The following is a 1,153,433-nucleotide window of genomic DNA, read 5'->3' on the forward strand; positions in this document are numbered from 1 at the left end:
AAATGGTATATGTGGAGGGGGATTCTAATTGTATTTATGATATTTGTTTCTTTTAAAAAAAAAACATGAAGCAAATGTAGATGTTAAGACTTGACAAAACTGAGTGATGCGTGTAAGGGGTTTGTTGTATTAGTCTCTATGTGCTTTTCTATATGCTTGGAAATATTCATAATAAACATTTTTTTAAATAAAAGAATAAGATTTTAGAACTGAAGAGGACTTTAGGAATCATCTACTATGGGATATTTACTAAGCAGCTACTCTGTGAAACTAGAGATACACTGATATACCAGAAAGACAAATTCTCTTCACCCTTAAAGCTTATAGTTTACTGGAAAGAGGCCAAATTAAAAAAAAAATACTCATGTAACTATACAAAAACAGGCATTATTAAGGACCACACAGAAGATTTTATTGATACTTCATTTGAGGATGAGGAAATTGAGGAAAAGAAAAGTGATTTTCCTATGGTGCAAGCCAGTTCTAGAACCTTGCCTTCCCACACACTTCTATTTTCCCCTCAGTCACCTACTAACTTATTCTAATTATTGATGGTGTTAGTCACAAACTCATTGACAATGGCTCATTTGTTTTGCAGCCATGTTCGACTGAAGATGTAAGGCAAAAGGGACAAATTTACCAGATGCTAAAACTCAGCTAAATAAGCTTTAAAACTATTGAAATATTTTTTTTTTTGAAATATTTCTGACATGACATTAAATTTATACAACTTTCCTATTAGATCAGCATTATCTTCATTTAATGGAATAAGAAAGAGAGAAGCTTGGGAGTGGCAGTGGGGTGAAGTAAATTGCCTAAAGCTCTGTGGGAAATATTAATAGGAGTGACAGGTTCTGGATCAGAATTCAGAACTCTGACTAGTTCAAAAATCATGAGCACCTTTCTCTCTGATCTTTCCTTTCAGGTTAATGTGCCTCACTTCCACAAATTCCTATAAAGTCAACACTACTCTTGGGAATTTTAAGAGGGACCAGAACACTAATATTTTCTCAGACAAATTGAGCATTTTTTTCACCTCCAAAGTTTCAAATTTATTGATGAAAATGTTCCACGTAAATTTTTGTGTCCATCTAAGTGTGCAAATCCTTCTCTCCAGATGGCTCAAAGAATGTTCAGGAAAAGGATTCCCCATATTGCAACTATTCTATTCAGAGCTTTGAAGACTGATTTTTATCCACCTTTAGCAAGTAAAGTACTCTTGCCTGGAAAATCCCATGGACGGAGGAGCCTGGTAGGCTGCCGTCTATGGGGTCGCACGGGAGTGACTTCCCTTTCACTTTTCACTTTCATGCATTGGAGAAGGCAATGGCAACCCACTCCAGTGTTCTTGCCTGGAGAATCCCAGGGACGGGGGAGCCTGCTGGGCTGCCATCTACGGGGTCGCACAGAGTCAGACACGACTGAAGTGACTTAGCAGCAGCAGCAGCAAGTAAAGGGAGTGGAAGAACAGAATGATTATAGTGACCCATTCTACCTATGTGTGGTGTTAAAACATCCATTCTACTTATAAAATTCCAGCAATATAATTTATATTATATTCCAGCAATATAGTTTCTATTAATTATCTTTCATTATTGAAATAATTGTTTCAATATTATGACAGCCAAAGGGAACTGTTTCAGCTTCTTCTCCCTGTATTCATTTTTAAAAAACCTGTCACTTAGATAAATTAAGTCTTTCTGGGGAAAATTATTGAGCAGAATCAATATTCAACATTAGAAGGTAGTATGATCTAACTCTGTTGCTTCCCAGGAATCTACCAGCAGATTTTAGCCCTGTCACTTACACACTTCCCTACAAAGCTGATTATAGGTTTATGCTCTAGGTGCTCAATATTGACTGGTACAGGAACACTCCAGAATTACTTATTATCTTAATTTTCCAATGAATTCTTTCTTCCCTTGGCTGATGTGTGAAGCTAGGCTTCTAAGGATTTCTTCAGTGTCCTTATTAAGAACATCTGTAAAGAAAATCAGAATGAAGTGTTGAATTTCACCCATTTGGATTTCATTAAAGTGTCTATAGTTGTCAAGCATTTAGAAAGTCAAGACACTAAGAGTTTGGGGTTTGACCCAAAGGAAATTGGTCCTCATTTTAAGGCTAAACAGGAGGGATCACTGAGCCAAAGTTTTTTAGGGAGATTTAAAAAAAAAAAATCATTCCTTTCGTATACATGCCCCTAATGAAGGAAAGCTTAAACAATCATACTTTCTAATGGTAAGTTTTCTACTTTGCCAAAGCCAAGTGTGGGTTTATTGTGGAGGTTCTTAACCCAGAGTTCATGGACTTCTGGTGGGTCCATAGGCAGACCTCAGAGAGTCCATGAACTGTAAAATTTAAGCAAAATTTCATGTGCATATACACACATGTGCTTTTTTCTAGGAAGAGGAAGCTGCAGTTTTCATCAAATTTTCAGAGACATCTGTGATTCAAAACAAGTTCTAAAATGTTGGTTTATTTTTTACATATTAGGTGTCTGAAAATTCTCAGTGAATGAGCAAAGTTTTCAATTTCTTTTTTACTAAGAGTACATAAATGTACATAACTTTTAAAATGCTTCAAAAGGTCAACTAATTTTTAAATTAACAAATGACCAGAATTTTGGTAATTTTGAAATCTCAATTATGACTAAATTCACCTACATATACACTCTGATTCAAACAGGTTTAACAAAAGTAACCTCACTGATTATTTGGAATATATAACATAAAAATAATAATTTGGTTGAAAAGCAAAAATATGTTGTATTGGTAGCACAAAGTGATTAAAATCTTAAAGAAGCTTGAAATTTTTTCATTATATTTAGTAATAATAATATTTGTTAGATTAATTAATTATGCTGTAATTAAAGTGGATGAATTAATTTATAATGTGAGTGAAATCTACTTCAAGTAAAAACAGCAATTTCATTTCATAAGGAACAGTAAGTACAATAAATTCTGATGTGAAAAATCCACTGAATATAAGTTTGTAACATTTAAACAGAATACAAAATAATCTGATTATCATTACATTAATTATCACTACATATGTATTTGGAACAGTTGGTAAAATTTAAGAGGTCACTTGAAGCTCAAATACAATATATCATTTCTTCTCTCCATGTGATTCTTAAAAAACATTGTTTTAACTGGATCCTATAATTACATTTGGCTTTTAAAATAGATTATTTAGTATATGGTAAACTAAGGACATTTTTTTAAGTGTGCTTTTCCTGGTGAATCATCTACTTTAGATTGGACTCAAAATACAGAATGCAGAAACACAGAACAGATCTTTAATTCATAGGCTATCTGCCACTTGTCCTCATTTTATATTGCAAAAATATATATACAAATTATTTTTATCCCTTGAGTTAAACTTCAGACATCAGTCTATTTTGATTTATCTTTGCTCCTTGTGCAGCAAGCTTTCTTTGGCCACCTTCTTGAATTACCAATCCTCTCAGATAGTTCTTACCTTATTATACATGAAGCTGGCTTATTTCCAAATTAACTTGGCTAGTCTCTTAATCTTTCCCATCCTCTTTCAAAACCCCCATCAGCTCTTTAGATATTCACCAAACCAAACTTAGTTTCCAGACTCACTCCCTTGATATATATACTTTATATCATCAACTATTCCTTTCTTATGCTATTTTTTAGATGCCTTTATTCTCTCCTCAAACTCATCTAACTTTGCCTCAAAATATTTTCTTCCTTTTAATCTGCCTTTAAAACATACTTAAATTTAAATATTAGTGTAACATGAAGTCTTAAAGAATTGCTCATTTTTTTTTAACAGTTAAGGCTTTTTCTGTTTTATCTCTTACTATTAAGGTTAAGAATTAGTAAAGCTTATAGTATATGAATGCTACCTCAATAAAGTTACTAACAAAAAAGCCAAAAAAACAGTAAAGCAGAGAAAAAAATCCCAACAAAGTAAAGGAGTGTACAGTAAAGGATTTTAAAAGATAAAAACTGCAATGTGGACCCTAGATATTTATCATTATTGTAATTACTATTATATGCACTGAATTCTCTGAAGCTTTCCTATGAACTAATAATCTAAACTCCTCTGCTAACTCATTGCCCTACAACTATTTATCCAAAAGCAAGCTATGTGAAAGCGTCTAGCACAATGGTTTGCATATGGTGTGTCCAATATGTCTTGAAAAACAAACAAAAATTAAAGTACAATTGATAGAGTAAAATCATATATATTAGTATAAAGACTAGAAGAATTTAACGTATGCCTAAAATAGTTGGAGCCAATTTAAAGTTATGTTTAAAATCTTATTCTTTGATATTAGAAATAATACATGCTGTAATATATATATAGGGTTGGAAAACATCAGATTAAGAATCCATTTGTCAGGCCTTTCTTAGAAGACTGTTAGTAAATATTAATTGAAAATTGATTTTATAGATGATTTCCAATATGATGATTGGGAATATGATTCCCAATCAACTTTCTTCTCATTATGGGGATCTCACAGTTCTGGTGAACAAAGAGTATTTATTCCAACAGGGTTCCTCCTTTTGGAAAGAGAGAGCAACTTCTAAATTTTCTATTAAAATAGGCAACAAGTTGTTTTATTTGCTCAGCAGGTGTTTTATTTTTTCAACCCCACCTCCCTTTCCAGCTCTCAGCACCAGTGAAGAAGGAAACATTATTTATCAAACAAGTTAAGGACCAGAGCTGATGGGCACTAATTTGCTCCTCAGGACAGCTAGCCTATGTTCAAGTGGTGGTCTTCATTATGCTTCAAGAATTGAAATGTCTTTGAATTGGAAGGTACTTTAGAAATGTCTTTGTCCATCCCTCACATAGTATTACTAATGGAAAGAGCACTCATTATTTATTTAAAGAAGTTGCAGATTCCATTGTTAAATAACACGGGATGAGAGAAAAGTCTTAGGCTCCATTCAAAATTCACCTCCTTGCACCTTCCAATGACTGGCCTCAATCCTGTCCTCTACTTTCCCTAACGGTTAGAGGAGGAAGGGGAGGGTGAGGAGGAGGAAAATTTCTCTTATATAAACAGATGAGATGTTTGAATTGTGCTTTGTAAAATGTTTAGAATTGTTAGGGAATTGGGTCAGCACATCACTAGGTCCTCAGAAAAATACATTGCTTAGTCTTTTCTTTGCTTAGATTCTGGACTAAGAAGTTTTCATCTCTTTCATCCAAATGCGTCTGTGAATTTAGCAAATTTTAGTCTTCCTGGGAGATCTGTCAACAATTACCAATGAATCAATGTTAGCACACCTTATGGGAGGAAGGAGAGGGAATTAGAAGCTTCATTGTTTTATTTCCTTCTCTGGTGGTGTGGTAGGAAGGAGGATTAACTGGTTAGAGCTGAAACCTTACTGGTAAGAATCCTTTAAATCCTTGGCCCAGATTAACTGAATGATCCCAGCATTGAGCACACAGGCCATCAAGAGTACTTGTATCACATTCATTTGCCTAATAATGAAGCTGTTTGCAACCACCTACACATTTAATGAGGAGATTTCATTGTCCTCCTCCTGCAAGTTCTAACTTGCTATATTTGTATCTTTATTTAAAAGGGCCTGAATTGCATGATAGTAGCTCAAGCTGCCAAAGGCCACAGTTTCTTCATTTAAAATAAGTAAAGAAAAAGAAAAAAAAAAAGATATTAGAGATCAGGCAGCAGGACTCTTAGCGTCTACACCTGGCTGGACCAGGTTTGGCTCTTCCTCATCTATTAATTCATCCAAATAATAACTTCCAAAAAAGTAAAAAAAAATGAGTCACTCTGGTACCAACTTGAGATAATGTGTATCAGCTTTGATCACATGCTCGGAGGTTTGGGAAAATGAATTATTATAATACTGGGTGTCATCCTCAGCTCTTCCCTGGAAACACTTTTCTTAAATGTTGCTTTTGATCATATTTTAAGATGTAATTAAGGATTCCTTTTCACTAGTCATGTTTTTTTTTCTTGAGTTAAAAGCCTTATGGAAACAATCCAATGGAATTATATAGCTATGGTTCCACTCACAGGAGCTCTTGGTAATGATTAAGTGTGCCTGGACAAAAGAATACAGAAGAGGTGTTTGCCTAGTGGGTGTATCATTGGGGGTGTCCTTTTTATTTTGATAAAAACCTGAGATACTATGAAATCCCTGAGATATATCTGTAACCAAGAAATTCCTCTGAATGAATTTATATTTTCTTCCAATAATTCCCATTCATTTGCTAGCCATTCAACAAATATTTGAGTATCTCCATGTGTCAGGCACCATATTAATCTAGTATGAGAGACAAATACAAGAAAAACATGAATAAATAAATATATGTCATGATTCAAGTATATATTGGTGTCTGTGGCAGATATGTAGAAGTTTTCCTAGTCAGTGAGAGAGAAAGGGAGGGGGGAGGGGGGAGAATGGATACTCCCTGGAGAAGGTAAATGTGATTTCAATAAAGAAAGCGTTCAAGTGACTTTCTCCAATGGAAGAAGCTATCCCAGTAAAGATCAAATAGTTATGGCAAATAACAGTTTCCTTAAAGCATAATCCATGACACAAAAGTGTCTTTAGACTCTCTGAAACAAAAGAATTTTGTAGTCAAATACATCTGAAACTTCACAATGCACATTAACAGTTCTTGGGATTGACACATATACACTGTTGATATTATGTATAAAATAGATAACTAGTGAGAACAGACTGCACAGCATAGGGAACTCTACTTAATACACTGTGCTTCCTGAATGGGAAGCAAGTCCAAACGCAAAGGGATGTATTGGGTTGGCCAAAAGGTCTGTTCGGGTTGAAAAACCTGAATGAACTTTTTGGCCAACCCAATATGTATATGTATAGCTGATTCATTTTGCTGTACAGTAGAAACTAACACATTGTAAGGCAAATATACTCGAATAAAAATTAATTAAAAAAAAGGTCTCAAAGGTTAAGGTCTCAAAAGAAGCCCAGTAGTAAAGAGATCTGACTAACAAAGCATAACCCAACATTTCCTACAATGCCCTGACAATAACGCTCCTCTTTTTTATTGAGGGGAGACCTACTGCCATCATGACAGATTCCATTAAAAACTTTTACCTAAAGAGGATAATTTCCCATGAAAAATGGGTGTTCTGGGTCAATGAAATACATTTCAGCTTTTCTATGTTTCACAGGTAACTATTACCATAAAATGGTTAACGGAGATGACTTCTAGAATGGGCAAATTGGGCCACGGCTTGGAGTCTCTTGCTGACTGAATTTCTATGCTGACTACTCAGAAAGTCTGCATAGAATCCCTACCTTAGAGTGGAGGAAAACCGATTGGAGCCCTAGGGCAGACTATGTCTCCACATTCCTTGAAACAAGTGTGAAGAAACAAATAAAAGAACTGCCATTATGAATTGTACTAAAGCCATGATCAAAAGTCTCTATACTTTGAAATACCTAATCATATTATAGGATTAAAAGCACATGAGTGAACACTAACCAATAATTTATTCATTTCTATATCTACTTACATCTTCTAATTTTGAAAACATAAATTTATGGTTCTTTCTCAATTATACTGACAAAACCTTTTTTCTTACTCTCAATCTGGCAGGTCCCTTTTGCTATATGCTTGTAGTTGTACTTGGACTATAGTCAACTTCTGTATTCACGTTCAATTTTCATAGTGACTTTTGAGTAGAAAATGGGCTTTGAAAGAATAAGAAGAGTTTGCAGAAGTCTCATCTTTTCTAGGAATTATGAAAAGGGTGTAACACTCATATGAATGTTGCACTCATTTGATTGTGTTCTAATAAGGCTCTACTGTTGAGGCCATAGTGTAAGGCCATACTCCTAGAGATAAATATGATCCTCTTTGAGGAAAGTGACCATCTCTATATCAATCATCTGGAAAGGGAATGTCCTCAGATCAATATCAAGATCTTAGAAGGTGGGTCTTGGACTTGGGCGAGAACCCCTGACTCCCTGTGGGATCATACTCTTGCTGGACTTTTAGATATAATGACTATTTGATGATGCTCCCTGGAGGTACGGAAAAATGGCTTCTCCCATTTTTCTAGGGAGAGGGCAGCTAGGCAGGAAGGCAGCTAGGCTTCTAGTCAATGGCCTGAGACCTTTATATACATTATTTCCCTGAATTCTTATGGCAACCCTAGAAGTTAGATGTTATCAAACAGAAAAACTTAAGTTCTGAGTAGTTAAGTGATTTGACTAGAGTATGTTCAACCTCTGGAGTCAGATGAAACCTCGATTGAAATCCCACTCCCTGGTAGCTATGGGATGTGGGGAAATTTGTAATCTCTCTGGGTCTCGATTTTCCTCATCCACGTAGGACACAAATTGAACCTACTTCTGAAGATTGGGCTGGGCAGGAAGGCAGCACCTTGTAGAGGATATTAAGATGAAGTGATACACTTTCAGATTATCAAGCTCTATCTTGCTCTCTGTGTTCATTCTCATCTAGTTATGTGCAAGTCTTTAGCAAAGCCTTATGAGAGTTTAGCCTGGCTCAGGTCTCAGTTGTACACTAAGGACCTTAGGTGAGAATGTGGAGTACATTTTCAGCTCAAGGAGCTAAAAAGAAGAGACAGTAACCTGTTAATATAGTTCTGTGTGCTGTGTGTTAGTCGCTCAGTCATGTTGAACTCTATGCTACCCCGTGGACTGTGGCCCACCAGGCTCCTTTGTCCATGGGATTCTCCAGGTGAGAATCCTAGAGTGTTGCCATTTCTTTCTCCAGGGGATATTCCAGATCCAGGGATTGAACTCTGGATTACAGGCAGAGCCTTTGCCATCTGAGCCACAAGGGAAGCCTGGTTATTATGGTTATTAATAAGAATAATAACTATCAGGTATCTAGTACCCACTCTGTGCCAAGCACTTTACATAGGCCTTCTCATCTAATCTTCACAACAGTTCTCAGAAGTAGGTTCTATTTGTGTCCTATGTGGATGAGGAAATCAAGACTCAGAGAGATTACAAATTTGTACACATCCCATAGCTACCAGGGAGTGGGATTTCAATCGAGGCTTCATCTGACTCCAGAGATTGAACATACTCTAGTCAAATTACTTAACTTCTCAGAATTTAAGTTTTTCTGTTCGATAATATCTAACTTCTAGGGTTGCCATAAGAATTCAGGGAAATAATGTATATAAAGGTCTCAGGCCATTGACTAGAAGCCAATAGGTGTCCCCCAAAATGGTGCTTATCATTATGCTTTCCTTCTGTCTTTCTGGACAAACCTTCTTAATATCTTTCAAGGCTTCCTCTTCTGATGGCCTGCTAAATCATGTCCCCTAAATTTGTTTTCTCTCTAAGCATTCTCCTTAACACAGGGCCTTCAGTTACCATTTTTATGCTGGTGACCTCTAAGTCTTTACCTTTAGCCCTGATCACTGCTGAACTCCAAACTCAGATATCCACTCATCTGACATCTCCACTTGTATGTCTCATAGACACACAAAATTCATTATGTCCCAAAGTGAACATGTCATCTTTCTATTCTCATTCTGACCTCTCTCTCAGTAAGTGGCATCAACAATTTTCCAGGTATCTAACCTAGACTGGAAATCTTTCTCTACTCCTCATTCTCTCATCCCTCACACTCAGTTATCAAGTTCTCCCAGTCTCTTTTTATTATCTCTTATATCAGTCCCTCCGTCTCTCCCTGTCATCCCTCAATTTCATTTCTACAGCCACCATCACTGCCTAAATTCAGACTCTCACCACCTCTATCAGGCAATACTGCAATCATCTTCTAACTGGTTTCCCTACAAACTACATAATCCCTATGTCCTCAACATTACTGACAAAATGATCTTTCTAAAAAGAAAATTGTGTCATCTGTTTCCCACTTGAAATCTTTCAAGAGCTTCCCATAACTTTCAGGACAAAGTTCAAATTCAGCACATAAAGCTCTTCAAGATAGAACTTCTTCCTACTTCTTAAGCTGTAGTTCCCATTATTCCTTTATTTTTCTTTTTACTCTTTGTATTTGCTTTAAAGAATTGCTTGAACCTCTCTTGTTTTGTTGCTGTTCAGTCCCTAAGTCATGTTCGCCTCTTTGAGTCCCCATGGACTGCAGCACACCAGGCTTCCCTATCCTTCATTATCTCCCAGAATTTGCTCAAATTCATGTTCATTGAGTCAGTGATGCTATCCAACCACCTCATCCTCAGTCACCCCCTTCTCCTCCTGCCCTCAATCTTTCCCAGCATCAAGGTCTTTACCAATGAGTTGACTCTTCACATCTGGTGGCCACACAGTATTGGAGTTTCAGTCTCAGCATCAGTCCTTCCAATGAACCTCTCTAAAGGAAGCTATGTCTATTCTTGGGCCTTCTGGCGTGTCCTTTGGATGCTCATCCTTCCCTCCTTCTTCCCCCTCTGCTGCCCCCTTGCCCAACTGTCTCCTCTTTCAACTCTTTCCTTAACATTCAGCTTAAGAGGAACTTTTCTGGAGAGCTTTTTCTTGATCTTGACTCTGGTATTTCTTCTTAATATACCCATGTATTGCTATGTCAGAGTGCGTTTCATACCACCCATCTTTTTCACTAGTTTGTAAACTGGATCCCCAGATTTGTCCAACGTAGGGGACCTAGCACATAACCTGTAGTGTCCAGTCCACAACAGATGCAGACGGACTCTTGGTTTATGAAGGAATGAGTTTAGGATGAGAGATTTCAACCTTTGGCTCTGTAAACTTAAGAAGCTAAAGAAAGTTTTTTTTTTTTTTTAAGATATTACATTGCTGGAGATTCTTTAAATCTCATTTCTTTCTTCCCCACCCAGTCATTTTTGCATTTTACTCATGGCCAGGTTCCACCACTCACCCTAGGAACATTAAGACAACAAACAGCTTTTAGACACACTGGCGGCACTAGTGGAAAAGAATCTGCGGCCAGTGGTGGGGACATAAGAGACACGTGTTTGATCCCTAGGTTGGGAAGACCCCCCTGGAGAAGGGAATGGCAACCCACTCCAGTATTCTTGCCTAGAGAATCCCATGGATAGAGGAGCCTGGCGGGCTACTGTCCACAGAGTTCCAGAGTTGGACACGACTGAAGGGACTTAGCACGCGCATGGAACAAGCAATTAAGATGCAAAGTATTCCATTTGATGGTCTAGAGAGATGAGATAGTGTGATTGGGACCCACCAAACCAACACACACCCTGCCCTCTACAAACTTGACCTTCAGTGCTCCTTTGTAAACCTGAACCAGAGGGTTAGTCTTAAGCTGCTCTGTGTGGTTTTATTTTCACCCCCTAAATTAGGATACTTTAAAAATTATTGTTATTATATTAATTGATCTCACTTTCTTTTTCTTTCTGCATTTTTTGGGTAACTTTTCTGAATGTTTTCCCTTTAAAAATTTTAAGCTATTCCTACCTTCTCTTTCTCTGAATGTAACAGAGATAAAAAGAAAATCAAAACCAACTAATTCAAATGGTCATCAAATTCTTTAAAAAACCTCTTAATGGGGGAGAGCCTCTGAGTTGAAAAAAGAGCATAGGAACCATATGGCTTACTCAACAACTTTATCTAGTAAGCAGTGAAATGAAAGGAAAAAGGGAGTTAGTGACTTGCCCAAAGACACTTAACCAGTTGAGCACAAGAGTTGTATTGGGTCCTAAGTCCCCCATATGCCAGTCTTGGCAATCTCTTTTTCCTTGAAGATTCTCTACTTGTGCCAACAGCTAACACATTTCTGTTTATGGAGAAGGAAATGACAACCTACTTCAGTATTCTTGCCTGGGAAATCCCATGGACAGAGGAGCCTGGCTGGCTACTGTCCATGGGGTCACAAAAGAGTCAGACACCACTTAACCACTAAACAAGACCATGCTAAAAATAGTTTCAAGAATAAAGGGTATTTTCTTACCTCCATTGTTGGTTTAAAAAATAAAAAACCATTAAAAAAGATAAAGTTAGTATGCCCAAACATTGCTAATAAAAGACAAAGTAACTAAAAGTTATTAAATATCCAGGGCTTCTCTGGGAGAGAAACATCATGTATTGGTGGCTAATTTAAAATTGCTTTGAATTTTTAAATTTTCATATTGTATATTAATTTAAAAATTTTAAGTTGTCTAATTTAAAATTGTTTTGATAAAATGATTTATCAAAAATCATTTGACTTTGGTTGGCCATTATACCTCAAAATTGATTTTCCTCAATTCTGTGATTTAGATATTTCCCACACGGAGCAAGTAATAAATTTGAACTTATAAAAAAAGAATGTATACATATATATGTCATACATACATAGTTAACTATAGTTAACTCTGGTCAGAAAGAAGCCACGTGGTCGACCATGCTCAGAGCTCAGAACATGGCTCCGGATATGTTGCCCCCGGGAAAGTAAGAAAGGTCGCCAAGGGACTCCAGGCTCGCGGATACCAGCAGCCCGGAGCTGGACAGAGCCACTGTTCCTCTGGGGCTTTTCTTCAAAGAGTGAAATGATGCACAAAGGGAAAATCAGGGCCTTGCCTGCGCGGGCAGCAGGGCCTTCTACGAAACCCGGAGGCACGCCTGTCTCTGGCGCCTGGCGAGAGACAACTTCCAGGAACCGGTCCTTGGCAAGAGTCTTCGGAGAGTCCGCTTGGCCTGACCTTTGGGCGCCCGCTCTGAGCTTCGGGGCTGGGGCTGCGGCAGGGGGTCAGGGCGCTCCCACCGCCCGGATGCAGGCACCTACCTGCGCACCTGCCTCGAAGATAGGGCGTTTTAGGAGCCTGGACCCCCGGCCTCCAGTTTCTCACTGCCCCGCGCGACACCCGTAAGAGACAGCCCCGGTTCTGTCTGTCCTTGAGTCCCCGGAGCTTGGGCAGTACCCGGGTCAGAGAAGGATGGTCTTGAGTTACAACAAACGTCAAACCCTCGGGTTTCACTGATGGAGAACACGGACCTTCGACTTTACCGAAGGGGGGAAACGCCTGCGCGTAGAGATCCATTTCCTTTTGAGAGTTATTTATAGATATTTAGGCAGCGCCCCTTGTATACCAGAAACTCTATTATGTGCTGTAGTTTAAAAAAAGATGAAATTAGCCTCATATCCGGGGACAGTTTGCTTTTAGTAAACTTTTAGAAACATTAGCTTTTTAGATGTTGAGTGCCAAGTGAGGGGCGGACGCAGGCGAGAGGGGAAGTGGGGAAAAGAGGTGGGGAGAGGAGAGGGCTTCAGGGGTTTAGAAGGAGAGGGGAAGAGAAAAGAGTGTTGGAAGGGAGGTGGGTGAGACAGAGGGAGGGGAGATGGCGAAGGAGGAAGGAGAGGGAAAAGGGGGAGACGGATAAAAGCGCGGGGTGGGGGAAGGACCTAGAGGAGCGCCTAGGAGCGGGATCGAGGGGAGGTAGGCGGGGAGAGAGAGAGGCCTAATTTGTGGGCCTCTCCTCAGTGCCCTCTTCCTCTAGGAAAAGTCTCTCAACTCCCCAGAGACGCTCCCGGGATGCCTCCCCGTCTTGCCAAGCGCGGTTCGGCTGTGTGACCGCGCTCACTCCGCGGCCAGCAGAGCGCCTGCCTCGCGCTGTCCAACCTACACGGAACAGGGGGCCCGACGGCTTCCGCCTGAACCAAGGGGTCGCCTGCCTCGACGGCCGTCCTCCCGCGGGCAGGCCCGAAGCCAGGTGAGGGCGGCCCGAGCGAGGCTCCGCGCGCCCAGACCGTCAGTCCGGAAGGGAGGCTCTTGCGGCGCGGGCCCAGCTCCCGGAGAAAAGACACGAAGCGGGGTACTGGGGGCCATCGAGGGACTCTCCTCGGTTATCGCTTGTTTGTGCTACTCCTGCGCGTTTTACTCGCTGAGGAGCGCAGTGGGGGGCTGTGAGAAGGGAACGCGCCCGGTCGGGCCCTCCGGGAGGTGGCGGGAAAGAAGAACGGAGACTCGGGCGAGGATGGTGACTGCTCACGGCAGCCAGGGCTCGCTCGCGCTCGCGCCTTACGCGGGGAGCAAGGGGCGGCCCGGAGCTACGGGCCCAGATAGGAGGCTGGCGCGCGGCCCAGTCAGGATGGGAGTGCGGGGCCGGGCGCGGACAAACTGACCCGGGTCCCGCGTCCGGGGCGTCCGGTGTGGCCCCCGTGGGGGCAAACCCTGGGCGGCGGCCTGATGTGGGCGCGCAGTCGAGGCCGCCCCATCCTGGAGCCTCGCTCTAGACGGGGCCGAGGCCTGACGGGATCACTGGGACGCAGACCAGAGTTGGGCCCTATACCGTCTCCCGGTGGGCGCCCGCGTTTTCCCGGCTTCTGTGCGCAGCGGGGTCGGAGGGCTTGGGGCTGGCCGGCGGGAGGAGGGCGGCGGAGCCAGGGAGGCAGCCCGGCCTCCACCCCCGCGGCCCTTCACGGCCGGCAGGAGGCGCTGTGCGGACGACGTAGAATGCAAAAATTTTCCGGATGGCGTTTTCGCATCTAGGATCAACTACTGGAGAGGGACCCGTCCAGACCTTCATCCTCTTCCTCTCCTCTTTAAAGTGTGTGTGTGTGTGTGTGTGTGTGTGTGTGTGTGTGTTGGGAGGGAGTTAGTCAGAAGGATGAAATGTCAGCGAAAGAGATCGTAAGTAGAAAATCTTAATATTTCAGATTCGCTGACGGTTTTAAAGGGAGATGTAAGGCAGAAATTCTGATTCTTGACTATATGCAAAGGGCTCGCTCCAGTTCCTTCTTCATCTTCTCCTCTTTAAAGTGTGTGTGTGTGTGTGTGTGTGTGTGTGTGTGTGTGTGTGTTGGGAGGGACTTAGAAGGGTGAAATGTCAGCGAAAGAGATCGTAAGTAGAAAATCTTAATTCAGATTCGCTGACGGTTTTAAAGGAAGATGTAAGGCAGAAATTCTGATTCTTGACTATTTGCAAAGGGCTCGCCTATCACTGTCATTTGTTAAAGATTGACAAATGAATCTAACACTCTTTTATAAGACATACTCATTCGTAGGGTTTGGTTCAAATTCTTTTCTAGAAATAGGGGTTTGTTCAAAAACTATTTCTGCTTATTGCTATCTGTAAGCTCACATATCAGTAACAGGAACAAGGAGAAGTAACTCCAATATATAAATAAAATTCCAGTATGATTATAAAAATATTGTGTTTGGGATAGTCTTTATCAAACTGTAAGAATCCTATTATTTGCAAATGTGTCATGGTCTGTAAATCATTAGTGAATCCACTGGAACTGGAGCAGTTGTGCGAAAATGAAATGTGTTATTGAATTTATCATCATACTTAAGTGTAAGACCAAATCTTATCAGTGAATAATCTTTGGAAAACTCCCATCAGAAATAAAAGGAAATTCCTGAACTCCTTGTGTTTATGACCAGTATAAATTCTTGAGTTCTGTATGGATGGTAGGGCTATGAAGAGATTGAATGGCACTAACTTAATCTGTGTATATTTTCAGTCTCATAGAGATCTGCCTGTTGGTAGATACTGGCACTCCTGAACTTTGGTTTTTAAAGTGATTTTATGCTGTTTTGGAAATTACTCAGCAGTGATTATAAATACAAAATGACTAAAATGTGCAGACTATAAAGAGACATTTTAATCTGTTAATGACTAGTCTAATATATGGAAGAACTAATTTCCAAACAAAGCCTCTATTTAAAAAAAATTATCATTTATTTTACATAGTGTGATCTGAAAGTGAACCTGTTCTAGTAACTATTTCAGGACCTCAGGATATTAGACTTAAAACCTGCATGAATTTTTGGGAAAAGAAATAGAGTTTATGGTTTAAACAGATGATAATTGAACTTGACCAGAAGGAAGCCTTCTGGCTTCCCTGGTGGCTCAGTGGTAGAGTATCCGTCACTCCAGGAGACACTGGTTTGATCCCTGGGTTGGGAAGATGCCCTGAAGAAGGAAATGGCAACCCACTTCAGTATTCTTGTCTGGGAAAATGCCATGGTCAGAGGACCCTGGTGGGCTACAGTCCACGGGGTCACAAAAGAGTCAGACATGACTTAGTGACTAAACAACAACAAATCCTTTAAGGTTTTGCTTCCGGTTTAGTTTCAACCTGATATGCAAGTTTCTGATAGTGTGATTCTATGTCTTCTTTGAATATGTATATAAAGTAGTTAAACAGAATGGTTTATTTTTTATTTGATAAAGATTATGTTAGTTAAGTAGGTAGTAAAATTACATGGGAAGTTAAATATATATAATAACTACATTACCTTACCTTTGTGTAGTATTTTGTGTCTTATAAAGTGCTTTAAGGTATGTTTATCTCATGTGATTTTCACAATAAGCCTTCTGAAGTAGATACCATTGTGTTGGTTCTGTCACTGGGGAATCAGGTAGACAGTGGTGACCTCAAGTTCACACAGCCAGTTTGTAGCAGAGGAAAGAGTCAAACTCCAGATATGGGTAGACATTTCTTTTTTATATATATTTGCTTTTAAAATGGTACAGTTTAAACATATGTTTTTAGACTTTTAATCAAAGTTTCTTTCAAATTACTCAATCTAGATTATTGGATGATCTATTTTACTCCAGTAAAGACAACATGGAGGTGCGAATGATCGAAATGTATCAAAAATTTTGCTTCCAACACTTGGGTTAACCAGCGCCTAAATATGTTCTATGTTAAATTGGTGCAATTATGCAATATGCCTCCTGCTATTTTTGTGTTTCATTGGTTTTATATGTCAGAATATTATTTTTGTTTATTAATTAGGGTATATATCCCACTGGACTACAAATTTCATTCATGCAGAAAATGTATTTATGTATCTTGTTAATAGATGTATCCTTAGTACTTTACATGTGCTAGGAATATACTGGATATAATAAATACATCATAAATAGTGTATTTATGTAATCCTCCACCTCATCTCTTTGGAAATTCAACCCATCCTTCAATTTCAGACAGGAAATTCAACCTGTCAGATGCCTCATCCGCTGTGAAGTTCTCTGATCACTCCCATCTGTAAATTCTCCTGGTGCTTTGTATTTCTCTCATTATTTACAGCTTTTATTTATTCCAGTTGCTTCCTGTTTGTGTACATTTTTTTAAATTTACCTCTTAGACTTTAAGCTTCTTGTGGGTAGAGACAACTTACCTAGCATGATGTCTTATACCATGTATTCCATTATTGTTAACTAAATGAATAAAACCAAAACTGTATACATGTGCTATTTAATATGAGCTTATGCAACTTGATTATAAGTTTTATGGTAAAATTTATAAGCAAATATATATTTGCCCTAACAAAATGAGTTGCATGCTCAGTATTGGTCATGATCATTTTTATCAGGGGTAGTTCCATCCTAAAGGAGATGAGTGTTCATTGGTCCTGAGTGTTCATTGGAAGGACTGAACACTCCTGAACAGTCCTGAGTATTCATTGGAAGGACTGATGTTGAAGCTGAAACTCCAAAACTTTGGCCACCTGATGCGAAGAGCTGACTCATTTGAAAAGACCCTGATGCTGGGAAAGATTGAGGGCAGGAGGAGAAGGGGATGACAGAGGATGAGATGGTTGGATGGCATCACTGACTCAATTTACATGAGTTTGGGAAGGCTCCAGGAGTTTGTGATAGACAGGGAGGCCTGGCGTGCTGCGTTTCATGGAGTCCCGAAGAGTCGAACACTACTGAGTGACTGAACTGAACTGAACAGTTTTTTTTTTACCTCATGATGTATTATTAGCATTATATTTACTGAAACTTTGAACATTAGCCTTAAACTTAGAATAAAAGTTATAGGGATTTTCAGTATAGCTTTTTATGGCTAACAGAATTTATTTACCAAATTACATACTACTACTTCTCCAGACTGTAAGATGTGTGATATAACAATACCCAATACCATTGCATATATTTTCCAGAGATGAAAGACTGATTAACATCTGTGTTACTTTTTTAACACTAGGAAAATTAGTACTTGAATGGCAAGTTTAAAAAAAAAACACCTGAATCATAAGTGACTATTTTTTCTTTTTTTACTCCTAAAACATGATTTGAGGCAAAGGGAGCTTCTTAAGTTCATTTATTCGGCTTCCAAAATTATAAATGATTTTGTCACAATGGCAGAATAGGATTGGATCTCAGTGGAAAATTCTTGCTCTTCACTCCAGTAATTTCATATATGCAGTACTACCAGAAGTGTCCTAGGGATAGATATACTTACTGACTGAAATTTATGCCATACCCTTGCAGAATGAGCTGACTCTTCCATAGTATTCTACGCTTGATCTTAGCCAAAAGGCAGAGTAGCGATGCCATAGTATTCTATAGTAAATTTGTTGGGACATTTAATTCTTACATCTAATTCAATTAACTCCCCCATGCAACTTGAGTAATCAGCAACCAGTAATATCTTGATTTTCAAACTGTCCGGAAGACTTGGTGTTCCTGAACCAAATGAATGGATTCTGAGCAGAGAATGCAGGAGCAAAGTTGTGATATATATAGTTTTGAAGTGGAAGGTTGATGGGAGTGGGGAGGGGGGTTGATGGTTTTTCTAGTCTACGTACAAATTGAGAGCCCTTAAAAACTGTAATATGATATATTTAGCTTCCCAGGTGGCACTCATGGTAAAGAACCTACTGGCCAATGCAGGAGACACAAGAGACACGGGTTCTATCCCTGGGTCAGAAAGATCCCCCTGGAGGATGGCATGGGAACCCACTCTAGTATTCTTGCCTGCAGAATTCCATGGACAGAGGAGCCTGGCGGGCTAGAGTCCACAGGGTTGCAAAGAGATGTACATGACTGAGGTGACTTAGCACACGTGTTTGTGGCTAAAATTGTTCTGCTTTTTAAAAAATTGAAGTATGGTTGATTTGAATGTTGTGTTAGTTTCAGGTGTACAGCAAAGTGATTCAGTTATACATCTATTTCAGATTCTTTTCGCTTATAGGTTATTACAAAATACTGAGTATAGTTCCCTGTGCTATATAGTAGGTCCTTGTTTGTTGGTACTTCTTTCTTTAAAAGGAAAAAAAAAAACCCTATGCAGCTCAAAATTTAAAGTTGTAATCCTAAAATGTCTTTTATTTTGGTTAATTTAACTAAATGAAAGCAACTTTTAGAGGTTTTTTCCTTAAACTTTGGAATGTAATATATTTTTGCCAGGTGATCTGAAATAGAAAACAGATAAAGATGACTTAGTGGTTAGTGAAACACCAGTCTGAAGCAGACAGCTTACTTTTTTCCCCCCTCTTCATTTCCCCTGGACCAGCTGTTAATGTTTAACCTTCATTTACTCCTTCAAGAGTCATATTTACACTTCTCCAGCAACTCTTTATCCATATGTTCCTTGGCCTTATACATTATATAAGGCTCTTTTAGGGCAACTTCCTAATCTTCTCATTAAGAAAATGTCACACTTACCCCAAATAACCCTATAGAAGATGTCAGATGGTATCACTACTAAAATGACCCCATGGAAGATGTCATCTGATATCAGTTACAGGCTTCCTTTCATTTTTGCCAGTAACGGTCTGCCAGGTTGTTCTCCCCAAATTTAGACAGCTTGAATATTTCCTTTTCTTTATTCAATTGATAGAAAAAAATCTTCTAAAAATACTTCACAATTCACCTGATACCAGATAATGAATTCAGCTTCTTTAAGAGTATCATGATAACAAAGATAATTTTTCTTTGTCAAATCAATTGTCTTATTTGAAACAAGTGATTATTATTTGGTTTGTAAATTTCAAACTGGATTGTTACTGCTTTAAGACTGTAGGGGATGTGACCAGGAAGAATGGAATGGACTTTACCTCTTATCTGATAACTTGCTTTTTCCTAGTTCTTCATTATGTGCCAGATATTGAAGAATTGACAAGTAAGGCTTGGGAAGATTTTTTTTTTTTATGAACAAATCATTTTTATTAGTTTGCCTTGGTCACTTAAGATGGTTATATATTGGAGAAGAAATTAGGTCAATAACTTTTCAAATGGTTCTGTCTAGATTTGGTTGTTGGTTATTAATAGTAATTAGCTCAGTGAAGTTGGACCAAGATTCTTATATTTAAAACTTTGCTGGGAGAAGTATCAAAAACCTCAGATACACAGCTGACACCACTGTTATGGCAGAAAGCAAAGAAGAACTGAAGAGCTTCTTGATGAAAGTGAAAGGAGAGTGAAACAGTTGGTTTGAAACTCAGCATTCGAAAAACTAAGATCATGGCATCTGGTCCCATCACTTCATGGGAAATAGATGGGGGAACAATGGAAATAGTGAGAGACTTTATTTTTTTGGTCTCCAAAATCACTGCAGATGGTGATTGCAGCCATGAAATTAAAAGACACTTGCTCCTTGGAAGAAAAGTTATGACCAATCTAGACAGCATATTAAAAAGCAGAGACATTACTTTACCAACAAAGGTCCATCTAGTCAAAGCTATGGTTTTTCCAGTAGTCATGTATGGATGTGAGAGTTGGACTATAAACAAAGCTGAGTGCCAAAGAACTGATGCTTTGGAACTTTGGTGTTGGAGAAGACTCTTGAGAGTCCCTTGGACTGCAAGGAGATCCAACCAGTCCATCCTAAAGGAAATCAGTCCTGAATACTCATTGGAAGGACTGATGCTGAAGCTGAAACTCCAATACTTTGGCCACATGATGCGAAGAACTGACTCATTGGAAAAGACCCTGATGCTGGGAAAGATTGATGGTGAGAGGAGAAGGGGACAACAGAGGATGAGATGGTTGGATGGCATCACCAATGCGATGGACATGAGTTTGAGTAGGCTCTTGGTGTTGGTGATGGACAGGGAGGCCTGGCGTGCTGCAGTCCACAGGGTCACGGGGAGTCGGACATGACTGAGCGATTGAACTCAACTGAATAATGTACTGATTATCTAATTGAACTTTAGCCCTTCAGTATCACTAGGCTCAAGGGTTCATCTGTAAAATAGATTAAATCATATTTGTCACCTTTGATGGTTCTTTAACATTTTGGTTTGAAAGCTTCCAGATAAATTCTATCATAAAAATAAGTTTAATATAGTACAGCCAATATTAGATCACTGATATCTTTGACATTGCTTAGAGATTTACAAATGTGTGATCTGAGTGAATGTGTCTCATCCTGTCTGATTTATTCTTGGCTCAAGAAACTACTAACTTTTACCAGAATCTACCACTCCTTTCAAAGTAGACCCAACTGACCAAGAAAAAGTTGAATTCAAATTTGATTTTGTCAAAAATAATTTCATTTTTGCACAGGATTAAGCTGTCCCATCTAGGGGAGTTCTATGTAGTGATATGGTGCTGATTCTCAGTTTTACTTACCTTCATTTTTAAGTCTGTAGAGTCATCCCTATGATTGTCTATTTCTGGAATCAGTGTGAATGAAACCTTGCCTGAAAATCCATATATCTGAAGCAAAAGTTACAGTGATTTTCTATCTAATCTTTTGTGACTAATAGAGTTCCCATACTAAATTACACGGTACTTCCTCTCCAGACTATAAATCATTATGCCGACTTTGAAAGTTGAGAGATATTGACAGCTCTTGTTAAAATAAATTACAATCATCACATTTAAACTTACTACTCTCAATTTTGACATCCTTATTGCCCAAATCAGTAATTTTGGCACCAATTCCAAGCTTGTATTTTAACACTTGTTTTATGCTTTGTTCTCATTGAGATTGTAATGCTTCTGAAGACAGGTTCTAGGTGTTATAAGATTTCTTTTTTAATGCTTCACAACACTTGAGTATAGTTTTGGGCATGTGGTATGCACTCAATAAAGATTTCTTCAAATAAACATGAACTGTTTTATTGAGCATTGTATACTTTTCTAGAAATACAAAGAATTAAAAGACATGATTTCTGCCTTTGTGATACCTACATTGATACTAAGCTTCACATAGTTTATTAGATTACAGTCTTTTATGTGTAGTTCTGAAATCCCAGAAAACTTAAATTTTGTTATTTTCTGTATCATATTTAGCAGTAGAATCTAACTCAAGATTAACTCATTTGGTTAATGGTTAATTCAAGTCAAAAAACCTGACTTGAACTGATGTGAAGCTTTTTATATTCTTCATTTATTTCACTTAAGAGGAATATTCATAAAAAGAGGAATATTCTTATGTTTAACTTCAGATATATTAATTATTTTAATTACAGTGGGTATGTTTTGCATAAAATATGTGCTATATTTTTGAAATCTGAAAAATTCTGACTTCCAAAATGTGTCTGACCTCAAGATTTTTGGGAATTGCAGATCTGTGTAACATACAGAAAGTGGAACTTCCCTGGCAGTCCAGTAGTTAACTCTTTTCCTTCCAATGCCAGGGGTGTGGGTTCCATCCCTGATTGAGTATGCTAAGATCCCACATGCCTTGAGGTAAAAAAAAACAAAGCATAAAATAAAAGCCTTATTGTAACAAACTCAATAAAGACTTTAAAAAAGGTTCACATCAAAAAAAGAATTAAGTACAAAAAGTTAAATGCTAAAATATTTAAGTAACAACTGATAAAATAATAGGAGAAATATCTCAAACTATTACTTGGAAAGATGCCTCAAACTTGGTGTCTTTCTTGGGTGTCCCTGCAAATGGGCAGGTGCTCAGTCTTGGATCCCATGGGCCAGAGGCAGATGATGTGGGAGTGTTTTCCTGACATGTTCAGGCATAAGAAGAACCAGAGGATCTGTGCAAACCAAGTTCTTTAGAAAGCAGTGAGGATCGGAACCAGGGAAACAGAGTTCAGTTATCCAGCGGGTAAGAGATAACCTGAAAAAAGGAGCCAGAAAGCCAGTGGACTAGCAGGAGGAATAAAGGGTAAAGTGAGAGCCCTGGACAGTTTCGACAACCCAGGTGATAAAGCTGCAACTTTACACTGTGTAAGTGGATGGCTTTGATAGAAAGTTAGAGTTGGGATGGTCTGGTACAGACAATTGTTGCTGGGATCTGAAAGGGGCCTTCAAAGCTCATTTACTCCTGTACCCTCTCCCTATTTGAAAAACCAGTAACCTGAAGCTGCATGATTATTTTTCAAACATCTAGTTAGTGGTTGAGCCACAACACAAAACCAGGCTTCATATTGCCTATCTGTACTCTTACTACCAAAGAGAGATAATAGTTCAATCTGAAGTGGTCACGAATGATTCTTTGGAGGATATGAGATTTAAATTGAATTATTATAGTAGTTTACTGAAACTTAATTCCCCGTAGATCTATGAATGTTTTTTTGTGTATATTTTTATTTTTTAAAGTACCTTGATACCAAGGACTGTCTTAATTTTTTAAATCCTTAGATGACTTAGGAAGTATTTTGCATATAGTATAGAATAAAAAAAAAATGTGAAGTGGAGGCAGACTGAAAATAAGTGTGCGTTATAGAGGAAAGAATACTGCTGGGTACTGTAAGACCTGAGTCCTAGTCTAGCCCTGCGCAGGTTATCTGCATAACCTCTCTGAGATCTCATTTTCCCCTTGAGAAAGGGTAAGATCAAGTGACCTTTACACACTCTTATTCTGTAATTTAAGTCTGTGTCTGTATTTGCTAGGACAAAATAATTGCTATAACGCATACTAGGTTTAATTGTTAAAGTATTGCAAAGGCATAGATCATATGGGTTTAGATTTTCTGGGGACTTTCAATGGAGAGAGATCTGTCAGTATATCTGGGACATCAATTCAGATGTTTTGGTAAAGTGAAAGTATAAAATAAATATCAACAATGCATTCAACAGTAGTCATTTAGCATTCACTATGTATATGCAAAGCATTGAATAAGACGTGTTCTCTGACTTCAAGCTGTTTAGGATTTAGTCAGAGTTTACTTTAAATAAATTAAAAAAGTAAGTAAACATAACAAGCTCAGTGGAGCTCAGATATGTTTAGCTGGAATGAATCAGCCTCTAAAAAGTGTGGTATGACTGGCCAGTCAACCTTTTGTTGGAACTGTTTAAATTACTTAGCATTTCATAATGTAAATATTTTGATACTGTGCACTCCTTGATTAATATGAGAGTGGTTTACCATCTTTGAGGAAAACTTATAATTCTTAAAAATCAACTCAGAGTATAATGTTTCTGAGTATCATCAGGCATAATATAACTATATCCCCAAACCCCCTCTTCTTAGTCCCAAGCATGTTAGAGAAGTATCATATTCATTTCATTTTATGTTGAATTAACTAATGGTAAAAATATTTGGTTGGAACTGCATAGCATTGTGATTGACTGGGGAACATTTTAATAAAGGAGATCTAAATAAAGATAACATTTTTCAAAAGAAGGATATTGCTTGTGTTTGACTACCTCTTTGGTAAGACATTTATTCAGTCATATCAGTTACTGTAGACTAGAGCATTTGAAGTTACCAGCTTGTGAACATCTTTATGGGATGAACTATTTTGTGAAACTTTCTTGCAGATATTTTCCTAAACAAAGGTTTTTGTTTTTTTTTTTTTCCCCTTAAACTTTTGACAGTATGAAAAAATTTTACATTGTGGCTCAGTGCACACACATATGTAGGTAACTGAAACAAAACCTTCATGAAACAATACTTACCTTACTATGTGCTGTATAGTGAGTTTTAAGATTCTATTCTAATCATTGTATCCTTTTGAAATAGTTGGTCTGAAACCCACTAAATTGATTCAAAATTCCTGAAAGGTCATAACCTGCAGTTTGAAAGGCTTGAGCTAATCTCTGTTTCGAGAGCATTTACTATGTTCTTTCTATTTAACTTTGTTATTCCCCAGTGCCTAGATATGTGCTCAGCATATAGATGGTAGACAAATAGTTTATTGAATGCTTTGTTCCCAATCTAGTTTCAGACATGTTACTGTATCAGTGAGGTTTGTCTGTAACCGTTACATGGAACTGTTGAAAGAGAAAAAAATAATTAGTAATTAGAAGATGAAGGTAAAGCATATATGAGAAGAGGCAGAAGTCATCATTCACTTAAAAAAAAAAAAACCGCGATAACAATGTGTTAGTTCTCTTAAAAGTTATAAAATCAAGTCCTGACTTGTCTTTTTTTCATATGCCACTATTTTAAACTCAGTATTCATTCCGCAAATAATTTTATCTTGAAATTATTCTCAAAAGCATATAGTGACTTTCTCCTAACTGCTTTTATGTGTCTATCTGTGTGTGTGAAGTTCCTCTGATTAGTTGTCTTATTTTTCCAAAAAATATGATCTATATCTTATAAATTTGTTTAACTTATTTTTTATTACCATTCTTCAAATAGTACTCTGAGCCAAATATTATTTATGTGTACATCATGATTTTTTCTTTTTTTTGTCGTCTAATAGTACAAAGTTTTTTTTCTCTATGGTAATGTCTGCTTAAATTTATCTTGAGTATGGTCATTAATAATTTAAACTTTCCCATTCATACTCAATAACTTTTGAGGGGGGATTTTGATAAATATTTTGGTTTCGTATATGTTCAACTGAAATTACATTATATTATAACAGATATTGTTGAACTAAAATTTCTGAAAAGATTGCCTGGTATATCATAGTTGTTAGTTGTTTTTCTTTGTAGCAATAATTTCTATATAGCGTTTCTGTTTAGCAAAAGAGAATTAGTATGATAAAATTTTCTGAGATTTGATTAATCCAAATAAATAAAAAATACATAATTTGTTATCAGATTTGAGCAGGGTTAAATTACATCAGTAGATGAGGTATTTTCACAGCTATTTTGCACTGAAATATTATTTTATAATTATTCTAAAGATTAATGTGTCCTCAGCCATTTATTAAGTTCTTCAGTGGAATCTTCTCTTCTTCTCTTTTTTCAATTTTCCCTCTCTTTTTCTATTTCTTTTTATATCACACAAATACTTCTGTGTTTTATACAATGTAGAAACTCAATGAATATTTGCTGATTAAGTTTAAGCTATTTCCTAAATCATTTAGGAAGTCTCTGATATTAATGTTATATAGTGGATAATGATTCAGGATTAGAAGGTAGACAACTAAATTCTTAATTCTGTTTTTTACTGACTCAGTGATTTTAATCTTTATGTCTTTTATTTTCTTATCTGTAATCTATTTAGAGCCAATAATTACTTTTGCCTTTTGTCTAGTTCATAGCATAATGTGAAGATCATATGAGAAAATTATAGAATGGTTTTTGAAAATTTCAAAGTACTCTTTATGTGTAGATGGTTCATGAGGCCCTTCATGCAAGGTTTTGATTAAATGAAATGATAGAAAATGACCAGCACAATGCATAACACAGAGTAAGCACTTAGTAATAACAGCTGCAGTTGATATGATTTCACTTGTGTATGTACTTTAAAATTTCAGTTATTTTATATTTCACAGTTTAAAATTTAATAAAGCCTAATAAGAACTAATTTTTTGTAAATCTAATTTTCATGCTTTTCATTTTCTGTGGTTCTTTTAACTGGTATCTTCCTCCCTCCAGTCTATTATTTTTCATACCTATTTGCCATTTTATAAATTTTACATATAAAATAATTTATAACTGGATACTTGAAAATAAAAATTCAAAGTCATTCTTTAAATTGACAGCTAATTTATAAGATTGAATATTTTGAGTTCTGTATTTTGTTTTAGACAATTTGAATTGTTAATATGTAATCATATAATAATGGGACATTTGAGTAATGGCAGTTGTTTTGAATTATACAATTTTGGTTAATTATATTTTGCCCTGTAGCACATAAATACAATTTATATTGCATTATTTTTTGTAAGCCATAGATATTTTACCCAAAAGAGGAAGTTTTAGCTAGTTGAAGATAGGAAAGTACAAAAGCAATTTGAACTTAACAGTTTAGATCCCTTTCAGATGATTATATTTTGCTTATTTTTATTTAAAATATCACCATAGATTCCTTCATTTTTTAAAAAATTATCATTTTTTTATTGTTTTCCTTACCAAAAAAGTGATCCCTAATATGACTGGAGCCTTCTTTAAGTATTAAAGGTAATTTATGTTTTTTGCGATTCAAAGTTTTATAATTGTGAGTTATTCAAATGTTTAACTATTCCTAAAAGGAGAAAAAAGTGTGTTCCTGTGTGTGTGTAAGTGAGAGACTTAATTAAATTGAGTCTATTTTTTTTTTCTTTCAGAAACCTTTCCCAAAATGCCAAAAAGAGGCATAGAAAAACATTTACAGCTTTTGTTTCACTTGGTGAACGAGTCAGGAACTGTTTGCACACAATAATCCAACATCAGCTTAAATTGGCTCTGTTTTTACAAGAGCGAGAAAAGATTTTGCTTCCAATTCATGCACAGTATTTTTTGGGGGAGGGGGTTGGTTGGATTTCCTATTCAGCACCACTTTACTTTCATTCTTTTGGTCATTAATCTGTTCATTTAGGAGGAATAAGTAATCAAAACAGTTTTATAAAGTACTTGTGTGTGTGTATGATATTTTGTTGGAGCATCTACAAAAGCAATAAAAGTACTTATTCAAACCCTCAAGATACAGATGGTGTCATTAATGTTTTGAAGGCAGGAAACCATACAATCCTATTTTAAGGAATTGTATTTATTTTAAAGTCAAATAAAAAGTTTTCCCTCCTCTTTAAAGTACCTGACTGGCAAGAGAATTTTTATGGTATCCATTTACAGAAATAAAAATTCTTCTAGTAGACTGAGGTTTGAATACCACATCTCTTGGGCATATAGAGATCTGGGGCTTACTTTGGAGTTAACTTTATGTTTTCATCTACTTACTTGCTGACTTCTTTAAAATGTGTTAATTTTTCATTTGTTTTTCTATTTCTTCGGTATAATTACATCATCTCCTTAACCAGGAGAATTCCTGTCTACTCTTCAACTCTGTATCGTTAATGAAGATCTTTACCTGTGTGTCGTGTTTTCTCAGTACAGGTTAGTACTTGACTTTTGATTTGCTCAGATTCATTATCAGAATTTTTCTGACTGTAACTATCAGTGCTATATTTCTTTGTTTTTCATGTGGTAGTTCATTTCTTGACATTTTTGTATTGTTCTTTCGCCTTTCTGTTCTCTCATTACTTTCTCTTTCATAGGAGTCCTACTGCTGCTGCTGCTGCTAAGTCACTTCAGTCGTGTCCGACTCTGTGCGACTCCATAGACTGCAGCCCACCAGGCACCGCCGTCCCTGGGATTCTCCAGGCAAGAACACTGGAGTGGGTTGCCATTTCCTTTTCCAATGCATGAAAGTGAAAAGTGAAAGTGAAGTCGCTCAGTCCTGTCCGACTCTTAGCGACCCCATGGACTGCAGCCTACCAGGCTCCTCCATCCATGGGAATTTCCAGGCAAGAGTACTGGAGTGAGGTGCCATTGCCTTCTCTAAAACCCACCAACCAAACAAAACAAAATACCCACAACCTTTCTGCTTCCTGAAAACCTTGACCCTCTCCCTTTTGAGTTTCCCTTTTATTCCTCCCTCAATTATTACTACTTTGAAAATTACTTGGAACCTCTTTTAATTCCACAAGGCCATGCTCTCTTTATTCCTAACATTTCTCAAATCTGCACCTTCTATATTAGCGTCAATATAGTTCCCAGAGTCAAGAAAGTGATCTCTCTAAATCACAAACATGAACAAATTGCTTCTCCCTAGGAAAACATTTAATAACTCCCCATCACCTACAGAAGAAAATTAATCTTAGCATTCAATACAGTAATCTATCCCATGCCTATCTCTGTAACACTTATTTTGGAAATAAAAGATTACACATAATTCCTGGAATTTATTATGATGCTTTCTTGCCTCTGTGCCTAGCTCATGGTTTTCTTTTGTGTGAAACTTTTTCTCATTCCTTGATTAGCTGCCTGGAAAGGAAGATTTTCATCTTTCAAGACTCTGCTTGGACTTTGAGGAACTTTTACTGGCAGGTCATATGACACTTTCTTCTTTGATTTTCCATTGGAGTTCTTATGCATCTCTCTGATAGCACTTATCTGTTCATCTGTTGCTATCATTCATTGGAAAATGAGCTTGTTGAAGGCAGGGGCCATACTGAAATTGGTTTTTGTGACTGAAAGCGTTGATAAAATATCTGTTGAACTTTTCTCCACTCTGTGTAAAAGAAGTTGAATGTGCTGTGAAAGGTGCTGGTAAAAGAGAAAACTATGTCAAACACCAGATGTTCAAGCTGGTTTTAGAAAAGGCAGAGGAACCAGAGATCAAATTGCCAACATCCGCTGGATCATGGAAAAAGCAAGAGAGTTCCAGAAAAACATCTATTTCTGCTTTATTGACTATGCCAAAGCTTTTGATTGTGTGGATCACAGTAAATTGTGGAAAATTCTGAAAGAGAAGGAAATACCAGACCACCTGACCTGCCTCTTGAGAAACCTGTATGCAGGTCAGGAAGCAACAGTTAGAACTGGATATGTAACAACAGACTGGTTCCAAATAGGAAAAGGAGTACGTCAAGGCTGTATATTGTCACCCTGGTTATTTAACTTCTATGCAGAGTACATCATGAGAAACGCTGGGCTAGAAGAAGCACAAGCTGAAATCAAGATTGCTGGAAGAAATACAATAACCTCAGATATGCAAATGACACCACCCTTATGGCAGAAAGTGAAGAAGAACTAAAGAGCCTCTTGATGAAAGTGAAAGAAGAGAGTGAAAACATTGGCTTAAAGCTCAACATTCGGAAAACTAAGATTATGGTATCTGGTCCCATCACTTCATGGCAAATAGATGGGGAAACAGTGGAAACAGTGGCTGACTTTATTTTTCTGGGCTCCAAAATCACTGCAGATGGTGATTGCAGCCATGAAATTAAAAGACACTTACTCCTTGGAAGGAAAGTTATGACCAACCTAGACAGCATATTAAAAAGCAGAGACATTACTTTGCCAACAAAGGTCCATCTAGTCAAGGCTATGGTTTTTCCAGTAGTCATGTATGGATGTGAGAGTTGGACTGTAAAGAAAGCTGAGTGCGGAAGAATTGATGCTTTTGAACTGTGGTGTTGGAGAAGACTCTTGAGAGAGCCCTGAACTGCAAGGAGATCCAACCAGATCAGTCCTGGGTGTTCACTGGTAGGACTGATGTTGAAGCTGAAGCTCTAGTACCTTGGCCACCTGATGTGAAGAGCTGACTCATGGGAAAAGACCCTAATGCTGGGAAAGATTGAGGGCAGGAAGAGAAGGGGACGACAGAGGATGAGATGGTTGGATGGCATCACCGACTTGATGGACATGGGTTTGGGTGAACTCCGGGAGTTGGTGATGGACAGGGAGGCCTGGCGTGCTGCGGTTCATGGGGTCGCAAAGAGTCGGACACGACTGAGCAACTGAACTGAACTGAACTGATGCCAAACACAAAAGCATGTTATAGGTTTCTGATAGCTTTATTGATAGAAAGGTAACTGATTCAATGGGGCTTCACTGGTAATTCAGCTGGTAAAGAATCTGCCTGCAATGCAGGAGACCTGGGTTCGATCCCTGGGTTGTGAAGATCCTCTGGAGGAGGGCATGGCAACCCACTGCAGTATGCTTGCCTGGAGAATCCCCATGGATAGAGGAGCCTGACGGCTGCTGTCCATGGGGTCACAAAGAGTCTGACACAACTGAGTGACCAAGCACAGCACAACTGATTCAGTATCCTAGAATTCTAGCTTTTTCCTGTTCTGAATCCATGCATGGTAAGGCAGTGAGACACAGCCTTACATCCTGAAAACTCTGGATCAAGGGAATTTTCTTTGCTTTGTGAAACTGTCTAACTTGGACAGTTTTTGGCAAGAGTAATAAGCTCTTAGATAATTTTAGAAATGATGAGCTCTGTGTAGCAAGGTGTCTTTCCCAGTGTAGGCTGACAACAGAAAGAAAAATACAGCTAACCAATTCCAGGTCCAAAACAGTCTCATCTGTAGCCATTCTCTGAAAGCCTTTGGCAGGAGATATATTGGAATGCTCTGTCCACATTCTTGCAAAGAGGGAAATAGGGAAAAAGTTGCTTTCATCAATACAGTTTTCTCCATGTCTGCAGTTTATGAAATTTAACCTCTCAAAGAACTTTTAAAAGAAAATAGAATTGGGGACTTCCCTGGAGGTCCAGTGGTTAAGACTCTGTGCTTCCACTGCAGGGAGCACAGGTTCCATCCCCGGTTGGGGAGTGAACATTCTGTGTGCTCCACAGTATAGCTGAAAAAAATAATAAAAATTATATATAAATATAAAGGAAATAGAATTTTAAAACATTTAAGAAAGCATGTGTATGCTAAGTTGCTTCAGTCATGTCTGACTTACTGTGACCCCATGGACTGTAGCCCACCAGGCTCCTCTGTCCATGGGATTTCCCAGGCTAGAATACTGGAGTGGGTGGCCACTCCCACCTCCAGTGAATCTTTCTGACCCAGGGATCAAACCTCAGTCTCCATTGCAGGCGGATTCTTTACTGACTGAGCCACTGGGAAAATCTCTGTTTCTACCCATTCTCATAGAACTTGATTCATTTTTCATTTATTTTTGGGAGAAGAATTGTCATAGAACTCATGGGAAATAAACTTTTAAAAACTGTTCATATATATTTGAAAGGTACATGTGCACTTGTCAATTTATAACAGGAAGGATGAAAGTAAGAACTGTTTTATAGTTTATGTGAATTAAAACATTTCTCTTGCATTTGGTTAAATTGTTTAATTAACACTTTTCTCAGCTACTTAATTAGGATTATATGATGTCATCTTATGACTGCTAAAAAGAAGAGATAATCACCTTTCTAGGTATAATTAAAATTTGTTTATAACTGGCTGATAATTATACTGATTAGTGTCTGAGGCTATCTTTAACTTTTCTAGACCAGTGTTGTCCAATAAAGCTCCCTGCAATGATGTAGATGTTCTGTCTGTGCTGTCCAGGAGGGTAGCTAATAGCCACATGTGGCTACGGAGCGTTTGAAATGTAGGTAGTGTGACTGAGGAACTGAATTTATAATTTAATTTTAATTAATTTTAATTCATGTGGTTAGTGGCTATGTTGAACAGGGCAGATCTAGGCTATATACAGTATTATCAGTAAAATTCTATTATTCACTGATCTGTAATCTATCAAATTGTTAGTAACTCAGGCGTATCCAACTCTTTGTGACCCCATGGACTGTCCATGGGATTCTCCAGGCAAGAATACTGGAGTGGGTTGCTATTTCCTTCTCCAGGGATCTTCCTAACCCAGGGATAGAACCCGGGTCTCCTGCATTGCAGGCAGATTTACCATATGAGCTACCAGGGAATGCTGATTATACGTCTTACTCCTAGAGAGATGCGCATTCTTGTATCAAAAATATCTTCATGGCCTGAAAAACTCATTGTATGTGGTATATTTAAGAGAACTAGGCATCTTATGTTAGGACTTACCTGTAGTTCAAATGGTAAAGAACCTGCCTGCGATGCAGGAGACCAGGATTTGATCCTTGGTTTGGGAAGTTCTTCTGGAGAAGGGAATGGTAATCCACTCCAGTATTTTTGCCTGGAGAATTCCATGGACAGAGAAGCCTGGTGGGCTACAGTCCGTGAAGTCGCAAAGAATCGGACACGAGTGAGTGACTTAATACGCACACATAGACCTCTTAAAAGGATACTCTCTTGTTTCTCAAAGGATCTATAATTTTGGTACAGAAAAGACAGTGGTGCTGACTCTGTGTTAAGAATTTTAGTATAGGAATCTCCCTGGCGGCAACTGCAGGAGGTAAGGGTTCTATCCCTAGTCAAGGAACTAAAGATTCCGCATGCCGTGATACATGGCCAAAAAAAAAAAAAGAGAGAGAGAGAGAGAATTTTAGCATAGACGAACAGGCACTTTTTATAAGGTTCTTTCATTGTATTTTGTGAGAACCTTTAAAACTTTCCCTCGTGGCTCAAACAGTAAAGAATCTGCCTGCAATGCCTGGATTGAGACCTGGATTCAATCCCTGAGTCGGGAAGATCCTCCCAGAGAAGGCCATGGCAACCCACTCTAGTATTCTTGCCTGGAGAATCCCATGGACATGAGCCTGGCAGGCTACATACAGTCCATAAGGTCACAAAGAGTCAGACATGACTAAGTGACTAACACTTTAAGACACTTAACATTTTTAGAAATCTAAAAACCAGAAATTTTACATACTAATCACTATCCAAGAATTTCACCATTTTTATGAGGATGTAATCAAACACTTTTGTTAATTGAAGTCTGTGCCTTGGAGTTCCTGGTAGAGGGAATTACCAAAGGGGAAGTTGAAAAATAAGGACAAAGGAAGGAATGAGGCAGAGAAGCTAATTTGTTTCGACCTAGGAACTCTGAACTGATCTAGAACATGTACACAGGTTTTAAACTCATCTCTGTTGAGATCCCCAATCACTTCAGAGTTCTGGGAAGATGGATATTATGAAAATGAGAAGACAAGGGAAAATTGGCTGGAAGATATTCTTGCTGAGTGGGAGGAGATGAGATTAATGGTTAGCCAGAGCAGTCCAGAATACATCAGGCATGCAGTCTAACTCCAGTTATGCTTCTGTTACACTGGAATAAGATCATCTTTATTTCAACTGGTTGTTTTTTTATCCTATTCTCTAAAAATGAGTAACTTTAATTAAAGTATATGGTATGTTTGCTATATAACATTTTAATGTTTCTTGGTTAGTGCCTAAAGAAATTTTGCTATGTGAAAAGCCATTATTATTCCTTATCATTTTCCTCCACAAGGAGTCAAATACGGAAATCAGTTACAGTGCAATTTTGACCACTTATTGAGGCGATGGGTTTCCCTGGTGGCTTGGGCGGTAAAGAATCTGCCTGCAGTGCTGGAAACCTGGGTTCGATTCCTGGGTTGGGAAGATCCCCTGGAGGAGGGCATGGCAACCCACTCCAGTATCCTTGCCTGGAGAATCCCCATGGACAGAGGAACCTGGCGAGCTGTAGTCCATGGGGTCACAGGGTCAGACATGACTGAGTGACTACGTACATTGAGGTGATAGTTCCACCAATCTGAAACTAAGCCATTCAAAACAGTAAGAATGCATTATTGCAGAGTAAATAAAAACCAATTCAAGTATTTACTCTAAATTAAAACGAGTCTAAGATTTGATTAACTTTCTCTTGAAATCATATTAAATCTTGGTGATATGCTCATACCTCTGAGCAGGCAGGTTCTTGAAAATTTATATTTTCAAGCAGAAAATCCGAATAAAGTGTCTCAAGACATTCTTGGCACATTTAAAAGCATGAAGTGCCAAAAACTTTCATGAGAAAAAGACAACTTGTTTTCTCAAGATTTCTAGTCCAGCTTGGGAAATGCAACAGAGAGGAGATTAACTCCTAGAACTATCTTTAGCTTGTGGAAGAGAAAGCAAAGACCAGAAGTTAAGTAACAGAAAGCAGAATAGTAAAAGGGTGTTACCACCTGTGTCTGCTCGATAGAAGGGAAAGATAAAGGGTGTGCACGTGTGTGAGCAAAGGTATAAAGTGCAGGCCTTCAGCGGCTCAAGGTCAGTGAAAATAATGAATATTGAAGTTGATTTGCTTCCAGCTTTCGATTTGTTTCCAACTGTAAAAATGCTTTAATGAATGTAATGTGCTTGGAATCATAACCTTCTTTTTTCTCATCAGCATCTTTCTCATTTATCTTTTTTGAAAAACTACAGTAACATTTTATTAAGTGGAAATACCAAGTCAAAAAAATCTGCAAATATTTTGAGTCCACGTTTGATTTTTTAGGTTTAACATTCTCTTTTTTTTTGGTTTTGTTTTCACATGTTAATCTACTTTTCTCATAAGCATTCCTTTCATTTTCATTCCTTTCAAGGCATACACTCATGTATGGCTTTGGTTTCTTTCATTTATCTATTTCATTGTTACATGTTATATCAGGACTTTTTACAAAAGTAACAGTTTGTGAAGTGAAATTGGACTTTTCCTTCAGTTTTGTTTTTCTGTTGTTGTTCAGTGGCTGAGTTGTGTCCTACTCTTTGTGACCCCTTGGACTGCAGCAGCCAGGCTTCCTTGTCCTTCACTCACTGTCTCCCGAAGTTTGCTCAAACTCATGTCCATTGAGTCAGTGATGCCATCCAGCCATCTCATCCTCTGTCACCCCCTTCTCTTCCTGCCCTCAATCTTTGCCAGCATCAGAGTTTTCCAGTGAGTTGTCTCATCATATTAAGCAGCCAAAGTATTAGAGCTTCATTCAGCTTCAGAAGCAATTCTTGTTTTTCTATACATTCACTTATTTTTTTCATTTCCATTTCCTTTCTCCCACCTTTGCCTTTCCCCACTTTTTATTCCATTTCTTCAGAAGGAAATACACATTTATTGTGTGCCAACTGTTTGCCAAGCTCTTTGCTTTTCACATTTACAGAGAAGAAGTTGTGTACCTTGCCTGAGGTCACAATGCTAAACAATGGATGAGTTGTTTTAAGTCCATCATCTGCCTAACTCTAAAACCTGTCTCTAGTATGCCCTGTTTATCCCTTTGAAGTCATTCTTCAACTCTGTTCATTCTTGCCACTGTTCTTCCCGTCTCTTGTTTCTTCTTTGGCAGCAATTTTTCTCTATGAGTTTCCCTCCCAACATATGCTTTTCCAGCTTTCTCTCATGGTCTCTCAAACTCTTTACCTCTTCTCATCCTCAGAGTTGTTTTTCTTCTAGTGAGAAGGCAGAAGTGGCACCATTATTTATTTAGTTACGGCTGTGCTGGTGTTGGTTGCCATGCCCGGGGCCTTCTCCGGTTGCGGTGAGTTGGAGCCACTCTCCAGCTGCGGTGCTCGGGTTTCTCCTGCAGTGGGGCACGGGCTCTAGAGCACTGGCTCTGTAGTTGTGGCTCATGGGCTTAGCTGTCCCGTGGCATGTGGGATCTTTCCAGACCAGAGATTGAACCTGTGTCCCCTGCCTTGGCAGGTGGATTCCTTACCACTGAGCCACCAGGGAGGCCTCTGATTGTATTTTTTGGATTAAATATCTTAAAATTGTTTATATTTCCTGACCTTGTAATTCTACATTTAGTCTCAGGAAATCACAGAGATGTATGTAAAATGTGTATACAAGGAAGAAAACACAAGCATCATTTGTAGTTTTAAAAAATTAAAATAATTTTAATGCTAACAGTGGGGTTAAATATGGGTTAAGTAAACCCTAGAAGACATATAATGTAATAATACTTAATGACATAGAAAAATGTTCATCATGTATTATTTTAAAAATTCATTGATTATGAAAACTCATTTATTATTAAGTTATCCTTCATACAAAAGAGAATTAAAATGTACATATTTAATTTAAAGAAAAAAATGAATACCTGTATCAACCACACACTTATTAAAATGAACATTACTAATTTCTTTAAATCCCCCGTAAGACACTGTATGATAAGTATAAGAAGCAAAACAGCATCTTAGTATATAAAAATGGTAATAGTATGTTCAGTATAGCTTAAGTTTAGTGAAAAAAATGTTAGCAGTTGTTACCTCAGGTTGATGTCATTGTAGGTGAATTTAATTTTTTTAATTTCTAATTTTTTATTTCATTTTTTTTTCAGTGAACACTTATCAGACTTATAAGTGTAATAAAATTTCACAACAAATAAAATAAGATTTCACAAAAATGTTTTATATATATATAAAACTTTATTATCATTATCTTTTTTGGTGAAAAGGGTAGATTGAAAAGTCAAGAAAATATTTTCTTCTTTTGAGGCTGGGAAGACAATAATCAGAGACTGGAAAGTAAAATCATTTTTTATAATTCATCATTAAACACAAATGACTTTAAATTCATTCTTAGTATAACAATACTAATTTCTTTGAGGCGCAAGTTCTACCAGGTCACTTGAGTAAAAGAAGCACAAGTGTGTAAATGCCCCAGGTATTTGGTATAGACAGAGAAGGAGTTCCTCCCCACTTGGTGTGGTCAAAGAGCTTATCAAGAAGGAAGATTTTTTTTGGACTTTAAAGGGTACAGAAGATTTAGATCAGCATTGCCAAACTTTATAGTCTTGGGACTCCTTACTAATACTTTTCAAAATTATTGAAACATCACCCTGATACCAAAATCAAAGATATCACAAAAAAATAAAATTACAGACCAGTATCATTGATAAACATAGATGCAAAAATCTTCAACAAAATACTAGCAAATAGAATTCAACAACACATTATAAAGATCATACACCATGATCAAGTGGGATTTATCCCAGGGAAGCAAGAATTCTTCAACATATGCAAATTAGTCAGTATGATATGCCATATTAAAGTAAGGAATAAAACCCATATGATCATCTCAATAGACTCAGAAAAAGCTTTTGACAAAATTTGACACCCATTTATGATAAAAACTGTCCAGAAAGTGGGCATAAAGGAAACTTCCCTCAACATAATGAAGGCCATATACAACAAACCCACAGCAAACATCATTCTCAGTGGTGAAAAATTGAAAGCATTTCCTCTAAGATCAGGGACAAGACAAGTATGTCCACTCTTGCTACTATTATTCAACATAGTAGTGAAAGTCCTAACCACTGCAATCAGAGAAGAAAAAGAAATGAATACAAAGTAGAAAAGAAGAAGTAAAACTGTCATTATTTGCAAATGACATGATATGATTATCTAAAGATGCCACCAGAAGACTACTAGAACTAATCAGTGAATTTGGCAAGGTTGCAGGATACAAAATTAATGCACAGAAATCTCTTGCATTGCTGCTGCTAAGTCACTTCAGTAGTGTCCGACTCTGTGCGACCCCATAGATGGCAGCCCACCAGGCTCCTCTATTCCTGGGATTCTCCAGGCAAGAACACTGGAGTGGGTTGCCATTTCCTTCTCCAATGCATGAAAGTGAAAAATGAAAGTGAAGTTGCTCAGTCGTGTCCGACTCTTAGCGACCCCATGGACTGCAGCCTACCAGGCTCCTCTGTCCATGGGATTTTCCAGGCAAGAGTACTGGAGTGGGTGCCATTGCCTTCTCCGCTTGCATTGCTGTACATTATCAACAAAAATTGTTGAGCATTGCTGTACATTATCAACAAAAATTGTTGAGGACCTCAATGATATTTTGTTTATGTGAGTTATATCTATTCCTATTTATCATGGTGGGGGTTTAGTCGCTAACCTCTTTCCGAATCTTGTGACCGCCATGGACTGTAGCCCAACAGGCTCCTTTTCCATGGGATTTTCCAGGCAAGAATACTTGAATAGGATGCCATTTCCTTCTCCAGGGGATCTTCCAACCCAGGGATTGAACCCTGGTCATATCCATTGCAGGCGATTTCCTGCATTGCAGGTGGATTCTTTACAGACTGAGCCACCAGGACTATATATATGTCATATTAGAAATTAAAATCAAGAAAATTTAAAATATTTGTCAATGTAATTTAAAATAAATTACATGTTAAGGTAAATAATTTTATGAAAAATATCTGTGTTTTCCAGAACAAAACCATTTAATCAGAAAAATGGTGTTGTTTTACATTTTGGATTTTTAAAATTTATTTACACTTTGTATTTTAATATTTGGCTTAACAGAAGACAGCTGGATTCTGTCATCTGCTCTGTTGTGATATCACATGTCTTATGGCTTCTGGAAAACTCCACTGTATACTTGTGAGAGAATGAGGTGGAAAAGTAAATGGTATCTTAGAGTACTATGAACATAGTGTTGATATCATGGCTCCCCCTGATAACCATTTTGAGAATTACTAATTAAGATAGACTGAGGGCAAAATAGAGGAATGGCATAATCTCAGAGGTAGGAAAGCATAAAGCATTATCGGAGAGAGTGGACACACCAATCTGGTGGTTCTGAAGGATTTATGTCGGGGGACGTGCAAGAGATACGGTTAGAAATGTAGTTGGGAAAATTATGTCAGTTAAAAAATACCAGTTTCCTTATTTAATACTGTAATTGCTAGCCTCTACTTTTGGCTTCAGAAAACTTCAGGAAAAGGGTGGTAGAAGAGAAAAGTATAAGGTATGTGGCTGGCAGTATTCCTATTGACTCACTGATTGCTTTTTTTCATTTGTTTAGGGTCTGCTATATTTCAAGCATCAAGACAAGAACTAGTGATACAAAGATGATAATGACACAGTCCCTACCCTTTTAACAGCTCTCGATCAAGTGGGGGAGTCAGGATATTAAAAGGTAAGTGATTCATCCTTTAAATTGACTGACTTGGAAGTGTAATGAACATGTTGTGAGATGGAAAGGAAGTCTTAAAGATTGAAGCCCAAAATACCAACAGCCAGTCATATCGACCCTTGGTGAAAAATACTAGAAGTATGGGGTTGACAAATACAGAGCTAGTATTAACAGAGCACATCTGTGGGAGATGGTCAGATGGTGGTAGAGGAGACTTTCCTGAATATATCTTCTCTTTTGGAAAGTACAAAATCTTTTGTACAAATGTACAAAATCCCTGTCTCCTAAATCTCTACAGAATATTTCCACTGCCAGGCCTGGGAGACACCATCAATTACCTTAAAACCCTGCTTCTCTTCATTTGCATCACCTTTTTCAGTCTTTTTGTTCTCCTCTGTGACCCAGTAATTAGTGTGAAGAGGAGGAAGAAATTAAGATAATTACAACAGCTTTAAACCAGCACCGAGAACACCTTTGCTTGGCCATACAATTATGATTAAATAAGTAAATAAGTAAACTGTCTCCCAGCACCACCTGCAGGGGATGAAGAAGCCTGCAACAGGATTTAGTACTCTGCCGGAGTATCTTCAAGCCAACATTCCTTTATTGAGCATCTATTAAGAGCCTGATTTTAGTAGCTGAGGAGAACACAAAAAGCTTAGTAAGAGATCGTCCACCCACATTCGAAGGAACTTCATTAGAACTTGCAGATTTTTGTGGTGGTTATCTTGGAAAGAACTAACTAATTTTAAGAGAATCAGGTTTCTTCTGTGCAAATTCAGTAGTAAAGCAACTACTGCATTGCCTTTTTTACACTCTCCACTGATGGAGAGCAAGAAAAAATGGTGATTTCAAGTTTTAAGTAGTGAAGTAATGAAGTCTGTTTTTTGAATCCTCATTGAGCTTGTAAATATGATGAGAAAGGCCTGTGTTGCACACTGTTTTATGCAGCCTGGTAAAGGTTGTTCATTTCTTAATTTAGAAGGCAATGGCACCCCACTCCAGTATTCTTGCCTGGAAAATCCCATGGACGGAGGAGCCTGGTGGGCTGCCGTCTGTGGGGTCGCACAGAGTCGGACATGACTGAAGCAACTTAGCAGCAGCCAGGCAACTGTCTTATGGGATGGTTCTCTGCTGATCATAAGAGGAATCGGATGGAAGTAGATGCATGGCTTAATAGAAATTCATAAGTACCCATCTGAAATAAACTCAGAGTGCATACCAGTAAGACCCTTTTACTTTCCTTATCAAGTCATGTCCTAGAAGCTAGAAAGAATGAGGTTTCCCAAAGTCCCTAGCCTTTGAAAATCTTACAAACAAGTACAGAATGTTTTTGTGATTTCTGGCATTTAAAATAGAAGCAGAATACATCACATACAAAAGAGGCAATATAGATGAAACGAGTGTTCATTACACATTTAGAGGAAAGAAAGACTTCTGCTGGGTGAGCGATCACTTCAGTCAGTCCAGTCGCTCAGTCGTGTCTGACTCTTTGCGACCCCCTGGACTGCAGCATGCCAGGCTTCCCTGTCCATAACCAGCTCCCAGAGCTTACTCAAACTAATATCCATTGAGTCGGTGATGTCATCCAATCATCTCATCCTCTGTCGTTCCCTTCTCCTCCTGCCTTCAATCTTTCCCAGAATCAGGATCTTTTCTAATGTCAGCTCTTCACATCAGGTGGCCAAAGTACTGGTGCTTCATCATCAGTCCTTCCAGTGAATATTTAGGATTGATTTCCTTTAGGATTGACTGGTTTGTTCTCTTTGGGAGTCTTCCTTTATATATAGACAGGATTTTTAGGGAAAGCAGCTGCAGCCAATCAGCTGTCACCTCTATGACCCACCCCACAGCCCTAGGAAAATGCATACAGGATTTGGGGTAGTCATATTCTGGTGTTTTCAGCTTTTTTTTTTTTCTGACTAGGCACTTGAATGAGTGCAGATTAAGTCCTGAATCAACTCTCCCAATTATACCTCTTTCTAAAATCATACCACAGTTTATAAAAGCAACTACATGGGCTGGTAAGTGAAGTAACTGTCAGAGGTAGGGAAAATCTTGGTATCATGCAGTCCAGTATTTCTCAGAGTGTGGGTTCTTTATCTGCGGAAGAATTTCTTGCTCACTCCCAATGCAGATTTGGCCTCCACATCAGACCTAATCAATTTCAGTCCTTAAGGGTGACATCCAAAAATCTGCATTTTTAACAAGCATCTTAAATTGATATGTGCGTTAAGGTTTGGGAAGCACTCATCTAGTCAAACTGCATTATATGACGGATGAGGAACTAATATCAGAGAAGTGAAGTGATTTAATGAAAGTGACACAGCCCGTTGAAGGCAGAAACTGGATTCAAACTCAAATCTTTTGATTCCCATGTTAGACGTTTTTTAGCTATTGATACAAGCAGTTTGTATTTACTTGTAAATTCTCAATAGTCCTCAGTGAAAACAGAATTTATTTGAGTTCTTTGTTCCTTGACACCCCTAAGTTTAATACCAATAATTTACCATTAGTGAGTTCCCAGTACCTGCTAAGTAAGCTGTTGCCTTGAAATTTTCAGAACATCAATTATAGAAGCTTGTGGACAAAAGTATTTTGTTATTAATGTCTTGTTACTGTTCCATTCTCCATCACTATAATCAAGCAAGATCATTTATCAGCAAGAACGTATGCTCATTTTCCTGAAATCACCAGAGACAACAATAAAAAGTAAAGGGAAAAACCTGCTACTAGTGTTAAACAAGAATATCCCACCCTCTGTAACAACATACCATATGGTATTTCCCTACCTTGTTCAGTATTTAACCTAACAATTTATTGCTAGGCGTCTTGGCAGCAAGCTGTGCAAGTTGAAGTGGAATCTGATTGAGGTGAGTTAATTAATGTGGTGGCAGCTTGGAATGTTGTCCAGCTGCCAGTGAGAATTATGTTTGTTTGCCTTTGGCCCAAGTGTGAAATGGCTGGCTGTTGATTTCAGAAGTGTGAGTGTACATTTTTACATCTCACATGAATGAATACATTTTTTGTATCCTACACATTTGGGGAAATGCTGAAATTTATTGGGTAATGTTATTTACCACTTGTGTGGCAGAGAGAGAAAGGTGGGATTTTGCCCCAGAGGTTGACTTTGCATCTGTAAAAAAAGTAAAAGCAGGTGGCAAATAAATCTATAAGCAGGTAAATAAGCCATCTGAAATTAACTCATCTGGGCTAACGTTTTCAGAAATTACTTTAAAAAGGAGGTAAGCAAGATTTGAACCAGTAAAGAATAGCTCTTTGATGATGAAAGGATTCTGAAGGCAGAAAACACAACGTTAAACTTTCCTTGAAAGAAATGGTTTTTGGATTTACTATTGAATTACATTTAGACCTTTAATTTTCTTTTCACTGAACACAACCTCTGTTGAAGACATCATCTCTCTGTGCAATCTTTCTTCCTATCAATAACTGATGATAATGATTCCTGTGAAGTGTTTTTGATGTTAAAGGTACTGTGTAGTTTTGACTGGTTGTTACTGATACGGGCAGGGGTTCTCCAGCTCGAGTAGTCAATAACTGACACTAAACTAACACAGTTCAAGATGCACTCGAAGGGGTGTCAGATATGATTGTTTTCCTACCACTTTTTAATGTAAAAATACCATTAAGATAAAAGGCCTTGACAAAAGTTTAGTAGATTAAGGTAATGAATACTTAAAAATGTAATGTGTACACACATTTCTGTCTTTTATTCCACCATTTGAAGAAATTTAAAATACACTAAAACTAAAGGTGATGGCAGGCAGGAAATGTAAGAGCAAATAATATGAAGAAAAGTTTGCAAACCTAACAAAGCAAGTAATACCAGAACTCCTTTTGATGATTTCCTTAAATTTTGATGTTGTCATGAGAATATTAATAAAACTTAAAAGTGTTCAAACTTTCAAAGATGCTAAATGAAATTAGTTTGCAGATAAAAATCTAGCAAAAATAGAATTTTTAAAATAGAAATAGAAAAAAATCCAATGCAGGTTTTACCTCCTAAAAGCTTTAAGAAAATATGATAGCTTTCGAAACTTTTATTCAGATAATTGAAGTGTATTGGGGATTTGGACTTCATTTTATTGGAAGCTGAACAAAGGTAATTTTTTTGGTCACATGCTAAATAATAGAATATAATAATGTTTCCTCTTTCCCCAAGGGTATTTGATATCACATTATGATGATTTTTTTCTATGCTGAACATTTTTAGTAATAGAAGAAGTTATAATTATGTATAAGGCTATAGTTATCTCCTTGTTACTTAATTTTTTTCTTTATTGACATGGAAATTTCATATATGAGAAAGACATTTTATGCCTATCTTTCACATAAAAAGTCAGAAAGAAAAGCTGGTAAGTATTGTACTCTTCAGATTAGAGGGTTATCATATCCTTGACCTTTCAGGCTAAAGTAAGCTTCAGAGTCTTGTTTTAGATTATGTTACTGTCAGAGTGAATAAGAAATCAAACATTTTAATCTAATGTACATCCTCTGGGCATCTCATAAGGTCAGACTTACCACAGATAACTAGCCTGAGAATGAACTTTTATAAATTATTTAGTTGTTATTGAAAATTAAAAAAAAATTTTAGTTTGGCATAGATAAAATATTTTTCCCTTAAAATTTTGTGATGTTTGTGGTATATTTACAAGTATGTAATGACTGTGAAAGATGGTTACACAAAATTTGATTATTTTTCTTACACAAACTTTACATTGACATAGTTAATGTGTTAAATACTTTTGGTGAAATGCTACATTTTTTAAATGTGGGTTTTTTAATATTTTAAAATTTTTATTTATTTTTGTTATTTTTTAATATTACATTTTTATTTAGTTATTTTTTGGCCATGCCATGCAGCATGCAAGATCTTAGTTCCCCGACGACCAGGGATTGAACCCATGCCCCCTTAGAGTGGAAGTGCAGAGTCTGAACCTCTATACGGCCAGGGAAGTGCATAAAACGTGTTTTTTTTGTTTAAATCAGAATCATTTAATATTAATGAAAGGTCCTCAAATAATTCTAACATCAGGAGATTAAAATAATACTACATTATGTGTTCTCAAAATACTACAGAAAAAAAAATACACCTTCTTTGTACAAAAGGATACATCAATGGAGGATGATATAAATTTAAACAAAATCTGTTTTGTGGCATAGTGAGGTAATTTATAAGAAGCTTTCACTGTCTCTAGGTAATGAGTCCTGCCTTCACTTCACACCACCTCGTAAGTTCTATGTGTTAACATTTGAGTTATTATAATGAAATAGATTTTAAAAATTATTTTAGTGAACTTGTTTTCTTAAGCATTACAGAATCATTTGAATGCTTCTTCATTTTCCCAGGTGCTCTTTTCAGGTATAACTTAATTAGTACAGTAATAGAATCAGGGTTCTTAGAACTTTAGACTTTAAAGAGACTTCAGGCCCCTCAGTCTGTAAAATATAAGGTGAGCAAACTAACGTCTAGAGATTTTAAGTGACTTAGCTGAAATCATGAAGCAAATCATGGGTAGAGGCTTGAGACTCAGACCTGTAAGTTCAATATGCTTCCATCTGCATTAATTATTGTCCAAAATAGGTATAAGACTATAACTGTATATCTGTATATTTAAACATTTTTTACTGGAGTATAATTGCTTTACAATATTGTGTTATTTTCTGCTGTACAACAATGTGAATCAATTATACATATACATATGTGTGTTAGTCAGTCAGTTGTGTCCGACTCTTTGCGACTCTATGAACTGTAGCTCTCCAGGCTCCTCTGTCTATGGAATTCTTCAGGCAAGAATACTGGAGTGGGTTGCCATTTCCGTCTCCAGGGGATCTTCCTGACCCAGGTATTGAATCCAGATCTCCCTCACTGGGGGCAGATTCTTTACCATCTGAGCCACGTGGGAATATTCCCTCCCTTTGACCCTCAGTCCCACTGCCCGCCCCCCACTATCTTACACCTCTAGGTCATCACAGAGCACCAAGCTGAGCTCCCTGTGGTATACAGCTGCTTCCTACTTTTTAAGAACAATTTTAAATTTATAAGAAAATTCTGAATGTAGTTCAGAGAGTTCTCATACCTCATACCCAGAGTCTCCCTGTTATTAATATAATACATTAGTATGGTTACATTTGTTACAATCAATGAACCCTTATCAGTCAATTCTCATTAATTAAAGCCCATACATTTTCAGATTGCCTTACTTTTTACCTGATGTCCTGTTTCTGTTTCAGGATCCCATCCAGGATTCCACATTACATTTGGTTGTCATGTCTCCTAATGCTTTTCTTGGCTGTGAGTTTCTGAGACGTTCCCTGTTTCAATGACCTTGACAGTTTTGAGGAGTATTGTCAGATATTTAGTAGAATGCTCCTCAATTGCAGAGTCTTTACCAGCTAAGCTACAAGGGAAGCCCTCCTCAGTTGAGATTTATCTGATATTTTCTCATAATTAGATTGGTTATGGAGTTTTAGAAGCAAGACCACAGAAATAAAGTGCCATTTTAATCAATCTTATCAAGGGTACGTACTATCAACATAATCTATCACTGTTGGTATTGACCTTAACCAGAGCTGGTAGTCTTGTCAGATTTTGCCACCAGAGTTACTCTGCCCAACCCTTTTTCACCTTTTCATACTGTACTCTGAAAGCATACACTATGTTCAGTCCCTACTTAAAGACTGAGAAGTTATGCTCCATCTTCTTGGGTATATGCATAAACTGTTTGAAATTCTTCTGCAAATGAGATTTGTCTCCCTCATTAATTTACAAATTCATTCAATTATTTATTAAAATGCCCTGTGTTGAATGGGGTATTTATTTTATGCTTTAGATTACAATTCTACTATTGTATTTAGATTTTTGCTCAAGGTGTTCCAGATTTGGCCGTTAGGCGCTCTTGCAGTTGGCTCCTATGTTCTTTTGACATACCCCAGCACTCTGTATGGGCTTCCTAGGTGGCTCTAGTGGTAAAAGAATCTGCCTGTCAATGCAGGAGTTGCCACAGATGCAGGTTCAATCTCTGGGTCAGGAACAATCCCTGGAGAAGGAAAGGACAAACCACTCCAGTGTTTGTGCCTGGAAAATTCCACGGACGCGCCTGGCGGGCTACAGTCCACGGGGTTGCAAAGAGTCGGACGCAACTGAGCGACTCAGCACACTTCACTCTGTATGTGTCTGTGTTGTGTGTGTATCACTTCCTTATTCTCTGGCACCACAGGATGCTCCATGCTCATCTTAAATATTTCCTGCCAGAGTCCTAAAATTAGCCACATCTCCAAGGAGCTCTGGGTCCTTTATTGGATAATAGTTTTAGAGAATAGGAGGTAGGCATTTGGTATGAATGTTGCTACTGGTGTGTGCAGCTATAGCCTCTCAACTGACAAAGCATGGAAATAACTGTGCATGCACATACACATAGCTGTAAATATTTACATAACCAACTGCATCTGTGTTAGGCCAAACATGGGTTCATACTATATATTTTTAAAAGTTCTTTTTTTTGTTTTTTAAAATTAATTTTTTTATTGAAGGACAGTTGCTTTACAGAATTTTGCTGTTTTCTGTCAAACCTCAACATGAATTTTGTATCGTCAGTTCAGTTCAGTCACTCAGTTGTGTCTGACTCTTTGCGACCCCATGAATTGCAGCACGCCAGACCTCCCTGTCCATCACCAACTCCTGGAGCTTGCTCAAACTCACATCCATTGAGTCTGTGATGCCATCCAACCATCATATCCTCTGTCATCCCCTTCTCCTGTCTTCAATCTTTCCCAGCATCAGGGTCTTTTCCAATGAGTCAGCTCTTTGCATCAGGTGGCCAAAGTATTGGAGCTTCAGCTTCAGCATCAGTCCTTCCAGTGAATATTCAGGACTGATTTCCTTTAGGATTAACTGGTTGGATCTCCTTGCAGTCCAAGGGACTCTCAAGAGTCTTCAACACCACAGTTCAAAAACATCAATTCTTCGGTGTTCAGCCTTCTTTATGGTCCACCTCTTACATCCATACATGACTACTGGAAAAACCATAGCTTAGATTAGACGGAACTTTGTTGGCAAAGTAATGTCTTTACTTTTTAATATGCTAGGTTGGTCATAGCTTTTCTTCCAAGGAGCAAGCATCTTTTAATTTCATGGCTGCAGTCACCATCTGCAGTGATCTGGAGCCCAAGAAAATAAAGTCTGTCACTGTTTCCATTTATATTGTAAATATACAGTATATTCTTTTTTGAGGTGAAGTTATTAATACCTAGCATAAAATTAATAATTTTAAAGTGTACAATTTAGTGACAGTACATTAACAGTCATGCAACCACCAACTCTATTCAGCAAGTTCTTCATTATCCTGAAAGAAAACCTCATACTCATTAAGCAGTCACTTCTCATTCTTCTCATCTTAGCTCCTGACAAGCTGTCTCTATGGTACCCATTCTTAATATTTATTATAAACTAGACCATATAACATGTTATCTTTTGTGTTCTTTCACTTAGCATGTTTCTGAGGTCCATTCATGTTGTAGCTTGTATCAGAACATCATTCTTTTTAATGACCGAATAATATTTCATTGTGTGTATATACCACATCTTATTTGTTCATATGTTGATGGGCATTTGGGTTGCTTCCATCTTTTAGCTATTGTGAGTAATACTGCTGTGAATGCGTGAGTGTCAAGTTACTTCAGTCATATCCGACTCTTTGCAGCCCTATGAACTGTAGCCTGCCAGGCTCCTTGAATGTATGTAGGTTACTAAAATGTGATGATAGACTTTTAGTTTTAATTTTTTAGCTCTAAAAATCTATGTAAGCATTTTTTTTTGTAATTTGCTCTCTTAAACAGCATTTTTAAAGCAAGTAGTAGTTTAAAATCAGAAACTGTTTCTTTAGTTGATATCAAAATAAACCACTTGATAATGTCAAAAAATTCTTAAATACTGCTTTAGCAAAAGAAGACAATTCAGTTGAAGCTTTTAAACATTTTTCATTTAAAAATCTGAAATAAATGGAAAGGGTCTTGATTTTCCCATATTTGTTTATATGTTAAGACCCTCACTATTTTGTGAGTTCAGAATCCAAGCTGTCTTCTTAATCACATTTTTAAAAAATTAGTAATTTTGTTTTAGTCTCTAAGCATATCCAACTCTTATTACCCCATGGAATGTAGCCTGCCAGTCTTCATTGTCCATGGGATTCTCCAGGCAAGAACAATAGGGTAGGTTGCTGCACCCTCCTCCAGGGGATCTTCCTGACCCAGGGAGCGGTTCTTTACCACTTGAGCCACCTGAGAACACACATATATGTTTCTGTTTGAATCCCTGTTTTAAAGACTTTGGAAGTATCTACCCAGGGGTGAAACAGATGAGTCTGGTGGTAATTCCATGTTCAATTTTTTGAAAAATTTACCATATTGTTTCCCACAGCAGCTGCACCAGTTTACAGTTCCAGTAGCAATGTACAGGGTTTCGATTTTTCCATATCCTCATCAATACTTGTTATTTTCTCTTTTTAAAATTACAGCTACACTAGTTGATATGAAGTTGTATCTTGTTATGTTTTTGATTTCAGTTCAGTTCAATTCAGTCGCTCAGTCGTGTCCAACTCTTTGTGACCCCATGGACTGTAGCCTACCGGGCTCCTCTGTCCATGGGATTTTCTGGGCAAAGGTACTGGAGTGGGTTGCCATTTCCTCCTCCAGAGGGTTTTCCTGACCCAGGGATCGAACCCAGGTCTACCTGCGCTGCAGGCAGATGCTTTACCCTCTGAGCCACTAGAGGAGCACCTAGATAGCATATCAAAAAGCAGAGACATTACTTTGCCAACAAAGGTCCGTCTAGTCAAGGCTATGGTTTTTCCTGTGGTCATGTATGGATGTGAGAGTTGGACTGTGAAGAAAGCTGAGCGCTGAAGAATTGATGCTTTTGAATTGTGGTGTTGGAGAAGACTCTTGAGGGTCCCTTGGACTGCAAGGAGATCCAACCAGTCCATTCTGAAGGAGATCAGCCCTGGGATTTCTTTGGAAGGAATGATGCTAAAGCTGAAACTCCAGTACTTTGGCCACCTCATGGGAAGAGTTGACTCATTGGAAAACACTCTGATGCTGGGGGGGACTGGGGGCAAGAGGAGAAGGGGACGACAGAGGATGAGATGGCTGGATGGCATCACTGACTCGATGGACGTGAGTCTGAGTGAGCTCCGGGAGTTGGTGATGGACAGGGAGGCCTGGCGTGCTGCGATTCATGGGGTCGCAAAGAGTCGGACACGACTGAGTGACTGAACTGAACTGAACTGAACTGAATGCCTAATGATGCTGAGCATCTTTTCATGTGCTTATTGGCCTTTTGTATACTTTTTTTGGAGAAATGACTTTTAAAGTGCTTTGTGCATTTAAAAATTGGGTTGTTGGTCTTTCTGTTGGGTTCTAAGAGTTCTTTGTATATTCTGGATTTTATATCCTATCAGATTTATTATTATTATTCTGTAGGTTTTCTTTTGACTCTCTTGATAGTGTTCTCTTACACACAAACATTTTAAATTGTAATGAAGTTCCATTTATGTATTTTTTTCTCTTTTTTTACCTGTGCTTGCCAAAAGTGTCATTTAAGAAGCCAAAGACAAAGCTGTGTACATTTGCCTCTGTACTTTCTTCTATGAGTTTTATAGTTTAGCTCTTAACTTTAAATCTTTGATCTGTTTTGAGCTAATGTTTGTATGTGGTGTGAGGTAAGGGTCTAAATAAAATTATTTGCACATAGATATTCAGTTTTCTCAGCATCATTTGTTGAAGGGATTATTCTTCCCTCACTGAGTGGTCTTGGCCGGCTTGTCAAAAATCAGTTAGCCATAGAGTTTATTTCTGTGCTCTCTGGTCTATATGTCTGTCCTGATGCCAGTACCACATTGTTTTGATTACCTGTAGCTTTGTAATATATTTTGAAATCAGGAAGTGAGAGACCTACAGCTTTATTTTTAAAGATTATTTTGGTCATTTGGGGTATCTTGAAGTTTCTTACTACCTTTAGAATGGGCTTTTCATTTCTGCAAAAATGCCATTATAATTTTGATAGGTATTGGACTGGAAGAAACACAAGCTGGAATCAAGATTGCCAGGAGAAATATGAATAACCTCAGATATGCAGATGACACCACCCTTATGGCAGAAAGTGAAGAGGAACTCAAAAGCCTCTTGATGAAAGTGAAAGTGGAGAGTGAAAAAGTTGGCTTAAAGCTCAACATTCAGAAAACGAAGATCATGGCATCTGGTCCCATCACTTCATGGGAAATAGATGGGCAAACAGTGGAAACAGTGTCAGACTTTATTTTTGGGGGCTCCAAAATCACTGCACATGGTGACTGCAGCCATGAAATTAAAAGACGCTTACTCCTTGGAAGGAAAGTTATGACCAACCTAGATAGCATATTCAAAAACAGAGACATTACCTTGCCAACAAAGGTCCGTCTAGTCAAGGCTATGGTTTTTCCTGTGGTCATGTATGGATGTGAGAGTTGGACCGTGAAGAAGGCTGAGCGCCGAAGAATTGATGCTTTTGAACTGTGGTGTTGGAGAAGACTCTTGAGAGTCCCTTGGACTGCAAGGAGATCCAACCAGTCCATTCTGAAGGAGATCAGCCCTGGGATTTCTTTGGAAGGAATGATGCTAAAGCTGAAACTCCAGTACTTTGGCCACCTCATGGGAAGAGTTGACTCATTGGAAAAGACTCTGATGCTGGGAGGGATTGGGGGCAGGAGGAGAAGGGGACGACAGAGGATGAGATGGCTGGATGGCATCACTGACTCGATGGACGTGAGTCTGAGTGAACTCCAGGAGTTGGTGATGGACAGGAAGGCCTGGCGTGCTGTGATTCATGGGGTCGCAAAGAGTCAGACACGACTGAGCGACTGATCTGATCTGACATTGAATCTGTATATTGTTTTGGGTGGTATTGTTTTCCTAACAGTATTAATAATATTAGGTCTTCCCATTTGTGAACACCTGCTTTTCCTTTTTTACAAGATGAAATTATTCTATCTTCTTAATCAGTTGACCCTTGTAGCAATATATACTGTTCATCTTTGTCTTTTATCACAATCTTTAACTTAAAGTCTGTCATGTCTGATGTTAGTATAGACATCTGAGATCTCTTTTAGTTACCATTTGCATTTAATATCTTTTTCTGCTTTTTCATTTTTAGTCTATTTGTGTCTGTGGATCTAAATTGAGTTTATTGTAGACAGCATATAGTTGGATCATGCTTTTCTTTTTAAAACTCATTCAGCCTATCTCTGTCTTTTAATTTGTGGATTTAATCTGTTTACATTTCCGGTAATAGTGATAAAGAATGGATTTATTTCTGTCGTTTTGCTGTTCATTTCCTTTATGTTTTATATATATTCTTTGTTCCTTAAAACACAAATACTGCCTTAATTTATGCTTAATTGATATTGAGTTTTTCTATTATATCTTTTAATTCCTTTTTTCCATATATTTCTTGGTTATTTTCATACTAGTTATGTTAGAGCTTCCAGATAACACCTAAATTTGTAACAATCTAGTTTCAATTTATACCAACTTAGGTTCAATAGGATAAAAAACTCTGCTACCATATAGCTTTGCCTCCCCATTTTATTTTGCTGTTGTCACAAATTGTATCATTCTACTATTGCCTATTAACATATACTTAGAAATAGTATATAAACAAATGATTTTATGCATTTGTCTTTTAAATCATAAGAAACAAAAGAAGATTTACAAACCAAAAATATTATAATTCTGGCTTTTCCATTTACTTTTGTAGTTATCTCTGCTGGCATCTTTGCTTTGTTCATATGCCTTTCTATGTTATTGTCTAACGACATTTCATTTCTCTGACGTTAGACAATAACACAAAAAGCCATATGAATAAAGCATATGAATAAGCATGCTTTATTTATTAATAGCATATGAATAAATAAACACAATAACACAAGTAGCATTTCTTATAGTGCTCATTTATTGGCAGTGAATTCCCTCAGCTTTTATCTAGAATGTCTTAATTGTCCCTTATTTTTTGAAGAGTAGATTTGCCAGATATAAAATTTTAAGAGTCACAGTTTTTTTTTCCTTTGAACACTTAAAATATGTTATCCCACTGCCTTCTGGCTACCATGGTTTCTGATGAGAACAGGTTGTTAATCTTTTTAAGGAGCCTTTGTACATGTCACTTTTGGTGCTTGCTGGGTCTCTCAGCAATTTTTTGACAGTTTTATTATAATATGTCCTGGTGTAAATCTCTTTGACTTTATCCTTTATCCTTTGTAGTTTGTTGAGCTTCCGCAATGTATAGATTCATGTTTTTCATTAAATTTGGGCAGTCCTTGGCCATTATTTCTTCAAATACTCTCTGTCCCTTTCTTTCCTGGGACTCCCACATAATGAGATAGTTAATGATGTCTCACAAGTTCCTTTGGTTCTTTTAATTTTTTTTTTTTTTCATTCTGCTCCACAGATGGGATAATTTCAGTTGTCTTATCTTCAAGTTTGCTGATCTTTATTCTGCCTATTCAAGTCTGCTCTTAACCTTACCTCTAGTGAATTTCATTTTAGCTACTATACTTCTTAGCTCCAAAATTTCTATTTGGTTTCTTTTTATAATTTTCAACTCTCATTGATATTCTATATTCATATATTGTTCTCTTGCTTCTGTTTAGTTCTTTGCCCACGGTTCTTTTAACTTTTGAGTATATTTAAGATAGCTGACTTTAAATCTCTGCCTAGTATGCCTAGGCTTCCTCAGTGAATGTTTCTGTTACTTTCTTTCCAATGAATGGGCCATACTTTACTGTTCTGTATACCTTGTGGGTTTTTTTTTTTTTTTTTTTGTCAAAAACTGAACATTTTGATATTGTAACTCTGGAAAACAAATTTACCCTCCTCCCCAGAGTTCACTCTTGTGGCTTGTTGAGGGCTACAATCATCCACTAGTTTGGTGACTTTCCCATACTCTTTTTGGATAGATTGTATTTCTTATTTGTGTGTGGTTACTGAGTCTCTATTGCATTATCTTAGTGGTCAGTCAGTGACCTGAAAGAGATTTCCCTAAGTAGCTGGAGCCAAAAAGGGAAAAAAAACACACACGCTCTCTCCTTGTTTTTATAGACTAACTCTGAGCAGATTGACAGTAAGCAATCCTTCAACGCTTACACAGTTCACCTAATTCTGCCTTAGTTTTACTTTCTGCTTGTGTAGACCCAAAATATCAGCCAGAGGTGCAAGCTTAGGGCTCACTCAGGTCTTTTCTGAGCAAGCATTGAGCTCTAGGCATGCATGGTGTTTATATTAGTACTTCTTTTATTATTAAGTAGTATAACTTTTACTGCTAGATAATACTCCGCTATATGGATATATCTTATTTTATTTATTTATCCATTGATTGATAGACATCTGGATTGTTTCTGCCATTCACATGTTATGAATAATGCTGCTATGACATGGACTTTTTCTAGGCTAGTTAGGTTTGTATAAATATAACCTATTTATGTTTAAAAAACAGACTTGTTAGATATCATTGATGTACAATGCACTGCATATATTTAAAATTTATAATATGAATTCTAAAATATGTGTAAATCTAATAAATTCATCACCATAATTAAGAAAATAAACATTTTCATTTCAGAAGCCTCCACATGCTCTTCTGTTGTCCTGTGCAACTCCACAACCCTGTCTGACTGCACCCACTGATCTGATTTCTGTCACTAAGCATTAGTTTACATTTTCTAGAATTTTATATTAGTGGAATAATACAGTGTTGCACTTTTTGTCTGGGTTATTTCACTCAGCATAATTACTTTGATTTTTTTCCATGTTGTTGCATGTATTAATAGTTACTTAATTTAGTGTTGAATAGTATTCCATAGTATGTCTGTATCAAAATTTGCTTATCCATTACAGTTACACATAATCATACAAATGATCTGAGATATTTCAGATGATCCTGTTTAAGCACTTTTGTACAAATCTTTTTGTAGACTAATTCTGTTATTTCTCTTTGGTAACTACTTAGAAGTAGAATGGCTGGGTTGTATCATTATTGTTCAGTTGCTCAGTCATGTCTGACTCTTTGCAACCCATGGACTGTAGCATACCAGGCTTCCCTGTCCTTCATCATCACCCAGAGATTGCTGAAATTCATGTCCATCGAGTCGGTGATGCCATCCAACCATCTTGTCCTCTGTTGTCTGCTTCTCCTCCTGCCTTCAGTCTTTCCCAGCACCAGGGTCTTTTCCAATGAATCAGTTCTTTGCATCAGGTGGCCGAAGTATTGGACCTTCAGCATCAGTCCTTCCAATGAATATTCAGGGTTGGTTTCCTTTAGGAATGACTGGTTTGATCTCCTTGCTTTCCAAGGGACTCTCAAGAGTTTTCTCCAACACCACAGTTCAAAAGCATCAATTCTTTGGTGCTCAGCTTTCTTTATGGTTCAACTCTCACATCTGTACATGACTACTGGAAAAACCATAGCTTTGACTATTTGGACCTTTATCAGCAAAGTAACGTCTCTGCTTTTTAATACAGTCTAGACTTGTCATAGCTTTTCTTCCAAGGAGCAAGTGTCTTTTAATTTCATGGCTGCAGTCACCATCTGCAATGATTTTGGAGCCCAAGAAAATAAAGTCTGTCTCTGTTTCCATTGTTTCCCCATCTGTTTGCTATGAAGTGATGGGACTGGATGTCATGATCTTAGTCTTTTGGATGTTAAGTTTTAAGTCAGCTTTTTCACTCTCTTTCACCTTTATCAAGAGGCTCTTTAGTTCCTCTTCACTTTCTGCCGTAAGGGTGATGTCATCTGCATATCTGAGGTTATTGATATTTCTCCTGGAAGTCTTGATTCCAGCTTGTGCTTCATCTACCCTGGTATTTCGCATGATGTACTCTGCATGTAAGTTAAATAAACGTGACAATATACAGCCTTGACGTATTTTATTTGGAAGGTGTGTCAATGTTTTAGTTGCTTGTTGTTGTGTAAGAAATTGCCCCCAAATCTAGCAGATTAAAATAATAAACATTTATTATCTCACAGTTTCTGCTATGGTTTAGGAATTTAGGAGAGCCTAGCCTGGTCCTTCTTACTCAAGATCTCTCATGAAGTTGCAGTTAAGATGTCAGCACAGGCTGTGATCTTAAGGCTGACTGTTGACAGAAAACCCGTTTCATCCTTGCCTTTGGCAGAAGCCCTCAGTTTCTCACCACGTGAACGTCTCCCTAGTGAAGCCTGAGCATTCTCATGTCATGGTAGCTGGCTTCTCCCAGAGCAAATAATGCAAAGAGCAAGGAAGAAGTCACAATGGCTTTTTTGTTCTAATTTCAGAAATCACATATTGTCCCTTCTGCCTCCTCAAATGACTTAAAAGTGAGTCATTAAATACAACCCATACTCGAAGGGGAATTAGACTCCACCTTTAGAAGGGGGTACTATTAAAGAATTTGTGGACGTTTTTAAAAACCAGTGCAACCAACAAGGAAGTTAGTGCATAAAAAGATTTTAAGGATCTTATATTTTGTTGATTTAGGAAAGGAAGTGTTAAGCCCATAATCAGGTTTCTGGATATAGCTTTCCTTTAAAATCACCACACCATATATATTTCCTCTCAAGTTTGCTTCCTAACATATTGGAAGGAATGTTTCAATTATTTAATTATCATAAAATCCTGACATCATGGAGAGACAACCAGTCTTTCTCTGTAAAAGAGTCCCCATTGTCTTTCTGTCTTAAGTCTTTTGGCCTTTCAAGATAAGACTTTTAACTTATGTTCTGCTGGCTCAGGGTTAATCTTCCTATTATATGACGACTGTCTCCCTTGTCATTCTGACCTAGGGTATTAGTTTCCGGTGGTTGCTGTAACAGATTACTGCAAACTGAGTGGTATAAAACAACACAGTTTATTCTCTTGTAGTTCCAGAGGCAGAAGTCAAATGTCAAGGTGCCAGCAGGGTTGCAGTCTCTCTGGAGGCTGTAGGGGAAGAATCTATTTCTACTTCTTTCATCTCTGGTGGTTCTTGGCATTCTTGACTCTGAGTTGCGTCACTCCGGACTCTGTAATCACATTGCTTTCTCCTTTTCTGTCTGTGTTATCTTCCTTTATCTCACTCTTATAAGGACAGTTGTCACTGGATTTCAAACCACTGTAAAATCTAGGAGAAAGCTTTTCTTCTCCAAATTCTTAATCACATATTTTGCTATATAAGGTAATATTCAATTTTTTAAGTACTGTACTATTAATATCAAGGTAATATTCACAGGTTCTGAGAATTAGGATGTGGTCATATCTTTTGTGGGGCCACCATGCAGCTCACTATCCCTATTATCACTATTAATTACCCTGGAAAAATAGGATATCCTTAAGATAGCCCCTAATTTATGACTAAAACTTTTATTTCTTTAAAATTTAAATGATTAAGATAATCAGTGTCTGAAGATATATAATTTCTTAGAAAAAGTAAGCTTTATGATTTTTGAAGATATGATACAAAGTTGAGAAATATTGGTCTAATTGATTAATATTTTATTATAAAATATTTTGTGCAAATATAAAAATACAAGTGCTGTACTCAATAAGCAAGCAAATTTGGAAAACTCAGCAATGGCCACAGGGCTGGATAAGGTCAATATTCATTCCTGTCTCAAAGAAGGGCAATGCCAAAGAATGTACAAACTACCATACCATTGCATTCATTTCATATGCTAGCAAGGTAATGCTTGAAATCCTTCAAGCTAGTCTTCAACAGTATGTGAACCGAGAACTTCCAGATGTAAAAGCTGGGTTTAGAAAAGGCGGAAAGACCAGAGATCAAATTGCCAACATCTGCTGGATCATAGGAAAAGCAAGAGAATTCCAAAAAACATCTATTTCTGCTACACTGGCCTTTGACTATGTGGATCACAACGAACTGGAAAATTCTTAAAGAGATGGGAATACCAGACCACCTCACCTACCTCCTGAGAAACCTTTATGCAGGTCAAGAAGCAGCAGTTAAAACTGGACATGGAACGATGGACTGGTTCAAAATAGGGAAAGAAGTGTGTCAAGATTGTATATATTGTTATCCTGCTTATTTAACTTATATGCAGAGTACACCATGTGAAATGCCATGTGAAATCAAGACTGCTGGGAGAAATAACAACCTCAGATATGCAGATGACACCACCCTAATGGCAGAAAGTGAAGAGAAACTAAAGAGCCTATTGATGAAGGTGAAAGAGGAGATTGAAAAAGCTGGCTTAAAACTCAACATTTAAAAAACTAAGATCATGGCATTAATCTGGCCCCATCACTTCATGGCAGATAGATGCAGAAAAATGGAAACAGTGGCAGATTTTATTTTCTTGGGCTCCAAAATCACTGTGGATGGTGACCGCAGCCACGAAATCAAAAGGCGCTTGCTCCTTGGAAGAAAAGCTACGACACACCTAGACAACGTACTAAGAAGCAGAGACATCACTTTGCCGACAAAGGTCCATATTGTCAAAGCTATGGTTTTTTTCAGTAGTCATGTACAGATGTAAGAGTTGGACTATAAAGAAGGCTGAGCATCAAAGAATTGGTGCTTTCGAACTGTGGTGTTGGAGAAGACTCTTGAGAGTCTTTTGGACTTCAAGGAGATCAAATCAGTCAATCCTAAAGGAAATCAACCCTGAATATTCATTGGAAGGACTGATGCTAAAACTGAAGCTCCAGTATTGTGGTCTCCTTATGTGACGAGCTGACTCACTGAAAAAGACACTGATGTTGATTGAAGGCAGGAGACGGGGGTGACAGAGGATGAGATGGTTGGATGGCATCACTGACTCAATGGACATGAGTTTAAGCAAACTCAGGGAGATAGTGAAGGACAGGGAGGCCTGTCATGCTGCAGTCCACGGGGTTGCAAAGAGTTGGACACAACTTAGTGACTGAACAACAATAACAGAAAAATACAAAAATGCCTATGTACTTACATCCTAACTCTCAAATATTAAATTTTGCATTATTAAAAAAAATTACCGCTAGAGTTGAAATACTTTGTATTCCCTTCCTCTGCTTTATTCTTCCATCTCTTCTTCTTCAGAGATAATTACCATCTTTAATTTGGTGTTTCTCTGTGTCATCAAAATATTTAATACAATTTATAAATATTGGGTTGGTGAAAAGATTCATTCACTTTTTCATAAGGTGGCTCTAGTAGTGCTTAATTGTCTTTAACTTCATTCAAAACAATTTCGTTAGATTGTATTGTAAACAGATATCAGCATGTATTTAAAAAAAAGTTATCAAAATTGGTGAATTTTTGTGTAGCCATTTTAATAATGATGATGGAGTAAAATAAACATTTTCGGGACTTTATGCTTTATTATTTCAAACAAATAATAAATGCAACAGAAGCATACTAAAAAAGATTTGTGCAGTGTATTGAGAAGGTGCTGTGACTGACTGAACATTTCAAAAGAGGTTTGTGGGCAGTGCAGTCAGTGGTCCCTCGGCTCTCTCTTGCTTCAACAGCGCTTGGATGGAACAGACTCAGGGACGCCCCTTGCTCCAGCCTCTGACCACCTTCCAACCTTTTCTCTGGTTGCAAGCTTTGGAATCAGCCACTAAGCTGTCTGCAAACATCAGGACCAGAAACACCATTTTTTGAGCTTAACTCCTTATGATCAACCATGAACTCCAAGATTCATCAGAATTATTTCACTGAGGTGGAGGCAGCCATCAACTGCCTGGTCAAAATGCATCTGTGGGCCTGCTATACATACTTGTCTCTGGGCTTGTATTTCAACCAGGACAATGTGGTTCTGGAGGGTGTAGGCCACTTTTTCCATAAATTAGCCAAGGAGATGCAGGAGGGTGCAGAGCGTCTCTTGAAAATGCAAAACCAGCACAGTGGCCAATGTGCAGAAGCATTTCAAGAAGAGTGGGGTAAAAGCCAGGACTCTACGGAAGCTGCCCTTTTCAAGGAGAAGAACCTTAACCAGGCCCTTTTGGAACTTCATGGCCAGGGTCTATCCAAGCAGACCCCCACATTTGTGAATTTTTGGAGAGCCACTTCCTAAATGAGGAGGTAAAATTCATCAAGAAGATGGGTGACCACCTGACCAACCTCTGCAGTCCAGCTGGTTCCCAGGTTGGATTGGACAATATCTCTTTGAAAGGCTCACCCTCAAGTATGATTCAGAACCTCTGGAGCCCAGTGACCTTTGAGGAGACCCCCTAATGTTAGGGCTTCTGCCTGAAGCCTCTCTTTGCTGACACTAAGCAGCTTTTTAACACTATGGAGCCCTCTTCCAAGCCTTGGACCAAATGGAAACAATAAAGCTTATAGCAGCAAAAAAAAAAAAAAAAAAAAAGGTTTGTGAAGTTTTGTGCTGGAGATATCTAGCTGGACAATGCTCCACGATCAGGTAGACCATGTAGAATGGTTGAAGTTGATAGTGATCGAGTCCAGACATTAATTGTGAACAATCAGTGTTACACCATGCAGAGACATACTCAAATATCCAGATCGAGTGCACCAGCTTGGTTATGTTCATCACTTTGATTTTTGGGTTCCACATAAGTTAAATGAAAAGAACCTTCTTGATTATATTTCTGCATGCAGTTCTGTACTTAAGTGTAACAAAAATGTTCCATTTTTAAAACAAATTGTGATGGGTGATGATAAGTGAATACTGTACAATCGTGTGGAATGGAAGAGATTGTGGGGCAAGCGAAATGAATGCTAATTCATTTGGTCACACCATTTGGTCACACCAAAACCTGACCTTCATTCAAAGAAAGTGATGTGTATATGGTGGGATTGGAAGGCTGTCCTGTATTAACAGTGTCTGGGAATCCAAATGATTAATTCCAACAAGTACTACTCACAATTAGACCAACTGAAGGCAATACTTGACAAAAAGCGTCTGGAATTATTCAGCAGAAAACACATAATCTTCCATCAGAATATCCCAACAATGCATGTTTCTTTGATGACCAGGCAAAAAGTTGCCTGGGAAGTTCTGATTCATCCACTGTATTCACCAGAAATTGCACCTTTGGGTTTCCATTTTTTTCAGTTTTTACAAAATTCCTTTAATGGATAAAATTTCATCTCCCTGGAAGACTGCCAAAGGCATTGCCAAAAGAAGAGTTTTTTTGTTCAAAATGATAGAAAGTTTTGGGAAGATGGAATTATGAAGCTGCCTGAAAAATGGCAGAAGATAGTGAAGCAAAATGGAGTACATTGTTCAATAAAGTTCATGGTGAAGATGAAAAATATATCTTTTTTTTTCTTCATTTTTTTATTGAAGGATAATTGTTTTCTTTCATTTCTACTTAAAAACCAAAGGAACTTTTTGGCTAACTATTTCTTGGAATGCCACATGTATGTATATGTATATATATTATATATGTGATATGCTATATTTGTTATTTTCTCTATGTTTTATTTTTCAGATATTGGTAAATATATAACTTTGTTCAGTTTTTTTTGGTAGACCAAGTTGCAAACCATTAGCAGGTCACATTAATTTGGTAGGTCATGAACTATTTTAGAAAAAAGAAACAGAATAACAAAGAAAATAGAATACACCACATGTACTCAATTTTTAAGTATAGGTTTGTGAAAGTGCTCTTTCTTTTTATATATAAGCTGAGTCATGGTGTAAACTATATTTCTAACTGAATAAAACATTTGAAAGTCATAGCTCTATTTTCATTAATAATATTTCATTATATGAATATACCACATTTTTCCTGTTGATACTTCAATTGTTTGCACTGTTTTACTACTACAAATGTTGCTGCAAAATACTGTTAAGCTTGTCTCCTTGTTCACATATGCAAGTCTTTCACTGTATTACTTACAAGTGGAAGTGCTAGAGTAAATGCGTTTTCAACTCTGGGATATTGCTAAACTCCTCTTTGCTAAGGAATTTTTACTGGTATACAACATCCATAGGAAGTACAAGAGTGAACCCTAATGTAAACTATAGATGTTGAGTTCTAATGGTATGTCAATGTAGATTCATCAATGTCACTCTGGTGGGGGATGTCAATAATGGAGAAGGTTTTACGTGTGTGGGGGCAGAGATTATATGGGAACTCTGTACTTTCAGCTCAATTTTTTCACGAACCTGTAACTGCTCTAAAAAATAAAGTAAATTAAAAAAAGCAAAAAATTTCACCTCACTCTGGAGAACTACTGCCTATATAGCCATCCTGCCTCAAAGGCTTATTAAGACTTAAAAACATTTTTTTAGGGAGGGAATATCTCTCAATAAAAAAACATAACAGTAGGAGATCTGGGAAGGGCTGTTTATTTGACAAAAAAACAGCAATTAGGAATGAAATGTATCTCGACTGCTTATAAAACAGGGCACAGCAGAACAGGTAGAAAACCACTATTTTTTGATTCTTAAAACGAAAGGAAAAAAATCAGTGCCTAAATAATTTTTCCAAGGCAGGAATTTGGCAATTTTCTTTTGTTGGCTCCAAGAGAAAAAATGGCATAATAAAACAAAAAATGTTTAATATTCCATGATCAGATATTATTTTGTTTATACAGCACAGTAAAAATCTATTAAAAATATCTGGCTAATTTATTTTAATACATTGGTCTGATTTGTTAAATTGCCACACAAATAAGATTAGGCCCTTTTTCTTTGCTTAGAAAAATAAGGAGGCTTGGAGCTCCTGCTCTAGACTTCCTAGGGGTTTCATACAATTAGTTGAACCATTTATATTAAAACTTCTGAGTCATGGCTTCAACCCCTTCACTTTTCAAGTGAAGCAGATAACTAAGATATTACTTGGATAATTTACTTGACTGATTTAGTAGGCTTTAGTAAGATCCGAGTTACTTGGGTTTTTCGTGAAGGCTTTTTGTGAGAGGACAATTGCTCTGAATTAGCATTAGCTGCTTCCTTTTTCCCCTTTTTCAACTCCTTCCCCCCCAGCCCCGCCCGTTGTTTCTTTTTGAAACTTAGTTCCTTATTTGCATTAACAAAACAGATCTAAACACCTTGGCACCCTCACTTGTGCCTCTTTCCTACTGCAGTTTCTGAAACTTTCAAGAAATCTTGACTTTCAGTAAAGAGTTTTTTTAGGAACGTATTTACAAAGTCTTTTCAATGCAACGAGAACACGGATGGATATTTTAATTACTTTATAAGGTTTAAGTCTGTTTTCAATACGCAGTGGTAGGTGTCTTCAGAAATTACTAAAAATAGTAAACATTGGTCAAAAATTAGGCAGCATGTCCTATGCTATCCCTTTAAGCCCAGTATTTGGGTGTTTACCAGGTGTTACGTGTTTGAGTTTGTTGCCTGTGTCAGCTTTCAAGGCACTAGAAGGAAAGGTAGTATTTTATACATTCATTTCAGCTTAATATAACCAGCACCGACTCTTTGAATTCAATCTCTCTCAGCTATTGCTTTTCGCTTTCTCTAAGTCTCATTTTCTTCCGTAGTCTCATTTCTGCCTTTTGCTATTCATACCCCTTTCTGCAGTTGCATGTATCAACTGCAGTCCAATAGACCGCCACGATTTTCTCTTTATTTTTCCCCCGTACAAATGTAAGCATAACCACTTCTTCGCTAAAGTATTAAAAAGTACGCCAAAGCTGGTTTACACCTTTGGTCAAAACGCTGTCCCCTACACCACACCCTAATTCCTTCCATTTCTCCTTTCCTCCGGCAAAAGCTTTCGATCTAAATTCACCCTTCCCCACCAGCAGTCTTATTGCTATTGCTCTGCCCACCGAACCCAAGTTCTTGCCAGCCCTTCCGTTTCTAGACAGAAACGAAAACCACTTGGTTTTGAGGGCTTTCAAGACCACGACCCGCTTTCTTCCTCCTCATCGGACCTCTGGCTCTCTGCACTTCCTCATTCGGAATCCATCTCCACCTAAGCGGCTGTCTTCCCGCAGCGCCACTTCCGGATCTCCGGTGTCTCCACTTTACGGGTCCGCCCATCTCCCCCGCGCACTTCCTAGAGCTTGGTCCGACCACCAGTGGGGTCGGAGCGGAGGCGCGGGCTGGCCGAGCGAGGCGGTCCCTTCCTAGAAGACGCACTGCACGGCGTCTAGGGTCTGAGAACCCCGGTCCTACCTCGGAGTCGAGTGCGAGCAGGGGGAGGAACAGTTCGTTCCGAGCACCGAGCGCCGCGCACCCGGAAGTGGCGCGGTAAGGGCGCTGCGCCGCCTCCGGAGGCGGGTGCCAGGTACCGGGAGGTGGAGGAGACGCCACGGTACGCTTGGGCGTGAGTGTCAGCCGAGGGCGTAAGACGGGTAGAGGCGGGAAGCCGGCCTGGTTCCTCGGCGGTACATGCGGCTGGGTTCCGGGGGCTGAGGGCCTCCGGGGCGGCTGGGCTGGCTAAAGGGCTGCCGTGGCCGAAAGCGAGCCCGGCCTCCCTTCAGTTCCCACTGCCGGGACCAGCTTTCTTCAGGTTCACCACCGCCTCCTCCTTCCGCTGCTCGCCGGGCGGGTTGAGGGGAGTTGTTCTAATGAGGAAGGCGCTGCTGTAAAGCCCACTTGAGTTTTCTCTGCTTCTGGGAGAAGGCGAGCGGCCGCTTTGGTGGTGGGGGGTTGGGGGGGGTGGGGCTCTTGCTTTTCGGCCTCTACAACCCTTCCTGAGAAATGCCCTTTTTCCTCAGGAAATGCACCACAGACTTAATTCCCTCTCCTGTTTCTGTCTTTACCTCCTTTCAGCTTCTGACTTTGTGACTCCTGTGTACCTTAAAAGATGCTGGAGTCGTATGTGACTCCCATTTTAATGAGCTATGTGAATCGCTACATCAAGAACTTAAAGCCGTCAGATCTACAGCTTTCGCTATGGGGTGGAGACGTGGTTCTCAGCAAGCTGGAGTTAAAATTGGATGTGCTGGAGCAGGTAAGCGGTGCAGCTGTCACGGATTGGAAACATTTTCAGCCTGTTTAGAAGTAATCTGGTCTTTCCTGCATTTTGATTTTATGCTTTAAAACCTTCGTTTTTCTGCTAATGTATTTAGGGCTATCTTGAAACTAGAGACCCTCTTCAGAATTTTTTTCTTTTACGGTTTGTTGCTAGTGATGGATTGTTAGAATCGTAATCCCCCAAATTGCCGCAACCGAAAAACAATTTCATTGTTCTTGTCAGAATTCTTCCAGAATCGAATATGCTAATTTACACTGCTAGGATTCTAAATGATGCTGGAAAATATTATATTCCTTTTTTCCCTTTTGGGGAATGAAGGGGTCCTGAAGACAACAAGGTTAGATCTTGAGGAAAGTTCTCTTTGTAGGAAAGATGACATTACCCATGGAATCCTCAGAATATTGAGTAGACAAAGATTGAAAATGCCAGCATAATTGAAAACTTTCTTAATCACTTTTAAAATTTTCTTTTCAACGTGAGAATGGTCGGATGCGAATTAACTGTAACTTCAAAGTTTTTATATTTATTAGGTCATTTAGTACATTTATTATTAACATATGTCAGGTAATTCTATTAGCCTTGAGAATACACAAGTTATCTCTGGAAACTCAGGAGTCAGAGACCAATTGCTTTTTAGGAGATAAGGGAATTCACACCCATGGTGGTGTTATTAATAATTTTTGGTTATATCCCACTGTTTTCTCTATTGTTGAATAATCTAGAGTTAACACTGAGAAATAATATTCTTGGTTTCTTCTCCGTCCTCTCTCCAAGATTGATTATCTTAATATTTTCCTTGTTTTTTAATGAGCAGAAATCCTAAGCATACAGCTTAATTTTTGCATACTGGTGACAATGGCACCCCACTCCAGTACTCTTGCCTGGAGGATCCCATGGATGGAGGAGCCTGGTAGGCTGCAGTCCATGGGGTTGCTGGGAGTTGGACACGACTGAGCGACTTCACTTTCACTCTTCACTTTCATGCATTGGAGAAGGAGATGGCAGCCCACTCCAGTGTTCTTGCCTGGAGAATCCCAGGGACAGGGAAGCCTGGTTGGGCTGCTGTCTGTGGGGTCGCACAGAGTCGGACACGACTGAAGCGACTTAGCAGCAGACACCTTTGTAACCACTATCCAGATCAAGAAATAAAATATTTCTAGCACTCAAAAAGGCTCTCCTTGCTTCTTTGTAGTTAGTAGCCCCACCCCTAAGACAGGTGATTGCTGTTCTCACTTCTGTCAACACGTAAGTTTCTTGAACCTCTTCTTGAAACTTAAATAAATGGGAATCACTTGTGTTTGAATTCTTTTGTTAACATTGAGGCTAAGATTGACTCAGGTTGTTGCATGAAAGATAGTTTATTCTCTGTATTGCCTTGTATTCCATTGTATAAAGATTCATTTTACCTATTTTATATATTTATTTTCCTTTTGATATACATTTGGATTTTTTTCTACTTTTGGCTATTATGAAGAAAGCTCTTATGAACATACTTGTATTGGACATAGGTGTTTATTTCCCTTAGAAGGCAGGCATGTGTTTAATGAATATTGCCAGATAGTTTTCTGGTGTGGTGGTGGTGGTGGTTTACTTATACTAAGCTGTATGCCACTCTTGAAACACCATGGACTGTAGCCTGCCAGGCTCCTCTGTCCATGGGATTCTCCAGACAAGAATACTGGAGTAGGTTGTCATTTGCTTCTCCAGGGGATCTTCCCAACTTAAATTCTCACCAGTAATGTGTGGGAGTTACAGTTACTTCTTGTTATTGCTTGTTATACAATGAATTTGTTATTTTTAGCCTTTCCGTGTACTATGGACTGTTTGTATATCTTTTTTTGGCGAAATGTCTGTTCAAGTCCTTTGCTCATTTAAAAACTTTTTGTACTTGTTACTGAGTTGTAGGAATTATTTATATATTTTGGGTATTAGTCCCATATCAGATACGATTTGCAAGTATTATTGCCCACTGTGGGTTGACTTTGACTCTATTGATAGTGTCCTTTGAAGAACTAAAGTTTTAAATTTTGACAAGTCCAACTTACACTTTTTTTTTTTTTTGATGCCTGGGCTTTTGATGTTATATCCAAGAAAACATTGTGAAATCCAATGTCATGAAACTTTCTCTGTATGTTTTCTTCTAAGAGTTTTATAGTTTTAGCTCTAACATTAGGTCTTTGATTGCTTTGAGTTAATTTTTGCATATGATACAAGTATCCAAGTTCGTATATTTTTGCATGTGGTTATTCAAGGGTTACTTAGAAGTGTGTTGCTTAATTTTCAGGCATTTAGGGAATAGCTGATTATCTTTCTGTTATTGATTTCTAATTTAATTCAAATTGTTAAGCATATTCTCTGTGATTTTGATCCATTATAATTTGACTCAGTATGTAGTCATGACTTTTTATTTTTGGAAATATTTCATGTGTAATTGATGAGAGACATGTATCCTACAGTTGTTGCCTTTTTCTTCCATAAATGTCAGTTGCTTCAAATTGGTTACTCAAGTTCTTCAAATCTTACATATCCATATAGATTTTCATTGTCTGCTTGTTCTGTTAATTACAGAGAGAGTTACCTTAATGGTTAACATCTCCAACTATGATTGTGAATTTGTCTACTTCCTTTTTATAGTTTTGTCAACATTCACTTTATGTGTCTTGAAGTTACATTGTTCAGTACATACAGGTATAGTGTTTTGATATCTTATTTTTCAGTTCAGTTCATTTGCTCAGGCATGTCTGACTCTTTGTGACCCCAGGGATTGTAACTTTCACTCTTCACTTTCATGCATTGGAGAAGGAGATGGCAGCCCACTCCAGTGTTCTTGCCTGGAGAATCCCAGGGATGGGGAAGCCTGGTTGGGCTGCTGTCTATGGGGTCTATGCTGTCTATGCCAGGCTTCCCTGTCCATCACCAACTCCCGGAGCTAACTCAGACTCATGTCCATCAAGTCGGTGATGCCATCCAGCCATCTCATCCTCTGTTGTCCCCCTCTCCTCCTGCCTTCAGTCTTTCTCAGCATCAGGGTCTTTTCCAATGAGTCAGTTCTTTGTATAAGGTGGCCAAAGTATTTCAGCATCAGTCCTTCCAATGAAAACCCAGGACTAATCTCCTTTAGGATGGACTGGTTGGATCTCCTTGCAGTCCAAGGGACTCTCAAGAGTCTTCACCAATACCACAGTTTAAAAGCATCAATTCTTCTGTGCTCAGCTTTCTTTACAGTCCAGGTCTCAGATCCATACATGACTAATGGAAAAACCATAGCTTTGATTAGATGGATCTTTGTTGACAAAGTAATGTCTCTGCTTTTTAATATGCTGTCTAGGTTGGTCATAGTTTTTCTTCCAAGGAGTGCCCTTTCCAAGGAGTAAGTGCCCTTTCCAAGGAGTAAGCATCTTTTAATTTCATGGCTGCAGTTACCATCTTCAGTGATTTTGGAACCCCCAAAAATAAAGTCTGTCACTGTTTCCATTGTTTCCCCATCTATTTTCCATGAATTGATGGGACTGGATGCCATGATCTTAGTTTTCTTAATGTTGAGTTTTAGGCCAACTTTTTCACTCTCCTTTTTCACTTTCATCAGTTCAGTACAGTCACTCAGTCGTGTCTGACTCTCTGTGACCCCATGAATCGCAGCATGCCAGGCCTCCCTGTCCATCACTGACTTCTGGAGTTTACCCAAACTCATGTCCATTGAGTCGGTGATGCCATCCAGCCGTCTCTTCCTCTGTCGTCCCCTTCTTCTCCTGCCCCCCAATGCCTCCCAGCATCAGAGTCTTTCCCAATGAGTCAACTCTTTGCATGAACTGGCCAAAGTATTGGAGTTTCAGCTTCAGCATCAGTCCTTCCAATGAACACCCAGGACTAATCTTTAGGATGGACTGGTTGGATCTCCTTGCAGTCCAAAGGACTCTCAACAGTCTTCTCCAACACCACAGTTCAAAAGCATCAATTCTTCAGCGCTCAGCTTTCTTCACAGTCCAACTCTCACATTCATACATGACCACTGGAAAAACCATAGCCTTGACTAGACGGATCTTTGTTGGCAAAGTAATATCTCTGCTTTTGAATATGCTATCTAGGTTGGTCATAACTTTCCTTCCAAGGAGTAAGTGTCTTTTAATTTCATGGCTGCAGTCACCATCTGCAGTGATTTTGGAGCCCCCAAAAATAAAGTCTGACACCGTTTCCACTGTTTGCCCATCTATTTGCCATGATGTGATGGGACCAGAGGCCATGATCTTCGTTTTCTGAATGTTGAGCTTTAAGCCAACTTTTTCACTCTCCTGTTTCGTTTTCATCAAGAGGCTCTTATTTTTGAATACACTTAAAAAATCATTCTGAAATGTGTCCCTCTTTCATTCTAGTAATTCTTCTTGCCTTAAAGTCTTTTTCATTATAAAAAATTATTTCTGTTGCTTCTCTAAAGATCACAAAATGGATATTTGACTTACTAGCATCTACCTTAAATTATTATAACATTCTTACCATTTTCTCAGTGATCTTACAGTAGTTTAACTGCATGTACCCCCTTTCTCTCTTTCTTTCTACCTTTATTTGGTTTTGTGGTCCTTGTGTGTGTTTGTTCGGTTTCAGTTACCTTATTTAGTTTGTTTTTCTGCTGTCTTCAGGCAGAAGCCTCGATTATTGATTTGAGAAATTTCCCCTTTTCTACTATAGGCATTTACAACTATAAATGTCTTTAGCTGGCTGTATCCTATACATTTTGGTATGTTGTGTTTTCATTTTCATTCAATTCAAACTTTTCCTGATTTTCCTTGAAATAGCACTGTATTTTTGCAGTTGTTGGATGGAATGGTTTATAGCTGTCAGGTCAAAATTGGTTGACAGTATTTTTCAGGTCTTCTATATATTTGTTGATTTTCTGTCTGTTGTTGTATTCATTGTTGTAAGTGAGGTATTCAAGTTTCCATGATTAGTGTTGTCATTGTTCAGTTGCTAGGTTGTGTCTGACTCTGTGACCCCATGGACTGCAGCACGCCAGCTTCTCTGTCTTTCATTGTCTCTTGGAGTTTGCTCAGATTCATGTCCATTGAGCCGGTTATGCTATCTAACCATCTCATCCTCTGCCACCCTCTTCTCCTTTTGCCTTCAGTCTTGCCCAGCATCAGGGTCTTTTCCAGTGAGTCACCTCTTCACATCAGGTGACCAAAGTGTTGGAGCTTCAGCATCAGTCCTTCCAATGAATATTCAGAGTTGATTTCCTTTAAGATTGACTGGTTTGATTCCTTGTAGTCCAAGGGACTCTCAGGAATCTTCTCCAGTACAAGAGTTCGAAAGCATCAATTCTTTGGCGTTCAGCCTTCTTTATGGTCCAACTCTCACGTCTGTACATGACTACTGGAAAAACCATAGCTTTGACTAGATAGACCTTTGTCAGCAAAGTGATGTCTGAGCTTTTTAATACTGTGTTTAGGTTTGTCATAGCTTTTCTTCCAAGGAGAGAGCATCTTTTAATTTCATGGCTGCAGTCACCATCTGTAATGATTTTTGGAGCCCAAGAAAATAAAATCTGTCACTGCTTCTACTTTTTCCCCTTCTAGTTGCCATGGAGTGATGGGATCAGATGCAATGACCTTAGTTTCTTGAATGTTGAGTTTTAAGTCTGTTTTTTCACTCTCGTCTTTCACCTTCATCAAGAGACTCTTTAGTTCCTCTTCACTTTCTGCCATTATGGTGGTATCATCTGCATATGTGAGGTTGTTATTTCTCCCAGCAATATTGATTGTAGCTTGTGATTCATCTAGTCTGACATTTTGCATGATGTACTCTGCATGTAAGTTAAATAAGCAGGGTGACAATATAGTGAGCTTGATGTACTCACTATAATTTTGAGTCCGTCAGTTGTTTCGTATAAGGTTCTAACTGTTGCTTCTTGACCTACATACAAGTTTCTCAGGAGACAAGTAACGTGGTCTGGTATTCCCATCTTTTAAAGAATTTTCCACAGTTTGTTGTCATCCACACAGTCAAAGTCTTTCACAGTCAGTTAAGCAGAAATAGATGTTTTTTCTGGAATTCCCTTGCTTTCTCTATGATCTAGTGAACATTGCAATTTGATCTCTGGTTCCTCTGCCATTCCTCTGTTGTTTTTGAGATTGCACCCAAGTACTGCATTTCAGACTCTTTTGTTCAAGACTATGAAGACTATTTCATTTCTTCTAAGGGATTCTTTCCCACAGTAGTAGGGAATTAAATTCGCCCATTCCCATCCATTTTAGTTCATTGATTCCTAAGATGTTGATGTTTACTCTTGCCATCTCCTGTTTGACCATGTCTAGTTTACCTTGATCCATGCAACTAACATTCCAGGTTCCTATGCAGTATTATTCTTTACAACTTCAGACTTCAGTTTCACCACCAGACACTTCCACAACCAAGTTTTTTTTTTTTGCTTTGGCCGAGCTGCTTCATTCTTTTTGGAGCTACTAGTAATTGCTCTCTGCCTTCCTCAGTAGTATAATGGACACCTTCCGACCTGTGGGGCTCCTCTTCTGGTGTCATATCCTTTTGCCTTTTCATACTGTTTATGGGGTTTTGGGGCTTTCCTGGTAGGTCACATGGTAAAGAATCTGCCTGTATGCAGGAGACCCAGGTTTAATCCTTGGGTTGGGAAGATCCCCTGGAAAAGGGCATGGCAACCCACTCTAGTATATTTGCTTGGAATTTCCCATGGACAGAGGAGCTTGGTGGGCTGCAGTCCATTGAGTTGCAAATAGTCAGACATGACTGACTGACTTTCACTCAATGAGGTTCTTGTGATCAGAATACTGGAGTGGTTTACCATTCCCTCTTCCAGTAGACCATGTTTTATCAGAACTCTCCACTATGACCTGTCTGTCTTGGGTGGCCCTACATGGCATGGCTCATAGCTTCATTGAGTTATGCAAGCCACTTTAGCACAACAAGGCTGTGATCCATGAAGGAAATTAGCGTTGGATTATTTCTTTTTTCACTTTTTATATATTTTGGGGTTTATTTCTTTGCTCATATGTTTTATATTTTCTGTTACAAATATTCATTGGTGTATAGTTTATTTACAGTGTTGTGTTAGTGTCAGGTATATAGCAAAGTGATTCAGTTATACATATACTCATTCTTTTTTAGACTTTTTATCCATGTAAGTTATTACAGAATATTGGGTAGAGTTCCCTGTGCTATATAGTAGGTCCTTGTTGGTTATCTGTTTTGTATATAATATTGTGTTTATTTTAATCCCAAACTCCTAATTTGTCCCTACCTCCTATGTTTCCCCTTTAGTAACCATAGATTTTGTTTTCAAAATCTGGGAGTTTGTTTCTGTTTTGTAAATAAGTTCATTTGTATATATTTTCTTCTTGAATTGACCCTTCTATCATTATTAAATGTCCCATGTTACCTTTAGTAACAGTTTTTTTTCTTAATATAGGTTTTTTCCTGGTAATAGTGTATTTGGGCTTTCCTGGTGGCTCAGTGGTAAAGAATCCACCTGCCAGTGCAGGAGATGCTGGTTTGATTCCTGGGTCAGGAAGATCCCCTGGTGAAGGAAATGGCAACCCACTCCAGTATTCTTGCCTTGGAAATCCCATAGATAGAGGAGCCTGGCAGACTACAGTCCATGGGGTCCCAGAAGAGTCAGACATGTCTTAGAGACTAAAAAAGAAAACAGTAGTATAATTGATCTACTTCTCTTATCGTTACTGGTTGCATGAAGCATTTTTTGTTTTTCCCCCTCTGTACTGCATTTTAAACTGCAGTTTAAAATGCATCGCATTTTAAACTATCTTACCACTTTTGCCTTGTGTTGTATTTCTTGAAGCCTGGTAACATACTTTTGAATGATTTACAGGAATGTTATTTGGCTTCAACAACTCTTTAAAATTTCATCTGCTTAATACTGTTTTCACCCTATGACTGGGATAAACTTATTTGTTTTTTTGGCCCAATCCCGAAGCATGGAGAATCTTAGTTCACAGATCAAGGATCAGGATGCACTCCCCCTGCAGTGGAAGTGCAAAGTCTTAATCCCAGGGAAGTCTTGAGGGATGAACTGTTTTTAATTGTTCCTAATACTTACTTGCATTGGAGCACAGTCATATAAAAAACAGGGGAAAATGCTGCTGGAAATTAAGATAGTAGAAATGAAAATTCTCTATATGCCTAAAATAGAATACTGTTTCCCTAGAGAGCAAGAAAATATGGTGATTTGATGTATTTAAGCAAGAAACTGGATCACATAGCTTCCTGGGATCTTGTTTATTATTATTATTTTTTATTATGGTATAATAGACATGTAGTGCCAGGTATACAATGTAATGATCTGTGTGTGTTGCAAAATGGTCACCAAAGTAAGCCCAGGTAACATCTGTCACCATCCATAGTTTAAAAATTTTTTTCTTGTGATGAGAACTTTTAAAATTTACTCCTTGCACCTTTCAAATATGCTATACAGTTATTAGCTGTACTCACTATGCTATATATTATATCCCAGGATTTAAAAAGTTTTTTAACTGGAAACTTGTTTCTTTTGACCACCTTCACCCATTTTGTTCACTTACCACCTTTTGCCTCTGGAAACCACCAATCTGTTGTCCTTATGTATATGGAAAAATGATACATTAAAATGAAAAACACTTTTTTGTCATTTGCAGTCTATTTGTGTTTTCGAATCTAAAGTATGTTTCTTCTAGAGAGCATACAGTTGAATCTTACTAGTTTTTAAAAATCCAGTCTGACAGCCTTTGCCTTTTGATTGAAATATTTAATCTATTCTCTCTTTCATGATTGGATTTCTTTCTTCCATTTTGCTATTTTTTGTGTGTCTCAGGTCTTTTTTGTTTCTCTCATAATCCTTTGCTACCTTCTTTATTTTAAGATCAATGGTAACTTAATGCTAATTTGAGATTAATGCTAACTTTATTCCATCAAAATAAAGAAATTTCTCCACTATAGCTTCATTTCTTCTCCCTCGTTTGTGGTGGTATTTCTACATATATTGTATCTCTGTTATAAACCTAATATCATGTTAAGTTGTTTTTTGTAATTGCTGTTTAAAAAAATTTTTTTCTGGCTACTCTGGGTCTTTGTTGCTGCACATGGGCTCTCTCTAGTTACCAGGAATGGAGGCCGTTCCTCGCTGTGGTGCACAGTCCTCTCATCGCAGTGGCCCCTCCTGTGAGAGCACAGGCTCTAGAGGTCTCGCTCGGGCTTCAGTAGTCGCAGCGTGCAGTCTCAGTACTTGTAGCACACAGGCTTAGTTGTTCTGGTCATGTGGGATCTTCCTGACCAGGGATCAGACCCATGTCACCTTCATTGGCAGGCAGATTCTTAACTAGTGTACCACCAGGGAAGCCTAGTAATTGCCTTTTTTTTTTTTTTAAAGGAAGTGACTTGCTGCGTCGAGTCTTCCTTCCTTTTCGCCTGAAGAACTTCTAGTATTCTGTTACAGAGAATTATCTGAAACTTGATTTGGGTATGCCTTCATTTTTGAAGGTTAGTTTTGCTAGATAAAGGATTTTGGATTGAGAGTTAGTTTTCATTTGTTATTTAAATATGTCATGTATCTGCCTTCTTGCCTTTATTGTTTGTAATGAGAAGTTAGCTTTTAACCTACATCCCTTATGATTATACAGTGGAAGTGAGAAATAGACTTAAGGGACTAGATCTGATAGACAGAGTGCCTGATGAACTATGGATGGAAGTTTGTGACATTGTACAGGGGACGGGGATCAAGATCATCTCCAAGAAAAAGAAATGCAAAAAAGCAAAATGGCTGTTTGAGGAGGACTTACAAATAGATGTGAAAAGAAGGGAAGCGAAAAACAAAGGAGAAAAGGAAAGACATACCCATTTGAATGCAGAGTTCCAGAGAATAGCAAGGAGAGATAAGAAAGCTTCCTCAGCAATCAATGCAGAGAAATAGAGGAAAACAATAGATTGGGAAAGACTAGAGATCTCTTCAAGAAAATTAGAGATACCAAGGAAACATTTCATGCAAAGATGGGCTCAGTAAAGGACAGAAATGGTATGGACCTAACAGAAGCAGAAGATATTAAGAAGAGGTGGCAGCAATACACAGAAGAACTGTACAAAAAAGATCTTCATGACCCAGATAATCACAATGGTGTGATCACTCACGTAGAGCTAGACATCCTAGAATGTGAAGTCAAGTGGGCCTTAGGAAGCATCTCTATGAACAAAGCTAGTGGAGCTGATGGAATTCCAGTTGAGCTATTTGAAATCCTGGAAGAGGATGCTGTTAAAGTGCTGCACTCAATATGCCAGCACATTTGGAAAACTTAGCAGTGGCCACAGGACTGGAAAAGATCTGTTTTCATTCCAATCCCAAAGAAAGGCAATGCTAAAGAATGCTCAAACTACCACACAATTGCACTCATCTCACACGCTAGTAAAGTAATGCTCAAAATTCTCCAAGCTGGGCTTCAGCAGTACGTGAACTTTGAACTTCCGGATATTAAAGCTGGTTTTAGAAAAGGCAGAGGAACCAGAGATCAAATTGCCAACATCCGCTGGATCATCGAAAAAGCAAGAGAGTTCCAGGAAAACATCTGTTTCTGCTTTATTGACTATGCCAACGCCTTTGACTGAGTGGATCACAATAAACTGTGGAACATTCTGAAAGAGATGGGAATACTGGACCACCTGACCTGCCTCTTGAGAAACCTATATGCAGGTCAGGAAGCAACAGTTAGAACTGGACATGGAACAACAGACTTGTTCCAAATAGGAAAAGGAGTCCATCAAGGCTGTATCTTGTCACCCTGCTTATTTAACTTCTATGCAGAGTACGTCATGAGAAACACTGGGCTGGAAGAAGCACAAGCTGGAATCAAGATTGCCGGGAGAAATATCAATCACCTCAGATATGCAGATGACACCACCCTTATGGAAGAAAGTGAAGAAGAACTAAAGAGCCTCTTGATGAAAGTGAAAGAAGAGAGTGAAAAAGTTGGCTTAAAGCTCAACATTCAGAAAACTAAGATCATGGCATCTGGTCCCATCACTTCATGGCAAATAGATGGGGAAACAGTGGCTGACTTTATTTTTTGGGGCTCCAGAATCACTGCAGATTTTGATTGTAGCCATGAAATGAAAAGACGCCTACTCCTTGGAAGGAAAGTTACGACCAACCTAGACAGTATATTAAAAAGCAGAGACTTTAGTTTGTCAACAAAGTTCCGTCTAGTCAAGGCTATGGTTTTTCCAGTAGTCGTATGGATGTGAGAGTTGGACTATAAAGAAAGCTGAGTGCGGAAGAATTGATGCTTTTGAACTGTGGTGTTGGAGAAGACTCTTGAGAGTCCCTTGGACTGCAAGGAGATCCAGCCAGTCCATCCTAAAGGAGTTCAGTCCTGGGTGTTCATTGGAAGGACTGATGCTGAAGCTGAAACTCTAATATTTTGGCTACCTGATGCAAAGAACTGACTCATTAGAGAAGACCCTGATGCTGGGAAAAATTGAGGGCAGGAGGAGAAGAGGACGACAGAGGATGAGATGGTTGGATGGCATCACCGACTCAGTGGACATGAGTTTGTGTGAACTCCAGGAGTTGGTGATAGACAGGGAGGCCTAGCGTGCTGCGGTTCATGTGGTCACAAAGAGTTGGACACAACTGAGCGACTTTACTGAGCTGAACTTATGAAGAATTTTCTTATATGTAACATGTTGATTTTCTGTTTCTGCCTTCAAGGTTTTCTTTTTGTTCCAGACTTTCAAAACTTTTGTTTTGATATGTCTTGGTATGAATTTGCTGATTCTTTTCCTGCCAGCTCAAATCTCATGTTGAAGTCTCTCAGTGAATTTTTAAGTTCATTTATTGTACTCCTAAGAAATTTATCTGTTTGGTTGTGTTGGGTCTTAGCTGAGGCAGGTGGAATATTTTGTTGTGGCACAGAGGTTCTGTCATTGTGGTGTGGGGGCTCAGTAGTTATGGTGCATGGGCTTAGTTTCCCGACCAGGGATCGAACCTGAATCCCTTGCATTGAAGGGTAGATTCTTAACCACTGAAACACCAAGGAAGTCCCAATTTCATTTATTGTTCTTTTCAACTCCAGAATTTCCATTTGCTTCTTTTTTGTAATTTCTCATTCTTGATATTTTCTATTCAATGAATCATTGTCATGTAATTCTTTAATTATTTAACATATTTATAATGAACATATTTATAATGTTTTAAGTCCTGCATTTGAGCATCCTCAAAGATAGTCTCTATTAACTACTTTTGTAAACTTTTCATGTTTCACAATGTTTAGTTGAAAACTGGACATTTTGCATAATATATTGTAGCAACTCTGCATTCTAATTTCTTGCCTCTGGGGATATTTGTTGTTGCTGTTGGCTTGTTGTTTAGTGACTTGCCTGGGATAAGTTTGTGGTGTCTGTTTTCCCCTGTAGTATGTGATCTCTGATAACTGTTCTCAGTTTTCTTTTTTCTCTCTCCATTCTTTCTGTTTTTAGGCTTGGATTTCTAGGGATTACCCCTGGATCACTATAACTGAGTCATCTGCAAGTGATTGGCTAGAGGTTGTTAGAACTTTTGAACCAATAAGGCTTCTTCTTCTCTTTGGTATGGGACATACACATGTACTAGATATGCTTTCAAAGGAGTTTACAGATCTGATCCATATGTTTACAAGGCTTCTTGGTCAGCCATGAATGAGTAGATTATTAAGGGTCTTTCCAACGTTGCCCAAGTAAGCACAACCTGGCATATACATACAGCTTTCCAGGTTACCAGGAATAATGGGGTCAGAGCAAGGCCATCCTTGGCTTTCTTGTTCTCTTGATTACTCTGATAATTTTCTGGCTGGTCTGCTGTTCTTTTTCTTGCACCAGCTGGTTCATGACTTCAGGGTAGCCTTCCCTCATTGCCCCTGAAATTTCTGTTTTTTTTAAAAATAACTTTGTCCAGTTTTTTCACTGCTTTTTGGGGAGAGAATTTTCCAGCCTTCTAACTTAGAATTCTTGAAGTCCTGTTTTAAATTTATTTTTATTTTGTGGTAAAAATGGAGATATCATAAAATTTACCATCTTAACCATTTTTAACTGGGCAGTCGTGTTTACTGTATATACATTATTGTTCAGATTTCTAGAACTTTCCATCTTCTAAAACTTAAGCTGTGTACCAACGAAACTGCTGCTGCTGCTAAGTCGCTTCAGTCATGTCCGACTCTGTGTGACCCCATAGACAGCAGCCCACCAGGCTCCCTGTCCCTGGGATTCTCCAGGCAAGAATACTGGAGTGGGTTGCCATTTCCTTCTCCAATGCATGAAAGTGAAAAGTGAAAGCAAAGTTGCTTAGTCGTGTCTGACTCTTAGCAACCCCATGGACCGTAGCCCACCAGGCTCCTCCGTCCATGGGATTTTCCAGGCAAGAGTACTGGAGTGGGGTGCCATTGCCTTCTCCAACCACGAAACTACAGCTTCCCTTTTCTCTCTCCCCCTGGCCACTACTGTTCTACTTCTGTGTCTAAGAATTTGACTACTTTAGGTATCTTTCGTAAGTGAAGTTAGACAATATGTGTCTTTTTGTGACTGGCTTATTTCACTTAGCACCAATGTCCTTGAGGTTCATTCTATGTTGTAGGATGTAACAATTTCCTTTTTTTTTTTTTAAATTTTATTTTATTTTTAAACTTTACATAATTGTATTAGTTTTGCCAAATATCAAAATGAATCCATCACAGGTATACATGTGCTCCCCATCCTGAACCCTCCTCCCTCCTCCCTCCCCCTACCATCCCTCTGGGTCGTCCCAGTGCACTAGCCCCAAGCATCCAGTATTGTGCACTGAACCTGGACTGGCATCTCGTTTCATACATGATATTTTACATGTTTCAATGCCATTCTCCCAAATCTTCCCACCCTCTCCCTCTCCCATAGAGTCCATAAGACTGTTTCATACATCAGTGTCTCTTTTGCTATCTTGTACACAGGGTTATTGTTATCATCTTTCTAAATTCCATATATATGCATTAGTATACTGTATTGGTGTTTTTCCTTCTGGCTTACTTCACTCTGTATAATAGGCTCCAGTTTCATCCACCTCATTAGAACTGATTCAAATGAATTCTTTTTTCATTATATGTATATACCACATTTTCTTTATCCTTATCTTTCAGTGGACATCAGGTTGTAGTAACCTCTTGACTATTGTGAATAATGCTGCAAAAAACATGGTTGTACAAGTATGTTTTCAAGATCCTGCTTTTGGTTTCTTTTTATTGTGTACTCAGAACTGAGACTGCTGGATTATATGGTAATTCTGTTTTTCATTGTTTGAATAATCTCCGTACTATTTTCTGTAGTGGTTGTACCATTTTACCTTTTAAGCAACAGTGCACAAGGGTTACACATTCTTTATATACTTACCACACATTACTTTCTGTGGTGGTGGGTTTTTTTTTTTGTTTGTTTTTGTTCTTGTTTTTTTTTTTGATAGGGGCCCTGCTAACAGATGTGAGATGATATGTCATTATGGTTTTTAATGTAATTGATTTATGGCTGCAGTGGGTCTTCGTTGCTGAATGCTGCTTTCTCTAGTTGAGGCAAGAGAAGTGGCGGCTGCTCTAGTTGCAGTGTGTGGGCTCCTCACTGGGGTGGCTTTTCCTTTTGCAGCACACGAGCTCAGTAGTTGTGGTGCATGGGCTTAGTTTCACTGCAGCATGTGGAGTCTTCTCGGACCAGGGATGAAACTCCTGTCGCCTTCATTGGCAGGCAGATTTTTAACCATTGGACCACCAGGGAAATCTGCCATTGTGGGTTTTTTAAAAAATAATTTCATTTATTTATTTTTGCCTTTGCTGGGTCTTTGTTGCTACTCAGGCTTTTGTCTAGTTGGGTGAGTGGAGGCTACTCTTCAGTAGTGGTGCACGGCCTTCTCATTGCAGTGGCTTTTCTTGTTGCAGAGCACAGGGTTTAGGGCACACGAGCTTCAGTAGTTGTGGCACGTGGGTTTAGTTGCTCCTTGGTCTGTGACATCTTTCTGGACCAGGAATCAAACCTGTGTCTCCTGCATTGGCAGGTAGATTCTTTACCACTGAATCACGTAGGGAAGCCCTGTCATTCTGGTTTTGATTTGTATTTCTCTGATTAATGATGGTGAGCATTTTTTCCTCTTTGTTGGCCTTTTGTCTGTGTTCTTTTGAAAATTGATACTCAAGTCAATTTCCCATTTTAAAAATTTGGTTATTTTTTTGTTGTTGAGTTGCTGTAGTTCATGTCGTCTAGATTTTAAACCCTTCTCAGATAGTTTCTGTTTCTCCCATATGATTGCCTTTCTGTTTTGCTGAGTGTTTTCTTTGCTTTCTGGAGGTTTTTAGGTTTGGTATAGTCCTGTTCATCTATTTTTGCTTTTGGGCCCTGTTACATTCATTTTTAAAGTATCCCTTTTTTTTTTTCTGTGAGGATATTTTGTAATAGTCTTTCTACAATGTGATTTATGAGAGCTATTCAATTCCTTTGTGTGGCCATAGATATTCTGTTTTAGGGATGCATTGTTTTCCTGAGTAATTCCAAGTAAATAAAATATTTTTAAGTTGTACAATATATTTTAAGAATGAAAAAGAATGAAAAGAAAATCATTTCTTTTGGCTACCTTAGGATGACCTACTTGTTTTAACAGTCAACATTTTCTTTTGCCTTTTATAAGGCATAAATGTTCCCATTTGTTTATCACAGCAACTCTGAGATGAGGAAATGGAAATGATCTTGCTTATAGTGAGTTGATTAATAAGTGAACTTCAGTTGGATTACCAGCATGGGCCATGTGATTCAAAATTCCATGTTTTAATATAGAATATTGTCCCTTATGTTAACACTGAATTAGTCATTCAGATAAGATTAGTAGTATTCTGGTGATAACAAGGTCTTGAGTTTGGTTTAGGTGTCTTTTAACTTCTCCTAGGAAAATCCAATTTTGCCCATAGATTGCAAGTTTTGGTAGTCATTGCATGAATATATCATTGTTACACACCTCAGGGGTAGAGATGGAAATGTCATTGAAACATTATCCAGATGAATGTATAACCAATGGAAATGTACTCGTTGCTCGTAAAGGAAGTTAGGTGTAATGTAGTTTCATTAAGAGCAAGGGCTCTGGCATAATAATTTCCAGTTTTGAGTCATGGCTCTCTAAGATGAGTTATTTTTGAAAGTAATTTGACCTTTCTGTGCCTCAGATTTTGGAAATGTCATTGAAACATTATCCAAATGAATGTATAACCAATGGAAGTGTACTTGTTGCTCATAAAGGAAGTTAGATGCAGTGTAGTTTTAAGAACAAGGGCTCCGGCATAATAATATCCAGTTTTGAATCATGTCTCTCTAAGATGAGTTATTTTTGAAAGTTATTTGACCTTTCTGTGCCTCAGATTTTTTTTTTTAATCTATAAAGTGGGTATAATAGTATTTACTTTTTGGGGTTCTTGCTGCTGCTACTGCTGCTAAGTCGCTTCAGTCGTATCCGACTCTGTGCAACCCCATAGATGGCAGCCCACCAGGCTCCCCTGTCCCTGGGATTTTCCAGGCAAGATCACTGGAGTGGGTTGCTGTTTCCTTCTCCAATGCATGAAAGTGAAGAGTGAAAGTCAAGTCGCTCAAGTCGTGTCTGACTCTTCGTGAACCCATGGACTGCAGCCTACCGGGCTCCTCCGTCCATGGGATTTTCCAGGCAAGAGTACTGAAGTGAGTTGCCATTGCTTTCTCTGACAAAGATTAAATATTGCATGCGAGTAAAGTACTTAAAACAGTGCCTGGTATACAGTAAGTGCTCATTAACATGGTATTCATTATAGACACTGATCAAAATATAATCTCTCCCATTGATCAATGCTTAGAGAAATTACTGCATCTTTAAAATTAATGAAATATTGAGAACTGTTAAAAAAATCATGACATTCTGCTAGAATAGTAGAAATATCAATAGATTTTTTGTATTCTGCTCTTTAATAAGCTTGTTGACATAAAAGAGGCTTATACATTTGTAGTAATAGATAGTGTCTTTATATTGATGGCCTTTGAGGAAGACAGTGTCCTAAGTACTTTATGTAAATTAATTGATTTAATCCCCAAACACACTACTATTATCCATTAGATAAAGAAACTGAGATGCAGAGATGTAGTACAAGTTGCCTCTTGTCATTGTGCTGGTAAGTAGCAGGTGTAGGATTAAATCCACTTGTGCTGGTTCCAGATTTATTGGTCTTAACCATTTTGCTGTACTGTCTGTATATGTATGTTTAGCTACATTACTGCTGTGTTGCTAAACCAAGGTGGATACTTCTTGGATGAAGGAACAGCTTAGTATTTATTTTAACTTTCACAAATAGTTACAATAATGTGACTGAAATACAGTTCAAATGCAATTTATTTTTACTTTTTCTTTTTTGGTTTATAACATTTTATCTGAAGGTGAAATGATTTAGTATGAAGTGGTTGTGGTAACCTTTGTGTTTTCATTTCTAATGTTTTTAATAATGGAACAGTTATAAAACATTTAAAATTTATGATCATATAGTTTCTAGGTATAATCTTTAGGTAAAGTTCGAGACTTTTTTTTTTTTCAAAGTTGATCAGTGTTTATTTTGTCAGGTCATTCTCCTTTCTTTAATTCAGTTCCCCTCTTTCATCTTGCCCTAAAATCCTGTTCTGTTATCATTTCCATTTAGCAAAATAAGAAACAGAGGCCTTGACAGGTTAAGTGCCTTATTAAATGTAACTTGCACAATACGTTTTTGTAGCTCATCAGTAACTATAATTTAGCAAGTTATTTGATGCTGCTTTTTGATGAACAGTAATTCCCTGAATTTTTTTTTGTTATATGATTAAATTTATTGCTTTTTATATTTTTTTAAATTGGAGGGTAATTGCTTTATAATGTTGTGTTGGTTTCTGCTGTACAGCAGTGTAACCCAGCTCTAAGTATATATCTGTATCCTCTCCGTCTGGAGTTTCCCTCCCACCCCACTGGATTGTCCCCCTTCCGAGTGCTGCACAGTGGCCCCCCGCCAGCTAGCGGTTTTACAGGTGGTAGTACATGCATGTCAGTGCTACTCTCAGTTCATCCCACCCTCCCTAGAATATTTTTGTGTTGGAAATTTTCTCTTTTCAGAAAGTATTTTGGATATTAGAATGAAAAAAAATATTAAGCTCTTACTAAACTTTATTTAATGTTTTGTGTTTTAAGGAATTGAAATTACCATTCACTTTTTTAAGTGGACATATTCATGAACTGAGGATCCACGTACCATGGACAAAACTGGGTTCAGAACCAGTGGTAATTACCATCAACACAATGGAATGCATTTTGAAACTTAAAGATGGAATACAGGTAAGAAATTATTGAACCTACTTGTTTATGTTAACCAATTAAAATGCTTTATTTTGGGGGGCTGTTCTGGGTCTTCATTGCTGTGAGTCCGCTTTCTTTAGTTGTGGCGAGCTGGGGCTACTCTCTAGTTGTGGGGAGCAGGCTTCTCATTGTGACGGGCTTCTTTTGTTGTGGAGCCCAGGCCCTAGGGTGTGTGGCCTCCAGCAGTTGCAGCTCCTGGGCTCTAGAGCGCAGGCTCAGTAGTTGTGGTGCGTGAGCCTAGTTGCTCAGCTGCCTATGGGATCTTACTGGATCAGAGGTCGAAACTGTGTCTCCTGCATTGGCAGGCAGATTCTTTACCACTGAGCCACCAGAGAAGCCCTGACCAATTTAATAGTTATTAATAATTGTTATTTCTTTAACTTGTAGAATAGGCCAGCTTTTACATAAACAAATCTTAGCTTATACACTTAACTTTTCTGTTTTTGGCTTCGCTGGCTCTCTGTTGCAGGCTCAGCAGTTGTGCCACGTGGGCTTAGTTGTCCTGTGGCATGTAGATCTTAGTTCCCCCATCAGGGATTGAGTATACGTCCCCTGCACTGGAAGGCAGACTCAATCACCAGGGAGGTTCCACCCTTAATTTTTTTTTTTTTTAACATAACTATGAAAGTAACATAATTAATTGCAAAAGAGTTTTCTTAAATTTGGATAAAACATCCTAGCAGTTATTTTCATATTAATCTTACTTAATCTAGTCATAGCTTTAATAGGGATTATGCTTATTGCTTATTACCTATATCTATAAGAAATGGGGCCTGATTGTGTTCAATTTTTAGGTGAAGGTTTTTGAACTTTGAGAGGATCTGTATGATTTTTATTTCCTTACATGACATTTCTAAATGAGATGAAATGTTTTAAAGTTATATTTTGAGAAGATGAAAATATATTGAATTTACCTTCGTACCAAATTTCACTATATCTTTGAAATTTTGTCATTAGAAACTGATATTTTGGACTTATTTCTTCTCTGACCCATGTTACATTTCATTTCAGTGTTTTTTTTTTTTTTTTATTAAGGTATAATACTGATTTTAAGGAGTTTGTATGAAAAATTTTCTAATTTAGGAAGCAAACAGGTTTGGACTGCAGGATGTTGTGATGGATTTTTCCACTTTTATCCTGTATAAAAGCAGTGTCTTAGTCTTTCATTTTTATGACTTATTCCTTAGCCCATATTTAATTTTCAGTTTTAAGGAAGGGTTTCTAGAACCAAGTGAATCGATGAGTATTGTTAAATTTTAATCTCTGTGAAATGAGTTAAGGCTATTTATAAATTGGTAAGATCATTTCCTTCTTGAAGTAGATAACTTTGAGTGCCATATGAACTCACTGGGCTCAAACTTTTTTTAAATCTCTTAATTCTGAACCTTTATTTTCCATTTCAACTTAACTAGTGTAAATTCCTGGAAATGAGTGTGTCACTGCTGTACTCTCATTAAAATCTATTTTGTGAACTTTAAATATTTGAGATATAGATAGTTATGGGCAACAAAATTTTATTTGACAGGCGCTTTACCGTCTGAGCCACCAGGGAAGTCCACATTTATATTTAGTAATACTTAAATGGTTCTTAATCATTATGTTCTTGAAATTTAATTTTTTTAAGAAGTCTGGACTTTGTCATACCACCCATGCAGTGTTCTATATTAAGTGGAAAAAAAAATCCAGACACTTAAGTATTTTTTCAATGGGAAGGTGGAACTTTCAAGGCCAGATGTCCCATAAGAAACACATTTTAAAAGAGGCAAATTACAACTAATTATAGAGGTTTCAGTAGAAGATTTGTAACACATGACTTAGCGTAACCTAGAACTAATATTTGATATTGGACCATGCATATGGCTACTGCAGGAATGATCAGATTTCCTGCTTGTGTGGTATTTGAGACTTGAATTTTGTGGTGTGTACAGCAAAAGGTCAAGTGTCATGAGTGTAAACCACTCTCAAAACAAGTATTTTTTACAGATGTTTAAAATTTTGAGCTTGAAGGGATTTTTGAAAATTGCAGTTGACATTTGGACAAATTATTCAGCAGTGTGCACCCCTGGAGAGTTATGCTTCAGTTTATACTGGTGATTAGAATTAATTTTTTTTTTTTTTTTTGACTGTGCCTTGAAGTATGCAGGATCTTAGTTGCCCAACCAGGGATCGAACCCTGGCCATCTGCAGTGGAAACACAAGACTCTTAACCACTGGACCACCAGGGACATCCCTGGTGTTAATTTTTTAGTGAAATTATTATGGAGGAAACATTTTAAAATAGTTTATTTTCCTATTTTAAGCTTTGATTAGTATAATAGGAAATTAAGTTAAAAAATCATATATGTACTAGTAAAATTGAGTAAGCTCATATTTGACTTATATTATTTCTAATTATTACAAATGCATAATGAAGAAAATACTTCCTAAATAAAATTAACATGGGATAGTAGGTAAAATGAAGGGGCCTTTTAGAGTTACAGATATGAGTCTGCTGAAAATACTATTAATATATGAGAAAGTAATAAAATTTGAAAGAAATCTGAGGTTTATTTAGAAATCATTATAAAAATATTGCTAAATTTCTTGATAAAAAGGCATGTGCAGTTTGTAAAGTTCAATTAAATTCTAACATTTGTTGATTTTATTTTAACCTGTCAGTGCACTGAAAAGCATTGCAAGATATGTAATCTCTGCAAACTACTTAGGAAAAAAGATTTATAATTGTGACTCCAGGGATAGTTATACTGCCTTAACATGTCTCTGATCATTTTTAATTATAGAGTTTTTTTTTGATGTGAAGGTGACTAAGTTGTGTGTTAGGTAAAGTCATCTTGATGTTCACTCTGAATTATTTTAATATATTGATATTTCACTTAGAAAGCATTATTTGTTATTCACGCTGAGAGATAGGTCTGTGTTAGTTATACTCACCTTTAGATCCTGCAGACTTGAAACTGTTTTTATTTTTCTTTTTTGGACTCAAGACACAGAATTTGATTCATGACACATCATCATTAGTGATCCAGGTCTGATTTGTTTTATTTATTTAGCTGTTTTTGTCCACTCTAGTCTAGTCTAAAAAATACGTGTGGAACCAGCATACAGCTCAAGGTTGAAAACCTTACCAGTAATTTACATTGAAAGGCACCCCACTCCAGTACTCTTGCCTGGAAAATCCCATGGGCGGAGGAGCCTGGTGGGCTACACAGTCCGTGGGGTCGAACAGAGTCAGACAGGACTGAGCGACTTCACTTTCACTTTTTACTTTCATGCATTGGAGAAGGAAATGGCAACCCACTCCAGTGTTCTTGCCTGGAGAATCCCAGGGACGGGGGAGCGTGGTGGGCTGCTGTCTATGGGGTCGCACAGAGTCGGACACGACGGAAGTGACTTAGCAGCAGCAGCAGCATATGCTTCTCTTCTTTTGCATATTCTTATTTATCTTCTATGGACCTCATCTGTAAAATACAAGACTTGCTACATAGTTCCTCTATTTGATTGTGTATGCTTTCTCTGTTCATTGTGTTTATAATAAAAAAAACCTCCTTCAATGTAAGGCGAGTAGTCTGTTTTTAAAGTACTTCTTTATTCTGCTCTTTGTGCCACCTAGAAAGTAAAATCTCAAAATCTTTTGACCTGTTAAATGTAACCATTTGCAAGGTGTTTATATAAGTGATACTTGCTATTCCTAAAAGCGAAATTTAAAAAAAAATCTTCTGAACCTAAATCAAACTTTTAAGATACCATTTAAGGCGAGATAAAGAACTAGGATTTGGGTTAATGTATATGCTTTTAAATCCTGGTTAGTGCTTGGAGTTGCAGAGCAATCTTGCCTGTTCTTTTTCCTTGAATGTTTTCATGCAGTAGACATTGGTTATTGGCTTAGATAGTTGCTAAGAGAATAGAGGAGTATCATATCTTGTCCTTGAAGCCTGTGCACTATTAGGCTAGAGGAAGTTTTGGTAAGTCTATTAACAATATTTACATGTCTTTTTTTTTTTTTTTTAACACTCTAATTCTCTTATCTGAAGCTAGTTTAATCTGGTTGACTGCTGCCATGGTTTGAATGTCCTCTCAAAATTCATGTGTTGACATCCTAATCCCTAAAGATAGTGGTATATTAAGAGGTAGGGCTTTCGAAAATCATGACAGTGGAGACCTCATGAATTCAGTTAGTGCTTTTTAAAAGAGGTTTTAGATCGCTACCCCTTCTGCCATATGAGAACACAGTGACAACCAGATAAAGGGCCCTCACCAGACCATGTTGGCACTTTGACCTTAGACTTCTTAGCCTATGAGAAGTATGAGAAATAAATTTCTATTGTTTTTTAGCTACCCAATCAGTGGTGTTCTGTTGCTGCTGCTGTTGCTGTTAAGTCCCTTCAGTCGTGTCGGACTCTGTGTGACCCTATAGACGGCAGCCCACCAGGCTCCCCTGTCCCTGGGATTCTCCAGGCAAGAACACTGGAGTGGGTTGCCATTTCCTTCTCCAATGCATGAAAGTGAAAAGTCAAAGTGAAGTTGCTCAGTTGTGTCCGACTGTTAGCGACCCCATGGACTGCAGCCCACCAGGCTCCTCCGCCCATGGGATTTTCCAGGCAAGAGTACTGGAGTGGGGTGCCATTAACAGCAGCCCAAATGGACTAAAACAACTACCTTTTCAGAAATGAAGGGAAAACAGAATTGCTGACTCAGGTTGTGGAATTTATGGTACTATTACTGATTCCCTCACTTGTGCTGCTATAGGTTAGTGATGGTGGTGATGTTGATAGCAGATAGTATAGTTTAGATTTTGTCTGTAAATTCTTTCTATGAAAAATGAGGCAGAGTTCCCTATAAATGATGGGTAGCATCTTTACTTCCACTGGGGAATCCCTTTATGTTGGGTGTATAAATATTTACAAATGTTACATATTCTTGTTGGATTGACCCCTTATCACTAGGTAAGGCCCTTTTTTCTAATTACTGCCTTTGTTTTAAAGTCTATTTTGTCTGATGAAAGCATAACTACCCCCGCTTGCTTTTTGTTTCTATTTACATGGAATAGCTTTTTCCATCCCTTCACTTTCAGTCTGTGTGTGTCCTTATATTTGAAGTGAATTTCTTGTAGGCAGCATATCGTTAGGTCTTGTTTTTTATCCTTTCAACACTATTTCTTGTGATTGGAGAATTTAGTCCATTTACATTTGAATGCCATTTTGTTAGTTTTTTTCTGGCTGTTTTGTAGTTTTTCCTTTTTTTCTTCCTCTTCATTTGTGATTTGAATACTTCCTTTCAGTTCGTTCCCTGGTGGCTCAGATGGTAAAGCGTCTGTTGACAATGCAGGAGACCTGGGTTCCATCCCTGGATCGGGAAGATCCCCTGAAGAAGGAAATGGCAATCCACTCCAGTACTATTGCCTGGAAAATCCCATGGACAGAGGAGCCTGATAGGCTACAGTCCATGGGGTCGAAAAGAGTTGGACACGACTGAGCGACTTCACTTTCCTTTTCCTTTCATTTTTTCTTTATCTGCTGTAGGTTTTTGCTTTGTGGTTACCATGAGTCTTGTGTATAACAGCATATGTTTATAGCAACCTGTTTTAAGTTGGTAACATGTGTTTGAATACATTCTAAAAGCACTACCTTTTACCTACCCTCATGTTAATGTTTTTGATGTCACGTTTTACATCTTTTTATCTTGTGTATCCCTCAACTTAATTATTCTAGTTATAGTGATCTTTTTACTACTTTTGTCTTTTAACCTTCATACATTACAGCTTTATAGGTAATTAATCCACTACATTTACTGTATTTGTACTATACTATATTTGTACTGTATTTACCTTTACCAGTGAGATTTATACTTTCATGTGTATTTTTTAATTTAATTATTTTTATTTGAACTATAACTTGCAGTGTTAGTTTCAGATGGACAACATAGTGATTCAGTATTTTTGTATGTTACAGAAAGATCACAGGATGAGTCTCAACTGTCTGTCACCATACAAAGTTTTTACAATATTACTGATTATATACCCTATGCTGTACATTATATCCCCTTGATTTATTTTATAACTAGAAATCTATACCTCTTTATCTATCTTACCTTCTTTCCCCCAAATCCCACCCCTCTGGCAATCATCTGTTTGTTCTTTGTATTTATGCATCTGTTTCAATTTTATTATATTTGTTAATTTGTTGTGTTTTTGGATTCCACATGTAAGTGAAATCATATGGTGTTTATCTTTCTCTGATTTATTTCATTTAGCATAATGCCTTCTAGGTCTGTCTGTGTTGGCATTTGGCAAGATTTCTTTTTTTTTTATGGCTGAGTAATATTTCATTGTGTGTGTATATATGTATGTATATACTACATTTTCTATATCCATTCATTTTTTTGATGGACACTTAGGTTTCTTCCCTATCTTGGCCATTGGAAATAATGTTACAGTGAACACAGGGGTGCATATATTGTTTCAAATTAGTGTTTTGTTTTCTTTGGGAAACTATTCTTCTTTGGAAGAGTGGACTTGCTGGATCATATGGTAGTTTAATTTTTTGAGGAACCTCCTTTTTGTTTTCTGTGATGGGTGTATCAGCTAATATTCACAACAGTCCTTAAAGGTTCTCTTTTCTGCACATCCTCACTGACTCTTGTTACTTGTTGTCTTTTTGATCATAACCATTCTGACAGGTGTGAGGCGATATCTCATTGTGGATTTGCTAATTTCATTCCCCTGATAATTAGTGATGTGAAGCATTTCTTCATGTGTCTATTGGCAATCTTTATATCTTCTTTGAAAAATTTTCCAGGTTCTCTGCCTATTTTTTTTAATTGGGTTGTTTGTTGTTTTTGATGTTAAGTTGTATAAATTCTTTGTATATCTTGAGTATTAACCTTTATTGGTTATGTTGTTTGCGCATATCTTCAGTTCGTTTGGCTGCCTTTTCTTTTTTTTTTTTGCATTTATCACGTGTCATTTTGTGAAACTGCCACCACCGTGATTGAGATACAAAAGTATATCATCACAACAAAGCTTCCTTGTGCTGCCTCATTTTTACTGTACTATCATTTTCCCTACCTGTTGATCCCTAGCAACCACTAACCTTTCCTCATTTTGTGTAATTTTATTTCAAGAATAACAAATATAAATGGAATCATAGTATGTAATATTCTGAGTGTAGATTTTTTCACTTAATATAAATCCCTTAAAGTTCAAAACTAAGTTGCTGTGTATCAATGGCTTGCTCCTTTTTATTGCTGAGCAATATTCTGTATGGATATACCACAGATTTACCGTTTATCCATTGAACAACGGTTTGGTACTCTCTAGTTTTTGTTATTAGAGATAAAGCTACTGTGAACATTTGTGTACAAATTTCTATGCCTACATAAGTTTTTATTTTTCTGGGATAGATGCCCAAGTATGCTATTGCTGGGTCCTATAGTAATTTCATTTTTATTTTTAAAAATAATTGTTTAAACTGATTCCCAGTGTGACTATACCCGCTGTTCATTCCTGTGACCAGTGTATAAGTGATCCAGTTTTTCTGTATCCTCGCTAGCATTTGTTATTATCACTGTTTTTAATTTTAGTCATTCTGATAAGTATGTAGTAACGATTTATTGTGTTTTAAAAAGTTTTTTTATTTTTGGCTGCACTGGGTCTTCATTGCCACATGAGGGCTTTCTCTAGTTGTGGTGAGCAGGGGCTAAGCCTTCTCATTGCAGTGGCTGCTTTTGTCACATCACACAGCACAGGCTCTAGGGCATGCAGGCTTCAGTGGTTGTGACAAATGGGACTGGTAGGGATTGGTAGTAGTGGTGCATGGGCTTAGTTGCCCTGAGGCATGTGGGATCTTCCCGGACCAGGGATTCAACTTCTGTCCCCTGCATTGACAGGCAGATTCTTAATCACTGGACAACAGGGAAGTCCCTCATTGTGGTTTTAATTGGTATTTTTTATATGGATAATGATGTTGAACACCTTATCATATGTTTATTTGCCATATATATTAGTGAAATATTTGTTCTTGTCTTATGCTTATTTTTTAATTTATTTTCTCAGTGTTTTGAGAGTTCTTTATATATTCTAGATATAAGATTTGTCTGTGTCAGATATGTGATTTGCAAATAGTTTCTCTCAGTAATTTGTCTCTTCATGCTTTTAACAAGGTCTTTTGCAGAGTGAAAAGTTTAGGTTTTGATTAGGTCCAATTTATTAATTTTTCCTTTTATGCACTTTGGTTTCAATGTCAGATCTAAGAGTTCTTTCCCTAGCCCAATATCTTAAAGTTCTTATGTGGTTTTTCCTAGAAATTTTATAGTTTTACTTTTAAATCTGTGATCCATTTTGAGTTAATTTTAATATAAAGTATGAAGTTTAGTTTGACATTCATCTTTTTGCCTGTGGATATTCACTGGTTTCAGTACCATGTGTGAAAAGATTGCACCTCCTCCATTGATTGTTTTTACCATTTTGTCAAAAATCAGTTGGGTGTATTTGAGTCTGTTTCTAGGTTTCCTACACTGTCTGTATGATTAATACATCTATTCCTATGTCAGTAACATACTGTCTTGATTATTATAGGGTTAGCATTAGTAAGAGTGAGTCCTCCTACTGTTGTTGTTGTTCAGTTGCTAAGTTGTGTCTGACTCTTTGTGACCCTATGGACTGAAGCATGGCAGGCTTCTCTGTCCTTCACTATCTCCCAGAGTTTGCTCAGATTCATGTCCATTGAGTCACTGATGCTATCTAACCTCTGCTGTCCCCTTCTCCTTTTGTCTGCAATCTTTCCCAGGATCAGGGTCTTTTCCAGAGAGTCGGTTCTTTGCATCAGATGGCCAAAGTATTGAGGCTTCAGCCTTTGGCATCAGTCCTTCCAATGAATACTTAGGGTTGATTTCCTTTAGGATTGACTGGTTTGATCTTGCAGTCCAGTGGACTCTCAAGAGTCTTCTCCAGCACCGTAATTCAAAAGCATCAATTCTTTGGTGTTTAGCCTTCTTTATGGTCCACCTCTCACATCGGTACATGACTACTGCTGCTGCTAAGTCGCTTCAGTTGTGTCCGACTCTATGTGACCCCACAGAGGGCAGCCCACAAGGCTCCCCCATCCCTGGGATTCTCCAGGCAAGAATACTGGACCGGGTTGCCATTTCCTTCTCCAATGCATGAAAGTGAAAAGTGAAAGTGAAGTCACTTAGTTGTGTCCGACTCCTAGCGACCCCATGGACTGCAGCCTTCCAGGCTCCTCCATCCATGGGATTTTCCAGGCAAGAGTACTGGAGTGGGGTGCCATTGCCTTCTCCGAGACTGCAATACCATAAATTAGAGTAGATGGACCTTTGTTGGCCAAGTGATGTCTCTGCTTTTTAATATGCTGTCTAGATTTGTCATAGCTTTCCTTCCAAGCAGCAAGTGTCTTTTAATTCCGTGGCTGCAGTCACCATCCACAGTAATTTTGGAGCCCAAGAACATAAAATCTGTCACTGTCTCCACTTTTCCCCCATCTGTTTGCCATGAAATGATGGGACTGGATGCAATGACCTTTGTTTTTGAATGTTGAGTTTTAAGCCAGCTTTTTGACTCTCTTTTACCCTCATCAAGAGGCTTTTTGACTCCTCCTCACTTTCTGTCGTTAAAGTGGTATCGTCTGCATATGTGAAGTTGTTTATATGTTTCCCAGCAATGTTGATTCCAGCTTGTGATTAATCTAGCCTGGCATTTCACATAATATACTCTGCATATATTCTTTTTCAAAATTGTTTCTATTAGAAATAGTCTTTTCTTTCCAAATTTTAGAATAGGCTTGTTGTAGGTTTGGCCGAAATTGCCTTAAATGTGCAGAACGGTTTGGGGAGAATTGACATCTTTACCCTGTTGTCTTCTAATCCATGAGCACAGTATGTTTCTTCAATTACTTAGATTTTCTTTGATTTCTTTCATCAGCATTGTTTTTCCAGCCTGTGGATCCTGTATATGTTTTACTAGATTTATAGCTAAATATTTTATTTTCTTTGGAGTATTTATAAATGTTATTGTGGTTTTTATTTTCATTTCCAGTTATTTGTTGTTACGTTATGCAGTTGACTTTTCTGTATTGATCTTGTGTTCTACAACTTTGCTTCCTTTGTTAATTACAGGAGGGTTTTTTTGGTAGATTTCTTATAATTGTTTTCTAACAATCATCTCAACTATTAATACAAATAGAGTTTTGTTTGTTTCTAATCTAGATGTTCTTCCATTCCTTTTTAATTTATGACTTAATATTTATACCTCTTCACTGAATCTGCCTCCATGATGCCATTATAAACATTTTGGCAGAGGTCATTAATAATATCATTGTTGCAAAATCTTTGCTTTTTAGTCTCTTTTTGGAAACTTCATTTTTGTGGCTTTTGTGGTTCTCTTCCTATCTCTCTCTACCTTTTCTCTGGCTCTTCTTGTGGCTTCATTTCTGCTACCCATCCCAGAGTTTTAATTGGAGTTTCTTAGGCTTTCATTATTTTAGTCCTTGCCTCTCCTTGGATCATTTTATTCCCTAGTAGATTTAATTATTATATGCTGTTTATTCATAAAATACTATTTTAGGGTCCAGTCTCTTCCCCCCAACCCGTGAGCTCCAAGACCAAGAGCAAAATGGACCTTCACTTATATCTCCATAGGATGTTTCAAACTGAATTTTATTTTAAACCTCAAATCTCTTCTTCCTTATATATTTCCTATTTCAGTGAAAAATTTCACTTTTTACCTTTAATCCAAACTAGCACCCCTGAAGTCATGCTGAACTTTCTACATCCCTTATATCCAGTTATTTGTCCTACTCTGGACTTTACTGTTACGTTATCTCTTTTGCATATATCTATTTTAGTCCTCATTGATACGTCTCTCTGGGCGTGATGTTTCTAAAATGTAAACTGAACACCCGAGAAAGATGTCCTTTTCATTATAGGGGACTGGAATGCAAAAGTAGGAAGTCAAGAAACACCTGGAGTAACAGGCAAATTTGGCCTTGGAATACAGAATGAAGCAGGGCAAAGACTAATAGAGTTTTGCCAAGAAAATGCACTGGTCATAGCAAACACCCTCTTTCAACAACACAAGAGAAGACTCTACACATGGACATCACCAGATGGTCAACACCGAAATCAGATTGATTATGTTCTTTGCAGCCAAAGATGGAGAAGCTCTATACAGTCAACAAAAATAAGACCGGGAGCTGACTGTGGCTCAGATCATGAACTCCTTATTACCAAATTCAGACTTAAATTGAAGAAAGTAGGAAAAATCACTAGACCATTCAGGTATGACCTAAATCAAATCCCTTACGATTATACAGTGGAAGTGAGAAATAGATTTAAGGGCCTAGATCTGATAGATAGAGTGCCTGATGAACTATGAAATGAGGTTCGTGACATTGTACAGGAGACAGGGATCAAGACCATCCCCATGGAAAAGAAATGCAAAAAAGCAAAATGGCTGTCTGGGGAGGCCTTACAAATAGCTGTGAAAAGAAGAGAAGGGAAAAGCAAAGGAGAAAAGGAAAAATATAAGCATCTGAATGCAGAGTTCCAAAGAATGGCAAGAAGAGATAGGAAAGCCTTCCTCAGTGATCAATGCAAAGAAATAGAGGAAAACAACAGAATGGGAAAGACTAGAGATCTCTTCAAGAAAATTAGAGATACCAAGGGAACACTTCATGCAAAGATGGGCTCGATAAAGGACAGAAATGGTATGGACCTAAGAGAAGCAGAAGATATTAAGAAGAGGTGGCAAGAATACACAGAAGAACTGTACAAAAAAGATCTTCACGACCCAGATAATCACGATGGTGTGATCACTGACCTAGAGCCAGACATCCTGGAATGTGACGTCAAGTGGGACTTAGAAAGCATCACTACAAACAAAGCTAGTGGAGGTGATGGAATTCCAGTTGAGCTATTCCAAATCCTGAAAGATGATGCTGTGAAAGTGCTGCACTCAATATGCCAGCAAATTTGGAAAACTCAGCAGTGGCCACAGGACTGGAAAAGGTCAGTTTTCATTCCAATCCCAAAGAAAGGCAATGCCAAAGAATGCTCAAACTACCGCACAATTGCACTCATCTCACACGCTAGTAACGTAATGCTCAAAATTCTCCAAGCCTGGCTTCAGCAATATGTGAACCATGAACTTCCTGATGTTCAAGCTGGTTTTAGAAAAGGCAGAGGAGCCAGAGATCAAATTGCCAACATCCACTGGATTATGGAAAAAGCAAGAGAGTTCCAGGAAAACATCTATTTCTGCTTTATTGACTATGCCAACGCCTTTGACTGTGTGGATCACAATAAACTGTGGAAAATTCTTCAAGAGATGGAAATACCAGACCACCTGATCTGCCTCTTGAGAAATCTGTATGCAGGTCAGGAAGCAACAGTTAGAACTGGACATGGAGCAACAGACTGGTTCCAAATAGGAAAAGGAGTACGTCAAGGCTGTGTATTGTCACCCTGGTTATTTAACTTATATGCAGAGTACATCATGAGAAACGCTGGACTGGAAGAAACACAAGCTGGAATCAAGATTGCCGGGAGAAATATCAATAACCTCAGATATGCAGATGACACCACCCTTATGGCAGAAAGTGAAGAGGAACTAAAAAACCTCTTGATGAAAGTGAAAGAAGAGAGTGAAAAAGTGGGCTTAAAGCTCAACATTCAGAAAACGAAGATCATGGCATCTGGTCCCATCACTTCATGGGAAATAGATGGGGAAACAGTGGAAACAGTGTCAGATTTTATTTTTGGGGGGCTCCAAAATCACTGCAGATGGTGACTGCAGCCATGAAATTAAAAGACGCTTACTCCTTGGAAGAAAAGTTATGACCAACCTAGATAGCATATTGAAAAGCAGAGACACTGCTTTGCCAACAGGTCCATCTAGTCAAGGCTATGGTTTTTCCTGTGGTCATGTATGGATGTGAGAGTTGGACTGTGAAGAAGGCTGAGCGCTGAAGAATTGATGCTTTTGAACTGTGGTGTTGGAGAAGAGAGTCCCTTGGCCTGCAAGGAGATCCATCCAGTCCATTGTGAAGGAGATCAGCCCTGGGATTTCTTTGGAGGGAATGATGCTAAAGCTGAAACTCCAGTACTTTGGCCACCTCATGGGAAAAGCTGACTCATTGGAAAAGACTCTGATGCTGGGATTGATTGAGGGCAGGAGGAGAAGGGGACGCTAGAGGATGAGACGGCTGGATGGGATCACTGACTCGATGGACTTGAGTCTGTGTGAACTCCGGGAGTTGGTGATAGACAGGGAGGCCTGGCGTGCTGCAGTTCATGGGGTTGCAAAGAGTTGGACACGACTGAGCGACTGAACTGAACTGAACTATTTAACTACTGGGCTTAAAATTTCTTAATGACTACCCTCCTTTTGTTTTCACAGTTTTTCTCAATCTTTTCAGTCTTCCAGACTCTGGGGTCACTTTCTTTTTTCTCATATTTCAGCTTCCCTGAGTTATTTGTAGTTCCTCTGCTGCTGCTGCTAAGTTGCTTCAGTCGTGTCTGACTCTCTGTGACCCCATAGACAGCAGCCCACCAGGCTCCTCTGTCCCTGGGATTCTCCAGGCAAGAATACTGGAGTGGGTTGCCATTTCCTTCTCCACATTCGTAATATCTTGATTAACATAGCATCTGTATAAATATGGTAAGCAGTTCATTCATGGACTTGGGTAATAGATAATGATTTTTCTGAGCGCTGTTTTCATTATCTTACCAATAAAGTCCTGATCCTCAATTTTCATTAGTATATTGGTTAACTGGAATATCCTTTACTTCAAACTTAGTGTAAGCAATATTTTATTTATATTTTAAATTAATGTTTTAATTGGAAGATTATTGCTTTACAATGTTCTGTTGGTTTCTGCCACACATCAACATGAATTAGCCATAGATGTACATACATTCCCCCTGCCTCCTGAACTTCCCTCCCTCCCACCCCACCCCAAGCAGTATTTTAAAATGTCTTTTGTCCTTATGAAAATCCGTAGAAGAATTCAGTTTTGATATTTATATAGTTATCCACTGGTGGATGAGTTGCACAAAATTTTATGTCTTATCTCTGGCTTTCTCATATTCTCTAGAGAACTTTGAATAAGCTTAATATTTGTATAAACAAATTTGTTGGTAGAGACACAGCTACAAAAAATGTCAGTTAAGGTAATCAGAAATTAAATGTAAATACTCTTAGTTATTCTATTGCATTTGAACACTGCTGTTCCCCTGCATTGATATGTAGATGATCAAGAATTGTGTACAATAGATTAACATAAATTTTTCTGTGGTATTGGATTTTCCTTGTATTATATATGTAAAGATAAAAAGCAAATAATATTTTTAACATTTAATTTATGTGTAGAGTTGACATTTTTGTCAAACTGAAGTGTACTGACATTTTTGCGTAGCTATATCTAATACAGTAAAAGGACATTTCATTTGTAAAGCAATAGCTATTTCTAAATGTTTATCCTGCTTAGTTAAAAAGATGTGTCATTAAATGCCACTGAAACTCTTGAAATCTGTATAAATTATCTAGCTTGACATCATCATACTTTTTTGTTCTGCCTTCTAGCATACATAATTCCTATGATGCCAGGTACATGATGGGATTATAAAAAGGCAAATTACATTTAATTTGCTACTTCTTTCTTTCTGATGACAGTTAAATTTACCTCTAATTGTTTTTGCTCAATTATCTCTGTGCCAAAACTGGAAAACTTTAAGGAAAATTTTTACTTTATTTCCACATATTGGACCTCGAATAAATACTGAAATTTGAATTGTTTTCATTTTTACTTAGGAGTGGAAAGAAGACCAGTAATTGGATTTGTAGAGTTGTAGTAAGGAAAAAGCAGAATAAATTACAAAGTCAGTGTTACTCTCAATAGATTATTTTTACATATTTATTTCAGAGGATTATTTTTTTTTTCCATTCAAAAAGAAGTACCTCCAGGGGATCTTCCTAACCCGGGGATCTTCCTAACCCAGGGATCCAACCTGTTCTAGAGCACAAACTCAATAGTTGTGGTGTTTGGGCTCAGCTGCTCTGAGGGATGTGGGATCTTCCTGGATCCAGGGATTGGACCCATGTTTCCTGAATTGGCAGATGGATTCTTCACCACTGAGCCATCAGGGAAGCCCTCTTGAATGTTTTAAGGAAAAAATGTTATCTCATATGTAGCTTATGATTTTAATTTTAGTATGAAAATACTGTCTGTAGTCTTAGAACAACCAGGTGGTAAAATTTACTTTGTTTTAAATTTCGATTTGTTTTTGAGGTGAAATAACTTGAATAATTTAAAAACATTATTGAAATAAAAAACCAAAAGCCACGAACATGCACAGATAACTTGTAGATGAATGAAAATGAAGATAAATATGTCTTAAACTCTATTCTGTGCCTTAAAAATTCAGAAATAGGAGAAATCATGGTTTCTTAAACTTCTACCTGTGTCTAAAGCTTCCTAATCAGAAGTAGTAGAAAGAGGACTCCTTTTAGTTAGATGTTTGGAAAAACAAACAAACAAACCTATGTGTTATAAAGATCTAGTTCTTTATATATATACACACATATATATGTGTGTATATATATAAAAATAATAAAAGTGAAAGTTTTAGTTATTCAGTTGTGTCCGACTTTTTGTACAACCAGGGACTGTCCATGGGGTTCTCCAGGCAGAAATATTGGAGTGGGTAGCCATTCCCTTCTCCAGAGGATCTTCCCAACGCAGGGGTCTAAGCTGGGTCTCCTGCATTGCAGGCAGATTCTTTACTGCCTGAGCCATGAGGGAAGACCATATTTTATATACATATAGTAGAATTTTTTGTTATGTCATATATAAGATTGAAATTTGTGCCGCATGAAAACCAGACTTGGTATAAGGTGGATTTTTGATTTGATAATTTTTTTTTAACATTAAGAAAGTTTTAATTCTTGTTTGCCACTTTAGGTGTTGTTTTTGGTGTGGGGGTTCTGTTGTATTTATTTTATCCCTGGGAAGACTTTTATTTACTTATTTTTTTCAACTGTAGGAGCTGATCTCTTATAGCTCTTCTATGTTAAGAAGAAGGAAAATTGGGATTGAGATAAGAAAGGAAGGCTTTAGTTTTGTGAAGGACTTTCTAAGAATGTTATGAATGAAAATATGGGGTTGTAATAGAAGTGCCAGTACAACCCTAATTATAGTGTTCAGTGCTGTGGACTCTGTAATTTCTATGTCTGAATGCTGGGGGGGAAAAGAAGCTGGTATGAAACATTGCAGCTTGCTGGTGGTTGCAAGTTCTTTCTTCCCCTGTTGGCTTTAAGCCATCCCAGTGTGTTAGCTGGCATTAAAGATAATGAAGAACACAGACTGCAGCTTCTAGTTTTTTATTTTGGTCTGGTTCACAAGGTCGTCTCTAGATTCCCTTTTTATTCATAAAATGCAACAGTTCTCTGGTTTTTGTTTTGTTAATTAGATGCTGCTAATTTTCTTTTGTTTTGGATTGATTCATTTTTGCCTTGATTTTCTTTTTGAAACTTGGGGTATCATATCTTTAGAAACTGTACTGAGTCTATATATCTAAACTTAGTTTTCTGTAGTTAGATTATAGTTGAGTTTTACTAATCTGAATAACAGTTACTGTCTGTTAATTGTAGTGTGTTAGATTATTTACATATTATGTAATTTTCTGTTTGTTTAGGTTTGTCTTTTTATTTATTTATAATTTGTCCCATCTAATTTTTCTTCCTTTTCTCCTGCCTCTTTTGAATTGAGTATATATTTTAGCATTCCATTTTATCTTCATTATTGTTGTATTCGCTATGTTCTTCATTTTCTTACTTAGTGGTTGTTCAAGGGTTGACAAATATGCACGCTTAACTTCTTTTTTTTTTTCGAATTTTTTTTTAAATTTTATTTTATTTTTAAACTTTACAATATTGTATTAGTTTTGCCAAATATCGAAATGAATCCGCCACAGGTATACCTGTGTTCCCCATCCTGAACCCTCCTCCCTCCCCTACGCTTAACTTCTCATTGTCTGCTTTCGAATACTAATATGGATAATGGACGTATTTTTTCTTTTTAGTATTCTTTACAATAGTATGATTCTCTTTATTCCCTGTCATCATTTATGCTAGTCTTGTTATAACTCTTATGTATATGTTACAGACCCCAGGGCTACATCGTCATCATCATTGTCTTTATCATCATCATAGTTACGATTGCTTTGAGCAGTTAATTAATTTTTAAGAAATTAAAAACCGGAAAGTGTCTGTTGATTTTACTCACATAGTTACTTCTGACACTCTTCATTCCTTTATGTAGATCAAAGTTTTTAATCTACCATTGTTTTAGTTCAGCTTAAAGAACTTTTAAAAATATTTTTTGTAGTGCATTTCATCTTGCTACAAATTCTTTGAGCCTTTGTTTGAAGAAGTCTTCTACTTTCTCTGCTTAAGAATTCTTATTTCTGGATTTAACCTTTGGGATCTTATCTGTCTCATCTGCCTGTGGTTGGGCTTGTCTAGTAGCAGCTGTGTCTGTTTTGTTTTCGGAAGAGGATAATAGCAGGAGTTGGAATGAGAGAAAGGTGGTCAACAGAAAATGAAAAGATGTTAGTAGAAGACATATAAACAGCTTCAAGTAATTGCTTCTTTTTATGAACTCTTTAAACACTTTGTTAACAAACTCTAATGTTATTTGTTGAAAAATTTTGAGCTTTATTTTTGTCATTTGTTAAATGGAAATAATATAGGAGGTTTGTGATGATTATGAACAATAAATATAAAGCACTTGCATTGTTTATACCAGTAAATAATTAGTTACTCATTGTATTATTTTGCAGTTTAAAGATTATTTGATTTTAAAAATACTCCTTCATAAATAATATTCTGAAGATAAGGACTCTTTTTTTTCCCCCACTGTTAACAACTTTTGCCTCTGGCTTTGCACTGTGTATCCTGAATATAGGAGGTGCTTTTTTTTTTTTTTTTTTTTTTATCTTTTACCACCTTCATTCTACTTTATTATTTTCAGGCTCTAGACCTAATAGTCTTTTCCTGTCTCAAGTTACTCAGCATCCACTCATTCATTAACTCAATGTAATATGGCTTCTTCCCTCACCACTATAAATGAATTATTCTTTCAGAGTTCTGTGGTCATCTATTAGGAGTCGTAGTAAATCTTAAGTTTTGGTTTTCTAGTTTGTATGTGTGTGCTCTCAGTTGTGTCTGACTCTTTGAAACCCCATGGACTGTAGCCCACCAGGCTTCTCTGTCCGTGGAATTTTCCAAGCAAGAATACTGGAGTGGGTTGCCATTTCTTCCTCCGGGGTATCTTCCCAGGGTTTGAACCATGTCTCTTGTGTCTCTTTGATTGGCAGGCAGATTCTTTATCACTGTACCACCTGGGAAGCCCAAAGACTTTCTGGTTTGAGATGACTGTTAATACTGTAGTATTCAGATTTGCTATCTTATTGGTGAAGAATTAAGTTTTGCAACATTGTCCAGAAATGGAATAATTTTAGGGCGTGAATTTCATTTCCTGTTGATGGTTATTTTGTGTTGGTGGTTATTTTGTACATTTGCCTACACAGAGGTCCTGATCTGCACTCCCTAGTTGTTGAACTTTTCCTGAAGGTTAGACTCACATCTCCAACGTTATTGCACTGTTTAGCTCAGGCATGCTTTACTGTTTGCCTCAGCTGGGCTGACTGTATATCTCCTCAAGTTAGATCTCATTCTCAAGTTTAGTTATCTTTTTTAGTAGAACCATTATTTATCTCTGATTTATATTTGTTTTACAGGAATATAGAAAGTATCATTGCTAACTGTAAGTAAAATGTTTCTAATATTTACAGTGTAAATGCAATGCCAAGAAAAAAGGGGAAAAATGTTATTTAGGATCCTATCATAGGCTAGCAAGGTTATACTCAAAATCCTTCAAGCTAGGGTTCAGCAGTATGTGAACCAAGAACTTACAGATGTACAAGCTGAGTTTCAAAGAAGCAGAGGGACTGGAGATCAAATTGCCCACATTCATTGGATCATGTAGAAAGCAAAGGAGTTCCAGAAAAACATCTGTTTCTGATTCATTGATTACTTGAAAGCCTTTGACTGTGTGGATCACAAAAAACTGTGGAAAATTCTCAATGAGATGGGAGTACCGGACCACCTTACCTGTCTTTTGAGAAACCTTTATGCAGGTCAAGAAGCAACAGTTAGAATTGGACATGAAACAATGGACTGGTTCAAAATTGGAAAGGAGTATGAGTGGCCACAGGACTGGAAAAGGTCAGTTTTCATTCCAATCCCAAAGAAAGGCAATGCCAAAGAATGCTCAAACTACCGCACAATTGCACTCATCTCACACGCTAGTAAAGTAATGCTCAAAATTCTCCAAGCCTGGCTTCAGCAATACGTGAACTGTGAACTTTCAGATGTTCAAGCTGATTTTAGAAAAGGCAGAGGAGCCAGAGATCAAATTGCCAACATCCGCTGGATCATGGAAAAAGCAAGAGAGTTCCAGGAAAACATCTATTTCTGCTTTATTGACTATGCCAAAGCCTTTGACTGTGTGGATCACAATAAACTGTGGAAAATTCTTCAAGAGATGGGAATACCAGACCACCTGACCTGCCTCTTGAGAAACCTATATGCAGGTCAGGAAGCAACAGTTAGAACTGGACATGGAGCAACAGACTGGTTCCAAATAGGAAAAGGAGTACGTCAAGGCTGTGTATTGTCACCCTGGTTATTTAACTTCTATGCAGAGTACATCATGAGAAACACTGGGCTGGAGGAAGCACATGCTGGAATCAAGATTGCCGGGAGAAATATCAATAACCTCAGATATGCAGATGATACCACCGTTATAGCAGAAAGTGAAGAGGAACTAAAAAACCTCTTGATGAAAGTGAAAGAAGAGAGTGAAAAAGTTGGCTTAAAGCTCAACATTCAGAAAACAAAGATCATGGCATCTATCTCATGGGAAATAGATGGGGAAACAGTGGAAACAGTGTCAGATTTTATTTTTGGGGGGCTCCAAAATCACTGCAGATGGTGACTGCAGCCATGAAATTAAAAGACACTTACTCCTTGGAAGAAAAGTTATGGCCAACCTAGATAGCATACTGAAAAGCAGAGACACTACTTTGCCAACAAAGGTCTGTTGAGTCAAGGCTATGGTTTTTCCTGTGGTCATGTATGGATGTGAGAGTTGGACTGTGAAGAAAGCTGAGCGCCGAAGAATTGATGCTTTTGAACTGTGGTGTTGGAGAAGACTCTTGAGAGTCCCTTGGACTGCAAGGAGATCCAACCAGTCCATTCTAAAGGAGATCAGCCCTGGGTGTTCTTTGGAAGGAATGATGCTAAAGCTGAAACTCCAGTACTTTGGCCACCTCATGTGAAGAGGTGGACTCATTGGAAAAGACTCTGATGCTGGGAGGGGTTGGGGGCAGGAGGAAAAGGGGATGACAGAGGATGAGGTGGCTGGATGGCATCACCGACTCGATGGACGTGAGTTTGAGTGAACTCTGGGAGTTGGTGATGGACAGGGAGTCCTGGCGTGCTGCAATTCATGGGGTCGCAAAGAGTCGGACACGACTGACTGAACTGAACTGAACTGATGACATAAAATGTCATCCTGCTTATTTAACTCTTATGCAGAGAACATCATGCAAAATGCTGGGCTGGATGAATCCCAAGCTGGAATCAAGATTGCTGAGAGAAACATCAACAACCTCAGACATGCAGACAATATCATTCTAATGGCAGAAAGTGAAGAGGAACTAAAGAACCTCTTGATAGGGTGAAAGAGGAGAGTGAAAAAGCTGACTTGAAACTCAGCATTCAAAAAACCAAGATGATGGCATCTGGTCCCATTACTTCCTGGCAAACAGAAGGGGAAGAAATAGAAGCAGTGACAGATTGTATTTTCTTGGTCTCCAAAATCACTGCTAGTGGAGACTACAACTGTGATATTAAAAGACACTTACTCCTTGGAATTGAAACTGTGGCACACCTAGACAGCATATTAAAAAGCAGAGACACCACTTTGCCAACAAAGGTCCATATAGTCAAAGCTGTAGTTTTTCCAGTAGTCATGTATGGTTGTTAGAGCACCTAAAAATTGATGCTTTTGCACTGTGGTGCTGCAGAAGACTCTTGGGAGTCTCTTGGAGTATAAGGAGATCTAACAAGTCAATCCTAAAGGAAATCAAACCTGAATATTCATTGAAGGGCTTATGCTGAAGTTCCAATACTTTGGCCACCTGATGGTAAAAGCCAACTCATGCTTCAGAAACACTGAAGGCAAAAGAAAAAGGTGGCAGAGGATGAGATGATTGAATGGCATCATCTACTCAATGGGCATGAGTTTGAACAAACTCCAGGAGGTAGTGAAGGACAGGAGAGCCTGGAGTGCTGCAGTTGATGGGGTCGCAGAGTCAGACACAACTGACCGACTAACAACAACAGTCTGACTAGCTGGATTTTCCTGTCCATCAAAGGAAAGTCAATAAGAGACTGGATATATGTTTAAGAAGCAAAATATTGTGATTCTTATTTTTCTAACCTGTTAAAGATTATATTATCTGAAAAACAAGATTATTTTATACATTAATTTTAAGTTCTTAATAGATAATATGTTGTTATCCTATAACAATTAAAGTATTAAGATCTGGTCTTAACCATTGTTGAAGGTATCTGTAAGTATGAATACTTAGAGAATACTCTTATGGGATTTCAAATACAAAATAAACAATTGTCTCTTTAAACAGAGATATAGTAAACATTATGGCTCTTGAGGTTTTTTCCTTTTTTTTTTTTAAGCAGCAGCACACTCATACTATAGTTCTACCAGAATCCCCTTCATAGCAAAAATGAAATGAAGCATTATCATATGAGTACTTAGCTAATATAAAATTTTAAAATTCTTATTATAGAGTATAATTTAAATCTCTTAACCTTTACTGCAATTATATAAAATCTTAATTGTCTTCATTAGTATTATTGAGATGTATTTATGATACTAGAGAAATTTCTGTGTTTTACTGAAAATTTGTCTCAAAATGTATTCTTCTTATGTACTCAATGCTCCCTGGGTTGAAAGATGTATCCAGTTTTGTTTCCCCACTCTTCTATCTGTTTTTCTCCAAGTAAGTTTTACATTTTACTTTCTTTATCATGTTAGCCAAATTTTAACTTCTTCTTTTGTATATGTTTAGAATGTGCTTTTTTGCTGTATTATTTTCTTCAGAAATGTCTTATATTTCTTTTCCTTTGGGTCTATAGAATTTTCTTCAGGCTATCTTCTTACTGAAAATTGCTTTTCTTTTTCTTAGTCAATATTTGTTGTTTTGTTAGAAATTAGTTATAAAAGGGATAATGGTAGAAATGTCTTATCTTCTTAGCAGTACTATAGCCAGGCAAAAAGTTTGTACTTTTCCCCCAGGATATTTTAAAGAGTCCCTCATTAGTTAGACATATTGTATTAGTTAGATATATTGTAGTCTGTCTTTTTTTTTTTTTGTCTTATATAATGAAAATATTGGATTCCAAACAATTTCAGATTGAATTATTGTTTATCCTGTATTTTTTATTAAGGCAAGTGTTTTAAAGCAAGAGTAATTAAAGTTTATGGCTCATGGGCCTACTGCCTGTTTTTATAAATAAGGATTTTTTGAAACACAGTTAAGTATTGTCTATGGCTGCTTTCTTTTATTCGTTTTTTAAATTGAAATATAACTGACATACAGCATTATGTTAGTGTCAGGTGTACTATGTGGTGATTTGACAGTCGTTTATATTACAAAGTGACCATCACTATAAATTTGGTAATGATCTGTCTCCATATAAAGTTATTACATAACTATTGGCCATAGTCTTTATGCTGTATGTTACATTCCCAAGGCTTATTTATTTTATGACTAGGGGGTTGGTACCTGATAATCCCCTTCACTTATTTTGGCCAACCCCTTACCTTCCTCCTCTTTGGCAACCAATGATTTGTTCTCGGTATCTACGAGTCTTGTTTGTTTTTTTGTTTTGTTTTGTTTTTAGATTCCACATGTAAGTGAGATCATATGGTATTTGTTTTTCTTTATCTGACTTATTTCAGTTAGCATTATACTGTGTGGATTCACCCATGTTATTGCAGATGACAAGATTTAATTTTTTATGGCTAATATTCCACTGTGTGTGTGTGTCCCACATCCTCTGTATCCATTCATCTATCAGTAGACACTTAGGTTGCTTCCAAATCTTGGCTGTTATTAATAGCGGTATAGTGAATATTGGGGTGCATATATCTTTTCAAGTTAGTGCTTTTGTTTCCTTTAGGCAAATACCCTCTATTGAAATTTCTAGATTATATGATAGTTTTGTTTTTCATTTTTTGAGCAACCTCCATACTGTTTTCCATTGTGACTGGACCAATTTACAATCCCATTGACAATGCATGCTGTTGCTGCTGCTAAGTCACTTTAGTCATGTCCAACTCTGTGCGACCCCATAGACGGCAGCCTACCAGGCTCCCCCGTCCCTGGGATTCTCCAGGCAAGAACACTGGAGTGGGTTGCCATTTCCTCCTCCAATGCATGAAAGTGAAAAGTGAAAGTGAAGTTGCTCAGTCATGTCCGACTCCCAGCGACCCCATGGACTGCAGCCTTCCAGGCTCCTCCAGCCATGGGATTTTCCAGGCAAGAGTACTGGAGTGGGGTGCCATTGCCCTCTCCACGACAATGCATGAGGACTCCCTTTTTACCCCATCCTCACCAACACTTGTTATTTGTTGTCTTTTTGATGATAGTCATTTTGACAGGTGTGAGATGCTGCCTCACTGTAGGTTTGATTTGTATTTCCCTGATGATTTGTGATGTTGAGCATCTTTTCATGTATTTCTTGGCCATTTGTATGTCTTCTTTGGAAAAAAAATATGCCCAGGTCCTTTACCTAATTTTTAATCTCATTATTTGTTTTTTCAATATTGAGTTTTGTGAATTCTTTATATATTTTGGAAATTAACCCTTTCTTTATTACATGTATCTTTTGCAAGCATTTTCTCCCATGCAGTAGGTTGACTTTTCATTTTGTTGATGGTTTCCTTTGTTATGTAAAAGCTTTTTGGTTTGATGTCATCCCATTTGTTTTTTTGCTTTCGTTTCTCTTTCCTGAGGAGACAAATTGAAAAAAAATATTGCCAAAACCTCTGTCAAAGAGTGTGTTGCCTATGAGTTCTAGGAATTTTATGGTTTCAGATCTTACATTTAAGTCTTTAACTCATTCTGAGTTTATTTTTATATCTGGTGTGAGAAAGCAGTCCTGTTTGATTCTTTTGCATGAAGCTGTCCAGTTTTCCCAATACTGTTTATTAAAGAGGATGTTTTTCCTGATTTTATTCTTGCCTCCTATGTCATGGATTAGTTGACCATATAAGAAGCATTGGTTTATTTTGTGTTCTCTGTTCGATTGATGTGTGTGTCTGTCTTTGGTCCAGCACCATACTGTTTTGATTACTGAAGCTTTGCAGTATAGCTTGCAACCAGCGAGTGTGGTAACTCCAGCTTTGTTCTGTCTCAAGGCCTTTTTGGCTATTTGGTTTTTTGTGTGTTTTTTTTTTGTGTTTCCATACTAATTTTAGAGTTAGTTGTTCTAGTTTTGTGAGAAATGCAGTTGGTATTTTGATAGGGATTGCACTGAAAGACAGCACACACACAAAAATTTTGTCCCAGTATCACTGAATAACATGGTTGCAAAATCCCCAACAAATATCAGGCAGCCAAATTCAACAATACATTGCATACACCATGACCAAGTGGGATTTATCTCAGGGGTGCAAGGATGGTTTGATATCCAGAAGTTCATCAGTGTGACACATCATATTAACAAATTGGAGAATAAAGATCATATGACCATATCAATAAAAGCAGAAAAAAGCCTTTGATGAAATTCAACATTTGTTATTGATAAAAGCACTCAACAAGGTGGTTATGGAAAGTGCATACTTCAATATAATAGAGGCCATATGTGGCATACCCACAGGCAACACCAGTGGTGAAAACCCATACCCAGTGGTGAAAAGTTGAAAGCTTTTCCTTTAAGATCAAGAGAAGACAAAGATTCAGTCTAGTATTGGAAGTTCTGGTTACAGCAATCAGACAAGAAAAAGAAAAGGAATCCAAACTGGAAAGGAAGAAATAAACCTGTCACTGTTTGCAGATGGCATGATATTATAGATAAAGAATTAAAGATGCCACCAGAGAATTACTAGAACTAATAAATAAATTCAGTAATGTTGCTGGTTACAAAATTGATATACAAAAACCTGATTTGCTTCTATAGACTAATGATGAACTTTCATAGACATAAAGAAAACCCATTTACAGTCACAGCAAAAGGAATAAAATACCTAGGAGTAAATCTAACCAGGGATCTCTCTACTTGAAATTGTAAAAGCTCATTGTAGTCATTTTGCAAAATTATGGCAGATATACCATCTTCCCAGGTGGTGCAGTGGTATAGAGTCTGCCTGCCAGTGCAGGAAAAACAGACACAGCTTTGATCCCTGAATCGGGAAGATGCCCTGGAGTGGGAAATGGCAACCCACTCCACTATTCTTGCCTGGAAAATTCCATGGACAAAGGAGCCAGGGAGGCTACAGTCCATAGGATGTCAAACAGTTGGATACTACTGAGTGACTGCACACAGAAGGAGTCTTAGGAGACTGAGAAAATAGTAGCTATGTTTACTCATTGACTGAATTAGAAAGGACTGTTTTTTTTTTTTTGAGGAATAGAGGTTAGGGGAAATAAGTCTGTTGCAGAATCCATGAGTTTTTAAAATGTTATTAGAATGACTGACATTTTAAAAGATAATTTTTGTTTATTTTCGGCTATGCTAGATCTTGTTGCTGCATGAGCTTTTCTCTAGTTGTGGCAAGTGCGGGGGCTATGCTCTAGCTATGGTATGCGGGCTTCTCATTGCAGTGGCTTCTCCTGCTGCAGAGTGTGAACTCTAGCGTTTGTGGGCTCAGTAGTTGTGGCTCCGGGGCTCTGGAGCATAGACACAAACGTTGTGGTGCAGGGGCTTATTTGCTCCAAGGCACCTGGGATCTTTCAGGACCAGGGACTGAATCCATGTCTCCAGCTTTGGCAGGTGGATTCTTTACCCCTGAGCCACCAGGGAAGCTCCACAAATTTTGTTTTACCATTGAGTTTGAGGTGCTAGCCTTTAAAAGAATGCTCATTGCTAATTTTCTGCATCATTTAATTTCTAAACTATTATAATGACCTATTATTGCTGTTGTTCAGTTGTTCAGTCGTGTCTGACTCTTTGCGACCCCGTGGACTGCAGCATGCCAGGCTTCCCTGTCCATCACCATTTCCTGGAACTTGTTCAAAAACATGTCCATTGAGTCAGTGATGCCATCCAACCGTCTGATCCTGTTGCCCCCTTCTCCTCCCTCCTTCAGTCTTTCCCAGCATCAGGCTCTTTTTTAATGAGTCTGTTCTTCGCATCAGGTGACCAAAGTATTGGAGCTCCAGCTTCAGCATCAGTCCTTCCAGTGCATATTCAGGGTTGATTTCCTTTAGGATTGACTGGTTTGATTTCCTTGCAGTCCAAGGGGCTCTCAACAGTTCAAAAGTATCAATTCTTTGGTGCTCAGCTTTCTTTATAGTCCAACTCTCACATTCATACATGACTACTGAAAAACCGTAGCTTTGACTAGATGGATCTTTGTTGGCAAAGTAATGTCTCTGCTTTTTAATATGCTGTCTAGGTTTGTTATAGTTTTTCTGCTTTTCTTCCAAGGAGTAAGTGTCTTTTAATTTTATGGCTGCAGTCACCACATGCAGTACTTTTGGAGCTGAAGAAAATAAGGTCTGTCACTATTTCCATTGTTTCCCCATTTATTTGCCATGTAGTGATGGGACTGGATGCCATGAGCTTTGTTTTTTAAATGTTGAGTTTTAAGCCAACTTTTTCACTCTCCTCTCTCACTTTCATCAAGAGGCTCTTTAGTTCCTTGCTTTCTGCTATAAGGGTGGTGTTATCTGCATATCTGAGGTTATTGATATTTCTCCCGGCAATCTTGATTCCAGTTTGTGCTTATCCAGCCCAGCATTTTGCATGATGTACTCTGCATAGAAGTTAAATAAGCAGGGTGACAGTATACAGCCTTTATGTACTCATTTTCCTATTTGAAACCAGTTCGTTGTTCTATATCCAGTTCTGACTGTTGCTTCTTGACCTGCAAACAGGTTTCTCAGGAGGCAGGTCAGGTGGTCTTCATCTCTTGAAGACTTTTCCATAGTTTGTTGTGATACACAGAGTCAGAGGCTTTGGTGTAATCAATAAAGCAGAAGTAGATGTTTTTCCGGAATTCTCTTGCTTTTTCTATGATTCAACAGATGTTGGCAATTTGATCTCTAGTTCCTCTTTATTGTCTACATACAGCTTGAACATCTGCAAATTCTCAGGTCATGTAGTATTGAAGCCTCGTTTGGAGAATTTTGAGCATTAGGTTGCTAGCATGTGAAATGACTGCAGTTGTGCTGTAGTTTGAACACTCTTTGGCATTGCCTTTCTTTGGGGTTGGAATGAAAACTGACCTTTTCCAATCCTGTGGCCATTGCTGAGTTTTCCAAATTTTCTGGCATATTTAGTGCAACACTTTCACAGCATCATCTTTTAGGATTTGAAGTAACTCAGTTGAAACTTCATGATCTCCACGAGCTTTGTTTGTAGTGATGCTTCCCAAGGCCATCTAGGATGACTTTGCATCCCAGAATGGCTGGTTCTAGGTGAGTGACCACAACATCTTGGTTATCTGGGTCATGAAGATCTTTTTTGTATAGTTCTTCTGTGTATTCTTGCCGCCTCTTCTTAATTAATCTTCTGTTTTAGTTAGGTCCTTGGTGTTTCTGTCCTTTATTGTGCCCATCTTTGCTTGAAATTTTCCCTTGGTATCTCTTATTTTTCTTGAAGAGATTTCTAGTCTTTCCCATTCTGTTGTTTTCCTCTATTTCTTTGCATTGATCACTGAGGAAGGGTTTCTTATATCTCCTTGTTCTTCTTTGGAACTCTGCATTCACATGGGTATATCTTTCCTTTTCTCCTTTGCCTTTTGCTTCTCTTCTTTTCTCAGCTATTTATCATGCCACCTCAGACAACCATTTTGCCTTTTTGCATTTCTTTTTCTTGGGGATGGTTTTGATTACTGCTTCCTGCATAATGTTACAAACATCTATCCATAGGTCTTCAGGCACTCTCTCAGATCTAATCCCTTTAATCTATTTGTCACTTCACCATATAATTTTAAGGCTTTTAATTTAGGTGATACTTGAATGGCCAAGTGGTTTTCCCTACTTTCTTTAAGTCTTAATTTTGCAATAAGCAGTTCATGATCTAAGCCACAGTCAACTCCCTGTCTGACTAATAATAGCCTATTAATTTTTATTAATTGTTAGTATGTCTTCTTTTGTGCTTTGTCACGTTACCTGAAGATTCTTATTCCTGAATAAAGTACTTCATCTTGTTAGTCTCCTACTCATAAGTTTCATTGGCTCCTCAGTATGTAGAATAAAGCTTATATTTCTTGAACTGATACTCATTACCCATTGCTGCTGCTGCTGTTGCTAAGTCGCTTTAGTTGTGTCCGACTCTGTGCAACCCCATAGATGGCAGCCCACCAGGCTCCTCCGTCCACCGAATTCTCTAGGCAAGAGTACTGGAGTGGGTTGCCATTTCCTTCTCCAGTAACCCATTGAGAACGCCATTAACAGAAAGTTTTTTCCTGTGTGTCTTTTTTCCTCTCTCTCTGCCATTCTTTTTCTTCCTCTTTGTTTTCCTGTCTTTTATCAGTAGCAATGGAAGGGGCTTTCTATAAGACGTATCTGGGCGTTCATCCTAGCTGTTTTCCTTCATGTCTTTTGAGCTTAGAACCTCTTAAGCCCCAATTTCCTCATCCTTAAAATAATGGAGGTCTGGCACGTATAAATGCTCAGTAAATTTTACTGTTATTTTTGCGTTTGTGTGTGTGAGACCTATGTAATTAAAGCTGGTTAACTTGAATTGCTCTTAACCTTTTTGTGCATATAAGTAAGGCTACCAGGATAAGTACCATCCATTTGTACTACCTGTTTTCTCTCAAAATGCCTAACAGATAGTTAAAAAAAAAAAAAAAATCAAGTGGTTCTTGTTGAGGGAAGTTACACATGTAAGAAGACAAAGTGCAGTTTCATTAATTGGCTCACTCACCCAATCCCTACTGAATTTTGGTAAATATTAGATGGTGGAGTGTGGCTTAGGCTGGGATGCCTCTGTATGTACTTTTGTTCTCTCCTTCCTTAATTTCTGCCTATTTCACATTCCAAATCTAAGGATGAGTCTAAACACTTCAATTCAGTGATTTTTAAAAAGAGGGGAGAAGTTGCCTATATGATATATACCAACTGATTCGAAGGAAAAATAATGTCATAGGCAGTAATAAAGGACAGATTTTTTTCTAACATTATGCTGTTAACCAGTAGAGTTTGATTGTTCTCTGGAAGGGGCAGTATCCTGGATTACATGGCTGAGAATGTGAAAAGAAGGCCAGAGGAGCGATGGTTAGTTATCACGTCATGTGGGGAACATGGCTCTCAGGTAGAAGAGTGGCTCCACCACACAGGTGTTTACAGTTAGGACAGTGATCTCTTTCTCTGTTAAAATGTAGCCTAATATGTCTTAGCGTATGTTCAGTTTTGGCCTGTTAGGTTAGCTGTCCCTCCTTTTGGGAGGTTCCAGTAAAAGAATGCAGGGGAGCATCAGCTCTCTCTTCTTCTTTCCCAGCCTGTCACACCCTTGATTGCAGAGAAGATGGAAGCAGCCTCTTGTTGTGGGCTTAAGCTGATGTGTGAAGAGGCTGGAGGTATACACACCTCCTTTACTGAGGTGGCTTGGCTTTTTTTTTTTTTAAATGACTAAAGTTAAGTTTATTAATATTCCTATCAGAGTAGAAGGGATCCAGAGATGCCCAATTTTACCCCAGAAGGTAATATATATGTATATTTTTCCTGGCTAGCTCATGTTCTACAAGTGTCCCTCTGCACTGCTGACTTGCCTTGGCTCTCTGACTCTCCAAAGTACCGGCTTACCTTTAGAGATTTTTTTTTTGCGACTGTTGTCTTTGTACTTGCTTCTGGAGGGGTTAGAGGTGAACTTACCTAACGGGCTTTGCAGCAGTTCGTTTCCAAGGCCCTCACACTCTCTTCGGGAGTGACCAGAGCTGCCAGATGAGCCTTAGTCCTCTGCCTCCCAAGTTTGGTGCTGCAGGGCTGAAGAATGCAAGACACGACACTTCTTGGTTGTGTCTTTTGGTCTCTCCTTCCTCAACTCTTTCTTACTTTTAACCTTTTTCTAAAACAAGGACTTAGAATGATTCAGTCACCTGTTTTAAGTTTTGTCCTCAAGCTTACTCTACTGTTGTGAATCCGGGAGTTGATGGCTTTCCAGTTTTAATTGACTAGCCCTTCGAGGGCTAAGGTGAAAAGTATGCAACATGATCCCATGATCTGTCAGTGTGAAAGTAACGGATCTATTTAAATACAGGGTTTTGCCACATTTTCCCTCTGTTAGGAACTTTTGTAAGGAAATGACATTCTTGCTTGTTTCATGAGGAGCAAAGGGCAGTATTTTCAGAAATAGCTATGTGGTCCCCAAGAGACAACATTCTTTTGCCATGAAATATACTTAACTTGACATTTTGGAAAAATTGTAACCTAAATAAGAAAGATATAACTGTAATGTGTTTGGGGTTAAAAATTATCTCAAAACATTTTAGCTAGTATTTTTGAGAACAGAGTTTCTTTTATTAGAAGTTAGAGACTTTCAATGAATTAAAATGTGTAATAGTCATATTGGTTAAAAGCAGATGATGAATTCAAACTAATGATTCCAGTGTTAATAGTAAATATTATAATTGTTTTACTTTATTTTTAAGTTAGTTGGGGCATGGTTTGAATGGAAGCTCACTTATAATTGATGCAATTAAAATGTAATTGAAAAGAAAACAAGTTGAAATTATCAAAAGAATTATTTTCTAATTATAATATATATGCACCCATGATTTCCTAAGCATAATTAAGAAAGAAGTGTTTACATATTTGGTAATGTTTGTTTCATTCCTATGGGTACCAAGATTAATGCCCTTTTTTAAGGCACACTGAAATTTTAAGTTATTAAAATTTTTGTTTAAATAAATAAAGTTAGTTTGTTTTTCTTTTAAATGATAAAAACGTGAAGATTGTAGGGAAGCTTTATTCACTTTTTAAAAGACTGTTTGAAAACTTATACTTAATCTATGCAGTTTACCCTTTTTTGCTGCTAATAACTTTTTAAAAATAAAATAACTTGTTCTTTCTTCTTGCTTTAAGGTATTTGTCATCTAGTGTATGCCAGATTTATTGGACTGCAGTAGTTTTAGTGCATTTTGGCTGGAATGTTTATTATGACATCACTGTAATCTATATACAGTATGTGATTTCAGATGGTTTCAGTGTTAAATATTTTCATAATTATGCTAGTTTTGGCAGTTCACTTGGAACTTTTTCACATCTCTTTAATGAATATGTTTTACTTCTGGGCTTTTGAGACAACCATATGTTTCAAAAATTAATAGTGTGCTTTTAATGTTAACATTGTGCAGAAGTGTATGACTACAGACATTTTTAAGGATCTAAGTTGAACTAAAAGTAATTACAGTGAGGTTTTATTCACAGTAGTAGTCTTTTAGTATTTAGAGACTATAACAGTCCCCAAAATAACAGAAGATGTCATTATAAAGATTGAATAGTGAAGTTGTTTCGTGGAATGAAATGCTGTGAAGTTTGTTTTGCATTAACTTAAAATGAATACAAGTTTGTGCGCAAATTTTCTTCATTTTTTATTATAGCAAATCTTTCAATTTTTTGCTTGTAACAAAGTTTCAGACAGAAATTTTTTCTTTTACTAATGTATGACTAGCATCTGAAGTCATGCCATATTGTAAAAGATTCATTTTTATTATTATATAATCCTGTTAGTGGTTGTAGTGAAGAACATTTTTGTATCCTGAAGGAGGGCCTATCACTGTTCTTATTGCCTGTAGTATCGTATTAGAATGGTAAATTTAGTAGTAACCTTCTTTTAGTTCTTGAAATTTTCTCTTCAAATATATAAGAGAAAAACTAAATTCATGACCATTCTTTTAAGCATTATGAAATAGTTTTATTGTTGATTAATGAGTTAATGGTGCACAGTATACCATCAGTTTCCCTTTGTGTTGGAGAGGTATTTGATCTCTGTTTCCTCATAGGCATCTCTCAAGCAGAATGTGCTAGTTTAACCTCCCCAAAGGAATAAGGTGATGTCAGATGCTTTTATTTCATATTACTACCCCATCTATTTCCTCCTTGTAATACCTGTTTTTTTGAAAGAGCAATCTATGCTTATTTTTTCCATCTTAACTTGTTATTCACCCTTTGATCTACTCTTTTACTTTTCTCACTCCTGTCCCTCTACTGGATTACCAAACCTCCCTTTTTTTTTTTTTTTGTTTATTGGCACCCTCCTCCTAATTACCAAATCTTGAGTATCAAATAGAATGAAGGTTGACAACATCTCTATCGTTCTTTACATGACTGCGTTTTTATTGAACTAGACCCCGCCTTTAGCTTTTGGTATTGTTCTCCCATCTTCAATGTTGTCTATTGTGGCTTTTTTTTTTCTTTTGACTGATCATTATTCTTTGTATGTGCTATTTATAGTTTCCCCCCATTTAACCTCTGATTTTAACCTAAAACATTCACTCAGTTTTAATGACCTGATCTCTCTGGTTCTTCCAAATAGAATGACTCTTTGTGTTCCTATTACTTGAAAGTAAACAAAAAAGTACTCTTGTAGACTGGTTTTATGTATTTCAAATAGATTCTGGAATCTTTGAGGACAGTTGCTTTTGTAAATCTAGCGATTAACACATAAAAACATTTTATAAATGTTCGTTGAATCAAGTCAGGTAAAGAGTACTCATTTGTATTGTGTAAATTTCAAAAATATGTATATTTTGAAGTTTTTATGTTATCCATATTAGAAACTAGTTAGACCTCTTATCTAATCTGAATAATAACAATTCAGTGAACATTGTTAAATGGGTGCCAAGAATTCTAAAGATGATTAAGATTAATCCTTAAAGGTGGGCTGGCTGATTCATATTGATGTTGGTAAAAACCAATGCAATACTGTAAAGGAATTATCCTTTAGTTAAAAAAAAAAGCTTAAAAAAATAGACTTCAAAAAAACAAACAAAAAATAAATTATTACCAAGAAAAAAAGATGGGTTTCCCCTGTGGCTCAGTGGAAAAGAATCTGCCTGCAATGCAAGAGACTGGATTCTATCCCTGGGTCCAGAAGATCTGGAGAAGAGCAACCTGCTCAGGTGTTCTTGCCTGGGAAATCCACAGTGGAGCCCTAAGAGTTGGATACAACTTAGAAACTAAAACACACAAAATTACTAATTAAAAAAAAATGTGATTAAGAAGACAGCTTGGATTCCCAACTCACAAAATAGTGAGGGTTTTAATATATAAACAAATATGTGAAAATTAAAACCCTTACCATTTGTTTCAGATTTTCAAATGGAAAATGTTTAAAAGCTTCAATTGAATTGTCTTCTTTTGCTAAAGCCATATTTGACATTATCAAGTGGTTTGTTTTGATATCAACTAAAGAAATAGTTTCTGATTTTAAACTACTACTTGTTTTAAAAATGCTGTTTAAGAGTACAAAGTACAAAAATTTTGGTTACATAGGTTTTTATAGCTAAAAAAATAAAGTTGGAAGAGTCTAACATCAATTTTAGTAAACTACATACATTCAAGAAAACTTTTTAAAATTTTTGAATGGTGATTGATACTTTGCTTTTCTTTCTTCCAAATAAAAATAGGATGACCATGAAAGCTGTGGTTCTAATTCTACCAACCGTAGTACTACTGAGAACACAAAAACATCAGCAAAACCCCGAAGAATTCAACAGGCCACTCCCACAGATCCTGATTTGCCACCAGGTAACTTCTAAGGGGATTGATAAAACCAAAATTTTGATTGTTATTGATTATTGTTGTAGCCCTTTGTAGAATATATATTTTCCCTATTTTTTAGTGTCATAAAGTATTTAAAGTATATGTACATTTGCTGCATAACGTCAGAACAGATTGAAAGACATTTGTGAGAGCTTTGGAATCATTCAAGGTTTGGTACTCGTTTGCTTGAGATTATTCCTTAAGTTTCTTTATTACATCCTCTCCAAGCAATGATTTGCCTCTGAGTAATAAATACTTATCGGAGAAGGCAATGGCACCCCACTCCAGTACTCTTGCCTGGAAAATCCCATGGCTGGAGGAGCCTGGAAGGCTGCAGTCCATGGGGTCGCTGAGGGTCGGACACGACTGAGTGACTTCACTTTCACTTTTCACTTTCATGCATTGGAGAAGGAAATGGCAACCCACTCCAGTGTTCTTGTCTGGAGAATCCCAGGGACGGGGGAGCCTGGTGGGCTGCCGTCTCTGGGGTCACACAGAGTCGGACATAACTGAAGTGACTTAGCAATAGCAATAGCAATAAATACGTATAGTCTCTTCATTCCTCTTGCTTCCTGATAAACAAAGGAATGACACTAAGTTGTTCTCAGTTTCTGAAAACTGTAAAATTCACTAACAGAATCACAGAGTTTTGTAACTGGGAGACCATCTCTCTTTTCAGTTCCTAAAATTTTTATTTGTCTGGAAGAGTAGTGGCTTTCAAATAACAGTTTCTTGATAAGTATTTAATGAAGGGAAAAAAACCCCCAAAACAAAAAAGTGATTGTTACATGATGGCTCTGTGGCCAAGGTGCATTGCTGCCTTTTTACAGTTAGCAGTTATCAGTCACTTCTCTTTCATTTATCAGTTACTTTTTTTTTTTTGAGGTATAGCTGACATTGGTATACACTTGTTTTCTGCCCCAAAGCTTTGTAAGCTTTCTGCTGGATTCAAACTAATTATTTTTTGACTGTCTTCTGGCACCATCTACTTTACTTGTAAGAGGTTGGCATTAGTTGCATCATTTCATAGCCCTCCTGTCTCAAATTTAGGTTCTAAATTACATTTGAATTGAGCGTATTTAACTAGTGTTATTGTGATGTTATTACTGATGCTTTGTGTTCTTAGGAACTTTACCTAACAGGTCTCACTATTCCCTCTGGCTTTAGAATAAATAGATTAATTGCTATGGCTGGAGAAAGTGCTAAAAGAAGTTATTTTACTTCTGAATGTTTCTAATTCTTCTTAGAGTAGTGTGATGTTTATAGCACTTGATAAATTTTTTACTTAATTATTAACTCCTTGGGAGAAATCCCTGGTGAATTTAATTAAACTGTAAATTAAATTAAGCTATAGCTTATTCTTATTTGTTAAATGAGCAACCCCTATGTCCCTCCAAATTTCTGACTACATATCCCTGTAAAACTTCTGAAGCCAACTCATTGTATAGAACTCTCTCCATCAGTATTCTGGCAAAGAATCAGTTTTAGGTTTAACTGTTGAGTCTCATGACATTTTTTTTCTTTTAGGAAAGAACTTGTTTAAGAAAAATTTAAAGCTTTTGTCAGTTGTTGATTTCACTGATAAAAATCTTCTATGGGCTAACTTACATGTACTTGAAACAGGTCCCATACTTTTAATGATTCTGTAGAGTCTGTGTTGGAATTTACACTGATACTTAGGATGAGAACTGATCTATTTTTAGAAGTATAAAACATAAAAACAGACGTAGCATAAAATGTCCTATTTTTAGTGTCAGAAAACAGAGCTGTTTTCTACTGAACTACTTGGGGTAGCTTTTGGGTTAATGTGCTTTTCTGCCTTAGCTAATAGGAGGACTCAGTCGTTTTTCATGCTGACATAAATCACAGTTAAAGGAGTTGCTTTAGGAAGTAACTGAACTTGTTGGGCTGTTACTGGGAGGCAGAGCAGCTAAACTTAATATTGCCAAAGGAAAGAAAAGGGATAATTTGAGAATCCGGTTGGATAATGGTAAATCATTTTATTTAAAGATTAACTCATATGGTTATTTGTGGACTCATTTCTGTAATAATATCCTGTCTGGAAATTATATTAAAGTTCTTTCATGGTAGAAATGAATTCCTGTTCTCAAAATTTCTTGGGCAAAGTTATTCTTCCAGCATCTGTGGTTATAATTTTGGAATTCAAACATTTATGTAGATTCAGAGTTGCTTTTTTGAGAAAAGTTTTGGTGTTGCCAATAATTGTTTTGTATCGTGAAGGATGGGCACCTCTCCAATAGGAAAGGAATAGCAAGTTGATATCTCATTTTTTTTGCAATTTCTGATCTTGTTATCTGGAACAGTCTTTTTGAGATTATGCATCCTGACCAGTGAGTGTGTTGTGAAAGCAGTTTAGTGGGCCATGGAAAGCATTTAAAAAATATATAGCATAGACTAGAAAACCTCAGTGTGTGTGGCATGTAGTAAAGGTTAATCATATTTCAAGAGACTTACACATATGTGTGCTTATTCTGGGTTATGATGTAATACTTCTTGCTGGGAGAGAGGTCAAAAGAGTTTGAATCTGCCTGATTTGAACCATTCACATTTACTTTCAGTTAATATATAGACCAGAAACTTCAATAACTGCTAATAATAACAGGTTGAGTTGTGGGCCTAAGATACTCAGGAAGATATATTGACAGTTCCTATTTAGAGGGAAAGTTTAAGGATGTTTCATTTCTTTCTTTCTTCATTCATGCTTTCCTCAGTAGTCTCTGCACTTTATCTAGCTTAGAAATGGGATCACTTCTAATTGATTCTGTAGTCCTGTGATTTCTAAAGTGTACAGCCTTTGGCTTTGTTGAAGGTCATTGTAAGAAGCCAGCCTTTGATGCACTGCCTCTACATTTTCTCTAAAATGTCTTTAAGGGTATTGTCCTTTAATTTATTCAGGGCTTCTTAATTAACTGATGTGTTTTTTCTGATTAAATATTTTTTCATTAAATATTTTTTCTACTTATTTGGTCAAGAAACTCAGATAATTTGTGTTCCAGTGCATAGTTCCTTTTTCTTTTGTCATATAATTGTCTCTTCTTTTCTCCTTACCTTTTTACTCAGAATATATATGTATATGCATGTATACATGTGCAGGTATTTAGGGTATAGAGAAATTAAAAATCATACCCACTGGGTCTGAAGTGACCTAGATGTCTTTGATATTCATCATCTGTCATGGAGGTTAGCAAATATTTTCTATGAAGACCCAGTTATTAAATATTTTAAGCTTTGCATGCCATATATTTTCTGTTACAGCTATTCCACTTTTCTGATGTACTGGTGAAATCAGTCATAAACTGTAAATAAACTAATGTTTGTGACTGTGTTCCAATAAAACTTAATAAAAACATGGCACGGCCTCATTTGGTCAGCCCCTGATCTAATACAATGTCTGGTTCTTAATAGCCATTTATGTATTCATTGCATTGCACAAAAACTCAACTGCACAAAATCACAGAGTTTTCAGACTCTGATAATCAGGGTCATAGTGTCCTTGAAATGTAGAAGGAGAAGCTACTTCAGACGTTTCTGGTTTAGCTAGCTATCTTTTTTGGAATGTGGACCTTTGAAAATCTTTTGAAATAGTTATAGACCCATGTATGCACATTTAATTGGAGGAGGAAATGGCAACCCACTCCAGTATTCTTGCCTGGAGAATCCCAGGGACGCTGGGGCCTGCTGGGCTGCCATCTATGGGGTCGCACAGAGTCGGACACGACTGAAGCGACTTAGCAGCAGCAGCACGTACATTTAAAATTTGCATGTCACTTTAGGATATTCACATACTCACTGAAGTCTTTCAATAGGCCCCAGCTAAGCCTCTGATCTCGGAGAAGGCAATGGCACCCCACTCCAGTACTCTTGCCTGGAAAATCCCATGGACGGAGGAGCGTGATAGGCGGCAGTCCATGGGGTCGCACAGAGTCGGACACGACTGAGCGACTTCACTTTCACTTTTCACTTTCATGCATTGGAGAAGGAAATGGCAACCCACTCCAGTGTTCTTGCCTGGAGAATCCCAGGGACGGGGAAGCCTGATGGGCTGCTGTCTATGGGGTCGCACAGAGTTGGACATGACTGAGTTGACTTACCAGCAAGCCTCTGATCTAGCTTTTGTTTTATGGATGAGAAAATGGCAACTTAGGTATTTTGATGTAGATGACAAATACCTTATTATAATTTGTAATACTTGTGGTATACGGCTTCCTAGGTGGCTCAGTGGTAAAGAATCTGCCTGCTAATACAGGAGAAGTGGGTTTGATTCCCGAATCAGGAAGATCCTTTAGAGGAGGAAATGGCAACTCACTCTAGTATTCTTGCCTGGAAGATCCCATGGACAGAGGAGACTGGCGGGTTGCAGTCCATGGGGTCGCAGAGTCGGACATGACATGCACACACCTGTGGTATACGGGAGGTGTACCTTGTTAAATTAGCAGTCATTTAATCAAGGTTTTGTCTTCTGCAGAAAATACTGAATATGAAATGGAAGCTGTGTTGTGTGTCTGTGTTTGCTTGCTTAATGCTTGTCACCTTAGGCTGGTTAGGGCTTGGTTTTCTGAAGAATAATCTCTTGTAGGGAGTTTAATAATAGCTGGAAAATATATCAAATAATTTAAGAATATTTTTAATGTATTAACTGTTCAAGAACTTGAACCAAAAATGGAAATGTATTATTCTAGGAGATAGCACAATCATTTCTTAACTACTTGCAGAAGCTCAGCAGTTTAAACTCTCATCACTGTGCCTTTCTGGAACATTTGAGGAATACCTTGTTGTAAATGAAAAAGAAATGCATAGCTTATTTTACATTTTCTATTTTTATGCTTATATTATTGTAACATTTTTTTATTAACATTTTCAGGGAAAACTTAAGTGACTAATTGTGTAAGTTAAGTTAATGTTAACTGGAGGACACATTAACATAAATTTCAGGGGATTATCATGACAAAAATGTTATGTTTTCTTTATGTACCAGTTAAAGTCAGTGTATCAGAAGCCCGACTCTTAGCGACCCCATGGACTGCAGCCTACCAGGCTCCTCCGTCCATGGGATTTTCCAGGCAAGAGTACTGGAGTGGGGTGCCATCGCCTTCTCCGATCAGAAGCCCAGACTCCCTTTATCCAGAGGCTCTGCTGTGTGCTACCTAGGTTTTGAATTGTACTGTTTTCAGCTTTTTCAAGAGGATGCTCTGGAGAAGACCTGTCCACTTCTTGCTATCCCCAGGTTGAAAGTGATGTATATTCTTCTCAAATTTCAGGAAAATTATTTTTATTGATGTTGTATATGTCTTATAGTCATATCTCAGTAACAGTTCTGTATTCTGAAAGGGGAAGCACAAATATTGATGGGTAGCTAGCCATTTCTGCCATACAGGTGTTCTTTCTCTTTAATATACTGAAAAGGACATTATGATTTTGTCAATAACCTTTACCATATCTAACATTTATGTTTTGTTCATAACAGAAAAAAGTGATAACTGGAGAGCTTTTACTTCATTCTGACTACATTGAATTTCAAAATATTGCTTAGTGGAGGCAGGCTGTTCAGTTCCCTAAATCTGTATGCTGTATGCTGAAGCAACTAGTTGAAGGCTATCTTTGCCCTCAGAATTAATGGCTTTGTATAGGAGATATTGTAGACTACTAACTACAGTGTGAAACCAGAGCAAAGAAGTAAGGAAGCGCAATTAATGCTTTTGGGATATTAAAAGGAAGGAGCAATTATGTCCAGGTATGTGTGTCCTCTGACACACAAAGGTAAAATGGAGAGGTAAGAAAGATTGAAAGTGAAAGGGTGGGAAATGGCTTAGTGGACAAGTAGTATCCAAAAATAAAATCAGCCAAAATAAAACTTAATGCAAAAACATTGATGGCCAGATGCTGAGTTATATTAAAAGGTACAGTTCTCCAAACAATATATGATGACTTTTTATGTACTTAACAACCTACCTTTGAAATGTGGTAGATCAAGCAGACCTTCTCCCCCAAAAAAATCCCCAAACTGGATCTTTAAATACCAGAATTGACAGGATTATTTTATAGAAACATAAAACTCTGTTCCCAGCAGATAAGACAGTGTACATTTTTTTGATATACACATTTGGTATCTATAGCCACTGAAAAAGACTTGGTTAAAAAGGTCTTGAAAAATTTCAGAGATTCATTATCATAAAGATCATTCTCTCTGGCCACAATACAGTTAAATTAGAATAACTACTGATATGTTTGAATTGATTGCTACAGTTTTATTATTTGTTTTTTCTTTGTAAGCTCTGATTTTCATTTTTCTATTTCCCCTCTCACGCTAGTTGTTTGCTTTTCAGTGTCCTGAAATAAATGCTCCATACTTTCTTTCTAGGTTTTGTGGCTATTTCAGTGAGAAAGAATGGAATATGCTTACTTTTATGTTACTTAGAACTGGAACCTGTTAACATTTTGATGTACAACCTTTGAAGACGTTTTTTCTGTGTGTGCGTGCTGCATATACACATACACTTATACATTTTCTTTTGTAATTTGCATTTTTTAATGTTAGGAACATGTTTCAAGGACATTAATTTTTTCACATTAAACAAAAAAATTTAGCTGCACCGGGTCTTAGTTGTGACATGCAGGATCTAGTTCCCCAGACCAGGGACTGAACCCTGGTCTCCTGCATTGGGAGCACAGAGTGCTAGCCACTGGATCACCAGGGAAGTTCCCTTTTTCACATTGTTATTTTAATCATTAGCATGTATTTTATTGTGTTCCACAGTTTGTTTAATCAGTCCCCCCCTTTTTTTTTTATTTTTAAACTTTACATAATTGTATTAGTTTTGCCAAATATCAAAATGAATCCACCACAGGTATACATGTGTTCCCCATCCTGAACCCTTTTGTTAGTTTTTTGGGTTATTTTTCATTTTCAGTTTTGTAAAATTCTCTGACAAACATACTGGCATGTAAATCTTTGCACATACCTCTGTTTAGTCTATAGCATCAAAATTTGTGAATAATTATAAGGTTTTGACATGTATGACCAAATTATTCTCTGTGAAAAATGTCACAGTTTTTTCTTCCAAGCACATTTTTGGTCCAATGCTGTTTTTTACTATTGTATTTCTTTGAATCTTTTATAGATGGAAAATGCTATTTATTTTTTATTACTAAGTGGAATTATCAATTTTTTTACCATGTTATTCTCCTGTCGTTTTGTGATGTAGAAAAGCTAACTTTTACATTTTGTTAGCTGATCGATACTCAGTATTTTTCAGTTACATCTTTTGGATTTTCTATATAAAAAACAGTCATCTTCGTGTACTGATAATTTTGTGTTCTTCTTGTCAGTACTTACACTGATTTCTCTTTTGTACCCTAATTTAGTTGTTTATAACTTTTGTAACTATCTTGAATAATAATACTGATAAGTATCTTCAACTCATTGCTATTTTCCTTAGCTCCTACAGTAGCTGCCCTAAGTTATCTTTTACTTACCAAAGCTGATAGATTTTTAAAAATTATTATTGAACTTCTCTATTGTATTACCAGTAGGAATTCTTATTCGTAACCTTCTAAAAAAGTTTTATTTTGAAATAATTTCAGCCTTCCAAAAAAGGCAAGAACATTACAGAGAACTTACTTTTCCTTTAATTATTTGAGCATAAGTTGCCTATATGATGCTTCAGTAACCCCAGCTAAATTTTACACCAAAAACTTGATCAGGAAGTTTTTAGGTACTGTAACCAAGTCATCAACCATGGAATTTCTGTTTTTGAGCAAGTTGGTTTCCTAGTGACCATGTTAGGGCAAATACTTTCTGTTTGTAAAACTGGTTTGTAAAACAAGCTTTTTTGTTTTTAGTCACTAAGTTGTGTCTGACTCTATTGCGACCCCATGGACGGTAGCCCACCAGGCTCCTCTGTTCATGGAATTTTCCAGGCAAGAATACTGGAGTGGGTAGTAGCCATTCCCTTCTACAGGGGATCTTCCTGACCCAGAGATCAAACCTGGGTCTCCACCATTGCAGGTGGGTTTTTTAACCATCTAAGCAATCAGGGAAGCCCTCTTTTTAAATATTTGGTTATTTTACTGTGGTGAATTGGCTTATTCATCTCAGCTTGTATAATGGGAAACTGAGAGAAGGTATTGAAATGTAGGTGAAAAATCCATCAGTTTTTCTATCAGTTACAGTACATTTAGTATTATGTTTCTGTCATTATTTTGCATTGTATGTTTTCTGAGAGTCACTGCCCCTCCCTCCTTTTTCTTCCTCCCCCCACAATAAAAACTCATGAACTCTTAAGTGGTTTTTATGAATTCTTTATTCATGACAGGTTTTCAGAAATAGGAAAATCAGTATTAGTCATGCTTCTTGACTTCTCAGAAGCTGTTTATTTTTAACATCTGTATTTAATAGTGATAGCATGAGGGAAATAAACTTTTTAAGGGTGAGCATTTTGATACTTAAAATTTACTTTTGAAGCTTAATTTATGTATCATTTTAGCATCTATCTTCCCTGGTATGATAATATCTGAAACCTTAATCTTACTGATATTTTGTGTGTTAATTTTATGGCATATGATAATTGGCACTTTAAAAGCTGCTAATATGAGAAAAACTTGAATTTAGTCATTGTACATTTCTTTTCTATTTGTATCCATTGGGAGTGAGTGAAGGAATTGGTTTTTGCAAGCATGTTATGGTTGAATAACTTTAACTTGGAGCAGGCTTCAGTGTAGGTGTTAATGTCAGCTGCTAACAGAAGTTGATTCTGTTTTGTCCAGTAAACTTGTGGTTTAAAGAATATAAGCAGATAGTTATTTAAGTAAATAGCTAAATTTTAAATTAGTTTTTATATAGATTTTATAGTGGAAAATACGTTTTAATAGTTTTTAATCTTTTTCTTCTGTCTTTTTAAATGCTATTTATGAAGGCAATGGCACCCCACTCCAGTACTCTTGCCTGGAAAATCCCATGGACGGAGGGGTCTGGTAGGCTCCAGTCCATGGGGTCGCTAAGAGTTGGGCATGACTGAGCGACTTCACTTTCACTTTTCAGTTTCATGCATTGGAAAAGGAAATGGCAACCCACTCCAATGTTCTTGCCTGGAGAATCCCAGGGACAGAGGAGCCTAGAGGGCTGCAGTCTGTGGGGTCGCACAGAGTCGGACATGACTGAAGCGACTTAGCAGCAGCATGCTTAGTTTTATTTATATTTTCTATTAAATTCCTCAGTAATATATCTGTATATGCTTATTATGTGAAAAACTTCTGATATTATGAATTCCTGTTACGCTTTTATCTATTCTCTTTCTTTCCCTACTTTTCTCTTTTGTCTTCATCTTTGTGTTCTTTCCCTTTCTTTCTTTTAGTACTTTTTGTATTTTCTTCCTCAGTCATATTCTCCCTTTCCCATTTCACTATTATACAATATTAAGTCGAAGTAGTCAAATTCATTTTATCTTCCTTTCTCGAGCCTTAATTTTTGAGTATTTTAATAGCTATTTAAAAGTAGGAAGAGAAGATGGTAGCTGAAAAAATAACTTTAAAGAAGCTTTTCTTTTTATATATTGTATAATCAGTGTACAGTAACATTGTTTCATTTGAGAAAATGTTTATAAAACGGGCAGAAATCAACGTACTTGTAGATTACATGGCCTTTGAATGAGACCTAGTATTATGTTGTTAAAAAGGTGTGGCTTCTATGATTTCTCTAGTACATGAAACTTCATGATACAGAACTTCTTTGCAGGGGTGTTTGTTGAGAAGGATCTGGTACTTACTTACTCTTTGGCAAGCCTATTTCCCTATCTGAATGTTGGTTTCATCTTTGCAAAAGATGCAAAATGATACTCTCATTGTTCATGTACATTAAGTTCAGTAATATTTTAAGGATAATTATTGATTTAACATTTAATTGGAATATTTTTCCCCTTATTTTATAGGCTATGTACAGAGTCTGATCAGACGAGTTGTAAATAATGTAAATATTGTTATAAATAATCTGATACTAAAATATGTTGAAGATGATATTGTCCTTTCAGTCAACATCACATCCGCAGAATGCTATACAGTAGGTGAATTGTGGGATCGTGCATTCATGGATATTTCTGGTGAGTAAATGTCAAGATTAGTTGACATTTTTCTTTTTCTTCTGTTGAAACATTTATCTTGGATTCTAAACCTTTTTTGGTCCACCAGCCTCTTTGCTAAGTCTACTGAAAGCTTTATATCTTCATCCTGAAAAAAATGTACATATATTAAATTTAGCATACAATTATAGGAGATTATTAGACCTTCAGATTAAGAAATCTGACTTGTTTTCTAATACTCTTAATTTTTATTCTTATCTCATGCTTGTTTCAAATGTTAATGTCATATTTTACAGTACGGTGGGTTGAAGGAATAAAAATTGAATAATTAAAATTTTGAATGTTTTTGAAAGAGGAAAAGGAATGTGTTGCTTTTACATAGTTCAGTAATGGCAAAACTGTGTATCTGATGTATGTTTTAGATTTGTATACTGCAGAGCATATTTGGGGTGTTTGGAAAATCACAAAGCCTCCTTTATTATGTGCTGCATTTTCCTTCTGCTTATATTAAAATAACTATTTAATAATAATATATTTTTAATAACTACCAAATACTTTTTATTATTTTATATATTTTCAACATGGAAGGTAGGCATGTTGAGAAGCCTTGAAAATATAGCTGTGAAAAAAGTGCTGCTGTTTTGCTAGAAGACATAATAGTTAAATAAGTCACAACACTTTGATACATGTTCTGATAGTGTAGGGAGTGGGTATTTTTGGAAAATACAGTAAGGAGACTATTGTGAACGCCTTGTATCTGTGATTTGCTATTGTACATAATTGCTAAAGGCGCTGGCACTAAAGTTAGACTACCTGAGTTTGAATCTTGACTCTCCCAACTTCATAGAGATGTGTGATCTTGTGTGAGTTACTTTGTGGTTTCTTATTTTCCTCAAATACATACCATAGCATAAAAGTATTTGTTACATAGTAAGTGCTCAGAAAGTGAGCTGCTGTTTTTATTATTTTAATTCATTTTCTCAGATTCTCATTACAGTTCCATAAAGTGATACCCTTTCTCATTTGTTAGTAGTATATTCATTTATTTAAGTCCTAGTAACAAGAAAGCAAAGTGAAATTGAGTCTCAGGGTTTCCTAACTTGCCTTGTTAAGGCGTAAAATAGGAACTAGAAGAACTGAAATGCAGTGTGTTCTTTAGGGTTTGGCCTTCACATTTTAAAAATGAAAAATAATCCTGATATTACAGCTCTGTTGTAAGGCATAAATAAGAGCATATGCAAAAACCCAAGCTTGTTTCTGAGATATTGTCAATGCCTCTAAAAGGGGAAGCAGTATCTACTTCAGAAGTTAAAGGATTAAAACAGAGTAGTTAAGAAAGAATGAAATCTTCATGTATGGTAAAACATGAATGAATCTTGAAAACATTATCCATGCATGTAAGCATTTCTTTAGGACATACATAGTACTTAGGAGTGGGTTTGTTAGGAGGATATGCAAATATTCACATTTTGAAACTAATGCAGAGTCTTTTTCTACAGTGCTTGTTAGGTCAGCATAATTATTACCCTCATTTTATAGATTGGATTGTAGCACATTATCTAAAAATACCAGAAGTAGAATTCATTTTGTATGTTTTTAAGATAGTTCTTATTAGTGTTTAGGAAAGTATTTTTCAAAACTTAATCCTTTTCACTTTCACAGAAATGTTTTCTAGAATATCCTTGAAATATGATTACTTTAGCATAAAGTGATTTTTATAGTGTAATGGAGAAGAACATGTGCTCTGGAGTAAGGTTTTCAGAGTTTGAATTATAGCTCTGCTCTTTATAAACTGTCTGACAAGACAAATTATTTACCCTTATTGTGCCTTCATTCCACAGCTTTTAAACAGAGCCATATAAATATTATAAGAAAGAATGACTGCAAAAGATTTAGTGTAGTGTCTAATAGCAAATACTCAGTGAATTATAATTATTATAAAGAGAGGGAAGAAAGCAACTAGAGGGTTTCTTTCATTTCTTCTAATGATAATTTCTTTCCTATTTTGATAATTTCTTTATAATTTGTGTATATGTACATAATAGTAACTAAATCATTTATATACTGTATAACATGAAATAACGTGGTAAGTTTGTATTTTTTTCAGCTAAAAAATTTAAAATTTATTTCCTTAATAAAACCTTACTATTTTCATACATGTACATATTCTTTATACATGTTAAAAACTTAAATCCAAAAGAAGAAAACAAAATTAAATGCTGAATTAATTAGAGGTTGCCAGGATGTACTCAGAAATAGAATGGACTAAAATATAGTTTATTGTTTTGAAGATTGCCATGGCCATAGTGTATGGATAGTTGCTAACTTAAAATCACTGACTAGGTAGATTTGAGCGTGATATTTACCAAGGAATTATTGTTAGTTAGGAATAAATTTTCTAAAGGTTTTGTTCTCTAGTTTGATACTCTACCAGCAATTGTTTCCATTTTTATTCCCTTGAAAACAGACTTTATAATGTTACTGGTAATTTGGTAATTTCCTCATTAGTCATTATTTAAAAACATGTTGGCCACTAGAATTTTCTATGATGATGGAAATGTTTTACTTTTTACTGTCCAGTGCCCTAGCCACTAACTGTATGTGGCTTTTGAGTACATGCAATGTGACTAATGCAGCCAAGGACCTGAAATTTTATTTCCATATAATTTTAATTCATAGGTAAATTTAAATAATACTGTATTCATGGTGGCTACCATATTGAAGAATGCAAGCTTTGAGAACAGCAGTATTTCAGTGGAGAAATAAATGTTAAATAAGCGACTATTACTCAAATGTTTTTATAATGTGATTTTCCAAGAATTTTATTGTTGTTTAGTATTCCATTGCAGATAGTGAAATGTAGATAAATTTTTATAAACTTTGTCTTAAATTTGTAGTTGGGAGTCAAGCAAATTGGGGACAAGCTGCTTCATTTCTTTGGCTTCTGTTTGATTCTTCATACATTAAATGGGGATTATTGTGCCTATTTCATAATATTGTTGGAAGCTTTCAGTGATGCATTAAATGTGAAGTTCTATTCATAGGTGCTGACAGTCCTAGTTAAATGCTTTATTAATCTTATTTCTTCTATTATTTTTATTAGTTAAACTAATAAAGAATTGCCTTTTTTTTTTCTTCTAAGTTTACTTTTTACTTAAAATGTTTTTCTCTTTTTTCTTTTAGCAACTGATCTGGTGTTGAGAAAGGTTATCAATTTTTCTGACTGTACAGTTTGTCTTGATAAACGAAATGCCAGTGGTAAAATAGAATTCTACCAGGATCCTTTATTGTACAAGTGTTCCTTCAGAACTCGTCTGCATTTTACTTATGATAACCTAAATTCTAAGATGCCATCTGTTATAAAAGTAGGTGTTTCTTTTTCTAATAGTCAAGTTGCATGTTTCTACTTTGTTTATTGATTGTTATACATACTAATCATTGTTAAAAAGCAATGAGGAAATTAACCTCAAATATATAATGTAAAAATGTTTTGTTCATATTATAACTTTTATGTTATTTGTTATGTATTATAACTTTTTTCCATTTGGTGTTCTAATAAAGATATTTTGGGGACAGCTTTTTTTCCCTGTGACTTAGATTCCATTTTAGTTTTTCCTGCTGATTGTTAGTGTTTTTCTCTTCAATTAGATAGAGGAGATCATATCAAAAAGTTTATTTATACCGATGGTGGACTGAATATTAGTCTTTATTTCAATCCTTATAAATTTTTCATCTGATAATAGTTTCTGACCCTTGTTTTCCTTAGATAACTTTATAAGACTTAATTTGCTTATCTATTAGTTTATTGGTTTAGGGAATTTTAGCTGTCTATGGTTTCAAAATGTGATTAAAACCTTAAGAATATGTGAATGTTTCAGTAATATCTTTTGATCCACATGAAAATTTGTTCTCCAGGTATTGGCAAATATTTTTAGTGTGTATCATTATTCTCTAAGGGTAAATTTTGTGTTGTTTTATTGCATAAAAATTTTCTCAAAAAAAGAATTTTTTTCTCTATCTCTTACCTATTTATCTGTCTTTGAAAAAGAATTTACACAGTGACTTGTGATTTTGTTAACTAAGTTTTCACATGGAATAAATTTTTATTATTGAATTATAAGCTTTTGTATTGTAATGAAAAAGCCAGTCCTAAGCCTGAACACTGGTATTGACCACTGTGCTTGTTTTGGCGTGGCTATAGAAATTATTTATTATTTTTACATAGTGCTTTTAAAACATAAGACATGTCATTTTGTGTAGCTTTGAATTTATACATGAATTCCACCCACTTTTCTTTGGTAGTGCTCACTCTTGAGTATCTTTTTTTCCTTACACTTTGTACAGGACACATTGTTTTCTTTAAATTCTGTTACTCTTTCCTTCTGTTTTATTTTTTTTTAATTTTTTTTTTAAATTTTATTTTATTTTTAAACTTTACATAATTGTATTAGTTTTGCCAAATATCAAAATGAATCCATCACAGGTATAGCTTCTTAGACAAATATAAGCACGGAATAGTGTTGATTCAATAGTAATTGTGTCCCTATCCCAGGACAATGGACTTAAACATTCCTTCTTTGACCTTGACTCTACCAGTGAAGTTGGGGAATGTTAAGAGTAAATTCAAGATATATTTTGAAAGCAAGTAATGAATATGGGGAAGCCTTACCATATAAAAATTTCTTTATTGATCTTTAATACAGATTTAATTGTACATTTTAGGATGTGGGTAAATTAGAGGAGAGTGGTACCACTTATGCTTAACTGAAATTAAATTTTCAGTTTTTTATTAATAGTACTGTGATATAAGATTTGGTGTTTTGAGTTAGAACCATCATTTTTGTGCTCTTAGTCCTAGGAAATAAGTATTTAAATGGACATGGTTAAGCTCATTGATCATCTCAAAGACAGGGAATTTCCAAAAATGTTTGAGACACTCTAATTATTTGTCAAAGGTTCTCATATATGTTTCATTAGGTGACTTTTGAATTTATTTGTATTTGGGTAGACTTTTTGTAATTTTCTATCTTTTGTGAGTAATAAATGTTTTAGAGATTATATCATCTACGAGATACAGAGCATACAGATGTGTTATTTAACATTTCCCCTTGTTAGTGAAAATTTACTTTTTCTTAACAGTTTTTCAGAGGAATGGAAGTCTACACATAAATCTTTGACCACATCTCTGATTGATTCCTTAGGAATGATTTCTGTAATTGCAAATATCTTATTAATGGGTTTAAACTTTTAAGGCCTGTCATCTGAACTACAAAATTGCTTCCAGAAATGTTTAACCAGTGTATATGCTCATGAACATTAAGGGAAATGCCTGTGTTATACTCTACTATCCTTAAATATGATCATACTTATATAAAAGCCAACTTGTTTAGCAAAAATAATGCAATTTAATATTAATTTGATTATTAGCAAACTTAGATATTTGAAAATATGTTCAGTGGCCATTATTTTTTTTGAAAAATTCATTCAGGGTCTTTGTCAATTTTCCTATTGTTGGTTAGCTTTATTGATTTTAAAGATATTTATATGTATAATGTATAAAATATCTTTTATATTTTAAAGGTATATATGTTTATGTGTATAAGATTTTAAGTGCATACATATGTGCATACAGGATTGAGGTTGATTTTGCTAAGACAGCTATCACTGGTGCTATTGGTGCCATATGGTATTTAAAAGAATGTGGCAGATAAATGTCAGATTTAAGAAGAGCTTCGCAGGCCTGCATTGCACACCTGCATAAGCCTTCCTCAGTTTTCTTACCTCATTGTAGTTTATGTGGTGTATGATTTTTGTCAGTTTTTAAAACCTGTACTCATAATTGAGTATGGTATTTTATACTTTCCCGTATAATTTGCTTCCCTTGAAGTACAGTTTTTTTGTACAGTACAGTGCCTTTGTCCCTAAAGATATGCTGATTGCCATTACTTTTTCAAGTTTCATAGACACTCAAATACCAGTTAGTTAAAATAAACCTTCCAAAAGACTTACTTTATGGCTTAATTGGTTTTATTCCATGTTTATGTAGCAACAGGAAATTATTGTATTGAGCTTGTCTTTATATTTTATTGATGTATTGTTCTATAAGGAGAACTTCGATTGTTGACTTTGTGTCCTATTGATAGTAATTAGTCTTACTTATAATTAATTCATGTTGTAAATTTTATACCGTGTTTAATTCTTTTAAAGTTTGTTTCAGAAATTCTCCTGGTCATATTTTCCCTTTGTTTTCTATATCTGACAATTATTTTACCAGGTGCATACTTCCATAGTTATAGTGTTAGTAGTTTACTCACTTAACATATGTTTTTAGGATATGTATGCATTCTTTTTGGTTAATAAGCTGGAAAGGGTGGATTAACGACTTATAAAATGACATTATGAAACTTTTATTCTTATTTGTGACAGAGATCTTTATGGTTTTTGTTGGAGTACTATTATACTCTTAATATTATAGGATGGGTACTTTGTTAACAAAGAATTTTTGGAAAAGTAATTTTGAAATCCATTGTGACTGTGTCTTGTCATGATCATTTCTATTTCCACTTAGATAGTTGGGATTAACATTGCTTCTATCTAAAGTTAGTGATCATCATAGGAAAATTTGTTTAAATTTCTAAGATTTTAGAGCTGTCATTTTGGCTTAAGTATTAGAAACATTGAGACATTACTGTTTTTCCTATGGTACTCCATTTTAAGGCTTAACATTTCTGTACTTATGTTTAAATAGTATTCTCTTTGAGTATACTTTTGTTGATGCTTTTGTTTTCTTCAAAATACAGATTCATACCTTAGTAGAGAGTTTGAAACTTTCTATCACTGATCAGCAGTTGCCTATGTTTATCCGTATAATGCAACTTGGAATTGCTCTTTACTATGGAGAAATAGGAAATTTTAAAGATGGAGAAACAGAAGATTCTACTTGTCACAATAAAGATATGTTGGGAAATGTTACAGGTAAATACAACAAAGTTTTTATAACTATTGTTCTTACAAATGTTTTCACCATTGTGAAACTTGAAAAGCTACAACATTAGATTATGTTTTATAGTATTCTAATATGATGGGATGATTTGCTTAACACTGATTTTTTTCTTTTCTACATTTTGCATATTATTCTTTTTTTTCCTACATGCTAAAAATAACTTGACTATTTCTAGTAGGTATAAGTGTTCAGAATATACATTATACAAAAGGATAGTCCAGCCTCAAGATTTCCTAGTAAGTTATAGTACAGTTGACCCTTGAACACATGGGTTTGAACTGTGTAAGATCCACTTACACACAAATTTTTTTCAGTAAAACTGCATGATCCATGGTTGGTTGAATCCTCAGATACAGAACTATAAATATGATAGTGAGTTGACTATAAAGTTATACCTGGATTTTCATCTTGTACTCCTAACCACCTTGTTGTTGAAGGACCAGCTATATTGATAATTTTTCTATAAAGTCTCACTGAGTTATTTTAACTAAGTTATTTATACTTAATTATCATATGTAATTATAATTAACTGTGTGTGCTGTGCTTAGTTGCTCAGTCGTGTCCGATTCTTTGTGACCCCATGGACTGCAGCCCTTTATGCTCCTCTGTCCATGAGGATTCTCCAGGCAACAATACTGGAGTGGGTTGCCATGTCCTCCCAGGGTTCTTCCTAACCCAGGATCGAACCCAGGTCTCCTGCAATGCAGGTAGATTCTTTACTGACTGAACTACCAGGATAGTCTATAATAAACTATAATTACACCTAATTAACTGTATGTTTTAGAGGATACCTAGTTAATTAATTGGAGCATTACTCATTGAAGTATATACTTCATTGAAAGATACTTAGTGGGTTAATTTCACTTATTCAGTTCATTATACTTTTACTAAAGCCTATTTGTATGTAAGACATTATTGCTGGGAATGTAGGAGAATGCAGAGATAAAGAAATGTGGGAGAGTACAGAGACAGATTTAAAATCTTAAAATCTTAATGTACATTGGAGTGGACAGACATGTAAACAGTTAGTTAAGCACTTAAACAGTTAAGTGGATGGCAGATATTTGACTTATTAATATTAGAGGTATTAACGATTGGAAGTAGAAAAATGGTGAAAGGAGTGGTAGGCTTTGACTTGTGTTGGTCTGAGTCTCAGGAAAAATTTGGAGGTGATGATTGACTTTCATAGTTAGAGCCTTTAGCTAAAGGGCAGTTAAAACTTGGGAACAAATAACCCCATTAAAAAGTGGGCAAAAGGTCTTTATAGAGCTGTTTCCAGAAAGAATATCGAGGTGGCCAACAAGCATGTGAAAATATGCTTAGTATCATTAGTCATGAAGGGTAATACAAGTCAAAACCACAATGAGTGCTTTATAGCTACTAACCAGTGTAGTTAAAATTAAAAACGACTCATAATAAGTGTTGTCAAGGATGTGGGAAAATTGGAACCTTTAAGCATAGATGGTGGGAATGGTACACAATCTGGTTTGTCAAAAAGTTGTACATAGAGTTACTATATTATCCAGCAGTTCTGTTCCTAGGGTTATATGACAGAACTGGTAGAACAAAAACTAGTTGAACAAAACCTAGCATACAGAAGCTGGTCAGTTCATTTTTTCCACCATGCTATTATGGTAAATTTCAAATATTAATATATGGAAAGTTGAAAGTATTATACAATCAACAGCCACTATGTGGTTGAGTAGATGTGTAGGATCTACTCATCATCTGGATTCTACAGTGAATATTTATCACATTTGCTTATCATGTATCTGTTCATCTAACATCACTTTCTCTCCATCAATTCAACCAGTTTTTGCTGCATTTCACGGTTAAGTTATGGACACCAGTGTACTTCACCACTAGATTTCAACAGTATATCCCTATCTAAAGTTTATGTTTATTGACAGTTCTTTTTCTTTTTCTTTTTAAAGGTTAAATTCATAAGGTAAAATGCATAAATGTTAATTTAAGTATGCTATTTAAGAAGTTTTGAGAAATGTGTATGCCTGTGTGATATGGGACACTCATCAAAATATGTGTCATTAATATCTCAAAAAATTATCTCATGCCACTATTCAGTCACTTCCCTTCCTCCAACTGTCTGCCCACTCCCCCTTCCACTTAAGAAAACCCTGTTCTGAATCTCTAAAAAAGAAAGAAGCCATGCATTAGTTTTTGCTGATTCTGGAATTTCATGTAAATAGAAAACATACAGTATAAATTCTCCTGTGAAAGGATTCTTTCCTCAAGCATAATATTGTTTTTTTACTTTTCATTTTTAAAAACTTTTTAAGACTTAATTTTTTGAGCAATTTTAGATTTGCAACAAAATTGAAGGGTAGGTACAGAGATTTCCCATATGTCCCCGTTCTCATACATGCATAACCTCCCCCATTATCAGCATCCCTCTACTTATCACAACTGATGAACCTACATCATTATCACCCAGAGTCAGTAGTTTAAAGTTCACTCTTGCTGATGTATATTCTGTGGGTTTGCACAAATGTATCCATCATTATGGTATCATTCATAGTATTTTCACTGCTCTGAAAGCATTGTATTTGGGGGTTCATCTGTATTGTTATATATATCAGTGTTTGTTTCCTTTTTATTGCTAAGTACATTGAATGACTATGCCATATGAATGTAACATAGTTTATTTAGACATTACCCTGTTGATGAATGCTTGAGTTATTTCCATTTTGGTTATCATAAGTGAAGATGACCTGAACATTCTTCTGAAAATCTCTTGAAGACATGTAGCTATTCTTTTTCTTGGTTAATACCTAACAGAAGAATTATTACATACTTTTTTAAAAAATAAATTACCAGGCTTTTCCGCCAAAGTAATTGTGCCATTTTACATTCGCATCCCTGGTGGCTCAGAGGGTAAAGTGTCTGCCTGCAGTGCGGGAGACCCGGGTTTGATCCCTGAGTCAGGAAGATCCCTGGAGAAGGAAATGGCAACCCACTCCAGTACTCTTGCCTGGAAAGTCCCATGGATGGCGGAGCCTGGTAGGCTACAGTCCATGGGGTCGTAAAGAGTCGGACACAACTGAGCGACTTCACTTCACTTTGACTTCACTTCACATTCCCATCAGCAATGTATGCTAATTGCTTCACATCCTGGGCAACATTTGCTGTTGTCAGTCCTTTTTCACTTTTTGCCATTCTGATGTATATGTTGTGGTTGCTCATTGTGGTTTTAATTTGCACTTCCCTGAGGAACATTTCATGCAAAGATGAGCTCGATAAAGGACAGAAATGGTATGGACCTAACAGAAGCAGAAGATATTAAGAAGAGCTGGCAAGAATACACAGAAGAACTGTACAAAAAAGATCTTCACGACCCAGATAATCACAATGGTGTGATCACTGACCTAGAGCCAGACATCCTGGAATGTGACATCAAGTGGGCCTTAGAAAGCATCACTACAAACAAAGCTAGTGGAGGTGATGGAATTCCAGTTGAGCTATTCCAAATCCTGAAAGACGATGCTGTGAAATATGCCAGCAAATATGGAAAACTCAGCAGTGGCCACAGGACTGGAAAAGGTCAGTTTTCATTCCAATCCCAAAGAAAGGCAATGCCAAAGAATGCTCAAACTACTGCACAGTTGCACTCATCTCACACACTAGTAACATAATGCTCAAAATTCTCCAAGCCAGGCTTCAGCAATATGTGAACTGTGAACTTCCTGATGTTCAAGCTGGTTTTAGAAAAGGCAGAGGAACCAGAGATCAAATTGCCAACATCCGCTGGATCATGGAAAAAGCAAGAGAGTTCCAGAAAAACATCTATTTCTGCTTTATTGACTATGCCAAAGCCTTTGACTGTGTGGATCACAATAAATTGTGGAAAATTCTGAAAGAGATGGGAATACCAGACCACCTGATCTGCCTCTTGAGAAATTTGTATGCAGGTCAGGAAGCAACAGTTAGAACTGGACATGGAACAACAGACTGGTTCCAAATAGGAAAAGGAGTTCGTCAAGGCTGTATATTGTCACCCTGCTTATTTAACTTACATGCAGAGTACATCATGAGAAACGCTGGACTGGAAGAAACACAAGCTGGAATCAAGATTGCCGGGAGAAATATCAATCACCTCAGATATGCAGATGACACCACGCTTCTGGCAGAAAGTGAAGAGGAACTAAAAAGCCTCTTGATGAAAGTGAAAGTGGAGAGTGAAAAAGTTGGCTTAAAGCTCAACATTCAGAAAACGAAGACCATGGCATCTGGTCCCATCACTTCATGGGAAATAGATGGGGAAACAGTGGAAACAGTGTCAGACTTTATTTTTCTGGGCTCCAAAATCACTACAGATGGTGACTGCAGCCATGAAATTAAAAGACGCTTACTCCTTGGAAGGGAAGTTATGACCCACCTAGATAGCATATTCAAAAGCAGAGACATTACTTTGCCAACAAAGGTTCGTCTAGTCAAGGCTATGGTTTTTCCTGTGGTCATGTATGGATGTGAGAGTTGGACTGTGAAGAAGGCTGAGTGCCGAAGAATGGATGCTTTTGAACTGTGGTGTTGGAGAAGACTGTTGAGAGTCCCTTGGACTGCGAGGAGATCCAACCAGTCCATTCTGAAGGAGATCAGCCCTGGGATTTCTTTGGAAGGAATGATGCTAAAGCTGAAAGTCCAGTACTTTGGCCACCTCGTGCTAAGAGTTGACTCATTGGAAAAGACTCTGATGCTGGGAGGGATTCGGGCCAAGAGGAGAAGGGGACGACAGAGGATGAGATGGCTGGATGGCATCACTCACTCAATGGACGTGAGTCTGAGTGAACTCTGGGAGTTGGTGATGGACAGGGAGGCCTGGCGTGCTGTGATTCATGGGGTCGCAAAGAGTCGGACACGACTGAACGACTGATCAGATCTGATCTGATCAATTATTTTGAACTTTTTTTCTGTGATTTTTGACAATTAATATATCTGACTTTGTGCCATTTGTTAAATATTTGCCTGTTTTTAAAACTTTTTTGAGTTTCCTTACTGATTGGTGACTTTTTTCCTTAATCTTTTTTATTCAAGTATAGTTGATTTACAGTGTTACGTTAGTTTCTGCTGTCCAGCGAAGTGAGTTGGCTATGTATAAGGATGGTTCTTTATATATTTTGAATTCAAGAATGACAATACATGTCAAATACCCCTAGGGAATATATTTTTGCTGGTCTCTGACTTGCTTAATTCATTTTTGAATAGGTGTTTCTTGAGCAGTTTTAAATTTTGATTGAATGCAGTTTTCAAAACTTTATGTCTATTCCTTTATGTGTTCTAAGAAGATGATTAGGTTTGCTCTCTTTTTTTTTTTTGTAAAGAAAAAGGTTGCTTGCTTCCAAACACATCTGAATTGTTTTTTTTTCCCCAGCTGTCTAAAGCAGAAATTCTTAACCTTCTATTGTGCATGTTATGGATTCTTTTGACAAACTGGTAAAGCCAATGAACCTTTTCTTGGAAAGTTTTAAGTACCTTGATTTTAATGTCTTCGTGTCCTTTTTTCATGTTATTTGTGCTTGGAGTACTTTAAGGTTTTTTCGTCTATGAGTTTATAGTTTTCAGATATAGTTAGAAAAATTGGGGGCATTATTTCAAATATCTTTTTCAGTTCCCCTTTCTCTTCCTTTGGGGACTCGAATAACACATATATTGTGCGGCTTGAAGTTCCACAGAGCTCTCTGATGTTCTGTTCATAATGTTTTTCTTTTCCCTTTCATTTTCTGGTTTCACTTTTGATAGTCTGTATTTCTGTTCAAGATAACTAGTCTTCTGTAGCTAATCTGCTGTTAATCCCATCTACTTTATGTTTCATCTCAGATACTGTATTTTTCATCTCTAGAGGTTCAGTTGGGATTATTAAAAATAATGTGCTTTTTTTGAATATCATTTTATTCAGATAGCTGTCTTAATGTTTTTGTTTACTAATGCTGTGAAATATGTTACTAATGCTATGAAAGACCAGGTCTTTTTCTGTGGACTTTTAGTTTTCCTCATTGTGATATCCTCCTGCTTCTTTGCACATCTGATAATTGGATGCTACACATTGTGAATTTTATTTTGTTGGGTGCTGGATATATTGTATTCTAGAAAACATTTTAAGTTATTTGGAAGCAATTTAATTCAGTTGTCTTGCCTTAAAGGTTTTTAGATGGGGTCTAAAACCTTTAGCAGCCATTAGCTTAAGCCCAATTTTATTCCACTACTGAGATAATTACACCTTTGAGTACTGTACCTGGTTTTCTGTGAATTAGAGCTTTTCTCTTTCTTGGTGGTAGGAACACAGACTATTCCCAGTTGTAAGCCTTGGGGAGTATTTTTTTTGCCCCTTTCTGGTGGTTCTTTTAAAGGCCTTAGTTTCCTTATATGAATCTGATGAATACTCAGGTGAAGACTGGAGTGGGGCCCTCTGCGGGCTCAGGAGCTCGCTCTCTCTGAGCAGGTCCTCTTGCTGGGTGATCTGTTTTGCAAATTCTAGGCACCTTAGTGTACCTACACTCAGTACTCTGTTTTCTCATCTGTGAGATTCTGAGCTCTACTTGGATTCCCTCTTTCTTATTGTAGCTTAGAAACCGATTCCAGACAGTAAGCTGGGCCAGTCAAACTCATTTCTGTTGTTTCTCCTCTCTCAGAACTTACTGTCCTTCATTGCTTGAAGTCCAGTGTCTGAAAACTGTTATTTCCTGTATTTTGTCTTTTTGTTGTTTTTCAATATGTGCTTCAGTATTAACATGTTGAACAGTGAAGTAGAGCAGAAAATCTAATACCTATTATAGTTTCAAAGTACTGACATGTGTAAAGTGTTTTGAGATGGCTTCACGTTATTTGATATATTTATGATTTCTTTAGGTTTTAGAGTTGAAGGTACTTACTAGTGATGTAACTGTGATTTGTTACCTGCATTCATAATTAGAAGAATGCTTCATTTTATTTAAGTACTGAATATGTATTTTTTCATTGAAAGTTATGAAATTCCTGAATTCTGCCAAAGGGTCCCATGTTAAGATGCACCATTTCAAAGGAAAAGAATATTTTAAGAAATTTTCTTCTCCAGGTCCTAATTCATTCTTTTGACAAAGGAGTAAGCAAAGATTTGAAACTTCAAAAGCATCTTTCATAAAAAACCTCTCTTCATTATTAGTTAATGATAAGTGTAAATTATAGTGACTGATTTCTTAGACTTCTCTGAATGATGTTTCTTTTGCTTCAGAAGAGCAAGCAGTGGGACACTCCTTCTGTTGAATGGTTTTGATAAGAGAGGTCCAGAGTTCAGCTCTGTGGACCCAGTCTGGTCTTAGGTTGAGCTGGCCTGACTTTTTGTTTTATTACCAAGATGATATTCAGTGATGATGCCCTATTTGAGATCTTATTAGGGACAGTTAATAATAAGCTTTATTTATTCCTCAGTATAAATTTATATGGTATTTATGGTTAAATAGCAAGATATGAAGATGATATAAAACATTTTCTGAAATTACAAGTTTTCTAATTTATGTTGAAGTAAAATGACTAATGTCTCTTGGTACTGTATTTTAGGTACTCTAGTTATTATTTATCAAGTTTTGTCCCAGCTGAAAGAGGTCTATCAGTTCAATTCAGTCGCTCAGTCATGTCTGACTCTCTGCGACCCCATGAATTGCAGCACGCCAGGCCTCCCTGTCCATCACCAGTTCCCGGAGTTCACTCAGACTCACGTCCATCGAGTTGTTGATGCCATCCAGCCCTCTCATCCTCTGTCGTCCCCTTCTCCTCTTGCCCCCAATCCCTCCCAGCATCAGAGTCTTTTCCAATGAGTCAACTCTTTGCATGAGGTGGCCAGAGTATTGGAGTTTCAGCTTTAGCATCATTCCTTCCAAAGAAATCCCAGGGCTGATCTCCTTCAGAATGGACTGGTGTCTATAGCCATGTGTTAAAAGTCTATGATATTCCAAACATCTCGTCATGAGGATTAAAAAAGTTAAGTTTTTCTTGCCAGAAAACCTAGAAGTGAATCTGAATGAGGATGATGTTTAATTGAGTATGTATATATATAGATTTATCAGTGAAGAGTAGATGAGTGAATCTGCTGGTGGCTGCTTATACCATGAATTTGTATAAAAATAATTTCTCCCCGAAATTCCATGATGATCTGCCTCTTTTGTTTGTATTGTTGGAATAATGTTAAAGAACCTTGATGGATTTTATCTTTAAAAAGGTAGAATAAGTTACAGTAGTTGGAATTTAAATCCTTAGTTTGCCCATTTATAACCAAATAAAAGTTCTTTGCTATGATTTTTTCATCTGTAAAATAAGAAAGATGTTATTCACTAATTCAGTTCAGTTGCTCAATTGTGTCCAACTCTTTGTGACCCCCTGGACTGCAGCAAAGCACCAGGTTTCCCTGTCCATCACCAACTCTTGGAGCATGCTCAGACTCATATCCATTGAGTCAGTGATACCATCCAACTTAATGATGTTAGATTCAACAACATTTTGAAAACAGAGAACTAATACAAACTAAGTGAAGGAAAAAACTGTTATTCTGTGTTTCACTTAAGCCCATGAGAGACCATCACCTAGAGATTATTTTTAGTAGTATGAGCCTAAAAGGAAGTGTGGTTCATGGCCTAACCTAATACTATAGAACAGATTTAGGTTGCTTTTGTTAAAAGCAATACAGTCATAAACCTCAACAACCATCTCATCCCCTGTTGCCCCCTTCTCCTGCCCTCAATCTTTCCCAGCATCAGAGTCTTTTCCAACGAGTGGGTTCTTTGCACCAGGTGACCAAAGTATTGGACCTTCAGCATCAGTCCTTCCAATGAATATTCAGGACTGATTTCCTTTAGGTTGGACTGGTTTGATCTCTTTGCAGTCCAATGGACTCTCAAGAGTCTTCTTCAGTACCACAGTTCAAAAGCATCAATACTTTGACTTTCGGCCTTCTTTATGGTCCAACTCTCACATTCATACATCACTAGTGGAAAAACCATAGCTCTGAATACAGGGACCACTGTCAGCAAAGTAATGTCTCTGCTTTTTAATATGGTGTCTAGGTTGGTCATAGCTTTTCTTCCAAGGAGCAAGTGTCTTTTAATTTCATGGCTGTAGTCACCATCTGCAGTGATTTTGGAGCCCCCCAAAATAAAATCTCTCATTGTTTCTGCTGTTTCCCCTTCTATTTCCCATGAAGTGATGGGACCAGATGCCATGATCTTCGTTTTTTGAATGTTGTGTTTTAAACCAACTTTTTCACTCTCCTCTTTCACTTTCATCAAGGTCCTCTTTAGTTCCTCTTCGCTTTCTGCCATAATGGTGGTGTCATCTGCATATCTGAGGTTATTGATATTTTTCCTGACAGTTTTGATTCCAGCTTGTGCTTCTTCCAGCCCAGCATTTCACATGATGTATTCTGCATATAAGTCGAATAAGCAGGGTGAAAATACACAGCCTTGACATCCTCCTTTCCCAATTTGGAACCAGTCTGTTGTTCCATGTCCAGTTCTAACTGCAGCTTCTTGACCTGCAAACGGGTTTCTCAGGAGGCAGGTCAGGTGGTCTGGTATTCCCATCTCTTGAAGAATTTTCCACAGTTTGTTGTGATCCACACAAAGCCTTTGGTATAGTCAGTAAAGCAGAAGTGGATGTTTTTCTGGAACTCTTTTTTTGATGATCCCAGTGGATATTAGCAGTTTTGTCTCTGGTTCCACTGCCTTTTCTGAATCTAGCTTAAATATCTGGAAGTTCACAGTTCACCTCTGTTGAGCCTGGCTTGGAGAATTTTGAGCATTACTTTGCTGGCATGTGAGATTAGTGCAATTGTGTGGTAGTTTGAACATTCTTTGGCCTTGTCTTTCTTTGGGATTGCAATGAAAACTGATATTTTCTAGTCCTGTGGCCACTGCTGAGTTTTCCAAATTTGTTGACATATTGAATGCAACACTTTCACAGCATCATCTTTTAGGACTTGAAATAGCTCAACTGGAATTTCATCATATCCACTAGCTTTGTTTGTAGTGATGCTTCCTAAGCCCCACTTGACTTCACATTCCAGGATGACTGGCTCTCAGTTAAGTTCAGTTCAGTTCAGTCACTCAGTCGTGTCCAACTCTTTGCGACCCCATGAATCGCAGCACACCAGGCCTCCCTGTCCATCACCATCTCCCGGAGTTCACTCAAACTCACGTCCATCAAGTCAGTGATGGCATCCAGCCATCTCATCTTCTGTCGTCCCCTTCTCCTCCTGCCCCCAATCCCTCCCAGCATCAGAGTCTTTTCCAATGAGTCAACTCTTCGCTTGAGGTGGCCTGTTATTCACTAATAAAATAATTAATTTGTATTTTCTTAATATCATATTAAGAATAATTTCATCATAACATTTACTTTCATCCTTGGGATAATCCTTTTTTTGGAAGAGGAGACATTCTGCCTAGGAACACTTGCCATTCTCTTTCTCTTTTGGGTGTATCAGGAAATCAAGAACTCTTCTTTCATTTTTGTGATGTTTCTGAAAACAGTCATTTTTTTAGCACCTTAGCTTTATTTTTGGGAGGTAAGTTTTATGTTGTTGTTGTTTAAATGAATGAAGCCCTAAAGAGTGAATTTATTCTTTGTATTTATCAAAATTTATCAAAAGTATATAATAAATTACTCACCGTATAATACTGTGTAGTATTAAAGGAGATTGATCCAGTATAATGTATAGAAACTTGAAAGTGGTAATGCTAAATTATTGGTTTCAAATAATAATAACCAGTATATGATTTGTTCATGCTTTATATGTAGAAAGAATCACATGTGAGAAACATTTTTATATAATTTAAATTCCTAATTGTTCGTTTTAATTCTCTTGATTTATTTAATATGACTTTACTTTGATAGGTGCTGAAGATGAAACACGAATAGATATGCAGTATCCTGCTCAGTACAAAGGCCAAGAGCTGTATTCACAGCAAGAGGACGACCAGCCACAGGGATGGGTATCATGGGCCTGGTCATTTGTCCCTGCCATTGTGAATTATGACGATGCCGAGGAAAACTACCTTGGGAATGATCCTACATCAACTACACATCAACAAAAAACACAGACTTTGAAAGATCCTATTGTTTCTATAGGATTTTATTGTACAAAGGCAACTGTGACTTTCAAAGTAGGTTTCCTTTTTTTTTTTTTTAATGTTTATCTCTCAACTTTAATGCTTAAATTTTGACTTCTAGTAAGAATCTAGCTTATTTTACATTTAGTAGATGTGAGATGGAGTCTAACTATCCTTACTTCATAAAATTACATGTCCCCTCATCTGAAATCTCTGAACTTTGGTCTCTTTTTGTCGTCTTAAGGCCCTCTCCACTTTGCTTTTTTAATAGCGTTAAAGAAAGTTTTTCTTTGCCTATGAATATTTCATTTGGCATACAAAGATGTCATAGTGTTTCCATTAAAAAAGAAATGCACATGAGAAAATCTCCCAATACTTCATGTATCCCTCCAGGTACTATTTCATCTCTGTGTTGTCTTTCATTGCAATTTTTTTTCTTGTTTTACATTTTTTGAATTGTTGGAATATAATTGCTTTACAGTGTTGTGTTTCTGCTATACAAAAAGGTGAAATCAGCTATATGTATATAAATATGCCCTCCCTCTTAAGCCTTCCTCCACTCCTTTAATTCCACCCCTCTCGGTTAGCACAGAGCATTGAGCTGAACTCACTGTGATATATTGCAGCTTCCCACTAGCTACCTGTTTTATGCACGTATGTGTGTTAATCGCTTAGTTGTGTCCGACTCTTTGCTACCCCATAGACTGTAGCCCACCAGTCTGCTCTGTCCATGGGATTCTCCAGGCAAGAATACTGAAGTTGGTTGCCATTTCCTTCTGTAGGGGATCTTTCCGACCGAGGGATTGAACCCAGGTCTCCTGCATTGCAGCAGATCCTTTACCATCTGAGCTACAGTGAAGTCCCTATATATGTATATATGTTAGTGCTACTCTCAATTTGCCCTACCCTTACCTTCCCCGTCCCCCCATGTCCACATCTGTTCTCCATGTCTGCATCTCTGTTTCTGCCCTGCAGATAGATTCATTTGTACCATTTTCTAGAAATATATATAGAGTTGTTTATATAGTTTCTCTCTTTGCTCAGCTCTCTTTTTCCCTTTAAAAGAGTCCTTTTTTAAAAATTATCTAGATCTTGCTGTCCTCAATCTTTCCCAGGGTCTTTTCAAATGAGTCAGCTCTCCTCATCAGGTGTCCAAAGTATTGGAGTTTCAGCTTCAACATCAGTCCTTCCAGTGAATACCCAGGACTGATCTTCTTTAGGATGGACTGGTTGGATCTCTTTGCAGTCCAAGGGACTCTCAAGAGTCTTCTCCAACACCACAGTTCAAAAGCATCAGTTCTTCAGCACTCAGCTTTCTTTATATAGTCCAAGTCTCACATCCAAACATGACCACTGGAAAAACCACAGCCTTGACTAGATGGGCCTTTTTAGTATCACACATACAGTGTTCCTGAAGAGTATCTAATTCATTCAACAAACTTACATTAATGCCATCTACGTACCAGGCATTGTTTTGGCTCTGGAGATTCACAGTGAACAGATTAGATGTAAATCCCTCTGCCTTAAAATTTAAATTGTTAGTGAAAACAAATAATATATATATAATATTCCCCTTGATGATGAGGGTTATGTAGAAAAAAATAGAAGGAAAGAGTAATAGTGAATGCTTCCACTAAATGGGAGGAAATTGTGTAGTTTATAAGAAGGTGATCAGGTTTCATATTGAATGATGTAAGTCAGACAGAACAATATTGTGATATTGCTTATGTGTGAAATCTTAAAAAGTGGTACAAATGAACATGTTTACAACACAGAGATTGACTCAAAATGTTCAAAAAACAAACTTGTGGTTACCAAGGGGGGAAGAGTAAGGAAGGGATAAATTGGGAAATTGGGATTGACATAAACACTGTGTGCTTAGTCATGTCTGACTTTTTGTGACTCCGTGGACAGTAGCCCACCAGGCTCCTCTGTCCATGGGGATTCTCCTGTCAAGAATGCTGGAGTGAGTAGCCATGTCCTCCTCCAGGGCATCTTCCCAACCCAGGTCTTCTACATTACAGGTGGATTCTTCACCGTCTGAGTCACCAGGGAAGCCCATGCACTATTACTTACAAAACAGATAAACTAATGAGATCCTACTGTGTAGCACTGGAAACTGTTCAGGACTCTTAATGACCTATATGGGAATAGCGTCTAAAAAGAATACATGTGTGTATATGTGTAACTGACTCACTTTGCTATACATGAGAGATTAACACAACATTGTAAATCAACTATACTTCAGTAAGTAAATAAATAAATAGAATGATCAGGGAAAGCCTTAATGGGAAGTGTGTATTTAGTATAGAATTGCGAAAAAGGAAGCTTTGCAGACACACAAGAATGAATATTCTAGGAATAGCAAATACAGAGGCCCCCAAATTTCAGGGAACAGCAAGGAGGCCAGTGGGGCCAGAGCACAGTGAGTTAACATGTAAATAGTACAAAATCGTGTCAAAGAAGTTATGGCCTTGGGGGAGGCCCAGAAATTGTCCAGCCTTGTAGGTCACTTTAGGGACTTTGTCATTAACCTTGGATGAGATAAGGTTTTGGACAATTTTTAGCATAGTAATTCTAGGATAATCTGAATTACATCTCTGTGTTGAGAATACGTTATAAGGGGGCAAAAGCAGCAGTAAGGAGATCAGAGAGGATTGCAATTTTCAAACGAGATGATGATGATGATGTCTTGGACTAGGGTGATAGCAGGTGAAAGTGTGAAAAGTAATTGAATTTTGGATTTCAATTGTTTGGAAGGTCAAGAATGCAGGACTTCTGTTAGATTTTATTGGCTGATATAAAGGAAATAGAGGATCCAAGGATGACTCCTGAGCTACTGGAAGGGTTGAGTTCACATTTTCTGACCTGAAGAGTACTGTGAGAGGATTGGCTTCCCAGGTGGCTCAGTGGTAAAGAATCCACCTGCCAAATGCAGGAGACACAGAAGAGAGGAGTTTGATCCCTGGGTTGGGAAGATCCCCTGGAGGAAGAAATAGCAACCCGCTCCAGTATTCCTGCCTTTAAAATCCCATGGACAGAGGTGCTTAGTGGGTTCCAGTCCATAGGGTCCCACAGAGTTGCAAACCACTGAACATATGCACATAAGAGGGTTAAGCTTGTGATGAATTTCAGGAGTTTGGCTTTTGACTAGTCAGTGAGGGATTTGGAAAATTAGTGACTAGTGATGTAGATGGAAAACCAATACAGTGCCTGTCTGGAAGCTAAGTCTTATAAATGTTTTATAATGGGCTGAGTAAGTAATCTGTGAGAATGAATTCATTAGATTTGTCAGTGTGGGAATTATTGGTGATTTGACCAGAACAGTGATTTGACACTGCTGGAATCATCACATCAGGTCAGTGGCTCAGTCATGTCCGACTTTGCGACCCCATGAATCGCAGCACGCCAGGCCTCCCTGTCCATCACCAACTCCTGGAGTTCACCCAGACTGACGTCCATCGAGTCAGTGATACCATCCAGCCATCTCATCCTCTGTCGTCCCCTTCTCCTCTTGGCCCGAATCCCTCCCAGCATCAGAGTCTTTTCCAACGAGTCAACTCTTCGCATGAGGTGGCCAAAGTACTGGACTTTCAGCTTTAGCATCATTCCTTCCAAAGAAATCCCAGGGCTGATCTCCTTCAGAATGGACTGGTTGGATCTCCTCGCAGTCCAAGGGACTCTCAACAGTCTTCTCCAACACCACAGTTCAAAAGCATCCATTCTTCGGCACTCAGCCTTCTTCACAGTCCAACTCTCACATCCATACATGACCACAGGAAAAACCATAGCCTTGACTAGACGAACCTTTGTTGGCAAAGTAATGTCTCTGCTTTTGAATATGCTATCTAGGTTGGTCATAACTTTCCCTCCATGGAGTAAGCGTCTTTTAATTTCATGGCTGCAGTCACCATCTGTAGTGATTTTGGAGCCCAGAAAAATAAAGTCTGACACTGTTTCCACTGTTTCCCCATCTATTTCCCATGAAGTGATGGGACCAGATGCCATGGTCTTCGTTTTCTGAATGTTGAGCTTTAAGCCAACTTTTTCACTCTCCACTTTCACTTTCATCAAGAGGCTTTTGAGTTCCTCTTCACTTTCTGCCAGAAGCGTGGTGTCATCTGCATATCTGAGGTGATTGATATTTCTCCCGGCAATCTTGATTCCAGCTTGTGTTTCTTCCAGTCCAGCGTTTCTCATGATGTACTCTGCATGTAAGTTAAATAAGCAGGGTGACAATATACAGCCTTGACAAACTCCTTTTCCTATTTGGAACCAGTCTGTTGTTCCATATCCAGTTCTAACCGTTGCTTCCTGACCTGCATACAAATTTCTCAAGAGGCAGATCAGGTGGTCTGGTATTCCCATCTCTTTCAGAATTTTCCTCAGTTTATTGTGATCCACACAGTCAAAGGCTTTGGCATAGTCAATAAAGCAGAAATAGATGTTTTTCTGGAACTCTCTTGCTTTTTCCATGATCCAGCGGATGTTGGCAATTTGATCTCTGGTTCCTCTGCCTTTTCTAAAACCAGCTTGAACATCAGGAAGTTCACCGTTCACATATTGCTGAAGCCTGGCTTGGAGAATTTTGAGCATTACGTTACTAGCGTGTGAGATGAGTGCAACTGTGCGGTAGTTTGAGCATTCTTTGGCATTGCCTTTCTTTGGGATTGGAATGAAAACTGACCTTTTCCAGTCCTGTGGCCACTGCTGAGTTTTCCAAATTTGCTGGCATATTGAGTGCAGCACTTTCACAGCATCATCTTTCAGGATTTGGAATAGCTCAACTGGAATTCCATCACCTCCACTAGCTTTGTTTGTAGTGATGCTTTCTAAGGCCCACTTGATGTCACATTCCAGGATGTCTGGCTCTAGGTCAGTGATCACACCATCGTGATTATCTGGGTTGTGAAGATCTTTTTTGTACAGTTCTTCTGTGTATTCTTGCCAGCTCTTCTTAATATCTTCTGCTTCTGTTAGGTCCATACTATTTCTGTTAATTTAGAACAAATGGGAAGACTGGTGGAAATGTAACATGGTGCAGTCACTGTGGAAAATTGGCAGTTCCTCAAAAGGTTAAATGAAGAATGATCAATGACCAAACAATTATACTCCTAGCTATATAGTAGAAAGAATTGAGTTCTTTTTAACTTTTGTCAAATTAGAAAATATGGAATAGTTTTAATAAGAAAAATCTTTGTTTGAACTCAAACAAGTAGATGTACATGAATCTTCATAAAAGCACTGTTTACAATGGCATAAAAATGGAAACAACTTAAATGTCCATTAGACAGATGAAGGTATACTAGTCTTTTCAGAAAATAGTGGCTATTCTTTTTTGATAGTACACAAGACTTAGTAAGTAGTAACTTAAAAAAAGACTAGTATCTCCAGCTCTTGGAAATTATCTAGTTCATCAGCATTGGTACATAGTCATCTTAGCAGCAGCAGCAGCAGCAGCAGCATCTATCCATCTACCCATCTGCTTATCTAACAGCATTTTTCTAAATTTTTGGACGCTCTTTTAGATTATTTTTCTTTGATTTTATTTGTGGATTTTTTTTTCTATGGATGCACTTTTCTGAAAAAGGTAAACTTATGTGTCTAGGCTGTAGAAGTAGTATTACACATACTGTTCCAGGCAACTGTTAGATACTGGAAATATAGCAATGAAAAATCATTTCTGCTCTGATGTTTTAAATTTACCTTAGATTGTTTAACTGCTTGAAATACGCGTTTTCAATTAGTAGTAAAGCTGTATAATTTATAACTCTAGCAGATGGTAGATTAAAAATACTTTAAAATAAGTCGTGTTTGAAGATTTTTCTAATTAAAACTATTCCATATTTTCTCATTTGACAAAGCTCAAAAATGTAGAGAATAAGTTTCAACAGAAGTTTCGTCATGGCTTGATTAATTTAAAAGATTTTTTTTTTTTTTTTGAAGGGGGATAGTTTGGGAAAGAAATGATAAATAATGTAAATGTTACCTTTACTATTTTAACACTATTGTTTATTATTTCTGAATTTTATGAAACAAATTTTGCATCTGAAATTTACTGATTCAGCTTTGTTTAAATTAAAGGGATATGGGCCAATCTGAAAAAAATAAAAATGATAGAACAAACTCTTTAAAAATATAACAAAAAAACAACTTTTGCAAATTGTTGCTAGATGTCTTGCCAGTTTTAAATGATCCAAGTGCAATTATTTTTATTTTAAGTTTATGAGTGAAGCCAAGGATTGCTAGTAAAGTACTATCTTTTCTGGTGACTTTTATATGTTTACTTTTAAATTTGAAATTATTCTAGTAATGTTTCTATTAACTTCACTAATGAGAAGAATTGTATTAAATTGAGTCAGTCAGAATAGGCATTTTATATACAAAACTTTTATAGACTTTTTGGGTGTTATTTGTTATTAGTCAATATATCTTAAATTTAAAGCACTTTTGTTTCTCTAAGGGAAATATGTTGATGTTTAGGAGGAAAACATTAGAATTCATTGTTCAGCTTGGGTTTGAAGAATGTATGGAATTAATTTGTGGTTCATAGTTTGGTCAGAAAATAAGGTCATGTTTCTGCATTAGCATTCTGAACAGTTGATATCAATCCAACAAAAATCATGCCAAATTAAACGTAGCATTTAAAAAGTAATGTTGAAAATTGTTCTTGTAATGTTTGCGTCCTTTTAATCAATTAATTGCTTTTTTGCTACAATAACTAGACAGCTGAAGGACAATCAACTAAAATATTCAATTTTACTTAAGCATTTTAGATTATAGAACTGTACTTTGAAACGGCAGCATTGTGTATACCAGTTCTAGGAGCATCCAAGAAATAAAGCCTTATGTAAAAACTTATTGTTGTAAAATTTGAGAATAATTTTTTGATTCCTAAGGTTATCAAGAGGTTATCATGTTTAGAATTGTGGCTTTTCAGTTCAGTAAGTTCGATATGACATAAATGTAAATTTTTAAAAATGTTATCTTTGATTTTGCATTTAAGTTCAAAGAATATATCCATTTCATAAGAATAAAGGTGACTTTATTAATCATTAGTAAGCATGAATTATTAGTAAACATGAGCAGAATACCTTTGTTTTTTTAAGTAACATCTTTATTTTGGAATAATTTTAGATATATAGGAAAATTCAAAGGTGCTTAGTACAGAGAGTTCACATACATTTCTTACCCAGTTTTCTGTATTATTAATATCTGACACTATCACAGTACATTTGTCAAAACTAGGAAGCCTGTGTTGGTGCATTACCCTTAAGTTACAGACTTTAATTTCATGACTTTTTTTGTAACATCATCCAAAGCAGGGTACCACATGGCATTTAGAAAGTTTCTTTTAATAATAATTTCAATTATGTAATTTTTGAGTATGTAGAAATAATATGCCGTGAGTTTCAGCTAAGTGAGCGTGCATATACATACATATATATATATATACATATATATATATATAGTTTTGTTAGCATCTAGGTTAATCCTTGTTATGGAGCAGACGCTCAGTAAGTATTTGCATGCTTGAATGAGTCTGTGGCACATACCATGAGATTACATACTTTGAAAGTAAAGCGCTTGGATCTGTTTCTCTCTTAGAACTAAAAAAGTTTTGTTGAATCTGTGTTTCTTCACAGCTTTCTTTAAAAGTGCAGATTGGTAGAAATCTTAGAAATGATTGAACTAAAGCTGATTGAATAAATTAGTAAAGATAGAATGAGTTTAAAATACACATAAATTTTTCGCAGAATATATGAACCATTTTATGAGTATGGAACTATTATAGCTACATAGCTTTTGCCTTTTTAAGCAATATTATTAACAAAAAGGAGTTAAATAAAAGTAAAGTATTTATATTCTCTGTATGATCTTACTAGACTAGCATTTCAACCTTTCTTTATACCATGGATAATCTGTTACAGCTGTTTTTGTTGCACCTGTTTTCCTGCTTAATAATTAAATTTCCCGAATCTTAAAATTGGCCTTGTTTCCATCAATTCATCATAATAATGACAGTTTATTGCCATTTAATACTAATTTGACTTACTTAATATTCTTATATTGTTTCATAGCTTACTGAAATGCAAGCCGAGAGTAGTTACTACAGCCCTCAAAAAGTAAAATCTAAAGAAGTATTGTGTTGGGAACAAGAAGGAACTACAGTTGAGGTAATCCATCAACATTGAATGTACTTTCAGAAATCTTTGGAATGGTCTTTAAGGTTAATATTTAATAAATACAGGGTTTTTTAAGTCATAAATTATATATTTATTTATTTATTTATTTTTTTAAAATTATATATTTAAAATTATAGCTTTGTATTTCTATTTTGGGGTTCAGTAGTATTGACTGAAAAAAATATTCTTTACTGAAGATTTTACTGGAATATGCAACATTAGCTTATTCTTTCATTCTTTCGTTTGACTTGTATGTAATGTTTTTCCAGTGCCAGTCATTGAGGATACAAAGGTTTCAGGATACAGAGACAAATTAGATGCTTCTTTTTTTAATAGGGTTTGTAATCTGAGGAGAATAAATTTGGAAAGGTCATAATCCTAAAGATGTCTCAGCTGATTTAGAAATTCTACAAGGAAAGCCTGTAACATTTTTGTTGAAATCCAAATTCATAATCCTTCTTTTCCTTCTATAGGCCCTTATGATGGGAGAGCCTTTCTTTGATTGCCAGATTGGTTTTGTAGGTTGCAGAGCCATATGCCTTAAAGGAATTATGGGCGTTAAAGATTTTGAAGAGAATATCAATAGACGTGAAACCGTAAGTCAAAATCTCCCTGTTTCTCCATTTTTTTTTTTTTTTTTGGATAGAATGCAGGGATAATGAGGTGCTTATTGAAGTGTTTAACTATACCAAAAAAATCTGTGAGACTGCATATATCTTTGGCTTCAGAGAGGAACTTTACTGTTTTCCCCTGTAAGAAATTATAGAGCTCGGGGGAATTGAGAAAGTTGGTAGTACTTAACACCTGGACAGTAGTTCCAAATTCTTTCCAATTCATAAATGTTTCTTCTTTCTTGTTTATGGCAGCTACTTGGAGTTCCTCTTTGGTTTGTTAAAATGTTCTTTGCCAAAATAGGCAGTGAAAATGAAGACAGCATTCCTTGTCTTTTTATAGGACTTCAAGTTGTAATAATTTCTGTTGACTACTGAATTGGTGTTACAAAACCAACGTTTTATTTTCTCTAACAGTTTTCCTCCTGTTCAAAAATTTTGCATTTATTTCCAGGAAGCCTGTTTCTTCCTTTGTGGTGAAAATTTGAGTATAAAAGGTTTGACATACCTCACAAATTCATTGTTTGATTACCGAAGCCCAGAAAATAATGGTACTCGTGCAGAATTTATCTTGGATGCAGCTACTCATAAGGTCAGAGCATGTATTTTTGAGCTGAATTCTAGGTTGTGCTGGGGTGGAATACTTGTGCTTGCTATGTTTCTTTCCCAGTAATCTATTCTATTCTGAATGCTAATTGTTCATTCAAACATCTAGAATATATTTATACAGCTTCTGTATCTATTAGTTTATTTATCCATTCCCTACTGTTAAAATAGTCATGGCAGAAAGATGTAGAATTATTTCTTTTCATTTCAGTTACTTTTGAAGTATGGAATTAATGAAAAGATGTGAATAATTTCACATTTTACTGTTTGTTTGTCTTAGTCTTATTTGAATTTTTCATATAAGATTATATTAATGTACTTTTTATGGAATAAATTTAAAATTTAAAAAATGTACCAAAAATTAGTGTAATAGACTTAGTGATTTACACTGCTTCTAGACTTAATTTTATAGTTGAAAGTAAAGAATTTAATTTTGACCTGCATAATTAACATACATTTAAAGATATTTTAGTATTTTTTAGTGTTTGAACTGTTTCATATAAGTGTGCTGAAATATTAATGATTGACTCTATTTGAGAGTATATATTAGACAGTTTTGTGATGGTGATAAAGGTTAAGACCACACTGCCCTACTCCATGGTAGGTATTCATTAACCAGACATTTTTGACTAAGTGGTGAAATTATCTAGTAGTATTATAGATGTCCTTTTGGGTGGTCTACAGGAGAGGTAAATACTGCCTTTTTTAGAAGTAAATTCCTTGGGTAACCTCTGTTCTTCTTTCTGTTTTGGTGATCTTTTGAGTTGGTACATATTCTCCATAAGGATGTATGTCTGATTCTTGACCTGTCAGGTTTTTAACCCAGTAGTCTGTGCTATACAATGTGTGTTCTGTTCGCTTTGCTTTGTTGGCAGGAGACATACACTGAGATAGCTGGAATGCAAAGGTTCGGGGCATTTTACATGGATTACCTGTATACAATGGAGAACACCACTGGCAAAGGTACTGGTTTCTTTCTTTTATGTTTGCTTTTGCTTGAACAACAAAAATAGGACTTCTTTAGCATCAATTGGTCCTAGACTAATTGCACTCTGTAACATCAGAGTTATCTTTTGTTACTTTGGGGAATAGTTTAATGTCATGTTAGAATTTTCTTAGATTCTTAACATTTTTAGTCCTTTCTTTGTGCTGATTGAAAATACTATATTTTGTATTATTAACTAGAATTAGTTTTTAATATGTACCACATATTAAAAATTCTGATACATCAAATTTCATGTTGTCAAAGAGCATGAACATTGCCTTTTCTGTATTTAAATACATTTTGGAGGTTATATAGATCTTTTTATTAAAAAAGGAGCTTGTTGTTTGAAACAAAAGTAGAAATATATTTATCTGGAAATTAAGGACACAGTCTTATTTTATTATGTTTCATTCATTATATTAACAATCAAATGATTTCAGAAATTTAACTATACTATGTTGTGCTTATTATTCTGACTCTTTTTCATATTGAAAACTTAGTCGAAATAGGGTCACCATGTTTTGTTAATTTTTCATATTTTAATACATGATCTCTTTGTGTTAGATAATAAATTAGATATTATGAATGCAAAGAAGAACAAGGCATTTCTCAAGAAAGCAATAAATAGTATTTATGCACTTAAATAAATGATTTGAATATAGCATGTTAGAGATAGTAATATAAACAGACAGCTAAAAGAGGTCTGAGTGAGAAAGGGATTACTTTGTGGTGTTGAAGACTTCACAGAGGAGTTGATCTTGAAGGATTGTTAAGTTTTGTTAGATGGAAACAGAAGGCAAGAGCAGTAATTTTCTGCTTCCTCTTTTCAAAATGGATTTCTAAATGTTGGTGTTCTCATTGGTCAAATCTTGGATTCACTTCTTTCCCTAAACTCTTCCTGAAGTAATCTTTTCTTTTTCATGGATTTGGGTACCTTCTATATGTTGTTGAAGCCCATATTTGTATTTTTGGTCCATACTTACTCTTTAAAATGTAGAATTAAATATATGCCATGCACAATTGACACTTTCACTTCTGTGTCTCATAAATATCTCAGAATTGAATGTCAAAATTGAATCCTTGATACTCTCATGGCCACAGTCAATGGGATCACAAGGTGGACATGATTGAGTGACTAACATACACACACATACCCACCTACTACTTTCCCCCTATTTTCATGATTCTGTTGCTCTTGTATGCTCAGTCGTGCCTGACTCTTTGTGACCCTATGGATTGTAGCCCTCCAGGCTCTGTCCATGGAACTTTCCAGTCAAGAATACTGGAGTGGGTTGCCATTTCCTACTCCAGGAGACCATCCCGACCCAGGGATTGAATCCACATCTCTTGTGTCCCCTGCATTGGCAGGCAGATTCTTTACCAGTGCACCACCTGGGAAACCCATTTTCATGGTTTTCTTATTGGAATATTTTTACTTGCTCTCTTTTCGCTGTGCAAGCCAGAAATCTGAGAATCATCCACATCACACATCACACTCTCTCTCGTAACATCTAGAACATCCAGAACATTCAGAACATTTCATCACATCTTCTCTATAGACTCTCTCTTGAATCTATCTTTTCTTAAGTTCTACCATTAATGCTCTCATCCATTCTTTTATCATCTCTAGATTCTAGTAGCTTTTTCACTGGCTTTCTCTTTCCACTCTTGCCCTCCTATGATCCATACTGCAATCAGACTGGTTTAATTCTGTGCTTAAAATCCTCACTGCCTTCGCATTGCTTTATTTAAAAATAAAATTCAAATAGTCAACCCAGTTTTGGTCTTGAGTTACTTGGTAGACAGTGATAATCATTACAGAAGACAGAGACAGAAAAGGAAGATTTTTGGAGGAAAGGATGTGTTTTGAGGTACCCATGGACATTGGTAGAGATGTTTCAGGTTCTCCCATTACAGCATTGGTAGGAAACTGCTGGTAGTCCAAAATGGTATAAAATGAAGAAGCAGTTACCTTAGTGCAGACCTTGTTAATGGATGCACGAAATAAACGGAGATAAAGCTCAGATACTCAACAGACACAGTTCACAGCTATGGCAGCTTGATACTGAGATTCTGTATGTAGTTCCTGGGGAAGGAGCTTGCTGGAGCCCCCTCTCCATGCTGGGGCTGCCTGTGAAATGCTTTGCTGAGAGACAAATGGTGAATGCTGTTTTCACCTTTTTATGTAAAAGTAAAAATTCTCTTCAGATTTCTTTTGATTAGGGGAACAGGTATTAATGTAGAACTTCTGTAAAAGAAAAATGGCCTAAAGCTAACTTTTGAAAAGCAAGGGATAATTGTATATAAAAGTGCAATTCCAAAGTCTCTGTTCTAAGAGCTTGGCAAATTTTAATTGTATTGTAGTTGCCAAAAGTAAGCTGGTAGGTTTCTTCTTGTTTAGTGTGGTGTCTTCTGCAGGTGCTGTGTCTTTGGTATTTTCTGAGCAGGTGAAGTTTGAAGTAGTCTGCCTTTCAAGTAAAGGAAACCTCACACTGAAAATTTTGTTATTTGTATGTATTTGTTTCTAAAGTTTTTAAAAGATGGACACATGATTTTATATTTACTTAGGATGCATATTTATTTTCTGACTGAGATGCTGGTCGTTTGTTAACTTTTGAATTTTTCATTTACTTCATTCCTGTGAATAATATGCATTGTTGTATAATCTTTTAACTTTTTAAACAAAATGTTAGATCATAACATACACACAGAAAGGTTCTGTACGTTTGTGTACAGAATAGAACAGCAAAGACGTATAAGCACCTGTGTGTTTCCCACATGCGTTGAGTAACAGGAGATGTCAACACTGCGAGCACCCTGTGTGTTCCTCTTCCATCAAGTCTTCTCCTTCCCTCACTGTGGGAAACTCCTGTTCTGAGATTTGTGGTCATCGTTTTGGTTTACTGCTTACACAGATACTTTCTCAGGTGTGTGAGCAGATAATTTTTTTGAGAAAAAATAATAAAAATCCACTGTTAATTTAACTTGTGAGTGTCACATGTACATTAAAGATATGTTCTTTCATTCACCCAACAATCTGTTCATTGATTCGTTGCCTGCTTTTTGGTAGCTGCTTTCATGTTTTTTTTCTCATTGTGAATCTATATTCATTTATAATATGGTGATGGTGATAATAATAGCTAGTATTTGTTGAATGGTTTTAAATGGAAAGCACTCTTCTAGATGTTTTACGTATATTAGCTTATTTAATCTTTGTAATAACCCTGTAAGGTAGATAACAATATTCCCATTTTCCAGATAAGAAAAAAGCCAGTCCTATACAGATTTCATAACTTGGCCAAGATCACACAGCATATATGGGGGATTTAAACCCAGAAAGAAATGGCAACCCACTCTAGTGTTCTTGCCTGGAGAATCCCAGGGACAGGGGAGCCTGGTGGGCTGCCGTCTATGGGGTCACACAAAGTCGGACACAACTGAAGCGACTTAGCTGCAGCAGCAGCAGCAGCAGTTTAACTCTACAGCTTGCATTTGTTCCTGCTCTGTTCAGATTTTCTTCTTTCTTGGATTACTTGAAACAGGAAATTTGTGGAATTTTTAGTATTTATAAACCTAAGGAAAATATTTTGAATTCTCAAGAGATTAATTTTGAATTCTTCAAATAAATATTTTACCTAAAATTCTTGGTTTGTTGTGACTTGACATTTATTTGTTTCTGTAGTTCAAATTTGGCTTCCCTTGTGGCTCAGATGGTAAAGAATCTGTCTTCAATGTAGGAGACCCGGGTTCAATCCTTGGGTTGGGAAGATCCCCTGGAGAAGGGAACGGCTACCCACTCCAGCATTCTGGCCTGGAGAATTCCATGGACTGTATAGTCCACGGGGTCTCAGAGTCAGACACGACTAAGTGACTTTCACATCTGAGATGAGAGGATGGAATAGAAGAACGTGTACTCATCTTCTCCTGCACGAACTCTGAAATTGCAACTCGCTGCTGACCAACCATCGACAGGAGAATGTTGCTGCTGCTGCTAAGTCGCTTCAGTCGTGTCCGACTCTGTGCGACCCCATATACGGCAGCCCACCAGGCTCCCCCGTCCCTGGGATTCTCCAGGCGAGAACACTGGAGTGGGTTGCCATTTCCTTCTCCAATGCATGAAAGTGAAGTTGCTCAGTCGTGTCCTACGCCTATAGACCCCATGGACTGCAGCCTACCAGGCTCCTCCGTCCATGGGATTTTCCAGGCAAGAGTACTGGAGTGGATTGCCATTGGCTTCTCCGAGGAGAATGTTGGATCCCACCAGAAAAATATACCTGACTTCCAAGGGCAAAGGAGAAGCCTCAGCAAGATTGTAGAAGAGGTGAAATTGCGTTTAGAATCAAACCCCATATCCACCAGAGATTCTCAGAGGGCTCAAACAAAACCTTGTGTTCACTAGGAGACTCCATAGAGACTGAGCCAGACCTGCCTTTGAGTGTTTGACTGTCTCCTGTGGAGGTATGGGTCAGCAGTGGCCTGCCCCGGGGGCAGGAGCCTGGGTGCAGCAGGCCTGGGTAGGGCGTAAGCCCTCTTGGAGGAGGTCGCCATTAACCCCACCATAGAGCTGCCAGAACTTACACAGGACTGGGAAATCAGACTCTTGGGGGACACAAACAAAACCTTGTGCACTCCAGGACCCAGGAGAAAGGAGCAGTGACCCCATAAGAGACTGACCCAGACTTGCCCGTGAGTGTCTAAGGGTCTCTGGCGGAGGCGTGGGTTGGCTATGGCCTGGTGCAGGGTCAGGGGCACTGAGTGTGGCAGTGCACGCATGGGACCTTTTGAAGGAGGTCGCATTATCTTCATTATCTCCACTATAGTTTGGACAGCACAGCCCCTGCCCATCAACAGAATATTGGATTAAAGATTTACCCAGCATGGCCCTGCCCATCAGAACAAGACCCAGTTTCCCCTCAGTCAGTCTCTTCCATCAGGAAGCTTTCATAAGCCTCTTATCCTTAACAGAATGAAAACCACAATCGCAGAAAACTAATCAAATTGATCACATGGACCACAGCCTTAGCTAATTGAATGAAACCATGAGCCATGCTGTGTAGGGCCACCCAAGATGGATGGGTCCTGGTAGAGAGTTCTGATAAAATGTGGTCCGCTGGAGAAGGGAATGGCAAACACTTTAGTATTCTTGCCTTGAGAACCTCATGAACAGTATGAAAAGACAAAAAGATTGGACACTGAAAGTGAACTCTCCAGGTTGGTAGGTGCCCAATATACTATAGGAGATCAGTGGAGAAATAACTCCAGAGAAGAGACGGAGTCAAAGCAACAACACCACCCAGCTGTGGATGTGACTGGTGATGGAAGTAAAGTTCGATGCTGTAAAGAACAATGTTGCATAGGAACCTGGAATATTAGGTCCATGAATCAAGGCAAATTGGGAGTGGTCAAAGAGGAGATGGCAAGAATGAACCATCGACATTTTTAGGAATGAGTGAACTAAAATGGGCTGGAATGGGTGAATTACCTCAGATGACTGTTATATCTGCTACTGTAGTAAGAATTTCTTTTCACTTCAGAAGAAATGGAGTAACCCTGAGTCAACAAAAGAGTCTGAAATACAGTACTTGGGTGCTGTCTCAAAAATGACAGAATGATCTCTGTTCACTTCCAAGGCAAACCATTCAATATCACAGTAATCCAGGTCTGTGCCCCAACCAGTAATGCTGAAGAAGCTGAACGTGAATGTTTCTATGAAGACCTATAAGACCTTCTAGAACTAACACCCAAAAAAGATGTCCTTTTCATTATAGGGGACTGGAATGCAAAAGTAGGAAGTCAAGAGATACCTGGAGTAACAGGCAAATTTGGCCTTCGAGTACAGAAAGCAGCAGGGCAAAGTCTAACAGAGTTTTGCTAAGAGAACGCACTGGTCAGAGCAAACACCCTCTTCCAACAACACAAGAGAAGACTCTACACATGGAAGTCACCAGATGGTCAATACTGAAATCTGATTATATTCTTTGCAGCCAAAGATGCAGAAGCTCTATACAGTCAGCAAAAATAAGACTGGGAGCTGACTGTGGCTCAGATCGTGAACTCCTTATTGCCAAATTCAGACATAAATTGAAGAAAGTAGAGGAAACCACTAGACCATTCAGGTATGACTTAAATCCCTTATGATTATACAGTGGAAGTGAGAAATAGATTCAAGGGATTAGATCTGATAGACAGTACCTGAAGAACTATGGACAGAGGTTTGTGACATTGTACAGGAGGCAGTGATCAAGGCCATCCCTAAGAAAAAGAAATGCAAAAAAGGGAAAATTGTTGTCTGAGGAGGCGTTACAAATAGCTGAGAAAAGAAGACAAGCGAAAAGCAAAGGAGAAAAGGTAAGATATGCCCATCTGAATGCAGAGTTCCAAAGAAGAGCAAGGAGAGATAAGAAAGCCTTCTTCAGTGATCAGTGCAAAGAAATAGAGGAAAACAATAGAATGGGAAAAACTTGAAATCTTTTCAAGAAAATTAGAGATACCAAGGGAACATTTCATGCAAAGACGGGCACAATAAAGGACAGAAATGATATGGACCTAAAACGGAAGCAGAAGATATTAAGAAGAGGTAGCAAGAATACACAGAAGAACTATGCAAAAAAGATCTTCATGACCCAGATAACCATGATGGTGTGATAATTCACTTAGAGCCAGACATCCTGGGATGCGAAGCCAAGTGGGCCTTAGGAATCATCACTACATACAAAGCTAGTGGAGGTGATGAAATTCAGTTGAGCTATTTCAACTGTAAAAGAGATGCTGTGAAAGTGCTGCACTCAATATGCCAGCCAATTTGGAAAACTTCAGCAGTGGCTACAGCACTGGAGAAGGTCAGTTTTCATTCCAATCCCAAAGAAAGGCAATGCCAAAGAATGTTCAAACTACCTCACAATTGGATTCATCTCACACGTTAGCAAAGTAATGCTCAAAATTCTCCATGGACAGACTGGCAAGTCCTTCATTATCCTTAGGCTAACTGGATATTATCTTTACTCTTAATAAGGATAGCCAAACATTCAGGGGGCTGGAATTACCAAACATATCGGGGTGGGCATGAGTAAAATACCTTGCTGAAAAGATGCAGCTAAAAGTCAGTCACAGTTTTACCTTTGAGATAAGCAACTGACATCTAAATTTAAACTGCGTTATAATCATGTTGCATTATCTGAAAAAAAAAAAAAAATAGAATCCTCTAGACTTCATTGTTTTAGAGACAATCTGATGTCTAAAAGAACCGTCTTCTTATGAAGTGACAGTTTTTAAAAGAAGCCTAGTAGCTCCTGCAGGACTCAAAAGCAGGATATTTGCCTTGTTTTTGAATATTTTGATTTGCAACCATAGTCCTTCTGATTATCTTCAAGTTGCCTCATCCTAACAGGTTTAGGTCTAGAAATACCTGGTTTATCTATGGAAAGTGATTTTTTTTTAATGGTAATGTTATTTTCACCTAATATGTAATGTGATTCAGTATTATTTATGTGTATCATAAAATATGTTTTAAGATTAACTTTGTATGTTTATTTGTGACATTTCCATTTGTATATAGTCATCTTGTTAAGAATGTATGAATAATAAATTTAATTTTTTTTGTATATGGTACTGAAACTAGAGATTGAGCTGGACTCCTTTTTTCTGAAATGAAGGAAATGTATTTTTTTTTTTAATTTAATTTTATTTTTAAACTTTACAAATTGTATTAGTTTTGCCAAATATAAAAATGAATCCGCCACAGGTATACATGTGTTCCCCATCCTGAACCCTCCTCCCTCCTCCCTCCCCACACCATCCCTCTGGGTCGTCCCAGTGCACCAGCCCCAAGCATCCAGTATCGTGCATCGAACCTGGACTGGCAACTCGTTTCATACATGATATTTTACATGTTTCAATGCCATTCTCCCAAATCTTCCCACCCTCTCCCTCTGCAACAGAGTCCATAAGACTGTTCTATACATCAGTGTCTCTTTTGCTGTCTCGTACACAGGGTTATTGTTAGCATCTTTCTAAATTCCATATATATGCGTTAGTATACAGTATTGGTGTTTTTCTTTCTGGCTTACTTCACTCTGTATAATAGGCTCCAGTTCCATCCACCTCATTAGAACTGATTCAAATGTATTCTTTTTAATGGCTGAGTAATACTCCATTGTGTATATGTACCACAGCTTTCTTATCCATTCATCTGCTGGTGGACATCTAGGTTGCTTCCATGTCCTGGCTATTATAAACAGTGCTGTGATGAACACTGGGGTACACGTGTCTCTTTCCCTTCTGGTGAAGGAAATGTATTTTTGAATAAGTTATTAAGTGTATGTAGATGGAGAATTTTTGTGTTTAACTAAAAGTAGTAAAATGCTAGAATGTTTTGCTTTCCTATTTTTGTTTGAATAAACATAAGACTCAAGAATTGAAATTTACTGTATGTTATCACTTAAAATAGTGAATTTATATATTAAAACCAAATATTTAATGTAAGTGTAGACATACTGGATAAAAGGAAATACCTATAGGTTGAGCCAAGATTTTCTTTAGAAAACAACCTTGGTTCCTCTTTGATATATGGGCAGATAAGGGATTGAGGAAGTTGGCTTCCACCCTTGGAGCATGGCCATAGTGATTTTATTCTGGAAAAAGTTCAAAGTGGGTAATACCTGTTGTTTACTTCCATGGTCATTATAAAATTCTCAAGTCACCTTTGAATATGTAGTTTTAAGCAATCAATTTTTCAGTGAAACTTCTAGCATAAAATGGTAGTAAAATGCAACTTCTTCCAGAATCTGACTTCCCAGTCAACCTAATAGTATTGTGTGCAGAATTACTGGGTATAGGCCAATTAAATGTTAGAGAATAATTTTTCAAGAATTTTAGTTTTATGGCAGATCTTATAAGAATAAATAGATAGTAGGAATAATTGGTTTTTAAAGTAACTGGTTTCTTTGTTGATAACATCTCATTTGTATAAAGAAAAATAGATCAGCAGGGTTCTGTGTATCCACCTGATGTAGAATTGTTCTTAAGGCATTAAGCTCTAAGCTGTAAAGATAAGAGTAATGTTAGAATACACACTTGATATATCTGATTGATGCTTACAATATTAATATGAATTTTTGCTTCTTGTAGGTTCTGCAAATCAACAAGACTTTTCTTCAGGGAAGAGTGAAGATTTGGGAACAGTTCAGGAAAAGTCTACCAAAAGCCTTGTTATAGGTCCTCTTGATTTTCGCTTGGATAGCAGTGCAGTACACAGAATTTTAAAAATGGTTGTTTGTGCCTTGGAACATGAATATGAACCATATAGTAGACTAAAACCAGGTTTGTTTTGGCTTAATTTTGAATCTCTTGCAAGTTGATTTGAATGACGCTTCCCTAGTAGCTCAGATGGTAAAGCATTTCACCTGCATTGTAGGAGACCTGGGTTTGATCCCTTGGTCTGGAAGATCCCCTGGAGAAGGAAATGGCAACCCACTCCAGTATTCCTGCCTGGGAAATCCCATGGACAGAGGAAACTGGCGGGCTACAGTCCATGGGGTCGCAAAGACATGACTGAGCGACTAACACACACATGCAAATACAGATGATATATTTAAAGTAAGAGCTAATAAAACCTTCAGCCAAAGATTAGTGCCTGTAAAATCACGTAACACAGTGCCATAAATGCTTGGTATGTTCATGAATTCTTTTTTTGCAGCTCGTTTGAGTGTGTGCTCCATGTCAGTCATACTGATGAGTGATAGGACAGTATACCATTCAGTATCATAGTAATCGAAGTCTTTGCCCCAACCACTAATCCTGAAGAAGCTGAAGTTGAACGGTTCTTTAAAGACCTATAAGACCTTTTAGAACGAACACCAAAAAAGATGTCCTTTTCATCATAGGAAACTGGAATGCAAAAGTAGGAAGTCAGGAATTACCTGGAGTAAAGGCACGTTTGGTCTTGAAGTGCAAAATGAAGCAGGGCAAAGACTAACAGAGTTTTGCCAAGAGAATGAACTAATCATAGGAAACACTCTCTTCCAACAACACAAGAGATGACTCTCCACATGGATATCACCAGATGGTCAATACCGAAATCAGATTGATTATATTCTTTGCAGTGGAAGATGGAGAAGCTGTATACAATAAGCAAATGCAAGACCAGGAGCTGATTGTAGCTCAGAGCATGAGCTCCTTATTGCCAAATTTAGACTTAAATTGAAGAAAGTAGGGAAAACCACTCGACCATTCAAGTATGACCTAAATCAAATTGTAATTGTACTATAATTTGTACAGTAGATTGTACAGTATGAAGTGACAAGGAGATTAAAGGGATTGGATCTGATAGAGTGCCTGAAGAACTGTGAATTGAGGTTCATAACATTGTATAGGAGGTGATGATCAGAACCATCCCCAAGAAAAATAAATGCAAAAAGGCAAAATGGTTGTCTGAGGAGGCCTTACAGATAGTGGAGAAAAGTAGAAAAGTGAAAGGCAAAGGAGAAAAGGAAAGATATAACCATCTGAATGCAGAGTTCCAAAGAATGGCAAGGAGTGATAAGAAAACCTTTCTAAGTGATCAGTGCAAAGAAACAGAGGAAAACAATAAAATGGGAAAGGGTAGAAATCTCTTCAAGAAAATTAGAGATACCAAGGGAACATTTCATGTAGAGATGGGCACAATAAAGGACAGAAACAGGATGGGCCTAACAGAAGCAGGAGATATTAAGAAAAGGTGTCAGGAATACACAGAAGAACTATACAAAAAAAGATCTTAATAACCCATGTAACCCTCACGATGTGATCACTCACCTTGAGCCAGATAGCTTTCAGTATGAAGTCAGGCGGGCCTTAGGAACCATCACTATGTACAAAGCTAGTGGAGGTGATAGAGTTCCAGCTGAGCTATTTAAAATAATAAAATATGCTGTTAATGTGCTGCACTCCATATGCCAGCAGGTTTGGAAAACTCAGCAGTGGCCACAGGACTGTAAAAGGTCAATTTTCATTTCAATCCCAGAGAAAGTCAGTGCCAGAGAATGTTCAAACTACTGCACAATTGCACTCATCTCACACTCAAAAGTAATGCTCAAAATTCTCCAGACTGGGCTTCAACAGTACATGCACAGAGAACTTCCAGAGGTTCAAGCTGGAATTAGTAAAGGCAGAGGAACCAAAGATCAAATTGCCAACATCCATTGGATCATAGAAAAGAGAATTCCAGGAAAGCATCTGCTTCATTGACTACACTGAAGCCTTTGACTATTTGGATCACAACAAACTGTGGAAAATTTTTCAAGAGATGGGTATACCAGACCACCTTACTTGCCCCATAAGAAATCGCCAACTCGATGCACATGAGTTTGGGTGAACTCCGGGAGTTGGTGAACTCAGAGAGGCCTGGCGTGCTGCGATTCATGGGGTCGCTAGGAGTCGGACACGATTGAGCAACTGAACTGAAGAAATCTGTATGCAGGTCAAGAAGCAACAGTTAGAATGAGACATGGAACAACGGACTGATTCCAAATTGGAAATGAAAATGTCTAGGCTGTGTATTTTCACCCTGTTTATTTAAGTTCTTTGCAAAGTACATCATGTGAAATTCAGGCTGGATGAAGCACAAGATGGAATCAAGATTGCTGGGAGAAATATCAATAACCTCAGATATGCAGATGACAGCATCCTTAGGGCAGAACGTGAAGAGGAGCTAAAGACCTCTTGATGAAAGTGAAAGAGGAGAGTGAAAAAGCTGGGTTAAAAGTCAACATTCAAAAAACCAAGATCATGGCATCCGGTCCCGTCACTTCATGGCAAGTTTGTGGGGAAACCATGGAAAGAATGACAGCCTTTATTTTCTTGGGCCCCCATTCAAATGCAGATGGTGACTGCAGCCATGAAATTAAAAGACGCTTTCTCTTTTGAAGAAAAGCTATGACTAAACTAGATAGCATATTAAAAAGCAGAGACATTACTTTGCTGACAGTGTTCCCTGTAGTCAGAGCTATGGTTTTTCCACTAGTCATGTATGAATATGAGAATTGGACCATAAAGAAGGCTGAATGCCAAAGTATTGATGCTTTTGAACTGTGGTGCTTTAGATGACTCTTGAGAGTCCCTTGGACTGCAAAGAGATCAAACCAGTCCATCCTAAAGGAAATCAACCCTGAATATTCATTGGAAGGACTGATGCTGAAGCTCCAATACTTTGGCCACCTGATGTGAAGAGGTGACTTATTAGAAAAGACCCTAATACTGGGAAAGATTGAAGGCAGGTGGAGAAGGGGATGACAGAGGATGAGATGGTTGGATGGCATCACTGCCTCGATGGACATGAGTTTGAGCAAGCTTCGGAAGCTGATTATGGACAGGGAAGCCTGGCATGCTGCAGTCCATGGGTTCTCAGAGTTGGACACTACTGAAGGACTGAACTGAACTGAGGATAGTATATACAGAAAATGGTGTCAACATCAAATGCTGTGGAGGATGTGAAGAAGGCTAGATTACTGATTCATTGCTGCTAAGAATAAAATGGTGTAGCCACTCCTAAGAACAGTTTGACAGATTTTTAAAAAACTTAACATGCAGCTGCCATATAGCCAGCAACTGCATTCCTGAGCATTTAACATAGAGAAATGAAAACTAATGTTCACACAAAAAACAGTATATAACTAATTTTTATCATGTTATAGCCAACACTGGTAGGTAATCCAGGAGACTAGGGTGACTCTGTTTCATGACGTTGTCTTACACCCAGAATTCCTTATATCTTGTTTTCCTGCCATCTGAGGTACACCTCTCCTGCATGCTCAGTATTGACTCAACCTTACTGTGTCTAATTTTAATCAGTATCACGTGGGGTAAGAGAAAATATTAGGTATGTAGTTTCATTTAATGACATGGCTCAATCATCTCATTGACCCAAACTTAGTAGTGTGTCCTTGTACACAGCAGCCAGGGAGGCTGGAAAATATGTTCTCTAGAAGGAGTCCATACACTTGACTAAAAATTCAGATTTTTTTTGTAAAAAAAAAAAAGCCATTTGCAATCTCTTCGACAGTTGGATTATGCTATATACACACATACATACACACATGCATATATGTGTTTATGTAAAATGAATTATTTGAAGCAGTTTATCATTTCAGAAATAGGCCCTATGTAAAGAAACTGCTGCTAATTGACTTTATGCATGCAGTTCTCACTCTGAGTAATCAGCAGTTCTCTTCCACTCTTTTTTTTTTTATTACTTATTTCATTGAAATGTAATATATGTACTGGAAAGCACACAAAATCTAAGGGTAAAATTTTGTGAATGTTGTAAACTTAGCCACATCTATATGATTAACCGTTCAGGATATGGAACCTTACCGGCACTGCAGGATACTCCTTGCCCTCTTTTGATTATTACTCTGACCCCCAAGGGTAAACACTCTCCATACTTAACCTAGATTTATTGTGCCATATTTTATTAAAAAAATTTTTTTTAAAATTTTATTTATTTTTGACTGTATTGGGTCTGTCTGTATTGCTGCATGTTGGCTTTCTCTGCTTGCGGCGAGCAGGACTATCCTTCATCATGGTGTGCAGGCATCTGACTGCAGTGGCCTCTCTGGTTGTGGAGCACAGGCTGTAGACATCCAGGCTTTAGTAGTTGTGGCACACTGGCTTAGTTGCTCTGTGTCGTGTGGGATTTTCCTGGACCAGAGATTCAACCCATGCTCCCTGCATTGGCAGGCAGATTCTTAACCACTGGAGCGTATGTATCTTTTGGCATGTTTTAGAACTCATGACTACGTAAGCACACAGTGTATACTCATTTGTCCGTGACTTTAGTTTACATTATGTTTGTGGTATTCATTCTCTTTTCCTTTTAGTATCCCCTTTTTTGAATATACCAAAGCTTGCTTATCCATTTTACTGATGATGAGTTTTTGGTTAGTTTGTAGTTTTTGGTTATTATGGTAGTGATGCTACCAAATTCTAGCACATCCCTTTTGATAAACATATGTATTCATTTCTGTTGGGAATTTAAGAGTAGAATCACTTAGGTGAAGTGATTATATATGTTACCTTTAGTATGTATTTCCAAACTATTTTCCCAAGTGTATGTCAGTCAGAAGTGCAGGAGACCTTTAGTTGCCCTTGATCAGGGGTTTGGTCAGTTATGACTTACTGCCTCTTTTTGTACAGCTCATGAGTTGATAATGGGTTTTGCATTTCAAATATTGGAAAAAATACAAATAAGGTTGATATTTTGTGATACATGAAAACTATATGAAATCTAATTTTCATTTTTTATAGATAAAATTTTATTGGAACATAGTCATACTCATTCAGTTATGTTTTGTCTGTGGCTGCTTTTGTATACTGCAGTGGCAGAATAGAATAATTGTGACTAACTAAACTAACACACAAAACCTACAGTATTTTCTTTGTGGCTCTTTATAGAAAAACTTTGCTGGTGCATATTTACCAACTTTTGTATTCTTAGACTTTTTCGTTTTTTGCTTTTTCAGTGGATGTGTAGGGCTACCACATTGTTACATTATTTGCAGTTATCTGGTATCTTAATGATGTTAACTAGCTTTTGATGTAATTTTTGGCCATTTGGATATGTTATCTTTTGTTTATTCAAGGCTTTTTTGCCCATTTTTCCATTGAATTATTCATTTACTTTTGATTTTTAGGTGGTTGTAAATTTTTTAGTAGGTTGCAGGCACAAATCCTTTGTACAGACACCTGTGTTTGTCTGTCTATCTGTCTGTGACAAGTATTTTCTTGTAGTCTATGGCTTGCATTGATATTATCTCAATGGTATTTTTATGAAAGGAAGCTATGGTTCTTTTAATGACAGATTAAGAATTTTTTAACATATTTAATATATATTTAAAAATAGAAAACATACATTCTTATATAGCAAAGACATACATTTTCTAGAGCAAAGTAATTTATTCTCGTTAAAGGAAGCACTATTTTATAGCTGCTTCATTGTTGAAAAAGATTTGACCTTCAAATTTGGAGAACTAATTAATTTGTTAGTTAACTAAGGAAATTATTTAAAAATAATTTTTCATTGAATTTTTATTATTTCATTTTAGATATTAAGGATGAAAGAGAAACAATGCTGAATCCTGAGGAAGTGGCATCTTTGGAGGAATATATTCCTACTCGACATACAAGTGTTACTCTCCTCAAATGTACCTTCACAATTTTCATGGCTGAATTCAATTTGCTGGATCATTTGCTACCTGTTATTATGGGGGAAAAGGTATACTTTGTCATTCACGACTTGTTTTCTCATATATGCATATTGTTGGTCCTGTGATATTGTAAGAGTAAGCTGTGTAAAAGAGTATCTTTTATATAGTTATCCATGATGATGTTAAGCGGTGTAACTATGATTGTTAATTCTTAGGAAATAAGATGAGATGGTTAGATAGCATTGGTGACTCAATGGACATGAATTTGAGCAAACTCCAGGAGATAGGAGGATGGGAAAGGACAGGGAAGCCTGGTGCGCTGCATTCCATGAGGTCACAAAGAGTTGGACATGACTTAGTGACTGAAAAACAACACATATAAATAATTAGATAGGTTAACCTCAAGCCAAAGCTCTATGAAGAAATGTTGAAGCACATGGGCATAGATATCAGATCGTGTATAAGCTATGACGCCTTCGAGCACTTTGCTTTATATCTAATCTCTAAGCCTTGTTTTCCTTTTCTGAGAAACAAAATTATAAGTTTTCATTTAGGCTGATAGTCTTCCACTAAAGAAGCAAAAAGTCTCAGATAGATTCAGATAGTTAATTACTTACATAGACAGCAAAAGCAATTCAGTAATCGTGTCAGCTCATCTTGTCCCTTTCAGGACAACCCTGAATCTAGGGCCCACCTGACCTTCAGCACACATGGTAGGGTACCTTGTTGACAGGGATTCTGTTCCAAACTGCAGCCAAGCAGTTATATAGCCTTACAGTGTACTCTGAAAGAGTAGATGGAGAGCCCCCTGAAGGAGGGATGCTAATGAGAAACTTTCCCATAGCAGCATTTCTCAAGATGAGAAATTGAGTGAGAAATGATCTTTTAGCAGTTCTATTTTCCCCTGTTTTTGATAATATCACAGGATGCTCTGCCATTAGGTCTCTTGTGGTTAAGCCTTACTTTGTGGTCTACTTGGATTTTAAGATTGCCAGGGTGCTGCTTAACAGTTCCCCCAAAATACCTAGCTCCTAGAATGATTTAGAATATTAAATGAGATAATGTGTCTAAACCATGTTGCACATATTAGGAACCCAGTGATTATTACTGTGTTTGTTAACACTTACTTATTAGATGCTTAATATTTTAGGTCCATAACCAATGTATTGCTTTCTGAGTCTGCTATATACATATAAAGTATTATCTGTTATTTTTAATTTATTACTTTGGGGGATATATTTCTTTTCATGGTGACATAATGATTGCAGAAATAAAAATTGTCCTAACTTTAAATCAGAAGAGCTTGTGGAGGTATGGCAAAGAATTAAGATGCATTAATTTCATTTTGTGTATTTGCTCTCTGTCAGCCACTGGTAATTTATTCATCGTGTTGCTGGGTAAAGAGATCATCTGGGAAAATTTTAGTGGAGAAAAATTAAAATATGATAGTATAGACTTGGATTTTAAAGTAACTATGATTAATAAGTTGAAGAAAGAAACAAAAAAGAAGAGTTCATAAGATTTCACTGCATTAAAAAAAGAACAAAGTGAAATTCTGGAACTGAAAACACAAGCTAGAAAAAAGAGGATGAAAAAAGATACACAATTTAATTGCCAATCAGAAGAAGGATAGAATGGCTATTTTAGAATCAGAAAATGTAGAGCTTAAGATAAGAGTTATGAGTAGAAATAAAAATAGTCATTCCATATGATAAGTGTTGACTCAAAGAGTGAACAGTAGATAATTATCAGATGATATGTTGAATGAAAGAAGCAGACATAAGTATATACTTATGTGTGATTTTGTTCAAGTGAACTTGATGGACAGACAGAACTAATCTGTGATGATTAAGGTGAGAACATTGGCTGCCCCTGGTGGGGCCCTACTAGTGTGCTTGAAATGTGTGGTGATTACATACATGGAAATTTGTTGAGCTGTATGTTTAAGATTTGGATGCTTACTGTATATTATATCTCAGTGAAGTGAAGTGGCTCACTTGTGTCCACCTCTTTGTGACCCCATGGACTGTAGCCTGCCAGGCTCCTCCATCCATGGGATTCTCCAGGCAAGAATAGCGGAGTGGGCTGCCATTTCCTTCTCCAAGGGATCTTCCCGACCCAGGGATCAAACCCGGGTCTCCCACACTGCAGGCAGACTCCTTACTGTCTGAGCCACCAGGGGATCCTATATTTTAATAATCCAAAATAAAGTCCTTTAATATAGTAATTGCTCAATAAATGAAGGTTTACAAATTATTTGTGAGTCAGAAAAGAAGAATTATATGTCCAGCTTAGTTTTAGGCACAGTGTTCCTCAATAATGGCACTGTTGACCTTTTGGGCTAGAGAAGTGTCATGTAGCACTTACCATCTTTAGCCAGTGCCTGCTAAATGCCATTATGGTTCCCCTATTCTTATGATGAAAGACGGACAAAACGATTAAATTGCTCTTCCCATATATTTTCACATACCTTTGGCTGGAGGTCATACTGTTCCTCATTGAGAGTTACAGGTATGGAAATAAGTTCAAGGACCATAGTTGATGGCTTGCTAATGAATTTCATACCCTGGATGTGTGGAAATTTATCTGCATTTACTCCGAAGCTTAGAAAAATTCTGTTAACACTAAAAATTCCAAGCCTACCTTGAGATTCTTAGGACTTTATGAGCCTTTAGCGTGTTTGCTATTAGTAGATATAATACGGATCAGAAATTTTTCTGTCCTACAAACTTTGCTTATTGTCAGTGTCTTTCAGATTGTCTAGAGTAGTCCACTTAGTCCTTTAGTCATCTAAATGTGAATAAAAGAAGAAAAAAACTCTGCAATATCTGGGATTTGGGGGCAAATTATCAAGTTAAGAAAATACTTTTAATGTACTGAGGCATGTAGTTTGAATATTCTAATTGACTGAAAAAATAAAAAGCTCTAGCTAAAAGGGTATTGATAATTTTGCAGTAAATAGGCCTTCTTTTAAATCTTTTTTATTTTTCTTAAATATTGGCACAACTTGAGTACTTAAAAATAGAAGGTGTTTCTGTTTGGTTATGGTAAGAGAGTCCCATAGGAAGGCATCATTTCTAGGATAATTTGATGTCACTGCATTATTTGTCACTCTGAAGTGTCTCTAGAGGACATGGCATACCAGTTATTTCTCTGGAAATATTAAATGATCATTATTATTTTCCAGAACTCAAGTAACTTCATGAATACTACAAACTTCCAGTCTCTCCGGCCTTTGCCTTCTGTTCAGATATTGGTGGATAAAATTAATCTGGAACATTCTGTGCCGATGTATGCTGAACAGTTGGTGCATGTGGTCAGCAGCCTTACTCAGCCTTCTGATAATCTGCTTCATTATTGCTATGCACATTGCTACCTTAAGGTATGAAAAGTGAATTTTCTTGTGTATTAGTATGTGGTTGGCTTTTGGAGAATCAAATACATCTTTTAAAAAAAACTTTTTTTTGAGTTGTAATTTTACATAATTAGTACCCCATTAGATGAGATTTAAATAAGATATACCTATATAATCATTATTTAGTATAATTAACATAAAAATAAAGATGTCTCTGTATTAAAGATTTCTTCGATTATTTGGTGTTAATAGCTTGGGATTTATAAGATAATGGTAATTAAAACTTTTGAAGATTTTATGTATCATTGATTATAAGCAATGAGAAATTTTAAAACTAAGGATGTTTTAAAAAATTGATAATTTCTTTCAGGGGAATATTTATGTGAGACAGTGTTTTGCACAGCGGGGATAACATGTTTGTTTTTAGTCATTTTCCTCTTATTGAATCTGTCTTAGTTTCTTAATGCAAAGGAAAAGTTTATTACTTTAAATCAAGTTGTGAAAGTTGATCAGTCGTGTCTGACTCTTTGTGACCCCATGGACTGTACAGTCCATGGAATTCTCCAAGCCAGAATACTAGAGTGGATAGCTATTCCCTTCTCCAGGGAATCTTCCCAACCCAGGGATTAAACCCGGGTCTCCCACATTGCAGGTGGGTTGTTTACCAGCTAAGCCACCAGGAAAGCCCAAGAACACTGGAGTGGATAGCCTATACCTTCTCCAGCGGATCTTCCTGACCCAGGAATCGAACTGGGGTCTCCTGCGTTGCAAGCAGATTCTTTACCGGCTGAGCTACCAGGGAAGCCCCCTAGATCACGTTATGTAAAGTTAATTGTTGGAGACTTTGTTCAGCTTTTCCATCGCTCTCTTTTATTTTTAAATAAATAAGTAATAACATCCAGTATCAATCAGTCAGTTCAGTTGCTCAGTTGTGTCCAACTCTGTGACCCCGTGAACTGCAGCATGCCAGGCCTCCCTGTCTGTCACCAACTCCTGGAGTTTACCCAAACTCATGTCCATCGAGTTAGTGATGCCATCTAACCATCTCATCCTCTGTCGTCCCCTTCTCCTCCTGCCTTCAATCTTTCCCAACATTAGGGTCTTTTCAAATGAGTCAGTTCTTTGCATCAGGTGTCCAAAGTATTGGCGTTTCAGCTTCAACATCAGTCCTTCCAATGAACACCGAGGACTGATCTCCTTTAGGATGGACTGGTTGGATCTCCTTGCAGTCCAAGGGACTCTTAAGTGTCTTCTCCAACACCGCAGTTCAAAAGCATCAGTTCTTCTGTGCTCAGCTTTCTTTATAGTCCAACTCTCATATCCATACATGACCACTGGAAAAACCATAGCCCTCAGCAGACAGACCTTTGTTGACAAAGTAATGTCTCTGCTTTTTAATATGGTGTCTAGGCTGGTTATAACTTTCCTTCCAAGGAGTACGCCTTTTAATTTCATGGCTGCAATTACCATCTGCAGTGATTTTGGAGCCCAGAAAAATAGTCAGCCGCTGTTTCCCCATTTATTTGCCATGAAGTGATGGGACCAGATGCCATGATCTTCGTTTTCTGAATGTTGAGCTTTAAGCCAACTTTTTCACTCTCCTCTTTTACTTTCATCAAGAGGCTCTTTAGTTCTTCTTCACTTTCTGCCATAAGGGTGGTGTCATCTGCATATCTGAGGTTATTGATATTTCTCCCAGCAATCTTGATTCCAGCTTGTGCTTCATCCAACCCAGCGTTTCTCATGATGTGTTCTGCATATAAGTTAAATAAGCAGGGTGACAGTATACAGCCTTGACGTACTCCTTTTCCTATTTGGAACCAGTCTGTTGCTCCATGTCCAGTTCTAACTGTTGCTTCCTGACCTGCATACAGATTTCTCAAGAGGCAGGACAGGTGGTCTCGTATTCCCATCTCTTTCAGAATTTTCTACAATTTATTGTGATCCACACAGTCAAAGGCTTTGGCATAGTCAATAAAGCAGAAATAGATGTTTTCTTGGAACTTTCTTGCTTTTCGATGATCCCGCGGATGTTGGCAGTTTGATCTCTGGTTCCTCTGCCGTTTCTAAAACCAGCTTGAACATCTGGAAGTTCACGGTTCACATATTGCTGAAGCCTGGCTTGGAGAATTTTGAGCATGACTTTACTAGCGTGTGAGATGAGTGCAATTGTGCGGTAGTTTGAGCATTCTTTGGCATTGCCTTTCTTTGGGATTGGAATGAAAACTGACCTTTTTCAGTCCTGTGACCACTGCTGAGTTTTCCAAATTTGCGGACATATTGAGTGCAGCACTTTCACAGCATCAGTCAGTCAGTTCAGTCGCTCAGTCATGTCCGACAATTTGTGCCCCGATGAATCGCAGCATGCCAGGCCTCCCTGTCGATCACCAACTCCCAGAGTTCACTCAGACTCTAGGTACTTAGAAATAGGTAAACTCAGATTTTGAGTAATACGTGTTTTTACTAAGCAAACAGACGTGTAATCTAAGTAGAGAAAGCATATACCAGAAAGCATATACCTAATTATGTTTTATGGACTAAAGGAAACTATGCCAAGTTGAATTCAAGAATAAGTACTAAAAATGCACTAAATTTTTTGTAAAGTATGAAAATTAGAGGACTGCAAAAATAGACTTTTGATTTTATTGGTTCATGCTTGATAGTTTGATATTTTAAATTCTTAAATATTTGTGTCTGTATAAAGAGAAACCAATTTAAAGATATTAGTTTTATATCACCTACAGGCATATTTAGATTTAGGACATTAAAATTTGACTGTTTTCAAAGCATGTATAATGGGAAAGCACATTTTTTAGATATCTATGCAAAGCTCATTTAAGATGATGGAGAATGAAATTCTACTCCCTTGATGGAGGAGTTGACAGTATTATGTTTTAAAGAGGTGTGGACACAGGATAGTATGATTCTTTAGGTGCCATTGTTGTAATGATCTATTACAAGTGTTTTATGTCATATGGAGAGTAGTAGAAGATATTTTTGAAAGTTATATACATAAAGAATATGTTACACTTGTACTTTTTTATTTATCCCCCAAATTAATACACTGAGGTATATTGGCACAACTTGAATATCAGATTATATTTTTAAGAATATCAGCCCTGTTTTATCAAAGCAAGTCTAGTTTTGGGCAGTTCTTTCCAAGGTATTATACTTACATGGGATTTATTCATTTGGTAACTGCTGAGTTTTTTCTGTATTGCAGATACTTAGCATTAAAAATGAGTTAGGCATGCCCCATCCTCAAGGAAAACCATTACCAAAGCTATTGGTCACCAATATGATTGTCATTCATGCTGACATAAAAGTCATTGGTAATATATTAAATGCTCACTTGAACTTCCAGGGAAGTGTAAAAGTTAAAGTGTAGTCCAGATAAAATTATGTTTTGGGAAAAGGTCTTCACTCCCTTTTTATCTAGTTGTCGTTTATATTTTAGTTAGTTTGACTCCAGCTGTAATGGAAAAGTTAAATGTCCCAGAAAGTTAGTGTTGGGCATAGTATATGTAGAAAAACTTTTCATTGATGTTAAGAATTTTGAATACTCTAAAAATAAAGCCTTGAATCTTGATAATTTGATTGCATTTAAAAAAATTTAATGCATTTCTGATACTTCTTCAGGAAACTAGTACATTTTAAAACTTTAAGGATTTGGTAAAGACTTAGTTTTGTGACTATTTGGAACTGGCTAAAAATAGCAATTTGTTATAAAGTGTATAGCAGTTCATGTTACTTTGGAATGATTACTATAACCTTTGAGGAAGTTTTCAGTTTAATTTTCACTATTACAGTCTTAAAATACTATAGTGAAGGATTTAAATGTCTATTTCATGTGTTTGGCATTTTGAAGTCTAATTTTCAATTAAGTACTCATGCTTAAGTTTTAATCTGTATATGTAAATGTGAATCTGTTGACTATGTGACAGGATAGTATATTCTTCCCCCTGCATGTAATGACATTTATTAATTGAGAGAGTTGGCATGGAAAGAAACATACAGATGGAACTTTCATATGTCTTATCAAGTCCTGTTTATTTAAATGCTAAACCCATCTTTGAATATGTGTGGAATCAAGTAGCTAAGACATTTGCAAGGCATCTGAGGTTTGAAGCATATAAAAAATAAATTAGTGAAAGCATTCTGTAAATTATAGAAAAATAGATAAATTTAAGGCCTTGTTGCATAGGGTGGCAAAGAATCGGACATGACTGAGTGACTAACACACGTAGACACACAGGCCTTGTCACTCATAAGGATCAGCTATGGCAAATGCTTCAGAGAGATCAGGAAGTTTCTAGTAGGATTGAAACCCTTTGACTTTCTTGGATTTGGGAATATTTGATATCAAGTAAAGAGCTCTCCCTGGAGATGTCAAGGAATTGTCCTTTCATATATGGCTGGTGGATGTATAACTGGTATCATTTGGATTTTGAAGGATTTCATAAATTTGAAAACACACATCCATTCCAGTTTTCAATATATATACTATAGTAGGGCCCAGCTTTTCTTTGAAGGTTCAGATACTATTTTAGGCTTTGTGGGCTATGAGGCAAAATTTAGGATACCGAATAGGTACTTAAATAATAAGAGAACAAATTTCCATGCATTTGAGTTGGCAGAATTAAAAATGCAGGATAGGACTCTCTTTTTGTAATATAGTTTTACTAATGAGGAGAATGAAATTCTTTTTCTTGGGATAGTTCAGTTCAGTCACTCAGTCGTGTCCGATACTTTGCGACCCCATGATCCACAGCATGCGAGGCCTCCCTGTCCATCACCAACTCCTGGAGTCCACCCAGACCCATAGCATTTACCCAATTGGAGTGTAAACTAACTTAGTGTTCCCAATCATTAAATCAGTTGTAAATATACACGTATAAAACTTATTCTTAGCTTGTAGGTAGTACAAAAACAGTGCTTGGAATTTGACTTGTGTGCTGTAGTTAGTTGACCCTTGTCTTAGAGAAATTTTTGCGTATACAGATATGTACAACTTGAGGTCTATAAATGCCCACATGAATAGTTCTCTGTAGCATAGTTTTTGTTGGGAATATCAGGAAGCATAATAGTATGTATAATGTGATGCCATTTATGTAAATTAAGAAGATAAAATAGTGCTAAAGATTGTCAGATATAAAAGGGTTTATAAATGTGTAATAAAAGAGCGGGATGCATTCTGATCTCCTGAAAGATCGAGGCATGATGGGGGGTGGGGTGCATAGTGTGAGGGTCATGGTTCAGGTAAACTTTAGTTATGTAGTAAGGTTTTTAATTTTTAAATACCTTTATTGAGGTAATTTGAATACCATAAAGCCACATTTTTTAAAGAATAAAATTAATGATTTTAGTCTTTTCACAGAGTTAAAGCAACCATCACCACTATCTAGTTCCAGAACATTTTTGTCACTCCCCAAAAAGAAAGCATTAGTATTTACTCTCCATTTACTCCTCATACTTCTATAAACACTGATCTACTCTCTGTATTTGCCTAGTCTGGATATTTTATATAAATGGAATCATACAACGTACAGTCTTTTGTGACTGGCTTCTTTTCACTTAGCATAATGTTTTTCAGAGTTCATCCATGTTGTCACATGTATCAGTACTTTATTCCATTTTTATGAGAGAATAATACATTGTGTGGATATGTGCTATATTTTTTTATGCATTTATCTGATTGGTGGACATTGTGTTATTTCCAATATTTAGCTGTTCCGAATAAGATAGCTATGAACATTTCTGTATAGTTTTTGTGTAAACACAAGTTTCATTACCCTTGGGTGTATACCTTGGTGTGGAGCTGTCTGTTCTTTAACATTTTTAGGAACTGCCAAACTTTTTTCAAAGGGATTCTTGCTTTGTTTTACTGTCCCAGTAGTAGTGGTTCAATGTTCTTCCCCACATCCTCACTGACACTTGTTACTGTCTTTTTGATTTTAATCATCTTAATGATTGTGAACTGGTGTCTTCCTGTGGTTTTGATAAATTTCCCTAGTGACTAATGATGTTGAGCAGTTTTTTTTTTTTCATGTGGTTCTTGGACATTTGTATATATTCTTTGGAAAATGTTAAAATCTTGCCCATTTTAAAATGAAGTTCTTTTGTCTTTTTATTGTTGAGTTACGAGCATCCTTATGTATTCTGAAGGCTTTTATTTCATTAATGCTATTGGTGACAGCATGACAATATTCATTTAAAAAATCTGGGTGATGAAAAAATTTATTATTTATTGTTTCCTCACTTAAATTTTGTTGGAAAAAAATTGGGAGAAAATACTTAGTTTTTCTGCATAAGGTATCAGTTTCAGTCCAAAGTTTATTTTTGTTTCAATGAATACGTGACTAGAAACTAGATTTAGAGGGCTTAAGGAATGAGTAGGCAATGAAAAAAATGTAGCATTTTACAGCCTACTCTTTAAAGATTTTTGTTGATGCCAAATGAGAAATGGAATTTCACTAATGGTTGGAGGGGAGAGGTATTGGTAAGATTGTTTTTTTCCTTTAAGAGTAAGTGGAGACTCAACCGTATATTTTTGGATAGGGGAAGGAAGGGGTAGGGTGAGGAAGTAAGGCAGAGTGGAATTGTGAGCTAATAGATGAGCTAAATCAAATGAACCATCATATTGCTGTTCCAGCAATAGGTAATTCTGAAGAAGCCCTTTGTGCTTTTTAGACTTCATTTTCCCCTATTTAAGAAGTGGTGATTTAGTTCAGTTGTTCTCTAATAGAATTTTTTAAGACATGGCAGTACATGTTTAACTTTTCATTTAACGTGATATGTAAGTCATCTTTCTCAAGTTGGTCTTTCCTTCAGCTGAGACTTCTATTAGTAGTTGCACTTAATTGCTTCATACATTGTTTTTGCCTCAGATTATTGGTTTGCAGTGTTAAGTACTTGTATTGAATTTCTAAGTTTATGAACAGTCCTGATGAAAACAACCTCAATTCATACAGTGCTGATTTCCCTTTTTCTGGATAAAGTATCTGTAATCTTGACCAAATGTTGTTGACAGGTCATTTGGTTATATAGGTATTGCAAATCTTTGCGTCTTATTGCTATGATTTAAAAGAGTTGAAAATTGGTTATTTTGAAATAATTATTTTTGATGTGGTAGATGGGCCCTTTTTCACTATAGTTTATACTTTAATGTTACCTGGAGTTCTCTCTGGGTAGTACGTAAATTTAGTAAAAGCTTAAAAAAATTACTGAATAATATTCAGGACTTTCTCCAGAGTCCTTTGCAGTTCTGAGAACAACCAGCAGGGGATCTCCTCAACACCCAGTTTCCATCTGAATACATTAATGATAGCATCTGTGATTATACTGTTGGGACATTTATAGACTATTAGAAAGGAGCTTGAGAGAGTTCTTAGTTGAACACAGATGATCTAGTTTGAGAAAGTTTTACCCTGATTTGTACTTTAGAAATATTTGGAAGTTGGGCATTGTTTTAATAATCATACTTTGTATCAAGTGGTATTGATAATTATAAATTTCAGAAACCTTTAAATACTGGGTCTTTCAGAGGAAATGTGAAATTCTGAAACTGTACAGTTCCCAGAAGTTCTTTGCATATAGTGTTTCTTAGAGCAAGTCTTCAAAGAATGTAAGTGTGGGATGACTTAATTGTTAAAGTTGATCAGTTAAATATTAGAAACACGCTTTTGTCTTCTTAATACTTTCTTATATCTTGGTTAATAGTGGGATTTATAGGAATCAATAGGTATATCACTTTCATTTTTCTTGATAGCAATTAAGTAGGTCTTTTGAAATTCAGTTTGAAAATGCAACATTCTAATGCCTGTTTTCCAAAAAATTACTTTATTGCTAACTGACTTTACAGGAAAAGATTTGACATTGTCAACTTGATGAATGATAGCACAATAGCTTTTTGAGACTGTTTGAAAGTAGTTTAATACTGCTTTCTAAGAAATTGATTATTAGTTTATATTCATTAAATGAAAGTATTTTTATTGAAAATTGGTTATTGAGGTATTTTAAATATGTTTCAGTGTAGATTTTAGGAGCTAATACTAATCCTAGAGGTAAGAAAGTTAGTGCTTTATAAACTGAAGGAATAAAAAATAATAATGAAAGATAAAATTTGGGATTAAACTGCTTTTGCATGTTGTTCAAAACAGTAACTTCGTTTTGTATCTCTGTGTGTTTCCAGTTTGAAAGATTTACTTTATTGAAAATAGTGGAAGAAGAAATACCATATTCAGTTCTCTGCAGTGTTTCATGTAAAATGTGATATTACATGGATTCTTCCTATTAAGGCAATGTAGTGTTCAGGAATTTCAGGGAATGCTTATATTTTTTTGAGTGTGATCTACTTGTTTTAAGTATAAACATATAATAAGTAATTCATGCCATTTACCAAATTTCCTGAGGTGAAAAACCTCATCCCTATCATTTTCACAAAAGAAAGCGAAAAGAAGTAACATTTTTTAGGATATATTTGGATATCCTTTTTGTGTGTGTGTACTGTAAGTTGAAGGCAAAAATACTTTTAAGATTGTTTTCCTTGTAGTTAATGTTCTTTGAGGCATAAAATGATATAACTAATTTATTACTGTTAATATCTGTGATGTGCACAATGTAATCAGTTGTCTTAACAGAATATGTACATTTTAGCAGACAGTAAAATGCTAAGTGAGAATTATGTATAGAGATAAAATATGAAACTTAAAATTGATCAAAAGAACAGTAATCTCTCAGGGATATGAAAGAAATACTATATATTTAAATTTCTTAATTCTGAGTTAGTTAATGTCAAAGTGAATAAAAGAAAATGTTGATGTTTGGGAAGTGCAAAAAGACATTGGAACATATTTAGTGTGCAGCTGTTGTAGAGCAAATTGAAACTGACGTATTTCATCCTGTGCTTATTAAAACTTTGTCTCTGTGAACATTTGGGTCTTTTCTTTTTGTTGCAGATATTTGGTTTCCAGGCAGGACTGACGTCTTTGGATTGTAGGGGATCTTACTGCTTACCTGTACCAATTGTTCCCTCTTTCAGCACTGCTCTTTATGGTAAACTTCTGAAACTACCCACATGCTGGTAAGTATTATGTTAAAGTGTGGTTTATGATAATTTTCACTTATTTTAGAAGGGGATAAAAACAATCATATCTGTCTTATGTCAATGTATTAGTTTTATACAAAACTTTAGAAAAATATGTGAAGTTAATACTTCATTTTTTTTTAAATGTGATGTTAGAAATCTCTTTTAAATGTCTGAAATCAATTAGTTTATAGTACTTGTGGTAGAGATAACTGTTGTTGGAGTAATAACTATCAATCCATGTTGCAGCTATAGTAAAATGTTGCTGTTTCACATTGTATAGGAACTGCAAGGGCAAGTTTTTTTTTTAATGAGAATACAAAATTTTTTTTTAAAGTTGCAAATTAATAACAAGACCAAGGTATTTAAACTAAATACCGATTTCATGTATATTCCTCACCACTGAGAAAAGTGGTTATGTCATTTATTCTTATGACATAAATCTAGTATTTTTGATGTGTCTGTGTACAGTCACTGCATTTGGGTAGAAACTGATTTCAGCCCTTGCTTTCATTTAGTACTAGATTCCTTTATTTGGAGGTCGTTCTTCCTGAATTAAAAGAGATTTATAGAAAGAGAGTCAGTAGTTACTAATCATACCTTTTTTCCTTCAGTTGAAAGCAGTGCTTTTAATGTTAAAGAAATGATTAACTGTATGAAATAAGATGAAAATATATGAAATTATATTCTAGTGAAATATGTCTATATTTTAAAATATGAATTATTTCAATAATTTGAAATACATCTTTGCTTTTTTATCCTAATTAGAAAGCTTATTATTGTAGGATTTTATTTTCATTAGTTATTTATGAAAAGCAACATGCCTTTCAAAAATAGATTTGACTTCTTTATTTAAAGTACTTGATTTGTTAAAGATATATTTCCTTGAATAAAACATAACTGTTAAAATGAAATTTGTAAAGTAAATTATAACATTTTCAAAGGAATTTGCCTATTGATTCAGAAAATTGAAAAGATATAGAACTTAAAGTTAACTGAGTTTTGGAGCCAGTTCTATAAATTAAATCAGTTAAATGATTTTATTCTTAATTTTTCTTGATAAGTTTAATTTTGTCCTTAGACCTCATATGGCATATTATTCCTCATCCATATGCCTCATATGGCACTTATTATATTGTGAGAGATTGCACTTTTCAACTTTGTATTGGTGTTCATATGTTTCATTTGAGCCAAGAATTATATATTCTGATCTATTACAAAATACCATGGGATATGTCCCAGTTGATAAGTTGATATTAACTTTAATAGATTCTTGTACCTGCTGATTTATTATTCATGACACTAAAATTTTATTAGATACAGTGCCGTGTTTACTGTAGAAAATACTTGTTTTTGAAAATAAAGCAGCCAAAATTTCCAAAGTGAGTTATAGACTATATGAAAAAAGATGAATATTTAAATAGGTAAGGCTTATTTTAAGGATGTGTATTGATTTTAAGGATTTTACTCTGAATATTGCCAAATTTGGTTTAAAATATATCTGCTGACATCTGAATGAAAATATTCCAATTAAATACTAAAAGCATGAGATCACAGAATGCTAATATTTATTTGGATGTGATTTGCTTTTGTGCAGTTAAGACCACTTCTCCATTATTTCAGTGGTATTTTTTGCTATGCTTTCCAAAAGTATGTTGTTTTGAAATAGTTTCTTTAAGTTGTTTTCCTTAGCAAATACAAAATAAACTATATTTTTTAGCAGCTCTAAATGGAAAGTAATCAATACAAAAGTCAGTAAGTTGAAATATATCTTAGATAAATGAAGCATTTAAAGCACCAGATAAAATATATCATATAATACTTCTATGGAATAGAAATCATAGGAGAACTGAGAATTTTGTTTAATGGTTGCAGGGAGTGAGGATTATGTCAAGTCTGTCCCCATTCACAGTCTCTCCCTTCCTCAGATAATACAAGCTGTTTGGTTTTTTAAAATTCACATTCCAGAATTTCTTAAAGCATATTTATCATGCTCTATTTGTATTTCATGCAATAATGAGAAGAGCATATTCACTACAGGCCATAGCTTTTTAAACAAAGGCATTTTATAGTGCACTGAAAAATTTTTACTTGGTATGTTAGTAATGTAAATCTAGATTTTAAGTCAGCAAAATAGTTTATACTTTTAAAAATATTTCTAAATTGGGATGTTAATTTTGTATGAATCTTGAAACTAATAATATTAATCAGGTTTGGTAATTTTAAAAATATGTGAATTAAATAACATTGAAAAAAGGTTATCTTCTATTTAAATATTCATGGTAAAATATTTTAATCTCAGTGAGCAAGCTATTACAAAACTTTAGTTTGTTAGATTTTTTTTTTTCCAAAATATTTTGGTTATATTGTATTTTTCATTCTATATTATGTAGTTTTCACACATATAAAAATAAACTATTCAGAAAAGCCTTTTTATTATTTTGTATCAGGTAAACTTTAGTTCTTTTAGTTTCTTGGAACAGGACTGAAATGGGTAGGATATAGTGACAAAAACAGTGACCAGTAATATTTAATGGGATAAATTTTGAGCAGTTAATTTAAATTTTCACTTGACTCTTTTTTCAGTTATGAGTTGTTTAAAAAAGAGCAGTAAGCGATTGGTTAAAGGGCAGTAAAGTATGAGCATCGTTATTGCTAGCAGAATTAAGCATTGGTCTACTGTTATAGTTAATTTTAAAGTTTCTACAGTGATGATGATTTTAGGCTTTTAGAGGTATTCTTAGCATTGCCATTTTTCTCAAAATAGAGAAATGATATACATTTCAACTCTTTTAAATGTTTTGACTGAAATATTAATATCCTATAGAAAAGTACATATTTTACGGTGTTTCATAACTGAAGTGAGTGCTTGGTAAACAGCTCAAGAAACAAAATATCAGCATCCCGAAAGCCTCTCTCTTCCATCCTCCTCCCATATTAGCCATTATCCTGATTTCTAATAGCGTATATTCTTGGCTTTAATGTAAATGGAATCATACAACATATATTCCTTTTTTGGTGGCTCTGTCACTTTAAATTTGTGAGATTCATCTATCTTGTGTAATGTAACTTTTAGACTGTTTGCTTTTGTCAGTATACAGTGTTACATTACATGAACATTGACAATCTACACATTCTTGATCTGCAATTTTAATTTAAAAATAAGTACTTGAAGTTTGTGTCAATTTATATTTTTTATTCCTTTGCCATTTTTTCCTTTCCTTTAAGACGTTTCAGGTGTATTAAGGGACATTTGATGACATTAAATATTTTTCTGTGTTTTGATAGTCAGTGTGCCAAGTGTTGGGATTGAGGAAATAGTAAAGTATAATATAATGAAGTTGAAAGATATCTCCTCACCATAAAAACTTACAGTCTAGTAGGGTAGGACACTAGACACATGTGAAAACAGTTATTATTAAATTGCAAAATTGAGGCTTAAGCAGAATGTCTTGTTTAAAGAAATCAGAGAATTTCTCAAAGACCTCAGGAATAACTTCAGAGAAGTGACATTGGAGTTGGGCTTTAAAGCCTGAACCAGTTAGATATCCAATTCTTGAGAAGCTAGTTAGGGTGTAGAGGCTTCTAGGTGACAATGTTGTCTGAACAGTAAGGGTTTAGTCCATTAAATCCGTGAATGAATACAGTGGGGGAAGAATTTGGAAAGTTACTTTAGGCTTGTACACAAGTGAGGATGTCTACATTTTCTATATGAACACTTAAAAATAGTTATAGAGTTAATCAAATATTCATTAGTCCCATTTCTTTTTGATACAGCTTATTAAACTACAACCATAATATAGTTTTGAGTTCACTTTCTTCTGTAATTGTGGGTTCAAAAATGTGATCTTACTCATAAATAAATTTTGTAAGTTCAGTGAAAAATTGGAATGGCTTAGAAAGTCATGCAGAAGATACCTTTTAAGCTGGTTATTAAAGAATGGGTAGGAGTTGAAAGAGAATACTGTACTTTTTTATAGAGTGTTAGGTAATTAGTTTAACAGCGCTTTCCTAACAACCCTGTGAAGTTGATGTTCCCTCTTACAAAACTAAAGCTCAGAGAGGTTACATAGCTTGTCCAAAGTCACACAGTTCCTAGACAAGGATTCTCACGGAGGGTTATTTAATCCAAAGTCCTTGATCCCTGCCCTACCTGAAAGGAGTGAAGGTTTACATTATCTTTTAATTATCTTGCCTTATAGTTAATACAGATTTCCATGTGTAGAGAGGCTAGTTATGATAGTATAACTAATATGAATTTTTCTAGTAGCAATTAATGGTAAATAGATATTATTGTGCTGCTGATCTCAGAGAATTGGAGTTATTAGGGTTAGGTGAAATATTAGGAATTACGTCAATTTCTGAGTCATATTTATGACATAGCTTTGATTTATGGTCATCTATGATTGAACATTTTATGCACAGGGAGTTAGCTCCTTTCTGAGGCAGCCATAGTCATTGTTGGGCAGCTGTAAAGCACTTTCTTATATTGAATCAAAATCTGTTTTCTTGTTTCTTCTTTCTTCATAATTATTGCTTGCTGATTTATATCATGAGCCATTTTCATACTCGTAGTAATGGGGGAAAACACATATTTCTTTACAAGATTAGGGATTCCTCTAAGTATCCGTTTTTAGTCCAATGCCAAAGGTATCATGGTTTTGGCTAGTGAAGTTGTTGAGCAGTTTGTTTGTGGGAGGAAGATACTTCCGTGGAATCTGTGTTTGAGTTCAGTGTTAAATAGAAAATACAGGATTTGGTGCTAGCAGGTTCATGGTATTGATGAGGAGAGGTGGGGCAGATAACTGATCATTTGCTTCCCTGAAATAGAAACTGAAGCAGCCATTTCTCTGCCGTATGAATAAGTGGTTTTAGCTTTAATGGAAGCTGGGCCCTTCAAGTATAACAAAAATGCCTGTTACATTTATTAGTAAACAGAGTAAGTAACCCATCCCACAGGGCTAAAAACAGTGTTTGCTCAACTGCCCAGTTTGAGGTCACAGAAACATAAGAGTTGAGTGTTTTTAATGTTACTCTAGATAGATCTTTTTCGTTCCTTTGTTTCCAAAGCTGTATTTATTATAATCTGTCTGCTTTTGTGATTAACATTGTCTGTGACAGAATGTGAGATGTAACTGGTAAGATGTAGCTGAGATGTTAACTCTCTTATTTCCATTTGAGTGGCAACAGCCTGATTTCCAGCTTTGGTTCTTATGGTGTCTGGAATATTCTTTCATGAAATGTTTCTAACTGAAAAGAAATACCAGCATCATCTACTACAATCTTCTTATTTCAAAGATGAAAAAACTGAATCCCAGCGAGGTCAAATTACTTAGTTAAGAGCACACAGTGGCAACCCACTCCAGTGTTCTTGCCTGGAGAATCCCAGGGATGGAGGAGCCTGGTGGGCTGCCGTCTATGGGGTCGCACAGAGTCGGACACGACTAAAGCGACTTAGCAGCAGCAGCAGCAGCAGTTAATATCAGTACCTCAACTTGGTTTTCTTGGTTTTCATTTTCTTGATTCAGGGTTCTTTCAAGTGTATCACAACACCTTAAAAATACTATTATTTTAATTTCTATCATGGTGAAATGTACCTAACATAGAGTTTATCATTTTATCCATTTTTAAGTGTGCAGTTCTGTGGCATTAAGTACATTCATATCATTGTGCTGCTATTAACCACCATTCGTATTACCACTCTCCAGAAATGTTATATTCTGTACCCATTGAAACAGTAACTCCCATTACTCCCTTCAGCTCCTGGTAACTACTATTTTACTTTCTGTCTTTATGAATTTGACTATTTTAGATACCATATGTAAATGGAATCATTGAATATTTGTCCTTTTGTATTTGACATACTTCATTTAGCATAAAGTTTTCAAGGTTCATCCATGCTGTAGCCTATTATTTCTTCTCCTCCCCTCTTCCTCCCTCCTTCCTTTCCTTCTTTTTCATTCCGTTTTTTCCCTTATAGCTCAGTTGGTAAAGAATCTGCCTGCAGTGCAGGAGACTGTGGTTCAGTTCCTGGGTGGGGAAGATCCCCTGGAGAAGGAAATGGCCACTAACTCCAGTATTCTTGCCTGGAGAATCCCATAGGCAGAGAAGCGTGGCAGGCTACAATCCATGGGGTCGCAAGAGTCAGACACGACTTAGCGACTAAAGAGAGAGAGAGAGAAATCATATCATTGTATGTAAATGTCACATTTTGTTTATTCATGCATCAATGGGTATTTGGGTTATTTCTACCTTTTAGCTATTGTGAATAATGCTGCTATGAACATGAGTGTGCAAATTATCTGTTTGAGTCCATTCTTTCAGCTCTTTTGGGTATATACATAGGAGTAGAATTGTTGAATCATATGATAATTCTATATTTAATTTTCTGAGAAATTGGTATTCTGTTTTTCACAGTGACTGCACCATCATATCATTCTCATTAGCAATGCACAAAGGTTCCAGTTTCTCTATCGTTACCAACTCTTGTTATTTTCCATTTTGTTATAATAGTCATCATATTGAATGTGAAATTATATCTCACTGTGGTTTTGATTAGCATTTCTCTAATGATTAGAGATTTTTTTGAAGTAATTTTGCATAGAATATTGTATTACTTTCAGGTGTAAAACATAGTGATTCAACATTTAAATTATGAAATGATCTTGATAAATCTAGTAACCATCTGTTACTGTATAAAGTTTTTACATTATTATTGATTGTATACCCTATACTGTATATATGTCTCCATGACTTATTTATTTTATAACTGGAAGCTTGTACCTCTGAATCCCTTTTATCTGTTGCATGCAACCCCTTTACATGCCTCCATCTTTTCAAGTGCTTACTAGCCATTTATAATAATCTTTGGAGAAGTATATATTTAAGTCCTTTGCCCATGTTTAAATTGGACAGTTTTTATTGTTGAGTTGTAGGTGTTCCTTATATATTCTGTATATTAATCCCCTGTTATATAGATGTTCTTTTGTAAAGTTTTTCTCCAATTCTGTGGGACTCTTGCGTTTTAATGTTAAGTCGTCTCTACCTTAATCTAACTCCAAAGCCAGAAGCTGTGTTTATCTCTCTTATATCATTTGCTTTTTGTTTGAAATTTTAACTTTCAGATTTGACACATATTTTCTTAAGAATTGGTATGGCTTAAGCAAGTAGAAGTGTTAATTTTGTTTCTTTAGAATAAGTCTACCTAATTTGGGGAAGAGAAGAAAGCTGAATTTGTTAGGGTTGTTTGCAAGTTTCTTTGGGTTGTTTACAAGTTTATCTTTGCAGTATTTTTTGCTTTTACTGTTTGTGAGATTATTACTTATAATAGATTGTTTTTCTGCAGAATGATTTTATAACTTTCTGTGGTATAGGGAGATAGTTTTCTGTTTAATTTTCTCATTTTAAACATGTTTTAAAGATATGTATTTGTTAAGTTCTTCAAAAGGTAGATATAGTGCTTGCCATAGAACTTACAAATCTTTAGATTATAGACAAGCTCAGTACTGCAAAATAGAATCAAAACAGATGAACAGTCAATTAAATTAAATGACCATTCAACTGATTACTTTCTTTTATTCAGAATAATCTTTAGGAGGACATAGAAGTTTTTAAAAATAGTAAGAAGGTTGGGATCTTAGTTACTATTTTTAACATGAATTTATAAACACCTCATGGTTTCCATTCTGGGTTGACATATATATAGGTCATATTTTGAAATCCATATACATATTTGTTTTGTCACCTTTTTGTTATTAGGAATAGAACTTAGTAATTACGAAAACTTTTTAAAAGTAGGTAGTGGTACAGGAATCCAAATTATTTTGGGGAGTATTATTCATTAAAAAAATACTATCACAGGCCTGTTGTTCATTGCTATTCAATTTGAAACTGAAGAGAATATTGAAATATAGCTCTTTGAGGTTTTATTAAATGGTAAGTTAGTTCAGCCAAGACACTTATTCTGATTATAAGATTTTTTCTTTGGTGATAGAGATTAACACTGAGTTTAACAATCTGTTGCTAGAGAATTTAACAAATACAAGCAGATAGGAACACTGAGATGTGTGTGGTCACATAGTTAAATATCTCAGGATAGACTGGGATTCATATGTTAGACTCTGAAAAGATCTAGCCGTGTTTGCTTTGTAGCTCTGTCGCATCCTCTTGAAATGGACATATATTGCTGATAACAGGTTTTTAATTCAAAGTGTACTTTCTTCATCAAAGTAAGATTCAAATTTATTGCAGTGTGTGAATGGCATCTGAAAGTGGTACTTTATTCCAAATAGCTATACAGTTCTTAAAAAATTATGGATCTTTTGAAGAAGCTTAGGGAAGTTTGACAGTAAGACATACAGCAATCTTCATTTGTCTTGGCTCAATTCATAGATTGATTTTGAGTGTGAACTTTGAATTTCCTTAGAAAATACTCTTTTTTTTTTGGTCTACCTAAAATTTTAGATTAGACACACAAGAATGTTGTATTTTGTGAGACCCTAAGCAAGGAGTAAGTCCACATTTTATAGGTTTGAAGGAAACAAAATATGTGTGTTTTTTTTTTTATCTCATTAACCTACACATTAGAGATGGTTAAGCATGATCACAATGAAAATAGTCCATCTGATCAATTTCTCCATTACATCATATGGTAAATTTGATTTGGAAAGTTCATAGTACAAACTGTTCTCATTATAGTTTTTTTCTTTTGATTTGGATAACTTGCTGAATTTTTTTCTTTTTTATTGTAATAACTTCCTTTGTAGCAAATGCTTAGGTCTTACTAGTACTGTGTACTGAGGTGCTGTATTTTTATATGAACTGTAATCTCAGGTCAGGCATACAACAGTGGACTCATGCTGGATGCTCTGTGCATGATGTAACTTAATCTTCCATCTTATGGGAGTCTGTGTTGTGTGACTTTCCCTGTTTTGTTAATTCAGTCATCTTTTTATTATAAATCAAGCATTTCTTTGCATATTTCTTAGAATCTTTTTTATCTTGCTCATACTGTTTTTGTCTTCTACTAACTTTTAAAAAATGCTTAATTTTTTTTTTTTTTGTCTTTATTGAGTTGATTAAAGCAGGGAAGGCTGACCAGATTAGACAGGATGCATGTTTTCCTCAGTTTTTGAACAGTATTCCCCAGTCTGTTACAAGTTTTTAAAAATACCAATGAGGTTTTTCACTGTGTTTGTCTGCCTTTGTGCAAAGATTGTTTTTTATTTATTCATTCAGATAAATCCCACAGATAAGTGATGAATGCCCATTGTGTGCCGTATGCATTGCAGGGGCCTGGCTAGAGATGCACTAATACACAAAATAGACAAAATACTTAACACAATATGTTAAAGGAATCTTAAGGAGAGAAAAACTGCTTTAAGAGGCAGTTTATGTTGTCTTTTATATATATGTATATTTTATATAACTAAAATCTAGTTATAAAATTGTCCTTTTTGCTGTTTTGGGCCTTAGAAGGAGATGCATAATATTTTAAAATTATTCAGTATTTTTCTGTTTAATTTTATATATGATTATGTTTGAAATGAAAACCATCTAATTAGTAGTAAAGCAAATGGTGACTGGAACTGAAATATAGGCTCCTACAGATAAATGAAGAATAATTGAATTAATAAACTGAATCTATTGTTTTTCCATTTTCCAGCTTTTGAAAACATTCTTCAGTTATTATTGAACGATTTGTAGAGTATATTTGATAATTATGAACTTAGTGTTAGCTTTTCTAAAAATTTGATTTCTCAGCAGTTATTTTAACATGTATATAATCTCCAATATTTATGGAGATTAGTTTATGTTAAGGCTTTTAAGACCTATTTATAAGTACAGATACTTAATTACATTCTTGCTTTGTACTCTTAATTCCACTTTTCTACATTATAATGTTTAGTGTAAATATACCTCAGTAATCTGTAAAGTCTTTCTAATTAAAAGATTTTTTTATTATAAAGTATTAAAATAAATATGTTCATGTGAAGATACATTCTTTGACTACAAATTACTGAGGTTAATTTTTTCTGCAGGATTTTCAGAATATCACTACTTCATCATCACAGCTCATGCTAACAGTTGCTTTCTATATTCATTGGGAAGTACTTGTATTTCTAATTTGCATGTAAGTTGTATTTGAAAAACTCATGTATGGAGTTATTTTTCAACTTATGTGTCTGTGAGAAATTTGTGAGAGAACTTTAGTAACACAGACTTAATAATAGCATATGTGTGCTAGGAGTAGTGCTGAGTCTTATATGCACTGTCTCTTTAATCTTCATGTAACCTGAGATAGATACTACTGTACACATTTTATACATATCTTTGCCTTAGTTTCTTAATGATTATACATATAAATAGTGAAGCTAGAATTCAGTTTTAGGTCTGTTTGAATCCAGGCCCCAAGTTAGCAGTTCTGTCCACCAGTGATGAGTGTATTGCAAGTTGGTGTTAAGATTGCGTCCTTAAACCTCCTTTTATGGAAATAACTTTGCAAGCTTGTATTTAATTTATAAATAAAATAAAATAAAACTTTATTGAGGTATACTTCATACAGCATAAAATTCACCCTTTTTCAGTGTACAATTCAGTGATTTTAGTAACTTTACTGAGTGCTGCAGCTGTTAACATAAGTCAGTTTTAGAACATTTTCATCCCTCCAGTAAGATCCCTTACATCCATTTACATTTAATCCCCATCTCCAATCCTAGGTAGTCACTAATCTACTTTCTTTCTCCATATATTTATCTTTACTGGCATGTAAATAAATCATACAAAATATGGTATCCTATTTCTGGCTTCTTTTACTTACCATAAAGTGAAAGTGAAAGTGAAGTCCCTCAGTCGTGTCCCACTCTTCGCGACCCCATGGACTAACCCTATCAGGCTCCTCTGTCCATGGGATTCTCCAGGCTTGCGTCTGCCTGCAGTGCGGGAGACCCGGGTTCAATTCCTGGGTCGGGAGGATCCTCTGGAGAAGACAATGGCAACCCACTCCCAGCACTCTTGCCTGGAGAATCCCAGGGATGGAGGAGCCTGTCTGTCTGTGGCTCAGACAGTAAAGCGTCTGCCTGCAATGTGGGAGATCTGGATTCGATCCCTGGGTTGGGAGGATCCCCTGGAGAAGGAAATGGCAACCCACTCCAGTACTCTTAGCTGGAGAATCCCAAGGATGGAGGAGCCTGGTGGGCTACAGTCCATGGGGTCCCAAAGAGTTGGACATTACTGAGCGACTTCACTTTCTTTCTTTCTTTCTTTCCTTACCATAATGTTTTTAAAGATTATCCTTGACACACAGCATGTGTTAGCAACTAACTTATCTCTTATTCTACATCTCTGTGTGACTTTCTTTACCTGAGTAAAATGTAGTCAGACTTACAAATAACTATCCTTGCTATTATCCAGAGATATTTAAATTCCAGAATTGGATGAGGAGTTTCACAACCTTGTTACAATTGCTGCTGTTAACTGTGATGTTCTAAGAGTGTCCTTTGTGTCATTAGCCTTTTCTTCGATCTTAAATAGACATTAACCTTTGCCATAATTTTTGGGAAATTATAAAGGTGGGGATGGTTTTGGACTCCTCCTTGCTCTGTGATTATTAGTATTAAAACTCACAAATATAGAATTTAATCTGTACCAGACTTGTCAGTCTCAGGGAGATGAATAGCTGGTAGTGGGTCATTTTCTTTCCTTTTTTTTTTAATTGGGGCTTCTCTGATAGCTCAGTTGGTAAAGAGACCCTGGTTTGATTCCTGGGTCAGGAAGATCTGCTGGAGAAGGGATAGGCTACCCACTCTAGTATTCTTGGGCTTCCCCCCCCTGCCCCCTTTTTTTTTCTTTTTTTTACTAGATATAGGTAAGTTAACTCACTTTGAAAATGCCTGGTCTTGTCATTATATATCATTTTTGCATCTTGACTGGTTTTGCTTTTCACATCTACATTTATACCCACCCCAAGAACATATAGTTGACTTTCAATAAATGCTAATTAAAATGAGCCAAACTAGAATTTAATTAATTTTATAAGTATTTAAAAATCAGTTGTCTTTTGAAGAGGATGGAGAAAAAACAGGTGTGTTCAGTCTCATTAATGTTTAAGGAAGAGAAGGCAGGCAAACTACCTAAACTCAGTTTCCTTTTTTGTTCATCTTTAATTTTTTTAATAAGTGAAGCTGTGATATTCTAAAGCAATATTCTTTTAGAGTCTAGCATCTAAAGAGAAATGTAAGTAAAATGTATCATTCTTTAATATCTTCAGTTTTTATTGACTCTGATAAATGCAAGCATTCAGGTATGAGTACTCTTAGCGTTTCTCTCTTTAGATATTAGTCTTTTTTTTTTAAGTTTAATGATTTTCTTGTAACTCATTTTGGGAAGAATAATGTTTGGTGAATGCTTAATTTTTAATAATTTATTTCTCAAAATATTCTTGTTTTATTCTCATAAACTTCCCGTAACTTAAAAAATTACAGAAATACTTAGGGGTCTGGTTACACCAAAAAATACTGTGTAACCATAGCAAGCTTTCATAGCTTTTTTAGAGCTATGTAGAATGTGATTTATAAACTTCTCTTTAATGGTTAATAATATGAATTATACCAGTATTTTCAGTAACATTTTCATTTTAAAATTAGACTATAATTTAAATGCAACAAAGTTCAACATTTATATGACAACAATTTAGTGATTTTCTACAGATACCTGTAGTCATGTAGCCACCAGCAAAATCAAGTTATGGAACCTTTCTATCACCTCTTCCAAAATCTCTCTTCTGTTCAGTCCCTTTTTCTTCCCCCTGGAGTGTGTCAGCTTTTGATGGGGGGCAGCTAGCTCATAGTAAAGGTGTGGCCTGTTTATAGATTCCCTTCTTGTAGGGGAGACTGGCTGGCAGCTTGTTAGCTTGCAGCCCACTGTTTCTTGCTCTGCTGTCCATCCTTCACTCAAACCTGTCAGGTGACTGGTTCTCTTCACCAGGGCTCCTGGGTTTCTCTAGCTCAAAAGGCTGCCAGAGACTGAGGCAAATAGCATTTTCAGTTACATAATAAAGGATTTTGTAGCTAGATTTTATATACACACTTTCATGTATCTCCATTTGATTTCATTGAGCATTTTTTGCTTAGGTTTATGTTTTAAAAAGATAGTTACAAAGAGTAATAAAAATAGGAAAAGAGAAATGTGATTTTAATGTGAGATATCATGGGACTCTAATGTATTTTGTGACAATAAGCATAGTAGTTTAACTCTGAAAAAAGATTAACTTCAATTAAAAAAATTGTTTGACTGTTGTTCTGCATATTTGACTTAATTAGATGAATGTATTTACAGCCTTATATTTCAAGTTGAAATTTTTACCTAAATTGCATTTGAAGTAAGTTTGTTCATATCAGAAAGAATAGTGATACTATATAAATCCATATAAGTTTATCTTTATTTTTATTTCTTTTGGAGTGTTGAAAAATAATAGAAGTGAATCTAGGCTTTATTTTGATTAAAGATGTTTTCCTCCTAAATATGTCATTAATTCATCTGTAAATTTGTCTTGATTGAATGATTTTTAAATAACATGTTTTAAATTTTTAAATAATGTCTCAATTGGCTTTATATGGATAATAGTCCAGAATCTTAAATTTAACAGTTAATATAATTGATTCTGAGCATGTTTTCATCTGATGTTTTCTTTGTATCTTTCTTAGTACAGTTACTAGGGGCTTCCCTGGTGGCTCAGATGGTAAAGAATCTGCAGTGTGGGAGACCTGGGTTCAATCCCTGGGTCTGGAAGATCCCCTTGAGAAGGAAGTGGCAACCTACTCCAGTATTATTGCCTGGACAATCCGATGGACAGAGGAGCCAGGTGCAGGCTACAGTCCATGGGGTTGCAAAGAGTCGGACATGACTGAGCAACTAACACTTCACCTTCTAGTACAAATACTAACTTGTAAAATCTTTGTTTATTTTGATTTGGGTTTTAGTTTGGTTACTTTCAACACTTTGCCAAATTGTAGGTATAAAAGATTCAATTCAGTTCAGTTCAGTTGCTCAGTCATGTCTGACTCTTTGCGACCCCATGAATCGCAGCACACCAGGTCTCCCTGTCCATCACCAACTCCCGGAGTTCACTCAGACTCACGTCCATCAAGTAGGTGATGCCATCCAGCCATCTCATCCTCTATTGTCCCCTTCTCCTCCTGCCCCCAACCCTTCCCAGCATCAGAGTCTTTTCCAGTGAATCAACTCTTCTCATGAGGTGGTCAAAGTACTGGACTTTCAGCTTTAGCATCATTCCTTCCAAAGAAATCCCAGGGTTGCTTTCCTTCAGAATGGACTGGTTGGATCTCCTTGTAGTCCAAGGGACTCTCAAGAGTCTTCTCCAACACCACAATTCAAAAGCATCAATTCTTTGGTGTTCAGCTTTCTTCACAGTCCAACTCTTACATCCATACATGACCACCGGAAAAACCATAGCCTTGACTAGACGGACCTTTGTTGGCAAAGTAATGTCTCTGCTTTTGAATATGCTATCTAGGTTGGTCATAACTTTCCTTCCAAGGAGTAAGCGTCTTTTAATTTGTTAGCATACAGTGTCCTTAATAAAAGAGAAATATCATGGTTAGAAAGCACTACATTTAGTCTAAAGGTTTTTCTTATTTATTTTTTTTTTAGTAATTGCCCCTAAATTACTTTCTTGTGTTTGGTGATTTAATCTTTTTTAATACACTGCTGCTGCTGCTGCTGCTGCTGCTGCTAAGTTGCTTCAGTCGTGTCCGACTCTGTGGGACCCCATAGATGGCAGCCCACCAGGCTCCCCCTTCCTTGGATTCTCCAGGCAAGAGCACTGGAATGGGTTGCCATTTCCTTCTCCAATGCATGAAAGTGAAAAGTGAAAGTGAAGTTGCTCAGTTGTGTCCGACTGTTAGCGACCCCATGGACTGCAGCCCACCAGGCTCCTCCGCCCATGGGATTTTCCAGGCAAGAGCACTAACTTCAAGTATAGGAACAAATAGTCATTGGAGGTCCCTGTGTTCAAAAGATCATACAGTGCATAGTTTGTCATAGAAGAAAATCTCTAAGAACAGCATCATAATACTCTTGTATAACATTTTGACTTAATTCCACTGCATACAGTGATTTCTTTGAACCTCACAACCGACATTTGAAATAAACAAGTCAGTTATTTTTACCTCTTTTAATAACCTCTTTTTCAGAAAACTAAGATGGGAAATAGATGGGGAATCAGTGGACACAGTGTCAGACTTTATTTTTTTGGGCTCCAAAATCACTGCAGATGGTGATTGCAGCCATGAAATTAAAAGACGCTTACTCCTTGGAAGGAAAGTTACGACCAACCTAGATAGCATATTAAAAAGCAGAGATATTACCTTGCCAACAAAGGTCCGTCTAGTGAAGGCTCTGGTTTTTCCAGTAGTCATGTATGGATGTGAGAGTTGGACGGTGAAAAAAGCTGAGCGCCGAAGAATTGATGCTTTTGAATTGTGGTGTTGGAGTAGACTCTTGAGAGTCCCTTGGACTGCAAGGCTATCCAACCAGTGCATCCTAAAGGAGGTCCGTCCTGGGTGTTCATTGGAAGGACTGGTCCTGAGGCTGGCACTCCAATACTTTGGCCACCTCATGCGAAGAGTTGACTCGTTGGAAAAGACCCTAATGCTGGGAGGGATCAGGGGCAGGAGGAGAAGGGGACAACAGAGGATGAGATGGCTGGATGGCATCACTGACTCGATGGACATGAGTCTGAGTGAACTCCGGGAGTTGGTGATGGACAGGGAGGCCTGGTGTGCTGGGATTCATGGGGTCGCAAAGAGTTGGACACGACTGAGCGACTGAACTGACTGACTGTTACAGATATGGAAACGGATGATTAGGAAAGATGATGCAGTGGATTGAGAGAGATGAATTTTGCCATATCTAGAAATGCACTTATTCTAGATGTTTAGTTCTAGGTCTGGTTTAGTGTTGGTGATAGAGCCATTAATAGTAGTTGGTAATAATGAGTTTTTGATAATGGCTTTGATTGTATTCATTATAATTTATAACTGTAAAAATATTTCCAGTTTCCTAGATGAATCTGTTACTACTCAGCGCTTTTTAAGTTTCAGCTGTTTTTTTTTTTTTTTTTTTTAAATTTTTTACTTATATGGCTGTAATGAGTCTTAGTTGCAGCATGTGTGGCTAGTTCCTCAACCAGGGCTGGAACCTAGGCCTGCCACAGTGAGCGTGCAGAGCCTTTGCCACTGGACCACCAGGGAAGGCCCGTTCAGTTGCTCTAAAAATATTTTTTTGATACCTGTCAAGTGCGAACTGTTGTGTTGTAGGCCTTCGAGTCCCAATATGAGTAAGATACAGGTCTTTGTATTTTCTTTCTTGATTCTCTAAGTATTTAGAGAGGAGTTCTTAGTCCTTGGTGGCTTGGATGGTAAAGAATCTACCTGCAGTGCAGGAGACCTGGGTTCAATCCCTGCGTTGGTAAGATCCCCTAGAGAAGGAAATGACAACGCACTCTAGTATTCTTGCTTGGAGAATTCCATGGACAGAGGAGCCCAGCAGGCTATAGTCCATGAGGTCACAAAGAGTCGGACACAACTGAGTGACCTTCACTCACTCTCGGTTACCAGCTAATACATACATCTGAAACCAAATTTGTGTAATTTGTTTTTGGAAGAAAGTTCTATTTATATTGTTTTCCTGCCTGAAGCACTTTACTTCTCATAGCTTTTATTGTAAAGATTAGAACATTTAAAACTTTCAGTGATATCCTCTAATGTCTGGCCCCTTCTTAACTGTCTGGATTCATCTGAATATCTTCCTCTCTATCCCTTCCCAACTTCTTGACTTTTTCAGTGTCTTTTTTCTTTTAAAGCCAAGTCTTTCACCGTACTGTCTCAGTAGTCAGTGGCCTAAATAATTTTTACTCACTCCTCAGATACTGACTCAATTGATCTTTTCTCTGGATCATATCCCCCTATTATATTTTTTAACAGATTATTTTTCCTGCTTTGCATTGTACTTTTCATAGGAGTGATTTTTACACTTTTCTTTTTTGGGTGATTATTTAATAGCATTTTCCCTTTTTACATTAAGTTCAGTAAGGACTGTCTCTTTTTCTATGGAGGTCATTAATCTTCAAAACCTTGAAACTATGGAAAATACAAGTAAATACTTATTGACATGCAGTTGCTAATTTCTTCAGCCATTCTAGTGGTTTTTGATTTTTTGATCAAGATTTTAGTTTGTATGCTTTTTTCTGATGACCAAATTTGTATCCTTTGTGCTTACATAATATATGTAAAATGTGCTCTTGGCCAGAGCAAAAACCAATGACTTTAATTACTGAAATTAAACTAAAATTTTAGTGATTTTTTTCTTATCAGAATTCTCAAAATAATATTTGAAAGTTTTTAATTACGTATATAAGATATATTGCATGAACACACTTCTTTTTTTTTGTAAGTAAACATTTTTGCTTAAGTACGGGACCTGTCTATATTGAATTAACTTGTGTGAGAGATGATGAGATTATTGAAGAAACAACATTTTGCTCTCTTGTATTTTGTTGGTTTGCTACCACCTATAGTTCATTGTAAGATTTTGAACTTTATATGTTACAATAAGACATTCATTAAATTTTAATTTTAGTGATGGACAACTTTTATTTCTCATTTTCTCTGTCCATATGTCATCTAATATTTAAGTTCCAAATATTTCAAAAATTTGGAAAATGATAAAATGTTCTCATATCTCAGTAGAATATAATTTGTATTTTGCAGGTATGTGAAATGGTCAAATGGTGGTAATTAAATAAATATAGCAGTTAATATTGTAGGAATATTGATAAAGTGATACACTGGCTAGTGAATGTAAATCTTGATTCAAACAACAGAATGTCAAGTATGCATTAAAAGACCAATGTGGAAGAGTATGTAGTTATGTAGAAAAATCTTGATTGCTGAGATACGTTGCTTAGTCATAAAAAGCAGGCTTATATATATATATATGTATATATAACACATATATATATGTATATCTTCATTAAAATTATAAATATGTCTATGAATCATAAAGAGACAGAGGCATGTAGATCTGTTTGCTGAATTCATAAAAAGTGGTTATTGTGGGGAGTGGAGTGGGAAGGAGGAGGAAAGAGGGACTTTAACCTTTCATTTTACCTACCATTTAGGTAAAGAAGTTTTTTCTCATCCATGAGTGTTGATATATTGTGTAAGTTAAAGAGTCATTGTGTGCAGAATGAAATACAAATTTCTAAGCTTTTTAAACTGCTTTCATTTCTCAGTTGAATTAGTGAGTTTTGTACTCATTTTATTTTGGAAAAAGTGATCTAATCTTATTTTACTGTACAGGATATGAGTAATAACAAAAATACATTTTTGGAACCAATTTGTAGGTTCAGACCTTGCATTTGGGGACTCTGTATAAATCTTTAGATCCAGCTGTTGCTGAGGATATTCTTGCAATTGCGTGAGGTGTGTTGATTTTAAAAGAATGGATGATTGTCCTGAAGTGTACGTATGGCAAAAATTTTATAGTATTGCTATGAATGTGAATGGATTGTTTAATTCCTTTGCATGAGTATTTAAAGCCACTTCCATGTTTTTTATTTAAAATTTTGGAGGAAGAATTTTCTTTACAGAAATGTCAGATTGGTCCAAAAATTTTATCAGCTCTGTATTGTAATTTGTCAGCAAATGATACAGACAGAATCTTTTGAAGTGTTTGTTAATTAGGGCATATTCATTTTCAGTCTTTGCTACTGCACAATCAAGACCTACTTGTTTCTTTTTCCTTAAATTTGTTCTGGAGTTTGTCCAAGTTGAGTTCTAATGAATTGTTTATCCCACTAGTTACATTAGGATTTATTTTTCCCTAGAGAGTAATGTTTGAATTGATAGTTTTTAAACCTATTCTGTAAAATGAACATATGTTCTAACTTGGACTTCTGGATATGTGAAATAGGCATTTGTTAAATAAATTATTTTATTTTCACGAACTTAACTGTTAAAATGTAGGTTTAGTGATATTTCAAAAATATGAAGTAAATCCAGAAGTTGTTAGGTAATTTTAGTATAACTTTTATTGAGCTGTTTTGTTTTAAGCAAAGTTTAAATAAATTTGTAGTGGTATAAATCACAAGGAAGATTATACTTTTATTGTTCATTTTCATTGACATTTTAATGAGCTCCCAAAATAGCTTAAAGTTATATAAAATCTATTGATCTCTTTAAAAAAATAATTGAAGCAAATACAGTATAATGGTATGGTTTGCTGAATTGTGTTTGTTGAAATGGATCCATGGATATTTCCTATTTTCTATATTAACCTGTTAGAAATATCTCAAAGTTGAAAAAAATAAAAGAGAAAAAACCCTCTTCATTGATACTGCTACACTAACAGGTACATCCTATATTCTACCATCTGCCAAATCATTTATAAATGGTTTTAGTTCAGATGATACTGGAGTATTTAGCAGAAATATAATAAAATGTAATTTTATTTACAGTCAGTTACAGCTGGAAAATAAATCACAAAACATTCCCTACATGTATGCTATAATTTACTTGTTTGTTATTGAATTTTGGCTTTTGTACAAAGTATAAATTCTTTCCTTTGATGTTGAATTAAGTTGAACCTGAAGGAGAGCGATACCTTCTACCCTTGGGCAGTATTAAAATATAGAATAAATTAATCTTTTTGAATTTGCATATGTTTAAGTTTTTATTCAAATCTGTGTTATCCTTTTGGGAATCATTTTATGTGACATATGATGGCTTGCAAGTTAGACTACCATATACAGTAGGTGAATTTTTTATGAAATGGTAAAGGCCCACTTGTAAAAAGAATCCTGACTGTAATTTTGCCTTATAAATAATTATTGCTAGAGTTATAAGAACATGGCTCTGGCTACACCATAGGACTTCCTGAATACCACAGAATATCTGGCTAAAGATAGATATTATTAAGCTAATTATACATATTTATATTGTAGGTTTCCAAATGTGTGTTCTGTTTACTTAGTATCATTACTGGTAAACTGTTGTGTTTTTGTTTTTTTGTTCAAGAATTTTGAACAGAAATTTGAGAACATAGTAGAGAGAGAACCACCACTCAACTGTTATACCCGCAATAATAGAAAAGAAAATGAGTTAAATAATGGGCACAATGTTAGAAAACCTAAAGAAACCAGTAAGAATAAATATAAATGTATGAATTAGATACTATTTTTTCTCCTCCCTCATTTGATTGCTATTAATATTAACAATTAATGTTATTAATATTAATAATATTAATATTATCAAATTAGTATTATTAATATTATCTCTATTATGTTGCTTGCGTGGTTTAAGGAATGTTTTATTTGGTACATTTTAAAATTTATTAAATTTTTTGAAAACTTTTTGGCCCCACCACATGGCATGTGGAATCTAGTTCCCTGACTAGGGACTGAACCTTCTGCCCTTGCAATGGAAGTGTGGAGCCTTAACCACTGGACTGCCAAACCCTTCAGAACGTATCTGTCTCTGTCTATTTTTTACAGTCCTTTGATTTTTTGGCAAAATGTGACCAGGTTTGTCGAGTGAACGCCAAATCCAAGTAGAGCCACATATTACTATTATGTATTTGAGAGTTGTATGGACAGGGCTATGTAGATGTCTTAATGTTCAGCTGTTTATTTAAATTATGTGACATGCTAATGGAGACAAATACTTCAGGGAGTTTTTTAATTTAAATTGAGATAAAATTCACATAATATAAATTTACTATTTTAATTATTTTAAACTGTTTGATTCACTGATTTTTAGTATATTCACATTGTTGTGCAGTCAGCATCACCATCTAACTCCAGGGCATTTTCACAACTCCAACAAAGAAATCCTGACTCTCTGATTCTGGATAGAGACTGCCACATACGACATGTGGCATTTTCTGTCAGTGGCACTAGTGGTAAAGAATCTGTCTGCCAATATAGGAGATGCCAGAGATGCAGGTTCCATCCTGGGTAGGTAAGCTCCCTTGGAGAAGGAAATGGCAACTGATTCCAGTATTCTTGCCCGAAAAATTCCATTGACAGGAGCCTGGCAAGCTACAGTCCATGGGGTTGTAAAGAGTTGGACATGACTGAATGAGCTTTTCTTTTACTTACCTTGTTTTCAAGGTTTCTTCATGTTGGGCATGTATCAGTACTTCATTACTTTTTATGGCCAAATACTACTACTGTATAGGGATATTTTGTTTATTTATCAATTGTAGCTTTGCATCTTTTCCACTTCTTGTGCTGTGCCTAGTCATTCAGTCATGTCCAACTCTTTGCGACCCCATGGACTATAGCCAGCCAGGCTCCTCTGTCCGTGGGGACTCTCCAGGCAAGAATACTGTAATGAATTGCCATGCCTTTCTCAGGGGATCTTCCCAATCCAGGGATTAAACTTAGGTCTCCTGTGTTGCAGGCAGACTCTTTACTGTCTGAGGCACCAGAGAAGCCTACTTCTTGGGTAATAATAATGCTGCTGTGAACATGCATGTATGAACTCTAAGGTAAACAGGTTTTCAATTCTGTTGGCTACATACCTGACAATACAGTTGCTGTTTTTACATTTTTGATTAACTGTCAAGTGTTATACACAGTGGTTGTACTATTGTATACATCCACTTCAAAGTCTGAGAGTTCTAATTCCTCCCCATCCTTGCCTACACTTGTTATTTTGTTGTTGTTGTTGTTGTTGTTTTCCTTAACCTTTTATGTCCAACCTAGTGGGTATGAAGTGGTATCTCTTTGTGTTTTGTTTTCTTTGTCTTCTCGATGTGTGGCATGTAGGATCTCAGTTCCCTGACTGAGTATTAAACCCGTACTCCCTGCAATAAAACTGCTAAACCACTGGACCTCCAGGAAGTCCCTCTGTGTGGTATTGATTTTCATTTCCCTAATCAGATCAGATCAGATCAGTCACTCAGTCGTGTCTGACTCTTTGCGACCCCATGAATCGCAGCACGCGAGGCCTCCCTGTCCATCACCAACTCCCGGAGTTCACTCAGACTCACGTCCATCGAGTCAGTGATGCCATCCAGCCATCTCATCCTCTGTCGTCCCCTTGTCCTCCTGCCCCCAATCCCTCCCAGCATCAGAGTCTTTTCCAATGAGTCAGCTCTTCGCGTGAGGTGGCCAAAGTACTGGACTTTCAGCTTTAGCATCATTCCTTCCAAAGAAATCCCAGGGCTGATCTTCAGAATGGATTGGTTAGATCTCCTTGCAGTCCAGGGGACTCTCAAGAGTTCTCCAACAGCACAGTTCAAAAGCATCAATTCTTCGGCGCTCAGCCTTCTTCACAGTCCAACTCTCACATCCATACATGACCACAGGAAAAACCATAGCCTTGACAAGACGAACCTTTGTTGGCAAAGTAATGTCTCTGCTTTTGAATATGCTATCTAGGTTGGTCATAACTTTCCTTCCAAGGAGTAAGCGTCTTTTAATTTCATGGCTGCAGTCACCATCTGTAGTGATTTTGGAGCCCAGAAAAATAGTCTGACACTGTTTCCACCGTTTCCCCATCTATTTCCCATGAAGTGGTGGGACCAGATGCCATGATCTTCGTTTTTTGAATGTTGAGCTTAAAGCCAACTTTTTCACTCTCCACTTTCACTTTCATCAAGAGGCTTTTTAGTTCCTCTTCACTTTCTGCCATAAGGGTGGTGTCATCTGCATATCTGAGGTTATTGATATTTCTCCCGGCAATCTTGATTCCAGCTTTTGCTCATCCAGCCCAGCATTTCTCATGATGTACTCTGCATATAAGTTAAATAAGCAGGGTGACAATATACAGCCTTGACATACTCCTTTTCCTATTTGGAACCAGTCTGTTGCTCCATGTCCAGTTCTAACTGTTGCTTTCTGACCTGCATACAGATTTCTCAAGAGGCAGATCAGGTGGTCTGGTATTCCCATCTCTTTCAGAATTTTCCTCAGTTTATTGTGATCCACACAGTCAAAGGCTTTGGCATAGTCAATAAATCAGAAATAGATGGTTTTCTGGAACTCTCTTCCTTTTTCCATGATCCAGTGGATGTTGGCAATTTGATCTCTGGTTCCTCTGCCTTTTCTAAAACCAGTTTGTACATCAGGAAGTTCACGGTTCACATATTGCTGAAGCCTGGCTTGGAGAATTTTGAGCATTACTTTACTAGCGTGTGAGATGAGTGCTGTTGTGCGGTAGTTTGAGCATTCTTTGGCATTGCCTTTCTTTGGGATTGGAATGAAAACTGACCTTTTCCAGTCCTGTGGCCACTGCTGAGTTTTCCAAATTTGCTGGCATATTGAGTGCAGCACTTTCACAGCATCATCTTTCAGGATTTGGAATAGCTCAACTGGAATTCTGTCACCTCCACTAGCTTTGTTTGTAGTGATGCTTTCTAAGGCCCATTTTACTTCACATTCCAGGATGTCTGGCTCTAGACTTCACATTCCAGGATGTCTGGCTCTAGGTCAGTGATCACACCATCGTGATTATCTGGGTCGTGAAGATCTTTTTTGTACAGTTCTTCTGTGTATTCTTGCCACCTCTTCTTAATATCTTCTGCCTCTGTTAGGTCCATACCATTTCTGTCCTTTATCGAGCTCATCTTTGCATGAAATGTTCCTTTGGTATCTCTGATTTTCTTGAAGAGATCCCTAGTCTTTCCCATTCTGTTGTTTTCCTCTGTTTCTTTGCATTGATCGCTGAAGAAGGCTTTCTTATCTCTTCTTGCTATTCTTTGGAACTCTGCATTCAGATGTTTATATCTTTCCTTTTCTCCTTTGCTTTTCGCTTCTCTTCTTTTCACAGCTATTTGTAAGGCCTCCCCAGACAGCCATTTTGCTTTTCTGCATTTCTTTTCCATGGGGATGGTCTTGATCCCTGTCTCCTGTACAATGTCACGAACCTCATTCCATAGTTCATCAGGCACTCTATCTATCAGATCTAGGCCCTTAAATCTATTTCTTTCTTCCACTGTATAATCATAAGGGATTTGATTTAGGTCATACCTGAATGGTCTAGTGGTTTTCCCTACTTTCTTCAATTTAAGTCTGAATTTGGCAATAAGGAGTTCATGGTCTGAGCCGCAGTCAGATCCTGGTCTTGTTTTTGCTGACTGTATAGAGCTTCTCCATCTTTGGCTGCAAAGAATATAATCAATCTGATTTCGGTGTTTGCCATCTGGTGATGTCCATGTGTAGAGTCTTCTCTTGTGTTGTTGGAAGAGGGTGTTTGTTATGACCAGTGCATTTTCTTGGCAAAACTCTGTTAGTCTTTGCCCTGCTTCATTCCGTATTCCAAAGCCGAATTTGCCTGTTACTCCAGGTGTTTCTTGACTTCCTACTTTTGCATTCCAGTCCCCTATAATGAAAAGGACATCTTTTTTGGGTGTGTGTTCTAAAAGGTCTTGTAGGTCTTCATAGAACCGTTCAACTTCAGCTTCTTCAGCATTACTGGTTGGTTTATAGACTTGGATTACTGTGATATTGAATGGTTTGCCTTGGAAACGAACAGAGATCATTCTTTCGTTTTTGAGATTGCATCCATGTACTGCATTTCGGACTCTTTTGTTGACCGTGATGGCCACTCCATTTCTTCTGAGGGATTCCTGCCCGCAGGCTACTGTAAATAAGCTGCTGACACTGTCATTATGTAAATATTATTGCAGACTCATGGGAAAATTCTTTTCAGATAGATTCCTGAAAGATGAATTAGAGGCTGGGAGGCCTTGTTAGTCCTATAGGTTAAAAGAATCATTTGTTGTTGGTTAGATGCTGAGTCATATCTGAGTCTTTTGTGACCCATGGACTGTAGCCCACCAGGCTCCTGTCCATGGTATTTTCCAGGCACAAATACTGAAATGGATTGCCATTTCCTTCTCCAGAGGATCTTCCCCTCAAGGGGTCAAACCCATGTCTTCTGCATTGCAGGCAGATTCTTTACTGCTGAGCCACCAGGGAAGCCTTAAAGTCATACATTATCTTTATTTGAATTTCCCTTTTTACTGGTTAGGCTCAAGAATCTTTTCATGGTTATGGATCATTTCTATTTTTACATTCTGTGCATTTTTTATTTATATCTTTGTACCATTTTTGAATTGAGGTATCTTTTTTTCTTTAATGAATTTATAATTTTTTCTCTTAAAATGATTCCTATTTATTCTTCAGGATTCAACTTAAATACAACAACTGCACTTTTCCCTCAACCATTTTAGTGTATCTCACAGGAACTTGTTTTCAGCATTGTTTCTCAGCATTTGTTTTGTTAAATTCTAATTACTGGTTTATTGTCTCACAACTGGATTCTGAATTCTTTGTGTAAAGATAGTCCCTGTGTCTTCAATTACTAGCAGAGAACATTGTGTCTGTTAAGCTTACAAAGTTGCTCATGACTGAGGGACAAAGCACATAATTAATTTTAACTGTAGTTTCTGTGGTACATTGGGCAGGGATGATTATGTTGTTTTCATTGTGTAGTCACTAAGTCGTGTCCAACTCTTCGTGACCCCATGGACTGTAGCCTGATAGGCTCCTCTGTCCTTAGGATTCTACCTGAATCATCTGCCTGAATCACTCTCCAGAAATCCACACAACTGTCACTTACTTCCTTCTAGTCTGCTTAAGTTTTGCTTGGAATTAAACCTTTCCTTTTAATAAGATCTACACTGTGTGTGTGAAAGTCGCTCAGTCATGTCCGACTCTTTGCGACTGCATGGACTATGCAGTCCGTGGAATTCTCCAGGCCAGAATGCTGGAGTGGGTAGCCTTTCCCTTCTCCGGGGATCTTCCCAACCCAGGGATCAAACCCAGGTCTCCCGCATTGCAGGCGGATTCTTTACCAGCTGAGCCACAACTACCCACTGTATATGAAATTGCTCCCTCTTCAGTAGTTCCTGTTCCATGCTCTTCTTTTCCTATTTCTGAGGGCATTTGTCTTCTAACTTCCTTAAATCAGTTGTTTATGTTTATTATTTGATTTTTAAAATGCTTCCTATCCCCATTAAAATGAGGACACTGGGATTTTATTTTATTGTTCTTTCTTTTGTTCATTGATGTTTTAAAATGGCTAGTACTAACTTGTGGAGAAGGTGATGGCACCCCACTCCAGTACTCTTGCCTGGAGAATCCCATGGATGGAGGAGCCTGGAAGGCTGCAGTCCATGGGGTCAGGAAGAGTCGGACATGACTGAGCGACTTCACTTTCACTTTTCACTTTCATGCATTGGAGAAGGAAATGGCAACCCACTCCAGCGTTCTTGCCTGGAGAATCCAAGGAACGGGGGAGCCTGGTGGGCTGCCATCTGTGGGGTCGCACAGAGTCGGACATGACTGAAGTGACTTAGCAGCAGCAGCAGTACTAACTTGCCTCAGTCATGTCCTCGTCTTTGTGACTGCATGGACTGTAGTTCGACAGGCTCCTCTGTCAGTGTGATTCTCCAGGGAAGAATAATGGAGTGGGTTGCCTTGCTCTTCTTCAGGGGATCTTCCCAACCGAGGGATCAAACCTGCGTCTCTTATGGCTCCTGCATTGTAGGTGGGTTCTTTACCACTAGTGCCACCTGGGATACTTCCTAAGTAGGTAGTGCCTGACTACTATACATGGGCATTTAATAAATATATGTTGATTTTATAGATTTTTCTAGAGAACAGCTTTACTATGAAGCGTGAATACCAGCTAGGGTTAACATGAGACCTAAACAGTCAAAGTCATAGTAGCATTGTAGCTCTTTTGTTTTTTCACAACCCTAGAACTGCAAAGTAAAAATCCAGTCTTGACTTTGAAGGATATTAGGTTTATTATTAATAGCAAGATGGTTCTTAGCTGCAATACCAATGGCTAGAAAAGGAGCCCATTGACTTTAAAGATGACTGAAATTAGAAGCATTTCAGGAAGCATTCTTCTTTGGTGATCTTGTGATTAAGAATCTGTGCTTTCAATGCAAGGGACATGGGTTTGATACCTGGTCGGGAAACTAAGATCCCATATGCTGCACAGCGCAGCCGAAAAACAAATAGAATAGTGTCTGCAGAGAGTTGGAAAAAAAAAAAAGCCTGCCTGGAAAATGTAAAAGTAACCAATTAACATGAGACTGTCAGTGTCGCATCAGTATAGAGTATTGCTTGAAACCCCTTTATAGTCGTACGGTTAAGTAGCCCCCATACACTGGTTGTTTTTACTAGTCTGTAGTGGACAGGTTCGGGAATTTTGTAGAAGGGGAGTTCTGGAAAAGTCCTGGTCCCTCCATGTTACTTTATTAAAATGCATGCCCATAGCACTTTTTTTCTCTATTCGTTGTTTTCTCCAGGCGTATCAATTATGTATATTTTAGGTTATCCTTTTCAGACAATCATATCAATGTCCTTTTCTATCATTTTATACTTTTGCGAAAGTTGTCTGTGACTTTCTCAATTTCATTTGCTCTGTTCTTCAGTGTATTTTATGTTTTTAATATCTAAATATCTGAGGATTTTACAGATACTTTTATTAGTTTATAGTTTAATTCCAGTATAATCTGCACGTATGTTCTGTATGATTTCATTCCTTTTAATTTTATTGAATTTGGTTTAGTGAATATAAATTGGTGCAGCCGCTGTGGAAAACAGTGTGGAGATTTCTCAAAAAGCTAAAAACAGAACTATCATATGATCCAGTAGTTCAACTCCTGGGTAAATGTTTAAAAAAAATAGAAACACTAATTTGAAAAGATAATGTACTCTAGTGTTCGTAAGCAGCATTATTTGCAGTTGCCAAGATATAGAAACAAGTGTCCATCTACAGAGGAATGGATAAAGAAGATGTGGTGTGTGTATATACACACAGTGGAATACTACTCAGCTGTAGAAAAGAATGAAATTTTGCCATTTGCAACAATGTGGATAGACTTGAAAAATACTGGGCTAACTGAAATAAGTCAAATACTGTATGATATCATTTATATGTGGAATCTAAAAAAAATACAACAGACTAATGAATGTAATAAGAAAAAAAAGAAAAAAGAAGCAGACACACAGATACAGAGAACCAAGTAGTGGGTACCAAGGGGAGAAGGGGAGACACAAACAGTGGGATGTAAAATAGGTTCAAGGATGTATTGTGCAACATGAGGAATGTAGCCAATATTTTGTAATAACTGTGAATGGAAAGTAACCTTTCCAAATTGTGCAGAAAGTAAATTTAAGAAAAGAGAATAAGGATTTACTACTAGTAATTAGTAGTAAATTAATTAGTATTAGTATTATTTTTATTTTTGATGATTGACTTGATTAAAGTATAATGCTCGAGCAGTATATATGTGTATGAATATGTGTGTGGACATTATTCTAGCTTGTATTTTTTATTATTGTTACAGGTTCTGAAATAAAGTTAGTAGAATTGCATTTCTCGTTGATGGAACTCTAATTAAAATAATGTCCCTGGATACCTTTTTGTCTTGCAATTTTATTTCATATTTTTTTTTAATAAATATCACTTAATATATTGTTTGTTATGCTTTCTGTTTTCTTATGCAGGACCAAAAGATCTCAGATTGCTATAACTGAAGGCATTTTTGAGCTTCCAAATCTCACAGTTCAAGCTACAAGAGCTCAGACACTTCTGCTTCAAGCAATATATCAAAGTTGGTCTCATAGTGGAAATGTCAGCTCTTTAGCAGTTAATGAAGCTTTGATGAATGAAGTTTTCCAGACTGTAGGTAAGAACACTGTCTTCTTGACAAGTCTATGGAAAACTCTTATTAGAAGTGACTAATATTTTATCATTCAAATTCATTTGTATAGCATGATCAACTTAAATTGAAGTGTATTTCTGTGAAAGCAGGCATTTATAGTTCCTGTGGAAAATCCAAGATATGAGTTAAGTCATTCATTTTTGTTCTCTGCTATCAACTTGTAGATATATTTTATACTTGCAAGGGATTATTTTTTACCAAGTCTTTGTTCAAATTCTTGGACAACTTTTGAGGGGATCAGTGTGTATATTTGAAATGATTAAAGTCAATTATAAATATAATATATTTGATTATGCTGGTAGAGTGGAATAAAATTCCTTTTTTTATTTTATTTTAAATTTATTTTTTTTTTAACTGAAAGATAATTGCTTCACAGAATTGTGTTGGTTTCTGCCAAACATCAACATGAATCATAGGTATACATATGTCCTCTCCCTCTTGAACCTCCCTCCCACCTTCCTCCCCATCCCACCCCACTGGGTTGTTACATTACAATATGTAAAATAGATAGCCTGTGGCCATTTGCTGTATGATTCAGGGAACTCAAACTGAGTGCTGGAAAAAAATTCTTAATTGCAGTATTTTAGCATTTGTAAGCAAGTTATTTATTTTATTTATGTGAAAAACTTGAGTCTTACACCCTGAATGAACTACTGAAAATTAAAAATTTACTTTGATGCCAGTATTATCTTCATCTTATCACTCACTTTATACATAAATAGGAAAACTTAGAGAAGCCTTGCTTCTTTTACATTGTATCAGCTCAAATAAAGTTACTTTTGTTGGTAACATAAAAGGATGTATTTTTATTAAGTGTAGTTATGCTTAAGATGTTATTTTATACATTATTTATTTAGTAAAATAAATTTGGTTTTGTTGTTATACAATGCTTTTTAAGGTTTTAAGGTCAGACTTTACTATGGGGAGTGTTTTATAAATTCTTAAAAGACACAGTTTAATTAGAGCCTTTTAACATTTGATATAGCCATTGCCTAATGCAAAGTTTTATGGTTGTTTTTTGTCAGATTTTTAGGATTCTATAAAGAGATTATAGGACTGATGTTTCATTTGTTTAGAAATTCTTAGCTTATGAAAGGGCTTTGAATTCTCTAAATCCTCTGAGATATTGTACAGATCTTCTTATATGTATATACACCTATACACATATCCATATTTATATTCTCTTTTTGATTTGATGCTTTTATTAAATGTAGTGACTCTGTTTCTTAGTCTTTTGAATTATATCTATTTTTATCATATTAACATAGTTATAATTGTTTTATCTTTGGTTGGTTTTTGCTATACTTCTATTTTCATTATTTTACTTAAAACCTATCTATATTTTTATGCTTTAGGTATATGTCTTGGAAATAGCATAGAACTAGATATTTTAGATCAAATTTTATAATCTGCCTTTTTGCTAGTAAATTCAATTCATTTATACTTGTGATTGTATTTTTTGTCTTTGTTTCTATCATCTTACTGTTTCATTTCCTTTTATACTGTTTTAGTTACCTACTTTTTAAAAAAATGCTATTTTTCTCATTTAATTTTCCTTTGTATAATTGTTTGAAATTTGTATCCTCTTACTGAATTATTAACTTACAAAATAACTGATACTGCTTTGAAAAACAATTTGTTCTTCAGAAAGTTAAATGTAGAGTTAATATGTATGCATACTAAGTTGCTTCAGTTGTGTCCAACTCTGTGCACCCCTATGGACTGTAATCCACCAGCTCCTTTGTCCATGGAGATTCTCCAGGCAAGAATACTGAAGTTGGTTGCCATGCCCCCCTCCAGGGGATCTCTGGACTCAGGGATCAAACCCGGTCTCTTAGGTCTCCTGCATTGGCAGATGGGTTCTTTACCTCTAGCGCCATCTGGGATATAACCCAGCAGTTTTACTCATATATATATATATATATATATGTAGCCGAGAATTGAAAACACATACCTACATAACATCTTATACATGAATTCATAGCATTGTTATCTTTTCCTTTTTTGCATGCAGAAGTGTTTATTGATTTATTTTTATTAAAAATTAAAAAAATTATTTTTCTTCATGCTGCACAGTATGTGGACTCTTAGTTCCTCAACCAGGGATTGAACCCATGCCCCTTGAAGTGAAAGCATAGAGTGTTAACCAGTGGACCACTCAGGAATTACCAAAAGTATTTATTTTTTAATAACAATTTTATATATTTAAGGTGTGCAACATGATGTTTTTATATATTTAGTGAAAGGATTACCAGTCAAGCTAATTAACATACCTTCTCACATAGGTACCATTTTTTTTCCTATGATGAGAGCACCTGAAATTTACTCTTAACAAATTTCCAGTATATGATACAGTATTATTACCTAAAATCATCATGCTGTACTTTAGATTTCTAGAATTTACTCATTGTATAAAACTGCATCTTTGTATTCTTTGATCAATATCTCTTATTTCCCCCACTTCCCTACTTCTGGTAAACAGTATTCTGCCCTCCGCTTCTATGAATTTGACCTTTTAAAATTCCACATGTAATGGAGATCACATAGCATGTATTCTTAACAGCCAAAAGGTGGAAACAGTACAAATGTCTCTTACTGATGAATGGATAAGCAAAATGTGTTATATCTTTACAATGAAATATTATTCAGACATAAAAAGGAATGAGGTACTGATACTTCATTATCTTATGTGGATGAACCTTGAAAATATTAATGCTAATTAGAAGAAGCCAGATGCAAAAAGTCTCATATTTTGATTCTAGTTTTATGAAATGCTTAGAATAGGCGGATCCATAGAGAGAAGTAGTAGATTAATGGTTGCCAGAGCCTGGGGAAAGGAGGGATGGGGAATGACTTCATGAGTTTCTTTTGGATTGATGAAAATGTTCTTGAAGTAGATAGTGGTGAAGTTTTAACTCTTGTGAATATGGTAAATTCCTCTTAATTGTGCACTTTAAAAGGATGAATTTTATGTTACATGAATTTTATCTTGTTAAAAAAATGTTTTAAATGGATGACTGTTTTAACTGGATTGAATTATGTGTTGTGGTCTGAATGTTTGTGTCCCACCAAAATTCATATGTTGAAATTCTAATGCCATTGTCATGGCATTAGGAAATGTGGAGCCTTTGGGGGTTGATTAGATCATGAGAGTGTAGTCATGAGATCAGTGTCCATATTAAAAGAGGCCAGAGAGTAGCTCCCTTAACCCTGCTATCATCTGAGGACAGATGAAGAAGTAGGTAGTCTGGAGCAGGAGGTGGTTCTCACCAGACCGTGACCATGCTGGCAGACTGATTCTGGACTTTCGGTATCCAGAACTGAGAGAAATAAATTTCTGATAGCAGCCCTAAGGGACTAAAACATTTTGTCATTACCATTCATATGACCATTATTTTATTAGAGTTACTGTACAAAAGCTTTTCTTTCAGATTTTCACCTGAATCGTCTACAGTGAAGCCGTTCTTTAGCAGAAGCATTTATCACTGTTTGAAATTAACTAATTCTTTTTTTTGTTGTTGTTGTTTATCAGATTTCTATTTTCTGTGACATTCCTTCCAGAGTTTTTTGTTTGTTTTGTTTTTTGGTTGGGTATCTCATAGTATTTGTTGTTTGATGTTCAGTTGCTAAGTCATATCTCACTCTTGGGACCCGTGGACTGCTGCACGCCAGATTTCCCTGTCCTTCACTGTCTTCCGGAGTTTGCTCAAATTCATGTTCATAGAGTTGGTGATACTGTCTAAATGGCTCATCCTCGGCCATACTGTTTTCCGTTTGCCTTCAGTTTTTCCCAGGATCAGGGACTTTTCTGCATCAGTCCTTCCAGTGAATATTCAGAGTTGATTTCCTTTAGGATTGACTGGTTTGGTCTCCTTGCAGTCCATGAAACTATCAAGCGGCTTCTCCAGCACCACAGTTCGAAAGCATCAATTCTTTGGCGCTCAGCTTTCTTTATGGTACAACTCTCACATCCGTACATGACTACATGAGAAAAACATGTTTGGACCTTTGTTGGCAAAGTGGTGTCTCTTTAATATGCTCTCTGGGTTTGTCATAGCTTTTTAACAAGGAGCAAGCATCTTTTAATTTCATGACTGCAGTCACCTTTTGCAGTGATTTTGGAATCCAAGAAAATAAAGTCTGTCACTGTTTCCACTTTTTCCCCATCTATTTGTCATGAAGTGATGGGACCGTATGCCATGATCTTATTTTTCAATGTTGAGTTTTAAGCCAGCTTTTTCACCCTATCACAAGGCTCTTCAGTCATCTCATCTTATTAATCTACCTTTATTTAAAATTTTTGTTTTTGTTGCTTAGATAGCTTAAAAATTCATACTAATTTTTGATCATACTTAGTGTATAATATTCAATCTGACAAATTAATTCAATATTTCCTTTTCTGAATTTATTGAATGGACTGTGCTATGTAAAAGCATCTTATTTAAAATTTCTTACTCTGAAAACATTCTCTCCTGATAGGATTCTGCCATAGTCTTAAAAAAATTGAATAGATAAGTAATCACAGGTTAAGTGATTTGTAACCTGATAATCTGGGACTAATTTTTTTGGAGATTAAGGGAGTTGAGGAAAATGAAATGTGTCAGGAAGTTTTTATCTCTTTTCTAAGATTTCTTATTTTTATCAAATGAAGCAGATATAAAGTGTATCATTGAATTAATCAGCTAAAATATTTTTTAAAAGCCTGATTTCCAAGTGTCTAGTTTTATTTCTTTGTTTTTTGCTCCCATCTCGCCCCCCCAAATCTTACTCTGTTCATTTTATTCTTAGTACAGTGCTTTTGCTGTTTGATCACTCAGTTGTGTCCGACTCTTTGCGGCCCCATGGACTGCAGGACACCAGACCTCCCTGTCCTTCACTATCTCCTGGAGTTTGCTCAAACTCATGTCCATTGAGTCGATGATGCCATCCAATCATCTCATCCTCTGTTACCCCCTTCTTCTCCTGCCCTCAGTCTTCCCCAGCATCAAGGTCTTTTCAAATGAGTCAGCTCTTCGCATCAGGTGGCCAAAGTATGGAGTTTCAGCTTCATCATCAGTCCTTCCCATGAATATTCAGGGTTGATTCCTTTAGGATTAACTGGTTTGATCTCCTTGCTGTCCAAGGGAATCTCAGGAGTCTTCTCCAGCACCATAATTCGACAGCATCAATTCTTTGGTGCTCAGCCTCCTTTATGGTCCAACTCTTACATCCAGACACGACTCCTGGAAAAGCCGTAGCTTTGACTGTTTGACCTTTGTTGATAAAGTAATGTCTCTGCTTTTTAATATGCTGTCTATGATTGTCATAGTTTTTCTTCCAAGGAGCAAGTTTCTGTTAATTTCATGACCATTGTCACCATCTGCAGTGATTTTGGAGCCCAAGAAAATAAAGTCTGTCACTGTTTCCACTTTCCTCCCCATCTGTTTGCAAAGAAATGATGGGACTGGATGCCATGGTCTTAGTTTTTTGAATGTTGAGTTTTAAGTCAGCTTTTTTACTCTCCTCTTTCACCTTCATCAAGAGGTTCTTTAGTTCATCTTTGCTTTCTGCCATTAGAGTGGTACCATCTGCATATCTTGGGTTGTTGATATTTCTCTCGGCAATCTTGATTCCAGCTTGAGCTTTATCCAGCCCGACATTTCACAAGATGTACTCTGCAGAGAATTTAAATAATTAGGGTGACAGTATACAGCCTTGATGTACTCTTTTCCCAATTTTGAACCAGTCCTTTGTTCTATGACAGGTTGTAACTGTTGCTTCTTGACTTGCATACAGGTTTCTCAAGAGGGAGGTAAGGTAGTTTTGTATTCTCATCTCTTTAAGAATTTTCCACAGTTTGTTGAAATCCACACAGTCAAAGGTTTCAGCGTAGTCAATGAAGCAGAAGTAGCTCTTTTTCTGGAATTCTTTTGCTTTTTCTTTTATTAAATGGATGTTGGCAAATTGGTCTCTGGTTCTTCTTTTTCTAAATCCAGCTTCTACATCTGTAGGTTCTTGGTTCAGGTACTGCTGAATCCTACCTTGAAGGATTTTGAGCATTACCTTTTAGCAGTAGAGCAATAATTGTACTTCCTATGCAGCATTTTTATATAAAGAAAACTAAGCCCAGAATAATAATCCTTTATTCTTGGTTTAAAGGTACAGAGTTATTTTACTATTTTATTCACCTCATTATTTTCTTAAAAATACCTATTTAATCTTTTTTTTTTTTTTTCCTATTTAATCTTAATTAACGTTTTCTCTTTTAATAACCGAAGGTATTAAACATGTCTATATATGTAAAATCAAGTAACTTTAGGTTGATAGATTTCACTGGGTCATAGAATATGCAACAGCCTTGTGCACTTGTCTTTAAATGTTAGGTAATAATGATGCTTCAGAAATGAAACATCAAATTTTGTTTCAAATATCAAAACTGCAAATCCCTTTAAGGAAGAAAAGGCATTTTCTTTATAGCCTCTGTATCATTTATTTATTATTTTAATAGACTCTGTGTTCTCTTTATGCGAATATCTGTGTGAATATTGAATTATGCTACATGTTCTTAAAGCTACACTGGATTTTTCTTCTCAGCCTTTTAAAAAGAGAATAAAATTAACAATTATTAAAATAAGTAGGAAAAACTTTCTGTGCTAATGCTTGTTAGAGATATAATTTTGTGCATTGAGTTATATTAATCTGTTACATATAGATCCTGGTATAGTAACTGCCTTACTGTCTCTCTCAGATAAGAGTATTTTTAGTTTTCAACTATTAAAATTTACTGAATTATAGCATGATCATCTATTTATGTCTAAACAAAGGGCAATTTGTTTCATTTTATTTCAATTAACTTTTTTATTTAGAAAATGGTGATAATATTTGTTGATCTACTCCTAGAGTATTTGTGAAATGCAGTATTGTTTGTGGAGTGCATTTGTTGTTTTGTCCTGGCTATAGGTGTCTGCTGGCATCATACACCCAGGAATATTGCTTATGAAAGTGGTTGTAAGGTGTGAGGTTCTTGGAGACCGAGGTAACGACTGTCAGAATTGGAGTCTCATTGATCCAGTGTTTTAGCTGAGGAGATAATAGGGAAAAGGTACATTCAAAAAGTAAGGAAGAAAGTAAATAGGATAACAAAGTAGTGAACTATATAAAAGAAGACCAGAATTCAAGATGTAGGTAAGGTCTTGTTTGAGCTTATTGAAGAGATTGTGCATTGTGCCCCCTTTTTTTTTTTTTTAAATTTTATTTTATTTTTAAACTTTACATAATTGTATTAGTTTTGCCAAATATCAAAATGAATCCGCCACAGGTATACATGTGTTCCCCATCCTGAACCCTCCTCCTTCCTCCCTCCCCATACCATCCCTCTGGGTCGTCCCAGTGCTCTAGCCCCAAGCATCCAGTATCATGCATCGAACCTGGACTGGCATCTCGTTTCATACATGATATTTTACATGTTTCAATGCCATTCTCCCAAATCTTCCCGCACTCTCCCTCTCCCACAGAGTCCATAAGACTGTTCTATACATCAGTGCCTTTTTAATATAGTTGTTGACAAGAGGCTATTCCAGGCTCTTGGTCAGCTGTGAAGAACCATGTATTCTCTCTTCTACTAGAGATTCCAAATGGGAGTGGAGCAACAGAATATTGAAGTGCAGTGGGATGCTAGAAGTATATGAAACTGTGTCCTTTAATCTGCTTTTCACATACTATACAGTTGTCTACTATGCATTTTTCCTTTACTGAGCTGCGTTTTGCAGGGACTGGATACCATAAGACTTACTTGAACAATCTGAATTGACTCACCTTTTTTAGGCTGATATTTCTCATACATTAATTTTTGTTTATCTTACTTGTAATATTGATGTCGGCAGGTTATGTATCCTCCGTTACATGGTGTGAAAAGTTTTGCTTAGAGCAATCCAGTGTATTTCTCATGTATCGTCCCAGAGATATTCATGAAGTAAGCTAGTTTTTGAAGCCAGGGTTTTGGACCTTTCTGTTACTATTTGTTTTTGTTACATCTACCAAACTCTGGTAAATAAGACCAGAATAAAAGTAAGATAATCAAAGTTTTCTATTCCATAGAAATCATGTAATGAAAGAATATTAAATATTGGGAATTTAGTTAAAATAATAAAAAATTATAAATAATAAAGCAGAGATATTAAAGTTGGAAGTAAGTATGAGTAATTGAGATCTTGATTTACACATTTTTTTTGTTTGTTTCTGATGGTGCTCATATCATAGAGGTTGTAAGTTTTGTCCTTTTGCTCAGGGTTAAAATACAAAGTCACACATGGCTTTTGTTTGCTCAGGGAAACGAAGACTTGTTACTTCTTTTTCTTTATTCAGATAGTTCATTGTTTTGTTGACAGTCTAGCTCTGGTCTTTGTTGGGAAATTACTTACAGACTTTAAAATCTATGTGCAAGGTGATCAAATGGACATTTGAATCTGTTATTTAAGTGTTGTCTTAATGTTAAAATAAAAATCTACTTTCCAGAATGTAACTGTAAAAGTATTTTATGCAAGATTTCATGTGGGATACCTTAATGGTTGAATAATAAATTTTACCTCATAAAAATGAAATTCAATAATACAGTAGCTTTCTCAGCTCAGTAGCATCTGGTCTATTCTCATGAGAGCCAATATTTTCCAACTCATTAGGATCATGTCGTTCTGTATGTCGTCAACATTGACTTAGCCAAGCTACCTTTACTTACATAACCGCCAAACTATTAAATAGGTCTCTTGTGGAGTGAAGTCAAATATTCCTCTTACTTTACTTCTGCCTTAGAAGAGGGGAAGAAAATGTACATACTGTAACATTTAAACATCTGGTCTGAAACCACATCAGTGTAACTCTGAGGAAAGTTTCGGATTTGGTATTCTTCCCAGGTGTGCATATAAAAAGGGTTTTGGAGTTGTTGAACAGTTCTTTAACCGTTTAGGAAAAAGATTGAGGTACAGTGATACGCCTTTTCTGTCCCTCACTACTTCCCTCAACATGTATGTCCAGTGCGTTCTGAAACATGTGTTTTGAACTGTGATAAAATTTTCTTTCTAGATAGAAGTATTGATTCTTAATTTATCCTTGGCTATAAATAAAAATACTTGAGTTAAATTTGCATTAAAATTACCAGTAAGACTTTTTGATGTTTAAATCAGAATAATAATTTAATAAAATAAATAGCAAAGACACAAATGAAAAAGATACTCATGCTCATGGATTGGAGGAGTCAATATTGTTAAAATAGTCATGCAGCATAATGACTTGCCTTTCACTTATTGGGAAATGATTACCACAGTAAGTTTAATTACTATCCATTGCCTTGTATATTTAGAATAAAAAAAGAAAATATTTTTCCCCTTGCAATGAGAACTTACAGGATTTATTCCTTTAGCAACTTTCAAATATAATACACAGCAGTTAGCTATAGTCATCATGTTGTGCTTTACATTTCCAGTACTTATTTATTTTATATGTGTTTGTGTGTGTGCTAGTCACTTAGTCATGTCCAACTCTTTGTGATCCCATGGAATGTAGCCCATTAGGCTCCTGTCCATGGGATTCTCCAGGCAGGAATACTGGAGTGGATTGCCATTTCCTTCTCCAGGGGATCTTACTGACTCAGGGATTGAACCCAGGTCTCCTACATTGCACACAGATTCTTTATCATTTGAGCTATAGGGAAGTCCCTTATTTATTTTATAAGTGGAAGTATATATCTTTTGACTGCGCTGAGTCATTCAGTGGTTTCCAACTCTGTGCCCCCATGGACTGTAACCTGTCAGGCTCCTCTGTCCATGGGGATTCTCTAGGCAAGAACACTGGAGTGGATTGCCATGCCCTCCTCCAGAGAATCTTCCCAATCCAGGGACTGAGCCCAGGTCTCCTGCATTGCAGGTGGATTCTTTTCTGTCTGAGCCACCAAGGAAGCCCAGGAATACTGGAGTGGGTTGCCATGCCCTCCTGTAGGGAATCTTCCCAACCCAGGCCTCAAACCCAGGTCTCTCACATTGCAGTCAAATTCTTTACCAGCTGAACCACCAGGGAAGTCCAAGAATACTGGAGTGGGTAGCCTATCCCTTCTCCAGGGTAGCTTCCTGATCCAGGAATTGAACCAGGGTCTCATGCATTGCAGGCGGATTCTTTATCAGCTGAGCTACCTGGGGAGCCCACCTTTTGACTACTTTTATCCAGTTTCCTTACCCACCTTTTGACTGCCTTTATCCAATTTCTCTACCCTCTATACTCTGCCTGTTGTAATCACAAATCTGGTCTCTTTTTCTGTGAAGTCTCCTCTCCTACTCTCAACATATATGTGAGATCAAACAGTATTTGCCTTTCTTGACTTATTTCACTTAAGATGGCCCTTAAGGGCCATCTTTTCTTGTGTGTGTGTGTGTGTGTGTGTGTGTGTGAGAGAGAGAGAGAAATGCCAGAATTTCCTTTGTTTTTTTTATTGAATAATATTCCGTGGAATACTTTTGGAAAACTCAGCAGTGGCCACAGGTCTGGGAAAGGTCTGCTTTCATTCCAATCCCAAAGAAAGGCAATGCCAAAGAATGCTCAAACTACCACACAGTTGTAATCATCTCACATGCTACCAAAGTAATGCTCAAAAGTCTTCAAGTCAGGCTTCAACAGTATGTGAACTGTGAAATTCCAGAAGTTCAAGCTGGATTTAGAAAAAGAGGAACCAGAGATCAAATTGCCAACATCTGTTCAATCATCAAAAAAGCAAGAGAGTTCCAGAAAAACATCTACTTCTGCTTTATTGACTACACCAAAGCCTTTGACTGTGTGAATCACAGCAATCTATGGAAAATTCTGAAAGAGATGGAAATACCAGACCACCTGACCTGCCTCTTGAGAAATCTGTATGCAGTTCAAGAAGCAACAGTAAGAACTGAACATGGAACAACAGACTGGTTCCAAATAGGGACAAGGCTGTATACTGTCACCCTGCTTATTTAACCTCTATGCAGAGTACATCATGAGAAATGCTGGGCTGGATGAAGCAGAAGGTAGAATCAAGATTGCCAGGAGAAATATCAATAACCTCAGATATGCAGATGACACCTCCATTATGGCAGAAAGCAAAGAAGAAATAAAGAGCCTCTTGATGAAAGTGAAAGAGGAGAGTGAAAAAGTTGGCTTAAAGCTCAACATTCAGAAAACTAAGATCATGGCATCTGGTCCCATTACTTCATGGGAAATAGATGGGGAAAGAATGGAAACAGTGAGAGACTTTATTTTTGGGGCCTCCAAAATCACTGCAGATGGTGACTGCAGCTATGAAATTAAAAGACGCTTGGTCCTTGGAAGAAAAGTTATGACCCACCTAGACAGTTTATTAAAAAGCAGAGACCATTACTTGTCAACAAAGGTCCGTCTAGTCAAGGCTATGGTTTTTCCAGTAGTCATGTATGGATGTGAGAGTTGGACTATAAAGAAAGCCGAAGAATTGATGCTTTTGAACTATGGTGTTGGAAAAGACTCTCGAGAGTCCCTTGGACTGCAAGGAGATAAAACCAGTCCATCCTAAAGGAAATCAGTCCTGAATACTCTTTGAAAGGACTGTTGCTGAAGCTGAAACTCAAATACTTTGGCCAAAGCCTGATGCGAAGAGTTGACTCATTTGAAAAGACCTTGATGCTGAGAAAGATTTAAGGCAGGAGGAGAAGGGGGATGACAGAGGATGAGATGGTTGGATAGCATCAGCAACTCAATGGACATGAGTTTGAATAAACTCCGGGAGTTGGTGATGGACAGGGAGGTCTGGCGTGCTGCAGTCCGTGGGGTTACAAAGAGTCGAGCACGACTGTGTGACTGAACTTGAGTATTCCATGTGTGTTTGCAGCATATTTTCGTATTTTGTTTATCCATTCATCGGTTGATAGAGACTTTGGTTGTTCTCATATCTTGGCTATGTAAATAATGCTGCAGTGATCATGAGAGTGCAGATATCTCTTTCACGTAGGATTTTATTTCCTTTCGACATAGACCCAGAAGAAAATTTGCTGGGTCATATGATAGTTCTATTTTTAATTTTTTGAATAACTTGCATTCTGTTCTCCATTATAGTCACACCAGTTTACAATCCCAGCAGCACTGCTCAAAGGTTCTCTTTCCTCCACATTTCCTGGCCAGCATTTCCTCCACATTTCCTGGCCACCATTTGTTATTTTTTTCTCTCTTCTTTAATGATAGTGTAACCAGTATGAGGTGATACCTCCTTGTGGTTTTGATTTGCATTTCCCTAATGATTAGTGATGCTGAGGACATTTTTGTGTACGTGTTTGCTATTTGTATATTTTCTTTGGATAAATGTCTATTCAGCTCCTTTACCCATTTTTAAATTGTATTTTTTTCCTGCCGTTGATTTATATGAAGTCTTTCTCTATATTGAATATTAGTCAATATATATTGAATATTAGTCTCTTAGCAGATAGATGATTTTGAATTATTTTCTCCCATTCCGTAGATGTCCTTTTCTTTTTGTGAATTTCTTTTGCTGTGTAGAAGTCTATTTTTTTGTTGTTAGTTTTGATGTACTCATTTATTTTTGCTTCTGTTGCTTGTGTTTGTATTATATCCAAAAACGTGTGAGATAGGGATCTAATTTTATTCTTTTAACATGTGAATATCCAGTTTTCTCAGCCATCATTTTGAGTATTCTTTACTCCCTTATCAAATGTTAGTATGCTTGTGTTCGTTTCTGCTTTCTTGATTCTGTACCATTGTTCCATACAACTGTTTTTATGCCTGTTCCATAGTTTTTTGATTCCTGTTGCTTTTTAATATAGTTTGAAACTGGAAAGTTGATGCTTCCAGCTTTGCTGTTCTTTGTCAAGGTTGCTTTGACTGTTGAGGTTTCTGTCGTTTCATGTAAATTTTAGGTTTTTTTTTTTCTATGTTTGGGGAAAAAAAACTGATACTGGAATCTTTTTAGAAATTATGTTGAATCTGTAGTTGGCTTTGGGTAGCGTAAACATTTTAACACTATTAATTCTTTAGGTCCATGAACATGGGCTATCTTTTCATTTATTTGGGTTGTCTTCAGTCTTTTTCATTATCAATGTCTTATAATTTTCACTGTAAAGATCTTTCACCTCCTTGATTAAATTTATTTGTAAAGATTTCATTGTTTTTGATGCTCTTGTAAGTGGAACCATTTTCTTTATTTTTTTCCACATAATTTGTCATTCTTATATAGGAAATGCCACCGATTCACTGATTTTTGTATGTCAGTTTTGTTTCCTACAACTTTGGTGAGTTTGTTCATGAGATTAATAGTTTTTTAGTGTGTCTTTAGGATTTTCTCTCTATAAAATAATGTAATCTGCAAATAGAGATGGTTTTAGTTCTTCCTTTCTAAATATGATTTTTGTGTCTTGCCTGTTTGCTCTGCTTGGGTCTTCCAGTATTATCGAGTCGGATTGGTAAGAGTGGGTGCCCTTTTGTTGTTTCTGATCTTAGGCAAGTTTCCAACCTTTCACCACTGAGGATGATGTTAGCTGTTTGCTTTTATGGCCTTTATTTTGTTGAGTATGTTCCTTCTCTACCTAGTTTTTTATGTGTATTTATCGTGAATGGAAGTTGAATTTTTCCAAATGCTTTTCCTGTATCTATCGAGATGATTGTATGATTTTTTTTCTTATTAGTGTGATTGTGTCACATTTATTGATTTGCATATTTTGAACCATCCTTTCATTCCACGGATGTGTTTAGTAGCCTTATCTGGCTACCAAAGTACTGCTGGCCTCACCCTTCCTGAAAAATGCATCAAGAAAGGAAGAGTAACCTCATCAGTCCGTTTCTTATTATCAGTGACTCGCCATTGCTCTCAGGATAAACTTAAAACCCTTTCGGACCAGCATTCTGTCTAGCCTCATACATCATCTCTGGTTGAATCAAATCCTGCATACCTTGCTCTTCAAATTCCTTGCCTTCATGCCCTACCACACCCCAAAAGAAGGGCTGATTTATTATTTCTTTTCTATTTTAAGTATAACATTAATATTAATGTTCAGTATTAGTGTTACCGTTTCCTCTGCCAGTACTTGGAAGAATTAATTATTTTTTCTTTTGTGGTATATATTGTGGTTAATATATCAGCTCAGTTAAACAGTTGTTTATTATTACCCTAGTAACAGCTAGACTTGAACACTGCGTCAAAGATGTATCAGTGTACCTGGGAAATATGTGATCTTTGATTGCACACATTATTCTTTATTGTTATTTTTGTCCTGAGGTTTTCTGATAAAATCTAATATGCTGCAATAGATCATATTATTTAGATGATCATATGAATTATCTTTCAGTTATTACTTAATTTTAAGAACTGGATTATAAATTTATTGAAAATATTCAAGTAATGTAAATTTAATAAGTCATTGGTTTTAAGTATCAAATATAATAACATTTACCTCAGATTTTATTGTCAGAAGTAAATAATAGATAGTCCTCTTACAAAAAATTTTATTAGTAACTACATACAGCTTTATTCTGTTTTATTGAAATTTAATTGACTATGAGTAGAAAGCATTAGAAAATCTCATGTGCTGTTAGATTAATATTATTTGTAAATAGGAAAGCAGAACTTATCAGTAAAAAAACTAATGCTTTTTTTCCATTATCTGACTTGACCTAGTTTTGTTGCTCTTTCCCCTTAAGTAGTAGTAACTATTTTGTGATTCCTCATTTTTCTAAGAGCCTGCTTGATACTCTGCAGCCACCTTACTTTTCTGTATAGCCACATCCACTTGATCTCTGCTTGCTTTTTCATCTGTGCCTCACATCTGGGTTTGATTCTGTTGTTAATCTGGGAATGATTTAAGAAATACACATCCAGGTTGACTCAGGAGCATCTGCTCAGCTGTGCAGTTAATCCTGCTCTGACTATGTGCCTTAGCTCTGTTGCCTAACTTCTCCTTGAGTTGTCCAAGCTTCCATGTTAAACTGCCATTTCAGTTCCTAGATGTCTGTTCTGCTGGGCCATTCCTTGTTTCATCAAAGACTAAGGTCATAAATTTCCCTTTCCAGACTGCCATAGATTCTGGAGGCTTTTTCCTTAACTTCAGTCTTGTGGATGTGGTACTCTCCACTAAATGTTACCAGACTGTTTTTGAAGGATATACCTGCAGACTGCCAATTTTACCTTTTTTTTTTAAAAAAGATAATTACTGATCATATTGCATATGCCTGCTTACTGCTTTGCTTCTCATTGGCCAGGTATCTGATCTGACCATTTGGCTCGACTTTTGCATATTCTATGTGTTCTTTGTCTAGATCGGGAGTTGGCAGCTCTAGCTTCCTGCTTGTTTTTGTAAATAAAAACTTATTGGAAAATAACTGCCTTGTTCCTTTAAATATTGTCTTTGGCGTCTTATGTCCTACAGTGGCAGTGTTGAGTAATGCAGCGGCAATCATATGGCTCACAATTAGAAAATTTTTACTCTCTGGTCCTTTACCAGAAACAATTTGCTGACCATTGGTATAGGTTTGTTTGCTTTTAAGTTTTATTTTATTACTTATTTGGCTGAACTGGGTTTTTGTTGCTGTACATAGGTCTTCTCTAGTTACGGGGAGTGGGGGCTATTCTTTGTTGTGGTGCATGAACTTCTCATTGTGGTGGCTTCTCTCGTTGTGGAGCACAGGCTCTAGGTGCATGGGCTTCAGTACTTGCAGTACTCAGGCTCAGTAGTTGTGGTGCATGGGCTTAGCTTCTCCATGGCATGTGGAATCTTCCTGACCATGAATTAAACCCAGGTCCTCTGCATTGGCAGGCAGATTCCTATTCACTGCACCACCAGGGAAGACCTGGTATAGGTTTATAACCTGGTACTCTTTATTTGGTGCCTTTTTAAAACCTTGTATTTTTTATTTTATAGAAATTTTGTGATAAAATTAGTATATTTATTCATGAGACTTCCATGTAATTTTTAAATTCATTTAATCACATATTAGGTAGAAGATGTCCTATACTTCAGATAATCTTTGTTGCTAACTTTTTTCATTTTTAAGTATTATTATTTTTTTAATATAAATTTATTTATTTTAATTGGAGGCTAGTTACTTTACGATATTGTATTGGTTTTGCCATACATCAACATGAATCTGCCATGGGTGTACACGTGTTCCCCATCCTGAACCTCCCTCCCACCTTCCTCACCATACCATCCCTCTTTGTCATCCCAGTGCACCAGCCCCGAGTATCCTGTATCATGCATTGAACCTGGACTGGTGATTCATTTCACATATGATATTATACATGTTTCAATGCCATTCTCCCAAGTCATCCCACCCTCACCCTCTCCCACAGAATCCAAAAGACTGTTCTATACATCTGTGTCTCTTTTGCTGTCTCGCATACAGGGTTATTGTTACCATCTTTCTAAATTCCATATATATGTGTTAGTATACTGTATTGGTGTTTTTCTTTCTGGCTTACTTCACTCTGTATAATAGGCTCCAGTTTCATCCACCTCATTAGAACTGATTCAGATGTATTCTTTTTAATGGGTGAGTAATACTCCATTGTGTATATGTACCACAGCTTTCTTATCCATTCGTCTGCTGATGGACACCTAGGTTGCTTCCATGTCACTTTTTTCATTTTTAAGCACCGTTTTGTTAAAGTGTTTCATGCTAAGTAGAATTATGCCATTACAATAATTGATACTTTTTACCTTGTTGAATCATATACCCGTAGTAAATCAGTCACCAAGGATTGTCAAATTTATTTTCTAGGTACATTTATAATACATCTATTTCGCTCCATTTTTACCTCTATTACTTTAGGGCAACTTCCATCATTTCTTTTTCCTCTTCCAGTCCATGGCTTACCATGTGCCTGAGTAAGCTTTGGAAAGTTCAGATATGATTTTAGCACTCAACCTTCAATGATTTCCTATTAATAGTATGAAAACTCAAATCTGGCTCTATATTAACCTTTCAGTTTCTCAAAATAGCTATGCTTCTTTTTGTCTTAGGGCTTTGCTCAAGCTTTTCCATCCTTCTGCAATGTCTTTCTCCCTCTGTTTCACTTACTTATATTAACTTAACCTTCAGAGCCTGGCTCAGATGTCACTTGTTCAGAAGATTTTTGAAATAGAAAATAGGGTCCGTGAGGCCAGATGCCATGTTTCAGTTTGTTCTGCTTTATCTCCAGAGGTTACTGATTTCTATTGAGAATGTCTAAAGATGTAAGTGTTCCTTTGTGTTTTTGAGTGAGCATTCAGAATGTAAATAGTCTATAAATAATACCCGTTTTTAAGGTCATCTCTCTTCCCTTACCCCTCCTCCCTGCCCCCCAAATTATCTATATAATGTTGTAGTGTGGATAGAATAATGTGTAGTGTAGTGTAGATAGGAGTTCGAGATCTCTCTTTGCTAGTGAATGAGAAAAGTCAACCACTTAAAGAATATGAAATTGAAAGTGTTAGTTACTCAGTCATGTCCGACTCTTTGTGACCCCATGGACTGTAGCCCACTAGGAATTCTCTGTCCATGGAATTCTCCAGGCAAGAATACTGGAGTGGGTTGACATTTACTTTTCCAGTTGATCTTCCCAACATAGGGATTGAACCTGGGTCTCCCACATTGCAGGCAGACTCTGCTGACTGAGCCACCAGAGAAGATACTTAAAGAATATAATCATTGATAAGTTATGGAAGATAATTATTAGCAAGAGAATACTGTGATTTAAATTAACTATGAAAAATAATTAAAATAGAATTGAAATTCATACACAACCCTCCTTCTAAGCCCTCTACCTACTGTGAAGGTACACTTGAACTGCTTTTCTCTACCAACAAAATATACACTAATATATGCACTGTTTCTCTCAGGGAAGCCTGTTAGTGATTCAGTGACCCAGATTTTTACTGAGTCTTTTCATTCAAGCAACCTCTTATCTAGCACATTACAAAATTCCCGACTACCAGAAGGAAAGCAGGTGTTTTATATAATTTTTTTTTTTTTTGTATAAAAGTCTTAAGTAGAGCAAACCATACTGATAACAGAGAATAAAGGTAATAAGGGTTCCCAGATGCTGTCAGTCAAGGAACAGCTTCCCAAGTAGGCCTTGCTAAAGTTAGCAGCCTTAAACTTGCTACTGTTAAGTGTTTTATGCATAGTTCTTAAAACAGTATTTATATTACCTGTCAACATCTGCTTTTTATTCTAGTTAGGGAGGTGAGTACTGAGTATTGTTAGCTAGATATGTTCCTACCCTGAGCAAAGTTGGGGAATGAGTTTTAAGTAGACAACTATTTATGATTTTATTCTAAGTTATTTTTTTTTCATGTTTCCTGTAGGGAAAATTTGAATGCCTGATGGGGCAAATCATTTGCAACAGTTATCCTTGTTTATTCTGTTTAAGTTGCATTGATCTTCATTCTGTTCTTCAGGTCTGTACTCTAAACCAGGGGACTGTCCCCAGCCCCTGGGCCACTGACCGCTATAGGTTGGTGGCCTGTTAGGAACTGGGCAGCACAGTAGGAGGTAAGTGGTGGGTGAACCAGAGAAGCTTCGTCTGTATTTACAGCTCCCCGTCACTTGTACCACCTGAGCTGTGCCTCCTGTCAGATCAGTGGCGGCATTAGATTCTCATCGAAGCATGAACTGCACATACGAGGGATCTAGGTTGAGAATTCCTTATGGGAATCATCCTGAAACCTTCATCTCTCCAACCCAACCCCCACTTCCATGGAAAAATTATCTTTGTGAATTTGGGCCATGGTGCCAAAAAGGTTGGGATCGCTGCTCTAAACTTCTTTTGTTTCAGGACTTTTTCCTTGTTTTCTTTGCCTGTCATGTCCTTCCCATTTTTGCTTAGCCTGACTTACCTTTGGTGTTTCAATTTAGACTTCATCCATCTGTATCTCTTTACCTTCTCCTTCAGTTCTCCTAAAGGGAGCTCTCAGATCACTTTCCAATTGTATTAAGATTGTTTATTTGTCTTTCTCCATTTCCAGAGGAATATATTCTTTAGCATATCACATGAATGAATGGATGAGTTTAAAATTTGGGTGGAGAAGGAAAGAGGAGTGCTGGAGGAAGAGGAGAAGGGAGAGAGATTTAAATTTGTTTAACTTTTTTGAGAATTACGTATTTAATAACTCAGAATTGTGATATTCATATGATAGCTATTACCCACATGGGACTAGTCTGAACTGAGATGGCTAAATACTTATTGGGTTCAACTTTTAGTAAAATAAAAGTTTGTAAAAATAACAATTTTTTGCATTGATTAAATATTAAATGATAATATCATATATTTTAGGTAGTCTTAGCCAGTACTCTTGCCTGGAAAATCCTAGCACGGAGGAGCCTGGTAAGCTGCAGTCCACGGGGTTGCTGAGGATCGGACACGACTGAGCGACTTCACTTTCACTTTTCACTTTCATGCATTGGAGAAGGAAATGGCAACCCACTCCAGTGTTCTTGCCTGGAGAATCCCAGGGACGGGGGAGCCTGGTGGGCTGCCGTCTCGGGTCACACAGAGTCGGACACGACTGAAGCGACTTAGCAGCAGCAGCAGCAGCAGACATATCTTAGATATATAATATATTAGATATATTAAATGATAATAACTTAGATATTTTGAAATGTTATTAAAATTAATTTCACCTACTTTTACTTTTTTAATGTAGTAAACACAAATTTTAAATTATATATTGACTGAGGAAAAGTAACCAACTGAAAAATAGCATATAAGTGCTTCTTTTATATTGTGTTGTAACTAGTCTGTGGGCAGAAGTGACACAAAATTTGCTATTTATTTCAAAAAATGTTGAGTAAGTGGTCAGAACAAGTATAAGAGATCAGTTGGCAGATTTATTAAAATGTAGTCTTTGTATACCCCTTTGAATAATAAATTATAATAGTAATGGTAATTGTTCATGTATAAGGGGATATTGTGTGTACCTTTCTAAGTGCTTTGTATGCATTAACCCATATATTACTTAGAAGCACTTTTCTTAGATAAATAGTTATTCTGTTTTTTCCAAATGAGGAAATGGGAACATTAAGACATTACATAACATGTTTAGGGATACAGTATGTTTGAATTTTAATTTCCATGTCTAGTAATGATAGTACCTCAGAAGGTGATTTGGATGATTAAATGAGGTAATATATTTTCCAATCTCTGGGTTTGTGATTTACTACATACCAAGCATTTAATATTTTTTATTTGAATCAAATTAAGGTATCGTTTTTAGTTCAAACTGTTCAGATATAGTGTATATGGTTGTTTTCGTGTCCTATAGTGTTGAATCTCAGAGTACAAAACAGCATAAATATGAACCATATAACCTTACTATTGTAAAAGGCATATGAGTTGACTCCATTTTCTATGCAAGTCCTTCCAGGATAGAAATGGAGCTGGAAGAGTTATTACGCTTCCCCTTCCTTCTGTCATATAGAAAGAGAAAACCACCAGCAGCTTGACTTGTTTTGGGGCAAATCTGGTTGTACCCATTTGTTTTCTTATTGTCTGTGGCTGCTTTAGCACTCAAGTGCTGGATCTGAGTAATTGTAATAGAAAGACTGTGAGTCACAGAAGTTAAAATACTGTCTGGTCCTTTTCATAAAATGTTTTTTGTCTAATAAACATATCAGTAAAATAAGAGAATCCAGGTCGCTGGGCCATAGTTAAATTTGAACCCTAGATTTCCTTTGGCTAGGCTGCTACTTGGATGGTACACAAGTTAGGCTTGCTTGGGACTGCTGTCAGAGGAAAGTAAGGTACATCCTACCTAGGAATGTTCAGAGTAGAATCCTGAAGTTTCAAATGTATATACTAGAGGTTGGTAAACAAGCCCCTGAATCAGATCTGGCTTGTGGTCTTCAATAAAAGAAAGCCTATAAACTGACCGTGGTGGTTTTACAGTTTTTTAAAAGATTGGGGGTAAAAATAAAGACTAATGTGACAGAGATCATATGTGGTTCACAAAGTCTAAATAATTACTTCTAGCCCTTTACATGGAGGGTTTGCTGAGCTCTGTTGTCTTTATAGTCCTCACTACTTTTTTCCAGATTATTACCCTGGAGGTGGTCAAGAGAAGATGAACTTTGTGTTTGGACAGCTGCATTTGTTGACCATATTACTTTACTGAATTTTGTGGACCTAAAGAAGGTGAAAGAGGTGGAGTCAGAAATCTTTCTTAGTTGAGTTATCAGGAGGCCATTCCAGTGCTCAACAATATTAGATGCCTGGGGATTAGGTAGGGACATGGAATGTTCATCAAATATTCCAACTTTTGACCTGTTGTGTGCCCTTTATAATAGAAGGCCCACCATTGTTAGCTGGTAAATGGTCTTGAACATAGAACAGCTTAGTTTTGATGGCCACGTTGGTATAGCTGGTGTTAGCTGATCACACTGAGAATTAGGGTTTAAAAGTCTGATGTAGTGCATTTGCCAGGAGTAGGCTCGACAGGGATGGGATGGCAGCACCTTGTGCAGTGTGACCGCCATCACGACATTATAACCTGGTTGACTGTGGGGTCATGAGTTGATCATATTATGGTGACCTCTACATTAGGAACAGAATCTTTTACTTTATGCCAAAAATCCATGATTATGAATGTTTTGCCATGTCTGATATAATGATGGATTCAGGCAGCAGTGGTAGCAATCTGGATGGTGCACATTTATTCTAGTTGAGCTCAACAGTGAGAGAGTCTCTGCTGCAGGCATCAGTTTGAGTAACCCATATGATTTGATTATCTGTGATTTTTTTTCTTATGGGTTTCCCTCCTATAGTTTCTTTTTTCTATAATTTGTGGTCGCTAACCTTTAGCCTTTAATTCACCAGTCTCTAGTTTTCTGAGAGGCAGACAGATAGGTAGGCCATTGGCAAGAACCCAGGGGTCAGTAGTTGAATCCTGCTGCTGAGCTAGTTTACACGTTGCTGGAGCTAAGATTGAACAGCAGCAGCAGCATAGTGCACACCGTTAGGTTTCAGTTTCATTGAACCATCAGTAAATCAGATTGAGGCATTTGGGGGAACCCCTGTGTATCAAATGTGTTAGTGTTAGTCACTCAGTCGTGTCCAACTCTTTGCAACCCCATGGACCACAGCTCGCCAGGCTCCTCTGTCCATGGAATTCTCCAGGCAAGAGTACTGGAGTGGGTTGTCATGCCCTCCTCTAGGGGATCTTCCCTACTGAGGAATGAAACCTGGGTCTCCCGCATTGCGCGCAGATTCTTTACCCTCTGAGCCACCACCCCCCCACCCCACTATAGCCTACAGCTTTCCTTCATTTGCAGAAGTGGAGGTTAAGGTTCCTACAGTTCAGTTGCTCAGTCATGTCTGACTCTAGCAGTAATTGCCACTTTTTCATGTAAATCGAAATTGCTGGGAGGGCCAAGCCAGGTATGCTTTTTTTTTTTCTTTTTAAATTTTGTAGGAGTATATTTGATTTACAATGTTATGTTAGTTTCAGGTGCACAGCAAAGTGATTCAGTTATGCATTACATACATTAATTTTTCTTTAATTTGTTTCCTATATAGGTTGTTACAGAATATTGTGTAGAGTTTCCTGTGCTGTACAGTAGGTCCTTGTTGGTTATCTATTTTTTATATAGTAGTGTGTGTTTATTAATCTCTTAATTTATTCCCTCCCCTTTGTTTTCTCTTTGGTAACTGTAAGTTTGTTTTTGAAATCTGTGAGTCTGTTTCTGTTTTGTAAATAAACTCATTTATATCATTTAAAAATGCTTTTGATTTGCTCTTTTGATGTAGGGATTGGCCACTTTACTGAGTGTTTTAGGGTTCCTACTTTTTCAAAGTCCATGAGTTTCCAAGTCACACCAGTCAGAATCTTTTTTTCTGGGAGTTTGAACTTGAAACCAGAGAAAATAAGATTAGTTCTTTCTAGTAGTAGAAGACATAAAATGTAGGAATTGGGAGTTATTGTTTTTGTTAACTGCCTTGGTGCTGAAACATCACTGCAGAAAGGTAAAGTGATCTAAAGAGATCCAGGAGACAGACTTCTGGAGTCATTTGTGACCGTGGTACCAGTTGTTTCTGGGGCCTTGTCTTTTCTTATCACTACTGAGTTTTAGCTCTTCTCTATGTCCTATAAACTGATTAATCTCAGCTTTTGGGTTAAGCTAGTTTAAGTTGGATTTCTGTTTCTGACCAATATGAATCCTAACAAATACCTATTGTTGTCTAATGCAGAATATAAATACTGATGGCTTGGCATCTTTATCAGAGATATATTAATTGGAATTTCACCTAGACCTATTTCTACTTATATTGATGTTGTGGAAGAAGGAATGAAAAATATATGCACATTAAATAGGTATTATTTATAAACTGATCAGAATTATTCATATAAAGTGGGTCTCTAAGACTGGGAAGGAATATAAAAGGTTAAAATGTGCTTTGGATTAAAAGTAATAAAATTAATACTAATTTTGACAAATACTTCATAATAATGTAAGATGTTAAATGTGAGAACTCTTTGTACTGTCTTTGCAGTTTTTCTGTAAATCTAAAACTGTTCTAAATGTAAAGCTTGTTAAAATAAAAAATTAAAAAAACAAAAAATGTTATAAAATTAGATAGCAAAGACTTGACTGAAACAAGCAAGAGAAGTTATGGGCTATAATGGTTGCCTAAGGGAGTATGAGGAGAAGGCAATGGCACCCCACTCCAGTACTCTTGCCTGGAAAATCCCATGGATGGAGGAGCCTGGCGGGCTGCAGTCCATGGGGTCGCTGGAGTTGGGCACGACTGAGCGACTTCACTTTCACTTTTCACTTTCATGCATTGGAGAAGAAAATGGCAACCCACTCCAGTGTTCTTGCTTGGAGAATCCCAGGGACGGGGGAGCCTGGTGGGCTGCCGTCTGTGGGGTCACACAGAGTCGGACACGACTGAAGTGACTTGGCAGTAGCAAGGGAGTATGAAGCCGGAGCTTGAACATGAATTAGTACAATGGTGAAAGAGCTAACATGATTTTGGATTGATTCCAAATAAAAAGAATTCATAAGGAAGAACTGAGAAACTTCTTAATTTTATTCTTTAGTGATCAGAATTTTGAGTATTGCTCACTATACATTAGAAAATATTTTTAAAAAATACTGAACAGTTTTAAATGAACTATTTTGAAGAGGAAGAAAAATGAAAAAAGTCTAACAAAAGAATAATGTTACAGGTTTTTTAAAAAAATCACAGACTATTAATGAGTATTCTGTAAAGAATAAATCTTTAAAACTTACTCTGTTATAGTGAAAACAAAACTTATATATCCAAATGACTTGCTTTTCTAAGTGGTTCTTCTGGTGTACTTTCCAATCCATAGGTACTGTTAGGTTCACAGATCTTGAAAACCTCTTTGAAATTGTTTTAGTAGCCAGTTTAGCAGACGTTTGAGGGAATTAATACCTTAGTTTTAAATACACACTTCCTTTTCTTTTAAAGACAGTGTCAGAGAAACAAAATGTCATCTTGAATACATATCTAGTACCATACCTTGTGTTAGAAAATAAAGATTTGTTGAAATCCAGTGTCAACCTTACTCACTGTTCTTCACGCTGACCTGTATTTCTTTCTTTCTTTCAGTATTCAGATTCATGCCTCAAAAGAAAAAGATTTGTCATCATTAGGACAAGTCAGAAGGATGACTTGAAGGCAATAAATGTAGTTGTACATAAGGAGTATCAGAAATGTTTTGATCAATGAAACATTGGTGTAGTTAGATTCTTGGCTCTGTGCTAGTTCAGTACAGCATGGTCAGGACCTGCAGTTTAAATTCTTCTCTCACCCAGCTCCTTCTTACCTAGTTCTGTTTACTAGTTGTGGAATCTTAGACATGTTGCTTTGATACTTAAAATTTTAGTTTTTCATTGTAAACTATGGAAAATAGTACATTTTCATGGTTTTGTTGTGATAAATTGCATTCATCAACATGTCTGGTGTAGTAATTGGTAGCTACTATTATTAATTATTTGATAGTAATAATAAAATATGTCTTAGGTTGTTTTCTGAAAGTTTCAAGGTTTCCTAATTCTATAAATGAAATAAATAAGAAAAAAACTTGGAGGAATTTACTTTTATGGAAGGAAGAACCAGTGGGGTTTTAAATCTCTAAAGCTGGAAGGGAACAGGATGACAAGACTTCATGAAATGGCATCGCATTGTTTACTTGTTTTCTAATCCTTTCTACAGAAATCGTTGTGTATCTCGCTTACAGGAGTTATCAGTGTGATCATAGTATGTCAGTTATTTAAATATCTCCATTTCCTTTGAATGGATTTTGCCCCTAAAGGCACAGTTTTTAATGTGTACTGCAAAAGATGGCCGTTACTAGTTCAATATCATTGTTGGTATCGGAGATGGTTTTCAGTAGTATGTTGGAAGCTTTTTTTTTAAGTCTTTTTAATTTAAATTTATTTATTTTTAATTGGAGGATAATTGCTTACCAATATTGTGTTGAGTTCTGCCATATGTTGACATGAATCAGCCATAGGTATGTGTATGTCCCATCCCTCTTGAACCTCCCCCCTACCTCCCACCCCTCCAGTAGGTTGTCACAGAGCTCCCGGCTTCATACAGCAAATTTCCACTGACTATCTAATTTTACATGTGGTACACATAAAAAACTGTGGGTAAATTTAAAAGAAGATATTAACAACAGTATTAGTTAGTTACTTATTTTGTGTTTATTGTGTGCCAGGCTCTTCTAAGAGCTTGTCATCTATTGAATCATTTAATTCTCGAAACAACTTTGAGAAGAAGATACTGTTATTAGTCCCATTGTGCAGATGAGACACTGAAGCTCAGAGAGATTGTCTTGCCCGTGGTTACAGATCACATGAGTGGCAAAGCTTGAGTATTAGTCCATGTGTTCTGACAGTTTTCAAGCTTTTAGCCACTGTGCAGTACTGCTTCTTTACTTTATTAAGTATCTAGTATTATAAGTGACACATGGATAGGGTAGCAGTGATGTTGTTAGTATACAGATACATGAAATTCCATGATAGTAAAATATGAAAACTCCAGATAGTAAAATATTTCTAATTTATAATGAATAGGTTTCCATATATACATATATGGGATCAAATAGAGATGCTTTCAAAGTATCTATCAAGGTTATTCTAAGTATTAAATGAAGCATTATCACTTTATCATTCCTTTAATAGAATGAAATAATGCTGTATTAAAAGGATCACAGTGTGGTGAGGTATAGTTTTTTTCACCACTTCTGCACCTGTTTTTGTGAAAAGGAAATATTCATACTTTATAAGTGGGGAAAATGGTTTTTTTTTTTAGGTCATTCACAACTGTATTCCAAACTGTTTGATATTTTAGTTTTAGGATTTAACTTCCTAACAAAAGTCATGTGACATCAGCAGCGAGGTGCAGTGAAAGCTCTCTCAGGAATACTTGTAATAGAAAGGAAGACTTTGGGTCTGTGAGGTTGTGTGGGCTTGAATGTGATTTTTATTTGATATATGAGCTGTGACATAACTATTGCATGACTGAGATGTACTTGTAAGTGCCGTACTATGCAGATGGGTTTTTTCTGAAACAAAGCCAGAAATGAAATCTTGAATGTGTTCATTTAGTGAGAGAAAGAATACTTCATAAAAACATATGGAAACATTTCGAAGTTTTTTTCATTAAATGAGGCTTTTACTTTCTAAGCATTTTTATGATTGTTTAAGTTAATATGTCATTTGCCTCATATTTTCCAAGTTTAGTGAGACATAGAAGTCTTATAGAACTGAGATGTTTTGAAACAACCAGATCACTTTTAGGAATGCAGATTTTAGAATTAGATGATTATTAGAAAACTAGGATTGAATCATGGATATATTTTTCATTAAGTGATTAATCATAAAATTATCCATCCCTCGTTAATTATTTTAACATTATCATGGGATTTGGTGAGGAGATGTATAGAGTGTTATTCTCTTTTTTGCTCATTTTAAAATTGTTACAGCATAGGACAACATTAAAGGAAATCATAAAAAGAAAAATACCACAAGTAAAACATGACTGTTTTTAATTTTCCATTTTCCCTTCAAACCCACGTCCCTGTATATAAAGTTTTACATGGTTCTGTTTATTATGTATATACCATTTTATGTTATGCTTTTCTTTTATAACATTATATTAAATTTTTTCTTTTTGGTGTTCACTTACTTTTGTTTTTTCCATTGTGAAAGCATAGAAAGAAAATTTCCTTAGATTGTGAACCCTCTCAACTTCTCATTTCATCTTCCTCTTCCTTTCACAGAGAAGTAGCTGAGAATGATATACATGTTGCCATTCCACTCAGCTTTGATGCTGAATCCAGTGTATGTTTTGCAGTTTATATCTTGTTTTTACATATTTGACACACAGAACACTTTTTGATTTGTAGGTTTTTCTCTGTTGTCTTTCACCTTGACCTTGAGGAAGTGCTTGGAGTAATCTTTTCCTATATAACTTCAGTTACTACCCATCCACTGACGAGTGTTTTATTTAATTCTTTAGCCAAGAACTCTACCTTCTCTTACTCTTTTCCAGTTCTTTCTCTCTATTGCAGTCTCAGTGATCTTTATAAATTAGAATTCTGACTATGTCCTTCGGTGGGTTTTCCATCTGTCTACATGATAAAATTGGAACTTGTTTGCATGTCAGTCCAAGATCATTTTATGATCTTTCAGACTCATTTCTGAAATCTTTCTTCAAGTCTCTTCCTTTAGCCATTTTGAACTACGAGGTGCCCAAATACACGTTTCCCATACCTCTTTGGTGTAACAACTTTTTTACCCTCCCACCTATTTCTTCTTCTTACCTGCTTAACCACTGCTTTTCATTTCAGACTTAACTGAAGCTTCATAGCCTTCAGTTTGAGTTATGTATACTTCTTTTATATTCCCCAAGTAAGCTGTCTAACATGATGCCAGATATATAGTATATGCCTCAAAAATGTTTTTTTTAATTGAATTATTGAATTTTATTCCATTGAGTTAATGTTTTGGGAATTCATTAACACTTGAACACTCCAGTATTCTTGCTGGAGAATCCCATGGACAGAGGAGCCTGATGGGCCACAGTCCATGGGGTCACAAGAGTTGGGCATGACTTAGTGACTAAAAACCAAAAAAAAAAAAACCACACTAACACTTGAAATTTAAGTGATTAATTTACTAGATAAAGCATTTTGCATCTTTACACATATTAATATTTTTGAAAGTTATTTTCCTGCAAAATATTCCAAGAAATACTGAATTAAAGTTTAGGACACTTTGTGACTCTTGGACATCATACTTTGGGTAATGATTTTTAATATCAATCTTTTCCAAAATATGTATTATAGAATGGGTATAGTGATTTTTAAAATCAAGAGTATTGGTACTGGTAATATTTTCTTGGTTTAAAGACTTTTTTTTTTAATCCTTACCAAAAAAAAAATGACTTTAGTATATTTATTAATTTTTGCATTTTGTAAACATTTGTGGGCACCATTGTGTGTCACTCTTTGTGCCAGTCACTGGGAACACAAATATAGTACGATTCATCTTCACCCTAATTCTTTCCCTGATCAGTAGTGTGTGCTCAAGTCATGTCTGACTCTTTTGCATGCGCATGGACTGTAGCCCACCAAACACTTCTGTCCATGGGATTTCCCAGGCAAGAATACTAGAGTGGGTTGCCATTTCCTCCTCCAGGGAATCTTCCTGACCCAGGGATTGAACCTGAATCTCTTGCGTCTCCTGATTGGCAGGTGGTTTCTTTACCACTAGTGCCACCTGGGAAGCCCCAGTTCTTTTCTTGGTTAGGTGCAAAATAGATTTCCTAAGAGCTTTGAACAGTAATTCAAATGATATAATTCATGTACATTTATTCCACTAATTGTAACTGCCTGTTAAATAGGAAGACAAATCAATGCTAAACTATTAATGCCATAAAAGTTTAACAATTTTTTTGTTATTTGTGTTTGAGGATGGCTTCGTTACTTGTAAAACTGCCTTTTTTTTTTTTTTTTTATTAACATGGTATTTTAATTTTTATCCATTATGTTAGAGGAATGTTGTTTCAGTTAGGATCAGATTTTAATGAGTAATAAAAATAAAGTAATTTTTTTGTCAGAAAATATAATTAGTAGATTGCTGAATGAATTTTTTCTATAACAAGTTGAACTAATAGTATTTATAATATAGTTTATCTGTGTTTATTTCTTTATTTAAAGTATTGTTCTGGTATGTTACATATTTAGATGTTAAAATGTAAGCAGATGGTTATAGTATTTCTTTGTACACGTTACCCACACAAGAACTCTTTGTACTGCCGGCGGTACTGTTACACAGTTCCTTACTATAGTAAGTAAATATATTACCTCAGCCCGTAATCAGCCTACCATTGCCACTGATGACCCAATGCTTAAGTTGTAACACTATGCTGCTGACCCAGACTCTGGGGGCTTATTTTATTTTATTTTTTTTTTGATGCATTGCTGTAGGCAGTTTTAAGGGTGTGGAACCAAGCCATTTTCTCCCTTGGACTCATTTCCACTTTTATTTCCTATGGGAGGCTTAGCCTTCCTTTAAAATACTAGCATTTTTAAATTGTTCACCTATTTTATGATTACTGGGTAGATTAGTAATGCTTCTTGCTCATTTTAGCTCACTGACTTTAAAAAGAAAATTAGTGTGACTTAACCATTGGTGTTAAACAACTCTCAAAATGAAAATTTTCTCATTTATAAAGTGCTTTTCTATTAGACACTTTGTTCTTTTGTGTCTATTTGTGTGTTTCGTGGTTTAGTATTTTTTTTATGTTTATATGCTAGGGATGTTTGGCCTGATTTTGTCTTGCTGCTGCTTCTAAGTCACTTCAGTCGTGTCTGACTCTGTATGACCCCATAGACGGCAGCCTACCAGGCTCCACCGTTCCTGGGATTCTCCAGGCAAGAACGCTGGAGTGGGTTGCCATTTCCTTCTTGGGAGAGTGTAATTGAGAACTGATAGGTTATATGAAGTTGAAAAGAAATTAAATGAGTTATAAAAAAAATCAGTGCTTCATTTTTCCTTGGTAACTAATATGTTATTGGTAAGGAAGTGTCCTAAAAAGTGCAGAATGAATAGACCTCTAAACTGCATAATACCGTTCAATTTTTAACAGTAACTGCCTGTTGAAAACACAAGGAAGTTTAGTCACTAAGAATAATAAAAGTTATTTTTAGAATGTATGGATGCTTGGGGCTTCAGTATGCTGACCACAGTTAAGCTTATAGATTAAATTTAAGTAAAAGTCATATGGTTTTAAAGGTTTATCTTTTAAAATTACTCTTACTTTAGTTCATTTAGTTCATTTCCTGTCTTCATCAAGAAATTTATAGAACACTGTATTTGAACCAGGTGCATTATATGGCACTAGGGTTATTAAGATGAGGCAGGCACAGATTAAAAGAGTTTCATCCTTAATAGAGAAACATACATAAATAAGCAGATAGTTATAATACAGTATAGTAGGTACTGCTGTATGTTGAAAAGAGAGACACAAAAAAAGATCAGTTAATTGGTTTTGAAGTCTTCATAGAGGAGGTAGCATTTAACTAAGACATATGTAAGGTAAGAATCTGCTAAGTGGCATGTGGCTATGAGTGTGAACATTAGTGCGGAATGAGGGTGGTGGGTAGTTATTTCATCAGATGCTTGATATTAAATGAATGTTTGTGCACCGTTAAAAATGAACATTTTAATTTGTAGGTAGAAAGAATGATTTTTTGAAATGGAAACTGTGCTTGTTGGATTCTCCAGGAAGCAGACATTGAGATGGTTAGGACTGCAAATTGTTTACTAGAGAGTAACACCTGTGAAAAGAAAAGAATGGGAGCAGGAGTGGTCAAACCAGTCTTCACGTTGTGAAGCTGACTTGACCACGTCTCTACCAATCCAGTCGGGAACCTCTGGAACAAAGTTGGAGGAGTCCTGCTGCACTGGGTGCAAAGTGCTACTTGATCTTTGTGATGGTTGAGTCTGCAAATGTGGAACCCATTGACAGGGAGGGTCAATTGTAAGGGATTTGAACATCTGTGGATTTTGATATCTCTTGGGGCTGAGAGAGTGCGGGTTTTGGAACCAATGTTCCATTGATACCCAGGGAAGATTGTGCGTCCTTCATTGGAGAGCTGAAAAAGACTCTAAAGAAGCCCAGCTGGAGGCTGTTGGCTAACCACACTCCATACAGCTGGGCAGTGTGTCTTTTGTTGGAGGGTAACCTAAGGTGAGATACGTGTCTGCCACAAAGATGGCTTGGGTCTTGGAATGGTATTAATCATTCATTCATTCAGTAACTATCACTGGTGGCGGTGGTGGTTTAGTTGCTAAGTCGTGTCCGACTCTTGCGACCACATGGACTGTACCCTGCCAGCCTCCTCTGTCCATGGGGATTCTCTAGGCAGGAATACTGGAGTGGGTTGCCAGTTCCTTCTCCAGGGGATCTTCCCGACCCAGGAATCAAACCTAGGTCTCATGCATTGCAGGCAGGTTCTTTACCAATTGAGCTGTGAGGAAAGCCCCAAGTACCACTGGACACATGTGCTAGGAGTAGTGCTAGACATGGGTCTGGTCAGCAAAGCAGTTATGTCACTCTTGTCATGTAGGGAAAAGATCTGGAAGAGCAATATTCCAAACAAAAGGAACATTGATTATAAAGCCCCTTTCCAGTGGTCATGTATGGGTGTGAGAGTTGAACTATGAAGAAGGCTGAGCGCCGAAGAATTGATGCTTTTGAACTATGGTGTTGGAGAAGACTCTTGAGAGTCCCTTGGACTGCAAAGAGATCCAACCAGTCCATTCTAAAGGAGATCAGCCCTGGGATTTCTTTGGAGGGAATGATGCTGAAGCTGAAACTCCAGTACTCTGGCCACCTCATGTGAAGAGTTGACTCATTGGAAAAGACTCTGATGCTGGGAGGGATTGGGGGCAGGAGGAGAAGAGGACGACAGAGGATGAGATGGCTGGATGCCATCACTGACTCAATGGACGTGAGTCTGAGTGAACTCCAGGAGTTGGTGATGGACAGGGAGGCCTGGTGTGCTGTGATTCATGGGGTCGCAAAGAGTCGGACACGACTAAGCGACTGAACTGAAGGGTAACAGTTTGGCACAGAAGACAGAAAGAAGGCCACTTTGGCTGCAAAGTTCTGAAAAAGAGAGGGAGACAGGGAGGGACAGGGAAGGAAGGGAAATGAGGTCAGAGAGTTGGAAGGCCTTGCAAGCCACAGTAAGGACTTTGGATTTTGTTCTAATTGCAATGGGAGGTCATTGGAGGGTTTTAAGCAGAAGAATGACACAATTTGACTTACGATTTGAAAGTTTACTTTTGCTTACCAGCTTCCACATTTAGTAGTAATGGTGCAAATATGTCTTGACTTTTGACTTTTGATACACCATGTAGTCAGTTGGAGGATTCTTTTACATTTATATTGGCAATGGTATAATATAATATCTGCTGAAAAGATACATACATACACACCCACATCCTTTAAAAACACATTATTTCCATTATCAGAGTCTGTTTTTACTGATTTCTTTTATTTCTATAGTAACCCATTAATCAGTTCTCTTGTTTTTAAGTGACTATTTGATACTCAGTTACAAGTCATATTAATTATAGTTTTTAGCTATGTATAGAACCTTTTTTTTTTTTCCTTTTTGCCTATTCTTAGCTCTGTAAAAAACACAAATAAACTTCTTTGTTGGAATTTTATTTAGGCATTTGAAACTCTTTGTGAGAATGTGCTGTGAGTCTTTAAAGTTTAACTAGTCCCTTACTGAATCCATACAACTCTCTGGTGTAGTGCAGGACAGAATTTAAAGATCCCAGGTTTCTTGCATATAGCAGAGACCTGCATGTTGCTGGCTTCCAGAGCTGCTCTTATTTTTCTTGCTATCAGAAGTTTGCCCTCCTCCCACAGGAATTTTTAGGACTCTTATCTCCGCTCAGATTATTGACTTGTCCAATATAGGATAATTTTAGTTATTTACGATTCTTATTTAAGGCTTGTATTATTTTTGCTGAACATTGTTTTAGTTTTTTCTGAAAAGTGTTTTCTCAGTACTAAAGTTTGAAGCTTGGCCCCACCATTTGTTAACCACATGACCTAGATAAGTCTCTTTACCTCTTTAACTCAGTTTCCTTCTCTGTAGAATGGGGAAGACCAGTGGTACCTGTTTTTATAGGCCTATGGTGAAAAGTAAGGGAAGTAATGCAAAATGTTTGGTATACCACCATTGTTCTATAAGTATAAATTGTCACTCTTTTCACTCTGACTTCAAGCTCTAGTTTTTAGTTTATTAGGGATGTATGGAAGTACAGATTCAGTTTGGTTTTCATCTAAAATCTGCTCTTCAGCTTTAGTTCTGGCCTCAGTCTTTGAAAGATTGAATAGCAGAATAGCCACTTCAGTGTCATTTTTGGCATTCTTGAATTTGTGTGTAAAAATTCTTGCAGCCTAACAGCATCAGTTTAATAAATGAGGCATATCACTTGGATTTATTATTAAGGTCTCAATTTTCGCTTTCAATTACATGTAAAACATTCTCTGTATAACCGAGAATGAGCATTTCCTCATTGGTTTTATGTGTCGAAACTCTGTCAGTGAGTTGAAGTATAAATATTCATTATAAGAGAAAAATACTATAAGTACAAATGGTTTTAAACACTGTTAATTTTGTGTGTAATAGTAATTATTATTTTAAAAGTTCAATGATTAGGTGTAGAGATTGATAGGTAACAGAAATATTAATATCATACCTTATTTAGATAACTTTATGAAGGTCTTTTCATTTTTCTAAGTTAAAAACGTTCTTAAAGAGTTAATAAAAATAGAAGTTGGAATCTATAGCTTTTTAATGTGTTCACGTTAATAAAACTTTAAAATTTTCTTAATATTCTAGTTTTAGCACCAAGTCTCTCAAGATATGATCCCATCTCAAGATGGGAATTCACATCTTACAAGGTTGGATTAAACACAGAAATCAGAATGTTTGAGGAGGGATAACTCAAAATGGTGCTAACTCATATCTAAGAAAATTATCTTTGATTATAATAGTGAAAAAATATAATGAGTGTGAAAAGAAGAAGGTATTAAAGAACTGTAAGATATCCATAACACATTCTGTTTTCCCGATCAAAATTATAGACTTTTACAGGCATACTTTCTAGCCATTTCTGTGGAAGTGTAATTATTTTATGGAGGTAAGAAAACTTAATAGCCTGGTGAAAAGATCAGCATCAACAGTGTTAGCCAAAGGAATCCTGTTTGCCTGTCTACAGTTGAACATATATTTTGTACTGAGTATGTGCAGACTAGAGACTACAGAAATAACCTAGCAGCTGATACCAAATGAGAAATTGTATACTATACTATCAATTAAAAGTCAGCTCTTAAAATGCGTAATAAAAATTTATAGTGATAATTTTTACTGAAATAATTATTAATATTTCAGAAATTCATTCTGTTATGAGGATATATGGCTTTGACTAGACCTGAGTAATATGCTTTTTTTTTTTTTAACAATATAGGAAAATAGTAAACTTTTTCTTTTTCTCCTTCTATGTGCCTAAAATATAAATCAGTTTACCAAGGGTATATAGAATATTGGGTAATTTTAGAAGAAAGAGTTTCTAACATCAAAATCTTGCATTTCCATTCTACAAATTTTCAGAGGCCAGTTTCTATTTTAATTAGTAATTTAGTAGATTATATATTACGCATGTTCAATCATAACCATTGCCAGATGTTTTTCTCCTTACTACCTTACATCCATATTTTAAAAAAAGTAATTGAAGTACCTTCTAACATAACTTCCATACAAAGAAGAGTATCATGAAAACATTTTCTGTATATTATTTCATTTTCCCCTTACATCAGTACTTATAATATCTGCTCTCAGGTCTTTGATGACTAAGATAGTCATTAAAGCACTAACTGAAATAGAGGAGGGTGATACATAAATAAATTTTGCTTTTTAGCTTTGGCTGCGGTGGAACATTCTGGTAACTGTTTATTGATTCCATTGCCAATAGATGCAACAGAGAAGGTGGAGATGGAGCTTTTATAGTTTATAAGCAATTGTGTGGTATCCAAATAAGTAATACAAGGCATATTTTAACAATACAGGAACTGGGTTTAATTTAATTAACTGAGATCAAATGTGGTGTGCCTCCCACACGTGGTAAGCCACAGTGGCATTTATATGCTGATGCTTCAAAAACACTACTGTTTTATCTACCTTTATTGGCCAAGTGTACCATGGAGGCATTATCTAAAGCCTGGAAAATAGATCTCATGGATTTTGCTTTAATGATAAGTCTAATATGTTAATTATATTAATTAACATTAATATAATTCATTTATTGATGTCAGTTTAATGGAATTTCTAAAATCTGTTCTTAATGACTTTTAGGTATGAAACTGATGATTTTACCATGTTTCCTAAAGCAGAGAACAGATGAATTACAAGAATTTGTTTCTAACTCAGTAAGCAGTTATCATTATGACCTATTACATTCACCCTATAAAATAATGTATATTGCTAAAAGAAGGCAAGTAGAGAATGGAGAAAAAAGAATTGAAATTTTGTGTGTAGAATATTTTGGAAACCCTTACCATTTCATGATGCTGTGTCAACTGTCTTATACATAAAGCATTTATAAAAAATTCCAGTCCTATGGTTATTTTAACTTATATAGTAAATGAGATTTATATATATATATAATAAATGCAAATATTTTGTGTTTGCTATTACAGATACTTTTTGGATTAGTTGATAAGAACTTTAAAATTTGCTATGAAGTTAAAAGTATAATTCTAAAATTCTATCACAATTATTTTTCAATATGTTGCCAATGCAGGGGTAGTAATTAAAGTCTTGTATAAAATGGTAGGAACAAGTGACCAGAATAATAGGCTTATTTTAGTTAAGAGGTAACCAAGTCATAGAAATATACTGTCAGTAAGAAATGAATAAACATTAATAAAAAGTCACGATTAAAACAAAAAGTGTAAGGAATGTCTTTGGACAATAGGGACACCCTGTTAGGGATATGGCACTAAAGGTTGTCAGTTAAGGATGGCATTGTATAAGTAATTTCAGTAATAGAATGGTTTTTCCTATTTCTCCATATTAAATTCTAATGAAAGAATTAATCAGATTTAAAAATCCTTAGAGGTTTTATTTTTTTTTATTACCTTAGAAGAAAACCTATTTGTGGTGATACGTAAAAACAAACCCACTATAGATTGTTTTTATTGTTAAATGGGGGAAACAGTTTGCAAACGAATACTATAATGTGATCATATTTGTGTGTGTATATTTTAAAGTATATTATTATATTTGGATATCCATAGCAAAATGCCTAGAAAGATATACCAAAAATATTAATAATGACTGCCTTTGGGGAGTGGAATTAAGATTATTAGTGGAGGAGGGCAAAATAAGAGACTTTTACTTTATACCCTTCTATACTATGGGGCTTCCCAGGTGGCACTAGCGGTAAAGAACCTGCCTGCCAGTGCTAAAGATACAAGAGACACAGGTTTGATCCCTGGGTTGGAAAAATCCATTGGAGGAGGAAATGGCAACCCACCCCAGTATTCTTGCCTGGAGAATCCCATGGACAGAAGAGTCTAGTGGGCTACTGTTCATAGGCTTGCAAAGAGTTGGACATGAGTGAAGTGACTTAGCACACATGCACATAGGGATACATAATTAATTTCTGTTACTTGATTACTACAATAATGCAGTTTCAGTTCAGTTTAGTTGCTCAGTCATGTCCGACTATACGACCCCATGAATCGCAGCACGCCAGGCCTCCCTGTCCATCACCAACTCCCGAAGTTCACCCAGACTCACTTCCATCAGGTCAGTGACGGCATCCATCCATCTCATCCTCTGTCGTCCCCTTCTCCTCCTGCCCCCAATCCCTCCCAGCATCAGAGTCTTTTCCAATGAGTCAACTCTTCGCATGAGGTGGCCAAAGTACTGGAGTTTCAGCTTTAGCATCATTCCTTCCAAAGAAATCCCAGGGCTGATCTCCTTCAGAATGGACTGGTTGGATCTCTTTGCAGTCCAAGGGACTCTCAAGAGTCTTCTCCAACACCACAGTTCAAAAGCATCAATTCTTCGGCGTTCAGCCTTCTTCACAGTCCAACTCTCACATCCATACATGACCACAGGAAAAACCATAGCCTTGACTAGATGAACCTTTGTTGGCAAAGTAATGTCTCTGCTTTTGAATATGCTATCTAGGTTGGTCATAACTTTCCTTCCAAGGAGTAAGCGTCTTTAATTTCATGGCGGCAGTCACCATCTGCAGTGATTTTGGAGCCCAGAAAAATAAAGTCTGACACTGTTTCCACTGTTTCCCCATCTATTTGCCATGAAGTGATGGGACCAGATGCCATGATCCTCGTTTTCTGAATGTTGAGTTTTAAGCCAACTTTTTCACTCTCCACTTTCACTTTCATCAAGAGGCTTTTGAGTTCCTCTTCACTTTCTGCCATAAGGGTGGTGTCATCTGCATATCTGAGGTTATTGATATTTCTCCCGGCAATCTTGATTCCAGCTTGTGCTTCTTCCAGCCCAGCATTTCTCATATTTCAAATTTGTGTTTTTATTTTTGTATGGATATATATGCAGAGAAGGAATTACTATTTCATATGGTAGTTCTTAGCTTTTTGCGAATCCTGTGTAATATTTTCCACAGTGGCTGCACCAGTATACATTCCCATTAATAGTTTATGAGGGTTCTCTTGTCTTCGACATTCTCACCAACATTTGCTATTTTAGTTCTTTCTGGTGAAGTCCTTCTGACAAGTGTAAATGGTGATATTTCATTGTAGACTTGATTTGCATTTCCATGGTGATTATCTATGTTGAGCATCTTTTCATATGCCTCTTGACCATCTGCATTTCCTCCTTGGAAAAATATGTGTTCAAGTCTTTTGCCCATTTTTAAATTTTGTTGTTTGTTTTTATGTGATGTTGAGTTGTATTAGCTATAAGTTTTGGATATGAACTTGTAGGTTATATCATTGGCAGATATTTTCTCCCATTTAGGTTGTCTTTTCATTTAGTGAGTGGTTTTCTTTGTTGTGCAGCAGCTTTAAAGTTTAATTAAATGTTTATTGTTTGCTTTTATTTTGTTTTTTGCTTTAGGGGATATATCCTAAAAGTTATTGCTGTGATTTATGTCAAAGTGTGTTCTGCCTATTTTTTCCTCTAGAAGTTTCTGGTCTTAGAAATCTCTAGAAGTGATTTCTGGTCTTAATTCATTTTGAGTTCATGTTTTGTATATGATGTTAGAGAATTGTCTTACTTTATTCTTTTACATGTAGCTATCTAGTTTTCCCAGCTTTATGTATTGAAGGCTGTCTTTTCTCTCTCGTATATTCTTGCCTCCTTCGTTGTAAATTAATTGACCAAAAGTACTGGATTTATTTCTGGCTTTTCTGTTCTGTGCCATTGATACGTGTATCTTTTTGCCTCAGTATCATACTGTTTTGATTACTGTAGCTTTCTAGTATAGTCTGAAAGCAGAATGATACCTGTAGCTCTGTTTTTCTTTTTCAAGATTGTTTGGCTATTTTGAGGTCTTTGGTGTTTCCATGCTGATTTTAAAATTATTTGTTTTAGTTCTGTGTAAAATTCCATTAGTTCCAACGGTTCCAGTTGAATGAATCCGTCAATTACCTTGGTTATTGTGGTCATTTTAATAATAATTTTTCCAGTCCAAGAACATTGTATATCTTTCCATCTATTTGTGTTGTCTTTAGCTTTTTTCATCAGTTTTTTGTAGTTTTCTGAGTTCTGTTCTTTTACCTCCTCGTGTGTGTGTGCGCGCGCGCAGGTGTGCTCAGTTTCTCAGTTGTCTCCAACTTTTTGCTACCCCATGGACTGTAGCCTGCCATGCTCCTCTCTGCCCATGGAATTTTCCAGATAAGAATACTGGTGTGGTGCCATTTCCTACTCCAGGGTATAAGGAGGTTTATTCCTAAGTGTTTTCTTTTTGATGCGGTGGTAAATGGGATTTTTTCCTTCATTTCTCTTTCTGATAGTTTATTTTTTGTGTAGAGAAATGCAACAAATTTCTGTATATTAATTTTGTATCCTGCAACTTTATAGACTTTATTGATAAACTCTAATAGTTTCCTGGTGATCTCCATAGAATTTTCTATGTATGGAAACATGCCGTCTGCAGACAGTGACAGTTTTACTTCTTCCTTTCCAACTTGAATTCCTTTTGTTTCTTTTTCTTGTCTGATTGCACTGGTAACACTTTGAATACAAGTTGAATGAAAGTGGTGAGAATGAGCACTAATTTTAAAAGATACAAGCACCCCATGTTCACAATAGTGTTATTTATAGTTAAAAAGATAGGGAAGCAACCAAAGTGTCCAACAGATGAAGGCATAAAGAATATGTAGTGTGTGTGTGTATATATATACACACACATGCACATATATGGGCTCCCCTGATAGCTCAGATGGTAAAGAATCTGTTTACAATGCGGGGAGACCTGGATTCAATTCCTTGGTCAGTAAGACCCCGTGGAGAAGGGCATGGCAACCCACTCCAGTATTCTTGCCTGGAGAATCCCATGGACAGTGGAGGCTGGTGGGCTATAGCCCATGGGGTCGCAAAGAGTCAGGCACAACTGAGTGACTAACATGACAAATACACACAAACTACTCAGTCATAAAAATAGAATAAAATGTTGCCATTTGCAGCAACATGGATTTGGAAGGTACTATGTTAAGTGAAATAAACCAGACAGAGACAAATACTTTATGATATCACTATTTATGAAATCTAGGAAAAAGAACCAACTAGTGAATATAACAAAAAAAAGAAACAGACTCAGATTTAGAGAATAGACTATGAGGAGAGACGAAAGGGGGCAGGGGGTGTATAAAATATGTTACTAGGATATATTGTACAATAGAAGAATATAGCCAATATTTTAAAGTAACTGTAAATGTAGTGTAACGTTTAAAACTTTTTAGTCAGTATATTTACACCTGTAATTTAGATATTACACTCCAATATATATCTATAAAAATTAAATATACCCTATATTTCTCCCATCATACTGTCATATTTTATCATAATTCCTGGTCACTTCTGATTTTTAGACAGTTTCTGTAGGAAAAGACAATGTCTGTGGTTAGCATGCATAAAATAAGTGTTTTAAATGAATGGATTCTGATTCTAGTATTTATCAGTTTTTAAATTCAGGAAACATTTATTAAATGCTTAAATATTACCTTACCTCTTTGTTCTGCCTGGTGAGAATGGGGGAGAACTAGTGGCCATGAGGCAATTAGGTGGAAAAACGATGCCTGTGTTGAGCTTTTAAAGATGGGTAAATCTGGATCTGGTAACTAGTAAAATTAAATTTTATGATTTTTTAAAAAATATATTCTGAAACTATTTTAGTTGAATAAAAAGGAAGTCAAGGGATACTTGCTTACAATAAGATTCAGATTCAAATAAGAAAAAATAAAACTTTTATAAGAAATTAATTTCTCATGAAAAATTTAAAAGAACAGTTCAAAATGTGCAAATTCTTCATGTTAAGATTGACAGGTTTTGTCCAGTTTATCTTTATTTCATTTTATTTCATTAAAATGAAAATAGTTTAAAAAATAGTTTTAAGCACTGAGATTAACTGCATGTTAAAGCATGAATAGCATTATGTTAAAAACACATAATATCCCTGACACGACTGAAGTGACTTAGCAGCAGCAGCAGTGAATGGTAAGAGTATGTTTATATAGTAGATATATCTTGGATTTCCAGAAACATCCAGTGGGTAGATACCTTCCAGAATAAATTGTGTTATAAGCTTTTTTGTTTATTATTATACTCGTTGGAAAAATAAGAATGAGCAATATTACTAGAAAAGTCTGAAATATTTAATAGTCTAAATAATAATAATTTACATTTATTTACCTTGTACAGTTTACTTTGGTATATCTGGCTTTCCACCAGTGACATATCCTGATAGTAAGTAAATCTTAAAAATCTCTGGTAAACTGTCAATTTGGTTTTTGAAAAATAGTCAATTAAAAAATATTGCAATATAGCACTATGTTTTTCTAACTAACTTTGTAAAAAAGTAAGTTTGTTTTTAATCTTGGTTATTCTTTGATTCTATTTTACTCATAAGAGAAAGCTTAGGCATTTATTTTTTTACCTTTAAATTTTTTATTAAGTTAAAATTAATACTGGGCCAGTTCTTTGATGAATATTGATACAAAAGTCCTTAGCAAAATATGATTAAACCAAATCTAGCAATGTATAGAAAGGGTCATACATCATGATTATGCTGAATTCATTCCAGCGATGCAAGGATGGTTCAACATATACAAGTCAATCTTTGTGAGACACCACATTAACAAAGGGAAAGACAAAAACCACATGATTGCCTCATGTGATGCAGAAAAACCATTTGACAAAATTAAGCATCCGTTTATGATAAAAAGTCTCATAAAATGGGTATAGAGGGAACATACCTCAACATAATAAAAGCCATTTATGGCAAAGTGAAAGCGAAAGTCGCTCAGTCGTGTCTAGCTCTGTGTACCCCCTTGGACTATACAGTCCGTGGAATTCTCCAGGTCAGAATACTGGAGTGGGTAGCCTTTCCTTTTTCTAGGGGATTTTCCCAAGCCAGGTCTCCTGCATTGCAGGCTGATTCTTTACCAGCTGAGCCACAAGGAAACCCATTTATGGCAAACCCACAACCGATATAATACTCAATTGTGAAGTCAGAAAGCCTTCCTGCTAAATTCAGGAACAATACAAGGATTCTTAGTCTCACTAGTTCTGTTCAGCATAGTATTGGAAGTCTTAGCCACAGCAGTCAAAAAAAAAAGTATCCAAATTGGAGAGGAAGAGGTACAACTGTCACTGTTTGTAGATACCATGACTATGTAGAGAACCCTAAAGTCTCTACCCCAAACCTATTAGAACTAACAAATGAATTCAGCAAGGTAGCAAGGTGCAGGATTAATATTCAGAAATCTGTTGCATTTCTTTACACTAATAGCAAAATATGAGAAAGAGAAAATTTTAAAAATCCTGTTTTAAGTCACATCCAAAAAATTAAATTCCTAGGAGTAAACTTAACCAAGGAGATGAGAGACCTATATGCTGAAAACCATAAAACACAGGTAAAGGAAACAGGAGATGATTCAAAGCAATGGAATGATGTTCCCTGCTCTTGGATTGGAAGAATTAATATTGTTAAAATGACCATGGTATCCAAAGCATCTACAGATACCATGCAGTCCCACAAATACATTATTTCTCACAGTGCTAGAAAAAATAATTCTAAAATTTATATGGAATCACAGGAGATCTAGAATTGCCAAAGCAATCCTGAAGTGAAAGAACAAAGCTGAAGGCATAATCCTTCCAGGCTTCACACTGTACTATAAAAACTATAGTAATTGAAACAGCATGGTACAGCCAAAAAAATAGATCAGTGGAACAGAACAGATAACCCATAGTAAACGGATGTACCTGTGGTCAGTTTATCCACGACAAAGGAGGCAGAAATATAAAATAGAGAAAAGGCAATTTCTTGAACAAATGGTGTTGGGAAAACTGGACAGCTACATGTAAATCAGTGAAATTAGAACATTCCCTCACACCGTATGCAGATAGAAACTCTTAATGGTTTAAAGACCTACATATACAACATAGTGCATAACCATAAAACTTCTAGAGATGAACAATGGTTAAATTATTTTTTCACATAAATCATAGCAATATTTTCTTAAATCGGTCTCCCAAGACAAATGAAATAAAAGGAAAAGTAAACAAATGGAACCTAATTAAGCTCACATGCTTTTTATACAACAAAAGAAACTGTAAAACATAACAAAAAGACAACATATGGAATGAGAGAAAATATTTGCAAATGATGATTCTGACAAGAGTTTATTATCCAAAATACATGGACAACTCATACAGCTCAGTATCAAGAGAAACCACAAACAATTAAGTAGTTGGCAGAAGACCTAAATAGATGTTTCTGCAAATAAGACATACAAGTGGCCAACAGGCATATGAAAAGATGCTTAGAAACACTATTTGAGACTTGGAAATGAAATCCACAATGAGGTATCACCTCACACAGGTCAGAGTAGCCATCCATCATCAAGAAGTCTGCAAATATTAAACACTGGAAAGGGTGTGGAAAAACACAACTGTCTGACATTGTTGGTGGGAATGTAAGTTGGTGCCGCTGTGGAAAACAGTGTGGAGTTTTCCTTAAAAACGAAAAATAGAGCTGCCATATTATCCAGCAATCCAAGTTCTGGGTATATTTCCAGTAAAAATGAAAAACCCAATTTGAAAAGATACATGCACTCCCTTTTTCATAGCAGCGCTATTTAGTACATCCAAGATGTGAGAACACCCTGAATGCTTATGAACAGAACTTCGCTTAAGAAGACGTGATATACATTCATATATATAAATACGCACACACACAATGAAGTATTACTCAGCTATAAAAAAGAATGCGATATTGCCATTTGCAGCAACATGGCTGGAGGTAGAGAAGTGGTGTAAGTGAAATGGAGAAAGACAAGTACCATGTGATAACATTAATATGAAGAATCTGAAAAGTAATGCAAATGAATAAATATACAAAATAGAAATAGAGTCACAGAAAGCAAACTTATAATTACCAAAGTGGACAGAGAGGGGGGGATAAATTAGGAGCATAAAGAGAGAAAAACACCACATCTGTAGGTTTGCACTGAGTATGTGTGTGTATTTCAGCAAAACCATATGCATATTCTGTAACCTGCACTTTACACTTAATACCATATTATGGTTATTTTTTCAGTATTACAGTAATATAACTTTTCTTTTATTAAATATATTCATGCTGCTTTATAATATAAAACTACTATTATTTATTAAGGTATTGCCCTCTTTATGAACATATAGACTGTTTCCCCTTTTTTGCTACTAGTTGTATTGGTGCAGAATAACTTTGCATATATTGTGTGGATCACAACAAACTGTGGAAAATTCTTAAAGAGATGGGAATACTAGAGCACCTTACCTGCCTCCTGACAAATCTGTATGCAGGTCAAGAAGCAACAGTTAGAAATGGACATGGAACAACAGACTAGTTCCAAAGTGAGAAAGGAATATGTCAAGGCTTTATATTGCTTGTTTAACTTCTTTGCAGAGTACATCATGAGAAATGCCCGGTTGGATGAAGCACAAGCTGGAATGAGTCCAGATTACTGGGAGAAATATCAATAACCTCAGATATGCAGATGACACCACCCTTATGGCAGAAAGCAAAGAGGAGTAAAGAGCCTCTTGCTGAAAGTGAAAGAGGAGAGTGAAAAATTGGCTTAAAACTCAACATTCAGAAAACTAAAATCATGGCATCCGATCCATCACTTCATGGCAAATAGATGGGGAAACAGTGGGAACAGTGAGAGACTTTGTTTGTTTGGGCTCCAAAATCACTGCAGATGGTGACTGCAGCCATGAAATTAAAAGACGCTTGGTCCTTGGAAGAAAGTTATGACCAGGCCAGACAGCATATTAAAAAGCAGAGGCATTACTTTGCCAACAGGGGTCTATCTAGTCAAAGCTGTGGTTTTTCCAGTATGGATGGATGTATGTATGTATGGATATGAGAGTTGGACTGTGAAGAAAGCTGAGCACCGAAGAATTGATGCTTTTGAACTGTGGTGTTGGAGAAGACTCTTGAGAGTCCTTTGGTCTGCAAGGAAATCAAATCAGTCAATCATAAAGGAGATCAGTCCTGAATATTCATTGGAAGGACTGATGCTAAAGCTGAAACTCCAATACTTTGGCCACCTGATGCGAAGAACTGACACCTTGGAAAAGACCCTGATGCTGGGAAAGATTGAAGGCAGGAGGAGATGGGGATGTCAGAGGATGAGATGGTTGGATGGCATCCCCGACTCGATGGCCATGAGTTTGAGCAAGCTCCGGGAGTTGGTGGTGGACAGGGAAGCCTGGCCTGCTGCAGTCCATGGGGTCTCAAAGAGTGGACACGACTGTGTGACGGAACTGAATTTTGCATATCAAGTCTCTACAGTTTTGATTTTCTTTCTATGAGATGAATTTAAAATGTGAGATTGTAGGTCAAAGAGGATGTGAATTTCAGCTTAATGAATTTTCTTTTGAAGATATGTAACAGTTTACATTCTTTTTTTTTTTTAAACAAAAATAGGTTATAGACCATAGGAATTACTATAAAATGTGAAATATGGAAATTACTATAAAACATAAAATGAAAAGTTACCCATAAATCTATGACCAAAATGTCATCAATGTGATTGAATTACAGCATAATTTTCCAATTATTTTGTCTCATTATCTGCTTTTTCCCAATTCATTGCATCAGTTGTGTTATAAGCAGCTAAAGTTTATTTTTACCTCTTGAGGGAGATTTTGTAGTTATTTTAAGTTCATAATTTATATTATTTTTTTTAAGCCCTTCAGTTTTAAAATGTAGGTTTGCCTTTGTTTTTCCTACTACTTTTTCTTGGAGAGAACAGCTGAAAACTTCCAATAAAATTCATAATACAATCTGGAAATTACTGTTGTAAAATGCAAGGAAAAATAGCTGTGAATTAAGACTGAGAAAGCTTAAATTCTGAATGTGGCTTTTACTTGATTAGTCATGGAATGTTGGTGAAGTTACTTGACCTCTGAGAACCTCAGTTTCTTCCAGTGTTTCCAAGTGTTGAAAATAATGACTTAGTATTTTGAGAGTTATTTACTTGGAAGTGAAGAAAAAGAAGCAAAGATATCAGATGATTTGTTGATAAATGGTCTTGCTCTATGTTTTAGAACCAGAAATAATTTCAGAATTTTTCAGGCTCGGTAATGAGGAGTTCCTTTATGTTCCCTTGCAAATCATTCCTGATCACCTCTAGAGGCAGTTCTTATTCAGATTTCTGTCACCATTGATTAGTTTTGCTTGTTTTTGAAGTTCATGTGAATGGAGTCATGTAGCATAGAGTCTTTCGTATCTGATTTCTTTCTCTCAATGGCATGTTGGTAATTCATCCATTATAGCAGAGTAGTATAAAGGTAAGCTGTGCAATATGTAGTGCTTTTTACATTTACTTAAGTTCGGTTCAGTCGCTCAGTTGTGTCCGACCTTTGTGACCCCATGAACTGTAGCACACCAGGCCTCCCTGTCCATCACCAACTCCCAGAGTCTACCCAAACCCATGTCCATCGAGTCAGTGATGCCATCCAACCATCTCATCCTCTGTCATCCCCTTCTCCTCCCGCCCTCAATCTTTCCCAGCATCAGGGTCTTTTCAAATGAGTCAGCTCTTCGCATCAGGTGGTCAAAGAATTGGAGTTTCAGCCTCAACATCAGTCCTTCCAAAGAATACCCAGGACTGATCTCCTTTAGGATGGACTGGTTGGATCTCTTTGCAGTCCAAGGGACTCTCAAGAGTCTTCTCCAACACCACAGTTCAAAAGCATCAATTCTTCGGTGCTCAGCTTTCTTCACAGTCCAACTCTCACATCCATACATAACCACTGGAAAAACCATAGCCTTGACTAGAAGGGCCTTTGTTGGCAAAGTAATGTCTTTGCTTTTGAATATGCTGTCTAGGTTGGTCATAACTTTCCTTCCAAGGACCAAGTATCTTTTAATTTCATGGCTGTAGTCACCGTCTGCAGTGATTTTGGAGCCCAGAAAAATAGTCTTGTGTTAAAATATTTGGATAGATTGGTTGATTCTAAGTAAAAAGTAATTTTCGGACTAATATGTATAGCACCATGCCATCTTTATTTTTAAGAAATTGGTGTGTGTACTTGCATGCGTGGATGCATATGTGTGTATTACTGATGGATGGATAATAAGTATATATGTAGGTGGTTGATAGTTTTCTGTGCAAAAAGTTTTCTTCATATGAAAGAAGTGCCAGTTGTTACTTCTTGGGCAAGTGTAGGACATGGGTGAGATGGAGGATGCAGTATTTTAGGCCTCCTTCTTTATAAACTTAAAAAAGCCATGTAATTATGGGAGAGTTTTGTCTTTTCATTGTTTTTTTAAAGTATTTTTTAAATGAGGAAGAGATTAAAACATCACCCTACCGATTACATAAAAACTTGAACTATTCTCATTTCCTTTACTCTCATCCTTACGTCATTCTGTTGTTTCCTGAAAATTCTAATTTTGGGGGTAACATTTCCTTTAATTTAGCTCTTAGCAGTTTCAGAATTGCTGTTAAACTCCCATGAACAGGCCTAGTATGCCCTTCGTGGTTTTTCTTGTGTGTTTTCTGTGCACTTGTGTGTGTGTGTTCATGCATAGATTCCTGGCTATTTGTCTGTTATAATTTACCCCCTTTCCCCAGACCCATATAAAGGCTCTCTTAAAAGTTCTAGTAATTATTTACTAAGTATAGTACTTTTAAACAAGTGAGATATGATTTGTTTAGCTTAATGACAAACTTTTAGATAAAGATTGATCATTTTTTGTAACTGAGGAAAATTTCCAGTATTTATATTTGGCTGGTTGAAAAATATAAACAGAAGTAGAATTAATTTTGGGTATAGATTAAATCTCTGTGGAGTCAGGAAAAGCAACTTGAAATAAATATATATCATACCTTGCTGTCTCTTAGTCACTCTATTTCATAATCAAATCCATGCATATTGAAACTGAAAGTGAAGATGCTTAGTCGTGTCCAACTCTTTGCAACCCCATGGACTGAAAATCCCGTCCATGGGATTTTCCAGGCAAGAATACTAGAGTGGGTTGCCATTTCCTTCTCCAGGAGATCTTTCCAACCCAGGGATTGAACCTGGGTCTCCCACATTGTAGGCAGATGCTTTACCATCTGAGCCACTGGGGAAGTCACTCTATTTCATAATCAAATCTGTGCATATTAATATCATGTAATATCATTGTAAATAACAGAATAATTATAAAATATTAACACTTTAGCAGATTGCTAGCAAAAGAGGAATTAAATTTTTTTAATTTAATTTTTATTTTATATTGAAGTGTAATTGATTAACAATGTTGTGTTAATTTCAGGTGTACAACAAAGTGATTCAGTTATACATATATCCATTGTTTTTCAGATTCTTTTAAAACGATTTTATTGCTATGAAGTGGTTGCCGGTCTCCAAAGATAGCTATGAACTATCCTTCTCAGTTTCATTGTGTCTGTTCATTCCCTTGAATTCAGCCTAGCCCCATGATGCCTTTAACTAATAGATTGTGGCAAAAGTGGATACTGTAGACAGCGGAGACTAAGTAATAAGCTCTGCATTTTATGCCTGCATCACTTAGAGTATTTGCTTTGATCGAAGTCAGCTATTACGTCAAAAGTCTGGTGTCCATGAGACTATCATGTTGTGAAGAAGTCCAAGGTAGCCAACTGGAGTCACTAATGTAGGGAAAGAGATGCCTGCCTGGTCCCCAGTGGTTTGAGTTGTTTTGACTAAGGTGTCTGACACGCTAATGATGAAACCATTTGCATCACTAGCTCAGTAGCATCTTCAGATGACTCCAGTCCCAGCCACCATCTGACTTCAGCTGCATGAGAGCAAGACAGGCGAGATCCACCCAGATGAGTCAAGAAAATCCACAGAACTGTACGAGATAAAAATAGATTGTTGGTTTAAGCCACTGAGTTTTGGAATAGTTCCACAGCCATAAATAACTGGAACAGATACTGTTAACTAAAATTTGTTTTAAATGTATTTTATTGTGAACATTAAAGGCCAAGATATTTTACTCACTCTCAGCTTATGACACTTTTCTTGATGACAGTATTTTGGGCCAAGAGGTAGTGATGTAAATGTTTGAGATAGAATTGCTGAAAAAGAATTACTGTGTGGTTCAGAACCAAAATTCAGCTGGATCTAGCCTGGAGCATTTAAGGCTACTAGGAAGCTTTAAAGAGCTATGAATCACACCTCAGGGACCCGTCAGTAATATTGGGATCCAGGTTGAATTCCAAGTATTTCCTATTTATAGTTTCAGAAAAGAATAAGATGTGAGAGAATTTACTATAAAGCAATCTAATTAATTAATTAGAAACTGTTACATCTTTTCCACATTTGCTGTCTCTTTTCATACTTTATTCATTTTTTAAAAAATATTACTTGTTAATAAAATATATTTGACACGTTTATGTTTAAGGTATACAGCATATTGAATTAATGTGTTTATGTATTGCAGTATTACTGCCATTGTGGTGTTATCTAGTACCTATGTCACCAGAGCTCATAGAAACAGTAAAATGGTGGTTAGTTGGGAATTGGGAGGGATTCTGTTTAAGGGTACAAACTTGAAACTGCTGCTGCTGCTGCTAAGTCGCTTCAGTCGTGTCCGACTCTGTGCGACCCCATAGACGGCAGTCCACCAGGCTTCCCGTCCCTGGGATTCTCCAGGCAAGAACACAGGAGTGGTTGCCATTTCCTTCTCCAATGCATGAAAGTGAAAAGTGAAAGTGAAGTCGCTCAGTCGTGTCCAACTCTAGCGACCCCATGGACTGCAGCCTACCAGGCTCCTCTGTCCATGGGATTTTCTAGGCAAAAGTACTGGAGTGGGGTGCCATTGCCTTCTCTGAAACTTGAAACTAGTAGGTTAATAAGTCCTGGAGAGCCAGTGTACAGTGTAGTGGTTCTAGACAACAATATTGTATTGAACATTGAACTTGCTAGGAGAGTAGATTTTCTCAGGGACAATGTTTTATATGTATATAGAAATACCTGTCAGCCTCAAGCCAGCCTGACTTATAAAACTGGGACAGTTTTCAAGTCTTTGCTGTTATTTTTCCTTCCAGTTTTATTGAGGTATAATTGACAATACAGCATAGTATGTTTAAGGTTTAGAGCATAATGATTTGACTTACATACATCATTATATGATTGCCACAGTAAGTTTACTGAACATCCATCATCTCAAGTAGATGCAAGATAAAGGAAAACAGATTCCTTCATTGTGATGAGAACCCTTTAACTCTGTTCCTACATTAGATCCTATTTTTGTGGCTCAGCTAAACTAGGATAGTACTTAATAAAGTTAGGTTTCATGCTGAAGGGTTTAATTTGTAGTTTCTAACGTCCTGTTATACCTTCCAGATATGAGAAAAAGTGAGTTCCTTCATGTCAGAGACTGCTAGTGTTCCTTGATTACTAACTCTCTGACCTCAAGTTCACTGAAGATTAGTATATTAGGCATAATGCATTCAAGCTCATTTTCTAAGTTATCTTTCATGTTTTGTCAACTGCCAGGTGGACTTGGGGCAGTTCAGGGGAAATGTGGTTAAAGTAGTCATAATTATCAACTGCTTGAAGTGCTTACTTGGTATTTTAAAGAGTATGAATAAGGTCACATTTAATTTTGTTGGGAGCTTTCTCCTGATTGCAGAATGATCATGTTTTATATTTTCATTTATTTCCCCTGCCATTTGTAGGTTGATATACTTTCATATCATATTTGAGAAGTAAATATTTGATCACAGTCTAATATTAAAACAGCATGTAACTTTTGATAGTTAAATGTCAAATGTAATTTTGGACACAAATAACGTGCATTAGCAAATTCATCTTAAAATACCTATGAATTGAAAAGTAGAATTATAAAAATATAGAACTGATAAGTGTTTTAAGATATAGTGATTATGATTTGTAAATATTATTTCCAAGGCATTCAACTGCATTAACTGCCAAAAACTGAAATGAATTTGAAAAATTTTTTCACATTTTGAACTTAATAAACTCATTTATAGATTATTGGTTATGTTTAAAACTAAAAAACAAATTCCACTTTTTGCAGCCTTTCTAAGAAAGACTTAATAAGTAGGCGTATCTTTAAAAATGACACAATCCACCAGTTATTTGGTAAGACTAGCATAATCATAAATTTCCTATCCATGCTTTCTCCAAAAATACTAACCCATATTGTTCTCCTTGGACCTGTTGTAGGGATGACTAATCCGACTGCTGAGGTTCCCTTTATGTGTTTGATGGAACACTTGGCTTGCTGGACTACAGCTGTGTGTTTATGTGCAGTGCACACCTGCAGGGGCCTGACAAATAGCTGTAGTATGCAGAGGATACAAAATTACCCTGGCAGTGCTGCAAATAAGGAAGTTTCTGTTTTGAAGTCCATATGTGTGTGTGCTTGAGATGCCAGCTGGGGTATTTATGTTGCATGCACAGATGTAAAACTGCCAACTGATTTTATACCAAATAAAGTTTAATCTTTTTATACGTACTTTGTGTCAAAGTTATGAAGTGGTACATAAGAATGTTCTCACGACTTAAGTCTTTTAAAATAAAAGGTGCTATTAAAAATATGAACTCATGACATGATTAGGAAAGAGGATGGTAACTTAGATTGTGTATCTTTGTGTAGAAGAATGTTACTATTGGTATATCATTATATACATAAATAAGGCTTGATTTATTATAATCATTGGTATATATCTTCTTTTGTGGCTAGAGTCAGTCAGGTCTGTGTTTAATTCAATTTATGAATACTGAAATGTGAAGACCAAATTTATACAGTTACCTCAAGTCTTTGGTCTTTCTATTTCTTCAGTATCCTCAAATTTTAACAAGTTGAAATGATTGTGTATTTTGGGTGGCATTCTTACCAATGTATTTAAATTTTTTCTGAAAAAAGCATTATTTACAGGGATATTTTCCAACCCTATGGAAATTTAAACACCAATGTAAAAGTAGTCAAAAAGCCAGTTATTCAAAAGAATTTTTGAGAGAGGCTTTTTAAAAGAACATGTCCCCTCTAACAAAATGAAGAAATACATTTTATTTAATATGCCCACCCTAAACAAGAATAATGATTTGATAGTTGGAAAAGCAAATTAGTATTCTTATGTATTAACTGCAGAATTTTTTTATATTTGACATTATTTTAGATTAGTGTTTGCTGGAGTCATTTTCTCTAAGAACTTTCATAGCTTACCAGCTAATAAATTTTTTCAAAGTTTGGTTTCTAGTATTAACAGACTCTTTTATTTTTCTCAAATGAACAATTTTCAAATTATTGATTTTTACTATATTTAATTATGTCTATAAATTAAGAATTTTAGACGTTGCATGAAAACTGGTCATCTGAATGGTTATATCTGTTTTTGCTTTGCCTATGATCTCTGAATAGGTTTATCTTGAATATGACATGTACTGGCTCATTACCGTTTGCAAATGGAGAAAAGGGGTTTAAATGCTTATCCAAAATCATATTAATTTTAATTAGACAAATGTGATGATGCTATACAAATGTTAGCCCATAATCTTCTATACAACTTTGCATTTGAAACATACTAAATGTGTGTTTTACATTTGTACATTGAACTATAGTGATACTAATTGATTCTTCATTAATTGGTATAGTTTTTGTTTTTTGTGACTCTGTAGAACTGCCTATCAGACAGTGCCATATATTTGTGCTCATGTTTTATATGTCTTTTAAATTATTCATTGTTATTGATATCATCAAACTCATTAATATTTTAAATAATCCCTTTTTATTTAAGCAACACCTTAGTAGGCATTATTTCTTTTTCTTCAATAGTAGGTGTAAATTTGTCACAAAAGGACATGCATTTACTATTTGTAGCATGATTTTACTTGAACTTTGGTTTTCAGGAAATATGACAAGGGTCTGAGCTTTTTGCATTATCCCTTACTGTTAAAAGCATGGATTTTGATTGAATCAGGCTTCTGAATTCATGAAGACCGCATGATTTGGAAAAAGTTTTATATAATGAGACAGAAAGGTGAGAATCGAAATCACATCTACAAATGGCTAACCTGAGGCATAGAATGGTTTTGACAAAATGTACAATTAATCACACATCAGAAGTATATATATCAGGAGACAGGAAGTCCGCCTCCTCCACCCACCCCCCCACCCCAAAAAATAAAAAGGCAAAACAGGAAGGCAGTATAGTACAGTTGAATGAGCTGTTGATCAGGAGATAGACAGTCCCTAGCTTTGTTACTCACAATTGTGTGACATGAGGCTAGTTTCCTGAAACTTTACTTTTTCTACCAGAGAAAAGGAATAGTAATTCTGGTTTAATAAGGTTGGTCTGAGTGTTAATAAGGTAGTAGATGTAAATCTGTTCCTAGGCTTAGGGTGTGGAGCCTGTAGTAGGTATTCAATAAATGCTTGCCTTTTCTTTAGTAGCAATAGTAATAGCAATTTGAAATAAGTAGGAAATAAGAGGTGTTTGTAAAATTAACTCAGAAAAGGATAGAAATGGGAAGGATTAATTGTTGCCTTATATTTTTTCTTAATATTTTAAAGAAAGGACCAAACCTCCAATTTGTATAGCTAAAGGACCAAACCTTTTATTACTCATTTGAGAGATTATGTTCCATACATCACTTGGTTATTTAGTGCCAGGGCCAACTTCTTTTTAGTAGGGTATCACTTCAAACACAATTGCCGCCACTGCAGGTTGCAAGCACATGATTGAAGGCTTCTAGTTCTCAGCTCATGCCCAGATGTCTTTCAATAACTATAGCCAGTAATTTCTTCAAATTGCTCACTTTATCAGCAGCACATGTCATCAATCCTGAAGTGGTTGCTCAAGTCAAACGGCAGAATCTTTAGCCACAGACGCAGCTGCAAACAGGTGAACAGGCAGAAAGTAATTTGTGCAGCTTGGTGGCTGTCAGACGAAAGACAGACAATCTGTGTTTAAAACAGATTGCAGGCTCTGTATGGGCCAGACAAAAGGGAATTCTCCAACTGCAAATAATTCCAAGGTTAACATATTTTCCTTTCTGCCATTAGGTGATTTGTTAAAATTGGAAACAATGAACATTATAAATCTACACAGAAACTAGAGACAAGATGAAAGGGAAAATCAGATCACTAAATAGGTTTACATTTGTCTTTCCAAAGAAATACAACTGGCATTCATATAAGCTATTTTCTCACAAATTAAGCCACGTAATAAAATAATTCTTTGAAACTTACAAGATTATAAATGTTTCAAGTTGCATTAAGAATTACTGATACTAAACAGTGAAATATGAACCTGTATAGTTTTTATAATAAACATTTTGACTTCTAGAGTTAATTGTTAATTCATGAATGTTAGAATTTGCTTTTTAAAATATTAGTGTTTTCCTTGAAACTTTCTTAATGTAGATTTTTTTAAGTGGCGTATTCTGGATATATCACATTTTCAGTACATAAGGATCTATTTTAGGTAGACAAGAAAATTTCTTATAGAGAAAAAACAAATTCAAGGACTTAAACATTTAAAAAAGTTATCCTCGCATTGAAGCTGAAGCTCCAATACTTTGGCCACCTGATGCGAAATGCTGATTCATTGGAAAAGACTGATGCTGGTAAAAATTGAGGGCAAGAGGAGAAGGGGGTGACAGAGAATGAGGTGGTTGGCTGCCTTCACTGACTCAATGGACATGAGTTTGAGCAAACTCAGGAAGATAGTGATAGACTGAGAAGCCTGGCATGCTGCAGTTCATGGGTTCGCAAAGACTGGAAGAAGCACAAGCTGGAATTAAGATTGCCAGGAGAAATATCAATAACCTCAGATATGCAGATGACACCACCCTTATGGCAGAAAGTGAAGAGGAACTAAAAAGCCTCTTGTAGAAAGTGAAAGAGGAGAGTGAAAAAGTTGGCTTAAAGCTCAACATTCAGAAAATGAAGATCATGGCATCTGGTCCCATCACTTCATGGGAAGTAGTTGGGGAAACAGTGGAAACAGTGTCAGACTTTATTTTTTTGAGCTCCAAAATCACTGCAGATGGTGATTGAAGCCATGAAATTAAAAGACGCTTACTCCTTAGAAGGAAAGTTATGACCAACCTAGATAGCATATTAAAAAGCAGAGACATTACTTTGCCAACAAAGGTCCTTCTAGTCAAGGCTATGGTTTTTCCAGTCATCATGTATGGATGTGAAGAAAGCTGAGCACTGAAGAAGTGATGCTTTTGAACTGTGGTGTTGGAGAAGACTCTTGAGAGTCCCTTGGACTGCAAGGAGATCCAACCAGTCCATCCTAAAGGAGATCAGTCTTGGGTGTTCTTTGGAAGGACTGATGCTAAAGCTGAAACTCCAGTACTTTGGCCACCTCATGCTAAGAGTTGACTCATTGGAAAAGACTGATGCTGGGAGGGATTTGGGGCAGGAGGAGAAGGGGACGACAGAGGATGAGATGGCTGGATGGCATCACTGACTCGATGGACGTGAGTCTGGGTGAACTCCGGGAGTTGGTGATGGACAGGGAAGCCTGGCGTGCTGCGATTCATGGGGTCGCAAAGAGTTGGACACAACTGAGCGACTGAACTGATGTGAACTGAACTGAACTGATTATTCTCCACGTTCTCTCATTTCATTGTGTTTTATCCCATTTCACAATCCCTTTAGTGTTGTAAGTGTTTTTAATGGATAGTGAACATTTGTAACATAGTATTTAAGAACGTAATCGTCAATGTCAAACTGGATTCAAGTTCCAGTTTGGTTATATTATGTGACCTTGGACTAGTTACTTAGCCTCTTAAATACTCAGTTTTTCAGCTATGACAGTACTAAAAAGTACTTACACTTATTAGTAAGTAGTATAATAATACTAATACTAATAAGTACTCATGTTCTTTTTGTATTATTTTAGAAAAAGTAATATAAAGCATTGTGCATGTTGTCTTGCACATATTTAAAGGTTCAATAAAACTTAGCTGTTTTCTCCTACAGTTTCAACATCTTGAGGAGAGGAAGAGTGTGTGTTTGTTTGTTTTGAGAGTGTTTGTCTTGCTCTTAGTTGCTTGCCAGGCATTTGCCACCTTTCTTTGAATACTAAGAACTCAGTATTTAATTAGAATGAATATATTATTGGTTCTGTAAGTTTCAGTCTACTTTGCTGATTTTCTTTAGTGGTTACAGTCCTTCCTTGCCAAGTACCTTGACTTAGGAATTAGAACAATTTTGATTTATTTTTTGAGTTTGGACAAAATGAAGAGATATATGTATTTTAGTCTTTCTTATTTCTGTTTACCTAACACTAGTAACTTTTTATTTATTTTTATCGAAGTATAATTGATGCACAGTATTATATAAGTTACAGGTGTACAATGTAGTAATTCACAATTTAAAAAGATTATACTTCATATATAGTTACCTTGGTGCTGTATCCCTCATGTTGTCAATATTGCCTCGTAGCTTATTTTATATATAACTTGATCGTGGTTATTATTTGAATATCATTCATTTTTTTCAGCTTTATTGTGATATACTTGACAAAATCGAAAGACTTGGTGTATTACATATTTGAGAGTTGTGATGATTTGATATACATATGTGTTGTAAAAGGATGAATATATACATCACGTTTCACATGTTTACGCACATGCACACATGTACGTATTTAATGTGGACATTTACGTTCTACTCTTTTAGCAAATTTCAGTTATTCAATTTAGTGTTATCAACTGTAGTTACTGTATTGTACATTAGATCCTGAGATTTTATTCATCTTGTAGCTGAAAGTTTGTATCCCTTTATAAACTTCTCCGTATTTCTCCCACTCTTCTGCCCCCGGCAGCCAATTTTAAGTCTATTAGTTTGGCTATTTTTTTGAATAAGTTTCCACATATAATTGATAATATAACAGTATTTCTCTTGGCCTGTGTGGCTCATTTCTCTAAACATAATTCCTTCAGGGTCCATTTATGTTATTGCAAACATCAGGATTTCCTTTCTGATGGCTGAATGATAATTTCATTATACACACACGCACACACATACATGCATGCACACACGCACCATACCTCTTTATCCATTCCTCAGTTGATGGACACCTATTGTTTTAATGTCTTGATTATTGTGAATAATGCTTCAGTGGACATGGGAAAGCAGAGATTTCTTTGATTAAAATATACTGATGTTTAATGCCAGGTTATTTGTGAGTATAAGCCTTATAATCTCTATAGGCTGTCACCTACCATTGTTCCTCTCTGTTCTTAGGTCAAAAATTGATGGGTGCAAGAACACAAATCTTTCAGTATTGCATATTTTTCATATGAAAACTTTGTCCCCTAGCAGTAGCTGAAATTTCTAAAATATGCTGTTTTGTAGGCTGCACCAGACCTCTTACTATGGAGTTCTCTGAGGTTGGAGTTAGATCTTGATAATTAAAAAACAAACACAAAATCCTTTTTATGTCAGTCCAGCACAGATGGAAGGGTCAAGAACTGCTCCGAATAGCCCACAGGCCAAATCTAGCCCACTGCCTATTTTTCTCTGGTACACACGGGGTTTGTTGAGTTCTTTGCTTAGTTTTTGTCTGTGGCTCTATTCTGCTACAATAAGAAGTGTTGAATAAATGCAACAGAGACCTTATTGCTCACAAAGGCTAAATATTGACTATTTGGCCGTTTATAGAAAAAGTTTGCCAAATCATGCTTCAAGTTTGAGCCTGATCATCACAGCTTTGCCAGTGTTCTAGACTTCATGTTACTACTTGAGGTAATTGGTGAATTGGCCAAATTTTTTTTATTATCTTTTCATTTCTTGCCTAATGGATTGTGAGCTATTGGAGGTTGCTGCTGTGTCCGACTCTGTGCGACCCCATAGACGGCAGCCCACCAGGCTCCCCCGTCCCTGGGATTCTCCAGGCAAGAACACTGGAGTGGGTTGCCATTTCTTTCTCCAGTGCATGAAAGTGAAAAGTGAAAAGGAAGTTGTTCAGTCGTGTCCAACTCTTAGCGACCCCATGGACTGCAGCCTACCAGGCTCCTCCGTCCATGGGATTTTCCAGGATTGGAGGTTAGGTACCATATTTTACAGGCTTTGAATACCTCAACACTTACTATGGTTAAAGTTTTGCATATTTGAGTCTAAGTAAATGTTCTTTAATTGATGCTGTTGGCTTTAGGTTATTGCATGAGTGTACCAGCAAGGGGCAGTGAGGAGCTTTTGCCTTGGACACTTTCAATTCTTTATTTTTTACTTATTTATTTGTAATATTGCAACATGTTAAAACAGATTTGATAATAGTTTACAATATTACCAAGCCATAATCTTAAAATCATTGCACATTTCTGTTACTTTTCCATTTCTGTAATTCCTTTCAGTCTTCATTGTTCTTTTTATCTGTTGTACTTGAGTTTTAAATCTATCTCAGATATAACATGGCTTCACCAGTGGCCAGGGGTAAAGAATCCTATCGCTGGGTCGGAAGATCCGTTGGAGAAGGAAATAGCAACCCATGCCAGTATTCTTGCCTGGGAAAGCCCATGGACAGAGGAGCCTGGTGGGCTGCAGTTAATGGAGTTGCAAAAGAGTCAGACACAACTTAGTGAGTAAACAACAACGGCTACTAAATAGCATATGACATTTTTATCCTTGTTGCTCTTTTAAAAATTTGCCTTCATTCATATTCAGCAAATTTCAACAATGATTGGGGTATGTATGTCTTGAAAATGCTTTGGGGTCTGGCAGATATGCAAGTGATTCAGTTTTAATAACAGTTTAGCCCTATTTCCAGACCTTTAATGGGTCAAAATTAACTTAAGTTTTTAGTGTGGTTACAGTAATTTTAAAATTGTAGGTTGCTCAGGCAAAAAAAAAAAAAAAAAAAACCAGGAAGACATCCCATACAGGTTTCTGTTTTATTCCCCTGGATTGATTTATTCAACTAGTTTTCAGCTGTTACTTCACAAACTTTAAGTTTTGTGTCTCACCATTTGTATTCCAAATACAGTCAATTCATATACATGTGTTATGTATTTATTAAGAAAGTAAGATCACCATCTTAAAAAGATTTTTTCATTTGAGTTGTTGAATTAAGTGAGTATGTTATTTAGGGCAGGGGAAAAAAAGCACTCAGGCAGGTTGCTGACTGCAGTCCAAATGGCTGATCAGAGAGTCTTTATATGCATTGGTAATGTGTTGTGCAATATAAGCTGAAATATATTCCACCAGGGAGGAAAACGGAATAGGTTACATACGCTGTTCCTAAGTGCAATGAATGTAAAACTCCATTACTCACTTCAGGCAGGTGCTTTTTATATGAGGCTTTAAAGAAATATAAAACTGCTGGTGAAATGATTGGTTTGTACAGACACCACTTAGCTTCTAGTGCTTTGACCAGATAAAGAGGCTCAAAGTATTCTTGCAAACATTTCTTGAATGAGTCAGGGAGTGAAGGTTAATATTCTCTTGATGTAATAACCTGTCAGAAGTGTTACATAGTATGTGAAATTTTTCTCTGACTTGCTTATGAAAAATTACTTTCAGGGACACATTGGAATAGTTCTGTAGTTTTTCTTTTTATCTAGTTAATGATAAAGAAACACCACTCAACAAACTTATTTTTAAAGATAAGTGTATTTTAAAAGTATTTTCAAAGAATTTCTTAAGTAATAGTTCACTGTATTTTTAATGTTCCTTCTTTAAGAACTGTAGAGTTTTATATGCATTAAAAATGTGATAAACCTTTGGAATATAAAATAACTCTTTTTAGGATAGCTCTACAACAAACTGCTGAACATCATGAGTGATTAAAAAGTATATTGATTAGTCTGTAAAGATTTCTATTGATTCCACCTACATATACAAATGCCTATGTTTCTCTTAACTTGTACTCTTAGAATAAGCACCTGTTAATAGTTTAAACACTGAACATTCTTCCACAAATGAATTTTCATAAACATGAAGTAAAAGGGAGATGGAAAAGATAATAAATGGGTACTTTTCAAACTTCCTTTCAATTTTAAATATGTGAGCCAGTGGGTTTTCCTTTTCTTTTGATTGACTTTTCTCTCCTCTCTTTTTCTGTATTACTGAAGTGAAATTCACATAATATACAATTAACAATTTTAAAGTATATAGTTCAGTGGTATTTAGTGTATCTACAATGTGGTGACCCTTTTCATCACTCTCTCAAAACATCTTTTCCCCTTGGAGTAATCACTTCACAGTCTCTCCTTTGCCTCATTCCCTGATAATTTCTAATCTGCTTTCTGTTTCCAGTGAATTTGCCTATTATGGAGATACCAAGAAAAAGGAATCATATGATATGTGATGTTTATCTACATTGTTGTGTGTATAATTAGATAAGTCTTACTGCTGCATCATATTCCATGGTATGAGTTTATCACAGTTTGTTTTGCCAGTTATCTATTGAAGGACATATGAGTCATTTTCAGTTTTTTCCTTTCTCATCTGTACCTCTTATTTTTCTTTCTTGTAATGCTCTAGATAGAACTTCTACCATTATGTTGAAAGACAGCGGTGAGAGCTGACATCCTTGCTTTTGTACCAATCTTTGTGTGAAAACGTTGAGTTTTACACTGTTAAGTAATTTAAGTTGTTTTTGTCGATGCTCTTTCTAATGTTAAGAAATTCTCTATTCCTGTTTCCTTGAAAGTGTTTATCATGAGTGGGTGTTGAATTTTGTCAAATGTAATTTTATACATCAGTAGATGATATTATGATTTTTATTGTTTAGCCAGTTACTATGGAGGATAACATTGATATTTCGATATTGAACTAAAAAGCCAATCCTGGAATAAATTCCACTTGGTCATGATTATTTATTTATATTTTTTATTTATAGTTATATAATGACAAACTTATTGCTGAATTCCTTTTGTAATGTTTTGTTGTGTATTTTCACATGTATATTAATGAGGAATAGTTGTATATAATATTCCTTTTTTTTTTTTTTTTTGCAATGTCTTTTTTTAGGAAGTAGGGTAATTCTAGCTTCATTAAGTGTTTCCTTCTGTTCTTTATTTTGGAATAGATTGTTTTGAAGGGACATCCAGTTCTTCGTCAAAGATTTGATAAACTTTCCATGTGTCCCGGATTTACCATTTGGTGTTTTTTGCATTTTTCTTGACTTACTGATCTGTATCATTAGAGCTGTCACATGTTGTATGCAGGCTTGTTTGTAGTATTTTTCATTAACCTTTTGATGTTTGTAGTCTGTTGTGATACCTTGTTTCATTTCTGATATTGGCAATTTATGATCCCTTTCTCTCTTTTCCTCCTTTTGCAAATTTATCAATTTCAATTATTTTTTAAAAAACAGTTATTTAAAAATCAACTTCATTAATTTCTGCTCTGCTTTCAGCTTATCATTCTCTCCTTTTTCTATGTTTTGAGTGAGAGCCTAGATTATTGACTTCAGACTTACTTACTTTTTCCAGTGTGTACATTTGCTGCTATAAAATTTCCTTTCTGTACTGCTTTAGTTGTGTTACATATATTTTGATATGTCATGTTTTTACTCAGTTCTATGTATAAATTTAATTTTTCCTGAGTGTTCCTCTTTAAATTATGGAATATTTAGATCTGCTTAATTTCCAAGTAATTGGAGATTTCCCTATTATTCTTTTCTTATGATTTCTAATTTGAATGACTTGTGGTCAAAGAAGAAGCTCTGACTTCAGTTCTTTTAAATTTATTGAGCTTCTTTATGGCTCAGCGTATTATGGTTTATTGAAGTCTATATTCTGTAGACACGTGCAAAGAACGTTTCTTCTTTTGTTCTTTGTTATCACAGAGAGCTTATTGATTGGTAATACTTTTTTCCATCTTCTACAGCTTTGTTGATATTGTAGTTTTTTCTTTCTGTTGTTAAGGAACTGTTGAAGTGTTCAATTAGAAATGAGGATTTATTTCTCTTTTTATCAGCTGTGTACTACAGTTTTTCAGCTGTTAGTTTCGTATGCATTTAGGATTGCTGGTTATTTTTGGAGTATCTCCTATGTTACTGTTTTTTCATCTCTTAAGTCTATTGTATCTGATGTTAAGCATTCCTGCTTTTTTATTTTTTTAAAAAAATTGAGATTAAATTCATACACAATATTTACCATTTACCCATTTTTAAACACACAACTTAGAGGTATTTATTGTATTCATAAAGTTGTGCAACCATCACCACTGTCTACTTTTAAAACATATTTTATCACCTGAAAAGAAACCCATATCCTTTTATTGATAACTCCCCATTCCACTTAACTCCAGCCCCCAGCAACCACTAATTTATGTGTTCTTATGGATTTATCTATTCTCAATATTTTCTGAGTAGAATCATGCAATATGTTACCTTTTCTAGCTGACTTCTTCCACTGAGTGTGGTGTTCCAAGGGTCATCCATATCTTGGCATTTATTTTTGAATATTAACAGCAGTGCTGTTACGGGAACATCCTTGGGTAGGCTTTTGAGTGGATGTGTGTTTTGAATTCTCGTGTGCCACCTTGGAGTGGCATTGCTGGACCGTGTGTTACCTCTTTAACTCTCGGAGGAATTGCCAAATTGTTTTCCATAGCAGCTGCATCGTTTTACATTCCCACCAGCAGTGTAAGTGTGTCAAAAATTTCTCCACTTCCTCACCAGTACTTTGGATTGTCCCTCTTTTTAGCCATGTAATTGTGTGAAATTATGTGTCACTATGTTCTGTTTTCTTTAGATTAATATTTTGTGATCTACCCTTTTCTGTTCTTTTACTTTCAACACTCTTACCTCATCTTTGAAATGAGATTTCATAGATAGCATATGGTTGGATCGTGTTTAGTCCACTCGACCAATCTTGTCTTTTATTAGCTAGATTTAGACCATGTACATTTCAGGTCGCCTTTGGTTGATTAGGCCTTAAGTCTGCCGTTTTAGTTTTCAGGTTTCACTTTCTGTTTGATTACTCTGTTTCTAATGTCTCTGTTTTCCTGCCTTTTGTTACTTGAATGTTATTTAGAATGCCATTTTGATTTACATGTAGTCATTTTGAGTGTACCTTGTGAAGGGTTTTTGATGGTTGTTTTGGGTTTGCATTTCAAATATCTAACTTACTGTAGTCTACTGGTATTGTCATTTTTATAGTTCAACTGATGTGCAGAAAGCATACTTAGCTTTGTTTCTTAAACCTCTCCTGTTTATAATATAGTTGTCTTCGATTATTTCCTCTATGTATACTGAAAACCACATCAGATATGACTTTTGCTTCGACATGGAACATTTTAGAAAACTCAAGAAATGAATAAAAGTCTGTTAATATGTATCTATTTTTATTTTATTCTTTTTTCCTAATATTTCACAGGTCCTTATTTTAAATCCTTTTTGCTTGGAGGACTTACTTTATTCTTTAGGAAAAGTCTACATGTTACAAATTTTCCTACTTTCCCTTCATCTGAGAATGTCTGGTTTCTCCCTTCAAATCCTGAAGTCTTTTTTAGCAGTTGAAAAATGTTGTGCCACTTCCCGCTGTGGTTTAAAGTAAAAAAAAACAAAAACAAAAATTACTGTCATTTGAGTTGTTTTTCCCCTGTGAGTAAGGTGTCACTTCTCCTTTACTTCTGTTAAGATTTTTTTTCTTTGTCTTTAGTTTTTAGTAGCTTATCTTTGTGTTTTGATTTCTTTGATTACTCTGGGGTTAGTGTAACTTCTTAATTTTCATGCTTATGTCTTTTGCTGAATTTGAGAAGTTTTTTGCTGTTATTTCTTCATGTACTTTTTCAGCCCCACCTTTCTCCTTTACTTCTGGTACCCTGGTGACATCAATGTTAGATCTTTTATTATGATCCTGTAGGTACTTGAGATTCTGTTGTGTGTGTGTATGTGTTTCCTTTTTTCTTTATGATTCAGAATGGGTAATTGCTATTGTGTTATCTCCCGTTTAATGAATTCTTTCCTTTATCTTCTCCATTCTGATGTTGAACCCATTCATTGAGTTTCTTATTTCTTTTGCTGAATTTTCCAGTTCTAAAATTTGTTTTTGAATCCTTTTTCGTTACCATCCCTACCTGCCTGCCTTTGGTTAATTATCATTTTCATTTGTTCACGCATGCTTACAATTGCTCGTTGAAATACTTTTATGATGCCTTTTAAAAAGCGTTTGTTGGATCTAACATCTGTTGTCATATCAGTGGCATATATTAATTGTCTTTTTCATTCACTTTGTGAACTTGGTTTTTGGTATGACAGTTGATTTTTGACTGAAACCTAAAAATTTGTAAATTGTTTTCTGAGACCCTGCTCCATAGACGTACAACCCCATAGATGGCAGCCCACCAGGCTCCCCTGTCCCTGGGATTCTCCAGGCAAGAACACTGGAGTGGGTTGCCATTTCCTTCTCCAAAGCGTGAAAGTGAAAAGTGAAAGTGAAGTCGCTCAGTCGTGTCCAACCCTCAGCAACCCCATGGACTGCAGCCTTCCAGGCTCCGCCGTCCATGGGATTTTCCAGGCACTAGAGGGGAGCCTATAGCACCCCACTCCAGTACTCTTGGGTGGAAAATCCCATGGACGGAGGAGCCTGGTAGGCTGCAGTCCATGGAGTCGCTAAGAGTCGAGCATGACTGAGTGACTTCACTTTCGCTTTTCACTTTCATGCATTGGAGAAAGAAATGGCAACCCACTCCAATATTCTTGCCTGGAGAATCCCAGGGACAAGGAGCCTGGTGGGCTGCCGTCTCGGGTTGAACAGAATCAGACACGACTGCAGAGACTTAGCAGCAGCAGTAGCAGCAGAGAGGAGCCTAGTGGGCTGCTGTTTGTGAGGTTGCACAGAGTTGGACACTACTGAAGCGACTTAGCAGCAGCAGCAGCAGCAGCAGCAGATCTCATTTAAACTTTCTAGTTTATACAGCTTCATCTGATGATGCTCCAACTGTGGAAGGGAATGTGTACCCTTGTTACTCACTGGTGGAGGTAGAAGTCCGGGTTTTCCATTAGACTTCCATTGGTATCTAAGGCTGGTGGAGTGGACGGTAAGTTCTGGCCCAGGGTGAGAATTCTAGCTCTTATACAGAACTCCAGTTATAATTCTCTGGCTTGCAGTGATTGGATCACAAGACCTCATTGCTGTTCTGCATGAGGTCTCTACTGATACCGTGGTGGTGGTAGTAGAGTTGCTTATTATTGCTGGAGGTTGGTGAAAGTCCTAACTCTCTGCAAGGGCTTCTTTGATCCCACCCTGGAAAGTTGAGGGGTGCCTCCTTATTGCTGGGTTGGGTTGGAAGTCCATGTTCCCTATTAAGTCTCCTCTGTACTACTCAGGTTGGAGCACTGGGTTTCCTTGTTAGAGCATGTTGAAAGTAGAAGTCTAGTAGACCTTTGCTAGTATGGTGGGAGTTGGGACGACAGTTTTTTCTGTGGTGTTTACCTGGAGTAGAGCAGTTATTATCTGTGCGATTTTTGTCTTGCTGCTGATGCTTTTTATTCAGTTACTTTGGCTAGGGAGAGTGAAATTTTGTTAATAAATTTTATGTGTACCTGTTGGCCTTCATGGGTTGCTGGCTTCTTCAGCTTCCAGTCTGGAATATGTGAGGCAAAAACAAAGCTTATGCACCTCACCACTGTGACTGTCTTTGGATCCTGAGGTCCCTAACTGATGGGCTGCCTTCTTTCCATCTTTCAGAGTCTTATTTTTGTTTTCTATATAATAATGGGATTTTAGGTGTCCTTCACATGAGAAATAGGAGGAAATCTATTATGTCTTCCTGTAAGTGAAACTAGTTTGTTTCTATAATGAACTGAGAAATATCTTTAAAAAAGTCTTGATTATGTTTCTTTTTGGTTAGAATAAGGGTGAATGTGACTATGAGTCGATGCTATTATTTCCTAGCCTAAACATACCTAACTATCTGACAGAATATTTTACTCTGAATTTGGCAATAGTGATGTTTGTTATTTAGGGATGTGGCCTGCACTGATTCATGAATAACTTATAGAGTCCAATTTATGTATAGATTGGACTGTCATTTCTGTTTCTCCTCCACTTGTGTATTTTTTGTTTGTGTTTCATTAACAAAACAGTGTAAAGTAACTCATCTCCCTCCTTTTCTTTCTTTTTTATTACAATTATACAAAATAATGATTCAGTATTTTTATAGATTATACACCATACTCTACTTGTGTATTTAAAAATGTTTTTCTTAGACTTTTGAGATCTTCAGTTACTTACTTTTTATTGTATTTGGATTATTTATTGGAAAGCTTAGTGTTATTTGTAAATTTACATATTGACCTCTGTTTGTTGTCTTTCCTTTAACTTGTAATTTTGGATATAAATGCCAGAATTAGTAGGGGGATTTTTTTTGTCATCGTCTTCAGAGTCTATCTACAGTTGTTGTAGAGTATGATTTGTTTGCGATCTTTAATATGAACCCTTATTTATTATATGAAGGTATTAAAGCTTCGAAACTGATTAGTAGGTCAATTTTTAGATTATATATGGGGTTTTTTGCCACTTTCTATTTAATTTCTAATATTTTTCCATGTGTTATTTTCACTGTTGTAACCATGTTGCATGCACTGTATTATATTCTATTATTGTTTAACATTTCATATAGATACATTTTGCATATTTCACATAAACATCAAGTAACACAGGTTTTTAAATTAATAATGAGATATTGTTGTTTCATAATACACTTAACTATTCTCCTCTTCTGACATTTAAAGTGTTTTCTGACTTTTGCTGCTGTAATTAATATTGCTATACAGCATTTTTCCTTCTTTTTAATTATTTCTTTGAGATAAATTCCCAGGAGTGAATTACTTGGTTATGGATTATAAACCTTAACAAGTAATGTATTTCTCTCTCAAATTATTCCATGAATATGTAATGCCACTGGTAATGAAGGATAATGGTTGTTTTAATAAAACCTCAACAACTTTAAATGCTGTTGCTTAAATTTTCATTTTTCCTTTAACTCACTTTTCTTTAGTTACAGCAAAATTGATCTTTTGTCATATTTCTTTTTATTGCTTACATTTCCTGTTTAGGTGAATTTTCTTTTGTATTCTTTATCATTCACTGATTCATGGATTTATTTATTCATTCAGCTAGGTTGTAGATTTCATGAGAGATGAGCCTGAATTGATCTTGTTTATCCCTATAATCCTTGACTGTGCATGGTGTATAGTAGTGTTTAGTAAAATGTAGTGAATCAGTGAGTGAATGAGACATGAGAGTCAGTGCTGTGCATGAAGAACCATTAATAGATGATCATCCTTAGGTGATGCAGACAAAAGCTTGCATCCTCAAGCCTGAGTGATTGCTTTTGACAGTGAGAAACGTCCAGAGGTATACGTAGTAGGCATTTGATTTTGTCCTTGGAGGTGAGTGATTGAAATAGGAAGAATGAATCTTGGTTGCATGCAGTCAGAGTTCATACAGTAAAAGAATGCTTGATAGAGTCAAGGTTTCATAGTGGTTGGATATTTGGCTGGGCACTTTTACTTGTGGTAGAATTGACAGTGCCTTATGGCAGAATTAAACTAAAGGAGGAAGAACGATCTTTTCCTGTGCAGAGGGACTGAATGTTGTATTTATTTTCATATTGGTGTGCCCTTTACCACCTACCACTACGTACACTTACGCATGCACAAACACACGTTTCCTTAAAACAGTGAAAAAAATCCGCCTGAAATGCAGGACGATCTGGGTTCGATCCCTGGGTCAAGAAGATCCCCTGGAGAAGGGAAAGGCTTCCCACTCCAATATTCTTTCCTGGAGAATTCCATGGACAGAGGAGCCTGGTGGGCTATAGTCTATAGGGTTTCAGAAAATTGGACATGACTGAGTGACTAACACTTTGCCCTTCACTGTGATGTCTTTTATTTTGCCAGCTAGTAATTTAGCATCCTTTTCCAGAATTAAAAATTTTTTATTAAAAAATCTTTATGACTTTTACACAGTAGTCCTTCTTTAGATATTTCTACCAGTGGTTATTAATGAGAATTTATTTTCATGTATTTCCATCTCATATGTGTTAGGAAATACCTAATCCAAGAAGCAGATTTTTTTTTTTAAAGTTCTTTTGTGGGTATAATACTGAATGATCATAACAGAAATTATTTTATTATTCAAACTAAGAACTTTTATGTATAGAATAACCAAATATAATAATGTACCACTTTATTATTTGTCTCAAAAAGTAATAATTATTGTTCTTTATCTGACAGTATAGCTCTAGAGGCTAATGGGAAGTAGAAAATGTTTCAAAAGTTATTCTTGCAATATCAATCTGTAAATTGTATTTTTGAAAATTTTATTTTTCTCATCTTTCATTAAAGTTGCTGACATTACCTAGTTCATAGTTTTTCTATCATATATACAGAAACATAACAGTTCCATTTAGTGTAATTTTTCTTTGCCTTTAAAAAATGCTGATGGTATATCACAATATTGTTCCTGTCAAAGGCCACTTTTCCTTTCCAGGTCCTGTTATACAATCTTTAATTTCCTACACTGCAGCTAATCATTGGCTTTTAAAGCTTAAAGAAAGGTTCAGTTCAGTTCAATTCAGTCTCTCAGTCGTGTCCGACTCTCTGTGACCCCATGAATCCCAGCACGCCAGGCCTCCCTGTCTATCACCAAATCCCGGAGTTCACCCAGACTCACGTCCATCGAGTCAGTGATGCCATCCAGCCATCTCATGCTCTGTTGTCCCCTTCTCCTCCTGCCCCCAATCCCTCCCAGCATCAGAGTCTTTTCCAATGAGTCACCTCTTCGTATGAGGTGGCCAAAGTACTGGAGTTTCAGCTTTAGCATCATTCCTTCCAAAGCAATCCCAGGGCTGATCTTCAGAACGGACTGGTTGGATCTCCTTGCAGTTCTTTTTTTTCACATGAAGAAAGTGAATCATAGAGACTTTAAATCCAAAATTATACAGCTATTTGATGGCGGAATTTATACTAGAATAAAAGTGTAGTGATTTATTAAACTCCCTTATTACTCCTTATGTATAAACTGAGCTTCCCCCATAAGCTTGTATTGTTGGTAGTGATAGTAACAGTGAGAATATACAGGCTAACATTTATTGAATCCTAACATGCCAGATACTCTGCTATAATTTCTGCAAAGACTATTCTGTAAGGTAGCTAGTGAATTATACCCACTTTGTAATTATGGAAACAAAATTGTTAAACTAGTACATTTTGGGATTTATAATGTACTTTGTATCTCTGCATAACCTCTAGTGTTTAACCTCAAAAACTACTTGTTGCTTCCTCATCTAGCGTGGGTGTAATCCTAGGGAGGAAAATGTTCAATTATGGTGTATATTTACTTAAGAAACATAAGGCATAGCGTGATGTGACTTCTGTGCCTGGTAGCACGGTATGATAATTACCTGAAATCCTTTCCTTTTTGAACACCCATGCTGGAAAATGTATAACACATACAACTCTTATTAGTAAGTGAACTGCTGAACCTGTGAGAAAGAAAGGAAAAAAATCCCCTAACAAGGAGGAATGGAAAACTAGAGTGGGAAACAGGTATTCATGCTTTGACTATCCTAATGGGCTTTGGCAACTCAGTTACCAGTGGGCTTGGCCTTTAATCACCAGAAAGGGGTGGAGACCAAAAAGGAGGAATTGGGAAGTGATTTCCATTTTCCTGAGCTCATAACTTCTAAAGACTAGGAGAAAGATGGACTGTTTTAAAAATCTGTCCCACTCTCGTTTTAACAAAGAAACTTCTTTGTTTTGGCCTTAATGTGGAAGACGGTGGGTGTTTTCCCTGTGAATTTGTAACCACAGTCCTGTCAGCACTCAGATCTTAATTTCTTCATGGTCTAGGAACCATCAAACTAACAAGTTTACTTAAAATGTGATCCTGGGTAGACTGGTTACATCTCTGGGTATTTAATAGTAAACACAAATATTAATATTTGCTTTGGCATATACCCTTAACTCTGGCAATGTTTTTTTAAAAAGAAAGCCTTTAGAAATGTAAACCCAGAATCCCAAATTACCAAGAACTAGCTAGCTTTCTTGGTATACCTGTTTGTCCTTGCTTGCGCACTCTTGTTGAGACTTCCACTTTCCTCTCATGTAATAAATCTCCCTCTTATCTTGCTTTCTCCTTTTATTCTTCCCCTGAAATGATAATGCTTAGTTTTTATTACACTATCAACCATTTAGAAGCTCTTCGCTACTATAGAATGTGCTCTAATAACTTTGCTAAGATGACAATTCTTTCAGTGTGTGTTTTAAAAGAATTTGCCTTTTTCCTCTACAGAAACTTTTACTGTTTGTTCATTATCTTGTGATTCTTTTTATTTTTGTGTGTCTGGAATGAGTCCAGCCTGTTTGAGTGACCTTTTGTTTTATTTTATTAAATTATCAGTTTTTAAAGCCTGTAACAAAAAGTGCAGTTCTGTGGGTCCTTACAATCTCCACTGTTTTTTTAGAGGCAATCATTTGTGGCTTATTCTTAGTTCAGTTCAGTTCAGTTGCTCAGTCATGTCCGACTCTTTGCGACCGCATGAATCGCAGCATGCCAGGCCTCCCTGTCCACCACCAACTCCCGGAGTTTACCCAAACTCATGTCCATCGAGTCGGTGATGCCATCCAGCCATCTCATCCTCTGTCATCCCCTTCTCCTCCTGCCCCCAATCCCTCCGAGGATCAGAGTCTTTTCCAGTGAGTCAACTCTTCGCATGAGGTGGCCAAAGTATTGGAGTTTCAGCTTCAGTATCAGTCCTTCTAGTGAACACCCAGGACTGATCTCCTTTAGGATGGACTGGTTGGATCTCCTTGCAGTCCAAGGGACTCTCAAGAGTCTTCTCCAACACCACAGTTCAAAAGCATCAATTCTTTGGCACTCAGCTTTCTTCACAGTCCAACTCTCACATCCATACATGACCACTGGAAAAACCATAGCCTTGACTAGATGGACCTTTGTTGGCAAAGTAATGTTTCTCCTTTTGAATATGTTATCTAGGTTGATCATAACTTTCCTTCCAAGGAGTAAGTGTCTTTTAATTTCATGGCTTCAGTCACCATCTGCAGTGATTTTGGAGCCAAAAAAATAAAGCCTGACACTGTTTCCACTTTTTCCCCATCTACTTCCCTGAAGTGATAGGACCAGATGCCATGATCTTAGTTTTCTGAATGTTGAGCTTTAAGCCAACTTTTCCCTCTCCTCTTTCACTTTCATCAAGAGGCTTTTTAGTTCCTCTTCACTTTCTGCCATAAGGGTGGTGTCATCTGCATATCTGAAGTTATTGATATCAAGGCAAATTCTAGGAATCAGCAAACTAAAATGGACTGGAATGGGTGATTCTTAGTTATTTACCTCTAAATTTCTAAATAAAATGCTTATATTGAAGTTTTCTTATCTTTTCATGTTTAGTTAGATTTTATAATACTATCTATACATGCTATCTATTACAATAACCCTAATGCCTTAAAATAGCATAAGTTTACTGTTTTATTACAGTTCTGTAGTTTAAAGTCTAAAATGTTCTTGTACTAAAATCAAGGTGTCAGTAGAGTTGTGTTCTATGAAGCCTCTAGGAGAGAATCCATTTCCTTGCTTTTTGCACCTTATTTAGGCCGCCAGCATTCCTTGGTCTAGTCCTCATGCCCCATTTTCAAAGCCAGCAAAATGCATTTCTCTGGTAGTGCTTCTGTCATGACATGTCTTTCTCTGACTCCTATCTTCTGCTGCCTTCTTTTAATAATATTTTTAAAAACTCTGATGTTTACATGTGTTCCACCTGGATAATGTGGGATACTCTCCATATTTCAAAGTAGGTTATTAGTAATTTTAATTCTTTTTTTTTTACCTTAATATTCCTTTGTCATGTAAGATAGCATATTCTCAGATCCTGGGATTAGGATTCGGGCTTCTTGAGTGATGGTGGGATGGTATTATCCAGCCTATCAAGAGGATTTAGCTTTTATGGGCAGTACTTACTATAGGCTCTGTTCTTCTGTTCTCCTAAGTCATCTAATTATATCACAGGTTTTGCTTAAGTATATATTCAGTGTTAATATGTTATGGGCATGTATATATGAAATATACTGTCATTAAATGTTTTTGTTATGTAATTTTATCCTTGGGGTTAATAACTTAATATATTTATCATGATAAATATAAAATAATAGTATAATTATTATTACCTACGTTTTCTGATCCCAGTATCTATTTACCTGAAGTTCCTTTTCTGTTGTTTTTTTATCTCTACTTTTCATTTTAGTGATTTATGCCTAGTTTCTGGTGATCCCTCATATTGTAGAATAAATTTTATATAGCTAAAAATTGGAAAATAAATTGGAAACCTGTTTGTAAGGTTGAAGCTTACTGAATGGCAGGTGTCATTTTAGGAGTATTGGACACTTATTCATGTTTTCGGAGGTGAGGGGGTAATGAGTTATCAGTATCTGTGGTTCACTTTTCTTGGAGTGGCCAGTTTTCATAGAAATCCTTCCATTTCCTTGCTGCAGGTTTTAACTCTAGTATTCACGGTTCTTAGAGAGTAAAAGAAAAGATTTCATTATTCATTACATCTACTTTATATTCATTTTTAGATAGTCTCCCATTTTTAGTATGCACCCCTTTCCTTTTTAGTGTCCCTTAGTTCATTGTTCTTCTGGTTCAACTTCTCCATTGTTGGGATGTGAGTGGGATACTTGCATTGCTGCATGGATTAAGGCAAAGGATCTGTGGTCATTAGATAGACTTTCAGTCACTGCTCATCTTTTTGGCCTCATCTGCATTCCTGCCCTCGGAACTACCTGGCTTCTTTAATTCTTACCTTTCCTGGGCTTATTGCCAATCAACTTGCTTCTTAATATGGTAACTCACAAGCACTTTTCTGTAAGTCATCCTGTTGCTACTTGTTCATCATTATCGATCTTCTGAAATTTTGATGACACTGCTTGCCTCTTTGAGAGTTTCACTTTTAGCTCTTATCTTTCCATTTTCATTTCTTTGTTGGTATTGGACCCTAAAAATTAAGGCAGAAACAGAAATAAACTTATGTATCACTTGATCCTTAATGTTTTACTTCCATTCAGATATACAGGTTATTCTCATTAGTTTGTGTTTTAATTTATCTGAATGATCATACTGAACACTGAGGGGTTAACATGTCTGTGAGGTTAGGAGAATTATGTTGGATAAAAAAGATGGTGGGCACTACTATTCAACATAGTTTTGGAAGTTTTATCCACGGCAAGCAGAGAAGAAAAAGAAATAAAATCAATCCAAATTGGAAAAGAGGCAAAACTCTCACTGTTTGCAGATGACATGATCCTCTACATAGAAAACCCTAATGACACTACCAGAAAATTACTGGAGCTAATCAATGAATATAGTCAAGTTGCAGGGTATAAAATTAACACACAGAAATCCCTTGCATTCCTATACACTAACAATGAAAAAACAGAGAAATTAAGGAAACAATTCATCATTGCAATGAAAAGAGTAAAATACTTAGGAATGCTGTTGCTGCTGCTGCTGCTGCTAAGTCGCTTCAGTCGTGTCTGACTCTGTGCGACCCCATAGACAGCAGCTCACCAGGCTCTGCTGTCCCTGGGTTCTCCAGGCAAGAACACTGGGGTGGGTTGCCATTTCCTTCTCCAATACTTAGAAATAAATCTACCTAAAGAAAGAAAGACCTGTATATAGACAACTATAAAGCATTGATAAAGGAAATCAAAGATGATACAAATAGATGGAGAAATACACCATGTTCGTGGATCAGAAGAATCAGTATAGTGAAAATGAGTGTACTGTCTACCCAAAGCAATCTATAGATTCCATGCAATCCCTATCAAGCTACCAATGGTATTTTTCACAGAACTAGAACAAATAAGTTCACAATTTGTATGGAAATACAAAAATCTTCGAATAGCCAAAGTAATCTTGAGAAAGAAGAATGGAACTGGAGGAGTCAACCTGCCTGACTTCAGACTATAGTACAAAGCTACAGTCATCAAGACAGTTTGGTACTGGCACAAAGACAGAAATATAGATCAGTGGAACAAGATAGAAAGCTCAGATAAATCCACGCACCTTTGGATAGCGTATCTTTGACAAAGGAGGCAAGAATATACAATGGAGAAAAGACAATCTCTTTAACAAGTGGTGCTCGGAAAACTGGTCAACCACTTGTAAAAGAATGAAACTAGAACACTTTCTAACACCATACACAAAAATAAACTCAAAATGGATTAAAGGTCTAAACATAATACCAGGAACTATAAAAATTCTAGAGGAAAACACAGGCAAAACACTCTCTGACATAAATAACAGCAGGATCTTCTATGACCTACCTCCCAGAGTAATGGAAATAAAAGCAAAAATAAACAAATGGGACCTAATTCAACTTAAAAGCTTTTGCACAATGAAGGAAACTATAAGCAAGGTGAAATGACAGCCTTCAGAATGGGCGAAAATAGCAAACGAAGCAACTGACAAAGAATCTCAAAAATATACAAGCAGCTCATGCATCTCAATACCAGAAAAATAAACGACCTAATCAAAAAATGGGCCAAAAAACTAAACAGACATTTCTTCTAAGAAGACATACAGTTGGCTGACAAAGACATGAAAAGATGGTCAACATCACTCATTGTCAGAGAAATGCAAATCAAAAGTACAATGAGGTACCATCTCACGCTGGTCATAATGGCTGCTATCAAAAAGTCTACAATAAATGCTAGATAGGGTGTGGTGGTAAGGAACCCTCTTACACTGTTGGTGGGAATGCAAACTAGTACAGCCCTATGGAGAACAGTGTGGAGATTTTTTAAAAAACTGGAAATAGTACTGCCATATGACCCAGCAATCCCACTGCTGGGCACACACACTGAGGAAACCAGAATTGAAAGAGACGTGTACCCGTGTTCATCGCAGCACTGTTTACAATAGCTAGGACACGGAAACAACCTAAATGCCCATCGGCAGATGAATCGGTAAGAATGCTGTGGTATATATACACAATGGAATATTGCTCAGCAATTAAAAAGAACTCATTTGAATCAGTTCTAATGAGGTGGATGAAACTGGAACCTATTACACATAGTGAAGTAAGTCAGAAAGAAAAACACCAATACAACATATTAACGCATGTATAGAGAATTTAGAAAGATGGTAACGATAACTCTATATGCAAGACAGCAAAAAGAGACACAGAGATAAAGAACAGACTTTTGGACTCTGTAGAAGGTGAGGGTGGGATGATTTGAGAGAATAGCTTTGAAACAGGTATATTAGCATATGTGAAATAGATCACCAGTTCAGGTTTGATGCATGAGACAGAGCACTCAGGGCCGGTGCACTGGGATTACCTTGAGGGATGGGATGGGGAGGGAGGTGGGAGAGAGTTTCAGGATGGGGGGACACATGTATACCGTGGCTGATTCATGTCAATGTATGGCAGAAAGCACTACAATATTGTAAAGTAATTAGCCTGCAATTAAAATAATTAAATTAATTTAAAAAAGGGAAAGATGATGGGAAGAGAATCTGAATTAATGGTGTACCACAGGACTGAGATTGTGTGTTGAGTTAATATCATTCAGAAAAATACTAAAAGGACAAGAAATAACTGTATTATTTTATACTAAATTGTATTATGAAAATTCAGTATTTTTAGGTTATTCTATTGATAGTATATACCATGTGAAATTGTATTTCAATTGCAGTACCTTAAGGATTCCTTCTTCCCTTCCTCTAGTAGATTTTGATAGCAATATTTGAGTAAATGCATACGACACTGCTTTGTGAAGTCATTATGTCAAATATAAGATACTGTCACTGTCTGTAATTGTTCTGTTGACTCATATCAGATGACTATACAACTTTCCAAAATTTTGCACCTCTTCCCTTTAATTAAGTTCCGTATAAAATTCAGATTTCTCAGAGTTAAATACCTTGAACAATAACTGCAGTCTTTGGCCTCCACGTGAAACAATAATTAATAGTGGCTTGCCTTAAGCCACATAACTACTAAATACATAATACTACCTATATCTGAAGCCTTGATTTTTCAGTTTCAGAGTTTTTGGCCTTTTTGTTTCACCATTTCGTGTTCCTAACAGGACGATTTCCTTTCACAATTTTAGGAAGCAGCATTCATGTAGCTTGAAAACAATGTGAGGGGTGCCCTGAGTTGTTCATTGCCAAGACTCTTCCTTTATCTCTTCCTAGTGCGTGTGTTTGGGGTATTTTACAAATTTTGGTTTGATGGTAGAGTGGAAATAAGCCAAGTTTATTTTTAAATTATTTTTATGAATACTGTTTCTTGTTTAGAGCAATTTTAGGTTCACAGCAAAATTGAAGGGGAAGTCTAAAGTTTTCAATACAGCTTCTGCCTCCGTATCAGTTTACATAGCTTCCCCCAATATTGACATCCCTCACCAGGGTGGTATATTTGTCACAACTGATGAACCATGTTGAACATCGTATCACTTAAGGTTCAGAAATTATATTACTAAGGTTATTTTTTATTAGCAGCTTTTCTCCATTGTTGAAGTGTATCAAGAGATGACTATAATTATCTTTTAAAAAATCTGAGGTTGAGCAATTAAAAGAAAATTACTTTAGGAAAAAAATTTCTTACGGAGAAACTATACGGGATGTTTTAGTTTATAAAACATTTAAAAATATCTGAGAAATTTAATGATAATTAAAAAGCAAAATAAATTCTTGATAGTTATAATCTAAAATAAGATGCTTTATACATGTATGTCATTCTTATCAGAAGAGATTTCAAATTATTTTTTATTGAAATATAGTTGATTTACAGTGTTGTTTCAGTGTTTCAGGTATATAGCACAGTGATGCAGATAAATATATATTATTTTCTATTATTATAATATAGATTATTAGATTATTGTAATAATCTAATAATAGATTATTATAATATTGAGTATGATTCCCTGTGCTATACATTACAGCTCTTCTGATAATACTCTTCAGAATCTTATCAATATATACAGCACAGAATAGATACTAACAAAGACTTAGACCTTTCGTTTGAGATTCAAGGTAGAGCCCTAAACTTCGTGTAAACTTTGTAAAAGAAGCAGTTTATAAAGTAATTTTTAAAAAAGCCATGTTTGTCTATTTTTAGTTTTGCAGCCAACTGAACTATTTCAGTTCTCGCCCTTGAGAGAATCTTTCATTTGCTCTTGCCTCCTGATTATTATCTAGATTCTTCAATTTTTTTTTCCCAAAAAACTGGTGTAGAATAAGAGTCTGACTCTGGGTGTTTGAATTAGAATAAGGTATTATTCCATTTTGTATCCCTCTCATCACTTAACATAATGATTGGAACAGGGTAAATTATCACTGATTATAACTTGTGCATCCACAGTAGATGTTAAATACACTGAGGTAGCTCAGCTTCCTTTCTTATGAGGAGAGAAGTGATCCAAGCCTCCTCACTTTCTGACTTGAGCGTGGGCAAAATCCTTACTTCTCTAAACTTTGGTTTTCCTGAATATGAGATAGAATAGTAATAGCTACGTCTTTTTTTCTGTCTTTTGATATGAATAAAGATAGCAAATTAGATGTAGTGCATGGCACTTTAAGTGCTCAATGAATGTTAGGTGCTGTAATTAGCACTACTGCTACTACTGCTATTACTATTATTACTGTTACTGCTCTGTTTATGTCATATTGTAGGCATCGTTTAACTTTCTGAAATACAACTTCTTAGTTTGTTGGTTCATAGATTTTGAGAATTTGATAAAAGCTGATAAAATCATAGAAAAGATGTAAGTACATAGCATTTAGACTCCTGCTATGAGGATAATAGGTTCAAGTGGTGAATATTGGGAAATAGCAACCAAATTGTTACATGTTCTTGTAACAGTCAAATAGAAATGAGCAAATTTAGAGTTTCTTCTGAAGCAAAGATTAGTATATGAGAGATGTTTCTCAAGATGATGTCCTTTAACTAGTGCATAACCATGTAGTGTTTTAGTGAATTTGCAGGCTTCCTGGGCCACATTTCACAAAGACTCTATAGGCTTCTTGAACACATGGGAGTTTGAAATCAAAGATTTTGGTATAATGTTTAATATATCTGTCATAAAAGTTCATAGTTTTCTTAATTCTTCATACTTAGTTCTCCTTCATGAAGTTTCACATGTGAAGGATGATACATATTTGATTGGAATGTGGAATGGGGAAAAGAAAGCCTCTTTTCATGAGTATTGGTGAAATGAGTGATGAAGTTTTCTGTGTTAAGATCAAATTGTGTTAAACACCTCAGTTCTTCCTCTGCTGTAGGACTGTGCAGAGAGAAAATTACTGAACTCCTCTAATCCAGTGTATCCCAATTTGTAAAAATGAGAGAACAATGGCATTTTTATTACCACCCTGTTTTGAGGATAGAATAAAATGTGTGGATAACATACAGTCCTTTGGCATATGTTAATGGATTAGAGTTCTTCACATTATCATCATTTTTTGTTGTTTACAATAATGTTAGTGTAATGTTCTTAAGGTTTCTCTGCCTTTTGAATTCTTACCTAGGCTTCAGGGCCAAAATGAGTTTCTCCTCTTTGAATTACATATTCCCTACCAGTTATGTCTTGGTAATTGTTTGCTTCTATGCTTTATGTCCTTCAGCAAGTAGCATACAGTAGAAAAGATAATGCTCACTTTTTTTTATTAATTGATATAGAATCCCTTTAGTTTCTTTTAGCTACAGTTGGCATATCGATTTTGCTTATAAGCTATTGTATTTTAACTTAGGAGCTGTTTTGAGCTATCTTGTTTCTCTCTTTGCATCCTACCTGACCAAGGTATTTTGAGGAGTCTGTTTATACAGGTAGTTTCATGCTAAAATTAATGTCTCTGCATAAGTGAAAGTCAGTTTATAAGTTAAATTTGTTTCAAATTGAAAATCTTACTCTATATTCTAAAACCAAATGTGATTCTTTTTTTAGTATCCATATTTTTAAACAACTTATTTGTTTAAAATTTGCATAAGTATAGTTTTAAGAGTTCAACCTGTTTGTTTTAAAATTGCATCATTTTACCTCCTAAACACTAAACTGTGAAGCCTGACACAAATACTGTAAGAACATCTGAGGTAGATAATTAAAGTATAATTAAGTTTAAATGCCTCGGTGAAGGAGTATAAAAATTATTTAAATTCAATCGGCTAGTACATTTGCAGTTTTCTTTTATTAGGTGTGAAATCTAAGAATCCCCTGCCAACTCTTGAGGGCTCAATCCAGAATGTTGAATTGAAGTACTGCAGCACATCATTGGTCAAATGTGCCTCTGGGACCGTGGGATCAATAAAAATTTGTGCCAAAGCCCCAGGTATGTGCAGCTGGACCGTGTAAAACTTTATTGCCTGTATAGGAGAATTGGCCTTGCGTTTTACAAGGAGCGTTACTGAAACAAGAATTTACTCATTGTTCCTATGAATCAGAGGTTTTAAATTTTTTTATTTTACTTGAAAAAAATTGTTAATTGTGCCAGGATGATACTTCTTGACATTAATAAATTAATTTTTACTTAAAAAAATATATTGCATGGTTTTAAGAATGGTTATGAGGGAAGAAAAATTAAAGAAAAGTTTATTCTTATACTTTTTGGGGTAGAATAGGAGGTATAGATGTATATGACACTTAAAAATTAAATTAAAATGTTGCTAGTATATGAAATTAAACAGAAACCGCAGCTGTTTTTCAACTTAAGGTTGTAATTGACTTTGCCTTCCTTCCAATACTTTATTTCATAGTATTTTCCTTAAACTATTTGTTATTTAATTTTTTCCAATGTGGATTAAATGTCTAGATAAGTTTAAAGAGGTACAGATTCCCTCGAATATTTACAATACAGTGTGTTCATGTTGTTTTATTTTATAAGCTTTTCTGAATGTGTTCTACCTTCATCAAGTAAATACTAAAACATTTTAAGAGTTAAAAGTGCATTTAATTTATCAGTCATACTTTTTAGAATATAACTAAATGTACAACTAAAATTACCAAGTGTAAATAGAAATTTTATATTGTTAGTATACTTTAAAATCAAGCATCCCCAGGCTACTCCTATATATTTTTTTTGATAACCTTCTTTTTCATACATCTGTCTGTTCAGGTGACAGTGGAAAAGAGAAGTTGATTCCATTGCTTCAGGGTCCTTCTGACACTAAAGACCTTCATAGCAGCAAGTGGCTCAATGAGAGCAGAAAGCCAGAATCCCTTTTAGCTCCAGATTTGATAGCCTTCACAGTCCAGGTTCCACAGTGTATGGACTACTGCCACAGTTCCGGTAAGTACACCATTATTCACTTGTTTTGAATTTTCTTTTCCAGCAAGACTTTTAAAAAAGGCACTTTCTTTCCTTCTCTCCTTTCCTTACCTTCCCTCCCCCCCACCCCTCATTTTCATCCATTCTTCCTCTTTTTTTCATTTGTGTCCATTGGGATACACCCTGCAGTTATCCTCTTTGAAAATTCAAATGAAGTATTTTGTATCATTTTTGATAAATGATGTATTTACAAACAATAATGATTTTATTCTATTTTATTAAGAGATAATTTCTTTGTATGTATAACAGTTAACTTCAGGTTCAGCCACTACTAAATCCAACTGAATTTTAAAATATATCATGTAATACATAGAAAGGAGTAAAAGAAATTTAAAACGTTGCAAAGAGAAAATATTTTTCTTGGGATAGTAGCACTTTGTGACCCATAGTTTGCCATGTTAAAATAGGGGTTTGAGCGTTCTGTGTATTTACAAGAGGGAAAAGATATTGATGGTGTAAAAAAAGGAAAAACACACAGAAGTAAGGCTCTTATTTCTTAGAATTAATTTTTTTTAGAAATTCTTTGCCTAGAATCTATTTCATTTTATTCACTACCGTAATAGCAGATCCACACCTCTCACGATGAGAGGAGATATTAGAAGGATCAGTGAAGCCTGGGGATAAAGAGGTTGGTAAGGAGAGCCTGACGTCAGCAGTGAGTTCAGTTAGTCACTATGTCGTTAGTAAAGCCAAGACAATGATGCTGGAGATAAAATAGCTAGATAGATATTCTTAAAGGATCAGTGGTCTGAATTTCTTCTTTAGAATTAATTGGCCAGTGAGGTGATTTCAGATAGCTGCGTTAAGAGTAGAACTCAATTAATAATATGTAACAAATACTGTAGCTTATAGAAAATGTATTAAACTTGAGTTCAAAGTAAGTTCACTTTGACTAAGTTCAAAGCAGAAACCATGAAAAGATTTGTAATTAGCTAGACAGAGATTGGGTGAACTCCGGGAGTTGGTGATGGACAGGGAGGCTTGGTGTGCTCTGATTCATGGGGTCGCGGAGAGTCGAACACGACTGAGTGACTGAACTGAACTGAAGACAGAGATTATATGGACTGAATGTTTGAAGCAGTGCACATATGCAGGGATGCAAAACCATTTGAAAGCAGAATTTGATATAGTAGCCTTTGTAGCTGAATGACATCCACACTAGAAACTGGAAATTAGTATTTGAAAGGTGAGTCTGAGAACCCCTGAATCAACATTCTTTTGAAGAGAACTCCTCACAAAGACATTTTCATCTTGATGAGGATGAGTGTGGAACCCTAAGGAAAAAAATGTAAGGATGAGGCCACTACCCATCCCTTACGGGTTGAAGACTTTACCAGTAGTTTAAGGTAGGGGGTGGTAAACATTTTACTAAACATTTTACTAACATTTTGGGCTTTGTGGGCCATATGGGCTCTGTTTCCATTCTGCTGTTTTAGCACACAAAAAAAGCCGTGAAAAAGTGAAAGTCCTGTCTGACTCTTTGCTCAGTCCTGTCTGACTCTTTGCAGCCCCAAGGACTGCAGAGCTAGGCTCCTTTGTCCGTGGGCTTTTCTAGACAAGAATACTAGAATACTGGAGTGGGTAGCCATTCCCTTCTCCAGGGGATCTTCTCAACCTGGAGACTAAACTTGGGTCTCCTGCACTGCAGGCAGATTCTTTTTACTGAGCCACCAGGGAAGACCAAAGATAGCCATAGGTAAATGAATGGTGTGACTGTGTTCCAGTAAAACTTCATTCACAAAACAGGAGGTGGGCAAGAATTAGCCTTTGTGGATCATCTACCCCTGCATTGGGAAAAATGATTAGTGGTTAAATCATGCTTTTTTTAAATGCCTATTTAATCATTATTCTTTGAATATGCTATTGGAGAATCTCCTTTTTATAATTGTCCAAATAGTAGTTTTTGGTAGGTTTTGTTTTCATATCATTAAATCATTAAAATGTTATTAGAATGACCAGACCATCTGGTTAGAATTTTGATACCTAAGAAGGAACTAAGGTTACTAGAATCTATTGCACATTTTTTTTAATAGTTTATAAAAATAAAAATAATTTATCTATTTGGGTATGTAGATCTTAGTTGAGGCATGCAGGAGCTTTGTTGCGTCACATGGGATCTTTCATTGTGGCTCATGGGCTTAGTGGCTCCATAGTATGTGAGATCTCTGGTTCCCCAACCAGGGATTGAAGCTGTGTCTCCTGCATTGCAAGGTAGATTCTTAACCACCACACCACCATGGAAGTCCCTACTGTATGTTCCTACATAGGATAGGGACTCTTCATTTTTTTGTTTTGCCATGTGTACCACTAGAATGAACCGAATCAAGCATATTTAGATAATACTCTGATCTTTCTAATAACAGTATTTGTATTATTTTTTGTAATCTAAATGCATATTCAGGATCTCAATATATATATTTGCATTTTGAACCTTTATATAAAAGTAAAGTACTGTAAAAATTATACATATGATATTTCTAAGATAAACTTTTTTATTTTTTCTTCTTTTAAGGAGATTCATCTAATGTTCAATGTAAGTGTTACATTTAGTGATATGTTTATGGATTTGCATGTAAAATTTTAATATGATCATGCATTTGGTTCTTTGAAAATATTCCTTGGGTGTGTTTTAATCCTAAAATGTGTTTTTAGTTAAACTACATTCACATACGTTATTTAGGGTATTTTTAAATTTAAATTTTCCATCCATCTTGGGAACTGCCACCCACATTCATGGCTTAGGTATTTATGATATGGTAGTTATGATATGGTTATGAGAGAGCTCATAAGTATTATTTTTAAAAGCTATTTCTAAAATAATATTAATCTCACATTCCTGTAAAAAAGTTTAGAGGGTGTGTGTTTATCTGTGTGTGTATATATGACTGATGGTATAAACAAGTTGTAAATAAATTTTAAATGAAGAAATAATTTATTAACAATCCTTTACAAGTTTATTGAAATATAACCCTTTCAGCAAGTTCTTTCCTAGCCACTGTATATAAAAACTTTTTTCTCTCTTGTTTGCATATTTGTGCATACTCAGAGGTAAAGAATTCGCCTGCCAATGCAGGGGATGCGGGTTCGATTCCTGGTTCAGGGAGATCCCCTGGAGAAGGAAATGGCAACCTACTCCAGTATTTTTGCCTGAAAAATCCCATGGACAGAGGAACATGGCAGACTGTAGTCCATAGGGTTGCAAAAGAGTCTCACAGGACTTAGCGACTAAACACACATTCACACTAACACATTTTGTTTTCTTACTATTCTAAAGTTTTTCTTATCACACTCTGTCATAATATATATATTACTGATTTGTCTTGTTGAGCTTTTTTTTTTTCCTGCTATTAGAATTTAATGTTTTATTATGGCTGGAATTTTTTGTCTTTCTTGATCACAGATGTATTCCTAGTGTCTAGAACAATATCCCACAAATAGTAGGCTATCAACGAATATTTACTGAATGAATGAGCAAGTAAGTGATGATTGTATTTGCTTTTCTTTGGTTTTTGAGGCTGGAGCACCCATGAGTCATTACTGATGTTTGCTTCAGGAGGGGGAAAAGATTCTGGATAGAATTCTGAACTCTTCTAGATGAACAATTAAGGGAAGCACAAGTAATCCCTGCTGTCTTTTTTAGAGACAGACCGTCCAAAAGAGGTTGTTAATGTGCTTTTCGATTGATTTATATAATTTGAATGAGAGGTTTTGGAATGTGGCAGATGGTGTATTTTAGAGGAATTTGGTGATCATTCTGATTGGCTTCTGATTATCACGGTATCCTGTGTGGAAGACAACTGCTTTTGTGCATATGCTCCTAAATTGAAAGGGGTTATTGAAATTGGGGACCAGATAGTGTTGTGAATATTATTGAATATATTAGGAAGTGAGTTTTGAGAGAAGCTCACTCAGGATAAAGAGGCAGAGTTTTTCGACTGTGACTTCAGAATGTGAGAAAATGAACAACTTTTTAAATGGGATTAAATATAATTGACTAAAAGAAGTATTAACAGTATTAATAAAACTTATTATGGACACAGTATTTTGCAACTTATAAATCACTTGCATGTAAGTTTTTCAATTTGTTTACAAAATAAGACTGTTTTCAGCACAACAAATTTAGTTTGTCTAACAGAGGAGGAAATTGAGGCTCAGAAATCGTCCAAATGTTTAACAAGTCAGACTTTTATTCTGAATATGGGTTTTCTTACTTTATAATATTTTTCCACTGTCTGTTCCACCAAAGAGGCTTGAAATTGTCCAAATGTTTCTGAAGCAAAGAATCTGAATATGGGTCTTCTAAATGTAATATTTTTCCACTGTCTATTCCACAGGTTATTTATTATTGTGTCTTTTATTCTTAACATCCATATTGTAAACATTGTACCACCCAGCCTTATACATTCTTAACTTTGAGAATCTCCTTCTTTCAGTTCAGTTCAGTCGCTCAGTCGTGTCCCACTCTTTGCGACCCCATGAATCGCAGCACGCCAGGCCTCTCTGTCCATCACCAACTCCCGGAGTTCACCGAGACTCACGTCCATCGAGTCAGTGATGCCATCCAGCCATCTCATGCTTTGTTGTCCCCTTCTCCTCCTGCCCCCAATCCCTCCCAGCATCAGAGTCTTTTCCAATGAGTCAACTCTTCGCATGAGGTGGCCAAAGTACTGGAGTTTCAGCTTTAGCATCATTCCTTCCAAAGAAATCCCAGGGCTGATCTCCTTCAGAATGGACTGGTTGGATCTCCTTGCAGTCCAAGGGACTCTCAAGAGTCTTCTCCAACACCACAGTTAAAAAGAATCAATTCTTCAGCACTCAGCCTTCTTCACAGTCCAACTCTCACATCCATACGTGACCACAGGAAAAACCATAGCCTTGACTAGACGGACCTTTGTTGGCAAAGTAATGTCTCTGCTTTTGAATATGCTATCTAGGTTGGTCATAACTTTCCTTCCAAGGAGCAAGTGTCTTTGAATTTCATGGCTGCAGTCACGATCTTCAGTGATTTTGGAGCCCCTAAAAATAAAGTCTGACACTGTTTCCACTGTTTCCCCATCCATTTCCCATGAAGTGATGGGACCAGATGCCATGATCTTCATTTTCTGAATGTTGAGCTTTAAGCCAACTTTTTCACTCTCCACTTTCACTTTGAGAATCTCCTTCTTTAGTTCATATTTATTGTTGTTTAGTCACAAGAAGTTGTGTCCAACTCCTTGTGACCCCATGGACTGTAGCCTGCCAGGCTCCTCTGTCCATGGGATTTTCCAGTTAAGAATACTGGAGTGGGTTGCCATTTATTTGTCTAGGGGATCTTCCCAGCCCAGAGATTCATCCTCTGTCTCCTGCATTGGCAGTTGGATTCTCTATGGCTTAGTCACTTGGAAAGCCCTGACTTCATCTTAAATACTATCAAAAGAGCCACACTTCCATGATGTCACAGGAGTGCTTTGTCTTTGAAGTCTTAGCAGCTCCATTTTATCTTTTCCTTCTCCCCTCTTGATCACTTTCTCTATTTGACTGGCGCTGATTCCAGCGAAGGAGCTAAAAGCTCCTATGGGAGTCCAGTGCAGCCCACCTTCTGAATTCATTGCTACTATTCACAGGAATCAGTGGCACTTCTGTTACTTACATTTGTATAGATAAATAGAGAGACTAGATTCTTCTTCACTTCCTTCAGAAGTAGAAGTATGTGGTGACTATAAGTTGTGTATGTAAAATATTTTAAAATAGGTTCTCAACAGTTTGTCTTTTCTTTTTTTAAATATAAACTTTAGCTCTTCTTTATATGCTATATTTTGCCTATGATTTATAGCAGGTTCTGCTTGTTAAAAAGTTCTTTCTTAGTCTTTGTTAATCTGATCCTAATGTATAGATAAATTTTCAAGTGCCTGCTATTTAGGAATATAAAATGACTACAAAATACTATCAGTTTAGGATCAAAGGGAACTGACAGGACAGTCATTCCAATTTATGAGTCAGTGTTAGCAGCCTTTTTGCTATGTACCTCTTTTTCTCTGTGCTTCAGATCTCTTGGCCTTCTTTAAATTTCTCAGTGGTGATTATGATTTTGCCTATTCTTTTTTTTTTTTTTCTGTCTGGGATTCTTAAAACGGTCCTTACCCTTTTAACTTATCCCTCTTCAAATTTCAGCTTAGTGTTGAGGTCTTAGCTCACCTACGATATCTTCAAGTAAGCCCGAAGGCTGCTTTTTCTCTTCTCGCCTTCCCAGTTTGATTAAGTATTTCTGTTACATTCATCTTCATAATTCACTGTATATTTCTTTCATAGCACTTAATGACAGTAGTATTTATGTAGCTGTGTGATTTGAATGCTGTCTGTCTTCACCATTTGACAGTTCTCCGAGGACAGAGTTAGTCACTGGCTGCTTATCATTTTATCTCCAGTACCTAAAATTTCTTGACATATAGGAAATTCTTAGAAAATCTTTTATTGAGTGAATGAATAAATGGATTATTATGACAGATGGTCAAGGGTATGAATATATTTGACAGATAAATAGTAGGTTCTTAATATAATACATGTTAACCATCTACCCTCTTCTCTCCCTGTTTCTTCCTCTTCTCCAGACACACACACACCCACCAACACACACACCCACACACACCTCCCACCCCCCATTGGAGAGAATACCTACCAGTATCTTTCTTTGGTAAACAGATATGATTAGTATTATGTCCTCAGTTTGTTGGACTGAAGTTTCCATTTATTAGTCTTATAAGTGACATGAAATAATGTGTGTGTGTGTGTAGTATGTGCACACACACATGTGTGTGTATATGTGCATGCACATGTGTGCTCAGTGGTGTCTGACTCTTGGCAACCCCATTGACTATGGCCTGCCTGACAGGCTCCTCTGTCCTTGGAATTTTCCAGGCAAGAATACTGGAGCAGGTTGCCATTTCCTTCTTTAGGGGATCTTCCCAACCCAGGTGTCAAACCTGTGTCTCTTGCATCTCTTGCATTGGCAGGCGGATTCTTTACCATTGAGCCACCTGGGAATCAACCCTATATATACCTGACAAAACTTATTATCTTCTGTTTCATTGGCATTTATGTATGATCATACCTTTTCCATTGAAACCTTCATCTCTCTTGGCCCTCAGAAGTTATAACACCTGATATCTTTTGCTTTTTTGTACATACTGTGAATGGCGACAATGACTGCTCTTTATTCTGGACTAGCTTTTAAAGGATATTTGTATAGTGAACAGTATTGGGAGATAGATCCAGTGTCCCTCTGGAGCCAATGGAGTGCCTGCTTACTGCCCATTATAAAAGATTTGGTTCCTCAACACAGGGTTCATTTCTCCTTTTTTTATTTGAAGTACTGTTGATTTACAGTGTTGAATTAGTTTCAGGTACAGGATTCATTTCTTATAATGCATTCCACTGCATGTGAAGTCATCTACCCGGATACATCTTTGTTGTTTCTCTGTGAAACTGGAGGGCAAAAGGAACTTATATAAATATATATGTTGATACTCATGCTGCTTGCTGGGCCATGAGTAATATAGTCCTTTGTCTGACTCAGGAGTCTCCTGTCTTCCACGTCATTCATTATAGTTCACAATTCTTGACACTAGTGCAATATAGTCTGTTGGTTCTCCTTACTGAACCATCTTCATTTCCTTCCTCAGATGCGTTTCTTTCCTTTGTATCTTGAGTATATGTTGTTTTTGATAGTGTGACCAGTCCTCTTCTGTTTATTTGATTTAACCAACTGTGTGTGTGGGTGGGTGGGTGTGTGTGTGTGTGTGTGTGTGTGTGTTTAGCAGCCAACCCTATGTGTTTATCTCTGTGTCCATTTATTTTCTCTTGAGAGCCAAACTCCAAATTTTAACCGCCTCTTGAACATTGCCCAGTGGATATTTTACTGTTGCCTAACATGTTTAAAGCAAAACTCAGTGTAGTTTCCCTCATCCCACCTGATACTACATCATTCACTTTCAGTTAATGGCACTGCTGCTGCTGCTAAGTTGCTTCAGTCGTGTCCGACTCTGTGCAACCCCATAGATGGCAGCCCACCAGGCTTCCCCATCCCTGGGATTCTCCAGGCAAGAACACTGAAGTGGATTGCCATTTTCTTCTCCAGTGCATGAAAGTGAAAAGTAAAAGTGAAGTCGCTCAGTCATGTCCAACTCTTAGCAACCCCGTGGACTGCAGCCTACTAGGCTCCTCCGTCCATGTGATTTTCCAGGCAAGAGTACCCTTGCCTGGAGTGGGGTGCCCTTGCCTTCTCCAGTTAATGGCACTACATACCTCTTAATGATGAAAATTTAAGCACTAGGTTAATTGCACCTTCTTTCTCCCCTGCATATGGTAGATGTTCCACAAAACTTTTTTTTTTTTAAACTGAGTAGTCCAGGATAAACAGAATAAATTTAGTCACTTCCATGTGATTTGCCTTCATACTTCCATGCCATGTTTGAAAAAGTCTCTTTTAAAATTTAATACAATCCTTCACATAGCACAAATTATGGTGTATTTTCCAGGTATTTATTAATGAACTTCTATTTAGTTACTACTTGTCTTGAACTTTTGTGCTGCTGGAAATTAGAGTTTTTCACACAAGCTACTGTTAAGACACTGTTTTGTATTTTGTAATGTTAATAAATTTATTAATTTCATTTATTCCTAGAAAATTTCATCTAATTGTTTTTGTTCACCATTAAGGAAGATGATAATCTTTTAAAATCAGGCTGTAGTTACTTTTGCAAATAAGATGAACATGCTGTATTTGCTTTTAACATATAAAACTCAAAAAAACTATTTCTTTTCTAGTACTAGAAAAACAGAATTAAATGATTTTGAGGATATATAAAAAATCATTTAAAACAACTGTACCTTAAAATGTCATTTAATTTATAAGATAGTTTAAGCTGAACTTTCTATTCCCTGGTTTTAATCAGTTTCAGAAATTATTTTATCTTTACTAGATTGGCCTGTATTAAAAGTTATTTTATATTCTACCCATAAAATATGTACTTTTGATTGTAGTTTTTGGGAAGGACAGTCACAATTCTGTTCTCTGGAAACTCATATTTAAATTGGGGAGATAGTTTTCTTTCCTGATTAAAATATACCAGCAAACACACACACTCTTCTTTCACCATTTTTAGTTGGTTGGTTAGGATATGGATTGTTAAGTAATCTTTAAAACGAAGACAGTATATTTTGGATTGTAAATTTTAATTTGGGAGAAATGTTTTTTGTTGTTGCTCAAAAAAATTCTTCTCATAATGTAGAATTAAGTAAATTGCCTTGAAGTTATATTTTTAGTATTTTTGACAGGATACATGAGTCAGAATGCTTATATATTGTAGCAATTAAAGACAATTCACATTTGTGGTTTGGGCATAAACGTGTAAAAATTATACCCATCTATCTTGTTACATTTCCTCTCTGCTCCCCGAGGACTTTACTATGTACTTTATCTGTGATTGCTGCCAGTTTTCTATCATGTTCCCACTGGGCTTCTGGTGCAAAAAATCTTATCCTCTTGATGACAGAGCTTGCCTGAATGATTTCATGCTCCTAGCATTTTTGTTCACGGGAATTAGGGGCAAAATGTAACTACAGCTGAACAGAGCGTCTATTTTTGTAATTTTGGAGTTTAGGCTCTGTTATTGGAACTAAATGAAGAGATGCAGGTGTTCTCCAGTCCAAGCCCTTTGGGAGTTTTGATGGTAGATGCTTGAAAAGAAAATGCATGTGTTTCCAGAGTCAAACAGCAGCTGTGAGACAAGGATTTATGTTTTTCTCAGAACTTTGGGATTTCAAAATGTTACATTTAATCACAAGCACAGAAAGGGGAGCAAATGTTAAAGATGTTACGCATAAAAGTAAGTTTACTGATTTCTTTACCATATGAACTATTTGTGGGAATATAGGAGCATGGTGATTTTTAATCAGAATATAAACAATTTTTAAAGGATTATGATAGTTACCAGGACATAGCCTTTTGAGAATGTTGCATTTGTAGCACAGAGAATTTTTTATCCTACTAAGGATTATGCATTTTTTTTTTCATTTAGACAGATACACAGATACACATACATATACAATGAAAGGTTTGATAAAATTTTTGCCAAATGCGTTTTCATTATAACTTTTGGGGCAGAAGTTTAAAAAAACATTTTATATTAACATAGCCCAAGGTTTTTAAGTATAAGAAAAAAAAATTCTATCTAGCATAGTAATTAAGGGAATTTTGCACATATATAAATCTTATGTTTATCTGTATTACAGCAGATATACATTTAAAACTTTGTTTTCTTTTTCAAATCATGAAGTTTGTCTTATGGTTGATTCATCTTTAGCTAAGGAAAACTCCCATATTTCTTTGCTACTCATATTTTACGTTTTATTTTTTTAAGTAAAATTATTCACTCATTCAACAAATTTTTTTGCAAGTTTTCTGCGTATAGAAATAAAATAGTGCATCAAAATCTCTACGGTAAAGAAATGTATGATATGTTGAGGAGATAGGCATATAAACACCAAGAGTAAATCAATGAATAAATGAATGAATGACTTACTAAAACAGCTTATATTTTGAGTGCAGCTTTACCCATTGTAAGCTATATTACTTTGAGCAAATTAAACTCCTGAGTATTGCTTTCTCATCTGTAAGATGAGTGTATTTTTATCTGATTGTTAGGATTGTTATGTACATTAAATTACACACTCTGTCTTCAAGTCCATTGTAATTGTAAAACATAATGCAAACTCTAAGTATTACCTTTATTCTGTCCAAAGTAGTAATCTTTGTTAATCATTATTTTTATTGAAGGCTCATGGTTTTTCTCTTGAATCCTTTTCTTTCCTATCATGTTCTCTGTATGTCAGCTGATCCCTGTTCACTTTAAATTTTCCTCCAAGTTAACTGTGTAAACCTGTGTTTCTGAAGCTATAAGCAGATCCTTTACCTAGTCCCAGGATTCTACCTTCTTCCAGATTGAAATGTCTGCTGGATGGCATAATAGTAGGAGTCAGAAACAGTTCAATAGCAACAGGAAATTACTTTGCTTGCTTCTTTGAAAGGTCCCATATTCTGGAAGAAAGGCAATGCAAGGAATCTCTTGAGCCTTGTGGGTGACCAGTTGTTTTCCTTATTTATAGCACAAATTCAAAAATTTGTATTTTTTTTACTGCTTGTGTAGTAAAAAGAAACTGGTATTCTGAGTAAGTGATAGCTTCATTTGTAAATTATTATATAAGAAGTATTTTACATTGTAATGAGCTTTAAGGAACTTCAACGTAAAATACATAATGTTTTGTGTATTTTCAGTGGATCAAAAAGCTAACATTATTACTTCAGTTTATTTTTATATTTTAGATAATGATGTCTTCAAAACGAGTTTTTATTTTTATGTGTTCTGTGTAGATTTTGAAGTTAGCTGTATAGTAGCTGTCATATTGGTCAAATGAGATGTAGAAGCCTTAGTGAACCACTAGGAGTTGATTTACAAAGCAGGAGTAAATTACCTATCACTTTTTGCTACTTGCTTCTTCCCCTAATTGTTGTATCCCTTCTAGAAGAAACTTGATTCCAGAGATAGCTTTTGCATCTGTTCTGTCAGCACAGTATTCACAGCAATCATCCTTACGCAATTAATTCATTTTGTAAATAAATGATGATAGTTGTCCATTAATGTGTTAAGAATTTAATCACTTATCTAAGATTGTTTTGTTTTAATTTCACCTTCTTCTAACTTCTATCCTCACTCCTCCTCTTCTTTCTTCTCTCTGTGTCTCCTCTCTTCCTAATTAATAACCTCCTTCTAAGCAGCACCATATCACAGGGCAAACAGGCATAATTCTTTATAGGATTCTTTCCGCATGAAACTGGTCAGGATCATAACAAGTACATATAAGTATTTGGTAAATACAGACTTGTCCTAAGGAAATGATTTTTGCCTTTTGATATAATCTTTTTGTCTTCAGGCCCACATCATTTTATTTCTAAATTGATCTGTGGGGGGAAAATTTAGTCTGGCTTCACCCTGTTAAAGAATGTTTTTAAAAAGTGAAATCTTGTCTCTCATATATATATAGATAGATAGATATAAAATGGACAAATGTTAAAGATTATTATCTCATATAGGTATAAAATGAATGAATTTTAAAGATTATTAACATCATGTCAATGAGAGAACCAGTCAGGTGTTACAACTAGATCAAAGAAGAGTTTATAAAAAGACATTTCTAGATCAGTACTACTGTAATAAATTTGGAAAGGACACAAAACAGGCTCCTTCTGCAGTGAGGGAGGGAGGTCATTTGTATTTCTACCTGACAGAATTTATTTGCATTTGTAGTGAATAATTCTTTTGCATTGCTATCGGTAATCTATCATTTAGAGATTTGCAAGAGAACTCAAAGGCAATGATAGGTACAGAGTCCCTCTAAAATCAGACTCAGATAAACTCTGAAGGTGTACTCCGAACAATGCAGAGCTCTTCATTGAAACACAATTTTTTCCCTATAAGCCTTATGGAATTCCAGATGGCTAGGCTATTTTTAGCTGAGACTGTTTAAGTATAGAGGCAGGTCAGAAGTAATTTTGTGAAGCAAATATTCAGTACATGGAAGAAAAAGTAAAGGAAAATAATACCACCGGCAGAGGGCAGTGATGAAGTTAACAGTTTCCTCTCATCAAAGGATACATTGATTGTTGAAGAATTCTGGGCTAATTCTGCAGACCTTAATTTGAATTTAACTTTTGAAATCTTGTCATATTAAGTTCCCTTCAACCAGGTGCTTTGTTAGTATCTGCAACTAAAAAAGGCCTTATGTTTGTTTATTTTGTTAATATATAAGATATTTTGACCTGGTTTTAAAGTAAATAACGTGTTCTAACTTATTAAAAGGCTTTCCTGGTCAAAGTATTGATACAACAAAAATTTGAATACCTTCTCTCTATCTCATACTGCTTTAAGTATTGAGAAAGATGATTTCACACACACACACACACACGGAGGAAAGAGGAGTTGTTGAACCTCACAGAAGTAACCTTTGCTTGATTATGACATTTTTATTTTACTGGACAATTGTATTTTTTCTTTAAGAATTAAATGTTTTATACAGTATTATCTAAATTATAAGAAGCCTTTCTTCAAATGTGAAAATTACATCTTATCTGATATTTTCCACTGAAGAGATGGGATTCTGAAATACTGTGAAAGTGTTTGTAAGAATATAGTAGACAGAGTTGTGCAGAACTCAGTTATAAATAAATAGCAATAAAGAAAATAAAAAATTCATCACAGGAAGATGGCATTTCATTTCATTTACATTTAAATGATTACATTTCATTTTTACTTAAATGAAAATGGGGTGGGACTATTAATTTGTGCAAACTCTCCAGAAATCAATTTAGCAAAAGTTATTAAGGACTTTAAAAATGATTATTAATCATAATTATACTTTAAAGACTATATCATTAAAGGAGTAATCCCAGATGCACTTAAAGACTTGTATTTAAAACATAAGCGTAATCATATCAGCTTACTTATAATAATCACAGATTTTCCTTGTTGTCCAATAGTAGGGAAATTATAAAGATAAATTTAAAGAAGAGCATCTTTGAAATCAAGCAATAGAAAATATATATCATAGAAAAATGTTTATAATAAAAGCTATGTGGAAAAATGTTAAACCTATATATAATAAAATTGGGGTTTAAAAATTTTTCTCTTAATATATGTATATACATATATATTTACATATATTACAAAAATTAATTTTTAATAATGATTATCAGTGTTTTATGGGATTGTGAGTCATTTCCCATTAATATTTATAGTCATAGGAAGAGTATTTGGTATTTTCTGCCAACTGTATGCTTAAATATTTCTTTTTGAAAATGCTTATTTTCAACTATTTTATGGATTATTATGATTATCTTGCTCACAATTAAGCATTCTTACACATTAAATCATATACAATCTTTGATATATAAATAGAATTTCACTTTGAAAACAACATGTGTGTCCTAAAATATAGAGTTTACAGCTTAGTTTTTATAGATACTTTGGGGGGTGTTAGTGTATTGCTGAATAAAATAACAGATTTTAAGAGGGCATAATTTCCATTTCTCAAATAGTTTCAGTCTTGTGATTAAAATGTTTGAAATGATTTTATTTTTCCTTTAACTTGTTTTGTATTTATTAAGTGTCTTCCTATTCAGCCCTGTGGGATCATTCTACACAAAAATGCTGCAGTGAAATTTGATTTAAGCTTGCACTTCTGAATTAGCTCTTTGAATATTTGAATGGTTAGGATATTTGAATACAGATGTGAATATTTGAACACATAAGATCAAAGAATTGTCATAGTTAAAATTCAAGGCCAACTCAATAAATTTCTTCTTAAACTCACAGTGAAGTTGAAATACTCTTTTTTAGTGAAAACTAGTATAAATGAGTACTCTAAAAATAGTACTTTAATGGAAGAATAAATAAAAAAAATCTTCGTATCTATAATTGTTCTGTTTCAGGTAAAAGTAGACTTATGCAAATAGAATACTAAAAAGATACTTTTAGAGAGACAGTTAAAGATATTCACTGGCATTTCACAGACATTAGAGGTTGATAACAATGTTGCTTTTTGTTGTTTTACTGTCATTTCCAAATAGTTAATTTTATTCTTCATTCAAGCATAATTTATGATTATTAGACATGATTAAGTTTACTTCTAGGGATTCCTAGGTGGCTCAGTGGTGAAAGAATTCACCTGCCACTGGAAAGAATGCAGAAGAGGTGGGTTTAATCCCTGGGTTGAGAAGATTCTCTGGAATAGGAAATGGCAAACCATTCCACTATTCTTGCCTGGGAAATCCCATAGACAGAGGAGCCTGGTGAGCTAGAGTCCATGGGGTCTCAAAGAGTCAGACACGACTGGTAATTTTCTGAAGTTATGAGTTCTAATTGATGAAAGGCAGACAGAGCTTGGTGAACTGTCTTTGGGAAAAAGGGAAATTGATGGGCCTGAAACTTTCTAATATGGTAATGAGCAGTCACTGAATGGAGAGGAGGAGGGAAGGAAGAGTAGACAACAAGCAGTTATTAGGTAAGAGTTTTAAAAGATTGATTTTATATTCTTAAATTATTAATTGTCAAGTATCCTTAAAATAATATTTTGTTATAATCAGTAATGCAGGGTAGAAGAATACATGTTTTTTAATGTATTTTATTTATTTTTTGTATTATTGAAGTATAGTTGACTTACAATGTTTCAGGTGCACAGCAAGGTGATTTGGTTATACAAATACACATATATTATTTTTGAAATGACTTTCCATCATAGTTTATTACAAGATACTGCCTGTAGTTGCCTATGCTATAGAGTAAACCTTTGTTGCTTGTTGCATATCTGTTTTTTAATTTGAAATCTAGCATTCTGATTATACTAAATCAAACAAGTGGAATCAAACTAACTTTTTTAGTTAGGCAAATATTTTTTTAAGTTTTCTGAAATATATATATTATACATATTTAAGTTTTTGTACTACACTTGATAAAAGCTTGAGAAAGAACAAGAACAAAAATAGATGGAGAACATAAACTTAATGAAATGGGAGCACTGAATATGAAATAGAAAAAGTGAAATAAAATAGATAAAAGATCATCATATAGCCGTTTTTGGGTTTTTTGTTTTTTTTTTGAACATGACTGCTTTCTCTGATAGTGATGTTGAGCATCTTTTCATGTGTTTGTTATCCATCTGTATGTCTTCTTTGGAGAAATGTCTGTTTAGTTCTGCCCATTTTTTGATTGGGTTGTTTATTTTTTGGAATTGAGCTGCAGGAGTTGCTTGTACATTTTTGAGATGAATTCTTTGTCAGTTGCTTCATTTGCTATTATTTTATTCCATTCTGAAGGCTGTCTTTTCACCTTGCTTATAGTTTCCTTTGTTGTGCAGACGCTTTTAATTTTAATTAGGGCCCATTTGTTTATTTTTGCTTTATTTCCAGTATTCTGGGAGATGGATCATAGAGGATCCTGCTGTGATTTATGTTGGAGAGTGTTTTGCCTATGTTCTCCTCTAGGAGTTTTATAGTTTCTGGCCTTACATTTAGATCTTTAATCCATTTTGAGTTTATTTTTGTGTATGGTGTTAGAAAGTGTTCTAGTTTCATTCTTTTACAAGTGGTTGACCAGTTTTCCCAGCACCACTTGTTAAAGAGATTGTCTTTTCTCCATTGTATATTCTTGCCTCCTTTGTCAAAGATAAGGTGGCCACAGGTGTGTGGATTTATCTCTGGGCTTTCTACTTTGTTCCATTGATCTATATTTCTGTCTTTGTGCCAGTACCATACTGTCTTGATGACTGTGGCTTTGTAGTAGAGCCTGAAGTCAGGCAGGTTGATTGCTCCAGTTCATTCTTCTTTCTCAAGATTGCTTTGGCTATTTGAGGTTTTTTGTAATTCCATACAAATTGTGAACTTATTTGTTCTAGCTCTGTGAAAAATACTGTTGGTAGCTTTATAGGGATTGCAGGCAATGGCACCCCACTCCAGTACTCTTGCCTGGAAAATACCATGGATGGAGGAGCCTGGTGGGCTGCAGTCCATGGGGTTGCTGAGGGTTGGACATGACTGAGTGACTTCACTTTCACTTTTCACTTTCATGCATTGGAGAAGGAAATGGCAACCCACTCCAGAGTTCTTGCCTGGAGAATCCCAGGGACCGGGGAGCCTGGTGGGCTGCCGTCTATGGGGTTGCACAGAGTCGGACACGACTGAAGTGACTTAGCAGCAGCAGCAGCTTTATAGGGATTGCATTGAATCTATAGACTGCTTTGGGTAGTATACTCATTTTCACTATATTGTTTCTTCCAATCCATGAACACAGTTTATTTCTCCATCTATTAGTGTCCTCTTTTATTTCTTTCACCAGTGTTTTATAGTTTTCTATATATAGGTCTTTTGTTTCTTTAGGTAGATATATTCCTAAGCATTTTATTCTTTTCATTGCAATGGTGAATGGAATTGTTTCCTTAATTTCTCTTTCTGTTTTCTCATTATTGGTGTATAGGAATGCAAGGGATTTCTGTGTGTTGATTTTATATCCTGCAACTTTACTATATTCATTGATTAGCTCTAGTAATTTTCTGGTGGAGTCTTTAGGGTTTTCTGTGTAGAGGATCATGTCACCTGCAAACAGTGAGAGTTTTACTTCTTCTTTTCCAATTTGGATTGCTTTTATTTCTTTTTCTTCTCTGATTGCTGTGGCCAAAACTTCTAAAACTATGTTGAATAGTAGTGGTGAGAGTGGGCACCCTTTAGGGGAAATGCTTTCAATTTTTTACCATTGAGGATAATGTTTACTGTGGGTTTGTCATATATAGCTTTTATTATATTGAGGTATGTTCCTTCTATTCCTGCTTTCTGGAGGATTTTTATCATAAATGGATGTTGAATTTTGTCAAGGCTTTCTCTACATCTATTGAGATAATCATATGGTTTTTATTTTTCAGTTTGTTAATGTGTATTACATTGATTGATTTGCGGATATTGAAGAATCCTTGTATCCCTGGAATAAAGCCCACTTGGTCATGATGTATGATCTTTTTAATGTGTTGTTGGATTCTGTTTGCTAGTCATTATCAGAGAAATGCAAATCAAAACCACAATGAGGTATCATTTCACACCAGTCAGAATGGCTGCTATCCAAAAGTCTACAAGCAATAAATGCTGGAGAGGGTGTGGAGAAAAGGGAACCCTCTTTCACTGTTGGTGGGAATGAAACTAGTACAGCCACTGTGGAGAACAGCGTGGAGATTCCTTAAAAAACTGGAAATAGAACCACCATATGATCTAGCAATCCCACTGCTGGGCATACACACTGAGGAAACCGGAATTGAAAGAGACACGTGTACCCCAGTGTTCATCGCAGCACTATTTGTAATAGCCAGGATATGGAAGCCACCTAGATATCCATCAGCAGATGAATGGATAAGAAAGCTGTGGTACATATACACAATGGAGTATTACCCAGCCATTAAAAAGAATACATTTGAATCAGTTCTAATGAAGTGCATGAAACTGGAGCCTGTTATACAGAGTGAAGTAAGCCAGAAAGAAAAATACCAATACAGTATAATAACGCATATATATGGAATTTAGAAAGATGGTAATGATAACCTTGTATGCGAGACAGCAAATGAGGCACAGATGTATAGAACAGTCTTTTGGACTCTGTGGGAGAGGGCGAGGTTGGGATTATTTGGGAGAATGGCATTGAAACATGTATATTATCATATGTGAAACGAATCGCCAGTCCAGGTTCGATGCATGATGCAGGATGCTTGGAGCTGGTGCACTGGGATGACCCAGAGGGATGGTATGGGGAGGGACGAGGGAGAGGGGTTCAGGATGGGGAACACGTGTACACCTGTGGCAGATTCATGTCAATATATGGCAAAACCAAATACAATATTGTAAAGTAATCAGCCTCCAATTAAAATAAATAAATTTGTATTAAAAAAATAAACATGACTGCTCATCAGAAACATATCTGGAGCTCTGGAGAAAGAAAAGCAATACCTGAGTATTTGTAGAAGAATACATATGTTTTAAGGAGGAGAGATTTTCCGGGTAATTTCTAGTCCAGAAGAAAAGATTAAAGCAAGCCTGTTATATAGATGGTCAGATGTCATCAGAGTCAAGCAGCTGGAGAGTAGAAGAGGTAAAGGTGACTCTTCTTGTCTGGTGTTTTTATTATATAATTTAAGTAATCAGGTACGTATTTACTTGGTGGACAAAACTTGGGATCTAAAGTTGAAAAAACCCTTTTATTTCTTTTAAGGTTATAGTTCATGAGCAACACTTACAGGTAAGCAGTTAATTAAAAGGTGGTTTAAACATTGCCATAAAAGAAGGCGTAGAAAGGGAAACCGTTTACCCATGCCTGGAGGTTAGGAAAGCTTTCATGGAATCAGTCAAGTGCAAGATGAGACATTAATTATGAGCTGGAGGAGAAAGAAAATGGGTCAGTTTTGGGGAAACTGCAGTTAAGTTCTGTATCAGCTTGGAATGGAAGGGGGAGCATGATAAGAATTAATGTCTTTTGAGATCAGCAAGCTCCCTCGGGTTATGAAAAACCTCGGAATTCATTGTAAAGATTTTGGATTGAAGGCCATACGGAGCATTCGAAAATTTTTATCGTCATCTTTATGCTTTAGAAATCCACATAGTAGTATGGATGATGGTAAAAGACAGGAAGCAGGGACAGTAAGAGAATGTTGCAGTGAAAAAACTGATACTGTCAATAGAATCTCACAAATTGATGGGATTGTAATGTGTTGGAATCAGCAGGAGTTGATGGATCATTGAATATGATGGCCAAGGGAAAGGGTGTAGTAGGCCAGTATCCCGTGTCTGGTTTAAAAAGCTGGAGAGCTGGGTGCTAGGTACAATGCCTGTCCCTACAATGAGGTCCAAAGAAATGAGAATCAGGTTTGTTTTTGGGTGATAGAGACATTTGGTCTGCAGGGCGGGAGATGTAAGAGACCCGGGTTCAATCCTTGGGTCGGGAACATTGATCCCTGGGGTAGGAAATGGCAGCCTATTCCAGTATTCTTGTCTGGAGAATTCCATGGACAGAGGAACCTGGCAGACTACAGTCCTTGGAGTCGCAAAGAGTCTGACACTACTGAGCGAATAACACACACATACACACAGCCATTTGGTATTATAGTAATATTTTTCTGGTTCTTCTCATGCACCAGATATTTTGGTAAGCATTTTAAGTAGAACCGAAGCAGTCCATCTCTAGAACTCATACACTTACCCATTACACCAAGAGCAAAGAGTAGGGAAGAATGCAGATCCCTCAAAATTGATTAGTCAGCTCATTTCATTCTGCTTAATTTCATTTATTGGCTGTTACCTACATGCATGAAACTGCTAAAGGGTGGTATAAAAATGTATTAGATACCAGTCCCCATTGAATAATATACACCTATAACTAATTCTAGAAAACAAGCTTAACAGATACTGTAATTGATCGGGAGAAAACTACATCTATCTGAAAATAGATGGCAGAGATAAATTTGAATGGGAAGGAGGATTGGATGATACTAGGAAAGTTTTCTCAAATAAGGACAGATATTGAAACCTGGAATGATAGAAGATTACATATGAGTTGAAAATTGTTACTGTTTAAACATTGCAAATACTTTCAGTTCCTACATTGTTTTACTTTAAATGTTTGGTAATTATTATAAGTCGGCTTCCCCAGTGGCTCATGGATAAGGAATCTGCCTGCCAATGCAGGAGACGTGGGTTTGATCCTTGGGTCGGGAAGATTCCCTGGAAAAGGAAATGGCAACCCACTCTAGTATTCTTGCCTGGAAAAATCGTGGACAGAGGAGCCTGGCAGGCTACAGTCCATTGGGGTCACAAAAAGAGATGGGAACGACTTAGTGATGGAATGACAATTTTTATGAGTATAAATCCATATTTTTATAAAGTTTAAAAGTATATTTTTGTTAAAGTTTATTTAAAAGTGTACGTTATATATTTATGGTAATGGAGTTTTTCTTCTAAAGTGTTTCAGTATATTCAGATAACTATAATCAAAATTGTATTTAAAATTTTCAAATTTTACAGTGTGATTATACAATATGAAATATTTGTAATACTTGCTATTACTGCTTTTGTTTCCTAAGACACTTTTTAAAAATTAAATATTTGGATCATTAGATTGTATTTAGTTTATGTGGCCTTGCTTGAAGTTAATTATTAATATTAAGAAGAACTTGATTTTTAACTTTAGAAAAAGAAATAGCAGAAGTTAATAAAATTTTTAATTCTGTGCATTGTTAACAAGCCATAGCATAAGTAAGCCTTAGTCAGCCTGTGAAAGGGATGACTTAACACAACTGTTGATGCATTTGGAGTGAAACATCTTTATCAAGTTAATACAAGAAGCAGTCATGCCCTACTTGAATTACTCATTTATAATAGCTGAACAGCAGCCTGCATGTGGACTTTGAAATCCTGGGAAAATAAGATGCCTGCATATATCCAAATGTTGAAAGCCTTTACTCTCAGCAGCTGGAAAATGTTGAGCTCCATTGTCATCGACTAGGTTTTTGGTTTTCATGGAGATGTGATCAGTGTAATTACTGACCAGCTTTATTCATTACTTTTAATGATGATAGCCTCTGATGTCAGCCTCCGAAGTTTGTAACTTAAAAGATCGTGTTTAAGTACAGTGTATTTAAAATTTACAGAAATCTAACACATAGATGATTTTATTTTGCTCAAGCTTATCAAAATATACTGCAATTACTAAATATCTGAAATATTTTAGATGACATGATAGATATTACTTGTTTATTTTAAATGAATCCTGCAATGTTTTTGTCTCCATGATTCACAAAATATGCTCAACATATTGCTATTCTGGGTAAGTTTTATATATTCGATCCATTCATGTGCAGAATTTTTATATATATTTCCTAAAATGCAGGATATGGTTCTATTTTAAATCAGAATTACTTATAAACAAAACAACTAATTATTAGAACTTCTTATTTGTCATCGTTTTACTACCATCTGGTGTCTAGTTAGGAGAACAATTTTAGAAAACATGGAATGATAAAGGATAGGCCAAGACAAGATTGTTATATGAAGGAAGAAATGGATCTATAACTTTGAAGCTGTTACTTGCATTTTAACTGTGGAACCTTATCTTTGTATAAATCATGTGATATCACTTTGAATGTGTCTTAATCCATTACGTGATTGCAACACCAGGCACTGAATAGTTTTCTGTGGATTGTCCACTGTACAGAGACATCCCTTTAAAGAGGTCATCGTTCACGTCATAAACCAAGTGTATTTGCTAATTAATATTATTTTTATTATTTATTTCAGGATTTTCAGACAGAGGATAGTAAAATTATATTCTTACAAACTTAGCATGTTATGACACTATTGAACAGATGGAAGTAAAATTAAGGAAGGTAGCATGTGACTAGTTAATAAACTATAGATAATATTAATGTTGCCATGTTTAACCAGTTTCTTTTTTTAAGTTGGTCTGTTAAAAGTATTTCTCACCCTTAAAAAGTGTTTATATAAGATATCATCTCCATTGACTAACAATTGATGATCCTATATTTACAGGTATTATGCCAGTGAAATAATGAGAACATTTTACACATACTCATAGTAACTATCATTATATAGATATTAAAAAAAAATCAATCTGTAGTTAACATGAGCTAAGTAGTTTGCTTTGCCTTTTTTTTTTTTTTTTTTAATTCTTTAATTTTTGGCTGTGGTTATCGCTGCTGCAAGGTGGCTTTCTCTAGTTGTGGGGAGGAGGGCCTCCTCTCCGTTGTGGTTAGCAGGCTTCTCGTTGCGGTGTCTTCTCTTGTTGCGGAGCACAGGCTCTAGAGCTGCTTGGGCTTTAGTAGCTGCAGCCCACAGACTTAGCTGCTCCATAGCATGTGGGATCTTCCCAGGCCAGGGATCTGAAACCATGTCTCCTGCCTTGGCAGGCGGATTCTTAACCACTGGACCACCAGGGAGATCCTGCTTTGCTCTGTTTCAAGACATGCTTCTGTAACTGTATCCTACTTGTCTGGAAGTAGCACATGCTTCAAAGAAAAGTTTTATCTACAAAATTTGAGTTGTTTGTTTTTCTGAATCTTTGAATCTTCTTTTTAAACATATCTTGATATCTTTCTCTATGGCTGTTTTTTATTTAAACCCCTTTTAACAAACCTGTATTTGTGTGCATATGTGTGTTTAGCCAAAGGTGAGCAGTTACTTGTTTTTTGTGTGTGTGTGTATGTTGTTTGCTTTTGGCCACAACACACAGCATGTGGGATCTTAGTTCCCTGACTAGAGATCAAACCTGCACTCCCTGCATTGGAAGTGCAGAGTCTTAATCATTGGACCACCAGGAAAGTCCCAAGAGGGAGCAGTTTTGCAGCACTGCCCCCAGCACGGTATCAGTTCATATACTGTTGTTTGTTTCCTATGCCCTTCTCTTATTTCCAGTTCTGAAGTAGTTCCTGGGCTTTATCTTTGGTTATACCTACGTGAATAACACATGCAGCATTAATTTGTTCTTTGATAAATAGTAGCTTGCTTATTCAAAATAATTTTATGTCAACATTTGAAAAATAACTTGTCAATTTAGAAAAAAAAAAACTTCTAAGCAAAGTGTTGGTTGTAGGTAAATACTGAAATAGTATGCAACTGGAGCATGGTAAGGTTGCTGTGTGGGTTGTCTTCTGTATTCTAAAAAACAAAACAAAAACACTCCTTGAAATCTGTTTGGATCTTTCTTAACCCAATGAATTGTAGCTTAAATTTGTTGTTGTACCCCCTGATCGGTCTGTGACCAACTGTAATATTTGTTTGGTTAAGAGTACAGTATAGGTTTCCAGATCATTATTGGTTTGTTTCTACCATTCTTGGTGTTAATGATGAAAGGGCTTTTATTGGGAAATACGATGGGGTCTTTTTTTTCTGTGTTCGCTTACTTATATTTCTTTTACTTTACTTAACCTATTCAAGAGAGCTTGCCTGTGTTATTCTAGAGCTGGGTTCCAGTCTCAGCTGTGTCTTTATTGGGTGTTTATCGCTTATACAGGACCTTCTAGATTTTTTGCTACACTAAGACTGCTATCCAGTCATCATCAGGAAGTTTCAAGATAATGAATTTTCTGTCTATTACTAGACTCATTTGGCCATTGCTTTATTCTCTACAGCTAGGTTACTAGGGCAATCTCTAGTAATCTGTAGTAATCTGTAGGACTTCAGATTAGCATATCAATATTGATATGCAGAAAGAAATAGAGGAAAACAACAGAATGGGAAAGACTAGAGATCTCTTCAAGACAATCAGAGATACCAAATGGGCTCGATAAAGGACAGAAATGGTATGGACCTAACAGAAGCAGAAGATATTAAGAAGAGATGGCAAGAATACACAGAAGAACTGTACAAAAAAGATCTTCACGACCCAGATAATCACGATGGTGTGATCACTGACCTAGAGCCAGACATCCTGGAATGTGAAGTCAAGTGGGCCTTAGAAAGCATCACTATGAACAAAGCTAGTGGAGGTGATGGAATTCCAGTTGAGCTATTTCAAATCCTGAAAGATGACGCTGTGAAAGTGCTGCACTCAATATGCCAGCAAATTTGGAAAACTCAGCAGTGGCCACAGGACTGGAAAAGGTCAGTTTTCATTCCAATCCCAAAGAAAGGCAATGCCAAAGAATGCTCAAACTACCGCACAATTGCACTCATCTCACACCTGACCTGCCTCCCGAGAAATGTGTATGCAGGCCAGGAAGCAACAGTTAGAACTGGACATGGAACAACAGACTGGTTCCAAATAGGAAAAGGAGTCTGTCAAGGCTGTATATTGTCACCCTGCTTATTTAACTTCTATGCAGAGTACATCATGAGAAACGCTGGACTGGAAGAAACACCAGCTGGAATCAAGATTGCCGGGAGAAATATCAATAACCTCAGATATGCAGATGACACCACCCTTATGGCAGAAAGTGAAGAGGAACTAAAAAGCCTCTTGATGAACGTGAAAGTGGAGAGTGAAAAAGTTGGCTTAAAGCTCAGCATTCAGAAAATGAAGATCATGGCATCCGGTCCCATCACTTCATGGGAAATAGATGGGGAAATGGTGGAAACAGTGTCAGACTTTATTTTTCTGGGCTCCAAAATCACTGCAGATGGTGACTGCAGCCATGAAATTAAAAGACGCTTATCTTGGAAGGAAAGTTATGACCAACCTAGATAGCCTATTCAAAAGCAGAGACATTACTTTGCCAACAAAGTTTCATCTAGTCAAGGCTGTGGTTTTTCCTTTCATCATGTATGGACTGTGAAGAAGGCTGAGCGCCGAAGAATTGATGCTTTTGAACTGTGGTGTTGGAGAAAACTCTTGAGAGTCCCTTAGACTGCAAGGAGATCTGACCAGTCCATCCTAAAGGAGATCAATCCTGGGATTTCTTTGGAGGGAATGATGCTAAAGCTGAAACTCAAGTACTTTGGCCACCTCATGTGAAGAGTTGACTCATTGGAAAAGACTCTGATGCTGGGAGGGATTGGGGGCAAGAGGAGAAGGGGACGACAGAGGATGAGATGGCTGGATGGCATCACTGACTCGATGGACGTGAGTCTGAGTGAACTCCGGGTGTTGTTATGGACAGGGAGGCCTGGCGTGCTGGGATTCATGGGGTCGCAAGGAGTCGGACATGACTGAGCGACTGAACTGAACTGATTGATATTTTAATGCTGAATACCAGTAAAATATGGTAATTAACATTATGAAAAGGTCTTACTTTGTTGTTTGAAACCAGTTGAGAAAGAGAAGACCTAAAGCATCATTATTTTGCAAAATCGATGCTAGAGACAGTGGGCCCATATTTCTGACAAGGTGCAGACTACCCCATAACTCATACTGTGTTTTAACTTTATAACTACATGTTTTTTTCTATAGTGATGCCACCATTGAAGGAATTGAGGTGGCATTAAGAAAAATCTGTTTCAAGTATTTTAAAGGCCAGTGCATTCCAGGATCAGGAATCCAAAAGCGAAATTCCAGTAGTAGAAGGATTTCGAAGCAGCTGCAGAATTCTGCGCGTAGCTCCACATTCCATGGAGCTTTAGAGTGCTTGTTTCTTGTTTGCGACCACTTTAGTGCTGAGTGTGCCTCAGTGCCTGAAAAGAAATTTATACAACAGATGTCTCACTAAGGAGAGCTGCTTTTCCATTTACACTCAAATCTACTTATTTGTGGTCTATCTGTAATTTTCTACAACTTCTGAATAAATTTTAATGTTTCCATGGTCCTAATTTATTAGAGTAATTTATGACAGCATAATGATAGATAGTATAGTAGTTAAAAGCATGGGCTTTGAAATCAGACTGATTCCTGATCCTGTTGCATACCATCTCTGTGATCGTGAGCAAGTTTTTGAATTCTTCAGTAACTTTGTTTTCTCATTGGTAATACGGAGATAATAATAGTGTTGGTGTTGCAGGGTTGTCACAAGATTAAGTGATTTCAGGTGGGGAAACTATTTTAGAGTAAGATTTGTCACATACAAACTTCAGTGGTTATCATTGTCATGGTAAAAGTTTGTGACTAGAATTCCCCAAACAGAAATAAACTAGTATTTATTTTCTAGTTAATCAGAAATTACTTGCCTGTGAAAAGATATTTAGGTATAAGAAGGAAAATTTTAATTAAGTTCAATTTTTTTTTTCGTAAAATAAAACTTTGTATCCCGTGTGTAAAATGAATTAATATTATGTGTCTAGCATTAGATAATTGTAATCATTTCTGTAAAGGAAACTCTTAAATTTATGCTGCTCCGTACTGTTTGGAGTACCAACATTTTCCCTGATCAGCAGATGAATTTTTGGTTATCTGTGAAACATTTTCTCTTGAATAATTTACAAGCATATTATACTCAGCCCTTCCAATTCACTTTAAATTCACTGTTTTACTCCAACCCTGCACCGTAACCAGTGAATGGTAGTATTACCAGTCCAGTCAGAAACCTAGTAATTGCCCTAAACTTTTCCCTTCCTTCATTTCCGATGTTTCCTGTTTGGGCAATAATCAGTTTTTCAAGACTTTTCTATAAAACTTTTCTGTAAGACAGATCTGATCCTTTCCCTTCTTTTTAAAATACCCCTTCAGTGACTTTCTCATATCTTTCTGGTAAAGGACAGACTTCTTAGCCAAATATACAGATTTGTTCTTAGGTAATGTTTTCACTACACTGTGTGGAACTATTTTGAATTCCATGAACATGCGGTTCTCCCTTACCATCTTCATTTGTGCGTAGTTTTCAGGGCATAGGAAACACCCTGGTTTGCTGCTGTCCACTCTCCAGTTAAAGCATTACTACAATTAAAAATTCATTCCCAGGTTTACCTTCCAAGACAAGTTAGGTGCCCTTTCATGTTTGCTTTCCCCCACCCCCACATTCTGTAACCCCTTAGGAAATTTTGTTAAACCATTTATCAAAAATTATGATGATTAATTTTTGTCGGCATTTTCCATTGAATTATAATAGCTCAAATACAAGGACTGTTTCTTTATATCTGTGAATGCTTAATGTTTGGTTTTAGGCAAATGGTCAGTGGTTAATAAAAGTTTGTTGAATTAATAAATGAATTTGAATGAGAACCAAGTCCTTGGTAACATTTGCATGGTAAACTCATCTTTAATGGAAGATAATGAGATTAATTCCTGGTAATTATTCTCAGGAGGCAAAAATGGACTGAACCCAACGCTTCTGCCCCTTTGAAATCAGTCATTCTGTTAGTTTGTCTTATTTATTTACCACTTTGGCTATAACTATTTGGTGTTACCATTTTTCTTGTTAATACTAGTCACTCTGTCAAAAAGTACCTTTCATCTACTTATAATTCATAACTTTTAATTAATGTTGTTTATTTTTGTTTTATTAGATGACCAGAAGTACACATTTCCCCCATAGTTTACATATTTATTATCATAAATGTGAAGTGGATTCATTGAGCTATTTAAGGGAGTCTGACAAATTGATTAGGAGGACTCGCCCTTGGAGGGCATGAAACATGGATCTGTTATTCACAGGACAAGAAGTGAGAGAAATGTGTGGCCAGGGTAAATTTATGTCAGTTAGGGAGTTTTTCCTGAGAGTGGATAAGAGGCTTAGAATCTGCACACACGGAGGTCAGTACTATGCGGATAGGAGGTAAAAGTGATATCTCGAGTGCCAGAAAGGCCAACATGTTAGGGGTTTATATGTCTTTAATTATTATGTAGGGGTATCTGGCTTTTAAGTGCAAGGAGAATGCTGTTTGAAGGAGACTGGTTGTGAGTAGCAGTGAATTCCCATTAGAAGTTATAAAGCGTATAAACAGTGGAACACCTGGACTCTGAAAGTGGGATACCATTTATGTTTATTGTACTGATACTACTAGGTACAAAAGTATATATTTTTGAGTATGAATATGAATAACCTAGTTCAACCTGCCCTTAACGAAAAGCTAGAGACTAATGTTGATACCGGTTTAGTGAACAAATCTGAGTGGTTTTCTGTGCCCTTGGTGGAACAAATTAAACTTTCACTGGTTGAGTGGTTATACCCACACGGTGTAGTGTGGGAGGATTATCAGCTAGTTTGTCTTATTGGCTTTTTGGCAGCAGAAAACTGTTAAACTGAGTTTTCCCATGGAAGAGTTATCTTTCTTGAAATCCCACAACTTTTACTAAAAAAATTTATGAAGTGGGATGACAGTAAATTACTGAAGAATCATCAAAGCAAGTATGTTATTAATTGACAATTTATTGACTTCATCCCCTGAGCCAGTTTAAAGAAAAGGGAGGGTGGGTTAGATTTCAAGCTACACTTTGAATGCTGTGTGAGGTCTGTCTGAGATATTTTGGTTAGGCTGTGATTAATTAACTCAATTAAACAAGTACATGAGTCAAAGTACACTCTCTCATGCATCTGTCAAGTTGGTAATAATGGGTTCAGTACTGATAAAATTGTGAATCTAAATCTGATTAGCACTGAAAGGCACACAAAAATTCACCTGTCACTAATCTTCTGTGATAAAAAATGGCAATAATTTAGGGTTTCATGTATGTTTTCAGTATCTTTATATAGGTATACACATACATATATATGTATCCTTATGTGTGTGTGTCTGTATAGATGTTTATAGACAGTAAAGAATCTGACTGTAATACAGGAGACCCAGTTTTGATCCCTGGGTCGGGAAGATCCCCTGGAGAAGGGAGTGGCTACCCATTCCAGTATCTTGCCTGGAGAATCCCATGGAAAGAGGAACCTGGCTGGCTATAGTCTATGGGGTTGCGAAGAGTTGGACATGACTGAATGACTTTCACATATGCTTATTTAACTTCAGAGATAATGAGATTAAGCTCTAAACTTCCTTTTAAATTGTGTTTTAAAATATTAACTTTCAGTTAGTTGTGTTCTTTTAAAAACTGTTACAGATTACTGTCCTTGGGCTTTGTAGCTTATGTAGTTAATATAATTTTACTGACAGGTGTAAAAGCAAAGAGGTTTGAGACCTCCCTTCTTATTGTAAATACTCCTTAAGAAAGAGGTGCTTTCAGTATCATTCTTTTAAAATATAAATGTTTTCCTTATCATTAAAAAAAAAGCTGCTTTCAGTTTGTGAACAGGAAACTGTAATTCCCTAACTAGAACTTTGTCTTTTTCTTCTTTGAAAAAAATCTCTGAATTTTGAGATAGGTAGTTCCTTTTGTTCTGTTCCCTAAATATAATTTAGTTTTTTTTTTAATTCTGAAAAATCTGTGTGCTATCTCAATTATTATTGGTTTTGTGATTTTTCATATTTTAATATCTATGAAATTAGGAGTCCTTGTATAGTTAATGATATCTTACAGTTGCTCATAGCCTGAGTTGAGGTCAAAGGCTGTCAGAGAAATTATCTGCTTGCTTCTGCTGCCCGTATAGGGGCACTGCAACTTGAACTACAAGTTAAATATCTGCTTGTGAAATTTCTGGACTTTCTTGATAATGTGAGTCCATACTGCAAATCTGTGTGAATATCAGTTCATGATTCAAATTCCCTAAGGTTTGTATTTGTCTGAGATCTCTTTGAATATTGTCCCAGATCTGGCAGTTTACCAGTGCTGTACCTCGCAAGATTATTTAGTGAGCACCCTTGATGTGAAATTTAGTAAAAGGTCTAGAGAAGCTGGGCCATTCAATTATTATTTAACCAGTGGCATCCCATTCTTATTTTTGAGGTAAGAGATATTGGAGGATTTGTTTACTATTAATAAAGATTTGCAATAGGGCAAAAATTATTGAACTTATTCTTTTAAAGTTTTGTCCTGAATTTAGGTGTATGCACCAAAGTCATCTCTCTAAAGTCCATAACTAGTAGAGGATGTCTGTTTCCTGTAGATTAATATGTGTTTCCAAACAACTATTTGTACTTTGGTTAGAAAAGTATGGGATCCTTGGAAAACCTTATTTCACAGTTAACGTTTTAAACCTTGACTTTAAAAAAAAAATTCAAATAGTAAGCCAGTTCCATTGTATGCTTTCTTTAATTTACTACCTGTGCAAACTGAGCATTTTTTTTGTGAATTTTTATATTGGATGGGAGTAATATTTACACCTCTATACTCAATAAAAATTTATTGTGAGTAGAAAGCATTTATACAGTGGTTGATTGATTCTTCAGTTCATGATATACTGTATTGAATAGGAATAATGTGGAATTACCATTCTATGAATAGATAGTCTTTGAACACAACATACTGGGAAATATGGTAAATGAAAGAGGGAGACTGATAAACACATCCCACTGATAAAATATAGGTTCGTCTAGTCAAGGCTATGGTTTTTCCTGTGGTCATGTATGTATTTGAGAGTTGGACTGTGAAGAAGGCTGAGCGCCGAAGAATTGATGCTTTTGAACTGTGGTGTTGGAGAAGACTCTTGAAAGTCCCTTGGACTGCAAGGAGATCCAACCAGTCCATTCTGAAGGAGATCAGGCCTGGGATTTCTTTGGAGGGAATGATGCTAAAGCTGAAACTCCAGTACTTTGGCCACCTCATGCGAAGAGTTGACTCATTGGAAAAGACTCTGATGCTGGGAGGGACTGGGGGCAAGAGGAGAAGGGGACAACAGAGGATGAGGTGGCTGCATGGCATCACTGACTTGATGGATGTGACTCTGGGTGAACTCCGGGACTTGGTGATGGACAGGGAGGCCTGGCGTGCTGTGATTCATGGGGTCGCAAAGAGCCGGACACGACTGAGCGACTGATCTGATCTGATCAGATATGGTGCTTTTATTGAGCTATTCTTGTCCTACCCAGATCTTATTTTAGAACAGAGAAAATAGTAAACATATTTAAATGTTAAATAAGGTACTTTAGTTCAATACAAGAAAATATTCTGCCATTGAGAATAACTTGTGTGAAAGTCTTCATGACTAGAGGTGAATCTTATAATTAAGGTGGTTTCAATTGTAGTATTTTTAGGCCAAGGATATGGCACAGTTAGTACCGTTGTTAGGGGCACAATGATAGTAGTGGTTCTTAGCACCGAAATCTCATGCTTCTTTTGATAGCATGTATTTTCTGATGCCTCTTTACTGTGTTGATATAAAATTCATAGTTAAGGTATATTTTTAAGCTGATAACTTATGGAGAAATCAATATAATGCCATAGTTGTAGGAATGGGAAAATGAAAGGAAAGTAATTTCTTCAGTATTTAGAGTGTAACTAGACTAGAAGGCACAAATTGCTCGGGTTAAGACACTTAGCCTGCCACATGCGTTACATCAGCACAGTTATACACTTTGCTTGCCTGTATATTGATAAATTGCTAGTAGTCCAGTGGGATAGCCATGGGTGAAGTGATTTTTCTGAAATGGCAAACACTTCTTGGTCAAATTCTCAATGATTCATAATTTTTCTTCTGTATTCCTGATAGTTAAATTACTGGACCTTTCAGATTCATTAAAGTAGGTGTGAAAGCTCCTGTATGTTTAAATGTAAAAGACATTCTAGGTTCAAATAATTATGACTAGATTTTTTCACTCACATGACTGTCAGGATACTTTAAAATTGTTATGGAATGTGAGATCATTCTTTGTTGTACAAGAGACTGTTTTGAGTGTTCAACAACTTTGATGTCTTGGTTGATGCCAAATGTCAGGTGGTATCTCCTAATCATTGTGACAGCTGGAAACAATAATTTCCAAAAATGCCCCTAGAGGATGTTTATTGTTGTTCAGTTACTGAAAGTGAAGTCACTCAGTCGTGTCTGACTCTTTGCAACCCCACGGACGGTAGCCTATCAGGCTCCGTCGTCCATGGGATTTTCCAGGCAAGAATACTGGAGTGGGCTGCCATTTCTTCCTCCAGCGGACCTTCCCAACCCAGGGATCGAACCCAGGTCTTCTGCATTGCAGATGCTTTACCTCTGAGTTACTAGGTGTATCCAACTCTTTGTGACCCTGTGTGCTGTAGCATGCCAGGCCACCATGTCCTTTACCATCTCTGGGCATTTCCCCAAGTTCATGTCCATTGAATCCATGATGCCATCCAACCATCTTATCCTCTGTCACCCTCTTCTCCTTCTGCCTTCAATCTTTCTCAGCATCAGGGTCTTTTCCAATGATTGGGCTGTTAGCATCAGGTGGCCGAAGTATAAGAGCTTCAGCTATCAGTCCTTCCAATAAATCTTCAGGGTTTATTTCTTTTAAGATTGACTGATTAGATCTCCTTTCTGTCCAAGGGACTCCCTTCCAGCACCACAGTTCAGAAGCATCAGTTCTTTGGCACTCTGCCTTCTTTATGGTCCAACTCTCACATCCATACATGACTACTAGAAAAACTATAGCTTTGACTAGACAGACCTTTGTTGGTAAAGTGATGTCTTTGCTTTTTAAGACACTGTCTGGGTTTGTCATAGCTTCCCTGCCAAGAAGCAAGCATCTTTAAATTTCATGACTGCAGTCACCTTCTGCAGTGATTTTAGAACCCTAAAGGAAGAAATCTGTCACAACTTCCATCTTTTCCCCTTTTGTTTCCCTTGAAGTGGTGGGACTGGATGCTTTGATCTTAGTTTTTTTATTTTTTATTTTTTTGAGTTTTTAGCCGGCTTTTCCACAACCCTCATAATGAATCTACTGAATATAGAACAAAGATCATGGGTTACAGGTGGAAGTCACAGCCTTGGATTTCATTCTAAATCCTTCTTCTTTGGACTTTGTTTTTTGGGCCAGTTAGTTAACCTCTTATAGTCTCAGATCCCTTTCTAAAATACTGGGAAGATAATATCTTATGGAGTTATTAAGTGGATAAAACAATATATTTTAGGTACCTGACCTGTGCTTCATGTGGGATGGGACTGTTTCTGTCTGACTTAGCACGTTACTTTCCAATACTAGTCAGTCAATTCAGTCACTCTGTCGTGTCCAACTCCTTGCGACCCCATGGACTGCAGCACACTAGGCTTCCCTGTCCATCACCAACTCCCGGAGCCTGCTCAAACTCATGTCCATTGCATTGGTCATGCCATCCAGCATTCTCATCCTCTGTCGTCCCCTTCTCTTCCCGCCTTATATCGTTCCCAGCCTCAGGGTCTTTTCCAATGAGTCGGTTTTTCACATCAGTTGGCCAAAATATTGGAATAATGCCAATACTAGGAGGCATTTAATAAATATTTGCTTACTCTTATTATTTAACTCTTATATGTCACACTGTATTCCAGTATTAAAAACATGTGAGGGAGGGGTGGCTTATAATAGACCCTAGGGCTATCATGGAAAAAGCAAGAGAGTTCCAGAAAAACATCTATTTCTGCTTTATTGACTATGCCAAAGCCTTTTGACTGTGTGGATCACAATAAACTGTGGAAAATTCTGAAAGAGATGGGAATACCAGACCACCTGACCTGCCTCCTGAGAAATCTGTATGCAGGTCAGGAAGCAGCAGTTAGAACTGGACATGGAACAACAGACTGGTTCCAAATAGGAAAAGGAGTATGTCAAGGCTGTATATTGTCACCCTGCTTATTTAACTTCTATGCAGAGTACATCATGAGAAACGCTGGGCTGGAGGAAGCACAAGCTGGAATCAAGATTGCCGGGAGAAATATCAATAACCTCAGATATGCAGATGACACCACCTTTATGGCAGAAAGTGAAGAGGAACTCAAAAGCCTCTTGATGAAAGTGAAAGTGGAGAGTGAAAAAGTTGGCTTAAAGCTCAACATTCAGAAAACGAAGAACATGGCATCTGGTCCCATCACTTCATGGGAAATAGATGGGGAAACGGTGGAAACAGTGTCAGACTTTATTTTTTTGGGCTCCAAAATCACTGCAGATGGTGACTGCAGCCATGAAATTAAAAGACTCTTACCTTGGAAGGAAAGTCATGACCAACATAGAGAGCATTTTCAAAAGCAGAGACATTCCTTTGCCAACAAAGGTTCGTCTAGTCAAGGCTATGGTTTTTCATGTTGTCATGTATGGATGTGAGACTTGGACTGTGAAGAAAGCTGAGCACTGAAGAATTGATGCTTTTGAACTGTGATGTTGGAGAAGACTCTTGAGAGTCCCTTGGACTGCAAGGAGATCCAACCCATCTATTCTGAAGGAGATCAGCCCTGGTTGTTCTTTGGAAGGAATGATGCTAAAGCTGAAACTCCAGTACTTTGGCCACCTCATGCGAAGGGTTGACTCATTGGAAAAGACTGATGCTGGGGGGGATTGGGGGCAGGACGACAGAGAATGAGATGGCTGGATGGCATCACCAACTTGATGGACATGAGTTTGAGTGAACTCCGGAAGTTGGTGATGGACAGGGAGGCCTGGGGTGCTGTGATTCATGGGGTCGCAAAGAGTCGGACACGATTGAGCGACTGAACTGAACTGAGGGCTATCATGTGTGTCTCTGTTCTTTTGTTTTAGGTCTTTGTGAATTTTAGTTGAGAATGCTAGCTCTTTGGATTATAGCCTCTGGTTTCCAAGAGAGTATTAAATTAGAAATGCAGTGGTTTGCTTTCTGTTTGAAAGAAACCTATACGATAAGTCTATCTCAGTAAGCATATTAATTTTCCAGAATACTAATTTTTTTTATTTATGTTGTTTTGCTAATGTCAAAGTGTTAGTGGGAGATGCGGTAAGAGGGTAAGGACTTTTAGCTCCTTGTAATCCTGTTCTTTGTTACACAGATTCTTAAAATATAGCATCAATAATTTCGCATTTTTATCTTTTTTCTTCCTGTCATTATGACTATTTGAGGTTTACACATTTTATTTTCTCAGTAAATATTTTGTAACTTTGTCCAGTTATTTGACTTGTTTATCTTTCATCTCGATCAGTTCAAACCATTTACTGCTGCTGCTGAGTCGCTTTAGTCGTCTCCGACTATGTGCGACCCCACAGACGGCAGCCCACGGGGCTCCCCCGTCCCTGGGATTCTCCAGGCAAGAACACTGGAGTGGGTTGCCATTTCATTCTCCAATGCATGAAAATGAATAGTGAAAGTGAAATCGCTCAGTCATGTCCGACTCTTAGTGACCCCATGGATTGCAGCCCACCAGGCTCCTCCGTCCATGGGATTTTCCAGGCAAGAGTACTGGAGTGGGGTGCCATTGCCTTCTCCGAAACCATTTACTAACAGACTGCAATTGAATAGTTACTTCTGGCTATTTTAATGAGACTATATTGAAAATGTCGTAAGTGGGCATCTGGACCACAGTTGCTCCATCCCCACCATGAACCTCATGTCCCAGCCCTTTTCCGCTGGTGCCCACAGCATGGTCCCCCCAGCCTGTAAAATGCTCAAGGAGGAGAATGAGGTGGCCGTGCTGGAGGCTTCCCAGAGCCCAGTGCTTGTGACGACCACAGTGATCAACATCTGCAGTGAGGCCTTGGTGCCTGACCACATCGTCTGATCCCTGTTCAACACAATCTTCATGAACTGGTGCTGCTTGGGCTTCATGGCATTCATCCAGTCCGTGAAGTCTAGCGACCAGAAGATGGTGGGCAACATCATTGGGGCCTAGAGCTATGACTTCACTGCCAAGTGCCTGAGCATCTGCATCCTGATCCTGGGCCTCCTCCTGATTATCGTCCACATCATCATTTTGTCCACTGGCTTCCTGATGATTATTCAAACTGTTTACGAGCTCATAAAGACTATGGAGGCTACTAGTCCCTGCCCGGAGCCCGGGGCGGTCATACCTTTTCCCTGCACGCTATACACGCATCTGTTCACCATAATATAAAATGAAGCATTTACTAAAAGAAAAATGTTAGAAGGGACCCTTGTCTGCCTTTTAAAATTGCCATACAATTTATTTAAGAGAGGAAGCATTTAATTTGTAAATGCGGTTCTACACTTTATAAAATGGTGAACCTTATGAGTATTGAAGCTCTCCTTAAATGTTTGTTAAACAATTTTAACTCCCCCAAATATGTGATGATCATTATGAATATGACTTTTTAAAATAGTCACCGTGCTTTGGTGTTTACAGCATGAAAAAAAAGTAAATTTTTCTGTTTTCATTTTATTCCTCCAGGTCACCTTTCAGTCAGCACTGCTGATTTGCAAATAAGCTTACCCTTGCCCTTGACCTTTAGTTACTCAGAATTTAAGTTTGGTTCTGAGCCAGTGAGAGCTTAAATCTATACAACTAAACAAATGTTTTATATTTGTTGGTTTTAACCATTTGTCTTTAAACATTCAGTTATTTCCACACAAAGAGTAACTATTGCCAGTTCGAGATTCTGTTATCAAATTCTAAGCATGGAGCATGCTGTAAATTACGGAAAACTTATCTGATTAAATTCAGATTGGTTCAGATGGTTATAGGCTATTTTAAAATCTGAAGATTCTTTTATGCACAATTTTATAACTCTGCTTAAATAATTAAGGTGTATAACAATATTGGGTAATGACCATTTCTTTTTCCTATAAAAAGTTTAAAATTTGTTTAATTTGTTCTGTTATCACACTTATATCAGATGAGCTTTTTATTCCTTTCTGGTGCTGTGTTGAATAATTTTAAATTTACATTTGAATATTATTTATAGTTCAGTTTACTTCCAAATAACATTTTTTTTTTTCTTAATAAGCTTACTGGACCATTTATTTAAGTTCTGCTGTACAAGGAATGTGATATGAGATATCCAGTTGATTAAGACCTAGTCATAATAAATAATTTATTCAATCTCATTTCTGTTTCTTTGGAACATAGGGTTTGTAGACTTCATAGATACCTTTTATATATGCAAGAAAGAAGGTGGGACTTTCATGTTCTTAGAATTACTGATCAAATTGTAAATTTCTAGGAAGGCTTTTTTTTGTCTTCTGTGACACAATTGTTGTTGGAAGCCAAACAGGCTTTTCTCAGGTGTTAGGCCCTGGTTTTATTGTGTTCTGTATTTGCCTGTGTCCAAAGACTGTGTTCTCCTTTAATTGTATCATTTTGATGAGATCCTCGAGTTTTGGTTTTCTTGCTTTTGACTTTGTGACTTTGTTCTTTTCTTAGAGCTCTTTGTTATTGACTGGTTTTTACTAAGAGTGTGGAGCAGAAGAGCCATCTTTTTAGGTGAGATACTTGAGATCTCTACATCACTAAAATATATAAGGCTCTATTAAAATGTATTCAGTTATTAGTAAAATTAAATTATTAGATATAGGGTTTTACTAGATCACTAATATTTTCTGGATAGCTCACCAACTCAGTGGACATGCCTTTGAGCCAACTCTGAGAGATAGTGAAGGACAGGGAAGCCTGGTGTGCTGCAGTTCACGAGGTCACAAAGAGTCAAATACAACTTAGCAGCTGCAACTGAACAAAAACAATAATTTTTCTGAGATTTGGGAGACCCAAGATTATGCTGCCTCTCTTTATGTTGTATTAGATGTACAAATGTAAATTTGCATATTAAAAAATATGAATTGGACATATAACAGCAGACCGGTTCCAAATAGGAAAAGGGGTACATCAAGGCTGTATATTGTCACCCTGCTTATTTAACTTATATGCAGAGTACATCACGAGAAATGCTGGGCTGGAGGAAGTACAAGCTGAAATCAAGATTGCCGGGACAAATATCAATAACCTCAGATATGCAGATGACACCACCCTTATGGCAGGCAGAAAGTAAAGAAAAACTGAAGAGCCTCTTGATAAAAGTGAAAGAGGAGAGTGAAAAAGTTGGCTTAAAGCTCAACATTCAGAAAACGAAGATCATGGCATCTGCTCCCATGACTTCATGGCAAATAGATGGGGAAAGAGTGGAAACAGAGGCTGACTTTATTTTTCTGGGCTCCAAAATCACTCCAGATGGTGATTGCAGCTATGAAATTAAAAGACACTTACTTGGAAGGAAAGTTATGACCAACCTAGACAGCGTCTTAAAAAGCAGAGACATTCTTTTGCCAACAAAGGTCCGTCTAGTCAAGGCTATGGTTTCTCCAGTAGTCATGTATGGAGGGAGAAGGCGATAGCACCCCACTCCAATACTCTTGCCTGGAAAATCCCCATGGACGGAGGAGCCTGGTAGGCTGCAGTCCATGGGGTTGCTAAGAGTTGGACTTGACTGAGCGACTTCACTTTCACTTTTCACTTTCATGCATTGGAGGAGGAAATGGCAACCCACTCCAGTGTTCTTGCCTGGAGAATCCCAGGGACGGTGAGGCCTGGTGGGCTGCTGTCTATGGGGTTGCACAGAGTCGGACACGACTGAAGCGACTTAGCAGCAGCAGCATGTACGGATGTGAGAGTTGGACTGTGAAGAAAGCTGAGTGCTGAAGAATTGATGCTTTTGAACTGTGGTGTTGGAGAAGACTCTTGAGAGTCCCTTGGACTGCAAGGAGATCCAACCAGTCCATCCTAAAGGAGATCAGTCCTGGGTGTTCATTGGAAGGACTGATGTTGAAGCTGAAACTCCAATACTTTGACCACCTGATGTGAAGAGCTGACTGATTTTAAAAGACCCTGATGCTGGGAAAGATTGAGGGCAGGAGGAGAAGGGGATGACAGAGGATGAGATGGTTGGATGGCATCACCGACTCGATGCACATGGGTTTAGGGAGTTGGTGATGGACTGGGAGGCCTAGTGTGCTGCGCTTCATGTGGTCGCAAAGAGTTGGACATGACTGAGCAGCTGAATTGAATGGAATCTTAAAAGAACATTAGAGGAAAATAGAAGTAAAATTTTAATTTGAGGATTGGTTTTGGTTTTTGATCATACGAGTCTACTGTGAACAGTGATTATAGTGTTTAATCTGAATTATTAATATTAACCAATTTTCTTTTAGATTTATTTTGCTTATGCGATTGAGAACATGAATGCTCATTTAACTTTTGTATTAAGAATTTAATAAGAACGTAATCCACATGTCAGTGGCAAGGATTTGTCTTTTATTATTGGAAGTGGAAAGTATATGTAAGGAGTTAGCTATTGCAACAGTCCTATGTTGGTTCCTATTCTGTTTTGTTATGTGCATTTACAAAGGGACTTGAAGAAATTGAAATGGGTTCAAAGAAAAGAAATAATATTTATTACTAGGATAGTAAGGAGAACATATGAAAATCATGCAGTGATGGTTCTTAAATATTTTTGCCATAATTCATTGATAGTTCACTGATGTATGTTATCCTCTTCACTTTATATTTACAAAGGTCATTAGCATTAGAATAATTTTTATCTGTTATGTATAGAACAGAATCAGAGTGTGAATTACTTTCCTTTGGGAAATTAGTGTTGGACAGTGTGAATTTTACCTGCTTTCATGTCAGTTCCCTAGACTATACAGGTACTCATTATATGGTTTGAGTATAATCATACTTCACCTTTTCTACTCATTTTCTTGGTAGAAACAGTTTCAGACTTGAAAAAGTGGTCATCCTTTCTAGATCCTGATGATAGTTCTGAGAAAGCTGTAACGCCTGGTAGTTAATAGTTGTCTAATAAATATTTAATGAGGGAGCTGTCAGGCAATTAATTTCAACCCAGAATAGAATGTAGGTTTCAAATTTCACTGGGATTAATTTGTGTCCATTTTGGCGGTCTCAAACCAAAGTCCACTGTAAAGAGTCTGTATCTTGGTCATCCAGAGAGTGTAAAGATTTATTTAAGCCTAGGCTGTTCTGCTTAAAGATACTTGCTTTGAAGTTTGCTATCCAACAGGGTTTAATATTATAATTGTCATGACAGCCACATACTAGCAATGACAGGGATCATCATCTTAGAGGGTGGGTGCACAGGGGTTAGCCAGTTTATATTGTCTCATTCCTGTTGAATGAAGGAGAAAGGAGTGTAGACATATGTGTTTATGGATGTATTTTCACTTACATGTATGCCTAAAAGTCTTCCTTTCACTTTCTTTTTCCCTTTGTGACTTTCTTGACTCCATGACTGCACATGCAGAGATAAGATCTCTTCGTTATGGTATCCTCAGAGCTTGTAGAGAAATTGAACAGTAACTCTCACTTAAGTTGGCAATTTTCATCTCTACAGCGGATAGAGGGCAGAAAACTAACAAATATGAACATTTACTGTTATTACCATTATTAAACATGTTATTACGGCTATTATAGGCTATGCTTAGTGCTTTTACCTGACATCTTTTTAAATCAGAATAACTCAATGAAGAAAATTATTTTCTTCATGTTTACATGGAAAAAACAAGATTTAAGGAGATAAGACACATAGTTAACAAGTGGCGAACCAGGAATGGACCCAACATGTTCATGTCTCCAAAACTCTCTACTGCCTATCAGAGTTTCTGAAATCAGGTATCTGACTGATTGGAAATTGGTTATAATAGAGAGGCAAGTATATCTGTGTAACTATAAACACAATTAAAAACTGAGGTTACCAATATGATTCAAGTACACTTGAATCACACTGCTCGACTCTCTTTTCCCCAAAGGTTGTAGTTCTAAATAATCAGCTTGTGTTCTGATTAGTCTTTATTGTACTCTGATGCAAATTTTACCTTTATTTGACTAGCAACCTGCTTTATAGAGTTAGTGATTTATTGAATATCTTGGAAGCAAGTGCTTGACAGGCAGTATTTTAAGGTGAAATTGCTGTGTGAGGATTTTGTTAACCTGACATTTTGTGGTTTCGCCTCATAAAACTAGCAAAGGACTCCCAGCATGGAATGTTAATGGGGTGAAGTAATGAATGCAGGCTGAGACACCAGCAACTAGGCGTGAGCCCTCCTATAGTTCATAGCCCATGATTCTTGGGGGAGGTCTTTGGAGACGGTAGCTTTACTCAAAGATAAAAGCAGTAGGAGAGCTTTTTAACTCAGCAGTTGATCAAACTCTTTCTGAAATTTAGATTTAGAAGCCAAGCAGTGGAATGAACATGGGAAAGTAATTAAAGTTAAGCAAGTGCAATCTCTCATGATAATTTTCATTTTCTCAAAGTATTGAAGTAAATAATTACTGAGTACTTTTATTTCCTCTAACCAAATATTAGCCTTTTTAGTCCATTCAGCTTTCAAGGGCTGCTTATTTCACTTGTATATCTCAATCTGTCAATAAGGTAACTATTTTGATTTTAGTTTTGTGTAGATTTTATTCCACTGGACAAAGTGATATATAGTGTTTTCTTTTCCATTTAATTTTATTTTAAACTTGCACTCTACAGAGTCCAAGATTTCTTAGAGTTGACATTGGGTAAGGCTCTAGACCTGTATCTATAAAAGTAACTGATTTTTTTCTGATTAGTTTGTTGGACTACTATTTAAGATTTTGTTTGAGTAAAGAATTCCGCTGCTAAGAAATTTTTAAAGACTCATGTTTAGCTGCTGTAGGGAAAGAGCAAATTAGCCAGATGGTGTGGTTAGGCTCTCTTGCCCCACGTTTTTTGAATGATTATGTATTTATAATAATTCCCTGGGGTTGGAAGATCCCCTGGAGAAGGAAAAGACTAACCACTCCGATATTCTCGGCTGGAGAATTCCATGGAGTGACAGTCTGTGGTGGGGTCACAAAGAGTTGGACAGGACTGAGTGACTTTCACATGTACTTACAGCACTGCGCACGCGCGTCACAAAGTACTCGCTTGGCCACAGGCTACTTTTGTTATGTAAGCATATACAAGCTCCACCTGGAAAAGTCCTGAAGGAATGCTGTGTTGTTTTGTGTATGGCTGCATTATGGTGGTGAGGCTGCGTTAACGGCTGTGATTGCTGGGTCAACCACCAGAGGAAAGAATATAGTGTGTCTGCTGCTACCGTTGCTGCCAGTCAGGTGAGAATAAATGTGTTTGCAGTTCCTACAGCCCCTTGAGTTTCTTCCAGCTTCCCCAGCTCGCCTTGCTTACCCTGGGTTCAGCAAACAGGATATTAATCTTAAAATGTATTTTCAAAATTTTTGTGATTGCACTTCAAGTAATAGAGCACTTGTTATATGCAGATACCTTGAATCATGTATTCTAAAGGAGAGAAATGATTGTTTATTGGTTGAGGGGAACTTTTCAGATTTGTTACTTTAATCAGCTTCATAGGGTTATTTTTAGTTGCAGAGATTAGAAGGATTTTTAAAATAATTGTTTTTTATGTTTTAATACTTTTAATTGAAATGCCTTTTCCTCCCACTGGATAAACTATTAAGATATCTTTTAGGTAAAACCTGAGGTTTTAGTAACCATCCGTATTTTCATTTAGGTTCTGAATATATAAACCGGTATTGTTACTGTCAAAAGCCTAATAACATTTTAATCTGTGCTCTTCTTTGCTGTTTATTGGGTTAGTCAACAGGTCTTAAGGGTTCTTTGTCTTTAAGATTCTTTCAACTTTACCTTGCTTTTTATTCTTATTTCCCATAATTTAAACTAGATTGGCAGCATTAATCACAGAACAGTTTGGATAGTTTGTTTTCTTTCTAATTTTGCTTCTTTCATTCATTCTACATAAATTGTCAACTGATTTTATCACTTGAAAACCACACAGTGATTCCTTAATGGCTATCTGGTGAAATGCATTGTTTCAACCTTTTCAACTGCTCACGTACTATCTAACATAATGAAACAAGCCAGTTTAATTTTATGCCTCAGTTTTTCTTCAAAATATAACTCTGTGGGCTAAAAGGTATTGACATTTCAGTCTACTTTTCAAAGGCAGTTTTGTAAAATTTATTGCTAAGAATAGTTATAGCAGAGTAATACTAACCTGTTTATGTATGGTTTAGGTTAAAATCTCAATCAACATAAATCTGATATCTCGGGAAAGTTGTGATCATGTTCTCTTAAGAGCATTATTTTAAATGATTGACAAGGACCTTAGTCAAGATATTAGTTCCTCGTAGAAAAAAGACCACTTTTGGTAGGACATGGTGTCTCAACTTTCAAGTTATCAGTCTGTTTTTCTGGGGTGATCTTTATACAAGTGCCTGTCGTTCTTATGGTACTTTTATATTATCCTTTTGTGTCTACCTTCCAAATAGTTAAATTACACATTTGTTTAAAGGTCTTTTCTATTTCAAAGAAAATAATCTTTTTTCCTTTGGATATTTCCCCCTCATTAAATTACATGTTGCCCATAGGAAATGGTCTTGGGGACTGTTCTCCCATGTTCCTATAGTGTACTTTAATGATTGGGTTACTTATCTTTTCCACTAATTTTATTGAAAGAAAAAATATATCTTAGTCATCATCTTTCCTTTTCATCTATTTTCTACTGGATTCCCTTCTGTGCATCTGTGTATCATACCTGGAAGTACTGAGAAGATAATGTCTCAAATAATTTTATGTCTTTTATGGTTCAGATGAGAAATCCTGGTTAAAAACACTTAAATGTTCCATGACATATATACAACAAGTACTCAGTATATATATTGAGTGAATAAACTTGTGTTATTCACATATAAGCTTTGAGATGTATAACCTGTTTTCAGTTTGCTTCTAAACTTCATGAGAGCAAAGACTGTGTCTTCTCTGATATGTGAATGTTTCCAGTTGTTGAGTAAGTAAGTAGTTTATGAAAAGCTTAAATAATTAGGAATAAGGCAGAATTTCTTCCTACCCAGTTGGTTGAAAGCAGATTCATCTGGGAAAATGATTTTGCTTAAAATGGAAATTTTCAGTTTGACAAACCAAGGTATTACTTGTAAGAGTTGAAAATGAACTTGGAATTAAAATTTTCTAATAAATAAATTCTGATTAGAGAATATCTAGAAAATATAATACAGTTAAATTATATACAAATAGATGCCTAACATTTCACTCTTCGTTGGCCAGAATCTTATAGTTACAAAGAGAAGAACATGTAGGATAAAACTCAGCTGCTTTTAGCCATATGTTAGTTCAAGATGGTTAAAAAGGAGACTCGAGTGAATGCATGTTAGAAATTCATCCATTTTGAAATGGTTATTTTGCTGAAAATAGATGGTGAGAATGACTTCATCAGCAGCCAGATTTAAAGCTACATGTTGCAGTAACTGAAAGTATTTGCATAGGCCCCCGTATTTGTAATTAAATTTCATGTATTTGTCTGTTACAGATGTATCATTTATCATACAGAATTCATATCATAATTCATCAATTTTGAGTTACTTTTGAGTTCCCCTCCCCCCGCTCCCCCAGATTTTAGCATTTCTTAAAATAAGTGTTCTTTTATTTTTACCCTTGTTCTCAGTTGAAGTCTAGTTCCTATAAAGGGAGTTTGTTTTTGCATCTTCCAGTCATCTCAGACATGATCAACCTGAGACCACTTTGTATTAGTTATTTCTTAGGTGATTTTGAATTTCATTGTTAGTATAAACTCAGACTGTCTTCACAGTGTGAGTATTGTTTTGTGGTTTAAATTTTTTCCAGAGATTGTGTCCCCTACCCTTCACTCAGAGTAAAGGCTATTTCATGAGCTTTATTGCTTTTTCTATAAACTAAGAGGGTTTATTTTATCTTAAGTCTTATACAAAGATGTACTCCTGGGGTGCTTCAGCTCTATGGATGTATGAAATAATAGTATATCATAATTGGTGGTGTTTGATAAGAAGAAATACAGCATTATAACCAACATAAATGGGTAAAAACAGTAGCAGTGTGAAATTGAGTCAGCCCAGTTCAGTTTGAATCAGTGACTAAATGAAAATACTGGGATTTTTCTTTCAAGATGGAAATTGCACTAGTGGATTATTCAGCCTTAATGTATTAACTATATCCATAGTTTTGAAAAGTATTATTTTCTCAAATTTGAAATGTCTCATACTTTGAAGACAGGTTTCTGTTTAGTAGATTCAATCCTTTTTTTATTTTTTACAAAATTTTAATTCTTTTTAAATTCCAAGAACCATTACCTTGAATATAAGAAACTTCTGTTAATTTAAATTAACGTTATACTTGTGCTAGATAGACAGTCAGATACTTTTTTACCCCCCTGTGGAATAAAACCCTCTTCTTTCATTCAATGTGATTGGGTTGACTTCAGCCACATGCCCACATTTAAACCAGTAATTGCCATGGAATACCATGTGTTGATCAGCTTTAGTTCAGGTTCTTCAAAACCTGTAAAGCGGGATGGAATGGCCGTGACAAGCTTAGACCTAAAGTGGAGGTAGCATTCATTTCCGGGTTCTTGCATAAAGTTTGGGATTCTTTTCAGAAGGAAGAGAAGTGTGGCCGCTGGAGAGGAGCCAACAGCATCCTCTTCAGGGTGTAATACCTATATAAATCATTTGTTTCACTCCCTTAAATATCTTGAATGAAATTACTCATTTCCAGATTGTATTAAAAGCTCTTAAGTGGTATTGACTTTTTGTGTATGTCCCCTGCTACAGCACAATATCAGTATTGAACTTCTCTACTTTGATTCTGTCCATCCTAATAAATGTTAAACTTCACGTAAATCAAGAGGGAGTTGATATAAATATGTTCTAAATATCAGCTCATAAATTATGTCTTCTCTAATAGTAATAGATCCTTGGAAGAAATAAAAAAGAATCAAAATACCAAGTTTTTTTCAGATTTTCTCAATATAGAAGAACCATATTGAGCATCTTAAAAAAACAAACTTGGTGGTTAGACTTTTTTAAGTGAGGTCTTACAGTGTATAGTTGTCTTTTCTTAAAACATCAGGTTAACAAAGTCCTTGCACACCTATTTACTTTGTTCTAAATATTCAATAAAGTCTATAAAGCAGGTTACAAGTCAAATAAAGGTAAAATATTGCATCAGAACACTGTCAAGATTAATTAGAACACAAATGAGAAGCAAAAGGCTTCTCAAAACGTAAGTCAGTCAGCATGCATAGGTCAAAATGTAAGTGGGACAGTCCACACTGCTTGCATCCTGTATCCTGTGGCATGCAACGTTTATGTGTTTTCTCTCTCCCCTACCCTAACAGATTGCTAATTTGCTACCTATATTTAAAATATTTTGCAAATTCTGTTTCAGTAGCTTCTTGCTTCCTCACATATTTTATGAGTTCTACTTGTATCTCAAGATATTTTAAAATTTACTATCCAAATGGTTAATGTTTCTTAGGAGTTTTATACATCTTATTTTCCTGGACTTATACTGTAATTGAATATGCTTGAACAACATAAAGGGCACCTTGCAGAAATCCTCTGTTAGTCAAGGTTTAATCAGAGAAGCAGACCACTAGGAGATACACATTTGAAGGATTTATTATAAAGACTTCTCCATACTCAGTTTTGGGAGCTGTTTAAACAGTTTGTGGGAGTTGGTCGTTCTATGTTTGGTGCTGTTACCCGAAGTCATCAAGGCAGAAAATCAATAAGGGAATGTTGACATGAAGTAAAGGGAAGCAAGGACAAAAGGGAACCTGTGAGGATAACTGGAAGCTGCCCTCTCACTCTTTCCTAGTTTCATGAATATAGTTATCTTGTGAGAGAATATTATATCCTTCTTCTCGTAGCTCACAATGAATAATGCTCCTGGCCCAGGAGTCAGAGAAGTTGAAAGAGGAGGTTTGGTAAAAGCTGGGGTTAAGGGGCAGCTGCTGCCTGTGCCAAATCGATGAGCCAGCAGATAAGCAACAACATGCATGAATAACAGTATCACCTTCTGAGTGTGAAGAATACATGGCTGTCGCTTCACTTCCAGTTTTCAGATCTTGCTAAAAAAATGTAGCCAACATCATCTTTGAGCTATCTAGAGAAGAGAATTTTAAGAATGGCTCACCTTTAGTTCAGTTCAGTAGCTCAGTCATGTCCGACTCTTTGCAACCCCATGAATTGCAGCACGCCAGGCCTCCCTGTCCATCACCAACTCCTGGAGTTCACTCAAACTCACGTCCGTCGAGTCAGTGATGCCATTCAGCCATCCAGCCATCTCATCCTCTGTGGTCTCCTTCTCCTGCCCCCAATCCCTCCCAGCATCAGAGTCTTTTCCAATGAGTCAACTCTTTGCATGAGGTGGCCAAAGTACTTGAGTTTCAGCTTTAGCATCATTCCTTCCAAAGAAATCCCAGGGCTGATCTCCTTTAGAATGGACTGGTTGGATCTCCTTGCAGTCCAAGGGACTCTGAAGAGTCTTCTCCAACGCCACAGTTCAAAAGCATCAATTCTTCGGCGCTCCTCTTTCTTCACAGTCCAACTCTCACATCCATACATGACTATAGGAAAAACCATAGCCTTGACTAGACGGACCTTTGTTGGCAAAGTAATGTCTCTTTACAATAGCAAGAAGAGATAAGAAAGCCTTTCTCAGCGATCAATGCAAAGAAATAGAGGGAAACAGAATGGGAGAGACTAGAGATTTCTTCAAGAAAATTCGAGATACCAAGGGAGCATTTCATGCAAAGATGGGCTCGATAAAGTACAGAAATGGTATGGACCTAACAGAAGCAGAAGATATTAAGAAGAGGTGGCAAGGATACACTGAAGAACTGTACAAAAAAGATCTTCACGACCCAGATAATCACGATGGTGTGATCACTGACCTAGAGCCAGACATCCTGGAATGTGAAGTCAAGTGGGCCTTAGAAAGCATCACTATGAACAAAGCTAGTGGAGGTGATGGAATTCCAGTTGAGCTATTTCAAATCCTGAAAGATGACGCTGTGAAAGTGCTGCACTCAATATGCCAGCAAATTTGGAAAACTCAGCAGTGGCCACAGGACTGGAAAAGGTCAGTTTTCATTCCAATCCCAAAGAAAGGCAATGCCAAAGAATGCTCACCTTTAATTAGGTATATAATTAGGAGGAAAAACCCTCCTTTGAGAAGTTTAGCTTGGGATGACTTCTAAATTTTCATTCAGTTAGGCTGTTCTTGGATTATAGGACTTTTCTCCTTAGGCAGTATTATCTTACCAGTTTTATGTGAAACATATTGAGTGAAAATTTCAATCTTTTGACATTTTTGAGCGTTCTAAACCCTGTAATTTAGTTTGGGGCATATTGTTTTAAATATCATTCATTTTAATAAATACTACTTAAGCAGCTACTGTAATTAGATTCTATACTACTAGTAAAATGAATGACTGATTTTGAAAGGATATATTTTTAAGGAACAGTGTGATCTATATTTCTTGCTTGCTTGACAAAATCACCTTAGGGAATGCTGATATAAATTTTATGTCTACATTTTTTGCTTTGATATCCAATGCATGTTGTTAGTGGTTCAAGGAAATCCATCTGCATTAAGGGGAAAAACCCTGTTAGTTCCAGATTATAAATAAAATTGATCTTTTTGCGGTGTTACTGCCAGTTTAAGTTTTGAAGCCATGTATTTCTTTTTGAGCCATCAGCTGTAGTGGATTATATTAAATTTGACCATTAAGTTTTCTCAGTGATCTTTAGCTTCCTGTTCTGTGTTGACAATATTTCCTATGGGATTTCACTAAATAATGTCTCTCTTATCATTGTGACTAATCTGATAACGTACTGCAGCACAGAGATTCTGTCAGTAAATAATTTACTAACCTTCAGTGTTCTTTTAGAGCAAAATAATTTTTGGCAGTGGTTCTGTGGACATTTTGGACCAGGTAATTTTTATTGCTGGGGAGTGTCTCATGCAATTTAGTATGTTTTGCAGCATCCCTGGTCTCTACCAACTAGGTACCAGTCATACCTTCCAAACTGTGACAACCCAAAATATTTAAGAACCACTGCTTCAGCATGTGTGTTTTATTTTGTAATTTATGTTAACTTACTAGAGATGCCTATTTTAAAGTATTTCCCTAGGATTTTAGAAAGGGGTTTAAAATATGGACAGATTATTTGGAATAGTTATATTAGGGCTACTGTTTCAGAATGTAACTGTGCTGGAATTGTTTTTTAAAAGTAAAAGTATCCCATATTAAAACCTTTAGATCACACATAAAATGCCAAACAATGATAGTACTGTCTGCATTGTTATATTTGTATGGTCATACATAGAGAATATCAAGTACTAGTCAGCGCCCAGTGATGGAATTTGTGTGTGTTTAATTAGTTATCTTATTTGAAGGATGAGACTTTGCAAGAGAAAGGAGAATTAAATCTTGGGAATTTATTATATGTACAAGTGTATATGTGGATTTCTTTGCCTTCTCTGATTGAAAATCAGTATTTATTTGGTCCTCCTGAATGTGAACTCCATGAACACCAAAATTATCTGTTTGCTTCACTGTTGTATCCCATAAAGGTACTCAGTAATTATTTGTTGAGCAAACTGTCCTATACGTCCTTTCCATTATCTGACTTAAGCCTCAAAACAACACTGTGCTCAGTCGTGTCCAACTCTTGGCGGCCCCGTGGACTATAGCCCACCAGTTTCCTCTGCCATGGGAGTTTCCAGGCAAGAATACTGGAGTGGGTTGCCATTTCCTATTCTAGGGTATCTTCCTGACCCAGGGATCAAACCCACGTCTCTTTGAGTGTCCTGCACTGGCATTGGGTTCTTTACCACTGTGCCAGCTGTGAAGCCCAAAACAATGCAGGGAAGTAGGTATTTTACTGACACTCAGAAGGATCAAGTGCCTTTCCCAAAGTGTCAAGTACTGAGTAGACGGAATCAGAAGAGTATTGATTTTTTATTTATTTAATAGGTGCACTGGGATCTTTAGTTGCAGCATGCAAACTCTTAGTTGCAGCATGTGGGATCTAGTTCCCTGACCAGGGATCAAACACGTCCCTGCTACATCAGGAGCATGGAGTGTTAGCCCCTGGACCACCGGGGAAGTCCCAGATTGATCTTTCTTAGCAGCACTCAAGATCCTTATTTCTTCCCCCTTGGCACAAGCTCCTGCATTATTTCTTCTGTTGTCATCTCCTCTTTCTTCCCTTAATCCTATCCTCAGTCTGAATTAATTGTATTTCCTGAATATTCCCTGCTTTATTCCTTCGTTTTAAATATTGAACTATTATCACCTGTATTTTGATTTTTGATTGTCTCCTAACATCTAAGTTGTGGGAAAATGGAGTGCTGTGTTAAAAGAGAAGGAGTTAGAAGGAAATCCTAGTGATACAAGCTGCTACCGTAATATTAATTATCCTAGTCATTGTCTCTAAACAGAACAGAAACCATCAATATTTTTTCTTTTAGTGGCTTTTAAGAGAAAACTTAAAGAAAAAAAAAAAAAGGAATCTCCGAGTTCCCATGGTAACTGACTAAAAGCCAATAGTCAGAAATTTCTTTTTTCTTCCCTTGCCTTAAGAAGCAATTTAGGACTATTTCAGTCCTCTTTTCGGTTATGTCATTAGATGAAGTTCAGTGTCTTAAAGAAAATTTATATTATTCCTGGTGAGAATTGTTCCTTCAGTTTTATTTCTAAAGCATTAAAAATGCTTTCATTCAGTATCTTTAATCATAGATAATTTTACTGTACATCTATTGAACTTCTAATTTTTTGTAACCTTTTCAGAGTAAGGATAGATAGTATGATTAAACTCATTTATCTGTTTGAGACAGGAGATGATAAAGCTTCAGTTCAGTGGCTCAGTTGTGTCTGACTCTTTGCGACCCCATGAATCACAGCATACCAGGCCTCCCTGTCCATCACCAATTCCCAGAGTTCACTCAAACTCATGTCTGTTGAGTCGGTGATGCCATCCAGCCATCTCATCCTATGTTGTCCCCTTCTCCTCCTGCCCCCAATCCCTCCCAGCATCAGAGTCTTTTACAGAGAGTCAACTCTTCACATGAGGTGGCTAAAGTATTGGAGTTTCAGCTTTAGCATCAGTCCTTCCAAAGAACACCCGGGACTGATCTCCCCCAGGATGGACTGGTTGGATCTCCTTGCAGCCCAGGGGACTCTCAAGAGTCTTCTCCAACACCACAGTTCAAAAGCATCAATTCTTCAGCACTCTAAGGCTTACAGAAGAAAAATTAACTTAAGTGTAAAGTACTGACAGTTTGCTTAGCTACTGTTTGTTTTATCATGGATTGGTCCTATAAAGTATTTAAAAAGGCTTGTTTTGGGGATCAACATTGTTCATATTTTCCCCTTTTTTTTGGAGAAATAATTTATATCACTGTATAAATCTGAGTACAGCATGATTGAGCATATGTTGTGAAATGATTGCCACAATAGGATTTTAGCTGAGCCTATTTGTAATCAGCGTTGTAGCAACATTATTTGAATATTACAGTTTATCACTTTAGGGCAGCTAAGACTCCTTTGTGAGGCGCTTCTTTGTTTTAATAGACTGTGATGTTCTCATAAGCATAAATGACACTAGTAGTTACATTGGAGTAACTGGAGAGCATGCCTATCAGTTTCACACCAGTCACCTGGGGAACTTCAGTGGCCTTCCAAATGTGCCATCCAGAGCTCCAGCACCCCCATTTCCATTGCAGACGTCCCATAGGTCACCACTGTTGGGTACGTGGGAGTAAGTGCCAGTCAGAAGAATCCCAGGGTATGCGATTTTCCCAAATGATGCAGTGAGTGATTCTGGATCCAGGCCTCTAGAGGCCCAAGCCATGGTTGCCAGGAATGTGTATTCTTCCTGATTTATGTCCTTAGCCTGGTATGGATCTTTGTCTCCCCTTAGCTGGCCTTGATGAGGTGGTCACAGTGAATGGCAGATGATATAATGATTTGGGGCACCCCACTGCTGATGAATCATATGGGCCATGGCATTTCTGCCTGGCTTGCAGTTGGGCTGTAGCCATACATATAGCTTACCCAGCTCAAGTCTCATGGTTGGCTAGGGTCGTTCAGGTTTCTATATACAGTCTTCTTGAGAGGATCAAGGATTGGTTCAGTCAGTTGTAAACAGTGTTTTTCTCTAGCAGGTCAGAGTGGATGTACTCATTGGTCGCAGACTGGCATATGTTCCCCTTGGCTGATTGGCTGATGCCACATGATAATGCTGCACACCTTAGGGCTTTCTGCACCTGGGTCAATAATAGGCATTATTTTCTGGACTGACGAAGATGAGATCATATCATACATATACATTTTTTAAAATTTAGGTTTTCATGTTCCAGAAAAATGTGTATTTGGTCTTGAACGGAAATTTTATCGAACTTGTCTGTTTTTTGTCTTACGTTTATGTGAGTGAGTTTATGGTCGGTTGTCTCTTTTATCGTACCCTATGCGTATAATTTTAGTATCTTTTATTTCTTATTTGTATTTTAATTCACTGTCTAGGCTTCCAGCATTGGAAGTGGTAGTTGGCATCTTCTTTTCATGATTTTTAAAAGAGCCCTAATACTTTCCCATTTAGTGTGATAGGTGCTCAGTCATGTCCAATTCTTTGGAGCCCCATGGACTGTAGCCCTTGAGGCTCCGCTGTCCATGGAGTTTTCCAGGCAAGAATACTGGAGTGAATTGCCACTTCCTACTCCAGGGGATCTTCCTGACCCAGGGATCAAACCCACATCTCTCGTGTCTCCTGCATTAGCAGGTGGAGGATTCTTTACCACTAGCACCACCTGGGAATCCCCGAGTGTGATATATAACTATATTAAATATGATGTGATATAAATATATATATATATATATATATCTTGCTGATATCTTAATCAGGTAGTGAAATTTCCACTATTAAACTATATTTGCAGTCCTGCAACAAACTCATCTTCATCATGATTTATTTTTATTTTTACTAAATGATAAATAATGTATGTCAAATGTTGCGAGAGATAGCTAAGGCAGTACCTAGAAATTTATTGTACACACTCTAATAATTAAAACTTTAAAATTTGGTTTTTAGAAAGATTTTGTAAAAGATTGGAATGGCCTTAAAAAGTTTTGTGGAATTTTCCTTAGAACACTTCAGTCCTGCCTGCCACTTTTCTTCCCATCCATCTTACCTCCCCTCCCTTTTTCCTTGGTGTTTTTTTTTTTCTTTGTGTTTTTGTCTTTCTGCTGTTATAACCCCTTTTCCATACCCTTCCTCCTTTCCTTCCTCTTCTTTCTCCTCCTCTTCTTTGTTCTTTTAAAAATAATTTTAAACTACTGTTTCAATTCCTGTGGAAGGTTTGTGTGTGTGTATGTATTAGTCACTTAGTCGTGTCCGACTCTTTGCGGCCCCATGGACTGTAGTCTGCCAGACTGCTCTGTCCATGGAATTCTCTAGGCAAGAATTGTGGGGCGGGTTGCCATTTCTTTCTCCAGGAGATCTTCCCGACCCAGAGATTGAACCCAGGTTTCCTGCATTGCAGGCAGATGCTTTATCGAGCTACCAGGGAAACCTATAGAAGGTTCAGTATTCATATTTCCTACTTCTGTTGAATTAGTTTTCGTAAGTTTATTTTTTCTAAGAAGTCACCCAGAAAATTTTGCCCTGTTTAACTTATCATTATTTCAGACTTGAATGATAGTTTATATGGTTATAGAATTTTGCCTTGATAATTACTTTCTTTTTTCATTTGAGAAGCTTGTTGTTAATCTGATTGTTATTCCTTTTTAGGTAATGTGTCTATTCTTTCTTCTTCATTTCCTATCTTGTTGCCATTATTTTATGTAATCTAACCCCAGTTCATTTAGCTGTGGTTTTTATTTTATCTTACTTGGGAATCATTTTGCTTTCTGAATCTGAAATTTTGTCTTTCAGCAATGCCAGTAAATTCTCTGTTGTTATTTCCTTAAATATTGCTTTTCCCAGCTTTTCTCTTTCTGCAATTTTGATAAAAACATACACTGGATACTCTTATTCTGTCATTCTTGTCTCTATATCCCTCATATATTTTTAATGTTTTGTAATTTGTGTCATATTCTGAGTGATTTCTCTTGATAACTTTTCAGGGTATGAATTCTTTCTAATTTGTATGATCTGCTGTTGTAACTTATCCTCTGTGTTTTAATTTCAGTGAAGGCAGTGTTGTAAAAATTTATTTTGAACTTCTTTCAGCTCTCTAGGCTTTTTGATTATAATTGATTCTTAAATTTTCCATGCCATCATTTTGTTCTTTAATTCAAACATTATCATACTGTCATCTGCACTTAATAATTCTTTATTTAAAGTTTTCTCAGGTCTGTTTTTGTTGTTTCCTTTTGATCATGGATCATGATAGTTTATTTTGTCATTTTTGTGATTTTGAATTATTGGCCCATATTTGATACTGAATTGTCTAAGGAGGTATTTTTTAACCTGTTTTGAGCATCTATATCTTTTAACAGCTTCTATTTCTAAACAGATTTTATCTGTCTGTTTTAATGTCTTTGTGGTTTTTTTTGATTATGCAGTTTATGGAAAATTGATCCTCTAATTCACTGAGCTTTTAAAAAATTATGCCGGATTTTATTTTGCAGTCTGTATTTAGTAATATGTGTTGATGGATTTTTATAAGTCCCTTAATTTATGGGAATTTCCTTTTATTTAAGCATGCTAAAAGGTGTAATAGTTTATTTTTTTTAAGAATATTCATAAACCCTTCTTTTAGCTAATGCAGGGAAAAACTATAAATTTAGTTAAAGCTCTCTCTCTATTTTTCCCTTTCTCATTTCCCTTCTCCAGCCAAGAGTAGTCACTGTCTTGAACCTGGCATTTAGTGTTACTGTACATACATTCATTGGAGAAGGCGATGGCACCCCACTCCAGTACTCTTGCCTGGAAAATCCCACGGACCGAGGAGCCTGGTGTCTGCAGTCCATGGGGTCGTGAAGTGTTGGACACGACTGAGCGACTTCACTTTCAGTTTTCACTTTCATGCATTGGAGAAGAAAATGGCAACCCACTCCAGTGTTCTTACCTGGCGAATCCCAGGGATGGGGGAGCCTGGTGGGCTGCCGTCTCTGGGGTCGCACAGAGTTGGACACGACTGAAGTGACTTAGCAGCAGCAGCAGTATGTGTATGCATGTGTCATTTAGCAGTACACAGAGTATTCTTTTGTGTAATATTGTATAAGTGATATTGTGGTAAATTATAAAGCTTGATACAAATTTCTCTCATCCCTGTTATTCTTGCAAGTTGTCACATTGTAGATCCTTCCATAACGTGGAAGGGACATCTCTTTAATTTGACTGATGCATATGACTTGCTTTGGCCGCAAAGACGTTAGCAAACATGACAAAGAAATTTGAAAAACACTTGCATTTTGAAGCTTGCTTTTCTGCTACATTTGGAACCCTGAGACAACCATGTGAACAAGTTTGAAGAAGAATATGACAGACCATGTTGAGGAAAGGTAAGGTGCTGTACTCTGCAGGCAGTCAGCCTCTTTCTAACCTGGCAACTGATCACGGGTCTCAGAATCAGCCTCAACTGAGATCCATCAAGGCTTCCAGGTGGACTTCCCAGTTGGGGCTACCCTTAGCGGGTGACCTGCAGAATAAGAGGCCAAATAAATGTTAATTGTTTTAACACTCTTCAGTTTTCGGGTGGCATGTTACTGAGCAAATGTTAGCTGCCACACATATCATTTCATTTATATTCTTTTTCCAGCTTCATTTTCTTACTCAACTTATGTATAACTATAGTTCATTCATTTTTTTCTCTGATTATATTAATCCATTATATGAATGTGTACCCCTTGTTTTTTCATTTTTTAGTAGTTTTCTGTTGCCCTAAATTACAAATCATGCTCTCATGAATTATCTTGTGCATGTTTCCTTATTTACTCATGCAAGACTTTTCAATAATCCTTTAAGTTTTAGGTCTAACTTTAGGTCTAACTGTTTATACTGTTAAAAAAAATAACCCTCAGTTTATGTTAGGAAATGTTGTTCAGGTCATTATATAACTTGCCCCTGTTCATTTGGATTGACTGAACTGGTATTATTGTCTGTACCTGAGAATTATCATTTTATTTTTATAATCTGCTGACTGACTGTGGTCAAACTTGAACCAATAATACCTCTGAAGTACATGTCATAAGATTTCTCCATGTGGTGCTAAGATTAATTTTATGGTCTTATAGTGGTGTTTTTTTTCCCCTTCAGGTTTTTTTGAAGTATAATTAACAAATAAATAGTCTTATGTTTTAAAGTATCTAACAAAATAAACTCTATTTATAGCCCATGTTTATCACATTTCTGATCATAGATGAAATCATGATTGCTAAATAAAGTGATTATGGAGATAAATATTTTCAGATGACATGCAGAAGTTATTTGTTTTACCTCTGCAATGCTAAACACCATGGACATAATTAGATGGTGCTGTTTCTCCTGTGGAACCATTTAAAACAACTCTATTCTAAATGTCAAGGTGATTTTGATCAGAGAACGAGGCTTGGTATTAACATTTTGAAATTTGGTTTAAATGATGTAAGAATGGTCATATCATTTTATCTTCATAGAATAATAAAGTTCAGTCATCATGATTCATTACTTGTGAGGAAGCTTTTTTAAAAGTCTTTGTTTTTCACTTATTCATAGAATGATTTGAATGTTTTAAAGTATAAATTATTTTTATCCTGTAAATTTAATGATAAAATGTGATATATAGTTTATATATTTGAAATACATACAAAGTTGAATTACAGGAGTCTTTTCATACCACGAAAAGTTTCTGCTGAATACCCATCTTTGAGTGTTACTTTGAGAAAATTTGTAACTCTCAGCAGGCTTCCAGTTTTTCATACTTAAAATGGACCATTTTTGTCTCATGGAAAGGAAAATGGAAGTTTATTTTTAAGGAATGTAGAATGCTTTACATATTTGAGAATAACGAGCCTTTTTCTTCCTATTTAGTTTCATAGTTCCTTATTGGAGGTATAATCAGTATGATTAAAATTGTTAGATAAATATAGTATATCAAGTTAAATTTGAACTTCAGATAAACAACAAATAATATTTAGTACATACTTGTATGATAAAAAATTCATTGTTCATCTGAAATTTGAATTTAACTGAGCAACCTATATTTCTATTTGCTAAATATGGCAACTCTAAATGTGATTCAGTTTTTATAAAAAGTATAATGTTTAGATATATACTTTACTATAATTCTTGAGAAAAGTCTTGAAAAATACAGAATAGAATAGTAATGGTTGTTACTTCTGGTGATTAGAGAGGAGGAGGGAAGATTTTGCATTCTTTCTGTATACTCTGTATTGCTTTAATACATTGCAGCATGGTTCTATTTTTTCATACTTAACAAATTTTGATATAAGTGGTAAACATACTTTGGATTATAAAAAATGTTTGATGGGTACTGTCATAGAACTTGTAAGATGGAGGAAGAAGTAATCACACAAGTAAAAAGAAAATAGAAATTACAGTAGTCTCACAAAAGAAAAATTATAATATTATGAGATTATACAACAGGAAAATTGACTTGGTTTGAAAAATTAGTGAAAGCTTTCTTGAAGTGAAGTTTGAATTTCAGTGTGAAAGAGTTAGTGTGGGCATTAACGCGGTGAAGAGATTAGCCTTTCTGACAGAATGATATGTCAGAAGTAACTTGGTGAGTGGGAGAAACTGAAGGGGAGAGAGCAGAGGAAGGACAGCGCAAGAGGAGGCTGGAGAGAAGAAAGAAAGGGGCTACGTTCTGCCGAGACCCGTGTTCCCTGCTTTCCTCCTGAACACAGTGTGAAGCCATTGAAGGCTATGATACAGGTGGTGCTGACAGGATCTTTTTTTGTTTTAAAAAGATCATTTTTGCTGCATTGTGGAGAACTGCTGTGATTGGTGGGTGCTGCCATGAGAGAGGATGTTGGTAGACCAGTAGAGAGATGATATGACAGGAATTCTTATGAGAGATAAATAGGAGTTGATCTTGGTAGGGAGGCTGGAGATGGAGAGGAGTAGAAGAAGATTTGAGGATTATTTAGGAGGTTAATTTTTTGGTATTTAATGATGTATGGCTGTCATCAAGAGAGAAGTGGTTTTCAGGATAATATCTGGGTTTCTGACTTGCACAGTAAATGCAATTAAAAGTAATAGCAAAGCTAATGAAAATTTAAGAGAGTTCTCTAGAGAGGAAGGTTAGCAATTAAAATGAAATTATGTGGGGAATTTTTGAAATTACATATGATAGTAGGAGGTGCGTGGATCTGCACCTTTATATATAATATGAATATTATTTCATATGTAATATGAAAGTATTTTAAAATACTACTACCTTGAAATTAAGTTTGGTCATTTAATAGTAGTTCATGTTCATATACATGCAGTTGAAATTATTTTGAAGTCATTTAATTTTCAGTATTTGTGACAAAACAATTATGATAATGATAATTATAAAATAAAAAGTAGCAGTTCCTTTCTCAGCTTTTCTTAGGGATATATTCAGTACTTTTTACAGAAATAAATCTATAGTTTTATTAAGACAAAAACTGACAGTGTTGATATGAAGTTTACATTTAAACAAAAATTTTCACAGAAACCTAACAGATGCCTAAAAGTTAACAGTGGGTTTCTAGATTCAGGTCTCTATGATGTCAGGAACTGATGGATCTCATGATTCAAGACAGCGTTTGGGTTTTAGTTAATTCTTATGATTAAAAATTTTATTTTATTTTAAAGTGAACCACTGCCCCAGTAAGAAAATTAAATCTTCTCCTGAGACCAGGGCTTTTGAAATCGTTCTACTCTTGAAGTTGTACTGTCAGTAACTGAACCGTGCCCCAATAGTTTCAAAGTTCAAAAACAGAGGCTCCAAGAGTTTCCACCCTATGAGCACTGGCCCTTGTCTTTCTCTGCTCACCTACCTCCTATACCACCCTCTTGAGCTTCTCCTTAGTCTCTCAGCCATGCCCGACTCTGCAACCCCATGGACTGTAGCCTGCCAGGCTCGTCTGTCCATGGGATTCTCCAGGCAAGAATCCTGGAGTGGGTTGCCATGCCCTCCTCCAGGGGATCTTCCCAACCCAGGGATTGAACCAAGGACTCCAGCATTGCAGGCAGATTCTTTACTGTCAGAGCCACCAGGCAAGCCCATACCACCTTCTTCCCTTCCCAAAATATTTCATCCAGTGGCTTGGATGGAGAAGCTGATATTTGTAACTTCATAATTGGAAAAGAAAGGGTCTTCTTGTCAGTTTCAAGAATGAACACCTCTAAGACAAAATGATCTGCCAGTGTTCACAAGACTTTTCCTCCACAACCAGTTTCCATCCCCCAAGTGGCAGCTTTGGTAACTTCTTAACTGGCTTAGTCCATTGTTGGGAACAGCATTAAGCTCAGGCAGGGAACACCATAGCTTCTGTGTTTGAGGCATTTGTAGCTTTTAAACAGTGTCTCACTATCCTCATTCAGGTTGCCAATGACGTTTTTTGAAAGGCTGCAGTACTGGACACAGAATCCAGTCATCATTAGTGGTTCTTTCCTTTGTTTCACTGTTTTCCCAAATGTTAACAAAAGTGATCCTAACCTATCTCCCTTCTTTCACACCCCATCCGCTCCACCCCAAATAATACACTAGTAGTAATACACTAGCCAAAAACTGTACACATGCTTTGCTGTAAGAATTGCAGAATTCACACTATTGGGGCTGTGGGTTGTGGATGTTTCCTGCTCTCCCACATCCCATCCTGCAAGTTTTGTCCTTCATAGAAAGGCCTTTGTTCTTAACAAAGTTCAGAATCGGTTGCCTTGAAACACTGACCCTTGTTTCCCTCCACAGGGATGGGCGTGCAAACTATGTAGCATGGAACAGCTTTAAAGCACTTGGGCTGCTGTAGAGCACAGAAACTATACTGGCTCGTCAAGGGACATCTTCTCAAGCCATCTTTATGGTGTCAAGACAAGTAGAACTCCTCCTTGCCCCCACTTGAAACCCACAGTCAGATGTGAGAGGGTCTGGTACTCAGGAGAGTTAATTCCTGTCATTGTTTTTGTCATCATCCTCTGAGGGGTAGGAATGCCAAGTCAGCCTTTCCTTATAGAGGTATATGACTATCTGTGGGTGCTTGACCTTGGCTTCCTTGGCAGGGACCAAGTCGGTGGCATCAGAGTTTTTCCAATTCATCTGAAGCATGAGTTCTCCACTGGAGTCTGTCGCTCCAGTAGCCTGTTCCAGTTCCAAACCCTGGGCAAAGCCTCATGGGTTTTCTGACTCTTCTTTCTTCTTGTTTGGTTTGCTGTCTTCCACCTTATTTTCCAAATCAGAATCAGAATCAGCTTTGTGCTTACCTCTCTCTGATTTATTTGTCCTGTGTGCTTTCTTCTGTAAATGCAGAAACTTGGCAATGAGGCCAGGGCATTCCAGGTTCTCTTCTGCTCCATGCATTGTCCTCTGAGAACCCCTTCCACTGCGGAGGTGTACCACTTTGCCGTGTACCACTGGGCAGTCTGGAACTTTTTCCACCACAGATTTTCTTTCTCTTATTCTAGCACCTCCCTCCACTTTCATCTGGTTTTCTTTTTCCCCATAGTGCCCGCAAACTTTCTGGTATAAAGGGTGACACTGCTCAGAGCAGCGCCCACAAGCACGAGAGGAATGGCTGCTGTACTGCTGGCGAGTCTTGTCTGGCCAGCCAGGGGAGTGGCGACCAGAGAAGCAACAAGCCCAGTGACTTTGGTCGAACCCCTTCCCTGAAGACGTACCTGGCCCAGGCCAACTGCCCTCCCCTCATCCGAACAAAAGGGCCTCGCACTCTTTCAGTACTTTAAATAATTTATTCTATTGGAAAAATAGATTCTTGATTTGAAAATACCATTCTGAAATAAGGTGACTTGCCAACCATGAGTTCTTAAATGTATTCATGCTGTTACTATTTCTAATGTTTATTCCACAGTATTTGTAGCCTTTTGTTAGGTTTCTCTGTCCTTTGTTGATCAATCCCTTTCACTTATTTATCCATCTTCCCACAGAGGTTCTGATCAGTAACTCTTTCACCTTATGGATCCTTATTGCCCACAGGATTTTAGTCTAAATTTAATTGAGTGATATCACCTATTTACTTTCACTCTCTTGATTGGCTTACATTCATTGCTTGTCTTGGTCCTGAACCATACGTGTGTGTATGTGTGTGTGTCTGTGTGTTTTAATACCTTGGTATCTTATTTTATTATTATTATTTGGTCATAGTGTGTGGCTTCTGGAATCTTAGTTCCCTGACCAGGGCATCAACCTGGGCCCTAAGTCGTGAGAATGTGGAGTTCTGACCATTGAACCACCAGGGAATTCACCTTACTGAATTTTTTAGATCCAGATCAGATATTACCTCCTTTAAAATGCATCCACTCGCTGAGAAACTTAGTGGTTTCCTCTATCATATTTCTCTAAATATTCATTGCATCTTATTTATATATTTACTACATAATATCACATGTACTTTAATTGTTTAAATATTTATTCACATTAAATGTGCTTGTTCAAGAGAACTGGCAAGTGATGGTCAATAAACTTTTGTTATGAGTCCTGTTACAATAGTAGTGATTGAAAAGTCTTTGACTATCTTAATATCCAGAGAGAAAAATACACGTCTTATTACAAATCACTGTAGTAGTATTATACGGGATGAAAGTGTTGTTGAAAGAATGGTCAGTTCTGACTGGGGGATCAGTTCTTTGTTATAGAGGAGTTCAGCTGCACTTAACACATTTTAGTATAAGGTTATAATCCATCATTCTTATGTCAGATGGATTTTTTTAATTTAAAAAATCCCCAGGAAATGATTGTGAAGTTTCCTATTAAAGGAAATCCAAAAATCTGGAAACTGGATTCCAAAATCCATCAAGGAGCAAAGAAGGGGTTAATGAAGCAGAATAAAGCTGGCTGACCCAGGAAAAAAGGAACTCCACAGCATAGTGGAGTCTGTGTACTAAAATTTCTGTCCACTGGTCTTTTGAAATTGAAGCAGTAGCAATCTAAGGACTTGGCATCAGGCTTTAAATTTTCTCTCAGAGTTTAAACTCTTATCAAAATCTGTATATTTTTCTTAACGAGATTCTTACTGTATGTAGTGGGTCAAAAATCTTTGGATACATTATTTGTAAAAACTTATTTTAAAAATTCTCAAAAAAAAAAGTTTTAATTAGAAATTAATTGCTTTACAATGTTGTGTTGGTTTTTGCTGTATAGCAGTGCTAATCAGCCATAAGTATACATGTATCCCCTTCCTCTTGAAGCTCTCCCCACGGCCCCCACCCCTAACCCCGGGTCATTACAGCACCAGGTAGAGCTCCCTGTGTTATATAGCAGCTTCTTATTAGCTATCTGTTCTACGCATGGTAGTGTATATATGTCAGTGCTATTTTCTCAATTTGTCCTACCCTCTTCTTCCCCCACTGTGCCCACAGGTCCATTCTCTGGGTCTGAGTCTCTGTTCCTGCCCTGCAAATAGGTTCATCACACCATTTTCCTAGATTCCCCATTTATGTGTTAATATATGATATTTGTTTTCCTCTTTCTGACTTGTTTCACTCTGTATAACAGGCCAGATGAATTTTTCTTTCCTGCCATCTTCATTGTGGATGCCATCTTAGCATTCTCAACATTTATAAATGAAACATGGTAGAAGTAACTAAATCTACCTCTGTAGTTTAAAACATCCGATTTCAAAGCTATCCCAGAAGATTATAAGCAGCCTTTCCCTTAAGTGATTTTATTTCCAATAATTTCAGATGTTTAGGTGCTGACAGCTTACACCGCCCTGTCATTCCTCTGTTACTGGTAGAAGGCAGGCCTCACACACATAAAGTTACCATCCAGTGTCTTGTGTCTTTTCTGAAGAGTTTCATCAACTTATTTTCAGCCTTAGTTTGTTTCTGCAGCCTTCCTATAGAAATAGGGACCTCTTGGTTTGCAAATAGCTTTTTAGAGTAATTAGAAAAAATGGGGAGTTATAAGAAACAAGCTAAATCTTAAAAAGATAAAAATTATATATGACTGAGAAAACTTGACCTTGCTTTGGCTAACAAGTAAAAGAAAATAATTTTTTATGTAATTTGAAGAACAGATTTTTCTTTTAAGAAATTCCAAAAGCCAGATTCTAAAAATTTTCTGCAAAAGCTTCCCTGACAGTCTGGTGGTTAAGATTTCACCTTCTGATGCAGGGGGTGTGGGTTCCATTCCTGGTCAGGGAGCTAAGATCCACATGCCTCATGGCCAAAAACCCAGAATGTAAATGACGGAAGCAATAATGTAACAAATTTAGTAAAGTCTTTAAAAGTGGTCCACATTAAAAAAAAAAAAAAACACAATACTTTTATGCAGTAAGAGCATAATCTGATATATTTAGTGAAAAGCAAAAAAACAAAAATACTTCTGTTCTTGATAGTCACACATATATCAGTACTGCAAAAAAGCTGATTAAAAAGGAAAAGCAGTCTTAATGAGTATTCTAGGGAAAATTGAATGACAGAACCTTATAATAAAAGATTTAGTCATATGAAACTAGGAGAAATAGCCTTTAGTATTCAAGGAGATCCAATCAGTCCATTCTGAAGGAGATCAGCCCTGGGATTTCTTTGTAAAGAATGATGCCAAAGCTAAAACTCCAGTACTTTGGCCACCTCATGCGAAGAGTTGACTCATTGGAAAAGACTCTGATGCTGGGAGGGATTGGGGGCAAGAGGAGAAGGGGACGACGGAGGATGAGATGGCTGGATGGCATCACTGACTCAATGGACGTGAGTCTGAGTGAACTCCGGGAGTTGGTGATGGACAGGGAGGCCTGGTGTGCTGCGATTCATGGGGTCTCAAAGAGTCGGACACGACTGAGTGACTGATCTGATCTGATCTGATTCTAGTTCTTTGACATTATATAGCAGCATGTAATGAAGAGGTTAAAGGAAAATGATTGATTTTATGATAAATAAAGATTAGTTCACTGATTTTAAAGGCAGACCTGCCTACCTAAGATTTAAATTGAAGAACTTGTTTTGAGGAGACAGTCTTAATATAGCAAACATCTTTGAGAACATCAGAATACACAGTACTCCTTTGCTAATGTTATCACTTATTAAGAAAAGATAGCACTAAAGGCATTCCTGAATCTGTTTCTTGTCATTTCATTTACATGACCTGAGTCTTCCCCCAAAGTCTTTCTTTTGAAAGTGATTGAAAATATTTCCAAAAAAGTCCTGGATTCCATATTCTTGTGGAAGGCTTCTTAATGATTTGTGGCAGTTAAAACAACTATGAAGAACAAGAAAAGATCTTAGAAATGTACACTATGTTATTGTATAATATTATGTTTGATTTTATGTGATTTTTTTTAATTCTAAAAAGTTTTATAGTATATAGGTATGTCACTTACAATTGATTAAATGATTATATTGATTTCCAAAATTATCAGTTTCATGATCAAGAAAATCCCTGTTATTTTAACGTTGTTTGTATGAGAAAATGAGATTTGACTTAAAAGTCATTTCAGCCCACCGTTTAGTTTCCTAATGAACATGCCGTAACAATTAAAGAGTTTTTGTTAAGAGAAATAGATATAGCAACACAGATTGCTTTCTAAGAATTAGTGTTAGGAAACGTTTGGTTAAGCTGAAAAATGAGAATTTTTACTGTTAGTAATTGAGAACTTACAATTTTGGGGTAAAATCATTTTTGTGAGCTTGCTACTTCTCTTCATTGTATATTTCAAAGTCTGTGCTTTCTAAACAATAGCACATAGATATCTTAGGATTCAAAGAAATGAAATAAACTAAAATTGGATATTTCATCAGATTCCGGAGAGTGGTTTTAATTTTCATAGATGTTTTTAGTGTGTTCATATGCTGGGAATTTGAATTTCATCTTTAAATATTTATTTTGAAACTGGATAAAAATTTGCCTGCGTCCAGAAAGCATGTCAAAATTGAATTTTTTACATGAAAATTGCCTATTATAGTCTACATTATCTTTAGAGTTTTCTTATATAAGACAAATTAGAAATCTGTTTGTGAAGATGTCTTTTTTTTAGTTGCCTCTGTCCAGAATCGGAACTTTATTAAAGTATCAAGAATGTTGAATTCAGGTAATTTCAGTGGTCTTTTGAGACAAAAATCTAATTCTGATGGAGTAGTATCCAAAGTGGACTTTTAGGCTAGGCAGAGGAAAAGAACAGAACAAAGAAAGGAGAAAATGTCCCGTCATGAGAGAAGGGAAGTTGAGAGTTAACAGTGGAGAATGCTACCGACCTACACTACCTACTCTAGTCCTTCTGGAGTAGATCCTCTGAAAGAGAGGAAGCAGTTTTATCAGCATTTCTTCTCCACTGCTGCTATTTGTTGGAGTGTGTAATTTCCTTCAGGTACTTGGGGTGGGGAAAAGGTTAAGAGCTCCTAGACTACTATAACTCTACCTGGTGTGTCTGCTTCCAAGTTTGTTCTGCTGTATTCTTTATACACAATTGATATTTTTTTCCTCCTTAATAATAAATGAATGCTATTCTCCACCCTCTTTTATCATATTGAGAATAGAAAATTCCAACTGCTTCTTCTAACTTAAAAATCCCCTACCTGCCTCTCACCAAATCTGTGACTCTGCTTCTTTTTCACTCTGTTTTGGCTACACTGCCTTTATATTTCTGTTTAGGGCTGTTCTAGCTGTGCCTTCTGTTTGGAATGGTGGTCTTCCTGCTTTGCAGTTGGCTGCCTCTGTGTCAGCTTACAGGTCAGCTTCATAGAAAGGTATTCCATGACCACTCAGTATTAAGGAGTCACTCATTTTTCCCCTATAACTTTATTATAATTCTCTGAATTATACTTATCACTAGATGATATTTTCCTGTTTTTGTTTATTTCTCTACTAACTACTATATCTCCAGTGTCTACAGTGGTGGTTAGCATATAGATGACACCCAGTACTTACCTATTGCATGGAAGATTTTATCAGTCACTGCTTTAGGGCTAGGTGTGCTATCCATGTAATACTAGTGTATTTTGTCCAAGTGCTACTGTTCATAATTTTTAGAAACTCCACTTGCTTGCCCTATAAGTTTTCTTGTAATGAAATTAGAAACCAAATGGCAACAGTGAAATTGTGTTTTCAGATTGAAGTCTGGAAAACTAGCTTTGAATCTTAGCATTTTCAGGTTTAATATAAATTAGGATTTGTCGCTATACTTCATTGACTATGTTCCTTCTTCTGTAAAGTAACTTCTCATGGGGTCTGACATTTAAATGAAATAGTATGTTTAGGAGTTTCTTATGAAGTACCACATTGATTATTTTAATAAAGTCTCCATTATCCTCTCTCCCCCACAAAGATATCAAATAACTTTACCTATCTTTAATGATAAAGTAATTTTAAAATATGAACTTTAGTTTTATAATTTTATTACATGTTCTATATGAAGCTGTGACTTAAAATTAAATACCTTAGAGAATCTCTAATGCAGCTTTTGAGTATTTTATGAATGGCAAATTGGTTGACTTAATAATTTCTTCCAGGTTTTCCCCATTAGTTCTTTCATTTCTGTCTCTCTTTCTTTCCTTTCTGTTCCAGTCAGCCAGTTTTTATTTTGATTGGTTTTTCATATAATTTGTAATCGTTTTTTTATGCTTTCTGATGTATTTTTTATAGAATATGTTTTTAACTAGCTAGAAACATGGATATGTTACTCATCTCCAGGCTTTGAGGACTATTTGAAGAAGAGTAAAGCCTATTCAGCTTTTCTCTGTTAACATTTTCTATGCAAAACACTACTCCTGAATACAATTTTCACTTTCCTGCATCCATAATTTTTGCTTATATATTAAAATACTCAGGATGTCCTTTATCCCTCCTTCTCACCTCTCCAAACCTCTCTGTCCAAAAAGAATCAGGTAAAATCTACCTTTTCTCTAGTGATTGTCCCAGTCTGCTGTATCTGAAGTGAGTGCTGTTTAAAAAACATTTAATGTCAGCTGTTGTTTGTAATTAATCATACTTTACCCTTTCTGATATCTTATATTGTTTTTATAGTTATTTTAGTTTTCTTTAGTCATTGATAATTAACCAGTTTACTTTTTTATATCTTATTTTGTGGTTTTTAAGTGTTTTTATGTTTTTCAAGCTGTTGAATTGTATGTTCCTATTGCAATTTCATGCTCTTCGATGACCCTGTCCATAGGATCTGTTGTAGCATTGGTTTTTTTTATTCATTTTATATACTTAATAAAAGTTTTTTTTCTTTTACTCCTCATTAAATAGCCATTTATTTTATTCCCAAAGGAAATAATTTGGTATTTTATGAGTGGCAATATTGTGAAGTGGGTAAGTGGCAGACTTATTATGGCCACATTGCTTAGATTCCAATCCTAGCTTTACCATTTAATAGTGGTGGGACGTTGGGAAAGTCACTCAACCTCTCTGTGCTGTAGTTTTCTAATCTGTAACATAGAAAACAATAATAGCTTTTAGGATTGTTGTGTGGTTTAACTGAGAAACATAAAATGCTTGGCACATAGTTGCTACTTTGTTGCTACACTATCTTCATCGAAATTAGCATGATTATTTTATGGAATAATGAAAGAGTCTTTGAAGTCTGATAATCCTTTTATGATCTTGGGCAGCTTTCTTCTCTAAAACCCATTTGGACAGCGGGCATTATTTCAGTTCAGTTCGTTTCAGTCACTCAGTAATGTCCGACTCTTTGTGACCCAATGGACTGCAGCACACCAGGCCTCCCTGTCCATCACCAACTCCCAGAGTTATTCAAAGTCATGTCCATCTAGTCGGTGATGCCATCCAACCATCTCATCCTCTGTCATCCCCTTCTCCTCCCTCCTTCAATCTTTCCCAGCATCAGGGTTAGCTCTTTGCATCAGGGGTACAAAGTATTGGAGTTTCAGCTTCAGCATCAGTCCTTCCAATGAATATTCAGGACTGATTTCCTTTAGGATGGACTGGTTGGATCTCCTTGTAGTCCAAGGGACTCTCAAGAGTCTTCTCCAACACCACAGTTCAAAAGCATTCATTCTTTGGCGCTCAGCTTTCTTTCTAGTCCAACTCTCACATCCATACATGACTACTGGAAAAACCATAGCTTTGACTAGATGGACCTTTGTTGGCAAAGTAATATTTCTGCTTTTTAATATGCTGTCTAAGTTGGTCATAGCTTTTCTTCCAAGGAGTAAGCATCTTTTAATTTAATGGCTGTAGTCACCATTTGCAGTGATTTTGGAGCCCCCAAAAATAAAGTCTCTCACTACTTACCTTGTATATATAAAGCTTCATATACATGCCCAGTACAGCATATATATTTATGTTATGTGGACTCTCTCTAGCAACTCTCTTTCTCTATTCTGAATTGCAGTTGTATTTCTGGAGCCAGCCTGTTGCTTTCCTCCCTTTCTCTCACCCTTCGTCTGTTTTCCTTCCCTCCCTCGCTCTTTCTACCCTTCCTTTCATTCTTTCATCCTCCATTCCAGCTTGCCATCCATCTGTGTGTTTGTCTGACTAAAGGCAATTCAAGGAAGGGAGACTTTAGCAATTGGTTTAGTGTTTTTAGAACCTACATTGTGGGAAACTGTTTTTCTAAGAGTCCATTACATTAAGATGAGTATGTATTCAGAAATGAGGGAAACTGCTAATTTGGGAACCAGATTTTGGCAATTATGAATATGGGTTTTCAGATACTGAACTGTTTCGTTGTCACTTGTGCTGGTGTCCACCTAAGAAACTTACTGATAAAGTTACTAATTGATAAAGTACTAATTTTATCTGATAGTAGTGTAAAATCAGTGCATGCTTTGGGGCTTCCCTTGTGGCTCAGTGGTCAGAATCTGCCTGCCAGTGCAGGAGATCCAGGCTCAATCCCTGGGTCAGGAAGATCCCCTGGAGAAGGAAATGGCTACCCACTTCAGTCTCCTTGCCTGGAAAATCCCATGGACAAAGGGGCCTGGCAGCCTACAATTCATGGGGTCAAAAAGTCAGATACAAGATAGTGACTAAACAGCAATTGTAAATGTAGTTGCTCATAGACTTACGTTCTTTTCATGTAATATATTGTAACTAAATGGGGAAAATGTCCAGATGTTAAGTCTAGAGGATTATAAATTCAAATTTTTTTCTACAAATAATAAAAACCATGTGAATTGTTAATGATTTGCTTTTTCTCTTAGACCAGAGAATGTTGTGGTTGGGTAGCCACCTTGTGGGTTGCAGAGCATCACCTTAGCCCACATCTGAAGACTAGCAAAGTGGTCTATCCAGCCAGTTATGAGAGGATATTAGCACCACCTTGTGGTGTTTGCTGTACTGTGCCATTTACTATTAGTGTCCTGTCATTATATACATCTTGATCATCAGGAGAGGATAAGCAAGGAAGACATCAGTTTGGCAGTTATCTTTCCAAAGCAAATACACATTCTCATCATTGGATACTTACTATCTAATCTTTAGCATCCCAGTAAAATTTTTAATTTGAGATCTTTCCAGTTGTGATAATAATAGATTGAAGTACTTCAAATTCTTGGCCATATGTAACAAAATAGTTTTTATAGTATGTAGTAATAATATTTGAGATTACTCTGGTAGATAATACTTTTTTTGTGAATTATTTAATATTATTATAAAGTAAGTCATATCTTTAGAAATAAGTATTTACGTATGGTGTATTTGTTGAACTTTGTCTTGATTACTCTTGTAACATGTAGAATATAAACTCACTTTAAAAATATAGTTCTTTGCAAATTAAAATATTTTTGCTATTTCTTGAATAAAATTTTATAATCATGAGATAACACTGACTTTTTAAAGTAACATATTCTTAAAAGCTAGAATATTTTCTCCCAATGATTTATTTTATACTTTTTTTTATTTTGAACAGCTGGATCCTTAATATTTTTCTCTGTTAAAATATATCTAGGCTTTTCTAATTTGGCTGTAAAGTGAATATATCAGTTATATTCAGTGTAATTTCTTAAAAAAAAAAGCCGTGCTAATGATGATGGATAAATATAAAGGATAAGAAGCACAAGAACGTGGGTATCATAATGAAGGTATACTAGATATACTGAGTCCTATGGGTGATTTTAAAATGTACACTTATTTTTTAAATGTAAATTACCAAAGTTGACTGTTGCTCAACAGTGAGTATTTGTAATAGAAATAAAGAATAAGTACAGAGTTAAATAGAATGTATCTAGTTTAATATGTGGGTTAATCATTTAGCAGTGTGCTCATTCTAATTGAAAAGCTGGGCTTCTTGGTTATGAATCATTGTGCAATCAAAGTCACACATTAGTATTACTTGCCTACACGGAAAAAAACACTGTTTTATTCTTTCAAAACATTATTTTGTAAACTTGAAGATATTATAACTAAGACAATGAAGACTTCTTACTATAAGTTTATATTGCTTTCTTTTTTTCAATACCAAGTTTCTTAACTTTTTCAAATAAGAAAAAAGTTTAAAGTTACTATTTAAAATCTCCTTCATTCAGAAATCAAAATGTGAAAATGTTAATATTTTAAGAATAGGAAGGGTATAATTTGAGAATAAAGATATATATTCTTTTCTGATGATCTTTTTCTTCTAGATTTATGACTACTTGGGTATGATCTACTGGTAAGAGCAAAAGGTGGTATAAGTAGTCTGTTATATTACTTAGAAAATTGGCAGAATTGTGGTACCATCAACAGAAATAAGGAAACAAACAATGGGAGCCAGTTTTGTTTGTTCTTTCAAAAGGTTTCATTGGTTATTGTCCCTTCCTCTCAGGGACATTGATTTTGTTTTCCATAAAGTATTCATTATTTCATCATTTTCCACATCATTGTGGAAAATTATTTTGTTTTGAGGCAGATCATTACTTCCAGTTTTTTTTTTTTTTTTACTCTCTGTACTCATATTTCAGGCAGTTGTTTATGCCTACGGGCGATAATACTAGGATTGATTTACTACCTATAGTTAACTTGAACAAATTACCACCACTCATACAGTTTCCTCATTCATATAATGAAAATGATAATACCTGGCATATAGTAGTAAATGCTTGGCAAATGATGGCTATGACCTGGTATTATTATCGGAAATGGACTTCAGAGTGATCTTACCAACAGAGTCTTATTATGAAATCCACTGGACACTCACTGCATTATAAGGAATGGATAGGCATTCAGTGCCCCTCAGTGTTGGGGTTCGGAGCCATACCTCTCATACATTGTCTCACATCAGGGGTTGGCAGACTCTTTACAAAAGGCCACGTAATAAACATTTTAGATTTTGCAGACCATAGGTCTCTGTTTCAGTTACTGGATTTTGCTATGGTAACAGGAAAGCAGCTGGAGGCAGTATGTAAATGAATGAATGTGCTGTGTTCCAGTCAAACGCTATTACAGACACCAAAATTTGAATTTAGTATAATTTTCAAACAATATTTTCTTCTGAACTTTTTCAACTTTTAAAAAAATGTTAAAGTCTTTCTTAGTTTATCTGTACAAAAGAAGATACACTGAATTTGGCTTGCAGACTGTATTTGCTGACCCCTTCTTAGAACGGAAACACAGAGTGGGGAGGGGCAGGATTGCAGGCAGTCTCTATAGCAGAATATCAGAACAGCATCTCCCATGAAGGAGGGATATCAGAGTTGTACTTCTAGTACACCTGTTAACCCATGCTGATCCTAATTAAGACAACTTTTGGAGAATAACATCCAGGATTGTCCGTCTTTTGCATCCTTGGCTTATTAGATAAGTGAGGTTTGTGCACCCTGGTTTCCTAACGTGCAGAATTGGCCTACTCAGATTTTATCAGTTTAGGGACAGAGTAATTCTCCTTCAACTATCATGAAGACATACATTGAATACAAGTGGATGAAAAGGTGTGCTGTTTGGTATGGCTGCCTTTGAAAGTGAAAGTGTTAGTCACTCAGTTGTGTCCAACTTTTTGCAACCCCATGGACTGTAGCCCACCAGGATCCTCCATTTATGGAATTCTCCAGGCAAGAATACTGGAGTGGGTTGCCATTTCCTACACCAGGAAATCTTCCTGACCCAGAAATCAAACCTGGGTCTCCCAAATTGCAGGCAGGTTTTTTGCTGTCTGAGCCACCAGGGAAGCTGCCTTTGGGCATATGTAGATACTGGTGTCCTCCAGGCCCTCCTATAAAGACTGACTTGATTAAGGAACTCCTCACAATTAGTAATTTTGATTCTACAGGATTTTCATTTCTTGAATGTACCTATCAGTACTGTATCCCCACCCCACCCCAACCCCCAAGATGCTGAGTTTTTCTTCCTGTACATCTGTTTCTTGGAAGACATTTTGTGGGATTTGTTACCTTAACCCGGTAATTCAAGAAGCTTTTGTTGCTGGTAAATGACATGTCTAGTTCTGAAAAATCTAAAGACAGAACTATTTTTAGTTCTTCATCTCATTTCATCCCTAAGCTGTGGTTTTGATGACAGCGATGATAATGATTGCAGTAACTGTCACTTTTTGTTTTCTGTGTACCAGTAATTTTATAAAGTGTCTCATTCAGTCTTCAGAACAGCTCTATACATTACGTGGTGTTAATCTCATTTTACTTTAAGAAAATATATGCAGTGAAATGATAACATCAGGAACTTAAAGTTGGTGTCAATGCCTGATTCAGTCCTACACCTTTGACTTCAAAGCTTTCTGTACCTCTTGGTTTTCATTAAACTTTGTACATTCTTGGGCATTGCTCTTATTTGTTTACTACAGTTTCTTTACTAAACATTGGTTAGGGCAGTGATTCTGTTTTAAGTATGTCTTTGTAACTTCAGCTCCTATTGTAGTGCCTGATGAATGTTGATTGAATGGGTGATTGAAGATAGCTATGCGGTCTAATGGAAAAACAAGGGCAGAATGGTCACATATAAATTAGGAAGTCCCTGTTAATCATGTACGATGAGTAAAGAGGGGCATTTAATGTAGAGTGAGTCTTGCCTAAGAACCATTTGATGGTTCTAGTGCCATTATATATGGTTATTGTCTGTTGAGACTATCTTTGTTATCTAATCATTAGATATATAAAGTTATCATTTTAGGTGATTTTTTTAATATCATATCCTTTTGAAATACTATCTCATGGTCAGGCCTAGAATAGTGACAGATACATAGTAAGTGTCTGCTGTCTTTCTCTCCCTATCGCCTTCCCTTTTCTTACTCTTTTTTTCTGTCTCTGCATTTACATATATACATGTCGTACACATATGCATATGTATGTATGCATATGTGTATATATATTTAAGATTACAAGTAATTCAGAGTTAATAGATCACGATTATTGAAATGGGAAATAAATTGAAAATTTATCAGAGGATCCTGCAAATAATATCACACATATACATTTGCATGTGTTTGTGTATGGGACACAGGCATGCAAATGCAGCATGTAAAGGCATTCTACAGCAGAAGCATTTCTGCCATAATGCCATACACTCATTCCTAAAGAAACCTTCCATTTGGCATATACTTTTAAAAGGGCTTTTAGAGAAAATTGGAGTAGAAGCAGTTACATACATGTGCATATGTGTGTGTACATGTATATAGAACTTTATAACCAGAGTACTGGTTACTCTGGTAACCAGAGTTACCAAACTAAAAGTTTTGGTGAGAATACCATCGTTAAGTCTCCTCTGGCAATTGTAATCAGCGTCATTGTCAAAGTAGCCTTAAGTTTTGGGTCTCATAATTTGTTTGAGATGTAAACCTTTGAGAAAATTTGCTTTTAAGAGTGACCATTCTCCTCAAAATGAAAAACTCTGAATCAGTATGTAGACTTTTATATTTTTTTATGCTTAGGATAAATGTCTTAGCATCTTTATCTGCACTCCCATCTTCAGATAGCTTAACATATGGAAGATCTAGTGATCAGGAAGATTCTGAATCACTCACTGTCTGTGTGGGAGAAAAGCTCTTCCATGGAATTATCAGCCTTTTCACATCATAATGTTGCTGAAGCTTTCTCATTCATGGTGAGAAAGCTGATAGCCTTGAAATGTACTGAGAAAAGTTGTGTATGAATCAATATAACCTTTTGGTTATGTATGCTGATCTCATTACCCTATTTACCAATCATAGTTTAGTTGAGTAGCTTTAAAGAAACATAAATTATAGTTTAACAGACTGTTTATAAATAAGGCTTTTAGCTCAAAATAGATACAGACTTACACTTTATTTTGACTCCAAAATAGGATGTCTTTTCACTATCATTTAAAAATATTTACTGTAAATAGTAAAAAATCTAGTCACAGCCTGTTGCATAGCACTAGAAAATGGAAAATAATGTGAACAAACATACAGTTAAAAAAGACAGAAGCTAGAGGAGGTTCCAGTAAAATTTTAAGTGTATGTGGAAGAAATAATAAGACTTAAAACTTAAGTGTTATGGGGAAAATAGGCTATTTAGTTGAATTATATATTTTATAAAAAACCCGTTAGTGGATACTTGGAAGAGATGACTTCTTTGAGAAGTATTATAGACCCGAGATTATAATTGTGGGGCTGTATAGTCAAATAGACCTGGTTTTAAATCCTATCTTCTGAGCTTAATTGCTTCTGTGATCTTCAACATGTGTTATTTAGGACTCAATTTTAACATCTATAAAATGAGTTTAGTGTATCACTTATTTCCTTGGGTTGTTGTTAAAATTAATGAGGTAAAGCCTTAAACAGAGAAGGCAATGGCAACCCACTCCAATACTTTTGTTTGGAAAATCCCATGGACAGAGGAGCCTGGTCGGCTGCAGTCCCTGAGGTCGCGCAGAGTCAGACACGACTGAAGCAACTTAGCAGCAAAGCCTTAAAAGTTTTTAGAGTAGTGCCTAGTACATGAAAAGTGCAATTATGTTTATTTTGCCACCTGAAAGTTAAGAATCATAGCTTAACCCTTTTTTACATTTATATATAATGAAAACAATAGCCATTTAAAGTGAGATTTGTTGTTGTTGTTGTTCCAGGTAACAACTCTTTGAAATCAGAAAAATACATAGTCATGTTGACTGTCTTAATGTAATTTTGTGACCACTGTTCTAAAAGCGGGCTTCCCAGGTGACTCAGTGGTAAAGAGTCTGCCTGCCCCGTAGGAGACCCAGGTTCAGCCCCTGGGTGTGGAAGATCTCCTGGAGAAGGAAATAGCTACCCACTCCAGTATTCTTGCCTGGGAAATCCCATGGATAGAGGAGCCTGGAGGGGCTGCAGTCCATGGGGTGGCAAAGAGTTGCCCACGACTCAGTGACTAAACAGCAGCAGCATCTAAAAAGGATCTTACTGCTTCTTTGTAATCGTTCCTTTTCCTCCGCTAGTCTCTTTATCCTGTGCTCTCCTATTCTTGCTTATATTAGCATCATATGGGGGCTTGTTAGAACTGCACCATCTCAGGCTACACACTAGATCCATAGAATCATAACCTGCATGTTAATACAGTTCCCCAGGTGACTTTTAAGCACGTTCAAATTTGAGAAGCACTGTCCTTAAACCACTGTTTCTCATTTTATCCTTTCCTCAAACTGTTCTCCATCAGTGACACTCAGCTCCTTGAAATCCCTTTCATGGATAATGATTTTGCTTCCTGCTTCTCTGGAAAAAAAAAAAAAATGAAGCTATGAGAAGAAGCTATCATACACACACTCAAGTGCACAACCATAACTTCCCTTGCAGTATCTTTACAGTTCTCTGCTTTCAAGTTACTATAGATGAAATAACCATGCTACTATCTAACGGTGAGTCACTAGATACCCTCTTCTCCCTATTCAAGAATATCACTGCAGTAAATCTGTACTCATTCACTTGTATCATTCACTTTTTCCCTCTCTGCTGGATCATTCTTCCCAGGCTGTAAACCTGCTGTCTCTTGTCTTAGGAAAGCAAACAAACAAACAAAACTTTCTTTGGATCCCACTTTCTCCTCAACAGCTACCACTATATTTATTTGCCCTCTGCAATAAAATTTCTCAAAAGAATCGTTTTATACATATCATCTCCATTTCTTCTCTTCCTGTTTCTGAATGCATTTCATTCAGTCTTTTGCTCCCCCTACTCCATTGAAACTGAGCTTGTCCAAATTACTGGTAATCTAAATATTGTTACATTCAGCTGGCAGTCCTTATTTTTTTAATTTGGCAGCAATAATTTAAATGTTGATCACTATTCCTTGAAATACTTTCTTCCATATGCCACTTCTCTGGGTTTCTCTTTTTTCTCTGTTTCTTGTTCTTATTGTCTGGTTCCTCTTCATTTCCCACTTGAATTGTGTGACCTATTTCACCTGGCTTCTTATACTTAGCATATTTTCAAGGTTCATCCACATTACAGCATGTGTGTATGCGTGTGCTCAGTTTTGTCCAGCTCTTTGCAACCCCATGAACTGCAGCCCACCAGACTCCTGTCGCCATGGAATTTTCCAGACAAGAATACTGGAGTAGGTTGCCATTTCTTTCTCCACGTTATAGCATGTCAGTACTTTATTCCTTTTTTGTGGTCAGATAATATTCCATTGTGTATATACATTATTATTTGTTTATCCATTCATCCTTTATAGACATCTGAATAGTTTCCACATTTTGGAAATTATCAATAAATGCTCCTATGAACATATGTATATATATTTAGAATATATGACTACATATATTGGTTTGAGTACTTGGTTTTGCTTATTTTGTGAATATATCTAGAAGTTGAATTGCTGGGTCATATGATAAATCTATATTATTGAGGAACCTCCAGACTGTTATCACATTAGCTGAACCATTTTTTATTTCCACTAGCAATGTACTAAATGATTCCTATTTTTCCACATCCTTGTCAATATTTGTTATTTTCAATTTTTTGAGTATTGTCTTCCTAGTAGGGACAGAGGAGCCTAGTGGGCTGCTGTCTGTGGGGTCGCACAGAGTCGGACACGACTGAAGCGACTTAGCAGTAGCAGCAGCAGTGGGTTTATGACATTGAACAGTTTCTAATGTGATTATTGAACATTTACATATCCATACCTCTTTCTTCTTTCTGTTGAATTCTTGAGAAGATCCTTTGAAGTTCTATGGAGTTGTCTCTCTGTGTAGCTCTGTCTTCTTTGGTACACTTTCCTGAGAACTTTGGGCACATCTCTGTGTACTGTCAGCTCTGTCTCTCAGAGAGAGTGCCAATCTTTGCTTGGTTGCTCTCTCTGCACTAGATCCTGGAAGTTCTCTCAAGGCAGTCAGCTGGGATAATTTGCAGTGTTCCCCTTGTTTTTTGTGTGGTAGGGTCCACAGTCCTCTGTTGCCTGATTTCCTGTGTCTTGCATACCTTCACTTCATATATTCCTCCCCGCCCCCAAACCAATATTTTGATTGTTTCACACGAGAGGGTAAATCTGGTCCTGTAACTTAGCCTGATGTGGAATCCTTTCATCTTTAAAATGGAGAAAATAAGACTTAAGAGTATGCCAAATTCATATTAACTCTGCTGAGATTCCTGTGAAGAATGCATGTCATCTTTCCATGTACCCTCACTATCTCGGATGTCAAACATTTGTGCTTTGGCAGTCTACTGGCTGGACTTGGCAGACTTTTGTGGGGGTAAAGTGTATAATCAATTGGTTTACTTTGTCAGGGGTTGTAGACATTGATTATTATTCACCTGGGAGTGGAGAACTTTGTAAATGAAATTTGAATCTTCTATGACTACTGGCAAGAACTGAAAAATTCTCAGTAATGAAAATCACATGTTTTAAAAGAAATGGACCAAGAAATACTTTGTTTTAGTGATGTTGCATTTTCTCTTTATTTGTAATGGAAATATATTTTCTTTCCAGGAATATTAAGAGACTTTGTGACACAGACCTCTTTTTTTGCTGTTGTTAAATTAAGGAGATTTCAGTATTAAGAAAGATTTAAAAAATTTTCACCATATTTATTCAAAAATGCAACATTTGTGTAAGAACGTCCTTGTCCTTAATAAATACACACTGCCATATTTAGAGGTATATGTGCACCATGTATCCAGTATACTCTAAAACTGATCATAAAGGGTTTTATGCACATACTCAGACACACATATGCAGATGTGTTGGCATATGTGAGTCTAAATTTAAAAAATTGGAGAATTTGCTTGAAAGATATTTTGAACTTCCTTGTACTATTCTTGTAGCATTGAAGCTTGGAATTATATTAAAGCTATCACATTTTTTTAAAGAACTACAATATTATGATCACTTCTAGGTGTGAAGTGTGACATTTCCTTCGTTTTTGCCTTTTCAGCATTCATTTCCTCCTTGTCTGATATTTGCAAGCTGTATAGCTCAAGGGGGATTGATCTCACAGGGTAGTTCCAGGACTGAACATGTGACCTGTGCCTCAAAATACAGTTCTCTTCCTTTTTTGAAGTGATTGGTTCAGTTGAGTTCAGTTCAGTTGCTCAGTCGTGTCTGACTCTTAGCGACCCCATGAATCGCAGCACGCCAGGCCTCCCTGTCCATCACCAACTCCCGGAGTTCATTCAGACTCATGTCCATTGAGTCAGTGATGCCATCCAGCCATCTCATCCTCTGTCGTCCCTTTCTCCTCCTGCCCCCAATCCCTTCCCAGCATCAGAGTCTTTTCCAATGAGTCAACTCTTCACATGAGGTGGCCAAAGTACTGGAGTTTCAGCTTCAGCATCATTCCCTCCAAAGAACACCCAGGGCTGATCTTCAGAATGGACTGGTTGGATCCTTGCAGTTCAAGGGACTCTCAAGAGTCTTCTCCAACACCACAGTTCAGAAGCATCCATTCTTCGGCGCTCCGCCTTCTTCACAGTCCAACTCTCACATCCATACATGACCACAGGAAAAATCATAGCCTTGACTAGACAAACCTTTGTTGGCAAAGTAATGTCTCTGCTTTTGAATAGGCTATGTAGGTTGGTCATAACTTTCCTTCCAAGGAGTAAGTGTCTTTGAATTTCATGGCTGCAGTCACCATCTGCAGTGATTTTGGAGCCCAGAAAAATAAATTGTGACACTGTTTCCACTGTTTCCCCATCTATTTCCCATAAAGTGATGGGACCGGATGCCATGATCTTGGTTTTCTGAATGTTGAGCTTTAAGCCAACTTTTTCACTCTCCACTTTCACTTTTATAAAGAGGCTTTGTTCAGGGATGATCATATAAGCCAAGCCAATGCAGGGAGATTCATTTCTAAGATTTCTGTTGAAATTATTGTGAAAGAGAAACTATCATCATGTTTCCAAGTGAGTAGGTTATAATCTTAAACCTAATTGTAGTCACTTGCCATTATTTATAACACTTTACCTGAAAACAGTGAAATCAATTTAGAGGAAAGAGAACCAGCAAGCTTCAGTATGAAAATTGTTGTTTTATATATATATATATAGAAATTAAGCTTGATTTAGCATTTGGTGCTTTGGACCATTCCTTTGGAAATACTGAAGAAAAAGAGAGAAGATGTATAATATCTTGATTTCGTATTTTGTATTCTGATTCCATCTTTCTAACCATTCTTTAGTTTTCTTTTTTCGTTTCTCCATAATCATCTCATTTCCTTGATGAACATAAACTTGAGGTTTTTTTTTTTTCTTTTGATTACTATGGTTTTAGCTGTGTTTATTTACATGTATATATAATACATTTTAATATATAATGACTATACTATTTGTATCTGTTATTTCATTGTGTATTATGTTGTATCATATTTAAGTTATGTGTATTTAATTTTACCTTATGGTTGTTAATTAAATATAACTTGTCATTTCCATGGTTACACTTTTAGGCCCAGGAATAATGTTTCCATAAATAATAGAGGCCTGTGTATTAACGACTGCTGATAAATATCTTTACCTTGGTATCCCATCCAATCCCAAAGAATGTTCAAACTACCACACAATTGCACTCATCTCACACACTAGTAGAGTACTGCTCAAAAGTCTCCAAGCCAGGCTTCAATAATACATGAACTCTGAACTTCCAGATGTTCAAGCTGGTTTTTGAAAAGGCAGAAGAACCAGAGGTTAAATTGCTAACATCCGCTGGATCGTCAGAAAAGCAAGAGAGTTCCAGAAAAACATCTATTCTGCTTTATTGATTACACCAAAGCCTTTGACTGTGCATCACAAAAAACTGGAAAATTCTGAAAGAGATGGGAATACCAGACCACCTGACCTGCCTCTTGAGAAATCTGTATGCAGGTCAGGAAGCAACAGTTAGAACTGGACATGGAACAACAGACTGTTACCAAATAGGAAAAGGAGTATGTCAAGGCTGTATGTTGTCACCGTGCTTATTTACCTTATATGCAGAGTACATCCTGAGAAACGCTGGGCTGGATGAAGCAACAGCTGGAATCAAGATTGCTGGGAGAAATATCAATACCCTCAGATGTGCAGATGACACCACCCTTATGGCAGAAAGCAAAGAGGAACCAAAGAGCCTCATGATGAAAGTGAAAGAGGAGAGTGAAAAAATAGGCTTAAAGCTCAACATTCAGAAAACTAAGATCATGGCATCTGGTCCCATCACTTCATGGTGCATAGATGGGGAAACAGTGGCTGCCTTTATTTTTGGGGGCTCCAAAATCACTGCAGATGGTGACTGCAGCCATGAAATTCAAAGACGCTTACTCCTTGGAAGGAAAGTTATAACCAACCTAGACAGCATCTTAAAAAGCAGAGACATTACTTTGTCAACAAAGGTCTGTCTGGTCAAGGCTATTGTTTTTCCAGTAGTCATGTATGGATGTGTTAATGGGCTTCCCTGGTGGCTCAGAGGTTAAAGCGTCTGCCTGGAATGCGGGAGACCCGGGTTCGATCCCTCGGTCAAGAATATCCCCTGGAGAAGGAAATGGCAACCCACTGTAGTATTCTTGCCTGGAAAATCCCACAGAGGGAGGAGCCTGGTCGGCTACACTCCACGGGGTTGCAAAGAATCGGACACGACTGAGCGATTTCACTTCAGTTCACTTCATGTATGGATGTGAGAGTTGGACTATAAAGAAATCTGAGAGCCAAAGAATTGATGCTTTTGAACTGTGATATTGGAGAAGACTCTTGAGAGACTCCCTCCAACTGTAAGGAGATCCAATCAGTGCATCCTAAAGGAGATCAGTCCTGAGTGTTCATTGGAAGGACTGATGTTGAAGCTGAAACTCTAATACTTTGGCCATTTGATGCGAAGAGCTGACTCATTTGAAAACACCCTGATGCTGGGAAAGACTGAAGGCGAGAGGAGAAGGGGATGACAGAGGATGAGATGGTTGGATGGCATAACCGATTCAATGGACATGAGTTTGAGTAAACTCCGGGAGTTGGTGATGGACAGGGAGGACTGGCGTGCTGCAGTCCATGGGGTCGCAAAGAGTCAAATACAACTGATTGAACTGAACTGAACTGGTATCTCACAGACACCCTGAATTCCCCATTTTTTCAAATTGCTGTCTTCACTTCTCTTCAAACCTCTTTCTTATTTTAGTCCATTTCATTAATAATTGTATCTTCTCAGTGACTTGAGCAATTCTTTCATATAATCCCACTAAACTATATATGATTTCAGGGGAGGGACTGTGATAATTCTCCAATGTAACTTGAGTGCTTTACCAGAAGAGACAAAAGATTTGTAGGGGTTTCTCAGAAAGGAAAACCTAAGACAAAGGCTTATGTACTACTGTTATTATGGATTATAGTTGAAGGATTAACGTTATGAGTCAGCAGAGGGAGACGTATTTGGGTGTATAATCGAATTAGTCACAAGTTTCTAGAACCATTCTTCCTTGGAGTTTTCTTTTTTTCCCACTTACCTACATATTCCATTGTTCAAGGTTCCACTTCTCAGGACACTGCCTTTGCTGCTCATGTAGCTTCTGTGTATATTTATGGGCACCAAGTGAAGAGCTGTACTACTCCATACTATAGGAATACACTGCAAGCTCTGAGTTCAGAGGCAAGAGACATATTGGATGGACACAGGCTTTGTCAGTTTTTCCTGTGTGGAGTTGCTTAGGAAGCCACGTAGAACTGTTCACCACTGCAACTGCTGGAATGATTTAGGGTGAGGTAGCCTCTTGAGAAATTTGTATGCAGGTCAGGAAGCAACAGTTAGAACTGGACATGGAACAACAGACTGGTTCCAAATAGGAAAAGGAGTTCGTCAAGGCTGTATATTGTCACCCTGCTTATTTAACTTATATGCAGAGTACATCATAAGAGATGCTGGGCTGGAAGAAGCACAAGCTGGAATCAAGATTGCTGGGAGAAATATCAATAACCTCAGATATGCAGATGACACCACCCTTATGGCAGAAAGTGAAGAGGAATTAAAAAGCCTCTTGATGAAGGTGAAAGAGGAGAGTGAAAAAGTTGACTTAAAGCTCAACATTTAGAAAACGAAGATCATGGCATCCGGTCCCATCACTTTATGGGAAATAGATGAGGAAACAGTGGGAACAGTGTCACAATTTATTTTTCTGGGCTCCAAAATCACTGCAGATGGTGACTGCAGCCATGAAATTCAAAGACGCTTACTCCTTGGAAGGAAAGTTGTGACCAACCTAGATAGCATATTCAAAAGCAGAGACATTACTTTGCCAACAAAGGTTTGTCTAGTCAAGGCTATGATTTTTCCTGTGGTCATGTATGGATGTGAGAGTTGGACTGTGAAGAAGGCGGAGCGCCGAAGAATGGATGCTTCTGAACTGTGGTGTTGGAGAAGACTCTTGAGAGTCCCTTGGACTGCAAGGAGATCCAACCAGTCCATTCTGAAGATCAGCCCTTGGATCTCTTTGGAAGGAATGATGCTAAAGCTGAAACTCCAGTACTTTGGCCACCTCATGTGAAGAGTTGACTCATTGGAAAAGACTCTGATGCTGGGGAGGGATTGGGGGCAGGAGGAGAAGGGGATGACAGAGGATGAGATGGCTGGATGGCATCACTGACTTGATGGACGTGAGTCTGAGTGAACTCCGGGAGTTGGTGATGGACAGGGAGGCCTGGCGTGCTGCGATTCATGGGGTCGCAAAGAGTTGAACACGACTGATCAACTGAACTGAACTGAACCCTAAAGGTTCTTATATTAAAAAAAGCAGCCTTAATTTCTGAAAAAAACTGAGAAAAATAACTTGGCTGTTGATGAATGACTGATGGAATGGAGGGCAGTGTCTTGGACTTAGGAATGCTAGAAGTCTATCCTGTGATTTATGCCATGCAATTTTAGATGAAATGAGAAATAATGGTATTAAGTATCAGAAAATACATGCTTATCTGGTTTCAGTCAGAACAACATTGCTTTTAGTTTCCAAGTTAAGATTTATTATTAATACATACTTAGTATTTAAAGCTTTCATAATTAAATCAAAATGTATATTCTGTCTCCTAGTTAGTTTGCTGAATATTATCATAATTTTGAAAGAGATCTTTCCAAGCAGAGCTGGTCCATGGAATTTTAAAACTATACATGGTCTAATGTGGATGACTTTGAAGATCCTTCTCTAGTTGATTTTAATTGTAATAAAAAAATACTGTTTTCTGCTAGTATCTATTTAAAAAGATACATCCCTATGATCCTTAATTCTGTGTGCTTAAAATTTAAGCCAGATGTAGCTTCATAGAGTCAGTAAGATTAAAATGCTAAGTCAATTAATGATTAATTATTTTGAATTAAACATGATCCGAGATTATCAGTGTTGGCTTTAAAAAACGTAAACCAAACTGAATACTGCTTTGTACCTTAATTCATATTTTATGTCTCATTATTTCAAAATATAAGTGTTTGCAGTATGTTTGCAGTGCTTATAGCCTTAGGTTATTTAATATATTCAAATATGATTAAGACATACTTTGGAGTTTGGGGCCTATATGTAAGAGATACAGAAATATTTGAAATGAAAAAACTGTCATAATACTACCAATAGAGAAGATTTTATGGATGTATATGAGTTAATGATAATACATGTTATATGTTAATTTATAATCTATATTTTGATTATGTTTTCCTGTAAAAGCAAATCTGGTTTTGTTTATTTAATTGATTGATTTAATTCTATTGAATATAGTTGATTTACAGTGTTAATTAGACTAGCAATCTCTTCAAGAAAATTAGAGACCAAGGGAACATTTCATGCAAAGATGGGGTCAGTAAAGGACAGAAATGGTATGGACCTAACAGAAACAGAATATATTAAGTAGAGATGGCAAGAATACACAAAGAACTGTATAAAAAAGATCTTCACGACCCAGATAATCACAATAGTGTGATCACTCACCTAGAGCCAGACATCCTGGAATGCGAAGTCAAGTGGGCCTTAGGAAGTGTCAGTATGAACAAAGCTAGTGGAGGTGATGGAATTCCAGTTGAACTCTTTCAAGTCCTCAAGGATGATGCTGTGAAAGTGCTGCACTCAATATGCCAGCAAATTTGGAAAACTCAGCAGTGGCCACAGGACTGGAAAAGGTCAGTTTTCATTCCAGTCCCTAAGAAAGGCGACGCCAAAGAATGCTCAAACTACCACACAGTTGTACTCATCTCACACACTAGAAAAGTAATGCCCCAGATTCTCCAAGCAGGCTTCAGCAATATGTGAATCGTGAACTTCCTGATGTTCAAGCTGGTTTTAGAAAAGGCAGAGAAAACAGAGATCAAATGCCAACATCTGCTGGATCATGGAAAAAGCAAGAGAGTTCCAGAAAAATATCTATTTCTGCTTTATTGACTATGCCAAAGCCTTTGACTGGGTGGATCACAACAAACTGTGGAAAATTCTTCAAGAGATGGGAATACCAGACCACCTGAACTGCCTCCTGAGAAATCTGTATGCAGGTCAGGAAGCAACAGTTAGAACTGGAAATGGAACAACAGACTGGTCCCAAATAGGAAAAGGAGTACGTCAAGGCTGTATATTGTCACCCTGCTTATTTAACTTCTGTGCAGAGTACATCCTGAGAAACTCTGGGCTCGATGAAGCACCAACTGGAATCAAGATTGCTGGGAGAAATATTAATACCCTCAGATGTGCAGCTGACACCACTGTTGGGGCAGAAAGCAAAGAGTAACTAAAGAGCCTCATGATGAAAGTGAAAGAGGAGAGTGGAAAAAGTTGGCTTAAATCTCAACATTCAGAAAACTAAGATTATGGCATCGGGTCCCATCTCTTCACGGCAAATAGATGGGAAAACAGTGGACATAGTGTCAGACTTTATTTTTCTGGGGTCCAAAATCACTGCAGATGGTGATTGCAGCCATGAAATTAAAAGATGCTTACGCCTTGGAAGGAAAGTTATGACCAACCTAGACAGCATCTTAAAAAGAAGAGACATTACTTTGTCAACAAAGGTCCGTCTAGTCAAGGGTGTGATTTTTCCTGTAGTCATGTGTGGGTGTGAGAGTTGTACTATAAAGAAACTTTAGCGCCGAAGAATTGATGCTTTTGAAATGTGATGTTTGAGAAGACTCTTGAGAGTCCCTTGGACTGCAAGGAGATCCAACCAGTGCATCCTAAAGGAGATCAGTCCTGAATGTTCATTGGAAGGACTGATTTTGAAGCTGAGACTCCAGTACTTTGGCCATCTGATGCGAAGATTTGACTCATTTGAAAAGACCCTGATGTTGGCAAATATTGAAGGTGGGAGGAGAAGGGGACAACAGAGGATGAGATGGTTGGATGGCATCACCAACTCAATGGACATGAGTTTGAGTATACTCCAGGAGTTGGTGATGGCCAGGGAGGCCTGGCATGCTGCAGTCCATGGAGTCGCAAAGAGTTTGTCATGACCGAGTGACTGAATTGAACAGTGTTAATTACTACTCTACAGCAAAGTGATTCTGTTATACATATATATATACATTTTTAATACAATCTTTTCTATTATAGTTTATCATAGGGTATTGAATATAATTCTCTTTGCCATACAATGCAAACTTTTGTATCTATTCTGTGTTTGAAAGATTACCTCTGATAACATCAACCTCTTAAACCATTAGTTTCCCAGCCCCCTCCCCCAAGGAACCTCCAGTTTCTTCTCAATATCCGTCATTCTTTTTCTGTTCCATAGATAGTTCAATTGTGTCCTTTTTTACTTTATCTTTTTATAATTTGTTTATTTATTTTTGGTTGTACTGGGTCTTTGTTGCTTCCTGCAGGTTTTCTCTAATTGCAGAGAGTAGGGGCTACTCTTCGTTGCGGTGCATGGATTTCTCATTGTTGCAGTGGCGCAGAGAAGTGTTGAAGTGGTTTCTCTTGTTGAAAAGCACGGACTCTAGGCCCACGCGCTCTAGGTGCACAGGCTTCAGCAGTTCCAGCTAGGAGGGTCAGTTCTTCTGACTTGTAGGCCCTAGAGCGTGCGGCTGCTGCTGCTAAGTCGCTTCAGTCGTGTCCAACTCTGTGCGATCCCATAGATGGCAGCCTACCAGGCTCCCCTGTCCCTGGGATTCTCCAGGCAAGAGCACTGGAGTGGGTAGCCTTGGTAATTCAGGTTCAGTGGCTCTAGAGGGCAGGCTCAGTAGTTGTGGCACATGAACCAAGTATTCTGTGGCTTGTGGAATCTTCCTGGACCAGGGATTGAACCCATGTTGTATGCATTGTCAGGGAAACTCCTGGCCGCTGTACCAGCAAGAAAGTCCTGTGTCATATTTTAGATTCCACATATGTGATGTTATATGGTATTCATCTTTCTGACTTACTTCACTTATTAATAGTATGATAATCTGTACTTGCATCCACATTGCTGTGTATGGCATTATTTTGTTTTTTGTGATTGAGTGTTATTCCTGTGTGTGTGTGTGTGTGTGTGTGTTTACCCCAAGTTGTTTAGCCAGTCATCTGTCGATGAATGTTTAGGTTGCTTCCATGTCTTGGCTGTCATAAACATAGAGACGTGTGTATCTTTTTGAATTATAGTTTTGTTTTGATACATGCCCAGGAGTGGGACTGGGGAATCATATGGTCATTCTGTAAAATCCAGTTTAAAATGAAGAATTGCTTTAAAAAATTTTTTTTTAGTTCTAGAATCCTGTGTTTGTTTATATTGATTTGGTGCAGGATTTGGGATGGGTTTCTGAATAACGAAAATCCTGAATAAAGAATAATGATGCACTGAAGATAAATAAAAGAGAGACTTTTATGAGACCTGTTAATTTTTAAAATGGTATTTACTTGGTATCAATGAAGTTTATGCTCTTTTTCTTATATCAACCGAAGTTTTCATTGAAATTCAGAACTTTGATCAGGAAAAATGCAGGTATAGTTTCATAGTTCTAGACTATAATATATTATTTTTATAACATGAAATGATATGTTTGTTCTACCTTGGTTTATATATAGCTTGATTAATATACTTGCAGATCTGTTTTTTTAATAATAGATCACTTGTATATTCACCTACAGACACCTCGACAATCACTATTTTATGCTTAAATATTACATATAAACATATGCTTATATATATATATTTGTGTATAATGCCTGGAAAATCTATGCTTACGGAGGAATCTTAGTTTCTATTTTCTTCTCCTAGCACTGATTTTTTTTTTGAATTTTATTCATAATTTTATTATAAAATTCTTATTGAATGACATTAGAACACAAATTTTTCTAAAATGGAAATACTTAACTGATTTTTCACACTCTTAAGTAATACATTATCATTTTTATTTTATTTTTTTAAATTTTTTATTTTTTTTAATTTAATTTAATTTTATTTTATTTTTTAAATTTTATTTTATTTTTAAACTTTACAATATTGTATTAGTTTTGCCAAATATTGAAATGAATCCACCACAGGTATACCTGTGTTCCCCATCCTGAACCCTCCTCCCTCCCCCCTCCCCATACCATCCCTCTGGGTCGTCCCAGTGCACCAGCCCCAAGCATCCAGTATCGTGCATTGAACCTGGACTGGCGACTCGTTTCATACATGATATTATACATGTTTCAATGCCATTCTCCCAAATCTCCCCACCCTCTCCCTCTCCCACAGAGTCCATAAGACTGATATATACATCAGTGTCTCTTTTGCTGTCTCGTACACAGGGTTATTGTTAGCATCTTTCTAAATTCCATATATATGCGTTAGTATACTGTATTGGTGTTTTTCTTTCTGGCTTACTTCACTCTGTATAATAGGTTCCAGTTTCATCCATCTCATTAGAACTGATTCAAATGTATTCTTTTTAATGGCTGAGTAATACTCCATTGTGTATATGTACCACAGCTTTCTTATCCATTCGTCTGCTGATGGGCATCTAGGTTGCTTCCATGTCCTGGCTATTACAAACAGTGCTGCGATGAACATTGGGGTACACGTGTCTCTTTCCCTTCTGGTTTCCTCAGTGTGTATGCCCTTAATTTTTATTGGAGTATAGTTGCTTTACAATGTTGTGTTAGTTTCAGATGTAGAGCAAGTGAATCAGTTATACATATATCTACCCTTTCTTAGAATGTTTTTCCATAAAAGTCATTACAGAGTTTTTAATTGAGTTCTTTATATATTAGGTCTCATTAATTGTCTGCTTTATAGATATAGAGTACATATGTTGATCTTCATTTCCCATTCATCTCACTCCTCTTACCCCCTTGGTTATCTGTACAGGTTTCTTTCTACGTTTGTGTCTTATTCTGCTTTGCAAATAAATTCATCTCTATCATTTTTCTGGATTCCACATTTACATGATTCTATTCAATATTTGTTTTTGTCTTTCTGACTTCACTCTGTTAAACAGTCTCTAGGAGCATCCACATCTCTGCAAATATCATTATTTCATTCTTTTTTTTTAATTTAATTTTATTTTTAAACTTTACAATGTTGTATTAGTTTTGCCAAATATGTTTGAGTAATTCTTCATTGTATCTACGTTCCCAGGCTTCCTATGTGGCACTAGTGGTAAAGAATCCTCCTACCAATGCAGGAGATGTAAGAGATGTGGGTTCGATTCCTGGGTCGGGACGATCCCCTAGAGAAGGGCATGGCAACCCACTCCAGTGTTCTTGCCTGGAGAATCCCATGGATAGAGGAGCCTGGCAGGCTGTATCCCATAGGATTGCATAGAGTTGGACATTACTGCTTAAAACAGATGTAAGGATAGTTTGTTTATTTGTGATTTTTCTTGTTTCTTGAGGTAGAATTTTATTGCTATAAACTTCCCTCTTATAACTACTTTTGGGTTATCCCATAGGTTTTGGGTCATTGTGCTTTCATTGTCATTTGTTTCTTGTTTTTTTGTTGTTGTTAATTTCTTTGATTTCTTCAGTGATCCGTTGGTTATTTAGTAGCATATTCAGCCTCCATGTCTTTTTGTTTTTTACACTTTTTTTCTTGTAACTGATTTTTAATCTCATAGCTTTGTGATCAGAAAAGATGTTTGATACAATTTCAGTTTTATTAAATTTACCTAGGCTTGATTTTTGACCCAGTATGTGATCTCTCCTGAAAAAAGTTCCTTGTATACTTTAGAGGAAGTGTGTTCTGTTGCTTTCAGATAGAATGTCCTGTAAATGTCAATTAAATCTCTCTGGTCAAATGTGTTATTTAAGGGTTGGGTTTCATTATAAATTTTCTGTCTGGATGATCTGTCCATTGGTGTTAGTAGGGAGGTAGTCCTGCACTTTTATTGTGTTACTGTTGATTTCTCCTTTGTGGCTTTTAGCATGTGCCTTATGTATTGAGGAGGGGAAGGCAATGGCACCCCACTCCAGTACTCTTGCCTGGAAAATCCCATGGGTGCAGGAGCCTGGTAGGCTGCAGTCCATGGGGTCACGAAGAGTTGGACATGACTGAGCGACTTCACTTTCACTTTTCACTTTCATGCACTGGAGAAGGAAATGGCAACCCACTCCAGTGTTCTTGCCTGGAGAATCCCAGGGACGGCGGAGCCTGGTGGGCTGCCGTCTATGGGGTTGCACAGAGTTGGACATGACTGAAGTGACTTAGCAGTAGCAGTATGTATTGAGGTGCTCTTATGTTAGGTACATAAATATTTACAGTTGTTATCTTCTTACTGGGTTGATCCCTTGATCATTATGTCGTGTTCTTCCTTGTCTCTTATCATAGCCTTTAAAGTCTATTTTGTCTGATATGAGTATTGCTACTCCAGTTTTCTATGAATTTCCATTGGCATGGAGTATCTTTTTCCATCCTCGCATTTTCATCCTGCCTGTGTTCTGAGGTCTAAAGTAGATCTCTTGTAGACAGCATATATACAGGTCTTGTTTTTGTATCCATTTAGTCAATCATTGTCTTTTGGTTGGTGCATTTAATCCATTTACATTTAAGGTTATTATTGGTATGTATGCAGCCATGAAATTAAAAGACACTTACTCCTTTGAAGAAAAGTTATGACCAACCTAGATAGCATATTCAAAAGCAGAGACATTACTTTGTCAACAAAGGTCCGTCTAGTCAAGGCTATGGTTTTTCCTGTGGTCATGTATGGATGTGAGAGTTGGACTGTGAAGAAGGCTGAACGCCGAAGAATTGATGCTTTTGAACTGTGGTGTTGGAGAAGACTGTTGAGAGTCCCTTGGACTGCAAGGAGATCCAACCAGTCCATTCTGAAGGAGATCAGCCCTGGGATTTCTTTGGAAAGAATGATGCTAAAGCTGAAACTCCAGTACTTTGGCCACCTCATGCGAAGAGTTGACTCATTGGAAAAGACTCTGATGCTGGGAGGGATTGGGGGCAAGAGGAGAAGGGGACGACAGAGGATGAGATGGCTGGATGGCATCACTGACTCGATGGACATGAGTCTGAGTGAACTCCGGGAGTTGGTGATGGACAGGGAGGCCTGGCGTGCTGGGATTCATGGGGTCGCAAAGAGTTGGACATGACTGAGCGACTGAACTGAACTGATGTTCCTGTTTTCTTAGTTCTTTTGGGTTTGTTTTTGTAGGTCTTTTTCTTCTCATGTGTTTCCCACTTAGAGAAATTGCTTTAACATTTGTTGTAAAGTTGGTTTGGTGGTGATGAAGTCCCTCAGCTTTTGCTTGTCTGTAAAGCTTTTGATTTCTCCATTGAATCTGAATGAGATCCTCACTGGGTAGAGTAAGAATGGTTGTAGGTTCTTCCCATTTATCACTTAAAAAAAAATCCTGCCACTCTGTTCTGGCCTACAGAGTTTCTTTTGAAAAATCAGCTGATAACCTTACAGAGATTTCCTTGTATGTTTTTTGTTGCTTTTCCATTGCTGCTTTTAATATTTTTTCTTTGTGTTTAATTTTTTTTTAGTTTGATTAATATATGTTTTGGTGTCTTTCTCCTTGGGTTTATCTTATATGGGACTCTCTGTGTTTCTTGGACTTAGATAACTATTTCTTTTCCCATTTTAGGCAAGGTTGTGATTATAATCTCTTCAAATATTTTCTCAGACCTTTTCTCTTGTTCACCTTCTTCTTCTGGTTCCCCTGTAATTTGAATATTGGTAGATTTAATTTCTCCCAGAAATCCCTGAGAGTGTCCTTATTTCTTTTCATTCCTTTTTTCTTTATTCTACTCCATAGAAGTTATTTGTGCCATTCTGTCTTCCATGCCATTTATCTGTTCTTCTGCCTCAGTTATTCTGCTATTGATTCCCTTTTTGTACTTTTCATTTGTGATTGTGTTAGTCATCACTGTTCATTTGTTTTTTAGTTCTTTTTTGTCGTTATTAAACATTTCTTACATCTTCTTGATCATGCATACATTCTATTTCCAAAATCTTGGATCATCTTTACTGTCATTACTCTGAATTTTTTTTCAGGTAGATTGCCTGTGTACATGTGTGCTAAGTCGCTTCAGTCGTGTCCAGCTCTTTCACCATGGAGTATAGGCTGCCAGGTTTCTCTGTCCTTGGACTTTTCCAAGCAATAATACTGAAATGGGTTGCCCTTCCCTTCTGCAGTGAATCTTTCCAACCCAGGGATCAAACCCATGTCTTTTATGTCTCCTGCATTGGCAGGTGGGTTCTTTACCACTAGTACCACCTAGGAAACCTGCATAGATTGCCTGCTTCCTCTATTTCTTTTGTCTTGTGTGTTTTTACCTAGCTCCTTCTACAGAGACATATTTCTCTGTTGCCTCATTTTGTCTAGTTTAGTGTGTTCGTTGTCCCTTTTCCACAGACTGCAAGGTCATAGTTCATTGCGCTTCTGCTGTCTGCTCCCTGGTGGGTGAGGTTTGTCCTGGGGCTTGTGTTGACTTCGTGGTAGGTAGGGACTGGCGCCTGCTCTCAAAGATTGGCCAGAGGGTCCTCTCCTCTTCCAAATATTCTCTATAAAGGCAGCATTCATGTTACCAGATGCAATCCTGAGAAATCCCTGTTGGGAGGTATCTTCATTTCTTCTAGCACAGATTGCCTTGCTTGGTTCTCCCTGAAATATTTAGAGTGGCTGGAAGAGTTCTCTGAGTTTTCTTTCTTTGCCCTGACTTCCTCAGGCTCCATGCACCTGAAACTTTGTGGGATCTTTCTTGTCTCTCAAGTTCCATCCCCTGTTTTTCTTATTAGCATTTGATGAAGGCTTATTGAAAAAGGGTGGCATTTGGGTAGATTACTCTTGTTTCTACTGTTTTCATAGATCCTAAAGTGTCAGTCTGTCTCAAACTAGCTCTTTATATATTTGTTAAAAGTTCAGTTGTTTCCTTCTTTTCTTCTCCTCCTCTTATTGCTTTCTCAGGTATAAAAGCCATATTCATTCCTTTTGCCCTATGAGGGGCACCTTTCACTTTTATGATTTCTGTTCATAAAAATCTGTCTAGTGAATGTTGAAAAGCTTTGATAGGTTACCTGGCTTCCTCTTATTGTTACAATGAGATAGAATTCTCTTGTGATTTTTGTATCCTATGAGAAAGGGAAATATTTATTAAGTAACATGAGGTACCATACACACATCTAAAAATCTTACGATTCATTTACACTAAATTTGACTGCTATCTTGGATAAGGTTGCCAGTAGTTGGCAGCTCATCCCTGCCTTGTTGTTTTTTAGTGTCTGATTCTCTCTTGCCTTTATTCCCTACCCTTGTTTTTGAAGTAGTTATTCTTCCCTTATTGTTTACTTAATTATGTAGTCAAAAGTTTTGAAATTACTGTTACAAATCAGGGTAACAATTTCTTAAGAGCCATATTAATCTGAAGTGTTCTTTATTATTGTAGTTGTTCAGTTTCTAAGTCCTGTCTGAGTTTGCAACCCCGTGAACTGCAGTATGCCAGACTCCCCTGTCCTTCACTCTCTCCCAGAGTTTCCTCAAATTCATGTCCATTGAGTCAGTGATGAGTTTCATGGGAAAAAAATAGTAAGTTTTAGCTACTTAAACTTAGATGAAGATTAATATGTCTGTGTTTTTGTGTCATTCATTGGTTCATGATAAATGTAAAGTACTTTTTCCTATTAATAACTTGATATTTTGCAAGACAGTCTCATTGGTTGGCAAGGTTTCTGTTACTGATAAGCATGTATGTTTAATTTCATGCTCTGCAACTTTGGTCTCTAACCCTTATTTCAGTTCTCATTTTTAGCTTAGGATGTAACTGAAAATGACAGTGGTGCCTTGGTTTAACTAATTGGTGAAGCCTGAATGGAATGTGTATAAGTGAGCCATTTGGGTCATGAACAGAGGAGTAAAGCACACTTTTCTCATTAGTTGTCTCCCAGGCTAAAATTAAACAGAATAATATATTGCCAAGTTTTAGTGATGTATGGGGCATCTGTTCTGAGTCAACTCAGTATCAGACTAATTGTCTGCACACTTATATGTAAAACTTGTGTTTTATTTTTAAAGGTCTTGTCTCATAAATTGAATATAATATAAAAATATCCCTTTAAATGTAAAAGAATGTTATCTCTAATTTATAGTTTCAACTAAATTGTTAAATTAATAAGTTGTTCTCTTTTATTACGTGTTTCGCACTCATGAAGTTGAAGCCTGGCTCTTTGTCATTTAGTCATTTTTGGTATAATGCAGTTGTGTAACATGAATATTTGTGGGTGAAGTATTTAATTTTTTCATTATAATATAGTAAGACTTTCAAAATTAATTGTCCACGTGAAAAAATGTATCTATTTTCATTTGTTTTCCTTTCCCTTTCTCTATCATTCCCTTTTTAAAGATGTGCTAATAACTTACTGGGAAAATTTTTAAACATTTACTCAACCTGTTCAGTTTTTAGGGCATATGAAAAGACTATTAAAATAACTTGCCTAATAAGGAGAATTCTATAATTCCGTAATTTAGTTTTTTTCTCAAGTTTGTATACTTTTAAATTTATAACTGCTTTGTTTATATAGATTTTTCTCTGTATTTTTATCATAATTTTGAAAAAGTTTGTACATGGCTTGTACTTGAGATGTATAGTATTTTGTTGTTGTTGGGTTGCTCAGTCATGTCTGATTCTTTGCGACCCCCATGGACTGTGTGTGGCACACTAGACTTCCCTCTCCTTCACTATCTCCTGGAGTTTGCTCTAACTCACATCCATTGAGTTGATGACGCCATCCAGCCATCTAATCCTCTGTTGTCCCCTTCTCCTCCTGCCCTCAGTCTTTCCCAGCATCAGGGTCTTTTGCAATTAGTCTGCTCTTCACATTAGGTGGTGAAAGTATGCTATTAGAGCAAAACTGTCCTGAGTTCTTTTCTGGTTAGTGGCTCGAGGTGACCTCTACAAATGATATGCTATTCTGCTTAACCCAGAAAACTACCCTAAATCTTGCAAATCAAGAGGTTCACATCTTCATGTTCACTTTAAGAACACTCGTGAAACTGCCCAGGCCATTAAACGTATGCATATCTGAGAAGCCACCAAGCATCTGAAGGATATTGCTTTAAAGCAGCCATGTGTGCCATTCCTTCTGGTGCCTGTTCTCATTCCTTGGTTCCTCTCTCTGGATTTAATTAGGTAGATGAGTGTTCTTCTTACTCCATTCTCTTATCTCTTAACACCATTTTGATTGGTTTATTTTTCTATTTCAGATACATTCTAAATTATCTTACTGTATTTCTTCTATTTTATTAATTTTGTCTTCACCTATAGCTTATCTGCTACTTGACTTGTCCAATGAGTTTTCCTTAGAGTTGGTAGGTGTGCACAGGCCAAACAGTGGGTCTGGACACAGGGTTGGTGACCCAAAAAGAGTACTACATTTTTACTGCCTTTGCTTAAAAATTCAGAGAGTAATGCTGATCGTAAAGGCTTAGATGTAGATTCTCTGGTCATTGAGCACATCCAGGTGAACAGAGCCTCAAAGATACAGGCGCAGGACTTACAGAGCTCATGGTCAGATCAACCCATACATGAGCTATCCCTTCCACATTGAGGTGATCCTTACTGAGAAAGATCAGATTGTTTCTAAACCAGAAGAGAAGGTTTCATAGAAGACAAAGATATCCCAGAAAAAACTGAAGAAATGAAAACTTATGGCCCAGAAATAAATGCTGCAAAAAATAAATGCAAATAAAAGCAAAAAATAAAAAATTTGACTTTTACATCTAAAAATCAATTTATTCTTTTTCTTCTTTATCATCTTTTATTTGTAACACTTGGTATACATGAAGTTGTTTTGAAGTAAAATATAATAAATATCATTGAATATGTGCTGAGAAGTTGAGTCAGTTTATTTGCTTTTTTACACCTCAGGAGATGTTTCTATTTAGGATTCTTTTCTGATCTTCTTTTTTCTTTAGTGTTTTGTTTCTTCTTTGTTTGTTTAATGTAGGTTTATTTTTGATTATCCAGTCTGGGTTCATTGGACTTCTTAGGTGTGAGGCAGTTATGTATGTACATATATCTTGGCAGTTATGTAAGATTCTCAGTAATTAATTTTTATCAGTATTGGCTCTTCTCATTTTTTGGTTACTCTGGAATTTAATTAGATATATGCTTGTTCTTCTTACTCACTTATCTCTTAATATCATTTTGTTTTCTTTTGTTTTTCTATTTCTGATACATTATAAATTATTGTATTTCTTCTATTTTACCCATTTTCTCTTCACATATCTAATCTGTTATTTAACCTGTTCAATGAGTTTTAGGGGGCTTTTCTAGTAGATCAGCTAGGAGACCTTGGTTCAATTCCTGGATTGGAGAGATCTCCTAGAGAAGGGATAGGCTACCCACTCCAGTATTCTTGGGCTGCCTGCGGTACAGGAGACCTGAGTTCGATCCCTGGGTTGGAAAGATCCCCTGGAGAAGGGAACAGCTACCCACTCCAGTATTCTGGCCTGGAGAATTCCATGAAGTTTTGGGGGGCTTCCCTGGTGGCTCAGTGGTAAAGAATCCGCCTGCCAATGCAGGACATGAAGATTCATTCCTCGTGTGGGAAGAATCCCCTGGAGAAAAAATGGCAACACATTCCAGTATTCCAGACTTCCATGGACTGAGGAGCCTGGGGGCTGCAATTCATGAGTTTGCAAAGAGTTGGACAGGACTTTGACTAAACACCAAAACCAACAATAATGAGTTTTTTACTTCAACAGCTGAATCTGTCATTTCTCTACTTTCCATTTTTCTTTAAAATATGTTCTTTGCTAATACTTTCTAATAGTTCTTCATCATGATTCCATACTTTAGTATTTTAAACATTTTCAACATAACTTTTTCAACATGGACTTTTTTCAACTAACCTATCTACCCTTTATTGTGATTTCTTTTTTCCGCTCCTACCATGCGGCAGGTACTTTTTTTAGATGCTGGAGATAGAGTTGAGGGCAAAACTGACATATTCTTTCCTTCATATTCTGTTCGTCCTAATGGAGCTAATACTATTTTTATAAAAAAATATGTAAAGAAATTTACTATGTTATTTACAGATATACATGACCTGCCCCATATATATTAAGAATGGGACATTCTAGTTTAGTTAAGTTTATGTGAGCTACTTTTATCAGAGAAGGACAAAAATGTTTTAGTTAGTAGGATGGGATAGAAACTTGTTACACTGCAGCTTTGTGTTTTATGTCAGACTGTTAGCCTGCATTTCATCTAGACAGCTCTCTCTCTTTGCTTCTGAACATTTAAAGCTGTAATTTACAGTGATTTATTAAGTGGTTATAATGATGCTTCCTTTAGTTCTATAATATAAACAAAAGAAGGAGATAATATTCCATTCTCATGGCCAATACAGACACTGCTGTTTCCCTAGAAAATAGTTTATGATTTTATAATAAAAAACTGTGATAAAATAGTTTATTATATTTTTAATGACAAATACACAGTTAATAAGCTATAATTCACATTCCATAAAGCGCATTATTTTAAAGTACATAATTTAGTGGTTTTTGGTGTATTTGCAAGTTGTGCAGCAATCACCATTTTCTGATTAGAATGTTTTCATCACTCTCCAGGGAACCACCTTTCTATTAGCATTTGTTTCCCTTTGTTTTCTCCCCTAGCCCTGGCATGCATTGATATACTTTTTCTTTTATGGTTTTCCCTGTTCTGGTCATTTCATGTAAGCGCAGTTGTGTAATATGTGACTTTTTGTTACTGGCTTATTTCACTTAGCATGTTTTCAGGGCTTATTCATGTTATAACATGTATCAGTACTTCATTCCATTTTGTGGTTAAATAGTTTTCCATTCTGTGGTTCTACTACATTTTGTTTATCCATTCAGCGATTCTTAGACATTCATGTTTTCCCATTTTTTGGCTGTTGTGAATAATGTGGCTATGAAAATTTGTGGACAGGTTTTTCATGGATATTTGATTAGTTCTGTTGATATACCGAGGAATATGATTGTTGGGTCGTATTGTAACTTTATGGGCTTCTGTGGGTAGATTAGATTTTAAAGAATATGCCTGTAATGCAAGAGACCCAGGTTCTATCCCTGATTTGGGAAGATCCCCTGGAGAAGGGAATGGCGACCCACTTCAGTATTCTTGCCTGGAGAATTCCATGGACAGAGGAGCCTGGTGAGCTACAGTCCATGGGGTCACAAAGAGACAGGATTCAGCGACTATCACACACACACACACAGTAACTGTTTATTTTGCTTTTTGAGGAAATACCAATCTGCTTTCCAAATGGTCTGCACTATTTTTTGTTCCCACCAACTATGTATGGAGGTATAATTCCTCCACATCCTTTGCAACACTTATTGTTGTTTCTCTTTTTATTATGGCTATCTGCAATAGGTGTAAAATGATATCAAGCTTATTGTTTTTAGGAGGAATAATTTAAAAATCTTGCATTTTAGGTGCCGTACTCCTTTGTAATGTCCAAGGACTAGCAGTTAATATTGACCCTATCTTATACACCTGGCTCATTTATCAACCTCAGAAGCGAAGCAGTAAACATATGCAGCAGGTGAGAAGTTTTTATAATTCTCTAAATACCTTTTTCTTATTTAATAAAGTTATATATTTCTTAGCTTGATTTGTTTATGGAGGTACCAGAATTCTTCTGTCCCCTACTCTATCTGTTTCAAGCAATTTGGCTCTTTAATTTCTATAGAAGAAATTATAGCTCAAAATACACTTGCTTGAATGTTAAAGGGACTTGCTCTACAATTGCTTGTAAAGGAGATACTTTAGAGAGAACAGGTTAGATAGGCCTATTTTACTGACTTAGTTTCCCTCATAGTGCCTACATATTTTTTCTCAGAGTATATATATGTTCTCAGGTACATAAGAATTGTTCACGAAGTGTTAGCTTTCATTTTCATCGTCTCTGTATTTCTTTCTTCATCTGTAGATTTTTTTTCAACAAACATGTATTGAGTGTGCTTAACCCTAGTGTTGGTATGGTTGGTGTGAAAGACTTGCAGTATGAGTTTATTTAAAAGGTGTCTAAATTACAAAGTTAGGCTTCCTTGGTGGCTCAGATGGTAAAGAATCTGTCTGCAGTGCAGGAGACCCAAGTTTGATCCCTGGATTGAGAGGGGCTAATTATGGTCCCCAGAATACTTAAATGTAGCTCTGTATGTTATATTAAGTATAATTCTGACAGGTGGGTTTTATCATTCCCATTTTAAAGATGAATAAACTGATGCTTATTATTGAGATAAGAGAGTTCCATAAAAACATCTATTTCTGCTTTATTGACTATGCCAAAGCCTTTGACTGTGTGGATCACAATAAACTGTGGAAAATTCTGAAAGAGATGGGAATACCAGACCACCTGACCTGCCTCCTGAGAAATCTGTATGCAGGTCAGGAAGCAACAGTTAGAACTGGACATGGAACAACAGACTGGTTCCAAAAAAGGAAGAGGAGTACGTCAAGGCTGTATATTGTCACCCTGCTTATTTAACTTCTATGCAGAGTACATCATGGGAAATGCTGGGCTGGAAGAAACACAAGCTGGAATCAAGATTGCCGGAAGAAATATCAATAACCTCAGATATGCAGATGACACCACCCTTATGGCAGAAAGTGAAGAGGAACTAAAAAGCCGCTTGATGAAAGTGAAAGTGGAGAGTGAAAAAGTTGGCTTAAAGCTCAACATTCAGAAAACAAAGACCATGGCATCCGGTCCCATCACTTCATGGGAAATAGATGAGGAAACAGTGTCAGAGTTTATTTTTCTGGGCTCCGAAATCACTACAGATGGTGATTGCAGCCATGAAATTAAAAGACCCTTACTCCTTGGAAGGAAAGTTATGACCAACCTAGATAGCATATTCAAAAGCAGAGACATTACTTTGCCAACAAAGGTCCATCTAGTCAAGGCTATGGTTTTTCCTGTGGACATGTATGGATGTGAGAGTTGGACTGTGAAGAAGGCTGAGTGCCGAAGAATTGATGCTTCTGAACTGTGGTGTTGGAGAAGACTCTTGAGAGTCCCTTGGACTGCAAGGAGATCCAACCAGTCCATTCTGAAGGAGATCAGCCCTGGGATTTCTTTGGAAGGAATGATGCTAAAGCTGAAAGTCCAGTACTTTGGCCACCTCATGTGAAGGGCTGACTCATTGGAAAAGACTCTGATGCTGGGAGGGATTGGGGGCAGGAGGAGAAGGGGACGACACAGGATGAAATGGCTGGATGGTATCACTGACTCGATGGATGTGCTTCTGGGTGAACTCCGGGAGTTGGTGATGGACGGGGAGGCCTGGCATGCTGCGAATCATGGGGTTGCAAAGAGTTGGACGCGACTGAGCGACTGAACTAAACTGAAGAATTTTTGAGGCCAAATTTACGTGGTATTGAATTGTATTTTCCCACTGACTTATTTGAAGTTTTGTAATACTCTACTTGGAGTAGCTTTGTATTTTTTTCTGAAGAAACTTAAAGCTAGCTGATAGGAAAAAATGTATAATTTCATATTTACATAAGAATATAAAAGCTGAACTAAAAATGTGCAATCTATGTCTCAAGAAGCATTTTTTTAAGTTTTTTTTTCTTTTCATTTTGTCCTAATTTCATTTGAAACTTCTACCATCCCTCTCCCATTTCATGCTTCCTTTTATCAAAGTGAAAAATCAAGGTGTTAGTACTCAATCGTGTCCACCTCTTTGTGACTCCATGGACTGTAGCCCACCAGGCTCCTCGTCCATGGGATTCTCCTGGTAAGAATAATGGAGTGGGTAGCCATTCGCTTCTCCAGAGCATCTTTTCAACCCAGGGATCAAACCCACATCTCCTGCATTGCAGGCAGATTCTTTACCGTGTGAGCCACCGGAGAAGCTCCTCCTTTTATCAGGTAGTTACAGAATTGAGTCCAATATACTGGGTACTGGGGCTACAGAAATGAAACTCATGGCTGAGAATATTCCTTCCTCTAGAGGTATTTAGTGTATTTAAGAATATGAAGAGATATAGCAGTAACCCCCTTCTTAGTACCTCCCTTGTATCCATAGAGAATTGGTTCTGGCCCTCCCTCCCCTATAGATATAAAAATCCAGGATACATATGTCCCTTGGTGTAATAGCCCTTTGTATTCTCAGGTTCCAGATCCACACAAAGTGCTGAGTATAATTGCTGTGTTAGATGTATTTACTGGAGAATATGCAAATATAAAAGCAACATATCGGTTGAAGGGTGGGTGTTAAAAGAGGAAATTGACAATTGAGATGAGTATCATAAGAGCAAGCCAGAAAAAGATCATTCTCAACTAAAGTTTATCAGCAGAGGCAAAGAACATGGAGTAACTTGGCAAGAAAGGAGCCTTCAGTGTTTCCAGGCATGAGCCAGGTGTTCTTATAGAGAGTAGCAGAAATTGAAAGCCAATTCATAAAATATTTCATTTTAATGGTAAATGTTTGGTTTATTTGTAAACCAGACGTTTAAATGTTATATTTGTAATGGTAAAACTTTATCCTGAAGGGTTCAGATGAAGTATAGGAAACTAATATAGACTTGGATTTTAGAAAGTTTAACAAAATAAAAAATATGGGTAATGGAGAAATTAAGAATAATGACAGGGATGATTTGAGAAAAATTTGTAAACGTTTTTCTTACTGAGGTACAATTGACATATAACATTATATTAATTTCAGATAGCAACATAATTCATTATTTGCGTATATTACAAAATGATCACCACTGTGTGTGTAGTTAACATCCATCACCACACATAGTTAACATTTTTTTCCCTTGTGATGAGAAGATTTACTCTTGCACATTGAAGATTTAACTTGCAAATATGCAATGCATATCATTAACTCTGGAGAAGGAAATGGCAACCCCTCAAGTATTCTTGCCTGGAGAATTCCATGGACATTGGAGCCTAGCAAGCTGCAGTTCATGGGGTTGCAAGGAGGTGACATGAATGAGTCGTTAGTGTGCACGCGCATGTGCGCGCGCACACACATACACGCATTAACTGTAGTCCTGATATTATTCATGATGTTTTTTAACTGAAAGTTAGTACTGTGGACTGCCTTTACTCATTATACCCCCTTCTCCCCAACCCCTCTGTCTCTGGCAATCGCCTTCTCTTTTCTGTATGTATGAATTTGATGTGTTGGGGTTTTTTTTGTATTGTTTTGTTTTATTTTGTTTAGATTCCACATATAAATGTGGTTATTTGCCTTTCTTTATCTGACTTAGCAAAATGGCCTCAGGGTCCATCCCTGTTGTCACAAATATCAAGACTCTTCTGTTTTAGGTCTGAATAATATTTCATTGAATTATAAATTTTTCATTGGTTATCTTATAACTGATGTGATTATCTCCATTTCATGGATTGCCAGTTATTGTTCTAGCAGCCTAAGTAAACTAATGTTTGTTTGATACCAAGCACCTTCAAAGATATTTATTTTTATTACTGTGTTTTATAAATAGATTTTAGTTAAATATTCCCTGGCTCATTTGGTAAAGAATTCGCCTGCAATTCTTTGAGACCTGGGTTTGATCCCTGGGTTGGGAAGATCCCCTGGAGAAGGGAACGGCTACCTACTGCAGTATCCTGGCCTGGAGAATTCCATGGATGATGGAGCCTGGCAGGCCACATAGTCCATGGGGTCGCAAAGAGTTGGACACAACTGAGCGACTTTCACTCATATATATATATATATGTATATGTATTCTAATTTCAATGCAATTGCATTTCATTTAAAACTACAAATATCCAGTCCTCATTCACACATGCAAATAATATTGAGATAAACATTTCTATATTTGCATTTTTCTTTAATTATTCACTTAGAATATATTTTTAGAAGTGTAGTAGTTTCAGGCATGTGGTTTAGCATATTTTAATGCTTTTGTTATACTGCCAGTTTGAGTCCAGAATTGGTGTACAGTCTGTTTTCATCAACACTTTATAGTATTACTATTTTGCTACAGTTTAGCATATCTCAAAAATATACTTTTTAAAATGCTTTTAATCTAGTATTTTAGTCTTACATTTTCTTTCACATGGAGAATTGAGAGAATAGTATAGCTGAACCCTGTGATCTTATTGTTCAGTTTCAATAACTTCAGAACTAGTGAAAATGTAGAAAATGGATGAATTCATTTGCTACTCTTGTGAGTGAAAATTAATAAATCTAGCAGTAGCTAATAAAATTACCCATGACTGTACCCTATAACCCCCAAATTCCACTTTTTGTTAGAGCTGTGTTCTTCTAGTGACATTTATATGAGCGTGTGAAGTCATGTATAAGCCTCTTACTGCATGATTGTTTGCAATGGTGTAAAACTGGAGACAACCTAAATGACTGTCTCTAATGCAGTAGGTAAATAAAGCATGGCACGTTCACATAATGTATTATTTTATTGTTAAAATTTATTAAATAGCTTTTAGTATGGAAGTCTCAAAATTATATTTAGTATAAAAATCAACTTCCTAAGGACATATGCAAAATGAAAGTACTTATATTTGTCCCAATCTACCCTGCATATATATATATATATATTATATTTTACATATTTTATATACTATATGTAATCTGTTGAACCCCTGTCTCTCACATTGGCAGGCAAATTCTTTACCACTGAGCCATCAGGGAAGCTTGCACCCAGAGTCTCAACCACGAACATAAAAGATTTTGTTGTTGTTGTTCGGTATTTACAATACCATAGCTTCCATTAGTCTTATCTTCAACTATTGTGCATGAGTTAAATATCACACTATATAGCACATAATTTTTCTCATATACTAATTTTGATTCTAAACTTGATTGTAACTTCTTAGAGTGTTTCATCATATTCCATGCTTATAAATGATGGCCAGGAAATTCAAAGGATTATGAAATCACTAAATGTTAGAGCATAAAGAGATTTTCTAGTAGACATCTCCACCCCCTTATTTTATAGATCAATACATTTTGACTCACTATTTCTTATCTAGGTGTTAAATACTATCTCCTATTTAGATTTGTATAAATATTATCAGTTTGACTAAATACTTAACAGGAAAGTAGATATTCTGTGTTGTGATGTTTCCCACAATGCATGTAATTTTTTCATTTTGTGTTTATCAGTTGTCTTGTCCTTTTAATCAAAGTAATAGTTTGTAACATGATTTGGCTTTTTCCTATTATATCATATGGTTATATAATGTGCATATGTTCTCATTGAAATATTAATTTATAATTTAAGCAATATTAAATAATCATCAAGTTGGTGAAGCTTGACGTTGGATCTGTAAAAGTGTGGATGTAACAGCGTAACATTAGATCACACTGCTGCCTAACAGCCCTCTCCAGATTCATCATCTGATGCAGCTGTATCACAGTTATCATCTGTTGTTTCCCAAACTGCAATTTCCTTCTCAATTTGTGGCTGAAACCCAACATTTGATGATTGTTTTCCACTCAGTTCAACGTTGATCTTTGATCCTACAGCAAACTTAAAAATACCTTTTTTTTTTTTTTGCCAAAAATCTGACAAGATTGTATTGGGCGTCATCAGCAGTAACATCAGACTTTATTTCAGTGAATAAAGATGAAACAGCTGCTTTATTGTCGAGATCAGCACTCAGGCATTCAATAAAGATCATAATGTTTTCCAGCTTTCTCTAACTATAGATGTTTTTCTGTGCTTTCTAAATATGCTGTGGATATCACTTTGTAAGACAAAATATAGAGATTTTTAGCAATTCTCCCCAAAGTTGGGCTGTCTTTATTAATAGTGGACATAATCAGTTTATAGAAGTATTTCCCTGAATATGATTTTATAAGGATAACTTTTCATTTTCTAGTGATCATAATTTTCAAAGTTAATTTTAGTTTCAATTTGCTTCTGCCATGTTATCTTTATACTATTTACTAAAATTTACATTAAATTTTAATTATTTCCAAGTGCTCTTGGTTTTTGTGCAGAATTCTGATTGAGAATTGAAATTGTGAAGTGTCCCTGTGGGTATATGTGAGAGAGACAGTGATGAAAAGGGAGGGCAAGAGTGATTGATTGATTGATTTAAAATAATAAAACCCCATGTATATAGCATGGAGTATATAGTCCATTATGTCAGAGTATCTTTGTATGGTGACAGATGATAACTAGACATATCATGATGATCATTTTGTAATGTACAGAAATATTAACTCACTGTCTTGTGCACATAAAGTAAAATAAAATGTACCTCAATTATACTTCAGTTGAAAACAAAATATGTGGACATGGAGGGGAAAATGCTAATGATGGTTATCTCTGAAGGTGGAGATTATGGGTGGTTATTGATTAAAAAAATAATACTGAATAGTAAAGCATTAACCCCAACTTGTGAAGGACTTTCTTCAGTGATGCTATGTTTATACTTAAGAAATAGTAAATAATTCAGTTTTTCATTTGACTCTCTTTAACAGCCTGTAATTGCTGTTCCTCTTGTTATGCCAATTAGCAGAAGGAAAGAGGATGAGGTGTCTGTTGGAAGTGCACCCTTGGCAAAGCAACAGTCATATCAGGCATCTGAGTATGCCAGCAGCCCTGTAAAAACAAAAACTGTAACAGGTATGTGTCAAAACTCTAAAGGATCTGTGATTTCACCTTCCCTCCTAGCTAAGGAGTTATCCAGGCCATATTTTCATGAATGCTGACCAAAGACACAAGACTCCTGGAATAGAGACAAAAGACTTTATTATCTATAGCATTAACAGTTTTACCAAAATATTAGCATTTGTGTGTGTGTCCCTGCCCTAAGCGTTATTCCCCCAGGTTGGCACAAAGAGGGTAAGTGATACCTGTATAAAGTGGATTATGTTACAGGAAGGAAACCTTAAGCTTTAAATGGGTAAAAGCTATGCCTGCATTTTCTCTGGGGGAGGACGGCTGCATATGCATCTTGTAGGATTGTAAGCAAATCTGCTGTTTGCTCAGGTGAAAGACAATATGTTTGTTTTCTAAAGCTGTACACTGTGCAGATATCCTTGAAAATAGCACTGGAAACAAAGATACTCTCTGCCTCTACTTGTAAAACAGGCAAAAACAAGAGACCCTTGGAGAATCATCTCCCAGTAATATGTTTCTTCTTAAAATGAATCCTTGCAGTCCACCCTACATCTCAATCCTCTTTCCTCCCCCTTTGCTTACTTTGTTAGCTATATGAGCTATGCAAATATAAAGCATAAATATTCTTCCATAAAACATTATCTTTTATTTCCTTTTATGTAATTTAAAAAACCCACTTGGTGATTTCAAGTAGTGTTTTAAATTTCTAATATTATCCTTTAGATATTCAGCTTTATTCCATGTAACTCATATATCCCTGACCATATAAAAAAGATTTTATATTTTTAATAATAAAAAAACACTTATTGAGTATTTATAATGGGCCAGACCCTGTTGTAAGTAATTTTGAGGGTAGAAATATTAATAAGACATTATCGCTGCCCTTGGTGAATTTAAAATATGATGGTATACACAAGAAGGTTCACGCTAGTGTTTGTTTATACGAAAAGTTAGTTTCCTTACCATATTTATAAACAACAACAGTAAAAATACTAACATACATTTTTGTGGAGTTTATTCGTATCTATTACTTTGTGTTCTGTTTCTTAAAATAGTATGTTATATTTATTTTATGGAATCATTCGACTTCTCCTATCAGTATTCACAGGCCTTTTGCTCTGTTGAGACTTTCTTTACCAATTGATAAAAAATGACTATGCTTATTTTTTGTATCATAGGAAGATGGTCTGTAACTTGAATTGATTTTTTAATATAAAATTAGACATTTCCTTTGAATACCATGCTAAGTTTTATACTTTAAATCGCTTGATCTGGTAATTTACATAACGGTTTATAAATATCAGCTGTTAGTAAATGTCCATTAAGTATCAATTGATAAGTTTAATTTTATATGCATATTAATCTCCTGCTTTACTATATTTAGTCCAGTTCTTTAAGCCACATAATAATTAAAGTAATTGTTAAGGATGAGTAAAGATGATAGAAAATACTTATTTACATGAAATTGCATGACATAGAACTATATAGAAAATATTTACTGTGCATGGAGAAGTTTTATAGATAAATTCACATTTCATCAGTTGTCTATCAATTCATGAATGGTATTAATATCTGAAGTTTATTTTGCTCTCTTGTGGGTGCTAAGCTGCTTCAGTTGTATCTGACTCTTTGCCATCCTGTGGACTGTAGCCCACCAGGCTTCTCTGTCCATGGGATTCTTCAGGCAAGATTACTGGAGTGGTTGCCATGCCCTTCTCCAGGGGATCTTTCCCAACCCAGGGATTGAACCTGTGTCTCTGAAGTCCTCTGCACTGGCAGGCATGTTCTTTTACCACTGGCGCCACCTGGGAAGCCCCATTTTTGCTTTCTTACACTTTCCCATTTAATTACAAGAAATTAATATTTTAAGAAAAACCTTGATCATAATCTCTCATCAGTAATTACTTTTTAGAGTCTGAAAACATAAACAACACATTATTCTTTAAAAAAATTTTTTAATGTATTTTAAAATTTTTATTGGAGCATAACTGATTTACAGTGTTAGTTTCAGACGTTAGTTTCTGATGTACTAAATAGTGATTCAATTATACGTATACATATAATCATTCTTTTTCAGACTCTTTTACCATACAGGTTATTTACAGAATATTGATTACAATTCCGTGTGCTATATATAGCAGGTCCTTGTGGGGGTCTATTATGTGTGTTAATCCTAAACTCCTAGTTTATCCTCTTCCCACACGTTGCCCCTTTGCGGAGGCATAAACTTGTTTTCAAAATCTGTGAGTCTATTTCTGTTTTATAAATGAATCCATTTATCTCATTTTTTAAAAATTCTGTTTCATTCCACATATGAGTGAAATCATACAATATTTGTCTTTCCCTGTCTTTCTTAACACTAACGATGATCATCTCCAGGTCCATCTGCCTTGCTGCAAATGGCATTATTTTCTTCTTTCTTATGGCTGATATTCCATTGTAAGTATGTACTACATCTTCTTTATCCATTTTTCTGTCAGTAGACGTTTAGATTGCTCTCATGTCTTGGCTATTATAAACATGCTGCAGTGAACATTGGAGTGCATTATCTTTTTGAATTGTGCCCTGGATATATGCCAAAGAGTGGGATTACTGGATCATATGATATTACCTCACACTGGTCAGATTGGCCACCTTGAAAAAGTCTACAACGCAGTAACATCCTGAGGAGGGGCTGGAGAAAAGGGATCCCTCCTACTCTGTTGGTAGGAATGTAAATTGTTGCAGCCACCATGGAGAACAGTATGCTGCTAAGTCACTTCGGTCACGTCCGACTCTGTGCGACCCCATAGACGGCAGCCCACCAGGCTCCCCCGTCCCTTATTTTCTCCAGGCAAGAACACTGGAGTGGGTTGCCATTTCCTTCTCCAGTGCATGAAAGTGAAAAGTGAAAGTGAAGTCGCTCAGTCATGTCTGACTCTCAGCGACCCTATGGAATGCAGCCCACCAAGCTCCTCCATCCATGGGATTTTCCAGGCAAGAGTACTGTATGGAGCGCCCCTGAAAGCCTAAAAATAAAACTACCGTGTGATCAACCAAATACAATATTCTTTATTTCAAATTATAAATACGAACTTTTGCATTTTAGTTGTGGTTCTTTGCATTTGAGTTGTGGATATGGATATTTGCATTTACTGTCTTTAGTGTTCCCTCATCTCTGGAACCCTTTATTTCCATATCCTTGTATCATTGTAGTTAATGATGTCTGTATTTCCAGCTACTCAAGCTAGCATAAAAATTGTGTGTGTGCATATGTGTGGTTTAGTCAAATCTGACTCTCCCACTTCATGGACTATAGCCCACTAACTTTCTGTGTCCATGAAATTTTTTCTAGGCAGGAATACCAGAGTGGGTTGGTATTTCTGCTGCAGGTAATCTTCCTGACCCAGGGATCAAACCCAACATCTCTTGCATTGGCAGGCAGATTCTTTACGACTATGCCACCTGGGAAGCCATACAATTAGCAGTTATCACACTAATGCCTGGGCTTGCCTTGTTTATGAACTGTGGGCATGTATAGGTGGTAAAAAGCTCTGGATATAACCTTTCTACTTTATGACCAATGTATCGTGCTCTTTAGATGCCCACCATTTTTGGTTCTCTGGAAACCTTGTTGATATTCTCGTTTTGGTTGAGTGCTCTGTTAATCATTTTCTTTGCTTAGAATTATGTTTCAAATTTTTCTGTTTTCTAGAAAGAGACTCATAGACTTAGAGAATAAACTTACGTTTGCTCCGGGGAGGGTTGGGGGAAGGGATATTAACGGAGTTTGGAATGGACACGTGCACACTGCTATGTAAAATGGATAACCAACAAGGCCCTAGGATATAGCACATGACACTCTGCTCAGTCTTATGTAGCAGCCTGGATGGGGGAGGGTGGGGGAGATTGGATACATGTATATGTATGGCTGATTCCTTTTGCTGTTCACCTGAAACTATCTCAACATTTTAAACTGGCTATATCCCAATACAAAATAAAAATAACAATACTTTTCTATTTTATTGTAAATTAGAGTAGACAATTCTTATATTGCTTTTAATTAAAAAATTGAGTCCTTTAAATGTGTCAGTCAGTCAGTTCAATTGCTCAGTCGTGTCCGACTCTTTGCGACCCCATGAATCGCAGCACGCCAGGCCTCCCTGTCCATCACCAACTCCCGGAGTTCACTCAAACTCAGGTCCATCGAGTCGGTGATGGCATCCAGCCATCTCATCCTCTGTTGTCCCCTTCTCCTCCTGCCCCCAATCCCTCCCCAGCATCAGAGTCTTTTCCAGTGAGTCAGCTCTTCACATTAGGTGGCCAAAGTACTGGAGTTTCAGCTTCAGCATCAGTCCTTCCAATGAACACCCAGGACTGATCTCCTTTAGGATGGACCAGTTGGATCTCCTTGGAGTCCAAGGGACTCTCAAGTCTTCTCAAACACCACAGTTCAAAAGCATCAATTCTTTGGCGCTCAGCTTTCTTCACAGTCCAACTCTCACGTACATACATGATCACTGGAAAAACCATAGCCTTGACTAGACGGACCTTTGTTGACAAAGTAATGTCTCTGCTTTTCAATATGCTATCTAGGTTGGTCATAACTTTCCTTCCAAGGAGTAAGCGTCTTTTAATTTCATGGCTGCAGTCACCATCTACAGTGGTTGTGGAGCCCAAAAAAATGTGTACCTACTTTTAAATGTAGTTACCACTATTTTAATTGTTATTTACATTGTATCATAAGCTGTAACGAATTTGTTAAGTTTTTCGTATACTTTTACAAACCTTTTTTCTTATTGTTTTTGTGTTACTTTTACCATCTTAATATTAACCTTTTTAAGTGTACAGTTTAGTTGTGTTAAGTACAGAGACGGTACCCTACTCACAATAGTTTTTGACTTAAGGTTTTTCAACTTTATGATACTGTGAAAGCCATATGCATTACGTAGAAGCTGTACTTTGAATCTGAATTTTGATCTTTTTCGAGACTAGCAATGTGAGGTAGAATACTCTGGTAATACTGGGCAGGGGTAGTAAGCCACACCTTTCAGTCAGCTCTCTAACCGCCAGAGTAAAGAACCAATAGACTCACAGCCATACAACTATTTTGGTTTTTACTCTCAGTACACTATTTAATAAGTTACATGAGATATTCAACAGTTTAGAATAAAATAGGCTCTGTGTTAGATAATTTTTCCTAACTGTAGGCTAATACAAGTCTTTGGGGCACATTTAAGATAGGCTAGGCTAAGCTCTGAAGTTCAGTAGGTTAGGTATATTAAATGCATTTTCAACTTAAGATATTTTCACTTTATGATGGGTTTATCAGGACATAACCCCATCATATGTTGAGGAGAATGTTGATTCACAGTGTTGTGAAATGCACATTTTAATTATTTAACTGAATTTTACAAGTAGCTCTGTTATGCCTGAATTCTTATTAAAGTAATCTTTTTGTTTTTGTATTTGCAACCTAAGGTCCAAAGTTGGTCTTAAGTTCATCCCCAAGTTATGAGGGCTTTCCAGGTAGTGCTAGTGGTAAAGAACCCACCTGCCAACACAGGAGACACAAGAAATGCAGGTTCGATTCTTGGGTAAGGGAGATCCCATGGAGAAGGAAGTGACAACCCCCTCCTGTATCCTTGCCTGGGGAATCCCATGGACAGAGGAGCCTGGCAGATAGTCCATTTGGTCACAAAGAGTCAGATACGACTGAAGCGACTTAGCGCACACACAGCATACACATTATGTAGCAGTTCTGGCACGTGAACACCAAGGTTTGGTGATACTGCACTGGGTTTGATTTTGCTTTTTAATTATTTATCAAGAAGCACACATCCTTTTCCAGTCTCAGTGAAACTGACTTAAGTAGTTGGCTGCAGGGGGAACATGTACTTGATGGCTGGAGATGTGTTGACAGCAGAACAGCTCAATTGCAGTGAGATAGGCACGTAGGGCAGGCCAAGTCAGAATAAAAGCATGTTTCTCATGAAGATATTATCACAGAATTCTAAATAATCTTCTAGAGAATCTGTGTATTCTTCAAAACAAAGAAACCATTCAAAGTTATGACATCTGTCTATCCTTTGTTTTAGAAATGTTATGAACATTAATTTGGAACTCTTGATGAAATTGTCTGATGTCTGTAATGGAGATGAAAACTTTAAAAAACAGTGTCCTTCATAAATGATAGCTCTTTAAAAAATACTAGCCATTTTCATCTTACATGTATGGCACCCCACTCCAGTACTCTTGCCTGGAAAATCCCATGGACGGAGGAGACTGGTAGGCTGCAGTCCATGGGGTCGCTAAAAGTCGGACACGACTGAGTGACTTCACTTTCACTTTTCTCTTTCATACATTGGAGAAGGAAATGGCAACCCACTCCAGTATTCTTGCCTGGAGAATCCCAGGGATGGTGGAGCCTGGTGGGCTGCCATCTATGGGGTCGCACAGAGTCGGACACGACTGAGCGACTTAGCAACTGTGTAAGTACACAGTTAAAATAATAGAAGGACTTTTAATTTGACTCCTTAAATACTACCAAGAACAATGAAGGTGAAAAACTAATTGGCCAGTATTTGTTGGCCAGAGAAGCTTTAGTTTTTAGCAAATTAATGGAAGTTGAATATGTAGAGACAGTCTCTGTATACCACTCTTTCATGAAATCTGACTGTACTGAAACTTGGGTATGTCAATAGTTATAGTGAGGCAAGTGGAAGAGAAGAAAAAATTAGAGCTACAGTAAAGTTTATAATAATTTATACAGTGAGATTACAGGTAAAGTAGAATATAAGATCTTATAAGCAGGTATAAGATTTAACAGAGAATTTCCGCTTACTCTGAGAAAGAGGTAAGAAGATAAAGTATATATCATTATATGTCAGTTTAGTTAATTGTCTCTGCAAATAAGTATTGATGCAGGATAAGTACTGGTTTCCTTGCATTGCTTCAGAGAATGTAACAGATTAGTAAATGTATACTTTTTTCAAGGCAAGCTCCTTGGTTTTCACATACAAGGAATACTCTCCTTATAAGAAAATACAACATGATATTACACTTTGCTAAATATTTTTTATTAGTTTATCAGTTTAACATTTTACTCCAAGATTGAAATTCCTTCATCTAAAAAATCATTCTATCCAAGGCAGTATAACTTGTAGGATGGTTTTAAGGAGGGACATTTCTAATTTTTGCTAATACAAGGTGCTCCTGAAGGTGCTGATATACTCTGGATTCTAATTTTGTAATAATTTTTGAATGTAAGTAAAATGGGGCACACCAATATAGTTATTCATCTAAATCTGCTTAAGTGAAGTGAAGTCGCTCAGTCGTGCCTGACGCTTTGCAACCCTATGGACAGTAGCCTGCACCAAGCTCCTCTGTCCATGGGATTTTTTAGGCAGGAGTAATGGAGTGGGTTGCCATTTCCTTAAGTCATCCTTAATATGATTAAGCTTGAATGTTGAGCAGATATGTTCCTAATTATAGTATGGAATTAGTATTCAAGTACAAGAAATATATTTTTGTGGATTTATGTATATTAGAAGTTGCTGACTTTAATCATGTCATTCAGCATAAAATTCTGTTCCTTTGTGATTAATTAGATATTTAGTTTCATAGGAAAATACTAAAGTGTGAGAATACACACTAATGCATAATGTGTAATTGATTTTATTGTCTCAGGAGTAAAATGTAGATCTCAAAAATTTTCCTCTTGTAGAATAGAGAAAGGTTTAAAATAAAATGAAGTTTATCTAATGAAGTATGTTTAAAATAAAATAAAAATATTATTCAAAAAGTAATCAGAGAACTTAATGAAATATACATTTATTAAAGTGCTATTTTCCCTTTTTTACTTTGTAAGAGAATTTATTTGTAAAACTGAAATTCGTGGGGAAAATATTAGCAGTGTGTAGATTTTAAAATTCTACTTAATATTCACATTAACTCATATGTTCTTTCTGTGCTACCTTGGGTAATAAACTATTCTGTGCTATTCTGGGCAGTAATTTATAATGAGACAATTTGTAAGCTTACTTTGCTAAAGGATTCCAATAGTTGTCAGATGATCATATGGTATTTTAGCCATCGTCCAGATGGCCCTAACTATAGATTTTTAACATTTGATTTTTATGTTTCATGAATGTCCCTTGATCACTTGATGATGATCTTTTATGGATATGTCTGATAATTGCACTACTCACTTGGCACGAATGCATACCTGAATTTCTGGCATTGCAAGTGTTCATATGAGGAGCCCTCATGTAAATCATAGGCTCTGTTAAAAAATGTAATTTATACATTTTTTAGTGTGCCCTAAGTAGGAAGTCAAGAAACACCTGGAAAACAGGCAAATTTGGCCTTGGAATACGGAATGAAGCAGGGCAAAGACTAATAGAGTTTTGCCAAGAAAATACACTGGTCATACAAACACCCTCTTGCAACAACACAAGAGAAGACTCTATACATGACATCACCAGATGGTCAACACCGAAAGCAGATTGATTATATTCTTTGCAGCTAAAGATGGAGAAGCTCTATACAGTCAGCAAAAACAAGACAGGAGCTGACTGTGGTTCAGACCATGAACTCCTTATTGCCAAATTCAGACTTAAATTGAAGAAAGTAGAGAGAACCACTAGACCATTCAGGTATGACCTAAATCAAATCCCTTATGATTATACACTGGAAGTGAGAAATAGATTGAAGGGCCTAGATCTGATAAGAGTGCCTGATGAACTATGGAATGAGGTTCGTGACATTGTATAGGAGACAGGGATCAAGACCATCCCCATAGAAAAGAAATGCAAAAAAGCAAAATGGCTGTCTGGGGAGGCCTTACAAATAGCTGTGAAAAGAAGAGAAGCAAAAAGCAAAGGAGAAAAGGAAAGATATAAGCATCTGAATGCAGAGTTCCAAAGAATGGCAAGAAGAGATAAGAAAGCCTTCCTCAGCGAACAATGCAAAGAAGTTGAGGAAAACAACAGAATGGGAAAGACTAGAGATCTCTTCAAGAAAATCAGAGATACCAAGGGGACATTTCATGGAAAGATGGGCTCGATAAAGGACAGAAATGGTATGGACCTAACAGAAGCAGAAGATATTAAGAAGAGATGGCAAGAATACACAGAAGAACTGTACAAAAAAGATCTTCACAACCCAGATAATCACGATAGTGTGATCACTGACCTAGAGCCAGACATCCTGGAATGTGAAGTCAATTGGGCCTTAGAAAGCATCACTACGAACAAAGCTAGTGGAGGTGATAGAATTCCAGTTGAGCTATTCCAAATCCTGAAAGACGATGCTGTGAAAGTGCTGCACTCAATATGCCAGCAAATTTGGAAAACTCAGCAGTGGCCACAGGACTGGAAAAGGTCCGTTTTCATTCCAATCCCAAAGAAAGGCAATGCCAAAGAATGCTCAAACTACCGCACAATTGCACTCATCTCACACGCTAGTAAAGTAATGCTCAAAATTCTCCAAGCCAGGCTTCAGCAATATGCAAACCATGAACTTCCTGATGTTCAAGCTGGTTTTAGAAAAGGAAGAGTAAGCAGAGATCAAATTGCCAACATCTGCTGGATCATGGAAAGAGCAAGAGCGTTCCAGAAAAACATCTATTTCTGTTTTATTGACTATGCCAAAGCCTTTGACTGTGTGGCTGACAATAAACTGTGGGAAATTCTGAAAAAGATGGCAATACCAGACCACTTGATCTGCCTCTTGAGAAATTTGTATGCAGGTCAGGAAGCAACAGTTAGAACTGGACATGGAACAACAGACTGGTTCCAAATAGGAAAAGGAGTATGTCAAGACTGTATATTGTCACCCTGTTTATTTAATTTATATGCAGAGTACATCATGAGAAACGCTGGACTGGAAGAAGCACAAGCTGGAGTCAAAGATTGCCGGGAGAAATATCAATAACCTCAGATATGCAGATGACACCACCCTTATGGCAGAAAGTGAAGAGGAACTCAAAAGCCTCTTGATGAAAGTGAAAGTGGACAGTGAAAAAGTTGACTTAAAGCTCAACATTCAGAAAATGAAGATCATGGCCTCCGGTCCCATCACTTCATGGGAAATAGATGGGGAAACGGTGGAAACAGTGTCAGACTTTATTTTTCTGGGCTCCAAAATCACTGCAGATGGTGACTGCAGCCATGAAATTAAAAGACACTTACTCCTTGGAAGGAAAGTTATGACCAACCTAGATAGCATATTCAAAAGCAGAGACATTACTTTGCCAACAAAGGTCCATCTAGTCAAGGCTATGGTGTTTCTTTTGGTCATGTATGGATGTGAGAGTTGGACTGTGAAGAAGGCTGAGCACTGAAGAATTGATGCTTTTGAACTGTGGTGTTGGAGAAGACTCTTGAGAGTCCCTTGGACTGCAAGGAGATCCAACCAGTCCATTCTGAAGGAGATCAGGCTTAGGATTTCTTTGGAAGTAATGATGCTGAAGCTGAAACTCCAGTACTTTGGCCACCTCATGCGAAGAGTTGACTCATTGGAAAAGACTCTGATGCTGGGAGGGCTTGGGGGCAGGAGGAGAAGGGGACGACAGAGGATGAGATGGCTGGATGGCATCACTGACTCGAGGGACGTGATTCTGGGTGAACTCCGGGAGTTGGTGATGGACAGGGAGGCCTGGCGTGCTGTGATTCATGGGGTCCCAGAGAGTCAGACACGACTGAGGGACTGATCTGATGTGTCCAGAAGAACGCTTCTAATGTTTGGTGATTCATTTCAAGAATGTGTTAAGTTTGTTAAACATCTAGGTTTATTAATTTTTATATGTAAATGTACTACGGTTTTGGAGAAGGCAGTGGCACCCCACTCCAGTACTCCAGTGGATGATGGAGCCTGGTAGGCTGCAGTCCATGGGGTCGCAAAGAGTCAGACAGGACTGAGCGACTTCACTTTCACTTTTCACTTTCATGCATTGGAGAAGGAAATTGCAACCCATTCCAGTGTTCCTGCCTGGAGAATCCCAGGGATGGCCGAGCCTGGTGGGCTGCCATCTATGGGGTCGCACAGAATCGGACACGACTGAAGCGACTTAGCAGCAGCAGCAGTACTACGGTTTGTATAGCATGCTCGTAATGCCTTTTCTTCTTGAAACCTCAGTTCTCAAGGATTAGACCAGTCATCATTTCATATCTAATGTAAAAAAATACTTGTTTCCTTACCTCCTTTTTTGTTGTTGTTTTTAAGTTTTCTGAGACAGTAAGAGGAAATTGATGTATAGTGTCTTTTAATATGTCCAAGTTTCACTCTTATTTTTACTTTCAAAGTAGAATGTAGACGTCAGTGAATTTTGTCAGAGGAGATAGCTTTTTAAAAATTTCTTTTTAATTGGAGGATAATTCCATTGTACAATTCATTCCATTGTACATTCCATTTACAATTCCATTGTAAAGGAATTATCCTTTACAATGTTGTATTAGTTTCTGCTATACAACAGTGTGAATCAGCCATAAATATACATAGGTCCCCCCACCCTTGACCTTCCATTCTGCCCTCCACACCTGTCTCACCCCTCTAGGTTGTTGCAGAGGACCTGGTTTAGCTCCCTGTGTTATACAGGAACTTCCCACTAGATATCTGTTCTATACACGGCATTGTATATATTTCAGTGCCACTTTCCAGAGAAGATAGATGGCAAATCATTTAAATATTGAGAAAGTACTTTTACATTCTCCATCATATTGGAGTTAGTTTACTCACTAACTCACTAATTATTGTCCTCACTACCTTACTCCTTTGCCTTTTAAATGTCCTAACCCAAGTGTGGGACAAAACAGAATAAAGTAGAGAAAACTAACAAAACTATTATTTTTAGTTTCCTTGAACACAACTGATACAGGCTCACATTTTGATTTCAGTAGTAAGAGAATGAGTTAAAACAAGTACAGAGAACACGAACTCTTTGAAAATAGTTTATCTTTAGAGTATTAGCCTTCAAACTTTTTTCTTAGTACTTTTCTATCAGTAAAAATCTCAGGGAAGCATTCATAGTGTATCATTTATTGATTCATGCATTAAATATGTTTAACACTATATTAACATAGAACATGTAAGATAATTGTAATTTTAACATTTGAATCTTATTATTTTGATAGAATTTTAGTAATACATCAATAATATTGTTGTCAGAGTAATATTATGCTTCATTGAAAAAATAGTTTAATATTTCATTATTATAACAACTTAAAGATTTAATTCTTAATTCAGTTTATTTCAGTAGTTAATTTTAGTGGCTGACATAACTGAAAAGCTCCCTCACTGAGATTCGTTGACCTGAGACTGGAAATGTCTTTAATGATGTACTCAGGATACTTATTTTTCATTCTCATCCATTTTAAAAAGGTCTAGTACATTTCTGTCTTGCTTGTATAAATAAGATATTCTTCTAAATTAGTGGAAAGATGTTGCCTTATTCTTTTAAATAAGTTAGTGGCATCTTTATTTGTTATTTTTTTGTTAGTGGTATCTTTAACTCATATGTTTGGCCCTTTGTGTTTTACAGGAATCTTTTAAAAGTACCCAAATTGTGAGGAATAATTTATAGTAGATAAAGTAGATAATTTAATTTCACTAAGTGTAGATACTAAAATTTGTCAATTTGATTAAATGTGTGTATGTAAATTGTAATATGCATCAGTTAACCGAAACAGAAGAGTACCAGTTCCTTCCCGTTACTGAATGTCTTCTCTTCCTTCAGTGTATTCAATGTAGTGTTAACGTGCTTTCTTCTGTCATGGGAAAGATACACAGTGTTTTTCCACTTTACTAAATATTAAGTGCATGTCCTTACTTTTGAATAAAAGTAAGTATGAGTGAGTATTCTCATATACATCCCCTGTAGCTCAGTAGATGGTCTTGTAGTTTTATGCGTCACATTTGGGGACACTGCTGTATTGGGATCCAAAACACAAAACAGAGAGAGTCCATCATATGTGGTCCAGGTGGGAGGGTCCCAAGGAGCCAAATTAAACTAAACAAATTATTGGGTAATATAGTTCAAGAATTCTGGGATGGAGAAGTGATTAAAGGAATAAAAAAAAATCAATAATGTCTCCACAAACATGCAGCTTAGGCAGAAAGTCATTGGTATAATGACCAGTAAATGTGGAAATGGAAGAAGTGAGAGCCAGATAAGCTAGGCTGGGCATGAAGGTGAATAGTTCTTGAGGAAGTAAGCCCAATGGTATGTTTAAATCATGTTGTAGCACTTTGCAGCCTATGTAGGCTATGTAATGTTACTACAAGGTCTGTTCAGGTACAACTACTAACATTGCCTCATTTTCTCCTAACTGATAGGACATTCCCTTACTGGAGAAGGAATTTACATTTCTAAATTAGGAAGGACTCTCTGATAGCAAGAGAAAAAAACTGTATTCAAGTAATTTTAAGTTATAAGAAAAGGGGAGGGGGGAAATCGATTGATTCTGATAACCAAAATGGTAAGAAAGACAAATACAATACAAATCTTGTCTTTGGAATGGCTTAGAATTCAATTCCACACCGTGAGGATTCTTGTCTTTTCATGTTGATTTATCTCTCTCTTACTATGTGTATGTGTGTGTATTTGACCTAGCATGGCTGTGGTACCTCTGGAGTCAAATACTTAATTCTGATCAAGGAGACAGTGATATGGTCCAGAACCTGTTGAAAAAATATCAGAAGCAGTTTTCTTTGGGCTTTCTTGGCTCATGTGCACACATCTTAGACAATCACTGTGGTCAAGGAGGTTAGTCATTATGACTTGGCCAGTGGCAGCCCAGCTTGGGTCAAATGTCCAACCTCTGTGTTCAAGGGTGTGAGATATGGATACCAGAAAATGTAGGAATAGCAGAAACATGGCTCCTGGGGATAATTTTTGAAAGACAATCATCTATCTCAATTTACATCTACTAATTTTTCATTTTATGCTTAATCACAGTAGTTTTAAAACGCAAAATGTTGATTGCATAACATTTAGACTAAATCACATTTATGCGTTTCTGTTTTGATAGGAATAATGTAAGTGAATTTTGATGGTATTGCATCCATGAATGGAGGGAAGGGTGAAAAATAATTTAGAAGAGAAAGACATGGGATGCATAAGATTGCAAACTTTATAGCAGGTGTTCATTTGTTTTGTTTCTCAACCTATAGTTTATTCACATGGGAAAAAGGAATTAGGAGATGTTCTGTTATATATAGTTTTGAAAATAAAGTTCTACCTTGCAGAATTTATTAATTTTGAAACTATCATTATAAACAGTTTTTAAGCAGATTCATTAATTCGAATTATTACACAATTTAAAATTTGTCAGCTAATTTTGAAGTTCTTTGAGGATATATGGTGATATTAAGTACATGGAAAGGTTTTTAAATGTATGGTCTTCTTTGGAAATGAGTTATTCTAATATTTTATACAAACTGGCAAGAATTCAGCAAAAATTCAACCAAATTGTTCTATATGCAGTCTTTTTTCCCTTCTTTTGCAGTCAGAACAAGATTATAGTTTCCAGATGAAATTCTGAATGTCACATAGTGATGACATATATTTTCCTGGTTGGCTCGGCATGAGATGCAATTTTGCATGCCATGTCACGCTGCCTTGCAGAATCCAAAAGCCATTATTTCCCAAGGGGCTTTCAGGAGTGATAGTATCAAATGTAGTTTGTATTTTAAAGAAAAGTCTCAGGCATCATTGCCATTCTTATGGCAAGTTGCTTAAAGGTTTATATATTATCCAAACTACAGAAATTTTAAAATAACATTACTATGTAAAGGTCACTTTTTCTCTAGGTTATTTAATTTTATATTGCCAAACAGTGAGTGAGTGAATGTCATTCGGTCATGTCCAACTCTTTGCAACCCCATGGACTGTACAGTCCATGGAATTCTCCAGGCCAGAATACTGGAGCGGGTAGCCTTTCCCTTCTCCAGGGAGTCTTCCCAACCCAGGGATCGAACCCAGGTCTTTCACATTGCAGGTGGATTCTTTGCCAGCTGAGCCCCCAGGGAAGCCCATGAATACTGGAGTGGGTAGCCTATCCCTTCTCTAGCATATCTTCCCAACCCAGGAATTGTCTTCTTCATTGCAGGCAGATTCTTTACCAGCTGAGCCACCAGGAAACGCCATTGCCAAATAGAGTTGCCAAAAACCATGATCAGTGTGCAATATAGATCAAGAATTATGAAGGTATAGTAGGAAAACCAGTAGATTAGTGGCAAAAATAAACGGTTTTAACCCAGTTCCCCTCCCATGTTAAGCTAACCTCAGATAGCCGCAATTTATTCATTTATAATATGGTAATAAGTGTACCCAACTATCTCACAGTTTTAAGTCTTAAGTAAGATATGTGAAAGTTCTGTATATGTGTATGGTAAAATGCAATTCAGATAAAACATACGATCACATCTTTTATGTTTGCATTTTAAGAGGAAAGGTATAGACTTCAAGCAAAGTGAAGCTTATTTTATTCATTAGGTTTTGACACTGCAATGTAGTTTTATTTTTTCTTGTTTATTTGATGATAATCATTCTACAGCTGACTTAAAACCCAATATTTCCATTTATGTCTATATAATAACATATTTCATACTGATGATCTTTCTATTTTACATTTGTTTTAACTAACTTGCTTTATTGCTTCTTTTCTTCTATTTTCTTCTTTTTTTTTTAAGGTGTCTCAGGTTCAGTTCCCTGGACAGCTCTGTTTGGGTATCTTACAGGTCCTTAAAGCCAAACTTGTATCAAATCTGTCCAACTCTGTACCTCCCCTTACCACCATTGACCATGTTGCTCAAGGCTGAAACCCAGGACTCATCTTTAGTATCTCCTTGCTCTATCTGTTCTGCCTCCAAATTATTCTTAGTGTTTTTGTTTCAGTCTGTTTGTATGCTGCTTCCCTAGTCAGAATTGCATAATTCTTATATAGGATAATGTAAGGGTATCCTGATTAGTCTCCCTAGTGTCATTTCCAGATTATTTTATCATCTGTTGTCTAGATGACAGCAAGAGTCATCTTATTAAAAATCTAAATTGGATCATTTTATTCCCTACTTGAAATGCTTTTGTGACTTCCTGTTGCACTTAAGGTAGAATCCACACTCCTTACCGAGGCTGATAAAGTCTGACCTGATCCTCTCTCTCTAGGCTTCTTTCATTTCATCTTTTGTCATTTTGCGTTACATCGATCATCTTTCACTTCTTCAAAAACTGCATGCTTTTTCTTGCCTGGGATCTTTTGCATGTTCTGTTTCTATTGCTTCTATTGCTGTTTTCATAACTATTAAGTTTGTATTTAAATGTTGTCTTCTCAATAAAGAAACTTTTCCCTTTCAGTCTTTCTAAAATAGGTCTGTGCCATTCTTCCAAGCTTCTCTACCTTAGTACCTCTTTTCTGTCCTCATAATGCTTATCATACTGTGTTTGACTTACTCACATTTGTATTCCCAGAATCTAACAGCTATTTCTGGCATTGAGCAAACTGAGTAAATAATGGCTTCATGAATGAATAAGTTCTATTTCTTTAGTTATTTTTATTTAGGGACTTAATAATCACATTCCTTAGCCTTATTTATCTTCCATCTTTTATTGATTTAAATTGACATCCTGTAACTTTTCAAATTTGTTTCCACATTCCCCAGGGATATTTTTCAAATATTTGGGAGAGGTAACAGCTTTTATTTTTCTTACCTTTTGCAAAAAGTGTATTTCTTTCCAGTGACATCAAAGTCATTATTAGGATTATGAGTGAGTTAACAATTCTTTTCTGTAGCTATGCGTTTGTGGTGCAGGCTCAGTCACTAAGTTGTGTCTGACTCTGTGACCCCATGGACTGTAGCCTGCCAGGCTCCTGTCCATGGAACTCTCCAAGTAAGAATACTGGAGTGGGTTGCCATTTCCTTCTCCACATAATGATAAAATTTTCTAAAATAGGTCTGTGCCAATATATCCATTTAGTAAATTTGTTATTCATTCATTTCTGTCTTTCCACTGTAAACTCCTCAAAGACATAATCTCCATCTTTTATTTATCTTTATCTTTGTTTCTGAAGGTCCTTGCAAAACTAGGCACTCAGTAATGCTTATTGAATTGAACTAAGCAACTTTCCATAGCTCATAAGTCTTGGAAGGGGATAGCAGTTTCCTCTATCGCATTTTCAGGTGTTTTCTAAGCCATACCAGTGGAATGGAAGAATAGCAATATAAGAAGATACACAAATCTGCTTTTATTTTTATTGTGTTGTGATTCCCTAAATCCTTATGAGATCTCCTTCAGATTAAGAAATTGGGGGATTGAGAGTCAAGTGGTATGATTCCTCTTCTGCTGTGTTCTTCAATCCAGTATGTTTTTCCAGTAGTCTTGCCTTCAAGAAATAGCAAGGAGGACAATCTGAAGCAGAAAGTCCTGGGAAGAGGGATTGAAGGGGAAGTGAAAAGGACAGTGGGGATCCTGATCCTGTAGGAATTTATGAGCCATTTTAAGGACTTGGGCCAGTAAAATTAAGAGTAAATACATGACTGAACAACTTGATTTCCCAATAACATAAAGGGGAAACTAAAGATTGACACAGTTTTTTTTCTTGGTGAATATTTAAAACTTAAATGAAACTATAAATCATAAATATGTACCTTACACAAAGGTACTTTTTAAAAACAATGTCACTACACTACTAGGGAAAGGTTTATTTAAAGAAGATACACATATGATTTTTTTCTCTTTTTAAAATATTAATGATTGATTTCAACTAATGCTTACTGAGCAAGACATTCTTATTATTTCATGGTGCTACATGAAATGAATATAGGAAACATGGATTGTCCTTGCAATGAAATGAATATTGTCTTGGTTTTAGCACTATGAAAACTGAATTGCATTTTACTGAATAAAGTACATAATTATATAAATTGGTGGTTAGAAGTCTTATGTTTAAAGGAAAAATTGCTATAGGAATTTTTCTTTCTTAATTTCCCATTAGAAATCCTCCTTCCTTATCGACCAAAAACCAAAGTTGGCCAACTTTTGTTACAGGACCTCTCTAAGACTCTTATGCAACAGATGTTAGAAGTTTGAAACAGAAACGACTTAATTCTGAGGAACACTTTACTCTGAGAGCTGAATTCTACCGTCATTGAACAAATGTTTTTTGATTCCTTGGTATCACTAAGTAACCTTGTTATGATGAGAATCTTGAACTTCAGGAACATAAACCATTTGGTCTCAAATGTCATTATTTTGTGCCATTGTTCTAGATATACTATAGGATGCTCAGAGTTACCGTTTAGCCATTGACACCATTATTTAAATCCTCAAAATAAGAACGGAGGTTTTTGACATACTGACTTTAAGTAATTGTTACCAGGTTCCAGTTCAGCCATGAGAAGGTAAAAGGATGTTCTGATGTAAATCATTGAGTGATATACAGAGGCAAAAAAATATAGACATTTACTTCTGCGGCTTGGAGTTTCAAGCTTTATGCTTTTTCAGCCAATTTTATCTAGGTGGTGTTAGATTAATAAATACATACATAAAGATAATTTCTCATTGAAAGAGTAAGAGTAGTGGGGCAGGGGCAGGCAGAATGTATCTTTGAAGTCCAACTATTAACCACTGCATTTAATTGTTGTACAGTATTACTGTGCTCTTCTGCTTCCTTTGGAGAAACAAATATTCAGACTTTTGCATTATACCATGAAGAATTAAAAATACAGAATTATGTCAGAATTCTATGAGATTATAAAGAAAGGGCCAAATCTAATTTGGAGAATTCAGTGACTGTTTCTCAGGAAATGATGTTTAAGGTAGAACTAAAACAATATGTTTATTGTGATTAAAAAAGGAAAGTCACTTTGTTTCAGATCTGGTAATCTTCAAGTTTTTTCTATATCTTCTGTATCTTGTCTTATATCAGTTAATTTTTAATTACTATTCTCTATATTTAAAGTAATTTAATGAACTTCTTATTACACAATGCAGCATTTAACATGAGTAGTATTCTTGACTTTAGATGTACTTATCATTAACTTCTGACATTAGATTAGTCCCCAGCATGTAGTAGATGTTACAGACATTTTGGTTAAAGTATGGTTCAAAATTGGCAGTTTTATAGAGTATAATTGTGCTACCTGTAAAATGTACATAATTACAAAAAAAATTATCTTTTGAAAATACAAGCTTGTCTTCCTATTCTGTTGTCTTTTGATAATATGAATATGATGGATTGAAAATTAGTGTATCTAAAATAGGTGCTTTTATACTTCTAATAGCCAGGTCAGTCTACTTAAAGAGATTTTTTAAACTGATTATATTTTTCATAGCTTTTTGGAAACACTTTTAAGCCACATAGAGATTTCAACACCTCGTATAATTTCTTAAATCATAATATCAGCAAATACAGCTTTTGGTGTGTAGTGACTTGAAATATCTATCACTTAACAGTCAGGTAATGGTGTCCAGTCTGCTTGATAATATTAACATTTATTAGATGGTTTTATTTTCAAATTGTAATAACATTATTTATACAACACTAATATTCTCTATCAGTAGATTTTTAAAATTTGACCATAAGCAGCTTTTGTGGAAACCTTTGGTATCCATGGTTTCAAGGAGTTTTAAAATTTGGCCTGCATTTTAAAAAATTATTTATATTTTTAGAATTTATTTTCTTAGAGCAGTTTTAGGCTTGCATTTAAATTGAGGGGAAGGTTCAGAGATTTCTCACGTATCTACTGCCCCACACGTGTGTAGTCTTCCTCATTATCAAAAACCCCACCAAAGTGGTATGTTGTTATACTTGATGGATTTATACTGATCCATCATTATCATCCAAAGTCCTTATTTCTCAATAGGGATCACTCATGGTGTAATATATTCTTCTGTTTGAACAAATGTATATAACAACATACACACTCCAATATAGTGATATGCAGAGTAGTTTCAATGCCCCCAAAATTCTCTTTGCTCTGCCTATTGCTCTTCTCTCCTTAACTTCTCTGCTAATCTTTTTATTATCTCCATAGTTATGCTTTTTCCAGATTGTCACATAGTTGGAAGCATTCAGTACGTAGCCTTTTCAGATGGGCCTCTTTCACTTAGAAATATGTATTTAAATTTACTCCATGTGTTTTTTTTTGCTCATTTCTATTAATGAATAATAATCCATTTTCTAAGTGTACCACAGTTTATCTGGCAGCTCACCTTCTAAAGGACATCTTGGTTGCTTCCAGGTTTTGATAGTTATGAGTAAAGCTTCTGTAGCATCTGTGTGCATGCATATGGTTGGTCTACATTTAATTTAGTTATTTAAATCGGCAGAGTTCTACAATAAGTTTATGTTGCCATATTCTTCTCATACCTGCTAAGATATAAGAATAACTATAAGGTCCAGGTGAGTGGAAAGTAAATTAAGGTGTGTTTTATTTTAAAATGGGGCTTCCCTGGTAACTCAGGTGCTAAAGAATCCACTTGCCATGGGGGAGGACCCCAGTTTAATTCCTGGGTTGGGAAGATCCCTGGGGAAGGGTTAGGTTACCCACTCTAGCATTCTTGGGCTTCCCTTATGGCTTAGATGGTAAAGAATCCACCCGCAATGCAAGAGACCTCGGTTCTGACCCTGGGTTGGGAAGATCCCCTGGAGGAGGGCATGGCAACCCACTCCAGTATTCTTGCCTGGAGAATCTCATTAACAGAGGAGCCTGGCAGGCTACAGTCTGGGTCGCAAAGAGTCAGACGTGACTTGCTGTTGTAAAATATTAATTCTGAAATATACAGTAAAAAGTTAAAAACCTCCTCCCCTCTTACCCCTCATACAATTCCATTTTACTGTCTTCAAAGGTAACCTCTGTGAAGGGTTTGTATTTTATCTCTCTATAACTATGTGTTAATGAGATAAACACAGGCTCAACCTCACATACTGTTTTAAAAACATGTGGATTCTTCTACAGAAATACATATATTTTCACATCACAGTGTATCAAAAATACGATTTCTGTCATATGTTGAACTGTTCCTCTTTTTAAATGTTTGAAATACAATCCTATCACAAGTATTTCAAAGTTAATTTAACCATATCTTTTTTGATGGATATTAATTGCTTAGCATTTTCTTCCTCTCCTTTCTCCTCCTTCCTTCTCTCCCTTTTTTTCACTATTTCAAATAATACTGCTGATACTAAACATTTTTCAAATTATTGATTGAATCTCACATGTCATATGTTTTAGTATTTCTGTAGCATAGGTTTTTAGAAATGGAATTAGTTTGTAGAAAAACTTGCATGTTTAAATATCCTGTCTTGTAATTTCACTCTGCAGGCTATCCTTATAGTCCCAGTATATGAAACATTCTAACAAAGGGCTTTAATGATGTCAGATGTTTTTAAAAATACAAATTAACTGTTTAAAATGTTTGCCGACATGACAGTTGAGAAGAATATATGATTGTTGCCTTAATTTTTATTTTATTATTAGGAAAGTTGATCATATCTTAGTAAGTTTTTTGGCCAAATTATGTTTTGTATGAATTATTTGTTCATATTTTTTCCATTTTTTGTTATTTATCCATATGACACTTTGATATCTTCATTTGAACTTGTAATGGAAATCCTAGCCTGATAGGTATAAAACTATATTTCCTTTTCCTCTCCCCTCTAGTGCCATTCTTCCAGTTGATCAAATATAAAACCTTGGAGTTATCCTTGCTTTACTTTTCTCTCTTATTGTAGTTATAATCCATCAGTAAATTTGTTGGCTGTATCTTTGAAAACAATATAGAAATTCTCCATTCTTGTTAGCTCTGTTGCTACTACCACCTCTCACAACCTGTCTTCTTGTTTTAATATTTATGTAGACCGTTTTCTACATAGTAACCAGAGACTTCTCTCAAAATATGTCCATTAATTTCAAGACTGTTTAGAGTCATATCCTGTCTCAAAATAAAACCCAACCTCCTTACCACAGCCTGTGTAAGCCCTGTGTGATTTGGTCCCTATTGGTACCTCTGACCTTGTCTCTTGCTTCTGTCATTTTTACTTTGTTCTAACCATCCTTGCTTTTGTATGGTTTCTTGAAAATTCCTAAGTACACTCCCATCTTGGTGCTTTGCAGTGTTGTTCCCATCTGCCTAGAATGCTCCACCTCCATGGATCTCTCCATGGATCTCTTCTTTTTTTTTTTTTAACAAACATTTTTGAATGTTTCTTGGGATTGGGGGCAGGAGGAGAAGGGGACGACAGAGGATGAGATGGCTGGATGGCATCACTGACTCGATGGACGTGAGTCAGAGTGAACTTCGGGAGCTGGTGATGGACAGGGAGGCCTGGCGTGATGCGATTCATGGGGTTGCAAAGAGTCGGACACGGCTGAGCAACTGAACTGAACTGAATGTGTATACTGTGGTAGGCTGTGGTATTATTAGCATGAGAATAAAAGGTTTATGTTCCATGCCCTTAAGATACTTTGAATCTACTATAAATGCAAATATGTGAACCAAATAGAGCGGAAAGGGAAAGTATGAGTAGATAATAGCACTTGTCATTCTCATAGTGATGATGTAGTAGCACTTAGTTTGGAGACTGTTCAATGATTATCAAATTTAGCTTAGTAAAAGTCTTGAAAACCAAGATCTGAGTCATTTATTTTATAGTATTTAAAATAGCACCCTATCAATTACATGTATCAGTTCAGTTCAGTTCAGTAGCTCAGTCGTGTCTGATTCTTTGCGACCCCGTGAATCGCAGCATGCCAGGCCTCTCTGTCCATCACTAACTCCCGGATTTCATTCAGACTCAACGTCCATCGAGTCAGTGATGCCATCCAGCCATCTCATCCTCTGTCGTCCCCTTCTACTCCTGCCCGCAATCCCTCCCAGCATCAGAGTCTTTTCCAGTGAGTCAACTCTTCGCATGAGGTGGCCAAAGTACTGGAGTTTCAGCTTCAGCATCATTCCCTCCAAAGAAATCCCAGGGCTGATCTCCTTCAGAATGGACTGGTTGGATCTCTTTGCAGTCCAAAGGACTCTCAAGAGTCTTCTCCAACAACGCAGTTCAAAAGCATCAATTCTTCGGCACTCAGCCTTCTTCATAGTCCAACTCTCACATCCATACATGACCACAGGAAAAACCATAGCCTTGATTAGACGAACCTTTGTTGGCAAAGTAATGTCTCTGCTTTTGAATATGCTATCTAGGTTGGTCATAACTTTCCTTCCAAGGAGTAAGCGTCTTTTAATCTCATGGCTGCAGTCACCATCTGCAATGATTTTGGAGCCCCCAAAAATAAATTGTGACACTGTTTCCACTGTTTGCCCATCTATTTCCCATGAAGTGATGGGACCAGATGCCATGATCTTCGTTTTCTGAATGTTGAGCTTTAAGCCAACTTTTTCACTCTCCACTTTCACTTTCATCAAGAGGCTCTTTAGTTCCTCTTCACTTTCTGCCATAAAGGTGGTGTCATCTGCATATCTGAGGTTATTGATATTTCTCCCGGCAATCTTGATTCCAGCTTGTGCTTCTTCCAATCCAGCGTTTCTCATGATGTACTCTGCATATAAGTTAAATAAGCAGGGTGACAATATACAGCCTTGACATACTCCTTTTCCTATTTGGAACCAGTCTGTTGTTCCACGTCCAGTTCTACCTGTTGCTTCCTGACCTGCATACAGATTTCTCAAGAGGCAGGTCAGGTGGTCTGGTATTCCCATCTCTTTCAGAATTTTCCACAGTTTATTGTGATCCACACAGTCAAAGGCTTTGGCATAGTCAATAAAGCAGAAATAGATGTTTTTCTGGAATGCTCTTTTTCCATGATCCAGCAGATGTTGGCAATTTGATCTCTGGTTCCTCTGCCTTTTCTAAAACCAGCTTGAACATCTGGAAGTTCATGGTTCACATATTGCTGAAGCCTAGCTTGGAGAATTTTGAGCATTACTTTACTAGTGTGTGAGATGAGTGCGATTGTGTGGTAGTTTGAGCATTCTTTGGCATTGCCTTTCTTTGGGATTGGAATGAAAACGGACCTTTTCCAGTCCTGTGACCACTGCTGCGTTTCCAAATTTGCTGGCATATTGAGTGCAGCACTTTCACAGCATCGTCTTTCAGGATTTGGAATAGCTCAACTGGAATTCTATCACCTCCACTAGCTTTGTTAGTAGTGATACTTTCTAAGGCCCACTTCACATTCCAGGATGTCTGACTCTAGGTCAGTGATCACACCATCGTGATTATCTGGGTTGTGAAGATCTTTTTTGTACAGTTCTTCTGTGTATTCTTGCCATCTCTTCTTAATATCTTCTGCTTCTGTTAGGTCATACCATTTCTGTCCTTTATCGAGCCCATCTTTCCATGAAATGTCCCCTTGGTATCTCTGATTTTCTTGAAGAGATCTCTAGTCTTTCCCATTCTGTTGTTTTCCTTTATTTCTTTGCATTGATCGCTGAGGAAGGCTTTCTTATCTCTTCTTGCTATTCTTTGGAACTCTGCATTCAGATCCTTATATCTTTCCTCTTCTCCTTTGCTTTTCACTTCTCTTCTTTTCACAGCTATTTGTAAGGCCTCCCCAGACAGCCATTTTGCTTTTTTGAATTTCTTTTCCATGAGGATGGTCTTGATCCCTGTCTCCTGTACAATGTCACGAACCTCATTCCATAGTTCATCAGGCACTCTATCTATCAGATCTAGGCCCTTCAATCTATTTCTCACTTCCACTGTATAATCATAAGGGATTTGATTTAGGTCATACCTGAATGGTCTAGTGGTTTTCCCTACTTTCTTCAATTTAAGTTTGAATTTGGTAATCAGGAGTTCATGATCTGAGCCACAATCAGCTCCTGTCTTGTTTTTGTTGACTGTATAGAGCTTCTCCATCTAAAATGTAACATATATATATGTCCACATATAGTTATAAATTATTCTTTGATTTCTGAAATTTTCATTATAAAAATTACTGAATTTCTCTAAGTTCTTCATTTTAAACAAAGAAAATTCTTGTAACATTACTTGGTTTTTATGTGATCAGTTCTTTTGAAAGTGAAAATGAAAGTGTCAGTTGCTCAGTCATGTCCAAATCTTTGTGACCCCATGGACTATAGCCCTTCAGGCTGCTCTCTCCATGGAATTCTCCAGACAAGAATACTGTATTAGGGTAGCCATTCCCTTCTCCAGGGAATCTTCCCAACCCAGGGATCAAACCTGGGTCTCCTGCATTGCAGTCAGGTTCTTTACTGTCTGAGCCACCGAGGAAGCCGAGTGCTTCTTTTGTTTACTATCAAAACCAGTGTTTTAAGTAGAGAGATACTATGAGTAAGCTTTTATTCTCAGGAAAATTCACATTTGGGAAGACACATTTTCTATTAATTCTGGGTGAAGGAAGTTCAGTTTTCTTTTTCAATAACATTTTTATTTATGTTTTAACTTCATACTGAGAAATTCATGGATTGTTAGGTTATAATTAAGTAAATTTACACAATGTAAACACATCCATGTATTCAAAAAATAGAGCATTACTGTTACTCCATAAACCGACATCCCAGTCATCAGTCTCTGAAAAAGAGTCATCTTCACTCTCTTGACTATTAACAGATTGTTTTTTTTTGATTTGGAGTAATTGTAAAAATAAATAATTTTTTCAGTTAATATGATCTAATATATTTTATAATCTCATATATTTTAAAATTTTAAACAAGGGAAGAAGTAATAGTAGAAATATTTTCTGTATATTTATGTGAAACTACATGGTACATTTCTATTAAATTATCCTACCTGTTCTTATTCTTAGAATCCAGACCATTGTCAGTTCCTGTTAAAGCCGTGCTGACCATAGCTGAAGGCTGTAGAAGTCCTGAAGAAAGAATGAAAGAGTTCATTGGAGTAGTATGGAATGCGGTTAAGAGTCTAACACTGCAGGTAAAATGAAAGTTAGAAATACCATGGTTTAATTTCTCTGTTGCCTTTTAATTTTCAGTGTTTTTAAGATCAATAAAAATTTTCTCATTGGTGACACTCACATATACAACCTCACTTTCACAATTTAAATGAAAATTATTGGTGCTCTTTGCAGATTAATAACAAAATGATAAGAAATGCATATGCTGTTCCTGATAGAGTTACAAAATTATGCAGTAATGGTCAATATACCAATAGCATACATATTTCAGTACTGAAATAAAAGCTTAAATTAAATTAAAATGATTACCTAATTATTTTTCCTACCTGACTACATATTAAATATGAAAATATTAATTATAACTATTGTTACTAAATTTTATCACTTTTCACTTTTAAATATACACAATTTAATCTTACTGAATTACACATCTTCCAGATCATGTTTTAACGATGGAAATACACAATTAAATGCTTATCTCCATTTAATAGAAACTGGGTAAGCGTGCTGCAACCATTTTTAAGTTTTCATATAGACTTTTTTCCTTGAGATAAGATATGACAGACTGATAACAGAGGCATCTTTATAGAATTTTATGTGTACCAGACAGTAATATCTAAGTATTGGGACCTTCTACTTCTATTCAAGATGTTGAAAATTGCAGAAGAATATTGCTCTCACCTTATGAAAAACAAAGAGTAAGGTCGATGATCTGCAAAATTATACCAGGCTGCTTCACCCACATAAAGTGCAAGATAATACATATATGCTGTTCTTAGCTGCTAGGTTTGTGGTAATTTGTTATGCTGTGTAGAAAAGTGATCCAAACATCTATGCCTAGCTATAATTCAGTTTGATAAGTATAATGAAAACTTTTAAAATCACTTTTTAGAAATAACGTCTAAAACATATCCAAAATCTGGTATCAGTATGTGAATATGATTAATTCCCATGGTGACCCTTGAATAACATGGGTTTGAATAGTATAGGTCCATTTATACGTGAATTTTTTTTTTTTTTGGATACCTCAGTTCTTCGTGATCTATGGTTGCTTAAACCCGTGGATTCAGAACAGTGAATACAAAGGGTAGACTGTAAAGTTATATATGGATTTTCTGCTGCAAGGGATCAGTGCTGTTCGGGTCTACTGTATTTAAAGTACTGTTTAATACAAGATCCGGTGACTTTGGCAATCTATTACAGCCTCTCTTTTTTGAGTATGATACTTACATAAAATTAAGAGAAGAGGGGGAGAGAGAAAGTATGTTTTGTGATTCTTTGTTATTGTTTTAACTCTCAGCTTAAAGGAAAAATGACTTTGTCCACAGGTTCAGCTGTGTCCTACAGTCTCTGCCAGCCTGAGGCCTTATGCTATTAATATTATCCTAGTAACTCATTTTGTTGACTTAGTTGTATTCCTCTCTACTATCCTCTGATGCATTGGTGGCATCAGATGAGACAGGAAGGTGAGATTCCGTGAATGCAGGAAATATTCAGTGTCTTTACATTGACTTCCCTGGTGGCTCAGATGGTAAAGCATCTGCCTACAATGTGGGAGACTGGGTTTCAGTCTCTGGGCTGGAAAGATCTCCTGGAGAAGGAAATGGCTACCCGCTCCAATATTCTTGCCTGGAAAATCCCATGGATGGAGAAGCCTGGTAGACTACAGTCCATGGGGTTGCAAAGAGTCGGACACGACTGAGAGACTTCACTTACATTGATTGAGATTGATTATAGAAGCAGAAAATAGACAGTACTCCTAAGATGTTGCTGAATATTTATAGTCAATGTTACTTTCTTTAGTCTATAGTAAAAGACTGTATCCTTAGGTTCTCTTTCATTGTGTATCACCCAGTCCTTGTATTAATATTTAACTATGACGCATGATAGAGCAAGCTAGAGTAGGTGTGGTTTTGCTTCTGATGACTGTATTTATTCACTTAACTATATGTAGCTTTTCTTACAATAAAATCTTTAATCTCAGGGGAGATACATTGCTGATGGGAATAAGGGTGATACCTGGGCAGTTGTATCTCAGTTTTATTCATTTTTTCTGAAGTTGTTCAACCTCAGTCTGTATTCTTAGCTTACTCTGGTCTGTGGTCACAAGAAAATAAAGTTTTTTATTTCTTCTTTTTCTGTTTAATGCCTTACTAACCGTTCTGTGCTCCTCTAATTTTACTGATTGATTTAACACATTATTTCTACTATTTAAGTGACCTATGAAATATATGCTTTTTTCCCTGATGAGTAATACCCATCATCTTTTTATGTGTTATTTTGTAATCTTCTGAAAAGAGTAGTCTATGGTATATTTTGTTGTTGTTTTGCTAAATTGTATACAACTCTTTGTGACTCCAGGGACTGCAGCATGCCAGGCTTCCCTGTCTTTCACTGTCTCTTGGAGTTTGCTCAAACTCATGTCCATTGAGTCAGTGATGCCATCCACCACTGCATCCTCTGTCTTACCCTCCTCCTCTTGCCTTTAATCTTTCCCATTAGGGTCTTTTCCAGTGAGTCGGCTCTTTGCGTCAGGTGGCCAAAGTATTAGGACTTCAGCTTCAGCATCAGTCCTTCCAGTGAACATTCAGGGTTGAGTTTCTTTAGGATTGACTGGTTTGATCTTCTTGCTGTCTAAAGGACTGTTAAGAGTCTTTAGCACCAGAATTCCAAAGCATCAGTTTTTCGGCATTCAGCCTTCTTTATTGTCCAACTCTCGCATCTGTACGTGACTGACTACTGGGAAAAAACATAGTTTTGATTACTGTGGACCTTTGTTAGCAAAGTGATGTCTCTGCTTTTTAATATGCTGTCTAGGTTTGTCATAGCTTTTCTTCCAGAGAGTAAGCATCATTTAATTTTGTGTCTGCAGTCACCATCGACTGATTTTGGAGCCCAAGAAAATAAAATCTGTTACTGGTTCCACTTTTTCTCTATCTGTTTGCCCTGAAGTAATGGGACCAGATGCCGTAATCTTAGTTTTTTGAATGTTGAGTTTTAATCCAGCTTTTTTACTCTCCTCTTTCACCTCCATCAAAAGGCTCTTAAGATCCTCTTCACTATCTGCTATTAGGTGGTATCATCTGCATATCGAGGTTATTCATACTTCTCCCAGGAATCTTGATTCCAGCCTGGCATTCGCATGTACTCTGTATATAAGTTAAATAAGCAGGTTACTCCGTACCTAATTTTTGAACGAGTCTGTTGTTCCACATCCGATTCTACCTATTGCTTCTTGGCCTGCATACAGGTTTCTCAGAAGACAGTTAAGGTGGTCTGTTATTCCCATCTCTTTAAGAATTTTCCACAGTTTATTGTGTGGTAGTCAATAAATATAAATACTGAAGTGATTAGTAAGTTAAGATGAGTAACTAATTTGAGCACACATATTTCTACTATAATTTTATAAATAACCGTGAACTTATTTAATTATAGTTCCATCTGAGGTTCTAAATTATAGTATGATGCAAATAATACTTCATGTAAAAAAGGAATAATCCTAATATTATTAGATCTCTAGCATTTTGTCTTTCATATCATGTTTTTCTTTAGCACCGTACCTTAAGTCATTTGTACTCAGGAGTTAGTTGTGTTTTGATTTCATTAAACTGGGACTAAAAACTGGTTGGAAAGGTAGTTTTCTTAGTTTATTTTCTGAGACTCAGTTTATAATAGGTTTTCAAGGCCATCTCTTAATATTTTTCTTCTTGTTTTTAATTTTTTTTTTAATAATGAAAGTATAAGAACACATTTATAGGAGACTTGGAAAAATACAGAGCAAGATTACATATAGTTCCACTATAAATTACAATTTTTTAGTAGATAAATTAAGACTTTATATGGAATTTCAATATCAAACTGTCAGAAATTAATAGGACGAATATTCAGAGAAGTAGAAGGACATAGTAGACCTGAAAAGCACTGTGATACAATTCAAAATAATTAAGATTTATATAATTTTAACACCATAGTAAGATATAAATTCTATTCAAGTTCCCATAGACTGTAAGTTAGGAGACACTGAAAACATATCCAGGGGCATAAAACAAAGTGCAAAAATTTTGTACTCTAAAGGTTTTTAAATTACATAGAGTCTGTTCTCTTATCACTATCAGATAATGTTAGAAATCAATACAAACATATTTTTAAATAACGTTTATATTTTCTAGTGCAATTTGACATTTACCGAGAGATCTTTGACTTAGCCATTGAAACCCTCAGTAAAGTTAGACTGAGAAAAACACATAGGGTGATTACAGAGAAGAAAGATACAGTATTATTAAGTAAAGTACATATTTTATTAAAATTTCATAAAATTTTGTGCTGGTGTCCCTTTTATTTGTTTTTATACCTTATTTCAAAACTCCATATTGTATTTAATTGCATCAAGCAACTTCAGCTGCACACAACAAATTCTGGTAAATTCTCTTTTCATTTCTATTATGACATAGTTTCTAATTCTCCTTGTTATGCCTTCTTAGGTACACCCGTCACTTAAAAATGGACACTTAATTTCCAAAAATATGGGATTTTGTTTAAAGTAACTTTAATATTAATTTCTCATTTTGATACTAACTTCTCTTAACTTTTGATGTCTATCCTAATACAAAAAATTTCTTCCGTTTTGACACCTAACTACAACTTTCTTTTCCGGGCAACACAATTCCTTTGTTTTTTTTTGCTCAGTTTTCCTTCTCTATTCTAGTGAAAATGCTTTGATACCAAAATAAGCTTGTATCGTAATCATTTCATATGTATGAAATACACATATGCAGTATGTTTGTATAGAAATAAAAGTTTAATGTAGTGGGACTGCAGCAGGTTTCTTTTTAAAATTAGGTACTTTGTACTTTTTTCAGAGTTGATGCAGATGTGTACTATAATTTGAGGATTAGTTCCAAGGCCCTATTGCTCTTTAATATGTCCTCCTTTACTTTTTGAGAAAAAAAGTACATAGTTAAAAAAAGTACATACATAGTTTCTGATAAACATTGTATTTCTAAAAATTTCCTGTTGCACATAAGTATTTATTTAACATTCAGAGGCATGTTAACATTTTAGTACCCCAGTATAAACTTGTTTGTTTATTTTTTAAACATCTAGCTGCTTAGTAATACATTATGGAGTGTTCTGTTTCCCTCCATTTATTATTCTTTCATTCATTATCATATTCAGCACTCAATTTTATTATATATTATGGTAGATCCTGAGTAAACAAAAGAAATATAGTAGTTCTCTTGGTCTAGCAGGAAAAAGACAAATATCCATTGTATTGAAGCATCTTGTGGGGAGTGTCTCTTAGATAGATTCCCTAATAAAACTCTTGCCATCCAAAAGAGAAATGGAGTTATCAGGGTAAATGTCATCTATTGAAAAGATTTCTAGGGCAGGCTCTGCCAGGTTTGTGATGAATTTGGATACTATCTCAGATTAATATTTATTGATCTTTAGAATTAGATGACATAATAGCATTCTCCAGATTATAATAGTGATAAAAAATGTATAGCTGTTTGAAGTTTAATTTGGTCCTAAATATTATTTCATGATGATGTAAGTAATTGTATTAAAAATAACCTCATTCTCTCTTATCCATTCCACTAGAAAACTGGTGGCTTCTCTGGTGACTCCAAGAGTAAAGAGTCTGCCTGCAATGCAGGAGACCTGGGTTCATCCCTGGGTTGGGAAGATCCCCTGGAGAAGGGAATGGCAACCCACTCCAGTATTCTTGCCTGGAGAATTCCATGGACAGGGGAGCAATGGTTTCACAAAGAGTAGTTCATTTCTAGCGATTCAGATACTATAGAAAAGTGGACTAGTTTAGTATATCCTTTTTTTGATCCCATTTTGAGAAGTTACTGTAATGGGGGCTAAGAAAGACAGTATTAGGGTTACCTGATTATTTGATGGCTCTAAGAAGATCTTCCAGGTAAAATTCCAAGTGTAAGAAATCTTTATAATATTTGTAAGCCATTAAGTAGATACACAGACATGAACTTGGGTGAGTTTCAGGAGATGGTGAGGGAAAGGGAGGCCTGGTGTGCTGCAGTCCATGGGGTCGAAAAGCGTCATCCAAGACTGGGCATCTGAATGACAGAAAGTAGATACATGCATGCTCCACAACGTAAGATATTCTGGAAAACAGACTCCTCTTCCCGGGATGAAGATACGGGAACTGGATTTATTTTGCTGCTTCAAACAACCAAAAAAGAAATGGGCGAATTATATTGAACAATGGTTTCAAAACACTAGGCAATAAGAAAAGTTAGACAGCAAACCCTGAGAGACTTAAGGTAAAAATCACCAGGAACCAGTGACTTATGCATTTGGAGAATAAAAGGAGGGAATCTAGTTGGTGTTCCAGGTTCTGGTTTGGGTAGATAGTGATGCAATCATATGATAGGAGCAGCATCCTTTCAGGGTTAGTGGCAAATTGAGAGTTTGACTTTACATGTGTATTTGAAATGTGTATGAGATACCCAGTTATCTCTTACACTGAATATTCATAATTGAGTTTAAGGAAGAGATGCACCATATAAATATAATTTTAGAAATCATCTACAGATGGTTAAAACTAGGAGAATTCAAAAAAGTATGTTAAGTTGAAAGAGCAATGGGCCAAGTGAATACCATTTCTAAAGTAGTCGGTAGAAGAGAATGTCTCCTTAAAGAAAACCCTAAACGAAAGATTAGAAATGTTGGAGGAAAGGTCAAAGAGTTCAAGGAGCCATTGTCAACAGTGTCAGATTCTTAATGTTTGCTATGGGCTTTACTTGGCATATTTGCAATATGAAATGGTTAAATTAAGTAATATTTAAGGTATGCACGATTCTCATGTTCTTATATGATTCTTTTAGTTCTTTGGCTTGTTTTGTAATGATGCAGTGCCTTCATTAGCTTTACAAACAATAAACTTAATCTGGTATGTCATTCTGGATTAGTTACAAGTAAAGATATTTCTTTCGTTTTTAATTTTGGCTAAGTACACATATAACATTTACCTTCTTAACCATGTTTAAGTGTAGTTTAGTCTGATCTTCCTTGTTGACTAAGCTTTTTGTGTATAAATTAACATTTAATTAAAGGAGTACTAAATGATTTACGTTTGTATAAATTATTTTGAAAATGATCAAGGCACCTTTCTTACCTCACTCCTAGTCCCAGTCCTGTCTTATACATACCATATACTTAGACATTTTCAACTGTTTGTATATTCTGAAAAACTTCAGAATAAAACTAGATTCTGATTCAATGATCAAAATCTAGGCCCTAAAACTGAGTTTTTAAAAGAGTTGTGTCCACTCTCCAAGACATTTTATGAGCCAAATATAAAAAAGAAAACCCTGAAGTTGTCATCAGATTAAACAAAACACCATAACTTAAAGTCATCAAAGGATTATTCTTTTAATGGAAGTTTGAACAAGTAAATGTGCTTGGAATCAGAGTTTCTGGAAAGTTGATTTTGGAGCCAAAGTTGGTATTTGCTAAGTTCATGTACTTTATTATTTTAGAAAGATGTATGTTGCATTAAGACATCAACAGTATTTATGATAACCTATTTATTTTTCAATGGGAAAAAGAATTTCATACTTTATAATAATTCGATTGTTTTATAGTACTAAATGTAGTCTTGAACAGTTTTTAAAATGAACTTGGATTGGAGGGCCTTTTCAAGATAGATTAGCATAAACTCATTGTTTTTGTAGTTTTCCTCTGTTCACTCACCAGCAAAGTTTCTGTCTATTACGTTTTTGTTCCAGAACGACATAATTGGCAATGGCATGCGGTTGACAAAATAGAAGTACTCTGGCCTAGGATTCACTAATAAAGGAGAACATTACTCTTGTGTTTGCCAAAGTCAGTCTCCTTGACTTTTACATTGAAGATTGCGTTGCTGTCCTATGGCATTTCCTGGGTGTTTTGGCTAGTTTCTGACAACGGACAGCATAATGTCATGGACAGTTTATTTTCCATTTGCAAGATCCTGAGCTCCTTCTTTTGCTAATAATGTTTTATTCCTTTTAGGAGACAACTTCCCACATTCTGTGAGATTTTGGTATGAGTGTGAAAGTCAGATAAGCTAGAACAATTGAATTTTTTTTCCTCCCAGAAAGTTATATATGTATAAGAAGAGATGTAGTAATCATGTTACATGATACACCTAACGCTCTCAAGTCCAGTGAACTTCCTGGCTTATTTGCAGGATTAAATAAGAGTAGATATTAGACATATCAGTTGTCAGTCACATTAATGTTAAAAGTAATCAACTACATTTAATGCTTAAAATTTTGCATAGAAGGCTATAGTTTTATTTATAGACATTGAGAAAGTAACATCAGTTGCATGATAGTTTGTTAGAAAGAGGAAATCCTTATTACAGTCTAGGAATTTTTTTCTTGTCTTCCCTTGACAAGTATTTATGAGAAAAGTATGGAGATTTATAACATTTCACTGTGGAAAAGAAGATAACCAAGGTGCACTTTCAAGGTTTTTAGCTAATGTCCTGAACTGTGTATATTTAAATTTGTACTAAATAAATAGGATATTCCAAATAGTTTCATAATGTATTGTGAATTTATAGAATAGGAAACGGTTTGGGCAGTAGTTTATTTATGTTTCATAGTGCAAATATAATACTACTTATTTTGGTAGTCTCTATATGCATAAATAGCTAAACCATAAGCCAATAGCATTTTAAAATAGAAGGATTGTGAGCGTCTTTTACAAATCCTTGAGAATTAATATATAGATCTGGCATATAGTAGATACTTAGTGTATGTTCATTGACTTTATTTAGCAAACATTTTGGTGACAGTTAATATGTTAACCTTTATTTCAAAGCTGATTTTCCCCCCATATACAGATGAGGAAGCTGAAGTCATGAAAAGATTAAATAGCTTGTCAAAGGTTCCACAGCTAGAGTTGAACCCATCTGGCTGACAAGTCATTTTTATTAATCACTCTACTAGGTTTCTGTGACATGAAATGATGAACAACATGTATTAAACAACTATTTTAATTAACATCATTATCTAGTGCTAATAAAAATAATTGTGTTCCCTTCTTTAACAGTTACTTAGTACCTCTTTCATACTAGGTGCAGTACTGTGTACTGAGACTGTAGCTTGAACAGAATAGGCACAGTGTCTGACAGTATAGATTGTGTGCTCTAGTGAAAATTATGTAAGGCTATTACTAGTTTTAAATGCTGGAACTGTGTCCTTTCTCTATAGTCATGACTTCAAGCTCAGTAAATGGTGACTGTTAAAGAATGCATGAATAAAAGAAAGAAAAACTGAATGAAAATACAAACTGCATTGTTTCTTCATTCTTATTTTTTATTTGAAACTGTGTCCTGAGGAGTAAATACATTCATTCAGAGAACATTTTATTCTATATAAATTTTCTGAATACAATTATCACTAGATTTTTAAGTTTTGAAGAAAGGAAAACATTTGGGAAATAGGAGCATTGTTTTAAAGAGCAGAAAATATGGTATAACATTGTAAAGCATTTATATAAAGTTAGTCTATATGATGGACAGTTTGCTAATTAAAATGCTTATTATGTTAATGCATAAATGAAGCCCGTCTTAGTTTCTTCTTTTTAACTGAGTTGTGATCACAGTTGTAGAGTGCATACATTAGAAAAATCAAAGGTTACCAAACTGTACTTATAGAGGATAGGGAGTACACAATGTCATATATCTTTTTAAGCAGCACTTGAAATTTCAGGAAAAAATAGAACTTGGACCTTCAGAAAAATTGCATGATAATCATTTCACTTATTGAAATAATACCAAATAATTTCTACTTTAGTGGTTTATCCTCAGGATGTGATACTTAGCTATGTAGCCCTTGACCTAATAGGAATCAAAATAGAGGTGGTTCTACTTCAAGAATTTGTAATAATCCCTTCACTTTAACACATGAATGTGTTCAATATTGGCGAAAGAACATGTTGCTACCAAAACTGAAATAAGATCCTTGAAACAGAAAGGATGTTGCCATGGAAAAATGAAGTAACACTCAGTGCAGCTGTGATGCATTAATGAATAGGATATTTTTTTTAAAAGATCATTTGTGTTTGGTGTGGCTCAGAGGGTCCCAACCAGATGGTTTCCATGAACATGATCTGACCCCCGGTTTGAGGACTTCTTACTGGCAGATTACTTCATTTTCTTTCCCTTGGATTGTCAGATCCTTACATTAATGCAAAATTTACTGCTGCAGATTTATATTCACTTACATAAATCACTCAACATTTTACATTAAAACCAAAATTTTAGACATACAGTTTAACAGTTATTTTAAAAGTGTAAAAAGATTTATGTGTTAGCTTTAGTATATATAATAGATGTAACATTATAACAAGTTTGAGCAATTTGGATTATATGTTTTAGTTCTTATCATTAAAAGAATCCCCACAACATGTATCAGTTTTTAGAAAGCTTATTTTTTAATGTTGTTATGTGTATCAGATTAATATACTGTTGGTTTTATATGCATTGCTCAGGTTGTTTTGATTTGATTAAATAATTTATATCTGAATTAGTAGAAACTTAGAATATATTGTGATTATGGAAATTTTGGCACAATTTAAATTTGTTTCTCAAGACATCTATGTATAAATTTGTATACAGTGACATATTAAACTAATTACCTCACATTGTTGAAAGCATTTGTCAACATAGCATCAGTATCTACAATAAAATGTTAAATACTGACCCGTCATTATTTGAGCTTATAACCATAGTTAATGTAGGAGAATATGCTGTCAGTGTGACACTCTAACTTGTGCACTTTAGCATCACTAATGAATTATGTTACATGTTTGAAACAAAATGTAACATATTTGAGACAACATGCACTTCGGTTTCAGAAGTTAGAAATGTGATCTTAAGTCAGTGATGAACTACTTAACATATACATTTTAAAATCATGTAATCTACAAGATTAAATTCTAGAACTAAAAATTTTCATACTGTATGAACCGGTGTACTTATTTTTGTAAATTTTTACTTACATTTTTCTTCACTGAATTCATTGGTTTATCCATGCACAGAAATACTGAAGGGAAAATGAGTAAGTGCACTTATAAGACTGGCAAATTATTTATCATATCAAGGAATTCAGACCTGTTACATACCATGCTCTCACTAAGAAATATATTAACCCCAGGAGTACATCTATGACTGTAGTCTTAGTTATCTTTTGTAAAATATGGTCTCTTTGTTATTTTAAGTTGCTAGACTATCCAAACATTTATCAAGCAAACAAAGTTTAGTTTTTATTAGATAATACGTTCAGGTAATAGCTTTGTATGCCAATTATTTTATAGAAAATTAGCAGGTTATATTTTGTATTTTATTAAAAATAATTCAAGTATGCTACACCGTTGGGGCAGTTTACTAGCCAGGTACAGAATGTTACCTTGTAATAAAGTCAACTTAGACTAATAGGCTTTAACTTAAGCATACCTTTTGAATTAAGTACTCATGATGTACTCAGTTTTTTATTTGGTCTTGCTTAGTCTTACTTTAACTCTGTTAGGGGCTGGAAACCTAAGTAAGTACACTGGGGATAAGGAAGCATAAAAATTTCACATGAAATCACAATTTAGGTAATAAATCAACATATGATAAAAGTAAGGAATAGCGCTCTGATTTTTAAGTCTCCTGAATTTTCTTCATTACTATGTTACTAACGTGTTCTCCTTTAATGTTTATCTAGAGATATAATCTGAGCATTTAAAGTATTTTTTCTTAAATTTCTATCTGTAAAATGAAAGACAAAGGGACAAATTCACATAGAAATAGATGTTTGTGGTTTTTTTATTTTTTAAAGTAAGAGCAGCAAAATGCTAGTCAGCTCTAACCCCTTAGCTGGTGTTAACAAAATGTAATGAACTGCAAAAAAAGTAGGATTTTCTCACCTTTTTTTGCCAGCACATTTTCTAACTCAATCATGTTTCTTGGAAAGAACTGTGGAAAGGCAGCTATGTTTTCATTTCATGTCATTGTGCTCTTTTGATCAAATTTATAGCAAGAAACAATACCTTTTCCAGTGTTTGTCGTATTCTTTAGTAAAATCAACTGATGAAGACATAAGTATGGGACATTTTCTTTTTTGGGCTTGCCTGTGTATTCTGGTAAAGACATTAGGTGATTGAGATTTGTTTATTCTCAAACTTAATCTGATCCAAATATTTTGATTCTGTTTTTCTTTTCTAGCTTGAAGTACAGTCTTGTTGTGTGTTTATCCCAAATGATAGTTTGCCTTCTCCTAGTACAATTGTATCTGGTGACATTCCTGGAACAGTAAGAAGTTGGTACCATGGACAGATGAGCATGCCAGGAACGCTTGCCCTCTGTTTGCCTCAAATAAAGATTGTTAGTGCTGGCCACAAGTATATGGACCCTCTCCAGGAGATTCCGTTTGTCATCCCACGACCCATCCTTGAAGAAGGTACATTTTTATTTTAAAGTCTTCGTATGGTTATTATATTTTATACTGATACTTTCAGTTTTACTGTTTTTTTTTTTAAATTATGCCAGTGCATCTCTAAATCAGTCTTCTCATTGGAAGAACTTAATGGAAATGAACTAAGTGATCTACAAAGTAGTTCTGAAAAGACAGATGTATAAAGTAAATGAACTAAGTGATGCTGTTTATTGATAGCCACACCTTTTATTATATATAGATGAAAACAACATACATATATATATAGACAGAGACTATCTGCCAAAGATTATATGGTATATAGTATAATCACTGAAATGCTAAGCACAAATAAAATTAACTTGAGAAGGAAGTTGTTTTCAGATGTTTGCATTAAGCTGAAGTAAGAATTATAAGTAGGTTTATTTTAACTTAAGCCACTTGACTTACAAATAGATGTATCATAAACACAGAAATTGTCTATGTGTTTATTGTTTACACCATTTATATCAAGTTTGATATATTTCTAGATTACTCATTTATTTAAATAAAGTAGATAATTGTGTGAGGATTGGAACCAAGGCTCTTTCTTTAATAAATACTGGATTTCTGATGTTGCAGTGTTTTCAGTTGCAGGTTCATACCCTTTGAACTTGGATGCATTCATTTCAAACTATGTGAACCTGGAAAAGTTTTGAGTCACAAAGTCAGTAGTGTGAATCTGTATTTTAATAACAAGCCTCAGATTTTTGACAGTGCTAAATAGGTCAACACCTTGTTCATATTATTAGGATGTAAGTGTCTAAATCCGGACATCGTTCAGATTACCACACATATTGTTATTGAAAAGTTAGTGAAGTCTTCAATTTTTTTTACTTTGACTTAATGTTGATTTCTGTCTCCCTTTCTCTGTTGTGATTTCCATTGAAATCTAATTTTGTTAGGTTTATGTAAGCATGATTTTATCCAGAAATTAGAGTTGGTACTTAATGACATGAATACTATTATCATAAAATCATAGAATTCTAGTACTTAGAAGGAACTTAAGAGTTCTTGTGAAGTGCTCTTTGTCTTGATTCTTTCTCTAGCATATTGGGCATAGCTGTTATTTGCTATTCATTTTTGGTTACAGGAAATTCCTTATTATCACAATAGGTGTTATGTGTCCTATTAAGGATATGCTAGCTTCATAAAGTGAGCTGGGGAGTGCTTCCTCTTAAAAAAAAAAAAAACTCTGGAATGATTTTTTTAAAATTGATTTGTATCTTGATTTTTGTTAAAACTCATTGCTAAAATTTCACATATTGTAAAATTCCTCCTTTTAAAGTATATAATTAGATGATTTTTAGTGTATTTAGTTTTTATGCAACATCAGCATCTAATATTAGCATAGTTTTATCACTGTAAAAATAATTGGTACATCATTAGCACTTAGTCCTCTGCTCCCATCCCGCAAGTCCCCTAGGAACTGTCTTTCTATGAATTTGCTTGTTTTAGACATTTCATGATTGGAATAAAAAAACTTGTGTTCTCTTCTGACTGGCTTCTTTCACTTACCGTAAATTTCAAGGTTGATTCATGTTGTAGTATGTATGTCTTCATTCCTTTTTATAGCTGAATAAAAATTCATTTTATGAATATACCACATATATTCATTGATTATTTGATGGACATTTGTGTTGTTTCTACTTTTTAGTGATTATAAATAATGCTGCTATGATCATTCTTGTACACTTTTTGCATGGACGTATGTTTTAATTTCTATTCAATTCCATTCAATTCAGTTGCTAAGTTGTGTCCAACTGTTTGCATCCCCATGGACTGCAGCATGCCATGCTTCCCTGTCCATCACCAGCTCCCGGAGCTTGCTCAAACTCATGTCCAGCGAGTCCGTGATGGCATCCAACTGTCTCTCTCTGTCACCCCTTCTCCTCCTGTGTTCATTCTTTCCCAGCATCAGGGTCTTTTCCAGTGAGTCAGTTCTTCGCATCAGGTGGCCAAAGTATTGGAGCCTCAGCTTCAGCATCATTTCTTTTAGATGCATATAGTAGAATTGTTGGGTCATTTGGTAACTCTGTCCTTATCTTTGAAACTGATGGACTATTTATCAAAATGTCTGTTCCCTTTTGCAATCCCACATCAGAGAATGGAGGTTCTAATTTTTTATACTGAAGTACAGTTGATGCACAACATTAATTTATCCGTATCTGTGTCACCACTTATTATTATGGTATTGTTACTGTCTTGTTTCCAGCCATACCAGTTGCTATGAAGTGTTATCTCATGGTTTTGATTTTCATTTCCCTAATGTCTGATGATGTTGAGCATCTTTTCATGTGCTTATTGGCCATTGTAGATCTTGTTTTGTATTTTCTTCTTATATTCAAATTCTTTGCCTACTTTTTAGTTATTTTTCTCTTTATTGTTGAGTTATAAGAGTTCTTTATATATTCTGATATCAGACCCTTAATAAATATGTAACTTGCAAATATTCTCTCCCATCCTCCCAGTCTTTTCATTATCTTAATTAATGTTTGAATTTAATTATGTAAATAAAAATGTTTCCTTTATACTGTTATATATGTTAATTGTAATTCATTTATCCCCTGCTGTTTTGGAAATTATCCCTTAACTATTCTTTTTCTTTTTTATATTAGAAATTAGCACTTTTTGATTAAAGTCAACTCTAGGTCTAGAAATCTTAACTTGCATATTTAGTGTATTAAATTATGCATTAAAACAAGCTATTTACTGTGCTTCTGAACACACACAGGTCTGAAAATACTTGAATTCATTCATCCTATCTGGATTAATAGGCTATCATTTAAAGAATAATTGCTTGTATTTATTGTGAGTATATAATCAGGACAGGGTTTGGAACACTTACTTAGTGCAGAAAAGTGTTAGTCGCTCAGTTGTGTCCCACCCTCTGCAACCCTGCAACTCTCTGCAACCATGGACTCTAACCACCCAGTCTCCTCTGTTCATGGAATTCTCCAGGCAAGAATACTGGAGTGGATATCCATTCTATTCTCTGGGGCATTTTCCCCATCCACGGATTGAACCTGGGCTTTCTGCATTGCAGGCAGGTTCTTTACTGTCTGAGCCACCAGGGAATCAAGAGTCAGATAGTGAATGTTTTCAATTTTATCCATTTCTTGGTCTTTTTGCCACTTCTGAACCCTCTTTTGGCATGCAGAAACAGCCATAGACAATAAGTCAATGACTGTGTATCTGTGAAGCTTTATTTATAAAATCTGATAGTCAGATTCGGTCTTGGGCCATGTTTGCTGACTCTTGAACTAGTGCCTTTCTAGACATGCCTTCTTATAATTCAATCCTCTATCCTATGGCAGATCATTTTCCATTTGCCTTTTTGTGATGATACGTGGTTATCAAAGTGAATTTTGTTTGAATATTTTTTAATTTCACTAGATATATAATTTATATATCCAGATTTATTGCTAGGTATGTAATTTCTTATTATTTTAGTCCAGCCTATTAAAGATACAGAGGCTTTCCTTGTAGCTCAGTTGGTAAAGAATCTGCCTGCAATGCAGGAGACCTGTGTTCGATTCCTGGGTCAGAAAGATTTCCTGGAGAAGGAAATGGCAACCCACTCCAGTATTCTTGCCGGGAGAATCCCATGGACAGGGGAGCTTGGAGGGCTACAGTTCATGGGGTTGCAAGAGTTGAACACGACTTAGCAACTAAACCACCACCAATTAAAGATACTGTTGTGCTGACTCTTTTGCTTTTCATTGTCCTATTGAGAGATCCACTTGCAATTTATGTTTCCTTGAAGATATTTTGTCCTTCCTTCTGGCAACTTTAAAAATTTTTTAAATCTTTGTGTTTTAAAGTTTTTATATTGGTGTCTATAAAAGCCATAAAGATTTCTCCAGGTTTTCTGGCATGATCTATTCAGATATTCAGTTTAGTTCAGTTCAGTCACTCAGTTGTGTCCGACTCTTTGTGACCCCATGAATTGCAGCACGCCAGGCTTCCCTGTCCATCACCAACTCCCGGAGGTCACCCAAACTCTTGTCCATCGAGTCGGTGATGCCATCCAGCCATCTCATCCTCTCTCATCCCCTTTTCCTCCTGCCCCCAATCCCTCCCAGCATCAGAGTCTTTTCCAGTGAGTCAACTCTTCGCATGAAGTGGCCAAAGTATTGGAGTTTCAGCTTTAAAATCAGTCCTTCCAAAGAACACCCAGGACTGATCTCCTTTAGAATGGACTGGTTGGATCTCCTTGCAGTCCAAGGGACTCTCAAGAGTCTTCTCCAACACCACAGTTCAAAAGCATCAATTCTTCGGCGCTCAGCTTTCTTCACAGTCCGACTTTCACGTCCATACATGACCATTGGAAAAACCATAGCCTTGACTAGACAGACCTTTGTTGGCAAAGTAATGTCTCTGCTTTTGAATATGCTATATAGGTTGATCATAACTTTCCTTCCAAGGAGTAAGCGTCTTTTAATTTCATGGCTGCAGTCACCATCTGCAGTGATTTTGGAGCCCAGAAAAATAAAGTCTGACACTGTTTCCACTGTTCTCCCATCTATTTCCCATAAAGTGATGGGAACCAGATGCCATGGTCTTCGTTTTCTGAATGTTGAGCTTTAAGCCAACTTTTTCACTGTCCACTTTCACTTTCATCAAGAGGCTTTTGAGTTCCTCTTCACTTTCTGCCATAAGGGTGGTGTCATCTGCATATCTGAGGTTCTTGATATTTCTCCCAGCAATCCTGATTCCAGCTGGTGCTTCTTCCAGCCCAGCGTTTCTCATGATGTACTCTGCATATAAGTTAAATAAGCAGGGTGACAATATACAGGCTTGATGGACTCCTTTTCCTATTTGGAACCAGTCTGTTGTTCCATGTCCAGTTCTATCTGTTGCTTCCTGACCTGCGTATTACCTGTGTCTTATTCTTTCTCTTATATATTTTAGAATTTTTCACTTTTTTTGGCTGCATCATTCTTGTATCTTCTTTATACTTCTGTGTTTTTTCTCTTTGACTTGATGACCTGCATTCTCAGTAATTTCTTTGATCCTTCATTTCATTACTTTTTTAAAGTTGTGTCTGATACGCTGTTAAAGTTGTTCATTTAATTTTAATGAGCTAGAATTTAACTGTATCATATACAAAATTGTGCAATTTTTAGCACAGCTTGGTACATTTTATACTAAAGCTACTCATGTTGCCTACATCTAAATCAAGATCAAAAATATTACCGATGATCTTCTGTAGTCCCCTGAGAGCCTCTTTTTCTTCAGATTTAACCTATATCTTGATACCTAAAACCATAAATCAATGGGAAAAATGGGACAGTTTCATTTATGGTTTACCCTAACGCTTCCCTGGTGGCTCAGAGGTTAAAGCGTCTGCCTCCAATGTGGGAGACCCGGGTTCAATCCCTGGGTCAGGAAGATCCCCTGGAGAAGGAAATGGTAAACCACTCCAGTATTCTTGCCTGGAGAATCCCATGGACGGAGAAGCCTGGTAGGCTACAGTCCACGGGATCACAGAGAGTCAGATACGACTGAGCGACTTCACCTTCACCTACCCTAACGTTGTTATCATAGTGAATTGCATGGAAGCCTTGTGTCCTGTTAAGTTCTACACTGCAAATTGGTCTAAGGCTTTGTCTTTATCTGCCTTAGTGTGAACAGGAGAGTGTTCAAATTTTACCTGTTTAGAAATGCCTCAGGCTATTTGTTTTGCTTATCTCTTAATTTCTGGCTTCTTCTATTCCCTGGCCTTAATAATCTTTACTATTGGGAGAAGCTTATTAATGATTTTATGGAGTGTGTGTACTTGTGTGTGTTTATGTTAACAGATGTGAGTTTTAATCATGGTATGTGTGGCATAGTAACATTTTATAAATACATTGATTTTCATTTGTTTTTAGTGCAAAAGTCATTCAGGGCACTAAATCTGCCATTGTTTCTGGAAGTAGAATCCCCCAGTAATTTAAAGATGTTATGACAATATTATAGCTTCCCCCCCCCCACAATGGATTTTATGAAAGGAGTAATATATATGCACTACTGTATTATTTGGTATCTCTTCAATACTCATTTAAAATCCTTCTTTCTATAACACTCCTGCCAACTTCAACTGTTTGTCCTTTTTATTTGATAAATTGTTTTATTCTTATCTTGTTTTTCCAATATATTATGAATGAGTTAAGAACTACAGAAATCTCCCTTTTTAAAGCATTTGATGTTATTATATTCTGTGATTCTTTTTTCTAGAATCTTAGTTTATTTTCAACTTAAAAAAAATCATTTACCAGATGGAGAGAACTAGAATCAAATAGAAACTTCTAAAGTCTATTTTTCATACTCCCTAGGAGACTACAGAGTGACTACATAATCACCATGGAAACCTAAAGTAGAAACAATTTTTTAACCACCTGGTTATTGCATTGGCCTACCCTACCCTGAAGAAAGGAGATTATTTCAAGATATTTAAAACTTTTTCAGATATTAGAAAATTATAGATACTAACTTCTTATGAAATACCACAAATATGTTTTTTTCATTTTAAAAGTTGTTTGTAAAAATATTTGCATAGAACCCTTTGATGCATATGTGTAAAGAGTACTTTACTTTGTATCTTTGTATCTGTGCATAGATGGAGAAAGAATCCGGAGGTCTGTTCATTTTCAGTTTTCAACCAGTCCTGGTTTCAGTGTCACTCTGCATTGTCTTTTTCCCAACATATTTGAGTATTAGAACCTGTTGAATGATGGATGTCATGAATCAGATTGAACCTTTATAGTTTATTTCTCTGTGCCTCAGTCACTTGCTATATTTATAAGTTAAAAAAAAATCCATGTTACACATCTGCTGTTTTGTCTTCTGTTCTCATCCTCATTTTGATTTATAATGCTATTTTTCTCTTTCACTGTCAATTTCCTGGTTTCAGAATGTAGATAAATCTTTTCAGTCATTCATGTTCAACCACATACGGAATGTGTCTAAATCTATATACCACCCTCCAAATATACTCCTTTCTAGTCTCTTCCACTGTTACTCTTGTTTCATGTTCATTTTTGTTCGGCCTTCCCTGGTGGCTCAGACAGTGAACTATCCGCCTGCAATGAGGGAGACCTGGGTTCGATCCCTGGGTCAGGAAGAACCCCTGGAGAAGGGCATGGCAGCCCACTCTGGTATTCTTGCCTGGAGAATCCCCATGGACAGAGGAGCCTGGCAGGCTACAGCCCATGGAGGGGTCACAAAGAGTTGGACACATCTGAGCAACTGAGCACGGCATTTTTGTTTAATTGGAAGGGATGATGCTAAAGCTGAAACTCCAGTACTTTGACCACCTCATGCGAGGAGTTGACTCACTGGAAAAGACTCTGATGCTGGGAGGGATTGGGGGCAGGAGGAGAAGGGGACAACAGAGGATGAGATGGCTGGATGGCATCATTGACTCGATGGACGTGAGTCTGAGTGAACTCTGGGAGTTGATGATGGACATGGAGGCCTGACGTGCTGCGATTCATGGGATCGGAAAGAGTCGGACACGACTGAGCGACTGAACTGAACTGAACTGTTTTTTGATAAATGTAGTCAGTGGATTTGGTGGGGGTCTGGGGGACATGGCACAGGGGAAGATAAGAAAACTGGGGGCAAGGAGATTAGATATTGCAGCTAGCTATGATAGTTGTATAAAAACATGACTATTTAAACCAGAATGGTGGTGGTAGGAATGGATAAAATGGGAAAGAATAGAGACATAATTGAGATTAACAAAAAGTTGGCTCAACTTTGTGACTGTATTAGTTATAGATAGTGAAAGAGAAGTAAATATGTAGAATGACTCCATAGTTCCTAGCCTGGATATCTATGTAGAAGTTTGTATGGTTAATATTATGATAATAAATAAAAACATTTAGTTTTGGATGTGAAAGATGGGAATGATGAATTTAGCTTGGTGCATACTGTGAAGTGTTTGTGGGACATTCAAGTAAATGTATCTAATAAGCCATTGCATATTTAGGTCTGGAGCTCAAAAGAGGAATCATTGTTAGAGATATATAATGTGATAGCAGGGAAAATGATGAAAAAAGATGTCATCACCTGAAGTCACTTATATAGAGAGAAATGTATAATCCATATAGAAAAAGGGGAGAACAGTAATGTTGACTGAAAAGGAAAAAGAAGACCGGAATTCTCCAGGCAAGAATACTGGAGTGGGTTGCCATGTCTTCCTCCAGGGGATCTTCCCAACCCAGGGATGAAACCAGGTCTCCCAAATTGCAGGCAGATTCTTTACCTCCTAAGCCACCAGGGTATCCCAAGATGAGGATTAAAAGATGTGAAAGGAATTTGACAGTTTTGGGTGATTGGTTTGTCTTACCATCATACTTTCAGAGGACTAGTGTTAATGCAAGTCAGGTGATAGTGCCCTAAGGACTAAATGGAAAGTGAAAAACTATTAGGACGAATTTATAGTATCTTTTAAAAAATATTTGAGAAAGAAGTTTACGTATACCGTGATATTCTTTGGTTGTAAACAACAGAAACCAAATCAGGGTAATTTAAGCAAAAATGAAACACTGATTCATTGCCTATATCCCACTATAGAAAGCAACTTTGGATATTTAGTTAAAATTTTGATATTTCATCACCATTTGACTAATGATTATGAAGACCAGGGTCTTTATAAGTTCTTCATTAAGAAGAAATTTTATTTCTTAATCTTTTTTTTTTTTTTTAACTTGTAGCTCCTGCAAAGTTATTTTTCTCTTCCTCTTTGTCTTTGGTGTTCCTTGGTTATCATTCTGGAGTGCTAAATTTCTGTTAAAAATTTTATTTTTGAAACTAGTGTTTAGATTCAAAATACAGTGATCTAGTTAGTCATTAATTATAGAGTAGATCGTGCAAACATAATGATCATATGAACATAATGAAAAAAAAAATCCTTTAGCATTACACGAAAAGATGACCAATAGAATGAGCAAAAGGGTTCTCATTAAATAGACCTGAGCCTTCTTCTATACTGAACTTAGACTTCTAAAGTTTAGAATGTGGAACTGTTTGTTGAAATGTGTCATCTGATTTCAATTGCCGTGGAAGGGAGAGATGATTGCTAATATAGCCAGATCCAATCTGTGTAGGGTGCTTGGGTCAAAATCAACATCTTGGGTTTCATTAGAGAGCATTTGCAGTGAGGCTTGCAGATGTAATTTGCTACATCCAGCTCACACCTCTGAGCAGATGGGTTTCTACCCTGTGCCTAGCAGAAGTTTGTGTTTCCTTCTTCGAAGGAGTTGCCTGTGACTTTATTAAAATATTTTGACAGACTTGGAATATTGAGATCATTTATAAATTAAAACTCTGCTGTTGTTGGATTTAGTGAGTTTTAATAAAAACTGATATGAAAATGGAAAACATGAGAGCTATTTTTCTGTGTAATTCTGGTCACCTCAGTGGTTCATATGTATTGTTACAATATAGATTTTTTTTTAAATATCATAGTTTGATTATTGTAATTTCCACTTATTCTGAAAGATGGTGATGTACTATTGCAATAGTTTTTTTTTCCCCCAGCTTGACTCAATAATTTTGACTTTAATTCTTAAACCTTATGTAAATGAGATGGCCTAGGGAAAAGAGAAAGCCCAGAAAAGAGCTATAGATTTGTTCTTGAGGATGTTGTTTTTAAATAAATTTCTTGGAAGGCCATCCTGTAGGTATAACAAACGAAGTTAAGCTGTTGAGCTGCCTAAACATATTTAATATAATTGCTACAGACATTGTTCTCTTCTCAGTAGCTCACATTCATCAGTAACTCACATTCATCCTGCTCAATCTTTTGTTTACCTGGGGATTCTGTGACTTTTAAAGGCCAGACAAGGAACCTTACTTTATTTGCTGTTAATCAATTTTGCATTTCCATTCATACAAATATTTATTTTAAAAACAAAAGCCAGTATGGCAGATCTATTATCCTGCTCACCTTTTAAAAATAAACTGTAAAATTTATAGCCTTAAGATCTTAAAAATACAGTTTTTGAGTGATACCAAGGTAACATTCTAATTAAAGGGAATTTTTAAATTGAGATACAGTTGACATACAAAATTATATAAGTTTAAGGTATTCATCATGCTAATTTGATATATATTGCAATATGATTATCACTGTAGTGTTAACTAACATTTCTATCAGGGCATATAATTATCGTTTCTTTTTTTGGTGAGAATATTTAAGATCTAGTCTCTTAGCAACTTTGAAGTGTGTAATATAGTAATGTTGACTATAATCACAATGCTAGGCCTTAAATCTTCAAATCTGTTATTTACAAGTTTGCACCCTTTAATTCTTCAGTATCTCTCCAATTTCCTCACCCTCCAACCCCAGGTAACCACCATTCTTCTATTTCTATGAGTTCGACTTTGTAGATTCCATATGCAAGTGATACACAGTATTTGTCTTACTTTGTCTGGCTTATCTAACAGCATAATGCACTCATTAAAGGAAATTTGGATAGCTAGTAACATATATAGGTGAAAATTAAAAATAAATAAAAATCACTTGATAATTACTTTTAACAGTTTAGTTTTGTTAATTTCTTCCCATTGTCGGTTTTTTCTTTCAACTTTCGTGATATATACACATATAATATTCATTATGTATAATGAAGGACAGTGTCAAAGGATGTTCGAACCACCAGACAATTGCACTCATCCCCCATGCTAGTAAGACTATGTTCAAAATCCTGCATGCTAGGCTTCAGCATTACATGAACTAAAAACTTCCAGATGTTCAAGCTGGTTATAGAAAAGGCAGCGGAACCAGAGATCAAATTGCCAACATTTGCTGGATCATAGAGAAAGCAAGAGAATTCAGAAAAGTTTAATTGACTACCTTAAAGCCTTTGTGTGAATCATGAAAAACTCTGGAAAACTCTTAAAGAGATGGGAATACCAGACCATCTTACCTGTCTCCTGAGAAACCTGTACGTGGGTCAAGAAGCAACAGTTAGAGCCTTGTATGGAACAACTGACTGGTTCAGGATTGAGAAAGAAGTACCGCAAGGTTGTTTTTTGTTACCCTGTTTATTTAACTTATATACCCAGCACATCATGCAAAACACCGTGCTGAATGAGTTACAAGCTGGAGTCAGTATTGCTGGGAGAAATGGTCAACAACCTCAAATATGGGGATGATACCACTCTAACGGTAGAAAGCAAAGAGGAACTAAAAAACCACTTGATGAGGGTGGAAAAGGAGAGTGAAAAAGCCAGCTTAAAACTCAATATTAAAAAACAAACAAACAAAGATCATAGCATCCAGTCCCTTCACTTCATTGCAAATAGAAGGGGAAAAGGTGGAAACTGTGACAGATTTCCTCTTCTTGGGCTCTAAAATCACTGCGGATGGTGACTGCAGCTATGAAATTAGAAGATGATTGCTTCTTCACAGGAAAGCTATGGCAAACCTAGACAGTATGTTAAGAAGAGAAGACATCACTTGGCCAACAAAGGTCCAATATAGTCGAGGCTATGATTTTTCCAATAGTCATGTATGGATGTGAGAGCTGGACCATAAGGAAGGCAGAGTGCCAAAGAATTGATGCTTTCGAACTCTGGTGCTTAAGAAGAGTCTTGAGATACTGTTGGACAGTAAGAAGATCAAACCAGTCAATCTTAAAATAAATCAACCCTGAATACTAATTGGAAGGACTGATGCTTAAGATGATGCTCCAGTACTTTGGCTACCTGATGAGAACAGACAACTCATTAGAAGAGACTCTGATGCTTAAAAAAATTGAAGGAAAGAGAAGCAGGTGACAGAAGATGAGATGGTTGGATGGCATCACCGATTCCATGGACATGAACTTGGGCAAACTATAAGAGACAGTGAAGAACAGGGAAGATTGGACCCCAGCTACTGTCCATGGGGTCACAAAGAGTTGGACATGACTTGGCGATTGAACAAACAAATAATTATTATATTTATTATACAATTAAGATAATAATGCCTGAGAAAAATATTCAGTCATGATTTTGCTTTTACTATTTTATCATGAGCATTTTATATGTACTTAACATTTTTAATCTATTAAAAGTAAGAGAGTTTAGACTTCAGACTTTCACTGTTAAGTATGATGGTAGCTGTGAATCTTTTAAGATGATTTATTTATTTATTTGGTTGCTCCAGGTATTAGTTGCGGCATGCAGTATCTTCAGTCTTTCTTGAGGCACACGAGATCTATAGTTGTGGCATATGGCACCTAGTTCCTTGACCAGGGATTGAACCTGGACCCCCTGCATTGGAAGCTCAGAGTCTCAGCTCTCAGCAACCACTGGGCTGCCAGGGAAGTCTCTTGCTATGGATTTCATAGATGCCCTTCATCAGGTTGAGAAGAATCACTTTCTTCTCAGTTTATTGAGACTTTTTATCATGAGGTAGTTTGGAGTTTTACCAAATATTTTTATGAATCTAATGAGATGATGTGTCTTTTCCCCCCACTTTATGCTATAATGTGATATATTTCATTAATCAGTTTTGCATAACTGATTAAACTAATCTTGGATTTGGTGATATAGACCATGTGGCTGTAGTGTGTCATCTCTTCATATGACACCAAACATAGTTTGCCTTTTAATTTTTTTAATCTATATTCACAAAGGATTTTAGTCTACAGTTTTCTGTCAGTGTCTTTGGTTTTTGTATAGGGTAATACTGGTCTCATTGACACACAGTGAAGTGAAAGTCACTCAGTTGTGTCTGACTCTTTGCGACCCCATGGACTATACAGTCCATGGAATTCTCCAGGCCAGAATACTGGAGTGAGTTGCCATTCCCTTCTCCAGGGGATTTTCCCAATCCAGGGATTGAACCCAGGTCTCCCACACTGCAGGTGGATTCCTTACCAGTTGAGAACGGTAAAGTGTCTGCCTACAAAGCAGGTTCGATCCCTGGGTTGGGAAGATCTCCTGGAGAAGGGAATGGCAACCCAATCCAGTACTCTTGGCTGGAAAATCCCATGGATGGAGGAGCCTGGTGGGCTACAGTCCATGGGATCACGAAGAGTTAGACACGACTGAGTGACTCCAGTTCACTAATACTGGTCTCATAGAATTAGCTGGGAAGTTGTTTCTCTACCTATGTTTCTGAAATATATTTCCTTTGTGGAGGATTGGCATCATTTATTTAAATATGTGATGGAATTCACCACTGAAGCCATGTAGAACTGGTGAATGATTTTTTTAGTAGGGAAACTTTTAATTTTTATATGCAGCGTGTTTTCCTTTTAAATAGAATTTAATGAGATTTTGCGGAGGAGGCAATGGCACCCCACTCCAGTACTCTTGCCTGGAAAATCCCTTGGGCGGAGGAGCCTGGTAGGCTGCCGTCCATGGGGTCTCGAAGAGTCTGACAGGACTGAGCAACTTCACTTTCACTTTTCACTTTCACCATTAGAGAAGGAAATGACAACCCACTCCAGTGTTCTTACCTGGAGAATCCCAGGGACGGGGGAGCCTGGCGGGCTGCCGTCTATGGGGTCGGACAGAGTCAGACATGACTGAAGTGACTTAGCAGCAGCAGCACTGAGATTTTGATTTTTTGTGCAATCTGACAATCTCTTATTTTTAAGTAGCATGTTTGACCATCAGTATCAGGTAATGATGTATTTTAATTGGTCTTTTGCTATTTGTTAATTGTTTCTCTTGTATTTTTGTTCCTTTGTTTTTTATACCTTCTTTGTTTTAAATGGGTATTCAGTTCAGTTCAGTCTCTCAGTCATGTCCTACTCTTCGCAAACCCATGATTCACAGCACGCCAGGCCTCCCTGTCCATCACCAACTCCCGGAGTTCACTCAGACTCACGTCCATCGAGTCTGTGATGCCATCCAGCCATCTCATCCTCTGTCGTCCCCTTCTGCCCCCAATCCCTCCCAGCATCAGAGTCTTTTCCAATGAGTCAACTCTTCGCATGAGGTGGCCAAAGTACTGGAGTTTCAGCTTTAGCATCATTCCTTCCAAAGAACACCCAGGGCTGATCTCCTTCAGAATGGACTGGTTGGATCTCCTTGCAGTCCAAGGGACTCTCAAGAGTCTTCTCCAAAACCACAGGTCAAAAGCATCAATTCTTCGGTGCTCAGCCTTCTTCACAGTCCAACTCTCACATCCATACATGACCACAGGAAAAACCATAGCCTTGACTAGATGGACCTTTGTTGGCAAAGTAATGTCTCTGCTTTTCAATATCCTATCTAGGTTGATCATAACTTTCCTTCCAAGGAGTAAGCGTCTTTTAATTTTATGGCTGCAGTCACCATCTGCAGTGATTTTGGAGCCCAAAAAATAAATGGTGACACTGTTTCCACTGTTTCCCCATCTATTTCCCATGAAGCGATGGGACCAGATGCCATGATCTTCGTTTTCTGAATGTTGAGCTTTAAGCCAACTTTTTCACTCTCCTCTTTCACTTTCATCAAGAGGCTTTTGAGTTCCTCTTCACTCTCTGCCATAAGGGTGGTGTCATCTGCATATCTGAGGTTCTTGATATTTCTCCAGGCAATCTTGATTCCAGCTGGTGCTTCTTCCAGCCCAGCGTTTCTCATGATGTACTCTGCATATAAGTTAAATAAGCAGGGTGACAATATACAGCCTTGACGTAGTCCTTTTCCTATTTGGAACCAGTCTGTTGTTCCATGTCCAGTTCTAACTGTTGCTTCCTGGCCTGCATACACATTTCTCGGGAGGCAGGTCAGGTGGTCTGGTATTCCCATCTCTTTCAGAATTTTCCACAGTTTGTTGTGATCCACACAGTCAAAGGCTTTGGCATAGTCAATAAAGCAGAAATAGATGTTTTTCTGGAATGCTCTTGCTTTTTCCATGATCCAATTTGATCTCTGGTTCCTCTTGTCTTTTCTAAACCCAGCTTGAACATCAGGAAGTTCATGGTTCACATATTGCTGAAGCCTGGCTTGCTTAGAAAATTTTGAGCCTTACTTTACTAGCATGTGAGATGAGTGCAATTGTGCGGCAGTTTGAGCATTCTTTGGCATTGCCTTTCTTTGGGATTGGAATGAAAACTGACCTTTTCCAGTCCTGTGGCCACTGCTGAGTTTTCCAAATTTGCTGGCATATTGAGTGCAGCATTTTCACAGCATCATCTTTCAGGATTTGAAATAGCTCAACTGGAATTCCATCACCTCCACTAGCTTTGTTCGTAGTGATGCTTTCTAAGGCCCACTTGACTTCACATTCCAGGATGTCTGGCTCTAGGTGAGTGATCACACCATCGTGATTATCTGGGTTGTGAAGATCTTTTTTGTACAGTTCTTCTGTGTATCCTTTCCCCGTCTTCTTAACATCTTCTGCTTCTGTTAGGTCCATACCATTTCTGTCCTTTATTGAGCCCATCTTTTCATGAAATGTCCCCTTGGTATCTCTGATTGTCTTGAAGAGATCTCTAGTCTTTCCCATTCTGTTGTTTTCCTCTATTTCTTTGCATTGATCGCTGAAGAAGGCTTTCTTATCTCTTCTTGCTATTCTTTGGAACTCTGCATTCAGATGTTTATATCTTTCCTTTTCTCCTTTGCTTTTCACTTCTCTTCTTTTCACAGCTATTTGTAAGGCCTCCCCAGATAGCCATTTTGCTTTTTTGCATTTCTTTTCTATGGGGATGGTCTTGATCCCTGTCTCCTGTACAATGTCACGAACCTCATTCCGTAGTTCATCAGGCACTCTATCTATCAGATCTAGTCCCTTCAATCTATTTCTCACTTCCACTGTATAATCATAAGGGATTTGATTTAGGTCATACCTGAATGGTCTAGTGGTTTTCCCTACTTTTTTCAGTTTAAGTCTGCATTTGGTAATCAGGAGTTCATGGTCTGAGCCACAGTCAGCTCCTGGTCTTGTTTTTGTTGACTGTATAGAGCTTCTCCATCTTTGGCTGCAAAGAATATAATCAATCTGATTTTGGTGTTGACCATCTGGTGATGTCCATGTATAGAGTCTTCTCTTGTGTTGTTGGAAGAGGGTGTTTGCTATGACCAGTGCATTTTCCTGGCAAAACTATTAGTCTTTGTCCTGCTTCATTCCGTATTCCAAGGCCAAATTTGCCAGTTACTCCAGATGTTTCTTGACTTCCTACTTTTGCATTCCAGTCCCCTATAATGCAAAGGACATCTCTTTTGGGTGTTAGTTCTAAAAGGTCTTATAAGTCTTCATAGAACCGTTCAACTTCAGCTTCTTCAGCGTTCCTGGTTGGGGCATAGACTTTGATTACTGTGATATTGAATGGTTTGCCTTGGAAACAAACAGAGATCATTCTGTCGTTTTTGAGATTGAATCCAAGTACTGCATTTCCGACTCTTTTGTTGACCATGATGGCTACTCCGTTTCTTCTGAGGGATTTCTGCCTACAGTAGTAGATATAATGGTCATCGGAGTTAAATTCACCCTTTCCAGTCCATTTTAGTTCTCCGATTCCTAGAATGTCTACATTCACTCTTGCCGTCTCTTATTTGACCACTTCCAATTTGCCTTGATTCATGGGTATTATAGTATACCATTTCATTTCCTCCATTGATTTTTTTTTTTTTACTATGTATTAAATAATGATGGATCTAAGAATTATTTTGTGCATTTGAATTTATCACACTCAACCTCAGATATACTTCAACTTAATTTTGCTAAATTATAAAATAATTATTTGAACATAGTTCTGTTCTCTCTTCCTTTCTGTTCATAGAAATATTATGTCTGTATGTGTTGTAACCCAGTCGTATAGTTTTATTTCCATTGTTCTGTGTAATTAACTGCTTTTCTTTGCCAGTCTCCAGTTTGTTTTCAGTGAGAGCTGCTCCACGTGTAGATGTATTTTTGATGTTTGTTGGGGAAGGTGAGTTCAGTGTCCTTTACTCTTCCATCCTGTTTGATATCCTCCTCGAATACCACGTTTTTTAATTCATCTATTGATAGACACTGAGCTTTCTTCTATATGTTGGATATTGTGAATAATCCTCCTCTGAACGTTGGGGTACACGTATCTTTTTCTAGTGGTCTTGTTTTTATTGGATCAATACCCTGAAGTGGAACAGCTAAATTGTGTTGTAGTTCCATTTTTAATTTTTTGAGGAGCTTTCCTACTATTTTCCATAGTGTTTGTACCAATTTACATTCTCATCAACAGTGCACAAAAGGTTCCCTTTTGTCTGCATCCTCCCCAACACTTGTTATTGATGGTGTTTTTGATAACAGCTGTTCTGACAGGTGTGAGATGTCATCTCATTGTAGTTTTTATTTGCGTTTCCCTAATGGTTAGTTTTGTTGAGCATCCTTTCCTGTGTCTGTTGGCCATCTGTATGTCTCCTTTGGAAAAATGTCTATGCAGGTCCTCTGCCCATTTTTTTAATTAGATTGTTTTTATGATAGAGTTACTTGAGTTGTTCATGTATTTTGGAAGCTGTGGATTCGCAGTTTCTTGGAAGGAATGTAGCCTTGGATTGTTCCAACTGTTTGACATTTAAGCTTCTTTACTGAAGCTCTTGACAGTGTGTTTGGTTGTTTTTTTTTTTTAAATGAGTTCTAGCCCTCATTGATAATTTTGTAAACTTTTAGTGATTCCTTTAATGCCTTTCCACTCCCTATAAAAGCTGTTAGAGACCAGTTTCCCTCCTGGCTCAGATGTTAAAGAATTTGCCTGCAATGCCAGAGACCTGGGCTTGATCCCTGAATTTGGAAGATCCCCTGGAGAAGGGGAAGGCAACCCACTCCAGTATTCTTGCCTGGAGAACTCCATGGACAGAGGAGCCTTGCGGGCTACAGTCTGTGGGGTCACAGAGAGTCCGACAAGACTGAGTGCCTGATACTTTCACTTTCATGCTTTTCTCAAGGTTATTAAAGAATGAAAGGTTTCACTAAAGAATGAAAGCATTGACCACTTCCCATCCAAACAGGTTCCTGATGCAGGACCTTTATACTTAAAATTCACCTTCTAGAATATTTTTTTTCCTAAGTAACTTCATGCCTTTTGTCTCTATGAAATGCCATTTTACTTGAGTGGCTTTTCTTGACTATCCTATCTTAAACTGGCAGCACTCCGTTCTATTATCCTGCTTAATTGTTTGTAGAACATCTACAACTATCAAAATACTGTATTTCATTAAGATATTAGTTTATTATCCTTCTTTCCACAGCTAAAATGCAAGATCCATGAAAATAGTGAGGCTGTATTGTTCACTGCTCTCTCCCTAGGTCCTTGAATAACATTTGTTTTTACATTTAAAGTTGCTTAGCTGTGTCCAACTCTTTGCAACCCCATGGACTATACAGTCCATCGAATTCTCCAGGCCAGAATACTAGAGTGGGTAGCCTGTCCCTTCTCCAGGGTATCTTCCCAACCCAGGGATCAAACTCAGGTCTCCTGCATTGCAGGCAGATTCTTCACCGCTGAGCCATAAGGGAAGCCCAAGAATACTGGGGGGTAGCCTGTCCCTTCTCCAAGGGATTTTCCTGACCCAGGGATCAAACTGGGGTCCCCTGAATAACATCTAGTATATATTTATTTCAGTAAAGAACTTGTTTAACAAGTGAATCTACCTTACCTGAAATAAGTCTTTAGTCTGCTGTCATTGCTTAGGACCAACCAATTTTTATTCGTTTGTCCATCTCTGTCCAACCATCCCTCCCTCCTTCTCTCCTTTCCTTCCTAGCTTCTTTCCCTCCTTCCTTCATAAAGTAAATATTTATTGAGTGCATACTATATTCTATGCACTATATTTTTAAGTAACTTGTTTCATAAATTATGTTTCTTATTTAAATGCCTGTCATATAAAAATGCTAACATTTCTTTCAGCTTACTCAGTTAACAGAATAAACCTGTTACATGGAAATCCAATGGAAGACTTTTAACCCTTGATATTCATTGATTCGTTTTTGAAATTCTTAACTTCTGGAATAACCACTTGCCTTGATTCATTTTCTGTGAATAATTGCTGCTTTTTTGAATATCTTTTGTGGGCTCTTTTTTCTATATACTTTGTTCTTCACAAGTATAGCTTTAGTAGATATTCTCATCTAGATCTATACTTAACCTATCACCTTTTCACTGATGGTTTACAAATCTATAAGATTTTCACATATCTGACTTCTTTGTTTCTTTTTTATATCCTTAGGTATCTGTTTGACCTAGATTGTCCATCAGCTGGCAGTGAAAACATTATAGAATATTGTGTTAGAGAGTAACAGCTATTTTCAAAATTTGCTCTGTTCATTAATTTCACAGCTAAGTCCCTGATCACACCTGTCAGCTTTAGCATGTTTTTAAATGGTTTCACCTGAGCTCCAGAGAATGGAGCCATATTTGAGGTGCCAAGTTATGGAGAAACATGATCTCCAGGACTCAGGTTTTCCTCCATACTGTTCCCTTCATTTTGAGATTTTCACAAAGTCATTGATTCAGATTCTTCATTTAGAATTTGGAATAGTTGTTTGAACTGAAAGAGTATGTCATCCATGAACTTCCTACCTTTCAAAAAAAGTATTTAAACAGTAGTACTAAATATTAAAAGAAGTGAAATTTATCAAGGCTTTACTTTTCAGATTTTTACAAAATACTTTTTTCCCCTTACTTTACTCATTATTCTTGTCTTTCCTTTTGTCACTAAGTTCATTCTTTTACTATAGTGAAGTAGTCCTCTCAATCCCAGTGAATGGAAACAGAATGGGTTGGCTTAGCTTAGCGCTTCATGTGGAAACAGGAAAGAATTTAGGAATTATAATTTCTCCTCTAACAAAAAGGGGTAGTTAGAGCGCTCATTCTTACTGAAGTCTCTGGTGCGAAATCCAGCTCATTCTTCTGTGCAGGTAGTATTGTCAAGAAACCAGTTTATTAACTTAAGTAAATTGATATGCCTACTCTTAAAGTCAGTCGTGTAAAATGAACACACACACGTGTATCTTTTGTTCCTAACAAATACTTATTTATTAGGAGAGTTATTTGCTATGTAGCAAATAACTTTTCTGTATTAGTCAGTCTTGGTTTTCATCTAATAGCAGTAAACAATTCTTTTGTAGAAGTCTTCGGAGGGTCCTAGATTTAGCTCAAATTGACTAAAATGACTAGCAAATCTTTTCTGTATTAGTCAGTCTTGGTTTTCATCTAATAGCAGTAAACAATTCTTTTGTAGAAGTCTTCGGAAGGTCCTAGATTTAGCTCAAATTGACTAAAATGACTACGTGTACTATGCGTTGTGTTAAGGAAAATGATAAATGTATTCACTATTTAGAATGTCTGTTGTAAATCTTTTAAATATTTTTATTATTGTTGTAAATATAATATATCTGAAAATGTTTTGAAAAATGAATCATGTCTTAAGCATGTCTTAAGTTTGAGAGTACAGTGTTGGTAAAATACGTATTCAAGTAAATAGCTTAATAAAGGATAATTGACTCTTCAGTTATTTAAGAAAAAGCTAACATAGAAAACAACCAGTTAACCATAGAAAACAATACCCTATATTTATTTTTAAGTTATAATCTATATATCACTGAGAGTTGAGACCCAAGAAATATTTTATGATAATGCTTCCTTAATTATGTAGTTGTCTTTATATAATAAGTGAGGTGAGGCTTACCATTAGTTAGTGGTAAATCCCTTTAGAAAATACATAGAATTGTAGTATCTCTTGACAACCTATATAAACTGAGGGTATATCTTGTTAGTTGACCATATGACCTTAAACAGAGCATTGCTATAATTTTGACATTTCTTTTAAAACTGTTAAGTAGTTACTAATATATTAATTGCTGGAAGGACAGCGTGAAGCTTTGAGATTATTTTAGTTTTTTAAAAGCAATAATTGTTCTGGTTTTGCATTGTTTATAATTGCAATCATAGGTTTTAAAGACTTAGAAAACAATAAGTATTATATGTCTTTATGTAGTAATGAAATGTTGATGGTGAATTTATTATTAAATCAGTAATAATTTTCAGAAATGAATAGTACTTAGCATTGAATTCCTGGATTTATAGATGTAAAGAAAATACTTCTCTAATTTGAAATGAATTATCTATTTTTTCATTACTTAATAATCAGGTTTTAAATATAAATATTATTTTTTTAACTTTCATTAGTTTATACATTCAATACATTTTACATGTATTGCTTTGCTAATACAAAGCAATGTTGTCTTCTAAATGTAGAAATTTGGTTACAGAGCAAATAAAATTATACCTTGCCCATTTTCATTTCCTTTTCTTCCAGGCATTTCAGCAGTTCCCTTCTGCCAGGAGAATTGATTAGGTTTTCTATTTTTTAAATGCCTTCATTACTCAGACATTTCCAATTTTTAAATTAACATCATGTAGAATTAAAGAAAGTCTTTTATCTCAACTGTCTTTATTTTTTTTTTAATTTTATTTTATTTTTAAACTTTACATAATTGTATTAGTTTTGCCAAATATCAAAACGAATCCACCACAGGTATACACGTGTTCCCCATCCTGAACCCTCTTCCCTCCTCCCTCCCCATACCATCCCTCTGGGTCGTCCCAGTGCACCAGCCCCAAGCATCCAGCATTGTGCATCGAACCTGGACTGGCATCTCGTTTCATACATGCTATTTTACATGTTTCAATGCCATTCTCCCAAATCTTCCCACCCTCTCCCTCTCCCACAGAGCCCATAAGACTGTTCTATACATCAGTGTCTCTTTTGCTGTCTCGTACACAGGGTTATTGTTACCATCTTTCTAAATTCCATATATATGCATTAGTATACTGTATTGGTGTTTTTCCTTCTGGCTTACTTCACTCTGTATAATAGGCTCCAGTTTCATCCACCTCACTAGAACTGATTCAAATGTATTCTTTTTAATGGCTGAGTAATACTCCATTGTGTATATGTACCATAGCTTTCTTATCCATTCATCTGCTGATGGACATCTAGGTTGCTTCCATGTCCTGGCTATTATGAACAGTGCTGCGATGAACATTGGGGTACACGTGTCTCTTTCCCTTCTGGTCTCCTCAGTGTGTATGCCCAGCAGTGGGATTGCTGGATCATAAGGCAGTTCTATTTCCAGTTTTTTAAGGAATCTCCACACTGTTCTCCATAGTGGCTGTACTAGTTTGCATTCCCACCAACAGTGTAAGAGGGTTCCCTTTTTTTCCACACCCTCTCCAGCATTTATTATTTGTAGACGAAAGCATTTCCTCTAAAGTCAGGAACACGACAAGGGTGCCCACTTTCACCATTACTATTCAACATAGTTTTGGAAGTTTTGGCCACAGCAATCAGAGCAGAAAAAGAAATAAAAGGAATCCAAATTGGAAAAGAAGAAGTAAAACTCTTACTATTTGCAGATGACATGATCCTCTACATAGAAAACCCTAAAGACTCCACCAGAAAATTACTAGAACTAATCAATGACTATAGTAAAATTGCAGGATATAAAATCAACACACAGAAATCACTTACATTCCTATACACTAATAATGAGAAAACCAAAAGAGAAATTAAGGAAACAATTCCATTCACCATTGCAACGGAAAGAATAAAATACTTAGGAATATATCTACCTAAAGAAACTAAAGACCTTTATATAGAAAACCATAAAACACTGGTGAAAGAAATCAAAGAGGACACTAATAGATGGAGAAATATACCATGTTCATGGATTGGAAGAATCAATATAGGGAAAATGAGTATACTACCCAAAGCAATTTATAGATTCAATGCAATCCCTATCCAGCTACCAACAGTATTCTTCACAGAGCTAGAACAAATAATTTCACAATTTGTATGGAAATACAAAAAACCTCGAATAGCCAAAGCAATCCTGAGAAAGAAGAATGGAACTGGAGGAATCAACCTACCTGACTTCAGGCTCTACTACAAAGCCACAGTTATCAAGACAGTATGGTACTGGCACAAAGACAGAAATATAGATCAATGGAACAAAATAGCCCAGAGATAAATCCACGCACATATGGACACCTTATCTTTGACAAAGAAGGCAAGAATATACAATGGATTAAAGACAATCTCTTTAACAAGTGGTGCTAGGAAATCTGGTCAACCACTTGTAAAAGAATGAAACTATACCTGTGGCGGATTCATTTTGATATTTGGCAAAACTAATACAATTATGTAAAGTTTAAAAATAAAATAATATTAGAAAAAAAAAAAGAATGAAACTAGAACACTTTCTAACACCATACACAAAAATAAACTCAAAATGGATTAAAGATCTAAACGTAAGACCAGAAACTATAAAACTTCTAGAGGAGAACATAGGCAAAACACTCTCTGACATACATCACAGCAGGATCCTCTATGACCCACCTCCCAGAATATTGGAAATAAAAGCAAAAATAAACAAATGGGACCTAATTAACCTTAAAAGCTGATACACATCAAAGGAAACTATTAGCAAGGTGAAGAGGCAGCCTTCAGAATGGGAGAAAATAATAGCAAATCAAGCAACTGACAAACAACTAATCTCAAAAATATACAAGCAACTCCTACAGCTCAACTCCAGAAAAATAAATGACCCGATCAAAAAATGGGCCAAAGAACTAAATAGACATTTCTCCAAAGAAGACATACAGATGGCTAACAAACACATGAAAAGATGCTCAACATCACTCATTATCAGAGAAATGCAAATCAACTGTCTTTAAATCAATTTAATGCTAAGTGGTTTGGGGAAAAAGTGTCAGCAGTTTTGGCTTATTTACGTTTGTAGAAAACAGTGTATCTGTTTCCAAATTGTTAACCTTTGCAATTAGCAATAAGATATTCCTGATTCCACTAATCATATATGAAATAAAAATCTACCTGAGTGGTACTGTATTGTTGGACATGGGGAAAGACATAAGGAGTAGAGGAAGGCACTTTTGTTTTTGTTTCTAAAGATACTTGATGAAGATTATGAGAAGAAAGAAAACAGAGAGAGTGTCTCTACTACTAACCAACTTCCTTCATTTTCCATATTGATGTTTATAAGGTTATTTACCTAGGCACAAAGTATATACACTTTTTCCTGTAGGAAAGTACAGTATCTTTATAAAGGGAAAGACTGATTCTCTTTCCAGAATATCGATCCCTGCCCACCAATATTGAAGATTGTAAATTACATGTATATTATCAGGTCTATATAAATAGTCACTGTTCAGTGACCCCAACATTGATAATAAGATTGTCAAAATGTACATATATAGGTTTTTGTTTTTATTTTTGTTTTGCTCTAGATAGTGCTTTCTTTTGTTATCCAGATCGGTCTTTTATTTTACGCTTTGCGTTGTGCAATACCAGCAGTGTGTGATACTGTGTAAGGAAATCCATACCATGTAATTTTTATAATTTCACTTAGTTTTAAGTTACTATTATCTAATCAAGTTCCCCTTCCCAATTATTGACATGTATCACATAGTCTCACATTGAATTTATTTATTAATTTTGTCCTAAAGCTTTGTCATATTCACTCTCTTTTACATTTTTTTGTACAAAGTAGTTCAGTATTTGATTATCATTTTTCTGAGAATTAATTTATCACTAATCTTTTTTCTGTTGATAATATAGACGTTTTACAAATTCACACAGAAATGGAATTTTCAGCCTTCTTTCTTTTTCTTGTTTTTTAGACAATTTGTTAGACATTTTCTGAATTCTTCCAGCAATAAATAATTTTTCTGAAATAATCTTGAAGGTCTCAGAATAGTACATGGTCCTGGTCTGTCATGGTCTGTCATATTTTAACAACTCCTCATACAGTATATTGCCAGTGTTGTAAATAGATGAGGTGCTTTTATTTATTTATTTTTATTGTGTGTGTGTGTTTAAAAGGAATAGTTGTGCAATAATGATGTGTTATGTTTTGGTTATTTTTTCACAGTGATTAATTGTGGGGATGTTTGTCATTACACATTAAGATCTCATCTTCTAGGTAAAATGTGCTTTTTAAAATAGATTATCTGCTTGCTAAATAAATAAATGTAAAGTATTATGTTAAAAGGTTCTGTTTAAGACTTAGAAAATGGTATACCAAATTTCAACTTATGGTCTGATTCCAAAGAAGAAGCAGACACATATCTAAGGTAGTACCAGTGTCATTTGGAATTCTTTTTTTCAATTTCATGAATTTAAGTGTGGTGTTTTTTAATCCAACATAATCATCATTTAGCATTTCTTGGATAACATAAAATTTGAAAGACTATATATAGCTCTCTACCAATTTTAAAATATGTAGCTTGAAATAATTCCAAAATATTTTAAGACAAATTTGGCAAAGCCTTTATTTTGTAAATAGCATGGAAACTTGTGTAGATTTTTTAACAATTTCAGAATTAGTTACAGATGATTTAAAGTTGGTCATTCTTCTTGAGGGCAAAATATTTTAAGTCTTATGACAGGCAGAGTACCACAGTGCTAACCACATATTATTATGCAGTTTTCATCGTTTCCAAATTATTGTGGACTGTTGTGTAGCTACAATTATATTATTATTCGAGTCTCAACTTGAAAGTTTCCAAGTTTAATAGTATTAGCTTCTTGATTAAGACATTTTGAATGTTCAAACCTACGAGAATCTATCTTGTAGTACCCCTTCAATATCACCGTTCACTATTCAAATGTGTATTTATAATTTTAATATATATATCTAGAACATGATCTACTTAGTTATTCACTTAATCTTTTCTTTTTCCTTACCAAAAAAATAATATGAACCTAAAAGTAAAGTATGATCCTAGTTTCAACTCAGTTGAAACTAGGCCAGTTTCATGGCTCAGTACTCATGGCCAACACTATAAGGGAGAAAAAAAGGAAATAGAATAATGGTAATAGTGTATATTCCTGGGAGTAGCAAGATGGAAGGTGAATTATGACTGGTTTTGACTTTTTTTCCTTTATATATTTTCTAAGTTATTTTCAGTGAGGTACTAGTACCTCTCTAATTAGAAGATAAATATTTTTAATTTGTTTTGAAACAATCCAGATTCTTGAAGTCTATATTATCCTATCTCTGTTGACAAGTCTTGTTTGACTATGCTAAAGCCTTTGACTGTGTGGATCACAACAAACTGTGGAGAATTCTTAAAGAGATGGGAATACCAGCCCACCTTACCTATCTCCTGAGAAACCTGTATGCAGGTCAAGAAGCAGCAGTTAGAACCAGACATGGAACAACAGACGAGTTCAAAATTGGGAAAGAAGTACATCAAGGCTATATACTGTCACCCTGCTTATTTAACTTATATACAGAGTACATCATGGGAAATGCCAGGTTGGATGAAGCACAAGTTGTAGTCTAGATTGCCAGGAGAAATATCAACAGCCTCAGATAGGCACATGATTCTACTTTAATGGCAGAAAGTGAAGAGGAACTAAAGATCCCTTGATGAGAATAAAAGAGGAGAGTGAAAAAGCTGACTTAAAACTCAGCTTTCAAAAAACTAAGATCATGACATCTTGTCACATCACTTCATGTCAAATAGGGGAAAATGTGGAAACAGTGACAGACTATTTTTTTGGGCCCCAGTATCACGGCGAATGGTGACTGCGGGACTGCAGCAATGAAATTAAAAGACTCTTACTCCTTGGAAGGAAAGCTATGACTAAAAGCAGAGACATCATTTTGCCAACAAACATCCGTATAGTCAAAGCTGTGGTTTTTTCAGTAGTCATGTACAGATGTGAAAGTTGGAGCATAAAGAAGGCTGAGTGCCAAAGAATTGATGCTTTCGAGCTGTGGTACTGGAGAAGACTCTTTGAGTTCCTCCAACAGCAAGGAGATCAAAACAGTCAATCCTGAAAGAAATCAATCCTGAATATTCATTGGAAGGACTGATGATGAAACTGAAACTCTAATACTTTGGCCACCTGATGCCAACTGACTCAATGGAAAAATACCCTGATTATGGGAAAGATTGAGAGCAGGAGCAGAAGCAGGCAATAGAGGATGAGATGGTTAAATAGCCTCACTGACTCGATGGACATGAATTTCAGCAAGCTCTAGGAGATGGTGAAGGATAGAGGAGCCTGGGAGGCTACAGTTCATAGGGTCACAAAGAGTTTGACAACTTGGCAACTCAACAACAACAACATACTAACAAGTGCTAGTAGTTTTTCAGAGTCAAAAAGACAAGTCATATGAACATATTTGCCATCAAATTGGCATCATAGTATTCAGTGTATATAAATGTTCTAATACAAGTACACTTTTAAATTCTATTTCATGAAGCATTTTACTGGTAGCCACAATTGTAAAAAAGATGGCTTATCTCATTAATTTATACTGACAGTTCTTTTCTCTGATAAATTTATAAAAGAAAAAAGTTTAAAACAACAAAATTTTGCTCTTAACCTTGAAATGTATGAGTACTTATTTTTTTAATCAAATATGTGTGTGTGTTTATGTATATATCCTTTTATACGTATGTAAGGGTATCCAACTGAAGATGTGGATATGCATCCTGAGTTTTAACCTGCAGAGATTTCTGATTAAGTAGGTCTGAAGTAGAAACCAGGAATCTGTATTTTATATCAGCATCTGCATGATTCTGATGCAGAAATTCCAACAGACCATAGTAAATGATTTATTTTTCATTATTCTGCAGTCAGATCATGGGCCACATTTAGTCCATTTTCTTAATTTAACACATTTTTTATGGTCTCCAAGGTACATACATCCCACAAGTTGCACTGTGCAACCCACTAGTAAACCAGTGAGGGAATACAAAGTTAGAACTTGTGTTTACATTTTTATCTCATTCCTTAATTTCAATTTTTTCTTTTATAATGTACCTTAATAATTGATATAGTAGTATGTATAATACAAATATTAAGAAATAACCCTTCTATAGCCTGTGAACTATTTAACATGTTGGTCTATGATACAATGTATGTTTTTTTATGATGCCATATTAAGTGTTTTCTATTTCAAATATTGATAGTAGACAATATTTGATAATATTTGATAGTAGATAATATTGATAGTAGACATCTTAATATCAAATGACAGTTAACTACATTTTTGTATGTTTGCCTCCCTAACCCCTTTTGTCCCTATTATCAGGTGATGCTTTTCCTTGGACAATCAGCTTGCATCATTTCAGCATATATACCCTTTTTGGAAAACAAGTGACACTTTGCCTAGTTGAACCCATGGGTTGTACCTCTACACTAGCTGTTACATCCCCAAAATTGCTTGCTACAGGACCTGATATGAGGCATTCATTTGTTGTCTGTCTGCATGTTGACCTAGAGTCACTTGAGATAAAATGCTCAAACCCCCAGGTAGGTACATTTGATTTATGAAAGGAAATTTAAAATAACGTGATTTAAGAACAATTGTTACCCATTTTGTTGAAGGGTTTCTTTCTGTTAAGTGTCCTAAATTATTTTTAACAAGGCCATCAAGATCAGAATGGTTAGATTAAGTATTGCTTTGAAGTTCTGTCAAGTTTTGTAATTTAAACTCTTCTGAAAATGTAATGGTGGCAGCATAAATGCATTTTTTGGCTGATGGAATGAAATCAGTTGCAGATGTAAGGTTTTTAAACAGTGAAGAACTACTTTACTGTCAGATTGGAAGAGTCTGTTGAAGTGATCACATGTAATTTCTAATCAGATTCTCACTCAGAACTTTGTTTGCTCAACATGTAGTATTTTTATTTTAAATCACTGTTGACTGTTTAAAAAAGGCATTTGTTAATCATTTAACATTCCAGTTGGAATAGACCAAACATGTATATTTGACAGTTTTATAATTTAGTATGAGCTCAGGTCTCCTGGGTTTGTACAAATTATTAATTGCATACAATTTAATACTTGTTTCTTTGACCCCAAGCAAACTCTAATATAATTTCCACTCAGATTGTCAATGTTGAATAATATTTGAAATTATATTTTTAAAACAATGCTTTAAAATTTTTATTGGATTTGACAGATTAATGTTGATAAATCTTTGTTTATCCCAGCATTAGTAGTTACAAGCCAGTTTTAAAAGTGTCTTTCTTTTAAATTAATTAATTAGTTTTTTTTAAACTTTACAATAGTCTGTTGGTTTTGCCATACATTGACATGAATCTGCCATGGGTGTACATGTGTTCCCCATCCTGAACCCCCCCCCCCCCACCTCTCTCCCCATCCCATCCCTCTGGGTCATCAAAAAAATATAAGTGTCTTTTAAAGTGGGTTCAAATATTATTCTGTATTTTATAGAGCCTCATTACTGATAGCATTCTCCTCCTTTCTCCTCTTCTCTTTGCCTCACTCCACATACTATATATTAAACAGTTTGGCTTAATTTTTATATATATTTGTGCATTTTGACAAAATCAGACCTGCTAATATCTTGGTGATGGCCTTATAAAAATGCATATAGTTAGAATTATGATAAAGCAGATATATTAAACTAATAGCTTATCCAATATTACAAAAGTAATTTCTTTTATAATCAGGGAGGCCTGGCATGCTGCAATTCATGGGGTCGCAAAGAGTAGGACACAACTGAGCAACTGAACTGAATAAATCTCTTTGAACATTAGTAAATACACCAGTTTAATAGCCATTTGCCATTCTATTATGACCCATAGTGGAATAAAAGAGAATAATTATGAAATGACTTACCCTCTCAAATTATTCTTTGAATGCTGCTTCTGATGGTTCTTGAAACTCATTTCCTAGCAGAAGAAAAACTGTTCTTGGTTGAGTTTTGTCCCCCATAAAATATATGTTGAATTCCTAACATCTAGTATCTCATTGTGTGACCTTATCTGTTAATTGGATAGAGAAAATCAAGTCAAGGCAGAAGTAAATGGAGAAGGAAATGGCAACCCACTCCAGTATTCTTGCCTGGAGAATCCCAGGGACGGGGGAACCTTGTGGGCTTCCGTCTATGGGGTCACACAGAGTCGGACAGGACTGAAGCAACTCAGCAGCAGCAATCAAGTTAAAATGAAGTCCTTAGGGTGAGCCCTCATACACTGTTGATATCCTTATAAAAGGGAAAATTAGATAAACAGAGGAAGTTGATGTGAAGATACAGAGGGAGAGTGCCTTGTGAATGGAGACAGAGATTGGACTGATCCAGCTGAAAGCCAAAGAACAGCAGAATTGTTGGCTACAATCAAAAAAATAAGAGGCATGAAGGAGTCTTCTGAGTCCCAGATCATGGCCCTGCTGATACCTTGTATAGGGACTCTCTATTATCTCCAGAACCATGAAACTATAAATTTCTGTTGTTTTAAGCCACTCACTTTCTGATACTTTCATATGCCAGCTCTAGCAAGCAGATTGTAGAGAGACAGGTTCACTTTTGGTAGATCCTTTATCACAGAAGGTGTTAAATGGGGGAAAATAGATTTAGTTTAGTTCTACCATAGTAACAGAAGCCCACCATGGCCTATCTATCCTATTAATTATTTCTGTATACTCCAGGGGAAAAAAGCAAAAACTAACAATATAAATTGATGTTTCCAATTTGTTTTTTAAATAATTGAATTGTAAAAAGGACTTAAAAACAGCTATCGAAATTTTCTTAATGAGGTGTAAAGGAAAGGATACTGAAAGAAAAAGTTAAGAATTCATAATGGAGAAGTAAAGTATAAAAACAAATCGGATTTGAGAATTGAAAATACAATATATGAAAAAAAAAATACTGTCTAAGGTTACAGGTGGTCTGCATGTGACAGAAGAGTCACTGAACTTGAACATAGAGCATAGAAAGTATTGAATTTGCAAAACAGAAAAAAGATACTTTAAAAAAGATCAAAGCTTAGTGACTGTGGGACAAAACGTTCAAATATATATGTAATTGGAATTCCAGAAGGTAAGGAGAAAAAGCTGGAGCCAGAAAAATATTAACAAATAATTGTCCAAAATTTCAGAAAGAGGTAGGCTTTTACGTATTCAGGAAGTTCACTTAGTCTCAAGTTTATCTTTGAGAATAAACTCAAAGGAAAACCTGTTTGGAGACACTGTGATTAAAATACTGAACCGAGAAAGACAAACTTTTAAAAAAACCTTGAAAGCAGCTACAAGAAGATACATATATACACTTTAACAATGATTTGAATGACTGCAGATTTCTCATTATAAATGATAGACAACAGAAGACATTGGAATAATACATTTAAAATGCTTACAGAAAAGCACTCTCAAGCCAGTGTGTGTGTCCACAGAAACAAAAGTGAAATAAAGACACTGTACTGCTGTTGCTGCTGCTAAGTCGCTTCAGTCGTGTCCGACTCTGTGCAACCCCATAGACGGCAGCCCACCGGGCTCCCCCGTCCCTGGGATTCTCCAGGCAAGAACACTGGAGTGGGATGCCATTTCCTTCTCCAATGCATGAAAGTGAAAAGTGAAAGTGAAGTCGCTCATTCGTGTCCAACTCTTAGCGACCCCATGGACTGCAGCCCACCAGGCTCCTCCATCCATGGGGTTTTCCAGGCAAGAGTACTGGAGTAGGGTGCCATCGCCTTCTCCGAAAGACATTGTAGATGAGGGAAAACTAAGAAAATTTGCTACCAGCAGCTCTGCTTTATAAGAAATAATGAAGGAAGTTCTGTATGTTAAAAGGGAATGATACTAGATGAAAACTTAAATCTTCAGAAATAAAGAAAACCACCAGAAATAATAAATAGCTTAATAAATCTTTCTTAAAAGCTGCTTTAAAAAAATATGTATGACTGTTGAAAGCAAATGTATAACACTGACTGCTAGAGCTTTCAATGTATATAGATATAATATACAAGAAAATTTCATCATTAAGGGAACCTATAGTGGTTTTTAAATTTCTAAATATCTCATGAAGTGTTACAGTGTAACTTTAGATTGTGAAAGTTTTTATGTATATATTTTAGTTTCTTAGTGAAGTGAAAGTCCCTCAGTCGTGTCCAGGTCTTTGCCACCCCATGGACTATATACAGTCCATGGAATTCTCAAGGCCAGAATACTGGAGTGGGTAGCCTTTCCCTTCTGCAGGGGCTCTTCCCAACTCAGGGATCAAACCCAGGTCTCCCACAGTGCGGGTGGATTCTTTACCAGCTGAGCCTAAAATAAAGTAAAAATACAAAGAGATACAGCCAAACACCAATAGATAAAATGAAATACTAAAAAAAATTCAAATAATCTAAAGAAAGGAAGACATGATAACAGAGTTACATAACACAGGGTGGAAATAGAAAACAAAAAAATAAAATTACAGGGCTGAACCCAGTTTAACAAGTATTACGTTAAAGGTTATGATCTTAACTGGTGGAGTGTTAGACCAGGATTCAGCAGATTAAGGCCTGTAGGCAAATTAGACTACGCCCACATTTTTACGTATTGTCCAAGAATGCCATCATACTGTGCGTGCATACTAAGTTGCTTCAGTGGTGTCTGACTCTTTGCGACCCTTTGGATCATAGCCCACCAGGCTCCTCTCTGTATGGGATTCTCCACACCAGAAGTACTAAAGTGGGTTGCCATGCCCTCCTCCAGGGCATCTTCTGGATCCAGGGATCGAACCCAAGTCTCTTACATCTTCTGCATTGGCAGGTGGGACCACTACAGCCACAGAATGAAGTAACAGCAAGGGAGAACACTATGGCTTAAGAAGTATAGAATGTTTACTATTTGGCCATTTACAGAAAATTTGCTGATCCCTGGTCTAGCTGCTCCTAATAGAGTAGTGATAAAGCAGCACTCTACTATACATTGCATAATAGGGAAACACTTGAAATATTAAGAAACAGAATATAAATACATGTATAGGAAAACGTACAAACAGTATAAGAAAGATGGATTTGTTTATTTTAACACCAAATAAAATAAACATAAAGGAGTGTTCTCAGAGATAAAGGAAATGAAAGAAAAATGGACAGAATTAAAGGAAAAAATAGGTAATTCTATTTATTCATATTAGGAATTTATCCCATGTCTCTCAGTGATTGTTAAAGAATTAGATGAAAAATAAATAATTGCAGATATAGAAGATATGAAAAATACTTGTGAACCCACTTTCATCTAATTAACATTTATAGAACACTATTCAACAACCATGGAATGCATATTATTTTCATATATACATGGTCTCATTGTATGAAGAGAATTAAAATCAGTATATTAACCATAGTCAAATTGTATTAGATATCAATACTTAACTAGGAAAACTATAAATATCTGGACATTAAACAATAACTCATAAAGGAAAGTGAGAAACCACAGTTCAGTTCAGTTCAGTCACTCAGTCGTGTCCGACTCTTTGCGACTCCATGAATTGCAGCACGCCAGGCCTCCCTGCCCATCACCAACTCCCGGAGTTCACTCAAACTCATGTCCATTGAGTTGGTGAAACCACATGCCACACGTAATTGCAAAATATTGAATTGTTTTCCACTAAGATCAAGAAAAACACAGGATGCCTTCTTTCATCACCTCTATGTCATACTGACCATCTTAGCCATTGCAATTAAAAAGAAATAACCAAGCAAAAGAAATAGTAAGACTAGAGATGAAAGAGGTAAAACTCTCCCTTTTTTCATATGATCAAATATGTTACAGAAATTCCCCGAGGAATTAAGAAGCTATTACTAGGACTAATAAACTTATTATGATTGTATAAGACAAGATTAATGTCTAAAAACCAATTGTATTTTTCTGTACTAGCAGCCAAAATTTGGAAAATGGAATAATGAATCAGTTCCGTTTACACTGATGCCAGTAAACGTACACAAATTAATTTAACAAAACATGTCCAAGATCTCTACCTTGAAAACCACAAAACACTGCTGAGAGAACTTGAACGTCTAACTGGAGAGAGATACCTGTTCATAGATTAGAAGACAACATTGTTAAGATGGCAGCTATCCTGAAATTGACCTAGATATTGGGTATAATCAGGTTTAAAAACATTTTCTCCTTGAAAGTATCATTAAGAGGGCAGAAATCCAGACATTTTGGAAGAAGTATAGCAACACCTTTATCAAACTGTTACCAGAATTTTAAGAAATCCTTTCTAATCGATAACAAAGATAGGGCAATAAATAATATCAGTACACATAATGGGGAAAAGATTAGTATCACACAAGATGTATGACTGGTCAGTAAACACATGAAAAGATGTTTATCGTTATTCATCAGGGGAAAATAAAACAAGAAGACATAACAGTATACACCTATTAGATTGGCTGAAATTTAAAAGATGAAGTATTGTGAACCAACTAGAGCTCTTTGTGTACTAATGATGGGAATTACATAACAGCTTTGGAAACAACTTGAAAGTTCCGGGGGGGGAGGGTGGGGAAAATTACTATACAACCAACCCAGTCATTCCTTCCTAAGTATTTCTTCAGAGAAACAAAAACATACATGCATGCAGAGACTTTTACATTGGTGTATTTAACAGCTTTATTTATATAGCCCCAAACCAAACATCACCCAAATGTTCATTGAAAGTGAAAGTGAAGTCGCTCAGTCGTGTCTTTGCCACCCAGTGGACTGTAGTCCACCAGGCTCCTCCGTTCTTGGGATTCTCCAGGCAAAAGTACTGGAGTGGGTTGCCGTTTCCTTCTCCAGGGGATCTTCCCGATCCAGGGATCAAACCTAGGTCTTCTGCACTGCAGGCAGATGCTTTACCCTCTGAGCCACCAGGGAAGACCCTAAATGTTCATTAGTAAGTGAATTAAATTCTATCCTATCCTATCCATACAATGTAATACTATTCAGCCATAAAAAAGACAAGTTATTGATAAAATGTAAAATTATGGAAGAGTATTACAAGCATTACACTGAGTGAAGGATCCCAGACCTAAAAGTCCTTACTGTATAATTCCACTTATATATAATGTTATGATAATAAACCACTACATTGTGACAGAAAGTAGGTTGATTGTTGCCTGAAGGTAGGGCAGGAATAGGGAAGGAGAAGGGAGTGATAGGAAGGATAGATTATAAAGGGATATGAAGAAACTTTTGGCTGTAATAAGAAAGTTTTTTATTCATAGTTTATATTTAGTAGCAGCTCAGTGAAAGTTGTTCACTCATGTCTGTCTCTTGGCGACCCAATGGACTATAGTCCATGGTATTCTCCAGGCTAGAATACTGGAGTTGGTAGCTTTTCCCTTCTCTAGGGGATCTTCCCAATCCAGGGATCAAACCCAGGTCTCCCACATTGCAGGCAGATTCTTTATCAGCTGAGCCACAAGGGAAGCCCAGTAGTAACTCTGTCCCTACATAATAGACACATATATATATATAGAGAGAGAGATGGAATCTAGAAAAATAGTAGTGATGAAGCTATTTGCAGGGATGGAATGATGACCAGACATAGAGTACACACTTGCGGACATAGCAGGGGAAACGAGGTGGGATGAACTGAGAAAGTAGCATTGACATATGTACTCTATCATATGTGAAATAGCTAGCTAGTGGGAAGCTGTATAACACAGGGAGCCCAGCCTGATGCTTGGTAATGACCAGGAGAGGTGGGATGGGAGGTAGGAGGGAGGCTCAAGAGGAAGGGGATATATATATTTATATATATAATTTATATATATATAATTATGACTGATTCATGTTGTATGGCAGAAACCAATACAGCATTGTAAAGCAATTACTCTCCCATTAAAAATTAAAAAAAAAAAAAAGCTTACTGCTACTTGGAGTTATCTACCAGAGACCTTATATTTTGAAGACTTATTTTAGTATTCATTGTAGCCTTGGAAGGATTATCCTACTCCACATAATCTCATTATCCATAGCTATCCCATCTAAGGATGAATTCTGCTCCTGTTAGTGTTTTAGCCTGAGACTATAAAAGACCCTGATGCTGGGAAAGATGGAAGGCAAAAGGAGTAGGGGCCAGTGGAGGATGAGGTAGTTAGATAGCATCACCAGCTCAATGGACATGAATTTGAGCAAACTCTGGGAGATAATGGAGGATGGAGGAGCCTGGCATGCCACAGTCCATGGAGTTCTAAAGAGTCACATACGACTTAGTGACTCAACAACAGCAACTACTATTATTATTAATTTTTTTCTTTTACTTTGATATATATGAGTATATATATATGTGAGTATATATATCAAAGTAAAAGAAAAAAAAAAATAGTGGGGCTTCCCTGATAGCTCAGTTGGTAAAGTATTTGCCTGCAATGCAGGAGACCCTGGTTCAATTCCTGGGTTGGAAGATCCACTGGAGAAGAGATAGGCTACCGACTCCAGTGTTCTTGGGCTTCCTTGTGGCTCAGCTGGTAAAGAATCCGCCTGCAATGTGGGAGACCTGGGTTTGATCCCTGGGTTGGGAAGACCCCTTGGAGAAGGGAAAGGCTACCCACTCCAGTATTCTGGCCTGGAGAATTCCATGGACTGTATAGTCCATGGGGTCACAATGAGTCAGACACGACTGAATGACTTTCACTTTCACATGGAATAGTATGGTGATTTCTGTGAGTCTTATTAAAGGTAAGACTGTGGCTCAAAACTAGAGCTCTGGAATATCTCCTTTAGATATTCACCTTGTTTAGAATTAAGCTCATGTTTTATTGTTGTTTAAAGCAGTTCTAAGCCAAGTCATCACATAAATAACTTATTTTTGGCCTGGTATTCCCTTATTATGTCTGCTCTTTTCTTTCTGCATTTCCTCAATCACTTGATATCTAGGGGCTCCTTGCTGCTGCTCCCCAAACACCAAAGACTTTTTTTTTTCTTTTGAGAAATAAATGAAGGCTGAAAGAACCTCATACCCTGAGAATCCCTTTGTACCCAAAATGTAATGAATTCTATGAATTTAATTCCACTTTTCTTTCTTGATGAGTCCTAACAAACCAACTTCTGTTAAACTGCTACCAACTGCTATATCCAAAATTGATCACAAGGTTGTTGGGAACTACAAGTGAGATATTTATGAAAATAACTTTGCAAGTTCTGAATAAATGTATAAATGTCATTTTGTATAAATGTCATTTTGATAGTTTAGATTGACTCTGATATAAAATTTGAGATCCTGTATGTAAATTATCTTGAATATCCCTGATGGAATGTGGCAGTATTCCTGAAGGGACTGGAAGCTACAAAACTGTACAGCACTTTGAAGAATCAATTACTCAAAGATTTGTTGTTGATTTTTGTAGTTCGGTTGCTAAGTCCTGTCTGACTCTTTTGGTGACCCCATAGCTCTTCTGTCGGTGGAGTTTACCAGGCAAAAATAGTGGAGTGGGTTGCCATTTCCTTCTCCAGGGGATCTTCTGACCCAGGAATCGAACTTGTGTTTCCTGCTTGGCAGGTAGACTCTACCATGGAGCCACTAGGGAAGCCCGATTAAACAGACATCTGCATAATAAATAGATAAGTTAGATAAGGAAGGTTTGGTTGTTTTTTCTTTTCTTTCCAATTTTGATAAGTCTTTGACTTAAAATTTTAAACCACACTATCAAACATGTATTGAGAGGATAAAGCAATAAAACACTGGTTAATACACTGAACCAATGGTACAAGTTTGAATTTGAGACTACATGTAGTTTTTAAGTATGGAGGAGCCTAGTAGGCTGCAGTCCATGGGATTGTGAAGAGTCGGACACAACTGAGCAACTTCAGTTTCACTTTTCACTTTCATGCGTCGGAGAAGGATATGGCAACCCACTTCAGTGTTCTTGCCAGGAGAATCCCAGAGATGGCGGACCCTGGTGGGCTACTGTTTCTGGGATCACATAGTCCTTGGGATCGCACAGAGTCGGACACGACTGAAGCGACTTAGCAGCAGCAGCAGCATAGCCTATTACATCTCCATAGCTCTGGAAATTGCTTCATTAGAAATCTATGAAGGCAAACACACTATGTCTAATCGCTGAACGATTTACTTGAAAACTCTTTTCAGAAATGGGCTTCCCTGGTGGCTCAGATAGTAAAGAATCTGGCTGCAGTGCAGGAGACCGGGTCTTGATCCCTGGGTTGGGAAGATCCCCTGGAGAAGGGAATGGCCACCCTCACCAGTATTCTTGCCTGGAGAATTCCATGGACAGAGGATCCTGGCAGGCTGTAGTAGATGGGGTCACCAAGAGTTGGACACTACTGAGCCATTAACAGTTGCAGTTTTCAGAAATACATATACTAAGGAAATGTAATTTTATTAACAATTATTTATTATTTTATAAATACTCAAAAATCTTTGCAAATACTATTTGATATCCTTGTGTGCCAGATTAACCTAAATTTTAATGGTAAAACATGAGACTCCAAATAAACCCCTTTTTGTGAGTGATTGCTTTAGCCTGTATTCCAGGCTCCCTCTGGATTCTGTCAAAATTACAGATGATGACTTGATTTTTTTTCCCTTTAGCAGTGCATTTAGCAGATATTTATTGAGTGCTACATATAGGCTAGAAATGAGGGGGGAAAGATTAGTAAGATAAACACATGAAGAAGGCCATGCCTATGCACATCATAATCCAACTGTTGAAAGCCACAGATAAAGAACATATCTTTAAGGTATGAGAAAAAGAGAAAAAATGACACATTACATGCAAGAGGACTGAATTTTTATTGTTCGCTTACTTCTCATAGGAAACTGTAGGGATCAAAAGATCAACATCATTAAATTATGAAAAATTTGTATAAATCCTCTCAACTCAAAATTCTAAATAAAAAATATGTAACATTTATGAATGAAGACAAAATAAAAGCAGTTTTTGTATGAAAGAATCTGTCACCAGTAGAACTACACTGTAAGAAATCCTAAAGGAAATCCTTCATGCTGAAGGGAAATGAAACCAGATGTTTGAGCAACTTTTCAAATGTTTATTGGCCATTGAGTTTGCTCTTTTATAAATTGATAGTTCATTTTGTTTACATTAATTTGTATTTTCCTAATTATTAATGCAGATGGACAGATTTTCATTGTTTATTGGCCACTTAATTTGCTCTTTTATGAGTTATTTCATATCATTTACTTAATTTTTTTGTTAAATTTCTTAGCAGTTTGAAGAGCCTCCTTATATTCTATAAATGCAGACCCTGTAATACTGGTTTAACGTTTATGGCATTTTTGGCCAAAAATCTTTAATCTTTCTTAGTGAAGTATACCTATAAAACTTTTTTGGAGGGGGGTGTCCTGGCTTCTAAAGTGTTGTGGGCCCTAAAATACAAACACGTGTTTGTATTATAATAATACGTGTAAGATCCCTAAAATTTCTTTTACTGTTTTTATTTTAAGATTAATGACCCTAAATAAACATCTTTCTTATGAGAGGTTTCTCACTAGCTAATCTGGGGTTTTTTTGTGTGTTAGTTTCCCATTTATTTTTTTCTGAAGTACTTCTTATCCTTTTTTGTGCTATGGACTTCTTTGAGAATGTTATAAAAGCCTTTCCCCCAGAACAGTGTATATGTCTACTAAATTTTACATGCACTGTCAGAAACTTTGTGGACTTTGGATTATAGCCCAGTGTATACGCTTCTTGATTCTATTCAATTCCTCCTTCCATACCATTTTTTAATTTGTTAGAATGACATCAGAAGTGTTTGCAATACACATTAATTAATTTGGTTCATTATTGCTTAGAGCTCTCGAGTATATATACTTTAAAATATAGTGCAATCTCTGTATATAGGGCACACCTAAAACAGATTTATTGTCATGTCTGAATTTGTTGTAGATCCTTGTATCAGCTGCAGAGACCTAAACCTCTGTATAAGTTCTAGAAATTATTCATTGCCAGTCAAAGCCTTGGACACTATAAATATTTAACCTGGTTGAATCAAAGTATTTGTTCATAGGAGTGATTTCCATCAACCTTGACTTTCATCTTAAATATTTTACCAGTTACTCCATTTCCTTTAATGTCTTTAGGAACTCAGTGGTAAAGAATCCACTTGTCAATGCAGGAGATGTGGGTTCGATCCCTGTGTGGGGAATATCTGCTGGAGACAGAAATGACAACCCATTCCAGTATTTTTGCCCAGGAAATCCCATGCACAGAGATTACCTGGCAGGCTACAGTCCATGGGGTTGCAAAAGAGTTGGACATGACTGAAACAACTAAATTACAGCAGCATAAATACAATAAATTGCACATGCTTAGGTTACCTAATTTGATAACATTTGGCTAGTGTACCCATGAAATCACCTTCACAGTCGAGATAATGCATCATCCTCAAAAGTTTCTTTGTGCCCCTTTGTTATTCTCCCTTTTACTCCTCCCCTAGTTCCAGGTAATCACTGATACTGTTACTGATTAATTTTCATTTGCTCGGATTCTGTATAAATGGAATCATTACAGGTGTGCTCTCTCGCTCTCTCTTGCCTAGCTTCCTTCATTCAGTATTGTGATTTTGAGATTAATCCTTGTTTTTGCATGAATCTATAATTTATTTTTTTTATTCCTAAGTATTCTGTTGTACTGTTGGTTAACTTACTAGTTAGCGTTTGAGATTTTTTCTAGGTTTAGACTCTTAGAAATAAAACTGCTATGAATAGTTTTTTATAGGTCTTTGTGTGGACATAGATTTTAATTTTTCTTGGGGAAACTTAGGAAATGATTCACACATATGGTAGATATGTCTTTTTCAGAAACTGACAAACTGTATTCTAAATTTTGTTTTTTGTCAGAGTAAATGAGAATTTTAGATACTCTACATCTTTACTGATACTTGGTCTGGTTATACTTTTTAATTTCAGATGTCTTAATAGGTCGTTAGTAGTAGCTCATTGTGGCTTTTGTGGGTATATTTTTCAGTACAGCTTGAAGGATATGAGTTGAACATTTATCTTCAGAATTTTTGCCTTATTTTTTTAAACCTCTGAATTGAGGAAGCCTGGATTCTGTGATTGTAAGTTTCCTCTTTGAAAATAATGATACTTTTCAAGTTTATTTCATTGCTTATTTGGCATGCTGAATACACAGTATACTTGGTGACATTCATATACAATTATTTAATGGTTAGAGTTAAAGGAAATCAGAAGTAGTGACAATAAAGGCAGCATCTGTTCTCTTAAGTAAATAAAGTTTATGCCCTGAAAAGTATTTAGAAACCATTTATACTTTATGTGTCAGTTCTAATTATTTAAGAAAAAGTAAAATAATCTTTTTAAAAATTCGGTTTGGAAGAAAATGATTTCTTTTTAGAAAATACTAATGATTATGAAAGCCAAAAGGAATTAAACTAAAAATTTTCTAACAGCTCTTTTCCAGGAATTCTAGCCATTAGATTTTTTTTTTTTTAAACAAAAAGAGCTATAACCTGAGACTGGAGACTTCACCACACAAAAAGCAAGAAAAAACTGTAACCCATGTACTGTTTTATATCAAATAAGGATTGACAACACTGTTTTTAGGCATCTGTTCTGCCCACATAAGAAGCCAGCTTTATCATCTGGATGTGTCCTGGGGCTGAAACTTTTTATAAATATGAGAATTTCTTTCTTTCTTTCTTTCTTTTTTTAATGGCAAGCAGAATATGGTATCCAGCTGTGGATTTGCTTATATATTGTGTTTGCATTTTTCCCCCTAGGCTTCTTTTATACAGTATATGGCAATATGTTGTCATACAAATTCCATGATTAATGCTTATTTATGAAATCTTATGTAAATATCTTAGAACTTAGTCAAACAATGTGCAAGTTAAACAGTTTTGTTTTGTTTTTTTTTTTTTCCTGGATATAGGAATGACAAATCTGAGGGGAATAGTAGGTTGGATAGTTTATGTTCTTTATCTATAGAAAAGTCTCATATAACATTTTCCTTTTACTATTCTCTGTTATATCTTTTCTCTTTACTGTATTTTGCTGGGTAAGAAATCCACTTTCAGATTTATTCTTCAGAAAATAGAGAAAATTTAAACTGTAAATAATTCAAAAATAAGAATGACAGTTATATATTACTAAATAGTCATATATAATAGGATATATTTGATTTCTAATTTTTGATCCTGAGGACTCTGTTTAAGAGGCATTTATTTGTGATTCTGTTAGTCATTTATTGAAAGAAATCTGTCTCATCATAAGCTGTTGTATTAGCATTTAATTTTATTATATGATTTTCCCACAAAAATGCTAACTTGCTATAAAATATCAAGTTATAAATATGGGACCAATTTTAAGTATGATTAAATTTATTATATCTGTCTCAAATTCATGGTTAAATGTTTAATATTGTATATTTGGATTATTTGTCTATATCATCAGAATGATGGTATCATGATAATATGTATATAATAGCATATATTAATATATAATAATAGATCATGATATAGTACTATAATCAATGATTTACAGATAGATTTTTATTTCATGTATTCTTATTTCTGTGGACTTAGTTTTAAGTTTCTCACATTGAGTATTTTAGTCAGTTTTGACCAGAAGTTGAAAGATTTGTTTTTGCTTTTTGTTTTTTTCCTTCTGCTTAGGTTCAGCTATTATATGAGTTAACAGATATCATGAATAAAGTCTGGAATAAGATTCAGAAGAGAGGCAGTCTCAGTTCTTCTTCAGCTTACCCGGAGTCCGTGGTGGGGCCTTTCCCTAGCTCTCCAGTTAGAAGCAGTATAGGCACAGCTCCTCCAGATAATAGCACATGTAGCCCATCTGCTGACATTGGAACTACTACTGAGGTAAGTGTTTCTGAAAAATTGTGTTAGTAAATGAAGGGTGATATATATATACCACAGAGTTCTATGTCAGGATTGAGAATGAAGATGACCTTACCTCTGTGGAAGCTGATGAGTTTAGAGACTCATGAGGTACTATGGTAGCTATGGCTGTGTGTTACTGTTTCTCTTAGGTTCAAGGATTTTCATCACTTTCAGTAGACAGTGGGATAGTTCAGGAAAGTAGAGGTTCTGTGAAATGGCAAAAACTAAGGCACAGTAAATGTAGGGTTTTTCAGAAGTATGGAAACTTAGAAGCTGACTGCAAAAGAGGCTCAGAACCAGAGTGTCTTTATTATCTTTAGATTGTGATTTTCAGTCTTGACCAATGCAAAGTTCTCTCCTGATCATAGAAATCTTCCTTTACATTTTTCACATTGTGACCTCACCCAATATATCTGTGCCCTTTTTATAACAAATATTTTCAAAGCCCCTCCTTTACTATCCTAAAATGAAAATAAACATAACCTGCATATATATATGTTTTCAAAAGTAGTATTCTGAATAAAATATAAAGAATTAAAGTATAGTAAATTATTATTGTACTATGTAAATGCTCAGGCATGGTTACATTAGAAGTTGAAATGCAGTTGCCAGGTACATACAATTACTGTGAATGTATCTGATGCAAACATACTTGTACAGGACTATTAAATGCTGCAAGTGGGACCATTGTTGGTGTGATTTTCTGAAATAATGCAAACTTGATAAAGTTTCAAAGAAAAGAAATTTTTTGTTCTTTTCAGTAGTTGCATTTCTGGAGCTCTTAATATATACCAAGTGTCAGTCACTTAGTCTTGTCTGACTATTTGCAACCGACCCCATGGACCACAGCCTACCAGACTCCTCTAGTCCATGGGATTCTCCAGGCAAGAATACTGGAGTGGGTTGCCATTTCCTTCTCCAATATATACTAAAATCATGCATAAATACAAAAAATACTGTTTTTAGATTTAAAACAGAATTTAATGCTCAAATATTTACTTATAAACAGGATTTTCACCTACTTCAATCACTGTCAGATAATCTTCTCCATTTTGGCTGATTTGGGTATTGACCATCTAGTGATGTCCTTGTGCAGATTTGTCTCTTGAGTTGTTGGAAAAGGTTGTTGCTCTCTTGACAAAATTCTATTAGCCTTTGCCCATCTTCATTTTGTACTCCAAAGCCAAACTTGATGTTATTCCAGGTATCTCTTAACTTCCTACTTTTGCATTCTGATCCCCTATGATGAAAAGGATATGTTTTTGGTGTTAGTTTTATGTCTTGTAGGTCTTCATGGAAACAATCAACTTCAGCTTCTTAGGCATCAGTGGTTGGGGCAGACTTGGATTCCTGTGATGTTGAACAATTTCCCTTGGAAGTGAACTGAGACCATTCTGTCATTTTTGAGATTGCACCCAAGTACTGCATGTTGGAGTAGTACTATTGATATTTGACCCCTGCATAAGCAACTTCTCTATCCTCTATTCCTGCTTATTCCAAATCTTAAGAATCACAATGACCTAAGTGATAGAAGTACTTTTTTTCTCCCCAAATGAAAATCTGAAACTGTTCAGGATATGGAGTCAATGGGACATACCCTTTGGGGGTAAAAACATTGACTTCCTTCTGGAAATTGCAGGGCATGTTCATCTGTATTAAATCTCATAATCAGGGTTACCATGTCCTTCTGTTTAGCTTGGACACAGCACAGTTTTAGAAAGTACCATTTAAATTGTACTTTGTGTGAATGGCAGGTCCTAGATGTATGACCAGCAGGTGTCCATTTCAGATGAGCCCTGTCTTTTCTGAACTTGTGATGTTTTTTAAATATTTCTTTCTAAAAGACTACTCCCAAAATACGTGCGTCCTCATGCTCATCTTAACATTGTTTAATACAGTACTTAGTAAACAGCTGTTTAGTGGGACACTCTCCTTTTTACCAGTGAAGTGCCCAGAGTATTTAACTTCTTTTATCAGTTTCACTTGTATTATCCTTGTCTATCAATGTATCACCGCAAGCTTTTGATTACCAAAGTTTTTCACAAAGTGTATTTTGTGCAATGTCAACATATTGGCTGTGAAAAAAGAAGTCTTTGGTTAAATAAGTTTGGAAAATACTACATTAAAGAAAGTTGAAGTTCTTCATTTTTCAAAACCATATTATATCTGTCTTTGTCTGACTTGCTCAATACAGTAATCTCTTGGTCTCAAAAGCTTTTGCATTGTAAGAACACTATGCATTGTAAGAACTTTACTGCAAGAGCTTTTGGTATCTCTTATATGTGGAATCTAAAAAATGATAGAAATGAACTTATTTACAAAACAGAAACAGACTCACAGAAATAGATAACAAACTGGTTACCAGAAGGGATAATGTGTGGGGGTGGAGACAAATTAGGAGTTTGGGCTTAATATATACCACTGCTGCTACTGCTGCTAAGTCGCTTCAGTCGTGTCCGACTCTGTGCAACCCCAGAGACGGCAGCCCACCAGGCTGCCCTGTCCCTGGGGTTCTCCAGGCAAGAACACTGGAGTGGGTTGCCATTTCCTTCTCCAGTGCATGAAAGTGAAAAGTGAAAGTGAAGTCGCGCAGTCGTGTCCGACTCTTTGCTACCCCATGGACTGCAGCCTACCAGGCTCCTCCGTCCATGGGATTTTCCAGGCAAGAGTACTGGAGTGGGGTGCCATTGCCTTCTCCGAACATATACCACTACTATATATAAAATAGTAAACAACAAGAACCTGCTGTATAGCACAAGGAACTATATTCAGTATCTTTTAGCAAGGTATAATGAAAAAGAATCTGAAAAACATATTTGTGTGTGTATGAATATATATATAAAACTGAATCACCATGCTGTACACCAGAAACTAACACAACATTGTAATTAACTATAAAAATATATACATAGTATATATTTTGTAGTTAGTTACAGTAGTGCTTCCCTACCATTTTCATGTCATTACATACATAGAAGATGATGTTTGCATCTGGAGTAATCAAAAGAATCTCTCAGTCATTGAAAGCTCCATTCACTCTAGGCTCTACTCTAAAACCCTGAGGGCCAAGAGTTCCATGTCCCAGCAAAGTTTTGACACATCCTCTGGTGTCTCTTAGTAAACTCTGAGTCATAGTATTACTTTTATAAATATATTTTTAATATTTTTATAATTGCCTCAGAAAAAGTGTTGATGTTGATGGATTTAAATATAATTGTCACATTGAAATTATCCTATAGTTATATTCTATCCCTTCCCCATTGTAACAAAATCATTTTATAACAGCATAGTGCTACTGTGGTATACCATTTAATTAGTTCAACAAAGTCTTCTTCATGTAGTCAGTGCTAAGAAGAAAATTAAAAGTTTTGTGTGTTCCTAGAGGTGGCATGATTTCCCTGGTGGCTCAGTTGGTAAAGCATCCGCCTAAAATGCGGGAAACCCGGGTTTGATCCATGGGTTGTAAAGATCCTCTGGAGAAGGAAATGGCAACCCACTCCAGTATTTTGCCTGGAAAATCCCATGGATGGAGGAGCCTGGTAGGCTACAGTCCATGGGGTCACAGAGTTGGACACGACTGAGCGACTTCACTCACTCACTTAGAGGTGGCATGTTAAATATTTAGAAGATTTCTGTGAGTAGAGCTGGCATGGCTGGCCCCACCTCATGCCTGATCAAGGCCTGTCTTGCCTTCCTGGTGGTATCTCTGCCCGTTGCCCTAATATGGCTCTGATGGAGGTGTTCTTGCCAGGTAGAGCACATAAGAGAGAAGGCAACTGCCCACAGCTCTGTTACCATGGGGTAGCCCAGAAGCAAGTACCATCTTCAAGCAGAGGTCACAATCTTTTGCAGTAGAGAGCCAGACAGTAAACGCTGTCTTTGCATGCCATGTTATCTTTTGCAATCATTCAACTCTGAGCACTTTGCAAGCATTGTTTCTATTAATTCTGAAACCTATATTATGAATTGGTGGTATTATTTCCCTTTTACAATGAAGAATTTGTAACTACAGAGGTTAAGTGACTTGGTTGAGATTGTATAGGTAAGTGGCAAAGCTGAAATGAAAACTTCTGCCTTCTAACTCCAGGGTCCCTAATGTGTGTTATCATATGAATTCTAGAACTTGATTCATTGATAAATTTTTCTTTTAAAAGTAAACTGTTGCCACCAAGTGTAGGTGTGTTCTCCTTTATCCTGCTCAGGGCTTGAGGTTTTGTGGAGTATTTTTATTCAGTTCTAAAAAATTCTCAGACAACAGCAGGAAAATTCTTCTACATTCCCATTAGTCTTATTTTCTAGAACTTCTCATGTTCTCTCTCTTTGTCTGTGCACCACTATTTGTTAGTTGATTTGTATTTGTTTTCTTTTTTCCTCTACTGTCATTAGTGCTTTGTTTTCATTCCAAGGCATTTTCTCAATTCCTTTTTTAATTCCACTTTACCAAGTATCCCTTAAACTATCTAATCCACCTAGTTTCAATCAGTGAGGCAAGTAGGGATTTGGAAGGTGAGAGAAGAGAGAGGTTGGTGTTTTTCTTTCTTGTTCCATCCCTACTTTGGTGCCCCATATGGAAAACATTCATGACATTTCTATAGTTTAGTGAAGCCTCATGTGAGTCGTCTGTTTGACTGAAAAAGCAGCTGTTTTTTGGGTCCAGGCTTTATGTAAATGGCTCCAACCTAGACTCCAGTTTGCCCTGCTGCTGCTGCTGCTAAGTCGCTTCAGTCATGTCCGACTCTGCACGACCCCATAGACAGCAGCCCATCAGGCTCCACCGTCCCTGGGATTCTCTAGGCAAGAACACTGGAGTGGGTTGCCATTTCCTTCTCCAATTCGTGAAAGTGAAAAGTGAAAGTGAAGTCGCTCAGTCATGTCTGACTCTTAGCGACCCCATGGACTGCAGCCTACCAGGCTCCTCCATCCATGGGATTTTCCAGGCAAGAGTACTGGAGTGGGGTGCCATTGCCCTGAGTGAGAATTAAAATGACATTGCTCAAACCTCTACTTGAGTTTGATACCTCCATTTACCACCACAGACTCAGTTCCCATTCATTACTCAGATTTGTGTTTCCTCTTCCATTTCTGACATCTTGAGATTTCCTTTTATTTGTTTCAAGTTTCACTATTTTATGAATCAGAGGAAAGTGACATTCTCATAAGGACAAAGGTGTTGACTAGGAAGGGAAACTACTGGAGATAGTATAGTACCTGGAGCAGTAACACTAGGATGTTATTGCTATAAATAGGCTTAAAGGCGTGGGAAATGGACTAATACTCTGACTTCATATTTTTTTCTTCCTTCCTGTCTCCTGCTGCTGTTCCACAGAACAACTAGAAACCAGAGGACAAGAATATTTGTACATATTGTTCACATAGGTTAGCCTCCCAGATAAATAGTGTATTAATGATTGAAGAAGAACAGATGAAAGAAAAGACAAAATTCTTGTGTTTTATCTAGAATTTCAGTGCTTTTGTGGTAGAAATGGAAAACATGCATTTCAACTTGATCTGCCATGTTACTTGAATTTAAATTTCTTTAACATCTTTGAGTACTGAGAACTGGTCTTTGGGATCTTTGTTTTCCTCATTCTGTCTTGTATGTGTTATATTAGATTCTCAAAATCAATGGTTAACTTTTTTTTGCTGAATATTTTTATTGTGGGTAAAATATAAGTAACATTATTTACCATTTTCACCATTTTTATATTTACAATTCAGTGGCATTATTAAATGATATTTAATGCCCCAGCCATAACAACTATCCATCTTCAGAACTATTTCATCATTTCAAACAAAAAGTCTTCTCCCATAAAACAGTGACTCCCCATTTTCCCATCACCATCCTTGATAACCATTATTAATACTTTCTGTTTCTGTGAATTCATCTATTCTGGGAACCTAATATAAGAGGAATTGTAAGTATTTGTATAGCTTATTTTACGTAGTGTAATGTTTTAGAGATTTATTCACATAGTAACATGTATAAGAATTTCATTCCCTTCTATGGCTGATATTCCATTTGCTGATATAGCGTATTTTATTTATCCATTGATCTGTTGATGGACATCTGGGTTATTTCCACCTTTTAGCTATTATGAATAATGCTGTATGAACACTGATATATAAAGGTTGATTAATTCTTAATGAAGTTATTTTGTCCTGAAGATATTGTATGCAATTTATATGACCTGTGCCTGAGAAATCATTTCAAAACTAATACTAGAAATGCTATTTTAATTTTTTTTACTTAGTGAAATATGTTGATAACTGAGTTATTTATTACATAAGTTAAGGAGTAGAAGAAAATGAATGTAGAATCATTCAATATACTTTATTTAGTACTGATTTTCTTTATTTAGTACTGATTTTCTTACTAAGAAGAGCACATTTCTGTGGTTTTAATGATTTGCTTACTACCAATATGGATGGTATAGAATTAAGACAGCATATAATACTATCCCTGAATGAATTCAAGCGTATTTCTAATTTTGCCAGAAAATGTAGTACCAAAGAGAAAAGTGAAAATTAGAAGTCATTTACTTAGTTTTCATAGTAACTTTGCAAACATAAAAATCGAGTGTTGGTAATTTATTTTCTCTAAGGTGTTTTTTTTTTTTTTTCTCCTGAGGAAAACCAGCTAAATTGTTTCTGCTACTTCCCCACTTTTTGTCATAGACTCTACTTTGTCGGCTTTAAGGATTGCCTCCCTCTAATTTGGGATAACAATTTTACAGAGCTTGACAAGTGAGCAAAGATATTTCTCTTAATTCCATCAGTTTATAGCTATTCTATTGAAAGGGATTGTTGGAAATCTCATTTACTAGAAAATGGAAATGTAGTGAACTTCGGCTAATGTCACACAAACCAGGTACTGGGCCGACTCATCCAAGTGTGATTCTAAGTTAATGCAGTCGATAGAAAACACTTTGGAAGCAGACAGTTTGAATTTTTATCTCTAAAGTTTATGATCACATTGTGTTTAGTCATTTCAGTTGTGTCCAACTCTTTGTACTGCATGGACTGTAGCCCACCAGGCTCCTCTGTCCATGGGATTCTCCAGGCAAGAATATTGGAGTGGGTTGCCATGCCTTCCTCCAGGGGATCTTCCTGACCCAGGGATCAAACCTGCATCTCCTGAATTGCAGGCAGATTCTTTACCACTGTGCCACCTGGGAAGCCCTGTGATCACATTATTTAACCTCTTCTCTTTAGTTTCATTATCTCTAAAAGTAGAGATAATATTAATATTCATCTCAATATGTTAGTACAAATATTAACTGAGTATCTATGAATATGGTACATTCCTCTATTTGTATTTTCTTAATTTCAGTAAGATTTTTGTTTTCTTTTTAGAAATCTTTTCCATTTTATTATAGAAGTATTCTTTGGTATTTGGAACTTTTGTTCAGTTGATATGGTTATATACTAGTTTCTTCCTCTTCCTTTAAGGTGACTAGTAACTTTGATTATCTTTCTTTTTAAAAAAATTTTGTTTATTTTTGGCTGTGCTGGATCTTCATTACTCTGCAGGCTTTTCTCTAGTTGTGGTGAACGGGGGCTACTCTCAAAATGTGGTTCTCAGGCTTCTCATTGCAGTGGCTTCTCTTGTGGAGCACGGGCTCTGGGGCACACAGGCTTCAGTAGTCGTAGCACATGGGCTCAGTAGTTGTGGCTCCCAGGCTCAATAGTTGTTGCACAGACTTAATTGCTCTGCAGCATGTAGAATCTTCCTAGATCAGGGATCAAACCCATGAATCCTGCATTCACAGATAGATTCTTTACCATTGAACCACCAGGGAAGCCCCTGATTTTCAATATTAAGCTGATCTTGCATCTGGAACAAACCCAAGTTGGCTGTGGTATAGTTTCTTTTTTATATCTTGATGGATTGTGTTTGTTAATATTTTGTTTAGGGTTTGAGTTTGTAGTCATCAGTGATACTGACCTTTAATTTTTCTTTTACATAAAAACTTTGTTGTATTTTGGTGTCATGGCTATGCTATCTTCATAAAATGATATAGGAAGTGTTCCTCTTATTTTACTTATCTACAGAAAATTTGTTTTGTGTGGAAATTCCACAGTCGCTGTATAATAATCAACAAGGTAGTCAACAAGGTAATCCTACTTGAAAAGGCACTTGAGTACCACTCACCCCTTATCTAAACTGGGTCTTAGTTAGGCATTATTTGCATATAGAAGAAATTTTAGCTTAGGAGACTATTAGGAAAGAGGTAAGGACTGGATAGACAGAAGACACTAATGTTATCATCCTTAAAGGGAGTGAAAGTGAAAGTTGCTCAGTCCTGTCTGACTCATTGTGACCCCATGGACTATACAGTCCTTGGAATTCTCCAGGCCAGAATAATGAAGTGGATAGCCTTTCTCTTCTCGAGGGGATCTTCCCAACCCAGGGATCAAATCCAGGTCTCCCGCATTGCAGGTGGATTCTTTACCAGCCGAGCCACAAGGGAAACCAAAGAATAATGGCGTGAGTAGCCTATCTCTTCTACAGTGGATCTTCCTGACCTAGGAATCACACCAGGGTCTCCTGCATTGCAGGTAGATTCTTTATCAGCTGAGTTATCAGGGAAGCCTTAAAGGGAGTATAGGTGCACATCTTGTTCCAGGTTTCCAACTCCAATAATAATACTCTCTATGCCACAGCCTTTGACTGTGTGGATCACAATAAACTGTGGAAAATTCTGAAAGAGATGGGAATACCAGACCACCTGACCTGCCTCTTGAGAAATTTGTGTGCAGGTCAGGAAGCAACAGTTAGAACTGGACATGGAACAACAGACTGGTTCCAAATAGGAAAAGGAGTATGTCAAGGCTGTATATTGTCACCCTGCTTATTTAACTTATATGCAGAATACATCATGAGAAACTCTGTGCTGGAAGAAGCACAAGCTGGAATCAAGATTGCAGGGAGAAATATCAATAACCTCAGATATGCAGATGACACCACCCTTCTGGCAGAAAGTGAAGAGGAACTCAAAAGCCTCTTGATGAAGGTGAAAGAGGAGAGTGAAAAAGTTGGCTTAAAGCTCAGCATTCAGAAAACTAAGATCATGGCATCAGGTCCCATCACTTCATGGGATATAGGTGGGAAAACAATGGAAACAGTGTCAGACTTTGTTTTTTGGGGGGCTCCAAAATCACTGCAGATGGTGACTGCAGCCATGAAATTAAAAGATGCTTACTCCTTGGAAGGAAAGTTATGATCAACCTAGATAGCATATTCAAAAGCAGAGACATTACTTTGCCAGCAAAGGTCCGTCTAATCAAGGCTATGGTTTTTCTAGTAGTCATGTATAGATGTGAGAGTTGGACTGTGAAAAAAGACTGAGCGCCGAAGAATTGATGCTTTTGAACTGTGGTGTTGGAAAAGACTCTTGAGAGTCCCTTGGACTGCAAGGAGATCCAAGCAGTCCATTCTGAAGGAGATCAGCCCTGGGATTTCTTTGGAAGGAATGATGCTAAAGCTGAAACTCCAGTACTTTGGCCACCTCATGCAAAGAGTTGACTCATTGGAAAAGACTCTGATGCTGGGAGGGATTGGGGGCAGGAGGAGAAGGGGACGACAGAGGATGAGATGGCTGGATGGCATCACTGACTCGATGGACATGAGTCTGAGTGAAATCCGGGAGTTGGTGATGGACAGGGAGGCCTGGCGTGCTGTGATTCATGGGGTTGCAAAGAGTTGGACATGACTGAGTGACTGAACTGAACTGATTCATAGAAAATTTTATTTTGCTCATTGATAAAGTAATATTTAATGGTCAAATATTTTGTATGCCACTCTAGTAACCCAGTCTGTATAAAATAAAACTAATGAACATATGTTTCAAATGCTAAATAAATACACTGGTATTTTTTTGATACTATGAGATTAGGATTTTACGTCCCAATTAAGATTTTTATATCAAAGCTTTTTCTCTGGTAAAATATACAATGCAAAATTACCATTTAAACCGTTTTTAATTATTGTATTATTAATTATTAATTATTAATTATTGTATTATTGTGTGACATTGAGTACATTCAGGTTGTTGTGCCACCATCACCATCAACTGTATCCAGAACTTTAAAAAAAATTTTCCCAACTGAAATGTGGTACGTATCAAACAACAACTGTTCCTTTTATTTATTTTTTTTAAATTTTATTTTATTTTTAAACTTTACATAATTGTATTAGTTTTGCCAAATACTGTTCATTTTTAACATTAAGTCTTCTGATTCATAAACATGGAGCATTTATATGTGCATTTATTTTCTCTTATTGGAGAAAGAAATGGCAACCCACTCCAGTATTCTTGCCTGGAGAATCCCAAGGACAGCGGAGCCTGGTGGGCTGCCCTCTATGGGCAGCCCAGAGTCGGACACGACTGAAGTGACTTAGCATTAGCATTATTTCTTTTAGCAATACTTTGTAGTCTTTCACTTCCTGGTTTATGCCTAAGTATTTTACTCTTTTTGATGCTATTATAAATAGAACTGTTTTATTCCTTTTCTGATACTCATTGTTATTGTATAAAAACACAGCTGACTTTTATGTTTGAGTTTGTATCTTGATGAGTTTATTAGTTTTAACAGTTTTTTTGTGGAATTTTTAGATTTTATACTTACAAGGTCATGTTGTTAATCAACAGAGATAATTCTGCTATTTCCTATCCAGTTTTGTTGTCTTTTACTTCTTTTTCATGCCTAATTACTCTGGCTAGGATTTTCAGTAATAATGTTGAATAAGTATTTCACCTAACTTTTTCAATATTAGGTAATATTTTTTAGGTTGAACATAATTTTCTCGGTTGATAATAATTCTGTGTGAAGGAAAACTTCTAGCAGGCTTCAGCTCTAACTAATTTTGTTCAAATAGCAAGAGATGTAATGAAAATTTGGCACTGTTGTTTTTTTCTATTTCGGTGTTGTGCTTTTTATGCTATTTTTTTCATCTGAAATAAATGTTAAGTCAAACATTATGAGTTAGAGGTAATTTAGCTCTCACTGAAAGGCTTTCATTAACTGAGAAGAAACAATGCTAAATGATGATTATATTGTTTCAATACCATCCCTACTTGATGTGGGGTATAAACTTTCCACTATCACCCTATTACCTATTATCTTTTTTATCGTAGCATGACTCTAATTTAAACAACCAGTACCAGCTTTGTACCCGTGGTATAGAATAGCTTTGAAACTACTTAAAAGCTACTTAAAAGGTTCTTTTAATATGTGGATATTACATAATTTAGAAAATCAACTCATTTTGACCAAATGAAATCTGATTTATTATGATACAGGGCATCAGATCAGATCAGATCAGTCGCTCAGTCGTGTCTGACTCTTTGCGACCCCATGAATCGCAGCACGCCAGGCCTCCCTGTCCATCACCAACTCCTGGAGCTTACTCAAACTCATGTCCATTGAGTCACTGATGCCATCCAGCCATCTCATCCTCTGTCATCCCCTTCTCCTCCTGCCCCCAATCCCTCCCAGCATCAGGGCCTTTTAAAATGAGTCAGTTCTTCTCATCAGGGTGCCAAAGTATTGAAGTTTCAGCTTCAGGGTAAGTCCTTTCAGTGAATATTCAGGACTGGTTTCATTTAGGATTGACAGGTTGGATCTCCGTGCTATCCAAGGGTCTCTCAAGAGTCTTCTCCAACACTGCAGTTCAAAAGCATCCATCCTTTGGCGCTCAGCTTTCTTTATAGTCCAACTCTCACATCCATACAAGACTACTGGAAAAACGAGAGCTTTGACTAGACAGACCTTTGTTGGCAAAGTAATGTCTCTGATTTTTAATATGCTATCTTGGTTGGTCATAGCTTTTCTTCGAAGGAGCAAGTGTCTTTTAATTTCATGGCTGCAGTCACCATCTGCAGTGATTTGGGAGCCCAGAAAAATAGTCTCTCATTGTTTCCACTGTTTCCCCGTCTATTTGCCATGAAATGATGGGACCAGATGCCATGATCTTAGTTTTCTGAATGGTGAGTTTTAAGCCAGGTTTTTCACTCTCCTCTTTCACTTTCGTCTACAGGCTCTTTAGTTCCTCTTCACTTTCTGCTATAAGGGTGGTATCATCTGCATATCTGAGGTTATTGATATTTTTCCCGGCAATCTTGATTCCAGCTTGTGCTTCATCCAGTCCAGCGTTTTGCATGATGTACTCTGCATACAAGTTAAATAAGCAGGGTGACAATATACAGCCTTGATGCATTCGTTTCCTGATTTGAAACCAGTCTGTTGTTCCATGTCCAGTAACATTCTTTTATATTATTTATCAAATCTTTTATCTGAATCTTGAGAGTTTAATCATCCTGTTACATTTGTAATTCTTGCTCTTAGTAGGCTGTTTCTCTATGTTTTTCGTGCTCTTCTATTCAGAGTTCTTCCACTAGTGGGACTTCATGAGACTCTTTCATAGTATTTGAGGGCCTGTTCCCCAACAGGGATTTCATGTGTTTCCTTCTCTGAGGGACTCAAAAGGCCATCACTAACCTGAGACCCTTTAATTATTAACTTCTTAGTTGGATGTTTTTTGAAACTTTTTTGTAGTGTGAAGTCATGCCCTCAAACCTATGTGTAACCCAGAGTTGTGTTTAAAAAGTCTCAAAGGTAACTTTTTTCTACTACTTAGGCTAAGACAGATACTGCTTTTTGGGGGGGGTTGTTCTGTTGTTTTTTCTAGTTTCTTAAATTGGGTACTTAACTTAATTTGCTGTTATTTAGTTGCTAAGTCATGTCCATCTCTTTTTATGACTCACGGACTATAGCTTGTCATCCTCCTCTATCCATGGAATTTTCCAGGGAAGAATATACTGGAGTGGCTTGCATTTCCTTTTCCATAATATCTTCTTGACCCAGGCATCAAACTCATGTCTCCTGTATTGTTAGATGGAATCTACCACTGAGCCAGCAGGGAAACCCCAAAGCATGCATTGACCTTTACCATCAGATGAAATTAGTACTTTATCAATTAGGATTGATAATTTTTTTTTATCAACAGGGTTCTTATGTGGCACACTGGAACAAGTAATAATGAAGCAGTCTGGTTTTTGAAACTCATATTCATAATTGCCAAAGTTCATTTCCCAGATTAGTACTTTCACTCAGTTCTTTATACTTACTCATCTTAATGTAATGGACTCTTAGAAAAACATGGTTTCTCACAATTCAAGTTCCAAAAATACTGAACCAGCTGCTAAAGTCTTTCTTTCTTGAGTTGCCTTTTGTCAGAGAAACACAGAGATGGCAAGATGGAAAGGAGGATGGAAGGATGAAAAGAAGGGTAGAGGGGGGAAACGAGGGAAGGAAAAGAGACGGAAGGGTGGGAGAAAGGGAGGAAAGCAACAGGTTGGCTCCAGAAATACAACTGCAGTTCAGAACAGAGAAAGAGAGTTGCTAGAGAGAGTTAACATAACATAAATATACATGGTATAATGGGCATGTACATGAAGTTTTATATATACAAAATAATGCCCACTGTTCAAACTGGTTTTTTAAAAGAAAGTTGCCCAGGGCCATAAAAGGGCTATCATACTTCAAAACCTTTTTTTTCATTACTCTATAAAATAATCATGCTAATATAGATGCGGATACTTAATAGTGTTCAGCATTTTTTAAAAATTAAGCTTTTAATACTCAAGTCTTTTATCCTTAAAGAACTTTATAATATTGAATATTTAAATTGGAGGATGAACATGTACATACTCATAATACATAGGTGGACTGGGAAATTTAACCCATAACTTCATTATTGCTTCCCAGAGAAAATTCCTTATTACACAGAAGGGGGAGCAAATATTTCCTATATAACAAGTTATCCCTGGGACAGTAATTATTACCAGGGACCCAAAGTAAGACTTTACTTGTATACTTGAAAAACATACTTCAGTGTATTTCAGCTGGTTTAGGTTGTCAAAAATTTGTGTTCAGGAAGATGTTCAAAAACTATATAATCATCTTTTGAAATATTATGCCGTTTAGCTTGCAAAATCAGTTCAGTTCAGTTACTAAGTCATGTCGGACTCTTTGCGGCCCCATGGACTGCAACACGCCAGGCTTCCCTGTCCATCACCAACTCCCGGAGCTTGCTCAAACTCATGTCCATCGAGTCAGTGATGTCATCCAACCATCTCATCCTCTGGTGTCCCCTTCTCCTCCTGCCTTCAGTCTTTCCCAGCATCAGGGTCTTTTCCAGTGAGTCAGTTATTTACATCAGGTGGCCAAAGTATTGGCGTTTCAGCTTCAGCATCAATCCTTCCAATGCATATTCATGACTGATTTCCTATAGGATTGACTGGTTGGATCTCCTTACAGTCCAAGGGACTCTCAAGGGACTTCTCCAACACCCCAACAATAAAAAGTGCCTTTAAAAGTGCTAGTAGTTTGATAATTTGTTTTTAATGACAACCAAGCGGCACTGTGGTAAAGAATCCACCTGCTAACATCTCCAGGAGACACAGTGCATGCAGATTCGATCCCTGGATCAGAAAGATCTTCTGTGGAAGGAAATGGCCACCCACTCCAGTATTCCTGCCTGGAAAATCCCATGGGCAGAAAAGCCTGGTGGCCTACAGTCCATCAAGCTGCCAAGAGTTGGGCACTACTGAGCGCACACACACACACAAAGCAAATATACATGCAGTACACAAATACATATTTGCATAGTTCCCTTATAAATACATAAACTATATTGGAAGCTGTCCTAATTATATAAAATGTTAATTTGAATCTGGCTTTTCAGTTTTTTCCATGAAAGTATAATAGGAAGGACAGCTATTATGAATAGGTATAGTTGGGAAGATCTTCTAGAGAAGGAAAAGGCAACCCACTGCAGTATTTCTGCCTGGAAATCCCATGGACAGAGGCACCTGATAGGCTAGTCCATCAGGTCGCAAAAGAGTGGAACACAACTTAGCAACTAAACAACAAACATTGTGTTGATGAAATTAAATCTCTCCAAGTAAGTTGTGATTTTGCTGCTGCTGCTAAGTCGCTTCAGTCGTGTCTGACTCTGTGCGACCCCACAGACGGCAGCCCACCAGGCCCCGCCGTCCCTTGGATTCTCCAGGCAAGAACACTGGAGTGAGTTGCCATTTCCTCCTCCAGTGCATGAAAGTGAAAGTGAAGTCTCTCAGTGGTGTCTGACTCTTAGCGACCCCATGGACTGCAGCCTACCAGGCTCCTCCGTCCATGGGATTTTCCAGGCAAGAGTACTGGAGTGGGGTGCCATTGCCTTCTCCCAGTTGTGATTTTAGGCAAACCATTAAGCATTTTTTCATTTTAACTTTCTCTTATTTATTTATAATGTCTTTGAAATGTCATCTTTATCCACAGCATTTTAAAGAAACAATTTTGAAGCTTTAGAAAAATATAGAATGATGAATAAATGCTAGAATATTGATTTTAGAGTTCAACAAAGGTAAAAATTGACAGATTAACCACTAATGTTGAAATCTTAGGGTCATATAAAAATTTGAATTGTATTTTTTAATTGATTCTGGAATTAAAATTACTTCAGCAACCTAGATCTTTAAAAAAAAATCCAGCATGATCTATATTGTATACCATGGTATATAGCCAATATTTTATAATAACTTTAAATGGAGTATAATCTATAAAATATTGAATCACTATATTGTATATCTGAAATTAATATAATATTATAAATCAACTGTACTCCAGTTATAAATATTTATATTTCCAGAAAACAATCCATCATGAAGTGATTCATAGACTCCAGTAATTATTTAAAATGCATTTATTGTCAGTTAAATCCAAAGTGAAAATTTGGGCTAGGGCACAAAATGATTGATGGTGGTCTAAAGGTACAAATTTCCAGTTATAAAATAAATAAGCTATAGTGATGTAATGTGCACTATGGTAACTGTATTTAATAGTACCGTATTGAATTTTCAAAGTTATAGTTCTTAGAAGTTCTCATCACAAGAAAAATAATTTATGACTGTGAAAATGGATGATAACAGGATTTACTGTAGTCATTTCACAATGTGTATATAAATATAGAATCATTATGTTTTATACCTGAAACTTATATTATTATATGTCAGTATATCTCCAAAAAACAGAGAGAGAAGTTGTTTGGTATCAACTAATGTAGCAAAACTATTGTTAGTTTTTCAGTTATTTAAATGCAGGTAACCTAAGCAGTAATCTACCTCCAACTACTATTTTTGACAAACTTTTAAAAAGGAAGTTTAGTTTGAACTTTTTTACTCAAGTACTATTTTAAGAATGTCTCGTAGTTTTAAATTTCTTCCTCAAAATAAACTTATTTCATTAAATGTTTGTCTTTAAATGATTTTATCTTCAACATTTAGGATGAAAATGTTATTTAAAATGTAAAATTTCTAGCATTTTTAATGTCATCTACTTAATTGAATAAGGCGGTACGTATAGCAGGTTATTGTTCAGCCTTCGCATGTAAATCAGCACAATAGTTTGTTGTTTGAAATGCTTTTGTCGTTTCAAAATAATCATGCCAGAAGATGTTGCTAGCTCTTGCTGTCCTGTGTGACTCTTTGTGACCCCATAGACTGTAGCCTGCAAGGCTCCTCTGTCCATGGGATTTTCCAGGCAAGAATACTGGAATGGGTTGCCATTTCCTCCTCCAGGGGATCTTCCTGACCCAAGGATTGAACCCATATCTTCTGCACTGCAGGTGGATTCTTTACCACTGAATCACTGGGGAAGTCCTAGAAGATGTCTTTAAGTTTTCAATTGTTGGCTTATTTTTTTTAATTCAAATAGTTTTATTATATAAACATAATCCATTAATCTGAGGTCACCTTATATTTGTTGTGCTTATTTATATTTCTGTATATTTACATTTCTAATTAATTATTTGCATTCCAAAAATATATAAAGTTTAAAAACACTAAGGTATTTCTGTCTAAGTAGGGTCAAAACTACTATTATTTTTAAATTATTTTGACTATAAAGAATTCACTATAAATGAATCTGGCTTAAAAAAGCTCACTCCTAACAATTGTTTGTATTAAGTAGAAGAGAAGTATTTGATTGTATGATCCTGTGATGATTTATACTTTAAATACTGAGCCATTCTTTTTATGTTGAAATGTTGATAAGGAGCAATATACTTTTCAGTGGATATAGTCCTAGCCTCCTGAATCCTGATCTGAGTGGTGGTCGAGGAACAAATATGAGTGACAGGCTTAAGTACTGAGCTTAAAACAGTTAATTTTTCCCACCCTTCACAGTGGAATGATGAGAGCATAGGTAGTGGAAACCACAGCAGGCCACTTGGTACTGTTGACTTAAGTACAAACAGCAGTGGAAGTGTATAGCCCTTTGGGAAGCTTTGTGACTGAACAAGAATGCTGGAGTTATTTTGATAAGAGAGCCGCAGTGTAGCCAAAAGTCTGATCATCCCTGAGCTCTGAAACAAGCCAAGGATGAAGAACTGAAGCGTTTGCTCTTCCAGATGAACAAAGATAAATTCAGTTAGCAAAATAAACTCAGTATTTTAGTCAATTTGCAACAAAATGGTGAAAGAATTGAACTGTATATTTTAAACCTTGGCATAAAGACCTGTGGGAAAATAGTCAGCATCTCCAATTCTGGCTCAATTTTTGCTGTACATTTAGAAATTGAACAGAAAATGAGTGCACAGACAGATTTAACAATACCACACAAAATGTTGTAAATCCAAAATGAAAACTGAAACTACATGAAGAAGGAGAGCAAAACTCTCTCTTAGGAGTGCTTGCTTATTGAATTTGAAGCCACAGTTTTCTTAGCATTCCTGCTCAGTATACTTAGTAGTGTTAAAAATCAAGGTCTTGTTGATTTGAGATTTTTTTTTTTCCCCTGTAATTTCCATTCTTGAGGTTATAATGTTCTTCTGAGTGTTAGAGCGAGAATTTAATCTCTGAGTTCTTCTGCTCAAAGAACCAATTCATAGAGAAAGGCATACTGACTACATTATGTAGTCTTTTACTGAATTTGACTTTGTAAAATGTGTCTTTCTCTGGTATTAGTTTGTGCTTTTCATTAGATGTTGTGTTACTTTAGACAGCTAATGAAAAATCTTCATTTGTATATAGCTTCTTAAATTCTAGGAAATTCAATTTTAGTAGATTTAGGACCATTTATTTTTATTTTGGGGAAATAAAAATAAATTTATTTTTTATTTTTTGGGGGAAAACGTTTAGATGAAAACATCTATATTTATTTTGGGGAAAATGTTTAGATGCAAACATCACCAGCAATGAGCAGTTTGCTTTTCTTGGTGTAATTGAACAAATAATGATTATACTGTTTTCAGGTGTTAAGACTATAATTTTCTGTCACACTGAATCACAGGACACTATTGCTTTGCTGTGCTTGGTGCCTGGTGAACATGTGCCTGTTGTTTTGTGAAAATCTTCTCTATTTGATCTCCTTTCGGAGATTCAAGGAAATTGAATTTTCTTCTGATTGAAAGTTGTTGTAGAACTGAGGTCAAGGGAAAAACTTCATATAGGATGCACTAATGATGCTAAAGCTGAAACTCCAGTACTTTGGCCACCTCATGTGAAGAGTTGACTCATTGGAAAAGACTCTGTTGCTGGGAGGGATTGGGGGCAGGAGGAGAAGGGGGCGACAGAGGATGAGATGGCTGGATAGCATCACTGACTCGATGGACGTGAGTCTGAGTGAACTCCGGGAGATGGTGATGGACAGGAAGGCCTGGTGTGCTGCGATTCATGGGGTTGCAGAGAGTCAGACACGACTGAGTGACTGAACTGAACTGTTACCTGTGTAGAGGTCACGTCTTTGGTAACAAACAATAGGGTCTTTGGTTTTGTAAGAAGTTTTACTTGTCTCTTCTCTTCAGTTCAGTTCAGTCGCTCAGTCATGTCCAACTCTTTGCGACCCCATGAATCACAGCACGCCAGGCCTCCCTGTCCATCACCATGTCCCGGAGTTCACTCAAACTCATGTCCATCGAGTCAGTGATGCCATCCAGCCATCTCATCCTCTGTTGTCCCCTTCTCCTCCTGCCCCCAAGCCCTCCCAGCATCAGAGTCTTTTCCAATGAGTCAACTCTCCGTATGAGGTGGCCAAAGTACTGGAGTTGCAGCTTTAGCATCATTCCTTCCAAAGAAATCCCAGGGCTGATCTCCTTCAGAATGGACTGGTTGGATCTCCTTGCAGTCCAAGGGACTCTCAAGAGTCTTCTCCAACACTATAGTTCAAAAGCATCAATTCTTCTGCGCTCAGCTTTCTTCACAGTCCCTCTCGCATCCATACATAACCACTGGAAAAACCATAGCCTTGACTAAACGAACCTTTGTTGGCAAAGTAATGTCTCTGCTTTTCAATATGCTTAGGGGCTGTCTAATGCCTTGGCTAAGAGATTAGTGGCTTCTGCTCCAAAAAACTACCCATAAAAAAGAGTATTTTTGTATTGTCTTCTATTAAACGTTAAGGGATGTTTTGTGCTGATAGTTCACTACTCGTCATGAATCCTTAGCATTGGAAGTGAATATTTTTTTGACACTCAAAGCATCAACTAAGTGTTATAGATTCAATGTTTATGGCAAAGTAAATGTGCTGAAGTTATAAGTATGACAGAATGAGAAGGGCAAGAAGGTATAGCATACCAAATTCTATAGGATTGTATCGGTTTCTAAAGTAGTCCACTTGATGGTGATAATTGTACATGCTATTTGTGAATTATGCATTATATGTAATCACTTTTCTATCATGTTCTTATTTAATCATAATTGAGAAATAAATATCATTCTAATAACCATTTCGAAGTGGTGGGTAACAAATTCTGAGAGGTCAGATTACATGACTAGTGTCCGAAGTCCTTATCCTAGTACAGCATGTTGCCTGCCAAACTAAACTTAAGTGCATATAACGAGTATTTAAATATATATACATCTTTAAGGAAGCATGCTATGGTGTATTTGATCAGTTCACAGAGAATGGGTTTAGGTTGTCAAGTTGTTTTGAATATTTTCAATGGATAGCAAGGTTGGGATTTAAAAATAAATCCTTAATTAGGTAATCCATGAGTAATCACTGTTTCAGGCACCATCTCTTCCTACCTTTGAGACTGAAGCTGTTTATCTTCAAACCAGGATTTATTTTCAGCTGTTGAAAAGATTAAAAAAACAAACAAACAAACAACAAAAAAAAACATCCAACAGACTTCTTCAGAAAGTTTGTTAGTACCAAAGTTAGGACCTTATACATAACTGGAATTCATTATGTATTTGTTGAATTGAATAAGCTTATGTTCTCTACCTCTAATTAAGAGACTTCTAACCACATAAGTCATTTAAAAAGTCTGGCATTGAATCTGCTAACTTTTAAAAGTCCTCTTACTATTAAACTATATGAGGCATGATGCATGCTTTGCTGTTTTTTAAATCATGCTAACTATGGTATATTTTTCTATGGTTGTAGATTCATACATAAATGTGCCTTAGTAGGGTTAGACAGACATTTTAATGGCAAGATAGTAAATATTGTAGGCTTTGTGGATCGTAGCATCTCTAAAGCAACTACATATCTCTGCTAAACAGTAGTCATAGGCAATAGATAAATGAGTGATGTGACTGTGAGGTAGTTAAACTTTATTTCCAAAAATAGAGCCAGATTTGGCCCTTGGCTATAGCTATTCTATAAGAAAATACTCATTAGTATGATCCTAACTTGTTTAGAGGAACCTGGAATGGCATGCATGTACACTGAAACTATGAAAATGATTTGATTAGTCTATGTTTATATTATTGGCATTATATATAAGCACTTAGGTGATTTGCATTATCATATATAAATTATAAGGAATAATTGCAGGTGGTAAATTTTTACTTATATTTATTTATATGTATATAAATATTTTATAAATATGAATGTGTATTATTTAATATATAAATATAAGCATTATTGTTTATTTATATTTACTTATATTTACTTAAATGGTAAATTTTTACTTATATTTATTCAAGTTAAAAACTATTGTTGTTGTTATTTCTTATCCCAGGGAGATTCTGTCCAAGCTGTTGATGATTCACCATTCTCAGATTCTGTTACCTTGGAACAGACTACAAGTAACATTGGTGGATCCAGTGGTCGTGTTAGTCTATGGATGCAGTGGGTGCTCCCCAAAATTACTGTAAAGCTCTTTGCTCCAGATCCTGACAATAAAGGCATAGGTATAGGGTTACTTTTCTACTCTACAGATAAAATATTAAACACTGTTTTTAGAAGAAATTGGAGACCTTGTTTTATTTAATCATTGTCATTTAAGTCAAACATCATTAGATCTAATTCAAGTGATTTCTGTTAGCAGTACTAACGTGGTGCCTATATTACCTCAGTTCTGTCTTGTTTGTATTAAAATTCACTCCAAAAGCCATGAGGTAATTTTTTTTTTTATTGTGGTAAAAGTCACCAATATAAAACATATTATTTTAACTGTATTTGTACTTTCTTCAGTGGTCATATCACTGAAAATATTGCAGAGATTGTTGACTGATATTAGATGTAATACTTCATACATTAACTGGTATTTCCCTTATTTTGAAATAAGTATCCTATCTTATTAATTTTGATGCATATATTAATATTAATTTTGTAGTTATTGTAAATTTTTATGTGGTTAGTGAACAGAAACTCTCAGTCCCTCTGTACATGTCAAGGATATATATGGCAACATTAAATGTAAAATTGAAAGTTTTTATGTTGATTGTGAGCCCTATACTGATTTAGTATTTGCTTCCTATTGCAGAACTTTGTATGGTCAGTGAACTAGAAGATCTCAGTGCTTCAATAGATGTCCAGGATGTGTACACTAAAGTGAAATGTAAAGTAGAAAGTTTCAATATTGATCACTATAGAAGCAAGTAAGTAATGAATAATGAATATGGGAAAAACTATTTTCTTTGACCAAAGTCTGTGAAAGAATTTTTATATTTTAATTTGATTAGTTATTTTAAAAAATATTGTAGTAATTCCCAAAGATGGTTCTTAACAGATATATTAATTTTACTTAGTATCATTCATATATGGAATATAATAAAGTTTTATTTTATAAGAGGGCAAATCTGTTCCTAAGTATCTACCTTGTCATATTGAATGAAATAAGCTGCTTTTACTAATCACTTGACAGTTTGTTGTGCATGTTGTATATTTGCTAAGATGCCTGGGACACAGCTAATGGCTTTGGGTTTTGCTGTGTACTCCTCATCCACTCCCTATACCATTATAGAAGTAGAGCAGCTTCTCATGTTCCTTACAACTTTGAGGACTTCCTAACTCACAGAAGATTAATGTACCTATGGTATTAATAGATGTTCCTATAACCATATTTTTCCTTTCTAATAAATTTCTACCAAAAGGAGATTATAAATAAGTATGATTTGTTTATAATATTGAATGATGGTAGTAAAAAAATAAAGTTTTAGATATTTTCATAAAGATACATATATAACAACTTATCATCAGTTTTTCCCAAATAAAAATACAGATGCCTTTGGGGTTATTTTGCTTTATTACACTACCCTGAAATGTTTTTTTTAATAATTGAAATATGATTTATATACCGTAAAACTCACATATAGTTTTTAAAAGCTGTTTTCTAAACAGCATCATATTTTCATTTTCATAGTATTTTGGCAAAGAAACAGCCTTAAAGTCCTTTTTTTTCCCGTTTTCATATTTATTCATCAACAATTAAGTGTCTGCAAAAGTACACATTTCTGTACCTTTATCAATGCATTATATACTCTAAAAACCAAAGTCTTTTATAAGAGATTTCTAATTCTACATTTAAACATTTGAGTTTTCATTCTTTATTATGTATATCATTTATGTAAATAACTCTCAACTCTGTCAAAGCCAAAAATTGTGTCAAAATTTCGATGGTAAAAATATTTTGCTGGGTATATATTAAGACCTGTTATAATAGTATTATTTTCCCAAGTGTATGATAATTGTTTCTGTTGGAATAACAGTGAATCAGTGATTGATTTTTGATAATGCAGTGGTTCAGTTCCTTTTGAATGGTATATCTCCATATCAAAATGATCCTAGCAAATATATGTGAATTTTATTTTATTGCTGAAATAATTTCTTGATTATGTGAATATTACAATTTATGTTGTAGATTATCAATGATTTTGCTGTTAATTTTATGTAAATTTTAAATATTTAGATAGTTTATTCATTCTTTTAATCAAACTGTTTATTAAGTGTATATTATATCCCAAGCACTATGCTAAGCACTAGGGATGTAGTGTTCAACAAAAATAGACGTAAACCATACCCTTATGGACCTTAGAGTCACATGTGCTTGTGCTTAGTTGCTCAGTCATGTCCGACTCTTTGCGACACCATGATCTGTAGTCCACCAGGCTCCTCTGTCCATGGGATTCTCCAGGCAAGAGTACTGGAGTCTAAGCCACAAGGGGAGCCCAGTGTCACATGAATGAGATAGAAAAATAACCTTGGTAAATATATAATTTACCATTAAGACAGTTGCTCTCTGCAGAACTACCAGGGTGTGGTGCTAATGTGAATTGTTCTATTGATTGCTTTGTCAGTTCCACGTTTTAGTTCAGTGTAGTACTATTTACATCATAACGACTTGAAATAGTTGTATATGCTCAATTTCTTAACTCAGAAAAATTGAAGAGAACAGATAAGGTGAACTTATGTTTTCCAGGCCAGGGGAAGGTTGGCAGTCAGGACATTTTGAAGGAGTATTTCTACAGTGCAAAGAAAAACCTGTGGTGAGACTCATTTAGTAATTATGACTTTTTAAAAATATATTATAAACTGTTTATCTTTGTTCTTTCATGCAGTGGGGCTAATGGTTACAAGAATTAGAGCTCAGCAAATTCTTTTTGACCTATTCTCATAAAATTACATTACAAAGTAAAACTATTCCTTTAAGTTGCTTTTGTTTTGTAACCATTTTCCTGTTATAGCAATTAAGTAAATTTTTAATAAGATCAAGGTAGGATTGCTTTTATTAATATACTTTGTCATTAATGTGTTAGTATGTTGATCTTCTAGAAGTTTTTCCTAAGTTTTTCCATAAGTGAGTTCATGTTGGATTGTCCTTTATTATAAATTAAAAGTAGTCATTTACACTAAAAGCAACAATTTTTTGTTTACTTCCATTAACAATGCTTTTGCAGAAGATGGTGCAGACAGAGGCCATACCTAGCAGTGGCTCAAACCTAAACCTTTGCAAACTTGAGCAAAATTAAAACTGTCCAGATTTTTTTTTTTTGCTTATGGCTTTTATTGCTTTTTGTCTTTTCACCTTCTTTGCTCCTGTCCATCACCTCAAGCCTTGGGGAAGAGTGTTGGTCTCTGGGGCAATGTGGAGGTGTCTTCCTTTCCTGTACTGACAAGCTGAACAGACGCACCTTGTTGGTTCGACCCATCAGCAACCAGGACCCTTTCAGTAATTGCTCTGGCTTCTTTCCTTCTGTAAGAAATCATTTTTAAATTACGCTACAGAACTCCCATTAACAGGAACCCAGAGAAGGAATGGAACTATCCATAGAGTCAACTCTTGATTTTTATCTTTCTCTGTATCTTTCGCTTTATAAATGAACTATTATGTATTCTTAAATTATAGACTGTTTGCACTATAATCCAGTTTGTTTCTGGGTTACTTGAATATGCTGGTTTATTGAATATAAACTAATTATCATCATCATTGGAAAATCAAAGTGGGATGTTATGTATGTTTGTTAAATTGTACATATACTGACTGATCAAGAGTTGACCATACTGCTTTCGTTATTCCTTTTATGATTCTTCCTTGCACTGCTTTTTCCCCTATTATTATGCTGTTTCCTTCTCAGAACTAACTCCAAGTGCCTTATTTATTTGGTGCCTCTTAAGTCTGGACAAGGTTGTACATCTGTCAATTACTAGATGAAAGAGGAATACTAGACTGTATACCAGTGGGTTTTAGAAATTTAAAACTTTTTTTTCCCCTGGTGGTATAAAATATCTGAATATATTATTAAGCTAGTTCTTTTAAATGATATTTTTAAGTCAATAAAAATACATGTAAATTTTAAATATTGAGTAGATTTTCACAATGGTAATAGAAATCCTCTTAAGAAACTATTAAGTGCAAATGTTATTATTTTCTCAGCATCTGAAAACTAGTATTTATTTCCCCTTTTTTTGTAACTTAAAAGGAATTAAGACATATATCTTTAAAAATAAAGTGTAAAAATTAGCCAAATATTTTAAATAATTGTGTTCTTAGATTTAGTGTTTAACGCGGTAATTGCATAGCAAATACTAGTTTCTGATTTGATTTTTTAATTTTTTCTAGTCTAGTCTGGATAAAAATTGTCCCTAAATGTGGCCTTTGTATTAATGGACATTCTGTTTAGATTTATTTTCTTCTCTTTAAATGTTCATTAGCATCCATGAGAAGCTTTCTTAACAATTTTAACATGTATTCATGAAAGCAAACCAAAATTATTGTTAATGTGTTTTAGAATTTTATCAATTTTTCTAAATTTTGAATTTTCTTAACATTTTAATAATTATCATTGGCCTGACTTTCATTTTAAGTAGTAGAAAATATTATTATTACTTTATGAAAGGTAATACTTATTTCAATTCCAGCTAGTATTCATCCATACTTTCTGTTTTTTCACTCATTCTACTAGCGCAGGTAGGAATGCAGCTCTTTAACACACTTTCTCTCATGGGTATTTACCTTTTAATACCTACAGTCAACATGTTTAAAACTATCTTTACCAAATCAAAACATTTGTACTTTCAATACTTTTATACTATTATAAAATACTTTTATACTATTTCCAGGATTCAAATGTTGCCATTAATTAAGCTTTGAGGTGATTCATCTGGATTATGGTTGGTTCTACCCCTCGACACCTTAATCCCCAGTTGAGACACCTAGAGACAGTGTGGCTGTGGCCTCTCCCGTTGCAGCCACCCACAGCACCCAGGTCCATCTACGTTTGCCCGCAGTTCAGCATCATAGTGATGAGATTGCAATCACTTTTTCTTGTTTTACTGTATTTCCTTTTGTTTTGAGGGTAGAAAGCCAAAAGAGAGGGAAATAAGATAAAATGAAGTGAGAAAGTTGGACAAAGTAAAAGATGTTCTGAGGGCAGGACAATTATATGAAAAGTTATTATATTGCATATCTATTTAATGCTTACTTTACAAGCTCTTTTTAATGGTCAAAAAGTTGATTTTGAGATACTTTTGCATAGGTAAATTTTATCTTGTCTTTCTTCACTATAAAATCCAAATTTAAAACAAAATTAACAGAGCACTGAGTTTCATACTATTTTATTCTCATTGTGTGATAGGCAACAAAATGAGAAGCAGAAAATAGAAGTAGAAGAGGTTTACTGATGATGGAATAACGTAGGCTCTGACATATTGTTGCTTTGCTCCTTCTCACTTTTTTCTTGTTTATGTGAATGTATTTCCTTCTTTTTCATTTTTCCTGGTTCACTTCCTCTCTTAACATCACTCTTTGAACTCCAATAACTAAAAATCTTCATCAAGCCTTGGGAAGAGGGGTTGTATTTTGAGTAATTATACTTTAATTTGCAAAATAGAATTTTATGTACATTAATTGGTTCAGGAAAACTTTTCTCAAAAATATCCTTTTTATATGTTGAGAAATTCAAATTACATGTTTTATTTTACTCTGAAAAATATGCTCTTTTACTATAATTTTATAGTGTTCAATTTGAATATAAGTTTATTGGACAAGTTTTGTCACAAGTACTGAAGTTGTTATGATACAATTTTCAGTCTTAATCAGATATTTATGTGTGTTAATATGGTATTAAATCCAGGGAATATGAGTTGAAAGAGAGTTGTTAGGTAGGTTTTATAAACAATATGATAGTCCCGGAAAATAGACAAGTTCTAAAAGAAAGCTATTTTTGTCTCATGATACCATTTTTTCTTTATATGCATTAAATGGTTAATTCAGTTATCAAAGTGTGATATCAGTGATGCTTGTCTTCATATATATTAGTGAGATTACAGAGGAAAATCTTTGTTTTTATAAATGTTAAGTCAAGTGAAGTCAATCAACTTTTCAGGTTGTTGATCACCAATGAAAATACATAACATGGTTATTTCAATTTTTCTTTCATAAACCCTGTCTGACCCAAATTATGACAGCGTATTGCTACTTTTAATGAAAAATTATCAAGAATGAAAAGATAAATCTATATATGAACTGTTCCAAATTCTGAGTGTTGTAGAAAATGTAGAAATTATAGAAACAGGCACAAAGAGGTTAATTACCTCTCTCAAGACCTAGAACTACAACCCAGGATTCCTAACCTGAGTTCAGTCATTCTGAGTCTTAGAGGCTTTTGCCCTGTCTGTAGAATTGATTAGTAATGTGCTCGTTAAGTGTGTTTTTATTTTTTTATTTATATTAAACATCTGATTAATCATGGGGAAAAAATATTGACAATAACAAAAGATAATAGTACCAACCTAGATTGTTTTCTGCTTTCAAATTCTTTTTTTTTTCTTTTTGAATAAAATATGTATTGTGATTTCCTCTTTCTGGAACAGACAACTGCAAAGCTTCTAGATGGCTCTCATCAGCAGCATGGATTTCTGTCTTTGACATACACAAAAGCTGTAACAAAAAATGTTCGCCACAAGTTAACATCAAGAAATGAGCGAAGAAGTTTTCATAAGTTATCTGAAGGTTTAACAGATGGTTCCCCTCATTTTCTTCATGAAATACTTCTTTCAGCACAAGCCTTTGATATTGTCCTTTGTTTTCCTTTACTTAATGCCATTGCAAGTATATTTCAAGCAAAACTACCAAGAACCCAAAAAGAGAAAAGAAAATCTCCTGGTCAGCCCATGAGGACCCATACACTGACTTCACGCAATTTACCTTTGATTTATATCAACACAAGCGTAATCAGAATTTTTGTTCCAAAAACAGAAGAAATGCAGCCAAGTATTGAAGGTATTCTTTTTAGAATTTTTTTTTCCAGTCTTATTTTAAATAACTTTTAAATACTGTGTGTGTTTCTGACTCTGCTGATTACTAGAGTAAGAAATAGGAAATGTTTTTCTTTAGGTCTTTTGCTAATAAAGCTTATACTTTCTGTCATTTGTTTTGTTGACCTCCAATATTGTGTTCTATATACCTAAGATAACTAAAAATTGCTTTATAAAATTAGCCAACACTCCTCATACTGCACTAATGGAATAAATTATATTGGCAGTCTTGTGCAGCCATTCCCACTTTCTATCTCGAAAATGTTTTCATCACCCCAAGCAGTAACTCTGTACCTTACAGACTGAAGAATAACTCCCCCTTGCTTACTTTCTGTCTCTCTGAAATTGCCTGTTGTAGGTATTTCATATGAGTTGAATCAGAGAATATTTGTCCTTTTGTGTCTGGCTTATTTCGCTTAGCATAATGTTTTCAGGGTTCATTCATGTTGTATACCATGCATCATAATTTCATTTATTTTTATGGTAGAATAGTATCTATTGTATGTATATACCCCATTTTTTAAATCCAGTCTTCTATCAGACACTTGGATTGTTTCCACTGATGTTGTGAGTAATGCTGCTATATACTTGTCTGTTCAAACTCATTTTTGATTCTTTTGAGTATGTACCTCGGGGTTAAATTGCTGGCTTATATGGCATTTCTTTGTTGAGAATTCTATGGTGTTGATTAACCACCAATCTGCTTTGAAGCTTTTTTGACGAGGCAGGATTTGTAGTAGTTTCTGAATGATAGTATTGAGTCAACAGGAAGCATGAAGGGAGCTCCCTGTTAGTAAAGATGGTAGTACCTGTGGCTGAGCACCTTCACGATAGACAGAGGTCAGGGGTTTCATGGGTTGACCCTAGCCTCATTTTTCTGTCATACTCAGTGGTGGTTCATCAAAACAGGTTCTGTGCTTCATTGATTTGTATAGATGTCCAAAGGGATACTCACCTGGCTATTCGAGAAAAGGGAGGGAAAGGAAAAACTTTCTCTCCTTTGTGCATATATTTGTTTTGTTTGTTGGCTTATTGTTTTATGAACATTTAGTTAAATTTTATAATGAATACTGTGTATCACACAGTTTTGTTGATACTGCTTTAAGTTTCCCATTTCCTTGCTGTAACTAGGAAAATCTTCGATTGGTTGTAATTACAGAAGGTTTCTAGACTCTTCCTAGTTTATTTTTCAAGCTCCTTTGTTCTTTTTTGGTGCTGCTTGTGGTGGGATTTTTAAGGTATAATTTAAAAATTGTGACCCTGAAGTACCTGCCAAGCATGTAACCTTGAGTAAGAGCATATGAGGTGGAAGTTAGGGAAGGGACCTTGTTACAGCCATCTTTGGAAAATACTGTCTGCCACATTTCTCTGTGGACTTTTGGTTAATTTTGATCCTTTGCTTATATGAACACTTTGTGTAATAAACACCTTTTGCTGGTATTTTTCATGACTTGGGTGAGTATATATAGAATAAATTTCTAGCAAAAGGATTGCTAGATCAAAGGGTATCTACCTTAAAAATATTAAGGGGTGTCAAAATGCTCTCCTATAAATTGCCTGACCAGTTTATACTGTTTCCTTGGTGTCCTTGTAATAGGGATCTGTCATGCTTTTTGGTCTTTTGTCAGTCTCATTAGTGAAAAGTATACTTTTTTCCTAAAGAGTTGCTCATCTGTTCTTTGTCATTTATTAAGAACTCTGTGTGAAGCCTGTTGTTTGACCTGCATTGTATTGCACATATCTTTTCATGTTTTGTGTTTTTTTTTGCTATTTGACTCTGTGTGTGTGTGTGTATGTGTGTCTATGTGTACCCCTATATTTATATCAGCATGTATATCTTTGCTTATACCTGTTTTCATATCTGTATCTGAGATACTATCAATTGCCAAAACATGTGCCTATCCACTATATATATATATATATATATATACACATACACACACACACACACACACACATATATATAATGTCTTGACATATTATGTTAAATTTTGGGGCCACTTTATCTTTCTTCATTACTGCTGTAATTCAAATGAGCATAATATTTTTAATCAGATTAATTAAACTGAATGGAAATTATGTCTTATTGAGTGTGATAGCATACTGAAATGTTGCCATTTCATACTTCTTAGCAGAAACTATAAAACTATCTCCAAGCAGTTTGTGTCTTTCAGAGATGATTGTCAAACTGAATGTGACTGTATTTCCCATTAATGTACATAATCACTGGGTTACATATTATTGAACCTTCATTGTGTCTTCAGCTGAAAATATGTCAATAACTAATAGTACCTTTTGTTGATAGCTTAATGTGAGGTTGTCATTATAGTTGTGGCTTTATAAAAGTTTAACATTGCAGTGACAAGTTCAAATACCTTTGAGATTTTAGATGTTTTATTATATAGAGTTTATACTGAGAATCTTAAAGGAAAATTGAAGTCTCTAAAATGTTTTTATTTCATATTGAATTTTTAAAAAACTTAGCTATGAACAACAGTCTTTTATTGTCTGACAATTTCATGAAGATTCTGCTCTTTTAAGCTTTTGGTTACTTAATCAAGCTCATAATTTCAGATTTGTTCTTAGCCTTTTCATTTTCAATACATACTCTCTTGCCTCAAGAAAAGATAAAGTCTTTCAGACGTATGTTTCATTTTACATGAAATGTACAAGTTTCGAATAGTTCATCTGTAAAATTCAATAATAAAAATATATTTAACATTCTAATATTTAAAGAAGTTATATTAAAGTCTGGTTTTCGACTTGAATATTGCTTGCTTTATGTGCGATTATTATCAAGATTCTGAATCTACAGGTGTTTGACTTCCAGCTTAAGCTATTTATTTCATAACAGAGGGCTGTTTTTTGGATCTGATATGAGTCTTCTAGAGTGAGTAGTTCCTCATGAGGCTCAATTTTTAAAAATACAGTTACAGCAAAGAAGGAAGGCATTCATTTTCATGTTGAAAATGCTTCTAGAGGGAACACTTCCTCATTTGGTCCAACTATTAAATGCAGGTGAAATAAACCAAAAAAGGGAAGCTTGTTTTGTTTTTTTTTTCTCCCCAGCTATCAAATAACTAAAGACATGACTCAGGGCGCTTTCTTGTATAAATACCTATTTTTTACTAGTTTTTCTTATATCTCTGGATACATTTTGATAAGCTGAATACTTTCTATAATAAAATTGATTATTTTAATTTAGTTCATGAATGATATGCATTAAATGCTTTTTATTATTATTATATAACTTTGTAGTCAGTTTAATCTAGTGAGAATACTTTTGGCTCTAAGAGAAACAGAATTCTGTTCTTGGATCTGGCTTTGTGTGTAACACTAAGGACGTCATTTTTCTTCCATATGTACCTCATTTACTGCAGTGTTTCTATTACATTTTAGACTTTCATATGGTGGGTAGTATCTGTAGCCTGGAAGAACAGTTAGCAAGTACACTAATCGCACTTTTGTGGTATGGTCTGTTCTCCAGGCTTACTATTTATTGATTTAATTGATGCCTTCTGCTTAATCAGAGGTTTTACCCACATGAAACTATTTGATAAGCCTGACATAAAATGCAGGATCTGTGAAATGTAAACAGGTTTCATAGTATAAGCACCTATAATCAAGCCAGACCTCTAGTCATTTGAAAATAGTGTAACTTCATGAGAAGTAGTGTTTAATTTGATCTTTTTTGCTGTGGACATTCAAAAATATCATCTGTGTTGCAGCATCCACATGCTGATATTTATTATGATTGCTCATCTCTTTCTTCCCCCTTTGCTGTCTTTCCACTTCCCCTGCCATTTTGCCTCTCCCTTATGTACATCTTATTCTGGTTCCTTCTTTTCCTCGCTGAATATCTTTCTTCTTATTTTTTCTGATTTTCCTAATTCTGACTTTCCTTTTTAGACTAATCTAAGTCAGACCATACCAAGTGTTTTGTCGAAGCAGCTGGAAATAATCTCTTAGCTTTTGCATTCTTTGGGCACCACAGTTTGGGAAATATGGATTGTATGCCTTTGTAGGCATGTTCTGTTCAGGATATTCCTGAGGTCTTGCAGAGCCAGTCCTTTTCTGTTCCATTTGTGGCAGATGATAGTTCTTTGAAAGAAATTATGAATTTTACTATATGTTTTCTTCAAAACCCAGAAAATTGTATATTGTTAACAATTTTTAAACAATTTTGAACAGCTACTGCAGTAGACTCATCTGTGGGGAAAGAAGGAATAAATTTAATGTAAATTAATGAGGGCATCCAAAAAAGCTCTTTATTCCAAATAATTTTTTAAAAAGACATTGAATTAGCCAATGGCTTATAGAATTGTTTAGCTTTGTAACATGAGAACATGTGATAAATTTTTTTTAATTCAGTTTAACGAATCAGAATTAATATACCCTTTTACCTTTTCTTGTTTTCTGAAAATACTTACCTTAGTTTTAGGTTCCATTAGGAAATAGGACTTTTACACAAGTGTGAAATTACTATTTCTCAAGCAGTTCCACAGTAGAAATTATTAACATTAAAAAGTGCCTAGAATAGCAAGTTGAAAAGCCCTTATATATTAATCAGTTACTTGTTTTTTTCTTTCTTTACTGTTGCAGCCTTCAGCTCACGTTACACCTTAAAGTGCTCTTGTGTGTTCCTATATGTGTGTTGTATTAGTACAATTATGTAAATTCAAACAACTTGGAGAATTTGTTACTGACTTTTTGATATCCTTTAATGTATTTGTAAGCAACAGTACAGTGTTGAAAACCAAAGGTTGAAAATCACTTGGGAGAAAAATGTAGTAGTATCACATCATGAAATTAGATAAATACGCTACTTCAGTATTACTTATATATAATTAATATTGCATGTTTTTATGTTGGGTGAATTATTTTATTGCCATTTTTAATTGTCTGTGCAGAGAAGTACTTAGTGGGATATAAAAGAAACAATGGACAGAGCATTGAATATTTCTATTTTAAGCATATTTTTTCTTGTCCTCATTTATGGTCTTATCTTAATGTATGTCTGTCCCATTCTTCAAAATTTCTCCTTATACATGAGGTTGTGCACAGATCCACTGTTTCCTCATGAATCTACTTTTTTCGTTACAGTTAATCAGACAGCAAAGGAAGATACCATGGTTCTGAAGATTGGCTCTGTTGCTATGGCTCCCCAGGCTGACAATCCCCTTGGCAGATCCGTCCTCAGGAAAGATATTTACCAGTAAGTTTATTTTCTTATGTCCAATTTTGCCAACAGTTTCATACTGCGAAGAAATACACTGATCAATAAAACTTGTATAGTGTGGCCTGCAGAAATACTTTTCATTCAGGATCTTTTGATATTTAAAACCAGGTTTTTCTGATTTTCTTCAGTTGTGGGTTTTTAAATTCATTCAGACAAATCAAGTATTTCTGTGAAGTGTTGATGAATAACAGAATGTAAGTACCAAGTCACCATAAAACTGAAGAAGCGCAGTTTGGAAAATTTTAGCAGACTTCAAATTTGACCAAATCTCTAATCACATGAGAAAATGAGGTCCTTTCTAGAACTACCACATCTTAGTGTAGTCATATTGTATCACACTGAAGCATTTTCTTAATTTAGCTATAAGCCATTATTTGAAATTTAGGACTGTGCATGTCATATGGATCAAAGCTGTAAAGAAAAGCAAACTTCTAAGGAGAAATTTCACAGTAAACACTTTCTGTGAAAATGCCATGCTCTGGATTTTGTCACTGAGTATTTGCAAACCACACCAAGCATATATGGAGAACTAAACTGGTGAACACATGTAATCAACATGATAAAAATAATATATCATTCATACTGAAGTTGGCACAGCTGCCAGACACAAAAGTACAGTTGCAAATAATACCAAGTGAGAAAAGTCACAGAAATACAGATGAACAAGTGTCTTATTTTTCCTGCTGGTCTGTTTTTCAGATGTTATATTCTCTTACTCTTACAAGAAATACATTTCTACTGTTCTCCAATAAATGTTACTGCTAGGAAAGATTCTGATTTTTATAATGCATTTACCACCTAGAGGATGACAACTATTTTTACTTTAAGTGGACCTATGAATTTTGTTTTCTCAATTTTTTCTGTTATTAGAATTGATTTGTTGTTGTTGTTTTTTTTTTTTTTTTGCCTTTGAATTCTATATCTTGCTTACTTTGTTGTGTTACTTTTTTTTCTGGTAGCTTATAGTAGGCTTTAAGTAGGCTTTAGGAATCATCTAATCTGGTTTCCTTATTTATAGATTAGGAAATTGAGGAGCCAAAAGAATCACTGTCCCTAGTCAAGTAATGACAGAGCCAATATCACCACTCATGCTTTGACTTCCTTAGTATCTAAAGAAAGGATTACAGTAGAATCCTTTGTGGGTGAAAGCAATTTCATTTTCTAACATTTGGAAATTCTATCAGGTATATTTATCTTTTCTTTTCCACTTCAGAAATAAGTGGTCCTCAAAGAGTTTTCTACTTTACTTTTGGTGAAAGAAATATGTTTCTTATTAAAAGACCCTGTCACCATCAATAAAGTGAGTCACTAAAGGTATTAACTTCCTCTCCTCCTCTACCCTTTCTCCTTTCTGGCTCTCCAGCCGTCATTTATGAAGATGTGACTCTCGTCTTCCTGATTCATCGCTTCCTCCCTTTTGTCCTTCTTGAATGTTCTTTTCCCATCAGTCTCTCTCCTTACTCACTTCTTGATTTTTTTTCGAGACCTAACTTTTCATTCCCTTTCTGTATTTTTCTTCATTCTTTACCTTTCTTCCCTTTACACATTTTTTCTTTCTTTACTTTCTGCCTTCTTTCACTATATCTCACTTCCTTCCCTGTTTCACTGTCTTAATAGTCTGACTTATTTGATAGGATATGGAATTACAATGCCAAAAAGTACATTAAGTCTGAAAATGTGCATTATCTCTTTAGATCTTCAGTGCCTCACATCCTGCCTCACAGAAAATATGTAAAAATATGTACACAGAAAGTACATAATGGCTGTTTTATGTTTCTAGAATAAATGCTCTTACTTTCTTTTTCTAACTGACAAAAAGCCAAGGCGCACACAGAATATGTATGTATTTTTCCAAAAGCATATGCTTCAGTTGCGGAGCATTTCAGAATCTATCTTAGAATCCTCTTCAGTTATTTTTAAATTCATACTTCTATCATTTAGTCCCTCCCCTGATTATGTGATTTAGCAATTTCATTCTCTTGTTCCCTTCCCATATGTTTTTACTTCCTCTTTCTTTTAATCTGCCTTTTGTGTTTCTTCTTTCTTTCTTGTTTTTGTAACTTCCTTAATGTGATAAATGGCTTCTGTAAAAAAACCCACAACTATTATAGTTTATAATCAATAACTGGGTGCTCTCCCCTTAATATCAGGAGCAAGACATCACTTCTGTGTAGCATTGTATTAGAGGTTGAAGACAGGGAAGTTAAATAGGAAAATGAAATAAAAAGCATTCAGATGGTAAGAAAGAAAAAAACTATATCTTTTTGCTGATGACATGATCTTATATATGGAAAATCCTAAGGCAGCCTCTGGAAAACTTTTGGGCAAATAAACTAGTTCAAGAAAGTTGCAAGATATAAAAAAAAAGTCAGTGTACAGTTAACCCTTGAGCAATAGGTTCAAAATATGTGGATTTTTTTCTAATAGTAAATACATTACCACACAGCTCATGGTTGGTTGAATCTGAGATACAGAAGGGATGTGGAGGGCTGACTAATGGACTTGGATGCCTCTGGATTTTGGTGTTCCCAGCGGGTCTTAAAATCAGTCCTGCACAGGCACCAAGGAACGACTGTGTAAATACCAGTTCACAACAGCAATAAGCAAAGAACTATCCAAAAGTGAAAGTAAGAAAACAATTCCATTCATAATATCGTCAAAAAGAAATTAAATTGTTACAAATAAATTTACCAGAAGAATCAGAAAACTTATACTCTGAAAACTACAGAATATTGTTGAAAGAAACTAAAGAAAATCTAAATACACAGAATTATAGCCCAAGTACATTGATCAGAACACTTAATATTGTTAGATGTCAATCCTTCTTAAACTGATCTGCAGATTCAATATGATCCACATCAAAATTTCAGCTAGCTTCTTTGTAGAAATTGGCAAAGTTTCTAAGATCTATAAGGAAATTATTCATATGGAATTTCAAGGGATTCCAAATAGCCAAAACAGTCTTCAAAAAGAACAAAGTTGAAGGACTCTCACTGCTAAATTTCAAAACTTATGACAAAACAATAGTAATCAAGCTAGTGGAGTACTGGTATGAAAGTAGGATATCTAGACCAATGAACAGAATTGAGAGTCCAGAAATAAACCGTCCACCACATTTACCGTCAGTGGTTTTTGATAAAGGAGCCAAGACAACTCAGTGGTAAAGAATACTTTTTTCAACAAATGGTATTTAGATATCTGAATATCCACATGAAGTTGGATCCTTACCTGACACTGTGTATAAAAATTAAGCCAAAAGGACCAGAAATGTAAAATTAAGAGCTAAAATTCTGAAACTTACAGGAGGAAGGATAAGAGTAAGTCTTTGTGACCTTTTATTAGATAATGGTTTCTTTAAAATGACATCAAAAGCATAAGGGAAAAAAGAAAAAAAGATAAAATGAACTCTACCAAAATTATAAATTTCTGTGGTGCAAAGGACTCTGTCAAGAATGTGATAATCCACAGAATGGGAGAAAATATTTACAAATCACGAGACTTGTATTCAGAATATATAAAGAACTCTTAGAGCTCAATAATTGAAGGATAGATATATTGAGTTCAATATATTATTACAACTATTTTCCACTGTTTTTTTAAATCCTTTTTTCAGTGTGACTTCCAGCATTTTTAAATTTAGATTGGCGGCTTTGATTGTGGTTTGCATTATATTTCTATTGAACAGTGCAACACTGTAGGGAGGCCCATAAGAAATACAGGACATGTCACCCTTGAGACATTTCAAATGGAAGATGAATTGATTTTAGTTGGAGTTGTAAACCAACCCCAAAGACTGGACAGAAATGATCCACTCCTTATCCACACTGCCTTATGAGAAAAGATGTACTTTCTCTGGGCAAAAAAACATTGACTTCTGTTTCCATAGTCTTTATACATGGTATCTGATATGTATTAAAAAAAAGACAAAAAGATACCAAAAAAGCAGGAAGATTTGACCCATTATTAAGAGAAAATTTAACTAATAGAAAAAGACCCACAAATGACTGAGATTTGAAGTAAGTAGACAGAAGTTTGAAATAATTGTTATTAATACTGTAAAGAAATATGTTGAAAAGATGGAAGATTTCATATAAATGAGCTCTATTTAAAGTAAATTCCAAAACTGAATAATACAGTATCTGAAATTAAGTACTCCTTAGATAGCCATAATACCAGATGGACAAAGTAGAAGAAAGGATTAGTAAACTTGGAGATAGTTTCAGACAAATTATCCAAACTGAAGCATAGAGAGAGAGGAGGGACGAAGTAGAAAAGAAGAAAAGAACGTAAAAGAGAACAAAAGGAAAACCATGTGGAGTAGTCAGATGGTCTAACATATGTGTAAAGAGAGTACAAGAAGTAAAAGAAAGTAGAAGAAAGATTGAATGGAATAAAAGAAATAATTAAAGAGATAGACCTCGTGACTCCTCCAAATTTGTCAAGAATCATTAACCAGCAGGCCCAAGAAGCCTATCTTCAATCCAAGCAAAAATAAATGCAAAGAAAACTACACTTAGAAGCATGTTCAAATGACTGAAAATCAAAGAGACAAGATAAAGAGACCCCTTCCTGATGGACTGAGACAGGATGCTGAGCAAGAAGAGAGAGAATACAACCATGTCTTTCTCTCCCAACAGATTTCAAGGCCTAACACAGATTGCAGGAGAAATGAGATGCCTTTGTCTTTTTTGAAGTTTGAGAAAATCTTAAATTCAGCCAGTAAAATATATATATACGTAGATAAAAAGACATGTTACCTTTGAAGAAAACAGTAATACTGAAATAAAGGAAGGTCTTAAATTTGAAGATGAGAAAACTCCTAGTGGCCATGGTGTCAGTCTTCAAATACTTGGCCTATTTGTGTCATTCTTTCTGAGACTAAGAATAGACCTAAAATGATTAAATTAGTTGATATAATAATGACTAACTGCAGCTGATATTATATCAACTGATTTAATATCAACAATATCAACTGCAGTTGATATAATAATATACTAACTGCAGCTCAGTGTTATTAAGATCTTTCAAATTATAAGTCTAATAATGAATGGGACTTCCCTGGTGACACAGGCAGTATAGAATCTGCATGCAGTGCAGGAGACCTGGGGACTATTGTTCACAAGCCATTAGCAACCCACTTCAGTACTCTTGCCTGGAAAATCCCATGAACAGGGGAGCCTGTTAGGCTGCAGTCCATGGGGTCACAAAGAGTCGGACACGACTGAGGGACTAAACTTACATTCTCACTTTTCATTATCTAATAAATGTGTTATTAGGAGCCCACTCTGCATCAGGCACTATTTTAGGTATTGAGTATAAATCAGTGTGGAAGACAAAGAAAAATCCCTGCTACTAAATTTAATGAAGGAGAGAGACAGTTGTTCGGTTGCTAAGTCATGTGTGACTGTTGAGCCACCAGGCAAGCCCAGACTGACAGTTAAAAATAAATATATATTCAAGTATATTAACTATAAGATGTGCTTACTGAGGCAGTCTAACAAGGAAGAAGACAGGAAGGAGGAAACTGGAGGTGGACAGCATGGCCCTGATCAGAGGCTACTCCCTGAGAAAGCTCGGGGCCCTGAAATAGGAGTGCAAGGGAGAAGCCAGTGGCAGCTGTAGCAGTGTGTGCCTGGAGACAGCTAGGCTGTGAGGGAGAGACATTACGGAGGAGCCACCTAGGCCATTGTGGGGGCTTTGGCCATTATGTTGAGTGAGATGTAGTTGTGGGGGGAAATAGTTCACACATGCACAGTTTAAAAATACTTACCTTTATTGTTTTCCGAGTATCAACCTATTAAATGACGAGCTTCACCAGCAGGGAATAAAGATATACAAAAGAGGTGAAATCTGTCTTCAAAAACAGAGTCAACTTCAAAAAAGCAAATGGGAGTTTGATATTTATCTAAAGAAGTTATGTTAAGGATTATTTCTATTATTTGAGTCAAATATATGTGTGATATGGAGTTCTTTTGATTATTAAGGAGTTGATTTTTTCATCACATGAGAACCTTCAGAGGGTTTGAGCAGAGAAGTAGTGTGATTCAGTTTATATTTGGGCACATAATTCAGGTCAACACGGGAAGATTAGACTGTAGCTAGGGAAGGACAAGGTTCTGTGGCTGTTGCAGCAATCTTGGCAGGACATTATGGTGGTTTGGCCCATGGTTGTGGGTGTGGAGGTGGTGCAAAGTGGTCAGATTTTGGAAATATTTTAGAGGTAGAGCCAAAAGAATTTGCAAATGGATTACACATGGGGTTTGAGACAGGAGATAAGGATAATTCAGTTGTATGGTGTAAGCAACTAGAAGGATAAAATTAACCAAGGGAAGGAAAACTGAGGGAGGATTTACTTTGGGAGGCTGGGCAGGTGGAGATCAATTTATTTTTGAAAATGTTAACTGTCTCAGGGTGTTCTAAGCTATCCATTGCTGATCAACTACATGAAAGGTTGAGAGGGGGTTATGATTTATGTTGAGTTAGACCAGTGCTTCTTAAATTTAATGTACATATAGATTACCTGGAGATCTTGTTACAATGCAGGTTTTGACTTCAGAGGTGTTGAATGAGGCCTGAAATTCAACATTTCTATCAGGAGTGATTGGGAAAGACACTGATACTGCCTCGTGCTAATGTGCTGCTTCAAGGACCGCACCTTGCGGTCCAACAATTTCCAAAAAAGTTTTTAAAAAAAAAGGATTTAAAAAAAAATACAGATTTAAGAAATGTTAATCATTTTACTGCTAAAAATTCAAACATTATGAAAGGTGATACCACAAAAGCTGAGTATTCTCCACTCCCATGCTTTCCTACCCATTTCCTAACAGAATCACTCAGTGGAGTCTGTTTTAAATTTCATAATTCATATAAACTTTTCAGTTGATAGTGTAAAATAAAACTTCTGTTAATTTACTAACACCCTATATGAATTCATACTTTATTATTATTCTTAAAAGCATCTGATCCACTAGAAAACAGCAGAAAGTACATGTTATTTCTTCAGTGTTCAAGCCGAGCTGTGTATAGTCTTGAGCTCCTTTCCTAACTGTCTATGCTCTTTGCCTGCTTCCTCCTGGCCTACCAATCTACCTAGCTTGCAACTGCTTGTTCCTGGAAAAGCCAGTCTTCCAGTCAGTTCAACTCAATCTGAGATTTTCTTTATTTTTTAATTTATTTATTTTTAATTGAAGGATAGTTGCTCCACAGCATTGTATTGGTTTCTGCCATACATCAACATGAATCAGCCATAGGTATACATATGTCCCCTCCCTCTTGAACCTCTCCCACCTGCCACCCCGTCTCACCCCTCTAGGTTGTTACAGAGCCCCGGTTTGAGTTCCCTGAGTCATACAGCAAATTCCCATTGGCTATCGGTGTTACATGTGGTAGTGTATATGTTTGCGCATTACCCTCTCCTTTGCCCCCACCCCTCTGTCCGCAGATCTGTTGTCTATGTCTGCATCTCCATTGCTGCCCTTCTAATAGGTTTATCAGTACCAATGAGATTTTCTTATTCTGTGTAATGTTCAACCATTTCCCTGACTTAACACAGAAATTCTGAATTACAGACAATCTGGCCTGACATTAAGATTTTCCCTTTATCTTGCCCAGCCTCTTTTCCCGAGCCATAATTCAAGTTCTTGTCTCAGGCTAAAAGAGAAACAGAGAAACAATTAAGGATGAGATTATAAAGGCAGACTTTTAAAAAATTTACCTATGCTGGCAGTGTTCCTTCATAGACTGACTTAAGGAAATTAAAATAAAATAGGGATTATAAAGAAGTATAATTAAAATGCCTAAATGTTTTGTAACTTTAAATATATTAAGAATTAATAAAAAAGATTTTAAAAGAATTTAATAAATTTGCTTACTCTTGTATAAATGGTTTATGTATATATTTTTAGAAACTTTTTGTTCCACAAATGCTGGTACATCATCTACAGCTCATTAATTATAGTGGTTTTGGTTGTTTATTAAAAAATGAAAATAGGTCTCACTTAGGATCTTAAGCCATTTTATAGTATAACTGCTATTAAAAAAATTACATTGGATTTATATTATTCTCTTCCTAAGACTTTTCTAAAAATTTGACTGTGATCCTGAATACTCTGTAAGTAGCTGATGTGAGTTTTGTTTTAAATAATTTTTCAAAAATAGCTTTCTGTATCAGAAGTAGAATAAACAGCTATATAGAGTCATTAGTACAGTAGGGATCCTTGAGACATTTATGCCATTCATTACATGACTGGATGCATTAATTCAGTCATTAATTCATTTATTTATTAAATATACATTGATTAATTCAGTTATTTAACAGATATTTGTTGAGTGCCGATAGTGTATTTGACTCTAGTAATAAATATATATTTTTGAGTAGAGCTATGGTCCCTCCCTCCATGGAGCTTAAAATCTCAACCATGTCATTTGAGTCAGTGAAATTACATTGTAAAGCTCTGATAGATTTGATAACATTAATAATTTATACTTTTTCTATAACATTTCCCACAATGCCTAAATTGATGAAATAAGCAATATCAGAAGTTATGAATTTGTGCCCTAAACTTTTTTTCATGGTCCCATAAAGTGTCCTTATGTGTTCTGTCCTCCGTCTTCTGTAAATTACTGTGTGTGGAAAGAATGACTCCAGAAGTTCCATCTAGTTTTGCAGTTTTCATAGGAAAAAATAGAGAATAGTGTTCTTCAACTCTATTCAAATATTTTTTTCTTTTTAAAAGTAGCCAAGAGAATAGAAACTGTAACTTTAATTATTCATGAGGCCCTGTAAGTAAAATATGTCACTCTTCAGTACATTCTAAGTATCTTTAAAAACTTTATATTCCTAGTTTAAAAAATATTGTTTACAATTTAGTTTATTATTATTTGGTCATCTTGTTATCAAATGAAAATATGAGAGGTTAATATATGATTAAAAATAATTTATATGTCAACTGGTAGAATGACTTTTTAATATCAAATCTACCTTTATTTTAATCTATTGATAAACTAGTACTAGTAAGTTTTTAAAAGTGTAATAGTGTTTATGTTTTCAAAGTAAATATTACCAAAGTGTGTGCATATAAAATGGAATTCCAAGGCTTATTCTGACTGCTCCTTTACTCTATTGCCATTGTTAATGGTTAGGTTGACACTCTTTTAGGCCATTTGTGTGTCTGTGTTGTGTGTGTGTGTGACTGTCTCTGTCTTAAATAATGGGTTTGTACTCTATAGTTTGTTATGCAACTTGCTTGTGGGTATCCTTTAGTGTCATCGTATTAAGAAACACGTGTCTGTTTTTGAACTAACTGTTTTAGACGACATAGATCAAAAGACTCTTTAAAGACTACTTTTTTGTTTCTAACCAACAAAATATTCTCCATAATTAAAAAGCTCCATGAAAACTTAACTTTTGTAGAACATATTGTGACCAAGACTTCCCAGACTTCAAAACCTTATTATACCTGAGAAAATGTGAAAGGAAAATTGTTTTTTCCTTCAGTGAAATAGCTGCTAGGGTGGTCCTTGAAGAACAAATCAGTACCAGAAGGAAACTGAAATTAGTATAGCCTAAGTATTCTCTGTTACCATTTGAATCACAAAGGCCAAGTGATTCACAGTTCAACACTATTGTGTAAATTAAAATGTTCTAGGCTTTTTTGGCTTTAACATACCACTTTGAAACATTATTTGACTATAGTAGCTCTGTTAACATGTGTCAACAGTGCTCAATTTTTAACATGACAGAATCCCTATTAACCCAGTATGCATCTTCTTTGGTGATTTGACCTCAGCCTAGACTTCAAATTTTACCACTAATTGCTTTCTAACATAAGACATTTGTTCAAGTTAAATATTTTATTTGTCCCAGTAATGCTTAGTAATGCTATTCTATGGCCCTTATTTATGTATGAATTTTCAACTTTGTTGAAGTAAAGCTTTCTTGCAGCTTAGCCTTTCAAAGAGTTTTTGTTATGAAACTTTTCATTGGTGAGGTTATAGATACTTTAAAAATCTTTTTTCCCTGTTCAGCATTGTTAATTTTTTTTTTTTAAGAATCACACCTGTATTTTCATGTGTCATTTAAATCCCACTCTCTTTAACATTTCATGATCACTCTACTTAGAAGTAAACTGGCCTTCTTTACCAGTATCTGACCTACCTTCTATAATTATAACATAATAGTAACAACAGTAGCAGAAGTAGTAGTGGTAGCAGCAGTAATAGCTAACTATAATGTATGTTTTTTTGTGTGTTGAAGATTCTGCTTGATGCATTCAGTGCAGTGCTTATGCATCACAATAACCTTTAGAGTCAAGTATTAAGATTGTCTGTATTTTAAAGACAAAAAACTGAGTCTGTAGATATTAAATAATTTATCTTGAGCCACACATAAAGTGAAGACCAAAACCAGTTGCCATTCCCATTGTATAATTGCCAAAATACATCTTGCTGCCTGTAACTGAATTTAAGACAGACTGACTTTGATTTAACTAACTCTAGTTAACCAGTGTAAGTTTGAGGGTTGATTTTTTTTGAAGTTTCACATTCATATTCCATTAAATTTTATTGCTGTTTACGTGGTAGACTTTTTTTTTTTTTTTCTAACATCATTCTTGTTAATGGTGAATAAACTGGTACCAAGTTGAATTTTTAGTGCATTTTCCTTAGGTTCTGTAAAATATTCCAAATTGGGATGGATTTAATATTATAGATATTAGAGCCATAATTTATTTGTGGTGAAAACTCTGATAACCCTAGTGTTTTGAGGTCTTCAGTCTTGAGGATACTTGGAAATTAAAAGAATTCTCATTAGGTTGTAATTAATACTCATTTGCTGTTCAGAAAATAGCTCCCAGTAGCATACCTAGCTAATGATTTTGATTATTAGCTTTTTCTCACATCATTTATAAACTCTGAAGTAAATCATGATCAGATACAAATATTAACAAAGTTTTGCAGAATAATAAACTAAATATATTTTTGTGATTTTTATTTCCTAAGAAATATCTTTCTCTTTTTGCCTCAGTATAATTTAGTGATTACTCTGGTTCTGTCCCAAAGTTATGAAAGAAAAAGAGATAAGTTAAAACTATTTCTCTTTGTTTTAATGCTCTCTTCTACCCAGAGTATTCTTGCACATTATTATTTTTCTCTTAATTATATTGGAGAAAATACTGATTTTATTATTTTAAAGCAACTACATACTGTGTGTTCACAGGTATTTTTCATTCACCAAAATTATATCAAAGTTGAATATGTCATGGGGTTTCTCAAAATTGGGCTTTTTCTCTATAATCCTATACAGTTGAGAAATATAGTGTTTAAATGGGAATAGAGTTTATAGAATTAGATATATAAATTTGGAAGCCATTTAAGATTATGTGTTGTCTCCCTTGATAACTGCTCTGTCACACTGTCTAAAGTTCAGTCTTTTAATACCTATGCTAAAAGACTTAAAAAATAAACTAGTGATTTTAACAAATAATTTAGTTTATGCTTTTTTCCCAAAATATTCTGTACATTAAAAGAATTTTAAAATGCAGAAAAGCAGAACTCTTTGCTTTTGTAGTATTTTTAATTACGAAGTTTCTAAACTTTCATGTTTTACTTGAGGGACTATATCTTTCTTCTAATTGGACGTTTGTGAACTTCTACATACAGCTTTTGGTTCATGCCATAAATATTTGTGGGTCTTCTTATGTCCCTTATGGAATTTTATCTGTGACTAATTTATCCCATAGCTCTTTAAAAACTTTGTCAGTTGTTGGACTTTTCAACCACTTCTTTTTTGTAGACATCTGCTAATCCTTTTTAGTGCTTTCAGTACTTAATAGATTTGAATCTAATATTGGGTTTCAGCTTTTCTCCACAGAGAATTTCATTCTCTTAAAAATTGCCCACAAGCATCATTATATGAAAAATCCGTGGTGATTTTGGCAAAGGTTTTAAAGACACCTTTTATAAATGAGTCTTCTGACAGGTGTACCCTGGGTGTAGCTGTTTAAGTCATGGAATTTTACCTTCAAAGAAATATAAAGGTTAGGGGATATGATTCATTTTTACTTTTAAAAGACTTGCATTAGTAGAGTTCTTCAAGCATTATATGCACAATTTGTTTTCTGTGTCTTTATTGCTTTTTTTATGGGCAACTTTCACAACAGTGGTTGATCTCCATTTCTCACTGTGAACCTGATTTGATGCCACCAACACAGAAAGAATGGAAAAACATGTTTTCTTCCTATCCAGTTGATGAGAAAAGTTTACATTCTTTATAAAAACTAACTTTATGACTAACATTTCAGAAGTATAAACATTCAACACAAAAAAATGCATATTTCCTAAATAGAAGTTTTACTAGAAGCTTGTTAAAACTAAGCAGATTGTTCTTTAACTACTACAAATTGTCTTCTGATTTTTTATTGACTTTGATGTATAATCACTATACTAAGATTTTTTTAAATCATAATTTACTAAAACTCAATTAAGTACCTTGTTAAAAGTTTTAAATAAGTAGACCTTGACACAATTCAAAATGTAGATTTGCAAGTCACACAATTCCTTCACACAAAACTTTGACAATATTGTTTAATATTGTGGGTCTTATGATTTATGGGTATCTTGATTTCTCAAAGGGTTAATATTCCCAACATGAACTAACATTAAATTGATAGAACCAGTGAAATTCATGGTTGAGATTGACTTAATTTTTAAATTTTGTTCTCCAAGTGTACTTCAACAATTTATATAGGCCTGGACAACTGACAATTGAAGCATATGACCTACAGAAATTCATACATGAGATTAACATCCTTCAGATAAGCTTAACATCACCAACAGTTGTACATTATGCTTTGAAAAATTATCTTTATTTCAAAACAGAGAAAATGTGCTTTTCTAGAAATATTAATAATAGCCCTTCTTTATTCCTGATGAATGTACAGTTTAGGATGAGATATTGCTCTACTATATGTTTTTACAGTTTCTCTTAAAACCTGTCTTATCATCTACTTTAACACCGAGCTATAGTTCCAAAATACATTGCAGAGATTAAATTCTACAAAACCACACCCTCCCCCAATGATTAATTTCTTCCTAATTTTCTTTCTATATAAATGTTCTCAAAATAACCATTGTGTTGGCTTTTGGCAAGGTATGTTTCATATCTCATGATGTTAGGTTCCTAATCCTATAATGCATAGTGCTGGTTTCAAATAACTCCCTTTTAGCAAATCAGAGATATTGGGATAGTAGGTATTTAGAGTAGCTTGCCTGAAAGCTTTGTTTGAAAATACTGTTGGCAGACTTTTAGTCCCTGTCGTGTTCTTTAGCTGATCTAGTGTGAAGGCTTTGGATTTGGATTTGGCCTTCACCAAAGTAACTGCGTCTTTTGTGGCTTCCTGTAGCAGGATGTAGGTTTCTATGAATGTGTTTCTATTTGCTGCCAAAAGCTACCTCAATAACAGTGTTGAAAATGACTGTAAGTTCTACTGTCATACATTTCAGAATGTTATATTAAATATGTTTAACCCTTTTTATTGGTATTTTTGATGTTTTCCTGTAGAAATTCATGTTGAAAAAAATGTTACAGGATGATAGAATTTTGGGGGGTTTACATCATAATTTTTTATTGTGAACTTAGAAAGTCTATCTTATACTTATTTTAAGTACATTCTGGTTATATAAGGTACACTGGATATGTAATATCTTATGTACATTCCTGATTGTGGGTTTTAATTGAGGCAGTAACATCATCACGTGAAATTATACCCTAAACACTTTTCTGCTTAAAGACAGGTGAGTTTCTGGGATATGATGAATGTTCACTAGAACCACCGACATATAAGACAGCTCTTTAAAAAACAGTAAAACGTTGTGCTAAGTGTTATTGTAACTAAAAAGTAATCTGAATATTTATTTATTTATTTTTGTATTGGAGTATGGCCGCTTAGCAATGTCGTGATAGTTTCAGGTTAACAGCAAAGGAATTTAGCGATACATATACATACATCCATTCTCCCCCAAACTCCCCTACCATCCAGGCTACCGCATAACGTTGAGCAGAATTCCATATGCCATACACTAGGTCCTTGTTGGCTATCCATTTTAAATATAGCCGTTAAGTACAGGTCCATCCCAAACTTCCTAACTATCCTGTCCTCCCATCCTTTCCCTTCAGAAACCATCACATGCTTATTATAGTTATTCAGGTATACCCTGCTCAACATCCTAAATGGATTAAACAGGAGAGCTAAGATGATTGATTGATTGATAAAAGTCTTTGCTCAGCTTTGAGTTTAAGAATATTGTAAAGCGTACTGCAATGGTGGCTTTGTAACTTCAATTTGAGGAAGACCCATTTAACCCTTTCATGACTAGTGTCTGTTTTCAGCCAATACCTTCCAATCCCCTCCGCAAATACAGAAGCTAATTAGAAAGCAAGGTAGGAAGCAAGCATCTATGCATTCATTTAATATGTAGAACTAATAATAAATTACACGTTGTGTAAGAGAACTTGCTAACCAATAATGAGATGCTACTGCCCTTTGTCGTTTTAACATGAGAACAAAGAAGCTATTATTTTCTAAAGTGCCAATTTAAACAATAGCTATTAATACTTGCATTTATCTTTATATCTTATTTTATTCTGTGTCCACTAGTTCACTGCCGTGAAGTAAACTATAATTTTAACTGTTTTGTATGCTAGAAATACTTGCTGTCTGTTTGGAAACTCTGCATCCTCTGCTGGGAAGAAAGGTATTTCTTCAATGTGAAATACTTTTCTGGTACATCATTTCTCACACTGAGCTGTGAACAAAAACTTACTTGAAAATCATTCCACATTGACAAGGATAATGAAAAATACAAATGTTGATTGTAAAAATAGATACAAAATAGATCAATGCAAAGCTAATTTTTTAGCTTTCAAGGCTGGTTTGAACTTTTTTCCATATCTTTTTATTTTTTATTGAGTTACAACTTATAGTCAGGAAAGTACATTAATTGTATATAGCATGATGGACTTTCGCGTATATGTGTAGCCATGTTCCAGCCACCCAACTCCCTAGAAACTTTCCTCTTCCTGGCCCATAGAGTATCCTGCACTCCATAGATAGCCACTGTTCTTACCTCTATAGCCATTGAACAGTTTTGACATAACTAAATGTTAAAATGAATTAAGTTGTAAAAAATACTTTCTCAGCATAATTTATCATATGTAAATCTACTCGACATAGTCAAGTCAGTGTCAAATCACAGTTCAAAATAAGTGATTTCGATCAGAATTAAAAAAAATTTTTTAACTTCAGTTTGTCGTATCTTAATGTCAAATTATATATTCATCCACTATGATATTTTCCATGTAAGTCACTAATGAATATAAGGGAAAATAAAAGTGTCAAGTGTGAATATTAAAATTTTTATTAATATGCACCTCTATTCATTGGACACATTCCAAGGATATAGCTTAATAACTCTGGTTATAATTGAGGTTTTGAACCAATTTATGAATTTTATTTATTGGAACAGTTATTTGGTACAGATTGTCATATACATTATACATGTCTGTGGCATTTGTACATTAAAGAATATACTGCTTCTCAAAAAGAAATAATTATTTGTATTCCAGGACTTTATTGTCCTCTAACTGAATTGAATGTCATCCACGTATGGGTTTGATAAACTGACACAACAGTGAAAAGAGTCCCTGTCCCATGTCAGCTTATCAAACACACTGTGGACAGCACGTCTTTGGCACTGAAAAGATTTCCAGTCATTTAAGTTCTGGATAGAAGTCACGGAGCTCATGTTCAGTGAAACACAACCTCAGTATTTCCAGGTGATTTTAAATAACACCTGATAAAACTGAGGTATAGTCCCACTAAACTTTAAGAATTATCCAAAAACTAGGAAAAACAATAATGCGCATAGCTACGAATTACAGTGTCATTGGTTTAGTTAGCTGACTGAATGAATTTTGATGAAATATACAGTAATTACCTAATATCCTGTCATTCTAATAAACAGCATTTTTTTATACTGTAAACATATTTATGCTGTAGAAAAATAATAAAATTAAATGCTTTTTTCCCTATCCTAATTCTTATCACAACAGATATCCTTGTGGGAAAGTTATCCTTCAATCTGAATTGGACACTAATTTTTTCCGACTTCATATAATTATTTTATTTGAAACTATTCATTCTCAGAAACTTAGCAGCCATCATTTTGAATAGTGTAACTGAATCATTTGTACATTTTCCAGTTAAGTATAGGCATCTTAATATATTCTTTTAAAATTTATTCTTAGTACCATAAGTATATTCTGGTAAAAATCTCTAACTTATAAGGTGATAGAGTTCAAAACATGTTTTCTTGTATATTATTTAACTTTATTTACATATAGCTATAACAAAATAGTTCAAGCTGTAACATGGGTCAACTTGCCTGATACTATATCATATAAAATGTGAAAAAATACTTTTCCAAGTTTATTTTCTGTGCTTCTAACCCTTCGAAGAAGAAATTAGATTAAGCGGTTACAGTACCTCATCAGTGGCGCTCCATCTCTGTGCTGCAGGTAGAAACGTAGTGCATCAGTGCTGAGCAGAAGCTGCTCTTCCCTTTGGAGAAAATTGCAGTATCCAAGAGCTTTTTTAACAAGGGACCACTTTTAAATGTGTATGGTCACCTCAAAGGATATGTAGAGCATTTCCTGCCAGCAGGATTAGAGGAAGGAAGCGCCAGGCCAAAATGTTTGATGTGTGATGTACTGTAATTCCTTTCATGTGTTTGGTGGCTTTTATATGTTGATCAATGTTCTGCTACCAATTGTGACCTTGGTGTGGTCCAGGTCATTAAAATTTGACCTTCCTCAGTGTGTGGGGTCATTAACTATACCTAGCAGCATTATTATAATTAAGGATGCCGTTTTCTTTTAAATAACCACCTCTCATTTTCATTAAAATATTTATTTTTCATAATTGGATAACCCTCCTAGAGACTGATTTTCATGAAAGAGATGATTCAGTGTTTGAAACTGCCAATACTAACAAAATGTAGCTGAATGCTCGTTAGGGTTCCTTACTTTATCTTATATACCTGCTGTTTAAATCAGCATTTTCTTCCCATAGTTTCCTATGAGCATGTAAAGTTCACACTGGGGACTAGCTTTTTTATTTTTTTTTTAATTTTAAAAATTAATTTTTTCTTCCAGTTTTATTGAGATATAATTTACATACAGCTTTGTGTAAGTTTAAGGTGTGCAGCATAATGATTTGACTTACACACATCATGAAGTGATTACACAAAAATTTTTAGTGAACCTCCATCATTTCATATAGACACAGAAGGAGAAAAAATTATTTTTTCCTTGTGATGAGAATTCAGAATTTATTCAAAAAACTTTCATATATAACATATAGCAATATTAATTTTATTAATCATGTTGTACATTACATCTAGTTTTATAGTGTCGTTTTCCTGGGAGTGTGAGTCTTAACAAGCAATAAGCATTGACAAAATCTCTGTCAGCAATATTACATACTTTTAATAAAACAAAGTTGACAGTTACCCATGTTCTTTACTTTTCAAAGAGTACATGTTCAAAAGCAGTTGAGTGCTAATTGGCTGTAGATTTAGGCTGTGTTTTCAACATAAGTAAACACAAATGAGCAACAGGGGCTAGCTAATGTAGTGTAATGGCAAAAGTTTGATAACAATCTAAATGTTCACTGTAGAGGATTGGTTAATAGAATAATAATATACTCATGCAGTGAAATTAGAAATAACCATGACAAAGGATGTATGGGTGCCTGTTTATTAACATGAAATGTAGTTTAGGTATTTGTTAAGTAAAACAAACTTTTTAAAACTGCATGTATAATATGGTCTTATCTATATATATGTTTACATGTGAACAGAAGATAGCCTGAATGGTTACACACCAAATTGTCAAAGGTTACCTGTGATTACTAGTATATAAACAATTGTTTTTCTTGATAATTTCCTGATTTTTAGACTAATTTCAACTGTGATTAATTACCGTCTTAAAAAGTAGGGAAAATGGCAGTTTTATACTCATTCTGTCTTTAAATCTTAAAGTACTGTTTTACGTTTTTAGGGTTTTTTCCTATTCACTCAATGTAAGCTATATGAAAATAGGTGTTTTATTTTTTCATACTCATCCTCTCTATAACCTTTATATTTGCTTTTTGGGTGTTTTAAACTTTATTTTTAGTATGATACTATATAGTCCATGGGCTTGTAAACAGTCTGACATGACTGAGCGACTTTCGCTTTGACTATTCGCTTACCCATTCGTCATTGACCACTTGACCGTGGTGATTCTGAAGAAATACATGCTTTATTCTGGGTGGATGGGTGAATGAATGAGTGTGTATTGAAGGTTATTTTGTTTATTTATTTGAGGAACTAGTTTAATCTTTTCCCCACATATGAGCATCCAAATATTTTCTGTAGTTGCCTTTTCTCTCCAAGTGCTGGTGCTGGATGCATCGTTGGTACACAATCTACTAGGTGCCAAAGAGGTTGTTTCTAAAATACAGAAATGATAAAGTTGTTGTTTTTCGTTACATAATAAATCAGTTTTATTATGTCATTTATTTCTCAAAAATGTTTATGAGTGCTTACCATTTACTAAACACTTCCTAGATGTTGGGCTATCAGTTCAGTTCAGTTCAGTTCAGTCGCTGAGTCGTGTCTGACTCTTTGCAACCCCATAAATCTACTTCTAAAAAGTAATAATAAAATATCCACAGTCTTTACTTCATGGAACATAGTTTAACCATCTTTATAATTATGCTTAAAGTGTATCAGCTGACTGATTTTTTTAATCATCTTTTTTTGATAAATAAATGGTACATTTACAATATAAAGGAAGAACTCAGTTAATTTTTTAATATTCTTAGTATATATTACTGTAGCATTTTCTTTATTTTATCTTGTAAGAAATGCTTTCCTAGTTTTGAAATTTAAAGTCTTAGTTGTAACAAGTCACTTTCAGGCCATGGCTTATGATGTTAATATTCAAGATCAAAATGCTATGCTATGCTAAGTCGCTTCAGTCATGTCCGACTCTGTGCGACCCCATAGACGGCAGCCCACCAGGCTCCGTCGTGCCTGGGATTCTCCAGGCAAGAATACTGGAGTGGGTTGCCATTTCCTTCTCCAGTGCATGAAAAGAGAAAAGTGAAGGTGAGGTCGCTCAGTCGTGCCCGACTCTGAGCGACCCCATGGACTGCAGCCTACCAGACTCCTCCGTCCATGGGATTTTCCAGGCAAGAGTACTGGAGTGGGGTGCCATTGCCTTCTCCATAAACATGGTTAAATTTTAAGCATAATAGTGTACAAAATTTAAAAAACTAAATAACAACTTTCACCAATATTTGTGAACAATTACTCAGTTGACCTTTTAAAGAAAGATGCAGTAATTTGCAGCACATTCTTTTGTATTTTTCTATAGTATGTTAAGATAATGGTATAAAACGTATAATTCAAAAGCATGTTAATGTTGAATGAATATTCTGTATTTTAATATCAGTGTGAATTTATGCACACACAATATGAATAGCAGATTTTGTGAATATTTGGGAAAGGAAGTATTTATACATAATAAAATAAAGCTGATATGAATGTGTCATAGGTAATTGTTAGGTAAATTGTTGATAGAAAAGATGCTTAGAAGTAAGTATAATAATGTCTCCTCTTTTTGGAAGCAGCTACTCTGAGAGTAGGTATAATCTCTTCTTTTTGATACACTAAATCTGAAAATATATTTTCTGTATGAGCAGTTATATATAAACAGTTGCATATTAAAGGAATACTTACAGTGTATGTAAGAAAAGAGATTTAAAATTAATCGCCAGCTATGTTGGGAGTCATTTTTGTAGCATCTCTTTAACAGCTGTTTGACCTCATTGTTTCTCAGTTCATAAATTTTAGTTTGAATACTTGTGCCTCAAAACACATGCTAAGGTGTGAAAAACATCCTTTTTTCCACCTCTTTTATTTCTCAATTTTATTGATAATTTCCTAGCTCTTCCCCTACCTCTGACCATGTCTTTTTCAGAAATGAAATTTCGAATTTGAATTACAGGTAAAAAGAAATTTTATCTTACATAAATCAGTTTCTTTTATATTCCCTTCGAAAGATACAAAAGCATTTTGTTTTTACCTTTATTTTTTAACCAAAATCTAAAAGTTTCATAATTGTTCTCTGAATTTTTACTGTGGTCTTGAGCCCCTATTTTGAGTAATTGTACTTTCATGTTTTCAATGTTTGTCTTTGGTATTGCTCAACATTTTCTATTACAAGGCTATTTTCTTAAAATGTCATGGTATAGAATCAAAACTTCTAAAGGTTGAATTTTTTTGTAGTCATTATTCTGTTTATAAAAAATTGCCAAATGCACATTATTAGGTTGTTCATATGTTGCCTTAATTCTCCCTTTTGCTTTTCTGTTTTAATTATAGCTTGGAATATGTCTAAGGGTAATATATTTAGAAACTATTCTGTAGAGTAATATTATTTATCATATTTTAAAATTATAAAAGAACATTTTTCTCAGGTATCAATTAAAGCTTATATAAAATATATTCTTAATCAGTATAACTTAAATATTTTCATCAGATAGCTCATATTTTGTTGACTCAAGTCAACACTGCATGTTATGACATGATACTTAACAAAAATCAGTCCGTTTTTAAATTTCTTCCCATGTTAAATTTATGCTCAAAGTAAATAAAAATATCTCTGTACTTTGGAGGATGAGATAGGGCAGAATATTTTTATGTTATTTTCCTGAAGAAAAAAAGTCTTCATGTTAGTAATGGCATGATAGTGTCTCCCTTCCTGAGTGAACTAGGTAGTGATTTATTTTCAGATTCATTATACTGACTGCAGGGATAAAATACTTTATGTGGTGTTCTAGTAGTATATAATGTTTTAAATTCTTAAATTATTTCTGTTTAAATCTAGATAGTGTTTAATCATTAGAAAAATTAACTCAAACTAGAGTTAATGGCAATCTTTCTAAAATCTCATTTCATGAGATTCAGTTTGTATAGGGAAATTTTTTCAGAAGAAGAAAATTCTAATCCCAAACCTTGGAAAGCCACTACCACATGTCTTGACAGTTTATCCATTTATTGCTAATAGGAATGTTTTCAGATTTTCCTTCCTGTAGCATTGCTGTTTTACTGTCACGTAGTATCCTAATCAGATTGGTGTAATTAATCACATTTTCATTATAGATGGTAAGTTAGGGAAATTTTCTCATAGAGAAACCTTGTGGTGCTATGATAACCAGAGGGAATCTCCATGGAACTGTTAGAACTAGGTAAGACACCCTTAAAGGATGTGTTGAATTGCAGCAAATATATCAGGTAGGAGGAAAAAAGGGTCAAAGGAGAGAGAGAGAGAGAAAATTAGAGACCTAAGCAGGCTTCTCTCGGTATCCAAGGATTGGTCTTAGGGGCATAACGAGAGAGAGGCAGGGAGAAGCAATTGAGGTCAGACTGTAGAAGCTTTGAATTTCAAGTTAAAAATTGTGCTTCACTGCCTTGGTGAACTGGGGAGGTCCTGAGTATTTCAGTCAGGTTTGTACTGTATTTCGAAGATCAAACACAGTGCTAAGGACATAATAGGTACTTAAAGAGCACAGATTATGATACCAGACTGCCTGGATTCAAGTCTGAGCTTTTCCACTCAGTTTCCAAACTGAGGCAGCTAAGTACCTTACGCTGCCAAGGGCAGTTGGCAAGTGAGTGGAAAAGCTCAGACTTGAATCCAGGCAGTCTGGTATCATAATCTGTGCTCTTTAAGTACCTATTATGTCTGATGCTGAGAGGACTGGGGGCAGGAGGAGAAGGGGATGACAGAGGATGAGATGGCTGGATGGCATCACTGACTCGATGGACGTGAGTCTGAGTGAACTCCGGGAGTTGGTGATGAACAGGGAGGCCTGGTGTGCTGCGATTCATGGGGTTGCAAAGAGTCGGACACGACTGAGCGACTGAACTGAATACTACTTACCTTTTAAGGTTGTTGTGAAAGTAAAAGTGAAGTCACTCAGTTGGGTCGGACTCTTTGCGACCCCATGGACTATAGCCTACTAGGCTCCTCTGTCCATGGGATTTTCCAGGCAAGGGTACTGGCGTGGGTTGCCATTTCCTTCTCCAGGGGATCTTCCCAACCCGGGGATGGAACCTGGGTCGCCTGCATTCCAGGCAGACGCTTTCTGAGCCACCAGGGAAGGGTTGTTGTGAGGATTATATAAATTAATGCATACAAAGCATGTAGAATTTGAGTGGCATATAGTATGTATTCAAAAATATTTACTGAATACCTATTTGTATTAGTTGTCATAAATTTTATAACTGATGGAATATTTTTGAAATAATTACTTAATCTGGCCATACTGTACTGATTAACTTGTGAAATGATTCCACCTCTTAGCCCTTGCTTATGCAAGATGAAATAAATATCACTGACAAATTATGAAATTGTAATTTTTTATGTGCCACATAAAAACACATCCCACCTAATCCTACCTACTCAAGGCATTTGTGTCAGTTTAAAATTCCCAGATAATTTTCAGTTTGTAGTTTTATGCCCTACTTAATACTAGCTATTTTTTCATAGCATTTTATAGTTTACAGAGGACTTTCATATATTTTACCTCCTTTACTTTTCACTGCAGCCCTTAGCACTTTTTAGACTATGAATTGCATTTTGCAGGGGAGAAAAACCAAGCTCATGGTTGCCCACGTTCACACAGCCAGCTTGAGCTCTTAACCCCACTACTTTATAATTCTTCTTGGCCTTGATTTTGAAAACAACTACATCAGAATAATATAGAGGATGAGAAAATGGATTCTATACCTACCACCTACCTCTGTTCTATAACTTGCTTTTTTAACTGTACCTTATACATATTAGAATCATCACTTAAATATTCATAATCTCATTCATTTAGATTTTGATTGTTATTTAATAGTCCATTGCGTGAATATTCCAGATTGTTAATCTTTCCTTCTACTAATGGACATTAACATTTAAAATTTTTTTCTATCACATATAGTGTTAAAATGAATATTTTTCACTCTTCTCCTAGATGATGTGGTTTCTCTAGAGGAATGCCTTCCCTCAGTGGTGGAAGTGTTCTGTTTCTGCCCTGTCCAGTACAGTAGCCACTGGACAGATGGGCTGTTGCATATCTAAATGTGACTACTGTGACTAAGGAACTAAATTTTAAAAGTTGTATTGAATTTTAGGTAACTTAATTTTCAGTAAACACATGCAGCTAGTGGCTGTTGTACTGGACAACATGTCTCTAAGTTATATAGATAGTGGAATCAAGTCACAGGTGAAGCACAGCTTCAGTGCTGCCGTATTGTTTTTCAAAGTGATTTTATCAGATTTACGTTCCCAGGGGCTGAGGTGAGAGCTGCCATTGCTCCACGTTCTGGCAGACATTTGCCATTAATACTGTTATATTAGACACCACCAACAGGACTGTCTTGGGACTGGATATAAGTGGAAGACTCTTAGAGAAGAATATTTGCTCTCTACAACTGGAAGCAATGCTGTGATTTCCTAACAAGATTAGACACAGATGTGTCCCCTCTCATATATGGTGATAGAAGGGTACTACCCTACCATACAACAGGGATTTATACCAGATTTTTAAGTCAAATATGAGACTGTACTTACTGCTGACTAGAAGACTCTTGATTGGTACCTCTTCCTAAAACACTTTTATTCTGATTATTTTGCATGTTGAGATATTCATGGTTTGATGTCACATATTAAGATATTTTCTGAACTATTCCTGTATTTTTAAAAACTACTAATTTTGCTTTACAAATACCAGAGTTGCTTAATGATTATTGTATACAAATCTGAGAATCTCCAGTTCTTGTTCCTATTTTTCTTTGACCAATTCTATAACATTTGTGGGCCTGAAGCAACTCAGTGCATAATAAACTATATAAAATAATGTGGCAACATGTTTGTAAAGAAGTTGCTTCGTTATATACCAAATCTAAACATTGCTTATCCAAATTATCTAACCCCCAAACTCTTTCTGTCTACTCTAATCAATTATCTTGGAAATATTAAGTTTATTTTGGCATCTCAATTGTTTACCCAACTATATCACACATATATACACATATATGTCCATATCACACTGTTTTAATGAAGTATAATCTTATGTTTTATTTTGAAAACCAGTTCCCATGTTAAGTATAGAAAGGAGGTAAGAGAGAAGACTGAATTTGTAGTCAGAAGGTGTGGTTTCCAGTATAGACTCTGCTGTCAGTCTCCTTACCTAAGTCATCAGCATCTATAAAATGGAGTCTACCTGTCACACCTTGTGGTTGGTAATTTACTTGAGATGATATTGAAAAGCCCTTTGCAAACCATTTAACTGTATATAAACTTTAAAGTATTATTAATGTTACCATATAATGTGTATATTTTTGTGTTTTGCATGATGAAACACTTTATAGTTTGGTAAGAAGATGGGAATAATGTAGAGTAATAAGAATGAAATTAAATAAAAGAAGGTTTAAATAATAGAATAAGAAGCATACTAATCAAAATGCATTTGGTAAGAGATAAAGAAAGATATCTTTCTTAACATTTTTTCTTAGAGATTTCCCACACAATTTAGAATTAGGAAATCTTGTAATCCAAATAATTCACCTACAGTGTGCTTTATATAAATGCTTGTTAGGGTTATAGGATTGTTTTCTTATTGTAGCAGATTTAGAAAATTAAAAGAATTTGTTTCCTATTTAATAATACATATGAACATTTCTCTATGTAATTAGTCTTTCAAAACCTCATTTCTAATTACTCACCAGTGTCTTTAAATATTATTATTATTGCTGACAGTCTTTAGCTGAGATTTTGAATAAAGGGGAACCAGTTCTGAATCTTGATTTAAATGGTGATTTTTTGAAAGGAAGTATTCTTTGTAAAAATAATTTAGGAGTAGGAGATATTGGGTAATGATTGATTAGTAGAGAAAAAGGGAATGTTATACATGAGACTTGCATAGAAATTTTCAAATAAGAATTTCAAATTGGATTTGGAAATAAATTGAAATCTGGTTAACTACGAAAACCAATTGTTCTAAGTAAATGAAATGAAAAAAAATGGAATAAGATGGGAAGAAAATATTGGAATGAGAAAGGATGCTAACATAGTTGGATAAAGTCTGGGTGGTTCATGATTTATATAATAGGAGTTGACTTGCAGAAGATTTAATAGAAGAATCCTAAATCAGGAGTGTTGCCAAAGATGTGTCGCAGAAACATTAGAAGCAAGTAGGAGGTCTGACTATCTTTTAATGAGGACACATTATAAATTTGTTCTATTTTATTACCATCTTTAGAAACCTAAAGCATTGAAATCTGAGGAAACTTACAGAATGCAGAGGTTTTACTAAATTTACAGTTAGCCTTTCAAAGTCACCTATGTGGAAATTGCATTAAACTTCATTGCTCAGTAAGACCCTTCTGGACTCTTAATATATAAAAGAAGTTAACTTTTATGCCAAGAACTTGCACGTTTTAGATGTCCATGAAGATTTTATGTAAACACACCTGTAATATACTATTATAACATTCTGGAAAAAGCTTTCTGATTTTATATTGTCAATGAATGATTATGTATTATTATTATTTGAAATGAAGTGATCCAAATAAAAATTCATTTAAAGATTTAAGGTTTGAATATTAATGAAAAATAGCATTTTAAGAATTGCATTATTTTATTAGTATAAGAAGGAAGAGATTGCCTAATCCCTGTGAAGTTTTATAGTATGTGTGTGGTATATGTTAGGCTGTAAAAATTAAAAGGCTAGAATGACATTTGGCGATGCTTTTGTTCTTTTTTTTTTTTCTTTCTCATAAACCAGCCTAGCTTTTCTAGGCTTTCTTTTGTTGTTGTCCTTTATTTTCTAAAGTGTTGTGAAGCCCTTCATGTATTGTACATATAGAACTGGCTATTTGAACCTGTATGTATGTAGAGTTTTGCATTTGTTCCTGTTAAATTTCATCCTATTAGTTTGACTCTGTTCCAATATTTTGAGATGTTTTAGAACCTTGATTCTCTCATTCACTGTGTTAGCTATACTTCCCAACTTTGTCATTTGAAAATTTGATAAGACAGATTTATATGAATTCATTAAAATTATTGAAGGATAAAAGTTATTGAGCCAAATCCTCTGGCATGTTACTAGAGAAATGACTCCAAATAGATATTATTTGGATCAGTTATTAAACCAGCTCTAAATCCATTTTATTACATTGTCATCAAGTCCATATTTCTTTCTTACATTCAAAAATTATCTAAACTTAGTTACACATCTTTATAACATCAAGTTCCATAACACTGATGCTTATTTCTCACTTGCCATGGTGTTATGGAAATAGGTTTAGTTTGGCTTGATTTATTCTTACTTAATTCACATAACTTCTAATATATACCACTTTCTATTCCAAGGGCTCAAAACCCTTCTGATGAATGAATAACCAATTTTGTTGAAGGTCAACATCATAATTAAGTTATTTTATAAAGCTGAAGTAGCATTTCCATTTCTATATATTCTAGAAAGTCTCCTTATTAGTCTTTTCTCTGAGGTCAAACATTGTTTCTTTGATCACATCAACACATTTTTCAATGCAGTGCCTGTTCATTTAGTGCATTTCTGTAGAACATGTTTCTAATGAGATGAGAATTATTTGGTATAGTTTGATATACTTTTCACATAAGTCATACATTGTATATCTTACAGCTTTTTAAATCATCTTATAAATACACCCCATCTATAACATGAGTGAACAAATGAGGACTGATCAGTACAAATCTGTAACTGAAAAAAACTTCAAAACTCATGTTTCCCTGAAGATAGATTATGAAAATCAAGTTTCTTATTTGCTTATCAATGAGAATATTTTGAGACTCATCAAGAGAAAGAGATAAATATTTCATATTCTAATGAAGTTGCATATTAATGTAGCCATCAAAAGGAAAATAATTGGTAAAGACTGCTGTCATGTCATTTTTATTTTATACTTGTGTTATGTGGATTTGTAAACATGAATCATTTAAAATGAGTGTTACTCCATTAGAAAATGTGAAATTGCTTATCTATTAAAAAGTTTACTTAAAAATTAATTTTAGTTTCTGAAAGGTATGAAATTCTTAGAAAATGATTTAATAACTGAATTACTCTGCTTTTGCTCCTTTACGTTTATAACTCCCTTCTTTTAAAAATATGAAATACATGATTAATTTTTATTTAGATTAGAAATGTAGAGACACTATTTTCTTGCCTTATCTTCTGTTTCAGCTCAAGGAATTATTTTAGGGCCAATTTGCTTAAGTTGAAGTCTCTGCATCTTGAGTGTACTTTTGGATTTTATAATACAGAGTAAGTGAGACCAACGGATTCAGTCCAAAACCAGGCCAGTCAGCTTCTTTCTTCTCCATTGTAGTAATAACAATAACCAGGTGGCATTTACAATATACTAAGCATTTTACAGTTACACGTTTACTCAGCAAGGATGCCTGTGTAGCTAGGAATGATTATCTCCTTATAGAGGAATCTGATATGCACTGGCTTAGTTTAGTTCTCCAAGGATAAATGTATAGCCTGTAAGTGGTAGAATCAGAATTTGAATATAATCGTGACATTAAAATGCATGCTTTTAATACAGTATCATTATACTGCATTTTCTTTGACCATGAACCCTAATGGTAGCCAACCGCCTTACAGATGTATACCAGTCATCATAGAATGGACTAGACCAGAAGATATAAAAGGAATCCTGAGAAACCTATCTTCTTCTTTGGAGATACAATTGAGAAGTACATGTGCTGGCATTTGTGAGTCAGTTGTGCTACTGAATGCATATAAAGCATAAAATAAAACTGAAGATAGCATCCTGGTGATCACTAATAATTGAAGGGGCAAGCAGAAGAAAATCATCTAGTAAAGGAGATTAAGGAAGGACAGTTGAGGCAGTATGAAACCATAGAAACTCATGAGGGAAATTTTAAGAATAAGCAAGACTGTATGAATAGCTTTATGTATATTAGTTATTTGGTAGCTCAGCTGATAAAAAAAAATCTGCCTACCATGCAGGAGGTGGAAGAGACATGGGTTGGATACCTGAGTCGGGAAGATTCCCTGGAGAAGGAAATGGCGATATTCTTGCCTGGGAAATTCCATGGACAGAGGAGCCTGGCTGGCTACAGTCCATGCAGTTGCAAAGAGTCAGACACAACTTAGCACACATGCCTAAATCACTTGACTCCTCAATGACTTCACTTTTCAGATGAATAAAATGAAGCACTGAAACTAATTTAGCCAAAGGCAGCCAGTTGTAGATAGCAGAGCTGGAATTATGAATCCAGGCATGCTAACTGTGCCGTCTGCTTTTCACCAGCATGCTGTACTGCCTTTTTGAATGGTCAAATGCCACGAAAGGTTAGGTAAGCTAATGACTGAAAATCGTTCACTGGCTCTGGTAATTAGAAAATCTAAAAGTTGAAAATCTTCTCCAGGAAGATTTCAAAGGAAGAATAAGGATGACACCTGATTGCTTTCGGTTAGAGGAGAAAATAAATAGTAAGGAAATAGAAATACTGAGAGAAAAATAAATTTGTATTTAAAAGGGAATGTGACAAGGTGGTAGCCAGAGGGGTATACAGAAGAGAGTTTCTCTCTTACAAGGAGAAAAACTTGAATATATTTTAGCTTGAATGGTAAAGTTGCAAGTGAGAAAAAGAAAAAAAGAATTGAGTAAAGTCTTCAAGGGAAGTGAAGGGAATAAAGAAGAATATTTGTTATTTATTTAACTTTAATATATGAAAAGCCTACCGTGTGTACCAAGTCGTATGGCTGAGTACAAGCTGCTGAGAAAACAAACACTGACCTAGACTTCAAGAGTGAAGTGAACTAACAGAGATCTTGGCCTTGAAGAGAAGAGATGCTTCTCCTGAACAGTTTGGTGAAAGAGGCAGCACAAATACAAATTTCCCTGTTCTGTAAGTAAAGTAGCCTCAGATTTATTTGTCCTTGTCTTTGCTCCTTTCCATTCAGGGAGCAGAGATAGGCTGTTCAAGAGATATGATGTTCTAAGTATCAGAAAGTGGTTTTTGGAATCAATAAGGATGCTGGTTTAGGTTGTTTAAAAAAAAAAGATTAAGAGAGCAGGCATATTCCTCAGCCCTAGTCCAGACCTGCTGAATCAAAATTTCTGTAGATATGGAAACTTAACTGTTGTAACAAACTCTGGGTTATTCTTTTGCACTCTGAAGATGAGAACCCCTGCCCTAAGTCACTAGCAGTCGGTCTCAGCTTGATGGTCAGCCATTTATACCCCCTGCCTTATATGCTCTTAAGATTACTATCACTTATGGAGACTTGATGATAAAAATGTAAGCATTTATTTTAATCAAGACATATAAATTTCACTTCTCTTTACATTCCTATTTTCTGGCTTGTTTAACATTTTGTAGATCTCAACTGAGCTGTAAGTAATGAATTTTGCTTCTTTACAGTGAGTTCCCAAGATATGCCTATTCAGCAGTAAGCAGTAAATGGTTCAACATGAGCTGTTTCTTATGTAAACATACAAAAGGCCTGACCCAGACTAAATCAATTTAAAAAGGAAAACATTAAAGCTATGTTTCCTGTTATATACTTAAAGTCTTCTTTGGTTCCTTATGATTATACCATTGACCAACTATTTCAGACTTGAGTTTATCCTCCTACACCACCTGCTGAATGGTTCAAAATGGTATGGGAGATGAGTTTCGGAAGGGCAAAGCAATTACAATTATAACTCCTACATTTTAGCTAATAAAGCAGCTTTTTGTGTTAAGGGTAAGGAAGTTATGGGCATCTTGACTCACTCCCTTTCCTGATTTGAATTGCTAAAAGGTTTTAAAGACTACAATAAGGAGAGAGAGCAAAGTTCATAGAGCTTTTAGAGGGATGTGAAGTTGAGACAAGAAAATTTGGTTCTTGTTTATGTCAAATATTTCTAGGAAGAAGTTGGTTAGGAAATAATATGCAGCTTTTCTTATCAAGAATTGTGACTGTATTTTTTGAGGCAGATATTGTTAGTATTAAGCATTCTGGTCTTCACCAAAGCCATAAAGTTCTTTTCCTATGATTGCTTCCCTAGTAAAGTAGCATTCTATTAGAATTTTTAAATAATTTTATAACTGTTTCTTGTGAAAATGTGAAAATTCAAAGCTCTGTTGAATAAAATATACTTTAATTTTTGGCTTTGCAGTCAAATTTTTTTTCACTTTTAGGCTATTTTTAGTTATAAAGTCCTCACTTAGGGAAAATAGCATTTTAAAAGTTGTACAATGATTTCCAGTCTTTGAAAAAAATTAAATTATTTCAAATCTTATGTCTGTAACTGTTTATATATTTGTATTTAAATATCTAGTGTACCATGAGATGTGAAATATATCTTTCCTAAGACATCTTGTTCTAATATTGCTTGATAAAAGTGCATGATATTTAAATGAAAACATTTTGAGTATGTTTTCTTAATTTAGTACTGAAAAACATAGTACTTTGAATATTCTATATTTTAATTACTGGAATTCGTTTTAAGTATGCATGCAACAAAGTGGGCATATCTTATACTTTAAAGAATAAAAATTAGTGATTATTTCAAGTTAAGGAAAAAAATCAGGTGCTTTTTGGATAATGAAGTAAATCAATGCACCTCTGTATATTTTCTGACTATAAAGAATTAAAAATAATATGGATCATGTAATAAGAAAGAAAAATTAGATTTTATTATCTACATTTGAAATGGTTATCCTTTATTTTTATCAGAGGAGAATCAAACTAAACTTGTACAGTTTGTAAATATTAGCTATAGCTTTGAAATATATTTAATCTTTATATTAAACTGATAAATCAAATGGCCTACCTTTATTATTTATAGTAATAATTTAAATTTTTATACTTGGAAAACTGTCTGCAGAGGAGATACATTATTTACTGCATTTGATCTCTCAGGAGGCTAAAAATTTGTTGGGGAAGTGATTTTTTTTTTTAAGATACAAAATAAAGATATTTTTAATTGGCCTAGATTTTCCCTGATAAAATGTTTTTTGTCTAAAGGGTTTTATTACATACTGATGAGCTTGCTATTAATGTTAAAATATTCTTAGATTGATGAAATAGATTAAATGTAGGTAGAATTTATTCAGTTGGATTAATTAAATTCTGGCTCCATGGTGCTCTGTTTTCTCAGGAATTTGTTTTTTAGAATCCTAATATGTGCTTCGTCTGGGACAAGTCTCTCTTATTCTCATTTTCCAGGCAATTCATTTCTATTTGACATGTTTTGTAAAGGCTTAGAGAATAAGAGTGGATGGTTTTTTCCCTACCACTGAGGTTTCTATGGTGTGTCTAGTTTTGTGCTAGGCTCTCTGTATATTATCTCATTTAATTTTTATAATCAAGACAGAAACCCACTTCTTTCTCTGCTCTTGACTACCCTGCTACTGCATAATTTCTATAAGCTTTTTGACAGAGGAGAAAATGCCATTTTGTTAGGCAAGCCTAACCTGTGGGCCATACCTCTTTATCCACAAAGCAGGGCCTGGTACAGGCCCCTCACACTTTGTGAAGAATGGCTTGTCTTTGGCTTAAAGGCTCTCCAGCCTTATGGCTTTACAGCCGTTCGGAGCCTCTTCAGGGTTTCTGGATGGACTGCTCTCTTACAATTTTGAACCTCTCATTTCTGCTTTTAAGTACTTTCTTCCTTGTGGTAAATGAGATTGGGCTTTTTGAGCTCCTTTTAATGCTGCTTCCTCTTTCCTGGGCTCCTCATATCTGGGTCAGGTGTCCCTCTGTGTGTTTCCAACTGTATTCTCTACCTAACCTTGTTTAACACTGACAATATTGTAATTGCCTCTGTCTGTTTGAGAGTGGAGACCCAGTATCCTCAGGCCCTGTCAGAGGACCTAGCAGGCAGCCCACTGAATAGGCTTTAAATGAACGAATGCAACTTAGCTCATTGGAGACAGGGCTATTTAGGTAGGAGGATGTAGTTTTGATAGTCTTGACTGAGACCAAAAAAAAGAGTGTCGGGGTGGGGAAGACCTTGGTTGTCTTTCACCAGTTACTATATTGCCAGTAGTTTTATACTATCAGGATATAGGTTTTAAATGATCAGTTTTGTCTAGAAAAAAGAGCTATATTAGAAATAACATTATATTTGGTGGAAGAAATGAGAGGACAGTGTTTATGTTCATCCCTTTGGGGAAAAGGATAAGCAATTGCCTTCCAGGGACAGTGATAAGTAGGATAGATTTTTTTTCCAAAACAAGTTGTAAAATCTTTATTGCTTCAAATCTTCCTAATCTCTTATTATCTGTTTAATCTCCAGAACATCATAGTTATGTTTCCTTTTTTATTGCAAATATAATTTATTAGACTTTGTTCTTTATTTCTTTTTTTCCCCTTGAATGCTAAGTTTGTCTATTTTTGGCTCTGTTGATTTTCTCTGCCTTTTTTGTTTCATTTATTTCTGCTCTTTTTTTCCCTCCTTACCCCCACCCTTTTAGTTTATTTTGGCATTTTATATTTAACTCATTGATTTTGAGCCTTTATTTTTTTGTTAAAACAACATCTTAGACAATAAATTTCCCTCAAAGTGCCACTTTAACTGCATCCCACAACCTTTAATACACATTTTGTTTTTAAGTATTTCTAATTTTTTTTTTTTTTTGGCCCAGGGATTGACTTAACATAGAAGTGTATCTTTAAATCTAAAAATACAATCAATTTTCCAAATCCTTTCTTTAAAATAAAATGTCTAACTTCTTTGTTTTATGCTCAGAGGATTTAGTCTGTATGATACTAACCTACTGAAATGTGTTGAGGCTAGTTTTATTGCCTCACAGGTACTTGGTTTCAAAAAATGTTCCTTTGGGCTTGACAAAAATTATGATTCTACTGTTGGATACGGTGCTATATAAATGTCCATTTCATCAGATTTAATTGTATTTTTAAAATTTTCTGTATTTTAATTTTTTCATAATGTGTTTAGTCAATTCATTACTGAGAAAGGTAGGTTAAAATTTTCCACCATGAGTGGATACATTTGTCAGTTTCTCTTTCACGATGTGTCCGTTTTTCTGTGTCAAGTTTATATCATTCCAAATAAATTTAAAATTGTCTTAACTTCCAGGCATTGGATCTTTTAAATTTAGGTAATAAGCCTATCATAATTTTTTTCCTTAAATTTTATGTTGTCAGATGTCAGTATAACTACTCCATCTTTCTTTTGGCCTCCATATATTTTTTTTCCATTTATGGACTCTTAATTTTCCTGTGCACTTAAGTTTGAGGTATATTTCATTAAAAACGGAATAAAAGGGTGGTTTGTTAAAACCAATCTGAAGTTTTATCTTTTCATTTTCATTAAATCATTTATATTTACTCTGACAGTAGTTATTTTTGGATTTATTCTTATTATGAGATATTTGTCCAACTTTTTCTGCTGTTTTTCTTTTCTTACATTCTGATCTCTACCCCACTCATTTTAAAGTTACGCGTTCCATGTCTATTATTTTCGTTATTACTCTGGCTATTTTAGCAGGCGTGCTTAACAAAGTCTGAAGTTAAATATCTTTGTCTTTATCCCCCTCCCTCTCAAATGCAAGGAATTTAGAATACTTTACTTCAGATTAAAGCATCTGCCTGCCAATGCAGGAGATACAAGAGACACAGGTTTAATCCCTAGGTTGAGAGGATCCTCCTGAAGTAGAAAATGTCAGCCTGCTCCAGTTTTCTTGCCTAGAAAATTCTGTGGACAGAGGAGCCTGGCAGACTACAGTCCACGGGGTCACAAAGAGTGGGACACAGCTGAGCACAGCACACACATGCACACGTACCTCAAACTACCTGATCCCCTGGTTTATACACTATCATTGTCCAGAGTCTTATTTTTAGCTTGATTTTCCCTTATAATTTGGGCATTATTTAATATTTTAAAGATACTGTTTGTTTAGTTTTACCCATATATTTACCAGTTTCTTCCTTATTATTTCTGGGGCTTCCCTGGGCTGCTTCTTTTAAGGTTTGGCATTTTTCAACATTTATAGAAGAATGTTATCTCTGCAAGTAGTACCCCCATGAATGGGAATTCACTGTGTAATCTCCCTGTGTGCTGAGTCGTATCCAACTCTTTGCGACCCCATGGACTATAGCCTGCCAGGCTCCTCTGTCCATGGAATTTTCCAGGCAAGAATACTGGAGTGGATTGCCATTTCTTACCCCAGAGTATCTTCCCAACCCAGGGATCAAGACTGGGTCTCCCACACTGCAAACATTCTTTACTGTCTGAGCCACCAGTGTGTTAGTTGCTCAGTCGCATCCAACTCTTTGAGACCCCCTAGGCTGTAGCCCACCAGGCTCCTCTGTCCATGGGATTCTCTAGGCAAGAATACTGGAGTGGATTGTCAGGTCCTTCTCCAAAAGGATATCTTGGTTGCTTCCAGTTTTGACAATTATGAATAAAACTGCTATAAACATTGATGTGCACCTGCATGTATAGACATGTTTTCAAGTCCTTTGCGTAGAAACCAAGGAGGACAATTATTGGGTCATATGGTGAGAAGTATATTTAGTTTTCTAAGAAACTGCCAAACTATCTTCCAAAGTGGCTATCCCATTTTGCATGCCTACCAGTAGTGTATGAGATTTCCAGTTGCTTCACGTCCTCACCAGCACCTGGTGGTGTCAGCCGACTGGATTTTGGCCATTCTAATAGGTGTGTAATGATATCTTTTTGTTTTAATTTGCTTCTTCCTGATGAAATAGGACATAGAGCATCTTTTCATTATGCTTATTTGCCATCTGTGTATCTTCGTGAGCCTGCTCATACTTTGAAAACCATTTTTCTTCTTTATAAACAGTTATATTTCATGTCTACTAATCCAGTTCATGAAGTCTTTGAGTGTCTGTTTCTTCTGCCCAGTTAGTATCTCATTTCACTTGGAATAAATCTGTGAAAATTCTTTGAGTTGAGATTGAGTTCGTCTTAAGAGAATTTGCTTTTACCTGTCATCTGGTGGCACTATCTACCCGGGACGAGCTTCTCCAAATTAAAATTGTTTCATGCCACATTAGCAATTCAGACCACAAGGTGCTGTCTTATGATGGCAAAGTCTTAGAGGGAATTTTTTTTTACCTCTTCACCTTGTGCTAATGCTAAGGTCAAGATGGGTAAGTTATAAGTTACCTTGTCTTTTTTAACATGGACCTTAGCAGGGCTTTTTTCCATTTAAAAAAATTTTTTAAGATGTAAATACTTACAGATTTCCACCAGTTGTAAATACATCTGCTGTGTCCCCTTTAACTATCTCCCTTCAGTGTAAACTTTTCCCCAGCTTCTTTACAGTATGATTGACAAATAAAATTGTAAGATATTCAAAGTGTACACTTTATGATTTGATATGTATACATTGTGAAAGGATTCCCTCATTGAGTTAGCATATCCATCACCTGGCATACTTACCCTTTTTTGTGTCTGTAGAACATTTAAGTACCATTCTCTTAGCAAATTCCAGTTTTACAATAGTGTTGTCCACTGTAGTCACCATGATGCGATACATTAGATCCTCAACCTTATTCATTTTATAACTGAAAATTTGTGCCCCTTTACCAACCTCTTCCTAATTCCCCAACCCCTTAGCCCATGGCAACCACTTTTCTGTTCTCTGTTTCTATGCATTTGACTTTTTAAAAATTTCCACATGTAAGTGATACTATTCAATATTTGTTTTTCTCTGGCTTATTTCACTCAGCATAATATAAATGTAGATAAAAACAGAAATTCACAAGTGACGGGAATTTTTAAGGCTGAATAAAAATTCATTGTATATTCTGTTGACCCATCAACACTGTGTCATGGATCCACTCATACACTCTTCAATAGTAAATAACTGTGAATGTAGAGCCACTGATAAGGAAGAACTGTGGCTATAGAATAGAGAGTTGGTGCCACTAAACCCCAAATTGTTCAAGGGTCAACTGCATATGCTATATTTTCTTGATATGTTTATTCATTCATTGAGGGACAGTCAGGTTGTTTCCATTCAGGATATGGAAGAGGCTTTTGAGCAATGCTGCCATGAATGTGGAAGTACAGATATCTCCTTGAGATTTTTTATTTCTTTTGGATATATACCCAGAAATGAGATTGCTGGGTCATATGCTGATTCTGCTTTTAATTTCTTAAGGAACCTCTGTTCTGTTTTACATAGGGGTTGTTTGAGTTTACATTCCAGACAACAGTGTACAAGGGTTTCCTTTTTCCCATATCCTTCCCACATTTATTATACCTTGTCTTATTGCTAATGGATATCCTAAAAGGTATGAGGTGAAAATCTCATTATGGTTTGTATTTGCATTTTTCCTGTGACTAGTGAGGACCTTTTCATGTACCTTTTAGCCAATTACATCTCTTTGGAAAAATATTTGTTCAGATCCTTTGCCAATTTTTTAATTGGGCATTTTTGTTTTCTTTTTTCCTCTCTATGGAGTTATATGAATTCCTCTTATATTTTGGATATAACCTCTTATCAGACATTTAATTTGGAAATATTTTCATTCTGTAGGTTGCCTTTTCGTTTTGTTGATAGTTTTCTTTGCTGAGTAGATTTTTAGTTTCGTGTAATAACACTTGTTTATTTTTGCTTTTGTTATCTTTGTTTTTCTTGTCAAATCCAAAAAATCATTGCCAAGACCAATGTCATAGAGCATACACCCCTTTTACTTCTAGGAGTTTTATGGTTTTAGATCTTGCATGACTTCTTGTGTAACTATAGTAATAGTGCGTGCATGCTCAGTTGTGTCCAACTCTTTGTAACCCCATGAATTGTCCATGGAATTCTCCAGGCAAGAATACTGGCTTGCCATTTCCTACTCTAGCGGATCTTCCTGACCCAGGGTTCAAACCCATATCTCCTGCATTGACAGATGGGTTCTTTACCACTGCGTGCCACCTAGAAAACATTGTATATAGTACAATATCAAAACCAGGATATTGAATCAGTACAATCCACAGTTGTATTCAGATTTCACCCGCTTTTTTTTTTTTCCTGTTTTTTGTTTGTTTCTTCTTTGGATTTTTGGCCATAACAGACAGCATATGGGTTGTTATCCCCAGCCAGGAGTCAAACCCATGCTCCCTGTATTGGGAGCTCAGAGTCTTAATCACTGGACCACCAGGGAATTCCCTCACCAGTTGTATTCTTAACCATTTGTGTCTATATGTCTATATGTGTGACTATAGTTTTGTGCTGTTTTATCACATATGTACATTCATGTAACCACCATCACAAGACTCAGAACTGTTCTGTCACAGGTCATCCTAGGACAGCTATTTTTAAATCACCCTTTCAAGACCTTCATAACCCCAGCTTTCTATGCAGTCTCCTATTAAGTAGATTGATCCATCTCCTTAGGTGGGCCTTGAGCTTTTTCACTTCCTATGCACTTAGCAGAAAATCACTGTAGGATTCAGCAGAAATCCTAAGAGGAAAAGCTGGCTTTGGCAGGTGCTCATTTTTTAGTGTTCCTTTTCTCACATTTTTTGCACTTTGCACCTTCTATTCTCTGGCCAGCTCTGAAATGTATTTTAAAAGATGCTTTAAATTGTCTTCAAGCGTTTTAGTTATTGCATTCAAAAGATTCACTCAGATTTTCTAATATGCCATATTTTGGATATAGGTAATCATGGAAATATTAAAGAGAATCTGTCTTTATAGTTTTCATTAATAGTTCTTTCATAATTAGAAAAGTTGACTTTGTTATCTCTTGGTGCCTGTGCATCTGTGATTAGCTGGTGGTTATTCATTATTCATTCAGAACCATGTAAGATAATGTACTCCAGGAATGGTCATTAAATTTATAATGGAACCTCTTTTTGAATGGTTTGGGCTTTCCTGGTGGCTCAGATGGTAAGAATCCGCCTGCAAGGCAGGAGACCCTGGTTCGAATCCTCGGTTGGGAAGATCCCCTGGAGAAGGGATAGACTACCCACTCAGGTATTCATGGGCTTCCCTGGTGGCTCAGACAGTAAAGAATCTGCCTGGAATGCAGGAGACCTGGATTCAATCCCTCGGTTTGGAAGATCCCCCGGAGGAGTGCATGGCAACCCACTCCAATATTTTTGCCTAGAGAATCCCCATGGACAAAGGAACCTGTCGGGCTACAGTCCATGCAATCACAGAGTCAGACATGGCTGAGCACATGAATGGTTTAATTTTCAGTCATACATTTTATTTATTTCTATAATACTTTTAACATTGACATAATTAAAACAGAGAAGTTAAATAATCTCTCCAAGCTCATGGTCACTGGAAAATTTGAGACCAGAGTTCATATGAGTCATTTGCTTATCCTATTTTCTACAACTCACATTTAAGTGGTTTTGCAATTAACTTTTAAGTTAGATTTATATACCCAAATATTGTACATTTCTCTGAAATTTCAAATCAGGTTAAAATGACATATATTTTAATCTTAAAGGAAAACAAAAAAGAAAAAAATGTAAAATCTCAAATCCTGATTCTTAAAATTTTGAAATTGGCATGTTAAAAGTATTAAGCTATTGCTCAATATACAGTCCATTTTTGTGTTGAGAAGGAGAACCTGTGGAAAGTCATATTTTCCACAGATAGATGGTAAGAAGAAAATAGCTTGATTTAAGGTCAAGGCTAAATATGGGACATTTTAAGCATAGGTGAAAACTTCAGTATTTTTCTGATTTTATCTCATGATTTTGCAGTTTCTCCATGTGCCAAGAGAAATAGGCTGATGTTAATGCTGGGCTAGGTTGCTTTGGTTATCTTTTAATATAGCACTAATTTTATTTCCAAGCATACCTTTTCTTTCTAAAAAGGGATTCTTAAAAATATTTTGGTTTTCTTTAAAAGTAGGCTTAGGGAATTTATTGTAAAATGTAGAAAGTATGGGGTCTTCCCTGATGGCTCAGTGGTAAAGAATCTGCCTGCCAATGCAGGAGACATGAGTTTGATCCCTGGGTCTGAAAGATCCCCTGGAAAAGGAAATGGCAACCCATTCCAGTTATCCTTGCCTAGAAAATTCCATGGACAGAGGAGCCTGGCGAGCTACAGTCTGTGGGGTCAGAAAAGAGTCAGACACAACTGAGCAACTAAGCAACAACAGAAAGCACTGGCTAGTTTGAGTAAATGTAATTTTTATATGGGAATAATAATCTGGGGAAATAAGCTAGGCTACCAAGTGCCAAAGACATTTGCTCTATGTCAGAGTCTGTGTGGCTGTAGAGCAGAAGTTTACTGTGTGTAAAGACTGGGTGTTCTTGTTGCTGTAGACAGACACTGTTTCCAGTTGAGGTTTGCAAAGATTTGTTTCAGTTCAAATCAGTGACTTGAAACAACATTTACTAATCAATTGATAAGAGATGTAGTTTCTAACTTCAAGAAATTTATGCTATTTTGAGGAAGACTGACAGGTGATTGTGATGTTCTTGTACTTCTAAGTTTAGAAAGACCCTAAGAGCACAGATTTAGGGAAAAGGGAGTTTGAAGAAAGGGTGGTCAGGAAAGGCTTCTTAGAAAGTGAAGTCTGAGGGACTAACTTGGTGGTCCCGTGGTTAAGAATCCACCTGCCACTGTAAGGGACACGAGTTCGATCTTGGTCCAAGAAGATCCCACATGCTGTGGGGCAGCCAAGCCCATGAGCCACAGCTACTTAAGCCCATGTGCTCTAGAGCCCTTGTTCTGCAACAGGAGAAGCCACACAATGATTGAGAAGCACATGTACCACAACTAAGGAGATGCTTCAGATCTCTGCAGCTAGAGAAAGCCAGCGCGCAGCAACGAAGACCCCAAAATAGATACATACAATTTTTAAAATAGTGAAGTTTGAGATGGATCTTCAGAATTCACAGAATTACACCAGTATTCAAATGAAGAACATTCTGCCAAAATAGGGGTACTCACAAGGTTACTCCCCCCACAACCTGCACCTGCATTCACTCTTTTTCTTTACCTTCATTAAGGCAAAATGAAAATGTTCACGACCCATTTTATGGGTTCATGTAAAACTTTAGGTCTCCTTTCTTTGCATGCTCTTTCCTAGATAGAACTTTTCTAAGTTAGAAAAAAGAAGATGAAAATTAGAATCAGCACTCACCTTAGGATAATACTGAGACTCCATCCATCTGTGTTTCTCTTCCTCACACTATGACTTCTTGACCAACACCTGTTTCCTTCCTGTTTCCTTATTGTAACACCATGTTATATTAATATTTCCCTACCTGAGCTATCTGATTGTTCATTTGCAGTCCTCTCCCTCCTCTTCTCTTCATTTGAATTCATTAGTCTCAGCCGTCCTGTTGCCTGGCCTGATGCATGCCATCTCCATTCCTGTGTGTCTGGGGACACCTGCCATCTTGAGTCTCAGTAGTCGTCCACCTTCCATCAGTATTTGACCAACTTCTGGACATGGTCTGACCCTCACTGTGGACTTAGCCAAGATATAGTCTTGATCACATTCATACTGTCTCTCTCTAATTTTCACACTAAGACTCAGGTGATTTCTTCCCTCTCCCTCCACTAATTTGTTTCATTAGTGTTCAATTGATATAACTAATTGTATTTTTTTCTGATCTCTACAGTTGTGTCTATATTTGTAACAACTGTTTTTATCCTCTATGTAATTTCAGTTTTTATTGATTGAAACTTTCTTGGAGGAAAAATGTTACCTTCGTTTTGGTTACTCATTTTAAAGAATTTATGAACCAACATAACCAAAAAATTCCCAACTCTCACAAACTTAAACTTATCTGGCTTGCAAATCCCAAATCCTGTTCTTCTTATCCTATCACACTGCCTTGCTATTTCATTCTAAAACCTTCATGAAAAAATTTAACCATTTACTTTCTCTAATCTAGCTTTAAGCTGCTGATAATTTTATTCATTTGCTTAGCCTTGGGTCCAATAAGATGAAAATTCCAACTCTATATCGGCCAGTAATCCTTACTGTATTTCTACATCAGTAAGCAATGAAGTTTTGTCAATAATTTAGTCTATGTGGTAGTGGGTTATATAAAGGACTAAAGGCAAAGGGTAGGGGAATTAAGTAAATTCACAAAGCTTCAACACTTTTCCTAACAAGACATCAAAGTACTGAGGAAAAAAAGTAGATGTTTAACATTGGAAAGAAGACAGGGTTTTGAAGCAAAACCTGGATTTAACTTGCAGTTTTGGCCACATACTAACTCAGTTAACTTTGGCTAAGTCTTTCAACAACTCTGTATTATTTTCTCTTTAGTAAAAAAGGAGGTAGTACAACCTCACAACAGCTCAAGGATTTAAATCATATATGTAAAAGTATTTAGAAAAATAACAGTGCTGAGAATAATGTAAGAACTTATAAAGTAGATACACTAAGTACTAACTCTTTGATACATTTTAAAATCATTAGTATGTGGTAAGTTTATAATACCTGCTTCATAGATTTCATTAACTTAATAATCCAAAGTGGGGGAAAATGGTAATAGCAAGATGTTAGTGAGCAAAATAAGCATAGAATACTTAATTTATCTGATTACTTTTCTTCACTGCCTTTACAGAAGAGCCTTGAATTTAGGAATTCTTCGAGACCCTGGGTCAGAGATTGAAGACCGACAATACCAAATAGATCTGCAGTCGATCAATATTGGTACTGCTCAGTGGGATCAACTGAAACCAGAAAAGGAAAATGGCACAGGAGGAGTGCTAACAGAGACTGAAAGAAATTCACAGAATCCAGCCCTTGAGTGGAATATGGCCAGCAGGTAGGAAATGCTTGAGAAACTTTTTCCACATTCTAATATTTCATTGCCAGAAGAACAGTTAATACGCTCTTTAGCATGCCAAACCTAAGTGTTTCGGTATTGTTTCTGCATTTCATAAAATATATTTTGTAACTATAGCTGATGCTGTTGCTTGGACTCCTGTGAGTCCTACCACTGTTGCTGCTGCTGCTGCTAAGTCGCTTCAGTCGTGTCTGACTCTGTGCGACCCCATAGACGGCAGCTCACCAGGCTCCCCTGTCCCTGGGATTCTCTAGGCAAGAATACTGGAGTGGGTTGCCATTACCTTCTCCTGTTACATTGCAGTTATTACAAATTTATGGTCAGTGTCAGAATTTTTTTTAAGCTTGTTATTTGATGAAAAATTCCACTTCAGACTAAGGATTAATTCACATTTCCCTTAAAATCCATTATATTCCAAGTCAAAAAAATATTAACTCTATCCTTATCAGATTCTTGTGATTATTGGCTTTGTAGATCTTCTATAAAAAAATGTTTATTCAAGTCTTTTGCCCATTTTTAAATTGAGAGGTCCTTTTGTGATGGTTTATAGGAGTTCTTTTTTTATTTCATTTTTTGAATTTTAAAAATTTTTATTGAAGTATAATTGAATCACAGTTGTGTTAATTTCTGGTGTACAACAGAGTGATTCAGTTACACATGTACATACATATTCTTTTTCATATTCTTTTCCATTAGGATTTATTGCAAGATATTGAATTTAGTTCTTTGTGCTATACAGTAGAACCTTGTTTGTTTTAAATGTAGTAGCTTGTATCTGCTAATCCTACTTGCTCCTTCCCCTTCCCCATTTCGCCTTTGGTAACTGTAAGTTTGTTTTCTTTGTATATGAGTCAATTTCTGTTTAGTAAATAAGTTAATTTGTACATATTTTTAGATTCCACATGTAAGTGATATATGGTATTTGTCTTAGTCCAAGTTACCTCATGAAGCAGGGCAAAGACTAATAGAGTTTTGCCAAGAAAATGCACTGGTCATAACAAACACCCTCTTCCAACAACACAAGAGAAGACTCTATACATGGACATCACCAGATGGTCAACACCGAAATCAGATTGTTTATATTCTTTGCAGCCAAAGATGGAGAAGCTCTATACAGTCAGCAAAAACAAGACCAGGAGCTGACTATGGCTCAGACCATGAACTCCTTATTGCCAAATTCAGACTTAAATTGAAGAAAGTAGGGAAAAACCACTAGACCATTCAGGTATGACCTAAATCAAATCCCTTATGATTTTACAGTGGAGGTGACATATAGATATAAGGGCCTAGATCTGACAGATAGAGTGCCTGATGAACTATGGAATGAGGTTTGTCACATTGTACAGGAGACAGGGATCAAGACCATCCCCATAGAAAAGAAATGCAAAAAAGCAAAATGGCTGTCTGGGGAGGCCTTACAAATACTGTGAAAAGAAGAGAAGTGAAAAGCAAAGGAGAAAAGGAAAGATACAAGCATCTGAATGCAGAGTTCCAAAGAATAGCAAGAAGAGATAAGAAAGCCTTCTTCAGCGATCAATGCAAAGAAATAGAGGAAGACAACAGAATGGGAAAGACTAGGGATCTCTTCAAGAAAATCAGAGATACCAAAGGAACATTTCATGCAAAGATGAGCTTGATAAAGGACAGAAATGGTATGGACCTAACAGAAGCAGAAGATATTAAGAAGAGATGGCAAGAATACACAGAAGAACTGTACAAAAAAGATCTTCACGACCCAGATAATCACGATGGTGTGATCACTGACCTAGAGTCAGACATCCTGGAATGTGAAGTCAAGTGGGCCTTAGAAAGCATCACTACGAACAAAGCTAGTGGAGGTGATGGAATTCCAGTTGAGCTATTTCAAATCCTGAAAGATGACACTGTGAAAGTGCTGCACTCAATATGCCAGCAAATTTGGAAAACTCAGCAGTGGCCCCAGGACTGGAACAGGTCCGTTTTCATTCCAATCCCAAAGAAAGGCAATGCCAAAGAATGCTCAAAGTACCGCACAATTGCACTCATCTCACACGCTAGTAAAGTCATGCTCAAAATTCTCCAAGCCAGGCTTCAGCAATATGTGAACCGTGAACTTCCTGATGTTCAAGCTGGTTTTAGAAAAGGCAGAGGAACCAGAGATCAAATTGCCAACATCCGCTGGATCGTAGAAACAGCAAGAGAGTTCCAGAAAAACATCTATTTCTGCTTTATTGACTATGGCAAAGCCATTGACTGTGTGGATCACAATAAACTGTGGAAAATTCTGAAAGAGATGGGAATACCAGACCACCTGATCTGCCTCTTGAGAAATTTGTATGCAGGTCAGGAAGCAACAGTTAGAACTGGACATGGAACAACAGACTGGTTCCAAATAGGAAAAGGAGTTCGTCAAGGCTGTATATTGTCACCCTGCTCATTTAACTTTTATGCAGAGTACATCATGAGAAACGCTGGACTGGAAGAAACACAAGCTGGAATCAAGATTGCCGGGAGAAATATCAATAACCTCAGATATGCAAATGACATCACCCTTATGGCAGAAAGTGAAGAGGAACTCAAAAGCCTCTTGATGGAAGTGAAAGTGGAGAGTGAAAAAGTTGGCTTAAAGCTCAACATTCAGAAAATGAAGATCATGGCATCCGGTCCCACCACTTCATGGGAAATAGATGGGGAAACAGTGGAAACAGTGTCAGACTTTGTTTTCCTGGGCTCCAAAATCAGTACAGATGGTGACTGCAGCCATGAAATTAAAAGACACTTACTCCTTGGAAGGAAAGTTATGACCAACCTAGATAGCATACTCAAAAGCAGAGACATTACTTTGCCAACAAAGGTTCATCTAGTCAAGGCTATGGTTTTTCCTGTGGTCATGTATGGATGTGAGAGTTGGACTGTGAAGAAGGCTGAGCGCCGAAGAATTGATACTTTTGAACTGTGGTGTTGGAGAAGACTCTTGAGAGTCCCTTGGACTGCAAGGAGATCCAACCAGTCCATTCTGAAGGAGATCAGGCCTTGGATTTCTTTGGAAGGAATGATGCTAAAGCTGAAACCCCAGTACTTTGGCCACCTCATGTGAAGAGTTGACTCATTGGAAAAGACTCTGATGCTGGAAGGGATTGGGGGCAAGAGGAGAAGGGGACGGCAGAGGATGAGATCGCTGGATGGTATCACTGACTCAATGGACGTGAGTCTCAGTGAACTCTGGGAGTTGGTGATGGACAGGGAGGCCCGGTGTGCTGCGACTCATGGGGTCGCAAAGAGTCGGACACAGCTGAGCAACTGATCTGATCTGATCTGATCTGAAGTTACCTCACTTAGTATGGCAATCTCTAGGTCCATCCATGTTGCAGCAAATGGCATTATTTCATTTTTTAATGGCTAGGTGATTTTCCATTGTATGTATGTATGACATCTTCTTTATCCATCGATCTGGTCAATGGACATTTAGTTTGCTTCATGATTGTATTGTAACTAGTGCTGCTGTGAACATGGGATGGGGGGCGGGTGCATGTGTCTTCCTGAATTAGTTTTGTCCAGATACAGGCCTAGGAGTGGGATTGCTGAATCATATGGCAACTGTTTTGTTAGTTTTTTAAGGAACCTCCATACTGTTTTACATAGTGGCTGTACCAGTTTACATTCCCACCAACTATATAGCAAGGTTCCCTTTTCTCAACACCTACTTCAGCATTTATTAAGTGTAGACTTTTTTGAGGGCAGAGGAGAGGTGCCAGTTATTTTATTCTTTTCATATAGAACAAACTTACAAGAATTTATACAATTTAGAAGTAGATTCCAATTGCACCATTACTCCTAGTACAACATATAACTAATAGGACAACCAGTCAATTTCACTTTTCTTTTGAAAGTTGTACCCACAGAACATGGCAATAATTTGTAAGTCTTAGAGTCTTGTGAGGGGCTTTGTTCAAATCATACTTTCAAGTATAGATTTACTTTATTAATAATAGATGAGTTAGCAATAGATGTAAGTTTTCATACAAGTTTTCCTGTGCCGCAAGAAAATAAGATTGTTGTGAAAAGTCTTAAGATTTTATCACATGAGATTCTCTGTACTAAATTTAGGATGCAAAACCTCATTTCTCTCTAAACAGATGTGGGAAAAAAGAAATATATTCTTTGCTTCTTTTTTGTATAGACTTTTTAATGATTCCCATTGTGACAAGTGTGAAGTGGTACCTCATTGTAGTTTTGATTTGCAGTTCTCTAATAGTTAGCAGTGTTGAATGTCTTTTCGTGTGCCTGTTGTCCATCTGTATGTCTTATTTGGAGAAATGTCTATTTAGGTCTTCTGCCCAGTATTTGATTAGGTTGTTTGTTCTGTTAATTTGTTGTATGAGCTGTTTGTGTTATTTTTTAAATTACGCCCTTGTTGGTTACATTGTTTGTAAATATTTTCTCCCAGTCTTTAGGTTGTCTTTTCATTTTGTTTATGCTTTCCTTTACTTCCATTGAGTCCTTTATTTTTGCCTTTATTTCTGTTGCCTTGGGAGATTGACCTACGAAAATATTGAAACATTAGTACAATCTGTGTCAGAGAATGTTTTGCCTGTGTTTGCTTCTAGGAGTTCTGTTGTGTCATGTTTTATATTTAAGTCTCTAAGACATTTTGAGTTTATTTTTGTGTAGGGTGTGAGGGGGTATTCTACTCATTGACTTACATGCGTCTGTCCAACTTTTACAACACCTCTTGCTGAAGAGACTTTCTTTTCTCCGTAGTGTATTCTTGCCTCCTTTGTCAAAGATTAATTGGCCATAGATGTGTGGGTTTATTTCTGTGCTTTCTCTTCTGTTCTGCTGATGTGTATATCTGGTTTTAGTGCCAGCGCCACACTGGTTTGATTACTGTAGCTTTGTAGTATTGTCTGAAGTTTGGGAGGGTTTTCTTTTCCCTCAATATCAGTTTAACAGTGCTGGGACTTAGCGTATAAATCTTTCACCTCCTTGGTGAGGTTTATTTCTAAGTTTTTTAATGCAGTCTTAGATTGTTTTCTGCTTTCCCTCTCTGATATATCATTGTGACCATTCAGAAATGCATCCAATTTCTATATGTTATTTTGTATATTTCTACCTTGCTGAATTTATCCGTGCTATCTGTTTTTGTGTAGTTTTTACAGTTTTCTCTCTATATAGTATTATGTCATCTGTGTATAATGACGGTTTTACCTCTTCCCTTCCAATTTGGCTAACTTTTATTTCTTTTTCTTCTCTGATTGCTGTGGCTAGGACTTCCAATACTATGTTAAATACAAGGGGTCGCAGTGGGCATCCTTCTCTTGTTCCAGATTTTACTGGGAAGATTTTCAGCTTTTCACCATTGAGCATCATGTTGATTTAACCCTATTATGTGGGTTTGTCACAAATAGCTTTTATTATGTTGAAATATGTTCCCTCTGTACCCACTTTGGTAAGCGTTTTTATCATGAGTGGGTGTTAGATTTTGTCAAATATTGTTCCTGAATCTATTAAGATGATCATGTGGTTTTCATCTTTTCTTTATTTGCTTATATTGATTGACTTGCATATGATGAACTATCCTTGTGACCCTGGGATGAATCCAACCTAATCATGGTGTAGGATCTTTTTTATATGTTGTCGCATTCAGTTTGCTAATGTTTTGTTGAGGATTTTTGCATCTATATTCATCAAAGATACTTGCTTGTAATTTTCTTTTTTGGTAGTGTCTTTTTCTGGATTTTGTATCAGGGTAATGTTGGCTTGACAGAATGACTTTAGAAGTGTTTCCTCCTCTTCAGTCTTTTGGAAAAACCTGAGGATTAGCATAAGTTCTTCTTTGTACATGGTAGAATTTCTCAGTGAAAACATCTGGTCCTGGACTTTGGTTTGCAAGGATGTTTTTTATTACTAGTATTATTACAGATTCTGTTTCATTTCTATTGATCAGTCTGTTCCAATTATCTATTTCTTATGTGATTCAGGTTTGGTGGGCTGTGTGTATCTACAAACCTGTTGCATTTCTCCTAGGTTGTCCAACTTACTGGCTTCTAAATTGTTCATAGTATGCTCTTAGGGTTTTTTGTATTTCTGTGGTATAGGTTATTATCTCTCCTCTTTCATTTCTTACTTTGTTTATTTGGGTCTTCTCTTCTTGATGAGTCTGGCCAGGACTCTGTTAATTTTTTTTATGCTTTCAAAGAACCAGCTTTTGGTTTCATTCATATTTTTTTTTCTGTTTTTTAAAATCTCCATTATATTTATTTCCTCCCTGATATTTATTATTTCCGCCCTTGTGCTGACTTTAGCTTTTGTTTGTCCTTTTTTAAATTGTTTTAGGTGATAGGTTAGGATATTTATTTGAGATGTACTTGTTTTTGAAGAAGGCACACATGAGCTTTCCTTTTAGAACTGTTTTTGCTGCATCCCATAGATTTTGATGGGCCTCCCAGGTGGCATTATTGGTAAAGAACCTGCCTGCCAATGCACGAGGCAGAAGAGATGTGGGTTTGATCCTTGGGTTGGGAAGATCCCTTATAGGAGGGTATGGCACTCCACTCTAGTATTCTTGCCTGAGAATCCCATGGACAGAGGAGCCTGGCTTGCTATGGTTCATAGGGTTGCACAGAGTTGGACACAACTGAAGCAACTTAGCAAGCAAGAAAGCATAGATTTTGAATGGTTGTTTTTTCAATGTCATTTGTCTCAAGGTATTTTTAAAAATTTCCTTTTTCTTTTCATCATTGACCATTAGTTTTTTAGTGGTGTGTTGTTTAGTCTCCTTGTTGTCATTTCTTTCTTGTTTCTCTTTCCCTCGTTGATTTCTAGTTTCACACCCATGTGGACAGAAAAGATACTTGAAATAGTTTTCTGTGCCCTATAATTTGTGTCCTACTAAGTGATCCATCCTACAGAATGTTTCATGTGCACTTGAAAATAATGCATATTCTGAGGTTTTTTGGATGTAATTTCCTGAAAATATCACTTAAGTTTATCTGTTCTGTTTTGTCATTTATAACCTCTGTTGCCTTATTGATTTTTGTGTCTGGAAGATCTGTCCATTAATGTCAGTGGGATATTAAATTCTCCTATTACTGTATTCTTAATTTCTTTTTTATGTCTATTAATACTTGTTTTATGTATTTAGGTGCTCCTTTATTGGGTGTGTGTATGTTACAAGTATGTATCTACTTCTTGTATCGATTCTTTTATCATTGTGTGCTGTCCTTTTTTATCTTTCTCTATGGCCTTTGTTTTATTTTTTTATTTTTAGCAAATATTTGCATAGTATTTACATTGTATTTTTTTGTTTGTTTGTTTTGTTTTTTTAATTTAATTTTATTTTTAAAGTCTGTTTGGTCTGATATGAGTATAGCTACCCTTGCTTTCTTGTGATTTCCACTTTCATGAACCGTCTTCTTCTATCTCAGCACTTTGAGCACTCTGTGTGTGTCTTTCACCTTTAATTGGGTCTCTTTTAGGTGGCATATGTCGCAGGCTCTTGTTTCATTATCCAGTCTGGCACTCTGTGTCTTTTGATTGAAGCATTTAATCCATTGACATTTGAGGTAATTATTGATAGATATGTATTTATGGCATGTTTAACCTTGTTTTTTAGCTGATTTTATATTTCTTCTTTGTTCCTTTCTTTTTGTTTTTCCTTTTGCAGTTTGATGATTTTCTTTTGAACTATACTTACGTTCTCTTCCTTTTGGTTTTTGTGAATCAATCGTATGTTTTTGATTTATGATTTCCCGTTTTTCAGATATGTTAAACTATTGCTGTAATTTTATAGTATATAGTTTGCTTTAGACTGATACTCATAGACTCAAACACATTCTGAAAAAAAATCTACATTTTTCTACTCGCTTCTCCCACATTTTATGACTTTGGTATCATCTTTTACATCTTCATGTTTACCCTTTTGCTGTTCATTGTAGTTGTCACTTGCTCAAGTTTGTTTTGTTTTGTTTTTCAAATCTGTGTATTGGCTTATTTAAGTGATTTACTTTCTAATTGTGATTCTCTCTGTCCTATAGATTATTGTTTCTTTTGTATTTAGAGAAAACCTTTCAATATTTCTTTTAGGATAGGTTTAATATTGATCTAGTCTTTTAGCTTTTGCCTGTCTGAGAAATTCTTTCTCCTTCTATTCTAAATGATAATTTTGCTGGGTGAAGTATTCTTGGTTGTAAGTTCCTTCCTTTCAGAAGTTTGAATACATCTTGTGACTCCCTCCCAGCCTGCAACATTTCTGTAGGAAAGTAGCTGATAGTCTTATGGAGGTTCCCTTGGAACTAACTCTTCTTTTTTCTCTTATTGCATTTAGAATTCTCTGTATAACTTCTGCCATTTTAAATATGATATGTCATGATGTGGATCTATTCAGGTTCCCTTATTTGGGACCCTCTGTGCTTCCTTTACCTGAATATCTGTTTACTTCCCCAGGTTTGGGAATTTTTCACCGATAATTTTTTCAAATACATGCTTGATCCCCTTCTCTCCCTTCTCTTTTTGGAACCCCTATTATACTTGAACTGGCATTTTTTCTTGCCTTGTCGTTCTGTCTGCATTTCTGATTGAGTGATTTGCATTATTCTGTCTCTTCTAGATAACTTAATCATTTTTCTGTGTCATTTAGTTTGCTATTCATTGCTCGTAGATTGGGTTTGATCCCCAGCCTCTAGAGTGCTATTAATCCCCTTGGGTGTAGTGCAGGCATTGCAGTCTCAAAGCCACCAATGGAGTAAATCCCCTGAAATAATGCAGCCCCTGGGAATCAGCATGGGAAAATCCCATGGACGGAGGAGCCTGGTGGGCTGCAGTCCATGGGGTCTCTGAGGGTCGGATACGACTGAGCGACTTCACTTTCACTTTTCACTTTCATGCATTGGAGAGGGTAATGGCAGCCCACTCCAGTGTTCTTGCCTGGAGAATCCCAGGGACGGGGGAGCCTGGTGGGCTGCCGTCTATGGGGTTGCACAGAGCCAGATACGACTGAAGTGACTTAGCTTGACTTAGCTTAGCTTAGCTTAGCAATGACAGACGTAGAATGTTGCACCTTCGACCACACTCTAGCCCCTCAGGCTGTGTCTGTCCAGCCAACCCCAGTCTTTTCTCCAGTCTGTCTTCTGAAGCTACAGTTTTAGCACCCTAGTCCCCACACACACCAGCCAGCACACATCTGAGGCTTAGGAGCGGAACAAGGTAGCCACGACCATCTGTGCTGGTCTCTTTCTGTTGTACATGTGGCATTCTGGCTGCTACACTGTCTCCTCTGAGCCTCTCAGGCTGCCTTTCTGTCCTAGCTGATTCCTAGGCAATGCAGGAGGTTCTCATGGTGATCAGAAATTTCTTCTTCCACAGCTCCCTTCCAGGAATGCAGGTCCTGTCCTGATTCCTTTATTTTTCCTTTGTGCTTCCTGGTTACATAGTGATGTTTCTTGCAGCTTTGCTTTTATGAGATCTTTTGCCAGCATTCAGTAGGTATTCTGTGATAGTTGTTTCACATGTAGAAGTATTGTTGATGTGTTTGTGAGAAGAGGTGAGCTCTACATCCTTCTGTTCTGCCTTCTTGATCTGAGCCAGGTCATGAAGATTTATGCCTATAGTATACTAGGAGTTTTTTGGGTTTAATGCTTATAATTCGGTTATTCAGTTATTTTAATGCTTTTTTTTAAAATAGAGTATAGAGTAGAGTTATTCATTTGCATATTGGATATCCAGTTGTTCCGGCACCATTTGTTGAGGAGATTGTTCTTTCCCCAGTGAATGGTCTTTGCACCTTTGTCAGAAATTAAAGACTATTTTAATATCAAGTATACACCATGGAATATCTTTTACACTAAAGATACAAAGTAAAATAACTTATGATATGTGCCCATCCCTTACAGAGCTCATCTCCCAATCAAAAAGACAGACTGGTTAATTAAATATTCAAGTACAGTGTGGAAACCATTCTGATAGACATAAATAAAGGATACTTAGGATTAAACTAAGGCACATAAAAATTTAGATAAACACATTTCATGCACATAAGACATCTTAGGCAGATAGATGTGACATAACACATAAATACAACGATAAATTACTCTAAAATTGATGTAGGTACAAATAGAAAATTAAAAGAAAGAAACTCTATGTGTGGGTTTTCAGGGAAGGTTTCACTATGTTTATGATGAATTTTTTTCCACAAAGCATGAATGACAGGAGAAGGAAGGGAGCAGTTTGAGCTAAGAAAGATACTCCAGTTTAAAAACCTGCCCTGTTTTTCTCACTTCTAAATACCAATCACAGAGTATCATGCTTGGCACATAATAGGAAGTTAGTGAAGATTTGAATGAACTGAGAAATTGAATTACAAGATGATTAACTAGAGCTAGCAAATCAGGTGACTGAATGTGAGTGTTTCTGAGAGATACTCATTCAAATAAAGACAAGATATATCTGATATTGTTTAGTTCTGCTGATTAATCTTGACAAATATAATACAGAGCTTTAATGTCATTACATTTTTTGTTTTTCAATAAGTATTACCAGTAGAATTCAAAAGATACACAGTAAAGACTAATTTACTCCCCCGACCCATTATTAAATGACAGTCTTTATAATGCATTATTCCACCTGACTCGGAATTCCTCCTGACATGTTACTCACATTTTGTTTTTAATCATAATGTGTTTCTGTGTGTATGATCAGGAGAAAGAAGCAGGGAAGTTAAGCATAAAGAATCATCAGATTTTAAAATTTGTAGATATTTTGCTCTTAAAACCTTAATTTTTTAGCTGACAGAATATATCAGGGTTCAATCAGGTCAGAACAATAACTGTAAGTGTTATAACAGAGGGGATTTATTTTAGGAATAATAACTTATCCATTTGTAGAAGAAGCTGGGTATCCTGGATAACAAATTTGTTGCACTCCAGGAAGCCTGGGAAGCCAGCTTTGTCTAGTGGCTACAGGGACCACTGAAGGCTGGTAGACAGGGCTGTGGGAGGCTGTTACTCGTGCTTCTGGAGTTCAGCCTGCAGTTGCTATTGCCCAGCAGAGCCAGAAGGCAGGAAAACATCTTGAAGGTGGAAAGAGTGAGGGCAGGCTGAAATCTGTTGGCACTTCTGCATCACGTTTTCTCTACTATTTAAAACAGTGTAACTTTCAGAGAATATTGTCCATTATCTATTTCTCTTCCACATTCCAACTCTCATGCAAACTTCTTTCTAAACTCTGAACTATTCTTAGCACACTATAGAACAAAAGCACTACAGAAAACTAAGTTTGAGGAGATTCTTCACTTGTCCAATGTCACTTAAAATACAGCTAAGTGTGGAACCCTGGTTTGCTTCCTCTTAGCCAACTACTTTTCTTGTACTCAGTTCTCTGACCCCTTACACTTATGCTAAAGTTCATTGTTATTAAATGGCTTTTTTTTCTTTTTCTTTTAGCAACCATTGTTACTACATCTGGGCTTATTTTATAATCTGAGAAAAAGAAGTGCTAAGAACTAAAATAGCCCATACTGATGTGCAGGTTACACATTAAAATCACCAGTGCTGTTGTACATGATGATTAGAACTTTGAGGGTGTCTGGAGTCGGGGTGCAGTGAGGGTAGGGGGATGGTATAGAAAGTTTATCTTATAATTTCCTGAAAATGTCAGTAAGCCTAAATCCTCCAAGTGAGTCTGATTTTCTTGTTTATAATACTTAAAGATATAATTTGAACAGACTTGAAAGCTGCAATTAAAAAAAATAAATCGTTTATACCAAGTACTTTTATTTGGCCCTCTCACTGTCTGTGTTTTATTTCCTTGAGTAATTTATCTTTCTGACTTTATTGTGAGGAAATAGAACACATTTATTTGTTTGAGTATTTTGATAAACATATATCAAATTACATATATTGCCCTTTGGACTATTTCCCCCACACATTGGATTTTTAAAAAATTCTTAGCAGGCTGAATTTGAATTTGACACATTCTTAAACTCAGTTCTATGATTCACAAGATTAGTAGCATTGACTGTGTGGAAGTATAGCTTTGTGTTGATGTTAAAGTACCTGAAGCATAAATAATTGGCTTAATTCTGAGAGATTATGACTGTTCTGTCTGTATTTTGATCTCTTACATTTTTATTTTTTAAAAGTGATTACCCACATGTTCATAGGAGTCTTTGCCTATTTTGATTTATGATTGATCAAACAGATTTTTTCCAAAATTGTTCCTGAGAAATTATAAACAGGAATGTGGAAGGAAAGCATTTTCTTTGATTTTGCTCTTCACCTTGAAAACCATCACTTATGTCTTTATTTGTGAGGATATCAAGCTAATGCCTAAGCAAATTTATAGGCTAGAAGTTAGTCTGATTCCCATAGTTTATAGGTTAATGCCTGGGATCACCTAAATCTTCTTGATTTGTGTGATTTTATAATAATCCTGTAACTTTTTCATGACTTTATGTGAGAGAATGTTTTCTCCTGCTGCTTAAAGTACCTGGGAACTGAGTGTGAAGGGAAAAGGGATCCTGGTGCAGCAGGAAGAAGCAGCTGGTTTGTATTTCCCAACAGCCAGCAGATATTTCCTACCTGAAGATATCCTTGGCAACTTGAAAAGGTGGCACAGAGATTAAAGGACATAGATCTGTCTTGTTCAGCCTGACTCTTCTGTAGTTACTGGTATCAACTTGCCCTGCAGGTCCAGTTGTGGAACCTTTGTTCCAACTGAGTGGCCTTAGCCCAGTCCCTGAAACTCATCTCCTCATAGGTGATTTGGGGCTAATAATGGAGAAGGTGATGGCACCCCACTCCAGTCCTCTTGCCTGGAAAACTGGACGGCGGAGCCTGGTAGGCTGCAGTCCATGGGATCGCTAAGAGTCGGACACAACTGAGCGACTTCCCTTTCACTTTTCACTTTAACACATTGGAGAAGGAAATGGCGACCCACTCTAGTATTCCTGCCTGGAGAATCCCAGGGACGGGGGAGCCTGGTGGGCTTCCGACTATGGGGTTGCACAGAGTCAGACAGGACTGAAGCGACTTAGCAGCAGCAGCAGCAGCAGCATGGTTCTTACTTCACGTACAGGGTTGCTGTAAAGAATTCAGTATCTACATCACAAAAGACATTTCACAAACTGTAAAGGCCGTCATAGGGTTTCCCACGTGGCACAGTGGTAAAGAATCCATCTGCCAGTACAGGAGATAGAAGAGATGTGGGTTTGATTCCTGGATCAGGAAGATCCCCTAGAGTAGGAAATGGAAACCCACTCCAGTATTTTTGCCTGGAAAATTCCATGGACAGAGGAGCCTAGCAGGTTGCAGTCCATGGGGTTGCCAAGAGTTGGACACAACTGAGCAACTGAACACACACACAAGCATAGTTACTAACAGGCACTAGGTACTCAAAAGTCAGAAAATATTTAAGTTGAATATAATCATCATAGTAATATACCATATAATTTTATTTTAATTGCATTAGAAATTCAACAGAAAATGTTACTCTGGAAGGAAAAAAAAAAACACCACACACACTAAAATGGACTTCAATTCTTAACCGCTGCTGCTGCTGCTAAGTCACTTCAGTCGTGTCCGACTCTGTGCGACCCCAGAGACAGCAGCCCACCAGGCTGTCCCTGGGATTCTCCAGGCAAGACACTGGAGTGGGTTGCCATTTCCTTCTCCAATGCATAAAAGTGAAAAGTGAAAGTGAAGTCGCTCAGTTGTGTCGGACTCTTAGCGACCCCATGAACTGCAGCCTACCAGGCTCCTCTGTCCATGGGATTCTCCAGGCAAGAGTACTGGAGTGGGTTCCCATTGCTTTCTCCAGCAACTCTTAACTAGTCAAATGATTTATCCTTGTGACTCTCTAAAAATGAGAGGAATCTGTATAAATAGGTACAGTGAATCAAATTATAATGAATAATTTCTCCAAAAGTATGTTATATATATTTATTGTTTATAAAAATGTGTGTGAATAGTACTGTTTTTCATATTCAGGAATATCTACTGAAATGGATTATCTCTGTTGATTGCCACAAGTCTTAAGTATTTTCTGGTCTGTCTATCTTTGGTAGTATTTCTAGTTTACTAATTTGTAAAGTTATATCTAAAATTCTATTTATCCATCTATTATATATTTAATTTTAGTAACTATATTTTTATTTCTGAATGTTCTATTTGGTTGTTTTTCAAATCTGCTTTGCCTTCTTTTATGGTATTAATACTTTGGTTTTTTTCCCTCATGTGGTTCATTCCATCCTATATGTCATTAATGATTTTAAAGAAATTTATTATATTGTCGACATGTGGAAATTCCATTATCAGAAGTTCTTGATCATGAATTTGATAATGGGATTGAATTCTCTTCTTGCTAATAAAAAAATGATTTTGAAGTATATATGAAATCTGTATTTAGGAGTTTATCTTCAGTGGTCTTTGTTCCTTAGAATCCTTTTTGTCAGTTTGAAAGCATGTTTTCCAAAGAGACTTGTATCTATTTCTGACTGATGCCCTGGGGTTATCAAAGGTCTGATGCCACTTTTATATAAATAACTTAATATTGGTATTCCTGGACCAACACACATAATATAAATTACAGCTTCCAAACACACATGGGATATTTCCCATTATTTTTCATTTTCTAATTATTTTTATTTTTAAGTTGAAAAAAGAGAAAGATCTCTGTTTTTTCAGTAAGTTCTCTTTCCAAAACAGGCAGACTTCCTTGTTCTTTTCTATTTCTGATTGGAAGTTGTTTTTCTGGCCTTTTAGGGGCCCCAGATCTAAGTTGACCTCTCATCTCAAAATCCTTGCCTGTCAGGGATGTAAGGATTAGCCTGTTGTCTCCATATGACCATTAAAAATCTATTTCTGAGGTGCGGGTTGTTGGGGGGGAATCTATTCCCTTGGCTTACTGAGAGTAGCTAAGACCCTAAAGTCATTAATGATGTCAGTTAATACTTTGAGTTTTACTTCCCTCTTGTTATTTTAAACCCTAGACTATTGTCTAGTAAAGTATTAGCATAATATAATTCTTGTTGCAGTTATTTCTGCAGTGTGTGTTTTTTTCCTTCTTTTGAATTTATCCTTGAAAATATTTGAATCTATAAAAAAGTTTTATGATTTAAAAAATATGTATCCTTAACTCAGATATTTACCAGAGATAATACAAAAGAAAAGTTAGCACTCTATATACCAGTAAAGTTCTAGTTTTATGACCATTGACTTATTAAACTTTTTTTAAGCTTTCTAACGTCATAGGTCTTTCATATGTTGTGTTACTGATTTAATTCACACAATGGGAAATAATTAGAATATGAAGAAGCACTCCCCCATCAGTGCTTCAGTTAAAGTTTGCTTTCATTTGGTTCCCTGCCACCTTTTCCATTTTAAGGTATTTTTAATATATCATATATTTTAGCATTCCCCTATGAGAGCACATCAGATGTTACATGTTTCTCACATTGGTCATTTTATGGAATTTGAGCTATTAAGCTATAATTGTGGTGTCTCTTAGGATCTCAACTCTTCCTCTGTATTCAGATTTTAATACTTCTTCCTGCTACCCTCTATTCACCAGATCTCTTAATTCTTTAAAATTGACTTTCTTGAAATTCAGTACTTATGTGTCACAGAACCAGATAATCTGATTTGCTTTTTTGGCAAAGAGCAAATAAAGCTCTGCCCATTGCCCAGTTCAACAAAAGATGCAAGTACTCTCTAGACTACTCTGGTAGAAAAAGATGTAGACAGACTTGAGTTTTATCTGTGCTTTTTCATGAGATAACTTATGCCAATTCTCTGATCTCACCTTGATTATTTTATAATAATAGAGACTAATAGCAGAGAAGGCAGTGGCACCCCACTCCAGTACTTTTGGCCTGGAAAATCCCATGGACGGAGGAGCCTGGTAGGCTGCAGTCCATGGGGTGGCTTGCTAGGAGTTGGACACGACAGAGCGACTTCCCTTTCACTTTTCACTTTCATGCATTGGAGAAGGAAATGGCAACCCACTCCAGTGTTCTTGCCTGGAGAATCCCAGGGACGGTGGAGCCTGGTGGGCTGCCATCTATGGGGTCTCACAGAGTCAGACATGACTGAAGCACCTTAGCGGCAGCAGCAGCAGCAGAGACTAATAGGGGCATACTTATAAAGAATATAAAATTAATGGTTCCAGTAACTTTTGAGGTGTGACTTGCTAGTAAAACATGGAACTGTTTTATCTCATAAAATGATAACTAAGAATATGAATAAATAACTTGAAAAAACTGCAATGAACTTGAAAATCTGTACTAGCACAAGTTTTGATTTCTCAATAATATTTAAAATTATTAGCAATTAGCAATTTTTAATGTAGTATAGAAATAGTGTGCTAGATAACTGTTCAAAAGATAAGAATGTATAAAGAAAAATTAAGATAGAGGTCAAATGCTGCTCTGGTATAAATTTGCCCTGCAGACCTATAACTGTGGAACCTTTGTTCCAATAGGTGATGTGGAGCTAATAGTGGTCCTTACTTCATGTACAGGATTGCTGTGACGAAGAATTCAGGACCAAAGTCACAAAAAGCATTTCACAAACTGTAAAGGCAGTCATAGGGCTTCCCAGGTGGTGCAGTGAGAAAGAATCTGCCTGCCAGTGCAGGAGACACAGGAGGTGTGTTCGATCCCTGAGTCAGGAAGATCCTCTAAAGTAGGAAATGGCAACCCACTCCAGTGTTCTTGTCTGGAAAATTCCATGAACAGAGGAGCCTGGTGAGCTGCAGTCTGTGGGGTTGCAAAGAGTTGGACACATCTGAGCACACACGCACACACACAGAAAGTTATAATCTATGAACTCAGATGGTTCTTAGAGTTTAAAAAAGAAAAGTCAAAGGTTAAATGAACATGCTTGTGAAACTAAAGAAACTGAAAAGGAGGCAGCTGTCAAATAGAATGCCAGAAATATTAAAACTAGGAAATTAAAAATGATCACAAAAGAATAAGAGTATTTTTTTAACAAAAGAGATACTAAACTATTTGTAGAAACCAAAGGAATTAAAAGTAGAAAAAGCAATTTATTGAAAGATCCTAGAATACTACTGGGTTTCCTGCCTACCAGTGCAGGAGACGTAAGAGACACAGGTGCGGTCCCTGTGTCGGGAAGATCTCCTAGAGGAGGGCATGGCACCCACTCCAGTATGCTTGCCTGCATAGTCCCATGGACAGAGAGCCTGGCAGGCTACAGTCCATAGGGTTGCAAAGAGCTGGACACAACTGAAATGACTTAGTATGCACATGCGCAGGATAGTACTAATGGAAATTGACTGATTACATCTGAATTTTTTGATTACTTTTTTTTTCCTTTTATGCTTCTGAAGTTAGGAATTGACTTTACAAAACTATGACTATAAAATACACAAATAGACACACTCAACATAATGAAATTTTGGCATACATGTTTGTAGTACAGAAACTTGTACAAATGTAATGAAAATTATCCTTAAAAATGAAATGGCTAATTATTTTTTACTTTATCTTTTAGCATACGGCGGCATCAAGAAAGAAGAGCAATTTTGACTCCCATTTTAACAGATTTTTCTGTACGAATAACTGGAGCACCTGCCATCATTTTCACCAAAATAATTTCTCCGGAAAATATGCACACTGAGGTTAGAACTTAATTTAGGTTTTTTTTTAGTCTGAATATTGGAGCATCTTTTCTTTGTGTGTTTAGAGTTTTCATAGTTTCCGTGCACAGGATATCAGATTAGCTTATTATTAATGTTATTATTTTATCTAATAATTATTGAGCACTTTTTGTACTGTTTAGGGCTTCCCTGATAACTCAGTTGATAAAGAATCCATCTACAATGCAGGAGACCCCAATTAGATTCCTGGGTCAGGAAGATCCCCTGGAGAAGGGATAGGCTACCCACACCAGTATTCTTGGACTTCTCTTATGGCTCAGCTGGTAAAGAATCAGCCTGCAATGCAGGAGACCTGGGTTCATTCCCTGGGTTGGGAAGATCCCCTGGAGATGGGAAAGGCTACCCACTCCAGTATCCTGGCCTAGAGAATTCCATGGACTGTATAGTCCATGGGATCAAAAAGAGTCAGACACGACTGAGCGACTTTCATTTTATAGTACTGTTTATGTATTGCTTTCATGTAATATTTGGGCTTCCCTGTTGGCTTAGACGGTAAGGAGTCTGCCTACAATGCTGGAGACCAGGGTCCTATCCCTGAGTCAGGAAGATCCCCTGGAGAAGGAAGTGGCTACCCACTCCAGTATTCCTGCCTGGAGAATTCCATGGATAGAGGATCCTGGAGGCCTATAGTCCAGGTGTCGCAAAGAGTCTGGACATGACTGAGCAACTTTAACTGTTATTTTCTTTTTTCATGTAATAACTCATTTATTAGAAATCCTATTAGCATCTCTTGGAGAAGGCAATGGCACCCCACTCCAGTACTCTTGCCTGGAAAATCCCATGAATGGGGGAGCCTGGTAGGCTGCAGTCCATGGGGTCGCTAAGAGTCGGACACGACTGAGCGACTTCACTTTCACTTTTCACTTTCATGCATTGGAGAAGGAAATGGCAGCCCACACCAGTGTTCTTGCATGGAGAATCCCAGGGACGGGGAAGCCTGGTGGGCTGCCGTCTATGGGGTCGCACAGAGTCGGACACAACTGAAGCGACTTAGCAGCAGCAGCATTAGCATCTCTTACTGTCCTCATTTTGTAGATGAGGAAACTAAAGCATGGAGAGTTAACCTGTCTAAATTTTCACAAGTAGAAGCAGAACATGGTATGCACCCAACTGGTCTGGTTCCCAGCCATATACTCTTGATCTGCACAACCTCTTTCTAATAAAAGTAGCAATAATACTGACAGATTACTTAGCATTCTCACATGGTGCTGGGGTCCAGCCCCAGTGGATCCAGGGAATTTGAAGCGGGGACGGCGTTGGCAAGGATCAGGAAACAATTGCTTAATTAAATGTTAATTAAGGATATAAAGAGTAATAGAATAAGGATAGCTCAGTGAGAAAATTTAGTGGAGAAAAGAGGCTGAACAATTCAGCCAGAAGGTGAGAGAAAGAACGACATGGGGAGACCAAGCTTCGGTGAACAGGGCCCGCACTTTATTTTCCAAAGTAGTTTTTATACCTTAAGTTATGCATAGAGGATAATGGGGGAAGGGATAGAGTCATGCAGTAAGCCAGGCTTTCTTCCTGCAAACTTATCATATGCAAAAGTTTAGGTGATTTGCATCATCTTCTGGCCAAGAGGCCTGTTAACATTTTAAGAAACTAATTTTTCTCTAAAGGTGAAAAGTCAGGCGCCACCCTCCAAAAGCATTAGATAAAGTTGCATTCCTATAGGGCAAAGGTGTAGTGGGCTATAACAAGAAAAGAATTAACTCAAGGGTCCAAGGTTATAAACATTAAAGCTACTACTTACACCAATTATATTAATCAATACACTGCCAGGGACACAGCAGGTAAGGGATATGGAAACTTAGCAGCAAACATTGGCCCAACAAGTGAAAAACCCTTCACCAATACAATTTCTAATCAATCTTTTAACTCCTCAAAGGAATCTGTATTCAGACAGTTTAGAACATCTCATGCCTCTCACAGTTGTGAACTAAAACACTCTTGGCACGCCCAGGACAGCCCTCCATAAAGTCAGAGGTGTAGGTGAGAGCACAAAGCAGTAAAGTAGGCAGACTCTGGTTTTGGGGGTAGATGCTCGAGAATTTCCAGGGGGACTCCTGAGGCTTGATGCCTTTGCGTATGCGGATCCTCCTTCCTCATGACCTTTGCCACGGCGGAGTTCCTCACGCTGGCTCCCGGCAACATGGATTACCTTACAAGGAGAGCTCTACACGAATTACCTTATTTACTCTTCTCAGCATTATGAGTATACATATTTTATAGATGAGGAAACTGAGATCAAAAGAAATTAAGTAATTTGACCAACATTACTAACCAGTTACTAACGGATCCAGAATTGAAGTCTAATCACTGTGCTGTATTTTGCCTCTATGCCTAGAATAGAAATGTAATAATAGTGGGATCCTTTATGTTTAATGTTATGTTTTTTATGTTATGTTAATTTATAACATAATTTGTTATGCTGATAACTATAAATTTTTGATCATTCATAGAGTTATAAGCGGTTGTTATGAAAACTTCGGAAATAGGTACAAATTAAATGTATTATTATTTTAAGGAGACAAAAGTTTACATCCTTCTCTGAGTCTTTAAAGAACAGTATTTTGTGTTATCTTATTTGATCTTTGTATTAACCCTAATAAGGAAAGCCAGTGGCTCAGAGTTAGAGAGTCCTCCTGCAATTCAGGAGACACAAGAGATGCTGGTTCGATCCCTGGGTCTGGAAGATCTCCTGGAGAAGGGAACATAACCCACTCCAGTATTCTTGATGGGAAAATCCCATGGAGTAGGAGCCTAGCAGGCTCCAAAGTCCATAGGGTTGCAAAGAGTCAGACATGACTGGGCCTACTAGGGAAGGTTAGGTTAGACAGGATATCTTTATATCCACAAAAATTGTATAAAAATTAAGTAAGTCTACTAATATCTTTCAGTTACTTAGTAACACAATTTGTTTAAAATACACAAGTGTATTGCTTTCATCATTACTTAAGGAATAAAATAAGAATTCTAACTATAATGAATAAAATCTGGAAACTTTTGGAGAGAAAGTTTATTTAACTAAAAAAAAGAGGGGGAGGATCATTTCCGACATGCTGTTCTTTATGGCTTTATTAAAAGCTGCTCTAAGCTGTGTAGTTTGTATTTGGACCCATCATAAGTCTCCTTAAATCCGTTCTCTTGGATGACACTAATAAAGAGAAGGTTTGTTGGACATTTCCAAGCATTTGAACATTGTCCGCATGCACTTCATGACAAGAGGCAGGGCTTCTGCTTATTAAGTGAAACTTCTGAATTGGTTTTCATTTCTGTTTTCCTTCGCTGAATGGTTTTCCAACAGTAGATGTTCAAGTGACTGTTATGCAGAACAGCATCAGTTAAGTTAAGTGGACATCTGCCTAATACTGCCAAGATTTTAGCAGGTTAAAGAAGTGAAATTAATTAGTCTAGCTGGTTTTGGCTTCAGCGCTCCATTTTGTTATGAATCATTTGGAATGGATCCTTTGGAGAATACTCAGACCATACCACCTGTGACTGTAATTGGTGCCTATAATTTGCCTGTCTGCCCACCTAGATTGTAATCTTCTCAAAGGCAGATTGCCCTTCAACACTAGTCTCACTCTCTCTGATGTTCCTAGCACTCTAGTATGCTGCATGGTGCTTATGAAATGCTAAGTATATGTCCGTTTGAGAGGATGAACAAGATTATGCTAAAGAATTACATACATCACTGCCTACATATTGAAATAATGATATTAGTTTGAGATGTGAAAAGCCAAATGCATATGAAATGGTGAAAAATTCTTATTATAGTGGGTTTCCCTGTAACTAGCACAGGGCCTGCTGCACAACAGGCCCTCATAAATGTTTATTAATTTAATCCACTAAACTGTGTCAAGTAACTGTGCTCACCATATCTGCTATTCTCATTAACATATGAACTTGAGTCCCAGGAGAATTCATCAACATTCATAAAGCTCAAATAAGTAGGAATGATAAATTATCATATAATGCCATCATGCTTCTTTATCTATATTAAACCTTTTTTTCCTTCAGGAGATTTTAGTGTGTGGCCATTCCTTGGAAGTGAATATAACCACAAACCTGGACTTCTTCCTAAGTGTGGCTCAAGTTCAACTCTTACATCAGTTAATAGTAGCAAATATGACTGGCCTGGAACCATCAAACAAAGCCACAGAGGTAACTCTTACCTGATTTTGATTAGGCTTACTGCATTTGTGCCAACTTTACATTGATAATAGAAAAAACAATAATTAAATGCTTTCTGCTAATTATTCTATATTTAAGTTTATTCAAAATATGTATATAAATCATTTTGGATTGGTGTTGTTTATTTTTGAAATTTGCTTGTTCTCTTTTCCCATAATTCATATGCACCTTTGCAGAATTGCTGTGGCCCAGGCCCAGAAAAGTCACTGTTAAAAGCATGATTTTATTGCCCTGCTGCAGTTTTTAAAGTACAGTGCACAAAACCTGGTCTAGCTTTCCCTTACTCAGATCCATTGCAGGGACGGGGCCCCTTTTGGAAATGAACTTTGTAAGAGTACAGTGGGAATAGCTTCAAAAAATAGCTTCTAAAGCATTTGTTTCCCATGCTGAGTGAAGAATGGACATAATCAAAAAACTTGAATGCCTGCCTAGAATTTTAATTTTGATCCAGTGTTCATTGGAAGCCTGCATTGTAACCACAAAGCATGTCAACATGAAACAAAGAAAGCTGCTTGTTAGATGCTTCTCAAGATACTGTTTCTTTGCTTTTTGTTTCCCTACTGCTATAATCACATCTGTACTTACAGTAATTATTTTATAAAATCTGTAATGAAGAACCTGTTTATCTATGAAAATGGCATTGCTTATATTTTTGTCATGAGTTAGACGCAGAAGTCTCTTAAGTGTTGTTTATTAAGAAGGAAGGGAAGGAGGAGGTGTTCCCTGAGAGCCTCTTGATACTAAGCAAGTGTGCCAGGTATTTTCATGTAAGTTAACTTGTGTATCTTCAAGCATGTTATTAACAACCACTCTGTGAACCAGATGTGAGCATTATCACCACCTTACAGATTAAGACATTGGGGCTCAGAGACAGTAAGGGACCTGCCTGACAGCATACACACATCACTAAAAAATGGTGAATCAGAGTATTTAAATCTTTCAAGTCAGTGCTTTTTTCATTCTACCACAGTTGCTGTACTATATCTGTTACATTAGTCTCAATCACCTTTTTAAGAAATTATTTAAAAATGGTAAAAGCTGTTATCTTTCATAAAGATTCTCTTAACTGCATCATCTTTTACCACCCATGATTTGTTTGCTCAGTATCTTTTAAAAGGACTATAAAGCTATATACTCTTCAAAATATTGACTTTTTCCACCAATATATTTTAGACAATACATAAGAATATAAATATATGATATGAAACTAAGCAGAGCAAAAAATTTTCCCCATGGCATTTTCAATGAAATCCTTGAAGCAACTTAGGTTGGAAACAAACTGTTATATTATTTGTGCCAATTTTATGAACCTTTCATGTGACAGAATCTGTCATGTGAAATCTAACTCATGGATTTCTGATGTGTTTTAGGAATTTATAGAACTTAGCAATTGGTTGCTAACTATTTACCTACCTATTTCTAAAGTCTATTGGTAGGATCTGATTTTAGTAAATAAGGCCCACTCAGAGTTAGATTACTAACAACTCTTTCCTGAATGTCAAGTCTTTTCTCACAGTTCCATAAACAAGCTAGGATTGGTTTTGCTGTTTTAAAAATATGTCTGTGGCCCTTTATTCCTTCTTGGAGATGATGTTAAAAAAGTACAGACAGTATACTGAAATACAGTATAAGCAGTGCACTGCAAAATGATTAGTATGGTAAAATTTATTTTATGTGTGTTCTACCACAATTGGAAAAAAAAGAAGTGCAAACTCCAATGAGGGAAGACAGTTCGTTCCTTTCCACCGCCTCAGTAAGGTATGTCTGTGAAATTTCAGTATTAAAAAAAAGATCTTCCATGAACTAGAATATTTTTCTATTCATAAATGAGTAACACAACTCATATCTGATACATAAAGATATTGTAAAGAATTGGTATAATTTCTTCTTTAAATATCTGATAGAATTCACCAGTGACCCATCTAGACCTGAAATTTTCTATTTTTGAAGTTGATTAATTATGGATTCAACTTCTTTTAATACTTGTAGGCCTGTTCAGATCCTCTGTTGCTTCTTATATGAGTTTTGCTAGAGTCTGTCTTTCAAGGAGTTGGTTTGTTTCCTTCAAATGGTATGGGCTGGACATAGTATTTCTTTATTACTCTTTCAGTTTATGTAGGAGCTGTAGTTACGTCCCCTCTTGCATTTCTGATGTTAGTAATTTGATTCCTGTCTTTGGGTTTTTTGTTTGTTTTTTAGTTTTTGGTTTTTTGGTTAGCCTGGCTTAGAGGGTTGTCAACTTTACTGATCTTTTTAAAGAATCAACTCTTGGTTTTATTTATTTTCATTTTTGGATTTCCTATTTTCAATTTCATTGATTTCTGCTCTCATTATTATTTTGTTTTCCCTGCTTACTTTTAATGGTGTTAATATTTTCAAAAAATGTTTTACAAGGTTTCACTTGAAACATTAGTTTTAAAAACTATTCAGGAGCATGAAAAGGTGATTTTGTTCCTAGAGGAAACATATCTACAGTATAAACAAAGAGGAAGAAAGATGGATAGGTCTTTGAAAATCGAAAGGAAAACAATGAACCAATCTAAGGATTATTGCTAGAACCAAGATTTAATATTATGTTTACTTATACAACTAACATATAATAAAACTTTCAGTTCAGTTCAGTCGCTCAGTCATGTCCATCTCTTGTGACCCCATGAATTGCAGCACGCCAGGCCTCCTTGTCCATCACCAGCTCCCGGAGTTCACTCAAACTCATATCCATCGAGTTGGTGATGCCATCTAGCCATCTCATCCTCTGTCTTCCCCTTCTCCTCCTGCCCCCAATCCCTCCCAGCATCAGGGTCTTTTCCAATCAGTCAGCTCTTCGCATGAGGTGGCCAAAGTACTAGAGTTTCAGCTTTAGTATCATTCCTTCCAAAGAACACCCAGGGCCAATCTCCTTTAGAATGGACTGGTTGGATCTCCTTGCAGTCCAGGGACTCTCAAGAGTCTTCTCCAGCACCAGAGTTCAAAAGCATCAATTCTTCGGTGCTCAGCTTTCTTCACAGTCCAAATCTCACATCCATACATGACCACAGGAAAAACCATAGCCTTGACTAGACGGACCTTTGTTGGCAAAGTAATGTCTCTGTTTTTTAATATGCTGTCTAGGTTGGTCCTAACTTTCCTTCCAAGGAGTAAGCGTCTTTTAATTTCGTGGCTGCTGTCACCATCTGCAATGATTTTGGAGCTCAGAAAAATAAAGTCTGACACTATTTCCACTGTTTCCCCATCTATTTCCCATGAAGTAATGGGACCAGATGCCATGATCTTCATTTTTTGAATGTTGAGCTTTAAGCCAACTTTTTTACTCTCCTCTTTCACTTTCATCAAGAGGCTTTTTAGTTCCTCTTCACTTTCTTCCATAAGGATGGTGTTATTTGCATATCTGAGGTTATTGATATTTCTCCCTGCAATCTTGATTCCAGCTGGTGCTTCTTCCAGCCCCAGCGTTTCTCATGATGTACTCTGCATAGAAGTTAAATAAGCAGGGTGACAATATATGGCCTTGACGTACTCCTTTTCCTATTTGGAACCAGTCTGTTGTTTCATGTCCAGTTCTAACTGTTGCTTCCTGACCTGCATGCAGGTTTCTCAAGAGGCAGGTCAGGTGGTCTGGTATTCCCATCTCTTTCAGAATTTTCCACAGTTTATTGTGATCCACACAGTCAAAGGCTTTGGCATAGTCAATAAAGCAGAAATAGATGTTTTTCTGGAACTCTCTTGCAACTTTCAAGTATATAGCTAAAAGAGAAGCCTTTCAGGTAATAAAATGACCAGCTGATTACAATCCAGTATTTTTGCTCTAAAAATGTACTTCCTGCCTAGTGGTCAAACAGTGTGTATTTGTACACTTTGATTTTCAGTGTTTCCTTCAAATGTTATGACTTCCATGATTTCTAGTTCCCAGAATATGCAGTTTCTTCATTGTAAATTAACCTTTTCTTATTTTTCTATGCATATATGACAGGCTGAGAAAATATGCAAGAAAAATAAACATGTAGTAAGCAAAAGTGAAAGGCCCTCAGTTGTGTCCAACTCTTTGTGACCCCATGGACTAAACAGCCTTTCCCTTCTCCAGGTGATCTTCCCAACCCAGGGATCGAACCCAGGTCTTCTACAGGTGGATTCTTTACCAGCTGAGCCACAGGGGAAGCCCAAGAATACTGGAGTGGGTAGCCTATGCTTTCTCCAGCAGATCTTCCCAACCCAGGAATCAAACCGGGGTCTCCTGCATTGCCGGCGGCTTCTTTACTATTTGAATTATCAGGGAAGCCATTATTCAAAAAGCCACAATCAATTCCACATTACAAAGTACATGTCCTTCTACATTCCGTAGTTCGTGTCTCTATGATAACATCTGGCTCTATAGCACTAGTACAATAGGAATGTTATTTGGTTTCTTATATCTTAGTTCACTGTCATTCACATGAGGTTGGAAATTCACCTCCGAGATAACTTCATAATGAAATCTAAATGTACAGTTCTAATTTTTCTCCAAAAATAGATCTCTACGATTCATCCATGGTTTCTTTTCTAATATTTAGCAGGGCAAAATTGGTTTACTGTTTAGAAGATTCTTTACCTTTTCATAAGGTGGTCTAGGTCCCATAAAGGTCCAATTGTATAAAAGTGGTTATTAGTAATATAATCATAATATCCATGAAAGAAGAATTAACAAGGGAGCTACTTTAACTACTCGTAGCAGTGTCAGGAAACTTTTGAAGGAGACAATGACTAAACACAGAGTTAACTTTAATTTATCTAGGTCTGTTTATGGGCTAGTAATGCAGACCATTTTATATGATAATAAAAGGAAACTAAACATCATCTTAAGTATTCCTAAAGCTGTTGGTATTCAGGACATTATAAGGAGTTGATAAGAAATAAAACAAAAAAAATCTACTTTTTTTAAGGTCTTCCCTGGTGGCTCAGCATTTAAAGAATCTGCCTGCAATGCAGAAGACCTTGGTTTGATTCCTGGGTCGTGAAAATCCTCTGGAGAAGGGATAGGCTACCCACTCCAGTATTCTTGGGCTTCCCTAGTGGCTCAGTGGGTAAAGAATCTGCAATGCAGGAGACCTGGGTTTGATCCCTGGGTTGGGAAGATCCCCTGGAGAAGGGAAAGGCTACCAACTCCAGTATTCTGGCCTGGAGGATACTTTTTAAACATTTTATTCTAGTTGCAGTCACACACATACACACACAATATACCATAAAAAAGATAATTTGTACAGAATTTCAAAGTATTACATGATTTAAGCTGAGATGAAAGCTGAATAATCTATCTGAAGTCTATAGAATTATAAACAGTATAGATAAGATACTAAAACTGGCCTGTTTACTTGAAATGGTTAATTTTTTAATGTAATGCTAATTTTTTCTCAAAGTAGTGCATGAATTTTAACAACCAAATGTTGCTAAACTACATATATCATGATAGTGTCAGTATATTAGCATCCAGTACTCTTGCTTGGAAAATCCCATGGATGGAGGAGCCTGGTAGGCTGCACAGTCCATGGAGTTGCACAGAGTCAGACACGACTGAGCGACTTCACTTTCACTTTTCACTTTCATGCACTGGAGAAGGAAATGGCAACCCACTCCAGTGTTCTTGCCTGGAGAATCCAAGGGATGGGGGAGCCTGGTGGGCTGCCGTCTATGGGGTCGCACAGAGTCAGACACAACTGAAGCGACTTAGCAGCAGCAGCAGCCATTTTTAACTCTATAAGCTTTTTCTTCTGGTATTTATCTCCATCTTTCTGAATAAAATGAATAGACTAACATCTCTGGGGCTTCCCTCATAACTCAGTAGGTAAAGAATCTGCCTGCGATGCGGGAGACCTGGGTTCTATTCCTGGGTTGGGAAGATCGTCTGGAGAAGGAAATGGCAATCCACTCCAGTATTCTTGCCTGGGAAATCCCATGGACAGAGGAGCCTGATGGGCTACAGTCCATGGGGTCGCAAGAGTTGGACACAACTTAGTGACTAAACCACCACCACATCTCTTAATTTACTTATTTTAGTATTACCTATTCATTTTCTTTTACTGTAGGTGAAGATTCCATCTCTTTTACACTTCTCTTCCACTCCTACATTTTCCCAATATTCTTATGTTTTTAAAGTCATTATGAATTGTTTTCGTCATAAAGACTATAATATGATTATATTTCCTCTCCTATATTCTTCTGTTTTCCCTAAAGTTAATCATTGCCACATTCTTTTTATTTGCTCAGGTTTTTTATTGTTGCTAAATCTCTATGTCTTCTCTCTCTCTACTCTGATCCCAACTCTCACCAATACGTAATACCTGGTATATAATTTAATTTTTTACACTTTGTGCCTTATAATGCCATCTCTGCTTTTCCTTTAAAACTGTTTTTCCTAAAGTTTCACTACTGCCTTCTTCCTGGACCAGTAGTCCTCTCAACTTGCTGCAGACTTGACACAACTGATTCAGTTGAGAGAAGGTTGTGATTTTTTAGGGTAATGGTAGAACGTTGGGAAATTACAGGTAATCAAGTAAGTAAGGTTTTTTTTTTCTGTAAATATAAATTAGTAAAATCACCAGTATCTTTATCCGACCATTCTAAAATATTAGATATTTTGAGTCCTCTATAGAAATAATGATGGTATAGAAAAATATTGTAATATGACTCATTACACATGCCTAATATAGTTTACTTGGGTATTTTTACAGTTTGTTGTAAAATAGGATGTAATAGCCTGGACTTTTTTGAGCAGTGATTTGAGTATATGCCCTAGGAGTGGTGACAGCGGTTGTTTTTTGGTATTATTATTATTATTGTTTAAACTTGGAAATCATCTGCTTTGGAGTTGATTCATTTTAGGAATCGCAATTCTGAATTTTTTAGTCAACGGTGTAAAATTTTTACAAGACATACTTGACTAACCTAAGGATTGCTGGAGGTCGTTAGAACTTGGAACTTAGAAGTAAAGAAGAGGAGAATGGACTTTGAGTGGTGATGTTATAGCAGATGTTTTCTGGAGTAGAACTTTAGGCAAAATGAGCAAAACAAAGGCAAATGTACCTTGAGAACACATGTGAGTGGAGGTAGGGTTTGAAAGCAGGAACTAAGGCTGGTTTGGGAGAGGATGTTGATGTTCTGGGTCTGTCTCAGTGCTTCCTGTCTTGAGGTGGACATGAATGGGAGAGGCCATTTCAGAGTTCACGTATTTCTGTAACCTTTCTCATTAGAAAAGGACATAGGGGTTTTGGATAACACGCTTGTGGTGTCTTTCCATTAGCATTACTATGCTGAGTATTTGTTTCCCTTCAGAGGCATCTGGATGGACCACTTGTAACCAGGCAATAAACCCAAGCCCAGTAAAATATGGATTCAAGCAGAGCCTTAAATGGACATGAGGCCCTGGGAGGAAATACCTTGAATTTCTTCAACTGTAGACCTGGAAATGATTTTAAGTATATTACTACCTATTCTCTCCAAGGGAAGGACTTCTTAGGTACACTTAGCTATCACACCTGTTTCAATAAGTTAGACCTTGTCAGTGTTAAAAATAGTATAATTTTCTCCCAATAAAAAGCTTATTCTTAGAAAGAAACACACTGTAGTTACTTCAAGGTAGATTGTAAACATCAAGAAAGCAAGAAAAAATTTAATTTTCCAGCCATTCTGATATTTATCCCATATAGATTTCCTGACCAGAAGTCCAGTGAATGCACCAAGTTTTCCTGAGGCACTATTGAACTATTGTCCTAGTCTTTTTCAGCAGTATTCATTGAGGGATTACTCTATACCAGACACACTGGCTACAAACAGATAGAGGTATGAAAAATAAACATACTGTGGCCCCTGCCCTCTAGGATTTTATAATGTGCATGTAAAATAAAGCATACATTTATAACTAAGAGCTCAGAGCAGTAAACAAAAAGTGTCAAATAAGCTCTCTTTAAAACTAGTGCTGTAATAACCACTCAGAATAAGGAGAAAACTAGGTGGTCAGAGATCTGGCTTCATAGAGAAGTTGGGTTTAAATAGAGAAGCGTGACCTGCCTTGTGTACTCAGTAAATATTGAATCCTTCCTATGTGTCAAACGCTGTTATGGTACTAGGGTAACAGCATTAAAGAAAACAGGTTAAGTTTCGAATTTCCTATTCTGGTGCTCATATATTCAGAGGTGAAGAATAATTGGAACTAGATCAATATATATTGATACCTATATAACTAGTGATATATGGCTGTACATATAAACATATATATATACATGCATGTATACATATGTACAAACTTATCCATGCACATAACTAGTTGCATTCATTACTTACCATTTGCCCAAAATTAGTCATGTGGTCACACCTGGCTGTAAGAGAGGCTGGAAATGTAGTCTTTCTAATACAAGACCATATGCCCTGCTATAAAAAGCATTTTATCATGAAAGAAGAAGATAATGAATATTGGGGTACAACTGACAGCCTAAGCCACAGAGACTTCAGGGTCACCTGGTATTCAAAGTTAGGATAGTCCTCAGAAAGCAATCTTTTCTCTCCTCAATACTTTGAACATATCCTAAAAAGTTCTACGCTGTATAATTTTGCAGGTCGTTCAGTGCTGTTATAGGGACAAGTATTGTCTTTACTCAGCATTTCTAACTCTCATCTGCTAATAGAACTCCCCTTCCTTTGGCCAAACAACATTCTCCTAGTAATACTTTATATGGTTTTGATAGGGGTTCCCATTTCAGGGTAGATATGAGACAAAGGCCTGGTTAGTTATCGTATCAATCTCCCTGACCTAGTTATTGGTCCAAATATGGGCAATTTACTCTGGCGAGTGCAGTGTTGCATATGAAGACACTGGGAAGAATAAGTCTTCTCTTCTCAGTACTCACTGATTCAGACAATACTGCAGTGTTCTAAGGTGGAGATAATAAAACCCAAGGAAAGTACTGAGCACAGAATAGAATTTGATGCTGAATAAATGCTTGTAGTATGAATTAGTAAATGAATTCCTTAATTCACAGGAAGTCCTATTTCTGTTCATAGAAATAGCAAAGATGTATGCCGCATACAGGACTTCCCAGGTGGTGCCAGTAGTAAAGAACCTGCCTGTCAGTGCAGGAGATGAAAAAGACACGGGTTCGATCCCTGGGTTAGGCAGATCCCCTGAAGGAGGGCATGGCAATTCACTCCAGTATTCTTGCCTGGAGAATCCCATGAACAGAGGAGCCTGGAGGGCTACAGTCCATGGGGTCACATAGTTGGACGTGATTGAAGGAACTTAGCACAGAACATGACACATATATATCAAAAAAACTGGAAGAAATTGATGATTAACTGTACGTTTGATGGAGACAGGCTGGGTATATATTGAAAGCTTTGAATACTAGACTGTAATGTTTTAAGTAATTTAGGCAGTAGAGAGTAACTGAAAATAAGCTAAGCTAAAGAGTAACTCTTTACAGGTGTGCTTTGAAGCTCAGATTCATTTTAGACTGAACCTATCAACTGTACTCACACATTGATAGGAGGTATGTGATCTTCAAACACAAATATTATAGTTATATTTTCTTTTATTCTAACATAACAATATATTATGTTCTATTACAGTATCAGTTTATTTCAGTTAGGATTTGAAATTGCTGTAGCATATAATATCACCTATTGTTTCCAGAAGCTACAATTCTCTCTCTATATATATACACATATAAAATTAAAAAAAATTTTTTTAAAGGACACACTTTTAAAATGGACTAAATAGAAGGGTGAGAGGGCTAAGACTGCCCTGAGTTGTGTTCATATGGCTGCAGTAATTACTCCGTTATTCCTGAATAGCAAGTAATCATCTTATTAAGCCTACTTAGCAAGGGAGTGTATGTAAGGAGTAACACATGCTCATTTTCAAATCAGTGTTTTAGAGTAAAGAAAAATTTTGTAGCAAAATAAAAACCATATTTTTAGGGGTAAAGAATGGAACCACATCATTGGGGATCTGAAGGTGGAGGTTCTTTGATCCACACACTGCAGATCCTGGCGAGGAATGTAGACAACTTCTAAGACTAATTGAGCATTTCTTCCTTTGCCTACTCGCCTTCCTCCTCTTCCTCCTCCACTTAACCACTTGGTTTTAGGCACTTCCTTAGCTCTCCTTTCTTTTCAGTCTCTGGCAATGACTCACTTAGTAACCTGTTCCATGCCTGCTTCAGTACCTTTTCTTATCCTCTGACAGCTCTATATTTTTTTTAAAGGAAAATATTATTTACCCAAAAAGTTAACTTTAATGATCATAAAATAAATAGTACTTAGTCTGTATTTCTTCAGATTTCTAAAATAATGGATATTTCCACCAAAATAAGGTTACTGTTCGCCAAGAAATTTCCTCTTATTTGTTGTATTTGACTCCTCCACACCTATTTAAGGAATTAAGAACCCCATAAAGCAGTGTATCCAGCTGTTGATGAAGCATGATAAAATTACAGTTAAAAAAAAAGTTATAATCAAACTGGTCAGATAAGATGAAGGTCCCTTAGCTACAGCTCTATCTAAAGACTTCTTTTCCCTCTCATCTGTGCTTCTCCCTAGGCCTCCTTGTCTGTTCTGTGTTTATATTTCTTCCTGTCTGTGCTAAGTTATATGCCTTCTCTCTGATCTTGAAATCTCTCTCTTTCTTACATATTTCTCTTGAATTTCCAACACTGTCCTTTTAATACCTTATTCCTCGTGGTATTCATCTGTAAGGTGAAAGAAAGCTCTAGGAAAATAGGTTATAGCTAATTATTATCTCTTCTGAGTAAAAATATGATAAAAAGAGCTAGCTGTTCAAAATAACTGAGAGTCAGTGATTTCCTTGGTTTCATATCTGACAGTCTGTACTTTTCTAACAAGCAGACTTTTGGACTTTCAATTACTTTTACATGGAAGAATCAACTTTAAAAAAATATTAACATCAGAGCCATGGGAATGTATATAATTCTCATCTAAGATTTCATACATTTTAAAATTGCTTATTTCTAGACCTTTGGCTTTTCATCAAAGGTTTTCTGTAGAAAATGACTAAAAACCCTCTCACAGAGTATAGAGATATATAAAATAAACACCAAAACCTAAATCAAATAATCTTCCTTCTACCCTTTTTCAAGATTCCTGGACTTCAGCAAATGTGCCATAGGTGCCTTTATACCTTTCTTTATAAAAATTGGCCCATTCAGTAATGCACCATTGGAAGACCTTAAAGTGCACTGGGAAGACTGAAGGATTCTGTATCTTGCTTGTGGCAGTCGTTACACAACTGTAGACACTCATCAAAGACCATTAACTGTTATATTTTAAAAAGTGACTTTTATTACCAGCAAATTACCTGCCAGTAAACCTGACTTAAAAACATTTGACCACTTAGTAACACAGCTTTGGAGGACACAAAAATCGACTAGCAGCAGTGATCCCTATTAGTGACAGAACGTCTATTACTGGAGTACTGACGTGGCTGCCCAGTGTCTGTAACACCAGCTAACACTGACTGGGTGCTCACCATGTGCCAAGTGGTCTAAGTGTTATAGGTAGTTTAACTCCTTTAGTCCTTCAGTAACCCTGTGAGTTTGGGGCTCTTTCTTAAACTGTACTCGTATGGAAATAAATGTCAAGAAAGCCCTATGATTTGCACCAGATTGTATAACTAATCCGTATCAGAACCAAACTATTCCCCCTACCCCCCGCTTTGAGAACATAATGGTTAAAAGTGCTGTTAGTTCAGTGACCTAACTGGTATGAATATGGGTGTTTCAACAGGGAGAATTAAGCAAAAACTTGTTTATACAGGCCTTATTTGTTCTTACATAAAATGTACCTTTTATTGTATAGTAAGCCCCTGATGGATCTAAAACAAGAGCATGACATCATCAGAGTATACTGGGAGGTGGATTGGCTGGGAGACCAGTGGCAGCTCCAGACAATGAGAATCCAAACCTGAAGCACCGGTTTAGGGAAGAGGAGGAAGGCCACTATTGGGCTAACTGCATTTGCTTGAAAGGACGTATAGAAGGAGGAAAGTCCTAGGAAAACAGGTTCTCACTAATTCATTATTATTCTTTGAGAATAAAACTATGATAAATGGGCTGGTTTGTCTCAGCACGTGTTTTAGAGGAAAGATAGGGCTCTAGATAATTTTTTCCCCAGCTCTTTTAAATTGTACGACAAAAGGAAGTGACTCTCCTGCTACATGTTTGCTTATAGGTGTCAGCTCTACTTGAATTCAAAGACCACAGTTTGGAATCTCCCTTCACTTTGCACCTACTTGAACTCTCAAATACTCAGCTCACTATTTTCATATATGCCCCCAAATAAAAATGTTGAACTATTATCATTTTAGAAGTTCAAGAGAAGACTATTATTTGTGCTTTTTGATTCTATTTTTAAGTATGGAAAAGACAAGTATGTTTAAATGTCAGTGAGAAAGATTCAGTTGGAAGAAAGGTTGAAATATGTTGTGATGAGAAGGGAAAATCAATAGTGTAACATGCCTAAAATAACAAGAAAATAATATCTCATGAGAAAAAGGTAGAGGAGTTGACACCTCTTCTAATGTAGCAGAAGGAAAGATAGAATGGATGGTCACATATATAAGATTTAAAAGTTTAATAATACGGATTTGGGAGTTGAGGAGGTGCTCATTTGATATTTCACTCCATGCAATAGAATGTAAAGACATCTACTGGGGCTTCCCTGTTGGCTCAGTGGTAAAGAATTTGCCTGCCAAGCAGGAGACATTGATTCGATCCCTGGATCGGGAAGATCCCCTGGAGAAGGAAATGGCAACCCACTCCACTATTCTTTCCTGGGAAGTCCTCATAGGAACCTGGTGGGCTACAGTCTGTGGGGTTGCAAAGAGTCAGATTCAGCTGAGAGACTGAACAGCAACAACGAAAGGACATCTAGGAATGGTGCAGGGTTCAGAAATTTGAGATGGGGGCCTGGAAGCTACGTATTCCTTTGAAACTTTAATTTTTTACCTAGTAAATATAAATCAGGATCTTTAAAAATGCATACAAATAATAGTGAAATATAAAGATTTCTTAAAGTAACACCAGAGAAACAAAAACACAACATAAATTTGAGCCACAAGGACTGAACCTCGGATTGGGCTCTTAATTTCCTGGCAGCCAAAACAGAAAAAATCAGATACTAATAAATTGCTTTAAAGTTTTACTGATTTTTGGAATGTATAGATCTTTAAAAATAATTTTTATATTTTAAAATAGTTTTAGATGTACAGAAAAGTTGCAAATATAGTTTCCATATACCCTGCACTAAATTTCTCTATTTTCAACAAAAAATGTCCCTAGTATGGACATTTGTCACAGCTTATGAACCAGTTTAAATACTGGTTTATTTATAATTATTATTATTAACTAAAATATATTCTTTACTCAGATTTCCCTATTTTTCACTAAGAAGATTTTACTAATGTCTTGTTTCTGTTCCTGGCGTCCGTCAAGGATACCACAGTACATTTAGTTATGTGTCCAAAGACTCCTTAGACTATGACAGTTTCTCATATTTTACTTGTTTTTGATGACCTGTCTTGAGGAGCAGTAGTCAGGAGTAGAATGTCCTTTAATGTGGATTTGTCTAATGTTGATGAGGGTATATCCACATAAATCATTTGGGAATTCTTTGTATTGGAGATTGTCTATTCACCCACTGAAAATTTGGAAAAATCAATTAAATAGTATAGATTGCAACTGTAGTTAATCCCTCATAAACCAGCATTTCTTTATTATCTTAGAACTCTTACAACTTAGTATCTCCATCTGCAGAATGAGAGGTTTAGACTGTGCAATTGACCTTCACCTCCCTTTCTTGTCTTTCATTGATGTCTTCGTTGACCTGGGGAAAAGCCCAAGGCTGACCTCCAGTGGTAACCCATACTGCTCTGTGAGAAATAAGTGCCTGTTAATTGAGATGAGTTGAAACAGATAGTTAAAGCAACACTCACAAGCAAGACAGTTTCTAGTTTTTTTCTTCACTTATTAGTAATTGATTGCAAGTCTCAGCTTCTCTATGATATGACTAATTTCTATCTAAAAGTGACCCAGGAATGTCTTTTTCTGTTCTTTTGGAATTTCAGCCATTTGGAAAGAAATGAGTCTGAACTCTTTCTGTCAACATATAGGTAATTCTGATTCTGTATATAATCACTTGAAAACATCACTTCTGCTGTAATGATTTTTCTTGCAATAATTTAGTAGTTTTTTCAGTCATTCATTTAGTTTTTGTAAGCTGTTTCTGAAGATAATTTGCCATCTTTTTCATTTTTTTTTCCACATGGCGTCTCTCTTCTCATGGAACACATATTCACATGAACTCTACTTTGCCTTTTCCCCAAATAATCTTAGACTATATTGTGAACCTGTGGAATTTGAATGTATTTCTAATGGGGAAGTTCCTCTAATATTGTCTTTACCATTCTTCAAGGGGAGGATATAGGTTTCTGGGGATCCGAATTTGGCCCTTTTTAGAAAGAACAAATTACAAATATAAAATTAGGTTTAATGTCTTATGCAGGCAAAAGTACTTGAAGCTGAAACTTTCTATTAACTTTATGCTAAATCTCTCTCAACCAGTTGTGGATGAGAAATGACATTACCACTGTATTAGTTTTCTTTTGCTCCTGTAACATGTTCAGTTCAGTTCAGTTCAGTTCAGTCACTCAGTCGTGTCCGACTCTTTGCGACCCCAGGAATCACAGCATGCCAGGCCTCCCTGTCCATCGCCAACTCCCGGAGTTCACTCAGACTCATGTGCATCAAGTCGGTGATGCCATCCAACCATCTCATCCTCTGCCGTCCCCTTCTCCTCCTGCCCCCAGTCCCTCCCAGTATCAGGGTCTTTTCCAATGAATGAACTCTTTGCATGAGGTGGCCAAAGTATTGAAGTTTCAGCCTCAGCATCAGTCCTTCTAATGAACACCCAGGACTGGTCTCCTTTAGGATGGACTGGTTGGATCTCCTTGCAGTCCAGGGACTCTCAAGAGTCTTCTCCAACACCACAGTTCAAAAGCATCAATTCTTCAGCGCTCAGCTTTCTTCACAGTCCAACTCTCACATCCATACATGACCAATGGAAAAACCATAGCCTTGACTAGACGGACCTTTGTTGGCAAAGTAATGTCTCTGCTTTTTAATATGCTGTCTAGGTTGGTCCTAACTTTCCTTCCAAGGAGTAAGCGTCTTTTAATTTCATGGCTGCAATCACCATTTGCAGTGATTTTGGAGCCCAGAGAAATAAAGTCAGCCACTATTCCCACTGTTGCCCCATCTATTTGCCATGAACTGATGGGACCGGATGCCATGATCTTAGTTTTCTGAATGTTGAGCTTTAAGCCAACTTTTTCACTCTCCTCTTTCACTTTCATCAAGAGGCTCTTTAGTTCCTCTTCACTGTCTTCCATAAGGATGGTGTCATCTGCATATCTGAGGTTATTGATATTACTCCTGGCAATCTTGATTCCAGCTTGTGCTTCCTCCAGCCCAGCATTTCTTATGATGTACTCTGCATAGAAGTTAAATAAGCAGGGTGACAATATACAGCCTTGACATACTCCTTTTCCTATTTGGAGCCAGTCTGTTGTTCCATGTCCAGTTCTAACTGTTGCTTCCTGACCTGCATACAGATTTCTCAAGAGGCAGGTCAGGTGGTCTGGTATTCCCATCTCTTTCAGAATTTTCCACAGTTTATTGTGATCCACACAATCAAAGGCTTTAGCATAGTCGATAAAGCAGAAATAGATGTTTTTCATTTTATTATATAACATCAGAATGCATATTTTTGTTATGGTTATGACAATAGCATGCCTGGTACTTAGTAGGTTCTCAGTAAGTATTATTGGTAGATGGGAGGATGGATGAAGTGCTAGTGTCTCCGACAGCATTGATCTCTTACCTGTTCTGTTCATATGGCCTCAGGTACCCACACAGGTAGAACAGGCTCCACACAAGCTTCTAAGTTAACTAAAAGGCTTGATGTAGTTCTTCATGCCAAAGCCCTAGAGTGAACTGGGAATGTAAAAATTATATAAATTCTTAGGAAGAAGTCTTAATGTTTCTGTGTTCAAAAATGGTCCTGTCTGGGATAAAATATAGCAAATGATAGCATTTTGTTTCTCACCTGCCTTACCTACTGTCTATCACCTGGGTGTAAAATTTTAAGTGTGGGCTGACTTCAGGAAGGAGATCCTCTCTGACTCTGAGCCAGATAAAAGATCTGATGCCTGGCATATCTCTGGCATGATCTTCTAACCCATCATAAGTTGGTCCAGCAGATTAAGTAGTGATTCTCTTGGTATCCCTCAAGACAGAGGTCACTGGATAGTCCCTGGGACATCTTCTAGAAGCATTGTAAGAGCCCGTGTGCATGCACTGAATGCATACTGTTCAGTCACTCAGTTGTGTTCAACTCTTTGCCACCCCATGGACTTGGAGCATGCCAGGCTTCCCTGTCCTTCACTATCTGTTGGAGTTTGCTCAAACTGATGTCCCCGGAGTTGGTGATCCCATATAGAATAACTTGAACCCTAAAATGCATATTTTTAAATGTTACTACTGATCTCATTAGAAAAGTCTAAATGTTGGGAAGCTACCAATTTTTCTTGAAAGTTTAAATTTCCTTATTGGCAATTAATTCTTTCAGTTGTTTTCTTTAAGGGACAGTTTATTTTAGAGAAAATATTTGTGAAATACCCAGTTCTTAATAACCATAGCTCTGTCAATCAGTCTTTCAAATAAAAAAATTTTATGGAGAAATAAGCTAGTAAAACATGCACTTCAGCTGTGTATCTGCTTTCCCTCAAGACAGCTAGCATTCTTTTGTAGCACAGGTGCTTTGTGGACAATTCCCGTTTCATCATACTGCATATTAAACAGATATCTATTTACTGGTGAAGATTTAATAAAATGAATAATTTTTGCTGTTTCATCAAGAACATTCTTATGTGGAACTGTTACTTGATTCATTTTTTACTCTGTAACGGTATGGTGGAGCACTACTGCTGTAGTTGTGTTCCTGCTAAAGTAACCCCATTGCTTTTACACTATCAGTCAATTGTCAACATAGTGAAAAAGACAAATTATGTCTTAGCTTTATTGCAATGTTAGTGTTGACTTTAAGGTCACACTTATAGGTACCCGTCTCACTGATAGGGTCTCTAGGAACTTAAAGGAGTCCATAGCCCATGCTTTGAGAAATATTGTTCAGACACTAAGCTTTGTTTTTCCTTCTTAAAAAATTATATTTCCCAGAAGCTTAATAAAAAGCCATATGCCATTTTTATAGAAACAAATATGTTTTGTTATTTTGGATACTTTTAAAAATCTTATTTCTTCTATCTGCACTGCTTTTGGTAGTTCCATAATCTAAAGGTATTTTGAAAGTAAACAATGTCTACCATTTGAAAATGAAAAATAGTAGAAATCAACCTTTATTTGTCTCAAGTTAACTAACTTGCTGTACATTTTAAGTTGCAACCCAAGCCTTCTGATTCTTAACTACAGTACTGTAGTTTCTTATAGGCTGTTTCACTATAAAATCTATGTAAAATATCATGATGTCTTAAAAGTAAAAAAGCAAAGTCCAAAGTGTATGCTCACTTTGCCTGTTATGTTTAATAATCTTCAAATAATTATTTTTCAAGCTTCAAAAGCAATGATGTTCTTTTAGAAAGGAGTAGAGGGGGATGGGTGGTGGTGGTCCAAGGGTTCAAACTTCTAGTCATAAGGTGAACAAGTTCTGGAGATCTGATATGCTGTAGTTAACATTGTATACTTGAAAGTTACCAAGAGAGTAAATTTTAAATGTCCTCAACTACACACACAGAAATTGTTAAGTATGTGAGAGAAAGAATATGGTAACTACTCTTACTGATGGTGGTTGTTTCACAGTGTATATATATTTAATATATATTAAATCATCACATTGTACAAGTTGAACTTATATAATGTTATCTGTCAATTTTATCTTCTTAAAGTTGTAAAAAATACTCCTGGATTACAAACTGATTATGAATTATGCTGACATTCTGACACTCTCATGGTAAATTCCCCTGTATACTGTTCTCTGGGAAATGAAACCATTTAAACTGATGCTAAAGCTGAAACTCCAATACTCTGGCCACCTCATGCAAAGAGTTGACTCATTGGAAAAGACTCTGATGCTGGGAGGGATTGGGGGCAGGAGGAAAAGGGGACGACAGAGGATGAGATGGCTGGATGGCATCACCGACTCTATGGCCATGAGTTTGAGTAAACTCCGGGAGTTGGTAATGGACAGGGAAGCCTGGCGTGCTGCGATTCATGGGATCACAAAGAGTTGGACGTGACTGAGCAACTGAACTGAACTGAACTGAAACAAATTAAAGAAATATTTTTTAAATGAAATGTGCCTTTAGTTATAAAACTTCTTATTGCTAGAGATATACATAAGACTTTTGCAATAAACTGAATGAATTAGGTATATAGAAATCTACATGTTAACTTTCTATATAAAATATAATAAACATCAAATAAATATCAAATGGATATTTTATTAGCTGATTGATTTTTGTTAGTACTTTGTGATACAGTTTTAGCAGAAATCATATAATTGAGAAGACATTTAAAATGAATATTTATCTTAAAATTCTCAAGAATCAGATGTTCCCAGTAGTGATGCTGGTGATGGCAATAGATAGATAATAGGCATTAACTGCTTACCATGTGGCAGGTGGAGAAGGAAATGGCAGCCCACTCCAGTGTTCTTGCCTGGAGAATCCCATGGACAGAGGGGCCTGGTGGCCTGTAGTCCATGGGGTTGCAAAGAGTCGGACATGACTGAGCAACTTCACTTATGTGGCAGGTACTATGCTGTGTTATTACATTCATTATCTCATTTTAATTCTTAAATAGCTAAGTTAGAAAGTTACTGATATCACTAAGAATTAAGACACAAAAGAACAAACAAAAACAAGGCTTTGGGTTCAGTAATCAGTGACATGTATATATTTGTCATAGGAATAATTTCACTAACCTAAAACAACTCTGTAAGCAGTCTTCCATGTAGTCTTCTATTTCTGAGCAAGAATTGTTTTGTGGTGGATGTTTTATTTTGTTTCTGAGTCAGTTTCTTAGCATAATCTGACTTTAGTTTCTATTTTTTAACACTAGTAAAATGGATTCAAAGGTCTCCTAGTCATTCTGTAAGTTAAAAAAGAATATTTCCAGAAATAGTGTTCTTATAGGTTTGACTGAATTTTTCCATAAAAAACACAAATTGAGGAAGGATACCAGGTAATGTATAAGAATTCTAGGAGCTTATACCTAAGGACCGGAGAAGGCAATGGCACCCCATTCCAGTACTCTTGCCTGGAAAATCCCATGGGCAGAGGAGCCTGGTGGGCTGCAGTCCATGGGGTCGCGAAGAGTCAGACACGACTGAGCGATGTCACTTTCACTTTTCACTTTTCACTTTCATGCTTTGGAGAAGGAAATGGCAACCCACTCCAGTACTCTTGCATGGAGAATCCCAGGGACGGGGAAGCCTGGTCGGCTGCCGTCTCTGGGGTCGCACAGAGTAGGACACGACTGAAGCGACTTAGCAGCAGCAGCAGCAGCATACCTGAGGACTCAAAATGATAATGATGATGACCACAGCAACAGGCATTTATTGTATACTTATTGTTAGCTAGCTATGGTAAGTACCATATGAGCATTATCTCAGTTCTTTCTAAAGCCCATAAAATACAAATTCTATTACTACTCCTATTTTTCAAAGGGACAAACCTGAAGCATGGGGGTTTTTTAAGTTATTTTCCCAGGATCATATAATTGATAAGTGACAAAGCCAAGATTGCAATCCAGATTGTATGTCCTGCATTTGCCTTCGTCTAACAATCAGGATTCCTGATCCTGACATTTCCACTTATTAATCATGTCCTTGGGCTTATTTCTTCTTTGCACTTCAATATACTTATCTAAAAAATGGGATTAAGAGTAGTGGTTCTTTGCTTTTCATAACTTTTTTAAGGTCACACAAAGTTTGGGAGGCTTTTTGAGGCCTGTGAGGATAAATGAGAAAGTAAAGCACTCAGCACAATTCTTGGTCCACAAAAGTGCTGAGTAGATGAAAATGTCTATGGCAGTGAAATAATGAAATAAAGTTTCTCTTGTTGAGTGCCTCATTTCCACCCATGGCTCTTAGCACTGTCTATCAGTATTCTCCTACCTCACTTTACCTTCTATCTAAATTTAAACCAGTCCAGTACACATAGCTGCTGCTGCTGCTGCTAAGTGGCTTCAGTCGTGTCCGACTCTGCAGCCAGGGGTAATTATCCAAAAGTTTATTTAGGGCCATATCATTCCTTTGTTCAAAACCTTCATTGCTTTTTCTTTGGCTAGTGAATTAAGTAAGAACTATGGCTGATACTGAGGATTCCAACTTCTCTCTCCTACACAAAAACTTGAGTAGTTCTCATTTGGGATGGGAATAGAGTTGCTTAGAAGTATCTTAGCAGGTTGTTGAAGTTACCGTGGAGCCACAACCTAAGTGTTGAGGTGAGGAATGCCCCAAGTCCTTTCGTGAGTGCAACAGTCTCACACAGATGGTCCCACCCGACTGTGGGGAGTACATTTCTTCTTCCTGCTGCTCTTCCTACTTACTCCCTGTTTTCCTATCATTCTTCGTTTATCCTGCTGTTTATTTGAATTTGTCTACCTCTCCTAAATCCGTGGCTGTTGTCACTTAACCCTTAGCTTAACTCTCTTATATTCCCAGATCCTTTCACTTCATACGTAAACTACCCTTGCACTTTTTAAATGTTTACTTCTTGAGGCTCTTTACACTGGTCTAGATTTTTTTTTTTAATTGAAGAAGATATTTCATTACCCTGCATTCTTTTTGAAGATAGGCTCAAAGTCTGATTGATCTTTGAGTGTCCCAAGATGTATAGCAGAGGTGTTACACCTTGTAAATATTTCTGAAGGGTAGAGACCCTATTTTAAATATTGGTTCTGTCACTTACAGGTTCATAAATTTTCTCCTGTATAAATGAGGACATAATTCTGCTACTTATCACCCAGAATTCTTGTGAAGTTGATATAAGATAATACGTTTAAAGCACCTGAAATAGTTCCAACAATAAGACTCAGTCATTGTTAGCTTCTGCCATTATTATTGTTCTTTTGTTTACTCAGGATTCTAAGGGCCATGATTAGACTAGAAATGGCAAGAAAAGAGAATAATATAGAATAGATTTTCAAGGACTTGGTGGTATCTTAAATATATGAGGGTTGATAGACATAGATGAATCCAAAAAGATTACCAGATTTTTTAATTTGAGTGACTGGATACATATTTCAGTCATTCAAAAATATTTCATAAGCGAAGTATATTAGCTTATGTTTTTGTGTTGTGTAGAATCACAGCTATACACCTATCACTGTCTCAGAGAAAAATTCATTAGACTAATTTAAGTATTAGAACCACTCTGAAATTACTGTTATTCTTAAAATCTTAGAACTGAAAGAGCTCTTAAATATTATTTAACAATGCTGTCTTTACAGGTGAAGACATTGACACTCAGAGAGTTTACAAATTATTACAGCTACTGACTGAAAGATGCAGAACCGGATTCTAGAGGTTCTGAGTCCAACCAGCACTTTTCTCTAAGTGAAAAGAACCTAACATTAGAAAAATAGACAAATAATATGATCAACGGTTAATAATAATCTTTATGGATTATTCATATTACTGTAAACATCTACCATGATCCCAATAGATAAACAGACAAAAGATATGCAAAATCAAGAGAAGTAAAAACAAGTGAAATCACACAGTATTCCTTTTTCTGACTTATTTCATTTGCATACTATTCTCTAGGTCCATCATGTTGTTGGGATTGGCAAGATTTCATTCTTCTTATGGTTGAGTAATATTCCATTGTGTGTGTGTGTGTGTGTATATATATATATATATATATATACACACCCGCCTAACTGCACATCAGTAGATGAATCATCTACTGATGTGCAGTTATGTTGCTTCCCTAGGCAGAAGCTTTTTAGTTTAATGTACTCACACTTGTTTTTGCTGTTGCTTCCCTTGCCTGAGGAGACAGACCCCAAAAAATGCTATGGAGACCAGTCTGAAAGAGCATATGCCTAGGTGTCTTTTCATCTCATCCAGCAAAGCTTCAAATCAGAAACTAAAGGATCCAACTCTTTTCAAGTAATGCATCTTAGAGCAGACATTTAAAGGGATATTTAAATAAAATAAAGCTATTTAAGGGAGTATAAAAGTACCTTCAATTTAAGTCTGAATTTGGCAATAAGGAGTTCATGATCTGAACCACAGTCAGCTCCCGATCTTGTTTTTGCGGCCTATATAGAGCTTCTCCATCTTTCGCTGCAAAGAATATACTCAGTCTGATTTCTGTGTTGACCATCTGATGATGTCCATGTGTAGAGTCTTCTCTTGTGTTGTTGGAAGAGGATGTTTGCTATGACCAGTGCGTTCTCTTGGCAAAACTCTATTAGCCTTTGCCCTGCTTGATTCCGTACTCCAAGGCCAAATTTGCCTGTTACTCCAGGTGTTTCTTAACTTCCTACTTTTGTATTCCAGTCCCCTATAATGAAAAGGACAACTTTTTTGGGTGTTACTTCTAAAAGGTCTTGTAGGTCTTCATAGAACCATTCAGCTTCAGCTTCTTCAGCGTTACTGATTGGGGCATAGACTTGGATCACTGTGATATTGAATGGTTTGCCTTGGAAATGAACAGAGATCATTCTGTCATTTTTGAGATTGCATCCAAGTACTGCATTTCAGACTCTTTTGATGACCATGATGGCTACTCCATTTCTTCTAAGGGATTCCTGCCCACAGTAGTAGATATAATGGTCATCTAAGGTAAATTCACCCATTCCAGTCCATTTTAGTTAGCTGATTCCTAGAGTGTCAACGTTCACTCTTGCCATCTCCTGTTTGACTACTTCCAATTTGCCTTGATTCATGGACCTAATATTCGTGGAAGTGAGAAATAGATTTAACGAACTAGATCTGATAGAGAACCTGATGAACTATGGGTGGAGGTTCGTGACATTGTACAGGAGACAGGGAGCAAGACCATCCCCATGGAAAAGAAATGCAAAAAGCAAAATGGCTGTCTGAGGAGGCCTTACAAATAGCTGTGAAAAGAAGAGAAGTGAAAAGCAAAGGAGAAAAGGAAAGATATTCCCATTTGAATGCAGAGTTCTAAAGAATAGCAAGAAGAGATAAGAAAGCCTTCCTCAGTGATCAATGCAAAGAAATAGAGGAAAACAACAGAATGGGAAAGACTAGAGATCTCTTCAAGAAAACTAGAGATACCAAAGGAACCTTTCATGCAAAGATGGGAAAAAGGATAAGATTTCTGTCCTTTTTCTGTCGATAAAGGACAGAAATGGTATGGACCTAACAGAAGCAGAAGATATTAAGAAGAGGTGGCAAGGATACACAGAAGAACTGTACAAAAAAGATCTTCACGACCCAGATTATCACAATGGTGTGAACAGTCACCTAGAGCCAGACATCCTGGAATGTGAAGTCAAGAGGGCCTTAGAAAGTATCACTACAAACAAAGCTAGTGAAGGTGATGGAATTCCAGTTGAGCTATTTCAAATCCTGAAAGATGATGCTGTGAAAGTGCTGCACTCAATATGCCAGCAAATTTGGAAAACTCAGCAGTGGTCACAGGACTGGAACAGGTCCGTTTTCATTCCAATCCCAAAGAAAGGCAATGCCAAAGAATGCTCAAACTACCCCACAATTGCACTCATCTCACATGCTAGTAAAGTAATGCTCAAAATTCTCCTAGCCAGGCTTCAGCAAATATGTGAACCGTGAACTTCCAGATGTTCAAGCTGGTTTTAGAAAAGGCAGAGGAACCAGAGATCAAGTTGTCAACATCTGCTGGATCATCAAAAAAGCAAGAGAGTTCCAGAAAAACATCTATTTCTGCTTTATTGACTATGCCAAAGCCTTTGACTGTGTGGATCACAATAAACTGGAAAATTCTGAAAGAGATGGGAATACCAGACCACCTGACCTGCCTCTTGAGAAACCTATATGCAGGTCAGGAAGCAACAGTTAGAACTGGACATGGAACAACAGATTGGTTCCAAATAGGAAAGGGAGTACATCAAGGCTGTATATTGTCACCCTGCTTATTTAACTTTTATGCAGAGTACATCATGAGAAATGCTGGGCTGGAGGAAGCACAAGCTGGAATCAAGATTGCCGGGAAAAATATCAATAACCTCAGATATGCAGATGCCACCACCCTTATGGCAGAAAGTGAAGAGGAACTAAAAAGCCTCTTGATGAAAGTGAAAGTGGAGAGTGAAAAAGTGGGCTTAAAGCTCAACATTCAGAAAACGAAGATCATAGCATCTGGTCCCATTACTTCATGGGAAATAGATGGGGAAACAGTGGAAACAGTGTTAGGCTTTATTTTTTGGGGCTCCAGAATCACTGCAGATGGTGACTGCAGCCATGAAATTAAAAGACACTTACTCCTTGGAAGGAAAGTTAGGACCAACCTAGATAGCATATTGAAAAGCAGAGACATTACTTTGCCAACAAAGGTCCGTCTAGTCAAGGCTATGGTTTTTCCATTGGTCATGTATGGATGTGAGAGTTGGACTGTGAAGAAAGCTCAGTGCCGAAGAATTGATGCTTTTGAACTGTGGTGTTGGAGAAGACTCTTGAGAGTCCCTTGGACTGCAAGGAGATCCAACCAGTCCATCCTAAAGGAGACCAGTCCTAGGTGTTCACTGAAAGGACTGATGCTGAGGCTGAAACTCCAGTACTTTGGCCACCTCATGCAAAGAGTTGACTCATTGGAAAAGACCCTGATGCTGGGAGGGATTGGGGGCAGGAGGAGAAGGGGACAACAGCGGATGAGCTGGCTGGATGACATCACCAACTTGATGCACATGAGTTTGGGTGAACTCCGGGAGTTGGTGATAGACAGGGAGGCCTGGCGTGCTGTGATTCATGGGGTCGCAAAGAGTTGGACACCACTGAGCGACTGAACTGAAAAGCACCTTTATTTAGACCAAATGAAATTCATGATGTCTGGCATCCAGTAAAAACTGGAAAGAAAAGAAGCAAGAAAACGTGACCCACAACGACCCAGAAATGGCAAAGATGATAGAATTAGTATACAGGGTCATTAAAACAGTTATTATAAATCATGTTCTCTGTACAAGACAGTAAACCAGGAACATATAGAGGAAAAACTTGAAAGATATTTTAAAATTGAACTTCTATAAAAGTTCAGTATTTGAGATTAAAATCATTGAGTGGAATTCTCAGCAGATTTGGCAGTTATCAGTGATCTTTAAGACATAGCAATAGAAACTGGTCAAAATAAAACATATAGAAGAAAATATGGGGGGATAAAAGGAACAGAGAGCATCAGTAAGCTGTTGAGAGAGACTTCAGTCAGCCTAGTGGGTGTGTGGTTGTGGCACCAAAAGGAGAGGAGAGGCAGACAGGAAAGCTTTCTTGAAAAAATAATGGCTGAACAGTTTTCCAAGTTTATGAAAACTCTAAACCTCAGATATCCAAGGAGAACCCTGAGCACCAGACACAGGAAGAAAACTGTACCGATGCCGAGTTGTTTACAGCCACTTTTGATAAAGACACAATCTTAACAGTAATCCGAGGAAAAAAGACACAAAGATACATTAACTGCAGCTGACTGCTTGTTGGACATGCAAGCAAAAGAGAGTGAAGCAGCATCTTTGAGGTACAGAACAACAGAACATCTCAACCTGTAATTCTGTATCCAAACAAAAGCTGAGGCAAAGTAATGATTTTTTTTTTTTCAGGCAAAACTGAAATAATCCATCACCAGTAGACCTACATTGCAAAGAATATTAAGTGAAGTTCTTTAGAAAGATGGAAAATGATACTAGATAAAAATCTGTCTCTATCCAAAAGAACAAAATCACTGAGGATGATAATTATGTGGGTAACTGTGAAGGAGGCCCCCCCCACCCCCCGCTTTTTAAATCTCTCCCAAAGACTATTGACTGTACAAACTAAAGTAATACCTGTAACTGGGACTTTATAACATATGTGAAAGTGTAATATATGACTGTACTAATACAAAAGCTAAGAGAAGAGGAATTGGAGTAAACTGTTAAAAGATTCTTAGACTATATGCAAAGTGGTAAAATATTTTAATGTTTGAAGGCAAATTATGATGTTAAATTTTAAAAAGTTTTTAACACAAATATGCACAAACAACCCTTGAAGACTCATAACATTTGGTAACTCAGATAAGTTAATCAATTTGGAGTTAAGAATTACATCTCTCCTATATCTCAAAAGTAATTCTTTACATGTTAAATCTAATTTAAAACTAAAAACAAAAGTTGAAGGTATGAGATATTTACAAATAACAGTGTTTTGAATAGTAGGACCTAGATTTTTTTTTGTTTTAACACATAACCTGCTTTGAATAGAGTTGGGTGTAACTCTTATAAGAAATGAGGACAGTATGAGCCTGGACTTAAACATCCATCACACTGAAAGATTTATAAACAACTTTCTACTCTCATTTCTTCTAGGCTTTGTTGTTTTAAGAAGGCAAAGTAAATAAATAGTGTTAGTCCCAACTCAGGGAAAACTGTCATGCAGAAGAAATATGTTTTCCTTTCCCTCTCTTCTGCCATTTTTGTTTGTTACCAACTTTATACTCAGCCCTGGCAGCTGATAGTCTCTCAGCTGTTATTGTTCAGTTGCTAAGTCCTGTCCTAATCTTTGAGACCCTATGGACTGCAGCATGCCACGCTTCCCTGTCCTTCAGTGTCTCCCGGAGTTTACTCAAACTCATGTCCGTTGGGTTACCCCCTCCAAAGGGAAATCTAATTTTTCACAAAACCCTCCTTCCATTTGTCCATTGAGAGTGATGCCATCCAACTATAACATCCTCTGTCACCTCCTACTCCTCCCCTCAATCTTTCCCATCATCCGGGTCTTTTCCAATGAGTCAGTTCTTCGCCTCAGATGGCCAAAGTATTGGAGCTTCAGCTTTAGCGTTAGTCCTTCCAATAATGAATAATCAGGGATGACTTTCTTTAAGATGGACTGGTTGGATCTCCTTGCAGTCCAAGGGACTCTCAAGAGTCTTCTCCAACACCACAGTTCAAAAGCATCAGTTCTTCGGCACTCAGCCTTCTTTTCTGATACTTTGTTCTCCCCAAAATGTCCGCATCTGGTAAGCTGCCCTTTACTTTCCAATGCAGTAAATATTAACAGTGATGTTAATGACATAACTCCTTGGACAACTACATTGTTCCATGAGCACCAACCATCTGGGAAAGAGAAGAGGAAAAGGGCAAATAATCTACTTCTTTCTCTACATAACATTTTGGCGATTTTCTTAGCATGATTTTTAATTTGATAGTGACTGATAAAAAGTCCTATACTAATGAGCAATAGCTAACATACTATATATATCTTTAATAATAATTTCTCATGTTTGTATTTCACAAATAGTCTATCAGTAGCTCCTGAGAGTAAACCTAGGACTTTTCTGCTTGGAAATGTAATTCTAGAAAATGATGATAAGAGTGGTTGATGGGAGTCTGAATTAGAACCTAGCTCTGCAGACGCCTAGTTATTGCAGTGTCAAAAGTGGGATGAAGAGTTTGGGGCCTGGGTGACAACATGGTTGCCTGTGGGGATGAGAACTCATCTAGACTTTTTAAAGCTTGGCTAGAATCCATTCCTTTGTGATCTTTTATGGAAATACAAATACCATTCTTCAAGGAAGGCCTCGGGGTTCTGTGTGTGAACAGTCTCAGGAAGCTACTGCTACTATTGCTGAACCCACCCTGGAAATGAAATTCCACAGAACGCATGCCATTCGCTGCAGCCTCTTCCCTCATGAATAAATCCCTTCCGCTGTGTTCTCTTTTAGCTATTACATTTTTCTTTACAGTATTTTTGGGAGTGGTTTTCCCTATCATCTGTGAGGTCTATAACTAGAAATACTATAACAAAAAACCCAAAGCATATTTTGCAGTAAGGAAATGTATTGCCACCTACACCCTGAACTCCACAAGTAGGAGAGACTTAAGAGTTATTTCAGTCTAATCGTATCTTTTCTCTTGACTCCCACTGCCTTGTTCTTGCTGATATGTTGGCTCCATCCTGAGATTGCTTTCCTCATGGTGGCACCATGACTGTCATAGTTCGTGGCTCCATGTCTGCACTTCATGGCATCCAGTTGTTCCCAAAGCTACCTTCTAGGGGCGAGGAAGCTTTTCCCCAGAAGCCCTGAGAAAACTTTTTCCTGTGGAAACCAACTTAGGTTATGAAAGGTTGTTGTTGAATCACGCGAATACACCGGGATTCTTGGCCCCCGGAGGAGAAGAATTCAATCCGGGGCCAGAGACGAGGCTTGATCGGTCAGAGCTTTTGTGTAGTAAAGTTTTATTAAAGTATAAAGGAGATAGAGAAAGCTTCTGACATAGGCATCAGAAGGGGGCAGAAAGAGTACCCCCTTGCTAGTGTTAATAATGAGGTTATATAATCCAAAGAATGACTGGAGGTTGTAAAGACCTCCTCCGACCTACTCCCATAATTTACATTTTAAGATAACACTGTCCTCAGGCAAGATACATCCTTGTAAAGACCAGGTATACTCCCATAATTAACTTTTTAAAATAACAGAAGGTTGAATCCAAAGACTGTCCTTAGGCAGGATACATTATTGGTATATAATCCTAAGGAATGTGGAGAAAGAAAAAAAGTTTGTCCTTTTTTCCTCCTTGAGAATTCCAGACCCCTCTCTCTTTGGGGACCCCTAGACTCCCTATCAACCTGCCTAGGAAATGACTCTCTCAGTTACATGCTCATTCTTGAAGCAAGCCCTGTGATTAAGGCAGTTCTCTATCTCATTGGATTCGGACTGAATTTCTGAACCAGTCAAAGGAAAGAGACCCACATCCCTGGGAACTGGGGGGTATGCTTAACTATCTTGGAGACATTGAGGGTAGGGAGGAGGATTTTGTGAAAAATTAATTTCCCTTAGGATGAGGGGAAACTAAAGTGAGTGATGAGCAGGTAGCCAATAATGCATCCTTCAATTGTTTGGTTTTTTCCCTCCTTTGTCTTTTAGGATCAGAATAGAATATTAAAGAGTGTGAGGTTTAGTGTTAAGTCTAGCTTCCAGAGACCTGCTCTGGGACTTGGCCAAGTTTCTTAATCCTCTAAACTTCAGTTTCCCTGTAGGAATTTTCTAAGGATTAAAAGTAGTGTAGGCAAGACACACAAAGATGCAATAAATAACTATGGTTGTTATTAACAGTTTTGTTGATTTCTTAAATCATAGACAATAAGTAAAAGTAAAGTGCCTTTTATTATGAGACCCATTTCATCCCTAGATAGTTATTCAAACAAGTAAATAAGAAAATGTTCACTAGAGAATCTAGGTGGTAAGTATACAGATGCTTACTATAAAATACTTTCACCTTTTTGTGCATTTGAATATTTTCATGATGGCTTGTTTTAAAAAAAAAAAGGAGTTTCCTAGAATGATGGTGTTGAAATAAAAACCACTAAAGGTGACTCAGAAGATCTAAAAGCCAAAATTATTCTTCTCAAGATATCACTGCTGTTGCTGCTAAGTCACTTCAGTCGTGTCCGACTCTATGCAACCCCATAGATGGCAGACCACCAGGCTCCCCCGTCCCTGGGATTCTCCAGGCAAGAACACTAGTGCAGCCTAGATAATAATTGAGATGAATTGCTGAAATGATATTGTCCCTTTATGTTGCAAGCGTTCCACTGTGAGAAAATGCATGGTCTGAAATTTTGGGTTTCCTGCCTTGAAATTGCTCCTTTTTGACGGTTTTATATGAGCAGCTTTTGACACAAAAGGATAATGAAGTATATATGAGAGTTCACTGAGAGAGCTCTGGAGTTAGCAATTCGGAAATAGATTGGGGAGGGAAAGCAGTATGCAGAAGGGGCGTCAGGAAAGTGACTTTTATTGACTTGGTGTTATGTTTGTGCCAGAGTCTGTTTTACAAGGATGGATAAAATATCTTCCCACCCTTGAGGGAGCTCATACCTTGTGTCAGTAGATCCCCATCAGTAAATAATTATGTTACCCAAACCCAGTAATAGAAGTGCCTTAATAAAATTGAGTGTGAGAGCATGGTGGAGAAAGAATTACTAAAGAATCCTCCTGGGTCTTCCAAACTCCTTCAGTCAGTTAGGGGAAAGCTGTTAAACCTTGACATTATTTCCCACAGGGTTTTGTTGTTTATTCATTGGTTTGTTTAAGAACACAGGACCCTGTCTGTTCTAATGCTAATTCGCTAAGATTCATGAGAAAACTAGACTCCTCCTCCAAAAACTGGGCACTTACCTTCCTTTGTCAATAGAGTTCCCAGTCTCTCTGCATATAGTGATATAGTTGAGAAGGATTACCTGCATGCCTTCACTTTTTCAAATAATAAGAATGGAGGGCCATCAAGGGCAGGCCAGAGTTCTTACAAACTAAACTTACAGTAGTTAGGGCCAAGCCCTTTATGGTTAATCTCTACTGCCATCTCTTTTCCTCTCCTCCCTTATGTCATCATTCTCATCTTCTACAGATTATGCCTAAAGAGTCTGCTCTGTTCCTATCCCAGCGCTTTCGAACAGTCCAGTAGACTTTTCCTTTAATGTATAATAACACGGCCCACTTTTCATTGCTGTTTCTGCTTTACCATGCTGCTTCCTATTACTTTACCTGGGTTTTTTTGTCCTTTCAGTTTAATGTTTTCTTGCAGAATTCATTGTAATGGAATCAGACCCATGTAAGATAAGTCATTTTTGTAACCATTGTCTAGGCAGCTCTTTGAAGGGTGCAGGATGAAAATGGTGAAGAAACCCCCTAAAAGTTTCTCAGAAGTCTTCCACCAGTTTAAGAGAAAATTTGAAGAATTTTATCCACATTCATTCTTTTTTATAAGATGATGGGATGCATGAATGAATAAATGAACAACTAAGGGCAGTAGAAAAGCTATGACAAGCTATGGACAATAATATTAATAGCTTCTAACAGTATAACTCTTTAGTATATACTTCTATATTATTAGTATATATTATATATATACTATATGTAGTATATATATATTTAGTATATACTTCTATATTGCTAAAGCAGTGTTACTACTTTAGTAATAGCTTCTAACATTAGTATAACATGAAACTTCTTCACTTCCATCATTTAATCTCACACCATCCTTGTAAACTCCATTTATGTTGTCATCAATAAATCTAAAGATGTTAAGGTCCCATCATAGATAAGTGGAAGAGCCAATATTTGACCTACGTGAGTGAAATGTTGGCTTTAATGGATAAAAGTTATTTTTTGTACGGTCTTCAACATAGTTCTAGTACCTAAAGCTATCTAGTCCATAGCTCAAGTACCTAAAGAATAAAAGGCCAAAGATTTATTGTTAATCTACAAATAAGTATATGCTAAGGAGAATGAGGAGAAGGCAATGGCACCCCACTCCAGTACTCTTGCCTGGAGAATCTGATGGACGAAGGAGCCTGGCGGGCTGCAGTCCATGGGGTCGCGAAAAGTCGGATACGACTGAGTGACTTCACTTTCACTTTTCACTTTCATGCATTGGAGAAGGAAATGGCAACCCACTCCAGTGTTCTTGCCTGGAGAATCCCAGGGACAGCGGAGCCTGGTGGGCTGCCATCTATGGGGTCGCACAGAGTTGGACACGACTGAAGCGACTTAGCAGCAGCAGCAAGGAGAATGAACTGGGGTTGTAAAGTGAGGATTATGCCATTTCACTCTATAAGGTTAACATCTTCAAAATGAAACAGATCTTTCCTTCCTCTGCACATACTCCACCCATCATCTTTTTTCATATCAGTCATTAACAAGTCCCATTTTTCTAGTTGCGGAAGCCATAATTTATGAAGTCATACTCACCTCCTCTTTTTCTATTACACATCACATCTTATCTGTCAGGAAGCCCTGTTGGCTCTGCCTTTAAAATATATCCAGAATTCAGCTTCTTTTCACCACCTTCCCTGTTCTGCCCAGTCCAGGCCACCGTCATCTCTCAGCTAAATCACTAGGTAGGCTCCTGACTCATCTCCTTTTTCCATCCTATTCTCCTTATTTCATATTCTCAACACCCCAGCAAGAATGACCCTTTTAAAAACCTAAGCTAAATGATTCTGTTGACCCCTCAAGGCGTTCTTCACTGGCTCATGTTTCTCTCAGAGAGAAGTCCAAGTGTTGACAGTGATGGCTTCCCAGGCTTTCTATGCTGTGGCCCCTGCCTTACCATCTGATCTGCTCTCTTACTCCACTGCAGTCACAGTGGCCTCCTTGCTGTTCCTTGAAATGCCTGGCAGGATTTACAGGGATTCTTTCCTAGGGGCTCCTCAAGTCCTTACCCAGATGTCTCCTCCTTAATGAGACCTGCCATGACCACGCCATTCACAATTGCAGTCCTTTCTTAGAACTTCTGTTCTCCTTTACCCTGTTCTTGTTTTTCTCATACCACACTTAATTAACTAACATGCTATGTAATTTACTTTCTTGTTACATTTTTTTTTTTTTCTTCTTCTCTTCCTCCTCAGGCTATAGGCCCCACAAAGATAGATTTGGGAATTGTTTTTGGCTTAATCTTTTTTGTTCACTGATGTAGCCCCAGTGCCTAAAATTACTGGGCACATAGTATGAGTTCAGTATGAGTTTGTTAAATGCGTAAATGATGGTTGTATTTAATAAATGCCTGTGAGCAAAGACTGTACAGTTGCTGAGGAGGTAATACTGTGCTGGTTCCAAAGGCAGTTAACCGATATAAAGCCCCATGTGTTAATACTACTGATAGAGGTAACAGAAGTGAGGGAGATCTGTAGGGCTGAACAGTTAGTCTAATTACAAAGCTACTCAAATCAAGAGTAGCAGTCTTTTGCTTTTAAAGGGGAAAGAGAATGTATAATGAAATTGCCTGTGGCTTCCTAAATATTACTTTTAACACTTCACGTGGTATGGTTGGTATGGTTTTCCCAGATCTGCAAGATATCAGATATTCTTTATTCATTCATTCAAACAGTGTTTTTTCAATATAACTAACTATTATGTGCCAGGCACTAGGTAACTAGTTTCAAATTGAAACTTGCAGCAACTGCAAGGCGTTTATTTTAGCGTATCTGTATTTAATGTAGAAAAATGAAAATTGCACTGGTTTGTGAGATTGGCTTGCCAGCATTGCTTGTATGCCTCCCTTCAACTTTTTGAAAATTAGATGCTCTGTGCATACAGAGACAATGCTAGTTACCTGTCATCAGTAGGCCATGTACTTGGTTTTGAAATTGTTTTTTATAATGATAATGTGAATAGTGGCTCACATTTGTAAAAGTATTAGCCAGAACTAGGAGTATAGGCTATGTCTGTGAAACACAATTTTTTTTCCCCGTATGAATATAAGTTAACTAACCCAATACTAAATGAACTAAAGCCTTCCTAGATAGTCCGTTTATGAGGTCTCGTGAGATACAGAGAATGGAAAAGGTCACTAATGGGTATGTCTGTCATTTGGTGGCCAGTGGACGTTTGATCCTAGCAGTGTTTTTCTGATGTTCTGTCCAGTCTGGTTCTCTTGGGTTAAAGTACTATTTCTCTTTTCATGTAGTAAGCACTTTTTTCCCTATAAAAGAGGCCATTCCTTGGAACGGAAACAGCACAGGGTCTTTGTATCTTGGGTCATTTTTTAGCACTAGATTGTTTAGTTTGTGAAAATATTTGATTTAGACTGAGCTTGTGGCACGATGATGTTCAGAAGAGTGCCAGAGTGTAACTCACAGGAGATGACAGTAAAAACCGTAGCTGGAAGAGGTGAATAATGGTTGCGTCATTTTCCTGGTAGGTGTAACCAGGCCTGAAACTTCATCACTGCAATTTTTAAATGTGTTCCTAAGAATAAAGTCAACTGCTATTCTGTGAACTACGTTAGGTCTCAAAATAAAATGTCTGACAGTGCTTTGAGTCTCTGTCCCACTGTCTTTACATTGTTCAGGAAGCTTTGTTTCATCGTTGTGTTTTATTGCCAAAAACAGCCGTAGTATTTTTCTCTGACTTTTAATGAGCAGTTTGTTCCACTGAAAACCCTGAACATACCAGATTTTTCATTGTGATTTAACTTTGATATCAAGCAAATTCTTATTAACAAACAAGTTCTTGTAAAATATTATAAAACTGCAGTTCCTAAAATATCCTCTTTTAAAGGCCAGTTTAGCTGGGGGAAGAAAGCACATTGGGTTAACATAAAATGAAATTCTGTGAGTAACATGGAGTAGTCAGGCCAACAGAGCAGATCGGATTTCTAGATTAATAAACTACATAGAAATAATCTTAGGATTCAAACAATGTATATTAAAAATGTGTTAGTGCACAGTGCTTCTATAAATGGTGAAAGTACAATTGCCTGACTTCTATTGTAAATGAACTATACCCAGTAATTAATAAAATGCCTTCAACTGTGTTAGTAGGAAATCCATGATGCTGGGGTAGGTAGAATCACAGAACCATCTTCTCCTTTGAGAGTATGGGTCCAAGGCAGAGTGGGAATGGACAGATAGAATGGAAATGAATTCTTGACATCTGATAGATGTGGGTGTACTGATTATGGTGTGGGAGGCAGGTGGTAAAACAGAGTAGTGTGATCCCTGTGATTTCTTAAGCACCTTCAGCCTGGAACCTCTCTTTCAAGGAAGGGATATCACTGCCCTTTCAGAAGAGTGTCACTGAACTGGGTCATGCCATCTCCCATTAAGGAAGAGCACGTACACAGGCGTGGCTGGAGAATAGAGTACAGGGCCTGGCTCCATGGGAAAGTCAGGCTGCTTTATCCACAGCAGTCCTTGGGAATATTTCCTTGTGACCTTAACCACAGTTTATACTTGTTTATAAAAGAATAAAAAGAACAGAGTAAGAGAGAGAGACAAGTGAAGACTAACTCTTTTAACTCTTTTACTTTTTTTTTTTTCTTAGTTGGCAAGCATTCTCAGAAGCCTTTTTTTTTTTATTCCTGCTGATCTGACTGCACGTGTGTTTCTTTGATCAGATGTTTATATTGTCCTTATTTTAATGTCTTACTTTATTTTATGCCTGAGTCCAGGACTACAAGGAACACTCAAACAGATAGGGACTAGAAGGAAGGTGGAACCTGGAGGAAGTCCAGTTTCAGACTAGGGTTCATGGTACAGTGACCGTATAACTTACCATCTGATCAGGAAAATTTTGAGAATTGCAGTGGACACTATTAATAAAGAAGATAATAGGTATGAAATAGTACTGGCTTGGGCATCCCTGATGTGTGGCCATTTGAATAAAGGGATGGGTAGGAAGCTACTGTTCCTTCAGCCCAAACTCTTCCTTCTCTATAACGTTTTTGTAAAATAACAAGAGGAGTTTGGAAAAAAATAGACAAAATCAACAGAACCAAAACTTCATTGAAAATAATAAAATTGACAAACCCTTAGCTAGTCTGACCAAGAAAAAGGCAACTCAGGTTACTAAAATATGAATGAAAGGAAGGAAATTAATACTGACCTTATAGAAATAAAAAGAAAATACTGTCATCACAATATACAAAAATTAACATAAAATGGATCAAGACCTAGACAAAAGGGCTGAAACAAAGAAACTCTTAGAAGAAGACATAGGAACAAGTTTTTGTAATCTTATATTAGACAGTGATTTCTTATATATGACACAAAAAGCACAAGCAGCCAAATTAATTAATAGGATTTCATAAAAATTAAGACAGTGAAAAGATAACCCACAGAACAGGTGAAAATATTTTCAAATTGTATATCTGGTAAGGGACTTTTTTTTTTTTTAATTGGAGACTATTTACTTTACAATATTGTGGTGTTTTTTTGCCATACATGACATGAACCAGCCATGGGTGTACATGTGTTCCCCATCCTGACCCCTGCTCCCACTTCCCTCCCCATCCCATCCCTCAGGGTCATCCCAGTGCACCAGCCCTGAGCACCCTGCCTCATGCATCAAACCTGGACTGGTGATGTGTTTCACATATGATAATATACATGTTTCAGTACTATTCTCTCAAATCAAATCTCTCAAATCTCAAACCCTCGAGTTCTCCCACAGAATCCAACAATCTGTTCTTTACATCTGTCTCTTTTGCTGTCTCACATATAGGGTCATTGTTACCATCTTTCTAAATTCCATATATATGCGTTAATATATAATTAATTGATGTTTTTCTTTCTGACTTACTTCACTCTGTATAATAGGCTCCAGTTTCATCCACCTCATTAGAACTGATTCAAATGCATTCTTTTTAATAGCTGAGTAATATTCCATTGTGTATATGTACCACAGCTTTCTTATCCATTCAGCTGCTGATGGACATCTAGTTTGCTTCCATGTCCTGACTATTGTAAACAGTGCTGCGATGAACATTGAGGTACACATGTCTCTTTCAATTCTGGTTTCCTTGGTGTGTATGCCCAGCAGTGGGATTGCTGGGTCATGTGGCAGTTCTATTTCCAGTTTTTTAAGGAATCTCCACACTGTTCTCCATAGTGGCTGTACTAGTTTGCATTCCCACCAACAGTGTATGAGCGTTCCTTTTTGGTAAGAGACTTTTATCTAGAATTTATTTTTTTTTAAAAAGCCTTCCATGTTAATAATAAAAAGGCAGCCAATTTAAAAATGGACAAAGTATTTGAGTAGTATTTCTCCAAATTTCTCCAAAGAAGATGTACAAATGATGAGTGAGTCATGAAAAAACCATCAAATATCATTGCTGCTAAATCACATCAGTCGTGTCCGACTCTGTGCCACCCCATAGACGGCAGCCTACCAGGGTCCACCATCCCTGGGATTCTCCAGGCAAGAACATTGGAGTGGGTTGCCATTTCCTTCTCCAATGCATGAAGTGAAAAGTGAAAGTGAAGTCACTCAGTCATGTCCGACTCAGCGACCCCATGGACTGAAGCCTACCAGGCTCCTCTATCCATGGGATTTTCCAGGCAAGAGTACTGGTGTGGGGTGCCATTGCCTTCTCCAAGATCAAATATCATTAGCTATCAGTAAAATGCACATCAACCCACCATGAGGCACCCCTTCACACTCAGTAGGATGGCTATATTGATAAAGATAATAACAAGTATTGTTGAAGATGTGGAGAAATTGGAACCTTCATATATTTGGTGGGACTATATTAATAAAATGTTGAATCTGTTTGGAAAATTGACAGTTCCTCAAAAGATTAAACATACAGTTACTGTATGTATAACCCAGCAATTCCACTCCTAGTTACATAACCAAGTGAAATGAAAATATATGTCAACACAAAAACTTGAATATTATATTAAGCTGATATAGCTTAATTCATACTACCTAGAAAATAGAAGCAATCCATGTCCATCAATCAACTAATGAATGAAGATGTAAAATGTACTGATTCTGTACAGTGAACTATTACTTAGCCATGTAAAGGAATGCAGTACTGACACCACATCAGGGTTGAAATCTTATAAACATGGTGCAAAGTGAAAGAAGCCAGTCACAAAAGACCACGCACATATTGCATGATTCCGTTTATATCTAGTGTTTAGCACAGGAAAATCTGTACAGACAGAAAACAGATTGGCAGTTCCCAGGTGCTGGTGGGGGAGAAATGAGGTTATGAAGAAAAGTGACCACAAATGGATATGGGGTTTCTTTTGAGAGTGACAAAAATATGAAAAAAATAATTGTAGTGTTTCACAGCTACACATATATCAAAAAACATGGTACACTTTGCATGGATTCATTATGTAGTATGTGAACTGTTATCAAGCATATATTTAAAAATTACATCAAGGGCTAGTTGATCTGTAGCAGATTGGAGCTTTGTGGTCCTCAGATCACATGTATATTTATGACACCACCATCCTGGGCAGCTTTGCTGTTATGTTTTACATATTGTGCATCCATCCTCCCCTACCTGCCTTTTACTGCCCCATTGCCCTGTAAGATTTTCTTTGGACTATGTGTAAAAGTAGCATGAAGAGCTCTGGAAACAATGAACTCCAGAACCTTTTCCAGCTCTAAGAAGCCATTATTTCAATGCACCAAACCAAGAATTTGAATTTGGCCTAGATTACCCCATTTTAGCTCCATGTCAACAAATGGAAAGTTGTGAACAAAGACAGTTTTCCCCCACATAGCTGCACACAGGTGTGACTTAGTGGAAACTGTGGAACTCAGCCAGGTCTTCGGTTCCCTAGTGTAGTGCTCTATCTCTGAGCTCTGCTTCCTGTTCTTGAATACAGTGATTTGCTAAAATAGAGGCACCTGGTCCCAGCACCCTGCAAGATGGATTTTTTTTCTTTCAGCCTTTCAAAATATATATATATATTGATGAAGGCTTTCTCTGGGAAGCCATCTGTCTGAAATCTGCAGCAATAAAAAAACTTCCCTAGACCTTATATATTCACAATAGTATCTGTTGCTTCACTCCTCTAATCCTTTCTCCTCCTTCCTTATTTTTTCATTCATTCATTTATTTATTTACAAAGCTTTTATTTATGAAGCATCTGCTCTGGACCCAGCACTAGGTACTCAGCACTGAACAAAATGAACTCATCCCTACCATTATAGATCTTGCCATCTACTAGAGAGAAATATATTTGCAACATAAAAGGTTTTAAAATTTCATTATCATAAGGTCTATGAAAGAAAGGAAGGAAGTTCTGGGGTCGAGACTATGTAGGTTATGATTTTAAAAGGAGCTCTGCAATCATATTGCCAATGTTCAAATCCCAGCTTCACCATTTACTAGCTATGTGATTTTGAGCAAATTAAGTTGCCTGGGACTCAGTGTCTTTATCTTAAAAGAGAGATAATAATAGTACCTAGAGTTCTGAGGACTAAGTGAGTTGATATAGAATAATGCCTAATATATACTAAGTGCACATAGGAAAGTGCCTGACACATTCTAAGCATCTGGTAAGTGTTACCTGCGTGTTGGTAGTGTTGCCCTACACAACATTAGGTCATCAACTAGTTAGGTTATCGCCACTGCTATATTAATTACCTTCATTGCTGTCATCTACATATACATATCTCATCATATATACGTGCTCTGTGCACAGGATTTACAAAAATGGAATGTGGTGTGCTTCTGAAATCAAGAATCCTACAATCTAATTAAGAGAGTGTAAGAATTAAGAGAAAATAGTAACAGAAAACAGCAAATGCTAAGTACCAGATAAAAGATCAAGTATATCCTGTAGGACTGAAGGAGAGAGAACAGTCATTATGGATTCATAAAGGAAAGGGCTTCGTAGAGGAAATAGACCCTTAAGAAAGAGGAAATTCCAGGCTGGCATGAGTGAAGATGTGGAGGCAAGAAGGTGAATGTGAAGTTCCAGAATGGAGAATTTGAATAGAGGAGTAATGAGGGGTGGCTTAAGAAAAGAGGCCTCAGAATATTGGTTAAATTATTCAGTAGGCAGTGGTTGCCATGACTGGATTCTGAGCTAGAGTGATCAAATAAAACTTCTCTCCTTTGTCTCCTGAGACCCACTGCTTCATGTGTTACTTTCTTTCACATTACATCATCATCATCTAGTCAATTGCTTTCTAATTGGTGGTGCTACCTACAATCTCTCTGCCCCCCAATCTGCTACTCCGACTGCACATTTCAGTGACATTAATTTTTCTCAAACGTCCTTTTGTCACTTATTTGCTTAGAATGTTCTTAGTTTCCCATTTGTCTACAGCAGTTGCTCAATTGTTAGTGTGCATAAAATTACTGGGATTTTATCGCAAGTGCAATTCGCCTCTCACCTTCAGGTAGGATACTTCTGGAATGGGGCCTGAGAATCTGCTCAAACCCTAGGGGATTCTGATTCAGGTGATCAAGTGGCACTGCTTTGAGGAAGACTGGCATAAAACTAAGAGTGCAGGTTTGTTAACCTGCCACCTAGAATCTTGTTTTATCCAGCCTCATTTTTCTCTGTTCTCATTAATACATCTTTAGTTTCAGCAAAAGGAGACATTTCCTTTTCTCTACACTTACCCATAACCTATTTTTGTCTTCTCTGTCTTTTTTTATGTGGTTACCTCAGCCTCAGTATCCTTACTGCCATTTCAACAAGTCCAGATTGTGGCTTCTTTCAGTCTTGTTGAACCATCTTTAAGTATCTTTAACCTAGAAGGCAGAAGTCAAGTTTAACTGATTTTATATCTACTCCCCCATGCAGGGGCCTAAATAAGCACTTTTCAAATGATTCAGTTAATTTATTCCTTTCTTAATTCATTCATGAAGTATTTATTGAATGCTTACTATGTATTAAGTGCTAGTGATAAAGCAGAAAAATAAACACCTTAAAAGTCTCTGTTTTCATGGACCTCTCCTTCTAGTGGGTCAAACATTTTAAAGTAAATATTGAAGGTATTTTGAGAAGAGTTGTCTGTCAGTGCTATATGGAATACTTTAGGAAAGAGACCATTGAAAGAAACTAATTAAGGAATTCTAGTAATTGGCCAGTGTAGAGTGGGAAGGGTCAGTGAGAACAGAAGATACAAAGGGGATAGCAAGGTTAATTAATGAAATAAAGGAATGACTTGGTGGGGGCCAGGAAGGAATATTTAATATTTGAGCATTTTGAGAAAGAACAAATAAGTACAAAGTTAAGATGTAGAGGTAGTATTTGGGGAAGGGGTATTTTTAAATGTTACGGTGATCTTTTGGAGGTATGATATTGGGACATCTGAATAGAAATGCTCAGTAGCAACTACAAATATGGGGATCTTCGAAGAGCCCAATCCTTTCTCCTTTTTCCCTTCTTCAGCTCAACTCATCAATGTTTTTTTCAATCCCAGCTGTTCCAGAATCCACCCAAGAGATAGTCTGTGTCTCACTCATTTAATTTTCTGAAGATGTGACATGCCTCCATGCGTTGGCCCCATTTCCGTGTTCTCCAGGTGTCTGTCTAGGATGACGCCTCAGCCCAACTCCAAAAGTCCATCACTGATCGTGCCCTTTCTTGAAATGGTTCTTAACTGATGGGGGACTTCGCTTGCTGGAGGAACTTGAAAGACGTAGTAATTGAACCAGAGAGTCTTTTAAAATTGGGTAACTGCTTTACAGAATTTTGCTGTTTTCTGTCAAACCTCAACATAAATCCTTCAATAAAAAATAAATTTAAAAAAATGGGGTATGGTAGTGTATCATCTCCCTATATGACAGTGACAGCAGTCATTTATGGTTTTTGGGTAAACAGGCTAAGTTTGGACAGGCAGATTTTTAATCATTGGCATAACAAGTAAACTGATTGGGCAGCTGCCTGGATAGCCTGGAAAACCATCTTTTTAAATTCTTGTAGTGGACTGGCCAAAAAACAAATCATTTTAGACTCCTGCCTCTCTCTCATAATACACAACATCCTGTCCATCAGCAAACAGGGGTTGTGAGTGTGTGTGGTATCCTATAAATTTTTACTAACTGACTTCCCCACTAGAATGTAAATAAACTCCATGAAGGTAAGGACTTCATTTCTGCTATATCCCCAGCCAGTGCCTAGAACATGGTAGATGTTTGGTAAGAATTTAAGTGAATTGATAATGTGAAATAAAATTATTATTCCATGTTTTGCTCAGTAATTTTAACTTTGGTTCTGTGTTGAGGAAACTCAAGAAATATTTTATCCCAATAAAATTATTATAGCTAAAGTCCAAACATTAACCATACTTGACTAAATAATGTTACCTTAAAAATACAGTTGACCCTTGAACAGTGCAAGGGTTAATCTGTGTATGACTTCCGGTGGACCCTCTGTATCCAGGCTTCCTCTGTATCCATGGGTTCAACAAACTACAGACCATGTAGTACTGTAGTATTTACCGTTGAAAAATATTTGTATATAAGAAGACCCGCACAGTTTAAACTTATTGAAGAGTTAAATATAATATTTTTAATAGAAATTTTATTCCTTAGCTAGTCTAGAGAGATGTACGTTTTTTCCAGACTTGGTTACTACTTGAATGTTTGTAGAGGTGATGCTTGATATTTGGGAGGGAGTAATGTACATTTTCTCGGAGAAGGCATTGGCACCCCACTCCAGTACTCTTGCCTGAAAACTCCCATGGACTGCAGAGCCTGGTAGGCTGCAGTCCATGGGGTCACTAAGAGCTGGACACGACTGAGCGACTTCCCTTTCACTTTTCACTTTCACGCATTGGAGAAGGAAATGGCAACCCACTCCAGTGTTCTTGCCTGGAGAACCCCAGGGATGGGGGAGCCTGATGGGCTTCCGTCTATGGGGTCGTACAGAGTCAGACACGACTGAAGCGACTTAGCAGCAGCAGCAGCAATGTACATTTTCTAACTTTTATTTAAGCAGTCCCACATGACTGGGAATATCCTTAAGGTAATAGGTTGAATTACCTTCATTAATGTACAGGAAGTTTTTCTTTTAGAACTGCAAGAATTACTAGGAAAGTATCAGCATTTGAAAATTAACCAGTGTTGTAGGTCTAGATGACCAGAGCTAAAGTTAGGAATATTTACCTGATTTTGAGAATACTTCACATTTCTAAGGTTTGAAGTGAGAAGTTAATATGATCAAAGCAGTTTGTGTGGAAGGTCATTTTGGCCTAGTGATGATTTTTATGGAGTAGCAGAGAAGAACAAAGTTGTTCTAATGGAAAAGAAGAAATGGCTGCAGGGCATAAATGTTTCTCTCTAACATCTTGACTATTTTGCATCTCACATCTGTTGCATCATTAAGGTATTGATAACATATGACACAGAGAATCAATATGTAGCTTTAGTTCAATTTAGATTTAATCTGCCATCATGAAGTTTAAGGGTAGCCAATAAAAATTTGTAAATGACCCTATATTCTATAATGTCTTGATGTGCTTCAATAAAATCAGATACAATGTAGAGAATACTGATATTCAGGTTTACTTTGAAGAAAATCTGCAGTTAACCAGGTTTGTTCAGATCTAGTAAATAAAACATATAATAATAAAAAGCAGCTTAATATTTTTGTTAAATAACTATATTCTGTTTGGCAATGAAAATCAGCTACTGGTTATTAAAGTCAATTATGGATTACTTAAACCATTTCCATTATTTTGCAACCAGTACTGAATGTTAGAGGAAATTTTTAACGCATGCTTTTGCTTCATTTCCATAATCTCTGCATAGTTTCTTTAAAAGGGCATATGTGATTTGAGGGATAAAATAGTCAAGGATTCGTATAGCTTTTTATCGATGTAAATTTCTCCAAGGTCAACTCTAGTTTTCTTATCAGAAAAATCAGGTTCACAATTGCAAGGCAAAAGCCTACTCGAATAGTTAATAAGCATATTCTCCTGCATTGCTGCAGAAACGAAATGCAAGCTTCTCTGTGACTCTTACAGAGAAAGCCTAGGCTGGGTAAACTTTCATCTGCTCAGGGTCAGGGCTGATTCAATCTTACTGCAAGTTTATGAGAGTGGCTGATGTGATACAGTTGTTTCTAGTAAAATCGGACTAGCTCTAAGGAGCCAATCTAAGTCTCTAAGTAAAATTCTATGAGAAACAGACTCCAACTCAGACACAGTTGTAAACCCTGATATAATGAGGTCTTGCAGCTGATTTAATCCTATTGAAAATCTTTAAGCAGCTATGGGACAAAATGTTTTCCACATTGACATCTGTGGAATGAACCTTGGATTTCATTGGTATGAAGAGTTGCTACCTTGTACACGTAGTAGCCACTTTTTAGGAGTTAACATCATGGCCATTTCAAAGCAGGTTGTTTCTGATATAGAGGCATCTACTTAGATTAAGATCCAGGTTCCCAGAATGTGTCAGGTTTTATTGTTAAAAAACAAAACTAAATTCATTATAAAAAGCAAACAAGTCAAACTTAAACTCAGGAGTTGGAATAAATCAGTTAGATCTAGTTTCCTTGAACAAAAATGACCAACCCATTCCAATTATATATGTGGGAGATGTAGAGAAAGAGAGGGAGAGAGAACTGTTTCTGAGTTAAGAAGTCATATGTGAAGTCTTGCCTGGAACTGATTTTTTTCTTTTCATGAATTTAAAAGCCCCTGAAAATAAGCATATGCTGTAAAATCATATATGTTTGAATGGGCAGACAGGCACAAAAGGCTTCAGGGTCAGCTGTGTTGATGAAATCTCAGTAAGTAGGACTTGAACTTGCGTGGATAGGTTGGTGTGTAAAATTTTGTTTTTTTTTTTTTTTTTTTGGTTGTTTGGTTTATCATATTGAAATGGACACTGATAATGATCTAGGTATTATAGTCAGCTTAGCACAATAATTGGTCCCTTTTCATAATTTACAACTTAAGACAATAGACCAAACACAATTACAGTAAAACACAACCTTGCCTGAACTATCTCCATGCTTCTTTTCTTGCAGTTAGCAGTGGTTTGAAATGTGAATATTTGAAATGATACTTAGCAGGCAGCAGTGGCCGCATACTGTTACTTCAAAGAGCCGGAAAAGTAACTCCATGAAAGGGAAAACTTGAAACTACAGTACTCTTTAGCATTCTATCAGTTAAGCAGTGATGGGTATCATTAGTTCTGCTCTTTTGCATAATTACTGCAGTACTGTGAAAAGTTTTTGCCATCCAACTGGGAACAATTATATCCTGTGGGCTCTTGTATAACATTTGGCTTAGAGAAATAAAATATTTAAAAAACCCCTTGTTTTCTAGCACTCTGTAGTACCCAAGTACGTAGAGGGTTTATTCAAGTTTTATAAGTAAAAAATAACGTGGATTGGTAACATTGAAGGAGGCATTTCATATCAAAGTCAATTTATTCTTTATAATGTTTTTTAATTTAATGTGCTTAGATAAATTTTATCTGGTGTATCAGTCACTGAGTTGAGATGGCATTTTGTCTGTAAAATGATAAAAGTTCATGAAGTGCAATGCTGATATTGCTGAAAATTTGAGACTTAAAAATATACTTTTATTGTTCACTTGACTAAATTAATCAAGTTGAAATGAAGTTTCTCTGGTACAACAATTTACTCTTTGTCTAAAGTTCTGTGTTAAAGGCATACAACAGCCTTTCCCAGCAGAACCATTCTACCCTATCCTCAAAACCAAACTCTTTCTTGATACAGCTAGAAGGGAGTATTTACAAATATTTAGACAATGAGGCACATAATTCTGTTAAGTTTCTTAAAATTCTCCTTTTTAATTCCAGTATGTGAAACCATTAAAATACTGTAACCAAGTTTTTTTTGTTTGTTTGTTTGTTTTTTTTTTTGTATCATAGGCAGCATGTTTACTTCTTTGAAAACATGACTACATTTTTTTGCAAGGGCAACAAAAATATAATAAACGTCACAGTGATATGAAGAAGTGACTGTCACTTTGATTTTGTGGTTTCACACTTGACTCTATCATAATTTATAAGATGTGAAAAGTGAGCTCGTGACTGGCAAAAGATATTTTGATCAAGGTCAAAGTGTAACTGCTAGTGATACATAACCATAATTTTGATGAGAAGGTGCCAGATATGTTGATATGTTTGTTTTTGGTGTATAAAGATTCCTTAAAAAGACAAGTTAAAAGAAATAGTGTGAGTTAAAATACAGGAATAGGTGCTGAATTATCCCTTCTTGGCAGCCATCAAAACAGAAATTATATTTGTTTTAGTCTTTGTTAATTCTCAAAGTTGATTTCCACATATTTTTCTTTAAAATTTTAAATATCCACTTATTTGCAGCATTCTTATTAGTATGGCTAACTTCCGAATATGCCTGTAAAAATGTTCGTATGGCCAAACAAGAAGTTTAAATCCATCAAGTTTATCTTTCTTCACTCCAGACTTCTACTGCAGAACATCTAATTAATTATTTGAAATTATTTTAATGCATTTTTTGGTATTGTTGCCTACTCAAGTGTGATTTTAGCCACTACTCCTGAGATTGTGGCTCTTACTAGACTCCAGGGTGAGCGAGTAAACTTACCTATCTCAATCCATTAAACAGAGGAATTAGCTTCAGTTCCCCTAGCTACTAGTCAGCTTTCAGCACCTTTTCCATGGTGGCTAATAACTGTACCACGTATAGCTGTGAAAGGATGGGGAGATGCGCTGAAATGATCTAAGAAGTAAACTATCAACTTGACATGTTTCCCTAGCTATTGAAAACCTTCTCATATTGAAACCCATTGATAGTGAAACGAGAATTCCTCTGATTTAAGTACCATCTGGTTGTGCTCAAGGCTTTAAAGCTGTTATCTCTGCATAAAATTTCAGAGTCCTATATTTTTTTCTTCACCAAACTATCCATTTTTAAGCCACAAATATTTTTCCAGCTCTTTCAGATTTTATCTGAAAGTATATTTTAACAGTATTTAAATAGTTCTTAAACAATAACAATTTATCTTGATAGATGGCATGCTGTGTTTTTTCATTTTATTTTAATTAGCCATTGTGGAACCAAATTCCCTTTTGTTTTAGTCTTTTGAATATTGTTTAATTATAGTTATCATGCCAGATATCTTAAAGGTTATTTTACCAATAGAGTTTCATTTAACATAACCCATATGGAATCAATAGCCCAGTTTCCTAAAGTGAATGCTTGGAAAATCTTACATTCATATGTTAAGAGTACACATCCTTTCCTCATTAGTTGGAAAGTACAGGGATTTTGGCACAGGTTCTGTGTGGAAGCATTGTGCAGCTTTTATATGGATTTTGTTTTTAGCCTTTGATGACACTGTTTAGAATAGGAAGTATCTAATAAGTAAAGCATTTTGTCTCAAGTGCTGCCAGTGTGTTTAATATATGCCTGGAGGTCTGAAACATTATCTTCTTCTCTGCAGTAATATGCATTTAATTCTCTGAAAGCAGAAGGTCGAACTTTTAAAAGGGACGCAAAGTACATTTTCAAACAGAATAATTCAAAACATATGGAAGAGGGGACCAGAGTAATGTACAGTTGGTTTTTATGGTTTAATCATGATCATGTTAATGCACACCAGTAGCTAATTAAAGAAAACTTTTATTGTTCATTTTAAATGAGTTAGGTAAAGAGTGGGAGAGCTGATGTAATAGCACTGCCCAGAGATACATGTTTTCTGCTGCACTCACTAACAGCAAGCAGATATTGCTATTTTTGACAACTTAAATTATTACTCCCCTTGGACAATAATAAAGGAAAAGTTATTTTCAGAGTTATTACATTGTGAACTTTTCTTTCTCCACAAAGGAATAGTAAATTGATGCCTAAGTTTCGAGCTGAGCACACATAACTAATTATAAAACTTCCTTGATAGGCCAGATGGTCTTCAATATAATAGATAAATCTGCAGTGGACTGGTGACAAACCTATGGATTTTTAAATATGTCTCAAAATCATCAGCTTATTTATTTCAGTTCTACATAATAGTGCGGAATTTTAGACAGATGAAGGAAATCTTGGCTTTTAACCCATTTTTAAGAATTTAGTCTTCTAATAGTGGGAAAGTTGTACTTTTTTTTCCTTCCAATGAGAGTCACAGTCTTTCATCTCTGGGTCATTGGTTCAAATTCCATTCTGCTCAGTAGTGACTAGAATTAGTTACCATCTGACTTCTGTTCAGTAACCCGTGTGACCTGAGCTGATAGCTGCCATCCTGCCCCTGCTGGTTATTTATATTGCAAGATCACGCCAGTTGCCATTCGCTAGAGTCTAACGTGGCAATGTCAACAGGTAATAGGGCTGGACACTACATTTATTTACCTTTACCTGTAAGTGGCTTGTTTTATCATGTTTAACATTGATAGGGAACACTTTAAAGAAAGAGAAGCTAGATTTTTAAATGCAAATCTGTACATCAGGAAAAGAAAATATAAGGCTCTGTGCATAGAAGGTATAGACTCATGTAGTTGATTATGATTGTCTTTCCTGATTGAGAGAATAAAAACAGTTGAGTTCTTGATGTGAGTTTCTTGTGCCACTTAGAGGATTTTTTACAGTTATGCTATACACAGATATATTTAGTTTGCACAGTAAATCCTAGATTACTTATGTAAATGATTTTATTATCTTTTCACATATTATTTGAGAATTCCTAGCTCATACTAGATTTGGAGGTATATTTGAAATTTTTATAATAGGTAACTAAAATCTTTCCAATTTAGTTATCCCTTTGATAATTGTCATTTTTATTTTACTGAATTTTAAAATTAAATATGTTCATTAATTTGTTTGGTCAGCACACACTTCTTGAACTTTAACATTGTTTAAAGCAACGTGGTGTATTCTACAAATACTAATGGTGTTCTCTCCTCATTGCCTACTAGCTGTCTGACCTTGTACTTATTGATTAATCTCTTTCAGCCTCAGTTTCCTCAGATGTAAAATGGGATAACAGTACCCCTTAAAGGGTTGTAACAATTAGTAAAGAAAATGTATGTAATATGCTGCCTGTGTTTGGCCTGGTATGGTGTGTGCGTGCTCAGTCATGTCTGACTCTTTAAGACCACATGGACTGCATCCTACCAGGCTCCTCTGTCCATGGAATTTTCCAGGCAAGAAATACTGGAGCAGGTTGCCATGTCCTCCTCCAGGGGATCTTCCCAACCTGGGGATTGAACCCGTGTCTGCCTGCATCTCTTGCATTGCAGGCAGATTCTTTACCCACTGAGCCACCTGGAAAGCCCTAGTAAACATACTCAGTGGTATCTGATTTCTTATCTTCTGTTGCTCCCAACCTTTGAGACAAACCAGTGTTTGAGAAGTGCTGTGAAAACGTTATTTTGTTATGAAAGCATAGAAGCTAAAAATGCAAGCACCATCTAGATAGGTTGAGAAAGTCTTCATAAGGAAGGTGACTTCTTTTTTTTAACTTACCCTTTATTGAATGCCTACTACAGGTGATCAGTACATTAGCTCATGCAATCCTGCGGCAACTTTGTCGGTTGGGTATTAGTGTCCCCAGTGTGAGGACGAGCATCTGTTAGAGACAGAGGACTGCTTGAAGTGTGACCAGCACACAGCATCGAGGATGCCGATAAGGAAAGTTCATGAATATATCTGGACAGACCTTAAAGAGTACAGTGTACACATATATTTACATATTAACAATTAAATATTTCTTGTCTGCAGAGCAATTTTTTTTCATTTAACATTGTATCAGAAACTGACATCTCATCGAACTTTTATGGATCCTCTCTTCAGTGTGCTAGTCACTGATGAGATAGTCCTCGGTTATAGAAACAAAACAATATGGCACAGGCCTTCCAGCAGTCCTTCAACTGGTAAAAAAGACCAAAACATGACAGCTGCCCATTAGTGGGTATTTACTGTATGCCAGGCAATGAATGCACTGACCTCTTCAGGTACATTAATTCATTGAATCCTTATGCTAACCCCTTGAGGTCGGGCTTATTATTCCCATTTTATAGATGAGATTATGTAGCCTTAAAGAGGATTGTAATTTATCCAGTAGCACACAACAAGAAAGTGTTGCACTTAACCCTGCTTCTGTCTGACTCCAAGACCTTTAGATTGTTTTAACACTATCTGAATCTGCCACCACAGAGTATCCTAGACTACTCTAGAATATTCTAGTGAAAGTGAAAGTTTTTTTTTTTTTTTTTTTGGATGATTTCATTAATTTATTTGTTTATTTCTTGGCCACACCGACTGGCATGCAGAATCTTAGTTCCTCGATCAGGGATCGAACCTGCACCCCTTGCATTGCCACTGCAGAGTCTTAACCCCTGGACTGCTAGGGAAGTCCAACTATTAAGCAGTCTTGACTATTATTCCCTTTGTTTATATCTTCCAATGATTATTTAACCTCTCTTTCATCTTTGCCTTTTGACTTATTATTTTTTTTTTAATTTTTTAATTGAAGGATAATTGCTTTACAGAATTTTGTTGTTTTCTGTCAAACCTGAACATAAATCAGCCATAGGTATACATATATCCTCTCCCTTTAGAACCTCACTCCCATCTCCCTCCGCATCCCACCCGTCTAGGTTGATACAGAGCCTGTTTGAGTTTCCTGAGCCATACAGCAAATTCCCATTGGCTATCTATTTTACATATGGTAATGTAAATTTCCATGTTACTCTTTTTTTTTTTTTAAAAACCCTCCTCCCTCCTCCCTCCCCACACCATCCCTCTGGGTCGTCCCAGTGCACCAGCCCCAAGCATCCAGCATCGTGCATTGAACCTGGACTGGCATCTCATTTCATACATGACGTTTCACATGTTTCAATGCCATTCTCCCAAATCTTCCCACCCTCTCCCTCTCCCACAGAGTCCATAAGACTGTTCTATACATCAGTGTCTCTCTTGCTGTCTCGTATACAGGGTTATCGTTACCATCTTTCTAAATTCCATATATATGCGTTAGTATACTGTATTGGTGTTTTTCCTTCTGGCTTACTTCACTCTGTATAATAGGCTCCAGTTTCATCCACCTCATTAGAACTGATTCAAATGTATTCTTTTTAATGGCTGAGTAATACTCCATTGTGTATGAATACCAGAGCTTTCTTATCCATTCATCTGCTGATGGACATCTAGGTTGCTTCCATGTCCTGGCTTTTATAAACAGTGCTGCGATGAACATTGGGGTACACGTGTCTCTTTCCCTTCTGGTTTCCTCAGTGTGTATGCCCAGCAGTGGGATTGCTGGATCATAAGGCAGTTCTATTTCCAGTTCTTTAAGGAATCTCCACACCGTTCTCCATAGTGGCTGTACTAGTTTGCATTCCCACCAACAGTGTAAGAGGGTTCCCTTTTCTCCACACCCTCTCCAGCATTTATTATTTGTAGACTTTTGGATTGCAGCCATTCTGACTGGTGTGAAATGGTACCTCATAGTGGTTTTGATTTGCATTTCTCTGATAATGAGTGATGTTGAGCATCTTTTCATGTGTTTGTTAGCCATCTGTATGTCTTCTTTGGAGAAATGTCTATTTAGATCTTTGGCCCATTTTTTGATTGGGTCATTTATTTTTCTGGAGTTGAGCTGTAGGAGTTGCTAATCAATGATTATAGTAAAGTTGCAGGATATAAAATCAACACACAGAAATCCCTTGCATTCCTATACACTAATAATGAGAAAACAGAAAGAGAAATTAAGGAAACAATTCCATTCACCATTGCAACGAAAAGAATAAAATACTTAGGAATATATCTACCTAAAGAAACTAAAGACCTATATATAGAAAACTATAAAACACTGGTGAAAGAAATCAAAGAGGACACTAATAGATGGAGAAATATACCATGTTCATGGATTGGAAGAATCAATATAGTGAAAATGAGTATACTACCAAAGCAATTTATAGATTCAATGCAATCCCTATCAAGCTACCAACAGTATTCTTCACAGAGCTAGAACAAATAATTTCACAATTTGTATGGAAATACAAAAAACCTCGAATAGCCAAAGCGATCTTGAGAAAGAAAAATGGAACTGGAGGAATCAACCTACCTGACTTCAGGCTCTACTACAAAGCCACAGTTATCAAGACAGTATGGTACTGGCACAAAGACAGAAATATAGATCAATGGAACAAAATAGAAAGCCCAGAGATAAATCCACGCACATATGGACACCTTATCTTTGACAAAGGAGGCAAGAATATACAATGGATTAAAGACAATCTCTTTAACAAGTGGTGCTGGGAAATCTGGTCAACCACTTGTAAAAGAATGAAACTAGAACACTTTCTAACACCATATACAAAAATAAACTCAAAATGGATTAAAGATCTCAACGTAAGACCAGAAACTATAAAACTCCTAGAGGAGAACATAGGCAAAACACTCTTTGACATACATCACAGCAGGATCCTCTATGATCCACCTCCCAGAATATTGGAAATAAAAGTAAAAATAAACAAATGGGACCTAATTAAACTTAAAAGCTTCTGCACATCAAAGGAAACTATTAGCAAGGTGAAGAGACAGCCTTCAGAATGGGAGAAAATAATAGCAAATGAAGCAACCGACAAACAACTAATCTCGAAAGTGAAAGTTAAGTCGCTCAGTCGTGTCCAACTCTTTGCCACCCCGTGGACTGTAGCCTACCAGGCTCCTCCGTCCATGGGATTCTCCAGGCAAGAACACTGGAGTGGGTTGCCATTTCCTTCTCCAGGGGATCTTCCCCACCCAGGGATTGAACCCAGGTCTCCCGCATTAGAGGCAGACGCTTTAACCTCTGAGCCACCAGGGAAGCCCAGAATATTCTAGTAGAAAATAATAAATCCTAAAGTGAAGGAATGGGAAGCCTGGTGTGCTGCAGTCCATGGAGTTGCAAAGAGTCAGATACAACTGAGCAACTGAACAGCAACAAAAATAAAAGTATGAATTAAGTACCAGGAACACCAAGAAGGAAAAGAGCGCAATGCCCAGACAGGTGTCATTGTTCTGAGTTTTCACGGAGAGCTCAGTGTTGGTGTGCTATAGCAGTTTCAGAAGGGGCTCAAGCAGGGAAGCAGCATGGTATACAGAGAAGGGTTTAAAAGAACGGGGTGTCTTCAGAGAAAAGGGATTAGCTATTTTTGTTTCAAATACTATATTTTTTAATGACATTCTGCGCTCCTCCACAAAATTAAAATAAATTAACAAAAAATTATTTGAAAATTTTTAATGACTGTTACATCATTGCCTTGAATTAACTGTCCTTTAACATTTTCACAAGCAACTTATAATGTGGAAAACTGATTTTATATTGACCAAATTAAGGAAGAGCCTACAAAATGAAGCTCATTACCCAGTACTGTGGGGAATATTTTTTCACTGCTGATGGGAATACAGATTGCTGCTAAGTCACTAAAGTCGTGTCCGACTCTGTGCAACCCCATAGACAGCAGCCCACCAGGCTCCCCCATCCCTGGGATTCTCCAGGCAAGACCACTGGAGTGGGTTGCCATTTCCTTCTCCAATGCATGAAAGTGAAAAGGGAATACAGATTAGTGCACTCTTTTGGAAAGGTGCTGGCAATATTTGATAACCTTAAAACTTTTTCATACCATTTACCTAGTAATTCTACTTCTAGGATCCTGTCTTAAGAAAATCTTATTTAGATGTTTGTCATAGATGTTTGTTGGCAAAAATTGAATACCTAATTGTCCAGCTATATGGGAATAGTTGAACAAATTGCACCTAACACTGAATTAAATATTATGCAGCTTTTTAAAAATGACATTTCTGAAGAGTATATTAATATGTTTAAAAATTTTATTACCAATTTGTCTCTCCAATATTATTATAACCCTAAAGGGTAGGGGTAAGGAGAACCTATGCACAAGTAAGGAAAAAAGACAAAAGGAAATACACTAAAAGATTGGCATTGGTTGTGTTTGCTAGTAAGAGGGGGCTTCCCTTGGTGCTCCCTGGTAAAGAATCCACCTGCAATGCAGGAGATCTGGGTTAGATCCCTGGGTTGGGAAGATCCCCTGGGGAAGGGAAAGGCTACCCACTCCAATAAAAAAGACTTCCCTGGTGGCTCAGACGGTAAAGCATCTGGTAGTAAGAAGGGAATTGGGAAGATTTTGTTTTTCTCTCAGATTTTCCATGAGTTCTTCAATCATTAGTGAAAGTCACTCAGTCGTGTCCAACTCTCTGCAACCCCATGGGTTATACAGTCCATGGAATTCTCCAGGCCAAAATACTGGAGTGGGTTGCCATTTCCTTTCCAGGGGATCTTCTCAACCCAGGGATCGAACCAAGGTCTCCCGCATTGCAGGTGGATTCTTTACCAGTTGAGCCACCAGGGAAGCCCGAGTGCTTTAATAAATCTGAATTACTTCAGTGAAAAAGCAAGTGAGTATCTAGGACTCACTAGTGTATTAGAAACTAATTAATGGTTTTGGGGGACTAAGAAAAGGGAACCAAAGAATCAAACTGGAGGTCTTGCAGTTGTGCTGACAAAATAGTCATGACTGCTGCCGCTGCCACGTTGTTCTTTGTTCTCTACATAGGCAGTTGTTGGTGGAAGTATTTGAGAAAGTACGGATACATTTAGTGCACAAAGGGAAAATCCACATTTAAGGGTTTTAATTACTTACATTTTGTTGGATCAACTTACATTTATCCTTGTTTCAAGTCCTATTGTAGTAAAGGAAAATAAACATCATTTTGAATGGCACACATTTATTTTAGTTTACTTTTCTTTGTCTTTCATAATTTAGGACTACTGACTTTTCCCTCTCCTACTATCCAAAATCCTGTAAATCAGTTTTACAATGATAGAGTAAACAGTATAATCTACTCCTGCCTAAAATTAATTTCAACCAATAGTAATCATGATTTGGAAACAGTTTATTATGCTACTTGGAAAATCACCATAAAGGATACTAACTGAGGCATTATATGTACACACATACTACTTTGTGTTAGTCCAAAGAAAGTAAAGTCTGACATTGAAAAGTATATTTTATTTATTTTTTCTTTCGGCTGAGCCACGTGGCTGTTGGGATCTTAGTTCCCCAACAAGGGATTGAACCCTCATCCCCTCACCTTTGTCAGTGAAAGCACTAAGTTCTGACCACTGGCCTGCCAGAGAATTCCCCTGAAAAGTATCTTTTAATGATAGAAATGCACATATGATGTTTTTCTCAAGGATTGCCTTGGCATTTTAATATGCATAATTTCTTGAAAGGGCACCTACTTTATTTTTATGATTACTCTTATACTACACCCAGTTTTAATGTTTCTATAACATTTACATAGTAACACTTGGAATACAATTAGTTTAAAATATTTTATCATTTTTCCTTGCAGATCACTAAGCAAGAACAGAAAAAAATGGATACATATGATGGAAGCATGGCTGATAGCTCATCTCGGTACAGTGGTGCCCAGGATAGTGGAATCGGCAGTGACAGCGTTAAAATCAGAATAGTACAGATAGAGCAGCACAGCGGTGCCAGTCAGCACCGCATCGCCCGTCCCTCACGCCAGTCGTCAATTGTAAAAAATCTAAATTTTATTCCTTTTGACATATTTATTACTGCAAGTAGAATCTCACTAATGACCTATTCCTGTACGGCCTTACCCAAATCGAAATCTCAAGAACAAAAGGATAATGAAAAAACAGGCAAGAGTTCATTAAACTTGCCAGAAGTCGATTCAGATGTCGCAAAGCCCAGCCAGGCATGTATTTCCATGGTAACAGCAGAAGATCTCTTAAGCAGCAACATATCTTTTCCTTCAGGGAAAAAAATAGGGGTCATCTCTCTCGAAAGTCTGCATGCATCCACAAGGTCATCTGCTAGACAAGCCCTCGGCATGACCGTCGTTCGGCAGCCTGGAAGAAGAGGAACCGGTGACCTGCGACTAGAACCTTTCTTGTACTTTATTGTATCCCAGCCTTCTTTGCTTCTGAGTTGTCACCACAGGAAGCAACGGGTGGAAATATCCATTTTTGATGCTGTGCTTAAAGGGGTTGCCTCTGATTACAAATGTACAGGTAAGAGCTTTCAAATTTACTAGGGTGCTAATAACCACTAGTACATATTAAGTTTTATTCCCAAAGTTTTAAGATTGATCAAACAGGAAACAGCTGGCAAACCAGACAAAACTTCTTTCCTCTACCGAATATGTAAATATGTAAAGTTCATGTCCCACAGCTGAATCATGTTTAAGTAAATGTTTGAAAACTAACAAGATTTAGCCTTGGTGTTCTTCCTGTGCCTCTGAATTTTTTTTCCAGGAGCTGAATGAAACAGGGGCTCTTTCTGGGCTATTGAAATGCTTAACAATTTCCAATGATTAGGAAGCAAAGTGTTTTTTTTTTCGTATTAATGGACCTTAGGTTTGCTTTCCATATCAATGCTGCTGCTAAGGTTAAAAAAAGAAAAACTTTAGAAAATGAAGTTTATTGTTTTGGTATTCTTTTGCCATAATCATCTTGCTGTAAAAGCTTGATATTAAATGTATTTGAGAAGGTTTATTAGCAAAATAAGATGACAACGATTTTACACATCTACAACAAGCACATTTATTAGAGGGTGTCAGCCAACTGCCTCTTGTTGCCCCATCCGTGCCTGCCTAAAACCAAAGAGTGCCATATATTATAATAATTATATTGAACGTCTGAAGCTTGTTACATGTTGAGACTAGGAAAGTGATCAGGGATTCAGATTTAAGACATATGTGCTGTTAAGTAATAAGAGCTAATGAAAACAGGGCCAGACCAGGTACAGAGACCTTTTCCCAGAGTTAATGCAGAATTCGGAGAAGGCACTGGCAACCCACTCCAGTACTCTTGCCTGGAAAATCCCATGGATGGAGGAGCCTGGTAGGCTGTAGTCCATGGGGTCGCGAAGAGTCGGACACGACTGAGTGACTTCACTTTCACTTTTCACTTTCGTGCATTGGAGAAGGAAATGGCAACCCACTCCAGTGTTCTTGCCTGGAGGATCCCAGGGACGGTGGAGCCTGGTGGGCTGCCGTCTCTGGGGTTGCACAGAGTCGAACACGACTGAAGCGACTTAGCAGCAATGCAGAATTAGAAATTTGTCAGGAAAGACTTCCCAGAAAGGGTAGCAGGATCATCTAAGACCTGGTATTGGAAGAGGGCCCTCACAAGCTCAGGTATAACTCAGGCATTTTATTGCTCTCAGGTGGTCCCATCTAGCAGATGAACATCAGCAGTAAGGCATTTGGATGATTTGTCCATTCTGGAAGTCAGGCTGGTTCGTTCTTGGCGCTAAGGATAGTCATTTTATACAACAGGCTCCTGAGGAGTAGATCCTGGGGCTTCCTGAGGAAGAGCCCCAGGAAATAAGTCGGAGGAACCCTGGGCTCTTGCTGAGGAATAGTTCAAGTCCTTGACTTTAGAAAGTGGTAACTGACCAGTTGCTAAGGAGGAATAGCCTAGGGTTACCTTCTAGACTGCCTGCTAGCCGTCTCTCCATTAGTGCTTGTGCTGGATCATACTGGCTCAGAAGAGCTAATTGTTAAATTTTTAGGAACTTTGAAAGACAGTTGTTAAACCACTGCTAGTTTAAATCACTATAGTGAGAGTATTTACAAAACAGATATTAGCAAATGCTGTCAATCAGCTCTCCTACTCTGAGAGCCAGTGTTAAACATTTATCAGTAACCACTGCCTCCCTTCTTCAAACATGCTTTCATTTACTGAGCACCTGTAATATAATGGCTCCTTCTATTCAATGGAGATGAGAGAGGTGCTGAGGTAGTTTATGTTATATTATTCAAGGACTCATGCCTACAGACCTGATACCTGTTTGGGTGTCTGCTTAGCACTGGCAAAAACTAGGTGTAGGACTGGGAGAACAAAAGTTCATCCACATCCCTCCCTAATGGCTTTCAGCTGCGGCTGCTTTATGGGTGGGTGGCTTCAGCAGCTTCTGCTAAAAGATATTGATAACTGAGTTCAGCAGAGTTATCAGGGCTGATAGCAAAGGTGTACATTGGAATTATAATAGGTTCCTAGCTTGAAATGATAAAGTATCTTAAAAAAAAAAAAAAAAACTTTCTTGTGCATAGACCAATGTGGAACCCAGTTTTAGCAGATGAAGTTTACAAGGTTATATACCAGATTGAGTATAGGAGATTTACATGTTGGAGGAAAAGTCTTACCTACCTCCTAAGGAGCTTCTTCACATAATATTCTTGTGGATACCTTGCTTTACACAAAAAGCATCTCCTTGGACATTTACACTGTCCAAATAGAGTCATCAATATAAGTCATCGTATTTCCTTAAAATGAATTTAGTGAAATTTGTCAGAAACAAGTAGTTAAATTTAACAGCTAAAAAAAAATGACTAGCAATTATTGTGTACTCAGTCTGTGCCAGGCATTGTAATAACTGCTTTAAATGCATTATCTCATTTAATCCTCCTAACAGCTCTGTGGGAAATATGTTCCCATGTTATATGTAAAGAAACTGAAGTTTGGAGAAATCACTTCTCCAAGATGACAAATAAACAGAGCTAAAATACAAAACCAAGATTTTCTGGACTTTCTGAGTCCGGTCTCTCAACCTATATGGATCCTTAGAGTGGAGAGAAAAATATGAATCTCAGTTTTTAGTCAACCTCCATTGTCCTTCTCCAGACCATGCAAATAGTTCCCTTTTTTTGTTTTAACTGGTGAATTTGTATATATGTGTCCATGTGACTACAGAATACAGCCTCTCTCAGTACTTTGACAACCTGAGCTGAAATTCTAACTCTCACTTCGGAAATGTGTACCCATCCATCTCATAGGGCGATTAGGAAATTGAAAAGAGATCATTAATGAAAGTGTTGCAGGAAGGGGGAACCCCTTCCAGGGCCCAAAACTGGGCTCTTGTCTAACACTTGGAAATGAATTGTCCGAGGAGACACATGTGCTGACAAAGGAAGACATTTTATTGGGAAAGGGCACCCAGGTGGAGAGCAGTAGGGTAAGGGAACCCAGGAGTACTACTCTGCTGCGTGGCTTGCAGTCTCGGGTTTTATGGTGATGGTATTAGTTTCCCGGTGGTCTTTGGCCAGTCATTCTAATTCAGAGTCTTTCCTAGTGGTGCACGTCTTGCTCAGCCAAGATGGATGCTAGCGAGAGGGATTCTTGGAAGTGGAGGGACACGCGGTGTCTCCTTTAGACCTTTCCCGAACTCTTCTGGTTGGTGGTGGCTTATTAGTTCCGTATTCCTTATCAGGATCTCCTGTCATAAAACAACTCATGCAAATAGTTACTATGGTGCCTGGCCAGGGTGGGAGGTTTCAATCAGTGTGCTTCCCCTAACAAAAGTACTTTTCAGGCTATGCAAGTACTGCACCCTCACAAACTCACAAATGTTTGCTGCTACTGTTTTAGTTATTAATATATAGTAGAAAGATTACTGGGATTCCCAGGTGGCTCAGTGGTAAGGAATCCAGAGACCTGGGATCGATCCCAGGGTCGGGAAGATCCCCTGGAGAAGGAAATTACAAAGTAGAAAGCCTGGAATTTAATTGGCCCTACTATTTATTAGCAGAGTGATCTTAGCCAAGCATTTCACTTCTTTGAGTTTCTGCTTCCTTTTGTATAAAATGTAATGATTATAGTAGATACCAACAAGGTTCATTCCAGGTGTAGTTTTCTCATTCTGTAATTTGGAATTCATCTCCCCACACTTATCTTTCTAAAAAAATTTTTTTTTCTCTAAAAATATTTAAACTAGCTTTGGCCTCAGAGAGTTGACATCTGTAAGCCACTACTGTATCAGATTACAGTATATTTCTATTTGTTTTAAAGATGCATATTTATATGTATATTTGATATTTTAGTGGACCATTCATTAGTTTATTCAATACTTAAATACATAAATTTAAAAAATGTTAATGAAGTTATTTTTCAAATACTGATGTGAGGAATATCTGTTTTAAATTGGTCCACTTGAATGAACTATCCAAGTCCCATTATCAATTTAGCTATCCAGAAACACTTCATGTAGCACTTTTTTATCCCGAAGAAAGCAATGTTCCATGTCCAGGATTCTTTTGAAGCCTTGAAATAGTAACCATGTGGGTAAGAAAACAGAGAAAATATGAATAACCATAGCATTAACATTCATGGGGAAGAGAATTAGTAAGGTAAAGGTGACCAGTTGCATTCCTGGATTCTGAAGTGAAGGACTATTTACAGTGTCTTAATTGGAGGGACAAAAAAGGGTGTCACCAGGCAACTTTCTAAGAAATTAGGTCAAGGAAAAGTTAAAGGCATCATAAGTTAAAAATTAAAGAAGTAATATATTATATCTTTCTGTAGTGTTCATGCTTTTTCTCTTAATACTAAAATTAATCCTTTTTAATAAGGTAACTCAAGTGGCAGCCATCCCTTAGCAGTTTTAGCATATATATGAATTTCAGTGATTGCCCAATTTTAGCATTTCAGAAATGCCTTAAGTTGTTATGGATATAACGTGTTTTCTTCTTTAAGAAGACAAAAACATTTGATTTTTAAAAATTTATAACACAATGTTGAACTTGTAATTGTTTACTGTTTTATGTGAAAGTCATAAACCATTGTTACATGTGCTAATGTTCCTTTGTGTGGAAATCATATGGAATTTAAAATAAACAAAGAATTTTGTTTCACTCTTTAAAAACATACCATGTTCAGAGGATAATTTTTCAAAAAGTCATAATTCTTTTATAAATATAAAATGAAGATGTCAGAGATTTTACTTAGTTCATTAATTAATGAGGGAACCAATAAGAATGTTACCAAAAATTCATATACAGGAGACCTGTAGGCCCTGATCCTCTCAGATTTTGATTCTCTTATTCAGTAGGGTCATAAAAATGATAAGTCACTTGATCATTGACTTGGGAAGCCCCAAGAAAAGCCCCCATAATCTTGGGAAGCCCCAAGGAAAGCTTAGTATCATTTGAATGGGATGATTTAAGGAAAACTGCTTGAATTTTGAGGAATGAAATAAGAATACTCATTTTTTTTTTCACAGTAGTAGATTTTTTTCTGAGTTTCCCTGGTGGGTCAGTGGTAAACATTTCCACCCAGCAATGCAGGAGATGCAAGTTGGATCGCTGGATCGGGAAGATCCCCTGGAGAAGGAAATAGTAACCCACTCCAGTATTCTTGCCTGGGATATTCCATGGACAGAGGAGCCTGGCAGGCTACAGTCTACGGGCTCACAAAAGAGTTGGACACCACAACTGAGTGACTAAACAAAACAACACCAAGGTTTCTCTCTAGCTACAATTCAGAATAATTTTTAGTATTCTGTGTAATTTACCTGCCTGCTTCTCGTCTGTGTTTCTTTGTAATGTTTGTGGTTGCTCTGAGGTTTCCAGTGTACATACTGAATCTTTCACAGTCAATCTTTTGCTCGGTTTTCAATCTCTGACTCTTTGTGACCCCATTGACTGCTGCTTGCCAAGTTTCCCTGTCCTTTTCTATATCCTGGAGCTTGCTCAAACTCATGCCCATTGAGTTGATGATGCCATCCAACCTTCTCATCCTCTGTATCCCTCTCCTCCTGTCCTCAATCCTTCCCAGCATCAGAGTCTTTTACAGTGAATCAGACTTTGTGTCAGGTGGCCAAAGTATTGGAGCTTCAGCTTCAGCAGCAGCCCTTCCAATGAATATTCAGGGTTGATTGTTTCAGGATTGACTGGTTTGATCTCCTTACTGTCCAAGGGACTCTAAAGAGTCTTTTCCAGCACCACAGTTCAAAAATATCAATTCTTCAGTGCTCAGCTTTCTTTATATCTGTCCAGCTCTCATATCTGTACATGACTACTAGAAAAACCATAGCTTTGACTATACAGACCTTTGCTAGCAAAGTGATGTCTCTGCTTTTCAATACACTGTCTAGTTTTGTCATAGTTTTTCATCCAAGGAATTAGCATCTTTTCATTCTTAATCTTTCACAGTCTATTTAGTAGTAATATTTTATCACTTCAAGAAAATGTAGGAACCTTATAATCATAAAGGTCCCTTTCCCCTTCCCCATTTATGTTATAGTTATCATATATATTACTTTTCACCTACTGAAAATCCTACCAGATACAATTTTGACCTTTGTGTCAGTAATCTTATATACTTTAAAGAACTAAAGAGGAAAAAACTAGTATGTTTTATAAATATTTCCCAGGTATTTACCGTGTCCAGAGATCTTCCTCCATTCCTAAAGTTCTGAGTTTTTCTCTGGTGCATTTTCCTTCAACATTAAGAACTTCTTTAGCATTTCTTTGAGAGCAGACCTGCTAGTAACAAATTCTCTGAGTTTTCTGTTATCTGGGAGTATTTGTTTCCTCTCATTCCTGAAGGATATTTTTGCTAGATATAGAATTCTAGGTTAATATTTCTTTCTGTGCTTCAGAAGTATTGTTCCACTGTCTTCTATCCCCTCTGCTTTCTTATGAGAAATGCATGATAATTCCAACTGTTGCTTCCATAAATGTAGCGTGTTGGTTTTCTCTAGCTGTCTTTAAGATTTTTTTTGTTTACCTTTGATTTCCTGAGTTTTATTATATGATGTTTCTGGTCTAGATTTCTTTAAATTTATCCTGTTTGAGGTTCTCTGAGTTTCTTGACTCTGTAAATATTTTAAAATTAAATTTAGGAACTTTTTAGCTATTATTTCTTTCTGTACCAGTCTTTCTCCTCTTCTTTTAGGACTCCACGGTTAAACTTTTTTATATTATTCTTCAGATTCCTGAGACTCCATTCATGGTTCATTTTTCCCCCCCTCTCTGTTCTTCATATTAAATAATTTCTATTGGATTTTTCTGTGGTGATATTTCCATTTGATTATTTTTTATAGTTTCTTCTTCACTTCTGAGAACCTCTGTATTTCCATTCATTTCAAGCATGTTTACCTGTATCTCATGAAACATAGTACCTCCATAAAATTTTAAATGCTTGTGTCACTGCCACCATAGAACAGCCACTGCACTACTTCCCACACTCACACACACACACACCTTACCATAGGGGGAAAACCAGAAGAGAAAAAAAGAAAAAGAAAAAGCAGCTGGTTTCCCCAGCAGTCTTGAAAACCACATGGGCCTTATCTGCCAGACGAGGTTTCTGTTGGACTTTTGGCTGTTCCTGCCATCACTGTGCACCACAACTTAGAACTCACTCTCAAATCAGAGTTATAAGGAAAAAGATGAAAAACAAATGGAAAATTCACCACCTTTGGATCATATCTGCAATTTAACTCCCGTCCCCAGTCTCTATTGTTCTTGTTTACTTTTCAGAGTTGTCAGGTATTTGTGTTTTGTCCTTTTTCTTGAGTTAATTTAAGCAGCATGGGGATTGGACTGTAGTAAGCTTATTCCAATTTTGGCTGGCACCAGAAATCCTGAAATTTTAAGATAATGAAAATATTTTCTGGTCCATTAGCAGAGACGTGGTTTTCTGAGAAACTTAATACAGGATTTCCTCTAAAAGTGATACTTTAATATCTTTACATCTATGAGCACAGATCAGTTAAATATATTGTAGTGAATAATAACTGTTCCCAGGGAGTTGTCAGCATTAACTTGATCCTGCCCATGTCACCATTAAGCAAAGAACATACCCCAATACTCAAAGGGTGGTAATAGTGTTCTCTCAATGTGTTTCTTAGGGATATTCTTTCATATATTATAAAATCAAGTTAAAAGAGGAAATGCTGTAAAACTCATTGTTCCTTATGTCAGTCTGCCTTCTCAGCAGATGTGGCTGTATATATACACATATGTGTGTGTCATATATACTTTATGCACATATATATTTAAAAACCTAATTATATATGAGATGCCAGCAGAATAAAATGGAATCTACATGTATACCTGTATCTGCATTTGTTTGAGAAAACTGAAGTGAAATAAGAGTGATGAGAATTGCTTATGATTTTGAAAGTGTCGTTAATAAAATATAATCCCCATTCTACATAATTTAGTGATCTTGAGTAGCATGCATGCTAAGTCGCTGCAGTCATGTCCATCTCTTTCAACCCTATGGACTGTAGTCTGCCAGGTTTTAAATTATGCAGTGTTTTGTGTTATTCTCCATAATATTTAAAAAATGGAAAATTTTTTGAAGTATAAATTATCAACTTAAATTTCTTTTATAAATATTGGTACTAATAATCTACAAATGATTGCCCATCTAGTTCAAGTAGATAGTACATCTGTGAGTCAACAGGTTTCTTTTTAAAATATTAAAATATGGCCTTTCTCCATGCCCTTGTAACTTAGAGCAACCTCTAACAGAAATGAGATCTTCTGCCAGCACCTTTACATGTAGCAGCTGTATTATTGGCAATTCTCATTTAAATAAAGATGTATGTAGTTGTTTTAACATAATCATATTAGTTGTGTTTATAAATATTTAAAAGTTGGTATTTGTTTTGTTTAAGGTAATGGAGTCCAGATTGGAAATTGCCTCATATCTTGACTATGCAGCCCAAGGCAGCCTCAAAAAGTCATTTTTCTTCTTGTTTGTTTGGGGCTTTTTGTTTGTTTTTGAAGAAATGACTCTGCCATCTGGTCAATTGTGAAGGACTTGAACCATTCTAAGGGAACTTCACTATTCCTGCCCCACCCCAACTATACTTCCTCAGTATGCAGTCATTCGAGGATCTTATTACTCATTTATGGGTGCTAGAAGCTAACAAAGTAGTTTGAAAACATTACTTTCACCCTCTTGCAACCTTTTTATCTTAACGTAATTTTTCAGGCATTAGCCAAACTAAAATACAGAAATTACAGTTGATTAGAACTTTTCTTGGGGCTTTCCAGGTGGCTCAGAATCTGCCTGCCAAGCAGGAGACGTGGGTTTGATCACTTGGTCAAAAAGATCCCCTGGAGGAGGAAATGGCAACCCACTCCAAGTGTTGCCTAGGACTCCTCTTGCCTAGGAGATCCCATGGTCAGAGGAGCCTAGTGGGCTACAGTTGAGGGGTGTCACGAGGAGCTGGCCACGACTTAGAGACTAAAAAACAACAAAAAACTTACCCTACTGAAAAAGCAGGTTATAGCACAACTCTTGTGTAAAATCCATGTCACAATACCTCTAGTAATGGGCCTTTTCTGCACTGTAAGGTTTTATAACATTACAGATATGACTTGAGGTTCAGTTAAGAGGCAGACATGGAATAGTTTATTAAGCAGTCAAGATTTGGAGTGAGTTAGTTCTGAGTTCTGATCCCAGCTCTACTGCATACTACTGTGTAACCTTGGGCAAGTCATTTAACCTCTCTAAACTTCAGTTCCTTATCTTTAATGTGGGGATATACTGGTAGCAACCTCCTGGAGTTGCTGTAAGGAGTAAACGGTATATATGAAGCTTTTAGCTAAGTGTGTAGCACAGAACTCAGTGGCTGTTAATGTTAAGGTTGTTGTTGCTTTTTTTCATCACTGCTAGTATCTTTAAGCTGATTTTAAAACAGTGGTTGTAATCGGCTAAAAAAAACTTCACATCATTTCAGTTCAATTATAGCTATTGTATAGTTTGAAGATTTTCAGTTATAATAATTGGCTTTTTGCTCTTTCATGGGTAGGTCTGCAGAAAATGTGCCAAAGACATTTGAGTAAACCAACAGTTAGAAAATCATAAACTGGCTTGTAACACCTCATAAATCATATCTTGATTTCATTTAGTTCTTGTGAGTTTAAGAGAAAGCTTGAATTACATGTCTCTTTAGAATTAACAGTGTTGCTAATATCCCTGGAAAGGCTTAGAATTAACCTGTGACTTTAATGTCATAATGATCACAACTTGAACATTTATCTGAAAATTTAGCTGCTAGGAAAATTTCTCGCTGGCCAGTAATGTGAAATGAAATTATTGCTTTGACAGGACTCAACAAGTAAGTTGGTCTTTTAAATGGGAGGCACTATTGTATGTCACTCAGGGAGAGTTGGTGGTGAGAAAGTTAAGTAAAGAAGTGACCCAGCCAGTGGGAGGATTTATGTATGGTGAAGAGTTCGGGAATGGAAATCAGAAGCTTAGACTTTTAGTCATGGCTCTAACGCCAAAGCTCTTTCATGCAGAAAACTGAGCTTCTTGGTGCTTTAATTTCCTTTTCTCTAAGATAGGTACAGGCATACCTCAGAGATATTGTGACTTTGGTTCTAGAACCACTGCAATAAAGCAAATATTGCAGTAAAACAAGTCACAAGAACTTTTTGGTTTCCCAGTGCATATAAAAATTATTTTCACACTGTATAGTATAGTCCCTTAAGTGTGCAATAGTGATATTTCTAAAACACAATGAACATGCCTTACTTTAAAAATACTTCATTGCTAAAAATGCTAACCATCATCAGAACCTTCAGTGGGTCCTAATCTTCCTGCAGGTATAGTGTCTTGCCTCTTTGTTGTTCAGGATGGTGATTACTGAAGGTTTGGGTGGCTGTGGCAGCATCTTAAAATAACAGTAAAGTTTGCCATGTTGTTTGACTTCGTTTCATGAGTGATTTCTCTGTAGCATGCAGTGCTGCTTGATAGCCTTTTACCCACATAGAACTTCTTCCAAAACTGGAGTTCATCCTCTCAAAACCTGCCACTACCTTGTAACTAAGTTTATGTAATATTCTAAGCCCTTTGTTGTCATTTCAACAATCTTCGTGGCATCTCCATCTCAAGAAATCACTTTTTTGCTCATCCATAAGAAAAAATCCCTCCTCCATTAAAGCTTTATCATGAGATTGCATCAATTTAGTCACATGTTCAGGCTTCACTTCTAATTCTTGTTCTCTTGCTGTTCCCACCACATCTGCAGTTACTTTCTCCACTGAAGTCTTGAACCCCTCAGAGTCATTCATGAGAATTGGGATCAACGTCTTCCCATTGTTGATATTTTGACCTCTTCCCATGAATCACAAATGTTCTTAATGGCATCTAGAATGGTGTACCCTTTCCAGGAGGTTTTAATTTACTTTACCAGATTCATCAGAGAAATCACTATCTATGGTAGTTAGAGCTTCACAAAATGTATTTTTTTAATAGTAAAGCTTGAAAGTTGAAATTACTCCTTGATCTATGGGCTGCAGAATGGATGTTGTGTTAACAGAAATGAAAACAACATTGATCTCGTTGTACATCTCCATCAGAACTCCTAGGTAACCAGGTGCATTGTCAATGTGCAGTAATGTTTTGAAAGGAATCTTTTCTTCCCTAAGCAGTAGATCTCAACAGTGGGCTTAAAATATCCAGGAAACCGTGTTGTAAACAGATGTGCTGTCATCCAGGTTTTGTTCCATTTATAAAGCACAGACGGAGTAGGTTTAGCTTAATTCCTAAAGGCCCTAGGATTTTCAGATTGGTAAATGAGCATTGGCTTCAAGTCACCAGCTGCACTGACCCCTAATAAGAGAATCAGCCTTTGAAGCTTTGAAGCCAGGAATTGACTTCTCCTCTTTAGCTATGAGAGTCCTAGATGGCATCTTCTTCCAGTGTAAGGCTGTTTTGACTACATTGAAAATCTGTTGTTTTGTGTTGCCACCTTCATTAATTATCTTAGCTTCTGGGTCTTGATATCAGATCTTCTAGATAACTTGCTACAGCTTCTAAATTAGCATTTGCTGCTTCACCTTGAACTTGTATGTTACAGAGTTGGCCTCTTTCCTTAAATCTCATGAACTATAAACTCTGCTAGCTTCACACTTTTCTTCTGCAGCTTCCTTATCTCCTTCATCCTTTTTAGAATTGAAGAGAATTAAGACCTTTCTCTGGATTAGGCTTTGGCTTAAGAAAATGTGACTAGTTTGATCATCTATCCAGACCACTAAAACTTTCTCCTATCAGCAATAAAGCTGTTTTATTTTCTTATTATTTATATGTTCACTGAAGTAGCACTTTTAATTTCCCTCAAGAACTTTTCCTTTGCATTCACAACTAGGCTAACTGGTCCAAGAAGCCTAGCTTTTGGCCTGTCTGGGCTTTCAGTGTGCCTTCCTCACTAAGCTTTATCATTTCTAGTTTTTGATTTAAAGCGAGAGATGTACAACACTTCCTTTCATTTGAATATTCAGAGTCCACTGTAGGGTTATTAATTGATCTAATTTCTGTATTGTTGTATCTCAGGGAATGGGGCGTCTCCGATGGTGTAGCAGGTAAAAGAACCCACCTGCAGTGCATGAGACACATGAGATGCGGTTTCAGTCCTTGGGTCAGGAAGATCCCCTGGAGAAGGAAATGTCAATCCACTCCAGTATTCTTGCCTGGAAAATCCCATGGACAGAGGAGCTTGGCAGGCTACAGTCCATGAGGTCACAAGAGTCAGACATAACTTAGCGACTAAACCACCACCACCAGTATTCTTGCCTGAGATATTTCATGGACAAAGGAGCCTGGCAGTCTACCTTCATGGGGTCACAAAGAGGCGGACATGATAGTAGCAGCTGAGCACAGAGAATAGGGGGGCCAGAGGAGAGAGAGAGACGGGGGAGTGACCAGTCAGTGGCACAGTCAGAACACATACAACACTGCATTATCTTATATGGGCATGTTTTGTGGTGCCCTAAAATAATTGCTGAGCCCACATGCTCTACTATTAGAATAGTAACATCAAAGATCATTGATCACAGATCACCATAACACATATAATAATGAAAAAAATTGAAATATCAGAAACTTACCAACATGTGATAACACAAAGACACAAAATGAGATAATGCTTTTGGAAAAATGGCACCAGTCAACTTGCTTGACAGAGTTGCCACAAACCTTCAATTTCTAAAAGAGTCAATATCTACAAAGCGTGATAAAACAAGGTATACCTCTATAATAATATGTGTTTTTTGTAGTTTGATGGTTTAGTCTGACCTCCAAATAATGTTTGTGAAATACCTTGGAACTGTGAAATATTCAGCTGTAAATTGGGACTTCTGTAGTTATTAGCATTAGAAAGGAGAGCTTAATGGTAATAAGACTTTCCTTTTTGGACATGATAAAAAGATTAGTGTCCTGGCCCTTTTTAACACCAATTGTAATCATCAGCATATATTCATAGTGAAGGAAAAATGAGAAGAATAATTTATAGTCACTGGATTTGCCTTCAGTGTTATAGAACCCAAACAGAGTGGAGCTGAGGCTTACAGTTCAGATGAATTTGATCTTCCATGAATTTATATGACTACATTTTTTTAGTAAATAGCTTCCTCTGTGTCCTTGCTCTGAATTAATCACATGTCATATAAAGTATCTGAAACCAACATTGGAATTTATTTATTTATTTTTGGCTGCTCTGGGTCTTCGTTGCTGTCTGCAAGCTTATTTTAGCTGTGGCAAGCAGAGGCTATTCTTTCATTGTGGTACACGGACTTCTCATTGTAGCTCCCCTTGTTGCAGACCATGAGCCCTAGGGTGCATGGGCTCAGCAGTTGCAGCTCATGGACTCTAGCGTACAGGCTCAGTAGTTGCGGCTTAGTTGCCCCAAGGAATGTGGAATCTTCCCATACCAGGGATCCATCAGTGTCCCCTGCGTTGGCAGACAAATTCTTAACCACTGGGCCACCAGGAAGTCACCAACATTAGAATTCAACATTAAAATAACAAAAAAAATAGTAAAGGGATCAATCACAACACGAAACGGTGTAGAAAATTAAAGGAATTAATTGAGATGATGCTTCACATATTATCTGCTGATTAGCATCATTAAGTGGGAAGAATTCACTTTCTTCTACCAAGGTATGGCAAGTTTGGTTCAAAAAATAAGAACCAGTAGACCCTGGTGATCAAACATGCCAATAGGCATTTTAATTTTTTCCACTTTTCCTTCCTATGGGCTCCAGGTTTGTAATCTCAAACCTGGAAATCTCCTTTTCCCCTTCCTGTCACATCTTAAGAGGTGAAAAAAATTCTTAGAGTTAGTCAAAATGGTTAGAGTTAGTCAAATGCCTAAATATTGACAAGGAAACGGTGCCACTGACCATTTATATAGCAATTTAGAATTAAATTTTTGGTTGATTTTGCTGTTTTTTCATTGAATTGTTACTGTGTTTTATGGATATAGGTTCCTTCATGATTTAGTTTTCAGGTATTGTAGAAGCCTCGTGGACTAGATTTGTTTCTGTGGCTACATTTAAAAAAAGAAAAATAATAAGACAGCCTTTAAGCTAAGGAGCAAAAAATAAATATAAAAAAAATAAGCAACTCAATAAACCTATAGCTTTGCCTTTTGCATATCCAGTGATTGGAAGGTGACTATTCTGATAGTAATCACTGATTGAAAGGAGTTACACTTCCAGTCATTTTTGAGCATACCAAAACTAAGTATAACCATGACTTCTGAAGGAGGCCCTTGGGAGCTGTCCCCAAATGAATTTCATACATAGAGGCAAATTGATCACATACAGTAGATCCTCCCAAAATGCTTTCCTTGACATTTCATTCCATTTATGTTAAGGGAAACTTTTGTGTATTTTTGACTGGTAATAAAAGGATTCCACTAAAGAACCATCTAGGAACATGTAGTCGATAAAGCCAGAGAGAGGAAAGGAGAGTAGGGACTCTCTAATCCCTTGCCTGTTAGTTACCCTGAGTCCTCTTTAGGTATTTCCTCCCACCCTCCCTCCTCTGGCTAGTTATGAACTCTTTTTGATTTTCCTTAAAAATAAAGCCCTGTGAAATGGAAATCCTGATGGACTCACTATATCTACTTATAAATTATTTTAAAGTGTCATTTCAGTCTTCTTTGTATAAAGGTTGATATACCCAGCCACCTTTGTAAAAGGAGTCTCTAACTTCTAGTTTAAAAAATGAAAAGGAATCAACTTTGGCTTGCAAATTGCATATCCTAGACTCACTTGTAGGCCAAGCATTTCTAAAGGATGAGAAAGAAGCTGAGAATACAATTTTGATAACTCTCAGAACCAAAATGCAAAGATATTGTCAGGTCTGTAATTTCTCCTTAGCAAAGATTATTTTATATGGAAGTAAAATATGTTGACTCATATTTCAGACTTAAATAATTATTATTTGAAAAGCTAAATATTAAGAAGTTTAGTAGCTTTTAAGGTTAAAATTGGGCATATGAAGTGAACTGACAGTCGCTCAGTCGTGTCTGACTCTTTGCTGTCCCATGAACTGTAGCCCGCCAGGCTTCTCTGTCTATGGTATTCTCCAGGCAAGAAAACTGGAGTGGGTTGCCGTTCCCTTCTCTATGGAATCTTCCTGATCCAGAGAACGAACCTGAGTCTCCCGCATTACAGGTGGATTTTTTACCATCTGAGCCACAGGGGAAGCCCAAAATTGAGTATAATTTCCACTATTTTTTTTACCTTTTACATTATATTCCTCTTATTTTATATAAGCAGTAAAGATTTTTCAAAATTAAAAAAACGAAAAACTAAGAAGAATGATACTTGAAAGGTATACCACACATATACTCCTATTTTGTTTAGAGTTTGTGTTTAAGAAACAAAATAGTGACTGTTTATTGAACGTCTACCATAACATGTCCATACAAACCACAGTACATATATTATCTAATATAATATTCTCAACATCCCCATAATTTAGTTTATTATCCCCATTTTGAAAACAATCGGAGACTCAGGGAAGTTAAAATTAAATTTACCCAGTTTAAGGAGTCAGGATTTATATCCAGATCTATGTACCTCCAGGGCTTCCCAGGTGGCTCAGGTGGTAAAGAATCTGCTTGCAATGTGGGAGATCTGGGTTCGATCCCCGCGTTGGGAAGATCCCCTGGATGAGGGCATGGCAACCCACTCCAGTATTCTTGCCTGGAGAATTCCATGGACAGAGGAGCCTGACAGACTACAATCCAAGGAGTCTCAAAGAGTCAGACACAACTGAGCAACTAACACTTTCACTTCACTATGTACCTCCAGAGTTCATGTTCTTTCATTACCCTACACACTTTTTTTCCTGTTACAAACTGAGTCCCTGATGGTGTCCTGGGCCCAGTGACCTTCTTGGGCTTCCCTGGTGGCTCAGCTGGTAAAGAATCCACTGACAATACGATCCCTGGGGTGAGAAGGGAAAGGCTATCCACTCCAGTATTCTGGCCTGGAGAATTTCATGGACTGCATAGTCCACAGGGTCGCAAAGATTCGCACGCTACTGAGCAGCTCTCACTTCAAACTGATGTAAACTCTTCTTTAAGAAAATGTTAGAAAGCTCCATGGAATAAAGGCTGTTTTCAGTAAGTCCTGGGTCAATAATAAACTGTTTCACAAACCTCTTTCATGTGACAGTATCTTACCACTTATCAGTTGTGCCTCTAGAGTTCATCAAAAGTCACTTAACATGCTCTTTCATAAACATGAGGCTTCCCTCATAGCTCAGTTGGTAAAGAATCTGCCTGCAATGCTGGAGACTTCAGTTTGATTTCTGGGTCAGGAAGATCTGCTGGAGAAGGGACAGGCTACCCATCCAGTATTCTTGGCTTTCCCTTGTGACCCAGCTGGTAAAGAATCAGCCTGCAATGCAGGAGACCTGGGTTTGATCCCTGGGTTGGGAAGATCCCCTGGAGATGGAAAAGGCTACCCACTTCAGCCTGGAAAATTCTGGCCTGGAGAATTCCATGGACTATATAGGCCACGGGTTCACAGAGAGTCAGAAACAATTGAGCAACTTTCATTTCACTTCACTTCATAAACATGATGGCTCTGGATACCTCAGGCCAGAGAGAACCAGTCTCCCTAAACAGTCACAGATGCCACTTTGGTTCTGTGGCATCCTGGGATATGCCTGATAGCTGATATGCCTGATATGCTGATAGCAGACTTCAGCATGCTTGTGACATAATAACAGGTGGCTTTAAAGTGAATAAAATATATAATCTGTTTTTCCTTTTTAAAAACCAAATAGTAGATCTTTCAAGACTTTCTAGAATTAGTAAAATGGAGACAAGTAAAATCTTGAGGCTATTTGCAGTGCTACATCGTACAAGTATTTGTGTTGTGCCACTGAGAAATTTGTGATGTTTTCATGATGTGCAGCTATCAGAAAATTCAGGGTGGGCGGGAAAAAGGAAGGGAAACTCAGTGCAATATGAAATCAAAGCCAAAAGTTGCTGAAATTTTAATCTACAGTAATAGTTTAGGGATCACATTAATTTTAATTATATATCATCAGTAAGCATCAGTAGGATTGAAAATTAAAGCATGATATAATTTCAAAAGTATTTGATAATACTGAGCAGGATTTGGTTGGGATTGCAAATAGCAACAGGATTACATTAGTACAGCAAGAAGCTAATACAGAAATAAGACGATAGATTATTTGCTTACTAAAGAAAACATGCTTAAAATGAAGCACACCAAAACTCAATTAATCATATTTATTTTTCAAGATTTATCCCCCAAATTTCAATTAATAATATTTTTTTCTGGTAACATAAATTTAGAGGAACTCTCTATCATGGGGAGATTTGATTCTCTTGACCTTGCTCCCTATATAACTTAGCATTCATCTTCCGTAGAATGTAAAAGACAAGGGTATCATGAGAAAATTGAATCAAAGAGTCAGAAACATTATGGTGACTATAGTTACTTGCATCTTCCTCCATGAAAACTTTGCCTGGAACTTTCAGGGAAAATAACCGATGGACCAATTTCTTTTTCTGCCCTTCTTTAACCAGTTCAGTTGTGAGAGGTGTTCTTGAGCACAAAAGTAGTGAAGATAAAGCAGAAACAGACATGAATTATCAACTCCATTGTAAACCTGTGGTTGGTAAAAGTAACTGTGGCAGAAGAGAGAGGGGGAAAGAGGAAGAAAATGATGTTGGTATGGAGTCTCACTCTGGTTCTCTTTATAATCATTATGTAGCTTGGAAATAAAGAGATTCTTAGGACACAAAGCTTTTTAAAACTCAAAGTTTTTACTCAAGGCAAAAAAAACCAAAATGGGTTTGTCTCTTTGAAGTATCTGGTATAAAAGTAAATGGACTTCATTATATATTCAATATTATATCAATCTTAAAATGAGGAAATCCTCACTGAAATCTGTGGGAAAATGTTTCCTCATTGGGACCTTACTGAAAATTCAGCTTAGTTATAAAAAAGAAATATCCTGCCACATAGTATTAATAAAACAAAACCGAGTAACTGTGAAGCTTACAAAGTCTGCAGCACTAAGCTGTTCTATATAAGCTTGGAAAATAAGTTTTTTGTAAGTAAAGATTGCAAAGAAAATAAATTCATTTCTAAAGTTTCATTGTGAGCTGAACACATGAGTCATGTTATATTTTATGTAATTCAAATGTTAAGCAAAGACATACTTAACTCTGTGAACATCTGCTAAGGGTCAAAAAATAACAATAATGAGCAGCACTAGAAAGATGACTTTATCAGAATCAGAGAAAAACAGAAAAACCTCCTAAGCAGTTAAGTGAAATGTAGGTTTTGTGAAGAAGACAAAGTAATCTACAAGCACAAGGAATATAATCTGAATCAAGCTCTATAAAAGCCAACGGTACCTTGGTCCATCTGGGAGTGGACTTTAAGCTCTGAATCTTCCCTTTGGTGTTTGTTCTTTGTGACATGATATGATGAAGTATTTTGTTTTGAAGTCCAGGTCAACCCAGAAGAAAAACAAATATTATAACTTTGTCAATACCAGTGTCTCATGGAAGTGAATGCTAACTGACTTTGAACAAGATTTATGGCTGTGAGCAGATTATTGTGTGTTCCTGACCCATTTCCCACAGTCTGTTAGTCATAATAAGATATGGCTTTCTCCTGTTTCTTTGGCCGAGGGACAACAGTGTAAATGTAAACATGCTCATTAACATCAGCAGGGGCTTATTCTTTTTGAGAGCTTCCTTTACTTAAATAAATAGGTGTTCGCTGAGTATGAAGAAGAAAGCTGGCAAAGTCTAACAGAGCTTCCAGAATGATAAAGTCATCCCTATTTGTCACTCCGTTTGTATCATATTCACAGGCTCCTTTAATCTTGGTTTTTCTGGTGATTTTCCAGCTATATATTAACCCCAAGGAATGTGTAATATGAATCCTATTTTCTAGACCTGATGATGTAATTAAGGAGAAGCTAAATTTAAGACAGTTCAGGAAGTCTAGAAGTCATCCCCCACATCATCTAGCCGTGAGAGCCAGAGGGACCAAATAGTGATTTACACACCTGAGCTGTCTATCCTCTGGGATTCTCATACACCTTTCTGCTACTGCTGCTGCTTCATCTCACCACAGTGACTATAGGCATGTCCAGAGTAGAGGTTTTAGCCAAAACTCAGGGAGTAGCCACCAGCCCTGTCATACATTCAGTATTCATCAACCATGACCCTGTGTTTTCCTGAATGTTCTTAATTTCAGTTATTCTGTTCTTGTATCAGCCGTCTGAATGCAGCTTTACATTTTAAACCGGGGATGTAATATGTGGCTTCCCAGGTGGCGCTAGGAGAAAAGAATCTACCTGCCAGTGTAGGATATGTAAGAGAGGGAATTCAGTCCCTGGGTCGGGAAAATCTGCAGAGAAGGAAATAGCAACCCATTCCAGTGTTCTCGCCTGGGAAATCCCATGGACAGAGGAGCCTAATGGGCTCCAGTCCATGGGGTCACAAGAGTCGGACATGACTGAGCAACTGACACACTCTTACCTATCATACATGGTTATCAATATCAATTTTTCTTTCTCCCCCACACAAGATATTACTCATTTTAAGTTTTTGCTTATCTGTCGAGTGAAAAAAAATGTGTTTCTTGTTTTAAATAAGCTTAATTAATAGTGGACATAAGTTTGAGTAGGCTCTGGGAGTTGCTGATGGACAGGGAGGCCTGCTGTGCTGCAGTTCACAGGGACGCAAAGAGTTGGACACGACTGAGCAACCGAACTGAATTAATAGTGAGACTGAGGAGTTTTTTTCCTTTTTCATAAAACAGTGTTCTCCAGAAGGATTAAATAGCTAAAGGTAAAAACAGATCTTAGAAATCCTTCAATAGACTATGGGAAAATATATACTCTACCTAGGGATAAATCCATAAGATATGTTAATAATTTTTTACCTCATCTATTCAGAAGTATGTATGTAAAAAGCATCAGGATATAACTAGAAGGCAACTAACATACCAGGAAGTAACACTTGCTACACATGGCAAACAAATCATTAACACCCATAATACATAAGGAGTTTCTACAAATCAGTAAGAAAAAAAACCCAATAGCAAAATGAGTATTTATTTTTAGAAGAAGAATCCTAAATGGCCAATAAATGAAAAAATATTCAACCTTTGTTATTTACTATTAGCATAAAATGTTGTCTTACTATGTCAATACATACAAATCTTGATTCTTTTAAACATTGTATGGGTTATTGTTTTTTATTTAAATATTAATCCATTGATGGATGTCTTAGTTCTTTTCTACTTTTTGCTATGATAAACAATTCTACAATGAATTTGTATGTGTGTGTGTTAATGTTTGTTCGGTCGCTAAGTCATGTCCAACTCTTTGGGACCCCAGGGACTGTTGCACTCCAGGCTTCCCTGTCCTTCACTATCTCCCAGAGTTTGCTCAAACTCATGTCCATTGAGTCGATGATGCCATTCAACCATCTCATCCTCTGTCACTCTCTTCTCCTGCCCTCAGTCTTTCCCAGCATCACTGTCTTTTGAGTTGGCTTGTCACTTCAGGTGGTGAAAGTATTGGAGCCTCAGCTCCAGCATCCAATGACTATTCAGGATTGATATCCTTTAGGATTGACTGGTTTGATCTCCTTATTGTCCAAGGTCATCTCTTAAGTCTTCTCCAGCACCACAGTTCTAAAGCATCAATTCTTTGGTGCTCAGCCTTCTATACGGTCCAACTCTCACATCTGTACATGACTACTGGAAAAACCATAATTTTGACTTTGTGGACTTTTGTTGGCAAAGTAATGTTTCTGCTCCTTGATTTAATATGCTGTCTAGGTTTGTCATAGCTTTTCTTTCAAGGAGCAAGCATCTTTTGATTTCATGACTGCAGTCACCGTCCACAGCGATTTTGGAGCCCAAGAATAAAATCTGTCACTGTTTCCATTTTTACCCCATCTTTTTGCCATGAAGTAATGGGACCAGATGCCATGGATCTTAGTTTTTTGAATGCTGAATTTTAAGCCAGCTTTTTCACTCTCTTCTTGCATAGACGTTATCAGATTTTTTAGTCTTGGTAGATAGAAAACTCGACTTATTTTAAAAAGGTTTTTTTTTTTCCTTTAATTATTTCTAAGATGTAGTATCTCTTAATGTTTATATTTTAACTGCTTTATGCCATTTGTTTTTCTTCATTTATTACTTGTTTATTTTCTTGATAAATAAGTGCTTTTTCTACCCTTTACCCATTTTTCTGTTAGTATCTGTATTGATTATACAAACTCTTTACATAGTCATGATATCCCTTTTCTGCCATACAAGTTTAAATATATGATTTTTATACCTTGTTATACATATCATCCTAATTTTTACTTGCCAGGTTTTTACACATCATATTAATATTTCTACATCAGTTTAATATATTCCTGTTCATTATTTATTCAGCTACATCATTTATATGTTTTTTCCATTAGATCATTGTTTTCTCTCTAGACTGTATCATCTGCAAAATCAAGAACTATGTCTCCTCATATAGGTCTGGCACAATATCACTTACTTGATAATAATGATTTCTTCTTAATGATGGCTACATAGGTGAGACCTAGAAATAGATGCTCAGGTCCTGACAGGCTACGTAGAGCCTACAGACTGATTATAGATCCTACCAGCAATAGACTTTTGCCATCCTTTCACCAGACTTGACCATTATATGTGAACAACAGAAGAGTATAGTGTTACTGTGTAATAGCTCTACTATGCATATTCTCACTGCTTTAAATTCACTGATTATATAAAAAAGAAGAATGCACTAGTTTAGTGTTTGATCTTTACCACATAGATCTAACGTCACAATCAGTTGCTTTTAGTATTTTCTTTGAAATCACATAAAGGTTCATATGTGCCAGGTTTCATAAGGATCACATGATAAGGTCAAGAAATACAAATTCCAAGGCAGAATTTATATGCCCGGTTCACATATGACAGTAATACTGTATAACCATATGTTGAATATAATACACAGTATGTAAATGCTCTTCTTGAATGCAATCCAATCAATAAAACCTAAAATAAATAACACTTTAATAACACATTTCAAATCAACTGAAAATGGAATAGATGGACTCTATGGCAAGAACATCCCTATAAAATTGACATTGAAAGGCCATTAAAACACAGTAAAACAATCTTGAAACTAAAGAAAAACTGTGAATATTTAGAAGTTTTTAAAAAGCCTACTACATTGCATGCCAAGATATAGCAGTCGTTTTTATTTAAAGAGCTATTTCAATAAAAACTGGATTGCCAAGCATTAAAAAGTAAATTCCATTTGCCATCACCAATAACTGAAAGAAACTTTAAAAAAATATACAATATTAACCTTAAAAAAGCTTAAAATGAACAATATTTAATAGAAAAATCAAAACTGAAAAATTCCACTTTTAGTCATAATTGGAACTGTTGAAAGATTGACCTATTTTGTCATTAAAAAAGGTTATGGGAAAGCTACTGAAGTTAACTTCAAAAGCCTAGCAGTAAAAGGGATTGTAATGTCAGTAAAACTGAAACAGATCGAATAACCTGTAAGTAGTACTAATCCACTGCATCTTTGAACATGTATATGCCTCTTTTTAAGCTGGAAAGGTTGCCCTTTTTTTTTTCCCTTAACTTGTTTCCAACAGCCCTTTAAAAAAGAAATCTATCTGTTCAACTGTTAACAGTCAGCAGCTCAGTACAGAAGCTACCTTTACTCAATGGTGATATGAGCTAAGATTTGAAATATTTTTTCCTCTTTGGCCCGGTTCTGGAAAACATAGTTTCCTCAGTCTACCTTCTACAGAGAGGGCTTTCTTTAATATTTATGTACTGTATGTATACAAACAAATGCAATAATGAAAGTAACATGCAATATTTTAACTTTTTTCTCTTGGTTATCAGCTCAAACTCTTACACCAGAATTGATGTTTGTGTTGTAATCGACATTTTCAGCTTTAATTTTGTCTCTTCAGATCCTGGGAAGACTTTGCCTGAAGCCCTGGATTATTGCACAGTTTGGCTGCAGACGGTACCTGGAGAAATAGACAGCAAAAGTGGTATTCCACCTTCACTCGTAACGCTGCAAATTAAAGATTTTCTTAACGGACCAGGTAAGAAAGTCATAATTCAAACTCTTTTTTTCCTGTGAGTCTCTTAATGTATACATGGAGTCTGCTAGTAATCTTGACGTTCTTTGCCAACCATGAGTAATTTGTTTTCCAGATGTGTACTCTTCTCAGTCTAGCCATTCTAGAGATCAAAAGGCAAATATTAATATGCCTTAAAATTTACCATTAGTTTGACAAAAAGTAGTTATCAATTAAAAAAGTAGTTGTCATTTTATTTCTGCCTTTTCTACTAAGTAACTGTGGGACCTTAGGCTGTTGTCTAATCTCCTGTGCCTCAGTTTCTTTACCTGTAAATTAAGAGATAAAATAGGTAATGGATGGATAGATGGGTGGGAGCATGAATGGATAGATAGGTGGATAGGATACATGACATACTTACACAAGATAATACACATAGGTAGATTGGATTAGGTAAATACTTACACATTTCAAATGCTTAGCAAAGTGCTTGGGACATATTAACACTCAATTTTAAATAGATAGATATAGATATCAAAAGGTATTAAGTGCTTATTATGTCCCAGGTACTAGGTACTTTATATACTTGTATAAAGCCAAAGTGTAGGCTCTATAATTATTTCCATTTTACAAATAAAGAAGTTAAGACTTAGAAAAATGAAGTCAGTTGCCTAAGATCACGGTAGCAAAAGAGCCATTCAAACTCAGGTCTTTATGACTCCAAAGACCTAGGTCACGTCTATACTGCACTGCTGCTGCTGCTGCTAAGTCACTTCAGTCGTGTCCAACTCTGTGTGACCCCATAGACGGCAGCCCACCAGGCTCCCCGTCCCTGCGATTCTCCAGGCAAGAACACTGGAATGGGTTGCCATTCTCCAATGCATGAAAGTGAAAAGTGAAAGTGAAGTCGCTCAGTCATGTCCAACTCTTAGCCACCCCATGGACTGCAGCCTACGAGGCTCCTCCGTCCATGGGATTTTCCAGGCAAGAGTACTGGAGTGGGGTGCCATTGCCTTCTCCGATACTGCACTAATTTTAGTATAATTAAAGGTTTTTTCTTCTTGTCTATCTCCTCCTCACACTTTTTCTTTTTGCTGCTCTATTTCTTCCTCCTTCATGTCATGTTTTTTTAATTAATTTTTAAATTTCTAATTGGAGGATAATTCCTCTTCTTTTCTTTGTTACTCTTACATCACCTGTTTGAGATCTGAGCTGTTTATTTAACAAAAATTACTACAGTTAAATTTTCCTTTTGTTATACTCACAGTGCTGCAGAACATGTTAGTCATTAAAAGAATACTAGTTTCTTCATTAGGAGTTTAAAACTGTGGCATTATACTGTCTTAAGATCTCTAGCAATATACTGCAAGGCATGAATATTGGTGATTGAAAGCTATCCCTATGTGGACCTGATTCAGTTTGTGTGCCATAACATGCCAGTAAATTATGATTCATGACTACAAATAGAGAAAGTGGCCCACCATCAGGACTAAAGTAGACAGAGCCTGAAATCACCTCAGTTGGCCCTTTCACTGGGGCTCAGTTCTTCTTGTACATGTTTATCTGATGCTGGAATTTAAAACATATAGATATATGAAGAATTAGTTCTAATTTTTAGTATCCAGATTTAGTATATAGGTGTGGTTTCAAAGAGTTGAAGGAAGGGAAGAAGCTGATGATGAAGTCTAAAGGATTCATTAAAGATGGAAGCATCCTTTGGAATGCTGGATGGTTGAAAAAGAGTGTGAGTCCTCGGTTAGTGAGTGGGAAGTACCATATTTCATTGAATTCAAGCAACCGTCAATGTAGGAAAAAACATTTTACATACTACTAAGAAAAAAAAAACCCTGCTATTTAAGCTATTAAATATATATATATTATATATACATACATATATATCATAAATAAATTATATTTTATATATATATGATGTTTCATATGCACATATATATCATATTTATATATATATATGTATATCATATTTATATATGATATATATATGTATATGATGTTTCCCTGATGAGTCAGGTGGTAAAGAATCCACCTGCAACTTGGAGAAGGAAATGGCAACCCACTCCAGTATTCTTGCCTGAGAAATCCCATGGACAGAGGAGCCTGGCAGACTACAGTCCATAGGGAGGCAGAGAGTCGGTAGCTTTCTTACTTCATCAGTTGCAGGACAGAAGACTGAACATGCCAGAATGAATGAAATAGAGTAAGAACATGAGTAGTTCATGGAGAAGTGATAGGGAAACTTGCATTTACTTCCTTTTTCTCTCTTTTAGTTTCAGATTTCTTTTGGTTTTAGGCACAGTCTTTCACCTTTTGGCTAGAAAGTTCCCTTCTAGTTTACATTTGATTGATTTGTTTCTAAAAGGGATGGGATCTTCAAGTCAATGGTAAATTGTGTACCGTATTTTTTGTGGCTGCCATATAATTTGAATTTTGAGAAATATCAATGAGCAAATGAAAATTTATATGTTTATCATTCTGTCATTCAATTTGACTATATATGACTTTTACAACAGTTGTACTTTGTGTTTATTATATTTTTTAAAATTGGAAACTACATATTTGCCATTTCTAATTTTATGCCCATTCAGTAATAAAGATTGCCTATATGGGGGTTCAAACTTTTAAATTAATGAATTGAAATAGTTATTTTACAGCAGTGCTTCTCAAACTAGTGTGCATTTTAACATCTCTGGAATTCTGGTTAAATCCAAATGTGGTTTCATAGGGATGAAATTCTATGTTTCTAACATTCTCACAGGTAAAATGAATACTGTGGATCTGGAGACTACACTTTTTGTACCAAGATTTTATATGACTCATAATAATATATATTTATATATGGTTACTTAATACCATCAATACAATTACTGAGACTCAAACTGCAGATATTTTGGGGCATAGGAGAGTGGGAAATGATGCAAAGAATGACTTTTTAAATCTTATTTATTTATTTTGGCTACTCTGGGTCTTCACTGCTTGTGCTGGCTTCTCTAGTTCCAGGGTGTAGGCCCACCAGGAAGGCCCTGATTTTTTTTTTTAATAATATTTTATTATGAGAAATAAAATACAATATCAAATATAAAATGGTTTAAGTTCTTCAAAGTATAAAATATTTTTTAAACAAGAGAACCATCTATCATAAATTATTTGAGGGGAGATTAGTTTGAGTTATATGTCAGTTCTGTGGGATTCCACTAGAACATTAAGCTAACAGCTTTGAACTACTCCAGAATTTGCCACCTTAAGAGAAGATTTCCTTATTATAAATAGTTTGTCATGTAAAATATGTACATAGGTGTTATTAAATAAAAATTTTTATCTCTCTGCAAACAGCTACTCTACATTGATTAAGAGATCAGTAGGAATAATGGGACATAATAAAGCATTTTTTGCTGTTCAGTCACTAGGTCGTGTCCGATTCTTTGCGACCCCATGAACCATAGGACACCAGGCCTCCCTGTCCATCACCAACTCCCGGAGTTCACTCAAACTCATCTCCATCGAATTGGTGATGCCATCCAGCCATCTCATCCTCTGTCATCCCCTTCTCGTCCTGCCTTCAGTCTTTTCCAACATCAGGGTCTTTTCAAATGAATCAGTTCTTTGCATCAGGTGGCCAAATTACTGGAGTTTCAGCTTCAACATCAGTCCTTCCAGTGAACACCCAGGACTGATTTCCTTTAGGATGGACTGGTTGGATCTCCTTGCAGTCCAAGGGACTCTCAAGACTTGTCTTCTCCAACACCACAGTTCAAAAGCATCAATTCTTCTGTGCTCAGCTTTCTTTATAGTCCAACTCTCACATCTATACATGACTACTGGAAAAACCATAGCCTTGACTAGATGGACCTTTGTTGGCAAAGTAATATCTCTGCTTTTGAATATGCTCTCTAGGTTGGTCATAACTTTCCTTCCAAGGAGGAAGCATGTTTTAATTTCATGGCTGCAGTCACCATCTGCAGTGATTTTGGAGCCCCCAAAAATAAAGTCAGCCACTTTTTCCACTCTTTCCCCATCTATTTGCCATGAAGTGATGGGACCGGATGCCATGATCTTAGTTCTGAATGTTGAGCTTTAAGCCAACTTTTTCACTCTCCTCTTTTACTTTCATCAAGAGGCTCTTTAGTTCTTCTTCACTTTCTGCCATAAGGGTGGTGTCATCTGCATATCTGAGGTTATTGATATTTCTCCCGGCAATCTTGATTCCAGCATGTGCTTCATCCAGCCCAGCATTTCTCATGATGTACTCTGCATAGAAGTTAAATAAGCAGGGTGACAATATACAGCCTTGACGTACTCCTTTTCCTATTTGGAACCAGTCTGTTGTTCCATGTCCAGTTCTAACTGTTGCTTCCTGACCTGCATAGAGGTTTCTCAAGAGGCAGATCAGGTGGTCTGGTATTCCCATCTCCTTCACAGTTTTCCACAGATTATTGTGATCCACACAGTCAAAGGCTTTGGCATAGTCAATAAAGCAGAAATAGATGTTTTTCTGGAACTCTCTTGCTTTTTTGATGATCCAGCAGATGTTGGCAACTTGATATCTTATTCCTCTGTCTTTTCTAAATCCATCTTGAACATCTGGAAGTTCACGGTTCACGTATTGCTGAAGCCTGGCTTGGAGAATTTTGAGCATTACTTTACTAGTGTGTGAGATGAGTGAAATTGTGTGGTAGTTTGAGCATTCTTTGGCATTGTCTTTCTTTGGGATTGGAATGAAAACTGACCTTTTCCAGTCCTGTAGGCACTGCTGAGTTTTCCAAATTTGCTGGCATATTGAGTGCAGCACTTCCACAGCATCCTCTTTTAGGATTTGAAATAGGTCAACTGGAATTCCGTCACCTCTACTAGCTTTGTTCGTAGTGATGCTTTCTAAGGTCCACTTGAGTTCACATTCCAGGATGTCTGGCTCTAGGTTATGTATTATTTTATAGATTTTTGGCAACTCAAGGAAAAAAATATTTTTCCAGGTTTTAGGAAATAGTATATTAAGAGCAATATTATTTTTGCTAAGACTGGAGGAACAAAATTCAGCTTTATATTTTTCCCCAGTACCATTCTCTTCCCTTGAAAAATAAAAAGCCCCTTTTTTTTTTAGTGTTGTTCAAATAATGCTTTTAAGTATTATGCAGTACTATCATTAAGAATCTTTTGATACCATTAGTTTAATCTGTATGCACATCTTATTTAAGTATCATTCCCAAAGAATGCTTTATGTTACAACTTTAAAATAGTGTATTTTCATTTATTCCTTTCTTGCTCTTGAATTAAAGTTTCAGTAGCAATAAAAGTTATGACCCTGAAGAGTAGAGGAAATGCCGACTATAACTGCCTAACCTTAAATTTTCTTCCTAAAGTGCAAACTTAACAGCTTTTGAATTCAGCCTTTCAGATTTTTTTTAGGGATTATTTTATCTAAACAAGGTGATGCATATGCTGCTCCTTAGCATTTGTTTTTGGGAAAATAACGCAGTGTTGTTGAGTATTCCCTGATTTCCTCTGTTCACTTAATAGTACCTTAGAGCAAATGGTAGGTCCCAACTTGTACATCAAAAACCCCTTCAAAGCTCTCTCAACCCCCACCTCCTTCCTTCAGAGGCAACAATTGTACCCATTAGCAAGGTCACTGGTTTGGAGAAACCTGGAAAACAGCAGCTACCAGAAACCCACTAGAATAATATATCCAGCAGGTGATAGATTAGTTGGAACAAATTGGAACCATTGCAGTTCAGCAATCCTGGTTTCTTTCAAGCTGTTTTTAAAATGTCGTCATTTTAATACACAATCTAAGCCCCGCGGAACAGTCCACAGCAGGTTAATTTGAATCATATGATGTGTCACTGCCCTCAGCTGACATGAGCTCTATTCCATGTGTGAAGCCATAATAAATCCATTCCCAACCGAGGAAAATTCCCCGTGAGAAGGTGAACTAATCCAGGCCTCACACTGGCATGCTAGCCCTCCGTAATTGAAAGCAGGGCCACCTGTTCCCAGCACAGTTAGCCTATAGAGAAGAAATTACTGTTAGATACTTCTTATATTGAAAATTCATTCATACTTTTTGCAAATTCAAATTCAGCTGTGAACTGCTTCATATGACATCATACAGAAACTTAGGAATGTGCCCCCTTGATCCCAGTTTAAAAGTTTGTTAACTATAGGATTTCTTAACTTTGAAATGAATTTTTTTTTTTTAATTTAATGAGAGCTGACATGTGAGAAGAAGAACTGGGAAGGGTGCAGATTTTTCTAATTAACTCAAGGTCATTTACAGAAATATTTGAACTCCCTGGTATTTTTTTCATTGTTTCTTTGCAGACATGTATTTGAATACTGTCACTGTAGCCACTAAATGACACTTAAAAGACAGCAAAGAAAAACTTGCCAAATTGGGAGAACATTTCCACATTTATGTTTTATTATAAATAGTATATCACAATTTTCATATAATTTTAGGCAACATGGTTATATCAAATTATGACTATAATTTCCTGTTTCTTTTATTTTAATATACATGGTGTCACTTGTTGAAACACATAGCCACTGATAGTTTTTCTCATAATAAAATCATTTATTTACTCTCTCCTTAACTAACCTGTTAATTCATTTATCTATGTCATTTTCAGTTTTCCTAATTTCATTCAAGCCTTGGATTGGTTTTATTTAATTTTTAAGATATTATTTGACTTTTAATTTTTTGTAGTCCATTTTTTATAAATTTAGTGTTTTATAGGTTGCAAGGATTTTAATTTTCACTTAAAAAAAATTCCTAACCATCCTAGAATTTCCCATTTCCACAGCCTCTTTGATTTGAATGAAAATACATACTGGAATAATGTGAAATACTACTTTAAAAGCTTCTCAGATATAGTAACACACCATTCAAATAGGTTTGTTTATAATGAATATAAAGTAGAAATGCTAAGTTGTTTACTGCCAATTTTGTGTATTTTTAAAATGTGTTTACTTTTCATGATGATATCTGCTTTTATGTTCTGTTTTTACAGAATTCATTACTATTGGGAATTAATCCAGACATAGGTAGAAGATGACTGACTCAGGGAAATTAAGATAACCTGAAAAAATACAAATAGCCCCCTGACATTTTCTGGAGTAGAAAATGAAGAATAGGCAATATGATTTTTATATACAAGAAGATGCAAAGTAAAAGGAAGCATCTTAAAAAGCTAATTTTAATTAATTTAGTCTTCTTATTGTAACCCTGATAGTTAACCCCTTATTCTTTTCTCTTTCCAGAAATAGGGCCAAGGTCCACACCTTGATCACTGGAGTCCTATCTCTATTTTAGTTTTACAGCCATACTATCAAGCTGTCTTCTACATTTAAGAAATGTAAACTAGTTAATAAAACTGTGAGAACCTTGACTTTTACATTTCCTAGGTGTTACGGGTTTCAATTTGCAGTGGCAGCATTGTATTATCATAGTTTATTTTCCCTATGATTTATCAAAATAAAACAATAAACTTGAAATAAGGGTGTGAAATAGAGAGTAGACCAAGAATTTTATTTTATTGCTTAATTTTTTAAATTGAAGTAGAGTTGATTTACAATATAGTGTTAATTTCAAGTATACAGCATAGTGATCCAGCATTTTTTTAGCAGACCATTATCAGTTATTGTATTTCCTGTGCTATACACTATATCCTTGTTGCTTATCCATTTTATGTATAGTAGTTTGTATCTGTTAACCCCATACTTCTCATTTGCTTGGACTCTGTAGTTGTGGCACATGGGCTCCCCAGTGAAAGGGCTCTCTGGTTGTGGCACACAGGCTTAGTTGCTCCTCAGCATGTGTGATCTTAGTTCTCTGACCAGGGATTGAACCTGTGTCCCCTGCATTGCAAGGCGAATTCTGAACCACCAGGAAAGTCCCTGTTTGTATATTTTAGATATTAACCCTTAATTAGTTACATTGTTTGCAAATACTTTCTTCCATTCCATAGGTTGTCTTTTCATTTTGTTCCTTTGCTGTGAAAAAAAGTTTTTAAGTCTGATGAGGTCTCATCTGTTTTTGTTTTTTTTTTTTTTTTGCCCTTATTTATTTTGCCTCAGAAAACTGATCTAAGAAATAGTATACAACCTAATAGTACAAAAAGTAATTGCAGCTTTGGACTGTGAATATTAAATCATTATCACTAGGCTCGTGTTTATTAATCAAAATAGGAACCATTACAATCAATGTATTTTTGCAAATTAGAAGTAGTTTGTTTATTCCTGTAGCATAAAAATCCATGCTTCAGGATTCAACAAAGTCTTGGGAAGCATTTTCTGCCTCCCGCTGGTTGTGGAAGCATTTTCCCTACAAAATGTTGTCAAGATGGTGGAAGAAGTGATAGTCGCTTGATGAGAGGTCAGGTGAACATGGTGGATGAAGCAAAACTTCCTAGCCCAACTCGTTCAACTTTTGAAGCTTTGGTTGTGCAATGGGCAATCAGGGGTTGTGGTAGAGAATTGGGCCCTTTCTGTTGGTCAGTGCTGGCTGCAGGCATTGCAGTTTTTGGTACATCTCATCAATTTGTTGAACATACTTCTCAGATGTAATGGTTTCATGAGGATTCAGAAAGCTGTAGTGGATTAGAAGGGCAGCAGACCACCAAACAGTAACTATGACCTTTTTTTAGTGCAAGTTTGATTTTGGGAAGTGCTTTGGAGCTTCTTCTCAGTCCAACCATTGAGCTGAAAGTGAAAAGTGAAAGTCTCTCAGTCATGTCCCAACTTTTTGCAGCCCCATGAACTATACTGTCCATGGAATTCTCCAAGCCAGAATACTGGAGTGGGTAGCCTTTCCCTTCTCCAGGGGATCTTCCCAACCCTGGGATCGAACCCACGTCTCCCACATTGCAGGCAGATTCATTACCAGCTGAGCCACAAGGGAAACCCAAGAATACTGGAGTGGGTAACCTATCCCTTCTCCAGCGAATCTTCTCAACCCAGGAATCAAACCAGGATCTCCTGCATTGCAGGTGGATTTTTTACCAACTGAGCTATCAGGAAAGCCCAACCATTGAGCTAGTCAGCCATAAAATCCACTTTTTGTTGCACTTCACAATCTGAAAAATGGTACATTGTTTCATAAAATAAGAGAAGACGATGCTTCAAAACAATTTTTTTTTTATTTTCAGTCAGCTCAGAAGGCACACACTTGTCAAGTTTTTTCACCTTTCCAATTTGCTTCAAATGCCAAATGACTACAGAATGGTCAATGTTGAGTTCTTCGGCAGCTTCTCATATAGTCATAAGAGGATCAGCTTTGATGATGGCTCTTAATTGGTCGTTGTCAACTTCTGATGGTCAGCCACCACGTTCTTCATCTTTAAGGCTCTCGTCTCCTTTGAAAAACTTCTTGAATTACCAGTGCATGGTACAGTCGTTAGCATTACCTGGGCCAAATGTGTCATTGATGTTGCAAGTTGTCTCTGCTGCTTTACAACCCATTTTGAAGTCAAATTAAAAAATCTCTCAAATTTGCTTTTTGTCCAACATCATTTCTATAGTCTAAAATAAACAGCAAGTAATGTCATTAGCCAAAAAAAATAAAGTGAGAAATACACATTAAAATGATGTATAACATAACCACATTTGTTTAAGAATATATTCTAATATCAAATGTCAAAGTTCAACAGTGCAAAGCTGCAATTACTTTTGCACCAACCTAATATGATTTTTCCACTCTTTCCCCATCTATTTCCCTGATCACTTCATGGGAAATAGATGGAGAAAGAGTGGAAACAGTGTTAGGCTTTATTTTTTGGGGCTCCAAAATCACTGCAGATGGTGATTGCAGCCATGAAATTAAAAGACGCTTACTCCTTGGAAGGAAAGTTGTGACCAACCTAGATAGCATATTCAAAAGCAGAGACATTACTTTGCCAACAAAGGTCCGTCTAGTCAAGGCTATGGTTTTTCCAGTGGTCATGTATGGATGTGAGAGTTGGACTGTGAAGAAAGCTGAGTGCCAAAGAATTGATGCTTTTGAACTGTGGTGTTGGAGAAGACTCTTGAGAGTCCCTTGGACTGCAAGGAGATCCAACCAGTCCATTCTGAAGGAGATCAGCCCTGGGATTTCTTTGGAAGAAATGCTGCTAAAGCTGAAACTCCAGTACTTTGGCCACTTCGTGCCAAGAGTTGACTCACTGGAAAAGACTGATATCAGCTGGGAGGGACTGGGGGCAGGAGGAGAAGGGGACGACAGAGGATGAGATGGCTGGATGGCATCACCGACTCGATGGACGTGAGTTTGAGTGAACTCCGGGAGTTGGTGATGGACAGGGAGGCCTGGCGTGCTGCGATTCATGGGGTCACAAAGAGTCGGACATGACTGAGTGACTGAACTGAACTGAATATGATTTCTGTCAAAAAATGTTTCCTCTGTATTCTCTTCTAGGAGTTTTATGGTGTTATGTCTTATATTCATGTTTTTAAAACATTTTGAGTTTATTTTTGTATATAGTGTGAGGGAATGTTCTAATTTCATTGTTTTACATGAAGCTGACCACCTTTCCCAGAAATGCTTGTTTAAGAGATTTTCTGCATTGTATATTTTTGCCTCCTTTGTCATAAATTAGTCGACTATAGATGTGTGGGTTTATTTCTGGGCCCTCTATTCTATTACATTGATCTCTGTGTCTGTTTTTGTTCCAATACCATGTTATTTTATTACTGTAGATTTGTAGTATAATCTGAAGTCTAGAAGGGTTATACTTCCAGCTCTGTTCTTTTTTCTCAGGATTATTTTGGAAATTTTCTGAGTCTTGTGTGGCTCCAAATAAATTTTAGGATTATTTATTCTAGTTCCATGAAAAATATCATGGGTGATATTTATAAGGATGGCATTATGTCTGTAGATTGCTTTGGGTAGTGTGGCCATTTTAACAATATTAGTTTTTCCAATCCAAGAGCGTGAGATGTCTTCCCATTTCTTTGAATCATCTTTAATTTTCTTTATCAGTGTTTTATGATTTTCAGTGTATGGGTCTTTCACCTCCTTGGTTAAGTTTATTCCTGGGTAATCGGGCTGTTTTTCTGTTTGTTTGTTTGGAGGGGGAAAGGGGATGCAGTTTTAAATAGGATTTTTTTTTTTACTTATCTTTCTGATATTTCATTATGACTATATAGGTTTTTGTATATCAATCTTGTATCCTACAACATTGCTGAATTCATTTACTAGTTCTAACAGTTTTTGGGTGGAGACTTAACAGTTCTCTGTACAGAGCATCATGCCATCTGCAGATACTGATAGTTTTACCTCCTCCCTTCCAATTTGAATACCTCTTTTTCTTATTGCTTTGGCTAGGACTTTCAATACTATGTTAAATAGAAGCAATGAGAGTGGATGCCCTTGTCTTCTTCTAGAATTTAGTAGGAAGACTTTCAACTTTCCATCACTGAGTATTGTGTTGACTGTGGGTTTGTCATGCACGCATGAGTGCTAAGTTGCTTCAGTCATGTCCGACTCTTTGTGACCCTGTGGACTGTAGTCTGCCAGGCTGCTCTGTCCATGGAATTCTCCAGGCAAAAATACTGTAGTGGGTTGCCATGCCCTCTTCCAGGGGATCTTCCTGACCCAGGGATCAAACCCACGTCTCCTGTGTCTCCTGCATTGCAGGTAGATTCTTTACCACTGGGCCACTGGGGAAGTCCCGTTGGTTTGTCATAAATGTACTTTATTATTTTGAGATGTGTTCCCTTTATACCCACTTTGAGTGTTTTGTGTTCCCTTTATACCCACTTTGAGTGTTTTTATCATGAAGTTTTTGAATTTTGTCTTCAGTCTTCTGTTCTTTGTACAGACAATAACCTCAGCTATCTCTTCTATGCCTACAACCTTCAATGCATCTATTTCTAATTTTGATTCATTGTCCACCTTCAGGACTATTTCTTCATCTCCCTGTGAGATGCGTTTAGTTATTTAAAATACCCAGGTTCGATCCCTGGGTCGGAAAGATCCCCTGGAGAAGGAAATGGCAACCCACTCCAGTACTCTTACCTAGAAAATTCCATGGATGGAGGAGCCTGGTGGGCTACAGTCCATGGGGTCACAAAGAGTCAGACAGGACTGAGCAACTTCACTTTCACTTATTAAGTCAAAAATTGTTTCTTTTTCTTATTCACTCCTTCTCTTAGTACAGTCTTCGAATTTCTTTACATTTGCTAGTGATGGCAACATTGTTCCATTCAGGTCTTCTCACAATTTTACTGTCACCGTCAATTCATCCCTTTTTCATTCAAGCCTTTTTAGTTTTTCCTTTGAAATGGTTCTTCATTATACCTGCCACCTACCTGTGCCCTAATTACTTCTTCGGTGTATTTACTGGTGATCTTCATTTCAGATTTTTCTTTTACTCAATCATTTTCTCTCCTCTGCAAACTAATATGAATCTTGACCACCCGCCTCCCTCAGTTAATCAAATCATAACTGTCCTCAGACCTCAGGAATCTAACCTGGTGTCATCTGGACAATCCAGGTTTACTGTCACTAAGAAAGTAATTCTAAGTGAGATCATTTTTCTTCTTTGAACCCTAGTATTTTCTTCTGTATCATAAGAGAGTTGTCCTAAGATTCCTGCAAATTCTAAAATGACGTCCGTAATCCCCAATGGAACTCTTCATTTATTTTTCACAACAAGTGTTTATGAGCAATTATAATATTCCAAGTAATCTTCTAAGCCTTGGAATTACAGTGGTAAGCAAAAGATACACAGTAATTTCTCTCAAGAAATGCATACCATCTAGTAGAAAGGACAGGATTTGATGAGCAAGTAGTCACCCAGAATATTATATAATTATAAGCTAATATAAGTGTCATAAACTTTTATGGATTTGTAAAAGATTAGAGATTTAGGGAAGCTTCTCTGAGCTGAGTTCAGACACTTGAATGCTGCTACTAAGTCACTTCAGTCATGTCCGACTCTGTGCGATCCCATAGACAGCAGCCCACCAGGCTCCCCCGCCCCTGGGATTCTCCAGGCAAGAACACTGGAGTGGGTTACCATTTCCTTTTCCAATGCATGAAAGTGAAAAGTGAAAGTGAAGTCACTCAGTCGTGTTCGACTCTTAGCGACCCCATGGACCGTAGCCTACCAGGCTCCTCCATCCATGGCATTTTCCAGGCAAGAGTACTGGAGTGGAGTGCCATTGCCTTCTCCACAGACACTTGAATAAAAGGGAGTTATCCAAAGACATGGAGGGAAAGGCAGTCTTCTGACAGAATGTGTGCAAAAGACCCTGTGAGGAAGGGGATCATGGCACACCGAAGGAAATGAAAACAAATCAGAAAGAAGGAACAGTCCGAGGATGTGAGGCTAGAGAGAGGTAGAAGCCAGGCCTTCTAGGCCACAATAAAGGATTTGGGGGGTTTTATCTTTAAAGCACTGGGAAACCACTGAAGAATTTTAAGTAGGACATATATATGATGGGGAGAGAAGAAGTATGAGTGTTTATTGATATGGTTATATTCACATTTTTTTAAAAAATTATTCTAGTTGGAGGATAAAGAATAGATAAAAACAGCTAGAATAGAGGCAAGCAACAAATTAGCAGAATATTGCAGTAGTACTGGTGAGAGATAATAAGTTGGGTCATGGAATGGTAATAGAAATGGAGAAAAGTGAGCAATTTGGTAGATAAATATGGAGGGAGAATCCATAGACTGGTACTGGAGTAGAGGGGATGTTGTATAAGAGAGGTTTAAGGATGACTTAAGGGTTCCTGACTGATCTAACTGAAGGAATATTGTGTTGTGGACTGAATTGTGTCCCCACAAAATTCATATGTTGAAGCTCTAGTCCCCGCTGTGCTGGGCCTTTAGGAGGTAGTTAGATTTAGATGAGGTAATGAGGGTCAGGCCCTCATGGTGGGATTAGTACACCAGACAACTTACTGTCATTCTGTCTCTCCCTGCCATGTGAGGACACAGTAATAACACAGCCATGCAAGCCCAGAAGACAGCCTTCACCAGAAACCAACCTCCGCTCACTCCCTGATCTCAGAATTCCAGCTCTAGAACTGTGAGAAAATAAGTTTCTGTTGTCTAATCTCACAGTTTGTGGTATTTTAGTATGCCATCCCAAACTGGTGTCTTATTGACTGATATGTTATAGAAAATGCTTTGGAAAAGGTATATTTTGTTTGTTATGTTTGTGTATGAGAGTAGGGAGAGATCATGAGTTCTGTGTTGGTAATTGTGCATACGTATCTGCTGCTCACACAAACGTCTGACTAGTGGTAAAGGATTAAATGTTTTGAAAGTTTGGGAAAATATGGGTGCTGATTCAAGGCACAGACCTGGATGAGATTATTACTCAGAAGGGAAAAGAGGAAGAAGAAAAAGAGAAGAAGTAGGAAAAAAGAGTCTAAGACTTCATACTGAAGAAGTCCAATCAGTAATTACTGGCCAGGAGGAAAAGGAGGAGCCTTAAAAGAAAGCATAGCTTAGAGGAAAATCTGGAGAGTGCTACGTCAATGAAGCCAAGAGAAAAAAGTGTAGAAGTACTGGACAGTGTCAGGTAGTGATACAAACTACGGAAAAATGAGAAATTGAAAATAGCTAATGAATTTATAGACATCATGGCTAAAAATATTACCCCCTCACCCCATTGGATTAACCTGGATTGACTGTAGTCTCTAGCGCATTGAGGAGTAAGCAGGAGGAAAATAAATGGAAGCAGAGAGTATAACTCTTCCAAGAAGTTTGTTTGTGAAGAAGAAGAAGAATATGAAGGAGCATTTTGTTTTGGTTTTTCCTTCCAATTTTTTTAATTGAAGTATAGTTGATACACACTATTATATAAGTTACAGATGTACAAGATAGTGGCAATATAGTGATTCACAGTTTTTAAAGGTTGCACTCCATTTATAGTTACTATAAATGAAAGGGGGTGGTTTTAGGCTTTATTTTTATAATGAAAGAGACCTGAGTTTTCTCATGTTTAAATATCAGCCAGAAGAATCCAGTTGAGAGAAGAACTGGATAATCTAAAAAGAGAAAAGATAAAGGTGGGTTCCTTAGACAAAGTGAAGGAGAAGAATCCAACGTACATGTGAAAGAACCAGTGTTACCTTAACAAATTAAGGAAGCAAAGGAAAATGGCATATGGAAGTATTTTTTCAGTTTGGTAGTAGGAAACCAAGAGAAATTTAATGAGTTTCTCTTTCTCCTTGAAACTGGAAGCAGAGTCACTGATTGACCCTGAAGAGAGGAGTTTGGAAGCAAATGGTTTGAAATCATCCTCCAATATGACTTCGTCTTACGCTGTACTCATTCTCATCTCTATGCCTTTTAAAAACTATCTATTATGGAAAATATCATATACAAATACAGCCTGGTTGGGAGGGGAGTTTTGGGGAAAATGGATACATGTGTATGTATGACTGAGTCCCTTTGTTCTTCACCTAAAACTGTCACAACATTGTTAATCAGCTGTACTCCAATACAAAATATAAAGCTTAAAAAATAAAAAAAAACTTTAAAGTAGACTGAATAGAATATAGAAACTCTTGCCTAGACCATTGTCAACTTATGGCCAATATATGGTTTCCTATATAACCCTATCCATTTCCTCACCTTCTGTATTATTTTGAAGCAAATCCCATGCATCATATCACCTATAATATTTCAATTTGTATTTATAAAGATAAGAACTTTTAAAAACATAACCACAATATCATTATCAAACCTAGAGAGAATAATTCTTCAGCATCATCTATCATCTAATATCTAGTCAGTATTCAAATTTCTAATTATCTCATGAATGTCATAGTGTGTGTCAGTGTTTGTAGGCATGTATGGTTATTGTTTGTATGTTTTCTTAACCTAGAGCCAGATAAGATCTACTCATCACTACTGGTTATGCCTTTTGAATTTCTTTTGTAAAAAAAATTTTTTTCAAAATCAATAGGTTTCCCCATCTCTTTTTTCATTTCTTGCAATTTATTTTATTTTTTTACTGAAGTATAGTTGATTTACAGTGATTCAGATATGCAGCAAAGTGATTCAACTTTCTATATATTTTTAATATATTATTTTTTAGATTCTTTTCCATTATAGGTTATTACAAGATAATGAACATAGTACCCTGTGGTATACAATATGTCCTTGTTTATCTATTTTATATAATGTGCGTAGTGTGTATCATTTAAATGAAATTACTCATTTATCCCCCCACTGATTTCCCCTTTGGTAATTAAGTTTGTTTTCTGTGTCTGTGAGTCTATTTCTGTTTTGTAAATAAATTCATTTGTATCATTTTTTTAGAACACATGTAAGCGATATCATATGGTATTTGTCTGACTTCACTTGGTATGATCATCTCTGGGTCTACCCATGTTGCTGCTAATAGCTTTATTTCATTCTTTTTACGGCTGAATAATATTCCACTGTATACCTATATCACATCTTCTTTATCCATCTGTTAATGGACATTTAGTGTGCTTTCATGTCATGGTTATTGTAAATAGTGCTGCTATGAACATGTATCTTTTTGAATTAGAGTTTTCATCTTTTCCAGATATGGGATTGCTGGATCATATGGTAACTCTATTTTTAGTTTCTTAAGGAGCCTCCATCTTCTTCTCCATAGTGTCTATACCAGTTTACCTTCCTACCAACAATGTCAGAGGGTCCCCCTTTCTCCTTACCCTCTCTAGACATTTTGGTGATGACCATACTGAGTGGTGTGAGATGGTATCTTTTGTAGTTTTGCTTTACATTTCTCTAATAATTAGCAATATTGAGCATCTTCTCATGTACTTATCAGGTATCTGTCTTCTTTTTTTTTTATTTTATTTTTAAACTTTACAATATTGTATTAGTTTTGCCAAATATCAAAATGAATCCGCCACAGGTATACCTGTGTTCCCCATCCTGAACCCTCCTCCCTCCTCCCTCCCCATACCCTCCCTCTGGGTCGTCCCAGTGCACCAGCCCCAAGCATCCAGCATCGTGCATCGAACCTGGATTGGCGATTCGTTTCATACATGATATTATACATGTTTCAATGTCATTCTCCCAAATCTCCCCACCCTCTCCCTCTCCCACAGAGTCCACAAGACTGTTCTATACATCAGTGTCTCTTTTGCTGTCTCGTACACAGGGTTATTGTTAGCATCTTTCTAAATTCCATATATATGCGTTAGTATACTGTATTGGTGTTTTTCTTTCTGGCTTACTTCACTCTGTATAATAGGTTCCAGTTTCATCCATCTCATTAGAACTGATTCAAATGTATTCTTTTTAATGGCTGAGTAATACTCCATTGTGTATAAATACCACAGCTTTCTTATCCATTCATCTGCTGATGGGCATCTAGGTTGCTTCCATGTCCTGGCTATTATAAACAGTGCTGCGATGAACATTGGGGTACATGTGTCTCTTTCCCTTCTGGTTTCCCCAGTGTGTATGCCCAGCAGTGGGATTGCTGGATCATAAGGCAGTTCTATTTCCAGTTTTTTAAGGAATCTCCACACTGTTCTCCATAGTGGCTGTACTAGTTTGCATTCCCACCAACAGTGTAAGAGAGTTCCCTTTTCTCCACATCCTCTCCAGCATTTATTGCTTGTAGACTTTTGGATCGCAGCCATTCTGACTGGCGTGAAATGGTACCTCATAGTGGTTTTGATTTGCATTTCTTTGATAATGAGTGATGTTGAGCATCTTTTCATGTGTTTGTTAGCCATCTGTATGTCCTCTTTGGAGAAATGTCTATTTAGTTCTTTGGCCCATTTTTTGATTGGGTCATTTATTTTTCTGGAGTTGAGCTGTAGGAGTTGCTTGTATATTTTTGAGATTAGTTGTTTGTCAGTTGCTTCATTTGCTATTATTTTCTCCCATTCTGAAGGCTGCCTTTTCACCTTGCTAATAGTTTCCTTTGATGTGCAGAAGCTTTTAAGGTTAATTAGGTCCCATTTGTTTATTTTTGCTTTTATTTCCAATATTCTGGGAGATGGGTCATAGAGGATCCTACTGTGATGTATGTCGGAGAGTGTTTGGCCTATGTTCTCTTCTAGGAGTTTTATAGTTTCTGGTCTTATGTTTAGATCTTTAATCCATTTTGAGTTTATTTTTGTGTATGGTGTTAGAAAGTGTTCTAGTTTCATTCTTTTACAAGTGGTTGACCAGTTTTCCCAGCACCACTTGTTAAAGAGATTGTCTTTAATCCATCTTATATTCTTGCCTCCTTTGTCAAAGATAAGGTGTCTATATGTGCGTGGATTTATCTCTGGGCTTTCTATTTTGTTCCATTGATCTATATTTCTGTCTTTGTGCCAGTACCATACTGTCTTGATAACTGTGGCTTTATAATAGAGCCTGAAGTCAGGTAGGTTGATTCCTCCAGTTCCATTCTTCTTTCTCAAGATAGCTTTGGCTTTCGAGGTTTTTTGTATTTCCATACAAATTGTGAAATTATTCTAGCTCTGTGAAGAATACCGTTGGTAGCTTGATAGGGATTGCATTGAATCTATAAATTGCTTTGGTAGTATACTCATTTTCACTATATTGATTCTTCCAATCCATGAACATGGTATATTTCTCCATCTATTAGTGTCCTCTTTGATTTCTTTCACCAGTGTTTTATAGTTTTCTATATATAGGTCTTTAGTTTCTTTAGGTAGATATATTCCTAAGTATTTTATTCTTTCCATTGCAATGGTGAATGAATTGTTTCCTTAATTTCTCTTTCGGTTTTCTCATTATTAGTGTATAGGAATGCAAGGGATTTCTGTGTGTTGATTTTATATCCTGCAACTTTACTATAATCATTGATTAGTTCTAGCAGTTTTCTGGTGGAGTCTTAAAGGTTTTCTATGTAGAGGATCATGTCATCTGCAAACAGTGAGACTTTTACTTCTTCTTTTCCAATTTAGATTCCTTTTATTTCTTTTTCTGCTCTGATTGCTGTGGCCAGAACTTCCAAAACTATGTTGAATAGTAATGGTGAAAGTGGGCACCCTTGTCTTGTTCCTGACTTTAGAGGAAATGCTTTCAATTTTTCACCATTGAGGATAATGTTTGCTGTGGGTTTGTCATATATAGCTTTTATTATGTTGAGGTATGTTCCTTCTATTCCTGCTTTCTGGAGAGTTCTTATCATAAACGGATGTTGAATTTTGTCAAAGGCTTTCTCTGCATCTATTGAGATAATCATATGGTTTTTATTTTTCAATTTGTTAATGTGGTGTATTACATTGATTGATTTGTGGATATTGAAGAATCCTTGCATCCCTGGGATAAAGCCCACTTGGTCATGGTGTATGATCTTTCTAATGTGTTGTTGGATTCTGATTGCTAGAATTTTGTTAAGGATTTTTGCATCTATGTTCATCAGTGATATTGGCCTGTAGTTTTCTTTTTTTGTGGGATCTTTGTCAGGTTTTGGTATTAGGGTGATGGTGGCCTCATAGAATGAGTTTGGAAGTTTACCTTCCTTTGCAATTTTCTGGAAGAGTTTGAGCAGGATAGGTGTTAGCTCTTCTCTAAATTGTTGGTAGAATTCAGCTGTGAAGCCGTCCGGACCTGGGCTTTTGTTTGCTGGAACATTTTTGATTACAGTTTCAATTTCTGTGCTTGTGATGGGTCTGTTAAGGTTTTCTATTTCTTCCTGGTCGAGTTTTGGAAAGTTGTACTTTTCTAAGAATTTGTCCATTTCTTCCACACTGTCCATTTTATTGGCATATAATTGTTGATAGTAGTCTCTTATGATCCTTTGTATTTCTGTGTTGTCTGTTGTGATCTCTCCATTTTCATTTCTAATTTTATTGATTTGATTTTTCTCCCTTTGTTTCTTGATGAGTCTGGCTAATGGTTTGTCAATTTTATTTATCCTTTCAAAGAACCAGCTTTTGGCTTTGTTGATTTTTGCTATGGTCTCTTTTGTTTCTTTTGCATTTATTTCTGCCCTAATTTTTAAGATTTCTTTCCTTCTACTAACCCTGGGGTTCTTCATTTCTTCCTTTTCTAGTTGCTTTAGGTGTAGGGTTAGGTTATTTATTTGACTTTTTTCTTGTTACTTGAGGTATGCCTGTATTGCTATGAACTTTCCCCTTAGGACTGCTTTTAAAGTGTCCCACAGGTTTTGGGTTGTTGTGTTTTCATTTTCATTAGTTTCTATGCAAATTTTGATTTCTTTTTTGATTTCTTCTGTGATTTGTTGGTTATTCAGCAGCGTGTTGTTCAGCCTCCATATGTTGGAATTTTTAATAGTTTTTCTCCTGTAATTGAGATCTAATCTTACTGCATTGTGGTCAGAAAAGATGCTTGGAATGATTTCTATTTTTTTGAATTTTCCAAGGCTAGATTTATGGCTCAGGATGTAATCTATCCTGGAGAAGGTTCCATGTGCACTTGAGAAAAAGGTGAAATTCATTGATTTGGGATGAAGTGACCTATAGATATCAATTAGGTCTAACTGGTCTATTGTATCGTTTAACGTTTGTGTTTCCTTGTTAATTTTGGAGAAATGTCTATTTAGGTATTCCTGTTTTTTGATTGGGTTGCTTGTTTTTTCAACATGAATTGTATGAGCTGTTTTTATGTTTTGGAACTTAAACCCTTATTGATTACATCATTTGCAAATATTTTCTCCTGTTCATAGGTTGTTTTGTTTATCCTTTCCTTTGATGTACAAAAGCTTTTAAGTTAACTAGGTCCCATTTGTTTATTTTTGCCTTTGTTTCTGTTTTTCTTGGAAACAGATCCCAAAAAATATTGCTATGATTTATGTAAAAGAGTGTTCTGGCTATGTTTCCCTCTAAGGGTTTTATAGTGCCCAGTCTCATATTTAGGTCTTTAATTCCAGTTGAGCTATTTGAAATCCTAAAAGATGATGCTGTGAAAGTGCTGCACTCAATATGCCAGCAAATTTGGAAAACTCAGTAGTGGCCACAGGACTGGAAAAGGTCCGTTTACATTCCAATCCCAAAAAATGCTCAAACTACCAACCATTGCACTCATGTCACACGCTAGTAAAGTAATGCTCAAAATTCTCCAAGCCAGGCTTAAGCAATACGTGAACCATGAACTTCCAGATGTTCAAGCTGGTTTTAGAAAAGGCAGAGAAACCAGAGATCAAATTGCCAACATCTGCTGGATCATGGAAAAAACAAGAGAGTTCCAGAAAAACATCTATTTCTGCATTATTGACTATGCCAAAGCCTTTGACTGTATGGATCACAATAAACTGTGGAAAATTCTGAAAGAGATGGGAATACCAGACCACCTGACCTGCCTCTTGAGAAACCTGTATGCAGGTCAGGAAACAACAGTTAGAACTGGACATGAAACAACAGACTGGTTCCAAATAGGAAAAGGAGTTCGTCAAGGCTGTATATTGTCACCCTGCTTATTTAACTTCTATGCAGAGTACATCATGAGAAACGCTGGACTGGAAGAAGCACAAGCTGGAATCCAGATTGCCGGGAGAAATATCAAGAACCTCAGATATGCAGATGACACCACCCTTTTGGCAGAAAGTGAAGAGGAACTAAAAAGCCTCTTGATACAAGTGAAAGAGGAGAGTGAAAAAGTTGGCTTAAAGCTCAACATTCAGAAAACTAAGATCATGGCATCTGGTCCCATCACTTCATGGAAAATAGATGGGGAAACAGTGGAAACAGTGTCAGACTTTATTTTGGGGGGCTCCAAAATCACTACAGATGGTGACTGCAGCCATGAAATTAAAAGACGCTACTCGATAGCATATTCAAAAGCAAAGACATTACTTTGCCAACAAACATCCATCTAGTCAAGGCTATGGTTTTTCCAGTGGTCGTGTATGGATGTGAGAGTTGGACTGTGAAGAAAGCTGAACACCGAAGAATTGATGCTTTTGAACTGTGGTGTTGGAGAAGACTCTTGAGAGTCCCTTGGACTGCAAGGAGATCCAACCAGTCCATTCTGAAGGAGATCAGCCCTGGGTGTTCCTTGGAAGGACTGATGCTAAAGCTGAAACTCCAATACTTTGGCCACCTCATGTGAAGAGTTGACTCACTGGAAAAGACCCTGATGCTGGGAGGGATGAGGGCAGGAGAAGGGGACAACAGAGGATAAGGTGGCTGGATGGCATCACTGACTCAATGGACGTGAGTTTGAGTGAACTCCGGGAGTTGTTGATGGACAGGGAGGCCTGGCGTGCTGCAATTCATTGGGTCACAAAGAGTCGGACACAACTGAGTGACTTAACTGAACTGAACTGGATCCATTTGGAGTTTATTTTTATATATGGTGTTAGAGAGTGCTCTAATTTCATTCTTTTACACAGCTGTGCACTTTTCCCAGACTGTCTTTTCTCCATAGTGTATGTTCTTACCTCCTTTATCTTAGATTGACCATAAATGCATAGGTTTACTTCTGAGCTTTCTATCCTGTTCCGTTGGTCTATGTGTCTCTTTTTGTGTCAGTACTATACTGTTTTGATTACTGTAGCTTTGTACTATAGTCCGAAGTCAGGGAGCATGATTCAAATATATTAAAGAAACCAAGTCAGTTATCATGTAAATTTTACACAGTTTGAATTTTGTCTGTCCCTATTCTGTATATTCCCTGCATATAAACCCGTAGATGGCTCAATCTGATTCAGGTTGTTTATTTTATTTATTTATTTTTAGCAAGACTGTTTTATAAAAGGTTTTATATTGTTCCATCAGGAGTCACATAATGTCTAAAGGTTTCTTCTTGTGATGTTAATAGTTAGGGACGCTAAATACGTAAAGTCATTGGAGGTTGCAAACTAACATTTTAATTCGACTGCTTAGTAGAACTGTTTACCTAAGAAAGGTAGGATAAATGCTTACTTCTTTCCCTTTATTTACCCATAAAAAAAAATAAATTTGGTTTTCCAGATGGGGGGGAACTTTTTTGCAGTATATAGTGTACATCAATCATCATAGTGTACAGATTAAATATCTTACAATTTTATTTGTCAATCATATATCAATAAAACTGGGGAGAAATGAGTTAATTTTCTAAATATTCCCTTGTTGGCCATTTATCAATAGTTTTTATTTGCTGTTACTCTGAATTCGTTATTTTTTAATAATGCTCAAATTGTCTCCTCATTGGCAGTTGTAGTCTCTATAAATTGGCTTCTCTATGTTTTAATCTTTCCTCAGTCTGGAATCTTTGCTTCCTTGTATCAAAACATTTGGCTGTTCCTAAAATTCAGATATGCTGTCTCCAAGGATGAGTATATGCCATCATTGAAAACAGGAAGAAAAAAAAAGGAAATGAGTACCAAAAACACTGCCACAATGATTGGAGTAATGGAATGTACTTAGTGTTCTATGATAGCTACTTAGAGGGAGAGAAGCTCATTTAGATGAGCTCAGTTTGATAAATTCATTTTAGAAAACCCATTCATTTACCCTTTAATCAGAACTTTTGTGTTGTGATTTTTTGGGGTAGGACAGTATAGTCAAAAAAAAGTCAATGCTTGATGATAAGAATATGTACATGAGCAATTATGGTAGTAATAATGATGCCCAGTTCGCAGTGATAAGCACAATGAACTGCTGCTGGCTTACCCAAGGGCATGTGTCAGTCATGTCTCTGAGGCTCCTCAGCGGTGCATGTGTCAGCCTACAACCAGTTCCATTTGGTGTACCACTGTTAACTGACACACTTATGTCTGCCACCACTGAGATCTTTACACTTCACACCTTCAATGAAAACATGTTGATCTCATTGTCAAGGGCAGATTTCCAAGTTTTCTAGCTCTCACACCTGTGAATACTCAGTCTCCACTGTCCATTATCATCATGAATACCTTTACTTGAACACTAACAAAAATCTGAATTTCAATTGCTGAATAAGAAAAAGAAGTGTACTATGAACCATGACCTAATAATAAAAAATATTTAGAGTTACAATAACACATAAAGTCAAGTTTGATTAAATATTTGTTCTTTGATTTGTATTTACTGTGGTGGAGGGGGGCAGTCATTCCTATGTCTGTACATAGCCACCATGGCTGCTGACTTGTTTTCCTCACAAGCCCAACTTGTCTTAAAAAAAAAAAAAAGTTGTCTTTTACAAATAAAATTCCAAAGGAAGAAGCACTTAACAAAGAATTTTTTCTTTCATAAATGTTATGATTTGGGTATAACAAGCCATATTGAATCCATTGGGTTTTGGGTAATAGATTTCAAAATACATCATAAATGTAAGTAATATGATGACTAATGGGTCAAGTAAAGTTGGAACATTTTAAATGAGAAAATAGCTGGAACAGTTTTCAGGAAACTTTTCCAGTTGGTGTTTGCTCCCCCACAAGGTGTGCTTTAACATAAACTTAGGGGAATCACCTCTGGGGCTTGAATTCCCTCTCTGATTTCATTATTACAATATGATTCTTTTCCTTTCCCTATTAAGTCATCTCCTAGGGTGATGGAAGCATAAAATAAGTATAATTTATTTGTATTTGTCTAATCTCCTTTTAACTCAATAATCATTCCATCATTCTGTTTCCTGGTAGCTTTAGGAAAGTTTTGAAGGGTAATTAAGGTCTAATAATTGACAGGCATGGGTTTACTTGGTAACTTAAAGATATAGAATGTGTTCTGGAGATGGTGAGAAATTAGATCTGGCAGAAAAATGGATGACTCAGCTGGGAAATTCACTATTACTACACATTCTTAAAATCTAAACATTGAAAATAATCCATTTATTAAAGTTCATTGAGGATTAGAAAAAAAAATTCTAAATCTTTAAAACAAGAATCTGATAATAATTGGATAAATGTGGAATAAAATTCACATTAACAATCTATGCCTGGTTCTTTATCTAGTTATATTTCCAGTTCTTGTAAATCATCATTTTATATAGTTACAACTGTGTCTTTTGAGTAAAACTTTTATAGTCCATTTCTTTAATGTTTTCATCTTAATAGTGAAGATAATGTTTTTCATCATTTTTTAAAAGTATGAAAGATGAGAAAATCATTGTTCAATTTTTTATTTAAAATACCAGATTTTTTGCATAGTTTTCCCATTTATAAAAATAAGTTTTCCTACCATTATGAAACTACAAATATTTATAATAATGACAGTAATTTTCTACCCCCAAAAGTACCTGACTAGTTAAAGGATGTCAAAGTCTAATTCTATACTAGGAAATAGAAATAACACTACGCATTTGTTTAATTATCAGATGTGACAGTGAGCTTGTGATTTTAGTTGAAGGAGTCACACATGTTGATGGACTTTATAAGCAATAAAGAGTGCTGTTGCATTCGTGGTGTTTCTCACTCTGGTACATGCTACAGATCTCTTCGTGGACCTGGTACTTTGAAAGGAATAGCTTCATTGTAAGCTCTGCTTTGGGGGCTCTTGACCTGCAGTATTGTCTGACTTGTCCAATGGACTGCCCTAGTTCCTCTGTTTATACATAGAACAGGCTGTGTTTTGCAAAGAATGTGGTTCAACACTCCAGCTCTGGGGGGCTGAGAGTGGGGGACTTTGTGGGCCAGCGGAGGGCAACCATGCATAAAGGTTGCACTGTATGCAGACAGACATACAGAAACCATCTAAAATGGAAATTATTTAAATCTTTTCAATATCTAGTCGTCTCTTACAAAAAGTTAACATAACACTTGTCTTGTGCTTTGTGCGTAGACTGTGCTTTGTATGTAGCTTCTCCCGTGGCTCAGTGATAAAGAATCCGCCTGCAGTGCAGAAGATGCAGGAGACAGCGCAAAAAGTTTAACCCATTTTGAGCTGTTAAACTTGTACTGAATAAATATTGTGAGCTATTATTGATGTTGCTTTGGGAAATTGATCTTTCTGATTTTTAAACTTTTTAAAGTTCATATTTGGTAGAATAAGGTTGATAATGTAACTCAAATAGATTCATAGTTGAAATTCACAAATATGATTAGCTTTTTATACACATTTAGCTTCTAGCTTTTAATACACATTTATTTTTCTGAATTATCAGCATTTGACTTCTACTGATAAAAAAGAACCTTCTTTTAAAACTTATTTTGTAATATGAGCCATGACCTAGGAAGGACTATATTCTCTTTCCTAATGAAACTACTTGAGATGGTGCCAAACTGACCTGTGCTTTTCAGTTTTACTGGTTTAACTGATTCTAGTCTCACTATTTAATTAAAGCCTCTAATTTTCATGTGCCACAGTATTTGGTGTCAGTAAGATTAGAAATTATCCTATGGCTTCTGTAACATTTAGGAGTAGCATTGTGTCTTTTTCACCTTCTGCAGAAAGGGCACCCTGATCTCACCATTAAAGGTGTTAGTGTAGGTGTTCTACTACACTGTTGGAAGGGCCATGGAGAATGGAAGGTAAACCTGAAAAACTGGCCCAGTACAGAGGTGGTTAACACTTAGGTCTAAAGTGGGCCTCCCCTAGACATAAGGGCACACACAGTCCAGCCCTTTACATGTGAGGGTAAAAAGTAAAGGGGGTGGAAAAAACTGTCCTGTCATGCATATGACAAAGTCATTGAAAGAATTTTGTTTCTTTTTTATTTTTTAAATAAAAGAGAAAAAAATTAAAATGTCCTTCATTGGTACATAGTTCTGTGAATTCTAATACATGAATAGATTCATGTAACCACTACCACAGTCAAGATACAGAACAGTTCTGCCACCTTAAATTCTCATGGTAGTCCTTTGTAATCACACTTGCCCCTAAGCCCTGCTACTGCTGCTGCTAAGTCACTTCAGTCGTGTCCAACTCTGTGCGACCCCATAGACAGCAACCCACCAGGCTCCCCTGTCCCTGGGATTCTCCAGGCAAGAACACTGGAGTGGGTTGCCATTTCCTTCTCCAAAGCATGAAAGTGCAAAGAGAAAGTGAAGTCGCTCAGTCGTGTCCGACTCTTGGCGGACCCCATGGACTGCAGCCTTCCAGGCTCCTCGGTCCATGGGATTTGCCAGGCAGGAGTGCTGGAGTGGGGTGCCATTGCCTTCTCCGCCCCTAAGCCCCAATCTCTGATAATTACTGCTGTCCGTCACTTTAGGATTTTTATTTGTCTTGTCTTTTTGAGAATGTCATACAAATCTAATCATACAGCATGTAACCTTTTCAGACTAGCTTCTTTAAGTCACATCTATCCTTGAGATTTGTTGCATCTGTCAGTAGTACATTCCTTTTCATTGCTGAGTAGTGTTCCATTTTATAGATGTGCCATATAAGAATTCATCCATTGAAGGGCATAGAAGTTGTTTCCATTTTGGTGATTATGAATATAGCTACTTTAAACATTTGTGTACAAGTAGTTATGTGATTATAAGTTTCATTCCTCTATGATAAATACCTAGGCTTGGAATTGGTGGGTCATATAAGTCTTAAGAAGGGGCTTCTCTGGTGGCTCAGACAGTAAAGAATCTGCCTGCAGTACAGAAGACCTAAGTTTGATCCCAGGGTCAGGGAGATTGCCTGGAGAGGGGAATGGCTACCCACTCCAGTATTCTTGCCTGGAGAATTCCATGGACAGAGGAGCTTGGCAGGGTGCTATACATGGGGGTCACTAAAAGGTGGACATGACTGAGTGAATAACACACACACACACACACACACAAGAAACTACTAAAATGTTTCCAAATTGCCTGTATCATTTGACATTACGCCAGCAATGTATGAGGGTCCCACCAGTTCCGTATCATCTCCAGCAGCTTATATTGTCAGTGTTTTTTTTTTTTTATTTTAACCATTCTAGTAGATATCTCATTATCACTTTTATTTGTACTGTTCTAATTCCTAATGATTATGTGGACTGTTCTTGATACTGCTTTGGGAAATTAAAGGATACTATACTAGTCTGTAGTTGTCTTTTGTTATCTTTGTCTGGTTTTGGTATCAGTAATGATAGGTTCATAAAATGGATTTAAGTATATATATGGTCTCCTATTTTCTGTGGTACAAGAATAAGAAGAAAAAAATGAGGGATCTTCATAGTCCCTACGGGCATTAGGAATTCCCTTCCCATTACTGAAGCCAGAAATAGAGGCTTTTTCTGACTACTCCCTCTATCCACACCTGATGCCCACCTTCAGGTTTTTGGCTGCCCCAGACTATAGAATATTGCCAGAAAAAACAAACCATTTTGGTGGTATTTTGAAATTTAGTCATCTTCGCCAATCTACCTGTTACGATTTACTTTTCAGAGTCTTCAAATAGCTGCTCTTTGTAGGTTTTTTTTTTTAAGTTGTAATATCTCCAGATGTTATAGTTCCATCTTTCCTGGAACCCTGAAATAATATTTAAAGAAAAGGAGTTGGCAACTAACAAAGAGAAAAAGCAAACTATATTAGAATTTTTTGCTTTGGAGGGAAAAGGTAAAAGAAACTAGGGCAAACATTCCTAGGCCTTGAAACTTAATTTATAATCACATTAGAAACTGGAAATACTCCATATTAGCATATGGAATTTGTATTGGTTTTCTATTGATGAATTACAAATTACCACAAATACAGTGGCTTATGGCAACGCAAACTTATTGTCTCAATCCTCTAGGTCAGAAGTCCATTTGAATTTAGCTGTATTCTCTGCTCAGAATCTCACAAAACCAAAATCAAGATGTCAGTTCGGCTGGGCTCTAATCTAGAAGCTCTGTGGAAGATTCCACTTCCAAACTCATTGCATCTGTTGTATAATCCACTTCCTGTGGTGGTAGGACTCAGGTCCCTAATTCCTTGTTAGTGGTGCCCAGTGCCACCATCCCTCACCTCTAGGGCACCCTTTTCTTCTCACATGATCCCTACTATCCTCAAACTAGCAATGACAGATCATAGACCCATTTCAAATCTCTCTTGACTTCCCCTTCTGCCTCTTCCTTGTACTTTGTAAGAGGCTCGAGTAATAGATCAGCCCACCAGGTAATCTTGGGCTTAAATTCAATTTACCTGGAATGTTTATCACACCTATAAAATCCCTTCCAGCACAGCAGTACCTGGCTTAGTGTTTGAGTCAATAACCAGGGGATAGGAATCTTGACAGAAGGGGGTCATCTTCAGAATTCTGCCTCCCACAGAACCAGATTAGAGAGTTCTGGCGTGCTCCAACACGAAGTGACCAAATAAATGCTTCATGCTGAGTTTGAGGCCCAACACTAGGTATTAAAGATGAAAAATGTATACTCAAGGATCTTCTCTATTGGTGGGAGACATAATCTCACAAAAGATACTTATGTAGGACCAGCTTTGTGGAACAACTTGGAGAAAATGTTGAGCATTTTCCTGGAGATTAGGCATTAGGCAAAGAAAAGGTACATTAGACCAAGGAGCGATGTGATCAAAGGCCTAATGGTATGACATCGCACGGGCTGGGGGATGTGGGCTCTGTAAACTCATTGATATTTCTGGAGCTTTAATATTTGAGGCAGGCAATGGCTGTGGATAAGAAAAGGCAGGATCTTTTTTTTCCATTCTAAGGAGCTTCATCTTCTATCCCATAGGTAAAAGCCATTACACAGTTTTAAGCAATAGTAAACCAGTCAGGATCACATTTGAAACAAATCATTTGTAAATTACTCCGTAGCCTGGATTAACAGGAATCGGTCTAGACAGAGAAACCTTTAGGAGGCTTTATATTAGCTGAAGAATATCAAAGGCATGAAGGGGAAAAAATGGGGAGTGGTTGGAATGCTGGAGAGAAAGAGATTGGATTCAGGCAATTATTTTGGAAATAAAATTGACAGAACTTAATCATTGAGTAGATTTGGACCAGGAAAAGAGGGAATGAAATGAGTCAAAAAGTCAGATTTTTTTATTTGAGCCAGTTGGTAGATTAGAGTTATTAAATGAGACAGAGAACATAGCATGTGTGAGAGGAATTCCCATGGACAGAGAAGCCTGGCGGGCTATCGTCCAGTGGGTCACAAAAGAGTTGGACACAATTTAGTGACTAAACAACAAGAAGAACCAACAATGAGAGGATGTGATGGATTGTTCTGGATGAATTGACTTGATGAGCCTGTGGGAGTTAAGTAGGAAGAAAAAATCCATTCCTTTTTTTTCCCCTCTTCATTACATCATTAAATATCCATTTTGTACTTGTGCATGCATGCTAAGTCACTTCAGTCATGTCCAATTCTGTGTGACCCCGTGGACTATAGCCTGCCAGGCTCCTCTGTCCATGGGATTTTCCAGGCAAAAATACTGGAGTGGGTTGCCATGTGCCCTCCTCCAGGCGATCTTCCCTACCCAGGGATTGAACCCGCATCTTTTACATCTCCTGCACTGGCAGGTGGGTTCTTTACCACTAGCACCACCTATGCACTCAGAATATTAAGATGTAGAACAGCCCTTATTTTTCAGGAGCTCATAGTTATCTGGACTCTAAGCAGTAGCTATAAAAATAAATAGATATCTGATGATGACACAATCAGGATATTCTGGAAGCAATGAATGAGAGGCGTCTCAGTCCGCCACAGTGATCAAGAAAGGTTTTTCGGGAAGAAATGACTCAAAGAGTCTAAAAGGACAAGTTACGCAAATAACCAAAGATAAATAGTTTGGGTTTTCTTGTTTTTTCTTGTGCCCCTGGGACCACCATATCTGAGATACAAGAATCCATGTTGAGATAGCACTCAGCAGCTCTCATGCATACCATTCTATGGATGTTTTGCCAATCTACAGTCAGGGAAAGTGGATCCCTTAGGCTCAGCAGTTGATTAGGTAGATATTTGGGCAAACTCCTGAGTAGGTCAGTGAATTGTTTTTATGGCTACTTCTGACCCTTAGTTTAAATCTCATAAATCCAGGCAAAAGCAGATAGCTTCTGGCCCCTTCTACTTAATCTGAGTCTTCTTTCCACTTTGGCTTTGTTTAGTTTTTCTGTTGCTGCTATCATCTGTTAAGATTGCTCATTTTTTTCATTGTGGTAAAAGGTGGTATTATTTTCTGCGAGGTCACAAAATTTAGAAGCCCACATAAAAAACTATGCAGGCAGAGCAGGACAATGTATGAGTCATTTGAATCATGCAGTACCCTAAAATATTTTGCCCACCAACCTGTTCTGCAAGTCAAAAATAATGCCTTTCAAAAATGATGCTGGTATAACTGGATTTCCCTATGCAAAAAAAAATTTAAGTTGAACCCCTACCTCACACAAAACACAAAAGTTAATTTGAGAGTAATTATAGACCTAAATTGGAGAAGGAAATGGCAACCCACTCCAGTATTCTTTCCTGGAGAATCCCAGGGACGGGGGAGCCTGGTGGGCTGCTGTCTATGGAGTCGCACAGAGTCGGACACAACTGAAGCAACTTAGCAGCAGCAGCAGCATAGACCTAAATGTAAGAAGGTAAAACTATACAACTTGTAAAAGAAAGCATAACTGAATCTTTATCACCTTGGATAAAGCAATGATTTTTTGATGTCACCAGAAGCTCAAGCAGAATAATCTGTTGGACTTCACAAAAATTAAAATCTTTTGTGCTGCAAATGACACAATCACAGAAATTGAAAAGACAATTCACAGAATGGGAGAAAATATTTGCAAATCCTATATCTGATAGGAACTTGTATCTGGAATATATCAATGTAAAAGACTCATACTATTTAATAAGAAGGCAAAAAACCCAATTTAAAAATGAACAAAGGTGATAGACATTTTTCTAAGAATATATACACATCACCAATAAGCATATGAAAAAATGCTCAACATCATTAATCATTGCTATGCTAAGTCACTTTGGTCGTGTCCGACTGTGTGACCCCGTAGACGGTAGCCTACCAGGCTCCCCCGTCCCTGGGATTCTCCAGGCAAGAACACTGGAGTGGGTTGCCATTTCCTACTCCAATGCATGCAAGTGAAAAGTGAAAGTGAAGTCGTTCAGTCGTGTCTGACTCTTAGCGACCCCATGGACTGCAGCCCACCAGGCTCCTCCGTCCATGGGATTTTCCAGGCAAGAGTACTGGAGTGGGGTGCCATTGCCTTCTCCACATTAATCATTAAGAAAATACAAATCAAAATCACAATGGGATACCACTTCACACCCACTAGGATTGCCGTAATCAAATATAACCCAGCAATTTCACTTCTAGGTAGATACCTTAAAGAATTGAAAACATTCATATAAAAATTTGCATATTAACATTCATAGCAGTATTATCCGTGTGTGCTAAGTCACTTCAGTCGTGTCTGACTCTGTGTGACCCTATGGACTGGAGCCCACCAGGCTCCTCTGTCCATTGGATTCTCCACTGGAGTGGGTTCTCGTGCCCTACTCCAGGGGATCTTCTCCACCCAGGGATCGAACCTGTGTCTCTTATGTCGGTCTACCTGCATTAGCAGGCGGGCTCTTTACCACTAGCACCACTTGGGAAGCCCCAGAAATATTATTCATTAATAACCAAAAAGTAGAAACAACCCAAATGTCCACAAACTGATAATGAATAAGCAGTATACTACAGTATATCCACATGACGGAGTATTAGTCAGTCATAAAAAAAGGAATGATGTACTGATGACATATGATTCAACACAAATGAACCTTAAAAATTTTTATTATGTTAACTGAAAGAAACCAGACACAAAAAGCAGGATTTTATGTGATTCAGTTTATATGAAATGTCCAGAATAGGCAATCTATAGAGATAGAAATTAGCTTATTGGTTGCCTGAGGGTTGGAAGTGAGGAACGAGTAGGGACTGCTAAACGGCATGGGAATTTCTTCCCCCATTGGTGGTGATAATGTTCTGGAATTAGATAGTAGTGATTAGTACACAATCTTGTGAGTATAATAAGAACTATTGATTTGTACACTTTAAATAGGTAAATTGTATGTATATGTGAGTTAATATGTCAATAAAGATGTTAAAAATAATTTCTTTAAATTAGGGTGTTTATTTCCTGCTTAAATAAATATAGGGAACAGAGAATATTTTAATATTGCAGAAGGTTGACTCAACTGTCTGACCCTTTCCAGTGGACAGTTAGCTAGAAGCAGTTCTCTCAGAATTTTGCTTAGTCTGATTAAAGAAACCCAAGGAAAGACACACAAGAGGAATGGTACCAGGAGCAAGCCTGGGTAGCCAGGACGAAACTCTAAGGTGCTGAAATCTGAAGAAGATGAACAGAGGTCCTCCTGTTGAAAACAGAATATGAGCTTTGTCTGCTTGATAATTTGCTATTCCTAGCTTCATCTATGATTATGTCTTGTATTATATCAGGCTCCAGTGAAAAGAATACTTAATTAGGTTCAGTTAAACTCAGCCATTTACTGAACACATACATATGAGAAACGCACTGTGCCAGGCACTGGGTATAAAGATGAGTGCCATACTCTGCTCTCACGACCCATATAGTCTTACATCTTATTGATGACAGAAACGGAAGCGAGAATGCAAAAACAGAAACGTCTTAATGTCAGGTGATTAAGTGACAGATAAGGACGACATCTGGTGTGTGATACATGTAAAATGGAGTTTAAGAGATCTCAGTCTACCCAGGTTACATTGGATGAGATATTTGAAACTTGTTCAACACAGAATACAGGGAAAGATGTAGGGACTTTTCTGGGTTTTAGCGAGTTGAAGAGGAGAAACAAACGTTTTTGTGTATATACTTTATCAGACAGTGGTGGGGAGGCTACTTCAGTTAATCAGTTGGACAGATTATTTGTTAATACCAGTATTTGTGTCAAACATTGTGCTGGGTTCTAAGGCAGGTCCTTTTAACCCCAGAAGGAAGAATGTCAGTCCAGTAACAAACTGGAAAGGCTGCTCAACTTTGCCTCCAAGTAGAGGGTAGAGGGTAGATGTCCATGTGTGGCCTTCAGTCTTTAGGAACAGACAGTCACATGATTGGAACAGGAATGTAGGCAAGAGAGTAGTGCAGGAAAAGTGTTCCTTCAAGTAACTACATGGAAAGAATAGGTGGTAAGTAAAAGAATTATAACATCTTGGCATCCTAATGAGTCCACAGTACAGGTGTCGGGAAACTGAAATAGGAGTTTGACAGGGAAGTAAAGGCTTATTTGCAATAAGAGAGCTTCAGTAATTTTCTTACCCTTTTCACTTCTACAGCAGACATCAACTTGGATATATCAAAGCCTTTGAAAGCAAACCTGAGTTTTACCAAGTTGGATCAAATAAACCATTTTTTGAAGAAGATAAAAAATGTACACAGCAAAGCGTCCTCAGCACCGTCAGACACTGTGCTGAGTAAGGATGCGCTTCCAGCCTCCAAATGTTACCGTGGGAAGTTATCCAAGCTTAAAGTTCATGGTGATGGAGCACAAAAGATTCCATTTCAAGAAAACATATGGAGAACGATTTCCTGCTTTCAAAAAATTTCTGTTCATACTACTCAGATTGTGGTCTCCGTGGAAACTGTCCCCCATCCTAATAAACCATGCCTGTTGGCATCTTTATCCACCGTCAGTGGAAGCCTTAATGTCAAAGCAGCGCAGAAAGTACCTGGTAAGTCACAGTAAAGGGGCAAGAGAAATGTCAATGACTTGTTAACATCTAAAACTGCATAATGTTGAAGGTTTGTATTATGTAGGGGCAAAAAGTTTCAAGAACCATTAGAGATGGGTACATTTCTGGTTTCTTGCCTTATTTTAAAGAAAGTGCTACAACAAATTATTTAAGCCTAAGTATTTTATGCCCCAAAGTGTTCTTGTCTACCTCTTCAGGCGTGTTCCTACAGACTTCTTTAAAACTGTTCATTCCCAAATTTCTTTTTACCTAACATAGCTGTAGCGGAAGAACAGAGTAAGCATCAGGTTTTGCAAACCATCCAAGTAGTAGCTTTCAAAGTGTAGTCTCGGAACCAGCAGCATCTGGGAGCTTGTTAGAAACGCAAATTCTGACTCTACTGACCTACTGAATCAGAAATTCTGGGCATGGCGCCCAGAAATACGTCTTCCAACAAACCCTACAGGTGATTCCGATGTGCTCCATTAAGTCATTGGTAACAATTTATTAAAAAAAAAAAAAAATTGCTCTGGTGGCGGAAATGCTACACCAAAAGTAATAGAAGCCAAGGTTCAACTTTGCAGAGACAGTGCCACTGAAGATTCTCAGACAGCAACACCTGCAAGGAAAGGCCCTGCTTCAGTGCCTAGCTGAGCAAAGGAGCCTGGACCTGGCAACTGAATGTCCTTGACGAGTGGAGAGGTGAGAAATTAATGGGCAGTGACATCTACATTGTCCTCTTTTGTTACCATGCCTACATTGTTTGGTGCTTTTTCACACTGAATCAAAAAGAGTAGGTAGAAGGAATGTGAGGAGAGGAAGAGAAAAAACAAGGTAAAAGTGGGGAATAACCATTTTCAATTACAGAAACTGCTACTGTTAAAGTTCAGTGCACTGAAGCCGGAAACTCTGCTCTGAAAGTAAAAGTAGCAAAAGGAAAACATTTTTTCCACTTTAATTTGGAGGGAAGAAGTGGGGCTAGAGGGGTAGTATAGGGGATAAAGTAAATCCTGAAACTCTATGCAACTCAGTTGCTTACTAAAAAGTGGCAGCTGGGACTAATTGTATAGTCAGTTTGGGCACAGTAGTTGACGAGATAAAGAAGCAGTTTTGTAGTTGAGAAGTATGAATTTTAGGCCAAAAAATAAATGATTTATTTCTTTCTTACCAGAAGTATTTGTGACCAAGCCAGCTTAAAAGCACTGTATTTTTTTATTGTCTTAAAAGTTAGAAATGAAAAATGTAAGGTCCATGGTACATGAAAGACTATGAAGCACTGAAGGCTGCAATGTCTGATTTATCCACAAATAAATTACAATCCAGACCACACTGGGACCATTCCCACATCTTTCCAGTTATACCTGAATCATAGCAAGGAAAGGTTAGGACTGAAGTAGAATGAAAGCATTTAATATATACTGTGCTCAGTCATCCTCATTTCTTGTTTCATTCATTTGCTATTCATATTCAATAGTGTCTGTTCTCAGTAAGTTTCTCTAAAATATAATTAAAATCTTCTCACTGACCTTTTCAAAGTAGTAGATGCATTCTGGTTGTGTAACTTGTTTTTCCCTTTAGTACCCCATTCTTTTTATAGTTATAACTCTTAAATCTAGTTAAATGCAGTAGAAACTATACCCTTGACTAAGAAATACTTTATATAACTATAATCTGTAGTGTGCAGCAAATGTTCTTAAGTAGTTACTTGCATCAACAAATCAATCAGATTGAAGTTAGCCATTTAATTAATATGGATAGAAATAGTTTTAGTATGAGTGTAACAAATACCAAATCTGTTTTATCTACATTTCTGCTTAATGTGATGGCATGCTTGAAAAAAAAAAGAAAACAAAGTTGGCAAAATAATAATAAATTATGATTAAATGAAGTGAGATTGAAAGCTCTAGTTATTGTTGTAGGTTGATTTCTAGGAAATTATAATTAAGAGATTACTATGTATTTTTCAGACATTGATTTTCTACCAAGGAAAATTTTTAAGAAGTGAAATATAATTTAAGCTCTGAACATTCATTTAATTGTATATTTACCTATCTTAAAAATTCATGCTTTGCAACTTGGATGAAATATATGCAAATATATATTCAAGGTTTATTTTTGGTAAGTTGTAAAAAGTATTTTCCAGCCAAAAAAAAATGTCCTACCAGTAGTCGTATTTCTTTTTGTATTTTCCAGTGACATCGTTCTGTACGCAACCAGAAGTTTTAATAGTGTATCTTTGAGCCCAATGGAGTTAATGTCAGATTTTTATAGTTTGAATCTAATACAGAAATACTTAACTGTGTCTTTGATTTTACAGTTTATATAACTATTGTGACCATCTGCAGCAGCTGCACTTTTCAAATTATTTGCTGAACCAAATTGAGCACAGTGACAAAAGTAGTCATCTCAGATGTACTATTAAACAGAGAAAGAAAAAGGAGCATTGCTTTGGTACAGCATAGCCATCTGCTGTACAGATGTTATTGTATAGAATGACTTAAGATAAAATAATTGTAGAAAATTTTCATTAAAACCTCAACAATTTGCACTTGTTTATGCGAATCTGCATAACTCCCCAATGAGACAGCACACTTGGGGTTTCTTTGGTTCTCACTCACTTTCTCTTTGATCCTTTTTGATGTGCTGACTTTAATAAACACAGTCAAAAACACTGTGCAAAAACATCATGGAAAAAACTACAAAGGAACAATTATAGCAGCAGAAACTACTCTAATCCCTAACTTACGCAAGCTATTTTTAGTGAAATATTTTTTTTAACACTCTTTATGTGACAATGTTATATAAACAGGGTAAAACAGTCCTTTCCAGATGAGTTTTAATTTAGGAGCTGAAATAGATTTGTAATGCTAGAGGAATCTTACATTCTAAGTAATATTTAGAGAAACACAATTGGGACTGTGTCGTAGGCATGTTTCTTCACTTGTGAAAAGTACAAAAAATATTTGAGTTTGCCTGATGATTATATTTTTTTTAATCATCTAAACCGTCATAAGCTTATGGGAAGTGTGTGCAGAAAGGAAATAATAAAAGAATGAGAGAGAAAAGTTAATGTTCTCCCCCACGACATTCTCAGTACATTTAAATCTGAAATGCTTTTATGTTCATTTACTGGTTTTTACAACAAAATATGTACAGATTATTCTCTGAAATGTTTTCATCATTTGAAACAGAATGAAATGGTTAAATATTTTCCACTTTAAAAGAAAGTCTGTGAGTTCTTCTTAGCTTTCTGTACTATTCCGTGGCCCTAAACTATCCGAGTTTCAAGGGACGTGGGTTTTTTAAAATTCCATTCTACAGATGCTAGTGTAGCAGTGACTTATAATAACCCAACTCATATTTCTGCTAGAATACTTATATTCTCCCATGTGTCTTTGGTAAAATGGCCCTAAAGTTCTGATTTTAGAACTTTACATACAAGATGTAATGCTTGTATTTTTTTAAATTGGTATATAATCCCCAAAATTTCTATGATTGTGTATAATGCTGCAAAATTTTCTATGATTATGTTATTGATAACGAAATTAATCTTGTTTTAAATTTTTATCTTATTTCCTGAAACATTTTGAGGCAGACATTTCTTTTACTGTCCATTAAATCTGGCCCATTCTGTAGTATGTTCTTCTTAAAAAAATATAACAACCCGCCCCCCCCCCCCACCCTCCGCCCCATACACACACACACATCTCGTCTTTTTTGCTGTTTGAAGTATGGCGTTTTGGAGAAACCTTAAGTATATAGCTATAAATTCCGAACCAACAGTATAGAACTTTGCACAGGCAGGGTGGAGAGTGAGCTGCAGACTTTAGCTCTCCTTGTCAGAGTAAATTATGGCTCTATTAGGGCGGCACTTCTTAGATTTCGGCAAACAAGGGTACACAATTCAGGCTGTGAAATAGCTGGGCTTTAAGCTGCCTTGCTCTTTCTTAGGGGCATGCCTATTAGCAAGCTCCCTGTAGATGAGGAAAAGGGAGAATAGGGTATGAACAAGTTAGGTGGCACAGAGGGCTGGGGAAGAGCCTGAGTGAGGCCATCTTGGCTGGCATGTTAGTCCGAATCAAGGAAAAATTGCAAAAATCCCCTTTCCATAGGGACTTAGGGGACTTTCATCCATGCAGAAAGCAATAAGTTGAATTCCTAGTCAAAGAACTGTGGTTTAAATAACTTTCACTACCCCAGCCTCTGTCATCCATATGTACTTATCTTTGTGTATAAACAAAAAGTAGAAAGCAAGCAAGCATAACCACATTATTCTTCACGGATACAAATGCCTCTTCTCATGTTCACTGCATTCAGGACCAATAAAAATGTAAAGAACTAAAGCTCCTTTTCATGTCCTGAAAAGTGAAACTAGGTCATTAATTGATACAGAGCGGAGCTCCAGCTTTTCATTCCAGAGTCAACTGACTCTCCTGAGGACAGTCTCCTAAGGCGTTGTCATAGCCAGTGGATGCTGCAGAAATGCAAGTAAGCCTGAGGGGAAATAAAACATTAAATTAAATATGACTACCTAAAATAATATATTGCAATAACAAGCCATTTACAACACCCCAAAGATTTTTGTTACTTTTAGAAAGAAATAGCATCTTTTTCCAATGCCTGAACAATAGGAAATGAATTCTTCAACAGTTAAAGCCAGAGGACACACTTAACTTTTAAACAGCCACTGAGGACTGAAGTGGAAGTACAGCTTGTAGACAGCTATACAAATCACTAACAAACCTTAATGAATATTGGGTGTGGGCATCAGGGTCCTGTCATATTTGACACCGTGTCTCAAGTAGCTTAAACCCAACACTCAAGGAAAGGTGGAGACCTCATTGGGTCTGTAACATCTGGGGTTTTATTTGTCATTTTGGCATACCCAGCAAGCGCAAAAGAAAGAGTAAAAGGGGATTATCTTGACAATGAAATGAGTTACTGAATCTTGTGATAATGAAAAGCAGAAGAATTCTAATGCCTCTCTATAGTCCCTGAGGTAGAGGTACGTTTATGGTTTTGCAGAAGTAAAATGTAGGCAGGCAGAACAGATGGCCTAGAGTCTGTGAAACCTGACACCCCTCATCCCAGCACTGAGGACCACTATTAATCCTGGTCAGATTCCCTCCTATTACTTTATAACAAGGTTCAAAGTTGCTACTGATGAACTGGCCTGTCCTCCTTTTTTTGCTCTTAAATTACCTGTGAATTACTGATTTTTTTTCAATGATGATTTTTCTGTGCATAATGGTCACCTACTGAGACATTCACAAACCCATAGGATGTTCTAAAAATTGAATGGGAAATATGTGGAAAAAGTAAAGTTCTCATAACTTTTTTTTCCAAATAATGTCCCATTATTTTTTCCTCTAATACAGTGGGAAATAAAAAAGGTAAATGCCTAAGTCTCTTGGTGAGTAGTTTTTTTGTCCTCTCTCTTAGAAATTATATGCAATGGAAAAGAAATCCCAACATACAGATTTTATTCTCTTGGCTGTAATTGTTATCAATAATATATGATTAGATAGAATTTTGGACAATAATAAATAATGTTAGTACTGCTATCTTAGAAATTATCTTTTTTCACCCCCTCATGATATTAAAAAAAAAACTTACTAGTAGATATATGATGTTCAGGCATATTTCTATGGTCATATTTTTTTATTTTGCTTAACCAAATTATATGAAGTTGACATCTTTCATTTGGAATATTTAAAATTTTTCTGCTAAAGGGTTTATGTGTTTCTTTTTTTTATTGTCGCGTGATTTTTGTTATTCAGGTACACTTTTTTTAGTGCTGTGAGGTTACTAAGTTTACTGCTTTGGATTTTAATGGGAAGCCTTTAAATACCTTAGGATAGTAACTTCAGAAATTTAGAAGAAAACCACTGGGTGAGATTTCTGATGTGTTCATTTCCAGGCTGCCTGAAAAGTAAAATTCGTCCCATGAGCAGCCATCTTCAGATGTCTGAGCATGCTCATGGGCTGTGGCGCAGCGAACACCATGTACCTGCCCAGCCTTTCATAGACGGAGATGAGCTCATCTCAGACAGATAGCCATCTCCGACTTTTTCTTCTGATTAATCACCGACCTGAACTCCATTTGAACCTTGTTAGACAAAAAAAACAAGCAGAATTCCTGGCCCAAACTATAAAATATAATTAAGCCCTTTTGAAATGATGTGTAAAAGAACATTGCTATACCCCCACTTATAACCACTACCACCACCACAACCAATAAAGTTAAATCAAGCACTGCCTGTAATGGATTAAAATAATAAATGTTCCTGGATTTCCGTGTTTGAAGTACTTGAAGAAAACAGGCTCCCAGCAGCCCGGGTAGCTGAATGCAGGAGAGACATTTATTAATGACGAGTTCAAGGATTTGGCCTGTTTAAGATCATTACTTTGTGTTTACCGTGGGTTACACATCTCTTATATTTTTACACAGCCCACATGTGTCCGCGTGCAATAAGGAAAGCTTTTTTTTTCCAACAAAAGAATTGTTAATTGTGTAAATATGGTTTTCTTGGGGAATGTGGAGTCTTCGTAAGGCTCTGCTCCCTTCTAATGAGAAATCTGGCATAGTTATTATACTCTTCCAAGTAGGTTCACCTTCAGATCTTGTCTTCAGGTAGTAGTCTTCCTCCCTATTGTTTTTAGTTAAATCCCAAACTTAATCTAGATTCTAGAAAACTGTTGGCCTCGGGTTATGTATTTTAGAAGTGTGTCCCATCGCACTAAACTTTGTGCGTCTTATGTACTATAGGAAAAAAAATACTTTTTAAAAAAAACACTGCTTTTTATTTCTTCTCCTAGCTTTAACAAAGATATGATAAAGAACCATTCTTCTAGATTTAGATATATTTGAGGGAGTAAAGGGGACAACTAATAAAACTTTCTCATATACACATATTAAAACAGTGTTTCTTGGACAGGAGGGAAAAGGGTGTTTGAGACAACATAAATTCTGTTAATTAACAGAAGGATATCTCACTGTGCAAATGCTATTGGAGAAGAAAGTTTCCGGTCCTAGTGATTAGATACTAGACATCTCTTTCTTAATAATGTTTCCTTTGCATCCTAACAGTGGCACCTTATAAGTTAGTATTAGGTGAAATGGACCAGAATTATTGTCGCCCATAGCACTGGAACTGTGGGAAAAGAAGAGGGTTAGAAGTTACTCTTCTCCCACTCCACTGAATTTGTGACAGTATTTAGTTTTGCCTGTGGTCACAGCAAATTGCCTTCTCATCCACATAAGCCAGAAGGCTGTTTGCTAGGAAAGTTTTTGGCATAGCAACCCTGCCAGCGATGAGTGACTGAAGACACATCTTAGATGTTCTTTTGCTCTCTGGCTGGGCCCCTGGACCTGTAGGCTATGTTGGCCTAAGGTACCGAGACCAAGCAAGAGAGAGGGGACAGGAAAAAGCATTTATTGCCAACCCTGTTACCAATTGGAAAAATGAAATTACTAAGAGCTAGCTAACAGCAGTAGTTTTTATAAAGCAACATGGTGCTGGAAAGAGGCAGACAGTCTTAATCCCAGCCCTGCTACTTGCTGGCAGTTGATCCTGGTAAAAGTTACAACACAGCTCATTTCCAAAATAAAGGCAAAAACACTTAATCCACAGGGCTGTTGAGCGGATTAAGTGAGATAATGTACACACAGTACTCCACACATTCCTTGGCACAAATTTATTAAATTCCTCAATAAATATTTGTGTTTTTGTATCTTCCTCCCCTTCACTCTCCCATGACCCTTCACTTCAGTCATACCCCATGAATGCTGAGGTCGTAGAGCATTTAATTTTAGAGCTGAAAACTGTCTGAGAGATCACCCTCTCCTTTATCAGGAACACTTTTTATCCAGCTCCATCATCCACACATGCTGTATTTAGGATAAAATAGCTAACTTGACTGTACCGAGTTGATATGACTGTAACCAAAAAACTTAGTATATCTCAGTCCTGTCTCCAACAAATTCATTTAAGTTTCTTTGAGGATTTTTGAAATACTGAACATCCCTCATGGACCAGCATTACTATATGGGATTCCTTGCGTATCAGAGAACCCTAGGTTGAGGCCCATTGAGCTAGTCTGAACTCCCTTACTTAAGGATGCCGAGATTAAGTGATTTGTCCAGGGGTTCTCCAGGGTGCACGGGGAGCGATAACACATCTCCTAGCTTCTGGTTTCTATTAAACCAGTCTTTAAAAACCTGGATCACGTAGATGAATATCGGTTTCTAAGCCATTGCAGTGAATTGCTTAGGAAGCCATTTTGTTTTCAACAGTGTTTTGATACCAGTTTTTCTATTCATGTGACTGACTTAAAAAAAATTAATCCACCAGCAGTTTCCTCATTAAGTTAACTAGCTACTGTGTTCATCTAAGAAACTTTCAAAGTATATATTTACAGTTATTCTTTCCTCTATAAGCAGATTGTTACACACTTTCCAGTATGCACAGATTTCTTAGTCTGCTTTTTTTTAAGTAAAGCTACATGATCCAGTGAAGTTTTACTTCCCTAACAAACTGACACCACTGTAAAAACAGCAAGCATGGTGGCAGATTGGAGGGGAAGAAAGGGGCAAAGCATATCCAGCATTTTCCTTTGGTATGTTCAGTTTAGTTTTTCTAGGATCCAAGAGTTCTAAAACATTTCTCAAAAAAATACCTTTTCCAGACAAGTGAAGGTCAAAGTCATGTCCGATTCTTTGCAACCCCATAGACTATAAATAAAGTCCATGGAATTCTCCAGGCCAAAATACTAGAGTGGGTAGCCTTTCCCAGGCTAAGTATAAATAGCCTTTCTGCCTTTCTTTATGTGAAAAAAAAAATAAAATCTTTTCCTGCTGCTTATCATTTTTTCATGTCCAGAGAATACGTTTGGATTAGACTAGAAGTTCCAGCTTTTACTTATTGATGAGGCCTAGATGAGAGTTCCTGGAAATCTCACCAATGGGAAACCATCAGGTGCTTCAGAGAAGGGATATGTGTTAGCAGGTCGACTAGCCAACCGGACTTTAATTTTGAGAGCTAGACTTTTTAGTAACTTTGTTGGGAAGAACATCCCTGCAGCTTAAACAGTGGTGTCCATGTAGTTCTCTTAACAGTTTTGCTATATTTTGTTTCATACCTTAATCTTGTCCTATATTACAACTTTAATAACAGATACAGATATAGGCATATTACAAAATAGGATGTAATTAAATAAGATCTGAACCACTTACCTATTCTGATCAAGAGGGGAAAAACCAGCTATTTTCATGGTTAGAATACCCAAGTGCAAGGATTTCCCTGGCAGTCCAGTGGCTAAGACTCCGTGTTTCCACTGCAGGGTGCACAGGTTTGATCCCTGGTCAGGGAACTAAGATGTCACATGGTGCAGCCAAAAAAAAAAAAATTCTCAAGTGCCGGGTTTTTTTTGTTTTTTTTGTTTTTTATGCTTCAACATAATTAGTTGAAGGAACTAGAAATGAAAAGATTTCTAATCATCTTCTTTCGTGGACCAGACTTACAGAATTTTTTTCCTAGTCATCTAATCACTTGAAAAATTTTTCCTTTCTCACTTTCTGAGTAATCCTCGTGCTTCACTATTATGCACATTGACTTCTGGATGTATCTAACAATGCTTGCTGATTTTCTAGTAACCGTAGATTATTTCCAGCTGGATAAAAATACCTGGATATGCTTTGCTAGCACATGTCATCACTGAGTACTCTTTCTGTTGATGTACAGAAGCCTGATGTAGACCGCACTTTGCACAGTCAGCATGTAGATAGTAGGCGCCTTGCTAAAGATCTAGCAGAGATTGACGATGTAGGGCTGGCAGCATTTTGTAAACATTCTCCAAAGCAAGTGGTTTGCATTTATTAGTCTTCTGAAGGAGTATTTTAAAGGTCAGGAAACTATTTGTTCCTTGAACTGAATTTTTACATTCAATGAAAAAGTATGTCAATATGCAAACAAACCAAGATTATTTCTGTTTATCACACCAGTTGGTTCTGAAATTAACTTCTCCGTGTTGATACACCTCATTTACTTTAATTAAGTATCTGCCATTAGTTTGCTACAACTGAAATTAAATATATAAATACAGATCTTTGGACAAGGCCAGTGGAAGAGTCAGGCAGAGAAGTATTCTATTGAATGTAAGGAGGTAGAGAGAAGAGGGGATATGTTTGGTCAAAAATGACCTGATCCCACAGTTGCAGAAAGCAAGACAGGATCCTGGGTTGTATCCTGGGACAAGAACAGGACATGAAGGGAGAAACTGGTGAAATTTATATAAGGTTTATTAGTAGTGTTGTATCAATATTAATTTTTTGGCTTTTGAGAATAGTACTATAGTTTATATGAGTTGTTAACAGTAAGGGAAACTAAATGAAAGACATCAATTTTGCTGAAAGCCTGGAATTATTTCAAAATTAAATTTTACAAAATGACCTGATCAGTGATTGCATAAATAGCTTTAACAATATCCATGTTTTTTAAAATATTCATGCTTTAAAATTTTATGATCATTCTAAATCTTATAATTTTGCAGCATATTTCTTTATTTTCTTTTCTCATTATTTTTGGAAATTTACGGGAAAATTAAAAGTATGGAAAATGTAAAGATAACACATCAAAAGCCCATATACTCTTGAGCTAGAACAAATGTTAGCATCTTGTCATATTTGCTATATGTGAACACGCACACTGGTGCAGGGGAGTGGTAAAACTTCCACATTTATTCAACTTTTTCCAGTGTTTCAATGCTAAGAAGTTTGGTGGGTTTGTTTGTTTGTTTGTTTATTATTTTTACTTGTAGTCATTTTGTCCCACCTTGCATTAGTCCATTAGGAAGAAGATTAACACATGCCTTTAACTCACTTTCTGTTGCCATTTATTCCAGATTTTGAATGGATAAGTATCCATCTTAAATGAACTCTGAGTATTCTTTGTGGCTTTGGGTTTATATGTGTGGTGATAATATAAAATAAGATTCATTTCATCCCAAGAAAGATATTTAGTATGTTTCCTGATGGAAAAAAACAAAGAAAACAAAAAGGAAGGGATGATGTCCCGTAGGCCAGCTTCTCACAGAGTAAAAGAAAGGGGAAAGGAGAATTAATAACCCTGTCTTGAGTCCCAGGGATTATTTTCATATTTTGTGGTAAAAGTGTGAACTTTGGTTTAGCATTTATAAATGACTCTGTGAAATTTATCACCACTCTTTCTTATGAAGTGATCACCATAATCTCTTATTACTGGTCATTTACACTAAGATTAAAACCACTTGAACTAATATATTTTTCTCTTATTTTATTGTAGCTTTTTAAAAATGTAGCAGGAAATGTTCAGAAGGAAATGGAGGCTCTATTTTAAACTTAAAAAACGGTACTTGTGGGTTAACCTTTCTGTGATCCCACAAGTAACTGGATCTCCTCATCGAGGAGCAAAGCCACAGCTTTGGTGTGTGTAGCAGGTGTAGTGGATAGGTAGGCACGTGGGGATAAGTTAAATTACTTGCTTAAGTTTCAAGAGTAAACCACACCTAATTTCCTTGTAGGTGTAAGACATGAAAGAGAAGAAAGGAGACAGAAGGGACCAGGTAGGGCACATTTATGTCTACAGGTCATGTGTTTGCATAACGCCTTTAGGCAATGCCTGTTCCTACATCCTCACTGTCAACATTAGCGTCTTAATTCTCAGTATCCTCTGTGAGTTCAAACTCATGATCAGTGCTGGTGGACTTGAGAAATAGGCTGGAGGGGCTTCCCAGGTGGTGCTCCTGGTAAAGAACCCACCTGCCAATGCAGGAGAATTAAGAGATGCAGGTTCAATCCCTCAGTCAAGAAGATCCCCTGGAGGAGGACATGGCCACCCACTCCAGTATTCTTGCCTGCAGAATCCCATGCACAGAGGAGCCTGGCAGGCTGCAGTCCATAGGGTAGCAAAGAGTCAGACATGACTGAAATGACTCAGTACGTATGTATGTACAGACTGTAAAGGATTAGAAAAAGTAAGAATAGAGGGAGGGGAAATGAAGAGGGAAAGAAAATAACAGGGCCTTACAAAAAAGGTGTTCAATTACATATTTGATTTAGAGTGAAAGAACAGACAGCAGATAAAATGAATAAAAAGCAAAAACAAAGTATTTGTATGATAATAGGGAAGTATTTGTGTTTTTCAACAGTTCCCTTGCTTAACGGAGTCAATATTATACATATTGTTGATTGTCTTTTTTTTTCCCCTCTCAATGAGATCTCAGAACTTGAAGCTGACAAATTGAGGCTTGAGGCTAACAAATGGCAATATCTTGTGATGTAAAAGAGAATGGCAAATCATTCACTTTATCTTTGTGTATACCCCACTGTATGGTAGATAACCAGTAAATTTTGGTTCAATGACAAATACATACCTGCATAAATATCAAGTTAGAAGTTTTCCAGGATATCCAAATTCTCTATAGACAAGTTAGAAGCATGGGAGTAGCACTTATTTAAGAAATGAGGCATAGTTATGGATAATGTCCTAAGAAATTATCCTTAAAGCCATGATAGTAAAGAAGTTCACTGAAATATCCTGCACAAGGTGGCTGCCAGCAGCCTTCATTTTCTTGACTTCAAAACCGGAAAGCAAGAGAAATGGTTTCTTTCCCCAAAGTATTGTGCCTCACTGTGTGTGTGTGTGTGTGCGTGCACACACGCGGGTTGCCATTTCCTCCTCCAGGGGATCTTCCCAACCCAGGGATTGAACCCACATCTCCCTTTTCTGCTGTGTTGCAGGCAGATTCTTTACCAGCTGAGCCTCACTGTTTTTCATTAAATCTCATGTTCATTCTTGAACCAGATCAAACTCCAGTGAGACTCAAAGCTGAAAATCTAGAAAGTTCAGCAGGTTCCTAGCCCTACAAGTCTACTTTGTAGAAAACCAGTTATCAAATTCTGCCATTGCTAAAATATAGCTGCAGCTGGGTCAGCACCTGACTCAACTGCACAGTCTCTTGAATTTCAGTCGTAGTGTGTCTCTTCCCTCCTTCCTCAGTGTGCTCCTGAGTCTGATCCCCCTTTCTTCCTGTTTCAGGTTCCCAGATGTTTGCCTGGCCGTTCATTCGCTATATCTGGGCCATTTTCCCAAGATCTCAGTCCCTACCTTTATCTTTACTTGCCCAGGAATTCTAGGTGTCTTGTTCTCTCTACCTGAGCAAAAAAGAATAGAATTTGTATGACAGTAGGAAAATGTTCATGTGTTCAGCAGCATACACAGTAACACAAAGGCTGTCAACATTTCGATTTTTTTAATGTAAAAATGCAAGTCTAGAATTTTTTCTTACATCCCCTCCTCACTCTAGCAATAAATACTTCTAGTTGTGTAATGTTAGGGAATTAAGAAAAACCTTCCACCAACACTGCGTTCTTTGAGAAGAGGTAGGCACTTTCTGAGGAATACATAGTAAATTTTGTCATTCCAGTTCTACTCTTTTTTTAAGGCAAAACCACAGAAACTAATTTAGACAGTATAGTATCAGTATTTTGAGATCATTGCTACATATTAGAAATAACTAGTAAGGTTCAAATTCTGTATATATGTATGAAGTTACTTCTACAAAGAAAATTTTATGTACTTACAAATATCTTTGTATAAATGAAAAGTGCTGTAGAGAGAGTGAGAAAGGCAATATTCATCTGTATGCTCCAGACAAAATGTTGTCAAGCCCGTTCTTAGACTTTCAGGGATAAATATCAGCCCTTCCTTTTGATAGTCTTTTTTTTTTTTTTGGTAGATGATTACCTTTGCTTTAATAAAGTTGTCCTTTATGTCTGTCTTAGTTCTTTTGCTTTAATTTTGACCACTCTCTCCAAGTGATGTTTTGGGGATGATTAGAAATGAGTACATCTGAAGGAGTACTCTGCAGGTTTCTCACTATCATAGGAAGAGATTACAAATAAAAAAAGGGACTATGCATTTAAAGTGGATAACCGACAAGGATGTACTGAATAGCACAGGACCTCTGCTCAATTTTATGTGGCACCCTGGCTGTTTGAGGGAAAATGGATACATGTATATGTATGACTGAGTCCCGTTGCTGTTCACGTGAAACCATCACAACATTGTTTGTAATTGACTACACGCTAATACAAAATAAAGAGTTAAAAAAAGAGAGAATAGGCTAGAAACCAAATTCTGTGGTTTTGGATTAGAACTAGAGGTATCAGTATGAATTCATTTAATGTATTTACTGATACAGAAATATTGATGGTGTGTATACATGTGCAGTAAACATACATATACTTCTTAGCCCACTCTGCTGAGAGGCTCTAGGAGCAGTGACACCTTAGCAGCAATGAGCGTACCTACCACCCAGATTTTGGTTTCTAGCTACCGTTCTTTAGCAAAAGAAATCAAAACTCTGCAGAAATGACTAATGCTAGAGATGGGATGGGGAAAAAAATACTATTGAGCCTGAAACATCTTGTGGCCAGAAAATAAAGAAGTTATCAAAAAATGATAGGGATATATCAGAATGACATGGGAATCAACTTGAAGGGATTCCCAATGGCCAAAAATTTAAGCAACAAAGTGAAATAATGAAAGTATTAGATTAGTGCTCATAAAATTGATATTCATGAATCCATACTGGTATAAATAAATAATTGAACTAATAAAGAGGGTAGAAGGGACAGCTCTTTTTACTGTAGAATGAAAGTGAAAGTGAAGTCGCTCAGTTGTGTCTGACTCTTTGCGACCCCGTGGATTGTAGCCTACCTGGCTTCTCTGTCCATGGGATTTTCAGGCAAGAGTACTGGAGTGGGTTGCTATTTCCTTCTCCAGGAGATGTTCCCGACCCAGGGATTGAACCTAGGTCTCCCGCATTGTAGGCAGACGCTTTACCATCTAAGCCACCAGGGAATTAGCTAATAAATGTAGAAGAATAAGAGAAATTGAAGATTAACATTACCAGACCCCACAGTGATAACTGTTGCAAGCAAGCACCATTGATGAATGCTACTAACTTAGTGACTGAAAGTTTGATGTAAAAGAGGATACATGGATAATCTCCAGATACCTCTCCACAAGATAATTATTATTTACATATGGAAAAACAACAGTGGTGAAACCTGATAGACACCACTTTAGCTATGTTATGAAGATTAATATTACCAGCAGGTAGTAAAACATCAGTATCGCTCCACTATGATGCGCTGAGAAAGATATCACTTCTCTTGTATTCTTGCCAAAAATGCATAACCTCATTCTAATGAGAAAACACCAGGTAAATCCAAATTGAGAGATATTCTGCAAGATAATGGCCTGGACTGTTTAAGAGAATCAAGGTCATGAAAGACAAGAAAAAACTAGAGGATCTGTCACTAATTAAAGAAAACTAAGGATTCTAGATTGGATCCTGGATCAGAAGAAGGACTTTAGAAGAATAGAGTGATATAGAAATTGATAAGTGTTAGAAACATATCTAAGAGTGAGCCCTCAAAGTAGGCCCCAGATTTATCCAATCCAGGTGCCTGATAAGAATGATAAACACTAAGATTTAAAAACCTAGAAGACCTTTAACACTTCCTGTGTGAGGGACCAATAGAGCATTCACATTAAGATTGTTGTTGTTAGTTGCTCAGTTGTGTCCGACTCTTTGTGATGACCCCCTGGACTGTAGTCTGCCAGGCTCCTCTGTCCATGGAATTCTCCACCAGATAATGGGATATTTCATTGTAGGGGAGTATGAAGATCAATGTATTCATATTTGAGAATAATGGGTATTGTAATTCTGACATTCCTTTAATGCTCATTTGCTAGATGATTGTACTCAATTAAGCCCTACCTTTATAATCCCATTATGACAAATTTCTGAATAAGAAATTGATATGTTTCATTTAGCAAGTACTTACTGTTGAGAATTAAATATTTTAGGAAATATAATGCAGGTAAATCAGAAGTCATTCTATCTCTCCGTTAATAAAGATGATTGTTGATTCTTGTGTATTCGAGGGCCTGTTCTGAATTTTTTAATTTACTGTTCTATTTTTTTTAAGCGAAGTATAGAAAATTATGTAAGTGAAACAGAAGTCTTATTGCCACAATACGTTTGATGAACAAATTTAAGAAATTGATTTCCACCGTCACGATTTTTAACGAAAGTCTTTAACCCTAACATTCTTGTGAATATGATTGTCTTCCGTGGAAGATTAGAAGTTGCATGGTGTGTCTTATTTCTAAAGTAGGAACATACAACATATATGCAGTTTTCAAGTCTCCACAGAATTAAAAAAGCCAATGTGGGTATTGTACGTTGAAACATGTATACTGTGGGTCTAAGGTGTTTTTTAATCTTTCATCTCTTTTAAGGATCAAATATCATTAGAAAAATAAGCCATAGACATTACAAATGTGGTCTGGTGAAATTCAATATTCACAATGACAATTCAGAATATGGACTCCTTAGGGGAAAGTTAACCCACCACTCTGACTTTTCATCCAAATATCTTAAAGTGTGCCATTGGTTTTATGAAAAGGTTTTGATCTACACTTCTAGTTAAGTTCAAAAGAAAAGCTCCATTTTAAAGTGTATTCCTTTTCTGGATATATTTACTTTGAACTATAGCATATAGTTTTTCCCATAAATCTAACCTGCCACTATCTGTTTTTAAAACTTTGTAAACTTCAAGTGGTTATGATGTGTGAAGTTTGGATTAAACTAAATTTTTTAGAAAACACATGTTATATATTTTGATTGTTTTGAATTTTAACATGGGCCAGTCAAAAACTTGAGTGTCTAGCAAAGTAATATACTGTACTCTGTTACTCTAAGAAATCACAGAAAATTGCCCTCTCCCATCATGTTAACAATAGACAAATGAAGCAGCTGTTCTCATTCTTAATGTAGTTGTTTGAAAAACTTGCACAGTTTAATGAAAATGTCTCTACTCATAAAACTTAAAATGCTCACACATGGAAAAAGTCATAATGTTTTGGCAAATATTGCTTTGTTAGGAATGTGAATAAGGTATACCTGCTTCATAGCTAGAATTCTATATAAATGGCATGAAACTGTGGGGAAAAGCCAACTGAAAAGAAAACTCTGACAAAGGATGAGTTGACACTCTTAAAAAATACAGATAATTCTTGCCCAATCATACTTTTTTTCTTGACAAGGAAGACTTACATTATCTACCTCTCTCCATCTCTTCTTTTTTTTTACCCTCTAGGTGTGATTCTTGGGTCATCTTTTCTACTCAGCGTAAATGATTTTCTCCTTAAAACGTGTCTCAAAGAAAGAAGTCGGATTCTAATAGGACCGTGTTGTGCTACTGCCAATTTGGAAGCTAAGTGGTGTAAACACAGTGGCGATCCAGGCCCAGAACAGTCCATACCAAAAATATCCATTGATTTAAGAGGAGGTCTGCTACAGGTCTGTGGGGATTGGCCCCATTTTTTCCCACAAGTTTTAAACTAGCCTTTGTTCATTTTTTTGAACTGTTTCATTAAATTTTAAACTTAGTGTGGTGAGAAAGGGTATTGTCGGACTGGTGTCTTACTAAACTTTTTTAACAGCTTTATTGAAACATAATTCACAAACCATACAATTCACCTAATTAGAGTATAGCATTCAGTGATTTTTTTAATGTATTCACAGAGTCACGTGGTCATCACAACAATCCATTTTAAAATATTCTCACACACCTACTTGCAAAACCCTTCAACCATTCACACTCCCCATCATCCTCTGATCCCCTCCCCAGAACTAGGAGACCACTATTTTCTGTCTCTGACTCTTCTGGACATTTCATATAAATGGAATCATATGAAATGCGGTCTTTTGTGAATAGCTTCTTTCACTTAGCATAATGTTTTCAAGGTTCATTCATGTTTCTGCAGGTGCCAGTACTTTATTCTTTTTACAACCAAATAATACTCCACTGTATTGATGTATCTCATTTTATTTATCCATTCAGCAGTTGATGGACGTTTAGATTCCATCCACTTTTGGCTATTATGAATAATGCTGCTATAAATATTTGTATATAAGTATTGTGAGGACATGTTTGGAATTGCTGAATCAATAAACTTTTTCCTAATGTGTAGACTTTTCTACTATAAAGTAGTCAGCCTGTCTCAGGCAGTGTCATCAGTAATACATGAGCCATTTCCTAATGACATGTTGTTTAGCTGTTATGCTGTCTGATGACTAACATGACATACAACTTCACACTGCAGTGTTTTATGCATTTGATTTGCAGCCAAGTGCAGAATATGTGAGGTTATCCAATTTATTTCTTGATAATTTTCTATTTGGATAGAATTTGAAGGTTTTTTTGGTATGATTTGATGTCCCCCAAATGTGACACAGATCTAAAGAGCTTGAGAAATTCAGAGTTATAGAAAGTGGAAATGACTAATTTGTTAATAGTTGAGGCATATTAAATATGGATTTCTTGTTTTAATCTATAAGCTGTCTTGCCTCCACTGTTTCACCAGTTTTCTTACTGACACAGAGCTCGATGTGGGCAGAGCCTAATAACTTACTGCTTTATATTGGTCTGGAGATTTTTAGTATCTGTTATAAATCTTCATATATTTACTAAGCTTGTGCTTATGTGTTGTTTTGTCAAGAATATTAATTGCATTACCATTTTTCCAAGGAAGCAAAGTAAATCCACATTAAAAACAAGAATAAAAGCAAAACAAAGTATATAATCTCTATATTATAAAGCCTCTTGACATTTTAAGAGCTGGAGCATGGTATTTGACTCGCCAACTTGACTTTTCACCTATCACTATTTTTTTCAGATTCAATACAAATAAGATTGATGAGGGAAAAATAGACTTAGTATCATATCTCTTACCTTCATTTCTGAGATGCCTTAATTCCAGAGGCAGGACTTAAACTTAGGATTTAAAACTTGCCCACAAAGCATAGGCTTATTCTTTTCTACCTTTGTATATTCTTTTCTTCTTTTCTATATTACCTGGTTCTCTAGAAAATTACAGTTGTAATGCTTTCACCTGAAATATTTGGAGAAATTCAACTTTATTAAATGTTTAAGTCCTCTGACATTAATCATTATTCCCCACTGGTCATCCTTCTGTTATAGACAGTCTTCACCTGCAGAAAAAGGGAAGGTGATCCTCTCTGTTAGATGAAGTAGCAAGAGTTTGTTCTGAAACTCTACTGTAGCTCCTGTGCAGTTGGTTCTCAAGGGCTGTGTTGGTTGGTACTTTCTCACTAAACACTGAAATTGGGAGCCTTTTAAGTTCAAGCTCATTGAGCATCTTCCTTCTCTTTTTCTCTGAAAGTCAAAGTACAAAGAAAGGAACCCTAATAGCAGGATGTGTTCATGTAATCTCATGACAAAATAGAAGCTATTCTACAAACCTGTTATTATTAACATTTTGACCTGAAAGGATCTTCATTGCTTCTCTCATACTGTATTCAATGTTCTTTTCCCACTTAACTAAGTTAATTCATAAACATTACCTCTCATCTACATAATTTTATTATCAATTCAGCATTTAAAATTGATTGCTACCCACACATTATAGGATTTGCTTGATTTTCTTGTTTCTATGTATTTCCCCAATAATAGAATTTCATCCCAAAAGTGAATTGCTTAAAAATTACAGGTTGGTTATTATCAGTAATTAAATGTAATTATAGTCTTGAACTAATTCAAATATGATCGTACCTAATTATCCTCATGAGATATTTGTATTTAAAGCCAGTAAAATTTTTCATATGATTTTAAAGGTTTTCTGGGGTCAAGAACATTTGAATTGCTTAATTCTTCTACATGAATTACTCAGTGGATACCTTAACGAGGAAGGAAATTTTGAAGCAAAAGTTTCTGAAGCAGTTCCACAAATGCCATCTCCTTTGGAAAAAAATCAGATATTTAAAAGTGAACAAAGTTCAGATGACCTACGGACAGGTCTATTTCAGTATATACGGGATGCTGGTAAGTAGCGATAGCCTCACTATGACTGTGTGTTTACCTCCATATTAGGTAAATGATAACAGTTCAACATCACTTGAAAACTAAGTGCATAGAATACCTGCAGTACCAAAACAGTACTTTGCCTTTCATTCTCTCTTAAGGGAAGATTCTTGATTTGTTCCTCTCTTAAACCATATAAACATGATCAGACAGCTTCTTTATATTCTTTTCTTTTATATTCATAATTTTTTCTTGCTGTAATGAACCAACATGTCCCACTTCAGAAGCATACAATTAATTATACTTTCATTTAACAGAACCTTTGAAAATGCCTGGTGTCTATGAAGTCTTGTTTTACAATGAAACCGAAGATAGCCCAGGGATGATGCTATGGAGATACCCAGAACCTAGAGTGCTCACCCTTGTACGCATAACTCCTGTACCCTTCAACACCACCGAGGATCCAGACATTAGCACAGCAGACCTTGGTGACATGCTGCAGGTTTGGAATGACTCTTCATTTCAAAATAAAAACACTGTGGGAGGGTGCTGATCAGATACTTGGAAAAATATTGGGAGCATACCTATCTTTTCCGCCAGTTGTCTCAGAGAAATATACATGTATGTGCACATACAAACATACATATGTACACATACACACAAGACACATGCACACTAGAAATGTTAAAATAAGGGAATGAAGTTATTCAGATTCATGGTACATAGCAGTTTTGAGAGTTCCTGGCTCTCCTCTTTGACCTGTAGCCTACATGGTCTCCAGCTGTAATGGGACAAGCAGTGTCACTGCGTTCACCACACAGTTTCTTTTTCTTTTATTTTAAGGTTTATTCTTTTATGGATGGGGTGGATCTTCACTGTGGCACAGGCTTTTCTCTCGTTGCGGTGCGTGGGGGCTGCTCTTCATTGCAGTGTGCGGGCTTCTCATTGCGGTGGCTTTTCCTGTCGCAGAGCACATATAGAGCGCATGGGCTAAGTAGCTGTGGTTCCCAGGCCCTAGAGCACTGACTCAGTAGTTGTGGCACTCAGGTTTAGTTGCCCCAGGGCATGTGGGATTTTCCCAGACCAGGGATCAAAGCCATGTCCCCTGCATTGGAAGTCAGATTCTTTACCACTAATCCACCAGGGAGGCCCCCACCACACATCTTCTGAAGAACCTAGCACGTGCTCACACCCTTCAGCATGTTTAGAGCTGTTCTATGAAATAATATATGCCCCCATAAGGCTGGAAAGGGTGACAATTTTCATTTCATTTCCAGAGTTGAAAATGGTCCTGGACCAGTGGTAGGCTTGTAGGAAAGCCATCTAATGAGTGATTATATTCCCTATGATTCTGTGCAAAGTTGGTTGTCCATCATTTCCTCGAGTGCAGATATCACTGTATTATTATTCTACTTATTAATTCTACAGACCTGAATTTCTCCTAAAATTTGTTTTTCTCCTAGTCTTCCACCTGTTGCTCAATCACACAGTCATTCACTTGAAGGCATTCCTGATTGCTCTTTTTCTCTAACTTCCCACATCAACATGTCCTGTCAGCTCTACCTCCAAATATGTCCCTATTCCATCTACTTCTCTGTGTTTCTACTGGTACAATTTGAGTCCAAGCCACCATCTTCTATCCCCTAATACAGTAGCTTCCTAATTGGTCTCTGTGAACCCATCCTTGACTCCCTGCAATGCACTTTTCAAATAGCAACCACAGTGATCTTTTAAAAATGTAGATGAGATTACCTCACTCCCCTAACTTGAAACCTTCCTCTGATACTGAGAACAGAATTCAGTATCTTACTCTGGCCCACAAGGACCTATCGTCTCTGCACTGCCCACCTCTCTGGTATGTCCTGATCACTTATCTCCAGCCCCTCATAAATAAATATAAACCAGTTTGTTTTTTTTAATGACTGATCTATATTTAAGTCAGAATAATAATACAAATCAGAGGAGTCCACACTACCTATTATAGGCTTATTTAATTCTTATTTAGATTCTTGATTATAATATAATCAGATGTTCACCTTCTGAATTGATAACAATGAAATGTGTCATTTTGTCAAATAAACCAGAGTGTGCAGAACTATCCAATTTGCCACAATGTCAACTGTCTCTACTTTCATTTTTTTCCCTTGTGATGAAGACTTCTAAGATCTGTCCTCGTAGCAACTCTACTTTGATTCTTAAATGTTCATATTTGCTTCCCCATCTGTCAGAGTCATATTCATGATTATCTTCTCTACCAGTATTCTTGGATTATTTTTGCTGAACAAAGTGGCATTGTCTTTGAATCCTACTGTCTTATTCGACTAGCCTAAATGCAGAACATCTGTAGTATTTTCAGTCACAATGAAAATACTCATATATCAATGTTTCAGCATCATGTAAAGGGCTTTTTTTGTAACTGATTTTAGGGTTCAGATTTATAGTTAAAAATTATCCTAAGCCTGATAACCATTGGTAGCAAGCAGTATTACGCCAGTTGTATTAAACAGAGCATTTAAGTTAGAAAGTACATTCACTAATGACATGTTCTTCATCTTCTCACTGCCACTGGAGAGGCAGGAGAGCAGAGTGGTTATGGGAATGAACTATAGCCAGAATGCCTGGGTTCAGATTCTGGCTCTGCCGTTTTCAAGCTGTGTCACCTTAGACAAGTAAAGTAGTCTCTCGACCTCAGGTTTTCTATTTTGCTTTTCTTTCATCAATAAAATGAGGCTATTAATAATGTAATGGCTATAGGAATGAATATTTATAAGACACATAGAACAATGCCTGGCACATAGTAAATGCTATACAAGTATGGGTACTACCAGTACTGTTACAATGATTATCGCCAAAAGTCTTTTCATCACGCGGAAGCACAGGCTAGACCAGAAAGAGCTGGGGTCTAATGGCTCTCCAGACCAGCGGAAGTAGTCTAGGCGATCTGGGACAGTCCGGGGGCCTTTACAGTAGACTTGGCGCATAAGCACCGCGTGAGGGAAGCCTGGCAGGTTTCAACAAGACGAGAGTTGATATCAGAGAAGTCCTGCTATATTTCGTATCTTCTTGGAGAGAGAGGAACTGATGTGTGGCAGAGTTCAAAGACAAGGCTGCTGGTCTAAGAAGCAAGACAGGGTTATACCTACTGTAAGCTGAAGGGGAAGGCTAGATCCCAGTGCTGATCAAGAACACCCAAAGCTAACAGCTGAGACAGAAGAATGCTACTGAGCTCCTGGCCTAGCCTTATATTCACCTGGTGAGGAGCAAAATTCATCCCAGGGGTTGGGGTGACCTCATCTGTGGAAATATGACAGCTTTTTTCTTGAGCCCTGGCAGTGCCAGAACCTGGGCATACTCCTGAGGGGGTCAGAGATGGATGAGACACTGTTCAGTCATTAGAAGCTATCTGTGCAGCAGGCAGGTTTCTGTGGTTGTTTGGGGCAGAAGAGTTTCCATAATTTAAGCATTCAAGTATTCAACGTTAAACCTCTGTCTTGTCAGAATCCTTCTCCCAGTCTGTGTAAGTATCTCTAGATCTGTACCAGAGACACAGCTAAAATATTGAACTCCCAATCCTGAATAGCAGGGAACCTGTGAAAAGAAGTCTGTTTATCAACCTGGTCTAGTGTAGGTAACCTGGACATTAAAGTCTCAGCTGCTGACTCCTGTCCCCTCCCCCTTTGTGTTTTACTAATTCAGTGACCTTAGGCAAACTGCTCATCTCTTGGAGACTTAATTTCCTCAACCGAACATCTGAGTCAACGCTATTTACCTTTCAGAGTTTTTTCCATGAGATTTAAGTGAAATATTAAAGCTAAAACAAATGCCTTACACAAAGTGAGCTCTTAATAAATGTTAATTTCCTTCCCTCCACTTCTCCTTCATATTCAAATGCCTGGACCAAAATAAAGCCTCTTAAATGGGATTGCCTAAATTGCCAAAGCCTTTGACTGTGTGGATCACAATAAGCTGTGGAAAATTCTGAAAGAGATGGGAATACCAGACTACCTGACCTGCCTTTTGAGAAATCTTTATGCAGGTCAGGAAGCAACAGTTAGAACTGGACATGGGACAACAGACTGGTTCCAAATAGGAAAAGGAGTACATCAAGGCTGTATATTGTCACCCTGCTTATTTAACTTCTGTGCAGAGTACATCATGAGAAACGCTGGGCTGGAAGAATCACAAGCTGGAATCAAGATTGCTGGGAGAAATATCAATGACCTCAGATATGCAGATGACACCACCCTTATGGCAGAAAGTGAAGAGGAACTAAAAAGTCTCTTGATGAAAGTAAGAGGAGAGTGAAAAAGTTGGCTTAAAGCTCAACATTCAGAAAATGAAGATCATGGCATCTGGTCCCATCACTTCATGGCAAATAGATGGGGAAACAGTGGAAACAGTGTCAGACTTTATTTTGGGGGGCTCCAAAATCACTACAGATGGTGACTGCAACCATGAAATTCAAAGACGCTTACTCCTTGGAAGGAAAGTTATGACCAACCTAAATAGCATATTCAAAAGCAGAGACATTACTTTGCCAACAAAGGTCTGTCTAGTCAAGGCTATGGTTTTTCCTGTGGTCATGTATGGATGTGAGAGTTGGACTGTGAAGAAGGCTGCGTGCTGAAGAATTGATGCTTTTGAACTGTGGTGTTGGAGAAGACTCTTGAGAGTCCCTTGGACTGCAAGGAGATCCAACCAGTCCATTCTGAAGGAGAGCAGCCCTAGGATTTCTTTGGAAGGAATGATGCTAAAGCTGAAACTCCAGTACTTTGGCCACCTCATGCGAAGAGTTGACTCATTGGAAAAGACTCTGATGCTGGGAGGGATTGGGGGCAGGAGTAGAAGGGGACGACAGAGGATAAGATGGCTGGATGGCATCACTGACTCGATGGACGTGAGTCTGAGTGAACTCCAGGAGTTGGTGATGGACAAGGAGGCCTGGCGTGCTGCGATTCATGGGGTCGCAAAGAGTCGGACACGACTGAGCGACTGAACTGAACTGAACTGAAATGGAATTTCAGCCTTCAGTCTCTTCTTCCAACCTGCCCTACTGAGTTCTTAAAGGAAAAGGTGGATTGTGTCATTCCCTGAGGAATACCTTCCATGGTCCTGTCACTCTGTTAGACTGACCTGGAAGTAGTGAGTGAAGTCGCTCATTCATGTCTGACTCTGCAACTCCATGGACTGTAGCCTCCCAGGCTCCTGCATCCATGGAATTTTCCAGGCAAGAGTACTGGAGTCGGGTGCCATTTCCTTCTCCAGGAGGAAAACCTTCAGTGGTCCAGTCACTCTGCTAGACCGGCCTTGAGGGCCCTGCTAAACCTCCAGGCCCAGCTTTGCCTTTCCTTCCCTTATACACAATCTCTGCTCTGGTCAAAGGGGCTGGTGGCCGCCCACGACTGGACCACTCCCTCTGCCTGGGCATCTGTCTCTTTTTTGCTGAAATCCAGTCCATACTTCCAGACAGCTCCAGTGCCATCTGGAAGCCTTTCCTGGACACCCTCTCCACCCATGATACTGCCTTTCTCTGACATCCTGTAACACTTCATGGCATCAAGTTTATGCTGTTTCTCACCTAGTCTTCACGTTTTAGTCATCCATATCTTGTCTCCCACCTGGGTTTCCAAAGGAAATGGTCACATCTGATTTGTCATTATGTTCCTTATAGTACCCACTGCTGTCGAGATGCTCAGTATATTGAATGGGTGGATGAGTACATGGATATCTATGTTCCTGGTCTGTGTAATTCAGACATATTCCATTGTTTGCCATTATTTTATGGGGCTATTGAATGCATTTGGTTTTACAAACTGAATTATGTCCGGATGCATTGTGTTTTATGCTTCAGTGGTATTACCTAGTATAAACACACAGTCTAATGTCATTACGTTACATGGGCTCTTGGTGAGATCATTGAATATTCTGCCAAGTCCACTGCCCCTAGGCAGGGGCTAGTTCCTAAGTACAAAAGTAAGTTAATCTCCTTGGTTTTAGTCCTGAAAACAAAATCGAGTTTGGATTTTTTTTTCCTTCAGTATTATTTGGTTCATAAAAAAACTGACCTTACATAGACTCCTTAAATGTATTTGTTTATATGTCTTTCCATGATTAATATTGGGATTTATAAACCAGGCTCCTCATATGACTTTATGGAATTTATTTTGTGATTGTACTGAAAAATATGGAAAACAGTTCCATGATGTTAAACTAGCCATAGGTTCAGAATAAAGACCCTGAAATTAATGTTCACAAAAAGCAAAAGGAGCATATTTTGCATTCAATTTTATCATGTTAAATTTAAGTGTTAGTAGTGTATTTGTGCTCAATTGCTCAGTTGTGTCTGACTCTTTGCGTTCCCATGGACTGTAACCGCCAGGCTGCTCTGTCCATGGGGTTTCCCAGGCAGAAATACTGGAGTGAGTTGCCATTTCCTACTCCAGGGGATCTTCCCAACCCAGAGATCAAACCTGCCTCTCTTGAATCTCCTGTGTTGGTGGGCAGGTTCTTTGCCACTATCGCCACCTTAAGGTAGAGTAATACCAGCAACCTACTAGAATAGATGTGCTATTGAAGTGAGCTGAAAGGTAAGAAACTTCTGGCACTGTGTCTGGCATATACTGTAGGTTTTCCTCTCTCCTCATCCTGTGTGTATACGGCCTACTGAGGTTTCCATTTTGGAAATACCCATGTTCTCAGATTGTGAAATTTTAATTCATACTTTGTAGTGGAATTGGTAATGGGGATTTTAATTGTCACATAGTTCAGTCATGGTGCTTGTTCTTGTTCTCTTGGTACTGTATTACTCTGGTTTTAATATTTATTTTCATTTATATATTGTACTAAATGTTTAGATATCTTCATTAGGTATATGACAGTAGCCCAAACTAAATAATCATCTTTCCCCAAGGATCTCAAGAGTATAAAGCTTGAACATTACAATTCAAGATAAACATTCAGTATTGGGTTGGGATCACTGGAGCAATTTAAGCAGATGTGAAGTAAAGTTAAAGAAGTAAAATAAAGGATAACATACTGTATGGATTAAAAGTAAAGACATAAGAGCTAAAGTCAGACGTTTCTCTTAATGTAGAAAATATCTAGGGTATACATAAGACTACTGGTGTTAAAGTCAGATAAAAGGGAAAGAAAATGTTTAAGTAATTTCAAGAAAAAATGAACACAGGTTCACAAAACCTTACATTAGAAAAATGAAATAGACATTTAAAATCAGATCTGTACCTTCAGAAAATGTGAATATAATTAACAAATGAGAAGATAAACATATGTATCTGTTACTTTTATTTCCACATTGTAGCATTTATCATCAATAAATGTTGAATACCTTTTCAATATAGCATATGACAATGAAGATATGAAGAGACAGAAGATCTGCCCTTACTCTTGTAGGGATTATAATCTAATTGAAAAGAGAGGCCATAATTACATATGCAAATTCAGGAGATAGAATAGCTGAATATGTATTAGGATAGACACATTTATATAGGAGAAATCATGTAATTTGGGGAATTATGACATTTAGAAGAGTAAATTGAATTAATTGGCAAAAAAAAGAATAAGTTTGTTACTAAAGCTCTATAATTTCATAGCACTTTCACAGTTAAGGCATTTTCAAGCTTCAGAATTAGGTCCAAATCTCTTACATGAAAAAAAAAAAAAAGACCAGTGTTCATAAAAGATATCTTCTCTAGGATAACAGGAAAAAAAAGACAAAAAGCAGACTCTGTCATTTGTTTATTTCTGGTGGAGAAAGAGAATGGTAAGCCAAAGAAATCAGTGTACTCATGCCCAGTTCGTTTTTATTTATCCAACTCAAAAGTCAGGGAAATTAGTTTTTAAAATAACACTAATATGATTATAAAAATCAAAGTGAAACCACATTGGGAGAATAACAATCAAAACAATGCATAGTTAGAAGCCAAGGAGAGTCTAAATGGTTGAGATCTATGTTGTTTTTGCTCCAGAGTGTTCTGATCATCTTTGTTTTTTACATCCAGCTCTGTGTCAGGTGTTTCGAGTACATAGCCTCATTAAATCTCATTTTTGCAGTGGGTGGTGGGGAGTATCCCCATTTTATAAGTGCGGAAACTGAGGCCATGAAAAATTAAATGGTCTTGAATCATTAAACTTAAAAATGGAATGGGGAACACATGTATACCTGTGGTGGATTCATTTTGATATTTGGCAAAACTAATACAATTATGTAAAGTTTAAAAATTAAATAAAATTTAAAAAAAAAAATGGAAGAGCCAGAATTTCATCCCAGGTCTTTCTGACTCCAAAACTTATGTTCTTTACTGTATTTGTAAAACAGTACAGTATTCATATTATAAATGACACATATAAGTGATAGTTAGGAACTCTGTTGAGAAATATGGAAAGAAAATAAAATTACTCTTTGGCTTCAGACTGTTCAATCATGAAATAATGAATCGGACCAAAATGCAAAATCACCTTAAATAAATAAAAGGACTCCCAGACACACAAGACTGTTTGGGTATTACGATATCTAAATAAAGAACCTTTCCTTCATAAGGAGAACTGGTCGGTTCTAGAAGCCTAGGATGGTCATAGAAGCATTTGTTGGAAGAAGCCGTCCTTGTAGCGTCCAAAGAAACGGTGCCTAAGTGTCTGGTTCACCTGGTAGCTTAAATCCCCTTTATGGAGATGAATGTAGCAGCTGTCAGATCTCTGGGCCTAACATCCAAATCATCTAACCACCCAAATATCCTTCTAATAGTTTGACTCCTGATGCAGTCTGTCTAAAGAGAGTTTCGTACACTTCTCAGGCCAGCATCAGTATCCAGGCTGTTTGGCAGTGATACATCTCGTGGTAAATTAATATCTTGGCATCTGGTTTATATATCAGTCTCTAGTGAACTTGGTTACATGATTCAGCATTCCTAAATCTAGCCAGTCCTGGGACACCGTGGGCATTTTTTGAGACTGCAAGACCCATGGCCAGGTCGTAAATCATGATGAATCTGTCATGCTAAGTACCCTCCCGTGGCACCTGCCTTCCCAGCACGCTGGCCTCTCCTGGATGACGTCTCTATTGTACAGTGTGTCATAAACCTTTCCAAACAAAACCCCACTCTTAACTACCTTGAAGAGTTGGGAGGAGGAAAGACAATTTATGTTAAGCACCAGGCATGGCTTCCTTGATAGCTTAGTTGGTAAAGAATCCGCCTGCAATGTGGGAAACCCTGGTTCAATCCCTGGGTCAGGAAGATCCCCTGGAGAAGGGATAGGATACCCACTCCAGTATTCTGGCCTGGAGAATTCCATGGACTGTGTAGTCCTGGGGTCGCAAAGAGTCAGACATGGCTGAGCACCTTTCACTCACACACTATGATGTCATACGCAGTTAAAGGCTCAGTAAGTTGTTACAGCACTCAGTAACTGCTGTCACTATGATGTCACCATCCTCATCACTTGTCCCCTCAACTGATCAGAGGCCCTCAGCTCTACTGGGACAGACCAAGAAAGCCCTATTTTCTGAGAAAGGCACTTTTCTGGTTATAGTCTGTCATAGTACTTATTGAGAGTGATGGCTCTGCATGTGATTAATGAAATGCTTCCACTGACTGAGAATGGCTGTTAGAGGAGGTGCAACCTTCCCCCAGCTACACCAACAGTGCCTGCAAGGTAGCAGGTCAGCAGATAGCAGAAAACCCCTGAAGCTGGCCGAGCGAAAAACAGAGGCGACAGCTCGTGTCAAGAGATAGTGGGGGAGTCCTAGAGGCCAAGGGCAAGATGCGTCTGGGCCTTTAGTAAAGGACAGGGCCAAGAATGGAAGACAGGAAATCCAGGGGAGTATTGACCTGCTATATTCCTCTCTCTGCTTCTTTCCTCATATTTGCTTTACTCTTTTTCAGCAGACTAGCTTCTTTTTTCGGAGAAGGCAGTGGCACCCCACTCTAGTACTCTTGCCTGAAAAATCCCGTGGACAGAGGAGCCGAGTAGGCTGCAGTCCATGGGGTCGCGAAGAGTTAGACATGACTAAGCAACTTCACTTTCACTTTTCACTTTCATGCATTGGAGAAGGAAATGGCAACCCACTCCAGTGTTCTTGCCTGGAGAATCCGAGGGACAGGGGAGCCTGGTGGGCTGCTGTCCATTGGGTCACACAGAGTCGGACATGACTGAAGTGACTTAGCAGCAGCAGCAGCAGCTTCTTTTTTCCCTGTTTCTCAGGCCACCTGGTAGTCTCCCCACAACTCTCAGGGCTCTCAGAGTCACACCTACAAGTCCAGCCTCTGGTCCAGTTCCACATTCTTGATGGGCCTCGTTTGTCATCAGGCACTCTTGGCCCATTCAGCTAAGGGGTGGAATCAAATTCCCCAACATGGCTGCGAATTAGGAGTCATTTGTGAGCTTTGCAGATACCCGCAGAGGGAGTCATCCTATGTCATAGCTCTAACTGTTCTCATTCGCCACCCTGGCTAGCCTGGCGCAGCTCATGGTCAATACTGGCCTCCTGCTGACGGTTGATGCTTTCCTGTCTGACCACCTCTGAAGATCTTCACAGTATATTCTGCTCTTGCAAGAGGGAACCCTTTTATATGTGGCCTGTGGTGTTGGAGAAGAGTCGCCACTGCCAGCAGGGTCTCAAGAAAGACTGCCTCACTAAAAGAAATTTACTTCTTTTTGCTATGGTTTCTCCAGCTTTTCCTCTTGCAAATATCTGGCAAAGCTGTTTCTCTCTATACATCACAAGCTTTTTAAATCTTCTCATTTTCCTCCCCAGGTGTCTTCCCAAAAGATAGATTAAGCAGGTTTCTATATCTTACAGATACGTAAGAGATATTTTCTTTTCCCCAAGTATCTATCTTGATCGGTGCTTCGTTTTTAAGTGCAATGACTGTGTAACACATTAGCAACTTCACGGATTTCTATAAATACTCTCAGTTCTAGTGATGTATGAGATCTTTACCTATAAAATAATTTTCTGTTTGAGTTTACAATGTGATGCCTCATGTCTGTAGCTTGGTGATTTGTTTGGCTTTTCTAATGACATCTTACTTATTCACAGCTTGAACTGAAGCTTCCTTAAACCTTCTAGTTGTGTGGATTTTATTCTTTTTTTTTAATTACATGCAAAAATGTTCCAAGTCAGAGAGTAATACTCAGTATTACCCAATAAATTAAAAACTAGACTTTTGCTGCTTTAAACTTGACTTTACAAGCTTTCTATGATTCTAAAGCACATGGACCTGATAGGCAAAGGTTATGATATTAGCACATGGTGACACGAGGGGAAAAGAATCCTTCTGAGAGTTACTTGCAATCTAATATGATTTGCCTCTTCCACGCACAACTTAAAAAGAATAAAAGGAAGTGTTCTTGGGTGTTTCTTTTCAACTGTGTTGGGCGGTTCACTTATAGCTGCACATATGTTCCCAGAATCCCGAGCCTTTTTATTTTATAAGCACCTCCTGCCCACTGGCAGCTGTGCTAATGTGTCCCAGAAGGCCTTGCTCCTATCCATCATCTTTAGGAGGGGTGCTCAAAGCCAGATAGGAGATTCATTGTTGCTGAAATACAGAAAAGAAAAAGAAGCCTTGCGGGCTTTGAGGAAGTAAGAGGCAGAGCCAGACTCTTAGAAAATAAAGGAAAGGAAAAAGTCATGCATACTCAGTGGACACAAAAATAAATGGTTTTGAATGATGGGTAACAGTGCTGGATCGACTACTAAGTGTTCTGCATCCAGAAGCCATTGCCTCCCTTTTTGGACAATGAAGGGAACCTAAAATAGAGTATTCCCTGGATACGTTTAAATCATCCTGTCTTCATGGTGTTGTAAAAGTATTTAAAAAAAAAAAAAAAAGATCTAGGAATACATTAAAAAGAGCTCCGCCTGAGAACTTTGAGCTTTAATTCGGTAAATACAGATAAAAAGATCTGAGCTAGGGCCATTAAATACGCAGAGGAGGAGAGGGCTCTAGTTCTGCTGTCAAGGCACCTCTAGTCTTTAGAAGGGATAACAAGTACAAAGAATAAGGCAAGACAGAACTGATTGGATATGGGAGACACCTGGAGAACATGGCTTTAAAGCAAGGAGAGTGATGGCAATTGAGAGGATCCTTAAAGGCCAAATAGGATTTCAACATATAAAATGAGGGGAAAGGGTATAGGAAGAAAAGATGAGCCTGAGCAAAATTTCAAAATTGAGTAAAAGAATACAGAATTTAAGCTTGGGGGTTTGCAAATAATCTGGTTTGACCAGCACAAATTATGAAAGTAACAGATTAGTGGATAAGGGATAAGCCTTAGACTTGGGTTTTTAGTCTACGACCATTCCATGCAGAGAAAGAAAGTAACACATTTACTGAGCATCTAGTATGTACCAGGCACCAAACTTGTCCTTTTACATGTCATATCTCTTGTATCCTCTCTGTAACCCTGTGTAGTTTGTCCTGTTATCTCTAGAGCTGGGGTTACTTACGTTCTGAGAAGTTACCTAGTCTTTCCAAGATCATAAAGCAAGTAAGGAGGTAAAACAGAGACTCAAATCTAGGTTTTTATTAATCATAAGTTCCTGTGTGTTGTACAGCTTGACTACTTTTAGAGTATGGAGTTTGTATTTTGTTTGATGGGCATTGGAAAACCATTGGCAGTCCAGGACCTTAGGTAAATTAAGGTAGAGAGTGGAATGGAGTGAGAAGAGACCAAAAATGAGACCTGGGAATTCTCTGGTAATCCAGTGGTTAGGACTTGGTGCTTTCACTGCCAGGGCCTTTTTACTGCAGAGTTCAATTCCTGGTGGAGGAACTAAGATCCCACAAGCTATGTGGCATAGCCACACACACACAAAAAAAATTAATTTTTAAAAAAAGTAGAAGACCTGTTAGGGGTCTCAGAGAAGAGATGGCAAAAGCTGTAACTGGAGGGATAGGGTGTGAGGAGATGGGGGATAATAACTGGTATGGAGAAAAAGAAATGAATGCAGGAGACGTAGAGAAATAATCTGTGTTCTTGACAACCAGTATCGCAATTTAATGAGAGTAAGAGAAGTCATAGCATAGATGTCAGTTAGACTTCAGCTTCATAGGAAATACGATAAGACTATTTACAAAATTTGGGAAATAAGAGGAGTACCTCTCATGCTAGGCACTATTCGCCATGCTACTCTGTATGCAGTTTATATCTGCTCCTGAAGTCAACCGCAGAAGTGAGCAGTGTTCTCCCCTTCTTACAGATAGGAAAGTTGAGGATCTGAAAAGTTGAGTTGCTGTAGGCCTCTTCTCCCTGAAAAGCGCATGAATGCACACACGACTTCACATATAGTTTCAAAAAGTTTATGGATGCCTGTAAAATGTATGAGTCTTTGATGAGAATCCCAACAAGAAATCCTGCCAGAGTTACTGGACCTCTGTGCCCATTAGGATTAGGTTCAGATGTGAGTGATAGAAAGTACAAAACAATAACAGCTTAGGCAAAACCAGCTTCTTTTCCTGTCATACATGAGAATAACCTGAAGGCAGATGGTCTAGGGCTATACGTGTCTCTACAAAGTCATGAGGGCCCAGATGTCTTCTTGCTTCTGCTGCTCTGCTGTCCCCAGCACTTGCTCTTCCTTCATGGTCCAAGATGGCTGCATGAGCGTGAAGCCTCCTGTCCCCAGTCCAGCCAGAGGAAGAGGAGGGAACCAAAGAGCTGAGAAAAGGCTGTTCCTGGGAAGCCACACCCTGCACGCTGTGCTGCCAGCATCCCAGAGTCCAGAACTGTATATCACGTGACTACTCCTAAGGGCTACCTGGGACTCATTTGCTGAGGAGGAAGGGAAGGAGAGAGGTCTTGGGAGACACTGAAAGTGCCTGCTGGCGTCACAGCTGTAACCCCCCCAGGGATCTAAGTCCGTGCTGCCTGCTGTGCTAGCCAGCTTGTGACCTGCTTCTGCCTCTGGCCTGCTTGTGAAACTCATTCATCACTCAGTCTGCATTGCAGTAAGAGAACTCACTTTCTAGTCCATGAGTGAATAGTTTGCTGAGGCAGAATTTGTGGAGAAAACTTAAAAAGCAAATGAGATTTTTGAAATATATAAATAAGTAGTTGAAATGCTAGCATTCCTTGCGCTTCAAAAGAATAAGAGGTGGAGAAGGAATCTGTCAGTAAGACGTGCTTTTAAAGCAAATGAAAAACATTTGCAAACTGCAAGAATACTGAAGTCATTTTTGTCCTGTCACTTTATTTGGTGGTAGAAATTTTATTAGCCTATTTCTCTTTTCCTATTAAATACTCCTGCATTTAAAAAGGAGGGAGGGGAAGTTTTTTATTTTTTCCTGGAAGCGAAGAACTATGCCTAGCAATCAGCGTGTTTGATGTTTATTGGTCAGTATTAAAAAATGTTTGAGGTATAAAAAAATGAAAGGACAGTAAATATGAGCTGATGGTGTATGATCCTCTTTTTATGAATTATTCTTCCCTAAATAGAAGTACTTCTCCCTATGAGAGTCATAGTAAAAACCATTGTTTAAAAAATTTGAGTTGTTTCCTGAAAGCTACAATGTTGAGACAGTAACAAACAGAAAGAGAAAAGTAAGGTCCAAAGAAGTAATATAGCCTAGTTGTTAAGAGCAAAGAGTCTGGGAATTTTCTAATGGTCCAGTGGTTAGGGGGCTTCCCAGGTGACTCAGTGGTAGAGAATCTGTCTGCAAGTGCAGGAGATGCGGGTTTGATCCCTGGGTTGGGAAGATACCCTGGAGAAGAAAATGGCAACCCCTTCCAGTAGCCTTGTCGGGGAAATCTCATGGACAGAGGAGCCTGGTGGGCCACAGTTCATGGGGTTGCAAAGAGTCAGACACAACTTAGTGACTGAGCATGCACACACACACTTACATGCATTTGTTTGTATACACATGCACACATATAATAAAACAAGGGTTAAAGGAAGGATATAATAACTTCTGTAAGATCCCCTGGAGGGGGCTTAGTTGCTCTGCAATGTGTGGAATCCTCCCAGATGAGGAATTGTGAGGAATTGTGTCTCCTGCTTTGGCAGGCAGATTCTTTACTACTGAGCCACCAGGGAAGCCCCTATAGCAACATTTTAAATGTAACATCAAAGTCAAGAATTTTGATTCTCTTAAAGTGTTAGCACTTTTTTTAGCAACTTATTTGAGATACAATTATTAAACTATTCAATTCATGCATTTAAAGGGAACGGTTCAATGGTTCAGTATTTTCATCAGTTTAGTCGCTTAGTCCTGTCTGACTCTTTGCGACCCCATGGACTGCAGCACACCAGGCTTCCCTGTCTATCACCAACGCCCGGAGTTTACTCAAACTCATGTCCATTGTGTCAGTGATGCCATCCAAACATCTCATCCTCTGTCATCCCCCTCTCCTCCTGCCTTCATTCTTTCCCAGCATCAGGGTCTTTTCCAATGAGTCAGTTCTTCACATCAGGTGGCCAAAGTATTGAAGTTTCAGCTTCAGCATCAGTCCTTCCAATGAATATTCAGGGTTGATTTCCTTTAGGATGGACTGGTTGGATCTCCTTGCAGTCCAAGGGACTCTCAAGAGTTTTCTCCAACACCACAGTTCAAAAGCATCAATTCTTCGATGCTCAGCTTTCTTCATAATCCAACTCTCACATCCATACATGACTACTGGAAAAACCATAGCTTTGACTAGATGGACCTTTGTTGGCAAAGTAATGTCTCTGCTTTTTAATATGCTGTCTAGGTTTGGCCACCTCATGTGAAGAGTTGACTCATTGGAAAAGACTGTGATGCTGGGAGGGATTGGGGGCAGGAGGAAAAGGGGACAACAGAAGATGAGATGGCTGGATGGCATCACGGACTCGATGGACGTGAGTTTGAGTGAACTCCGGGAGTTGATGATGGACAGGGAGGCCTGGTGTGTTGCGATTCATGGGGTCGCAAAGAGTCAGACACGACTGAGCGACTGAACTGAACTGAACTGAAGGTTGGTCATAGCTTTTCTTCCAAGAAGCAAGCATCTTTTAATTTCATGGCTGCAGTCACCACCTGCAGTGATTTGGGAGCCCCAAAAAATAAAGTCTTTTACTGTTTCCATTGTTTCCCCATCTGTTTGCCATGACCTGATAGGACTGGATGTCATGATCTTAGTTTTCTGAGTGTTGAGCTTTAAGCCAACTTTTTCACTCTCCTCTTTCACTTTCATGAAGAGGCTCTTTAGTTCTTCTTTGCTTTCTGCCATAAGGGTGGTGTCATGTGCGTATCTGAGGTTACTGATATTTCTCCAGGCATTCTTGATTCCACCTTGTGCATAATCCAGCCTGAGATTTAGCATGATGTACTCTGCATATAAGTTAAATAAGCAGGGTGACAGTATACAGCCTTCATGTACTCTTTTTCCTATTTGGAACCAGTCTGTTGTTCATGTCCAGTTCTAACTGTTTCTTCTTGACCTGCATACATATTTTTCAGGAGGCAGATCAGGTGGTCTGGTATTCCCATCCCTTTAAGAATTTTCCACAGTTTATTGTGATCCACACAGTCAAAGGCTTTGGCATAGTCAGTAAAGCAAAAGTAGATGATTTTATGGAACTCTCTTGTTTTTTCGATGTTAGCAGTTTTCATGGAGTTGTACAGTTATCTCCACTATTTCAGAATATTTTTATCATCTTGGAAAGAAACCTGGTACCCTTCAGCTGTCATTCTCCAGTCTTCCCTCTCTTCCAGCCCTTGAGTGAAGTTTGCTCAGTTGTATCCAACTCTTTTCGACCCCATGGACTATAGCTTACTACGCTCCTGTGTTCATGGGATTTTCCAGGCAAGAGTACTGGACTGGGTTGCCATTTCCTTCTCCAGAGTATCTTCCCAACCTAGGGATCAAACCCGGGTCTCCCACATTGTAGGCAGACGTTTACTGTAGGCAGACTCTGAACCATCAGAGAAGTCCTTGGCAACCACTAATTTACTTTCTGTCTCTGTATATTACCTGTTCTGGACATTGTAGGTGAATGGGATCATATAGTTTGTGATTTTTTGTGTGTGACTGATTTCTATCATTTAGCATATTGTTTTCATAGTCCACCCATTTAAATCATGAATCAGTGTTTCGTTACTTTTTGTTACCAAATAGTAATATGTTTTGGGGATTTACCACATTTTCCTTACTTACCATTCATCAGTTGTTGAACATTTGGATGTTAGCACCTTTTTTTTTTAAAACCAAAAACCTTTATTGCAGAGGTACAGAAAGGTAATGGCAGAGATATACAGCAATAAATTAGGTGTGGTTGGGAAGGGACAGGAAGATGTGGGCCACACGTCAACAAGAATAGTGGCCATGACATAGGGTCTCTTGTCGATAATTTATACTGTAATGAAAGTGGGGTATTAGCACATTTTGAATTCTTATTCACTTAGTCTCTGTACTGTCCGGTGGACTTGAGGGAAAGGACCAAAAAGTAGTGACAATGATTAATACTATTTACAGGTTGTTCTTATAAGCGTTATCTCTAAGATTGTACAATCCAAGCTTCATGAAACAAACACATAGGCAACTATCACCCCGTGTTATGCACTAAGTGTTAATGGATGTACAGGGAAGGAAGTTCGTACAGTAGTTGATGAGCTTGAAAAGTAGGCTTAAAGCCAGGTGGTGGAGGATTTTAAAGGCTATGCTGAGACATTTGGGCTTATCCCACAAGCACTTTGTCCTGTGAGGGTAGTCATTAAGGTTATCAAGCTGAGCAACAACCACGGCTGATTACAGAGGGAAAGACAAGTTAGAGGATACTACAGATATACCTTGTTTTCACTGTGCTTCACTTTATTGCATATCACAGGTTTGCAGTTTTTATAAACTGAAGGTTTGTAGCAATCCTGCTTCAAGCAAGTTTATTAGCACCACTTTCCAACAGCATTTGCTGACTTTTTGTCTCTGTGTCACTGTGTGGTAATTCTCACAGTATTGCAGACTTTTTCATTACAATTATATTTGTTATGGTGATCTGTGATCTTTGATGTTACTATTGCAAAAAGATTACAACTTATTAAAGGCTTAGATTATGGTTAGCAGTTTTTAGCAATAAAGTGTTTTATAAATGAAGGACTCTTCAGAGCCCCTTGGACAGAAAGGAGATCCAACCAGTCCATCCTAAAGGAAATCAACCCTGAATATTCATTGGAAGGACTGATGATGAAGCTAAAGCTTCAGTGCTTTGGCCACCTGATGCAAAAAGCTTCAGGTTCATTGGACAAGACCCTGATGCTGGGAGAGTGAAGGCAGTAGGAGAGGAGGGTAACAGAGGATGAGATGGTTGGATGCCATCACTGACTCAATGGACATGAGTTTGAGTAAACTCTGGGGGTTGGTGATGGACAGGGAGGCCTGGCATGCTGCGGTTCATGGGGTTACAAAGAGTTGGACACGACTGAGCAACTGAACTGAACTGAACTGAATTCTGTGGAGGAAGCTATTGGTCGGAGGACTTAGAAGTAGAGAGTTTTTGAGTGATAAGTTTCATTCCTTGGAGATAGAAGAAATTAGAGGCAAGGTGTCAGTTTTTCAAGGTTGTAAGATGAAAATGACAAGCCATAAATGAAGGTTTGGTCAGTATCTATATGCTTTTGTGTATTAGCCAACAATCCTTGATAAATATTATTTATCAAAATAAACATGTATCAATTGATACAAGTATCAATATTTGTAGTATTCCAAGGACTAAAAACAAACTTGGAAAAAGACCTTAAGGTTTCAGGATTGGAAAAGGTAGTTTTTTACTTTTTTTCCTCTCATTCATTGTTCATTTATTGTTTTCTTATATAGTGCCAGCCATTGCTAAGAGCATTATATGATTGTTGTTATTTAGTCAGTCATGGCCAACTCTTTGCAACCCCATGGATTGTAGCCCCCCAGGCTACATCCTGTCCATATGATTTTCCCAGCAGGAATACAGGAATGGGTTGCCAGTTCCTTCTCCAGGGGATCCTCCCAACCCATGGATCAAACCCACGTCGCTGCGTCACAGGCAAATTCTTTACCCCTGAGCCATCTGGGAAACCCACCTCACTTAATTCTCACAACATTACAAAAGCTAGTATTCATATTTTACTAAGGAAGCTACAGCTCAGAGAGCCATAACCTACTGAAGATAATCTACTAAAAGATGCCCTTTGTGAAACATACTTTTACATGAGATCATTGTTTCTTAAATTTTGGCATCCATGGGATGGTCCAAAGCAGCCTCCTTCAAACACAGACTCTTGAAATTAACTCTTACTTTGTAACCAAATTCTATATTCCACTCTACAGTGCATTTTTATTAGTTTTACTATTATTATAAAAGGATATTCTGTCTGTTTCATTACCTGTACAACTAGTTACTGAGAGAGATCCTCTTACATTTTATAAAACTGAAACCAAAGTATCTGTCAGACAGTTTTCTCTATCTTGGTGTCGCAATGTTTTAAAAGCCTAGACTTAATAAGTCACTGCAGATGGCAGTTCTTTTTTCACTGCTTTATCATCCATATAATAATGAATCACTGAGAGGGATGCTCAGAATGCTTCCAAAGCAGCCAAGAAATATATCAGTTTTAGCCTTCTATTACAAGGAATTTTGATAAGTGTTTTTTTCTTGATAATAGTTCTTATATATTGGACTAGAGTGGTTGCTTTTCCAGTGTGCAAGGGGACAGCCTCTAAATAATAATCATCAAAGGCCTTTTTCAGTGACAAGACAACAATATAGTTGTTCTTTACTTTTGTGGGTCTTGCTATTTATAAACTGAACCAGGATTCTCAAAGGACTCATTTTCACTACAACCAGTTTTCTTAACACAACTCTCAAAACTTCATTTCAGTGCAGTGATCTTGAAATATATATATAAAGTTGCATTCACAGTTTTATCTTACATTTGTTGATTGGAAAATATTTAGCCTTAGAAATGTATTTGCTGTATAAGCCAACTTTGAACCATTCTTTGAAAGTTAACAATGATTTCATTAATCTTACCCATATTTTTACTCCCCTATTGTGACATCTCTTTTTTACTCCATGAGGAAAAGTCATTTCCAAACATTGACCAATATCTTTTTCTCTTTAGCTAAGTGTGTGTGAAGCAGCAAGTTTTCAGATTTCAGCAAGCTTCATATGTCATTAAAAATTTGTCTTAAAAAAATGAGTCCTCTGATTATTGAATTTTTTATCGTTTGAAAAATGTTCTGTTGAGCACATTAAGAAAATCCAAAGCTTAACTTTGATGTAATCTCAATGATTATTGTAGTGTATTTTAGCATATTCTTGAAGAATTAGGTTTCTTATAATTTTCTACTGTATATTTGGCTCCATCTAGATATATAACCCTACTTTTTTCCCACAAGTATTACCTTCATCTCTTTAAAATTTATATACTATGTTGAAAATCGCCACTAGATACTTTACCATCAAGTATAAAGTAGACCTTCATAACATACCATATCATTGATATACCAGCGTAGACCAATAAAATAGCCAAATCACTAAAGTCAGTTCTGTCATTTAGTGATAGGATAAAGAACCTCAGTTGATCAGGCAATTTCTCAAGTATATATTGCATACACTAAAATTTATCATTTGATAGTATCTATTGGTGATGGCATTTTTTAATTGAGGTATAATTTATAGATAACATTAGTTTCAGGTATACAACATAATGCGGTTTCCCAGATGGCTCAGTGGTAAAGAATCTACCTATCAGTGCAGGAGATACAGGTTTGATCCCTGGGTCAGGAAGATCCCCTGGAGGAGGAAATGGAAACCTGGTCTGGTATTCTTGCCTGGAAAAATCCCATGGATAGAGGAGCTTGGTAGGATGCAGTCCATGGGGTCGCAAAGAATCAGACATAACTGAGCATGCAGGCATGCATACAACATAATGATTAGATACTTATATATATTTTGCAAAATGTTCCCCAAAATGTCTGGTCAACATCTGTCACCAGACAGTTATAAATTTTTTTTCTTGTGATAAGAACTAAGATCTCCTTTCTTAGCAACTTTCAGCTATACAATACAGTATCAGTTATAGTCACCCTGCTATACATTACATCCATATGACTTATTTTGTAACTGGAAGTTTGTAACTTTTGACCCCCTTCACTCATTTATTTCCCCAGGACTTCCCTGGTTGCTCAGACAGTAAGGTGTCTGCCCCCAATGTGGGAGACCTGGGTTCGATCCCTGGGTGGGGAAGATCCCGTGGAGAAGGAAATGGCAACCCACTCCAGTACTCTTGCCTGGAAAATTCCATGAACTGAGGCGCTTGATAGGCTGCAGTCCAGAGGGTTGCAAAGAGTGGGACAGGACCGAGCAGCTTCACTTTCACTTTCCCTTTCACTCATTTTCCCCCACCCCTCCGCCCCCGCCTCTGACAGCTGCCAGTCTATTCTCTGTATCTGTGTATTTGGTTTTGTGTTTTGGATTTTGGGCTTCCACATATAAGTGAGGTCATACAGTGTTTATATTTCTCTGTCCAACTTATTTCATTTAGCACCAGGGATACTCATGTTGTCACAAATGGCAAGGTTTCCTTCTTATGTAGTAAAGCTGAATAATATTCAACTGTGTATATAGACGCCACATTTTCTTCATCTTTTCATCTATCGATGGACACTTAAGTTGTTTCCATTTCTTGGCTATTATAAATATTGTTGCAGTGAATGTGGGAGTGCATGTATCTTTTTGTTAGTCTTTTAATTTTCTTCAGATAAAATGCTTAGAAATGGAATTGCTGAATCATATGGTAATTTCTGTTTTTAATTTTTTAAGGAACCTCCACACTATTTTCCATAGTGGCTAGACCGATTTGCTTTCCCACCAGCAGTGCCCAGGGGTTCTCTTTTCTTAACAATACTTGCTGTTTCTTATCTTTTTTATAATAACCTCTATTTGCTTTTCCCTGACGATTAGTAATGCTGAGTACCTTGTCATTTGCCTATTGGCCCTCTGTTTGCCTTCTTTGGAAAAAAATGCCTACTTAGACTTTCTGCCCACTTTTTAATCAGATTTTTTTTTTTTTTTTGCTATTAAGTGGTATGAGTTTTTTGTATATTGTATTTTAGGTATTACCCTCTTGTCAGATACGTAATTTGCAAATATCTTCTCTGACGATGGCGCTTTTTTAACTCTTTTTCTCCCCTTTTCTTTTTCTTTTTTTGGATTGAGTACAAATATGGCCTTTTCTGAGATATGTACATGGTTTCATGGGAATTACTTGTTTTATGAGTTCTGCCTTCTAAAATGATTCTTAAACTGATATTGAAGGAAGTTTCAAGCAATATGTAAATTTTTCTTGATTGATACAATATTATTCCTAACAAAGACATCTATTATTATGTAAGTTTTAGGTGAGGGGGAAAAAAATCTGATGATTTCCCTTGAAAAAAGTTCCAAGTTTTCATCATGAAAAATTTTCATACGCAAAAGTAAAGAGACTAGTATAACAAACTCTGTGTGTCTTTCACACATCTTTAGTAATTATTGATGTCCTGTTACCCTTGTTACATCTGTTCCTCTTACCACTTTTTGTTAATCCTCATTGTTTTTCTAGAGTATTCCAAAGGAAGTCCCAGACATCCTTTTATTTCACCCATTAATAGTTCAGTAAACATTGCTATGGCTTCCCCAGTGGCTCAGGGGTAAAGAGCCACCTGCAGTGCAGGAGACTTAGAGACGTGGGTTCAATCCCTGGATCTGGAGGATAACTGGAGGAAAAAGTGGCAACCCACTCCATTATTCTTGCCGGGAAAATACCATGGACAGAGGAGCATGACGGGCTATGGTCCATAGGGTTGCAAAAAATTGGACTTGACTGAGTGACTGAATACACACACATATATACAAGCATTGCCAACAAGTAAATATTTTTAAACGTAAGTTTAATATCTTTATTACAGCCCACAAAATGAACAAAAATTCCTTACTATCATATAATAGTCTATATTTAATTCTTCCTATTGTCTCAAAAGTACTCTTTTAGAGTTGGTTTGTTTCAGTCAGGAGCACACTGAGGTCCACACGTACACTTGATTAATACGGTTCTTAACTCTCTTTTAGTCTGTAACAGTCCGCTATCTCCTTTTTCTCCCCTATGTCATTTAACTGATGAAGAAATTAGATCATTTGACCTATAGAATTTCCTATATTCTGGCTCACTTTATCCTTATAATGTTGTTTAACATTACCCTCTATCCTCCATATTTTCTGTAATCTAGTAAGTAGTTGTTATGGAAGCTTGATTAGATTTTAGTTGCTTTTTTCCTTCTTGTAAAGAAAGCTTCCAAAGTGACACGGTAGTCTTCCTGTTATATCAATGGGAGGCACATGACATCTGCTTATTTCACTCTGAGCAGTATTTACATGGATCAGGTCATCATCATCAAGTTCTCCTTTTACACATTGGTTTTAGCATTCATTGATTTGTGCAGTTTGTCAGCAAGGTCCTCAATGCACAGAAATTAAAATCAGTGATTTATTTTTCACTAAGAGGGAAGAGGCAGCTTTCATTTACTGAGCAATTTCTATGTGCCAGAAATTTTGCTTGGCAGTTTTCCTACATTCTTTCATTTGTCCTTCCCCAAATTTTGTGCATTCTGTTATCATCATTATAGTTTAATAGATAAGTGTTTTGGTAGTTGCTCCATTGTGTCCAGCTCTTTGCGACCCCATGGACTATATCCCACCAGTCTCCTCTGTCCATGGAATTCTCCAGGCAAGAAATACTGGAGTGAGTTGTCATTCCTTCTCCAGGGGATCTTCTCGATCCAGGGACTGAACGTGAGTCTCCCGCTTTACAGGCAGATTATTTACCATCTAAGCTACTGCAAATAGAGAAATCATATAGCTAATAAATGACCTAGTTGAACTCGTTTTAGGAAGAATTTTTACAGAAAAAATTAATTCTTATATATATTAAGAAAATATTAATTCTTATTTACATTAAGAAGTAGATAAGATAGATTAGGACTTCCCTGGTGGCTCAGATGCTAAAGAATCCGCCTGCAATGTGGAAGACCCGGATTCAATCCTTGGGTCAGGAAGATCCCCTGGAGGAGGGCATGACAACCCACTCCAGTATTCTTGCCTGGAGAATCTGCATGGACAGAGGAACCTACTGGGCTTTAATCCATGATGTTGCACAGAGTCAGACACGACTGAAGTGGCTAATCAGCAGCAAGATAGATTAAATATAAAGACCAAATTGAATGAAAACATCTATAGCATTTGTAGTACTATCAGTAAATGATGTCAGTGTCACATAAGCTAGGTACCTCCTCTGTCCCAGTTATGGTCCATTGGAGTCCAACAAATAATTTATTTCAGTCTTAAATATCCCTTTAATGGACTAAAAATGTAAGCTATATGGTACTTCATTTTATAGAAAGTCCTGATGTCTGCCAAGTAACATTTTTATAAAATGAAAACTATATCATAAAACATTTTCTAATAGTGAAGCATGCAAAGCACTGCAGTGTTGATGAGAGAAATCTTGAAATTTCGTCTACGAGTCTTTAAACATCATTTGTCTTCCTCGTTTGGAGTTAGTCTTGTCCAGAGCAAGTTGATGTCTATATAACCTCCCAAAGTCCTTTCTAGTCCTGTGATTCTCACACTAATGAATTCAAACAGAGAAGGATTATTAGGCCAAAACTCAGAGTATCTTCAGAGCCAGCATGTAGGAAAAGTTACAAAATACAGATGTCTGTCAGGGATGAGGTCCAAAGGGAGAAAGAAGCAGGCCAAGAGTCAGAAATAGATATGTTGTTGTACTCCCCCCACTACACACACACACACAAAATGTTTTGAATTTGGCCTTTAGCCAAAAGAATTTTTTTTTGATACTTAAATCAAACTATTAGGCCATAATATTCAGTTGAGGTACAATACAGTCCTGTGGTTGAGGATATATAGTTGGGAAAAAATTATAGTTCATTCCATTCAAGGAAATACAGACCAACTCTCAGTTCCTCAGACCTGTGCCAGATTGTACTTTTTAGAGAATCTGCAATCCTGTGTTTTTCCTTCAGGAGTAAAATCATTCCGATGGTCTTTGGAATTAGCAGTATTTGTATATTGAAAATTACAAATGAAAATAAAAATCTTTAAAATATTGTTTAACTATATAACATATGACAGAAATGTTTACGCTATTTAACCCTGTAAGTAAGCTGTTCTTTATCTTATATGGAAACATTTCTAAAATTACTACCATTTATTTTAATTGTTACTGAATTTTTAAGAAGTGGTTGTATTGGGGAATATAAAAGAATTTGTTCTTTGTGGTTTTTTACTTTTTTGAGAGTGACGTGTTCCAAAAATACTCTTTTCCCTTGGGCAGCAGGGTCAGAGGAAGAGGATTCTGTAGGGAACACCCAAGAAGGTGCTTGGTCATTCTGTGTGGATGGAAAAACTGTTTTGTGGGCACAGCTTGTTGCTGGGTTGTTGTTGTTTTTCTTTTTAATCCCACCCATACTATTTGTTCATTTTCTATTTTACATTTTTTTTCTTTCCATGAATCTCAAGAGAAAAATTTGTCCCATAAAGTCTGTGATGTACCCCTAAGCAACAAATTAGGTGTCTGTGGCTTTTATTCTAGTCTATGATGTGTTGTGAATGTAACTAAATTGTCTAAAAAGCATTCCCCAAACTCATCTTTTCCACATTACATTCTTTCTACATGATGATTTGCTTAACAGGACATAGGTCACCACCAAATAACGGTGGTCAGTACAGCCAGAAATTCTATCTGCAGATTTATGAAGAAAGAGCCAGTCATTCCAGCCCAGGAAATTTGCCTCTCTGTAGATTTTCTGAGATGATTTTGCAAGACTTAGAAAATTATAGATAACTATGAGAGACTTCTTTGTTCCCTTAGCCACCTGAAACCTGAAAACAAACCAGCTGAACAGAGCTGTGGTTTGGTATGTTCAGTTGGTATGTAAATAGACATATTTTCTAACACCCTGTGGCTGTTGTTAATGGTAAATCGGAAAAGTATAAGGTTAAGAGTGATTGGCACTGAACTACTACTGTAAGTCGTCATTTCAGGCAAATTTGACATGACATGAAATAAGGAAAGAATCACAGTCAGTGTCAAAGCCATTCATGTTTCCTTCTAAGGGTATAAATCACCTGTGTGCCTGATTGCTTTCCTTTTGCATGTATGTCACTTTGGGACTGTAGTTTTGAGGTGGCCATTTGCAAGCATGAGCTATACAGTTTGCTCATTTTTGCTGCATCAGATTTGAACATATATTTGAAATTCCAAATAGTCTTATGTGTTGTGAACAAAATTTAGCTGTATACCTAATGATAAAAGAAGAATTAATACTTGCTGATTTTCAAGTTTATATGATTTTCAAGTCAAATCTTACCCATTTTTTAAAAATGATTTCTGCCAATGACCTGTCATCTCTTGTCAACTAGATTTTGTGTATGTTTGAAATATGACAGTTCACATTTTATTTAATGATATGTGTTTTGTATTCAGTCATAATATTTTGGTAGAGAAGGGTAAAGAAGACTTTAAATGGAATCCTGAAAAGATGAAATATATCTTGTGTACATGTGAATTTTTATTATTTTTATATTTATAGTGACCTTTTATACATTGTTCATTTCTTGACCTCCAGGTGGTATACTCTGTCTCCACCCAGGATGGGAAAGTTGCCCTTCCTTAGGACACCTTGGGCCTGTTTTTATTACTGACTCCTTCCTTCACATTGGGCTTCTTGAGGGCATTTGTATGTTTATCTTTGCTCTCCAGTGCCTAACATAGTACTTAGTGAAAGCTGACTGTGACTGAGTGAAACTTTAAATGAAATAGAGTAAAAAAAAAAAAATAGAGTAAGCTTAGCTTAATGTATTGAGACTGTCTCCTGAAAGGGAATTGCCAAAGTAAGGCCCTGCCTGCATATTTGTTGTAGTCTGGGTTCTGTATGCTGTTGTCATGATTGGTTTGGTAGATCTGTGAAGCCTCCTGAATGAACAGGCTGAAGACAAGGAGACCCTTGTAATATTTCTGCTAAGAGGATTAAACAGAGTATAGAAGCTGGTGAAAGTGTTAGTCACTCATTCATGTCTGACTCTTTGCTACCCCATGGACTGTAGACTGCCAGGCTCTGTCCATTGAATTCTCCAGATAAGAATACGAGAATGGGTAGCCTATCCCTTCTCCAGGGGAACTTCCGAACCCAGGGATTGAACCCAGGTCTCCCAAATTGCAGGCAGATTCTTTACAGCCTAAGCCTGCACAGAAGAGTTAGGGATTTACATAGGTACACAAGCTGGAGTTGTATACACACAGATATACACAGATAACTATAAGAAAAGGTACTGTTGTTAAGTGCCAGTAAGAAGAGTTTAAGTCATATGTCTTTGGGGAATTCTGAAGAGAAATCACTTCTAACTTTGATTATTAGAGAAGAGTTTTTTGTTTTGTTTCTCTAGAAAAAAGACAAAAAGTTTTGAAAGATGAATGAGATTTCAAGAAGCACTGATGGAGACAAACTAATGACAGCTAAGGTGGTATGTGGTATAAAAGTAGGAGGTTAGGTTGAGGAGATAGGAAAGGGCCAGAATTGGAGCATAGTTCTTTAGGAATGTTAATGGAATTTGTGCAGAATTTCATTTTCACCACATTGAGATTTCTTTCCTTAGGACATTTAATCCAGAATACCAGAGCTCAACCAAGGTTACTGTTTTGAAAACTGTATTGTACAGCCCTCCCTTTACACAGGGCTTGATTATATACAGGCTTGGTTTTTTAAATTCTTCATACTTTTTCTTCTTTTTTCTTCCAGCTATCTGCCTACAAATAATTCTTCCCATCCTACCTCCATGCAGAGTTAAAATCACGAGTCACTCTTGAATACTTATTAGCAGTTCTATAAAAGATCTGGTGAAAAGATAGCATGGAGTTATGGACTTAAGCTTTGAAAAGATAAACTTTCCCATGGATAAATAGTTAATCCACATTAATTTGGACTGTAAAGATAGATTAAAATTTACCAGCAAAGAATGGAGTAATTCTGTGAAAATTTTTTTCTTAATCATACTTTAAATCATTTCTGGCAATAGCGGTACTTAACTATTTATGTATTACTTGTTTGTAAGTTCTGTGAAGTCACGAACCACATCTCTCTCTCTTTCTGGCCATTTGATCCCTGGCTTGCCCTTAACATAGAAACAATACATATTCGGTGAATAAATTAAGAATCGATCAGTTCAGTTCAGTCGCTCAGCCGTGTCCGACTCTTTGTGACCCCATGAACCACAGCATACCAGGCCTCCCTGTCCATCACCAACTCCTGGAGTTTACCCACACTCATGTCCATTGTGTCAGTGATGACATCCAGCCATCTCATTGTCTGTCGTCCCCTTCTCATCCTGCCCCCAGTCCCTCCCAGCATCAGGGTCTTTTCCAATGAATCAGCTCTCTGCATCAGGTGGCCAAAGTATTGGAGTGTCAGCTTCAACATCAGTCCCTCCAGTGAACACCCAGGACTGATCTGCTTTAGGATGGACTGGTTGGATCTCCTTGCAGTCCAAGGGACTTTCAAGAGCCTTCTCCAACACCACAGTTCAAAAGCATCCATTCTTCGGTGCTCAGCTTTCTTTATAGTCCAACTCTCACATCCATACTTGACTACTGGAAAAACCATAGCCTTGACTAGACAGACTTTTGTTGGCAAAGTAATGTCTCTCCTTTTTAATATGCTGTCTGCTGCTGCTGCTAAGTCACTTCAGTCGTGTCCGACTCTGTGCGACCCCATAGATGGCAGCCCACCAGGCTTCCCCGTCCCTGGGATTCTCCAGGCAAGAATACTGGAGTGGGTTGCCATTTCCTTCTCCAATGCATGAAAGTGAAAAGTGAAAGTGAAGTCGCTCAGTTGTGTCGGACTCTAGCGACCCCATGGACTCCAGCCCACCAGGCTCCTCTGTCTATGGGATTTTCCAGGTAAAAGTACTGGAGTGGGGTGCCATTGCCTCCTCCAAATATGCTGTCTAGGTTGGTCATAACTTTCCTTCTAAGGAGTAAGCGTCTTTTAATTTCATGGCTGCAATCACCATCCACAGTGATTTTGAAGCCCAGAAACATAAAGTCAGCCACTGTTTCCACTGTTTCCCCATCTATTTGCCATGAAGTGATGGGACCAGATGCCATGATCTTCATTTTCTGAATGTTGAGCTTTAAGCCAACTTGTTCACTCTCCTCTTTCACTTTCATCAAGAGGCTTTTTAGTTCCTCTTCACTTTATGCCATAAGGGTGGTATCATCTGCATATCTGAGATTATTGATATTTCTCCCGGCAATCTTGATTCCAGCTTGTGCTTCTTCCAGCTCAGCGTTTCTCATGATACATTCTGCATATAAGTTAAATAAGCAAGGTGACAACATACAGCTTTGACGTACTCCTTTTTCTATTTTTTGGAAAATAGGAACTAGTCTGTTGTTCCATGTCCAGTTCTAACTGTTGCTTCCTGACCTGCATACAGGTTTCTCAAGAGGCAGGTCAGGTGGTCTGGTATTTCCATCTCTTTCAGAATTTTCCACAGTTTATTGTGATCCACAGAGTCAAAGGCTTTGGCATAGTCAGTAAAGCAGAAGTAGATGTTGTTCTGGAACTCTCTTGCTTTTTTGACAATCCAGCAGATGTTGGCAATTTGATCTCTAGTTCCTCTGCCCTTTCTAAAATTAAGAATACTTATAAGCTAATTAATCTCACTTGTACACATCCATTTACATATATGTATGATATGTGTGATACATATGAAACTGTATACTAAATAAAGTATATGAACAAGTGAGTGAAAGTCATTCAGCCCTTTGAAAGTCGCAAAAAGTCGCTGACTGTTTGCAACTCCATGGACTGTAGCCTGCCAGGCTCCTCTGTCCATGGAATTCTTGAAGTCAGAATACTGGAGTGGGTAGCTGTTCCTTCTCCAGATCTTCCCAACCCAGGGATCGAACCCAGGTCTCCCACACTGCAGGCAGATTCTTTACTGTCTGAGCCAAAAATACTAGAGTGGGTAGTCAATCCCTTCTCTAGGGGATCTTCTCGACCCAGGAATCGAACCTGGGTCCCCTGTATTGCAGGTGGAGTCTTTACCAGCTGAGCTACCAGGGAAGCCCTAAATAAACTATAAATATACTCAAAATTGTGAAGGGTTTGAGCTCTACCGCATTTGCAAGTTAACAGCTTAGCCTGCCAGAGTCCCTTGGATGCTTGTAGAACATATGGGAGTGCTGGATCAGAGGTGAAGGACAGTTTATTACCTACAACAGTGTGTCTGCATATGTGCCAGCTCTCCAAGCCTCTGTTCCCTTAAGGGTGATGAAGAGAGCCAGGTGATACTTAAACACATAGTGGGTTACATTACAAGATTGGAACCCTGAACTTTGGGAAACTGAATCCTTTGAAATGCTCCCATTAGCATGCCTGCCCTTTGTAGAGAGACACTGTCTCTGTCTTCTGTAGCTGTTTGCTATGCATGTGAACTTGAAAAGATGATCTTGAGCAAAGATAATGCCTTTTTTCTAAGATATGTGGGAATGTGATAGACCTATGGAGGAGTATTTCTTAAGAGACGTATACTCTAAAGGGCCTCTATGAGGGCAACACTGTTCATCTAATCAAGGAATCAACAAACCATAGCCTGCCCATCAAATGCAGCCTACCACCTGATTTTGTAAATAAAAATTTATTGGAACACAGACATACTCATTTAGATATTGTTTACATACTGCAGTATTGTTGTTCAGTTGCTAAGTCATACCTGACTCTTTGCAGCCCCATGGACTGCAGCACTCCCTGCCATCACCAATTCCCAGAGCTTGCTCAAACTCATGACCATAGAGGCAGCAATGCCATCCAACCATCTCATCCTCTTTCATCCTCTTCTCCTTCTGCCTTCTATCTTTCCCAGCATCAGGGTCTTTTCCAGTGAGTTCGCTCTTCACATCAGGTGGCCAAAGTATTGGAGTTTCCGCTTCAGCATCAGTCCTTCCAATGAATATTCAGGGTTGGTTTCCTTTAGGATTGACTGATTTGATCTCCTTGCTGTCCACAGTCTTCTCCAGCACCACAGTTTGAAAGCATCAATTCTTTGGTGCTCATCTTTCTTTATGGTATCCGTACATGACTATCAGAAAAACCATAATTTTGAATGTACAGATCTCTGTCAGCAAAGTAATGTCTCTACTTTTTAATATGCTGTCTAGGTTAGTCATAGCTTTTCTTCCAAGGAGCAAGCGTCTTTTAATTTCATGGCTGCAGTCACTGTCTGCAATAATTTTGGAACCCTAGAAAAGGAGGTCTGTCAGTGTTTCCTTTTTTTCCCCATCTATTTGCCATGAAGTGATGGGATCCTACTAGTTTTTTGAATTTTGAGTTTTAAGCCAACTTTTTCACTCTCCTCTTTCACCTTCATCAAGAGGCTCTTTAGTTCCTCTTTGCTTTCTGCCATTAGAGTGGTATCATCTGCGTATCTGAAGTTATTGATACTTCTCCCGGAAATCTTGATCCCAGCTTGTGATTCATCCAGCCCCACATTTCACATGTACTCTACATATAAGTTAAATAAGCAGGGTGACAGTATACAGCCTTGACCTACTCCTTTCCCAATTTTAAACCAGTCTGTTGTTCTATATCTGGTTCTAACTCTTGCTTCTTGACCTACGCACAGGCTTCTCAACAGGCAGGTAAAGTGGTCTGTTATTCCCATTTCTTTCAGAATTTTTCACAGTTTGTTGTGATCCACCTGCTGCAGTAGGCAGTCAAGTAGTTGCCACACAGAACGTATCATGCAGAAAGCCTCCAGTGTTTGCCATCATCTGTTTAGCCTTTTATAGAACAGTTTTGTTGACCTCTTGATCTAAACATTTAACTTGATGACAAGCCTTCATAAGACATTTCAGGCTTGCTTTTGGTTCTAAACTATTTGTATTTTTTTTTTCAGTTATTCTGTGATCCCAACTGGCTTCTTCCCAATTATTAAAGATTACTGTCTGTTGGAAAAGGAAATGGCAACCCACTCCAGTATTCTTGCTGAGAAAATCCCATGGACAAAGGAGCCTGGTGGCCTGTAGTTCATGAGGTTGCAAAGAGTCAGACATGACTGAGTGAGCACACTCTGCACTATAGTTTTTCTTATTACAAAGGGCTGTTAAGAACAATTATCAATAATTACTGTATTCTTAACTCTTTTAGTTTTAAAAACAGTCTTATAGCAGAGTATCACTGTACAAGTATTTGGTTTGTAAGCATTGCTTATTTGTCAGGTTACATGCTTTCAAACCTGTGACACAACCAAGTAACTAACATATGGGAATCAATGTAAATAAGTGAATGAGCTCCCTGGATTCTAGAATCCTACACTCCCAGCTCTGTAGCTTTTGATTGAGAACCTTAGCAAGTTGTTCAACCCTTCATTTTCCTCATCTGTAAAATGGGTATACTCTTCTAACTTAATTACCATTCAGATTGAATAAAATAATGAAAATCTTGGCACACAGTATGCACTTTAAAATATAAACTCTCTTCCTAAAATGTAAAGTAAAAAATCAAGTCCTGTATTTATATATACTTTAGAATTTTAAAGAGCTAGAGTAGTCTTATTCCTTATTCCTCCTTATTCCACATCTTCCGAATTTGTTACCAGTAAGAGTATTGAGGCTCAGATTAGTTATGTTACTTCAACTCAAGGTGACAAAACTAGTTTGCAACTGAATTTAGGTTAGAATTAAGTCCCCCTGAGTCCAGCTAGTCTGTTTCTTGGTTCTCTGTTCTTTGCAGCCAATTAAGCTGACTGTGCTCTTTTCCCCATGGGGGCCCAGTGTGCAGTGGCTGCAGACAGGAGCCTCCTGGGTAGTGTATGCAACCTGTTACCTGTATATGTTGCCCTAAGGGACCTTGGAAACAACTCTTTCTAGTGGGCATTCATGAGTGGCCTGCTGTCCCCAGTCTATCCCTGGGTTGGGAAGATCCCCTGGAGAAGGAAATGGCAACTACTCCAGTACCCTTGCCTGGAAAATCTCATGGACAAAGGAGCCCGGTAGGCTACAGTCCATGGGGTCGCAATGACTCGGATACGACTGAGAAACTTCACTTTCAGGTCAGAGTCCCAATTACTGTTCTTTACAATAGACCATGTACATTTGACTATTCCATCCAGTGAGTGAAATACCTGAACAATTAGAGCTGAGACTAGAACACTATAGTGAGTTTATGGTTCGTAGCCTCATTAAAAGAAAACCATAAAATAGTAAAGTTGCCCTTGGTCCAAGTTAGTTTTGACTCAGAAGTTCTTAATATATTTTTATTATTTGTCTTTGTGGAAAATATTATATTGAAAGATGTCATATTACACACCTGCATTTGCTTGAAACTTGGTAGCTTGATAAATTGATAAGATAACTGGGTCATATGTTAAGTTTTTTGAAAAACCAACCCAAACATAGATCCTAATAAAAGAATGTTACACATTTCCTTTTAAAGGCTGAAAAAGTATTTCTCAGGACTCTTAAATTACCATATTCTGATACCAAGGGAAAATAAAATCTGGACTTAGAGTCTTGTTTGTACTTAGAGGGTTTTCCGGACAGGAAGGCAGTCTTGATACAATGCAGTAAGCCAGAATACCAGTGGGGCATTACAGGTGAAAAATCTGCAGCTGTACCCCTTCACCACGATGTATTACAACTGTACGCTGGAATATTTCCTGTACAGAAATGGGGTTTGGTTAACTTTGTTTCCCAAGAGTAGATCACATTAAAATGTTATAAAATCATGATTTCCTGCATTTGAATACTTGTGGTTTCTCAACTGGTTCCAATATTTTAAGGTTTTTTTTTTTTTTGTATGACTTCTATTAGTTGAAGATGTATAGAAGCTTTTCTTTTCCTTCTTCAAAATCAACTAAATAGCAGATACATATAAAAACTGGTATTATAAGCTAAAAAATTTTTATATTACATATGTATTTGTATTTTATGTCATTATTAAATGATAGGTTTATACGTTGAAGTAGAAGCACAAAAAACTGACATACCATTATCAGGATACATTTTATTTTTAACGCAATTTTATTTTAATTAACTATTGAAAAGTATCTCAGGTGCTTTTGTTTTGTGTAATGAATATGTTTGTCTTATGAATAATTGATTGTAGAAATATTCTTCATGTTTAAAAGGACAGTTAAGTCCAGTAATAATCATAAATAGAAACCACTTCTGTTTCTATAGAGGCAAAGCTGGTTTTTTAGCTTGCTATGGTTTTAATGTTTATATTGCTATTTATTTATCCTAATTTCTGTAATATATAAAAATTATTCTAATTTATGTAATAATACAGTGTATTATATATCGTCTCTTTCAATCACCCATCAATCCACTATTTTTCTTTTCTTTTTCTCTTTTTTTTTGGTTGTGGTTCAATCCACTGTTTTATGCTTTGACCTCACATTCTGTATTTTAACTATCCACTTACCTACTCTCTACTCATCAATTTAAATCTCTTTAATCTATCTGCCTCTGATTTTTCTAGTGCATTCCACACTGGGGAATATATTTGGTCTTTTCACCAAATATATTGACCTTATGATAAATGTAGTGTATCTTTTTACTTGCTTAATGAGATAAGATAACTTTCTGTTAAAAAAACAAGGGTTTCACAACAATTAACTGTTTCAAAAGGTATCAACTAGGAATGTTTCAGTTTGAAAAGCCCTTTTCCCACCCAGGGGTGTAGGTCAGAAAGAAAGTAATGCTCAAAATTCTCCAAGCCAGGCTTCAGCAATACATGAACCATGAACTTCCAGATGTTCAAGCTGGTTTTAGAAAAGGCAGAGGAGCCAGAGATCAAATTGCCAACAGCCGCTGAATCATGGAAAAAGCAAGAGAGTTCCAGAAAAACATCTATTTCTGCTTTATTGACTATGCCAAAGCCTTTGACTGTGTGGATCACAATAAACTGGAAAATTCTGAAAGAGATGGGAATATCAGACCACCTGACCTGCCTCTTGAGAAACCTGTATGCAGGTCAGGAAGCAACAGTTAGAACTGGACATGGAACAACAGACTGGTTCCAAATAGGAAAAGGAGTATGTCAAGCTTGTACATTGTAACACTGCTTATTTAACTTCTATGCAGAGTACATCATGAGAAACGCTGGGCTGGAAGAAGCACAAGCTGGAATCAAGATTACCAGGAAAAATATCAATAACCTCAGATGACACCACCCTTATGGCAGAAAGTGAAGAGGAACCAAAAAGCCTCTTGATGAAAGAGGAGAGTGAAAAAGTTGGTTTAAAGCCCAACATTCAGAAAACGAAGATCATGGCATCTGGTCCCATCACTTCATGGGAAATAGATGGGGAAACAGTGGAAACAGTGTCAGACTTTATTTTCTTGGGCTCCAAAATCACTGCAGATGGTGACTGCAGCCATGAAATTAAAAGATGCTTACTCCTTGGAAGGAAAGTTATGACCAACCTAGACAGCATATTCAAAAGCAGAGACATTACTTTGCCAACAAAGGTTCGTCTAGTCAAGGCTATGGTTTTTCCATTGGTCATGTATGGATGTGAGAGTTGAACTGTGAAGAAAGCTGACCGCCGAAGAATTGATGTTTTTGAACTGTGGTGTTGGAAAAGACTCTTGAGAGTCCCTTGGACTGCAAGGAGATCCAACCAGTCCATTCTAAAGGAGATCAGTCCTGGGTGTTCTTTGGAAGGAATGATACTAAAGCTGAAACTCCAGTACTTTGGCCACCTCATGCGAAGAGTTGACTCATTGGAAAAGACTCTGATGCTGGGAGGGATAGGGGGCAGGAGAAGAAGCGGACGACAGAGGATGAGATGGGTGGATGGCATCATCGACTCGATGGACATGAGTTTGGGCGAACTCCGGGAGTTGGTGATGGACAGGGAGGCCTGGCGTGTTGCGATTCATGGGGTCACAAAGAATCGGACGCGACTGAGCGACTGAACTGAAATGAACTGATACTTGAGGCAGTAGATAGCAGAAAACTTGTAAGCTGAACAAAAGGCTCAACAGCAAGAACCAGGGGATGAGATGTCCATACAGACTTCAAAAGTTCCAGCAGATTCCTGGGAAACTAGGAGGATTTGTCCAAGCTCAGGTCTATGCACTTAACCCAGGCTCTGCACATGCCAAGAATGACCTAAGAAGGCCTGTGCTCTCACCTCTGGATGACCTTAAGGCTCTGTCTAAGCAGGAAAGGAAGGTCAAGGCAGAGTTGAAGGCATTCCTTAACAGGCACACACACCCACTTGGAGGAGATTAGATGTGCTTATTGTTTCCAGGCCTTTAAGGAAGTCTCTGTCTAATCATTAACTGATCATTAAGCTCACCAAGTAGAGATTTCAGTGGCCACATGACAAAAAGACTTTTTAGAATTAATTCATAAATGTTGGTAACAACAACAAAATGAGTACAAATAATGACAAGCCCTGGAGGAAGAGAATCTGATTTCCACAGTTGCCATTATTTATTAATAATATAATAATAGTAAAATAGTTAATAATATTCATTGATATAATAAAATTTTCTATCATTTAAAATGCCCAGTTTCCAACAAAGAAGTCTGCACTCTGCAAAGAAACAAGAAAATATGCCCCATATACAGAGGAAGAAAACAATCAGTAGTAACTGTCCCTCAGATGCCCAAATATCGTCCTTACTAGACAAAGACTTGAACTGTCTATTTTGAGCGTGTTCAAAAAAGCCTAAAGAAAGCCTTGTATAAAGGACTAAAGAGAAATATGAGAATGATGTCTCCCAAAATAGAGAGTATCAATTTTAAAATAAAAGATAGAAATTGTAAATAAAAAAATGAAATCCCAGAATTGAAAAGTGTAAGTGAAACGAAAAGTTTGCTGGAGGGGCTCAATAACAAGATTTGAGCAGGCAGAAGAAAGCAGCAGTAAGTTTAAAGATAAGTCCACTGAGGTGATTGAGTGTAGAGAACAGAAAGAAAAAAGGATGAAAACAAATGACCAGAGCCTTAGAGACTGTGGAATACCATCAAGTTTATCAATATGTGTATGATGGGAGGCCTGGAAGGAAAAGAGAAAGGAGAATAAAGACTGTTTGAAAATCTAATGGCCAAACACTTCCCAAATTTAATTTAAAACATCAGTCTACACATCCAGGAAGTTTAGTAAACTTAGACAAACTCAAAGATTTCTGTACCAAACAAACCTTGACTGCAACTGAAGAGAAGTGACTTATCACATATAAGGAATCTCACTAAGATTAACAGCTGATTTCTCATCAGCAACCGTGAGACCAGAGGAAGAGGGATAACATATTCAAAGTGCTGAAAGTAAAAGACAGCTAAAGAGAAAATGATTGCCGAATTAAGTAACTATAAACAACTTGGATAAATTGTAAGGGTCAAAATGTATTCTGCATTCAGATTTCTTTCTAAGAATCCACTGTAAAGAAACTGCAACTGGAAATTGTAAATGATTCATTATAGGGTCTGTTTTTCTTCTTTAACCTAAAGGTAATTAGTTTAAAGAGCAAAGGATTTATAGGCAAAAGGTCTGCCACTGACTAAGTGTATAGCCTTGAACATATTACCTAACTTCTCTAAGCTACAGTTCACTTATCTGTAAAATGGGAATAATGTATTCCTCGCTAAGATAATATACAAAAAGAAAAAACTTTGTAAATTGTAAAAGGTTATTTTTCTACTACATCTTCCATCAGTATTTTTATTACTGGGGCTTCTGTGGTAGCTCAGACAGTAAAGAATCTGCTCACAATGTGGGAGACCTAAGTTTGATCCCTGGGTTGGGAAGATCCCCTGGAGAAGGAAATGGTAACCTACTTCAGAATTCTTACCTGGAAAATTCCATGGATGGAGGAGCCTGGAGGGCTACAGTCCATGGGGTCACAGAATTGGACATGACTGAGTGACTAACATACTACCAAAATTGTGAGTAATGATGGGAAAAGCAAACTGTTTTAGCCCTATTATGCTTTCCTGTTAATTGGTATCCCAGGAAATCTGGATATGTGGTGGAAGGAATGATTAAGATAGTATCCTCTGTTGTAACCAAGCCTTAATAACTTACTCCTGAATGGCAGCTCCAGCTTTGTACTCACTAACCAGCCCTACACAGTCAGCTAAGCTCTCTATCTTGTTGTAAGATAACGGAAAGGACAGTTGAATCAGATTGATAGATTACTTCACTTGCTAATACTACCATCTCTTTAATATGTACATAATTACAGGGAATGCACTTCCTCTGTATCCTTTTCTTAGGTTGACTGGTGGCACTGAGTGGGCAAAGGGACAATGAATGGCCCAGCTTTAGCAACCCCTGGACAAAGAATTCAGAACTGTTTATCTACGAGGACAGATGGGTAGTTGCTACACTGCTGATAGTCCTGGCAGTACTATTAAGTAATAAAAAACAAATTAAGTGCCAAAATATTCTTTGTACCAAAAATATTTTTAAATGGCCAACACACATGCAAATCTTCCCAAGTTAGCCATCAAATGGAAACAAATCGTGGAATCATTTTTTAAATGCAAGAATACATGTGCTTTTACCAACTGGCAGATATACAACCTAAAATATATTTCTATGCAAAGACCACATATGCTTAGAGTACAGTTTATTATGTATGGCTGGCTAATTTTTTAGGTCCTGTCAAATAATGGATAGGAAAACAAAATGTAATAAAAATATATATAATCTTGACAGTCATTTGAAATGTACCATGTGTTACATATGCAATGTTTTCCAGTGAAACCAATTTACTCGTTCCCACTTCCCATGACTCAGTACTAGATATTTAGGCTCTCTAAACTATTTTTTGGCAACCAAACGTTCTTGGAATAGTCATCTTTCCTTCAAGTTATTCAGTGCAAGCATTAATAATAAATCCTCAGTTTTGATATGTAACTAAAGATCATTCACATCATCTCTTTCAAAGCTAAAAGTACAAAATAAAGCTGTTTTAAATAGATCACACAAAATAGACCACAGATTTATTCCTGAGAATAGTTGTTGTTTAGTCACTAAGTTGTGTCCAACTCTTTTGCAACCCTATGGACTGTATACCCTTCCAGACTCTTCTGTCCATGGGAATTTCCAGGCAAGAATATAAGAGTGGGTTGCCATTTCCTTCTCCAGGAGATCTTCTCAACCCAGGCATCGAACCCACATCCCCTGCATTGGCAGGCAGATTCTTTACCCCTGAGCCACCAGGGAATAATTGCTGCCATATGAAGCACAGTGTGACCACATTAGATTTTTAGTTTAATTATGTTACTTCTAACCTGGAGATTAGCAGTGTCTACTTCCAGCTGAATGGTAAAGGAAGATTAGTAAGCAAATGAAAAGTTTGGTAAAATTGGATGTGATCACAAAATAATTTGAAAGGAGAGCTCAATATATAAAATAAGACCTTTTTAGAGTAGAAAACTGTAAACAAAAAAAAAATTGTTGTTTTTTCAGCACCTATCTTCATTTGTAAATTTTAAAATTATTTATTGAACATATACCATGTGCAGACTCTGTGCCGTGAGTTTATTGGAGAAATAGCTAGAGTTCATTAAGAACACACAGAATGCAACCAGGCCTCAGGAAGGAGCAATAGGCTACTCCTGAAGTCATAACCATTGTCCCTACCTCCTAAATGAGATCTCACTTCCAACACATGCCTCACTTCTCTCTTTCCTACTCACTCCCTGAACTGAGATTTCTCCCCCACTTGTCTGGATTCTTGTCTTGTCAAGAATCCCTTAAAAGAAATGGAGTAGCCATCATAGTCAACAAAAGAGTCCGAAATGCAGTACTTGGATGCAGTCTCAAAAATGACAGAGTGATCTCTGTTCTTTTCCAAGGCAAACCATTCAGTATCACGGTAATCCAAGTCTGTGCTGAAGAAGCTGAAGTTGAACAGTTCTATGAAGACCTACGAGACCTTCTAGAATTAACACCCAAAAAAGATGTCCTTTTTGTTACAGGGGACTGGAATGCAAAAGTAGGAAGTCAAGAAACACCTGGAGCAACAGACAAATTTGGCCGTGGAGTACAGAATGAAGCAGGGCAAAATAGAGTTCTGCCAAGAGAACGCACTGCTCATAGCAAATCCCTCTTCCAAAAACATAAGGACATCACCAGATGGCCAACACTGAAATCAGATTGATTATATTATTTGCAGCCAAAGATAGAGAAACTCTATACAGTCAGCAAAAACAAGACTGGGAGCTGACTCTGAAACAGATCATGAACTCATTATTGCCAAATTCAAACTTAAAGAAAGTAGGGAAAACCACTAGATCATTCAGGTATGACCTAAATCAAATCCCTAACAATTATACAGTGGAAATGAGAAATAGATTTAAGGGACTAGATCTGATGGAGTGCCTGATGAATTATGAGCGGAGGTTCATGACGTTGTACAGGAGAGAGGGAGCAAGACCATCCCCAAGATAAAGAAATGGAAAAAAGCAAAATGGCTGTCTGAGGAGGCCTTACAAATAGCTGTGAAAAGAAGAGAAGCAAAAAGCAAAGGAGAAAAGGAAAGATATACCCATTTGAATGCAGAGTTCCAAAGAATAGCAAGGAAAGTTAAGAAAGCCTTCCTCAGTGATCAGTGCAGAGAAATAGAGGAAAACAATAGAATGGGAAAGACTAGAGATCTCTTCAAGAAAATTAGAGATACCAGGGGAATATTTCATGCAAAGATGGGCTCGATAAAGGACAGAAATGGTATGGACTTAACAGAAGCAGCAGATATTAAGAAGAGGTGGCAAGAATACACAGAAGAACTGTACAAAAAAGATCTTCATGACCCAGATAATCACAATGGTGTGATCAGTCACCTAGAGCCAGACATCCTGGAATGTGAAGTCAAGTGGGCCTTAGGAAGGATCACTACAAACAAAGCTAGTAGAGGTGATGGAATTCCAGTTGAGCTATTTCAAATCCTGAAAGATGATGCTGTGAAAGTGCTGCACTCAATATGTCAGCAAATTTGGAAACCTCAGCAGTGGCCACAGAACTGGAAAAGGTCAGTTTTCATTCCAATCCCTAAGAAAGGCAATGCCAAAGAACACTCAAACTACTGCATAATTGCACTCATTTCACATGCTAGTAAAGTAATGCTCAAAAATTCTCCAAGCCAGGCTTCAACAATACATGAACCATGAACTTCCAGATGTTCAAGCTGGTTTTAGAAAAGGCAGAGGAGCCAGAGATCAAATTGCCAACATCTGCTGGATCATGGAAAAAGCAAGAGAGTTCCAGAAAAAACATCTATTTCTGCTTTATTGACTATGCCAAAGCCTTTGACTGTGTGGATCACAGTAAACTGTGGAAAATTCTGAAAGAGATGGGAATACCAGACCACCTGACCTGCCTCTTGAGAAATCTGTATGCAGATCAGGAAGCAACAGTTAGAACTGGACATGGAACAACAGACTGGTTCCAAATAGGAAAAGGAGTCTGTCAAGGCTGTATATTGTCACCCTGCTTATTTAACTTCTATGCAGAGTACATCATGAGAAACGCTGGGCTGGAAGAATCACAAGCTGGAATCAAGATTGCTGAGAGAAATATCAATAACCTCAGATATGCAGATGACACCACCCTTATGGCAGAAAGTGAAGAGGAACTAAAGAGAATCTTGATGAAAGTGAAAGAGGAGAGTGAAAAAGTTGTCTAAAAGCTCAACATTCAGAAAATGAAGATCATGGCATCTGGTCCCATCACTTCATGGCAAATAAATGGAGAAACAGTGGAAACAGTGGCAGACTAATTTGGGGGCCTCCAAAATCACTGCTTTTGAACTGTGGTGTTGGAGAAGACTCTTGAGAGTCCCTTGGACTGCAAGGAGATCCAACCAGTCCATTCTGAAGGAGATCAGTCCTGGGTGTTCATTGGAAGGACTGATGCTAAAGCTGAAACTCCAATACTTTGGCCACCTCATGCGAAGAGTTGACTCATTGGAAAAGACTCTGATGCTGGGAGGGATTGGGGGCAGGAAGAGAAGGGGATGACAGAGGATGAGATGGCTGGATGGCATCACCGACTCGATGGAAATGAGTTTGAGTTAACTCTGGGAGTTGGTGATGGACAGGGAGGCCTGGTGTGCTGCGATTCATGGGGTCACAAAGAATCGTACACGACTGAGCAACTGAACTGAACTGAAAATCACTGTGAATGGTGACTGCAGCCATGAAATAAAAAGACACTTACTCCTTGGAAGGAAAGTTATGACCAACCTCGATAGCATATTAAAAAGCAGAGACATTACTTTGCCAACCACAGTCCGTCTAGTCAAGCTATAGTTTTTCCAGTGGTCATGTATGGATGTGAGAGTTGGACTATAAAGAAAGCTGAGTGCCGAAGAATTGATGCTTTTGAACTGTGGTGTTGGAGAAGACTCTTGAGAGTCCTTTGGACTGCAAGGAGATCCAACCAGTCCATCCTAAAGGAGATCAGTCCTGAGTATTCATTGGTAGGACTGATGTTAAAGCTGAAACTCCAATACTTTGGCCACCTGATGCAAAGAGCTAACTCATTTGAAAAAACCCTGATGCTATGAAAGATTGAAGGCAAGACGATAAGAGGAGCATAGAGGATGAGATCGTTGGATGGCATCACCGCCTCAGTGAACATGAGTTTGGGTAAACTCCAGGAGTTGGTGATAGACAGGGAGGCCTGACGTGCTGCAATCCATGGGGTCGCAAAGAGTCAGACATGACTGAGCTGCTGAACTGAACTGACTGTCTGGAGACTGATTTGTATCCCTTTTTTCCTGCTCTTCCCAAACCACCTCCTTCCTCTGCTTCCCAGACTTTTCCATTGAGCCCTTTGGAATACTTGCTCAATGACTAGTGAACTTTCATAAACCTCGGCCTCATCTTCAAGAATTTCCTCTCCTCCTTCTTTAATGAAATTCTGCTGTCCTCTGGGACTCTGTACACCACTGTAACCCCCTGATGTGTAAGCGGTTTATTCTCCCACATCACTTTTGCCTCGGGCTCAGGAGATAAAGTGATCTGCTGTTCACCTGTGCCACATGCCTGCACTCTTCTCCCCTCCTATAAAAACCTCCTTGGATACTTGTGGCACCAAATTGTATCCTCCTCACCCCTCTCTGTTGTAGCCACCTGCTAACTATTTGGTCATTCTCCCTCATCCTCAGAAGTCTTCAGCCTGTGGTGTCTGGCCTTTTTCTTCACAGCTGTCAGCATCCATGTAAAAGACCCAGCCAGACCCCAGCTTGAGCTCCTCACTCTAGTGCTCTCCTCTTCTGCTCCATCTAAGTACTCACTCCCACACACCAGCCCTGGAACTTGTCAACATCCCAAACTGCCCCTCCTCCTAAATCATTCATTCCAGCATCCTAATCTTACTAGCAATCTTTCCGTCTCTCCAGTCTGCTCGCTTGGCAAACCCCACTACCATCATTCATTAAACTTTAATGTATAGAAACTTAACAGTCTCTGCTTTCTCGCTATCCATCAGCTTGCTCTGTTCTCACATCTCTTTCTAAACAGTTTATATTCTTAATTCATCATTTGAAACACCTTCTTGAGAATAAGTACTATACGCTTCTTTGCTGTCTTTCCATTGCATTCTCTTGATGAAAGGTTAAGGCTGGTTGAATCTACAGCTATGTATCAACATAGTTAACTCCCTCTCCTTCATTCTAGAAGAGCCAACTCCGTATTCAGGATTTCCACTTAGATGGCTCATTGGTGCCTCCAACTCAGCTTGTCCAAAAATGAACTTAGGTTCTCCCCTCCTCCACCCAATACGTACCACAAACCTACTCCCCAACAGGATACATCAGTCTTACTTATACCAGTAAATGACATCAGCACCCATACAGTTGCTTGGTCCAGAAACCTGGTAGTCATCCTTAACTCTTCCCTCTCCAGTATCTAATCAGTCAGCAAGTTTTTATGTCTCAAAAATCTCCCACATACACCAGCCATACCATAAGCCTTCTAGTTTGTAGCATAGACCACTGTCCTAACCTCTTATTATCTGTTCATGTTCTTGCTTACCTCATTCTCTTCTAACACATTCTCTACACAGTATCCAGAAGCTTTTAAAAATATAAATTTGACTTTAAGCATTGTTCCTTCAAAGTTACCTCATAGGCATTAAGATAAAGTCCAGAATCCTTATCATGGACTAAAATAATTTTGTTTTTATTACTTACTTTTCACCAATGCGGGAACTAAGACTTGGAGTCATTAAATAAGGTGCTCAAGGTCTCAGAGTGGTGATTAAGGGTTGTGGCCAGAATTTTATCCAATGAAATACCAAGATTTTTTTCTTTTTATGATGAAGAAGTTTTAAAAATGACGATTATATTTATATGGTTTATAAATTTGTGGCTCAATATGTATTTTAGTAGACAGTTGACTAAAATTACCTTTAAAATGTTTAATTGTACTGAGTATTGTTGTCAGCTTTTCTTTTGAGGTTTTCAAGACAAAAATGTTCTTAAAATGGTGGAAAGGATTCATATATGACTTTTGTAAATGTACTTATAGACACACAATTTTAAATATTTTCAACAGAGTTTCATTTGGAAGTTTCATTTATTAATACCCCTTTATTAACCAAGGAAAATCCTGACGAACACACAACACATATTTTAGGATGTGTGTCTATAGAAGTTCTCTACTGTTTTCTAATTTTGAGAGTAGCCTGGAATGTTGCGATTGAAGTATATAACCACAGAGCCAGCCTCACACAAAATTGTGAACAAAATAAAATTTTTCTTTGGCTTTCTTCCAAATCTCTCTTTGTGAACTTTCGCAGTTTCTCTTTCCCCAAGCCCCAGTGTGGTGCAGCTCCCTTTCGTTCCCCTTGAACTACCTGATGGCTTCCCACGGTGGGTGCCGGCTGGGTTTGCCTTTTATTATGGATCTATTCCAACTCCCTCCTGTACATCAAAACTTAGTAGTGCTTTTCTCTTGATGTCTCACTCTGCTTTGCAGTGCGACAGCCAATTCTCATAAGCTATTATGCGTTAATTTTAATGGGGAACTTCTGGAGACAATACCAGAAACAAGTCTTTTCTCCATCCCATTTGTATATAACCTTACTATCAAGAAGATGATTTTTGAACTTTACGTTCTGTTACTTTACTACTAATAAAAAAACAATAAGTTTGTTAAATGTTTTTTCTAAACTCATTTGCCCTCTCCCAGGAGATTCTTATGTGTCTCACCTCACTTCCCACATCTTATCCATAACTGATAAAGGACTGACTTACTGGCAGTCTAGAAAGGGGTTCAGCAAGGAGATATTCCTTTATCTCTCAAATAATAGCCATCATTCAGGAACACATCTTAATAGATATGCAGCAGAAAACCATATTGAACTATGATTACAAGCTTCCTGAACATCCAGATTCAAGGTTTATTCTTTCCACAAGTCCAACCCATTGTTGAGAAATCTAACAAGCAGGACTCTTATTCACAACCTACCTGATTCTTTTAACAATGCCCAAGCTTCTAAGTTTTGATGTATAGGAGAGAGTTGGAATAGATCCATAAAAAAGAAGTGTTCTTTGCGCATGAGAAGGATAAATACTTAGTAACTAACATTTCTTAAGCTTTTATTGTGTGCTATTAAATAGAATGTTTGTCTCTTTTAATCCTCACAACAATTCATGAGCCAGTTCTGTTATTATCCTCTTTTTAGGGATACGAGTACTGATGTTAGGAAAATTAATTAGCCCAATAACCCATAGCTAATGGAGCTAGGAATTGAATCCCATTAGATGTAACTCCAAAGTTCGTGCTTTAATCTTCTATACTTCTCTGTGGGGAATTTTTAGTGTGCCAGAGATGGACTGAATCACTCAGAATGTGTTTATTCGTTCGTTCATTCATGAATTATTCATTCATTTATTCAGCAGCATTTTTTGAACATTCACTGTATACAGTTTTCCAGGTGCTGTGAAAATCTAAAGCTTAGCCAAATGGAAATCATTCCCTCAAAGAATGTGTCTATCAGGGAAAATGTCATGTATAGAAATAACTGTAATATGAGGTGTATAGTGATAAGAGCTATGAAACAGATTCCCATTTTAAAAAACTATTGGAATTCAGAAAAGGGAAAGCATTTCTCCATCTGGGAGGTGAAAAGGCTCAAAGAAAGGTGGTATTTCATTTGGACCCTGATAAATGGGAAAGATTTAAACATTAGACAATGAGAAACCAAAGATGCTATAGATATTTCGGACTGAGAGACAATATAGGAACAAAGACCCAGCAAGAAGAAAGTTAGAAAAATATGTGTGTCTTGGAAAGCAAGAAGGAGAATTTCAAGAAATGGTGACTGAAAGTAGAATTTATTGATATGTCACTTGTCCTTATCACCAACCAAAATATGCTGCATTTCATCACTCTGTTAGCCTCTTAGACATATCCATTTTGTGCCCCTTTCTTCCATTTAGCTCCTCTCCATACATGGATGCTCAAGTCACTGTTTAAGGAAAAGAAACTATTATAGATGACAGTAGAATTTATTCCCAAAGATTAAGAATTGCTTTATTTAAGAAAGAAAGATTAAGGAGAAGTCTATTCATTCAGAAAGCATCTACTAAATATACTGTTATGTCCCCCAAACTCTTAGATGCTAATACGTTTTAAAAGAAAAAGCAATTTTTGCTTCAAGGATCACAGGGTCAGCTAAAGGAGACACACACGAATAAGGAATTGCAAAGTATAATGACCTCTGTGGTAGAAGAGTGTGGTAGATATGGAAGTGACACAAGAAAGGTAGAGATCAGCTCTGAGAATGGTCATAATTAGGAAATTCCTTGTTCGTTTTAATGGTTGTACAGATTCCATTCTATAGACCTACATGTTATATTTAATCTCATATTGGCAGATATTTTAATGTTTCCACTTTCTTATTCATATAGTACTGAAGTAAATCCACACACATACACACATCCTTGCATTGGAATATCTGTAAGACAAATCCTTAGATGTGTCCTTCCAAGCGTTTAATATATATTGCCAAATTATTTTCCAAAGATACTGGGTAGAAATGCTTTTTTTTCCTACACCTATACAGAAATTAGAACTGTCTTTTCAAACTGCCACGTTAATAAATAAAAATATTACATTATTGCTTTAATTTGAATTTCTATAAGTATTAATGAAGTTGAGTATCTTTTTATGTTTACTGACTGGTTATATCTTTTCTTCTGTGGATTAATTACTGTCCACATCTGGGATTTTACCTTATCCAGACTAATAGCCTGTTAATGTTTTATGAATGCTTACAGAAGATATTAGACTTTGGTCAGAAACAAAGAATATCATTGCTTATGGCACAGCAGACAGCATGAACATCATCTTTGTATTGGTTCCTCTTGCCCCCATGTCCCACAGGGGCCATGCAGAAAGGCCCCCAGGGTTTTCTCAGCATGCAGTAGATAAATGGCACAGCATGGAACGTGGACCTTGTCAAATCCACCCATTTTAGAGCAAGTCTGCTCTTTGTCCTGGAAAGAAACTTTACCTCATCGCTCAAGGATGCTTTCTACAAACACAACCTGAGAAACGGCCCCAGTTAATAGCTTTCAGGGCCTCGCATCCTTTGCATACCTGGCAGGAATATGCAGGGACACTCAGGGCCTCTTCCAACAACTGCCTTTGCTTACTTTTCTATATGCTTACTTATCACTTTCTCATTGATTTATAAGAGTTCTCTGCTATCACAACAGGGACCCTAGATCTGTCATTAAATATTACCTGTTTTTATCCTAGTTTGCTTTTTATTAATTTTGATGTTACCGGTTGTGAGGTTTGTTTGTCTTACCATCCTTGGGTTTCATGCCACACACAGAAAAGTTTACCCTATTATGATATAAATATTAACTGATTTTTTTTCCCTTATGCTCTCAGTTTTTAGCCTTTAAAGTCTTAACATTTTGATCCTTTTGGAACTTACTTTGATATAGGAATCATGTAGGGACTCACTTTGTTTTACCAGGCTAACCAGTCCTTGCAACCTCATTTTCGGTCTCTCCCGTACTTGTTTGAAATAGTACCTTCATTATATACTAAAATTTATCTGTACTTATATTTTATTATTCTTGTTTCTATTCTTCTATTTGTATGTTGCTACTCCAACCTTATCTTTAGCTTTAGTAAGTATAGCTTTGTAACACATTTAACATCTGGTAGAATTAATTCCCCATTCTTTCTCCTTTATTTAAAAACTTTGACTGTTTTCACATATTATTATTGAATGGGCCTTTTAAAATAAAGTAGGTAAACAGGATGAATATAACTGAAAAGAAATCCTAAATTACTGTCCTTTTTACTTATTTCCCCTTTTAAATTGTAACTTTTATGAAGGTTTGATTTGCATGTCAACAAATACAAAAGCATAGTTTCTCTTTGCAACGTCTAAAATCTTCTTTCTTTTAATATAGATTCCTTGTAGTTTGGAATACTGGGATGAACTCCAGAAGGTTTTTGTTGCATTTCGAGAATTTAGTCTGTCTGAAAGCAAAGTTTGTGAACTGCAATTGCCAGATATCAATCTTGTGAACGACCAGAAGAAACTGGTATCCTCGGATCTTTGGAGAATTGTCTTGAACAGCAGCCAAAATGGAGCTGATGACCAAAGGTAACTCTGAAAAAAGTGAAAAATGAAATAGTGGTGTTGTACTAGGAAATCATAGTCAAATCATCTTGTCTGGTGGCCCCTCATTTAGCTGTATCTCAGCTCTCTAGCAGCTGCATCTGTCGGAACTATGCATGAGAACCAGGAAGCGAAGTAGAAGCTGATGTTTCAAAGTCTGTGTATTAAAATTCCTGTTTTACTGTGAGCTCTCTCAGAGTGCTTATTCCTTAGATATAAAAGGAAAAGAGAGCAAAAGGCAAACTACAAAGATCCAGTTATCCTGAACTAAAAACTGTAGACGAAAAGAGCCATACACACTTCAGTAGACTCTTAATGACAGTCATCAGTATATGTAAATGGTTAACCATGGGGCATTAAAAGAGAGTTTAAGTAAATAATTGTCTCCTTCTGAAAAGATAAATTTTGGAAATATTTCCTTCTTACATGGTTTTAAAAGAAAAAAAACCTTTAAAAGACAGACCTCCAGACATTAGGAAAACTTGGCTAACCAAAATAATTTATACTCAAAGGATTTCAGATAGCCAGAGCTTTATGCAGCTCTTGAATCTATCTGTCTGTAATGTATCTTGAAAGCTATAGACTTCAGGTATTCTGAATCATGTCCCTAGAACTTCCCATTCCACACCTCCTGCAGGATATCTGGTTAGTGACAAAACAGAGACAAATTGTTCCCACTTTCAGTGTTTGCTTGCTTAATACATCCACTAAATTAGAGAAAAAATGGCTTCAGCAATGTGTTCTTCAGCGCTCCTTCTAGATTACATATCTGTTGTATCTTTCTGTTATGCTCTCATAATGACAAGAAAAAGACACTGAATCACCATAAGTGGAACAGTTTCTTGGGTCATGTGGCATGTGTGCTGTGGACCCATATTGATGTTGCTGCCCATCGCTTTCAATGTCCTACCTTTGAATTCTCCTGACAGATTCGCTTTAGCATCATCTTATTCCTTATATATAATCCCTCCCTCCCTTTCTTTCCCAAGCACCATTTTGACACTAACAGAGAGAAAAAAAATCCACTATTCCAACACCTTGCAGCTGAACTGTTTTCTCTTTTTTTTTACCTTTATTTTTGCCATCATTGTATGCCTTTACAGGGTGATAATCATAGCATACCATTTTGTATTCTGATTCCTATTTTATATTATAGATAGTTGTAAATACTTTCTCTTTTGTAATTAGTAATAATATGTGTTCCTTGAAGAACATTTGGGAAATAAAGAAAATAATACCATTACCCATCATATTCACACAATACAAACCTCTGTTCGCATTTTAGTCTGTAGCCTCACAGTCTTTTTTTCATTAATTACTTTGTTTGCTTAATAATAATATGTCTTATACTTTACATACTCTATTTCTAGGTCATTTGGGCTCTTTAAAAATAATTACCTTCCTAGTATATTACCTACTAAAGTACGACTGGTGAAAATATGTTAGAGGAGTGGGGTGTTGATTTTACATGTATGAAATGCAGCTGTGAAAAGAACACCCGTCCTGTGAGGAGTTAGCAGGTGGATAGAAAGATTGCCCCTTCTAAGCATAAATTACCTAGTTAGAAACCAGGAAATCTCAGAAAACAGAGCTATCGGTAATGAAATTGATTTAAAAACAAACCACTGTTTTATTATTAGTATCAAGTTACACATCATTTCTTGATTCTAATAATGAAAGAATACATTTTCATCAATTGAACAGGTTAAGTCCTTTGAATCTGAAACATTCATAAAAATCTAGCAGTGCAGAAATGTGGAATCTTTAGGGAATGGAAATTTATGCAGTCAAATTTAGACAATTTTTCACCAGACTTTTGACATTGTAATCACAGGTCTTTTGTCCTCACCTGGGATTTTTCATCTTGCCTAATATTTCATAATTGATCTTGCTTTAAATTGCTTGACATAAATTTTTCAGGTAGAAATTTATATTAGTGAAATTAAATTTAAAGAGCTGGTTTAAAAGTCAACATAATAAAACACCAACATTAAGACATTTTTCAAAAAGGACAGTAAATAAATTTCATCCAGTTTCTTGAAGGAAAACATCAGTGCTTTGGTAATATTCAACATTTTATGTAGAGATAAAACTGCTATAATTAGATCCAATATATTCTGTCATGAGAGATCTAAAACTGAGCAAAAACCTGACACTTTCATGATTAGAATTTGTCTTATCTTAAGTAATATTTATGGTTTGGGATGGATATGCATCAGACCATTGTACATTACTAGAAGAAAGTTCATAAAAATAAGTTCCATGAAGCTTAATCTAAAAAAAAAAAAAGGCATCCTGCCCACAATTGTCAAAAAGTGTGGCAGTGTAGGACACTTGGTGATAGCGGCATCCCCGTGTGTGTAAATAGAAGCGCTGTTTATTGGAGAATTCCAAGTCAGGAGACCTGGGTTTACTGTGTGTATGTAAATAGAAGTGCTGTTTATTGGAGAATTCCAAGTCAGGAGACCTGGGTTTACCGTGTGTGTGTAAATAGAAGCACTGTTTATTGGAGAATTCCAAGTCAGGAGACCTGGGTTTACGTCCTGGCTCCATCCCCAACTAGCTCTTTGGCCTCAAGAACCTGATTTGTGAGCTGAACGCTTAGGAAGGGGTAGGAGCTAACCAGTCTGAAGGGTGACAGGTAGCCTTCAGTACTTAGGACTGAAGGAAAAAGATTCAGTCTCTTAAACCTTGGTCTGTGTATCCCATACAGGCATATACTCTTTAATTCGGTCCCCATGTATTTGTAATACTTATTTTCTACTGTCTTTAATTAATGGTTTGCTTGGTCATATGAAAATGAATATTGGGTAATGGTCAGTCTTAGTTTCCACAATAGTACTGACCTTTATGAGACTTCTATTTGTGGTGCACTGGACTGAAACAGCAGATACAGTTTTTAAGGCCTGACCTGGAGGATACCTGGTAGCTCAGATGGTAAAGAATCTTCCTGCTATGCAGGGTTCGATTCCTGGGTTGGGAAGATCCCCTGGAGGAGGGCGTGGAAACCCACTCCAGTATTCTTGCCTGTGAAATCCTACGGACAGAGGAGCCTGGCAGACTACAGTCCTTGCAGTCACAAAGAGTCAGACACAACTGAGCAACTAACACTTTCAGGATAGCCATTTTAGCTATTTATTTTGAATCTCATCATGTATATATTTGCCCATCCCCATTACCCACTGCTGAAGTTTAAATAAACCCCTTTTACTAGTCAGGTCCTGACAAGAAACAGCCAGCACACTCAAACAGATTACTTGAGGAGAGTTTAATGTAAAGACTGTTTCCAAAGTGTTGGCAAGGTTAAAGGATAGGACAGTAACCTGAGGCTAGAAACCATGAGGAACCATCCCATTCTTAGTCCTGGAAGAGCCAGATGATCCAGCCATTACTGAAACTAACCCAGAACACGTGATTGTAGCTGTTTTTGTAGCAGCAATGTGAGGAAATGTGACTAAGAAGGAGCCAGGGGAATGGAGGCCGTCCCCCTAGTCTCTTCCCATCTTCTGATCTCCTGTGGGCACCTTCCACTGGCTGAACCATCCAACCCTTTGTCCAGGAAGATTCCACACACTGCAAAGCAACTAAGCCTGTGTACAACTACCGAGCCCACATGTTGCAACCACTGAAAGCCATGCGCCTAGAGCTTGCGCTCTGCAATAAGAGAAGTCACCACAGTAAGAAGCCCGTGCACTGCGGCTAGAGAGCAGCCCCCACTCGCCCCAACTAGAGAAAGCCTGTGCACACCTACGAAGACCCAGTACAACCAAAATTAATACAATAAATAATTTTTTTTTAATCTTTAAAAAAAAAAAAAAAAAAGACACACTGAGAACAAAGTGGCTCGTTGATACAGTCAGGGGCAGAGAATAGGACAGGGAAGGGTAGAAAGTGGATTTCAAGAGCAAACAGGATGGCCAGCGAGCACATGCTGTATTTGGAATTTATGGTTTCTTACCCAGTGATGGACCTGGGAGGAAAGATGAGAAATGAGCTGGTGGACCCAGGTCTCAGGCTTTGGACTATTCTGCTAGGTTCTCTGAGTTCGGTATCAACCAGATGTCTTCGGATGGACCAAAACAACTTTGTGCTTGGTTTCACCCTCCTACTTTCACCCCACATGGCTAACTCTGGAAGTATATGACTACATAAAAGATAAGTTTCAGGCAGTTGTTGTGTTACACAACAATAACTGTGAAGATCTAGGTATATATACCCAGTTAATTTTATAACAAGGTGTTTGATGATAATGCTAAACTCTGTACCAAACCACTTTTCCTGCCTCCAGGAAACCTGTATGGAGGTCAAGAAGCAACAGTTAGATCTGAATATGGAACAACAGGTTCAGTTAGATCTGAATTTGGAACAACTGGTTCCAAATAGGAAAAGGAGTACGTCAAGGCTGTATATTGTCACCCTGCTTATTTAACTTATATGCAGAGTACATCACATGAAATACCAGACTGGAATCAATCACAAGCTGGAATCAAGATTGCTGGAAGAAATATCAGTAACCTCAGATATGCAGATGATACCACCCTATGGCAGAAAGCAAAGATGAACTAAAGAGCCCCTTGATGAAAATGAAAGAGAAGAGTGAAAAAGCTGGCTTAAAACTCAACATTCAGAAAACTAAATCATGGCATCCAGTCCCATCACTTCATGGCATATAGATGGATAAATAATGGAGGTAGTGAAAGACTTTATTTTCTTGGGCTCCAAAATCACTGCAGATGGTGACTGCAGCCATGAAATTAAAAGACACTTGCTTCTTAAAAGAAAAGCTATGCCAAACCTAAACAGCATACTAAAAAGCAGAGACATTACTTTGCTGACAGAGGTCCCTACAGTCATAGCTTTGGTTTTCCCAGTAGTCATGTAGGGATGTGAGACTTGGACCATAAAGAAGACTGAGCGCCAAAGAATTGATGCTTTCAAACTGTGGTACTGGAGGAGACTCTTGAGAGTCCCTTGGACAGCAAGGAGATCAAAGCAGTCAATCCTAAAGGAAATCAACCTTGAATATTTATTGGAAGGACTGATGCTGAAGTTGAAGCTCCAATACTTTGGCCACCTGATACAAAGAGCCAACTTACTGGAAAAGACCCTGATGCTGAGGAAAGATAGAAGGCAGGAGGAGAAGGGGATGACAGAGGAGATGATCGGATGGCATCACCGACTCAATGGATATGAGTTTGAGCAAGCTCTGGGAGACGGTGAATGACAGGGAAGCCCGGCATGCTGCAGTCCATGGGGTCGCAAAGAGTCAGACACAACTGAGTGAGTGAACAACAACAAAATTCTGTTCACCTGTACCAAGTCTTTGGTGTTTTTCTCCATATTACATGGTCACTTTCTCACAATGTTAAAACATGTGAGAGTAGATTGCTAACAAGAACTGTTTGTCTCCACCCCAAAAATGCAGATTCATAGAGGAAGGCATCCTGGAAAGAGAAGTGGCTTAAAGAGTCTATCTTCATGCAATGAACATCAAAACTCTGTTGAGTTTTTAGAGTACAAATAATAATAGTATTTTTCTCCCACTCCCTGAAGATCCTATAAAAGATGTCACTGTCCGCTCATACTCAATGTACTTTGAGACAGTGGTCCATAACTTTGTGTGTGTGTGTGTGAGAGAGAGAGAGATGCTCTTCATTTCCTCAGCCTTCTTTCTTACATGTAAAGGTAGTCCAGGAGTCAGAGAAAGAACGTTGTGATGGCAAAGTCCCTGGATCATTTCCTTTCTTCTTGCTGTTGGACTTTCCACCAGAAGATCACTGGGACCACTAGATAACCATTCCCCTCCATTTGGCTGCTTAGAGTTGTACTTTTAGATGTATCTAAATTTGCTGGGTGGAGAAGGAAATGGCAGCCCACTCCGGTATTCTTGCCTGGAGAATCCTATGGACAGAGGAGCCTGGCAGGCTACAGCCCATAGGGGTGCAAAGAGTCAGTCACAACTGAGTGTCTGTGCATAAATTTCCTGGGTACCATTTTTTTAACCTTTTGACTTTCATAAACCATTCAGACAATAATCTTGGTCGGAAGTGCTTTGCCACTTATTTCTGCTCCCACAATGATGTAATCCAGGATATCCAGAAAGTTCTTTCCTAGGACTAAATGTGAGATTTTGTCTTCTGCCCCTTGGGTAAGGAATGCTTGTATTCTTCCCCAATTATCTTTTTGAATCCTTTTACTGTTTCCCTTTAGTTGGTAATGAAACTCAATGTAACAACTCCTTACCCCTCCGCCAGGGAGTTGGACTTTGCCAGGCAGTCCTTCTTCCCATCTTTTTAAAACTACATATGTAGTTTTAATCCATTAGTGGGTCATGGAATCAACATAGCAGGTTGCAGGTGAAATTTTTTAACCATTTCTTAAAAATTGAAGTATAGTTAATTCATAGTGTTGTATCAGTTTCAGATATATAGCAAAATGCTTGAGATATATTCTTTTTCAGATTCTTTTCCATCATAGTTGGTAACAAGCTATTGATTAGTTCTCTGTGCTGTACAGTAGGTCCTTGTTTATCTATTTTATATATAGTAGTTTGTATCAGCTAATCCCAAACTCCTAATTTATCCCTTTCTCATGACATTCCCCCCACTATCTCCTTTGGTGACCCTAAGTTTGTTTTCTATATCTGTGAGTCTGTTTCTGTTTTGTAAGTTAAATTCATTTGTATCACTTTTTTAGATTCCACATATAAGCAATATCATACAGTATTTTTCTGACTTCTTTCACTTAATATGATAATCTCTAGCTCCATCCATGTTGTATAGAATCTCAGTTTGGGAAGATGAAAAAATTCTGAAGATGGATGCTGTTGATAATTGCACAGCAATGTGAACATACTTAATGCCACTGAACTGTAAACTGTTAAATGGTTAAAACAGTGAAATTCACTTTATGTACATTTTACCACAACTTAAAAAAATCAGAAAGTATCATATTTGGAGTAATCCCCCCTCCCATTTTATGTGTGCACTAGGTTACAGCAGAAGTGTATTTCTTATTTTGGGTCTGAATTAAGACATTTTCCCCCAGGAAGACAGTTCTAAGGAGTAGAGAGAACACGGTGTGGCAGGCACACACGTTGTCCCGTCCTCTCTCATCCACTCAGCGCTCTTCCAGAATGGACAGGGCAGTGTTTTGCAGTAGGCAAGAGAGAGTTTAGGTGAACCAGTGTCGAGAATAGTGCTGCGCTGGGATGAATGACAGCATGATATTACGAGTTCTCTCGAGAAGGGGTAGGCTACCCACTCCAGTATTCTTGGGCTTCCCTCATGGCTCAGCTGTAGAGAATCCGCCTGCAATGTGGGAGACCTGGGTTCGATCCCTGGGTTGGTAAGATCTCCTGGAGAAGGGAACAGCTACCCACTCTAGTATATAGTCCATGGGGTCATAAAGAGTTGGACAGGACTGAGTGACTTTCACTTTCACTTGGGAACTGAGGGTAATCACTAACAATTAACATTAAACTAAGTAGACAGTATGGTACCCTATTTGCCAATCAGGAAAAGGGGGATAGGTTTTTTTTCCTATTATGGATTGATAGACCATATGCCAAGCAATTTGTATGTAGTACTTCCTTTAATACTCAAAAAGCAAGTCCAGTTACTATACTCACTTTACAGATAAGAAAACTGAGATTTAGCAAGATGAAATGATTTGCCCACGATTACAATATAAGTGGTGGGGCTTCCCTGGTGACTCAGATGGTAAAGAATCTGCCTGCAACGTGGGAGACCCAGGTTCAATCCCTGGTTGGGAAGATCCCCTGGAGAAAGGAATGACAACCCACTCCAGTATTCTTGCCTGGAGAATTACATGGACAGAAGAGCCTGGTGAACTACAGCCCATGGGGTCACAAAGACTCCTGCACAACTGAGCAGCCAACACTTTCACTTTCACAATTTAAGTGGTAGCAGTTCAAGCATTTTCATCTAGGTTTTCTTACATCAGTCTCTGCTTAATCTCTGTGCTGTATGATAAAACTCTTATTACCACAGAGGGATCCAGAGAAAAGCTCAAGGCTTTTCCAGTCAAGTCAGATCATTGTTGGATACCTGCAGAGCTATTGTTGATGGATACCTGGAGTGACATCCAGGAGTGAATTTTTAAGGATTATGCTTGGGTCCCTGCAGTGCCTATGGATCAATCAAGATTCAGACTTACTAAAACACTCCTTGTTTAAAGGAATTGATTCCTGTCCATGGATCACCTGCTGCTGCTAACTCGCTTCAGTCGTATCCGACTCTGTGCGACCCCATAGACGGCAGCCCACCAGGCTCCCCCGTCTCTGGGATTCTCCAGGCAAGAACACTGGAGTGGGTTGCCATTTCCTTCTCCAATGCATGAAAGTGAAAAGGGAAAGTGAAGTCGCTCAGTCGTTTCCGACTCCTAGCGACCCCATGGACTGCAGCCTACCAGGCCCCTCCGTCCATGGGATTTTCCAGGCAAGAGTACTGGAGTGGGGTGCCATTGCCTTCTCCTAGGACAGCCTATAAGTTTCTTTGGCTAAAATGAAGGTATGGATATGTAAAACTCCTACCATACTTTCTACTTTTTAGAATATTTCTTCTGTTTTAAAAATTAGAATTTCCGTTAGGAACTAATTGATTATTTGAACTATTAAATCTTGAGTTCTGTGTATTACTATTTGAGAGGTTTTGCTCCTTGGAGCCATTTTTGCTTTTCTATTTCTAATTATTACACATCTCATAAGTTATGTTTTACCTTTTGATATCTGGATCAGATCAAACTCCATCATAATTAAGGAAATGAAGCTGCTATAAATGTCCCTAGCACCGTCACTGTTCTCATCTTTGACTGTTTAGCTTTATTATACATAGATATTTTTAATCCTTAAGTAAGAGGTAACCATACAGATGCTACTTTTATAGTGTATGTGTGTTCATGAGTGCTAAGTCGCTTCAGTCATGTCTGATTCTGTGTGACCCTATGAACTGCAGCCCACCAGGCTCCTTTGTCCATGGGGATTCTCCAGGCAAGAATACTGGAGTGGGTTGCCATTTCCTTCTCCAAGGGATCTTCCTGACCCTGGATTTCCAGGGGATCTGCCTGACCCTGACCCAGGATCAAACCTGCATCTCTTATGTCTCTTGCATTGTCAGGCATGTTCTTTACCACTAGCGCCACCTGGGAAGCCATTTATAGTGTATTCAGTTCAGTTCAGTTGCTCAGTCGTGTCCAACTCTTTGCGACCCCATGAATCACAGCACACCAGGCCTCCCTGTCCATCACCAACTCCCGGAGTTCATTCAAACTCATGTCCATTGAGTCGGTGATGCCATCCAGCCATCACATCCTCTGTCATCCCCTTCTCCTCCTGCCCCAATCCCCCCCAGCATCAGAGTCTTTTCCAATGAGTCAACTCTTCACATGAGGTGACCAAAGTACTGGAGTTTCAGCTTCAGCATCATTCCTTCCAAAGAACACCCAGGACTGATCTGCTTTAGGATGGACTGGTTGGATCTCCTTGCAGTCCAAGGGACTCTCAAGAGTCTTCTCCAACACCACAGTTCAAAAGCATCAATTCTTCTGCGCTCAGCTTTCTTCACAGTCCAACTCTCACATCCGTACATGACCACAGGAAAAACCATAGCCTTGACTAGACGGACTTTTGTTGGCAAAGTAATGTCTCTGCTTTTTAATATGCTATCCAGGTTGGTCATAACTTTCCTTCCAAGGAGTAAGCATCTTTTAATTTCATGGCTGCAGTCACCATCTGCAGTGATTTGGGAGCCCCCAAAAATAAAGTCTGACACTGTTTCCACTGTTCCCCATCTATTTCCCATGAGGTGATGGGACCAGATGCCATGATCTTAGTTTTCTGATTAGTGATGATCAAATTAAGGTGAACATCAAAAAACTTCAAATTTATTGATTCAAAATATAAAGCATATTCATATTACATGTGCCATATTTTATGTTTAAGACATTTTAATTTTATTATAACTCAAGTTTTTAAATATAGATTAGTAACATTTTAGAAGGATTTCAAGATTGAAAGAGTACTGACTGCTTGAATATATATGTTAGGAGTTGCTATAAGACCTAAAAATTTTGTTTTAACCATTGATTTGTACATTTAATTTGGGAAAAGTAAAAAGTCAATCAACTTGTTATAAATAAAGATTGTGATACCTTAGCAACTTTTTCAACTTATTACAGTATTTGCTACTCTCAGGAGAGAGAAAAGTAAATTTTGGAAAATATCAAGAGTGTCAAAAATGGCAGTTGGCAAAAAGAATTCTTCAGATAAACACCTCAAATTGTGTGCTTACAGTTTTAGAACTGATCTCAAAGTACTCTCACCTGGATTTTTAATAATATTTTGACTAACACTATACCCTATTTTTAACAACTTCTTAAGGGAGAGAGTTCACACGGGTAAAACACATGTATTAATACAACTAATACAGTTTGGCCTTTTTGAATAAATATAAATTTTAATTTTACCTTGCCAGTGAGATCTTTTTTACCTGTAATTTTTTTTTAAAAAGTGAAGTGGTTGATTTACAGTGTTATGTTAGTTTCTGGTATATAGGAAAGTGAGTCAGTTACATATGTATAATGTGTATTATATATATATTTTCATATTCTTTTCTGTTATAGGTTATTACAAGATATTAAATATAGTTACCTGTGCTATATACAGTGGGGCCTTGTTGTTTATTTTAAATGAGATCTTTATAACTCCACAAATAAATTCCTAGAAAGCTGTTTGGATTAATATGCCTGTTTATAGAAGTGTTAAGAGTATACCTAGCTGCGTTTTCGTGCATAACATTTCATCAGAAACATACTGGCCCAGAGTTGTGTTTTCTCTGTATACAATGGGTTTTTGCATACAGAGTCATAACATTGCAGTAAATACCACCACACTGTAAACTCCTTGAAGTTAAACACTCACTAAGCCTAGCTTTCTTTTCACCAGCCTTTTCACCACTTCTTTCAAAACCCAGCTGAAGATTCACACTCTTGAGAACCCCCCATGATCTCCCCCACGCCATCCTGAGTTCCTCTTAGGTCTCTGCTCTGGCCACCCTTCCAACTTTCCTACTCCTCGGTGGTTGTTCCATTTTATACTGTTTGTAAATGTCTACATATTTCATACCACCAGATAGACTGTGACTTCATTGAAAACCTAGGATTTATTTCTTTAGTTTTTCCTGTCATAGCTCTCCCAAGGACACTATAAGCCAGTGCTGCTTCTCTAAGCTCGTCATGGATGTGGGAGCCAGGCTCCACCACAGCTATAAGCAAATTTCAGATTTGGCAAGAAGAGGGTAGAAGACAGTGAAGGGGACTGGAGCTGCATCTATTCAATGAGCCACAATTACCAGAATGCACCCTGGCATCTCCCAGTCCCCAGCTCCATGTTTCTACGAGCAAACTGAGGCGAGGTAACGAGGCTGCATATTTCCCACGCACACCAGCAGCCACTCTGAAAAAATTTGTTCCCTCCTACAGATGCCTTCACTATTTATTTTAATCGAATTTTTCTGGTATAAAATGTGTTAGGGGAATGGACAAATAAAGAGAGGACCCAATACATATATTGATTATATGTGTACTCAATATACATGCAGTGTAATTGTCCATGAGACCTTGGTTCTTCTGAACATGGTCATAACTTTTATGGCACTTAGTACAGTATTCAGTGGGTATTCAATAAATAGTATTGACTAACTTATATGGGAATATGGATATGGACAATCTGGAGAAGTAAAACAAAAGATTTATGATGCTGAAAACATTTGGTCTTTTGAACAGCAGAGTCATACTCTGAGTTGTGTTGGTCTTTAATATGAGAACAAGTTGTCCGTAAGTCATATGAAATGTGGATGGAAGAAAATTGGGTTGGCGGTCAATATGGTCTGGGGTTTCAGTAATCCTATGAAACTTTTCTGCTAATAGCTCATAGAGAATAATCAACAAGAACTTAATTTTTTAAAGAAACTCATTATGTGAACAAATATGGAAGATTTGATAATATACTGACTATAAGATTATGGGAGCTAGCTTTTCAAAACCCTTATATAAAGATGTTTCATTTATATGATGTTGGAAATTTTAGGTTACTGAACTTTTATTATTTCCCACAGCTCTGCAAGTGAATCTGGTTCTCAAAGCACTTGTGACCAACTTGTAACTCCAACAGCCCTGGCTGCCTGTACCAGAGTTGACTCCTGTTTTACCCCATGGTTTGTCCCATCTCTTTGCATTTCCTTCCAGTTTGCTCACCTGGAGTTCCATCTTTGTCATCACCTTGATCAGCTTGGCACAGGTACTCTTTATTTTAGCATCAGAATAACATCCACTTAATACTTACTGTTTTGTCCATACACAAAACTCCTTCCCAAATGACCACCACTCACATGGGGAAAGAGGACATTTTTAGAAGCAGCATTTATTTCCTTCAACAATGAGCACCAGCAAAGTTACTCTGAAGTTTTTTTATTTCATATAATAATTGTCCCCCTTATGTTTGAACCATCTCATTTACTTATTATATAGGTTACCAGTTATAGTGAATTGCTATGATTTAGTGCACTTCCTAATGAGAATTTTCAAGGAAGTTACAAAAATTGCAGGTTTTTACTATTACTCCAATTATGAATTTTTTGAAAGAAGTACATCTGTTTTTGTTTTATATTCTGAGCCATTACATTAATGGCAAATAGTTTCCAAAAGTACTTGATATTACTTTATCTTGATAAGTACGAATACCTTCCACCAAAAATGGACAAATTCTCCAATATTTTAAAGGACTAGCATTTTTACAAGTTTATAAGGTAGAAGAGTAAGTTTTTCCACATATCAAAAGTGACCTTTTACAAATTTGCTCATGTTCATGAATAATTATTCCTAAAAGTCTATACGAAATCTTTTTTCCTTAATACATTTTGATTCTGGTATTAGGTTTTCAACCTACATGTAATGGAAAAAGGAAAAAAACATCAGATTAAAACTAAACACAGCTGCTGTTAAGCATCTTGCCTTTTCAGCAAAAATGGAGTTTAACCTGTATTTTCTAATTCTGGGTCATGTTTTTGGTTTTCAGATTTGGTGGGTAGATACAAAGCACTTTTGTGAAACACGCCTTAAATATTTACCTCCTCTTCATTTTATTTTTATCTGCAAGTGTAACCTTTGGAAAAAGACCTGCTGTTTGAACAAAGCTTTTTTTTTTTTATCAGTTTTGTTTGTTACTTTATTTTTGTTGGTTTGTTTTTGCTTTTTTTTTAATTTATTTTTTTGTTTTGTCTTTTTGAACAAAAATGTTGTTTACAAATGCCAAATGGTAATTCAAATGTTATATTATCTTCAAGAGAATGTTTGAATTTATTAACCAGCAACTATTGCATTCAATAACCAAGAAGTGAGTAATTTAAATGTCATCTCTATATTTCCATAAAGTGTTGGCTCATCTCAGCTGCTGTATTTCTTGTTTGTTTTTCTCAACAGCTCCACCAAAATACCTACAGCCATTTATTTCTGATAAAAATGTGCCATCTGAACTAGAATACATGGTTATTTCCTTCAAAGAACCACACATGTATCTTCGACAGTGGAACAATAGTTCTGTCTGTCAGGAGATCCAGTTCTCAGCTCAAGCAGACTGTAAACTTCTAGAGTGTAGAAATGTGACAATGCAAAGCTTGGTGAAACCCTTCAGCATCTTTGGACAGACTGCAATTTCCAGCAATGCAGTAGAAAAGCTGATTGATTGCTCCATCATCATTGACTCAATATTTGTAAACTTTGGGCAACATGTAGTTCATTCTCTCAACACTGCAGTACAAGCTTGGCAACAGGTATGCACATTCTAGAACAGTTTACAGTTTGTCCGTGTGTGATCTTTTACTAGACAGTCTGTGTTATCACTTCTAATAATAAATTAAGCACAAACAAAAATGTGAGAGAATGAAGAATCTGACGGGCATCATTATATTTGGGGCCTCTTCTGTTTGGGCAAAGCGATGCATGTTATTTTTAAAACCTTTGGAGAATATGGGTTCTCTACACATGCATCAGAGATCATGCCCACATTTTTGTGACTAATGTACCACATCTGTGTGGAAAGTAACATATTCCCAGAAATTTTTTCCAAGTATTATGGCTTTAGTTTGCCAAAGCTTCAACTTGGTATGTATCAAATTGTCTAAGCAGCCATTGCAGAAATGAAGAACCTGTGTGAGTCTTTCTGATAAAAGCATTTCATCTTTCAAAGCAAAAAGGCAATGAGAGGAAATATGTGAGAATGATATAATCTTAGCTTTTCTCCCATTATTATTCTGCCATTTTGATTCACTAAAAAAAGCACTCAGTATTAGATTTTTTAACCAGCTAAAGACTATTGATGAGTAATGTTTTACTTTTATCTTTTGTCAGAAATTAGCTGTATTAGAAAAGAGATAGAATATAAGTCTGTTTTGAATGACATTTAAAATGGGGAACCTGCCTGTGTTTACTATCATAAATATAATTTCACAAAATATTTGGATCATAGTATGCTCAGTGATTTAGTGATTGGATAACAAATCGTTTCTGCTTCCCTTACTGATTTTCAGTATAATATTGCATTTTCATAAAGCCCGTGTTGTTATTTAAGCTGAGACATTTCCCCACATTTTGTACGTTACATGCATTTGTGCAGACTAACTCCCCAAGAGAAATGGTCCTTCACTCCACCCTGACCTCATGTGGGGATGGACAGTGGGACTGGGGGGAGGCTGAGTTCTCTAACTTAAGAATTTTTATGGGAATGAACTCTTTTCTTTATATGCATGAAGACCTATACAAGACTAAGGAATTAATTACCTAACATGGCACTACAATAGCAAAGGGAAAGAAGATAACACATCTGTTTCATATTTTAAAATTCTTTTTTAAGGGCATTCCATGGTTTTCTTGTTGCAGAGGACATGCGTAAAATAAGAGCTAGTGTGATCTAAATCTTTGCAGCTGGTTCGAATAGCGATGTGAAAAAAACCTCTGTGGCTCCAATTTCTGTTTTGTGTCATATTTTGAACAATGCATTTAATAAAAAACAAACCTAGAGAATACAAGAGAGTCATTGATAGAGCATTTAAACCCAGGATATTTTTGTCTTGGTATCAGGACCATTATAAAAGGACTCATGTGTAGCAACTACTGCAAAATGGCCCTCAGAAACATCAGTTTCCTCCCAGGATAAAAATATTCTCTTAGACACAGCTATACATATAAATAAAACACGGTGCATAAATATTTAAATGTCTTAAACCACATCAGAGTGTGAATGACTGACTGGCTAACACAGTGCCTTGAAGGAATATTCTGAGTTTTTTTAAAAAATGGAATTGTATATTTGATTAAGTAGAGCCATATGTCACGTAGCATATTGCTGACAGGTACATTCTATGAATAGTTGGTTCTGATTTATACAGGGATTTGGCAATGTTAACATGAGCCACAAGAGGATATACTTCTGTAATTGTTGCTGTAATTTTCTTGTTTCCTCCCATGTCAAGGGTACTTGCCACCAAGTTTTAATGTGGTAGGCATCTAACCCTGTGTATTCTAAAGTAAATACGAAAATGCACTACTTTGAAATTATAGGACATTTGACATTGAAATGGTCTTATAGAGGGGTTATTAAGTTCATTGTTTCTAAGATGTTCTGAATGTGATGTATCCCCTTTAGAAGGGAAACTTAGCTTCCCAAGCTTGGATTTTATTGTGTATATAATGCTCATATACAGTGTAATTATTGCCAATGAGAAATGTGAATTTAATAAGCAGGATATGTTATTTGAGTTCTCCACATACTTTATCAGATTTGTATCGGAGACAAGTCATTTGTATCCAGTGTGGATGAAGCAGACAGTTGAAGCATGAAACAATTTGACCTTTCACCTTTAGGTCACAAGTTCAAGATTAACAGAAGCCTTCATCAGTGTCTGATTTCTCTGGCTGTAGATTTTTTTTTCTCTTTTGTGAATGATTAATGTTTTGTGAAACCAGATTAAGGACCCAAAATGCCACTTGCAGTTTGCTTTATATTTCTATGTCACATTCCCACATTTGGACCAAATAGCATTATAAAGGAGATTTTTATTTAAAAGTTAAGATTATGCTCATGTGTCTTAGCTTAGACCATAAGGATATCCCTCTTTAAATGCCTAACACTCCCTCACAAATCTTAGATGTAAATAAGCCATCTTTTAATTACAAAACCGTTCTGAGGTTTTGCTTTTATATGATGTCATATACAATATGTACCAATTTTTTATAATACACTAGAATCTAAGCATTCCAAGAAATGCTTAAACTTATTACAGTTATAATGAACCCCACAAATGAAGGAGCAGTAGAGAAACAGTTCCCTCAGGACTTTCAGTATTCTTTAGAAAAATGTAAACAACCCCCTTGTATTCTTTCATTTACATTTTTCCCCAAAACCTTCATCATTTATTAAAGGTCAGTTTTTAGAGATGAGGAAAGTAATATGACTATTTTTTTTCCTACTCAGTCCCCATCTGGTAACTTAACCTTTGTCTAACCAGCAAATTGATCCCAATTCATTAAGAAAATTGAATTTCAGTCTCAGGTTGACTATCTTAAGTGGGACATTGGAATCATATCCCTTTCTTCATGTTTGTACTCTTGGACCTAAAGGAGAAAAATGTTTACAAGGAGAGCGGTTTATGTTGATTATATAATGCTAAATGGAAAAATCTCATCAAACTAATTATACACTGTGACTCCAGTTTAATTAAAGGTTTACAAACCTTTAAATATATAAGATATATAAGATAGGATTGGTCTGTTTTGCATATAACCGTTTCCTTAGCATCCTCTTAGCAACCCTTTTCTGGGGAATGGGAATCCAGTTGGTCTTTTGATTCTTGAGTTTCATCAGTAAAGCTGTATATTTTCACTATTTAAAAAAAGATACATAAAATAGGATTGGATAGGATAGATCAGAATGAGAACAAGCAGGATACCAGAAGTGAAAAATTGCTGGAAAAAAATTCTCCAGAATGTTAACAGCAGTTATCTCTGAGTCTAAAATTAGAGATTTTTTATAAAATCAGTGCTTCCTGTATTTTCTTTCTACTGGAACCTGTATTACATTTATAATTTTAAATTTGCTCACTTATTTGTTTCATAAGTGTTTGTTGAGTACTTACATGTCACGCATGATACTGAGAACAGGAGATGAAGTTGTAAATAACACCGAACTGGATCCTGCCCTCATGCAGCATAGAGTCTAATGATGGAGACAACAGTGACCTAAAATCATGCAAGTAATTACTCAGTCCTGGTGGCTCAGATGGTAAAGAATCTGCCTGCAATGCTGGAGACTTGCATTCAATACCTGGATCAGGAAGATTCCCTGGAGGAGGGCATGGCAACCGACTCCAGTATTCTTGCCTGGAGAATCCCAAGGACTGAGGAGACTGGCAGGCTACAGTCCACAGGGTCAAAAAGAGTCAGACAGAACTGAACAACTAAGCATAGCACAGGGATCAGTACGGTTAAGGCAAAACATACAGTGTTGTGCAAGTATAAAATAGGTGGACCTGGGACTTCCTTGGTGGTCCAGTGGCTAAGGCTCCATGCTCCCAATGCAGGGGGCCCAGGGTTCGATCCCTGGTCAGGGAAATAGATCCCACATGCTGCAACTAAGACCCTGCCCAGTCAAATAAATAAAAATAAATATTATTAAAAAAAAAATAGGTGGACCTAAGGTGATCAGGGAGGATCTCAGGAGGCTGCTTACTCTGAGAGCATGACCTGAAGACAGGAACCTGAAAACTGAGTCGGAACAAATTAATTGAGCAAGGAGGAAAAGAGCTCCAAGCAAAAGAATGGCACTGAAGCAGGAAGGAGTTTGACGTGTTGGATGAATTGAGAGAAGGCCTGTGGTGTTGGAGGAGCTGAAAGGGGCTGGTGGAGCTGGGGTCTAGAGGAGAGTGGTTCAAGATGCGTTGGGGGCCGGACCAGGCAGAATGCCTGAAACCCGCCGGCAGTCCAGTTTTGAAATCACAGCTCATGATTAAAAGCCACAGCAAAAAGGAGTATGGGTAGACAGCAGGTAATTATTGGTTATAACTGCTTCAGTCTCACTTACCCAGAGACTCTTTATGATTAGTGTGGTTGTCAGGCAAGGTTCCACTCCATGAGAACAGAGAGGGTTGATGAGAATAGACAGATACAGATGATAGAGTGAGCGCTTAGAAGTCCCTCAAGGATGTCTCTAGAAGAATGAGATATTTCAAGGCCTCTTCACTCACTGCAGCCGTGGAGCTCTGCCTGCACACTTGGAGGGCCTTCTGGTTGATGAGGAGGGGCTTGTACCTCCCAGGATAACTGTTCTCATAAGGTTCTAGATCAGGTCTTGGTCCAGGCTGGATTCCAGTACATTCATCCATAGACTCCTAGGCTTCAGGCCACATAGTCACTTAAATCTCCATGCTCATGATGATATAGCCCTTTTTACTCTCCCTCCTCTTAGTAAAATGGCAAATGATGGAGTGTGGCTTTGTTACATTACTTAGAGCCACATCCAGGAAATAGAGGCCAATTGGAGAAATCAGCTCAGGGATCAAACCCAGGTCTCCTGCATTGCAGGAGGATTCTTTACATGTGAGCCACAGGGAAGCCCTATCAGTGACATGTTACCTCCCATTATCTGAAAAATCATTGGCTAATAAAGATTTTTTTCTTGCATTCTCAAGTTAGCCATTTATTTAGCTATTCTGTTTACCAAAGGTATGTTGATTGTTTTTAAGCCATAACCTAGTCAGCGTGATAAAAAGAGTAAACACAGAAATGCTCTATGACTCAGCCAGTGCTTTGATGTAACAGCAACCAGTGGAGAAGGAGGTATCCACACATTAGGAGCATATTACTAATTTGCTGAGCCTCAGTAGATTAATGAAAGACATTTGCTGATTGATTATTAGCTGAAATAGACATCAGCAACTGGTTTTCAACTAACATTTTCTCTTGAAAACTGCAGCTTGGCTTACACAGACTCTGAAGTTGATCTGTTGTGTGTGTTCAGCCTGTTAACAATAGAGGGAAAGTTATGGTTTTATTTACATCTCTGCCTGAGCAGATTTACACGGACACACACACAGACAGACACACACACACACACAGACAGACACACAGACACACGCCACCCTCCCCCTTAAGGGAACTGGGGAAGTATTACCTAAATGATCCTTGCTTTCTGTAGGGTACAAACTGTGGCTTTGGTAATTGGTCTTGATTGTCAAGTTTAGAAGGCCGGGAACATGGTAATTCTAGCCTCTGGTACTATGCTCAAAAACGTGCACTACCCAGTACAGCATTCTTTGTAGCATGTTAATTCATTTTAAAACATTAAACGTTTGAGGGATCTCATTGTTCTTTTTCCTCTTCTGTGTATATGATTTATTTTGCAGGAATATAAATCAAAACATATTCTTGGAACATTTAAGGTCTCTTTAAGGTATTTTTTGGTGCTTATCCTGGAAGTACAGAATACTTTGTATACCAGAGCTAATGACAACAGATCTTTTAGTATTTCTGTGTTGTAACAATCGCCACTGGGCAGACAGCTGCCAAACATCTTGCAATTAATCTGATGCATGTTGGCTTTCGTCTTCTTTTTCTTTCAGAACAAATGCCCTGAGGTAGAGGAGTTGGTCTTCAGCCATTTTGTGATCTGTAATGACACACAGGAGACACTGCGGTTTGGCCAGGTGGATACTGATGAAAATATCCTGCTGGCCAGTCTCTGCAGTCACCAGTACAGCTGGCGCTCTCACAAATCCCCACAGGTACTTGAGAAACAGCCTTACAAACACAGCAATTGTTAAGGTTGGGGATGCCTTTCTTCTACATTTGTATGCCTGTGTCCAGTTATTTCCCTTTTTAAGTCTCCCCAGCGGCCACATAGTATATATAGTTCCATCTGACAGAAGCCCAGAAATGTTTAGAGCTGGGAGCACCGCGTACCCCTGCTCCTCTTGAAGTGGACATTCTCGTGTTCACGTGGGCACTGCGGAGGGTAGTGTGGTGACAGTGATGTTGAACTCCAGAGCCACGGTGTGGAGACTTGGCTCCTGGCTCTGGATTACCTCTCTTTGCTTTCGTGCTTCAGTTTTCTTATATGTAAATTGGGGCTAATAATAGTACCTGATTCATAGGATTGTGAGGTCTGAGTAAGTTAATACATAAAAGGTGCTAAAAGAGTGCTTGATGTACTGTAAACATTGTATATCGGGAGTTATTTTCCATTTGTGTATTCGGATTCTTACTGTGTGTATAGTTCGTGCCAGTCATGCATAGGCACTGGAGATTCAAAGGTAAAAAAGTCTTAGTCCTCACCCTCCAAGGACAGCTCACGGTCCGCGACAGAGTGACTGCAGTGACAGACTGCAGGGAGTACCCAAGGGAGCGCTGAGAAAAGATATACCAAAGGATGTCTGTTTTCCAAGGAGTGTAATTCCATTTTCCTGTCACTTTAGATGGGAATAATTAGAGGGATGTGCCCTGCAGGGATAACTGAGGACGAATTAAATACAAAGATGTGGTCTTAAATGAGTAAAAGAAATCCTAAGAAGTACTCTCAAGAATAATGTATTTCTAAAACCCTGGGTAATAAGGAAACTACTGTCTGCTTATGATTAAAAGAAAGTCATTAGATTAGAGAACAAGTTTTCCCATCTGGTCTATAGACCAGCTTTAGGATATGTTATATCCTCAGGCTCCCTTTTGCTGTTTTTTTTTTTTTTCCAGTAGCTAGATTCTGATTTCTTACTTGCCTTTTTTTTTTTTAAATCGTATTGCCACACTATTAGTATCAAATTTGGCAAAGTAGATACAGTAAAATTCTTCTTAAGTCTATGTATTTAATTCTGGTTGATCTAACAGGATGGTAAAACACCATATATCCTTTTTTAATAAGAGTTCTTTCAGAAATGTGTATGGTATGATATTGCACTTGTATTTTTAGAATGAATGACATGTCCTTATTTTTCTAATTCTCCTTTTGACAAATGTCCATGTTAGAGAGTTTTTAAGTTGTTTGGTTGTTTGCTCCTTGTAACATCATTAAAGGACACTTGGTCAGTTGTTTCATTTAAAAATTAAGCAGTTATTTTTTCCTGTTAATTGCAAAAGTAAGAATATAGACCAGATATATAAACCAAAAGAGAGAGAGACAGAAAAGACAACCTATAATTCCAACCACCCAGAGACAATCCATGTTAAGACTTGTTTAGCCGTGTAGACCTTCAAAAGGCTTATATGATCATTGCATTCCCAGAGATGAACTGGTAGTGACAGGAAAGAAACCTCTGAGAAGGTGTGTTAATGTGCAGTCATACATTGTACCTCTAGCCACTTCACCCATTCATACATGCAGGCTGCAGGCCTCAGCCGAAAGCAAAGCAGAGAAAGCTCATTTTCCTTCAAAGTCATCTTAAGCTGCATAGACTATCATGACCCTCCCTGACTCAAGATTCTCTGGATACTGGAGCCAGGACGGGAAGGATGATGCTAAGAACAGTGGGCTCAGGGGTGTGGAGGAACAGGTGTCTTCATGTTGTAGATGTACAGTTTCTGAATGGAAAGGACATGAACAGGAAAGAAGAATGGCCGACCACTGCCATACTATACCTTTCATATTTAAACTCTTCTGTACTTTTTCAAGGTCTTTTTGTATTTATTACTAGTCTTATTTTCATAGTATCCCTGTGTGATTTGTATTTTTGTTATGAACATTTTATAGATAAGGATACAGAAATGTTAAGCTAAGATAGTGGTAGAGTTGGGACTGAATCCCATGTCTTTGCATTTTCAATATACTATTATTTCCACAACATTGTTAAACTCTGCTAGGTTTTGGCAGCAGGATTTGTCTGCTAGAAGAGCCAAACTGTGAGATTTTAAGAGAAGGGCTGAGAAATCGCTGCTATAATACTCCACATTTAAAGCTAGAGTAACATGGCATTCTTAGTACAATATGAACCCTTGCAGAGCTTTAAGAACACAAAACAATAAGAACCTTTTAGTGACAAACTGGAAACATAAGACAGGTATCTATTAAACTTTTTTCTCTTTTTAATTTGTAACTGCATCTTCTGGATACAAATGTTAAGATGAGCTATAGTCAATAATCTTTAGACTAAAACTTAGATCATATTCATAAAAGGTGTCCCTTTAGTACAGCTACGTATGCTGAAGGAAGTGTTTTAGGACCTTTTGAAGCCAGCGAGGTCTTAATGGGCCCAGGGGTCTTCATGGAATTCCTTACGTCCATAGTTACGGATTCTGCTGTGTTCTAATGAGAGATTACATCTGAGGATCAGAAAAACTAGCCACTGAGCTTCAGACTGCACCTGGAGGTGGTCACAGACACACAAGTAAGCTAACTGTTCCCTTTTTCCAGACTCCAAGTCATATCCTGCACTGCCCAGCAGGCTTGGTTTTAGGAACATTTGTGTCTGCATGTTTATGCTACCTTGGGTGTTAGTCAATTCATAGTCTCAGGGAGGATTTCTAAAGTTCAGAGAACTTAACTCCATTAAACAATGTAGCTTATATTGCAGAGATCAAGAAAGTAGCAATGACACCTGGAAAGGTTTCAAAGAGGTCAGCATGTCTTAGAACCACACAGGAGGTTGCTAACAACAGTAAGTCCCAACGGGATAGGGAAAAACACGGACACAACCAATTGCAGAAATCCAAAGCTGAAAAACCTTTTCAGAGTTGAAAAGTTGTAAATTCTCCCTATAGTTTCTAACACACACTCTGAGGCAAAATCACTTGAAAATGCTGGCTATCCTACAACATTTGCTTGCCTAAACAAACAAAGGAAGAACAAAACAATCTCCTAGGGGATAATTGAATATATTCAGCTGCACAGCTGTATATGCCACCTCAAAGGGCCCTTAAATATCCCACTCCAGGAGACTTTACTTCAGTTGGACAAGAACAGTAACCAGTGAAGGAATGGTCTTCAGAGAAGGGCTTCACAGTATATGGAATTGAAATACATGTGTGAGTTTATGGAATCTTTCCCCGGAATATGGACAGTCTGTGCAGCTCAGAGTCAAGGGGAGCTCTGTTTAATTTAACCAGACTGGATACAGTGACACGTCCATCGTAGTAGGGTTTTTGTGTAGGCTGTTCAAATTAACTTCCTGTTCTGGTAAAGAGAGAGCACTGTTGCCTAATTAAACTTCTTGAAACAAGAATTCCTCTAGCTTGTATGTAAGGAATTACATTTGCTTTACCCTTAAAACACGCACAATTTATAGATTGTGCTTTTTTTTTTTTAAGGTTTGCAGAATTCCAACTACCAATGACTTAATTTGGTAACCAAACCATCAGTCAAGGTGAAAATAGGCTCCAGACAGAGCTATAGAAAATAAAAGATTGCTCCAAATGGGATGTAGTAGGAAGTTTTATCATCTTGTGAAAATGGCAGATAGTTAAAAATGAGAAAGGCGACAAGAGTCAATTTGGAAGAGCGGCAGAGCATCTGGGAAATACTCATCAAAGTAATCAGATTTAGGAAAGAAAACATAAATCAGACATTACTTTCAGGCAGAGTTTGGCAGACTTTTTTGAGTAGGGCCAGACAGTGACTGTTTTTAGGCTTTCAGGGCCTTGGAGCCTCTCTCATAGCCATTCAGCTTTGCACAAAAGCAGCCATAACAAATGAGTGTGACTGTGTGCCAATAAAACTTTATTTATAGAAAAGAAAATTTGAATTCCAATAATTTGCACACAAAGTGGTATTTTTCTTCTTTTTTTCAACTATCTGAAAATGTTAAAGACACTCCTAACTCACTGGCTTTATAGAAATAGGCAGTGCACCAAATGACCCCGAAGTCATGCCTTATTTGTCAACCCCTGCTTTCGGGTCTCTCAGTTGACAAAATTCAGTAGACTAAAGATTTGACAGAAAATTGTCTTTGCTCTGCTGTAAATGATATTCCCATCACTTGAAAACTTGGTAACATGTTTCAGAAATTATGAAATGACAGGTAATATATTAAATCTAACACATAAAATCAACCTGTGCTTACCACATAACTGTGTTCTTGAGTCCCTAAGTCATGTCCAACTCTGAGACCCCATAGACTGCAGCATGCCACCTAATAGTAAAATATTTGTATTGTTCTTGTTCTTGCCCATATAGACAGAAAGTTCTGCTGTTCTTTTTTCAGATGTGAAAATATTTAAAAGTGAGATCTGATCATTTTTCCTCTTGTCTAAAGAAAAAGTAATGGGTTTTTGAGTGTCTAGCTATCTTATGGTAATTCCAGTCAGCTGTCAGTTTTATTAGATTGTAATTTCTTATTCAGTTACCACTCTCTCTATATCCCTTTATATAGTGTATGTGTACACATATATCTAAAGAATGAGCACGTTCTTGTTGCAACTGTCACAATTTTTAAAATTTAAAATCAGACTTAGGGAGGCTGGGAAAGATTGAGGGCAGGAGGAGAAGGCGGTGACAGAGGATGAGATGGCTGGATGGCATCGCCAACTTGATGGACATGAATTTGAGCAAGCTCTGGCAGTTGGTGATGGACAGGGAGGCCTGGTGTGCTGCAGTCCATGGGGTTGCAAAGAGCTGGACATGACTGAGCGACTGAACTGAACTGAACGAGGGAGGCAGGTGAATATTCTATGTTGGCAAACTGTTCTCACTGATAAATTTTCAAGTGTTGGCCTCTGCTATTATATGGAGCATGGTATGCATATGAGAGTTTGTTAGAAAGGGCAAAGGAAAAGACATTTTTACACCCAGAAGGTACAAATGGGATTGATATTTCCTTTCTAGAAAGCAATTTGATAAAAAGCATCATAGCTATTAAAATGATCATAGCCTTTGACCTAGTAATTCTCTTACTAGTGATCAACTCTCAGGGAGCAGTCCAAATTAATACAAAGGTGTGTACACAAAAATGTTTATCATAATTTTATTCATACTATCAAATTTTAAACATCAAAAGCTCAATTTTAAAGAAATAGGTAAGAGAAATCTGGCATACCTATGAGATGAACTATTATGGGACCTTTACATTCTTACATAGGAAGGCGAAGTGCTACCATATCATTGTTCAGTTGCTCAGCCATGTTGATGACTCTCTGTGACCCCGTGGACTGAAGCACACCAGGCCTCCCTGTCCTTCACTATCTCCTGGAGCTTGCTCAAACTCATGTCCATTGAGTCGGTGATGCCATCCACCCATCTAGTCCTCTGTCATCCTCTTCTCCTCCTGTCCTCAATCTTTCCGTTCATCAGGGTCTTTTCCAGTGGGTCCACTCTTTGCATCAGGTGGCCAAAGTATTGGAGCTTATCATATTATATCAGTCAGAAAAGCAAAATATAAAACTCTGTACATACAATATGATCTTAACCATTTAAGTATAAATGCATAGAAAAATACTGAAACAAGATATGTCAAAATGTTGCCTCTGAATGGTATATTTTTTAAGGTGATATTTTTTTCCAATGTATTACATTTTTATATACTTTTCAACTTTTTAAAATAAAGAATACAGATTATTAAGTCAGAAAGAAGTAAAAACTCTGAAAATATTTATATATAGACAGAGGAATTTCAAAAGCTAATTAGAACAGTGGCAAGTATAATACTATATCAAGAATGGTTCTCTGGGAACTATTGAAATAGTTTTTTTCAATTATTTCCTTAGTTACATCTTTGCCCCAATTCAGTCTACCTTGCAAACTACAATTCAAGTAAGTTTCCTAAATGATGTTTTGATACTTTCTTGTCCAAAAATCTTTACAATCATCATCTATTAAATATACCCAAATTATCTGGTATCTAAGACCTGACTTATTATTTCTATCTAGATGCTTATTATATCCCATTGATTTTTAATCAACAAATAATAATTTCTTATGGCCTGTTGTGTGTTTGTAAATGTGTACATTCTTCTAAGAAACACGTTGTCTGATGAGGGAGTCAGAAAGGAAACAAATTAGAGACATGATCATTATCTATGAGGATTTTGTGGCAGTAGTTGCAGACAGGGAGACTGAGTTAAAATACCAGCCATAGGAAGAAAAGCAAGAGGACTAGAAAGTAAAATCACCTGCCTCTGAATATGGACAAGGTCTTAATGGGGACTCAAAGGAAATGTTTCCTAACATGAGGAGGGAAATCTGCCAAGGCTTCCTGGTAGAAGTCATATTTATATTGAATTTTCATGTTTAAGTAAGTGCTAGGTCAGTGAAGTAGGGTGGGAAAGGGGTGTTCCCAGGTAAAGGAACCAACGTGTGTGAAAGCCACAGAGGCAAGAAAGAACATGGCAGGGTAGCACTTGACTGATTTGACTACAATGTAGAGTACATGTGTGGAATTGCAAGACTGTAAAGTCAGTGAAGGCCATGAGGGCCCTTGTATGCTGTGCACATGAGGCAGAACCAGGGAACAGACAGGCAGGCAGGCTGCCTGTCAGGTTCAAGGGAATTCAGGTTTTGTTCAGAATAAACACAGGCATTAAAACTGCAGGCCTTGCTGAGGAGATGTGTGCTAGGAAACTGGCTCTTTGATGGTGATGGGAAAACTAATTTGTAGGGTTGCCCAACTTTCATGGGGTAAGGACTCCCACCATAGCTGATTTTAGGCTACCAATGATTTAGCAACCAGCTCACTAGATTCTTGAATATTTAGCAGTACTTTCTCACAAACAAGTATGAGCCACCTCATTGCTATTTGGAGGAGTTATGTTCTGAAGAGCATTTTGAGGAGATATACCTGTATGTGACAGGCAGCTTTTGTCTACAGAAGGGTTTTAAGTAGAATCATCACAGGGTCACAATTGCATTTTGGAAAGGTTCCTGTCCTGCAGTTGTGTAAACAGTCTAGAGGAGGCTGAGAATGCATGCGGTTGTATGGACACCACTGCATAACCCAGGAGTGAGAGATTACAGTAACTGAGCCAAGACAGAGTAGAAGTCAGAGACTGGTATAAATACCTAACAGACTGATCTTCCTGTGAATTACAGCTATAAATTCTGAGCAAAACACAAAACATCTACCTCTAAAGATGAACAGAGGCAGACAGATTTTGGAGGGGAATAGGATCTTTGAGCCAGTAAACTGCACAGTGGTTCACCCATTTGTCGTGGCTTTGGTTTGAGGTCACCTGCAGTTGCAGCCATGCAAGGGGGGCCCACTGTCTTTCTGGGCCAAGGTACCAGGCGAAAGAACTCAGGCAACCAAGGTCACTAGAGGGTGAAGAGAAAATCTTGGGAAAGGGAAATCGAGAGAATAGGGAAATACGTTTAAATGTGGCCCACCTATCTGCTTCCTGCTGAAGCACATATGCATGGGGCAGACTGAAAGCAGATTGTACCCAAGCCTTAAAGAACTGAATTTATCTGCACTGCCACTCACCCAGGTTTAAGAGTTTTTGTGCTGTGCCAAGTTGCATCAGTCATGTCCAATTCTGTGCAGCCCTATGGACTGCAGCCTGCCAGGCTCCTCTGTCGATGGGATTCTCCAGGCAATAATACTGGAATGGATTGTCATGCCCTCCTCCAGGGGATCTTCCGACCCAGGGATCAAACCTGTGTGTGTTACATCTAACCTGCATTAAACAGGCAGGCGGGTTCTTTACCACTAGTTTGATTCTAAACTAGTTAATTACCTATTGGAAATATTAACACTCTGGAAGAATTATGGGAGAATTCAGAGTCTTCACCACAGAGCATTTAATAGTGTCCACACTATGACCCAAAATTACTTGACAGGTCTCAAAAATCTTAAAAAAAAAAAAAGAATTACTCAATTTCAAGGGAGAGATGATTAACAGATGCCAACGTAAAGATGACTCAGAGGTTGAAATTATCATGCATATACTTTAAAGCCACTGTGGCAACAGAAAAGGGATTTTATTATAATTAATTCCTAAATTAATTTGATTTTTAACATTCTTTTTTAATTGAAGTAAGTAGTTGATTTATAATATATTCGTTTCAGGTATACAACAGTGATTCAAAATTTCTATAGATTAGACTTCATTTTAAGTTATTACAAAATATTGAATTGACTATATTTCCTATGCTGTACAATATGTCCTTGTTGCTTATTTATTTTATACACAGTAGTTTGTGTGTATAACCCCCTACTTCTATCAAGTCCTTTCCCCCTCCCCTTTCCCTACTGGTGATCACTAGTTCTCTATATCTGTTATTTGTCTTTTGGTTAATCAAAACAGGGCGATTCTAGATGGCCTGATTTAATCAGGTAAAAGCCCTAAAAGAGGTACGGGATCCTTTTATCAGGAGAGCGAGAGAGATAACATACATTCCTGCTGGCCTGAAAGAAGCAAATTACCATGTTATAGCTGCCTATGAAGAGGGCCATGGGGCAGGGAGGTGTGAGAAGCCACGGAGATGTGCAGGTGGCTGCCAGTGCTAGTCATTAAGTCAGAACCCTCCTCACATGCCTCCTCACAGACAGGCATGCATGCGTGCTAAGTCACTTCAGTCAAGTCTGATTCTATGCGACCCTATGGACCGTAGCCTGCCAGGGTCCTCTGTCCATGGGATTCTCCAGGCAAGAATACTGAAGTGGGTTGCCATGCCCTCCTCCAGGGGAATCTTCTGATCCAGGGATCAAACTTAGGTCTCTTACATCTCCTGCATTAGCAGGTGGGTTCTTTACCCATAGTGCCATCTAGGAAGCCCCCTCATATAGGCACCAGGGAATAAATTCTGCCAGCTACCCAAGTGAGCTTCGAAGAGGATTCTTCCCAAGTCAAGCCTCTAGATAAGATTGTAGCCCTTGTTGTGTAGCAGAAACCAACACGACATTGTAAAGCAATTATCCTCCAATTAAAAACAAATTAAAAAAAAAAAGAATTCAGCCCAGCTGACACCTCAGTTGAAGATGGATCAGTAGAAATCCATCCAATCAAAAGGTCTAATATATGAATAACTGTAATCAAAGAATTACAGGAGAGAATAGGACTCCCCCCGCCGTTAAGAAATCATCTCAGAAAATGTCCCAGACTTTGTGAAAGACAGAAATTTACAGACCCAGGAAGCTCAGAGAACTCCAAACAGGCATTCGAAAGAAATCCACACCCGGACACTAATACTTTCAAGTTCTTCTGGTTTCTGCCCACTTACTTGCTCCAAAGCACCCACCCACAAACACATCGTAGGCTTCTGTTATAGTAGCACCTCACATACACATACCATACTCTATATTATTACAGATTGCTGTTTAACAATTAGCCCACAACTTAAGTAAATAAAAAATTATTTCTCAGTTTTATTAGCCAAAAATTTCAGGAGTAGTTTACCTGGGTGATTCCAGCTCAGATTCTCTGACAAGTCAAGATTCTTGTAGTCAAGACATTAGCTGGAACCACAGTCATCACAAGAGCCTGCAGTTCTGTTCATTTTGTTTGAATTTTTTTTCCCCCCCTCTCTACTTCAGATTGCCCTAAGGAGACTGAGTGAAGCAATAACTGAAGAGACCACTGTATGGGCAATGGGGAGTTCATTGATAGCCCAAGGAAAGCGTTTTCTGTGGCTAGATAGGAATAGAAATCAGATTGAGTGGGTTGAAAAATGAATGGGAGGTGAGGAAGTAGGGAAAATGAGCATGATTTTTTTTAAATCCTGATTGAGTGTTAGCTCAAGAAAGCTGAAGGGTCAGGTGAGGGTTTTTGACTGTGTAGATCACAATAAACTGTGGAAAATTCTGAAAGAGATGGGAATACCAGACCACCTGATCTGCCTTTTGAGAAACCTGTATGCAGGTCAGGAAGCAACAGTGAGAACTGGACGTGGAACAACAGACTGGTCCAAAAAGGAAAGGAGTACATCAAGGCTGTATGTTGTCACCCTGCTTATTTAACTTCTCTGCAGAGTACATCATGAGAAACGCTGGGCTGGAGGAAGCACAAGCTGGAATCAAGGTTGCCGGGAGAAATATCAATAACCTCGGATATACAGATGACACCACCCTTATGGCAAAAAGTGAAGAGGAACTAAAAAGCCTCTTGATGAAAGTGAAAGAGGAGAGTGAAAAAGTTGGCTTAAAGCTCAACGTTCAGAAAACGAAGATCATGGCATCTGGTCCCATCACCTCATGGGAAATAGATGGGGGAACAGTGGAAACAGTGTCAGACTTTCTTTTTTTTTGGGCGCCCAAATCACTGCAGATGGTGACTGCAGCCATGAAATAAAAAGACGCTTACTCCTTGGAAGGAAAGTTATGACCAACCTAGATAGCATATTAAAAAGCAGAGACATTACTTTGCCAACAAAAGTCCGTCTAGTCAAGGCTATGGTTTTTCCATTGGTCATGTATGGATGTGAGAGTTGGACTATAAAGAAAGCTGAGTGCCGAAGAATTGATGTTTCTGAACTGTGGTGTTGGAGAAGACTCTTGAGAGTCCCTTGGACTGCAAGGAGATCCAACCAGTCCATCCTAAAGGAGATCAGGCCTCTGTGTTCATGGGAAGAACTGATGTTGAAGCTGAAACTCCAATACTTTGGCCACCTGATGCAAAGAGCTGACTCATTTGAAAAGACCCTGATGCTGGGAAAGATTGAGGGCAGGAGGAGAAGGGGACGACAGAGGATAGGATGGTTGGATGGCATCACTGACTCGATGGACATGTGTTTGGGTGAACTCCAGGAGTTGATGATGGACAGGGAGGCCTGGTGTACTGTGGTTCATGGTTCATGTCGCAAAGATTCAGACGTGATTGAGCGACTGAACTGAACTGAACTAGGCATGTTCATATATGAAAAGGAGTAAATAGCAGATAGGTTGATGATGCAGAAGACAGGAAGAGTGATTAATGGCATAAGGTCCCAGAAAAAAAGAAGAATGCATCCAGATTACAGGTGGAAGGGTGGACCCAGGATGGAATTATCAGTTATCCACTATTTACAAACCACCCCAAAACTTCTATTTGAAAGTTTATTAGCTCATAAGTGTGTTGGTCAGAAATCTGGATGCACTTAGTTAAGAGGTTCTTCTCCTAGTCTCAGCTGGGCTCACTCGTGAGGCTGCAGTCACCTGGTCGGCCAACTGGGGCCGAGTGGTCCATAATGGCCCTGCCCACACATTTGGTACTTGGCAGACCACTGGCCAGGGTTCTCTTCCATGTGATCCTTCCAGCAGTCTCGCCTAGACAGGAGAACGAGAGCAAAGACTGCAAAACCTATTGAGCCTAAGCTCAGAGCCCTTATAGAATCTGCTGCCCACATTCTACTAGGTGGAGCAAGTCACAAGGTGAGGCCAGATCCAGAGGATAAGAAGCAGAATCATAACCTCTTGATGTGAGTTGCTGAGAGAATTGGGGACCATTTTTAACTTAGCACAAAAGCCTCCTCCTGCTTTGAGACAGGAGAGAGAACTGAGGTTGACTATAAATGTTGAGGTGGTTGTAGTGGGTATTTGCTTAAAGTGAGAAGAGGGAAGGAAAGTAGAAGGCTTTTTTGAACATGACTTTCCACAATATCTAATCCTGTATCCTGCTCATAATTGGCATTTGATAAGTGTACACTGAGTAAATAAATGTTGAGATTTCTCATAACATCTGACATTTCTCAAGAACATAGATTTAAAAGCTTATTTTAACAATATGACCACGGTAAACAGTATGGGTCATATTGGATGCTTTTATGTATGTTGTACAGGCACACAAAAAGAGGTCCTCTGAGTTCAAAATACATGCTTTTGTATGCTGTCTGTGCAACTGGACTCGTAATCAAGAGTAGCCGCTCGTCTCCGCCACCTCTGCCCCCTTGGCCTCCCAGTGGCCTCTGATGGAAACTTACGAAACAGGGAGATGCTGCAGGAGGACCAGCAGTATACTTCAAAGGACACCAACTTACAGGTCCACATGCACGTCCGACTGTGCCTGCTTTTGTTTAACTCTGAAAAACTTGTATTATTTATCATAAGCTGAAAGTATGTTGTGCAATTACAAAATAGTACTGATTTAAAGTAGACATTATTTCAGGTTAAATTTGCCTTATATTTTCTCTTTCTCTAATCATGGAAATAGATTCCCGGAAACTACATTATCGCCCTTACTGTTGCGTAGCACACAGCTGTCCACAACGAGCAGTTCCGTTTGGGATGGAAGGACTGTGTGCCTTTGCTCCCCAGTGGCAGTAACAAGCTTCTTTTATTGTTGCTGACATTAAGATAGCTAAAATCAACAGTGAGGTAAACAGTTCTTAGGACCATCTGGCAAGGATTTCAATCCAAAATATTCTGTAAACACTAACTCCATTTGAGTACCCGGGACCTACTATCCAGTCACCATCAACTGCTTTTTTATTTTAGTTCTAAGCAGTCATTGAAACAGCAAAATAGTAAGACTTGTAGACTCTGTCTCTTCACCTTTCTCTCGTCAAATATTTTCGGTTTCCTGAGAGGTTCCAAGAAACTTATATTCTCTGAGGAAGGTTATAATGCCTTGTTGAAGTCACCAGTAAACGGGACCCTGGCAGTTTTGGTCATTAAATATCTAGTGGATAGAGATGTTTGGAATTTCTTCATTTTCTGTTGGTAAATACATTTACTCTATTTAAATGAGAGGAAGAAGTTTGGAGTCGAGTTTTTTTTTTCTTTTTCCTGTATATTTCAGTCACTATGTAGAAATGGTTGCATTGTGACCTTGTTAAGACTTGTGAAGTCTTCCACAAGAAAGTAGCAAAGACAGTTTGTGATAAGACACTTTATCCAGTCCCAGGACTGATTTCTAGAGTTTTGTACAAGCCTTCACAAAAGGGCACAACTGGGGATTGTTTCAACTGTGAAGCACCCAGAGGAGTGACTACTGGTGCTGCTAATGGTCTCGCCATCCCTTCTCTGGCAATAAATTTTCGATATTGAAATATAGCTTTGGAGAAAAATGTACTGAGGTTTCCTTAAGCTTTTTACAAGACACTCAAAGGCTTTTCACAAGCTAGTGCTCTGCAAATGTGAATTCTTGATGTCTAAACATAAAGGTCCTTGACTGAACTAATTTGAAATGTGAATTTTAATACAGAGTGCTTGGAGAAAGGGAATGCAGCTGGACCATTAAAGCATGGTATTTTGCCATTTGTAAGTAATGGGAAATACTGATTAAGAATGTTATAAAGATTTCAGCATTCAGAATGTGATTGCGGTTAATCATAACATATTACCACAAGCCTGTGTAACAAAAGCATTAACTCTGTTAAAGACAATGGCATACCTATTACACTGTGGCACTTTTTAATTATTTCCATGCTGAGCAGGATATTGAAGAGCTTATTATCTAAAGGTCAGAATAATGCCCAAGACATGGCCAAGCCCAATGAGTGTCAGATGCATGGAATGTTGGATGACTTCATAGTTATGAAATTATTTCATTTCTCATGATAATTCCTGACTTGCCAAGTTAGTGAATTTTAAGAACTCTGAGAGCAGATTTTTAAGATAAATGTGAAATAATCCATACTTTTGGAGTCAGGGACTTCCCTTCAGGCATTAGTTCATATTTGACTTGCTTGACTTACACTTGGGGATTAAATGAGTTAGGACAAGGTCTTAGATACCACATTCCCTTACTGGGAAAGAAAACCAACTTGCACAACTTTGGCTGGCTCATGTTTCTTGTTATACAGGCACTAAGAAGCAGCGGTTGCCATAAAATACTTTATTTAACCTTTACAAAAATGTTTTCTTAGTATGGCAAGGCAGTTTAGTTAAATGAAAATAAATAACTGTAAAAATTTTGGATGTCTTTTGTATCCCATCTGTTGACTTCTTTTTTTTCTAATTAAAAATTAGGCGTAACAATTTTAATTGTCTAAATGGCCATGATGACTGAAAATAAGTTACAGATTGCATAGAACTACCTGATCTTTTCTTAGAACACATGTTGGCATGTCTTCTATTTTACATTCAACTAAATTTTGCTAAATGATGAATGAACATTTTAAAAGAAAATTTAAAAGAACAATTTTATTCAAATTTTTGTTAGATTTCCTCCATGGTTTATATTTGTATTTAGTCAAAATTGATTTTCAAACAAACAAGAACTGACAATCTGGCTCACAAGCTCAGAACATTTATCCAAGTCTGAATGACTATCAAACAGTGTCTCCAGCTTACCTTATTGGCTTCCATTTCTCAGCTTACCTAAAGTATTCTTTATTGTTTCGATCCAACTTACCCTTATCTCTTTCACTGAGGAGCTGGGTTCAACCATGAGCATGACAATCATTCACTATCATTCTGTCAAGAGTATGTCTACCCAGCACCAAAATCTTCTGACTATTAGTGTCACTCAATTAAGCAATTATTGTTTGTATTTATTTTATTTAATTATTTTTTTAAAGTGAATTATTTCCTATTTTATAGACAGACTACCCTTTTCTGTATAGACACACAAGCATACATGTAAAATTTCTCTGAATTTTTACTTTTCAGCCTCTTATGGTAGCATTAAGGATGAACAGCCTCAAAGACTATCACACAGTTCTGGACTTAAGGCAGCTATTAGTGTCACAGCTCCTGTTTTTCCAGTTGTATGTCGTTTAAATACAGGGAAGCCCATGCGCTTTAGAAACATGAAAACAACAGATATGTGTAATGTTGAAATGACCTTTTTAAAACAAGCCTATATATCATTTCATGCTTTTTTTTTTACTGTGTACATTTATATCTGATTTCACGATTAATATGTTCCCCGAAAGTTATACATAGCATTGTATTTTAACTAATGAGAAAATTTGCTCCTTAAATCTTTTTGAAAAAAAAAAAAAATTGTGAAGTGAATTATTTTTCTCTAATTTAGATAATTTCTATTTAGGTAGCTTTTTAGCAAGGAATACTCATTAAGCATCATAGTTTTGTAGATAATATATAAAAGTGCCACTACTCTTCACCTGACTTTTTCTTTTTGTTTTTTTTTAATTTATTTTTCTCTCTAGTATGTAAATGTCAGTCATATGCTTTTTCCTTTGCTTTGCAGTATCTTTTCAAAGGTCTCATGGCTTATTTTTATGTCCTTTTTGCTATTTATTAATGATTATATCATATTATGGATTGCCCTTTGTTATACTATATTATTTGAGGAATGGTGATTTTTATTCTCCAGCTGCAAGGCCAGATAATAAAGTCAACTCCTGTTCTACTTCCCATTTTCCAGCTGGCATTTCCTAATATCTCAAGTATACACAGGTAAAAGTTTCTACATCCTCCCATGCTTCTTTGTTATTGTGAATTGTCAAAAGTCATGCAGAGCTACAGTTTGCTTCATTCACGCAACTGTTTTTTTGTTTATTTTTTCCTGACTCTTCCTTCATCAGTGTTTGCCTTGTGATAACCATTCATAAAAATAAACAGTGGGGTGCTGCTAGAATCTGTTGTTTCCTGGTAGCTACTATTTCTGAATATATATAGAAAGACCAGCCAGATAGTGAACAGCATAATTTCAAACAGCCAAACGTCTATCAGTTACTATGTTTCATTGCCTTTAATGCTTCACACTCTGGTGTTTATTGATGACTGGTGCTGTGAAAATAAGTGGCAATTCCTGACCTAAGAGCTCACTGCCTCTTCAGCCTCCCTTTCTGTACCATCCTCTCTCAGGCAGGTCCTCTCCCTAACTCTCACCTCTCTTCATCCCCAAGAATCTGCACACATGGCTGCTTTGAGAGCAAGATCTGACGTGAAACAATGATTTTTGTTCCAGTTTGACTCTTTTCCTTTGCAGGATCAAAATCCCATGGGTTATTAGAAGAATGTAAGCCAATGAGTTCATAATATAAAGTTAACTTTCCACATTATATTGACAGTAAATTGTTTGCACAAAGATTTAAAGCTATCAGTCAGTTCAGTTTAGTTCAGTCTCTCAGTTGTGTCCAACTCTTTGCAACCCCATGAATCGCAGCACGCCAGGCCTCCCTGTCCATCACCAACTCCTGGAGTTCACTCAAACTCATGTCCATCGAGTCAGTGATGCCATCCAGCCATCTCATCCTCTGTCATCCCCTTCTCTTCCTGCCCCCAATCCCTCCCAGCATCAGAGTCTTTTCCAATGAGTCAACTCTTCACATGAGGTAGCCAAAGTATTGGAGTTTCAGCTTTAGCATCAGTCCTTCCAATGAACACTCAGGACTTATCTCCTTTAGGATGGACTGGTTGGATCTCCTTGCAGTCCAAGGGACTCTCAAGAGTCTTCTCCAATACCACAGTTCAAAAGCATCAATTCTTCAGCACTCAGCTTTCTTCACAGTCCAACTCTCACATCCATACATGACCAATGGAAAAACCATAGCTTTGACTAGACGGACTTTTGTTGGCAAAGTAATGTCTCTGCTTTTAAATATGCTGTCTAGGTTGGTCATAACTTTCCTTCCAAGGAGTAAGCGTCTTTTTATTTCATGGCTGCAGTCACCATCTGCAGTGATTTGGGAGCCCGAAAAAATAAAGTCTGACACTGTTTCCACCGTTTCCCCATCTATTTCCCATGAAGTGGTAGGACCGGATGCCATGATCTTCGTTTTCTGAATGTTGAGCTTTAAGCCAACTTTTCACTCTCCTCTTTCACTTTCATCAAGAGGCTTTTTAGTTCTTCTTCACTTTCTGCCATAAGGGTGGTGTCATCTGTATATCCGAGGTTATTGATATTTCTCCCAACAATCTTGATTCCAGCTTGTGCTTCTTCCAGCCCACCGTTTCTCATGATGTACTCTGCATAGAAGTTAAATAAGCAGAGTGACAATATACAGCCTTGACGTACTCCTTTTCCTATTTGGAACCAGTCTGTTGTTCCATGTCCAGTTCTAACTGTTGCTTCCTGACCTGCCTACAAATTTCTCAGGAGGCAGATCAGGTGATCTGGTATTCCCATCTCTTTCAGAATTTTCCACAGTTTATTGTGATCCACATAGTCAAAGGCTTTGGCGTAGTCAATAAAGCAGAAATAGATGTTTTTCTGGAACTCTCTTGCTTTTTCCATGATCCAGCAGATGTTGGCAATTTGATCTCTGGTTCCTCTGCCTTTATCTAAAACCAGCTTGAACATCAGGAAGTTCACAGTTCACGTATTGCTGAAGCCTGGCTTGGAGAATTTTGAGCATTACTTTGCTAGCGTGTGAGATGAGTGCAATTGTGAGGTAGTTTGAGTATTCTTTGGCATTGCCTTTCTTTGAGATTGAAATGAAAACTGACCTTTTCCAGTCCTGTGGCCACTGCTGAGTTTTCCAAATTTGCTGGCATATTGAGTGCAGCACTTTCATAGCATCATCTTTCAGGATTTGAAATAGCTCAACTGGAATTCCATCACCTCCACTAGCTTTGTTTGTAGTGATGCTTTCTAAGGCCCACTTGATTTCACATTCCAGGATGTCTGGCTCTAGGTCAGTGATCATACCATTGTGATTATCTGGGTCGTGAAGATCTTTTTTATACAGTTCTTCTGTGTTCTTGCCACCTCTTCTTAATATCTGCTGCTTCTGTTAGGTCCATACCATTTCTGTCCTTTATCGAGCCCATCTTTGCAAGAAATGATCCCTTGGTATATCTAATTTTCTTTAAGAGATCTCTAGTCTTCCCCATTCTGTTGTCTTCATCTGTTTCTTTGCATTGATCACTGAGGAAGGCTTTATTATATCTCCGTGCTATTCTTTGTAACTCTGCATTCAGATGCTTATATCTTTCCTTTTCTCCTTTGCTTTTCGCTTCTCTTTTCACAGCTATTTGTAAGGCCTCCTCAGACAGCCATTTTGCTTTTTTGCATTTCTTTTTCATGGAGATGGTCTTGATCCCTGTCTCTGTACAATGTCACAAACCTCCGTCCATAGTTCATCAGGCACTCTATCTATCAGATCCAGTCCCTTAAATCTATTTCTCACTTCCACTGTATACTCATAAGGGATTTGACTTAGGTCATACCTGAATGGTCTAATGGTTTTCCCTACTTAAAGCTATAGTATGCTACTTTTATGACTTGTTTGTAATGCAGTCAGTGTGGTTTTTTAAGACATGAATTTTGTACAGGAAAAACCAATCCAAGTTAAGCTGTCACCTGCTTTTGTTTATGAGAAATAACAAAAATGTCTTTTATTCTATTCCAGTATCTTTTTTCATGTTATTTCCTTGGATAAGTAAAATATGTCAATCTCTGGTCACTTGTTTAACTTCTCCATGCATAATAAGGCTTCCCAGGTGGCGCTAGCAGTAAAGAACCCCCCTGCCAATGCAAGAGACATGAGTCAAGAGTTTGATCCCTGGGTCGGGAAGGTCCCCTGGGGGAGGGTGTGGCAACCCACTCCTGTATTCTTGCCTGGAGAATCCCATGGACAGAGGAGCCTGATGGGCTACAGTCCATGGGGTCGCAAAGAGTCAGACACGACTGAAGCAACTTAGGACACACGCAAGCATAATAACTCTGCTGCTGCTGCTGCTAAGTTGCTTCTAGAGTCCTACAATTTTTTCTTCCTCTCATAAATTTTACACTATACTTTTTCTTGTTAAATCTCTCTCCCACTATACTGTGAGAATTTTAGTGTGCATCTCATTTGTCTCTCTCTCCACCATGTGGGCTTCCCTGATGGCTCAATGGTAAAGAATCCGCCTGCCAATGCAGGAGACATGGGTTCAGTCCCTGAGTCAGGAAGATTCCCTGGAGAAGGAAATGGCAAGTCCCTCCAGTACTCTTACCTTGGAATTCGCATGACCAGAGGAGCCTAGCGGGCTACAGTCCATGGGGTCGCAAAAGAGGCAGACACGACTTAGCGACTAAACCACCACCACCATGTATAGTACAGTTAGTTGGCTTATGGTGAGCATTTAGTAGATATGAATCCTGAAAATATTTGCTAAATTGAGGGGAAAAACCTTTTGCTTTAGGGGGGAAAAAACCCTCAAATAATTTCATTAAATTGCCGAGGAATCATATGAGTAAGTAATACAGCAAGCCAGACCTTGTGTGAAGAGCAGAGATGGAGGCCTCAGAAATGAACTGAGTCTCAGTCACCCTTTCAGCAAAATGCCAACAGAGCAAATAGTAAATCTGTGACACTGACCAGGACAGGTGGGGAGACTTCATGCAGGAAGCTGAATTTGAGTTTTTAAAATAGAAATGTCTAATTTCGTTTTACTTGAAGGCTCTGTATGCTTTCTGTTGAACTTTTTTGATTTTAATAACATTAATTTTTATCTGATTGCAAAGTAATACATATTATAGTGTGAAATTTGGAAATTACATAAAAGCACACAAAACACATGCATAAAAAGTAAAGTTAAAGCTCACATCCCCAAGATAACCACTGTTAGCATTCTGGTATATTTTCTAGCCATTTTTCTCCCTTTAGGAATAGACATGTATACTTTTTGTTCATTTTATAAAAATGAGGTATATATTGCACATATCTTTTTGTAATGCGAATTTTTCTGGTTAATCTTTGGCTGAGTAAAATTGTTCATTTTTTTCATGCTGCGATTTTTTTTTCAATAGTTTCAGAGGATTCTATAGTATAAGCATGATTAAGAAGAGAGATTCTTAGTAAGCACACTTCAGTTCAAATCTTAAACCTTGCCCTCTTGAGCACTGTGGCCTCTCTGTAGCTCAGCTTGCTTTTTCATTCATAAAATAGAAGTATCTCCCACCAAAGATTATTTTAAGGAATAAATAAGAGCATGTATAAAAAGCACTTAGCCCACTGCTTGACACATGAAAGTGAAAGAAAAAGTGAGTGTTGGTCGCTCAGTCATCACTCTGACTCTTTGCAACCCCATGGATTGTAGCCCGCCAGGCTTCTCTGTCCATGGAATTCTCCAGGCAAGAATACTGGAGTGAGTCACCATTCCCTTCTCTAGAGGCCCTTCTGACCCAGGGTTCGAACCCAGGTCTCCTGCATTGCAGGCAGATTCTTTACCGTTTGAGCCACCAGGAAAGCCCAAAGTATATGTCTAATAACTGATAGCTATTATTGTTTTTGCTATATTTTATTTGACTAATGACCTAGTAATGCCATATTTTCATTATTAAAACAGTGCTGGAATAAACATACATCTAGGTAGATCTTTGCACATGTCTATAATTATTATATCAAGATAAATTCCTGTTTAGAATTGAGGAGTCCAGTGAGTATCTGAAGCTTAGATTTTTGATAGAAAGATTACTCTCCAGGTACAATTTTCATTCTAACCATTTTTTGAGTGTGCCAGGTTTCCCTTCTCCTGTAAGAGGTTGCTTTACGCAATTGCACAGAATTTGTAGCTTTCATGTAACGCAAACAGTCTTGAGAGAAAACCTACGTGTAAGCTATCATCTTTTGTGTCATTGATACTTGTGTGATGACAGTGACCATTATATCACCCCCTGAAAGGTTGATTTGGAAATCTTTTTTTTTCTCCTCTTTCTTCCAAAATATACTGCATCAAAGAATCCAAGTTGTCCACTAGAAAATAATTCAAATTGATTTATTTCTACTTTATCATTCTTTTAGGTTGTGCTCTATAAATATAAAAAGGAGATATAGAGTCCTAAGAGTTCTAATATTGAATCAGAGTGACACCAAGGATTAGCAATTATCTAGATATTTTCTAGCATTATTTCAGATACTCTGAACATCCTGAAATTCAATGGCCTTAAAAAAGCAATAATGAGCAACATATTTCATTTTGTTTTCATGTTAGTTTATTGATGTGAAGTGTACTGTCAGTTCCACTTGTGCATTCTAAACAAGCAATCTAGCTTTGATCTATTTAATTTGATCTGTAGCTTTTTATATGTTATTTTGGATAGACAAGAATTTGTTCATATTTTAACTTAATTTTCATTTGCATGTTTACCTAGTACATATCATTTAGGGTCTACTTTATGCTTTAGTATCATGTTGCAGTGTCTGAATTATAGATTTTACGGATTTCATTGATGTGTAGCTTAATCTAGTATTGTTATCCACGTAAAGCAAATCTGTATTGAAAGGTCACTCAAAATAGAAATTGTTTCTGAATATTTTGATTTCATTCTCATTTTATGATATTTTATGCCCAAATATCACCACTAAAATTTTTTGATATCTGCTTTGGGTTATTTTGGTTATTTTTCAAAAATCCTGATTTTTTATTCAACAGTTATTTCATTCAGTGCCTACTGTGCACTAGGCTCTTAGGATATAGATATGAGTTTAGAAGTTTAAAAAACAAATATGATGCTTAAGCTTTTGTATATATTAATATATATTATATACTATATATTTACTACAAGCATATATTCAGTAGTTTCTTTCACTTGCATTTCACATAACTTTCAGAACTAAAATTTCTGTCAAGAATAAAATACATTGGAGGAATATGTTTACATTATTTAGATTTTCAGTTTCTTTTTGGAACATTGCATATTACTGTACAATAAATTACTATAAAGTACAAAAAATATGCAAATGACTCTGAAGACAAATTTTCAATTTCTGATTAGGTACAAAGCATCTTGATAACAATTTTTAAATGAATAGTGAAATAAAGGTCAAAGAAAAGTATCTAGTACTTTCATTTATATTTCAGATATCATTTAAATTTTTTTCTTAACACCGCCCCCCCCCGCTTCCTCTTCCTTGGTGTACCCTGTTATCCTAGATTTCATTTTGTTTTTCTTTCCTCTGTAATCTGTCGAGTCAGGAATTCTCCCTTTGGATGTGACTGTGGGTGGTCCTGAGAGCTGATCCCCAAGCCCCTGATCAGTAATTCAGTTTTAAGTTTTATTTTCTATTGAAAAAAATGAGTGGAAAGTTCTGTGCTCCCATTTGGAGTCTTCAGTGGAATTTGATCTTGCTGCCAATGTGGCCCTGGAGTAGGGCAGTCTGCTAGAAAAAAATGTCAGTGTAGCCCCTTGGGGCCTTCCATTGAGTGTGGCTACTGTACAACCTGCCTTATACTTCATTTCATTTCCCACTGAAAAGTTCAAACAAGAGTGGTTCTTATTTGACTGTTTTCCCCCCCAGTGGAAAAAATTAGACACTAGCTAAGTAGGCCACAGAGAGTGAAAAAGCTGAATGGAAAAGAAAGATGGTGAAGGAAGTGAATCTGAAAGGGAAACTTAATGGAAACAAGGGGAAAGAAAATTTCCAAATTGTTAAGAGAACGTTAAAGACACCGTGGGCTCTAGACAGAATGGATAGTGATATTTTGTTAAGGCCAATACTTCCTCTCTCCTGTTTCTGGCCCACATTGCTCTCATTCTATTGCAGTTGTCCAGACCCCTCCACACTCAGCTCTCACCATCCTTTCAACACATCGCTTATCTGTACACAAGGCTAATTCCTGAATAAAGCACAAATTCCATAGCTCAGCAAATCATCAGGGCTGGCCACCATCTAGATCTGCTTCTCAGACCTTATCCTCACTCTTTTTTTGACATATTTCTTCTTCTCCAGCCAATTGAGACTATGAACTTTGCCCCAAGCAAACCTTCTGACTTCACCTCTCAGATTGTCCTCCTTGGCCAGTGACTGTCATCTTTACCAATTGAAGTCCTACCCAAACTCTCAGGCCCAAATGCTTTAGGAAGCTCTCATAATCACAGCAACCTGAACAAGCCCTCTCTCTTCCAGACTCCTGTATCAGCGTGTACCTCTCTTAATGCCTCTTGTGGGTTAGTTATACAGGCCTTAGTTTTCCTGTAAGATCTTAAGCTCCTTGTGGAATAAAGACCAAAGCTGTTTTTTATGCCTTCCATAGTCTTTCACATATTGCCTTCCTTATAGTATCTGACAAATAAAAATGCATTGGATGAATAATAGAAACAAGTCTCATTAGGATTAGGCAATCTAATACAAATTTCACATTTTTATGCCTGATTTTATAGTTTCTTTGATATAGAAATAAAAATAGACATATGGGTATTTGTTATTAAATGGAGACTTCTCAGTACCTATAACAGTGAAATTTAGTGAGTCAGTCCAACAGGTACAGGATTTTCCACCCTCATTTGATGTCCAGGGATACCTGAGCACCCTGCCTACCCAGGGGAAGTACTGGGCACTGTACTGAAGTACTGGGGTTCTACAGCTGAAGTACTGCTAGGCCTCCTGAATTCCTTTTTGTAGATTTTTCTCTCCAAGGAATGTCATTCTTTTCCTATTAACTTATATATACATGTAGTTGTCAATGATATTTAAATGCTTTTTAACTGCAGGCCAGACATTACAAATATTCTGTTGGTCATACAGGTGGGGAGAAACATCATGTTTTTCTCCCACCTAACTTTTCTGTGTGCACTAACTCCAAACATATCTGAATTTTCATAATTCAAAGACAATATATATGATATATGTGCCAACGTTTTGAGAACAAATAGCTGCCAAGCAAAACCTGACAGCATATTCCTTGGTGACATTCATCATTAAACGCTGTGCACACAGAGTGAACAGCTACCTAAGATTGAGCTCGTATGCAAATGTGAACACTCCTTCATTAAAATTACGCTGTGTACATTAAAACTTTCTTTAGAGGCTATGGAATTTTCAAGAAAAATACAGCTGAGCTTGACCTTAAGTACCTTGCCTCATTAGTTTTTGTCATTTCCAGCTACTAGTCTCTCCAAAGAAAACAACTTTCTTTGTTTCTTTTAGTTTTGTGTGTACCCTGAGCTGTATTCCCAGTTGCTGCTACAAAAACTGAAGTGGTTCCAAACACCACTATTGTTTTTCTTTTTTTTTTCCCTGTAACTAATATTTAAACATCAAAGATACTCTGGTACTTTTATGTTGAAGACTGTATATAAAACCAAATTTTCCCTAAAGGTATTTTATTTGCCGTCCAGGATTTTTTTTTTTTTTTTAATTTTTTTTTGCTGTTAGACTTCTTTTTTTAGAAATCATCTGACTGGTAGCCTTTTGATTTCACAAGATCACTGGCAGTTGTATGGAAGAAGAACTGAGTGGGGCCATATTAAAAGCAGGGAGATGAGTTACCAGATTTTTAAAAATATTTTAAGATATTTAAAAACAAAACAAAAAATCTCTCTCTGAATTTTCCACCAAATGTTACATTATGATGAACAATGACCTTGGGAAATTTTCAAGTTTAAGCACTTTATAAGGGTTCCTCTTAATGTTTAAACTAAAAAATAATGTTGCTATCAAAAGACTTTTATTATTATGGCAATTCTCATGAAGTCCTTAATGTATTTAAGAGCCCATTATGATAGCTCTTATATAATGGTTTCAAAGTTTTATTTATTCTGTTAGTTGGAAAATGTTTCATGTGATTAACCTTTGGTTAGCTCTTTTAAAAATTATATATGATATGAAGGGAAATATTGTTTATATATTATCTAAACCTTTTTCCTAAAATGTCAGTTTTATTTCTGTATGGCATCATTGACTCACTGGACATAAGTCTGAGCAAACTCTGGGAGATAGCGAAGGACAGGGAAGCCTGCCATGCTGCAGTCCATGGGGTCGCAAAGCGTCGGACACGACTTAGTGACTGAACAACAAGAACATTATTTATTTTCATTTAAACATGTATCCTAAAGAAACAGTCATTGTTGTTTTGGAATGCCTTTTCAGTTAGTGGACTTAAGTTTGGAATACTTAATTGCAGTTAATAGGTAGCAGTAGAAATAGAAAGTATTTGATGTCCATGAAAGAAATCTAAGTATTACTAAAAGTGGCAATACTATGTGAATAAACGTGAATGTGGATCAGGGACTCAACTGGTAAAAATTACAATAAATACATACTAAGAAAAAGAATAGAACAGACATTCAAAATGTTAAAGGTATTTCTAATATGATATATGTGATCTCATAAGGAGAATGAATATATTAAATGAATTGCATTCTCAGATTGCTATTTTGTTCTTTATCAAAAGGAAAAATAAAGAATGGCAATTTAGGGTCAAAAATAATGATACAAACCAAATTTAGCTTTAATTACTGTCTAGCCAGAGGAAGGAATAAGCTATCAGCCAAGACCATGATTCTTTGATCTCACATTTCAGCCTTCTTGTCCTCCAGATGAATGAAACAGTCTTTCCTCAAATGTTCAACAGGCCCTTTTACCATTTGATAGGACAGTTATTTTTAAGAAGGTTTAAAATGTGATCTGGAAAACCGCATTGACTCTATGTGGCATATTTGCTATTCTTAGCCTGGTTGAATAAGCTGGAAGTGGATGAATAATGCAGGTTAGAAAGAAAACAGATGCTAAGTATTACAAATAGGAAGGTTTTCCAGCAATGAGACTTTCATTTTAGGACTAGATTTTTGTTGGCACTTTTGGCATTATGACAATTCTTGTTTCTCTCTCCAGCTGTTACACATCTGTATTGAAGGTTGGGGCAACTGGCGTTGGTCAGAGCCCTTCAGTGTGGACCATGCGGGGACATTTATTAGAACTATTCAGTACAAGGGTCGAACTGCTTCACTCATCATCAAAGCTCAGCAAGTCAGCGGCGTGCAGAAACAGGTAAGTTCTTGTGTGTCCATGGCCCAGACGACTCTGAATCATTGGATGTTATAATGGAAGGGAAACTTAAAGAGATGAAAATAACAATCATAAAAAAAATCGCAGAGCTCTTCCTAGCTGTGCCTACTCCAGCCATGCGCGTGCACACTTACTGTTTGTTGTTGATCCTGATGATGCTGATGGCTTCGTACCCTTGTCCCAGGTCTTTTACAAGAGCTGCTAACGAGCAGTAAAATTTACTGATTTTCATTTCACCTCTTCTCCCTGTCACCACCTACCTTCTGGTGGAGGTGCTAATGAGCTGTGAAATGGCCAAAGGGTCTTTATTGAGAAGGAAAAGAAGCCAAGGATGGTGGGGACTCTGGATAGTTCAGCAGTGGATAACCAGGAGTTGATTCTCAGGCATGCAAGAGTAACCTGCAAGAAAGTATCGAGGTTCTCTCCCATGGCAGAGTGGGCCTGGGTCTCCAGCAAGCGTTCTTTTCCTAGGAGTTAATATTAACTACAGTAAAAATTCACTGCAGTCTAACTCTTGGCTTATAAAACCTCAGCTCTCAGCACATATTTTTACGTATTTTATAAAACTTCCTTTTGGCTGTTTTTGAAGTTCTAAGACTGCAAAGGCGGGGGGGGGGGGGGAAGTATCTGACACTTTTTTGTGTTCTTAAGATGTGAAAATGTGGTTTTTAAAAGATGTTTTTCAACCATGGAGCACATGACAAGAGTAGAAAGAAAAAAAAAGGAAGTATTAAAATTTGAAAACTGGCTTCACTGCACACATAATAACTGGATTTGTCATAAGAGTTTTAACATATACATCTGCATCTGGATTGTAACAATCTATCCAAAGGTTATGTGAACTGAAGATGTGATAGACACAGCACCAGTCCCTGGAAAAGGAAAAAGGGAGCTTTCTGTATTGAGCACCTGGGGCCCCTTCACTGCTGTGTGCCAGGGGGCAAGCAGGAGGCAACCGGTAAAGTGAACAGTAGGACCCGTCCCGTGTGCATTCTTGGTCTGCACCTAATCAGGGAGCCGGACTTCGTGCTCTCATTATTGAGAGCAACAAGTGAGAAGAGTATAGTAGCAGCAGAGTCTCAGAAGCGTGGAAGAGTGTTCCCCATCAGCCGACCATTTCCCCAAGTATTTGTTGATTGCCTCCTGTAGAACAGGGTATAACAGAAGACCCTAAGTATGTGACACAACCTTTGCTCTCAAAGTGTAAATTCACATAAATTTATGTAAACCCAACAATGTGTACGGCTGACAGTAAGTGTGAAGGGAATTTAGAGGTTTCACTAAGAAGATTTGACCTGAACTGGGCTTTACAAAGCATGTTGAATTGAGATTAAGAGAGGGCATCCCCACTCAGCAGTATGGGATTAACAAAGATACAAATATTGGACAAATGGATCTTACCCAAGGACTCAGGAGGAGACCAGCATGGCTAGTGTGGGCTTTGAACTGGAAAGTCTTAAAAACAAGAATCATTTCTCCCGTCTGCCCTCAGACCTTGCTTACATGGACGTGATCTCAACAAACATCTGCCCAGCACCCGCTGGTTTTCTGATTCCGTCACTCACGATCTCTCAAGAATGCCTTGTCTACCTCCCCATTCATCAGCGTGCCTGAGAAATGGTCATAGAGCATTTGTTTGAATACTCTGAACGAGAGTCTCATTCTCTCACATGGCAGCTCTTTCCGTTGTCGGTTACTTCCAGATATTAATGAAATAAGAAATTCTTTCCTAATTTTGAGCCAAGATCTGTTACCATTTAGCCAGTTTTTACCATTCCTCAGAACTTGAGAGGCATACACAGGAAGCACGCAACTTGTTGCCTCTCCTGTATATTAAGCCTTCCAAAAACATGAGGAATTAGCATATTTCCCCTTAGTTTCTCTCCCTCTAGGCTTCAACTTGAGTATGTGTCTGAATGAATCCCTTGGAGGGTTTGTTGAATGAAGCACAGGTTGCTGGATTCCCACCCCTAGAGTTCCAGGTTCAGTAGTTCTTGGGTATAGCATGAGAATTTGTATTTCTAACAAGTTCTCGGATGCTTTGACTACCATAGCTCTGGTCTGAAGTTTTCCAGTTCGTTCAGCTCTGTGTTCAGAGTTCAGAGGACATTTACCAATGAGTGGAGTGGCAGGGTCCTTCTGTGGAGAAATGTTTTAAAGATATGTCCTGATGGTTAAAGTCACAGGCACCCTTGCTAGCTACTACTTACCATTGTGATCACTTTTCTCATCTGTAAAATGGGAATAATAATAGTGCCTTCCTCGTAAAGTAGGTGTGAGAATTAAATAAGTTTGTATATGTATAGTGCTTACACTAGTGCCTGGCCCACTGTCATAACCCAATGAACTTCAGTTATTATTACAGTAATGAAATATTTCCAGGCATGAGCAACACTCATGTGTTTTTGTGTTGCTACATATAGACACCTCATTCTTGCCATAGATATTATTACTTTCAAGAACTGATATTAGATTTCAGGATACATTAGTATATACACTGTACCTGAGTAGATACTATCGCAACAGTATATACCATAAGTCAAAAAAATTTGTCATGAAAAATACATTTTTTTAATTCTTACAAAGTTTTACCTACCTTTTTTCTGATTGTAAAAGATCTCTCAGCCCTTGTACTTATTACCTATATGACCTTAAGCAAATTTCTTAACTGTTTTATGCTTCATATTCCCTTTATAATAGAAAACACCCAATAAATACTAGTTCACACTGTTATTTTTATGTTAACTATTATAAAATATATCTGGAAACACAAAAAGCCTCATGAAGAAAATGAAACTTACTCATAAATCAACCAACCAAAAAATATATTCTGTTATTACTTTGGTACCTTTTTTTCTTTGAAACAACTCGAAATCTGACTGTGTGTACTTAGTCGCTCAGTTGTTTCTGACTCTTTGCAACCCTGTAGACTGTAGCCCACCAGGCTCCTCTGTCCGTGGGATTCTCCAGGCAATACTGGAGTGGGTTGCCATGTCTTCCTTCAGGGGATCTTCCGAACCCAGGGATCAAACCCAGGTTGTCCAGCATTGCAGGCAGATTCCTTACCATCTGAGTGAAATTGAACTGTAATCATAATTTTTCAACTTGTTTCTTCTTTTAACTTTATGTAATGTTTATTTTCTCCTGTTATTTAAAATTCCTGGAGTTATCCCTTTAATGGTTGCCTAGTGATTTGCCATATGGTATATCGAAATACACCTAGACATTTCCTTGCTGTTGAACATTCAGTTAATGTCCAGTTGGTCACTGTAATAGATCCTGCAATAAATATCTTTTTAATAAATATATGTCCACATTTCTGTATCTGTCCTTAAAATAATTGCTGTAAAATTTAAATTACCTGCCCAAAGGATATGAATATTTTTGTGATGCTTGATGCATATTTCCAAATTAAAAAGATATACTTTATTTCTTAGACAAAACTCACTGTTTTGACTTACCAGAGTCTTATTGCTACTATGCTAATCTTTTAAACAACTAAATATATATTTTTCCTAAAACATCTGCCGACTTCATGAGTTTTTCAAACTATTAGCATTTTTTAAACCTTAAATACTTATGAAGGGTTCAAATCAGAACTAAAAAAATTTTCTGTGCATTGAGAGTTTAAGGAATTCTTTTAATCACTCTCTCTGTTAATGCCAAATATAGATTTTAAGGCATCTGGTGCCAAATCACATTTCAGGACTTTTCCAAATGTTATTTGTACTGTTAAATGTTAATAATCCTTTTCTGGGTGTGGGGGAGAATGCCTTTCACACTTTTCTCTGCTTCTTACCCATTTATAATAAATACTCTTAAAAAAAAAAAAAAAGGTCAAGTCTAGCCAAACAGGAAAGGGATATGTGGAAAGAAATAATGGAAGCATAAGGGCCCTCACATGGCATTTACCTTTTGGAGAAGAGGTGTCTTCTTCTCCCACAGGAACTGGGAAAATCCATTTTACATTCCCGCTATCATGGGAGGCCTTACACACGTAACTTATTTTGAGTTTTAACATTTCTTGTCATCATCATCTGAGACTGTGCTCTATATTAGAGCCATTTTTAAAAACTCAGCAGAGCAGGGAAAAGTGAAACACAAAAACAACAATTCGTTAACCTAAAATTCAAGCAAATGGAAAGTGGTTTATACTGAACCTGGGTAATACGAGGTTCAGCAGACCACCATGGCAACCTCAGACCTACCACTGCATGTATCAAAGTTGTAAAAAACCTTCCCAGTCAGTGCTTTTCAGCCTTTCTTCTCTTTCTCTCTCTCTCTCTCCCCCCACTTCTCTGTCTGTCCCTGTCTCTCTCTGTCTGTTCCTGTCTGTCTGTCTCTCTGTCTGTCTGTCTGTCTCTCTCTCTCTCTCTACCCCCTCTCCCCTCCACACCCTACCCTCCCACACACAAAGTATTACTTCCTTTAAACTGGATTTTTTTTTTCCTATGGTCAGGGTAGATTAACTAACATTCAGATTAGCTCTAGTTAAAGTACAGCAGAGACACAGGATTCCTCAGGTGGCCAGGTTAGGAAGGAAGATAGGTATCAACCTTCCAGAAGAGCGTGGTGGACTCCTGCCTCCCTCACATCTTGGCTTCTTTCCTTCTATCCCACCTGGGCCTGGAAAGTTACAAGAAACCACAGCTGCCTAATTACCACACCCCATTTGGGGAGGGTGTGTGCAGCTCCCTGATGTACCTTAACCGTGTACCGTGCCTCTGGACAGTGGAGAATTGGCTAAAGCTTGTTGGAACAATGACGTTTAGTTGCCTGTACCCTTCCTTTCCTAGACCCTTCTCATTTCTCCAATTCAATAAAAATTGACCACACATAAAATTTCCCAGAAACTTTGTACATTATACAACTACTCATGTACACATATTTGCTTCTATGTTTTCCATCTCTTCATTGAGGAAAGCTTTACTGTTCTAAAAATTTTAATGTACATATATGAATGTATGTATATATATTTGTATCTTTATACATACACTTTTAATCATGGTTAAGATATCATTTTCCAGTGCATCTGGTGCTCTGGAATTATTCTTTTAATATTGCTATTCTTCTTGGCACTGATCTAATAAGAGTTCAGAAACCTGCTAAGTAAAATCATATGTAGAAATCTTCAATACACATCTTTGTGGCTTTGGAGAAAAAGGGGAAGTGGTGTGAAACCTGGAAATGTGTACTAAAGAGAAACCCTACATTAAAAAAATTAAGTAGCTGTCTTCAACTGATAAATTAATCTTGAAATTCTAACCATAATTTTCAAAATATCAGCACTGTAAGTGTTGCCACTTTGAAGGAACGCAGGCATGGCTGCCACTGAACCCTGCAAGGGAGCAGCCATGTAGAGCACAGTTCCAAGGCGCAGCCATTTTGGATTTCCTTTCATCTTAGTAGCCTTTCCTCCCTGGCCACTTTTAAGGATTTTCTTTTTATCAAATTTGAAGCCTATTTAACAGGCTTTTTGGTTGAAAATGAAACTATAAAAACCCACCAAGAGGATCTTTGTCTTTAAACAAAGTGAGTCCCAGATGGTTGCAAAGATTCTGTGGTTTCTGTGAGAGACAGCCAAATTCTCTCCTAAATCTCATGGGGCCCAAAGGTTCTGAAGCAAGAGCACTGAACACACATTGCCAGGCCTGGACACATCCAGAAGAGGAACAGAGTTAAATACTGCCTCAGAGCTTCCAAATGTTTATTCAAAATTAGGCAATGCTATGGCATCATAAGGCTTATCATAAGTGTCTCGTAACCCCTATATGTGCTAAAGAAAATCTTGTGTGCTGATTTAGGACTCATAGTTCAGTTGACTTGTGTGTGTTTTGTTATTTTCAAAATATTGTTTTAAAAGATTATAATGGCCAGAGTATCTAGGGGGAATATAACAGTTGAGCATAGCCTGGTTTTTGCAGACGTGTTCCTTCTAAAGAAGATTCTGAGAAATAGACTGTTGGAAAATAAATGTTCAAGAAATTGCTAAACCTCACTACTCAAGTAATGCAAGTTGAAGTAACAATGACTTTAATTTTTGGTCTATCAATCTAGCAGATTTGTCTGGGATAAATAATAGTTCATAAATAATTGTTAATATATTAATTTGTATAAGTAATAGTTTTTTTTTTAAATGGTGGTTACAAAGTGCTCCTAATGACATAGAAAAATGTATCAGTTAGGATGCTTTCACCATGATGTTACAAAAATAGGCTTTTTAATCTTGATAGCAAGTTAATGAAGCAGATACTATTGCTCCTATCTTAAGGCAGGTTCAGTGTTGGGTAGTTAATTAGGCGCTCAGTACTGTATCTGCTTCTCTGCTGTCCTCTTGAGTTTGCCTTCCTGGCCTCAAGATAGCTGCAAAATCTGTATCCTCTCCTGATATCTTCCATGGCAGAGAAAAAGGAGGATTTTCTCTTCTCAAATTGTCTTCCTTATTATCAAAGAGTAAAATCTTTCCCAGAGACTTTTAGCAGCCTTCCTTTTTGTATTATTTGCCAAAACAGAGCTCCATGTTCACCACTAATCATTGGCAATGGTGGAATGGAGTTACCAGGATTAGCATGTACCAACTGTGATACAGCTTTTAGGGGTCTTGCGAGGTGTCCACCTTCCCTGAGGACTGGGCTGCTTGAGGCCTAAACCAAATCGGTGATTTTGACAGCAAAGGCAAAGGAAAGACTAACAAAGAAAAAGAAGTTATTTGGAATGGAACCACTGGTTTCTGCTATAATACATTACCTTATGATGAGCAAGCTTTATTCTCTTTATATTGTTTCTGTTTTCTTAATAGGTAGGTATTGATTTTATGAGATACAGACTATCAGGGTAGTGATCAGACTCTGGACCAGACAGTCGGGGTAACATCAGGCCAATTATTCAACATCTCTCTGCCTCTGTTTTTTTCCTTATTAATATGAGGACTCATTATAGCACCTGTTTTATGTGGTTGTTTTGAAAATAAGAGATAATTTGTGAAAATACTTATTAGGTTCTCCAAAAAGGAAAAAAAAAACAGAACAAAAAGGGTGTGTCTTTGTGTTTGTGTGTGTACACACACATATACTTGTATGTATGTATATACATACACACATAGAGAAGGGGAAAGAGAGATTTACTATAAATTGGCTCACATGATTATGGAGGCTGAGAAGTCCTAAGATTCGCAGTCTGCAGGTTGGAAGACCAGAAGAGCTGATGTGAAGTTCCAGTCCAAAAGCCAGCAGGCTAGCATACCAAGAAGAGCTGATGTTTCAATTGTTTCCATAGGCTGGAACAGATGAGTGTCCAGCTCAAGCATGAGGCAGGAGGAGTTGCCTCCTGACCCAGGCTCTCCATTCTTTCAGGTCTTCAGCTGCTAGGATGAGGTCCACCAGTTAGGGAGAGCAGTCTGCTTTAGTCTGTCTACCAATTCGAATATTAATCTCATCTAGAAACACCTTCACACACACACACACAGTGTAATGTGTGACCAAAATATCTTGAATGGCCCATTCAAGTTGACACATAAAATTAGACCTTAGAGCTAGATCATATCCTTAGACCTTTAACTATGGCATATATGTATTACTTATTATATATTTTATAACCTGGAAAAATATTACAAATAAGGAAAACTGTATCAGAAAGTCCTGTCTTCCTCAACCATGGTGAAAACTCATATTACACAGGGATTTGCTTTCTAAAAGTATTTACTGCATCAGTTTCCACCAAAAGAGATATTAATATTTCTTAATGCCTGCCCTGAATTATATGCTTAACTGGATGAAAAGTTAAATAATTCTTGGGATTAATGGATAATTCTGTGTGTTTTATAAATATAAATGCTTCTACACTATAGGAAAAATGTGAATAAGATAAAATATAATTCAGCATATGAGTTAAAAGTTGTTTGTATTATCAGTTTATACAGAGATCTTGTATTGCATAAGAGTGCAACTTATTGCACTCTTTATTAAGATGTTTGCTTTATTGTGGGTGGTCTGAAACCAAACCTGTGATATCTCCCAAGTTTGCTCTGTTTCCAGTTCATGGAGTCTAAATTGATGGAAGTCTTACTGATTGAGGGGTTGATTGATTGTTTTTTGTTTGTTTGTTTGTTTTTAGATTATCATCTGTGGAAGACAGATCATCTGTAGTTACTTGTCTCAAAGCATAGAATTAAAAGTGGTTCAGCATTACATTGGTCAAGATGGACAAGCTGTGGTTCGGGAACACTTTGACTGCCTCACAGCCAAACAGAAATTGCCTTCGTACATACTAGAAAACAGCGAACTGACTGAGTTGTGTGTGAGGGCCAAAGGAGATGAAGACTGGTCGAGAGACGTGTGCCTGGAATCCAAGGCCCCTGAGTATAGCGTCGTCATTCAGGTGTGACAAGTAGCACAGTCCAGAACAGAGCAACTTTAAAATTGTAAAGTTCTCATTATGTTCTTTATTCAGTGTAGCACTTAATTTATTAATAAATGATAGGTACAAAAGAGGGGAGGCCTGAAATAATATGCAAAGACTTTAAATATTACTTCTCAAACTTTTTCCTCCCCATCCCACAACAACACATTTGTATCAGTTCCAGTAGTTCCTGTAGCCAAGACTCTACCCTTCCAGATGGAGATGAGTTATATCTTGAAAAAGATTCTATTGCTCTAGGGCTTTGAAGGGATGGGAGGGAAAAAAGCGTGTCCTCCCCGCTTGAGAAGCTTTGTGATGACCTGCTACTTTTTTTATCTCTTTCTCAATCTCCACCATCATCACTTTCATTCCCACGAAGCACAAATCTCTCTTTCGTTCTCCCACTCAGTCTTATATCAGTCACTCCACATACAAATCCCTTCATCTTTATGGAAATAATTGGCCCCATTGACTCACTGCACATTCACTTTATGCCATAGTGAAGTCTGTTTTTGCTTAGGTATTCTTTTTTTTTAATGGCTTTTTTCAATAACTTTACTTTTTTTATCATTCAAACTGATATTATATCTCTGCCTTATTTTGATTAATTAGTAAACTGTTCAGTGTTTAATAGAACTCTTTTCTCTCTCATGTGCAGGTGCCATCTTCAAACAGTTCCATTATTTATGTCTGGTGCACAGTTTTGACTTTAGAACCCAGCTCTCAAGTGCAGCAGCGAATGGTGAGTGCTTTCAGATCCTAAAATATGGCATACAACTTTGACCTTTCCTGTTCTGAAATAAATTAAGGTCAGAGTGACCCAGGGAAGAGATTTATTACAAGTTTGTCTCAGCATCAAACAGCTGGAATACTGCAACAAAGCAAATATGAAAGTTGTTCTGTCCTTTTATTTTTATAGATTGTGTTCAGCCCTCTTTTTATCATGAGGAGTCATCTTCCAGACCCCATTATCATACATTTGGAGAAAAGGAGTCTGGGATTGAGTGAAACACAAATTATTCCAGGAAAAGGACAGGAAAAACCACTGCAAAACATAGAACCTGACCTTGTACATCACCTAACATTTCAAGCAAGGTACTGGGAAAATCCTTAACTTTTTCCTCAGATTCAGAAGAAAAAGTACCTTGCCCTGTCAAGGGGGGGCAAGAAAAGACAGAGTTTTTTGTGTGATTTCTTATGAGAATGTTATTTTTAAATTGCCTTGCCTAGTGTTCTCCTGTTTTCTTCCGTAGTTGAAGATAAAATTCAGCCGCATTAGAAATGAAGAAGAGGGATGATCAGAAAATCTAATTGACAACATAATTTCTGTAGAGGAATGAGAGCGCTCCACCCATGCGTTAGGGAGGAAATCCCAGATCATTCCCCAAACTGTTTCATCCCTAAAGCACCAAAAATTGACTCGCTCTCACAAAAAAAAAAACAAACACACATTGGTTTGTAATACATCTGATAATCATTTTTGTTTTTCCTTTCCATTTCCTAGAGAAGAGGATGACCCTTCACACTGTGCTGTTCCCATCTCAACATCCCTCATTAAGCAGATAGCTACTAAGATACACCCCGGAGGCACAGTTACTCAGATCCTTGATGAGTTCTACGGGCCAGAGAAGTTCCTTCAACCCACATGGCCCTATAATAAAAAGGACTCTGACAGGTAAGGGGCTTCCCTGATAGCCTCTCAGTTGGTAAAGAATCTACCTGCAATGCAGGAGACCCTGGTTTGATTCCTGGGTCAGGAAGATCCCCTGGAGAAGGGTTAGACTACCCACTCCAGTATCCTTGGGCTTCTCTTGTGGCTCAGCTGGTAAAGAATCTGCCTGCAACGTGGGAGACCTGGGTTCAATCCCTGGGTTGGGAAGATCCCCTGGAGAAGGGAAATGCTACCCACTTCAGTATTCTGGCCTGGAGAATGCCATGAACTGTATAGTCCATGGGGTCACAAAGAGTTGGATACAACTGAACAACTTTCATTTAAACTTTTCACTTTCTGACAGATAATGTTCTCCAGCCCCGGTTTTCTATGAACAGTTCTCAATATTAAATGAATGAATGTTCACAAATATGTTAGATACCCTAAAAAACATTTTAAAAAAGATGTTTGCATGTATCTGTCACATTCTGACCTTTTATCTCCTAGTAGATGTATTCTGTAAAATACTTCGTTCTTAATCTAGAACATAATTGCATGAAAAGTTTCTTCCTCCTGGATGCAAATTTGGCATTGCATGACTCTGATGTGAAGAGGTACCATACAGGAGCGTTGTGTGTCTGGAATTCTTAAACACATTTCATGAGTCCTGAAATCATCATGTTTCATTGAGTCTGTTGGATGTGGTATTTGGCACAGGAATGAGCAACTGAGCCAGTGGGACAGCCCAATGCGAGTGAAGCTGTCAGCCTGGAAGCCATATGTGAGGACCTTATTGATAGAATTGCTACCCTGGGCCCTGCTTATCAATCAGTCCAAGTGGGACCTCTGGCTATTTGAGGGAGAGAAGATTGTTCTACAGGTTCCTGCTGGCAAAATTATTATCCCTCCTAATTTTCAGGTACTATAACTCTTCTTTTAAACTAATAGGAATTCTTTCTTTCAACAACCATCTTTTATTCTAAGGTTGCATTTATGTTCTTAACAGACTCAATCAGTTGTGGAAAACTGTCCTCCTAGAATCATATGTAAGGGGTATGGAATGTTCTTTGATTTTAAAGACATCTCAGATGTCTCTTTTTTTCCCACCCGTCAGCAGTATTCATGCTTGAGTTATCATTAAATTCGATAACTTGTACTAGTTGCATTCTCATTTCCATTCCTCAACAGAATGTTTGACAAATATTAGGACTGGTCTACTCAGAATATGTTAAGAATATAGAGCTGTATACTGTGCTCACCTACCCTCTAGATGTTTTTGTAGTTTTTATAGAAACTCTCATAGATTTGCAAGATGAATAAGAAGATTTCTGAACAGCTATTTTTGTCGGGCCCCTTTTCCTTTATAAGTGGACTTGCCTGTCCATAATCATGGATGCCCACCTGTTACTGATAACAACATAGAATCATTACTAACAAGGGGAGAAAAATCTGGTTGTAAAATAGAACTTCATAGGAAGATTTTATATTTCATCACAAGAGAACTTTCTTGATAAGGCTAGCCCAGTTCCAAGAAAGCATATAAATCTGTAAGAGAATAGGGTACATGGAATGCCTAAATAAAATGTTTTTCTGATATGGAACAATTTGAGAGTCCTTTTCTTTTAGCTCCAGTTTATAAACATCTTTATTCAATTGCATTTTTTTCTTTTTTTTTTTTTTTAAATAATCATATGATGTTACCTTATGGAATTGGAATGTTGACCTGCATGTACCTAATACTGCATATTATTCTTTTATCAAACAAAATGAAACCTTCAGTTTCTAAGCCTTTGGTATTTATAGGGTAGTCCCAGTTTGGGTTGATGTTTTTTCCCTCCTTCCATAAATACAAATTCCACTGTGATTCAAAGAAGGCATTGGGAAGTGAAATAAAATGTATGTTGCCATTACCAAAAAAAAGTAAAAAGGACGTCGTTGCCTAGGTAGACCTATAATAGAAAAAATTCCTATGAATTGAGGTAAAAATATCAAAGTTAAGAAAACTATTTTATAATTGAGGCATTATTTTTCCAGGAAGCTTTTCAAATTGGAATATACTGGGCAAATACAAACACTGTGCACAAGTCGGCGGCTGTTAAGCTGGTCCATAACCTGACGTCTCCAAAGTGGAAAGAGGGAGGTAACGGTGAAGTCGTATCTTTGGACGAAGAAGGCTTTATTCATGCTGAAATAAGACTCGGTGCTTTCCCAGGACATCAGAAGGTAGGGTCAAAGTCTCTCAAAGTCTGCTTGGCTCTCGGCTGGGACGGGGAGTAGTGGGGGGTTGGGGTGGAGCTGGGGATAGCATGCCATCCCCTCAACTTGTTTAAAATGAGCCTTCCCTTTTCTTTTCTAATCCCTTTTTAGTATTATATGTTCCAAACAGTTGATAATAGTGCAACACATGATTTCTTAGACCTTTCTGTTTTACAGGGTTTTTTTTTCCTTTCCTTTACCAGTGATAAAAGCTGTGTCACATAATTTATCCAATAACCACTCTATTTCAGAACACTCAGCAGTCACTTGATTTATTGTATGTGGAGGGAAAAAAGAACTTATTCCAAAATATCCACAAATTGTACTTGGCCTCCTCATTTTAGAGCAGGAAGTAGAGTTGCTAACATTCTGGGTTTTGAGTGAAAGGACAGAGGCTCCTGCAAGAAAGGTTATATTCCTGGAAAGGGTATCCTAAGTGAAAGGACGTAGGTTGATCTGATTCTCCCATAGAACCAACATTTTAAGAGGGAGTATATATATATATATACACACACACATATATATATAAAGATGCTAATGCTGGAAAAGACTGAAGGCAAAAGGCGAAGGGGGTGGTAGAGGATGAGATGGTTAGATAGCATCACTGACTCAGTAGACCTGAACTTAAGCAAACTCCGGGAGATAATAGAGGACAGAGGAGCCTGATGTGCTGCAGTCCATGGAGTCACAAAGAGTCAAAAATGATTTAGTGACTACAACAATTTATTTATTTTTGGATGTCCTAGGTGTTGGTTGTGAGCAAGCTTTTCTCTAGTTGCAGCAAGCAGGGGCTGCTCTCAATTGTGGTGCAGGGGCTTCTCATTGTGGTGGCTTCTCTTGATGAGGAGCACGGGTTCTAGGGTGCTCAGGCTTCAGTAGTTGCAGCACATGGGCTCAGTAGTTGTGACTCCCCCGCTCTGGAGCACAGGCTCAACAGTTGTTGGGCATAAGCCTAGTTGCTCCAAGGCATGTGGGATCTTCCCAGACCAAGGATCAAACCAGTGTGTCTTGCATTGGCAGACAGATTCTTTACCACTGAGCCACCAGAAAAGCCCTGGGAGTAGTGTTCTTGAACAGGAGTCTGGTACCCATGTTTATGAAGATAAATACAAAAAGAAAAAAAAAAAAGATACATAAATCAGTTATTTAAATATAAGTGGTATGTGCTTTCAACATGAATCTTTTCTAAGTAGTATATGAAGGCCAGTTAAGCTGAATAATAGACTAACGAATCACATTAAACTATGTACAAAGTGCAGCACCATAGTGTACTATCTAGAAATCTCGTGCTGTGCTTAATGGTATCTTCGTCATTGTGGCTGTCCCAAGTCAGAAAAAGAAAGGGCACTTCATCAGAGTTGTGTAATTCAGAGTGCTCTTTCTCTAAGGAGAAGTCAGATTTTGACAGGCATATTTGAAGAGCCTCTTAAAAAAGGTTAGGGTCATTTGATGACTTCTTAAAAATAAATTTCTCTGATACAAAGAAGTTGATCTTCAGTACTGAAGGCTGGTATCCGTTTCCTCAAAGTTGTCTGGGCAACGCATGTTCATCCTCTGCCGGCCAAAATACTGTAACATGGGTGTGAATGGCAAAGGGCTGTGAGCGTGAATCACCCGAAGTTGAATAGCTGCAAGTTGAGAACTACCATCAAAACCTGGAAAGTTATGATTCACAGTCAAACACCTAGTACCTCCAGCACCTCACAAAGTGGCCACGTACAGATAAATGCTCGTGAACAAATGAATGAATGAGCTGTTGGAAAATATAATATCCTTATATCTCATTTTTCTTCAGTAGTGATTCTCAAGCTTTTTAGTCTTTGGACCCCTTTATACTCTTAAAAACTACTGAGGACCTCCAAAACGCTTTTGTTTATGTGGATTATATCTATTTGATTTTGTCAAATTAGAAATTAAAATATAAAAAATTCTAAGCATGAGAATTCACAAATATTTCTTTAGCCATAAGACTGATGACATCATCCTATGATGACATATCTATGATGATGTCATAGGACCTCTGGAAAGCTCCACTGTATGCTTATGTGAAACAGTGAAAAAGACAAATAGCATCTTGGTGTCATTTTTAAATTACTTTTGGCCTTGGGGCCTCCTGAAAGGTCAGGAGTGTTCCCAGACCATACTTGGAGAACATTACCACTTACTAGATGGGTATCTTTAGGCAAATAATGTCTTCTCTGAGCATCAGTTCCTCATGCAATGTGGTGGGACAGTGAGATGAAACACACAGTGGCTAAGGGCAGCACCGGGGAACCAGTCTACATGGCTTCTAATTCCAACCCCTAGCCCCTCTTTATCTTGGTGACCTAGGGCAAGTTGCTTACCTTTGTGTCTCATTCTTTCTCTTCTGTAAAATGAGAATAATAGTAGCTACCCCATAGAGGTGTAGTAAGGATTCTGTGAGTTAATATGCATAAAATACTTTAAACAGGAGCACAAGAATGCAATATATAAGGGGAGTTGTTGCTGTTTCCTTCATCATTGTCATCATCATTAAAGTGCTCCCCTTGGCCCTTGTACACATTCAGTGACATAGCTGCTAGCATGAGTGTGAGAAAGGGAATACTGGCCTGAGTGCTTTATGTGGAAAAAGATTAGTGGCATCTGTTTATGTGTAAGTGCTTTTTATAAATAAATATTTTGTGAGGAAATAGGTTAAATAACTCGAAAACAAGTCTGTGTCACTCTAAGGTAGAGGTAACCGGTGTGCTAAGGCATCCTGTTGCAGAGTAAATAGTGATCCCTTTTAGTGACCAAGACAATTTTGAGACTGAAAGGGAACTCTACTAAATACTCTGGAACAAAAGATAAAATTGATACTATCATGGGCAAACCAGTAGATAAAATGACCTTTTAAACATATTATTATTATCATGATAGTGTGCACCATCGAGATTTCTAGACAGTACTTCCTACATAGTTTAATGTGATTCCTTACTCTGTTATTTTAACTGGCATCCATATACTACTTAGAAAAGATTCATGTTGAAAAGCACATCCCACTTATATTTAGTTAAATAACTGATTTAAGTATGTTTTTTGCATTTATCTTCATAAACATGGATACCAGATCCCTGTAATTCACTCTGAATTGCACTACTCTGATGAAATACCCCTTCTTTTTCTGACCTGGGACAGCCAAAATGACGAAGTGGCCACATAAATATATATTAAAAAAAGAAGTTTTTATATACCATGTGATATTTAAAGAATTGCTCTTTCCTCAATTGTTCTGCAGTTGTGCCAGTTCTGCATTTCCTCCATGGTACAGCAAGGCATACAGATCATTCAGATTGAAGATAAGACCACGATAATCAATAACACACCATATCAGATATTTTATAAGCCGCAGTTAACTGTCACCAAACCCCACTCTGGAAAGGAGGTAAGCCATGCAAACATGAATTTTTTTAATCTATAAGTTTTCTTAAGTCAGTAATGGTAAGGATCAACTTTTTTTTTTTAACCCAGAACAGATCAAAAGCTAACACCAAATATAGGTGAAGGATTCATTTCTTTGTACTTTCATTAAAACCGTTGTGTCATGATGAGCTCTTCCAAGGTCATTAACAAGGAGACAGGCTCCCAAGCAGCAGATCCGGACGCCCTGGCGGCTTCAGGCTGCCAGCACATCTGCCAGCGCTCCTAACGCCCTGGCAGGAAGCTGGCCTGAGGGCTGGCTGCAAGGCTACAGAAAAGAACATCTGCCTCGCAGAGAAGCCGTGTGTGCAGAAGGCTCAGCCCCAACAGAGCCCCAGATCTGGGAGCACTGAGCTCTGTGTCCAGGAGGAGAGGAAATGTGAAAATGTACCAGCTCATTTATGTTAACATCTCTGTGGCAGAATATGCGGAAAATGAATCCAAGAAGGATTTTTTTTTTTCTTTTTACTCTATGCTTTATACAGTTCAGATGAATAGTTTTATTTTAAGAGAGTAAGGAGATATTTTAAAAGGATTTACAAACAGAATATGTTAAGTGGTATGCTGTTGTTTTATGCTGTTGAAACCGTCACACAGAAAAGTATTATTTTTCTTTACTTTCATCCTCATTTATTGTTAGCCTGTACTTGCGGCTCCTAAAAATTACATTAGAACAATACACTAGGATGAAAGTCTTACTCTTCTAAGCCTACAGTGCATTATAGGATTTATAAAAATGGCAGATTAGTAGAATTTCATCTTGGTTCATTGAAGTATTGATTAAAAATACATAGGTGACCAGAAGCCCCATGTTGGGAAATAGAGGTCAACAGTAATTGCATGGTAGGTGAGGATTTGAGGGAAACAACCAGCGTGTGCCCTGAAAGTTTTCCCAGTTCTCCCCACCCTAGGGGCTTCCCAAAGCACTGGGTCAGCGCCCTCTACACTAGCACTGCCTTATCTGAAAAGCAGCATAATTTTGCATTCCTTGCAGGGTCTGGGTGAAGGTTCAGTGAGATAATCTGAGAAAAAAAGTCCAGGCACGCAGTAAAAGAGAGTTGCCGGCGGCCATCTCCACACCAGCATCCCAGTGGGCTCCTCGTGAGAAGGGGAGGGCCCTCATCCTTTCTGCAGCTGAGGGGGCCCCATTTTTCAGCCCTGACCCAGCTTCGGGCAGGTGTGGGAATTGTTTGAGACAGGGTCATCCCTCCCCTCTCAGGGAGACGGTCTGGAACAGTGGGAGACACCGCAGAGAGGAAAGGAGGCAGCCTGGCTTCCAGCCAGGCTCTGCCACACACTGGCTCTGTGATGCCAGACGCCATCATCCTCTCTCTGGGAAGCAGCTTCCTCAGCTGTGAACAAGGAGCTTCAGATAAATTATCCCTCCAGGTCCTCTTTAAGTCCTAATTCCTGAGACTCTCTCATGTGCCAGAAAGCATGTGGAACTCCAGCTGAGGGCGGGAGGTCAGGGTCTCCTACTCCTTCAGGATGAGCCTTCAGAAACATTTGTCTTCCAAGCTCCCGATTTCCCCTTGTTCATCTCATTCTGATCGCTTCTGCCCTCAGTCCCCCCGGGGTGCCACCCTTTCAGTCCAGCCACACCCTCTCCACGACTCCCTTCCCAACACACAGCATTTCTGCTCCATGGCATCTGGCTTTTTTGCAGTAACTGGGGGAGATGGAGAACTTGGCAACCCCCACCCCTTCAGATCACATCAGCTTTATCATTTTCCTTATGCCTAGAGAAGCAGACCCTGCTCTTGCTGCTTGTAATTGTCTCATTCGGGCTTCCTCATGGGAACAGGATATCTAATATTCCCATGTTCCCCCCTCCTGAGAATGTGTCATGGTTTCTTAGAAGCAGTGCTTTAGAGAAGCTTAGCTTCTGTGTCGGACTGTGTAACTGTGCTCTCTCCTCCTTGTCTTGTCTTTCTTCAGTATTTTCACGTTCCAGACAGCGCTACTTTCAGCATTTGCCCGGGTGGTGAGCAGCCTGCCGTGAGATCCAGCTCCCTTCCTTGCTGGGACCTAATGCCCGACCTCGGCCAGTCCACGCTGGACGCGTCCCTGCTGCAGAAGCAGGTCTTGCTGGCCTTTTCTCCCACCGCCGTTGCCGACAGCGCCCAGTGCTGGAGCCTGCCAGCCCTAGTCAGACAGGAGCTTCCCAGACAGAGCGTGGCAGTGCCCTTGGGGAACTACAGGGAAGATGGCTTCTGTACCAGGTATTTTACATTCTGTGAATGCCCTTCTTTGCCCCATCCATGTGCTGGGAGAGACAAGAGAATACTTGGCAGTGCTCACCACATATAAACTTAACTTTTGCTTTTATTTTTCATGGTTCTGTATTTTGCATACAACTGGACAAATGTGAGGATCACACACGGGTTGTCCCAGTGAACTACGGATGAGATTTTTCCCTTATGCGGCTTTTATTGGGGGAAATGGTGTTTGTACCATAGAGTAGCCATAGTCTATCATAATGAAAAGATGCCCTTCTCCTATGGCTTCCTAGCCTCTGTCAGGTGATAAGAAATAAGGGTTAAAATATGAGAGAGTCAAGCTGGAAAACCTTTTTCTTTTCCCGTATTTTACTTCTATTTCAAAATGGAATTTTTCTCAAGTCATTAAGAGAGATCACTTAGATAAACACAAGTCACAGAAGACTCTGTTCTGTGGTTGTTCCTGCACGCAAGTTACTCCAATTACCAATTACCAATTATGCAAATAACAACCACAGAATCAAGCCAGAGACATGTAATGGTTCGTTCATACTGGACTTTTATTTTGTGGTTGTTTTGCATGCAGTACATCCTTTTTGTAGCTGTCAGGAACAGCTTACTTATGGTATATATAAAAAGTACAAAAGAAAGCATATTGTAACCTTATGAGAGGTACCTTTTTTGTGATTATGAATTTATAGACTTAAGATTTTAGCCATCTTAACTTTGATGTATATAGAGATTTCTAGTTAAAAGATAACTTCCTAACTCAAGTTGTCCTGAATAGTTAAGGCTCTGTTCCCTACACACATCCCTTCTTTCACAACATTCACAAGCATCCATGATTTTATAATCACTTTCCATCCCCAACTCAAGAGGAGTGATTGTCCTTGTATCCTGATTGGAGAAGTATGGTAAGTTGTTGTTGTTACTGAAACAAATTTATCATTATCAAAGGGGAAAGAGCAGTGGGGAGGGATAAATTAGGAGGCCAGGGTTAACATATACACTTCTGTGTATAAAATAGTCAATAAGAACCTACTGTATAGCATAGGGAATTATACTCAGTACCCTGTAGTAACCAATTAGGGAAAAGAATATGTATATAAAGAATATATATATTAAAAGAATATATATAACTGAATCTCTGAGCTATATACTTATACAGTATTGTAAATCAATTTAAAAAATGTCTTCTAAGTGTTATTTTTAGATAATCTTAGATTCACATGCAGTTATAGGAAGTAATTCAGAGAGGTCCCCTGTATCCCTTACTCAGTTCCCGCAGTTGAAACCTCTTACAGAACATCCTACAAACCTAGTATCACATCTAGGATGTTGGTGTTGATGCAGTTAGTGTGTAGAGCATTTCCATGGTAAGTTTCAGGAAGTATTTTTGAAAGCAATGTGAACCTATGTATGGAAAACAAACTTATTTTTAAAACTAAAACACAAAATTTATAATAAACACTTAGAATTTATTTTTAAAATTCAAAGATTTTGTTAATGTAAATGTTTATTGTAATGTAAATGTAAATAACTATTGAGCTAGTTATTAGATTGAACGTGACAAGTGAAAGCATTAGTCACTCAGTCATGTCTGACCCTCTGTGACCCCATGGACTGTTGCCTGCCAGGCTCCTCCATCCATGGAATTTTCCAGGCAAGAATACTGGAGTGGGTTGTCATTTTCTTCTCTAGGGAATCTTCCCGACCCAGGGATTGAACCTGGGTCTCCTGCATTGCAGGCAGATTCTTTACCGTCTGAGCTACTATGGAAGCCCAGTTATGATATTAGAAGTACCATATTTTAGTCCTGACTGCAGTTCTCTTGGTTATCAATAAGACATTCTCTGTGGTCAGCTTGCCTGGCTCTTCCAGAATTAGGCTGAGAGAAGATCCGAAGACTATACTGTGAAAGTGTTTCATCTCCTCGCCTCAGTCCTACAGTGCACATAAGATGGTGTTATTAATGTGATTTTCCCAAATACTAATCAACAGTTCACCTTGGCATTTCAGACAAATGCAATCTTTGGGAAGAACTCACACTGGCGAACAGAATAGATAGTGAATGGGAAACTCTTTAGTGTGTTGCTATTGCTATTGCTAAGTCACTTCAGTCATGTCTAACTCTGTGTGACCTCATAGACAGCAGCCCACCAGGCTCCCCGTCCCTGGGATTCTCCAGGAAAGACCACTGGAGTGGGTTGCCATTTCCTTCTCCAGTGCATGAAAGTGAAAGTGAAGTTGCTCAGTCCTGTCTGACTCTTAGCGACCCCATGGACTGACTGCAGCCTACCAGGCTCCTCCATCCATGGGATTTTCCAGGCAAGAGTACTGGAGTGGGGTGCCAGTTACTGACTGCTTATAATCAGTGTAAACTGAGGGCCACATTTGGCAAATAATCTGATTTCTTTGATTAATTTGAACAACCAGTCCATGTAATTTAAACTTAAGAGAGATTTTTTTTCCTGATTTGATATGAAATATTTTTTGATAGTCTCTCAGTCTAAATTGGATAGCACCCCACTCCAGTACTCTTGCCTGGAAAATCCCATGGATGGAGGAGCCTGATAGGCTGCAGTCCGTGGGGTTGCTAAGAGTCGGACACGACTGAGCGACTTCACTTTCACTTTTCACTTTCATGCATTGGAGAAGGAAATGGCAACCCACTCCAGTGTTCTTGCCTGGAGAATCCAAGGGATGGGGGAGCCTGGTAGGCTGCCGTCTATGGGGTCGCAAAGAGTCGGACACGACTGAAGCGACTTAGCAGCAGCAGCAGTCTAAATTAACCCGGTGTACGAGACAGCAAAAGAGACACTGATGTATAGAACAGTCTTATGGACTCTGTGGGAGAGGGAGAGGGTGGGAAGATTTGGGAGAATGGCAATGAAACATGTAAAATATCATGTAGAAAACGAGTTGCCAGTCCAGGTTCGATGCATGATGCTGGATGCTTGGGGCTGGTGCACTGGGACGGCCCAGAGGGATGGTATGGGGAGGGAGGAGGGAGGAGGGTTCGGGATGGGGAGCACATGTATACCTGTGGCGGATTCATTTTGATATTTGGCAAAACTAATACAATTATGTAAAGTTTAAAAATAAAATAAAATTAGAGAAGAAAAAAAAAATAATAAATTGGAGCCTTCTCTCTGTCCATTGCAGAGAGCAGTCTATGCCCACACAGCAATTTCTCTGAGGCCAAATAGAAAATACGGCTTTGCTCTTGATAGCCAAAATGGAGATCCTAGAAAGTACGGTGATTTGTGAAAATTGACAGCAAACATACTGAACCTGCCTACCTTTAGAATTAAAAATAGCAAGTACACAGATTCTCCAGTCATCCTTCTAGAAGCACATCGGCTCCTCCTTTACCAAAACTTACCAAGCACTTTTGAGGAGGAAGGCACCCCATCTCTAGAGATTAAGACACATGTACATAGAGGGAAAAAGAAGAGAAGGAAAAGCTAGCACAAGGATATCTGTGATTCTCTCTGAGTACTACAAGTTATGGGTTTTTTTTTTATTTAATTTTATGTTTTTAATTCTTTTTATATTGGAGCATAGTTGATTAACAGTGTTGTGTTAGTTTCAGGTATATAGCAAAGTGATGCAGTTATACATACACATGTAGCTATTCTTTTTCAAATTCTTTTCCCTTTTAGGTTGTTTATGGAACACTGAGCAGAGTTCCCTGTGCTATACAGTAGTTTACACATTTTTTGAATATTTTATGATAAAAAATGTAACTGCTATCAGAAAAAGAAATTAGTAAACCTATCATTAGTGTCTGGCAGGTAATAGAGGACCGGATGGCCTCTGTTGTCTGGAAAACATTTTCTCTGATGTGTAAGAGGGAGGGTGTTCTAGAGGTTCTGAATATTGCAAATCTAAATAAATATGTACCAGGAGAAAAAGCACGCATTTTTTTCTAAGCTGTTTCTGTTATTTGATCTGATTCTATTCTAGGGCAATAGCACTAACATATCAAGAACACCTTGGAGTGACTTATTTAACCCTCTCAGAAGACCCTAGTCCTCGAATAATTTTCCACAACAGATGTCCAGTGACAATACTTATAAAGGAAAATACTAAAGGTATATGATATAGTATTGAATTTAAATAATATAAAACTTACATTCTTTCTGGAGGTTTTTAACTTAGTATTTGCCTGTGATCCTTAAGAGTGAACTTATTTGAGAAGTCTCTCTTGCCACATTACATTTAATATCCCCAAGTCTTTGTCTTCAAGGCCTAAGTCTGAATGTGCTTTTTTTTTTTAATTTTAGATATTCCAAAGTTTGAGGTTTATTGCAGAAAAATTCCTCCTGAGTGCTCAATTCATCATGAGCTATATCATCAGATTTCCAGTTATCCAGACTGCAAGACCAGAGACCTCCTTCCTAGCCTCCTTTTGAGAGTGGAATTGCTGGAGGAAATGACAGCCGAGTGGAGTGATGCCATCGACATCAACAATCAGGGGACACAGGTCAGCGACCCACATGTTCCTGCCAAAGCCTGAGGAAAAGGTCCCTTTCCTAAGGTTTTGGTGATTGTCTGCTTCTAAACGCTGATGTCTTGTCTCTGTGTGAGGGCACATGTGTACCTACGTTTACACCTTCATGGGCTATAAATTCTCAGACACAAGTGTGTATCCCCAAAGTGTGCTGCTGCTGCTCAGTCGCTTCAGGTGTGCCTGACCTCTTTGCAGCCGCATGGAAGGTAGCCCATCAGGCTCCTCTGTCCACGGGATTCTCCAGGCAAGAATACTGGAATGGGTTGCCATGCCCTCCTCCAGGGGATCTTCCCAACCCAAGAATTTAACCCGCCTCTCTTACGTCTCCTGCATTGGCAGGCGGGTTCTTTACCACTAGCACTGCCTGGGAAGTACATCCCCAAAGTATACTATACAACTATTTATGAAAGGGGAACACTTGGTAAAACAAGCCCATCTTGGGTCTAAACCCAGATCAAAAATGAAATAGAAATGTTAATCTTCTTCATGTAAAAGGTAATCAATCCAGCTGTCCAGATTTTAAGACAATCATAATGTCAAACCTGGATTCATTACCTCATTTGAAAATTTACTAATTTTGAAATATACATATTATTCCTAGCAGTACATGAAACTTTGTGAATATAAGTACAGTTTTAAAACCCTGAACAGATCAGATGTCCTGATTTGTCCCTGTCTTACTCTAGATGTTGGTGATAATATTTTTGTTGAAAATGGCTCAGGGACCTAGCATTCCCTTTCTGCTCTGCCTAAAATTTACCATTTTTCAGTACAATTCAGTGGCAATAAATAGATTCACAATGTTGTAAAACCATAGCCCCTATCCATTTCCAGAAATGTTTCATCATCCTGAACAGACACTATAAACCCGTAACTCCTCAATCCCCCCTCTCCCCAGCCCACAGTAACCTCTTCTGTGCTTTCTCAGTCTACCTGCTGCAGGCATCTCACGTAAGGAGAAACGTACAACACTCATCCTTTTGCGTTTGGCTTATTTCCTTTAGCATGGTATCTTCCAGGTTCACCCATGTGGTAGCATGTGTCAGAACATCTTTCCTTTTTATGGCTGAATAATACTGTGCTGTACTTTTTTAAAAGTCCCTTCACATCTGTTACTTCATTTGATCTTCACAACTAGCTTATGAAGTAGATCCTATTGTAATGGTAATAAAACACATATTAAAATTAAAAATGTGTTTACAGTAATAATAATGATTATCATTTAATAAGCACTTACTATATGCCAGGCATTGTGCTAAGCACTTTATATTCATTCTTCTCTAACCCATGCAACAGGCAGACAAGATAGGGACTGTCATTTCCATGTTACAGAAGTGAAAACTTGAGATCTCCGAAGAAACATGGTCTGATTCCCACATGTTACGAGGGAAGGGATGAGGATTTTATCCAGACCTACCTGACTCCACGGCATGTGCTGTGAACTGCTGTGCTCTGAATGCTACTTCCTTACCTGAACTTCCTTAACTCCCCTACTTCCCCAGTCCTGCTGGCACATTTTTCTCATCTCTCTAGAGGTTCTCTCCCTATACCCCTGTGAAGTCCCTACCCATCCCAGGACCCTCTACATACTCATATAACATTTTTAACATTTAATCTCATTTACTTCTGTAAATGATTTCCTACCAAGTCAAGATCCCTGGCAGTCAGACCCCTGCCTTATTCATGCATAGCCTATGGCAGAATGCCTGCGAACACAGTGAGATCTGAAGACATATCAAACAAATAAATGAATGAAAGAGAAGGTGAGGCTACCAAGAGAGGTCTTGTAAAGGAGGAGAAGAGGGTGCCAGGCCTGACTTTGGAAACTCTGCCGTGTGAGTGTGATGCAGCAGCAGACTGAGAAGGAGCTGGAGAGTGGCAGGAGGAGGGGCTGGGCGGGGCAGAAACAGGAAAGCCCCTCAGAGAGAGAGAGTTTGCGGGATGGAAGATGGTGGGCAGAGGGCAGGCGAGATCACATTGGAAGTTACAAGTCCAGAGGGAGTGCAAGGACAGGGGAGAAGTGGTATTTTTTTTTTTTTTTTCAAGAAGCAAATGAGACCCCTGGAGAGGAAGCTTTTTATATGCTGCAGGAGAGGAGTCAGTGGAGGAGATGTGAGAACATGCGCAAGGAATCACCAGAGAGACAAGTGCAAAACTCAGGGAGTATAATTCTCCTTGAACAGGAGGGCCACACCCTCTTCTCTGATGGTAGGATAGAGGTGGGGATGGGCACAAGGGTAGATAGAGATCTCTGGAGGGCTGAGGGTGGGAAATGGAGTGAAGTGATACCCAGCGGCCCTAAGTTTATCAGGGAACGTAGAGCGCAACATCTGCTGAGAGAGGGAGGGAAAGGGGTGGGGGCCTGGGGAGAGCGTGGCTGTGGAAACAGTGAAGGACATGGCCGTGGGCAGGTGCAGGAGGGGCCCCGCTCACCCGGGAGACCTGCACTTGTGGTGCCCCAAACTGTGGAGGGGTGTGATGTCCACCCCGCAGCGCTCGTGTGATGAACAGGGAAAATCCGCAGGGGTGGCACGACCTCTGGAGACATTCCCGGTCTCCGTCCTTTACAGAATAAGCATCACCAGCTTCTCAAAGGCCCCTGAACTGCCCTGCATCCGTGTGAAGGTGTCTGAAGCCTTGCTTATGTGTGTCTAGGGAATGCTTTACAATAGGCAATCTGCCTGCCAAACCTTATTTTGGGAGTTCCTGTTCACTCTAAATTTCCTCAAACCTTTGTAGTCGGGGATACTTCAAAGCTGAGAGGAGGTACTCTTTCCAACACCCGTATCACCCCCGGTCCGAGGACCCAGCAGAATCTCGTGTTCCCATTAATCTTGGAGGAGCTGTGAGCCATATGTCCTGCAGACCATTGCTCACTTCCTATTCTGGAGGAAGATTCGTTTCAGACCCTTGCTGACGTCTCCCCGGGAACACACCAGAGCGTATAAATCACTGCGGGGGGGAGGGGGGGGAGCGGGGCGTGGGGAGCTGTGTCCTCTGATGAAAGGAAGCAGCCCTTCTGTAGGAGGAAGCTTGTCTTCCAGGAGCCTTGCCTCAGCCCTGGGTGTCGGGCTCATGATGTGGATTTCAAAGCTGACCTAACAAAAGCAGAATTAAAGCCCCAAAAGTCTCCATTATGCCCCAGGGAAGAAAACTCCTCTTTTGTCCATGACAGAGATACCCCTCGGTGCCTCCCTGGTTTTGCAAATCAGACCACGTCTTGTATAATTTTGAGGTGGAATATGAGAGGAAATGTGCAGAGAATAACTATAGTTACACAAAGAAGTGTTCTTTGGATCAAGAGTTACTGAGAAGACCTAAGAATTCTGACAGGTGTGGGTTTTCTGGGGCTGTGTCCCTGGCTCACACCTGGGTGAGGTCCCAGGTGAGAGGCCCTGCAGGGACAGCTGGGGCTCTTATCCATAATGACAGTGCAGGGAGCCTGACAACAGGGGAGGAAAATCAGTAAAGTGTTAGTCACTCACCGACTCTTTTGTGACCCCCATGGACTGTAGCCCGCCAGGCTCCTCTGTCCGTGGACTTCTTTAGGCAAGAATACTGGAATGCATAGCCATTCCCTTCTCCAGGGGATCTTCTTGACCCAGGGATCGAACCTGGGTCCCCTGCATTGCAGTCAGATTCTTTACTCTCTCAGCCACTATGTTGATCATTTTAAGTCATAATTTTGATCCTATGAGGGAAATACTTAAGAATCCTGTCATAGTGTATGGGCTTTGAATTGCTGACAGTCCAAAACCTTATTTCTGTCAAAGCTAGGCAACATTCTTTTGAAAAATTCAAGACAGATAAGGTATACAGAAAACACAGTATTTACCCTTTAACTAATATAAACACAGTGAAGTAGGCTTCCATCGTTCAGTCAACAAATACTGAGTTTCTAATATGTGACACTCATTGTATTATAACCTGGAGCTGGGATTACATAAAATACAGTGAGCAAAAACGGAACATGGCCCTTTCCCTCAAGGAGATTCCCTGTGGAGGAGGTAGATGATAAGCAGTCCCAGGTGGTTGTGCTGTTACGAACTCTGATCAGTTTTGAAGGAGAGGTGGGTACAGGTGTGCTATGATACAGTGGACAATTAATAGTTTGAGAGGCTGTGTCCCTGCGTATGAGCCCTGACATCTTAGCCTTAAAGTGGAACAGGCAAAAAGTAGACAAGAGAATGGAGATCTTGCTTAGCAGACCGAGCAGGTTCAAAGTTTTGGTGCTCAGAGAGGGAGCTCAGAAGGATCGCTTCCAGCGATCTAAATGCCATTGTGGCCAGAGGAGGGAAGGGGGGCCAGGGAGGAGGCTAGTGAGGCGGTTCAAGGCCCAATCTGGCAGGATCCTGTAGCTCCAACAAGGACTTGGGTTTTTAAGAACCACAGGAAGTGATTGAATTGTCTATGAAAAGCAATTTCTGAACCAAAGAACAGCAGTTTAAACCCCAAAAGGCTGGTTAAAATTATCCCTTTGCAGGTAAATTCTACAAAGATCCAGTAAATTCTCATGATCTTTGAGTCTTAACAGAAGTGTTTAGTAGGGCCAGCATTATCGCCGTTTTCTTCTCCGATAAACTCTGGACCTTTACAAAGTGCTTTCCCCTCCAGTCTTTAGTCTTCCATCCATTTATCCAGCAAACTCTTACTGAGGACCTATCTAGGGCCAAACCCTGTTCTCTGAATGTGTTTAATTCCCACGTTCAAGGCACCTGGGTAACTAAATTAATGCAGTCAAGTGTAGTAAATCCTAAGATAGAGCCTTTGATCACTGCAAAAGCTCTAAGGTAGTCGGGGCAGTAATTTTGATGTTTATGTTACTGATGAGAGGATTCAGGCTTAAAGAGTAATCTACTAGGTGGTTTATAATTAAGCATCAGGCTGGAACCTGGGTCTGCTCACATGTGACTAGTAATTTTTGCTCTACCAAACTAGGGTCACTATCTGTCCTTTGGAGTCCAGCCCTGGCTACAAACATTGCCACCTGAAAGTCAGTAAAAGCACAGGCGAGAAGAGGTTTTCTAATTCCCACTTTAACCTAGAGCAAGAGTCCCTTCTGTGGCATCCCACCCTAGAAAACTACCCGTGTCATTGTTGGTCAGTCGCTCAGTCATGTCCGACTCTTTGTGACCCCGTGGACTGCAGCACACCCGGCTTCTCTGTCCTTCACCATCTCTTGGAGTTTTCTCAAATTCATGTCCACTGAGTCGATGATGCCATCCAACCACTTCATCCTCCAACAATCTCATCTTGTCCTCTTCTCCTGCCTTCAATCTTTCCCAGCATCTGGGTCTTTTCCCAAAGACTCAGCTCTTTGCATCAGGTAACCAAAGTATTAGAGCTTCAGCTTCAGCATCAGTTGTTCCAGTGAATATTCAGAGTTGATTTCACAGTCATGGCTTATTCCAGCAGTGATTATGAGAAAGTCTTGGCTTGTATCAAGCTATACTCTGTGTCTCTGTAGCATCCATTCACCCACCCTTGTTTAACCCCCTGAGGCATCACAGAGTATTTACTTCCCCTTTAATACAGCAACACTGCAATTATTTGAAGGCAGCTTCAGCATCTTTTCTAACTGTTCCCTTATCCAGGCCAAATATTTCTGGTTCCTTGAATCATTCCTTCAGTAAATGTGATTTCCAGACCCATCACCACAGTTACCCTGGTCTGAACACACTAGTATGTTATGTTCCTTTTTAAAAATCTGGCAGCCAGAATTACACATACTATTCCAAATGTGGTCTAACCAGCTATTACCTCCCTGTGCTTCCATTAATAAAGTAGAAGATTGAGTTAGCTTTTTATTAATGAGTTCAGACTGTTTGTTATTATTGAACTTGTGGTCAACCACATCCTCCAGGTCTTTATCATATGACTTGCTGTACAGTTGACTTTTTGAACCCAGTGACAGGACTTTACATTTATCCCCAATAAATTAAATCTTGTTGCTATTGGCCTAGTCCACTTGTTGAAATCACTTTTAAAAAATTGTGATGCTGTCATCCACCCTATTAAGTATCCCTAGTAGCTTTAGGTCATCCATAGATGTGGTGAACCTGCATTCTATGTGTTCATCCAAGTCATTAATATGCTGAACGGGACAAGTCCAAGGTCTACGTGCTGTGGTGAATCACGAGACACTTCCCTAATGCTTGAGTTCAGTCAGCCAGTAACACTCCAGACTGTACTGTCATCTCGCCCATATTTCTTCAATAATAAAATGCATCTATAAAAGCACTTTTAAACTGTACTGTATAAGTATTTCTTATCTTGCTTACAAGAATATCATGAAACACTTTGGTAAATGCCCTGATGAGCCAGGACTTAAATGTGTGATCAGCCCGTTTGGTGCCGATCAGATGGGGTAACGCTGAGCACTAATGCACAAAGAGCATGTGATCATCTTCAGAGACTTCATTAGCCTCCAGCCCCAACTTTTTACATAGAGAAGTAGTTGTCGATGCAAGGGACTATCTGACTTATAAAATGTGTGGGGCAGATGTTTTGGCTTCTTCCTTACTTCCGTCACCTTCCCCATCCCCCCTGCATTATCAGGGCCAGAAGAGATATCACCAGATTGGCATCCACTTCTGACATCTGCCAAGTATCCTGGTCAGGAGTCTTCTGTGTGGTTATAGTTGTTCTAGTTGAGTCACCATTTCTTCCAAAGATACTTGGTAGAAGGGATATCTCTAAAGTATTTTTTAGTAATAGAGAAAGAAATCAAACCAGTCAATCTTAAAGGAAATCAACCCTGAATACTCATTGGAAGGACTGATGCTGAAGCTGAAGCTCCAATACTTTGACCACCTGGTGCAAAGTGCCGACCCACTGGAAAAGACCCTGATGCTGAGAAAGATTGAAAGCAAAAAGAGAGGAGGGCAACAGGATGAGATGGTTGGGTAGCATTACTGACTCAGTGGACAAGAACTTGGGCAAACTCCGGGAGATAGTGAGGGACGGGGAGGCCTGGTATGCTGGCAGCCCATGGGGTCACAAAGAGCTGGACACAACTTAGCAACTGAACAATAACAATAACATACAGAAGGAAGACGTCAGTCAGTCAGGTCAGTTGCTCAGTCGTGTCCAACTCTGCGACCTCATGGACTGCAGCACGCCAGGCCTCCCTGTCCATCACCGACTCCTGGAGCTTACTCAAACTCATGTCCATCGCATCGGTGATGCCATCCAACCATCTTATTCTCTATAGTCCCTTTCTCCTCCCCCCTTCAATCTTTCCTAGCATCAGGGTCTTTTCCAATGAGTCGGTTGTTCGCATCAGGTGGCCAAAGTATTGGAGCGTCAGCTTCAGCATCAGTCCTTCCAATGAATATTCAGGACTGATTTCCTGTAGTATTGACTGGTTGGATCTCCTTGCTGTACAAGGGACTCTCAAGAGTCTTCTCCAACACCACAGTTCAAAAGCATCAATTCTTCAGCGCTCAGTTTTCTTTATAGTCCAACTCTCACATCCACACATGACTACTAGAAAAACCATAGCTTTGACTAGACAGACCTTTTTGGACTAGACTTACACTCAGAATATCTGTTATTTCCTTCTTCTCCTCCTCCAGTCTTTCCTACCTTGATTATCTTGGAAATTCTTCCCCCTTCTTTTCCTCTCTCAGAGAGCTAATTTGTCTCCAAGCTTTAGCTCCCATCATCCAGTCACTCCCAAATATCTTATCTCTGGCCATGTCATCCTTTCCAAGCTCCAACTCTGTGTTTCTAGCTACCCACCAGATATCTCTGCCTGAAAGACCTACAGACACATCAAACCGCCATCATCATCTGAAACCAGAGCACTCATTTTCTGTTCCCTCAAACCAGCTTCTCCTGGAGTCTCTGCTTTAATTAATATCACCCCCATTTTTTCAGTGTTAAAACCTTCATTAACATTGATACGAACTCGTATTGAATGCCTGCTTCCTGTCAAGCATTCTACACAAATACTGTCATTAGTCTGCACAGGTAGATGGTACGCGAAACTCAGAGAGGTTAACTTGCACAGAGCATGTGGGCCTGGGATTCCATCCCAGGACTGTCTGACTTCCAAGCCCATCTTTTCCTGCAGCACCCCAGTACTTTCCTGTCCCTCACTTCCCCCACAGGTTCTGGCAGAAATTCCTAAGAAGGATCTCTGTATCTTCCCCTTCTTTTTGTGACCAGGGTCTGTTTCAAGTCTTTTATTCATCATCCCTCTGTCAGATTTTAGCAACAGCCCCTTAAAGAGTCTCTCTGTTGTCAAGCTTCCTACCCTCAAACCTGCCTCTACAACTGCCGCCACAGTGGTGAGTAAAATAGAGTCCAGCCAGAAAAGTCTCTCCAGGCTACTTGGCTGCTAAAGACAAATCACTCCCTGCAACCAGATAGACCACATCTCACTCCTTATTCCCTCCGCAGGTTAGTGTTCAATCCCATAGCATGTGTGGAAATCTCTTCTTCCCTTTCAAGTCTTGAATTCTTCTATTCCAGGGTTTTCCTTCTTATGATACTCTTTTACAAACTATTTGATCTGGGTGGTGGTGGTTTAGTTGCTAAGTCGTGTCCAACTCTTGCGACCCCATGGACTGTAGCCTGCCAGGCTCCTCTGTCCATGGAATTCTCCAGGCAAGAAAACGGGAGTGGGTTGCCATTTCCTTCTCCAGTGGATCTTCCCAACCCAGGAATCGAACCTGGATCTCTTGCATTGCAGGCAGAGTCTTTACCAACTGAGCTACAAGGAAGCCTTTTATTAATTTTAGTTTAAGTTTAATTTCATAAAATTAGTAAAATTTATATTTATTTCTTCCCAAAATAGAGGGTGAAATGTCTTACGAATTTTTGCCAAAGATCAGCAGAACAAATACAATGCCTGATTTATCACATTTTCAGATCAGTTCATGCTAAGACATCCCCCAATCTGCCATAGACGAGCCAGAGACCCAGGAGAACCATGGTGTAGATTCCAGTCCAAGGGCAGGAAAAGATGCAATGAAATGTCCCAGCTCTAGCAAAGGGGGGCAAGTTCCTTCTTCCTCCACCATTTGTTCTGTTCAGACCCTCAGTGGACTGGATGATGCCCACCCACACTCGGGAAGGCAGTCTGCAGAGCCACTGAGTCAAATGATAATCTCACCTGGAAACACCCTCACTGACACATCCAGAAATAATGTTTTCATCTGGGTACCCAGTGATCAATCAAACTGACACAAAGTTGACCATCCAAAGAGAAGTGAACATGTGAGGTGGGGCAAAATGAATCAGGTGAAAGAAAGGATTGAAGAGGGATGAAGTCCAGCAAGTGTACCATGATGGGGACTGGAGCCCAGCGACAGAGGGAATTAGTACAAATCAGAGGAGGAGGTACTTAAGGACTTTTAATAACAAGAGTGCCTGTTATTTAACTGAACTGAAGTGCTGGGATGCCGTGTAACTCCCCCTTGACTATCCCGGGTTTATCACACATAGCCTGTCAGGAGAAGAAGAGAGAGAGAATGGGAGAGAAGAGCAGGAGACAGACTTCCAAGAACGCCTTCAGTGATTTCCCAGGTGTCACCTTGTAACCTAATTACTCAGTAAAGTAAAAATTGTAAATGTTTGTTGGATATAAATATAGTCAGATATAGATACAATGGTCATCTGAGTTAAATCCACCCATTCCAGTCCTAAATTTTAGTTCACTGATTCCTAAAATGTTGACGTTCACTCTTGCCATCTCCTGTTTGACCACTTCCAATTTGCCTTGATTCATGGATCCAGGTTCCTATGCGATATTGCTCTTTATAGCATCAGACCTTGCTTCCGTCACCAGTCACATCCATCACTGGGTGTTGTTTTTGCTTTGGCTCTGTCTCTTCATCCTTTCTGGAGTTATTTCTCCACTGATCTCTAGTAGCAGTAAATATAGTAAATAAATTTAATATTTATAAAAGTAACTGAATATATAAAAAGCACAGCTTATATTACATTGTTCCTTATTTGTAATTGTAGGAAAAGATAATATACTAGGTGGGCAGCAGACCTAGGCCTCAATGGTTTTCTTATACCCACACCATGTAAGAGAAAGTCATACTGATCTAGGTGCGCTAACAGAGACAAGAGTGACAGAACACAGACCATTCCCCAAATGTTTTGTGGTTAAAGCCGCAATTCACTATTTGTTGCCTATAGCCTTCTACACACACCCCCACACTACCAATGTGAGGTGAAGAAAGTAAAAAATAACTAAATGATAGCACTGAACAGGACTCACTAGCTTCTTCTGCAATGATAACTAAATTTTAAAAATCCCCTTTGCCATCAATCACTTAATTCATTCTCCACCGCTACCCCACCTCTATCCTAAAGGAAATCAGTCCTGAATATTCATTGGAAGGACTGATGCTGAAGCTGAAACTCCAATACTTTGGCCACCTCATGTGAAGACCTGACTCACTGAAAAAGGCCGACAGAGGATAAGATGGTTGGATGGCTCACCGACTCAATGGACATGAGTTTGGGTAAACTCGGGGAGTTGGTGATGGAAAGGGAGGCCTGGCGTGCTGTAGTCCATGGGGTTGCAAAGAGTCGAACACGACTGAGCAACTGAACTGAACTGAACCCCACCTCCAACCTCTGCCCAGAAGAACTCTCCTCCCCAGGTTGCTAACCAGTCTCCACACCCCAGTGGAAATCCAGTATTTCTTAGTGATGCTTTCTTAGTGTGTATATAGCTCCTTTTCATCTGGAGACCTATAAGCTCACTGGCTCCCCTCACCCTGCCAAACTGTAGGACAGAAAATAGTAAGAACTCCTCCAGATTGGAAGGAGGAAGAATGAGACACGTGCACATGCTCTCACCCATGACAGTTCCAAAATTGTTTTAAGCACATATTTTGGGGCTTTTAATCTTGGAAGCAAGGAATACTCTCTACGTTGTGTCTCTGCTGATGGAAGAGCTCTTTAACCATCACGCTTCTCGTCCCCGGGTCCATGCTCAGAGACCCTCCTTGGCTCCATCTGAAATTGTATCGAGTCTCGAATAATCAATCACAGGCTCTTTTAGTCTAGGTTCGTGAGTTTATTCAGTTCAGTTCAGTCGCTCAGTCGTATCCGGCTCTTTGTGACCCCATGAATTGCAGCACGCCAGGCCTCCCTGTCCATCACCAACTTCCGGAGTTCACTCAGACTCACGTCCATCGAGTCAGTGATGCCATCCAGCCATCTCATCCTCTGTCATCCCCTTCTCCTCCTGCCCCCAATCTCTCCCAGCATCAGAGTCTTTTCCAATGAGTCAACTCTTCGCATGAGGTGGCCAAAGTACTGGAGTTTCAGCTTTAGCATCATTCCTTCCAAAGAAATCCCAGGGCTGATCTCCTTCAGAATGGACTGGTTGGATCTCCTTGCAGTCCAAGGGACTCTCAAGAGTCTTCTCCAACACCACAGTTCAAAAGCATCAATTCTTTGGCGCTCAGCCTTCTTTACAGTCCAACTCTCACATCCATACATGACCACTGGAAAAACCATAGCCTTGACTAGATGGACCTTTGTTGGCAAAGTAATGTCTCTGCTTTTGAATATGCTCTCTAGGTCGGTCATAACTTTTCTTCCAAGGAGTAAGTAAGTGTCTTTTAATTTCATGGCTGCAGTCACCATCTGCGGTGATTTTGGAGCCCAAAAACATAAAGTCTGACACTGTTTCCACTGTTTCCCCATCTATTTCCCATGAAGTGATAGGACCAGATGCCATGATCTTCATTTTCTGAATGTTGAGCTTTAAGCCAACTTTTTCACTCTCCTCTTTCACTTTCATCAAGAGGCTTTTTAGTTCCTCTAGGCAGTAGTAATTTCTCAGAAACTCAGTGGACTTCTGATCTGTTTGATTCCAGAGAATCCCATGTGCTAATAATCACATCCTTGGTCCTTTTAATGACATATTTCTGTACTATTCTGCTTCCTTACCTCCCTCTGGATTTAAGGGAGCTTTTGTGGCAATGGTAAACAGTCGTTCTAAATTTTTTTCTGAGTAACTTTAACAATTAAAAATTTCAACAGTGAGTTCTGATGCCTATGCGTAGCCCTAAGTCTAAGTATTAATCTGCCTTCATGTTCAAAGATTAAATTTTATCTCTTACTATTTGGGGTTTAAAAACATTACTGCCTTTGCGAAGCTCTGAATTTCTGGAATGTCTTTATTCTCTTTAATTTATCTTTGCAAACCAGCCAGTTCTTTCTTGAGCTCATCTCGTCTTCACAGTGCATTGCCAGGTGCAGTCAGCAGCAGCCAACACACACTGCTGATGTTTTGTTTTCAAACCTCATCTTCTAGAGCTACAAATCTATTAGGTTTATAATCTGCCTCCCAAGTAATCTTAGACAACTCAGTGTCTTGCCACTCACAACATAAATTCCCATTTTTGTAGCTTTCAATATCAATTTCTACTGCTACCGTTAAGCCAGAATTCCCTGGTGGCTCAGTGGTAAAGAATCAACCTGCAATGCAGGAGACTCAGGCGGCTCAGGTTCAACCCCTGGATTGAGAAGATCCCCTGAAAGAGGGGATGGCAACCACTCCAATATTCTTGCCTGGAGAATTCCATGGAGAGAGGAGCCTGGCAGGCTACAGTCCCTAGAATCGCAAAGAGTCAGACACGACTAAAGTGACTGAACACGTACACAGCATTAAGCAGACTCCTGTTTTAGGTTTTTGCTGGAACCCTACTTGAATCACTGATATCTCTCTCCATTAGTTTAGGTTACATTATGCTGTCTATCACAGTCCTAGCATTGACTTTTTGCTCTTGCTGTATCCCAATGTTTGTCATCAAGGGATTTGTCCTCATGGTCAGTCAGGGACCCAGGTTGACAGAGGCTTCATTATCTTCTGTCTGCCCCATTGTAACAACCAGCCCAAAGCCTGAAGGCTTGAAACAGTAGTGATCTGGAGGGTTTGGTTGGGTGGTGTTTTTGCAGGATGAGCCCATGTAGCTGCATTTGGGTGGAGGGTTGGCAGGGGAGGAGTTCATCTAAGAAGCCTGGGTAACTCTCTTACCACGTGGTCTTTCCTCCATAGGAAGGCTAAGCCAGGCTTCCTCACACGGTTGCCAAGGGGGAAAATCCCCCAAAGCAAGCTTTTTTTCACGCTTCTTGCCTCATCCTTGTGGACATCCCATTATCTGAAGAAGGTCACAAAGCCAAGCTTCATATCAGTATAGGAAGGGATTAAACAAAGGCATAGACCCTGGGATGTGCAATTCTCTAATGGAGAATAATCTACCATAACCACTACCTGGAACAGGAATCAACAGACTTTTTCTTTGAGGTCTAAATAGTAAATATTTTAGGCTTTCAAAGCATATAGTCTCTGTCAACAAGTTTTCAACTCTGTTGTTAGATGGAGTCAATATGTAAATAAGTTCCAGTAAAACTGTATTTAAAAGAACAGGCATGTACATACTGTTATATTTAAAATGGATAACCAACAAAGACCTACTATATATAATTCTGCTCAATGACGTGTGGCAGCCTGAGTGGGAGGGGAGTTTGAGGGAGATTGGATACATGTATATGTATGGCCGAGCCCCTTTGCTGTCCACCTGAAACTGTCACAACCTTGTTAATAGGCTGTGCTCCAATACAAAATAAAGTTTACCAAAAGACAAGCATCCGATTGGATATGGGCCACACTGATGTGGAACATAAAGCTTTTGTTCAGTCTCTGCAGCGCAGAGAAAAGGCTGGCCCTTTTACCTTTGGCTCGAAACTAACACCTGTCAGTGCTGCCTTTAGCTTGTTGGCCAAAGCTGGTCTCATAGGCTGGTCTCACTGTAAGGGGCTAACGGGAATAAGCCTGCTCTGCACCCAACTGCGGCTGGGTGTGAGTGAACACTAGAAGTCTCTACCACGAGAGCTACCTTGAGCTGATGCCCATTCAGATCTTTACTGAGTACTGGTTGTAAATACTGAAGAAAATGTATACAAAGTGTTGCCCTCATGAACTTACAGAGACCATGGTGGATAATGCTCTAAGATGGAAAAATATACACTGCTGTCCTGGAACTTTTAGCTCTTATCTCATTATCTGTGTACTTGGCTTTTTCACCAACCAAACTGGTAGCAACTCGAGGGTGTGATTTTATCTTCTCAATGCCTGCTGCAGTGAGGAGCTCTTTGTGGGTTCACCTTAAATATCTGATCATTGATTTAATTAATGATTAAATGATCAAACCACCAGACCAAGACAAGGATTTGTTTTAATTTCTAGGGTGTAGGCGCTTAATTCTGGCACTGAAGTTCCTAACTCTCTAGTCCCTAGAACTCACTTTGTACCAGATGCCTGATGTTGCGAGTGGTTTCTCTCCATGTGAAAGGAGGCAAGAGTAGGCTCCAAGAATTAAAGTCTGCATTCCTTCCATTCTACTGATGACTAAGAGGGACACCCAGCAGAATTTCTCTCCCAAGTCCAAGGTTTTGGCCAGCAGAAATACCTTAAAGGTTTAGGTTAATTTGCTTGCTTTCAGAGTCTCCTGGGAAGTTAATGGAAATCCTCAGCTTCTTTATCTTTACTATCTTAGGAAGTAAATGAATCCTCATTTCATAAGGCCTGCAGACTGCTTTGAGAATGAGCTGAACAATTAAGTATTTTCCTCTTCTGGTCCCCTCCTTCCCTACTTTGAGTGGTGGTAGTTCTGGTTTTTAACACTCTCTGCTAAAACCCTAAGGTATCCTCTGAAGTTAGGACAGTCCTTGAGAGGAAGGAATGGAGATGGGAGTGTTAAGACCTTTAAAAGGCTTGTGTCAAATGAATAATCCCATGTCTGTAAACCTAGTAACAAAGCAGTTGACTTACTCTGCATATCATATAAAATAATAGCTTTTATAAATGTGACTGGCTCTCAAAGAATATCTGTTTTGTTTTAGATTCGTGAGCTGAGCCATTTTTTAGGTTGGCTGCCTTCCACATTTTATCATAGGCAAGTTCAGTTCTTATCTTGGAACAGAAAGGGCAAATTCAGGATACGGTCTTTTGAAACAGATGTTTTTGCAAAATGATCCATTTGGGAAACATGTCCATAGAGAATACAAACTGACTCCACTCCTGCCCTCAAAAAGTTGACAATCTAGTGATTGAGTCTATGATAAAAACCGGTGACAGTAATACAAACAATAAGATTAGTGATGAAACAGAAGTATAGTTAATCTGCTTTTGGAATGTAGCTATAGGTATCAATCTGAGGAGAAGAACAGAAAAAACAGAGAATATCTTCCTTGAATAGGGTGTCCCTGATGAAGGTGAAAGAGGAGGGTAAAAGAGCTGGCTTGAAACTCAACATTAAAAACTAAGATCATGGCATCCAGTCCCACTGTGAAAAGTCAAAGTGTTAGTTGCTCAGTCTATCTGACTCTTTGGACTGTAGCTCGCCAGGCTCCTCTGTCCATGGAATTCTCCAGGCAAGAATACTGGAGTGGGTAGCCATTCTCTTCTCCAGGGGATCTTCCCAACCCAGGGATCAAACCTGGGTCTCCCACATTGCAGGTGGTCCCATTACTTCATGCCAAATAGAAAGAGGAAATGTGGAAGCAGTGACAGATTTTATTTTCTTGGTCTCCAAAATCACTGTGGATAGTGAACAACTGCAACCATGAAATTAAGACACTTGCTCCTTGGAAGGAGCTATGACAAACATAGACAGTGTATTAAAAAGTAGAGACATCACTTTGCTGACAATAGTTTTTCCAGTATAGCTTTTCAAAGCTATAGTTTTTCTAGTAGTCATGTATGGATGTGAGAGTTGGCCCATAAAGAAGGCTGAGAGCCACACAATTGATGCTTTCAAACTGTGGTGCTGGAGAAGACTCTTGAGAGTCCCTTGGACTGCAAGGAGATTGAAAAAGTCAATCCTAAAGGAAATCAACCCTGAATATTCATTGGAAGGACTGATGCTGAAGCTGAAGCTCCAATACTTTGGTCATCTGATGTAAAAATTGACTCACTGGAAAAGACCCTAATGCTGGGAAAGATTGAAGGCAAGAGGAGAAGAGGGCTGCAGAGGAGGAGATGGTGAGATAGAATCACCGACTCAATGGACATGAATTTGAGTAAACTCCAGGAGATAGTGGAGAACACAGGAACCTGGCTTGCTACAGTCCATGGGATCACAAAGAGTGTCGGATTCAACCTTGTGACTGAGTAACAACACCCTGTATGTGCAGAGATATACAGGATTTGGAAAGGATTTGCATAGAGAAACAGTGCTTTCTCTGCACAGATGGTGCTGAGGAGCAGACAAGGGTCTGAGCTAGAGCAGTAGCCGTAGAATAAGAAAGAAGGCTATTGCAGGAGTCAGCGGAGCAGGAGATGAAAACAGGTGGAGGCAGAGATGACCTCCAGATGCCCTGGATATTGAAGACGATCAGGATTTCTGAAGGAGGAGCCATTGTATAAGAAAGAAGCCCAGTGACCTTGAAGTCACATCCAAGGGTGAGAATCAGAGACTCTTGTGGTTCTGTGTACATTCTTTCAGGTACCTCTTCATTTGGTCAAAATTAGAACACATTCATCCCATGCCAAGCAGACACCTAGCTTTGTTCCTTCATCCAGGAATTTTCAGTCTTCTTTTTATTTGCTGTTCTAATAATAAAAAGGGCCCAGGCATGGACTGAATTGATAATACACATCGTCAGCATCAATGTTCCCAAACATGAGGAGGTTCTTGCCCTTACCCTCAGGTAATGCTGGCTGTGAACACGATGTTCTTGGAGTTATTTTTCAAATAGTTCTGTTTTCAAATATTTATCCATTTAAGCAACATCGGTATTTAATGCTGAAAGGACATCTGTTCTGCTAGCCTGGCACCTGACTTCTGAGATAGAACTTTTTTTTAGGTCTAAGTCCACCTCCTCATGGAAGAAAAATCAATTTTTACTCCAAGCAAATGAAGTTACCTGACATTCTTGTTCCAACTTATGCGAGGGACCTTGAGGAGATTATAGCGTGTCTTGTTGGTGGGTTTTCAGGTATGTTTTTGTGTCCCCAGCACAGAAGGGCATCATTATGACCGCTTAGTCAAAACTCAAAAGCCTGAAAGGTTTTTGCACATCTCATTTCAATTCAGGGATTTTTTTCCCCCACAGAGATTCACATGCGCACATAAAGTTGGTCCATGGCTAGTCTCCAGCCCATGCAGAGTTATTTGCCAATTTCAGAGAAGCAGAGAATGAAGACACTCATGCCCTGTCATCCATCATTTTTTTCCTATGAACCTTACAGCTGGATATTGAAAATCTGGATTTGATTTTTTTTCAAGTCACCTGAATAGCCTATATACATGGATATAAAGAAATATAACCAGCAAGTGTTTGCAGTATTGAGTCAGAACTGAAGACATTTGAAGCCTTTTCAGCAGTGTTTTGTATTGCTTCCCAACCTGATTTTGAATGTTCTTTTCACAGGTTGTGTTTCTGACTGGCTTTGGCTATGTGTACGTGGACACCATCCATCACTGTGGCACAGTCTTCATCAACGTGGCCCCAGAAGGAAAAGCTGGGCCTGTCGTAACTAATACCAACAGGTAGGCTTAACTAGTATCCAAGTAGCAGCAGGGTAAGTGTCACATTAAACAGTTGTAAATCTACTATTCACCATTTTTTGTTATCCATATATATATGTGTGTGTATAAAGCTTTTGATTAATTATTCTGTAATCCATAAGGATATGGTTATTAGCATTTAGTTACACCCATAAGAAGAAGCAATATATCATCTTCCATGGATACGCTTCCCAATTCTTCTCTGGTAAGCTTAACAAACTGATTTATAAACTGAGACATGCATCTTAGAATTATACATTATCGTTAGCATGAAATACAGATTAATGCCTCTCTATCCACATGACCACCTAGTAATCAGTAATTAGACTTATCAATTAGAGCTACAGCAAAAGTAAAGTCGCCTCTTAGAGCCACATTTCCCCCGCTTTGACCTGAATGTTGCCATCAGGTTTTGTAAATATGAACCAGAGTTAATATCCTTAACTTAAAAGAATTCATATAACTCTGTAGGAATAATATGAAGATTGTCCCTCCTTCCAAAAATTAAATTATGGTAAAAAACACAACCGGAAAATTCTGGGAAGTGGAAACACAAATAACCAAAGAAATGCAAACTTTAAATGAGACATTACATATTGAATTAACAATGATGTTCCATCGTATACCTGGAGAAGGGAATGGCAACCCACTCCAATCTTCTTGCCTGGAGAATTTCATGGACAGAGGAGCCTGGTGAGCTACAGTCCATGGGGTTGCAAAGAGTCAGACATGACTGAGTGACGAAAACACACATTTCCGTCATATACAGTCCTACTAAAAGCGTAAATTGTTACTGTTTTCTAGAAAGCACTTTAGTAATATGTATTAAGAGCTTTAAAATCCCTTTGGCTTGGAAATTCTGCTTTTAAGAGTTTTAAGAGCTTAAGAGTTAAAGCAATAATTAGAGAAGTAGGCAAAGATATACAGAGAGATTTTATCACATTGCTAATTATAATGGCAAAATATTCAGAGTACAGATCCTGTCAGCAGGGAAATAGATGATACACAGTTGTACAAAAAATGGTGTATCCACAGAATATACCATTATAGGGTTTTAGTGGGATAGAAAAATACTTGTAATGAATCTAAAATAAAGCAAATGGAATATAAATTCGAATATACAAATATATCCTAGTTATGTACACACACACATATTCACACTTACGTACATACATGCACACACATTCTCATACATACAGAAAACATTCCTAGAAATAACACTGGAAAGAAAAGAATCAAAGTTGTTAATAGATGTACAGTTATAAGTGATAATTTAATGATTTTCTATTTATTAATTTTATATAAGAACATATTTTATAATCAAAGTTAATTTATTTAAATTTTAATTTAAAATATAAAATACTGTCATCAACTTTTATACATTTGTTTAAGCCCTTTTTTTTTTCTAAATTCCTTGCTTTTCATATATGGTTAAGAACTCATTAATTTGGACCTTGCCATAGTATGATTAATTTGAATTTATAATATTGCAAATAGGTTGGGTAGATGGTTTCCTTTGACCAGAAGAATTTGTAAAAACAAATTAATAGCGTAATAAAACCAAAGACTAAATTTTGAATTGCATAAGCCAGGATTTCAAGCCCACACAGCTCAGGAATGTTTTATATAGGGCATTAGTAGGGCATTGCTTGTGCAGTAGCAACAATCCATGCATTCAGTGACAGAAATAAGACCTAAGTATTTACTGGTATTTCCTTAATTCATTTGTTCAGCAAGTATTTCTCAAATGCTTACTGGATGCCAGTGCTATTCTTACCTGTGACCTAACAGTCCCAAGTCCCTGTTCCCGAGGAGATCAGATTCTCATAGGTGTGCAATGGGAGGACAGAATGAACATAATAAAAAAGGAAATTTTATGGTTTAGTGGAAGATTGGAGTTCTGTAGCAATAAAAGCAAAGCCTGGTTGGGACCAGGAATTACCCAGCTATAGGAACAGAAAGAGGATAGTTTTGAAAAACTGGTATAGGTAAGCCTCACCAAGAAGCTGACATTTAAGCAAAGACTTGAAAGCACCCAGCGCGGGTTAGTAATATGATTATCTGGGGAGAACTCTCCAGACAAAGGGCACAGCCAGTTCAGAAGTCGGAAGCAGTGCACGGGCATATTGGAGGAGCAGGGACTAGGCCAGGGCGGGCCAAGTGCAGTGGGTGAGCTAGGAGGAACCAGGGCCCAGGGCCAGGCAGGGGATGGCTGGAAGGAGGGCACAGGTTGCACAAGGCTTCGTTTTCTTCTGAGTGAAATGAGGAAGTCATTGGATCTGTTTGAACGGAGAAGTTACCTGATTTGACATAAATTTTTAGAAGACCATGGCTCCTTTTCTTTTAATTTTATTGAAGTATAGTATATATATATATATATATATATATATATATATTTCACATACATTCTTTTTCACGTTGTTTTCCATTATGGTTTGTCACAGAATATTGAATATAGTTCCCTATGCTTTTGAAGTAAACTATAGAGAAGTAATGGCACCCCACTCCAGCACTCTTGCCTGGAAAATCCCATGGATGGAGGAGCCTGGTAGGCTGCAGTCCATGGGGTCCCTAAGAGTCAGACACGACTGAGTGATTTCACTTTCACTTTTCACTTTCATGCATTGGCGAAGGAAATGGCAACCCACTCCAGAGTTCTTGCCTGGAGAATCCCAGGGACAGGGGCGTCTGGTGGGCTGCCGTCTTTGGGGTCGCACAGGGTCGGACACGACTGAAGCAACTCAGCAGCAGTAGCAGCATAGAGAAGTAAAGGAGGAAGCAAGGAGACTAGTTAGGTGACTATTACAGTTATTCACACTAGAGGCTTAGGCTACACTACAGGGAAAGTGGTAAGAAATGGTTAGATTCACAATGCAGTTTAAGAAGAAACCAATGGAATTTTCCCTGATGCATTGGATGTGGGTTGAAAATAGAGGCATCAAGAACTCTCAAAGTTTTGGTCTGAGCAACTGGTAGGATGTAATCATCATAAACTAAGATGAGAACAATTGTTGTGTGGGTTTGGGGGTAAGATCATGAGTATGACCACACACATGACCCTGGAGACGTCTGAGACCTGTAAGAGACTCCTGTGTGGATGGGCAGTTAGAAATGCAAGATCTGCGCTCACAGGGAGTTCTAGGCTGAATGTGTGACTGTAGAAGTCATCAGCTTATAGATGCCAAATCGCGGGCCCAGATGAAGCCCTCCAAGGGGAGTGAGTGGAGATGGGGAGAGAAGAGGGCCCGGGGCTGAAGCTTGGGCACCTGCCCTTTAAGAGGAGGGAGTCCCATAGGTGATGAGTGACGAGACATACAAGAGCTGAGAGCAGACGGGCCAAGAAAGGATTTCCAGAAGGAGGGAGTTAGCCACTTGAATGCCATAGTACGGGCGTGAGTCACAGACTTCAAGCTCATTGTTCAATTTAGCAACAAGGAAGTCCCTTGGGGTCCCTAATGGGAGTTGCTCTGGTAGAGGAGGTGGGACAGAGCCTGCCTGGAGCAAGGCTAAGAGAAAATGGAAAGTGAGGAACAGGAGACAAGGTGTATGTGCTTTGGGGTGTTTATGTGAAGGGGATCAGGAAAAGGGTAGCTAGAGGAGGAGTTAGTTAATGAGAGGGATTTTTTAAGATAAGAGAAATAATAGCATGTTTTTAAGCTGCTGGTAAGGAAGAAGAAATGGTGTAGGAGGGAGTGAATTGCTAGAGCAGTGACTTTGAAGGGGGTGAGAGCATGATGGCTTAGCTCAGGACAGAGGGGTTAGTGGAGTAGCAGGGTCTGCTCAGCTCTAAACGTGACAGGGAGAGCAGAGCACGCGCACAGTCCATGCTGGTTGCTGGGCCGTGCTGGGAGGTTCATGGGAAGTTTTCTCTTGCTTGCTCTTACTTTTCCCAATATAAGGCACCTTGGTTATTTTATCATGACCTTTCGCCTCGTGATGATCACAACAGAATTAGTGCACAAAGAACTCAGAGGATTTGGGAATAAAAATCCGGTGTTGATGAGGGGAACAGGATAGAGCAGCATGACGAGAGCTTGTAATGGTCCCTTTGGGAACATCTCCCAGTGCTGTTGGAGTGTGCCTGGCTCTGTCCAGACACAATGTACTGGAAGTTCAGTTCTTAATTTGTTTCTTATGAGAATCTGATGGGACATCAGGAGGTTTCTAAGAAGGCTCTGTCATTGAAAATCTACTAAGACATTAAGGAAGGGAGGGAGGGAGGAAAAGAAAAGAAAATTGGAGGAGAAATGCTCATGTTCTCTTCCGTTTCTCCTCCAGAACTCTGGAGAAGATCGTGACATTTAAAATGTTCATCACTCAGTTGAGCCTGGCGGTGTTTGATGACCTCACTCACCACAGAGCGTCATCCGAGCTTCTGAGACTCACACTGGACCACGTTTTCCTCCAGATGGCCCCCGTGGCTGGTCACCTCCCTGGGGAAGAGATGGCCGCCGCCCCCTTTCACGTCTACTCCGTGGAGGTCTGCTGCGGGGACCTGCAGCTGGACAACCAGCTGTACAACAAGTCCAGTTTCCACTTCGCTGTCTTGGTCTGCCAGGGGGAGAAAACAGAATCTCCTCAGTGCTCCAAGATGCAGAGTCTCCTCGTATCCAGCGAAGATTTGGAAGAATACAAGAAAAACTGCTTTATCAAACTCTGCCTCACGTTAACCGAAGGCAAGGACGTCCTGTTTGATGTGAACGAGTTCAGTTTTGAATTGAAACCTGCCCGGTTATATGTGGAAGACACGTTTGTCTACTACATCAAAACTCTGTTTGAGACCTACCTGCCCAGCAGCAGCCCGGGCGCTCAGCCCACAGCTCTCGCAGGCGGCAGACAGGTGCTGCCCGCGCAGGTGAGGCAGCACGCCCGGGCCTTGGTGCATCCCGTGAAGCTGCAGAAGCTGGTGATACAGCCCGTGAACCTCCTCGTCAGCATCCACGCGTCCCTCAAGCTGTACATCGCCTCTGACCACACTCCGCTCTCCTTCTCAGTGTTTGAAAGAGGCCCCATCTTCACCACGGCCAGGCAGCTCGTCCACGCCCTGGCCATGCACTACGCCGCAGGGGCCCTCTTCAGAGCAGGTGAGGACACAGCAGAGGGAGCCTGAGCGAGAAAGAAAGGCTTCAGGGTGGTCCTGACTCCAAGACACAGGGAAGTGGCATGGGAGGGTGAGGGGCAGTTGGACAGCAGTGACTGGAATGCAGACCCTGCCACTGCGGGCTGTGAGGCGGGGGCAAGTTACTGAACCTCCCACATCTCAGTTTCCTCACCCGTAAAATGGGTTTTAAGATTTCTGACAAGAAAACAATGGAAGTGTGTGAAGTACCCTGAATTTAGAGTGGCGCTTAATGAACCCTTAAGCAGTAGCAGCCGTTAAATTTGCTGTTATGTAACAGAATTTTGATTCCCATTTAGCAAGTGCCTTTTCGGCTCCTTAAAGACACAAGGCTCTATATCAGGGAGCTAGTGCAGCCAGGAAAACCAGCCCAGGCCCTCTCAGCCTCTGGGCCTAAAAGAAATGTAGTTCTGGGCTGTTAACTTTCTTCATTACGGCCCATGAATAGCTCTAGGTGAGAAATTCAGAGGATTTGTGTGCTCGTCAGATGCATAAAGAGCCTTCTACCTACCCAGTGCAGCCTTGCCTGTCTAGACAGATGGCAAAGAGAAGGCTGTAGGTGTCTCAGCCTCTCCACAGACCTGAGCGGGAAGAGTCCGCGGGGGGTGTTTGGCTGTGTGTACAGAGTGTGGTGTGGGGAGTACTGTGAGCTGAAGGTGGTTTTGGAGACCAGGTTGTCTCCAGATTCCCTATGGTAATGGGCGTCAGAGCTCACCTTCCTGACCTAAATTCACTCACGCCTGAAACTCTCCGGTTTCAGTCTGATAATCGGGCTCCTCACGTTGCTATGAACTCCAGGCGACCAACACCAACCAACCTGAGCTGGTCTCGCAGTCCCTTCTGGTAAAGCGCAGGGAGGTCTTACTTTCTAAAACTAACGCAGGACAGAACGTGGTAACATTGTCCTTGGTGAGTGCATTCCCAGATAAGACAACATTGTAGCAGTGACCAGCGGACCCATGTTGTTGCCATACTGGTAAGATTATATTTTCTCCGGAACAAAATCCTTAGCTACCCAGAACTCTGCATGGCCAGATCAGAGGAGGTCCCTGCCCTGAAACTTGTTCTCGTAGCCTGTACCACAAGGAAGAAAAGACTTCCCTCTTGCTAAGAAATTATTTTAAAACAAGCAGCTACCATTTCAAATTTAATAGGTATATGAAAAGCTTTACTCTTTCAGGCAGTTTTTGCTTTTCCCATGAGAAGCAGGCAGGTAGGTTACTGAGCTCTGGTCTGGAGCTTAGGAAGGAGTAAGCTTCCCGACTACCCGGTCATCGCCTTGGGCGAAGGTGTGGGAGCACCCGTCAGAGTAGTGAGCTGGCAGGGAAACTCCAGCTGTGACCACCACCAGGGAACCACGTCCTGCAGCCTCTGTGCTAAAAGTGACCTCTCTTTCATTTTTCATGAGCTTTCACAGGAACATTGTTTGGATTTTTTGGTAATCTACCTAAAAGTTCTCCAAGCTGCTGTCCCAGTCTCATTATATGCTGAAACAAATTCTACACTAGAGAGCCAAGTTTTTAGGCCTGTTGGGAGTTCTGTCACTAAAGGCCTTACAGACAGTCTGAAGATTATCTGGAGGAAAGCAGTGGGAATGGGAAGAGGGTAGGAGGTTTCCCCTGGGTAGAAGCATCTCAGAGAGAATGTACTGGCCTTCTTGGGAAAGGAAGGGCTGGCCTGGGAGTGGGCAGGTTGCCTCACTTGTCTCACTTGGGTCAGGGTTCACCCATGGGACTTGATTAAATGGCTGAAGTACCCTGACCTCATTTCTGGGGAAGTACAATAAAGTGATTAGAAATGAGTGACCACTGACCCTATTTGAAGGAGACTGTGTGGACTCTCTAATTTCCCGGGCTCCCTCTCTATTTCCAAGGCTTGGCTCTATGGGCAGCCAGTTACCTTTTTTCAATAAAATCTCCAAACCCAGTAAGCAAAACGATATGTTTGCTTTTGGAGAGAAATAATTAAAGGCAGAATGCCTTTGGGTGGTTTGGTCCTTTTCTGGCCTTCTCAGGGGCCTTGAGAAGTAGCTCTGGTCCATACCTAGACTCCCCATCTGCAGTGGCCCGACCCAGGACTGTCCGCCTCACCTTCATGTGGCCGGGCTGTGGGCTGGAAGGTGGGGCTGGCTGCCTGCCATGCGCCCTGTGCCCCGCTGCGCCGGCCTGACCAGGCCCATCGGACAGTGCGTGCTCTCTGCTTGGCAGTAGCTAACTCTCCTTTCTTCATCTCTGTATGGAAGCTTTGGAGAAAAGGGCAGTTGTTTCGAGTCCAATCTGTTGCCTCCAAGTGAACCTTCCAACTCCTCCAGGCTAAAGGAAATCTGTTGTTTCTTTACATCTGGAGAAGGCCCTCTGAGGGAGAACATTCCACAACCTTCCATGGTAGCCTGCCTACTCAGTTAGGCCCGGGCTCGCAGGAAGAGGGAGGGTGGGCTTTGGAATTGGGTAAGCCTGGCCTTGAAGCCCTCCCACGTGTGTCTAAGCAGCAGGGAGATGGGGAGAATTGAGCCACAGTCCCCTCCTCGTCCCGCCCGCTCTCAAGACACTGGTGACAGGGCAACACGACATCCCATGAGGCTCTGTCCCCTGAGCCTGGCACGGTCCCTTCGGCCAGGGAGAGGCTTAGTCCTTAGCTAAATCTGAAATTACGTGAAGGCAGGTACTAAGGCTTGCAGAGTGGCTGGGCAAAGTAAGTGAGGTGAATGCCTGGCCACCCAGAGGCCCCTCCATTTATAATCCTCATCTTCTGGAAATAATTCCCTCTTTTCACCTAAACCCTGATGTTGTCTTCTAATGTTCCAGAGGAGAGAAGGGGGCCCAACATGTAAGGATGTTCCTCTCCAAAGGGCTGGGCTTGGGGACCCTTTGGGGTTGATGACTTGACTGGGGGGGGCGGGTGGTCTCTGTCCCAGGCCTGGCCTCCCGGGACCTGCCTCAGAGGACATGGGATCGGCTCCCACTTGGGTCCTGCCCCCCACAGCCTCCCCTTGAAGCCCTCTCAGCCCTGGGCTGGGGAGGTCAGCATGTTTCCCAAAGACACTGTGTTTGGACTCGTACTCTCCTGAGCCCCCAGCCTTTGCCTGCCTCTTGCATCCTCTGAGTGAGAGCCCCAAGCCCCCACCCAGGAGCGAAGACGGGGAGCCGCTCCGGGGTCCACACTCAGCCACGTTCCCACGGGGCCGAACGCTCGGCAGTCAGGCAGCCAAGCAGGCCGGCTCCTGGCAAGCCCCAGCTCAAATAGGAAACCAGATCCCAAGCTCCCCGCCTGGGACCCTCAGGGAACACGCCCCTCTCGCTAAGCTAATCAGTATGTCCCTGTCACTAGAGTTTACACAACTGAAGCTGGGCTGGAAGAGGAGACATTTCTCTGGCTCCAGCTCCACTCCAAAGGGAAGCGCTCAGCTTGGTGGGATTGGGAAAGACTAAAAATAACTCCTCCGTCCCTGTCAGAGCTGCGCGTCCCCTTTGCAGCACCCCATTTAGCATCTGGCCTCCTCCGCGTCCCGGCCCCTCGCTGCACCAAGGAGCTTTAAGGAGAACCCCCGGCCTGCGGACACCTGCTGCCCCAGGGGCCACCTTGACTTGGAGGGGGCGGGAGCGTCATCCCCCTGCACACGGGTCCCTTTTAGCAGGAATACGGGAGGCAGGGAAGTCATATTAAAGCTATTTGTGAGGCTGCCAAAAGGATCACTTTGATTTATAAAGTATGAAAGTTTGCCATTTATGAATTCACAGTGAATGAGTTATTTCCCATATTTTGCTCCAGAGGAGCTTATTACATTCTCAATTCTAGTGTGAAAAATGAATTGCAGGGAAAATGGGTCACTTTTCCCAAATGTTGAAAGTGCTGCATTTAAGGTTTCAGTCACCCCTTCTCTCTGGTCTCCCTCGCAGGCTGGGTGGTTGGATCCCTGGAAATCCTTGGCAGCCCGGCGAGTCTGGTGCGAAGCATCGGGAACGGCATCGCCGACTTCTTCAGGCTTCCGTACGAGGGGCTGACCCGAGGCCCGGGAGCCTTCGTGAGCGGGGTTTCCAGAGGGACTACATCGTTTGTGAAGCACATTTCCAAAGGTAGCTCTTCAGGTTCCTGGTAATGAGGCCTGATTTTCATTACTTCCCTGTCTTTTTAGAGAACGTCTTAAACGTTCTCCATGAATTAACATTGCCTCTAGCTTTGTTTGGCTTGTTAGCTGGCAGTGAGATGTTGGATTTGTAACAAAGCCCATATATAATGTCTTATGTTTTAAACAGATCACTGCTTGCCTGTAGTTGTGTGAAAATGTTTCAGAAACTTCAGAATTTGAAACCTCCCATTGGGAAAACAAGGATTGGCTCGACTGTTATTCCATGTGATAAATGCAGAAATATTAAAGGTGTTTAGGACTTCTGCTAAACATCAGAAATCCTACACTGTGTTGCCTCATCATATACATATATTTTTTAATGTAGATACAGTTGTCATAACTTTCTTAAGGAGCAGGATACATTTTGACAGTGGAAGCCGGTGGGGAGGTGAGCGGGCCAGCTTTCCCCCCGGCTCGCCACGTACACAGCGCCACCTTGTGGCCAGGACGCGTCATCGGGCACAGGAGCCAAACTGCAGTCGGCCACCCCCACCCCCCACCTCGGGAAGCAGCGTGCTTCCCTTTCATCCGTGTTTGTTTGCCCATATTTTGGTCAAGTTGGCAGTGACTCAGGAACTAACAAGGTCCATCTGAGTCCCCGTTTCTTCTCAGTGGGAGGCAGGGGAAACAGGGCAAAGGCCTTCTCCCTCCGCCCGGTAAAAGACCTTTTACAGTCAACAGTACTGCAACTCTCTTATGAGTGGTCAGGTTATAGAAGTCTCTAGAAGGCTTCAAACAAGACTTGAGCTTGAAATACAAGAACCCATGATCCATAGAGGGGGGACTGGCAAGAGAACAGCAAGAGCAATAAACCAAATTCCATGGACAGTGACAGGGCCACTCCCCCGGGGGCCCCTGGTCATCCGGGAGGCCTGTGAGCTGAGCCGCAGGAACCCAAGGGTGAGTCACTGCAGATTTCTCACTCCTGACACTTGAATCTTTGTGGTTCTGTTGTTTTTATTTTAAAATAAGACAACCAACACCTGCTAAATCGAACTCCAGTGGTAATTTTAGCGTAGTGACTCACTGAATTTTTTTTACACTTGTTCTTTCCTCTTAGCAAAATCTGTTTGGTTTGTCTGTGTGTGTATGTGTGTGTGTGTGTGTACATGGATTTTTTTTTTTTTCTTTTCAGATGACTGGTAAAGATGCAGCTGCAAAAACATCTTCCATTTCTTCTTGAACCTAGACATCCAATAACAGATGAACTAATTCGTTAGCTTCAGGATATGTCCATTAATGTCTTTCAGTTTTGCTCACTGAGACCTATGCAGACTTGCTGGAGGGGATTATGACTGTCTTGAGCAAGATGCAGAAATAGCCTTTCTTGGGAAAACCAGATAGAATCCTGGCTTTCACATGCCTTACTCTCTTTATTGTCTTCACTTTTTTTTTTCCCAGCTCACACCCTGAATATAAAAATTACACATATTCTCTGTGGCATAATAATTATTTCCTGACTGTCAAATGATAAAGTTGAGTGTCTTCCTTTACTATGACTAGAGTAATGGGGAAGAATAGATCTTACTTCTAAAGTGGAAACATTCCTTTACAATCTGTTTAAAATTCAGCAACATAACCTTACCCTTTCAAATGAGAGCCGGCAAATTGCAACCTTCAAAAAACTGGGCCTCCCTGAGGACTTCAAAACTAACTATTGAAGCCAAGCCCTGGCGGTCAGATGAGCGCATGATAGCTCTGTGTGAGACTGCAGGCATTTTTCTGGTGAGGGAGGGTCTAATCCTATCCTCTGTTAGGACTGAGTGTATCATCTTTCCTCAGCAAGTGTTCACCTTCACCTCATTTTCCGAAGGCCGAGGCCTCACCCTGCCCAGGGGGGAGCCGCCCTCACTCTCCACAGGCGAGTCCAGAAGGCCGCTGTGGACTCCGCTCGCCCGCAGCGCTCCGGGGACCCCTCCCCTGGGGCCGGCATCCATGTGACCAGGACCCCAAACCCACGTGCCTCTGTGTCCTCAGGTACCCTCACGTCCATCACCAACCTGGCCACGAGCCTGGCCCGGAACATGGACCGGCTGTCGCTGGACGAGGAGCACTACAACCGGCAGGAAGAGTGGCGGCGGCAGCTCCCAGAGAGCCTGGGCGAGGGGCTCCGGCAGGGCCTGTCCCGGCTGGGCATCAGTCTGCTCGGTAAGGGGCGGGGGAGGTGGCAGAGGCGCTCAGGCGTCTGCTCACAGCCCTGGCGGGGCCAGGTACCCACCCCCGGCCGGAACCAGGGGTGGTGTGGCCCTTCCGTTTTCCTGCAGACAAAGCTGAGGCTGAGAAGAGGCCCGCAGCCTGGTCCCCACGATCCTGGTGTGGCTGCTCAGGGCCATCCTGGGGCCTGGGCCCCGCCCTTCCACGCGCTAGTGGGAGTCGCCTCTCCCGCGCCTCCTCTCTGCTCCCTCGTGGCATCCCTAAGGCGTCATTCTCCCGGGAGGGTCCCGCTCCAGGGCGTCAACTGGAGAATGTCAGCCCACAGCTGCCTGCTTGCCCAAGGGAGTAACCGGCCAGCCTCCTGAAGCCTTACCCCCTCTCCTCCTCAGATAGAGCAATCAGCAATCGAATCGCCTGCTTTTGTTTGAGAAACACTTGAGCCATGCGCAAATGTCATGTAAACTTCAGTGAGGAGCCCACTCTTTCCTTTTATTTTTCCGAGTAATTGCCATTTGTCCAGCAGCCAAGTGGTACACGGAGAGGGGAAGACTGCTCTGGGTATTTCCAAATATTACAAACGTTTGAAAAACAAGTTGCTCTGGGGAAAAAAAAAAAAAAATCTATAAAAAAAGGAAGCTTCAGAGCTGAAATTTTGCAGAGCAGGATTTTCAAGGGTATCTTCTGTTTATTTGTTTGCAAAGGAATTTAAAACTGTGTTGCTTGGCCGCCTGCCCGCTGAGCATCTGAAGGAGTTTGCATCTCTGGGAGATCAAAGGGGCCCAAAGCAGGGAGACCAAAGGTCAGAAACGATGAGCTTGAAAGGACCTGCCCTCTCTCCAGGCTGCAGTTCTGTACACAAGGCCTCCTCTCACAGCGGCCAGCTGAGTGAGGCTCTGACAGGAAGCAGTGAGATGTTTCAAGTTCAGGTGCAGTTACCAGAAATTGTTTAAGTCCTAACGAACCTGCAGGGATGTGGGGCATGGCCGGTGATAACGTGTGGGAATGGGGACCTGGGGTGGAGCAGCTGCTTAAGGAGCGAACCCCTCACTGGTGGCGTGGCTGCTTTGGTGTAGGTAGGGGGCGGGGAGGAGCGGGACATGGTCCTCAGGAGTCAGCAACCCCCAGGCTCGGGTTCCAGGTCCCTATCTTTGTGACCTCAGGGCTTCTCTTCTGTAAATTCGTGCTGGAAATGACACTGCCGTTACTAGAAGTAGTGGTGGTCCCTTGCGTGCCAGATGCAGCGTCCGTGCTTGGTCAGCAGCACCTTCATTATGTTATGGTAGCAGGGGAATGAGAAGGGCCGTCTGGTTCCATCGAGACCAGAGACCAGACCTCTTCAGCAAAGAGACCCATCTGACCAGTGGCTGGGGCGTCTTGGCTTTAGCTTTAGTCCGGTTGCTGTAACCATAGGAAGTGACTGTGAGGTTACCGTGGAGGCCTTGGGTCATTATCTGGCAACCGTGGGACCTCTTTCTGCTAAGAATTGTGACCTTGCATGCCCTCTGCTGTGGGCAGGAGTGCTTCCTCCCCACTGTCCAGGATCTTGGACGGAGGCACTCAGCAGAGGAGACCTGAGCTGGCTGGCATGTGGCTGTTTCCATCTTGGCTGATCTGGGCTCTTCCCACCCAGAGATGCCCACACCCACTCCCTGTTTTCCACTGTCTGAGACTGTGCGGGGTGGTAGAAATCACTTATGTGGGGAGCTGTGATTCTGCCTTTGTGACGTCACCCTTTGGAGCATGGCTCCTATTATTAACCAGGATAAATAATCCCAAACCTTTGAACTTTGCTATAGTCATCATGTTTTGTACACACTCCTCCATGCAAGGGAATCATTTAGGCTGTCTATGGAAATTGCAGTAGGCTCATGGAGTCTTTCAGAATCTAAAGTTAATTTCCGCAAACCTAGGAGTTCCAGGAATGATGTGAATCTGGTTGCGCCTGCCAGCAGTGCTCTGACCCTGGGCCCCCAGGAGCTCCGCTCCCAGCAACACACCATGAGCAGTGTGTCCATTTCTGTGCTCCTCAGACTAAGGTTGACCCAACCAGCTTCCTTTCTTGAAAGAGTTCAATAACTGTATCCCACATGATCACTGGGTCATCTCAAAACGTCTGGTCCTTGATGTATGGCAGGAAGAAAAAAGGGAGGCTAGAATGGATTTGTCGCCATGTAATACATCCCCAGAAATGGTGTATAAAACCGCTGCATGCCAGTAAGTGCCCAGCTGAAGTTAGAGCTGTTTATATATAATAGCCACGCTTAGTGAAATAAAAAACCTAGTTCCTCAGTTTCTTCCTTTATAAATGACCTAGTTAGTAAAAATATGTTTAAATAACACTTCATACATGACGTAAATATAAATGACCTAGTTAGTAAAAATATATTTAACAATTCAGGGTTGTCAGAGCACTTCCACATGAGTCATCTTGTCTGGTCTTCAAACCCTAGATGTGGATGAAGTTAGTTGACTTGCCCAGGTCGTGCATCCAGAAGGGACAAGAGCCTGGGTCTTTCCACATGTCACCCACCCTGAAGGGCTCCACGCCTGGAAACAATCAGGATGTGGGGAGACTGAACAACTGAAAGTTGCAGAGTAGGAAAAACACATTTCCCCCAAATGTTTATGAGTTTGATGGGCCTTCTTGACTCAGCTCAGCCCTCATGAGGACACTGTGGAGTGTTATGAGGCTCTTGAAAAATCCAAGGACATCTATAGCTGCCTGGCCAGGCCCATCGCCCCGGGTCAGCAAGGAAATGATGGCGCAGAGAGGGATGCCACCAAAGCTCCTGGAGGAGGTCTACAACTGTTTTCAGAAAGCAGTGGCTTTTGGAAGAACTGTCCAGCCTGCAGAGTTGGCGTCAACTCTAAGTGCAGGATTGCCCACACTTAGCAGCTCTGTTCCCCGGACAGCCCCACTTTCTACCTCAGCCTGGAGCCTGCTGAGAGGAGATGTGATCTCCATGTGGCACTTACCGGGCACGTTACCTCCCAGATGGGACTTCTCTCTCATGAATACCAAAGGCAGGCTGTCAGAACTCCCTTCTCTGACTTAAGAGTTAGTTGCTGGATTTCCCAGCAGCCACGCCCCATCTCCATGGCCACTCTCGGGATGACGTTCAGAATCCCGGCCACAACACCTCCACCAGGTAAGTCAGGACGTGGGCGCCCAGAAGGTGCTGGCCCGCGGTCCCCCTGGTGCCGCCCTCAGCCATCAGCACCCTGCGTTCCAGTTAGAAGGGAGTTTCAGAACAACGAGCATGCTTCCTTCTCAGTTTGCTGATCTGTTCTGGTCAAAAACAAGCGAGCCTCAAGCTGGGATACCCAGTACACTCTGTGGGGCTTGTTTGTCCGTGGAACGGTGAGCTTTGGAGCGGTGTCACAGCCTGTGCCTCCACCATCGTGATTAAAAACAAAAAAGCCCAAAATAAAATTACAACATGCAACACGGCAGCACTGGAACAGCCACACGGGCAGAACATCAATAGTGACCAAGCCTAAAGCTGAGCGAGTCACAGAAGAGGTGAGGAGAGCCTTTTCGTTTCCTTGCTCCACAGAGCAAGCCCCCCTCTTCCACCAAAGGAAGGGCAGGAAAGGAAGCACGGCTGGGACTTCCCTGGTGGTCCGGTGGTTAGGCCTCTGCATGTCCCTCCCACGTGAGGGCATGAGTTTGATCCTTGGTTGGGGAACTAAGATCCACAGGCCACGCAGCACGGCAATAAAAGAAAAGGAGAAAGCGAAGCCAGGCTGGCCGGCACAGGAAGGGTCCCTGGAAGCCCCCTCCCCTACCTGCTTCACCTCGTCACATCACAGCCAGCTCCACATGGCTGCCCTCCATGGCCTGATGCCCAGCAGACAAGTTTTGGGATCCATTTCCACTACCTAAAGCCTCAGAGCAGAGTTGGAGTATACAGCAGTAAATAATTTACCGGTGGTGGGATTTGGCTGGATCAGGCTTATGGAGAAAGCCCCTCTGCCTCTTTGAGAGCTGCTTCGTGGGCCGGGCTGGGGTCTCAGGCAACCGGGCCCCGTGTGTACGTCGAGCCAGAATCCCACCCGGGACCCCGGGACCCCACAGCTCCTCCTCTGCCTCTTAGGATCTAACACCTATCACAGTGTTCAGGCTTCCCACTTCGGGGACGGCCAGAAGAGGTTATCTATCAAAGCCCCAGTAACCGAGCCTTCACTGCGGCCGGGGGCTGGAGAAAGTGGAGGATCAGAGGGGAGCCTTGCTGCGGTTCCTCTCTGCGCTTTGGCAGGTGGAGGTCAGAGCCCGGGGTGGGGGCTGCCCCAGGCACAGGCCTGACATGTTAAGGGAAAATGGGAGATTTTCACTTGCCCCCCTCCTAACTCAGTTTTAATAGTCTTAATGGAAATCTGCACCTGAGAAAAGACATTTCTACCAGAAAAATGCAAAGGCAATTAATTTGATAGTAGATTTGTTATTATTTACCCCACCTTTTCTGCTCTCAGCATGGGCGTCTTTCAAAGAAATCAGGAAGTGACATCGCAAAGGCTATATTCTTTTATATGATGCTTTTCATTTTGACCTGCCTGCCGTGAGATGATTTGAAGAGAAGACCCCAGGGTTCCTGCCCCTCCCAGTGCAGCGGGTTCCGTTAATACTTCCCAGCTGCCCTGACCTCAGATGGAGAACAGAACCTCAGATTCCTCAGACTGAAGACGCGAGGCGAGCTCCCAGCCCAGGCCCCGAGACTGGGTGTCGTAGAGCGCCTGAACCGCCGTGGCCTGTGGTTGCTGACCGCCACGGCGGCCCAGGCCAACCATGAGCAGCCTCCTCTGCTTCCAGCATCATTTGAATAAGAGGTTTGGGAAGCTGTGGTCTAGGCTGGGAAACAGACCCTTCGCTTCAGGTCACTGTTAATCTGTCAATATATAAACTTAAATGGCGCTGTCAAAATTTAGAAGAGTGGAATCCATGAAGAATGTTCCCTTTATAACTGACACAAAGGAACTGGCCTTTTTGTTTTACTGGATTTTGTTCAATGGAATATGACTTGAAATTAGCAGGTCATTAACTGAGACCTGGAAATCTCCCTTTACCCAGGAGACTTTGAATTAGTGGCATTTGGAATAATGGGATTTGACATTAGCTAAAATTTCTACCCAGGGATGGTGCATTTTCATTAATCCTAGCAGGTTTGAGTTGAAAACAGAATTCTGTCAAGAATTGTAATGAAATTTTTACCTCTTGCTGGGTTAGGGAACCCTTCACTCCGTTGTGGCAGAAAAATCTGGATTTTTGAGGCCTTTTACTCAAACTCACCCCTGGTCCCTCAGAGTACAAGGAGCAAGGAGGGGACCCACAGAGGCCGAGGGATTCACACGCCAGCTCCACGCCTGGCCCGGCTGCCCACTGGGAAAGCTGTTAGAGCAGACAGCCGTGAGTTCTGGGCTTCTAGCTGTTCTCAAGTGAAGAGTTAAGTGGCCAATCCTCAGTTGAAGTGAGAGAAAAGGAGATTTTTCCAAGACTGGTCAAGGAGAGAAGCTTGTTTTATAAACAGGATCAGTGACTAGCTTGGTGGTTAAGAATGAGGCTGTGACTCTGACTCCCTAGACCCAAATCCTGGCGCAAGCACAGGACAGCTGTGTGACCTTGGGAAAACTCCTTAACCTCCCTGTGCCTTGGCGGCCTTGTGCTGAGGATAAAACCACGACTCCTGAGGATTGTGAGAATTAACGATCTCCTACAAGTGAGCCCTTAGCATACAGTAAGCCCTTGAGACAGACTTACTGTAATAGAAATAATTATTACGATATCAATAATTAGTCTTACTATGTAATTCTTAATATATTAATATTATGTTATACTAAACGACTGCTCTTATTCTTACTAAAAGAGCGAACAAGAAAGAGGCTCGCCCTTTTCAGGTTTTTCATCCCCAGATTCAGTGAAAATGTATTCTGCTCACTCTCCTAAGGAATTGTTTCTGCTTTTCTCTAAACCGTGTTGCTTGATTTCTGGAGAAAGGTGTGTGGGTGCACTTGGAAATAGTCTGGCATGTTTATTAAATTCTAAACTGAACTTCATAGATCCTGGCTGTGTTGGGTCAAACCTAGTCAGAACATCATGTTTTGATGAAGATACTGCAATAATAAATGTCTAAAATAGCCTCAGTGTACTTAGATAAATGGTAAATGAGTGCATGGTAGAGCGCTTTATAATGAGGGTGGGGTTTCATTTTCAATCCAAACAAAACTGTTCCAGATTGAAAGCTTTCCCTTTCTCAGGATTTCATGCCTCCGTCCTTACCCAGGCTTTCATTATTTTTCAGGTGCAATTGCTGGTATAGTTGATCAGCCAATGCAGAACTTCCAGAAAACATCGGAGGCTCAAGCTTCAGCAGGACACAAGGCCAAGGGTGTTATCTCTGGCGTGGGGAAAGGAATAATGGGGGTGTTCACGAAGCCCATCGGAGGGGCTGCTGAGCTGGTGTCACAGACTGGCTATGGTGAGTCCTGGAGAACTGGCCAACTCGGACGTCACTGGTTAATTTGCGTTACTATACCAAGGTTTCCCTAAGATAATCTAGCCCCTCACATGACCAAGGAGTGAAAAATAAAACAGATAAAGCTATAAATAATAGTTCTTTTTCTCACCTCCTTAGGCTTATCTACACGAAGAATAGAATTAGACTACTACTAATAAATTATGATAAAATTATAGAGCTAGGAAATCAATTAGTAATTTCAGTGTATATGTGTCATGGAATCTTTTTATAGTCATTTAACAAAGCAGCCTTTAATGAAAAGTAACGAGTTAGAGGTTGAGGACAGAAAGTCGAATATATTGAAGCAGAGAGTAGACTTTTTCTGGTGAGCAATTTGAAGAAATGAAAGAGCACGCATGTGTCGGTGGATGCATGCACACTGCCCGTGCAGCTTGGCGTCAGGCATGGCTTTCTCGCCATCAGACTCTGTTGCTATTGCAGCCAGGCCCAGTCTCCTGGCCAAGGTCAGCACAGGCGCATCATCTGCCACTGAAAACCATTCCCAGAGCAGACTGGTGCAGAGAACCCAGGCTCGTGGAACTACCGCCTTAGGATGGTGCCAGGGCTCTCCACAAAGCCATGTGCACGCAGTGGGGGTGTGGGAAAGGAAGCACCTCTTCCTGTGCTTATTTTCTGCATTCTGGGCAGAGCACATTACGTGACTTTACATAAATAGTTGTTCCATCACTAAGTCATGTCTGAGTCTTTGTGACCCCATGGACTGCAGCACTCCAGACTCCTCTGTCCTCCACTATCTCCAGAGTTTGCTCAAATTCATGTCCATTGAGTTGGTGATGCTATCTAACCATCCAATATAAAAAAAGAAGTCTTTTAAAAGTGAAATAAATGCATAGATACTGCAATAAATATGGTACTTTACCTTGAAGATAGTTTGACATTTGCTTGTGGAAATGAGTGTCAGCAGGTCTGCAGTGTAAGTTACTGCAAAATGGTGACGGTCAGTCAGTTCAGTCACTCAGTCGTGTCCGACTCTGTGACCCCATGGACTGCAGCACGTCAGGCCTCCCTGTCCATCACCAACTGCCGGAGTTTACTCAAACTCATGTCCATTGAGTCAGTGATGCCATCCAGCCATCTCATCCTTTGTCATCCCCTTCTCCTCAAATAGGTAACTGGAATTACTTTTTTTTTTTGGCCTCACCACAAGGCTTATAGTGGAGAAGGCAATGGCAACCCACTCCAGTACTCTTGCCTGGAAAATCCCATGAACAGAGGAGCCCTGTAGGCTGCCGTCCATGGGGTTGCGAAGAGTCGGACACGACTGAGCGACTTCACTTTCACTTTTCACTTTCATGCATTGGAGAAGGAAATGGCAACCCACTCGTGTTCTTGCCTGGAGAATCCCAGGGACGGGGGAGCCTGGTGGGCTGCCGTCTATGGGTCACACAGAGTCGGACACGACTGAAGTGACTTAGCAGCAGCAGCAAGGCTTATAGAATCTTCCTTAGTTCCCCAACCAGGGATTGAACACTTGCCCTTGCAGTGAAAGCACAGAGTCCTAACAGGACCGCCAGGGCTCTGGAATTGTTACCTTTGTGCCTAAAATCGGTATCATTTGGTCATGAAGTGGTGGCTGGCTGGCACCTCAAACAATGGGCAGGCACTCTGCACGTGTAGCTGCATCTGGCCGTAAAGTCCGCGGGGTACATTTGACTGCGGCTCTGCGCCTTGCTAGATCTGACAAGAGGCAGCCAGATTAGGGCATAAAACCCATGTCTGAGAGGAAGAGAGCAGGAAGAATGCCCACGCTCAGGCAGCCATCCGGAGCGGCTCCTTTAGGAGACCACACAGACAGGAACATGTGTTCCCGCCCCTTCCCCTCGCCGCCTCCCCCTCACGCCTGCCTCCCTCTCCTCCCATGAATGACGTTTTCACTCACAGGGAAACTGACAAAAAGTACTGCTGCAACTCATAACTGGACAAAGTTAAACGCTCCCTTATCAAATACTTACACATTCACAGAAACAGTATTCCTTTTGCCATGGATGGCAGCAAGATAAAGTCAACTTAGACTTCATAAATTCCTCTGGTCTTGAAAGCGCCCTTGTCCCTCACTGCGCGTTTCCCAAGGCTGTGGGGTTTCTCCCTTATGTAAGAGCATCTCAGAGCAGAGCTTCACATGGCCTCATTGGTTTCCATCATTCTTGTAAAAGTTTTATTACCTCTCTGAAGGTTTTACAAACCACTAACTCTTAGTCTAATGACTGTGCCTCGTTTATAAACATTTACAGGCCCTCAGAAAGCACACAGGCTGTACCATCTCTGGTTCCGGAGCGTCTCTGGAGGACTGCGTGGCTGCCGCTGGGTGCCCTCGTTTGGTGCTGGCACTGGGGAGAGCGTGTAATAAACCAGAGGCCCCGCGAGCGCTCATAAATATATATGGATTCATGTCTAACAGCTGGACCAAGTCATTTAAATACTGTATCTAGGCAACCACACGCCTTTGTGTGCATCTGTGTTGTGTTTTTTATTTGACCAGCCACACCGCAGATACAGACATATTGTAATATTAAGCAAGGAAGTCAACTAACAGTCTTGACTTTTGTGTCACATCAACTGTAAATGATGTGTAAGCTATTGCTCAGGCCTGACTATTCCCAGGAGCATTATGCTTCCTCTAATTGCCCGCCTGTACTTGGACTGTAGCTCATTCATATTTCAGCTTGCAGCTAATAGAAGATCACCTGGGTTAAGAGCATTGCAATGTTTAATGATTATCTATACACTTACTTCCAGAGATGTGACATCATTTTGGATCTGTAGCGTTTTATAGATGCCTCTGAGCAGATGACATCACTGTAGCATGAAGCTGTTTTCCAGAAAACAACTAGTAAAACCCCCTTACTTCTCTTACTACAGGTATTTTACACGGAGCTGGACTTTCTCAGCTTCCCAAACAGCGCTATCAGCCAAGTGATCTGCACGCTGACCAGGCTCCAAACAGCCACGTCAAATATGTCTGGTAAGATTATCTGGACGCTGGTTAAGCTGTACATGTGCACTGTATGTTAACAGGGCCTGGCTTCCTCTCAGCTAACGGGCCACCCTTCCAGAGGAGCCCAAAAGGAGCAGCTGTTTTCAGGAGAGGCTGCTGGTCCACAGCTCTGGGCTGGCAGCAGAAGGTCCCACTCAGGGCAGGATGTCCATTGGCAGGTCCCACTCAGGGCAGGATGTCCATTGGCAGGGATGCCGGGGCCCGCAAGAGGGCCTGAGGTCATCTGTATCCTAATTAGGGGTGACATTTCTAATGGGGGGAAGAGGACTCACCAAACCAAGGGGTATCTTTGTCTTCAGGAGGAGCTGGGTTCGATTGACCAGAATCAGAATTAAAGTGACAATTACACATTTCAAGATGAAATGAATCATCAGATTGGTGAGGGCCCTTGCATTGGTTCAAACTGTGAGCCCTGAGAGGTGAGCATCTCTCCCAAGCTGGCTGTGGCCTCACCTTTCTCCTCTGATGCAGGAAGATGCTCCAGTCTCTGGGCAGACCGGAAGTGCACATGGCCCTGGAGGTTGTTCTGGTGAGGGGCTCAGGCCAGGAGCACGAGGGCTGCCTGCTGCTGACGTCAGACGTGCTCTTCGTGGTGAGCGTCAGCGAGGACACCCAGCAGCAGGCCTTCCCAGTCACGGAGATCGACTGCACACAGGACCGCAAGCAGAGCAGCCTGCTCATCGTGCAGCTCAAGCAGCCCAGAGTGGCCTGTGACGCAGAGGTACTTTTCGACAGCGGGGTGCCTGGGGTTAGCTGCCGGCAGCATTGAGACCCAGGGTGAACACAGGTACCGGGCGTCTGTGAGCCGGCAGCCTCTGCAGTGGGCGCCAGAGACTGGGAGGGCTGCCAGGGGCAGGGGCGGCAGAAGGCCGGTGGACTCACCGCTGGGGCTCAGCCACCCGAGAGTCCAAGGTCAGTCGTTGTGGGGCCGGGGTGCAGGAGCTCTAGAGTGAGCGGGTCTGAACAAGCCGGGCCAGGACCAGGGCAGCGATTCCACAGAGCAGGCCTCCAGGTCTGAAGTCCACAGGGCAGGCCCGAGTCTGCGCGTGGCCTGGGAGTGCTGCAGCCAGTCCCTCCAGCAGGGACGAGAGAGAAAGGGCCACCCAGGAGCGAGGGGCGTCACGCGTGCAACAAGCACGGGCACCGCCTCCCTCAGCCCCAGCTCCTGAGAGCTCGGGGTCAAACTTTTGTCTCCAGCTCTCTCCCACCCCCTGCTCTGTCTTCCACGCGGCTCTGTGTCCCCTTCCCCATAGGACATTTCCCACCCCCTGAGCGCTACACGCTACCTCCTGGGGACACTGCGTGGGCTCCGGGGGCAGGCTCCCTGGCCACACAACAGCTGGGAGGGGGGGTGCATTCTGGGAGTCGGGGGCCAGAGGTGATCGTGGGCTTCCTGCCGTCCAGACCAGGGTGAGCACATGCCCCCACTGGAACCCTGCTCTGCCCCTGCCTCTGCCTCCCTGCTGATGGCCTGATCCTTGGGGCCCCGAGAGCTGACCTCGGAAACGGACATCTTTTCCCACACAGCTAGATTGGGGTTGGATCAGAGTTTAAGTGGAACCTGCCTGTCCTAACATAGGGTCTGAGTAGCTCCCAGAAAGGACAGCCAACCTTGCCTCTGGCAGGTCCTGCCTGATTCCTTCTTTCATTATGTTCTTCCTGGTATGGGAAGCCTGCGTCTCCCTCACACCACCGTTTGGGTAAAATTATCTGAGAAGATGGAAGGCAGCCAACCACAACAACTCTGAGATTTCTCTAGTTTCTTGGATCATAATCAGTCAGGCTTTAAGCTGGGGCTTGGCACTAAGACTACATTGCTGGTTTGAGTTGATGACTTTCTGGGAATAAACAGAGGTCAGATGTCCAGCCTGACTTTATTAGATCTGCCAAAATCTTCTGATCCGGTTGACAATAAAGCAGCAATGATCTGGCTACAGGCCTTGGCAGGGGATAGTATCATTATCTTCAAGTCCCTGGTCCTTAACGAGAAGCTTCCAAAGCCCTGAGGAGTATCTGTGACCATCATTATTCTTCAGTTGGCTTGGGAAATATTTCAGATCTTAAACTATTGAGACTAGAGAATCAGCATTTGCTGTTAAACTGTCTTCAACTGTGATCCTTCTTTGGCTTTTCTGCTTGAGAAGAGTACTGTGGGGAATTGTAGCTGGAGGGGAACACACCTCAGCTTCCCTGGGGGTTACTGAGATGGCAGGTGGAGTCACCACCCGAGACGTTTTCCAGCCTGAGACCATGGGATCACTGACATTGTGGACACCATGCTCACCACTCGTTTCCCAAGGGTGCTCAGGATGAAGGGGTCAGGGTGAAGGGATGGCTGCAACAGAGGCAGGAAGAGATGACTGGGAGCAGGAACACTGCAGGGCAGCTTACACAGCAGCAGGAGGCACTGGGCAGACCAGCAGACTTGCAACCCTTCAGCCTCTAAATTCCACTTTCTCACCCTTTACCTCTAACCCCAGCTCCTTATTAACAAACAAAAAATAACTGTCCCATTCATCCTGTGTTCAAACCTTCCCCCACTCACTCCAATGGAGACCCAGGCTGCAAAACAAAAATGCACAAAAAATATTTTTTGGAGACAGTAGATGCTTCCTTAATAATGCTCTGATCCAGTCTTTCCAAAATGGCAGTGGGGGTCGCTCAGCAGTGCTGCCTGACGGTGCGTTTCCCTCAATGGCCGCGCCCAACCTAAGCCTCGGGCAGAAACCTGGGCCGGGAAGCCTACCCATCGTCTTCCAGTGAAAACTAAAGAATAGTATTTTAAAATCTTTACATGAAATGGCTTTTCTGGGATTTTGCTCTAGATGCTAGCAAACATAGCTCCTTTGAATTTTGGAAGGAATTAATTTGTAGATGACATCATTCAGTATATTCAAATACGGCAGGATTTTTTTTTTTTAATCAGCATTTGCTTTTCTTAGTTAAATGCAGCCATTTGTAGGGTAATAATTGCTTAATATGCCTGGCACATTATTGAAATCCCTTATGAGAGGCTCAAAATGAGTCAGAAGGTCAATTTATTCCTTGGCCATGTTCCTTTCACAACACGGGTTTTCCTGTGCTGCTGTTCAGGAGGAGCAATTAAGACTCTTGTGTATTCGAAGCTTTCCAGCTGAATCCTGACCCCATCAGATGATATCATCAGAGTTCTGGCTTTTGCCTGGTGGTGCACAGCTTTCATCTGTCAGGGAATCTTTGGGGGCCTTTATTTTCTTTCCCAAATTTAAAAATATGAGACTGAACTCTAATGGACGCCCTACTTATTTTTCTGGCAGGCTGACCTCTCTTTACCATCCCACTGGCTTTCTGCCGCTTGTAAGACAGCCTTGGCTGCGCTGTCTCTGTGCCCTACACAGAAATATATACATTCTTTACTACTATTTCAAGAACTCCAAAGTCCTCATTAAAATGTTTGTAAGTCTTCCAGAGTAGTCTTGCCAACGTTTGGTAGGTAAAGGCCATGGAGAGGTCAGCGGCTACCTGATTCCCAGGGACCAGCGGCTTACACTGGAAACGTCCCACTCCACTTGATTTACACAGTGGACCGCTACAGAATTCCAGGATGGGGGTAATTTATAGCTCCACTTGCCTGATGGGCACTTCCTGAGAAAATCTCTCTCAAGAGTTTGGGTAGCGCATCAGTTCTTCTATTTGAGCTCCACTGAAGACGTGCCAGACCCTGGCGGACCATGAGTGCGCTGTGCATCCTCCCTCTTCTCCATAAAAACTTCCCCTTCCTCTGCCCAGTTTTTTTAATTTTCTCTAGCTTTAAATCCTAATATTTATAAAAGCAGAAAATGTTACAGTTCAAAAGGTATTTGTTTTCTTAATGCTCTGTCCAAAGCCACTGGTTTGAAAGAGGTAGACGTTCTATCTGGAGAGGTTTCCAGAAACAAGCAGAGCTTTTATCTCAGAGTTTAATGTTGATTAGAATGAAACAGAGCAAAGATACTTTTCTCCTTTTTTCCTGGACTAGGCTACCAGAGAACAGTGACAGATGTTTTTAAGAGTAAAATATTCCCAAACCGTCAAACATGGGACTTTTACACACCAAGCGCTTATTCAGTGGCTTTAGTAGGTAACCTACAAGGCGAAACATCCAGTATATCAATGCAAGAGAAGGAGTAATCTTGTTATGGAAGTGTCCTTAAGAGGGTTTGGAAACTGAAAACTTCTTTTGGGTCGCAGGTGGATGGAGTTCGAGAGAGACTGTCAGAGCAACAGTATAACAGACTTGTGGACTACATCACAAAGACCTCTTGTCACCTGGGCCCCGGCTGCTCCTCCGTGCAGACGTCATGCCCTGTGGTGGCTGTGGAACCGCTCCCCTCCACTGTGAAAACATACCATTATATGGTTGATCCACATTTTGCCCAAGTTTTCATTAGTAAATTTACCATGGTGAAAAATAAAGCCCTGAGGAAAGGGTTCCCTTGAGTCCCCTCCAAGGTGTTGATTGCTGCTTGTGCCATTATTTTTGAAAAAGAAACCTAATGAGCTCTTAACATCTATTGTGGACACGAAACCACTGTTCAATTCAAACTCTTCCTTTTTCCTACAACTAAGATACTTCAAAATTGAGTGATTAAAAAACTTAGTCCTTTCCTGTTTGGTCTTATCGTGTATTGAAAATACATTCCTTTTTGCTCTTTTTGCTAAAATTTCGACTTTAATTAAGATTGTCAACTCTGTAGTCAAGCGTTGGAAACAGATGTAAACTTTATCTCCTGCTGCATCTCTTTTTAGGATGAGACATCATCTTTGCCTAACACCCTTCTCTGCAGAAGTTTAGCTTTAAATGAAATTCAATGCTTAAGATCTTACTGTTTAACTTGTTAATGTTATTTAAACGTGATGCTATTTTAAGTGAAAGCTGCCATGTACATTTCTACTCTAAACTTTTACTGAAATTTTACTGATGACTTATCCAGGTACATTTTGGAAAAATGTCTTTCTAATCTGTTTTGCTAGGCAAGCAAATCTTTTTTTGTCTACTGCTAAAAACAGATCCAGGGTGCTCAGGTGAGTTTCTTTAGTTCCATAAGCAACACACTACTGGGGAACTCCCACTACTGGATACTTTTATGGACGGACTCACCCTGATGCCTTAGCCAAGTCAAGGACCCTAACACTAACCTTAACAATAGTTCATTTTGATGACTTAGCATGATCCAGCATAAAGATATTACCATGATTTTTTGTTTTTAAAAAATGGATTTGGCTCAAGATCCTAGGTCACCACGTACACCTTGAGCATTCAGTAAAAATTTGATACTCCAACTAAAATACATTTTTACTTATTACATCCAAACTTGGGCCTACAACCTGATACCTACAGTTGTGAGATGCTAAGGAATTTCAGTTTCAAATGTCTGCTTTAACTTAAGCCTCACATGTTACTGGGCATAAGAAAGAGATCACTGCATAGTTGTTTACTGTTAATGGACACTTTAGGCTGAATATGAAAAAAATGGCTCCACCATTACTTTGCTATATCATACTCATTTAGGAAAGTGATAGTTTTGTCAACCACAAGAGTGACTATTTTTAAGCTTGTAAATATGTATTAAGTCTTGTATCTTTTATGATAAATTTGCATACTACTAATTGTTATATGAAATTGTTTAAAATAAAACAAATTCTTGAATTACTGATCATACATAAACGTGGGTTCTTAAAATGCAGGTTTCACTGATACCTAGGTTTATTACAGCTTACATTATTGGACTCAAGAATTCTGCACAAGAAAATTTGTTAACCTAATGAAAGAACTGGGGATTCAGTTAGTTTTCGCTAAAATGACACAATTCTTAAAGCTCTTTTGATCACAACAAAAACAATTACTAAAGGAGAGAAAGCTCCTAAGCCCTCCTCTGAAAAATGTTACCACACTCTCAATTAGCAAATATCAGTCAACCTCAATTCCAATTAAAAAACTTTTTTTGTGTATTTCATATTGTACACGCATACAGTTAGGCCTTCAATAAAGTGGTAACTGAATAAAGAACCTTAAATGTACCTATTACATCTGCCCAATGGCTGGATCCAGTAGGGCAATCTGATAACAATGAAGTCCAAAGACATTTTATTGGAAAGACAGTCTGGGGGTTCAGGATGGGGAACACATGTACACCCGTGGCGAATGCATGCTGTTGTATGGGAAAACCAATACAATATTGTAAAGTTAAAAAAAAAAAAAAATTAAATAAATAAAGTTACTTTCCAAATTCAAAAAAAAAAAAAAAAAATCCCTGACCAATTCTAATCCAAGTACCCCAAACTCTACATGTTGGTAAGAATAACTGAACAAAGACTTAAGTGTCGACAGTATGTTAATTGTTTGTTTATTGAGAGACTATTTCTCACCCCAGATAGTCATAGTTTCATAGTTCAGGAACACAGGAAAGTGACAAACTTCCAGGGAACTCAACCCAAAGAAATTCTGTGGAGAAAAACAGAGTGACCAAGTTAACGACAGTCATTCTCTTAATACCTCGCCACGCTGGGTCCCCTGAGCGCTACTGCCACCGATGCGGGCCACGTTTTGCTCACTCACCCTTAGTCCAGGAGCAGCCCCAGTCAGGCTGCCTGGGCTCCAGGTCCATTCTCCCCTATGCTCCCTAACCTCCCTGTCCAACCTCTATTCCATTTGGGGCATTCACATCTTTTTCTGAGGTTTCTTGCTTTCATGTACCAAGTTCTACCTTTTTTTCTTCAAGTCCACCCCGTCCGTTCCAGTCTCATACCCATACAGTTCTTAAAAAGCAGCAGTCCATTTGTTCTAAACTTTTGTATTCTTGTCTCCAAATCTGCTCCTCTTTTTATTGTTTTTTAAGCAATCAACTTCTTATAAGTAAAAGGTAAAAAAAAAAATGTGTTTAAAAAATCAGCCTGTTAACATCTGATTATGAAAAGTATAACCACTGCGAAAGCTTTGAAAATTTCAAAGGTACGAGAAAACAGCAGTATTAAGATAACACACACAAGAAACTAGTATTTTCTTTATCTTTTTACCTTCAGCCTTTTTTGTTATGCACTTTTAACACAGATCACCCTTTACATAAAACATTCTTAGTTTTCTATTTTAGTAATTCCTGTTACTTTGTGATTGTCAATTCTAACGGACATAACAGTCCATGATGGAAATTACAATTCCTATCAGTTTTCCAACCACTGGGAATAAACTTTTTTTTCTACTATTATATATTACATATATTCAACTATGGCTACTTAATACATGTATCGATCTGTGACTCAGATACTTCTTAATATAAGCAACTACAGAAACGGAATGTAACAGAATTGAATCTAACACTAGGCAAAAGTTATTTATACTCAAAATTATCCTTAAATTTTAGACACAGAATCTTAATTCACACTGTCCATGAGGCAGTGGACCTTGACTACCCAACCAGAATCTAGAAAGCTACCAAGTCACCTGTGGACATCCAAATAACAAACCATAAAAGGTTTCCAGTGCTTCAGGGAAGAAGGAAAAGAGCAGACCTTGCACACAGTGTTCTGGGCTGTCTGAGGGCCTCCCCAGGGACTATTTCTATCTTTATCTCGAACACTGGTGACAATGGTGACTGTGTTTAAGGGACTTATGAGACACCATCAAAAAGACCAACATTTGTATTGTGGAGGTGCATGAAGGGACAGAGAATTTATGTGAAGAAATACTGGCCAAAAACTTTCCAAATCTGAAGAAAGAAATGTATATACAAACATGTTACTTGGAAGTAAGATGAACCCAAAGTCTCCTAACATCAAGACACATTATAATCCAACTGTCAAAAACCAAAGACAATGAATCCTGGAAGCAGTAAGATTCACCGTCTATAACGGAGCTTCTATAAGATTATCAGTAGACTTCTCAGGAAAATGTCCTTCAAAAATCAGGAAGAAATTAAGACACTCCCAGATAAACAAAAGCTAAAGGATAAGGAGTTCATTACTACTAGATCTGCAAGGAGAACTGTTCAATTTGAAACAAAATTACACTAGACAATCACTCAAAGCCATACTGAAATATGAAGCTCCCTGGCAAAGGTAAATATGTGAATAAATATAAAAGCCAGTGTTAATCATGTTTCATATCCCCACTTTCAATTTTGTAGTATTTAAAAGGCAAAAGCACTAAAAAAAAAAAAAGAAAAGAAAGACATCTTGTGTTAATGGGCACAATACCTAAAAATACCATTTGTGACATCAATAACAAAGTAGGGGAACAGGGTTGTAAAAGATAATTTTTGTATGTGATTAAATTTTTGTATGTGTGTTATCAGCAATTCAAAATAGACTATAACAATAGGTTGGTTTAAAGGTCCCAAACAAAAGTCATGGATCTGAGGAATGGATACAAAACAAGGTCCAACTACAAGCTATGTACAAAAGATTCACTTTAGATCCAAAGATACACATAGTTTTGAAGTTAAGGATGAAAAGAGACTCCATACAGGCAGCAATCTAAAGAGCAAGAGCGGCTATACTGTTAGCAGATAAAACAGACTAAGTCAAAACATGCTACAAACACAAAGGACATTTTATAATGGCAGGTCAGTCCACCAAGAAGGCAGATTATATATACACCAACCATGAGAGCCTGGAAATATATGAAGCAAACACTAACAGAATTGAAGGAAGAAATAGACAGCTCTACGTAACAATAGGTGACTTAGAATGTAAAATCTTACAGAAAAACTAAACAAACTCTTTGGCAAACCTATGGCTATAATTGAAATGACCAGACAGAAGATCATTAAGAAAATAAGAGGACTTGAACACTACAGACCAATCAAATCTCATTCTACCCAACATCAGAATATGTATACTTTTTCTTAAGTGCATATGGATTAATTTCCATGTTAGGTCATAGAACAACAGATTTTAAGACTGAAATCACATAAAGTATCTTTGCTGGTCACAATGGATGAAACTAGAAATCCTAACAGAAGGAAGAGAGATAGCAAGGGAACATTTCATGCAAAGATGGGCTCGATAAAGGACAGAAATGGTATGGACCTAAGCCAGAAGCAGAGGATATTAAGAAGAGATGGCAAGAATACATAGAAGAACTATACAAAAAAGATCTTAACAACCCAGATAACCACGATGCTGGCTCACCTAGAGCCAGGCATCCTGGAATGCGAAGTCAAGTGGGCCTTAGGAAGCATCACTATGAACAAAGCTAGTGGAGGTGATGGAATTCCAGCTGAGCTATTTCAAATTCTAAAACATGATGCTGTTAAAGTGCTTCACTCAATATGCCAGGAAATTTGGAAAACTCAGCAGTGGACACAGGACTAGAAAAGGTCAGTTTTCATTTCAATCCCAAAGAAAGGCAATGCCAAAGAATGCTCAAACTACTGCACAACTGCACTCATCTCACACGCTAGTAATGCTCAAAATTCTCCATGCCAGGCTTCAAGAGTACATGAACCGTGAAATTCCAGATGCTCAAGCTGGTTTTAGAAAAGGCAGAGGAACCAGAGATCAAATTGCCAATATCCGCTGGATCATCAAAAAAGCAAGAGTTCCAGAAAAACATCTATTTCTGCTTTATTGACTATGCCAAAGCCTTTGACTGTGTGGACCACAACAAACTCTGGAAAATTCTGAAAGAGATGGGAATACCAGATCACCTGACCTGCCTCTTGAGAAATCTGCACGCAGGTCAGGAACAGTTAGAACTGGACATGGAACAACAGATTGTTTCCAAATTGGGAAAGGAGTACATCAAGGCTGTATATTGTCACCTTGCTTATTTAACTTACATGCAGAGTACATCATGAGAAATGCTGGGCTGGATGAAGCACAAGCTGGAAATCAAAGATTGCCAAGACAGGCATCAATAACCTCAGATATGCAGATAATGCCACCCTTATGGCAGAAAGTGAAGAACTACTAAAGAGCCTCTTGATGAAAGTGAAAGAGGGTGAAAACGTTGGCTTGAAGCTCAACATTCAGAAAACTAAGATCATGGCATCTGGTCCCATCACTTCATGGCAAATAGATGAGGAAACAGTGGAAATAGTGACAGACTTTATTTTTGGGGGCTCCAAGATCACCGCAGATGGTGACTGCAGCCATGAAATTAAAAGACGCTTGCTCTTTGGAAGAAAAGCTATGACCAACCTAGAGAGCATATTAAAAAGCAGAGATATTACTTTGCCAACAAAGGTCCATCTAGTCAAGGCTATGGTTTTTCCAGTAGTCATGTATGGATGTGAGAGTTGGACTGTAAAGAAAGCTGAGTGCTTTTGAACTGTGGTGCTGGAGAAGACTCTTGAGAGTCCCTTGGACTGCAAGGAGATCCAACCAGTCCATCCTAAGGAGATCAGTCCTGGGTGTTCATTGGAAGGACTGATGATGAAGCTGAAACTCCAATACTTTTTGGCCACCTGATGCGAAGAACTGACTCACTGGAAAAGACCCTGATGCTGGAAAAGATTGAAGACAGGAGGAGAAGGGGATGACAGAGGATGAGATGGTTGGATGGCATCACCGACTCGATGGACATGAGTTTGAGTAGGCTCTGGGAGTTGGTGATGGAGAGGGAGGCCTGGCATGCTGCAGTCCATGGGGTCGCAAAGAGTCGGACACAACTGAACAGAAGGAAGACAGAAAAATCCACAAATACGTTGAGATTAAACAACATACTCTCCAACCACCAATGGGTCAAAGTAGGTTTAAGAAGAAAAGTTTAAAAGATCAAGTCAACAACCTAAGTTTACCCCTCAAAAGGTAGAAAAGAAAAGCAAGCTAAACCAAAGCCACAGGAAATAAAGATTATTATAAACATACCAAGAAATAAACATAATATTAACAGACTTTAACTAAGTAAGAAGATTAAATCCACAATCAAAAAACACTCAACAAACAAAAGGCTGGGATAAGATGGCTTCACAGGTAAATTCTACCAAACATTTTAAAAAAGTTAACCCCAATCCTCCTCAAACTCTTCCAAAAAACTGAAGAGGGGAACACTTTCAAATTCACTCTATGTATTTTTTAACTTGCATATATTAATGACAACTTAAACCTGTGTATGGGAGAGAGACTGCCCTTCCATGTTTTCCTGTGTCTCTCATATGTCCACATCTGACTAACCATCTTATTTAAAAATACAAAACATTTGGGGCTTCCCTGGTGGCTCAGTGGTAAAGAACCCACCTGCCAATGAAGAGATACAGCTTTAATCCCTAATCCGGGAAGATCCTACATGCTGCAAAGCAGCTAAGCCTGTGCACCACAACCACTAGGCCTGTGCTCGAGAGCCTGGGAGCTGCAATGACTGAGCTCGTGAGCCACAGCTACTGAAGCCTGTGCGCCCAAGAGCCTGTGCTCTGCCAACAAGAGGAGCCCCTGCAAAGAAGAGCCCCCACTCACAGCAACTAGAGAAAAGCCCACTTAGCAACAAAGACCTAGCACAGCCACAAATAAAATTTAAAAAAAAAAAAAAAAAACACATTCTATAAGACCATCAAATATATTAAAGACAAATTACAGAGCAATATCCCAAATATAGATGCAAAAATCCCTCATAAAATACTAGCCAACAATTCAACAGTTCATTAAAAGGATTACACACCATGAACAAGGATGATTCAACATGTGAAAAATACAACACACCGCAAGACAAAAAGTCACATGATCTTTTCAACTGATTCAAGAAAGCATTTGAAAAATTTAATACCTTTCCATGATTAAAAAAAAATTCAAATAAAGAATAGGAAGAAAAACTACCTCAACATAATAAAAGTGATATATGAGAAACCCACAGCTAATATACTCTCCTCTAAGGTCGGGGGGGGTGGGGGGGTGGGGGAAGGATGCACATTTTGGCTGCTTCTCTTCAACACAGTACTGGAAATCCTGCTGCTACTGCTGCTAAGTCGCTTCAGTCGTGTCCGACTCTGTGCGACCCCATAGACAGCAGCCCACCAGGCTCCCCCGTCCCTGAGATTCTCCAGGCAAGAACACTGGAGTGGGTTGCCATTTCCTTCTCCAATGCATGAAAGTGAAAAGTGGAAGTTAAGTCGCTCAGTCATGTCTGACTCAGCGACCCCATGGACTGCAGCCCACCAGGCTCCTCTGTCCATGGGATTTTCCAGGCAAGAGTACTGGAGTGGGGTGCCACTGCCTTCTCCGACTGGAAATCCTAGCCAGGGCAATTAAGGAAGAAAAGAAATGACATCCAAATTGGAAAGGAAGAAGTAAAGCTATCTGCAGATGATCTGATCTTATATGCAGAAAACCTTCAAAGATTGATCGATCTCTCTCACACACACAAAACTGTTAGAATAACTCAGCAAAGCTGAGTAGTGTCTCTATACACTAACAATGAATAATCAGAAAAGCAAATTAAAACAATCTCATATTAGCATTAAACTACAATTCTTAGGAATAAACTTCAACAAGGAGGTAAAAGACTTATATACTGTAAAGTATAAAACATTGGTGAAATTAAAGAAACAAATAAATGGAAACACATCTTGTGTTCATGATCTAGAATACTTGTAACTGTCAAGATTTCACACTACCCAAAATGATCTGTATAATGCAATTCCTACCAAAATCCCAACAGCATTTGAGAAATAGGAAAATCCATCCTAAAACTCATGTGGATTATCAATAAGACCATGAACAGCCAAAACAATCTTGAAAAAGACAACAAGGCTAGAGGACTAACACTTCCTGATTTCAAAACCTGCTATAAAGGTATTGAATCAAGAGTGTAATATTGGCATAAAGATGGAAATATAAACTAATGCAATAGACTAGAGTCCCAAAATAAACCCGTCCATATAGAGAAAAACACCAAAGGTACTAAAACTAATGGGAAAATATTTTCAAGAGATGGTGTTTGGAAAACTGGATATTCACATGCAAAAGAATGAAGCAAACCATTTCCTTAACATCATATCCAAAAATTAACTCAAAATAGATCAAAGACCTAAAGGTAAGAGCTAATAAAACTATAAAACTTCAGGAAAAAAAGTAATACTTTATGACAGTGAATTTGTTAATGATTTCTTAAATATGACACCAAAAGTACAGGCAAAAAAAAAAAAAATTAGAATCCCCTCAGAATTTCAAATGTCTATTCATCAAAAGATACAATTAATAGACTGAAAAGGCAATTACAGAATGGGAGAAAATATCTAAATCATATCTGATAGGGGCTTTTAAATAACTCCTACAACTCAACAAAAAACTGTCCGATTAAAAATGGGCAAAAGACTTGCATAGACATTTCTCCAAAGAAGTTATACAAACAGCTAACAAGCATGGGAAAAGAGGCTCAACATCATTAACCATTAGGGAAATACAAATGAAGACCAAAAGAAAACAATACCTAACACTCATTAGGATGGCTACTATCAAAAACCCAGAAAATAAGCGGTGGCAAGGACATGGAGAGACCCTTGCACACAAAACTTAGTGAAGCGTAAAATAGTGCAGCCACTATGTAAAAGAGGATGGTGGTTCCTTAAAAATTTAAAACCAGAACATCATATGGTTTAGCAACTCCACTTCTGAGTATATACTCAAAATAGTATTAAAAGCAGGGTATAAAAGAGATATGCACACAGAACAGCAGCATTATTCACAAGAGCCAAAAGGTGTATAAGGAATCCAAGTCCATTAACAGATGAATGAATAACAAATGAAAAACAAAATGTGGTATACAGATAAAATGGATTACTCAGCCTTAACAAGGAAGAAAATTCTCACACAGCTGTAATGAATACACCTTGAGGATATTACATTAAATGAAATAAGTCACTATTCCACTTAACATGAGGTATCTAGACAGAAGCATGGTGACTGCCTGGGGAAGGCGGAAATATTTAATGGGTACAGAATGGATCCCCATCTGCAAGATGAAGAGTTCTGAAGACCAGCTGTGCAACGATGTAAAGGTACTTGACAATACTGAACTGTTCGTAATTAAGACCGTATGTTTCATGTATACACACAATCGAAAGGTTTTAAACAGTAACTTCGAATAACTGTATTACCTTTATATTCCAAATCACTTTGCACTCTGAAAGATACCAGCCTTCCTCATCTCCTCAAAATCTTTCATGGAATCATAATTTCTGTAGAAGTCTGCATATGCCTTCTTTCTTTTTTCAGCTACAGCAAACTAAAAGGTAACAATCACATTCAGGGTTTATTTTTTAGATTATTAGAAACAATATCTAAAGACAATGTAAATGACCAAGCTTCTGTTCACCTTGAAGCCTATTATTTTATTAAATAAGTAATTAGGGCTTCCCTAGTGGCTCGGTGGTCAAGAATTCACCGTGGTTCAATCCCTGGGCCCGGAAGAGCCCCTGGAGAGGGAAAGAGCAATGCACTCCAGTATTCCAGTATTCCTGCCTGGGAAATCCCATGGACAGAGAAGCCTGGCGGGCTGCAGTCCATGGGGTCACACGAGTTGGACATGACTTAGCAACTAAACAACAAAGAAGTAACTAAGTTAAAATGAACTTTTTAGGATGGATCCTAATCTGACTAGCATCCTTACAGGAGGAAAAAATTCAGACAGAAACATACTAACACATATAGGACCATGTGATGAGAGGGAGAAGACAGCCATCTTCTACAAAGTCAAGCAGAGAGGCAGCAGAAGAAATCAACCCCAAAGTTTTTTTGGTTGTTTTCGGCCACACTTGTGGCAGGTGGGATCTTAAGTTTCCCAACCAGGGATAGAACCCGTGCCCCCTGCAATGGAAGCTTGGAGTCTTAACCACTGGATGGTCAGGGAAGTCCCCGACAGCTATCCTGATCTTTAGCCTCAAAAATTTTTTCTACTGTGGAAGCCACCCACTTTGTGGTATTTTGTTATGGCAGCCCAACCAAATTAAGCTTCATTTAAAGATGGAAGACAAGCCATCTGGAGAATAAGAAATACTGTCCCCATCACACTGAAGTGGGTAGAGAAAGGTAAGAGCAAGGGAGCACCCTACAGAGGGAATTTCTTTAAAAGACTCTATGAGCTATCTACGAAAATGAAATATATTTTCAAATTGAAAACATTTTTCGACCGCGAGCACAAAGTAAAAATAAAACATACATACCTTATAGAAAGTTGCAAACCCCAGAGAGACCATGAATGCGCCAACAATATGAAATCGCAGACGTCTGGCCAGAAGGCCACGCATCTGAGGTTTTGCCAAAGCAGTGGACATGGCAGTTTTTCTTCTCGACGGCTAGAATGAGAGAGAGCTCTTAGAACTCTTATGCACAATACATTTTAGTACCTAGAGACACAAGCAGGACAGTGGACCAACTCCTCTACCAAAACCTAGGACCTTTAGGGGCTTAGTGACTTCATCTTTTTCCCTTTCACACGCTGAACGACCACCCTAAATAAGCAAGCCGGTTGCGACCCAACAGTAACCGGGGAACAAGAATGACACAGGCCTCTCCGAATTACAGGAAAGATCAGCAGTGGCTCTAGATTGATAGCACAAGTGCAAACAACTCTACCACCAATTCATTTAATCCTGTGAGACAGGTGTTTTCCCGTTTTACTGACAAAAACCTGGACGCACGAAGGTTAAGGAAACATTTCAAGGTCGCGCAGTCAGGACTAACACCCGGGCGGGCCCCCCAGCAGGTCCCCCGGGCCCTCGGCGAGCGCCGCCCGCGCGGGGAGGGAAGGCCCTGCGCGCGCGGGGGCGGCTGCGGGAGGGAGGCCCGCCCCCGGGCCCCAGCCTCCCAACCCCAACCCCAAGGCTACCACAAAGCCGACGGCGCCCCTCCCGCCCGGGGCCCGGAGGAGGGGGAAACCGCTCCCTTTCTGCAGGTGAAAACACCGGGACCGGACAGGTCAAAGGACGCCGCCAAGGTCACGCTCAACGCAGTGAGATACGCAACGGTCCCCGGGGCCGGGCCGGCTGCCTCCGAAGCCTGGCGGTCCCTCCAGGCCCCTCTCACGCCCCTCAGCAAACCTGGGGTCCCCGGGAGACCCTCCCCGAAGAGGCCGCAACGCCGGGAAGCTGGGGTCGACACGGGCCAGAGGTCCGAGGTTTCCCGACCCTAGAGATGGAGAGTAACGGCTAGAGAGGCAGACCGGCAGCGGGAGGCGGCAGGCGGGGGAATCCAAACAAGGGAGGAGGTAGGCACACGACTCACCTCAACCACGATGTCCTCTCAGGCTGATGGAGAAATGGACGGCGTTTCCGCAGCGCGCAGGCGCCTAAATAGAGGGAACGGAGAGGGGACCCGGCTACGGTGGCCGAAAGAGTCCAAAAAGCCTCCGGCGCGCCTCCCGCTGGTCACAGCTGACGTTAACCAGGGTTTTCAGTCTCTTCCTTGGGTAACTTTGGATTTATTTAGACTTTGACCTTCTGCGTCAGTTTCTTTAGTAAATTGGACATACTGATCTTACTCATACACAGAGTTGATATGAACTGATTAAGGAATTCAAAGATTTTAAATGTGTGAATTTAAATAAATATATACCCTACAAATACAGCACAAATCTTCCTGGACATGCATGGATTGCTCCGACTATGTGCACAAACCAACATTTTCATTATGACTATCCTTATGCATATAGCCACTTGTTTGGGTAAACAGTGAACCAGACAGCCAAGTTCCAGAAGCTCACAGCTCAGCAAATGAGACAGGCATAAACAGAGTAATATCATGAATCCCAACCAGTGGATGCTGTAGTGGACAGCTGACCTAGCTGTTGCAGAAGCAATTACCCGCTTAGCAGAGTTGAACAAATTTTGATGGAAGTACTTGTGTGGACTTTTAGTAAGAGACTGGTGTTTTTAAAGGAAGACATCTGGAAGTTTATGGAAAGTAGTCTGTAAAGGTAAGACTCTTGTGCCTTCAGGGTGTCAGACTTGGTTTTTATTGAAATAACCTGAATTGGTACTGCATTATTGAAGTCAACTCAGCAAGTACTGTGAAGGATTTATAGGCTACATAATATTGATTCAACATATATGGATTGATACCAGGCTCTGCTATTAGGCAGATCATGAAGCAGGTCATGGAGTCTTTGTTCTCAGAGACTTGTTAACAGATGGTTCTGGGGAGTGAAACCTTTCAGTCATAATTGGTGGTTACTGAAGGTCAAAGTAGATTTGTACCTCAGCAACATTTTTCAGGCTACTTATTGTTGTCCCAAGACACAGACTAAACAAACTGAAATGTCAGAGTTTAGAGCAGAGAAAGGTTTATGGGCTTCCCAGGTGGTGGAGTGGTATAGAATCCATCTGCCAGTGCAGGAGACGCAGAAGACAGGGCTTTGATCCCTGCATCAGAAAGATCCTCTGGAGTGGGAAATGGCAACCCATTCCAGTATTCTTGCCTGGAAAATTCCATGGACAGAGGACCCTGGCAAGCTACAGTTGAGGGGGTAGCAAAGAGTCAGACACGACTGAGCGACTAAGTGCACACACAAACAAGCAGAGAGAACAGGCCACCCACCCTCAAAAGACCTGAATTCCCTGATAGTTTGTGGGGAAGAGTTTTTAAGTGCAAACTTTACCGTGAGGGCTGGAGATTGTGTGACTTTCTTGCAATTGGCTGGTGGTGAAAAAACCAAGCGGTGTCCAGGACTGGTGCGCAGCCTCGCGTTACCATCCTCCACCTGGGTGGGTGAGGGCCTTAGTTCCTGCAGAACTCAAAGACATACTGCTATATATCTAGGAGTTGAGCAATCTGGGAGGTGAGTCTTAGTAAATACAGACCTTAATTAACAGAACTAGAATTTAATAGCCATTAAAATATAACCTTTTTCTCTCTAAAATTACCCTCACTTTTACCACATACAACTAAATTGAGACTAATTTGCTTACAAATTAAGTCTGGTTAACTGATTACATAGGATTTTTACACTGGCTATATCGGAACTTTACATAAGGAGTCTTAGACTGAACTTTTTATAGTCCTCTCAAGGCCAGGAAAGCCATGCCAAGGGCTGGATGAATTTCTTTCTTCTAGAGGTCCCTCAAATATATAGATTCCTGCACCTTCCAGGAAGCAGCCTTTCTTGTTTGCCTGATAAGGCTGTTCAGAACCTAAGAACTTCTGATTTCTGAATGAATCAGGTAGAGAGAAAAGATAAGTGTTTCAATTCTACTCATAGAGATGTAATTTACCAAATTGCTTTTAAATCATAATTAGCATGAGGGGAAGAGTTTCCTTATATCTGGAAAACACAGATCAAAACCAATAATATTCCAGACAAAAAAGCATGAAAATTAATATAACCATATTTACCAGTTCACTCAACAAGCAATTCTTTTGTTAATAGTTTTATGACACCATCAGATTTTCCATTAGGATTCTTTCATTTCTTACCAAATTCAGCAGTATGATCTGAAAGTTATCAGAAACATGTACTTGTCCCAAAGTCCTTACTATGAATCTTCTGGAAGATGAAGCACTTTTGCAAAAGTATCAGAATACAACAACAACTGTCTGTACATGACAAAGGACTTTAAAATGCACAAATACCTGACAAAGTAATTGACAAAGATCATTTTTTACTGCTGTGACACACAATATTTTAAGATAATAACTAGACTAATGACTGATAATATTAGTGGATAGGGTAAGGGGTCCCTGGAGAAAAAAAAAGAATCAGCTATAGCTTTTCTTTTCAGTTATTATTTTTAAATTATGTATTTTTTTTATTTTTGCCCGCATCAGCCCTTAGTTGCAGCAGGCATGATCTTTTGTTGTGGTGCAGGGGCTCCTTGCTGCAGTGTGCAGGCTTTTCCCTAGTTCAGGCATGCGGGCCCAGCAGTTGCGGTGTGTAGGCCCAGTTGCCTGAGGCATGTGGGATCCTAATTTCTCCAATTATGGGAACACATACTGGCTATTTATGAAATTAACAAATTATTGTAAAATCTCTTCTTTGGAATGAAAGTGACCTTACGGTTTAGAAGTACATACTGAAATATTTCTCAATCAAATGGCTTGATGATGATTATTTCCTTCAATATAATACAAGTGGGGCTGGCAGGCAGGTAGAGAAAAGTGGCGGGGATGTTGACTAGGGGAGAAATAATCGGAGGTTAGCAAATGGTTTCTATGAAGAGCCAGGTAGTGGCTGTGAGCCAACGTCTTTGCTGACAGTATCCAACTATCCTGTTAAGTCCCTCGGTCATGTCTGACTCTTTGCGACCCCGTGGACTATAGCCTACCAGGTTCCTCCATCCATGGGATTTTCCAGGCAAAAATACTGCAATGGGTTGCCATTTCCTTCTCCAGATCTTCCCAACCCAGGGATTGAACCCAGGTCTCCTGCATCGTAGGCAGACACTTTACTGTCTGAGCCACCAGGGAAGATCCAATGTGACTGCAGCCACAGGCAAAATATCAATATAAAGGAATGAATTTGACTGTGTTCCAATAAAACTTTATTTATAAAAACAACTAGTGGGCTAGGCTTGGCCCTTAGGCCAGAACTTGCTGACCCCCTGGTCAAATAGGCATTACTGTGGCTGGATCATGGTTACACAGTATTTCATCATACTATTCTGTCTACTTTTGCACATGTTTGATGTTTTTCCTCAATAAAATATTTGCAACAAATGAATATCTTTAGCATTATATACAAGTTTCAGACTACTCTTCAGCCTTGGTATTATTCTTGGAGGTGATTGATACCTTTCGTTTTCCTTTTTGTATCAGATCAGATCAGTCGCTCAGTCGTGTCCGACTCTTTGCGACCCCATGAATCGCAGCACGCCAGGCCTCCCTGTCCATCACCAACTCCTGGAGTTCACCCAGACTCACATCCATCGAGTCAGTGATGCCATCCAGCCATCTCATCCTCTGTCGTCCCCTTCTCCTCTTGCCCCCAATCCCTCCCAGCATCAGAGTCAACTTTTCCAATGAGTCAACTCTTCACATGAGGTGGCCAAAGTACTGGAGTTTCAGCTTTAGCATCATTCCTTCCAAAGAAATCCCAGGGCTGATCTCCTTCAGAATGGCCTGGTTGGATCTCCTTGCAGTCCAAGGGACTGTCAAGAGTCTTCTCCAACACCACAGTTCAAAAGCATCAATTCTTCAGCACGCAGCCTTCTTCACAGTCCAACTCTCACATCCATACATGACCACAGGAAAAACCATAGCCTTGACTAGACGAACCTTTGTTGGCAAAGTAATGTCTCTGCTTTTTAATATGCTCTCTAGGTTGGTCATAACTTTCCTTCCAAGGAGTAAGCATCTTTTAATTTCATGGCTGCAGTCACCATCTGCAGTTGTTTTGGAGCCCAGAAAAATAAAGTCTGACACTGTTTCCACTGTTTCCCCATCTATTTCCCATGAAGTGATGGGACCAGATGCCATGATCTTCGTTTTCTGAATGTTGAGCTTTAAGCCCACTTTTTCACTCTCCACTTTCACGTTCATCAAGAGGCTTTTTAGTTCCTCTTTACTTTCTGCCATAAGGGTGGTGTCATCTGCATATCTGAGGTTATTGATATTTCTCCTGGCAATCTTGATTCCGGCTTGTGTTTCTTCCAGTCCAGCATTTCTCATGATGTACTCTACATATAAGTTAAATAAACAGGGTGACAATATACAGCCTTGACGAACTCCTTTTCCTATTTGGAACCAGTCTGTTGTTCCATGTCCAGTTCTAGATGTTGCTTCCTGACCTGCATACAAATTTCTCAAGAGGCAGATCAGGTGGTCTGGTATTCCCATCTCTTTCAGAATTTTCCAGTTTATTGTGATCCACACAGTCAAAGGCTTTGGCATAGTCAATAAAGCAGAAATAGATGTTTTTCTGGAACTCTCTTGCTTTTTCCATGATCCAGCGGATGTTGGCAATTTGATCTCTGGTTCCTCTGCCTTTTCTAAAACCAATGCCAACCTCATCTGAAAGCCATTTGGCCTCTATTTACTGCCATGTTGAGATTATCCATAACTACATTTTAATTTTTAAATTTAATTTTCAATTTCTGGTCCTCTCATTCCTCTTAAGTGATTTTTTTGTTTTGGCTGTGCTGGGTCTTCGCTGCCCTGTGGTTGTTTCTCTAGTTGCAGAGAGTGGAGGCTACTCTTCATTCCGGTAAGCAGGCTTCTCACTGCTGTGGCTTCTCTTGTTGCAGAGCACCGGCTCTAGGCACACGTGCTTCAGCAGTTGCAACATGCGGGCTCAGTAGTTGCGGTTCCAAGGCTCTAGAGCACAGGCTCAGCAGTTGTGGTGCACGGGCTTAGTTGCTCTGCAGCATGCGGGATCTTCCTGAACCAGGAATCGAACCTGTGTCTCCTGCATTGGCAGGTGGATTCTTTACCACTGAGCCAGCAGGGGAGCCCAAGTCATCCTATTTTAAGTGGAATCAGACCACAACTAGCATTTCCCTAAATAAAGAAATATAAAAATTCTACTCCCTCTCAGTCTAAGGGACTTATTTTATAAACATTTACTGAGGTTACTCTGGGCCATACTTCATCACAGTTTTTGTGGAAGCAAAGGTGACCATGACTCAGTCTCAAACTTTGGGGAGCTCCCAGAGTCCTACTTCCTCATTCTAAACTCCAAGACACCGCCTTCTAAGCTTTCCATCTCTTTTATATCACCAGCTAAAGAATGAAGGGATGGAGCCAAAGCAAAAAGAATACCCAGCTGTGGATGTGACTGGTGATAGAAGCAAGGTCCGATGCTGTAAAGAGCAGTATTGCATAGGAACCTGGAATGTCAGGTCCATGAATCAAGGCAAATTGGAAGTGGTCAAACAAGAGATGGCAAGAGTGAATGTCAACATTCTAGGAATCAGCGAACTCAAATGGACTGGAATGGGTGAATTTAACTCAGATGACCATTATATCTACTACTGTGGGCAGGAATCCCTCAGAAGAAATGGAGTGGCCATCATGGTCAACAAAAGAGTCCAAAATGCAGTACTTGGAGGCAGTCTCAAAAACGACAGAATGATCTCTGTTCGTTTCCAAGGCAAACCATTCAATATCACAGTAATCCAAGTCTATGCCCCAACCAGTAACGCGGAAAAACCTGAATTTGAATGGTTCTATGAAGACCTACAAGACCTTTTAGAACTAACACCCTAAAAAGATGTCCTTTTCATTATAGGGGACTGGAATGCAAAAGTAGGAAGTCAAGAAACACCTGGAGTAACAGGCAAATTTGACCTTGGAATACGGAATGAAGCAAGGCAAAGACTAATAGAGTTTTGCCAAGAAAATGCACTGGTCATAACAAACACCCTCTTCCAACAACACAAGAGAAGACTCTATGCATGGACATCACCAGATGGTCAATACCGAAATCAGATTGATTATATTCTTTGCAGCCAAAGATGGAGAAGCTCTATACAGTCAGCAAAAACAAGACCAGGAGCTGACTGTGGCTCAGACCATGAACTCCTTATTGCCAAATTCAGACTTAAATTGAAGAAAGTAGGGAAAAGCACTAGACCATTCAGGTATGACCTAAATCAAATCCCTTATGATTATACAGTGGAAGTGAGAAATAGATTTAAGGGCCTAGATCTGATAGATAGAGTGCCTGATGAACTATGGAATGAGGTTCGTGACATTGTACAGGAGACAGGGATCAAGACCATCCCCATGGAAAAGAAATGCAAAAAAGCAAAATGGCTGTCTGGGGAGGCCTTACAAATAGCTGTGAAAAGAAGAGAAGTGAAAAGCATGGAGAAAAGGAAAAATATAAACATCTGAATGCAGAGTTCCAAAGAATAGCAAGAAGAGATAAGAAAGCCTTCTTCAGCGATCAATGCAAAGAAATAGAGGAAAACAACAGAATGGGAAAGACTAGGGATCTCTTCAAGAAAATCAGAGATACCAAAGGAACATTTCATGCAAAGATGGGCTTGATAAAGGACAGAAATGGTATGGACCTAACAGAAGCAGAAGATATTAAGAAGAGATGGCAAGAATACACAGAAGAACTGTACAAAAAAGATCTTCATGACCCAGATAATCACGATGGTGTGATCACTGACCTAGAGCCAGACATCCTGGAATGTGAAGTCAAGTGGGCCTTAGAAAGCATCACTACAAACAAAGCTAGTGGAGGTGATAGAATTCCAGTTGAGCTATTTCAAATCCCGAAAGATGATGCTGTGAAAGTGCTGCACTCAATATGCCAGCAAATTTGGAAAACTCAGCAGTGGCCACAGGACTGGAAAAGGTCTGTTTTCATTCCAATCCCAAAGAAAGGCAATGCCAAAGAATGCTCAAACTACCGCACAATTGCACTCATCTCACATGCTAGTAAAGTAATGCTCAAGATTCTCCAAGCCAGGCTTCAGCAATATGTGAACCATGAACTTCCTGATGTTCAAGCTGGTTTTAGAAAAGGCTGAGGAACCAGAGATCAAATTGCCATCCGCTGGATCATGGAAAAAGCAAGAGAGTTCCAGAAAAGCATCTATTTCTGCTTTATTGACTATGCCAAAGCCTTTGACTGTGTGGATCACAATAAACTGTGGAAAATTCTGAAAGAGATGGGAATACCAGACCACCTGATCTGCCTCTTGAGAAATTTGTATGCAGGTCAGGAAGCAACATCTAGAACTGGACATGGAACAACAGACTGGTTCCAAATAGGAAAAGGAGTTCGTCAAGGCTGTATATTGTCACCCTGTTTATTTAACTTCTATGCAGAGTACATCATGAGAAACGCTGGACTGGAAGAACACAAGCCAGAATCAAGATTGCCGGGAGAAATATCAATAACCTCAGATATGCAGATGACACCACCCTTATGGCAGAAAGTAAAGAGGAACTAAAAAGCCTCTTGATGAACGTGAAAGTGGAGAGTGAAAAAGTGGGCTTAAAGCTCAACATTCAGAAAACGAAGATCATGGCATCTGGTCCCATCACTTCATGGGAAATAGATGGGGAAACAGTGGAAACAGTGTCAGACTTTATTTTTCTGGGCTCCAAAACAACTGCAGATGGTGACTGCAGCCATGAAATTAAAAGATGCTTACTCCTTGGAAGGAAAGTTATGACCAACCTAGAGAGCATATTAAAAAGCAGAGACATTACTTTGCCAACAAAGGTTCGTCTAGTCAAGGCTATGGTTTTTCCTGTGGTCATGTATGGATGTGAGAGTTGGACTGTGAAGAAGGCTGCGTGCTGAAGAATTGATGCTTTTGAACTGTGGTGTTGGAGAAGACTCTTGACAGTCCCTTGGACTGCAAGGAGATCCAACCAGGCCATTCTGAAGGAGATCAGCCCTGGGATTTCTTTGGAAGGAATGATGCTAAAGCTGAAACTCCAGTACTTTGGCCACCTCATGTGAAGAGTTGACTCATTGGAAAAGTTGACTCTGATGCTGGGAGGGATTGGGGGCAAGAGGAGAAGGGGACGACAGAGGATGAGATGGCTGGATGGCATCACTGACTCGATGGATGTGAGTCTGGGTGAACTCCAGGAGTTGGTGATGGACAGGGAGGCCTGGCGTGCTGCGATTCATGGGGTCGCAAAGAGTTGGACACAAATGAACGACTGATCTGATCTGATCTGATTCTCATTATTGATAGAATTAAGCTCATGTATCAATTTTCTGTGCTTTTCTCTTTGCCTTTTAGAGACAGAGAGAGTGACTCGGGATGAGTAAAGGCAAATGCAGCCCCAGGAGACAGGATGTTAGTGTGCCTGCAGCTTAACCCAAAGTTTCCAAGCTTTGCTTACCTGCACACCCCTATACTATTACTCATTAACATTCTTCCTTAAATGGACCTGTTTTTTAAGTCAGTGTAGCCGTTAGTGTTTGGAGATGTTAACCTGGGCTTTCCCATTGTCCAGGCTGCCACCATTCACCTGGGAGGAAAAACACTCTCCATGCACTGACCTAAGGGTAGTCGGGAGGCAAAGTGGTGAGGAATCCGCCTGCCAGTGCAGGAGAGGCAAGAGACACAGGTTCGATCCCTGGGTCAGGAAGATGCCCTGGAGAAGGAAATGGCCACCCATTCCAGTATTCTTGCCTTCAGTATTCTTGCTGCAGTCCCTAGGGTCGCAAAGAGTCAGACACGACTGAGAGACTGAATTGACTGACTGACACATGTAAGTAGAATCATATGGTGTTTCATTCATGTTGTAGAATTGCCTTTCTATTTAAGGCCATTGTACATATATGCCACACTTTGTTTATATGCTCATGGGTGTGTCAGTGTCATGGAAACTGAGGTTGTTTTCACCTTTGGCTATTGTGTATAATGCTGCTATGAACATGGGTTGTAGATATCAGTTTGAGACCCTAATTTCAATTCTTTTGTTTTATGGGATCTCTCTCTCTTATTTTCACTCTCAGCTATAGATATATCTGAGGATACTAATTGTAAACTTTTTTTTTCTTTTTTTTTTTAAATTTATTTTATTTTTAAACTTTACAATATTGTATTAGTTTTGCCCCACATCGAAATGAATCCACCACAGGTATACCCGTGCTCCCCATCCTGAACCCTCCTCCCTCCTCCCTCCCCATACCCTCCCTCTGGGTCGTCCCAGTGCACCAGCCCCAAGCATCCAGTATCGTGCATCGAACCTGGACTGGCAACTCGTTTCATACATGATATTATACATGTTTCAATGCCATTCTCCCAATTACAAAAGTCTACAAGTAATTGTAAACTTTTAAAGTTTTTTTTCCCCATGAATCAACTACTAGGGAGTAATTTTTATTCATTTATTTTTGATAGGAGGATAACTGCTTTACAATATTGTGTTTGTTTCTGCTATACACCAACATGAATCGGCCATAGGTAACATGTCCCCTCCCTCCTGAACCGCCTTTCCACCTCCCACCCCGTCCTCCCACTCTAGGCTGTCACAGGTAACCAGGTTTGCCTTGAGCTCCCTGTGTCACATAGCAGCTTCCTGCTTTGCATACGGTAAAGTACACGCTTCAATGCCACTCTCTCAGTTTGTCCCACCCTCTCCTCCCCACTGTGTCCACAAGTCTGTCTTCTATGTCTTCATCTCCATTGCTGCCCTAGGGAGTCATTTTTGCTTTGTATTTTTTTAATGTTGCACATTTCTATCTCTGAAGATTTTTGGTTGCCCATGCATACTTAAGAATAAGACAACATAAAAGCTCATCTCCAGCTCTGTGTCCATGGTAGGGTCTGTCACCCAGCAGGTGTCACTTTAGGTGAAGAGACAGGGAGCAACCATTGAGGTTTTAGACCTCATAGGGCTTCCCCGGTGGCTCAGTGGTAAAGAATTCACCTTTACTATTATAGTATAGGAGATGCAGGCTTGATCCCTGGCTTGGGGAGATCTCTTGGAGAAGGAAATGGCAACCCACTTCAATATGCTTGCCTGGGAAATCCCATGGACAGAGGAGCCTGGTGGGCTACAGCCCATGAGGTTGCAAAGGATTCAGACATGACTTAGTGACTAAACAACAACAACAAAAATGAAATGAGGAGACACATGTGCTGATCAGGACACCAACTCACGTGTTCACTGACCAATCTCTCACCAGACAATTCATTTCTTTTGTTTTATTGGTATTTGGTTTTAGGTCTTATGAATTTGTTTAAATTTCTTTCCCCTCAACTTTATTGAGGTATGATTGACAAAAATTGTATAAATTTAGGTTATACAATGCAATTTTTTTGTTCTCGTTAAAGTGTGCAATGTGAGATTATATACGTACACTGTGAGATTATATACAGTGGAATACTATTCAGATATAAAGAAGGAAATCCTCCCATTTGTAACAATATGGATAAATCTGCAGGGCATTATGCTAGGTGAAATAAACCAGACACAGAAAGACAAATATTGTATGATCTCATTGTAAAAAAAAAAGTCAAACTCACAGAATCAGAGCGAAGACTGGTGGTTGCCAGGGGCTGAGGGGTGGAGGAAATGGGGTTGTTGTTGTTTATTTGCTAAGTCGTGTCTGACTCTTTATGACCCCATGGGCTGTAGCCTGTCAGGGTTTACTGTTCATGGGTGCTACTAGCTAATGGTTACAAACTTTCAGTTTGTACTAAGAGGGATCAGTTCTGAGGATGTAATGTACAGCATGGCAACTATAGTTAACAATACTGTATTATATTCTTGAAATGTACTAAGAGACTGGAACTTAAGTGTTTTCAGCACACATAAAAGAAACAAATGGTATCTTTCCATTTCTTTTAAAATGAAATCAACCAGTCCTTCCCTCTCACCCTTGCCTTCTCTCCTCTCTTCCTCTGCTGGGGGAGGATGGGACATTCTTTACAGAGACACGTGTATAGTAATTTTGCCTACAAACTTTCCAGTAACTCCTCTATTTTAAGCCTATTTTGCTGTCTCAGAAGACCTGGCACATCTGAGTGCTCAGCCTCTCCAGGTTTATGGAATGTAGTTGAGAGACTCAATTCCTAGGCAGGTTGATAAGAAGTCCGGGTCCCCCGAGGAAGAGAAAGGGGTCTGAGGCTCTGGAGGAGGAGATAGGGCTCTGGAGTTCTCAAGGAGGAAAAAAGAACAAACATTTTTTTCTACATTGCTTTGTCTTAGTCAATATAGCAATGTGTCCTGCTTGAGGATATGTTTCTCCTTCTTGAGAACCTTCTGACTAATCCGGTTATCTTAAAATATATATTGTGGGAATGACTCTGGTAAGACCTTTACAACCTTGAGACATTCTTTTGATTTACTGCAATAACCAATTGAGAAAGTATATAGCTCCCTTGCTAAGACTAGCGGGCGGGGGGCGGGGGGGGACACTCTTCACCCCCTTCTGATGTCTATGTCAGAACCTTTCTCTGTCCCTTTTCACTGTAATAAAACTTTTGCCACACAAGAGCCCTGAGTGGTCAAGCCTGGTCGCTGATCCTGAAGCTAAATCTTCTTTGGAGATCGCGAATCCGACATTGTTCATAAGCTATCATAGTTGTACCATCTGCTCAACAATGATCCACCCTGCATTCTTTCAAGTGCAGTTTCTTCCTCTCTGCCTCACTAAGTACTCACTCCATCACCCACCTTCGGTCTTCAGAAATTTATTGAAACCTCTGATAAACTGAAGCCCTCTCTTTATTTTTGCAGGTTTATAACTACATCCTTTACAGTAGTTTTTAGGGGTTTGGAGTAAGAGGAGCTAAGCACACGTGATTAGTCCACTATATAGAATTACAAGCCTGAAGGTGTAGTTTAGAAATATTACTATTGCCAGGGCTTTTCTCCCCTCCTGCAAATGTAGGCTCCCATTTGGGATCATTTCTATTCAGCCCTGGGAACTTCGTATTTCCTGCACTGCAGGTCTAGTGCCAATAAATTTCCATAGCTTTTGTTTTTCTGAAAATGTCTATATTTTGGAGAAGGAAATGGCAACCCACTCCAGTACACTTGCCTGGAGAATCCCACGGACGGAGGAGCCTGGTAGGCTACAGTCCATGGGGTCGCAAAGAGTTGGACACGACTGAGCGACTTCACTTTCTTTCACTTTGTTTTTCTGAAAATGTCTATATTTAGCCATCATTTTCCTATTTTTAAATTTTTACTTTAAGCTTACAGAAAATTACAATAATAATACAAAGAACTCCTAAGTACTGTTAACTGGTAACATTTAATTTTGAACATTTTGCCACATTTGCTTAGTTATTCTGTCTTCCTGTCTCCCTCTGTCCCTATGTCTCTGTATATGTATATACAGATACGTGTACATATATATACTTATCCTTAACTTTTTATATTTATACATAATATAACTTTTAACCATTTGAAAGTAACCTGTAGATATAATGAATGACCCAGGTTCAGGGAGTTAACACTGAAACAATACTACCATCTAACCCACAGATCTCACTCAAATTTCACTGACTGTCCTGACAATGTTCTTTACAAGTCTACAATCCAATCTAGGATCACATATTGCATTTAGTTTTCATGTCCCTTGAATTTCCTTCAACCTGGAAGATTGCCTCTTTTTGTCTTTCACGCCCTTGACATTTTTTTAGAAAAGTATATGCCAATTGTTTTGAAAAACGTCACTAAGTTTGAGTTTGTTTGCTATATTCTCATTTCCCCAGTTTGGCAGGAATAACACAGGAGTGATGCTACTTGGCGTCCTTTCAGGAAGCGCACAACGCCAGCTTCCTCATTCCTTGTGATGTTAACATTTTACAACTTGGTTAAGGTGGTGTGTGTCTGTAAATAGCCAAACAAACTTGAAAAAGAAGGACAAAGTTGGAGGACTCACACTTCCCAATTACAAAAACTGTGGTACTTGCATAAAAACAAACAGATCAATGCAATGAACTAGAGGACCCCTCCCAGCCACCCCAAACCCCTTACATACGCAGTGAAATGACTTTCCATAAGGATGTCAAGGCCATTCAATTTTGAAGGGACAATCTTTTAACAAATGGTGTTGGGAAACATGGGGATGAATGAATTTGGACCCTTTTTTTACACATTATATATAAAAACTAACTCAAATTGAATCAAAGACCTAAAGGGAAGAGCTAAAACTATAAGACTCAGAAGAAAAGAAAAGCTTTATGACATTGGATTTTGCAATGTTTTCTTAGACAGTACATCAAAAGCACAAGGAACAAAAGATAAATTAGATAAACTACATCAAAATTTAAAACTTTTGTGCATCAGAAAAATCAGAGTATAAAGGCAACCTACAGAACAGGAGAAAATATCTGCAAATCCTATGTCTGACAAGTGGTTAGTATTCAGAATACGTACAGAACTCCTACAACTTAACAACAAACACAAACTCAAAAATGGGCATTGGACTTGAATAGACATTTCTCCAAGAAGATATTGAAACGGTCAATTACATGTTCAATAGATCTAATTATTAGTGAAACTCGAATCAAAACAATGAGATACCATCTCACATCCATCAGGTTGGATGTTATTTTTTTTAATAGAAAATAACCAGCACTGGCAAGAATGTGGAAAATTCGGAACTGTTGTGCCCTGTTGGTAAGTGTATAAAATATTGTAGCCACTATGGAAAACAATCTGATATTTCTTTGAAAAAATTAAACATAGAATTACCATATGATACGGCAATTCCTCTTCTGGGTTAATACCCAAAAGAATTTAAAGCAAGATATCAAAGAGAGATTTATACATCCATGTTCATAACTGTGTTATTCCCAGTATCTAAAACATGGAAGCAACCCAAGTGTCTATTGATAAACAAACTGTGATTGATATATATATAATTACATTACAATATATAATTATATTAATTACAGGCCATTAATATTACTCAGCTTTAAAAAGAAAAGAAATTCTGACACATGCTTCTGCACTGATGAACCTTGAAGACATCATGCTAAGTGAAACAAGCCAGGCGTGAAAAGACAAATACTGAATGATTCCACCCATAGGAGATACCCAGAATCACAGCAAGTTGAATGGTGGTTTCCTGGGGCTGTAGGATGGCAGGGGGAGGGGTGATGATGGGAGTGTTATTCTTTAGTGGGTGCAGCCTTTTACTTGGGGAAGATGAAAAGCTGGAAATAGATAGTTGTGATGGTTGCACAGAAATGTGAATAGACGCTTGGGTTTACATGACACACATAAAGGAAGCACCAAAGCCGACTGGATCTGCGCATTATCTGGTGAGTTAAAGATTTCCCAGAATTGAAGCTGATGACACCTTGATGGGACAGCTTTTCCAAGATAGCTGATCAGGCTTGAAACCTTTGATAATGACACAACACTTCAGATGATCTCCAGTGTCTGTGACCTTGATAACAGGACTTTGGATTAAAAGCGCCTAAGAGTCCTCCCTCCTTCTTCTTCTTGCTACTCAAATGTGATCTCAATAGGTTTCCAATCTGCGTACTTTCCCTCTGATGTGAGACACTACACCCAGGAAAGGTCTTTCCTGGCAATGAGGGATGAGAAGCCACTGAAACTGAAAACCCGATTGCTGATCAGTGGTGTTTTCAGAGAAAGATCTTGATTAAAAGGGGGAAATGTAGCGTCAACAGTATGTGAACCAAGAACTTCGAGATGTACAAACTGGATTTTAAAAAGGCTGAGGAATCAGAGATCAAATCGCCAACATCCATTGGATCATAGAAAAAGCAAGAAAAGTCAAGAAAAACATCTACTTCTGCTTCACTGACTACACCAAAGCCTCTGACTGTGTGGATCACAATAAACTGTGGAAAATTCTTAAAGAGATGGGAATATCGGACCACCTTACCTGCCTCCTGAGAAACCTGTATGCAGGTCAAGAAGCAACAGTTAGAACTAGACGTGGAACAAGAGATTGGGTCAAAACTGGGAAAGTAACTCATTAAGGGTGCATACTGTCACCCTGCTTATTTAACTTGTATGCAGAGTACATCATGTGAAATGCTGGGCTGGATGAAGCTCAAGCTGGAATCAAGATTGTCAGGAGAAACAGCAACAATTGCAGGTATGCAGATGACACCATCCTAATGGCAAAAAGTGAAGAGGAACTAAAGAGCTAGCTTCTTGATGAAGGTGAAAGAGGAGAGTGAAAAAGCTGGTTTAAAACAACATTCAAAAAACTAAGATCATGGCACTCGGTCCCATCACTTCACAGCAAATAGATAGGGGAAAATTGGAAACAGTGACAGATTTTATTTTCTTGGGCTCCAAAATCACTGTGGATGGTGACTGAAGCCATGAAATTAAAAGACGCTTGCTCCTTGGAAGAAAAGCTATGACAAACCTAGACAGTGTATTAAAAAGCAGAGACATCACTTTGCCAACAAAGGACCATATAGTCAAAGCTATGGTTTTTCCAGCCATGTATGGACTGAGCAAATGGAAGTGAGAGCTGGACCATAAAGAAGGCTGAGAGTCGAAGAACTGATGCTTTCGAACTGTGATGCTTTAGAAGGCTCTTGAGAGTCCCTTGGACTGCAAGATCAAACCAGTCACTCCTAAAGGAAACAACCTTGAATATTCATTGGAAGGGCTGATGTTGAAGCTAAAGCTCCAATACTTTGGCCCTTGATGCGAAGAACTGACTCATTGGAAAAGACCCTGATTCTGGGAAAGATTGAGGGTAAGAGGAGATGGGGTTGACAGAGGATAAGATGGTTGGATGGCATCATCGACTCAATGGAGATGAGTTTGAGCAAACTCCAGGAGATAGTGAAGGACAGGGAAGCCTGGTGTGCTGCAGTTCACCGGGTCGTGGAGTCAGACACGACTGAGTGACTGAACAATAACAACAAATAAACAAAACCCTCAATTAAATAGAACCAAGAGGCCAGAAGGGGGAGCTCTCACACACTGTGACAATAGCAGAGGCCAATGGGAAGAAGAGACTCCTGTGGCAATAACTCAGCTAGTGAGAAGTCATACTGTTTCCTATAGCCCTTCCAAGCTCCTTTTCCCTCTATAAAGGAAGTCTCCTTCCCCTACTGTGCAGGAAGTTGCATGTGGCTTGTCATGATTGCAGACCCCAAATTGTAATTCTCTGCTGACCCTGAACACAACTCCCCCTCCCACATCCCCCCCCCTTTTTTTTTTGCTGGAGAAACAACCGGCAGTCTATTTGTTTAGGTCAAAAGATTAATCGTTGATGACAAAAGGGGAGGTCTGATACTAGTTACTTCATCATGTCCGCTGCCAAAAGTTCACAAATATTTCTTGTTGTCATAGGTCAATCTTATATTTATACAATAAGAAACTAAAGGTTAAGTGTCGGACACGACTGAGCGACTGAACTGAACTGAACTGAAACCTATATTGTGTGATTTCCAGTTCTGTACAGGCTAGGAGACATGGGCAATCCTTAACTGTGTGCTTCCTATGACTTTAGTAATCTCAGCTTGCACTGAGGATCCAGAAAGGATGATTTACAAATTCATAAAAACATAGCTAAAACATCAAGAATCCACCTAAGTCTTACCAGAGTACCATTCAGTGTTTTTAAGTCACTTAGATTTCAGGGTTTGCTATAATAGTATGGCCTGGCCTAGCTTGACCAGTGTTCCAATCAAAAAATATCATAAAACTATTTTTAATAAATAAAAGGAAGTCATACAGCATCCATATTGTTATCACCCATGAACAACAGCATCATGAGCATATGCATTAGTATTTAGATGAAAACTTATACCCATATATAAACATTTAAGTTGCCACACCATAAAGTACATCTCAGAGATCATTCAACAAGTAACTTCCACATCTTTTAGGGGAAAAAAAGTATTTTCTCACTTCATCTGTTGAGAGTTCAAGTGATTAATCCATTCTTATATGACCAAAAATGCAAAAGTACAATCTAAGAATTGTACTATCAAAATATATTGTATCAATGTCAGTATCTTTAGGTCATGTGTTAGAGTCTAAATTAACCAAAGCCAAGCATCACATTTTAGAAAAATCAAACACTTCTAAAGAGCTTATTCTACCCATCTGCCCAGAGTGATGAGATCGGCCTTTACTGCTTAGTCATATATTTCATTTCTAGGAAATAAGCACTATTATTATTAATATCAAATGAGAAGACTAATTTGCTTCATATAGAGCTTGGACTTTAATTCTTCCTTGACACTGAAGCAAGGTGTCAGAATGATACAAAACTGGCTAGGCTAAAAAGGGAATCAATGCTGGAAGTCAGCATGATTTAATGATATAAACTGTTAGCATAACCATGCGTAAGTTATCCTGTTTGTGCCCCAGTTATCTCATCTGTAAAATAATCACTTTTAGTGATGGTTCTGTTCTTGTAAGGAATGTAGTAGAACAAGCCAGTAATGAATCATCGTTTAATAAATGTTAGGAAATATCATCATGATCACGATCATCATCACTATAGTAAGGAAATTCAGTGCTGACCACAACTTTGTCATTCATTTTGTACAAGGATGTGAATAAGAAGCAATAGGTATGTATCATTTGGGGGCTTTCTTTTTACCTCCCTTAATAAAATAGGAGTATTACTAGAAATGGCATACAGAGATTGTGGTAGTTATAAAAGTAGAAGTCAAGGAGTACATTCCTGCACTAGGTTTCTCTATACTTCCAAAGAAACTTTCAGTTAAATGTCCAAAAATCAGAGCATGCCATCTTTGAAGAGATATTTTTAAATTGTGAGGAAAACAGCCCTGAGCAAGCCACATACAGGCTGATTCCTCATACATTTTTAAACTGTTGTTTTGGAACCAGCTCGTCATTCCTTTGTGTTTGCGCACACACACGTTAGACGGAACACAGGGGCTCTGTTAACACAAACACTACCATCAGAGCTCAAGGTAAATGCATTATAAATTATCTTTTCATTATTTAATCTTGGATCCCCGGGTTCTTGGAAGTATGGTGGAATCACATTCATCAAAATGTCTCAAGGGACACATAAAGCTTTCAAATATGTGAAGATTTGGATAAGGTAACCAGGCAAGCAGAGCTTGAACTTGGCAGTGTAAGTTGCTACATCTACAGCACAAATTCACAAAGTATCCTTTCCTTCTCCCTTGGTTTATAGATGCCAACTAACATGGCCAAGTCAACCCACTAAACAAGGGTGTTATGTTCCAGGCACACTGGAGTTTCAAGAGTAGCTTGTTTTTCCTCTTTACCAGCTAGCTAGAGTTGGAGAAATCCAGAAGTCAAAATTATTTATTTACTTATTTTAAGATCACATTGTCTTTTACCAAGAATTGAAAACGTAACTATAACTTCGGGAGCTACAAAGTATGGTGCTTATAAAACCATTCAACTATTTATTCTAACATTTTAAACCTACTAAAAGCCTGGCCCCTACCTGCTGCTCAAAATAACACTGAAAAAAAAAAAAAAAACACTGAATGGATGTGTACTGATACCGTCACAAGATGACATGCAGATAAGATGACCCTAATTAGACTCAATCAAAAATATACAGCACCTTTGGATCTGTTAAAATCATAGCAGGCATATTAACACAAGGATTTTTAACTTTATTCAGTTCCAGCTAAAATATGACGGATACGCCATAGTATTAACAAAAAAATTTTTGAGAAGTTGGTCACCAGAAAACTCTCTTCAAGCATAAAGCTGCAAATCTGAGCTTGGTTGCCTGTACAGGATCTCAGGCTGGCCAAAGACCTTTGGAGCTGGAATTTGTCCCTTAAATTGGTAATGCTTAATGCATTCAAAAGAGATTTACAAAGCCCATGGAATTGTCCATTTTATAAAGCTGAAATGCTGCTGGCTTAAGCATTACTTGGGATTTCAAAAATATCATAACTTGTTTTTACTTCATTGTTTTTTTCTTGAAAAAATCTAATTAGGAAAAAGTAGATCTCATATTTCTGTTGCATTGAAAGGTTCGAGCTCCATGATTAATAGTATTGGCAGCAGATAGTGTAAACAGTCCTCCTTAAATGCATTTTGATTAAACGCATTTAGAGTTCCACTTAAGATGCATTTTGCCATGTTCAGTATGGTAATAGACATGGGGTGGAAAAACGACAGATATTTTTTTCCAAGCAGGAGGGATGAGATTGCTAAAATCCTCAGCCTACACCACAACATTAATTAGTGTGTTTCACCAACCAAAGCTGTAAGATTTGTAAATGAAATTCTAGAAGGGGCATCAAGCTAAAACAGGATATGGAAGCCAAATGGAAAACATGAAGCAATAAAAGAAAAAAGCTAAACTAGCTAGAAGTCTAAGTTTAGTCTTTGAAGTCAGTTCAAGTCCTGCATGCTTTAATTCTGATGTAATCTTAAGATGGTGGGTACAAATAAGAACTCAGAAACAGCTTTTGTAACTTTTGGACCAACTGCACATGAATCAGTGTGTTGATGGCTATAATGATTACACAGTGGTCTTTGCTGAGTTACATCTGAATTAAAACCGTCATTCTGCTTAGGGTGAAACATAATAATGAATATATATCAACAAGGATAGCCATCCTCCAAACACACACAACCCCTGACACTTATAAACATTCTTATATGATATATTACATTTTGTTGATATATCACATTATTTGTCTTAACAACAGTAATGCATAAGCTGTTACACGCTAGCACATTCTTCCTGTATGACAATGTGTTTGTTCCTTGTTTGTCCTGTCCTTTGTCTCATTTCACATTCTAGTTAACGAGATGATTGCATTTCTGTGTGCAAGAATATTTTTCTGAGAAGAAATAATTCTCTTGATTTGAAAAAAAATATATTTCTGGCAAGATGGAAACTTCAAACACATATGGCATTAAAAGATCCTTGCCCATAATGGTCTTAGTGGACAAAAAAAAATTCAAGTAGAATCACAATTGGATTAAGTGCATTTTTTTGGTCTGCTGACAGCCTTAAAAACGAACAGTATACAAAATGAAAAAAAACGCACACTGATTTTTTAATAACAATTCACTTAAAATCCTCAGATGGAGTGTTATCACTGTTATAAAGTGTCTTTCATATGAATCAAATTAATTATTCTTTGAAAGAAATGTAAGTTATTTTCTTCTTTTAGTGATAAATGGGAAAAGTAAGGAAGATCCACTGGAGAAGGGAATTGGCAACCCATTCCAGTATTCTTGCTTGGAGAATTTCATAGACAGAGGAGGCTGATCGGCTACAATGCATGGGGTCGCATAAAGTTGGACACGACTGGGAGACTAACAGTACATAAATGTTACTTTAACTTAAAAAAAGGGCCTTTTGATAAGAATTTTAATTAAAAATACTATGCATAATTTCAGTACTCTTATGATGGGAACTTTAATAGATGGGTTTACATTTATTTATGGGAATTCTCTGGTGGCTCAGATTGTAAAGAATCTGCCTGCAATGCAGGAGACCCAGGTTCAATCCCTGTGTGGAGAAGAACTCCTGAAGGAAATGGCCACCCAGTTCATTAGTCTTGCCTGGAGAATTCCATGGCTAGAGGAGCCTGGTGGGCTACAGTCCATGGAGTCACATTCTGTATGTGAATAATTAATGAATAGGGCTCCCAAATAAGTTGTGTTCAGTTATTTTGACCATATGCATTTTATTACTTTTAACTGAAGCAGTTGATTTACATTGTTATGCCAATCTCTGCTGTACAGTGAAGTGACTCAGTTTGACACATAGACATTCTTTTTTTTTTTTTTAATTTTTGGCTACACCCCAAGGCATGTGGGTTCTTAGTTCCCCAGGGATCAAACCTGCACCCCCTGCAGGGAAAGGCAGAGTTTTAACCACTGGATCACCAGGGAAGTCCCTAGACATTCTGTTCTTTAAACATTCTTTTCCACTGTGGGTTATCACAGGGTATTGCATATAGTTCCCCGAGCTATCTGGTAGGACCTTGTTGTTTACCCATCCTATCTATAATAGCCTGCATCTGCTAATGCCACATGCCCTTGGCAACCATAAGTCGCTTCTGTGAGTCTGTTTTGTAGATGGGTTCGTTTGTGCCATATTTTCGATTCCACATAATATCATACGGTATTTGGCTTTCTCTTTCTGACATAGCCTGAAAGACTTTCTCTTTCTCGTTCTGACTACAGCCATATGGTATGGCTTTCTCATTCTGACTTACTTCACTTAGTATGATAATCTCTAGGTTCATCCATGTTGCTGCAAATGGCATTATTTCTTTCTTTCATATGGCTGAGTAGTATTCCACTGTGGGCTTCCCAGATGGCTCAGTGGCAAAGAATCCGCCTGCCAATGCAGGAACCACAGGGAATGCAGGTTTGCTCCCTGAGTTGGGAAGATCCCCACAGGAGGAAATAGCAACCCACTCCACTACTCTTGCTGGGGTAGTCCCAGGGACAGAGGAACCTGGTAGGCTACAGTCCATCGGGTCGCAGAGTTGGACACGACTGAGCATGCAATGCATGCAGTGTTCCATTGTATTCATGCAGCACATTCTTTGAGGAGGACACAGGAACCCACTCCAGTACTCCTGCCTGGAGAATCCCATGGACAGAGGAGCAGGCTGCCGTCCATAGGTTGCAAAGAGTTGGACAAGACTGAAGTGACTTAGCACACACCTCATTTTCCATTCATCTGTTGATGGGCATTTAGGTTGTCTCCATGCTTTGGCTATTATGAACAGTGCTGCTGAGAACACAGGGGTGCATGTGTCTCTTTGAATTCTAGTTTTGTTTCAGTATATGCTCAGGAGTGGGATTGCTGGATCATATGGTAATTCTCTTTTTAGATTTCTGAGGATCCTCCAACACTGTTTTTCTATAGTGGCTGCACCAACCTACATTCCCACAACTAGTATAGGAGGGTTCCCTTTTCTCCACAGCCTCTGTAGCATTTATTCTTTGTAGACTTTTTATTGACGGCCATAATGACTGGTATGAGGCAGTACCTCACTGTAGTTTGGATTTGCATTTCTCTAATAATTAGCGATGTTGAGCATCTTTTCATGTGCCTGTATTTTTCATGGCTATCTGTATTCTTTGGAGAAATGTTTACTTAGATCTTCTGCCCACTTTTAGAATGTTTTTTTTTTTCTGTTGTTGTTGAGTTGTATGAATTATTTGTATATTTTTGGAATTAATCCCTTGTCAGTCACTTCTTTTGCATGTATTTTCTCTCATTCCAAAGGCTGTCTTTTTGTTTTATGGTTTCCTTTGGTGTACAAAAGCTTTTCAGTTGGATTAGGCCCCATTTGTTTATTTTTGTTTTTATTTCTGTTGCCTTGGGAGAAAAACCAAAGAAAACATTGGTGAGATTTATATCAGAGAATGTTTTGCCCTTGATCTCTTCTAGTTTTATGATGTCATGTCTTAGTTAAGTCTTTAAGCCATTTTGAGTTTATTTATATGTATGGTACGAGGGCGTGTTCTAACTTCATTGATTTACATGTGACTGTCCAACTTTCCCAACTTCACTTTCTGAAGACATTCTTTTTTTCCTTGTATATTCTTGCCTCCTTTGTCAAAAAATAATTGACCATAGGTGTGGGTGTTTATTTCTGGGCTCTCTATACCACACCACTTTGATTATTGTAGCTTTATAGCACTGTCTGAAGTCTGGGAAGGTTATGCCTCCTGCTTTGTTTTCTTCAGGATTGCTTTGGAAATTCTGTTTGTTTATTGTTTCATATAAATTTTAGGTTTGCTCTAGTTCTGTGAAAAGTGATATTTGATATGGATTGTATTAAATCTGTATATTGCTTTGGGTAGTATGGCCATTATGATATTCATTTTTACAGTCCAAGAGAATAGGATATCTTTCCATTTCTTTGAATCATCTTCAGTTTCCTTTATTAATGTTTTATACTTTTCAATGTTTCACCTCTTTGGAGAGGTTTATTCCTAAGTATTTTATTTTGGGGGCTGTGATTTTAAAAGGTATTGCTTTTTAAATTTTCTGATATTTCATTGTTGGTGTAAAGAAATGCAACAGATTTCTACAGGTTAATCTTGTAACCTGCTATCTTGCTGAATTCGTTTATCAGTTCTAAGGATTTTTGTGTGGGGTCTTTGGGGGTTTTTATATATCATTTATATATATATATATATCATATTACCTGCATATAAGGATTTTACCTCTTCCCTTCCAATTTGGATACCTTTTTATTTTTTTTTCTTGTAGTATTGCTGTGGCTAGGACTTCTAATACTAGGTTGAATACAAGTGGTAAGAGTAGGCCTCTTAGCCATGTTTCAGGTTTTAGCAGGAAGCCTTTCATCTTTTCACAATTGATTATTATATTGGCTGAGGGTTTGTCATAAATAGTTTTTATTATTTTGAGATATGTTCCCTCAATACCCATTTTTATACTGAATGGAATTTTATAATGAATGAATTTTGTCAAATGCTTTTTCTGCATCTATTGAGATGATCATGTGATTTTTGTCTTTTGTTGATGTGGTATATCACATTGATTTGCATATATTGAATCATCCTTGTGAACTTGGAATGAATCCCACTTGGTCATGGTGTATCATCTTTTTATGTGCTGTTGGCTTCAGTTTGCTAATATTTTGGTTGAGAATTTTTGTACTTATATTAATCAAAGATATTGGCCTGTAATTTTCTTTTTTGGTTATATCTTTGTCTGGTTTTGGGAGCAGGATAATGATGGCTTCATAGCATTTGATCATAAGTATTCTTGCTTGTAGACATTTTGGCGTCAAAAGTGTCACCACATACATAACTGGGCAATTTTGTTGTGAAAGATAAAATAATGAAAAATAAGAGAATCATTAAAAAGGATATACTGAAACATGAGAAATGAATAACAGAATTAAAAAGTATTGTGAAGTACAAAATATTTGAATACCTTTAAAATGTATGTAGATTCATGGCAATACTGCTCAATTAACTGATTTTATTTTGTGAATTGTATCTAAGCACTTACCTTCCAGTCTTTCATAGTACTACACATTTTGCTTGTTTGTTGATTTGTCTCCTCTTTGGGCATCACACTTTTTCTTTTTCACTAAAGTTTCTTCCTTTGTCAAGAGAGGTATCAGTTTCCAAATCCTAGGATGCAAATCTGCAACTGAGCTTTGCATCGTGTTTTGAAAGCCTCCTACACCATTATTTGTTGTTGACGTATTGTCACATGTCTGTTAATAGACCTTCCAAAGTTTTATGAGAAATGCGGGTTCCCTGATACATCTTCAAATCACTGAAGGACTTTCAAACTGATGTTATCATTGTCTAATATAGATGTATGCAGTCTGGCTTTACAGTGTCTTACTTCACACTTCCAGGAGGTTTTATCACCATGTTATCTATTAAGTTGATATATGTAGTTATCATTCACTATTTTAAGACCACCACGTCTACTCATCATTTTATAGACCATTACCAGGGCTAAGATTTATGTAATATAAAAATGGGAGTACTGCATCAATAGAGAAATTAAACTAAACTGTCAACCAGTTATTTTTTTATGTCAAAAGTGCCTTAAGGACAATTAGTTATATGGTAAAAATGTTTGTGGTGAAAATGCTTGCAGCCAAGATGCTTACAGCATCTAATAAGGATATGAATAAAACATATGTTGTAAACAAAAATGCAACACAATTGGTAGGTACTGTAGCAAGATATCATGGGTTTCCCCAGTAGCTCAGTGGTAAAGAATCCACCTATAGTGCAGGAGACACAGGAGATGCAGGTTTGATCCCTGGATCAGGAAGATCCCCTGGAGAAGGAAATGACAATCCACTCCAGTATTCTTGCCTAGAGAATCCCCATGGACAGAGGAGCCTGGCAGGCTATAGTCCATAGGGTTGGACACCACTGAAGTGACTTAGCATGCAGGCATGTGTAGCAGATATGTGTAAGACAAAAGAGGTAAAGAGCAACTCAGATGGGGTAGAAAAGGATCAGGGAAAGCTCTGAGGAGAGAATGTTTGAATTGGGCATGTGAAATATGAATTGGGGCACTGCAGGTAGAAGAGAAAAGGGATTCTCAGGCAGAGGGAACAAATATGAAACAGTTATAACTTATATGTCAGCTGTAAAAAAAAGTAATTTGTTCAGTGGTCTCTTTCAGGAGGTCTGTGAGGTAAAGGCAATTTTCACAATAATGCTAAGATGTTATGTGCCTTTTTCACTGTGTTGATATTTGTGCTGATAATGCTAATGTGATCGTAGGTAAAACTGTTGGCACCTTTATATGTATCAAGGAGGCGTGCTCAGTCACTTCAGTGAGTCAACTCTTTGCAACCCCATGGACTGCACCCCTCCAGGCTCCTCTGTCCATGGAATTTTCCTGGCAAGAATACTGGAATAGGTTGCCACACCCTCCTCCAGGGAATCTTCCTGACCCAGGGATTGAACCCATGTCTCCTGCACTGCAGGCAGATTCTTTACTGCTGAGACAGCAGGGAAGCCCTCAGTGGCACTGAAACAACTGAATTCATTTATAGGAAAAAAAGAAAGAGTTTTGCTTAAGAATGCCTAAAAGTATTCGCTTTACTAATGTTGATTGCTGAGCACACACCATTACAATATTCTAATTGATGAAATGGGAAGTAAACAGAACGCATGCCCGTCACATACCAAAGTATAATGGTTACCTCCAGAAAAGGCACTTGTGTAATTGCGTGAGTTGCTAGCTGACCCAGTCACTCTTCTCACAGAGCACCATTTCACTTGGTAAGGCTGGCATACAAATTATAGTTATTCAGACTTGGTATTTAGAAAATGTATATTCAAAAATGTACAAAGTCTGTTACATCAAGGAAAACAACAGTGTTTTTTCCATTGATGCTATTTCACTGTATGCAAGTTCAACATTTTGTTATATGCTCACCAGTCAGTTGGTATTTGTATAGTATTCACACTTTGGCTACTATGAATAATGCTGCTATGAATGTTAGCACACAAATGTTTGTGTGGAAATGTCTTCATTTCTCTCGGGTAGATTCCTAGGAGCAGAATTGCTGAGTAGTATAGTAACCATTTGGCAGTTGTTCAGGAATTGCCAAATTTCTCCAAAGTGTCAGTTACATTCCCACCATCAATCTATATGTTTTTAGTTTCTCCACATCCTTGTAAACATTTGCTTGTTATTGTTCAGTTGCTAAGTTGTGTCCGACTCTTTGTGACCCCATGGACTGCAACATTCCAGGCTTCCCTTGTTCTTCACTGTTTCCCAGAGTTTGCTCAATGTCATGTCCATTCAATCAGTGAAGCCGTCCAACCATCTCATCCTCTGTCGTCTCCTTCTCACACTCTCAGTCTTTCCCAGCATCAGGGTCTTTTCCCGTGTGTTAGCTCTTCACATCAGGTGGCCAAAGTACTGGAGCTTCAGCTTCAGCATCTGTCCTTCCAGTGAATATTCAGGATTGATTGGTTTGATCTCCTTGCTGTCCAAAGGACTCTTAAAAGTCTTCTCTAGCACCACAACTCAAAAGCATCAATCCTTCAGCCCTCAGTCTTCTTTATGGTCCAACTCTTTGTCACTGTCTGTATTTCTGATAACAGACATTCTAGAGAGTATGAGTTGGTATCTTATTGTGGTTTTCATTTATTTCCCTAATGACTAATGACGTTAAACAGCTTTCCATGTGCTTATTGGCTATTCATATATTTTTCTTTGCTGAACAGTTTATTCTAATATTTTGCTCATTTTAAAATCAGGTTATTACTGAAGTTTAGGAGTTCTTCATATGCTCTAAATATAAGTCCTCTGGCAGATAAATAATTTGCAAATATTTTCTTCCAGTCCTTTGTTCTCTTTCATTTTTTAATGGGATTTTTTTAAACTTTTATTTATTATTACTGATAATTTTATTTTTTGGTTGCCCTGGGTCTTGGTTGCTGCACGTGGGCTCTCTCTAGTGTGGCGAGAGAACTACTCTGTCTTGTGTAGCGTGGGCATCTCACTGTGGTGGCCTGTCTTACTGCAGAGCACTGTCTCTAGGGCACATGGGCTTCAACAGTTGCTGAACATGGCTCACGGACTTAGGTTCCCTGTGGCATGTAGAATCTTCCCAGACCAAGGAGCAAATCCGTGTCCCGGCACTGGCAGGCGAATTCTTTAAGCAATGGACCACCAGGTAAGTCCTAATGGCATCTTCTGAAGCACAAAGTTTTAAAATTTTATACACTGCCATTTATCTACTTTTTCTTTTATAGAGCTATGCGGAAAAGTCTTTGACTAACTCAAGGTCATAAGGATATTTCTCCTGCCTCCTTTCAAGGGTTTCTGTTTTGTTGCTTAATACAGATCTATTATCAATTTTGAGGAAGATTTTGCATACAGTGTGAGATAATTTCTCACTGAATTGCCTTGACACCTTCACTGAAAATTAACTGATGATAAATATATGGATTTATTTCTGGATTCTCAATTCTATCACATTGATCTCTGTCTCAGTCAAACTGTGAAACTGACTTTCCTGGATGTTTTGCTCTTGTTCTTGGATTGTCCCATCATATTGACAAAACTCCTGGGAATGAGTTTCTTTCCCACATTCTAATCGAAATCAAATCAGCCCCCTTTGGCAGCAAGGTTACTGGTCCTTAGGGCTGTCTTACTTTGGTAGAACTACTCCACTATGGAACAGGATTGGGGGTTTTGTCTTACTTTGGTAGAACTACTCCACTATGGAACAGGATTGGGGGAATGGAAGCAGGCTAGACCAAGATTCCATAAACTCCCAACTATTTCTATTAAGTTTCAGTAGTTTTTCCTGAATAAATGTTTCTCAATTTATTATATGTCTTTTTTCAATCTCTGGAATTCTAAAGTAGTTGTTTTGAGAATTCTGTCTAGTTTTATTGTTCCTTTTTGGTGCTATGATTTGCTAAACTTCTCAGTCATTCTACAAGTCCCACCCTACTTAGCAATTTAGTATTTTTTTTAAGTTGCTAAAGGCACCACATTTGATATGTCAAAACTAAGCATATGCTTTCTAACACTTCTTTCTGAAAAACCTACAGATGTGATAGTAAAGAAGCTCAAAGAGAATAAATATATAACAGTATTGAAGATTGGAAAGGAATTCATCAGAGGATCAGAGGTTTTAACGATATTTGTAAGGGAGAAAGCTACTGGAGCATATTGACATATAAACCAGGGTGGAGAAAAGAAACAATTATGATGGTTTGAAAGGACAAAGCATAGTAGTCACATTTCATCTTCTTGGTTAGGACTGTGAGGATACCTTTTTACAATTGACTGGGTATTTATGTCCCCCCAGAATTCATACTTTGAAATCCTAATTCCCAGTGTGATGTTACGGGATGTAGGGTCTTTAGGAGGTTATTAGGTCATGAGGGTAGAGTCCTAATGAATGGAATTAGTGCCTTTATCATATAGACCTCATATAGACCCCCAAGTTCCCTTCTCCTTTCTGCCATATGCACACACACAGCAAGAAGGCTGTCATCTATAAACCAAGAGGCTCCTCACCAGGAACTGAAACTACAGACAACATGATCTTGGACTCTCAGCCTCCAGAACTGGGAGAAATAAGTTTGTTGTTTATAAGCTATCCAGTCAATAGTATTCTCTTATAGAACCTTGAACTAAGACACTTTGTTAGATTCTGGTGCTACTGTATGGGAGAAACTCCATTGTCCCTCATGTTCTGGGGCTCCTGACTTTGCCTTCTGAGACGAGCTTCCTTATCTATTATCCTCTAAGCCATGTCTGAAGTTGGAATTGGAAAGTGGGCCTCTTTGGAGGTTGAATAATTTCACAGCCTGCTTTCTGATGATGATGTAAGTTTGGTAGCTGGTGGTTGTTTAATAGACTGAAAAATTACAGGCATTTTCAGGCCAGGTTTGTGGTTTTGTTGTGAATGTAATTGCATCAAAATTTAGTACGTTTTCAATCTATTTCAATCTATTTATTGGTTCCATGTCAAAATTTCTTCTTGTCATGATTCTTAAGCCTGCCAACTCTTATGTATTCACTTCTGTGCTTAGCACATTTCACTCTCTGTTATTTTAATGGTGGCTATTTTATGGTCATCTAAAACAGTAGGCTGGATTTTGACTTTTGTAATAGGGCCACCACTGTCCACATGAAAACTCTTAATGAGCAAGTTTTGAAAAGGGCACTGAACAAAGGCTTTGTTTTATGAGGCATAGTTGCAGTTGACATTCTCAGCTTTGCAGGCCCAAACTATTAGATTTTACCTCAGTTTTAATTGCAAGCCACACTCACAGAATGTGACTCCCTTAGCTTTCCTTTTTAATTGAAAATGGGGGTAATTCTTGCCCGATATATCTCTCATGATACCTTGATAAAACTGTAACACATAAACAGCCACCAACACATAAACAGACACCAATATTCTTTTTTGGGGAGACTACTTCCTTAAAAAGCTATGAGCAGAGACTTCCCTGGCAGTCCAGTGGTTAAGAATCTGCACGCCAATGCTGGGGACGTGGGTTCAGTCCCTGGTCCGGGAAGATCTCACATGCCTCAGAGAAACTAAGCCTGTGGGCCACAACTGCTGAGCCCATGTTATAGAGCCCTCAAGCCACAACTATCGGGCCCACATGTCACAACTACTGAAGCCCACGTGCCTAGAGCCCATGCTCTGCAACAAGAGAAACCACCACAGTGCGAAGCTCGCATACTAGAGAGTAGACCCACTCACCACAGCTAAAGAGAGCCACATGCAGCAGTGAAGACCCAGCACAGCCAAAAATAAAGAAATAGAATTTAAATTTTAAAAATTCATTTGATGAAAAAAAGAAAAGTATGGACACAGCAAGCACTGTTCTGCCTTCTAAGTTGTCAGAAGTAACAGGTTCACCAAATATTTTTCCATGACATTGCAAAGGTAACCACCTTTCTACCTTCAAATACATGTTTCCTTGCTGCCCAATGACCGACGGATGAATGAATGTCACGTTTTCAGTTTTTGTTATGGCAATTTTTTTTTTTATCAGTTAAGGTAAAGTATAAACTGCTGCTGCTGCTAAGTTGCTTCAGTCATGTCCGACTCTGTGCGATCCTGTAGACGGCAGCCCACCAGGCTCCCCCGTCCCTGGGATTCTCCAGGCAAGAACACTGGAGTGGGTTGCCATTTCCTTCTCCAATGCATGAAAGTGAAAAGTGAAAGTGAAGTCACTCAGTCGTGCCCAAGTCCTAGCGACCCCATGGACTGCAGCCTACCAGGCTCCTCCGTCCATGGGATTTTCCAGGCAAGAGTACTGGAGTGGGTTGCCACTGCCTTCTCCAAAGTATAAACTACAATAACAAAAAAGCACAGAAATAAAGTGACTCAAATAAGACTGAGATTTTTCTCTCATCTAAAAGTCCAGAGCAAGGCATCACTTCTTCATGAGGTCATCCAGAGACCAGGTTATGTAATTCCTTAGGAAAGTGCCCCATCTATCTGGTGGGACCTTGTCAGCCAGCACTACAACTGTGATTGTAGGAAGAGGGAAGAGAAAATAACTGGCAAGCATTTTCATTCTAAAAAGACCTGAATGGATATTTCACACTTTTGCTTCCATACCCTTGACCTGACATTGGACATAACATATGGCCATATCTAGCTACGAGGAAGACTGGGAAATGATAGTTAATTTTAGTTATGTAGTCATGTGTGAGCTACGTGTGTGCTAAGTCGCTTCAGTCATGTCTGACTCTTTGTGATCCCATGGACTGTAGCCCTCCAGGCTCCTCTGTCCATGGGATTCTCCAGGCAGGAATACTGGAATGGGCTACCATTTCCTTCTCCAAGGGCTCTTTCTGATCCAGGGATCGAACCCATGTCTCTTATGTCTCTTGGATTGGCAGGTGGGTTCTTTACCACTAGTGCTACCTGGGACGCTCAAGTAGTCATGGGCACAGCTAAAACTTGGAGATTTCATTACTAAAAGGAATGCGTTGGATAGATGCTGGGAAACAGCAACCTCTATTGCAATAGGTTTGAGAAGACTGATTATCTCTTAAAAGTAACATACTGTTGAATTTTTTAAAAACTAGTTTTATAATAATTACATTAAACAAGAAGTTTCTAAAATAACAACTATTTCAGGACAGGCCTATACACTAAGTATTTGACTCTGGAAAACAAAACAGTATGGAGCTTTTTAATCTTTTAAAAACCATATAAGAGTCAGATGTACAGAATTCTAATTCAGAACTGATATATACTACAAAGTGATCACCCCCACAAACCTAGTTGCCATCCATCACAATGCAGTTGATCCCCTCCACCCATGTTGCCCACCTCCCAATCCCCTTCCCATCTGGTAACTGCTAATTTGTTCTCTGTATCTATGAGGGTTCTTTTGTTTGTTCATTGCTTTCTTTTAGATCCCACTTATGAGTGAAATCATATTGTATCTGTCTTTGCCTGACTTATTTCATTTAATATCTTCAAGGTCCTTTATGTTGTCTCATATGGCAGGATTTCATTCATTTATGGTTGAATAGTATTGTTATCCCATTGTATGTCTCATATATATATGTCAACATCTTATATACAGACCTATATATATGTGTGTGTGTGTGTCAGCATCTTTATCCATCCATTCCATTGATGGACACATAGGTTGTTTACATATCTTGGCTATTGCAAATAATGCTGCAATGAACATAGAGAATGTATTTTTTCAAATTAGTGTGTTCATTTTCTTCAGATATATACCTGGAAGTGGAATAGTGGGATCACCCCACTCCGGTACTCTTGCCTGGAAAATCCCATGGATGGAGGAGCCTGGTAGGCTGTAGCCCATGGGGTCGTTAAGAGTCAGACATGACTGAGCGACTTCCCTTTCACTTTTCACTTTCATGCATTGGAGAAGGAAATGGCAACCCACTCCAGTGTTCTTGCCTGGAGAATCCCAGGGACGGGGGAGCCTGGTGGGCTGCCATCTATGGGGTCGCACAGAGTCGGACACGACTAGAGCGACTTAGCAGCAGCAGCACGGGAGTTATAGTCATAATCTTTTAAGGAATCTCCATGCTGTTTTCTATAAGCTGTACCAATTTACAGTCCCACCAACAGTGTATGAGAATTCCCTTTTCTGCACATCCTCACCAACATTTGCTATTTCTTGTCTTTTTAATATAGTTATTCTACTGGTATGGGGTGATATTTTATTATGGGTTTGATTTGCATTTCCCTAAAAATTAGTAATGCTGAACACTTTTCCATGTATCTGTTGGTCATCTGTATGTCTTCACTGGAAAAATGTCTATTCAGGTCCTCTGCCTATTTTAAAATCAGGGTTTTTTTTTTTAATTGTATGAATTATTTGTATATTTTTAATATTAACCTCTTGTCAAATATATGATTTGCAAATATCTTCTCTCATTAAGTTGGAAAAGGGCATGACAACCTACTCCACAATTCTTGCCTGGAGAATCCTATGGACAGAGGAGCCTTGCAGGCTACAGTCCATGGGGTCACAAAGGGTCACACATGATTAAGTGACTGACACACACGCTTTCTCTCACTAAGTATCCACAAAAACATTGCTAAGACTGGTGTCAATGAAGATATTGCTTGTTTTCTTCCAGGAATTTTATGGTTTCAGGTCTTACATCAAGACTTTAATTCATTTTGAGTTAATTCTTGTATGTGGTGTAAGACAGTGATCTAGTTTTTCAACAATATTTGTTGGAAGGATGTCTTTTCTCCGTTGTGTATTTTTACTTTCTTGTTGTAAACTAATTTTCCATAGATGTGTGGGTTTATATGTGGATTTTCTATTCTGTTCCATTGATCTGTGTGTTTGTATTTGTGCCAGTACCATACTGTTTTGATTATTGTAGCTTTGTAGTATAGCTTGAAATCAGGGAGCATGATGCCTCCTGTTTTGTTCTTCATTCTTCGTTGTTTTGATTCTTTGGGTCTTTTGTGATGCCACACAAGTTTTAGAATTATTTCTTCTACTTCTGTGAAATATGCCATTGAAATTTTGATACAGATTTCACTGAATCTGTAGATTGCTTTAGATAGTTAGGATATTTCAACAATATTAATTCTTCCAATGCATGAACACAGAATACTTTTCCACTTATTCATGTCTTCTTCCATTCATCAGTGTCTTATAAGTTTTTAATAAGCATGTTTTTGCCTCCTTGATTAAATTTACTCCTGGTATTTTATTATTATTGATGCAATTTTAAGAGGAATTGTTTTCTTAATTTCTCTTTCTGAAAGTTCTTTATTAGTTTATAGAAAAGTCACAGATTTCTGTGTATTGATATTGTATCCTGTTACTAAATTCATTAGTTACAAAATTTTTTTTTAGTGGACTGTTTAGGGTTTTCTGTATATAGATAGTATCATGCCATCAGCAAACAGTGATAGTTTTACTTCTTCCCACTCTGATTCCTTTATTTCCTTCTCTTACCTAGCTGTTACGGCTAGAAGTTCCAATACCATGTTGAATAAAACTGGTGATAGTGGATATCCTTGTCTTGGTCCTGATCTTTAAGGAAATGCTTTCAGCTTTTCACAGTTGAGTATATTGGCTGTGGATTTGTCACATATGGTCTTTATTATGCCAAGGAATGTTCCCTTTATACTCCCTTTGTTGAGTGTTTTTATGATAGATGACTGAACTCTTTTATTAGGTTTTGGGTTTTTGGTTTTTTGTGGGGTTTTTTTGGTCACACTGTGCAGCATGTGGGATGCTAGTTCCCCACCCAGTTCCACGGTGGAAGCATGGAGTCCTAACCACTGGACCTCCAGGGAAGCCCCTCTTTCAGGTTTTGATTGTAGAATTCTTTCTCTTTTAAATCTAAATGAAAACTTTGCTAGATATACTTTGCTGTAGATTTTTTGCCTTTCACCACTTTAAATATCATGTATCTCCCTTATTGCCAGCAAACTTTTTGCTGAAAAGTCAGCTAAGAGTCTTGTGGGAGTTCCTTATTCATAACTAGTTACATCTTTCCTTATTGTTAAAAAAAAACTTTTTCATTTTTGCCATTTTGACTACAATTTGTCTTGGTTTGGATCTTTTTGGCCTCACTTTGAAACTTTTGGTGCTTCCTGAACCTAGATGTCTCTTTTCTTCCCCAGGTTAAGGAAGTTTTCCATTATTATATCTTCATAAAATTTCTCTACCCCTTTCTCTCTCTATTCTTTTTCTCTACCCTTATAATGCAAATGTTAGTACTCTTGATGTTATCCCTGAGGTCTTTTAAACTATCCTCATTTTTAAAAATTCTTTTTTCCTTTCTTCTGTTCAGCTTGGTGATCTCCACTACTCTGTCTTCCAGATTGATGATTCATTGTTCTGTATCATCTAATAGACTATTGATTTCTTCTACTGTATCTTTGCAGTTAGTGTATTTTTTGGTTTTGTCAGATTCTTCTTCTCATTTCTGAAAAATCTGACTGTATTTTCCATTTTTTTTTCAAGTTTGGTGGGCATATTTATGATTTTTACCTTGAACTCTATATTGGGTGGATTGCTTAGCATCACCTCATTTAGTTCTTCCTCTGAAGTTATGTCTTTTTCCTTCTTTTAGAAGATATTCCTCTGTCTCCTCATTTTGCCCAGTACTGTTTATTTCTAGACAGAGGTCAATCGGTTGTATTTATTGATGTTAGAGAATTATCTTATATGGATGATGCCATATGAGGCTCAGCAGAATGCTCCCCTCTGGTCATCAGAGGTATTTGCTCTGGAGGTGCCCCTTACACGGGCTGTGTATATTTCCTTAGGTTGTGGCAGGGCTGACAACACAGGGTGCCCTGATAGGCAGGTCTGGACCCTGAATTGGTTAAGCATATTCAAAAGCAGAGACATTACTTTGCCAACAAAGGTTCGTCTAGTCAAGGCTATGGTTTTTCCTGTGGTCATGTATGGATGTGAGAGTTGGGACTGTGAAGAAGGCTGAGCACCGAAGAATTGATGCTTTTGGACTGTGGTGTTGGAGAAGACTCTTGAGAGTCTCTTGGACTGCAAGGAGATCCAACCAGTCCATTCTGAAGGAGATCAGCCCTGGGACTTCTTTGGAGGGAATGATGCTAAAGCTGAAACTCCAGTACTTTGGCCACCTCATGCAAAGAGTTGACTCATTGGAAAAGACTCTGATGCTGGGAGGGATTGGGGGCAGGAGGAGAAGGGGACGACAGAGGATGAGATGGCTGGATGATACGTATCACTGACTTGATGGACGTGAGTCTCAGCGAACTCCGGGAGTTGGTGATGGACAGGGAGGCCTGGCATGCTGCGATTCATGGGGTCGCAAAGAGTCGGACACGACTGAGCGACTGATCTGATCTGATCTGATCTGATGTCTTCTTCAGAGGCTGTCGCCTACAGAAGTCAGAACCTGGTCTTCATGCAGCTGCCTATATGGCCTGAGGGGACTGGAGGCTGGCACTAGCCTACTGGTGGGTAGTGCTGGGTCCCTGTACAGCTGACTGCTTGACCCGGGAGGACCTGATGCTGGAGCCATCCTGCTGGTGGCATATTAGCACCCAGTGCTAGTAGGCTAGAGGGATTATTCCAAAGTGGCAGTTGCCATCACCATTTTAATTGCAGTAAAATGACTTCCCCAAATGGCTGCTGCCATGTCTCCATCCCTAAGGGAAGTCCCAGCTGACTCCTGCATCTCCAGGATGTTCTCCAAGATCAATAAACAGGTTGGACACTGGCTCCTTTCAAACTACTGCCTCTGTGGTGGAACTCAGACCATGTGAAATTTTGTGTGTACCATTAAGACTAGAGATCTCTTCAAGAAAATTAGAGATACCAAGGGAACACTTCATACAAAGATGGGCACAACAAAGGACATAAACAGTATGGACCTAACAGAAGCAGAAGATATTAAGAAGAGATGGCAAGAACACACAGAAGAACTATACAAAAAAGATCTTAATGACCCAGATAACCACGATGGTGTGATCACTCATCTAGAGCCAGACATCCTGGAATGCAAAGTCAAGTGGGCCTTAGGAAGCATCACTGTGAACAAAGCTAGTGGAGGTGATGGAATTCCAGTGGAGCTATTTCAAATCCTAAAAGATGATGCTGTGAAAGCGCTGCACTCAATATGCCAGGAAATTTGGAAAACTCAGCAGTGGCCACAGGACTGGAAAAGGTCAGTTTTCATTCCAATCCCAAAGAAAGGCAATGCCCAAAGAATGCTCAAACTACCGCATAACTGCACTCATCTCACACGCTAGCAAATTAATGCTCAAAATTGTCCAAGTGAGGCTTCAATAGTACATGAACGGAGAACTTTCAGATATTCAAGCTGGATTTAGAAAAGACAGAGAAACCAGAAGTCAAATTGCCAATATCTGTTGGATCATCGAAAAAGCAAAGAGAGTTCCAGAAAAACATCTATTTCTGCTTTATTGACTATGCCAAAGCTTTGACTGTGTGGATCACAACAAATTGTGGAAATCTTCAAGAGATGGGAGTACCAGAACGCCTGACCTGCCTCCTGAGAAATCTGTGTGCAGGTCAAGAAGCAACAGTTAGAACCAGACATGGAACAACAGACTGGTTCCAATTTGGGAAAGGAGTATGGCAAGGCTGTATATTGTCACCCTGCTTATTTGACTTATATGCAGAGAATATCATGAGAAACGCTGGGCTGGATGAAGCACAAGCTGGAATCAAGATTCCCAGGAGAAATATCAATAACCTCAGATATGAAGATGACACCACCCTTATGGTAGAAAGTGAAGAGGAACTAAAGAGCCCCTTGATAAAAGTGAAAGAGGAGAGTGAAAAAGCTGGTGTAAAACATTCAAAAAACTAAGATGATAGCATCCAGTCCCATCATTTCATGGCAAATAGATGGGGAAACAATGTGAACAGTGACAGACTTTATTTTCTTGGGCTCCAAAATCACTGCAGATGGTGACCGCAGCCATGAAATTAAAAGACGCTTGCTCCTAGGAAGAAAAACTATGACCAACCTAGACAGCATACTAAAAAGCAGACATTACTTTGCCAACAAAGGTCCATCTAGTCAAAGCTATGGTTTTTCCAGTAGTCATGTATGGATGTGAAAATTGGACCATAAAGAAAGCTGAGCGCTGAAGAATTGATGCTTTTGAAGTGTGGTGTTTGAGAAGACTCTTGAGAGTCCCTTGTACTGCAAGGAGATCCAACCAGTCAATCCTAAAGGAAATCAGTCCTGAATATTCAAAGGAAGGACTGATGCTGAAGCCAAAACTCTAATACTCTGGCCACCTGATGTGAAGAACTGACTCTTTGGAAAAGACCCTGATGCTAGGAAAGATTGAAGGCAGGAAGAGAAGCGGACAACAGAGGATGAGATGGTTGGATGGCATCACCAACTCGATGGACATGAGTTTGAGCAAGCTCCAAGAGTTGGTGATGGACAGGGAAGCCTGGCGTGCTGCAGTCCATGGGGTCGCAAAGAGTTGGGACACAACTAAGCAATGAACTGAACTTAAGAATACAGTCCCTTCCTGAGAAAGAAAAATGGAGCTGGAGGAATCAGGCTCCCTGATTTCAGACTGCTGCTAAGTCACTTCAGTCGTGTCCGACTCTGTGCGACCCCACAGACATCAGCCCACCAGGCTCCCCCGTCCCTGGGATTCTCCAGGCAAGAACACTGGAGTGGGTTGCCATTTCCTTCTCCAGTGCATGAAAGTGAAAAAGTGAAAGTGAAGTCGCTCAGTCATGTACGACTCTTAGCGACCCCATGGACTGCAGCCTACCAGGCTCCTCCATCCATGGGATTTTCCAGGCAAGAGTACTGGAATGGGGTGCCATTGCCTTCTCCGTGATTTCAGACTATACTACAATAAATAGCAGCAGTATCTTTTTGGATCCACTTCCTAGAGGTGGTGCCCACCAGTACTGCCATTAGCAAGGTATGTGCCCACCAGTACTGCCATTAGCCTCAGATTGCATAAGTGGTTCCTGCCTGTGACTCAGTCCTCAAGGAGTAACCCAACTGATTTTTGCCTCTCTAAAAAGATGCTTCAAGATTAGTACATGGGTCCCTTTTTCTATGGTTCATGAACTCTTCCAACTGGTGTTTTTGTGATGGTTTTCAGGTCAAGTGAGTCTATGCACAAGCTCTTTAAGAACAGGTTTCCCATTTCTTGGTTCTATAGTTCTGTGCATATTCCCAATTGGGTTTTCAAAGCCAGGTATTTGGGTGCTTATCTCTCTTTTACAGTATCTAGAAGCTTGTGTACCTGATGTGGAGTTTGAATCCCTCATTCATCTAGAAGAAAGATCTGTGCCTTTGAGATCCCTCTCAATTGTGAATTACTACATCTGGAGTATGGGTTTTTCCTTGGTGAGCCCGTATTTCTACCTTTCCTACTGGTCTTGCTGGTGTTCTTTTAACCTTTTTTGTGGAAGCTTTATTCATCCAGTTTTCAGGTTCCTTTCTCAGGGAGTTATTTCATATGCAGTTGTAGATCTGCTGAGTGTGTCTGTGTGAGGAGCTGAGTTCAGGATCTTCCTGCACTGTCATCTTGAACCCTCCCCCACTTCATCTTTTGACCTAAATCTCTAATTTAAAATACAGAAATAACTGCTCATGGAGGAATACACCAAGACTCTATATACAGTTACAGATTAAAAAATCTCCAGTATCATAAACTCACAGAATTACACATTAGTGCTAAAAAAGGACGCTTTGTTTCTTATACATAAGTAAACTGAGACCAAAAAAGGCAAAAATAAATGGCTCTATATCAGAAAGACAGTAACAGATCCAAGATTAGAACAAATTTCTACTGAATCTTTGGATATACACCAACTGAGATACTTTTTGAAGTAAAAAGTTTACTATAATTTTTAAAAAGGGTATGTCAATTAAGAAACAAATTATTCACAGATTCAGTTCAGTTCAGTTCAGTTCAGTCACTCAGTTGTGTCTGACTCTTTGCAACCCCATGAACTGCAGCATGCCAGGCCTCCCTGTCCATCACCAACTCCTGGAGTTTACCCAAACTCATGTCCATTGAGTCAGTGATGCCATCACTAAATACTATAATTTTCAATTATGTAATAAATGATAAACATACCCATTTAAGAAATGTAACATGAATTAGGTTATACCTTTAAAACTAAATTTTTTATGAAAAAAATAATATTCACAATCTGAATCTGACTCAACTGGCCACATTACTGATAGATTACTGCACTATTATATTTATTTCAAAATAGTTATTCACTGCAAACAATAATATAAAGAAAGTATAACCTCAATTTTCCCATGTATTGAAGGGTGTAAAGCTGACATAGTTTACAGAGTAATTTGTGTGTTTTTAAAATGTAAGACTTCTAAAAGTAAGTTGTTTTTTCTTTATGAGGACTTATAAAATCAAGAAGCATATCAGATGTAAACATGTAGCTCAGTTAGAATTTATTTATTTATGTGTACAAATCCAATGCAGATTTAAGGGCACTTTTAAGATTACCTAAAATATAGTGTATGTCACTGACATTATATCTAAGTAAGGAATTTATTTTATGTTCTATTAATTCAATAAACATTGGTTGAGCATCTCCTTTAGGCATTATACTTCCAAAGATGATATAAAAAAAGAAATAATTCAAGTGGATGTAAAACAGATACCACTAGAACAAATAAGCTGTCATTAGTTAGAAGGCACTCTTGGCAGTGTTATAGAGCTAGCAGGTGTGATACTTTAAAAAAAATGATATGCTAGATAAGTATAATTTGAAGATTCCATTGTAATTAGGGATTTCAAAAAGTAAAACATAAAAACTCTCCAAAGTCTAAAGTAATAGTTCTCAATTAGGGATGATTTGGCAATGTCTGAAGATATTCTGGGTCACGATCACCGAGGAGGTGCTACCAGCGCACAGTGTGGGAGCCAGGTGTATTTTTAAACATTCAACAGTGCACAGGAGAGTCCTTCACAACAGAGAGCTAGCTGGCCAAAAATGTCAACAGTGCCAAGACTGAGAAATCCAAGCCTAAAGTGATTTAAGTGATTGGATGTGATTTAATAAGTATTAATTTATTCTCTGAAAGACACAATGACACATAGATCTATTCTCATAAATATGAAAAAATGATGTAGTTACAACAAAGATTATTAAATATACTTTATACAAACAAGCCACTTTGCTGTGCATTTCTAATTACAAAAATACCAATGAAAACATTGTTTGAATAGCATTATACTGACTTTCTTCAATGAGCAGTGACTTTTTACTTTCCCGAGATTTTACAGTGCAGATATTTCTTTCATTTCAGCAAATCCTTAAAGAACATCTATTTTACAGATGTTCTATGTAAGATACTGAAATTCAAATGACAGCTTTAACCAGGAAATTAAATTACAATCAATGTAACTAGTGCTATTATAGAGTAATGAACACGCTATAGTGTTAGGACAGAAGAGTGAGTGATAACTCATGCAGCTGTTTAGAAATCTGCAGTGAAATAAGAATATCAAAGATAGCATCCCAGAGGAATAAATGTCTGATCTGAAGCACTGTTTACATCAGAAGACAGGAGGGCCTTACATGTCATGCTAAATAAAACACTTCTATTTTAGAGATACTAATTAAAACTCACATCCAAGGTGGTAAGAATCTGAAATAAGGCAGCCATCCACTGGGGGATGAGAGAAGGAGAAAACGAACTGAAGGCATGTTAAGGAATCAGTAGAGCTAATGAGAAGATTCTTCCTGAGCACTAATATAAGGAAACCGACTCTAGTGGCATAAGTTGAGACTAACTCATGCTGTGAGATGCTTTCAGGGTAGGCCAAAAATGAACATCCAAGTATTTATAATATAAAAATTTCCATCTGAGAAAACTCCCCTCTCCTGCTTCTCCTAGGGGGAACGACAGAGTGACAATTTTGCAATATATCCATTCTTCCTAACAATGCCTGCCCTCAACAGAAACTATTCTGCGACAGCCTAACAGGCTGTGGTTTTCACCAAAGCCTAACTGACATGGGAGGGGGGAAATACCCAACCAGGCTCACTAAAGGAAAGAGATCTAATCATGGGACTATACAACACCTCCTCCTCCCACATTCTATCACCACATCAACAGCACTCCTGTATAATGTCGGGGATTACAGATAAAAGAACTGCAAGCCTCAGACCCTATTAAGAGATCTCTAAGAAAACCCAAAAGCACAGGAAGAAAATAACAAAGACATAGAGGAAATTTCAGTCACTGGCACCACAAATACAGCAAACATTAAATACAGCCTAACTCCTAGTCAGATAAATACAAAATCTCACACACTAAAGGTCCATAAACCTCAGTTCCTTTTACCTGATGCCTCATATCTTACTTTCAAAAAATACTACAAAGCATGTTAAAAGGCATAAAAACATATCTGAAGAGACAAAAAGCAAGCATCAAATCATAATCAGTATGACAGAGACTTCAGAATGATCAGACCAAAAACTTAAAATCACTATGATTCATGTGTTAAGAGATTTTAATAGAAAGAAGTGTACAACATGTAAGAACATCTGAGTAACATAAGCAGAGAGACAGAAATCCAAACAAAGAATCAAAAGAAAATGCTAGTAACTAACTGAAAGCACTGAAACAAAAATGAAGAATGTCTTGGATGAGTTTATCAATAGACTAAATACAGCAGAGGAAAGAATCAGTGGGCTTAAAGAGAAGTTAACAGAAAATTCCAAAACTGAAATGCAAAGAGGAAAAAAACAATGAAAAAGAAAAGAATATCCAAGAACTATGGGACTATTACAAAAGATGTGACATGTACATAATGAAATAGCAGGGAGAAAAGGAACAGAACACTTGAAGTAATAATGATGGAATTTTCAAAAATTAATGAAAGACACAAAACTACTGATCCAAAAAGCTCGGCGATTACAGCAGGACATTTATACAAAAATCTACACCTATCATGTTTGAACTGCAGAAAGTCAAAGATGAAGAGAAAATCTTGAAGGAATCTGAGAGTCAAGAAAAGAATTGCATTTGCCTTCTCTTTAGAAACCACGCAAAAAGAGAGTGAAGTGTTTGAAAGGTTGAAAGAGAAAAAGAAATACTTAGAATTTTGTATCCAGTGAAACTACCCTTCAAAATTAAAGGAGAAATAAAGATATTTTAAGGCAAACAATAGACCTTCCTTAAAAGAAATATTAAAAGAAGTTCTTCAGAGAGAAGGGAAATGGTATAGGTCAGAAACTCAGATCTACACAAAGAATGAAAGTGTATTAGGGGAATAAATGAAGGAAAAATAATACCTTTTATTTCCTTATTATGAGTTGACCTAGGAGAAAACAGTTGTTAAAAATAATAACATCAACAATGCATTCAGCAATTATAGCTTATAGATAAGTGAAATTAACTGACAGCAATACGATAAGAGATAGGAGGGAGGGAATTGGAAAATTCTGTTAAAAGGTATTATACTTGCATTACCCATGAAGCAGTCATGAAGCAGCAGAATATTATTTGAATGTAGACTTTTATTAGCTGTAAATGTATATTGCAAATTCTAGGGCAACTAACTAGACAACTTTAAAAAGATGTATAACTGATAAGGAGAAAATGGAATCACAGAAAATGCTTGCTGCTGCTGCTAAGTCACTTCAGTCGTGTCCGACTCTGTGCAACCCTATAGATGGCAGCCCACCAGGCTCCCCTGTCCCTGGGATTCTCCAGGCAAGAACACTGGAGTGGGTTGCCATTTCCTTCTCCAATGCATGAAAGTGAAAAGGGAAAGTGAAGTCGCTCAGTCGTGTCTGACTCTTAGCGACCCCATGGACTGCAGCCTACCAGGCTCCTCCATCCATAGGATTTTCTAGGCAAGAGTACTGGAGTGGCTTACTTAAAATCAAAAGGCAGAAAACGAATGGAATAAAAAAAAAGGCAATGAATGGAAAACAAATACAAACTTCTTGACTAATATAGGGTATTGGGGAGTATGGGAACAGAGGAAACTATAGGGTTCTGATGCTTAAAAAAAAAAAGGTGTCCAAACCCACTGCTTTAGAAAACAAGTGGGATCTCTGAAGTCTTTCTCCTGATGCTCTCCCCTCTATACAATGCTTAACTCTTTAAAAAATTAGGAATGGTAGTTTCCACTTTGAATATACTTTCTGGGATGATAGTAAAGTGGAAGTCTAATGCTTCCAATCTGCTAACCCAGGTCACAGTCCTTGGAGTTTCTGAGTCCCAAGGCAAACAGATGATGAAGGTTCACCCTCCCAGATAATTTCTTACAGATTCTCCTTTCCCTCTAGGAAAGAAGATACGTAGATGTATGTCTGGGTTTCCTCTGCTACAAGTGTGTGTGTCAGTCGCTCAGTTGTGTCTGAATCTTTGCAACCTCATGGTCTGTAGCCCACCAGGCTCCTCTGTCCATGGAATTCTCCAGGCAAGAACACTGGAGTGGGTTGCCATGCCCTTCTCCAGAGGATCTTCCCGACCCAGGGATCAAACTCAGGTCTCCCGCGTTGCAGGCAGATTTGTTACTGTCTCTAGTTAATAAGGGAGCTTTTGCCTTTTAAAACTCTTCTCTTGCTACCCTAACAGTTTATCACACGGACAACTAGGATGTCCATTAAAGAGGGGGATTCCTGGGTTCTGTCCAAGAACTACAGAATCAAACTCTCAGAGAGTGAGCCCAGGAATCTGCATTGCTAGCAAATGTTACAGTGAGTCTCATGCACACTGAAGTCTGAGAGCCACACAGATTTAAAATACAGCTTCTTTAGAGTTGGGAATAGGGATAGGGACAAGATGAGGAAGGCTCTTCCCTCTATATTTTGGGTCAGTTTATTGCTAGGAATATCCCTAGCCACTTGCTGAATGTATCTGCCAACCAAATACAGCTGACCCTTGAACAACACAGAGGTTAGGGGCACCATAAAGTTGAAATTCTCTGTATAACTTATAGCAGATCCCTGTATCCATGGCTCCTCCATATACGCAGTTCTGCATCTGTGGATTCAACCAGCCACAGATCCAGGAGTACTGTAACGTTTACTATTGAAAAATATCTGCATATAAGTAGAACTGTATAGTTCAAAATCATGTTGTGCAAGGGTCAACTGTATACTGAATGCTCAAGGAACATTTTTGTTAAAAGACTATTTAAGGAGCAAAACATGGTTTCTTCAGGTCTGTGATAAAATATTTTGATTCTTCCGAGATAGAATTTGTTTTATTCTAAATGAGTTAAAGTTTTTTTTTAATAGTCTTATATGTTAGGTGTTCCCTCCTAGCTCAGTAGGTAAAGAATCTGCCTGCAATGCAGGAGACCTGGGTTCAATTCCTGGGTCGGGAAGATCCCCTGGAGAAGGAAATGGCAACCCACTCCAGTATTCTTGCCTAGAAAATCCCATGGACAAAGGAGCCTGGCGGGCTACAGTCCATGGGGTCGCAAGAGTCGGACACGACTTAGCGACTAAACCACCACCACCACGTTATGTGTACAGAAGAGCTGTAATTTTTAAACTATGGAAGTAAAGCCAAACTTTATTTAGATGACAGGCTTGCTCTAAAGCAGACCATCAAAAAACCACTTGTGCTTCCATGTTAGTTAAAACTTGGTTTAAAGAATTCCTGCAAAGAAAAAAGAAGAAATGACTGAAACATAATCAATGAGAGAAAATTTAAATCCAAAATAACAACAAAAACTTAGAGTTGTAAGAAGGATCAAACAGTTAACAAATAAGTCAGCACACCCTAATGTTGGAGGCACTGTGATGTTGATCTAAGGGGTAAGGGAACTGACAGGAGCACAGTGGTTAAGGATAAATCTGAAAAGAAGAGAGATGAGCAGGCTAAGAGCATAAAGGCCTGATCATCATATCCTCCCAAGAACCAGAAAACTAAGGATTTTGAGAAACAAAAATCTAAGCTACAAAATAGAAGAGAAATGGGACTTTTACTGGGTCCTTTGAGTTTTAGTTCAATGGGTTGCACATATATTACATTACACTAGTAATACTACTTTCTAAGGGCATTGTTAAAAAGTCTAACATTAGTATCTGATCAAAACTGTATAATCACATCAGTATCTGTATGAGAAAAGGACCCCAGCTTGATTTTCAGTTATTAATTATCAGTTCCTTCTTGTATTCCCATCTTGGGAAAATGGAACTTAGAAAAACTCAGCTTGCAAAACCTTGGAAAACTGAGCCCATTCTTCTATAAATGTTCTTTGTGGAAGAGAAAACTAGATAAGAGAAAACTAGATAAGGAGTAGATAGGAGCAATAAATGATCATTCCCCAGGGGCCTTCCTGTGCAGGAGACTGTGCCGTTCAAAAGGGAGGCAAGTCACTCCTGCCTATTAATTTGTTAGTGGAGAGTGTAAGTAGGGGTGTGTGTGTATGTGTGTGTGTGTGTGTGTGTGTGTGTGCACGCGTGCGCATTGTGCAGATGTCCATGTGCATTAGTGTGTGAGTCAGAGGGACATGGATGGGACTGATCAATTCAGTCTATGAACTTCCGTTGTACCTAGCAGCAGGATATGCGCTCCCGTGAGTGCTGTCTGGAAATGGTATGCAGTGTTGGGTATATGTCGTAGTCTATCCTCCTCAGCAAAAGAGAAGAAAACAGAGACAAAGAGATGGAGCACCTACACTCTGAAATTCTCCTAACCTGGGGCTCAGAGCAGTTGGGAGGGAGTCAGTCCTCATCCCTTTCTGCCCTCTCCAGATGGCCAGGTGAGAGGTAGAGTTCTAACAATAAGGAAGAAAGAACTGAAATCAGACTCTCACTTGACACTCACTCTGGATGTTGTGGGAGGACACAGTCTTTTTCAAAGACAGAGTGGAAGCAGTAGACTTGAAATTTGTAAAAGATGGTGTGGCTGCACGGAAACAAGAGAAACAGTGAAGGAATCATTAGCAAAACCCTCTAGAATTAACCTGTGATTCAAGACAACAAAGCAGCCCTGAAAACAAAGAGCAAAACTTACCTGCAAACAACTTTCTTTCTAGTTCCTCTTGAATTTTAAGAAGAATCCTTTCCTGTTCTAAGGCTTCTATGTACTTTGAGTAGCACCAGGTTGGCTACAAAAACAATTTTGCAAAATTAATTTTAGAGATATTTGCCCCAGGAAATAAACTGAAGGTAAGACAGCTTATATCAGCCCCTTCATTTAAAGGCCTTTTAATGTCAAAGAACAGAATATAGAAAACATGCACATTTCATAAATTTATAATTATAGGAATTAATCTACATTTATATAGATATATTTATGATGAAGTAAAGGTATTTCTCTTTAGCCTTGATCTAAATTTTAATAATTTGATTTTTCTTCTAGTTTTATTCAGATATAATCAACATATAGCACTGTTTAAGCTAAAGGTGCATAATAATAATGATTTGACTTATACACATCATGAAAGGATCACAAGAGGTTTAAAAAACACCTTTCATCACATATAGATGGAACATTAAAGAAATAGAAAAAATTATTCCTTATGATGAGAAGTCTCAGATTTACTCTCTTAACAGTTTTCAGTTGTAACATATTACTTATATTTATATATAATATATATTAAAAATTAACAAAATGATAAATGAAATATAAAGATATTTAAATATATATATTAAAATGTTTATATTTTAATATATATTTAAAATATACATTTATCTGTCCCTTCTCCCCAACCTTCCCCCCAGCCACCATAAGCTCATTCTTGGAGTCTATAAGTCTGCTTCTGTTTTGCAGATAAGTTCATTCGTATCATATCCTTTTAGATCCCACATGTAAGGGGTGTCATATGGTATTTCCACTCATACTGAGTGAAGTCAGACAGAGGCTCTCCAGTCCATCCATGTTGCTTCAAATGGCATTATTTCAATCTTTTTAATGGCTGAGTGATGCTCCATTGTAAATATATACCACGTCTTCTTTATCCATTCCTCTGCTGGTGGACATTTAGATTGCGTCCATGTCTTACTTATTGTAAACAGGGCTGCAATGCACATTCGGATGCATGAATCATTTCAGACCATGTTTTTCTCCAGATATATGTCCGGCAGTGGGACTGTAGGACCATATGGTAGCTCTATTTTCAGTTTTTTAAGGAGCCTTCATACTTTTCTCCACAGTGGCTGTATCAATTTACATTCCCACAAACAGCGCAGGAAGGTTCGCTTCTCTCCACACCCTCTCCAGCATTTATTGTTTGTGGACTTTTTGGTAATAGCTACTCTCGCAGGTATGAGGTGATATCTTATTGTACTTTTGATTTGCATTTCATTATAATTAGCAATGTTGAACATCTTTTCATGTGCCTAATGGCCATCTGTATATCTTCTTTGGAGAAATGTCTACTTAGTTCTTCTGCCCATTTTTTTGAGTGGGCTGTTTGTTTTGATGCTGTTAAGCATCACGTGTTGTTGTTGTTCAGTCACTAAGTCATGTCTGACTCCTTCAACTCCATGAACTGCAGCATGCCAGGCTTCCCTGTTCTTTACTATCTCCTGGAGTTTGCTCAAACTTATGTCCATTGAGCCGGTGATGCCATCCAACCATCTCATCCTCCATTGCCCCCTTCTCCTCCCGCGCTCAATCTTGCCCGGCATCAGGGTCTTTTCCATGAGTCAGCTCTTCCCATCAGGAGGCCAGAATACTGGAGCTTCAGCTTCAGCATCAGTCCTTCCAAAGAACATTCAGAGTTGATTTCCTTTAGGATTGACTGGTTTGATCTCCTTGCAGTCCAAAGGACTCTCAAGAGTCTTCTCCAGCACCACAATTCAAAAGTGTCAGTTCTTCATCACTCAGGCTTTTTTGCATAGTTCTGTGTATTCTTGCCACCTCTTCTTAATCGCTTGTGCTTCTGTTTGGTTCTTGCCATTGCTATCCTTTATCATGCCCATCCTCACATGAAATGTCCCCTTGATATCTCCAATTTTCTTGAAGAGATACCTAGTCTTTCCCATTCTATTATTTTTCCTCTATTTCTTTGCATTGTTCACTTAAGAAGGCTTTCTTATCTCTCCTTGCTATTCTTTTCTGCATTCAGTTGGGTATATCTGTCCCTTTCTCCTTTGCCTTTTGCTTCTCTTCTTTTCTCAGTTATTTGTAAGGCCTCCTCAGACAACCCTTTGTCTTCCTGCATTTCTTTTCTTGGGGATGGTTTTGGTCACTACCTCCTGTACAAGATTACAAACTTCTGCCCATAATTCTTCAGGCGTTCAGTCTACCAGATCTAATCTCCTGAATCTATTTGTCACCTCCACTGTATAATCATAAGGGATTTGATATAGGTCACACCTGAATGATCTAGTGGTTTTCCTACTTTCTTCAACTTAAACTGGAATTTTGCAATAAGAAGCTCATGATCTAAGCCACACTCAGCTCCAGATCTTGTTTTTCCTGACTGTATAGAGCTTCTCCATTTTCATCTGCAAAGAAAATAATTAATCTGATTTCTGTGTTGACCATCTGGTGATGTCCATGTGTAGAGTCTTATCTTATGTTCTTGAAAAAGGGTGTTTACTATGACCAAGGCGTTCTCTTGGCAAAACTCTGTTAGCCTTTCCCCTGCTTCATCTTGTACTCCAAGGCCAAACTTACCTGTTACTTCAGGTACCTCTTGACTTCCTATTTTGCATTCCAATTACCTATGATGAAAAGGACATCTTTGGTGTGAGTTCTAGAAGGTCTTGTAGGTCTTCCTAGAACCGTTCAGCTTCTTTGGCATTTAGTGGTTGGGACACGGACTTGGATTACTGTGATACTGAGCGGTTCACAAGCTGTTTGTAAAATTTGGAGACTAATCCCTTATTGGGAGAAGGCGATGGCACCCCACTCCAGTACTCTTGCCTGGAGAATCCCAGGGATGGGGGAGCCTGGTGGGCTGCCGTCTATGGGGTCACACAGAGTCAGACACGACTGAAGCGACTTAGCAGCAGCAGCAGCAATCCCTTATCAGTCACATCATTTGCGCATATTTTCTCCCAATCTGTGGGTTGTCTTTTCATTTTGTTTACTGTTCCCTTTACTCTGCAAAAGCTTTGGAGTTTAAGTAGGTCCCATTTGTTTATTTTTGTTTTTATTTCCCTTATTCTGGGAGATAGACCAAAAAAGATATTGCTATGATTTATGCCAAGAGTTTTCTGCTTATGTTTTCCTCTAGGAATCCTATAGTATCTGGTCTCACATTTAGGTCTTTAATCCATTTTGAGCTTATTTTTGTGTGTGGAGTTAAAGAATGATCTAATTTCTTTTTTTTTTTTTTTACATGTAGCTATCCAGTTTGCCCAGCAACATTTGTGGAAGAGACTTCCTCTCCCCTTATTTTTATACTGTGTTTCTGAAACTTAATGCTAGTCATTTCCTAATAAATGTTCTTCTAAATGGCATTAGGTATCACACACTTTTAAATATATATTTTTCAATATATGGCTTTACAAAATTGGACATTTATCTCAATAATAGCTTTATAATCTATCAGTTATCTTAGCTGGGAGGCTGAACACATTTGACATTTCGAGTACCAGAAACATTGTTTCTTAAGCTAGTATTAGCCTATGATATAAACACTTTTAATATCAGTCTTTAAAAATGTACATAAGTTAAACTTATAAAATTTCTGGGACACTAATGTATGTTATAAATATAAACATAAAAATTGTACATATATTAGTTGCTGATCATGTATTATCAAAAAGATATATTAGCTATTGATCATATATGTACATATATTAGTTTTTGATCAATTTTATGACCACTTCAAATAATTTTAAAAATTGATACTAGCATTTGACATTCTTCTTTCTTCTCTTGACCTAAGAATATATCAACCTACATATATTCTTATATATATGATTATCTCTTTTCCAATAAGATAGTTATCTCAACTTCTGCCACTAAAATCTTCTTCATATGTATCCAGAAATTATTTTCTCTGATTATGTTGTTCAGGATCAGCCGAAATTGTAATGTTCTCTGAAGACTCATGGAAACTCTATTCCAGTCTCTCCTCAAGGAATTTTAGCCTTGTTTTCAAACAAACATATATCTATTACTTTAAAAATAACTCAGCTACTGCATGACACCATCCAATGCTCTAGAGAAGAAGTGATATCTCTGATATCTTTCCTGCTTACCTGTCGGCCGTACGCTTGCATGCCTAAACCTGGGTCACTAGTTAAAGCAGCTGCTTTGATAACAGATCCTGAAGTACTCGAATATTGTTTGATTCCATCCTGTAATTATATTAAATTAAATTATTCTAAAAAGGGGGTTATTAAGGACACTTAATACTACAATAAGATAATGATATCTTTATGACATGTAGTATGCTTCACATACTATATTTAATTCTACTCTGTTATGTAAGTTCTCTTACTATTTCCATCTCATAGGAAAAAAATGAGGTTTTGGGAAGTGAAGTGGTTTCCCTGAGGTATTAGAACCGATCAATGGTAAGGCCAGGATTCAAAACTAGGTAGGCTCACTCGAAAAACTGCACTCCTATCTACTATACTATACTGTCTTGGATCAATAATACCTTACAATTGTATAGTTGAATACCCTACAAGTTCTTTTATTCATATCATTTCAATTAATCCATCTCACATCATATGAGGTTAATATTATCACTATCAGTTGATAAAATTGAGGTTAAGAGGGTTAAGAGTCATGCCTATGGTTACCTAGATAAACCCAATGCTTTTCATAGTAAGTGATTTTTTTCAGAAGATATATTTTCATGTTACAAAAAAGTCATGAGTTTCCCATATTCACTTTTTCCAACATTTTCTCATATGTATTCATTGACAATAGCATCTTGGAACAAACTTATACTCTATTGGTCTTCTTTACCTTATACTTTCTGTGTTAAAATAAATGCATGTGAGAAATCTGTTGTTACTAGTTCAGTTCAGTCACTGAGTCGTGTCCGACTCTTTGTGACCCCATGAACCACAGCACACAAGGCCTCCCTTTCCATCACCAACTCCCGGAGTCCACCCGAACCCATGTCTATTGTGTCGGTGATGCCATCCAACCATCTCATCCTCTGTCGTCCCCTTCTCCTCCTGCCCTTAATCTTTCCCAATATCAGGGCCTTTTCAAATGAGTCAGCTCTTCACATCAGGTGGCCAAAGTATTGGAGTTTCAGCTTCAGCATCAGTCCTTCCAATGAACACCCATGACTGATCTCCTTTAGGATGGACTGGTTGGATCTCGTTGCAGTCCACGGGACTCTCAAGAGTCTTCTCCAGCACCACAGTTCAAAAGCATCAATTCTTCGGCACTCAGCTTTCTTTATAGTTCAACTCTCACATCCATACATGACCACTGGAAAAACCATAGCCTTGACTAGATGGACCTTTGCTGACAAAGTAATGTCTCTGCTTTTTAATATGCTGTCTAGGTTGGTCATAACTTTCCTTCCAAGGAGTCTTCTAATTTCATGGCTGCAATCACTAGTAAGTGATGGCAATACATTTACTGTATATAGTACAAATATTTAAATTAAAATTCCTGTGTTTTCTTTAGGATTATTTACCCTACAAAATGATTGTCAATATTTATACCTAACCATGTTAGCATTTACTAGTTGACAGATATAGACAGATCAGAATATCACTTATGGACACTTGCATTTCCATAAATGAAATGTAATATGGATGGTACAAACACACTCTGGATTTTCTGGAGAGATAGTAATTTAAGATTTTCTCTACTCTCATTCACACTATATGTTCCAACTTTTGTTTCAGACAATATATTTACCAAAGCAAACTTTGGTAAAGAAAATACTTGGGATGACAGAGAGCTGTGACGTTCTTCCTAAGAATTTGAGATACTGTAAGAGATCTTCTTTATATCCTCCTTACTTCTATAACCTTTATTCAATAAGTGTACATTGAGATAACTTCCCAAGTGGTACGGTGGTAAAGAGTCTCCCTGCCAGCCAATGTAGCAGACACAGGAGATGTGGGTTCAATCCCTGGGTGGGGAAGATTCCCTGGAAGAGGAAATGGCAACCCACTCCAGAATTCTTGCCTGGGAAATTCCATGGACAGAGGAGCCTGGTGGGCTACAGTCCTTAGGGTCGCAACAAGTCAGACACGACTGAGTGGGCATACATGCATACATTTAGAACTATTTGTTGAATAGTTGGTAAAGAATCCGCCTGTAATGCAGGAGACCCTGGTTTGATTCCTGGGTTGGGAAGATCTGCTGGAGAAGGGACAGGCTACCCACTCCAGTATTATTGGCCTTCCCTTGTGGCTCAGCTGGTAAAGAATCTGCCTGCAATGCGGGAGACCTGAGTAGAGCTTACTACTTAAAACCAACTCAAATTAACCTTTTCTTTGAGATCCTTTACTTTCCCCCCACAAATAATTAATTACTAAATTTCTGGGATTTCAGTTTTTTGTTTATATTCTTTTCAGTTAAGTATATGTGTGTGTCTTTCTATCCTTACACTATATGTAAATTTTATATTTATGTTCCTAGCATATATAAAAGGGATAAATAGATCATCAATAAAATTCTATGTAGTAGATAATCAATAAAAGTCTGGTGAAAGAAGGAAGAAAGGGATTAGGATAGGGAGCTCTTTTTGAGAGACTATTTAGGCCACATTAGTAAAAAATGCAGCAGGCTCACATAGGACTCATCTGATTGGTGAAGTTATTCACATGCTACAGACGTAATCAGAAAAAAGCTCCAATTGTACTTAAGTTAGACAACATTCTATTTTTTCCTCCCTAAATGAACCCTTCAATATATTTTCTTTCTGAGCCTACCAAATTAGTATCACATTCATGTGGTTCAGTCAGACACGTACTTGCCTCAAGGGTCTGAAGAAGGTAAATATGAGGGTTTTTATTTAGTGAACTCTGTTTCTTGTCAGATTATATAGCTTGGGCCAGATGCATAGTTGGTTTGAGGGAGAAATCTGCTTTTGTATTATATGATCTATCACTTATTACCCAAACCACTGGAAGGGAAATAACTGCAGAAATTTTTAAAATAAATAATCCAAAACTAATTATATTTAAGTGTAATAACATTTCATTTCCATACATGAGCTCTGTGCTCAGTCATTCAGTTGTGTCTGACTCTTTGTGACCCCATGGACTGTAGCCCACTAGGCTCCTCTGTCCATGGGATTTTCCAGGCAAGAATCCTCGAGTGGGTTGCCATTTCCTCTTCCAGGAGATCTTCCCAACACAGGGATTGGACCCATGTCTCTTGAGTCCCCTGCATCGGCAGGTGGATTCTTGACCACCAGCGCCACCTGGGAAGAAGATACAAGTCGCTCATAAGCTGTATATGAGTGAATATTTGCCCTATGATTAAAGAACTTTTAATACATCAACAAAAATACGTGAAGTCATATTGTGAAGAACTGATTCAGTGGAAGCAAGACTTTACAGACACCTCTTCCTATTTTCTTGCTCTTAGGCCTTTCCCGATTCCCATTCTATACTGGAAATACCCTCAACCTCCTGATAGAAAACATCAACCAAAGAGAAGCTTTTGAAAATCTGGTAACTTCTTGCAGTATCATTCATATAAAAATTTTGTTATATATTGAATACTTATTAAAATATTCTAACAATAGGATATGAATAATAACAATACCACCAAAGCTTAAGAGACGCCACGTTACCAGCGCCTCTGCTCCCTTTTGTGTCGCCTGCCCAATCACATCATCTGTCTCCACCCAACCTACAAAGGTAACCACTGTACTGAACTTTGTGTTTATCATTCCTTTTTTTTATATTTTATCGCATTTGTATTGATTCGTTTTATGTGAATTTTAACTTTATATAAGCAGAGTTGACTGGTTATATTTTTGCAACTTTTCCAGTCAGCAGTATATTCCTGATGTATGTCTATGTTTATTATTGTAGTATAGTTTATTTGTTTTCCATCACAGCAGTGTTCTACTACATGAATTTATTTTTAACAATCTCCTGTTGATATTTGGATAGCTTCTGATTTTTTGCTTTTGAAAACATGGGTGCTATAAACCATGTGCATATGACCTGATATCTGTGTCCATAAATTACTCTAGGATATATGTATTTACAAGTAGATTGGATAAATTGAAGGCTAAGTGCATCTTTTAATTTACCAGATAAAGTAAAATTGTTTTCTAAAGTTCAATCTATACTCTCATCCATAGTGTATTAGAATTCTAACTACTCCCTATTATTGGTGGTTGAGAAAAATATAAGACATTTCAAAATGAGCAGAAAATAACAGGTGATATCCCATAAAACCACTGCAAGAATAAAACAAAGTGAGAAGTCCAATATTTTAGTTGATAACAGTACTCTCCAAGAAATCCAATCATGAATCATAAAACTCTAACATAGGAGCCCAAAATAGATAAAATATTCCTATACAAACATTTGCATATATGACATAAAACTCCAAATCCTAAATGCAGAAACTCAGAACAGAAACAGATCAAAACATTTTAAAAGGAAAATGTAAAATGACTGTTTACTGAACTTAAAAAAGATTGAAAAAACCAAAAATCTCTCAGAAATGAAGTACCCAAGGTATCATGAATATGGATCATAAAGAAAGTGTATCAGTTCAGTTTAGTTCAGTCGCTGAACTGAGTGTCCGACTCTTTGTGACCCATATACACAAATATATGTAGCATTAATATAAATCCCCCTCTTCCAAACTTGGCAAAAGATATAAATATACAGAATCAAGAACTTGAGCAATCCTCAAACAGAAACAACCCAAAGAAATCTGCATAAGACATATCATATTCAAAATTCTGAAAACTAAACACAAAGAAAAGAATCTTGAAAGCAGTGAGAAATAACAGCTTACATAAAGGAAAAAGAAAGAACAAAACAAATCTTGGAACATCAAAAAAGAGTAAAAATAGAGCAAAAGTAAGGGTTAATACAATAGACTTTTCACTTTGAGTTTCCTGATTTATGTTTAACAGTTGAAGCAAAAATTATAAAACTGTCTGATGGGATTCTCAATATATGTTGAGAAGTATTTAAGATAATTGTAAACAGGTGAGGGGAAAGAGACTTAAAGGGAGGTAGTTTTGAGACCCAAACTGGTAAAATGTCAACACCAATAAATTGAGAAGTTATGCTTGTATAAGGTGATATCTAAGTAACTGCTGAAACATCTAAACAGAGAGACACCAAAATGAAATTCTAAGAGATGTTCAAGTCATACACAGGAGTGTAAGACAAGGAAATAGAAAAAAGAAGAGAGGGAATAAGCAAAACAGAAAGTACAATGACATTTAAAAACTAACATATCAATAATTATATTAAAGATGCATAGACTAAATACACCAATTAAAAGAAAGAGATTGGTAAAGTAGATTAAAAACCAAACACTACCATGACCCAACTATATGCTGTCTATAGGAAACTTAATTCAAATATAATGATATAGGTAGTAATGTAAGCAGATGGAAAAAGATACCACGTGAAAATCAAAATACCAAGATGATACTATAGCTTTAGAGAAGTTTGGCAATTCCTCAAAAGGAGCCAATAATTCAACTTCTAGGTCCCAAGAAAAATGAAAACATGTCTATATATATAAGATTGCATAAGAATGTTCACAGCAGCATTACTAATAAAGCCCAAAAGTGGAAACAACCCAATACATCAGCTGATGAACGGATAAGCAAAATGCATTTCAACCATACAGTGTAATACCAGTTAGTCATGAGAAGAATAAAGTACTGACACGTGCTACAAATAGATGAACCTTGAGAATACCATGTTAAGTGAAAGGAGCCAGGCGTAAGAACCACATACAGTATTATTTCTTTTATATGAAATGTCCAGATACAGAAAATAGATTAGTGGTTTCCAGAGGCTAGGAAGGAAGAAGGAAAGGGGAGTGATTGCTAATGGGTATACAGTTTCTTTTTGGGGTGATGAAAATGTTCTACAGTTAGGTAGTGGTGATAGTCACACAGCTCTGCAAATATACTAAAACCATAAAATTGTGCACTTTAACAGTGTAAATTTTATGGTATGAGAATTAAATTTCAATAAAGCTGTTATAAAATAAAAGCATTCAAATAAGAAGGAGGAGGAGGAGGAGGAGACAGCGGTGGGAGTGACTACATAACATTTTATTGTAACAGCCCCAAACAGGAACTAACCAAATGTCCTTTAATGAGTGAATGGCTGCACTGTGGTACAATGTACTTCAGAACACTGCTGCTGCTGAGTCGCTCAGTCGTGTCCGACTCTGTGCGACCCCACAGATAGCAGCCCCTCAGGCTCCCCCGTCCCTGGGATTCTCCAGGCAAGAGGCTAGAGTGGTGTGCCACTGCCTTCTCCCAACAGAACACTGCTAAACAACAGAGAGGATGAACTGCAGATACACATGACAGTGTGGACTCATCTCCAGGGTATTTATGTTGGGTGAGAAATGCCAGTCTCAGGAAGTCACATATTGTATGATTCCATTTATAAAACATTCTCAAAAATGACAAAATTATATAAATGGGGGAAAGATTCATGGCTAAAATATTAGGATAATTGGTTGGAGATGACTTACAGTCACAAGGAACATCTTTGTGGTGCATCTGGGATAGAGTGTTGGTTACTCAAATATACACATGTGACAAAATGGCATGAACTATACACACACCTTGTATCAATATTAGTTTCCTGATTTTACTATTGTAATAGCAAGGTGTAGCCACTGGGGGAAACTGGGGGAAAGGTACATGAGACCTCTCTACTATTTTTGCTATTTCCTAATTGGAGAAGGCAATGGCACCCCACTCCAGTACTATTGCCTGGAGAATCCCATAGATGGAGGAGCCTGGTGGGCTGCAGTCCATGGGGTCGCAAGAGTCAGACACGACTGAGAGACTTCACTTTTCACTTTCATGCATTGGAGAAGGAAATGGCAACCCACTCCAGTACTCTTGCCTGGAAAATCCCACAGACGGAGGAGCCTGGTAGGCTTCAGTCCATGGGGTCGCTAAGAGTCGGACACGACTGAGTGACTTCACTTTCACTTTTCACTTTCATGCATTGGAGAAGGAAATGACAACCTGCTCCAGTGTTCTTGGCTGGAGAATCCCAGGGACAGTGGAGCCTGATGTGCTGCCATCTATGGGGTCGTACAGAGTCGGACATGACTGAAGCGACTTAGCAGCAGTAGCATGAATGTTAATTATCTCAAGATAAAAATTTTTTCTAAAAAAATTAGAATTTGAAATTTTAAAAAATACCAATAACATTATCTTGAATATGAAATACTTTGGAATAAATTTCACAAAATATATTCAAGATGTCACAAAAAATGCAAAATCATTGATGAAAGAAATTAAAGAACTAAACAGAAATAAACTGTGTTCATGGATTAGAAAACAAAATGTTTTCTAATTTATGACATAAATTCTCAAATTGAATTATAGGCTTACTACAATCCTGATACAATATCTCAATAGTTAACATGTGAAAAATTGTTCCATCTTATTAATAATTACATGCATGCTCAGCCGCTCAGTCATGTCCAACTCTTTATGACCCCATGGACTGTAGCCCACCAGGTTCCTCTATCCATGGGATTATCCCAGCAAGAATCCTGGAGAGGGTTGCCATTTTTTCCTTCAGGGGATCTTCCTGACCCAGGGATCCAACCCGAGTCTCCAGTGCCTCCGGTATTGGCAGGCCGATTCTTTACCACTGAGCCACCTGGGAAGCCCTTACTAATAATTAGGTGGATAGAAATGAATGCGTTAGTATGATGACATACCATTTGTCATCAACAGATGGACAAAAATTTGAAAGTCTGAACATACCAGATGAGGAGAAATAGGAACATAGACTGACACACACTCATACTCTATTACTTAACCATTCCAAAAACATTTTAATCACGTGAATACGGAGGCATTTACAGCAATGTTGTTTGCAGTGCTATTTATAAACGTATAAATTGAAAAAATACAATAAAGAAATAGTTCAATAAAATAGTATATTTATGCATATGATGGGAATGCAGCAATTAAGCTGAATAAATGAGATCTATCTAAGTAGAGCAGTGTGGGTAGAATTAAAAACAACACTAAACTTAAAATGCAAGATGTAGAAAGTACAATATGTGCTATAGAATGAACTATGTCTCTCCCAAATTCGTATGTTGATGTCCTAACTTTCACTGTGACTGTATCATGAGATAGGGTCTTTAAGAGGTGGCTGTTGTTGATTTCCTAAGTCAGGTCTGACTCTTTGTGACCCCATGGACTGCAGCTTGCCAGGCTCCTCTGTCCTCCACTGTCTCCTGGAGTTCATTCAAATTCATGTCTGTTGAATCAGTAATCCTATCTAACCATCTTGTCTTCTGCAGCCCCCTTTTCCTTTTGCCTTCAATCTTTCCTAGCATCATCAGGGTCTTTTCCATTGAATCAGCTCTTTGCATCAGGTGGCCAAAGTACTGGAGCTTCAGCTTCAGCATCAATCCTTCCAATAAATATTCAGGGTTGATTTCCTTTAGGATTAACTGATTTGATCTTCTTGCAGCCCAGGGGACTCTCGAGAGTCTTCTCTAGCATCATAATTTGAAAGCATCAATTCTTTGGCACTCAGCCTTCTTTATGGACCAACTCTCACACGTGTACATGACTACTGGAAAAACCATAGTTTTGACTATCTGGACATTTGTTGGCAAGTAATGTCTGCTTTTTAATATGCTGTTTAGGTTTGTTGTAGCTTTTCTTCCAAGGAGCAAGCATCTTTTAATTTCATGACTGCAGTCACTGTCCTTAGTTACTTTGGAACCCAAGAAAATCTGTCACTGCTTCTACTTTTTCCCCTTCTATTTGCCATTAAGTGATGGGACCAGATGCCATGATCTAGTTTTTTGAATGTTGAGTTTCAAGCCAGTTTTTTCACTCTCCTCTTTCACTCTCATCAAGAGGCTCTTTAGTTCCTCTTCACTTTCTGCCATTAAAGTGGTATCATTTGGGTATCTGAGGCTGTTGATATTTTTCCTGGCAATCTTGATTCCAGCTTGTGATCCATTCAGCCTGGCATTTTGCAGGATGTATTCTGCATATTTGGAGAAGGAAATGGCAACCCACTCCAGTATTCTTGCCTGGAAAATCCTGTGATGAAGGAGCATGGCAGGCAATATAGTCCATAGGGTAGTAGAGTCAGACACAACTGAGCAACTAGACTTTTCATTCTGCATATAAATTAAATAAACAGGGTGACACTATACAGCGTTGTCATACTCCTTTCCCAATCTGGAACCAGTCTGTTGTTCCATGTCTGGTTCTAACTGTTGCTGAATACAGGTTTCTCAGGAGACAGGTAAGGTAGTCTGGTATTCCCATCTCTTTAAGAATTTTCCAGTTTGTTGTGGCCCACATAGGCTTCCTCATAGTCAGTGACGCGAAGTAGATATTTTTCTGGAATTCCCTTGCTTCTCTATGATCCACTGGATGTTGGCAATTTGATCTCTGGTATCCCTGCCTTTCTAAACCCAGCTTATACCTCTGGAAGTTCTAGGTTCAAATACTGTTGAAGCCTAGTTTGAAGGATTTGAGCATAACCTTACTAGCATGCAAAATAAGTGCAAATGTATGGTAGTTTGAACATTCTTTGGCATTGCCTTTCTTTGGGATTGGAATGAAAATTGACCTTTCCAGTCCTGTGGCCACTGCTGAGGTTTCCAAATTTGCTGACATATTGAGTGCAGCACTTTAACAGCATAACCTTTTAGGATTTTAAATAGCTCAGCTGGAATCCCATCACTTCCACTAGCTTTGTTCGTAGTAATGCTTCCTAAGGTCCACTTGCCTTCACACTCTAGGACGTCTGGCTCTGGGTGAGTGATCACACCATCGTGGTTATCTGGGTCATTAAGACCTTTTTTACATAGTTCTTCTGTGTATTCTTGCCACCTCTTCTTAATCTCTTCTGCTCCTCTTAGGTCCTCACCATTGCTGTCCTTTATTGTGCCCATATTTGCATGAAATACTCCTTTGATATCTCTAATTTTCTTGAAGAGCTCTCTAGTCTTTCCCATTCTATTGTTTTCTCTCTCTTTGCATTGGTCCTTTAAGAAGGCTTTCTTGTCTCTCCTTGCTCTTTATTCTCTAGAACTCTGCATTCATTTGGATCTATTTTTCCCTTTCTCCCTTGCTTTTCGCTTCTCTTCTTTCCTCAGCTATTTGTAAAGCCTCCTGAGATAACCACTTTGTCTTCCTGCATTTCGCTTTCTTTGAGATGGTTTTGGTCACTGCCTCCTGTACAGTGTTACCAACTCTGTCCATAGTTCTTCAGGCACTCTGTCTACCAGATCTAATCTCTTGAATCTATTTGTCACCTCCACTGTATAATCATAAGGGATTTGATTCAGGTCATACCTGAATGGCCTACTGGGGCTTCCCTGGTGGCTCAGATGAGGGAGATCTGGTTTCAATCCCTGTGTTGGTAAGAACCCCAGGTTTAATCCCTAGGTTGGGAAGATCACCTGGAGAAGAGAATGGTTACCCACTCCAATATTCTGCCTTGGAGAATTCTATGGACAGAGGAGCCTAGCAGGCCTCAGTCCATGGGGTCACAAAGAGTCAGACACGACTGAGCAACTTTCACTTTCACTTTGAATGGCCTATTGGTTTTTCCGTACTTTCTTCAATTTAAGTCTGAAATTTGCAATAAATAAGGAGCTGATGATCTGAGTCACATCAGCACCAGGTCTTGTTTTTTTCTGGCTGTATAGAGCTTCTCTGTCTTTGGCTCCTCTCTTCCCCCTTCATAGATCATAGTCTTGTCGTGATGAAGGGGCTTGCATAACTCAGTGAAGCTATCAGCGAGGCCATGCAGGGTCACCCAAGACAGACCAGTCATAATGAAGAGTTCTGACAAAACGTGGCCCACTGGAGGAGGAAACAGCAATACACTCCAGTATTCTTGCTGTAAGAACTTCATAAACAGTTTGAAAAGGCAAAAAGATATGACACCAGAAGATGAGCATCCCCAAGGGCAGAAGGTGTCCAATATGCTACTTGGGAAGAGCAGAGGGCAATTACTAATAGCTCCAGAAAGAATGAAGAGGTTGGGCCAAAGTGGAAAAGATGCTGAGTTGTGGATGTATTTGGTGATGAAAGTAAAGTCCGATGCTATAAAGAACGATATTGCATAGGAACCTGGAATGTTAGGTCCATGAATCAAGGCAAATTGGATGTGATCAAGCAGGAGATGCAAGACTGAACATTGATATTTTGGGAATCAGTGAACTAAAATGGATGAGAATGGGAGACTTTAATTCAGATGACCATTATACCTACTACTGTGGGCAAGAATCCCTTAGAAGAAATGGAGTAGCCCTCATAGTCAACAAAAGAGTCCGAAATACAGTACTTGGGTGCAACCTCAAAAATGACAAAATGATCTTGGTTCATTTCCAAGGCAAACCATTCAACATCACAATAATCCAAGTCTGTGCCCCAACCACTGATGCCGAAGAAGCTGACATTGACCAATTCTGTGAAGATCTACAAGACCTTCTAGAGCTAACACCAAATAAAGGTGTCCTTTAAGAGGTATTTAGGGTTAAATGGGAGAAGGAAATGGCAACCCACTCTAGTGTTCTTGCCTGGAGAATCCCAGGGACGGGGGAGCCTAGTGGGCTGCCGTCTATGGGGTCACACAGAGTCAGACACAACTCAAGCAACTTAGCAGCAGCAGCAGTAGGGTTAAATGAGGTCATAAGGGTAGGGTCATAATCCAAAGAAATTGTGGCTTTACGAGAAGAGAAAGGATGAGAGCTGCTTTCTCTCCCCAACTTGTGAGGACACAACAAGAAGGGGGCCTTGTGCATGCAGGAGAGGTCTCACCAAGAGTCTTATTAGCTGGCACCTTGAGCTGGGACTTGTAGTCTCCTGAACTATGAGAAAGTTAATTTCTGTTGTTTAAGCCATCTAGTCTGTAATATTTTGGTATGGTAGCCTGAGCAGACTAATAAAATATGGCACTATTTATGTAAGTTAAAGTACATACAAAATAGTCCTCTGTATCATTTATGAATCCATATACCCATATAAAACATTATCTTAAAAAGGAGTTGTTGAGAACATATCCAAAACTTAATGGTTGCTCTTGGAAGTGGGGAGGGTAATAGAACTCAGGGTTGGGGGCTTTCCTGGTGGCTCAGTGGTAAAGAATCCACCTGCCGTGCAGGTGACATGGGTTTGATTCCTGATCCAGGAAGGTCTGACATACTGCGGAGCAACGGAGCCCGTGCGCCACAACTACTGAGCCTGTGCTCTAGAACCTGGGAGCCACAATGAGAGAGCCACCGCACCGTGACTAGAGGGAAGTCCATGTAGCAGCGAAGACCCAGCACAGCCAAATAAGTAAATAAATAAAATCATGCATTAAAAATAAAAAAGAACTCAGGACTGGGGTTAAGAGGTACAGTGTTCTGCACTATTTCACTTACAAAGGAAAAATGAAAAACTAATGTAAAATATGTTAACAGTGTTTATATTGACCTGGGGAAACATGGGGGTTATAATTACATTACTTTTATATCTTTAGATATATTTTAAATTTCTTTTAAAAAAGAGAATAGGGGTAAAGCTTATAAATAAGATGAAATATGTTATTTGTTACCCCTTCTCAAGTAAAAAAATAGATAAAGAGAGATAAATTGATAACGGACAGACAAAGAGGCAGCCTGGGCAACTTACGACTCATAAGTTTCACAGTCAGTGTATCATTCTCTAATTTTAATATTGAAAATGCTGTCCCAAGTGCATAATACTATCTCATTCATTCCCAGATTTATTTGGTAAATAATGATTAATAATTGAACATGTGCTGGATAGTGGTGGAAGTATTTAATAAGACAGATGGTATCTTTGAGGATCTCAGTTCAGTGAGAAAGACAGATGCAAAAACTTACTCGTAAGACAAATATAAAGTGCTCTCCAAGAGAGGTACATAGATGAGATGATTTTTGAGATAATTTTTTTAACTTCAAAACAAGTCTGAAACTTCTGACTGAAGGCTTAAAAGTCACTAAAATCCATACTTTATAACTTCTCTGTATTTTTGCTCATCCCAAATTCTACAAATGTACACACAGCATTTGCAGAGAAGAAACCAATTCTGAGTCCACATTGGAACCACTTCTTTGACTTGCTTTTCGTTGCTTTTGTTATTATAATCATACAGAACGGACTGCCTCAGAGAATCCTGCCCCTCTGCCTAACTGTTAAAGTGCTTTGGGTTCAGAACCCTGTCCACCTGTAGGCGGCAGGAAAGAAGAAATTAACACATCCCCTGCCCGAGGCTTGCCACTGTAGGAGATGTTTGCAAGATTAATGGCCTTTTTTATTTTGCTTCCTCGTCTCCCCCCGTCTCTGTTCTATAAAAATCTGGCATCCAGACCTCAATAAGATGGTTATTTTGAGGCACTAGTCTGCCATCTTCTGGGTCAGCTGGCTCCCTGATTAATGTCTCTTCCTTGCCTCAACCCCTCAGATTCATTGGCCTTTCGTGTGGCGAGCAGAGAGAGCTTGGACTCAATAACAATATCACATACCTTTTAAAAAGTCTGATTAAACCCCAAATGATTCTTGTCTCACCTTTACAAATTTTTCATCTTCTATGACTGCCATTTTCTTTTTCTGCTTACTATATTCTTGTCTTCTCTCCAAAACACTCATAATTTTTTCATCAGTTAAGTTCTTCCTAAACTCACAGAACTGAGGCCAAAATTTAAACAGAACTCCAAAAATTGTCATCTGTATAAAAAACAAAGTATGTCTCAGATTACAATTTTATACAAATGTACCAATTTTAACTCTAATTCACCATAATAATGGATTAACTATTCTATCTTTAATATACAGCATGTTTCCTCCAACTTATTGTCTCCAGACATCTTGGTATAGTTTAGCTTGGCACATGCTTATCATCAATGTTTTTTTACTACCAACGAGAAGTCTTTCTTTTAAAAAAACATACACTTAAATACAGTTAAAAGTCACTTTATACTTTATGTTTCCCTAACCAATTGATTGTATTAATAAAGAATCCATTAGGTCTTTTTAAATAAGAAATATATGTTTTCTTTTAAAACTTATACCAGTTGATCTGCCACACACTCGGCTGTTTTATGCAAGTATTCCAAATATTCAGTTCATCAAGGGGGACTCCTCTCCACCCCTCCTTTCCCTTCTTTTAGAGAAAGGAAATACCATTTTGCCTCTGGAAAAGCTCTTAAACAAAGCTGCAGATCTAAGAATAAATCTTGAGTAACTTTTAAATGATACAATCTCTCTTTTATGTGAGAGCAAGAAAAGTAACATTTAAAAAGCAGAGTGGTATCCTGGACAAATGCTTTCTATGAGGATACTCTACATTAAGTGATTAATTGTGATATTTATAGAGATAAGAATTGTTGCTCAAATTTTCATGCCAAGTTTTTCCATTAGTTCCAGAGGCATACGTTACTTCCAAGAAGGTAGGACTTGCCACATCAGATCAAGTCCAACATCTTGTTGCTGGGAATGGACTTTACCTAATGCCCTGGAGAAAAATGAACCATCCCATTAGGCTCTAAGCCAACTTTTCAGCAGGAAAGTGGAGTTTTTAGAAAGTAAATGCTGCAGTGAACAACAGAGTCCTGAACATCATGATACATTTCATCACTCCTTTCTGTACATGAATATCATTAGTAATTCTATAATTATTTACTCCCTTTACGATACCATCTTGTCACTGAATTCTATAGCCTCTTGGGATTGTGAACACAAAAGCTAAAGATACTTTATTTGACGAAGTGTAGGCTTTAAAAAAGTTTTCATTTCCATTTATCTACCATGGATTTTGGGGCTTTCCAGGTAGCATTAATGGTAAAGAACCCTCCTGCTAAAACAGGAGACATAAGAGCCTCAGGTTCGATCCCTGGGTCTGGAAGATCCCCTAGAAGAGGAAATGGCAATCCATTCCAGTATTCTTGCCTGGAGAATTCCTTGGCAGGCTACGGTCCATAGGGTCACAAAGAATCGGATATGACTGAAGCAACATAGCATGCACGCCATGCTTTAAGTAATCCCCTGCTCCAATGTTAAAGGATCACGGTAGTTTTTATATGAATTTCTTAAACTTAAACACTCCTCTTCCACCTCCATTTACCAACTATTGACCCTACTTCTCAGTTCTCTCTCCAAAACCTGAGTCATTTCCAGCTCTCAAATGTATTTGTCACCTAGAAGGCTTCCCAGTAAAAGTTACCCTATTAGGGCACAATATTTCAAGGCAGACATAAAATCTCTCTATTTCTGGGAATCCCTTGGAAGTTCAGTGGTTAGGGGTCCACACTTCCAGTGCAGGGGGTATGGGTTTGATCCCTGGTCGGGAAACTAAGATTCTGTGTGCAGAACAGGGTGGCTGAAAAACAAATGCTCTATTTCTAAAATTTGCAGTTAATAACATTCATGTTATTCATGAAAATTGCCCTGTACCTCCAGAACCTTAAAAGACAACCAGACTGTTAGAAAATTTTTTAATAAATATGGAGCTATTTCCCACATTGCCAGTGGATGGGCAATGGCTGCAGCATGAGTGAAGAGTGTCAGTGAAAATATGGCTGAGTGACAAAAACTTCTAAGCTATTAGGAATGCAGGTTAGGGAAAGACAGATGTTACAAGTGAAAGCAATACTAAAAGAGGCAACAGCTTTTATTTACTCTTCAGTCCTTTTACGCAACGTTGCTCTATTGCCAATTTGAGCTATTTCTCTCATGTTTGATCTCACATCATTCATTCATGTTTTCAAAAATGATAGTGTCTATTCTGTGCTAGGCATGCAGGCCACAGCGGCAAATAAGAAACAGTCCCTATTCTCAAAGACCTTACAGTCCAGTGGGAAAGTCAAGCATGAGAACAGCTATTTTCAAATTTGTATGATAAGTGTTCCAACAGGGACAAACACAGGATATCACAGAAGCATAAAGGAGAGAAGATGAGACTGTGAAAAGCTCTGGAGGGAAGAAAGTAAGGCTTCTCTGCTGCTGCTGCTGCTGCTAAGTCGCGTCAATCATGTCCAACTCTTAGCGACCCCATGGACTGTAGCCTACCAGGCTCCTCTGTCCACGGGATTCTCCTGGCAAGAGTACTGGAGTGGGTTGCCATTGCCCTCTCCGGTGAAATGCCTGCTGTTGCTACTGCTAAGTCGCTTCAGTCGTGTTTGACTCTGTGCAACCCCATAGACGGCAGCCCATCAAGCTTCCCCATCCCTGGGATTCTCCAGGCAAGAACACTGGAGTGGGTTGCCATTTCCTTCTCCAGTGCGTCAAAGTGAAAAGTGAAAGTGAAGTCAGTCAATCATGTCCCACCCTTAGCGACCCCATGGACTGCAGCCTACTGGGCTCCGTCATCCATGGGATTTTCCAGGCAAGAGTACTGGAGTGGGGTACTATTGCCTTTCTATGGAAGTACAAGTATTTCAGTGGGCCTTCCCTGGTGGTCCGTGATTAAGACACCACACTTCCACTGTAGGGGGCATAAATTTGATCCCTGACTGGGGAACTAAGATCCTGAATGCTGTGTGGCCAAAATAAAGCAAAAAATAAAATAAAATCAATGCAGGGATGCAAGTTCAATCCCTGGTCAGGGAATGAAGATCCCACATGCTGTGCAGCCAAAATAAACAAACAAATAAAAGTGAAAAATCTAATATTTCAGTAAGACAGAGATAGATGGCAGTGAGTGGAAAGGTATCTGCTTAGAGAGATATCGATGAAGGAATATAGTCTCCAGTCTGAGGACAATGGGAGTAGCTGAAATTGAGAGCAGAGAAGTGACATGATCAAATACACATTTTGAAAAAGATGGCTCCATCTGCAGTAAGTTAAATGGTTTCGAGAGAGTCCAGGGGCAGGGAATTTTGGTAATCAATGTGAGACACTGCAGACATAAACTGAGGTAGTGGCATGGAGTTGGAGAAAAGTAGATAGAGTAACAGATAAGGAGACAAATGGATACATGTTAGTGACTGAAGATCACCGAAGGTCAGGGAACAAAGGAGAGAGAAGACATGAAGGTGCAACCAGATCTCTGGCTTGCACACCTGGGTAGGTGGTATGTCCTTCTCTGAGCTTCCTTAGGGAACACGGAAACAATAGACCTGGTGAGGTGAGGCCCCTAAATATTCTCTTGTTCTCTGATACCCTAAAGATTATATTTAAGATACATCTGGGACTTTGTTTTGGGGAATGAGACAGAGGCATAAACTAAAGGACTCCAGTAAAGTTCCCTGGCTGCACTCCCTGGACAGTGTGGCGGAACCAACCAACATAAGCAGCTCAAGACGCTCACCGTCAGCCTCGAGGCTGTGATCTGGATGGGCAAGCCTTGGCCTGGCCATCAAGAGACCGGGCTAGGCTAAGTGATCTTCTCATTAACAGATGCTACAATTCTGACACCATGTTTTCTGTTTCTCCCTAGCAGATCGTCAATCATTTGTCTATATTTTTCCCTATTTTAATGCATAATTTGGATGGTGAGTCTGCTTTCGGTTCCTTTTAGGACTTAGAACACAGCTAGCTTGCAAATGAAAATGTTAAGGAATAATGGTCTTTTTCCATGCTCAAGGGCATTCATACCCTAAATCTCTGTTTCATATCACTTAAATCATGACAGGGCCTTCCCTATTACCCCTATTATAATTTATTTTTCTTAATCATTTTTCAGGAACAACATCACTAAAAGGCTTTTCAAAATGCAAATAAACTATGTTCAGCAAATCACTGTTTTCTATTATTTATCTTAAAGAGAAGTAACTTGAGCAGGTTAACAGGCATGATTTTCCTTTCATGAGCTTGTGTACTTTATGTTGGTTGGGTACTTAAATCTCCTCTCACTTACTTTATGAGCTATGTGAATATTCCAACTTTTAAAAATACACAAATCTTGGGACACACATAATTTACACATTTCTTGTGGTAGCAGATATTTTAAAAGGAAATATGAACGGTGGGAAAGGAAGGAGAGATTAGTTGGGGATTTATAAATTAGAAATAAAATGATAACCATGCAAAGTCAAAGTATATAGAATTTTAAAAATTGTACTTGCTGTATATTACCATCAGCAAAATAGCAAGTTACTAGTTTCTATGTTATGTGGCATTGGCAACGTTTTTCTAATTAAATAGAATAAATCCCAGGATTAGGAGGATTCAAACCTTGCCAAATATGAATAATACAAAAACTTTAAAAGAATATCTAGACTACTAATCTATTTTAAAGTATGCTTACTACATGCCCTGATTTCTTACCTGTGCCTCTCTGAATACATATGGTCCCAACTCCTTCCTGTGTTCAATAATCTTCTGGGCTTGCTCTACTGGAATGTCAATTTGTAAAGCTGGGGGGATGCTGGAATTAATAAAGCAGTTGATAATAGTCATAATCTTCTTGTGTATGATAGACTCATCACAATGAGAATGGCACAAGTCCTAAACAAGGAGGAAAGATAGATCAATACGTGATTAATGCATTAATAGAACACTTTATAAGTGAAGTGAAGTCGCTCGGTCGTGTCCGACTCTATGCATTAATAGAACACTTTACAGAATACATCAATATGTCTTTAAGTTAATATAATTGTAACTTCAGGTCAAGAGAGTACTGGGACATGTCAAGACTATCTTAAAAATCAGAGATTTCATTTTTCTTGGATTTGAAGAACCTAAGACTGTTTTTCTTTTTTGCTCCTAGCCTGTGTCTTCATGTCTTTGTGCGTCATGTTCATTGACTCATTCGGTCAATCTTTGCCTTTTAAAGGAACCTAAGACTTTGACACATATACCCTAAGTAAACACAGATTTCATTTTAATCCTGGTTGCTTCTTCTCCTGGCAAAGAAGCAGCTTCAGTGTCTGCTTTGACTCATTTAACAAATTCATATTAAGTACCTGCAATATGCCAGACCTTGAGGTGAGCCCCAAGACACAGTACCTGTCCTTTAAAGGCTCAATATCTACAGGATGAGAAGCACGAAAACACATGATTCCAATCTGAGATAGCTAAGTAAGTGGCACAATGGAGAACAAGCACCTAACTCAAGTTACAAGTGGATGCAAAAGCTTTTTCCACCATAACTGCTTCTATGCCAAGGTGATTTAGACTCAAAAATGCTAGTATATTAATGGGAATGCTGTATTTAATAGGTGTATTATTATGTATCTCAGTATCTATATTTTTTCAGATAACCTATTACATTATCATCTTTATAGCTAAAGAATTTAAATATAGTAATGATATATGTAATGATAAAAGACCCAGTTTTATGTCAGAGATGTAAGGCTATCACTTTTTAAGACAAAGAGGGTAGCTGAGCTTGAATTATGACGTTTCTTTGCTAAAGATATTGTTCTCTAAATCACTAGAAAACACAAAAGTTAATTAGCCAGCATTTATTAAGTGCTCACTGTATGACAGGCATTATAATAACGGTCTTAAGGACAGTTAAAGAAAATTTCTGGTGTTTGCCATATAAAACATTACATAAATAAGTTATAAGTTTGGCATAAATTATATGTGAAAAATCTTGATATAAATGTTACACTGAGACAACAGTTAGCATTTTGATGCAATTTAGTATTCCCTCAGAAAATGCCTATTTATAACACATGCTTGCTATGTTACCCCAAATTAAATTTTTTGCTGTTACTAGTGAAATTATCATATATTTGGTGAGCTGAGTTAATTATTATTTTTTAAATTAATTTGTATTGGAGTATAGTTGCTTTACAATGATCCTGTTTTTTAATTATTATGGAAATATAAGGATTGTGAAATAAAAACAAATTTGTGAAATTATACAATGTTAATTTTGAGAGTGTAGAGTCAGAATTTAGACAGAATCCAACCTGGTATTTTTTCTGGTTTTTATGCCCTACTCTACCATTAGCTGAGTTCACTTTTACTTATTGTTAAGGTCTCAGTTTAAGCACACAGTCGACCCTTGAACACGGGCCGGGGGTGGCAGGTGGTTAGGGCACCAACCCCGCCCTTGCAATTGAAAATCCACGCATAACTTTACAGTTGGCCATCTGTATCTGTGTTTCCACACCTGTGGATTCAAACAACAGTGGACTGTGAAGTACTGTAGTCTGAATTTGTTGAAAAAAACTCAGATATAAGTGGACCTCGCAGTTCAAACCCTTGCTGTTCAAGGGTCAACTGTACTGTCCTCTAATAAACGTTCCGTGTCTGCCTCGGTCTAGGTGGTGGCCAGCTCAGGGACTTCACTGCACCCGTGCGTCTCCCAGCCGTTGCACTGCTCACACTCGCTTAACCACCCGCTCCGTCACTTGTCTGTCCCTCCTCTAACACTGCAAGCCCTGAGAGGAAAGGCTTGATCACAGGTTTTAGCCTGGCCCTTGGTAGATGCTCAGCAAGTGTTTGCTGGATGTATATATCCTTCCAGTCTTTTCTCTTTGGGGATATATACACACACACACACACACTTTATATTAAATCATACTGCTTTCTAGTAGCTAGGTTTTAAAAAATCAGTAAGATGAAGATATTTTTCCCATCACTGATTAATCTTCCAACAGCAAATTTGTAATGCCTTCAGAGTATTCTCATGCATAGATGTATTGTAATTAAAGTAAGCAATGTCCTGCTGTTCAACATCATAGTTCTTTCCAGCTTTTCACAATTCAGAACTATCTCTGATTAAGATCATAGGAGCCACCCCTTTGCGTATTATTACAATCGTCCCTGGGAGGGAGTATAACTTAGTGGTTAAGGCCACAAGCTTTAGCAATAGAATGTCTTGGCTCAAATTCCAGCTCTACTACTTAGTTAGCTGTATGAGGCACAGAAGTTTAACTTTTCTGTGCCTTAGTTTCTTCATCTGTAGAATGGTGAGAATTAACAGCTTTGACCTAGGATTCTTATAAAGGATAAGGTAGTTATCACGTGAAAAGCATTAAGATAATCTCTGACAGACATAAACACTTAGTATGAGTAAGCCATATAAAAATGAGCTCAGTTAAGACTTGCTAGGTTTCTTTCTGGCAAACTTCCTCAAGACCTAATTCAAGTATCATCACTTCTTTTTTTGAAAAATTTTTCTTGGGAGTAGAGTTGATTTACAATGTTATATTAGTTTCAGGAGTACAGCAAAGTGAATCAGTTATACATATACATATAACCACTTTTTTTTAAAGATTCTTTTCCTACATAAATCGTTACAGAGGACTGAGTAGAGTTCTCTGTAAGAATCATCACTTCTGCTGAGACCTCCCTGACCTACCACCATCCCTGAATCATCCCCTCCACTGTATCAGAATTATAACCAGTTAGAATATGGATTATAATCAACGTTATTCCATCATATTTCATGGATGATTCCCCTCCTCGAGGGAAGACAATATATTATATCCATTTTTTTTATTTCTGCAATCTAGCATTTAGTAAATACTTACTGAATAAACACATTCACTTCAATAGCATGATTTTTAATAACTATATAGGATTACATGTCCCCCATTCTACACCACAGAAAAGATATTTAAATGAAGACCAAGGGCAGCTTTGGAGGAGTGACAGTCACAAAGGGTTGACTATGTATGAGTCTCTGTTTTTTTTAAATGCTTATTTTGCACAGCTTATCTCCTTACCTTTTGTCATAACAGGGTTGGTTGGGCCTACTCGTATTCATTTTAGCTTAAAGACCATAATAATTTCCTGTTCTGGAAAACAGAATCTACCCCCTTTTTAATTTTCAAAAAAATTATTTTAATATTATTTATCTTGTGATAGATTTTGAAAGAACTTATATCTCAAAATACTTTTTTTTTTTTTCCCTTGGAGAAATTTTTGTGTTGAGAAAGGTACAAAAACTGTGGATAACCGAAAAGAGTAGAAAACAGTTCATGGAATGCTGGAGAAAGTCTGAAAGCAAAATGGTATTGAGCAACTACTAACTATATAGAATAAACATGATGCAGAGTATTAGTGTCGAATAATCCCTGCCTGGAGAAGGGAATAGCAACCCACTCCAGTATTCTTGCCTGGAGAATCCCACGGCCAGAGCAGCCTGGTGGGCTACAGTCCACAGGGTTGCACAGAATCAGACACAACTAAAGCGACTTACCACACACTGCAATCCGTGCTTAGATCATAGTTCAACTGAAAGCCTTATTGTCTTGAATTCCAGTTTTATTTTTACTCCCTACTTTTATAAAAATGGGATTAAACAGGCTGATGGCAAGGTAATGAGCCTGCTTACCTTGGGAGCAGGGATGTCTACTCTTATGTATTTCGAGACAACATTCCTGTTTTCAAATCTAGGTTATATAACCTAGAGAGTCCTTTCCTTCTCTTCAATGCAGAGATTCCATCAAATAATTAAACCTGATAATAAACTGCTTTGATAGCTAACAGCTTGCTCTTTCACTTATTTTGTTAAGAATTTGGCCATTCTGATAGAGAAGCCTCTTTCATTTCTGATGGTTTATTTCTCTGTAATCCATTATCTTTGAACACTATTGCTGCAAATATGGTTAGGAGGAATTTTTGTAAAGAAGCCTTGGTTAAAGTGCTGAATATGAGTATCTTCAGGAAAAAAATGTACATTTATAGATAAGTAATATGCAAAAACATAGTTAAAACTTTTCAGGAAGATTCTCATTAGAACATAATATATGTGAAACCCTGAAAAATCTAATACCATCATTTCAAGGCTAACTCTTACTCTTCACTATACAATAATAAATACATCTAATACAGACAATAAATACCTCAGTATTTACATATTGAGACGTTACTTTGCCAACAAAGGTCCATCTAGTCAAGGCTATGGTTTTTCCTGTGGTCATGTATGGATGTGAGAGTTGGACTGTGAAGAAAGCTGAGCACTGAAGAATTGATGCTTTTGAACTGTGGTGTTGCAGAAGACTCTTGAGAGTCCCTTGAACTGCAAGGAGATCCAACCAGTCCATTCTGAAGCAGATCAGCCCTGGGATTTCTTTGGAGGCAATGATGCTAAAGCTGAAATTCCAGTACTTTGGCCACCTCATGTGAAGAGCTGACTCATTGGAAAAGACTCTGATGCTGGGAGGGATTGGGGGCAGGAGGAGAAGGGGACAACAGAGGATGAGATGGCTGGATGGCATCACTGACTCGATGGATGTGAGTCTGGGTGAACTCCGGGAGTTGGTGATAGACAGGGAGGCCTGGCATGCTGCGATTCATGGGGTCGCAAAGAGTCGGACACCACTGAACTGAACTGAACTAACTGATGAAGACATCAAGTCAGGATACAAATCTTGTCCATATAGTTAGGAATCTGATATGTTAATGCACTTCCTCCTTTAAAAGAGGTGGTTTTCTCCAGCTTCTAATACAATACCTTATATTTTTGTACTTCTTGCCAAAAGAGCACCCCATTTTCCAATAAATCTCCTTTTAGAGCCACAAAGCGTTGAAATTGTCTTGCAGTAACTGGATTCAATAAAGCTTTACGGAAAGCAATGATTTCACAAGACGAAGATATCCACTTACTCTCCACAGGCTGTCCAAATCAGAGAATACATAAAATTAGCTGTGTTCTAAAAATTAATAATAAAATCATTTATTAGGCTAAAAATTACCAACTTCTATCTCCTTTGTTTTGGGCTGTTGAAATTTATAGCATGAATAAAGAGAATTTGGCAAATTCCCCTCTCTTTTCTTCTCCCTTTTGTCTCCTTTATATTTTTATGGCATCACTTTTTTAAGAGATGGGGAGAAAATGAAATGATTGGATGACTTAGAACATATGATTATATTACAGAGGACTGAGAATGTTAATAATCATTAGAGTTTGAGAGATGGTGAAAAACTACATTTGGGTATATAGTATGAATTCTGTGCTTAAACACAACAAAGTAATCACGATGTTATGATTATATATTATTTTATAATTATGTATACTAGATGTTATATATTAATATATAATTTTCCTGACTTTCAAAAAGTAAAAGCAGTTTAACATTTAAGATATTTTTTAAAAAATTGTCGGAAAAATTACCAATTAATCCTATTATAATTTAAATAGGAAATTTACTGTGGAGCTTCACTATAATTCTATCCTAGAAAGATAATGGGGGTTTTTTGTCTTTGTTTTTGGCTTTGGATTCTGGCTGTGGGCTTGTGGGATCTTAGTTTCCTAACTAGGGATCTAACCTGGGGCAGAGCCATGAAAGCCCTGAGTCCTCACCACTGGACTACCAGGGAATTCCCAAAAGACCAAGTTTTTAGGTGGGGCATCTTTATATTATTTTAATAATAAATTACTATTAATAATTAATAACAAGAAGAAATGAAACTATTAATGCATATTTTTGATGATAAACTTTCTCTGACCCAGGATTCACTTTACACAACAGAAAAGACATACTATTTTACTACAAAGGCATTACTTTTATAAAGGCATTACTTATTTTATATCTTCTCAGTTTTGAAGCATATGATGTCTGCTTTTCTTGATATACTTTTCTTTCTTTATTTCCTTCTGGCTGTGCTGGGTCTTAGTTGCTGTGAGCGGGGCTCCTCTCCAGTTACGGTGCGATGGCGTCTCACTGCAGTGGTTTCTCTTGTGGAGCATGGGCTCTAGGGTGTGCAGGCTCAGCAGTCCTGGCACAGGGGGTTAGTCGCCCACAACATGTGTAATCTCTCCGGACCAGGGATCAAACCTGAGTCCTCTGTGTTGGCAGGTGGATACTTAACTGCTAGACTACCAGGGAACTCCTATTATGTCTACTTTTTTTACCTTGACCATTTTAGGTCACATATTCACCCCCTCTTTACCCTCTCAGATTAAAAAACATAATAGGTTTTATTCAATTTACTGAATAGATTTTTTTACATTTGATAAATTTATTGAAGTTCCCAAAATCTGAGGTTAGCCTACAACCATGCCAGGAAGCATCATTCTAAAGGCAATTTTTTGGATGAACTTAGGAATTATAGTAAAATCAATGACAAATATCCATTATACATAATAAATATCCGTTACTGACAATGCGTAAGCTACGTTTCTTGAAACAAATCATATGTGACCAACGATAAAAGTGTTTAAGAGAGCTATGTAAAAAGTCTATGGGAACACAAAGGAAGGAGTAACTAATTTTGCCTGGGGGAGTAGGGGCTTTACAGAGAAAGACTTTGAGGGTGACTGCTGAGGTGGAAACTGCAAAGTGAACGCAGCTCCAGGCAGTCGAGATGAATGGTGGTGCCTTCATCGCAGATAAAGTGAATAGATGTCTATCACAATTTTAGTGAGCCACATGTGGAGTTTCAAGGACAAAAAGTTAAGACCCTTACCAGATGGTCCATATTAAAATTATAGCCCTATAAATAGGAACAACTATGTATTAGACTGGGATGTTTATTTAAAACCCACTCAACAAATAATGTTTTAAGACCTGCTTCTTAAGATACTAAAACTTAGTAATTTAACTAAAACCCATAATTTAACTAAACAGAAAATAACATAATATATAATGCACAATAATATGAAATATAAGCCCATTCTATTTAGCATTTTGAAAAATATATAAAAGGGACAAATATAAGACTATTTCCTTTTGAGAAGAAAACACAGAAAAAAAACATCCTAACTGATACATATACTCCTCTAGTAGTCTAACAGATTTTATCTTTGCTAGATTGTAGAAGGTCACCTGGGTCTAGTTTGACATTTTATCAAGACCTACAGAAGGATGAATACAAATAAATTTGTAGGCTCAAAAAGAAGACTGTGTTTATCATTCTTGTTAAGAAGAAAAATAGGCAATTTCTAAGAAGGTATCATATTATAGTGGTTTAAATAATCACTAAAATGACAGTTATCTTAATTCTTTTAAAGTTAAAATGTACTTCTAAATGAAGAGGATAATGTAAGATAATTTAAGTTACTGATTCCGCTGCATACTCCTCATTCTTTTTGTGTAATCTACTCCCAGTAATAAATAAGCTACCACATGCTGGAAAAACAGCCTGTCTCAATAAATCCATCACAAGCAAAATAACTAAAAATATATATTTAAAATCCAATCACACACTTTCAGAGTTGAGCAGGTCAAGGAAATCTTTAAGAAGAGGGCTCTAGTAGAATTACACTTTACCTGAGAGTCCTTCAGCCAGTTAAGAATAGTGTCAGCATCTGCTGGTTTAGAAAGCATTATCTACAATGAAGATCTTTGTATAGGAAGGGGAAGAAAAATACTTTGACAGTTGGAACTTAAAAAAGGAAGAATATAACAAATACTACTTGCCTTCCAGACTCCAATTTTCCTTTCACGCTTTTGTAGTAAAAGCTCTTCAGCTATGTCTTTTATCTGTACCTAGAAGCAAAACCAATGATTTTATCCAGTTATTCAGAATGTCCACAGTGTTGAAGTCACTGATTCAACAGCTTTAAAAAATGCAGTAAAGGTCAGTGTGGGGGACTTCTCTGGTGGGTGGTCCAATGGTTAAGAATCCGCCTTTGAATGCAGGGGACATGGGTTTGGTCCTTGGTTGGGGAACTAGGATCCCACATGCCATGGGGCAACTAACCCTGCATGCTACTGTAACTACTGAGCCCATACTACAACAAAAGATTCTGCATGTCACAACCAAGACCTGATGCAATCAAAAATATTTGTTTTTAAAGGTCAGTGTGGATAAGAGAGAAAACAGGAGAAAGAGGATTAAGACTTAGAAATGGAAGCCCTGCCCAGGTCCTTGGGCAAGTCACTCAAATTCTCTGAAGTTTCCTCATCTGCAAAATGGAGATAATGATACCTGAATGTACTGCCCCAAAGGTAGACAACTTTGAGTCACATGGAAACTGAAGCTGGAAAGATAATTAAGACTTCCCAGATTTTTGTGCTATTCTCCAGCCACAACTAATGGATAGCTGGTGAGAATCTGGGGCTCTGTGATGACTGGGAGGGACGGGATGGCAGGAGGGGAGGGAGGCTAGGAAGGGAGGGCAGGTATGTATAATTCTGGCTGATCTGTGTTCTTGTATGGCAAAAACCAACACAACACTGTAAAAATTGTAATAGAAAGAATCAGGCTGGACTAAAAAAAAAAAAAGTACAAAAGTTACTCAATACAGAGAGGGAACACAGTAGACAATTCTTAAGGTTATTGCCTGTTCACAGTATTTTCCATTTGGGGGAACCACCCTTGCCAAGTCTGTGCTCGGCAACTCTCCTCAATAGCAGGTAGATCCAGGAGCTGACATAGAAAGACAGGGACTGGAATCACTGCTGCTGAGTCTCTTGGTACCTACATGGTGGAGAAAAGATGTGAGAAGTCTTTTTGCTGAGTTCCCAGGGCTGTCCTGGCCCCTGGCCAGCTTTAGAAATAAAGCTTGGGTGTCAACTCTTCCCCTGAGTGTGTGAGATGCTCCAGCATAACTTTATTACAAATTCTTGATCTCCCTTCCCCTTTGTCTTTGCTTAAGGCTGCCAGAATCAGTGTATGCTGTTGGCCACCCAAAGAATTGCTAAATCAGGAAGGAGCTGTAAATTAGAATAAATATTACTGTGGTAATCATAGTGAGAAAACATGGTAAACAAGATTAGTAAGCCAAATATCTTTTTACTTGGCTTTGGATAGACAATTAGAGTTTGCTGAAGAAAGGAAATGAGGAAATCTGAATTGTCCCAAAGCTTATTTCCATGAACTTTCTGCTTAAAACAAGTCAGGTCTTCTCCCCCATACTGTCAGTTCAGTTCAGTGGCTCAGTTATGTCTGACTCTTTGTGACCCCATGAACCGCAGCACGTCAGGCCTCCCTGTCCATCACCAACTCCCAGAGTCCACCCAAACCCATGTCCATTGAGTCAGTGATGCCATCCAGCCATCTCATCCTCTGTCGTCCCCTTCTCCTCCTGCCCTCAATCTTTCCCAGCAGCGGGGTCTTTTCAAATGAGTCAGCTCTTCACATCAGGTGGCCAAAGTATTGGAGTTTCAGCTTCAACATCAGTCCTTCCAATGAATACCCAGGACCCATTTCCCTTAAGATGGACTGGCTGGATCTCCTTGCAGTCCATGGGACTCTCAAGAGTCTTCTCCAACACCACAGTTCAAAAGCATCAATTCTTTGGCTCAGCTTTCTTCACAGTCCAACTCTTACATCCATCCATGACCACTGGAAAACCCATAGCCTTGATTAGACTGTAAGTTCCATGTTTCCAGCTGTACTGTGTTTTCCACAACTTAAAGTGCTCAGAAGACTAAGGATCTTTCCAGATAAGTAAGACTCAAAGTGTTTGATAAATTAAATATGGAAGGCAGGTTTTTAACATCCTTCCTGGTCAATACTAATAGCATGTGCTTTGCACACTAAACTCCAGAATTACATGTTCTTTACTCCTTGTATTCATTTTGTAAAGATCAGGTTTGCCTGATTTTGGATGTGATAATGACATCTAAAATTATCAAAGCAATACCTGCTTCTTATAAAACACAAACTAAACAAAGTAAAGCAACAACAACAAAAACCCTACTGTACAAAGTAAAAATCTTTCTCACTCCCCATACCCATTCCCAGGAGGTAGATCCTTTTTTGATCTTTGCTTTTAAACATAAATAGAGATAGAGAGGAGAGAGAAATGCATAGACATGTATAGAGATATAAGCATATATAATGGGATTGTCTTCTATGTTTGATTGCTCTGATCCTGCTTGTTTCACTCAGTAAATAACATGTTTCATCATCAATATTTGTAGAAATCTCATTTTTATAATCTCATTTTATATGGAAATCTGCATAGTTTTCCACAGTATGGAATTATCATTATTCATTTGATTATTCCCATTTGTATACCCTTGTCCATTTATATGAAGACTCAATAATAATATAAAAAATAGCAACTATATTAAGACAATATGTGACTGTTTGCTGTGTGCCAGGCACCATTCTAAGAAACTACACATATATCATTTCCTCTTCATAACAATCTTATGAAGCTATTACTCTTATTAACTCCATTTTTTCCCAAATGAGAAAACTAAGGTTTATAAAATGTAGTATTGTACAATTAATATGTGGCAGTGTAGAGATTAAAACTTGAGAAGTGTGACTCTCAGCTCTTAACCACTATGCCACAGTAGTACAATAGCTGAGTCAACAGGTACGCACATTTAATGTTTTGAGAGGTGCTGTCAGTTGCTATCCCAAGTTTATATTAACTTATATACCTTTATCTTTTGACGCGCCGCAAACTGTTCACTTGCAAGAAACAACGGCAACCAAACATTTTCTAGTCTATTTAGGACATGCTTCTGAATTTCGATTAGAACAGCTGCATCAAGTTGCTCATGGAGAATCTTTCCCCAGCCACCACTTAAATTCATTATCTAAGAAAGAAAAAATGAAACAAACTTCTGTATAAGCAAAGAAATACTAATGGTCATTAATTTATTCATTCACCCCAAAACCATATGCCGAGCCCATGATTTTCATTTTCTATAAAATAGCTCCTGGCTTTATTGTGTATAGTAAAGACAGATAACTCCCCTAATATCAAACAGAGAATCGTGGTTTATGTGGTGGTTGTTTTAGAAGTATGATTTTGCTAATTTAGTCTTGTTTCATAGGACACAGGGCTTTGTATCCTGTGTGACAACTGCAAGGCCATTTTTTTTTTCTCTATGGCTTCAATTTCCTCAACTGTAAAGTAAGGCCGTTATAGTCTTTTAGTTTTCTAAGTTCTCTTCTAGGTCTAATATTCTATGAAGCTCTGATTCTACTCAAATGGACTTCTTTGAGAAGGCATTTTCTTTTGTTTGAGAAAAATAAGGCATTACTTCATTAAGAGACAAACGACTCAGGTATTATAAATGTGCATATTACCAATAAACACTGGGTTGGAGATAGTGGAATGATGGTGGTAGCAAGGTAGGGCTGTTCCAACAACTTCAAAGAAGAAAACAGAGATGATAGGAAGCAGAAAAAGGCCAGGTTGCACAGACAATAGTCGCTGACGTGCATCAGTAGCCCTTTTATAAGACACAATTTCTCTGTAGCCAAAATCATCTTCTACAAAATTACTGATTTCAAAAATACTAATGGCCATAAAATTAATAAATTAAAAAATATTAATGGCCATTTCCTACTAGAAATCATTGTGGTTTTTACCTGTTTCTGTGTACATATCACTCAAAATCGGTGAGTTGTTTGCACAGAGGAAGAAAAATTAGACTCCTCACTGGAAAAATTATCTCTTCTTAGCTCTCCTTTTATTAATAAGATTAAATCCTAGTAATAATATTGTTTTATATAAAAACAAAAAAGAGAAACTCTCTTCACCATCTTTTAATAATATTTATCAAATAGTATAAACAATAATCTGGTTTCTGTATAAAAATAAGAAGAAAAGAGAATAAAAGACTACTTTGCTAATCAAACTGCAAACTGGCCACAACTAAAATTAGAACTAGCATGGTCTTTATAAAGCATAAAGTGATACAGGTATCCTTAAGTATAAAATAGGCAAATAAAATGAAAGACAAAGGTGAGGAAGAAGGGTCATTTGGAAAACTCTTCTGTAATAAGCCCAACCATTTGCTATGACAGCAATGGGTGACTTTTTCCACTGCATTTTTAATTCTCAGCAAGTTTTACTATGGAAGGTTCACACAGTAGCATCAGATACCATGAAACCTCATGCAATGCAGCACAAGCCAAATAGAAAACAAACACTTTCCAAGTGTTTATTTCATACTTATGCTTATTGAGATACTCCCAGCCATTTTTGCTAATACATCCCAGATTTGTATCTCAGGGAACCAAAGGCAAGACATTCTTCTTAAGGTTGCTTAATTCTAGAATTTCTTCTCTCACTTACTCCCAAGAACTTTTGTTTATTTTCCCCTCAAAGATCTAGATTTTAAACTTGGTATGCCCTACTTGTGAATACCTCTGAATTTTTCTTTAATTTACTGAATTAATCTGAGATTCATTTTTTTTTTTTCCCTTAACAAATGTATGCCATTAGGGTTGTGATCCACACAGTCAAAGGCTTTGGCATAGTCAATAAAGCCAGAAGTAGATGTTTTTCTGGAACTCTCTTGCTTTTTCTGTGATCCAACGGATGTTGGCAATTTGATCTCTGGTTCCTCAGCCTTTTCTAAATCCAGCTTGAACATCTGGAAGTTCATGGTTCACATATTGCTGAAGCCTGGCTTGGAGAATTTTGAGCATTACTTTACTAGCGTGTGAGATGAGTGGAACTGGGCAGTAGTTTGAGCACTCTTTGGCATTGCCTTTCTTTGGGATTGGAATGAAAACTGACCTTTTCCAGTCCTGTGGCCACTGCTGCGTTTTCCAAATTTGCTGGCATATTGAGTGCAGCACTTTCACAGCATCATCTTTCAGGATTTGAAATAGTTCGATGGAATTCCATCATCTCCACTAGCTTTGTTCGTAGTGATGCTTTCTAAGGCCCACTTGACTTCACATTCCAGGATGTCTGGCTCTAGATGAGTGATCACAGCATCATGATTATCTGGGTCATGAAGATCTTTTTTGTATAGTTCTTCTGTGTATTCTTGCCACCTCTTCTTAGTATCTTCTGCTTCTGTTAGGTCCATACCATTTCTGTCCTTTATTGTGCACATTTTTGCATGAAATATTCCCTTGGTATCTCTAATTTTCTTAAAGGGATCTCTAGTCTTTCCCATTCTATTGTTTTCCTCTATTTCTTTGCATTGATCACTGAGGAAGGCTTTCTTATCTCTCTTTGCTATTCTTTGGAACTCTGCATTCAAATGGGTATATCTTTCCTTTTCTCCTTTACTTTTTGCTTCTCTTCTTCTCACAGCTATTTGTAAGGCCTCCTCAGACAACCATTTTGCTTTATGGCATTTTTTTTCTTGGGAATGATCTTGATCCCTGCCTCCTGTACAGTGTTACAAACCTCTGTCCATAGTTCTTTAGGCACTCTGTCTAACAGATCTAATCCTTTGAATCTATTTCTCACTTCTACTGTAAGGAATTTGATTTAGGTCATACCTGAATGGTCCAGTGGTTTTCCCTACCTTCTTCAATTTAAGTCTGAATTTGGAAATAAGGAGTTCATCATCTGAGCCACAGTCAGTTCCCAGTCTTGTTTTTGCTGACTATATAGAGCTTCTCCGTCTTTGGCTGCAAAGAATATAATCAATCTGACTTCAGTATTGACCATCTGGTGCTGTCCATGTGTAGAGTCTTCTCTTGTGTTGTTGGAAAAGGGTGTTTGCTATGACCAGTGTGTTCTCTTGGCAAAATTCTATTAGCCTTTGCCCTGCTTCATTCTGTACTCCAAGGCCAAATTTGCCTGTTACGACAGGTATTAACTTCCTACTTTTGCATTCCAGTCCCCTATAATGAAAAGAACATCTTTTTTGGGTGTTAGTTCTAGAAGATCTTGTAGGTCTTCATAGAACCATTCAACTTCAGCTTTTTCAGCATTACTGGTTGGGGCATAGACTTGGATTACTGTGATATTGAATGGTTTGCCTTGGAAACGAATAGAGATCATTCTGTGGTTTTTGAGATTGCATCCAAGTACTACATTTTGGACTCCTTTGACTGTGTGGATCACAAAAGACTGTGGAAAATTCTGAAAGAGATGGGAATACCAGACCACCTGACCTGCCTCTTGAGAAATCTGTATGCAGGTCAAGAAGCAACAGTTAGAACTGGGCATGGAATAACAGACTGATTCCAAAGTGGGAAAGGAGTACATCAAGCCTGTATATCATCACCCTGCTTATTTAACTTATATGCAGAATACATCATGAGAAACCCTGGGCTGGATGAAGCACAAGCTGGAATCAAGATTGCCAGAAGAAATATCAATAACTTCAGATATGCAGATGACACCACCCTTATGGCAGAAAGTGAAGAGGAACTAAAAAGCCTCTTGATGAAAGTGAAAGAGGAGAGTGAAAAAGTTGGCTTAAAGCTCAACATTCAGAAAACGAAGATCATGGCATCTGGTCCCATCACTTCATGGCAAATAGATGGGGAAACAGTGGAAACAGTGGCTGACTTTATTTTTGGGGGCTCCAAAATCACTGCAGATGGTGACTGCAACCATGAAATAAAAAGACGCTTGCTACTTGGAAGAAAAGTTATGACCAATCTAGACAGCATATTAAAAAGCAGAGACATTACTTTGCCAACAAAGGTCCGTCTAGTCGAAGCTATGGTTTTTCCAGTAGTCATGTACAGATGTAAGAGTTGGACTATAACGAAAAGCTGAGCGCCGAAGAACTGATGCTTTTAATTGTGGTGTTGGAGAAGACTCTTGAGAGTCTCTTGGACTGCAAGGAGATCCAACCAGTCAATCCTAAAGGAAATCAGTCCTGAATATTCATTGGAAGGACTGATGCTGAAGCTGAAATTCCAATATTTTGGCCACCTTATGTGAAGAACTGACTCATGGGAAAAGACCCTGATGCTGGGAAACATTGAAGGCGTGAGGAAAAGGGGATGACAGTGGATGAGATTTTTGGATACCATCTCCGACTCAATGGACATGAGTTTGAGTAAACTTCGGGAGTTGGTGATAGACAGGGAAGCCTGGAGTACTATAGTCCATGGCATCACAAAGAGTCAGACACAACTGAGCAACTGAACTGAACTGATGCCATTATGATATAGGGCTTCCCTGATAGCTCAGTTGGTAAAGAATCCACCTGCAGTGCAGGAGACCCTGGGTTATTCCTGGGTCAGGAAGATCCGCTGGAGAAGGGATAGGCTACCCACTCCAGTATTCTTGGGCTTTCCTGGTGGCTCAGCTGGTAAAGAATCTGCCTGCAATATGGGAGACCTGGGTTGGATCCCTGGGAAGGCAGGATCTTAATTAATTATGAACAATGCATATGGTATGCATTGTTTTAAACTATGAAAATAAAGAAATCAAATGCTATACATTTGATCTAGCAAACTTCTAGTACTAGCAAACTTCAAGTTAAATAAATTATAACACTTAACTTTATATTTCAAAGTCATTAAAATTAAGCCATATCTCATGTATCAATTACATGAACACTCAAACCCATTGCTGAATCCCATTACATTTGTACACTTATTAATAAGTTGTGATTAAGGCCTTATGATTTTGGCTCAACAAAATGGAAAATCTATGTTCCTGGTCAACAGAAATAGTTTTGGAGGACAATTCAATGGCAAACAGGATTTTTCAAAGATTGATTATGTTTTGAGCAATATCAGTTAAGAGAAGAACAGAAAAGAGGTAGAGATGAGGCTTAACAGCTAATAGTGGCCGTTTTTCTACCCACTGAAAGATGCAAGGACTTTGTTCACCTTGTTTGCCATTTGTCCTGGCACCTAGGACAGTGTCTGGCATTTCACAGGCACCCATATTTGCTGAATGAATGGGTGAGTAGATGAATGATAGTTAATTTTATTCAATAAATCACCTTAATAAATAACAAAGTTTTAATAATATATAATACTTTAGTTTTAAAGTATCTCCCACATTGCAGACATTTGTAGATTATTATGAATACCTAAAAAAAGATATCAGAAGTATCTAACTGATAAGTCATAAAAGCAAAAGAAAAAAGATGACTTTCAGGTTGTTAGCAAAAAGAAATAAATTACTAGTTTTCATACTTAAAATGTAAAAAATACGCTTTCATGTTAATACCTGGTCCTGTTGATACACAGAAGCTGGACTGTTGGGCCCAAAGAAATACTTTTTATTGAGGTATTTGTTTTTTATATATATAGATTTTGCCTCCCTTTGCTTTCGATCTCTGTAAGTTATTCTTCGGAACTGTTCAATGTCTGTCCAGCACATAAGGTCCATGCTAAAATGAAAACAAAGTACAGCCCATCTTATTTCTTTCTTTCAATTCTGTTAAACACCAAACAAGTAATTGATCTGATAGAACTTAGAAAGTGCTGTGTTGAGTAGTTTAACACAACTGATTAGACCATGGAACTAATGAGTACAATACTGTGTCCCGTCCTGGCTAAATATATATTTGAATACAAGGAATACTGGGATCAGGAAAGAACCTACCACCATACTGGTAGGGTCTCAGAGTTCTTCCATTAATGATGGACTAGTATTATCAATTTCAAAGATGGAAAAATTCCCACCTATTGCATGTCTATTTGGCAACATGTTAAATTTAGAATAATTATCATCACAAAAAAGGGAAACTATGTATGTGAAATTTGGCTCCCAGGTCTAGCCAGTTTTTCCCAACTTGGGAGAAAATTATTAGAGAAAAATATGATGAATACTTCACTTTATATTAGATAAATGTGTCATAAGGTACCAAGATTCTATGCAGAACTACAATGCTTCATTTGTGTATTAACTAACAAAAGCCACAAAGCAGCACAGTAATTTTAATAGCTCAGTGAAATACAAAAGAGAAGCTTCTCAGAACTAGTAATCAGAGCACTTGTCTAGAAAAACACAAAAGAAAGAAAAGTCAAAATAGGGAAAAATGAAATATACTGGTGTTTTAATTTAGCTAGTGCTAAAAGTATCAACAAATATTGTTTGACCACTCAAAATAACATTCTGGAGGCTGCTATTATCAAAATGCAATTCCCAACAAAAAGTTAACCATATACATTTCAGATAACTATGCTCATTAATTTTTACAGAAATGGGTAAAACCAAGCATCAGATCATTTTTATCATATGTTGAATCAAAACAAGCAGCTTAAAAAATAAGTAGCTTATAAAATTGTTTTAATCGAGAAATTTTAAAATGGTTATGTTTCTCACCTTGAAGAATGAGCCTCAAGAAACTGACGGAAATGTTCAAACTCCAGTTTGTTGTTAAGCAGTTCATTAAAATTAAAATGCCTATATTCTTCAGGAACCATATTCCAGTATTCTGTGTTTTTAGAGACATGAGGAAGTGGTGAAATACCAGTTCCAATTTCACAAGTAGTGTCCTAGTGAAATAATACTTTTCATAAAAATCTCTTAAATACAACAAATTACTTTCCAAAGTTAAAGATAAACAAATAAAAATTAATTATCAGGCCAATGGCATTTATCAATTCAATGGTAGAACTGGGTAAAGAATCTAGAATGTGATTCTAACACATCAAATTCTGTTCTGGTCCTTTCCATTCTATTCCCTTCTTTTCAGGAACATTAGTAAACATTTAGTAAACACTTGCTTATAAAATATTAATCTTACTATTTTTGTTGGTATGGAAGTAGTATGTCTTTTGTAATAAAAAGAAAACGAACCGCATACATAGTACCACCATCCAGAGATAACCACCACATTTCTATGTGTATCCATTTGGTCTTTTTTTACACATAACATAATTTATTAAATATGGAAATAGTACTATACAACTATGTGTGGTTTTGTAACTTGGTTCTTTTCCTTAATAATAGATCATGAATATAAAACATTATTTTACCTATAAAATTTTTTAAGTTATAGAGTAATACAAGATACTTTAGATGTAATCACCCTCATAGAACAGTCAATTGTAAGTTATTTTTAAGACCTCTGATGCTTCATGAACAGTTTATAAACCCTTCATGGCAAAAAGCTAGCGAGGCTTATTCTTTAGGAATCCTTCCTATGTAACTTGCTGAATAATTAATTCACTTTCCTACTTGTTTTTGAAAAACATCAGACCATGAGATAAACTCCTATATTTAAAAAATTTTAATAGGTAGACATATTATGAATAATATGTTAAAAAAATTTTAAGATATAACTTTATAATATACTATCTTCATGAATTTTTATGTATCCTTTCCAGGTATTAATTAGTGGAATTTCAAATAAAGAATTTCTATATGTATAAGGCAAAATCATGAATATACCTAAAAAATAACTTTACTGTCTGTGTAAAAGTTTAAAAGAATAAAGATTTCAGATAGGTAGAAAGTAGAAAGTAAAAAATCATCTGAAATCTTGTCACTCAGAGCTAACTATCTTTAACATTTTGATGAACATTTTTCCAAATAGCTCTCTTTGCATATATGTATACAAGTAGAAATGCATGTACAATTTTATATGAATAGGATTACATCAGACCAGTGTTTGTTCCCCACATATTTATATAATAACATGTCCTCGGCATTTTCCATGTGAATAAATATGAACCTAAACTGTCATTTTTATGTAGATACACACATTTAATCTTATGGCCTTATGGATCTACCATGGCTTACTTAGATAATCACAAATTTGTAAATTTATATATCAAAACAACACCTGACTATCACAGTCAATCCTATGATCTTTTTATTGACTCTGTTAAAGCCTTTCCATATTTTTCTTTCTTGTTTTGCTTATTGCTGTCACACAACACTTCCTTTTCTGTTTGGAAAACTCAAGTTAATTCTTTTTGTAACTTGACAACAAGTAGAGTTGCTGCCATACAGAAAATAGCCAGTAACATCCAAAGGAATATAACGTGGCTTGAAGACTCTAAGGCAAATGAGTATCTTGGCTCCCTACACGACTTCATCTGCTTTCTTTTTCTGGCTTTGTTGTTAAATAACGTGTCAGTAAAATGTGATACCTGTCATACGCAGCATGTTAGGCAAAGCAGCAGCAGAAAATGGAACTGCCTGCCCCCTACTTTATCATACATGAGCTCCTCAATCAATGATCCCTATTCCCACACACCACCAATACATGCAGTGAAAATCCTCTCCAGGTTAAAATGTTTGTTTTTCTAAGTAGAGAGTTTCTTACCTCAGCTTTCTTGAAAACTGTCTCTTTATGCAAAGCCTGTAGCTTTCTCAAGTATGTGGAATCTAGCTGTCGAGTTTCTTCCACCAGCTCCACCTATAATAAAACAATAACAAAGTTTGTAACATCAAAAGAATATGCATTATGAAAAAGTGGGGAAAGAATGCACAATTTGCCAATAACAGTGGGCTAAAAAACAAATACACTTGCCAATAAAGTAAGTTAGTTTGGAGGCAAAAGCAGGAAGACCTACATAGTGAAAAACACTAGTTACAGCAAAGTCAGACCACAAATGCACATGATAAAACAGAAGATGCATACATGTCTGTGTAATGATACAATGCATACATGTCTGTGTAATGATACAATGCCACCAAAGACCATTCCTCCTTTCTGGATACCCCATGTGAAATAACAGACAATGCAAACACATTGGGTGGGTCACATTCCCAGCTTCTATTCATTATAATGGGATAATAGTCATGAAGATTGGAGAAGGCAATGGCAGCCCACTCCAGTACTCTTGCCTGGAAAATCTCATGGACGGAGAAGCCTGGTGGGCTGCAGTCCATGGGGTCGCTAAGAGGCAGACATGACCGAGCGACTTGACATGAAGATAGGCACAGCTAGCTTTAGGGGACCAAATAATCCACAGTAGAAGAAAAAAATGATGGCACTCTACTCAATCATGAAATTAAACCTCACAGCAGGACCCAGCCTTCAGCCTGTGTGCTGCACTGCTTTACACCGTCAGGAGAACAAGATCATTTTCCATTTCTCTACTGCCGGCAAGAATCAGTTTGGCTGACGGAGAACTTCCTGTATTTAATATTTAATTTTGGTTAAATCTCCTTGCTCATCCTTTTTGGGAAAGGGTCCACATAATCCAGTCAGCCCAACTTTTACAGAGGTCCTTTGGGCTGAATTTAAGAAGCTTGTAGAATTAAGAGAAATTTACTTTTCCTTTAAAAAAAGAGCATATAATTTGTCCCAGGCATTTCATAGGAATCACGGCTAATGCCGAAACTTCTTGGTGTTAGGGAAGTTAGCTATAATTCTAAATTACTTTTGTCATCGTGGGACCATATCTCAGATTCATTTTGCTCTATACCATATACTGTATTTAAATCATGACTGGAGAGAAGTTTTCAAAAATTTCATATGATATCCCAATATTCCTAGTGTAAAACATGCATTTCTGTGGTAGAAAGGATGTGAATGTTAATTTTTCAGGACAAAAAGAAATCAGGAATGAAATTTTCATTATTTTGGTCAATGAATTTAATAAGCCATCGTGTTATATTGGTTATAATTCAATAAGGTAAGGGTACATGCAGTAACTTAATATTAAAAATACCCACAAATGGCTTTCATTTGTGATTCAAATTAATCTTCCACACATCAATAAGAATAGTGAAAATACTCAAGCACCTAGACTTAAAATCAGCTCTTTTGGAATGAAAAAAGGTGTGCTGGCACTTTTCTCAAATCAAGCGGTCTGACCTGATGAACATCTGAGAGTGCTTTAAGTCACAGAATGTGTTTTCCATAATACATATGGAATGTTTACATTTTCCATGGGTGTAGTATTTACTGTAACTCATCCAGAATAAAAATACACAGGCTCCTTCCATTAATCAAATTTATTTAAAGCCGCTGCTGAGAAATGGCAAGAAATGACAAAACTAGTATATTATCATGCCACATTTTACTGGTTCACAAGAATCCAAAACTCAGATTTTTCTCTGCTGACATATTTGTAGACAGAATTAAAAATGACATCAATTTTCGTCTTTTGTTAGGAGACAACAGGGAAATGGGGAAAAACTAAGTGAATCAATACTTTCCCTGCCCCAAATTTGTGTCTGCCCAAATCTTAACTCTGAGTTCCTGGCCCATGTGAGACCTTTTTCAGCTTTTCTCTCCTGCAAGTTAACAATGTTGCCTATCATCAGTTTTGCAGTAAACCTGAATGGTTTACACACAGCTGATCAGTGCCACGATACCTTTCTGTAAGCAACTTGGTCTGATTTTATCATCTTTGTCCAAGGCTCAAGAAGGAGGAGGAGGATATATTCTTCTGCTGCATCAAAAAGGTCTTCAAATGGTGGTTGTATTTTCATATAAATTTCTCTTTTCTTTTCCTGTTGAAGTCCAATGTCAAGAGTGGCTGAAGGAGCAATGTATGTAGCAAAAAGATACTAAGGGAGAAGGGGGAGAAAGGAGAGAATATTGGAAGAAACCATATGGTTAGTGGATTCCTCAGCAAGGGCATTTTACAAAAGGTAAGAGAAGGCAAACTAGCTCAAGTAATTTCTTTCTTGAAAGGACGTGTAAAACTACTGAAGACAAAGCAAAGACTTTGCTTTTCATTTTCTTTTCCTATTTCTTTTTTGGCAACTAGTCAAACAGTGGATCTTGTGTAAGAGTACATGACTTGAATATTCCATTTTTTTTCTCAGGTTACTACTATGTGTTATTATGATTGATTTCGGGTTACGCATCTCCTTTTCCCCTATGTTCATGACATTTCTAACACATTTGTGCTTACTTTACAAAGTAGTTTGAAATACCGTTTTGGAAAAAAGAGGCAAGAACACACCAGGGCTGAAAACTGGCTATCAGTGTTCTAGCTCTAGAGACCCAACAGACTACCTGCCTCACCAACTGAGCTGCACTCTCCATTTGGAGTCCAGTGCTGATGGACATATTGTTCTTTAAGTCTTATATATTTGCCCTAACCCATGCACCTTTTCTGCTTGATAAACTCTGAGTTACTCTTTAAAAACTGATATGGATTTTTCTTCTTCTAGGAACACGTCACTCATATCCTTCTCTCAAGATCATACTTTCTACTAGGACACCTACCACACTACAATGTAATTATATATTTATGTGTCTTCTCTTCTAGAACAAGGTCCTTGAGCACAAATATTGTAGCTTAGTTTTCTGTGATTCTCCAACTCCTAAAACTGTTCTTGGTAGAGAGTAGATGCTATAAATGTACTGATTCCACAGAAAAGACTAATCATTTTTGTCTTGGAATAGGGAAGGAAAAGGTTCAGAAACCCTTCCAAAAAAAAAATAAGCTTCTTCCTTAATCTTTAATATGAATCTTTATGATGAGTTGGAGTAAGTCAGACAAGAGAAGGGAGTTGATGATGGATAATTCTAGAAGAAGAAAAATATGGCCCGAGGCATGGAGATCTGAGGAAGTTTTATAACCTATGGAGAGAATCTAGGCTTCAAGTAGATAACTGGCTAAAGGAAAGAGGAGGAGAAGCGGGCAACAGAGGATGACATGGTTGGATGACATCACCGACTCAGTGGACATGAGTTTGAACAAACTGCGAGAGTTAGTGAAGGACAGGGAAGCCTGGTGTGCTGCGGTCCATGGGGTCGCAAAGAGTTGGACATGACTTAGTGAATGAACTACAACAAAAAAAGAGGTAGAATAAGAGAGGATGCTATAAAGGGAGATAAGCTCCAGAGCATGGATATGATCTGTCATCTTTTGGTACTTTGAATTTTTACCTGAAGATATAAAATGAGGAATCTCTGAGGAGTGACATTATTAGGTATGAATTGTAGAAACAAATCACGGTGATATCATATGGATGAAATGGTTTGAGTAGATCAAAATTTAAGGCAGCTTGGAAGTTAAAAATTTTAATAGCCAGACAAAAAATTATAGGCCACCTTCATCTCTTACTTGCTTTTTTGCAATAGCCTCCTAACTGGTCCTCTCAGGTTCTGCTTTGCTTCCTTATGGTCTTTTCTGACCACAGCAAACAGAGAAATTCTTTTGTGTATCACTCCTCCATTCAAACTCTCTAGTGACTGCCCATCTCACAAGTACAGCAGCCGAAGTCCTTATAAGTACCTATAATTAGAGTTTGGGGACGTTTCTCAGTGCTGAGAAGACAGGGATTATAGTTCAGGACCTGCCAGTGGGGAAGCCCCTGTAAACACCACAGGCTCTCAAAACATCCTAAGAGCAGGGGTGGGCCAGATACACACTCTGGCCTAGAGTCTTTAAAGTGCCAAGTGAAAATAACTGCTAACCTGTAATTCTATACCTAGGAAAAAGTTCCCCTCTAAAATGAAAAGAAAATAAAGATGTCATAAGTCAGTAAACAAAACCAGAATTCATCACCAGCAGACACACACTAAACAAATACAATCAATTAATTAAAGGGAGGCCCTGGACAAAAGCAGGATGGAACAGAGAACAGCAGAAAACACAAATATTTAGGGAAATACCAATGCATATTGATTGTAAAATATAATAATAATGAATAAGGTCAGAGGAAACAGTAACAGAGCCTAAGAAAAAGAAGTCAGAATTGAAGGTTCAGAATTAAGTGCAATTGAAATGACCAACCATGAAGCTCGCTATAGGCAGAAAAGCAAATGAGGTTAGAGTCAGGGTAGTAATACAATTACAAGCAGGCAGGATATCAAAGAACTAGAAGCAAAAATAAAGGAAAAGCACTGTAAATGGCTAAAAGGGAAGACCAAAAAGTTCAGTATATAATAGGCATTCAATAATACTTGCCAAATAAATGAATGGAAGATAGTTGTCTCAACTGAAATTACAATCTGAAAGGGAAATTTCAGAGTTCAAAAATTTTAAGCTGGAGTACTTCCAAATTATCCTGAATTCTGGTATATGGCAATCCCTATTGTTAGCTTAGAAGAAATGGAGATAAAAGACATTAATATTGGGTAAGTTAAGGGAACACTCTAGCATATAGATTATAAGGATTATTTGTATGGATGTTGAAAAAGCTTCAAAATGAGAAAAGAGAAAAAGTAGGGAGAAATTTCATGAGTCATGTATTGAAATTTTCTAGGAAGATAAAGAGAACTTAAAAGATCTTTAGATAACATTAATGAGGTTAAGGAGAGGGGAAATGAGAAGACAATAGACTTCAAAATTCTTGGAAGTTATTAAAAGATGATACCAGAACCATAGCAGAGAACATCTTTTTCTTCCTAAGTGTTGTGAAAGACAGGAGAAGGGGCATACTTAAGAGTCATTCTGGATATTCTATTTAGTTAGAAATAATAAATTAAATTTGCAATCTGGAAAATCCCTTCCCTAAAACATAGGTTCCTAGCCTGCTGGATTTAATAGTTCAAAGTGAACCATACTCTTCCAAATGATTCTAAAATATTCAAAATGAAAATTTCTTCATACATACACGACAATTTTTTTCTAACCTTGGGAATTGTTTAGAAGAATGACCTAAATGACTGTATCAGATTGAAATCTACTCTTAAACTTTTCTAAATTAGAAGTTTTAAAAAGTGTACTAATTAAAATAATGTCTATACTAAGGTTGGAGAAGGAAATGGCAACCCACTCCAGTATTCTTGCCTAGGAAATTCTATGGACAGAGGAGCCTGACAGGCTGTGTCCATAGGATCACAGTTAGACAGGACTGAGCAACTGAGCACATACTAAGGCAAGTTAAGAAACGAAGACTAACTTGATGAAATTAACAACATTAAAAATATCTCCAGAATTTGTTTCAGTAATTTCAGATTTACCCAAAGGAAAGTAAACTTGACTCCCCAAATTACATAAGTTAAAATCAGTTCTTGGGGACGTCCCTGGGCGGTCTAGTGGTTGAGAATCCACCTTCCAGTGCAGGAGACACGGGTTCATCCCTGGTCAGGGAACTTGGGGACTGAGATCCCACATGCCCTGGGGCAGATAAGCCTGTGCACTGCATTTACTGACCCAGGCACCTTGGAGCCCAAGCGCCACGGCTAGAAATGCCTGTGCATCACAACTAAGATCTGATGCAGCCAAATAAATAAATATTAAAATAAAATAAAATCACTCCCTATTTAGCAAAAAAAGAAAAAAAAGTTTTTATTATCGGCGCAGGAATATCTTCTAATGACAAAATAAAGCAACTTCTTTGTCACTGGGTCAGCTACATTCAAAACTGTATTTTAAGAAGACTGACATGCCACATACCAAACTCTTTGTATAGACATCAGAGCGATCCCTTTGATTTAAAAGCATTAACAGTATGGTACTGGCACAAAGACAGAAATATAGATCAATGGAATAAAATAGAAAGCCCAGAGATAAATCCACGCACATATGGACACCTTATCTTTGACAAAGGAGGCAAGAATATACAATGGATTAAAGACAATCTCTTTAACAAGTGGTGCTGGGAAAACTGGTCAACCACTTGTAAAAGAATGAAACTAGACCACTTTCTAACACCATACACAAAAATAAACTCAAAATGGATTAAAGACCTAAACGTAAGACCAGAAACTATAAAACTCCTAGAGGAGAACATAGGCAAAACACTCTCTGACATACATCACAGCAGGATCCTCTATGACCCACCTCCCAGAATATTGGAAATAAAAGCAAAAATAAACAAATGGGACCTAATTAACCTTAAAAGCTTCTGCACATCAAAGGAAACTATTAGCAAGGTGAAAAGACAGCCTTCAGAATGGGAGAAAATAATAGCAAATGAAGCAACTGACAAACAACTAATCTCAAAAATATACAAGCAACTCCTACAGCTCAACTCCAGAAAAATAAACGACCCAATCAAAAAATGGGCCAAAGAACTAAACAGACATTTCTCCAAAGAAGACATACAGGTGGCTAACAAACACATGAAAAGATGCTCAACATCACTCATTTTCAGAGAAATGCAAATCAAAACCACTATGAGGTACCATTTCACACCAGTCAGAATGGCTGCAATCCAAAAGTCTACAAATAATAAATGCTGGAGAGGGTGTGGAGAAAAGGGAACCCTCTTACACTGTTGGTGGGAATGCAAACTAGTACAGCCACTATGGAGAACAGTGTGGAGATTCCTTAAAAAACTGGAAATAGAACTGCCTTATGATCCAGCAATCCCACTGCTGGGCATACACACTGAGGAAACCAGAAGGGAAAGAGACACGTGTACCCCAATGTTCATCGCAGCACTGTTTATAATAGCCAGGACATGGAAGCAACCTAGATGTCCATCAGCAGATGAATGGATAAGAAAGCAGTGGTACATATACACAATGGAGTATTACTCAGCCATTAAAAAGAATACATTTGAATCAGTTCTAATGAGGTGGATGAAACTGGAGCCTATTATACAGAGTGAAGTAAGCCAGAAGGAAAAACATAAATACAGTATACTAACGCATATATATGGAATTTAGGAAGATGGTAACAATAACCCGGTGTACGAGACAGCAAAAGAGACACTGATGTATAGAACAGTCTTATGGACTCTGTGGGAGAGGGAGAGGGTGGGAAGATTTGGGAGAATGACATTGAAACATGTAAAATATCATGTAAGAAACGAGTTGCCAGTCCAGGTTCGATATACGATACTGGATGCTTGGGGCTAGTGCACTGGGACGACCCAGAGGGATGGTATGGGGAGGGAGGTGGGAGGAGGGTTCAGGATGGGGAACACATGTATACCTGTGGCAGATTCATTTTGATATTTGGCAAAACTAATACAATTATGTAAAGTTTAAAAATAAAATAAAATTTTAAAAAAATAAAAAAAACAAAACAAAACAAAAAAAAAGCATTAACAGTGAAGGGGATAAAGTACAAAAGCAGCTGAAATGGTGACTCCAGTAACAGTGATAGAAGTGGCTGTCAGCTTCTGGAAGACATCCAAATCACTTCCTTCCATTCCCAGTCTTGCCTTCACTCCTAGTGTCTTTTAAGATCTACTACTACCCACAGTCCTATAAGAGACTCTACATGCCGTTTATATACTCTATCATACCTTCTGGAATTTTGCCTTATGATTTTCTTCAGAATGACCTTCACTTCTCCTTGTTGTTCAGTTGCCAAGTCATGTCTGTCCGACTCTTCATTACTCCATGGATGCTGGGCTCCTCTGTCTTCCACTATCTCCCAGAATTTACTCAAATTCATTTCCATTGAGTCAGTGATGCTATCTAATTATCTTATCTTCTGCCACCCTCTTCTCCTTTTGCCTTCAATCTTTCCCAGCATCAGGGTCTTTTCCAATAAATCAGCTCTTTGCATCAGGTGACCAAAATACTGGAGCTTCAGCTTCAGTTTCAGTCCTTCCAATGAATATTCACGGTTGATTTCTTTAGGATTGACTGGTTTGATCTCCTTTCTGTCCAGGGACTCTCAAGAGTCTTCTCCAGCAACACAAAACAAAATCATCAATTCTTAGGTGCTCAGCCTTCTTTATGGACCAGCACTCACATCCATATGTGACTAGGGGAAAAACCATAGCTTTGACTATATGGACTTTGTTGACAAAGTGATGTCTCTGCTTTTTAATATGCTGTCTAGGTTTGTCATCGCTTTCCTTACAATGAGCAAGTGCCTTTTAATATCATGGCTGCAGTCACTGTCTGCAGTGATTTTGGAGCCCAAGGAAATAAAATCTGTCACTGCTTTCACTTTTTCCCCTTCTATTTGCCATGAAGTGATGGGACTAGATGCCATGACCTTAGTTTTTTGAATGTTATGTTTCAAGCCAGTTTTTTCACTCTCCTCTTTCATCAAGAGACTCTTTAGTTCCTCTTCACTTTCTTCCATTAGAGTGGTATCACCTGCATATCTAAGGTTGTTGATATTTCTTTTCTCCTGGCAATCTTGATTCCAGGGCTTCCCCGGTGGCTCAACAGTAAAGAATCTGTCTGCAATGCCAGAGACATGGCAGGAGACATGGCAGGAGCTGCAGGTTCAATCCCTGGGTTGGGAAGATCCCCTGGAGAAGGAAATGACAACCCATTCCAGTATTCCTGCCTGGAAAATCCCATGGACAAAGGAACCTGTCCATGGGCAGGCTACAGTCCACTGGTCGCAGAAGAATCAGACATGAGTCAGACACAGCTTAACAACAATAACAAATAATACAAGATGTTATTTGTTATTGATTCCAGCTTGTGATTCATCCAGCCCAGCATTTCCCATGATGTACTCTGCATATAAGTTAAATAAGCAGAGTGACAATATATAGTCTTATCATACTCCTTTCCCAATTTGGACCCAGTCAGTTATTCCATGTCCAGTTCTAACTGCTGCTTCTTGATCCACATACAGGTTTCTCAGGAGACAGGTAAGGTGGTCTGGTACTTCCACCTCTTTAAGAATTTTCCACAGACTGTTGTGATCCACACAGTCAAAGGCTTTAGCATAGTCCATGAAACAGAAGTAGATATTTTTCTGGAATTCCCTTGCTTTTTCCATAATCCAATGAATGTTGGCAATTTGATCTCTGGTTCCTTTGCCTCTTCAAAACCCAGCTTGTACATCTGGAAGTTCTCTGTTTACATACTGCTGAAGCCTAGCTTGAAGGATTTTTAGCATAACGTTGCTAGCATGTGAAATGAGTGCAATTGTATGGTAGTCTGAACATTATTTGGCACTGTCCTTCTTTGGGATTGGAATGAAAACTGACCTTTTCCAGTTCTGTGGCCACTGCTGAGTTTTTCACTTTACCATTTACTATATCAATAGCACAGCTTCCTCTCTGACCATTATTCACCAAGCTTTCCTTTACTTTTAGCACAATCTGCAGCTTCTTCTTGCCCTCTAAATAAACTGTGCACCACCACTACTTTCTTACGTAGATGGAACTAAAGACTGGCCATCATTTCACCCACACTCTTAAAATACCCTCAATTTCTCCCACCTCAATCTTCTGCTTTGCCAAGGCTCAATTCTGGGTCAGCCTAATAATTTATTCATTTTTCCAATTCTATCCTCAAGAACCCAATAAAATCTGTGATAATTGGTTCCATTATAAATAGACTTTAAAAAACAAAAGCAACAACAAAACCTCAACTGTGACTGCAGAGCTTGGCAGAATTTTGTTTATTTCTCAACTCTGCCATGCTCTTTAAAGCTCTGAACTGTACCCTTATGCTTCTCCATGTTCAGTGGACTTTATCTTCCACTTAACTGGGAAAACCACTGGTATGAATGTCCTCAACTTTCCTCTCAAGAGCTTTCTTCAAAATCTTTCTCTTTCCTCTGATGTTTCAACGGACTTCTTTCCAAGGCTAAATTACTCATTTGTGCTCTTGACTCCACTTTCACATAACACTGCAACACCAATTACACCCTTAACCTACCTTTCTATTGATATCATCTCTTTCCAAATGCTTCAAAGGTATTCAAGCCAAGCATCTCTCCCCTTCTTAAATATTTTCCCTATTTTGTCCACAAATATCACCCCCTTTCTCTCTTTCCCTTTCCTACAAAACTTCATCCTTCCTTTTCTCTCATTCCTCAATCTATTGCAATCTGGTTCTCATGCCAATGAAACTGATGCCCAAGTCCTCAAAGAACTACATAACTGCCAGTTCAATAGTTTCCCTCCTTAATCTTCACCCTACTTGACTCCTTACACAGCTTTAACACGATTGACTCTCCCCTGCCTTCAACACTTTCTCCAAATTCTCTGCCAATTTCCATTCTTAGGCTCCTGTGTTGATTCCTCTTTATCCATATCTCTGCCTCCTACAAAGAAATCATTCTTTAAAGTCCTATGTTCAACTTTTAATATATTTTCTTCTTAATTCACATTCTCTCAGTTTCTGACACATGCCAGGCACTCTCTCAAAGGACTTGGGTGCTCTATGACTTCTCTGTACTCCACCCTCATCTTCTCTTCCCCTTTGCTGAGCTTCTATTAAATATTTATCCTAAGGGACTGAGTCTTCCTTGACTCCTGAAGTCTGGCTTAGGTATGATTCTTATGTGTGCTCATAGGACCTCTATCTGTATGTTTCTCCCACTGCACCATAAACTCTGTGAAGACATATTTGATCTCCTTTATTACTGTATCCCTACCAGCTACCATAATGCTAAATTTAGAATGAATGAATGAATGAAAGACTTCATGCATTCTCATAGACTTAACAATCAACTCTATGTGGAAGAAACCCAAATATATACAACTTTAGACCTGATTTCCTTCCTGAACTGAAAACCTTGGCTAAGAGCTGTCTACTTGCTATAACTACATGGATAGCCTATGGACCCTCAAACTCAATGACTGAGTAATATAACTCATTATCTATTCTCCCAAGCCTCTCTGGGTTTCGAGTATTCATTACTTAACATATCATTCACAGAACCGTCTTTGACCTTTTCCCACTTTCCTCTCCTCCCTCTCAAATGCCAATCCTATAAATTTAATTCTCTACACTAAAACAATGAGAAACTGACAAGTATAAAAATATAAAGAGGAAATAAGGGGCAGCAGTTCCATCCCACCAAAAACAATAAAATGCTGTCTTCTGGTCAAGCTCAATCAGACCGTTTTCAGGTCACTTCCTGCTTCCTGACCTCAAACTCATACTGTGCTCTATAAAGCCATAGGCGTCCATGTACACTTGATGTTGTCTTTCGTCTATTTTGTTCCAGTTTTACTGGGATATAATTGACCCGTAGCACTGTAAAAATTTAAGCTGTACAGCATAATGATTTGAGTTACCTATATCAGGAAATAATTACTACAGTAATTATTAACAGTAAGTTAACATCCATCATCTCAGATAGAAACAAAAAGAAAATAGAAAGAATTTTTTCCTTGTGATGAGAACTATTAGTGTCTACTCTCTTAATTTTCATATATATTATATAGCAACATTAACTATAGTCACCACGGTGCATATTACATCCCTAGACTTTATTTATCTCACAACTGGAAATTTGTCCCTTTTGTCCACCCTCATCCAATTTTCCCTCCCCATACCACCCACTTCCGATGACCACAAATCTGATCTCTTTCTGTGAGTCTCTGTTTTTCACAAATGATTTAACTGCATATCTCAGTGTCTCAAGGAGCTACAGTTAGGGTGCCATGTGACTTCATTCTAGTTTAAGCCTACTGTCCTGGTATAATTATTACTAGTTTCCTTTTTATTTTCAAAAGAATCTTGGTTTAGATGATAAATTATATGGTCTCTCCATATTTAACTGCCACCAGTTTTATAAAATTAAAGTTTCTCTGAAACAAGATTCCCAAAAGTACTGAGCACTTATTTAAAGCTAAAAATAAAGAAAGGCAGAATATTCCTTTCTATGAAACATGCATCTGTCTAATTTGCAATCATATGAATTGAATAGCTGAAGCTACTGAAGCTATGAATTGAATATCAAAAGCCAAAATCCCAAAACTGGAATATTTTATGTGAAAGTTGGATTGAAGCTTTACAGACTTCCCTATTAAGAATAAATGCTCTAAATGAAAATCTTAAAAGGAATTTTAAAACACTGCCCCTCTCTGATCATACCTAAACCTAGGTATTTGCCCTCCCACTTTTTGTTTGTTTTCTTGCAGCTAGTTTATCAGAACACTGTTCATTATCACCTAAATAACTTTTCTTTGATCAAGTATCAGCCCCTGCTATGATAATCCTAGCTAGCATAATGATATCCCCTAGCATATGATAATCCCCTGCTAGCATAATCCTGACGAGTAATACACCCCCCTCGCCTTCCAGATTCTTCACCAGTTTTATTATAAAATCACAGAACTGGAAGCCTTAGAAAGGGGTTGGAAGTCTACACTGTGCAGCTTTACTGGCTTCCTCTGAGGCTTGGTCTCTGGTCTCTCCCTCTTCCTCACCTCCCAAGGTGGGTGGGGACAAAGACGGTTAAGGGGGTAAAGAGAAGAAAATTGATCTGTCAGTCCTTAATAAGGCCAAACAATAAGTCTATAGTACATTCAACTTAATTTTGCCATTAAAATCTGAGAATGTCTTTCTATGTTTCTAATAATCCAGAGATAATCTTTAGGTGGATAACTGACCAACTGATAATATATAACAAACACATATATATAACAAAATATATAACAAAGGGATACAATCATATATATGAAACAAAATTAAAAAGTTGATACCTTTTGTTGTTTAGTTGCAAAGTCCTGTCATACTCTTTGTGAACCCATGGGCTGTGGAGGGCACCCCCCCGTGGCTGTGGGGGGCACCCCCCCTGGGGGCCCCCCCCCCCGCCCCCCACCACCTCACCAGGCTCCTCTGTCCATGGAATTCTCCAGACAAGAACACTGGAGTGGGTAGCCATTTCCTTCTCCAGGGGATCTTCCCCAACCAGGGATCGAACCTGTGTCTCCTGCATTCAGAGGCAAAGTCTTTACTGCTGAGCCAACAGGGAAGCCAACACCACCTTTAAGATCTCTATAAAGATGGTGCAAATCATTTTTAAGTTGATGTAAACTGACTTTAAAATGGAATATAAAGATTATGGTTTATATACCTAATAAACAATATAGTCTAATTATGGGTTAGAAGAGACTTCCCTGGTGGCTCAGATGGTAAGGAACCTTGCCTGCAATGCAAGAGACCTGGGTTTGATTGCTGCGTCAGGAAGATGCCCTGGAGAACGGAACAGCAACCCACTCCAGTATTCTTGCCTAAAGGATTCCATGGACAGAGGAGCCTGGTGGGCTATAGCCCACGGGGTCGCAAAGAGTCCACCACAACTGAGTGACTAACACACACATATGGGTTAGAAACTCACTGTTTAAGAATCCTGGATCACTTGCTTTTTTATTGGCCACCCAGTTTGTCCTTTCTAGCCACTGAGGAAATAACAATGTAGCTAATGTTGGAGGAGAAAAAGCTCCCTTCATATCAGAGTCAGCTACTCTGACTCACATTAAAGCTGAGATTCACTCAAGGCACAGCTGTGGCCTACATGATTCCAATTTAAACACTAACCTGTGATGCTTTAACAACCCAGCAGGGAAGTTTTTGAGAAGGGATACAAGCACTGCCTGTCTGTGATCAGACTGCCTGGCACTGCACTCAGCATGGCTCTCTCTAGACCTCATCTCTCCTGGAGACACTCAAAGGTTATGTAATCAGGAAATGCACCACGGGCGGCTTGCCCGGCCCTGCTCTACACCTGTGTCTGTGACTCACTCTCTTGGCATCTGTATCGGATATGGGGGAAAAAAATCAACGCCTCCCCCTGAAACATGTCTTAGGGTCTTGAAATTCTGGAAGTTAATTTTCTTGTTTAGCTAAACTCTCAAGCCTATGATGAAAAAAATAGATGGAGGATAGATACCTTGGAGACAGGAGGAAGAATGGAATTGGAGAGTGGAATGGTGAAACAAACTGGGAGAAAAGAAGAGAGAAAGAGAAAGGGAGGAAGGGGAGGGAGGGAAACATTTTGATAAATGTTTGTCTTCTAAAGGATAGTGAGATGACAAACAGATTTACTCTGAATACACATTAGCTTTTTGGAATTATAGGGAAAAATATAAAAATGTTTCTGTTTGCCTCTTCAAGGAAATCTCAGATGCTTCATTACTTAGAGCTAATATCCTGAACACAACAGCTGTATTGCACTACATAGGAGATGGCTCAAATTAAAATATGACATTTCCCGTTGCAATTTATATTTTTTCCAATGCTAAGATATTTTCTGTGCAAGATTTCAGAATTGCCACTTAATAGTTTTCAAAATCAAGCGTGTTATGAGCATATTCTTGGATGAAAGTAGACCCCAATCTCCTTTTAAATATATCACAATGCATTCCAGGCTTGGTATTCCAATATTTTATTGATTCTCATGGACCCTGGAACATATTGATGCTTTCTTACTGCATCATAAAGTCTAGATGAACATACTTGAGGAAGGAGAATTTGGGGTTTATTGAGTTTATTCTTGTTTTTTACAGTGTTAAAAAAAAAAAATGAAACAACTTCCAAAACTATCTGTGCTATTTGGATTTCTTTTTGTACCAAAGACTAAATGATGACAGCTCTGGGGTTAGATTCCAATTATCATGCTGTAGAAGCACCCAGCAAAGTACTCTCACTGTGCCAAAGGTGAGCACAGTCTTTGGGAAAGCATCTTTTCCATAAGTAGGGGCCATTTGATGAGCTGCAGCTTGACACTCATCTGTGTTCCAATGAAAATAAGAACGATTTCTGTGTAGCCTTAAAAGGCAAAGTCAAGACTAACACCAAATGTTGTAGCACATGTGTTGATTTGCTATGTTACATTTCAGCTGTTAGTTATGTTAATGGAACAGTTTCACATAATTCGTCTTGATGTATTTATTTTAATGATCATATATATGTATCTTTCCCTGATTGCCTGGTAACACTGATTGCATGATGTTCTGCTGTCACCACCAGGCCAGGGCTGGAAGTAAGAAAAAAGAGAAATGTAAAATTTCAACTGCAGAACTGTATGACGTAAAATGAGTCCCTCAGTACACTAGATACAAGATGTGTAAAAACCTATATGCTGTGAGATCTTAACACCTGACTACAGGACAACAAGCAGAACATACCATCAGGTTAATAAAACCAGGGACATCTAAAAAGTAGATTTTCAAAATAACCTATTAAAGTATTCCAAAAATTAGGAGAAAACATTCAGGCTTCAGCATTCAGTGTCATTAGCAAGCCCTTTTTTCTTAGATCCATTACTCCACTGCAGTGGTAAAAGAAGGAAATCTAATCATGTAAAGCTACACAAAGATATGTATCTTTCACTGTCTTCTATTAATAGTAATTGTCCAACTGCCCACCGAGAGAGTGGAGGAACTGTAAAGCTGTCTGCTGTTGCTATTTCCTTCGACTTACTGGGAGGTAGCATTAGGGTCCTGCCAGATGGACTAACAGGGTGGTATCAAAGACCTCGCTAGCCCCTGGGAAGAAGAAATAGCCCATAAAACCCATGGCACTATTAGATATACTCAAAAGACGAAAACAACTTTAGCTACTGAAATATACGAAGATTTTCCTTTCCCCCAGTTTATACTAAAGAAATTGTGCGGGCTCTGCAGAGTCTAGAGCAAAGATAATACTCTTTGGTAGGTGCAGGCGACGGTTCGTAGGCATTCTCTAACGGGTAGAGGAAATTATTTGACAGTGAAGGGTCAGGGTCTCCAGGAATAACATTACAGAAACATAAGGCTGAGAGGATCAGAGTGATCCTTTTCCCCTGTCATTCTCTCTTCCTCTACTGTGTGCTGCAGCCAACTCACAAAAGCTAATTCATGAATTTTCAGGTATTTACTGAATGGGGTTGTTAAATTCAATCACTATCAAAAATTGTATAAACTTACAACTATATAAATTACATTAAAAACAAAGATAACAAATACTCAAAACCCATTACTTCCTCATGATTTCACTGTCTTAGGACTGTCCACTCTCTTGAGGTTATTTACCACTACTCTGTCTGGTGAGAATACTACATACTGGTGGCTGCTGGGCCTCTCCTCCCAACTCTGGGCTCAGTAATGCCTCGTGGGAGCTTGAAATCATCCACGGGGACAGTATTTACACCCTGGAGATCAGCAAATGCTACAAATCAGGGCTGCTTCGCTGCCACTCAGAGAGGTGGTTATTAAACATTTATCATCATACCACTGACTATAAGGCAAAGATATTTCTCTTTTCCTGTCAGGATTACTAAAGAAAGAGAAATAAAGTTGGAAAAAAGCAAATGACACCAACTAATTCAAATGCTGGAGGCAAAGCCACATACCAGAATATACTAATTCAGGCCAGAATGTGCCAATTTATAACACAGTTTACTTCAGTAATGTTTAACTGGTGTCCATCTGTAAAAATAAGGCTACAGTAAAGTTCTTTTTCATAGTTAAAAGTCAAACTACAAGAGCAGGACAAGTAAGTTTTTCTTTGAAATTGTTTACATTCTGAATAGTCTTTATTTAGAAAATGGCAAAGTTAAGCTTCAAATGTTAAATTTAACTTCAGTCTGATTAGTAAATCAGAATAGGTAAGAGTTTAGTTGGGAAGAGCTTGTTAATGTGTCCTCATGAGAAAGTACAAGGAGCAGCTACAAAGAAGAACCATTAAAACATAATGAGAAATAAAACTGGTACTAATGGATCTTGATGTAGTGTCTGGACCCTGAAGAGACCAAGATCACTTCACAGACAATCGCAGAACACAACAGAACAGATGTCCACTACATTGTAATAACAACAAAAAACCGTATTACTGTACTTGAAGGCAAACAGCAAGTAACGTGGGATCTTCTCAACTGAGCTCAATAATTCCATCCTTGGAATTCATATAAAAAAAATGAAATGAAACTGTGCTCCAAAAAGCTAAAGGCAAAGAGTCCCTGGAGGGGTTTATAAAAGGAATGTAAATGCCTTGATATGGGACACTTTCAGAAATCACAAAATATTTACTTCAACAAAAAGAAAAGTCTGTTTTCATAACTTCACAGCTCTAGCAGCATAGAACATCATTATCTGAGTTCATATGAGGCAGAAAAAAGAAAATAACGAGCAAGTTCAAGCAATCCAAATTTTTTTTCTGTAAAAGGAGGAAAAAATGATGATTTTTAATGACCTCTCATATCCCACAAGAAACTCAAAAACATTACTGAGGAGCTATGCCGAGAGGGAGTAAATTACAGATGGAGCTTTCCACCAATGGGTTTTTATGTGAAGGACATTGGGGTTTTTCAACTAGGAATCTTAAAGATGAGATCTAGAGATTGCAACATCCTGATACTGAGGCAAACTACCGCAGAGATCAACATGAGACGGAGTTGCACAAAAATGATAATGTGATGACAGTCAAACAGAATTTCTGGCAAGTACTCTGACTCTAGTAAGTAGAATTCAACGCAGAAGAGAACCTAAGAAAATGCCAATAGGATAAAAGTGTAAAACAAACTTGAATCATTTTGGACAGAAAGAAAAATCAAAAGGAAAAACAACATGTTAAGTAAAGCCAAAAACAAACCACAAGCTCAAGGGACAAAATAGACTAGGCTTAAGACTGATTTGGGCCATTGCTTAAGGTATTTTAAGCAAAACTGATTAAGTATATGATGGAATAAAATCACAAAAAGAATTATTACTAAGGCATTTAGGAAACCTAAGCAACAAATAAGGATTTTATTTTCTATAATTTTTTAATTCATTTAAAAAAACATTTTAACAGACAAAAGCAATATATATATTTTTTTTTTAAACTAATGGAATTATTTAGCCTTTAATAAAAATAATTCCTTGAAAAGTGAACAGAGAATACTTCAATGAGAAAAGTATTATATTATTAACATTTTTGGCCTAAAAATCCTGCCTCACAGAGAAGCTAATCCATGCCAACAAAGTATAAAAAACTGATACTAAAACCAGCATATTGAGGAATTACTTTACAGTGAGAAAATCAACCACCAAACAGGTGGGATATTGACATTCACCAGCACAGCACCTTGGAAAGCAAGCTCAAGTGTAGCAGGTTGCTTCGAGTCAGAATAAGTGAAGTTAACTATGCTTCTATGAATTTCTTTCTTTCCGGAGCTATCAGGCTGACACTGTGCACACAGGAGCAGCTGGCTGAGTACAGCACTTCAAGTGCAAGGTCAAGGACTAGTCCGTGACACCTCCCTTTCTGGATGCTGCTGCTGACCAAAGCCTGTTCTTACCTGGGACTCTTCTCCTTTAGATGTACAGGTACATTCATTACAAGTGTTAAGACCTATGAAGCCATTCTGTCTCTAGACAACTGCTCATATCCCTTCTGAATTAGTACACACTGATTTAACAGTGTAAGTTTCAGAAAGCAACCTTGTTTCTGAGTTCAGTGAGGAGGGAGGAGACACAGAGATTTCACTGTTGCTCCAGTGAAGCTTGTAAAAAGCTCCTTATTAACAGCAATCTTAGACTATAAACATAGCATGTCTGGAAAGTCAGGATTTTGATCACTGTTGAAGCTGGGTGATGGTACATGGGGCTCATTAAGTTATTTTATCAACAGTTTTTTTAAAAAAATTAAAAACACCTGGCTGGTAGTCATTTATAAATAATCAATTATTATCTATAATTAGGTTCATACTAATAATATATTGCTAAGAATGTAAGCCTGCCAATGACTTCATTCAGTCCTTCAAAAATACTACAGCACCTCTTAGATGATGCAGCTTCAGTTCTGAATACACAAGGTGAAGAAAGCAGACTGTCTTCTTGGAACTTATAGTCCAGTGGCGGAAAATGCTAACGGTGAAATCTGATATTCAATATTGACAACATTTTAAGATATCAAAGTGAAAAGTTAAACACGGTAACCACTAGCGGTAAAGAATCTGCCTGCAATGTGGGAGACTCAGGTTTGATCCCTGCAGAAGGGAACGGCAACCCATTCCAGTATTCTTGCCTGGAGAATTCCATGGACAGAGGAGCCTGGTAAGCTACAGTCCATGGGGTCACAAAGAGTCGGACATGACTTACCGACCAACACTTTCACGTTCACACTTTCAATAGATTTGTTCAATAAATAAACAGAGACTTCTTAGTATAGAGTCTGGAGTCAAACCTTGGTTCTAATTCCAAGTTCACTTAACCACCAAACGGAAAGTCTTGCCTTAGGAAATTACTCAGCTTCTCTAACAAGTCTGTAAAATGGACAAACACTAATATCTACCTCTTAGAACTGTCCAAGAACTAAATAAAATTACCCATGTAAAGTGATTTCCATAGAACCCGACAGATAGTTAACATTAAATAAATGAAGGTCAGGTACACTGATAATTATGGTTTAGAGAAGTTCAGGTGTTGATTTTTCTGGAAACAAAAGGATTGAAAGAGGATGTTTTTTGGTCCATAATCCTATAATATTCAGACTCTTAGGACTGAACACAGGTAGCTGGCATCAACATCAGGAACAGGTGGAACGAATGAATAACTGTGAGTCAGAAAGCTGGCTGCCACACGTGTGCTTCCTGAGTCCGCTAGCAAGTGCCGCAAGATGGGAAGCAAGACGAGAACCCTGTGGATTCCGTGCTCAGTGACTCATAGTGCTCAAAGAGTCCAAGCCCCGCTGCTACTTGAGACACCATCTCTCTGGTAACAAAAACAAATAATGTAACACCGCCTGAATAACAACAGCCCTGACACTCACAAACAACCTAATTATAAAGACACTGAAATTTACCATGGACCATTATAGAGGTGCATGATTTTCCACATTTAATCATCACCCCAACCTTCCCCCTCACCCATGCCCATTCATCTTTCAAGAAACACAGCTTGATTCTTCATACTGCCGCTGTATGAAGAAATAATGATCTCTGTTAGTGCACCTGAAAATACACCATGAGGCGAGAGAAGGAGCACTTAGCTCATAGCACTTTAATAAAAATGTCAGGACCACCCTGAAGTCTTTAAGTCCTGCAAATGCCAGGCAAAGAGAGGAGCTAAACAATTAAGGTAATGGCTGACAGCAAGCAAAGGAAAAACTAAGCTGATTATCAAAAAAAAAAAAATCTTCAACACTGCCTCTCTTATGCCATAAAATTTTTTTCAAAGGAATCTGTGGTACCTAAAATTAGCTCAGGCTTCATTGGAAAACATTGTCAGGATAATGAAAATTTTATAGAGAAAAAGCTACAGTCTCATCTTTCTCAATCTTTCTAGGACTCTCTGGAAAAACAGGCAAAAAAGAGCACATTCTTGAACTTTGACAGCATTTGGGTGATAGCACCTGTATGGGCTTTGTTTCCAAAGTGCTCCCAGCATGGATCAGAGCCTTGTGTATAGAACTGTTTGATAAATGCTTGTGGAAATATCTAGAATGTTTTTAGGCTAGAGCAAATGTGCCTGTAATTGCTGGTCTAAGTGCTATGCAGTTCACATTTATTTCTTGTTTCCACAGTAATAGAAAACGGAGCAGGAACAAAGGGGTCAAATACATGGACATTCCTATAGAATCCTGAGGTAGGGCACAACTTGGAATGAACTTCATTTGGATCCACACTGTGCCTGAGATGACCCAATGGAAAAGATAAATGATTGGGGGCCAGAGAGGATGAGAAGGATAGCAGTAAATAATTGTTAAATGAGTATATTAATGAATTCTGCATTATTATTATATTGTAACTTATGGCTTCCTAAAAATATCAACAGACAGTATGGGTCTGATGACATTAACTTAGTTTTTTGGTTTCCTTTCTCTAAATGTAAGAGCCAACCCTTATAGACCCTGGGCACGTAGGGGTAGTTACTCAGATGGACTTATTTGCCCGGGGACCAACCAGCTGATTGCTTTGTAGGGACACAGAAGCACAAGAGTCAATCATCACTTACTACAAGCATTTGGCCACATATTTCCAAGCTGTCAGATTACTGGGTGGTGATGCCAGGAATGGAACTTGCAAATGTCAAGATTTCATGTAGTATGATTAAAGATGATGAAAAGATATGAGATTTTGTCTAAAGTTACCGATATAAATAAAACTGGACAGTATAAGTTTTTTGTTTGAAAAGTTGTCACCCAAAAAACAGATTTATTTTGTATTGCTTCACAGGGTAGGAATATGACCAAAGGATAAGTTTTTGACTCAAAAATGAAAAAAAAAAAGTAAATAGCTCCTTCCCTTCTTCAAGTATCTGAAAAGAAGTTGATTTTTTTTTTTTTAATGATAACCAACATTTATCTGCTGGTAAAGAAGGAACTTATGTAATTTTCACTTAAGATGCCATTCCCTGGAGAAGGAAATAGCTACCCACTCCAGTATTCTTGCCTGGAGAATTCCATGGACAGAGCCTGGCAGGCTACATGCCAGGAGGGGTTGCAAAGAGTTGGACACAGCTGAGTGACTTTCCCCTCCCCTAAGATGCCACTATCTCGTTTTATTTTAAACCTGGCTGACGTACCTCCATTTGTAATTATCTCTCTCCCCCACTACAGAGTAAGCTCTTTAAGCTGAGAACTTTGTCCTAATCATATCTGTATTCACAGAACATTACTTGGCACATAGCAGGCTCTCTGCTAATTAATTAAGTAACAATATTATAAAATATAGTTTACAAGGTTGTAGTTCTATGAAAAATGTTTTAAGCGATATTTTGAATCTCAGAATAAACTATAGTATTTAGTTGAATGAATAGCTATTGGTTTAGGAATTACTGTTCTTCCATCTTATTTGCTTCAGTTTCTTCAAATTCCTGTCTTCCTTCCCCATTAACCAGGTAATTGATAGAACTTTAAGTTCAGTTCAGTTCAGTCGCTCAGTTGTGTCCGACTCTTTGCGACCCCATGAACTACAGCACGCCAGGCCTCCCTGTCTGTCACCAACTCCTGGAGTCCACCCAAACTCATGTCCATTGAGTTGGTGATGCCATCCAACCATGTCATCCTCTGTTGTCCCCTTCTCCTGCCTTCAATCTTTCCCAACATCAGGGTCTCTTCAAATGAGTCAGCTTTCCGCATCAGGTGGCCAAAATATTGCAGTTTCGGCTTCAACATCAGTCCTTCCAATGAACACCCAGGGCTGATCTCCTTTAGGATGGAGTGGTTGGATCTCCTTGCAGTCCAAGGGACTCTCAAGAGTCTTCTCCAACACCATAGTTCAAAAGCATCTATTCTTCGGCGCTCAGCTTTCTTTATAGTCCAACTCTCACATCCATACATGACCACTGGAAAAACCATAGCCTTGACTAGATGAACCTTTGTTGGCAAAGTAATATGTCTCTGCTTTTGAATATGCTATCTAGGTTGGTCATAACTTTACTTCCAAGGAGTAAGCGTCTTTTAATTTCCTGGCTGCAATCACCATCTGCAGTGATTTTGGAGCCCCCCAAAATAAAGTCAGCCACTGTTTCTACTGTTTCCCCATCTGTTTCCCATGAAGTGATGGGACCAGATGCCATGATCTTCGTTTTCTGAATGTTGAGTTTTAAGCCAACTTTTTCACTCTCCTCTTTCACTTTCATCAAGAGGCTCTTTAGTTGTTCTTCACTTTCTGCCATAAGGGTGGTGTCATCTGCATATCTGAGGTTAACATTAAGTCGTGACTCTAATAATACCTACTTACTTCAGAGTGCTCTGCATTAAACTACAAAATATTTTCACCTACATTATCTAATGCAGACCTTACCAAGTCCTCTGAGATAGACATGAGGTTTTATACGTAGAGCGGGGAAGGCAAAGTATAGCAATGAAGTAGGTTCTGCACCTCAAGTTTGAGCTTAATTTTGTTCCCAGCTATGAAATACTAGCAAGGGTAATATTTCAGAGATCTAGATTCTTCTTTATCTATAAAAATAGGTTACAAATGCTTCACATCCTAGGCATTCCCTGATGGCTCAGATGGTAAAGAATCTGCCTGCAATGCAGGAGACCCGGCTTCATTCCCTGGGTTAGGAAGATCCCCGGGAGAAGCGAATGGCTACCCACTCCAGTATTCTTGCCCGGAAAATTCCATGGACAGAGGAGCCTGGCTGGCTATAGTCTGTGGGGTCTCAAAGAGTTGGACACGACTGAGCAACTAACATTTTCACTTCACATTTTTACTATGGGTATTAAATTAGAAAATACATGACCACCTCTTGTAGAGACTCAAACAACATACCTTTTTTGGTATGTTGCCAGGTTAGATTACTTGAAAATTTTTTCTCTATAAACTGCCTAGAAATATTGGTAAAGTATAACTAATATCCTATTAAATGCATAGCTGGGGTAGTTAGGAAAATTACCATGGGTCAAAATTAAGGAGTGTACTGAAAACCAGGGTGCTAAACATGAGCTGATGATGAGACAACTACAGGGTGAGTTAAGGATGTGGGTGGTAAGAGCCACAGGGTACAGGAGGCAAAGCCTTGGGCCCTCACAAAGTGAAAATGTGACACTGACCCCCATAGACACACTATGGTCCTTGAAGGGTACACACAAAGTGAAATGAAGAGTGGGAAAAGATGTACCTATATACGCCTACCAAGCCCAAGAAACAAAAAGAAGCTTGCTTGTCTTGGCTTATACTGTGTATATATATATTAAAAAAATATATATCTCCTGAGGATTCACTATCATGAGTTTATCATCATTTGGGTTTGGTTTTCAAGATTACACTTGTCAAATGAAGAAACTCCAAGATGATAAATTGGCATTAAAAATGTGCCTAGCAGAAGCGCCACAGACAAAAATCTCACCATAAGAGCTCATAAGTCAAAATTACAATACACACAAAGAAAGAATCCACCATGTCAGCAGAAATAATAAATAGAAGAATCAGTTCTCCCAAGAATTACAAATTGTGGAATTACTGGATACCATAGCAGCCAGACTCTAGGGTGGCTCCTGCAAACACAGTGTCACCCAGTGTCATTCCCTCTCATAACTCTCTCCCCCGAAGTGTGGGCATAACATATAGCTTGCTTCTAACCCACAGAATAAAGCAGCAGTGATGAGATTTATGTGCTTATGAGTACATGATTACATTACATGCTGGTATGTTACTTAATACCAGTTTTACTAAGAAACTATCATCCTTGCTGTTTTTTGAGAAATGAGCTGCCACACTGTGATCTGCCATGTGGAGAGGACCACATGTCAGAGAGCTGAAGTGGCTGCTAGCTAACAGCCAGCAAAAACTGAGTTCTTATTCTGGTGACCTGCAAGGAACTGAATGCTACCAACCATGTGAGTACCGAAGCAGACCTTTCTCCAGTTGAGCCCCAGATGAGCAACCGGTGCTGGTCAATATCCTGATTTACAGCCTTGTGGAGGACCCAGCAAAGCTGTGTCCAGATTCCCTACCTGTATTAACTGAGAGGTAATAAATGTGTGCTATTTAAGCTACAATGTTATATTAATATTCTCATGCAGGAATAGATAACACAGCTACAGACTATGAAACATGTTTAAAATGCTTAGAGATATAAAAGGAGATATAAAAACATGAAGAAAAAGACAAAAAGATAAAACAACAGGAAGGTTTAAAAATACAAGTAGAATGTCTAATAAAAAAAAAAAGCAGTTCCTTAAATGATTTAACTCAATGGATGGGTTAAACAGCAAATTGAAATCTGCTGAAGAAATAATACATGAACCAGACAACAGATCAAAGAAAATTGATCTAGTTCGGTTTATAACATATAACACAGATGTTATAAGATGGAAAGACTTGAGAGACTAAGAGAGATATAAGATAGGCTGGAAAACACCAAAATTGACCAAAGAATCCAGAGAACACATTGATCGGAGAATCCAGAAAAACTAATTAGAAAGACTGAGAGAAATAATGGCTGAGAATTTTCCAGAATTGATGAAAGATATGATTCCTCAGATTCTAGAAACAACTTAGACCCAAGAAAGATAATTGTAGTAAATATATTGAGGTAACATATAGAACCCCAAGGTCAAGGGGAAGATTATAAAAGCAATGATTAAAAAATCCTCCCTGAGAGGAGCAACAGCAAACTCTTCAATAATAGCAATAGAAAAACCATAACACAGAATAATATCTGCAAAGTGCTAAGAGAAAACTTCCCACCTAGAATTCTATATTCAACTAAATGATCAACGAGAGAACAGACATTTTCAGACAAACAAAACCTGAGAGATATTTTACCACTAGGAAATCCTAACGAAAAACCTACTAAAAGCTATTGTTCAGAAATCAAACCCAAATGAAGGAATGTGATGCAAAAACCAAGAGTAAGCAAGATATCTGTGCGTGAATAAATCTACACAGCATTGGCTGTAATCAAAAATATACTCAAGACTACTTGGTGGGTATAAGACAAATTAATATATAATATTCTGATCACTTTGCTATATACCTGAAATATCATAAATAAACTATACTTCAATAAAAAATGTGTTACCCTGATGTTCAATTCAAGACAAAAATCTCACATTGCTGCAAGAATATCTTTATATTAAACAGTACTGTGTGGTAAAAGTGCTGTGGATTTACCTAGCAATCCTCTTATTCCTCACATCCATTTCATTCTTATCTACTCTCTTTACTCATTAGTTCCTACAATTTCCAAATAACTTTTCTCCTATGCTTTTATTTTTACTGTTTTTTCTCTCTTCATCCTTCCCATTGACTTTTAATTTTGAACATGTTTGTGTGTGTGTATGTGTAAACATTTATAATATTTCTGCACCATACAAGTTTACTAAAGTTTTTTAAATCTCAATGTATATGCTATGGAAAGTGGTAATTTTTAAACGTGTAGTTTTTGTTAGGACACAGTTTCTTTTAAAGAGTTCTACAAACATGGAAGAAGTTACAAAAGACAGTGGAACTGAGACCCACTCTATTCTGTCGTAGTGCTCTGTCATGAAGCAAGTTGTGGTTGTTTAGTCACTTACAAGTCATGTCTGACTCATTTGCGACCCCATGGATTGTAGCCTGCCAGGCTGCTCTGTCCACGGGATTTCCCAGGCAAGAATACTGGAATGGGTTGCCATTTCCTTCTCCAGGGTATCTTCCGGACCCAGGGATTGAACCTGAGTCTCCTGCGTTGCAGGTGGATTCTTTACTGCAGAGCCCCAAGGGAAGCCTTACTGAAGCAAGTATGCGACATTAAAGAAAGCTGTAGGACTACTGGTGGCTCCTAACCTTGGCAGTGACAGATGGTCCCCTGGCAAGTTGTTGCTGGGATCAAAGACTGTATCTCTGAATCCTGGTGGTGATTCCAATCCCTCTTGCCAAGACCATTTCATTCGGTTTCTAACTGAACTATGCTGTCTTGAAGCTGTGCTGCAAAGAAACCTTCAGGATGTACCCAAGACTGTAGTTCAAACTCTTGGACCATAGCTCGTCATGCTAAGTCACTGTCACTGACCTCCCATCTAGTTTGCCTGCAGATATTTCTCCAATACTTCTTGAGGTAATAAAATTTCAAGGTAAGTAATTTGCTGATCAGCAAACAGAAAAGCATGTAAGTCTTTTATAATCAACTCTTGGTCTCTTACTATACAGTTTTTCAGATGTACAAAAACCAAATTCACAGCAACTTTAACGCAGTGCCAACTGTTCTGCCACTGGCATGATCAATCCAGAGATCTGTATTGTAAATGTACCCCTGAAGGAAGTTATACAGCATTTCTATTTTTGAATCTAAAGAAACAAAAGGTGTTTCATATTGTGAAACAAATCTATATAGGGTTATGGTATTAGAAGCAATTCTTACATCTGGAGACACAGAAATCTTGGATAATTAAAACCTAAGCCAATTTAGACAGCTGCTCCACTAACAGAAAAATAAAATAGCCACAGATGCAAAAAGCAAGCAAGTCAAAAAGATCACATGATTTGCTCCTTTTATTCCTCCCAATTAAACTAAAACCAATGTCTCCAACACTCCCCTCCGCCCACTCTGTTTTGATTCCTCAAAAGAGAAGCTAGAGAAGGATAAAAAGTTTATGGGCCTTGATAATCCCCAAACAGAGTAATCCATCTCAGAATAACCAAAATTTGAGTGTATCTTGTTTCACAATCATTTATAGCTGGTTGAATGCCATTACAAAGAATTAACATCTACCAAACTCAAACAGAACTCCCACTTCTACAAGTATATGGAAATACTGTGATTACAACAGCAACAGAAAAACCTCCTTACTTGAGCAGCTGAAGACTTTTGGAAGAGCAAGTTTTGTAGTAGTGAAAACATAATAAAAATAACAGGTGGCACTTTAACTGTCAGGGCAATAGGTTAGGGGAAGAAGGATAAGTAGAGAGTTACAGGTGAAGGATTAACAAGCAGAAGACCCAACTGTGTGGTCTCAGAAAATGGTGCTGGCAAATTAGAGATATAACTTCATGATGTCATGGGGCCAGATCTGGGCCGTGTAGGAACTGAAGCCCTTATTCTTGTGGTACAAAAGAACAAAGCTCCGTCAGCTGATTCATAAAACATAGTTACTAATACCAAAGTCAGGGCGGTGGCTAACAACCAATGCCTAGCAGTGCTCTCTGATGTTCTGAACAGGATTATGATAAGAGAAGGAACAATGTGATGAAGCTAATCTCCTCAGCAGTGTTTAGAGAAAGTTCCTCTATAATGAGGTTATTTCAGAATTACAAGAATCACTTAAGTGGAAAAGGGACATAGAAGAGATTAGCAGTTTTCTAGGCTTGATGACCTCTCTCCATAAAGGATCGGGAGAGCCTAAGAATAAAAACTGAAAAGACAAGTTAGCTTAGGTCATAATTTTATTCCCTTTCCTTTTCGCCTCAAAAAGTGGCTATTGTTTCTCTCTCTCTGCAGAGAATCCTGTTCTTCATCCTCTATTTTGCTTTCAAGAGGTCTAAAGATGCTCTTTTCTCCAGCTCTGAGTATCTGTCTTATATGGTGTGTAGCACAGAGGCCCAGGTGATGACACAGGGCCGTGACGACACAAGGAGTCAGTCGACATCCTTTCCCCCTCATTAGACACGCACGCCAACAGCCTAAGTGTCTCCAACAGCTGATTGCTGCAGGAAGCTCACAGAGTAGCTTTGGTTAACGCCGCTGCTCCCAATCACTTCAGTAATTCATTACAAGTCCCCCTCAGGGTTCTCTTTTAAGTCACTCACAACCAAAGCAAAAAGACATACTTGAGAAAAAAAAGATAACATGTTCTTTACTGGAAGAACAATTAATCGGCAGCAAAGAGAAAATAAGGCAAACCAAATAAAATATTGATAGATAAAACTGAGAGTCTACAAATCAGACTATAAAACAATATTCTGCTGATATTTAAATAAAGTAATTCAATGGAAACAATTTAACCACTGCCTTTTCGCCCTCACTCCTAGATTTCTCTTATTTGAGGCTGGACGAAACTTTTCATTTCTGTGTTCTGAGAATGTCACATTGAACCAACATTATTTACTACTTACTTGAGCTTGCTTGCATACTTTAAAAGGGTGAAGGGTTTCTTGGTAGAAAAGCTGATGATAAGCTTGTAGGTCAAACCAAAAGTACACACAGTTCTTCCACAACTGCAGATGGAGAAGGTACATAAATTATTACCATCATTATTAAAACTCTACAAAGCCCTAATTTCAAATACAAGTAATTGTTTAGCTCTTTGCTGTTACTATAAATCAGGTTCAGTTTAAGATGGTTTTATCTTCTATCACAAACAGGCAACACACAAAATATGAGTACTGTCACTAAATTATATTTTTGCATATATGTTTCTCACATAATTGGTCATTTAAAAAGTTAAGCGTTCTAGTAAATACAGAGTAATCACATATCTACGACATGAAACTAAAATCTGAAGGCATCTTGATATACATGGCAAATGTATATCATATCAGAAGTAAAAGCTACTCTAATAACTGAGCTAATGAAATACTTATCTGAACAAAATAAAGGCTGTTGTGATGACTAAGAAACAAACAAAACAAAAAGCCTTGAAATAAGTTTGTCACTATTCATTGCAATTGTAATTGCTAGAGTTATTAAAAATAAAAATTAAGGGACTGATAGAAATTAGCTCTAAAGTTAATATATATTACATTGAAATAAAGTTACATGAAAGAAATCAATTGTTAATAATGCAGGTCAATCCTTATCTATCTGTACTTTTCTTTGTAATTTTAGTAGGATAGTAAACCAAAGAGAATTATAGCTAAGATATTTACATTTTTACTAGATAATTTAGCATGAAATTTTTTACAAGAAGAAATGGGAATTTTAAAATGAAATATAATTACTTGAGCATTAAACTATTTCAATCTCTCATTTTAAATAAAAGTAGAAAATCAGATTTAAAATAACTATCTTCTACCTTGTTCCCTGAGTTCTCGCAGAATTTAGTAAAGAAGAATCCAGCTCTATTTTCTACATACAAAGATTGCAACAAACTCTCCATGTCAAATCCTCCCAAGGCACCATCACCCATGGTTTTAATCTAGATAACCAAACAGAAGTGAATTATTCACCCAGAAACATTGTAGTTTTTTTATGACATTGTACAACAACAGAGTTTCACAAAATCTGCCAGGCTGTCATTTCCCCACGGGACTGTTTTATTTTATTTTTGTACCATATATGTAATTAATGCAGTATGTTGCATCTGACTGTCACACAAAATTTGTTTACGGAGCCAACTCTAGCTGCAGAGTTCATTCTATTATAAACCAATCTGATTTCAAACTTAATGTTAAACTGACTTCCCAACCTCAACTATTTTCATATTTCAGGCACAGTGATACCATTTTAGGAGTCTTCCAAATCTCCGTTGGTGGCCTCTTTCCTACATGTTTACTGTTATTTTAGCCTTGAGTTGCTGCTAAGAGAGTTATAAAAAGAAATATCTTCAAGGCCTCTCAGTGCTACTCATTAACTGTCCTTATGAGGTCCCTCTCTGGACAGTCTCACCCCATAAGGTCATGGCCTTCAAGTGGAAAGGCAGTATAAATTCTCATAAAACTTTGCTATTTATGGGCTTCTCTGCCAACAATGCTGGCAAGCCTAACACCGTTTTTGAAACATAGAAAACTGGCTATTTCTCCAAGCACAAGAGTAGCTCTAAAATAAGAAAGGGTATCCAGTATCCACATGAGCTCTTTGCTATTTGTTGTGCGAAACTCGCACTTCCCTGTAATAAGACAGCTGTGGCATGGGTGATTTAGGGTTTAAGTCAGGTTCCTGCTCTTGCTTTATAATCTCCCTTTATTCCCCTACATTACAAACTGTGAGGTAAAAATTTAATGTTTTTATGATGTTTAACCACTGGCATTCCAAAACTAAAAAGTCATTATTTGGGTAAGAAAAATACTAAATAGAAGAAAAAGAGACTTGTTTGCTTAGAATAAAATAAATAGTATAAAATTATATCTAAGTGTTCAGACAATATTAGGACTACCAAGTTTTCTCCCTAAAGTGTAACTGTTAGAGAATGTAAAATTTTCATTTAGAACTGGTGTGTTAAATCCACATTATCAAGGTAACTATAGTCTGGAAATACTGAGCTTTATAAAAATTCTAAGCTTCTAAAACATAACATGAAATATCCTAGAGGGTCTTATTTTGTGTCTGAGGTGTGATCATACCAAAACGAGAACGTGGCTGTTTGTGAAAACAGTAATCAATGGAGTATATAGGAACATGGTGTTACAAAAGGAAATAGGAAGTTTTTGTATAAGAATGTGATGTTTGGAAGAAATCAATGCAATACTGTAAAGTAATTATCCTCCAATTAAAATAAATAAAATTATTAATTAATAATAAATAAATTATTAATAAATAAATTTTTAAAAAGAAACTTTATAAAAATCCTTTTGGAAGTAAAAAATAAATTTTTGTTCAATAAAGAAAAAATTATTATGGTAAATAAATAAAAATTTTCTAAAGTCAGGGGACATTGATTAGGTAAAATGAAGAGTCAAATTAGTCCTCCAATTACTTACCAAAGGTTCTTCTGTATAGGTATATCTTCTATCCAGCTGGGGCTTCAGACATTCAGAAATGTCAGTAAAAGATGTTAAACGAATAACTTTGCTGCTTTCTGACATGTGCCTTGACCTATTATAGGGATGAGAACTAATTAATCAACAAATATTTTAAGCACCTTTGGTATACATGTACTAAATCTTAGGACTGCTTCTAAGCACTGTGAGAACTAGTTAAAAAAAAAAAATATATATATATATATACATATATATATATAAGCATCAAGTCCAGCCCTCAAGAGGAAGTTGAGAAAATGAAGTAGTCATACAGAAAGATGACTCTCAATAAGATAAATGCTGGTTGAATGGATTTGTGAATGTATCACAAATGCCAAATGTCTGGGATGGATAATAAAACTATGGGTGTGTAATAATGAGAAGTCCTTTGGAGCTATGTTAGTAATAAAAGAAATGAGATTTTTTTCCTGAATAATTGGTGGAAGATACATTCTCTCTATGTGTAAAGGGATTCTTCAGATGGGGAGAATAGTGAGCAATATATGAAGGTAAGCAGAGAAAGTCTTGTTTAAAATGCAGAAAGTTGACTAATTTTCTTAGGGCAAGAGGACACTAAAAGCTAAACTACATGCCAAACGCTGTGCCAGAAATAATTCATATGAATATATTTAATCCTCCTAACAGGTGGCTCTCATAAGGGTTTATATGTGGTAGCTTGAGATGAGATAACAGAAGACTCTGGAGTTAGACCTAATGACTTTGGACCTTATCTTTTTACATTTTCTCATCCAGTTCCCTCTCCCACAGGCCAATGCAATCATTCCAAACCTCACTTTCCAGTTCCATAAAACATGCTTCTTCCAACTCATCAATCTCCCTCAACTCTAACCCACCAGCAGGTTACTCTGCAGTTTCTTCTCAGACAAAATGTAGGTACAATATGCTTCAGTTTCCCCTCCCTCATGTAGCAGACACTATTAATCGACCAGCTAACTCAACACCCATGTCCAGCAACATGATTCTATCACCAGCACCATGAAATACTAAAAAAGCTAAATATTCCCTTAAAAAGACACCAGGGAGGGACAAATGGTTGTGTAACCCAGCTGTGACTAATGAGATAAAAAGTTAAGTCTGCTGGGGAGCTTCTATGAAAGCCTGCTTTCCCGACTACAGGGAGAGAATTAATAGATACTGCCCCCTTCCTTCTTTATGATTTGAAAGCCTGATGTCAGGAACTGTGACTCTACTGACTGCAAAGGAATGGCCAAGAGCATTACAAAGTTTTAAGCCTTGATACTCCTGATCTGGTGAATGGACACTGGCAGTTGCTTACACTCAGATTTCTCGTTCTGCGGGAAAAAAAAAATCAAATTTTTCTAAGCCACTGTTGATCAACTTTTCTGTTATTTGCAGCTGAAAGCATTTCAAATTTATCTATCAACAAATATATCCACCAATACCCATCCTTGACTTCCCTGGTAGATCAGATGGTAAAAGCGTCTGCCTACAATGTGGGAGACCTGGGTTCAATCCCTGAGTTGGGAAGATCCTCTGGAGAAGGAAATGGCAACCCACTCCAGTACTCCGGCCTGGAAAATCCTATGGATGGAGAAGCCTGGTAGGCTACAGTCCATGAGGCTGCGAAGAGTTGGACGCGACTGAGTGACGTCACTTTCACTTTCATACCCATCCTTATTTCCTTCCATTCTGACTCAGGAAGAACTGTCCTATTTCGCCGCCAAGGAAGCCTCACCACCTTGGTATCTGAGCCCCTCTCTCTCTGGCCTTGGAAAAGAGAGGCACAGAGCCTACGCAGACGAGTGATTGCCCGGCATTGGGGGAGGGGAGAATGAGGAGTGGCTGCTAGAGACACGGAGCTGCTTTTTCGGGTGATGAGTTGTTTCGGAATTACATAGTGATGATAGTTTTATAACCATGTAAACATAACTAAAAACCACTGAATTTTATACCTGATCGTGATTAAAATGGTGAATTTTACAATAGGTAAATTTTATCTCAGTAAAAAAGAGTAAATGTGAGCTAATAAATCACTAAACAAAGAACTATCCACCAGCAGACCCCACACCAAAGTTAATACCAAAGGGTATTTTTTCAGGCTGAAGGAAAAGAATTCCATTTTAAATAAAGAACAATGAAAAGGGCAAACAGATGGGCAACTCTAAATGAATTTTTAAAGTATACTACATTAAATAAGCAGAATATTATTAGTATTTTGAGTTCTCAAATTTGAGAAATATTACTAGTCTCGAGTTCTGCTCTTAATTTAGAGTATGCATGGGAGTATAACTCTAATATCTATCCCTGAAATATAAGAACCCATGTAAAAAAAGAAAAGTATTCATTTTCAATTTCTATTTAATCTTTAAATTTTTCAAACATCTTACCATTGCAGAAAAGCACTGGGACACAGAAAGCTGCACCTACCCTTTCTCAATCACATCATCCTTAGAAGAAACTGGATTCAAAGACTCACTCTTCCAAGGTTTATAAACTGCTGTCTTTACTCTAGGTGATTTCTTGGGAGATTTAGGAAGTTGTAGTAAACTGGATTCTTCTTTCTAAAAAGTAGTAAGATGATGAACAAAGTGAAGAATGGGCCAAGTGGGGAAAAATGGACAGAGAATAAAGCACATTCTCCATAGATACCTCAAATTTACTCTGATCACTAGAGGGTTTCTTCCCTCACCTACTATGCTATGTTTAAGAAGGAGAATAAAAATATTTTTATTTTTAATTCTTAACTATTAAATATTCTTATTCCTCTTCTCAAACTCCAACTTTAAAGCAGCCATCAGGCTGAAATCTCTAGACCTATTTAGAGCATTTTAAAAGGCCAAAGGTCCCCCACTATTGCGAAAGAAGACTCTTTCCTGGAGGAAGAATTTAGTGCTGTATGTATGTGTACATGTGTGTATATGAGTGTTTGTGTGTGTGTGTGTGAGCGAATGTACGTGTTATGAAGTGGGGAATGCAGGTAGCGGGGTGGGAAAAGACTTGTGGAAACCACTGGTCCATAAGAGGCTCTGTCTTAGACTATTTCCTTCCATTTTTGGACATTTTATTTTTATGGGTATCATTCCCATTCTTAAATGTTTTTTTCAGTAAAAGTTAATTATTTAAATCTAGAACATGAGATGCTACACACATGAATCAAAAAAGCAGAAACACCTAAATGTCCAGGGAGGAGAAAGAAACAATTATATACTTGCATATATGTATATTTATATATATATATAAATGTAATATTATACAATATTTTAAAGTAAGGATTATCAAAATTACAACACCTGGAAAAATACTAATGAAGATGTTACATTACCAGAATCCAAAAATATAAATGTATTAAAATTAAAAATTCACAAAAAGCCTAAGAGAAAATAAGTTAACAGTTGTCTAGAAGTAGATGAGATCAGAGTGACTTGTCTCTTTCTTTCAAAACTTCTCTAAGTTTCCAAATTTACAGTTTTATTATTTTTAATATAATGCTTTTACTTATTTATTTAATATGTATTTATTTGACCACACTGGGTCTTAATTGTGGCATGCAGGATTCTTGATCCTCATTGCAGTATGCAGGATCTTTAGTTGCAACATGCAAAGTCTTATCTGCAGCATGTGGGATCTAGCTCCATGACAAGGGACCAAACCTGTGTCCCCTGCACTGGGAGTGTGGAGTCTTAGCCACTGGACCACCAGGTGAATCCCAAGTTTTACTATTTTTATAATTTGAAAAACAAACCAAAAAAAAAAAAAAAAAAACCACTTCCTATATGCCAGCTTCAAAAGAATGTAATATATGCTGCTGGACAGCAAGAAATATATTTGTGATGCTTTACTATCCAGAACAAACAATAAAATCTTATATGCATTCTAGCTAACAGCTACTAATAATTTTTTAAGAATTCTATAAACAAAATTAATTACTTATGTGCAGAATACATCATGCAAAATGCTGGGCTGGACAAAGCACAAGCTGGAATCAAGACTGCCGGGAGAAATATCAGTAACCTCAGATATGCAGATGACACCACCCTTATGGCAGGACGTGAAGAGGAACTAAAGAGCCTCTTGATGAAAGTGAAAGAGGAAGAGTGAAAAAGCTGGCTTAAAACTCAACATTCAAAAAACGAAGATCATGGCATCCGGTCACTATCCCTTCATGGCAAAGAGATGGGGAAATAGTGAGAGACTTTATTTTGGGGGCTCCAAAATCACTGAAGATAGTGACTGCAGCCATGAAATTAAAAGACGTTTGCTCCTTGGAAGAAAAGCTGTGACCAACCTAGACAGCATATTAAAAAGCAGAAACATTACTTTGCCACCAAAGGTCTGTCTAGTCAAAACTATGGTTTTTCCAGTCGTCATGTGCGGATATTTGAGAGTTGGACTATAAAGAAAGCTGAGTACTGAAGAATTGATGCTTTTTAACTGTGGGGTTGGATAAGACTCTTGATAGTCCCTTGGACTTCAAGGAGATCCAACCAGTCCATCCTAAAGGAAATCAGTCCTGAATATTCATTGGAAGGACTGATGCTGAAGCTGAAACTCCCAATACTTTGGCTACCTGATGCGAAGAATGGACTCATTGGAAAAGACCCTGATGCTGGGAAAGATTGAAGGTGGCAGGAGAAGGGGATGACAGATGAGATGGCTGGATGGCATCACCAACTCTATGGACATGAGTTTGAGTAAGCCCTGGGAGTTGGTGATGGACAGGGAAGCCTGGCATACTGGAGTCCATGGGGTTGCAAAGAGTCAGACACGACTGATCAACTGAACTGAGACTGATGTTTTGCATATAATGTCCTAGGTATCAGGGCTCACATCTGTTTTAGTAATTTGGAACACAGCATGACATTAAGCAACACTCTGTAAATAAGTGGCACCACAGGAGACGGGGCTTATTAAAAGTGTATCATACAAAAGTGGTCAAATTCATAGAGACAAAGTAGAATGGGGATGCAAGAGGGGTTGGTGAATGGTTATATAGTTTCAAATTTGCAAGGTAAAATAGTTCTGAAGATCTGTTACACAACAATGCAAATATACTTATATTACTACTGCAATGTACACTTGAAAATGGTTAAGATGATAAATTTTTTCATATGCTTTTTGTTATTGTTGTTCAGTCCTTCAATTCTGTCCGACTCTTTGTGACCCCATGGACTGCAGTATGCTAGGGTTCCCTGTCCTTCATCAATTCTCAGAGCTTATCAAACTCATGTCCCTTGAGTCAGTGATACCATCCAACCATCTCATCCTCTGTTGTCCCCTTCTCCTCCTGCCTTCAATCATTCTCAGCATCAGGGTCTTTTCAAATGAGTCAGCTCTTCGCATCAGGTGGCCAAAGTATTGGAGTTTCGGCTTCAACATCAGTCCTACCAATGAACACCCAGGGCTGATCTCCTTTAGGATGGACTGGTTGGATCTCCTTGTAGTCCAAAGGACCCTCAAGAGTCTTCTCCAACACCACAGTTCAAAAGGATAAATTCTTCAGTGCTCAGCTTTCTTTATGGTCCAACTCTCACATCCATACATGACTACTGGAAAAACCATAGCTTTGACTAGATGGATTTTTTTTAGCAAAGTTTTGCCATTATACTCTGCTTATTAATACACTGTCTAGGTTTGTCTAGGTTTGTCACAGCTTTTCTTCCAAGGAGCAAGCATCTTTTAATTTCATGGCTGCAGTCACCATCTAAAGTGATTTTAGAGCCCAAAAATAAAGTCTGTCACTGTCTCCATTGTTTCCCCATGGGACCAGATGCCATGATCTTCGTTTTTTGAATGTTGAGTTTTAAGCCAGCTTTTTCAGTCTCCTCTTTCACTTTTATCAAGAGGCTCTTTAGTTCCTCTTTGCTTACTGCCATTAGAGTGGTATCATCTGCATATCTGAGGTTACTGATATTTCTCCCGGCAATCTTGATTCCAGCTTGTGCTTCATCCAGCCTGGCATTTCACATGATGTACTCTGCATGTAAGTCAAATAAGCAGGGTGACAATATACAGCCTCGATGTACTCCTTTCCCAATTTGGAAGCAGTCTGTTGTTCCATGTCTGGTTCTAATTGTTGTTTCTTGACTTGCATACAGATTTCTCAGGAGGCAGGTAAGGTGGTCTGGTGTTCCCATCTTTTTAAGAATTTTCCACAGTTTGTTGTGATCCACACAGTCAAAGGTTTTCACATAGTCAACAAAGCAGAAGTAGATGTTTTCCTGGAACTCTCTTGCTTTTTTGATGATCCAACGGATATTGGCAATTTGATCTCTGGTTCCTCTGCCTTTTCTAAATCCAGCTTTAATATCCGGAAGTTCTCGGTTCATGTACTCTTGAAGCCTGGCTTAGAGAATTTTAAGTATTACTTTGCTAGTGTGTGAGATGAGTGCAACTGTGCGGTAGTTTGAGCATTCTTTGGAATTGCCTTTCTTTGGGATTGGAATGAAAACTGACCTTTTCCAGTTCTGTGGCCACTGATGAGTTTTTCAAACTTGCTGGCATATTGAGTGCAGCCCTTTCACAGCATCCTCTTTTAGGATTTGAAATAGTTCAACTGGAATTCCATCACCTCCACTAACATTGTTCGTAGTGTTGCTTCCTAAGGCCCACTTGACTTCACATTCCAGGATGCCTGGCTCTAGGTGAGTGATCACACCATCTGGTGTCATGAAGATCTTTTTTGTGTAGTTCTTCTGTGCATTCTTGCCACCTCTTCTTAATATCTTCTGCTTCTGTTAGGTCCACATTGTTTCTGTCTTTACTGTGCCTATCTTCACATGAAATGTTCCCTTCAGATCAGATCAGATCAGTCGCTCAGTTGTGTCTGGATGTTCCCTTGGTGTCTCTAATTTTCTTAAGGAGATCTCTAGTCTTTCCCATTCTATTGTTTTCCTCTATTTCTTTGCATCTCTATTTCACTTAGGAAGTCTTTCTCATCTCTCCTTGCTATTCTTTGGAACTCTGCATTTAAATGGGTATATCTTTCCTTTTCTCCTTTGCCTTCCACTTCTCTTTTCTCAGCTCTTTGTAAGGCCTCCTCAGACAACCATTTTGCCTTTTTGCATTTCTTTTTCTTGGGGATGGTTTTGGTCACAGTCTCCTGCACAATGTTAAGAACCTCTGTACACAATTCTTCAGGCACTCTGTCTATGCGATCTAAACCCTTGAATCTATTTGTCACTTCTACAGTACAATCGTAAGGGATCTGATTTAGATCATACCTAATGGCCCACTGGTTTTCCCTACGTTCTTCAATTTAAGTCTGAATTTGGCAATAAGGAGTTCATGATCTGAGTCACAGTCAGCTCCCAGTCTTGTTTTTGCTGACTATATAGAGCTTCTACATCTAAGGCTGCAAAGAATATAATCAGTCTGATTTTGGTATTGACCATCTGGTGATGTCCATGTGTAGAGTTGTTTCTTTTGTGGCTGGAGGAGGGTGTTTGCTATCACCAGTGTGTTCTCTTGGTAAATCTGTTAGCCTTTGCCCTGCTTCTTTTTGTATTTCAAGGTCAAACTTGCCTGTTACTCCAGGCATCTCTTGACTTCCTATTTTTGTATTCCAGTTCCCTATGATGAAAAGGACATCTTTTTGTGTGGTTTTTTTGGTGTTAGTTCTAGAAAGTCTTGTAGGTCTTTATAGAACCTTTCAACTTCAGCTTCTCTGGCATTAGTTGTTGGGGCATAGAGTTGGATTACTGTGATTACTGAATGGTTTGCCTTGGAAATGAACAGAGATCATTCTGTCGTTTTGATATTGCACCCAAGTACTGCATTGTGGAATCTTTTGTTGACTATGAGAGCTACTCCATTTCTTCTAAGGGATTCTTGCCCATAGTAGTAGATATAAAGGTCATCTGAATTAAATTTGCCCATTCCCATCCATTTTAGTTCACTAATTCCTAAAACGTCAATATTCACTCTTGCCATCTCCTGTTTGACCACTTCCAATTTGCCTTGATTCACGAACCTAACATGCCAGGTTTCTATGCAATATTGCTCTTTACAGCATCGGACTTTACTTTCACCACCAGACACATCCACAACTGGGCATTGTTTCCACTTTGACTCAGCCTCTTCACTCCTTCTGGAACTATTTCTCCACTCTTCTCCAGTAACATATCTGGGCACCTCCAAACCTGGGGAATTCATCTTTCAGTGTCATATCTTTTTGTCTTTTTATATTGATCATGGGGTTCTCAAGACAAGAATGCTGAAGTGGTTTGCCATTCCCTTCTGCAGTGGAGCACGTTTTATCAGAACTCTCCACCATGACCCATCCGTTTGGGGGGCCCTACACAGCATGGCTCATAGTTTCTTTGAGTTAGACAAGGCTGTGATCCATGTGCTTTTACCACTATAAAAAGCTTTCTAAATATAAAAAAATAATTTAAGTGTATTATACGTAAAATTAAAGGATGGCCCAAGTTAGTATTTTTGAGCTTTCTAGCTTGGGAGAAAGCTAGAAAAGTAGCCCGAAAGAAAAAAAATCTTTTCTTTTGATAGAAAAAAAAAAAATACTTTCAAAAGGGCACAGTAGAACTGGGGGTGGGTAAAGGAGCTGTTCCATATCATGATTGAGATGGTAGATACACAATGTATATATCTGTCAAAAATTTCAGAACAAAAAGGTGAATTTTACTTTGTATAAAAGATATTTTAACTTTTAAAATAGGAAAAATAAAGAAAATAGAATCAAGTTCTATTGCTTACACTGTTTTCTGCCAAGGAGAAACAGAATGAGATCAAAATGAGTTACCCAACTAGAAAACACCAATGATAACATGTGTGATGATGGCACTCAGAAAGCCAAGTGTGCTCACTACACCACGTCTCTAAGATTTGTAGTAACCTGGTGACTGAGTGACTCAGTCACATGGACTAACAAGGAAACTCAGCTGATGAGTTAAGTGGCATACAAAAAGGCCCTGGGGCAGAGGAGGTCAGAAAAGTGCCTGCATAATGGCTAAGAAACCATCAGTTCACTATAATGACACTAACTCAAGGTGTGGTCCCCAGGCCAGCAGGAGCATCACCTGGGAGCAAGCTTGTTAGATATGCAAATCCTTGGGCCCCATCCCAGACCTACTGAATCTTGATCTTTAGGAGGAGCCCTCAAGTCTCTATTCTAACAAGCTGTTCAGGTGACTCACTGAAGCTTGAGAACCACCAACTTGTAGTGGTGCTTTGCAGCAAATCACCCAGGAATCTTATTGAAATATAGGTTCTAAAATGTGGCTCCAGGGACTTCCCTGGTGATCCAGTGGTTAAAAATCCACCTTCCAATGCAGGGGACATGGATTAGCTCCCTTGTCAGGGAACTGAGATACCACATGCCACACGATGTGGCCAAAAATAATAATGCTCAGGCAGGATGAGAACCTCAATTTTAAGCCAAACTCCTGATTTTAGAGAGTGACTCTCACCCGGTCTGGTGATGGACAGGGAATCCTGCTGTGCTGCAGCCCACAGGGTTGGAAAGAGTTGGACACGACTTAGCGACTGAACTGAACTGAATGCACTCAGCCTGTATCAATTAAATCTGACTCTCTGAAGGTGGGACCCAGGCATCAGTATGTCTAAAAGCTCTCTGTGATGCTAGAATGCATGCAGGGTTACGAAACCACCGGCAGAAAAACTGTAAGGTACTTGCAGCTCCAAAGCACTACTTGTAGAAGCAGAATTTTAAAAGTCACATTATACATCTTCCTGACTTTTAAAAAAAAGCTATTTTAATCACAAAGTACTCATTTTTGAAGGGGTCGTGTGTGACTACGGTCAATAACACAACATTCTGTGACACCTTTAAAGGCTGGAAAGATTAATAAGGCTCTTTACTTCTGAAATGTATGTCTTAGCTACATTTACTACATCTCTGTGCCAAAGCACATAGGGTTATTTACTTCTTCTCTGTAAATTTGGTTAACTTTTCTTCTCTTTGTGGACTTTTTCTATTTTTTGTCCTATCTTATTCTTCCCTGTTATGAAAATAATGCTCACTATTTCTAATTTTGCCATTGCTATTTTTCACTCATTTGTTCAGTTTATACTTATTAAGCACCAGGCACTATTCCAGGCACTGAAAGAGAGCAGTTAACAAAGAAAAGTCCCTTATATTCTGGTAGGAGGTGAAAGGCAATAAACATAAATCAGCATGGTCTTAAGTATGATGAGGCAAAATAAGGCAGAGCAGAGGGCTTGGATAGTGAGGGAGGGAATCTGTGCTGGCCTGCAGAGCGTGCTTACATGGAAGAATCAAGGACAGCCTCTGTGACTAAGTGATGCCAGGGCAGACACTGAGGTGTGTGAGGGGCGACCACACACATATCTGGAGGAAGAGTGCTCCAACTGAAGGGAAACAGCAAGTGCAACACTCTCAGGTGTCTGGTGTGTTCCAGAAACAGCATTGGAGTGGTGTAAGCTAGAGAAAATGCTAGGAAATAAGGCAGGGAAGCTAGCAGGGCCATGGACAGCTGCATAAAGACTCTAGCTTGTATTCTGACTGAAAGAGGAGGCCACTAGGGAGTTTTGAGCAAGTAAGCGAATAGCTGTGAAGAGAAGAGAAGCAAAAAGCAAAGGAGAAAAGGAAAGATATAAGCATCTGAATGCAGAGTTCCAAAGAATAGCAAGAAGAGATAAGAAAACCTTCTTCAGCAATCAATGCAAAGAAATAGAGGAAAACAACAGAATGGGAAAGACTAGAGATCTCTTCAAGAAAATTAGAGATACCAAGGGAACATTTCATGCAAAGATGAGCTCAATAAAGGACAGAAATGGTATGGTCCTAACAGAAGCAGAAGGTATTAAGAAGAGATGGCAAGAATACACAGAAGAACTGTACAAAAAAGATCTTCACGACCCAGATAATCACGATGGTGTGATCACTCACCTAGAGCCAGACATCCTGGAATGTGAAGTCAAGTGGGCCTTACAAAGCATCACTACGAACAAAGTTAGTGGAGGTGATGGAATTCCAGTTGAGCTCTTTCAAATTCGGAAAGATGATGCTCTGAAAGTGCTGCACTCAATATGCCAACAAATTTGGAAAACTCAGCAGTGGCCACAGGACTGGAAAAGGTCAGTTTTCATTCCAATCAAAGAAAGGCAATGCCAAAGAGTGCTCAAACTACCGCACAATTGCACTCATCTCACACGCTAGTAAAGTAATGCTCAAAATTCTCCAAGCCAGGCTTCAGCAATATGTGAACTGTGAACTTCGAGATGTTCAAGCTGGTTTTAGAAAAGGCAGAGGAACCAGAGATCAAATTGCCAACATCCGCTGGATCATGGAAAAAGCAAGAAAGTTCCAGAAAAACATCTATTTCTGCTTTATTGACTATGCCAAAGCCTTTGACTGTGTGGATCACAATAAACTGTGGAAAATTCTGAAAGAGATGGGAGTATCAGACCACCTGATCTGCCTCTTGAGAAATTTGTATGCAGGTCAGGAAGCAACAGTTAGAACTGGACATGGAACAACAGACTGGTTCCAGATAGGAAAAGGAGTACGTCAAGGCTGTATACTGTCACCCTGCTTATTTAACTTATATGCAGACTACATCATGAGAAACGCTGGACTGGAAGAAGCACAAGCTGGAATCAAGATTGCCAGAAGAAATATCAATAACCTCAGATATGCAGATGACACCACCCTTATGGCAGAAAGTGAAGAAGAACTAAAGAGCCTCTTGATGAACGTGAAAGTGGAGAATGAAAAAGTTGGCTTAAAGCTCAACATTCAGAAAATGAAGATCATGGCATCCGGTCCCATCACTTCATGGGAAACAGATGGAGAAACAGTGGAAACAGTGTCAGACTTTATTTTTTGGGCTCCAAAATCACTGCAGATGGTGACTGCGGCCATGAAATTAAAAGATGTTAACTCCTTGGAAGGAAAGTCAGGACCAACCTAGATAGCATATTGAAAAGCAGAGACATTACTTTGCCAACAAAGGTTCGTCTAGTCAAGGCTATGGTTTTTCCTGTGGTCATGTATGGATGTGAGAGTTGGACTGCGAAGAAGGCTGAGCGCCGAAGAATTGATGCTTTTGAACTGTGGTGTTGGAGAAGACTCTTGAGAGTCCCTTGGCCTGCAAGGAGATCCAACCAGTCCATTCTGAAGGAGATCAGCCCTGGGATTTCTTTGGAAGGAATGATGCTAAAGCTGCAACTCCAGTACTTTGGCCACCTCATGCAAAGAGTTGACTCATTGGGAAAGACTCTGATGCTGGGAGGGATTGGGGGCAGGAGGAGAAGGGGACGACAAAGGATGAGATGGCTGGATGGCATCACTGACTCGATGGACGCTGAGTCTGGGTGAACTCCGGAAGTTGGTGATGGACAGGGAGGCCTGGCGTGCTGCGATTCATGGGGTCACAAAGAGTCTGACATGACTGAGCGACTGAACTGAACTGAACTGAACTGAAGCAACACGATTGTGCATTTTCAAAAATCACATTGGCAGACTGGTGAAGAACAAACCATGCTGCTGCTGCTGCTAAGTTGCTTCAGTCGTGTCCAACCCCACAGACGGCAGCCCAACAGGCTCCCCTGTCCCTGGGATTCTCCATGCAAGAATACTGGAGTGGGTTGCCATTTCCTTCTCCAATGCTTGAAAGTGAAAAGTGAAAGTGAAGTCGCTCAGTCGTGTCTGACTCTTAGCGACCCCATGGACTGCAGCCCACCAGGCTCCTCCATCCATGGGATTTTCCAGGCAAGAGTACTGCAGTGCGGTGCCATTGCCTTCTCCAAGAACAAACCATAGATTTTCTTATTTCCCAATTGCTGCAGCATGCACATTAACAAAAACAAACAAAAAAAAATTAAAAGCTTATGATAAAACTTCAGGGCTAGTGTACAAAACCCAAGCATCGACATTTTAGTACAAACTTAAGAGATCAAAGTATCGCTGGACAACCTACCTGCATCTCAGGTAGCTGTGGAATGCAAGATTTGGGTCTTAACGGCAAGAGGGTTGCCATTTGTGGGAAAGGGTCAACATCCTTCCTCGGCTGCTCCTGACGAAGGTGCCAGAATTTCAGCTCGGCACTAGCATGTTTTGTTGAGGATGTGTGAGTAACACAGAATCTTGGTGCCCTAGTTAGAGGGAACACAGATTTAAGATTAATCTAGGCAATAAGCCTCAAAAATCAGAACATATAATATGTGTTCACAATTATCAGTCTTGCCACATCCCTTTTCTAATAATTTCTTCTTCTTTTCCTGCTCCCTATCCTCTCCCCGCAGTGTTATGTGTGTGTACATGTGTGTTATCTATCTATATCTATCCATCTATCTATGTATCTCTCAAAAGAAAAGTGGGCAAAGAAGATACACAGGGAACTTATGAAAGCTGAAATCCAAATGACCACTAAATATTGAAAAGTTATCAACATCAACAATAATAAGGGAAATGCAAATTAAAAACACCACACACCAATGACATACCAAATACATAGCCCAAAATTTAAGAATCTCACACTATCAAATGTTATCATGAATTTGTAGTAATAAGTACTCTCATATTCTGTTGGTGGGCGTGCAGTTGGTACAACTATTTTGGAAAAGGGGATATGCGTACAGCATTGCTTGTAATTGTAAAAAGAGAAAATGACACAAATTTTTTAAAACAATAAATAATCTGTGGTATGTTGATGCAATGGAATACTGTATACAACAGTGAAAATGGATAAAACTCTCAATACAGTTACAGTCAAATCAGTCGTGTCTGACTCTTTGTGATGCCATGGACTACAGCCCACCAGGCTCCTCTGTCCAAGGAATTTTCTAGGCAAGAATACTGGAGTGGGTAGCCATTTCCTTCTCCAGGGGATCTTCCTGACCCAGGGATCAAATCTAGGTCTCCCACATTGCAGGCAGATTCTTTACGGTCTGAGCCACCAGGGAAGCCCATAATGTTGACAGAAGACACAAAAGAAGGCATGCGACATGATTCCGTTTTTATAAAGCTGTAGAACAGGAAGATAAAATACATGTTCAGGGATTTATTTGCATACATGTTTGGTAAAACTGCAATGAAAAGTAAGGTGGTAATCACAAGTCCAGAAAGTAGCTACCTCCAAGTGGATGGAGGATGGTGCAACCAGCAAGGCACCTTCAGGGCTCTTCGCAATGCTTTATTTCCCAACCAACATGGTGGGAAATATATGAGTGTTTCTTTGTACTTAGGTTTGAATTTTAAAGAATACACAGGATTTAGCTAGATCAAGAAAAAAGGTAAGAAAGGATTCTGAGAAAATGGCAATGTCAGCAATATTGTTTTTCTACATCTCCGAAACCCTTCATAAAAATAAATGACCCAATTAAAAAATGGGCCAAAGAACTAAATAGACATTTCTCCAAAGAAGACATACAGATGGCTAACAAACACATGAAAAGATGCTCAACATCACTCATTATCAGAGAAATGCAAATCAAAACCACTATGAGGTACCATTTCACGCCAGTCAGAATGGCTGTGATCCAAAAGTCTACAAGCAATAAATGCTGGAGAGGGTGTGGAGAAAAGGGAACCCTCTTACACTGTTGGTGGGAATGCAAACTAGTACAGCCACTATGGAGAACAGTGTGGAGATTCCTTAAAAAACTGGAAATAGAACTGCCTTATGATCCAGCAATCCCACTGCTGGGCATACACACTGAGGAAACCAGAAGGGAAAGAGACACGTGTACCCCAATGTTCATCGCAGCACTGTTTATAATAGCCAGGACATGGAAGCAACCTAGATGTCCATCAGCAGATGAATGGATAAGAAAGCTGTGGTACATATACATGATGGAGTATTACTCAGCCATTAAAAAGAATTCATTTGAATCAGTTCTAATGAGATGGATGAAACTGGAGCCTATTATACAGAGTGAAGTAAGCCAGAAAGAAAAACACCAATACAGTATACTAATGCATATATATGGAATTTAGAAAGATGGTAACAATAACCCTGTATACGAGACAGCAAAAGAGACACTGATGTATAGAACAGTCTTATGGTCTCTGTGGGAGAGGGAGAGGGTGGGAAGATTTGGGAGAATGGCATTGAAACATGTATACTATCATGTATGAAACAGGTCGCCAGTCCAGGTTCAATGCACGATACTGGATGCTTGGGGCTGGTGCACTGGGACGACCCAGAGGGATGGTATGGGGAGGGAGGAGGGTTCAGGATGGGGAACACATGTATACCTGTGGCAGATTCATTTTGATATTTGGCAAAACCAATAGAATATTGTAAAGTTTAAAAATAAAATAAAATGTAAAGAAAAAAAAACAGCATGACTAGATAGCAAAACCAAAAACTCATGGACAATGTTTAGAATAACACGTGCTAATGTGACAAGGTAGCCCACAAACCCCAAGGTACAGGCAGTGGGTACAAAAGATCAGCCACAAGACCTGCATGACATCGGTGTATAGGCCACAAGAGTAAGGAAGTGCCTGATGGCCTGAGAATGGAGGAGCACCGGAAGAGCCAGCAGGTGCAGCAGGCCTGTTTGAGGTTAGCAGTTGGGATGGAAGGGCTTCTGCTCTCTCCAACCTGAGCTGAGTGCACACACATGTCAATCACATTTCTACTTACCAACGGTGAACAACTGGAAAGTCAAAATAACAAAATGGACGAACTACAATAGGTGCAACAATTTGGATGCATTATGCTTCAGTGGCAGGATGCTGACCAACAGAGGCCAGTCTCAAAAAGTTAATCCTGTATAATTACATGGCACTCTAAAAAAAGACAAAAATATAGCGACAAACAACAGATCAGCGGTTGCCAGGGGTGAAGAGAGGAGGAAGAGTCTGATGACAAAAGGGTGCTCTGAGGGTTTCCTAAGGTGATGTTTGTACACTGACTGTCATGGTGGTTACATGAATCTATACAGTTTGCTTTTACTGTATGTTAATGTAAAACATAGAAAAGAAGAAGAAAAACAGTCTTTTCAATAAATGAGGATGAGCAACTGGATATCCATAAGCAAGAAACAAAACAAAACTGAACCTTGACCTAAACCTCACACCCTATATAAAAATTAACTCAAAACAGGCCACGGATTTAAATTAAAACATAGAATTGTAAGATTTTTAAAGAACAGCACAGGAGAAAATCTTCCAAATATAGCACTGGGCAAAGAGTTCTCAGGCTTGACACCATAGGCATAATCCATGAAAGTGTTAGTCCCTCAGTCACGTCCGACTCCTTGTGACCCCATGGGCTGTAGTCCACCAGGCTCCTCTGTCCATAGAATTCTCTAGGAAGAATGCTGGAGTGGGCAGCCATGCCCTGGCTCCCCTAGTGGCTCTGACAGTAAAGAACCTGCCTGAAATGCGGGAGACCCAGGTTTAATCCAGAGAAGGCAATGGCACCCCACTCCAGTACTTTTGCCTGGAAAATCCCATGGATGGAGGAGCCTGGTGGGCTGCAGTCCATGGGGTCGCTAAGAGTCGGACATGACTGAGTGACTTCACTTTCACTTTTCACTTTCATGCATTGGAGAAGGAAATGGCAACTCACTCCAGTGTTCTTGCCTGTAGAATCCCAGGGACGGGGGAGCCTGGTGGGCTGCCATCTATGGGGTCGCACAGAGTCAGACACGACTGAAGCGATTTAGCAGCAGCAGCAGCAGGTTTGATTCCTGGGTTGGGAAGATCCCCTGGAGAAGGGAATGGCAACCCACTCCAGTATTCTTGCCTGGAGAATTCCATGGACAGAGGAACCTGTCAGGCTACGGTCTACGGGGTCATAAAGAGTCATTCAGACAGGACTGAGCCACTAACACTATTGAAACTAAAAACAGATTATATGACCCACTAATCTCATTCCTGGACTTTAATTCCAGAGAAAGGAAGATTTATGTTCATGCAGAAATCTGTACATGAATGTTCACAGCAGCTTTATTAGTAATATCAAAAGACTGAAAACAATCCTAATGTTCCTCAATGGGAGACTGTATGTGTAACATCCACACAACAGAACACTACTCAGTAATGAAGAACAAAACAGCTTGGATGCATCTCAAAGGAATTATCCTGAATGAAAAAATAATCCCCCCAAATTACATATTACATTATTTCATTTGTGTAACAGATGAGTAGTTTTCCAGTAATTATGAGAAAGGGGGAAGGTAAGAGGCAGGCATGGTGATAAGAGAGCAATACAAAGGGATGCATGTGGTAGTGTAACTGCTCTGTATCTTGACTATAATGGCAAGTGCATGTGACAAAACTATATTCAGAGAAATAAACTATGAGAAACTGGCAAAATATGAAAAAAGATTGTTGAGCTTTATCAATGTCAATTCCATCACTGCAATATTGTACTACAGTTAAGCAAGATGTTACCACCGGGGCGGAGTGGCAGGGGTCGGGGGGTGAACTGGGTAATAGGTATACAGAAAGTGAAAGTGAAAGTTAAGTAGCGCTCAGTCGTGTCCGACTCTTTGCGACCCCATGGACTATAGCCCACCAGGCTCCTCCATCCATGGGATTCTCTAGGCAAGAATACTGGAGTGGGTTGCCATTTCCTTCTCCAGGGGATCTTCCCAACCCACGGATCGAACCCGGGTCTCCCACATTGCAGGCAGACACTTTAACCTCTGAGCCATCAGGGAAGCCCAAGGTATACAGAATCTTTGTGTAATTTCTTACAACTTCATATGAATCTATCATTCTCTCAAAACAGTTAAATTAAGAAAAGGAAAGCTTCTACTATATTTGTAATTTTTTTAAGCTGGGTGGTGTGTATTTAGGTGCATATTATAGTATAATTTATACCTTTCTGCCCTTCTTAAATATTTAAGAACAGAAATTTATACAGAGAAAAACAACATTCTCTCTATATATAGGAAAATACAAAGTATACAAGTAATCTGAAATACCTAGATGGGAGATAATCGAGAGACGGAGGCAAGGGACAAATCATGATGACCTTATTTGTTAAAGGAATTTTAACCTTAAGGAATTCGAACCTTACACTGAAAGCTTGGGGGTAACTAGTGAAAGCCTTAAAGCAGGCAAGTGACATCATCAGATCAATCACGGTCACAGTGGACAGCTCACTGATCCTCAGATAGCATACATTTCCTTCACGAGGCCCATTCTCTTCTCCACGCTTACAGAGTCCCTCGAGTCCCAGGTGAAATACTCCCTCTTCTCTGTGTCCTGTGCATCCACCACACTTGCTTTTAGTACACTCGTTTCACATGTAGGTTCCTCCCACTGGACTAGGATCCCTAGACTTGACTATGTTTTACCCTTGTACCCTTAGCACAGCACTTGGCTCATAGGAAGTGTTCATGGAATGTTTATTGAGATGATAAATCTAACTTGAGCTATTGTACATGTGCGCACATGCACACAAACACACACACATCAATTTGAAGAGATACTGAGCATAAGAGGTCAAGTGTAGAAGGATACATTCACAAAGTTAACATGGAGTTAAAATCCATCTTGTAACAGAGAAATATCAATAGCCTCAGATATGTAGATGACACCACTCTTATGGCAGAAAGTGAAGAGGAGCTAAAGAGCCTCTTGATCAAAGTGAAAGAGGAGACTGAAAAAGTTGGCTTACAACTCAACATTCAGAAAACTAAGATCATGGCATCTGGTCACCATTACTTCGTGGCAAATAGATGGGGAAACAATGGAAACAGTGAGAGACTTTATTTTTCGGGTTCCAAAATCACTGCAGATGGTGATTGCTGCCATGAAATTAAAAGACGCTTGCTCCTTGGAAGAAAAGCTATGACCAACATAGACAGCATATTAAAAAGCAGAGACACTACCAACAAAGGTCTGTCTAGGCAAAGCTATGGTTTTTCCAGTAGTCATGTATGGATATGAGAGTTGGACTATTAAGAAAGCTGAGCACCCAAGAACTGATGCTTTTGAAATATAGTGTTGGAGAAGACTTTTTTTTTTAACTTTACAATATTGTATTGGTTTTGCCATATATCAAAATGAATCCACCACAGGTATACGTGCTCCCCATCCTGATCCCTTGGACTGCAAGGAGATCCAACCAGTCCATCCTAAAGGAGATCATTCCTGAATATTCATTGGAAGGACTGATGCTGAAGCTGATACTCCAAAACTTTGGCCACCTGATGCAAAGAACCAACTCATTGGAAAAGACCCTGATGCTGGGAAAGATTGAGGGCGGGAGGAGAAGGAGACAACAAAGGATAAGATGGTTGGATGGCATCACCAACTGGATGGACATGAGTTTAAGTAAGCTCCAGGAGTTGGTGATGGACAGGGAAGCCTGGTGTGCTGAAGTTCATGGGTTGCAAAGAGTCGACATAACTGAGCAACTGAAATGAACTGCAAGTCCCTCAAACACCAACATTATCTAAAGGATAGGTACTTTAAAGAAGGCTGAAGATAATATAATAATCTTGTCATTTAAAATTCCCATAAGTCGTATATCCTTAAGACAAAAAGTATAACCTGTAACTAGCTTAATAAATGTGAAAGCAAATAACTTTGATTCTCATTATTTTTCTTACCAATAAAGAAGTAAGGGCTTTAAAACCTCAGTCTGAATTTTTTTTAAGTGTTCTTCATTCCACTGAGATCCATCTAGTAGTTTAAATTTTGATAAGACTTCTGCAGAAAGGTAGTAATCTCCACTGCTCACTAGAAAGCATTTTTTCATCTTCTCAATATGTCTGAAATAAAACACACACAAATAGGCACACACATGCCTGGTGACACAATACTCAACTAGCCAAATATTTTCCCTTCCAAAATGTTTCAGGCAAGTAATGAACTCTCTTAGAACCAAAAGTGGGGTCACAAAGAGCAGGATCACGACTGAGCAACTGAACAAAGAACCGAAAGTGAGTTACAGGAGTACCAATGTGAAGGTCAAAATAATTCGCACAGGTATGGGAATGGCAAGGACAGATGTGGTCAGCTGAACAATGGCCTTGCTAAGATGTCCACACCCTCATCTCCAGAACCTCAGAATGTGATCTTACATGACAGAAGGGACTCTGCAGAGGTGATTAGGCTTCTGGGGAGATTATCCTGGGCTATCTAGCTGGTGCTAATGTAATCATTAACAATCCTTCTAAGAAGGAGGCAGGAGGCTAACAGTCACAGAGAAAAGATGGGAGGACAGAAGCAGAGGTTAGAGAGGAGAAAAGATGTCATGGTGCTGGCTCTGAAGACAGAGGAAGGGGCCCTGAACCAAGGAAAGCAGATGGCCTCAGAAGCGGGAAAAGGCAAGGAAATGGATTCTCCCCAAAGTGCCAGAAGGAATGCAGGCCTGCAGACCCATTTAGACTTCTGACCTTTTAATCAGAAGAAAATTAATTTATGTTGCTTCAAGCCACTGAATCTGTGGCAATTAATGACAGCAACAACAGGAACTAATAAAGTATTAACTCTCAAGAACCTATGTAGGTTGACTGTATATCCTTTCCCTAACATGTCTTAGAAAGTGGTAGCAGCCTTCCATCCCAGGATCAATTAGGTCATGCTTCATAATCAACCATTTGGTAACCCCTGCTCTTATAACTATGTACAAGAACGAGCTTTGTGATCTGAACGCCGCCGAGTAACTGGAATAGTCCAGTCTCCAGTATTTACTCAGTCAAACCTTTAATGGGGATCCCAGTCTACTTCAGAGTTCAGAGCAGATCAGGAGAACACAGACAAGAGAAGGACATAAAGCGGGGTCCTCCAAGGTTCGTAAGACTTACAGTGACCTGACACATATGGAGCAGCTAAACAAAGGCCCATGCCCCATCAGACCTAAGAGGCTCTCTCGAGAACATCCAGCATCGTATCCAGAAGATATCTCATTCAGATATATCTAAGTGGCATCTGGCTAAAGACCATAGAATTTGTTAACTGAGCAGGCTGCCAGGAACAGCCAGCCCCTTACACTGGCATAAGGTACCTTTTATGTAAATCAATTTTATTATAATAAAATAAATTTTATTATTAATTCTTCTAAAAGTATAAATTACATTTATATATTTATTCCAGGCCTTCTGTCTGTGCTTAGATGACCCAAACTAATATTTTATAATTTGGTTTTAAAACTATTAAAAAAAAAAAGAAATACCTTTGATGTCTTCCAGGATTCTTAAGAACTTTTAACCTCTCAATATCCATCCATAGCCACCAATATTTCTCCCCTAAGGTACCTTTTAAAAATTTCTTAAATCTTTCAAACTCCTTTCTATTACCAATGTCATAAGTTTTGTGAGAAATACACCAATCAGCCCTGCTGTCGAGTCCAACGCTGTCAGGCTTTGAAACTGCTGGTTCTAACACGTCTCCCGACTCTTCCCTTAGCATTTCATTGAACAAAACATTCTTGCCAGAGGTAGGCCCCCCAATGTCATCAAATACCACTTCTGTTACGTTTCTGAAATTTACGTAATCTGGGCTTTCTCTAAGTGTTGCTCCAAGAATTTGATGAATCGCCACTCTCAAGATAAAGGAGACATAAGATCTTAAAAACTCGTCACATGTTGAGAAGTGCAGTGTCAGACTTTCATCAACATTCTGTTGCTTTTCAAGGTATATCCTCAGAAGAGCTTGAGAAGGAGTGTCCTGTAGAGATACAGACCCATCTTCTTCAAATTCGGAGGTTAATCTAGTGGTTTTTAATAGGCCCTTTTTCGTCCTGGGGTGAACTCCATCATCGAAGATAAAACTCTCTGTATTAAATCATAAAAGGCTATTAGATCAGATATGAATGTAAAAGTTTTCTTTTAATTGTTAACTAGATGTTATAAATCACTGCAGATGGTGATTGCAGCCATGAAATTAAAAGACGCTTACTCCTTGGAAGGAAAGTTATGACCAACGTAGACAGCATATTAAAAAGCAGAGACATTACTCTGTCAACAAAGGTCCATCTAGTCAAGGCTATGGTTTTTCCAGTGGTCATGTATGGAGTGAGAGTTGGACTATAAAGAAAGCTGAGCACCAAAGAATTGATGCTTTTGAACTGTGGTGTTGGAGAAGACTCTTGAGAGTCCCTTGGACTGCAAGGAGATCCAACCAGTCCATCCTAAAGGAGATCAGTCCTGGGTGTTCATTGGAAGGACTGATGTGGAAACTGAAATTCCAGTACTTTGGCCACCTGATGCAAAGAGCTGACTCATTTGAAAAGACCCTGATGCTGGGAAAGATTGAGGGCGGGAGGAGAAGGGGATGACAGAGGATGAGATGGTTGGATGGCATCACTGACTCAATGGACATGAGTTTGGGTGGACTCCAGGAGTTGGTGATGGACAGGGAGGCCTGGCGTGCTGCGGTTCACGGGGTAGCAAAGAGTCAGACACGAGTGAGCGACTGAACTGAACTGAGAGAAAAGAAATGCCAACGGGGATTGGCCATATCTTCCCTGGATCTGAAGAGGATGTTAGTGGCAGATGAGCTAAATATTTGCTATCCTCAATAAAGAGGATCTTCAAAAAGACATGACACACTTTTAAAATGTAATATTTTAGGCTGATAATGTCAACATACAAAGGCCAAGTCTATTAAAGAATTAGAATGTGTATACCAAATGATTGTGTGTACTTTAATGTTTCATGGTGCATGGTAAAATAAAATTAGCTACCATAGATGATGAGATGATAGATGAACAGACAAGAATTGGAGTCATATTAGCAATTAAAAAAAAAAACTGTTTTATGAGAAAAATTCTATTACTACTACACTTACAACCTATCATTAAAATTACAAAATTGCATAAAGTCCTTGTGAAGACTTACAAATACAACTGGACTACATTTACACTTTTTCTAAAGATATAGTCTAGCCCTTATTTTTTTTAAGTCTTTCAGATAGCAGTGAAATATTTGATGTCTGTGCTTCATTTCACATGGCAAATCTACTGCTCGCAAAGCCATGGATCTGGAAAACCCTGATCCATGTGTCCCAACCTCAATTTTCTCAGTAATAGATTTCAAATCTCAATAAACTGAAAATATTTCATAATTTTAATTGAAAATATGTATAATAAATTTCCCTAAAATTGAGATTAGACTTTTGTAGACCTGTGAAAGGATAGTGGGTATACACTCAACCCCACAAACACGGAGGGAGAGTACAAGCCTGGCATTTCCCCTCACTGCCTTCCTGGTATCCTTTCTCTCTCTGTTCACTAACTTCACTCTCCCATTTTCTACTTCACTATTTGGAGGCAACAGTAAGAAATCTATATATTCCATAATTTCCAATTAGAAAGATGATTTCCCTCTTTACCTAGATTTAGGTTCAATTCTAGAGACTCCAGATTTATCACCCTCAGAGGTTTCTGGTACTTATCAAAGGAACTGTGCAATAACTTAGTGAATTGTGGAATTCCCTTCCTGAATCACATTGCTAGATTTTTTTTCCTCTAGCAATATCATATGTTAATTACTACCGTTTCTGGAGGGAAGGGAAGGGAAGGTGAAGTCGCTCAGTCATGTCCGACTCTTTCCAACCCCACGGACTGTAGCTTACCAGGCTCCTCCATCCGTGGGATTTTCCAGGCAAGAATACTGGAGTGGGGTGCCATTTCCTTCTCCAGAGGATCTTCCCAACCCAGGGATCGAACCCAGGTCTCCCGCATTGTAGGCAGACACTTTACTGTCTGAGCCACCAGGGAAGTCCTTTCTGGACCATTTCTGGAAGGTCCCCTTTATTTATGAAAAGTTTCTGTCACCTACCAAAGTTCATCCACCCACAGTAGAAATTTATCTGCTTTTCAAGGTGAAAAATAGTCTGAACTTAGCAGGATAACTCAAGTTCCATAAATCACTATTTACTTTTGGGAGGAGAGAAAGGTTGTACCCACTTTATTTCAAATTCTTAATAATAAGAATTTGTAAACTGTAATAGGAAATAATGATAAAGCAAATATTTATTGACTGTCTACCAGGTACCAAGCACTAAACATTTTATATATTCAGTATGTATGCATCATTAGTTTAACCTTACAGATGACAAAAGCAAGGTTACCAGAAATGGAATAATTTGCAGAAGTCACAAACTAATAAGTATCAGAGTTGAGTTCTAAACCCCTCTTCTTTTCACTATATGAGGTTGTCTCTTAGAAAAGAGTAGAAAGTGGAGTTGCAGGAGATACCAGTTTTTTCCCTATCCACTAAGTGTTATAAGTTTAGAATAACAACAACAAAAGACGTAAAAAGGAGTTCTGGGGTCATTCTTATCCTTGTCCTTTACTGCTTACCAGAAGCAGATGAAACAACTGGTGATTCGATTTTGTCGTGGAATACACAAGATGGTAGTGAAAAGGTTGGTACTGTTTGCTGACATTGTTTTGCTAAGGCAAACCAATCTTTTGTTTGAGTATAGGAGGCCTAGGAAGAAAGGAGCACATTTGTTTAACCAAGATTAGCAGTATTCTTCCAATCATGAATCTGGATAAATCATTATGATAATACTCAATTTGTATAGTACAATACGTAAAGGAAAAATTATGCTGTGAAAGAAAAGAATATTGTACATAGAAAAATTCATTAGCTGAGAATAATGGTAAGGAAATTTCAGATTATTTTCATATTAGATGATCAAAAGAAAAAAAAGGGGCCCAATACCCATCAAATTCTTCACTCCTCCACCGGAAGTACGCAACCCTCCTTCCTGGATTCACTACAAACTCCCGCCATCTAGGTTAACTTGGCAGGCTCCACAGCTCATCAGTCTTTGGATGCATCTTACGCCAGCTGCTCCCATTTACAACTTTCTCAATGATTTCATGCCCCCAGATCCATCTGGTCAGGCTCAGTGTTTTTAACAGCTCCTCCTTAATATGACAAAAACTTACTCTCAGTAGCACTGGAAACCTCTCCACGTTGAACTTCCCCTTTACCTTAGATTCTGTTTTCGCAACTTTGCTTGGATGGGATGCTTCCTGAAGGATGATTTCTGACTCACCTGCCCCTGGATAGAGTCTTCAGTTTTTCCTTTCTTTATGTACTCCTGAGTCAGCTGATCCAATTCCCAACCTGACATGCAGCTTCAAAAGCCCCAGTCCTAAGAAACTCCATCTCAGATGCCCTGGGAAGAGTCTTCTTCCCACTTTGTCCTCTCCTACTTTTCTAGGATAATCCAACTTGTTCAACAGAGGCAGAGAAGGGAGTGTCCAGCATTACTCTCACTTTTCCTTTTTTCGAACTAAGTCCTCTTAGCCTAAGGAACACTTACAGAGGAGGCAAGGCTCAAATGGAATTATGGAGAATTAGCGGGGCAAGTCGGGCCACACAACAAGACCAAAGGCGCGAGAGAGAAACACCAGGTGCCGCTGGTGTGGTACTGTTCCTTTTAGAAGTAAGGTAGATGCTGCTGCTAAGTCACTTCAGTCGTGTCCGACTGTGTGCGACCCCAGTAGCTTTGAATCTAATTTCCTTTTGTTTCCTCTTTTTCTTTCTCTAAAACCAAAGCATTTACTACTAATTATATTCATTCAAAATATTTATTAAATGACTTCTCTGTTCCAAGTTCTATCCTAAGCACTGAGAGGAGACCAAAATAATTAAGGAACTATCAAGGAATTAAGACCAACATACAAGAGTCATTAAATTAATTATACAAAAAGATAAGAGAGTGGAAGATAGAGGAGAAAGAAGTAGTTAGTTAAATATAAAAACAGTTAACTATTCTACTTTATATTCTTAAAAGATGGGTTAATTGTGTTTCGATGGTACAACTGAAGACAAAGAAATATTACTAATTATCATAAGGATTAATACCTATCTATAGTCATGGTTTAATGATTTAACAGCCCCAAAAATTGAACACTCAAGCTCAAAGGCTATTAAAAAGAAATATACAATTCAGGTATTACTCAAGTTGACAGAAATGAGTTTTTTTCCATCACAGAAAATAGTAAAAGTAAAGTAGCTTTGATTTTTATTTTCTTATATTTGATTCAATTTACATGTAAGGAATCAGAACTTATTCCCCTAGATTGATTCTTTCCTTTGCATGTTTATGGACCTCTACCATTAGTATGTTTTTGACATCCCTAACATTATTGGAACACATATGTTAATAGGAAAAATAAATACTGAAAAATAAATATAATGAAAAGAAAAATGTGACTTTAGTACATCCCTGAGCATTATTCAGAGGAAATAATGGGACTGGCATACATTTTTTTTTAACATTTTTGCCAAATATTGCTGATAGAACTGTCAAACTGCAAAATTATATAGGAGCTTACACATGAAAAAAAAATGTTCAAAAAGATAGTGTAAGGATATCCATTCCAACAGAGATGTTTTCCTCTTGAATGACATCTTTGATCAATTGGAAGTGCCTGCCTAGGAGGCTGTGTTGAAAAGAACTTAGAGCCAAGTCCTAGCTCAGCAGGAAAACTGCCATGATTGATTAGCAATGTCTGTCATGAATGGAAACTAGGACAAGAGCAACACATGGGTAACATATTTGCAGTTCCTGGTTTTGCAAAGAATTGTATATTGGAAACCTGTTCCCAGAGAGATTTAATAATTAGAAGGTAAAGAGAAGCAGGATAGTGACCCCAAAACATGCCATGACCTGGATTATTGTGAGCCAAAGGAGACCTCGACCCAGTAGACTCAAGAGAAACATTTACCTCTCCTTTAACTACCTAAATTCACCTAAAAGAATTTAGTTACAGGGCCAGGCTCAGAGACAGCCAGTACCACAGATGACTTTTATGTGAATGACTACCTACCTCTATGGCAGGCAAACATCTAATTAGCAAACATCTGGTCTTCTTATAGTCCTGTGACTTACCCTATTCCCCTCTGAAGCCCCAGGCCCCTATCCCATTCCCAAGCTCAGGATAGCTCAACTGCCCAACTTGTTTCGGGTCTCATATTCTTAAAGGGCTCCTGTACATAACTAAATTACCTTTTGTTTTTGTTTTTGTTGTTTTTTTTTTTTTGCCTATAACTATCTTATGTCAATATTTTTTAATTAGACCAGCCAAAGAACCTACAAGGTTAGAAGGAAAAGGTTCCCTCCCTGACAAAGCCAAAGATCTAACTACAAGTTTGACTATACTATGGTTCTCCAAAAGGACATCTGATTCTGGGTTAGATTTCTTCATACGTACTTATGCTACCCAACATACCTGGTAACAGTTAAACACTAATGCATTTAATTACTAAAAAATAATCTTGACAATATGGAGGAGAAGATCCAATTTATCATTGCTTTGTACAAATATTATAGATTCTAAATAATAAAAAAATTGGAATGAACAATGAAAGCCTTACTTCCCATGTGACAGTGGGCATGCTCTTCAATTTTCCATTTTCCTTTGTACACATGACAATAATAATTCTAATTACATTTCAGGTGAAAGAGTGTAAGGCAAATAAGTCATCATAAATCCAAAAGAATTTCTGCTAAATCTACTTTGGAAGTATTTGAAAACATTTTCTTATTCAAATGAACATCATGTCTCTAAAAAGACAAGTTTCACCAAAGTGCCAAGTCACAAAGAAACACTCAAACTTTTACCTCGCCCAGAGAAATGTAGAACTTTTTCATAATTATAACATCATCTTCTTCAACAGGAGGAGGTGGTGGACTGGCTGGTTTTTTCAGGACCCAGGGTGAAAACTCTGTACCTAATATGATATTCATGCCTGATTCACTCCATCTTACTTGTGAAATCAATTTGGCTAACCTGTATTTCAGAAATCATACAAATTGAAATAAATTTCAAATATGGTAGAATTCAGAATAAAAACTAAAATTTTATGTATTCAAATCAATCTTCCCTCCTAGCTTTGCAGGATGAGTCTCTTAGGAGCTGCTAAAATTAATGGCGTATTCATAGGATCACTAATTAATTAATAATTATTCTGTTTTATTGTATTTTAGAAAATAGTTGTTCTAAGAAAGGGTCAAATTTTAGTAAAATTTCAGACTGTTTAGGAACTTAAACTTTAAAAGTCAGGGAACATAAAAGAAAAACTTGGCCCTGTGCTAGAACATTCTGTCTTTTTTATGCCATTTGTATTCATTTTTTATCACCCTGAACACAAACACCTTTACAGAAGTAGAAAAAAATTTAAATATAATGATCAAAGAAGCAGAATTGAAGTACATTTATTAGGTACTGCTTCTTTGAAATCTCTTTGGAAATGTTAAGCAATTTTTACCAATGCTCTATATTATACTACATAGTAACCAAAATACAAACTCCAATGGGGTTAAAGTACACAATTTTATTAAGAAAGTAAATAAAAATGATTTTTGGTGAAAAAAATCATTTAAAATATATGTATATTGATGAATTACAATACCTGTATTCAAAGTAACAATCACTTTCCAGAAAAGTTGGAAGTCTTTCTTTTTTGACCCAGTGAATACCTTGTTCACGATTGAGACACTGTTAGAAGACAAGTGAAAAAGAAAGCATCACAGAAAATCACCTGTTAGGACAATGATGGTCTAATCACTAGAGCAATGTTACCTCTAGCTCTTATAGGGAGCCTGTCTCTACCTTCTGTTTGGACAGGAGAAAGAACCCCGAGTCTCAAGTTTGAAGCCACTTTGTCTGCTGGTACACTTCATTAATTCTCTCAACAAACCTACATCAGCTCTCATCTACATGTTACAGACTACCAAACTGAATCCAGAAAACTTAAGTAACTTACTGAAAGAGGAAAAATGACCAAAAAAAATTAATCAGTGTCATTATTTTCACAGATATAAAACAGGTTAAAAATAATCACAAACAGAGGACTTCCCTGGTGGTCTAATGGCTATGACCCTGAGCTCCCAATGGAGGATGAGATGGTTGGACGGCATCATCAGCTCAATGGACATGAGTCTGAGCAAACTCTGGGAGATAGTGAAGAACAGGGAAGCCTGGCATGCTCTAGACCACGGGGTGGCAAAGAATAAGACATGACTTAGCAACTGAACAAGTGCCAGAAGTTCAGGACTCTGTAGGAGGCCCCATAGGCATGAAAACCAAGGTTTCCACAGAACATGATTGAGATGGGGATGGAGTCAAGATGGCAGAATAGAAGGATGTGGAGTTCACCTCTCCCCACAAGTACATCAAGAATACATCTACAAATGGAGCACTTCTCAGAGTGCCTGCTGTACACTAGCAGAGGACCTTGGACACCTAAAAGGACAGGAAAAATCTTCACACAACTGGGTAGGACCTAAGAAAGAAAAAGAGAAACAGAATGGTACCTGCACCCCTGGTGGGGAGCTGAAGGATAGAAGAGGCTCCTGCACTCAGGGAAGCCCCCTCACCATTGGGCAGATCAGCTGGGATGGAGGGGGAGCTTCAGGAGCTTGGAGGAAAGCACAGCAACTGGTCTGTGACAGGTAGGACAGATTAAGACCTACATGGATGTTCCATTCTGCAGCCCTGCAGCCCTGCATGCTCCAGCCTGAGTTGTTGTCTGTTGATGCAGAGAGGGGCTGGGTGCTGGAACGTGGGGTTTGGAGAGTGGACACAGCGAGGAGACAGTTGTTGGCTGTGAAGAGACAGCCCGCAAGGATGGGAGTAAGGAGCTCCACAACTGGGAATGTTCATGGAAGAAGCCTGGGCCGCCGAAGAAGCAGGGCACCATTGCTGAGTGACCCACAGGAGGGGGACTGCCGTAATTTCAGTCCCCTTCCCCACGCACCCCTGTCTCCATGGATACTAGGAGGGGCACCTCCCAGAGCAGGCTCGCACGCTCTGCCCATCATCACCTCTTCCCCTGCCTACCTGGGCAGGGCACATGTGCTCTAGGGCAGCCTTCGGAGGAACATGCACAGAGGTGGGGCTGAAACCACAGCTGAGCCCCAGGGGCCATGCAACTAAAACAGAAGAGCTGAAATCTCTCCTCATGGCCACAAGAGCTGCAGATTCACATACACCCTCACTGTCAGTGCTGTGAACTCAGTGCCTGTGGAATGTCCAAATGGATGAGCACTCACACAGCTCAGATGGGTCCAGTTTCAGCCACTGTGGGCTTTGTGGTCACGTTCACACAGAGACTGGGCCAGGTCAGAATCTGAGCTGCCTCCATAGCTAGCTACCACAGATGATCCAGGTACATGACTACTGCAATCCTGGGACCTGACTTTGGTGGATTCACACAGGTGGCCTGGTGAAAACGCAGGAGAAACACCAGGGCCAATTGCTGGCAAACCAACAGGTAAGTCGGGGGGCAGGGCGCTAAGAGCAGTTCCAACAACAGTGTAATTTGTGAGCCAGCACGACAGGTGAAAAGTAACACAATATTCACAGGTGAACAATTGCAGAGGAGGAAAACTCAGAGGCTTCTCTCACAAAGGGAGTGCTCCAATCTCACCTACTATGCACCATAGTAGAAAAACGAAGCCCGAAGTTAGGACAAGGAAGAAAATAATAAATATCAAAGCAGAAATATATGAAATAGAGACTAAAAAAATCAGTAATGAAGAGCCAGTTCTTTGAAAAGATAAAACTGATAAACCTTTATTCAAACTCGTCAATAAATAAGAGGTTCCAAATACAACCAGAAAAGAGAAGTTACAACCAATATCACAGAAATAGAATCATAAGAGACTAGTATGAACAATTATTTGTCAACAACTGGACAATCTAGAAGAGATGGATAAATCCCTGAAAACAAAAAATCTTCTAAGACTCAATCATGAAGAAATAGAAAATCAATTACAGTGATTTAAAAAAAAACACACAACTCCCAAAAAACAAAAGTGCAAGATCAGAAGCCTTCACAGGGGAATTCTACCAAACATTTAAAAAAGAGTTAACACCTATCCTTCTCAAACTGTTTCAGAAAATTGAAGAGAAACACTTCCAAACTCACCCTACAAGGCCAGCATTACCCTGATACCAAAACCAAAAAGAAAGAAAGATAGATAATTACAGACCAATATACCTGATAACAAAAGATGCAAACAGATCCAATAAAACATAATGGCTGGCACTTCCATGGTGATACAAGGGATAGAAATCCGCCTTCCAATGCAGTGGACCTAAGTTTGATCCCTGGTCTGAGAGGATTCCGCATTTTGCAGAGCCACTAAGCCTGTGCCCCACAACTACTGAGCCTGCACCCTAGGGCCCACATGCCACAACTGCTGAACTCACACGTTACAACCACCGAAGCCTGCATGCCTAGAGCCTGTGCCCTGCAACAAGAGAAACCACCATATGAGAGTCCATACATCTCAACCAAGAGTAACCCTGCTCCACAGCAAATAGAGGACGACTGCATGCAGCAACAAAGACCCAGTGCAGCCAGAAATAAATAATAAATAAAAGCATAACGGCTGAATTCAACAACACATTAAAAGAATAATAAATCAGATCAAGTGGGATTTATTCCAGAGATGCAAGGATGGTTCAATATTGACAAATCAATGTGATACACCATATTAAAAAATTAATAACAATCATACGATCATCTCAATAGATACAGAAAAAGCATTTGACAAAATTCAACATCCATTTATGATTAAAAAAATTCTCAACAAGGTGGGCAGAGAGGGAACATATGTTAACATAATAAAGGCCGGGTGACAAACCCACAGCTAACATCATAGTCGGTGGTGAAAAACTGAAAAATTTTCCTCTAAGATCAGGAACAAGAGAAGGGTATCCACTCTTAACCACTTTTATTCAACATGATGTTCAAACTCCTAGCCACAGCAATCAGACAAGAAAAAAACAAGACATTCAAACTGGAAAAAAAGAAGTAAAACAGTCACTATTTGCAGATGACATGACACTATATATAGAAAACCCTAAACACTACCAAACCTGGAGTAGGAAATGGCAATCCATTCCAGTATTCTTGCCTGGAAAGTTCCATGGATAGAAGAGCCTGGTAAGCTGCGGTCCATGGGGTCATAAAGAGTCAGACATGACTGAGTACAAAGACTACCAAAAATTATTATAACAAATGAATTTGGTAAAGTTGTAGAATATAAAATTAATATACAGAAATATGTTGCATTTCTATACTCTAATAATGAACCACCAGAAAGAAAAATTAAGAAAACAATCACATTTATGACTGCGTCGAAAAGAATAAAATACACAAGAATAAATTTAACTAAGGAGGTGAAAGACCTGTAGCCTGAAAACTATAAGATATTGATGAAAGAAATTAAAGATAAACAAATAAATGGAAAGATACACCATGCTTGTGGCTGGGAAGAATTATTATTGTTAAAATGTACATTCTACAAATTATTCTAAAGATTCAATACAATCCCTAGCAAAACACTCATGGCATTTTCCCCAGAACTAGAATAATCCTACAATTTGTATGCCAATGCAGGAGATGTAAGTCTGATCCCTGGGGAGGGAAGATCCCCTAGAGTAGGAAATGGCAACCAGCTCCAGTATGCTTGCCTGGGAAACTCCACGGACAGAGGAGGCTAGCTAAAGACCATGGGGTCGCAGAGAGCCAGACATTACTGTGTGACTGAGCACAGACACACACATACACAAAGAATTTATATAAAACCACAAAAGACCCCAAATATCCAAAGCAATCTTAAGAAAGAACAAAGCAGGAGGTATTATGTTCCCTGATTTCAAACCATACTGCTGCTGCTGCTAAGTCACTTCAGTCGTGTCCAACTCTGTGTAACCCATGGACCGCAGCCCACCAGGCTCCTCCGTCCCTGGGATTCTCCAGGCAAGAACACTGGAGTGGGTTGCCATTTCCCTCTCCAACGCATGACAGTGAAAAGTAAACCTATATTAATTAAAGCAGGATGCTACTGCAAGCCCTGAGGGGCTCTCACTTCTGGCGCCTAGCACCCAGCCGCAAGCTGGCTGGGTGCGACCCTCTCCAGGGACAGCGCCAGATAGGGAGTTTGACTGGGGTGGTACACCTGTCAGACTGTAACACGGCTGTCCTAAGGCGAGCTCAGGGAGGACAGAAACCTCCCATGGAGCAGAAGGGTAAAGCTCGCTTAATCTTGATTTTTAATACGAATACAGACCATTAAAGCAGGGCCTCACGATCCTTTTGACCTTCAGGATTTTAAGCAGGAGGCCTCAGAAAAGTTACCACAGGGATAACTGGTTTGTGGCAGCCAAGCATTCATAGCGAGATCGCTTTTTGATCCTTCAAAGTCAGCTCTTCCTATCATTGTCATTGTCAAAAAAAAAAAAAAAACAGACATATAGAGCAATGGAACAGAACAGGGAGCCCAGAAATAAATCCACAGTTCTATGGTCAATTAATCTATGACAAAAGAGACAAGACTATACAATGTGGGAAAGATAGTCTCTTCAATAAACGGTGCTTAAAAAACTGGACAGCTATAAGCAAAAGAATAAAACTAAACCACTTTCTTACAGCATATATGAAAATAAACTCAAATGGATTAAAGACTTAAATGTAAGACCTGAATCCATAAAACTCCTAAAAGAAAACATAGGCAATATGCTCTCTGAAACTGATCTTAGCAACATTTTTATTTTGGATCTGTCCCCTCAGACAAGGGCAACAGGTAAGCAAACGGAACTACATCAAACTAAAACGTCTTGTACAGCGAAAGAATCCGTCAACAAAACAAAAAGGCAACTTCCTGAATCAAAGAAGCATTTTGCAAATGACACGTCTGATAAGGGTTAATATCCAAAATATATGAAGAACTCATACAACTTAACAGCAAAAAAAAAAAAATCCAATTTTAAAAATTGGTTAAGGAACTTAAAACACATTTTTCCAGATAAGACATACAGATGGCCAACAGGCACATGAAAAGATGCTTAAGATCACTAATTGTAAGGGAAATGCAAATCAAAACCACAATGAGATATCATCTCACACCTGTCAGAATGGCTATTTTTAAAAAGACAACAAAGTATTGGTGAGGATATGGAGAAGAGGGAACTCTTGTGCACTGTTGGTGGTAATGTAAATTGGTACAACCAGCTATGAAAAATAGCATGGAGTTTCCTCAAAAATTACAACTAGAACTACTATATGATCCAGCAATTCCACCTCTGGGTATTTATCTGAAGAAAAGAAAAACTCAAATTAAAAAAGATATAGGTACCCCAAGTTCACTGTATCGTTATTTACAGTAACCAAGATAGGAAAGCAACCTAAATATCCATTGATAGATGAATGGATAGAGAAGATGAGCCATTACTCAGCCACAAATAAGAATGAAATCTTGCCATTTGCAACAATCATGGAGGGACCTAAAGGGTATACTATACCAAGTGAAATTTAAACAGAGAAAGACAAATGTGATATGATTTCACTTACATGTGGAATCTAAAAAACAACAAACTAACAAACATAACACTACAGAAACAGAGTCATAGAGAACAAACCAGTGGTTGCAGAGTGGAGGGGACGGGGGAATGGGCAAGATAGGTGAAGGGAATTAAGCGGTACAATCTTCTAGTTATAAAACAAGTCTCAGGGATGCAATGCACAGCTTAGGGAACATAGCCAATAACACTGTGATAACTCTGTAATAGTGACAGGTGGTAAGTCTCATTTCACAATGCGTAAAAATATCCAATCACTGCGCTATACACCTGAAACTAATATAATAATTAAAAATAGAAATCTTAATTCCCAACTGCTCGACAGAACTCACTGAAATAAGTTCACTGTACAGGCGTAACTTACTCCATTGTGCTTTGCTTTATTGTGCCTCACGGATGCTTTGTTCTTCACCAACTGAAGGTGAGGGGCATCCCAGGGGCAAGCAAGTCTAGCTGCACCATTTTTTCCACAGTATCTGCTCACTTCATGTTTCTGTGTCACATTTGGGTAACTACGATCTTTCAGAGTTTTTCATTATTACTACATCTGTTATGGTGATCTGTGATCAGTTATTTTTGATGTTACTACAAAGACTTGTTGAAAGCTCAGATGATGGTTAGTATTTTTTAGCAATGAAGTATTTTTTAATTAAAGTATGTACATTGTTTCCTAAGACACAATGCTATGGTACACTTAATAGGCTACAGTGTGGTGTAAACGTAATTTTTATATGTACTGGGAAATCAAAATAATCGTGTGATTTGCTTCATCACAATATTCACTTTACTGTAGTGGTCTGGAGCCAACCTGCAATATATCCAAGATATGTCTATATACCCATACTTTCTAGAATACACCTAAACTATAAAGGATATATATATATATACTGCCCCAAATTAACTGTACTTGCTAAATATTCAAAGTAAATTACATGAACCTTCTCATACTGATAATCAAATATCAAGAAACTGCTAAACTGGTCATTTCATATGAATAAGATGATACTGTTACTGACAAATACTTTGTATGTAAGTACAATAAAATTTAATAAATACAGTTAAACTTTAGAAAGGGACGCCCAAGGAATCTGATGATAATTTCATTTAATGCTTTATTTATCCAGTAAGATGTAACTCAAATATACTTTCTTACCATGATATTGTAGTTGACATTAATGGTCTCATCTTCGTGAGGGGCGTTCACTTGAACAGGTTTAACATCACTCTTTCCTTTCCTTACAACATCATAGATAGGATTTCGAGGTCGCTGGTTTAGTACAATTTTTTTCAACTGCTTTTCCAGAAGTTGTGGAGCATTGTTAACTACTTCAAAAACTCCATAGACCACATTAAATCTAACTGCCTCTGAAAAGGTCTGCAAAATAAATTTGTGGAAATGTCTTAAAAACCAGAAACTCACTGCTCCAAGAAGACGTGATACTTACATGTATGCATATATACTTACACAAAGTTCTGTATTCTTAATAGTTACATCTTTCCTCTTAGGAGCTTGGAAATCTTTTGACTATAGGTAAGGGAACCCACTGAACCCTTCCTTCCAAATGTACTTATGCCATAAGTGTCAGGATATATTATGGCAGAAATTTCCTTTGCATACAACTCTTATCTCTAGAAAAGATTGAGGACAGGAGGAGAAGGGGCAACAGAGGATAAGATGGTTGGATGGCATCATCGACTCAATGGACATGAGTTTCAGGAAACTCCAGGTGATGCTGAAGGACAGGGAAGCCTGGCATGCTGCAGTCCATGGGGTCACATAGAGTCGGACACGACTGAACAACTGAACAACAACTTACCTCTGTGCTTCTTTGGAACTAGAAAAAAATACACCCTCGTCTCTGTGAAGCAATGTTATTCTCTTAGAAGGGGGTGGATTACTAGGGAAGAATGAATCAGAGAAGATACAACACTCCTGTTGTCTCTTTCATTCCCAGGAGCCGTGAAAGCTAAGTCTCCCTCGCCCAAAAGGAGAAAATTAAATACAATGTGTTCTTCATTTAAGACTATTTCAACACCATTCCATTCACTGTGACAAAAAAAGAGAGAGAGAGAGTGAAAGACAACATTTCTGAGCCTTTCTCTGTAATTACTAAATGCTGCCAACTTTTATTTAAAGTCAGTCAGTTACAGTCAGGAGTCTTGAGTTTTAATACCAGCTTGCCAATAAGTAGCTCTGTGACTTGGGGTAAATCACTCCATAGCAAGTATATGGTGGACTGTCTGTGTCTTTTCTCATTTTGCCCTCCAAAGGGACCTCTAGAATCAGGTCTCTTTTTCATAACATTAATTTATTTTAGGACACCTTCAATGAACTGCATACTCATGTAGTAAGTGTACTGAGGAGAGCGTCAATTCTGCCAAGTTTTACTAGGAGATTGCTAGATACACTATTAGTTAAAATGTAATAAATAGCAGGATGTTATAAAATTGGAGTTACAAATATATGTGTATATGTACAAATACCTATTATGTGTTTATATGTATGTGTGTGTATATATATACACACATACATACATATATACACACACACATATATATATGTAACTTTCCTGGTGGCTCAGAGCTAAAGAATCTGCCTGTAATGTATGAGATGCAGGTTCAATCCCTGGGTCAGGAAGATCCCCTGGAGAAGGAAATGGCAACTCACTCCAGTATTGTTGCCTGGGAAATCCCATGGACAGAAGAGCCTGGCAGGCTACTGCCCATGGGGTCGTGAAAGAGTCAGACACGACTGAGTGACTTAACAACAATATATATGTGTATGTATATGTGCCGTGCTGTATTCTTAGTCAGTCGTGTCCAACTCTTTGCGACCCCATGGCCTGTAGCCTGCCAGCTCCTCTGTCCAAGGGGATTCTCCAGACAAGAATATTGGAGTGGGTTGAGGTGCCCTTCTCCAGGGGATCTTCCCAACCCAGGGATAGAACCCAGGCTTACCACACTGCAGGTGGATTCTTAACCACATGAGCCGCCAGGGAAGCCCAAGCATAATGGAGTGGGTAGTCTATCCCTTCTCCAGGGGAACTTCCCAACCCAGGAATCAAACTGGGATCTCCTGCATTGCAGACGGATTCTTTACCAGCTGAGCTACCAGGGAAGCCTGTGTATGTGTATACACAGACATATTTTTTAATGAAGACTCATCCTACAGCCAGATGGCATCTTAGGAAGATCCTGAAGATGCCTCCTCTGATGGACACACTGATTCCACAGCTACACATAGAAAAGGTTCTTTGTAAAGAAGCCTAAAAACAAAATAAAAAAAGCCTAAAAGCTGGCTGAGTGGTGACTACACACTGGGCAAACAAGATGAAAACCACATCAAACAGGTAGGAGAAGCCAGGACACAACTCACCATAAACCCCACCCCTGGAGCAGTCACCCCTGTAACTCAAAATCCAAAGCAGCCCCATGAGGAGCAGAGGGTTCAAACCCCTCACCAGGCACCCCAACTTTTAAGACCTGCATCTGAGAAACGAGGCCAATTTTGAAAATCAAAGAGCTCACATCTCAACTGAAATGTGACACAAGAGAGAGGGGTCCTACAGTCAGTCCATAACATGAAATCATATTTAACTAAAGCTAGCCCTTGAAATCCTTGAAAACTGTCATAAAGTATAGTGTTGTTCTAACTTTCAAGTTAGCACTGGACACGGATTAACAGACTGGTTCCAAATAAGGAAAGGAGTACGTTAAGGCTATATATTATCTCCCTTAAGCTTATTTAACTTATATGCAGAGTACATCATGAGAAACGCTGGGCTGGAGGAAGCACAAACTGGAATCAAGATTGCTGGGAGAAATACCAATAACCTCAGATATGCAGATGACACCACCCTTATGGCAGAAACTGAAGCAGAACTAAAGAGCGAGCCTCTTGATGAAAATGAAAGAGGAGAGTGAAAAAGTTGGCTTAAAGCTCAACATTCAGAAAACGAAGATCATGGCATCTGGTCCCATCACTTCATGGGAAATAGATGGGGAAACAGTGGAAACAGTGACAGATTTTATTTTGGGGAGCTCCAAAAATCACTGCAGATGGTGACTGCAGCCATGAAATTAAAAGATGCTTACTCCTTGGAAGAAAATTTATGACCACCCTAGACAGCATATTAAAAAGCAGAGATATTACTTTGCCAGCAAAGGTCCGTCTAGTCAAGGCTACGATTTTTCCAGTGGTCATGTATAGATGTGAGTGTTGAACGGTGAAGAAAGCTGAGTGGCAAAGAATTGATGCTTTTGAACCGTGGTGTTGGAGAAGACTCTTGAAAGTCTCTTGGACTGCAAGGAGATCCAACCAGTCCATCCTAAAGGAGATCAGTCCTGAATATTCATTGGAAGGACTGATGCTGAAGCTGAAACTCCAGTACTTTGGCCACATGATGCGAAGAACTGACTCATTTTAAAAGACCCTAATGCTGGGAAAGATTGAAGGTGGGAGGAGAAGGGGACGACAGAGGATGAGATGGCTGGATGGCATCACTGACTCAATGGACATGAGTCTGAGTAAACTCCGGGAGCTGGTGATGGACAGGGAGGCCTGGTGTGCTGTAGTCCATGGGGTCGCAAAGGGTCGGACACGACTGAGCAACTGAACTGAACTGAACTTTCAAGAAAGTCATCATTGTGAATTTTTCCTCTGACGTTAAAATGTGTCATTAATTCTTCAGTTAGGGACCAGATAAAGCAGTGGGTTTGTGTTTAAAGCTCACATTATACATGTATGTATGTTTGACACTAGGGTCACCCTCAGTGTGAGACAACAGCTCTGCTAAGAGGCAGGAAGGTCAGAGTCACCGAGGGAATGGTAGAGTCTCCTCCTCCGTCTCAGACCCCCTCAAGGATGTTCACAGACTGGTCTATGTATGTTTGTAAATGGCTACACAGAGTCACCCTCACTCTTTAAATCACCCTCACTCACTCTGCAGAGCACAAATAATTCATTTTGAGTGACAACGCCTGTGTAAGTCCATTTCAACACATAATTTAACTACAACAGAAGTATTTACAAAGTGGACTGACGGCACAGGGGGATTTGTCAAGAATCTTCAGGAAATTAAGGACATTGACCCTCCTGAGACCCCCAGAGTCCTTGAGGAGAGGCAGCCTGATGCTTTGATTATCAGAAACCGCCTCAGAGCAGGGCCCAAGGTTGGCCCCAAAAGGACAGTGGGCTGGAGTGCCCACAGCTCAGTGTGGCCTCGTGCACCCTCTTGTCCTTCCCTGGTGGCTCAGACAAGAAAGAATTTGCCTGCAGTGTGGGAGACCTGGGTTGGGAAGATCTCTTGGAGGAGGACATGGCAACCCACTCCAGTATTCTTGCCTGGAGAATCCCATGGACAGAGGAGCCTGGTGGGCTACAGTCCATGGGGTCGCAAAGAAATCAGACACAACTGAGCGACTAAGCACAGCTGCTGCTGCTGCTGCTGCTGCTAAGTCGCTTCAGTCGTGTCTGACTCTGTGTGACCCCATAGACGGCAGCCCATCAGGCTCCCCCGTCCCTGGGATTCTCCAGGCAAGAACACTGGAGTGGGTTGCCATTTCCTTCTCCAATGCATGAAAGTGAAAAGTGAAAGTGAAGCAGCACCACATAAAGAAAGCTGAGTCTGAAAGAATAAACAGGCATTCATATCAGGCAGACAAGGGAGAGGAGGGAACTCAGCAAAAGAAACAGTGAGTGTATCAAGGTATTTGCACAAACAATAGGCGAGGAGTGCCAGACGACAGGGCACCTTTGAGGACCTGCAAGCAGTTTGCCACTGCTGAAGCAGAAGACCCAAGGGGAGAATAACAGGACGGAAACCTGGAGACAAAGGCAGAGGACGAGCTCACCAAGAACTTTCTATTTATGCCATAACTCTCTACATCGTCTCTCGAATCGGTGATTCCTGGAGTGTGTCCCTGGACCAGCAGCAGCATCAGCATCACCTAGGAATCTGTTAGAAATGCAGATTCTAGGGTTCTCACCTCATAATCAGAAATTCTGGGGGTGGATCCCAATATTCTGTGTTTAACCAGCTCACAGATGATTCTGATGCATGCTCAAGTGTGAGAACCATTGCTTTAGAATGATGGGGAGCCACCGGAGAGGTTTTAGCTGGGACGGGGGGCAGGGCACAGGGGGAGACAGAATCCAGGTTAAGCAAACTTCAAAGCCCACGTGCTGGTTGTTGCTTCATGCTGACTTCCATGTGTGCTCACATGCATGGAGGGGCTGGCCGTCGAGGATCTACATGTAGGAGAAAGAACCCTGGGCTGTAGTCCCCGAAGTCCTGTTGTCTGCTCTAAAGGAATCTTTCTCACATATCATGTCCTCTGTTGTCACCATTTCTAAGCTTATCTACAAAATTCCTCAAATTAGTTTAGCATGTGACAATAAAAGCCATGCAAAGTGGGGGGGACAGAAATGAACGATGGAGGAAGACTCTCTCCCAGAAAGCTGAGTAGGCTGATTTAGAGAACACTCAGCTTTTAATCATATGATAGGGAAAAATCTTCAGTTTGAGCCTCAAACTCAGTCCTCTGCAAGCTGTTACGGACTGCTCTTTTCCTTACTTAATTTTCTTATTTCAAGAGTATCATTTTCCAAATGTTCTAAAACAAACTGACCTGAAGGTGGTGAAAGCTAACTTTGTAGTACCAGTCATCCATGTGCGAAAAATATTTTCACAGAAAAAGCAAGTGCATGAAAATATTTTTACCACAATAAACTGCTGGTTCCACATTTCTTTGAAAAGAGGAGGGGAGAAAAAAAACCTGTGAATAATTAGTGATGTGCTTAAACTGCCAGCCAAGCACCACTGAAACTTACCGGGTGCCAAATTATTTAGCTGAACAGTATTTAAATTAAAAACTAATGACTAGGTTAATTTAATACATGTTCATCTCTGCTCCAATTCTGTCTCTACTAATTGAGTTCCAAAGCTATATTTAAAACATGCATCTTAGTCAGTGAATGAGAAACATCTGACTGCTTGAATGTAACAAGTCAGTTACCAATAACAAGTTCTTTTAATCTAAGTTTTATTGTCATTTTAGATGTTTAACCATAAACTATTTACTGGACATATTCACCAGTGGGAGGGAACGAATCATGTGCCACATAAAATGCATAGAAAATATCCTTAGTTAATAAAATGAGTTACATTATGTAATTTGAGTGCTTTATGTTTGAGCTACAAGGCTTATCACAACATCCATTGGAACAAATGCTGAACTAAGCAGTACTAGCTAGGGCTCCATCAATACCTTGAAAAATCAGTCTCTGATATTTAAATTTTGGCAGAGGAAGACCCAAGTTATTCATCTCTCCTTCATCGCACTCATTTCTCAAATCCATTGTCTCTTTCTCTCTCTCCTTTTACTCAACCATCTAACATATAGTTCCTTCATAAAGCTGCAAGAAATTATAATAGCTTACAGATTTTAAAGAAGTGTGGAGAATCATTCCAAAAAAAGAAGTTATGGTAAAATTCCAAAGGCACATAGCTAAGCATGGTCTGGCAAACACATGACATACCTATCCTTGCAAGGAGGGTATAGAACAGGCCACCCCTTCAGCTTCTGCAAACCATAAATGTCACAAACATTCTAAACCACCCACAGAGGACCAACCTAAATCTGTATGTGGGCTCATCTACTCAATCCCACAACAGTCACTGAGCATAAAACACACAAAATAAAACCAAAAGGGGGGGAAAAAGTGTTTTCACACTATAGCATAGAAGAAAATTTAATAAGCAAACACTTGTCCATAAAGAGTTGACAGCAAAAAAAAAAAAAAAACCTTCCCAGACACTAAATGAAAACAATATCTGAATGTGATCCTGGCACCAGAACAAACAGAATGAAGTTATGAAAGCTGGGATGTGGAAAGTGCCACACTCGTTTATAATAGAGCAACTGTCCTGGGTTCCCCTCATCAAAAAGTAACATGGAGGCAGGCCACCAGCCATCAATTTCTGGATCTTACAGTGCATCCCGAGGGTGTCATGGTGTAACGGAAAGGAATGGTGTAGGAGACAGACAGCCTCATTCCAAGGCCCATTTGTGCCACCATCCACTTACGGGACCGTGGGCATTTCACCACAGATGTGGAGAAGGTCTCAGAAATCTAGATGACCTAAGAGCTCTTTTAGATCGAGAATGTTGTTATATATATCTATACTGTCAGGCTTAGACTGTTGGGTTTTTCTTTTGGGTTTTTTTTTTTTTTTGGATGGTGGAGGTGGTAGAGGAGGGGAAGCAGAAGAAGATTAGAAGGTTTATTTATTTAGTTCAAGGATTTTATGTGGAAGGTGTAAAAATTAAAAAAAAAAATCATCCTCAAGAAGTTTTGGGAGATACAGAAGAAAGGGATCTATCCTGGCCCCAGAAAATTGACAGTGTAATTTCTAGGATCAAGAAAAAAACAAAACAAAAAACAGAGGAGAAGAAATTAATCAAATTTTCTTTACCTGAAAAAGTCTAATCTCCCACCCAATACGTATATCCCCTATAAAATATTTCCCCAAATGATTACCTGAATATCTTAATCACAGAGAGTTTAGTCCTTCACTAGCCAGCCCACTCTATGGTTAGAAAACCATCTTTAAACATCTTTCTTCTAGTCAGTGAAAATCAATTTCCTCATAAATGCTGGCCCTGGTTCTGCCCTGAAGCGTCACAGAAACTCTTAACCCTTCTTTCTCAGTCACTTATTTCTCAGTCACTTATTTCTCAGTCACTTTCTCACTCAAATATTTAGAAAGAGCTGCTTCATTACAACATTTCTACTCGTTCCCAAACCAGGTCCAATACTCACTCATCTTTCACCCCTCACTCATTTGACGTAGTTTCCATAGCATTCATTGACCGAGTCTTCCCGAGTCTGGTTTGGCAGAGCAACTCAACATGTGGCACCAAGAATACAACACAATATTCCACATGCGGTCTGACAATTCAATCCGATGCAACAAAAAAACACAAACATTATTGAGTGCCTTCTAGGCTCCAGACTGGTATTGTTCTCGATCCTAACTCTATTTCTATTAATGCACCCTAAAAACACATTAGCTTTGCTTATTTTAGCCCATATTCCAGACTACCATGACAAAAATGAGACTAGACTCTGTTATCCAAACTGTCAGTCTACTCCTCTCCTGCCATTTCTACAGTCACTGCAGTGCAGGAGGACAAGTTTCTGAGCCATGTGGACCTGTGTGGACCCTGTCACTCACCAGCTGAGTAAGCTGGAAAAACACCAGTTCACTTGCAGTGTTTCATCCAGGTCTCTGATAAATAATAATTTTTAAAAGTCAAAGCCAATGACAGATTTGTGTGGAACAGATTATTCTCTAGAATGACAATAATCCATCAAGCCAACTAAAGCGTGACTGTCCCTCATGTCGCAGGAACGGAAGATGAGATAGGCTGATTAGTGAAGGAAAAGGAGAGAGAAGCACTAAATCTGTGCCAGCTACTTAAGACATATTACCTCATTTCGTAACAGTCTTGCAAGACGGTTCTACTGTTTCCATAAAGAAAGGTATTGAGGAACTTAGTAATTAAGGAATATACCTGCGATAACATGGGCAATGAGTGAAGAAGCTGAGGTCACACAGTCCTGTCTCTGCTCTTCCAGCCATTACACTGGGAGATGAGCACAGGAACAGTGCATGGGGCCAAGGTGGGCGAGGTCGGCTAGGGACGGGAGGACAGAGCAGACAGGATGACACTAGTATGAAGCTAGAGGTAAAGCTAGAAAGGCTATACTGAGGCCAAATTGCAAAGGGTCCATATTAAGGAGTTTGGACTTCCAAGTTGGGCTATTAAGAGTCAACCCCTACTAGCTGTGATTAGCGAAATATCTGAGAATGAATTTCACAGATGATGATAGGGCTCTGAAGACAAATACAGTAGCATAAGTGGAGCATGTATTGTTTAGACACGGTTGGGAGGGAAGGCTTTCTGGACAGAGTGATTTAAATCAGAGAGAAAGTGATACAAATATCTCGGGGGAGAGCCCTCCAGGCTGAGAGGCCCTGAGTACAGTAAGCACACTCACATTTGAGAAACGTAAAAGGCCAAGTTTTCCAGCTAGCCTGGAAAAGGATTAACAAGCAAAAGAGGCATAGGAAATAAAGCCCAAGAGATGGCAAGAGCCGGATTATACAGGATTCTGTATTTTATTCTTAGTGTAACGAGGAGCCACTAGACAAAGTTTTGAGCAGGAAGTAAGATGGCTCAATTTATTATCATTATTGTCATTCACTGAAATCATAATACATTAAATTTACAGTTCCCTAAAGTACCGATTCATAACTATCCAAAAGAGAGAGGGGGAAAATAAAAAAGGCAGAGAGCGTGAGATTAGTTTGGCTCACTAATTCTCAGTAAGCCCATGCTGGCTTCTAATTCTTAGTTAAGTGCTCATAAACCAAACATTACTAATCTGTTCTAGAATCTTGCCAGTAACTTGGTCTGAGAATCCATTATTCCTTCTCCTCCCTGCCCCTAGATGCTTTTTGAAAACCTGTGATATTTCCCCTTCTCCCATCTTGCGGCATGAAGCGTGAGTAGTTAATAGGTAGACCTATAGTACCAAATATAAATGCAAAGGGACGAGATACAGAGAGGGAGTGAGACAGAGAGACAGTGAGTATAAAATAAAAGCAGAGGATTTGGAGAGACAGAAAAGAAGGAGAAGTGGCCCAGGTGGGCTGCATAGGATACAGCCCATGCAGGGGCGACCATGAAGGGATCAAACTGCCTGAGGGATGAAAAACATTATTGCATAGAGTTCAAAAGAAACCACACGAAGTCATTTTCAACTAAAGCCTTGAAACAAGTGTACACGAAAAGGTTATGTCTGTTCTAACTGGATGGAAGGATTTGGGCTGAACTCTTCTTACATTTGAAGTTAATTTCCTATACTATTGTTATATTTCTTCTATAATTTAAGATAGATCTTTTTTTAATAAAGAAAAGAATTAGGTGGGGGGGGTATTTTCTAGGCCAAGTAAAAGTCTATATAATCATAAATCTCGAGACAATGAAATGTACATTTTCACAAACTGAAATCAGACCCAACAGAAAGACTTTTCTTTCTAAAACTTCATTAAAATGTATTTTTTTGTTTTTTTTGGAGGAAGAATGGAGAATGCAGAGCCTAGAGGAAAAACTGCATAATCCAGAAGAATAAAATTCTCACAATAATTTTGTGGCTCTGCTGGGTATTTTATAACACACAATTGGACGATGAAAGGTGAAGAGTCAGACCACAGAGGAAGCTGTTGGAGCGTCCTGTAACACGGCTCAAGCCTGTTGCCGGAAAGGGAGAGCGTGGCTTAGTGTCTCAACCTGACCCCCATGATGGTTTCAGAGACCCAGCATGCCCCATGGAAGAGAAAACACAAATTCTTTTTGAAAAAAAGGAAACAAAACAAATAAACGTGTGAGCACAGTACATACATATGCACAAAAATTAATCTAGGCAAAAAAAAAAAAAAAATACATCTAGTACTTTCCCTTCAAAACACATTTTCTGTAGTTAGGCTTTAAGACATTGCTCATTTTAGGGCCCAATCCCTTTAAAATTACCTGAGACTTTTTTATATTTCACATTTTCCCTAGTAAGTATTTGAATGAAACAGTTTCCATTAAGAGTAATACAAATCTTTTTTTTAAATTTTATTTTATTTAACTTTACAATATTGTATTGGTTTTGCCATATATCAAAATGAATCTGCCACAGGTATACACGTGTTCCCCCATCCTAAACCCTCCTCTCTCCTCCCTCCCTGTACCATCCCTCTGGGTCGTCCCAGTGCACCAGCCCCAAGCATCCGGTATCGTGCATTGAACCTGCACTGGCAACTCGTTTCATACATGATATTATACATATTTCAATGCCATTCTCCCAAATCATCCCACTCTCTCCCTCTCCCACAGAGTCCAAAAGACTGTTCTATACATCAGTGTCTCTTTTGTTGTCTCGTATACAGGGTTATTGTTACCATCTTTCTAAATTCCATATATATGTGTTAGTATACTGTATTGGTGTTTTTCTTTCTGGCTTACTTCACTCTGTATAATAGGCTCCAGTTTCATCCACCTCATTAGAACTGATTCAAATGTATTCTTTTTAATGGCTGAGTAATATCTTTCCTTCATCTGACATTGCTGATGAACTCTGTTTCTACACAACAGTACCAGTGTTTTTATGCATGCCCATTTCCCTTTTCCTAAACCGCTCAGTACTTACTGTCACTGCTAAGACCAAAAATCTCTTATCTAGTATCTACCTATGATACAGCACCAGCAGTGTCCCACATCTTGTTTACTATTGATATAAAATGCTAGTTGCCTTAAACATAAATTTCACTTTAATATCTGTCCAAGAGGATACCAATAATTGCAGAGGCAAGAAATTTAGTTTCTTAAATGTTTTTACATTCTCTCCTCATTGCCTCTGTTCAAAGACTAAAATAATACCCAAATACAACTGTACAAGATTTTGTACAGAATGCTTTTGATGAAATGCCAACTTTCCTTTTTTCTTTTATTTACTTTTATTGTAACATAACTGATCCAGCTTTCTTCAATAATAATAATTCCTAAATATGTTTCAAACCCAAATGATTAACTCCATAAAAAGACACAACTTTATCTTGTAAGAAAGATATGGTCTTTTCTATCAAAGGAGAAGTTGTAAGAAATAAAGAAGCAATTTAGAATAGTTGAACAGAAAGGTATATAGCTGCCTTGTGAATAAGATTTCCTAAAATGGTGGCTTATTACCAAACCTTTGTTCTTTACACCTTCTGATTCTCTTTCCTCATAAGGGTATTTTGGTGGGCTTTATCCTGGACATGTTCAAAAAACTAAAAGGGTGGGGAATATAGTTACCAATTGTCCAATAAAAACTTAGGCGACATCCGAGAAAGACTGTAACTCTGTGATCCTCAACCTATGAGGAGCCAGGGGAGGGAACCTGCATCTTTGGGCTAAAAACCCAGCAAACTTCCCACTTGATGTGCTTACTCCAAGACCTCTGTCTGTAAGGCACCCTTCTGGACAAGTAAAGACTACCTTGCTGAGCCATTTTCAACTGTCTGTTTCATTCCTGAAGCTGACACCGTTTGAGAGCATTTCCAACAATCTAAATGCTTTCATTAGTATTTTAAAAAAATATTATCCCTGATAAATCTGTCTCACAAGATAACCCAGTGTGTACAATATTTTGCTGTGATAATATATTCCACAGAACATAATAATACACTCACTGGAAGGCTTAGGAATTCATTAAAGTAGTCCACAAGGAAATCATCTGTCGCCAAAGAATCTTCCTGCAAAAATATAAAAGCATAATATTAATAAGCTTATGCCAAAATGGTTTAAAACATGCAAATATTATTCTCTAATTCTAATCTAATCTATCAATAGATTATAATATAGAGCTTTCAATCTGTTTCAGTTAGTCAACAGTGAGCCCTCCCTATAAATAGAACACAGTGTTACAATCTCTGGAAGGAAGAAATACAAAAGCATCCTCTTAAAAGGCCTTGCTGCTATACTTGGCTGGAAAACAGAACACATGAGAAATATAGGATGACACATAAACAAACACCAACAAGTATAAAATAGTACACATAGTAAATTTCCCATGGATTTATCAAAAAATATTTATTTTACAAAAATAAAGGCAGAATCAATAAAGATAGAATCAGTGTTTGGGGTTAAGATTAAATTCAGAATGAAAAACTCAATAAATTGCCTGTATACCTGTGGCAGATTCATTTCGATGTTTGGCAAAACTAATACAATATTGTAAAGTTTAAAAATAAAATTAAACTAAAAACAAAAAAAAGAAAGTAATAAACTAAGTGAAAAAAAATAACCCACTGACTCCTTAGAATGAGAGCTTTAATAATCTGGGTCACGCTTCACTTTTGCATGAAGCAGCTTTGACAATGCATGTTTTCTAAGCATAAAGATTGTATACACTTTTTTCCATGACTATCTCATCCACCAACACAGTTGCTTTTATAGTTGGCAAAATTGGAAAGCCACTGCCAATAACAAAGTCTCTCTTCCAAATAAAGCACCTTATTTTATTACCAATTGTTTCCATTGTGTCAAAAGCAGATCATCACGTACCCTGTTGTATACTATGTGTGTTTTTATTATTCATAATTATATTTCAGTTTCCCAAATCTAACATGAAAGTTGACACTATGACACAATGCTATTATTTCCATATGGATGATTATTTTCCTCTTATACTGGCCAATTTTAAAAAACTGGTTGAAGTATAGTGTGAAAGTATAAGCAAGATATTACACTATATTAACACCTACTTCAGAGGTAGATTTTCAGGCTAATTTAAGTAATTGCAGTATCAGAATAGAATTATAAACAATCACCTATATGATTTATCTCAAAGAACTTAATAAATTCTGAACTGGCTAAGACAAAAACTAAGGATTTAGTTTACTAAAAGTCTCAGTTGATTTAAACAACAAACTCAGAATCTCACAAATCTACTACCCTCACAGCAGTACTTTAGTAATACATGCTCAAACAAAATTCTCACTGGCAAAGGTCAAAGCAGAGCAAGGCAGATAACACTGGTGGAGGCTAAAAGGGTAACATATGCAGAGTACATCATGCAAAATGCCAGGCTGGCTGAAGCACAAGCTGGAATCAAGATCGCCAGGAGAAATATCAATAACCTCAGCTATGCAGATAATACCACACTTACGGCAGAAAGTGAGAGGAAATAGAGGCTCTTAATGAAAGTGAGAGAGGAGAGTGAAAAAGCTGGCTTAAAACGCAACATTCAGAAAACTAAGATCATGGCATCTGGTCCCACCACTTCATGGCAAATAGATGGGGAAACAATGGAAACAGTGATAGACTTTATTTTCCTGGGCTCCAAAAATCACTGCAGATGGTGACTGCAGCCATGAAATTAAAAGATGCTTGTTCCTTGGAAGAAAACCTATGACCAACCTAGACAGCATATTAAAAAGCAGAGACATTATTTTGCCAACAAAGGTCTGCCTAGTCAAGGCTATGGTTTCTCCAATAGTCATGTATGGATGTGAGAGTTGGACCATAAAAAATGCTGATCACCGAAGAATTGATGCTTTTGAACTGTGGTGCTGGAGAAGACTCTTGAGAGTCCCTTGGACTGCAAGGAGATCTAACCAGTCAATCCTAAAGGAAATCAGTCCTGAATATTCATTGGAATGACTGATGCTGAAGCTGAAACTCCAATACTTTGGCCACCTGATGTAAAGAAGTGGCTCATTGGAAAAGACCCTGGTGCTGGGAAAGATTGAAGGCAGGAGGAGAAGGGGACAACAGAGGATGAGATGGTTGGAGATAGCATCACCAACACGATGGACATGAGTTTGAGTAGTCTCCGGGAGTTGGTGATGGTAAGGGAAGCCTGGCATGTTGCAGTCCATGGGATCGCAAAGAGTCGGACACAACTGAGTGACTGAACTGTTACTGCTACTGCTGCTACTGCTAAGTCACTTCAGTTGAGATGGCAGCCTACGCGGCTCCTCTGTCCCTGGAATTCTCCAGGCAAGAACACTAGAGTAGGTTGCCATTTCCTTCTCCAATGCATGAGAGTAAAAAGTGAAAGTGAAGTCGCTCAGTCGTGTCCAACTCTTCATGACCCCATGGACTGCAGCCCACCAGGCTCCTCCGTCCATGGGATTTTCCAGGCAAGAGTACTGGAGTGTGGTGCCAAAAAAAGGGTAATTATCTTTTGACTTTAACCTTTCAGAGTTACTTCAACTTTCTGGACTTCATTTAGCAAACTAATAAACAATTCAATAAGTATTTTTAGGATTTCCTGGGTAAATTTCCTAGGTAGAGGCATTATGCTACAAGGGTGGCCAAGTTTTACACTACTGGGCTCATGATCAAAAATCCACAGGTGGGAAGGGTGAGAATTTTAAATTAGTTAACTGTAATGGAGTATGGTTCCTATTTTGCTAAACTAGCCATTTTGTTTTTAACTTTTAGTTGTAAAACAAACAGTGTATTTCATAAATACCCATGGACCTAAATATCACCTAGTCAGTTAAATAACCAGAAATTTCTAGAGAATCCTCAAATTCATATAGTCATTTCCAGATGCCTCACAACTCTGAGAGACTCTAACTCAATGCTTTCCAAACCACCTGTGATGAAACACCTGTTTTGTTTTTTCCCCCTAATCAATTTCAGACAGATTTTTTTTTTTGGTAAAATACAGTAAGAATGAATTATTAGAAAGCAAAATAAAAATATACATAATACAGGCCCAACTATTTAATTAATTATCGGGCTTCCTAGGTGGCACGGTGGTAAAGAATCCGCCTGCCAATGCTGAAGATGCAAAATATGCAGGTTCACTCCCTGGGTTGAGAAGATCCCCTGGAGGAGGAAATGGCAACCCACTCCAGTATTCTTGCCTAGAAAATTCCATGGACAGAGGGGCCTGGCAGGCTACATTCCATGGGGTCACAAAGAGTCGGACATGACTGAGTACATACGCACATTTTATTATTAAAGTCAATACTCTCGGGACTTCCCTGGTGGTCCAGGAGTTAAGAATCCGCCTTGCAATGCAGGGGATGCAGGTTTGATCGCTGGCTGGAGAACTAAGATCTCACACGCTGCAGAGCAACTAAGCCTGTACATGGAAACGTCAGCCCACACGCCACAACTCGAGAGTCCACGAGTCGTAACGGAAGATCCTGCGTGACACGTCAGAGCTTCTGTGAGCCACAACTAAGACCCAAGGCAGTCAAGTAAGTGAATAAATAGATAGGTTAAAGTAAATAAAAACTAAAATCGATACTCAATCAGATTGCCATAAGGCTTCCAGAGGTTTTCTCTCAGTTTCTGAACTCAGCTCTGAGTGGACAGACGGGAGTTCTCTGGCAGCACCAGGCGGCACACCCGACTCCAGCAGCACAGCCCTGACTGGGGGGCAGCGCGCTCTCCGTCCCTCAGGTCCCCTTGAGGGACCCCAGGAAAGGGCATTTCCTGGGCATTCAGTCACATCCTCCATCGCACTTAACAACCATGGACACTTAATGTATGATTCAAATACATCAAAATCTGTATTTCTTTTCTGAAGCTGTATCTTAATTTCTACCAATATTAAACACAAACGTTTCTGCTGGTATCAGGGCAGTTAGCTCCAAAAGGGAAATAAGTGTGGCCTTCAAGTGCCATTCACTCTGTCCTCGCATCACACTTGAATGGAAAGGTCTGCGGGTCTCTCAATAAATGAACGTATTTTCCCATTGCAGTTTTTAGTTCAATGTGTTCAAGTATCTTGTCACATCAGTAACAAAGTCCTGTGAACCTATGAGGATATGATAAACCTTTTAATCTCCAAACCCTTTAGTTTAAAAAAAAATTGTTTTAAGGCCTTGATTTGGAGAAGCAACTCAGTTACTCTCAACAAATTTCCACAGTCCAGTCACTTGGCTGTAGTAAAATGAACTAAGTCTCCATTATCCAGGTTTAACATCTTCCAAATAACCAATAAACTGGCGATGGTTAGTGGTACAATCAAGAAGAAAATTGAGTTACAATCAATTCCTCCATTACATCATTCCATGAACCTGACTACAAAATTTGCAACACAGATTCTCTGCTGAATGATGCAATGGAAGGCAGAAACATTTTTTCAGAGTTGAATGCACCCTTGAAACCTGTTTTTTCATGTATTACAGGTGTGCCATCTGTGAAAGTGAAGTCAGCTTTTCCATTTTTAGTCCAAATTGCTCAAAACTTCTTCCTGAAAGAGGGTTACACAAAACAGCTTATGTGTATGCTAATAGGTAAAATTTTTTATTGATTAAAAAATCATTTTGCTGGACCCTCAAATGACATAAACATAAACTACAACTTCTTCACAACTCTAAAAGATGCAAGATATACAAAGAAGGTCTTCTAATGAAGGGAAAACCAGATAAATACAAACAAAAAAATGTAGTCCAAAAAAGAATATAGTACCTGCCATAAGAAAATTACCACATAAAATGTTTCCTCCAAAAGGAGGGAAAGATGTTATTTGGTAGGGGGAATCAAAAAAGACTCAAGAGGGGAAAATGGCATTTGAATTATATTTCAAATAACTTCAACGTCTGTATCTAGAAAGATAACACAAGAGAGGCAATAACGCAGAGAAAAGACAGACATGCATGAGGAAAGCAATGGTGGAAAGCAACAGTTTGTAAAGGCAATCAGTTAGCTAACGGCACAAACAGAAAAATAACCCAAGCTTCCAACTTCCCTTTAAGCCATCCACACACTAGCCAAAGCCATTCATCTAATTTCTAAGGCAGAATCCTAAACTGACACAGTTCAGACTGGGAATGCGATCAGCCATCAGGAAATAGGCATAAACCATATTTCCAGGATTATACTTATCAGGAGGATCCTATTTTGCGTCTTCTTCCTAAAATACATATAGATTCTTCCTTTCCTCCTTTCTAAACAAGCCAATCACTAGACTAGAGCCTGCAACCCAGTATGGCCATGACGCGCCACGGTGTGCAGACAATGGAATTCATGGTCAAGTGAGAGTAGACCTCTTCAGATCGCAGGACAACCAGGGACAGTCAGGGATGGTGGTGCTCCTGGGATGGTGATCTCTGGCTATGAGCAATCTTGTTTGGGACTCCTCATCCAAGTTGCTTCCCTGGAGACGGTGATTTACGAGCCATATCCCACACCCAGACAATGAGTGTAGCCAAAGAGTTGCTCAAGCTGGTGGACATGGATTTGTTAGCCAGCTGTAGCACACACCACTGCTCTATGAAGCTGCTGGAGGAGTTTCTGTTTGAGATGTCCAAAAAGACAGTTCACAGCCAAAGGTGCTGACAGCTTGAAGGAAAGAGGGAGGGGAGATCTTTGGAAGGAAAATGGCCCCAAGTCTTTGCCTTCACATACAACAGATATTTCTGTCTGCTGGCAACTGATGTATCCTTGTAGTAGTATACAAGGCAATCACCTGAAAAATACATGCATATACTGCTGTAGAGTTTCATCATTATTTTGAAATAATTGAAACTTTATTGACTTCTAAATTTGTTTATCCTAAGAATTTTTAACATTATATTTGTCATGAAAAGAGGGGGTTCTATTAAGTTTAAATTTCATTTTCAACTTCTGCAGTCTTGAATGGCTGTTTAAAAAGTATAAAAAATTTTACTACCTATTGGGAGATAGTTTCTCACCAATTGAGACTATACAAGAATAGTAAAAGATCGAACGTTAAAAGTCTTGATTAGAAATCACATATAGTTATTTCAAGCATAAGACCTAATATTAAAAAGTTACATACATTCAAAAAGGAAATTAACAATTCCATTTATAATAGTAGGGAAAATAATGACAACCAAGAAGGCAAAGACTTGTACACTGAACTAAAAAACTGCCGAAAGAAATTAGAAAAGATATAAATAAAAGGAAATACATGCCATGTTCAAGGATTGAAAGACCATATTGCTAAGATGACAATATTACCCAAAGCAATCTACAAATTTAAATACATTCTCCATCAAAATCCCAATGCCTTTTTTTTGCAGAAATGAAAAACTCATCCTAAAATTCACAAGGAATTTCAAGGGACCTGGAATAGCCAAAATAATATTGAAAAAGAACAAAAACTGAAGAATCCATATATCCTAATTTCAAAACTTATGACAAAATTACAATAATGAAAACAAAGCGGCGCTGGCATAAAGACCGACATACAGACCACTGGAATAGAATAGAGTCCAGAAATAAATCCTCTCTTAAATGGTCAAATAATTTTCAACAAGGGTGCCAAGACAATTCAGCAGAGAAAGGACATTCTTTTCAACAAATGGCGCTAGGAAAACTGGATATCCACATGCCAAAAAATGAAGTTGGACCCTCTCTTTATAACATATACAAAAATTAACTCAAAATGGATCAAAGACCTAAAACACAAGACTAAAACATAAAATACTCAGAGAAGACATAAGGATAAATCTTCATGACTTTGGATTGGCAATAGATTCTTAAATATGACATCTAAAGCATGAGCCAAAAAGAAAAAGAAATTATTTTTCATGAAAATTAATAACTTGTGAATCAAAGGGCCCTACTAGGAAAGTGAAAGATAACCTACAGAACGTGAGAAGATATTTGCAAAGCATATATCTGATAAGCATTTACCATTCAAAATATTTATAAAGAATTCTAAAAACTCAGAAAGAAAAATATAAACAACCCCAAGTTTTTTAAACAGGCAAAAAACTTTAACATTTCTCCAGAGAAGATATACAAATGGTCAATAAGCACATGAAAAGATACTCAACATCAGCAGCAACAAGATATCACTTCACATCTACTAGGATGGCTACAATTTAAAAAAAAAAATGAAAAATAACAAGTGCTGGTGAGAATGCAGAGAAATTGGAATCTTTGTACACTGCTGGTAGCAATGTGAAATGGTACAGCCACCATTCCTCAAGAAGTTAAACATATATAATTACCATTAAAATCCAGCAATCATTTCTGGGTATATACCCAAAAGAACAGAAAGCAGGACTCAAACAGGTATTTGTTGTACACCTGTGTGCATAGTACCATTATTTACAGCTGCCAAAAGATGGAGACAAGTCAAATGCCTATTGATATATGAAAGGATAAACAAAATACGGTATGTACATATAATGGAATATTATTCAGCCTTGAAAAGGAATGAAATTCTGATACATGAAACAACATGAATGATCCCTGAAAACGTCATGCTAAATGAAATAAGCCAAACACAAAAGGGCAAATACTGCATTATTCCACTTATATGAGTTACCTAGAATAGTCAAGGGCTTCCCAGGTGGCCCTAGTGGTAAAGAATCTGCCTGCTAATGTGGGAGGACATGAGATGTGGGTTCAATCCCTGGGTTGGGAAGATCCCCTAGAAGTGGACCTGGCAACTCACTCCAGTACTGTAGCCTGGAGAATCCCATGGACAGAGGAGCCTGATGGGCTACAGCCCATAGTGTCACAGTCAGACATGACCGAAGCAACTTAGCCTGCACACACAGAATAGTCAAATTTATAAAGACAGGATGTAGAACAACGGTAACTGAAGGCTGGAAGAGGGGTAACAGGAAGTCACTATTTAATGGGTTCAGTTCAGGTCAGTTCAGTCGCTGAGTCATGTCCAACTCTTTGTGATCCCATGAACTGAAGCACGCCAGGCTTCCCTGTCCATCACCAGCTCCGGGACCCTGCTCAAACTCATGTTCATTGGGTCAGTGATGCCATCCAACCATCTCATCCTCTGTCATCCCCTTCTCCTCCTGCCTTCAATCTTTCCCAGCATCAAGGTCTTTCCAAATGAGTCACTTCTTCACATCAGGTGGCCAAAGTACTGGAGTGTCAGCTTCAGCATCAGTAATTCCAATGAATATTCTGGACTGATTTCCTTTAGGATGGACTGGTTTCATCTCATTGCTGTCCAAGGGACTCTCAAGAGTCTTCTACAACACCGCAGTTCACAAGCATCAATTCTTCAGCACTCAGCTTTCTTTATAGTCCAACTCTCACATCCATACATGACTGCTCGAAAAAACCAAAGCTTTGACTTAGATGGACCTTTGTTGGCAAAGTAATGTCTCTGCTTTTTAATACGTGTCTAGGTTGGTCACAGCTTTCTTCCAAGGAGCAAACATCTTTTTATTTCATGGCTGCAGTCACCATCTGCAGTGATTTTGGAGCGCAAAAATATAAAGTCTCTCACTGTTTCCACTGTTTCCCCATCTATTTGCCATAAAGTGATGGGACCAAATGCCATGATCTTAGTTTTCTGAATGTTGAGTTTTAAGCCAATTATTTCACTCTCCTCTTTCACTTTCATCAAGAGGCTCTTTAGCTCCTCTTTGCCTTCTGCCACAAGGATAGTGTCATCTGCATATCTAATGTTATTGCTTTTTCTCCCAGCAATCTTGATTCCAGCTTATGCTTCATCCAGCCCAGCATTTCACATGATGTACTCTGCATATAAGTTAAATAAGAAGGGTGACAACATACAGCCTGGATGCACTCCTTTCCAGCTTTGGAACCAGTCTGTTGTTCCATGTCCAGTCCTAACTGTTGCTTTTTGACCTGCATACAGATTTCTCAGGAGGCAGGTCAGATGGTCTGGTATTCCCACCTCTTTAAGAATTTTCCACAGTTTGTTGTGATCCACACAGTCAAAGGCTTTGCCATAGTCAATAAAGCAGAAGTAGATGTTTTTCTGGAACTCTCTTGCTTTTTCAATGATCCAATAGATATTGGCAATTTGATCTCTGGTTCCTCTGCCTTTTCAATTTGGGATGATGAAAAAGTTCTGGAGATGGATAGTGGTGATGGATGCACAAGGTGAATGTGGCTTATTGCCACTGAAATCATACACTTAAATACGGTTAAAATGGTAAGTTTATGTGCATTTTCCACAATAAAAAAGTTAGAAAGTGAAAGTGTTAGTCGCTCAGTTGTTTCCAACTCTTTGTGACCCCATGGACTGTAGCCCGCCAGGCTCCTCTATCCATGGAATTTTCCAAGCAATAATACCAGAGTGGGTAGCCACTCCTTTCTCCAGGGGATCTTCCCAACCCAAGGATTGAACCCAGATCTCCTGCATTGGCAGGCAAATTCATTAACCATCTGAGCCACCAGAGAAGCCAAAGTTAAATATATGCCAGAATCATGCAACAACATGAGAGAATCTCAAAATCATCATGCTGAGCAAACACAGTTTTACACAAGAGAAAACCAACTGTATGATTCCATTTACATGAATTTAAATCTATAATCTATGTTACTAATCCATGGTGAAAACTAGGACAATAGTCTTTGGGGAATGTAGGAAAAATCATCTGGAAAGAGACTTGAAACGGCTTTTTAAGATTATGGAAATGTTCTATATTTGATTGAGGTTTAGATTACACAAGTGTATACACATTAAAATTTTTCAAATGGGATTCAAGTTTTCCGTTTCACCGTGCATAAATTTTACACACAAAAGAACCATAAACTAATATTGAACACTAATTTTAGGGGTGATACATATCTCATCAATGTCTACAGCTTATACTCTGAAATGTATAAAAATAAAATGGATTGATGGATGAATGGTGAGATGGACAGAAGAACAAGAAACATAAAAAAGCAAACGGAGCAAAATACTAATGACTGTGAAATCTTGGTGATGGGTATATATGTGTTTACCACACAGTTTTTTTTTCCCCTCTTGGCCACACAGTATGTGGAATCTCAGCTCCCTGACCAGGGATCGAACTCACATCCCCTGCCATCAGAAGCATGGAGTCTTAACCACTGGACTGCCAGGGAAGTCCCACCCACACAGTTCTTTTAACTTTCCTATGTGTTTAAATGTATGCATTAAAAAATGCTTTGATGGAGGGACTTATGTATAAGGAAATGATATCATGTTTCTCTGCATCTGTGGAGCTTTCCTAGCCTCCTGCGTACTAAAGGACAGATCACAAATCACTATCATCACATCTAGAATAAACCCCTGGTCATCTGATGATCTTTTGACTACTATCCTGAGATCTCATGCACTACCAGTCAGACCCCTCCAGGACCTCTGCTTCACCCTCCTGTCCAGAATGTGCTAAACCTCATCTTCCTACCTCTCCTTACCCCATTACAGTATGGATCAGTCTTCCTAGCAACACCACAATCAATACAAGAGTTCCACTTGTCTTCCAATCTCCCATCTTTTTCTAACACAAAAAAGGGTTTTGGATGAATGCAATTTGGTTCCTGCCCAGCTGTCCAGCCTCATCTCATATTACCATGCTCTAGGCATTGCACTGTTTTTTATATAGTTCTGCACCTTTGTGCATTGGAGAAGGCAATGGCACCCACTCCAGTACTCTTGCCTGGAAAATCCCATGGACGGAGGAGCCTGGTGGGCTGCAGTCCATGGGGTCGCGAAGCGTCGGACACGACTGAGCGACTTCACTTTCACTTTTTACTTTCACGCATTGGACAAGGAAACGCAACCCACTCCAGTGTTCTTGCCTGGAGAATCCCAGGGATGGGGGAGGCAGGTGGGCTGCCATCTATGGGGTCACAGAGTCAGACATGACTGAAGCGACGCAGCAGCAGCACCTTCGTGCATGCTGATTATTCGACTGTGAAAATCTTTTCTCCTCTTATCTATCTACCCACCCCTTTTCTTCTCCAAAAGTTACAGCTTTGTTTCCCCGATCATAGCTTTCAATACTTCAGACTCTAATTTTCTGTTTAGTCTCACACTCTGGGCTGTAAACTTCTGGAAAAAAAGACTGCTTCTTATTCATTTAAAAAATTCCCAATGCTAAAAGAATCTGAAAAATAACACACGCACACACTCACACATCTATAAACATATATATACTGAGGCCCACGTGGCTCAGTGGTAAAGAATCCACCTGCCAATGCAGGAGAATGAATTTGATCTCTGGGTTGGGAAGATTTCCTAGAGGAGAAAATGACAACCCACTCCAGTACTCTTGCTTGAAAAATCCCATGAACAGAGGAGCCAGGCGGGCTACAGTCCATGAGGCTGCAAAGAGTCGGACACAACTGAGCAGCTGAGCATGCAGGCATACATATGTATAATCTGAATCATTTTGCTGTACTCCTAAAACTGACATAATATTTTGAATCAATCATACTTCAATTAAAAAACTTCCCAGTGCTTTATATAATAGATACTTACATTATTGTTAAGTAAATGTTGAATGATTATACCAAAGACATGAAACCTAAAGAGAAAAGACTAATAACCTAAGACTCTAATAAAACAACACTAGGGAGAGCCCCTGGAGAAGGAAACAGCAACCCACTTCAGTCTTCTTGCCTGGAAAATCCCATGGACAGAGGAGCCTGATGGGCTACATTCCATGGGATCACAAGAGTCAGACATGACTTAGTGACTAAACCACCACCTCCAATAAAATAAAAAGGAAACGTTGCCAAAAAAGGAAAACAGAAAAAGAGAACACAAGGGGAAACAAATGCCACAAAGTGGCTTGTTGAAAGTATATATTACACAGATCAAAGGCATTTCAGGAACGTAAGAGCTGAAAGTCCATTTATCAGATCCCCACTGGACTGCAAAACTGCATATGGTATTATTACTGTAGTGTATGAAGCAGGAAGCAAGTAAGAGTGGCTCAGGCAATGAAGAGCAAAAGTACGAATCTCCTTTCATTATGAAGAGTTATCATCACATATTACAATCAGCATCTACTGAGCAGTACTTTCCATTTGGTTTCTATTCTCACTCTCTTTCCTGGAGGAAACTCTGAAAGGCCCGGGGAAGATACAGGAAGCTGTCAATTCCCTTTTTATCCAATCACACAGTGCTCCATGCCAGGCTGGACAAAGCACAAGCTGGAATCAAGATTACTGGGAGAAAAATCAATAACCTCAGATACGCAGATGACCCCATGCTTATGGCAGAAAGCGAAGAGGAACTAAAAAGCCTCTTGATGAAAGTAAAGAGGAGAGTGAAAAAGTTGGCTTAAAACTCAACATTCAGAAAACTAAGATCATGGCATTCAGTCCCATTGCTTCATGGCAAATAGATGGGGAAACAATGGAATCAGTGATAGACTTTATTTTGGGGGGCTCCAAAATCACTGCTGGAGAAGGCAATGGCACCCCACTCCAGCACTCTTGCCTGGAAAATCCCATGGATGGAGGAGCCTGGTGGGCTGCAGTCCATGGGGTCGCTAAGAGCCGGACACGACTGAGTGACTTCACTTTCACTTTTCACTTTCATGCATTGGAGAAGGAAATGGCAACCCACTCCAGTGTTCTTGCCTGGAGAATCCCAGGGACTGAGGAGCCTGGTGGGCTGCCGTCTATGGGGTCACACAGAGTTGGACACGACTGAAGCGACTTAGCAGCAGCAGCAAAATCACTGCAGATGGTGACTGCGGCCATGAAATTCAAAGATGCTTGCTCCTTGGAAGAAAAGCTATGACCAACCTAGACAGCATATTAAAAAGCAGAGACATTACTTTGCCAACAAAGGTCCATCTGGTCAAGGCTATGGTTTTTCCAGTAGTCATGTATGGATGTGAGAGTTGGACCATAAAGAAAGCTGAGTGCTAAAGAATCAATATTTTTGAACTGTGGTGTTGGAGAAGACTCTTGAGAGTCCCTTGGACAGCAATGAGATGAAACCAGTCCATCCTAAAGGAAATCAGTCCTGAATATTCATTGGAATGACTGATGCTAAAGCTGAAACTCCAATACTTTGGCCACCTGACGCAAAGAGGCAGCTCATTGGAAAAGACCCTGATGCTGGGAAAGATTGAAGGTGGGAGGAGAAGGGGATGACAGAGGATGAGAGGGTTGGATGGCATCACCCACTTGATCGACAGGAGGTTGAACAAGCTCCAGGAGTTGGTTGAGCAAGCTCCAGGAGTTGGTGATGGACAGGGAGGCCTGGCGTGCTGCAGTCCATGGGGTCGCAGAGTTGGACACGACTAAGCAACTGAACTGAACTGTCTAAAAAGCCAAGTAGGACTTTTTCAGTGAATTCATTGGCTTGGGTTCAGTTGATTCATTTGGCCAAACACCTTATGGCTTTCCTCCTGTACTAAAGTCCTGGATACAACATGATACCCTAATATAAAAAAATGTATTTTATACTCTTTATCATCTTTCCTCCCATGCTACACCTTATGACTGAGTGGCTAAGTACAGTATACACCTTACCTATGATTAAAAGTTTCTTTTAATGCACTTTTTGTTCAAAATGCACACAAACATAAACTGCTTATCGTTGTATTGTTTCCTATTAAAGGTCACCTCTCCAACTAGAAGGCATACAACTTTGGGGAACAGTGATGGACAGTGTGTGTCCCCAGGAGTGCTTAATACAATGATAAGTGCGATTACTTGCTTAACAATATACTTGTTGACTAATGTATTGATGGAACTTCTAAAGCAGTTTCTGTGGTTTCAAAAAGCATTAGAGAATTTGGTTCCAACCCAAGAACTGGACTCCACAGAGACGGAAGAATTCCAAACAGCCTAACACTCTCCAAAGGACCTCCAGGACCGTCTGGGTTTCCAAATGACTTGTTGGAGACACTTCTGGTACCTCGCTTGGCACCCTGCATCCACCTGCTCCTGTCCTCCACCTCCGTGGACTGCCAACAGCGTGCCACCCAAGTGTGCTCTCACACTCCCCCAACCCACTGATGTGCAATCAACTCTATTCACAATCTGAAAGGTAAACACCATGTGGTCATTAATATTCATATAATTAGACACTCTTGCTCACAAGGACTGGAGCACATGCGTCTTTTTTGCATATTACCTGAGAATAATGAGAATATCCTCGGGCTTGGGACATGCTCTGTGTTTATAATAAACTCATTCACTCTATACAAATAACAGAAAATGAATTTGAACAGCCTAAAATTAGCTGAAAATCAATACTACTTTTAACAACCAAAATATAAAAAATACCACATGAAACTAGTGTCTCTTAATTTTATTCACTGTATGGAATGTGCAGGTGACTGAATCACAGTATGAGCTCTATAGGAGCTCACAAATTTGTTAAGAAATTGCAAAATTTACAAAGTTAAAATATATGCAAAGCGATGTCTGACAAGAAAAAAAAATTGTTCTAAATGTTATTCTCTCCACTGAAGACAGAGGCCTCATGTAAAGGTTAAAATATTTTGCAGACATACTTAACAGCATCATCGACTGAGAAAACGCAATAAGAATAAAGTTCCTGTAAATAGGGACCTCTTTATTTTAGTATAGGACTCTGCTGCCAATAATGGAAAACCAAAATAATACTATTTAAATAACATAGAGGTTTACGTCTCTCGTGTAATTAATTATAAGCAGTGCAGAACCAGCACAGTGGCGTCCCAACCTATCAGGAGCCCAGGTCTCTTGGGTCTTGTGGCTCTGCCATTCTCACCATGCCACTTCTGCCTCATGATCTAAGATGATTGCTTCAGCTCCAGGATCACACCCTCCTTCCAGCCAGCAAGAAAGAGAACAAAGGGCATGTTCTCTCCCTTTACATTTATCTGAGTGTCAGAGTCAGAATGACCCAGGTTCTAGCTGTGGTCTGACCGGTTTTACCAGCTGTGTGACCCAGGGGGTGGTTATTCCATCTCTGTAAACATCAGCTTTCCAGAAGCAGGACACAGTGCTTCTGCTTAAACTTCATTAATCAAAACTTGGTTATAAAACTTGGTTCTGGCAAAGGAAGCCAGAAAACGTTGCTAATTATTTTGGAGAGTAATATGTCTTGTAGGTACCGTGGAAAATGGTGGAATGGGAAACCAGAGATCTCAGTCACACAATTCCTTTCTAAAAATATTAATGAGAAAAAATACTCTTACACTTTGGGGAAAGAGAGAGAAATACTATGTGCAAGACATACGGATTCTTTCATCTATAGATAATGCTTGGTGAGCCGATGAATTTGAGGATCTGGCTACAAACTGGACATGACTGAAAGCTGCACAGGGCTCAGAGGCAATCTGGATGATTTTAGGCTGGCAAGATTTCATGGAGATGAGCTGGACCTGGAAGAATGCCCAAGATTGTGAAATGGATGGGGGAGAGCAACTGAGACAAAACTCAACAGTAAAGCCAAGGAGGCAAGCAGCACAGTTTGGCTGGAGCAGAGGGCATGTGGAAGCATTTTATAAACCAAAGACACTTTGAACATTGTCTTCATCACATAGACAGTATTGGGAGATAAGGTTAAAGAAGGTTTAAAAGTTGCAGAAAAGATTCTGCATGCTAAAGGGAGGCTTCTGACATTCCAACTCTGCCAGTTACTACAAGTGTGGCCCCAAGCCAAGTCAGTGAGCCTCTGTGAACACCGACATCCTCATCTGTGAGAGGTGAGTGTTAGTCACTACCGAACAAGGTTGTTCTGAGGTTTAAATACCACCATGCAGTCAGCATTCAGTAAACAGTAGGTTAAAAAGAAAGCTCTGAGCAATTGAGTAACATAGCAATTTCTTATAGAGTTAATAGCAATTTGATAGCCAAGGTAGCAGAGATGCGAGAAGGAAAAAGCCTAAAGGTAGAGCAAAGTCATAGCAAGAAATTCAGGTTGCGCACAGGAGTTGGCTCTTTGTGCCTCAGGCAAAGAAAAACTGCAGTTGGCAGAGGGAACACTGGAGGCAGTGATATCAGCTAGGATTACTGCCAAAGTCTGTGCTCAGGGATGAGGGCCTGAATAAGACAGTAGCTGTGAGGATGGAGAAAAAGATTTGGCTATGAAAGGAATTTGGGAAATGACTACAGGTGGGAGGTGAAGAAAAGGGAAGAAAGGTTCTGACGTGAGTGTTTGAATGGCCAGTGGCACCATTACCTGAAATAAGAAGAGGAAAAAAGACAGAATAGGTGGTGATTAGTTCACTTCACACTACGGAAGTGATGCAGGGACATCTAGATGATGAAGTCACCCAGTAACCCAGTAGACATAGAGTTCTGACATCATAAGAGGAGTGTAGACGAGAGGTGTGTAGGTTTAGGAGTCCTGTGAAATAAGGGTGGTGGAAGCCATAGGAGAAGAGGAGTTCTCCCAGAGAATCCTGAAGAAGGTCTATACTTTGATGGGTAAGAAAAAAGAGAAGCCAGGAAGGGAGGACATGAGAGATGGGAGAACTGGGAGACAGTGGAATTAAAAAAAAAAAAAATCAAGAGAAAGAGGAATGGCTAACAGAATTTTCAAGATGGCCTCATTAAACTGCCATAAGCTGGGGAAAGACGTGGAGAGGTCAGCAGGCAATTCAAATGTTGAGGGTAATGCCTGTGAGAGACTTTGTGCTGGAGTTGTATGGGAAAAGGTTATTTCAAAAAAATGCTTACCTCTTGCCTGCGTGAAGAATAGTTCAGGAAGCAGCTTAAAGAAATCTGTTACTACCCAGAGTGATGCCACGGCAACAGGAAAATTGTTGGAGTTTCTGGCACACTATTTGTGCCTCCCTCAGTGATGGACCAAAGATCTGGAAAGTGCTAGCAGACGCAAGGTAGCAGAGAGCCTCTACTCTCAGCCCCTACTAGACTATGAACTTTCTGAGACTTATCCTTAGCATCTAGCACCACACTTCAATATAGAGGCACTCATGTTTGCTGAGTAAAAAGCCAAAAGCAAATAAGAGAAGTGACCAACAAGAGAATAAAGTGCTGTAGGACATAAGCAAATAATGTAGAGAAGTCGTTAGAACTCTTGGAATCAAGCCTCTGTATGTAGAGAAGTCCTTAGAACTCTTGGAATCAAGCCTCTGTATGAATGAGGCTTTGCTGCCTCCTATCTTAATGCATTACCTGGGACAAGTTCCTTAAATACACAGAGGGAATCACAGTAGAACCCGCTAGTCTAGAAACAGCACTCACCTAAATGACAACAGATATAACGTACTTGGCCAAGTAGTTATTACCCCTCAACTCTCCAGAAGTCTGAGCTGAGACTAACTGGTACATTTTCAAAAGAACTATAACTGTAAATAGACCTTGTGTTAGTCAATGCCACCTACTAAGGTTTACTGTAACCAGGAACTGCTCAGCCCCAACACCATAAAACCATGGAGATGAATCTACTCTCGTGGAGTCATCAACAAACTTAGCAAAGTTGAATGAGGCCATTTATATAAAAGAACTTTTAACAATGAACAGCATCCACCATGAAAACTCAGTTGGTCCCGTCTTAAAATGTACCTGTTGAAAAATAAATTATTGAATCCAGCACCATTGTTATGAAACCAAAGCTTATATTATAACTCATTTGGCAAAAAGAAAGGAAAAGAAACATCATTTCTAAAAAGTGATCTATGATTTGCTATTTTTAAAAAGCCAAAAAAGAAGTAGCCCTCCAAATTCTACTTACAAATCCTTCTTCTGTAATAGTTGGTGGCTCTGAAACAAAATAAAATATTACATTATCTCACTCAAATCTGATTTCCTTTTAAAGTAAATTAAATAATTTGAGGCAGTACTCAGCCCTGCATTATACGTGGGCAAGCTCAGTAAAACTCTTGGCCCTCTGTTCGCTCTCTGCACATGGATTGAATTTGAAGTTGGAATTCAAGGTGGAAGTGGGGAGAAAAGGCCTCTGGAATCCAGCTTGGTCACTAATCGACTGCGACCCCCAGAGTCAACCTTAATAGATGGAGGCCTCCATGACTCCCGCTGCAAAACGGAGAATTAAGCAAGATAAAATAAGACGGTGCCAACGAGGCACTGGAAAACGGGGGTGGCGGGTTAAATTCCTTACAAAATGCGGTGAGAGGGCTCTAGGGTCTGTGCTACCAAGGTTAGGAAGAGGGGTCGCCCGGGGGGCAAAAGGAAGCCCAGAGGCGGTGCGCGGTGGAGCCGCCCCGCGCGCCCCGGCCCCGACCCCGGCCGCCCCACCTACCGACGGTAAGCCGCCTCTCGGGCATGCCGCCGCCCGCGCCCCGCGCCCCCGGCACCCGCGCGAGCCGTCAGGACGCCACGGGCGCGGGCCGTCGGGCCCCGGGAACGGCCGCCGACGCGGAGCGGCGCGCGCGGCCCCGGGCGGCCTGGCCGCTGTGGCCCTAGCGCGGCTCGAGTTGCTATGGAGCTGAGACAATGCGGGCGCCGAGCGGCGGCCCGTCACGCGCCTTTCGGGGGCTGGGGGGGTGCTCCCCGGGCCGAGGAAGGGACGTGGGCCACCCCGGTCCGTGGGCCAGGGCCCTGCGCCGCCGCCAACGGCTTACGGGACGACGCGCGCCCCGACCCCGCCACCCCGGGCCCTGGAGACGCGTCGCCCTGCGAACTCAAACTTGCCGGGGCCTCGTTACTATGGCGACCGCGGCTCAAGCTGGTTCTCCCCGCTCGGTCTACAGTAAGACAAGACCCGCTTCGAGCGGGTGCCGGACGTGGAGGCCATACGGGCCGGTCCTGAAAAGAGGAGGAAGACGAGCTGTCTTGGTACTAAAGGAGCTCTTGAGCGCATTCACAGTTATATGAATGCCTATGTAAAAAGTTAAGTGTTCCCGTACTTTTAGGAACCAGATCTCCCCCCAGGTTTTTGCTCCAATCGGTTAGGGCAGCCCAGTTCTCAAGATAGCTATTAAGATAAATTTTTACAATTACCAGAGGAGACATGAAAAGGAGACAGTAAACTGAGGGTGCCCAGACTGTGTGTGCCCGTTAAAGTTATGACAGAAGAGTTTAAGAGTGAAATTTGCAAAAAAGAACAGTATTTATAATTAGGGGGAAATGAGCATTTTTCACAATGTCGTGGCTCAAAGTTCCTTCCCAGACCTCTCCCCCTGGATGTGCCCAAATCAAAATGTCCAAAAGGAAATTCACATTATCCCCCACTTCTTGTTTTCAAATTCCATCTTCCTCCATAAATTCTATATTCAGTAAGTGGTACCTTCATCCACTAAGTGACTCAAAGCCAGAAACACCACATTCACTCAGGCACTGGGTCCTGCCAAGTCTACCTTAAAGTGTTTCAGGAATCTGGAATGTTTTCTGTCTTGTAACAACCAGAGTCCTAGCACAGCCTGCCATTCGGACTGTTGTGAAAACTTCCTAACTTGTTTCTCAGTCATTGCTTCCAGCGAAGTTCCTCTTAAATCCATTCTCTGAGATGAAAGCAAAATTGTCCAAATGCAAATTTGACCTCCTTGAATCCTGTGGCTCCATTTTTGCCTCCTAGGGCCTGCAGGCACCCCACTCCAGTACTTTTACCTAGAAAATCCCATGGACTGAGGAGCCTGGTAGGCTGCAGTCCATGGGGTCGATAGAGTCAGACACGACTGAGCGACTTCACTTTCACTTTTCACTTTCATGCATTGGAGAAGGAAATGGCAACCCACTCCAGTGTTCTTGCCTGGAGAATCCCAGGGACGGGGAAGCCTGGTGGGCTGCCGTCTATGGGGTCACACAGAGTCGGACAAGACTGAAGCGACTTAGCAGCAGCAGCAGCAGGACCTGCAGGTATGTGAGTGCTTAAGCAAACAAGAGTGAGAATGGGTGCTAGTCCTGCAAGAAACTATAACACCTGCTTAGTTCTATTTATTGCCTTTTCAATAGGACAAGGAAAGGACCAAAAAAAAAAAAAAAAGAAGCAATAAATCACTAACTTGGCCAAACAAAATCAGCAGGCTAGATGAAGTCAAGGGAGTAAAGGAGAATGGAAAGGGGACATGTGAGGGACAAATCACCAAGGGCTTTCTTAGCCCTCGTAAGAACTCTAGCGTTCATTCTGAGTGAAATTCCAACTATAGGAGTTTTGAATAAAGAAGTACACAATTTTACTTTTATTTGAAAATGATCATTCTGAGTGCCGTGCAGAGAATGCAGATGGGCCAAGCAGTAGCAGGCAAGAGCAGGTGGCTCAGAGCAGGACCACAGCAGTAACAGGTTTGAGATGGACTCAGATTCGGCATATATTTTAACAGTAGGGCTAAGAGGATTCCCTGACAAAGTGGATGTGGGAATGAAAGTAGCTGAGAATAACTTGAAGGTTTTTGCCATGAGCAGCCGAGAGGATGGAGCTGCTGTGCGTGGACGACAGGTGGTAGAGAGATTAAGAAGCCTATTAACCATCCAAGAAAGATTTTGAGTTTGCAGTTGATATAGAAGCCTGGAATTTGGGAGATATAAGTTGAAAAGTTGACATACAAACAGGCTTGTCAGGCATTTGCTTGCACTGATTGTTTTGTCACCAGGGAAGTCCTTCTCCTTTATCAGGCTCAATTTTCTCATTAAAGCAGCATGCCTTAAAGGGACACAGGCTACTCTCAGTGCCACTCACCAGACAGTGAACTCCTGGGGATGAAGGCGATTCGTGTCCTTTTAACAACCTCCCCACCCAGCACCCACTACTGAGTGCCGCTGTGCTCGGTACATATTTGTTGAAATAGCTTCTCTTTATTGCAGTTATTCTTCACTGTGCCCTACTCATAGACAAGATTTGTTAATTCCTGTTTTAGACAGCTATACTGATGAGAAGCCAATAATTTGTTTTAATATTAAGTGTGACTAACACAGTGCACACACTGTGAGCCTTTAACAATAACCATAAGAGATTGATATTATCCTCAACAATTTAAGAAACTGGGACTTAGACATAAAATTTGCTCAAAGACAAAGCTTCAAAGTGTTGAATCCACCAGCTGATCCACGTCTGTCTAATTCAAAGCCGCTACCAGATTTTGCAGCCTCTCTAAAAATAATCGTCAGAGATTTTAAAAACAGCATAAGAATCATAAAAATAGTGACTTGAACCCAAATGCTTAGGTTATAAGCTATTTTAACATTTTGATGATTTTTTCTGATAACAGTTTTGAGATGTAATTCACAAATAATATTCACCTATTAAACTGTATGATTCAGTGGTTTTTAGGACATTTAGTTGTGCAACTGAAGAGGGAATTCATAGGGCCTGGACTCCATCTTAGGCCTGTTCATGCTGAACATGCTTGGCCACCTCTCCAATGGACTCTGAACTCTGTGTTTAGTGCCTATGGAAACAACAACAGAAGGATAAGACCCCCTCTAGACAGGCCATAAATTTTTCTGTACCTACTGGAGTATAACCTCAGGCTTATTGATTATTGGCCAATTGTTTAACTGTTTGAGCACATAACACGTGAATGATGGGGTTATCGGGATTGTATTTACCCTTCCTTGGTTTATGTAAGTCTCAAGGAATTTGGGGTGGTGGGTTCAGACACGTACACATGGGGTATAAAAGATTCTCACAAATGCTGGTCGGGGTCCTTGGCTAAGAGGAGACTCTGCCTTGGGCCCGCCAGTGTAATAAACTGCACTTCACTATCTGCGTTGTCCTTCTGAGTGAGTTTCCCAGAAAGCGTGGCTACAACACAACCATCACCACAATCAATTTTAGAACATTTTCATCACCTCATATCCTTTACCTCATACCCCTATTATCCCATCCCCACCCAAACCCTATGTACCCACTACCTTCTGTCTCTATGTATTAATAATTGTATCTTCTGGACATTTCATATAAATGGAATCACAGAACACACCACATGCTGGTCTTTTATGACTGGTTTCTTTCACTTAGCATAATCATGTTTCTAAGATACATCGATGTTGTGGCATGAACCAGTTCATTCCTTTGTGTTGCTGAATAATATTCAGTTGTATGGATATACTGCAATTTGTCCATTCCATCAGTTGATAGACATTTGGACTGTTTGCTTTTTAGCTATTATAAATAATGCTGCTATGCGCATTTGTGTACAAGTTTTTGTGTGGACATATGTCTTCATTTCTCTTGGATATATACCTAGGAGTGGAATTGCTGGTAATGTGGTAATTCTGTTTATTTGGCAACTCTAATTTTTAAGGAACTACAAGTCTTCCAAACTTACTGTACCATCTTATATTACCACCAGCAGTGGAGACTTCTGATTTACCACATCTTAGCACTAACATTGTTATCATCTGTCTTTTTGAGTCTAGCCATCCTACTGGGTGGGCTTCCCTGGTGGCTCAGTAGTAAAGAATCTGCCTGCCAATGCAGGAGACATAGGCTCGATCCCTGGATCAGGAAGATCTCCTGGAGAAGGAAATGCCATTCTTAGGCTACAATCCATGGGGTCCCGAGAGAATCAGACACAGTTTGGCAACTAAATAACAATCCTACTGGGTTTGAGGTGGTATCTCATTGTGGTTTTGATTTGTATTTCTCTGATTATTATATTTTACCTACTCTTAACACATTTTATTATGTTTCTGCCCTCCCCCCTCAACTAGCTAGATTTTCCAAAAAGGGCTTTTTCAATGACTGCTGCTGCTGCTAAGTCGCTTCAGTCGTGTCCGACTCTGTGCGACCCCAAAGACGGCAGCCCACCAGGCTCCCCCGTCCCTGGGATTCTCCAGCCAAGAACACTGGAGTGGGTTGCCATTTCCTTCTCCAATGCATGAAAGTGAAAAGTGAAAGTGAAAAGTGAAAGTGAAGTCGCTCAGTTGTGTCCAACTCTTAGCGACCTCACGGACTGCAGCCTACCAGGCTCCTCCATCCACGGGATTTTCCAGGCAAGAGTACTGGAGTGGGGTGCCATTGCCGTCTATATGATTGTTGAAATCCAAGGCAGTTCAAAATCACAAGTTTATAATAAGAACTGTATCTACATAAATGGATTGTTTTTATTCTCTTCTGATTCTGAACATATACTAAGAGAATTAGAAGGGTGCGTTTGAGATAAATTTACTAAAACAGACTCTGTAGTACACCTAAAGGCAGTTTGGGGAAACCTCGGAGAGCATCTCAGATAGTCTCCCTGCAAAACAGCTAAAACTGTGATTCAACTGTGGAACAGGACAGAAGTGATATCATGTTAAAGTGCTGTAGACCAAAAAAAGTAAAAATGATGAGCTTTCCAAATATGAAGCCCAAACCAAATGTCATGAGGGCTGATCTGAACTGCAAGGATTCATTTGCTCAGAGTGAGAAATGACAGGGATTTACCCAGTGATTCTCACATGTACTGCTGGAGATCCTGAGTATATGTGTGTGTGTACACATCTCCTTGACAACCAACAGCAGATTTTTCAGGTATCCTACCTGTTTGGTGCCTGTTTACATGTATTGATCCTACCTTGGGTTTGGTGTGGTAGGGTCAAACTTAAGCCTAGTTCCAGATCTTTCTAAATGTGAACAGGAATAGCATCAAAGAATGAAATTCATATTATTATTGTGATTTTAATTTTTGATAGTAATGGAATATTTCATAGAGAGTCTGAATGTACAAATGGACCATGGCCAGATCATATATGACAACAGAACTCTTAAAACCTCTGAAGTAACCAGCCTGGGAAGCAAAGCTGCAACTTCTGCAGTAGTAGGTCCCACATGGTCAGGACTTCATGGGTAATGGCCAATTTCTCTTATTTTTACCCCCCACTTCCAACTCAGAACCAACCAGGGAAAACCAAATATGCTTCCCTAACTAGTAACATCGTGTGCCTGCTGGATCCTAGATAGCCCGATTCCAGCTCCCCCTGCCAACAAGCTCCAATCAGAGCGTACCTGAAGTCTCCCCTTCTCTCACTCTGCTGCTTTCCTGCTCCCTTGCCTGCCTTTGAGCCACTGCCGTGTGCAAGTGATGGTGGCTGACTCCTTGGCTGCAACAAGCTCTGAATGAACAGCCTTTGTTTGTTCTCATTTGGGTTGTTTTCATGTATTTCCACATAGTGAAACTATATCCTTAATTTTTACATGAATCATTTTTATTCCTAAATAAATGAATCAGAATGACAGGATAATGCAAGTAGAATTGTTTTTCCTAGGAGCTGGATGGCAACTCAACACCCAATGATATGTGACACCAGCTCCAATCCCGGAAGTAACTGCGGTTGTGGCAAAGAGATCAGAAACACAGGTTATAAAATTTACATAGTCTCTTTCCATTCTCTTTTTGATAATCACTGATTCTTTCCCTTTTGTGAAATTACATATCTTGTCTGTATTGGATAACAACCCACTCCATATCACATTTAACTAGAAAACAGCACTCTTTTTTTCTATTTCTTCACTTAACAGGTCATAATTTTTTGAAGAAGCAACATATTTAGTTTAATACAGTCATTAGGCAATTTCTTAACTTATCCAAGATAACTACCATCTGGACCTGCTGGTTTAGATTTATTCTAATTGTCAATATATTCCATTACATGACTTTGTTTCTTTCACAAACTGATGAGATAATTCAATTTTTTAACCCTCTCCTAAAGTTTGAAAACTCTAATATTGCTCTAGGATTTTGTAATTTTTACAGATAAAGAATACATTACTTTTACTTTTTCTCCTCCTTTTTTTCTCCCCTACTCTACTTTTCTTTAAAAATGAATTTGTTTAAGCTCCAAGGGATTTTTTTACCTCTGTGAGCCTCTCCTGTAGGCCCAGAACCTAGAACAAAGCCTGCCATGATACAGTAAATGCTCAATAAATATGTGTTAGATTAGCAAATTACATTTAATGAAGAAGTAAAGATTATATTATTGGAAGTTATAAAAAATGAGATACCACCACATCTCATCAAAAGGTCAAAATCCAAACACAGACAACACCAAATGCTGGAGAGGATGTGGAGCAACAGGAACTAACCACAAAATTGCTGGTGAGGTAGCAAAATGTTATAGCCACTTTGGGAGACTGTTTGGTGGTTTCTTATAACACTAAACATACTCTTACCATATGACCCAACAACTGTGCTCCCTGGTATTACCCAAAGGAGGTGAAAACTTGTATCCACACAAAAACCTTCACATGGATGTTTATAGCAGCATTATTCATAACTGGAAGAACTTGGAACCAACTAAGATGCCCTTCAGTAGCTAAACAGATGAATTCTGGTGCATCCAGACAGTGGATTATTATTGAGTGTTAAAAAGAAATGCAAATTGCAAAAAACTGCAAAGAATCAGACACAACTGAGCGACTAACACTACTACTAAAAAGAAATGAGCTATCAAGCCACAAAGACATGTTACTAAGTAAAAAGCCAATCTGAAAAAGGTTACAGACTGTATGATTGCAATCATAGGATGTTCTAGAAAAGTCAAAACTATGTAGACAGTAAAAAGATCAGTGGCTGCTAGAGATCAGTGGCAAGAGAGATGAATAGGCAGAGCACAGAGGACCTTTAGGGCAGTGACAATACTCTGCATGATATAATGGTGGATACAAGTCATTATGGAGAAGGCAATGGCACCCCACTCCAGCACTCTTGCCTGGAAAATCCCATGGACGGAGGAGCCTGTTGGGCTGCAGTCCATGGGGTCGCTAAGAGTCAGACACGACTGAGCAACTTCACTTTCACTTTTCACTTTCATGCATTGGAGAAGGAAATGGCAACCCACTCCAGTATTCTTGCCTGGAGAATCCCAGGGACAGAAAAGCCTAGTGGGCTGCCATCTATGGGGTCGCACAGAGTCGGACACAACTTAAACGACTTAGCAGCAGCAGCACAAGTCATTATACATTTGTCCAAATGCACAGAATATACAATACCAACAGAGAACCCTAAGATACACTATCAACTTTGGGTGATCATAAAGTGTATATGTAGGTTCATCAGTTACAACAAATGAACCACGCTGGTGGGGATATGGATAAATGGGGTGGCTATGAAGGTGTAGGGACAGGGAGTCTATGGGAAATCTCTGTACTTCCTCTTAATTTTGCTGTAAACCTAAAACTGCTCTTAAAAAAAGTTTGTTAAAAACAGTTGTAAAGAACTTTGGTCAAAATAAAAGATCTCTTCATTTTTCTTTAATTGAAGTATACTTAATTGACAATATCAATACTATACTTGGCTTCCTGGGTGGCTCAGATGGTAAAGAATCCTCCTGCAATGTGGGAGACCTGGGTTCTATGCCTGGGTCGAGAAAACCCCTGGAGGGCATGGCAACCCACTCCAGTATTCTTGCCTGGAGAATCCCCATGGACAGAGGAGCCTGGCAGGCTACAGTCCATGCGGTCACAAAGAGTTGGACACGACTGAGCAACTAAGCACAAGCACAGTTAATTTACAATATCATATAAGTTTCAGGTACACAGCAAAGTGATTCAGTCATACATATATATGTGTATGTGCACAGCTGCTGCAAATGGCATTATTGCCTTCTTTTTTATGGCTGCGTAATATTCCATTTGGAGAAGGCAATGGTAACTCACTCCAGTATTCTTGCCAAGAGAATCCCATGGACAGAGGAGTCTGGCAGACTACAGTCCATAAGGTTGCAGGAGTTGGACATGACTTAGTGATTAAACCACCAATATTTCATTATACAGTGTGTGTGTGTGTGTGTGTGTGTGTGTGTGTGTACATATATTACTTCGTACTGCCGACAAAGGTCCATCTAGTCAAATGGATGGTTTTTCCAGTAGTCGTGTATGGATGTGAGAGTTGGACCATAAAAAAAACTGAGCACTGAAGAATTGATGCTTTTGAACTGTGGTGTTGGAGAAGACTCTTGAGAGTCCCTTGGACTTCAAGGAGATCCAACCAGTCCATCCTAAAGGAAATCAACCCGAATATGCATTGGAAGGACTGATGCTGAAGCTGAACTTGCAATACTTCGGCCACTTGATGAGAAGAGCCGACTCATTAGAAAAGACCCTGATGCTGGGAAAGATTGAAGACAGGAGGAGAAGGGGACAACAGAGGACAAGATGGTTGGCTGGCATCACTGACTCAATGACATGAGTTTGACCAAACTCTGGGAGATAGTGAAGGACAGGGAAGCCTGGAGTGCTGCAGTCCATGGGGTCACAGAGTGGAGACAACTGAGCGACAACAACTATAAAGGCGCGCACATGCCACACCTTTCCACATTCTTCTCTCGATGATGCCTTGGCTTCCATAATGATGTTTGCTTCCATGCCTTGGCTATTGTAAATAGTGCCACTATGAACACCGGGGTGCCTTATTTTTCAAATTAGAGCTTCCATCTTTTTAGGATATGTGCTCAGGAATGGGATTACTGGCAGATCTTAATTTTTAATCTGCCAATCAGGTATTGGGCTTCCCTGGTGGCTCAGTGGTAAAGAATCGCTTTCCAATGCAGGAGACCCGTTTTCAATCCCTGGGTCAGGAAGACCCCTGGAGAAGGAAATGGCAAACCACTCCAGTATTCTTGCCTGGGAAATTCCATGAACAGAGGAGCCTGGTGGGCTGCAGTCCATGGGGTCGTGAAAGAGTTGACACACTTGGCGACTAAATAACAAAACAATCAGTGATCAGGGAAAATAAAAAGTCCATTAGCTTGAATTTCATATCTCCTTACCTTAAGCAAAAACCAACAGCAAGAGATTCTCTAATAATCAGGGAGCAGGAGAACCAAAGTTTTGCTGCCATGGGAGAGAGCTACTATTCAGGTTAGTATGAGCAGGCAGAAAGCCTGCAGTCAAACAGCCACCATTTTAGCCTCAGCCCTAAATTCACTAGTGGGGATGAACACAATTTTAAACTCCTCTAAGCCTTAGCTGAAAGAGGGGGGAAAAGAGAAAGTGTAATCGTACCACTCTCATAGCTTTGCTCTTAATATAATGAGATAATGTCCGTAAGATACATGGTTCACTTCCTGGCCAAATTAAAAATTAGCCACCAACAATAAAGATCTATAAATATTTTAAATTGACGTCACTGTCTCAGGAGTCCAGAGCCCATTTAGTCAACATTTACTGTGTCTCTGATTATACTAGAAGACACTAGAGCACTAGAGAGCACTAAGAAAGAACAGCCCCTGCCCTTGGGATATTTACCCTCCTCAGGAAACAATTCAAAAGCACTTACAAAGTAACTTGAAAATGAGTGCAGATTATCCTCTGTATCAGCACAGAAAGAGAGAGGCAGCAGTGGACATTTTCCTGGCAGCTGAGAATAAGGGAAAGGAGGCCTCTCATGAGGGCAGCCTTGACAGCACCTTATTTTCAACAGTGACATGGAATGCCCTCTCTCTGCGCCCCAGGGCAGCCCGTGTATATACCTAACACAGGGTGGGCACGGGAGAGGTGGAGGGAAGCCTTCTGGCAAACAGTGATCTTCTATTCAGTGCTTCGGTACTAGACTGAGTACTGGGGTCTCAGACACGGGTCAGAGGACTTCACTGTCTAACGAGGAAAGCATAGACCTTCTGATAAATGCTGTGAGAACACAAATGGTCTCTGGAGACTGACATAACCAGCCTGGGGGTCGGGGAAGGTGATCAGCTCTGGTGTCCACTGACCAGAGGTTTAAAAAGCAAATAGGAGTAAGGTGGAGGGGAAGGGAGAGAACGACAATTGGAAGGAGAAAGCAATGCAGGCAAACTCTCAGTGATGGGAGGGTCGGAGCAAAGGGAGCATTCATCCTCCATTCGGGCAGTGACTCGATTTTAGCTCTTTCAAAAGCAAACAACTATATTTGAAGTTCCCTAGGATATCAGCTGAAAAATAAAGAAAACTGAGTTGGACAACATTTATCTCATATTATGAATTGCTCAATTATTAATTCAGCAATTAAGATTTTAAACAAATGAAAGACTGAGATTTCTACTTCAATAAGATCAGATTTCTACTCAAACCAGATTATAACTGTTTTGTTCTTAACCCATGACTGTATTATTATGAGTTATTTTAAATATTTAAGGTTATTCAGCTTTTTTCAGGTGACTCCCAAACTTATTCAAGTCATTAATATTTACCAAAATGCATGAAAACATCCAAGAGATAAAATAACATTCAGTTATCAGCTTAACCAGTTCTGGGGTTTTAATGTACAGCATGGTGATTGTAGCTAATCATACTGTATTATGTACTTGAAGATGCTAAGAGAGTAAATCAAATGTTCCCACCATACACACAAGAAGAAACAGTAATTAGGTGATGGGATGGAAATTGTAGCTAATACGAGAATGGAAATCATGTTGCAATAATATATGTGCATCAAGTCAACATGTACACAGTAAACTTACACAGTCTTTTATCAGTTCTACCTCAGTAAAGCTAGGGGAAAAATGAAATACTTTTCCTTTAATACAAGTACTAAGTTTTGAACACGTATTTCCCTCTTTTGAATACCAACACACAAAAAAATTAAGTACCTTTGCCACCCTAGCACATAAAAATTTGAATGTTGTTTACTTTCTGCATGTAGTTCTATGCCACTTAAAGTGATGCATATTTCACCTCTAAAGGCCAAAATCCTCTGCCCTGAAACTCCTAACATATATGTATGTATATACACATGCTGCTACTGCTGCTAAGTCACTTCAGTCGTGTCCGACTCTGTGTGACCCCACGGATGGCAGCCCACCAGGCTCCCCTGTCCCTGGGATTCTCCAGGCAAGAACACTGGAGTATGCATATCTTAATTTTCATTCAAAACAGTATGTTTTATATCATATTATTATATCATATGATAATCATTATTTATTCAGCAATTAATACTTGCTGCACCATCTATCATGCACAAGACGTCCTGCTCTAAGAGAGAGGTGGATAAAACAATTCTGCTCTTAAGGAACTTGCTAACAGCAGAAGAATTTGTATTGATACAAATAAGACATGCCAGAATTACCACAAGAAAGGTATAAATGAACAGCAGATTCAAAGAGGTGAGAATTTCATCTTGTTGGAGAGATCTGAAAATGATTCATAGAAGGAAACTAAGGGTTAGCTGGATTTGATGGGATTTAGTGTGGCAAGGGAGAGAGGAAGTGGGAGAAAGCACTGGGGAAGTTTAGAAAACAGTGAGGAGTCTGGTTTGGCTGGAACAAAGTGTGCAGAGTAGAATGGTGGGAGAGATTGCTAGAAAGTTAGGACCATTAGGAGATCCTAAATTCTGCTACATCTTTAATAGGAAGCAACATAATTGGAGCCACATTTTAGTACAAATAACCTGGCAATGGACACTGAGGACGGAGTCAGATGGGGAGAAAGTAGAAGCAGAGAGACCCGTGAGGAGGCACTGAGTAGAATCTAGGCAGGATGGGATTAGGGCCTGAACCAGCACCTCCTTTCTGCAGAAATGAGAATTCCAAAAGGAAAAAATCGGCAGCACGCCACCACCATTCATAATTAGCACTCACCTCCGTGTTTCTACTGCTCCTTCCATTCTCCTGGCCCCACAGTCTGTGATGAGGGAGCCAGGATGGCAAGCCACTGGGCAAGGGGGAGAAAGATGGCCCAGCTACAGACCCAACTGCCAACAAGGTATTCTGTTGAAAGTCATTCCGGAAAAGAGTACACTCTTGCAAGCCAGCTAAAATATTTTAATTATCAACTCTTAGTAATAACCACTACCAACATTTATTCTATATACATTTTAAAAGTTAAGTCAAGGAATATTTCCCATATCTGGCAATGTCACATCACATCGATTTCAAGTATATAAAAGCTAAATTTACTTTCTTGAAGCAACGCCAAAATCACTATAAGTGAGTCTTTGGCGCCCTCTTTTGGAATGTTTAGTGTGAACTTTGAAATATTTACTCTCCTCCACAGCACAGGGCTTCCCTTAGGGTTCAGCTGGTAAAGAATCCACCCGCAATGCCGGGGAAACCTGAGTTCGATCCCTGGGTTGGGAAGATCCCCTGAAGACGGCAACGGCTACCCACTCCAGTATTCTGGCCTGGAGAATTCCATGGATTGTATAGTCCATGGGGTCACAAAGAGTAGGACATGACTGAGTGACTTTGACTTCCACAGCACAACATACATAGAAACAATAATGGGTATTTCCATCTTTAATATATTACATTATTTTTAAGAGATGCAATTTAAAATAAATCCACATGAATAACTTAATGCAAACCAGGAACATAAGAGATCAGATGTAAAAAATGTTCAGTAAATTTTTGCGTCTTAAGTTTATGATGGTTTTGCTTTGTGTCATAAATTAAGCAAAGATAAGAAGTCAAAAAACTTAGCTTTGTATGGTGCTACGTACATATAAAAAAATGTTCTCAATAATACGTCTACCCTTAAATTATTACTAAGAATTCTTTAAGACTTTATTAAGTCTTTAAATAGCTGGAATAAATTTTAACATATATTATTTTGCTCATAGAAATGCCAGAATAAAATGATCAGATAGCTCTTAATTGTCACTTTCCTTTATATGACTTATGGCAAGTTTATCACCATTTTTTCCAAATTAGAGTGTCAGGAAATCTCTATCCTTCCTGGAATCAAGTTGAGGTCAAATAGAATATTACTGCCCATTATCGAGCAATGCTCGCTAGGAGGGGCACACCTTAGGGGGAAGAGAGAGATTGCTATCCTAAATCAGTAGAAGGTAAAATATTTACTGGTTGTTCCCAGAATTAATACTAATTTTTTTCCTAATGTCTTCATTAAGAAGTGAAACAAAATAGAAGAATATACAGTGCCAAATTTAATCACCCCTCAATAAATGATTGGTGAGCTTTTTTCTTTCTCCCACCTAGTAGTCAGGACCTGTAAGAATGTAGTCATTACTAGAATGTGGTAATACTTATTTTTGTCTTCATGCAAAGAAGATGCAAAGACCTTGGGTTGGAAGCAGTGGCCTTTCTTTGGAACTGAACTCTCAAGATCATTGTATTCATGCAATTCATTTAGCTTGTCAAATGAGATAATTGTTTAAGCCTCTGATGCACTAAGGAGCTACTCTATTCAGGCAAAATTATTCTAAATTAGACATTTTTTTCCTGGTATACCAATAGTTTTTTCTTAAATGGCAAAACAATCTTCCATTTAAGACATGGTAATCATATGCATCTTGAATTTATCAGCAAGAGTTGTGCAAACAGTTTTGTCATATACAAGCGGCTGACTACCTCTGCTAGACCCCACACTTGCTATCTGTGCAATCTTAGATTATTTAACCTGATTCCTGGTTTCCTGATATAAAACAGGAATGATAATAACTGCATTAAAGAGTCACTTAGAGTCCCTCTGAGTCATGTAAAGGACTAAGGACAGTGCCTGTACATAGCAAATGCTCAATTAACGCTTTGCTGAAAAATTTTTTCAGCCAGACATTTTTCACAAGCAGGCTAGAGGTTGACTTCACAGTTTAATTCAGCATAGTGCTAATAATATCAAGATCATATGCTGTATAGCCATAACTGTTGTTTCATTTTATTGTATTCATATATACCCAAATGTGTAGTTACACTGATTGGTATCATAAATTAAGAGTAATTTCACAATACATCATTTCATTTAATTTCCCTTATTTAAAGAAACATACTTGGAATCAGTAAGTGACTTGTGCAAGGGCACAGTTAGTAAAGTTCAGGATACCAACCCTGGCTTTTTGATTTGTGGCCTAGTGTTCCTTCCAGAAAACCAAGATCATGGCATCTGGTTCCATCACTTCATGGCAAATAGTGGAAACAGTGACAGACTATTTTTGGGGGCTCCAAAATCACTGCAGATGGTGACTGCAGCCATGAAATTAAAACATGCTTACTCCTAGGAAGAAAAGTTATGACCAACCTAGACAGCATATTAAAAAGCAGACACATTGCTTTGCCAACAAAGGTCCATCTACTGAAAGCTTTGGTTTATGTATGGCTGTGAGAGTTGGACTATAAAGAAAGCTGAGTGCTGAAGAATTGATACTTTTGAACTGTGGTGTTGGAGAATTGAGAGTCCCTTGGACTGCAAGGAGATGAAACCAGTCCATCCTAAAGAAAGTCAGTCCTGAATATTCATTGGAAGGACTGATGCTGAAGCTGAAACTCTAGTACTTTGGCCACCTGTTGCAATGAACTGACTCATTTGAAAAGACTCTGATGCTGGGAAAGATTGAAGGCAGGAGGAGAAGGGGATGATGGAGGATGAGATGGTTGGATGGCATCACCAACTCAATGGACACGAATTTAAGTAAACTCTGGGAGTTGGTGATGGACAGGGAGGCCTGGAATGCTTCAGTCCATGAGGTCACAAAGAGTCATACACGACTGAGCAACTCAACTGAACTGAACTGTTTCTTCCATTACACCCTAACTAGTTATAAGAAAATCAGCTAAGAGAATGAGTAGGCCAAAAAGTTTATTGATTACATATTTTAAGGCAGTTTAAGAAATCATTTATTATTAAGAAATTATTCTTATTATTACTATTTATTAAGAGACTATTTTAAAGCAATTTAAGAAATTTAAGAAATCTGACTGCAGCTCAGATCATGAACTCCTTATTGCAAAATTCAGACTTAAATTGAAGAAAGTAGGGGAAACCACTAGACCATTCAGGTATGACCTAAATCAAATCCTTTATGATTATAGAGTGGAAATCACAAATAGATTCAAGGGATTAGATCTGACAGATAGAGTGCCTAAAGAACTTTGGCGGAGGTTCGTAACATTGTACAGGAGGCGGTGATCAAAACCATCCATAAGAAGAAGTGCCAAAAGGCAAAATGGTTGACTGAGGAGGCCTTACAAATAGCTAAGAAAAGAAGAGAAGCAAATGGCAAAGGAGAAAAGGAAAGATATACCCCCTTTGAATTCAGAATTCCAAAGAATAGCAAGGAGAGATTATTAATAAAGTCTTCCTAAGTGAACAATGCAAAGAAATAGAGGAAAACAATAGAATGGGAAAGACTAGAGATCTCTTTAAGAAAATTAGAAATTCCAAGGGAACATTTCAGGCAAAAATGGGCACAAAAAAGGACAGAAATGGTATGGATCTAGCAGAAGCAGAGGATATTAAGAAGAGGTGGCAAGAATACACTGAAGAACTATACAAAAAAAATCTTAATGACCCAGATAACCATGATAGTGTGATCACTCACCTAGAGCCAGACATGATGGAGTGCAAAATCAAGCAGGCCTTTGGAAGCATCACTACGAACAAAGCTAGTGGAGGTGATGGAATTCCAGCTGAGCTATTTCAAATTCTAAAACATGATGCTGTGAAAGTGCTGCACTCAATATGTCAGCAAATTTGAAAAACTCAACAGTGACCACAGGACTGGGAAACGTCAGTTTTCATTCCAATCCCAAAGAAAGGCAACGCCAAAGAATGCTCAAACTACTGCACAATTGCACTCATCTCACACGCTAGCAAAGTAATGCTCAAAATTCTCTAAGCTAGGCTTCAACAATATGTGAACCGTGAACTTCCAGATGTTCAAGCTGGATTTAGAAAAGGCAGAGGAACCTGAGATCAAATTGCCAACATCTGCTGGATCAAAGAAAAAGCAAGGGAATTCCAGAAAAACATCTACTTCTGCTTCACTGACTACACTCAAGCCTTTTGACTGTGTGGATAACAACAAACTGTGGAAAATTCTTAATGAGATGGGAATACCAGACTACCTTACCTGCCTCCTGAGAAATCTGTATGCAGGTCAAGAAGCAACAGTTAGAACTGGACATGGAACAACAGACTGGTCCCAATAATGGGAAAGGAGTGCGTCAAGGCTGTATATTGTCACCCTGTTTATTTAACTTCTATGCAGAGTACATCATGCGAAACGCTGGGCTGGAAGAAGCACAAGCTGGAATCAAGATTTCTGGGAGAAATATCAATAACCTCAGACATGCAGATGACACCACCCTTATGGCAGAAAGTGAAGAAGAACTAAAGAGCCTCTTGATGAAAGTGAAAGAGGAGACTGAAAAAGCCAGCTGAAAACTCAACATTCAAAAAATGAAGATCATGGCATCTGGTCCCATCACCTTATGGCAAATAGGTGGAGAAACAATGGAAACAGTGACAAACTTTATCTTCTTGGGCTCCAAAATCACTGCAGATGATGACTGCAGCCATGAAATTAAAAGACACTTTCTCCTTGGAAGAAAAGCTATGACCAACCTAGACAGCATATTAAAAAGCAGAGATGTTACTTTACCGACAAAGGTCCATCTAGTCAAAGCTATGCTTTTTCCAGTAGTCATGTATGGTTGTGAGAGTTGGACTATAAAGAAAGCTGAGCACTGATGAATTGATGCTTTTGAACTGTGGTGTTGGAGAAGATTCTTGAGAATCCCTTGGACTGCAAGGAGATCTAATCAGTCCATCCTAAAGGAAATCAGTCCTGAATATTCATTGGAAGGACTGATGCTGAAGCTGAATCTCCAATACTTTGGTCACCTGATGCAAAGAACTGACTCACTGAAAAAGACCGTGATGCTGGGCAAGATAGAAGGCAAGAGGAGAAAGGGGATGACAGAGGATGAGATGGTTGGATGGCATCACCGACTCAATGAACATGAGTTTGAGTAAGCTCCGGGAATTAGTGATGGACAGGGAAGCCTGGTGTGCTGCAGTCCAAGCGGGTCACAGAGTCGGACACAACTGAACAACTGAACTGAACTGAAGAAATCATTTAGATTCTACATTTTTGTATAATCAAGCATTAAAAATTAACAAATTATTAGGACGGCATTATAATGGTTTACCTGGATATAAAGTAACACTGGTAGCACTAAAAACAAATCTACTCATCCAATGAGTATTTACTGAGCCTCTGCTACTTGCCTGGCACCAGGCTAGGTACTCAGATACAATGGTATTTAAATCAAATATGACAGAGTCCAGGGCTTCACAGAACTTAGTCTCACGGTGAGAGAAAATTAAAGACATAAATAAAAGCACAGGATGCTGCTGGAGCTGTTGCCAGCCAGTTGCAATAATACATCAATAATTTACAATAATTAGGATAATGATTATTTTCTGGATATCTGGAGACTTTGTTTAATAAAGTTATTCATGAGTACCACGTGATCCTCTTCCAGTTAACCTACCAACGCCTTGACCTCACTGTAACTGTAAAACCTACCAATAAGAAGCTTGGAATTAGCTTCATTCATTAACTTTTGAATTCCTACTCTGATCTTTTGTCTTCACAAAGTTTTATTTTTATTATAAATTCATTTAAATGCATAGCATTAAGCCCTTACACTCTTTCACTCATATCAATTTAAATACTCATCCCAATTTAAAGCCAGAAATTTTTTTTTAATTAAACTTCCATTGTTTAACAGTTCCTTAAGTAGAGAATAACACATGGAGATTATTTATCTCTAAAACTAAACATGGTAAAATCTATTTTTTCACCACCAGAGTGAAATAAAATATTATATTCTAGTGAACTGAGTAACCACAAAATGCCAAATGTGACATACTGAGAGGGCAGTGTGATTGAGGAACATGGAACAATAAGAAAGTGCCTCTGCATGGATTAGAGGGAGGATTCCAGGTTCCTACGCTGCAGTGCTGACCATTTCATATGTAACTAGGTAAAAGACGGAGGAGGCGATGGCACCCACTCCCGCACTCTCGCCTGGAAAAGCCCACGGCAGAGGAGCCTGGTGGGCTGCAGTCCACGGGGTCGCAAAGAGTCGGACATGACTGAGTGACTTCCCTTTCACTTTTCACTTTCCTGCATTGGAGAAGGAAATGGCAACCCACTCCAGTGTTCTTGCCTGGAGAATCCCAGGGACAGGGGAGCCTGGTGGGCTGCCGTCTCTTGGGCCGCACAGTCAGACACGACTGAAGTGACTTAGCAACTTAGCAAAGGTAAAAGAAACTTGTGTGTGACTTATGGGGATTTATTAACTCACTAAGACTCTCACTGGAATAACCACATATATCTAATAATTTACTTTTTACATCTTCTTAGTTATCAATATTAAGTAAATTTTATTTAACCAGAAGTCTGCCCAAATATGACACTTGCTAAATTAAGAGAAAGATTGAGATTATAGAGTAAACTCAACAGAATTTCTGAAAACATTTTATTTCATTTTCAGTCAAATATTCAAAGATTTTGAAATCTATAAGGCCATCTGTCTCAAGTTCAAAAATTTTAATATTATCTGGAAAACTACTTTTGAAAAGTGATTAGTGAAGAACATTTCAACACATAGTGATGAAATGCAGTTTTTAAATTTTACATGAAACAGTTAAATACATATAACACTGAAAATTCTTTATTTAAAAACACTAAGTTATTAAAATGAGTAAAAACGACATAGTAAAATTAGATTTTTCCAAAACTCACTACTTCAAAGAAAACAAACAATGACATGGATCATAATATATACAAAACAGGAAATAAATCATCATCTGTCATTGATGGGGAGATGTGCATGCTTTCAAAATACTCATAATTTTAAGTCACACAAAATGTTGCTCAGAGGGAATGCTTCTTTTATATTTAAAGTCTCTTTAGAGGCGTTTTAAATTCCGCTTACTCTGGGCACTTCCTGGAAGAACATCTTTTCTATTTCTTGGCTTTGCTGCTCCTCTACTACATTCTTCAGACCCATGATAAGCACACAAACACAGCGCACAAAAGTCAAAGCCACAGGCTGTGCGGCTGCACAGCCCCCTTTTCTTATAAGGCTGGTACTTAGCAGGGGACTGGCACCTTGGGCAAGGTTTTAACGCTTCATCAATAAAAAGTGTTTTGGCAACCTGCAGTAAAAGCACACACACTAAATCTTCCATTTTCGCATAGAGGACAGCTTTATTTCAAACTCTGTAAATATTTACTCCTAATAACTTATGATAAATACTCACCTTGACATATTCTTCCTGTTTACTACTTAAGTGAGTAACAGAAGAGCTTGCTATAGGTGTCAAAACTTCTCCCCAAGGAGAAAATGTTGAAGCTTGTTCTTTCTGAAAACCTGGTGTCCTAGCCTGTGCTTGCACAGACCTTAAAGCTGATCGGTTTAACAGATGGAGCCGAGTGGCGGCATCCTCAACATTTAATATAGCCCCCTGCAGTAAAAGACAAGACGGGTCAACACTGTCATATCAAAAGTTCCAGGACAGCTTTCAGATGCACATGTAACATGTTTGGAAGTGGTTTCTGCACCATTGGAATTTTCTCCCTAAACCATTCCTTTTTAGAGAAAAAAAAAAAATTCTCTTATCTAGCATTTAAAAGTCAAAGAAAAATACAAAGTTGAAACAATAAATGCTAGCTTTAAGTCTGCATCATTGGTTATTTTTCTGTTTAAGGCATCAGTTTGCAAATTTTTCCTGGAAAGGACCAGATAGTTGCAAGCTAGTCAACTGTCATTTTAGCAAACACAGCTACAGAGATATGTAAATGATGGGGCAGGGCTGTTCCAATAAAACTTATTATAAAAACACAGGTGATAGACAGGATTTGCCCACAAATCAGAGTTTATCAAGTCCCCTTTTAAGCCAAGGTGAAAGAGGAGGTAAATTTTTTCAAAATTTGCTATGGGATATCATGGAATTCTGTGAAGATTTCTTACTTCAGCCACATGTCAGAAAATTAATGGGCCTGGTTAGACCATGAAACCCAATTTGTTTGGCTGGCTTTTACAAATACCAAATACTCGTAAAACTTGATTCATTTTTACACTTGAGTTTAAACAGCTTTGATATTTTTAAAGGAGAAAAAAATATCTCTTATTTGAACTGGATTTCCACATCACTCAAATAGTTGCTGCTAAGTTGCGTCAGTCATGTCCAACTCTGTGTGACCCCATAGACGGCAGCCACCAGGCTCCCCCGTCCCTGGGATTCTCCAGGCAAGAACACTGGAGTGGATTGCCATTTCCTTCTCCAACTCAAATAGTTAGCCAAGAAATATTTTCAGTGAATAATCCTTATAGCCTTCTATTTTGTTAAGGTCGGAAATGAGAAAAAACATTGTAGGTTTTTTTTTAAACAAACTGGCATCCTTAACTAATTATTAAAATGAAATGTACTATAGGTGAATTTCCTGAGTGTCCAACTATTATTGTGTTTTCTCTCCCTTGACAGCCTCTCTTTGCAGAATTGTTTCCTAAAGGGGGAAGAGGTAGAACACGAGAAATGGTAGAAGGATAAGGATAGGAATGAAGCTAGCTGGCCATGAAAAATTATGCAGTTGACAGCTTAACAACATAGGCATATGTGTAATCGATGACTACTGGTTTTTAGAAATTAGGATGAATACAGTTGAACTTACTCAAGGATTCAATATGTTACATTCTATAAATGATTTGCCGCCTAGGCTAGAAGCATATGACACAAGAGTACTCTAAAAGAAAACACCCATTGGATTTCCATGCAGTTGGCAAACACAGTGATGATGCATGCACCAAAAAATGAATAGAGATATATTGTTAAAGCGAATTTCAGCCATAGAAGAACATTCACTCATTTAACAAAGATTTCACCTAATAGGTGCCAAGTGAATAAAACAGTCTAACCCCTATCCTCCCAGAGCTTAAAATGTGGGCTACTATCTCTGAACAGTGTAAGGTCTAGTAGTCAACAAAGGCAAATATTCGTTGAGTATCAACATTTTTCAAAATACAGGCACTATCACCATACCAGAATTTATTTAAATGTGAGAGGGGAGGCTCTTATTGTTGTTCATTTCCATGATTATAAGTAAAGACTACAGTAAATTAAGACATTTGATGGAAATAGTGTAATATTCCAATTTTATGGTCATTCTCACTGCTGCAAGGCAAACAGATAAAATGAGATCCTATTACACGTAACTGGTGCGTGTGCCTTTTATTTTTCACACGTAAGGATCTTTCAGTGACACTATACACATGTGAAGAAAACCATCAAACAACTTTGTTTATAATTTTTCTGTTTTGGTTAATGATATACATTAGGATAGTGCAGGTAGAAAGCAGCCAGTTCATTCAGGAACAAGAGGGCAAAGGGCATCTGGAATGATGTCTCTGAAGAAAAGAAGGAACAGGTAGAATACCTGGTTTATTCAGACTTACACAGAGGAGAATTCCAGTTCTGGTGGATGGTGAGTCAGGCATCTGTATAGAGAAACACTAAAAAGAAAGAACGAGTAAGAGAGAGAAAAGGAGAAGGAGAGAGAAAGGGAAAGAGAGGAAAAAGAAAGAAACTGGGCAATTATTAACTTATTAACTGTGAGGGGAAAAGTTATATAAGAAAAAAGGTGTACTAGGTATAATCATACTGTACTATACATTACGGCTGTCAAAAAGCCATAATAATCTCAATGCAGTCTTAATAATGTCAGCACCTAATCCTGATTCACTAATGATGATGTAATTACATTCATAAACTAGGAGAAAAGACTTCAGAGGAAGAGCTGGGTAGACAGGTAGTAGTGAGAGGTTAGAGAACTAACCTAGTTCCTCTACAGAAAAAACTAAACAAGCAATAGCAGTGAAGACACGCCACTCAGAAATATGCAGGTGAATATCAAAAGGAAAGGAACAACTAGAGAGCTGAAACTGATTGCCTTGATGAGGCAAGAATCAAGAGCAGGAAGGGCAGGAAAACACGTGTTTTGTTATAAGCTTCAAAGTCCAATTTGATGTTTTAAACCACGTACTTGTTTTTAGTTTTTAAAAAATTTAAAGTAAATCAAAATAAGGGGGAAAACTCAAGTAAGGAAAAAAATAGAGTTCTTTAGGAAACCAAGTCTTTTTAAAAAGTAGGATATAAGGTAGAATACTTTATCTAGAATTACCCAAAGGCTTGCCAATGTTTCTTTTACATAGGATGTAAGGAATGCATGGAGCTAAAAGCTTAATATGAACAGGTACTTGCTTAAAAATTTGTTTTTTGGTCTGTCCTTAGCAGTAGGGTGCCACTCTAAAAAGATATGTTAAGAAGGCAATTAATATCTTCAATATTATAAGCTCCCAGAGCCAGCAGCTGCAGGAGTAAGCAGCTTGTGAAGGATTATCATAGGTGAGAAGATAAAACTCGTTTTCAAATAAAATAAAACTCAATACTTTAGTTAACAGCAGTCCCTAATATTTCCTTGGAATGAGAAAACCCTCAATCTGTATCTGGGTGTTCATATTTGTTTATACTATGATTCATTTCCCTGGAGGCTCAGGTGGTCAAGAATCCGCCTGCACTGTGGGAGACCTGGGTTCCCTCCCTGGGTTCAGAAGATCCCCTGGAGGAGGGCATGGCAACCCACTCCAGTATTCTTGCCTGAAGAATCCCCATGGACAGAGGAGCCTGGCAGGCTACAGTCTGTGGGGTCGCAAAGAGTCAGACACGACTGAGCGACTAAGCACAACACAACATGCTTCATTTCAATTATATTTAGCCAAATTATAAGTTTACTTGTGTTATTATATACTTTTTACTAGAAGAAGAATAAGGAAGTTGATTCTGAGTTTCTCTTGGCATTTATGCCTAAGTAAGGTCTAAAAGTTGAATACATAGTAAATATGGGTACTAGAGTCATCAGATATCTATTACACAAAATAGTGTCCCCATGAAGAATTAATCGGCTTCTATAAAAATTTGCTTATAACTTCAGGGCTGGACCTCAAATCTTTAAGAAAGTGCAGGTTCATGATGCTTTACAAGTACTAAGCTGCCATGCTCACTCACCTCCAGGCCTTCATGTATGCTATTCCCTCTGCTGAAACAACTTTCCTGTCTAACTCATTATTCAAGTCTCAGCTGAGATGCATTTTTTCCTTCTCTTGATCCCCAAGTATCAAACACTTCTTTTAAATGTCCTAATAGAGATAACTCTGAGCTTCCTCTAACACACCTGTATTGTAATCACTTGTTTATATTAGGTGTACGAGCTCCAAGAGAGCAGGGATCATGTCAAAAATGTTCACCACTGTAATGTGAGCAACTGGCATATACTATCTACTCAAGATTCTCCTTGAGTAGAGTATACTACATCAAGACTGGATGATTTAGTCACTAAGTCATGTCCAACTCTTGCAACCCCATAGACTGGAGCCCTCCAGGCTCCTCTGTCCCTGGGATTTCCCAGGCAAGGATACTCAAGTGGGTTGCCATTTCCATCTCCAGGGGAGCTTCCCAATCCTGGGGTCAAACAGGCGTCTCCTGCGTTGGCAAGCGGTCTTCTGCATTGCAAGCAGATTCTTTACGGCTGAGCCACTAGGGAAGCACATAAAAGACTGAATAGATAATGCTATGCTGCTGCTGCTGCTAAGTCACTTCAGTTGTGTCCGACTCTGTGCGACCCAATGGACAGCAGCCCACCAGGCTCCCCCGTCCCTGGGATTCTCCAGGCAAGAACACTGGAGTGGGTTGCCATTTCCTTCTCCAATGCATGAAAGTGAAAACTGAAAGTGAAGTCACTCAGTCGTATCCGACTCTTAGCGACCCCACGGACTGCAGCCTACCAGGCTCCTCTGTCCATGGGATTTTCCAGGCAAGAGTACTGGAGTGGGGTGCCATTGCCTTCTCCAGATAATGCTATAACAATATCTAATTATGAACAGGATTTGGCATATCCTATTAAAATGGTATCAAATACTGATAACAGCATATATACTTAAACAACAAAACCCAGCAAGATGTTCTTCATTTCAGTTAGTCCACTCCATTTATGGGCTTGGTAGAGATGGAGTTTGGGGGCAGGAGGGAATGAGCTTATGAATGTGGGAGTTCCCTGGCGGCCTAGTAGTTAGGATTTTGGGCTTTCACTGCCATTCAATCCCTGGTGGGGGAACTGAGATTCTGCAAGAGTGTGGTGTGGCCAAAGGATTAAAAAAGGACTTACGAGTGAATGTTGATAAAGAGAAAGATTAAAGAATAGCAGGAAAACCAAATTAGGTTGTCCAGACATATGTGATTATCAGATACTCATACAAATATGTTTTAGAATAGCATTATATATATTACCTCAGAATTTGTTTTCAGTTGTGTGATATGTAATTTCCTCCTTCGATTTGCTTTTTTATCTTGAACAATAATTTCGCGCCAATTTCTGCTCACTTTCCAAACACTGTAACAAAAAGATCAGTCCTTATATTGCATATATGCCACAGAATTAGCTTTTTTTACATATGGCAATAAGAGAAACCTGTTTTTAAAGATTTTGGATAGCTAATTTAAAGCTAAAATTTCACATTAAAAATATGACTTGATTTGCATAGCTGTGAAAGAAGACCTATTAAAATACGTCAGCATCATATTGATAGGTTACTATCTTATAAATGGTTAAGGAAATAAAACAAAGTTTCATATAAACCCAAGTGAGTCCACTGGGAGACTGATTAAGAGGATTTAACTTACATGTTACACTAATATTAAAACTTGGAACATGACATGCCACAAATGATTATCAGCTACAGTGCAACAGATTATATAAATTTCTCCTATTATTGTATTTAACAAATATCTGTCATTAAAACAATCAATCCTGTATTGGAACTACTAAATGCCAGATACAGCTGAGCCCTGAACAACATCAGTATTCTTGCATGGAAAATCCCATGGACAGAGGAGTGTGTGGGCTACAGTTCATTGCGTTGCAAAGAGTCAGACACGACTGAGTGACTAAGCACATACCTGAACAACATGGCTTTGAACTCTGTGGGTCCACTTACATGTGGATTTTTTTCCACGGTAAATACTACACAGCCCCTGGTCAGTTGAATCCAGGGATGCCGAACCATGGATGTGGAGAGCTGACTATAAGTTATACAAAGATTTTAGGCTGCACACCAGAGGGTCAGCACCCCTATTTTCTGGTTGTCCAAGGGTCAGCTATAATAAATATTATTATGAGCAGCACTACAAAGTTTTTATTTTGTAAACCAAAGTTTATGAGAACAAAGCAGCTAAAGAAAAAAACATAATTTATGTCCAGTGAGTGCTTATTTATCAATAAAAGTGAATGAGGTTAGGAGAAGGTTATGGAGGGCCCCAGGTTACACCTGAGTTGTCAACACTACTACCCTTCCAGCTACCTCAGTTGCCATTGCCTCTCGCAAAGAGTTGGACACGACTGAGCAACTGAACTGAACTGAACCGAAGCTGACACAGGTGCCTTGAATCAGATGGAGAGGAACTGGCAGAAAGTCACTCATTAATGGAGAAGAAATGAGCCATCAATACATAGTTGGGTGTTTGCCTCAGCTATTTCAACTGAGTCCAGTCTCACATTTCCAAGAATAAGCACTGACAAGTTACACATGCACTCTGCAGTGCAAATACTAGAAATTTTGAGGGATGAGCAGGGAAGGCAATTATTGCAATGTGAACTTTCACTTACATTGCAATATGACTGAATACCATTTGTCCCACAAGCGAGCACCTAAAAGGGTCAGCCAAGTTTTAACTAGTCTGTATCCAAATATTCCATCGTGTAAAAACAAAACCCCTATATCATAGCCATATCCCTGATTTTTTAAACAAATAATTTATCTCATTTGAACATTTTTTAAGGCATAGACATATAGGTCATTAATCTTTCTTATTATCCTATTTGGGTTACACCAAAGACATTCCTGATCAAATTCTATTTCACTATTCTGAAAGGACTGAAACCTTAACAAGAGTTTGTGGGGAAATACGCGCTTAGAAATCAGAGGGCTCAGTTATAGATCTGCATCCATTCCTATCTCCTTGAGTGACTGTTGGCAGGTCGCTTAACTTCTCTAGAGCTCAGTTTTCTCATCTGTAAATACGTGATAGGACTAGACATTTCAGAAGACTTCTAGCAATGAAATTCTACAATTCTGTACAATAACCGACACTTAGTTTATGACGGCGGAGCCTGGTGGGCTGCCGTGTATGAGGTCGCACAGAGTCGGACACGACTGAAGCAACTTAGCAGCAGCAGCAGTTTATGGGGGAAAGGTGAAGAAGGGTTTCAATAGAAGTAGGAGTCAGAAAAGAATAAGGATTCGATGAAACAAACTCTTGACATATACCTATGGAAAAAGAGACTAACTCTCTCACTTGTCCTGCCTCAACCATGACCTTGCAGAAATCCTGTTCCACATGGCTTCTCTCCTTCCTGGTCCTGGCATACCAATGGGGCTTGTCTTCTGATAGTCCTGCACTTTGCAAAACTGCCAGTATAAACAAAGTCTCAATTTAGTCTTGTAACTAGTTCCTATCCTCAATACTTCTATATATGTGACTCAGTTTCTGTTTACTTATGAAGCAGCATTCAAGATACTGAAATTTCTGACACTGAAGAATTTCACTTAACCATTTTGATAAAATATAAAGTAACCAAGGCAGAGATAATAAAACAAAATTTTAAAAAGCTATTCAACTAACAGAAAAGTTTTCCACCTTAAAAAAAAGAAAGTGATAAAAAGGCAGTTTTATTTCAGGGGGAAAAAAAAATCTTACCTACACAGGCTTTCCGCAGTCAAGGAATCTAAAACCATAGCAAGAACATGCTTTAGATTTCTGTACTTTAATTCTGTTAAGATGTCCAGTTTTTCTATACCCATTTTCTTGCCAATCAGTCCTGCAAGTACACGCTGTAGTACAGCTATTTTCCCCCCGTCCCTTTCTTCTAACAATTCATGTGCACCGTTTTGCTGGAATCTTTTCCTTTTGCTTTTCATAAAAAGCTCATGAACTAATTGCAAGGCTGGGGTCTTTGATAAATTCTTAAAGCTTAAATCCTCACTCTTATTGTCACTGCTCGGCCGGCTCTCTGAAACGTCTGAAGTGGTCGCTGGTGTTGATTCAGAGCTAGAGAGGTAGGTCTGGTTTTCTTCTTCTGTCTCAGATTGTGAGCCTTGCTCCCGAAGGGTGGACAGTCTTCTCAATCTTCCAAGACGCCTTGACTTTTTTATGGTGTCCCTGACTTTGAGAGTTCCCTTATGTTTCTGAAGTAGTTCTTGGAAAGAGCCCTCTTGCTCAGATAGGGAATCTTCTGATTTATCCAAGCAAAGTGAGTTGAAACCGCTGTCTTCAGGGGTCGAAATATTGCGTCTCACTCCAGCTGAAGGAGAGAATCTTCGACTTGCATTAAATTTAACACTTGGTACAAGATTACTGATTGGAGTCACAAATATGTCCTCATCTATTCTACAGCTTGTTCCACCAACAGAAGAGCCCAGAAGTTCAGGATATGTATTCTCATTATTAATACATAGACTGCTGTCACTAAAGTCATGTGTGATAGAGTCTTTAAAATTACTGCCCTGAATCGGAGATATACATTCAACTTCAAATAGGCCACAGTCATCTTTGGAATCATCCACTGTGGAAGTCTTCTGTTGAGAAAAATCAAGTCTCAATTTTTGACTGCTGGAAGTTACTTCTCCTGTTCTCAAAGTGCTAGTAACTGAAGAACTAAAATTACCTTGCCTTGGAAAACCTGAAGCACTGCTTGGAATATTTTTTTCTAAATTGGGAACTTGGCTTGTACAACTTTCTAGGGAACTGCTGTGTGATTCAACGTCCCTGTCTAGAAGAGAGAAAGATATGTCCAATCTTCTGCGCAGCAAATGTTTTTTTCTACTGACTTTAGGAGTTTCGCAAAGTTCTGGGGTTTTATCATTTTCCTTCCTGAGGAAGACAAATCTCTTTCTTTGAATGGGAGACTCTAAACTATAGGTTAAGGCCAAACTTGAAGTTTCAGGATATTCGTGGATCAGTGTTGAGCCTCTTTCTTTCTTTCCAAATAATTCTTTATCTGTATTATCAAAGCTGCATGATTTTAACAGCTCACTGTAGCCACTATCTTGAAAAGAAGATGTGGAACAAAGGTCTCCAAAGCTGGAGGACTTGACTCTGACAATAGGAGAGTCCACCTCATTTCCTGCTCCAGTGCCGGCTTCACCTGAATGCCTTTCTGACATCTTCAAAATCTCTGTTTCTACAAAGTGAAAACAAATTTTATTCTTCCTTTGAAATTAATAGCCTGGCAGCTAATACCAAAATACTTGTTATGAGCACAGATGATTATGGAAAATTGTACGGCAATAAAAAAAGTTACTTTAAAAAAACAGATCTCCTCTGCAATATACTCATGTATATCTTACTTACGACAGTGTTTCAACATCATAAAGACCAAAGTTTCCGGGATATAAATATTCACAGATTACCTGACTAAGCATAGTCTAGGCACTGTGCACAGATATTTTCATTAACTACACTTGAGGAAAAAAACCTCAGGGCATAATTTTTAGATGATTGTATTACCTTATAATTATTACAGCGCTAAAGTACATTATTGTAGTTCTAACATTCTAGCTTATTTGTGCTGGCCTATATTTAGTCAAGTGGATATTTCCTTCCAGATTTCTGCAATGTAAATAAAGATGCTTAAAAAAAAACGATATGCTGATTTTGACCACTGGTCAAGTGAGTCAGCCACTAGGATAAACAGCAATTCAGCAAAGCAACTCTAGGATAATGTTACTCATACTTGTAACATGGGCTTGTCTCAGAAACCTGGTCTTTCTGACCATTCACAAGGTCTGAATTCCAAGGCTTTCACCTTTGCAAAGGCTCTTTGGCTCACTGATAAATTAGTAACATATTCTTGAGCTAACCAAAATGAACCAAAGCCCCACAGGCCATCTCAAACTTGGCAGGTTATACTCATTCGTGTCTCATCTGGTAAATATTTTCTACACGGGAACCCACTCTTTATAATATTCTTAAATTGAAAATAAAGAATTTAAGTACATTACTTAGAGAAGAAATGTGATTCAGTATTATATTTGCAAGGAAGGACACTAGGAAACATTTCACTTTTTTTAAGGAAATACTTGACTCTTTAACCTTTTCAACCGTACCACTGCGTTCCTTTTTAGGAACTTGAATTAAATCTTAAACTTTTTAGAAACTTGAATTAAATCTTAAAGTATAAGAAAGTTATTTCTCCAGATTATTCAAAGGACACTAAGAAAACTGTCATTCTTTTAAAGTTTTCTCCAGACCGAAAACATGATTCTTCTCTAAAAGATCCTGGGAAGATATATTGTTAGTTGAGTATACTGGGAAAGTTATTTATGCCTAAGTTCTATCAGTTAAACATGTAAGTGAATATGTTTTTTTTTTAAATTGCTATTCTAACCAAAAAACCAAATTGTTTATTTGTGGTGCAATGATCATTATTACTGGGCAAAGTAAGTGTTTTTCAACTTTTAAAACCTATATTCTATTTTGGTAAATCTCACACATGTTCTCTTCTGATTTAGATTCCCTCAGATTGTGACAATCACTGATCTCTTCTGTACCTGCTTACCAGCCAAGATGATCAAATTTTGCTTTCTGTATTTCATATTTTAAAACAATTTTTGTTTTCAAATTACACCTCCACACACGAATGTTTCCTACTCTCCGAAAATCACTTTATTAAGTAATAGTTTTCTCTCATGTCATTTGGTAAAGTTAGGTCCGAGCCTTTTTAAAACGTTTAAAAATTAAAACAAATGTAACTATTCTTCTACTTCACCACTAGGTGTCTCACCATGCTCGAATTTGGGAACCTGAGAGGCAAATTGATGGAAACAAAAGCAGGGATGCAAATAAAATCCTCTCCCCGCTACAAACCACAGACCACTTGCTTTAAACATACAAAAAACTTCCGATTTTCCTTTTGTTCATCTACCCATTTGAAATTGCTTCCACCGTGCTTTCTCTGGTGTCATCATTTTTTTTTTCATCTTTCATCATTTTCAACCCAAGACACTGGTCTCAAAATGTGGTTTTTCAAACTTCAAAAGTATTTATGCAAAATCGTGGAATGCCGGTTGACTTGCTCAGTTTCACTGATCCAACAGTTCACTGACGAAACAAACAAGCCTCTTCAATATTCATTTTTTTAAAATCAAGCTCCTGATAAGGATTAAGAACACACATCTCTATAGTGCTCTTTGAAAAAGAAAAACAAAACAAAACAAACACTGGTTAACTCAATGAAGTACTTAAAGTTATTAAAACCGAATTTCCTTCATTTGTTAAAGTACAACATCTTACCATCAGTAAATCTCGAGTTCTTAGACGCCAACGTTACGTAGGCTTCCGATAAAGGAAATTTCTCACTTTGCCTTTAAAATTCACGCCAAAGTAATACCACTTAAAGAGACAACTAAATAATTTTAAACAATTAATGGAAACATGCAGTAGCAGCACGATGCCGGCTAAGATTTGAAGGATACCTCAAGTACGTGCTATCGGGATTATTTTCTAACGCTTTAAAAGACCTAAATCACTTTGAATTCCCCCCAGCTTTCCAGACAACAGAAATTGTCATATCTCTGTGTGCTCCAGCTAGTCTCGGGACGGAGGAAAACGGCCCCAATTCGGCTCTCTGACCACGCAGGGTCAGCTGCTGCGCGGTCGTCTCCTGCACGAGGTGCCGTCGGCGGGTGGCTGGTTAACGGTCTCCCCGGGGGCGTCAACCAGGCCGCTCGTCGGTCCGCGGACCCTCCTCAGGCCGGGCTGGCTGAGGGAGGCCGGGCCGGCCCCAGGACCCCAGGAAGCCGCCGACGGGCCGAGGACGGGCGGGCGTCGCCTGGAACCAGAGCGAGAGGAAGGCGAACCGTGTCGGGGCGCCTCTCTCGTCGCGGGCCCTGGGAAGCTGAGCGGGCGCCGGGCTGGGGACGCCCAGAGGCCGGCCGCCCTCACGCACCTGGCGTCCCCGCTCCCGCCCACCTGGGGGCCCCGGGGCGGCCGCGCCCACCGCGCCGACGTGCCGGGCGGGGATGTGTGGGCGGCAGCCGCCCGAGCGCCGCCGAGGAGCCGCGGCCTCGTCCCCAGGGATGCTCGGCTATGGCAACCTCCACGCCGGGTCCGCGTGGGGCCGCCGCCTTTTCCCTCCTTCGGTTTGAACTGCCCGCCCTAAGTAACCGCCCCGCCCCGCGCCGCGCCGCCCCGCCCCTTCCTCCCGCCGGCCGCCGCCCCGCGACCCCGCAGACCCCCGGCCCCGCCTGCGCCCGGGAGCTCCGTCTCTGCTTTCCCGGCGCCCTCACCGCACCGAGGCACCCGTGTGCGTGCTCAACCGCTTCAGTTGTGTCAGACTCACTGTGACCCCGCGGACTGTAGCCCGCCAGGCTCCTCCGTACATGGGATTCTCCAGACAAGAACACTGGAGTGGTTTCCCATTTCCTCCTCCAGGGGATCTTCCCGACCCAGGGATCGAACCTGCGTCTCCTAAGTCTCCTACATTGGCAGGCGGCTTCTTTACCACTGAGTGAGTGAGTCCGACTCTTTGCAACCCCATGGACTTTACATACCATGGAATTCTCCAGGCCAGAATACTGGAATGGGTAGCCTTTCCCTCTCCAGGGGATCTTCCCAAGCCAGGGATCGAAGCCAGGGATCGAACCCAGGTCTCCCGCATTGCAGGCGGATTCTTTACCACCTGAGCCACAAGGGAAGCCCTCTTTACCACTAGCTCCACCTGGAAAGCCCCTCTGAGGCACCTAAGGGCTTTCCAATTTGATAGGCTCTTTCTCACGCCCCCCAACCTCCCGCCCCTCATCCCACCCACCCCATCTCCGCCCCCCACCCCGCACGACCCCCACCACCCCCATCTCCGTTTTAACTTCGGGCAACACTGTATAGAAAGGTCCTATACAGGTCCTAGGCGCCATGCGTGCTAGGTTGCTTTAGTTGTGCCCGACTCTTTGCGACCCTACGGACTGACTAGCCCGCCGGGCTCCTCTGTCCATGGGGATTCCCCACCCAGGGATCGAACTGGCATCTCATGTCTCCTGCACTGGCAGGCGGATTCTTTACCGCTAGCGCCGTCTGGGAAATCCAATAGGTCCTACTGTGGGATGCTATTAAAAATAATGTAGGAGAACGTTCACTTAAAGATGTTTCCGGAGATGAAGTGTGAAAAGCAGGTTACAAACCGAATGCCATCCTTTAGAAGTACAGCTATACACAGGATAAGATCTGAAAGATATGACTAACTTGGTTACAGCATCTGTAAACTAGATTATGCTTTTTTTTTTTTTTTTCAAGACATCTAAAAAGGGATATTTTATGTGCCAGGCTCCATCCTCTGCTCTTGGCAGTTTCTTCCTAATCTCTCTCTCTCTCTTTTCTGTCTTCTTTTCCTCTGTTTATTCCCTAAATGGGGCGTCCTACACAACATTTTTCTTACTTTACCATTCTGTGCTTACGTAATTCGGATTAGGAGTTAAAAACATTACTTTAAAGTCAGTTACAGGCACTGCTGCCACTCTCCAGATGGACAGAACTTCTCCACCTGGATGCCCCTTAGATATTCTAAATGCCATATATCAAAAAATCAGACTCACTAACAATTATTAAGCTTTGACTATGTGCCAAATGAGGAGAAGGCAATGGCACCCCACTCCAGTACTCTTGCCTGGAAAATCCCATGGACAGAGGAGCCTGGTAGGCTACAGTCCATGGGGTCGCTGAGTCAGACATGACTGAGCAACTTCACTTTCACTTTTCACTTTCATGCATTGGAGAAGGAAATGGCAACCCACTCCAGTGTTCTTGCCTGGAGAATCCCAGGGACAGAGGAGCCTATTGGGCTGCCGTCTATGGGGTCGCACAGAGTCAGACACAACTAAAGCGACTTAGCAGCAGCAGCAGCAGCATGTGCCAAATGAGGGCTTCCCTCACAGCTCAGTTGGTAAAGAATCTGTCTGCAATGCAGGAGACCCCAGTTCAATTCCTGGGTTGGGAAGATCCACTGGAGAAGGGATAGGCTACCCACTCCAGTATTCTTGAGCTTCCCTCCTGGCTCAGCTGGTAAATAATCCGCCTGCAATGTGGGAGATCAATGTGGGAGATCTGGGTTCAATCCCTGGGCTGGGAAGATCCCCTGGAGAAGGGAAAGGCTACCTACTCCAGTATTCTGGCCTGGAGAATTCCATGGACTGTTTAGTCCATGGGTTCACAAAGAGTCAGACACGACTGAGTGACTTTGACTTTCACTTTCTTTCAATGTGCCAATTACTGGGCTGCTGCTGCTGCTGCTAAGTCACTTCAGTCATGTCCGACTCTCTGCAACCCCATAGATGGCAGCCCACCAGGCTCCTCTGTCCCTGGGATTCTCCAGGCAAGAATACTGGAGTGGGTTGCCATTTCCTTCTCCAAATTACTGGCCTAGGTACTGGGAAAACAAAGATGGAAAGACGCAGTTACTGCTAGCTGGTATAAGTGCTATAGTAGAGGAATGGCACTAACACAAAAAGAGATCAACTAACGCTATAGAAGAAGAGCGGGCAGAGCTAACTATACAAAGACTGTGATATGCTTTTATGTATTTATCTTTTGGCTTCACCCGCTCAGCATGGGGGATCTTATTTCTGAAACCAGAGATCAAACCCGTGCCCTTTGAAATGGAAACACAGAGTCTTAAACACTCTGATAGATGAGGTGGAATTTGAAGGACGAGTGACATCTTTAAAGACAGCAGATGATTCTAAACTCAAAACAAAATGTGCAAGAGCAGGAGAATTGAAACAGTAGGGCACATTACAGAAACTGTAAATAACTTGTTATAGCTGAAAACTGACTCGTTCCAGGAAAGGGCAAAGAAAATTCTTGACAAGGGGAAGAAGCCAAGCCATGGAGAGTTTTGGATGCATGTTAAGAGTCTGAAGTTTATCCTCTCAGCAATGCAGAGCATTTTAGAAGGACCACTCTGGTGGCAGAGTGGAGGACAGAAAGAAGAGAGGCGAGAGTGGCATAGGAAGCGACTGTATTACTCTGGAACATAGTAGGGGTGGAGAAGAACCTAGACCCGATTCAGTCAGCAGAACCAGCTTCCTGGAGCAGGGGAATGAGGAGCAGAGTACAAGTTTGGGAGAAAATAAGATGAATTTAGTTCAAGGTTGTTAAGTTTGAGGTACCAGTAGGACTTACGGTAAGGAACTGGTAAATTACAGTGGCTTAAATCTGGGCTATATGAGTAAAGCTAGAAGGTGCCATTGTCAAGATGGCACCTTCCTGAAGCCTCAGTCACACATTCAGGTAGAGGGAGTAGTGTCCTTTCTAGGTCCTCAAACAAGTCTCTTACAATCCAGTCTCTATTTTGCCACTCCCCGCCCAGCACTTGCTATCCTTCTCTGCTGAATTTTCTCCATATCATGTATCACCTCCTATAATATCATATTATTGGAACTTCCCTGGGATGGTCCCATGGTTAAGAATCTACCTGTCAATGCAGGGGACCCAGGTTTGATCCCTGGTCCAAGAAGATCCCAAATGCCACAGGGCAACTAAGCTCAGGCACCACAACTACTGAGCATGCATGCAGCAACTACTGAAGGCTGTGTACCCTAGAGCCTGTGCTCCACAAGAGAAACCACCGCACGAGAAACCCACATGCCCCAAAAGAGTAGCCCCACTTGCTACAACTAGGAAAAGCCCTCGCAAAGCAATGAAGACCCAGAGCAGTCAAAAAGAAAGAAATACCTTATTCGTTACCTATTTTAAGGTCTGCGTCCCCCTCCACTGTAATGTAGACAGGGAAGGGAATTTGTTCTATGGTTAAAATCCACACACCCCCAAACACCATTTAAACATTGCCCTTTTCTCTTTCTGTAGTTAATTTTTCTTTTGTTCCAACTGGAGAATAAAAGAGTACACCATAACTCCTTTAGATACTCAAGGACTATTTTTTATACCACTTCTCACCCAAAAAAAGGGGGGCAAAAGACACCTGGTTACATGTTAGCTTGCCCTGCTAATGCTATGCTAAGTCACTTCAGTCGTGTCCAACTCTGTACAACCCCATAGATGGCAGCCCACCAGGCTCCCCTGTCCCTGGGATTCTCCAGGCAAGAACACTGGAGTGGGCTGCCATTTCCTTCTCCAATGCATGAAAGTGAAAAGCCCTAGCTTTACTCATATAGCCCAAATTTAAGCCACTGAGCTATATTTTCCTATTATTTACCCATCACAGTCTTTGGTCTCTTCCCTTCCCTTTCTGGATTGGGTGTAATCTCATTACTGACCTCAGAACTCTAAAACCCAAATGTTTTCCACTGATCTAATGCTTCTTTTGGGAACTATCCAGGAATACATAATGAAAGGTTTTCCATCACCATGATATTCAAGCTATGCAGTATACTTAAATGAATATGATCAAGGAAAAGGAAAACAGATATTCAGGGGAGAAAAATAGCAACATGCATCTCCATAACCGCACTATAAAGATTTAAAAGCACTAGTATTCAAGATCACAAGACAAATATGTTCATTCAGTTCAGTTCAGTTGCTCAGTCATGTCCGACTCTTTGCAACATCATGAACTGCAGCACGCCAGGTCTCCCTGTCCATCACCAACTCCCGGAGTTTCCCCAAACTCACGTCCATTGAGTCGGTGATGCCGTGTAACTGGCTCATCCTCTGTTGTCCCATTCTCCTCCTGCCTTCAATCTTTCCCAACATCAGGGTTTTTTCAAATGAGTCAGCTCTTCGCATCAGGTGGCCACAATACTGGAGTTTCAGCTTTAACATCAGTCCTTCCAATGAACACCCAGGACCGATTTCCCTTTTGATGGACTGTCTGCATCTTCTTGCAGTCCAAGGGACTCTCAAGAGTCTTCTCCAACACCATAGTTCAAAAGCATCAATTCTGTGCTCAGCCCTCTTTATAGTCCAACTCTCACATCATACATGACCACTGGAAAAACCATAGCCTTGACTAGACAGACCTTTGTTAACAAAGTAACGTCTCTGCTTTTTAATATGCTGTCTAGGTTGGTCATAACTTTCCTTCCAAGGAGTAAGGATCTTTTACTTTCATGGCTGCATTCACCATCTGCAGTGATTTTGGAGCCCAGAAAAATAAAGTCAGCCACTGTTTCCACTGTTTCCCCATCTATTTGCCATGAAGTGATGGGACCGGATGCCATGATCTTAGTTTTCTGAATGTCGAGCTTTAAGCCAACTTCTTCACTCTCCTCTTTCATTTTCATCAAGAGGCTCTTTAGTTCTTCTTCACTTTCTGCCATAAGGGTGGTATCATCTGCATATCTGAGGTTATTGATATTTCTCCCAGCAATCTGATTCCAGCTTGTGTTTCTTCCAGTCCAGCGTTTCTCATGATGTACTCTGCACATAAGTTAAATAAGCAGGGTGACAATATACAGCCTTGACATACTCCTTTTCCTATTTGGAACCAGTTTGTTGTTCCATGTCCAGCTCTAACTGTTGCTTCCTGACCTGCATACAGGTTTCTCAAGAGGCAGGTCAGGTGGTATGGTATTCCCATCTCTTTCAGAATTTTCCACAGTTTATTGTGATCCACACAGGCAAAGGCTTTGGCATAGTCAATAAAGCAGAAATAGATGTTTTCCTGGAACTCTCTTGCTTTTTTTGACTATCCAGTGGATGTTGGAAATTCGATCTCTGATTCCTCTGTCCTTTCTAAAACCAGCTTGAACATCTGGAAGTTCACAATTCACATACTGCTGAAGCCTGGCTTGGAGAATTTTGAGCATTACTTTACTAGCATGTGAGATGAGTGCAATTGTGCGGTCGTTTGAGCAGTCTTTGGCATTGCCTTTCTTTGGGATTGAAATGAAAACTGACCTTTTCCAGTCCTGTGGCCACTGCTGAGTTTTCCAAATTTGCTGGCATATTGAGTGCAGCACTTTCACTAATATGTTCATTAGGATAGGGCAATGCAGTGATGTCTGGCACACAGTAAAGGCTCAAGGAAAGTTAGCTGTAACAGCATCTACTGACCATGGTTCAGAATGATCCTAAAATTACTGATTCTTGCAGATAGGAAAGATAATGTTGGTCTGGGAACTAGCCTTGACACGAATTCTTTATCCTACCCCTCTGTAGGGTCCCAGGAATCATTTCTATTCTGCATGTGTTGATCCATTTTTGAGGCTCCCTTATCTTAATACCTCAAGCTGCAGAATCAGAATCCAAGTCAGTTTGCAATGACTAAAATTACACTTTTCCAGGCAGTCCAGTTATTAAGAATTGGTGCTTCTAATGCAGCAGACACATTTTGGATCCCTGGTTAGGGAACTAAGACCCTACATGCTGTGTGATGTGGGCCATGCCTCTCAAAAAACAATTAAAAAAAAAAGGCACAAAGATACACTTTCTGGATCACTCCATAACCTTTCTCTTATGATGACAATAGTTTTACCTAATATTTCTTCAGTCAGTTCAGTCGATCAGTCATGTCTGACTCTTTGCTACCCCATAGACTCCAGCATGCCAGGCTTCCCTGTCCATCACCAACTCCCGGAGCTTGCTCAAACTCGTGTCCATAGCATTGGTGACACCATACAACCATCTCATCCTCTGTCATCCCCTTCTCCTCCCACCTACAATCTTTCCCAGCATCAGGGTCTTTTCAAACGAGTCAGTTCTTTGCATCAGGTGGTGAAAGTATTGGAGCTTCAACTTCAGCATCAGTCCTTCCAATGAACATTCAGGACTGATTTCCTTTAGGATGGACTGGTTGGATCTCCTTGCTGTCCAAGGGACTCTCAAGAGTCTTCTCCAACCCCACAGTTCAAAAGCATCAATTCTTCAGCACTCTATTGAGTTACCTCTTCCCTTTGGCTAAGAGGGGAGGTACTTTGTGAGACAGCTGCTGATAAAAAATATTTATGTTCTATCTTAGCCTGTCTGTGGAGGAAGAAATTGTATAGTTTCATCTTGCCTATTTACCTTATATGTAGAGTACATCAGGTGAAATGCTGATGCACAAGCTGGGATCAAGATTGCAGGGAGAAGTATCAATAACCCCAGCTATGCAAATGACGCCACCTTTATGGCAGAAAGCAAAGAGGAACTGAAGATTCTCTTGATGAAAGTGAAAAAGGAGAGTGAAAAAACTGGCTTAAAACTCAACATTCAAGAAACTAAGATTATGGCATCTGGTCCTGTCACTTCATGGCAAATAGATGGGGAAACAATGGAAACAGTGACAAACTTTTATTTCTTGGGCTCCAAAATCACTGCAGATGGTGAATGCAGCCATGAAATTAAGAGACTTGCTCCTTGGAAGAAAAGCTGTGACTAACCTAGACAGTGTATTAAAAAGCAGAGACATTACTTTGCCAACAAAGGTTCGTCTAGTCAAGGCTATGGCTTTTCCAGTGGTCATGTATGGATGTGAGAGTTGGACTATAAAGAAAGCTGAGCACCGAAGAATTGATGCTTTTGAACTGTGGTGTCGGAGAAGCCTCTTGAGAATCCTTTGGCCTGAAAGGAGATCAAACCAGTCCATCCTAAAGTAAATCAGTCTGAATATTCATTGGAGGACTGATACCCTGATGCTGGGAAACACTGAAGGCAGGAGGAGAAGGGGATGACAGAGGATGAGATGGTTGGATGGCATTACCAACTGAATAACATGACTTTGAGCAAGCTCTAGGAGTTGGTGAAGGCCAGGGAAGCCTGGTGTACTGCAGTTCATGGGGTCGCAAAGAGTTGGACATGACTGAGCGACTGAACTGAACAATGAAGAAGCAGGATACTCCACTGTGTTTCCTGGATATTTAAAAATTGGCTTCTAGAAAAATCCAGAAAGTCAAGTCCCAAGTTGGTCTGTGGAGGTGCAACCAATTAACTCCTTCTGGAAATGAAAGGTCAGGCTCAATGTTCCCAGGTTGCTGGATGGGAGAGAAAAAAGCAATAGAGCCTGCTTAATAAGAAACCAATAAAGGATTCCCCTCATAGCTCAGTTGGTAAAGAATCCACCTGCAATGCAGGAGACCCTGGTTCATTTCCTGGGTCGGGAAGATCCACTGGAGAAGGGATAGGGTACCCACTCCAGTATTCTTGGGCTTCCCCTGTGGCTCAGCTGGTTAATATGGGAGACTTGGGTTCGATCCTTGGGTTGGGAAGATCCTGTGGAGAAGGGAAACACTACCCACTACAGTATTCTGGCCTGGAGAATTCCATGGACTGTATAGTACAGTCCCTGGCATTGTAGAGTCAGACAGGACTGAGTGACTTTCACTTTCAGTAAGAAACCAATGTAGTAGATGTTGGGGAGAAAGAAATCTGCTTTTCATATTAATTACAATAGTTATTAACAACTGTTTATTTTCTAAATTTTAATAACTTCATTTTCTTCTTCCCCTTTCTGATATACTTGCTGTTGAGAGCGCTAATTCTTACGTAGGTTGATTCAGGAGGAGGAGGAGGGGGAGGAGGAGAGGGGGAAGGAGGAGAGGGAAGAGAAAGGGGTCTGGGGCTGTCAAGGAAAAGGACAAACGTTTCTTTCCTACATTCCTTCAACATAGTCACATAAAATGTTTTTTTCTTTAAGCCCAGAGCTAATAATTACACAACTAACGACTCATCTTGCTCAAGGTATGTTTTTCCTTAAACTCTTTACCATGATTATAAAACAACAATGTATCCTGTTGGAGGACATGTTCCTCCTTAAGAACCTTCTGACTATCCTGTCATCTTAAAATGTATGTTGTGGGAATGGGTCTGGTAAGATCTTTCTAGTGAAAGTGAAAGTTGCTCAGTTCTGTCAGGACTCTTTGCTACCCCATGGCCTGAATTCTCCAGGCCAGAATACTGGAATGTGTAGCTTTCCCTTCTCCAGGGGATCTTTCCAACACAGGGATCAAACTCAGGTCTCCCACATTGCAGGAGGATTCTTTACTGTCTGAGCCACAAAGGAAGCCCATTATTTTAAAAATGTTATTTTTAAATGTTATCCCATTATTTTAAAATTTAAGTTGTCGGAATGGATCTGGTAAGACCTTTACAGCCTTGAGACATTCTTTTGATTCACTGTAACAACCAACTGAAAAAGTATATAGCTCCCTTGCTAAGACTAGCGAGGGGGGCACTCTCCATCCCCTCTTCTGATATCTACGTTAGAAGCTTTCTGTCCTTTTTCACTGTAATGAAACCTGCCACACAAAGTTCTGAACGTCCGAAGCCTAGTTCCTGATGCCCATGCTAAATCTTCTTCGGAGACCACAAATCCGACATGGTTCACCGTAAGCTATTACTGTGAAAGACGCAAACGTTGTGAACCCAACTGTTTAATTTCATTAAATTTTTGACCTTTGAAAGAACACGGCCTCACTGGTCAAGTCTTCTTGTTCTTCTAAGGAGGAATGAATACAGGGGACAAAAGGAGGGTCAGTGCACAGCTGCTGCTGCTGCTAAGTCGCTTCAGTCGTGTCCGACTCTGTGCGACCCCATAGACGGAAGCCCACTAGGCTCCCCGGTCCCTGGGATTCTCCAGGCAAGAACACTGGAGTGGGTTGCCATTTCCTTCTCCAATGCACGAAAGTGAAAAGTGAAAGTGAAGTCGCTCAGTCGTGTCCGACTCTTAGCGACCCCATGGACTGCAGCCTACCGGGCTCCTCCGTCCATGGGATTTTCCAGGCAAGAGTACTGGAGTGGGGTGCCATTGCCTTCTCCGACTGGAGTGACTACCACTACCTAAATCCCTTAGCTTTAAGTGGGAGTAACTGACGTAGCCGCCCACAAGTAAAATGTATGAGTCAGAGAGAGAACGAGCGCCTAGGAGAGAATGGGTCGAAAAGCAAAAACGAAATTATATGAAAGATAGCGACCGAGGGGGTGCTCCACTGCCCTGGCACAAATAGCAAACTATTCGAAACACGTAGTCTGTAAAGGGCTTTTGCACGTGGATATCCGCGGTGGAGCCGATTCTTCTACGTTCCTCGGAGTAACGGTCAGCCTAGTATTCCACGAGCACTTCACTGGGGTTTCTCTTCTAACCCTCTGCCCGCCTAGAAAAATGTTCCTTTCTGCAGACTTCATTTGCCAGATAAACAAACCTCCTAGGACATGAAAGGCTGCTAACGTGCTTTGCTTCCCTGACAAGCGAAAACAGCTAGGAGCGAAACAAGCACTTTAGACTAGACTCGAAAACACCAAAAGACCCGTTTCCTCCGCCTCTACTCAATCCAGGTTCCTCAGCCACACCCGGAACGGAAGGGGCGGAGACTCCGACACGTCAGAAGCGAGCGCCGGAAGTTGCCCGCGGCTCAGAGGCGAGTCGAAATCTGTTTGGAGAGGCCTAGAGATTTCTCCGTGTTACGTGAGTAGGGAATTGGAGGTTTGGGATTTGAAGGTAGGAATTTGGGCCCAAACTGAAAAGACAATAAGGTCTAAAGAGGTCTAGTTTAAGGGTTAGAGTCAGGAGAGGCTGGGGATAGAGTCGATACTTTTAGTCCTTTGCCGGTTTAGCTTTTGGGTTGTTTCCCTGTTTAACTGTTGACTAGCTTTGGGGAGTTATTCTTCTCTTATCTTCGGTTCTCGTGTTCTACTGTTGAGAGAAGTTTTGTGGTTTGTTTTTTTTTTTTTCTTTTACAATCTCCTGCTAAAGTTTGGAAAAATATAACGTGTTAAATGAAGACGCGGGCTTTGCAATCAGATCTAAATCTCTCTGACTCTGCAGCTGAGTGTGTTAGTCGCTCAGTCGTGTCCCACTCTTCGCGACCCCATGGACTGTAGCCTGCCAGACTCCTCTGTCCATGGAATTCTCCAGGCAAGAATACTGGAGTGGGTTGCCATTCTCTACTCCAGGGGATCTTCCCTACCCAGTGATCGAACCCGGGCCTTCTGCATTGCTACTGAGTAATCCTGCCCAAATGAACTTCCCTAAACCTGAGTTGGAGAAGGCAGTGGCACTCCACTCCAGTACTCTTGCCTGGAAAATCCCGTGGATGGAGGAGCCTGGTAGGCTGCAGTCCATGGGGTCGCTAAGAGTCGGACACGACTGAGCGACTTCACTTTCACTTTTCACTTTCATGCATTGGAGAGGGAAATGGCAACCCACTCCAGTGTTCTTGCCTGGAGAATCCCAGGGACAGGGGAGCCTGGTGGGCTGCTGTCCATTGGGTCGCACGGAGTCGGACACGACTGAAGCGACTTAGCAGCAGCAGCAGCAGCAAACCTGAGTTCCTTCATCTGTAAAATAAGAGTCCAATTTGGGGGTAAATGCGCAACACGTTTTTTGTTTGTTTGTTTTGTCCTTTAGACCCAGCCATGAAACAAAGTACTGACTAGGAATTGAGACCTTTTTAGCTTTCCCTCGGAAAAGTGATTCCTGGTTGGATTTGTGAGGGCCCCGCTTTGAGATATTAAATATTTGAGTCTCCGATTTCAGGGACAACAATGGACACCCAGAAGGACGTTCAACCCCCAAAGCAGCAGCCAATGATATATATCTGTGGAGGTAAGAGTAACACAAAGTAAGAGTATTTAAACTCGGCTAAAAAAAAAGAATTGTGCATTTGTCTTTGACTTAAGTGAGTCGTTCATCTTTAAAGTTAGAAAGCGGAACAGCTTTAGCAGTCTTTAAAAAAAAAATCCTCTCATTAACTTTTCATTTCCTATTCTAGGAAAAGTGCCTTGCCCACCACTCTTTTTTTCTCTCTCCTTTAGCTTACTGGTAATAGCAACACATCCTTGAGATGGAATATTTGTATTTTAGTGTGTTGGATGAAAAATATGGTCAAGATAATTTGCTTGTCTGTAATAATTTCTCTTTTAGGCATTGAATAAATGAACGTGTTTTCATTTCTAGAATGTCACACAGAAAATGAAATAAAATCAAGGGATCCCATCCGATGCAGAGAATGTGGATACAGAATAATGTACAAGAAAAGGACTAAAAGATGTATCCTTTTAACTGTGCTTCTTAGGTATGAGATGGGAGCAAGTGAAGAATAACACCTGGTTTGATAGTCAAAGACTAATTACTTGTGAAAATGGTAACAACTTGGATTACTTACCAAAAAAAAAATGTTTATCATTTTCTTTTTTATCACAGTACTTCGGTGTGTAGACGTATACCAAGTAATCTAAATACTAGCTGATTTTGGCTTTCATAAGTGTATTTTTCAGCAATTCTATATAAGTACTCATTCCTGAGCTTCAGTTTATGAACAAACTAAATTATACAAGGGGAACTACAAATAGTGAGTTTTTATGCTACCTTATGGAAAAAGTGAGACTTAGGAATTAGCTGAAAGTCAGAGTAAATTGTTATGTAATAACTGACAGTATTTTTTAGAACAGTAAATTATCGCTTTTAACACTGCTTTAGTTTCTTGGTGCATTGGTCTCTATCATGGAAAGAGGGCTAATAGTTTATTTTTTAGTTCACTTCTCATCATAGTAAATAGTGCATTTTATTCTTTTGTGCATTTTAGATTAACTTAAATCTAAACTAACATTTTAGATTAAATAAATAGATTATTGCAAAGAGAAAGTGACTTGAAAGTACTAAAATTTTAATTTTAATGTACCTTTTTATGTCCTTAACTTGGTATATTACAGTGGTGGTTTTTGATGCTCGGTGAAACATGAAATTCAGAGGAATATCTTCATTTTTATTTGGATTTGTTGTTAATGTTGTATAGATTTTGATTAGTGTACTTTATGAATACAATTATATACACATTTCATTTTAAAAAACCATATTGTATTTAGATATCTATTAATAGCTTATATAAAGATACTATTTTTCATTCAGTACATGGTTTGTATTTTAATTTTATTGTATATGTAATCTGACACTCAGTGGAGGTTAAAAATGTTTCCCAAACTACACTTTAAGCAAAACCTGGAATCATCTGGGACCCTTGTTAAAAATGAAGTTTTCTAGGGCTTTTTAAAGGTCTAATTAAGTAAGTTCTTAGGAAACCTCTGTTTTACATCACCAGTTGTTTGTAAACTCTCCAGCTTTTGTATGGAGTATACCAATGCACTTACTGTCAATGTGCATACCTCATTTTGAGTTACAGTTTTCATTTGTTAACTTGGCATAGGCCTTCCTATATTTATATGTAATGGTTGACTTTTTAAAATCTTGGGCAAGGGAAAAGAAACTTTGATGGTTGCTTTCTGTAAGATAAAATCAATCCCAAGTAAAGTGGATGAAGCAGACTGTTAAGGCAGGTGTGGTTTCCCAGTTGTAATTATTCATTAAAGTAAACAAAAAATTCTGCTTTCAGCATATTTTAAAAAAAAGTTGGTTTACACTTAATTATTGGATGAATGTTTAAAGCTTTTGCTTTGATAACTAGGAATATGGATACTCAGATACTCCATCTGTTCCAGGATTCGATTGCATAAACTTCATTGATAGCTTTGTGTGTCTCTGACATTCAGAGAATTATCTGTGCCATTTAAAAGAAGCACCTGTTATTTCTACTGCCATCCTTAAATACTAAGTTCTATAAATTCATTATGTGCTGTATAGCACTACCATACTCAAGATTTTTAAAGGGTGCTTCCTTAGTCCAGTTTTTCCTAGACCGTGGCTTTCATAATTCTGTGATTCTGCCATATTCCTTCTTGAGCTTGTCCTTTCTGTATGGAAGAGTCCCGACAAATGACAGCTGCCTAAACCCCAACTACTGATAATGTTGCTCTTAACTATTCTAATTTCATCATAGGTCATTTGTGCATTAGTAGTTTGAGTATTGTTATTTGGTTAACTAGACTGTGGTTTAATGGGTAAAGTATTACTCCTGGAATTCGTTTCAATCAGTTACCTCCTTGTGTCCCCTTCATCTATAAAATGGAAGTAATTTTACTTCTTGCCTACCTGGACAGTTATAGAAAAGGTACGATAGATATAAAATAGCTTTTAAAAAAATCCTTTTGAATAGTGCCTATAAATATAAAAATCAGTAAATCTGAGCTTGAAGCTAACACATAACTTGTTCCCTACTTAAACTGCTTACCAGACACAAAGGTTCATCAAAAATACATGGAAATTGGTTCAAATCCAGCACTTCTCATTTACTGGCCAGTTTATTTAACTTCAGCTTAATTGTTGAAGTCAAGAAATTCATACACCTACACCTACATACACCTGCAGAGTCCCGTGTTAGATGGCAGTGACTTCACCAGGATTCACTTTCCTTATTTGTAAGATGAGCATGAAAAACTACACTGTAGCACATTCCCCAAACATTTGCTGCAAGATAAAATGAAATACTCCATAAAAACTCTTAAAGTAATAAATGTTATCTATTCACACCATTACAGTTTCTGCACAGATGATTGTATTCAGTTCAGTTCAGTACAGTCGCTATGTTGTGTCTGACTCTTGCAACCCCATGAACTGCAGCACGCCAGGCCTCCTTCTCCATCACCAACTCCTAGAGTTTACTCAAACTCATGTCCATTGAGTCGGTGATGGCATCCAACCATCTCATCCTGTCGTCCCCTTCTCCTGCTCTCAATCTTTCCCAGCATCAGGGTCTTTTCAAATGAGTCAGCTCTTCGCATCAGGTGGCCAAAGTATTGGAGTTTCAGCATCAGTCCTTCCAATGAATAGTCAGGACTGATTTCCTTTAGGATAGACTGGTTGGATCTCCTCTCAGTTCAAGGGACTCTCAAGAGTCTTCTCCAACACCACAGTTCAAAAGCATCAATTTTTCTGCGCTCAGCTTTCTTTATAGCCCCACTCTCCATCCATACATGACTACTGGAAAAAGGTAGCCTTGACTAGATGGACCTTTGTTGACAAAGTAATGTCTCTGCTTTCTAATATGCTGTCTAGGATGGTCATAACTTTCCTTCCAAGGAGTAAGCGTCTTTTACTTTCATGGCTGCAGTCACCATCTGCAGTGATTTTGGAGCCCAAAAAAAGTCAGCCACCATTTCCACTGTTTCCCCATCTGTTTCCCATGAAGTGATGGGACCGGATACCATGATCTTAGTTTTCTGAATGTTGAGCTTTAAGCCAACTTTTTCACTCTCTTTCACTTTCATCAAGAGGCTCTTTAGTTCTTCTTCACTTTCTGCCATAAGCATGGTGTCATCTGCATATCTGAGGTTACTGATATTTCTCCTGGCAATCTTGATTCCAGCTTGTGCTGCTTCCAGCTTATGTTTCTCATGATGTACTCTGCATGTAAGTTGAATAAGCAGGATGACAATATACAGCCTTGACGTACTCCTTTTCCTATTTGGAACCAGTCTGTTGTTCCATGTCCATTTCTAACTGTTGCTTCCTGACCTGAATACAAGTTTTTCCTATATAGCAAGTCAGGTGGTCTGGTATTCCCATCTCTTTCAGAATTTTCCACAGTTTATTGTGATCCACACAGTCAAAGGCTTTGGCATAGTCAATAAAGCAGAAATAGATGCTTTTCTGGAACTCTCTTGCTTTTTCCATGATCCAGCAGATGTTGGCAATTTGATCTCTGGTTCTTCTGCCTTTTCTAAAACCAGCTTGAACATCTTGAAGTTCATGGTTCACGTATTGCTGAAGCCTGGCTTGGAGAATTTTGAACATTACTTTACTAATGTAAAGTGTGTGAGATGAGTGCAATTGTGCGGTAGTTTGAGCATTCTTTGGCATTGCCTTTGGGATTGGAATGAAAACTGACCTTTTCCAGTCCTGTGGCCATTGCTGAGTTTTCCAAATTTGCTGACATACTGAGTGCAGCACTTTCACAGCATCATCTTTTTGGATTTGAAATAGCTCCACTTGAATTCCATCACCTCCACTAGCTTTGTTCGTAGTGATACTTTCTAGGGCCCACTTGACTTCACATTCCAGGATGTCTGGCTCTAGGTGAGTGAGCACACCATCGTGATTATCTTGGTCATGAAGATCTTCTTTGTACCATTCTTCTATGTCTTGTATCAGCCTTGGGATTAGTCTCAGCTGCTGGTCTCGCTGTTTTCCATACTCTTTAGCTTGCTCATTGTAGAGTCCTAACCCCTGGACCACAGTGGAATTCCCATCCCAACTTGGATCGTTGTAAAATAGAAATTTCACGGCTCTGTCTTGCTGAAAACCTTCAGTAGCCTCCCATTTTGATAAAGTAAAAAACTGTTGGGAATAGTAGAAGCAGAGTCCTCTCCCTCCTCTGTAACCACTTCAACCCACCTCTTAATCTTTGGTTCTAAGGAGATGTTTGTAGTTCTTAAAGCTGATGATGGACCTCCTTGCCTGTGCCTTTTCTCATGTTTTTCTCTCTGCCTAAAATGACCTTTTCTTGTGTTATTGCGAACATCAGAATTTTGAAATGTTTTGTTGTGTTCTAGTTATCTGTATTATTGTGGGAAAGTACAAAACCGTTCTTCCTTATCCTTTATGACCTACTTTCTCTCTAGAAATTTGAATGTTCTTTGCTGTGTCCTGAAATTTTGCAGCATGTGCCTTGGTATGAATCTGTTTTCTTTGCTTGTTTTGGTTGTTGGGAGTATACTCTCAGTGTGGAAATTCAAGCTCTTCAGTTCCGGGAAATTTTCTTGAATTAATCACTTCCTATCCTCAGTCAACAAAAACAAGACCAGGAGCTGACTGTGGCTCAGACCATGAACTCCTTATTGCCAAATTCAGACTTAAATTGAAGAAAATGGGGAAAACCACTAGACCATTCAGGTATAACCTAAATCAAATCCCTTATGATTATACAGTGGAAGTGAGAAATAGATTTAAGGGACTAGATCTGATAGAGTCCCTGATGAACTATGGACAGAGGTTTGTGACATTGTACAGGAGACAGGGATCAAGACCATCCCCAAGAAAAAGAAATGCAAAAAAGCAAAATGGCTGTCTGGGGAGGCCTTACAAATAGCTGTGAAAAGCAAAGGAGAAAAGGAAAGATATACCCATTTGAATGCCAAGTTCCAGAGAATAGCAAGGAGAGATAAGAAAGCCTTCCTCAGTGATCAGTGCAAAGAAATAGAGGAAAACAATAGAACAGAAAGACTAGAGATCTCTTCAAGAAAATCAGAGATACCAATGGAACATTTCATGCAAAGGGGCTCAATAAAGGACAGAAATGGTATGGACCTAACAGAAGCAGAAGATACTAAGAAGAGGTGGCAAGAATACACAGAAGAACTATACAAAAAAGATCTTCACGACCAAGAGAATCACGATGCTGTGATCACTCACCTAGAGCCAGACATCCTGGAATGTGAAGTCAAGTGGGCCCTAGGAAGCATCACTATGAACAAAGCCAGTGGAAGTGATGGAATTCCAGTTGAGCTATTTCAAATCCAAAAAGATGATGCTGTGAAAGTGCTGCACTCAATATGTCAGCAAATTTGGAAAACTCAGCAGTGGCTACAGGCCTGGAAAAGGTCAGTTTTCATTCCAATCCCAAAGAAAGGCAATGCCAAAGAATGCTCAAACTACCACACAATTGCACTTATCTCACACACTAGTAAAGTGATGCTCAAAATTCTCCAAGCCAGGCTTTAGCAATACGTGAACTGTGAACTTGGAGATGTTCAAGCTGGTTTTAGAAAAGGCAGAGGAACCAGAAATCAAATTGCCAACATTCGCTGGATCATTGAAAAAGCAAGAGAGTTCCAGAAAAACATCTATTTCTGCTTTATTGACTATGCCAAACCCTTTGACTGTGTGGATCACAACAAACTGTGGAAAATTCTGAAAGATAGGAATACCAGACCACCTGACCTGCCTCTTGAGAAACCTGTATGCAGGTCAGGAAGCAACAGTTAGAACTGGACATGGAACAACAGACTGGTTCCAAATAGGAAAAGGAGTACGTCAAGGCTGTATATCGTCACCCTGCTTATTTAACATATGCAGAGTACATCATGAGAAACCCTGGGCTGAGTGGAGCACAAGCTGGAATCAAGATTGCTGGGAGAAATATCAGTAACCTCAGATATGCAGATGACACCACGCTTATGGCAGAAAGTGAAGAAGAACTAAAGAGCCTCTTGATGAAAGTGAAAGAGGAGAGTGGAAAAAGTTGGCTTAAAGCTCAACATTCAGAAAACTAAGATCATGGCATCCGGTCCCATCACTTCGTGGGAAATAGATGGGGAAACAGTGGAAATGGTAGCTGACTTTTTTTGGGCTCCAAAATCACTGCAGATGGTGACTGCAGCCATGAAAGTAAAAGATGCTTACTCCTTGGAAGGAAAGTTATGACCATCCTAGACAGCGTATTAGAAAGCAGAGACATTACTTTGTCAACAAAGGTCTGTCTAGTCAAGGCTATGGTTTTTCCAGTAGTCATGTATGGATGTGAGAGTTGGGGTATAAAGAAAGGTGAGCACAGAAGAATAGATGTTTTTGAACTGTGGTGTTGGAGAAGACTCTTTAGAGTCCTTTGGACTGCAAGGAGATTCAACCAGTCCATCCTATGGGAAATCAGTCCAGGGTGTTCATTGGAAGGACTGATGTTAAAGCTGAAAGTCCAGTATTTTGGCCACCTGATGCAAAGAGCTGACTCATTTGGAAAGACCCTGATGGGATTCATTTTGATATTTGGCAAAACTAATACAATTATGTAAAGTTTAAAAATAAAATAAAATTAAAAAAAAGACCCTGTTGTTGGGAAAGATTGAGGGCAGGATGAGAAGGGGACGACGGAGGATGAGATGGTTGGATTTCATCACCGACTCAATGGACAACGGGAGTTGGTGATCGACAGGGAGGCCTTGAGTGCTGCAGTTCATGGGGTCGCAAAGAGTCGGACGCAACTGAGCGACTGAACTGAAATGATCTCTGTATTCTCTCTAGATCTTTTAAATCTAGTTTAAACTCGTTGTCCTAACTTTTTCATCCTTTTTTTCTCTCTTTTTCTTTATCTGTTCTGTGAAAGATTTCACATTTACTTCTAATCCATCTATATATTCTTGGATGGAATGTCTTTATGAAGATGATAGTGATGTTTTTAATTTGCCAACAGTGTATTTACTTTCGAGTTAGTGTTTATCCTGCTTGTTTATTCAGCTTGATTGTTTCTGTACACAATTATGACCAGAAAAAAACCATAAAGTGTGCGTGAAAAGAAAATTCCAGAGCACGTGGAATTGCAACTCACTTCTCTTTAATAATCCTGTGTCTGAGTGAAGCTGGGACTGCAAGACCAATCAGCGGATGCAAACCGGAGACTAGCCAGTCGTCATGCAGAGGCCCTAAACCCCGCCCGCGGCGATCCGCCTCAAGCTCTCGGTCTGGGGAGGGGCAGTGTGGGCAGGGGCGGGGCGGGGCGGGGCGGGGCGGGGCGGCGCGCCGCGCCCCTCCCCGGGTGCCTTAGCGAGGCTGGTACGGTGTGTGGCTGGGTCCTCTGCACGGCTTGGGGTCTGAACCAGGTGAGTATGTGCCGGCCAGGAGTAAACTACATCTCCCCATCGCAATCCCTCCCTCCGGAGGGCGGGGTGAAAGATAGACTGGGAGGTGGGGAGGGAGCGCGGGATGAACCGCCTTCTTAGTTGGGAAAAGAAACTGGGGCCCTTTGTTTCTCGGGGCTGAAGGTGGCGGATGTTGGGGCAAGGTCTCTGGTAGCAGCCACTAGTTCTTGTGAACAACGCCGGGGACTAGAGAGAAATTGTTCATAAGAGTCCTGAAGTGCCCCCTGACCGTTGGGGTTGGCTGTAGAAGCTCCGGGATCGCGGTCAGGCCCTGAGCCCGCTGTCCTCTCCGGTCGCGCTGTACATAGAAACCGTTGCTACGGGCTGGAGGATGCCGTTTCCTTTCCGTCTCCGGCTGCAGGTGGCGCCCAGCCTTGTGGATGCTGGGAAGAACGTGCGAAGGTGGAAGTCAAAACAGTTTTTCCCATTACTAGCGCATTGCAGTTTGCGCTGGAGGTATTACTGACAAACTGATGAGTAAATGTGGGAAATGGATGTGAGTTAGGATGGTGGAGAAGTTAACCCCAACTAGGACCACAATTTTCCTAATCAGAGACAAGTTGCAAGCAGATGTGGAAGAGTTCTAACGAGCAAATAAAGTATAACTTGTGTTTTGGAGTTTGAGAGTTAACATTTATTGATCTTGAGAATGTGTATCCTCCCCACCGCAGTCCTCCACGTGGTAGTTCTCAAAAAAGATTCTCAGAAACGTTAAAACAGGGTTTACGTTGAAATTCTCTTAATTAGGTAAGAGATGTCTTTATCATTTCTAACGTTTTTCACTATGTTTTATTCAAATCATAAAACCTCAGGGGTTTCAAGATTCCTTTAATTGAAGGTAATCTATTTTAATCCCGTTAGATGCTTAAATCCTCCCATCAAATATCCTCCAGCTCTTGGGGAAAAATTCTCCTATAGACAACTCATTCTATTCTGGGCAGCATCAATAATTTTAAAGTTCTTCACTTGGTTTCATGTAACTTCCACCATTAAGGCTACCCTTGTGATAGGAGGCCATCCTACTGGGCCCTGCTAGTATGGTAGGCCATATTCTCACTTCTTCGCTGGACCTCATTCAAAAGCTGACAAACTGTCATCTATATTCTGTACCCAAGTCAAAGCCAGCAGGAATATGGAGACGCTGACAGTGCATCCTTTTTCTGCAGACGTATGATGTATGACCAGACTCAGAGGGCAGGCATGCTGAAGGGAATATTCCTTATGGATTAGACTTATTGCTACTTGTTTTAAAATTTATCACCCAGTGTGTTTTAGTGCAGTGTTTAAAAAAAAAAAAAACTTTGACAATATAACTCATAATGTATACATTTTACTTTGCAACATTTATATACACATTTGTGTGTGCATTTATATATACCTGTATTTATCATTTCTTTATATAGGCATGAAATAAAAGTTTCTGTAAAACAGTATTTAATGGTTTGTGTCAGGTAGTCTGATTTTATTCCTGTTCTACCTCATAAAAGAATGCTGATTGCAGCTGACTAAGTTGATTTCATGAGTTGTATGACAGTTAAGTATGTGGGCTCTGTAGTGGCCTGAGGTTCAACTCTTCAGTTCACTACTTAATAATTATATGACCATATGCAATTTATATACTTGAAACATCACCTTCCTTATCTGTAAAAAGGAAGTAATATGTTTCATGAAAGTGGTCTTGAGGACTGAGATACTTCATGACATATAGAAATTTAGCTTCATAAATGTTAACTTATTACTGCTCTCTGTTTAAGACATACTTGATACAGTAGTTGAAGGATTAAACAAAATAATAATATATGCAAAGCTCATTAAGAATTATGTATTTGTTGCTGTTATTGACACTGTCATTAGCAGTATCAGTAGAGTGAAACTGTCCAAGGCCATCATATTCCTAATTCAGTTGTGTTTAGCAGGTATTTCTTAAGGGATATAAGACACTACTTACTATGTTAGTTCTGAAGCTCTGAGATGAATTAGGTAAGATCTCTCACAATCTAGAAGACCAAGAAATAGAATTCGGATATGTGCTATACATATGAGAGAGGTATGTACAGAGTGCCTTTAGAACATATTAGGCCTGGCAGCTGTTCATTGATGGGAGTGGGCAACTGAGAATGTAAGGAGTCAGGGAATGTGGAAGAAGACGATGCAGATTTACAGAAAGGATATTATTTATGTTTGTACTGAATCAAAAGGATGATTAGGATGTTAACACAACAGCTAAAGTAGGAGATACCAAAATCAATGTTAAAAGATACCTTAAAAAAGCAGCTTGAGCACTAAAGAGGATCAGAATACGCACACTACACCCAAGTTGGCCACTTTGGCATAAAGATTATTTTGAGCAGAAGGCAAATAAGAGCAGACACAGAAAAAACTCTTTCTGCCTTACCCTTTTCTGCCTAAAAGCAGGACATAAATTTCCCTTTATGAAGGTGTTCCCTCTTCTCCTCTCATACCAAGGTGAGGAGTACAATCCTTATCACAGCAGATGGACAGTCAGCACTGAGGTGAGTCTGCAGAAACAAACCTCATTAAAATAACTCTTACCTTCCATTAGTTTTTCCATATATTTACTTTCTAGAAGCCAAAACCCTTTTTCCTTTGTCTAATCATTTCTACACAATTTATCACACTTTGTTAGAATGATACATAAATTCCCAAAACTAGCTGTTTCTTTGAGTTTTCACTTTTCTGTGAAGCCCCCAGAATAAACCTTTTCTCCTGTTAATATCTTTTGTCAGTGTGATTTATAGGCCTCAGGTACTGAACCCAAATTGGTAGAGGGAAAAGATTTTTCCTCTACACCCCAAATCCTGCTTTGTCATTATATTTCAATTTTGCTTAAGTGAAGATTAAGGAAGCTAATCCATGTGTGGTAGAGAGTAATTTAGCCCCATGAATGCTAACTATTCTTATCAAACAGAGTTTACAATGAGCATCCTCCTTAGAAGAAATACTCCAGGGACTTCCTGGCGATCCAATAGTTAAGACTTTGCAGGGGGTGCCAGTTTGATCCCTGATCAGGGAGCTAGGATCCCAGATGTCTTAAAACCAAAGAACCAAAACAGAAGCAATGTAACAAATTAAATGAAAAGCTTTTAAAATGGTTCACATTAAGAAAAGGAAATACTTCATCTCCTTTTCTGTAGAAATGAAAAATAAACATTGCAGAAGTACCTAGATGGTTACTACTATCCAAATTGAGTTTTACTATATAAGATTTGTAACTGTTTTCCTACACTACATTTCAGCTATGGCCACCAAAGATTATCCATCATTGTGGGGCTTCGGGACAACAAAAACATTTAAAATTCCTGTCGAACATTTGGATTTCAAGTATATTGAAAAATGTTCAGATGTTAAACACTTGGAAAAAATTCTTTGTGTGCTCAGGTAAGCGATAAAAAATCTTGTTTCAGTCTGCCAATTTTAATTATATTGTTGACTTCTGAAAGTCAAAGCCTCATTAGAAATTTTGGAGCAAATTTTCAAATATTGAGATTGTTGTTTTTGTCCATGTTAGGTTCCAAAACAGTGGTTTTAATTCTGTGGTTAGTTTGGAGGGTTCTAGCCCGATTTAATTCCAGCAAGAAAATGCAGGAGACACAGGTTCAATCACTGGGTTGGGAAGATCCCCTGGAGAAGGAAATGGCAATCCACTCCAGTATTCTTGCCTGGAGAATCCTATAGACAGAGAAGCCTGGCAGGCTACAGTTCATGGGGTCACAGAGTCAAGCATGATTTAGTGACTGAACCACATTTTCCAGCACCAGACTTAGGTTAATCGGTATCCCAGAAGGAGAGCATTTTTCTTGCTTCCTCCCATTTTCTAGGAAAAGGTGAAGCAGCTGTTAGGAGGCATCTGCTTCTGCTGATAAAGCACTTTGGCACTGTCTCACTTCACACTGCTGCTGCTGCTGCTGCTGCTGCTAAGTCGCTTCAGTCATGTCTGACTCTGTACGACCCCATAGACGGGAGCCCACCAGGCTCCCCCGTCCCTGGGATTCTCCAGGCAAGAACACTGGAGTGGGTTGCCATTTCCTTCTCCAATGCATGAAAGTGAAAAGTGAAAGTGAAGTTGCTCAGTCGTGTCCGACTCTTCGCGACCCCATAGACTGCAGCCCACCAGGCTCCTCCGTCCATGGGATTTTTCAGGCAAGAGTACTAGAGTGGGGTGCCATCGCCTTCTCCGCACTTCACACTACCTGCCAACAAAGGTGGGTTACTCACTGGGAGCTGTCACATGGATGGTGAGGTGGGAGCAGGAAGTAGGAACAAAAGTCAGGGAATTAAGGCCTTTTCTGGGTAAGAGCCCTGTGGCCGTGATTGTCAAACTTTCATATTCACCAAATATGGTGGTTAAAAAATTGCTAATTTGAGAGCCCCATTCCTAGAGATTCTGCTTCAGGAAATTGGGATCGGGGCCCAGGAACATGTGTTTTTAACAACACCCTGGAAGATGGACAGGCAGGTGGTCAAGGGAACTCTGCAACAAACACTGACCTGGGACTTCCCAGTGGTCCAGTGGCGTGCCTTTCAATACAGGGGACGCAAGTTTGATCCCTGATCAGGGAACTGGAATCTCACAGCTCTCGGAGCAACTAAGCCCTGGTACTGCAACTAGAGAGAGTCTGTATATGACAATGAACGATCCCACATGCAACAAAGATCCCAAGGTGCCACAACTGAGACCTGACGCAGCCAAATAAACGAATGTGCTCAGTCGCTCAGTCGTGTTCGACCCTTTGAGATGCCATGAACTCTAGCCCACCAGGCTCCTCTGTCCGTGGAATTTTCGACGCAGGTTGCCTGAAGCAGGTTGCCATTTCCTTCTTCAGGGGATCTTCCCAACCCAAGGATCAAACCCGAGTCTCTTGCATTGACAGGCAGATTCTTTACCACTGAGTCACCTGGGAAACCCAAGTAAGTAAATATTTTTTTAAAAAGGGAAACACTGACCCGCTGCATACCAACCTGTGCCACCTGTGTGGTGTTTCTTGAGGGATTTTCGTTTGGAGGGTAGCCTCATATTGCAGAAGCACTTGTGAGCATGAACTTGCCCTTTCCAGGACATCAATAGTATTCCTTTTACTCAGCAGTGATTCTTTTCTTTCCTCTGATGCCCTTCTTTATCTCTATGTCCTTTCCTTTTTCTTTCACCTTTAGCCTCCTGCCCATCCTAAGCAGTCCTGCTTGTCCCCAGCCAGAGTTGAGGTAATAGCCTCATCATATCATTGTTTTCTCTTTTGTTTTTCTCAACATATGAGAACATTTTCAATTGTATTTGATCAATGACTAGTAAAGAAAATGAGAGTTTATGGGATGAAAGGATTTGAAAGATTTCTTTTTATGAATAGCCTTTTTAAGTGGTATGGACTTGGAATTATATTTTAAAATTTAATTTGAAAATGGGATTTATTTTTATTTCTCTAAAATTTTAAAAGTAAGCAGATTCACGAGAAACAGGGAAAAGATTGATTTTCCTTAAAAAAATAAACAAGCAAAAAGGAACAGATGTCTCCGTCTGACTCTGTGAGGAAGGAATTCTGTTCCTTGAGTGGCTGAATTTAGAGGTGTGTTGTTCTAAACTCTTCTCTGCCATTATCTTCCTATCCCCTTGCAGGAAAAGATTGAGCTAGGATAGAAATTCCTCATTGGAAAGTAATTCCAAAGTCTTACTCTCTGCCTGTCTCTAATAATGAATTTCCATTTATAAGTTTAAAATTACCTTATGTACAAAATGAACATGTGAGTGTTGAAGAGGAGAGAAAATGTTATGCATTCAACTTTTAAAGTGTGTGATGGAAATTGGTGTCTTTGGAGCTCCTGTTTCTCCCCTTCATTGTGACACTCCATAGACCAGATGAAAGTAGAGGCTGCTGAAATTGAGGAAGTTTCGGGGAAAGCAGCAGCCCAGCCTTCATCCTTGTAGAGAGGCGGGTCATGACATGTCCTTGGAACCCCTGGGCTCCGTGGAACCCAGCTTACAAACCACAGGTTTATGTGCTCTCTAAATAAAGTGGTAACTCTAAAATTCTGAATTTTTTAAAAGGTCTGGTGAGGAAGGATACTATCCTGAACTTACTGAATTTTGTGAAAAGCACCTTTCAGGCTTGGCTCCTGGAAGTAGAGCTTTGAGGAAAGATAAACCTGCGGCAACAGCATCCAGTTTTACAGCAGAAGAATGGGAAAAAATTGACAGTGACATAAAGGTATAGAGTAACATCACTTTTTTGGTGACATTGTCATGGGATATATATCTACTTGTCTGAAATCAGAAAAGGGAATTTTGTGGTAATTACTTACATGGTATTGGTTGCTTCTTACATCCAGGAGACTATTGTGACTGTGTTTTGTAGATTTGTATATTTATGGAGGTGGGAAGCATGCTCACGTACGTGTATGTATTTTAAATGACTAAGTAATATCCCATCCTACAAAAGAACCATAATTCAGTCAGCATGTATAAATAGTGCTATCCAAACGTGTTTGTTCATAATTTTTTGTACATCTTGGTTATTTCCTAGGAATAAGTTATTAGAATTCAAGTGCCTTGATCTGAAAGGATCTGAATGTATTTCTGTTAAAACACGTTTCTTTGTGTCTCAGAAAGTTGTACCTTTGTACTCTCCCAACAGTAGAATGTAGGAATGGCTACTTCAGGTTACTCTTCCCTGGACACTCTAATCATTTTTTACATTTTAAAATCAAGTAAATGCTTTGAAAATGACAGTACATAATGTATTATTTGTTTACCATAACGTTAAAGTTTTAGAAGTCTGTCACTTGAATTTTTTATTTCGTTAATGACCTGCTTGTGTCTTTACTGATTTCTTTTAATCAGCATTATTGTTATAGTTTACATTCAATAAAACTTAGCCATTTTATAAAACAAATGAATGTATACAACAAAACAGAAACAGGCTCACAGATATAGAGAACAAACTAGTGGTTACCAGCGGGGAGAGAAGAGGAAAGAGAGGCAGGATAGGAGTAAGGGATTAAGAGATACAAACTACTATGTATAAAATAAATAAACAGCAAGGATGAAATAGAGAAATAGAGCCATTACTTTATAACTTTAAATGGAATATAATCTACAAAAATATTTAACCACTATGTTATACACCTAAAACTAACATTATATTGTAAATCAACTGTATTTCTATTTTTTAAAAAATAGCTGTATTATGGTTATTTCACTGAGTTTTAACAAATCATATGTACTATAGAATATTTCCATTACCCCTACAAGTTTCATTATGCCCCTTTGCAGTCAGTACTGACTATATACCCTGGTTCCTGGCAGCCACTGAACTGCTTTCTATTGTTACAGATTTGCCTTTTCTAGCCTGTCATATAAATATAATTATATAGCATATCTTCTTTCATATCTGTCTTCTTCCACTTAGCATGATGCTTCTGAGATTCATCTGTGTTGTTGCATGTGTCTGTAGTTCATTCCTTTTAATTGCTGAATAGTAGTACTCTTGTCTGGAAAATCCCATGGACGGAGGAGCCTGGTAGGCTGCAGTCCATGGGGTCACAAAGAGTCGGACATGACTGAGCGACCTCACTTTCACTTTCCACTTTCATGCATTGGAGAAGGAAATGGCAACCCACTCCAGTGTTCTTGCCTGGAGAATCCCAGGGACGGGGGAGCCTGGTGGGCTGCTGTCTATGGGGTCGAACAGAGTCGGACATGACTGAAGCGACTTAGAAGCAGCAGCAGCAGCAGCAGTGATTTGTATGGCTATCTTACAGTTTGTTTAACCATTTACTACTTGATGAACAAATGCCAAAATTTTTTTTCCTTTCTTTTTATTTATTTGGCTGTGTCGCATCTTCAGTCTTCATTGTGGTGTGTGGAATCTAGTTCCATGACCAGGGATCGAATCTGGGCTCCCTGCATTGGGAACTACAAGTCTTAGCCACTGAACCACCAGGGAAGTCCCCCAGAATATTTCCTAAAGTGGCAATCAATCCTGCCAATAATGGATAAAAGTTCCAGTTGCTCTACATCATGGTCCATAATTAGGATTGTCAGTTTGGTTAATTTTAGCTCTTCTGTTGGGTATATAATGGTATCTCATTGTGCTTTTTATTTGCATTTCTCTAATTACTAATGATGTTGAATGTCTTTTCATTTGCTTGTCATCCATATATCTTCTTTTGTCTTTAAATCCTTTGCCCATTAAAAAAATTAGATTGTTTATGTTCTTATTGAACTGTAAAATACATATCTTCTGTGTATTTTACACATGAAGATGTATCTTTGCAAATATTTGCTGATGTTGTATGGCTTGCCTTTTCATTTTTTTTTTTAAATAGCATCTTTGGAAGAGCAAAAATTTTTACTTTTGATAAAACCAATTTTTCTTTCCTTTTTTTTAATTTATTTTTTTACTTTACAATATTGTATTGGTTTTGCCATACATCAACATGCATCCGCCACGGGTGTACATGTGTTCCCCATCCTGAACCCCCTCCCACCTCCCTCCCCATACCATCCCTCTGGGTCATCCCAGTGCACCAGCCCCGAGCTTCCTATATCCTGCATCGAACCTGGACTGGCGATTCATTTCTTATATGATATTATATATGTTTTAATGCCATTCTCCCAAATCATCCCCCACCCTCTCCCACAGAGTCCAAAAGACTGTTCTATACATCTGTGTCTCTTTTGCTGTCTCGCATACAGGGTTGTCATTACCATCTTTCTAAATTCCATATATATGCGTTAGTATACTGTATTGGTGTTTTTCTTTCTGGCTTACTTCACTCTGTATAATAGGCTCCAGTGTCATCCACCTCATTGGAACTGATTCAAATATATTCTTTTTAATGGCTGAGTCAATCTTTCTTATAGTTTGTGCTTTTGTGTCTTATTTAAGAAACCTTTGTCTAATTTAAGATCCCTAAATTTTCTCCTATGATATGTCTAGGAAGTTTATCGTTTTAACTCTCAAATGTAGGTGTAGATCAGTTTTATTTTTTGGACACACACACAAATTTATACACATACAGTGCATATATTTGTATATACCAATATGGATATCCAAATATTCAAGCATCTAATGAATTATTATCTTTTCTTCATTGAACTTCTTGGTGCGAATGTCAAAAATAGGTTGACTTTGTATGTGTAGCTCTGTTTCTGTATTCTGTTCATTAATCTAAATATCTATCTTTACACGAGTATTCCATTGTCTTGATAACAATAAGTCTTTTTAAACATTTTTAATTTTATATTGGAGTATACTCACATGCTAGCAAGATTATGCTCAAAATCCTTCAAGCTAGGCTTCAGCAGTACATGAACCAGGAACTTCTAGATGTATAAGCTGGGTTTCGAAGAGGCAGAGGAACCAGAGGCCAAATTGCCAACATTTGTTGGATCATGGAGAAAACAAGGGAATTCCAGAAAAACATCTACTTCTGCTTCATTGACTATGCTAACACCTTTGACTGTGTGGATCATAACAAACTGTGGAAAATTCTTAAAGAGATGGGAGTACCAGACCACCTTACCTGTCTCCTGAAAAACCTGTATTTGGGTCAAGAAACAACAGTTAGAACCGGACATGGAATTGACTGATTCAAAATTGAGAGAGGAGTACGACAAGACTGTATATTGTTACCCTGCTTCACATCATGTGAAATGCTGGGCTGGGTGAATCACAAACTCGAATCAAGATTTCCAGGAGAAATATCAACAGCCTCAGATATGCAGATGACACCACTCTAATGGCAGAAAGTGAAGAGGAACTAAAAAGCTTCTTGATGAAGATGAAAGAGGAGAGTGAAAAACCTGACTTGAAACACAACATTAAAAAAACTAAGATCATGGCATCCAGTCCCATCACTTCATGGCATATAGAAGGGGAAAAAGTGGAAGAAGCAATGACAGATTTTATATTCTTAGACTCCAAAATCCCTGTTAATGGTGACTACAGCCATGAAATTAAAAGGTGCTTGCTCCTTGGAAGAAAAGCTATGACAAACCTAGACACATATTAAAAAGCAGAGACATCATGTTGCTGACAAAGGTCTGTAAAGTCAAAGCTATGTTTTTTCCAGTAGTCATGTAGGGATGTGAGTCAGATAAAGAAGGTTGAGCGCCAAAGAATTAATGCTTCCGAATTGTTGTGCTAGAGAAGACTCTTGTGAGTCCCTTGGAGTGCAAGGAGATCGAATTAGTCAATCCTAAAGGAAATCAACCCTGAATATTCATTGGAAGGACTGGTGCTGAAGCTCCAATAGATTGGTCATCTGATGCAAAGAACCAACTCAGTGGAAAAGGCTCTGATGCTAGAAAAGATTGAAGGCAAAAGGAGAAGAGAGAGGCAGAGGATAAGATGGTTAGATAGCATCACCAACTCAATGGACATGAATTTGAGCAAACTCTGGGAGATAGCAGAGGACAGAGGAGCCTGACATGCTACAGTCCATGGGGTCACAAACAGTCAGATATGACTTAGTGACTGAACAGCAACGAAGCAGTTGATTTACAATAGTTGTGTTGTGTTGTGTTCGTTTCACATGCACAGCAAGGTGATTCAGTTATGCGTTTACACATATCTATTCTTTTTCAGATTCCTTTCTCATATCAGGTAGTGCAAGTCCTCCAACTTCGTTCTTTGTTTTCAAAGTTGTTTTGGCTGTTCCAGGTCCTTTGCTTGCCAATTTCTATAAAATAGAAATTGTATTTGTGTTGGGATTGTTTTGAATTTGTTGATCAGTTTTGGAAGAATTGATATCTTGATAATACTGAGATTTCTGATCGATGAACATGTATTCTTCTGTTCATATAAGCTTTATTTAATTTTTTGAAACAGTGTTTGTAGTTTTCAGTGTATATATTCTTCTTATATATTTTTAATGAAATTTATTCCTAAGTATTTATTTTATACTATTATAAAAGTTGATGTTTTTAATTTAATTTGCTCATCCCAAGTCACTTCAATTATGAAATTTTATTTCTTTATTTTTATTGTGATAAAATACACATCATATAGAGTTTATCACCTTTATCATTTTCAAGTATACAGTTCATTAGTGTTAAGTATATTCATATTATTATGCAAGAAATCTCAAGGACTTTTTCATCTTCCAAAACTGAAACTCCATACCATTTAACAATAACTCTCCAATCCTACCCCCACCACCAGCCCCTGGCAACCATCATTCTATCTTTTTTTTATTTTTCTGATCTGTTTACATTATTTATTTATTTATTTTTATTGCAGATGATTTACAGTGTTGTGTTACTTTCAGGTGTACAGCATAGTGATTCAGTTATGCATACATATATGTTAGTGTCTTATTTTTTTCATATTCTTTTCCCATATAGGTTATTGTGAACTACTGAGTATAGTTTCTTTACTTTGATTTATCTCTAGGTCCATCCATGTTACTACAAATGGCATTATTCCATTCTTTTTTATGACTGAGTAACATTTCATTGAATAAATATACCACATCCTCTTTATCCATTCATCTGTTGATAAACATTTAGGTTTCTTCCATGTCTTGCCTATTGTAAGTAGTGTTGCAGTGAATATTGGGGTGCATGTATATTTTCTTTTGTCTGAATATATGCCCAGCAGTGGGATTGCAGGATCATATGTTAACTCTATTTTTAGTTTGTTAAGGAACCTCCATACCATTCTCCATAGTGGCTGCTCCAGTTTGCATTTCCACTAATAGTATAGAAGAGTTCATGTTTCTACACACACTCTCCAGCATTTATTGTTTGTAGACTTTTTGATGATGGCCATTCTAACAGTATGAGGTGATACCTCATTGGGGTATTGATTTGCATTTCTCTAGTAATGAGTGATGTTGAGCATCTTTTCATGTGCCTGTGGATCACAATAAACTGTGGAAAATTCTGAAAGAGATGGGAATACCAGACCACCTGATCTGCCTCTTGAGAAATTTGTATGCAGGTCAGGAAGCAACAGTTAGAACTGGACATGGAACAACAGACTGGTTCCAAATAGGAAAAGGAGTATGTCAAGGCTGTATATTGTCACCCTGTTTATTTAACTTATATGCAGAGTACATCATGAGAAATGCTGGACTGGAAGAAACACAAGCTGGAATCAAGATTGCCGGGAGAAATATCAATAACCTCAGATATGCAGATGACACCACCCTTATGGCAGAAAGTGAAGAGGAACTCAAAAGCCTCTTGATGAAAGTGAAAGTGGAGAGTGAAAAAGTTGGCTTAAAGCTCAACATTCAGAAAACTAAGATCATGGCATCCGGTCCCATCACTTCATGGCAAATAGATGGGGAAACAGTGGAAACAGTGTCAGACTTTATTTTTCTGGGCTCCAAAATCACTGCAGATGGTGACTGCAGCCATGAAATTAAAAGACACTTACTCCTTGGAAGGAAAGTTATAACCAACCTAGATAGCATATTCAAAAGCAGAGACATTACTTTGCCAACAAAGGTTCGTCTAGTCAAGGCTATGGTTTTTCCTGTGGTCATGTATGGATGTGAGAGTTGGACTGTGAAGAAGGCTGAGCACCGAAGAATTGATGCTTTTGAACTGTGGTGTTGGAGAAGACTCTTGAGAGTCCCTTGGACTGCAAGGAGATGCAACCAGTCCATTCTGAAGGAGATTAGCCCTGGGATTTCTTTGGAAGGAATGATGCTAAAGCTGAAACTCCAGTACTTTGGCCACCTCATGCGAAGAGTTGACTCATTGGAAAAGACTCTGATGCTGGGAAGGATTGGGGGCAAGAGGAGAAGGGGACGACAGAGGATGAGATGGCTGGATGGCATCACTGACTCGATGGACGTGAGTCTGAGTGAACTCTGGTGATGGACAGGGAGGCCTGGCGTGCTGCGATTCATGGGGTCGCAAAGAGTCGGACACGACTGAGTGACTGAACTGAACTGAACTGATATCTTCTTTGGAGAAATGTCTATTTAGATCTTCTGCCTGTTTTTTTGATTGGGTTCTTTGGAGTTTTTTTATACTGAGTTATATGAACTGTTTGTATATTTTGGAGTTTAATCCCTTGTCAGCTGCACCATTTGCAAATATTTTCTCCCATTCTGTAGACTGTTTTTTCATTTTCTTTGTGGTTTCCTTTGCTATAGAAAAGCTTTTATGTTTAATTAGGTCCCATTTATTTTCGCTTTTATTTCCCTGACTCTAAGAGATGGGTCAGGAAAGGTATTGCTGCAATTTATGTCAAAGAATGTTCTGCTGGTGTTTTCCTCTAGCAGTGTTTTGGTATCCAGTCTTACATGTAGGTCTTTAATCCATTTTGAGTTTATTTTTGTGCATGGTGTTAGAGAATATTCTAATTTTCTTTTTTACATGTAGCTGTCCAATTATCCATCACTATTTATTGGAGAAACTGTCTTTTTGCCCTTGTGTGTTCTTGCCTCCTTTGTTGTAGATTAATTGACCACAGGTCTGTGGATAATTTTGAGGCTCTGTATCCAGTTCCATTGATCTGTATTTATGGGTTTTGTGCCAGTACCATACTATTTTGATTATTGTAGCTTTGTAGTATAGTCTGATGGAGAAGGAAATGGCAACCCACTCCAGTGTTCTTGCCTGGAGAATCCCAGGGACGGGGCAGCCTGGTGGCTGCCGTCTATGGGGTCGCACAGAGTCAGACATGACTGAAGCGACTTAGCAGCAGCAGCAGCAGTATAGTCTGAAGTCAGGAAGCCTGAATCTTTAGCTTTATTTTTCTTTCTCAAGCTTGCTTTAGCACTTCAGGGTCCTTTGTGTTTCCAAAAATTTTTAAATTTTTGTTCTAGTTCTGTGAAAAATGCTATTGGTAATTTGATAGAGATTGCATTGTGTCTGTAAATTGCCTTGGGCAGGGAATTTGTTTATTTTATCTAAATTGCAAAGTTATTGGTATAAATTTGTCTAAAATATCTTTTTTTAAAAAATATCTGTAGGATTGTTAGAGATGTGCTTCTTTTATGCCTGCTAATTTGTATTTTTTTCTTTCACTTTTTTTTTCCTTTCACTTTCTTTTGCCTAGTCTTGTTATGTTTGTCAATTGTTTATTTCCAAAAAAAACAATATTTGGATGTTGATTTTATTTTTCTATTTTGTGTTTTATGGATTTCTACTCTTATTTTTTAATTATTTTTATTTCCTCCTCCTCACTTTGGCTTTAATGTGTTTTCTATTAGTTTTTTAAGGTAGAAGCTTAACTATTAATAATAGATCTTGAACCTTTCTTCTTGTTTAAAGTTGTAAAATTTCCTCTAATACTTTATCTGCATGGTATAAATTATTATATGTCATGTTTTCATTATCTCTTATTTCAAATTATTTTCCATCTAATTTCCTTTTTAACTCATGAACTCCTTATAAGTGAATTCAAATTCCAATTTCTTGGGGATGGTCTAAATACTTATTATTACTGAATTCTAGTTTAGGTCTGTTGTGGTCAGATTCCATACTTTGTATAATTTCAACCCTATGAGATTTATTGAGACTTTTTTGGCCTATGCTCCATGTGCTCTTGAAAATAACATAGAAATCTATATTGATTAGGCCAAGTTTGTTCAGATCAGATCAGATCAGTCGCTCAGTCATGTCAGACTCTTTGCGACCCCATGAATCGCACACGCCAGGCCTCCCTGTCCATCACCAACTCCCGGAGTGCACTGAGACTCACGTCCATTGAGTCAGTGATGCCATCCAGTCATCTCATCCTCTGTCGTCCCCTTCCCTCCTGCCCCCAATCCCTTCCAGCATCAGAGTCTTTTCCAATGAGTCAACTCTTCGCATGAGGTGGCCAAAGTACTGGAGTTTCAGCTTTAGCATCATTCCTTCCAAAGAAATCCCAGGGCTAATCTCCTTCAGAATGGACTGGTTGCATCTCCTTGCAGTCCAAGGGACTCTCAAGAGTCTTCTCCAACACCACAGTTCAAAAGCATCAATTCTTCGGTGCTCAGCCTTCTTCACAGTCCAACTCTCACATCCATACATGACCACAGGAAAAACCATAGCCTTGACTAGACGAACCTTTGTTGGCAAAGTAATGTCTCTGCTTTTGAATATGCTATCTAGGTTGGTTATAACTTTCCTTCCAAGGAGTAAGTGTCTTTTAATTTCATGGCTGCAGTCACCATCTGCAGTGATTTTGGAGCCCAGAAAAATAAAGTCTGACACTGTTTCCACTGTTTCCCCATCTATTTGCCATGAAGTGATGGGACCGGATGCCATGATCTTAGTTTTCTGAATGTTGAGCTTTAAGCCAACTTTTTCACTCTCCACTTTCACTTTCATCAAGAGGCTTTTGAGTTCTTCTTCACTTTCTGCCATAAGGGTGATGTCATCTGCATATCTGAGGTTATTGATATTTCTCCCGGCAATCTTGATTCCAGCTTGTATTTCTTCCAGTCCAGCATTTCTCATGATGTACTCTGCATGTAAGTTAAATAAGCAGGGTGACAATATACAGCCTTGACATACTCCTTTTCCTATTTGGAACCAGTCTGTTGTTCCATGTCCAGTTCTAACTGTTGCTTCCTGACCTGCATACAAATTTCTCAAGAGGCAGATCAGGTGGTCTGGTATTCCCAACTCTTTCAGAATTTTCCACAGTTTATTGTGATCCACACAGTCAAAGGCTTTGGCATAGTCAATAAAGCAGAAATAGATGCTTTTCTGGAACTCTCTTGCTTTTTCCATGATCCAGCAGATGTTGGCAATTTGATCTCTGGTTCCTCTGCCTTTTCTAAAACCAGCTTGAACATCAGGAAGTTCACGGTTCACATATTGCTGAAGCCTGGCTTGGAGAATTTTGAGCATTACTTTACTAGCGTGTGAGATGAGTGCAATCGTGCGGTCGTTTGAGAATTCTTTGGCATTGCCTTTCTTTGGGATTGGAATGAAAACTGACCTTTTCCAGTCCTGTGGCCACTGCTGAGTTTTCCAAATTTGCTGGCATATTGAGGGCAGCACTTTCACAGCATCATCTTTCAGGATTTGGAATAGCTCAACTGGAATTCCATCACCTCCACTAGCTTTGTTATGGTGTATTTCCCTACAATTGCAAAACACAGAGTAAGAAGGGCATTTCAGGTAGAGGGAATGTCATGATCAAATTGTCACCTAAAAATTGACCCATAGTATGATGATATATATATATATAGTCTTTTCTAATGTCTGGTTAATTATTTAAAATTGTATATTTACCTTCTTTTTTTCTCTCTTCTTCTCAGAGTTGGGTATCAGAAATTAAAAAAGAAGATGATAAAATACACTTCCATGAAACTGAAACATTTCCAGCAGTGGAAGATAATTTGCCTCCAGTTCGTGGTTCAAACAGCCATCTTCATGTTGCCAAGGTACACCTTTCTGGTGTGGGGGGTAGGTGGTAAGGGAGAAAACTGTTGTTTATTAAGAACATTAGCTTGGTTTAATCATTGTAGCCAAAGTGTGGTGTCCTCTGGGCAGCTGGAGATTTTTTTCATTGTGATCCTGTGTTTTCACCTTGTTGAGTAAGCCTCCCCTGGAGATCAAAACGAAACAGTATTTTCCTTTGAAGACCTTGCATCTTGGGTTTACTGCTTCCCTTATTTTTATTTTTTGACTGTTCTGTCTCTTCTACTCTGACAAGTTTTGATGAGTACTTAAGATCCAGTTGAGTATGTAAATGTTTCAGGGGATAATTTTATGTATCCAGTAGAGGTACAGTGGGAATTGTTTGTATAATTAAATATGGATTTAAAGCATTAAACAGATGGATTAATCTGTTTAATTAATCCATTAAATCCATGGATTTCAAGCAGTTATATATGGCATTTCTCTGTTTAGCGCATCCCCCTCCCCCATCCCCAGCCCCTCACGGTTATTTCTGTGAGACTGGTCCCTATTTTGCCATGCAGGGCTCTCCTTTCTCATGCATGGTTTCCATAGAGAAGGGGCCTGTTGGGGTTCCAGGTTCACTTAACTTCCAGTTAAAACTGAGCTTCTTGGTGTCTACCTGACCCTGATATTACAGATCCCAGCCCTTATCTCCAGGGGATTTTGGCTTGAATCATACATTCCATTGCCTCTGCCCTCCTTTTTTCCCTGCTTTTTCCCCCTTTTATTCTTATCATCTCTAAGAGGATGGTTACCTAATTGTCTTCATTTTGGGTTGAGTCATTTTTGTTTTTCTCATTTCTTCTTTGACCTCTCAGTTTTATTTGAAAAATATCCTTAGCCCTTCATCACTCTGCTCTTTGGTAATTTACCTTCCTGGATCTTTTTACTCCTCATTAGGAATTACTCAGGTAACTGAGGTACACAGTAAATAAGTATAGTAAGGATAACACTATCTGTAATCAATGAATTCATATTTATTGAACCCTCATTGTGTGCCTAGACTGTATCCTGAAACTATAACAATGAATAATATTTCCTCCGTGTCCTTACTGTAGTCCAGTAGGAGTAGACAGACTAATGTGGTTCTCAAAGTATGGTCCAAGGATGCTGGTTATCCCTGAGATCCTTCTAGGGGATCCATAAGGTCAATGTTATTTTTAAAACTCTTTTATAAAATAATGCTTTGTCTCTTTCACTTCATTGACTTTTGCCCTAAGGGTAAAAGTTTAGTCATTAAGTCATGTCCAGCTCTTTGTGACGTCATGGACTGTAGCCACCAGGCTCCCGTGTCCATGGGATTTCCCAGACAAAAATAATGGAGTGGGTTTCCATTTCCTTCTCCAGGGGATCTTCCTGACCCAGGGATCAAACCCACTTCTCCTGCTTTGGCAGGCAGATTCTTTACCCCTGAACCACCAGGGATGCCCAAAACGTGAATTAAGGCGGTGGCACTGATTAAACTAGTGGTCATTGTTCACTCCACTGCTATTATACACTCATAGTAAGAAATTCCTATTTAACTTAAAAATGTCTTTGATGAAACAACAAAAAATGTATTCTTTTTGTTATATATGATACCTTGAAGACATATCTTTTTAATATTCTGTGTGACAAAATGCAGACTTCACAGAAAGCACTTCACTGTGAAATGAAATATGATGATCATCATAAGAAAACCCACTTGTGTGACTGACTGTCAGCCGAATTAGCAACTTTTTCCTGGAACAACTTTTACTTGAAGAGATGACTGACAGACCAGCTATGGTTATTCAGAGTTCAGTTTTTGGCAGACATTTTCTTATAAATGAATAAAATGGTCTGTCACTTCAAGGAAAACAATGAATGGTATTAGTTGCCAGTGGTAAAATCTGAGCTTTCAGGTGAAATTCACAGTACTTCATATTCTTAGGGGGCTCTCAGATAGATGCTTATGACAAAAAAAAAATTTCCCTTAGGGTAGACACTTAATGACTTTTATGATGAGCTCTGTGAGTAGTTTTAATTTTTTTTTAATTGAGATATAGTTGGTGTATGGTATTATACAAGTTATAGGTCTTATAGTAATTCACAATTTTTAAAGGTTTACTCCATTTATAGTTAATATAATATATTGGCTGTATTCCCTGTATTTTACAGTATATCCTTGTACCTTATTTATTTTGTACATAATAGTTTGTACCCCCTAATCCCCACTTTCACCTTCTCTCTCCCTACTGGTAACCACCAGTTTTCTATATCTGTGAGTCTGTTTCCTGTTTGTTATATTTATTAGTTTGTTTTATATTTTGTATTCCACATACAAGTGGTATCATATAATATTTGTCTTTCTCTGCCTGACTTATTTCACTTAGCATAGTAGCCTTCAAGTTCACGAATGTTGTTCCATGTGGCAAAATTTCATTCTTTTTTATGGCTTAGTAGTATTCCATTGTATGTATATGCTACTTCTTGATTCATTCATCTGTTGACAGACACTTAGGTTGCTTCCAGATCTTGGTAATTGTAAATAATGCTGCTGTGAACATTGGGGTGCATTTATCTTTTCAAATTAGTGTTTTCATTTTATTAGGTTGGTGCAAAGGTAATTGCAGTTTTGCATTGTTGAACTTTGCTGTTTGATATTGGAATACAGTCTTAAATGTGGTTATATTATACACCATTTTAATTTGAATTTCTTGCTTTATGTTTTTTTGCTAGTGACTGATTTTTGTTGTTTGAGACCCCATGGACTGCAACATGCCAGGCTCCTTGTCCTTCACCATCTCCCAGAATTTGCCCAAGTTCATGTCTATTGAGTCAGTGATCCTATCCAACCATCTCATCCTCTGTCACCCTCTTCTTCTGCCTTCAGTCTTTCCCAGCATCAGAGTATTTTCCAGTGAGTCTGCCCTTTGCATCAGGTGGCTAACATATTGGAACTTCAGCTTCAGTATCAGTCCTTCCAATGAGTATTCAGGGTTGATTTCCTTTAAGATTGACTGGTTTGATCTCCTTGCTGTCCAAGAGACTCTGAAGAGTCTTCTCTAGCACCACAGTTCAAAAGCATCAGTTCTTCAGTGTTCTGCCTTCTTCATGATCCATCTCTCATATCCATACATGACTAATGGAAAGACCATAGCCTTGACTATATGGACCTTTGTTGGCAAAGTGATGTCTTTGCTTTTTAATACAATATCTAGGTTTGTCATAGCTTTCCTGCCAAGAAGCAATCATTTTCTAATTTCATGGTTGCAGTTATTTGCTGTTTATTTTACTTAGTTGGTAAAGAATCCACCTGCAATGCAGGAGACCCTGGTTCAAATCGGGTATCCACTCCAATATTCTTGGGCTTCCTTGTGGCTCAACTGGTAAAGAATAAGCCTGCAATGTGGGAGACCTGGGTTCTAGCCCTTTGTTGGGAAGATCCTCTGGAGAAGGAAACGGCTACCCATTCCAGTATTCTGGCCTGGAGAATTCCATGGACTGTGTAGTCCATAGGGTTGCAAAGAGTCGGACACAACTGAGCAACTTTCACTTTTTCATAGAAATGATGTTAGACAAAGAGCAAATTCAAGTGACTTTTTCATTCAAGTTCAAAATGGTTGTTAAGCAGCGGAGACATCTGGCAACATCAGCAATGCACCTGGCCCAGGAACTGCTAATGAATGTACAATGCAATGGTAGTTCAAGAATTTTTGCAAAGGAAAGGAGAGCCTTAAAGATGAGGAGCATAGTGGCCAGCCATTGGAAGTTGATGATGACCAATCGAGAGAAATCTTTGAAACCGATCCTCTTAAAAACTACATGAAGAACTCAATGTCAACCATTCTACCGTCATTTGGCATTTGAAGCAAATTGGAAAGGTGAAAAAGCTCAATAAAGTAGGTGCCTCATGAGCTGAACATAAATCAAAAAAACTGTTCTTTTGAAGTGTTGTCTTTGCTTATTCTACACAAACCACAACGAGCCATTTCTTGATCAAATTGAGGTGTGCAATGAAAATTGGATTTTATATGACAACTGGAGATGACCAGCTCAATGGCTGGACTGAGAAGAAGCTCCAAAGCACTACCCAAAGTCAAACTTCCACCAAAAATAGGTCATGGTCATGGTGGTCTGCTGCCTATCTGATCCACTACAGCTTTCTGAATCCCAGCAAAATCATTACATGTGAGAAGTATATGTTCAGCCTATCTATGAGATGCACCAAAAACTACAATACTTGCAGCTGGCATTGGTTAACAGCAAGGGCCCAATTCTTCTCCATGACAACCGATGCTTCAGAAGTTGAATGAAGTGTCCGCAATATTCACCTGACCTCTTGCCAACTGACTACCACTCCTTCAAGCATCTAGACAACTTTTTGCAGGGAAAACACTTCCACTACCAGCAGGGTGCAGAAAGTGCTTTCCAAGAGTTTATCAAACCCTGAAGCACAGATTTTTATGCTGCAAGAATAAACAAACTTATTTCTCATTGGCAAAAAAAATGTGTTGATTGTAACACTTCCTATTTTGATTAATAAAGATGTGTTTGAACCTAGTTATAATGATTTAAAATTCACAATTCAAAACCACAATTACTTTTGTACCAACCTAATATTTGGTAGGAGAAGGCAATGGCACCCCACTCCAGTACTCTTGCCTGGAAAATCCCATGGATGGAGGAGCCGTCGCAGAGTCGGACATGACTGAACAACTTCGCTTTCACTTTTCACTTTCATGCGTTGGAGAAGGAAATGGCAACCCACTCCAGTGTTCTTGCCTGGAGAATCCCAGGGAGGGGGAGCCTGGTGGGCTGCCGTCTATGGGGTCGCACAGAGTCAGACACGACTGAAGCGACTTAGCAGCAGCAGCAATATTTGGTATATACCCTGGAGTGGAACTGCTGGATCATATGGTAGTTCTATTTTTAGTTTTTTGAGAAACCGTCATACCGTTTCCCACAGTGGGTGCACCAATTTATGTTCTTATCAACAGTGTACAAGAGTTGTCTTCTCTCCACATCTTTTCCAACGTTTGTTGTTTCTGGTCTTTTTGATGATAGCCATTCTGACAGGTGTGAGGTGATATCTCATGGTTTTAATTTGCATTTCCCTGATGATTAGTGACATTGAACATCTTTTCATGTGCCTGTTGGTGATCACCATGAAAATTTTAACAGATATTATTTTTAATTGTATAATGAAATATAGGAATATTTGGAAGACCTGTGTTAACCCCTAATGACCAGTGTATAATATTACAGAATTGTGCTTGTGTATCCATTCAGATGATTTCAAATGATGATTTTTAAGAAACTATTTTTAGCTGTTGTTTGCTTTCCTCTCATTCCCTTCTGGTGCTTGCAGTGGGCATGTGCCCTGGGTTGAGCCACTTAATGACACAAAGCTAGGGATTGGTCAGTGATGACCCATAATGCAAACTAGCTAATCAGAGTCCTTCCCTGGGATTTCTCTAACTAAAGATGGGGAGAAGAGTCAGTCTCCTTTTCCCTTCTGATTGGGAAGCCGGTGAGGTTATAATCCCAGACTGAGTGTAGCCACATTTCCTACTGCATAGAGAAAGCAAGCAATCAGGCAGAGAGAAGCAGAGAATTCTAGGGAAGAGAAGACAGGTGGAGAGAGGAAGAGCTATAGAGAGAGGGTATATGAATCCTTTATCCAGCAATATCCCAGCCCTTTCATCCATTTGGTTACATAAGCCAGTAAATTATTCTTTTTAAACAAAATTAGTCCAACTTGGGTATCTGTCATTGTAAGCAAAACAGCTCTAATACAGCAAACTAGCTATTTCTTCAATGCCTAGGTTTTAAAAGAATGAATGATAGTTTCATATTTTTTCATTATAAGAAAATCAATAATAATCACATTTCATACATGTAAGTTTTAAAGTTTTACATATGTACCTAAAGTCCTATTCATCACTCTCATAATTAATCTGCTGTGTATTATTATGTTAATAATTATAATACTGAAACTGTCCTATCTTCAAGGGTAACTTATTCTTATCCATTCAATTCATGTATCTTAAGCCAATACTTCACCTTTATATGAAAATATGCTAATCTTATATTAAATATCTCATAAAATATAATTTTATTCTTTTAGGATAAGAATTCTAAAAGTAGACCAGCTAAAAAGAAAATTCCGAGAGATTATGCGGAGTGGGATAAGTATGTTTTATATTTCTTTATATAAAATTGTCCGTAAAAATTCACTGTCATAAAATACTGTAATAACTCCTTAATTATTTTAAACCTGAACATATCAAATGTAAGTTATGTCAGTAGAGTACTAAGAGTATTTGGATTAAGCACTCTTGATTTTGTTTCTTCATTAAATAAAAAACTATGGCATCCTTTTATTTATGAGTAACCAAAAATAACTAATGCAATATTTACCCATCCAAAATAACAAATTTTTAAATTAAGATAAATTAGTCACTACTGTAATAACAAAGTTCTGCACAATTTAGGGCTGATTAAAATTTAAGTCCTCGCTAAATTCTGTGTTTTTTAGGAAAAAATACAGGTGACATCTAATACAAACCTACCATATATTTTTGGAATATTATTTCTAAAGGCACAGTGATACAGATACAAGAGTATCAATAATAAGTTTTATTCTCTTGTTTGTATTGAGCTTTTTCCTAGTTTTTTATTATTTTTCATTTAAGATTTGACGTGGAAAAAGAATGTGCAAAACTTGATGAAGATAAAGAAAGAACTGTAATAAACAACAAATCACATTTGTCTAAAATTGAGACAAGACTAGATACAGCAGGTAATGGGGGGAAAATAGGAATGATTTAGTAGTCTTTACTGGAGAAGGCAATGGCACCCCACTCCAGTACTCTTGCCTGGAAAATCCCATGGATGGGGGAGCCTGGTAGGCTGCAGACCATGGGGTCGCTAAGGGTCGGACATGACTGAGTGACTTCACTTTCACTTTTCACTTTCATGCATTGGAGGAGGAAATGGCAACCCACTCCAGTGTTCTTGCCTTGAGAGTCCCAGGGACGGGGGAGCCTGGTGGGCTGCCATCTACGGAGTCACACAGAGTCGGACACGACTGAAGCGACTTAGCAGCAGCAGCAGCAGCAGTAATCTTTACCTTTTTTGAATGATAATAAAAGCTGTTGACCCAAAGACATTCTCTTTAAGAGCTGTATATTTCCATAAAAAGTTTATGAATTTTCTCCTAGGGCTGATCACCTCTAACAAATTCCATTCTATCCTTAAACTTATTAATTTTATGAATAATAATAGTTATGATACTTAAGTGTAATAAGACTTAAAAACATATGAATATGTAAACCTATTTTGTTTTTACCATGATTCAGTTTTCATTCCCTTTTTCAAATCTTTTTTGTCCAAATCCTTCAAATTTCTTTTCCTCAAAACAAAAAGATGGAGCACTTTCTGTTCACTTGAAGTCCACAGGTACATAGTACCTTTAAAGTAAAGCAAAACAATTATTGAGAAATCTAAACCTTCAAAAATTCTGAATGATTAAAAAGAATAGAAATATCATAAACTTAGGAAACCTTTTATTTGCTTTATTTGTTTTTATAGTTTTCTGCTTCTGTTAAAATAAGCATTTTTGGATTTAAATTTGGAAAATTCTATCAAGTTATATTCTTACTTACAGCAGATAACATTTATTTATAGGTCTAACTGAAAAGGAAAAGGTTTTTCTGGCTACGCGTGAAAAGGAAAAAGGAAATGAAGCTTTTAAGTCAGGAGATTATGAAGAAGCTGTAAAGTACTATACTCGGTGAGCAGATTTTTGATGTGGTTTAATCTTGTCATTTAAAAAATGATAGTGTTTGATTGTTGAAATGATATAAATAAGCTAAATAATGTGTCATAATCACTCAATATATGGTACTTGCAATTTATCATATATTCACTTGTGTTTAGCTCAGACAGTAAAGAGTCTGCCTGCGGTGCAGGAGACCAGGGTTCGATCGCTGGGTCAGGAAGATCCCCTGGAGAAGGAAATGGCAATCCACTCCAGTATTCTTGCCTGGAAAATCCCATGGGTGGAGGAGTTTGCAGGCCACAGTCCATGGGGTCACAAAGAGTCGGACACGACTGAGTGACTTCACTTTCATTTTCACTTGTGTTTGCCTTGTTTTCTCGATACTTTTCTTAAAACTCCAAGCTCCCACTCCACTCCCATGTTTGACAGAGTTTCTAACTTTACTATTTTACAGAGGAAATAGAAGCTGTCTGGATGGAACTCAACAGAAAGTTCATTCAGGATAGAGGTTAAAAACTCAGGTTCTGTAGTAGACTGCCCGGCTCTAGTATTTTATGGTACTACCTCCCACCACAAGGCCTTTGCATATATTGAGCCTCTGTCTAGAATACTCTTTCCTCTACTTGTTATTTAGTTAATTCTAACTTATTATCCAGATCTCAGCCCATGCCTTACTTCTTTTGTGAAGTTTTCCTTTACTTCTCAGACCAGGTTAAACCTCCACCCAACTCAATTACCGCTCCAATGCCCCCCACCCCCGCCACTGCCAAATTTGCAAACCCATATAGTAATTTTACCTCTTTGTAATATCTGTTGGAGGTATGATTCAAATTTGTGTGATCTGGCACTAACTGGACTATAAAGTCTGTAAGATTGAGCCCACTTGTCATTTTTAAAAATACCACTGGACCCCTAATGCCCAGCCAACACCTGGTTCACAGTACATGTTCATTGTATGCTTGTACGAACGTATGAAGCTCTTACAGTCTGTGAAAAATAAACTAATTTCTTAAAATACTGTTATAGACAAACTGTGCTTATAGAACCACGAATGCTATCTTATTAATAGAACTAAATGCTGTAAAATTGTGCTTCCACCTTTGAAAGAAGTTTTTGGTTTTTTTTTTAACACTTGTGTTTCTAAACTGTTGAAGTGAACATACAAAGTAAAGAGAATATTGAGGTATCATTCATTCGGTTCAGCCTCCGCTGTTTGGGCAGGTGGGTGTCAGCTCTGGTATTGTTTTCTCTCTTCTTATAGAATTGAGGTATCATTCATTCAGTTCAGCCTCCGCTGTTTGGGCAGGTGGGTGTCAGCTCTGGTATTGTTTTCTCTCTTCTTATAGAATTGAGGTATCATTCATTCAGTTCAGCCTCCGCTGTTTGGGCAGGTGGATGTCAGCTCTGGTATTGTTTTCTCTCTTCTTATAGAATTGAGGTATCATTCATTCGGTTCAACCTCCGCTGTTTGGGCAGGTGGGTGTCAGCTCTGGTATTGTTTTCTCTCTTCTTATAGAATTGAGGTATCATTCATTCGGTTCAACCTCCGCTGTTTGGGCAGGTGGGTGTCAGCTCTGGTATTGTTTTCTCTCTTCTTATAGATTTCCACCAGTGGAGAATCTCCTGCCTATTACAGGGAACAAACTTTTTCTTGTCTTCCTCTTTGAAGAAATCATAGAGGTGAAGAATTAAAGCAGCATAGTGCAATGGTTAAGGGAACTCACACTGCCACTTTTCAGACCTTGGGTAGATTCTTCACCTCTTTTGTCTCAGACATCTCAGTGTGATGAGACTATAATAGTGCCAACCTCAGAGCAGCTGTGAGGATTAAATAAAACAAGTTGCTGAAAGGCAGGGTAACATGATGGTAAAGAGAACAGGTGCTAGAGTAAACCACTGAGGTCTGAACCTTAACTCTACCATTTTCAAGCCTGTGGCCTTGGGCATGTTACTTAACCTTCCTGCCCCATCTGTTTTCTCATCTGTAAGATTGGGAAAGCAGTAATTCCTCCTCTGTGCGTTATAATGAGGATTGAGTGAGTTTAATGTTTAGTGTCTGGCAGGTGGGAGGTACTCAGTGTCAGGCTCTTGTGTTATTTATTCTTACATGTATTTTCTGTTTGATTGCTACCCAACCATGTGATTTATTTATATTCATCTTAAATGATCTTGTGGGGCTTCCCAGGTGACTCAGCAATAGAGTATTTGCTTGCCAATGCAGGAGATGTGGGTTCGATCCCTGGGTTGGGAAGATCCCTTGGAGAAGGAAATGACAACCCACTCCAGTATTTTTGCCTGGGAAATCTCCACTAATGATCTTAATAAATAGACACTCTGTGAGTTTTCTGTTTTTATCTTATATTGTAATTCTGGATTTAGAAGATTCAGTGTACCAATACCCTTATCATTCCTATATTTAGGAATACATTATTTTAAAACTATATAGAGAGTATTTATTTATTTGACTGCACTAGGTCTGGAAAATCCCATGGACGGAGGAGCCTGGTGGGCTGCAGTCCATAGCGTTGCTGAAGGTCGGACACGACTGAGCGACTTCACTTTCTCTTTTCACTTTCACGCATTGGAGAAGGAGGTGGCAGCCCACTCCAGTGTTCTTGCCTGGAGAATCCCAGGGACGGGGGAGCCTGGTGGGCTGCCGTCTATGGGGTCGCACAGAGTCGGACACGACTGAAGCGACTTAGCAGCAGCAGCACTAGGTCTTGGTCGCGGCAGGCAGCGTCTTAGGTCTCCACTGTGCCGTGTGGAATCTTTGAGTTGCAGTATGTAGGCTCTTAGTTGCAGCATGCAGGATCTAGTTCCCCGACCAGGGATTGAACTCCCTGGCCCACTGGATTGGGAGCATAGAGTTTTAGCCACTGGACCACCTGGGAAGTCCCTAGCAAATTATTCTACAACATTTCAAATCAATTTTATAAGCAATAGCTAGGTAGGTTTAAAATTATTCTTTTTGTTAATTATATTGCATTCATATCCTTAGTGTAGCAAAACTTACTCTCTTAAGGTCTGTATTCCTCAATTACTACTGCTCTTTTCTGTTTCCTTCAATTAAAATCCTTTGGTAAGATTATGATTATTTCCTAAGAGTTAAATCTACTTTTAGATAACAGACTGTGTCTGTTAACACGATAATAATTTAACAAAGGGTATTAGTTGTGGTTGATCACTATTTGCTTGTGTGTTTTTTTTTTTTTTTTTTAACTAGGAAATTGTCCCCAAAGAGTAAAAAAAAGAAAAAAAAATTGATGTTAACTAAACTGGCTTGTTTTGAGGAGATCTGTGTGGGTATTTAAGGGTGGCTCAGATGGTAAAGAATCCACCTGCAATGAGGAAGATTTGGGTTTGATCCCTGGGTTGGGAAGATCCCCTGGAGAAGGGAATGGCTACCCATTCCAGTATTCTTACCTGGAGAATCCCATGGACAGAAGAGCCTGGTGGGCTACGGTCCATGGGGTTGCAAACAGTTGGACACAACTAAAGCGACTTAGCAGCAACAATACGGGTATTTAAATGATCATATCACTTCTAAAGCCAGAATAAATTTTAAACCTTTTCACTAGAAACTTAAGCATCTGTCTAAACATTGATTTAGTAGTTTGTAGAATTTTATGGTATTACTTTTGACAGCCCATGCTGCGTTAATTTGCTGGGGCTGCCCTGCAAACTCGGAGAAGGCAATGGCACCCCACTCTAGTACTCTTGCCTGGCAAATCCCATGGATGGAAGAGCCTGGTAGTGGGGTCGCTCAGAGTCTGACACGACTGAGTGACTTCACTTTCACTTTTCACTTTCACGCATTGGAGAAGGAGGTGGCAGCCCACTCCAGTGTTCTTGCCTGGAGAATCCCAGGGACGGGGGAGCCTGGTGGGCTGCCGTCTATGGGGTCACACAGAGTCGGACACGACTGAAGTGACTTAGCAGCAGCAGCAGCAGCAGCCCTTCAAACTGCCACAAACTGATTGACTTAAACAACAGAAATGTATTCTCACAGCTCTGGAGGCTAGAAGTCTGACATCAAGGAGTCTGCAGGGTTGGTTTCTTCTAAGGCCTCTCTCCTTGGCTTGTCTGTAGCCATCTTCCCTCTGTGTCCTCAAGTGATCTTTCCTCTGGGTGTGTCTTCTTATAAGGATACTAGTCATATTGGATTAGGAAACACCCTCATGACCTCACTTTAACTTAATCATCTCTTTCAAGACTATCTCCAAGTGTAGTGATATCCTGAGGTGCTGGGGGGTGGGACTTCAACCTACCAATTTGAGTGGACGCAATTCTACCCACAACATGAGCTGTGATTGTTTTAGCTTCTAACTTTAGCTGAGTTTCTCCATTTTATGTTTTCCTGTCATTCGCTTGTTGACATTAATGTCTCTTTCATACGTTTTACCACAATAAAATATTAAAAACTTTTTAAAAGTGTCTCTTTTACAGGAGCTTATCCGTGCTTCCCACCGTAGCAGCTTACAACAATCGTGCTCAAGCAGAACTCAAACTGCAGAACTGGAACAGTGCTTTTCAGGACTGTGAAAAGGTCTTGGAGTTAGAACCTGGGAACTTAAAGGGTAAAAAGTATTCATAGAATACCTTTAAATTTGCTGCACCATCTGTTGAAGGTCATCTGTAGATACTCATTATGTTTACACTGCTGCTAAGTCACTTCAGTCGTGTCCAACTCTGTGTGACCCCACAGACAGCAGCCCACCAGGCTCCCCCGTCCCTGGGACTCTCAAGGCAAGAACACTGGAGTGGGTTGCCACTTCCTTCTCCAATGCGTGAAAGTGGAAAGTGAAAGTGAAGTCGCTCAGTTGTGTCCAACCCTCAGCGACCCCATGGACTGCAGCCTACCAGGCTCCTCCATCCATGGGATTTTCCAGGCAAGAGTACTGGAGTGGGGTGCCATTGCCTTCTCCAATGTTTACACTAAAAAAAATTCAAATAAACTCAAATTTCTATATGTGAATCATTACCTTCCTCAAGTTACTTTGCATTTCAAGTTTAACTTCGGATTTAACTTTTTAATTACTTGCACTGATGTAGCTAGTAATCCCAGATGATTGAGCAAAGTGTACATGTTTTTGTTTTTACTTGTTTTTGGCGGCACTGGGTCTTCATGGCTGCCCGCAGGCTTTCTCTAGCCGTGGCGAGTGGGGGCTACTCTTCGTTGTGATGCGCAGGCTTCTCACTGCGGCGGCTTCTCTTGTTGTGGAGCAGGGGCTCTAGAGCACGTGGGCTTCAGTACTTGTGGTGCATGGGTTTAGTTCCCCTCAGCCTGTTGGATCTTACTTCCCCAACCTGGGATCAAACCCACGTTCCCTGCATTGGCAGCTGGATTCTTAACCACTAGACTACCAGGGAAGTCCTACATGCATTTTTAGAGAAATATCTCACGCTTGCATTTGAGCTGTAGTTTGTGGGGTTTTTGTTCCCTTTCAATTTTTAAAAAATTGTGGTAAAATTGACATAGCACAAACTTTTACCATCTTAGTCATTTTTAAGTACAGAGTTCGGTGGTCTTAAGTACATTCATATTGTTGTGCAGTCAGCTCTACTGTCCACCTGCAGAACTTTTTAAATCTTGAAAATGTACCCATGAAACAGCAACTCTTTATCCTCTCTACCCACCCCAGCCTCTGGCAACTACCAGTCTACTCTCTGTCTCTGTGATTTTATTATCCTGGGTACCTCATACAAATTAAATCATACAGTATTTATCTTTTTCTGACTGGCTTATTGAACTGTATCTTTTTATCTAAAAAATAAATTTAAATATGATTTTTAAATATTTATTAATAAGCTCACACCAGAGCTCTAGAACGTTCCACCAGCTGCTTTTTGGGTTTTCCACCTAGATGTCCATAGGCCATCTTAAATTAAGTGTGTCCAAAGCTGACTACACCTCCCCACCAACACCCGCCCTCCATTCTGCTTTCCTACTGTACCTTCTTATGGTCCAAGCCTGAAGTACGCAAGTCAGACTCTGCTCTCCTTTTCTGTTACCAAGGAGTCATTCCGAAAGGGAGAGGCATAAATTATAGTAGATTCATTCTATTTCTAAATACTATGGATTCAGATAAATACAACCACTTACTTTTTTTCCCACATGCCTACAAACACGGGTGGGCAGAAACCATGGTGTGCTGAGGACGGATCCTGGTGCATCAGCCCGACTGTCATCGGCATGGATGCCCTCCCTTCCCCAGTAAAGTTCTTCTTTGCTTGTATGTTGTCTCTATCACAGCATATGGGTGGGGTCCTAGCTTTAGGCAGGTGCCCAGTCTCCACACGACCACTGTGCCAGGCCCTGTGCCATGCAGTACATATATTAACTCCATTACTTTTCACAACAGCTCAGTAACGGTGCAGGGACTGTTTTTAGTGGACTTGCCAGGTGGCTTAGTGATAAAGAACCCACATGCCAATGCAGGAGATACGAATTTGATCCCTGGGTTGGGAAGATCCCCGGGAGAAGGAAATGGCAACCCACTCCAGTATTCTTGCCTGGGAAATCCCAAGGACAGAGGAGACTGGCGGACTGCACAGCCCATGGGTTCGAAAAAGAGTTAGACATGATTTAGCAACTAAACAACAACAGCTGTTACTAGCACACTCATTTTACAAAAGGACATGGACATACTGAGGGACTGAACAACTCACCTAAGATCACCCAGCTGGTAAGTGACAGAGCCAGGACTTGACACTGGATGACACTCCAGAGTCCACATTCAACCACTGTGCTACTCTTCTGCACTAGAATGGTCTTCTGTTTTCATTTTTCCCCATTTGAATAATTTCTTAAGCACCAGAATCTTCACTATATAAAAAAACAAGTTTGACAGAGCCAAATCTAGTAATCAGTATGGCCATAAAACATTAAGAATTCTTAGATTTTCTTAAGTGGATAAATATCATCCTCTTTGAAACTTTATTTTTTACTCAAAAATTAATTGTTCTAAATGCAGCATAGTATATGGTTATAACCTGAAGCAGAAAATGGACATTAGTGGAAAAATTGGTGAAATCCACATAAAGTCTAATGTTTAGTTAACAATATTTCTTAGTTTTGGCAAATATATCATAGTTATGTAAGATGTTAGCCTTAAAGCTGGGTTGGGGTATATGAGAACTGTCTGTATTAGCTTTGCAACTTTCTGTAAATCTGAAATTATTTCCAAAAATAAAGAGTTTTTTTAAAATGGTAATTGTTATATCATGAATATTTCTTTATGGACAGTTCCTTCTGAAATCTGAATAGGAACAGTAATAGCTCAATTTGTACTTATGCTATAATTTTGTTTATATTAATGATGAAATGATTTATCCTCTAGATTTTCCTGGCTCATTCTAAGACTAAAATCAAACTAGCCAAATTTATGTTTTAAAATAGTGTTATTAAAATAAATCAGATATAAATTACAGAATCAGATATAAATTCCAGAATTACAAAGCCTGATTCTTTTCAAAATCATGGCTTACTACACAAAGTTCTCTTATGACATAATTAATCATGATTCATTTTAGTATTAAAAATTATCAAATTAGATGCTGTAACCTTCAAAAATTCTCTGATACAATTTACCAAAGTGTGCAATTTCTGAACTTAGCTGGACTTAAACACCAAGATTCTCTGTGTTCCTATTCATTTTAGATTGCTATAAAGACTTCACTAAGGACCCATATTCTGAGTTAGGTGCTTGGTTATTAATATAAATACCACATTTAAATGAAAGGCTTTTTAAGTTTTCAGAAAGTAGAAATAATAGTCATGATGATTATAAGGAGGAACATATTATTATTTAGTGAAGAGCTTCCCAATATTGTAGCACAGCATGGTGCCTTCAAAGGGTTAAGATGTGGAGTCTCTCAGCCTTGGGGGAACTGGCAGAGCCTGGAGCTGTCAGAGGGCCAGGCTGTTGGAAGGGACAGTTTTTTATTGCAGCCTCTTCTGTTTGACCTCAGGATCATTTTCTGTATTTGTAAGAATCTTAAAATGGGTCTAGTTTGCACAATTGCATTCTAAATTCTTCCCCTTGAAGAATGTGTCATAATCAGAATGCCATATGTTAAAAAAATATAACTTTTATTTTGGTAAATTTTCAGCTCTTCTGCGCCGTGCCACCACATATAAGCATCAAAACAAGCTCCAGGAAGCTATAGAAGACTTGAATAAAGTACTGGCTGTTGAACCTGATAATGAGTTGGCCAAAGTAAGTACAGAAAGCAATCCCTCACCTAATTCTATAGTTTGCTTTTTCTGGGTTTATGTTAAGATACCAGCCTTGCTGGATAAATGATATTGAGGAATGAATAGGACACAACTTTAAATAGTAGATACATCTCAGACACCCCCCGGTGTTAACATGTATTTGAAGTGAAAGAAAGCAGACTCTTAAATTGTCCAAAATCATTAACCTACTCCTAAAGGATAAATAATTTTCTCTTTCCTACAGCATTGTAGGCAATCCTTTTCTTTGAGCCAATTTCAGTTTATTATGCAGGGTGGTGTAGAAGTTCCTAGTTGGATTAGGCATGAGCTTAATGGCCATAAAAGAGTGTTTCTTCCTTTAACTTGTATGGTAAGCATAGCATCATTGACAGTAAACTGACTCAGATATGTACTTAGGGGATCTGTGTTCAGACCTAGAGAGAGGAGGTAAGTGTCAAAAACTATGAAGGGTCTGAGACTTTACCCTATTTAAAACTCACAGGACTCCTGGGTCAGGCACAGAAGACTTTGTTACTCATGGCATGGCAAGCCAATGAGCCAAGGCTTCCCTGTTCATCACCAACTCCCGGAGCTTGCTCAAACTCATGTCCCAACATCCATATTTTATAATGTTGTTGTTGTTCAGTCGCCCAGTCATGTCCAACTCTTTGCGACAATTTGGCTCCTGGAGTTTGCTCAAACTCATGTCCCAACATCCATATTTTATAATGTTGTTGTTCAGTTGCCCAGTCATGTCCAACTCTTTGCGACAGTTTGGCTCCTGGAGTTTGCTCAAACTCATGTCCATTGAGTTGATGCCATCCAGCCATCTCAGCCTTTGTTTCCCCCTTCACCTCCTGCCCTCAGTCTTTCCCAGCATCTGGGTCTTTTCCAGTGAGCTGGCTTTTCATATGTGAAGGCTGAGATGGTTGGATGGCATCAGCTCAATGGACATGAGTTTGAGCAAACTCCAGGAGATAGTGAAGGACAGGGAAGCCTGGAGTGCTGTAGTCCATGGGGTCGCAAAGAGTTGGACATGACTGGGCGACTGAACAACAACAACATTATAAAATATGGGTGTTGAGTTTTCTAAATGTGAGACCCCTCAGCTGTGACACAAACCCACTGAGTGTGTAGTACCTATCTGGGCCTTCTGCTGCCCCCATGGAACTTGGTGGTCAGGGTACCTGACATAAGCTTGAAGCTCATGTCTATCGAGTCAGTGATGCCATCCAACCATCTCATCCTCTATCATACCCTTCTCCTCCCACCTTCAGTCTTTCCCAGCATCAGGATCTTTTCAAATGAGTCAGTTCTTTGCATCAGGTGGACAAAGTATTAGAGCTTCAGCTTCAGCATCAGTCCTCCCAGTGAATATTCAGGGTTGATTTCCTTTACGATGGGATACAAGTAAATCTGCCAAACCTTTAAATATTACTCTTTAAAAGCATGTGTAGTATGGTTTCGGAGAAGGCAATGGCACCCCACTCCAGTACTCTTGCCTGGAAAATCCCATGGACGGAAGAGCCTGGTAGGCTACAGTCCATGGGGTCGCTAAGAGTCGGACATGACTGAACGACTTCACTTTCACTTTTCACTTTCATGCATTAGAAAAGGAAATGGCAACCCACTCCAGTGTTCTTGCCTGTAGAATCCCAGGGATGGGGGAGGCTGGTGGGCTGCCGTCTATGGGGTCACAGAGCAGACACGACTGAAGCGACTTAGCAGCAGCAGCAGCAGTATGGTTTAATTTTCATAAAACTTTTTGGACATGTCTGCAAGTTTATATGCATACAAACATATATAGGAAGATGATCATCAGAATATCAGTAGTTTATCTGAGAGGCGAGATTGCAGATAGTTTTTTTTCCTTTTTTATGCTTGTTATACTTTAATTTTTTTATAATAGAAATATATAATTATAATCAGAGAAATCAATGAGGTTGTTTGAAAAGAAAAATAAAGACCACCATAAAAAGCTTCATCTTAGTTCTCTTTATTCACTTTTCAATATCTTCATATTATTACCTGCAAGAATAGTTGTATTTTTTACTAAAGAAAAAATTTTTCTTTAACATGGTGATTATGTTGTAGAAAACCTTGTCAGAGGTTGAAAGAGATCTGAAAAATTCTGAACCTGCATCTAAGACTCAAACCAAGGGGAAAAGGATGGTTATTCAGGAAGTAGAAAACTCAGAAGATGAAGATGAAAAGGACAGTGGAATAAAACATGAAGATGGCAGTGGAGATAAGAGTAAGACATCTTTTCTCTTTCATTTATGCAAAAGAGCTATCTTGTTATATGATTAGCTGGTTCAAATTTTCTATTCGTACAGAAATTCTTAGTCTACCAAACTTTTTATAGCCTTTACCTTGTAAATCCACAAGCAAGTTTTTTCTTCTTTTTCTCAATACAGCTCATCTTTTTTTCTTTTATTATTGAAGTATAATTGAGTTATAATATTATGTTGGTTTTGGGTGTACAACATGTTTCAATAATTTTATATATCATGAAATGATCAGCATGTAAGTCTAGTTAAAATCTTTTCCTTAATACAATCTCTCAAACCTATTTTTCTTCATAGTCTGACATCTTTTCTAATACTCAGTTTAATTCCTGATTATCACCTTTACATACAAATGGCTGCTTGTTTGTCACCAACCATTTGTAAGTTAACCTTCAATCAATCTCTGAGATGATTGTTTTATGGGTAGCTGCTTAGTTTCAAACAAATATGTTGACTTCAGAGGGGTTATATACCTAAAAATGAATGCACTATTGCTGTACATGCCTCTCTCCAAAGAAATTTTTTTAAAATACGCAATTTCACTTTTGATGTAATTGTTTTTTTAAAAAAGAATCTAGACTATATAAATTTTCATCTTCATAATGTAAGACAATGAAAGTTATATCAACTTTAAGTGAAAAAATCTGCCTTTTCACCTGACCAGAGCAAGAGGAAGTTTTTGTTTCTTCTTGAGAACTCCTGAGCAACTAAGGGGGAAATGTCAGTGTTGAAAATCATTCACAGGTAAAAATCAACTTTAAGTAATTTGACAGAATATTTTAATTTTGAGGGAGAAATATAAAATGTTCAAGTCATTCAACTAAAAAAAAAAAAAAAACAAGGAGTATAAGTTTTTGGTTTTTTTTTTTTTAAGTGGCAAAAAATATAATGTAAAATACATACCTCAGGTTAATATATGACCGGTTAAGCTAGGATGAAGACAAAAGCACAGAAAAGGAGGAGGTGAGAGAAGCGGAGACAGAGCAGAGCAACTGAGAGAGGATAGGAAAGAAAGTGAGGGCACCAAAGGGAAGAAAGGAGACTTTAAAGTAGGCAGCTCTTCAAGGACTGAGGCGCACCTTTTTAAGTAAGTTCTGGCAACAAATGTTTTTCTTAGGGTTTATATGTAACAAGATAATTAGCCAGCATTTTGCATTAAAAAGAGTTAAAGTCTTATCTGAAACAATATCAGATCAGATCAGTCGCTCAGTCGTGTCCAACTCTTTGCAACCCCATGAATCGCAGCATGCCAGGCCTCCCTGTCCATCACCAGAGTTCACTCAGACTCACGTCCATCGAGTCAGTGATGCCATCCAGCCATTTCATCCTCTGTCGTCCCCTTCTCCTCTCGCCCCCAATCCCTCCCAGCATCAGAGTCTTTTCCAATGAGTCAACTCTTCGCATGAGGTGGCCAAAGTACTGGAGTTTCAGCTTTAGCATCATTCCTTCCAAAGAAATCCCAGGGCTGATCTCCTTCAGAATGGACTGGTTGGATCTCCTTGCAGTCCAAGGGACTCTCAAGAGTCTTCTCCAACACCACAGTTCAAAAGCATCAATTCTTCGGTGCTCAGCCTTCTTCACAGTCCAACTCTCACATCCATACATGACCACAGGAAAAACCATAGCCTTGACTAGATGAACCTTTGTTGGCAAAGTAATGTCTCTGCTTTTGAATATGTTATCTAGGTTGGTCATAACTTTCCTTCCAAGGAGTAAGCGTCTTTTGCTATTATTTTACAATTATTTTTAAAATTTACATATAGTAAAAGTGGGCTTCCCTGGTGGCTCAGTGGCAAAGAATCCGCTTGCCAATCAGGAGAACAAGTTCAATCTCTGGGTCGGGAAGATCACCCAGAGAAAGGAATGGCTACCCACTCCAGTATTCTCATCTGGAGAATTGCATGGACAGAGGAGCTACAGTCCATGAGGTCACAAAAGAGTTGGACACTACTTAGCAACTAAACAACAAAAACTACAATAGTAAAAATGGACTTTTTTGGTGTGCAGTTCTAACACATGTATAATTTCGTATAACCATCACTGCAGTCAGGATACAGAACAATTTCATCACAAATTGTTGACCAAAAGAAAGTATTCTTTCTTTTTTGCTTCCCTTTTAGCCAAACCCTCCCCTCACTCCAAGCCTTGGGTAGCCATTGATCTATTATCTGTTCTTACAGTTTAACTTTTCCCGGAAAGTGACATCAATGGAAACAGAGAATATGTAACCTTCTGCAACTAGCTTCCTTCACTCAGCATAATGTCACTGAGATTCATTCATGTAGCTGCATGTATCTTTGATTCATTCTTTTTTTATTACTGAGTAGTACACCTTTACATGGGTATATCGCTGCTTGTTTATCCCTTCATTTGTTCAAGGGCATTTGGGTTTTTTTTTCCCAGTATTTGGTATTTATGAATAGATAAATACTAAGATTTAAGATTTATCTATTCATAAAATATGCTACTAAGATTCATGCACAGATTTTTGGGTGAACATATGTTTTCATTTCTCTAGGGTAAATACCAGGAGTGAACTGTGAGTCACAGGGCAAGTGTATGTTTAACTTTACTAAAATCTTCCAACTGCTTTTCCAGAATGGCAGTACCATTTTTCATTCCCATGAGCAGCATTTTCATTTTATTCCCATAAGCAGCATTTTTCATTCCCATGAGAAGCATTCCCATGAGAAGTATATGGCTTCAACAGTACATGAACTGTGAACTTCCAGATGTTCAAGCTGGATTTAGAAAAGGCAGAGGAACAGAGATCAAATTGCCAACATTCTCTGGATCATGAAAAAAACAAGAGAGTTCCAGAAAAACATCTACTTCTGCTTTATTGACTATGCTAAAGCCTTTGACTGTGTGAATCACAATAAACTGTGGAAAATTCTGAAAGAGATGGGAATACCAGACCACTTGACCTGCCTCTTGAGAAATCTGTATGAACAACAGATTCATAACAGCAACAGTTAGAACTGGACATGGAACAACAGACTGGTTCCAAATAGGAAAAGGAGTATGTCAATGCTGTATATTGTCACCCTGCTTATTTAACTTACATGCAGAGTGCATCATGAGAAACGCTGGGTTGGATGAAGCACAAGCTGGAATCAAGATTGCTGGGAGAAATATCAATAACCTCAGATATGCAGATGATACCACCCTTATGGCAGAAAGCGAAGAACTAAAGAGCCTCTTGATGAAAGTGAAAAAAGTTGGCTTAAAGCTCAACATTCAGAAAACTAAGATCATGGTATCTGGGCCCATCACTTCATGGCAAATAGATGGGGAAACAATGAAAACAGTGACAGACTTTGCTTTTGGGGCTCCAAAATCACTGCAGATGGTGACTGCAGCCATGAAATTAAAAGATGCTTGCTCCTTGGAAGAAAAGTTATGACCAACCTAGACAGCATATTAAAAAGCAGAGGCATTACTTTGCCAACAAAGGTCTGTCTAGTCAAAGCTATGGTTTTCCCAGTAGTCATGTATGGATGTGAGAGTTGGACTATAAAGAAAGCTGAGTGCCAAAGATCTGATGCTTTTGATCTGTGGTGTTGGAGAAGACTCTTGAGAGTCCCTTGGACTGCAAGGAGATTCAACCAGTCCATCCTACAGGAAATAAGTCCTGAATATTCATTGGAAGGACTGATGCTGAAGCTGAAACTCCAATACTTCGGCCACCTGATTTGAAGAAGTGACTCATTGGAAAAGACCCTGATGCTGGGAAAGATTGAAGGTGAGAGGAGAAGGGGATGACAGAGGATGAGATGGTTCAATGGCATCACTGACTTGATGGACATGAGTTTGAGTAAGCTCCGGGAGTTGGTGATGGACAGGGAAGCCTGGTGTGCTGCAGTCCATGGGGTCGCAAAGAGTCGGACGTGAACGAGTGACTGAACTGAACTGAACTAAGAAGCATATGAGAGTTCTAGCTGCTTCACATTCTTGCCAGCATTTGGCATTTTATGTTTAAAAATATTTTTAGCCATTTGCTTAGGTGTATGGTGGTTTCTCATTGTGGTTCTAATTTGCATTTTGTTGTGGTTGTTGTTTAGTTACTAAGTTACTTTTTTAGTTTACTTTTTTTTAGTTACTAAGTTACTTTTGCAACTCCATGGGCTCCTCTGTCCGTGGGACTTCCCAGGCAAGAATACTGGAGTGGGTTGCCATTTCCTTCTCCAGGGGATCTTCCCTACCCAGGGATTGAATCCACGTCTCCTGCATTGGCAGGTGGCTTCTTTGCCACGGAGCCACCAGGGAAGCCCTACCCAGGGTTTGGTATTACTTAATTGCCTTTTCCCTTGCTAAATGTTAATATTTTCTTTCTTCCTCACTTGTAAGGAATTTTGTACTGTATATTAGCAATTCTTAATATTATTATATGTGATTTTCAGTTTTGTTCAACTCTGATGTGGAACTTTTAAAATCTGGTTAGTTTTGGGTAACAGTTTTCCTACCTAATTCTGTGA

The 1,153,433-nt window shown here is 37.8% G+C and overlaps 6 protein-coding genes, 1 long non-coding RNA gene, 1 other non-coding gene and 3 pseudogenes across 70 annotated transcripts in view; 7 read left to right on the top strand and 4 right to left on the bottom strand.

The window, feature by feature from the left end:
• Positions 1-24,352: 24,352 nt before the first annotated feature.
• On the top strand, positions 24,353-28,626 carry LOC147359107 (uncharacterized). Its single transcript, XR_015140531.1, has 2 exons — positions 24,353-27,779; positions 27,941-28,626. It is a non-coding gene; the product is annotated as an uncharacterized LOC147359107 (long non-coding RNA).
• A 29,908-nt stretch (positions 28,627-58,534) lies between these two features.
• On the top strand, positions 58,535-59,354 carry LOC147359108 (ferritin light chain pseudogene; annotated as a pseudogene).
• Positions 59,355-62,286: 2,932 nt separating this feature from the next.
• Positions 62,287-868,260, top strand: VPS13B (vacuolar protein sorting 13 homolog B). Of its 31 annotated transcripts, none has more exons than XM_086336078.1 (63): positions 62,287-62,357; positions 63,709-63,889; positions 82,122-82,265; positions 116,252-116,372; positions 126,332-126,499; positions 129,662-129,843; positions 133,279-133,453; positions 144,354-144,622; positions 152,650-152,745; positions 153,228-153,350; positions 153,820-153,957; positions 154,847-154,934; positions 164,083-164,274; positions 170,034-170,203; positions 173,323-173,517; positions 182,448-182,572; positions 211,131-211,312; positions 290,332-290,466; positions 291,250-291,423; positions 293,975-293,995; positions 389,273-389,382; positions 396,269-396,413; positions 422,175-422,302; positions 434,512-434,746; positions 462,786-463,006; positions 477,098-477,301; positions 498,351-498,522; positions 499,098-499,212; positions 501,667-501,808; positions 504,926-505,334; positions 510,473-510,584; positions 552,312-552,515; positions 570,023-570,149; positions 574,212-574,355; positions 629,217-629,904; positions 652,949-653,086; positions 687,082-687,477; positions 704,690-704,892; positions 707,230-707,437; positions 707,734-707,918; positions 755,890-756,086; positions 768,236-768,417; positions 769,599-769,948; positions 775,790-775,951; positions 801,448-801,603; positions 809,734-809,997; positions 810,677-810,760; positions 810,938-811,113; positions 811,523-811,693; positions 812,387-812,588; positions 813,704-813,892; positions 817,185-817,331; positions 819,305-819,588; positions 823,555-823,682; positions 823,875-824,074; positions 841,517-841,635; positions 845,932-846,737; positions 850,669-850,845; positions 852,876-853,046; positions 859,349-859,525; positions 862,445-862,547; positions 863,052-863,301; positions 866,790-868,260. In XM_086336078.1, the coding sequence occupies exons 2-63, from the start codon at positions 63,743-63,745 to the stop codon at positions 867,036-867,038; spliced, it is 12,075 nt and encodes a 4,024-aa protein (XP_086192204.1). In that variant the 5' UTR covers positions 62,287-62,357; positions 63,709-63,742; the 3' UTR covers positions 867,039-868,260. The 31 variants fall into 31 exon arrangements, with proteins under 31 accessions (XP_086192204.1, XP_086192217.1, XP_086192201.1 ...); XM_086336075.1 differs by lacking the exon at positions 62,287-62,357 and adding an exon at positions 62,739-63,183; XM_086336076.1 differs by lacking the exon at positions 62,287-62,357 and adding an exon at positions 63,212-63,445.
• Positions 325,930-327,311, top strand: LOC147359110 (interferon-induced transmembrane protein 1 pseudogene; annotated as a pseudogene). The gene has a single exon (XR_015140536.1). The product of XR_015140536.1 is annotated as an interferon-induced transmembrane protein 1 pseudogene (transcript).
• LOC147359111 (chromobox protein homolog 1 pseudogene) lies at positions 351,026-352,539 on the bottom strand (annotated as a pseudogene).
• On the top strand, positions 740,210-740,344 carry LOC147359112 (small nucleolar RNA SNORA70). The gene has a single exon (XR_015141362.1). It is a non-coding gene; the product is annotated as a small nucleolar RNA SNORA70 (small nucleolar RNA).
• Positions 868,261-868,920: 660 nt separating the features above from the next.
• On the bottom strand, positions 868,921-878,793 carry COX6C (cytochrome c oxidase subunit 6C). Of its 2 annotated transcripts, none has more exons than XM_086336139.1 (4): positions 878,754-878,793; positions 877,694-877,825; positions 876,629-876,756; positions 868,921-869,043 (listed from the first exon to the last, which is right to left on the bottom strand). In XM_086336139.1, exons 2-3 carry the CDS (start codon positions 877,802-877,804, stop codon positions 876,643-876,645), a joined length of 225 nt encoding a protein of 74 aa, XP_086192265.1. In that variant the 5' UTR covers positions 877,805-877,825; positions 878,754-878,793; the 3' UTR covers positions 868,921-869,043; positions 876,629-876,642. The 2 variants fall into 2 exon arrangements, with proteins under 2 accessions (XP_086192265.1, XP_086192266.1); XM_086336140.1 differs by having other exon boundaries at positions 878,570-878,793.
• A 44,524-nt stretch (positions 878,794-923,317) lies between these two features.
• RGS22 (regulator of G protein signaling 22) lies at positions 923,318-1,063,836 on the bottom strand. Of its 18 annotated transcripts, none has more exons than XR_015140532.1 (27): positions 1,063,490-1,063,828; positions 1,062,962-1,062,990; positions 1,045,299-1,045,361; positions 1,033,166-1,033,387; positions 1,026,053-1,026,138; positions 1,025,262-1,025,430; positions 1,021,978-1,022,107; positions 1,018,846-1,019,446; positions 1,017,278-1,017,439; positions 1,010,677-1,010,851; positions 1,000,184-1,000,317; positions 997,736-997,850; positions 996,112-996,234; positions 995,213-995,314; positions 968,565-968,759; positions 966,562-966,654; positions 964,611-964,722; positions 963,510-963,672; positions 958,048-958,206; positions 955,126-955,194; positions 952,218-952,379; positions 947,126-947,305; positions 942,428-942,586; positions 928,944-929,042; positions 924,796-924,889; positions 924,607-924,687; positions 923,318-923,433 (listed from the first exon to the last, which is right to left on the bottom strand). XR_015140532.1 is itself a non-coding variant. In XM_086336108.1 (27 exons), the coding sequence occupies exons 1-27, from the start codon at positions 1,063,512-1,063,514 to the stop codon at positions 923,423-923,425; spliced, it is 3,774 nt and encodes a 1,257-aa protein (XP_086192234.1). In that variant the 5' UTR covers positions 1,063,515-1,063,836; the 3' UTR covers positions 923,318-923,422. The 18 variants fall into 18 exon arrangements, 15 of the variants coding, with proteins under 15 accessions (XP_086192234.1, XP_086192235.1, XP_086192237.1 ...); XM_086336108.1 differs by having other exon boundaries at positions 964,611-964,783; positions 1,063,490-1,063,836; XR_015140533.1 differs by lacking the exon at positions 928,944-929,042.
• Positions 1,063,837-1,082,293: 18,457 nt separating this feature from the next.
• FBXO43 (F-box protein 43) lies at positions 1,082,294-1,095,102 on the bottom strand. Of its 9 annotated transcripts, none has more exons than XM_086336130.1 (6): positions 1,094,234-1,094,905; positions 1,093,866-1,094,128; positions 1,090,640-1,092,122; positions 1,088,174-1,088,276; positions 1,083,095-1,083,298; positions 1,082,294-1,082,989 (listed from the first exon to the last, which is right to left on the bottom strand). In XM_086336130.1, exons 2-6 carry the CDS (start codon positions 1,093,918-1,093,920, stop codon positions 1,082,741-1,082,743), a joined length of 2,094 nt encoding a protein of 697 aa, XP_086192256.1. In that variant the 5' UTR covers positions 1,093,921-1,094,128; positions 1,094,234-1,094,905; the 3' UTR covers positions 1,082,294-1,082,740. The 9 variants fall into 9 exon arrangements, with proteins under 9 accessions (XP_086192256.1, XP_086192258.1, XP_086192255.1 ...); XM_086336132.1 differs by having other exon boundaries at positions 1,093,833-1,094,128; positions 1,094,234-1,094,608; XM_086336129.1 differs by having other exon boundaries at positions 1,093,725-1,094,128; positions 1,094,234-1,094,584.
• Positions 1,095,103-1,105,215: 10,113 nt separating this feature from the next.
• POLR2K (RNA polymerase II, I and III subunit K) lies at positions 1,105,216-1,107,715 on the top strand. Of its 2 annotated transcripts, none has more exons than XM_086336144.1 (4): positions 1,105,216-1,105,304; positions 1,106,343-1,106,411; positions 1,106,763-1,106,855; positions 1,107,518-1,107,715. In XM_086336144.1, the coding sequence occupies exons 2-4, from the start codon at positions 1,106,351-1,106,353 to the stop codon at positions 1,107,538-1,107,540; spliced, it is 177 nt and encodes a 58-aa protein (XP_086192270.1). In that variant the 5' UTR covers positions 1,105,216-1,105,304; positions 1,106,343-1,106,350; the 3' UTR covers positions 1,107,541-1,107,715. The 2 variants fall into 2 exon arrangements, with proteins under 2 accessions (XP_086192270.1, XP_086192269.1); XM_086336143.1 differs by having other exon boundaries at positions 1,105,216-1,105,271.
• Positions 1,107,716-1,114,126: 6,411 nt separating this feature from the next.
• Positions 1,114,127-1,153,433, top strand: part of SPAG1 (sperm associated antigen 1) — an 85,475-nt gene continuing 46,168 nt past the window's right edge. For 3 of the 5 annotated variants that reach the window (XR_015140535.1, XM_086336125.1, XM_086336127.1), the window contains exons 1-10: positions 1,114,127-1,114,288; positions 1,117,585-1,117,726; positions 1,120,386-1,120,545; positions 1,130,558-1,130,683; positions 1,136,794-1,136,858; positions 1,137,362-1,137,468; positions 1,138,356-1,138,461; positions 1,142,896-1,143,026; positions 1,146,562-1,146,668; positions 1,148,762-1,148,921. Coding sequence is in view for 4 of the 5 variants with exons in the window: in XM_086336125.1 (XP_086192251.1) it covers positions 1,117,587-1,117,726; positions 1,120,386-1,120,545; positions 1,130,558-1,130,683; positions 1,136,794-1,136,858; positions 1,137,362-1,137,468; positions 1,138,356-1,138,461; positions 1,142,896-1,143,026; positions 1,146,562-1,146,668; positions 1,148,762-1,148,921 (1,102 nt within the window). In the remaining variant the exon portion in view is untranslated. Of the gene's footprint in view, positions 1,114,289-1,117,584; positions 1,117,727-1,120,385; positions 1,120,546-1,130,557; positions 1,130,684-1,136,793; positions 1,136,859-1,137,361; positions 1,137,469-1,138,355; positions 1,138,462-1,142,895; positions 1,143,027-1,146,561; positions 1,146,669-1,148,761; positions 1,148,922-1,153,433 lie in introns of those variants that run through there. The other 2 variants (XM_086336126.1, XM_086336128.1) reach the window with 2 other exon arrangements.

Source organism: Bos grunniens, chromosome 14 (assembly GCF_055505025.1).
Source record: "Bos grunniens cultivar Pamir isolate PY7600 chromosome 14, Bosgru_T2T1.0, whole genome shotgun sequence".
Lineage (NCBI taxonomy): Eukaryota > Metazoa > Chordata > Mammalia > Artiodactyla > Bovidae > Bos > Bos grunniens.

What these genes read in the sequence shown, in the direction of transcription:
- VPS13B (XM_086336078.1), top strand. Translation starts at nt 63,743, where the DNA reads ATGCTGGAGTCGTATGTGACTCCCATTTTAATGAGCTATGTGAATCGC. An exon ending in TATGTTGGGAAATGTTACAG is followed by an intron (nt 133,454 to 144,353) that starts GTAAATACAACA and finishes TTACTTTGATAG; the next exon opens with GTGCTGAAGATGAAACACGA. An exon ending in CAGTACAAGCTTGGCAACAG is followed by an intron (nt 769,949 to 775,789) that starts GTATGCACATTC and finishes TTTTTCTTTCAG; the next exon opens with AACAAATGCCCTGAGGTAGA.
- FBXO43 (XM_086336129.1), bottom strand. Translation starts at nt 1,093,830, where the DNA reads ATGTTTAAAGCAAGTGGTCTGTGGTTTGTAGCGGGGAGAGGATTTTAT. An exon ending in GGTTCCCAAATTCGAGCATG is followed by an intron (nt 1,092,123 to 1,093,724) that starts GTGAGACACCTA and finishes TTCACTTTGTAG; the next exon opens with AAACAGAGATTTTGAAGATG. An exon ending in ACTGCGGAAAGCCTGTGTAG is followed by an intron (nt 1,088,277 to 1,090,639) that starts GTAAGATTTTTT and finishes TTTTTGTTACAG; the next exon opens with TGTTTGGAAAGTGAGCAGAA.
- POLR2K (XM_086336144.1), top strand. Translation starts at nt 1,106,351, where the DNA reads ATGGACACCCAGAAGGACGTTCAACCCCCAAAGCAGCAGCCAATGATA. An exon ending in AATGATATATATCTGTGGAG is followed by an intron (nt 1,106,412 to 1,106,762) that starts GTAAGAGTAACA and finishes TTTCATTTCTAG; the next exon opens with AATGTCACACAGAAAATGAA. An exon ending in CAAGAAAAGGACTAAAAGAT is followed by an intron (nt 1,106,856 to 1,107,517) that starts GTATCCTTTTAA and finishes GGTATATTACAG; the next exon opens with TGGTGGTTTTTGATGCTCGG.
- COX6C (XM_086336139.1), bottom strand. Translation starts at nt 877,804, where the DNA reads ATGTCCACTGCTTTGGCAAAACCTCAGATGCGTGGCCTTCTGGCCAGA. An exon ending in GGTTTGCAACTTTCTATAAG is followed by an intron (nt 876,757 to 877,693) that starts GTATGTATGTTT and finishes GTTACCTTTTAG; the next exon opens with TTTGCTGTAGCTGAAAAAAG.
- RGS22 (XM_086336108.1), bottom strand. Translation starts at nt 1,063,514, where the DNA reads ATGCCCGAGAGGCGGCTTACCGTCG. An exon ending in CGGCGCGTCAAAAGATAAAG is followed by an intron (nt 955,195 to 958,047) that starts GTATATAAGTTA and finishes TTTTGCTTCTAG; the next exon opens with GTACAGATAAAAGACATAGC. An exon ending in GGAAAATTGGAGTCTGGAAG is followed by an intron (nt 952,380 to 955,125) that starts GCAAGTAGTATT and finishes TGATTTGGACAG; the next exon opens with CCTGTGGAGAGTAAGTGGAT.